Here is a 1,153,433-nt window from a genome sequence, read left to right as displayed (position 1 = left end):
CCAGAATTTTCAGAGTTTCAGGTCTGAAAGTCCTTAATCCGTCTTGAGTTGATTTTTGTATAAGGTGAGAAATGAGGATCCAGTTTCATTCTCCTACATGGGGCTAGCCAATTATCCCAGCACCATTTGTTGAAAAGGGTGTCCTTTCCCCTCTTTATATTTTCGTTTGCTTTGTTGAAGATCAGCTGACTGTAAGTATTTGGGTTTGTTTCTGGCTTTTCTATTCTATTCCATTGGTCTATGTGCCTATTTTTATACCAGTACCATGCTGTTTTGGTGACTATGGCCTTGTAATACAGTGTGAAATCTGGCAGTGTGATACCTCTAGATTTGTTCTTTTTGCTTAGTCTTGATTTGGCTATGCAGGCTTTTTTTTTGGGTTCCATAATAATTTTACAATTATTTCCTTCAAGTTCTGTGAAGAATGATAGTGGTACTTTAATGGGGATTGCATTGAATTTGTAGATTGCTTTTGGCAGTATGGTCATTTTCACAATATTGAATCTACCCATGCATGAGCATGGTATGTGTTTCCATTTGTGTCATCTATGGTTTCTTTCAGCATTGTTTTGTAGTTTTCCTTGTAGAGATTCTTTCACCTCCTTGGTTAGGTATACTCCTAAGTATTTTATTTTATCTTTTGCAACTTTTGTAAAAGAGGTTGAATTCTTGATTTGATTCTCAGCTTGGTCACTGTTGGTGTATAGAAGAGCTACTGATTTGTTTACATTAATCTTGTATCCGAAACTTTGGTAAATTCTTTTATCAGTTCTAGGAGCTTTCTGGAGGAGTTGTTAGGGTTTTTGAGGTAAACAATCATATTGTCAGTAAACAGTGACAATTTCACTTCCGCTTTATCAATTTGGATGCCCTTTATTTCTTTCTCTTGTCTGTTTGCTCTGGCTGGGATTTCCACTACTATGCTGAAGAGGAGTGGTGAGAATGGCCATCCTTGTCTTGTTTCAGTTCTCAGAGGGAATCCTTTCAACTTTTCCCCATTCAGTATTATGTCGGCTGTGGGTTTGTCATAGATGGCTTTTATTGTATTGAGATATGTCTCTTGTATGATGATTTTACTGAGAGTTTTAATCATAAAAGGATACTGGATTTTGTCAAGTGTTTTTTCTGCATCTGTTGAGATGATCATATGATTTTTGTTTTTAATTCTGTTTATGTTGTGTATCACATTTATTGACTCGTGTATGTTAAACCATCCCTGCATCCCTGGTATGAAACCCACTTGATCATGGTGAATTATCTTTCTGATATGTTGTTGGATTCAGTTAGCTAGTATTTTGTTAAGGATTTTAGCATCTATGTTCATCAGGGATATTGGTCTGTAGTTTTCTGGTTATGTCCTTTCCTGGTTTTGGTATTAAAGTGATGCTGGCTTCATGGAATGAATTAGGGATGGTTCTTTTTTCTCTATCTTGTGGAATAGTGTCAATAGGATTGCTACCAATTTTTCTTTGAATGTCTGGTAGAATTCTACTGTGAATCTGTCTGGTCCTGGACTTGTTTTTGTTGGTAATTTTAAAATTCCCATTTCAATCTCACTGCTTGTTATTGGTCTGTTCGGGGTACCTAATTCTTCCTGATTTAAGCTAGGAGGGTTGTATCTTTCCAGGAATTTATCCATCTCTTCTAGGTTTTCTACTTTATGTGCATAAAGGTGTTCATAGTAGCCTTGAATGATCTTTTGTATTTCTGTGGTGTCAGTTGTAATATCTCCCATTTCATTTCTTATTGAGGTTATTTGGATTTTCTCTCTTCTTTTCTTGGTTAATCTTGCTAAGCGTCTATCAATTTTATTTACCTTTTCAAGGAGTCAGCTTTTTGTTTCACTTATCTTTTGTATTTTTTTTTTTTGTTGTTGTTGTTGTTTCAATTTCATTTAGTTCTGCTCTAATCTTTGTTATTTCCTTTCTTCTGCTGGGGTTGGGTTTGGTTTGTTCTTGTTTCTCTAGTTCCTTGAAGTGTGACCTTAGAATGTCAGTTTGTGTTCTTTCAGTCTTTTTGATGTGGATGTTTAAGGATATGAACTTTCCTCTTAGCACCGCCTTTGCTGTATCCCAGAGATTTTGATAGGTTGTATCACTATTGTCATTCTGTTCAAATAATTTTTTAATTTCCATCTTGATTTCGTTTTTGACCCAGTGATCATTCAGGAGCAGGTTATTTAATTTCCATGTCTTTGCATGGTTTTGAAGGTTCCTTTAGAGTCGATTTCCAGTTTTATTCCACTCTGGCCTGACAGAGTGCTTGATATAATTTCAATTTTGTTAAATTTATTGAGGCTGGTTTTGTGACATATCATGTGGTCTATCTTGAAGAAAGTTCCATGCACTGTTGAATAGAATGTGTATTTTGTGGTTGTTGGATGGAATGTTCTGTATATATCCATTAAGTTCATTTGTTCCAAGGTATAGTTTAAATCCATTGCTTCTTTGTTGACTTTCCATCTTGATGACCTGTCTGGTGCTGTCAGTGGAATATCGCAGCCCTCCACTATTATTGTGTTGCTATATATCTCATTTCTTACGTCTATTAGTAATTGTTATATACATTTGGGAGCTCCAGTGTTAGATGCATATATGTTTAAGATTGTGATATTTTCCTGATGGACAAGGTCTTTTACCATTATATAATGTCCCTCTTTGTCTTTTTTAACTGCTGTTGCTTTAAACTTTGTTTTGTCTGATATAAAAATAACTACCCCGGCTCACTTTTGGTGTCCATTTGCATGAATGCCTTTTTCCACCCCTTACTTTAAGTTTATGTGAGTCCTTATGTGTTAGGTGAGTCTCTTGAAGGTAACAGATAGTTGGTTGGTGAATTCCTATCCATTCTGCAGTTCTGTATCTTTTAAGTGGAGCATTTAGGCCATTTACATTCAATGTTAGTATTGAAATGTGAGGTACCATTGCATTGATCATGCTATTTGTTGACTGTGTACCTTGGTTTTTTATTTTTGCTTTTAAAATTGTATTTTTATTTCATAGGTCCTGTGTTATGCTTTAAAGAGTTTCTGTTTTGATGTGTTTCCAGTAATTGTCTCAAGATTTAGAGCTCCTTTTAGTAGTTTTTGTAGTGGTGGCTTGGTAGTGGCAACTTCTCTCATCATTTTTTTGTTTGAGAAAGACTGTATCTTTCCTTCATATATGATGCTTGATTTCACTGGATGCAAAATTCTTGACTGATAATTGTTTTGTTTGAAGAAGCTAAAGATAGGGCCCCAAATCCCTTCTAGTTTGTAAGGTTTCTGCTGAGAGAGATATCTGCTGTTAATCTGATAGGTTTTCCTGTATAGATTACCTGGTGCTTTTGTTTCGCAGCTCCTAAGATTCTTTCCTTTGTCTTAACTTTAGATAACCTGATGACAATGTGTGCCTAGGTGATGATCTTTTTGCGATGAATTTCCCAGTTGTTCTTTGTGCGTCTTGTATTTGAATGTCTAGGTCTGTAGCAAGGCTGGGGAAGTTTTCTTCAATTATTCCCCCAAATATGTTTTCCCAACTTTTAGAATTCTCTTCTTCTTAGGTTTGGTCATTCAACATAATCTCCGACTTCTTGGAGGCTTTGTTAATATTTTCTTATTCTCTTTCCTTTGTCTTTGTTGGATTGGGTTAATTTGAAGACCTTGCCTTTGAGCTCTGAATTTCTTTCTTCTACTTGTTCAATTCTATTGCTGAGACTTTCCAGAGCATTTTACATTTCTATAAGTGTATCCAATGTTTCCTGCAGTTTTGATTGTTTTTTCTTTATGCTATCCATTTCCTTGACTATTTCTCTCTTTACTTCTTCTATTGTTTCTCGGATTTCCTTGCACTGGGGTTTCCCTTTCTCTGGTGCCTCCGATTAGCTTAATAACTAGCCTTCTGAATTCTTTTTTCAGGTAAATCAGGGATTTCTTCTCAGTTTGGATCCATTGCTGGTGAGCTGGTATGATTTTTTTGGAGGTGTTAAAGAGACTTGTTTTGTCGTATTACCAGGTTTGGTTTTCTGGTTCCTTCTCATTTGGATTGGCTCTGCCAGAGGGAAGGTCTATGGCTGAAGGCTGTTGTTCATATTCTTTTGTCCCACGAGGTGTTCCCCTGATGCAGTACTCTTTCCCTTTTCCTATGGACGTGGCTTCCTAAGAGCCGAGCTGTAGTAATTGTTATCTCTCTTCTGGGTCTAGCCACCCAGCAAGTCTATCAGGCTCTGAGCTGGTACTGGGGGTTGTTGGCACAGAGTCCTGTGATATGAACTGTCTGTGTGTCTCTCAGCTGTGGATACTTGCACCTGTTATGGGGGAGGTGTCAGGGGGGTGAAATGGACCCCTGGTTCTTAGCTTTGGTGGTTTAATGCTCTATTTTTGTACTGCTTGGCCTTCTGCAGGGAGGTGGCACTTTCCAGACAGCATCGACTATGGTAGTGTGGAGAGGGACTGGCAGTGGGTGGGGTCCTAGAGCTCCCAAGAATATATGCCCTTTGTCTTCAGCTAGCAGGGCGGGTAGGGAAGGACCATCAGGTGGGGGCAGGGCTAGGCCTGTCTGAGCTCAGACTCTCCTTGGGCAGGTCTTGCTGTGGCTGCTGTGAGGGGATGGGAGTGAGGTTCCCAGGTCAATGGAGTTGTGTACCTAGGAGGATCATGGCTGCCTCTGTGGAGTCACGCAGGTTGTTAGGGAAGTGGGAGAAAGACGACAGTCACCAGCCTCACCCAGGTCCTATGCAATCCAAAGGGCTGGTCTCACTCTCACCGCTAACAACCCTGAGTCTGTTTCCAGGCAGGGGGCAAGCACGGCTGAGAACTTGCCCCAGTCTACCCACCTCCCAGTGGCACAAGAAAAGGGCTTTAGTTCTTCCCCAGCCTGTGGAGTCTGCACGCAGGATTCGCACCCTCCCCCATGTTATGGCCAGGAGGCTTCTTGACCGGTTCAAATTGTTACAAAGTTCAGCTGGAGACTTCCTTCTTCCTGTGGCGTTTCCCCCGTGCCTCTGGCCACCCTCCTGAAGGATCCTTGTGATGCCAGGCAGGAGTGACCTGCTTGGGGACCCAGCGAGCTCCCCGGGCCTTTCCTGCTGCTTCCTCTATCCCTGTATTTTGCTTGTCTCTCTAAATTGACTCAGCTCCAGATAAAGTCAGAACCTTCTCCTGCAAACTAGTACTTCCGTTTCCCCAGGGCGGGTGTGTGTTGGAGGGCAGAGGATTTCCCTTTCCCAAATTCAGCAGTTTGGGCACTCACAGAATTTGGGGTGTCTCCTGAGTCCTGCAGGAGCAGTCCGCTTCCTTCAGAGGGTCTATGGGTCCTCCTGGGATTCCTGATTTATTCCTGCCATTGTTCCGGAGCTGAAATTCACAATGTGAGCCTCTGCACGCTGCTCTGTCTGTCCGAGTTGAAGCTGCAATCTAGTTTTGCCTCTCATTCGTGATGATGATCTATGATCTCTACAAGGATGCATTTGCTAGAAATACTCGTTCTCTCTGACCGGGCGCGGTGGCTCACGCCTGTAATCCCAGCACTTTGGAAGGCCGAGGAGAGTGGATCATGAGGTCAGGAGATCCAGACCATCCTGGCTAACACGGTGAAACCCCGTCTCTACTAAAAATACAAAAAATTAGCCGGGAGTGGTGGCGGGCACCTGTAGTCCCAGTTACTTGGGAGGCTAAGGCAGGAGAATGGCGTGAATCTGGGAGGCGGAGCTTGCAGTGAGCCGAGATGGCGCCACTGCACTCCAGCCTGGGCGACAGAGCGAGACTCCATCTCAAAATAAATAAATAAATAAATAAATAAATAAATAAATAAAAATAAAAGAAATATTTGTTCTCCGTACCTCAAACGGGATATAACTGAAATACAAAAAAACCCCCAAATATGGGGAGGTAATTTCTTTGTTTTTTGAGACAGGGTCTTGTTCTGTTGCCCAGGCTGAGTGCAGTGGGACAATCACAGCTCACTGCGGCCTTGACCTCCTGGGCTCAAATGATCCTACCCCCTTAGATTCCCAGCTGGGACTACAGGTGCGCACCACCACTACAGGTGTGCACCACCACACCAGCTAATGTTTAAAATTGTTTTTAATAGTGAGAGGGTTTCACAATTTTGCCAGGCTGGTCTCGAACTCCTGGGCTCAAGCAATCTGCCCACCTTGGCCTCCCAAAGTGCTGGGATTATAGGCATGAACCACTGCACCAGAACCTTGGAGAGGTAATTTTTTACAAGGCCATATTTCCTCTAACAGAAGAGCACTAAGAAGTCAGATTTCATCCTGGCACATTACTGTCACACCAGCAAATGACTGTGCTGATTAGAAAGCTTGTGTAGCTCAGAAATATAATATAATATGCAGTCTCCATTGAGCAACATTGCAGCTTATGTTCATTAGGTAAAGCCATAGTAATCTGAAAATATTTTATGTATAGCTGCCATTATTTTATGACTAAACAAGGAGATGATTTTAGTATTGATTACTTTCATGCACATATTTTAAAAACTGCTAATTTTTTATGTTGGAAACACTCCAATTCTTTTCTTATCTGGCTATTTTGTATTATACATTTGATTGTATTCCAAAAATATGTGCAACTATTGTGTATCAATAAAACATCCTAACTTTTTTGCAGACATAGTGAAAGGTTTGTTCAGGTTATAGTACGAGTTGCAGTCATCCTGCTTTTTGGCATGGGAGGGAGATGTTTCTAAACTAGACAGTTGTAGGTGTCACCTACCAATGTTCTAAAAAATGTGGTCCAGGCAGAGAGAACTACAGAGGCTGGGTGGAAACTTTGGTTCTGGGCCTGACTCTGCCCCTAAGTTGGCATGATGGCTCAGTTTCTTCTTATTACAGCAGGAAAAATAATACTTGCTTTATGTCATGTGTCTGCTGTGATGATAACAAAGATAATGTATATGAGACAATTAAAAAACTTAAAGCATTTTAAGTTCTTTTGTCTTTATGGGAGAGGGAGGGCCATCATTTCTTTCTCCTTTTTCTTTTTCTTCTTCTCCTCCCCCTTTCCTCCTCTTTTTGTCATTCCTTCTTTTTCTCCTTCTCTTTCTCCTCCTCCCTCTCCTCCTTCTTCTTCCTCCTCCATCCTTCTCCTTCTTCTCCCTTCTTCCCTTCTCCTTCTTCTTCCTTCTTTTCTCCTTCTCCTTCATTCTCCTTCTCCTCCTCCTTCATCCATGCCTTCTTCTTCTTCCTTTTTTTTTTGAGATGGAATCTTGCTCTGTTACCCAGGCTGGAGTGCAGTGGCATGATCTTGGCTCACTGCAGCCTCCACCTCCCAGATTCAAGTGATTCTCATGCCTCAGCCTCCCTCGTAGCTGAGATTACAGGTGTGCACCACCACACCTGGCTAATTTTTGTATATATATATATATGTGTGTGTGTGTGTATATATATATACGTGTGTGTGTGTGTATATATATATATATATATATTTTTTTTGAGATGCTGTTTCACTCTTGTCACCCACGCTGGAGTGCAGTGGTGCAATCTTGGCTCAATGCAACCTCCACCTCCCAGATTCAAGCAATTCCCCCGCCTCAGCCTCCTGAGTAGCTGGGATTACAGGCGTGCACCACCATGCCTGGATAATTTTGTATTTTTAGTAGAGACAGGCTTTCACCATGTTGGCCAGGCTGGTCTTGAACTCCTGACTTCAAGTGATCCACCTGACTCGGCCTCCCAAAATACTGGGATTACAGGTGTGAGCCACCACACCCAGTTCTTTTCTTCCTCTTCTTCTTCCTCCTTCTCCTCCTCTTCTTCTTCTTGTTCATCTTCGTCTTCGTCTTCTTCTTCCTTCTTTTCTCTGTCTCCTTCCCTTCTTTCTTTCCTCCTTATCCTTCTTCTGTCTGATGCATAGCCAAGGGTTTGATAACTGTCTGCTCTGTGCTGACAGTCTCAGGAGCAGTAAAGAAACTCCTATTTTGTACTCCAAATAATCCACAAGATAATTGGAGCACCTTGAAGGAGGAAAGAGAAGCTCAAAGAGATCAGGTAAGTTGTACAAGCTCTGAATCCCAGCACACAGTGAAGATGGGCTTCCGGTCTGGTCTCTCTGATTCCAAAGTCTATAGTGTCACCTGTGATTAGCTTTCCTGATTTGTTTAAAAAAAAAAAAAAGAAAAAAAGCTTCATTTGCTTAGGTAAAATTCTAGGGAATTTTCAGCAGAAATTTTCAGTGTTGATAGAGAATTTTCTTGAGGCAAAACTGATAATCATAAAGCTTGTCTGGCTACCAAAATTGATCTGGTAGTCAAAACTTCTTGGTAAAGTTATCGTTATAGAGACCCAAGAGAAACAAATAAGAAGAATCTGCTACTATATTTTGGCAGAGTTGAGAAATTTTTTAATTTGAGCTTTCACGCTAAGAGATAAGACTCTGTGACCAATTAGTGTGTTTTGTGTTGCTATAAAGGAATGCCTGAGGCTGGGTAGTTTATAAAGAAAAGAGGAGTATTTGGCTCAGAGTTCTGAGGGCTGTACAAGCATGGCACCAGCATCTGCTTGGCTTCTGGGGAGACTTCAGGAAGGCTTTGCTCATGGCAGAGGCGAAGATGGAGCAGGTATGTCACATGAGAGGGAGCAAGAGAGAGGGGAGGAGGTGCCGGGCTCCTTTAAGCAACCAGCTCTTGCATGAACTAATAGAGTAAGAACTGAATCATTACCATGAGGAGGACACCAACCCTTTCATGAGAGATCCGCCCCCATGACCCAAACACCTCCCACCAGGCCCACCTCCAACACTAGGAATGACATGTCAACATGAGATTTGGAGGGGACATGTATTCCAACTATTCACCCATTTTCCCTACTTGAAGGGAGTTCACAGTAGGACAAGTTCACTTAAATCTTTGTTTTGGAATTGGGATGGATAAGACATCATTTATTCAGTTATAGTTTTTAGTTTCTGGCTTTGGTTAACTCAAACAAAAAGGGAATATTTCAGACTGGTGCTTAGTAAATCATAGAATGACAAACAATTGGAAGATCAGGTTAAAATGAACTTGGAGGACATTCAGTGAAATAAGCCAGGCACAGAAAGACAAATACTGCAAATTCTCACTTACACGTGGAATCTAAAAAAGTTGAACTTACAGAAGCAGAGAGTGGAACGGTGGTCACCAGAGGCTGGGGAAGGAGGAGTTGAGGAGATATCTCGTTGGTCAAAGCACACAAAATTTCAGTTAGGCAGGAGGAAGAAGTTCAAGAGATCTATTGTACAACATGGTGACTATAGTTAATAACCTTGTGACTGTATTGAATTCTTGAAAATTGCTGAGAGTAGATTTTAAGTGTTCTCACTTAAAAAAATCAGTATGTGAGATAATGCATATGTTAGTTAGCTCTATTTAGCCATTCCACAACGTATATGTAGTCCAAAATCATCTTGTACCTGATATATAAATACATTTTTATTTGTCAATTAAAAATACCATGGAATTGGGGCAACAAAAGCTATCTGCCCAGGTGGGAACAAATCGCCTCCCAGCATCTTTCCTTCATTGCATCTCTTAGCAAGATAGAAAGTCCCTGGAGAGAGGGTCTGATTGGACCAGCTTGAGTCTGGTCCCTATACCTTGGCTATGAGAGGAGTATCCTTGCTGAAGTCATCTGCGATGGACCCTGTGGATGCATTTGGCTTGGAAATACGAATCCCCTCAAGTCTGTCTGTTCACAGTGGGACAATTTTTATTCTCTTCCTCTCCAGAAGGAATCAAGTGGTGTCATAAAGGAGAAATGTGTGGTAAGCGGAACTCTCTCCCCTCCTCAAAGAAAGTCTGTTACCATGTATACTTTTAAACATTTTATTTTAAAATAAAATTAGACTCACAAGAAGTTACAAAAACGATAGAGAATTGCCCTGTAACTTTTACCCAGCTCCCTGTAATGATACTATCTTATGTAACTCTAGTACATTATTAAAATAAGGACACTGATATTGGTAAAATACTATTAACAGAACCACACACTTTTGGCTTTTTATTTTATTTTATTTTTTTATGTTTTGAGACAGAATCTTGCTCTGTCACCCAAGCTGGAGTGCAGTCCCGCCATTGCAACCTCTACCTCCTGGGTTCAAGCAATTCTCCTGTCTCAGCTTCCCATGTAGCTGGGATTACAGGCGCCCACCACCACGCCCGGCTGATTTCTGTATTTTTGGTAGAGATGGGGCTTCACCATGTTGGCCAGGCTGGTCTCAAACTCCTGACCTCAAGTGATCCACCCACCTCTGCCTCCCAAAGTGCTAGGATTACAGGTGTGAGCCACCATGCCCGGCCTGGTTTTGGCATTTTTAAATACATGCTCTATAATATTGATTTTTGTGTGAACATGTGTTTGTGTATATTTATAATGAGAACTCAAGTCATATTGTAATCCTATTTTGTAAACTAACTTTTTTCCTTTATCAGTATATCAAGATTATTTTCCGACATCATTTGACATTTTTTTCTACAGTGTAATTTAATGGCTACATTTTTTCCTATCCTATGAATATATCAAACTATTTCTTGAAAACGCTACTCAGGAATTTAAAAAAATAAAAATGATGTTTTAATATTATAAAGATTCAGTGAGGTATATTCTTATATATACACATTTTTAAGGTTTGAGTTCTTACAAGATGCTGAACTAGCTGAGACTACGGGTTCTCACCTGTCACATCTGGAAAAATTATAGAAGGAAAACATCAAGATTTGGAAAAATCTGCGAGAATTGTTTTGCATTAGTGTGTAGGTGTGTGTGTTGGGGTGGTGGCTGCAGCTTGGGGCAGAGGCCTCAGGTGTGGCTGTGGAGTGATCGAATAGAGTTTTTGGAGTTTGGCTTTTGTCCCAGGATGTTTGGTGTCTGTCCCCAGAGCTGCAGCCCAGAAGGTTGTCCTCAGAGGCGAAGTCCAGGCAGTGAGGAGCTGTCTGCCAGTAGGCAGTTGAAGAAAAAAAAAAAATGAGCTGGGGGAAAAAAAAAAATCTTCCTCTAATGCTGCCAGGCTGCAGGGAGCTGGAAATGAAGCACCAACAGGAGTGGGTATTTAATGGGGAAGGGAATGATCAACTGCAATTTTTTTGGTACCCAAGACTTTCCACCTTCACACACACACACGAGATGCTTTGAAATAAAGATAGTCAAATGACTTAGTAAAGTTTGTTGACATAAAAATATGGGAAATACCAAAGAATACAGAAAGGAAAACTTCATTAATATTATTCAAACTTAAAATTCTAGATTGTATCAACAGTAAGGGGGTTGATGAAAACATGGGAGAAGGCCAAGGGATGTGAGATCGGGCTCAATTCTTGACTTGCTGGGGGAAGGTATCAACACAGAACTTTTAAGAATTAGAAGGCATTAAAAAGAAATAGAAATCCTGAATCAAATTGAAACAGTAAAATAAAATAGTAGAAAGATGTGTAAATGTATCACTATCACAATAACTATAAATAGGTTAAATTTGCCAGTTGAAAGAAAGGAACTATTAAATGAGATTTTAAAAATTTGGATATATGCTTTTCGTGTGAACATACCTAAAGCATATACACGTAACCAGAAAATTAAAAGATGGAAAAATCTGCAGAGAGTGACAAAGGAAAGCTGGTGCATTTGTATTAGTATCAGATAAAGCTCATGTTTAGATAAAAAACATTATAGTAATAGAGGAAGTCATAAGGTTAAAGTTTCAATTCACCAAGAAATATCCATTCTAAACATGTATACATACCCAATTAAGCTGCCTCAAAATATATATGACAAAAATTTAGAGAATTATAGTCAGATATAAGGATTGAAAAGGAAGAAATGAAACTAATTATTTTCAGATGATATATACATTTACATTAAAAACTCCAAAGAATCTTCAGATAAATTATTAGAAACTGTAGGAGAGCTCAGCAAGAAGGCAGGATATAAAATTAATATACAAAAGTCAATGTCATTTCACTATACCAGAAAAAAGACAATAACATTAGAAAATAAATCTAACATAAGATGTAGAAAAACTTATTAGAGGAAAAATTTTCTTGAGAAATATTAAAGAAGATCTAAATAAGTAGAATTACATCATATTCATGCATAAGAAGGCAACATTTTGAAGATGTCTTGTTATATATAGGCCTAGGAATAATATAGTTTTAAGTTATGTTATTTTGAACTGTAGATGAAGGAAAGCTCTTTTTTTTCCCTTGAGTATTTTAAGATTTTGAATAAAGTCATAGTGCTCTAGGAAGGTTGTAATATTTTATACTTCGCCAGCAGTGTTTGAGAATGCTTACTTCCTACATTATAACCGCCATAAATATTTAAAACCTGATAGCACACAGTTTTAAACATTTGAAATTCTCCAATGAACAGTGACCTTTAAAAATTATGTTTACTGGTCTCCATTATTTTGTCCTTTGTAAATTTTTATTAGTTTTTCTGTTCACATGTTCCATTTTTAAAATAGACTTTTAAGAGCTGTTTGTATTAAGAATATTAAGGCTTTGTCCCTATGATTAGTATTTTTCAGAATATCCTTTCTAGGTACAGTTTTTCAGTTCTAGTGCACAGAATGGAAACTTGTTACCTGCTATACCACATTTTCACTAGGATGTGATGTATTTATCACAAACAACAGTATTGGTCAACATTTTCCCTCGCTGTGACGTGCACATTTGACATCCTTTAGAAAAATTACTGACGGTTTTGAGACGATTGTTTTGTGCTTTCTTTCAGTCAACGTAATTTTCCCGAAAGCAGAGATGACTCTTCCAGACATGCTAACAATGCCTGAACAAACTGTGTAAGCTTAGTCCAAAAAAAATATTTGATTAATAGATTTTATTTTGGTAGATTCTAAGGTTCTAAGCAGTCAGAGAAATAATCGCAGAGCCTCAAATATCTCCAAAATCTGATACCAATCCCTTTGATTGTGAATTATATTCTGTAGCTACCAAAGAAGGTAAGTTTTAATTTTTTCTACTCTATTAACTTTCCCTTGGGCAACTGAATATTAAGATGACTATGTAAGGAGGTTATCAGACCAAGGCCTCACACATCAGGATAAAAGCACATGCCATAGAAAGAACATTTGTGTCTCACAAGGTGATACCAAGGCAAGGCTATGGGATATATATGGACACAATGTTGATATCTTCAAAGACTTGATACATAGTCTGGAGGTTTTCAGAGATTTTAATTTATAATGACAATCTTTCAAATTAGGAGAATTTTTGGACTGTAAAGTCAGCTAAACAAGTCTTCAATGATAAAAAACGTCTATATCTTACACAGGGGGAATACATTTTTGTTTGTTTTAATTTTTTCTCTGTCTATTCCTATAGGGGCATCACATGTCTTTATCATTAAAAACTCTGATTTATATAGACAGTTGTAGAGAAATTTAATGTGTGGGAATTTAAAGTTGTTTTATAAAGATGTAGCAAAATATAAATTTAAGACCCACAGCACCAATGAAAAAGGGAAATTAATTAAACTACACAACTTTTATGGGTACTACCCATTAAAATTAAAATTTTAGTCATTGTAAATTATATTACATTGTAACAGTTTTCAATCTGTTGTCAAGTTAAATACTTTGGGTGACAATTGTATTTCACAGTTGTTCACACTTTGCATAATTTTCTAAGGAAAATGAGTCCCTTGGGGAGAAAATTGTTCTAAAATTTTATTGTTGGATAATGTTGCTGCACTAACATGATTTGCTGAAGTGGATCTACCATGTGTGTTTAGGTTTTTGTTCTTTACGAAATGTGTTGGGTGAAATTTTCCATAGCACTGGTGAACTTTTCATGCTAATTTTCCAGTCCGTCAGTTTAAATATTATGCATTTTTTCCTGCGAATCTATCTTGAATCTGAAAAGGCCCCAGAAGGAATTAGCATGAGTCCAGAGTAGATGGACTGCAAATGTTACTCATATTTCAACATATATCCAGCTTTCAGAAATAGCTTACTGAAATCAAGGTTGAACCACATGAAATTTTGGGGTTTTTTTGGATGTAAAAAAGGTTAAATATTGACATTTTCATATCATCCAATCTAATATCTTCCTCTAGTGAGGTTCTGGCAAAAAAAAAAAAAAAAAGTATGATGACCCGAGTTGTTCACTCTTTTAAGCTTTATATTTCAAAATATTTTTAAAATTTAAAGCCATATAAGTGCATCCCAAAAAACATGGGAAAATTTTGTAGGCTACTTTTGTTTACTGATTTTTCTTCTATAGATTTATTTTTATGCTATGCCTGACTCTCCAATTAGATTTTAGTCATCCAAGAAAGTACAATTGCTTGTACTTCTAAGCAATTCTCCCATCACCTGGACATTAACTGCAGCCCACACTGCAGTGTCTTGACTGCAGTAGGCACTCAGTAAATATTTATTGATGGTCCTGATTATGGGATGATGAAATATGCTAAAGGTAACTTAAACTTTTGTCAATAAAACTGAGTTTCAGGTTAGTTTGACCTTTTCCGTATCTCTAAATATTTTCTTTCATGTCATTTTTGTGAAATAGCTCACAAAAGTACTTATTGATTCTGAAATCCTTTTCCCCTCTGGTATTCCTGAGCTATTCTCACTCACACACAGCACACCAGTGCCATCGTTTGCTGTTTTGGTTAAAATCATTCTCATTAATATTCCTCATTCAGTAAAAATAGTTGATTCTCAGTTATAAATATACACTTCATATTGGCATCCAACTGTTATGTGGGATGGAAAACAAAATGATGATATTGACTCCATAAGATAAACAGCAGTCTTTAGAATAGAGTTTGGTGCATAACTGTTCTAAATGTATCAAAGTTATCTCATTTAATCCTCCCACACACCTGTGGGAAGAGAGTATTTGTCTTGCTTTACAGATAAGGAAGCTGAGGCTTAGAAGAGTCATATGTCTAACTAAGATCACAGAGCTGGTAAATCAGCCAAGTTTGAGTCTAAATCCAGGTTTTAAATATCATATTACATGTAGGCATAGATAAGCAAGAACAGGTTTTCCTGAAGATGGCCAGGCTAAGGCTTAGAAGAGGGAAGCTCAAGGAGACTAAACCAAGATATGCTAAGGCAAGTTTTTTTGTTTGCTTGTTTGTTTTTGAGACCGAGTTTCGATCTTGTTGCCCAGGCTGGAGTGCAGTAGCATGATGTTGGCTCACCACAACCTCCGCCTCCTGGGTTCAAGTGATTCTCCTGCCTCAGCCTCCCGAGTAGCTGGGATTACAGGCATGCACCACCATGCCCAGCTAATTTTGTATTTTTAGTAGAAACGGTGTTTCACTATGTTGGCCAGGCTGGTGTCGAACTCCTGACCTCAGTTGATCCGCCCACCTCAGCCTCCCAAAGTGCTGGGATTACAGGCATGAGCCACTGAGCCTGGCCTGCTAAGGCAAGTATTGACCATTAGAGGAGATGACTAGTCCCAGTGGCAGGTCTTTCCTACTGGGAGTCAGCCAAGAGCTCCCCACTTTTCTGGTTCCGTTGTTCCTCCTGCAAGTTCCATTCATAAAGTGGTTTCCCATTTGATTGTCCAATGATGCAAATCTCCAGTCCTTTATAGCATTGAGTTTCTCATGGCCTTTTACCGTTGAGTTTCTCATGGCTAATGAATGCTAATGAATTGGTGTTCCGATTTATCTATAGGATTCCATGAGTCAGCCTCTAAAAGAAGGTTCCACTCCCTCACTGTGGGTACCGTCTGGGAATTAGACGCTTAATAGGAGTAATTCACCAAGCAATGTCTTCTGTATTAACACTCCAGTCTCACCGAGAGCTTTCTATTCAAAACAACAATCTAAAGGTCTACAGTGTGACTTTCAACTAAACTGAAAAAAGAATAGAAAATGAATGCATGTGATGTACACATTCATTCAACTTCTTATCCCTAAAATTCATAGCAGATTATGACTGATCATTAAAGCCAAATTAAGGAGGCAAAAGGTATAAAAACAAAAGGAACTATCAGGCATAATAGTCTTTAAAGTAAAACATTACTACTGACAGTTGCTTGTGTGAAAGATATCTTTATTTAATATGGTAAAAAGAACACAGGAATTGCTAGCACTTACTGTATGTCCATTTTATGTCCATCTTAAAATAGATATGCTGGTATAGTCATCAGATTAGCACTTTAGAATTCAATAGTTTCAGAGAAATCAGAATGGACATTCTTTACATGTGCTCATCTGGCAGGAGAATTGAACAAATCCTTTCTATAGGAAAACGTAAAATTCCTAATAACTCCACAGGACTGTATGACTTGGGCTGGCAACTTCAGTGAATACAGCAGTTTGGGCAATGGGAAAGGGTACAATTGTGTTCCTAAACTTTTAACTTTGCGAGGCAGTGACTTTATTTCTTCTTCATGATTTTGCAGTGAGTTCAGTACAGCGGTTAGTTTCAGTACAGTTCAGTGGCTAAGCTTTTGAGAGGTATAGTTCTATGTTCTAACTCAACTTCTGCCACTTGTTAGAAAGTGACTCTTGTCAAACTATTGGCCCTTTCAAACCTCAGTTTCCCCATCTGCAAAACTTTATTCATGTTGTGAGGGTTAAATGAAAAATATGTAAAACTCATCAAAATTTTAAGCACAAAATACCAAGTCTCAGCACAATACGTATAGTAGGAGTCCAGCCATTAAAATTCGAAACAGGCAGAAGCAAAAATATTTTGTTTAGATTTTCTAGATCTTTGGTTGGGTAGACAACATATTGGTGTTCTTTTTCTTATTTTTTTTTTTTAAAGCATACGTATATGTTATGTAGACTCTTCAGTATGTATATTTAACTCGCAATAAATATTTATAAATACAAAGAAAGATATCACATATATGTGCACACACAGTGGTAAGCCCCAATACACGGCTTCATTTCTAAATGACTCTAGCATTTGTAGGACAGTGGTTTTAAACCTTTGGCACTCATTAGATACTCTGGGAGCTTTAAAATATATGCTGATGCTTGGGCTCCACTTCCATACATTCTGATTTAATTGATTAGGGGTTCGGCTCAGGCTTCAGTATTTTTAAATAAAAGCTTCCCAGATGATTCTAATGTGAACTTAAAATTGACCAATACTGGGATGACTTTAAAAGAGTGAGTGCAATAGTCACTAAACAAAATAGGAGGCGATGTGTCTCAAAAACGGTAAAATTGTTTTAAAAATTATAATACAATTTAAAAAATGTAATACAATTATTTAGAAAATTCTTACAATTTTGTGTTTTGAAAGCACCATGTGGATATCATGGGGAAAACCAGAACTTTGTTGGATTTGCAGCTTGGTATCATTTCCATTTTGCAGTATTTTATTCAGGAGATGCAGGTGGGAAGTGGACAATTGCCTATAAGGCCATGCTTTGCACTGGGGTGTCCAGATGAGAGGCAAGTGGACGGTAGAGTTTAGCCTGCATTCTATTCCCCAAGGTACATCTCCTGGTGAGGGGTGGCTTCTAATCAGAGGAAGAAGTCCTATGTCCTGTTTCCTAATGCACGCACAGGTTCCACAAGCCCTCACTTTGTTCCCAAGAGCATAGCTTTTATTTTGGTGCTTAAGACTGCTGAATGTCACAAAATAATTATTCCCAGCCCAAAGAAATATTCACAATAGTTATGTGCACAGCCTATTTGAGCAGTGATATGTTTTGGCTCTATGGCCTGTTTGGGCACTGATATGGTTTGGCTCTGTGTCCCTACCCAAATCTTATCTCAGATTGTAACACCACGTGTCCAGGGAGGGACCTGATGGGAAGGGTTTGGATCATGGGCGTGGTTTCCCCCATGCTGTTCTCGTGATAGTGAGTGAGTTCTCACGAGGGCTGATGGTTTAAAAGTCTTTGGCAGTTCCCCTTTCTCTCCCTCTCTCTCTCCTGCTGCTGTGTAAGATGTGCCTTGTTTCCCCTTTGCCTTCTGCCATGATTAAGTTTCCTGAGGCCTTCCCAGCCATGTGGAAGTATGGGTCAATTAAACCTCTTTTCTTTATAAATTACCAAGTATCAGGCGCCAAAACCAATTAGAAGGGATGCTGGCCAGTGGCACACAGCAGGGTCCTGGTGTCTCCCCCACCATTCAGCCACCACTCGGCCAGGTGTGAATGTATTAACTATTGCTGGAGTGAGGTGAAAGGAGGCAGTCCTGCAGAGGGGCCACCGCCACTGGGATGACACAGGAGGGCACTCAAGAGACTCAACTTAGTGACTCTATCAACTGGTGAAAATATTTAGATATTTTCACAATCAATATGGCCTTGCTGGTATAAACCGGGTGATTATAAACTCTCTTGCCACCTATCACAGAAGTCGAAGTTTCATCATTTCTTTTCCTGTATTTGGTTTATGTGCAACAATATAGATTTATTTTCCAGTTCTGGAAAATAATCATGGTTAATAGTGACCAAGAACTGATCATTTCCTTTGCTCTTTATACCAACCCTTGGGGTAGTACCATTATTAAATGGGGAGGAAACAGAGGTTAAATAACATGCCTCCAATCAGTAGTGGGGAATTGAAAGAATCAGGATACAAAGCCAGGTCTGTCTGGGTCTTGGGCCCAGCTCAACATCTGTGCTCTACTGCCTGGGACTCCTGCTGCCAATTCTTTCTACCTCGTCATCCCTCTACCCTGCACCAGCAAATCCACACGGTGAGATGAAGAGAAGAGAGGCCCACAGGCGAGAAAGTGGCAGCAGCAACAGAAGATGTACCATGAGGAAGTTCTGGGAGGTTCTGCCCCTCTTTCTGAGAATGAGGGAGAGACAGAGCTGAGTTACAACTGCACTGCTTCTTAGCTTCTTAGTTTCTCTTCAGAATTAGTGGCAAAGAAGAGTTTTAGAAGTCTTTAGCATGTATTAAACGAAGAATTTTGTTTATAAGAAAAATTGTGGATCATTCCCATGCTCGTCTGGAAAACTCTTGTTAAACTTTTGTGCAGCTAGTAAATTAAGTCACTGTTTATTCTATGTAGTGGAAAGCATGCTTAAACTCTAACTCAGGAGACCTGATTCTAGGAATAGTTAAGCCTGAGTTCATTGTAAGCTACTTATCTGTGTCATTATTCTAGTCTATTACATGGAGGGCTTGGGCTGGTTTCTTGGTAAGGTGGGATTTGGCTAAATGCTCTCGGATACATTGCTCGCCTCTTTGAGCCTCAGCTTTCTTTTTGGTGATTATTTAATTGCATGTGAAAACAAAAATAGGGTATTTCATATAATGCCTGGAATGGCACTGAGATTGTCTCCACTACAGTAAGGAGATGGTTTAGAAATTAGCTAATTTATTAATTAATGGCCTATAGATCTTCATGTAGGTTGGTACTTCAAAGTCCCGTTCATATTGATCATGTTCATATTTATCTATTCACCACTTTTATTTCACAATCTCTTTTTCTGCTGAGATCAACTGAGATTTCTAGAAAGTAGTCCTATTGTCAGCACTTTGCCCAGTGCATTTAATAAGAACTTGACTAGCATTGACTCAAACAGTTCTCTCAGACGGGCCGGCACCTTTTGTTTCAATTTTTTTAAACATTAACTGCCCATAATAATTGAAGCATGAATGCACTTTCTTTAGATTATGAAACAAATCAATCACAGACATGGGAATTAGGTGTGTTCTCTTGCTTTGTTCAATTCCATGCATTTTTTGGTTTGAGCTTTCACTGTGTCCCCAGAACTGTGGTTGGTGCCTAACAGTGGCCCCACAAAGTACAGCTTTATATTCAAGGAGATGACAATCTTGTTGGAGGAAAAACCTTACACACAGAACAAATAGGGAACAATGCAAGGGAAACACACATCGCAAGTTTTGGTTGTCCCTATTTTATGGCTACGCTATGAAACAAAGCACCTGCTGTTCCTGAGAGGGAAGGGATAGGATAATAATTACACAAAGGTGAAATGAGTTAATCCGAAAGGGAACATTGAGCATGTCATTTTTCTATTGAAGTGCTATTATTCGGTGTCGGCTTCCTTTGGTGGTGGTGGTTTTTGATTCCCTCTGCCCCGGACCTTGTTGTTTAAAGATATTCTTTCTATGAGGGATCTTGGACGCATTTTAGCAGCATTTCCACTGCCCTTTGTTATACAGACTTTGATGCCATTCCAGGCACATCACATTCTTGCTAGGTGAGTCAAGGTAAGCATACTTAGAAGTCAAAACGAAAAGACTGAAGTGGTGACTTAGACTTGAGAAATTACAGATCCCATGGAGAAAACTGTATTTAAATCACAAGACATGCTAAAAACTCACATTACCACCTGTTGGAAGTGAACTCTGCTTTTACAGGTTACTAGGAGAAGGTCAGCCTTCTGTAAAAGCAAATAAACAAGGATACCATTACCATAGTTTCAAGTAATATAAATTAAGAACTGAACATTGATACTGACATGATTTCTAGTTTATGATCTGTGACAGAACCCAGTAGCTTATTGAAAAACTATCACGAAAGAAATAACTAAGAAATAACTATTTAAAATAAATCAGGATATAATGAGGATGAAGCTTTAGATAACACAAAAAGGCAATTTCTCTTTAGGCTGAAAAATAGCAGGCACAGATATATCTTTGACAGAGTGACCTGCCAGAGTCCCTACTTTCCAGCCCATCTGATAAAGGTCAATGATTGAACACCCAAACACGTTGATACACACAGCACCTGCCTGATGAAAACAGTTAGCAGTGTGTTTCTCAACCCGGAGTGCACTGTTTTCTTAAAGTTTTAAAAACAATAATCTAAATTTCCCTATTCCATGAGTAAAGTTTTGCTTTTTTCTTTTTCACACTAAACAGCGATCCATGTTTTAGCTGAAAGTCAATTGAGAAAAATGTATTGTGTCTGTGTTTTTCTTGCTTTCTTTTAAACACCTCTAAAAGAACTTTTTCCGCTTCCTGAATTGAGAACGAGGTAGGAATGAAAGACTGAAATGGTAACTCTCATCATCATTTTATTATTATGACAAGTTTGGGTTTATGAAGTAAGTATTTTCCCAATTACTGCCTCCAAATGTTAAATAGGTAGATAACATGCCAACTTTAACTGCAGTCCTTTAACTGTAATCCTTAAAATGTTTTTTGTAGTTTTACTATCAGTATCCTGAACAGGAATAGCAGTGATAAAAATCAAATCAAGGTTTGTGAACACCAAAATTCCATTTGCCTGTGTGTGGAGGGTGGTTTAGGATTAGTAGAATTAATATTCTTTGCAAACGGCTGCACCTAGCATGTTCGCCTTCAAGCCCTGGGACTGCTCTAATTTTCCTGGCTTGAAAGACTTCCATTAAACAAGAAAATGAGGTGGGAAAGGTCAGAGAATTCACAGGGTAACGGGGAATTGGACCCGAACCTGAGCTTCATGCAGTCCGCAGATTTTTTAAGTGGTTTGCTTTTTAGAAGTGTTTGTCAGGACCTCTAAATCATTGTTAATTTCATCGTTAAACTGGCCTTAGAGAGATTTTGTTTTAAAGAGACAATGCAGTTAGAGGACGGTGATCTCTGAACTCAGAAGCCCAGAACTCCGGAGCTGGAAGCCACCAGACCCCAGCAAGAGAAGCTCTTGTCAATCTGGAGCCGCACATTTTGACCGTGTGTGCACAGCCTTACATCTGGGCAAGCCCTTTTCTCTCCACCACTCCACTCCACACCTTCTGTTTCTTTCTCTGTTTCTTTTTTTTTTCGCTGAATTCATCATCCCTGCCTTTCCCATGCCAAGACTTAAAAGGTTTCAAATACTTCAAAAATAAATGATTTCTAAATCACCTCAAGATGACTTACATATAATGTTTTATTACATTTTCCCAAAGCAGAATGGCATATTAAGAAATGATTTTATTTTCATCTATATTTTCTCTTAGGAATATAGAGACATTATCTCAAATTATTACTTCAAAGAGACAGAGACAAGAATTTTGCACGATTCTGGTTCTCAAATCATTTTAGGTATTTTATTTCATTTTGCCTAAATCTCTTAGACAGTTATTTCCTCATATCACTTAAAAATTACATTTTACTTGGGCAGGGCCTAAAGAATGACATTGAAAAACTAAGAAATTATTGGGAAAAAATTCCCTTAGCACAACTATCATGATCAGAAGAAATTGGCTAATTTCAGTGTCTTTTCTTTGGGCTCTTCATAGAAAATTGTTGAAATGTGTCTTCCATAAGTAACTGGCATTCTGAAATTGATTTAAAGCTGTAGAGGGGAATTGAAAAAATTAAATCTTAGGTTTGGAGATATTTTAAAAAACTCAACAAGTTCCATGCCCAGAGGAGTCCAGACACTGACCCTCTTTTTCAGCTATTAGAGGTGAGGGAGAAAAAGTTGTGTGGTTGGTGTGGAGAGAGAGACACACACACTTCCTTTAGCCATCATCCTACTAAGGCCTTTACAGTACATTTTCTTGTTAATAATCCCAACTATTTCTATAGGGAAAAGTGCACGTTCCTGTTCTCTGGTAGAAGGGCCACCCAAGGAAATTAGGTTCCTGGTGAATAAGAATGACAGAAGTACCCACAGCTCCTGGGTCTCCTCCATCCAGCCTCCACTGACCTTGCTGGGTCCACTGCAGTTTTCTTGACTTAACTCTATGAGCTCTCTGTTCCTTCAAAGTACTGGAGCTTCTGGCCTTAGTATATCTGTTTCTGCAGCCAGAGCACCTTCACTGAGAAGCTGACCTCTACTTGGCTGTGTTCTCTTTTTTTTTTTTTTTTTTTTTTTGAGACGGAGTCTCGCTCTGTCGCCCAGGCTGGAGTGCAGTGGCCAGATCTCAGCTCACTGCAAGCTCCGCCTCCCGGGTTTAGGCCATTCTCCTGCCTCAGCCTCCTGAGTAGCTGGGACTACAGGCGCCCGCCACCTCGCCCGGCTAGTTTTTTGTATTTTTTAGTAGAGACGGTGTTTCACCGGGTTAGCCAGGATGGTCTTGATCTCCTGACCTTGTGATCCACCCGTCTCGGCCTCCCAAAGTGCTGGGATTACAGGCTTGAGCCACCACGCCCGGCCTACTTGGCTGTGTTCTTACTCACCCTATTGGTACCTCTTCCCCATCCCCCTCCCCTTCCTTTCCCCCTCCCCCACCCCCGGAACATATAGCTGGCAGCAAGTGTTGCAGAATGAATGAAGGCAAGCATGAATGCGCATGTTGGAGGATGAAGGTTCTGTTTTTATTCTCAGTGCACCAAAACCCAGCAGAGTTAAATAGTGGAAGGGTTCTTAAGTGCTCAGGTGAGTAGATGGAAGTCATAAGGCAAGCTGAGTAGGAAGGGCTAGAAGGAGAAGAAAGGAGAAAGGGAAGGCAGGAGAGGAGAGAGGTGGGGAAAATGGAAGGGTAGTTGGAATGTCATAGAAAATTAGAGTTAGAAGAGGAGAGTTAGTAGAAAACAGAGCTAGAGTCAAAAACAGAGTGAGAGAGACAGAAATTCATAGATTTTCTGTCTGGCCCAGATCTCATTAGATAACTAGAGCCTTCCTTCTTCCTTTGGGTTGAATGGTCTTTACTCATTCTTTATGTAGACCATGTTTTACTTCCACATGCAGTTTGTGTTTTCCCATAGACACCAATACTTTACATATCAGAACACTTGTCATTTTATTAAAAATTGTTTTTTATTAGTTTCTTTTCCTACTAGACAGTCAACATCATGGATGCAGGACTGTAGGGTCTATCTTTTTCATCACAGTAGCCCTCTCACCTAGCACAGTGAAAGTTGCCAATAATACATTGCTAAATATTTGTTGAAAGCCTAAAGCTCTGGGCAAATAATTTCAATTTTCCAGATTTCAGGATCTCCATTTGTGAGGGAGCTGGGCTATTTGATACCTAAGACTCCCCTCCAGCACTGGTCTTCTATAATTTTGTATCTACATGGCTTCCTGTCTGATGCCAGGAACTTAAGATTTAACTCAAGAAGACAGGAATGTTGCCTGTAAAGACCCTGAAGATCTTGTAATCCAAACTGTGACTGCCTGGAGACTGTTTATACAGGATCTTGAACCGGGCTAGGAGAGTGCAATGGACGGCAGTCCCAGTCCTCATTTGCAGGGAGAGGAAAGCAGCAACATCATTTCTATGGAAAGAAGGAGTTGCCCATAAATCTACTGTGGACATCAAAATATGCTGATGAGCCATTGCAAGTTCATTTCAAAGGGATTTCAGATACAAGCCTGCTCCTTCAGAGTGAGGAGGAAGAATCATTCAGGAAAGAGAAAAATTATGTGCATTTCATATATTGCTGCATGTACATCTTAATCAGTCAGCAAATATTAAGTGCATTCTTGGGCAAAATGCCAAAGGGATGAAGAGAAAAATCAGACTTCAAGGATCATATAATCTGATTGTGGAAGAAAGGCATATTCATCATGAAAATGTAGCAAAGATGTTAAGTGAGTGTCTTAGTCTGTTCTGTGCTGCTATTAAAATTACCTGAAACTGGGTAATTTACAAAACAATTTATTTCTCATGGTTCTGGTGACTGGGAAGTCCAAGATCAAGACACCAGCAATTTGGTTGTCGGATGAAAGTTCAGTTTCTGCTTCATGCATGGTGCCTCCAGAGGAGAGGAACACTGTGTCCTCATACGGCAGAAGGTAGAAGGGCAAAAGAGGAAAAACTCTCTCTTTTTTTTTTTGAGACAGAGTCTCGCTCTGTCTCCCAGGCTGGAGTGCAGTGGCACAATCTTGGCTCACTGCAAGCTCCAGTCTCCTGGGTTCATGCCATTCTCCTGCCTCAGTCTCCTAAGTAGCTGGGACTACAGGCACCCGCCACCATGCCCAGCTAATTTTTTTGTATTTTTTAGTACAGACAGGGTTTCACCGTGTTAGCCAGGATGGTCTCGGTCTCCTGACCTGGTGATCCACCCACCTCGGCCTCCCAAAGTGCTGGGATTATAGGCATGAGTCACCACGCCCGGCCGGAAAAACTCTATTTATCAATTCCCTTTATAAGGGCACCTAATTTCATTCATGAAGGAAGGGCCCTCATGCCTAATCACCTCTTGAAGCCCTGCCTCTTAGTACTATCTCACTGGCAACTCCTGAGTTTTGGAGGGTACACATTCAAACCATAGCAGTGGGATAAGCCAGACACTCAGGTTTCCTATGGGTCCTCCCCATTTAGTTTTCCTAGTTAAAGATTTAAAAGAACAGAAATACTACTTTCTGCTGCATCATTAGAGAAAGGGTATTTGAACTTGGCCTTTGAACATGGCAGTATTTGGCCACTTAGAGATTGGGGATGGCATTCCAGGTGGAGAGAAGAGCAAGGAGAATGGAGAACGCTTGACATTTATGAGAATAGTGAGGGTTCATGTCAGGTTACATGAAGCTGACTCATGACAAATTAATTTGGAAAGACAGGTTGTGACCAGGCTAAAGGCACCTGGACTTTGCTCTAGAGGAAATGTGAAACCATTGCAGATTTCTGAGCAGGCTGCTGGCCAGAGCTGGGCTTCAGGGTGATTCACAACAGTGGTAGGGAAACTCTTTGGGAGCTGGGAATCCAGGGGAGAACACAGCGAGTGAGAAAGCAGCTGCATTGAGGCCCAGGCTGGGGTTGCTGGTTTCTGGAAAGGAGATAGTGTTGGGGGAGTGGGGAGAGGGGTTAAATGTGAGCTTTTGAGGAAGTACAGGAGGGGTGAATTCCACCATGGAGAAGGCATTCAATAACAAGTCTATAGAGAAGTTGAGGAAGGTGCGGAAGTAAAGGACAATCATGTACTCAAGAAACTTGCTCAAGAAACCTGAGGAGGCAAAAGCCTGATTCCAAAGTGTGAGGGCAACAGCACGCCCCGGGGAGGTGGGGTATCAAGTCCAAACCAAAGGGGAAGGGCAGGGACTCAGGTGCTGGAGTGTTTCAGTGTGGATCTTGGGGTCGGCACTTGCTTGCTGGGTGACCTTGGACAAGTTACTATGTGGCCTTAGTTTCTGTAAAATGGAGATCATGATGATAACCACTTGGTAGGGCTGTTGGAAGAATGGAAGGAGTTCAGAAACAGAAAGCTGCCAGCACAGAGCCTGGCCTGTAATAAGCAGTCTATGTGTTTGCTATCACGAGGGTACTTTTTAAGAAATTTAGTGCAGATGAGTATAAATGAGATGTGGAGTGAGTAGCAGAATCAATGCAAGGTTGTTCTTGTAATGGATGAGAGATTGTAAAACATATTTGCATTGGGGAGAAGGCCAGATGGGAGAGGGAAGAAATGGAAGACACAGAAGATTTGTTGGAGACAAATTTAGATCCAGGACAAAAGGGGGGGAAACTCAGTACTGGAGGGAGGAAAAATGGCCTCACTTTGCACTTGGAATAGCATCTACTTTCTTTACCTTGTCCTCTAAAGCCCTCCAGGGCCAGCCTATGGCCTGTTTCTTCTGCCGTAACTCCTCCATTCTCCCCCACTGCCGTTTGCACATCTTGCATTTTCTCAGAGCTGTTAAGATGGTCGTGTGGCTGGCCTTCCTCTAACTAGCCCGTCTTCCTGCAGAGCCCTTCCCTCAGCTTCTTACTTGGCTGAATCTGTTGTCTTACCCAGCTCTCACTTTAAATTCCGAAGTCCTTCCCTAACCATCCGGTCCAAAGTAGCCATTCAACATTCATTACAATACCTGTTTTTCCATCATTACATTGCATTGATCGTCACTTGGTGATTTCTTGTTTATTTATTTAATTGTGTGCTGCCTGTCTCTCTTCACCAGCGTATAAGCTTCGTTACAGCAGAGACCTCTTGCCTGGTCATCACAGTATCCTTGGCTCCTGGCACATGGTAGGGGCCCAATTAGATGTTTGTTGAATAAATAAATGAATACATCTTTCTGTAATATGTGAGAAAAGTAGGAGGCAAGTCTAGGTGAAGAAGGCACTTAAAAAAATTTTTTTTTTGAGACAGAGTCTTGCTCTGTCACCCAGACTGGAGTGCAGTGGCGCGATCTCGGCTCACTGCAGTCTCCACCTCCTGGATTCAAGTGATTCTCATGTCTCAGTCGCCTGAGTAGCTGGGATTACAGGCGTGCACCATCACACCCAGCTAAGTTTTTTTTTTGTTTTGTTTTTTTTTTTTTTTAAGATGGAGTTTCACTCTTATTGTCCAGGCTGGAGCGCAGTGGTGCGATCTCTGCTCACCTGCAATATTCGCTGCCCGGGTTCAAGCAATTCTCCTGCCTCAGCCTCCCGAGTAGCTGGGATTACAGGCATGCACCACCATACCTGGCTAATTTTGTATTTTTAGTAGAGATGGGGTCTCACCATGTTGGCCAGGCTGGTCTCGAACTCCTGGCCTCAAGTGATCTGCCTGCCTCAGCCTCCAAAAGTGCTGGGATTATAGGCATGAGCCACTGAATCTGGCCAGAAGACAGATTTTGAAGTGGAGAGGAGTTAGAGGAAACTGAGTCATAATTTTATCCAAAAATCGTGAAGTAAAATAATATGTAGAAAGTCAGGGGGTGAACTTCTGGGTGTATATATTCAATGGAAGTAAAATCAGTGTCAAAGAGATCTCTGCACCCCCATGTTCATTGTAGCATTATGCACAATAGTCAAGATACGGAATCGACCTGAGTGTCCATCAACAGATGAATGGATAAAGCAAATGTGGTATGTCTACACTGTGGAATACTATTTAGCCTTAAACAAGAAGAAAATTCTATCATTTGTGACAACGTAGATGAACCTGGAGGACATCGTGTTAAGTGAAATGAGCCAGGCACAGAAAGACAAATCGTGCATGATCTCACTTATATGTGGAGTCCAAAAAAGTTGAACTCATAGACACAGAGAGGAGAATGGTGGGTTGCTGGGGAGGAAATGGAATGGGGCAGAAAGAGGAGATATTGGTCAAAGGGCACAAGGTTTTAGTTAGATAGGAGGAGTAAGTTCTGGAGACCTATTGTGCAGCGTGGTGACTGCAGTTAATAATGACGTACTGTATACCTAAAAACTGCTGAGAGAGTAGAACTTAAAAGTTCTTTTTAAAATTTTTATTTTAGGCTGGGTGTGGTGGCTCATGCTTATAATCCCAGTACTTTGGGGGCCAAGGTGGGCAGATCACCTGAGATCAGGCGTTCAAGATCAGCCTGGCCAACATAGTGAAACCTTGCCTCTACTAAAAATACAAAAATTAGCCAGGCATGGTGGTGGGTGCCTGTAATCCCAGCTACATGGGAGGCTGAGACAGGAGAATTGCTTGAACCCAGGAGGTGGAGGTTGCAGTGAGCCTAGATCATGGCACTGCACTCCAGCCTGGGTGACAAAGTGAGACTCTCAAAAACAAAAATTATTTTAATTTTTATAAATAAAGACAGGTTCTCCCTATGTTGCCCAGGCTGGTCTCAAACTCCTGGGCTCAAGCGATCCTCCCACCTTGACCTCCCAAAGCGCTGGGATTGCAGGTGTGAGCCACTGCACCTGGACAACTTCAAAGTTCTTACCACAAAAAAATGATAAGTATGTGAGGTGGTAGATATGTTAATTAGCTTGATTTAATCATTTCACATTGTATGTGTGTATCAAAATGCCACATTGTACCCAAAAATAGATGCAGTTTTTATTTGTCAAGTAAAAAAAAGAGAGGGGACTATAGGCATGCACCACCACGCCAGGCTAATTTTTTTGTATTTGTATTTATTTATTTATTTATTTTTTTGAGACAGAGTCTTGCTCTGTTGCCCAGGCTAGAGTGCAGTGGCACCATCTTGGCTCACTGCAGCCTCTGCCTTCCAGGTTCCAGCGATTCTCCTGCCTCAGACTCCTGGGTAGTTGGGATTACAGGCACACGCCACCATGCCCAGCTAATTTTTGTATTGTTAGCAGAGTCTGGGTTTCACCATGTTGGCCAAGCTGGTCTCAAACTCTTGACCTCAGGTGATTTGCCTGCCTCAGCCTCCCAAAGTGCTGGGATAACAGGTGTGAGCCACTATGCCTGGCCATTTTTTTGTATTTTTAATAGAGACAAGGTTTCACCATGCTGGCCAGCCTGGTCTCGAACTCCTGACCTCAGGTGATCCACCCGCCTTGGCCTTCCAAAGTGCTGGGATTAAAGGCGTGAGCTGCCATGCCCAGCCCTAAACCTTTTTAAAAAATATGTTTTAACATTCTTTGTGCTCAAATTCATGATCAAATTTTTTTTTTTTTTGAGACAGAGTCTCACTCTGTTGCCCAGGCTGGAGTCCACTGGCGCGATCTCGGCTCACTGCAAGCTCCGCCTCCCGGGTTCATGCCATTCTCCTGCCTCAGCCTCCTGAGTAGGACTACAGGCGCCTGCCACCACGCCCGGCTAATTTTTTGTGTGTTTTTAGTAGAGATGGGATTTCACCACATTAGCCAGGATGGTCTCGATCTCCTGACCTCGTGATCCGCCTGCCTTAGCCTCCCAAAGTGCTGGGATTACAGACATGAGCCACCGTGCCTGACTTCATGATCAAATTTTGTAAATGGTTGATTGATAGATGAAAAAATTCTCTAACTGAAAGACATAAGGATCAGTATATGATCAGCAAATGTAGATAAATGAATATAATATTGATTCACTTCTAAAAGAAATATGTTGATGTCTCCCACTATAATTAAATTTAAATCAAGTTCTTGGACTTCTAAATAGTTTTTGCTTTATATATTTGGCTGCTTTCATGTTTAGACCCTTCACTTTATTAATTATTGTATTTCCTTTATAAGAGTGTACCATTCGTAGTACATAATATCTCTATCTTGTTTGGTCAGTTTTTTCACAACTAATCAAAATGCCTTGGTATTAATGTGACTCTTTTTCAAAGTAGCGTGGACAATTTTGCTCTCATCATGTAGTCCTGGGTCTTTGGGTTTAATCTTTCTAAGAGTGTAGACCTCAATCCTGAGTTTATCAATATAATCTATAAAAAATTCCAAATGAAGCCAGGCATGGTGGTTCATGCCTGTAATTCCAGCACTTTGGGAGGCCGAGGTGGGAGAACCACTTGAGGCCAGAAGTTTGAGACCAGCTTGGGCGACATAGCGAGACCCTAACTCAACAACAAATTAAAAAACTACTGGTTGTGGTAGTGTGCAAATGTATTGCCAGCTACTCGGGAGGCTGAGGTGGGAGGATCACTTGAGCCCAGGAAATTGAGGTTGCAGTGAGCCATGATTATGGCATTGTACTCCAGGCTGGGTGATAGAGAGAGCTTGTCATTAAATAAAAGGACATTCCATATCACTTTTTGCAATTTTGTATGTGTTTACACATCTATCCACATTGTACTTAATTTGGAATTTACAACCAAGTGATTTTTCTCCATTATAAAAGAAATTGCATCATTTTCTTTCTTTTTTTTTTAAATTTTACTTTAAGTTCTGGGATACATGTGCAGAACGTGCAGGTTTGTTACATAGGTATACATGTGCCATGGTGGTTTGCTGCACCCATCAACCTGTCATCTAGGTTTTAAGCCCCACATGCATTAGGTATTTGTCCTAATGCTCTCCCTCCCCTTATCCCCTACCCCCCAACAGGCCCCAGTGTGTGATGTTCCCCTCCCTGTGTCCATGTGTTCTCATTGTTCAACTCCCATTTATGAGTGAGAACATGCGGTGGTTGGTTTTCTGTTCTTGTGTTAGTTTGCTCAGAATGATGGTTTCCAGCTTCATTCATGTCCCTGCAAATGATATGAACTCATTCTTTTTTATGGTTGCATAGTATTCCGTGGTGTATATGTGCCACATTTTCTTTATCGAGTCTATCATTGATGGGTATTTGGGTTGGTTCCAAGTCTTTGCCATTGTAAATAGTGCTGCAGTAAACATACGTGTGCATGTGTCTTTATAATTTATAATCCTTTAAATTATTTATAGAATAATTTATAATCCTTTGAGTATATACCCAGTATTGGGATTGCTGGGTCAAATGGTGTTTCTGGTTCTAGATCTTTGAGGAATTGTCACAGAGTCTTCCACAATGGTTGAACTAATTTATGCTCCCCACCAACAGTATAAAAGTGTTCCTATTTCTCCACATCCTCTCCAGCATCTGTTGTTTCCTGACTTTTTAGTGATTGCCATTCTAACTGGTGTGAGATGGTATTTCATTGTGGTTTCGATTTGCAAGGAAATTGCATCATTTTCCACTGAGCCTAAGTTGCAGTTCCATTCTGCCTAAGACCACCAAACTCAACTGCCCCATTATTATACCTTCTGGATGTCAGTGCAAGTTCATGGACAAGAGAATATTTGTAAAACCTCATTGGATTTCTGTTGAGAAATGCTTTGTTTTCAAAAGGTGAAAAAATGTAGATATGTATTTTCAGACTTTTTATTTTTTAATCATAGCACTGAAATTCTTTGATGGTTTATGAAAACAGATGCTTTTCTCACTCCTAGGTTACTTTTAAATGTATAATATGGAGTTGAAGTTATTAATAGAAATAACTAAGGAGAACCATCCTGGCTAACACGGTGAAACCCCATTTCTACTAAAAAAAATACAAAAAACTAGCCAGGTGAGGTGGTGGGTGCCTGTAGTCCCAGCTATTCAGGAGGCTGAGGCAGGAGAATGGTGTAAAACCTGGGAGGCGGAGCTTGCAGTGAGCTGAGATCGCGCCACTGCACTCCAGCCTGGGCGACAGAGCGAGACTCTGTCTCAAAAAAAAAAAAAAAAAAAAAAAGAAATAACTAAGGAGAGAACAACACTTGTACTATTGAGTATCTGCATATTAGAAGCAAGTGCTGTTATATTGCCAGACTATATAAAATAACAAGTGTTTATAGTGCACTGAATGAATGTATGGTTTAGAAAACACTACTAATTACATGTGAATTCATTGATCTATTCACTAAGCACTCACTGAGGGTCTGCTGTGTACCTGAGTCTAGCCAGAGGCTTGTGGTGGAGAGCTGAGCAGGAATCAGGTCCAAACTTATGTTCCTACTATTTCTTTGGGTGTGAGTGGTTGGATGGTAGGCTCAGTGGTCTTGGATGCTGAAATTTATTCTAATAAGTTTCTGAGCTGCTTCACAAACCAAGAGGATTAGGGGAACTATAGCTGAGTCATCTCCTTTTCCTCCTCTTCCTCTTCCTCCTTCTTCCCCTCCTCCCCACCGTCTGTTACTACTATTATAGGAAATTTGAACTGAAATGAAAAAAAAAATCAGTGTTACAAAAGTGGTCGCTTTTTGGAATAGCTCTACACTTACATAGTGTGTTCTAGTGATTAGAAAAAAAAAAAAAAGCCATCATTTTAGGCTAGATTTTTCAGAATGGTCACAATGCTACCACTGTTTTGCACTTACCTTAGAAAATAAAGTCCTTCCCCTAAGTTTGATCATTTACTTGTTAGCATAATTTTGTCATTAAACATTAAACATTGTTAATGAAAGTCAAGCTAGGCTATGGTGAAACAAAATTAGCAAAATTCGAATTGATGCCGGAAACTGGTGAAGCCGCGATAGATTTAAGGACCAGTTTGCCAGGTTACCGTCTGCAGGTTCTGCTATGGACCAGGTGGGGGCAGCAGAGAGCTGGCTGTGGTCTCCAGAAGGGAAGGCCAGCACCTGCCTGTAGATTCCAAAGCACAGGTGGAGGTGGTAATGAGTTACGAGGTAGGGTCAAGGTTTGGACTGCATCTGAGAAGGGAGGAAAGCAAGAGAGTTAGAAACACCATAAAGATCAGACTGCAGAGGAAGCCAGAATGGAAGTAGGACACAGAACTGGTGTAAGTCAAAGAGCAAAGGTGCAGGGGACACAGGGAGGCCAGGTTGGACACAGGGAGGGCAGACAGGAAGTGCCCGAAGGGGGCCAGCCTGCTTCACTAACGCCCCTTCCAGTACCTTCCCAACTCGGTGAGCCAGGTCCATACTTGGTCCTGTTTGGTCTTCCAAGGGCAGTGGCTATGAAGGGACAGGGATGTGAGAGACACCAGCCATCTCTCTCTCCTGAGCTGAAATATTAATAATGAAATTTCCTACTCTATGAAAAATACTGAAATGAATGGAGAACACTCAAGAATTTGGTAGCAATCAGGGTGTGGTAGTGAAGGTTGCCTGGGCTTTTCCTTCTGGTTCCTGCAAAGGACTAAGGTCCTCAGCAGCCTCTGTCCATCTTTTGGGAGATTTTTCACAAGGAAATATAGTTCAGTGCTCCTGTTTATTTAATGGCCGGCTACACTTGAAACATCATGCTCTCCCTGTGTGGTCTTGTCAAAATTATTTTCAAATGGTGCTAATTAGCAGACCCAACACATGGGCAGCCCTCCTTCGCCAGACTTGGCACCCTTGCTCGCTGCATTTAGCACCCCTTGTGGGAAGGCATCCTGGAGATCCCTTTTCTGCACCCTCTCTCCATCTACTCCTTCCCACTCGTGGAAGCTGCCTCACCAGAGAAACTGCTGTCTGATAAAGAACATCAACAAGTCCTAGCAGATGGCTGCTTATCTCAAGACACATATATTCACCAAAATACTAGCAGAAGAAAAAGCTGTGTTTGGATGGTCCCTTAGAGTTAATTATAACATGTTCAAACTGTGTAAGGCAATTTGGAGATGGAGACAGAGTATGGAGAAAGAAATCAAAGGGAGAATACCCAAAAGAGTATTTGGAAAAGAAGAAAAATTTGTTCTTTATATATATATATATCTATAAAGGTGGGGGTCTCACTATGTTGCCCAGGCTGATCTCGAACCCTGGAACTGAAGGAATCTTCCTGCTTCAGCCTCTCCAGTAGCTGCAACTACAGGTACCAAGCCAAGCAAGAAGAAAAATTTGAGTTAGGCTTTAGAACGTCAAGCTAAGTCTCGGATTTTCTTGAGAAAGTGGATAGAAAATTTGTGCTTAGAGATGACACCAGGAACAGTTGGTTTCTACTCTTAGCTATGTCTGGGGCAGCTTGACCACCACTTTGTTGATCACATTAATTTACCTCTTCCTGCCTTTATTTCCCTTTCTGTAAAATGGGAATTAACGTGCTTGATGACAATATCTCCAAATGATTTTTAAGGCAAGAAGAGAGAATGTTACTGACAGGCCTGTGGTTCTCTGGGTGAGAGGATCACTGTGAATTAATACGCACACAGAGCCTTTTATTAATGAAGCTCAGGGTGTCTGGTTTTTCTTGGAGGAGTAAACATCCACCCAATAGTATTCACTCAGTTTGCATTGTTCTGTCACATTGTTTGTAAATCTTTTGAGTGATTACACAGCATTTGTTCCCCATTGTTCATAATACTCTTTAAAAAACTGACTATAGGACTCCAGTCCCCACTGGTTTGTTCTTTTCCACTTGGCAAAAGTTGATTTTATTTTTCCTTTGGCCTGTGCTTCTTGGTGGTTTGAAATGAACATGGTTTTTTTTCCTGTTTACCCCTTTGCCCACATTGTCAATACTAGAGTCGCCCTGGGAAGCAGAGTTTGCAAAGGGAGGAGGGTTTGGTATAAATTTGGAAGATTGTATTGTTTCAGATTTATTTTCTCAAATGCTGAAACTACTTCTCAGGGATTATTCTTCTTTACTCATGAAAACTCACACATTCTCTCAGGTGGTACTGTTAAACATGTTAAATCTGTAAAAAAATTACTAAAAAAATGTTAAACAAATGTAATGAAAGAAGCAGGAAGCAAGCGTATACACATGGTGGCCTGAGCAATTGGCTGTCATGGTTTGGTTTGATTATAGGTGTGTGAGGCATATGCATGGTGTTGCATGGAACAGATGGATAGAAATGGTAAAAAAAAAAAAGATGAATCCAACCTAGTGCTTTTCAATTCTCCTTGCACATGAGAATCACCTGGAGAATTAAAAAAAATATATTGATGCTGGCTGGGCATGGTGGCTCATGCCTATAATCCCAGCACTTTGGGAAGCTGAGGTAGGTGGATCACTTGAGAACAGGAGTATGAGACCAGCCTGGCCAACAGGGTGAAACCTTGTCTGTACTAAAAATACAAATATTAGCCAGATGTGGTGGCACACACCTGTAATCCCAGCTACTTGGGAGGCTGAGGCAGGATAATCTCTTGAACCTGGGAGACAGAGGTTGCACTGAACTGAGATCACACCACTGCACTGCAGCCTGAGCAACAAAGCGAGACTCCGTATTAAAAAAAAAAAAAAAAAAAAAAAAAAAGTTGATGCCTGAGTCTCTCCCCAGAAATCAGAACATCTGTGGGTATGGGTTCGGCATGGACATTTGTAAAATCTCCTTAGCTGTAAAGCCAGAGTTAGGAACCACTGATAACCAACAGAAAAATGCTTCTGGAAGTACCTCCAGGGAAGAAGTCCTAGCGTAGGATCAGACACCTGTCTGGGTTCAATACACACCACTGGGTTTTTTTGCTTTTTGAGATGGAATCTCACTCCGTCACCAAGGCTGGAGTGCAGTGGCGCGATCTCGGCTCCCTGCAATCTCCACCTCCCGGGTTCAAGTGATTCCCCTGCCTCAGCCTCCAGAGCAGCTGGGACCACAGGCGCATGTACCACACCGGGCTAATTTTTGCATTTTTAGTAGAGACAGGGTTTCACCCTGTTGGCCAGGATGGTCTTGATCTCCTTACCTCGTGATCCACCTGCCTCGGCCTCCTAAAGTGCTGGGATTATAGGCGTGAGCCACCGCACCCAGCCACCACTGGGTTTTATAAACTCTCAGTAGGCCTCCCCTTCTGGCCTGGTCCCATGCTATCTGACCCTTCTTGACATTCAAAAAAAAGTATTTTTGTTTAGTTGAACGCCAGGAACGTGTAGGATACTAAGAAAATGTTGAGAAGTGGCATTAAACAGAAGTATGAGTTGCCTTCATTAAAATTGCAGTGATCTTTTTCTTACCAAAGGTCCTGACCCAGTTGTGGAAAAATTGTTTCTTGAATGTGGGTGACACATCTGTTTCATATCTCCAAGGCTATGCCCCAGAGCCAGCTCCTCTGTGTGATTCAAAGGATGCCACGTGTCCCACATGTGGCCTGCTTCCTTCTCTTAACATGGCCTAAAAGTCCCTTATTGAACTCCCGTTAGCTTTGTTTATTTATTTTTGAGATGAACCCTTGCTCTGTCACCCAGGCTGGTGTGGGGTGGCGCAGTCTCGGCTCACCACAACCTCTGTCTCCCAGGTTGGAGCAAATCTCCTGCCTCAGCCCCCCAAGTAGCTGGGACTACAGGTGCCTTCCACCACACCCAGCTAATTTTTGTATTTTTAGTAGAGACAGGGTTTCACCATGTTGGCCAGGCTGGTCTCGAACTCCTGACCTCAGGTGATTTGCCTGCCTCAGCCTCCCAAGAACTCCCGTTAGCTTTGAAAGTAAAAGCCAACCCCCTTTGGCTGGCCCACGAGGCCCCACACACCTTAGCATTCCTGTTACCTCTTCCACCTCCTCTCCTAGCTCTGCCCTTCGCTGGTGCCAATTTGGCTGCACTAGTGTCCTTTTTGTGACTGCAGCTGTGCCTGGGACACTCCAGTATTTGCACTTGCTATTGTTCTGAGCTGTTATTGTCCAGAATGCTCTTCCAGCAGTTAGCTACTTGTCTCCTCTGAGTCTTCAGGTAGCTGCTCAATATCAGCTTCTCAGTCACCCTGTCTGATCACTTGGCTTATAAGTCCAGTCCTTACCCTTGTACTCCCATTTCTAATCGCTGCTTAATCATCACTTTAGCACTGTCACCATTTGACTTTCTTTCTATATATATTTATTGGTTAGCTCGGTTGCTTCAATAAATACCATAAACTGGGTGGCTTAAAGTCAGACATTTATTTCCCACAGTTCTGGAGGGTGGAGATCTAAGATCAGGGTGCCAGCATGGTCTGGTTCTGGTGAGGGCCTCTTCCAGGTGCAGACAACCATGTTGCTTTTTTTCTTTTCTCTTTTTTTTTTTTTTTTGAGACGGAGTCTCGCTCTGTCACCCAGGCTGGAGTGCAGTGGCGCCATCTCGACTCACTGCAACCTCCACCTCCCGGGTTCAAGCGATTCTCCTGCCTCAGCCTCCTGAGTAGCTGGGACTACAGTTGCACACCACCACGCCCAGCTATTTTTATATTTTTAGTACAGACAGGGTTTTGCCACGTTGGCCAGGCTGGTCTTGAACTCCTGACCTCAAGTGATCCACCTGCCTCGACCTCCCAAAGTGCTGGGAGGTCGTGAGCCACCATACCCGGCCAGATGGCCACCTTCTCACTGTGTCCTCAGGTAGCTGAAAGAGATCAAAGAACTCTTGACACCTTTATAAGAGCACTAATCCATCCTGAGGGCCCTGACCTCCATGACCTAATAAGCCTTCCAAAGGCCCCACTTCCTATTGCCATCGTATTGGGGGTTTGGATTTCTGCATAGATCTTGGGGGGACACAAATCTTTCAGTCCATAACAGTCATAGTTGGCCTCTCCCTCGTTCCACTAGAATATAAGCTTCCCGAGGTCAGGGATCTTTGTCTATTTTGTTTACAGCTATGTTCCTAACACCTAGAACAGTGCCTGGCACATTGTAGGTGCTCAGGAGATAATTACTGGATGAAAAAAAATGAACGGGTCTCCTCCTTAACCCCTGAAATCCTGTTCGAGTCGCCGGGTTTGCCTTGCTCCACTGGGATCAAGCCCTGGCTTGGCGTCCTTGTCTCCCAGGGGTAGACTTCCCGTCTCTGGGAGGACGCGAGGCTCTCCTGGCCGGCTGGTTGGCCTCCTTATCTGTTCTGCCCACTCAGAGCCCTGCCAGCTGCCTGGGACGGCTGCCGGGCACGTCCTTGTTCCTGCTCAGTCAGCCAGGTGGGGCCGTGGTTTGGACCCTTCACTCATTCTTCTGTGAACCCACCTCTCACTTTCCCCTTCAAGAAGCACTCCGTGGCCCCCAGCTCGGCTTCTGAAATTTGGATGCATTGGTCTAGCCCAGTCTCGTTTGCACATCCCTTTGCATGATTCTTAATTATATTTCGGGCTGGCTCTGCGCAGTAGACTATAGAAATAATGATTGTTTCTGGGGTTGCGCTGGAGTGTGAGAAGGTGGGGAAAATGCCTCCGGACGATTAGACCAGGACACTCTGAGATGACTGATGAAACCTACGGCAAGAGCTTTCCACGCTCCTGATGGCGGCAGGGGAGGGCGGTGCGCAGGGGTGGGGGAGGCGCAGGGGGAGCTGTTGAGGGTCCCGTGCTAGTCAATTCTCTAGCTTCCCAGGCGCCTTGATCTTGTCATTTAGAAGCCTCTGGAAGCACAGGGACTGTGGAAACTGGAAGCTGTTCTTGGACTATTTCGCAACACTTTTCTCCAGGAAAAAGGAAAAAAAAGGCTCATTCTCTTCGTCCCCAATGTTACATAATCGAACATTTCCCGTGCTGGTTGAAATGAATATCCTCTCTTTGCCTGAATAAATAATGCACAGATTCTTCGGGACAGGCTACTTCCTCCAGGCCGCCGCTTCCAAGGGATCCGGCCGCTTTGTGGGTTTCGTGGTGGCCCACAGCTGGACGCGGGGCCAGGACTTCCTTCTTGGTGGGGGCGTGCTTTCTGCCAAAATGTCTTTTAAACGTCTCAACAAGTAGCAAACACGGCCCCACCTGCGACAGTTGCAGTGATTCCGGAAGACCTGCTCACCACGAGGTGCTGGGGTCGTTTGCAGCTGGCAATCTCCGGTGGCTGCAGTTTAAATAAATCTCCTAAGTGCAGAATCACCACACAAGGCGCGGAGAAACTGAAAAGTTAAAACATCTGGAGTTACAAACACTCACAGGCGTATCAGCTGTCTGCGTCCCCATAGGAAAACTGTTTATCGGATGCTTCAGTATTCAACCCTTTATTTCCTAGCACAGGTTTTTAATTTTCACATGGAGTGTTTGATTACCTTCCCATGCCCAAGTCACTCTTTTCATAGCCTGTTGTTTAATTTGGTTACACCTTTGTCTTTATGTCCTTTGCTTTCCTATATGAGAAAAATAAATGGCACCCTTGAATTGCATGGTAGAGGCTGACGCTATTCCAGGTGCTCAGGTTGGCCTTCCCATCTTTGGTTTCCTTCTGTAGGAAGATTTATTGGTATAAAGGGAAGGACAGAATTGGAGCTCCCTGGAGGGAGGTTCATGTGTTTCTTATTCTGAGCTGCCGGGAGCTGGTTCACAGCACAACTTGATAATTGCTGAGTAGACCTAAAGTTTTGAAAATCAAGATCTCTTTGGAGTTTTACAACTAAAATTTCAAAAATGAGAAATGACTGTCCCAATTTATTTTAGAAGAAAGGTGCAGCTTGTAAACTTTCATGAATTTGGTAAAAGGGGGCTAATTTGAAAAGGAAAACTAATAGGCAATATTTACAAATTGTGAAAAATACCAGAATAGTATACATGGAAGAGTATTAGACATTCCATTTGCAGTGGTAAACCCATTCGTTTGGTTCTGAATCTTGTTTAGACTTCCTTAAGAATCTGATGAAGTTTCCAGAACCTTCCTTCAGAAAAATGCACATGTGTTTATGTACCTAAATGTTTGGATATGATCTCAGGGGATTCCAAATCCCCTGGGCCCCCCCCCCCATGTGGATGTTTGTGATGCAGAATGGGGTAAGAAAAACAGGAAAGGCTACAGAAATTTTTATGAAATAGAAACATGAACATATGGTACCCAGCCAAAGTTTAGTTGTGAGAAAAATGACGTTAAACGCATTTATTTTCTAAATGACGACACAAAATTCGACTCATATTACTATCCAGTTGAAGCATGTTTTATGCTTATGGTGACCTAGCGATCCAAATGCCTGCTCTTTGTTCTTATCCTCTTATCTTCCTTATGCCAATACTGTGCAGCTTAAATAAGTCCTGTCTCCAATGTTATTATCTAGTTTTGTTCTTTGTTTTCTATGTTTTATCTTTTACTTCTTGTTCCTATTTCAAAGACTTTGAAGGTATTGGGACTTGGGGACATGTCCTTTCCAGTAAAGATTTTGGTATTGTAGAGAGAGCTTTACACACCCAGGTAGGTGTACTTGGGGACTGAGGCTACTCAGTAGCCCTGTAAATGGTCAGAGCCTGCTGTTTCTATTACTTGGAGAGCAAGGTGAATGCAGGTCTCCTTGGATATTGGGGATGATAGAGGGATGTGGATTGTAGAGGAACAGGACTTCTTGCCCCTTCAATTTAAATGGAGATTCATTTGATCGAAAAAACAAAACAAAACATGTATATTCACCAGGCCCTGTGTGAATTACCACCTTGGATGTAGGTGGAGTAAGCCGTATTCCCAGGTAGCCTGCAATCAACTGCAATCCATTGGTGGTAGGAGGCATGGGAGATCCAGAAATAACTCAGGACTAGATTGAACTGGCCACTTATCTAAGAGTGTTATCAAGTGTTCTGTAAATGTGTAAATTCTGATCAGTTATCAGGTTGTCATACTTTTTTTTCTTTTTTTTTTTTTTGAGTCTCGCTCTATCGTCCAGGCTGGAGTACAGAGGCATGATCTCAGTTCACTGCAACCTCCACCTCCCAGGTTCAAGCAATTCTCTCACCTCAGCCTCCTAAGTAGCTGGGGTTACAAGCATGCACCACCACGTCCGTCTATTTATTTATTTATTTTTTTGTAATTTTAGTAGAGATGGGGTTTCACCATGTGGCCAGGCTGGTCTTGAACTCCTGACATCAAGTGATCAGCGCACCTCTGCCTCCCAAAGTTCTGGGATTATAGGTGTGAGCCACTACAACCGACTGGGTGTAATACAATTCTTCTGTCTCCCTTCCTAGGCACAAGCTCCTCAGGGTCACGTCTGTTCTTCTTTGCTGGCACAGAGGAGATGCTTCAGCAGTGCTTATTGCTAGAGGAGAAAAGTACAAGTGGCATGTGGTAGAGATTCAGAGGAGGGTGAGAATAGGATGATGTTGGGCCATCAGGAAGGTCTCCATGGAGAAGGTGTTCTTTGAGATGAACACTGAGGAAGTGGTGGGATCACAGCTGACCTAGATAGAGAAGGGGCTGAAACCCAAGCATAGGATGCTGGGAGCAGGGAAAGAGACGCTGACTGAAGTAGAAGGCTGGAGAGGTTGGCTGGGGCCTGGTGATCAGGGACATGGTGAGTGGTTTGTGCTTAATTTAATCTTATAGTGACACAATGAGGATGATTAATCAGGAACATAATCTGGTGAAGGTGTGTTGGATGGATTAGAAATGGTAGAGGCTGTAGGCAATCAGACCAATTAGGACACCATTGCAAAAGTCCAGCTGAGAGCTGAAGAGGATCTGACTTGTGATAGGGAGTAGGAAAAAGAAGGGATGGAGGCTGGAGGAATTTTGGAGATACAGCCTGAAGTTCTTGTAATCCAAACTTCCCCAGAGTGTCTCAGCCCAGGAATAAAAATAGGATGAAAACAACAAGAACACAATAATATTTTATCTCTGCTTTCTATCAACTGTTTGCCACCTGCAATCCTTTCCGGTTCTTCCTTCCTGTGGGGCCAGGTGAATAGGCAGATGCTGAGTATCACTGCTGGGCTCACAGAAGCCTCCAGCGTTGGGGGGTCAAGGCTGCGGCTGCTGGTGCCAATCAAAGGCACCCATAGGCAGGACCCACTTCCACTAAGCTTCATTGCAAATGGGAAGCCTCAAGGCGGGTGCTTTCCTCTGCTAATCGGTACCTGGTACAGGAATCAAGGCTTCCCTTTGTTTGTTCTCAGTGGTTTACAGAGATTTTTCTTCTGTAAAGCAACCGCTCCTTTCACTAAAATTCCGGTGTTTGTGCAAGTTGGGAAGTTAAACTTAGCAACGGAGTCTCTGCTGTATTTAAATATCATTTTTGTCTGACACTGGCCTCTTGTCCTTAGAGGAAATATGTGAATTTCTCCTTTCTGCTCAGAAGTACAACTTAATAGTTGACAAACGTAAACTACCTGAAGGGCCAGACTTCTCTGGATCCTACTTGAGACCTTGCTTCCCACTGAGAAGTGTGTGCATTTGTGTATCTGGGGACCGAGATGGCTGGGAGAGTGGGGAGAAGAAAGACTGAGGGCCAGGTGGGGAGCAACAAGGGTCAGAAAGCTATTTTGGTTCAGCAGTATCAATAATGTTTTTGTTTTAAATCATTGTCTTCTTCAATGTTGCTTCCTTTGTCACTCCTGTAAATATGAAAGCCCCATTTATTCTTCTAATAGAAAATTTTTCGTAATTATTTCCTCACATGAGATGTTTATGGCTTTATATATGTGTGTGTATATAAAGAGGAGGCATGTAATTTATAAAAGCAGATTTTAAAAGCCTTTCTACAGATGAAATGTAAGGTTCAATTGCATTTTTTCTTTTGGAGATGGGTCTTACTCTGTCACCCAGGCTAAAGTGCAGTGGCACGAACATGGCTCACTGCAGCCCCAAACAATTCTCCCACCACAGCCTCCAGAGTAGCTGGGACCACAGACATGTGCCATCACATCCAGCTAATTAAAAACGATTTTTTTTGTAGAGATGGGGTCTTTCTATGTTGCTCAGGCTAGTCTTGAATTCTAGGCTCAAATTTCTTGATTTCTTCCAAAAGCATTTTCTGCTTGACATTGTTATTTGAAGAAAGACAGCTTTAAAAAAATTTAAATAAGGAGACTATTTTTTATCCCTATAAGTTTGGACTAGGGCTTTCATATTGAGTAAAAGACAGTATACAGTGTCATCGAGGATGGGTCATATTATGGCTCTGTTGTCAAATACTCTATATCTGGACACTGAAAACTGGACTACTGATGGATTTTGTGCCTCTGCTGTAAAAACCAGCACCTGGGGCTGGACGCAGTGGCTCACACCTGTAATCCCAGCACTTTGGGAGGCCGAGGTGGGAGGATCGCGAGGTCAGGAGATGGAGACCATCCTGGCTAACATGGTGAAACCCCGTCTCTACTAAAAATACAAAAAAAATTAGCCGGACCTAGTGGCGGACACCTGTAGAATGGTTTGAACCGGGGAGGCGGAGCTTGCAGTGAGCCGAGATTGAGCCACTGCACTCCAGCCTGGGCGACAGAGTGAGACTCCGTCTCAAAACAAACAAATAAACCAGCACCTAGGCCCCGGATGAGTGTTTAGGTAGCTAAACACTCTTGGGTTACGCTGTTCTGATGGGAAAGACCACCAGAGGTGCCCTTGGATACCTGGTAATAAGGGCTATAGAAGAAATTATGGAAATTCTGCGACCCTGTCAGTGACCCATGCAGCTCTAGCCAGAGCCCCATGTGTGTTCATCTCAGCTCATTGGCTTTCTCTGTTCCTGCATAACTTCACTTGCTAGGAGCCTTGCCTTACTTTGGCCTCCATGCCACCCTGAGACACACCCTTTTCTTTTGCACTTATGACCTCAGTGCAGGTTTCCAAATTCATACCCTCAGAGCAGTGCAGGTTTCTGAATTCATACCCTCAGAGCTTGAATGATTGGTCCAGTTGATCTTTTTCACATTTGGTCGTGTTCTAGGTCACTGGCCAGTCTGTAGTTTGGCTGTTGTTTGGTTGGGTGTCTCACCATGGTCCAGTTAGCTGTGATCTGAAGTGGGCGTAGGGTGGGGAGGTTGTGTGAACTTGAGTTGGTTGTTCCAGTAACAAGAGCTGAGAGCATGGCAATTTTCCTTAGAACACTAGCGAGTGAGTAGTCAGGTACTGATTGATATCTCCAGATAAGCGGAGTTTCAATTTTGGTTGTTCTTCATGAGCGAAGTCCGAAGCCCAGAGCTGTTTTGCTAGAGCGATAGAGCTGAGACAGTGTTTTCAGCAGTGCTCAATGGGAACATCTTTGCTGAGAAGAACGAATGAAGAATTTTGGCAACTAACTGTGTAACTGAGTCCCAGACTCTGCTATCATCTGGGGTGGCAGATAAAAACACATAGTCCAAATCAAAAACCTGATTTTTAATTTTAGCCTGAATCACCCAGATGACAGCAGGACGCTGCTTGAACAACCCAGACAGATTGCATCCATTTTCTGCTTTACTTTGCTTGTGGAAACCAGGCTGTTAGCGGTTTCTTCTGGAATGGGAGAATGAATCAAAAACAGGTTGGAACCTGAAAAATTTCTAGAATTTCATTGTTCTGTGCTTCTTAATAAACAATGTGACACTATCAAGGAATGTGTGTTGACCGTCTTTTAAAAAATAAAGATGTAGTGGATAGCATGATTTTGATGAAATGTCAGGCTTTATTTTTCATTTGAAAAATGTGTGTGAGGGAATCAGGTGTCAGGTGTAATGGCATGATACTGCTCTTTGAATTATACTTGTGAGATTAAATTTGTCCTGTGTTTCAATTACACTATTATACAGCTTCATTTAAATTGTTGTTTTCTTATTTTTTTTATTGTTCAACCTGTCTAGTAGTGATTAATGCAATTTAATTAGACCCTTTTTCTCAAAGGATATATATATATTTTCCCTATAAGAAAGCATAGAATAGCTAAAAAAAATCAGTCCAAGCACACATTTTTATTTTTAGTGATTTCATTAGAACGATAAACTTAAAAATGATTCATAACAACCTTTCTGAATCGATTTGATGGAACTGTTTTTACTCATTCACTGATAAACCTGTCAACAGTTTCCTCTCATGACACATACAAAGCACGTGTGTTCCCATAGTGTGTCCTTGTGTGTAATCCCTTGTGCTGGTTCAGATTCTGAAATGGAGCGTTAAAAGCATGGGGGCTTGAGTTGGTCCATGTGAGTTTGAACCCTGGCCCCAGCTGGTATAGGTACTTAATCTCAGTATCCTGTGGTTTCCTCAACTGTAAAATGGGTTTTTAGTAGTACCTACCTCACTGGGTTGCTGCAAACATGCTTAAAATAGTACCTGACATCTAGTACAGCCGGCCCTCCATATCTATGGGTTCCACATCTGAGGATTCAGTCAACCTCTGGTTGGATAAAAAAAATATCCAGGAGAATAGCTGCATACCAGGAAAAAAAAAAAAAGAAAAAATATCCAGGAAAAAAAAGTTGTGCCTGTACTGAACATGTACAGACTTTGCTCTTTACATTCTCTAAACAATATAGTATAACATGTATTTACCTCACATTTACATTGTTTTAGGTATTATAAATAATCTATGGGTTATTTAAAGTATACAGGAGGATGTGCATAGGATATATGTAAATACTACGTGATTTTATATCAGGTACTTGTCCTGGAACCAATACCCCAACTCTAATACCAAGGGATGACTATATATGCTCAGAAGACATTTGCTGTTATTTTTATTCTCTTGCACTCAAGAAAGCACATATTGGAATGCAAGTGAATATCAATAATAGTTTTTTAAAGGATAATTAATCTAATTTATAATTTACATACAATTTACATTGTACATTTATATTTTCTAATGGAAAGGAAATAATCTATAACCTTCATTCCAGAATTCATTAGCTGTCCTATTTTGAGAACTGTTGCTCTATGTAATTTTCATCTCTGTATTGATGTGTAAAACTGGTTTTAACAGGTAGCTAAATGCTGTTTGAAAAGCACACTTCACCCATTCTAGCAAATAAAATAATTGAAGGATTTAATTAATTTTGAAAAAAATATTTCACTTTCAAAACACTTAAACTGTTCAGAGCATGTTATTCAATAATGTACCTTTCACCAGAAATCATAATAAAAACAATAAAAATGCTTACGGAACCCCCACAATGCATTAGTATACATGATTATTCCTTGGGTAAGAGAATCTTGTTGAGATTTTATGTTCAGTCACTTGAAATTAAATACTTTACATATTAACTAAAATGTGTCCTGCTCTATGTATTCTGGAGAAGTTACTCTCAGACAAATTTACATATTCAAATTATTTTATGGGCTTAACTGACAAGTATAGAGAAGATTGAAGACAGTTAAGATCATTTATTTCAAAATGTTTGAAAGCATTTATTATTTATTCTGGTTTTCTTTCTTTCCCATGCTGGTTTTGAGATGCGCCTCTTACTTGGCAGGTGTCCCTCTGTACTGGGTGCTGGGACAGAGAGAAATACAGTAGCAAGAGAGAGATCCCTCCTCCGCCCCGTTCTACCATTCTCACTGCCAGAAAACCAGCCTTTTTCAAGGCTTGTAGAGAAGAAAAAGCAAAAATATTTTTAAAAAGTCAGTTAAAGTACCTACTGCATAAACCACAGCAGACATAATGAGATATTAAACTGTCAATATTATTAAACATTTTTAATATGATTTTACAGCCCCTTTTCTACTTGAAAATGTTTATCTTAGTGTTAGACAAACAATCAATAACCTCATAAACTTAAAAATTGCTGCAGGAAATACCGGACAGTTTATGGAAGGATCATATGACAGAAGGAAGGGCTGAAGAGTGTGAGAAGCTAGACCTCTGCAGGTTACCAAAGTCAAGAACCTCATTAATCAGTAACAAGAAGTGCAGAGCGGGCTTTTGAGTCCATGCCTGAGTAAGAAAGTCCCAAAAAACCACTCGCAGAAGGACATTTCCTTGCCCCTGCTTTTAGTTTAGCTGTAGCTAACTTTGGATTAACAAAATTAATGTGCTGAATGAATGTTTTATTTTTTTTTCCAACTCCACATGCCTGTCTAGACTTCAAGCTTTATTATGAATAAAGAGAAAATCGGCTGGATGGCATAAAAAAATTTTCAGGCAGATTAACACACGATTTACCTCTTCTTGAACATCCATCTTAATGGAAGTGCTAAGAAAGTTAGATTCGGGCCTGGCTTGGCAAAAGCAAGGCCACCCCCTCCTCTATTTTTTCAATGAGATTTTCCAATCCTAGTCAAATGGTGGTGCTAGTTCTTTATTTTTGAGTTACTGCATTTCCTAATTTCATGGTCATAACAGCCTCCTGTCTACCGACTCAGAACGGATTTTACCAAAACTGAAAATGCAGGCTCCATGCTCAGAAGCTCTTTAACAGGCTCGAAAGGTCCATGCTCCTTTCTCCTGCCCATTCTATAGCATAAGAAGACAGTCTCTGAGTGATAATCTTCTCTTCAAGTAGGTACTCCTATTTCTTCTCAATTTATTTTTTCCTTTTTGATATAATGTGCTACTGTTTACAAGCATATTGTAACTTCAGAGCTTACCTCTCATCTTTAAAAAATGTTCATTTTTTTGTCTTTCTGCTCCAAGGATATTTTGCAAAGTTACTGGCAAGTATTCCTGGGATGATATAACGTGAAATCTAAACTTGGTACCGTGGAAATTCACTTCTAGAATAATATTTGGCTGAGGCAGAGGGCAATCCGACTACCCTTTTCTTAGTACAGCACACACAGGCTGCCTGTCTGTTCCAGATAACATATATTTATTGAATCTAGCACTAGCTAGGAGACACTGTATTGTTGAACTGTGTTAGAATTTTAAAAGTTCTTAATTGGACAAATCTCAGACTAGCATGAACACACTACCTGTTTTCTTAATCTTTGGAGCCATAACTTATGTGAGTTTGAACTAAGCGATGTGAATAAGCCATTATTTGTTTCCTAAAGGCAGTCAAGTTTTCTGAAAAGCTACACATTTAGCAGCACCAGAACGAGCCCCTCTGTCTTGAAATTGGCCTCTGATTTTCAGCAAGGTCTTTTGAGTCCTGGTGTCCCATTTTCTCAGTTCCTTTTTGCCTCACGATGGCACATACATAACGATTCCACCACATATAGCAGTGGGCTACTCGGGTAATGATGTGGCAGTCACAAGGCAGGGCAGAATACTTTCATTTTGGTTAGAGGAATGCCACATGTCTTAGGAAATGCTCGTTGAACTGTAAGTTTCATGCTTTGTCAAGAAGATAGGCAGTATTCTCTCAAACAAGTCCGTAGGAGCCAACATGATTAAAAGATTTTAAAGCAGTTTACTCGATAGAAGGGTTGGACTTTATGAGGACTTGTGATCATGACAACGATTCCTGCTTAAAGATGCCAGATTTTTAATGCCTTTATGTGCCAGATCTAATAGGCTTACAGAGCAACTCCATGTATATGAGGTTGCTGGGAAACTCATGTGGTTTTGAATGTGGTATATACATATTTTAATGTTGAGAGTAAACTTAGGAAGACCAGGTAGAAGTATTTGAATTGAATTCTGAAATGTACAGAGAACTTAAATTGGATGAGAATGTTGGAGAACCATGGATGGTTCAGGGTCCATTTGTATACCATAAAATCCCTTCCTATTTCTCAAAAGCAAATGTTTTCTTTGATTTTGTTAATATCCTGTGATGACTGCCCCCTAGGCCTTGGAATGCATGCAGATAATGCTGTAGCAGTTGGATAAAATACTCTAGAATGTCAGATTTTCAAGGAAATTAGAAATAAAAACAATGTGGGTAAAAGATATGACATGTAGGAAAAAAGCAAAATTTTCCTTAAGAATACGAGGGTCATATTTACGAGTAGAAGATTTTTCTTGGAGATACTTGTTTTGTTCTATTGCTTGTGACAATCAAGGAAAGGAATAAAGCTCTTGTGTCTTAAACTTGCAGGAAGAACAAAGCCCAACTATCTTTCGTTTCTGAGAACTCTGTCTTTTTGTTCAATATTGGGTTTAGAGCTAGCTACCATCTACCTTCCCTTCAAACACGCACTCTACACCTCCACACAGTATAAGTGTTTACATCAGGCGTCTGCTAAATATTTTCACATGGTTATCTGCGGTCTTCTCTGCGTCTATCTGCATTCATTTATCCTAGCTGGTCAGAACAATCACTTGGGCTGAGGGCCTGGTGGTTGAGTTTACTTTGCTTTGAATAGGGAACAGCTGTGCTCCGTGATGGCAGATTGGCTATTTGGAAAAAAGAGCAATGAAGAGAGTGACTCTGGGTAGACCATCCACACTGTTTGTAAAAAAAACTCATAGCATAGTCTTCACCTATGGCAGTGGAGATATTGATGGTCCTGTCCACCCGCCTCTATCAGGAGAGGGTTTCCATTGTTAATCTCTGAGAAAGAGGCGCCATCTGTGAAACCTACTGCATATTGTCTAATGAAGTGCTATTTTCAAAGGCATACACTGTACAGGTAAGAGTGGTGTGCCTGCCTTCTGGGCAACATCTCGTTAGACTTCCTCTGAATCATTCCCACTGGACACAACAGCAAAAACGTACACATCATTGAGTTTTATGGTTCTATCTAAGGTGTATAACATTTTTCTCTCTGAGAGTCTGTGATTCCTTCAGAGAATAAAGGAGCTTACCCTATCCATCTGCCCCTAAAAATATTCTGCTAGAAAGCTGATACGTCTGCTCAGGTTTTCCACAGCACATCACTCTTCAGTAAGAATTCTGATATTAAGTAGTGTAATTCAAATCCATGGAAAATGACTGAGTATCAGCCATAGCTCCCACCACTCTCTAGCTGTGCAATTAGAGGCAGATTATTTCACCTCCTGCCTTGAATTTCTCATCTGCAAAGTGGGAGTACTAAAAGTAGCTACCAGCTATGATTATATGGAATAAATGAGATTAAGCCACTCATTAAACTCCTTGCAGTTTCCAAGCATTAGAAACTCAGTATGAGGAAGTTATTTCTATTCTAAGCCTAGCACAGTGCCTGGTACTCAACAGATGTTGGTTGAATCAATGAAATAATTCAAGGTCAGCACCAAAGCTGCTAGGAGTTTATGAACATCTGATCATAACTGGAAACTTGATCTAAAAAACAAAGGGCAGTCAATCCAATCAACTGAGCATGCCATCTGTTGAAATGCTGCTGCTTCTGTAATGAAAATAAAATGTTGGAAGAGAAAGTCCAGAAACCTCCATCATCCTTTCTTCCATCATTCCTCTCCTTTGTGACTATCTTTGTGATGAGAAGGGTAGCAAAAAAATGTTGCTGAGATGAGCGTGTCAAAAATGTGTTACAAATGCTTCACATTCCCTTTCACATCAACAGAAGCATGTTGCTTCATTGTTGGGCAATGTCTTAGTCTATGCACACATAGAGCTGTATGCTGATTTTTTTTTTTGAGGCGGAGTCTCGCTCTTTCGCCCAGGCTGGAGTGCAGTGGCGTGATCTCAGCTCACTGCAACCTCTACCTCCCAGGTTCAAGCAATTCTCCTGCCTCAGCCTCCAGAGTAGCTGGGATTACAGGCATGTGCCACCATGCCCGGCTAATTTTCATATTTTTAGTAGAGACAGGGTTTTACCATGTTGGTGAGGCTGGTCTCAAACTCCTGACCTCAAGTGATCCACTCGCCTTGGCCTCCTAAAATGCTAGGATTACAGATGTGAGCCACCACACCAGGCTGCATGCTGATGTTCTAATTCAGTGTGATACCAAAGACCTGAGATAGTCTCTCCCTCACTGGCCCCATAATATATGCCCATGAGGTGGTAATAATAACAACTATAGTAGCACCTAAGGTTGGAGGGGGGCTCTTACTTTGTGCAATGCTTTTTATAGTATTATCACGTGTGATTCTCACAGCAACCCCAGGTAGTGAACAATGTTATGATTCCTGTTGTACAAATGAGGAAACCAAGGCTTTGCAAAGCTAGGTAACATGCCCAATATTACACAGCTTCAAAGGTGACAGCCCTAGGACTTGAAGATAAACTCATCGAATTCCAAAGCTCATGCTTTTAGCCATTACTTGAGACAGTATTAACTTTTAAAGTTTGTAATCAATAAGAATTTGGCCTTGGGAAAGCAAGTTGAGCATCTGGGGCTGATGGGAGATAATATTCCACCCTCTCTTAGCCTCAGTATCTTCATCTGTAAAATGGGAATAATTACATCTGAGTCACAGAAGTTTTGTGGCTCTTCATGAGGATTACATAAAGTAATGCGTGTAAGAGAGTTTTGTACAAAGCTCACTTTTATAAAATGCAAGTTGTGGCCAGGCTCCGTGGCTCAGGCCTGAAATCCCAGCACTTTGGGGGGCTGAGGTGGGTGGATAACCTGAGGTCAAGAGTTCGTGACCAACCTGGCCAATATGGTGAAACCTGTCTCTACTAAAAATACAAAAATTAGCTGGGTATGTTGGCATGGGCCTGTAATCTCAGCTACTTGGGAGACTGAGGCAGGAGAATCACTTGAACCTGGGAAGTGGAGGTTGCAGTGAGCCAAGATTGCGCCATTGCACTCCCACCTGGGCAACAAGATGAAACTGCATCTAAAAAAAAAAAAAAAAAAGAAAAAAAAGAAAATAAAGCAAGTTGTTATATGCAATGCATAAATTATTACTTAGTTACATGTAAAATCTTCCCACCAAGTGAATGAGGGTTCACCTGGCTGTAGTACTATGAGATAGATATGAGGGGCAGATTAGTTTATGCTTCTCAAAAACAGAAAATGTGCAGGGGTGGAAGTGTGGGTGGGGAGTCTGGGCCTTCCTGGCATGTGGCAAAGCTGGAATGTAAGAGAGTACGGCAGCAGGATGGATGGGGTTTTGGGGGTATGGTGGTAATCCTTTTTCGGGGGCACCCCTCCAGTATTCGGGGATGTTCTCTGATTTCTTTTGAGAAGACAAGTGGTTAGGAGCTTCCCTCGCTCTGGTTTTTATCTGTTGTAAAACCCATCAAGATCCTTGTTGAATGCATACCTGGAGCTTGGTTTCCCTAAGCACAGCCTTTAAGAACTTCATCTGGCTTTAGTCTCCTATTTAAAGCTGCCACCCACTCTCAATTTTTTGGGTTTTCCTGCTAAGAATGAGTATAACATGGGCAGTCTTTCAGTTCTCCTTTCTTGCTGCCTGGAAGACAACACACAGGCCAATCACAAGGAGGAAGAGACAGGCCCCAACAAGTTGACAGTCCTAGAGAGCTTAGTGTGAGTAGACTTGCTGAGGTTCCTGACATTTGCCGGAATAGAAGAGTACCACTGGCTTCTAGACATTTCTTTTCTCAACTGTTTCCTTGTCAAAATGACCAGCAACTCAGCTCCCTAAACACACGTGCTTCCTAGATTGGTTCAGAGGAAGCCATCAAGGTCCTTTTGCAAATGGATGATCTGCAGTTTTGAGATCCTTCTTTCCTCTGCTGTTCATAGAAATGGTCTCATTGGAATAGTCCCTTTCGGAATATTACTAAGGACACCAAAAAATCCACAAGAAAATTTGAGTGTATCTGACAGAAGAAATTTGGCTTTTGTATTCTAATAATTATTTATTAGATGCAATAACTGGTCAGAATTTATTTGCTTAAAACCATGTAAAGAAAGGTGCTTAATAAAGATAATAGCATCACATATAGTATCTGTTTTAGTATCTTTCACCTTAAAACTATGTGACAAATAAAGACATAAATTGCTCTTCCTTTCCAATAAGCAATTTTGGAAATTCCTTATTGTGAAATTCCAAATTTTAGAAAATTTACAAAATTTAAGATTTTGTACCTACCTGCGTCAAGTTTTCCGAAAGAACATTTAAAGATTAATGTTACTTAGAATCCAATATATGAATAGTTTAATTTAACTCATATTGTTAAATTCTTTTTCTAATTTTATTTAAGAAATGAGTAATATTGACAAGGGCCTTGCTGTGGTTTATTATGGCCTGTCCTAGAGTCTCTATTCCCAGCTAGATTAAAAGTGCCTCAGGGCTGGGCGTGGTGGCTCATGCCTGTAATCCCAGCATTTTGGGAGGCTGAGGCCAGTGAATCACTTGAGGCCAGGTGATTGAGACCAGCCTGGCCATCATGGTGAAACCCTGTCTCTACTAAAAATACAAAAAATTAGCCGGACATGGTGGTGCATGCCTGTAATCCCAGCTACTTGGGAGGCTGAGGCAGGAGATTCACTTGAACCTGGGAGGTGGAGGTTGCAGTGAGCTGAGATAACACCACTGCACTGCAGCCTGGGTGACACAGAGAGACTCCATCTCAAATAAATAAATAATAAATAAATAATAAATAAATAAATAAAAATTAAAAGTGCCTCAGGTGCATAGATGGGGTTATTTAGGATTGCACCCTGTGCCTTGGGAAGTGCCTGGTACACACTGGTGTTTGGCACATAATTGTAGTGTGAGATTGAGCCTGACATGTTCCTTGATCCCTAGACAATCTCTATCAGGTATGATCAGTAAGGTGCAAAATATGATATAGGACTATTACATAGTAGTGCACTATAATATGTGCCTAAAGCCATAACGTCAACTAATACAATTCAGCAGAGCAGAATGTGAAGAGTGCTTGCAGAGTGATGAGCACCATGGTGAGAAAGCATAAAGAGAAGAAGGTATTTCTGGGTCGGTGCAGGATGGTTAGGGATAGCTTTGGGTAGGAAATGACTCTTGATCATGACCTTAAAGGATAGGTAATGTTTACACGGGAAGATACAAGGAAAAGGAGGCGCATAATGAAAGGCATAGGGGAGAAGGTTTTGGGAAACCATCAGTCTGACAGAAACATAGTTAAGAAAAGTGCAGGGTGGTGGTAGGAGGTAATTTGGAAGTGGAGAGTCAGATGTCCTATTAAGGAGCTTGGACTTTGTCTTGTAGGCATTAAAGATGTTGGTGTAGGATTGGAATGAAATAATGACTTAATCTTAGAAAAATACTGTGTGGATTGAAGTTTTCAGATGAAGAGTGGGTACATCAATTTTAGGTGATAGAAATAGTTCAAGAGAGGTGTCACACCATTTAAAACATCTTTTAGGACTTGCTTTTTGAAATCATGATTGTTTATGGTTGTAAGGATTTTGTTTCAGAAATGACTGGTGGAGAAAGAAGTGTATTGAGAGTCAAAAGATGGGACTATGCCACTGATGGGCACAGCGAAAAGCTGCAAGCTTGGTGCCCCGTCTTCCCAACTGTAAAATGGGCATAACAACTACCAGACTTCCATCAAAACATTACGCTAGCGATACGATGAAGACTAAGTGATAGAACTTTAAAAGGCAGCATGCCTCATATGTGTAAAATGCTATTTACTTGGAATATTTTTGTAGTAAAATTATTTTCTTTGGACAAGATATAGATTCAGAAGAAAATGATCATATTTCTATGAGATTAGGATTCAGACCATTAGAACTTCTTTTTTTTTTTGAGACGGAGTCTTGCTGTGTCGCCCAGGTTGGAGTGCAGTGGCTGGATCTCAGCTCACTGCAAGCTCCGCCTCCCGAGTTCACGCCATTCTCCTGCCTCAGCCTCCCGAGTAGCTGGGACTACAGGCGCCCGCCACCTCGCCCGGCTAGTTTTCTGTATTTTTTTAGTAGAGACGCGGTTTCACTGTGTTAGCCAGGATGGTCTTGATCTCCTGACCTCGTGATCCGCCCGTCTCAGCCTCCCAAAGTGATGGGATTACAGGCTTTTGCCACCGTGTCCAGCAGAACTTTTTATATTTATTAAATAGCTACTTTATGTTGGGTACTGAATAAGTCTTATTTTTAACACCTCATTTCCCTCACAAAATGGATGGAATCTTTGGACTAGGGGAAATGTATGGTCTCTGCAGCTGTAGTATTTTATGATTCTATAGCTTTTGCCTTCAGCAACCTTCTCTTAGAATAGTGATTTAAGGGCTGGGCGTGGTGGCTCACACCTGTAATCCCAGCACTTTGGGAGGCCGAGGAGGGCAGATCACCTGAGATCAGGCATTTGAGACCAGCCTGGCCAACATGGTGAAACCCCGTCTCTACTAAAAATAAAAAATTAGCCCAGTGTGGTGGCATGCACCTGTAGTCCCAGCTACTAGGGAGGCTGAGGCAAGAGAATCACTTGAACCTGGGAGGTGGAGGTTGCAGTGAGCTGAGATCGTGCCACCGCACTCCAGCCTGGGCGACAGAGCATTTAAGCCCGGTGGCTCACACCTGTAATGCTAGCACTTTGAGAGGCTGAGGTGGGTGAATTGCTTTTGCTCAGGATTTTGAGACCAGTCTGGGCAACCTGGTGAAACTCCATCTCTATAAAAAATACAAAAATTAGCTGGTTGTGGTGGTGCACGTCTGTAGTCCCAGCTACTTGAAAGGCTGAGGTGAGAGAATGACTTGAGCCCAGGAGATCCAGGCTGCAGTGAGCTAACATAGTGCCACTGCACACTGCATTCCAGACTGGGCAACACAGCAAGACTTTGTCTAAAAAAAAAAAAAAAAATAGTGACTTAAGATACTGACAGTATAAGCACAACCAAACCCATGGGCATCTGTGCTGGGAATAAAAGGCAGACGTGTTTTCATTGCACTGATTTAGAACTCTGTTTGGAAAGGAAAACTGAGATCTCTCCCGCAGTTGCCTAAAATGCTTTATAGTTATGGGAATGGAAAAGCTGAACTCTGTGATTTGTGGGTAGAGGGAAGGAGGACGAGTGTCCTTTCTGATTTCCTCTTTTTCCTTCTCTTCCAAGGGGAACTAAAAGGCTAGGGCAACAATTTAAAAAGAAAAGGCAAGGAGCTACTAGGGGCAGAGTTGGGAGGGAAAAAGGCCAAACCCACTAAACAATTTCACTTCAGTTACAGTAAATCTCAAATGATGATGCTACACTCCTGAGAATGTTCCATGGTGGAAATGCCTGGGCTTTGAAGTTTGAGCAGGGAAGTACCAGGAGAGGGTGACATGATAACATTCAGCAGGAAGAACACTGCTCTTGTCTGTTTGACGGTCCTATTCCTCCAGATCACTCAGTCTTCACCAATCAAGCACATAGCTCCTTCACATGTCATTTGTGGAGGGAAAGACTCCTAGGAAAATGTTTTCTAGGAAAGGGAAAAAAGCAGAAAGGAAAGGTCTCCTGCTTGCTACAGCATTCGTGTTGCACAAGCAGTATTAATGTAGTGGTGGTATTAATCACTTAGAAGAGTTCACGTATTATTCCTATCTGGGCTCTGCAGGGTCCTTTCTTCACTTCTTTCTCGCCATTTGGATTCTGTCCATTTTACTCCTCCCTCTGCACTTGGAATGGAAGCGAAATTTGTTGTGCCAATTCTCTACTTGTTAGAAGCCATGGTAATGTTTAGTAGGAGAAAAGATTTGTACTGCTACATAGAAGGAGGTTTTGGGATTATTTAAGGCTTTACTTTGTTGATGGGATTCCTAGAATCTACTACCACTGGGTACACTAGACAAGTTTGTAGATTTACAAAAGTGTGGAAAGCATGGGTTGCACTTGACTTCTTTATCCAGCTCTTTGGTTCTAAATTTATTGCCAATTTTATTTATCAAACCTATTCTCAGTGGAGTAGTATTTTCTGTGGTCACAAGGAAACATCTGTGAGCTTAAACCTTAGAGGCAGATAGCCAGTTAGAACATTTGGCATATGAAGCTTAGATAGCAGAAGAGAAAAATTAATCAAGGCAACCCTCAAAAATACTGAGAAGGCAACTAAGAAAAATTTCTTATCACTGACAGACTGCAGTATTGAGTTCGTGTTAATTAGGAAATGTCAGAATACATAATGAATCAATGAGGAGTGTCATATTATGGCAAGTTTCAATGTTGGTGTCAATCTTGACTACCAAGATTTATGGTAGATTATATAATGGAATCCTGAGTTCTGAGAGATCAAAGAAAAATGCTGGCTCTTTCTTCATCCATTCTCTTAGGTCAGGCCTACCCAGCAAGAAGCCAAGTTGAGAATTGAGCAATTATCTGAAGTGGGCAGTGGAGACGGCCAAACCAGATAATATATAACCAGAAAGTCACCATGGAGGGAAAATGTGGACTGAAAATAGGATAAGGGGTGGAGGTAGAATGTCAAGCCATTTGGTCAGTGTCCACAGTCCAGATTTACTGAATAACAGCCAATTCCTTACTTCATGTGGTTATTTAGAGCAAGACTAAAAGACTAGAGTGAAAAAAAAAAAAAAAAAAAAAGAGTTCATTACTAAGGTTGTTGCATGTTTGTGCAAAATTTCTTCAAATCTCTATTATTATCTGTTACATGTCTAATTCTGAGTACTTCCAGGGATTGCATTTCATTACTTTAGATTAGTGGGTTGAAGTGGTGGAGGAAGCCCATATAATCTGACTTACATGGAGAAAACAGGTCTTTTTTATAGTTTAGTTCAGTGTTATATTTAATTAGCCTTCTTTTCCCTCCATAACGCATGCTTATGAATTTTCCCCTTAAAATTCTGAACCTCTGACCTTTATCATTTCCTCATGGAGCAATTTCTGTATCTCCTTAACTTTAGTAGAACGTAGCAATGAAATATACAAGTCCCCTAGAATAGAATTTGGGTGCATTTTGATTTTCTAAAAACACAACTACCAAAGTCTCAGGACCAGTGTGGTACTTTTTTCTTCTATTTGATATGGAAACCATAAACTACCTACTTTGAGCAGACGTTTCCCACTCCTAAAACATAGCTATCTGTCCACTGTCCCCTGTAAATCTGTCGGAGTGCACCTGCTAATTCTGAAGCCTCCCTAATACAATGTTAAACTTTCCTTTTCTTTTTTTTTTTTTGAGAAAAAAATTGTAAATTAGGTTCACTGTTGCTTGGAATTAGGAAAAAAACAAAAACAAAAACCCAGGCATACTAATATTTCAGATGGAAAAACAAAGCTAAAAATTTAACAAGTTTTTCCCCCTCACTCTATCATGTCTTGTACATTTAAAGCTGTTATACAACATTTTAAAAACAAACCAAAAAAACCCAGGGCCTTTTTCCAATAGCTTAGCTGATGACCCACAGTAAAAACATGCCCCATGGAATATTCTTAAAGCACCCCAAGGGAGTCTACTGAAATAATTTACAATAAAGGAAAAATTCAGAAGAATTTTACATACAAGTAAAAATTAAGAATGTTGTTTTATAAGCAATAGGGAGAAGCTGTATTAAGTTGCATTGCTCAATTTCTCACTTGCTCTGTGTGGTGACTACTTTTTTGACCATGTAACAACGTCTGAATCTTCGTGGTGAAATCATACCTACCACAGCCACAGCAGGTTTTGTTCTGCTGCTGCACATGTGATTTGAGATACTGTGGGTTGGGAGATTTTTTTTTTTTTTTTAATTTCTAATGGTAAAATGGATCTATAGAAATGGAAGTCATCTGTAATCCCAGCACTTTGAGAGGCTGAGGCGGGTGGATCACCTGAAGTCAGGAGTTCGAGACCAACCCTGCCAACATGGTGAAACTCCGTCTCTACTAAAAAGATAAAAAATTAGCTGGCAGGCGTGGTGGTGTGTGCCTGTAGTCCCAGGTACTTGGGAGGCTGAGGCAGAAGAATTGCTTGAACCCAGGAGGCGGAGGTTGCAGTGAGCTGAGACTGCACCATTGCCTTGCACTCCAGTCTGGGTAGCAAGAGCGAAACTACGTCTCAAAAAAAATAGAAGAAATGGAAGTCATCCCATGGGCCTGAGTTGGTGTAGTGGATTATGGCCTGTACATAAATGAAGAAATGCTTGCCAGTGGCGTCAACAGTAACTAGCTTAAGCCCTACTCAGCTTTGTGAAATAATGTAATCAAGGAATTTGATCTGAACAGGTAAGCCAAACATTGATTCTTCAGTGCCTATTGATAAGTGAGACTACTTTTCTTTTTACAGCCTCATTTCACTTAAGTGGGGAATCAAACTAGCTTTAATTAAGGAAATCTGTAGAAGTCATTCACCTCTCCCTTTCCTTCTCTGTTAAAAAAAACAAAAGGGAGAAGAAAACTAGGAAGGAGTAAGCGCAAAGATCTCTTCACGTTCTCCGGAACTGCAGTAGCAAATAGCAGCACGGCGCTTCTTGAAAAAGGATGTAGATTTTAATCTGAACTTTGAACCGTCATTGAGGTATGTGTGAACATACTAGTTTCCTCTTTCTCTCTCCCGACTTTGTCCATGAATTCGTAGGATCTAATTTGGTCATCAGTTTGGAGAACGATTTTTCATTTAATTTCTTTCATGATCAAGTATGTATTGTCAGGCGCTTAGCAGTACACCTACTATCTGATGTGCACTCTACGTGTGTTGCTTAGGTTGAAATTAAGGATACAATCTATGCACTACCACCGTTTAAAAAAATCCCCGACGCCTACTGTGTGGGTGAGGTTTCTTTGCATATTATCAGAGAGGTTAACCAATTTATTCACATACTCCGTAGTCCACTCTAAGTACGGAAAACCCAAGTTTTTTTTTTTTTTTTTCTTAAGAAGGAGTTTTTATTTCATTCTTTTTCCCTCAGAGCTTTACCATAGTTTCCAGCAAGTGAAAACATTTCTTGATTTGAATTTCACAACCTCCTTCTCCTCTTGCCAGTTGAGTGGTGCTAATAGGAAGCATAATGTGAGTGTGCATTTAATTTAACCCTAAAATAGGAGAACATCTTCAGAATATAGACTTTATATATTCAGTGACCTACCTGAAAATAGACATAATTCTAACCTTCTCAATCATTAAGAAACATTTCTATTGAATTTAATTATTCAAAGCAACAGGTAGCAGTTTCACAAGGGAAAAGAAAAGCCTTACCACTTGTGGTCACCAAGTAATGACATTATTTTTTATTTAAAATTAAGATAAAATAACTTACTGTCAAGTCCATTTCTCATTTCCTCCATAGAACATTTTAAAACTAGTTCACAAACCTCTTGAAAAGTCATGCCTCTATTACAATGAAAGTGCAAATTGTCACCATTGCCTAGAAGTCAACTTGAGGGACTGTGTATCTATGTAGCATTTTGCAAATCCAGTAGCAGCCACGTGATAGGAAAGATTAAATGCACCCCTGATTTGTGAATACTACCCTAGCCTTCAAAATGTTCAAAAGCACAGGAAGTCTGGACTTTTAAAAATATAACCTGCCCAAATTGCAAGGGAGGGGTTGGGTGTAGGACCTAGGTCTGTCTGCCAATCAGCTTGAGATGCCAGTGGACTAAACCTGACTTCACTAAAAACCAGACTGGCAACTATTACTCAGCGTGGTAATTTCCTAATTGTAGAACTGGCCTGTTTGGTGAAGTATTTCAGGAAAATTTTTAACTGGACCTTTTCTACCCTACTGCATAGGAAATGAAGGTTTCTAGGCAAAGACTTTACTTAGTGACTAACCAAAAATGGTAAATAAAGTCACCAGTTCCAGGCTTAGCTACTGTCCTCAAAAGTGCTGCAAGACTGGTCAGGCCAGTCTTCTGAGGCTGGAGGTGCATGTGGAACCCCCAGAGCCTTGTCTGCAAGGGCATGGCTTACTGCAGGCTGTTTGGAAGCACCCTGCCCCGCGAAACTCCTCTGGCTTAGGAATTTTAAACAGTTCTAGTTCTAATCTCTCTGCTCAGAGTCTGAGCAGCTGTCAATGAGCTCTCCTGTGAATCACGGAAATGTTCATGGGTGAGCTGCTCTAGCTTCTTACTTCCAAGTAGAAGGTGCCTTGTAACTCTTTGCCAGCTTGATGCAGTGAGTTCGATTCATCTTTTGGGCAGCAGGGAGAGATAGTGAAGAAGGAGGGGAAAAAAAGATTTTAATATATAAATGAGTCTTGCATCTAGCTGAGGTTGAACAAAGTAGGAGAACCAGTGCAAGTCACTGGGGGTATGGATCTCATACCATTTTCAGCATGCACCTCCCTTTCTCTCTTTTTGTTTCTACACATGTCAGTCCCTGAGTAGTCTTGCATTGCTTTTCCCACTTTGAAGTCTTAGATTCAAAACCGATGATTCCAGAAGGGTCTAAGGTGCCGTTGCTGAGACTTTGAAAGAGACCTGAAGCAAACTGTTTGGATTCTAGATGTCATTGTGCATCTGCCTGAGTAACTGTGTCACTTAGGTTGGTCACCAGAATAATTCTCCTTCATTTTTGCTGCCCTTCCAATTCATAAACAACACTGAACATCAGTGGTTCTCCCATAATCAAATATATTTGGCTCTATTAATATTAAAATTTGGTCTTGAGTAGAAAGATTCTAAGGGCTAAAAAGTAAAAGATGTAAAATGTATGTTGATAGGTTAGTGTAGAAGCCACACATGGGGTTTTCTCCACTCCCACTGTTTCATTTTTTTTAAGATCCAACACTCAAATTACAAAAGTCTATTTTTTTTTTTTTTTTTTTGGAGACTGAGTCTCACTGTGTCACCCAGGGTGAAGTGCAGTGGTGCAATCTCAGCTCACTGCAACCTCCGCCTCCCGGGTTCAAGCGATTCTCCTGCCTCAGCCTCCTGAGTAGCTGGGATTACAGGCGCCCGCCACCATGTCCGGCTAATTTTTGTATTTTCAGTAGAGATGGGATTTCACCACGTTGACCAGGCTGCTCCTGAACTCCTGACCTCAGGTGATCCACCTGCCTCGGCCTCCCAAACTGTTGGGATTACAGGCATGAGCCAACGCCCCTGGCCACAAAAGTCAATTCTTAACTTAAAACATAAAAGTTCCATTTCTTTTATGGTCTACTTAGTCATGTCTGGAGTCAGTGAGCTCAGTCAAGTGGTTTGTAGAATGACAGTTGTGATACCTATTCGTTTATCCACCAGATTATTTTCTGCTCTCCATGGTGCTTTATAGAAAACAGTTTATTCAGTCATTACAACAGCTCTAGGAGCAGGTTTCATTAAACCCACTTTCTAGGAAAGCGAACTAAGGCTTAGAAAAATCAAGTAATTTGCTAAAGACTACCCAGCTGGTAATGATATGACGGGAGTTGAACTTAGGACAATAACTCAAGATCTTGGTCCCTGTAAATATGGGTTTCGAGGTTATGTATGCAGGCAGAGGGCTTAGATCCTGAAGGAAATACAGAAGCAGTATAAAAAGGAAGGATCTCTTCCCATAGGAAGCTTGTCATCCATTGAATGAGGAACTCAGATTTCCACTGTGAAATGATATTTGTATCCCCATTGTGTGAGAGATATGGGGACTCTGATCATCATAAAAGCACATTTTTCCTGCCTATAAATGATGCTTAATAGAGCTGACAGATTATACGTATCTAGAACACTTTTACTTAGCAGAAAGACAACAGGCTAGGATTAGCTGACTAGTAATTTTATTTATCAAGCTCAGTTCCCATGCTGACTTCTCTTCCACTAGTGAAAATGTGTCATCAGATTTGGTACCAAACTGGAGAGGTGAAAGGATCCTTTGACCAGTATAATAGCCATGCCATCAGTTTTGCTTTCCTAGTTAAGTTTGATATGGATTAATGATCTACATCATTATTTTGGGGGTTTCTAAACACATATGAACTAAAGACGGAAAAGATGATGGAAACGATGGAAAGAGATGACTCAGATGTACAAAGGCTTGCAGAGAGAAGGATAAGCCAAAAAATTGGTAAATCACACATGAATAATCAAGAACTGACTACAATATAATAATATGTGTTCATTTCCACTAATGAATAAGCTGCCATTATGTCTCCTCATTCTCTATTTGGGACAAATTACTTCTCTGCTGTATTTCCATTCTTACAGGTACCTATCTGCTGTGATTTTTCTCAGTTTTGACTTTATCTTGTTGCTTTAATCTTGTCTCTAAGTAAATTGCAACCCAGTAAATATATTCCAGTATTGTTTATTGTAATTCCTGCCTTTATGTCAGGTGGCAAAAGGAAGGGACTTGTTTTATTAATTTATCAGTCTGGGTGTGTTGCTAAGAGGAGCCTTAGTACACGCTTTGATTATGGTAGATTGGGTCTAAAAGATTCAGCTGGTTTCTTCCATTTATTTTGGTCTGTCTGCATAATAAGGTCACATAGTTGATTATAGCAGTTTTCTGTGTGTCATATTGTTGGCCTGACACATAATATCAAATAAGAGGTACCAGAATTTTCTGTGCAGTCTGAAGCTGTGTGTGTACAACGACAAGTGAAAAATCTTAATTATTTGGACTTTTGGGTTCCATGATGCCAGAGAAAGCCAGACACCAGGAGCTGGAATCAGCTAAGACCTAAGACCCTGCATGCACATACAGATGTTTGCATTTTCTTCCTATTGCAACATTCAGCCATTGCTTTGGCAACTATTTCAATAATATATTACTGCTCATCAAAGTGGAAATAATGTTCTGTTACTAGTTGAGTATTGAAAAGCTCTTCATAGTTTTGTGAGTTTGCCTCAGCTCCAACATGAAAGACCCATTTCTTCAACTTACTTTGGCAACAGGAGAGATTGACTAATGTGCTTCAAAGTGATCCACTGCTGTTTCTGTTTATCTTTCTTCAATCCTACTGGGCCATGGGAAGAAGAGGTAGCAGGCATTCTTATTTGCCTCAACCAGGAAGCACAAGGCCATCCCAGGGCAGGGCAGGAGGGAGGTGGGAGGGAAGAAGCATGCTCCACAGGGCTGTTGTTTACCTTGTTGGCCAGTCAGGTCCTTTCAGGGTGGGTTTTCTGGGATAAGAGCAAAGCTTATTGGTTTTCCTTGCTGTGCCATGAAAGCACACCAGGTCACCCCAGCAGCCTCGCTTGCCTTCCCACAGCCTGCCCTTGCCTAGGGTTTCAGCTGATATCCTTTCCACTCAGGAGGAGAAATCAGAGAAAACATGGAGGAAGTGTTTCCAGTGTTAAGACTTTAGACCAAACTATAGAAATCTGTTCTACCTGGAAACCTGAAGAAATCAATCATGACTGCTATTCAGTAGAGGTAAAATAAAAGAAACAGCTTTACTGGTTAGGAGTCATAGGAAGGCTTTCTGTGTTGCCTCTCTGAGAGCTGCCTACTGGAAGGATTTGTCCTCAAAACGTGAGGATTTGTAGTGTTCCAGGGTTTATATGATACTGGCAGGATAGTTTGCTAATCTAGAGGGCTGTGCTTCGAACTTTATCCAGGGGATGTAAGCTGTGTGTTGAGGTTACTGAGCGTCTAGCACAAAGCTCTAATGTTGAAGGAGCACTGGAGGCAGGCTATGCCTCTGAACATGTAGAATTGACTAGAAATGCCAATGTTCATTTCAAAATGAAATCACTAGCTTTCTTATGCTTCCATTTAAAATGATTATTGCATTTTGCATATTGAATGCATATTAATTTCAGCAAGTTTAGAAAAGAGATAAGCATTAAGACATATGTAAATCACTTATTCTCATCAGCTATAATCACTAACAATATTTTAGTACATTTTCGTTTCATCTTTTTGTTAGCAATATGTATGTGTATAGGTATACATATTTGAGTATATATGAAAATTAAAAAACAGAAAATATTCCCACAATATAATTAATAAAAATCCAAGATACCACACAATTTCCATTTGTAATATCTATTGTATATATGTATATATACACATTATATTTATACATAAAATATATGCATAAAATAGATACACACACAGGTATATATTTTGCAAATTGAAATGTTGTTGTATGTTGTAGATTTTATTTAACATTAGAATTTATTTACACTACTTACGTGTTTTAACAAGGATTGTGGTCCACATCTGTTTATTTCCTTAAGAGTAATTCCAAAAAGTGGAAATAGAATGTCAAGGGGCAAAGTTCTTTATAAAGTCCTTAAGAAGTATTGACAGATTTTTTTTTTTTTACTTCCTTTTAAAACTTGATCATATTGTAGAAGTTCTATTTAAAAATTCCAAGCAAAAATTTTCAAAATCACATCTAGAAATCAAATCATGATTTTATTTGGCTATGCCCCTTGTAGTCCTTGTCTATGAACTTATTCTATTATTAAATATAATAGGTAATTTCCATTAATTTAACAGATAGAATTTTATTTTTTACATTTTCTCTTGTTATTGTGCAATGCATATTTTCTATTATGTTACAGAGATTTTGGGTTTTTTTTTTCCTCCCTTTTTCCTTTCTCTTTTCTTGTTCTGTACCCCTTCAGAGAAACCAATAAATACAGGTTGATGTGTATCCTCTATTCTTTGCTCCATGCTCACTCAACCCAATATTTACACATGCACTGATTTTCAGGGCAATGGTCCCTCTTTATCATAAATTGTGGGATAAGGTTATATACATAATATATACGTGTGTGTGTATTACTCTGTATCTTGGTTTTCTCACTTTGCAATATATCTTAAAGATTCTGATAAATCTTATAGCTCTATCTCATTCTTTTCAGTAGTTGCGTGCAGCATGAATTTACTATAATTTATTCAAGTAATCTGCTTTCAACCGATACTCTGTTGTGAAAAGTTTTCAACATATAAAAAAGTGCTGTCATTACAAATATTCTTAGATACATACTCTTAGTAATTGGGGGTTTTATTTTTATGGTGTTTAAGTCCCAGGAGTAGAATTGCTGGTTTAAAAGGCACGTGTATCTTTACATTTTTATGGTTTTTTCATATTATTTTCTAAAAATAATATAGCAAATCACAGTCCCACTAGTGATGTTTGAGAGCATCATTTTCCTCACTAGTACTCCTATTTCCCTGCTTTCTAATCCTTGCTGATCTAATGAGTAAGCATTGTTAATTTTCTTTTCATTTTCTTGACTTCTAATGAGCTTAAGCATCTTTTCACATTATTGTTGTTCCTTCGGATTTTCTTATCTGTCAATTACCAATGGATATCCTTGACCTATTTCTCCCTTATATAGTTGCTTTTCTCTTATCAAAAATTTGTAAAAGTTCTTTGAATATTATAGATTTTAAAACTTGGCAGATAAAGTTGTATGTATTTATTGTGTATAATATGATATTTTGAGATATACGTATATCTCAATATATCATATCGAGATATATATATACACACATTGTGGAATGGCTAAATATAGCTAATTAACATATGCATTACCTCATGAAGTTATCATTTTTGTGGTGAGAACACTTAAAACCTCTCAGCATTTTTCAAGACTATAATATATTGTTATTAACTATAGTCACCATGTTGTACAATGGATCCTTACACTTACTCTTCCCATTTAACTGAAGTTTTGCATCCTTTGGCCAACGTCTTTCCAACCCTTGCCTCCCACCCATCTGCCCGCCACTGCCCCAGCCCTGGTAACCACCATTCTACTCTCTACATCTATGAGATCAACGTTTTTAGATTCTACATATAATGAGGTCATTTGGTATTTGTCTTTCTGTGCCTGGCTTATTTCGCTTAATATAATGTGCTCATAATGTGCTCTAGGTTCATCCATGTTGTTGCAAATGACAATATTTTTCTCTATTTTTAAGTCTGAATGGTATTCCACTGTGAACATATACCATATTTTCTTTATCCATTCATCTGTTGATGGATACTTAGATTGATTCTGCTTCTTAACTATTATGCATAATGCTATAATAAATATGGGAGTGCAGATATGGCTTTGATATACTGAAGACATTCCCTTTGGGCATATACCCAGTAGTGGGACTGCTGAATCATTCGGTAATTGTGTGATTACTCCATACTGTTTTCCATAGCGGCTGTACTAACATACTTTCCCACCAAGAGTGTGCAAAGGTTCTCTTTACTCCCCATCCTTGCTAACACTTTTAATCTTTTGTCATTTTCATAACAGCCATTCTAACAGATGTGAGATGATATCTCATTGCGGTTTTAATTTCCATTTTCTGATGATTATAGTGATGCTGAGCATTTTTTCTGTAGTTTTTTTTTTTTTTTGGTCAGTGAATTGCTAAATCTTACCCCATCAATAATTTCTCCTTTGATTTTACTTTTGTAATTTTCTGCTACAAAATTAAAAAATAATTGTATGAAATAAAATTTTTCTTCCTATACATATTCTGAATTTCCTATCTATCTTCAAAAAGTCTTCCCACCTCCTATTTTCTAAAATTTTCTTCTAAAAATTTCTATTTTTTATTTTATTATTTTTAACATTTAGTGTTTTTTACATCTGGAATTTTTTTATATAAAAGTGGAAGGCTCAACTGCATCTCTTTTTATATAAAGAACCAATTGTTTGAACATCACATCTTAAATAATCTTTTCTCCAATAAATTAAATTACATTAGCATCAATTTTAAAAATTCTTTTCTCTAATCCACTAATCTATTTATTTGTTGCCAGGCCTGAGACATATTGCTTTGATTATAATAGCTGTATAGTCCATTTTAACATTTGGCAAGTTTGATGCTCCCCACTCATTAATATTATTTATAATACTGACCTAGTTTTCCTTTTTTTTTTCAGTCCAAATAGGATTTAATCAGAAGAAAGATATGTGGATTACATTTTAAAAATACTGATCAAAATAAAGATGCTCTAACCATTTAAATGGCAGGTGAAATAGACTTTAAAGTAAAAAATGTTTATCACACAATATATCAGAAAAATGTGACAAACCTGAACCAACAACCATCAGCAACATAGCTCCAAAATATTAGCTCGAACCATATGAAATTGCCAAGAGTTGACCACTTTTTGACCACAAAAGCAAAAATTTCTATAAAGAAAAGGTCAATAAAATTATGGTAAATTGAATTTTTAAAAAAATTATTACACTTTGAGTTCTGTGATACATGTGCAGAACGTTCAGGTTTGTTACAGTATAGGTATAAACATGCTATGGTGGTTTGCTGCACCCATCAACCCGTCATCTATATTAGGTATTTCTCATAATGCTATCCCTCCCCTAGCTCCCCACCCCCTGACAGGCCCTGGTGTGTGATGTTCCCCTCCCTGTGTCCATATGTTCTCATTGTTCAACTCCCACTTATGAGTGTGGTGTTTGGTTTGATGTTCCTATGTTAGTTTGCTGAGAATGATGGTTTCCAGCTGCATCCATGTTCCTACAAAGGACATGAACTCATCATTTTTTATGGCTGCATAGTATTCCATGGTGTATATGTGCCACATTTTCTTTATCCAGTCTATCATTGATGGACATTTGGGTTGGTTCCAAGTCTTTGCTATTGTGAATAGTGCAGCAATAAACATACATGTGCATGTGTCTTTAGAGTAGAATGATTTATAATCCTTTGGGTATATACCTACTAATGGGATTGCTGGGTCAAATGGTATTTCTAGTTCTAGATCCTTGAGGAATCACCACACTGTCTTCCACAATGGTTGAACTAATTTACACTCCCACCAACAGTGTAAAAGCATTCCTATTTCTCCACATCCTCCCCAGCATCTGTTGTTTCCCGACTTTTTAATGATCACCATTCTAACTGGTATGAGATGGTATCTGTTTGTGGTTTTGATTTGCATTTCTCTAATGACCAGTGATGATGAGCTTTTTTTCATATGTTTGTTGGCCGCACAAATGTCTTCCTTTGAGAAGTGTCTGTTCATATCCTTCACCCACTTTTTGATGGGGTTGTTTTTTTGTTTTCTTGTAAATTTGTTTAAGTTCCTTGTAGATTCTGGATATTAGCCCTTTGTCAGATGGAAAGATTACAAAAATTTTCTCCCATTCTGTAGGTTGCCTGTTAATTCTGATGATAATTTCTTTTACTGTGCAGGAGCTCTTTAGTTTACTTAGATTGCATTTGTCAATTTTGCCTTTTGTTGCCATTGCTTTTGATGTTTTAGTCATTAAGTCTTTGTCCGTGCTTGTGTCCTAAATGGTATTGCCTTGGTTTTCTTCTAGGGTTTTTATGGTTTTGGTTCTTACATTTAAGTTTTTAATCTTGAGTTAATTCTTGTATAAGGTGCAAGGAAGGGATCCAGTTTCAGTTTTCTGCATATGGCTAGCCAGTTTTCCCAACACCATTTATTAAATAGGGAATCCTTTCCCCATTGCTTGTTTTTGTCAGATTTGCCAAAGATCAGATGGTTGTAATGTGTGGCATTATTTCTGAGGCCTCTGTTCTGTTCCATTGGTCTATATATCTGTTTTGGTACCAGTACTATGCTGTTTTTGTTACTGTAGTCTTGTAGTATAGTTTGAAGTTAGGTAGCATCATCCCTCCAGCTTTCTTTTTGCTTAGGATTTTCTTGGCTATATGGGCTCTTTTTTGGTTCTATGTGAAATTTGGTTCTTTTTGGTTCCATATGAAATTTAAAGTAGTTTTTTCTAATTCTGTGAAGAAAGTCAATGGTAGCTTGATGGGGATAGCATTGAATCTATTAATTACTTTGGGTAGTATGGCCATTTTCACGATATTGATTCTTCCTATCCAAGAGCATGGAATGTTTTTCCATTTCTTTGTGTCTTCTCTTATTTCCTTGAACAGTGGTTTATAGTTCTCCTTGAAGAGGTCCTTCACTTCCCTTGTAAGTTGTATTCCTACGTATTTTATTCTCTTTGTAGCAATTGTGAATGGAAGTTCACTCATGATTTAGCTCTCTGTTTGTCTGTTTGTTTTGTTAATCTTTTCAAAAAACCAGCTCCTAGGTTCACTGATTTTTTTGAAGTTTTTTTGTGTCTGTATCTTCTTCAGTTCTGCTCTGATCTTAGTTATTTCTTATCTTCAGCTAGCTTTTGAATTTGTTTCCTCTTGCTTCTCTAGTTCTTCTCATTGTGATGTTAGAGTGTCAATTTGAGATCTTTCCTGCTTTCTCTTGTGGGCATTTAGTGCTATAAATTTCCCTCTAAACACTGCTTTAGCTGTGTCCCAGAGATTCTGGTATATTGTGTCTTTGTTCTTATTGGTTTCAAATAACTTATTTATTTCTGCCTTAATTTTGTTGTTTACCCAGTAGTCATTCAGGAGAAGGTTGTTTAGTTTCCACATAGTTGTGTGGTTTTGGGTGAGTTTCTTAATCCTGAGTTCTAATTTGATTGCAGTGTGGTCTGACAGACGGTTTGTTATGATTTCTGTTTTTTTTTGCATTTGCTGAGGAGTGTTTTACTTCCAATTATGTGGTCAGTTTTAGAATAAGTGTGATGTGGTGCTAAGAAGAATGTATATTCTGTTGATTTGGAGTGGAGAGTTCTGTAAATGTCTATTAGGTCTGCTTGGTCCAGAGGTGAGTACAAGTCCTGAATATCCTTGTTAATTTTCTGTCTCATTGATCTGTCTAATATTGACAGTGGGGTGTTAAAGTCTCCCACTATTATTGTGTGGGAGTCTAAGTCTCTTTGTACGTCTCTAAGAAATTGCTTTATGAATCTGGGTGCTGCTATATTGGGTGCATATATATTTAGGATAGTTAGCTCTTCTTGTTGCATTGATTCCTTTACCATTATGTAATCCCCTTCTTTGTCTTTCTTGATCTTTGTTGGTTTAAAGTCTATTTTATCGGAGACTAGGATTGCAACCCCTGCTTTTTTTTTGTTTTCCATTTGCTTGGTAAATCTTCCTCCATTCCTTTATTTTGAGCCTATGTGTGTCTTTGCATGTGATATGGGTCTCTTGAATACAGCACACCAATGGGTCTTGACTCTATCCAGTTTGCCAGTCTGTGTCTTTTAATTGGGGCATTTAATCCATTTACATTTAAGATTAATATTGTTATGTGTGAATTTGATCCTGCCATTATGATGCTAGCTGGTTATTTTGCCCATTAGTTGGTGCAGTTTCTTCATAGTGTTGATATTCTTTACAATTTGGTATGTTTTTGCAGTGGCTGGTACCGGTTTTACCTTTCCATATTTAGTGCTTCTTTTAGGAGTTCTTGCAAGGTAGGCCTGGTGGTGACAAAATCAGCATTTGCTTGTCTGTAAAGGATCTTATTTCTCTTTCACTTGTGAAGCTTAGTTTGGCTGGATATGAAATTCTGGGTTAAAAATTCTCTTCTTTAAGAATGTTGAATATTGACTCCCACTCTCTTCTGGCTTGCAAGGTTTCTGCAGAGAGATCTGCTGTTAGTCTGATGGATTTCCTTTTGTGGGTAACATGACCTTTCTCTCTGGCTGCACTTAACATTTTTTCCTGCATTTCAACCTTGGTGAATCTGATGATTATGTGTCTTGGGGTTGCTGTTCTCGAGGAGTATCTTTGTGATGTTCTCTGTATTTCCTGAATTTGAATGTTGGCCTGTCTTGGGTTGGGGAAATTCTCCTGGATGATATCCTGAAGAGTGTTTTCCAACTTGGTTCCATTCTCTCTGTCACTTTCAGGTACATCAATCAAATGTAGGTTTGGTCTTTTCACATAGTCCCATATTTCTTGGAGGCTTTGTTCATTCCTTTTCACTCTTTTTTCTCTAACCTTGTCTTCATGCTTTATTTCATTAAGTTGATCTTCAATCTCTGATATCCTTTCTTCTGATTAATTGATTCAGTTATTGATACTTGTGTATGCTTCATAAAGTTCTTGTGCTGTGTTTTTCAGTTCCATCGTTTCAGGTCATTTATGTTCTTCTCTAAACTTGTTATTGTAGTTAGCAATTCCTCTATCCTTTTTTCAAGGTTCTTAGCTTCCTTGCCTTGGGTTAGAACATGCTTCTTCAGCTCAGAGGAGTTTGTTATTACCCACCTTCTGAAGCCTACTTCTGTCAACTCATCAAACTTATTCTCCATCCAGTTTTGTTCCCTTGCTGGCGAGGAGTTGTCATCCTTTGGAGGAGAAAAGGTGTTCTGGTTTTTGGAATTGTTAGCCTTTTTGCACTGGTTTTTCCTCATCTTTGTGGATTTATCTACCTTTGGTCTTTGATGTTGGTGACCTTTGGATGGGGTTTCTGTGTGGATGTCCTTTTTGTTGATGTTAATGCTATTCCTTTCTGTTTGTTAGTTTTTCTTCTAACAGTCAGGCCCCTCTACTGCAGGTCTGCTGGAGTTTGCTGGAGGTCTACTCCAGACCCCGTTTGCCTGGGTATCACTAACGGAGACTGCAAAACAGCAAAGATTGCTGCCTATTCCTTCCCCTGGAAGCTTTGTCCCAGAGGGGCACCTGCCAGATGCCAGCCAGAGCTCTCCAGTATGAGGTGTCTGTCCACCCCTGCTGGAAGGTGTCTCCCAGTCAGGAGGCATGGGAGTCTGGGACCCACTTGAGCAGGTAGTCTGTCCCTTAGCAGAGCTCAAATGTTGTGCTGGGGGATCCATTGCTCTCTTCAGAGCCAGCAGGCAGGAATGTTTAAATCTGGTGAAGTTGTGCTCACAGCTGTCCCTTCCCCCAGGTGCCCTGTCCCAGGGAGATGGGAGTTTTATCTATAAGCCCCTGACTGGGACTGCTGCCTTTCTTTCGAGATGCCCTTCCCAGTGAGCAGGAATCTAGAGAGACAGTCTGGCTACAGTGGTTTTGCTGAGTTCGAACTTCCTGATGGCTTTGTTTACACCGTGAGGGGAAAACTGCCTACTCAAGCCTCAGTAATGGTGGACGCCCCTCCCCCGACAAAGCTTGAGTGTCCCAGGTCAAGTTCAGACTGCTGTGCTGGCAACAAGAATTTCACGCTCATGTATCTTAGCTTGCTGAGCTCTGTGGGGGTGGGATCCACTGAGCTAGACCATTTGGCTCCCTGGCTTCAGTCCCCTTTCCTGGGGAGTGAATGGTTCTCTCTCGCTGGCATTCCAGGAGCCACTGGGGTATGAAAACCAAAAAATCCTGCAGCTAGCTCAGTGTCTGACCAAATGGCTGCCCAGTTTTTGCTTGAAACCCAAGGCCTTGGAGGTGTAGGCACCCAAGGGAATCTCCTGGTCTGCACCCAAGGGAATCTCCTGGTTTGTGGGTTGCAAAGACCATGGGAAAAGAGTAGTATCTGGGCCAGAGTGCACTGTTCCTTAGGGCACAGTCCCTCACGGGCTTCCCTTGGTTAGGGGAGGGAGTTCCCTGACTCCTTGGGCTTCCCGGGTAAGGCAATGCCCCACCCTGCTTCGGCTCGCCCTCCGTGGGCTGCACCCACTGTCTAACCAGTCCCAGTGAGATGAGCTGAGTACCTCAGTTGGAAATGCAGAAATCACCTGTCTTCTGCATTGATCTCACTGGGAGCTGCAGACTGGAGCTGTTCCTATTTGGCCATCTTGCCCCTTGGTCTGGTTTTCAACCTTCAGTCTTCCACATTTATTTTAAATTAATTTTCTTCAGCTTTATTAAAAAAGACTATAAACAAGTAAGAGTAAAGCATAGTTGGTTTATGGTTGTAATGAAGTTATAGGTATGTCCTAATGATTTGACAGTTTTGCGATAGTATCTTGTAATCCAAGTACATGATACATTCCTACATTATTTAGATCTTGTGTTAGGTTTTTCCATAGGATTAATTTTCTTCATATTGGCTTTCTTGCTATGTTTCTTTTTAGTGTAAAGCTAATTCAGCAAAAGGAATAAAACTGGAAGGAAAAAATGTCTTAAACCATTATTATTGGTTGACCCTGGTGGTAGGGTTATGAATGAAACATCTTTGCTTCTTCCACTTTTTTATATTTTCCAAATTTTCCATATTAATCATGTATGATTTTTATAATAAGAAGAAATTAAATTTAAGAATTAGATAATTGAATTGGATAACTGATTGAATTAATAAAATTTAAGAATGAGAATAGGAATAACTGTGTTTTGAAAAATCATATACACAAGAGTTTTAGATGGAATTCAATACTAAATTTATATGTTATACTAAATTAGTAATTCTCAAGGAGCAAAGGTGCTGGGGAGTGTGGAGGAGCTCTTTGTTGGTGTTACACATACAATTTAAGACAATATTTTCCTTATTCCTCACCATTTTAACCGTATCACCTAGCCAGCATCTAGTAGCACTCAATAGACATCTGATGAATGAATGAATAAGTGAACGAAAACATTGTGACAAAATGGTATAACGCTTTGTATTTGAAAAATATATGAAAGTCTATTCAAAATATAAAATGGGAAAATAAAATTCAATTAAAAATCTTGTTTGGTGAGAATATACAAAAGATATACCTTCTTGTCTATGAATTAGTAATAAGAAATTGTCTTGAGGAAGTCAACCACATCTGGAAGGTTCTCTCTGGAGAAGGAACATAAGTGAAAAACACTGCACTAAATTATAACCAAGAGTCACAACTTACCATTTTAATGCTTCAGCACAGGCACAGAGACTAACATTTACTAAGCAAATAAGAAGTCTTGGCAAGTTAATTAAATAATGAATTATTTTTGGTGACCAAGGAGTTGGGCTTCTCATTTTGAAACCACGCATGAGATTTTTCCCTTTCCACTTTTTACTAAAATATTATATTAGTGTGAAAAATTATACAAGGACTGGGATAAAAAGAAATCACATCTGTCCTTGACAATGGGCTGAATATAGAGGTGAAGGAGTGGTTTTACTATCTAAATGACTGAAAAATAGGTTATGGTGCCCCAGAAAATCCTTGTTGTTTGCTGACAATTAGTGATGTCTGTTTAAATCATGCAGTTTTATTAGGCCTTAAAAATATCTTTTAGTTAGTTTCAATTTCAGCAAGGGAAAAGGAGAGCAGGGCAGAGTGGAATGCTGCTCAGAGTCCGGTTGGAAACTTTCAACTTTGTTCTCCCTGTTTTCAGATGAGTGCCCATTTGTGGCTGTACCTTTTCTCTTTCTCCTCTTACCATTACACTCCCCTCTTCTCTCTTATCTTAGCTGTTCTTTTCTTCCTCCACTTCTTAGGGAGTGGGAGAAACACCCTAAATCAGTTGGAGGTGAGGAAAGAAGAAAAGCACCCCAATCTTGGTAGTTCCTCATTCTTCCCTTCATCACGTCCCTTTCATCAAGCTCTGCCTTCATCTGCAATCTAGATACAATCCAATTTATAGTATCCATTCAACCAAAAAAATACTGAGCTTTTACTATGTCAAAGTAGTGTTCTGGATGCTCAGCTCCATCAGTAAACAACCTAGACCAACATCTTGCCATTGTTTACATCTTGCGGTGTAGAGTTTACACCTTGTGGTCTAGAATTTACATCTTGTGGTGGAGGCAGGCAGATGATTAACAATAAACTTAAGTGGGTCTAGGTGTCAAAAGGTGGTAAATGCTACAGGAAAGAGCAAAGGTCGAGCCAGGCAAGGCAGATTGGCTGTGTGGGTGTGGAGGAAGGGTGCAAGAATACTGTCAAGATAAGCCTTCCTGAGAACATTTGAGCCAGGACATGAAGGACATGAGGAAGTGAGACAGTCGCTATCCAAGGAAGGAATTTCCAGGCAGAAGAAAGAGCCAGTGCTAAGCCTTAAGGTGGGAGCATTTCTGAGAGAATGGAGAATCACTGGAGTCCATTGTGCTTGGAGCCCAGTAAGGGAGAAAAGATTGGAGGACTCAGGAGGTGCTGGGGCAGGTAAACTGCTTTTTGACTGGGGAGTTCAAAGGGTAATGCTTTGGATGAATGCAACTGAAAACTTTCTCAGAAGTGTTTTCATACTATCTCTACAATTCACTTTCATGTGAAAACTTAATTGGCGAGCAGATTAATATGGTGATCTTCCCTTAGATCACTAGGAAAATTTTGTTTTATGAACCTTTCTTACCTTTTCATTAACCAGTAGAGAAAAGAGTTGTAAAGGAGCCACAGAAAATTATAGTAGATTTCTCCCTACTACTGAGCTACTGAGATAGGAAGATGCTCACGTTAGCAACTGAGTATATTTATGTATTTTCCTTTAAGGTTTGAAAGGGCAGGAATATTTGACTTAGGATACTAGTCTGTTTAGAAACATGATTCAACTAGCTACATGACTAAACTAGCAGCTTTCAGACAGAATGCAAGGTCAAAACTTAGTGCTTGATAATAATAAAGAAAGGGCAGAGTATTATGAAATTTTATGATCTGGGTAATCTATTGGCTCCTTTTTTTTTTTTTTTTTTTTTTTTTTTGGTCAGTGTAAGGTTACAAGGTGATAAATTAAGTTGCTAATTTTCTATATCTACCATTTACTTTTCCCTTATCATGTGTCTGGCAATATGCTGAGTGTTCTACCTCTAGCATTTTATTCAAACTGTGCAATCTGCCTGCTGAAACAAGTATCATGAACTTCATTTCCTAAGGTAAGAAAATTGAGGCCCAGAGAGGTTAAATAAGTTTAGGATCATCTGCATAGCCAGTAAGTACTATACTTTAATATTCCCTCTTTTGCCTTCATGCTTTGCTGTCACTCTATGTTTAAATGAGCAAAGGACTTATGTTTAAACAGGTATATAGCAAGTAGTATTTTCTAAATGAATTCCACAAGATGCTCCATTGCAAAAGTTCAAATAAGTTTAGAAAAATGCTGCAAATTTTGTGCTTCTTAAGAGATTTACAGTGCAGATTAGCACATTAAAGCCTTTGGGAAGTTTGTATTAGAAAAACCTTTATTAACTTATTTACCCCAATTTTTTCCAAGCTTTTTGATCATGCAACCCTTTAAAAAACAACTAGTATGATTGCTTTTATAGTATTCTTTGGGATACACTTGGAGAAGTGTTACATGAAAAGATATAATTGGATAAATTTAAATATAGGAAGAATTCTTTAATAAGTTTTTGGAATAAAACACCAATTTTGTTTTTAGGCTGTTTAACATACATTTGAGCCAAGACATGAAGGACGTGAGGACATAATTTACTTTTGTCCTTGTAAGGACATAATGAACTTTTAGTGGTTTGCATTCTTTGCTTTCTTTTGAATTTCATGTTACTTTATAAAGGTAATTATTTAATCAATGAAACCATTTATTAAGTGTCAGACACTATGGTAGGTGCTGGTAATATAAAGAGAACATGTAAACATCAATGCAACATATCTCCTAGTATGGGCTTACAGTATAGTGAGAGACACAAACAAATAATTTATAGGATTGAAATAAGTCTTACATTTGCCACATCAATAAAGTACTATGGAAACAAAGGCACAAGAACTTAACTCTGTCCAAGGAAGTCTTTCAGGAGGAGGTGATATTGGAGCCGAATTTTAAAGGATTCATAGATGTTTATTTGAAGGACTAATGCAACATGTTGGAGGTGAGTCTTCAGGAAAGAGGCAACAAGAACCATTTGGGTAACAAGATAGGACTTGGCAAGTTTGGGGCGTTGTAAGTGGTTCGTTATGGCTAGAATCCAGGGCTCTCTGGAGAGACTGGGAGTACGCAGATCACTCAAGGGTTTGGAATGACCTGTCAGGCTACCAAGACAGAAATAACAACAATCAGATGTGGGTTTAGAAAGAGCATTTTGGCTGTGATACAGAACATGATGGATAATTGATGGAGCGAGATTCCTGGGGAGATAGAAGAGGATAGGGCCTTGTAAGTACATCTGCTGGTATTTTAAAATTAGAAAAAGAAATTTTTGGTAGCAAAAGCAGAACAGACCCTCCAACTCTTTGCAAATCATGGGACTAGAATGTTTGGAAAGGAAGATGCTAAAGATTTTCATTCATCTGTTTATCACCTATGTTGAGTGTCCTCTTGAGCCTAGGCAGCGTGCCCAAAGCTGGGAGAATAAGATACGTAAGAGATGCTGGAAAGATCCCCACCTCTCCTTTCCAGACATTCAGTGTATCAGACAAATTGATTTACAGTTGCAACCATGGGCTTTTGGCATAGCCATTCAACAAGATTTCATTCTTTTTCAAAAACAATTCATTCGTCCACCAAATATTTGTTAAACAAATGTACATTGCATTGTAGTGGTTCCTCAGGGAGCTGGATGTACCTGCCAATTTGTTTCATTTTATTTGAAGCAAGTCCACAGACAAGTAAACTAGTCAAGTGATACCAGGCAAAGTGTGATTTGCTTTCCAACAGATGGTGACAGATTAATTTCCTAAGAGATTGATCTGCCCCAGAGGTACTGGGAAAGTCTTGTTACAGAGGCAGATTATAGTCAGGACCTTGGAACATTGTTGGGAATAATTGAGGTCAGGAAGGGTATACCTAGGTGGATGGAGACAGCCCCTGAGCGCGGGATCAGTCCTTTTGGAGTGAGCACGGAGTATTCAGGTGCCTGGGAGGAGAGAAGGCTTGTGCTTCAGCACTGATTGTGTGCACCGATGGGGGAACGTACCTGCCTGCTCAGAAGCTTTGGCTTCTCTCTGTAGGTGAGAGACAGTCATTAGAAGTCCTTGAACAAGGAAGAAACATGGTGAAAGCAAGGATTTCATTGAGAAGTCCCTCATGGAAGAAGAGGATTAGATTGGAAAGAGCCTGGCTTAGGGAGGGAGCAGTGACAATCAGAAAAAGGTAGATAGGTGCAAAGATAGTGGAAGAAGAGGAAAAACTGCCCAAAGCTTTGTTCTTGTGTGGGAAAACTGGTGCTGCTGGCGTGAAAGAGGAAGCAAGAACATGTGCACCGACATGGCTGAGAGTCTCCAAAACCACTGTCTTTCCTTAAAACAGTAATGATCACAAGTGGCTTACAGCTTTGCATATAGCCACTGGGGCAAAATCCTATTTAAAGCTAATTCATTTTCTGAGCCAGTGCATGATAATGTGATGTAAAGGAGTTTTGGGAGGCAGATGATCAGAACTTTTAAGCTAACTAAATGTCATAATATTTATTAGAAGCCTTTCTCTACTTCCAGAAAACACCTATAAATGTGGCTGTAATGTAGGCTACAGGTCATTGTACTGAAGTAGAAACAATGTACAATACCTGAAAGGTTAGAGAGGTTCAGGGTTTATAAAGAACTTCATTATTCATCTGAAAGATATTGTTTTGTATCCTCCAATTTTGGTTTTCAATGTACATAAAAGCAACATATCATATGTTTTGATCTACGTATTTGGAAGGGGATAATGGTGTGGTGGGCATTGAGCATATGGAATTGTTTAATTAGAGAGATGCCCTTTACATTACTATAAAATATAACCAGAAGCTCCTGTTTAGACTTCTAAAATCTACTTCTTTGAAAACACTACTAAAATGACCACAAAGACCTGTCCTCACAAGTGGGAGCTATTAATCAATAGTGTGTACACATGGACATAGACAGTGGAATAATAAACACTGGAGACTCTGAGGGGTGGGAAGGGAAGAGGGAGGTGAGGGATGACAAATTACTTGATGGATACAATGTACATTATTCCTGTGATTAATTTCTCTCTGCTTCCTCTTCGGAAACTGAGAGGAAATTTAGTTTCCTCAGTTACGACTCCTCCAAACTCCTGCGTGGGTGGTACAAGCCTTGCTGTCGTCTTGAGGCAGAAGGGGTCAGGGAATTTCCCCATTGAACCTGATAGCCTTCATTTCATTTCTGTCTTCTCAGGGAGACATTTACCCCTCTCCACTAAACGGTAAAAGATTTGGAAACTAGGACGGTATCTATGGATCTAATGGCTCCTTCACCACTCTACTATATATCCATGTAACAAAACAGCGCTTGTGGCTGGGTTACTGTGGCTCACACCTATAATCCCGGCAATTTGGGAGGCCGAGGTAGACGGATCACCTGAGGTTAGGAGTTTGAGACCAGCCTGGCTAAGATAGTGAAACCCCATCTCTAATAAATATACAAAAATTAGCCGGGCGTGGTGGTGCATTCCTGTAATTCCAGCTACTTGGGAGGCTGAGGCAGGAGAATTGCTTGAATCTGGGAGGCAGAGGTTGTAGTGAGCCGAGATCGTGCCACTGCACTCCAGCCTGGGTGACAGAGCAAGACTCCATCTGGGGAAAACCAACCAAAAAACAAAAAAAAACAGCCCTGGTACCCCCTAAATCTATAAAATTTTCTAAAAAATAAAATGACAGTAAAGGAATGAAAAAGGCATAGGCACAAAGCAGATGGGATAGGAGACAAAAGCAAGCTGGAGTAACACTGGAATTCTAGAAAGTGGAAGGCTTAGCAGAGCAGTTCCGGTGGAAACCATGCCTGTGGAGCAGGGGCATGAGCAGTGAGCCCATCTAACGACGGGTCTCCAGATAGGCTTGGGATCTAGAAGCGACAGATGCCTCTAAAGGCTGGGGATAGGCTGGGGCTGAAAGCAGAATTGGTGTAAAGTCTTTAAAAGGAGCAATTAGATCCACAAATACCTTCCTAGTTTCTAATTCCTCTACTATTTAGGAGAGAGGGGTAAATGGCTCCCTGAAAACAGAGAAATGAAGTGAAGGCTATCAGGTTCAGTTGGGACAACCCCTAGCCACTCCTTCCTCGAGACTGACAGGAAAGTTCATACAACCCATGAAGGAGTTTGGAGGGGTTGGAGGGGTGTTATCTGAGGAAACTAGTAAGTCCAAGAGAAAGGACCTTCAGAAACTGGCATTTAAAGGATTAGGTCCCCACCTGATTACCCTAGAGATACACACACAGAAATGTGATTGTACAGTCAAGGATCACTGTATGATGCTTGTAACCTGAACAATAGACACCCAAACAGTCACACACCCAAACAATCACACACACACACACACACACACACACGCACACACACTCTTACTTCACTTCTGCTTCTGCTGGAGGAATTTACAAGATGAAGAACCTCTTGTATCTCTTTTGGGCCACTGTCTGTGAAACGAATGGTTGCATGTGCTCTTGGCTAAGCCAACTCCATCCTAAGACAGATTTTTGTGAGGTGGGGAAAATCCACCCAGCATTAGTAGTGTTAGTGGTTGTCCTGGGTCCATCCTGGTCTGTATTCCTGCTTTTTTATTTTCAGATTTAAATCCAGAGTTATTACAGATGGTAACATCCAATGCCAATTTATGGATCTTTTTCATAATTCACCTGCTAGGAATCTCAGGTAACCTATAAAATATGCTTTTATTTGGTCATTTTAAGAGTTAAGTTTCTGCATTTCAGGTATTTTATCCTGTATTGTCAGCACATTAAATTAGGGAACACATTCGTTGACATTCTATGTATTTTCCTTTGTATTTCAAAGTCAGAGTCAAGTATTTAAAAAGATAAGATCTTTCATTTTGTGTGTGATCCCGTGGAAGCCTTTCTACTATAGATTTGTTAACATTCTCCCACCTCTGGCCTCTGATTAAGGAATTGCAGAGTATTCTCTATGACAACTCATTAAACCCATTATTCCTCCCACAGTGGTTGATCTACTTTTAGTGATATTTGTTGATTGGAGCTTAGCTTTTGTGTTTGCCAAACATCATTGATGTGTTTTGAGGTCATGTGGTTGTGGGGGGTGGAGGGTGGTTGTAAATGTAATAGTGTCCCTCTAGTATTGTAATACTTCAAGGACATAGGATTTATTTTTAAAAATCTTAAGTCTTTTTGTTTGTTTTTCTAGGAAATCTTAAGTCTATGTTCTTTGATTTGAGCCTATAGAGTTTCTTGGTAAAGTCTCCAATTATTGGTTTTCTGAGTAAATTCTTGAGAATTGGTGAGGCTCCCAGGATCATTGTTTGTCACCCTGTTCTAATTAATAGGAAAAAAGCATATAAATCTTAGATGTCTTAGATCTGGGACTATTGCATCTACTTGGCTTGAGCCAAAGTGTCATCTAATTTTTAATCCAGTAATTGCAGCAACATATTGCTTCCAAAACAAATCACATTTGTAAATGCATATTGAGGATTTCCCACATGAAAGGCATTACCAGAGAGTGAAACAGAAATATAAGGTCTGAATTTTGTCCTCTTGGAGGGAACATTCTACTGGGAGAGATGAATTGAGAAAGGTTAAATAACAAATATTTACAGACGGTCAACATAGGCGCTTGCAAATATTATTAAGATTAATTGCATGTGAAAAATTGTTATTGAGTTCAAGGCAAAAGAAGTGAATTTAAACTGAGTTGCACAGGAAGAACTCATAAAAACGTGAGCTTGTGCTGGATGAGTGGATTTGGGCAGATAAAGAAAGACTGGAGCAAAAATAAAGAGGTGGAAAACCACAGGGGTGTTTGATGAATGGAGGGCAAGGAAATCAGCTGTATGGTGGGGGGTACCTTCAACTTAAAACCTCTGTACCAGTTAGGGTGCTTGAGTGGTAAGGAGCTGAAACCAATTCTGGCTCACTTAGGCAGAGAAAGAACATACAATCCATGACTACGATATATCCCGCCATCTATTTAATCCCCATTTAACTTTTCTTTTTTTTATAGTTTGTGTAGTTTTCTATGCAGAGGACTTGCAAATCTTTGGTTACATTTGTTCTTAAGTATTTGACACTTTTATGTTGTTATTAAATTTTTTTTTTTTTTTTTTTTTTTTTGAGACGGAGTCTCTCTCTGTCGCCCAGGCTGGAGTGCAGTGGCGCCATCTCAGCTCACTGCAAGCTCCGCCTCTCGGGTTCACGCCATTCTCCTGCCTCAGCCTCCCGGGTCGCTGGGACTACAGGTGCCCACCACTACGCCCGGCTAATTTTTTGTGTGTGTTTTTAGTAGGGATGGGGTTTCATCATGTTAGTCAGGATGGTCTCGATCTCCTGACCTCATGATCTGATCGCCTCGGCCTCCCAAAGTGCTGGGATTACAGGCGCCAGCCACCATGCCCAGTAACTGTCGATGCTACATAGAAATACAATAGATTTTTGCATATTGTCCATGTATCTGGCAAACTTGCTAATTTAACTTATTAATTATAATAATTTTATCTATGGATTCTTTTGGATTTTCCAAATATACAGCATGCCATGTATGAGTAGTGACATTTTTATTTCTTCTTCCTAGCTCCATAACTTTATTCCTTTTTCTTGACCTATTGCATTGACTGGGATCCTTTACTACAGTGGGAGGAGAAAGTGATGGTGGGTATTCTTTTCTCGTTTCTGATCGCAGGGCAACAGTCAACTTTTCACCATTATGAATGATGTTTGCTCTACAGATTTCTGTAGAACCGTTTATCAGATTCAGGTAGTTAATCCTAACTTGGCTAACAGCAATTTTTGAAAAATGAAGTAATATAAAAATTAAGAAATTAACATGCTGCTAATGATATATAGTTAAGTTACATAAATTTATCAGTTTTTCTATATCTATTGAGATGATCATATGAATATTGTCCCTTATTTAATATGGTGAATTGCATTCATTAATTTTCTTTGTTTTTTTTTGAGACGGAGTCTTGCTCTGTCACCCAGACTGGAGTGCAGTGGTGCAGTCTCAGTTCACTGCAACGTTCACCTCCTGGGTCCAAGTGATTCTCCTGCCTCAGTCTCCCGAGTAGCTGGGATTACAGGTGCACACCACCATGCCCAGCTAATTTTTATATTTTTAGTAGAGGGGGTTTCCCCATGTTGGCCAGGCTGGTCTCGAACTCCTGACTTCAGGTTATCTGCCTGCCTCAGCCTCCCAAAGTGCTGGGATTATAGGTGTGAGCCACTATGCCTGGCTGGATTCATTAATTTTCAAATGCATTTAAAAATTTCTGAACTAAATCCAACTTGATTATAATATAGTATCTTTTTTTAAGGGAAAAGTAGATGAATCAGACTCAAGAAAAAGAGGAGCCAGAATAGCTACTGATATGGTTTGTCTATATCCCCACCCAAATCTCATCTTGAATTGTAATCTCCATAATCCCCACCTATCTAGGGAGACATCTGGTGGGAGGTGATGGGATCATGGTGGCAGTTTCTCCCTTGCTGTTCTTGTGATAGTGAGTGAATTCTCATGAGATCTGATAGTTTTATAAGGGGCTCGTCCCCCTTCGCTACTCACTCTGTCTCTCACCTGCCACCACGTAAGATGTGCCTTGGCTACTCCTTCGCCATCCACCAGAATTGTCTGAGACCTCCCCAGCCATTTGAAACTGTGAGTCAATTAAACCTCTTTTCTTTATAAATTACCCAGTCTTGGGCAGTTCTTTATAGCAGTGTGAAAACTAACTAATACAGCAACCATGGCGGGGGAAAGCTGAGCACCTTGACTGGGTGTATCCAATGGGAGAGGAGATTTTTTTCCCACAGCCAAATCAGGACACTCTTACAGCTTTGTGTTTAAAATCTTGGGCTCTGGACTCAGGCTGCCTGGTTTGAAGTGCCAGTCCTCCCTCTTATGTGGCATGGGACCTTAGCTCTGAGTGTCCTTCTCTATAAATGAGGATGATGTTCTATTTACACAATAAGATTCTAAGGATTAAATGATCCAATACATTAAAGTGCACAGGTCAGATCACTCTCAGCCCATAGAAGTAATGATAATTCCAGCTATTATTATTGTTATTTGTGAATATGAGAAAGAAGAAAGTTCACTCTGACATCCTATAAATGGAAAGTTCAACTGAACATTGAAAAATGTTTAAATCTGTCTATCAGAAAGTTTTTCATCAAAAGAAAACACTGAGTAGTTTGGTGTTTTAGCTTGATCCAAAACCTTGAATAATTTTCAAAACTCATTTATGATATCTTAAATGTACAATGACTTATAACCTTTGATTTTTTAGCAGCTTTATTGAGGTATAGTTGACATACAAGGAATCGCAGATGTTCAAAATGTACAGTTTTATAAGTTTTGATATATGTATATAATCATTAAACCATTACCACAATAACATAAGGAACATACCTGCCCCCCACCCACACATTTGATATGCCTCCTTTTAAAATTCTCTTTCCTACCCTCCACCCCTTGCTGTCTACCAAAAAGAATGTCTGATGGTGCCCTGGGCCCACTCTGCCTAGAAAACACCATAGAAAAAGACAGCAAAAGTGCTTTCCCACTCTGGAGTTCTGCTTGATTTTAATGGACATAGATTAGTGTGAACCACATAAACCAGTACTAAAATACAGGATTTGATCTAGAAAAGGTGATGCTAAAAGTGCATGTAGATAAAAACTTATTTGTTTTTCAGACACCAAAATGAAAAATTATTAGGATGCCATGACACATGAACACTTTTATATTCCACAACCACTGTGCTCTCCTTTTGGTGTTCGTTTGCAATAAATGGAATGTTTATGTCCCTTCCAAATTTGTATGTTGAAATGCTAACTCTCAAGATGATGGTATTAGGAGGTGGGGCTGTTGAGAGGTGATTAGTCCATGAGAGTGGAACCCTCAAGAAAAAGATTAGTACCCTCAGCAAAGAGGCCTAGGAGAGCTAGTTTGCTCTTCCCAGCATGTAGGGACACAGCAAGAGGGTGCTGTCTGTGAACTAGAAAGCAGGCCCTCACCGGATACCAAATTTGCCAATGCCTTGGCCTTGGACTTCCCTGCCTCCAGAACCATGAGAAGTAAATTTCTGTTGTTTATAAGCCACCTAGTCTATAGTGTGTTTTGTTTTATCAGTCCGAATGGACTAAGGCATTATTTATTGTGAGTTCTATTCACCATGGAGCATATGTGGCCTATGTGTCCCTGGCACTGTGGCAGGAACTGAGCAGAGTACACAGGGGAATTAATAATGCTTGGGCCTATCTTTAAAACACCTAGAGTTTAGTAGTAATCAACTGGAAGTAGTAGGGTAAAGGAAAGTAAGTGACTTTTGTTGAGCCCTGCCACGTGTTAGAGACTGTGCTAAAGTGATTTACCCGCATTATCTTATTTGAACCTCATGGCAAACCTGTGCGGTGGGTCCTATTCACCTATTTACAGATGGGGAAATTGAAGCTCAGTGAGGTTAAGTAACTTGCCCAAGGTTATAGAATTATCAGCAACAAAGCTGAAAGTGGCAAAGGGCTCTTTATAGTCAGGAGGAATTAAGAGAGCGTGGGTGCAGTGGCTCACATCTGTAATCCCAGCATTTTGGGAGGCCGAGGTGGGAGGATCAGTTGAGCCCAGGAGTTTGAGATCAGCCTGGACAACATAGTGAGACCTCGTCTCTGCAGAAAAAAAGAAAAAAAAAAAAAAGAGCTTGGGATTGTTCCTCCTGTGACTCAGCATCACCTTAGTCTTGGTCTGCCTCCACTCTGAATTGTGCCCTAACCCTAGTCATTGCTTCCTTCTTGGTTTCTGCTGCAAGTCTCTGCCTCTCCCACTGGCCCAGTTCTGGGGTTCCTGTTCCTGTTATGCACATCAATCCCTGGATTTCTGAGATCCTAGAGGGTGGGCTTCTGCTTAGTCCCTGTTTGTCTTCCCAGGGCCAGGCATCCTAGTCCTTGCCCTGGCACTGGGGCTTCTCTTCCTGCTGCCTTTGACTCCCTGGGGCTGACCATCTGCTGCTCTATCCCTGCATCCTGCAAGCTTTCACATCCCCTGTCTCAAGCTCTGCTTGCCCTTTACTCTTGAGGGGAACTCCCTGCCTCCACCTGTTGGACTGGTCTTGTCCCTTCATGGGTCCTGCCCTTTCTGACCATCCTCTACTCTGGTCTGGCCTCCCATTTTCCAGAGCTGATCTGTCTCCATGTGTGTCCTGCTTCTCAGAGGGTCTTGAGTTCCAGCTTTTCCAGGTCTGGCTGGTGCCATGGCCAACACCTGTCTTATCTCTCCCATTCGAGTTCCTCACTAGCTCCTTTTTGACAGTTCTTTCTTTTTTGGGGTCTAGCTTTGGCCTTGCTGCATGAATCATTAACACATAAGTATGTGTCTTCACAATTAATTGTTTCCATTTGGTGTTCGCTGTAGTCCAGGAGGATGGAGAGGGAACATCATCTTGTATTGAATGTCTTGACATCACTAGAAATTAGACTGCTTGTGCTTCCTGGGCATGCTGAGGTCGCAAGAATAAAGAGTATCCCTGAAGACATTCTTACCAGTCTTCCCTGGTGAAACATTCATCCTAAGTTTTCCTTTTAGCTCTGAGACCACTGTTGCATAATTTTTAATATGTCATTAAATTAAATAGATATAATTTTCTCTGTCTAGCCAAACTGCTGTTAGAAGAATCTTTGCATAAAACTAATCATAAAAAAGACATTCTTCTTGCCTCTTTTCTCTGGAAAGGAGTCTGTGTCACTCAAGAGTGAGGGGCACACTCATTCTTTTGTGCCTTGTTCATCTGCTCAGGGGATTATTGATTAGCAGATAGAAATGTGGGTGCAGGCTGGGCGCAGTGCCTCATGCCTGTAATCCCAGCAGTTTGGGAGGCTGAGACCGTGGATCACTTGAGGTCAGGAGTTCAAGACCAGCTTGGCCAACATATAGTGAAACCCCTGTCTCTACTAAAAACATAAAATTAGCCAGGCGCGGTGGCGCATGCCTGTAGTCCCAGCTACTTGGGAAGCTGAGGCAGAAGAATCGCTTGAACCCGGGAGGTGGAGGTTGCAGTGAGCCGAGATCGCGCCACTGTACACTAGCCTGGGTGACAGAGTGAGACTTCGTCTCTCAAGAAATAAAAACAAAAAAAAAAAAAAAAAAGAAAGAAAAAAGAAACTTGAGTGCAGATAAGTTTTTTGGGGGGTTTGCTTTTAATTCTTTGGAAGGACTGAGCTTGGCTGGCTGGGCACCTAGAGCAATGTGGACATGGGCAGCTGCTTGTCCCAGGGATGCCAGGGACAGAGTCACAAGAGAGATAGTTAGAAATGGTGCCAGGTTCTCGCTGCCTCGTGCCAGGTCAGTTCCCAACATAAGCCTTTGTACAAGACACATATAAACCCTCAGAGAGTTTATGCTAACCCGGTGTCTTGGCCGTGGCTTACTCACGATGGAATACGGATCATATTTTATCCTGGCCACATGGAATAATAGACATGTAATCACTTTGAGATTTGAGTTGCAGGGTCTTTGGTTTCTAATAACCTTCATAATTTTCTCCCTCATCAGGGAGACAGAATAAGGTGTTTACATTATTACTACCTTCATTTTGCAGGAATAAGATCGAGGTTAAATCTACAGTTATGTCTTGATAGACTGCGGCAGATTTCTGCATCAGTAGAAAGTGCTGTTTTCCCACTAATCAGAGAAAGAAAGTGCTAGCCATAATGATATGGGTCCACTGTGAAGTAGAAGACAAGAAACAGAGCAGGATGTGGAATTGGGAGCAATGAGAGAATGCCCAGAATTGCCCTTGGCACCCTGCACCTTAGATCGCCCTCATTAACTGCCTGCTGTTTACTTTGAAAATCTGTCATTTTTTGAGAGATAAAATCTGAAAATGCAGTTTCTTCAAGTTAGAAATGGTAATTTTTATAATAGAGTTTTAGAAAGCCATGCTTCTTTTCTCTTCTAGGAGAACATTTTTATTTCAATTATAAAATTGCCACTATAAATAGCCAGTCAAGTTCAAAGGGGATGAGTCTCATCAGGCAGTTAATTTACATTATATAAAAAAGTATGAGTTATTTAACTAAACTAAAAAAGCAACCAGTATCTGTGGTCACATACTGTATGTGATCCCTTTTACTTCCATGGTAAAAAGTGATTTCATAACCTTGCCAATATAATTCCAAAGAACTAAGGACTTAGTGATTATTGCTAATTGAAGTTATTCTGTTTATGAGCAAGCAACATTATTTCTTTGATTAAAACCGGAAAGGACTTACATATCGGTAAATAGGGTTCCTTATATATATGTGTGTGTGTGTGTGTGTGTGTGTGATTTTATGAGATCTGTCTTATTCTTCTATGCTAGTGAGTGTTGATTAGTTGGATTGCACTTTTCAAGCTCTGCCTCCCGGGTTCACGCCATTCTCCCGCCTCAGCCTCCCAAGTAGCTGAGACTACAGGCGCCCGCCACCACGCCCGGCTAGTTTTTTTTTTGTATTTTTGGTAGAGACGGGGTTTCACCATGTTAGCCAGGATAGTCTCGATCTCCTGACCTCGTGATCCACCCGCCTCGGCCTCCCAAAGTGCTGGGATTACAGGCTTGAGCCACTGCGCCCGGCCGACCTATTGCTTTTTAAGAGCATTTTTGGATATAGTCCCTTAACCCAGAATTAACTTCTATGATAAAAAGACTTTTTGGGTTGTCAGAGAGGCTAATAGGGGTTATACAGGCAAGGAATCTTTTTACCAGTCATCAGGTCTCATCTTGCAGACTGTGACTACTGTGACCATGCCCCATGAAGGGTAGTACAAATCATGATATTGAAATTGAGAGAGATGGCTGCCTTTTGGACAGGAAGAGAACTAGAGGTTTTTGACTTTGTGAATCTAACCTCTCCAGCTGCATCCCCCAGGGCTGCTGTCCACATACCCTGTGCTCCAGTCCCTCTCATGGTTTCTCTCACCGCCACCACTCTTTGTTTCTCTTGCTCCTTTATCCTGAAGTTATCAACTATGAACCTGTGAAAAGCCCAGATAACAGTAACAGGTGATGTTTATTTATGGAACATTTACTGTAGACAGTGTCATTTTCTAAGTACTTTAACCATATTGATTCCTTTAATCTTTGCAATTATGCAATGAAATAGGTTCTTCTCATACTCCCATTTTACAGTTGAGGAAACTGAGGCACTAAGGAGTGAAATGACTTGTCTGGGACCACCGAGTAAATAGTTGAGCTAGTATTTGGACCCAGACTGTCTAACTCAAGAACCCATGTTATTGGCCACCATACTCTATAGCACCTCAAACCCAGATCAAATATACACAGCACCATCACATAGTAAAATAAATCAGTGTCATGTCCATCCCCTCTGCTTAATTGTATGTTTCTTGTGATGAGGAACATAAGCCATCTCCAATGCCTGGGGCCACATAGCAGGTGCCCTATAACTGTCATCATTGTCATCGTCATTCTTATCTTCCTCTTCCTCCTCATCATAATCTACTACATATAAGGCTAATTTGGGGGTCAGGCACACTTCACATAAATTAGATTTAATTCTCGCAACAATCTTATGAAGTTTGCATTGTCCCCAGTTCATAGGTGAAAAGAACTTGCATTTAGGAAGTGGTAAAATGGGAATTTGCGACCCTGCCATTTGGTTCCAGAATCCTTCCTCCTAACCACTGTACACTATATGCTTAATAAATTAAGAAAAAAAGAAACGAATAGGTGAGAAAAAACAATGATGTGATGAATTTTGCTGCCCCCGGTATTAGGATTTTTTTTTTCTTCTTCTTGCTAGGCTCTAGAGGGCCCAGATCCTGTGGAGCTTCTCTCCGAAGGGAAGGGTCACTGTTCACCCTGATTTTCCTGGAGTCACAGATATACTTCTGCCCTCCACCAGATGCCTCTATCTTACACAATTATTTTCCTTTACAGATTTGGTTGATTACATACTCACTTGGGATAACTGGGTTGTCCCTCCTACTCTGAAACTGTGAGAGAGTTCACTCAATTTCCAACTGCGTATGAAGCTCTTGAGTCAGATTGTTTTGCTCGTGACACCTCAGCTCACACCAGTGCAGAAATGGAGGCTTTAATTGGCTGTAGGATTGAAGGGTTGGTTTGGTGCATGGTGGTATTTTAAGAAAGGCAAAGTTTTATTTAAATGATGAATACTCTCTCCCTGGGTTTTTTAGGTTAGCCAGTGGGCCCTGCCAGAGGCCTGGCTGCTTGTGAGAAAATGAGAAGGGTGATCAAGTACAAGAAGAGGCTGCCAAAGAAGTGGACACAATCTGAGTCAAGTTCCATCTTCTTTGTGGCAGCCACGATTCTGAAGGTCACCAAAGAGCATTTTTCCCTGAGTTGTTTTTGGAGCCTGTGCCACTGGCTTCAAATGCCGGGTCTTGGCCACCTCAGTTACTATAAACTATGGTTACGAGTGCTTCAGAGCCGCTTCCCAGCATCTAGCTGACAAAGCCCCACCTGTGCCTTGCTCAGCCCCACTTCATTGCTCCTGCCCTCCATGGGGAGAGGGACTCACCACCTGGCTGACAAGGTTAGGGCCTCTTGCTGCACTTTTTGGCATCTTGCTGCTCCCTGTATAAGGATAAAACTAACCTTCTTTTTTCTTTTTATTGAGACAGTCTCGCTCTGTCACCCAGGCTGGAATGCTGTGGTGCGATCTAGGCTCACTGCAGCCTCTGCCTCCAGGGTTCAAGTGATTCTCCTGCCTCAGCCTCCTGAGTAGCTGGGATTACAGGCGTAATCCCAGGTTAATTTGTATATTTTAGTAGAGATGGGGTTTCATCATGTTGGCCAGGCTGGTCTTGAACTCCTGACCTCAAGGAATCTGCCTGCCTTGGCCTTCCAAAGTGCTGGGATTACTGGCATGAGACACCACCCCACCTCCAACCTTCAAAAGATAAAAAAACGTGTAAACTGAAATGAAGACTAGATACTAATGAGTCATTGGACTCATTATGACTTCCTTAAGTCATTTTGACTTAACAAAAATCTATTAAAATCAAACATTAATAAAGCAGACTATAAGTAAATAAATTATATTCTTTGGCCATTTCTTCATTAGACAAGAATGCTATCTTTCATGGCTGTGTTATTTTGGGGATGGCTGGTAGCTCACAGAACCAATCTAACATCCCCAGATTTTTTTCATAGTTCTGGACTAGGTTTCTTAGCATAATGCGTTGTTGTGGTCCTCATGGTCTGTGATTCTCTCTTGCCAACCTTGTTTCATCAATCCCCTGTTGTCCTGCAGATTTCTGAAGCATTGGAATCCTAGCAACAGATTTCTCATTTAAGTAGGATGGTCCTGATCACCAGTCTCCCACAGAGAGTGGGTAAAAAGTTTTGTGCTTCTTATCACCCACAGAACATCCCTGGAACATTTTTTGTTGTGCCTGCTCACCCGTAAGTTTAGTAGAAAAATGCACTTTGCTTGTGAATACAAAATCAGGTATCCAAATGAGATGGTCCCCTCCTAGAAGATAATATTTCGGAAGTCTCACCTCAGTGGGAGGTACTTGGTTGTTTGTCTGTTTTTTTCATTTCAATAGCTTTAGGGGTATTTTCATTTCAATAGCTTTAGGGGCTTTTGGTTACATGGATGAATTGTAAAGTGGTGAAGTCTGGGATTTTAGTGTGCCCATCACTCCAGTAGTGTACACTGTACCCAGGGTCCTTGGATTTTATGGGCTTGTTTTTGTTTGCTTTTATGTTAAGATAAGAATAATATGATATGGTTTGGCTCTGTGTCCCCACCCAAATCTTATCTCAAATTGTAATCGCCATAATCCCCACACGTCAAGGGAGGGACCTGGTGGGAGGTGATTGGATCATGGGGGCAGTTTCCCCCATGCTGTTGTCATAATAGTGAATGAGTTCTCATGACATCTGATGTTTTTATAAGTGTTTGACAATTCCACCTTCGCACGCTGTCACTCTCACCTCCCGCCATGTAAGACATGCCTCTTCCCCTTGTGCCAGGATTGTAAGTTTCCTCAGGCCTCCCCAGCCATGTGGAACTGTGAGTCAAGTAAATCTCTTTCCTTTATAAATTACCCAGTCTCAGGTATTTCTTTATAGCAGTGTGAAAACAGACTAGCATATAATAGAAGGCTCTTTACCTTTTTAAATTTGGAAGGCCAAATTAATACTGTCCTTACCATTATAAGAATTTGCAGATTAAATATTTTTTCATTCATTGTCCCCCAGATCATATACGTTTGCTTTTTTACTCTTAGTTACATGTATAAAGTAAACATTGAAGTTGTATTATGGATCATAAACTTGAGTTTTAAAAAGATTTTTCTCCTAGTTTTAAAAGTAATAAAAACAATAAATACTTACTGAATTCCAAGTAGTTTTTGTTTTTGTTTTTGTTTTGTTTTTGTTTTTTTTTTGAGACAGAGTTTCACTCTGTAGCCCAAGCTGTAGTATGGTAGCATGATCTTGGCTCACTGCCACCTCTGCCTCCCAGGATCAAGTGATTCTCCTGACTCAGCCTCATGAGTTGCTGGGACTACAGGCACATGCCACCAAGCCCGACTAATTGTTTTGTATTTTAGTAGAGATGGAGTTTCCCCAAGTTGCCCAGGGTGATCTTGAACTCCTGAGCTCAGGCGATCCACCCACCTCAGCCTCCTAAAGTGCTGGGATTATAGGCGTGAGCCACCGCGCCTGGCCCAGGTAGTGTTCTAAGGGGCATGCTTCCATTAATTCACGGAACTCACAATAACCCTTGTTGTAGTAACTATTATTATCCTCACTTTACAGATAGGAAAGAGGCACAGTGACTGGGGCAGAGAGAGGCTCTGTGACTTTGTGCAAGTAGCATTGTAGGCATTTGAATTTCAGCACCCTGGCTCTTGAGTCCATTCTCCTAAAAATTGTGCTCTATTTAATGCAGAGAATTTCAAAAACATGCGATAAAAAATAAGAGAAGAATAACACTCATTTTCCCTTCATTCAAAGATATCTGTTAAAAGGAAAAATTAAAAACTTAGCTATATATACTTTCTGAATTTGTATGTACGTATAAACTTATAAAAATAAAAATGCTAGTTTTTTTTCATACATACTGTTTGGTAGCCTCCATTTGGTACTTTCCCAGGTCAAAAATTATTATTCTTCACCGTTATTTTTTTGGCTACATAATGTTCTATTTTATGGAAGTACGTAATTTCCATAGTTAAATTTCTTATTGAGACATATTATTTGCAAATCTGCAACAAATGTGCGTGTTATTTTTAGACGTATGTTTGGTTATTTCTTTACGATAGATTCCTAGAATCACTGGCTGAGGCAAAGGAGATGCACATTTGAAGTCTCTTTATTCATCTTGCCAATTGTCCTCAAGAAAGATTGTTTCAAGTTCCATTAATGCAAGCAATGAACAAAAGTTTTTATTTCTCTGGATACTGGATGCCTCTGGCTTATTTTTCTTTCTATTCTGTTTCTTTAATAGAAAAAACAAAATGACAAGTTTCTCATTTCAATATGCATTTTTTGTGATTTGCAAAAAGTTCAAAAATTAACAAAATTTATCTATTCCTTGAGTAAATGTGCGTGGTTCAAGATGTCAAAGATACAAAGTATTGTGCAGTGGAAAAGGAGAGCGCCTTCAGCACCTGCCTCCCAGACATCCGTCAGTAACCCTCTCAGGAGGTGACCACTGTTACGATTTCCTTAACTAGCCTTCCTAAAATAATTACGCATATACAAGCAAAGAAGGGTATAAGGGCACACACAAAAAGAAGCATACTATATATATTGTTTTGGCCCTTGCTTTTTTCACCTAACAATATATTTTGGAAATTATTCCATACCAATAATCAAAGAATGAAATTTTTTTTTTATGCCTACCTACTATTGCATTATAAGGGAATTATAAGGGAAGGGTTGCAAATATTAACATCTGTTAATTAGCTTTGGATATTTCTTCTTTTGCAAATGCTTGCCAGTGTTCTTTGAGCATTCTTAAAATTGTGGTTTTAATGCTTTGTTATTGATGATGAATTGTAAGTCTTTGCTGTGAAATAAGATGACCGACCATTTGTATTAAATTATGTAAATTTTATTTCACATTTCATTGTTGGCTTTTCAATTTTGTTTTATGGTGTTAGGCTTATTTTTTATTTTTTTATTTTTTTGAGACAGAGTCTTGCTCTGTCGCCCAGGCTGGAGTGCAGTGGCGTGATCTTGGCTCACTGCAAGCTCTGCCTCCTGGGTTCACGCCATTCTCCTGCCTCAGCCTCCTGAATAGCTGGGACTACAGGCGCCCGCCACCACACCTGGCTAATTTTTTGTATTTATTAATTTTTTTAGTAGAGATGGGGTTTCACTGTGTTAGCCAGGATAGTCTCGATCTCCTGACCTCGTGATCCACCCACCTTGGCCTCCCAAAGTGCTGGGATTATAGGTGTGAGCCACTGCACCTGGCTGGTAGGCTTATTTTGTTATTGTTGTTTGTTTTGTTTTGGTGTGGATATGGAAAAGTCTTTTTGGGTAATCAAATCTATCAATCTTTTGATTTGATTTGTGAATGATTTTCCTGGATGATCAGAGGCTACTGTTGTCTCTTTGTTTACTTAGATTCTTTTGACGAGGACTTTGGCTATTGTGAATAGTGCTACTATGAACATGGGTGTGCAAATATCTCTTCGAGACCCTGCTTTCAATTATTTTGCGTATATATCCAGAAGTGGAATTGTTGGATCATATGGTAGTTCTATTTTTAATTTTCTTGGAAACTGCCATACTCTTTCTCATAACAGCTGCACCATTTCACAATCCTACCAACAGTGCAGAAGGAATCCAATTGCTCCACACCCTCACCAATGCTCGATATTTTTTGGGTGTTATTTTTGACAGTAGCCCATCCTAATAGGCATGAGGATCAATTGTTCTGAATATAACATCTCTGTCAGGATTTTAAAAAAGTTTCCAAAATGACATCCCTCCAGCTCCACATATTCTATAAGAGCAATATCATAGATTAGAAACTGTCTATGAGAACTTGTAGTTGGAAGACATTTGTTTTCTGTGGGTTAGTTACATTTGACACATACCTCGTTTGTAAAATGATTTCGAATGTGCATGAGCTGAAATTCAATGCCTGTGGTCAAAGTAGGCTTAATTTCGAATTGGAGTTTATTAAAATGAAAGGACTAATTGGCTTTATATTAACTTGGGAGTTTTTGATGGCTAGTCCCCTAAGGAAGGAATTGGGACAATGTTGAGACTTTGTTTACCTCTGTTCCTACTTCTGTTAGCTTACAATATTAGTACTGCATTCAGCATCCAGCAGGAATTTCTAGTATCTGAAGGCAGCAGCATACTTGCAGCCATTTTCAAACCATGGAATAGGGATGATTGGTGAAGACTTCTCTATCTTGTGTCCCTTCTAATATTTCATGCTTTATCTTATTCATAGGAAGGGGCTTCACTAAGTAGGACTGTCCTGTCTTGACCACTAGGGGATCAAGGTTAAGTTTCTTAATCTTGGTAATTTTCAGATTTCTAGTCTTTAAAGTAGGGATAATGTCATGGAGTCCCTATGTCATAGAGTTGCAAGGACCAAATGAGCTAAGGCATGAAAAGCATTTAGCAAGGTCCCTGACAAGTACATGCTAAATAAGCATGGTGTTTCTTTATGTTATGTCTTGTAACCATTGTAATAATCTCAGTCAATCAGATTTATATCAGGTTCTTTTCTGGGGAATTTTTCTAGCACCAGGTATTTTCTGTTTATCTTCCGAGTGGATGGCTTTTCCTCATTTCTTCTCATTGACACCAAGGGATTCCAAGTCCAGTTCTGACTGTGTATTGTCAAAGTGAAAAACAGCTGTGGCCAGCAGAGCTATGACTATAACCATCTTCAAAGTCCTGTGTGTAATAAACCTCAAGGATTGGTTTTTCACTAAGCCATTCTCCTCGACTCTCAAATGACAAGTGAGGGTTTGTAGATCATAACCCCAAACCCCTTTGATCCCATTTCCAAAATATGGCCATGCCATAGATGAAGGCAGATGGTTTTATTTCATCTTGTTGGCCCCATTGTGTATGCTCTAAGTTCATTTTGGACTTCTGTCTTTACCAATAGCAATTTCTATTTCTTTCTGACAGAAGCCCCTTCCTTCATACCTTTTAGTTGCATTTCTTAGCATTCTGGCCACAGTCTTCTACCACATGGTCCTCATTTGCCATCTCTTCCCTTTCTTCCTCTCTCCATCCCTTTTTTTCCATTATTCATCCAGCAATATTTATTGAGAACCTACCATGTGAGAACCTACCAGCACACTGGACATTGTCTTGGCTTGCTCTGTCACTGCAAATTTAATGGATCACTTTAGATTTATGCCTGTATTATCGCCAGGGTTCCCCTATGTATATTGCAACAAATGTTCTCTGCGGATCTTTCCGTTTTCTGCCACTGATTTTTTTCTTTTCTTTTCTTTTTTTTTTTTGAGACGGAGTCTTACTAGCTCTGTCACCCAGCCTGGAGTGCAGTGGTGCGAACTCTACTCACTGCAACCTGTGCTTCCTGGGTTCAAGCGATTCTCCTGCCTCAGCCTCCTGAGTAGCTGGGATTACAGGAGTGCACCACCATGCCTGGCTGCTTTTTTAATCTTTTAATTTTTTATTTTTAGTATATACAGGTTTTCCTCATGTTGACCAGGCTGGTCCCAAACTCCTGACCTCAAGTGATCAACCTGCCTCTGCCTCCTAAAGTTCTGGGATTACAGGCGTGAGCCACCACACCTGGCCATTTTCTGCCTCTTCTGATTGGGCTGTGTATCTGAGGTGTCCTGGGCCACTGTGCCATCCCACAGCTGACAAAATGGCTCTCATCTCCAGGAAACTCTCACCTCAGCATTTTTTCCTCTGTCTTGAGCTTTTCTTTTGTTCTCTAGGAGTAGTCCTCTTACTTTCTTGGAGCTTCTTTAGTTTTTTTTTTTTTTTTTTTTTTTTTTTTGAGACGGAGTCTTGCTCTGTCACCCAGGCTGGAGTGCAGTGGCCGGATCTCAGCTCACTGCAAGCTCCTCCTCTCGGGTTCACGCCATTCTCCTGCCTCAGCCTCCCAAGTAGCTGGGACTACAGGCACCCGCCACTTCGCCCGGCTAGTTTTTTGTATTTTTTAGTAGAGACGGGGTTTCACCATATTAGCCAGGATGGTCTCGATCTCCTGACCTCATGATCCGCCCGTCTCGGCCTCCCAAAGTGCTGGGATTACAGGCTTGAGCCACCGCGCCCGGCCTAGTTATTTTTTGATCAATATTTTTTACATAGTTTTTTGTAACTGAGCAAAATACTTTCAGAACTTGTTTCTAGCATGCGTGTGTCTGTCTCGTCTATCTGCCTATGTCTATGTTAACCATTCTTTGAATCTGATGCTCAATATTCTATTTGATTCTGTTGATTCTGAAAATTTATTTTTAGTCATTGGTTTAGCATTTCTACCTCTTCTGCTTAAACCCTAGGATTTTCTTTCAAAAGTGTTGGGACTGATGTTCTGTTCTTCAGATTGGTGAACATGGTTCAAAGACCACTAGTGTTTAAGCAGCAGTAGCCGTTTCTATATTCTGCTTGCTGTGGGCACCTGTGACATCCCACTGTGGCTGCCATCAGCAGAGACGTGGCTCCTGGTGGTGGGTGTGTCTGCCTCCTGGCCAGCCAGCTTCCTTTATAGGAAAGAAATGCTTCTGCTTCTCACTGGGGTGTGAGAGGCAGGCCTGTCAGTCACTGCTGCTCCCTAGCACCCATAGCCATGGCCATTTTCTATCCTTTGTGCCCTGATGGTAATCTTTCTGGTATCATAATTGTCTTCTCCTCCCCTTCCCTGTCTCCTCTTCCTGCTTCTTTTCTTCTTCCTCCTTCTCCTCCTCACTCCTGTATCAAGGCTTAGCTTAAATGCTTTGCACTATAAAGGCTTCATATTTTAAAAATATTCATTCAACCCTGTGTATGCCTAAGCTTATTTCTTTGTTATAGCACTTTTTATTTCATAGTATAGCTCTCTACCGAGGAGCTCATACAGGATAAGGGCAGAGTATTATTATTTTTTGAGCCTGAAAAATAATAGTCATTTTTATTGGTATAGCTTCAAGCATAGTTTATTTCCATGATTTATATTTTAGGAAATTTCAAGTGCAGAAAAATTGCCCAGTAGTTAGAGATGGTTGGGTTATGAATATGCTCTCTGTTTTTTGGTGTATTTTTTTCCAGCTTTATTGAGGTATAACTTACAAATAACATTGTATATGTTTAAGATGTACAACTTGATTTTTTCAAAATTAATTATTTTTTTGAAGTAAATTTTATTGTGTATACTTAAGGTGTACAACATGCTGTGAAGAGATACATATAGATAATAAAATTATAACTACAGTGAGGCAAACTAATGTATCCATCATCTCACGTTGTCATCCAACGCTAAAATCTATGCAAGGAGCAAAATTGCGGAATACAGTACAATATGATTAACTATAGTCCTCATGTTGTAGATTACATCTCCAGACTTGTTCATCCTATATCTGCTACTTTATAGCCTTTGATCTACATCTCCTCATTTTCTTCCCTTCCCCCAACCCTCCCCATAACCACTGTGTTATGTTCTATCTCTGTATATTTGACTTAATAAAAGATTCCATATATAAATGAGATTATGCCATTTTTTTTCTGTGTCTTTGTTTGTTTCGCTTAGCATAATAACCTCCACCAGGCTCATCCATGTTGTGGCAAATGGCAAGATCTCATTCATTTTTAAGGCTGAATAATACTGCATTTGTGCATTTGTCCACATGTTGTCACTTGGGTTGTTTCTGTATCTTGGCTGCTGTGAATAGTGCTGTAATGAACATGGGGGTGCAGATATCTTTATGAGGTGATTTCATTCCTTTGGATATATATTCAGAAGAGGGTTTGCTGGATCACAGGGTAATTCTATTTTTAATTTTTTGAGAAAATTTCATACTGTTTCCATAATGGCTGCAGCAGTCTACACTGCCACCAACAGTGTACAGGACTCCCTTTTCCCCACGTGCTCACCAGCACTTGTTATTTCTTGTCTTTTTGGTAATAGAAGGGCAGGACATTGTTACATGTGCTGAACAAACACAGCAGAACAGTTACCAGCACTAACTCTGGAACTGGCTCACTCATGTTCATCTCTTGTCCCTACCAGTTCCTAACTGTGGAACCTTGGGCAAGTTGCCTCTCTGTGCCTTCCTTTGTTACTTGGAGATGATAAAAATAATGCTTAGAACAGTTACTGCCATATAAAAAGTGCTATTAAGTGTTTGCTATTATGTGTTGAATTCAGTTTAATAGAATCATCATCAGGATCACCAGCGATTTATTGAGTGACAGTGTGTGTTTTATTCATTGATCGTCATTACACTTAGAATAAGGCTGGGGATATAAGAGGCATTCAATCAATGTTTTTGAGGGAATGAATTAATGAATGGGCTAGATGTTATATATACAAAGAAACATGTCTAATTTCTTTCCTTCAGGTCTCACAGATGGTTGAGAATACAAGATGGAGATAAGATGAAAATTGAATGGTGCTTAATATAAAGCACTTCAAGGCTGCCTCTTTCAGAATCATTTAGGAGGCTTATTAAAATTGCAGATTTTCTAGCCAAACCTTCATCGATCTCAGTTCCATAGATCTGGACGTGGGTCCAAAAATCTACATTGCCAAAAAGCTCCCCAGGGGCTTCCAATGAATTCCCAAGAACAGCCAGGATTGGGATCGCAGGCCAGGCAGTAAATGATACAGGAGATGAGACGAGGGAGAGCTCTGGGGGCGGAAGCTGTTGGAAAGGCCTGGTGGGAGAGGAGATACCTGCAAGGGATGTAGGGCTTGGGCATGGGAACCAGCATGGGGTTGACTTGATTGTGGGGGATTAGACTGCAGTAGAGACATTCTGGTCACATTTGCCCACCCATCAGCTCCTTCTGTCTCCTGATGTGCCCTAGCAAATTCATGTGCAAAGTACACAAGAGCAATTTGTTGGAAAGTACCTAAATTACTCTATTTACTGAGTGCTTTACTTGCACTTATAAATCTGAAACAAATTATCAAGCAAATAAACAAGTGTGTGGATATGGAGCAGAAATACCACTCATAGCATCCTGAACTTGGCCCTCTGACTCAGTAATTAGTATCCTAAAAATGAGCTCAAACATCACATTTTATTTTCAGATTTTATGTACTTCATAGAACTTGGTCTCTGATGTTACAGAGATCTCAGTAACAGTTTACCATATCTCCAGAATTCCTAACTTCTCAATGGTGGCATCTCTCATTAGAACAGGTAGTCACCAAATAGTTCCACACAAAGACTCTCCCAATGTGTCATTTATTAATATAAACAAACAGATTTGATATACAATTAATATACCACAAAATCACCCATCTAAAATATACAGTCTGGTAGTTTTTAATATATTCAGAATTCTGCAGCTTTCACCACGAATTAATTGTAGAATATTTTCATCACCCCAGAGCCACCCATCCCTACCTTTAGTCACTTCCCATTTGCCCGGCCCCTGACAATCACTCATCTACTTTCTGTCTCTATGGAGTGCTATTCTGGAAATTTCATATAAATGGAACAATACAACATGTGGCCTTTTGTGACTGGCTTCTTTTACTTAGCATATGTTATGGAGGTTCATCTGTATTGCAGCATGTGTCAGCACCTCATTTCTTTTTGTGGCTGAATACTATTCTACTGTATAAATATACTTCATTTTCTTTATCCATTCATTAGCTTGTACACAACTGGATTTCCACTTTTTGGCCGTGTACAAAGTTTCTGTATGCATGTATGTTCTCATTTCTCTTGGGTACCTAGTTAGGACTGAAATTCCTGGGACATGTGGTAACTGTATTTATCTAACTTTTTGAGAAACCTTCAAAATAGTTCCCAAAGAGGCTTTACTATTTTATATGCCTACCAGCAATGCATGAGGGTTCAATTTCTCCACATCCTCACCGGCATTTGTTATTGTCTTTGATTATAGTCATCCCAGTGTGTGCGAAGTAGTATCTCGCTATAGTTTTGATTTGCATTTCCCTAATGATGAATGATGTTAAGCATCTTTTCAGCCATATTGGCCATTTGCATATCTTCCTTGAGAAAACGTATGTTCAATTTTTTTCCATTTAAAAATTTGATGATTTTAAATTTTATTGTTGAGTTGTAAGGATTCTTTATATATTCTGGATAGTAGACCCTTATCAAATACATGATTTGCAAATATTTTCTCCCGTTTTGTGAATCTTTTCCCTTTCTTGGTAGTGTCCTTGGATGCACAAAAGTTTTTAGTTGTGTTGAAGAACAATTTGTGTATCTTTTCCTTTGATTACTTGTGCTTTATGTGGATATCTAAGAAACTGTTTCTAATCCTGGGTCAGGAGACTTACACCTATGTTTTCTTCTAAGAGTTTTATAGTTTCAGCTCTTATATTTAGGTCTGATTCATTTAGAATTAATGGTTTGTATATAGTGTGAGGTAGAGGTTCAAATTCATTCTTTTGTGTGTGGCTATCCAGTTGTCTGAGCACTAAATGTTTAGTCCATTTTCATCCTTCCATTTTTTCTTGTCCAGGCTGTTGAAGTAGCCTCCTCACAGCTCTCCCTGCTCTTAGCTCTTCTCTACCAGAGTTCACCTCCCACCATACTACCAGTTATTCGTCTTATACACAGATATGATTATGTCCTTTCCTTAATAAAAAAAACTTTATTCTTTCCTTAGTTCCTATAAAAGAGTTCAGATGTTCAACATAAAATTTCAGATCCTATCTAGCCTGACCTCAATCCACCTTCTAATTTTATTGTATTCCTTCTCCCCTCCCACTTGCTACCCCATCCCAGCCATCCCTGCCTTCCCAGCTGGTCTCTTTCTGGCCTGAGGGAGACATTTGGCCTGGATATATATACATGGTATGGCTTTGGTTGCTTACTGTGGCATTGGTGCTTATGGGATATCCACTGACTTTAATTAATGGGGTGTTACCAGCACATTTATCCTATTGAAATGACTTGAGGAACCGGTTTTCAGGACTAGCAATCTATTTTAGAATAATTTGGAAGAAAACAAACCTTCATTTTATGGGTAGACTAACATAAACAAACTATGACATATATCATATAATCATAATCATTGTTATATTTTAAATAATCAACCATCCATCATCCCAAACTCTAAGACTTTGTTAGTAAGTTTTGTATGTCACAGGTTCATATTTTTCACATTCTGACACCTACATTCAAGGCCTTAAACTTTACGAGAGACTTTCATCATTGAGATTAAACTAGAAGTTATTATTTTAAAAATTATATTAATTTTAGTTGTGGTAAAAACATAGAATATAAGTTTATAGTAAAAACATAGAATATAAGTTTTACCATCTTGATTTTGTTAAGCAGTTTACTAGCATTAAGTATATTCAACAGATGTCCAGAGCTTTTTCATCTTGTAAAACTGAAAGTGTAACCCACTTACCAACAACTCCCTCCCCATTTCCCTCTCCTTCCAAAGCCTGGCAACCACCATTATTCTTTCTGTTTCTGTTAATTTTACTACTTTAGATACCTCATATAAATGGAGTCATATGGTATTTGTCTTTTTGCAACTGGCTAATTTCATTTAGCACAATGTCCTCAAGGTTCATCCATGTTGCAGCACGTGACAGGGTTTTCTTCCTTTTCTTCCTTTTCAGGGCTGAATAATACTCCATTTTATGTCTATATCAATTTTTTTTTGTTTATCCATTCATCTGTTGGTAGACATTTGTGTTGTTTCCACTTCTTGGCTATTGTAAATAATGCTGCTGTGAACGCAGGTGTGCAAATCTCTTTGAGGATTCTGCTTTCAGTTCTTTTGGATATATACACAGAAGTGGGATTAGGATTGCAGGATCAGATGATAATTATTGTTTTAATTTTTCAACTTATCTTCTCTAAAGAGAACACTAAATTATATTTGTGGGGTTTGTGTCATTTTAGATATAGCTCATGAAGAAGATAACTTTACATTGTCCCTGCAACAACGATGATGGGCTTCAGTGATTGTCGTAAATGAGTCATGATTACTTTTGTGTTTTATAACCAACCCTATGCATCTGAACACAAAAGTCAAACCTTTTTAACACCTCAGGTGTATTTTACATCACAAAACAGAGAAAAGGCATCAATCAAAGCTGCTTAACAGCTAATACGATTGTGATTACATGTGATATGGTAGTTGAGACTGAAATGCTATTTGTAATATAAAGATTATCTTAACTGAGTCTGATTGAGGTGAAAAAAGGGCACTAATTAGGGTGACAATATGAATTTGATTTAACTTTAAAGTATTATGAGAGAAAACATTCTATGTCACAACTCTTTTACATAATGAACTGGGGTTTAGGTATGGAGTGGGTAGAATAGTGGTCAAGAGCAGGGATTCTGGAGTCAAGTGTTTGGTGCCAGTGCTGGCTCTGGCCATTGCTAGCTGGATGAGTGCCACTGGGCAAGCTCCTCACAGTCCCAGATTTCTCATCTGTAAAATATGGTTAATAATGGATTGTGGTGGCATTAAATGAATTAATATATGCAACATGCTGGAATGACGCCTGGCAGGGAGGAAAAGCCATATAAGATTTTGTAACTGATTTTCTAGCACAAGCTATCCATTCTTAGGTTGTTCTGTCTTCCTTGTGTTGTCCCACACATCAATATTGTCATCTGCAAAAAGTACGCAAGTATGTCTCTTTTAACTGAATGGTTTTAAAATGAGGACTAATCGACGATCTAAAATCCCCTTTCCTTTTAGTCAATTAGCAGCTCATAAATTGAAAGTGTGATGGGATAGAACACTTTGTACCCAGAAAGCTCTTAGGTTGTACTGCTGAGAAAACACTAGGAGATTCAGTGAGTGCGGCACAGATACATTCTAGGTGACTGGAAGAGTTTCTAATGAATGAATCACTGAATAGGCAGATGGGTTGTGGGAGGCAAACCATGAGTAAATTTTTTCTTTTACTACAGAAATATTTCCAAAAGGTAAATACCCAGGTTTATGATGATAGACTTTCTTTAATGTTAAAGTCATGCTATTTTTTTTTTTCTGGGTTTCGTTGCCTACACAGCCTCATCTGCTCTTTGCAAACATTCCCTCTCAGAATGGGTATGAAGATCAGGTGCAACCATGTATGTGATAATGCTTCTAAAACTATTTTTCTTACAGTTTTATTGAGATATATTTTGCATAAAAATATAAAATCCACCCATTTAAAGTACAAAGCTCAGTGGTTTTCAGTACATTCACAGAGTCGTGCAATCATTGCCACAATTAATTCCTTTCTGTCTCCATGGAATCTAATTTTGGACATTTTATATAAATGGAACAATACAATATGTGGTCTTTTGTGTCTGGCTTATTTCATGTAGTATAGTGTTTTCAAGGGTCAGTCATGTTGCCGCATGTATCAGTACCTCATTCTTTTTATTGCCAAATAAGACTTCATTGTATGGGTGTATACTACATTTTATTTTCTCATTTATGAGTTGATGAACATTTGGGTTTCCACTTTTTGGCTATTACAAATAAAATTGCTATGAACGTTTGTGTGCGAGTTTTATGTGGATACACGTCTTTGATTCTCTTGAGTATATGCCTATTAGAGAAATTTCTGAGTCATGTGGTAACCCTGTATTTAGCACTTCCAGGAACTGCCAAATGGCTGTACGATTTTACATTCCAATGAGCAATGTGTGAGGGCTCCAATTTCTCTACATTGTCATGTACACTTGTTATTATCTCTTTTGTCATAATGGGTATGAAGTGGTAAAACTACTGAAAGAAGTAATATATTCATGGAGTAAAAGTAAAATTGAAATATGCAGAAAGTATTCTCCAGGCCCAGACAGTCTCCCAGAATTACAATTTTTTTCTAGAGTTCCTGAAAATTGTCTGTGCACATATGATGTATCCCTAGATATGCATTTTTAAAAACACATGTAGGAGTATGTTATTTTGTATCATTCTTTCTCAGTTAATAATATACCTAAGAGCAATTGCTATAGAACAGGTTGACCTGCCTCATTCTTTTTACTCTTAGCAGAGTCTTTTTGTGAGGATGTACCATCATTCGCATAAACAGCTTTTCTAATGAAGGGCATTTTGGTTGGTTTTGCTCCTATAAGTAATGCCATGAACATCCACATACAATTGTTCTTGAGTACATTTGCGAAGATATTCACAGGAAAAAATAAGTTATACTGCTATATACTACCACTAACAGGGGATGAGAGTGCCTATTAGCCCACAGTCTTTCCAACTTAACACTGTGTGTTATCAGCCTTTCCCATCTTGGCCAATGTGGTAGGTAAAAAATAGCTCAGTAAAAGTCGACTTGACCTATAAGGGACAAATCGAGTTTATGTTATAAAGCTTGCAGTTCAACGTTGAAGTTGAACTCCAGATGATATGGTTAAAGCTTTCAAATTTCTGAGAAATATGCAGGCATAGAGATTGTGTCTAAATTTGCCTTCATACATAGCATGTCCATTTGCTAACTAAAGAAGGTAATTAGTTCGTTTATTTATTCAGCTGGCATTTATTCAGCATTTATCGTATGCTAGGTGAACTTTAAGTGCTAGAAAGAAGAAGGATGAATAAGACACACACATTGCTCACAAGTAATATATGGTCTAATGGGGGGACACATATATAAATCAATAAGCATAATGGACATGAAATAGAGGCAAGTATTATCCAATAAGCTGTGTGTATATTAGGCCATAGACTAAGATACTGTGGGGAAAAAAAAGGACCCTCAATTACTTGGGAAAAGACAAAAAAAAAAAAAAGCTTGTGGAAGAGGGGTGACAGTGGACATGAGAGTAAGGAGGGTAAGCCATTTTTAATTTTTTTTTTTTTTTTTTTTGAGACGGAGTCTCGCTCTGGCGCCCAGGCTGGAGTGCAGTGGCCGGATCTCAGCTCACTGCAAGCTCCGCCTCCCGGGTTCCCGCCATTCTCCTGCCTCAGCCTCCCGAGTAGCTGGGACTACAGGCGCCCGCCACCTCGCCCGGCTAGTTTTTTGTATTTTTTAGTAGAGACGGGGTTTCACCGTGTTAGCCAGGATGGTCTCGATCTCCTGACCTCGTGATCCGCCCGTCTCGGCCTCCCAAAGTGCTGGGATTACAGGCTTGAGCCACCGCGCCCGGCCTGGGTAAGCCATTTTTAAAATAAAATTTTATTTTAACTTTAATTGACATAGTAAGTGCACATATTCATGGGATAAAATGAGAGGTTTTGACACATGTGCATTGTGTAACGATGAAATCAGAGTAATTAGTAAATCCATCATCTCAAACAATTATCATTTCTTTGTAGTAAAGCATTCAAAATCCTCTCTTCTAGTTAGTTTGAAATATACAGTGCATTATTGTTAGCCACAGTCACCCTGCTGTGCAATGGAACACCGGAACTGATTCCTCCCATCTAACTGCAACTTTGTACCTGTTGATCAACCTTTCCCCATAGCCATTTCCTCTTCAGCAAGAAACATGGAAATTGTACACATTACTTCTCAAAATACATTGGCAAGCCACTTCTAGTTGCAGGGTAGACTTGGAAATTGAAGTCTAGCTGGGTGACTCTGTGCCTCCATATTATTCTGGAGGAAGGGGACCATGGAGCTAGGGTCCCCAGTCTGGGAGGCAGGTAGAGAGGCAGCTTGCTGTGCCACTGTGATATTTTTAGCTCCATGGGGGGAAAAGAACTACTAGATAGAGCTCTGTCAACACAGATCTGACAATCTCATTCAGAAACAAGTTACGGACCGGGTGTGGTGGTGGCTCATGCCTGTAATCCCAGCACTTTGGGAGGCTGAGGTCAGGAGATCGAGACCATCCTGGCTAACACGGTGAAACCCTGTCTCTACTAAAAATACAAAAAAAAATTAGCCGGGCGTGGTGGCGGGCACCTGTAGTCCCAGCTACTCAAGAGGCTGAGGTAGGAGAATGGCGTGAACCCAGGAGGTGGAGCTTGCAGTGAGCCAAGATCACGCCACTGCACTCCAGGCTGGGAGACAGCAAGACTCCATCTCAAAAAAAAAAAAAAAAAAAAAAAAGAAACAAGTTACAGAGACCTCAAGTGATTAGTAAATAAGATTATTCTATAGAATATCTTATGGTGACATAATCAATATGATTTCAACACTCAGCTAATAAATGCTATGAAATATGATTTATGTAAGATGCCAATTGACATGTCAGGTTTTAAATACAAAAGGAACGAGGGAGGGAGACATGAATATAGATGGGTGTTATCAGAGAAAGACACTTAGAAACATTTCATATTGTGTCATGTAAACTAATACCTACTTCTTGGGATATTCATGGTTTAGTTTTTAAGGTAGGTTCAAGACTTTTATATATTCAAACTCTTCATGCAAAAAAAATTCAGCTCTGGTTGTGTACATCCACATTTACAGGAATTGAATTTTTCTTTTTGTACACTTGTGAGTATATTTTTTCCTATGGCAAACGTTTTCCAGAAACCAAAAGTTATCTGTGTTACTGTCCCTGGTAACCGATACTGTGTCATAAATCGCTCTCAGCAATGGCAGTTTGGACAGTGATGGAGAGTTGGTGACTGGGAGTTTGCAGAGTGTGTTTAGTGGGACGGTGGGCGAGGGGGAGAAGTGGTATTTGGTTCCTCAGTCCCAGATTTGGGTCAATGTTCTCACAATCCTGGTGAGCAAGGAGCCTAATTCTTTAGGAATTTTAAAAGGTTTCTTTTAGTGAAGAACATTTCCCAGGTGTCTAATGAAAAATTATAAATGACCAGGTATAATTTTGCCAAGCTTTCCAACCTGGTTTTCCTTTAGGGTGAGAAACAATCCTTTGATTTTCTTGAAGTAGAAGTCTCTTCTCAAATGCTAACAGTAAAACAAGACCTTTTCAGACAGATTTTGTATTTTGCCATCAAATGTGCAATTTTTGAAGATAGGGGACTTGGGAAGTTATTGACAATCAGGTAAACTTCGTTCTGAAAATCAGGCTTAATTTTATGACTGTGATTAGAAAGTTGAAAAAAAATCACGTTCTCACAAATGGAAAACAAAAGTCAGAGTTCAAACTGTTTATCCTGTTTCTGTAAGCTTTTGTTCCAGAAACCCAAGAATTATTTGCGGAGAACATGGAAAATGAACTCAAATAGAGGGAAAAAATGCCTTTTATGTGAAATGCAGCAAAAGCAGACAGCCTTGGAGAACTGAAGCTTAAATAGTGTAAGAGTCTGAGTACTAGTCTTCAGACACTTAAAACAGCATTTGATAGACAATTTAGATACTTAAGGAAACATTAATCAGCTTGGCATCAGCATTAGTGGCTTCAATTTTTGGCTGAGCCTGACTTTGCCATACGATCCTGGACAAATTTGCCTAAAATTGGTGATATTAACCTCTTTAGGGAAAGGCTCTGTACTGGGAGTTTTTTGAGGCCTCTGATTTGTGGGGTCAAGCTATAAAACAGGAAAAAACACATGCTCATTTGTATAATTTTTACATGTATTTGGTCCATAATTGTATAGCTAGGCAATTCATTCATCATCTGTTTGAGAGTAAAAGTTTGATTATTTTAATGTTACTACTTCTGGTTTTTTCTCTTCTCACATGTTCCCAGTGACTCCTTTCTGATAACCCAGATTGTCATCATAGAACGCATGTAATGCCGAGAATCAGACACAGGGTCTTGGAAAACGAATGACAGCAATGGTGCTCCGATGGCAGTTTTGTCAGACTTTGAATGTTTTATGAAATCACTGTTGATAAAAGTGAACACCTTCTACTGCAGGTAGAAATTTAGTGAGGAAAAAAACCCAAATAGAAAGAGTTAATATCCAAACCTGGAGACTTACCTGGTAAGGTTCACTTAACGGGTAAAATGTGATCCAATTTAAACAAAGTATTTTTAGTTTTCTCAGAACAAACATCCTACATAAACACAAAAGATGATATGAGGCATAGATATAACTTGGTTCACAATATTTTCCAAAACTATAGTGTACCAGCCAGTTGGTTCAGCACACAGGAGAGAAGATCATTATTAATGTGCTAATAGCAGCATTTTATTCTGAAACCACTCTACATGGTTACAGGGCTCAAAACGACATATTCTAACAGGAAGATACATTACCAAAATATTTTAATGAGAATATTTAGTATGCATTGAGAGGTCCGCATTTTCTTGCAGAGACCTTGTAGGTAGCTCTTTGAGATTTCTGTCTCTGTGCATTTAAGTGAAGGAGTTGGTTGGGTATTTTAGTTGGCAAATTTTGCAGACGTGTAGCTTTGGTAGTGGAGAGGTAATAGTACCATGCCCTGCGTGCTGGTGAGGCAGCCCCATAGCAATAGTGGCTTTTAGCAGCTACCAGATTTGCTAAAAGCAGCCATGTCCAATTAGCAGTAAGTGCCATGCACCTGCAGTTACTAGGAATTGAACCTCTTTTGAGGCTGAATCTTAATGTAGCCTTTTAAAAAAAATAGCAAAAATCTTACTCATACTCTGAGATAATAAAGAAAAATTAGCAATGGCAAAATGGACGCACTCTGAAATGTATTATTAATATTGATTTAGAATATGGGGGAAATGTAGAGTCAATGACACATTTAATTGGCATAATTTAAAAATACTGTTTTATCAGTTTACTTCCTAATTTTGAATTCAATTTTCATATCTATATTGCAACTGATTTTTTTTTAGACATCTATAATATTGCTGCAGGCTCCCTATGTATGTTTCCATAATTTTCTGCAAAAGGTTTTCACCAGAATAAAAAAAATTATAGTTTAAAATTGCAAAACTGTAGAAAAAATATTCTCTTTGATTTATTTCCAATGTGTCAAATTCACCACAATGGAAAGGACTACACTATAGCATTAAAATGTTATTTTCAACAGATAGTACTTATTTTAACGTGTGCTCAGCATTTAAAAATATTTAATATTCTTTTCTAAAAATGCTTACATTCAGAAACTATTTATGAGGGTTCTGAGCAGTATGATGTTTCTTTCTGTGCTTCACTGCTTTTTCTCTTTTAGAGGATATTATAGGAGAAAAACATTTGTTAAGCAATTTCCGGAGCTACTAGGTTCTAACAAGACCAATAGACTAATACAATAATTCATTTCATTGCAACTGGAGAGTGTACTTTTCCTTTATTCTCAGTCATAATTTTTTAAAAGAGCCAAGAACACCAAATCATCAAATCTAATGTTGAACATGTAGTAACTTTTATTTGCTGATCATACTCTGAGATTCACCATAATGAATAAATCATAAGTATTAAAATTTCAACTTTTTAACATACCCACTACACTGCTAGCATAGTAACACAGTCACCAACTACACAGCTTCTTCAACTGTTGACGTGCTTTAAAGTTAGGATTATGGTATCCTGCCAGAAAGATCCTACAAACTATCACTATTTTGGTTTGTCCTGCCAGCCATTGAGAAGTAGACAATTTCTATATACACAAACCAGTTTGGAAAATTTATGCAAATAGGAAGTTATTCTCAAAATGGGTTGATTGCATTTTTTTTTTTTGAGACAAGGTCTCACTCTCACCCAGCCTGGAGTGCAGTGGCGTGATCTTGGCTCACTGCAACCTTCACTTCGCTAGTTTAAGCGATTCTCCTGCCTCAGTCTCCCAAGTAGCTGGGAGTACAGGTGCATGCCACCACTCCTGGCTAATTTTTGTATTTTTAGTAGAGACAGGGTTTCACCGTGTTGACCAGGGTGGTCTCAAACTCCTGGCCTCAAGTGATCCACCCACCTTGGCCTCCCGAAGTGGTGGGATTACAGGCGTGAGCCACCGTGCCCAGCCTGATTGCATTTTAATGTATTGGCTCCCAACCAGTAGCAACAGTCTGGGTGTACAGATATTGTCAGAGTGTTTCTATTCAACGTGTCAAATTATTTAGGTAAAAGTTTGGCTCAACTTTGTTGACATGGAATTTCTATATCCTCCAGTTTCTGGTTTAACTGGTTTATGTGGAAACGAATGGAAACACATGGTTAAGTCCCCCAGCCTCCAGCTTCTCTCTTCCTCTTACCTATCTTTGTACTTGCCCACTTTTCCTCTTGTGGGCCTGTTCCTAGAATCCATTATGTTCTGTGGGTGACATCAGCCTGCTACTGTGGGAAGAAGTAGAATTTTATGGTGCCCAAGGTAAAATCGACTATGATGATGCAGAATGAGGACCTGGAGAGGAGTCAGAGATTGCAGGGGATCAAAAGAGAGAAATCAGAGATGCTCCCACAAACAGAGAAAAACTTCAGAAGCAGCAGGAAGGAGAGAGTAAATGGAGAACAAAAACTCAAGTCAAAGTAGTCAATGGAAAGAAACACTTTTGAATTCCAGTTATAATTTGGAAAAGAAACAAAAATTTGTTTTAAATTAAGAAAAAAGTCACTTATAATTTCCTGAAGTCTAGAAAAGTGAAAAACAGTTAAACCTCTTATTATTAGCTAAGAAGTGTCTATTATTATAAGTTTGTCACTGGAGAGAACATAAAAATCTCTATCTATTGTTATTTATTTATTTTTTTTGCATAAGGGATAGATAAAAGAGTGTTTATTTTATTTAGCCTTTGGCCTATAAAGTAAGATTTATGAAACAAAGGACAACCAGAAATGATAAGGTTTTTTCCTAATTTCTAATTATTTAGCAAAACCTTGATTGATTTCTCTCAGGCTAGTGTCCATATTACAGTAGCAGTCAGCCTTCATTTATCTTACCTGGGACCATTGCTAAATCCGATGTCACTTTTCAGTTTTTATATTAGGTGATCATTTAGCCGCATTTCACCTGGTTGATCATTCCTTCCATCTTGAAACCTCCCTCGACCCGGCTTCCGACATACTTTGCCCTCCTGGTTTTTCTCCTTTTCTATTGGCTCACCTTCTCAGTCTCCTGCTGGTTGCTCCATTTTCCTACAATCTCTCAAAACTGGAGCTCCTCAGATTCAGTCCTTGGACTTCTCTCCTTTCTCAGATTGACATCTGGAGTCATGGCTTTAAACACCACCTATCACTCCCGTTCTCCTTGAACTCTAGACGGGTCCATCCAGCTGCTACTTGACATCTCCACTGGGATTTCTAAGAACTTTCCCAAACTTAACATGTCTAAAACCAAATTCTGGGCTGGGGGTGGTGGCTCATGCCTGTAATCTCAGCACTTTAGGAGGCTGAGGCGGGCAGATTACTTGAGCCCAGGAGTTCGAGACCAGTCTGGGCAATAGAGAAACCCTGCCTCTACAAAAAATACAAAACTTCGCCGGACACGATGGTGCACGCTTGTAGTCCCAGTTACTGGCGAGGCTGAGGCGGGAGGATTGCTTGAGCCTGAGAAGTTGAGGCTGCAGTTAGCTATGATTACACCACTATACTCCAGCCTGGGTGACAGAGTGAGACCCTGTCTCAAAAATAAATAAATAAATAAATAAAAGTAAAACCCAAAAAACAGATTCCAAATCTCCCCTTTAAACCTCCTCTTCTTACAATGAGTCCTGTCTTGATTTATGGCAGATCCTTCCTTCCAGTTCTCAAGCCAAACACCATGGGGTCATTCTTGACTCCTCTCTTCCATAGGCTCATCTAAACATCAGAGTATCCTGTTGGCTATCTGGAATGTAACCACTTGCTACCACTGCCATCTCCACCCACCTGCTCTTAGTTATCGCCAGAGTTCCCTGGAGTGTTGGAGCAGTCACAGAGCTGGTTTCCCTGCTCCTAAGCTCGTGTATATGCTACCTATTTATTTGTCTATCTCTCTACACTAGAATATAAGCTCTATGAGGGTAGACTTCTTTGTTTTGTCCAATGCTGTATTTCCAATATTTACAACAGTACTGGCCAGTAGGTACTGTCAATTAATGGTTTTTGAATAAATTGAGAGTAGCAAATTCTAACTGGTGAAAATAAATTAAATGGGCCGGGCATGGTGGCTGGCGCCTGTAATCCCAGCACTTTGGGAGGCCGAGGCGGGTGGATCACTTGAGGTCAAGAGTTCGAGACCAGCCTGGCCAACATGGCAAAACCCCTGCCTCTACTAAAAATACAAAAATTAGTTGGGTGTGGTGGTGCATGCCTGTAATCCCAGCTACTCGGGAGGCTGAGGCACGAGAATCGCTTGAACCCTGGAGGCGAAGGTTGCAGTGAGCCGGCATCGTGCCACTGCACTCCAGCCTGGGTGACAGAGCAAGACTCTGTCTCAAAATAAATAAATAAAATAACAATAAAAAAGAAAATAAATGATCTCACAGGATATCATTTTTTGATTGGAGGAGGAGAGAAAAATGTGTATGTGTGAGGGTACAGAGAGACATCCTTTGCATTAGTGAGGGTTCACATCAGAACTGTCTAGCCTCCCTACTTGCTGGGTCCTGTTACCTCTCTCCTGAATCCAATAATACTCTTGTGCACACCTTTTACTGGTACTGAGGCTATTTTAACGTTCCATTAAAAAAAAAAAAAGAAAACATTTAAAATACAAAAACAAGGCTGTACTACTTTAACTCTGACCTTAGAAGACTCTCAGTTTTATAACTGTTTAGAGAAAATGTGGAAATGTTTGCTGGCCCCAATCTTTTTATTACTCATCTCTATAAAGAGGCTTTTAAGGACATATTAAAAAGTTTCCATCGCTCTTGTCTCTTGCCTTTCTTCTCATCTTCCTTTCTTGTACCCCAAATGGCTGAAAGCAAGACCCTGAGAGTCTGGAAGAAATATATTCTGGTCAGAGCAGACTGAGCTGGAGCTGGCCTAGAACCTTGGATCCTGACCTCAGAATTGCTGCTCAAATTACTGCTCTCTGAAAGAGTGAGCTCATGCATGTTTATTATTACTGTGAACAAATTTAGCTGTTGTTTCACCCAAAAGTTGAAATTCTCGCTTGGACCCCTTTGCTTGTTTGTGCTTTTGTACATGTGTTTTCTCATGTGCTACTAGAACCAAGACAAAAGCTTCAGTTCTCAGAACAGGTGCCACGACTGCGGAGACAAAACAAGAGCTATAGAGGGGTGTGGTGTGTGAAACTGAGAAAGCAGGTAGTTTTTCAGAAAAACTGAGAGCCAGGAATGACTTCATCCATTTCCTGTAATAAGGCGACGGTCTGACCTTGAGGAACCTATTAGAGTGTGCTTCTAAACAGAGGCCATTTCGAGGCTGAGTGTAGGGGAGTGTTTACCTTTGACTGTTTTCTGAAGCAAGGTATTTTATAAACTGTAAAGTGGCTTATACAACTTTAGGAATGTAAAGTTTGGCAAAGTCTCCAAAATCCCTGGGAGTTGTAAATGTGCAGGCCATATGAAGTCTTTGTAGTTTCATGTCTTGCTGTTCAGCATTCTTTAGAGTCACCAGCATGGTAGAAATTCAGTAGGAATTTGGGTACTTATGGGCTGGTTTGTTTGTTTTCCCAAACATAGGTAGCAAAATGGATGCTAAGAAGCAAATGACTTTTACTATTTTAGATGCCTCAGAGGACACACTGTCATAATGCAACTTAAAATATACTTGTCTCCTCAGTTCCTTTTTATGTATTTATTTAATAGTCTTCAACCAATTTGTTCTTCATTAGCTGTTCTATAATACTTCAAGAGAAGCCATGATAATGATGCATTTAGGATCAGAAAAATATAGCATGTGTGAGTTCCTTTAGACTTTAGAGAATATCTAACCCAGCCTTTCATTTTATAGAAGAGGAAGGCCAGGCATGGTGGCTCATGCCTGTAATCCCAGCACTTTGGGAGGCTGAAGTGGGCGGCTCACCTGAGGGTCAGGAGTTCGAGACCAGCCTGGCCAACATGGTGAAACCCCATCTCTACTAAAACTACAAACATTTGCTAGGCCTGGTGGTGGGCGCCTGTAATCCCAGCTACTCAGGAAGCTGAGGCAGGAGAATTGCTTGAACCTGGCAGAGCTTGCAGTGAGCCAAGATCGTGCCACTGCACTCCAGCCTAGGCAGCAGAGTGAGACTCTGTCTCAGGAAAAAAAAAAAAAAAAAAAAGAGGAAGCTGGCGGTGAAGACAGGCAGTGACTCACCCAGGGTCTCACACTGATTTGCTGGCAGAGTTAAGCATTAAAAGGTGCCTTTCCTAATCTCTTTCCAGTGTTCTTGTCATCACAATGCGTTAAAATAAAAATTACTAGCAACTTGGGAGTAATAATGATAAACTTCTCAAAATCTACTACATGGTCTAGAAAACCAAACATAAGGCCGGGTGCAGTGGCTCACGCCTGTAATCCTAGCACTTTGGGAGGCCGAGGAGGGCGGATCAGGAGGTCAAGAGATCGAGACCATCCTGGACAACATGGTGAAACTCCGTCTCTACTAAAAATACAAAAATTAGCTGGGTGTGGTGGTGTGCGCCTGTAGTCCCAGCTACTCGAGAGGCTGAGGCAGGAGAATTGCTTGAACACAGGAGGCAGAGGTTGCAGTGAGCCGAGATTATGCCACTGCACTCCAGCCTGGCAACAGAGCAAGACTCCATTTCAAAAAAAAATAAAACCAAACATAAAACCAGAACATTCTTGTGAGTTCCATTACATAGGACAATATGGTCCTGCTGATCTATTAAAATTATGTTTATAAATTAGAGGCTCTTTACTGTATTTAAGGTGCTCAAACAAATGAAGGTAGGTTAATATCTCCTTGGCCTTCCCCACCATGCCCGGCAGCTTTAACGCTGCAGAACACCGGTTGGTGGCTGATATTTAGATAATGGAAATCTTGGACACATTTTCATTTTTGATAAAATGACATGGCACTATGGTTACATTTTACAAATATTTTTGCTGATGTATATCAGGTGGCACACCCAAGAAGGAACAGAACTTCCTCAGGGGTCATTCTTAGGAAAGTGGAGCTTTGCTTCTCTGATCATCAGAATTGGATCCTTCAGGTATTAGGTTGGTGCAAAAGTAAACACGGTTTTTGCCATTACTTTGAATTACTTTGAATGGCAAAAACCGCAGTTACTTTTGCATCAACCTAATACCTTTCTTTATCAGCACCTGGAAGGGTTGGTAAAATTCAGAATATTGTAAAATCAGTAAAAGCTTAATCAAATTTGTCTATATCCTACAGATTAGTCTATGCATAGTATTAAACAGCTTAACTGAAACACACATGCATATGTGTGAGTAAGCTGACATCAGGGATCACCTTACCATGGAAAATCTAGGGAAGGTTAGCTCAAGTTTCAATTTGTGAAGACCAATTCCCCTACCGCGTCCATATATACATATTCGCAGGAGACTTGTTTCTTCAGGGCTCTCTTTGACTCTCAGCTCTTCCTTTCTGAATTAGTAACTGGTGGGTCCCTTGGGTCACAATCGTGTTCCACACTGGGTGGGTCCAGAGATAGAACTCATTGCCTTTCTTTGAATCCCACACAAGACCACCCAACAAGGCATTGTAGTTGGTGGAAAACTCCACTGAAGAAAGGGTCTATATTGCAACAAACAAGCATCTAGAAATAGAATATTAAATATCCCTCCTCTTAAAAATCCATTGTCCAATTCAGACTTCAGCATAATGTATTCTCCTGTCTTCTTTTCTCTGTATTTCCATCTTGAGAGCAGTCCTATTCTCTGTGTCCTGTCTTTGTTGTCTTATGAAGAATATTTTGGCTTATCCTTTGTTTTGTTCTCTCCTTCCTGGACCTATTATGGTAAATGTGGAATTTGCAAATAGGCTTTTGCATTCCCCAGCCTGCTCCCTTAATGCTCTCTGGTGAGACACTTCTTTGAGTTCTCTGAGGCGAGTTGCTGCCCCCCAGCACTTGCTCTTCCCCATAACAGTAAACACACTGCACATACTTATTCCACAGACTGCTGTGAGAACTAGATGGAGGCTATGTGCAAAGCTACAAGCTCTTGGTAAAGTGCTAGAGAAACTGGTAGACACTGTTATTATGATAAGATGTTCAGAAAATAATGGATCGATTAAAGTTTCACTTATCTATTAAAAGATATAAAACTCTATGACTGAGACCTTTATGGAATACTGGAAAATATTTATGTATGCTTATTAGCATACTGATATGTTTCAGTACACATTTCATGGATTTGTGGTTAAGGATGTTACTTTCAAGAAGATAACTATACATCACTCTATACTAGCATGCTGTTCTGTTCTTGAGAAATAGTGGCTGGACAAAGGGTATGCGAACGTTTCTTAATATCTCATCTAATACCATTTTCCCACTGCTAATTATTTAACACATGGAAATGTAGGTCAAAGCATTAAAAAAAAAACTAGAACAGCAATACGTTGGTGGTTGTCAGATGTTCATTTAAAATATTTATGTTTTAGCCTTATTTTTTAATACTTCCTTTTCATATTAATTTTCATATAATTTTTTATTATAAAAAAATTAAAAAAAATTTTTATCATATAATTTTCATATAATTTCTTTTCATATAATTAATTTCATATTAATTAATTTCATATTAATTAAATATTTAACTAAAGAAAATAATAATCATTTTCATGGAATACTTTAAAATAGTAGAAACAATCATGAATAGAATTGAAGATTAGGCCTATATTACCCTAGACTCTGTCATTCTTATTCCTAACCATTTACATAGGAAATTTAGATTCACCCACTTCTCTTTCTTAGAATAAGATTCACAGGTTTTTGGGCATATTCCCATTGCATTCCTGACTGAGGAGGTGTTCAAATCCCTGCTTTTCTACTCCTCAGCCCTGTGACCCTGAGCAATTTCTGTGGCTCACTGTCCTCATCTGTAAAATAGGATAATAATAGAACACATGCCTCTAACGTTGCAGTGATCACACGAATTAGTAGATGCAAAACAGTAAGCCCTCCATAAATGCTAGCTATCATTGTCATTTCATAGCCAGCCCCACCATGGATGGGTCATGTGACCTGAAGCAGATTTAAATTCTCTGGATTTCAGTTATCTCTAATGAAGGAGTTAGGCTCCATCAGTGGTTCTCAAACTCAAGTGAGTATCACAATCACCTGGAAGCTGTGTTATGACGCTGAAGGCTGGGCCCCACCCTCAGAATTTCTTACTCAGTAGATCCAGGAGGGAGCGCAATATTTTGCATTTCTAAAAAGCTCCCAGGTGAAGTTGATGGCTGACCTGGAGACACACCTTGAAATTCCTCTGCTTACTCTAAACAAAACAGTGCTTCTTTATCTTGAGCGCACGTCAGAACCCTCTGGGGAGGTTAAAAGTCCCAATGAAATCACAACCTCTGCAGATGGTAACCAGATCTCAGTGGCTTTTAAAGTTCTCCAGGTGCTTCCATTGAGCAGCTGAGGTTGACAACACTTCCGAGACCGCTTTCAGGTGAAAAAGAACTATCATTCTAACTTAAATGAAGGAGAAAATGAATTCGTGATTCTGACACCATTATCTACTCGTTCATGCATGGGCTTATCCCATGAGAAATAAACATTTACTAAGGTGTATGCATGTTTGTAGAGTATCCATTGGGAAGCATGTTGTACAGCTTGTAGTAAAACAGCATGGTGCATGCTGAAACTGTTAGAGACTTTGCAGGTTATTTTTTATAAATTAGTTTTGATGGTGTGCTGTTTGATTATTGGAGAGTGGTGTGAACATGTTTCTATGCATCCCAGGGGGTTGCTATCACCTTTAACGGGCCTCTTTAAATCCCAGCTCTTTCATTTACAAATTCTATGACCTTGGATGAGTTTCTTCACTTTTCTGTGCCACAAGTTCTCAGTAAAATGGAGATAATTATAGAACCTACTTCATAGAACTTTGAGAATCATACAGGTAAAGTTATTTTACGTAATTAGCACTCAAAAGTGACCATTAATAATCTAACGTTTTAAAATATATGAATAGGCTAGATGCAGTGGCTCACACCTGTAATTCTAGCACTTTGGGAGACTGAAGTGGGTGGATCACTTGAGGTCAGGAGTTCAAAACCAGCCTGGCCAACATGGCTAAACCCCGTCTCTACTAAAACTAGCCGGGCGTGGTGGTGTGTGTCTGTAGTCCCAGCTATTCAGGAGGCTGAGGCAGGAAAATCGCTTGAACCCAGGAGGCGGAGGTTGCAGTGCGCCGAGATCACGCCACTGCACTCTAGCCACGGTGACAGAGTGAGACTCCATCTCAGAAACAAACAAACAAACAAACAAAAATTAATAGTTTAAACACTTTGAACGTATTTCAATATATAAAGATACGTAATTTTTATTTTAAATATATTAAAATGGATAAGTTTGAAATACATAAAGTAAATACATAAAATTAATGTTAAAATGTTCACTGAATGTTTACATTTTTCTCTGTATTACTAAGAGCAATTTATTGCCTTCTGTGTGATGTAATATCTAGAAAGCATGCCTATGTAATTCCCAAATTATAACCACCGTGGCTCCTGGACAAGCAGGACTATATCTGATTTTTTTTTTGCATCTTCGTCACTACCTGTCACTCTGAGATCACTTGTTGTCTTTCTATATGTAATCACCTCTAGGTACACTTCTTTCATTATTTCTGCGCATTCTCTCCACTTGGCTGCATTCTTCTGTGCATTCTTTTCTCCCACGTTGGAAAGAAATATGCATATTGAGCCATTCCAACCCCTAAAGGCAAAAATCACTAGCCAGTGTAGAAAGTGAAAGCAAGGAAGTTTTTGGTTATTGTTGCTGTAACTTTTTGACGTGCGTACATATGTGCGTTTTTTTTTCCCCCCCCTCTAGGGGTGAAATGGGGGTGGCGTTAGTCAGGGGTTACTGACAGAACAGTGTTCCCTACTGTGGTGGAGAGACTAAGACTGGGAAAGATTCTCCAACGCTGGGAAATGCAGACGTCCAGTCTTGAAAAACAGTTTGTGGTTGGTCCTTATGTCAGAAGAGGAGTGTATTCCCGGAAGAAGTCCCACAAAATATACCCAGAGCCCAGGTGCCTTTCTAAGACGAACCAACATTCACTCACAAGTTCAGCTAATATGTGACAGAAACACAAGAATGAACAAAACTCCTGACTTGACCTTACAGCTGATGGGAAGCTTGGGGACTGGACAGAGAATTAAAATACAACGTGGTTAGGTACAACTTACCTGTGCCAGAGGAGTGACGGAAGGCCTTTGATGGGAGTGATGCCTGGAGGATGGCAGGGCCACAGGTAAGTTAGGGGGCCGGGAAGGGAAAGGGCGGCCATGTGGGTAAAGGGAAGGAGGCTAAACTCAGCAGGGAAACAGGCAGTTCCCTGTTGCTGGAGCAAAGCATGGGGGTGTGGCTCTCCTGTCTCTGGCTTTGCTGTCAACAGGCGAGATTGGCAAGTAGGGCGACCAACCGGCCTGGTTTGCTCAGGATTGGGGTTTCCTGGAAGGTGGGACTTTCAATACTAAAACTGGGACAGTCCTGGGCAAACAAATCAGGACGGTTGGCCACCCTATCTTTGTGTGGGCATCTGCCAACTGAGTCATGGGCCTGTCTGGTTTATTTATTTATTTATTTTTCTGCCTGAGTAACAGAAGAATATGTTAAACATATGGCATATGGAAAAATAGAAAGAGAGGAGATAGGATTTTTATGTTATAGATTGGAAGAAGACACCCTTGATGAAGGAGGTGTTTTTACTTTGGAGAAAGACTGCTTCAGCCGCGAAAGCCAAGGGGTGGCACCACAGGGAGAAGTCCGCACTGCGCTTGTGAGGACGGCCAGTGGGGGACTGCTGAGCCCAGGGAGTCAGTCCTCACAATGAAGATATAGTCTGGGGGAGATAATGCCAGAAATCGATGGAAGAAGTGGAACAGGACACAAATTTAGTGGAGTTTCTTTACAATGTGTGCTTCCTGTCACCAGTTCATTAACCACGATAAAAACGATTATGTTGTTATAGTCATCAAGATCCAAATTATCTACCATTTTAAGATGTCTGGCAGTCACAATGATGATCACTGAAGACCGAAGAGATCATTTCCTCTAAAAATTATGTTACGTTAACCCATACTGGCATCAGTGTCTGTTACATGTTTGCTTTAATTTTGAGGTCAAATACGACACTTGTAAAACTAGCACTTCATGTGATTCTATAAGCATTAAACAACTAAACATATTTACTTCATTTTTTTTGTGCCTTTGAATCAATTAAAACAGTGCTGTACAATAGAAATCTGTCAGTCACACGTGTCATTTAAAATTTTCTAGTAATCATATTAAAATAGTAAAAAGAAGCCAATAAAAGTAATTTTAATAATATATTTTGTTTGACATAATATATCCAAATATCGATTTCAACATGGTCTAAATATAATAGTTATTAATGAAAAATATTACATTCTTTTGGCTTTGTACTAAACATTTGAAATGTGGTGTACGTTTTTCACTTATAGCATATGCAATTCAGATGTTACATTTTTATTAGGAATATTTAATCTGTAGATAGATATCTTAAAATTTACATTTGAAAAATAGATTCGGACATGTAAGTTGTTACAAGCATACTTAAAAGTTTTCAGTGACTGACTTGAGTGTCAGTTTTAAAATTTAAATCAATGAAATTAATTAGAATGAAATGAAAATTTAGAAACTCTATTCCTCAGTCACACTAGCTACATTTCAGGTGCTTCATAGCCACATGTGGCTGGTGGCAGCTGTATTGGACAGCAAAGAAGTAGAATATATTTGGAGTAAAAATTTAAAAGTGGACACATTGTGTTACTCTCATTAGCCATGCTATTGCTATTTTTTTTCCTATAGCTAATTACAACCTTAGGATCCAGTAGGTTCTCCCTTTTTTTAAAGCATTAGTTCCGTGTCCTCCCTGTAGATGGCAGCACTTTCTTCCTAAAACTACAAGGAGGAGGAGTTGCCTGGGCTTGTCACTCAGATTCTGGCACTTTTCATAGAAAGAGTCTGAATTATCTGGAAAATTCTTTGGTAGCATAGGTCAGAATCTTTTCAGCTCTATTGTTATTCTGCACAGATGGCTGTTGATTATGAAAACAATCTCTCAGCCTCTAGTCCAGGATATTACTCATTCCTCAGTTCAAGAAACTCTAGAATGACAGGAGAAAGGGGTTCAATTACAGAACTGTTATCAAAATGCATTGGTTTATGCATATCCATGTTTTGGAAATGGTGACTCCAAGAGACACTTAGTAAAACTTTTCAAAGTAGATGAGAGACAGTTTTTCCCTCGCATGCTGTGGCAATATTAATCTATGTTTTCATTTTCCACTGGACTTTGTAATTGAATTTTAAGGAATGCATATATGGCTTCATATTTATATATAAGATATCCATATCCAGTGTTGAAGAAATTAACAATAAAAATATTTACCTGTATAAAATTCGTGATTTTTGAAGCACCCCTCTCTTCCCCTTCGCACTGCGTTTGTGGTAGGAAAACATGAGATAAGGAACGAGGTACTAAGGACAAAGAAGGAGCGATTCAGAGGTGGATTTCCTGAGGACCAACGTACATTTTGGCGTAGCTCATGAGGACTCTTTGATACTCAACTCTAATAAATGGTGGTTTGATGTCTTGATTGCTTTTGATTGACATTTAAAAATTATAGGTGGGAGGCCGGGCGCGGTGGCTCAGGCCTGTAATCCCAACACTTTGGGAGGCCGAGGCGGGCAGATCACAAGGTCAGGAAATCGAGACCATCCTGGCTAACACGGTGAAACCCCGTCTCTCCTAAATATACGAAAAATTAGCCAGGCGTGGTGGCAGGTGCCTTTAGTCCCAGCTACTTGGGAGGCTGAGGCAGGAGAATGACGTGAACCTGGGAGGCGGAGCTTGGAGTGAGCCAAGATTGCACCACTGCACTCCAGCCTGGGCAACAGAGCCAGACTCTGTCTCAAAAAAAAAAAAAAAAAATTACAGGTGGGCCAGGCACTATGGCTGGTGCCTATAATCCCAATACTTTGGGAGGCCCAGGCCTCACAGATCGCCTGAACTTAGGAGTTTGAGACCAGCCTGGCCAACACGGTGAAACCTGTCTCTACTAAAAATACGAAAGTTAGCCAGGCATGGTGATAGACACTCGAAATCTCAGCTACCCAGGAGACTGAGGTGGGAGGATTGCTTGAGCCTGGGAGGCGGAGGTTGCAGTGAGCCAAGATAGCACCACTGCACTCCAACCTTGGTGACACAGTGAGACCCCGTCTCAAAACAAAACAAAACAAAACAAAATTTAAAAAAAAAAAAAATCACCCACCTCTTTTTTTACTCAATCTGTTTTCCAAATAAAAAATCAAGATTCTATTTGAATTTTAATAATGATTTTGGTTAGTTTTATAGCTTGAATACTATAGCAAGTATAATGTCTAAAATGCTGTGATTTTGACTTAAGAAAAAAATTTACAGTTTTCTTAATATACTCTTTAGTTCTTTTAAACTCTAATACATGAAATGCATTGCTAATAAGGGTAGGAAGGGGAAAGACTGGGGAGAAAGAGAGCTAACTTATCTAGCGATAGGTACATGTCAGAAGCTGTAGTAGGTTCTTTTGCATGTGTTTACTTACATTACCTTCTCTAATCTGCATTGCAATTTTTTCATAGACAAGGAAACCTAGACTTAGAGAAGTATAATACCTGTCATCTTGTAAATGACAGATATAGTTGAGAAAATCTACTGAAATGGTTTCGCTTCTTATCTTGCCAGACAACATATAAGGACTTATTCTATATGAAGACATCTGATAAATGAAAATATGGTTTCAGGTTCATAGAATCTTTTACACCATGTATTTCTGGTTCTCTTTCTTCTATTCAGACCATTCTTTCATCTGTTTCTTTTGTCTTCTTTTCCAAAATGTAGCAATTGCCCCAGATTCAGTACTTGTCTCCCTTCTTAACAATCACATCCAATCCCATGGCCTCAACCATCTTCCCATGCATATAATTTCCACATTTACAGCTTTATTCTCTTCATTAGTCAGGATAGGATAATTGCTGAACAAATAACAGCATATATCTCAGCTTAAGAGAGTAAAAGTTTATTTCTCTCTCATGCAAATTCTATTGCGGATATTCCCTACCTCCTTCCCCAGGTGGCCCTCACAATGCAGTGACTCAGGGAACTAATCCTTCCATCTTAACCTATTTTAGGTCTTAGACCCCTTTAAGTCTGGTGAAGCCAATAAATCTCCTCTCAGGACAGTTTCTAAATGTGATAAAAGAAAAAACAGATATAGTGATAGATCTAATAATTAAAATTCAAAGTTAATTTCAAATTAGCGATAGGTAAATATATTTCAAGATGTCTGCACTGAATACAACGTGATATGTAATGTATGTGATTTATCTTGGTGACAAAGACATTGATATTGCTAACACTATTATAGCTGCCGTCTGTATCCACAAAGGGAGATGTCAAATTCCAGTTAAAAGAAAGATTTCTTCATCCAAGTTCATGGGACTTCCTGAATGGTACAGACGCTAAGGTCTAGTGGCTCCACAACTACCAAAGCCTTCTTAGCGTTCTCTGCTGGAGCTTGTGCATCCAATTGACTGACCAGCAAAGAACTTGCAGAATAATAGGATACATTTGTTGGGTGGGGGGAGCAAACCTAGAAGGGGCATATACCCCTTACAATTATAGCTCTATGCGCTAGAATAAGTTATATCATCCCTCCTAGATATGAGGGGACTAGGAACTGTACTTCAGCTGTGTGTCCAGGAAGAAGGTAAGGTATGGGGAATGCGGAGCAATAGTTGTTTGAAGCAAGAATCATCAGTGGATGCTAAAATTACGGAGGGAAAACAGGACCAGAAACAGGGTATTTTGAAAGTCTCAAAGTTCCTCCACATAGGATACTTATTAATTGCAAAGGGCAAATAGTAACTTTACAGGGAGGAAGAAATCTGGCAGACACTACCATATCCAAGTGATCAAAGGTGACATCAGTAGTGGGACACATTAACATCATGTGCTTCTGATATGATGCACAAAGGAGAAACAACCTCATTCTTGTGATGTTCCTGCCAAAAATCCATAACCTGAAAGAGACATCACAAAATCCCCAATTGAGGGGCATTCCACGAAATAGCTGGCTAGAATTCTTCAAAATTGTCAAGGTCATGAACTGTTCCAGACCAAAGGAGGCTAAAGAGACATGATGCTTCAATGCAAGTACAATCCTGAATTGGGTCTTGGGTCAGATAGTCGGCCTTAGTAAGACAATTGGCAAAATTTGAATAAGGTCAATACATTTGAAAATAATACTACCTGTGTGAATTTCCTGATTTTGATCAAAGCACTGGGATTAAGGTAAAATATAAGACCTTGTTTTTGGAAATACATGCTGATATATGCAACTTACTCTCAAACATCTCAGAAGAAAAATAGATAGGTTCATAGATAGAGAGCTGGATGACAGGATAATAAGCAAGTGTGATAAAATGTAGCATTTGGGGAATGTGGGTAAAAGTATACGGGAATGTCTTGTACCATTTTCTCAACCTTTCCTTTAAGTTGTAAATTATTTAAAAGAAAAATAATAACCCTGGCTCTTATAAAACTAAGGAAAATGGTCCATCCCTTCCTATGCCTTGTGTTTTCCTGTTGGTCAAAGAGCCTTTGGTAGTGACAACCTGAGTTGGTCACTGATGTTCTAGTAAATTCAGAATATAACTTCCTGGGCTATGTGGAAAAATATAACTCTTCATATATTAATTCATTTTCCTGACAGCACGTTTCTGTGATTTTATGTATGCATGCTGCCTAGTAATGTGCACACCAGTCCTGCAGATTCTGGAACATTTTATTATCTTGATATTGACTTACGTCTTTAGGTAGATCTGAATAGCAGAATTGTCAGTGGTTTCACCAAGACCTCATTGGGAAATCTGGACTTGGAAGTCTACTTCTGCCAGGCATCTCTCCACGCTGGCTTCTGGGCCCACAGAAGAAAAGATCTAATCAAACTCATTTATTGACAAAGACTTATAATATTGAATAGCAGCTTCCAGGAATCTAAGAAAATGTTCACTTTTATTTCTGACCAAGGAGCAACTATTATAGTCTTCTTATACCAGTTCGAAGTGATGACTTGGTGTTAAACTTATTCTGATTCTCAGTAGCCTCTAATCACATGCACACACACCCTCTCCCAACCCCGTAAGTGTGATTATGGCAAGGGGAAAGTTGAAGTGGGGTGAATGGTGAGTAGTGGAATGGCAGAGAGCATTTAGGGTCTGTAACTGACAGGGTTGGTGATTGACTGAATGAACACTGAATTTCTAGGCTAAAGTAATTAAATGTGGATGATGTAGTGAGATAGATAACACTAGCAGGAGGATAGACTGGGCTATGCAGGGGCTAGATCATGTGTTCGGTCTGGAATATACTAAGTTTGAGGTTTCTATAAAATGTCCATGTGAAGATGTCCAATTTTGAGTTGGATATTTATTTATGTTTCCATTCCCATCAATCAATAACTTTTAGAGGAAATAAGATTGTAAGATTTTTTTTGAACAACAGGAAAGGAAGACTGTAGTAAGATATGATGGCATAATGGTATATGGAAGAGTTTTAAATAAAAGTTAGTTGGGCATGGTGGCATGCGCCTGTAGTCCCAGCTACTCAGGAAACTGAGGCAGGAGAATCGCTTGAACCCGGGAGGTGGAGGCTGCAGTGAGCCAAGATCGCACCACTGCATTACAGCCTGGGCGACAGAGTGAGACTCCATCTCATAAAAAAAAAAAAAAAAAAAAGGGATGAAGAGGGATGAGGAAAACTCAAGTTATATTAGCCTGAATGGAATAGAGGAGTGGAGAGAGAGGCGTGATAGGTGAGTTAAGAAGGAAATTCTTTGCCTCAGCAACCAACTCAGATGCTTTGTGAATCTAAATTATGTGTTGACATTCTAGGAGATCTGGGATAATTCACTTCAACATTATGTACTCTTAATTTTTCATTTATAAATAAGAAAATATTATGCAATACTTGCCATACTTTTCTAAAAGCTGAACTCAGAATGTTAATGAAATTAAAATGGAAAAGCTATTTTGCTTAGAAGATATTTTGTTATAAACATTTCTTAAATGAAAAGGCTCTAGAAATATTTATTATATAGAATTTAAAATCCTGTCATCACTAATAAAGGCAGGCATAATTCCAACTATTTCATAACACATCAGTTATTAAATATAATTGATTTATAACTGTAACTAATATGTAATTTAATATAACCCTAATTCAATGCTTAACCATCTGAAGCTGGTTAAATGATGAAGAAGAATCTTAAAATCGGCCACTTCTTTCCAAGAGGTAAAGGGGATATGTGATTTGGTCTATACATACAAAGCAAAGGAGAACTAAGCCAAGATTTAGAATTTTAGGCAAAAAGTGTTTATGGTATCGTTAAGTGGTTACATATGTAATTTTACCGTTATAAATATGGCTGAGTCTATTTTTTTCAAAGATTTTGTCACAATGGGAGGCAAAAGAAGTTTAGACAGATGAAGACTCTTTCTAGAAATCTATCTAATCTATCAAATTAGTTTGACAATTTCAGTTGTCTCTGAGCAAAAAAATAAGACACTAAAAGTGTTCAGATGAGAGAGAAAAAAGTTTGAAGAGGAGAGAAAGAAGAACAAAAAGAAAAAGGAAACAGCAGAAATATAAAGAAAGTACCTAAACCAGTGAGACGCCACAGCTATGCACCAGCCGCGTGGTGGATTACAGTAGAGTTTTCTACAGAAGTATTGTAAATCACTGGAAAATAGTGTCCAACTTATTTGCTTAAAATTTTCAGTTAATGTGCTCCAGCAGCATTCTGTAGACAACGACTCTCACTCTCCCCTTATTATGGAGGCAGAGCTGTTTCTCTTTGTCCCGTTCTCCAGCCTGTGATATACTTTTTATTGCTCAAGAGCTATAGAATTGTCTCCATGCCTATTGTTGTCTGCCTGATGGGAATTCATGTAATTGAAAGCGTTTATCCTCTCTTAGTAGAAAAATTGGGCACTTGGAGGTAATGAAAATCCCCCACCTTTGTCCACAGCACAGGAAATACTCTTCAGTCTGCTTTGTTCTAAAGTTTCTACTTTTCCCATTGTAACCTGTTGAAAATTTAGTCCTGCACGAGAAATACGGCTGGAATTTCTTGTGGCAGGCTGGCCGCCGGTGTTCATGTAGTTACACCTTTTGTTGTTATTTCACCACTGATCAAAAAATAAAATTGTATTTTTTCAAAAGAAACATGGAATGACATGAAGAAAGTCCTTAATATATCATGGAGTGAAAAAAAGCAAGTTACCAAGCAAACGTCAAATGGATCAGATTTTTAAAAATAAGCAACTGCATATCTATCATTTAAATATATATGTTTAGATATTTGCTTAATTATGAGCAGCAGTTACCTCTGGGGAGTGAGGTTAGGAAAAGTAAAGTGAGATTTTCACTTTTTACATTATACTTTTTACTTTACCCACTTCTGTATTGTTTGAATCTTTAAAATGAGCAAGTGTTATTTTGTAATTAAAAAAAAACAAAACAACTGACAAATAACTATGGGGAGTAAGAAATTACTTGGAATGGAATATGTTTAAATAATTAATTTGTTGATACACTGCTTGACTATTATTTCTTTTGCTAAATCAAAACTCCCCTGCTTTTCTCAGGAGGTTGTTTTGAAAAGAAGGGTAAATGTTTCTAATGAAATGAACAGCTCAACCTTCCCACCTCCTGCCTAAATGCCTCATTTTGGTTTTGTTACTAACAAATGCTACACGCAAGGCTTTATGGTAAAGCAAGCCATGTGGGTTTCTAACAGGGCAGTACACACCCGTACTTGCTGGGAAACTGTGCTTTAGTAATGGTGGACTTATCGAATTGGAGCAGGAACGGAGATTTGAAACAACAGGAAGTGAGGTACCTGTAGGGGTCTCAATTGTCCTGGGCACTGTGACATGGCACCCAAATGTCATGCAAGAGTGGCCCTTCCAACATATGCACCAATCTGAATCTCTCCAAACTTTCTTGATTCCACCATAAAACAATGAAGAGAACAGCATTGCCAATAACTTTAGTAATAACTTTTGCATCATATTACAAAGGTTGGTGGGTGGCACTTTGTGTGGTCATGGGCATGTCCAAAAGAAGGGGGTGGTGGCTAGACTCAGTTCTCCTTTAGATTTTAAGGCAAAATTTAGCAAAAGCTATGGCAGATTCTTGTACTATTTGTCAAACAGACATTGTCTACTTTTCTGGAGATTTATGATTGAGGCCCTTTTTGAGTGGAGCTTTGAGTGCAGTGAGGCCAGAGAGGCAGAAGGGCCAAGAAGGATGGGAGCAGCTGTGTGCTAGTGAGCAATTCAAAGCTGGATTCTGCTGACTGGAAAATCCAGGTTAGCAAATCAACTATCACAGACTTTATGTTCTTATCAGATGTGCAGCCTTTATAACATATTCGTAAATGCTAAAGGGCTGCTCCACAGGGAGGCTGCAAAGAGAAAAGCTCTGGGTGGTTGTAAAGTGGACAAATTGTAAAGCCTTACTAGTAGGCTTACCCTTCCTCTCGGCTCATAAAAAAGTCCTCTTCTTCATTTGACTATGCCTCAAATCTACTGCTTCTTAGATTACTAAACACTCTTTTCCTCCAGGATCTTAAAATTTCTCTGTTATAAGTTGAATTGTGTCCCCCTCAAAAATGATATGTTGAGGTCTTAAACCCCAGTATCTTAGAATGTGGCCTTATTTGGAGGTGGGGTCTTTACAGGGGTAATGGAGTTAAAATGAGGCCATTAGTGTTGGCCAGTCCTTTTTATAAGGACTCCAGTATGACTGATGTCCTTATAAAAAGGGAAAATTTGGACAGAGTCACACACATAGGGAGAAAGACATGTGATGATGGAGGCAGAGTGGAGATGATGCTTCTATAAGCCAACGAACCCCAAAGATTGCAGCAAAGCCCCAGAAGCTACAGAGAAGCATGCAACAGGTTTTCTATCACAGCCCTCAAACAGAACCAACCCAGGCAATGCTTTGATTTTGGACTTTTACCCTCCGGAACTGTGAGACAATTCATTTTTGATGTTTAAGCCACCCACTTTGCGGTGCTTTGTTCCGGTAACCTTGGGAAATGATTCCACTTTCTCATCTGTGATCACAGTCAGGCCTTGCCACAATCTTCACTCATTCCTTCTATAGAAAGCTGAAAGCCTATGGACAAGGATAATTGCCTTGGCTAATGCATATGTTTGAAGGCAGCTGCTGGGAGGCAACTGGAGACTTTACCCTGGTCCTAGTGGAGAGGAAGTCTATAGGTGGAGGCAGGGAGCCTTCTTGGCTGGTAACCCAGTGACTCAGGTTGTTTGCTTACTCCGAGGATCTCTGTGCAAGTAGGAACCCTGGCATCTTCTCTTTTTCACTTGATTATGAGACCCTGTTTGTTGTAGAGTAAATGGCAGAACTTAAGAATGGAATCTGATTACCTTAAAAGAATAATCTGTCATCTCCTCTGGTGGCGAAGGATTGGGATGTGGCGGTTATAGTTGGAAAATTGATCCCTAGGGTGAATTTCTCTTTGAATTGTTATCAATAATGTTATGGTGTTCGGTGGCTTTTAAAGAAATAAACACACCTAACATCCTTCGTCAAGAGAAAGCTTTCTAAAATAAGAGTGAGGGACAGACTGGGACATGATGCTTTGCATGAAGTAGGTGTGCAATAAATACTTGTAGAGTTGGAAGAAGTTAGATTAAACAGGGCTATTGTACGTAACATTATCATTAGGGAGTTAGAGAGGGCTTCTGGAAGGCTTTGGTCAGTTTTGACTTACCTTGCAATACATTTGGACTATAATAACCATTTCACTAGTTTGTAAAAGGTACTAGCAACCAAAGATGGGGAATGCCACTCAATCTCACTTGTTCTACTTTCAAAAACTTGCTTTGGTCACATTGAAAGTTTCCATTTGCTGAAGTATGGCATATCATATCACAGAAAACAATGGAGTTTGTAAGTGGGGGAACAAATAGTGGTTTTGTGATAATGAATAACTTTGACATTTTGTTTGAAGTTAAGTTATGTTGTTTGAACTTTTCTGTCCCTGAACAAGGCATCATATGCCAAGAACAGGTAACCGTTTCTGGATCACTGGGGACTCATTAGTTATGGATGGTTAGTGGCACTACATTGTGGTCTTCCTTCAATACTGAAAGCTGTAAGCAGCTTGTGACAAATTCTTACCTTGGTCCTTGCACAGTATTGGTAGGGCTGGGTTATTGTTGCTTTTGTCCACCAACTTCCAACTGTAGAAGTCTAGGATGATCACAGTAGTTAGAGATGATCAATTTAGATAGCTCATATTTAGGAAAAGTATCCTTCATCTATGGTGTTGAACATTTGTAGGATTAAAATGAAAGAAGCCAAAACCTTTATAGATCTTTATTGGTACATTAACAGAATTAGCTGATTAGGTATGTAGAAAAAGCTTGGGACTCAAAGTCACCATTAAAAATATAACTATATATAACCATACTTTAAATCAATAACTATAACACTGTTATATAAATAACTAATTGTAAATAAAGAACTATACATTCAAACTGCTTTTCACTGCATTTGTCGGATTTCATTTTTAATATAATTTTAGTTGACTTATCCCTCATCTTACCTTAAGAAGATAATGAGTTGAGGTGGATCTTGAGCCAATGTCTAGTCCAATATAGCCCTTTGATTTGGGGAAAGATCAAACTTCAAAATTTATCTGCATGACTCCTCTCTGGGCAAGGACTGAAGTGGCAGGAGAGGTGAAAGAAGGAATCAGGACAAAAAAAAGTAGATGCTAAAAGGAAAACAGTCTGTCCCATGGAGAGGAAGTACCCAAAGGAACAGAAGAGCTCCACAACGGAGCGCAATACAAGTTGAGTATCCCTTATCCAAAATGCTTGTGACCAGATTATTTTGGCTTTGGGATGATTTCAGATTTTGGAATATTTTCATTATACCCGCTCAGCATTCCTAATCTGAAAATCCAAAATCCGAAATGCTTCAATGAGTATTTCCTTTCAGTGTCATGTTGGCCCTCAAAAAGTTTTGGATTTTGGAGCATTTTGAATTCTGGATTTTTGGATTAGTGATACTCAACCTGTACTAGCATGTTAAAACAGCCCTAGAGGCTACAGCCTAGAGCAGTGGGCAAAGAGGTGCAAAATCTACAGAAGATGTTGTCCAAGGCCTGCTGTGCTAGGTCTCAGAGAGCACCAGAACTGGGCAGGGCAAGAAAAGTCAGGCCCAGGGGTCTGGTTTAACCAGAAGAGGTGCTGAATTTTAGGATCTGAAAGCAAGGGTTGTGGTCAGGAAGTCAGTTTCATATAAGAATGAACGTGAGTGGATCTTAAATCCCTGAAAGGAGGCAGAGAGAAGAATATAGAAAATGGGTGGACAGTTTTTGTTGCGAGTAAAAATGTTCAGGACTTCGGAGGCAGGAAGAGCAGGTAAAGCAAATTCGAGCAAAGAGGCTGGATCAGAGGGGATCTGAAAGCAGGAGTCGGAAACATCCACTGGAGGCCTGGAGAACATAAATGGGCAGTGAATAGACTGGAGAAATAGTGCCTGGGTGGAAAGAAGCTGGCTCGAGTCCGAAACCACAGGCTGAAATATTAGGAAAAGGAGACCCAGGAATTCAGTATAGGAGGGATTTGTGAGGCAAGACCAGTGGTTCTTCCAGACATTTTCTCAGAGATATGAAAGCAGAGGCTGTCTGTTCTCTGCCCTCGGTGTGAGAAGAAAAGGGCTGACAGGAGTGCTTGGCAGCTCAAGGCAGTTAAGGAGCTGTGGGTGCTAGCGGCTATTAACTACCGGGGAATTAGCACTGCTGAATGAGTCCTCAGGCAGCGGCAGAGATAGAATGTTGCATTCAGAAGACTGGCCATGGAGGCCTGGTGGGGTGGCTCATGCCTGTAATCCCAGCACTTTGGGAGACCAAGGCAGGAGGATCATCTGAGGTCCAGGAGTTGAGATCCAGCCTGAGTCAACATGGTGAAACCTACGCCTCTATAAAATAAAAATTAGCCAGGCTTAGTGGCAGGGTACCATAATCCCAGCTACTCGGGAGGGAGTGAGACAGGAGGAATTGCTTGAACCCAGGAGGCAGAGGTTACCAGAGCTGAGATCCACACCACTGTACTCCAGCCTGGGCAACAAAAGTGAAACTCTATCTCAGAAGAAAGAAAAGAAAAGAAAGACCCAGCCTGAATTATGGATTTGGATTGGAGAAGGCATTTTTACAGGAGATTGCATAAGTGGAGTTTATGGGATGGGCTAGCAGAAGCTGGACATTCAGGTTTATAGGATAAAACAAAAAAGGTACAAAATGGTATTTTGGGGGATGTGCATGGCATCTGAGAAAGGTTGATCCAGGCTTATTATGGGGGAAGCTGAGCTCTGAGCACATAAAATCTCAGAGGGTAATATCTAAGTCTTTTCCTTCGCCTCTTTCCTCTTTCTTTTCTTTCTTTCTTTCTTTCTTTCTTTCTTTTCTTTCTTTCTTTCTTTCTTTCTTTCTCTTTCTTTCCTTTCTTTTTTCTTTCTCTCTCTTTCTTTCCTTTCTTTTCTCTTTCTCTCTCTTTCTTTCCTTTCTTTTCTCTTTCTTTCTTTCATCTTTCTTTCTCCTTCCTTCATCCTTCCTTCCTTCCTTCATGTCCTTCCTTCCTTCGCTTCCTTAATATTCTTTCTCTCCTCTCTTTCTTTCTTTCTTTCTTTCTTTCTTTCTTTTCTTTTCTTTCTTTCTTTCTTTCTTTCTTTCTTTCTTTCTTTCTTTCTTTCTTTTCTTCCTTCTTTTTTTTTGGGACGGAGTCTTGCTCTTGCCATGCTAGAGTGCAGTAGTGTGATCTCGGCTCACTGCAACCTCCGCCTCCCTGGTTCAAGCGATTCTCCTGCCCACCCTCCTGATTAGCTGGGATTACAAGTGCCCGCCATCACACCCAGCTAATTTTTTGTATTTTTAGTAAAGATGGGGTTTCACCATGTTGCCCAGGCTGGTCTTGAACTCCTGACCTCAAGTGATCTGCCCACCTCAGCCTCCCAAAGTGCTGAGATTACAGGTGTGAGCCACCGCACCTGGCCTATTTTCTATTTTTTAACCAGTACCAAGTAAGGGTGTTGGTTAGGGTTGAGGCAATGGAAATGTGAAAGAAACGGTGAGTTAGGTATTTCACTGGACACATATGGAGAATGCTGGTGATTTAATGCAGAGGGAGTTGTGGTTAAAAAGGTTAATGTAAGAAGGGTCATGTGGGGACTGGAAATCACAATAGGGAAACAGAGGCCAGAATGCTGAACTCATAGGAAGTGGGTGACCATGAGTGAATAAAATGTACAATAGGGCTGAGCATGGTGGCTCATGCCTGTAATCCTAGCACTTTGGGGGACTGAGGCAGTTGGATCACCTGAGGTCAGGAGTTTTAGACCAGCCTAGCCAACATGGGGAAACCCTGTCTCTACTAAAAATACAAAATTAGCTGGGCACGGTGGTACATGCCTCTAATCCCAGCTACTTGGGAGGCTGAGGCAGGAGAATCACTTGAACCCGGGAGGCAGAGGTTGCAGTGAGCCGAGATTGTACCACTGAACTCCAGCCTGGGGAACAAGAGCGAAACTCCATCTCAAAAATAAATGAATAAATAAATAAATAAATAAACAAATAAATAAAATGTAAAATAGACTGTGCAAAACCAGGAAATGTACATCTTGACACTTAACTACCCAAAACGCAATTGGTTCCTCGTCTGATTTTTAAAAGAAGTTTCCACTTTCCTCAGAAAATCACGACAGTCCTTGTTCTCAATTTCTTTGTTTTTAAGAAGAGAAATGTTGTATGATTTCACTTATATAAACTACCAAGAATAGGTAAATTCACAGGGATAGAAAAGTGGAATGGAGGTGACCAAAGGTGGAAAGGAAGGAGGATTGTTCAACAGGTACAACATTTCTGTTTGGGATGAGGAAGTTCTGGAAATGGACAGTGGTGATGGCTGAACAGCACTGGGAATGTGCTTAATGCCAGTAAATCATATACTTAAAAATGGCTAAAAATCATGCATTTTATGTTATGTATATTTACAACATTTTTTTCTTTTTTTGAGACAGCGTCTTGCTCTGTCACCCAGGCTGGAGTGCGGCGGTATGATCTTGGCTCATTGCAACCTCCACCTCCCAGGTTCTAGCAATTCTCCTGCCTCAGCTTCCCAGGTAGCTGGGATTACAGGTGTGAGCCACCATGCCCGGCTAATTTTTGTGTTTTGGGTAGAGACGGGGTTTCTCCATGTTGGCCAGGCTGGTCTTGAACTCCTAACCTCAAGTGATCTGCCCACCTCAGACTCCCAAAGTGCTGGGATTACAGGTATGAGCCACTGTGCCCTGCCATATTTACAACTTTTAAATCATAAGAAAGAAACCACTAATGCTTTGACAACTGTGAGATTATGATTTGTGGAAATTTCTTTATGTGATTAAAGAAGATAACTGTTTTGCAAAAAAACCTGTTTTTATTGTCATGCAAGTTCTCCTGGGTAAGCACCTTCAGTCTTGTTTTGCACACAGTGTACAGAGCAGCAATCGTATATTGCTAAAGAAAGTCTATTTCTTTCTTGTAAATTTCTTTAAGTTCCTTATGGATTCTGGATATTGACCCTTTGTCAGATCAATGGATTACAAAATTTTTCTCCCATTCTATAGGTTGCCTGTTCACTTTGATGCTAGTTTCTTTTGCTGTGCAGAAACTCTTTAGTTTAATTAGATCCCTTTGCCAAGTTTGGTTTTGTTTCCCTTGCTTTTGGTGTTTTAGTCATGAAGTCTTTGCCCATGCCTATGTCCTGAATGGTATTGCCTAGGTTTTCTTCTAGGGTTTTTATGGTTTTGGGTCTTAATATTTAAATCCTTAATCCATCTTGAGTTAATTTCTGTATAAGGTGTAAGGAAGGGGTCCAGTTTCAGTTTTCTGCATATGGCTAGCCAGTTTTCCCAACACCATTTTAAAAATAGGGAATCCTTTCCCCATAAGGATATAAACAGACACGTTTCAAAAGAAGACATTTATGCAGCCAACAAACATGAATAAAAGCTCATCATCACTGGTCATTAGAGAAATGCAAATCAAAACCACAATGAGATACCATCACACACTAGTCAGAATGGTTGTTATTAAAAAAGTAAAATATAACAGGTACTGGTGAAGTTGCAGAGAAATAGAAATACATACACTGTTGGTGGGAGTGTAAATTAGTTCAACTATTGTGGAAGACAGTGTGGCGATTCCTCAAGGATCTAGTACTAGAAATACTGTTTGACCCAGCAATCCCATTACTGGGTATATACCCAAAGGATTATAAATCATTCAACTATAAAGACTCATGCACACTATGTTTATTGCAGCACTATTCACATTAGCAAATACTTGGAACCACCCCAAATGTCCATCAATGTTAGACTGAATAAAGAAAATGTGGCACATACACAGCATGGAATACTATGCAGCCATAAAAAAGAATGAGTTTATATCCTTTGCAGGGACATGGATGAAGCTGGAAACCATCATTCTCAGCAAACTAACACAGGAACAGAAAACTGAACACTGCATGTTCTCACTCACAAGTGGGAGTTCTATAATGAGAACATATATGCACAGGGAGGGGAACATCACACACCGGGGCCTGTCTAGGGGTTAGGGGTCAAGGGGAAGGATAGCATTAAGAGAAATACCTAATGTAGATGACAAGTTGATGGGTGCAGCAAACCACCATGACACATGTATACCTATGTAAAAAACCTGCACATTCTGCATATGTATCCTGGAACTTAATGTATTAAAAAAAAAAAAAAAAAAAAAAAAGCCTGCCTTTTGCTTTGGCAGTCCTCATTCCTTCCATCTTCTCATGTTTTCTTATTTAACTCAGTTGACAGCACGAGAATTACTTAGGATAGTTCAAAAAACACCTATGGCTGACTCCCCCAAGATTCTGATTTCCTTGGTATGGAGTAGGGCCTGGGCATGAATATGATTTTAAAACTCCTCTCATGATTCTAGGTAGCCAGGGTTGAAAAATGCTGGATGTTCAAGTTTTTTTCTTTCTTTTCTTCCAAAAAGGTGAAGCCCTGACTTGGGAAGAATTCAAATGAGAGTTAGGCTTATGTTTGATGTCACTGATTCCTAAAGTTCAGTCCATTGATTCTCCTCATTCTCAGGAGAGCATTTGGTGTCAAAATCACACACCAAAACCGCTACCCTAGTTCAGCATCTAACTCTCTTCAGTCCTGAAACTGTTTTGGTCACCCTGTCCATATAATCATAGTGTTGTAGAAATTTCCAGCTAAACATTGTCTCAAATTTTTTATACCTAATTTTAAATCAAAATATAGTACAAAATTATTAAATATAATGGGCTTTAAGACATTGAGATTTTGGTCATCTTTTATGTAGGATGCAAGTACTAATGAAACTAAATTTTTTGTTTGCTTTCAAACTATACATTTCTTCTTAAACTTCTTTCAAGGTAGAATTTTATAAGTAGAAGAATCCTTGAAGATTATTTTAATAGAATTCCTTAATTTTACAGATGAGGAAACTGAGACTCTTATATTAATTAATTTATCTAAATGTCTTAGTCCATTTTGTGCTGCTATGAGAGCATACTTGAGACAGGGTAATTTATATTGAACAGAAATTTATTGGCTCACGATTCTGGAGGTTGGAAAGTCTGATATCAAGGTGCTGTCATCTGGCAAGGGCCTTCTGGATGTGTCTACATGGTGGAAGGCAGAAGGGCCAAGAGGTAAAATGTGGCTGAATTTGTGCTTCTATTATGGCATGAATCCCATCCATGAAGGTGGAGGCCTCATGGCCTAATCATTTCTTCTTCTTTTTTTTTTTTTTTTGAGATGGAGTCTCCCTCTGTCACCCGGGCTGGAGTGCAGTGGCATGATCTCAGCTCACTGTAAGCTCCACCTCCCGGGGTTCATGCTATTCTCCTGCCTCAGCCTCCGGAGTAGCTGGGACTACAGGCGCCCACCACCATGTGCGGCTAATTTTTTTTGTATTTTTAGTAGAGGCGGGGTTTCACCATGTTAGCCAGGATGGTCTCGATCTCCTGACCTTGTGATCCACCCACCTCGGCCTCCCAAAGTACTGGGATTACAGGCGTAAGCCGCTGCACCTAGCCAGGCCTAATCATTTCTTACAGGCCCCACCTCTTAATACTGTTACAATGGCAATTACATTTCAACAAGACCTTTGGAGGAGACAAAAATTCAAACCATAGCACTGAAGTTACACAACTAGTTAAGAAGAGAGAACCTGAGACTGAAACCCTGATGTTTTGACTCCCAATCCAGAATGTTTGATCCCCTAAATCCCACCGCTTTGCTGTTTCCATTCCTTTCTCCTGTTTTCATCTATTTTCACCAAGAGGGCAAGATATTTGCTAACTGCTACACACCCAAATTGTATACCAGGCAGGTCAGAATGACTCTAACACTTTATTTAATGGAGCAGAATAAAGTATGTTTCTACTAAACAGTGACAAGTGTTTGTTTTAAAAAAAAGTATTGTGCAAAAAAAAAAAAAAAAAAAACTGCTTTCAGCATAGGCTATATTTTACAAAATAAATTTACAGTGGGAACCACAGAGCTATTTAGAGTGTCTGGTATAACTGATTTTATTGTTACTCTGCTTTTTTGAAAAAGAAGTGTATGAAGCAGAGGTGAGTAGTACTGAGGAAATAATAACTAAAATACTAAGGACGAGATGCACATTGGCAAAGTTCTTCATTAACTGTAATGTGGTGGAGAAATGTATGTTCTAGACAGGTCAATCATAGAATTAGAAAAAGTTGGGATCTTGGATTGTTGAGTTCAAACCCTTAGTTTTAAAATTGAAGACTTCAAATTTTAATTGACTACAGATCAATCAACAACCTGTTGGAGTTGGAAACTTGAATCTGATTCTCCATCCTTGTTTGGAATTTGAAAAAAAGGAAGAAATTTATGAGGTTTTTTTTTTTTTTTTTACTTGTGAAACTAATGTATCGTCATGTAAAAATATGAAATAGAAAGTGTTAAAAATTATAAAAAAATAAGAATTGTATGTGTTTTCATAACCTCATTTTCTTACTTTACATAAGATGGTAAGTCTATTTTGGAATTAATTATTTTTAAGAATAGCATTATAATTCAATGTTAGATAAAGATGTATTTAACCCTGTCCCCTTTAATAAGTGTTTGGATTTTTTAAGTTTGTTTCCAAGTTTTCGGTAAATGATGCTTCAACAGATATCTCTGTTTGTTATCTTAGTATGTATCTTAGATTAATTCCTCAAGATAAATATTTAAAGGTATGGTATATGTAATATTCTTGATACATACTTCCATATTTCCCTCCAGAAATGTGTGCACCTATTTAAATATGTGTGGAGGTGCACATTTTAGCACTCCTCATTATTCTGGCTGCCTTCTATAAATCAAGTTACCTTGGTATTATGGCTCTCCTCCAGAAATCTAATCATTTAAACACAGGAAGTGAATGTGTGAATGAACAATTAAGTGCTGGCCAAATGTGGAAAAATGTTAAGTGTAAATCAAAGGCAACTGAAACGTTAAATACACCTTCCATTCCTCCGCTACATCCATGCTCTTTCCCATACTCCACATCTGCTCACTAATATTGGAAATAAACTGTAATGAACCACAAATGTCTGACTTACTAGTGTGTTTAGGTGAGTTTTATTGAAACACTGACTGACCCCACCACTCTAACACCATCACCTTCATGTATGTATCTTAGATTAATTCCTCAAGATAAATATTTAAAGGTATGGTATATGTAATATTCTTGATACATACTTCCATACTTTCAGCAGCCACATGTCATTCTGTGTCCCCCAAGGACACTACAGTGACTTTCACAGTGACTTGTGCTGGGTTGAGGGGCAAGTGGTGGCTGAAATCCAGCCCCAGTCAGCTCCCCAAACCAAACCACCTTTACACGGTGTCTATGTGTAAAGGTGGTTTACTTTGGGGAGATTGATCCCCATGAGGGATTAGCACCAGCCCTATGTCTATCTCTTCTTCTCCTGGGGAGATGTTGGCTATTTTGCCAGCTGGAGAAGGGCATGCAGTTTGTTGTCAGGAGACGGGTTCTTAAGTGCCATTGGTAAGTGTGGGGCAAGATAGGCAGAGGGAATCTCTCATGACTACAGGCACTTCATAAGCCCTGGTGTAGACGATAATTGAAATGGGTTGATTTCATAGTAGTCTAATACAGAGTTGTGCTAGAATCTCTCTATGTGCCTATTTAGAAAATAACTTCATATTTAATTCTTCACTTTACATAAAAGATATGTGTTTTAAATACACCTTTTATTTTAGAACAGTTTTAGATTTTAGATTTAAATTGGGAAGACAGTAGAGATTTCCTGTCTAACCCACACCCAGCTCCCATATTAGTAACATCTTGCATTAGTATGGTATATTACAATTAATGAACCAATACTGATATTTTATTATTAACTAAATTCATGCTTTATTCCAATTCCCTTAGTTTCTACCCAGTGCCCATTTTCTATTCCAGTATCCCATCCAGGATGCCACATTACATTTTGTTGTCTTGAGTTTCTCAGATTTTCCACGTTTTTGATGACCCTGACAGTTTTGAGGAATACTGGTCAAGCGTTTTGTGGAATGTACCTCAATTGAGGTTTGCCTCATGTTTTTCTCATGATTAGCTTGGTATTACACGTGTTTCAAGAGGAAGACCACAGAGATGAAATGCCATTCTTACTACATCATATCAGACGTATATTCTAACAGTATGATTGATGACAACTAACGTTGACTTTGGCCAACTGGCTGGGGTAGTATTTGTCTAGTTTCTCCTTTGTGAAGTCCTTCTTTACCCCCTTTCCACACGGTGCTCTTTGAAGGAAGTCACTCTGCACAGCTCACAATGAAGGAGTGGGGAGCTATGCTTCTCCTCTTCGAGGGTTGTGCATGTACACAAATTATTTGGAATTCTTTTGCATGGGAGATTTGTCTCTTCTCCCCCATTTATTTATTTATTTATTTATTTATTTTTGAGACGGAGTCTCGCTCTGTCGCCCAGGCTGGAGTGCAGTGGCCGGATCTCAGCTCACTGCAAGCTCCGCCTCCCGGGTTCACGCCATTCTCCTGCCTCAGCCTCCCAAGTAGCTGGGACCACAGGCGCCCGCCACTTCGCCCGGCTAGTTTTTTGTATTTTTTAGTAGAGACGGGGTTTCACCGTGTTAGCCAGGATGGTCTCGATCTCCTGACCTCGTGATCCGCCCGTCTCGGCCTCCCAAAGTGCTGGGATTACAGGCTTGAGCCACCGCGCCCGGCCTTATTTATTTATTGAATTATTTATATCAGTATAGCTTCATGGATATTTATTTTAGACTTTAGGTTAAAAAACAATACTACTTTATTTTATTGTTCAAATTGTTCCAGCTTCTAGAAGTTATATTTTTATCGAGAAGATTTGTTTTTAAATATAAAAACACTTAAAAAAAACTAAGTCAACAGGATAAAATATTTTTAAATTTTCCTTAATGGGTATTCTTTGTACCATGTTTCCATCGAATAACATTCTGATTGTCTGAAATCTAAAAATTAGTGTTTGTATTTTAAGCGCTAAGATCAGAAAGAAAGTCACAAGTTTCCCAGACTGAGTTAGACAACATGTAACTCAGAGTTATGAGGAACACCCTTCCCATTCCTGCATTGTAACCAGTGTTACAGTTACACAAGAGACCGGTGTAACTTCCCCTCCTGTGTTCCCGTTGCCAGGACTTATTTTAGTTCTTTTAACATATCCTTCCCACCAAAGAGAAGTTTTTTGAACAATTTCCCCATGAGTGCTCCCCCCACCCCAACTTGTGCCTTTTATTCATGTCTTTATAATATTTATTGGTTGGCTAGTGCAATTGCAGAGGTTGGCAAGTCTCAAATTTGTAGGGCAGGCCAGCGGGCTGGAAACTCAGGCAGGAGTTAATGCTACATTCTGGGGGTAATTTTTTCTTCTCTGGAAACTTCAGTTTTTACTGACAAGCTTTTCAACTGATTGGGCAAGACCCACCCATCTTATGAAGGGGAACTGTACAATCAGTTGACATTTAACCCAATCAGTCAACTGATTGTTGGTGTCAACCATATCTTCAGAATAGCTTCACAACAACATCTAGACTCATGTTTGATTAAATAACTGGGTGCCATAACCTTGCCAAGTTGACACCTGAAATTCACCATCACAGTGACCAAGACAGAAAGTGTAATGAGCAGGAAAGCACCCCAGTGACAGAACAGTGAAAGACGAGCCTGAAGATGGGGAGTGGGAAGAGTGATTTAGATGGAATGGTCAAGAGAGGTGGCATTTGAGCCGAGATGTGAAAAGATATAAAAGAAGGGAAGCAACCAGTTCTGCCAAGAATTTGCACTTCTACAATTTCCCAGATGATATTAATGCTGTTGCCCTGAAGCCTATACTCTGAAAACCACAGAGTAAGCGTACACCTCTGTTATTATCCAATGAATCCTGAGAAAGCCCATTAATATTGCAGTGTGACCATTTTTTCTCAAAATTCCTACCTCACATGCTCTGAGGGGCTGGCAGCTTTTTTGGGAAGGTAAAATCTCAAGAGGGAGGCTTCGAATGATTCCAGGACAAAGTGAAGATAACATACTACCACAGGTAAAGTCTAGGTTTACTTGGAGGTGGCTCAAAACACGAATCCCATCCATTTTATGAGCCATGAGGCCATGACTCTGGGTCCTCACTCTGGGCAAGCCACTGAACTCATTAGAACCTCCGTTTTCCCATCTGTTCAAAACGAGGTGATAACGGATAAGCAATCCTGGACTGCATTGTGGTAGTGCCATCAAGCAATGATATTTGTCAGGAAGGAGGTGTAATTCAAGTACAGGCACTTCGTTATCTGAGGCCTGTGTGTTGAGTGTGAAGGAGGGGTTTATCATTCCTCTATTCATGTCCTCTCTATTCTCAAAGTTTCTTACATGGGAGGAAAATCTTGGTAAGGTAAAGATCACAGCCACCCTGGGGTCAGACAGAGGAGTGTGCCAAGCTTGGTAAGCGTCACCGTTCAGGTGAGTGGGGAAGAGACTGAACCCCATTAAACCAGATGACCTCCAAGGCCCTCCCTGCCCCAACATCTGAGGGCTGCCTGGTTTGTCTGCACAGGGTGCTCACAGTATTCCTGACTTTGACATAATTTTAACATTAAAGTCACAAGGATACCCTGGATCACAACTGCTAGAGAAGAGATGGTAGTGGAGTTTGTTTCCCAAGAGACTTTTTCTGATTCTAGTGGGGCCAGGATCAACCTCCAAAATAAGAGGTCTTTGCAACTGCTGCGAGCCTCCTGGCACCTCTACCCTCTAGCGAGAGGCTGCTCTCCTGCCCCACCGCAGTTCCAAGCGTGCTGCAGGGCAGAAACTCACTGTGCTGGCAAAGGTGAGCTGGAGACCTGGCATAGCCTAAAGCTTTTTAATTTCATCCTCCCTGTACTTAATCTAGAGAGTCATTGATGAAACAAACATGCCATTTTCTTCCAATTTTGCACTTTTAAATGTCAACAACAAACAAACATTTGTATACACAAATGTTGCTGAAGGAAACTTTTGGCTTTAGACAAGGATAAAAACTGAACCTCTTAGTGTGACTTTGGTTGATTTATTTAAAAATCTGTAATTTGACATACGAAGAATTATTAAGACTACTTACTTTTTTTTGGTAGGCATTGAATGTGTCCTTGAAAAGTAAAAAGATATGTTCAGTTTCATTCTTCTGTCTATGGGTAGCCAGTTATCCCAGCCCTAGTTATTGAATAGGGAATCCTTTCCCCATTGCTTATTTTATTTTACTTTTTGAGACGGGGTCTTGCTCTGTCGCCCAGGCTGGAGTGCAGTGGCATGATTTTGGCTCACTGCAACCTCTGCCTCCCAGCTTCAAGTGATTCCCCTGCCTCAGTCTCCCAAGTAGCTCGGATTACGCATGTGCACCACCACACCTAGCTAATTTTTGTATTTTGATAGAGACAGGGTTTCACCATGTTGGCCAGGCTGGTCGTGAACTCCTGACCTCAGTTGATCCACCCCACTTGGCCTCCCAAAGTACTGGGATTACAGGCATGAGCCACCATGCCTGGCTTCATTGCTTATTTTTGTCAGCTTTGCAAAGATCAGATAGTTGTAGGTGTGTGGTCTTATTTCTGGGCTCTCTATTCTGTTCCATTGGTCTATGTGTTGGTGTGTTTATCAGTGCCATGTTGTTTTGGTTATTGTAGCCCTGTAGTATGGTTTGAAGTTGGGTAACAGGATGCTTCCAGCTTTGTTCTTTTTGGTTAGTATTGTCTTGGCTATTTGGGATCTTTTTTTTGGTTCCATATGAATTTTAAAATAGTTTTTTTCTACTTCTATGAAGTATGTCATTGGTAGTTTCTTAGGAATAGCATTGAATCTATAAGTTGCTTTGAGTGTTATGGCCCTTTTAATGATATTGATTCTTCCTATTCATGAGCATGGAATGTTTTTTCCATTTGTTTGTGTCATCTCTGATTTCTTTGAGCAGTGTTTTGTAGTTCTCCTTGTAGAGAACTTTCACCTCCCTGATTAGCTGTATTCACAGGTATTTTATTCCTTTTGTGGCAATTGTGAATGGGATTGTGTTCCTGATTTGGCTCTTTGCTTGACTATTTTTTGTGTGTAGGAAGGCTAAGTGATTTTTGAACATTGATTTTGTGTCCTGAGACTTTGCTGAAGTTGTTTATCAGCTGAAGGAGCTTTTGGGCCAAGACTATGGGGTTTTCCAAGTATAGGAACATGTCATCTGCAAACAGGGATAGTTTGACTACCTCTCTTTCTATTTGGATGCCCTTTATTTCTTTCTCTTGCCTGATTGCTCTGGCCAGGACTTCTAATTCTATGTTGAATAGGAGTGGCAAGAGAGGGCATCTTTGTTTTGTAACTGGACCCCCTCCTTACTTCATATATAAAAATTAACTCAAGATGGATTAAAGACGTAAACGAAAAGTGTAAAACTCCAAGAACCCTGGAAGACTGCCTGGGCAATACCATCTTAGACATAGGAATGGGCAAAAATTTCATGATGAAGATGCTAAAAGCAGTTGCAACAAAAGCAAAAATTGAGAAATGGATCTAATTATACTAAAGAGCTTCTGCATAGCAAATAAAACTATCAACAGAGTAAACAGACAACCTACAGAATGGGAGAAAATTTTTCCAAATTATGCATCTAACCAAGGTCTACTATCCAGCATCTATAAGGAACTTAAATTTACAAGAAAAAACAACCTCATTAAAAAGCAGCCAAAGGGCATAAACAGACACTTTTCAACAGAAGACGTACATGTGACCAACAAGCATATGAAAGAAGCCTAACATCGCTGATCACTAGAGAAATGCAAATCAAAACCACAATGAGATACCATCTCACACTAATCAGAATGGTTGTTATTAAAAAGTCAAAATATAATAGGTGCTGGTGAAGTTGCAGAAAAATAGGAACACTTATATACTGTTGGTGGGTGTGTAAACTAGTTCAATCATTGTGAGAAACAGTGTGATGATTCCTCAAAGACCTAAAAACAGAACTACCATTCAACCCAGCAATTCCATGACTGGGTATATACCCAAATGGATATAAATTGTTCTGTCATAAGGACACATACCTGCGTATGTTCATTGCAGCACTATTCACAATAGCAAAGACATGGAATCAATCTAAATGCCCATTGATGGTAGACTGGATAAAGAAAATGTGGTACATATACATGATAGAATAGTATGCAGCCACCAAAAACAATGAGATAATGTCCTTTTCAGGAACATGGATGGTGCTGGAAGCCATTATCCTTAGCAAACTAATGCAGGAACAGAAAACCTAATACTGCATGTTCTTACTTGTAAGTGAAAGCTAAATGATTAGAATTCATGGACACATAGAGAGGAATAACAGACACTGGGGCCTATCAGAGGGTGGAGGGTAGGAGGAGGGAGAGGATCAGGAAAAATAACTAATGGGTGCTAGGCTTAATACCTGGGTGATGAAATAATCTGTACAACAAACCGCCACGACACAAGTTTACCTGTGTAACAAACCTGCACATGTACCCCTGAACTTAAAATAAAAGTTAAAAAAAAAACCCAAAAGGTGAAGTGTTGGTGAGGATGTGGGAATGTAAATTAGTACAGCCATTTTGGAAAATAGCCAAGGAAAATGTTTTATTGAGTCAGATGATGCTACCTTACAGCAATAGCTTCCAAAGTGGGGTGTCCTGAATAGCAGAAGTTCTCTTTACATTTTCAAACCTCATCTTTTTACTTTCTGATTTTGAGTTTCATAATGAACATGTATCAATACAATAGCACACTATGAATTTTATAAGTAAACAATATGGGAAAAATAAGATATGTTCACTTTCCTGGCTGACCCCAGTTAGTCTAAACTATCAGTTATGGGATCCATTTGTTCTAAATATTGAAGGCACTGTTGCAGGGGGTGAGGAGGGTGAATGATAGACTTGAATTCCTTGAAGGAATAGAAATGTGACTACTATGCTAAAAAGCAGGCCCCATGGAATATAAATAGAGTATTCACTGTGCCTTTACATTTGTTTCCCTGGAGGAAATGTAAAACAAGTCTCAAGACTTTCTGGTCATTTCCAAGTCATAAAGGGCGACTAATTTATATAACCAGCCCAATGTCAATACCAAATGTGTGAGTTTCATTTCATCTCACAACTCCTCCCCTTTCCCAGTTCTGGCCCCATACAAGCCCGCTGCCTGCAGTAGGATGGAGGAAGATGGTTTCTTTTCCTTCCCTCTCATTTATTTGTCTTTGTACATCTTAAAGCCAGCCTGAATTTCTGCTCCCTACAAGGTTGAAGCGGGTGGGTCAGGAGGTGGGGAGAGAACTAAGGAATATTGGCGTGAGTTGTTATTTTGTTTATCCTAACTATATAATGTTGGATAGCATGAGTTTTCCCAAAAGTACCAGTATAAGCAGTAAATGCTATAACTGATCATGAATTGTTTACAGTGATTGAGTAGAATCATTGCATCTGGTCATGAATAGAAAAAGCACCTCCCAGACAGCTGGTCTGCTGCCAGGAGTGCAGCTTTAGGGGTCCCCAGACCCATTCTATTCACATCTCTTGACTTTATCAGCTGTGTGGTGTATCTGTGGTTACAGGCTGATGTGGTTTGGCTGTGACCTCACTCAAATCTCATCTTGAATTGTAGCTCCCATAATTCCCACGTGTCATGGGAGACACCCAGTGGGGGGTAATTGAATCATGGGGGTGGGTCTCTCCTGTGCTGTTCTTGTGGTGATGAATAAGTCTCACGAGATCCGATGGTTTTATAAATGGGAATTCTCCTTCACAAGCTCTCTTGCCTGCTGCCATGTAAGAGGACCCTTTGCTCTTCCTTTGTCTTCTGCCATGATTGTGAGGCCTTCCCAGCCATGTGGAACTGTGAGTCCATTAAACCTCTTTGCTTTATAAATTACCCAGTCTTGGATATGCCCTTATTAGCAGCGTGAGAATGGGTTAATACGTGAACCACATTGTTATAGAGTTTCTGAAGGTCATTAAGAGGAGAAGTCCATGCCGTGGGCTGAGCTGGGACTCAAGAATCTCAAAGGCAACTCAGTGCAATCATCACGAAGGGCCCATCTTGAGCTCCTAAGGCAGGGCAGGGCTGGGTCTTATGGAGACATGTGACTTTCAGGTAATCCAGTGAGCACTTGTGTTTTCCTCCTATAATTCTTGAGGAATGGATATTGTTCTATTTTCAGATAGTATAATAATAAGCACCTGGAAAATACTATATGACCCCAAACAACAGGTAAAATGTCAAAAAACCCTTTTATCTACACGAAGTTAGACAACAAGTTCAAATAATCTTATCCATTTATTAATTCTCTTCCAATACAATCATGTATCATTTAATGATGGGGATGAGTTCGGAGGAAGGAGTTGTTAGGAGATTTTGTCATGGTGCAAACATCCTCAAGTATACTTATGCCAACCTCAGTGGTATAGCCTACTACACATCTAGGCTTGTATATACAGCCTATTGTTCCTAGACTATAAACCTGCACAGCATGTTACTATCCTGAATACTGCAGGCGACTATAATATAATGGTAAGTATTTGTGTATCTAAACATACTTCAACATAGAAAAGGCACAGTGAAAATATGGTATAAGAGATAAGAAATGGTCCACCTGTACAAGGCACTTGCCAGAATGGAGCTTGCAGGACTGGAAGTTGCTCTGGGTGAGTCAGCGAATGGGTGATGAGTGCATGTGAAGGCCTAGGGCATTATTGTATGCTGCTGTAAACTTTATAAACACTGTGCACTTAGGATACACTAAATTTATTAAAAATTCTTCTTTCTTCAATCGATAATAAATTAACATTAGCTTACTGTATTTTTTTTAACTTTATAAACTTTAATTTTTTTTTTAGAGATAGGGTCTTGCTCTGTTGGTCAGGCTGGAGTGCAGTGACACAATCATAGTTCACTACAACATTGAACTCCTAGGCTTAAGCAATCCTCACACCTCAGCCTCCTGAGTAGCTAGTACTGCAGATGCACACTACTGCACCCCGCTAGTTTTAAAATTTTTTGTAGTGACTGGGTTCTGCTATATTGACCGGGCTGGTCTTGAACTCCTGACTCAAGCAATCCTCCTGCCTCGGCCTCCCAGAGTGCTGGGATTATAGGTGTGAGCTACTGCACTTGGCCTAAACTTTAATTTTTAAAATCTTCTTGACTGTTTTATAATAACACTTAGTTTAAAATGCAAACACATTGTACAGCTGTAAAAAAATGTTTTCTTTCTTTACATCCTTATTCTACACGCTTTTTTTCTGTTTAGGTTTTTAAAAACATTTTAGGCCGAGCGCGGTGGCTCATGCCTATAATCCCAGCACTTTGGGGGGCCGAGGCAGGCGGATCACGAGGTCAGGAGATCAAGACCATCTTGGCTAACACGGTGAAACCCCGTCTCTACTAAAAATATTAAAAAATTAGCCGGATGTGGTGGTGGGCACCTGTAGTCCCAGCTACTCGGGAGACTGAGGCAAGAGAATGGCGTGAACCCAGGAGGCGGAGCTTGCAGTGAGCCAAGATCACACCACTGCACTCCAGCCTGGGCAACAGAGCGAGACTCTGTCTCAAAAAAAAAAAAAAAGTTTTAAACTTTTTTTGAAAATCAAAGTCACAAACACATGCATTAGCCTAGGCCTACCCAGGGTCAGGATCATCAGTGTCACTGTCTTCCGCTTCCACATCTTGTCCTACGGGAAGGTCCTCAGAGGCAGTAACACCCATGGAGCTGTCATCTCCTCTGATAACAATATGGGCTTCTGGAAGACTCTAGAAGGACCTGCCTCCTGCCTAATGCTGTTTTACAGCTAATATTTTTTTATAGTAGAAGGAGTACACTAAAATAATGATAAAAACGGTAGTAAAGTAAATATATAAACCAGTCATATAGTCATTTATTATCATAATCAATTATTATGTACTGTACATAATTGTATGTGCTAGACTTTTCTACAACTGGTGGCACGATAGGTTTGCTTACGCCAGCATCACCACACACGTGAGGAATGTGTTGTGCTGTGACATTAGGGCAGCTACAATGTCAGTAGGTGATAGGAATTTTCCAGCTCCATTATAACCTTACAGGACCACCGTCATATGTGCAGTATAAAACATCATTAAGTGGTGCATGACCATATTTACTGAGCACCAAATATGTGCCCAGGCAGTGTGCTAGGGACTGGAAGGGACCTCAAAGTCTAGTAAAAAAACCACAACACTAAAACAATATGTGTGATTCAAAGTGACGTGTCCTGTAATAGCTGGTTGCCTACCTACTCCCCAGAGAGAAATTAAACCTGCTTGCTTAACTTATTAATTTTATATTCATGTACTTGCAGTATAAAAACATACTTTAAAACATATTAGGAGTATAGGATGTTATCTGTAGTGATAGGCTATTTAATGTTCTCTTCATTGAGTTCTAAAAAATTGGGATAGAGTGTAACAAAATGGGGAAGGGAGGGTTAGCGTAAACTCTTCTTTGATGTCTATGCTGTGGATCAGAAAACTCATAAATATGTCAACAATTGGATTTTCTCCTAATATGAAAACAACTATTTGGCTTCTTTTGCAAATGTGAAAAGTTAATCAAAAATATAAAACTTCTTCTTTCCACTAAAACTAGGGCACAATCATTCTTTTCCTCTTATTGGAGTCCAAATGGGTTTCCATAATCTTCAGATCTAGTAGTTGTATTTATTGATGACATAAATGGAAAGACTAAAAGATAAAGTTAAGAAAAATTCAGTGGTTTATGGTTTCAACTCTACTGATAATTTTGTATATAAAGGGATTCTAAATTAGACTGTATACACATTTGCCATTTGAGTTCCAATCATTTTAGCAATAGATCAAAAGATCTTAATGCCTGATAGTTGACAGATTACTTCCAAATATTTCTTTTTATTTTTGTGAAAGCCAAAGTCCTTTTCTCAACATGACAGTCACAATTTTGTCAACAATCTACCACTTATTTACAAAGGTTTAAAATCTGATAATAGATATTTACCTGGACTATACAATGTCTCAGTGGGAGCAATAGTGGTTTACAATGGGTCTGAAAATGTTGCGAAATAGTCAAAACTGGCATTGCAGCAATTCATTTCCAAAAACACACTAGACTCGTGAGTTTTGGTTTTTAAGTTTATATAGCTTGCTTCTGGTGTTAGTGTTCTCCACACCTAAGGTGCCAACATGCATGGCTACTCTTCGTCCCCAGAGAAACATTGCTGATTTGTACCAAATTTCAATGATGCGTCAAGCAAACTGTCATTTTGGAATGACAGTAAGCACTCCTTCAACAACAGCGCTTTATTTCGTCCAAAACCTTTGGGCCGCACGATTCTGATCTTTATCACACTTTCAGTACCTGTCATTCATTATCAGCTTGTGCTCCTGGAGCCCCAGGAACTGTCGACTACTGACAAAATAATGGAGCAAAATAGCAAGAAGAACCTGCAGTTCCTACATCATTGCATTTAATCTTTGCACCAACTCTTTGATGTGGAAATTGTCCCAATTTTATAGATTCAGCTTAAAGACCTTGATTTGTCCAAGATCACACAACCACTAGGAGGTATAATGTTCAAACAAAAATGTCTGAAAAAGACTGGGTGTGGTGGCTCACGCCTGTAATCCCATCACATTGGGAGGCCGAGATGGGCAGATCACCTGAGGTCAGGAGTTTGAAACCAGCTTGGGCAACATGGTAAAACCCTGTCTCTACTAAAAATATAAAAATTAGTTGGGTGTGGTGGTGCATGCCTGTAATCTCAGCTACTCAGGAGACTGAGGCATGAGAATCACTTGAACCCTGTGAGGCAGAGGTTGCAGTGAGCTGAGATCACATCGCTGCACTCCAGCGTGGGTGGCAGAGTGAGACTCCATCTCAAAAAAAAAAAAATCTGAAAAGATAGATTACTTGGCCTCACTCATAGTAAAAAAGTGTCAGTTAAAAATGCATGGAGAGATACTATTTTGAAAAGCATCAAAAAGTTCAAAGATCCATCATATTTGTAAGGATATGGGAGTTTAAATTGTACAGGCATTATGAAGGCATTTGGCTACATCTACCAAAATTAACATTGCACATATTTACTCACATGTAAATTGACTTATGTACAAATTCACTAATTGTAGCATTGTTGATAATCGTAAAAGATTAGGAACACACCTAATTGCCATTAATGAGGAACTGGTAAAATAAAGTAGAAGTCCTCTGTGTCATGGAATACTATGCAGTCATCAAAAATGAGGAAGATATTTATGTAGTGAAATAGAAAGATATCCAAGATATATTGCTAATGAAAACAAAAAACGTGGCACAAATAAGGTGCATGTTACTATCTGGGTCTTTTAAAAAGGGGGTGTGGAAGAATGTGTGTGTGTGTATTTTCTTCAATATGCGTAGAATATCTCTAGAAGGAAATTTAAAAACTGGTGACCTCAGTTGTCTCCAGAGAGGGAAAATTGGTGGGTTGCAGGCAGAGGTGAAAGATTTTCCCACTATGGCTTTGAAAAGATCTTTTCAAGTTTAAAGCACCAACTGCATTATATATCAAAAGTAAACAAAATAAAATTTTAAAATGAAATGACATCTGTAAAACACTTGATAGATGTTCAGTTAACAGCCATCAGGATTTATTAGTAATTGTGGTTTTTGCCATTAAAAGTAATTTTAAAAGTAATGGTTTTGCCATTAGTTTTAATGACAAAAACCACAATTACTTGTGCACCAACCAAATACCTTATGCTTCTGGTGAGGGCATCTCTCAGAAGAGAGATCACGAGTAAAGAACACTAGAAAGGATGTTTAATATTATTTCCCTTTTTAAAACTGGTGGTTGTCAAACCAGTCTAAATGAAAAGTCTCCAGAACTGATTATGTTCATATAGCAGTAGTTTGGAGTGAACAGAAATCATCTTCACCATCAACCTAGCTCCGAAAGAGGCCAAGCCAATCTGGTTCCCTTCGCCAACCACCTTCCTCCCAATCTATACGTTGGGGTGATCCACTACAAAGCTCTCAAGAATATACACAATGGTACTATAGTCATTGTGAGTGAGATCTGAAGGGAGCATAGGCTAGGACTCATGAGGTTATAGTTCAGAGTTTCTACTGAAATTCCTTTCAACAAAGTGAAGAGCACACCACTGGGGTTACAAGTGTTACTGACTACTTAGCTAGTGCTAGATTACCCAAAAAAGTAACCAAGTCTCATGGGCAGAGGTGGGAAAATCTGTTAAGCACATAGTGAAGGATGAATCTGGGCTGATTGGAAAACATTTGTTTGAATGAATGTAGCATTTATTTCCAAGAATAAGCTTGTCCAGACTGATTGAGCAAGAGTTATATTTAGTTCAGTCGTTCTTATGTCCATTTTGAGAAAGCTAAACCAGCATGCCAGAAGGGGTCAAAGATCACGTTTTGCATGAAAGAAAGGCCAATGGAACTGGGACTGTTAGACTTAAACTTTCGGGTATTTTACACTAGGACTTAGAAATGACTTTGTTCCTTTTTGTATTTTCTGTCTCTAGCATTGCAAGTAGCAAGAAGGTGAATTTTTGGTATTTGGAATACTCTCTCCTCATTTTTCCTTTGGGAAAATCATTAGCCTATCTGATTTGACTGCTATTGAATATATTCCATGACATCCATAAGTCTACCTTCAGGCATTGCATGTGCTTGTGTATTACATATGATTAATTGCTTACATAAGAACAATGATGAACCCTGCAGAGGGGAGGAGGGATGTGAAGAACAGCTTACTTAGGCATTCCAGGCGCTAACAAGGGATGGTTTGATACAGCTCATTCTTGTTTTGAATTTTCATGCCTCTGAGAAAGAAAGGAGCAGAAAATGCTTTGCATGGTGCTATGTCTTCCCAGGTCCTATGTTTTCTTTTTTGTATTTTGTCAGTTCTCTAAGTAGGGATTTTCTTAGTTTAATATAATTTCCATTTTTAAAATTCAAATACCTACATATGAGGTGGGAGTGGAAATTAATCAGAAGCATTCCTATAACCTGCAGACTCAAATTAAGTCCTTGAGCAAGCTGGCATTTTGATGAGATGAGGATTCAGCGGGTGGGACAGTTGTACATTTGAACTCTGAGTACACTGCCGAAAGCGAGGCCTGAGAAGGTTGTGTTGAGGAAGGAGTGTCAGTGACTGAGCCTGTTGGAAACGGAGGCTGAGAGAGTTGAGGACACATATGTAAGGGAGAACACATTGATTGGTCAGGTGTTTTTTTTCTGCTGTGAGTTTCGATTAGAATTTTGGGTCTCATTAAGTGACCCATGTTGAATAGAGGTTGGGTAGAGCTGGCTTGGAAAGCCCTCAGTGAAGAGATGAGCTCGACAGTATGATAAGCAAGTAGATGTGAATTCAGGACAGGAAATGGAGAAGGACAGGGTGAGAAAAGGGAACAAATTTACAATTTGTGCCATTAGCCATTTATTAGAATTTGGTATAAGAATTTGTGGACTTACTGTTTCCGTCTGGATTTAAGGTACAAAAACCTACTGGCTAGTGTCACTAAAAGTGGTATCTTTATTCAGTTGTCAACCAAAAGTTTTACACTAAATTCTTTTGAATCTTTGAATGTTTATATTATTCCCAATAATCTTTCCAATTCTTTTAAAAGGCTGATTTTTAGGAAGGCTAGCACTTTTTGATCACAAAATAGTTTCCCCGATGAGTATGATAGCTTCAATATCTTTCAAATTAGATTCTTTTGGAAATTGAACTATATCAAATAAAATAAAACAAGTAGGGTTTTTTGTTGTTGTTGTTAAAGGCATTATTATATTTGCAGGTTTGTACAATTTAGCAGATACAGGAAGGGTTTAAATTGTTTCTTTAGCTAGAATGTTCAGTTCAAATCATACAGATATAAGCCTGAGACCTAAATGAACTCTCTTCTGAGGACTAATGAATGGAAGGTAGATTACTCATTTCTTCATGTTCAGAAGACAAATTATGTCTCTGAACACAGTTGTTTCAATGTTTTTAACTTACGGTCTCAAACTCTTCCCATTTCTTTATCAGTGAATTGGGAAATGTGGAGGCAGTCTTGTTGTAGTTTCCAAAGATTTAGGCATTTTTGAGACTCTAAGAATAGTTCCTTGAGCCACCAATTTGTCCCTTAATTTTATTTAAGCTGAGCAAGGCCCATCTGACTTCTTTCAAGTCAGAAGAATGCAGCATCTACCCAGAGAGGCTGAGGGTGGGATGGAAAGAAGGAGGCACTCCAAGTTTGGAGACACAGATTCTAGTCCAGTTCCTTAAGCTGCATGACCTTCAGCAAGTCTCCCATGTTGTTCGGGGCCACAGTTTCTTTATAAGTGCAATGAAGAGTTTGGACTCAACAACTTATAAAGAAACATTCATTCTAATGGTCTATTATGTGAAAAGAATGTGAGTTGTTCTAGAAAATATGAATCTGCTCCCCGATTGTACTCCAAGCTCTGGTTCTAAATTTCAGTTATTGTAGTTACTTCTTTTGAGGTCAATCATTGAGGAAGTCAGTTAATGCAGAGATGATGTCTGGAAGGAGTTTACAAGTTTGTTGTTCAAATAGTATTTGTTGGGGGCCAACTAAAACTACACATCAGGGATTGTGCTCACATTGGACTAGTGTCTTTGGAAAACACAGTCCTTGTGTGTCCTTTTTGAATTTACAGGCCAACTTCGGGAAGCAGAGAGACAAATAGGAAATCCAACAGCATGATAAGTAGTACAATGGGAATGTTTAGGGAGACATGAGCACTCAACAGGATATCGAGGAAGGTTTCCTGGTGGCTGTGATGTCTCAAGGGAGACTTGAAGCATGAGTAGGAATGTGTCAGATGAAAAGGAAGGGGAGGAAGATTTCAGGTAGAGTAACTTGCATACATGAACATTTAGACCCAGAGACAGTCCAGAGGGACTGAGGAACTTAAAAGAAATCCAGTATGAGAGGAGTATAGTACCTGTTGGGGAGGGTGGGTACTCTTGATAAAGCAGGATAATAATTCGAGTTCTTTGGCTCTTGAGTTACTTTTGGACAAGTTGAGCTTCAGGTAGCTAGTACATAGTAGGAGCTTAATAAATGTTTATTGAATGAATGAACATGTAAGTAAAATGTCTAATAGGTACCTGGAAATGTGGACTTCCTAGTCAGGAAAGAGAGGTTGGATGGAGATTTCTATTTTGAAGTTTTCAATGTATATATGAAAGTAAAAACACAAGGAGTGGTTGTGATCATCCAGGAGAAGGTATGCAGAGGAGGAAAGAGGGTCTAGGGGCTGAATCCTGGGGCACCCACACCTGAGAGGAGGAAGAGGAAGAGGGGCTCTCAGAAAAGCCTGAGCAGGAAGGACCATTGTAATAGGACTAAACACTAAAGCCCTAGAAGTCAGCTCTCTGGGGGCAGAGGTTTTTGTTTTGTTTATTTTGGGATGCCTGCTGTTGACCAGATTATGCCCCCAGACCCACCCACATTCACATATTGAAGCCCTAACCCTCAATGTAACTGTATCTGGAGACAGGGTCTTTGGGAGGTAATTACGGTTAAACGAGGTTATAAGGGTGGGACCCTACACTAATAGGACTGTGGCCTTATAAGAAGCGCTCTCTCTCTTTCTGTCCTCCTCCTTCTACCCCCTCCAGGGTCCACCCCCACCCCACACTGAGAAAATAAATCACTGTTGTTTAAGTCACCCAGTCTATGGTGTTTTGCTATAGTAGCCTGAGCTGACCAAAACAGTTCTCGACACTTAGGAATGGTCCTGGTAAATACAGCTAATCAATATTTTTTTTGAGTGAATTGAATGAATGAGTCATTCATTGGCATGCTTATGAATGCATTCCTCCCTCCGCAGTGTGATTGTCATTGAGCAGGTTGGGAGAAGGGAGGAGCTCTTGCAAGCATGGAAGTCTGGGTGCTTAGGGAGAATGGGAGGGTGCTGTGGACACAAAATTGGAAGAAAGAGCTGAAAAGGCTGAAAAGGTTGAAAATGCTAAACTGCTCAAATCTCCTCTCTCTCTCTCTCTCTCTCTCTTTTTTTTTTTTAAATCATTTGGCTAGGCTGGCTCTGAAATTGGGGATGGTTCTTGGTTGATTATGTAGTGTGTGTATGTGTGTGTGTGTGTAAAGGCCCTTCTTAACATTAGATAGGACTATCGGAATCTAAGTGAATTTAGGCACAATCTAGATATTGCTCTTCATAGAGAAATAATACTCTAAGCTGGCAATGAAATTCCTCAAGTAAACAACAGATAAAGGGAAGGAGAGGGACACAGTGTAATAATAATTGAAATAATTGGAATTCTTGTATCACTCATGACACTTACAGTGAAAGTACTTTCTAAATTGTCTTCCATGACATGCAACATAGGTACATTATATAAAAAGATCCTAAAATATTGTTAAAAAGAAATTTTCCCAGAAAATGTAAGATAAAAGTTAACTAAATTCTATTAAGCTTGCAAGTTAACTCCAAATCATTCATTGACTCATAATCAAGAACAGTCTTGCTGCCTGACAACCAAAAAATTCAAACTGTCTTCATCAAGTCCTGGGTGGGAAGCCAGGAAATGGGATCTGAGATCACAGGCTTTGTGAGAGTCAGGGTCTTTGGCTTGACTCTTGGTCACAAATCATGCCTTTTTTTCCTTGGAGAGATAGTGGGAAAGAAAAGGCTGTTTCAAAACATGTTAAAGAATACTGATTCCACTTGGCTTCTTGTTAACGTGTACCCTTGCAGACTTGGGTAAAACCTGATCCTGTTAAAAGTCATTGTACTTAAAAAGATTCATGACTAGAGTGTTAGGACAATTCTGTGGCCTTGAGGGTCCCATTGCAGCAAGAGGAGTCTGACTGAGAAGAGGATAGCTCTGTCCTTTGATGCCCAGTAACCTGCATGCCCAGCACCTTGCTGGCTGTGCCATTGGTAGGAAATGCAGTATATGCACTTCGATTTGTAAGAGATCATGGTCCAAAGAGATCATAGATTTATTTTGCCACCTGGCCCAGAGGGTGATAGAACTTCGGACAATGGTTGCCTATAGGGGTTGGGAGTTTATTGGAATGGGACACAAAGGGAAATTTCTGCGGTGATGGAAATACTCTATACTTTCATTGGGATAGTTGTTACATGGACATATCCATCTGTCACATTCATCAAATGGTATGCTTTAGATACATGTATTTCATTGTATATAAATTTTGCCTCAAAAAACAAAAACTCAAGGTCAGGTGAAAAAAGTCTAGGAACTAATCAAAAACCCTTAAAATAAGTGACCAAACTATTTGTGAAAATGAGCAGAAACTTTAAGGGAAATTCTTCGTTATTTTTCCACATTAGAGGAAAATTGATGGTATCAGATAAATGCTCAAAAATAAGCTTCCAAACAGAGCATTTATAATCAGTACAATAATAAGTTTGAACACAGCCAAACCTTCATGTCTCAGAGTAAAGGAACCATTTCTTTTATGGTATAAGCTATTATGGAGATAGTTCCACATTTATTTTCTTTCATGTTTCTTTTGGAGGAATAAGGTTTTGTAAATGTAAAAAGCTTTTAAAGGAGCTAGAGAAGAAGCTATGTTTGGTCATAGTATTATCTGCTTACGAACTAAAAATTCAGAGCTCTCTTGTGAATCATGCTGCCAAGAATTGCAGACTTAAGCCTCGAGATTGTACGAATTTAAATTTTGACTTTATGACCTCAGTCAGCATAAAGATACAAAGATAATCTTCCATCAAAAACAGTTTTGAAAATGTTGGAATGGGCCGGGCGCGATGGCTCATGCCTATAATCCCAGCACTTTGGGAGGCTGAGGCAGGTGGATCACCTGAGGTCAGGAGTTCAAGACCAGCCTGGTCAACATGGTAAAATTCCGTCTCAACTAAACATACAAAAAAATTAGCTGAGCATGGTGGCAGACACCTGTAATCCCAGCTACTTCAGGAGGCAGAGGCAGGAGAATTGCTTGAACCTGGGAGGCAGACGTTGCAGTGAGCCGAGATTGCACCAGTACACTCCAGCCTGGGTGACAAAAGTGAAACTCTCTCTCAAAAAAAAAAAAAAAAAAAAAAGGTAGAATGTCACATGGAAAGTTAACTTTTAGAGATAGTAATCCAGACACCTATAATATTACGTTGTCCTTTTAAGTATCTATATCAATAAATTAACCAACATTTGATGACCTAACATGGCCAGGGACAGGGCTGGGTGCTCATAATTCCCGAATAATTCTAGCCAGACCTGTCCTCAAGGAGCTTATGAGCAGGGTGAAGGGATAAAAACCAGATAAATAACTCTAATTCAGGAAGAATGTGATAAATGCATGATAACTACCACTAGAATTCCGAGGAGAGGAAATTTTCTTTGAATAGAGACTAAAGGAAGGAATAATGAATGTGGTAGCATTTGGGCTGGACCTATTGCAAGAGTCATGCTCTCCCCTGACAAGCCAAGAAAGTGGGGATTCAAGGTAGAAGGAAAGAAAAGCTCTAAGTTCTTTGAGTATTAAAATTTTGCTTGGCTGAAGCATAGGTTACAGTCGGAGGAGATGGACTAGGAAGGATCATTACGGGCGGAGAGGAAGCCCTGAACTCATGGGGGAAGCTATGATTTGGGTTCAAGGCAGAGCTGGGTCATGTCAAGATGGATCCTGAAGCAGTAAAAAAGTCCAAGAAAGTAAACCGGTCGCAGGGTTTAGGATGAAGTCTGGGAGGAAAGGGCAGAGAGATCCTTAGGAGGCTCTTAGGACAGGTAAGGTAATAGGTCTCAAAGGGAGTGGCAGAAATGAAATGGAAAAAGAGAGATTGTAAAGCTAGAAGGCCCAGGAACTGCCTCTTGATTAGGTGTGGAAGGCAAGGGAAAATCAGCCCTCGAAGAAGACAGTGAGATTTTAATCTGGATGACTGGAGAGACAGTAATGCTGGGCACAGACAGAGGGAAGTTGAGAGGAACACCATGTTTGAGAATGGTGACTCATATTTGAACAATCCAGCAATGCCCAGCAGACTGCTGGAAAAGTGGGGCTGAAGATATATTCAATGGCGGAGCCAGAGCAATCTTTATCCTTCTTCACCTGGGAGAACCAGTAAGTCATGGCTGGAGTGTGTGTATCCAGCAAGAGAGGTTGGGGAGGGAAGCAAAGAGAGCTGGGAACCTAAGAGTGAAGTTTTTGCCAAAGGCATGAGAGAAAAGTCGGCGTAGCACTGTATACTTTCCCACCCAAGCTCACCTGCTCAGGGACAAGGCTCACCAAGATGAGTCTGGAAGAGAATGCTGGAAAGAAAACTGACTTTATTGAACTTCTTGGACTAACTTTGATTGTAAATCTCTGAACAATCAAAGCCTATGAGGAGACAGCCAACCTTCTTATTCTTCCTATGTCAATAGTGAACAATTGCAGATCTCCTTTCCTTTTTTTCTCCTTTCCCCTCTTCCTCTCTCCTCCCTCCCTGAATGCTCTTGGTTTTTTTTTTTTTTTTTTGGACTGGTCTAGAACATGGGTGGCCATTGTTGACCTACAGGAGGGACCACTGTCACCAACAAAGGGTAACAATCTTTCTTATCAATATTTATTTATATCCAATATTTATTTTCAATACTGACTATGGAGAGAGCTCTCCTGTGCTCCAACACTGCAATATTGGGGGTCTTTCAAAGCACCAAGATATATATTTGCATCTGGCATCATTAACATTTTTATGACTTTCTACTTCTTTCTTTGTACTGGTCTCAAGAGCCACTCATAAATCTCTCAGTAACTGCATAGTGTCCCAGGGCCAGAGACCGGCCACTCCTGGCATTGTGATTAGAGTCATTTAATATCCAAGGTGGTGACTAATGTCTGGCAACAGAGGCTCCATTGGGTGTCATGTGTCCTGGGGCCCTGAGCGTGGGCACTCTAGGAGCACCTCATTATTGCATGTCAGTACTATGGCCAAGAGAAACGTTGAGAAAGTGGTCAAGAGGTGGATCCATGTGAACGCCACTGGAAAACGAGAGACCTCTTTCCCGATCACTGTCAGTGCAACTCGAAAGCCTAAAATCAGTTGAAAACAAAGGTATCTACCTTTATCTTATGTTCATATCCTAGGCTTTTAATAATATGTATTTTTCACATGTTTACAGAAAGCAGTCAACTGAGCTATTCGTGGAAAGGTTTGTGGGTTTGGTTAACGAAGTGGAGGAGTATTACATTTCAGCTGGAAACACATCCCTAGAATGCCAAAACATTTATTCCAAAGTCTGGTTTCCTGGTGCAATCGGAGGCATGGCAATGCCTCTGTTCAGAGACTGGGGTCTAGGGCCAGTAAGGCATTTGATCCACATGTATCCCAGAAGGCTTTTATTGTTAAATTATATTCTTTCGGAAAAACCACCCATGTCCTATTTTGTAAACTTGATATCCATACACTTTTGACTGGCATTCTATTTTAGCCGTAAGAGTATGATTCACAGCAAGCCTGTTTTTCCTCTTGCTTGGGGTGGCAGCGGAAAGCATAGGGTACTTTCCAGCCTCCAAGGGTAAGGGGCAAAGGGGCTGGGGTTTCTCCTCCTCAGTACAGCTTTCTCTGGCTGTGCCACGCTGCTCCCTGTGAGCAGACAGCAAGTCTCCCCTCACTCCCCACTGCCATTCATCCAGCGCCGTGCAGTAGCCCAGCTGCGTGTCTGCCGGGAGGGGCTGCCAAGTGCCCTGCCTACTGGCTGCTTCCCGAATCCCTGCCATTCCACGCACAAACACATCCACACACGCTCTCTGCCTAGTTCACACACTGAGCCACTCGCACATGCGAGCACATTCCTTCCTTCCTTCTCACTGTCTCGGCCCTTGACTTCTACAAGCCCATGGAACATTTCTGGAAAGACGTTCTTGATCCAGCAGGGTAGGCTTGTTTTGATTTCTCTCTCTGTAGCTTTAGCATTTTGAGAAAGCAACTTACCTTTCTGGCTAGTGTCTGTATCCTAGCAGGGAGATGAGGATTGCTGTTCTCCATGGGGGTACGTGTGTGTCTCCTTTTTCTTTCATGACTTGTAGGATTCTTTGTGCCATTTGCATATAATTTGGCAGGTTCAGATTTTTTAAGAGCCCTATGAAGTGCTTTTTGCGTGTGTTTTAAAAAGGCATTTGAAAATTGAAAGTGTGATTTATGGAAACTAAATCATCTGTGAAAAATTGCTTTGGAAAGTAATGATTGCTGGCCATAAAGGGAAATATCTGTGATGTACCTAATGTGTTTTTAACCCTTTATTTGCTGACAATCTATAGTCATTAATGCTAAACCGGATTTTGGCTTCGTATTAAATCAGCTAATCTGTATATTGTCCGACAATGGTCTGTTTTTGTAGGAATTAGATAAAATGTATACTTGATATAAAATATTCAAAAATGTAACTATTAGGAACAGTAAGCTTGGCATTTAGATATACCATGAACACTTTGTCAGGTACTCTGTTGGGTGTTTGGGATAGCAATTAAAATAAAGTATTGATAGTTGTACCAGAGTCTATTAGGCTGCAGCAAAGGAAGTTTATTAAAAAGTATAAACTCTCCAAGATTATAGATGCATGACATGCTTTCCGTGTTTTTTGTGTCCTTAATATGTATATGTATGTGTGTGTGTGCGTATGTGTGTGTGCATGCTTAACTTTTAATTCAGTTAAAAACTTTTTTCTATTTGTTTTTCATCTGGATATTTGATTCTGCATATCCTAGCCCAAGTGAACCGAGAAGATCGAGTTGTAGGACTAAAGAATAGACATGCAGAAATGCATTTTGAAAATCTGTTAGCTGAACCAGACCGACAATGTCACATAATTGCCAAAGCTTTGGTTCATGACCTGAGGTTATGTTGGGTATGAAAAGGTCACATTTTATATTCAGTTTTCTGAAGTTTTGGTTGCATAACTAACCTGTGGAAGGCATGAACACCCATGTGCGCCCTAACCAAAGGTTTTTCTGAATCATCCTTCACATGAGAATTCCTAATGGGACCAAGTACAGTACTGTGGTCCAACATAAACACACAAGCCCAGCTGAGAGAATCTCAGAAGGTTGTGGAAGGGGTCCACTTTGGGAGCATTTTGCAGAGGAAGAGACTGAGGTCCTGGCAGGTTGCATTCTCCTGATGGCAAAATGCAGCTCTTCCTATATGTATACCCTGAATCTCCGCCCCCCTTCCCCTCAGATGCCCCCTGTCAGTTCCCCCAGCTGCTAAATATAGCTGTCTGTGGCTGGCTGCCTATGCAACCACACACCCCATTCTATCTGCCCTATCTCGGTTACAGTGTAGTCCTCCCCAGGGTCATCCTATGTACACACTACGTATTTCTAGCCAACGAGGAGGGGGAATCAAACAGAAAGAGAGATAAACAGAGATATATTGGAGTCTGGCACGGGGCACATAAGGCAGCACATTAGAGAAAGCCGGCCCCTGGATTCGTCTTTCGCGTTTATTTTAAGCCCAGTCTTCCCTGGGCCACCTTTAGCAGATCCTCGTGCGCCCCCGCCCCCTGGCCGTGAAACTCAGCCTCTATCCAGCAGCGACGACAAGTAAAGTAAAGTTCAGGGAAGCTGCTCTTTGGGATCGCTCCAAATCGAGTTGTGCCTGGAGTGATGTTTAAGCCAATGTCAGGGCAAGGCAACAGTCCCTGGCCTTCCTCCAGCACCTTTGTAATGCATATGAGCTCGGGAGACCAGTACTTAAAGTTGGAGGCCCGGGAGCCCGGGAGCTGGCGGAGGGCGTTCGTCCCGGGACTGCACTTGCTCCCGTCGGGTCGCCAGGCTTCACCGGACCCGCAGGCTCCCGGGTCAGGGCCGGGGCCAGAGCTCGCGTCTCGGCGGGACATGCGCTGCGTCGCCTCTAACCTCGGGCTGTGCTCTTTTTCCAGGTGGCCCGCCGGCTTCTGAGCCTTCTGCCCTGCGGGGACACGGTCTGCGCCCTGCCCACGGCCACGGACCATGACCATGACCCTCCACACCAAAGCATCCGGGATGGCCCTACTGCATCAGATCCAAGGGAACGAGCTGGAGCCCCTGAACCGTCCGCAGCTCAAGATCCCCCTGGAGCGGCCCCTGGGCGAGGTGTACGTGGACAGCAGCAAGCCCGCCGTGTACAGCTACCCCGAGGGCGCCGCCTACGAGTTCAACGCCGCGGCCGCCGCCAACGCGCAGGTCTACGGCCAGACGGGCCTCCCGTACGGCCCCGGGTCTGAGGCTGCGGCGTTCGGCTCCAACGGCCTGGGGGGTTTCCCCCCACTCAACAGCGTGTCTCCGAGCCCGCTGATGCTGCTGCACCCGCCGCCGCAGCTGTCGCCTTTCCTGCAGCCCCACGGCCAGCAGGTGCCCTACTACCTGGAGAACGAGCCCAGCGGCTACACGGTGCGCGAGGCCGGCCCTCCAGCATTCTACAGGTACCCGCGCCCGCGCCGCCCGTCGGGGTGGCCGCCGCGCCCGGCGAGAGGGAGGAAGGGAGGAAGGGAGGGAGGGAGAAGGGGGAGCCGAGGGAGCCGCGGGAGCCGCGGGACGCGCGACCCGAGGGTGCGCGCAGGGAGCCCGGTGCGCGCGGCCCAGCCCGGGGGTTCTGCGTGCAGCCCGCGTTGCGTTCAGAGTCAAGTTCTCTCGCCGGGCAGCTGAGAAAAACGTGCTCTCCACCCACTTAGGGTCCGTGCGACAGGCAGACCCGAAAGCCCGGGGCTTCCTAACTAAACACACGTTGGAAAACCAGACAAAGCAGCAGTTATTTGCGGGGCAAAACACCTCCAGGCAAATAAACACGAAGCGCTTTGAGTCACTCGAGAAGGACCCGCTCTTGGCATTTAAAGTTGGGGGTGTTTGGAGTTAGCGGAGCTCGGCAGAATTTTATTTATCCTTTCAATGTTTTTGTTTAATGTGCTCCCCAAATTTCCTTTCATCTAGACTATTTGATTGGAAATATGTCGGCTATGATGATGACTTTCTGGGAAGCGATTCCTGTCACCCTCTTTCCCCTCCTCCCCACCCCACGTCCTGGGGCTTTAGAGAGCGATTGGGAGTTGAATGGGTCTGATTTCGGAGTTAGCTGGCAGTCCGCGCTGGAGCGGATTGCTGGCATGTGACTTCTGACAGCCGGAAATTTGTAGGTGTCCCGCGAGTTTAAAACAAGCCATATGGAAGCACGAGTGCTTAAAAATAATCTCCCGCCAGCCCAGTGACGAGCCTGTCCCACCCGGGGAGAATGCCCCGGAGTGGCGTGCGGGTCCGCCGGGGTCAGCGCCTCGCAGCCACTGTGGAACGAGCGCGGCCGGTCCAAGACACAGGAGACCACTTCGTGACTTCAATGGCGAAGGTTGTGTGTCCTCATTTTTATTTTTTTTCCGACAAGATTTATTCTTTCTCCCTCTCCCTTTCCTCCCATTTTCCCTTGCCCAGTTTCTCCCCCCCCTTTTTTTTTTTTTTTCCTGATGGGCCTGCAGAGGGATTAGGTGGGCGCTTCTGGTGAACACCTGCCTAGGTGGCCACAGGACAGGTGTACTCTGGACTGGGTTTGGGAGCTTCAGGGCGCCACATGGCTGGGTGCTGAATTAGGCATTTCCTAACTGTACACTGGTATCTGGACTGGTGTCTCCATTATCTTTCTGCCTTGTAAGCCGTGGACCAGTTTCTGTTAAGTATTCTGTTTCCAGGGACATTTATAGCAGAAGGAAGGGAATAAGGTGCAGTTTGGCCCCAGAGGATACGGAAGGGCAGATTCTGGGGGTATCCAGCGTGCATCTTCAGCTGCCTTAGAGAAATTTACAGCATCCCACAGCCACGCAGGTCCAAGCTGTCTTTACTTAAAAGACAAACAATGAACAAAACTTTTAAAAGTTGGCATATTTCAAATTAATTTTACTTGTTTTAATTTAGGGTTAAAACAGAGAAAAAGGATTTCTTCTGCCCACTTTTTTTTTTTTTAATGGAAGAACAAAATACAGCGATTAAGTCTAATTCCACACAACATTAAAAACTCCTTGATGTGAAGGAAGGCATTGGTATGATGTGAATTCCATAACCTTATGATGGACTCCAGAAACCATTTTCCTTCCTATTTAATTTTCAGTTCTTTTATTGCAAATTAATGCCACTGAATTTCAATGGGCACTAATGAGACTGCTCCTTGGTAGATTATTTACTGCCTTGCTAATAATTACAAAGTGAACCTGGTCAAATACAGAGGGGATCGCATCTTATTCAAAATTGTTCATCATCCCAGCGATAAGTAGTATCAGTGTCATGTGCCCTATCTTACACTTTTTGCATTAAATGATATTCAAATACTTAGAATAATAAAAAAAGATACAGAGAACTTAAAAATTAAAAAAAAAACTTGCACAAATGGGACTCTGTTTGGAAATTCAGTTTTAGAATGATTTTTCCTGTGTTTTATTTCCTGGATTATCTTTCCTCTTTTGTTAGAATTCTGCCTCTTATTATCCAGCAAGGAAGAGAAGCATCTATGCAAGTTCTTCATATGGACAGATGTTATTTAGTATTTTTGCCCTCTCAGTTTTTCTGCTTAAATAACTCTGGGTGTAAGGGAAAGGATTGATTGGACTCTTTTAGGAAACTTCAAGTTTCTTAAGTAGTTCTCAAAAGGTTTTAGGGCTGAAAGCAGTGTTTTCAAACTGCTTGTTGTGACCCAGAAGGTCGTGAAATCAGTTTAATGAGTCTAGAATATTTTTTAAAAGGAATAAAACAGAAAGGAATATAATAGAAAATATCAGCGTGCATGGCATTTAGTAAGGATAAGTTTTGTTTCCTGAAAATCTGTTTTATTATACATGCTTCTGTGTGCTGATTGTGATGTAAAATGTATTTCTTACTGTGGATTGAACTCAAAGAAAACATTAGAAAGCTAATGGCCTAAAATATTATATGTTCAGTAGAAAACAAAAAATTCAGACAAGTGGCTGGTTGTTTTTACCTATACAAATCAAAATGCTATTTTGATTGTCTTCATTTTTCCCTTATAAATTAGGTTGGTGTCTTTAGTCAGTTAGGCTAAGTTTTACTGTCTGATTCTTAACTTTTCTATTATAGAATGGTGCTGTCATGTGGACTGTCCTCATGAGTGTCCCACTGGATGTTCAGAGAATTTATGTGAAGGTCATATCATTTAGCATTGAGACACTGTGGTTACTTTCTTCCATTTCTTCCATAATATGCAGCCACATCTATGTGTGAAGAAATGTATTAGATAAAATTTCTCTGGGCACATAATAATGTGAGAAAGATTGTCACATGTCCCAGCAAATTGTTATTAATATAAATTTGTTACTTGGCAAGCTGAGATTTTGCAAGATGTTACTCAAAATTTCATGATGAAGGAAACGGGGAGTCATCTTATCCTGGGTTCCTTTTTAGGTTTCAAACAATTTAGGAACTCTGAATAAAACTAAAGATGAAGCTTAATTATATCAACTATCCTTTTTAAAGTTCAAATTAGGAATTTAATGCTGCATGCTTATTTCAGTTTTATTACTCAGTATTCTTAAAAGTTAGACATCACTCACTTCTCCAAAAAACTTGGCAAATGTATAAACCTTTTGCATCAAAATCAATGCCCTGCTAATTTATGTACTGGCCATCTGCATATTTTGGGCAACTCATTTGTCCACTGGTGATCATTTAAAACTCTTTCTCAAGTTTGAATAGAGACTGATCTCCAAAGTGAGATTTAAGTGACTAACTTTCAAGTTTCCGATACATTTTTCCTTTTACTTAGATAACATTTCAGCCCCCTTCCTTTCTGATCTTACTTTTTTATTAATTTAAATTGTTACTGATTACCTGACACTTTGTGCTGGTCTAAGAATAGTCCAAAGAGTTACATATTCCCTCGTGAATGAGCGTATTTTTGGATGAAAACGGAATCACATCTTCAATCTCCATTTCATTTTCACCTCCTCCATGTGGCTTGTACCTGTTTGGAAGAAAGCTCCTGAAGGATAATTGCCACTTATTCTAATCTTCTTTCTCACACTCATTTAATTTGGATCCCTGGCTATAGTTGTTATTTACTTTGTGAATATATTTAGGCTATGACATTCATAATTTGGGAAAATTCTCAGGTTTGAGAATTTTGGTTTCTTGTAGTTTTAAGGATATGCAAGACAGGTGTAAGAAACTGCCAAGGGGAGGAACCATAGATATCAGGAAAAACTAGAAAAGACGCCAGACTTACCATTAATGGTGAGACAATAGTAACTTTGTTAAGTGAGATTGTATATGTTAAAGTGGTACAGAAACTAAACAAATATTAGGTGTTTTTATTATTTTACTCACATGTTAATATTTGTTTTGGTGCTTTCACAGGCTAAAAAGCAAGGAAAAAACAGATTTAAGTGGTCAGTAATTTTGTTATAAATATAGAATGATGATTATATGAAATCTTTTCCTGTGAAAGTCAAATTTAAGTAAAATCTTTATCACCATCTGCAACATTTTTCTGCAGCCTGGCTTACTGGGTTATCATAAAGAACATTGATTTTACAGATATATTTAAAAAATGTCAAAACCCTGATTATGTGTAAACAATTTTACATAAGGAAATATATGAATTTTAATTATATTTTTCTAAAATCCATACTCAGCATGAAATTAATACATCTTACCCCCTCCCTGTGACTTCATTATTATTTTTAATGTAACTTTAGAAGAACCCAGTAGAGAGAGCAGCGTGCTAAGTGCGTTTCTTTCTTTTCCAGACAACTTTGAATGGAGAGGAGCAAATTAGTCTTTTGGTTTAATTCTGTCTCAGTTTGCTTATCTAAAAAAAAGGAAAACAGAGTGGCTACAATTGTTTCGAACCAAATGTGTACTCCAGAGAAAGATGCTATATTAATCCAAAAAATACAGCCACTTGAATGCAAACCAGCCAAAGCGAAAGTGTAAGGGATTTGATGGAAAGGAGGCAGTTCATCAAAGTTATTGAGGGGTTTTATATTTTAAACTCTGCCAATGACTTGACGTGTAATGTCACTTAAAAAAAAAAAAAGTATGTCTGAGCTGTTTCCTACTTCGTCTCTAAAATATCCTCATAGTGATCTCTGAAATCCCAGGACTTAAGTGGGCTGGAGGTTACGGGAAGCACCTTTATAATATCCTTAATCTTATGAGGGAAGAAACCATAACTGCTCAGTTCTCTGCCTTGGATAATATCATGAGGGACTCTAAAGAAAGTTTTGCATTAATCAACAATGTTTTAAATTATGTGTATATTTTTAGACCCTATTAAAAATGGGAAGCATAGAAAGACAACTATTCTGGTCTCAACTGACGAAATTTTATGTAGTTTAATAAAATAATAATTTCAAGAAACGTGGGCAAATAAGAAAGAGTATGACTTTCTTACAACCCACTTGTAAGTGATATGGTAGTGGTAATGATCCACAATTTTGATGATGACGATGATGATGGAAATGAAGTTTTCGTATCAGTTTGGGTAGGTAGTATTTCTGGATGCCTCCTGTGGACCCTGGAGATGTTCATCCTATACAGAAATCCAATCCTTTAAATCTACTTGGCTCATTGTTGTATAATTCTAATTTGATAGTCTGAAAATTTTAATAATGATATTATCAATAATATTACAATAATATTATAAACTTATTAAGTACCTATAATTGCTACAAAAAAATTTAAAAGAACCCAAAATTCCAAGCAAGACTGAAAATTTTTTGTCTCTCCTCTGAACTATTTAGAGGGACAAATTAGTTTGTTCTTATAACATCCACTTTAAATAAACGTGTCATCTTTAATAAGATAGTAGACTTCTTTGTTTGGTAAAGTTCTATTTTTTGGAGATCCTATGAGTTACACTTGCGAACATTTTAAAAGTTCACTTAAAGTTAATAAAATCCGTTAAGTAATGTTCAGAAGTAGACGTTTCCTAATGAGCCCTTGAAAAGCTCAGGTGGGTTATTTTTGAGAGCTCCCCAAATGTTGTCAACCCCAGGAGGAATGAAGACCTCTGCAGTTTTATCATTCAGATTCTCATCTCCAGCTCCGAAGCCGTAGAACTGGCCAGGCCCTAAGGTCCACCCTCCTTGGTTCCAGTTCCATCTTCCATCCTTCCGTCCCGGGCTTATTCTGCCTGTTCCTAAACAGTGGCAAGTGAGGGGCCCCAGCAGCCAACTTGTGCATACCTGGCACTACTTCCTGGGCAGTTTTCTTGGCTCCTTGACTTGTTGGGCGGCTTGGGATTTCTTTTATGGCCCTGAAAGCAAAAGACAATGTTCTCTTTTAGTTTCCTGCAATTAAATGATGTTAGAAATAGTCATCTTTGCATTGGCATACTTCTTCTTTCTCCTGCAGGTCTTTTAGAATTTTGAGTCCATTCTCATATTTTCTTGTTTCATTTGCTTTATTTTCTAATACATAGAAGTTTAAACTGCATTTAAAGAGTTTTTGGCCTATTTTACCCTATTAAGCTTTCTTTTTTCTTTTCTGTTTTAGTTGTTCCATCTGTGTATTCTCAGATATTTTTCTTTCACCTTTTCTGGTTTATTTCTTTATTGACCTGTCTTATCTGTTATTTTAATGAAATTTGGAACAGGGCTAAACAGAGTTCCTACCTCAGCCATATAAGAATATGCCTTAATAACTCAGAATGGTATTAACTAGATTAAAAGTTTCAGAAAGTGATGTTTTTCTTGTCTCTGAGGATAGAAACTTCAACAACATAAAGAAGAAATTTTCAATTAGTAGAATTTCTTTGAAAGTTTGTTCATTCATTCATTTGGCTACCTTATTCCAAATTGAGTCATTCACTGAGGGCTTAGACTATATAAAATGTGATTTTGTATTCCCAGCAGTTCATGCAACAGCATTGCACCTAGCAGCTGGGAAGTCTTATAGCATGAATGGGTGAGATTGATTCTAATATGAGAATCTCCTGCATGTGTAAACTAACAGTGTAGTCTTGACTGTTGTCTCCCAGTATACTTGGTGTCAGGAGTTTTAGATCCATGTGAACGTGTACAAGGCATTTTTGCTAGCTGTAATTTCCCACTTAATCAACAAAAACACTCATTTCTGAACATTCAGTGCATTCATGATTAATCTTACTTACATCACAAAGGTAGTTTTCAAAGGTGATTTTGCTGGGGGAGGGTAACAGTTTCGAAAGTAACATTGTCAGAAACATAGTTGATTTTAAAGGTTCTTTCTGGTGACTTTGACTTCTGCTTTTTTGGAAGACCTTACACATAGTTGTATTTATTTCTCCTGGAATATTTCAAGCAATTCAGAGTGAAAGGGCGTACATTCCAATTTGCGTATGAGATACAATTTAGTTACATTGAGAAGCCATTTTCTTTAGTTACAGGGAAAAAAATTGTAGGGCTTTCGGAAGCCTCTTTGATTTCTAATAGGAGGAATCCCTGAGTGCTGGCCCAAACAGATACCATGTCTTCTACATTGCTGTATTTCCCTCAAGCTCTTAGCAAAGTGCATGCCACGTGAAAGTCGGGAGAAGCTGTTGGTTGAATGAATGGATGGTGGTGGGCAGGAAGCATCGGGGACATGGTTTGCTTCAGTCTATTGGCTGGGAGAAAGGCCATTTAGGAAGGGATCCTTAGATGCCACTGGAAGAATGTGGGAAGTCTGGGAATCTCTCTTTCTCAGGAACAAAAGTAGAAAAAGGACTCCACACAGCATTCCAAATACAGTCGGCCCTCATTATTCATGGATTCTGTATTTGCAAATTCGCTGACTTACTGACATTTTATTTGTAACCTTCGAGTCAATACTCATGGTGCTTTCTCAGTCCTTTGCAGACATGTGCGGAATGGCAAAAAAATTTGAGTTATCTGACGTATATGTTCCCAGCTGAGGCTGAGCAAGGCTGACTTCTTGCAGCTCCCAGACTATAAACAAGTGTCCCTTTTGCGATCTACTTAGCGTCATGATTTTTGCATTTTCATAATTCCGGTTGATGATTTTGCTGTTTAAAATGGCCCCTAAGCATAGTCCTGAAGTACTGTCTAGGGACTCTAAGTGCAACAAGGCTCTGACGTGTCTTATGAGAAAATACGTGTTTGATAAGCTTTGCTTAGGCATGAGTTACAACGCTGTTGGCCATGAGTTCAATGATAGAGAATCAACAGTATATATTTAATAAAGTGTTTTTGAACAGAAAAACATATAAAACAAGGTTATGTATTAATGAGTTGGCAAAAAAGCTGTGACCATGGGCTGCCAGGAACCTACCCTGTTTTCCCCTCAATGCAGTGGTTCGGTATTTGCTCATTCAGTGTTTGAGGCGACTTTATAGAACATGAGTACCATGAATAATGAGAATCGATTCTATATAATAGAGTGATGAAAGCACAGGTCTGGGAGCCAGCAGCTACATTTCTATTCTGGCATGACTCCTGTGTAGTTGTCATTGCTGGCAAATTGCTTAACTGTGTGCCTCAGTTTTCTCATCAGTAAATGCTACATTGTTTGGATGATGTGAGGATTAAACACATTCATAGATGTCTAGGGCTTATAACATTCCTGGCACATAGCAAGCCATTATTTTTTATTACTGCTTCAGAAGGGAATTGAGAACTATACCCTGAAGAAGGTGAGTATGGGAATTTTCTATGAGTCTGGAATGTCCCTATATTTGTTTATTTTGCCTTCAAGTGACTAACTTTAATACCCTATTGTGATTAGAAGTTAAACTTCTGCAACCAAAAGGAAGCAGGAAGCTAGTATTTCTTGAAGTGCTTATTACATGCCAGGTACTGTACTAGAAAAACAAAACAAAACAACTGTAAAAAAAAACTTCAAATTTGGCTGTGTGCAGCTGCTCATGCCTGTAATCCCAGCACTTTGAGGAGCTGAAGGGAGGATTGCTTGAGCCCAGGAGTTCCAGACCAGCCTGGGCAACACAATGAGACCCTATCTCTACAAAAAAACCAAAGACTCCAAATCAGTAAAAATTAATCAATCAATAAAAAGAGTGAGGGGCATTAAGTATTGTGGACTGAAGCAATCCCAGAGAGGGAAGTAGTTGAAGCTGAGGTAAGCAGCTTACGGAGAAGCTGTGATGTACAGAGGGCAAGGAGAGAATTTTTCTGTGATTTGGAAAAACGGGAACTGGGAGAAAGAAAGAGTTGGAAGCTTGTGCTTAGAGAGCATCTACAAGGATGTCTTTTTCACCTTGGTTGGAACATCCAAATCAAAGATGATTTTAGAATCACCCAGATGATTAAAAAACTACCAAGACCCAGGCCATATTTCAGCAGTTCTGACGATTGCTCTGGGTTGAAGCTTGAGTCAGTAGTTAAGAAAAACAACAAACAAAAGAACTTTTGGGACTTCTCTCACTGATTTGCATTTTCTCAGCATATCTCTAGGTGGTAGCTCATTTATTCTTCCTACGACTTTAGACGGAGGATGTTTCCATCTAAGTCTTCAGGATGGAGACATGGAGGGAAGTGAGACTAGCGATGTGCCTCATGGTTTTGCTGTGTTCTAACCATGAGAAGCACTATTCAAACCCAGGTCTGCTCGATTTCCAAGTCTTCATTTCCTTGGGCCTCTTGGATTTCAGAAGCAGAGGGTAAAAGGAGTGCTGAGGAGAACCAACACAGTAGCTTTCAATCTACTCCTCAGCTTTCCAAAAGAAGTTCCAAGACTCGCTGTTGCATTTGATATGGAATAAATACAAAGAAGGTAGATTGAAGAGTATGAAGATGCAGATTTTTGATACCAGGTATGAAGATAAAATTAGGAAGCAAACTAAAATGTGGACACAAACGCACTCCTGTACCAGTTAGCCTGCATAATTCGATTTTTGTTAAGTGTTTAGATAACTGAAGGTAATTTAAGCCCTCATATCTTCCCTCCATAGGGTTCTTTTTCCTTGTGGTTCATCAGAGAGTTGCCACCAATTCAGGCTATTAGTGGTACACATAACCTCTAGCATTGTTGATACAACTATAAAATCCCAAATATCAGTACAGTTATTGATTGCATAAAATTTCCAGTTGCATGGTTGGAAAGTTCTATAAGTTTGAATCCTTGAACCAGTCTTAAATGTGGAAGAGGACTCAACTAAAGCTCTCCTCGTGTCCTCCCTCTGATGTATTTGCAAAATCCTTTCCACAAATAGACTGCGGTTTTTAATGCTTCCCCAGTCCAATTTCTGCATTGTAGAAGATGAATTTATGGATGAGGGAAGTGGCATTCAGGCACTCCAGCTTGGTATAGAAGCCCATGGTTGTCTGGTCCTCAGTCCTCAAGCCTGCTCATTTCCTCATGTGAACTCAGAATAAGCAGCTGAAAGCAAGTCTTTGAAATCTCAGAAATATGGATAAATGCAAGTGCTTGGGTGAGAAGTGAACGTGGGTCTCCTCTAGTGCCCACGCTACTTGACTATCAGGTTCTGGGCTCCACACAATGAGGGATTATCAACCCCTGGCCCAGGGCTCTCTGGGTCTTGGTTCTTTGTTTTTGATGCTCAGCAATTATGATCAATGAAACCAATGTTGCTTTTCTATCAAGAGTCCAACCCTTTTCTGAGAAGTCTGTGTTTGATATAAGGGAATAGCTAGCAAAGTTATCAAGTAACTTGTAGAAACATTCTGTTGCTAGAGTTCTTATATTGAATGACTGTAGTTGACAACAGTGCAGTACCGGTCATTTTCTAGGACATCTTAAAAACACTGATGAGAAGTTTCCTCTCATATGTCTGTCATGTCATTCTCGCCTTTCCCTACACAGGGTCAGTTTTCTATTATCGCTGTTAGGAGTTCCTCACTGGTTTTTCAGCTTTTGAACTTTCAAACTGTAATTAATCGTAAGCTACTAGCGTGTACTACCTGAAGTGTGTGTATATGCACACACACACAGACAGATATCTATCTATCTATCTATCTATCTATCTATCTATCTATCTATCTATCTGTATATATTTATCTGGTTCTTCCTCTGTGTAGAAGACCTCAGGCTAGTCAGAGAAAACATGCATATTCCATGGTGTGGCAATCAAGCCCTTGTACTTTGATTCCAATCAATCTCCTGCTATTACTCCAAGAAGCTCTTGTTGAAAGAGCCATGTTTAAATGGCATGTTCCTACTTCTGTTCTTGATAGTGATCTTCATCTGTACCATGTGCCCTTCTTTCTTCTTGTTCCATCTCTGTTAGACTGATTCTACCCAGAAGTCAGGGTTCAGCTCAAATGCTATCCCTATCAGGTGAATTTTCCACCTGGTGTTTGTTCAGTGTGCATTGTGTGCATATAGCACCTTTCCCGGTACTTTTGTTGTAATCACCAGAGAATTCCTTTCATTTTAGTTGTAAATAGAGTTGTCTCCCCCGGCTATGGAATAGATTTTATTAATGTATAGAGCAGCGGTCCCCAGTCTCTGGACCGTGGACTGGTACTGGTTTGGGGCCTGTTAGGAACTGGGCCGCATAGCAGGAGGTGAGCAGTGGGCATGCAAGTGAAGTTTCTTCTGTATTTACAGCTGCTCCCCATTGCTTTCATTACTGCCTGAGCTCCGCCTCCTGTCAGATCAGCGGTAGCGTTAGATTTTCATAGGAATGCGAACCCTATTGTGAACTGCACATGTGAGGGATCCGGGTTCTCCTTATGAGAATCTAATTCTTGATGATCTGCCATTGTGTCCCATCACCCCCAGATGGGACTGTCTAGTGGCAGGAAAACAAGCTCAGGGTTCCCACTGATTCTACATTATGGTGAGTTGCATAATTATTTCATTACATATTACAATGTAATACTAATAGAAATAAAGTACACAATAAATGTGATGCACTTGAATCATCCCAAAACCATCCCTGGTTCTGTCTGTGGAGAAATTGCCTTCCATGAAACCGGTCATGGAACTGGTGCCAAAAAGGTTGGGGACCACTCTTATAAAGCCTATTAGAGTAATTTCATAGATTTACTAATTCATTTATCATATTCATTCACTCAGCAAGCATTACGGGATGTTGATTGTGTACTGGCTTTGGTGGTAGGTACAGAGATTGGGAACATTGTCATCAAGGATTTTATGGTTGAGTGAGAGAGATGACAAGTGGATAGACAATGAAAAAACAGTAGGTGATAGAAAAGAGACAGCCAGGAGCATTGAGGAGAGGCACTTAACCAGATGGAGGATCTCGGTCCATTGATATGGAGGTCAAAACGGTTTAATAGAGCAAGTGACCCTTTCAACTGAGTTTTTTAAGAATGAGGATTTAGCCAGACAAAGAAGGGCAGGCGAGGTTGTGAAGAGGAACTGAGTGGTACTCTTCAGAGCTCCAGCCCAGTTCCTTGGACAGAATAAATGCTTGCTAACTTATAGAGCCAAATATTGAATTAATAAAATAAGGGTAAATTGTTAAGAATCAGACAAATAACTTGAAGAACACAGATAGCTAGTAGTTTTTGAACACAATGTACCAGGCGCCTTGCCGAAAACCTTAATGATCATCTTGTTTAAACCTTACGTTGCTCATAAGAGGCTGGTATTATTGTTATTCTCATTTTATGGGATGTAGAAACTAAGACTTGGAGAGGGGAAGTGACTTGTCCAAGGTCATACAACCAGTACTGGAGAATTAGGGATTTTAGATCTAGAATTTGGACTCTGGAGCTTAAACTTTTAATCCACTCCATTATGCAGAGAAATTGACAGGATTTTTCTGTTGCTGATCAATTTACTTGGCAGTTGGTTTGTTAATTCCTTGTCTTTATTTTAGTTGTCACAATGCTTTCATCTTAGACTGTGTCCCGAGGCTGCTGCTTTTATTTTTATGGGAAATGACTATTTTTATGATCCTTGCTAAAAGCATGTTTAAACAATTTTCCATTAAGCAGGGGCATGTTTTTCCTTCTAATATCAGGAGCCAATAAATGAAATTCTACAAAGACTTGCTGATAGCAACCTTAGGAATTTCTTTGCATGTGAAACCCATCTGAGAACTTAAAATCTGGATAAAATTATAGTGTAATTTGGTGCAATCCTCTCTTTGTATAAATAAAATCATAAAATCACAGTATTATCATCTAGGAGGGGCCTTAGACATGATGGAATCCTACCTTTTATATTTTCCAGGTGAAGAAATCAAAGTCTAGAAAGGTGAAGGAACTTCCCCCAAGGTTTCCCAGCTGGTAGAGAAAGAACCAGGTAGTCCTAGATCCTCTATTCTGACTCCTGACCACTACCTTACACCTAATAGATGGAGGCATGGCCAGTTCCTGTTCACCAAGGGCATCAGACCATGCCATACTCATTGTTACTGTTCTAGCATTTATAGTAGAAGCTCAAGCAAAGCAGGATCACAGAATACCTAATTCTGGTCACTACAACATTATAATGATGGCTAAAGTGAATGCCCCAACCATGCCTGTCTAGACAGGCCATCTGTTTAATTGGTATATGGTTCATGTGAGAATTGTTAACCTCTGTTTGTCATGTCAGTGTTAGTTCTCTAGTGATGACTTATTTCCTATACTTCTATTTCGATTATTTACTCTCAATTTAATAACTATACCTTGTTTACTTTGGGACTGGAGATTTCCTTGTTTTTCTTTTTTTTTTTTTCTGTTTCCAGGGCTTAAAGGTTAGGCGTGACCTTGCCAGATTTCCCTGGAGACTTACGCTGTCTCCTTTCAGATTTCTGAAGCAGTTGGGTGCTATTTTTAGTTCACTATCACCAATGTGAAAATGGAACTTGCATTATTTCATTATAGATATTTCACTTTAGTATTGACAGAATTTAAAACATAATTTGATCTGTGCTTGATCTAGCAGCCAGGTTACAATAGACATTTTTAGTTACCTGGTCCACATGGTGAAAAACATGTGTCTTCTCTAAGACTAATGACTAAGCCTGATGTTGGTTATATACTGTTTACTATTAAATTTTCCCCTTGTAGTTTAATACTGTTCCAGGAAATGAAATGAAAGTTTAATAAGAATGGCAATTGATGGACCCATATGTCGGAAGTATAACTAATATCCCTGTTACATGTGTTAAAGAAAGGCATGGCTGGTGGGTTGTAACTGTGCGACACCAAGATGATTTGCCACAACTTGTTCTTTAGAGATATATATTTATCAGGATAGAATTTATAACTAAACAAAACTATAGCAGTTTTTTCACGTTGATTTTTTTTAAATGAGTCAAAGAACTGCTAGAATTGCCAGTTAAAAAATTTTAAAAGGAGATATGAAAAAATCTTACAATTCACAATGCTGTAAAGAGAGAATGTAGGAATTAATATGTTCTTGATATCAATAGTTTATGACTTTTATACATGTAGAAGCAAAACAATTTGAGGTAGGAGAAGTTAGTGTGGATGTCTTGAGATTGTCCTTCATATTTCTTTTCCTTTCTGTGAAAAACTGAAGGCCAAAATGTATTTTCTTCTGGTTTTGAAAGTACTATTAAGATCCTTGCAGCAAAATGAGTTCCACTAAGGAGCTGAAAACAAAGCTCATTCCCCTCATGATACTCTGAGAGGCTTTGCTCAGCATCCTGCATTCTGGCGATTCCTTGGAGACAGATGATGCTAAACACAGGGAGATTAGGTCAATGGGAACTTTTTCTAAGTCAGTATTTCTTCTCCTTGGAAGATGATCATTTTAAATCTTCCCGAAGTCCAGCCTAACCCTTTCTACTTGAATCTACATGAAGGAGAGCTCCAGCAGGTGGAGAGGAAGTGAGAAAGAGAAATGAAAGCTGCAAGCCTCATGATGCTGTGCCAGGGAGTTCTTAAAGGTGAGGGAGTTTCTCTTTGGTGACCTGACCTAAGCTACGTGAATCAGAGGGTCATTAGTTTTTTTCTTTTTCTTTTTTGTAAACTCCTACATAATTTTAATAAACAGGAACAGTAACCTAACGTGATACCCACTGGCGCAAGATTTAGTGCATCTTCAAAGTCGCCTAATTATGTCCGAAACAGACTTTTGTCTCTTGATGAGAAAAGCATGGTTAAACGTGTGATGATTTTCTGTCATCCTGAACTCAGATCTGTCACTGTGGCCGGATTTGTGCATCTCTGATGCCTTTTCTTAGAAGAACCATATGTAGAGTTGTCAGATAAAACATAGGATGCCCAGGTAAACTGGAATTTCAGTTAAATAGCAAATAACATTTTAGCATGTCCTATGCAATATTATACTAAAATATTATTTGTTGTTTATCTGAAATTCAAATTTAATTGAATGTCCTGTATTTTTGTGGGTTAAATCTGGCAGCCCTAGCCATGTTGCCTCTCTGCTTAATGGGCTGAATGTTTTGAAGCCTGGAGGTTTTCTGTTATGGTGCTCATTTCTACCTGCTTTCCTACCAGGAGAGGAGGCATGTAGAATTTGCATGCCTATTTTTGTCATTATTATTGATTATAATAGAAGACATAGGTTTAGACTAAACATACAATGACATTGCTGTCATTCAGATAATTATAATTATTGCTAATTGTAAAGAAGGATAATTAAAATATAAGGGAAAATGGTACAATGTATGAAGGGAACATCAAGAAATAGCATCTGGTAAAAAGAGTTCTTGCTTTTCAGAGGCCAAGGTGGGTGAATCACAAGGTCAGGAGATTGAGACCATCCTGGCTAACATGATGAAACCTCATCTCTACTAAAAATACAAAAAATTAGCCAGGCATGGTGGCACATGCCTGCAGTCCCAGCTGCTTGGGAGGCTGAGGCAGGAGAACCTCTTGAACCCAGGAGGCGTAGGTTGCAGTGAGCTGAGATCGTACCACTGCACTCCAGCCTGGGCAACAGAGCAAGACTCCGTCTCAAAAAAAAAAAAAAAAAAAAAAAAAAAAAAAGAAAAAAAGAGTTCTTGCTTTCAGAACTATGGATTAGGTAACTTTTGTGAATGAGTAAGATCATAAGTATTATAAAAATAACACCTTTCTTTGTTGTCTTGGGGAAATTATCTTATTTTCTAATTGGATTTCAGAGAAGAATATCTCAGAGAAATAAATCTCTGAAATGCTTTTTGAAGTGTGAAACATTTAGAAGACAAAAGCAAACCTCCTATCTAGATAAACATTAAAGAGATCTGTACTCCCCCTCCTCTACCTATTCAGGTTGCAACACTTTGGGGGTGGCTGCCTTGGTAGGGCTTGACCTTGACTCTGGTGGCTTGGGAGATGGCGTGCTGCACGAGGGATTCCTGGCTACAGCTGGGCTTGTGGGACTGGGGTTCTCCAATATGTGGTTGGGTTTGTAAAGAAATCAGGGCTGTGGTGTGAACAAGGATATGCGTAGGAGACAGTGCGACAAGGAAATGCTCCAGAAATTATTGGAATATAGGTCAGATAACTAACTGTACTTGTGTCATTTTCTGGGGGAAAATTCTCCGAAGTCTTTTTGGGAAAGGAATGGAAGTGAGAATTCTCAGGTCCTCAAAATATTTCCTTTTACTCAGTCCTAACCTGAGGCCATTAAAAATTCCCAGAGTCATGATGGAAGGCATGTTTGGGAGTAAGCGCCAGAGTGAGGGTTAGAAATGTGTTATTGGCCAGGTACGGTGGCTCATGCCTGTAATCCCAGGCACTTTGGGAGGCCAAGGTGGGTGGATCACCTGAGGTCAGGGTTTGAGATCAGCCCGGCCAAAATGGAGGAACCTCGTCTCTACCAAAAATACAAATATTAGCCGAGTATGGTGGCACACACCTGTTATCCCAGCTCTTCAGGAGGCTGAGACAGGAGAATCACTTGGACCCAGGAGGTGGAGGTGGAGGTTGCAGTGAGGCGAGATCATGCCACTGCACTGCAGCCTGGGTGACAGAGCAAGACTCCATCTAAAAAAAAAAAAAGAAAAAGAAAAGAAAGAAAGAAAGAAATGTGTTCTCCAGGGTTCTGGGGTACTTAGGAAATTGTTTGCTTTTGCAGGTGGGAGTCGAGGTGACTAGGTAACAGCTGAGTGATTTTGCCCCAGTTGAACATGAGCCAGGTTGAGCAGAGAGCCCTGGGATGGGGGAGGGAAGGAATTGAAAGCTGGTCGTGGGGTTTGTCTTTGGCTTCATGGCATGCTCACACCTTGCTTCACATAGCATGCTTAGACTACAGCAGGAGCATCAGGAAGTGGATTTCTGAGCTCAATACAAAAAGTTATAAATACCACCTATAAGGGTAATAAAGATGTATAGTTGATTTTCTTCTGTGCAAGGCCAAATCTTGTAGGAAGATAAGAGTGAATGAGGTACAGGCTGGGAATTTGAGCCTTATATTCAGAGATTTTAGGTTGCTTCTGATTCCACTGTCTAGACAAAACCATAAGAGGATAGTGTCTAGAAATGAGAGGACGCTCTTCCAGTGCAGAGGCTAGAACGTGTCAGCCTGTGCTGCGAGACTTGGGATAGACGTTTCTGAAGAGTAAAAAGGGCAGCTTTCCTACGGATACTTGATCCTCAGGCTCTAGAAAACTCTGCTGTATTAACTTTGTTGACTTCCTAGGCACCACATGGGGTCCTTGTCCTTCCTCGTTGTAAGCAGTAATTGAAATCAGTTTGGCAGCCTGGTTTACAGTGATCACGGTGGCTTGTCTCCCGTGCTCTTACCTCTCTCTGTTGATGTTGTAAAACCTCCAGCTAGCTTCATGGGGTGGCTGACCCAGTTTGCTCATTTATTCATTCAATACAGATTCATTGACCATCTATTCTATGCCAGGTACTGTTATCAGAACTGGGAATAGATCAGTGAACAATTGATCAATTTGTCTGATGGGACAAATTGGGAAAGTTTCCATTACACAGGTGACATTTAAGCAGTCTTGAATAGGGGAGGGAATAGTACCATGAGGATATCCTGGTGAAAAGCATTTTAGGCTGAGGGCATAGCAGGGAAAAGGCCCTGATGTGGGAACATCCCTGGTGTCTTTGAGGTACAGAGGCCAGCATGGCTGGAACGGAGTAAGAAGTTGGAGGTGCCGAGCGTGGTGACTCACACCTGTAATTCCAACACTTTGGGAGGCTGAGGCAGATGGATAACCTGAGCCCAGGAGCTTGAGACCAGCCTGGGCAACATGGTGAGACCCCATCTCTCCAAAAAAATACAAAGAAAATCAGTCGGATGTGGTAGTGTGCATCTGTAGTCCCAATTACTTGGGAGGCTGAGATGGGAGGATCACTTGAGTCCAGGAGTTGGAGGTTGCAGTGAGCTTAGATCATATCAGGGTGACAGAGTGAGACCCTGTCTCAAAAAAAGAAAGAAAGAAAAAAAAATGAAAAAAAAAGAAGTTGGAGATGGGTAAGAAGACGAACGTGGGGGACAGCATCCTCAGGACTCTGGCTTTTACTCTGAGTGAGTCGAAAATCGAGTTAAAGGTTTGAAAGAGGAATGACCTGATCTGACATTCTATTGTGAACATTTTCAAACTTTTACAGAAGTGGAAGAGCATGATGATCCTTCATGTACACATCGCGCAGCTTCAACTATGATGTTTCATTTGTAAATATTTCCGTATACACTTCCAAAGGATAAGGACTATTTTTAAAAGCCCAACTATAATACCATTATATTTTAAAAGTTAACACCATGTCTTTAAATATCAAGAGTTTGTATTGATTCGCACTCTGAAGGTCGAGCTGATGAGATTTCCTGACGGGTTGGATGTGACATGAGAGAGGAGTCAAGTATTGCATGGTAATTAAGAGCCTTTGCAGCATAGTGCATTTACTGAAAGACTACTATGGATGCACTTCAAAGCCGGTGTTAAAGATTAACATCAAGCGTCTGGCTTCATGAGTTTTAACTTCTTTTCGTAAATGTTATACAATGTCATCATCTCTCCAGATAGAGAAAATGCTGTTATTTTTATTTTCAAATGAGGAAAATGACACATAATTATTTGCATATTATGTAACTTGGTCTCAAGTCCCTTAGATATTGGTTTAGAAAATCCTAGTAAACTGGAAGGGACTTATCCAAAATTGAAATTTATTTTGCTCTATTGTCTTTTGTTGCCTATGGGAACTTTGTGCAGGTAACTGGGCACATATCAGGACTGATTTACTGACCTCTCAAGGTATTTTTAATTATTTTCGGGGATATCACGGAATGAGTTCCACATAATTCATTTGAATCAAATTCAACTTAAGTACATTCAAATGATGTATTGGCTGCCTCCTATTTATTAGATGCTGCTCACAGGTATAACAGCATAGTCTAACAAGTATAAAACCTGTGTAACTTAGGTTTTATTGCAGTGTGATGAGGGCTGAGAAGGTAGAGGTACAAAGAAGAGAGGTAGCAGAGTGAAAGTTAAGTCAACGTGATGAAGATTTCTCTAGACTTGAAAGGGCTAGAACAGGTTATTCTTGGCGGGGAAAGAAACATGAGCCAAGGCTTAAGGATAAGCACAGGCATGGCAGATTTGGGAATGTCATGTAATTCGTTGCTGGACTGCAAAGTACATGGAAGGAGGGTGAAGGAGCAGAAGGAGATGAATCTGGAGGAAGAGGTTAAAGTGTTCCAGAGAACAATTTGTAGGTATTACTCTAAGTCAAAGAGGTCGTAATAGCATGTCCAAACTCCAAAACTCTAAACAAACCATAGAATCACTGCCTTGGTAAGGCATATCACACATATCAACCCAATCTTCTCTCACCATGACATCCGTGTAACTGCCACTCTGTACATTTCCCAGCATGTGTTCCTGGAGTCTCCAGATGACTTTGTCTGCAAACTGCACTGCAGAAGGCTCTGCTATGTCTTCTTAATCGAGACCATCCTGGCTAACACGGTGAAACCCCGTCTCTACTAAAAAACACACACACACAAAAAAAAAAAGTAAGCAAGGCCAGGCGCGGTGGCTCATGCCTGTAATCCCAGCACTTTGGGAGGCCGAGGTGGGTGGATCACAAGGTCAGGAGATCGAGACCACAGTGAAACCCCGTCTCTACTAAAAATACAAAAAATTAGACGGGCGCAGTGGCGGGCGCCTGTAGTCCCAGCTACTCAGGAGGCTGAGGCAGGAGAATGGCATGAACCCGGGAAGAGGAGCTTGCAGTGAGCTGAGATCGCACCACTGCACTCCAGTCAGGGGGACAGAGCGAGACTCTGTCTCAAAAAAAAAAAAAAAAAAGTAAGCAAGACTGTTTTCCTTTGTTACTTGAGCAGCAAAAGGATAGGGTGCTCTTTGACCTCACTGTAGGGTGGATCGGAAAGTCAAGGAAGAGTAACCCAGAAGATTTAGTTTGAACTTTCACATCAAAGAGGTCCCTTAGCACCTAATCAGAGGTGTCACAATTTCTGGTGGGTGATTATGTTGAAGAATTCGGCCTTGCCACTGTTGGAGTTATTCTGTGGAAAAAAGAACCTCTCTTAATTTTACATCATATCCAATGTCTCTTTTATTCCAGAATCACTCATTTGCTATGGGACTCTTTCCAACCATGTGTGCTAACCTGGGCGATGTCACAATAGATGAATTATGTTTACTTTGTCTTTGATATCTCAGCTCTTTTTTCTTCTAGTCAAGTTCCCACCTCCATCATTATTGATAGAGTTCATTGAACTAAGAAGTATGTTAGGTATACAGAAGTGTTTCCCCCCTTTTCTTTGTCTCTCTGTTCCTTCCTTTCCTTTAGTTTCCTTTCTCTGTCTGTTTTCTCATGCCTCGTTTTAGAAAAGTGATTTTTATCACTGACAGCTTCCTCTGATGAAATGGCCATTTGTCATCATTACTTGGTCATGAGAATGCTAAGAAGACTTAAATGCAGGGCTACCACCCCTTCCCAACTCGTCTTTTATCCATTTTATTTCTCTAAGGAAAGAGTTTGAAAAATGGGCTGTGCCCTCTTGGATGCAGTGAAGAAATTCTAGCTGGCTACAGATGTTATTGTTGGTTGGAGGCAAGGGCTAGAATCATGGTCACACAGTTGTAGAGCCAGATGGGGAATGTAGCAAACATAGTTGTAATTTCTCATTTTACGGATGAAGAAACTGAGGTCCAGAGAGGTTTAGTGACTTGTTTAAAGCATGCAATTGTTATTGGTGGCTTTCTGTTCAGAACTTAAGAGTATGACTCAGTCTAGATCTTTCATCACAATACTCTGCTCCTCTTACTTTTTCCTGAAATTTATCACATTGACAGCAATGTGATCCCTAATGACACACAGATTCCCAAATAATTTTTGTAGTAAAAATTTCCATTTGCAATTCTGGACATGTGTGTGTGGAATTTTATGTGATGACATATTGGTCCTATCTTTTGGATAGATCATAAATGAAATGATTTATAGATCACATTCAAAAGCAGGCCAGGGACCAGTGTGCAAGCAGGTGTGTTTTTATATTTGGAGTTCTGTGCCTTTGTGTTAGTCAGTGGTTTACGACTCTTGTAGTGCATTTCCCAAGGGCCAAACTCTTCTGCCTTGAGCTGTCAGCTTTCCAAGGCGGAGGTTGGATGGCTTCTCTTCCTTCTGGGCTCCTTTCTTTTAGGCTTCCCCCTTTTCTTCTCCTCCATTTGTATCTGTCCCTTTTCCCAGTACTTTCCCTGGGTGGTCTCAGTTAGATGCTCACTCAATGCTGTTGAATAAATGAATGAATTTCTTAGTAATTCTGCAGGTAAATCAAGTTATTATCTCCTAATACAGTGGCATGCTTTCTGTGGAAATCAGACTGGAAGCCAGGCTTTTAAAAAAAGATGTGGTGTCAAACTGCAGCTCTCTCGCTCTCTCTCTCGACTTACCTTTTTTCTATCATCCATATACCTTCTCTCTTGTATCTTTGGGCTCCCAGACCTCACCATTCATTAGCACTTGGAACAGATTGGTAAGAATAAAGAAAGGAGAGGTGATGAAACTCAGCTTAGGTCATTTGGTTACACATTAGTAACTGACAAAAGATAAAAAGATACAGACTAAATGGGTTTTTAGGGAACTTTTGCCAGGCTATTCTTGTTTCCCATTAGCATGAAAAATCAACACTTGCTTGTATTTTGGGGTGAAGACATTTTTCTTAAGTGAGTGGGAAAGCCTCTTGACATTTTACAGAGAGCCTTAAATTTTGAATGGTGAATGCTAATGTTCTTTGTGCATAAAGAATTTCAGAACTTGTATATAAGAGCATTAATGATGCATCATTTTCTATTTGTGAGTTAAACTAGGTATTATCTGTAATCATATTTTTAGGAAACATTCAAACTTTCATCAAGCCATTCTCTTGTATGACTGTCAGCTCCATTAACTCTGTTTTCATGGAACTCAGCAGAGTTCTCAACCTTTGCATTACAAGTTAAATTAGCATTTTCCCTCAAAAAAGTATTGCTGTCCTTACAATAAATAATTGCAGACAATCTCTCTCTCTCTCTCTTTTTTTTTTTTTTTGAGACAGGTTATCTCTCTGTCACCCAGGCTGGAGTGCAGTGGCACAGTCACCGCTCACTGCAGCCTCGACCTCCTGGGCTCAAGCAGTCCTCCCACCTCAACCTCCTGAGTAGCTAGAATTACAGGTGCACACCAGATCTGGCTAATTTTTAATTTTTTTGTGGAGTTGGGGTCTCACTATGTTGCCCAGGCTGGTCTCTAACTCTTGGGCTGAAGCATTCCTCCCACCTCAGCCTTCCAAAGCAGTGAGCTTACAGGTGTGAGCTACCATGCCCGGATAATTGCAGGTGATTTCTAATGGGATTTAGTATTTCTGGGTTTAAGGATGAGATCTGAGGTAATGACTTTGTTTCCAGATGTGAAATACTTTGCCCTTGGTTTGTGAGCCCTTTGGGTGGGCTCCCAAGGATGCTGCTCTCTTCTGGGAGCCTGGGCTCTGGGGTCAGACTGCCTGGATCCTTGACTCCCTGTTTTCTGATTTTACAACTTTGGTGAGTGGCCTAATTCCTCTGTGCCTTGGTTACCTTGGTTACTATTTCTGAAACAACGGGTGTTGTAATAGTACTGCGTGGAATACTTTCAAGGGTTAAATGAATTAATCCATGTAAAACGCTTAAAATAGTGCCTGCCACAACCATCAATTCAGTATGAAAACCTGCTCACCTGCTTGGCCAGCCCCTTTTACTTTATTAGACCAAAGGTCATGCTGGGTTTTCCAGAAGTCGAAGTTGTGGTCTAATCTTTGTGCAGAAGCTGAAATAGCAGCCATAACTTCTCCCTAGATGATTTCGTGGAGCTTCTTTGAACTGCATATATCGCCAATCATTTTTTGGAAGAAATTTTCTTCTGTACTTTTGAGGGACAAGCATTACCTGCCTTGGCTTATTAACTAAAAGACACAATGATTACAAAGAAAATTAAATAAATATTGTATTACTAAGTAGATAATATGAGATAAGAGATAGATATGTTAAGTTTTCAGATAAACAATATAAAAGAGCTAGAGTAATTCACAAAAAGTTGGGAGGATCTGTTTTTTCGTGCAGGAAACAATTTTTGACCTGCCTATCCCAGAACGTAGCTACCTCGTGGTTAGGGTTTGCCCAGACCTGGCCCAGGCTCATTTACCTTGAACTTTTGTAAAAAGGAGGATCAAGATTTTCCTCTCCAGACTCTATCATTTTAAATAGAGTCCTTCTTGTCAATTCTTTCTAAGAACATACATTTACTTTTGTGGAGAATAGATAGATACAAAAGAAATAAATACAAAATTGCATAGCAATTAGAAATATCCAGGAGGCATGTTCTGGTCACAGACACAAATTGCCTCCAACTTCTGTCCGTCCATAGTGATATTTAAAGCAGAGAGAGGTACACAGGAAACAACATGTAGATTGACTCAGATGTTGGCACACACACAAGCATTGATAACTGGCTTCTCATTACCTGAATACATTATTTTGTCAGAGCAACAGACTCAGCTATGCTTCTTGCAAAATGGTTCTTAATTCTCTATTGATTAATTTATTCGGTAAGTATTTATTGGGTATTTTCTGTCTGCAAAGTGCGATTCCAGGTGCTTTATGCGTCTCTGTGTGTGGGTGTTATATAAATACTTATAATACAGTATCCTTACTCTTGAAAAGCTTCGTTGGGAAGGCAAGGCATACAGAACACAGAATTTTAGTCATTCCACAACCATCTGTTGAATGACTGCTATTGTTAGTATCGTGGTGGAAACTGAGAAGCAAAGATGGCTACAATAGGATCTCTTTTCTGGAGATGCACAGTGGACACATAGTTATATGATGATGATAAGGACTCCAGAATAGTTCTATGCATGATGCTCTGGGGCCACATGTAGATTCTGATGAGAAACAATTAACTTTCTTTTTGGCTGCTACCTGAGAAGGGGTAATTGTCACTTAGGAGGTTTTTGCCTTTTGACCAATATAGAAAGGAGCATGAGTGAAGGCTAGAGATGTACTAACTTGGTCAGGGCAGGGTGACACATAAGATTACCCATCACAGGGAAGGGCAGGGCTGGAGAGGCAGACCGTGGCCAGGTCACAATGGGCTGATGCTAAGGAGACTGCATTTATCCTGTAGGCCAGTGAGTCTTACTCTGAAGTCTTTTGGGTGGGACATTCATGGACTTCAAGAGACCTGTGAATGCCCTAAGATTATAAGCAAAATCTGTAGTCTATAACCAAAGCTAAAGCTACTTTTCTGGGGCCCAACATCTAAAGAAGATTCTGAAGCCTTAGGGTAGCTGTGGAGGAGACACGAAGGTCCATTTTTCATGGTAGAACCCTGCTTGGCTCTTGCTGCAGTGTGGGAGGTTTGCAATGTGGAGGTGTGGCAGGGATGGAGTTGGGAGGATTGGCAGAGGACTCACCATGTCCACACACTCACTTAGATGGCAAATATTTATTAATCATCGAACTGTGTATCAGACACTAAGAATAAGCTGGGAGGCCATGGCAAGTGAGGTCACCACAGTCCCTGCCACAGTGGAGGTCATGGTATATAGGTAAGGCAGAGAAGAGCACTGCAAAGGATTTGCCCATTGCATCAATCATTTACTTATGCATATGTTGATTCAACAATTATTTCTATGCCAAGCTGTCTTCAAGGTGCTGGAGGAAATGAAGCCTACATTTCACTGGGGAAGACAGACAATAATAAACACATTAAAATCTGGCTTGGCTTGATGTTGGGGAGTGGTGAGTGCTGTAAAGAAAACAAACCATTTATGCAGCCAACAAACATATGAAAAAAAGCTCATCATCACTGGTCATTAGAGAAATGCAAATCAAAACCACAGTGACATACCATCTCACGCCAGTTAGAATGGTGATCATTAAAAAGTCAGGAAACAACTGATGCTGGAGAGGATGTGGAGAAATGGGAATGCTTTTACACTGTTGGTGGGAGTGTAAATTAGTTCAACCATTGTGGAAGACAGTGTGACGATTCCTCAAGGATCTAGAACCAGACATACCATTTGATCCAGCAATCCCATTACTGGGTATATACCCAAAGGATTATAAATCGTTCTACTAAAAAGACACATGCACATGGTATGTTTATTGCAGCATTGTTCACAATAGCAAAGACTTGGAACCAACCCAAATACCCATCAATGGTAGACTGGATAACGAAAATGTGGCACATAAATACCATGGAATACTATGTAGCCATAAAAAGGATGAGTTCATGTCCTTTGCAGGGACATGCATGAAGCTGGAAACCATCATTCTCAGCAAACTAACACAGGAACAGAAAACTACACACCACATGTTCTCACTCATAAGTGGAAGTTGAATAATGAGAACGCATGGACACAGGGAGGGGAACATCACACACCTGGGACCGTCGGGGGGTTGAGGGCTAGGGGAGTGATAGCATTAGGAAAAATACCTAATGTAGATGACGGGTTGATGGGTGCAGCAAACCACCATGGTACATGTATACACCTATGTAACAAACCTGCACGTTCTGCACAGGTATCCAAGAACTTAAAGTATAATTTAAAAAAAAAAAAAAAGAAAACAAACCAGTGTAAGAGTAGGGAAAGTAATAGACTCGTTTAGAATGGTGGGAGAAAGCCAGACAGGGCGTGAGAAAGCCAGACAGCTGTAGTAGCACCTGGAACTTGGGGAGCAAGGGAAGGAGGGTGGGCAGGTGAGGGTGAAGGTGCAGGCAGTCGTGCTGGGCTTTCCAGGTCACGGAAGGACTTGAGCTTTACTCTTGTTGTGGTGAGAAGCTGCTGAGGGCTTTGAGTTAGGAGAGTGAAAAGATCTCTACCATAATAGGGAGAGTTTGGGATCTGTGACTTAACCCCAGGAGCCAGTAAAGCTCCCTGGAGGAAATGCAGTTTAAGCTGAGAATGGGAGGATAAACAGGAATTTTTCAGGGGAGAGGAAGGGTGTTCTAGGCACAGGGAACAGCATGCTGGAATGCCTCTGCTGGATCATAGGGGCAAAATGGGAGTGCAGGAGTAGGAGTGGGCTTTCTGGGAAAGATATTTACTTTAGTTTTGCATGCATTGAGTTTGAGGGTTCTCTGGTTTCTTCATGTGGAGGTGCAGAGTGGGTATTTAGCACATAGGTCTGAAGTCCAGGGGAGGGGTGTGAGATAGGAGTTGGGTGTGGCAGAGGTTCCACAAAGGGCAAATGTCATCTGAGAATGGCAGAGGGCTGAAGACAGAGCCCTGAGGAACACAGGCTTTTAGGATCCTGCTGGGGAAAGATAATACTGCAAAGGGAACGGAAATTGAGTGGTTGCCAGACATAGAAGCTAGTGTCTAACTAGATGTCATGAGATGTGGGGAAGGTGTTACGTGATCTAAGAATGCGAAGTCGAACCCCTGTGAACTGTAATACTTAAGATAAGTCGTATAATTGTGTGGAACTAGAGCTTGGTTTTCCAGGAGAGATGAAATGTGTGAAGGTGACAGGATGCAATGAATATGTGGGCAAGTGTAGTGTGAGCAGTTTCTCAGAGGTGAATTCGGTAACATGTTGCTTAGGGAGCTACAAAGAGACCAGTGCTAGTTGGTGCAAGGAATTCAAGAATTTGGGCTTAGGTCTGTATAATGTTGATTTTTTTAAAAAACTTGAGTCTCCGGGTTTATCTCTCCCAGAATATAGGCAGAAGTTTGAGAGTTTTATGTGTGTTTTCTGGAAAAGATAGTTTCAGTGTTTTTGTTACATTCTCAAACAGGTTTATGATCCAAAGAAAAGACAGTGGTCACACATACATGAAATGACAAGGTATTCAAGGAGAACGTTGTACTTTATGACAATTCTTTGGGCAGTGGCTTGCAGGATGAGTTTGAGGAATGACTGGAGACAAGAGAGTAATTCTAGTAATTCAGATGTGGAGTATTATTGGTCTCTCAGACACAAATGAAAAAACAAGGAATTCAAAGAAGGGTAGGCAGAGTGCTTTGAAGAAATACTTGATGAAATTTGGTAATGAGTTAGATGTAGGAAGTGTATTTAGCAAATATTTATTAAGGACTGTATTAATCTGTTTTCCTGCTGCTAATAAAGACATACCCAAGACTGGGTAAATTATAAAGAAAAAGAGATTTAATGGACTCACAATTCCACGTGGCTGGGGAGCTCTCACAATCATGGCATAAAGCAAAGGAGGAGCAAAGTCATGTCTTACATGGTGGCAGGCAGGAGAGTGTGTGCAAGGGAACTGCCCTTATAAAACCATTTGATCTCATGAGAGTTATTCACTATCGTGAGAATAGTACAGAAAAAACCTGCCACCATGATTTAGTTACCTCCCACTAGGTCCCCCCAGGACATGTGGGAATTATGGAAGCTGCAATTCAAGATAAGATTTAGGTGGGGACACAGCCAAACCATATCAAGAACCTACTGTGTATGGTTAAAATTGGGAGCAAATGAGACATGATTCTCGCCTTCTTGGAGTTTACTGTTTACTGGGGGAACATACATTTGTTAATAATCACCCAAATACAGGACTGGAAATTGTAGTATGTGCCATGAAAAACAAGTATAGGGAATTTTGAGTGTACATAGCTTTGGGGACTTGATTTGGTGAGGGAGCCTTATGAAGTTATTGCACTAGAACTGAATTAAACCACGTTTCTAGGGAGTGGACATCTATCTGTTGGTTCTTTAAATTTAGCTTTACAAAAATATTTCCTTTAAAAACCAAGGCTTCTTGAATTTTTAAAACTGCTTGGCTAATCAGGGGAATAATGCTTTTGGATAGCTGGTATCATTATTTGTGGTTGGAAAAACAACAGTATTTGATTACATTGAGCTTTAAACTTTTCCTTTGATTAATGAAAATTTTATTGGCCAATAGTTTTTATTATGCTCTGTTTCTACTTGGTCCAAGAGTCTATTCTCTGGACCCAATATGAATACCTTCAGACATCCCTTTTTTTTTTTTTTTTCCACCCAGGCTGGAGTGCAGTGGCACGATCGAGGCTCACTGCAACCTCCGCCTCCTGAGTCCAAGCAATTCTCTGCCTCAGCCTCTCGAGTAGCTGGGATTACAGGCGCCTGCCACCACGCCTGGCTTATTTTTGTATTTTTACCAGACACAGGGCTTCACCATCTCAGCCAGGCTGGTCTTGAACTCCTGACCTCGTGATTCACCCGCTTCGGCCTCCCAAAGTGCTGGGATTACAGGCATGAGCCACTAGGCCCAGCCCAGATATCCCTCTTAATTATGTTGAATATGTAATATCAATGGTGCTTTCATTTAAAAATATTTAGTAGTCAATTGAGGTAATGAAAACAGAACTAGATCAAGGCAGTTAAGCTTCCTATTTCCATAGATGCAGTGGTATTGTGTCTTTTTTATATGATCTCTTATGCTTCTGGGCATCCTTTTTTCTGCTATTCTTCGTTCCTTAGCTACACGTGGTGCTTCATGGTTATAATGCATTGTCATAGATGCATTCATTTCTCATTCGAGCTTCAGCCCCACTTCTTTCCAGAGAATCTTTACAGGCATCTGTTAGGCTGAAGGACATCTAATGTCTTAATGTGTAGCTTGGTAAACCAGTCAGCTTCCTATCTGAGTCTTAAGAGAAAGTGCCCAAGATGAGAAACGGTACAGGTTTGGTGACAAGTCAATGAGAAAAAGATAAGAATTTTACAAGGAAGGAGGTAGCTTAGTGATTTTGCTAAAGAAGTAGATAAACCTTCACTTATAATAAAGGGGTAAGGCTCAGTTAAGATTTGTGAAGTCTCCCCTTAGGAAGGCAGACCCTGAAACATTTTGAGTCTTTTAAAAAAGGAAAATAAGAGTCTTTTAAAGAAATTTTTAAAATTTATTTTATGTATTTTTTAGAGACAGACTCTCACGCTGTCTCCCAGGCTGGAATGCAGTGGTGCATTCATAGCTCACTGCAGCCTTGAATGCCTGGGCTCAAGCGGTCCTTCTGTCCCAGCCTCCTGAGTAGCTGGGACTGCAGGCATGAGCCAATGTGTCCAGTGAGAGACATTCATTTTGGTTCTATGATAATACAGAAAAACAAAGGGCCTTTGAGGCTGAGGGAACAGAAGAAGGATGGACTTAGTCATGGTATAGGCACTTTCTACTAAAGAGCTGTGAGGCTAAAAATGCCAGGTCTATGACAGGTGCAGTGGGCCAAGGCCAGGTAGAGAGCAGCAGGAAGAGATGAGGTGGGGACCTGTACCTAGGCCTATCTGCTGGGACTGATCTAGCCATAGGTACTCAGAGAAGCCCAGGTTGGTGGCTGACCCACTCTTATGGCCAGGTTTGAGCCCAGACATGGACACCTCCCAGTCTGTTCCTTCCTGCTGTCCATGGTTGGGCTGTGTTAGTCTGTATTCTGAGGACACAGCTCTCTGTCTAGAGGAAGTTATGTTATCTTGGTCTGATGGATACTCAATGTGAATATTATCTAAGCATGCCACAGGGTCTTGGAGCCCAGAGGAAGATCGCACTTGCCTTTTAGCTTGATCTAGTTTATATTCTTTTTTTTTTTTTTTAAATAACATTTTGAGAGTCTTTATGGAGTAAGTCTGGGCCAAAATGATAATTGACAACGTTATTTACATGGATTTCTAAGTTGGCTAAAAAAGTTGCTTTATGGGTAGTCAATGCAGCCCGTGTGGTTTCCCCATCTTCTTTAGATGCCTTCTATTTCCATGCCCAAAGTCTGCAGTTGATTTTCAGTAAGCTGGGGGTCATCTTAGAGATAAAATGTAGGGCCGGGCGCGGTGGCTCAAGCCTGTAATCCCAGCACTTTGGGAGGCCGAGACGGGTGGATCACGAGGTCAGGAGATCGAGACCATCCTGGCTAACACGGTGAAACCCCGTCTCTACTAAAAAATACAAAAAAAAAAAAAAAAACTAGCCGGGCGAAGTGGCGGGCGCCTGTGGTCCCACCTACAATAGGGAGGGTGAGGCAGGAGAAGGGCGAAACCCCGGGGGGGGGGGCTGCCAGGAGCTGGAAACCCGCCCCCCCCCCCCCGCCGGGGGGACAAAACCAAACCCAATCTCCAAAAAAAAAAAAAAAAAAAAAAAGAGATAAAATGTAGATGAATGGCATTTTGCTGACAGCATACATCTTTGCTATTTCTGAGGAAAATGGGCTCTCGCTATTAAATCTTTTGCCAATATTTATGAAAATATTTACATATTCTACCTACATTGTGAAAACTATAAATTTATTGATTCAGTCAGTGATTAATTTATTTGATATCAATATTTTTGAGTCCCTATTCCAAGTGAGGCACTATGCTCTAAGCATATGGCATTTTAAAGATGAATAAGACACAAGGAACTTTGCAGGTAGTAATGGAAATGAGAATTAATCAATTGAAGATTAATATAGTAAGTAGCAGAAGAGAAGTAAAAAAATTCTTCTAGAGAGTTCAGAACAGGGATGTTAGTTCAAGTTTATGTGGATTAGGAGTGGCTGGTAAGAGACGCATTCAGACAAAAGGTGGCTTAAAAATGCAGTATTCCCCTCACACTCATAAGGATGGCTACTAAATTAGAAAAAGAAGAGAGTAAGTATTGGAGAGGATATAGAGCAAATAGAAACCTTATGCCTTGTTGATGAGAATGTAAAATGGTGCAGCCACTGTGGGAACACTGGTGGTTCCCCAAAAAATCAAAATAGAATTATCATATGATCCAGTAAGTCTACTTCTGGATATATATCTAAAAGAATTAAAAATCTAGGTCTTGAAGAAATATTTTTATACCCATAGTTATAGCAACATTATTCACAATAGTGAAAAAGTAGAAACAATCCAGATGTCTATAGATGGATGAATGGATAAACAGTCTGTGTAGTGTATACAGACAGTGGCATATTAGTCACATCATGGACCTTCAGGACATTATCCTAAGTGAAATATGCCAGACACAAAAAGCAAAAGTAGGGTTCTACTTAATGAGGTATCTAGAATTGCCAAATTCACAGAGAACAAAAGTAGAAGGAGACAGGGGAAGGAGAAAATGGGGAATTACTGTTTAATGGGTATGGAGTTTCAGTTTTGTGAAATGAAAGTGTTCTGAAGATTGGTTGCACGATGATGTGAGTATATCTAACACGATTGAATTGATGAACACTTAGACGTGGTTATGATGGTAAATTTTGTGTTATATATATCTTACCACAATTTAAAAAATATAGCATTTTATTATGTAGGGCTGAGTGGGAAGATACTTGACACATTGGAACTTCTGGCCATGCGTATACTGTTGACTCATTCATTCCTTCATTCCTTCAACAAACGTATTGAATGCTTGCTATGTGCTGGGCACTGAGCTAGATACAACAATTAATAAGGCTTATAAGACATTGAATCTGTCCATTTCATACTTGCTAAATATCTACTCCCACCCCCAAAGGCACTAAGCTTCTACAGTTAGATATTCATAGCTGCTTCCTACTGACTTGAATCATGCATAAGTTATTAGTAAACAAACAATAAAAAGATTTGAGGCTGATGAGGGTGGGTTCGACAGCATGGTAGTGAAATGGAAAGAGATGGGTAACAGAATACGAACTAGAATTGAAAACTGTGAGCCAGTGCTCTCTAAAGAACATTAAAAAATAAAGAATTCCTATTTGAGGCTGCCAACCTCAGAACTAAGTTATTTAGAACGGAAAAAAATTGGCAAAGTCAGATGTACTCAGCCCAAGGAGCCAATATTTTGTGAATATTATGGCAAATGTAGTTTGAGAACCACTACCACAAAATTGTGAACCATAATAATGAGCGAGAAGGCAGGGAGAGGTTATACTATTTGGGCTAAAAGGAAAGATAGGACTTGTGAAGGGAGGACCAGTGAAAGTCAGTGTGGTCTGGGTATTTGGGTGGGGAATGGTAGCAGGAAGCTTGAGCTTCCTTTGCCAAGAGACCCTGGAAGGGCTATCATCAATTGACTTTAGCTCATCTTAGGATTTTCATGTTTTTGAAAATTTTCACAAGAACCTCCACTCCGTCTATACTTTCAATGTCTGCTTACCTTTCTTTCTTATACAACTTTGAACACTCTCTCCATTCATTTAAATATATTGTGGAGTGCCAACTACATACCAGGCGCTGTGCTAGGCTCTTATCCCACCTTTATTTGATTGCACATGCCTGCCAAGTCCTGGGCCAGGTGAGAGATGCAAACTCATCTTCCTCTAGTTTCCTAACCTCCTTCCTTCCGGTCTTCTTCAAGTTGTCTTCATTGAGGCAGTTTCTTTTACCTGTGTTTTTAATCCCAATTGTTCTAGTTTCCTTCTTGGCTTTATTCTTTTATCTTCTTCTTTGTGCTTTCAACCATTCCCTTTCTCCTGGCCCATGCCCTTCAGTCTACACAAGGCCTTCTCAAGTCTCTTCATTCTAGACAATTCATTTTCTTGGGTCTTATATTCTTCAGCTGCCACCCTATCTGTATCTTTCCTATTCTCCAAGTTCTCAAAGGAATGCCTTCCCTCATCTTCATCTCCTTACATTCCATCTGCTGGAGTTTGGCTTGTGCCTGTACCTGTCCAAGGAAACTCCTTGCTAAGACTCTGCTTTGTCAGCTCTGAATTCACTTAACCAGTCTTTGCTTTGTTGGACTTCTCTGCCCTATTTGCCATCCTTGATCATCCTCTCCATAGAGTTTTCTACTTTCTTAAAGCATTTTACTTCCTTATTTTCTTGGTTTTCCTAGAATTTTCTTACCGTTCATTTTCAGTTTCCTTTCTGTGTTCCTCTGATTGTCTCTCTTTGTACATTTTTTTTTCTGTGTTCCTCTGATTGTCACGCAGGCCGAAGCTGGCATGATCGATCATAGCCTACTGCAGCCTCGACATCCTGGGCTCAAGTGATCCTCCCACCTCAGCCTTCCAAGTACCTAGGATTACAGTCGCACATCACCATTCTCAGCTAATTTTTTTAAAAAGCATTTATATAGAGATGGAGTCTTGCTATATCGTGCAGGCTGGGCTCAAACTCCAGGCCTTAAGCAATTCTCCTGCTTTGGCCTCCCAAAGTGCTGGGATTCCAGGCACGAACCACCATGCTCAGTCTCTACATGTTCCTAAAGACGAGTTTTGAATATTGAAGAACAGTATTTTCAAATTACAGATTCAAGTTATAAAAACTGATATCCAGGGTTATGTGGCAATGACATAAAAATTTGAATTGTTTTTTTTTTTGACACGTGTTCCGTGTTGTTCATCAGTTCACCTGAGTTCCAAATGTCCCAGCCGTTTTATGCTTTGTCTCTATTTCCGAAAGACCCTGAGTGTGGTCTAGAGTTGGAATGAGCACTGGTCCCTAATGGTTCTGAAATAATTGTAAATTCCTGCAAAAACATTAAGTCTATTAGAGACCAGCTAATTTCATTTTGTCATTTTTCTAGGTAACATATTCTGGTGCAGGTAGTATGTTTTTAAAGCAAGTTTGCAATAAGCAATTTCCCCTCAAGGTTGATATAATAGGCAACACCTTTTGTTGCAACAGACGGCAAGAGGTAATGAAAGATTAGCTTACATTATGATTCATTATTTCAAAATGTCAGGATAAAGTGGATCTGCTGCATCTCCCAGAGAGTGCATGTTTTGCTTTTCTAATGTTAATGGATTTACTGTTTTTTTCCCCCCCAGGCCAAATTCAGATAATCGACGCCAGGGTGGCAGAGAGAGATTGGCCAGTACCAATGACAAGGGAAGTATGGCTATGGAATCTGCCAAGGAGACTCGCTACTGTGCAGTGTGCAATGACTATGCTTCAGGCTACCATTATGGAGTCTGGTCCTGTGAGGGCTGCAAGGCCTTCTTCAAGAGAAGTATTCAAGGTAATAGTGTGTTGAAAACGACTTCTATTTTTGATCCTATGAGCAGATCCTAAGAGCCAAAGCGACTGAGGAAGGAAGACATAGAGTCAGCCATTTGTACAAAACACGAATCCCTAGTAGGTCCACTACTATCTTTGGTGGAAACGTGGAGAAGAGACAGGATCTCAGGAGAAGGAGTTGACACATGCCAGGGCAGCTGAGGCTGTGTAATTCTGCTTCCTTCTTTTGGCAAAACTCAAACAGTCTTGAGCAACTCTACAGAGGAATTCCACTAGCTGGATCTCTGAGGAAAAAAGAAATGTCTGTGCCCTGATTGGGGAATGCCAGATGGACATTCATGTTTGGTAGGCAACCTGGCCTGTATGATCTGGTATATGCTTTTAGTTGTCCATGCATAATTATCTCTCTACTCTGGCCTTGTCCAGGCAAATATTCTGTTTTGTTCTAGTTTGGCTTGTTCTCCCCTTCCTCTCTTCCATCTCTTTCTTGTCTCAATGGATGGCAGGACGTTTTGCTATGAGCTGACTCAGTGCCTGGTGTCTTGTAATGGGGGAGATATCATCTTTACCAAACAGTTATTAAGTATCTACCTGTAGCATTTCATTTTCCTGCCTGCCTCCATCCTTTTCTTGTCTATAGTTTACCAATTGTAGCTAATATACTGTCAGCTATATATTATTTCTACTCCAGAAGTGTCTCTATTATTGCATTATAATAGGATACCCTGGGGAAACACTACTCATTTTTACTGCCTAAAATACCTATGCTAAATATCTTTTATCTGGCAGGAACAGAGATCTGACAGCAGCTTAGGCTAACCGAATTCATTTTTTATCTTAAGTGTGGGCCATTTTTCTCTCTTCTTATTCTTTACCTTTTCAGCTTAAGTGAAGGTTAGTATATAAACACTAAGAATATTTCTGTTGGGGTTTTCATGTGATTCCTTCTATAAAAACCCAGATTTAAGTAACTTGTTGAAAACCAGAGTCCGCTAAGTTAATAAGCATTGATCAAAGAAATTATTCTCATGGACTTTCTGTGATAGCTCTTTCCTGCCCTGATATGGGATGAAAGCTGGGGGATGGTACATAATATTTATTTTTCCTTCCATTGCCCGTGGGACTCTTTTTTTTTTTTTTTTTTTAAAGCTGTTCATATCTTAATCGAGTAGCATGTGAGGTCAACATGGTCTGTTTTAAAAGCATTTTCTTCAACACATTGCTTTTAACATCTTTTAGAACTCTGCTCTAAGACACATGAACTTTTTTATTGGTATTTTTATAAAATTAATGATATTCTCAATAGTAATCTTTGTCTGTGTGTGTATATATATATAAATTCTAAATGTAAGTTAATATATTTATTACTATTTTTCTAAACATAAATAAATAAATATATATATGCACACAGTCTATTTACTTCTATTAGATGATGCTATTTTAATTCAGAAAAAATGACATTTATATTTTGATTTAGGTTAGTATAAGCCCTTAGAGGTCTTTTGACAACTCTCTTAATTTGTGGTTTTACTGTTTATTTGATTTTATATAATCTAAACTATCATTGTTTTTACCAAGCATTTAATTTGGCAGTGAAAGAGCATCTGACAGAGGTATGGTTAGTAGATAGGTCTAACTGCACAATTGGATGGATTGATCTGAGACTGTTTCCTCATCAGTAAAAATGATCTGGAGCAGTGGTGGGCAAAGTTTTTCTGTAAAGAGCCAGATAATAACTATTTTAGGCTTTACAAGGGCCATACAGTCTCTGTTGCAGCTACTTAACTGGATTATAGCCTGTAAGGGAACCTGTAAACACATGGAAGTGATTATGTGCTAATAAAACTTTATTTATCAAAATAGGTAACAGACCAGCCCTGGCCCATGGCTGGTCCCTGATTTTAATGTTTATTTTTCTGATCTAAATACCTTTATTTATGGAAGAGAATAGGGGATTTTTAAATCTAAAGTTTTGATATTCACGTTTTACTGAGAACTTACTCTATACCTGATTAGATGTTCTGAGAGAAATAATAAAAAAAAGTGTAAGACATAATCCATAATCCCACAAAATTTAGAATTTATTTAGGAAATTTATTTGGGGAAGTAAATGTACTTGTTCTCATGATACAATCAGAAAGTACGTCAGTATTGATAAAGTCCTACCTGTATGACAAAGATAAGGAAAACAATAGAGGGATGTAAGAAATGAAAATATCAGTTATAAATTAAAATTATTAAGATTGAAAGTGGAAATGATCTTCCTCCGAGAAACAATGGCAATACTCTCACAATTTTTTTGCATCGTTTTTATTCAGCATTTAAGTTAAAATTATATAAATTCCCATAAATTTAGTATTTTCTCTAAACATTAAGAACAGAAAAAGCAGAAGGAAAATATATTTATAAAAATCAATGAATATAATGTGAGATATTTCATTGGTATGGCATTATCTCAAGTTCAAATATTTTGAAAAATTTCTGCTTACTCTTTCATAGTTAAAAACAAATATCTCGGCTGGCTTGGTGGCTCAGGCTTGTAATCCCAGCACTTTGTGAGGCTGCGGTGAGCAGATCACAAGGTCAGGAGATCAAGACCATTCTGGCCAACATGGTGAAATCCCATCTCTACTAAAAATACAAAAATTAGCTGAGCGTGGTGGTGCACACCTGTAGTCCCAGCTACTTGGGAGGCTGAGGCAGGATAATTGCTTGAACCTGGGAGGTGGAGGTTGCAGTGAGCCAAGATCACACCACTGCACTCCAGTCTGGTGACAGAGTGAGACTCCGTCTCAAAAAACAAACAAAACAACAACAACAATAACAAATTCTTATCTCCGTCTTGTATACACAGACCAGCTAGTAGAATTTTACTGAAACTTTAGCATATAAAAATGCAATTCCCACTTGGTTTCAGAAACTTCTTATGTCATAGTGTGAAGTCACTTATCTTAGGTTTTTAAAATGGAATGAATGTTGAGTCCAAAGTTCTGGAAGAAGTCTAAAAAGAAGGCAGACTTATTAACTTTTAGATATAGGGAGGAAATTTAAAACCATTCAGTTCTTCATTCATTCATTTATTCATTGACTAGCATTACTAGCAAAGCCCTGTGCAAGACACTGGAAATGCAATGATAGAAAAACCTGGTGCCTACCCTCATAAAACTGGTGAGGTAAAGGGGGATACAGACTAATGAACCAGCAATTAGATGATGGTGCCAAGATAGAGGTGAAGGCAGCATCTTATAGGATCCAAACTCCACTCAGTCCTGGTGGTTGTTGAGTCTGGCTCTCAGAGGTTTCCTGATTAAATCTGGAGGGTGAGTCAAGGGAGCATGGTGAAGAAGGAGGGAATGCATGTTCAGCCATGTGAATGAGTCCATGAGTGAAGACCAGGAGGAAAGGCAGAGCCTGGGGAATTCTTTGCATAAAAATTAACATAATTAATGTACTGTTAAACAAAGACATTTCTGGGCCATGGATTTAATCCTAGACTGTGTAAAAACCAAGTAATTGATTTCCTTTATACTTTAAAAGCATTTCCATGTATTTGATTTGTTTGTGTGTATAAAAGGGAAATACCAGAGCCAGTTTAAGGGTTTCTAGTTCTGCTTTCTCATCATAGTCTTGATAACTTGGATCTAAAAAGTTTTTGCTGAAATTGTCTGTGACTCTTTATAAATCACACTGCCCCTCAAACACATTTAAGGATAGTGAAGGGTCTGACACGTAGGTGGGAAGTTCTGAAGATGCTGCAGCTCTCCCTGTTTTCCTTGTTACTTAAGAAGAGAGCTAGAAATGAGTGTACATCAGATTATTCTCGTGTTCTAAGTGTTTTGGTTGAAGAGGTAAAGTGTTTGGCTTGAAAGCATACAAATTTTCATCCACTACTTAGTGTACAAACTTGATTACTTAAGAGATTGAGTAATGGCCTCCAGTGAAACGCATTCTTTTTAAAAAGCAAAGTGAAGGATGCTATTTAAGTCAGAAGCGGTGAAATTGGATATTTTATGAATTTATTAATCATTGCAGGCAGAGAAGTAGTGTTCCTTAAGATGTGCTTTAGACAGAGTCTCTGGGATGAGTTATATAAGCAAATCTGGTTGTAGCTTCAGCAGCCAGATACTACCTTTGAGTATTATTTCAAGAAAAAAGGACTCCACTGAGCTCACTGCTTCTCTTTCATTATTATTTCAGAAGGTTGTGTGGCACAGAGGGGGCTCAGGCCTACCTATATACCACTAGCTATGTTGCCATTTTATATTATTTTTATAAGGTGCCAACAGAAGCTGCTCATCGGATCAGACAGACGTGGCCCAGGCGGGTGTTGACTTACAGGTGATCTTTGGCCAGTAAGACATGGTATCAGGGTAGAGTCTGGTTATGGGTCAGTGCAGCGGGGACCTTAAGTCCTACAAGTATAACTCAGAGCCTGATCCACCAGGCCTTAGAAAGCTTCAGGGTGAGACAGTCCAGCACCCTGGATAGCTCCTTTAACAGCTGCGGCCGGTAAGCAGGCACTTATTTGCTAAAGAACTCGCCCATTTGGCTGGCTTCATCTGCTTTGTAGAGCTCTGTTAAAAGAGATCTTAGTTCTTTTGGGCTTGGGGACTCACTCTTGTTCACTCAAAGTAGATTAGTTCTTACATTTATTTTCACATTTGTGTCTGGTCACCTTCTGGCTTGATGTGTGCCCCTATGTCTGGAAAAGGTTAGAGAACGGGGTAGAAGTGGAGGCTGCCCTTCCATCACGTAGCTGTTTTATCTTTTCAGAGATACAGTTGGGATCCTAACCCTTTGGCCTCTGTATTTCCACACTTGCTCTTCTACAATTCAGTTTCCATACAACATCAGGGGAGATATTTTAGATATATTAATCCGATCCTATAGTCTGGAGTTTACAGCTCTTAGTGTAAATCTTACTCTCAAGAGAAAAATTTTCCTTCTGCAGCTGGAAACATTTGACACATTCTCACTCTTGTTCCTTCTCCCCTATTCACTGTATTCCAGGCACACTGGCTTTTTTTTTCTTTGCTTGGAATACCCAGATCTTTACTTGGCTGGTTTCTTGTCATTCAGACTCTGCCCAAAGTCACTTTCTCAGAGAGGCCTTCTCCAATTACCCTTCCATGAGTAATACTACTCTTACTTCTCTTTACGGCTCTCAAAATCTTTTGAAGTTTTTCTATTTATTCATTTGTTTGATTATTGTCTGTCTGCATTAGGTACCACGCAAACTTGGATGTAAACGCAGTGACAACTGATTTCTGGTCAGAATTCTTTGTTGCTATAGTTCCAGTGCTTTTAGTCATGTTGGGCACATCCCTGCTAAATAGTAGAATATGGCAAAGGGTCAAAATCATGATAGATGGCCAGGCGTGGTGGCTCATGCCTGTAATCCCAACACTTTGGGAGGCCGAGCTGGGTGGATTACGAGGTCAGGAATTCAAGAGCAGCCTGACCAACATGGTGAAACCCTGTCTCTACTAAAACTACAAAAACTAGACAGGTGTGATGGCGTGCGCCTGTAATCCCAGCCACTCAGGAGGCTGACGCAGGAGAATTGCTTGAACCCGGGAGGCAGAGGTTACAGTGAGCCGAGATTCCGCTACTGCACTCCAGCCTGGGCAACAGAGTGAGACTTGACTTAATCTCAAAAGTAGTAGTAGTAGTAGTAGTAGTAGTAATAATAATAATAATAATACTACTAATAGATAAAAACTGCTACAGACTCTCAGAGAAGGAAGAAATGTCAGTGGGTTAGGCTGGTAAGAGAAGTGTTAATGCAAGTGGTACATCTGATATAAGCATGCAAATAAATAGTAGTTTGGAAGAGAATTCCAGAAATGTGAAATAGTATTGAGAAATTGAGTAAGCCAACCTTGAGAGAACACATGGCTTGTTGTCCTCTCCTTCTGTTTCGCTCTTCAGCCCTCTAAAGTGGGCATTTTCCAGGTTCCTGTCTTCAATCAAGCTGAGATCCTTCTTTTTCCACCTTCATCCTTCTTTTTCCACCTTGTTTCCTAGGGAATCATATATATACACACACACACACACACACATATATATATATGTGTCTGATACAGGCTGAATTGTGTCTCCCAGAAAGATATGTGGAAGTCCTAACCCTCAGTGCCTCAGAATGTGACCCTATTTGGAAATAACGTCATTGCAGGTGTAATTAATTAAGATGAAGTTATACTGTGGTGTGACCTAGAGTATATTTCCAGTATATACTTCAGTATATGGGCCCTTAATCTAATGTGACTGATATCCTTAGAATAATAAGAAAATTTGGACACAGACACGGAGAAGAGAATGTCATATGATGACAGAGAGAGAGAGATAGGAGAGAGAGGAGAGAGAGAGAGAGAAGAGAGAGAGAGCGGGAGGGAGAGAGAGAGAGGAGAGAGAAGAGAAACACTAAAGATTGCTTGTGCCTAGGAAACTAATATAATAACATAATATTTGGGGCCTAAAGTGTTACAGCTGCACCAATATCTCCCAAACCTTGCTCCTGACTCCTGCCCCAGCCTGATTTCTCAGTGACTCCCCTGTGTTTCCCTCTGCCACCAGCCCCTCCTTCTGCCTGCTGTATGTGTCAGTTCCCTCGCCACTCCCTCCGGCATCCATACTTCAAACCAGGGAGTTAGTTATTTCCATCGTTTCTTATTGCAGCCTCTGCCTCTGACATTTCCAGAGCTCTTGCATAGCTCTGTTGAGTCTATCTCTTAAATGCATTTTCATCCACTTACCATTGCTGAGTTAGCTGCGTTACCTTTCACCAGGATGCTTGCAATAATTTATTGTTTCCATTTGCCTTCTCCTTCGTCTAAGCCGTTTGTTTATTTCTTTTTTCTTCTTGCGAGACATTCTGCACATTGCCACTCTATTAGTGGTCATAAAGCAAATCACTGATCATGTCAATACTCGGTACAAGATCGTTTAATGACCTCCATAGCCCGTGGAATGATCCTTAAACAAGCGTTCAAGGACTGCCACAATCTTGTTCTAGCCTATTTTTCTAGTCATTTTAAAGTCACTGTTTCTACTTCTGAAATAGGCACTCCAGACACACTGAATTACTTGTTCTTCTACAAATATGATGATTCCATTTCTTTGCTGGGAATTTCTTTCCAGATTTACCTGTGAAAATTCTTCTAATCCTAATCAAAAGCGACTGCTGTTAAACCTCTGAAGATAATGCAGAAGTTCTCTCTCTCCTGGGACCTCAGTATTACTTTATTCCATCATATTGCATATATTTGATTGTCCATGTTCGGTCCCATACTGACTCTAAACTCCTTAAAGGTAAGGGCCCAATATTCTCAGAGTCACTCAATAAATAAATAAAAGACTAAATGGAAATTAGGATCAGTTTGTGTGCTTTAGCAACATGAAAACATTATACTTTTTCAACATGGGAGAGGAATGATGAAAGAGTCTTTAATGCAGATTAATCTGGCAGAGACATATAGAAGGGACCAGAGAAGGGAGGGAATCAAAGCATGAAGACCAATTTGGCTGATATTCAACTAGTTTAGATGTACTAAAAATCTGGACTTTTTGGTATTTGTGAAATGGAAAAGGGAATAGAATAAAGGATATTATAATGAAAGGGTATACATTGCTTGAAGATGATTAAATATGGATTATCCAGGAGAGAAAGGAGTTAAAGAGGTTCAGACATAGACTGAATGAACTGAGAAATGAATGACTTGGACACAAAGAGGAAGATCAGTCATCGGGGAGTAGGATAAGTTCAATTCTAGACATGCTGCGTTTGAGACGATAGCTGGATGTCCAGATGGAATTATCCAGCAGCCACAGAAACAGAATCAGCTCTCTGCAGATATTCCAGGGTTGGGGATTTGAATTAATTTCCTCAATTAATTTTAAAGAAACTTGATGAAAAGAATGGTCTGAATACTTCTTGAAGGTTGCACATTATTAATAATGGAGAAGTAACTAAAACCTTCCTCTTGATTTTCATAATAATATAAGCATTCCCTGAATCTTACCAAACCTTGTAGGAAACACTCTTATTATAAAAAGTGTATGTGCAAGGCCCTTTCTAAACAGGAAAATCATAAGTTAGTCCTACAGTGCCAAATGCTGCTCTCTGGGAGCCTACAATTTAGAAAGAACATGCTGCTACCAGCACATTAAGCTGTACAAATAGTAAACTGCAGAAACAAATATAAGCATTTTTATGATGTCCAAACAAGAACCAAGTGGGTGTTTTTTTGTTTTTTTTTTTTGTTGTTTTTGGTTTTTTTTTGTTTTGTTTTGTTTTTTGCAGATTATTTATACTGTGGGAGTTCATAGCCTCCTTTTCTGACCCAGAGCTTGCTTAATCCTTCCCTTATTTCTACTTAACATTTTTTACTCTCCATCATGTGTTAACATACATATTGTGCAACAGAAATGACTATGGAGGCTGAGGGCAGCATAGGTTTAGTGTGTACACATATGAACTCTCATGTAATTTTCAAGTGAAAGCCTTTGCAATGAAACTTTTTAAAAGAAAGGCATGGCCGGGCGCGGTGGCTCATGCCTGTAATCCTGGCACTTTGGGAGGCCGAGGCAGGCAGATCACGAGGTCAAGAGACTGAGACCATCCTGGCCAACATGATGAAACCCTGTCTCTACTAAAAATACAAAAATTAGCTAGGCGTGGTGGTGCACACCTGTAGTCCCAGCTACTCAGGAGGCGGAGGCGGGAGAATCGCTTGAACCTGGGAGGTGGAGGTTGTAGTGAGCCGAGATTGCACCAGTGCACTCCAGCCTGGCAACAGAGCGAGACTTGTCTCAAAAAAAAAAAAAAAAAAAAAAAAAAAAAAAAAAAAGAGAGAGAGAGCGAGAAGGAAGGAAGGAAAGAAAGAAAGGCATTAACTCCAGGTATTGGTAAATTTGCTTGGTGTTTGGCTCCTATTTCTCATCAGAGAAATAGAAAGACACACCATGAAAGTCAAGGCCTGAAAACCTCATTCCATGTAAGAATGACATCCCCATTACCAGTGTTAAGTGCTTGTTAGTGGTTAATGTGATGCTGCGAAACTTAGATGTGTTTGTGCACACGTGCACGCATGCATTTGAAGAAGAGCTCAGAAGAGTTAAATCATGGCCTTTCAACCTGTGAAATGACGGTAGTTCGTCTTTTTTCCTTTCCCTTTGGCCAAAGTAATCTTTATCTTGGAGATAATTAAGACAAAAATGCCTCTGACAAATAAAATCAGTATAGAACCCCTATTTCTTGGCAGCTTTTGTGGACACAGCTGAAGCTTTCAGAGGTCTTGAAAAACCATGGCAACAAATGCCTTTGAAGGGTAAGCAAAGGTTCCAAATGTTTTTAATCGCTGGTGTTTTTTATGCTACCACTTCAAGCATTCTTCTTCATTTTTTGTTCATCTGATTGAAATTAAATTTCCAATTTCCCTACTAAGTGGTTCTGTCCTGGTCATGCCATTGACTATTTCCATTAAAGTAGTAGAGTTTGTGCCCACATATGGTTGTTAAGCTCATCAACAGTTCCATTAGAAAGCTTCATTTATCAGTGGCAATAATTTCCCATAAAAATTATAGATAGGTTTTAATGGGCACATTTTCAAAAGGCATCAACTAGTCCTCAAAATTATGTGCTGACACTGTTCTTACAATGGTGGTTCGTGGCGTAATTCCACTAAACTTCTCTCTTCTCCGTAGAGAACTGCTGTCAGTAGCTTTATATCCTTTTAAAGAGAATGACCTGTATCTCTGATACTCATTGAGAGAAATGAGTATTTTAGATGTAGGTTGCTAATGATAAGCTATATACTATACTATTTCAGAACTATATAGGTTATCTTGTAACCTGCTTGCCTGGCTCTTTGGCTGAAAGATAACAACATGTAAGGAAAATCTATTTCATAAATCTGTCATTTGCTTTGTAAAACTTGTTCTGGGTACTCTGTTAATTTTCCACTCATGTGTGGGTTAGAGAGCAGATTTGATTTTTTTTTTTTTTTTTTTAAGTGAAAGATATGCCTTACTTGAGAAAAGAATATAGTGGGGAAAGCACTCCTATTATTTTCCTCATGTTTCCATTTTCCTTTAGCAGAAATAAAAAGACATTTCAGTTTTTCAGTTGCTAAGAAATGAAGGAACAAAAGAAAAAACAGCTTAATTATTAAATTACAATTTATTTCTGTAATAAGCACTTGTTCTCTCTGTTTTCCTTGAGAAAGAGTATGTGGATTTTCAATTTTATCCAAATAAGCATCATCTATCTCTGATTAGTGTGGCAGTTTCAAAATCATGTATTAGGAAGTACAGAGTGAATGAGTAGAGAATTTCTAAGTTATCAGCCAATGGTGGGTGGCTAGATTATGTTTATAAATAAGAAGTTTTGTATTAAGTGCAATGATTGAAAAGAATGGCTGCATCACTTTAGGGCATTTCATTAAGTGCTGTGCACAATATTTTTCCTTATACATCACAAAAGATAAATTATAGTTCATAAAATAGTATAAATTTCTAATTATTTTATGCGTTTGACACCTCAGAGTTACTAATAAGGGATTTCATTTTAAAATGATATTTATTTATTTATTTAGAGACGCAGTCTTGCTCTATTGCCCAGGTTGGAGTGCAGTGGTGTGATCTTGGCTCATTGCAATCCCTGCCTCCCAGGTTCAAGCGCTTCTCCTGCCTCAGCCTCCAGAGTAGCTGGGACCACAGACATGGGCCACCACACCTGACCAATTTTTGTATTTTTAGTGGGGATGAGGTTTCACTGTGTTGGCCACACTAGTCTTGCACTCCTGACTTCAAATGGTCCTCCCGCCTCGACCTCCCAAAGTGCTGGGATTACAGGCATGAGCCACTGTGCCTGGCTTGTTTTAAAATAATTTAAAAGTATATTTTGCCACCACCATTAACCAGTTAAGCCATGATGGTATATTATAATCACCATGGAGATGGTTTTTCTCTTTATTTTATTTTGTTTGTTTTCTGATTGCTAGCATGCTGATTACTCTTCCTATTCTACAAGTGCCTGCAGGCCAGCTCCATTTTTGCCCTCTTCACTTCATTTTTCATTTCTCCCCGTTTCACTCTTCAGAGCATATTTGTACTCTGTACATATCTAGAGACCTCCCTTTGAAGTTTGTCACATTCTCTTCCCTAGAGAGGGTTAACTTGTTGAGCTCAGAGACTTACATTTAAAATAAAATGTAGCAGATATGTGTTGAATGACTATTTTATTTTAGCTCTAGGAGAAATGCCAAGATATATCATCCATAGACCCTGAAATCCAACTAAGGGTTCTGCTCATACACAAGGTGAAAGGTTGTGATAATGCACATTAAACCATAGAAGAGTTAAATTCGGCACTACAAGTGATGCCTCAAAGCAGCATAATGGGACAAAGGGGTATTTTGGAAAAAAATGGAGTGAGTTCAGAGGCAAGAGAAGACAGAATGCTCTAGATTAAGCGCAAAGACTTTCGGGAGGAGGTGGTTTAAACAGATACCTTTCCACAGAACCATGAAAAGGGTTCTACTTAACTGTAAGTGGCCTGTGATTTGTCGTTAGTCATTGCGTGCCCAGTTCTGCATGTGTAATAACTGTGTATTTTTATGGCAAATCACAATTACTTTTGCACCAACCTAATAGAATAGTGTGGGTTTAAAAAAACTATTTGTAATATATTCAAACATATTTCTTATATGTATCTGTTTCATCATCATTAGCAGTAAATCTGTTTTGTATCCAGAGATTGAATAATATTTTGTTTCTAGGATGTAGGTAACGTACTATTTTAGCTTACTTTTGAAGTTTGACATGGGAGTGATATTAATAAAATCTAAAGATACTCCTAAAGAGCAGCAATAGATAATGTAGCTATTATAGAGGTAAGTGTATTTGATTTTTTTATTATGATATGAAGGAAGACAACTAGTCCCAAGCTATGATTTATTTAGGTAGGCTTAGCTTATATGCCATAATTTTTATGTTTCCAACTTTCTTGATTTTCTTCCTCTGGCTTTACTTCTATGAGATATTTATGAAAGGATGTTTTTAAAAATGCTTAGAGATTTTGCTTCTAAGAGTTGACATAAACTTTTCCACAACATGAACAGTTAGTAGATAATAAACTTAGATACACTCTTGAATTTTTAAAATTGTGGCAGTAAAACTGATCTCAGAGAAGGAAGAAAATTCTTTGGCCAGCTTTTATCAATTATATACAGCATGTTTGAAAGATTTCAGTTCCTCTCTTCTTTCTCCCTATATAATATTCTTAAGGTTGGTACTATTGATGCACTTGGTGTAAACACATGAGATAATAACACAATATGAATCTAGGTCCCAGCAATGGGCTTCTTTCACTCTGCCACCTGTTCTGACTACATTTCTCCTGACTTTCTGTAAATCCCAGGGAGGAGCTGGAAGAGCAAGATGTGTGCTAGCATAACTTTGGGGATGAAGTACCCTTCTATTTTTCTGATTTTGTTCCCATATCTCCTTACTGAACATGTAAGGGCATCAGTGTCAGACTTCCTGATTGAAGATATATTTGGCCCTACTCTGAAGGGCTCTGAGTAACATTTATCACTTATAAAGTGCTTTTTTGGTGGCTACTTTGTTTCTGAATATAAGGCAGGATAAAAGTTGTATTCAAGAGTTTCTTGTAAACACTTTGTGTGTGTGTGCGTGTCTGTGTGTGTGTTCATATATAGCTGTGCACGTACATAAGTCTGTACATAAGTACCGTCCACCCCCTCATGTTTGTGGGTTCGACACCCATGGATTCAACCAACTGCGAATCAAAAATTTTGAAAAAAAATGGATGGTAGTGTCTGTACTGAACATATACAGAGTTTTTCCTTGTCATTATTCCCTAAGCAATAGAACAACTATTTACATAGAATTGACATCGTATTAGGTATTATTAGCAACCTAGACATGTTTTAAACTATATGGGAGGATGTGCATAGGTTATATGCGAATATTATGCCATTTTATATAAGTGGCATCTATGGATTTTGGTATCTGGGGAGTCTCGGAACAAATCCCCCACAGATCCTGAGTGGCCATTGTATATATATTCATACACACACACACACACACACCCCCCAATGTGTATGTACTTTTTTTCTTTTTTTTAATTTGAGACCAAGTCTCGCTCTGTCGCCCAGGCTGGAGTGCAGTGGCGCAACCTTGGCTCACCACCATGTCCGCCTCTGGGTTCAAGTGATTCTCCTGCTTCAGCCTCCCAAGTAGCTGGGATTCCAGGCTCCTGCCACCATGCCTGGCTAATTTTTGTAGTTTTAGTAGAGGCAGGGTTTCACCGTGTTGGCCAGGCTAGTCTTGAACTCCTGATCTCAAGTGATCTGCCCACCTGGGTCTCCCAAACTGCTGGGATTACAGATGTAAGCCACCACACCCAGTTACAATGTGTATAGACTTTTGAAATATGTATTACAAAATATTAGCAGTGACTATCTCTGAATGATAGGATTATGGATAAATTTTGTTCTTTTTGCATATCTGTATTTTTATTTTTCCATAGTAAACATCTTTTACTTATGTAATAAAAACTTTATTTAAAAAATCCATGCTGAAATTGATTAATTGTATACTAACATTTGTTTTACTCTTCCCTCAGTACAGAAAGATTATTCTGTATTTACCAAATCTTTACACTTTATTTGCAAATTATTTTTACTGTCTGTTTATAAGAGATCAAATTTGCACTGAAGTTCAGCTTTCATTCATTACCCATGAGCCCAAGTGAAATTGTGTCAGGTGGACATTAGGTAGCTGAGGTGAGTACAATATTATTCCTCTAGGTTGTTGAGAAATCATAGCAGAGGAAAGCCTGTGTTGATAACAGAGCACCACCAGGAACCTAGGTCTTTACAGCTGCTGGCCTCACCGGCAAGGGTAAAATATTTCAATCATGCAGCCAGTGATTATTAACCCTAGCTATATATTCCAGAGAGGAGGAGCTAGCCTTCTTGGGTTGTGATCGATCATTGATTGCAGTTGCACATATATTGGCCATGAGGTCTACACACATATGAAGACCATGCTACACACATAGACTAGATCCACTGACTCATCAGCCTGGAAACAGTGCCTGCCCCTCATTTTCATTGTTTCAGTGTGTCCTGACCCACTAGTTTGCCTCTGGATCCTTTCCTGGTTTTTTTTGTGAATTAAAATAGTACTTTCCATTGCTTCATTTTTTTTTTTTCCCTAAGGAGTTTAGCTTTGTTTAATTAGAAACAAGACCACAGTCGTTACTGGTCTGGTGCAATCTTGTTTAGGACTCCTCTTTTGCTTAAAACTATAACAGGATTAGGGATCACTGTGTTTAGAGTGCGCAGTATGAAGTTATTTAAATACTTAATAATATAGTTGAAATGAAAAGTGTAGAAATTAAAGACTGAATCATATGCTAAGAAATAACAGAGGAGACCGATTTACTTCTGTAAGGTTTAGTAGAGGCTGTTCCCTTCTTTATAAGTGGCGTTGTTTCAGTTACCAGTTAAGTGGGGTGAACTGTTATAAAAAGGCTATGGGTAAGGTTACAGTAGTATTCTTCTAAGAAAAACTACAGGAGTAGTCACTGTGCAGCTATCTGCTTTGTACCTGCCACTATGGCAGTAGATATGGAAGGGTCAGAAAAACAGGCCTTCGTGTTCTTTAACTTTTCCTTTTTCCTTTCTTTCACCTATTTGTTTCAACTTTCATGTCTTATATGCAAGACAGCATGCCTATTCTTTACCTTCAATGTATTTTTGAATTTTTAATCCAGAATGTATTTTGTCACCATTTGTAAAATGTAGCTGATAAAAATGGTTATTACATGAGAGCTTGCTTTACAAATTACAGATCACATATTTATACAAATTATTATATCACAATACAAAAATAGTTATGATTTGTCTGTTTAGTCTTAGAAAAATTATTTTATGTATTAGTTAGGGCTTTTAGTTTTGAGTGAGCAACATCCAATTCAAACTAGCTTTGGGTAGAGGTGGGGGTAAAAGAAAAGGAGTGGATTTCAGTGAAAGGTTTACTTGGGTGTGTTGGCTAACTGCAAACATGGTGGGGTGCAACCAGACCTCAGTGATCACAGACCCAGGGACTCAGACCCTGTGAGGACCTTAGCCTTACCGCCATTCTTCTCCATGTGTCAGCTTCGCGTTCTCTGTCTGCAGATATGCGTTTTCCCTAAGGTGGGAAGCAGAGTTGACAACAGCTGCCAGGATTTACTTCCTGTGACATTCTTCCAGTTAGCAAATATTAGGGAAGGACTCTGCTTGGCCCAGCTTTGGGACACACCTCTGGACCAGTGAGTTGTTCTCAGGAGGCAGTAACATGTGCAGAGGTGATCCCTGGGGCTCGCCCTGTGAAATCATTGTGAGCCAATCACTACCTCCCTCCCCAACATTGATGTCTACTATGTTTCATGTCTCTGAACTTCCGTTTCCTCAGTTGTGAATGGCACCCTGGTTCCTACCTTGCTGGATTGATGTAGTGATTAGAGTTCATGCCTAACCTACAGTAGGTGCTCTATAAAGAGTCATTGGCATCATTACCTCCTGTTGGCTCTATCCCATTCCCTGTAGATATCTTTCTGCTCTGAGACTAAGCAGAGAGAATAATTTCACATTTAATTATTGTGCTTCTAAATCCACTCTTACCTCTTCTTTTTTACTTTTTATTCTTTTAATTATTTAAAAAATAAAATTGTATATACTTAAGGCGTACAAGATGTTTTGATATACATATACGTAGTGAAATGATTACTGCAATAAAGCTAGTTAACCTATCAATCTCCTCACATACTTATCATTTTGGGGGGCATGGAGTGAGAGCACCTGAAATCTCTCTTAGCAAATTTCCAGTGTGGAATACAGTATTGTTAAACATAGTCATCATGTTGTACATTGGATTTCTAGACTTGTTCACGCTACATAACTGCAAGTCTGTACCCTTTGACCAATATCTCTCCATTTTCTCCACTATGCCATGCCTGAAATTGTGTGATAGAGATATATAGTGTGTGTGATATATATATAGTGTGATATATACACATATAAATTGTGTGATATATATGTATGTATATCTACACACACATACACACATGTACATATGTATATACATGCACACATACACAAGGGGGTATTATTCAGCTTTGAAAAAGGAGATCTTGCCGTTTGCAACAACATGGATGAACCTGGATGACATTATATTAAGTGAAACAAGCTGGACACAAAATAAACATGTCCCTTACTTCTTAGACACAAATTTCTTTCTCATTGCCAGCACCTGATAATAGGGCCACGTGTTTTGCATGATTTGCAATTGACTGTATAAATGTAGCAGAGCCGGTTATATGCTGTGTTACCATTTCTGCTATAAAATCGAAAGAAGAGATCAGAACATTTAAAAACTTCCCTGTGGATTTCTACCTCTTACCTAAGCTTTGTTCTTTTTTTGTTTTTAAACCTTATGAACACCAAGCTTTAGATAGCAGAGGTCCTGTATCCTTGGGCTCAAATATACAGTTTCTGAGCTGTAGGGAGATTTAGAAAATTCCTTGAATGAATTTTCTATATTATCTTTGATTACCACATTGCCCGTTTTTGTGTTTTTCACTGGCCTTCCCTGACTTAAAATATACTTTAAAAAATAACAAAGGTGGTGTTTAATTTGCACAGTATGGAATTAAAGGTAAACAACTTTAAGTTAAATTTGGTTGGATGTATCAATTATTAAAATATCGTTTCTCTTATGGCTGCGTAAGTCTGCATCGTCCGTTCAGCCTGCCATGTCTCTTTCCATGAGAACAGTCCCAAGGACTGGAACCCTGCTTCCAAACAAGCCGAGCATTTTGTAGTAAATTTTAAAAAGCTAAATTTCATAATAACCTTTATAATTGCTACTTCAAAATGGAGTTTGGAATGGCACCAAATTATTAATCAGTAGAAGGAGAATAGATTGCAAAAAGGTAATTATATCAAATTGAACACTTCTTGAAATATATTCTGTTAAATAAAATAGAGTTCCTCTTCCCTGTTCTCATTTGTAAGCAATGAGGACAATTCAGGTAACATGAATCGTGAATCAGAGTACTTTTCTGTTCTGCAGATTGGCTTAATCGTTTTGGGCTCACTTCAAACTGTAGATGAGCATTGTCCTTTAACTTCCTGGGCAGCAGAGGCAACCACGTTCACGGTAAAGCCCAGAAGTGAGTTGTTCATCTGGGTTAGAGTCTCAGGAAGAGGCCTATTATGACTTTCCCACATTCCTGGACAGTTTAGACTGTAATTCCTGGTTGTTTAAAAAGGTGTTTGAATGTATTTTGTTCAGAGGCTTGAGTAAATGACTGTTATTCTTACTTTTTTTTTTTGGCCTGCTTTTTCCAGCATTAGAATAGTTTTTAGCCCTGACAATTAGCCTTATGCTGACTGGAGTGGATTTTTTGCATAAGACCAACTGTTTTGCATGATTTACAATGGACTGCATAAATGTAGCCTAACAAGTTATACGATGTGAAGAAAATTACTTAAGGGTAAAAATGGATTGTTTACTGAGAAAATGATGTTATTATAAACTGGTTTGAGAGTATTGTGGTTTAGATGCTGTCCTTACGAATTTGAGCTCTGTTGGTTTGGAGATTTAGTATCTAATAATAATGGTTAACGTCTAATGAATACTTGCCCTGCTCCGGACTCTATGGTACGTGTCCTGGATGCATCATCTTATTTAATCCTCCATAAAATTTGAGGAAGTCAGCATTGTAATTAATCTCACTTTTCAGATGAGGAAACCAAGTTGTGTAAGAAACAAAACCAGTGTTGAATCTGACTAGTCGGACTGCAAAGCCTGACTCTTAACCATTGTGTTCTGTTGCCTTCCCCAAGGGAAAGGAGTGCTTCCAGAAAGGCCATTAGAAGTGAGGAGTGTCACCTCATCATAGCTGGCTCCTCGTCCCACCAAGTTAACAGGCATCAGATGGGAGCCACAGAGTTGGCCGCGGTTAGTTCTGATTGCCAAGGGGAAACGGGGCTGTTACCATGCAATGGATAGATGCTAGGATGCTCCTGTATGTCTCCTTATATCCCACCAGGTGTAGGATGAAGGTTAAGGATGACTCCATCCTCTATTTGGAGAGGAGACCAAGGCCCTGTAGGAATAAAGTTTGGGTAAGCTAAAAGCCAAGGGCAATTGGCCCAGCTTGGGGAGGAGAGTCATAAATACATTTGTGACTGATCGGACCAGAAACAGAGACTGCAGTGTTCATCTGCAGTTTGGGTACCTGCTGCTTGTTCTTTGCTGGGGTATATGAAGACTGAAAACATAGCTCACACTTAGCCTTTTTCCTATTCTGTGTGAAAGAACTGTGGTAACTTTCTCTTGCTTAACAAGGTTCTAGTGGTGAAGTTCGTTGCTTAGTTTGTGAATTGTAGGGGAATAACCACAGGATGGGATGGTAGCAGAACGAGGAAATAAAAGAAGGTTGTAGATGCCGGGCTGGTGTTGGCTTGAAATTTTTTAAGTATGCAGTTCTTCTTTATGGATTATTAACAAAAACAGCAAATGAATACACAAGGTTAAATGTTAAGCAGTACAACATTGTACATAATGAAACGTTAAAGTCTTTCTCTGGTCCCATTCAAAAGTCTACAGTCCCTTTCTCAACAGGTAAACACTATTAACTATTTCTTCTGAAAATTACATATGTACACACACACACACACACCCCCCACACACATAGATATTTTGTTAACATCCATTGCCTTATGCTGTACACATTATTCTGTGCCTAGCTTTTCTCATCGAATGATGTGTATTGGAGATCTTTACATATAAGTACATATTGGTCTCATTCGTTTTCAATGGCTGTATATTAGTCCATAGTATGGAGTAATAATACCTTTTATTGGCGCAAAGTTTTGCAGTTGACAGAGGGTTTGCATATGTTGTTTCATTGGGTTGTATAGCAGTCATCAATGGGCATATCAGGAATCCCGTGGAGCTTGGGAATCCAACAACTAACATTCCCTAAACAGGCCCATATTCCTGCAACTTGGTGCAGCCGCCACAACATTTAGGTAAACTCTTTGAAAGCAGTAAAAAGATCACCAATCTGGAACATCAAGAAGCCAGACAACAAGGAGACATAGACCTCAGGAGAGTGAGAAAAGAGAATAATTGAAGTTTAGAACTGAATGGTCACTAATGAACAACAGATATATCTCTTCCCTTTCACCAGTGAGGACCTGGGTGTGCCCTGCAGGCCTTAAGTAGCATGTTTAGGACGCACAGCTGGATCGTTTTCTTTCCTGAGGCTAGCTCTGGAGAGGGGAGAAAACGGAGATGCTAGATTTACTGGGCTCTCTTTTCTCATCAGCTAGAGTGGGATGTGGATGGAATGCAGCTTGAGAAGCCAAACACCCTTGAGAAATGAGAACTCTGCTTTCTGATGTGGGATGCGTCCCATCTGAGATAACTCTCCTGCCAGTGCAGTATGACCACTGCGACTCGAGCTGTCTGGGTGCCCAGGTGGTATAGACCTTAAAACTACTCTTGTTTTTGTTTACTGAACATCTAATATTTACTTAGTTCTTTGTCTGAGTGCAAGGCCAAAACAGCAAATAACGAAGAAGCTGTGCCCAACCAGAAGAACTATAAAGTGCGCCAGATTTTCCATGCTAGTTTGGGTTAAATTTACCATGCAAGTATATATAGAGCATTTCTTCTTATGCATAGATTGTATTTGTTCATCAAACAAACCTGTAAAGGTTTTATTCATTCATTTATTTTGGTTTGTTAGGAGAAATTGTTACTTAAGCTAAGAAAGTAGACTAGTAGTTATTTCTTTTTTTTTTTTATACTTTAAGTTCTGGGATACATGTGCAGAACGTGCAGGTTTGTTACATAGGTATACACGTGCCATGGTGGTTTGCTGCACCCATCAACCTGTCATCTAAATTAGGTATTTCTGCTAACGCTATCCCTCCCCAGTCCCCCACCCCCTGACAGGCCCCAGTGTGTGATGTTCCCCTCCCTGTGTCCATGTGTTCTCATTGTTCAGCTCCTACTTATGTGTGAGAACATGCAGTGTTTGGTTTTCTGTTCCTGTGTTAGTTTGCTGAGAATGATGGTTTCCAGCTTCATCCATGTCCCTATAAAGAACATGATTACATCCTTTTTTATGGTTGCATAGTATTCCATCGTGTATATGAGCCATATTTTCTTTATCCAGTCTATCTTTGATGGGCATTTGGGTTGGTTCCAAGTCCTTGCTATTGTGAGTAGTGCTGCAATAAACATACATATGCATGTGTCTTTAGAGTAGAATGATTTATAATCCTTTGGGTATATACCCAGTAATGGGATTGCTGGGTCAAATACTACAAGGCTACAGTAACCAAAAAGCATGGTACTGGTACTAAAACAGATATATAGACCATTGGAACAGAACAGAGGCCTCAGAAATAACGCCAAACATCTACAACACTCTGATCTTTGACAAACATGACAAAACAAGCAATGGGAAAGGATTCCCTATTTAATAAAGGGTGTTGGGAAAACCGACTAGCCATATGCAGAAAACTGAAACTGGACCCCTTCCTTGCACCTTGTAACAAAATTAACTCAAGATGGATTAAAGACTTAAACGTAAGACCTAAAACCATAAAAACCCTAGAAGAAAACCTAGGCAATACAATTCAAAACATAGGCATGGGCAAAGACTTCATGACTAAAACACCAAAAGCAATGACAACAAAAGCTATAATTGACAAATGGGATCGAATTAAACTAAAGAACTTCTGCACAGCAAAAGAAACTGTCATCAGAGTGAACAGGCAACCTATAGAATGGGAGAAAATTTTTGCAATCTATCCATCTAACAAAGGGCTAATATCCAGAATGTAGAAGGAACTTAAACAAATTTACATGAAAAAAAAGAAAAAAAAAACAAAGAACCCCATCAAAAAGTGGGTGAAGGATATGAACAGACAGTTCTCAAAAGAAGACATTTATGCTGCCAACAACCTAAATATGCTGCCAACAAACATATGTAAAAAAGCTCATCATCACTGGTCAAGAGAAATGCAAATCAAAATCACAATGACATACTATCTCACACCAGTTAGAATGGCGATCATTAAAAAGTCAGGAAACAACAGATGCTGGAGAGGATGTGGAGAAATAGGAGCGCTTTTACACTGTTGGTGGGAGTGTAAATTAGTTCAACCACTGTGGAAGACAGTGTGGCGATTCCTCAAGGACCTATGACTAGTAGTTATTTCTAGGTCTGACAGGCTATCTTTTAGTTTGTTTTCTTATTTCTGAAGTGGACTTAAACCAATTTTAAAAACAGGGATGATTGAACTTGTGTGTTAATCGTGTGCTAGAGGAACCCTTTGACATTGATTCAGAAGCACCCAAATGTTCATTCATTACTCCTTTTTTATTTTTGCATTTTTTAAAATTTATTTTTCAACTTTTATTTTAAAAATCAGTGGTACATATGCAGGTATGTTACAAAGGTATATTGAGTGATGCTGAGGTTTGGAATGTGGATGAATCTGTTACCCAGGTAATGAGCATAGTACCTAATAGATAGTTTTTTTGTTTTTTGTTTTTTTTTTTGAGTTGGAGTCTCGCTGTGTCACCCAGGCTGGAGTGCAGTGGTGTGATCTCGGCTCAATGCAACCTCCGCCTCCCGGATTCCAGCGATTCTCCTACCTCAGCCTCCCAAGTAGCTGGGACTACAGGCGCATACCACCATTCCTCTCTAATTTTTATAGTTTTAGTAGAGACGGAGTTTCACCATATTGGCCAAGCTGGTCTCGAACTCCTGACCTCAGATGATCTGCTCACCTCCGCCTCCCAAATTGGTGGGATTACAGGTGTGAGCCACCGTGCCTGGCCCCCAATAATAGTTTTGCAGTCCTTGCCCCTTCCTCCTTCCTGCCTCTAATCCTCACCAGTGTCTATTGTTTCTGTCTTTATGTCCATGTGTACTAAATGTTTAGCTCCCACTTATAAGTGAGAACACGTGGTATTTGGTTTTCTGTTTCTATGCTAGTTTGCTTAGATAGATCTCCAACTGCATCCTCGTTGCTGCAAATGACATGATTGCATTCTTTTTTTTTTATGGCTGTGTAGTATTCCATGGTGTAGATGTACCATATATTCTTTTTTTTTTTTTTTTGAGATGGATTCTCGCTCTGTCGCCCAGGCTGGAGTGCGGTGGCGCGATCTCGGCTCACTACAGGCTCTGCCTCCCACGTTCCCGCCATTCTCCTGCCTCAGCCTCCCAAGTAGCTGGGACTACAGGCACCCGCCACCATGCCTGGCTAATTTTTTGTACTTTTAGTAGAGACGGGGTTTCACCGTGTTAGCCAGGATGGTCTCGAGCTCCTGACCTCGTGATCCACCCACCTCGGCCTCCCAAAGTGCTGGGATTACAGGCGTGAGCCGCCATGCCCGGCCCATATATTCTTTATCTGGGATAACTGATGGGCAATCGGGTTGATTCCATGACTTTGTTATTTTGAGTAGTGCTCTGATGACCATATGGGTGCAGGTGTCTTTTCAATAGAACAATTTATTTTCATTACTCTTACCAGGATACTTGGGAGGAACTTCTCCTAGGAAGTTAATTTGGGGGGGCTCCTGAAGATGAGTGAAACCCCTTATTAAGCACTTAGAGGGTCAAAAGTGTACAAGGGAACGTTCAGGTGTGACAGCTTGAGAGACATGTATATTCCACCCCCCACCAGAGCTTAGTGAACTATCTTTTCTATTTTCTCCCAAAGCACCAAAATGGCCCAGAATTGGAAGATGGAGAATGGACTTTTTTACGAGTCTGGGAAGCCAGGGCAGTAAGCACAATCCTGTTCAGCGTTTCTGAGTTTTACCCTCTTGCTCTGATTGCGAGACCATTTTCCTCTTCCTTGCTTCTTCAGCTTAGGACAAGAACAGTTTTGAAATTGTTTCTACTACTTCGGACACCAGAGTTTAGATTTCAAATAAGTGCAAGTGGGAGGAAAGCTTGGATAATTCTCTGGAAATAATTGAACAGAATGAATGAGAGGGGTCTACAGGTGAGCCGAATGCTGCATGGCATTGAAGTAATCACACCAATCGTCACAATTCTCTCCTCTTTGATGGTTATCTATTGTCCCAGAGGGAACAATTTCAGAAAGTCCTTTCCTGGGCTGTAGAATAGCACTTGCTGATTTGTTGAGCCCTGAGAAGCATTACTGAAGGCGGTTCACTGTCCCTGAGGTATTACAATGAGATGGTGGTCACTGATTTCATTATGTTTTCCTTTATTGCAGCTGTTGGTTTGATCCTTTGCCAGGTGCTTAAAACAATTGTGGTTTTGCAGATGGTAAGTTAGAGGCTGGACAGAAAAAGGGATCATGTCACTGCCCTGGCCAAAATTTCAACAGACTGGGGTCTAGTGAGGGCAAATAGATAGAGGCTTTCCTCTTCACTTTGTATTACTTAGAAAAAGAAACTTTCCAGGACAATTTTCTTTCTAGAATTTTCTTTTTAAAAATATTTTTTTCTTTGAAAATTTACTTAGATGCAAATAATATATTTTTGTTCCTCTTAAATAATAAAAGTAAGATGTCTCTGGAAGGTGGTGGTTGTCACTGACAAGATTAACTAGAATTAACTAGCTGTAAAAATATAATTTGGGATGCATTATTAAGGCATGCCGTTTTTATTTGCATGCCATTGTGTACAGATGTGGTTGTGAAATAGTTCAAATCATGGCACATTGAATGTCCTCACTGGATTTTTAGGAATGTGTTCACTGAGACAGCCAAATCCTATTTCATTTTCTTTGGCTCATTGCTTCGGCTGTAAATTGGAGATATTCGCTTTAATATGTGAGTCAAAATTTATTTCCAAACATAATACTGCAGTTGTTCTGTCACAGAATATAAATTTCTTATTTATTTCCTTAATACTTTGCTTTCTACTTTTTCTTTTTTTTCTTTATTTTATTCTGGAGTATTGGAAAGGTTTTCCAGAAAGATTTGCATATGTCATAATTTACGGATGAATACTTTTTATGTGGTTACTCTTCCATATTTTGGGAGATATAGCTGTGGAAGTGTTAGGAATCATGGGTTCTGGAAATAGTTTTATTACTGCTTCTGAAATGCTCTCCCAATGATACCATATAGTAATTCCATCAGGGAATAATAGTTTTATTATAGTTTAAAATATAACAATATTTAGGTGTTCTTGTTCAGTCATCATCAAGTTCTTTTTATCTCACCAACCCTACCATGGTACTCCTGAAAGATGTCAATGAGGCAGACCTGGATTTAATCATGGCTTTGCCACCTGCTAGCCAAGAGAACTTGAACAAGTGAGTCAACCTCTTGGAGTCTCAGTTTCTGCTTCTGTGACATGGGAACTAGGGTAATCTAACACATTGCTTGTGATGATTAGATGAGGCAAAATGCTGAGTTCACCTAGCCCAGCGCCCAGTTCATGGGAAGCACATGGTGTCTGCTACTACCCAGTCCTTGGCCCAGTGCGTGTTGCACAGAAGGGAATCTGAACAGGCCAACTTTCTTCCTGTTCTTGACCCACCCCATGTAGACGCTTCCTACACCTCCCCCTCCCCCTCCCCCTCCCTCCTCCTCCTCCTTCTCCTCCTCCTCCTCCTCCTTCTTCTTCTTCTTCTTCCTCCTCCTCCTCCTCCTCCTCCTCGACAGGGTCTCACTCTGTCCCCCAGGCTGAAGTGCAGTGGCACAACCACAGCTCAGGGCAACCTCAACTTCCGAGGCTCAAGTGATCCTCCCACCTCAGCCTCCCGAGTAACTGGGATGACAGGCTCACACTACCACGCCTGGCTAATTAAAAAACTTTTGTAGAGCTGGGGTCTTACTATGTTGCCCTGTCTGCTCTCAAACTGCTGTACTCAAGTGATCCCCTCGCTTCAACCTCCCAAAGTGCTGGGATAATAGGCCTCCGCACCCAGCCTTCAACTCCATTTTAAAAAATTGTGGTAAACTATAAAATTCATCCATGTAACCAGAAACCACTTGTACCCCAAAAGCTATTGAAATTTAAAAATATATATATTGAAAATAAAAATAAAATTGTGATAAGATATACGTAATATGAAATTTACTATTTTAATCATTTTTAAGTGTATGGTTCAGTGGCATTAAGTACATTCACATTTTTGTGCAACCAGAACTTTTCATCCTTCCAAACTGAAGCTCTGTACTTATTTTTTATTTTATTTTATTTTTTGAGACGGAGTTTCACTCTTGTCTCCCAGCCTGGAGTGCAGTGGTGCAATCTCGGCTCACTGCAACCTCATCTTCCTGTGTTCAAGAGATTCTCCTGCCTCAGCCTCCCAAGTAGCTGAGATTACAGGTGCCCGCCACCACACCCAGCCAAGTTTTTGTATTTTTAGTAGAGATGGGGTTTTGCTGTGTTCGGCAGGCTGATCTCTAACTCCTGACCTCAGGTGATCCACCTGCCTACACCTCCCAAAGTGCTGAGATTACAGGCGTGAGCCACTGTGCCCAGCCAGCTCTGTGCTCATTAAACAATGACTCCAAGTTCCCCTTCCCCACACCTCCTGGTAACCCTTCTTCTACTTTCTGTCTCTGTGAGTTTAACTATTCTAGGTATGTCATATAAGTGCGCCTAGGTGATATTTGTCCTTTTGTGTCTGGCTTATTTCACTTAGCATAATGTCTTCATGATTCATTCATGTTGTAGCGTGTGTCAGAGTTTCCTTCCTTTTGAAGGCTGAATAATCATCCACTGTATGGATAGACCACACTTTGTTTATCCATTTGTCTGTCGATGGACATTTGGATGATTTCCACCTTGTGGGTATACTGGGTAATGTTGCTGTGAACATGGGTGTAAAAATATCTATTTGAATTTCTGTTTTCAATTATTTTGGATCTACACCCCAAAGTGGAATTGTTGGAGGTGGTATCGCTTCCACTTGTTGCAAGTGGAACATGGTCTCCCACTTCATTTTGACACAACTTCCAAGCTTCAGAACTGTATTTGCAGTAGCCTGCTGGGTGGTTGCTTTGAGTTTATGATGGAAATCTCGTATCAATAGGTTTTAAATTGTTCCATACGACTTATTGCCACCTCTGTCCCAATTCAGATCTTTTTTTTGATTAATGGTATGAACAATTTTCAAAACATCCTGGCACAAACTATTAGGATATTTGACTTTCTCCTCCTCCTCCCTTTAGCCGTAACTATTTGGCAAAGCTGTTGAAAACTTCTTCACATCTTCTCTCTGCCTCTTCTATTTTACTACTCAAAGATGATTAGTAGGTGTTTTGGTATGATTTTTTTTTCCTTGGCATAACTGTGAATAGTTTTACTCCTTCATGTTTTATGACAATCAGACATTCCCACTTTCATGTAAAAACATTTTGAATTCTTTCTATAACAAATTCCTTGCCAGTCTTCCTTTCCTTTTTGCTAGTGAGTTCCAACGATATCATCGTTTGAACCTGTTTTCTAATTCTATGCTGCGATTCCCATAACCCCTCTTTGCTTTGGTTGCAGTAGATAATGTGGGTGGCCCTACCAAGGCAAAGTATCACTCAAGAGTCAAGGGTTGGGGTAGATACAGATACTAGGTACTGCAGGAAGTCAATATCTTTCTCAGAGTGTAAGCAGGACAAGACTTCCGTTTCTCTGTATCATCGTGGCTGGGGAGTTGGACTGTGCATTTCATCCTTGTCATATTAAATCAAAGCGTATTGCCCAAATGATTTAATATTAGCGTGGTCTTAGTAAGTATTTGTCTCGTAGATATGTTAAACAGAAGACAGTAACATTGGGTTGGCTGTGTCAATTCCTCACTTTTTCTTTCTTAGACATGAGCTTCCTAGGAAGCAGAACGCTTGGTGGTCAGACAGTTGCAGAGATTCCTTGCATGATTGCAATCTGGAAAGCAGATACTATTCTTGAGTGAAGAGCTTGCCCTTTGGAGAAGCTGGGTTTTCCATATATGAAGGTTGTTAGAATGCGTAAGAGTTCAGCTTCTGGAATGAAAGGCGACCTTGGTTCAAAACCCACTTGCCACCTGCTTGCTGTCTGGCTTGGATCAGGCTTTTAAACTTTGATTATAATTTTGCATCTATATAATAGGATTAATATAATTCCTCCCTCATAAAGTTGCTAGGGGGTTAAATGAAACAATCAATGCATAACACACTTCCTGGCATGTGATGTTCAGTACCTAGAAGACTCGGTTTCCTTGGTAGAGAGAATGTTTGGCCAGACAAGCCTATGGAATTACCCCCGGATAGGAAGTGAGCACAAGTGTGAAACGAACAAGCCAGAGCAGGAACAGCTCTTACAAGTGCCTACTCAGGCCTGGGCAGTTGCTGGTTTATATAACAGTGCTTTGAAAATTCATGTGCAGATTCTTACTATTTTCCCAAATGTTACAGCTCAAAACTATGTTCTCTGTACCTCAACACTGAAAGGATAATATAGGCTTTCACTGATAAAACTAAAATAGCATAGGTTTTCCTTTGGCCAAATATGTATAGAAACTTGTGATTTCACATCAGATTTAAAGCTGTATTTAACACTCTGTGAAAACATATTGATGCTTAGAAGTAGAAGGGAATTCAGATTTTGACATCTTATTTGTCAGCTTAAACTATTTATACTTCCTGGATGCTTCAAAATGTGATAAATCATCGTTAATTTTATGTAAATATTTGATGAGTGCCTTTAATAAGGAGACTGTAAAGGTAGCCAAGCTTTACATATGTTAGTTAAATTTATGGGGCAATCGGGTATAAAAAAATAGGACTTTGAAAATAAAATATTATTTTGTTAGACTCCTCCAATGAGGCTTGTTGACAGGATTAGCTAAAATTGGCTCTTATTTGATGTGTGAGTGCTTAAACATTGGAGAGTTCATTTTTCTTTTAGAATTCATTTTCATTTCTGAGCCTTAAAATATGAACAGTTAGCTAAATGCTATTATATGTTGATAAGAAATGCTAAGTGTTTATTCCTTAATGAGACAACACGTTTTCCCAGTTTACATAACTTGACTTTTAATCTAACCTTATGAAAGTCTCCTTGACTTTAATTTTTTTTTTCAGAGTACTGTGTATCTCTTTAGGGAATGCACTTATTTAAAAAATTATAAAGCAAGAATAGATGTGTTGTGTTTTGAAGTTTTCTAGTCACAAATTAAATCCCTAGATGTGTTGTAAGTTTGTGGAGCGCTTTGAAATGCATCAATTCAAGATGGAAATAGTGGGAAAGGACCATTCAAGTATGATTTCTGGCTCCATAAAGTTAGGAAGTTATGATAAAGGAAAAATAACTACACCACATACTTATGGCATAGAATTGCCTTATTGGGACAATGGATCTTCAAATTTGTAGGCTATGATGGAAGCAAATATTTTTAGTATCTTATTGAATTGTGAAGCCAGGAGAGGAGTACTCTGAACTTCAGCTTCTCATAAAATGAGTCAGTTACAGGACAGTTTATGTAGTTTATATGTAAGAAACCCTTTGATCAAGATATGCTTTTTCTTCAGTCTTGTTAACAATTCATTTATAAGGATTTTTATTTCTAGGAAAATAATACCGTAGACCTACTTTATTTAAAGCTAAAGCGTTTGCTGGTGATGATGGTGAATGGGGAGATGATTCAAGGGAACTGCTAATCTTGTAGAGTTTAGTAAAATCTTGGAATAGAAATTTTAAAAAGTTAAAACACACTATGAAAACAAATCATTATTAGTAAAATGAACCATATTAAAATATCTACATAACCAACATATTATAGTGGGGGAAATAGCATTTTAATTCAGAAAAACATTTCTATATAGAACAAGCTTTGGAATAGTTAGAATATATTGATTTTTCTTTGGGGCAATCATGAAATACACTCATATTAGGAAAGCGGCAAGGCCTCAAAATGGAAAGAGTAGGATAATTCATGGGCAATGCATGGCTTCATGGATCCCTTCCTGGCCCTCTTCATCTATGAATATCTGTTTTATGTTCATGTCTGCCGCCCCCCCTCCGCCCCCCAGTGCTGAAGAGCAGACTGCCCCTGCTTAGAACCAAGCCTTGTTCTTGTGGATTTGAGTTTTGGGGTCCTGAGGTAGAATGGCCATCATATTGTTCAGGGTCCTCACTTTCCCACTCATTACTTCCTTTACAGAACCCCAATCATTCCTCTCAGGAGGCCCGTGCTCCACAGATGAAGTTGGGGGTAAGGGGAGCTTTAGCATCTCAGTTTTGTTCAGATATTGGATACTTGTTGAGCTCCGCTATGTGTGTGAGAATGCACTGGGCTCAGGATCAATAGCAATAAACGAGACAGATATGGTCCGTCCCTTGCCATGCCTAGACTGACCTGGGCATTGAGACAAGCAGTTAAAACCCAACATAGTAAGTCCTATGATAAGACTCAAACTAAGCATGGCTGGAAGGGCAGATAAGATTGCACAGAGGAATTGATATCTTGACCGGCACATTTAGAAGATGAGTAGGAGTCAGCTGGCCTAAGAGGAGAAAAAGTGTGTTTCCACGAGGAAGAAGAGCATGTGCAAAGTCCTGGGGGTGAGAAGCATGGCATGTGTCAACAGAAAGACATGGCTGGAACTTGGATGGGAGTTAGAGTGGGGGAGAGAAGGCAAGGAAAAACATTAAGAGCTTTGCAAACTGTGTGAAGGCATTGCATTTAGATTTCATTTTTAGAGCTTGGAGGAGCCTCAGGACATTGAGGCAGGATAGTGGCCAGATGGCATATGATTTTAGGAAAATCGCTGTGGCCACACTGTGGGGAAGGATTGGTGGGGGAAGGCTGGAGGCAGAGGGTCCCACAGTGGGCTGTGGTAACCATCTGGGCTGGAGAAGGTAGGGACTATGGTGGTGCCCGAGGCAAAATTGGTTTTGCTTTGAAAAATCACCAGAAAATATTTGTTTTGATCTGTGTGCCTGTGGTGGGAGGTGGGGAGGGAGGGTCAAGTGAGGAAGAAGGTCGAATCTAGAATAATGCCCATGTTTCAGGCTTCACGTGCAGACATTTCTTGGTTCAGCTGGGAAGTGAGTAGGAACACACTGGCGAGGAAAGAAGAGAGTCATCCGTTCTGTCTGGGGCACATCCATCTTGACGAGTGTGAGAGAGTCAAGTCTTGATGGACGGGGGCAGGTGGACATTCAGAAGCTCAGGAAAGAGATTTGGTCTGAAGTGACCGCCAGAAAATACTGAGGGAACAGTGGTGAAAAAAGAGAGACCTGCAATATTATATTGGCTTTCTCTCAGGCAACTGCTTGGCCTGTCTTCATATTCCTTTTGAATCTCTGCATATGTATGGGCCATTATTTATTTTCATAACTAACAAATATAGACTTTCTGTGTAATGACAACAAAGCTAAACCAGCTGCTACCAAAGGAGGGAAAATAAGAAGAGAAGGAAAAAGAAAAAGAAAAAGGGAAGCTTGGGGAAAAGCTGAATGTGGGTCCTTCTGTTGCTGCAGAGGGCTGGGGTGGGCCTGGTGATTCCTACTGAGAGGCATTTTCTCTCCTTGTTCCTGTCTTTCTGGTTCCATCTCATTCACCACCTGTCACCTCCACTTCCTACCAGTCAATCCTTAGATTCCTCCAGAGGCCTTTTATTTTTATCTTTTGGCGGGCAAGAAAATAGTGCTGATTATTTTTCCAAACCTTCACCTGAACATCATGGCTTTGGGCCTTTGGGCTTGGTTCATCTGGGCCTGCACAGAAGGACTTTGGGGCCAATCTGGTCACGTACATCAAGTCCTGTGTTTTCAGTTAAAAAAAAAAACACACTGCTATGTTTCACTAAGACAATTGGTGTGAGTTGTTTTTGAGAAAATCAACTCTACTTCAGTAAGATTTTCTCATGCATTATCTTGAGAAGACCAGATAATAAAATTTAAAAAGAATTTCTTCTTAATGCAACTTAAATCAATTGCTTTAATAACACATATTGACCATGTTACACTTGTTAAAGACAAGAAAAAAAACTACTTTGTTGTTTTTCTTCTTCTGACATGAGCTGAAGACTTAGAAATAGTTGTTAATGGTGTTTGTTTAAGAAGAATTTGTTTTAATTGCATATATCAAATATGTATTTATTAAAATTTTCTTTTTGCCAGTTTATCAATTCTAGCTTTGTCACAAAAGGTTTGCAGTATGAACATGATTCTGTTGTATGTCTATTTCCATTTTTGTTAAGAGATGAATTCAATTGTAAAAATCTAGTATATTTTATGCATTAAACATGTTAGTTCAGGAATTTCACTTGGTTCTACAAAGAAACCTATCTACAGTGAATGGCCAATCCAAACATGAGACTCAGCCAACTGGCCTCTGACCCAATTCAGTTCTCCTATCTTCTTCTGGCTTACAAAGGAACTGACTCTGGGGAGACAGTGAGTCAAAGTAATATTTGGTTTGAATGGTTATTGACTATTTTCCTCTGAAACTTAATGTATACTAATTTATTTTTTATTTTATTCTTTTTTTTTTTTTTTGAGAGATAGGGTCTCGCTCTGTTGTCTGTGCTGGAGTGTAGTGGTGCAATCACAGCTCACTGCAGCCTTGACCTCCTGGGCTCAAGCGATCTCCTGTCTCAGCCTCCCGAGTAGCTAGGACTACAGGCATGTGCCATCATGCCAGGCTAACATTTAATTTAATTTTTTTTTTTTTGTAGAGACAAGATATTGTTATGTTGCCCAAGCTGGTCTAAAACTCATGGTCTCAAGCTGTCCTCCCACCTCAGCTTCCTGAAGTACTGGAATTATAGGCGTGAGCTGCCACACCTGGCCATATACTCATTTTTTAAAAAAACTGAAATATATCAGCATATACTGCATAAATACCACAGGAGACTAACCACTGAAAGTTTCTTTAGGGTATCAGAAGAATACTCTTTTTGCTTGCAGTTAGCATCTGCACAGATAAGTTTTGTTTCTGGTTCTATTACTTCTTCAGTTTGACCCTATTAATAAGGACAATTCTAAAAATAATAACGATGTCTGGATATCTGAGTCAGTGTGTGGTCTTTTACTGAAGTTACGGTTTATAACTCTCTGACTAGTTTGCTGGTTTCTGTTATGCAATAGAAGAGTGCAAATGTTAATTTGATCTGAAGCCCGTTTATACAGTGACTTTTATAATGTATATTTAAAGATGGAAAGCCAAGTTTTATGAGAGCAGCATTTCTGGTCAAGTCCTCACTCCACCCTCTTCTAATTGGGCCTGACCCTTTAGTTGAATAAAGAACAAAGAGCTCTGTAGTTAAAACATTTCACTGCATGTTGCATCTTGCCCTTAGTAAATGGAAAAAATAGAGACTTAAGCAGAGAATCTGAATTAGAGTGTGAAATATATATTCAAATTTGGGGTGGGAGAATGAGAAACATGTTTTGCCATAGTAGACATAACTTCCTTAGTCTAAATTCAGGACATTTCCCCAAGATATGTAAGAATTTACACTTATGCAAACGGACTTTATAAAAACATGCCAATATTTATTAGTTTGTGAATTTTAATATTCTGCTCCCTATAAATCAGATTTCTTTTGAGGGATAAAGGGATGGAGGTGACTTCTAAATCTTAGAGCAGAAACTTCCTGTGGGCAGCTGGATATATATACCAGGAGCTCAGAGAAGAGGGTTGGGTTGGAAGCGTACATTCTGAGTGATCTGCATTTGGTGATGATGGAAGCCATGGACATGCACTAGATTCTCTTGTGGGAGAATATGCAGTAGTAAGAGAAGAAGAAGACCTAAGACTGAGCCCTGAGCAGCTCTGGCTTAATGGTGGATGGAGGAAATTGAATCTGTAGACAAGACCTGGAGGCTGCAGCCTGAGAGGCAGAAGCAACTGGGGTGTTTGGGATTATGGAAGCCTAGGGAAAAAGCCTCTTTCAAGGGGGAAGGGGAGGTATTAACATTGTAGGCTGCTTCAGATAGGTTATGTAGGATGTGGACTGAAAAATATCTGTAAAATTTGGCAACAGGATTCATTGATAATCTTAGGGAAGTTGCTTTTTTGGGGCAACTAAGGTGGAAAACAGATTGGCGTGGGTTGAGCCCTGCAAGAGAGGTGAAGAAAAGGAGATTTCACGTGCAGACATTTCTGAGTTCAGCTAGGAACGAGGGACAAAATAGAAGATGGAAGTTAGAGAGCATGTGGAGCAAGGGTGACTGTTTTACAGGACAGTCTTGCATGTGATCAAAGCCAATGAGTAAGGAGCATTTGAGGGAGAGAGAGTCAATCAACAAGAGAGAAAACAAAGAAGGTTAATCATAAAATAACAGTAACAACAACGAACATCTTTTGAGTGTTTTCCATATCCAGAGAATGATGGTAAACTCCTGACCTGCATTCTCACGTTCAATTCTTAGAATCTTTGGATGTGGTGGATTCCATGATTGTCTCTAGGTTAGTGAGGAGGAAAGAGAGACTTAGAAACGTAAGGTAGCTTGCTCAGAGTTCTCCAGGCAGTCAGTGATGGACTCACTTACGAACCGAAGGACTGAACTTTGTCACCACGCAGCCCACCAAGCCGGCTTGAATTTAGGTATTCTGTGCTGCATGTGACTACCGACTTAATTAAATTATATTTTAAGAAGGGCTACTTTGAAACTCGCTCTCTGAAAATTCTATTTCTAATATCTCTACCCTGACAACGATTTTGGTAAGCAGCCTTGATCAAACCAAACCAAACCAAACCAAACCAAATCCAAAAAACCTTATCTGCTGAGAAAATATAACCATATAAAATATGGTGCTACAAAACACAGACTGTGTGAACTAAAGGTGACTTGCCCAAAGCACTCCTGAAGTAATTGGCTGCTGTAGAAATTAAGTCCACGAGAGGATTTTTTTTTTTTTTTTTTGAGACAGGAGTCTCACTCTGTTGCCTAGGCTGGAGTGTAGTGGCGCAATCTTGGCTCACTGCAACCTCCGCCTCCTGAGTTCAAGCGATTCTCCTGCCCCAGCTTCCTGAGTAGCTGGGATTATAGGCGCGCACCACCACACCCGGATAATTTTCGTATTTTTAGTAGAGACGGGAGTTTCACCATGTTGGTCAGGCTGGTCTCGAACTCCTAACCTCGTGATCCACCCACCTCGGCCTCCCAAAGTGCTGGGATTACAGGCTTGAGCCAGCGTGCCTGGCCCATGAGAGGTTTTGTTTGCACTTCAAGAAGGACAGAAAAAGGCAGGCAGGCTGAGGAGCCCCATAGTAAGGCTGAGGAATTGATAGGGAAACAGCCTCCCAAAGGTTTCCCTGTGGATTCTGACTGGCTAAGTTTCCTGAAATAATATTAATTCTGTCCTCTTGCTTTTAACAGGACATAACGACTATATGTGTCCAGCCACCAACCAGTGCACCATTGATAAGAACAGGAGGAAGAGCTGCCAGGCCTGCCGGCTCCGCAAATGCTACGAAGTGGGAATGATGAAAGGTGGTAGGTACATCTCTCCCAGGGGCCCTTGGGGACGGCCCTGGCCACTGCCCAGTGCTGGCTCTTCCCATTCGAATACAACCATGAGAATTTTGTGTTTTTTTTTCTTTTAATTTTTTTTTTTCTGTTCTTATTTTTCTTTGCAACAAAAGTATTTTCATAACCCATTTGATTTTAAAAAGGTGGAAGTGTCTGGAACTGGAAATTCTAACATGGCATTTTGTGGTTTGGATTTTCAATGTAAATAATTATATTTTAAATCAAAGGTGTGTGGGAAGCGGTGATGGAAGGAAATGAAGAGTGCTTAGTGAATTATTCCAGAAATATTTTTCAGTTACTGTTTATATTGCAAATGCTAGAAAATGATATCTGAGGATAAACTTTCCCCAAATTGAGACTTGTAAATGTGAAAGCTAACTAGCTAATTTATAGCCTTCTAGTCTCTTATCATCCCTTAAGGAATGTGAATTTCAATCAAAAGGCAGTTTTCTCCTTCAGAACCTGAGTCAACCAGCCATTTTCTTAACCTCAGTGTCTAGCATGGTGCTGGCATAGTTGATTACTGAGCTCTACACTAACGAGTACCAAAGCACGCAGGGTTTGTGACTATGGGCTTGTGTCTTTGTGGCTGTGTGTGTGTGTGTGTGTGTGTGTGTGTGTGTGGTTTTCTGTCTTCTCATGTATCCCGTCCTCCAGTTTTCTCATACAGGAATCTGGAAACTGAATCCCAGTTCTGGGAATATTAGGAGCCCCATAAATGTGGTTGCCTGATCGACCTCATTGTATTCTTGGGAGTCTCATCTTGAGGAATATTGCTTCTAGTCTTCGATAGCCTTCAGTGTAGTGGAAGAGAACACGTAGAAAATGTGTAATTAAAATAAAGTCACAAGGCTGAGTTGGGCAAATCACCTGAGGTCAGGAGTTAGAGACCAGCCTGGCCAACATGGCGAAACCCCATTTCTACTGAAAATACAAAAATTAGCTGGGTATGGTGACGAGCGCCAGTAGGCTCAGCTACTCAGGAGGCAGAGGCAGGAGAATCGCTTGAACCTGGGAGATGGAGGTTGCAGTGAACCAAGATGGTGCCACTGCACTCCAGCCTGGATGATAGAGTGAGACTCTGTCTCAGTAAATAAATAAATAAATAAATAAATAAATAAATAAATAAATAAAGCAAGCCATGGATTCATTTAGTGTTTCAGAAGGATACTGAGGGGAGGGAAGGGCTGATGATGGTGCTACCTGCTGATTATAATAGGGAAAAGCCCATTTCTTTTCTGAAGGAGGTGAAGCTTGGGGTGATTTAAGGAGAACAAAATTTCAATGAAAAGGAATAGTGATTTTGCAAGTAGTGGGCAGCTAACCTTTAAATCATTCTTACTTGGACGCAGGAGGAAGGAGAGGAAAGACCAAGAATGGGGATTATGATGAAGGCAAACTTGATGGTTAACAAGCTTACAGTGACAGGTTTCTTAGTCCCGGGCTCATAAACAAGCCGGACAGGCTGAGGTTTGGAATGCAGCATTTGGAATAAATTCTCCTGGTGAAGAGATGCGATGTTGAATTTGCAGATTCTGTGAGCTGTGACTGACTATACATCTTGAACATCTGAAAAAGCAGCTTTAATTCAAAGGCTAATTAATTCCAAGAATTTAACAGGTACATTCAGAAAATGACACTTGAGTCATAAATGGATTAAATATTTAAGGAATTCATCTTTCTTTGTACTGTTGGAGAATTAGTCAGGCTTAATTAAACTCACAAAATGCTTCTTAAGGTAACTTGATAAGTGACAGGAATATAACAGCTGCATAAGAAAAGCTTAATTTGAAACAGTGTAGTCAAAGTTTAATATTCTTCTTTGGCGATTATAGGTAGGTTAAGCACAGGCTCTTACATACATTCTCCTGGAAAGCTGAAATAATCAAGTTGTGAATATGTCCAAAACAATTTTTAAAATGTGAGGGTACCCACGCATTGACCCCACTTCATAAAACCAATTCTGTTTTTATTGTAATTAATATCCAGGTATGGTTTGGCTGCATGAATATAAATTATGCCTTCTCATTTTTAATCTAACAAAAATTCGAATATGCAAAGACTTAATAAAAGTCTCCCCACTGTTTTCACCTAGAAATCTAGATAATTTGACTGTACACGACAGACTGTGGATAGATCCATACACACTCGCACATGTATATTGATGACTGTAAATATATATATCCGTATTAGTTTTCTAGGGCTGCCATAATGAAATACCACAGGCTGGGTGGCTTAAACAATGGAAATTAATTTTCTCCCCATTCTGGAAGCTGGACATACAAAATCAAAGTGCTGGAATATTTGGTTTCTAGTGAGCCCCTTCTTTTTTTTTTTTTTTTTTTTTTTTTTGAGAGATGGAGTCTTGCTCTGTTGGCCAGGATGGAGTGCAGTGGTGCAATCTCGGCTCACTGAAACCTCCGCCTCCCAGGTTCAGGCAATTCTCCTGCCTCAGCTTCCCAAGTAGCTGGGACTACAGGTGCATGCCACCATACCCAACTAATTTTTGTATTTTTTTGTAGAGATGGAGTTTCACTATATGTTGGCCAGGCTGGTCTTGAACTCCTGACCTCTGGTGATCTGCCCGCCTTGGCCTCCCAAAGTGCTGGGATTACAGGCGTGAGCCACCAGGCCTGGCTTGTGAGGCCTCTCTTCTAGGCTTGTGGCTAGCTGTCTTCTCCCTGTGTCCTCACATGGCCTTTCCTCTGTGTCCAAGCACTCTTGGCATCTCTTCCTCTTCTCATACGCCCTGTTGGATTAGGGGTCCACCCTTATGACCTCATTTAACCTTAGTTACCTCCAAAAAGGCCCTATTTCCAAATATAGTCATACCAGGGGCTAGGGCTTCAACATACAAGTTTTGTGGGGACACAGTTCATAACAGGCTGCCCTCCCAAAATACCATAGACTGGGTGGCTTAAGTAGCAGAAGTCAATTGCCTCACAGCTTTGGAGGCTGAAGTCTGAGACCAAGGTGCTGGCAGGTTTGGGTTTTTCCTGAGGCCTCTCTCCTTGGCTTGCAGATGGCTGCCTTCTCTCTGTGTCCCCACACGGCCTTTTCTCCGTGCATCCACAGCTTCTTCCTCTTCTTAGAAAGACACCAGTCATATCGGATTAGGACCCCACACACAAGACCTCATTGAATCTTAATTACCTCACTTAAGGTACAATATCCAAATACAGTCACATTCTGAGGCCCGGGGGGTAAGGTTTCAACATATGTGGCAATATCCCATAGGGATTACTCAGCGATTGTTCAGTATTTCTCTACCTGTAATGAAAACATGTATCTTTCTGGCAGTTTTTATATGTACATTAGTTTTAAGTGAAGCTTTAAATTCATAAAATTATAGCCCGTGAGAACATCTTATTTTAATGATATGTATAAAGTGCTTGCCATAAAGCAATATAATTTATTGTATTTTCTACTACATGGAATACCACACATGGCCACAGGATACCTTCTATAACAACAACTTGAAAAATCCCATTGAATAAAGACTTAATTTACAACTGGAAGTACAATGATAACTAACTATAAAATGTGCAGTCACATGGCAAAGACCAGCTGTGACGGAATAAATCTTTACAACATGTTTTCAACCATTAGGGTTCACAACAATCCACTTTAACTGGGCTGGTTACCAATTAGGATACTGAAACTCTAACTATGAAACAAAAAGTTTAGTTTCAGTTAAAAGAGAACCACAGACCTACTCCCTACTTTTATAGCAAGGCTGAAAAAATTTACTGAAAATCTATCGTAAAGATTCAAAAGAGTGCATGATTTATCTCCATGAAGTAACAATTTTAATCTGTTACAATACTTATTGCCTCTGAAAATCCCAGCATCATTATTAGATTTGGTTCGAATCTTGGTAGTTCTATAAGATGCAGGATTTGAATTGCACTTTCGGGAATGTGCTTTTCTATCCTAGTACGTGTGCTGGTTTCTCTGCATTGCTTTTTCCTCTTCATTTTTCTCCTTCCCCTTGAACTTTAGATTGTAGATTACATGTCTCTTCTTCAGGAAGGCCTACACAGTTCCCTGACAGTTCCCGAGGCTCGAAGTTCAAAATGAAGGTGCTGGAAAATTCATGTTCTAGCTTTAATGGCAAACAGCTCTTCTCTTAGCTCTCATCACCATTATTATTAGTCGTTCAGTGTCTGTCTTTATATACGGTCCATAAACTCCATGATGGCAGGGGGGTCTCTGTGTCTCGTTTACTGATCTCACATGAAACCAGTCATAAGGTAGATGTTCAAGAAGTATCTTTTTTTTGCACTAATTAATAAATTGATTAAATTCATTTAAATAGTTATTTGTGTAGGGCTTCTTATATGCAAACCCTTGGGAATAAAGCAAATATGAATAAGATTCTAGTCCCTTCCCTCAATGTCCTCACAGGATAAAGAGAACATTTGCGTGGGAAGTGGCAAATAAAAATCTCAACAGCAAGTGGAGACAGGGTTGCAAGATGGCTCAAATATTGAATGATCAGAATAGGAGTCTAGAGCTTTACCCAGCCACTCCCAGGTTTAGTCCAACTCAGAATATTACTCAGACATCTGACATCCAAGACATATACTATTACTCAAGAATTTGGCCTTCTTGCTGAGTTTGGTAGAAAGAGGAACTCTTCCCAAGATAAATCTGTTCAAATGCTGGCTCCTTCTCAAACTTGCTGAGCAACCTTGTTAAAGTTACTTTTATGAGCTTCACTGATTTCGAATATGAAATGGAGAGAAATAAATTCTACTGTCCAAGCATGGTGGCTCACGCCTGTAATCCCAGCACTTTGGGAGGCCAAGGTGGGTGGATCACCTGAGGTCAGGAGTTCAAGACCAGCCTGGCCAACAAAGTGAAATCTCGTCTCTACAAAATTAGCCAGATGTGATGGCAGGCACCTATAATCCCAGCTACTCAGGAGGATGAGGTTCAAGAATCCCACTTGAACCCGGGAGGCAGAGGTTGCAGTGAGCCAAGATTGCACCACTGCACTCCAGCCTGGGCAACAAAGCGAATAATAAAAAATAAATAAATAAATAAATAAATAAATAAATTTTACTTAATGAGTTTGTCGTGAAGATGACAAATCGTAACATGGGAAAATATAAATCTAAAGAGCCACACAAGGGTTAGTTATCACATATCTCTTTTTTGTCTTAAAATAATTACTATCTTAGTTAAAAATTTCATCATATACGAGCTCTGCTGGGTTTTTTTTTCAGCTGAAAGAAAGAGAATGGCAATCTCATCACTTCCACAAGATAAAAGTTTCTAATTTCTTTGTGGAGAATAAAAACTTGGCTTAAACACCTAAGCTTTTTTTTTGTTTTCTGATCTCATATGCTGAATATAGCTGAATGGAGAATGCGATGTGTTATTTATCTTTTTATGATGCCAGAGATTTACACAAGTTTGTGAAAGGTTTTTTCTTACCATAGACTCAGAGCTGTGTTTGAGGCAAGGTTTTCATTGTGCAGTGAGGAAATTGGGACATGGAAATTAATTGATGTGCAGGACTCTTGCACTGACCATTCTGGTTATGTTTCCTTATAACACGTTAAGAAGAAATTTGAGATAAAGTAGTAATTGTCAACTAGTCTTTATTTATTTTAATAACAAATGTTTCAGTGTAATTTTTAGAAATATTCCAAAATAACAAATAAATCCAAAAATTAATGGGATAATTTTAAAGTGAGAAAATAACATACTACTAATATAGATAGGGAAATATACATGTGTCCAGAATGATTCAGAAGCCCAATGAAACACCGGAAAATAAAATATTTTCTTGTTGCTTGGATTTAATATTTATCACCATGAGTTATTGTCATTTGCTTTATTGATGGATAAACTTCCAGCCTGGTGACTGTGATTGGAATCCTCTTTAGTCCTACATTGGCTATCCTTCATCAAAAGTAAACAACTGGCTGGCTGCGGTGGCTCACACCTGTAATCCCAGCATTTTGGGAGGCCGAGGCGAGTGGATCACCTGAGGTCAGGAGTTTGAGACCAGCCTGAACAACATGGCAGAACCTTGTCTCTACTAAGAATAAAAAATTAGTTGGGTGTAGCGGCGCCCACCTGTAATCCCAGCTATTTGGGAGCCTAAGGCAGGAGAACTGCTTGAACCCAGGAGATAGAGGTTGCCACTGCATTCCAGCTTGGGTGACAGAGCGAGACTCCATCTCAAAAAAAATAAAAATAAAAGAGTATACAACCAATTATTAATGTATATGATGATAGAATCAAATTAATAAGTTAAAAATGTAGATGTGAATTACTGTCTTCGGATTGCCCAATAATTGTGGAAGATTTGTAGCTGCATGTGAATCCAGGTTTCCTCAAAAGGTAGGTTGGGGTGCTCGTATTTAGGATTGAATTTAAGAAAAATGTTAAAGAAAAGCTAACTGCTCTTTACCAAAGAGAGACTGGTTGTTTTAAGCAGCAATCTATATATTTATGATATTGAAAATATTATTTTATTAATTCATATCATAGATATTTATTCAAAAGTCCCCATATTGTAATTTTTATTTGCAAACAAAGAAATATACTGAATCAAGTAAGTGAATCACATGTGGACCTTAAAGACTAATGAATCCAGTGTTTCACAATATTTTAAAGCAATCAAGCTCTTATTTCCACAAGCAGAAGCAGATAGTCATCTATGAAACAGATAAAAGTTGATTTGGCATACCCTCTCTTTATTCAGTATGATGTTCATGAGAAAACTTCTTAGAACCCTAGGGCTCCAAGGAACACAGTTGGCAAGCCACTGATCTAATCTAACTCCTTCATCCTCTAGGTAAGAAAATCAAGGTCCTCTGTTACCTATTAGGGATGAAGGCAGGTCAGCCTCTGTGACTGTCAGTTTAGCTGGAGGAAGCATGAGTGTAGGCAGCACAATGATCCCTGTAATGACCATGTTCTTCTTATGTTTTTTTTTTTTTTTTTTTTTTCTAGTAGTTTTTACAGTTTCAGGTCTAACATTTAAGTCTTTCATCCAGGTTGAGTTGATTTTTGTATATGGAATGAGGTAAGTGTCTAATTTCATTCTTCGGTGTGCAGATATCCAGTTTCTCTAGAAACATGTATCAAAGAGAGTATCCTTTTTCCATTGTGTGCTTTTAGCAACTTTGTCAAAAATTGATTGACTCTAAATGAAAGAATTTATTTCTGGGTTCTCTATTCTGTTCCATTGGTCAATATGTCTGTTTCTATGTCAGTGCCATGCTGTTTTAATTACTATAGCTTTGTAGTATATTTTGAGTCCGGTAGTATTATGCCTTTACCTTTCTTCTTCTTGCTCCAGATTGCTTTGGTTATTCAGGGTTTTTTTGTGGTTCCATACAATTTTTTTGATTGTTTTTCCACTTCTGTAAAAAATGTCATTGCAATTTTGATAGGCATTGCATTGAATCTGTAGATTGATTTGGGTCATATGGACATTTTCAACAATAATAATTCTTCCAGTCTATGCATGGTATATCTTTCCATTTATTTGTGTCTTCTTCAGTTTCTTTTATTGATGTCTATAGCTTTCAGCATACAATTCTTTTACTTCCTTGGTTAAATTTATTCCCAAATATTTTGTTTTATTTTTATAGCTATTACAAATGGGATTTCTTTTTTTGGATAATTTGTGGTTAGTGTATAGAAACACTACTGATTTCTGTATGTTGATTTTCTCTTCTGAAACTTTACTGAATTTATTAGTTCTAACAGTTTTTTGTGTGAAGTCTTTGGGGCTTTCTATATGTAAGATCATGTCATCAGCAAACAGGGGTAATTTAACTTCTTCTTTTTCAATTGGCATGCCTTTATTTTTTTTCTTGCATAATTGCTCTGGCAGGAGCTCTCAGTACTACGTTGAATAGAAGTGGTGAGAGTGGGCATCCTTGTCTTGTTATTGATCTTAGGGGAAGACTTTTCAAATTTTCACCATTGAGTATGATGTTAGCTGTAGGCTTGTCATATATGATCTTTATTGTGTTGAGGTACATTCCTTCTATATTTAATTTGTTGAGAGTTTTTGGTATGAAAGGATTTTGAATTGTGTCAAATGCGTTTTTTTCCCCTCTATTGAGATGACTATATGGTTTTCGTTCTTCATTCTGTTAATGTGTGTACCACATTTATAAATTTTCATATGTTGAACCATCGTTGCATCCCTGGGTAAATCCCACTTGATCATGGTGAATGATTCTTTTATGTGTTGTGACAATCAATTTTGCTAGTATTTTGTTGTGGATTTTTGCATCTATATTCATCAGGGATATTGGCATGAGATTTAATTTTCTTGTAATACTCTTGTCTGGCTTTAGTATCATAGTAATGCTGGCCTTGTAAAATAGGTTTGGAAGTATTTCCTCCTCTCCAATTTTTGGGAAGAGTTTGAGGATTGGTATTAGTTCCTTAAATGTTTGGCAGAGTTCAGCAATAAAGTCCTTTAGGTCCTGGGCTTTTCTTCCATGGGGACTTTTTATTACTGATTCAGTCTTCTTTCTACTTATCGGTCTGGTCAGACTTTCTATTTCTTCATGATTCAGACTTGCTAGGTTTATGTGTCTGAGACTTTATCCATTTATTCTAGGTTATCCAAGTTGTTGGTATGTAATTCATCCTAGTACTCTTATAATTTTTTTGCATTTCTGTGCTATCAGTTGTAATGTCTCCTCTTTGATTTCAGATTCAGTTTATTTGTGTCTTCTCACTTTTTTTCTTAGTCTAGTTAAAGGTTAATCAATTTTGTTTATCTTTTTAAAAAACCAATTCATCCCAGGGATGAAGCCCACTTGATCATGGTGGATAAGCTTTTTGATGTGTTGCTGAATCCGCTTTGCCAGTATTTTATTGAGGATTTTTGCATCGATGAGAAACAAGAAATGGGGAAAGGATTCCCTATTTAATAAATGGTGCTGGGAAAATTGGCTAGCCATAAGTAGAAAGCTGAAACTGGATCCTTTCCTTACTCCTTATACGAAAATTAATTCAAGATGGATTAGAGACTTAAATGTTAGACCTAATACCATAAAAATCCTAGAGGAAAACCTAGGTAGTACCATTCAGGACATAGGCATGGGCAAAGACTTCATGTCTAAAACACCAAAAGCAACGGCAGCAAAAGCCAAAATTGACAAATGGGATCTCATTAAACTAAAGAGCTTCTGCACAGCAAAAGAAACTACCATCAGAGTGAACAGGCAACCTACAGAATGGGAGAGGAGTTTTGCAATCTACTCATCTGACAAAGGGCTAATATCCAGAACCTACAAAGAACTCAAACAAATTTACAAGAAAAAAACAAACAACCCCATCAACAAGTGGGCAAAGGATATGAACAGACATTTCTCAAAAGAAGACATTCATACAGCCAATAGACACATGAAAAAATGCTCATCATCACTGGCCATCAGAGAAATGCAAATCAAAACCACAATGAGATACCACCCCACACCAGTTAGAATGGCGATCATTAAAAAGTCAGGAAACAACAGGTGCTAGAGAGGATGTGGAGAAATAGGAACACTTTTACACTGTTGGTGGGATTGTAAACTAGTTCAACCATTATGGAAAACAGTATGGCGATTCCTCAAGGATCTAGAACTAGATGTACCATATGACCCAGACATCCCATTACTAGGTATATACCCAAAGGATTATAAATCATGCTGCTATAAAGACACATGCACACGTATGTTTATTGTGGCACTATTCACAATAGCAAAGACTTGGAATCAACCCAAATGTCCATCAGTGACAGACTGGATTAAGAAAATGTGGCACATATACACCATGGAATACTATGCAGCCATAAAAAAGGATGAGTTTGTGTCCTTTGTAGGGACATGGATGCAGCTGGAAACCATCATTCTTAGCAAACTATCACAAGAACACAAAACCAAACACCACATGTTCTCACTCATAGGTGGGAACTGAACAATGAGATCACTTGGACTCGGGAAGGGGAACATCACATACTGGGGACTATCATGGAGAGGGGGGAGGGGGGAGGGATTGCATTGGGAGTTATACCTGATGTAAATGACGAGTTGATGGGTGCTGACAAGTTGATGGTTGCAGCACACCAACATAGCACAAGTATACATATGTAACAAACCTGCACGTTATGCACATGTACCCTAGAACTTGAAGTATAGTAATAAAATAAAATAAAATTAAAAAAAAAGAAATATCTAAAAAAAAAAAAACAATTCATAGTTTCATTGATTTTTGTTTTGTTTTGTTTTTCTAGTCTCCATTTCATTTATTTTTCCTCTGATCTTTATTATTTTCTTCCTTCTACTAACTTGGGGCTTTGTTTTTATTTTTCTAGTTATTTAAGGTATAACATTAGGTTATTTGAGATCTTCTTCTTTGATGCAGACATTTATTGCTATAAACTTCCCTCTTGAAAGTACTCTTGCTGCATCCCACAAATTTTGGTATGTTGTGTGTCCATTTTCATTTGTTTCAAGATATTTTTCAACTTTCCTTTTTATTTCTGCTTTGACCCACTTGTTGGTTCTGAGTATGTTGTTTTATTTTCACATATTTGTGAATTTTCCAAAATTATTCTTATTGATTTATAGTTTCATATTATTTATGGTTGGAAAAAATACTTGACATGATTTCAATGTTCTTAAATTTGTTAAGACTTATTTTGTGTCCTAACATATGAGCTATACTAAGTTTTTTTTTGTTTTTTTTTGTTTTTTCGTTTTTTTGGGACAGAGTCTCGCTGTGTTGCCCAGGCTGGAGTGCCGTGGCTCAATCTTGGTTCATTGCAACTTCCACCTCCTGGGTTCAAGCTATTCTCATGCCTCAGCCTCCTGAGTAGCTGGGAATACAGGAGCACATCACCATGCCTGGCTAACTTTTTGTATTTTTTAGTGGAGACGGGGTTTCACCATGTTGGTCAGGCTGGTCTCGAACTCCTGACCTCAAATGATTCACCCACCTTCACCTCCCAAAAGTGCTGGGATTACAGATGTGAACCATTGCACCCGGCCATGATCTATACTGTTTTACCTAACACTCAATGGATAATGTTCCATGTATATTTGAGAAGAATGTGTGTTCTATTGTTGTTGGATGAAATATTCTGTATACATCTGTTAAGCCCATCTGTGCTAAAGTATAGTTTAAGTTTGAACTTTCATTTTTATTGATTTTCTGTCTGAATAATCTGTCCATTGCTGAAAGTGTGGTATTGAGTTTCCCCAATATTATTGTATTACAGTCTATCTTCCCTTTCATATCAGTTAATATTTGCTTCATTCATTTAGGTGCTCCGATGTTGAGTGCATATATATGTTCAACTGTTATATCCTCTTAATGAATTGACCCTCTTTTCATTATTTAGTGGCCTTCTTTGTCTTATTTTATAGTTTGTGACTTAAAGCCTATTTTATCCGATATAAATATAGCTGCCTCTGCTTTCCTTTGGCTTCTATTTGCATAGAATGTCTTTTTTGGTCCGTTCACCTTCATTCTCTGTGTTTTCTTAACCATGCATTGAATCTGTTCTAGACATCATATAACAGGGTGTTGTATTTTTAAATCCATTTACTCACTGTATCTCTTTCTTCCTATCTTGCTGTCTTCCTTTGTGATTAGGTGATTTCCTATAGTGGTATGCTTTGAATTCTTTCTTTTTGCCTTTTGTATATTTGCTACAGGATTTTGCTTCGTGATTGCCATAAGGCTTACATAAAAGATCTTATAGTTATACCAGGCTATGTTCAACGGTTTACAAATAACTTTGATTAATTTTTTAATACTCAATTTATTTGATTACTTATTAAGAGATCATTTTGATTTCTATTGGAAGAAAAAATGAGGAATCTTTGTGTACCTTTTCAGGAATGACCAAAGGTACAACTTTGTGTACCTTTTCAGGAATGACTCAGCTCACCTTGAATGTTAGAAGAAATGCTGGGCCGGGCGCGGTGGCTCAAGCCTGTAATCCCAGCACTTTGGGAGGCCGAGACGGGCGGATCGCGAGGTCAGGAGATAGAGACTATCCTGGCTAACACGGTGAAACCCCATCTCTACTAAAAAAAATGCAAAAAACTCGCCGGGCGAGGTGGCGGGCGCCTGTAGTCCCAGTTACTCGGGAGGCTAAGGCAGGAGAATGGCATAAACCCGGGAGGCGGAGCTTGTAGTGAGCCGAGATCCGGCCACTGCACTCCAGCCTGGGCCACAGAGCAAGACTCCGTCTCAAAAAAAAAAAAAAAAAAAAAAAAAGAAATGCTGGCGGTGATTCAAGGCCAGGAAAAAAATTTCAGAAAGGGTTTATCTTGTTCCTATAATTTTCTTTTGCAAAAATAAATGATTCTTCATATGATGTAAGGACTTTTTCCATAGATAGAACCTATATAATGCAGAACTTTGGGGGCAGTAATTCCATGAAAGAATGGCTACTTTAAAATTCTGTAAGTCCCCAGGACTTTCCATATGCTTTTTTGTTTGTTTGTTTCCATGGCTGCGATCAGGCTAATGAGTAGTTTTTAGAGCTGAAACGAACTTTTAGAGATCATCTAGTGGACCTTTTCGTTTTTCAGTTGAGTTGTTCTTGTCCAAATCACTAAACTAAGTTAACTGCTCAGACAGGAAATCAAGTCTCCTTCAGTGCTCCTTTCATTGTTACGCGTCTGCCTGGCTGACCTGTTGGTAACACAGAGTGTCATCAGAGATAGACACATGCATAAGATATTAATATCCCATAAACCAGAACTGTGACTTAGGAAATATTATGGTGGGCACGGGCTTTTACTCCTCTTCAACAAAAACATCTATCAATGAATTCGGCTTAGTTGCACAACAGAAGTACCAAAATAAATTTTTATGGATGATGTCACAGATACTTTAAAAAGAGCTACTTAAGATTTAATTACCTAATATTATTTAATATTTAATATAATCTAAAAGGGGCATTTTTATCTTTCAGCCAAGGTTTTCATTGTTTTTAGATAATTCTATTTTTTAATGTCTGATTTTGTTTTAAAATGACTATTCTGGTATATAAAAACATCATTTTGTGAAATAGGAGTCCCAGCTAAGGGTCAAGTATGCAATTAAGCTTGACTCTACCTACTACCTAGGGACCTTGGGCAAATCACATGATTTTTCTTCCCTCAGTTTTTACTTCTGAAAAATGCCAGCTAAAGTATTTTTCAAATCTTAAATTTTATGTTTTATGATCTAAGTTCAGATTAATAATGGAAAGGTTAGAATCCAAAGCTAAAGGTAGTATATACAAGTGTATATTGGTGGTTGGAAGCAACTGCTGCAGCTATCATATTTACATTTCAAGCTCAATTTAGAACAACTGCTAGCAACTGTAAAAACCGGTAGGAATGGACAAAGTTATTCTCTTCACTAGGCATTGTGGAAAGTGAATCTCTTCTGAATGGAGAGAGTCACAAAAATGAGTTTGATGCTTTCATGATAGTGAAATGAGAAGATGGTCATATATTGCTACGAATCTCCAGCAACATAAAAGAAAAAATTCAAGAATCAAGTTTGTTGAGGCAGGACTCTGAAAAGATAACTAAGATTTTTTTTTTTTTTTTTTTTTTCCTGTTAGAGATGTAATAATCATGACTCATACTTGAATCCCGAGAGCTGGTTAGACTTTCTAGTTTCTGCCTTGTGGAACGAGAAAGGAAGAGGCCAAAAAAGATAGTGAATGTTGGAAAGTTCCTGATTAAATATCGCATAGGCTAGTCTGGTTATGTTTGCTTGAAAACTTATCCAGTAGGTATAAACCAACACACTTGAGGCCAGTCTTTTTGGAAATTACATGAATATATGCCAGCCTTAAGAGGTATCCTAAGATGAAGAGCAGAGGGAGTCATTTATAAAGAAATGTTCTCGTTGGCTGGGCGTGATGGCTCACGCCTGTAATCCCAGCACTTTGAGAGGCTGAGCTGGGTGGATCATTTGAGGTCAGAAGTTCCAGAGCAGCCTGGCTAACACGGTGAACCCCATCTCTACTAAAAATATTAAAAAATTAGCTGGGCGTGGTGACGGGCACCTGTAGTCCCAGCTACTCAGGATGCTGAGGCAGGAGAATGGCATGAACCTGAGAGGTGGAGCTTGCAGTGAGCCAAGATCACGCCACTGCACTCCAGTCTGGGCGACAGAGCAAGACTCCGTCTCAAAAAAAAAAAAAAAAAAAAAATTAGCCAGGCATGGCAGCGGGCGCCTGTAATCCCAGCTACTCGGGAGGGTGAGGCAAGGGAATCACTTGAACCCAGGAGGTGGAGATTATAGTGAGTTAAGATGGCACCATTGCACTCCAGCCTGGGTAACAGAGCGAAACTCCATCTCAAAAAAAGTAAAGAAATGTTCTGGTTATGCCTGGAGATAATACTTGGTTTAGTTTGTGCTTGATTCAGCAAACAAAAATTGGTGAGGAACATACAGAATTATATTTAGGTGATTATATATTTTATATTTTATATATAGAATTTATTTTTTTTATATTTTAGGTGATTGTATTTTTAAAGGCTTGCTTTACAAGACTAATCATTATTACTTTTTTTTAGTTTTGTGATATATTTCGTTTAACCAATATACCCCAAATAGTATTTCAATATGGAGTCAACATTTAAAAATTATTGATATATTATGCATGGTTTTTTTTTCACTAAGACTTCCACATCCTCCAGGTGTTTCACACTTACATCTCAATTTGGACCAGCCATATTTCAATGCTCATTTGGCCATGTGAGCTGTGGTTAAGGAGGCAGCTGGAGCTGAGGCTGGGCTGCAGTACCAACATAGAAGTCTTTATCTGTCAAACCAGGAGTTTGAGATCCCTGAGGGATATGGGAGCCATAAAGGATCTTAAGCAGAGAAGTGACTTTCTTAATTTTGAACCTATCCTGGTGTTCTCACAGATTAGAGGAGAGAGACTTAGGAGTGAGGGATCAAGCAAGAAGTTGGCTCCACATTGTTTTCCATAGTAGTTGTACTAGTTTACATTCCCACCAGCAGAATAGAAATGTTCGCTTTTCACTACATCCACACCAACGTCTATTATTTTTTGATTTTTTGAAAATGGCCACTTTGTGGGAGTAAGGTGGTATCGCATTGTGGGTTTGATTTGCATTTCCCTGATCATTAGTGATGTTGAGCATTTTTTCATATGTTTGTTGGTCATTTGTATATCTTCTTTTGAGAATTGTCTGTTCATGTCCTTGGCCCACTTTTTGATGGAATTGTTTGTTTTTTTCTTGCTAATTTGTTTGAGTTCCTTGTAGATTCTGGATATTAATCCTTTGTTAGATGTATAGATTATGAAAATTTTTTCCATCTCTGTGGGTTGTCTGTTTACTCTGTTGCTGTTCCTTTTGTGCAAAAGCTCTTTAGTTTAACCAAGTCCCGCTTATTTTTGTTTTTGTTGCATTTGCTTTTGGGTTTTTGGTAATAAAATCTTTGCCTAAGCCTGTGTCTAGAAGGGTTTTTCTGACATTAACTTCTAAAATTTTATAGTTTCAGGTCTTAGATTTAAGTCCTTGATCCATCTTGAGTTGATTTTTGTGTAAAGTAAGATATGAAGATCCAGTTGTATTCTCCTACATGTGGTTTGGCAATTATCCCAGTACCATTTGTTGAATAGGGTGTCCTTTCCCTGCTTTATGTTTTTGTTGGCTTTGGCAAAGAGCAGTTGGCTGTAAGTGGGTTTATTTCTGGGTTCTCTACTCTGTTCCTTTGGTCTACGTGCCTATTTTTATATCAGTAGCATGCTGTTTTGGTGACTATGGCCTTATAGTATAGTTTGAAATCAGGTAATGTGATGCCTCCAGATTTGTTCTGTTTGCTTAGTCTTGCTTTGGCTATGCGGGCTCTTTTTTGGTTCCATATGAATTTTAGGATTGTTTTTTTCTAGTTCTGTGAAGAATGATGGTAGTATTTTGATGGGAATTGCACTGAATTTGTAGATTGCTTTTGGCAGTATAGTCATTTTCATAATATTGATTCTACTCATCCATGAACATGAGATGTGTTTCCATTTGTTTGTGTCATCTATGGTTTCTGTCTTTGAGAGGTGTTTTGTAGTTTTCTTTGTAGAGGTCCTTCACCTTCTTGGTTAGGTTTTTTTTTTTTTTGCAGCTATTGTAAAAGGGGGTGAGTTCTTGATTTGATTCGTACCTTGGTTGCTGTTGGTGTGTAGCAGAGCTACTGATTTGTGTACATTAATTTTGTATCCTGAAACGCTGCTGAATTCATTAATCAGTTCTAGGAGCTTTTTGGGGGAGTCTTTCGGGTTTTCTAGTTTTTTTTTTTTTCCTTTGTTTGAGAAAATTTTTATTTATTTATTTATTTATTTATTTATTTATTTATTATTATTATTATACTTTAAGTTCTAGGGTACATGTACATAACGTGCAGGTTTGTTACATATGTATACTTGTGCCATGTTGGTGTGCTGCAACCATCAACTCGTCAGCACCCATCAACTGGTCATTTACATCAGGTATAACTCCCAATGCCATCCCTCCCCCCTCCCCCCTTCCCATGATAGGCCCCGGTATGTGATGTTCCCCTTCCCGAGTCCAAGTGATCTCATTGTTCAGTTCCCACCTATGAGTGAGAACATGCGGTGTTTGGTTTTGTGTTCTTGTGATAGTTTGCTAAGAATGATGGTTTCCAGCTGCATCCATGTCCCTACAAAGGACACAAACTCATCCTTTTTTATGGCTGCATAGTATTCCATGGTGTATATGTGCCACATTTTCTTAATCCAGTCTGTCACTGATGGACATTTGGGTTGATTCCAAGTCTTTGCTATTGTGAATAGTGCCACAATAAACATACGTGTGCATGTGTCTTTATAGCAGCATGATTTATAATCCTTTGGGTATACACCTAGTAATGGGATGTCTGGGTCATATGGTACATCTAGTTCTAGATCCTTGAGGAATCGCCATACTGTTTTCCATAATGGTTGAACTAGTTTACAATCCCACCAACAGTGTAAAAGTGTTCCTATTTCTCCACATCCTCTCTAGCACCTGTTGTTTCCTGACTTTTTAATGATCGCCATTCTAACTGGTGTGAGATGGTATCTCATTGTGGTTTTGATTTGCATTTCTCTGATGGCCAGTGATAATGAGCATTTTTTCATGTGTCTGTTGACTGTATGAAAGTCTTCTTTTGAGAAATGTCTGTTCATATCCTTTGCCCACTTTTTGGTGGGGTTGTTTGTTTTTTTCTTGTAAATTTGTTTGAGTTCTTTATAGATTCTGGATATTAGCCCTTTGTCAGATGAGTAGATTGCAAAACTTTTCTCCCATTCTGTAGGTTGCCTGTTCACTCTGATGGTAGTTTCTTTTGCTGTGCAGAAGCTCTTTAGTTTAATGAGATCCCATTTGTCAATTTTGGCTTTTGCTGCCATTGCTTTTGGTGTTTTAGACATGAAGTCTTTGCCCATGCCTATGTCCTGAATGGTACTACCTAGGTTTTCCTCTAGGGTTTTTATGGTATTAGGTCTAACATTTAAGTCTCTAATCCATCTTGAATTAATTTTTGTATAAGGAGTAAGGAAAGGATCCAGTTTCAGCTTTCTACTTATGGCTAGCCAATTTTCCCAGCACCATTTATTAAATAGGGAATTCTTTCCCCATTTCTTGTTTCTCTCAGGTTTATCAAAGATCAGATGGCTGTAGATGTGTGGTATTATTTCTGAGGACTCTGTTCTGTTCCATTGGTCTATATCTCTGTTTTGGTACCAGTACCATGCTGTTTTGGTTACTGTAGCCTTGTAGTATAATTTGAAGTCAGGTAGCGTGATGCCTCCAGCTTTGTTCTTTTGACTTAGGATTGTCTTGGAGATGCGGGCCCTTTTTTGGTTCCATATGAACTTTAAAGCAGTTTTTTCCAATTCTGTGAAGAAACTCATTGGTAGCTTGATGGGGATGGCATTGAATCTATAAATAACCTTGGGCAGTATGGCCATTTTCACGATATTGATTCTTCCTATCCATGAGCATGGTATGTTCTTCCATTTGTTTGTGTCCTCTTTGATTTCAGTGAGCAGTGGTTTGTAGTTCTCCTTGAAGAGATCCTTTACATCCCTTGTAAGTTGGATTCCTAGGTATTTTATTGTCTTTGAAGCAATTGTGAATGGAAGTTCATTCATGATTTGGCTCTCTGTTTGTCTGTTACTGGTGTATAAGAATGCTTGTGATTTTTGCACATTAATTTTGTATCCTGAGACTTTGCTGAAGTTGCTTATCAGCTTAAGGAGATTTTGGGCTGAGACAATGGGGTTTTCTAAATATACAATCATGTCATCTGCAAAGAGGGACAATTTGACTTCTTCTTTTCCTAACTGAATACCCTTGATTTCTTTCTCTTGCCTGATTGTGCTAGCCAGAACTTCCAACACTATGTTGAATAGGAGTGGTAAGAGAGGGCATCCCTGTCTTGTGCCAGTTTTCAAAAGGAATTTTTCCAGTTTTTGCCCATTCAGTATGATATTGGCTGTGGGTTTGTCATAAATAGCTCTTATTATTTTGAGGTACGTTCCATCAGTACCGAATTTATTGAGCATTTTTAGCATGAAGGGCTGTTGAATTTTGTCAAAAGCCTTTTCTGCATCTATTGAGATAATCATGTGGTTCTTGTCTTTGGTTCTGTTTATATGCTGGATTATGTTTATTGATTCACGAATGTTGAACCAGCCTTGCATCCCAGGGATGAAGCCCACTTGATCATGGTGGATAAGCTTTTTGATGTGCTGCTGAATCCGTTTTCTAGTTTTAAAATCATATAATCAGGAAACAGCAACAGTTTGACTTCCTCTTTACCGATTCGGATGCCCTTTATTTCTTTCTCTTGTCTGCTCCAGCTAGGACTTCTGGTACTATGTTAAATAGAAGTGGTGAGAGTGGGCATCTTTGTTTTGTTCCAATTCTCAGAGGAAATGCTTTCAACTTTTCCCCATTCAATATTATGTTGGCTGTGGGTTTATCATAGATGCCTTTTATTACAATGAGGTATGTCCCTTGTATACTGATTTTGCTGAGGGTTTTAATAATAAAGGGATGCTGGATTTTGTCAAATGCTTTTTCTGTATCTATTGCAATTATTGCAATGGTCATGGAATTTTTGTTTTTAATTTTGTTTAGGTGGTGTATCACATTTACTGACTTGCATATGTTAAACCATCCCTGCATCCCTGATATGAAACCCACTTGATCATTGTGGATTTTCTTTTTGATATGCTGTTGGATTTGGTTAGCTAGTGTTTTGTTAAGGATTTTTTTTTTTTTTTTTGAGATGGAGTTTTGCTCTTGTTGCCCAAGCTGGAGTACAGTGGCACTACAACCTCCACTTTCTGGTTTCAAGCAATTCTCCTGCCTCAGCTCCCTGAGTAGCTAGGATTACAGGCACCCGCCACCACACCCAGCTAATTTTTGTATTTTTAGTAGAGACAGGGTTTCACCATGTTGGCCAGGCTGGTCTCAAACTCCTGACCTCGTGATCTACCCGCCTTGGCCTCCGAAAGTGTTGGGGTTACAGGTGTGAGCCACAGCACCCGGCCAGAGTTTTACATCTATGTTCATTAGGAATATTGGCCTGTAGTTTTCTTTCTTTGTTATGTTCTTTCTTGGTTTTGTTATAAGGGTGATACTGGCTTCACAGAATGATTTAGGGAGGATTCCCTCTTTCTCCATCTTGTCAAATAGTGTCAATAGGATTGATACCAATTCTTCTTTGAGTGTCTGGTGGAATTCAGCTGTGAATTCATCTGGTCCTGGACTTTTTTTGCGTTGGTAATTTTAAAATTACCATTTCAATCTTGCTGCTTGTTATTAGCCTGTTCAGGATTTCTAATTCTTCCTGATTTAAGCTAGGAGGGTTGTATCTTTCCAGGAATTTACGTATCTCTTCTAGGTTTTCTAGTTTGTGGGGTGTACAGGTTTTCATAGTAGCCTTGAATGATCTTTTGTATTTCTGTGGTGTTGGTTGTAATATCTCCTGTTTATTTCTAATTGAGCTTATTTGGATCTTTTCTCTTCTTTTCTTGGTTAATCTTGCTAATGGTCTATCAATTTCATTTATCTTTTCAAATAACTAGCTTTTTGTTTCATTTATCTTTTGTATTTTTTTTTTTCAATTTCATTTATCTCTGCTCTGATCTTGGTTATTTTCTTTCTTCTGCTGGGTTTGGGTTTCATTTGTTCTTATTTCTCTAGTTCCTTGAAGTGTGTCCTTAGATTGTCTATTTGTGCTCTGTCAGAGTTTTTGAGTAGGCATTTAAGGCTATGAACTTTCCTCTTGATTGCCTTTGCTCTATCCCAGAGGTTTGGATGGTTGTGTCACTATTATTGTTCAATTTGAAGAATTTTAAAATTTTCGTCTTCATTTCCTTGTTGACCCAGTGATCATTCAGGAGCAGGTTATTTAACTTCCATGTATTTGCGTGTTTTTGAAGTTTCCTTTTGGAGTTGATTTCCAGTTTTATTCCACTGTGGACTGAGAGAGTAGTTGACATAATTTTAATTTTCTTAATTTTTTTGACACTTGTTTGTGGCATATCATAGGGTCTATCCTGGAGAAATTTGCATATGCTGATGAATAGAATGTATATTCTGTGATTGTTGGGTAGAATGTTATGTAAGGATCTGTTAAGTCCATTTGTTCCAGGGTATAATTTAAATCCATTGTTTCTTTGTTGATTTTCTGTCTTGATGACCTGTCTAGTATTGTCAGTGGAGTATGTAAGTCCCCCACTATTATTGTATTGCTGTCTGTCTCATTACTTAGGTGTAGTAGTAATTGTTCTATACATTTGGGAGTTCCAGTGTTAGGTGCATATATATTTAGGATTATGATATTTTCCTTTTGGACAAGGCCTTTCATCATTATATAATGTTCTTATTTGTCTTTTTAAATTGCTGTTGTTTTAAAGTTTGTTTCGTCTGATATAAGAATAGCTACTCCTACTTGCTTTTGATGTCCAATTGCATGGAATGTCTTTTTCCACACCTTTACCTTAACTTTATGTGAGTCCTTATGTGTTAGGTGAGTCTATTGAAAGCAGCAGATACTTGGTTGGTGATTTCTTATCCATTCTGCAATTCTGTATCTTTTAAGTAGAGCATTTAGGCTATTTACATTCAACATTAGTATTGAGATGTGAGGTACTATTCTATTCATCATGCTGTTTGTTGCCTGTATACCTTAGCTTTTTTTTTTTTTATTGTATTTTTGCTTTATACCTCCTATGAGATTTACACATTAAGGAGGTTCTGTTTTGATGTGTTTCCAGCATTTGTTTCAAGATTTGGAGCTCCTTTTAGCAGTTTGTGTAGTCATGTAGTGCTGGCTTGGTAGTGGTGAATTCTCTCAGCATTTTTTTTTAAAATCTGAAACAGATTTTATCTCTTTCATTTAAGAAGCTTAGTTTTGCTGGATACAAAATTCTTGGCTGCTAATTGTTTTCTTTAAGGAGGCTGAAGATAGGGCCCCAATCCCTTCTAGTTTATAGGGTTTCTGCTGAGAAATCTGTTAACCCGATAGGTTTTCCTTTATAGGTTACCTGCTGCTCTTGCCTCACAGCTCTTAAGATTCTTTCTCTTATCTTAACTTTAGATAACCTTATGGCAATGTGCCTAGGCAATGATCTCTTTGTGATGAATTTTGCAGGTGTTATTTGAGCTTCTTGTCTTTGGATGTCTAGGTCTCTAACAAGGCTAAGGAAGTTTTCCTCAATTATGCCCCCAAATATCTTTTCCAAACTTTTAGATTTCTCTTCTTTCTCAGGAACAACAATTATTCTTAGGTTTGGTTGTTTAATTCAATCCCAAACTTCTTGGAGGTTTTGTTCATTTTTTAAATTCTTTTTTCTTTGTCTTTGTTGGATTGAGTTAATTTGAAAACCTTGTCTTCAAGCTCTGAAGTTCTTTCTTATGCTTGTTTTATTCTATTGTGGAGACTTTCAAGAACATTTTGCATTTCTCTAAGTGTGTCCTTCATTTCCTGAAGTTGTGACTGTTTTTTATTTATACTATTTCACTGAAGATTTCTCCCCTCATTTCTTGTATCACTTTTTTGTCTTCCTTAAATTGGACTTCACCTTTCTCTGATGCCTCCTTGATTAGCTTAACAATCCACCTTCTGAATTCTTTTTTAGGTAAATCGGGGATTTCTTCTTGGTTTGGATCCATTGCTGGTGAGCTAGTGTGATTTTTGGGGGGGTATTAAAGAACCTTGTTTTGTCATATTACCAGGATTGTTTTTCTGGTTCCTTCTCATTTGGGTAGGCTATCTCAGAGGGAAGTACTAGGCTCAAGGCTGCTGTTCAGATTCTTTTGTTCCACGGGTTGTTTTCTTGATGTTGTACTCTCCCCTTTTTCTTAGACATGTGGCTTCCTGGGAGCCGAGCTGTATTGATTGTTATTTCTGTTCTGGATCTAGCCATTCAGCAGGGCTACCAGGTTCCAAGCTGATATTGGGGGTTGTCTGCTCAGAGTCCTGTGCTGTGGACTGTCTTCAGGTCTCACAGCCTTGGATTCCAGCGCCTGCTCGGATAGAGGTGGCAGGGGAGTGAAATGGACTCTGCAGGGTCCTTAGCTTTTGTTGTTTAATGCACTATTTTTGTGCTGGTTGGCATCCAGCCAGTAGGTGGCACTTTCAAGAGAGCGTCACTGTGGCAGTATAGGGAGGATCAGGCAGTGGGCAGAGCCTTAGAACTCCCAAGAGTATATGACCTTTGCCTTCAGCTACCAGGGTGGATAGGGAAGAACCATCAAGTGGGGGCAAGGCTAGGCCTGTCTGAGCTCAGACTCTCCTTGGGTGAGTCTTGCTGAGGCTTCTGTGGGGCAGAGGGGTGAGGTTCCCATGTTAATGGAGTTATGTTCCCAGAGGATTATGGCTGCCTCTGCTGCGTCATACAGGCTGTCAGGAATGTAGGGGAAAGCCGGCAGTTACAGGCGTCACCCAGCTCCCTTGCAACCCCCAAAACCAGTCTCACTCCTACTGTGCCCCATCAACAGCATCAAGGTTGTTTCCAGGCAGAGGACAAGCAAGACTGAGAACTTGCCCCAGGCTACCAGCCTCCCAGCAAAGAAAGCAAGTAGGGTTTTCATGCCTCCCTGCCTGTTGAATCTGTACACCAGATTCACTCCCTCCCCCAAGTTCTGGCCAGGCGACTTCATGTTTGGAATTGTTACAAAGTTCATCTGGAGGTTTCCTTCTCCCTGTGGTCTCTTCCCGGTTCCTCTGGCAGCCCTCCCCAAGGATCCCTGTGAGACAGAGCAGAAATGGCTTATTAGGGGACCCAGAGAGCCCACAGGGCTTTTCCCCTTGCTTTATCTACCCTTTATTTCACTCAGCTCTCTAATTAAATCAGCTCCAGGTAAGGTCATATCCTTCTCCCGTGATCTAGAGCTTCAGATTCTCCAGTGAGGGTGTGTGTTCAGGAGTGAGCAATCCCCCTTTCCTACTTTCACAGCTTGGACACTCACAGTATTTGGGGTGTCTCCTGGGTCTTGCAGGAGCAAACCGCTTTCTTCACGGGGTCTGTGGATTCTCTTGGCTTTCCTGGTATATTCCTGCAGTAGTTCTGGAGCAGAAGTTTACGGTATGAGTTTCCACACACTGCTCCGTCCATCCGAGTCAGAGCTACAATCTAGTCCTGCCTCCTATCTACCATTTTTTAGGCCTTGACCTATTACATTTATTTTATGTTTGAAGTTTCGATGGTTTTATTTTGAAAATTTGATGTAACAAATGCCGAGCCAAATCCAAACTTCTTGGCCTAAATCGTTTACAGGTAACCTGTACTGAGCATTTACTACATGAAGGTGTTGTTGACACAGGGAATTTAAGATGTGATCACTGACCACCACATCCAGGCAACCTAAAAGTGAAAAGAGGCCATTCACAAAAAAATAGGACCAAACTTCTTCCATTCCTCAAGGGACCTAGGATTGGAGTTGGCCTAAAAGTTCCTGCTGTTTCACCTCACCCCCCAGTTTTGATCTTGCTCCCAGGGATCAAGGAAGCTCAAGGTTGCTGGCCCTTGGTATTTGTGGTTTCAACTTCTGGCTCGTGTTCTTGGAGGTATATTCTATTGTCAAGTTAAAGTCGTACCCATCCTAGATCTATTTCTCTCTCTTTGTGGGTTACAGTCTCATAGAAAACATAACTGTGTGAAAACACCAACTACCCCATAAAGCTATTCTGAGACTTAAAGACATGAACTATATTTTGATAATTACAAATTGATATACAGATGTCAGATATCATTGATATGTTGTGTAGCATTGTGGTTTAAGTTTTAGCTGTTGGAATCAGACCACTTGGATTCAAATTTTAGCTCTCTTGATAGGTGTGTAACCTTGAACAAGATACTTAACCTCTTCAGACCTTAGTCTCTTTATTTGTCAAATAACGATAATAATAATAGTAACTTAATAAGTATGTATAAGGAGGCATGTAAAGTTTCTATTGTATTTGGCTTAAAGTGAGTTCTTCATATAAATTGGTTACAATGGGTAATGAAAAGTACGTTCAATTTTTCCCACAAGGATTTAATCTAATCTCCAAATAAAATGCAGTTTCACTATACTGTCATCATTATAATGAAACAATAATTCTTAAGTAATTAATTACTTTGGTTCCATTTGGATAATTAGTGATATATAAAATGTAGTACCTTGCCCCGAGGAACCTACAAGTTAGCCTCCCTCTAGTCCTGGCATTCAAAGTTCTCTACCTTCTGAATTACACCTGTTTTTTCAGGCACTGTCTCCCACTTTCCTAGCAAGACTTTGGCTCCAGGAAACAGTTGTCTTCATTGACTACAGAATGTATTTTGTCCCGTATGCCTCCCTTCCATCTGAAGCTCATGTTAAATATTTTTTTTATTAGTAGTGGCTTTTCGCATTTACTAATGCCTTTCCCTTTAGCTCATTTAGAATTCCCTGAAAGTTGTCACGTTTTCCTTCTGAATTGCTATAATATTCTGTCTCTGTGTCTAATCAGAAAGTTAGGTGAGCTGCCGTCACAGCTCCTGTGTTAATCCAGGTACCGAGCTCTTTGTACCCTGCCAGCTTGAGGACAACTTGGATGCGTTGGTGTGTAGTGATTTGCAACTGTGAGAGAGCAGTTTCCATCAACAAGTGACAGCTTTTGGTTCTAAACACCTGCTTGACCTCTTTCTGGTTTTAACATATATTTTAGCCTCTGCCCTCCACCTCACCTCTAGTTCTAATCTTGGCCATGCCAGAGATCCCCATCTACTCTAGGCTTTGATTTTGAACTTAAGTCATTTACTTGACTGCTTATTTTCTTTCAATGCTAGACTTAATCATCCATGCATATGACAGCCACTCAGCTCTGACCCCAATACTTCATTGAGGCTCATGCCAACCTGGCCTCTCTCTGGGTAGAGCACCCCTGCTAGTGAGCCCCTGGCCCTTGGATTATGCTGTCTCACCAGCACCCAGCTGACTGCTTGGCACTGCGTGTGAAGTATGTTTGTTTATTGATCACTTAATTGAATGGGATATAGGATTATATTCCATGTTCCAGATCAAGTTGAGCCAAGTTGACAACTCAGTATGAAAAAAATATATTTATCTCCTATTTGTCCAATTAAATTTTTAATATCTAGAGGTAGAGACAGTCACAGTGTTATTTAATTCCAGCACAGCAATATTTTTGTCAATATTTATTATTGGTGGTGAGTTTAAATTATAAAGGGAAAAGGAGAAGTGGTGATTTATGTCAGTGCTTGGCTAAACTATTACCTTGACATAAGTCTATTATTCAGGTCACATAAGCTTGGCTGAAGTAATATCACAACCATAATATCATAATTATCTCTCTTGCTGTCTCTGTCACTTTCTTGCTTTTGTTTGTGCATAGTGCATAGACCTGTGGAAAATTTATTATGTAATCTGAAGCATAAAATGTAATAATACCAAATATTGCAACTGTCATAACAAATAAATAAAACTGTACACTCCTTTAGGGAGTAGTAAAGCCATTTCCAAAATTAAGTCAAAGTAAGATTCCCTTATTATTGAGATATTTTAATGACATGCACTATCACAAGTAAGATGAATTATTTTGTTAGCAGATGACACTGCTATATAGATATCATCCTGCGAAGTTCTTGGTATAACATCTTTACTGTGTTTCTTTCTTTAGATTATACTTTTATGTTTATTATTTTGTTTTGTGGGGGATTCAAAAATATGCATTTTATGCCATACTTGGGGATTCCCTATAAATTATTAGTTGTAATATGACAATTCCATCATGAATTTTCCAGGTATTCTTTTGTGCAAGCAGATAATAGCTGATTTCGGTTTTTAACACATTCATGCACATTCTTTCTCTCTCAATAAATATGGTTTTAATTTATTAAATGAAAGATTTAAAATGCGCTAAGCATTTTAATAATAATGGATTTGGGAATAAGTTATTATGTTTACTCTAGGGCTGTAATTCACCATTTATTCAGTTAAGTCCTTCCCCAAATTTAATATTGTACATGTGGAATTGATTCATTTCATGTGGATGTATTATTTACTCCCAAGGTGTTGGGTTTTGGCAGTTAGTACTGGTAATGGGCCAGGAAAGTGCTCATCTATATTTATTGTTATTCACTGATTGCATTTTGCACTTGCATCCCCTGGGACAATGGGAAAGTAGCAACAATATGGGGTGATTTCTTTGAGCTAAACCCAATTAAAAGAATTAGAGAGTTGTCTGATACAAGGCCAAAGAACTAAGAACAGAAACAAAAGCAGAACAGCAAACAGCAGCACAAACTCCAGTGAGATTAATTTTTAAAACATTGAGAATATTTAAAAAATAAAAACACTCCAATGAACCACCCAGTTTTATTAAAGAGAACTCACTTTGGGAGGCCGAGATGGGCGGATCACGAGGTCAGGAGATCGAGACCATCCTGGCGAACACAGTGAAACCCCGTCTCTACTAAGAAATAAAAAAAAATAGCCGGGCGAGATGGCGGGCGCCTGTGGTCCCAGCTACTCGGGAGGCTGAGGCCGGAGAATGGCGTGAACCCGGGAGGCGGAGCTTGCAGTGAGCTGAGATCCGGCCACTGCACTCCAGCCTGGGCTACAGGGCGAGACTCCGTCTCAAAAAAAAAAAAAAAAAAAAAAAAAAAAAAGAGAACTCAGACAGAGCAGAAGGCAGAGCTGGTGAAGGAAACCCAACAACTGCCCAGATGTGAAACAACCTAGCAAGGAGGTGCGAGTGACCTGAAACTGCTTTTAAAAACAGAAAGGACAAAAAGAGGTATGAGGTATGGGCTGACAAAAGGAAAGTGGTAGATTACTGATGTAGTGCGTTATGCTTAGAATGTCCTCAGAATGCGAGAGGCAGTAAACACACTGGAAGAGGATACAATATCAGGACCGTGTGCAAATGCAAGTAAATGTTTGGCTTAAAACTTGGTTGATTGTAAATTACATGAAGAGCTGATGATAATTGAGGCAGGACTGGTAGACCTAACAATAGAAAAAAATCAATTTAAACTCAGAGAAGAGGTCATCTAAGAAAGAATAACGAAGCTGCTTAATAAAAGGACATATTCCTCTAACAAAAGTCTGAGATTTGGGGCATAATCCTGAAAGACAGGCTAATAGAATGTATTTTTTGATTAAAAAAAGGAACCTTTCGTTAAAAGTAAGATGTTTAACTACTCTTCGAGTTTATTTCTCCATATTTGGGGCATATTAGAATTTAAGGAAAAATATAGAACTATAAGAAAGATTTCATGAGAATCACAAGCATAGTTTATGGGCAAGACAACCTTTTCTGTTTGAAAGCAGAAAAATACTATCTTAACATGTAAAAACCTAAATCAGTTTTCACTGGCATGTCCCACAACCATGCCCGAAATAATGATTGAAGACAGATGTAAGACAGTTCAAGGGCAATAGATTAATACGTTAAACCTACTTATGCCTAGCGTTCCATTATTGGAACGCTAAGCATGTGGGAGTTATTTATATCCTGCTGCTCAAGGTCATCTCTAAGGTCTGAGTTTTCACTCATGCAAAAATTCATAAAATTGCAACCTCGGCATAAATGGGTTAACAAAAAGTTAATGCTGGAAAGTAAAATAAACTACTAAATTAGACACACCATATTTTTTAAATTGTAAGAGGTTAAGAACTATGAGATATTTAAAAAGCCACCCATAGAAGTAGTAGGACAGGTAGAGAAGGACAAATTCTAACAATCAACTGTATCTCCTCCCCACCCTATAAATGACATTAGTTTACTTAGTCAATTCGGGAAACTAAAAGTATACCTTTTTTGTTAAAACAGAAGACTTTTTTTTTTAAAGTGTATTAGTTAAGGTTAATTTTGACCTAGTTAGGAAAGAAATAGTTTAAAATCTTGAAATGGAAATGAAAAATACATAATTACCATTCAAAATAAGTTGATAGTGAATTTTACCTAAGATTCTTAAAACATTTTTAATATTTAATGAAAATGAACTAAACAATTATCAAAAAATAGTTGCCTGGGCTTAGAAAAATGATCCCTCAATGAGACGTATATAACAGCCTGAATTTTTATTTCCAAATACTATAGCAACAAAATACTGGCAAGAAAAATGCACAGAAACATTGGGTAGTCTCTTCTTAGTAATTTTTTAGAGATATTTATATATTCTGAATTCTAACTTTTAATTTATTTTATGTATTATAAATGTAGTAATCTAGTATGCAGCTTGACTTTGTTTTATGGTATCATCTGTTTCACAGAAAATTTTAAGTTGTGGAATTTATGGTATTTTTTCTTTACAGTTCGTGTTTTAAGGCCTGTCTAATAAATCTTTCCTTGCCTGGATACTATAAAGTTATTTGTCTGTATTCTGTTAAAAGGAATAAAGCTTTGCTTTTTTTTCACATTGTGTTACTAATTTCACCCGAAAGAGAATTTTGTGTATTATGAGAGGTAGGAAGATAGCTTTATTTTTTTCCATTTGAACAACCAAATATTCCCAGAGCAATTAAGCACTATATTCTTTCCCTGTTGATCTGTGAAGCTACCTCAGTTAGGCATGAAGTTCTCCTGTAGAAAGGGAATCTGATTCTGAGCTCTCGTTTCTATTTCTTTATTTGTCCATGTCTACACTAAAACCAGTTTTAATTTCTGTGTCTCTATAATTACTTTGACTTTATAATCCTTCTTGAAAGGGACTTTGTTCCTCTTCAAAATTGTTTGGGCTATTTATGGCTACTTTTGCTTTCAAATGAGTTTTTAAATCAAAGTTTAATGAGATTGTATTAAACTTATAAATTAATTTGGGGAGGATTGACATCTTCATGATATTTAGTCTTCCTACCCATTAACATTATATAACTCTCCATTTATTTTAGGTTTTTTTAAATGACTTTTAATAAAGTTTTTCAATTTTCTCCGAAATATCTTACATATTAATATTTACTCATAGCTATTTCATCTTACTGGTATTTTAAAGACATATCTTTTTAAAAATTATATTATTAAATTGTTTCAGGTATGTCATATTTTTTTGAAGTTTTACAAATTTGGGATTACATTGCCTCTTCATTCAACATTTTCCCATGCTGTCGGAGATCCTTCAAGCCAAAATTATTAGAGGAGCTGCATTAATATTCATGGACATACTATAATTTATTTAATTATTTCCCAAATTGTATATTTTTGTTTCTGACTACACAGTTTTAAACATGACTGGGAACAGCTTTCTTGCTAAATCCTTGCACACCGCAGTAATTATTTCACTGGGTCAAAAGGTATGTACTTTTTCATGACTTTTTATTGGAACCAATGGTGATTTGTTCAGAAATCGTGGTACATCATATAAAAAGATTGCTCTACAAGCATCACAAACTATGACATACAGAAATGTGTTTATTGACATGAAATATATCATGAAGAAAGCGATTACAAATGGTATTTCAGCAGTTTAAGTTACATAGGCTTACACTGAGCAATAACAAAGAGGGTGAATAAATGAATGAATAGGTGATTCTGAAAGGGTATGTAACAAAAGGTTGACAGTGGTTAGCCCTGGGGGAGGGAATTATGTGTGACTTTTATTTTCTTCTTTTTTTCTTCCCTGCCTCTTATATTTTTTAACAATGTACATGAATCGTTTACGAATAAAATAAAAAACTTTGGTATTCTTGTATAGGTTTAGTAGGATAACATTTCTCCTTCATTTCTTTCATTTTTAGAAATCTTTCTTCTTGTGGGAAGGGAATTATGTGTGACTTTTATTTTCTTCTTTTTTTCTTCCCTGACTCTTATATTCTTAACAATGTACATGAATCGTTTACGAATAAAAATCTTTGATATTCTTATATAGGTTTAGTAGGATAACATTTCTCTTTCATTTGTTTCATTTTTAGAAATCTTTCTTCTTGGAAGTTCTTTTTTTTTTTTTTTTTTTAATGTTTATTTCTCTCCTTGAGGAGTGAGATTGACTGGCTACTTTTAACACCTGCGTGCATTATCATTATTGTATCTTGCTGATAAATTCACAACTGTTAATTTTTGTATTCCCCATTTCATACTTAACTCTATTTTAGGCAAGTTCACAAATATTATTGAATGAGTTCATTCTATGTCATCATCATGATATTGAAATGTCAATAGCAGATGACTTGTTTCTTGGGTGTTAATATGCTTGTTGGTTACATTTGTGTTTTTTGGTGATGCAAGGAAGCCACTGAGGCAAACAGCAAGAATACAGCTAAGCCTCTAACTGCATATTCTTCTCACTCCTTGCTTAAAATTGAAGCACGAATAATTGGTGTGCATTCCCTAAAAAGTTAATTCATGATGCGGTAGAGAAATAAGTTAACTTTTCTATCCCTATATCAAAGTTTCTTTTGAAGGTAACTGGGAAAACACTATTTAAGGAACAGAGTTTCTATGAATCGTGAAATCTTTCTAAACAATTGAGAAAAAAACTTGTTCTGAAACAAAAACTTGTGCCCTATCCTTTTATTTGAATGTGTTTTCTTAAGGCCACAACTGGCAGAGATTTGATGATTTATGTTTAAAGCAATTTTTTTTTCCCATAGCAAAGCGTCTCACTGCCATCAGGGTTTGTTTTCAGACAGATTCTGTAACTGACACGGGGTAACTCACTCTGACGGCTTGCTCCACGTTCACTACGAGTTCATACTGTTCCGAAAAATCTCAAAGTTGAACTATTTTTATTTGGGCAACTTTGCAATCAAGGTAATTCACCCTATCTTTGGAGAGTAAAATGGAAAAGGGCAACTCAATCTCTGTGACCTTAAACTTCCACTGACACTTAGAGACGGTTAGCTTAGCCGGTGAGAGCTTGCTGCTAATAACACCAAGGTCATGGTTTCTATCCCATTACAGGGCAGTCAAGCTCAAGGGAAAAACCCTGTTCTTTGGCTCAGCTTCCCTGGCCTGCTAGCCATTTACAGCGAGGCGAAAGAGTAGAGATGTTTTAGTGAACTATGCCATGACTTAGGGAGTCTCCACCTGGAATCTGGTTGCGGGACCAAGGAAGAGAATCCGCTGAGGCTGGGTAGAGAGACCCTAGAGCACCTTAGGCCACAGCACAGCAGAGGATGAGAATAACAGAACTGGCTTCAGAAAGTAGGTGTCAGCCTAAGGCACTGTATTCAATACATATAGCAAAGAATGAGCTTCTGACGCCAGGAAAGTTTTCAGATGGCAGTGGCTGCATAAACCAGTGTCAGGATGTCTGACTATAAAGGATGGGACACCCTCCATCAGGTGAGGGCGCTGGAGGTGGGGTCTGCTCCTGGAAGAAGCGTGGGTAGATGTCATCAAAGGTTCTCCCAGCCACCACTGCGTTCAGGGCTGAGGTGCACCTGGGAAAGCTTGGGCAGAAGCATGACCCCTGGAACTTGACCAACTGAGCCATCAGGGAGTGGTGTGGGTGAGGAGTAGTAGATGTGTAGTGAACCACCCAGCTGTCTGCCCAGGCCCTGGTTGTGGAAGTAGAGTCTGCTGTGTCTGTGGGCAGACTGAATTATAAGCTTCACCAGATCGCCAAGCTAGGAATGTTGACATACCTGGCTTGGGGTCAGGGAGGGACTGAACTGTAGGTCGGGGCCCCCAACGAATCTAATCATAAGAATCTATGAGCGTGGAGACAGAAGGACCAAAGAAGGGATGCTGTAACCAATTATCATTATTGAAAAACTGTGTAGAGATTACATTCAATTGGCAGTACCACCCTTTTTATCTCTGACATAGTTCCAGAAGGATATACTATGTATCTAGTGTGACACTGTCTGATAGAACTGTCTGAAATGACAGAAGTGTTCTGTGGCTACCCATTTTGATAGCCACTAGCCACAAGTGGCTACTGGGCACTTGATTTGTTGTTGGTGTGACTGAGGAACTAAATTTTTAATTCAATTTAAATTAACTTTAATTTAAATTTAAGTAGCAACATGTGGCTAGTGGTTACTGGATTGAACAGAACAGATCTAGATACTAGAGTAGGTGGTAGCAGCAAATCCAATGTAAATTAACAATTATAAACGTACTATCAGGACAAAGCCCAAATGGGCCTGCACTCTTAGTGTTGGCTATATATTCAACCATAAATAGCACTCATTTTGAAATTTATAAAATGCAAACTCATTTGCTTGTGATCAGGTTATTGTTGAGTTTCAACACAGAGATAGCCAGGAACTCATTTTTGAGACTTGGATTGTGCCAGAGTTTGTCCATCTATAAAATGGTGACGAAAATTTTATCAGTATCTGTCTCAAGCTGTAGTTAATGGGCCAGTTTCTAAATATTCCTGTCAAATTGTATAGCCGTTGTTTTCAAAGTGGTTTTGGAAGTAGGCCATTGGCAACACAATCTATTAAAGTGCAGGAAGAAAATAATAGAATCTCTTACTTTTTAAAGTCTCATTATGAAAATTGTATTTCAGTCTGTGTGTCTTAGATGCATATAATATATTAATACATGAATATATTAATGCAGCGGTCCCCGAACTTTTTGTCACCAGGGACTGGTTTCCTGGAAGACAGTATTTCCATGGATTGCAGGAGAGAGGGTTTCAGGATGAAACTGACCCACCTCAGATCATCAGGCATTATTAGATTCTCATAAGGAGCACACACCCTCGATCCCTTGCAAATGCAGTTCACAATAGGGTCCGCGCACTTGTGAGAATTTAATGCTGCCGCTGATCTGACAGGAGATGGGACTCAGGCAGTAATGCTTGCTCACTGCTCACCTCCTGCTGTGTGGCCTGGTTCCTAACAGGCCATGAACTGGTGATACCAGTCTGTGGCCTGGGGGTTGGGGACCCCTGCATTAATAAAATTAAAATATGTACATTTCTTGAGAGTGTTTGTTCAAATATTTTTTCCTAATAGAGACATATAATTTAGGAAGTATGGAACTCTCTAGTCAGTAGCATATTTTATCGAAAAGGCTATCCTTTGTGCTAACCAATGTGATTAAATGTTCATTTTAGTCTCAGATATTTTGATAACATAATAACCGGGAAGTTATGGTTATTGGATGACTTTTCTTTACTGTGTTTTCAATAACTATATTAATGGGTTCAGTTGTTACTAGTTTTATAATTCTGTTTTATGCTCAATGAGTCTTCCCATTTCTTTCCTATGGTTAGTTTCCTTCCTGTTTCTTCCCATTTCTTTACTATGGTTCATTTCCCTGAATCTTTACAGCTCCCTGGAACGTTCTCTCAAATCAATCAGAGACTTCAAAACTGGGCAGCCTCACTTTATAACCTGCTCTGACTCGTCTCTGGGAGGCCTCCCTCCCCACTCACAGCTGCCTTCCTGCATGACGTAAAATGAATACAGTGCCAGAAAGACTGGTCCTTGGAACCTCTTCCTTACTTAGTTTCTTTATTGTTCTGATTTTAGAAATGGCCATTCTACTTCCAGTGCCCACCCCACCAAAAAAAACCAATTAGCTGAGACTCTGTGCAGGAAGTTCCCAGTGATCAGAATTGTTCCCATAGCTCCAGGTGATTCTGACGCACACCGGGCGTTGAGCACCACAGACATGGCTGCTGTTTGTTATCCTCGAGCTCTGCAAAGCAGCGTCGGATATTGTTTGATTGTTGCACATTAGTCTACTGCACGGTCCAGTAGGTAGCCACTAGCCACATGCGGCCATTTAGATGTAAATGAATTTAAATTAAATAGTATTATAAGTTCAACTCCTCAGTTGCACTCTCTGTATTCAAGTGCTCAGTAGCCACAGGTTGGTGCCTACCATTTTGGACAGTGCTACTACACAATATTGTATCACCACAGAGAGTGCTGATGAATAATAGTACTAACAACTGGAAACACTGAAATGGAGAGGTGAAGGAGAGAAGGCAGAATATAAGAGAAACTCCAAAGCATTCAGCATGGCTGACAGGTGCTGAATGCTTACATTATGTTTGGAGCATTATGTTACATTATATTTGGAGCATAGTTTTTGAATTTCTGAATTTTCAAATTCAGTTGAAACAGATTTTGGTCCATTGAAGTGAAGGAGTATGCCTGCTTTAATTTGCATAGCTTACCTTTGTTTAATGTGTCTCCCTTGTTACAGTGTTCGTAGCAGCATCTAACTCAATCCCTAACTTCTTTTTGGTGCATGGACCATTTAAAAACAATTTGATCATAGAGGTTATCTCCTTTGCAATCCATATTGTTTTGTGGAACAGGTGAACAGCTGGTGACAATAGCCTCAAGGTTTCTAATCCCACCAAAGGAAAATATGGTGTCAGTAATTGCCTTGTACTATGATATTTGTGAAATCCAAGAGAGGACTGGATCTCAGGCTCTAATGATACATCCGTATAAACATCTCAGTAGGGCACCACAGAAGAGTCTTAGGATATCAGGAACAATAAGAGTGGGAGAATATCGACCTTAATACTCTTTTCACTTATTAAAAAGTGAAAAGGCAGCCATAACACAGAATGAGTTCATGTCCTTTGCAGGGACATGGATGAAGCCAGAAGCCATCATTCTCAGCAAACTAACAGGAACAGAAAACCAAACACCACATGTTCGCACTCATAAGTGGGAGTTGAACAATGAGAACGCATGGACACAGGGAGGGGAACATCACACACCGGGGCCTGTCAGGGGTCGTGGGGGCAAGGGGAGGGAGAGCATTAGGACAAATACCTAATGCATGCGGGGCTTAAAACCTAGATGACAGGCTGATAGGTGCAGCAGACCACCATGGCACATGTATACCTATGTAACAAACCTACGCGTTCTGCACATACATCCCAGAACTTAAAGTAAAATAAAATAAAAAAGAAATAAAAAATAATAAAATAAAGAACAAAAGTAGCCATTTTACCAGTTGAGTATTTATTGACTTTTGGTGAAAATCACTTTCTCAGATTACTAGAAACTTCATGGCCCTCGGCCTTTACTCTTGCCACGTGCCGATTTTCCCCTCCACCTACTTTGTCACTTCACATGCCCTTCTGCTCTTTAGGACACTTGTATTATGTTCCTCCCCCACACGTAAACAGAACACACAGGTCTGTGAATGGACCTCATTATGCTCATCTGTCTTTGCCAAGAACTATTGAAAATGATCACAAATGACTCTGTAATTATAATTAAGATTTTGTACATGCATACACTTTATTTTTAACAAGTTCATCCTGTTAAGTGTCACCCCATTTTGAATAGTGGCATTCACTGGTGCAAGGAAGAATTATTAAAATGACAATTTAACTGATATCCTTGACAGGTAAGCCAGTTATTGTAGTCCATAATTGTGATTATTAGAATACCTATGAGATTAAGTAGGCCAACTTATTCTATAGGACTTGGTTACCAAAATGATCTTTTTTCCCATTTTAGTCCATACATCTTCAGTTTTAATTTCCTTCTTCCAAAGAACTCTGAGTCTTGTCCAGTGTGATACTTCAGATTTTGCAAAAATATGATGAAGAAGAATAACATGCATCAGATTTTTTTTTAAGTACTGGGCTACCAATTATAAGCACCATCAAATTACTAGAAAATTCTTTTAACACTCTGCTTCTTAGTTAAAAATGATTCCTGTTAAAGAGTTGTGATAATCTTATAATTTTCAAAGTATCATTTTAGAAATTTTAAAACATTATTCTTGTTTTCATTCAGTCCATTTAATCAGAACTTAGATTTTTCTTCCCTCTACAGTACGTGGTCTTGATGTGCTTTCTCCTTGCAAAATAAAATCTTTAGTTTCAGGATCTCTGTGTTCTATTCCTTCAGTTTAAAATCATAGGAAAAATAACTATCATTTCCTTATCTCTGTCTCCAATTCCCCCATCATTTTCTGCAAGCCAATTTTCTTCCTTTTCTTCTGTCTACTGTAAGGAACTTTTTACTCTGCTCTATTCTCTGCAATTCAGGGCTCACAATTTCTTTGAACTTCTCAGATTATCCTTTGTACTTGTGTCTGCTTTTTCATTAAAAAAAAAAGACTTTGGTCTTATTTTGACTTTATCATCTTTATATTGCCATATTTAAAACCCATCTGCTTATTGATTGAACCAAACTTTTCACCTTACTTCATCATACTGAATGTATAACTTCTGAATGACTTAAAAATCATCACATAATGTGAGAGAATTTTCTATCATATTCAGGTGACTGCATTGTAAGCAATGAAGTTGAAGAAAAATCGCTTATAATGGACATAATACCAAGAAATAATAATAATGAGAATGTGCATATATCATATACTGGATTAACAAGTTCAAAAGGCAAATCACCATTTTATTAGAGATTTAACAAATCATACTAGTACTGGAGGAAGTGTAGCAGAAAAAAGGGGCATGGACATTGGGATTAGCTGCCTTGCTGATCTTTTGTCAGTCCCTAATGACATGCTTTTGGGTTGAGTCATTGTTACCTCCCTGAGCTGCTTGTTTATAAAATGGGGGTAAATATCTCAGATGTTTCGGTGTTGTAACATATAAAACATCCTCCATAGTACATAATACCGTAAGCACTCCATAAGGTAATTCTTGTCCTTTTAAAAAGTGTACACTTTTGAGTTCAGGACAGGTAAACTGTAACCTAGTTGTAACCATGTATTAAGAGAAGGTTTTAATCATTTTTGATAAGTGTATCACATGAGTAGTTAACTTGCCTTTCACTTCCTATACCAACTGCAAGGTTGGTAACAAATCTAAAGAAAGCATTAGATTGAATATCCCATCTGATTAAATCTCAACTAGCTATTGTTTCTGGCTTTTAAAATATTTCTAATTCGGTTATTAAACAGGTCTATTACCTGACTTGAAATGGTCTCTTCTACCTCCTTTTATTGAATTGAAGCATTCAGGCTGTTTTCGTTAGCTTCATGCAATTACATGGGCTTTTCTGGAAGGCTCGAGGCCTCAGACACTGAGGTATCCCATGAATACACCTGAAAGTCCATGGGTTCAACTGTAATAGCATCTTTCTTATTGAATCAAAGTTCTGCCAATTTAAACAGCAGATTTTCAGATTGCTTATGGGAGACCTAGAGTCACAATAAAAGAATACTTAATATACCATAACTACTTCTGAAAATATAGTAATCTTGCAAAAGGTATACACTTACCAATTGTCAAGTACCAAAAAATTTGATGAAGCTGCCTGTGTGACACTAGCCCTCATGAAAAAAGGGAGCAATTGCAGGCACAGAAAGACAAATGCTGCATGATCTTACTTACATGTATAATCTAAAGCAGTTGAACTCATGGAAGTAGAGACGCAGAATGGTGGTTACAGAGGCTGAAGGAGGGGAGTGTGTAGGGAAAAGGAAGATGTTGATCAAAGAGTACACAATTTTAGTTAGATAGGAGGAATAAGCTTTAGTGTTGTATTGCACAGAATGGTGACTACAACACATAATAATGCATTGTGTATTTCCAAATTGCTAAGTGAGTAGATTTTAAATGTTTTTACCACAAAAAATGAGAAGTATGTGAGGTGATGGATTTATTAATTAGCTTGATTTAATCATTCCACAATGTTAAATCCTGTTGTACCCCATAAATATATAATATATATAATTACTGTTTGTTAATTAAAAGTGAGATGAGGCCAGGAGCAGTGGCTGACGCCTGTAATCCCAGCACTTTGGGAGGCTGAGGCGGGTGGATCACAAGTTCAGGAGTTCAAGACCATCCTGGTTAACATGGTGAAACCCTGTCTCTACTAAAAATACAAAAATTAGCTGGGCATGGTGGCGTGTGCCTGTAATCCCAGCTACTCAAGAAGCTGAGGCAGGAAAATTGCTTGAACCAGGGAGTCAGAGGTTGCAGTGAGCCAAGATCATGCCATTGCACTCCAACCTGGGAACAGAGTGAGATTCCGTCCCAAACAAAACAAAACAAAAAAAAGTGAAATGAAAAACAAAAAACAAAACAAAACAAAAAAGGGTGAAATTCCTCTACATTCTCCCTTTATGCTGTTGGGAAAGCCCTTTCATTACCAAGAATGCATGGAATCTGCTTATTAATTTCTCCATCTATGTCTCTCTGTGAAATATACTAATTATTTACAATTTTGTAAGCTATGAATAAGGTCTAAGTTTTCTCTGAAATTATAGCAATAGGAGCATCTCCCCATTATTTGGGCCACAATCTTTTCATTCTGATTCTTACCGTAACTTCTGACTTCTGACTTTATCGTAACTTCTGACTTCTACTAACCATGAACAGAATGAATGGCTTCTAGAAATGGAAACAGATGCAATACATATTGGGCCAGGGAACCGCTTAATTATCTTTACAAAGTACTAGGACTTCCGAAAAATCAAATGATGAAATGGAGCTAGCTTTAGTATGTTCTACTTATCACTGGACTATTAACCATGTCTGATAAGTTACCTAAGACTACAACTGTTTTTATAGATTTAAAGAAAATATTATATATCTATCTTATCTGGGTTTAAGACTGGATGACTAATTTTGGATTTTTTCTGCTATCCTGTTATAGATATCACTGACATCAGCCTTTGCATTTTGACTGGAGGCTCCTCTCTCTCTCTCTTTATAGGAAACCAGTAGTTATGTCAGATTGCTTAGTGTCTTCCCACTGAAGGACAAGTATTCTGGAGCAGCATATATTTAGCATTTGACATTTGATAAACAAGCTCGTTTGAGATATTTTCAATACAGTTTCAGCTTTGGCAATTGTAAGCAAAGGATCCAGTTGGTAATTGGTGAAATGAACAGATGTGGACATGCTGCCTGCATCAAGATGCGTTAATTTTTCTGAAAAGTGGAAAAGATCTTGTGAGAATGAATAATGGAATTCAAATCAGATGGGGTGAGATATTTGATATTCAGGAACAAATCACAGTATAATAGATCTGCTACTTTGTTTGGTTTTAATGGGGAGTTGCTAATGCTGAAATATAGTCAGAGAAAAGGAACGTGGAAATTCTACAGAGGAGAGGCTGGCCCTGGGGTAATACTACTGTCCTTGGTGGAATGTTGTCTTTTCTGAAGACACTGGTTCAATTAAATACATGAAACATTCATTGATTATTATTTAGAAAAGCTAATCTATTGGCAAGACTCAGAGTTACGTAGTGAAAATACAGAGAACTAGACACAGTGCTTATTATTAAAAAATTTTAAAATTTAGGTGGCATATTTCAGAGATAAATTCTCTACTTGGGGCAACAGGGACCTCCTTTGGAATAAGCATGGTGAGAAAGAATTGCTTCTGGCAGATGAGTGGCAGATGAGTGAGAAGAGTGAGATATTTATTTTGATGACCTCTCTATTAAAATTTGAGTGGTAAAACGTTTTGATGATTCAGGCTCTTCATAATTCTTAATTTTATCATCATTTAATACCAGGACTTGCCCAGATCAATATTTTAGGAAAGAGTCATGCTTGCTAAACCCAGGGATTTCTGTTAACCACTAGATAAGACATAATTTTGTCATGTAACAAGTATTTATTGAGTCCATAATTTGCCCAGCACTGGACTTTGGTACTCTTGGCCTTGATAATCTAGGGTGTGTCAAAGATGTCTAATATATTTGAGGTGACAGAGTTCACAAATGAGACTTTATGAAAATGAATATCCGTTTTTAAGTCTCAAGAAGTATGATGTGCACCCGCTTGAGGCTTTATTAAATCGCCAGCGAGCATGAACTTGTTTGTGACCCAATTGTAGAATTGTTGTATGATGACTATCCCACTGGCAGGCACTTCTTGTCCAAGAGAATGTAATTGGATGTTGGTGACTCAAGCAATCCTGGGAAGACTCCTCCATGACCAAATTAAAGACAACAGGGACTTGGTTTGTGCTCAGCTCTGCACCAATCAGCATGAGACACAGAAGAGATCCATGGCAAAGTGGGGAGACTACTGTTTCTTTTACAAGCTAGAGAAGGAAAAGTGCAGTTCCTGAGCTGCAAAACTGCTAAGAAATGGCAGAATAGAGAACTTCACAGGCTGAACCTTGGTGTCTTAGTTATTCCTCTTGGCTACAGAATGCCAGCCAGCAGGAGATTCATCACTGAGATATTACAGGGAAATGAAGCCAGGCAAGAAAAATATGTATTCCCTTTCTTCTCAGCCCATAAATTTTGTTATTAATAAATCAGATTCTTATAGAACAGCCTGCCACAGCTGTCTCTAGAAATGTTTTTATTAAAATAAAATACACAGTAGTTTTAAGAGTGAACATTATAGTTTTAGGTCAGAAGAGGTATCATGTAGAACACATGTGGATGTTACTTGCCAGTTACTTGATCTGGGCCTTGACTCTTGCTTGTTTGTTGTTGAATAAGGTCACATGATTTAACATGCGGTTAAAGGTGTGGTAACCTGTGATTGATTTCCCATTCTTGATGCTCCCTGCCTGGACTTCTCGGAAAATTCCAAAACAATTCATTCCTTTATGAGGGCTACCTCCTTAGTTGCTTCTGTTAAACAGTGCTGAGCAACAAGTTGGGAAAAGAACGTTGTGGTAACTTTTTAAAATTAAGTTGGAAACAAGTGTCATCAAAGTAAATGATAATTTGCCAATATCATTGAGCAAAAAGATGAAGATTAACACTCCCCATGTATTTGCTTTGCAGGAGAATTAATTTTAAAAATAATAACATATATTTTTAAATGAATTGTAAATACAAACACATGCTAATTGCAGAGGGGAATCCATGTGATTATTCTGCAATTTGTGTTTGTCAAGTGCTTTTCGGTCAGTCCATTCCAGCTCAGCAGGGCAGAGGCTTGGGCTGTTGTAAACTTGTAGGCAGATGCCCAGTGATGGGGCAGACATAAGCGGGCAAGGCTGACAGCATGCGAATTGAGTTTTCTTCAGTCATGCTGTTGCAGCTGCTCCCTTCCCTCACTGCTGAGTCTGCCACAGCAAGTAGGAACCTAACTCTGGGGCCTGGGATGAAGGAGAACCCAGACTGGGCTTGGGGAACTTGATCTGCCACCCTGGTAGGCTCTGGTTTCATCTCATGCAAGTGTAGCAATGAGAGAGGGTGTGGGGGAGTTCTAATTAAGGAGGAAAGGGGATAATTTGCACCCCCAGGAGAAATCAGTGTTCATCTGTGCCTAAGGAGACTTATCAAAGGCAGTTGGTTCACAATGGTGTATCACCCCAAAGGACTATAGTGTTATGAGAACTTGCCAGTGTATTTGAATTTGGGTGCTGACAGATGACATCATGGGGTGTTATGGTTACACATAAATATGCTAGTTTATTGACAAGGTGGTAGACATGCTAGTGGATGAGAGGGAAGGACAAAGGCAGTTAGTAAACAGCATCTGCAACAGTTCGGTTAACTGGTGGTTGTGACACTAGCATGGTGGAAAGATTGGCAATTAATAACTTTTAAGAAAACTGAACTAATGAACCAATCTTGCTTGCACTATGTATATAGCCTCCTTCTCACTATTAACAGATTTGTTCCAAACTTATATGAGACAGTGAAAATAAAGCTTGGCAATATGGAGAAGGGATGGAGGGATAAAGCCATAAATTACATCACAGGCAAATTAAGATATACCACTGGATCAAAGGATTTAATGCAGAAAGACTGATCCTAACTTCTTTCTTTTATTTAGCAATAAGATTTGTTACTTACATTGATTATTTAAAATGAGTTGCCTTATTAGAAAGGACTATTTTGAAGACAACTATAATAAAATTTTGATAACTGATAGTAGGCAAGATATTTTAAATATATCAAAGTTGTGTCATTAACATTAATGTGTCCCTTAATATGAAGTCCTGCTCAGGCTTATTTATGTATTCAACAGACGCATACCTGTTGAAGTGTAACAGATATTCTGGACACAAGCAATGGTAAACAAGACAGATGCAGTCCCTGCATTCATGCAATTTGCAAATGAATGGTCTTTGACATTTTATTGTGATTGTTTTAGTTACTTAATTGGAGAATCTTTTAATTTAAATTTGTGTTATGTTCAGTGTAAAGGAACAAAAATGTAATGTACATTTCTGAGACTCAGTAACACTTCTGGGTTTTCCTTTTTCATTTAAGGAAAAATTTAGTGCCCAAGATAGGCTAGAATTTTTGAAATCAAGTAATTGACGACCTGGGAGCCAATTTTATTACAATAGGTTTTTAGTGGTCTTAGAACTTTTCAGAGGTGGTAGCTCTGAAAATGATAACACTGTAATATATTCACACATACATCTATCATCCAATAAATGTTCATTGAGGCCCATTACAGCATTGTGTTAGATTTTGAGGTTACAAATTGTTGACCCCATGTTGAACATGTTGACCCCATCAGTATAATCTGTTTGACATTACACAGTCATTTAAACATTAAAGTGTCAGTGGATATTTTAGTTGTAATTTTGATAAGTACTCTGAAGGAGAAAACAGTGGGTGTTGGGAAAGCAGTATTTGGTTGATTGATTATTAGAGAGGATCTGAGAACACTTATTTGAGGAAGGAACATTTGACTGGACTCAAAGAGATGAGTAGGAGTTAAGTAGGCAAGGAAGAAAAGAGGACACATGAAGGAGGAAGAATGTTCTAGAAACACACACACAGGTATATGTATATGCATATGTCTTCCTTAGAAAAAAAAAGACAGCTGCAACATGATTGAACTTATATACCCAATTACCAAAGCTTATTTTGCACCATAAAGATGGAGATAAAGGCTTTTTAAGCAGCAAGGATAGAATCTTTGTAGTTTTTATGTATAGGCTGGTTCTTCTGACAACTTTGATTTTTCCTCTTTACCAACGTCATGGTCTTCTACACATACAATGCAATCATTATTATAAAATTATATTTTGACTCAAACTCTCAGGTAGGATGATTCAGCTGTGCGCCATCAACATAGCAGCATGAATGGCAGAGACTAGTCATTCCCAACAGTGAAGGGGCAACATAAAACTAATTTTAATATTATATAAAAGTACTTCTTGCCCTTGACTGCCTTTTTTTTTTTAAAGAAAATAAACTTTAAAAATTAGTTTTAGATTTACAGAATTATTGCAAGGATAGTAAGAGAGTTCTCATATATGCCTCACCCAGTTTCCTCTATTATTGATGTCTTACATTGTATGGTACATCTATCATAACTAATGAACCAATATTGTTTCATTATTAGTAACTAAATCTATACTTTATTCAGATTTTCTAAGTTTTCATCTCATGTTCTTTTTCTGTCCCAGGACCCCGTCAGGGTATGGTATGCGTAGTTGTCCTGTCTTCCCAGGCTGTCTATGGTTGTGACAGTTTCTGAGACTTCCACTGTTTTTGATGACCCAGGTAGTTTAGGCATTTTGTAGAATGCCTCTCAGTCTGAATTTGTCTGATGTTTTCCTCATGGTTTGACTGGGTTTAATGTGTTTTGGGGAGGAAGACCACAGAGGTTAAGTGTGATTGTCATCACATCGTATCGAGGGTACATGCCGTCCCTGTGACTTATCACTGTGGATGTTAACCTTGATCATCTGGCTTGAGATACTATTTGTTAGGTTTCTTTATTACACAGTTACTCTTTTCTTCTCCTTGTCCATACAGTACTTTTTGGAAGAAGCCATTTTGTGCAGCTCATTTTTTTTTTATTTTAAGTTGTGGGGTTCATGTGCAGCACGTGTAGGTTTGTTACCTAGTTAAACGTGTGCCATGATGGTTTGCTGCACCTATCAACCCATCACCTAGGTATTAAACCCAACATGCATTAGTTATTTTTCCTAATGCTCTCCCTCCCCCCACCCCAACCTGACGGGTCCCAGTGTGTGTTGTTTCCCTCCCTGTGTCCATGTGTTCTCATTGTTCAGCTCCCACTTATAAGTGAGAACATGTGGTGTTTGGTTCTCTGTTCCTGCATTAGATTGCTGACGATAATGGCTTCCGGCTCCATCCATGTCCCTGCAAAGGACATGATCTCCTTCCCTTTTATAACTGCATAGTATTCCATGGTATATATGTACCACATTTTCTTTATCCGGTCTATCACTGATAGGCATTTGATTTGATTCTATGCCTTTGCTATTGTGAATAGTGCTGCAGTGAACATACGCATACGTGTATCTTTGTAATAGAGTGATTTATATTTCACTGGGTATATACCCAGTAATGGGATTGCCAGATTGAATGGTATTTCTAGTGCTAGATCTTTGAGGAATCGCTACACCATCTTCCTCAAAGGTTGAACTAATTAATTTACATTCCGACCAACAGTGTAAAAGTGTTCCTATTTCTTTGCAATCTTGTCAGCATCTGTTGTTTCTTGGCTTTTTAATAATCATCATTCTGACTGGTGTGAGATGGTATCTCATTGTGGTTTTGATTTGCGTTTCTCTAATGATCAGTGATGTTGAGCTTTTTTCATATGTTTGTTGGCCTCATGAATGTCTTTTTTTGAGAAGTGTCTGTTCATGTCCTCTGCCCACTTTTTAATAGGGTTGTTTGTTTTTTCTTGAAAATTTGTCTAATTTCCCTGTAGATTCTGGATATTGGACCTTTGTCAGATGGATAGATTGCAAAAAATTTCCCTCACTCATTTGGTTGCGTGTTTTCTCTGATGGTAGTTTCTTCTGCTGTGCAGAAGATCTTTAGTTTAATTAGATCTCATTTGTCAATTTTGGCTTGTTTTGCAATTGCTTTTGGCAGTTTTGTCATGAAATCTTTGCCTGTGCCTATATCCTGAATGGTATTTATTGCCTAGATTTTCTTCTAGGGGGCTCAAACTATAGTACAAGGCTTCAATAACCAAAACAGCATGGTACTGGTACAAATACAGACACATAGACCAAAGGAACAGAATAGAGAACTCAGAAATAAGACCGCACATCTACAATCATTTGATCTTCGAGGAACCTGACCAAAACAAGCAATGGGGAAAGGATTGCCTATTTAATAAATGGTGCTGGGAGAACTGGCTAGTCATATACAGAAAATTGAAACTGGACCCCTTCCTTACACCTTATACAAAAATTAGCTCAAGATGGATTAAAGACTTAAATGGATCTCATATTTAAGGAGTGAGAAGATATGCTCTACCTCTTTAAGGGTGGAGTAGCTCTATAAATCATTTGGAAGTGTCTATTCTCCTCCATTAACTTGTTTAGTCAACAAGTAGTGTCAGTCATCTAGAACTCATGAATATTTATGCTTTGGGTACAGTCCAATACTATTTTATTTTATAACTCATCTTGTTCCAGCTTTGGCCATTTGGAGCTTTTTCAGTTGGCTCCTATATCTCTTTGGCTTCTTACATATCATTGTAGGTTTTTTTTAAAGCCTTTTCTTACTTTCTGTTGCTACAAGATAGTTCAGACTTATCTTCTGTATTTCTTGCCCCAGTTCTACGATCAGCCACTTCTCCAAGGAGCAATAATTTCCTTCAATGAAAACCAAGATATGGGCAGTTGGTGTACTTGTTGTTATTGGGTGTTGTTACTTCTAGATCCACTAAGCTGGTAGTGCAAAAAGATGTATGTGTGTGTACCAACCTATATATCTACACACATATAAAAATACTTCAACTTGTAACCATCTGTATCTATCTTAGGCTAAACCTAAGTACTTACTGATGTCTCCAACTCTAACCTGCAACATCATGGAACATTCTAGCCTTCTCCTCTTACTCATCTGTCACTTCCTACACCAACAGTGAGAAACCAGGCTCCTACCACCTGCTATTTGTTTACTTAATTATTTATTTCCAGTATACTTGTATGGAAGTTTCAGAATTGTTAATCTGTACTCAGGTAAGAAACAACTTTATCAACTGGAGTATCGTGTTTATATACAGTTCCTTTGCCTTTATTCTGACAGAGTCCACTTACTCATTTTCCAAGTTACTTAGGTTAGCGCCTTATTTTTCTAAGTCTTTTAGTGAGTTTGTTTCATATATTTGTCATACATTTAAATTCTTTTGTAATATTTTGCATTCCATCCCAGTTTCCCCTGACCTCCTAAATTTACTTTTAAAGTTTGGATACATTGTGGTCTATTCTTTGTTCTGTAAAGCTTTATGGATTTTGACAAGTATTTAATGTGTCATATCACCATTATAGTAATACAGTTCCTGTGGAATAGAATAGTTTCTATTGCTGTAGCATAGAATAGTTTCTCTACTCTATAAAATATCCTGTGTTTCACTAATTCAACCCCTCCTTCCCACCTTGAACTCCTGACAACCCCTGGTCTGTTTAATACCTTTCTTTTGTCTCTTCTAGAATTTCACCTAATTGAAATCATACAATACGTAGCTTTTTCAGACTGGCCACTTTCACTTAGCAATATTCATGTAAGTTTCATCCTTATATTTTCATGGACTGATAGCTCATTTCTTTTTCATCACTGAATAATACTTTTATTTATCCACTCTGATGAAGGACCTCTTGATTGCTTCTAAATTTATGGCAATTATGAATGAAACTGCTCTAAACATTTTTGTGCAGGTTTTCGTGTGCACGTGTATTTTCGAATTAGTTGGGTAAATATCTAGCAATTCAATTTCTACATCATTGTGATAATAACATGTTTAGCTTCCTAAGAAACTGCCAACCTATCTTCCAAAATAGGTGTACCATTTTGCATTCCCACCAGCAATGAATGAGATTTCTTGATGCTCCACATCCTTGTCAGCATTTGATTTTTGTCAGTGTTTTGGATTTTAACTATTGTAATAGATGTGTAGCAGTATTTGATTGTTTTAATTTGCAGTTCTTTTTTTTTTTTTTTTTTGAGATGGAGTCTCACTCTATTGCCCAGGCTGGAGTACAGTGCCGCGATCTTGGCTCACCGCAACCTCCGCCTCCCAGGTTCAAGCAATTCTCTGCCTCAGCCTCCTGAGTAGGTGGGATTACAGGTGGCTGCCACCACGCCCAGCTAATTTTTGTATTTTTAGTAGAGACGGGGTTTCACCATACTGGCCAGGCTGGTCTTGAACACCTGACCTCGTGATCTACCCATCCCGGCCTCCCAAAGTGCTGGGATTATCGGCATGAGCCACCGAGTCTGGCCTGCAATTTCTTAATGACAAAAAATATTGAGGATATTTTCACAAGGTTTTTTTTGCCAACTATATATTTTTAAAATTAATTTTTCTTTTTATTTTATTTTGTAACTTTTATTTTAGGTTTGGGGTACATATGTACATTTGTTAATACAGGCAAATTTGTGTCACAGGCGTTTGGTGTACAGATCATCTTCTCACCCAGGTACTAAGCACAGTTCTTGATAGTTCTTTTTCCTGATCCTCTCGCTCCTTCCACTCTCTTCCCTCACATAGGCCCCAATGTCTCTTGTTCCCCTCTTTATGCCCATTGGTTCTCATTATTTATCTCTCACTTAAAAGTGAGAACATGCAGTATTTGGTTTTCCATTTCTGCATTAGTTTGCTAAGGATAATGTCCTCTAGCTCCATCCTTGTTCCTGTACAGGACATGCTCTCGTGTTTTTCTTTTTGTTTTTGTTGTTTGTTTGTTTTTTAATGGCTGCATAGTATTCCATGGTGTCTATGTACTTCATTTTTTTTTTTTAATCCTGCCTACCATTGATGGGCATTTAGGTTGGTTCCATGTTTTTGCTATTGTGAATGGTGTTGCAATGAACATACATGTGTATGTGTCTTTATGGTAGAACAATTTATATTCCACTGGGCATATACCCAGTAATGGGATTACTGGGTTTAATGGTACTTCTCCTTTTAGGTCTTTGAGGAATTTCCACACTGCTTTCCACAATGGGTGAACTAATTCACACTCCCACCAGCAGTGTATGAGTGTTCCCTTTTCTCCATAACTTCCCCAGCATCTGTGTTCTTTTTTTTTTTTTTTTGAGTTTTTAATAGTAGCCATTCTGACTGGTGTGAGATGGTATCTCATCATGGCTTTAATTTACATTTCTCTGATGATTAGTGATACTTAGCATTTTTTCATTTGTTGCCAACTGTATATATTCTTCAATGAGGTGTATGTCAGATTTTTTGCCCATTTTAAAAGTGGGGTTTTGGGCTGGGCACAGTGGCTCACGCCTGTAATCCCAGCACTTTGAGAAGCCAAGGCAGGCAGATCACCTGAGGTCAGGAGTTCGAGACCATTCTGGCCAACATGGTGAAACCCCGTCTCTACTAAAAACACAAAAATTAGTCAGGCATGGTGTCGGACACTTGTAATCCCAGTTACTTGGGAGGCAGAGGCAGGAGAATCGCTGGAACCCGGGAGGCAGAGGTTGCCGTGAGCCGAGACTGAACCATTGCACTTCAGCCTGGGCAACAAGAACGAAACTCCGTCTCAAAATACATACATACATAAAATCGGCTTTTTGTTTTCTTTTTGTTGAGTTTGAGGAGTTTTTTCTTTGTATATTTCGATGACAAGTCTTTTATCAGCCATGTATTTCACAAATAATTTCTCCCAGTTTGTGGCTTATCTTTTTATTCTCTTAATTGTTTTTTTCAGAGTAGAAATTTAAATTTTAATGAAGTCCAACTTATGAATTTTTTTCTTCTGTAGATTGTGCTATTGGTGTTGTATATGCAAACTTATCACCAAATTCAATATCATATAGAATTTTTTCTGTTTTCTTCAAGAAGTAGTTTTGTAATTTTGCATTATATATTTAGATCAATGATTCGCTTTAAGTTTTGTTTAAGGTGTAAGGTTTGTGAATAAGTTTTTCTTTTTCCACATTGATGTCCAATTGCTTCAGCAACATTTTCTTTTTATGTATATCTTAAGGATAATCAATGTAATATTTTCTGAAAACATGACCTTTTTCCCATTTAATTGGCTCTTCTTCTTTGTCAAAGATCAGTTGACCTTATTTGTGTGGATCTATTTCTGGACTTGTTATTCTGTTTCACTGGTCCATCTGTCTATACTTTAACCTGTACCATACTACCTTTATTACTATAGCCTTTATGGTAAGTCTTGAAATGAAATAGTGCAAGTGCTCCACCTTCTTCAGAATTTTAGTTCTTCTTCAGTATTAAAGGCTATTCTAGGTCTTTTGCCTTTCTTTAAACATGTTAGAATCAATTGTCAATTTCTACAAAATAGATGATTGGGATTTGGATTTAGATTACTCTGAATCTGTTAATTAAGTTGGGAAGAACTGACATTTTATCAATATTGAATAATATGAACATGTAACAATATTGAGCTTTCAATTTCTGACTATTAATTATCTCTTCATCTTTTTAAGATCTTCTTTGATTTTTCATTGTTTTATAGTTTTTTACATATAGGCCTTGTACATACTTTGTTAATTTATATCTTTGTATTGAATGTACTATGGTAAATGGTATTGTTTTCTAAACTTTGAATTCCTATTATTCATGATGAGATGTAGGAAAGAAATTGACTGTTGTATATTGACATTAGATCCTTTAACCTTGGCATCATTACTTATTAGTTCCAGTGGAGTTTTTTGTTGTTGTTAATTCATTGGAATTATCTGCATAGATAATCATGCCATCTGTGAATAAAGATGTTTTATTTCTTCCTTCCCAATCTATATATCTTTTATTTTTTATTTTTTATTTTTTTGCCTTATTGCACTTGCTAGTATTTCTAGTATAATGTATTATAGGAGGAATGAGATAAGATATCTTAGACTTATCCTCATCTTCAGGGGAAAGTGTTTAGTTTTTCACCATTAAGGATAATGTTAGCTATTGGTTTTTAAAATTTCCTTTGTGAAATTGAGGAAATTTTTGTCTATTCTGAATTTGCTGAGTTTTTATCATAAATAGCAGTTGAATTTTGTCAAATACTTTTCCTGTGTCAATTAATATGATCATATGACTTTTCCCATTTTCACTCTTAATGTGACAGATTATACTGATTTATTTTCAAATGTTGAATTTGCCTTCAGACATGGAATAAATCCCATTTGTTCATGATGTATAATTTATTTGATGCATTGTTTGTTCTGTCTTGCTAATATTTTGTTGAGATTTTGTGCCAGTGCTCAGGAGAGATATTGGTCTCTAGTTTTACTTTCTTGTAATATCTTTATCTGATTTTGGTGTTAGGATAATTCTAGACTCAGAATGAGTTAGGATGTGTTTCCTCTGCCTCTGTTTACTAAAAGAGATTGTAGAGAATTGGCACAATTTCTTTCTTGAAAATTTGTTAGAAATAATCTTGCCACCATCTGAGCCAGATGATTTCTTTATTGGAAGGTAATTAGTAATTGAATCAATATATTTAATATATATGGAGACATTTAGGTTATTTATTTCTCCATGTGTGAGTTTTGGTAGTTTGTGTATTTCAAGGAATTGGTCCATTTCCTCCAAATTATCAAATTTGTGAGCGTAGAGTTGTTCATAATATTCCTTTATTATCCTTTTAATCTCCAAGAGACCAATGTCATGGTGACTTCTTTTCATTTAAGATATTGGTAATTGCCGGGCGCGGTGGCTCAAGCCTGTAATCCTAGCACTTTGGGAGGCCGAGACGGGCGGATCACAAGGTCAGGAGATCGAGACCATCCTGGCTAACATGGTGAAACCCCGTCTCTACTAAAAAGTACAAAAAACTAGCCGGGCGAGGTGGCGAGCGCCTGTAGTCCCAGCTACTCGGGAGGCTGAGCCGGGAGAATGGCGTAAACCCGGGAGGCGGAGCTTGCAGTAAGCAGAGATCCGGCCACTGCACTCCAGCCTGGGTGACAGAGCGAGACTCCGTCTCAAAAAAAAAAAAAAAAAAAAAAAAAAAAAAAAAAAAAAAAAAAAGATATTGGTAATTTATGTTTTCTGTCTCTCTTTTTTTTTGCCAGTGTCTTACTCTGCCACCCAGGCTGGAGTGCGATGGTGTGATCTCTGCTCACTGCAACCTCTGCCTCTTGGGTTCAAGTGATTCTCATGTCTCAGCCTCCCGAGTAGCTGGTATTACAGGCATGCTCCAATACACTTGGCTAATTTTTTTTGTATTTTTAGTAGAGATGAGGTTTTGCCATTTTGGCCAGGTTGGTTTTGAACTCCCGGCCTCAAGTGCTTTGCCTGCCTCGGCCTCCCGAAGTGCTGGGATTACAGGCGTGAGCCACCGTGCCCGGCTTCTTTTTCTTAATTAGCCTGAATAGAAGTTTATCAATTTTACTGATCTTTTAAAAGAACCAATTTTTGTTTCACTGAGTTTCTTTATTATGTTTCTGTTTTCAATTTTATTGCCTTCTGCTGTAATTTCAGATGCTCCTTGACTTATGATAGGCTTGTGTCCCAATAAATCCACTGTAATTTGAAAATATCATAAATCAAAAATGCATGTAAAGCACCTGACCTACCGAACATTATTGGTTAGCCTAGCCTCCCTTAAATGTGCTCAGAACACATACATTAACCTATAGTTGAGCAAAATGATCTGGCAACAAAACACACTATGGAGTATTGATGGTTTACCCTGAGGATCACATAGCTGACTGAGAGCTGTGGCTTGCTGCTGCTGCCCAGCATTAATTGAGAGTATTGTCCCACATATTGCTAGCACAGGGGAAGATCTAAATTGCAAATTGAAAATACAGTTTCTACTGAATGCATGCATGTTGCTTTTGCACCATGTGGAGTCAAAATAATCATAAATGAAACCATCTTAAGTTGGGAACTGTCTGTATTATTCTTTCTCTTCTGCTTGCTTTAAGCTTATCTAGTTTTTTCTTCTCTAGTTTTCCAAGGCGGTGGCTTAGGTTGGTTTTTGATATTATATAATTTTCTTATCTAATATATTTACTTAATGCTATGAATTTTTCTCTAAGCACTGCTTTTCCTGCGTCCCACAAATTTTGATGTTCTATTTTTATTTTCTTTTAGTTCAAAATAGTTTACAATTCCTTTTGAGGCTTTTTCTTTGACTCATACGTTCTTTAAAAGTGTGTTGTTTAATCTCTAAATATTTTGAAATTTTCCAGCTATCTTTCTGTTGATTTCTAATTTATTTCCACTTTGGTGTGAGGCCTACTTTGTACAATTTCTATTCTTTTAAATGTGTTAAGGATGTTTTGTGACCCAGAATGTGGTCTATCTTGGTGTGTATTCCATCAGAGCTTGAGAAGAATGTGTATTCAGTTGTGGTTTGATGGAGTATTCTATAAATATTAATTAGATCATGTTGATTAATCATACCGTTTAGGTCAACTATATCTGTATTAATTTTCTGCCTGCTCACACTAGCAATTACTGACAGGGGAATGGTGAAGTTTCTAAGTATAATAATGGTTTGGACTTGTCTATTTCCCCTTTTAGTTTCAACCATTTTGCTTCATGTGTTTTGATTCACTTTTGTTAGGTATACACATATATACACATATTTACCATTGTTATATCATCTTGAACAGTTGACCCCTTTATCGTAATCTTTATCCTTGATACTTTTCCTTCTTCGGTAGTCTGCTTTGCATGAAATTAATATAACCACTTCAGCTTTATTTTTATGAATGTTAGCATGGTATATCTTTCTCCATTCCTTTACTTTTAACATATCAGAGTTATTATATTTAAAGTGGGCATTGTTATTAGAACAAATACCAAATAAAGTATTTTGCATGCTGGGCTTAAAACCTAGATGACAGGTTAATAGGTGCAGCAAACCACCATGGCACTTGTATACCTATGTAACAAAACTGCACATTCTGCACAGGTATCCTGGAACTTAAAGTAAAATAAAAAATAAATAAATAAAAATAAATAAAAAATTAAAAATAAATTAGCTGGGTGTGGAGGCAGCCACCTGTAGTCCCAGCTACTCAGGAGGCTGAGGCAGGAGAATTAAAATAAATAAATAAATAAATAAATAAATAAATAAATAAATGGGGCTTGTTGTAGACAACGTATAGTTTGGTCTTCCTTAAAATTCAATCTGACAACTTCCATCTTTTAATTGGTATATTTAAATAATTTATATTTAAAGCAAGTGTTGATATATTTGAATAAAAATAAACCTATGTTTGTTAACTGTTTCATATTTGTTGTCAAAGGCTCCTTTTTGGTCTTTCATAGTTTTATTTGAGCAATGTATGTAATACCATTTTATCTTTTCTCTTAGAGTATTAACTATACTCCTTTTTTTTTTTTTTTTTTTTTTGAGACAGAGTTTTGCTCTTGTTGCTCAGGTGGGAGTGCAATGGTGTGATCTTGGCTCACCGCAAACTCTGTCTCCTGGGTTCAAGCGATTCTCCTGCCTCAGCCTCCCAAGTAGCTGGAATCACAGGCATGTACCACCATGCCCGGCTAATTTTGTATTTTTAGTAGAGACGGAGTTTCTCCATGTTGGTAAGGCTGGTCTCAAACTCCTGACCCCAGGTGATCCACCGGCCTTGGCCTCCCAAAGTGCTGGGATTATAGGAGTGAGCCACCACGCCCAGCCTAACTATACTTCTTTAAAGAATTTTTGTACTGGTGCCCCTAAAGTTCACAGTATACATTTTTAACTATTCTAAATACACCTTCAAATAACACTATTTCTCTTTGCATGAAATATAAGAATATTATAACATAGTATTCTCAGTTCCTCCCTACTGTCCCTTGTGATGTAGCTGTCATTCATTTTGCTTACCTATATATTATAATCACCTATACATTGTTACTATTATGATTTTAAACAGGCAGTTATTGTTTTTTTAAAGATTATATTTTATTTAGTCAAGTATATCTAAAATATCATTTCCACATGTAATCAATATGAAAAATTTTAATTAAGTATGATATGTTTTCTTATACTATGTGTTTGATATTCAATGAATTTTTTTATTATTATACTTTAAGTTCTAGGGTACATGTGCACAATGTGCAGATTTGTTACATATGTATACATGTGCCATGTTGGTGTGCTGCACCCATTAACTCGTCATTTACGTTAGGTATATCTCCTAATGCTATCCCTCCCCCTTCCCCCCTCCCCACAATAGGACCCGGTGTGTGATGTTCCCCTTCTTGTGTCCAAGTGATCTCATTGTTCAATTTCCACCTATGAGTGAGAACATGCGGTATTTGGTTTTCTGTTCTTGCGATAGTTTGATGAGAGTGATGGTTTCCAGCTGCATCCATGTCCCTACAAAGGACACAAACTCATCCTTTTTTATGGCTGCATAGTATTCCATGGTGTATATGTGCCACATTTTCTTAATCCAGTTTGTCACTGATGGACATTTGTGTTGATTCCAAATCTTTGCTATTGTGAATAGTGCTGCAATAAACATACATGTGCATATGTCTTTATAGCAGCATGACTTATAATCCTATTGTTTACATCAATTAAGAATTTGGAAAGAATTTAGAATCCTTTCTAAAATAAATTTCCTTTTATTTTACCTTAATTTACACATTCTGTGATTATCTTCCATGATTTATGTAGATCCAAGTTTCTGACTTATATCACCTTCCTCTTGCTTGAAGAACATTTTTTAACATACTCTGCAGGGCAAGTCTGCTGGTGATGAATTCTCTGAATTTTTGCGTGATTTTTTTTTTTAATCTTCACTTTTGAAGGATGATTTCCCTGCATCTAGAATTCTAGATTGGTCACTTTTTTCAACATTTTATATATTTTACTTCACTTTCTTTATTAATGTGTGGTTTCTGAAGAGAAATCTGCTGTATTTCATCCTGTTCTCTATAGTTAGGTGTTTCCCTGCCCCGACTCTGGCTTTTTCAAGATTTTCTCCTTGTCTTTGGTTTTTTTTGCAGTTTGAATACAATATGCCTAGGTGTTGTTTCTTTTGTTTTTTGTAAGGAGTGGCGTGTATTTATCTTCTTGATATTCTCTGAGCTTCCTGGATCTGTGGTTTGGTGTCTGTCATTAATTTTGAAAAGTTATCAGTCAACATTACCTCAAATATTTCCTCTTCTCCTTTCTTTTTTTTTCTTTATGGTATTCCAATTATGCATACGTTTGTTATACTTTTTGCTTTTTCATTCTTTTGATTCTTTACATTTCAGTTTGGGACGTTTCTGTTGACTTATCTTTCAGCTCACTGATTATACCATTTTTACATTTCTAGCATTTGCTTTTGATTCTTTCTTAAAATTTCTATCTTTCTGCTCATATTACCCATCTTTTATTGTGTGTTGTCTTCTTTTTCCATGAGAGCCCTTGAACTCTTAATCACAATTGTTTATCTCTCTCCTGACATTCCACATCCAATCCATCAGCATGTCTTACTGGCTTTACTTTTAAAATAAATTAAACTCAGGCACTTCTCACCATTTTTGAAATAACCCTAATACAAACCCCTGTTACCTCGTCAACTGCAATGGCTTCCTAACTTATTTTGTAACTTTTGATCTTTGAGTTCTTCCAACAGCCAAGAGTTCTTCCAAAACTATAAACTCTATCATTGGCACTCCTCTGCTCTGTGGAAAGCAGTGGCTTCTCATCTCTTTTAGAGTACAATGCAAGCTCTCACCTTAGCTGGCATGGCCCTGTGGGATTGGCCTCCCTTGTCTTACTTTTCCCTTGTTCAGGCTGCTGTGACTTTCCCTGGTCTTTGGCTCTTGCTAGAAAGCTTCGAGCCCATTTCCTTCCCAGTGTCAGCATTTGTGTGTTGCTCGTTTACCTTCCTCACTTCATTCTGGTTTCTACAGCACAGAGAGGTAGTCCCTGATCTAAACATCCTCTTCCCCTGCTTTCCACTTTGTTTTTTCCCCTAGCACTTACCATTATCAGACATCATATGTTTATTTGTTTATTGTCTATCTTCCTCATAAAAATATGACATTGTGAGGGTAGGGATTTGTCTTTTTGCCCCAGAGCAGTGCCTGACTCTCAATAACTTTGTTGTATTAAGTGAATGAATAAAATTAAAGCTGATTCAAAGTGAATGAGCATGTGTACATTTTACATAAGTGATACATGACATTCTTCCATTCCTTGGGGGCTCTTTTAACCATTCTCAGCCAGTTGTAGTACCTTTAAAAAATCATCATGAAGATGATTTTGAGAACTAATTTTGGCAGGAGATAGCAGTTTTAGTCTATCTGCTCCATGTGCAGAATAATAACCTATTTTACTACATCTGATATTCAAGCACTAGAGTCTATTAATAGGTAAATAATTTCCAAAAATAAAAGCATCAGGGGGAAAACAGGGAAATTATTTTTGAAATTATTTTTCAAAAATGTGTGCATTTTTGAAATCTCTAATAAGAAATGTTATAGCTGATAATTCCAGCAATTACAGAATCATGATTGTATCCATACTGGATCAATAGAGGCTCTGGCTTATATAATAATTTGCCCTCTAAGGATTCTAGAACCCCACATGTAAACACAGAACAGATTTATATTGATTGACAGTGCATGTAGGTTTCTACAGATCGTGCCAGTCAGTGTTTCCTAAGGCAGTTGTGCCATGGTAATTAAAATTATGGGCTCTGAAATCAGCCTGCCTGGGTTCAAACCCCATCTTCATGTGTCAGTTTCCTTGGCTATAGAAAGGAATACTAATAGCACCTACCTTACATTGTGGCTTTGAAAATTACATGGTGTAACTTAGTCAAGAGCTTAGATGAGCAATTGGGATCTGGCAAGTGCTAAATAAATGTTAGTTTATCATCATAATAATAATTATTATTACTGATTGCAAGCAAGACAAACTGGTTCTCACTTCAGCAGAAAAAGAAATTATTGAAGTAATTTTGGTTTGATCACAGATTTAATGTGAAGGATGAATAACCAGGCTCGGAAAACAGGTAGAAACCAAGAGGCAGTCAGCATGGCATAGCAGCCAGCACTTCATCAGTGTGATGCCTTGGGGGCAGCCTGGCAGGAGCCACTGCCTTCACTCCTGGACTGCAGATCCACCACAGGACAGCAGGCTGAATTGTCCTGTGTCCAGACTTCACAGTCGCAGGGGAACAGGCTGCATGCAGGTGGGGCCCAGGTCACCTACCTTCACCCTAGAGTCCGGAGCCACAGACAACAGTAATTGTCCTTATAGCTTTTGTGATGGAAAGCAAGTCCTGGCAACCACCAACTCATGTACTGGGGAATTCGCCAAATGTAGGAAGGCAACTAAGATGCTGGGAAACCAAGAATTCACAAGTGAGTGTTACACCAATTAGTTAATTCATTACAGATTTCAATATTTTCCAAAAAACATCCTACAAAGAACAACTCACTTTAATATACTCCAACAAATGATGAAATCTCTCCTTGGTCATCAGCTTTTCTAAATTTCTGTAACTTTAGGTGATTCTGAATTTCTTAGTGATTCTGAACTTCTAGAAGATTCTGAAACTGAAGAGTCTTACTTTGGGATGTATTCAAATCCTGGAGATCAGTCACATCAGTCCGTGCCCTTTTTCATTATGTAACATGAAACAGAAAGACCTTTCCAACTTACCTTGGGAACCTGCTCCTACAACAGGGTGTGTCATCCCATTTAATAAAGGAAGAGTTATATTTGCACTGTGACCCCTCATCTGAGGTCATCGGGACCGTGCTGTACTCCCTAGCTGCACTGTAAAGGGATAGACAACAACCTTGTCTCCCTCTCCCAGTCATTGTAATCTGTATCAGAGTGCATCATTAGATGAATGAAGACGGAAATGTTCCCATGGTCAGCAGGTGGGGAAGGCAGGACTTGCTCCTCCGAATCAATGAAACCTAGTTCATTCTAAGACTTGGGGAGAGCAGCTTTGAGGAAATGGGGCCCCTAAACTTGCCATGTGGGAGAATTTGGGGGATGGTAAATAGGGCATCCTTTGTCTGCTAAACGTAATCTTTACTTTCCCACCCTCCAGTTTTTCTCAGCTGGGCTTGAAATTGTTTTTGCTTGTTACACTTTATGGGAAAAGAAAGGGAAATCCTAATAAGGTCCATGCCAGCAAAACTCTAGAAGAAGAAACTAAGAATTTCAAATTGGCAGTTTGTTCATGAGAAAAGACGAGGTTAAAGGATTTTGTTAAACAGATGACCAAAATAATTACTGGAAACTTCTGCTTCTGGACAAGGTGGAGTAACAAGGGCTACATCTACCTTCCCACCAGAAAATACAATAAACAAACAAAAACTGGACAAAACACTGGACATGACACTGTTGTCTTTAAACCTTGGACATCAATCAGTGCAGGATGGTATTTCATAAGAAAGGGAAAAAAATTGGGGTGAGCCTTCTGATTGCTTCCAGCCTGGAGAGAAGTTTCAGGCCACAGCAAGTTGGGAGGAACCTAGGTGTAAGTATATATATAGGGTAGAACATCATAGTTGCCAAATGAATGGCACAGGAAAGAAAAACTACAAGAACAGGGGAAGTAGAGCCATAAAACTAGAGTGGGGTCTAAGATTCACTATGGATGAAACGGGGTGTTAATTGGGTTTTCAAGGCCAATGCAAGAGGAGGCATAGAAAAAGAACAAGGTGGTGTTGGGAAGTATTATAAAAAGAGGCACAGGCTCATCCTTGTTTTATAAAAAACAAAGGCTTTTGGAGGGGATTTGTAAAGATAGGTTTGAAAAGTACTTTGAGACTATTTGTGGAAATTCATGAATCTTAGAGTTTGATTTTATTCAGGAGATCAGTAGCTTTTAAAATGTAAAATAAAACCAGTAAACTCTATCTAAAATAAGTTCTTCCCCTAATCCCAGCATAAAAAATACATATTAAAGCATAGCTGCTTTAGACAAAATGGGGGGTACGAGATGACCAGAAACCTCAACAGCACCACCTCTAGTAGCACCGTAGAACTGCCAAGAGTTTTCAGAGTATAGTTAATTCCTGCTGATGGCTAAGGCAGTCATTGTTGCAGAGAAGATTGAAGATAGGTGAGATCAGTTAATTGGGTTGGAGGGAAGACTGAAGATAGGCAAGAAGACAAATTAGGAACTGCTGCAATGATCTAGGCAAGAAAGAACCTATGAACTAGGAGGGAGGCTTAAAGACAGCAAGGAGGGGACTATAGGCAGGGACATGTAAGGAAATGCTCAGTGGGTTAAGGTGAGTTTGTAGGTATGAAAGGAGAGAAGGAAAGAACATTAAGTAGCTTTAAGTGAACCAGATAATTTATAGTTCCTTGACCTGAAACATTTAGAGGCTGTGATAACACTAATAATAATAATAATCTGTAATTGCATGAATTACATAGTGTAATGATACATCATGATATAATGGTCTTACCAACGCTTTACAATCAATGACATTGTGGTACTGAGGCTTTGGAGGCAGACAGACCTTGATTCAAACCTCTGTGCTGCCCGTGGTATGACCTTGAGCATGGTAGTTAATCTGAACTTCTTTCTTTTCTGTTAAATGGGGGACAATGACAGTACTTACCTTATAGTATTTGAAGGGAGAGTGTTAGAATTGATACTGGGGAGTCTCTCCAGAGAAAGTTTTATTAGTTATTGTCTTTATTTAATTCTTAATTAATCAGCACTCCTGTTTTCTTTAACATGTTGAATTTAAAAGCTCAGTGTATTTCTTTGTCTTGCCTCTTAATACCTCATGAATTATTGAGAAACAAAAGAAAGTGATTATGCAAATGTTCAAAATATCTAATAATACATGAAAGTAGTCATGGGAAACTGGAGAGAAATAACTTTACTGATGTTATACTAGTTTTTTTCTGGAAGCATAGCATATTAAGAAAAAAGCTCATTCCAACGAAAGAAAATGTAAAAATTAGAGTGCATTAGAAGCATCATCCAATGAATTCTATTCCTAATGAATACTCAGGCAGTATGTTAACTTTTTCTGAGATACGATAGCCAAGCCAAAAAATTTGAATGAAAAAAACAGATGATTAAACAAACTGAAGTAATTAGAGGTAGTCTTTGAAAATGCCTCATTAGGCATTTGACTCATTAGGACAGATCTTTTGATTTTAGGGCCAGGACATAATTGTTTAAGCAGCTGATGTGTCTTCAGCTCCTTTCACCTTGTCACAAGTTGTCCCCTGTACCGCCTTTCTACCTAGCTTCCAAGTCCAGGCAGACTTTGAAGAGATTCCTTAGGGCTCACCTCCCCTAGAGAGTGCCCTCCGTACCATCTCTTTCCTTTTCCTCCTCATTCCTGTTGCCTGTGTTTATTGCTTTAATCAATTCCCCTAAGTGAATACCTCCTAGGTGGATTAGAATCATTCAAATCCACCTTGATTACTGCTAAGTGGAAATTTTATACTCAGCCTTTCTAAATCCTTACAACAATGTGATGAGGATATTACAGTTGCTTTAACCCAAGGAGATGAAATTCAAACTGGTGGCATTTCACACTTACAGTGGGCTTGCAGGATGAAAGAGAGCTTGGTATCTCGATCCCTTATATAAAACAGGTGGGTCTTGTTAGAGAAATCCTTCAATCATTTTTAAGGTTAAAATTTTGAAAAGAGGTACAAAGAAATTTGCTTTGATGCAAATATTGTCTAGTCAGTTATGTAACTTGAGAGATAATGACAGTGTACACTAGCTATCCAGGGCACAATATCTCTGTTGTGCAGTTGAACATACTGCTCAACCATTCTGGAAAACGGCATGCTCATGTGTGAATGACAATGTATCTTGTGTGTATGGCATTCCAAGCCAACATGTTGGTCACTGCAAGTAAACTTCTTGACTGTCAAGAGGCTGCCTGTTTAATATTTGCATGATCTAAACTAATTGTTTCTTTTGTTTTTTCCTCTGCTTTATGAACTGGTAGTTTGACCTTTTGGTTTCTCCCCTGAGAGTTAACAAAAGTTAGACAGTCGGGGGGTGAACTTAAGTAAAATCCATATCACTCTGTGTTGTTGGTCTACTAACAATTCAAGACAATGTCTTGGTAGGAAGCAAGGAATGAGTTTTAAATTTGATCTTTGAATTTCAATTATCCATGCCACTCCTGTGGTCCACCATTCTATATAATTAAGAATAAGCTGTATGTTCCATAGTGACACAACCTGTTGTTTCTGATTTGCCGTTTTCACTTAACCTGGGGTAAAACTGAAATAGAAGTCAGGTCACTTTCTTTTCTACCTTCTTCCACTCAATTCTAGTTAGATATTTTTGAACTTCTATAAAATGTCTATGCAATATTATCACCAATAATGTGTAAAATCACTACTGCTATGTAGAAGAGGATTCATTCTTCATTGAACCATACCCTTGGGATCCTATCACATGCAGTTGATCATATACTATGTATAATTTTCTAATTTTTTTTTTGTTTGTACACTTTGTAGGGACTTTGGAATTTGGAAAACATAGTACATTTTGGGTATATGTATTAGTCCATTTTCATACTGCTATAAAGAAATACCTGAGACTGGGTAATTTATAAAGAAAAACAGGCATAATGAACTCACAGTTCCACATGGCTGGGGAGGCCTCACAATCATGGCAGAAGGTGAAGGGGAAGCAAAGGCACGTCTTATATGGCAGCAGGCAAGAGAGCATGTGCAAGGGAACTGCCCTTTATGAAACCATCAGATCTCGTGAGACTTATTCACTGTCATGAGAACAGCACAGGAAAAACGTGCCCCCATGATTCAATTACCTCCCACTGAGCCCCTCCCACAACATGTGGGGACTATGGGAACTACAATTCCAGATGAGATTTGGATGGGGACACAGCCAAACCATATCAGTATATTAAAGAAAATATTTGTTAGTGTAAGTGAATCTACTTTCACCTACTTGATTATTTGATGATTTTATAAATAGTCATCTCTCTTTCCTCATCTTTCCAATTGCATTTTGTTGTTCCAAAGCCCAAACCTGTGTGTCTTGTGTTCAACAACCTGAATCATACAGTTGTGAGATGTAAATGGGTGTGGTGGTTCCACTTACTTCTTCACATAGTACTATAACTAAGCCATCTAAGTAGTTTGCTCCTAAATTCCTCCAAGAAGGGAAATATCATGATTTGATTTAAATGTGACATCCTTTCTTAGAAACGTTTTCTTTGTCTCCTTCTTCCCCAGTCACTTCCTCCCATCCACTGTGCTTTTGGCAGTTCATTTGTTCATTAATTCATTCAACGAATATTGAATAACTTTTGATCAATGTCTTCCTCCCTCCAAGCTGAAAACTTGATGGAGGGTAACATGATCTGTCTTTGTTTACTACTGCATCTTCCGTGAATATACATTGTAAGTATTGAACGGATTTTTACTAAATGAAGAAATACTTTGATGAAATATTTTTGATAACTGCCAATATCAGTTTCTGAATTGATTCTAAAATTCTTCTGCTGGAAAGTGGATTAGCTTTAGTATGACTGCTGAAGCCTTTTAAAGTGGGTGATAACACTACATTTTGTTTGCTTTATTAACCTAAGTGCTTTTCTTTGGAATCTTTTTAAAGGAAGATAAATTACATTTATGAAAGAAGCATATTATTTTTAAAGTACTTTATTTTTAAAAGGTAAAATGCTTGTGTAGTTATAATTTGGTAACTCTTGATTTCACCTTAGGAAAAACAATATCACCTTCTAACCATTTCTTTTTTAGTCAAATCACTTGCTTTTATTTCTTTCTGTAGATCTGCTATTAAAAGATTGTAATCACTGCTGCATCTTTCCTGTAAGACTTGATCACATTATTAATTTCTTTGTAAACTTGTAGAATAGGGGTATAAATAGTACTTGGGTAATACACTGACTAATACTGAAGAACCAGGCATTTTCTTACCCCAGCCCTCACACAAAGTAGGGAAATACAAGTTAGAACTCATCTCAAAACTCTGACCTCAGAATTTCCTGAGAAATCTGAACCGAGAAAGATTCTTTGCTTTTGACATTTTTTCCCTGGTTTCCACCGCAAGTCTCTTGCTCTTACATTTTTTTTTTTTTTTTCCTAGTGTTTCAAACAGAGGATGGTAGAGTCGTATAGAACAATCTCAGCATTGGAGAGGCTCCTGGAGGTCAACTAGTGCAAATGCTTTCTGGATAATGGAATCCTTTGGGAACATCCCTTGAAAGTCTTCATCTAGCCTATTCTTGGAAACCCCCAGTGATCCCCCTCATCATTTCCTATGATGGGAGCTTCTATCTTTGTCATCAGCTCTGACTATTTCAAACTGCTTCCTTACATTGAGCTGTAACTAACTAAAAAGTTTCCACACCCTGCTTCTGTTTTAGCCTTTGGGCTCATAAAGAACAAGTTGAACCCGTCTTCTGCAGAACAACTCATGTACAGGAGATGCTCAGGTTTCCTCCATGTTTTCCTTTCTCTAGGCTAACCCTTCTTTGTTCCTCATTTGCTCACTATATGACCTGATTTCATGTCTCCTTACCCTTCTAGTTACCCTAACTTGAGTAGGCTTATTTTTCTTATAGTTTCAGGATCCAGCAATGAGTGTGATACATCAGGTATGCTCTGATGAGTTGAGAGTAGAGTGGACATATCATCTCCCTTAGTTCAGATATTGTGATCTCATTGGCAAATCTGGCAATAAAAGTTGAAATGCCTGACCAAGGACAATGGCTGGTCAGGTGCCATTGTTCTCATCTTTTACTTTTAGGTGTCCCTCAGTTTGTTAAGTTAGTACCTACATAGTGTCCTGAAACTTGTTCAATTTGTACCTACATAATAGATTAAATTCAAAATCTCTGCTTAACTGAAAACAAAAGCAAACTTCTTTTCAGAGCCAGAATCTGGAATCATACTTAATAGAGAATGATCTTGTACAAGTTGGATCATCTCTTTAAGTAACGGTTTCTCAAACTTACAAGATTATTGTGAGAACTAAATTAGTTCTAAAGTGTTTCCATGTAAAGTGTATGTAAATGCTTAAAATATGTAGTAAGTTCTGAATGCATATTACTAATAATAATCTTTATTATAATGTTTACTATTTCATGAGAAATGCTTATTTTAATACTGAGCAAATAGGAAGAGTTCATGGCTTCTCTATGTTTTTGAAGTGTCATTTAATATATTATATATATATATATTTATATGTATAAAACATATATATATATTTCAGTTACACATTTGTCCAAATACGTTTACAGATTAAAACAAAACAAGACAAAGTTCTCACACTAGTTATTTGTTATAAAGTGATAGAACAAGTGATATGTTATAAAGAGCATTTATTTCTCATGTCTTTGGTATTAAAAATAGTTGTATTAACTTTGTATCAAAATGATTGCTTCCTTCATTTAAATCTAAGAATTATTGCTGTCTGATAAATATTGGAGAGATTAACTTTTTTGAAAATATAGAAGCTCTTTGTCTTTTTAAAATAGTTGTTTTTGGCAGATGTTAATACATTTCGGCAGCACAGTATGGCCTTTTTCAGGTTAAGGTGCTGAGCCCACACCTCAAAGAATCACTGCAAAAAGATTGGATCCCCCCTCTTCACCCCATTTCATAATTTAGTTAGTGAGAACCACAGCTGGGTAAACCTTTGGGGGGAAATTATCAAATAAAACAAACTCTTTTCAGACGTTTACAACTTTTATGTTAGGAAAAAACAAACACATTTGTGAAAAGCTTAAAATCCAGTAAACGACTTGAGGGACTTGTGGTAATCCTAGGGTGATGAGGAGCAGGTTAGTAGCAGTGAAGGACTTAGCACCCCAGGGGGCCAGAGGCTGTAATATACCTTACGAGCAAGTCATTCTTATTTAGTCTTTCCCATTAAGAAGTCTACTTGGACTAAATGCTTTTAAAAATGCCCTTTTAATTTACTATTAAAAGAATATTCCTAGCAGAAGTAGTCTTTGATGCTAAATCATATTTTAAGAATAACTAAAATTAGAATTTTGTTCTTTTTATAACACTCGTTACCTACACACATCCCTACCTGGTGTGTCAGAGTCAGTTTGTACGGGCTCACCAAAGCCTACTGTTCAATTTTCAGGAGTTTTGTAAGCCATTTGATGTCAGACAAGTGGCCTGAAGTTTGTTATGGTGGCAGTATTTACACCATGAAAATTGGCAACTGCTACAAATAGAAGTCTTTTTCTTCTTCTCTTGGAGAGCCACTTGTTAAACACTTACCAGCTCACCTGTGCTTGAAAGTATTTCTTCAAATAAAATGAAAGACGGTTAGCTTTGAAAATTTTTTGTATAAAAGTTTACATGGGAAAAAAATATACTAATTGTTTTTTCTTCCCCCTGTGTTTTCAGGGATACGAAAAGACCGAAGAGGAGGGAGAATGTTGAAACACAAGCGCCAGAGAGATGACGGGGAGGGCAGGGGTGAAGTGGGGTCCGCTGGAGACATGAGAGCTGCCAACCTTTGGCCAAGCCCGCTTATGATCAAGCACTCTAAGAAGAACAGCCCGGCCTTGTCCCTGACGGCCGACCAGATGGTCAGTGCCTTGCTGGATGCTGAGCCCCCTATACTCTATTCTGAGTATGATCCTACCAGACCCTTCAGTGAAGCTTCGATGATGGGCTTACTGACCAACCTGGCAGACAGGGAGCTGGTTCACATGATCAACTGGGCAAAGAGGGTGCCAGGTAAGAATGCGAAGCTCAACTTTTAAGAGTCAATAGCTTTTCAAGAACTGATTGTGATGTCATGGGAGAAATAGTGGGGAAAAAAGAAGCAATAACATGTTATGTAATAGGTTTCAAGGTTATAGGAGATGTGTTCATTTTCAGTATCAATACACTGTAATTTTCCTGGAGATTAGGAAATAATATTTTAAAATAAAAATCCAGAAGACTAAAATTTTTAAATTGGCATAATTTATTTTTAATCCATCTTATTTACCCAAAAGATTTAGGGTGGACACTACATGATAAAACTATTTAATAGTATATGTTCACATTAGCAGAAACTCGTAACACTAAATGATCTACAAAAGTTCTTAATATTAATGACCTTTGTTCAAAACATCTCAATTATTAATAAAACAATGTTATCTTAAAAAGATTTTTAAGATTGGGTGTGGTGGCTCATGCCTGTAATCCTAGCACTTTTTGGGGCTGAGGTGGGAGGATTGCTTGAGCCCAGGAACTTGAGGCCAGCCAGGGCAATGTGGCTAAACCCTGTCTCTACAAAAAATTTTAAAAAATTACCTGGGTGCAGTGGCACACACCTGTGGTCCCAGCTACTGGGGAGGCTGAGGTGAGAGGATGGCTTGAGTCCAGGAGGTTGGAGCTACAGTGAACCGTGTTTGTGTGGAGTGCCACTGCACTCCAGCCTGGGTGACAGAGCAAGACTGTCTCAAAATATAAACAACAAAAAAAAAGTTAAGAAAGATCTTTATGGATTAAAGAGATAATAATAAGTTTACTTACTGAATGCCAATTATTTATCCAACCTGGTGTGTGCTTAGTATTTTAGGAGAAAGAGAAAGGCAATGGAAAAATAAATTAAGGTATCATCCCTGAAAGAAACTTTTAGAAAGACACAGTGGCTGAAGTGATACCTTGTTCCTTCAGCTGATTCTCTCAGAACTGGTGTTATAGTAAAATTGAACTGTTACTCCTGTTGTTCAGGGAGAAGAACTCAAGTCTGTATGGAAACAAGACTAGAAAATGGCTTTCTCCCTGCCCCAGTGTATCCATTCAGGAGCTAATGTAGATGAACCAAGGCAAGAGGAAGTTAAATTTTTTTCTGGGCTTATAGACTCAATGAGTGATAGATTTAGTTGGAGTTTTTCTCATTTGGTTTCTTTTAATAGATGAAATTAATTGTTTCCTACGAAGCATGAAATGTTTAATATGAAACTAAAAAATGTGGATTTGTACTTGCATTTCAAGGGTCACTGCTGTGTTACAGGCCAAGTGAACTTATGTCTGGCCTTAGAGAATCTTACATGTATTTGCATCTATCAGCATATAAACATGTGGGCCGTAGAATAAGAAGCCAGCAGTACCAGAACCCAGCCTTGTTAGAGGCCACCATTTTGGTGGTTTGAGTGGTTATTAGGTTACATGGAAGCATGGAGAATAATAGGCAAATGTAGGTTTTCAATGTCAGTCGAACTGGCAAACAAAAATTCCTGATCATCTTCAGAATGAAAAGTTTTCTTGAGTACCTACATATTTTGGCATTTTTATATGAAGCAGATACATTATAAGTTAATTGTTGGAATATAAATGTAATGTGGCTGTAAGTTTTTTCTTTATATTTGTTATTGCCTTGTTCTTATATTTTAGGGAAAGAGAAACAAACAAAGAAACTAATGGTCATATATTTGAGAGCCAACTCTTGGTTGCTATTCAGTTTTATTTTCCTGTAAACATATATTTTTCCTCATGAAATCTTGGTAATGTTAGCTCTGGAGTACTGCTGAACTGAAGTATAGACATTTTCTTACACATCAGTAGATTCTCGTCATGGCATTTTTATAATAATAAACTATCGAAGAGCATTAGTAACAACTGGAATTAAGCTCAAATACATTACCAGCGGTTGAAGAATTCACATCAATAATCTTCTGAATTTAGGAATAAAATGGAGAAGTCAAGGAAAGGAAAATATTATACACAGGCTAGCAATTGTTCAAATATAATTATTAAAGCCAGAGTTAGACAAACTTATGGCAATAAGATATGTAATAAAACCACTCTATAACTTCATCATGTTAGTTTAAAAGACCTGCATGATTCCAAAATCCTTAGACCAATAAACTATGTCTTCTCACTGGATAATTAAAAAAAATTATAAAGGCAAAATGAATTATATATGTGTGTGTTCCATGGGAATACAGCTGTTGTAAATCAAAGGCCTACTTGTCTGACCAAGCAGAATAAAAATAGTCATTGATTTTAAAGAGACGAAAAATGAGGGAAGAAAAAAGTCTTCTGCAAAAGTTCTACAGATGGTTGTCAAGCTTTTCAGAAAAATACACAAAGCAACATTTTGAAAAGGATTTATATCTTTTATACATTCAAATACCATCTGTTATTTAAAAAATATAGCCCACACTGAAAATCTAATATAGACAATATAACGTTTATGAGATAATAGCTTGAGAATGACTATAATAATAGTAATTTTTAAAAAGAGAAAATAGGCTGCGCACAGTGGCTCACACCTGTAGTCCCAGCAGGTGTGGGTGGGTGAATTACCTAAGGTTAGGAGTTCAAGACCAGCCTGGCTTTTAAAATGGCAAAACCCTGTCTCTACAAAAAAATATAAAAATTAGGTGGGCTTGGTGGCACACACCTATAGTCCCAGGTACTTGGGATGTTGAGGTGGGAGAATTGCTTGAACCTGGGAGGCAGAGACTGCAGTGAGCCAAGATCCCACAACTGCACTCCAGCCTGGGCAACAACGAGACTCTGTCTCTAAATAAATAAATAAAGAAGGAAATAGTAAACATCATTAGTAAGAAGAATAGCAAACAGTTCAGTTCTGGAAATACCCAGAATTAGCTATATGATACAAAAACCCTCATGGATCATTTGGATAATCCTCAGAATATCTGTCAATATAACAAAAACTATGAATTGACTTCATTTTGAATGATGAATTTTTAACAAAAATAGTCCATACTTTGGGCTATCTTAATAGTTCTAGAAGTGCTTTCTTCTTCTTCTTTTTAATTAACAGAATATTATCAAAATTTTCAAATGTTGATGATTATAAATTGAATTTTCCTTTTCATTAATACCTGGGGCTTATTTTTTGACTTGATACATTTCTCTACTCAGAATTAAGATGTGCAGAGCTTTAGGATAAAATGCATCATAAAAGTGTGAGAGTCAAGTTCCAATCTGTAAAGTACTTCTAGTAGACCTGGATAAAGATGACCTTAAGAAATGATTTTTTTTTCTCTTTGCAGTTTAAAAACAACAGTAGCAATAAGAATGATAAAACCTACAAAGCCAGCTCTGATAAAAGATGCTTTTTTATAACACAATCTACTTTTTAATATTTATCTATAGAGAAGATTTTCTCCTTATTGTTTGCTGAAATTTGTTTATCTTTAATAGGAATTTTATAGCCTTATCCCTGGGTAGAAATTCAGTTTTTTAAAAAGTAGATTACTAAATCTTAATTTGCTATTATTCTACACATGGTAAAACTAGTCAATAACTGTAATATCATTGAGCTGAAGGTTAAAAAGGAAAAAATATGACTGACTGAAAGAGTGGTTGTATTTTTGATTTCAGCATCACACTCAATTGCATCATTCAGTGGTTCATTCTTAGTTTTGGTGTTAATGAAATACATCTGAGATTTTTTCCCCAGAAGCTTGAATTGTGTCACCACAGTGTCCTTTTGATTTATTAAAAGTTAAGCCTTTTCCAAAATTCACCATAATTTTACATGTCTCAAAAGCAATGTTATACTTCAAGTTTGTGTTATAATTCTATATATTTTATGAAGATTTTGATAGATGTCTAGCCCTGAGTTTTTTATTGCCTGTTAAATACTTATAACCAAAAGTGTGACAGCCTCATGAGCTGCTGCTGGGCACAGATCTGAGAGAGTACACTGAGAGTGTTGGCCCAGGAAGAGGAAGAGAGGACAAGGGGCAGTTCAGTGGCAGCTTGGCTTTGTGTGAAACATGCCACCTTAACCACTTCCTCATTCTTTTAGTGGCAAACTAGGTGACCTTCTCCTTCCTCTTTCCTGCCGAGTCTCCCTCTACTCAACACTCTAGAAGGCCCCTCTTCCTCCTCAGTCCTGACTCCCTGTCATTGACTTCAGGTGGCCTCCTTGCTCCATTTTGGCCCCAGGGGTAGACAATCTACTCTTGCTGGACATGCCTCCCAGCAGCCCCAAGTTCAGGTTTCTTGGCAGTTTCTATGTTATCTGGAGGATGCATGGTTGTGTGAGTTATTCCAGGGCTCAAGGCCCGTTCTGTGTCTGTGTTCCCCAGGAATCCAGGAATTTGCTTCTCTGCCTCTCATCGTCATCCTCATCACTAAAATTAGCAGATTTGAGCTCAGGAAATGCTTGAATCAATGAATAAATGAACAAATGACAGGTGATTTTTGAAAGTCTTGAGTTTCAGAAGTCTCTGAGCCCTGTTACAGCTCAATTTTCCCATAAACTAGAGCTGCTCTCTAAGGCTGTGGCATTTCTCCTTTTTCTTCTCCTCAAAATCTACCTGTTGTTCTGATATCTCCCGGACAGTCACCTTAGTGAGACTCCATTTCCATTTCCAACCTCTCTTTTGTAAGGGACAGAGAAATAGCTAGAGGAATATGGAGCCATGCACTCTGAGGACTTTAGCAGGCTTCAACTGTCTATTTACAAGTGAGTTTCACTTAGTGAATGAAATTGGAAACTTAAAGTGGGTAGGGATGAGGGTTCTGGGAGAGGATGTAACACCTCAATCTGGGAATTGGGAGCATCTTCAAAGGCACACACTCAATTCTGGGAGGTCCCTGTAGATTCCAGAGATTTAGGAGGGCTTCCCAGGACTCTGCTTCCCAACCTGTCATTGGACCAGTAGACCCTGCTGTCAGGCTGTTGTGGTGTCCAGCAGCATGCTTTGGCAAGGTAATGAAAGATAACATGACATGGACGTATGGTAGACATCCTGGAGAGATGACAGAAGCCTCTGTTTAAGGACAAGATTTGCCATTTAGATTTTGCACCCACTATATAATAAGAGCCTTAGGATTGGGCTGGAATCGCCCTAGCAGGCATGATAGCAACCCCTCTGGACTGGCAATATGCAGCTTTTTTGCAAGTGTTCCATGTCCAAGTCACCCCACCCAGCTTTCTACTGCTCCTGTGGAAGCTCTGGTGAAACTCAAGGAAAGCAGCTGTTGTTGACTGGATTTTTCTTTCACATGAAACTTTGAAGCCTCATAGATGCTTATTGGCCTGGATGCTATTAAACCTTAAAAAATCCTTTTTTCATCTTGACAGTATTTGAGAAACATGTCAGGGGCATTTTGCCCACCCTCCTCCAGGTTCTGTGTCATTGGGTGATATGGTTTTCCTGTGTCCCCACCCAAATTTCATCTTGAATTCCCATCTGTTGTGGGAGGGATCTGTGGTAGGTAATTGAATCATGGGGGCAGGTCTTTCCTGTGTTCCTGTGATAGTGAGTAAGTCTCAAGAGATCTGATGGTTTTAAAAAGCGGAGTTTTTCTGCACAAGCTCTTCTTCTCTTGTCTGCCTCCATGTGAGATGTGCCTTCCACCTTCGGCCATGATTGTGAGGCCTCCCCAGCCACATGGAACTGTATGTCCATTAAACCTCTTTCTTTTGTAAATTGCCTGGCCTGGGATATGTCTTTATGAGCAATGTGAAAACAGGCTAATATAGTGAGTCTCGGTCAGGTTGTGTTTATGTTGAACATGGTGGACTCGTGGTGCTTGGTGTCCCCAGGGCACCCTGTGGGGAAGGTTGGCCTGTGGCTTTGCTACTTCCAGGGGGTTTGACATGGAGAATGTGTGTTTTAAGTAATAGATATATTATGATTGAAGTGTGTTACAGGCTGAATTGCATCTCCTCAAAAAGGCATGTTAAAGCCCTAACCCCCAGTATCTCAGAATCCGACCTTCTTTGGAAATAGTGCCTTTATATAGGTAATCAAGTTCAAGTGAGGTCATTAGCACCAGCCCTAATCCAATAAGGACCGGCATTCTAATGAAAGTGGAAATTTAGACACAGAAATAGACATGCACAGAGGAAGATGACATGAAGAGACACAGAGAGAGGACAGTCATGTGACTGGAGTGCTGGGTCTGCAAGCTGAGGAATGCCAAGGTTTACTGGCCAACATTGGAAACTAGAAGGGGCCAGAGTGGATCTCCCCTGAAACCTTGAGAGAGAGCATGGCCTTGATTTCAGATGTCTAGCCTCCAGAACTGTGAGGCATACATTTCTGTTGTTTTTGAAGCCACCTAGTTTTTGATACTTTGTATGGGAGCCCTTGGAAATTAATACAAAGTGTATTAAAAATAGAATTTTCTTCTATTGTATTTTTGAAGCAAAAGAAATAAGGAGCTATTGATTTAAGGAAGAAGGTTTAGCTCATCTAGTAGAGACTTGGCTAATCATTTACTCTCATGTATTTCTTTTCTGGCCACCCAAGGGGTTCACTGAACTGGCTTAGAAGTTGATTTATAATTGTAAGAGTTTCACGCATCAGAAGTTGATTTATAATTGTAACAGTTTCATGCATCTACCTCATAAATACCTTGTAAAAGATTTTAACCTTCAGAATAATGCTTTCCTCTGGTACTTTAGTAGTTTATCCTTTTTTTTTGCATCTTTGATGCATTTGAATTCATTCTGGTATGCTATGTGAGGTGGGGCTCCAACATGGTTTTCATACAGATGACTCCACCATTGTTTCAATTTCATTTGTTGAACAGCCTCCTACAGAAGTATTTTTCAGACTTCTTTTATACTTGACTTCCAAGTTTACTATTGGTTAAGAGCTTTCAAGTAGGGGGAAAGATATGACCCATTGGCCTACTTGTTTGATTATTTTTTCCAATTCTGAAATCAAAAATTAAAAAAAAACCTTATTTATTCAAAATTATAGTTTCACTTAATTTATATTAACTGCATAGATAGTGTGATTCATGTGTCCTGCTTGGACGTATTTAGTAACTTTTAATTAATCTTAGAAATAAAAGATAGAAATCCATGAGACTTGAGACATTTAAATAAGACCAGTACTGATAGGTAATCCGGTGAAGTACCATTTGTTTGTAATAGGACATCAAAATTGTTCTCCAAGAGTAAAGGATGTTCCATTCTCACTTTTCCCATCTGTCCTCCCAAATTCTTTCATTCTTCCTACCGCTTTGAACCAACTTGAAAAGTTAGTCCACTCAGAGCCTCAGCTGTTAACTTTTAGCCTCTGCAAACAAACTAGCTGTTTCCCTCTTTGTCCCTTTACCATCAAACTCAGTTGCTTCTCCTACTCCTCTCCCTTCTGCCAGGGTCTCCACCCTTGTTCCTTATTCGACAGTGGAATCATCTTTGTGCCTGACTCCTCTTTACTGTGTACCACTGGCCCCTCCTCTTCACCATCTCTAAATTTATGCTTCTTTCCTGTTCCACTGTCACCAGCTTGGTCTACATCCTACTTTATCATTTGGATTTAGGTCCCACCCTAATCTAGTATGACTTCATCTTAACTTGATTACATCTGCAAAGACCTGATCTCCAAATACAATCACAAGTAAAGGTTCAGGTGGACGTGAATATTAGAAGAGACAACACTTCAATTAACAGTTTGGCATTAGGACTTTATTATCTAGCTTAGTAATTGCTTTAACAGGTAAATAATAGTATCCCCTAAAGTTTAAAATGCAGAATCAGATTATGCCTCAGGGTACCTAACCCCTAGGTTAACTTTTCTTCAACAGAGTCTTGGGAAAGACCTTTGTAAAAAGGCTGGTGACCATTTTATTTGATTTCTACTTTCCAATATTATCTGCTTAAGTCAGACAATCTCCTTGGCCCACCCTTTTTCCTGCCATTCTCCCCTTCACATAATGTCTTAATTTTATTTTTCCCTTGTTTTATTCCCTGAACTCCCTTCTCTCTATTCGGATTCTCTACTCATTTTTTCCCCTAATGAGACATCTGACTTCCTACCTCCTTTCTGAAACTTCAAACTGCTTAGCAAATACAATTTTGAATTGAGTTTGCTGTTACAGAACAACTAGTCCTTGGTCCAGAGTATCTTGCAGGACTGAATCCACTGGGGTCTAAGACACAATAATAACTCTTAATTATTTTCTTCTTTCTTTCATGATGTATTTGTTGCTGGATGATGAGTTTATATTATGGTTGAATTTCCTTTTTGAAATGAAAAGGTGAATAGTCTTTATTGGCTGGGTATCTATTTTTATCCAGAAGACTTTGCAAATGAGAAGTATTTCTACAATCTGAGTTTAATTTGCTTAAGCTGTGAACTTGTTCTTTAAAAGTTGTGTATGTGCAAAATAAATTTAAATTAAATAAATCATATTTTAATGTAGTCAGGGTAACATTCATTTAAATAAAACCTATGACAAATAACCACGTGAAGTTACCACTCCTTTAACAAAACAAGTGTTCTCCTTTTTTATTGAAATATTATTTTTCACAAATTGAGATTCCTTAATGTGATGGCCACTTGGGCTGACTATAGTATAGCTGCGTTCTTAGAATGACCCTGAAACCATGTGGCTTCTCCAAGATACATGTGACTGACTTTCTGAGGTGACTGCATTGAATCCTTCTGGCTTAATTTATTCTGCATCCAGATCCCTGGAAGCCATTTATCCCCCACAGTGGTGTATATTTAGACCCATTGTGTGCTAACCTCTCTCTGCCCCTAAGTATCAACATAGCTAAGCCAAAGTTCCAACTTTACTGCCTACAAGGGAGGTTACATCTTAGTGATGAAAGAGGTTAATTTTCTTTAGGAGTTGAAGACCAGAGAACTGCAAAAAGGGGAGAAAATAGGTGTGGCCTCTAATGAGAACTAAGTGAGTGAGAGAATAGAAAACAGTGAGGACTGGCCGGGCGCGGTGGCTCACGCCTGTAATCCCAGCACTTTGGGAGGCAGAAGCGGGCGGATCACAAGGTCAAGAGATCAAGATCATCCTGGCCAACACGGTGAAACTCCGTCTCTACTAAAAATACAAAAAACTAGCCGGGCGAGGTGGCGGGCGCCTGTAGTCCCAGCTACTCGGGAGGCTGAGGCAGGAGAATGACGTGAACCCGGGAGGCGGAGCTTGCAGTGAGCTGAGATTGCGCCACCGCACTCCAGCCTGGGCGACAGAGTGAGACTCCGTCCTAAAAAAAAAAGAAAAAAAAAAAAAAAACAGAAGAATACAGTGAGGACCTTGGAGGGAATCTTACAGTGGAGCAGAATTAAAAGAGAAGAATTCACCTGTTTCCTATATAACTCCCTAGAGAAAGCTCACTGAATATATTTGAAATTTGTTTCATACCACTTTTATGTTATTGCCTTCTTTCACAGGAACCAGAGAGCTCTAACCTGTAGATTTGCATGGTTGTCTTTACTTTAGACTACAGTCTAAACTGACTGTTTATTTTTGGCACAATTATTACTTCTCTCCTCTTACCCCGCCCTTTCTTAATTACCCCCATTAGGCATTTTTCTTGCTAGCATGAACTAAATCCCCTGTCTCAAGAACATGGTTGTCTCAAGAACATGGTTGCACATTGAAATAGAATGTTAATTCATGACGAAATTAACTATTCCTGATTGGGAACCCCTAGTTCCAGGGAATCTTAGGGTTTCAATTCTGTTGCCTTGGTTACTAAACTGGTCCATGCAGTTTGCTCAACTTCGAATGGGTACTTCTAAGGAGCATTCTCCCTTGTAAGTAAATTGCTTGACGTGTTAAAATCTAAGTTTGGTTTAAAATTCTTGAGACAAATTCACCATGGTTTAGTTTTAAAAACAAGTGGCCTTGTCCTTTTAGTCTAGGATTCATCACTTAGCTGCATCTAGCAGAGCCCCTAATACAATAGTAGGAAAAAGCAGAAGTGTGATTGCTAAATGAAGGGGAAATGTAATAAAACGATGGAAGTATCCTTTTCTTAGGGGGAATTAAAGTTTCTTTTTGTAGTGTTACATGTATTCATTATGTGACTTTCATAAATACAGATCCCAATAAAACAGTGGGCAGTTCCCTCTCTGGAGGTGTTAAAAGTGTCTCTTCATAGAATAACATGGCACATCATAACATTTGGTTCTTTTTACCTGGTCAAGATGTTTGCTTATGGCATTTGAAATGCATATTTTAAAACTAGGTAGATGAATGGTTTAAATATAAAAATTCATTCAAGGCCCTGAGCTATAGAAGAATTTCTTCCAAAACATGCATTCAAGTTCTATCTGTCAGCGTTTTTCTTTTTGCATCAATAAGGCAGCAATGGAATACAGTCAGGTTTGGTTTTTTCTTTATTGCTGTCTACAATTCAGAGATATAGCCTGAAAAATATGTTGTCTCTTCCCAAGTAGATCTTGTAACTCCCTGAACTGCGATCCAGACCAATGCTGCCTTTTCACTGGGTCTGTGGAAGTGGGAGGGTCCACTGAACCTGGTTAGGAGAGGTTTCAAATTAAAAAGATTCACCAATATGTAGATGTCTAATCAAATAAAATCAAATAGTCGATTAGTATCTAACATATACACGTCAAAACACGTAGCCCCAATCTCGTAAAATCAGAGAGATCTACCTAAATAGATTTGTTTGCCTAACAAATAGCAAGACCACTTTGATGGAATCTTTAGCATGACAGTGATTGTCAAAATGGGTAAATGGTTATTATTGCCCAGTTAAGTAATTTTTGATTTGCTTTGCCTTGATTACTTTTAATAAACTAAACTTCACATATCACAGAAGCGGTATTTTTTAAAAACAGGGTATATTCTAGAGCTAGATAGTGGTGTTGGTTGTGCAACAGTGTGAATGTACTTACTACCATTAAACTGTATACATAAAAAGGGTTGAAATGGTAAATCTTATGTTATATACATTTTACCAAAATGAAGTTATATTACTTTTCGTAGCATATATAAAAAAGAAACAGACATTTCATAGCAAAAATAGAATAAAAATAATATTAAATTCATAGGGGATTTCTCTTATCTAAAACTTTAGATTTGATTCTTGGATAAGAATATAAACACATTGCAAGAAGATAAATCAATAAGCCAATGAAGTAAGGTAGAATAAATAAATAGAAATAGGTGATACTTGCAGCTCTGACAGCATCTGATAATAATAGTGCAAACAGTTTCATTTCATTTAACAGTTCTTTGATGAACTCCTGTGTGCTAGGAACTGTTATTTTTAAAAAATATTTAATTTTTATTTTAGATTCATGGGTACATGTGCAAGTTTTTTATATAGGCAAACTCGTGACTTGGGGCTTGGCGTACAGATTATTTGTCACCCAGGTACTAAGCGTAGTACCCAACAGTATTTTTTTTCTGAACCTCTCCTCCTCTCACCCTCCCTGATATAGGCCCCAGGGTCTGTTGCTCCCCTCTTTTTGCCCATGTGTTCTCATTATTTAGCTCCCACTTATAAGGGAGAATATGCATGATCAGGTTTTCTGCTTCTGTGTTAGTTTGCTAAGGATAATGGTCTCCAATTCCATCCATGTTTCTGCAAAGGACATGATCTCTTTCTTTCTTTTTATGGCTGCAGAGTATTCCATGGTGTCTATGTACCACGTTTTCTTCCTCCAGTCTACCATTGGTGGACATTTACGTTGCTTCCATGTCATTACTATTGTGAATAGTGCTGTAATGAACATACACGTGCATGTGTCTTTATGGTAGAATGATATATAATCCTTTGAGTATGTACCCAGTAGTGGGATTCCTTGGTTGAATGGTAGTTCTGTTTTTAGTTCTTTGAGGTCTGTGTGTGAAAATACACCAGAGAGCAAAATTGACCAAATCTCTGCCTTCACGGAACTTTCATTCTACTGCACCAGTTATTTCATGAGGAATATGAATACTGTTATTAATATCTGCCCGTTTCACACATGAAGGAGCAGAAAGGGAGCAGAGTTTACTAATTTATCTGTTGCAGATAGCAGCTAATTGTGTGCCAGGTGCTGTTTCAAGCATTTTACCCCTATTAACTCAGCCGAGTGCTTTTATTTTCTCCATTTTATTGCCAACTTATGGATGACACCACTGAGGTAGAGAAGGGTTAATAACAGAATGGTTTAGTATTAGGGAAACAATTTGAATTCTAGGACATTTTTATTGAAACTCTTAGCATAGGCTAAAGAAATGACTGTGCATGTTTAAAGAGTTGTATCATTTTATCATTATTTGGCTCTTTTCCAAAAAAAAAAAAAAAACCTTTCTCCTTTCTCTGTCTTCCATGTGACAAATACATGTCTGTATATTACAGCCATTGAAGGACACAGCTTTTGCCATAGGGCAACCCAGTCCCCTAGTAAGTATTCAAAAATATTCGCTATTATCATTGTTGGTGGTTTTGAGGATTTCAATATAATTAATTTGAGCCTAAGTTTTTAAGACTGTTACGTAGCTGAACAGAAAATCATGAGAGAACCTGGAATTTTGCAAAACTGGGATAGAAACCAGTTTCTAAAAAGCATTTTAAACATTCAGCTTGTGTATTTCTTTTTACATGTGTTTTGTGATCTGCCTTCATGCTTTCATGCCTTTATTTTCTAACAATCTTATTACAACTAACCAAAAGTGATTAAAATTTGATTGTTTTGTTTTTACATGTTGTTACAATTAAGAAAAAAAAATTCTAGCTATTGACCCCTGCCAGTTTTGGGAGTTAATATTAACTAGATTTGGGGCTACATTTAAATGCTTTAAGTTATCCTACAAGCTTAAAGTATTTATACATGCACATACTTAAATGAATTAGGTACAAGAATACAGAGGTAAGAAATAGAATCTATTATAGAATAAATCCTATTTCAAATGTGACTGTTTTAGGATTTGAATCAACCACATATTACAGAAAACCTCAAGATAAAGCCTTGGCATAACCAAGACACAGTTTATTTTTTCTCTTACATAAAATTAATCTAGACATATTTTACCAGTGGTATGGCAACTCCACAGTCAAAGGGACCCAAGCCCATCTGACCGTCGGTTCCCTTATCCTGGCACAGGCTTCCATTCTCAAGGTGGACTCCTGGCCTAATGGGGCTACTGGAGCTTCAGCCATCACACTCTGTGCTTCCTGTTATATCCACTGGTCAGAACTTTAGATACATCTGTCTAAAAGGAATGCTGGAAATACAGTCTTTAAGCTGTGCACATTGTACCTGGAATAAATGAGTTCTTTTAATAAAAAGAGTTGAATGGATATTTGGTGGGCAAAGAGCAGTCTCTGCTACAATAATAAACTTCATAATTTTAGAATGAGGTATCCTGTTTAATGAATATTTTGACTTGGTGAGTGTCAACTTATACCATAGATAGATTATAACTTTGAAAAGGAATTAGAACACAGTAATATAAAATTCACACTAAGGCTCTTTGGGGGAAAAAAAAATCTCTACCATTTATTGAGTGTTTATTATCTTCACAACATCCCTATGAGTTAGGGACTATTTTTGTGGGCATTTTGCAGATAAAGAAACAGAGGCATCGAGATGATAAGTAGCTTGACTAAAGAGAGGTGGAGCTCTGGGCAGTGTGGTTCCTGTGCGCCCATAAGGCCATTGCACAATGCTGCTTCATCTTGTAATTCAGAAGGTGTTCCAGGATGTGGCAGTTGGTCATTGTGAATTTCATTGTTATCTTGTGGCTTTGTGAAAAGTTCTGGCCATTCAAACAATTTGACTGTTGAGATTCTGTGCACATAACATTGTACTGTGTGCATGTTTCTAAAAATGTATGTTATAGGTCAAAATGCACACACTCATTTACCTCTAAGAACAGTTCTTATATTGAAGGGAAATTATCTGTACGTGAGAGAACAATGTGGTTTTGAGTACAAGTGGTGAACAGACACTGAATAGCTGTTTTCAGAAAGCATCACTCCCCTGTACCTCAGAACCCAGCCTCAGTGCCGGTTGCGAGCCAACAGCTTTGATGACCTGAAGTTTTTGCATCACTTCTCTTTTGCCCGTCTTTGGGATTCAAAGATGATAAATTTGAAGTCGAGTTCTACCGCTTCCATTGGAAGAGAAAAACTTCCCGTGTGTGTGTGTGTGTGTGTGTGTGTGTGTGTGTGTGTGTGTGTGTATGTGGTTACGGAGAGATGTTCTATGCATCTGCAGGGGGTGCTGCCATCAACAAGGAGGGCAGAGTGGGATGAAGGGCTTGAGAGGCCAGGATGGGCATCTCTGATGAGCTCCAGAACTCTCCACCTAAGTGTGCAAGTGTAAACACTCCCTGATGTGTGAACTGGCCATGTCAAGACTAAGTATTTAGCAGGAAATGCCCCCTATTCAACCCTTGCCTTCTCAGGTGTAGAGGTTGGGTTGTCTCTTCCATCTTTGTTTGAATTATGTCATTAATCAACCTTAGTGAAAGATCACTTAGTCATTTGTGACAGCATAAGTTCTTAATTGTTAGGAATCACTGGTGCGGCACACATCTTTTTCTATCCATGAACAAACTCAAATGCTTATTTTCTCATGAGCTTTTATTTTTTCTTTTTTAAAAAAGTTTCTTAGGATAAATAATCACAGCCTTTTTCTTTGTCTCTCCCTTGCCCCCAGTCTCATCTTTTTCTTAATCTTTATATTCCTATATTTCAGTGAAGAGTCCCCCTGCCAACGCTGTGCTGTGGGAGGCTCCTACCTCCATCAGCTTTTGAGGGGGTTGTAGTCCTGAAACCTTAGAGGTTCCACAGCCAAGCTGGGGGTCTTTCTGGAGCATGGATGGTGCTAAGATCTATGAACCCAGGAAGCCTGACACATTATTGTGGTGTCTCAATTCTTTTTTTTTTTAAATTAGAAAATTTGTATCAAATTGCATTTGGTGAGAGCAAAAATAAACTGAGGTTGGTTGAGCTTTGGGAGACTACAAGCCACTGTAATATTTAAGATTTCTTGACCTCCAGAACTAACATTTGTCCTATCAAAGACAATAATTGCTCCTGTTGAGAATGCATGCATTAAAGATGTTCACTACTCTATATGATCACCAAACATTAAATAATATGTTTTACACATGTATGTACTATGTGTTCAAATGTTTATAAATCCATGGAGCCAATAAAATGTAAGTTCTATGAGGGCAGAAATTTTAATCCATTTTGTTCCTAGAACAGTACCTGAAACATACTGGTGTTAGGGGTAGGTCTTCAGATTTTATTAATCAAATGGAATCTCCACACTTAAAAAAGCTTAGAGAAAAACTGCTTTAATGTGTCCATAGTCTGGTTGGAAATGGCAGCTCCAGGTTCATTGATTACTTTGTTCATTCGGCACTTTTCACCAGACAGACTATGAGCCCAGCAGTGTTCTGGTTTTTGGGATACACCAAGCCCTGCCTCGCTGGTGCTTAACGTTCTAGTGGGGGAGACAGAAAGAAAGCAAACATGGTGGACAAGTTAATTATCTATTTTTGAAAGTTGACAAGAACTGTGGACAAAAGAAAACAAGAGCTGGAGATAGCAGTTTAGGAGTGCCAGAGCAGGGTGAGGGTCAGGTTAGAGTAAGCCTCATTGAGAGATCCTTTGAGCAACACCTGAAGGAGGAGGTGAGAAAGTTAGCCATGTGGAGGGAACAGCATTCCAGGCAAATGGCCCAGCAAGTGCAGAGTCCTGACAGCAAGAGCAGTTCTGGAATATTCTAGAAACAGGAAGAAGACCAATGTGGCTAGAGCAGAGTGAAGCAGGAGTGGGAGAAAATGTGATCAGGAAAGTAAGGGGGTCCCTGTGGCAACTAAGATTTTGGCTTTTATTCTGAAGGAAATGAGAGCTCATTGCAGGACTTTGAGAGCATGATCTGACTTGTCACAAGTGTTCTCTTTGTCTGCTGGGTTGAGAAGACATCCAAAGGGAGCCAAAGATTGAGCCAGGGAGAGCAGGTAGGACAGGTTCCAGCAATCTAGGTGAGAAATGAAGACCGATGGTGACTCTGACAAGGGTGGAAATGAAGACATGGTGAGGAGTGATCACGTTTCAAATATATCTTGAGGTAGAGCTGACAGGATTTTCCCAATGGGCTGGGTGTAGTAAGTGAGAGAAGGAATTCAGTTATGGATGATTATTTTGTCCTGATCAATGATAAAGTTGAGTCAACAACTGATATGGGGAAGTCTACAGGTGGAATAAGTTTTTGAGGAGGGAAATCAGTTCAGTGTTGGCTATGTTGAATTTGAGATGTTTTTAGACCATCTGAGTGGAGATGTCTGGAGTTTGGGAGAGAGTCTGGACTTGATATAATGTTATGGGTCCTCAGCATGGAGATGATGAATGAGATTAGCACAGTAGTGACTATAAAAAGGAAAGGGAAGGAGACCAAAGATTGAGCCTTGGAACACTCAGAAAGAAGAGAGGGAACCAGCAAAGGAGATTGAAATGGAGTCTATCTCACTGTGGCATCGTGAAAGACAAATGAAGATGGTGTAAAATGAAAAAGTGATCAGCTGTATCAAATGCTGCTATTGGGTCAAGTAGGGTGAGAATTGATAATTTTCCATCTTGTCAACAGCAGCCGTGATAGAGGGAGGGGGTGGAGGTATACTTGGAATGAGTTCATGAGAAAATGGGACGGAAGGTATTGGAAACATCCTTCCGTATAAGCAGCTCTTTCAAAGGAGGGAGATGGGGAATGGCTACTGGGATGCCATCACATAGATAGGAAGGTGCAACCCTGTGCACTGGAGGAGGGAATGTCTTCACAGAGGAGGACAGGCAGGAAGGGAGAGTGGGCTGCTCTGGGCACATGTGGTTCTGTGGATGTTCTCTTTTGACAGCCTCGATTCTTCAGGGAATTCGGAGCAAGTTCATCAGCTGAGAGTGAATGTGGGGCAGACAGTGTGAGAGGTCAAAGTGGCAAGAGTAGTTGTGCAGCAGTCTTTTAGGAGAGAGGGAAAGTAAATAGAATAGGGAGGGAAAGTAAATAGCATGGCTGCTGAGCTGTGTTACTAGCCTACCTGGTGTTGGGTTGTGAGGTGTAGTTGTGGATTCTTCTTCAGTCGGATCATCTGCATGGGCGGCTGGCAGACAGTTGAATCTGACAGGGCAGCAGTTCTGAAAAATGAGTATGATGAGTCAAGAAAGGGACCAGGAAGTGGAAACTGTGTGTGAGGCAGTGATGCTAATGAATGACCGTGGAAAGCAATGGAGGTGAGGAGGGAGCAGATGTTGAGTGGGTAGGGGACAGTGAAAAGGGAGTAGGATCCACTAGTATACTGCTTGTCTCTTATTTAGGCTCAAGAGCTTCTGGAATCTTCTAGGCATTCTGCTGCTTCAAGGGAGTCTCTGAGGTTGGGTTCTGCATAGATGTATTGAAACATGCACCTAGGTGTGTTTGGAGTACTGCCAGAGACCTGCTTTCCCTTTATTCTTATCCTGAGGCCCTTTAGGAGGCTCAGATGGAAGAATTTTTGTGGTTTCTTCAAACCCAAGTGAGTTACCTAAGCCATCCCAGTTCTGCCCCCTGTTCCCTGAGAGGACCATGGCAGCACCCTGAAATGGGGTTTCCACTCTGCCATCCCTCACTTGCCTGTTTGGGTGTTGACCTCAGCCATCTACATGTATCCCGGATGTAGTGTTGGGCCCCTGGTTGATGTCATTCCTTTTCAAATGGGATCTTTTACTACAGCAATCCGGCAACAAATTAAATAGTGATAGAGTTTTCTTTCCCTTACAAACCACAACCACGACCAAGGGAAAAACCAAACCAAACCAACCAAACAAACAAAAGTATGTGGCTTCTTACCACAGCCCCCTACCTCACCCAAGCCTTGTGGCTCTTTGATTTTGGTGTTCTGAAATTGCATAATCATGTGCTCTTTTTCATTTATTATGCTGGGCACATACTTAATGGACCCTTTCAAGTTGGTTTTCTTTTATGGGATAGGGGTAGGCAGGACTATTTTTAAAGATTTCTTCAACTTTGTCTTCCAGTTGTTCTAATGAATTTTTAAAAATTGTGCCCGTCCTGTTTTTAATTTTCAAGAGATATTCTTTGTCCTCTAAATGTTTCTTATAAATATATATAAAATGAATAATGTAAATATATATTTTTGCATAGATTTGGGTTCGTTGTTACAGTGCTCCCTTATTTCTCTGAGGATATTCATTATAGGCTTTTTAAAAAACACTTTTTCTGGTCCCCGAATTATCTCTTCTCTCTAGACTTCCTCCATTCCTGCCTTCCTTCCTCCCTCCCTGCCTTCCTTTGCTCTTGCTCTTGATTTTGAAGGCTTGTCATAAATATTTGACCATCCATTCGTTTTCTACATAAGGAACTAAAAATGTTAATTGGAGCCCTGTGTGCTCCTTGAACAGAGTGTTTGGATTAATGAGCTTCATTGCAATGTTTTCTCTGTAATGGATTGATTTCTCCAGATCTATAATTTTTCAGTCTCTTTCCAGGGGGTAAAAGCCTGGTTGTCTGTTTCATGAAAGTTACAATGTGGGTAAGAGTGATCCCACCATTCAGAATGCAGACTTAGTAGCTTAGTAGTCGCTTGTTTTCAGTCCTGGGACTTCACCCACCCTCACCACAGCTGGTATTCCAAAGTGTGAAACTCCTTAGATTATCTTTCTCAAGAAAATCAAACTCCAGATATTCATGTCCTTTGGCCATTTTTGATTAGCTTATTTGTTTTCTTCCTTTTGAATTGTTTGAATTCCTTATATATTTTGAATATTAACCCCTTATTAGATTTATGGTTTGCAAATTTCCCCCACTCTGTGGGTTGTCTTTTCACTTTGTCAATTGTTTACTTTGCTGTGCAGAAAGCTTTTTGGTTTCATGCTATCAAACTATTTTTGCTTTTGTTGCCTGTGCATTCAAGATTGTATCCAAAAAACTCATTTCCCAAACCAATGTCATCGAGCATTTCTCCTATATTTTCTTCTAGTAGTTATATAGTTTCAGCTATTTTTTAAAAATTTTAATCCATTTTGAGTGGATTTTTAATATGGCATAAGTGTCACTTCCATTTTTTTATACGTGGATATCCAGTTTTCCCAACACCATTTATTAAAGAGGCTGTCCTTTCCCTATTGTGTATTCTTGGCACTTTTGTTATAAATAAATTGATCTTACATATGTGGGTTTATTTTTGGGCCTTCTATTCTGTTCATTAATTTATGTGTCTGTTTTTATGCCTGTATCATACTGCTTTGATTACAGTAGCTTTATAATATATCTTGAAATCAGAGAGTTTGATGCCTCTAGCTTTGTTCTTTTTGCTCAAGATTGTTTTGGTTAATTGGGGTCTTTTTGGTTCCATACAGATTTAAAGATTATTTTTTCTATTTCTGTGAAAAATGGCATTGGAATTTTGATAGGCAGTGCCTTGAATCTGTAGATCACTTTGGATAGCATAGATTTTTTAACAATATTAATTTTTCCACTCCATGAAGAGGTATACTTTTTTCATTTATTTGTGTTTTCCTCCATTTCTTTTATCTGTGTTCTGTAGTTTTTGGTAGTCAGGTGTTTCACCTCCTTGGTTATATTTACCCCATGTATTTTGCTGTTTTGGTATTGTAAATGGAATTGTTTTCTCAATTTCCTTTTTGGATAATTCTTTATTATTATATAGAAAAGCTACTGATTTTTGCATGTTGATTTTGTATCCTGCAAATTTATCACATTTGTTTATCAGTTTTTAGATGAAATTTTTGGTGCTTTCTGTATATATGATTATGTCATCAGCAAACAGAGAAAATTTCACTTCCCTATTTTCTTTCCTTTTTTTTTTTTGTTTTTTGTTTTTTGAGATGGAGTCTGGCTCTGTGGCCCAGGCTGGAGTGCAGTGACCCGATCTTGGTTCACTGCAAGTTCCGCCTCCCGGGTTCACGCCATTCTCCTGCCTCAGCCTCCCGAGTAGCTGGGACTGACTACAGGTGCCTCCCCACCACGCCCGGCTAATTTTTTTGTATTTTTAGTAGAGACAGGGTTTCACCATGTTAGCCAGGATGATCTCGATCTCCTGACCTCCTGATCCTCCCACCTCAGCCTTGCAAAGTGCTGGGATTACAGGCGTGAGCCACCGCGCCCGGCCCCTATTTTCTTAATCACGTGATATATACGGGCTTATTGAAAAACATGGAAATGATAAAGAAGTTTATATATTAAGAGGCAAAAGCTATGATGCTCAACTCCTCTAAACCCACTTCTTAGTAGGTGAACATTGTTAAACAGTTTTGTGAATCTGCTTCCAGATATTTTTTAGGCATGTTCATACACATATACACATAATTTGTTTTTACCCAGTTGCGATCATGTATCATCTGATCCAAAACTTGCTATTTTTCAGTTCATATGCAGTGACTGTCTTTCCAAACCATGGTATATATCTCTAAGGATGTTTCAAATCTGCTATAGTTTTTAAACATATTTATTGTTATATACATATGTGTATAAGTTACTTATTTGCTTATTTCTTTGAATATATTTGTCTAGCTTTGGAATTACATAAATGAGTACAAATGATAAAAAAATTTCATGTGGAAGGATATATAGAAAAAGTACAAGTCTCTCTTCTCATCCACTCGGTCTCATTACCTAAAGGGTTATCCTTAGAACATTATACAATACATCCCTGAAGTTTAGATCATTTTATTGCCTTCCAAATATTGTGATTAAGGAATTTAGTACATACAGCTTCCCTTTCACTTTCCTACCCTCTACCTACTTAATGATTTTGATTATAGTTTTTCAGTTCACCCACTGTTAAATAATATGCCTATATTTATAATATACCTATATTTATAATATATCTATAATAAACCTATATTTTTGACTTACCAACTTTAGACATATCTATTGGTGACTTGTGATGAGAGATGAAATAATTTGCACATTTACCTTTCTTTCCCGTTCTTTTCCCCTACCCATTCTCCCCTTTTTGGTTAAATGATTGCTTTTAGGTTGGTAAGGTTTATAATAGCTACTGTTCTGTGGTTATAAAATTTGTTTCATATTTATGTAAAATTTGATTATACAACTAGCATTCACAACATTATCATGTAAATATTAGTTACTGTTATCACACAGTGAAGCTCAAGGAGGAATTTACTAAGCATACAGATCATTCCTTCTGGATCAAACTCAGCAGTCCTTTTCTATGCCTTACCTCGTCTTTCTTGGATTCCTTTTCTTTTGATTGCAGTATATCCTTGAGTAGTTTTTCAGAATGAATATGTACTGTCTGAACTCTCTTGTACACAAAAAATTTGCTTTCACATTTGCTAATAGTATGACAGAGTGTCAAATTCTACTTTCAAATTCTTTCCCCCTCATGGCTTTGAAGATACTGCCCCACTATATATTCTAAAATCTATTGCTGCTAATGAGAAATTCTGGTGTTAGTCTGACTCTTATTTCTTTCATATCGCTTGGCATTTTCTTCTGGGAAAATATTACTTATCTTCCGAATGATGAACCTTCTCTATCATGTCTCTAGGTGTTAGGGCTTCTTTCATTTAATCCTGTAGGTCCTCAATAGGCTTTTTAATTAAAGTCTCATTTTATTCGGGCTGTGTGAAATTTTTTGTTATGTTTTGGCTTCTTTTTCTCCTTTGTTGTCTCTATTTTCTCCTTGAATGTCTTTCTGATAGATATAGAATTCCCATTATCTATCATGTCTTTCAGATTATCCTACATTTTTCTCTTTGTTTTCTTTTTCTGCCATGTTTAGAATTCTCTTACACATAAGACACCACTTACTAGATCTTCAGTCATATCCTTTTTATTATTCAGTCTGTGAGTTTTTAATTTTCAATTTTGCAACCATATTTTTAATTTCTAAGAATCTATTTTGCTAATAGTACTTTTGTCCTGAAACCTTTTTATATTCTGCAATATTTAGAAAGAGCACACCCTTATCCACAGCTGATTAGGAGTACACTCTGAATGCAGGGCACGATGGGCAAACATTTCGTTACTGTCCTCCTCAAGCCTCCATGCCCAGAAGTTATTGCCTCTGTCAGAAACCCTTCTTCTCTTTTGTTCTATGCCTCACTTCTAAATGAAGTTCCAGCTTCATCTTTGCTGTCACTGTAGTGAGACAAGCAAATCCCTATTTCATGTGATCATTGCTCAAACCTCTATTGACAATCCTGCTATACATTCCCTTATTTAGAGTGGGATGGAAAATAAAGGCTATGAAAGGGGAAGAATCTGTTCCCACCATCCTCCTTTTTCATTGTGGTTTTCTCCTGTTTTATGGATGCAATAAGCTGTTGCAATCGCTCAGGATGGAAAAGGACATTTTAAAACTACTCTACTGCCAGAATGATCTCTTTTTTTAAAATTATACTTTAACTTCTGGGATACATGTGCAGAACATGCAGGTTTGTTACATAGGTATATATGTGCCATAGTGGTTTGCTGCACCCACAAACCCATCATTTACATTAGGTATGTCTCCTAATGCTATCCCTCGCCTAGCCCCTCACCCCTTGACAGGCCCGGTGTGTGATGTTTCCCTCCCTGTGTCCATGTGTTCTCATTATTCAACTCCCACTTATGAGTGAGAACATGTGGTGTTTGGTTTTCTGTTCCTGAGTTAGTTTGCTGAGAATGATGGTTTCCAGCTTCATCCATGTCCCTGGAAAGGACATGAACTCATCATTTTTTATGGCTGCATAGTATTCCATTGTGTATATGTGCCACATTTTCTTTATCCAGCCTATCACTGATGGGCATTTGGGTTGGTTCCAAGTCTTTACTATTGTGAATAGTGCCACAATAAACATGCGTGTGCATGTGTCTTTATAGTAGAATGATTTATAATTATTTGGGTATATACCCAGTAATTGAATTGCTGGGTCAAATTGTATCTCTGGTTCTAGATCCTTGAGGAATCGCCACACTGTCTTCCACAATGGTTGAACTAATTTACACTCCCGTCAACAGTGTAAAGGCATTCCTATTTCTCCACATCCTCTCAGCATCTGTTGTTTGCTGACTTTTTAGTGATTGCCATTCTAACTGGCGTAAGATGGTTTGTCATTGTGGTTTTGATTTGCATGTCTCTAATGACCAGGGATGATCAGCTTTTTTTCACATGTTTTTGGCCACAAAAATGTCTTCTTTTGAGAAGTATCTGTTCATATACTTCACCCACTTTTTGATGGGGTTGTTTGTTTGTTTTTTCTTGTAAATTTGTTTAAGTACCAAAACAGATACATAGACTGATGGAACAGAACAGAGGCCTCAGAAATAATGCCACACATCTACAACCATCTGATCTTTGACAAACTTGACAAAAACAAACAATGGGGAAAGGATTCCCTATTTAATAAATGGTTTTTAGAAAACTGACTGGCCATATGCAGAAAACTGAAACTGGACCCCTTCTTTACACGTTATACAAAAATTAACTCAAGATGGATTAAAGACTTAAATGTAAGACCTAAAACCTTAAAAACCCTAGAAGAAAACCTAGGCAGTACAATTCAGGACATAGGCATGGGCAGACACTTCATGACTAAAACACCAAAAAGTAATGGCAACAAAAGTCAAAATTGACAAATGGGATCTAATTAAACTAAAGAGCTTCTGCATAGCAAAAGAAACTATCATCGGGGTGAACAGGCAACCTACAGAATGGGAGAAAAGTTTTGCAATCTATCCATCTGACAAATGGCTAATATCCAGAATGATCTCTATTTTATTTTTTATGACATATTAATCATGTTTGTTCTCTTGTGTCCTCTCTTTCTTTCTCTCAATTTTCCAGTGATCCATGGTGGTCTATTTGTAGGGTTCATATTTACAAATGGGAGTCAAGGTGACTCCACTACAGTTATGTGAATAAGTTTCCTTGCCATGCCTCTCCCTACACTGGGTGAGCTGATCTGGTTTCAGGTCAGTGGATGGAGCATTTCCTCTTGCAGGCACTCCTTCAGGCTGGTGGGAGCAATGTGGGCCATGGACTGAAACCATGTCAATGGAGAAGACTTCCTCTGTGCCAGGTCCTGGTCAGAGCTGCCATCTTGATTTATTTGTATCCCTCTTTCTGTCTGTGGTGAAGATCTGGAGGTTCTTAAGCTCTCTCTGGCCTCAAAACCCACAGCAGGAAACTTCCTCACTCAGATCACCCACACTTTTAGCAAGCAGAGCTTCGGTTTTGAGTGGAGGGCAGGAGTATTGGGCGGTAGGGAAGGACACAGTTCTCCACGCTGTTCTGAATGTAGTGCATTAATAAACTGTCTTCACAGTTGCTCCAGGGTTCTTTGCATTCGTGAACTTTTGGCTTCTAGGAAGAACCTGGTTATCTCTGATGTGTTGGGTTGTGGTTCCCTCTGCTCTAAATTCTGTGCCAATCCATCTCATCCATTTCCCACCATTGGCTTATTTTTTAAAAAGATTGTATATTTATATAGATTCATGAACTTGATTATTATACCATATTAGTGTTTGGGTCCAGAGTCAAACTTTTATAACCCTATAATCAAAAATTGGGCTTTATTTTCATGTAGAAGGAAGTAGCAGACCAAAATGGAGTTCTGTGTTTTGAAATGCTGTAAAATGTTTTTCTAAATAAGTCATTGAGATGTAGAGCAAGCAAGTGCCCCTTTGTGGGAATGTGTGTGTGGGCGCACACATGCAAGGGCATTTCCCCATGTCTCCCATCCTTCAATTATTCCAGTAGACAGTGGGCCAGCGGCAGGTGGTGGCATAACTTCTCCATTTGCAGTGCTGTGGCTGTGGTGAGGATCTGAACAGGAGGCAACCTTGGCAACAGTAGGAAGAGAATATGGAGTCAGCAGGAAGCACTTTTCCCTCCCACTTACCTGTCTTCTTGTAGCAGACAGCAGTGGGGGCAGCTTCAGCTGGCTTGCTTAGCCTGTTTCCATTGTGAGCCATAAACACCTTAGACATTTTTTCATTTCAGGATGCTGGAACTTGATGAAATTCAACTATACTCATTGTCTCCCCCAAATCTCCAATCCTATTCGATGCTTTTGTTGTTGTTTGTGGTGTGTTTCTCTCTCCACTTGGCTTTCCTTTTAAAACACAACAAATTGTTTTCTTTAATTTTAAATGAACTTATTCACTGCCTCCCTTGTGTGTCCCCTCCTTTCTAGTGATATTGCTGTTGTTCATTCCCAGCTGTCCTGGACTCTTGCACAAGACTCTTTGCTGGCATTCTGCCTTCTAGATGCTTCACTTTCCCATTATTTCTTCCTTCTGCCCCGGAAAGGCCCTTCTCGTGGCTCTGATGATGATGGCAGCTGACTCTTTTCCAAGATAGAATCCCCGTATGATTCCTTGATCTCATAATTGCTTAGCACAGTGCTCAGCGTTCAGTAAATAAGGTTAAGGAAGGCCAGTGATGTACAGCTAGTAGAAAACAGCAGTTAATGAAGGCGTGCTTTCTGTCACAGGTTCCTCTCCTCTAGGACCTCAGCATCTCTGCCTTTCTGTCGTAGCATACAAGTCAGCATCTCTGTCTTTCTGTTGCAACTTCCAGGTGAGAAACCCTCCCACAAGCATATACAAATTTTATGGGAACAGACAAAAATTGGTAGGGAAGCAAATCCCTTCAAGGTTGAGTCTTTCTGGGCTTCCAGAAGGTAACCTTGGTGATGGGGTAGTCACGGCCCTAGTGCTTATGGAACTTCGCCATTTGAGGACAGATCTCAGTTAACTAAAGAAATGCTATGGCACAGAGTACCTTGAATCTCCTCTAATTTATGCTGTGCAGGGAATTGTTCACACTTCATTGTTAATAACAGATTACATGGGGGAACACCAGACAGCTGACCAGGACTCCTGTGCTTGAAACAAAGCCTCTGCTTTTCAGCAGAGCAGTCAGCCTCTTCTCGGTTTAGCACAGTGCTTTTGTTCTCCTCACTCTCTCCAAACTCCTGTTCAAGACAACTTCCAATTCTGTTGAATTCACTCATTTACCTCTTCTGTGCCTTTCCCCACCTCATTCTCTCCCCTTCAGAGTGCCCAATTCTGTGTTTCAAATCCCGCAAGGCCAAGCTTAAATGCTATTTTGTCTATGACATTCTCCACCTCTATCCCAATAAAAACCTTTGATTTCATCTTGCTGTTTGTATCTTTACTCTGTTATATTTCACCCATACCAGAGTTGTTTGTGGACATGCCTGATTGCCTTCAGGCTGTAGGCATATTTGATTCATTTTTGTACTCCATGAGTGCCTAGCATAGCACCTCATACACCACAGATAATAAATAGATGCTTGTTGGCTGCATTTGTATTAAACTTTTACCATTTACTTGTCCTGGCTAGTAGAGACTTGGGGGGACATAATGATAATGGATTTTTACTTATTTATTTATTTTTTATTCCCATACGTGTTTGAGGAACAGGTGGTGTTTGGTTACATGAATAAGTTCTTTAGTGGTGATTCTGAGATTTTGGTGCATCCATCACATGAGCAGTGTACACTGTATCCAGTTTGTAGTTTTTTAGCCCTCACTCCTTTCCCTCCCTTTCTCCCGAGTCCCCAAAGTCCATTGTATCATTCTTATGCCTTTACATACTTATAGCTTAGCTCCCACTTATGAGTGAGAACATATGGTATGGTTTTTCATTCCCGAGTTACTTCACTTAGAATAGTGGTCTCCCATTCCATCCCAAACCCTCAAAACCATGCGCTATGGAAACAAAGCAGCCTGCTCCTGAATGATCATTAAGTCAACAATGATATCAGGATGGAAATTCAAAAATTCTTTGAACTGAATGATAATAGCGATACAACTTACCTAAACTTCTGGGATACAGCAAAAGCAGTTCTAAGAGGAAAGTTCATAGCATTAAATACCTACATCAAAAAGTCTGAAAGAGCAGAAATAGACAATCTAAGGTCACACCTCAAAGAACTAGGGAAACAAGAACAAATCAAACCCAAACCCAGCAGAAGGAAAGACATAACCAAGATCAGAGCAGAACTAAATGAAATTGAAACAAACAAAAATATACAAAGATGAATGAAACAAAAAGCTGGTTTTTGAAAAGATAAATAAAATCGATAGAACACTAGTGAAATTAACTAGGAAGAGAGAAGATCCAAATAAGCTCAATGAGAAACGAAACAGGAGCTATTATAACCAATACCACAGAAATAACAAAGATCATTGGAAGCTACTATGAACATCTTTACATGCATAAACTATAAAGCTTAGAGGAGATGGGTAAATTCCTGGAAATATACAACCCTCCTAGGTTAAACCAGGAAGAATTAGAAACTCTGAACAGACCAATAGCAAGTAGCAAGATTGAAATGGTAATAAAAAAATTGGCAACAAAAAAAGTCCAGGACCACACAGATTCACAGCTAAATTCTATCAGACATTCAAAGAAAAATTGATACCAATCCTATTGAAACTATTCCACAAGATAGAGAAAGAGGTAATCCTCCCTAAATCATTTTATGAAGCCAGTATCACCCTAATACCAAAACCAGGAAAGGACATAACCAAAAAAGGAAACTACAGCCCAATATCCCTGATAAATATAGATGCAAAAATCCTTAACAAAATACTAGCTAACTGAATCCAATGGCATATCAAAAAGATAATCAGCCATTATTCGGGGGGTTTTGTACCAGGGATGCAGGGATGGTTTAACCTTCGCAAGTCAATAAATGTGATACACCACATAAATAGAATTTTAAAAAATCACATAAGCATCTCAATAGATGCAGAAAAGCCATTTGGCAAAATCCAGCATCCCATTATGACAATTTTTAAATATGTGGAATGGTCTTCATGGAAAAGTAGATGTTAATGGCACCTGTATTAGTTAGGGTTCTCTAGAGGGACAGAACTAATAGGATATATATATATCTCTCTCTCTCTAATAGGATTTTATATATATATATATATAAAGGGGAGTTTATTAAGAAGTATTGACTCACACGAATCACAAGGTGAGGTCCCACAATAGGCCATCTGCAAGCTGAAGAGCAAGGAAACCAATCTGAGTCCCGAAACCTCGAAAGTAGGGAAGCAGCCGACAGTGCAGCCTTCAGTCTGTGGTATAAGAGTCCACGAAGCTGAAGAACTTCAAGTCCAAAGTTCGAGGGCAGGAAGCATCCAGCACAGGAGAAAGATGTAGGCCAGAAGACTAAAGCGGTCTAATCCTTCCGTGTTCCTCTGCCTACTTTTATCCTGGCCATGCTGGCAGCTGATTAGATGGTGCCCACCCAGATTGCGGGTGGGTCTGCCTCTCCCAGCTCACTGACTCAAATGTTAATCTCCTTGGGCAACACCCTCACAGATACACCCAGGAACAATACTTTGCATCCTTCAATCCAATCAAGTTGACATTCCATATTAATCATCACAGCAACCATAAGGTTATCTCATTGAATCCTTACAACAGCTCTGTGTAGTGGGTATATATTTTCATTTTGGTGAAGAAGAAGTGGGCTTAGACAGGTTAAATAGTTTGCCCAGAGTACCTAGATAGTAGAAGATGGTAGAGCCATTATGTTCTGTCTGCATTCCAAAGCGTGTGCTGCTTTATTTGTTCCTGAATTGCACACAAGCTAAAGAATACAACTGGATGTTCAGTCTACTCCTATTTTGATACCTTGGCTAACTGTGCTGCAGAGTCTGCAGAGGTGACCAATTTTACTCTGGGAGATACCAGGGAATCTTCCATGTAATTCCTCAGGCTGAGTGTTTTGGAAACACAAAGCTGTCATTGCTATAAAGTGATGTTATTTCCTGAGAGCCTGCTATGCTCCCAGCACCAGCCTCTGCAGGACCTCTGTGTACCCATTTTCTGTCCTCTTGTGTTCCAGCAGGCACTGAGAAAGTCATTGTAGAAGTTACCGCGACTTTCCAAATGCTTCCAGAAGCAGAACACAATTTCACAGAAGGGCCGATGAGTATGAATGCCACCTTGATAGAAAGTGAAGACTTGTGTCCTGTGGACATTCAGTAAATGCTTCCTGAATAGATGCAGGATTGGCAAAATATAGCTTCCCAGCTTTCATAATTCAGACTCAGAGGCCCTTCCTGCCCCTGTTATTGCTATTACTTCATGTCAGGTACCTAAAAGGGTTGTTTTTCAGTTTTCATCATTGATTTAGAGCAGAGGTTGATAAACTTTTTCTGTAAAGGCCAAGTAGTTAGTATTTTAGCCTTTGTGAGTATTTGGTCTCACAAAAGCAGCCATAGATGATATGTAAATGAATGTGCATGGCTGTGTTCTGATAAAACTTTATTTAAAAATGAGGTGTCAGCTGGGGCTGTACTTTTTCAACCCCTGATTTAAAGCAAAAACAAAATGTGCTATGCCTGTTAGATGCTACTACATTTGATTCTGTGTTTTCTATATATTTCTAAAATGTACTGAACAGGAAATGACCACACTGATGACACAACGATCTAATTTAATCATTGAGATAAGAGTGGTGCTAACTCTTCTCGAGTATTGTGTGTCAGGCACTGGGCTAAGCACTTTACATGTTTTCTATGATTTATCAAGTGAATATTGTTACTATCTTCGTTTATTGCTGAGGAAGGAACAAAGTCACAGCCAGCTTACAGAGGCTGCCAGAGGTCACATGTCACCAATATATTGAAACACGTGGTCTGATTACAGGATCCATGATCTCCTATACAGATCATAGTGATATTGACCTGAGAGGAAAGAGCCTAGGACTTACAATCAGAAATCTGCGTTCACATTCCAACTCCATTCCATGCCAAATTACGTTAAAACTGGGCCTCAGCTTTCCAACCTGTGAAAGAGGAATAATACTAGGACTTGCCCTCCCAACCTTAGAGATTGCTGTGAGGATAAAAGCCTATATGAATGTGCTTTATAAACTATAAACACCATACAAATGTTTATTATAAGTCTGCCATCTGGATACATCTTAGTCTTTTTTCTTATGTGAAATAAAACATTTTAAGGCAAGCAGTGAAATTCTTGAAACTATAACAGGTTTTTGATGGTGTTGATCCCCAAAGCCATCTTCACTATTTTGCTCCCTCTCTGACTTGGCTCTGTCTCTGCCTAGCAGCGCTAGTCTTTTCAACGTGTTTGAGCGGTTGTTCCTGCGTTCTGGCCCATCCCCACTACACAGCAGAAGTCAGCTATTTTTTCTCTTTCCTTTGCTTTGCTAAGCAACATGAAACTCTTTTCACCTGAAATATTCCTAGATCACTCAGACTGGGTGGAAATGGGGTAGCCATGAGGCTGGGATGTTACTGTACAATTCAAATTTATGATCTGAACTTAACTAGATCTTGCTAAAGATTGACCTGGCTGGCACAGTTTTGAGGCACCTCTCTCTCAGTCCCTTCTGTCCCCTTGGCCTGGCCACTGGCCACACATGAGTAGCTTACGTCTAAGGATGGAATGCCGTACATCTCCTACAAGGTTGTCTCCGTGCTTCACACAAAGTAAAAGAATGGAGGCAACTTTAAATACTGCTCATTTTCACTCAGGCAATCCCTTTACAATATTGTGCTTAGTAAACTCCCCTCACTATTTTTTTCCCTTAGCTTATTTTTTTTCTAATAAAAGTCTATATCAATTTGATGTAGTAGCTAGGGTTCTCCGGAGAAACAGAACCAGTAGGATCAATTGATTGATCTATCAATCAATCTATTGAGACAAAAAGAGATTTATTTGGAAGGAATTGACCCATGCTATTGTGGTCATTGGCTAGTCTGAAATCTGTAGGGCAGGCTGACTGTCCGGAAGCTCAGGCAGGATTTCTGTGCTACAGTCTCAAGGCAGAATTCCTTCTTCTTAGGGAAACCTCAGTCTTTATTCTTAAAGCTTTCGATTGATTGGATGAGGACTACACACATTATGGAGAATAATCTGTTTTGCTTGAAGTCTACTGATTGTAAACATTAATTATATTTAAAAAGTACTTTCACAGCAACATTTAGACTAGTGTTTGACCAACAACTAGGCACCATGGTCTAGCCAGGTTGGCATATAGAATTAGCCAGCAAACTTGGTATTCATAGTCTGTCATTATACTCTATCTATAAACCTAAGGTTTAGAGAAATGCTGGTCATTCTGAACAATTCCCTGTGAATGCAGAGATCAAGGAGCCTCTCCTTAACTCAGTAGGCAGTGTGAAATATCTGCAGTGTGCTTGACCTTACTGTTCACCCACTGGCCGCTGTTCCTACAGCTTGGCTTCATATATATAATATTACATTGACTAATTTCAAAGAGCATTGTTTTCCAAGGATAGAGATGGTGATGGTGTAATGGTGTATATTATTTTTACCAGCCCCAGAACTGTAAGAGGTTCTCATCTCTTTCAAGATTTTTTTTTTTTTTTTTGAGAAGTAGTCTTGCTCTGTCACCCAGGCTGGAGTGCAGTGGCGTGATCTTGGTTCACTGCAAGCTCGACCTCCCGGGTTCACACCATTCTCCTGCCTCAGCCTCCCGAGTAGCTGGGGTTACAGGCACCCACCACCACACCCAGCTAATTTTTTTGTATTTTTAGTAGAGACGGGGTTTCACCGTGTTAGCCAGGATGGTTTTGATCTCCTGACCTCGTGATCCACCTGCCTCGGCCTCCCAAAGTGCTGGGATTACAGGCATGAGCCACCGTGCTCGACCGTCTTTTTTTTTAATGCTCAATAAAATAAGCTTTATTCTTTCATTAAAAAACAAATCTCGGAAGAACAGGGAAGAAGAGGATAGCCTACAAAAGTGTGATTGTTATTTGATACCATCGTGACTTAGCTTGTTTTCACCCAAGACTCTGAGATTCTATTCTGTTTATGTGAGATTTGGGCTGAGTTCAGCTACTATCCATATTAACTGAATAATAAAATAATGAATCCATCTTCTGGTTACCTTTTGGTGGGGAGGGAGCATTTAACACAACACTAAGCCAGATATTTCACTATTTTTTTTTTTTGGCAGCAAATTGACTTAACTGCTTGCTTTCACACCATGCCTATAAAACTTTTTTGGTTTTAGAGGTTCTAAGTGTCTGGAAAGTACACTGAAGTATCTCATCAGAATAGTATTAGTATTTCATATGTTCTGATATGGGTTAATGGAGAAATATCATAAGAGTTGTAATTCTCTTGCTGTTTGTTATTATTTGTCTTATTTAGACAAACAGAACATAGAATTAATAAGAATTCAAAAAACTTTAACCACTGATAGAGATTAAATTATGTTTATATAGTCATCATCACCTAATGTCTTAAATATTTAACCTTTTATGCAATGTTTTCCTCTCTACTTGGGTATGCCCTTAGCAGTAAAGAGTTTTGATAATGCTCTCCCTTTTAGCACTCACAGATTTGCTATACATCTATATGTCTGAAATATATGTAAATATAAAAATATATAGTTAAAAAAATAAATCTACCACTAAATATAGTAAGGGAGTTTTAAACTGAGGTTTTTGAAGACTTCAAGAATTTATTTAGAGACTTCTTTTGTTGGACATATGGTGGCTAGATGCCCTGGAAAACCCACTGAAAACAACTGTAAGTACCAGGTTATATGTTGAAACATATCTTTGGAAATGTGTTACTGAGCTGGCAAGAAAGTATGCCATTGTGGAGTTAAAATAAGTGAAGGCAGAATCCTGGGAGGTAAGCGAGCCTGAAGATATTTATGACACTGGATGGCCTTAAGTTTCCATTTTGACTGGCACGTAGTCCAGTCAAAGATTCCCACAGAAATCTGAGGTTCCGAATGGTAAACCCGTGGCGACATTGGGGTGACTGAGAAATGAACTTTGTGCAGAAAGGAACGGTAACAACACTTGTCTCGTACAACTTTGGCTCTGGGTAGAGGAAAGGAAAACAGTTTCCTAGAGAAATGTTAACCACAAGCTAGCCCTCATGAGAGGTTTCAGCTAGGATGGGTGCTATCTGTGTAGTGGAAAAAAAAAAAAATTCCACAGCCAGATTTTGTGCTTTAATGTGGACCCAGGTTAATAGTGACTGCAAAGCCAGAAGCAGTGGCTCATCCCTGTAATCCCAGTACTTTGGGAGGCCGAGGCAGGTGGATCACCTGAGGTCAGGAGTTTGAGACCAGCCTGGCTGACATGGTGAAACCCTATACCTACTAAAACTATAAAAATTAGCCAAGAGTGGTGGTGGGTGCCTGTAATCCCAGCTACTTGGAAGGCTGAGGCACAAGAATTGCTTGAACCCAGAAGGCGGAGGTTGCAGTGAGCCAAAATTGCGCGACTGCATTCTAGCCTGGGCAACAGAGTGAGACTCCATCTCAGGGAGAAAAAAAAAAAAAAAAAAAAAAAGTGACTGCGGAGGACTGGGAAGAGGAAACACAAATCTTTACTGGGGAATAGAATTTCAAGTATATGCACCAACCCTTAGAAATCACAAAACATCTGACCCTTCTGAAAATAACCACCATGAGTGAGACAGCAGGAAAAAAAAAAAAAAAAAGAGGAAAAAAAAAAACAACAACAAGGAAACAGAGGGAGAATAGAATCAGACTCATACCTACCAAACTTAAAAATTAAATAAAATGGATCAGACTCAGAGGCTTCACAGTTTGATTTAAATACATTATACAAAAGTTGTATGTGAAATATGTTTAAGATGTAGAAGGGTGCTTGAAATGCACAAAGTCAACAGCTGAAAAAATGACCAAGCAGATTTGAAAATAAAACCCAATAGAGGGCTTCTGGAAATAAAAAAGTATAATAATTATAGTGAAAAAATTATTAGGTGGGTTAATTACTAGAATGGATATAGCAGAAGAAAGATTTAGTCAAATGAAAAATATATCCAAAGAATAGGTCCAGAATTAAGCTTAGGGAGAGAAAGAGATGGTCAATATGAACATGAAGAGACATGGAGAACAGTGTATGAAGGTGTAATAAATTCTAACTGGAGTTAAAGAGGAGATAGTTAAGAGAAAGAAAAAACACAAAATTCAAAAAATGTAGTGGCTGAGAATCTTCCAGAAGTATTGAAAGACACCAATCCTCAGATTCAGAAACCTACAATTTGCAAGAAAAAGTAAAAAGAAATTCACAACAAGATCCATCTTTGTGCACTGGCAGAGCGTAAGAGATGAAGAGCTTCTCTTGAAAATGCAGCCAGAGAGAAAAAGTCTGTCACAGTCAAAGAGGCAAGCAGATGACTGAGTTCTCAATGCCAGCTGAAAATGAGAAGCCAGTGGTGCACCTTCAGTATGTTGGGAGAATATAATTTTCAACTTAAAATAGTGTACATTGTAAAATCACATTTCAAAAAAGAGGGTGGTATATGACATCCAATGAAAACCATCTCTTCTAACAAATATCACTAAAGAAACTTTTGGAGGATGTAGTTTAGGTTTCTAGAAAGAATGTCTGATATGCAAGAAAGAATGGTAAGTCAAATATTGAGAAATATGTGAGGAAATAAAAACAAGAATAACCAATGAAGCAATGATACTATCTAATTTGAAGGTTAAATGATTAGGCAGAACTAAAATACGAAGCAATAATAGTATGTAAGTTGGGAGGAGGAGGATGAAGTGCTGTATGCATCTTGCATCTCTGGTGTCTTTTTTGTGTCCAAATGTTTTCTTCTTTCAAGGACATCAGTTAGATTAGAATTAGAGTCCACCTAATGACCTCATTTTAACTTAACTTGTATACTTCTTAAAGGTTCTATCTCCAAATACGGTCCCATTTTGAGCCACTAGGGGCTAGAGTTTCAACAGATAAATTTGGGGGGGAACACATTCCAGCTGATAGCAATTATAAATACAACTTTTGTAGCAAAAGCCCGTCTTCCAGAACAGGTAGAGAACAAGGTTACTTTTTTTTTTTTAAGAACGAAATTGGTTTAAAGGATTCAAAGTGGCTATTTATCCTAAGATGATTTTAGGAGAAAATGAACATTAAATATACATTTCCTCCTTTATTACTTTATTGATGACTTGATATGTTTTTTTTAAAACTCAGTAAAATAAATGACTAGTCTCATAACCATAAGAGTTATGCCCTTATTTTAATGCTGTAAAACTGTGACCTCTGAAGAAATACAATCACATAAAATCATATTTTAATTTACTTTTGAGAATGTACAGTAACTCAAATTAGGAAGGCAGAGTGTGGAACCTGCTTTAATGAATAGATAAGAATGATTGGCAATTAAAAATTAATTATCTATAATTCTTCTAAAGTTCTTGAAAATAATCTCTTCTAACCTGGGTAAATATTCCTCCTTTTCAGAAATGTTTGCAATGTTGCTTTTTTTAAAAAAATTAATCTCTTTTTCTTAGATAGTGGAACATAAATCTTAGACACGTTTGCTTTGTAAATACCAAATTGCACATAGATTAAAATTTAATGAGCTTTTACTGCTGTAATCTCAACAAGCAGAGTCTTTGTTTGCTGATGGTTTTTCAATAAGAAATACTTTGTTTTGTTATAGAGTGGTCATTAAGAACCTTAAAAATAATCAGGACAGATTTTCCAAATTGCATGATGCTATTGCCTAGCTATCTGCATGTATTTTTTTTTAACGACAAGACATTTCATTACATATTTGCTTGCCTGACGTTGAAAGATTTAGACAAACAGTGTACTTCTAGCTGTCACTTTTTCAAAAAGGTTCTTAGGGAAAAATTAGCCGTTTCGTTGGCTGGTAAGTGATGGGTTTTCTTGGAACATGTTACTTACTAATTTTACCAGAAAAGAAAATAAATTCAAATGGTCAGCTACATTCCAATTCGTATTCTTCTTTAAAGTCCTCCCTGTTTGCATTCTTGGATTTTGACACTCCTACACACCAGTTAAAGCGCTTGTTAGAGTGTCCAAAAAATTGTTGCAATTAATTTCCTAGTCTCTTCTCTCTTTGATGTGTCACTATAATGCTTTGAGTAATTTTCAGTGTCTGGCGTCTGTTCAAGGACAATTTCTGGATTTTAGGAGGGGGAGAAGCAATAAAGGAAACAACATAAGTTTTTTCCTAAATAGGAGGCATTTCTTGTTTGTTTGTTTAAACAAAAATCTGAAACTTTCTTTTCTGCATAGGTGACTAAAAGATACACGACTCATTGGTTGTTAACTACCACTGCATTCTTTTCGCTTGGAGTAGTCCTTAAGGACTGGATTAGATCAGTCATCTGCATCATGTAGCATGTCTAGGTTACCTTTCCCAAAAGAAGTTCAGATAGATGAAGTTTGCAAACCAGAGCCATCTGAAGTTTGTTTTTTCTTTTTGAGACAGAGTCTCACTCTGTCACCCAGGCTGGAGTGTAGTGGCAAGATCTCGGCTCATTGCAACCTCTGCCTCCTGGGTTCAAGCGATTCTCTTGCCTCAGCCTCCCAAGCAGCTGGGACTACAGGCGCGTGCCACCACACCCAGATAATTTTTGTATTTTTAGTAGCGAGAGGGTTTCAGCATATTGGCTAGTTTGGTCTCAAACTCCTGACCTTGTGATCCACCCGTCTTGGCCTCCCAAAGTGCTGGGATTACAGGCGTGAGCCACTGCGCCTGGCCCATCTGAAGTTTTAAAATGGCTGCAGGTATCTTAGTAGGAGACTAATTTTATTTTCCAGTGATTAGAGAAAATGACCAGACCGAGAACTCTAGGGTTATGTTTCATCTCGTATCCTGTGCAGGATGTTCTGAGAAGTTTCTATTTGTATCTGTGCTGTGGTCCTAGTCTTGTTCATCTTGCATTTTAAGGTTTGGAGGTATTCTATCTTGCCTTGCTTCTTTACCACCTTGCTTTATTTTCCCCCTATATTGCCATTTCTAAAGTAATGACTCATTTTCAAGGGTGGATCAGAAAGGAAAGAAATGATAAAACCAGAGATCTGGAGGAGTTTCTCATTCATGGTCTTATTCACTTTTTAATAAGAGCCTCTAGAACAGCGAGTGGTGCCCCAGCAGATATTTGAAAATTTTTGTGGAATTGAATTGAGTTTGTCCTTAGAGTAAATGACAATAGAGAGAATAGTATTATGGAAACTTTCAACCCAAGGGAAGTATCAAGGCTAAAGTTGCTATATTCTTTTTCTTCTGATGGATGCTGAGTTTTTCTCCTTAAAAAACAAATCCACGTTTAAACATAAGGCATTGTTTGACGGCCTATCACATTCAGTAGAATGGATTTGAGAAATATGTGTAGGATGCCTGTTAAAAACTCTGTTTTGAAATTAAACCTAAGACTGTAAGTTTGTCTGTTTACATAAATTATTGCTGCTGTAATGTGAGCAAATTGGAACTATATTGAACTTTAGAAATTCAAATGTGTGCAATCTTTTAGTATAACTTACTCCATTGGTAGACATAGATCTTTTTCCCACCTGGCTTCCAGCAGTTTGTCTGTCTGTCATTAGGGTAAACTCTTCACGTTCATAAACATGTTTTCCTCAAAAGGGGACATATTTCTTGGGTCAGATGTAAACATCAAGCTAAGGAGTTCTGCTGTGCATCTAGACAAATAAGGTTCATTTTCATCCTCTACGTAGTGTTAAACTTGAATTTAAGATCACACAGATTCCTTTACACGTTACCAATGTAATTATATAGACAATCTCACTTTATTCATTCACTCTGTTTAATTCATTCAATAAAAACATATATATTGGCTGCCTGCTGTGTGCAAGTTGGTGAAGATATAAAGATGATTAAGGCAAGCGTCTGTGCTGAAGGAGCTCACAGCCTAAAGGGCAGGCTGACACACCTAAACACCAGGGAAAAAGAGGGATGAGACCTGGGCCTCTGAAGCCCTGGCGACCTGGCTCGAAGCTCACTTTAATATGCTTCTGGGTATATTCCATGACTTTTTAAAGGCACCTACGTTTCCTTACTGATAAAGTATGTTTAACATGCAAAATGCTTATTTCAGTGAGTAGCTTTTAGAAAGTGTTCATAGAATGTCTAGAACAGTGCTTGTCTAGTAGAAGTATAATACAGGTCATGTAGGTAATTTTAAATTTTCTAGTAGCCACATTAAAATGTAAAAAGCAACAGGCGAAGTTAATTTTTTTTTCTTTTCTTTTTGAGACGGAGTCTCGCTCTGTCGCCCAGGCTGGAGTGCAGTGGCATGATCTCGGCTCACTGCAAGCTCCGCCTCCCGGGTTCAAGCCTGTCTCCTGCCTCAGCCTCCCGAGTAGCTGGGACTCCCACCACCACGCCTGGCTAATTTTTTGTATTTTTAGTAGAGACGGGGTTTCACCATGTTAGCCAGGGTGGTCGTTAATTTAATAATATATTCATTTAGTCCTATATAAAACAAATTAGCATTTCGACATGTCATCAATAGAATATATTATTAGTCACCTATTTCACATTCTTTGTTTTGTATCATCTTTAAATTTCAACTTGTATTTTATACTGACAGTGCATCTCAATTTTGATGTTAAATTGTCATTGGAGATATTTGATCTCTATTTAGCTTTCATATATTTTTGGGTTGAAAAAGTAAATTCACATATCCAAGTTCTTCCAGATATCCTTGAAAGTGTTTCTGATAACTGAATTATCAATTTAAAAATGTAAGTTAATGACCATCAATGAAGGAAAAATTCTGCTGCTGAGCTGCACTGACCCACATTTTCAGTGTGCAATAGTCGCCGGTGGCCAGTGGCTGTCATATTGGATAGTACAGCTTTAGAATGACAGTTCACTGCAACAAGCGCTATAATAGATGCATGAACTGGGAGCTCTGGGAAGTTAAGAATGGGATCAGTGGAGTGGGTCTTGAAAAGCCAATAGAAATTCACCAGGTAGAGAGGAGGAGAGCGACTGCTCCAATTCTAACTTTTGAAAGCACGTGAAGGAGCAACAGTAGACTTGTTTGATTATTTAATAGTAATTTATTGAACATGAATTTTGGGTGCTGGTTAGACATAGTTCCTGAGCTCCAGTAGCTGCTGTCTAAATATTCACGGGCCCATTTTTCAGAAAGGATGGATATGTGTGTGATTGTGGGTGTGCCAAATGCTGTGGCTTCCTGAAGCTTAGATTGCCAGCTTGTCACCTTCAAGGTTACCTTGTGAATAGGACTTTTTTGAGCTGTAAATAAATTTACTTTGCCTATTTATTTCCAATGAAAGAAAGGTTTTTTTTTTTTTTAAAAAATAGATCTCATCTTATTGCCTATGATTGGCCAAGAAGACATGGCCCATACAGAAGGTTTTTGATGGCTTCTGAGGTCTATTATCATTTGCTTGTTGGCATTTCAGCTGTCAACCAGGGTTCTGTCAAATGCCATTCCTGTCTTTAGCTCTTTTACTTGAATACCTGGGGCAATGGCAGAAGTGGTTGCTATTTGTCACCTTTCCAGGATGTTAGTCGTGTCCTTGAGACAAATAGAAAATTTAAAGTCAGAGCACTTGATTCCTCTGCCAGTTAAGACCTGTAGAGAGTCCTCAGCAGGTCGCTTATTTTTAAATTTCAAGTCCCTGGTAAGGATCAAGTAAACTCCCCAATTTGCAGATTTCTATCCAGTTGACTATGGATTTTGCCTGTTGCTTTGTTTCCACCAACTCTCCCTGAAGATGAGGCGCACACACAAATGAACAACTCACAGGCAAGAACAGCCTGGCCCATCTCAAAAGATTCTCAAGAAAATTCGCTACAAGATGATTGTCTACTTTTTAAAATATTCAGTAAAGGAAATTTGTGCTGTTATCCTTGGTTGTGTTTTCAGTATCTCATCATCCTTCTAGTTGTCGGAGGCTTTTCCTGTCATCTAACCCATACGTCTGTTGTCTCATCAGGTGTTAATGTTAAGGCTGCTTCCCCATCAACTTTAATTCTTTTTAACCTTCTGAGATGTATAGGTTAAGCTGAAATCAGAGACTTTCATAAAAGGGTAAGATGGCCATTTAAACCCAACTATGAGGAAATAATGTAAGCAGGATTTCCCTGGAGAACCAAACACTAGCAACAACTAACTCGGTAATCAATGTTGGGACTCGAAGTTAGGCTAAAATCAAGAGTAAAGGCACTTGTATGTACAAACGCAGAACTTTTTACACACAGTGATTTTTCCCTCTATTATTATACACTAGCTGTGTCTGAGTAGATAGTCCAGCTCCACTACCTGCAGTCCACCCTGGGCTGTGTAATCTGAGCACTGATGGGCTGTTATTTGTACATATTACTTCTATGATTCTTTTTGTCTCAGTGTTAGAAATGCCTTTCTTTCTTAAATAAGCTGCTTCAATTTCTTATAGACAGATTCTGCTTTTATGACCCTTGTTTTTACAAAGTAATCTCTACTCATGCTGAAATCTTAAACAACTTTAACAAATATTTAGAGTACTTAATTTTCCTTTGAATTCTAAATATTATCCTACTTTAGTTCACCACGGTTGGATATTTTGAGACAACTGTGGAGGAAACAGCACTGATCCTGGGGCCATGAAACCTGATTTCAAGATCTAGTCCCTTCTCTAATGTTGCACAAGTAATTTAATCACATTCATCCTTAATTTCATCATCACTAAAATAGGAGAGAACAATTCCTGTTTCATGGAGTTGATATGCAATGAAATAGCATATCAATGTATGCATGAATGTCCCCCCGCACAGAGTACTAAACAAATGAAACGTGTCACACAGCATAACGTATGTGCTGCTTCCTGCAACTGGATTGCACTCCAGCGGGATTTCATGCTGGTGAGATGGCTGTGCTACTGGACTTCATGGGACACCAGTCTTTGAAAATAAGCCTGATCTGGCCAGGCATGGTGGCTTATGCCTGTAATCCCAGCACTTTCGGAGGCTGAGATGGGCGGATCACCTGAGGTCAGGAGTTTGAGACCAGCTTGGCCAACATGGTGAAACCCCGTCTCTACTAAAAATAAAAAAAGTTAGCTGGGCATGGTGGCATGTGCCTGTAATCCCAGCTACTTGGGAGGCTGAGGCAGGTGAATCACTTGAACCCAGGAGGTGAAGATTGTAGTGAGGTGAGATTGTGCCACTGCACTCTAGCCTGGGCAACAGAGTGAGACTCTGTCTCAAAAAAAAAAGAGAAAAAGAAAATAAGCCTGATTTATAGACAAGGCCAGTGGATCTTGTGAAGAGTTGTAAGGTCAGGTATCAGCCTTATACTATGTCGGACAGGGCAATTGTCATAACTTTTTAAAAAAATTATTTATTTTGAGACAGTGTCTCACACTGTCCCCCAGGCTGGAGTGCAGTGGTGCGTTTTCGGCTCACTGCAACCACTGCCTCCCGGGTTCAAGCGATTCTCATGCCTCAGCCTCCCAAGTAATTGGGATTACAGGTGTGTACCACCATCACTGGCTAATTTTTTGTATTTTTAGTACAGACAGAGTTTCACCATGTTGGTCCAGGCTGGTCTCAAACTCCTGACCTCAGGTGATCCATCTGCCTTAGCCTCCCAAAGGGCGGGGATTACAGGCGTGAGCCACCGTGTCTGGCCCAATTGTTGTAGCTGTTTAAGTGGGGTATATGACGGTCTCGGGCATTAGACATAATCAGTTAATCTGTTGATAAGGTTCTTCCTTTCCTAATTTTCAGTTGTGTTTTGATGTGTGTGGTCTCGGTGAGCAGCTCAGTGCTGCTGCTGTGGAGAAGGCGTGGTACGGAAGGGATGTGACTGGTCCTTCCTCATCCTCATAATGGGTCCAGGACTGGGGTGAGGTCTGTGAGGTGAATGAGGCACTGGTTTTGATACAAAATTTAAGAAAAATCAAATTCAAGAGGCAATATTTTAATATGACATTTTAAAAAGATCAAAATTAAGTGCAAAAATTTGTGATGAGCAAAATGTCAAAATGTTAGATAAAGGCATTGTTGCTTTTCTTTTTCGGTGTATGGTAACACACCATCACTTAGTGGAGAAACAAGCTCTCACTTTCCTTCTCCCCAAATATAACCATTTATGTTGAATTAAACTTCTGGTTCTCCTGCACCTGTGAGCATCCCCTGAGTACCTTGGTATGGAGAAAGCAGTTTATTTGTCTTAGTAAGATTATAAAAGTGAGCAATGAAATGTACATGTTTGTACATGTAATGAGCATAACGCACATTTTGTGGACTAACTCATTTTAGATCTATTTTTGAAAACTCATTAGATATGTGCATGAGGCAAAATAATTCAAGTGCAGTTGGCTATTAAATGAAAAAATGTCAGGTCCCCTTTCTCCCATATTCTCTTCCGTGTCTTCATTAACGGAAACCATTTTTGACCAGTTCTTACAATTCTGATGATTTGCCGATGCCTCCAATTCTTGCTTTATCAACTTCACGCAGAATGTCTTGACATCTTGGTATGAAAGTTAAAGAATATGAATCATTTGCTCTCTCCCTTCTCCTTTCCTCTTTCTCTGCCTCTCAGTTTTTGTTGTATGCCCACGGAGTATGTATATGAGCGTGTGTGTGTGCGCGCGCATGTGTGAGCGTGTGTGAGCGTGTGTGTGCGCATGTGTGTGCACGTGTGTGAGCGTGTGTGTGCGCGTGCGTGTGTGCGTGTGTGCGCGCGTGTGTGCGTGTGTGCGCCCATGGGTCCATTTTTGCGTTCCAGTCTTTATTTTAGAAAAATTGGTTACGACAGCTGCCCCACCTATCTCCTCTGCAGGGAAGGATTCCCTCTCTGAGACCTGGGTCTTTTCCAGGCGGATCACTTACATTTCCTCACAGGTTATTTCTCATCTGCAGCCTGGGTCCAAATGGGCTTTGCTGTGAACAGTGGCTCTCAGGCTTGTGGTCTCTGCTTGCTGTGACTGAGTTTCGTTGAGATGCTCCATCTCCTCCTACTGCAGCCACCCAGCAATCATTTCTCTTCCAGGAATTCACCAAAGTCTTTTTTTTTTTTTTTTTTTTTTTGAGACAGAATCTCGCTCTGTCGCCCAGGCTGGAGTGCAGTGGCACAGTCTCGACTCACTGCAACGTCCACCTCCCGGGTTCAAGGGATCCTCCTGCCTCAGCCTCCTGAGTAGTGGGGACTACAGGCACGTGTCACCACACCCAGATAATGTTTGTATTTTTAGTAGAGACAGAGTTTCACCATGTTGGTCAGGCTGATCTCGAACTCCTGACCTCAGGTGATCTGCTGGGGTCCATTTTGCATGGGAGACTTTATTTTAGAAAGATTGGTTACAACAGCTGCCCCACCCCTCTCCCCTGCAGGGAAGGATTCCTCCTCTGAGACCTGGGTCTTTTCCGGGCAGATCACTTACCTTTCCTCACAGATTATTTCTCATCCTGCAGCCTGGGTCCAAAGTGCTGGGATTACAAACGTAAGCCACTGCACCCGGCTCACCGAAGTCTTTGGGTGGTTGATGTCATATCCCTCTGGTTGATGGCACTTGTAAGAATTTTTCCTTTTTGTATGCTGTTATTATTTTTAGAAGGCTTTTGGATTATTAGTGTTAAAGAGTATGCCATGTCTATCTTTTAACTTTTAAGCATCTACTGCTTTGTTACTTGGACTTTATATATATGTATATCCTTCCCCCAGTAAGACAAAGAGTGTAAATAATGACCTCCCTTGCCTGTTGTTTGGGTTTAATTCAGGAGTCAGTGGAATTAAAAGTCTAAACTTAAGATAGTTTTAAAGCAGCAGTCCCCAACCCTTTTGGCACCAGGGACTGGTTTTGTGGAAGACAATTTTTCCATGGACCAGTGTGGGGGCTGGGGGGTAGTTCCAGGATGATTCAAGTACATTACATTAATTGTGCACTTTATTATTATTACATTGCAATACATAATGAAATAATTATACAACTTACCATAATGTAGAATCAGTGGAGCCCTGAGCTTCTTTTCCTGCAACTAGATGGTCCCATCTGGGGGTGATGGGAAACAGTGACAGATTATCAGGCATTAGATTCTCATAAGGAGCGTGCAACCTAGATCCCTTGTGTGCACAGTTCACAATAGGATTCGTGCTCCTATGAGAATCTAATGCTGCCACTGATCTGACAGGAGGCGGAGCTCAGGCAGTAATGCGAGCAATGGGGAGCGGCTGTAAATACAGATGAAATTTCACTTGCCCCTGCTCACCTCCTGTTGGGCAGCCCAGTTCCTAACCAGGGTTGGGGACCCCTGCTTTAAAGAATATGTTTGTGGACTGATAGAGGGAAACAATAGGCACTGAGGCCTTTCGGAAGGTGGAGGGTGGGAGGAGGGAGATGATCAGAAAAAATATTAATAACTAATGTGTACTAGGCTTAATATCTGGGTGTTGAAGTAATCTATACAACAAACCCCCATGACACAAGTTTACCCATGTGAGAAACCTGCACATGTACTCCAGAACTTAAAATAAATGTTAAAAAATTCCCCCCAAGAATGATATATTTGCATTGGAGTTATATTTGTATATGAGTATATATTTGTATATATAAATATATTTGTATATGAGTTTCCAATGAATATATCTTTTTTTTCATTTTATTTTCCAAACGTTAAAGTCAGGCACATTGGTTAGGAATTACACCAATACTTTTTACAAAACTGAGGACTTGGATGATAAAGGCACTTTTTAAAAGATTACACAGTGGCATGGGGAATAATACCTTTATAAAAATGATCTATGTGTTCCTGAATATTCTGATGCATCTCCTAGCTGGATCTTCAGCTCCAGAAAAATTCATAAGATGAGATTCTTGAATTAAAATGCATGCCTTCATGTATTAAGTCAATGTGGAGAGAGTTATTTAGTCCATGTAAATTAAGTGGGAATATTTTTATTTGATTACTGTTTTATCTGGATCTTGCCCACTTAAGGCCTTCAAAAATGAAATTTAAGGCCTGTTAAGCAGACCCAATATCAACAACATATTCTCTCTCTTGTAAGTATTGTCTGGTTGATAAAAAATGTCAAAAACATGTCTTAATCAAAAACAAGATGATCCAGCACAAGTTTAAGAAATGTTTTGTGAATATCGCACATTCACGTCTCATTACTACAGTTTTCTTATGCTGTCTGGCTCAATAATTCCCCCCAAAATTGTAGTGTTTATGTTATGGCATTTATAGTTACCTCTGAACCTAAAAAATTAACTTCAAAAGTATTATAAAATCATTATATTTAAAACCATTTCATGTTTAAATGGTTCGTACGGGGCAATGAAAGGAAATGTCGTAATAAACACAGAATCAGATTTGGTCACTAACATTTTTCTGCAATTGGAATATGTGTAGACTGGCTGAGGGTCTAACTAGCATTGAATCCTGTTACCTTCCATCTACAATAAATTAATATATTATGACATTGTTGTCCTCAGATCATTGATATCTCAATGGCAAGTAAGTAAAGGGATTATTCTGTGCATTTTCCCAGTATCTATATGAGTTTTAATATACCTTTATGTTAATGTATGACACTGACACTTAGTAATTGGATCAACTTTCTATCAGAATTGGTTTTTCACCCATACTTTGTATACATGTCTTAACGGGGGGGTAGATGTACATTTTTTTCTGTGTTAGCATATCTGTTTCTGTGACACGACATGCTTTCTGTCCTCCAATTTGTGTTTCTTTCCATGTACAAAAATGCATCATCTACAAAACATGTAGGCTTCCAATGTTTTGATATAAATACACTTCATGAGTCCTCAGTAGAGTGTTAGATGAGTGGTTGATTAGTAATGTTAATAAATAATAACATGATGTTAATAAATATGTTTACTGAACTTCAATAATGTAAACATCTTCTGAAATGTAGTAGAAATTATGATTAGCCATAACTAGTACAGTATTTTTTGCTTGTTTAATTTTTTTCAGTGATATTCCCTTTGTGGAATGAATGTGTGTGTGTGTGTGTGTGTGTGTGTAGTACAAAGAGAAAGGAGAGAAACATATCTGCATATTATGTTAGAAAGAGTAATGTTAGCTACCCTACCAAATTCTTCAAATTTGACTGGCTGAACACAGTACATAAAAAAATGTTTTTAGTCCATTGCTGGTGTTCCCTGTTGATGGGTGACTGTATTCCACATGGTGATGCAGGGAACCAGTCTTCTTCCTTCTGTGGCTGTGTAATCCTTGCAACCTTGAAGTCCTCTGCATCTAGCTTTAGGATGAGGAAAGTGAAGGTGGAGGATATAGCCCTCTTGACTGCCTTGACCTGGACCTGACACATCTCTTTTGCTCCCCTTCCATGGGGAAGAACTAGTGACATGGTGGTCCATAGTTGCAGAAGGGAGACTGAGAAATGTAGCCTCTGGATAAGAAGCCCCCTCCCAGTGGTTACTGTACATTGTGGAAGGGAAGCTTGAATTTTGGTGGACAGTGAGAGCCATCCTCCACACGATAATGAAATGACGTCTTCTCAGCTTTGGCAATGTAGCATCCTGCGACTTAAGTATTTGAATAACTATCAGTAAAGGTCAGTGAAAAATTAGGTCACCTTTCCCTTCCACTTTTAATTCTGTAGTTTAATTTGCTTATATATATATATATATATATATATATATATATATATATATATATATATATGAATAGGTAAGATTGTCTATAAACATATGTATAAATTTGTTTCCTATACTAAAAAGAAAAATGACAAAAAAGAATGTAGTTGCCCAAATCCACACAATACCACCAAGAGAAAGTCTAGGAACCATACCTTCTAAATCCAGGTCTACACTTCTTTAGTGCACTAAATTTTTGCCTAATATATCCTTTAGGAGACTGGTGTTTAACAGGAGAATGTTAAGTCAGAAGCCCATTTCACTTGGCTCTATAATGATAGTAAGTTAATTTCCAGGATGTATAACTCCTGATTTTCTGTGATGACAGAGAAAATACTGACCTGACTTGGGTAACTCTGAGATTTGGAGATCTTGAATAGCCTCATGTTCCTGAACTTCTTTACCATACATGAATTCCTTCTTAGGAAGAAACATTTCTTCTGTAGAATTTGGTTTTGCATTTCATTTTTATTTTCTTAGACACTGGTAGTTGGAAATTCAGGAAGAATTCGACTCCAAAAAAACATTTATTAAAAAGAGTTTCTAATCTCACCTGCTAAGTGCCGCAAGGAAAAAAAACAATACATTTTGAGCCCTCAAGGGGCTCCACATACAGGTGAGGGAAAATGAGACCCAGAAATAGTATATGATTAGGAGCAAAACAGTGGCAGAGAAATGAGAGTTTGGAGAAAGGAGAGATAATCATGAGTTACCTGGGAAGAGAAAGTTTCACAGAGAAAATGGCCCCCACACTGATTTGGGGGAGATGATTCAGATTGGTCTCAATGGCATGAGGAGCAGGGGCCAGATGGGAAAGGACATCGTGGTGGAAGTGATTCCATGAGCAAAAGCTTAGAAGTAGTTCTGCTTCACGTCTGGGACTCTGCCTCTCCCCTTGTTTCTGCAGCGCTAAGTTGAGTGTAGTTCCCCACACAAACCCTGAGCTTTCTTCCCCTCCAAGCTGCTCCATCAGTCAGACAGGAGTGCCTTCTCAGGGGATCCTCTTCCTCATCTTATCCGGCCACTCATCTCGTCCCAGACATCCCCATACTCCTGGTTGACTTGCCCTTCCATCTTTTTAACTGACATGAGCAGGCATCACCTCTTCCAGGAAACTTCCCCGACACCAGGCTGAGTCTCCCTGGTGTCAGGGAAGGTTTCTGTATTACTGCATCTGCCATTTTGATTTAAGGGTTTCTGCTCATTCCAACTCAACAGTGAGCTCTTTGAGGGCAGATATTGTGTCTTATTCATTTTTCTTGTTATGCCCTAAAAATGTATTGTGGTAATATAGAAGTAACATACAAGTTACCATTTTAACCTCTTGAAGTGTATAGCTCAGTGGTGTTAAGTACATTCACATTGTTGTGCAATTATCACCATTCATCTCCAGAACTTTCTCATCATCCCAGGCAAACTCTGTACCCATGACACAATAGGTCTCCATTTCCTCCTGCCCTCAGCCTCAGGAAACCTCTCATCTACTTTCTCTTTCTATGCGTTTGACTACTCATGTAGATGGAATCATCCAACATTTTTCCTTTTGTGCCTGGCTTATTTCACTTGGCATAATGTTTTCAAGGTTCTTTTATGTTTTCTTATGCGTTTTTATATCTCTCTGTCTTTGATAGTACCCAATATATAGAAGACAATGAATGTTTTTGTGAGTGAAAACATAGGACCAGAAAGAAATAGGATGTCATATTCTAGGGACACTCAAGACACTTTCTTGAGGACAGAGACACTATCGCTTGGAATTTGGAAGACGAGGTTGGCAAAGTGGGTGGGGAAAGGATGGTAAAGTGACACGTTTCTTGAAGTGTGTGGATTTGCTTCCATAAGCAGTGGTGGACCACTGGGCACCCTTATCTATTAATAGAATGATTTTTTGTGTGTGTGACTCATGTGTCTTAGTTACCTGTCTTAGTTACCTACCCCAGTGGTAGATAAGAGAAGCAGATTAAAAAGGGGTCTGAACCTGAGGAAACAGAGACTGCCAAGTTTTTTGTAAATATGTCTATTATAACATATATTATCTAGTACTTACAATGCCTGTGCAGAAGCATGCTTTTTGGTTTAGTTAAGCCTACCTAGCTCGCTAATTTCAATAATTTTGGCTTGAATTGCAAAATGTTGATGAGGGAGATGAGGAGTCTCTGACAACCTTCCCCCACTCACAGGTTTGAAAAATAAAATTATGAAGAGGAAAAGGATCTTTTTCTCTGGTAAACTGTACTTCATGACAATAAACGAGTTGTGGTTTTAGTGGTTAATTTATAAATTAGGCCATCTGGTTCTTCTGTAATCTAAAGGTTTTTATATATACGTAAAATACAAAGTTGTCCTGGGCAACTGGCAGTCTATAAAAGAGAAACCATCTTGAACTCTGTGGAGATAATAAAACCACATTCAGCTGCCAAAGTGCTGCTGACCTACTGTCCAATGGGACACCCAACACCTTTGCATTACAGCCAGCAAGGTGTGGAGCTAGATGTATTGATCTACTTAATATTAACTTCTCTTCTCTGGGTCAGACTTGGACCAGAGCAAGTGAACAGGACCTATCTATCCCCTTCTCAAAAGTCACAGCTTTGGCCGGGCGCGGTGGCTCAAGCCTGCAATCCCAGCACTTTGGGAGGCCGAGGCAGGCGGATCACGAGGTCAGGAGATCGAGACCATCCTGGCTAATACAGTGAAACCCCGTCTCTACTAAAAATACAAAAAACTAGCCGGGCGAGGTGGTGGACGCCTGTAGTCCCAGCTACTCGGGAGGCTGAGGCAGGAGAATGGTGTAAACCCGGGAGGCGGAGCTTGCAGTGAGCTGAGATCCAGCCACTGCACTCCAGCCTGGCCGACAGAGCGAGACTCCGTCTCAAAAAAAAAAAAAAAAAAAAAAGTCACAGCTTTCTTACCAAATTGTACAACTCAAACCACAAAGGAGACAAGCTAAGGAAAGGACCAGAGAAGCACGAGGGCCCATGCCATATTCCCAGACCCTGGGACCAGCTCCAGCTCTGGCTCCTTGCAGATCCCACTCTTTTCAAGTTCTCTGGCTTTGATCCTAGTTTTCTGCCCTACTATTCCTGACATGTACAGCACTTGGCAATTTATAACTTGCTTTATTATCCAATATCTCAACAGAACTTTTAAACAACCTGGCAGGAAGCAGAGTGGGTGTTAGTTAGTGTCCTCATTGCACAGATAATGAAATTGAGGTTCAGAAAGGTTGAGTGTCTTGCCCAAGGCCACACGGCTACTTAGTGGAGAAGCCAGGATCTGCACTGATGTCTTCCTTTAGTCACACGGCCACTTAATAAGGTACTTAGTTTTTCTTTCTAGATGAAGCAGTACGAGGAATTCTACCATGGATCTCTCTCTCTCTCTCTTTTTTTAAACTGCAAAATCATGATAATGATAACAATGAATACTTCTAGAATACAGTCTCTACGCCAGGCATTATTTGCTTTATCTATAGTAACTTGCCTAATTCTCCTAACAACCCTAGAAGATAGTTACTAATATTATCACCATTTTTAAGTGGGGAAACTGAGTTATAGAGATGGTAAATAAGTTGCCCAAGGTCACAGAGCAGCCAGGTTGGTGAAAAAAGTTTGAGAGTTCTCAGTTTGAATTTTAGACGTTCTATGGATATGGTTTATGCCAAATCTCTTCTCCTTTCTAGACCTCAGTTTCCTCATGTATAAAACGAGTGGACAGCACTATACAACTCTGAGGTCCCTGCTAGCCTGAAGATGGGAGTCTTTTATGCCCACATGATATGGAAGACATTCATGCTGGCTCTTTAAGACTTGACGCTTGGCATTTAAAAAACTAACCTCTACTAAATTTGCTGTAAACTGTCCAAATACAACCTCTGGTCTCTCATTTGTATCTCTCGCAGAGCATGAGCGATGCTAGGCACATATATACTCATTAAGAACTTGCTGAAGTAAATTGTAAAACATTCCTCCAGATACACTGTAAGGGTGAGCTGATGCCCTCAAATGCTCCTCAGCTGCTGACTTAGGACCTGTGGGTGACAAACCCTGTCCTACTTGTTGCTCCGTCTGTGACAGTGGGCAGTCTCCCAAATGAGTGTCTTCATCAAAAGTGAGTCCAGGAAACTGGATCAAAGTAAGTAAGGAGTCTTCCTTGCTGCTTTTTCTCTAAAATGCAATACAGCGCATTCCAGCTAGCTAGCAGTGTGCCTATAAATCTCATTTTAAAAATATCAGGAAACAGATGCTCATTGATAAAGAGGGAAAGAATGAGCAAGGGAGAGAGTCAAGCCTGTACATGTGTGCTTAGGGTATTTTCATTTGAGAAATTATCATTGGAAAGATCAATTTCCAAGGCAGGTATTTTATCTTGACTTAATAAATCAATCTTTATAAATAATAATTAAATCATGTCATTTTCCCAGATGCAAAGGGGAAACCATAATGCCTTTCATATGCCTTCTCATGTCTTCAGTGTTTCTCAAACCCAGCTGTGGAGTCTGTTTTAGGGAAGATACAAGGAAGGTGAGACCATGTGGAATACACACTCAGCAGCCACTGTGAAGTCATGAGTCCCCTTGCTACCTGTGGAAGCTGACAATCTGCATGAAAAGCAGCCCCTGGGAACATGGGTAGTGGGCCTGGATCCAAAACTCCTGAATCCATAAAAGGGCTTTTGACTTCTTGTTCCAGGACAACAAGTGACATCTGGCATGCTTGCCTGCCTGTTTGCCTTTCTTCCTTCTCCTATCCATCTTTCCATCCATCTGTCCATCAGTCTATCTGTCCATCCACTCATCCATCCATCCATCCTTCTATCCATTTGTCTATTCATCCATCCATCCTTCCATCCATCCATCCATCCAAGATTTACTGAGCACTTACATGACAGAAAGTATGAGACACAAAAGAAAATTCTACACAGTTCTTGTAGGGACATGAACTAATGGTTAGCAAAAATACCATATGGGAAGTCCTGCTTCAAGTAAAATTATGACTTAAGATATACATCAGATGTTTGAAAAAGGTATTTTTAAGTTCAACACTGAAATTCTAACTACAACGTGTCCTTAATTTCTGTTAGACTTTTTGGAAGTTACAAATCTTCAACATTTGAGTTATCATTATTTTTGTTACTTGATTTTATTTATTCCACATGAATGGTAAGAATTTTAGAGGAAGGTGGGGCCCTAAAAATGCATTTATACCAACTGACTGGATCACCGTGAATCACAATGAGTACAACAACTGCTCCAGAGAGGCCGCTAACACTTAATGAGTAATGACCAGGCACCAGACACTGTTCTAGCACTTTATACTTACTGGTTTCTTTCCTCTTCTTGGTAACCCTATGAGGAAAGTGCTCTCTTTTTTTGTTAAGCTCCATTTTCAGATGAAGAAGCTAAGGCCTGGAGAAGTTACATATCTTTCTCAAAGTGTCTCCACTATGAAGTAGCTGAGCTGGGATCTCACCCAAGGTCCTGGGTTCAGGCCACACTCTTAAGTACTCACAGCTACATCACACTGAATATCATCTCCCTGCACTGCTATTTCATTTGAGGAGGGCTTTGCCTGTCAAGAACATTCATATCTTTTGATAAACAGTGCATTTTTTCCCTGATAGTCTGTATGGAACAGCCTCCTTGTTTGCCTCTGAAGGACAGGGACTTCAAGACCTCCTGCTGTGGTCACCAAGGAATCACATTCAAACTTCTCAGCAAGGTGTTACAGTCCTCCTCAGTTTGCCTATGATCCATCGAGAGCAAGGTTTCCTTCTCTCAATATACCCTGTGCTTTAGCCAGGGGGACTTCCCACTGTCCTCTAGATGTGTTCTATTTGTTCCTGACTGCAAGCCCCTGCTTGTGTGGTTTCCGTGATCCTTCTTCTGCCTGGAATGTGGCCCCTCTTGAGCCCTGAGAGCTTCATTTCTGTCTGTCTGTTGGGCTGTGCCAAAGTCCCTCTGCCTTAGTGGGCTCCCCACTGATTCACTAGCAATTCTCCTCTCCTCTGGGCTCTTCTTAGCTTGCAAATGGTGCCTCTGGATTGGGTACCAAGACTTGCACTGACTTATTTTGATACCAGTAATACGAGACCATGTTATATGCCTCTTGAGATATCATTCCTTTTCTAGCAATAAACAGTGATAAGCATGCATGTACAGGGTAAACATAGAACTCTGAGGTTCGTCCATCTTAATATACAAAATAAAAGTAGAAGTATGCTAATTTCAATCCTTAATACAGTGAATTGAATGTAATAGGTCTTCAGTAACTATTTGAGGAATGAAATTGTTATTGATATATTGATTTGACTGAGCAAATCCATAAGTGCCATGCTTGGATTAAAGTACAGGGAATCCCATTTTTTGGGTAATTTCAAAGAAGTAGGAGACCATCCACTATCTATTAAGAACAAAAGAGATTTGAGTGATAAATGTGCTCCAGACCATCCAATGGTGTTATTCTACTACTTCATCCCAGCTAGTAAAATGGGGCAATAAGCACCAATAAGCAGGTACTGTCTCTCCCTGTGTAAGTAGACTTCCTAGTCGTGGCCAAAACAAAAACAAAAACAAAAACGCAAAGCAACACAAAACAAAAACAATGTGAAGAGCATCTTACCGTTCATTGCTTTGGATGATGTGTGCAAACCTAGTTAATGGGAGTGGATCTGATCAGTCTTTGTAGGAAGTCGGTACTGGCATATGTCTGACTTCTGAATTTTCCAAAAATACAATTATTTATTTTTAAATCCATTCAATCAACACCAAATTTACTAATCAACTACTAAATAAGTGAAAGACCCTATGGTAGATCCTTCAAGAAATGGAAATTGAGACATTAGGTCACTATAAACCCCAACCCTTGTAATCTTTTTTTTTTTTTTTTTTTTTTTTTGAGATGGAGTCTCGCTCTGTCACCCAGGCTGGAGTGCAGTGGCAGCATCTCAGCTCACTGCAAGCTCCGCCTCCCGGGTTCACACCATTCTCCTGCCTCAGCCTCCCGAGTAGCTGGGACTACACCACGCCCGGCTAGTTTTTTATGTTTTTAGTAGAGACGGGGTTTTACCGTGTTAGCCAGGATGGTCTCGATCTCCTGACCTTGTGATCCGCCCGCCTCAGCCTCCCAAAGTGCTAGGATTACCCAGCCAACCCTTGTAATCTTTTTGTGGCAACCTTAGGAAACTTGGAATGCTTTCTACACTCTGATAAACATTTAATTGTGATCATAGCCCCAGTGTTGCAAAATGAGACAGAAGATACAAAGTATCTCATAGGATAATATTGTAGCTGTAGGTACTTCAAATGGACAAGTATAACACATCATGAGTGTTAATATGGATGCATTGGGAGAAAAATAAGCCCTGAGAAGCGATGTGCAGAAAAGCTATGATTGACGAAGGCAGATAGATCCATGAACCTAAGTTATTTTTCAGCAAATCGTGGTTCCACTTTCACCTCTTTCTTGACATTGACTGTGTTTGTAGCAGGACAAAAGTTATCTGAAATTTCTGATAGAGTTCAAACTTTAAATCATGTTCACTTTGCTAAAACTCCACTGGATGGAGTGGCAGAAGAGAAAAAACAGAAATAAAAGAAAAGCAGTAATGGAGAATGGAAAATCTTTAAAGATGCTACCATCCTGAAAAGATTCGAAAGCAAGCCCAGGAAAGCCACGGGGAGGGAAAGAGCACTTAGAGGTGTCACCAAAGCTTTCAGAAGTGATGAGGGAAACCCCAGCTCTTCTTGTTACTTCTTGGCATTTTGTTCCTCTGTACGTTAGCTTTTGGTTAATCTTTCATGTTGCTTGTTATCTCTGTTTTAAAATTTCACATCAGCTCATTGGTTTCATATCCCACTTAACAAATTAAATATTTTTCTTGGGCTTATCAAGAAAATTATTTGCTCTCATATGTTATGGCTTTAGATTTTCAGTGCAGTTAGGACTATTCTTAATTTTTTATCTTTACCCTTGTTATTTCTCTGAAGCATCCCAATCGGGGTGGGAGTGTGGGGGTATTCAATGGTTAGGTAAAATTTACATGTAATTATGCAATTTACACATATCCTCAAATACAATGAGGCCCAGTCTAGCTGACCATACCAAGAGGATATTATAGTTGCCAATAAAATCAGCATTCTTTCTTTTTTTTTTTTTTCTGTTCTTTTTTTAGCTTCTTGCAAACATTCACTCAGAATACTTTTTGAATATTAATTTTGTGAAAAGCAACGTGCTGGGTTCTTTGGGAAAAGTAAAGACGAGTGCACAAATGCATCCTCCTTTCTAGTGAGTCCAGCACACAGATGACTCAGGAAGTCATGCACTGGAGGAGGAGTATCTTCTAGAACTGGGGAAAGGTTCAGGAAGAGGATCAGAAACTTCTTTCACTCAACCAATTACATTTTTCTGAAAGCATTTAATTAATCATGCATGATCTTGCAGACCCCAGATAGGGACTATATCACTATATCAGTTGTTTTCTTAAACAACTGGAGTTAATTCTCATATGTTTGGTGGCCTTTCAAGTATTTATGTTTAGGATCTGTTTTCTTCCTCTTAACTTACATTCCAAAGTTTAGGTATCCTTCCCCTCCATTGGCTGTCCAAAACAGCATCCTTTCATGTAGCTACATGCCATTGGAATGATTTGTTTTTTGCCATGGATTCCTAGCCCTAAATTTGGACTTTTATTGGTATTTAAGATGTCATGGACAGAACCCACAGAAGTTGTGCAAAATGAATGGGCTGAGTGGACAGTCCAACAGAGTTACATCATCTGTTCCAAACACCCTCGTAATGGTGGTATCAGCGTCAATGTCTGAGTGGCTGTCCTGGTTCTTCTGACCAGTCCTCAGCTGGCCATGTCTGTTCAGGTGCCAGAGAAAGCTTCATAGCTCAGGCAAATCTTTACAAGAGATTTGAAAGATAAGAAACATGTATTTTGGAGGTTTTACCTGTTTATTTCGTGTATAGCTTCATGTTAACAGATTTTGCTATCACTTAAAAGTAAATGAAATGTTTTTGATATCTCAAAATCATTTTATAATTCATCAAAGAATTAATCAATTTTAAGGCTTGCCATTTACATTTAATCTTCAAATCTTGATGCATTTTCACAGACTTTCTTTAGTTAGTTAAGGATATTAATGACTTCCTTTAATAGCTTATGAAGTGAGTCATCATTGAAAGTGAGTCATTAAGGCCAACTCTTGTACCTACTCTTAAATAGCAGTTGTTTTACTAGATCTGTACTAAAACCTTTTTTAAAAAATCTGTTTGTCTTATATATAACAAGCATTTCCAATAGTTAATAATACTTTCTTAGCTCTTCAATCATTTTCTGAGAGCATTGCAAGAAAAGCAGGAGTTCGGGAAAGGGGTTTCTTGTTTGCACTGTAGGATGCATGAAATTCTTATTTAGTCTGTTGTGTTTGGGGTTCGAGAGAAACTATGTAATGAATCAGAATGTTTCCTACAGTCTTCTGAAAAGATGTAATGAGACAGTCTTCCAGCAGCCTTTGATCATCTGGGAAGTCATTGACTTTGATCCTTATCCTATCAGGGGCTCTTACCCTGGGGTCCATAAATACCCAGGCATTCTTAAGAACTGGATTTCAGTATAACTTGTTTCATTTTGTGATTTTTTAAAATAGTTTATTTTATGCACTTAAAACCTTAATCTGAGAAGTCATCTGTAGACTATATCAGATTTCCAAGTGGAATAAAAATATTTAAGAACTCTCTTATGTGTGTGTTTCAACCTATAAATTTTATATGTGAAGCTCATGGTTAGGTGGTAAGTAGAGAACTTATCTGCATAATATTTGGTACTTTTTATAATGAAAAAGGAAATAATACAATGATAGGTACCATTTATTTGTTGACCACCCATATTTTCCAGGGAATTATATATTCTTTCTAGTTTTCACCATAACGTGCTGCAGGGATAGTGTTACCACTCTCATTTTGCAGATGAAGAAATTGAAACCCAGAACAATTCATTCTTTCATTCAAAAAATATCCATAGAGCATACACTAAGAGAAGGCACTCTGCTAGGCACCAGAAATTAAATAATTCACCCCAAATCACTTAACTCATAAATGGCAAAGCTGAACCTAACAAAGCCCATTATCCTTTCTATCACACATTGCATCCTCATAATATCATATTCTATATAGAAAAACTTAACAGTCCTGTTGAAACACTTGGAACTCTAAGAAGGTAGTCAACAGATACTTTTCTCTTTATATAAATATGATATATAATTAGGTTTTCCTGGAAAGGAGTGATTCTGCCTGTTTTAAATTCTAGCATCCCCTTAGCAAATTAGAGCCCAGGTAATGATTTCCTGAGATAAGTCAATTCTCTTCTAGGACAATCTCTAGTCTTGTCATCATGAGATGGAATAACAACAGTCTGTCATTTCAGTGATGGCACCTGCATGTCCTTGTGTCTAAGAAAAGATACCTCCTTCTCTGCCTTGCTAAATATTTGTAAACTTTGCTTTAATTTGGTGTATGTGCCATTGTTTTGTATGTGGGAGGGGTTTATTTTTGTTTGTTTGTTTGTTTTTTGGTCTTTTTTAGTAACCCCAATCCAAACTATTTTCATTTGTGACCTAAAATACTTAGAACAAGAGGCTTTGCAATCTTGAAGACCGAATACATTTTTACTACTAAATATAAGGCAGGTTTGAGCCACCCAATTTGTAGTGCTTGATTATGGCAACCCTAGGAAACTAGTACGGTTACTCTTTATCTTTATTAGGAGATAGTGCTGTAGTTCCTGTTGTAATCCTTAGGGAGCCAACATTGTTGATGAGACCCAGTACCAAGCTAGAGGCCACGTTGAGCTAGCAAGAAATAGGATAGTTTTTACTGTCAAACTAATTAGCATTTAGAGAGTTTCTCTTATAGAGTGGCCTGGTGTCTTAGTCTATTTTTGGTTGCTATAATAGAACACCTGAGACCGGGTAATGTATAACTTATAAGGATTTGTTTGACTCACAATCCTGGAGGCTGGGAAGTTCAAGATCAGACAGCCACATCTGGCCATCTTTTAATGAGGGCCCCATGCTGTGTCAGAACACAGCAGAGAATTGGAAGGAGAAATGGGCACACACAAAGAGAAAGAGAGGGGACAAAAGGGGTTGATGCACTTTGTAACGATGAGACTAATCCATTCCCTGGAGAACTAATTTATTCTCATGAGAAAGACATGAATACATCTTAACATCGGAATCACTTCTTAAAGGCCTCACCTCTGTACACTGTTACATTGTAACAGGCAATTAAATTTCAACATGAATTTTGGTGGGGACAAACCACATCCCAACTGTAGCACCTAGCTACCCACTCTATTTTTAGAGTGGTTATTTAATGACCTGGCAAGATCACTGTGCTTGTAAAAGAATCCACCACGAGTTAAAGAAAAATAGTTTCTGGCTTCCAATCTCCTTTTGGCCTCTCTCTGGAATGGCATATACAAGTTCAGTGATCACCGACTTCAAAGGTGGGGTGGAAGAGGCTGAAATAAATTTTTCTCCTTTCTTTGGTTGGTTGCTCTCTCTGTTTGCTGCTGAAATTTGTGTAGAATAATGGAATGAACGTGGGAGATAGGGAACTATAGAAAGACTGGAAGGAAGGGAGAGGTCTCTTCTAAATTAAACCCCATGTGCTTGTGAGACCCTTGGACCCCAAAGGGCTCCTGACTGGCTGGGTCCACTCCTTCTGTACATGGAGCCGTGGGGCTTTTCTCTGGCTTCCCAGTTGAAGCATTGTCATGTGATTTGATGCTCAGCATTTCTGAGACCTCATGGCAATTTTACCTTATAAAACTCCCATTTCGGCATTCTGAACTTAAGTAGAAAATGGAAATATAAGCCTCTTTTTTTGCTCTTAATCTATTCCAGAACTATAAGTCCCTGGGTTCTTGGCAACAACAGGTGTTCCTCTAGATTTTAAATTGAGTGTGTGTGTGTGTGTGTGTGTGTGAGGAATATCTCACTAAAACGACAGTGTTGTCATCAATTTTGGCTTCATGGAGGGTCTTGAGCTGGGTGGAGATGGGAGGAAGCTATCCTTGTCCATGTGGTTTGGAGACTTGCTCTAAAAAAGAAACTGTCTACTTTCCTTTTAGTCTTTGTTTTGATGACATTTGTAGTGTTTACCAGGAGCATACAGTTATCTGGAAAATGCAGACTGATGACAATAGTATTTGAAATGCTCGCAGGTCTGCTTCTAGGTTGATGGAAAGAATGTATGTTCCAAGGTACAAGTGCTTGTTGACTTTTTGGATGCAGCCAGTCTGTGCTCTTTGTCAGGTAACTCGGAATCACTCCACAGAGGCTGTCCTTCCTGTCCATTTGACAAGCACTTAAAAGGGCAGTCTTAAGTACTTTACTTCATAGTTTATTAATTTTTTTCCTTCTTTAGTTTGCAATCTACTCAGAAACTGGAAAATAATCTTTTACCTTTTTCCTCTTTCTCATTTAGGCTGAAATTGATTTCTTTCTGAGCGTGTAAGAAAAAAAAAAAAAAAAGAAGCAGCTGTGGTTAATACAATTGCCTTTGCTGAACAAAAATAAAAGACTAGTTTACCTTCAAGCTGTGCAGTATCAGAGTAAGGATTTGCTCTGTCACTCCCAGGAGATTTTGATAAGAGAGAGTGCAAAATTTGCTGATATCTACATAGAATAATTGTAGCAAATATGAGAAGTAATAGAATTGTTTATTTGGGGATGAGGGTGGGGATGGGTTTTTTTTGTGTGTGTTTGGAAAATTGGGAAGCTGGAAGATACTCTTAAATCCATCAGCTTCTCCAGAACTCTTCTCAAATGCTTATTGTCATGACAACCATCTCTTCGTAAACCAAGGCTCTGAGTGTAATACAGATGGGGCTGGTAACAAGGTAGGATTGCCATCTGCTTTGTTTTCTCTAAGGGACTTTTTTTTTGTGATCCCCAAGTCTCATCCTCAAGTCTGACAGTCTTGACTTATTTTTGTTTCTGGAGTCAGATAGAGCTGTGAGACTAATTCTTTTCTTCTTCTGACAAACTACTTCCTCACCTGTAATCAAATAACTTACTTGTTGTTAAATGGAGGGGAAAAAGGGTAATTATGTATGTGCGTGTGAAAACAAATATACATATTTTAATGATTTATTTATCTGTCTACTTTGCAAAGTCTCCTGTGAGGTACCTAGTAATTCAATAATACAGTCAAGCATGAGATCCAGAAACAAGTAGGAGTGAGGCGATCATTTTCCCATGAAACAGGTACAATTCTTATTGCTTTTGAACATTTTATTAACACCTGTGCTTCCTGATGGTGGGGCTGCATGAAGCTTGTAAGTAGTTTCATCATTCTTATTAGGTAACAAATAGGAGCGTAAATTATTTAGGAGAGGAAGACCTTTTCTTGTTACCAAATTTGGAGAGAAATTTGCCAAAGAAATGAATGTTTACAGGAGGGATACCGCTTAATATCTTCTTACTCCCCTTTGCCAAAGATACAAGTGACATTTTCTCATATCAACTTCCAAAAAAGTGAGGCCATAAATTTTTAAAGGAATATACCTGGTATTTTAAAAGTTTGTATGTATCATGATCAGAATTAAGATATATCCAGCTTTTGAAAAACTATATATATTTAGCCATTAGAAGGTATGTGGTAAACTAAACTGATGAATAAAGGTTATGGGAAACATTTCATAAAATTTATATTTAAAGTAAAGAATAATTTCTCTCTTTGTATTATAGTTATTCTATATAAGCTACAATATAAAATTCTAAAACCTTAATTTCTTGAGGGGCTTATGCTTCATTTTTATTTCTAAATAGAGAAGAAGTTCATACACTGCTTTTATTTCCTATATGTTGATGTGTAAAATTTTACAATATAAAATTCTAAAACCTTAATTTCTTGAGAAGCTTATGCTTCATTTTTCTTCCTAAATAGAGAAGAAGTTCATACACTGCTTTTATGTCCTATATGTTGATGTGTAAAAATAATCAAATACTAGTGGATGAGTAGAATGTAACTACAATATATTACACACACACACACAGGATGACTAAACTGTACACATGGGCTGATGTCCAGAGCAGGGAAAAGCTGCTAAGGAATTTTTGAAGTAAAGTTAGAATGCAGTTTTGTGGTTAAGACCAATAATTTTTCAAAGGAGCATTATAAGGAGTGTGGTTACTTGGGTTGGAGTTGAAGACCGAGCAACGGTTGAGCAGACTTCAAACCAGTTTTGTCTTTAGATTTCTTTTCTTAACGACTGGTCTCCAATGAGTTAGCCACTCATTGTACTTAAGGTCTTGGCAAAGGAGAGACTTTCTTCACCGTGTAGTTTATACCTCATGTATGCATTACAATAGAAAGGTCCAGGAAATACTGCAGGCCCTCTATTGGTTTTTATCCTCCATTTAGATAAAAATGAGGAAGAAGTAGAATTATCACAAACAATCCCATTGGCTTTTAGTTGGGATATACTACAGAAACATCACCTTTGAATCTGTATACGTAAAAAAAAAAAAAAAAAAAAACTTCTCAGAGTAAGAGGTAAGTTCTGTTGCACTGTTCTGAAGGAATGGGTAATGTCAGAAATGTCTTCATTACATTATATAAAGTAATACACGGTGCTGTTATCAGATTGCATAGTCAAAGTTGGCAAGTTTGCAGATTTACATAGATATCATGACTTTCATCATCCATACTTCTTTCAAGAAATGGTCATCTTAATATGGGCTATTTATTTGAGGCATACACCATTTATTTTAAGAAGCAGTACCTTTGTTTATCGTAAAACTTCTGGACTAAATTCTTCAATTTTTTTTCTCTAATGAATTCAGTTTTTTGGGTTTTTTTTCCCCCACTGATTTTTACTGCATAGCGTTTGCCCGAAGAACACCACTTTGTTTCCTAAGGCAAGTAGTCACTACAAGGCAAGTTTTGTTCTGTCTATCCCAAGGCAAATAGACAGCAGCAAACATAGTGTGGAGGGCTGCTGTGCTCAGTAGAAAACCATCAACTATTTCTAATTGGGGGTATATGAAGACAGCTGCATTCTGGACATGCTAAACCTCTTGAAATGCTTGGAGTGTAATAAAACCCAAAACGTGCTTTCCTTTCTCATTTCTTTGCACATGTATTTTAGGCAAAATACAATCCACATGCTCTTGTTCCCTCTCCTTTTAAATCATGAAAAGTGTTGTTTTTTAGGGCTATTCGAGGTCCAGGAAGCCTTTTTATCCTTTTTATTAGGTTATTTTTATGTATAAATGAAAAGAAAAACATAAACAGAAAACACAATATGACATCATGAATGAGGGCAAGCACAAACTGCCCAATTTAAGTTTGAAGTTATAAACCTAAAATATTTTAAAACAAAACATTTCTCTTGGTGTTTTGCAAAAGCATTGCTTTCTTCTATTGGGCAGAAATTGCAGCCTGTTGGGATGAAGTAGAGAATAGAACTAATATTTATTGAGTAACTACCGTGGCATTCTGGGACATCTGCTAACCCCTTAATTTTTACAGTAACCCTAAGTGGTAGGTCAGTCCATCTGCATTTTACAGACAGGAAATGCTTTCAGAGATATTAATTAGTTGGCTGTAGACCACAGAAGAATTGAAAGTCAGGTCTTCTTGACTTTTCAGCTCATGACTTCATTACTTCTGCCCTCCTCATTCTGTTGGGAGATGGGTGGGAGTGTGCCCTTCAGATGATCAAAAAGTCCCATGTTGGGATGTGATTTGGAAATAGCTAGTCATCAGGCCAGAGGACGAAGGCTATTGTAGCTTCAAGAAAGAAAGAGTCATCTTGGTATTGGCAAGGTGGTTATTTAGTATGGCAGCTGCATAAGAGCATTGGACAGGTGGTATGATATGGGATGGGGGTCAGGGTGGGAGCTGCTCACATCCCCTTATTATAGCAGAGCAAAACCAGAATAGTCACAGTGATGGTGATGTAGGGCAGGTTCGAGAGAAAGCTCATGTTCTTCTAGCATTGAGACTCACAATATTTCAAAACAAGTGATTATTTATTCCATTACAATTTATTTTGGTGATGGATGTTGCATTTATTTTATTTTCTAACAGTAGTACATATTTAGTAAGAGTTGTTTGTGACTTTCTTTAAATGGATTAAACTCATTTTCTTAAGTTTTTTTAATGTTTGTCCTGTTATTGAAGACAGCTTAAAGTGTTACAGAATGGGAATCCTAACTTTAATGAGTCTGCATATAAAAGAGTCCAAACATTTTATTCTGGAGAAAAGGAAGGTTATTTCAACTGTACTACAGGTACGATAGGGTCCATGATCCATGGTATGGCAATAAGTTACTATTCTTTAGAGAATAAATTGCAAAATATAGGACATGAAGACTGCTTGGTATTTACACAGGAGTCTAGTTCTTCTGATACTATATGTTCTATAAGCTTTCTCCCAGAAATCCAAAGTTTTATTTAGCTTATAGCCATCATTGTGCCACAGTCTCCCTTCCATGATTTATTTTTTCCCATATTGTGCTCTTGTACTAAGTCTTTGGCATTGAAGGGGAAAGAGATGAATTATTCAACTCTTCTTCTATTGAGTAAAAAGCCAATACAGAAAAAAATGCAACAGGCAATTTCATGACTGACATTTTGGAGAACATTGGGGTCATCATATGACTGAAAAAATGATTATCTCTTTTGAAGGTCAGGAAACCAGTATTTTCTCCAGTGAATCTACGGAGGGAACCAACCACCTAGCTTTCTGTAAATAGCACTCCTCAGGGAAATGTTGCTTTTTTCTTTTGTAGTGTTTCTGCTTTAAATCTTCATAGACTGTATCCCATGGAAGCAGGAATATAATGACTATAGCACTTACTTCTTTTCATGTCTCTACTGAAGAGCCACCCTGATTTATCTTTTCCTCCAAGGTAGTGTGGAACTTTACCAGGATTTAGATTATGTTAGTCATTTTGCTTGGAGATCTCTGTACACTTTTCAACATCGTTTCTAGGAGCCTTGCCACACCCAGTAAAGGAGGGTGAGGCCTCAAGAATCTCTTGGCGTACCAAGGCAAATTAGGCAATTTGTAAGAAGTCCCTAGCAAAGCAGAGTGGAGAAGAGGGCTCAGGATCTCGTGAGGACTGGGGCAGGGAGGTGGACATCCCATGAGCTCCTTTCACAGTCAACACAAAGTTAACATATCTTGGAGGAAAAACTATTACTGTATAATGGAAGGCAGAAGGCAGGAATGTCTGTGCTTGGTGATGAAGCTGGAAGTAGTGAGCTGGTTTATGATGGAGGGATAAATTTTGCCATAAAAGAGATATGCCTCAATTTTATTAGCTAGATTACTTCCCATACAGGGGGTGAGGAGTGAGGATTCTAAGGCATTTCTCTCTGTTTTCAATATATCCTTTCTGGATTCACTATTACTGGGACTTGTGAATATAGACTAGGGATTAAAACCTGAGTTTGCTTTTAAAAAATTTTTATTTTATTAAATGAGATTTCTGAGCAACTGATTTCACCTAGTCTTATCAAACTATTGTTACTACTTTTTCGATATGCATTCTGTCCCTCCTGTGTGAAGGCCACAGGGCACCTGCCCCCATGTCATTAAGATGGAGGTCCTCAAGTGATGAGGGGATGAGTCACCTCTCACTTACCACCTGCGAGAATATCTACCACTGTTACCTCTCCTTATGTCCCGTAGCAGCTGCTACACTCCCACCTTATTATTAGCGACAATTTCTAGTGTTCAAGAGAGAATGGGATTTACTTTTTGAATGCCTCTAAGTTATTATAGCAGGTTCATTTGGAATTGCATATCAGAACATTCTTCCTATTTATCAGGAAAATAAACCAAGGTCTTGAATGTCTGTCCATAGTTGGCCCAATATAATTTTGCTTGGGATTTATTACATTATTTTTCTCCATTGGCTATGAACTGAAGGCATCTCATGGTATATTTATTCAATGCTGAAAAGGTAGTTAGAGGCTGTGTGGTAAAGTCAAGACCAGTATATTGGAAGAAAAGAGACACTCCATCTAATAATCTTTCATAGTCTTCACATTCATTGAGAAGGTTAGTTGATAACCTTTCCTGCACACTGTCTCCCAACCCTGACCCAGGAACTTGCAGAGCACACTGTGCAACAGATGTAATAACCCTTGTCCGCAAGCAATATGCACAGCTGGGAAAGATAATTAAATAGACTCTTTTTGAGAGGTCTACAACATTTCAACAGACGGATCGAGCAATCCTGCTGGCCTCCAACTGAAAACTATTACCAACAGACATACTTCAGACAGATTCCATGATCACCATACTTATGTGGCACAAGTGCTTATGAGGAGCTTCTTTGGCTTCCAGAAGGCCACTAAAACTGTCAGATCTAAATAATACTGGAATTGTAAAGTGGGAATTAAAAATTATAATTCCATTTAACATGTAAAGTTGCCATCAGAAAGCGGGCCTTTGGTTTTCCATATGGATTGGTTACATGGTCAACTGCAGTTCTAACTCATGAGACACCCCCAGATCTCATCCCGTGTGATTCTTTTTGAGGTTTATTTAGGGTGTTAGATAATCTGGGGCAGGTTTCATCATGGGTGGCAATACTACATATAGCAAATGTCATGAGAAGAGAGAAAAAGCCTCCCTTTTGAATGTTAACATTTCTGCAAGTAAGTTTAATTCACAGTATAAGTTTACATTACTATTATGAGACTTAAAAGATTGGGGTGAAATCTTAAAGAATTATGAAATTAAGAAATGAAACCCAGAGGGCTTTCATTTTAAGTACTGATGACTTAAACCAAAACCGGTTTGGCTTATCTGATTAGATCATGGGTTTTGAGAAAGAGGAGCATTTACTGCTGCATCAGGAGATGTTTCCTCGAGAGCAAGGCCAGCTCCTTTTGACCCAGAACATCCCATAGGTAAATCACTGCACACCGTGGAGATACCTATTCCCTCCCTGCCCCAGCCTCCTGGGGATCTGAAACCAAATCATTGCTTTTTCATCTTTTACTTTTTTCTTATGAGCGAAGCCATCCACTTTCTCATGTTTCCTGATGCCAAGTCCTTCTTTACATGAGTGGAATCCACTCTTTTCAATGGAAAGACACCTGCTCTGAGACAGGCTACACCGTCATGAGCGTTGGCATGGCTGAGTGATGTAGTGGAAGGTGCAATAAATTTAAACTTTAAAAAAGCAATATTTGATGGAATCATGCATCTTGTGCCTACAATGAGTATATGCTGTAGCAGGATTTACAGATACATGCATGATTAATTTGAATACAGTGTAGCAAAATGATCTGTTAGAAAACACATGAGAAGAGGTGCAACATTATTAGTCATTAGGAAAATGCACATAAAACCACCATGCCTGAGTGATGCCTCTGTACATCTATTAGAATGTATAAAATCTAAAAAGACTGACCATACCAAGCATTGGTGAGGATGTAGACCAACTCGTGCTTTCATGTATTGCTGGTGAGAATGTAAATGGTACAACTACTTTGAAAACAGTTTGACAGTTTCTTAAAAAGTTAAAACATCCACCTGGCATACTATATCCAGATATCCTACTCTTACGTATTTAATCAAGAGAATAAAAGCATATATACATACAAAAACTTGTATATAAATTGCTTGTAGTAGCTTTATTTGTAATAGCCAAAAGCTAGAAACAACCCAAATGTCCAATGAAAGCATACATTGTATTTATCTATGGGATATATCCATGCAATGGAATACCACTTGGCAATAAAAAGAATCAACCCCTCATCATACGTGCAACCACATGGATAAGTCTTAAACTAATTATGCTGAGTTAAGAAGTCAGACAAAAAGGTAAGAGACTGTTAGGAGCTGAATTAGTGTGTTAAAAGTGGCAATGAAAAAGGAGAAAATTATAGCTACCTCAAGATAGAATTGATGAGCTTTGATTATGAAATGATGGTAAGAGAGGGGGCCATAGACTCTGAGGTCTGTCTCTAGCTTTGGTTTCCCTATGTGGATCATTATCTCTTTGTATATAACAATTATCTGAAAGATAGTACTTAAGCATGTAAGAAACGATAAGCTACCTGTTTAATGCTGAGCTTTTGTTACCTCCAAGAACCCCAAGAAGAAACATCCTGTAAGCAGACCATTCATACTTGATTGTTAAAGGAAAACAAAATTCAATTTTGTCTTTTTTATCAACACAAGTATAGCTAGCTAATAAAAGTGTAATATTCGTGAGAGAAAAAGAAAAGAACACACACACACATACACTCAATGGGATTCCTAGAGCCATTCCCATGGATAAGAGGGAAGGAAGGGTTGAGGGCAAAGAGAGAAGGGAGGGAAATAGACTACGATGGGATATCTTAGGGCAAAAGAATAGGGGACTGATTTGGAAGGCAGCAAACTTTATGGATACTTGATTTATTTAATGTCCCTGTCACTCTGGCATATCTTAGTGTGCATGGTATGTGATTTATTTAGTCACTTGATCCAAATTCTCTAATTAAGTGTAGCTCAGAAGAGATAGTGTCCATTGTGGTCAAGGACACAGTTTTGGCTTCAACAGACAAATAAGCTCTCTGAGCATCTGTCTTCTCATCTGTACAATGGGAATATCAGTTCCTACCTCTTCAGGTTGTTGCATTCATAAATAATTGTGTATAAGAAACATTAGGATTGCTTCTAAGGGCTCAACAAACTTCCTTCTTCTTCTTCCTCTTCTCCTCCTCCTCCTCCTCCTTCTTCTTCTTCCTCCTCCTCTTCCTCTTCTTCCTTTTCCTTTACTCCTTCCTTCTTCCTTCCTCCTTCTCATTAACATTATTAGGTAACCTCAATACTATCAGTAATGATTGGAAAAAGCTTTAATCTCCTAGTTCACCATTAGAAAACAAGAACACATTTTGGTGGTTATTACCTGCGTAATCATACTATCACCTTTTTTTTTTTCATCTGACTCATTATCCCAAGTGATTTATTTAAATGTGGAGTTTTCTGAGTCTTTCTTTTACATATTACAAAAAATGAGTGTGACTTAGGGACGAAGAAAAGAAATAGAAATTTGGTGACTTTCATTCTGCCTGTGCTCCAATTCCTATTTGGTCTAAGACAAGTAATTTAAATTTCTTGCACCTTAGCATCTTCTACTCAAACAGAAATGAGGAACAGTCACAGAGTGCTATGATAACTGTCTAAGTAGAATCCACACAAGTTTTCACACTGAGTATAACTTTATAGAAAGCTAAGTGTGTTACTCAAGTTGGTACATTTATGTAGATGTGACACTATGGCACTAAGAACTTAATGCCACATTGAAACTCACTGAGATAGCTAGATTTTAAAAATAATTACTTGACTTCACTATAAAGTATGTTCGTATTGCATTTACTCTGTCTAGTAGAAAATAGACCTTGTCAGTTCAAATCCCTGTTGCATTAATTTCACCAGTAATGAGTCTTTTTCATTTGAGTCAGCAGGGTTTTTCTTGCTTGTTTTCAGGCTTTGTGGATTTGACCCTCCATGATCAGGTCCACCTTCTAGAATGTGCCTGGCTAGAGATCCTGATGATTGGTCTCGTCTGGCGCTCCATGGAGCACCCAGGGAAGCTCCTGTTTGCTCCTAACTTGCTCTTGGACAGGTAAGTGACCTGGCTGTAGCTTAGGAGAAGCATGTTCTTTACGATCATAGTTCATTCATGAAACTATTTTATTCATCTCTCTGTGAAGCTTCAGAGAACTTTATTATGGGTGCACTGGGGGTGAAGAAGGCTAGTCAAATTCACAGAAAGCTAAGGATAACTTTCTTCTAGACATCACCTCAGAAGAACTCTAATATTTCTAACACATACACACACACACACACACACACACACACACACACACTCATTATGAATGGTAATTTTCTAACTCCATCTTCAACTTGTGTCATATAAAAATTATAATAACCTCTCTTTAATTAAAATCTATTTTTGCTTCTTGTACATCCAAACCACAATAGTCTGTTCATTTTCTTCTCCAATTTTCCCATCAGTAAAATGAAAAAATTTGACCAGAGTTCTGAAGGTCACGTCCAGGTTGACAAATTCATTTTCGTTTTCAAATATGTTACCTTCCTTAACATACCATTGTGGGGTTGCCTTGGAATGTGGGTCCCATTGTTTTTTTTTTTTTTTTCAGTCATTGCTTAGAGTAATAGAATTTAGATATTACTCAATAGCATCTGCCACTGACAGAGTCTCCACCCTGCACCAGCTGCTATGCTAAACACTTTACATACATCATCTCATTTAATCATCACTGGACTCCTAGGAGACAGGAATGTCATCATCCATGTTTTACCAGAAAGGAAACTAACTCTCAGAGACATCCTGCTACTTGCAAAAAGGAGAAAGCTCGCCAATGGTGGAGACAGAGTTGAAATTCAAGATCTTTCTGGCTCTGGTATGCTCTATTACCTCCTGTCCTGGGCACATGGTCTTCCCACTCTTTCCTGTTCAGTGATGCCTCCTTTGGTCTGCTGCCACAGCATTCTGTTTTCCAGGTAAATCTTGTCTTTGTGGACTACATAACATTTTGGATGAGAAAGAACCATTTTGTTGTTTCTTGCAATCCTATTTTGCCTCTGTGCCGAGCAGTCTAAGACTGCCAGGCTGCCCACAGTGCATCTCTGCATGGTCCTTTACTTCAGAGCATTTCACTATATTTCTACACCTGCCAAGCGCCTGGAGCAGAGTTGCAGCAAAATTTATTTAAGTACTGGAGAATTGTACAAGGTGTTGGTTATTGTTTTGTCATTTTGTGTTAACATAGCTTTTGAAAAACAGTGGTGATACAGTTCAAGAAGCAGATTTTGCTGTCTGTGGAATATATTTTGATATCACAGTTTCACAAAATTATCAAGAATGGCCACTAGTCTTATTCCTTAGAACTGTACTCACAATGTATTCTGTCAGCCTTCTAGAAGATGTCTTTACCGTGTTCTATCTTTCTATTTCTTGTTTTCCTTTCCATTTTTTCCTATCTCGTTTCTCCTCTCTTTTCCTTTGCTTTCCTCTTTCCTTCTTTCTCCTATCTTCTTAGTTTTTTTGTCCTATAGCAGTGTGGTTTTGTAACCAAGTGATATCAAGTTTGCAGATGAAAATCTTAGACCACACATAATATTTCCCTGCCTACTGCCCGGAGTGTGTCTACCATGTTTAGGTTTCTGGACATTCATAACTCATTTGCTCCTTGATTTCCATCCTCATCTGTATCTATCTTCTTTTTTAAAATTTAATTCAATTTTTATAACATTGACACAATTGTGCAGATTCATAGGGTATATAGTGATGTTTTGATGCATATAATATGTGGTGGTCATATCTATCTTCTTGAGTACACACTTGCTTGAGGACAGTCATCAAATAATTGCATTTTGAATATGTAAAGGTTTTTGACATTACTGCACCCAACACACTCATATTCCCAATGAGGTGATATGGCCTAGGATTTTATCAGCTACAGCCTTCTCTTTCCTTTCTCTACACTCTAGTGGTAGCTAATTTTCTTTCCTATCTCTCACAGAAGTATGATTGACTAAAAGTTCTCATCTCTATTCATTCATACTTTCTAAAACTTCAGATTGGAAGTTCTAATTCCCTCTAGACCAGGATCTGTCAATCTCTTTACTATTGACATTTTGGGTCAGATCATTCTTTCATTCCTTCTTGGTTGAGGCATTGATATTGTTTGGCTGTGTTCTCATCCAAATCTCAAATTGTAGCTCCCATAATTTCATGTGTCATGGGAGGGACCTGGTGGGAGGTAACTGAAACATGAGGGAAGGTCTTTCCCTTGCTGTTCTCATGATAGTGAATTTCTCATGATATCTGATGGTTTTATAAAGGGGAGTTCCCCTGCACATACTCTCTCTCTTGCCTGTTGCCATGTAAGATGTGACTTTGCTCCTGCTTCCACCATGATTGTGAGGCTTCCCCAGCCACAAGGAACTGTGAGTCCATTAAACCTTTTTCTTTGTAAATTACCCAGTCTCAGGTATGTCTTTATTAGCAGCTTGAGAACAGACTAATACAAGAGGCTGTATTGTGCATTTTGGGATGTTTAGCAGCATCCCTGGACTTCACCAGCTAGCTGCCAATAGCAACATCCACTTCCTCCAGTTATAATAACCAACGATGTCTAACTATCTTCTAACTATCATTTCTAACTATCTTCTGTTATGTCAGGGGTGGGAGAGGTAAAATTGTCCCTGGTTGAGAATTACCACTCTATGCTTTCCCAACTCAATGTTCTATAGGCTCCTCAGACACACTATAGTCTAAACTGAACACTTTATCTTCTGCAACAAGTCTGTTTGTTTTGTCTTTTCTTTTCTTTTCTTTTCTGTCTTGGTGACATCAACACTCACCTAGACACTAAAGCTAGAAGCTTTAAGTTACCCATGGATTCTACCTTCTCCCTCACCAAATTATCCAGTTAACTATCTATGAACTGCTTCCAAATCCAGACCTCCCCTCTATCCCCATTCCTCTGCATGGCACAGGTCCTGGTTGTCCCTGCTGCAGATTCCTTGCTTCTGTACCACGGACTCACTTTCTTGGTCCTGCTACTCCTTCTTTCAGTCCATTTCCCATAGTGCTGCTGGAGAAGGCTTTCTAAGGCACAGCTGTGATCATGATACCTCCTGACTCACCTTTCAGTGGCTCCATTCTTAACACAGAGAAACCCCGTCTCTACTAAAAATACAAAATTAGCCGGTCATGGTGGTGCATGCCTGTAATTCCAGCTGCTTGAGAGGCTGAGGCAGGAGAATCACTTGAACCTGGGAGGCAGAGGTTGTGGTGAGCTGAAATTGTGCCATTGCCCTCCAGCCTGGATGAAACTCCATCTCAAAAAAAAAAAAAAAAAAAAAAAAAAAAAAAAAGAAAGAAAAAAAGAAAATACTGTCTGTGTAGACTTCTTATCCTAATAATCATGAATCTCTATAACAAGTGTCTCAAACACAAATTTCTGAAGAGTCATAGGTGACCCAGTGAGCTCTTGTCCAGGCTAAAAACACCTGGTGGCTGAATTCAGAACTTCACACATTTGAATTTCTCTTCCATTGCTTCCTAGAGACCCTCCACCATTGTGGTTCCCTATCAGAATCATATCTACCTATAAGGCTCATTTCATGTGCTGTCTTTTTATAAAATCTTCCTTCAAACTTTCTCCTCTTCAGCCTTTATATATAAAAGGCTTTTCTTTCTTTTCCAAGTTCCTATTGTAGTTGGTTTTCTTTTCTCTTTATTATTTTCATTCCACCATATTAGTTATGATTGGATGTCTTGTCTTCCCTACTAGCTCATAAACTTCTTGTGGTCAAAAACCAGATCTTGCTCATCTTATGTGATCTCCAGTTTATGAAGTCTTGCATGATACCCAACGAATGTTTGTTAATTGCACAAGTCGAGGTCACCCAGGTGGCTTGTGGTCAAATCAAAATAATCTACATCTTCTGATAGTCATGGCAGCTGTTACTTCCATCCAACTCACTTCTTGTGCATTGCTACTCATCAATTTCTGGCTTATTCCTTTAAAAACATTGCAGAAATACATATCTATGTGTTTTGGAAAGATTTTCTTAATCTATAAGTGCATTTGGCATGTGCTTATATGTCTGCTTATATGCCACCGACTTGTTATGCAACTTTGAAATGGGGAAAAGCAAAGACTCTTATCTTTACCATAACCAAACCCTTTATGAAGCAAAATCCTTAAGGTCTCACTACAGGTTAGAATAATTAGATGATATGATTTGGTTGTGTTCCTACCCAAATCTCACCTTGAATTGTAATAATCCCCAGGTGTCAAGGGTGGGGCCAGGTGGAGATAATTGAATCATGTTTTCCCCATACTGTTAGTGTGGTAGTGAGTAAGTTTCATGAGATCTGATGGTTTTATAAATGGGAGTCCCCCTGCACAAGCTCTTTTGCCTGCCGCCATGTAAGATGTGACTTTGCTCCTCCTTGCCTTCTGCCATGATTATGAGGCCTCCCCAGCCATGTGAAACTCTGAGTCAATTAAACCTCTTTCTTTTATATATTACCCAGTCTCAAGTATGGCTTTATTAGCAGCATGAGAACAAACTAATACATTAGGTATATGTTAATGATAAGGAATGTGTATAAATACATATACATTTATGTTTAAATATAATTAATATTTACAAATAGCATAAGATATTAAAATATGATCTATAATTTAAAAAATTATCTACTTTTCTAATCATTAACATGCACTAAATATTATTAAATTTCAATATTATTTAATTACCATCTTGGTGTTTGAGGATAGCCACTTTTGATGGCATTGATAGATGCATTAACAGTAAAACATTGTGACCAACAGCCCATCTGAGATTTTATACATGTAGAAGATAGCTTCTGAGTGACAGCTGAAAACACTATTTATGTCTTTGCCCTACAGGTTCCTAACCCCTTTAATAAAATAGAGCTCTCTGATGCACATGACACATGGGTCTTCCTTTTGCTCTTGTCCCATCACATTGTACATAGTAAACATTTTAGTAACAAATGGTAGATACTTGTAACTTTCAAAGCTAAGTGATTGACAGCTGAGAGGCAGATGATGGTAATTTCATCATTTTTCTCATATCTCAGGCATTGTGATGCTACCTCTGGAAGGTCTGCAAGATCAACTGCCTCCATAGGCTATTTTCATTTGCATAGAAATAGGGGAGAAAGATAGCTTGAAGTCAGTAGGAGCCCTGCAACCAATGGATTACCAATGTTGCTAACTGGAGCCTGGATTTCATCTTCAGTTGGTTGTAATGATGTCTTGTTCTCTCAAATCTTTGCAAATCTAGGCATTTATAAGACTATCTTGCAAGTCCCTTACAATACCATGAGGATGCTAGAATTTATCCTAGTCTTTCCTTGTAATTGCTTAAATGTTAGTATTGGCAAATGGGGTTTGGTGATTATAGGAGTAAAAAAAACCTGCTGCCATCCCACATTTGTGAGCAGAGGATATATTTCCTGTCTTGTGTCCATTTAAAAAGGATGATTGCTTGATTGGCTTCCTGATGACAACCCATGATACATTGATTCTGCTAGTTTGTAACTTTCCTAGTAGTCATATACTTATAGGCCAATTTTATCCTTGCCATGCTTAGCCTACTCACAGTTTCCAGTTCTTCTCTGTATCCTGCAGCACTGAGTTCCAAACACTTAATGTAGTCATCTCTTCCTGTCAAAACCAAGAAATAAAGGTTATTATAAGGTATAAATAAAGAACCCAGTGATTTCTCTTGGGGTGTGTGTGTCCATGTGTGTGTATATTTTACAAGAGGAAAGTTAAAGATACTAAGAATGCCTGTGAAAGTAATCAGGAAATGGAGAAAACTTGTTTTCCATTCTAGCACCTAATCCTTTGGTGTGTTTTGGCACTAGAAAACACAAAATATGTCCTCTGTGTCTACTAGGAATGCCTCTCTTCATTTAGCCCTGCTTGAATGCTTATGATGGAAAAATATAGACTGAAAACAGGAGCAAAAGTGTTCATCCTACTCATTCCTTGTGGGGTCTCTGCTTTCAAAGAGATGTTAGAGATGTTAGTAAATGGTGTTAGAAGAAACAATGCAAATTGTCAGTTTGGTGAGACGATTCAGTTTCTAAGGAGCTGTTTTACTGGCGCCATCCATGCTAACAAATTCTGAGAAATATTTGCGGATTTCTCAGTGAAGCCAAAGCACTCTCTTTTGACTCCTATTTACTCTCAGAGAAAAAAACTATTCATCCATTTGAAAAGCAGGGACCGATTCAACAAGCAGAATATTCCCTCTACTAAGCCTTTGGCCAGAGAGTTGTTGCTCTAGTTCTTTCCATCACTCCTGCATGAGGAGGCTCTGCCTGCAGGAAATAGTATTGGACAACAGAAAGTTCTTTTACTTGTAGGCATAAAATAGGAATAAATTCTCCTCCTTAAGAGAAAAACAGGTTGCTGCATCAGAAAGAACATTTGCCTCTTCTACTAAATAGCAGACTGTTTTCTGATGATAAACTCATTTTAAATAGAAAAAAAGTCATTCTCTACAAACAAGAACGTTTTCATTTTAGGTTGTTTATTGTAAATATTTCAGAAAAAAAATGCAAATAAAAATATGCCCCCCAAAATATAATAAATGCTTCCAGTAACATATTTGTCAGCTATCTTTTTCTCCATGTAAAACTTAAGGTAAATTCTTGGCAGATTTTTTTTTTTTTTTTTTGAGACGGAGTCTCGCTCTGTCGCCCAGGCTGGAGTGCAGTGGCCAGATCTCAGCTCACTGCAAGCTCCGCCTCCCGGGTTTACGCCATTCTCCTGCCTCAGCCTCCCGAGTAGCTGGGACTACAGGCGCCCTCTTGGCAGATTTTTTACTTGGAAAAATAAAACAAAAAAGTTCTGAAATGAGTTGAATTCATCCACATATGTTTTTGGGGCATGAAGAGAAGGACCTCCCTTTATGTTCCCTCTTCAAATTCTCCCCTCTGAAAAATGTGTGCTACACTCAAAGGAGGACCGCACACATTGTAGTAGCTGGGGGAGTGCGTTATGGGGGTAGGAGGAGCAGGTTTTGGAGGTGGGAGGAGCGGTGAGTGATCCTTTCAGTAAAGTCAGTCCTGGGCAGGAGACGGTTTTAGGAATACTGTCAGCCTTACTGGATTCCACCATCGCTTTCCAGGACTGCTTAAGCCCTGGGCCCTTGAAGGATTTGCATGCATCTTGGTTCCATTCATACCTCAAGAACTTTGTGCACAGTATTTTTGTTTTTCACTCTATCATATGGAATTGAGTGAAAAAAGAAAAAAAAAAAAAAGGAAGCCAACACTTACTTAACTGCTTTAATGTATAGGACCCTGTTCAGTGTTGTCTTCTAAACTGTATTTCATTCAATGTGTGAGAATGCAGATAAGAAAGAGTTTTGCTAGTTTATATTTTGACCGTGGATCCGTTGATTCTTTCTGGTTCTGAGCCTTTAATTGCTCAGCTGCAGATGCCACTTGACTGACTATTAAAAGTCTTTGGTTTATTGCCCAATTCTGGGAATATGAAACTGTAAAGCTGTAAAGGAGAAAAACTGAGACCAAAAGATAGGAGAAGTGAGCCAAACTGCCATTATGATTGCTACTTCATATTGAAGATGAGTCAAAATATCCATTCGACTAGATATCAATTGAATTACGCACTTTAAATGGGCCAATTTAATGATACCTGAACTATATCTCAAAAAAGGTGTTAAACACAGGCACACACATACACACACATATTGAAATTCCAGGAAAAGTCACTTTGATCAACAAGATTATCAGTCTTCAAAGTGCCTGGAAGGGTTCTGTTGGAATAAAGGTAAAAAAAAATCAAAGTAAAGTTTCTCCTTAAAAACAAAAGCAATTAAGCAGCACTATATTATAAAATGTGCTAAGCCACAAGTCAAAATTCTTAAGAGACTTAAGCCTGTAAGCAGTAAGGATCCACTTAATGTAAAGTTACTCCAGAGGGAAAGGCATGAGCCCAACCAAAGTATTAGTCCTGTGTAGGAGGTTAATTTGACTCTTCTTAACATTTTTTATACACCACATTGTGTTTTATTCACCATTTATTATTAACTGAATTTATTAAAGTATACTCAAAATAATATTTTTGACAGTTTTAAAAATTCTTATAATATTTAAGTTACATATACTATGCAGGGACAGTCAAGTAATTCCACTCTGGCATCTGTATTTATTACTGCCACCTCTCCATGATGGTATTAGAAAGATCCTCATTTGTTTTAATGGGTGCCCCTAAAATCCAGCTTTAAAGGGGAGGGTTGGCCACTTTCAGGTTTGTGTTAGTTAGGATTCAGTTTAACCCAGCTCAATAGGTATTTACTAAGTACCAGCATATCCATAGGGCACTGTATGATACTGGAGGACACACAGAAAAGATGTGTAAGAGCCACGCCTGCCCTCAAGGAGTTTACTATTGACTGGTAGTGTAATATGAAAAAACAAATGAATGTTCTCAAAAGCAGGGCATTCTAAGCAGGCCCTCACCAGCCTTTCTCATCATTCACATCTAGTGTATCCTTCTCCACCACCTTCTAAAGGCTATGGATTCTGAGTGAAAACCAATTCCTGGTTTATACATGTATGCATATATGAATTCATTCTTGACATTGCCATGTGGAGTATTTAGTATAACTAGACTCATTATACATTTATCCTGCCTAGAAGCATACTGTAATATACACAACTCTAAAAGCAAGATCATTCCATATGTTGGTCCTTTTGAACTGGCAGGGGGAAATCAGAGTATGTTGGCAGGGGTCTATCAAGGTAGATGAGCCCAGTTTGTACATCTTTGAAATATTACCAATGCCAATGTGTTAGTACTGCTTGGATCTCTTCCTATGACAACAGTTCTTATTTTTTCCTTTTTTCCTTTTTTTTTTCTTTTGTTTTTTGAGACAGGATCTTGCTCTGTCACCTAGACAGGAGTGCAGTGGTATAATCCCGGCTCACTGCAATTTCTGCCTTCTGGGTTCAAGCAATTCTTGTGCCTCAGCCTACAGAGTAGCTGGGATTACAGGCATGCGCCATCACACCTGGCTAATTTTTGCATTTTTAGTAGAGACGGGGTTTTGCCATGTTGGCCAGGCTGGTCTGGAACTCCTGGCCACAAGTGATCTGCCTGCCTTGGCCTCCCAAAGTGCTGGGATTACAGGTGTGAGCCACCGCACCCGGCCCATCGGTTCTTAATTTGATGAGTGGATAGAGGTTTGGCTTCAAATAAATGGAGTTAGTCTGTGAATATCTGTTTCTTTTAAAATTTGCAATTTTTATTTTTAGTGTCATGGTATGTGCCTTTAATGATGTAGAATTAAGTTCTAATCTCTACGCTGGTATAACTGATTTCTCCCTGTGGGCTCCTAATGTAAAAAGAGAGATGAAGTTTTTCTTTTAATGCTTTTAGAGACCTTCATTAAGTCATTTAATATTCTTATTTGCTATTTCCCAGTGTGATGGTTAAGACTGAGTGTCAACTTGATTGGACTGAAGCATACAAAGTAGTAATCCTGGGTGTGTCTGTGAGGGTGTTGCCAAAGGAGATTAACATTTGAGTCAGTGGGCTGTGGAAGGCACACCCACCGTTAATCTGGTGGGCTCGATCTAATTATCTGCCAGCGAATATAAGGCAGGCAGAAAAACGTGAAAGGGGAGACTGGCCTAGCCTCCCAGCCTGCATCTTTCTCCCGTGCTGGATGCTTCCTGCCCTTGAACATTGGACTCCAAGATCTTCAGTTTTGGGACTCGGACTGGCTCTCCTTGCTGCTCAGCTTGCAGACAGTCTGTTGTGGGACCTTCTGATCATGTAAGTTAATGCTTAATAAGCTCCCTTTTGTATATATCCTATTAGTTCTGTCCCTCTAGAGAACCCTGACTAATATACCCAGTGTGTTCTTTTATCAAATAGAAAGGAGATAGAAAACACACTGTCCATGTCTTTGTTACACCACAGCAGAGATTCAATTTCTTTTTTTTTTTTTTTTAATTAATTTATTATTATTATACTTTAAGTTGTAGGGTACATGTGCATAACATGCAGGTTTGTTACATATGTATACTTGTGCCATGTTAGTCTGCTGCACCCATCAACTCGTCATTTACATCAGGTATAACTCCCAATGCAATCCCTCCCCCCTCCCCCCTCCCCATGATAGGCCCCGGTGTGTGATGTTCCCCTTCCTGAGTCCAAGTGATCTCGTTGTTCAGTTCCCACCTATGAGTGAGAACATGCGGTGTTTGGTTTTCTGTTCTTGTGATAGTTTGCTAAGAATGATGGTTTCCAGCTGCATCCATGTCCCTACAAAGGACGCAAACTCATCCTTTTTTATGGCTGCATAGTATTCCATGGTGTATATGTGCCACATTTTCTTAATCCAATCTGTCACTGATGGACATTTGGGTTGATTCCAAGTCTTTGCTATTGTGAATAGTGCTGCAATAAACATACATGTGCATGTGTCTTTAGAGCAGCATAATTTATAATCCTTTGGGTATATCCCCAGTAATGGGATGGCTGGGTCATATGGTACATCTAGTTCTAGATCCTTGAGGAATCGCCATACTGTTTTCCATAATGGTTGAACTAGTTTACAATCCCACCAACAGTGTAAAAGTGATCCTATTTCTCCACATCCTCTCCAGCACCTGTTGTTTCCTGACTTTTTAATGATCGCCATTCTAACTGGTGTGAGATGGTATCTCATTGTGGTTTTGATTTGCATTTCTCTGATGGCCAGTGATGATGAGCATTTTTTCATATGTCTGTTGGCTGTATGAATGTCCTCTTTTGAGAAATGTCTGTTCATATCCTTTGCCCACTTTTTGATGGGGTTGTTTGTTTTTTTCTTGTAAATTTGTTGGAGTTCTTTGTAGGTTCTGGATATTAGCTCTTTGTCAGATGAGTAGATTGCAAAAATTTTCTCCCATTCTGTAGGTTGCCTGTTCACTCTGATGGTAGTTTCTTTTGCTGTGCAGAAGCTCTTTAGTTTAATTAGATCCCATTTGTCAATTTTAGCTTTTGCTGCCGTTGCTTTTGGTGTTTTAGACATGAAGTCTTTGCCCATGCCTATGTCCTGAATGGTACTACCTAGGTTTTCCTCTAGGATTTTTATGGTATTAGGTCTAACATTTAAGTCTCTAATCCATCTTGAATTAATTTTCGTATAAGGAGTAAGGAAAGGATCCAGTTTCAGCTTTCTACTTATGGCTAGCCAATTTTCCCAGCACCATTTATTAAATAGGGAATCCTTTCCCCATTTCTTGTTTCTCTCAGGTTTGTCAAAGATCAGATGGCTGTAGATGTGTGGTATTATTTCTGAGGACTCTGTTCTGTTCCATTGGTCTATATCTCTGTTTTGGTACCAGTACCATGCTGTTTTGGTTACTGTAGCCTTGTAGTATAGTTTGAAGTCAGGTAGCGTGATGCCTCCAGCTTTGTTCTTTTGACTTAGGATTGTCTTGGAGATGCGGGCTCTTTTTTGGTTCCATATGAACTTTAAAGCAGTTTTTTCCAATTCTGTGAAGAAACTCATTGGTAGCTTGATGGGGATGGCATTGAATCTATAAATTACCTTGGGCAGTATGGCCATTTTCACGATATTGATTCTTCCTATCCATGAGCATGGTATGTTCTTCCATTTGTTTGTGTCCTCTTTGATTTCACTGAGCAGTGGTTTGTAGTTCTCCTTGAAGAGGTCCTTTACATCCCTTGTAAGTTGGATTCCTAGGTATTTGATTCTCTTTGAAGCAATTGTGAATGGAAGTTCATTCATGATTTGGCTCTGTGTTTGTCTGTTATTGGTGTATAAGAATGCTTGTGATTTTTGCACATTAATTTTGTATCCTGAGACTTTGCTGAAGTTGCTTATCAGCTTAAGGAGATTTTGGGCTGAGACAATGGGGTTTTCTAAATATACAATCATGTCATCTGCAAACAGGGACAATTTGACTTCTTCTTTTCCTAACTGAATACCCCTGATTTCTTTCTCTTGCCTAATTGCCCTAGCCAGAACTTCCAACACTATGTTGAATAGGAGTGGTGAGAGAGGGCATCCCTGTCTTGTGCCAGTTTTCAAAGGGAATTTGTCCAGTTTTTGCCCATTCAGTATGATATTGGCTGTGGGTTTGTCATAAATAGCTCTTATTATTTTGAGGTACGTTCCATCAATACCGAATTTATTGAGCGTTTTTAGCATGAAGGGCTGTTGAATTTTGTCAAAAGCCTTTTCTGCATCTATTGAGATAATCATGTGGTTCTTGTCTTTGGTTCTGTTTATATGCTGGATTATGTTTATTGATTTGCGAATGTTGAACCAGCCTTGCATCCCAGGGATGAAGCCCACTTGATCATGGTGGATAAGCTTTTTGATGTGTTGTTGAATCCGGTTTGCCAGTATTTTATTGAGGATTTTTGCATCGATGTTCATTAGGGATATTGGTCTAAAATTCTCTTTTTTTGTTGTGTCTCTGCCAGGCTTTGGTATCAGGATGATGTTGGCCTCATAAAATGAGTTAGGGAGGATTCCCTCTTTTTCTATTGATTGGAATAGTTTCAGAAGGAATGGTACCAACTCCTCCTTATACCTCTGGTAGAATTCAGCTGTGAATCCATCTGGTCCTGGACTTTTTTTGGTTGGTAGGCTATTAATTATTGCCTCAATTTCAGAGCTTACTATTGGTCTATTCAGGGATTCAACTTCTTCCTGGTTTAGTCTTGGAAGAGTGTAAGTGTCCAGGAAATTATCCATTTCTTCTAGGTTTTCCAGTTTATTTGCGTAGAGGTGTTTATAGTATTCTCTGATGGTAGTTTGTATTTCTGTGGGGTCGGTGGTGATATCCCCTTTATCATTTTTAATTGCGTCGATTTGATTCTTCTCTCTTTTCTTCTTTATTAGTGTTGCTAGTGGTCTGTCAATTTTGTTGATCTTTTCAAAAAACCAACTCCTGGATTCATTGATTTTTTGGAGGGTTTTTTGTGTCTCTATCTCCTTCAGTTCTGCTCTGATCTTAGTTATTTCTTGCCTTCTGCTAGCTTTGGAATGTGTTTGCTCTTGCTTCTCTAGTTCTTTTAATTGCGATGTTAGAGTGTCAATTTTTGATCTTTCCTGCTTTCTCTTGTGGGCATTTAGTGCTATAAATTTCCCTCTGCACACTGCTTTAAATGTGTCCCAGAGATTCTGGTATGTTGTATCTTTGTTCTCATTGGTTTCAAAGAACATCTTTATTTCTGCCTTCATTTCGTTATGTACCCAGTAGTCACTCAGGAGCAGGTTGTTCAGTTTCCATGTAGTTGAGCGGTTTTGATTGAGTTTCTTAGTCCTGAGTTCTAGTTTGATTGCACTGTGGTCTGAGAGACAGTTTGTTATAATTTCTGTTCTTGTACATTTGCTGAGGAGTGCTTTACTTCCAATTATATGGTCAATTTTGGAGTAAGTACGATGTGGTGCTGAGAAGAATGTATATTCTGTTGATTTGGGGTGGAGAGTTCTATAGATGTCTATTAGGTCTGCTTGCTGCAGAGATGAGTTCAATTCCTGGACATCCTTGTTAACTTTCTGTCTCGTTGATCTGTCTAATGTTGACAGTGGAGTGTTGAAGTCTCCCATTATTATTGTATGGGAGTCTAAGTCTCTTTGTAAGTCTCTAAGGACTTGCTTTATGAATCTGGGTGCTCCTGTATTGGGTGCATATATATTTAGGATAGTTAGCTCTTCCTGTTGAATTGATCCCTTGACCATTATGTAATGGCCTTCTTTGTCTCTTTTGATCTTTGATGGTTTAAAGTCTGTTTTATCAGAGACTAGGATTGCAACCCCTGCTTTTTTTTGTTCTCCATTTGCTTGGTAAATCTTCCTCCATCCCTTTATTTTGAGCCTATGTATGTCTCTGCGTGTGAGATGGGTCTCCTGAATACAGCAGACTGATGGGTCTTGACTCTTTATCCAGTTTGCCAGTCTGTGTCTTTTCATTGGAGCATTTAGTCCATTTACATTTAAGGTTAAGATTGTTATGTGTGAACTTGATCCTGCCATTATGATATTAACTGGTTATTTTGCTCGTTAGTTGATGCAGTTTCTTCCTAGCCTCGATGGTCTTTACATTTTGGCATGTTTTTGCAATGGCTGGTACCGGTTGTTCCTTTCCATGTTGAGTGCTTCCTTCAGGGTCTCTTGTAAGGCAGGCCTAGTGGTGACAAAATCTCTAAGCATTTGCTTATCTGTAAAGGATTTTATTTCTCCTTCACTTATGAAACTTAGTTTGGCTGGATATGAAATTCTGGGTTTAAAATTCTTTTCTTTAAGAATGTTGAATATTGGCCCCCACTCTCTTCTGGCTTGGAGAGTTTCTGCCGAGAGATCTGCTGTGAGTCTGATGGGCTTCCCTTTGTGGGTAACCCGACCTTTCTCTCTGGCTGCCCTTAAGATTTTTTCCTTCATTTCAACTTTGGTGAATCTGGCAATTATGTGTCTTGGAGTTGCTCTTCTCGAGGAGTATCTTTGTGGCGTTCTCTGTATTTCCTGGATTTGAATGTTGGCCTGCCCTACTAGGTTGGGGAAGTTCTCCTGGATGATATCCTGAAGAGTGTTTTCCAACTTGGTTCCATTTTCCCCCTCACTTTCAGGCACCCCAATCAGACGGAGATTTGGTCTTTTTACATAATCCCATACTTCTTGCAGGCTTTGTTCATTTCTTTTTCTTCTTTTTTCTTTTGGTTTCTCTTCTCGCTTCATTTCATTCATTTGATCCTCAATCGCTGATACTCTTTCTTCCAGTTGATCGAGTCGGTTACTGAAGCTTGTGCATTTGTCACGTATTTCTCGTGTCATGGTTTTCATCTCTTTCATTTCGTTTATGACCTTCTCTGCATTAATTAGTCTAGCCGTCAATTCTTCCACTTTTTTTTCAAGATTTTTAGTTTCTTTGCGCTGGGTACGTAATTCCTCCTTTAGCTCTAAGAAATTTGATGGACTGAAGCCTTCTTCTCTCATCTCGTCAAAGTCATTTTCCGTCCAGCTTTGATCCGTTGCTGGCGATGAGCTGCGCTCCTTTGCCGGGGGAGATGTGCTCTTATTTTTTGAATTTCCAGCTTTTCTGCCCTGCTTTTTCCCCATCTTTGTGGTTTTATCTGCCTCTGGTCTTTGATGATGGTGATGTACTGATGGGGTTTTGGTGTAGGTGTCCTTCCTGTTTGATAGTTTTCCTTCTAACAGTCAGGACCCTCAGCTGTAGGTCTGTTGGAGATTGCTTGAGGTCCACTCCAGACCCTGTTTGCCTGGGTATCAGCAGCAGAGGCTGCAGAAGATAGAATATTTCTGAACAGCGAGTGTACCTGTCTGATTCTTGCTTTGGAAGCTTCCTCTCAGGGGTATACTCCACCCTGTGAGGTGTGGGGTGTCAGACTGCCCCTAGTGGGGGATGTCTCCCAGTTAGGCTACTCAGGGGTCAGGGACCCACTTGAGCAGGCAGTCTGTCCGTTCTCAGATCTCAGCCTCCGTGTTGGGAGATCCACTGCTCTCTTCAAAGCTGTCAGACAGAGTCGTTTGCGTCTGCAGAGTTTTCTGCTGCTTTGTTGTTGTTGTTGTTGTTGTTGTGTAGCTGTGCCCTGTCCCCAGAGGTGGAGTCTACAGAGACAGGCAGGTTTCCTTGAGCTGCTGTGAGCTCCACCCAGTTGGAGCTTCCCAGCAGCTTTGTTTACCTACTTAAGCCTCAGCAATGGCGGGCGCCCCTCCCCCAGCCTCGCTGCTGCCTTGCCGGTAGATCACAGACTGCTGTGCTAGCAATGAGGGAGGCTCCGTGGGCGTGGGACCCTCCCGGCCAGGTGTGGGATATGATCTCCTGGTGTGCCTGTTTGCTTAAAGCGCAATATTGGGGTGGGAGTTACCCGATTTTCCAGGTGTTGTGTGTCTCAATTCCCCTGGCTGGGAAAAGGGATTCCCTTCCCCCTTGCGCTTCCCAGGTGAGGCGATGCCTCGCCCTGCTTCAGCTCTCGCTGGTCGGGCTGCAGCAGCTGACCAGCACCGATCGTCCGGCACTCCCCAGTGAGATGAACCCAGTACCTCAGTTGAAAATGCAGAAATCACCGGTCTTCTGTGTCGCTGGCGCTGGGAGTTGGAGACTGGAGCTGTTCCTATTCGGCCATCTTGCTCCGCCCCGCCCAGAGATTCAATTTCTTAACCTGCTTCCTTATTTACCATTCTCCAATGGTGCCAATTCTAAGATCCATCATGACTTTCTCATTGGAAAAGGGGATGCAACAAACATGATTAGATGTTACCGGAAGGCTACTTACCGCATGATATGGTTTGGCTGTGTCCCCACCCAAATCTCATCCTGAATTGTAGCCCCCATACTTCCCACATGTTGTGGGAGGGACCCGGTGGGAGGTGATTCAATCATGGGGGTGATTTCTCCCATCCTGTTCTCCTGGTAGCGCATAAGTCTCACAAGACCTGATGGTTTTATAAGGGGTTTTCCCATTCACTTGGCTCTCATTCTCTCTTGCCTGCTGCCACGCAAGACATCCCTTTGCTCCTCCTTCATCTTCTGCCATGATTGTGAGGCCTCCCCAGCCATGTGGAACTGTAAGTCCATTAAACCTCTTTTCTTTGTAAATTACCCAGTCTCATGTATGTCTTTATCAGCAGCATGAAAACGGACTAATACACTGCATGCTCAGGATACTCAGGCACTTTGGAAACTAGATTTCTACTTTGGACCCCCGAGAGAAAAGGGTTATGTATCTCCAAGTGTGGTCATGACAAGCATCACTGCTGTGTGCAGTTGAGCCTGTGGATTGAGCCACCTTAGCCTCTGAGGAAAGCAGAACCTGAGAGCGTGCTTAATTCAGAGTGTGTGTGACTTGGAGTGTGGAAAGGAAGATTTCCAGATTTGCAGTATTGGCGACTGAAAGGATGGCAATGCTATTGATGGAGATTAGGAAGACAGGAGAGAGGTAGATGTTGAGCTACTCCGAGGAGATTTTCCTTATACATGTTGGGTTTAAAGTGCAGGGAAGATATCCTGAATGTTATTCCAGGCAGAAAGTTGGAGCTCAGAAGAGACATCAGAGCTGAAGATAAAAAATTTGAGAGCCAGCTCCATTGTTAAAAGTGTGGAACAAATGTGATGACTAGACAAGATAATAAGAGAAAGGTGTCCAAAGGGCTGAGGAAAGACCTCTTAAAAGACTGGCTTTTCAGGGTTTTAGGTAGAAAAAGAGTCCCAGCCTGGGGTTAAGGCAGTTTTTTGAGAAGTAGAGGTACAAAGTTCCTTGTTCCAAAGGAAACGTGTCTTTCAAAAGAAAAAGGATGGGCCGGGTGCGGTGGCTCAGGCATGTAAACCCAGCACTTTGGGAGGCCGAGGCTGATGAATCACTTGAGGTCAGGGATTCGAGACCAGCCTGACCAACATGGAGAAACGCTGTCTCTACTAAAAATTCAAAAATACAAAATTAGCCAGGCTTGGTGGTGCATGCCAGTAATCCCAGCTACTCAGGAGACTGAGGCAGGAGAATCACTTGAACCTGGGAGACAGAGGTTGCAGTGAGCCGAGCTGTCACCATTGCACCTGAAACTTTGTCTCAAAAAAAAAAAAAAAAAGAAAAGAAAGAAAGAAAAAGAAAAAGGATGGTGAATCAGGCCAAATACCAGAGAGGTGGACAGGAGTAAGAAGAAAAGGACTAAAGATTTGTTCATAAGGAGCCCATTGTTTCTAAAAGGAACATTTTTAGTAAAGATGGAGGAGGAATAGAATGCATATAATATGTTAAATGTAAGTATAATTTGTAAAAGAGAAAATGGGGGTGGAATATTAGAAAAAAGGAATTGTAAACCAGCTCTTTGAGATATTTGTCAGTGAGGAAAAGAGTGGGCTCTAGTTTTTGATAGCAACAGCATCAAACGGAACTTTTTAAACCAAAATATGAATTTTTCAAACTGAAATAATAAGAGAATAATACAAAGAAATCTCATCTCCCCATAATCCAAATTCAGTAGTTATTAAAATTTTGCCCCATTGCTTAATTCATTAATCTCATTTTGTCCTTTTTCTTTATTTTTGGCTAAAACATTTTAAAGTAAAATCCTAAATATCATACATCAGTATGCATTTACAAAAAAAAGTCTTGATAATCACAATGCCATTCTCATACCAAATAAACTTATAATAATTCCTTGATATCATCTGAAAACCAGTTCTTTTCTACATCAAAAATGTCTGTTTATAATTGATTTATTCAATTCAGAGTCCAAACAAGTTCCATATATTAGACATTAGGTTATTAATGTCTGTCTATTTGAATTTATAAAAATTTCCCCTTAATTTATTTTCTCCAGCTTCTGTGGAGATTAGGTCAGTTGTTTTGTAGCTGTCTAGATGTATCTGACTGCTTCCTTGTGGTGTCATTTAACTTGTTCCTCTATCCTCAGTGTTTCTGCAAGTGGAAGTTAGCCTCATAGCAGGGGTTGGCATACTTTAGCCTGCTTACCAAATATGGCTCCCTTACATTTTTGTAAATAAAATCTTACTGGAATACTGTTACGTATATTGGGGTCATAGAAAGAGTTTCCCTGTCCCCAAGTTATAATTACATTCACTTGTCTTCTTCTAGTAAGTTTTACTCTTACATATTAGGGGTCCATTTGGAATTTCTCTTCATATGCAGTATGCAATAAAGAATGGCTTTTATATTTTTTCAAATGGATATTTGAAAATTTTTCAAATATTTTTCAAATATTTTTTCAAATGGATATTCAGTTGTCTCAACACCATTTATTAAAAAGTCAGTATTTCTCAAGTGATTTGAGATGTATCCTTAATTACACACTAAATTTCTCTATAGTCTTGTCTTTTTCTAATATGTTAATTCTCTACTAAGATTTGTTTATCTGTTAATGGATCAATATCACGTAGCTTTGTTTATAGAAGGTGCACATTGTTTTAATTCTGGCCACACTATCCCATCAAGTATTGCCCTTTGATTTTTCAGAGTTTTACCACGGATTCTTCCTTGTTTCTTTTTCTATGTGATCTTTAGAATTAACTTTTTTAATTCCATAAGGAAATTTATTGATAATTTTATTGAAATTACATAAAATATAAATTGGCTTAGGAAGTACTGACATCTTTATGATGCTGTCTTCATATCTAAGACCAAAGTGTGCCTTTTCATTTGTTAAATATTCTTTGTGTCTTTCAAAAGTGTTTTCAAGTATCCTTATGTATATTTTGCACAAATGTTTATAATTGTGCCTATTGGATGCCACGTGCAGTGTTAAAAAATGATTATACCTTTTTGTATAGATATATATTATATAAGTATATAAAATATATATGATATAAGTAGTTATACATATATTTTAATATATTATATAATATATACATGTATTATTTGTATTTATATATGTATTTATATGTGTATCTATAAATATACATCTATGTATACATATATACATATATACACATTATATGTATGTTTATACACATATAAATGCATATATAAATATACTAGGAAGTCCATGGGGTTTCCTAGTGTACAATCATATTGTCTGCAAATAGAGATTGTTGTACCTTTTCTTTTCTATCCCTAAGTGTCTAAAAGATTTTTTCTTAGCTAGTGGCATTGGATGACACCTATAATATCTTCTAAAAATAGTAGCAGTCATAGGCACCATTTCCTTATTCTTGTATATTCATTCATGTTACAAAGTTTACAGGAATTTCTGAATTACTAAGTACTTTTAATGGGAATGAAGGCTATTGTCATTATTGCATCAAAATTCATAAGAAAGTTTGGTGTCAAATTTGTGCTTTGTGTAGTCTTCATCACGTTTTTTTTGTTTATTTTTGTTTGTTTGTTTTTATTTTTAAACCAGTGTTAAACATTCATTACAAAAATGGTTTGAAAGTTTTTCTTTCTTTTTTTTTTTTTCTATGTCCTGGAAGGTGTAAGTAGCATTGGGATTATTTGATCTTTAAGATGTAAAATATTGGTGGAATTCCCCCTTTGGAAGCACCTGCACATGGTGACTTCTTATAGGTGAGCTCTCTGGAAACTTTATTTCTTCTGTAGTAATTGGTCTCCTTAGACTTTCTATTTCTTCTGGAGTCAGATATTGTATAGCAGATCTTCTGTTAAGGTTATCCATTTCTTCTGGGTATTCTAATTTGTCTTATTGAGTTGGAAAAATGATTTCTGATGATGTTTAAAAATTTTCTCTGGTTTGATGGTTACTTTGACCTTATAATTTATTTTGTGTATTTATGCTTCGTTTAGAAACTTAGGTCAGCTAGTGGTTCCTCTATTTTGATTCTTTTCCTCAAAGAACTAGCTTGAGTTTATTTTATTAGTTCTACTAGTTTTCTGCTTTCTAACTCATTAAGTTATGCCTTTAGCTTTATTAAATCCTTCATTCTGCTGTCGGTTAATATTTTAGTTCATTTTCTAGCTTTTTGAGTTGATACTGAATTTATTTTTGTTTCATGATATAGGTAACTGATGCTCAGAATTTTCTCAAAGCACTGTTTTAGCTGGGCTCCACAGATTCTAATACATCTTACTTTCATTATCATTATTCCCTAAAAATCCAGCAATTTCACGTTTTATTTTGTCTGTCATTCAAGAGTTGTTTAATAGACAGTTTAATTTCCAGGTTGGATGGGCATTTTTTGTTTGTTTGTTTTTTGTTCTACTGTTTATAAATACTTTTGGCCTTGGGATCAGAGAATACTGCTTGTATTACAATTATTATTGAATATTTTTGTAGTCTAATATAATTTCAGCTTTTAAAAATGTTCCATGTGTACTTGAAATGAAAGTTTATTTACCCTTATAAAGATAGAAGGTAAAATATTAGCTATGCCCCTGTTTATTTATCTTCTTATAATTTTTGCTTAATGAAAACTAATTTCTGCTACCTACATATTTATGTTTGCTTTGTCTTTATTATGCCTTATGGCTTTTGTGTTAAAAAGCTATTGGTTTATTTAATATTTTGGGAGGACTGAATTTTACCCTATCTAATATCAGGATCATGACTCTTGATTCCTTTTTATTTTCACTTACTTAACATATCTTTCTTCTATCTTTATTTTAAACACAAGAAGAGTTTTGCTTTAGGTCTCTATTTTACATAGTCTACAATAGGATTTTACTTATTAATCAATCTAAGAATACTTTTAAAAGATGAGTTATACAAATACATATTTATTGATACCAACACTGTTTAATTCAAGATCTGTTCTACTATTTTATGTTTATAATATATTAAATTGTCTTCTTTATTTGCTATTGGTTTATTGAATTTCTTTTGCTTTCAGGTATTTTGTATTTTTGTTCTGGTTGTTAGGTTTATGCATACTTAGCCAACTCTTCCTTTATAAAGCATTCATTTTCTACTATGAGCAGTAGTAAAATTAGCTAGTAACTTACCAATTCCTGAGCACTCTTCAATCCTAGTCACTAGTAATAATGCAGTGTTAAACTTTGTAATATTAATTATACTTAAGCCTCTATTCCTTGGTTTGTCAGAATCAAATGATATCAATTTACTTCCAGCACATACCTATGAGGCAATTGTGAGCTAATAATAACTTCCATGACTATTCTTCTCTCTCTCTCTCTTTTTTTTTTTTTTTTGAGATGGAGTTTCGCTCTTGTTGCCAGGCTAGAGTGCAGTGGCATGATCTTGGCTCACTGCAACCTCTGCCTCCCGGGTTCAAGCAATTCTCCTGCCTCAGCCTCCCAAGTAGCTGGGATTACAGGCACCAGCCACCACATCCGGCTAATTTTGTATTTTTAGTAGAGACAGAGTTTCACCATGTTGGCCAAGCTGGTCTTGAACTCCTGACCTAAGTGATCCACCCCCATCAGCTTCCCAAAGTGCTGGAATTAACAAGTGTAAACCACAGCGCCCAGCCTCTTATTTTTATTATTTATATTTTTCTACATTGTTAGAACTTATAATACTTATGTGCTCATTTCTTTAGTCCCTAACCCCATTTTTTGACATTAGCTCTGTTATTAAATATATTTAATGTCCACCTTCGAATTATATGCTGATGATTCTCTCATCGTTTTTGGTTGTCTGGAACTTTTTTTCTGTCTAGTTTCAGGAAAAGCTCATGAGAACTCTTCTTTCTTTGGTTTAAAAATGTTTATAATTATTTTTCTCTGACCTTTATGCTGAGAAATTTGGCTGCATACAAAATCTCTGGCTTATATTTTTTCTCAAGTATTTTTAAGTGATTGCTTCATTGTTTTGTAGTATAAAATATTGCTGTCAAGAAGCTGGATTCCAGTCTGATTTCCTTTCCCTCATGAGTGATTTGGACTTTTTGTCTGAATGTCCAACTTTGAAATATAAACTTAAATTGCAATGCTTTTATTAAGGTATGTCACAGCATTAAACATTTTAGGTTTGTTTTCCTAAGTCCATAGAATGTCTTTTGAATATGTAGACTCCAATCAGACTTCTTGATTCTCTTGATTTATAGTTTTAAATATTTGTTTGGCTGCATTGCTTTGATTTTCTTCTTTAGGGGCCTGTTCATCCATACAAAGGATACCCTTTACCTGTCTTCTATATGACTTTCTCTTAAATCCTTTCATTCTTTTGTTTTACTTTTTATCTTCACATCCTTTATTTCTGTCACTGTGCTGTCCATGGAGTCTGTCTGCTGTGTGTCCTGTATAATTAAGTCTATGTTTTGAATGGTTTTCCTTTTTTGGAAATTCAGTTCTAAAATGTTTCTTTTCTTGTATTATTTTTTTTCTGTTGCCTGACCATATGATTTCTGAGTTTACTGTTTCTGAAATATGCAACTAACTATTTCAAAGCATTGACCAGATTCTTCAGTCTTTTTAATTCATTCTGAAATAACTGGGCTAGTTTCATCTGCTTTGTGGACAGAAGTGCCACAAAGAGCCGAACTGTCAAAGCAGACCCCCATGAATCGTAGATCTTAACCAAGTTTTTACTAACGACTAGCAAAGCCTACAAGCTAAAAATGGGTACAAACAAACACAGCATCATCCATCACTGGAAAGACTCTGAACTATCACATGGAACTTCAGAAGGATTCTCCCTCTTTTCTGCAATGTATTTTGATTTTTGGAGTGATAGATGTTTGCAAAGTATGCACGTGACAAAAATTTGCTTAGAGGAAGCCATGTTAGGTTTGATGCTACACAACTTTGTATTTTGTTAGTCATGAGATTTGAGATTACTTCCCCTTCTTTTAGCAGCTGCATCCCATAAAATTAAAAATTCCAGTTTTTATTAAACCATGAGCAATTTAGTCAGATTTAATATACCCTATTTAAAACATTCTTAGATAAGAACTTCCTTTGTTAATTTGCTAATATGCAATCCCACCAAATGTCTACAAGAAGGGCTAGTTAATCAATATACCAAAGATCAAATCTATTTATATACAAAACATAATTATACATATATAATTTTATGTAATTTAATTTATAATTATATACATTTTATAGTAGCAATCAAAACTATCATGCATTTTGGGATGAATTTAATAAAGAAATAGCAGGACCTCTATAGAAACAAGTATGAACCTCTATTGGAAGACAGTAAGATCATAAAACATTAAAAAGAAACCTATACCATGTTTATGGTTAGAGAGATTCACTATTGAAAATACATCAATTCTTGACAAATTGGCCTATAAATTCAGTGCATATCCAATCAAAATATTTAGCTCATTTAAAATGTATATGTAAAAGGCTAAGTACCAAAGATAATCAAATGCTCTTTGAAGATGAAAATTAAAGTTGAGAGATGGGGTAAAAAAAAAAAAAAGCTATAATTCAGTTCTAAAGTCAGAAAGCTATAATAATTAATACAGTATGGCACTGGCATAGAAATAAGCACATTGACTAAATAAATGGAAAATACAGTTAAGAAACCAACCTCTACATTTATGAAAAACTGACCAATATCAGAACGAGCATTAAGACTACAAGAGAACAAAGGAACTAGTAAGTTAATGGTGCTGACACAATTGATATCTGCATAGAAAAAAAACCTTAATCCTTCTTTATTCTATGTAAAAACAATTAATTCCAGATGAATGTAGGACTTAATTGAGAGCCAAAACTAAAACTTTTATGGGAAAATATAGAAAAATACCTATCTCAGGGTCGGGAATTAGGTCTTCAATATGGCACCAAAAGTACTAACCACAAAAGAAATATTAATAAAGTCAACCTTTTTAAAATCAACAACTTTAATTAAAAAAACAGGGCCAGGCCGGGCGCGGTGGCTCAAGCCTGTAATCCCAGCACTTTGGGGCCCGAGAGGCAGGCGGATCAGAGGTCAGGAGATCGAGACCATCCTGGCTGCTGCAGTGAAACCCCGTCTCTACTAAAAATACAAAAACTGGCAGGCTGAGGTGGCTGAGCCTGTAGTCCCAGCTACTCAGGAGGCTGAGGCAGGAGGGAATGGCGTGAACCTCAGGCCCGGGCTTACCACGGTGAGCTGGGATCTGGCCCTGCTACACTCCCAGCCTGTGATAAACAGACTCTGTCTCAAAAATATAAATAAATAAAATAAAAATAAAAAAACAGAATGGTGGTGGCTCATGCCTGTAATCCCAGCACTTTGGGAGGCCCGAGGCAGAAGGATCGAGGTCGGGAGATTGAGATCATCCTGGCTGCTGCATTGAAACCCCATCTCTACCTAAAATACAAACTAGCAGCAGGCGAGGTGGCTGAGCCTGTAGTCCCAGCTGGGAGAGCTGAAAGTAGTAGAATGACGTGAACCTGGGGCCCAGACTTGCAGTGAGCTGAGAGGGCACCACTGCACTCCAGCCTGGGCGACAGAGCGAGACTCATCTCAAAAAAACAAACAAACAAACCAAAAAACAGGTTGCTGGAAAAATACTTATTTTTATTATGCTTTAAAAAATATGCAGTTTATATTATCAAACTTCTTTTGTAAGACTCAAATATTACACTGAGAATATGGCAAGAAAAAAGAAAACAACCTCTACCACTCATAATGGCATTCCCTTTACTCACCATCAACTAAGTCAGGAACCTGCCTCACTTTCAAGTTTTCTGAAATGTGGACTGAAAATACTTGTGGAGGGCCCTCACAGATGCATTTAGAAATGGTATGTTCTGGAAAATGGAATTGAAATGTTTTAGTGAGAGTCATGGGCCCAATCCTTGAAATAGAGATTGGTGGAGTTTTCTATAGTATGTAATTACAACACAATAAGACTCAAAAACATTTCAATAAAGTGTGGGTGGAAGGCAAGATACTGCTTCAAGGGCTTCATTAGCTTTCTGCAGACTGGAGCTCTCCAAGCCGTGGGGAGGAAACCTGTTTACCTTGGTTGTGAATCAATTTTAACCATCATTGAGGGCTAGGTCAGAGTGCAGCATTAAGTCCTTGGGAATACACGGGGTGGGAAAAGAAAAGAGAGCAATGTTTTTCTAAAAGCCCACATATGGGCTCACGGTGTTTACCAGTTGTTTCCAGGATAATGTATTGCAGCGCGCCAATTGTGGATGAGATGGTAGGATTATACTTCAGTCCCTACTTTACGTTTATTTCTTAAAGAAGCTTCTGGTACATTAGAGCAATAGCATCGACTTAGTTTCGTGTTGTTCTGTTGGACTAAGGATATCAGTTCTACCTGTATGGACGGGCCTAAAGCCTGGGAAATATTTAATGAAGGAAGGGAGCGGGAGAGAGTGAGCATGCAAAAGAGAGAGATACAAACAAATAACCAAACAAAAACCAAGACATTGCCCTTTATAGTAAGAATGATGAGGAGAACATATTTAGCCATACAAGATACCAAGATCATGTCTTATTTATTTCTTGAAAATGCAAGTACAAATGCCTGCAAAGATAAAGTATCCTCTGGATGGAGTAGAAAGGGTTCACCAGGCCTCTGAAATCACACGGATGATGTTGCACTTTGCTGTGAATGAAGCTCGGTGCATTTTTCATTTCAGTTTCTACTAAGCATTTATGAGCTATTACCCTTCCCTTCCCTATATTGCATTGTTTTTTAAAAAGCCTTAGAGGCATTCCTTCTAGAAAATAAAGGTAAGTGTTAAGTGGTGATAATTTGGTAGTATGTGTCATGCTTGTGGTTCATAATGTGTTACCCTACACATTTTCTCAATTATCCTAGAACAGCTTTTTAAGGACATGAAGATAGACCTTACAAAGCACATCTTTCTGCTGGAAAAATGACGTTTATAGTGGTTAGGTTTAGCTGGTTGCGATCACAAGGCTAGAGAGTGGCAGAATCAAGACTCTTCACTCTAATTTCAGTGCTTTTTCACTCCACTATTAATAATTATTGTTGATAATTAATATCAACACTTTCCTAGGTGTATTGGTCAAGGTCATCTAGAGGGACAGGACTAATAGGATAGATGTATATATGAAAGGGAGTTTATTAAGGAGAATTGACTCACACCATCACAAGGTGAAGTCCCACAATAGGCCCTCTGCAAGCTGAGGAGCCAGGAAGCCAGTCTGAGTCCCAAAACCTCAAAAGTAGGGAAGCTGACAGTACAGCCTTCAGTCTGTGGCCAAAGGCCCAAGAACTCCTGGCAAACCACTAGTTAGTTCCAAGAGTCCAAAAGCTGAAGGGCTTGGAGTCCAATGTTCGAGGGCAGGAAGCATCCAGCATGGGAGAAAGATGAAGGCCAGAAGACTTAGCCAGTCCAGTCCTTCCATGTTCCTCTGCCTGCTTTTATCCTAGCCATGCTGGCATGGTGCCTGCCCAGATTGAGGATGGGTCTCCCACCTTCCAGTCCACTGACACAAATGTTAATCTTTGGCAGCAGCCTCACAGATACACCCAAGAACAGTACTTTGCATCCTTCAATACAATCAAGTTGACACTCAATAATAACCATCACAAGTCCACACCTTGTCAACTTGAACCCATACGCATCTCCTTAAATCATACATAATCTCCAAATAAAGACAATCATGTCATAATTACACTGAACATAATACAACTATCGTCCATACAACCGGAAATGCACCAATTCCCAAACCAAATGTTATTACATAAAGTTAACAACACTTAAATGCTGATATGAAGTCAATAAATTTTTTTTTTTTTTAAGATGGATTCTCGCTTTGTCACCCAGGCTGGAGTGGAGTGGTGCGATCTTGGCTTATTGCAACCTCGGCCTCCCGAGTTCAAGCAATTCTCTGCCTCAGCCTTCCGAGTAGCTGGGATTACAGGCACCCACCACCACACCCGGCTAATTTTTGTATTTTTAGTAGAGACGGGGTTTCACCATCTTGGCCAGGCTGGTCTTGAACTCCTGACCTTGTGATCCACCCACCTCGGCCTCCCAAAGTGGTGGATCCCAAAGTGATCCACCCACCTCAGCCTCTGAGGTGTGAGCCACTAAATCTTATGTCACATGATAAAGGAGAAAGAAAGGAAGTAAAATGAAGGTATTTTCTTAGTACAAGTGTATACATGCAGAAACATGTTCTTAACAAAATAAGGAGGAAATACTCATGACAATTACAGTAACCTCGTTTCTGCAACTCATCACATGGTCGTAGCTGGTACTGATGACTACTTTCTTCTATAACCCATTCTGTTTTCCCTTTGCCTCTAGCAAGTACCTCAGCAGGTCATGGTTTTTTACCTGGTGGAGTGACCCAAACCTTCATTCCTGAAGGGTCTGGGCCATTTGTAGACCTGCCTGGATTGGGTTGTTGTCGTTTCTTATTGACCTTAATCACAGGGCATGGTAATACTAAGAGACACCCTAAGGAATTTCCTGTGTTCCATACATATTCTTCCTTACCTTCATTATGGAGTAGTAGACTGATTTCATCTTGATAGGCTGAGTAAGTCCCCCAGCCAACACTGTAACTCCTTTCTTAGCCTGTTGACTTAGAGGTAGGAGGAGCCCCAGATGGCAATCTTAATTTCCAGTTTAATGAAATCATTGTTGTGTCTCCTGGTGGCAGCATTCGTCCCCTGGAACTGAGACTTCTAGGCCAGCAGAACATAATGCCGTGGAACAAGAAGCAAAAACTTTACTAGCGGGTCACTAGGGGTGATGGTGAGTGGTGCCACTTCCATTTGCACCCCTTGATTCCTGGACCCATGAATCCTGGCTACAGGAGAAACAGCACCGTATACTGGGCACTGATTTGGAGCATACACGGCCTTGCTGGAGAACTTTGCCCCAGCCCTGCAAAGTATTGTCACCTAGGTGGCATTGTAATTGTGACTTCGAAAGGCCATTCCACCGTTCTGTCAATCCAGCTGCTTCAGGATGATGGGGAACATGGTAAAACCAGTGAATTCCAAGAGCATGAGCCCACTGCCGCACTTCTTTAGCCGTAAAGTGAGTGCCTTGGTCAGAGGCAATGCTGTGTGGAATACCATGACAGTGGATAAAGCATTCCATAAGTCCATGGGTGATAGTCTTGGCAGAAGCATTGCCTACAGGATAGGCAAACCCATATCTAGAGTGAGTGTCCGTTCCAGTGAGGACAAACCGCTGTTCTTTCCATGATGGAAGAGGTTCGATATAATCAACCTGTCACCAAATAGCTGGCTGATCACCCCAAGGAATGGTGCCATATTGCGGCCTCAGTGTTTGTCTCTGCTGCTGGCAAATTGGGCACTCAGTGGTGGCTGTAGCCAGGTCAGCCTTGGTACGTGGAAGTCCATGTTGCTGAGCCCATGCATAACCTTCATCCCTGCCACCACAGCCACTTTGTTCATGGGCCTATTGGGCGATAATAGTGGTGGCTGGGGAAAGAGGCTGAGTGGTATCCACAGAACGAGTCATCCTATCCACTTGATTATTAAAATCCTCCTCTACTGAGGTCATCCTTTGGTGAGCACTAACATGAGATACAAATATCTTCACAGTTTTTGACCACTCAGAGAGGTCCATGCAACCACATACCTCTTCCCCAAATTTCATTGTCATCAATTTTCCAATCATGCTTCTTTCAAGTCCCTGACCATCCAGCCAAACCATTGGCTACCTCCCATGAATCAGTATATAGTCACACATCTGGACATTTCTCCTTCCAAGCAAAGTGCACAGCCAGGTGCACTGCTCAAAGTTCTGTGTATTGGGAAGATTTCCCTTCAACACTGTCCTTCAGGGATGTCCTAGAAAGGGGCTGTAGTGCTGCAGCTGTCCACTTTTGGGTGGTGCCTGCATCATGCAGAGCCATCTGTAAACCAGGCTCGTCTTCTCTTCGTCAGTCAGTTGATCATAGGGAACTCCTCATGAGGCCATCAGTGCAGGCTGGGGGAGAGAAGGCAGGAGTGGGGACCATGGGCATTTGAGCTACTTCCTCATGTAACGTACTTGTTCCCTTGGGACCTGCTTGAGCCCGATCACGTATATACCACTTCCATTTGATGATGGAATGCTATTGTGCACAACCCACTTTATGGCTAGATGGGTCAGAAAGCACCTAGTTCATGATAGGCAGTTCAGGTTGCTTGGCGATTTGATGACCCATAGTCAAACATTCAGTTTCTACCAAAGCACACTAACAGGCCCAGGCCAAGAGTTGTCTCTCAAAAGGAGCGTAGTTACCTGCAGGAGATGCAGGGCCTTGCTCCAAATTCTTAGAGGCCTCCCCTGTGATTGACCTATGGGGGCCTACCAAAGGCTCCAAACAGATCCCTATCTGCCAGTGACACCTCAAGCACCATTGGATCTCCTGGGTCATATGGCCCAAGTGGCAAAGCAGCTTGCACAGCAGCCTGGACCTGTTGCAGAGCCTTCTCCTGTTCTGGATCCCACTCAAAACTGGCAGCCTTTCAGGTCACTTGATAAATGGGCTGGAGTAACACACCCAGATGAGGAATGTGTTGCCTCCAGAATCCAAATAGGCCCACTAGGCATTGTGCCTCTTTCTTAGTTGTCAGAGGGGCCAAAGGCAGCAACTTATCCTTCATCTTAGAAGGAATATCTTGACAGGCCCCAAACAACTGGACCCATAGAAGTTTTACTAAGGTAGAAGTTCCCTAAATTTTAGTCGATTTTATTTCCCATCCTCTGGCACACAAATGTCTCACCAATAAATCCAGTATGTTTGCTACTTCTTGCTCATTGGATCCAATCAGCATAATGTCATCAATGTAATGGACCAGTGTGATATCTTGTGGAAGGGAAAAACGATCAAGATCTCTCCAACAAGATTATGACACAAAGCCGGAGAATTGATATAGCCCTGAGGTAGGACAGCAAAGGTATATTGCTGGCCTTGCCAGCTGAAGGCAAATTGCTTCTAGTGGGCCTTATGGACAGGAATGGAGAAAAAGGCATTTGCCAAGTCGATGACTGCACACCAGGCACCAGGAGATGTGTTAATTTACTCAAGCAATGAAACCACATCTGGTACAGCAGCTGCAATTGGAATCACCACTCGGTTAAGCTTACAATAATCCACTGTCATTTTACAAGATCCATCTGTCTTCTGCGCAGGCCAAACAGGAGAGTTGAGTGGGGATGTGGTGGGAATCACCACTCCCGCTTCTTTCAAGCCCTTGATGGTGGCACTAACCTCTGCAATCCCTCCAGGGATGCAATATTGTGTTTGATTTACTATTTTTCTAGGTAGAGGCAGCTGTAATGGCTTCCATTTGACCTTTCCCACCATAATAGCCCTCACCCTACCAGTCAGGGAGCCAATATGGGGGTTCTGCCAGCTGCTAAGTATGTCTATGCCAATTATGTATTCTGGCACTAGGGAAATGACCACAGGATGAGTCTGGGGACTCACTGGACCCACTGTAAGTTGGACCTGAGCTAAAATTCTATTAATTACCTGACCTCCAAAAGCCCCTACTTTAACTGGAGGACCACATGATGTTTTGGGACCCCTGGACTCAATGTCAGCTTAGAGCCAGTGTCCAGTTGTCTCTGAAATACCTGATCATTTCCCTTTCCCCAATGCACTGTTACTCTGGTAAAAGACCAGAGGTCTCCTTGGGGAAGGATGAGAGAAAGATTCACTGCATAAATTGTCAGTAATGTAGTGGGGTCCTTCCTCAAGGGGACCCAGCCTCCCTTTCATTCAAGGGGACCCAGCCTCCCCTTTATTCAAGAGGTTCTGGGTCTATAAACTGGTTCAAGTCTGGAAATTGATTGAGGGGCCATGATTCTCTGTTTTTATAATTTTTAGTTTAAATTGGTCTTCTGTCTACTTGACCTGGACGTTTTCTGCTTATATAAATTAAGCAAGAATGCAGTAGGCTTCTTGTCAATTTCACTTTTTAGGAACACTGGGATTACTTAGCCAATGACAGAGCTGTACACAAGTCAGACTATTCTGATGGTTGCCTTGCCTCTGCTGTCCATTATGGTAATTGCACCCACCTTGCCTTTGATAGTTGAGTGCCACCACTTGGCCCATGCCACCTCAGGATCCAGTTATTCCCATTGTATTTAAATTTTGTAGTTGAATGACTGTGGTTCCCACTATAGGATCTAGCATACAGAGAAGAGCAATCACAGAGCTCTTCAAGGATGCAGGTGCTGCCCTCACAAATCTATTTCACAAAGTATTGGCGAAAGGTATATCTTCTGGACTCTCCCAGCTGGGATGAGTAGGTCTAAAGTGACTAATCCACTCCACCATTCCAATCTCCCTAAGCCTTTGGATCCCTTCCTCTACATTAAACCAAGGGAGATCAGGCATTTCCAGCTTGCTCACAGTGGACCACCTTTTGATCCATATTTCAGCTAACCAATCAAATAAACTATTATAACCCTTTTTAACTCTCCCAGCTGCAATATTAAATGCAGAATTCCTGCTTAGTGGGCCCAAATCAATAAATTCAGCCTGATCCAACTTTATGTTCCTTCCACCATTATTCCACACCCTTAATACCCATTCCCATGCCTGTTCTCCAGATTTCTGCTTATATAAATTAGAAAACTCAAGCAGTTCTTTTGGAGTGTAGCACACCTCCTTGTGGGTCACACTCTGAACCTCATCTCTAGGGGCCTGCTGGGACTTTAGTCTAGTTATAGAACTAGAAGCAGGGGTGTTGAGGGTGGGTCCTTAGGAGAATCAACATTGTCTTGCCTGGCAACTGCCTCAAGGGAGGTCATCACTGATGCCTTAGGCAGTGCAGGGTTAAACTCTTCAGACAAAGGTGAAAAGCCTGATGGCAGCACAGGTGGAGGAGGGGATGTTGCCTTCCCTCTGTTGCCTGTTTCCTCTGGCAAAAAGGTCATCAGAATTTAGAAGCTCAATACCCCCAGCCTCATCAGGTCCTCCCACACATCCCCATTCCAAGTTGCAGGATCCCATTCTTTTTCAATCAATGCCCTCACTTTAACAGTAAACACCTGGTGAGGCTGTGCATGCACCTTTTGTTGCAGGTCAGCCACTCACATGATAAGAGCTTGTGTCTGATTTTCCACAATTTCAGCTCTTTCTATACAGGAGATAAGACTCGAACTCAGGGCAATCTTAGAAAATTTGAGGCTCAGAATGTGCTTCTGGAGCTGGGAGATAGAATCCCTGAGTTCATCATTTTTCTTCATCACTTTGATTAGTGAACTTAGGAGCAACCAACTAGCTTCATTATATTCCTTGGTTCTCCACATATAGTCAAAGGTATTAGGCATAAAGTCACTAAACTCCTTGCCTCTCATGAGCAGTGAATCAGAAGTATCAGATACATTCACTTTGCATAACTCTGTACGCAGTTCACGGCAAGGACTATCAATGTTCTCCACACTCTTAGAAGTAGAGTCCCTAGCATTTTGGGGTCTAATCATATTAAGCAGGCAACTCCAGAAACCCCAAAACTATCTAAAGAAATACATCCTTAAAATTCTGTTCCACTCCTGGTACTAAAATCTGTATTAGTCAGGATTCTCTAGAGGGACAGGACTAATAAGTGAGATGTATATATAAAAGGCAGTTTATTAAGAATTGACTCACACTATCACAAGGTGAAGTCCCACAATAGGCCATCTGCAAGGTGAGGAGCAAGGAAGCCAGTCCAAGTGCCAAAACCTCAAAAGTAGGGAAGCTGACAGTGCAACCTTCAGTCTGTGGCTGATGGCCTGAGAGCCCCTGGAAAACCACTGGTGTAGGTCTATGAGTCTAAAAACTGAAGAACTTGGAGTCTAATGTTCGAGGGCAGGAAGCATCCAGCACAGGAGAAAGATGGAGGCCAGAAGACTTAGCCAGTCTAGTCCTTCCATGTTCCTCTGCCTGCTTTTGTCCTAACCATGCTGGCAGCTGATTAGATGGTGCCCATCCAGATTGAGGATGGATCTCCATCTTCCAGTCCATTGACTCAAATGTTAATCTCCTTTGACAACACCCTCACAGACACACCCAGGAATAATACTTTGCATCCTTCAATTCAATCAAGTTGACATTCAATATTAACCATCGCCCTAGGCTTTAGGGATATAGGGTAAAACATGACTCAGTGCTGTTATCTGAGAGTATGTAATCTATTGGAAGAAAGGAAAACAGTTACATAAACATGTAAGGCTTATATCAGTATAAATTAGATAACTGCCAAGTGAGAGAGGTAGAGGTAATAAGTGCTGTCTGTGGGTGCATGTTAACCCCGTCTTAATCTCGGAAGAAGTGGCAGTGTGGAATGGTACATGGAGAAACAGAAGGGATAGTTAACTGTGAGCAGATGAATGGCTCACTACAGGGGCATAGGAAGAAGATGCAAGAGCAGTGGAGTCTTTAATTGATGAACCTGGTACCAAGCTGCCAAGTCTTCATCCCAGGATTGGTACCATGCACTTGGCCATTGAAAAGACTTTGCAACCTGTGGAATAAAGAGTTGTAGCAACTTTCAAAGGCTCAGTGTAGGAACAACGTGAGAATCAACCAGGGCATGGTACTCCACACTGTCTTCATATCCACTGGAGTTAGGGGAGTCCCAGAGAGGCCTCTTAGAGGGTTAGGCAACATGGAATCAGGCATAGCAGAGACTGGAGACACGAGACTCTGCAGCCAGACTGTCAGTGTTCTCCACACTATTAGAAGTGTGGAGGTCTGCCACCAATTACAGCGTGATTTTGCATAGTCACGTAATCTCTCTGGGCCTCAATTTTTTTTTTTCTATTACAACAGTACCTTTCTCATGGAGTTGTAGTGATTAGATATCTAGTACCAAGACTATGCTTGTTAGCACCGAGTAAGAACTCAATAAAGGTTAGCTTTCATTGGTACTATATTACTGTTCTTAGTGTTGGTGGTGGAGTTGAATCGCCTAACCTATGAGGTTAGTGCTGAGATGAAGAAAAAAATAACAGTATTTTAAGAAGTCTGGTCACCAGAAGCAGATCTTAGTAATTAAAGTAAAAGAGTGAACACTTTTACCTTCTTGTTGAAGTTAGTAAGTCTACAAAATGTTAATTCTGCATTTCATTTGGGAGGCTCTTATTGTCCTATTTGCACTTAAAAAGTCACTGAATCATTATTTTAGAACTGGAATCACATCTGAAACTTAGGCCAGTAGTTTTCAAGTTGTGCCCTGTGGGACTTTTCGTGGAAGCGGCTGAGGAGTTGCCTTGAAAGAAGGCAAAGGGAGTGGGTCTTTGGACACCCTTCCAATTCTTCTAGAGCAGAGGACATTGATTCTGTTTTATAATTGCAGCATCACATATAATTTCATTTATTAAGAGGATCCCACTTCTAAAAATAGGTTGAAAACCAGTGATTTGATCCAACCTCTCTGTTTGCATATGAGGAAATGGAATTACGGAAAGGTTAGGTGATTTTTCCAAGGTTGCAGACCATATATTAACAGAGTGGTGTCAGGAACAAAAGCCTGCTTCTTGCTGGTCCAGCGCCTGTTACTAGTTACACAATGAATGCTACCTATTGCTGTACAGTGCCAAATCATTGCACTTTTCAGATTTTAGTATAATCAAAAGAAAAAAATTAAAGTGCACTTCTAAATCAGTACTTATATGCAAGAGTTTCAAGAAACAAACTGGTATTTAACTTCGTGGTTACATATTCACCGTATTTTATTGAGTGAGGTTAGAAGAGATTGAGAAGCATGAAATGATGTTAGAAAGTAGAAATTATATGGTGAACTCAAGGCAAAGACTGTCCAAGTAAAAGAAGACAAAATAAGAAAGAAAGAAACAAGAACTGCCAATGAGTTGTAACCTTAAAAGAAGGGTGTATTTAATAAAACAGGATTGATTGTTTTGAATGTGGGCTGAGAAGTCCTGCCATCTTCCATTGACTCTGCTCACAGACCTCGTTTGTGAACTGGCTTCCACGGGTAGCATTACTCTCCTGACAGCTGCAACTCCAAATTCAGCATGAAAAGGCTGGTGATTCTAAGAGGAAGGGAGTGTTTAGGCCACTTTTAATTCTACTTTTTCATTGCAAGTTTCTTGCATTGTTTGGCACAATGCTTTGCATCTGTTCGTCTCCCTTACTGGATTTCAAAACTAGGACACTTTTTCCTAACCTTGGAACCAACCATGAAAATAACCACCTCTTACCCTCATGAAGAACACTTTAAAATTTTCTCTTTTAAAAATGAAGTCTGGAATATCTCCAAGCATCTTGTCACTCAGGCCTTCATTTCAATGCTACGCCCTCAACCACAAGGAAACTAAAATTGCCCCCTACTTGCTACTCTCTGTTTTATTTTCTAGTAGAACATACTACAATTGGAGATTACCTTGTCCATGTCTCTTGTCTCATATTTGCCTCTGCTTGACTGAAAGCTCATGGAAAGTAAGGGACCTTCACTAAGTAGCAAAGTGTTTAGGACCTAGTAAGAACTTGATCAGTTCTAACAAGTGAATGATTGGAATTCCTGTGAGAAGTCAACATGAAAATTCCTAGGTCATTAGTTTAGTTATTGGAATTCCAACACTCTGTATTGGAAAAGTGTCACTGAAAGGATAGTAAGTGGATTAAGGTTATTTATAAGAGGAAGAGGGAAAGAAAGGCATTGTCTTTACTTCAGGCATTTCAATGGCCATGATAGACCCTAAACATTGTATGGTGCATTTTGTTTTGGTTTTGTGTGCACAAGGCTTTGCCAGGTTAAGAAATGTGAATTTTCTTTTCATCCTGCTATAGAGACTTAAGGAAATTTCCCCTGTGAGTTCCTTGAGGGCAGAGAAAAATACAAATCCATGAATACATGAAAGCCCTGATTTGATCCCTAAGCAATCTATGCATGTAACAACACTGCATTTGTATCCTATACATTTATAAACATTTTAAGAAAAGAATAAGAGAAACACAAATCTTGGTCACTCCTCTCTGAAAACTGCTCTGATGTCACTTGACTGGAGGAATTAAGACCTCTTGCTGTGGCCTGTGGCCACTGTGTGCTCCCAGCTCTCCAGCCTCATCCAGGGCCACTGTGCCTGGGGCCACAGGGTCCCAGGATGTCAGCCTTCTTTCAGCTTCTCCGACTCCTCAAGCATTATTATTATTATTATTATTATTATTATTATTATTATTTTTGGCTTCCAAGGCCCACATGCATGTCTCTCTTCTTGGCACACTCTCCTCAACTTTTTTCCTGGCTAATTCCTAGTTATTTAGTTTGAGATTAAATGTCAGTCCCTCAGCTGGGCTCAGTAGTTCACACCTATAATCCCAGCACTTTGGGAGGCTGAGGTGGGCGGATCACGTGGTCAAGAGATCAAGACCATCCTGGCCAACATGGTGAAACCCTGTCTCTACTAAAAGTACAAAAAATATTAGCCGGGCATGATGGCACATGCCTGAGGTCCCAATTACTCGGGAGGCTGAGGCAGGGGAATCGCTTGAACCGGGGAGGCGGATATTGCAGTGAGCTGAGATCATGCCACTGCACTCCAGTCTAGAGACAGAGCGAGATTCCATCTCAAAAAAAAAAAAAAAAAAAATCACTCCGTCCCAGAGAGCTTCTCAGATACCCTCCTGCCCCCTCATTTAAGCTGCACCCCTTCTTGTACTCTCTCATAAGCCCCATTCTTTTTCTTTTCAACATTTATCAAATTAACAGCTTTATTTTATTTTATCATTGTGAGTGTATGTGTGTGTTTAATATCTGCTTCCTGACTAAACTGTACCCTGCAGGAAGGCAAAACTGTGTCTGTGTGGCTCTCTGGTAAACCTTCAGCACTTAACTCAGTGCCTGGAATATAGGAGATTCCAACTCAATATTTACTGCGTGAAGGAATCAGTGAATCTTTATGTCGTTCGTGCCTAACATAAAGTCTGCCATATACAATGGACTAAAAAATAGTATTCAACTAGAACTGAGTTAATGAGCAGATGAAGTATTAATTGTATTTTTTTACAGAGAAACAATGGTCGGTGTATCAAAAATAGAGACTCTGCTCTCAGATATGTAACATAGAACTCTCTTCATTCATTTGCCTTCATTTCAGTTAACAGAATCTGTTCATCTAAGAAGAGCGGAGACAAACTTTGTAATTACTGTGTCTGTGTAATTCCAAAACATTTAAACAAAAAGTGAATAACTGTGGTGTTCTTCCCAATGGTATATACTTGATGTGCGCACTTTAAAAGATTGATTGAATCTCCTTTCAGCTGGATATTTGAGTAGGCACAACCATTAGAGAATTTTTCTCTAGGGACTTACTTTAGCTCTTAAACTGTATAGACTGAACAAGCAAACTTAAGTGGATCATTATCTATAGAAGTGTAGAATTCCATCTCCCTTTGGCAAACCATTCAAACCCAGAAGTGTGTTTTACACATTCTGACAGAAGCATCTGTAATAACCAACTCTAACCTCCTTTCTTACCACTTTAGCACCCAAAGTATATGAAAAGAGGACATGTTAAGGCTTGTTCTATTTATTAGAAAATATATAAAAGAAAATATATAAAGAGTTCTTGGCTTAAGAACTCTTTTGGCTATCAGCTCCCTGATGTGAAAAAAGTAAATAGCAAGGGGTAGCATGGAGTCTTACTCCTGTATGACAGACAGCTTAAGAAAGACAATTGGACATAATATGACTACATGATTCAAGCTCAAGTCCAGACACATCTTTTCCATAGGTCAATCTAACATTTCCTCTGTAATTTCCACAATAACCATTTGCACCAGCATAAATGGAGAGGGTGTGAATTCTTCTGGGTGAGTAAAGGGTGTATCAATTAACTGTCCTCTGTCACCAGGATTTGGAGGCAGGCTCATAGTGACTCTTGTAAAGCTGAGGTTCACCTGTGGAGGCTGCAAAAAAAGAGGGAGGAAGAGAGAGTGAGGTTCCTCTTGGCTTTGTGCCAGGGATGTGATTAGAGGACCCTGGGAGGGCCTTCACCCTACGAGGGGTTGGAAGTGGAAATAGATGTGTGTGGATGACCTGCTGATGTGTAACAGCCACTTCCACCCCGTAGTAGTAAGGGATTTAATGCCTCCACAAGGCAGGTCTCTGAAGGAGAATGACTTTTCTGTCTCAGTCTTAAAAAACCCTGATGATACTGCCTGAGAGAAATACTCTCTCCTTTCTTTGTTTTCAACAAGTATAGACTTCTTTACACAAAAAGGATCCTTTTTGCTTTTGTCCCCCCATTTCACTGGAAATCTATCCACTGGGCACTACTGTTGGTCGGCTTCCTTTCATAGATTCCTTTATGTTCCAAATTTTAAAAAGACAGTAAGAGCAACAAAGTGAAATATGGATTTAAGCTAGGAAAAGTGGGGAACTGAAACTTTTTTCCTGCAATCATACTTCCCAGCTTCTTCAGCAAGGTCTGCTTGACTGGGAACATGCCTTCTGAGAACTTTACATTTCTAAACTGCTGCTAAATTGCTCCGTGCATTTATTCCTCAAACTCTCAGGGAAGATAGACTGGCTTTCAGTCTCATACCAACCGTTCTCAAGTTAATGGACCAAAAGTCATTTCCACTTGAAATACAATCCCTCTAAATGAATCATCCAACATGGCTTTTATCTCCATTTTTTCAGAATAACTCTGAGATGATGATCCTCTGGCCATATCTTAAAAATTTCTCCTATTTGTTTTAATTTTCTTCCATTTTTTCTTTCATTTTCTATCTAAACACTGCCTTCTCTAAGAGGAATGACATTTTTGCGGGTTATCATGATATATTTTTAGCCCATTTGCCTTCACCCATAGCTCGCAACAGTTAAAGAACACTAACATATAATTGTAGAGTTTTGCCCAAGGCCATTAGCTTTGCATGTTGACAGGTGGGCAGAAGGAAGGTTGGGCATGAGAGAGACATGCTGTCCTTCTGGTGAGATCATCAATCCCATTCTTGTAACCTTCAGATCATTGCATTTGTTCAGAATCATCGGCAGAGGAAAACACCTCAAAGTTGGGAGGTCGTTGAAGAGTCAGAAACAAATGAGTCCTGGGTAATTTTTCAAAATAGGCCTTTTGTCAATTGTCAGTCAACTGTTTGTTTAATATTGTGCTTTGTTGTAAGGATAGGCACTGTGGTCTCAGCATTCTTAAGCTTTTACATTTCCATTATTTAGTTTTACCCCTACATTAGTAGAATAGATGTAGAGTAGAGTAGATGCCACCTCCAGGAACTCTACTACCAGCAGTATCTTAGATTAGAAGCTCCCTCTCTAGGACTATAATTTCTGTAACCTCCACTTCTCCCACCCCTTGTTCTTTCTGAGCCTACTTGGTCTTTGATACTTACTATAATACTTTCTATTCTTTTATCATAAACAGTTTTCTGATTTCATTTTCCTCTGGTTTCATCCTAAGCCCCATAATAAGTCACTGCAAGACTACCTTCTAGAATTTCTGTGCCCTCAAGTTTTCTCCATACCTAGAGAGTCAGTCATCCACCTTGAGCCACATCCGCTGTCTACTTTCTTCACTTTGATCCCCAGGCTGCCCAACCCTGCTGAAAACAAAACAAAAACAAAGAAACAAACAAAAACAAAAACAAAAAACTGGATAGAATCTCAGTCTGGTCTTCAAATCCATGCCTCTCTTCCTTGACTTCTTTAGACATCAACACAATTGATGCCTCCTCTTGACCTGGGACACCCCTCCTCCTCAGTGCTTTCTTCTACCTCCCCCTGCTCTGTGTGTCTTTTGCAGGCTCATCTTTCTCTTAGGCTGTCTTCCCCCAAGATGCCATCTCTCTTCTCCCTCTGTGCACTCAGGCAGTCTCCCTTGTCAACCCCCAAAGCTGCTTCTCCAGACCCCAGCGTTTCTCTGAGCTCCAGTTCCACAATTCACTAAGGTCTATGTGCATGTCCCTCACCATTTCAAACTTCCCTTCCACAGAGAGTCCCTGGTTTTCACTACCATAGCATATTAAAATACCATGCATTTCCCTTCATACCCTAATTACAACTTTGTTTCTTTTTTTTATTTTGTGTTTTAAAAATTATCTTCTGCCCACATATGTTGTAAGCTCCTTTTGAGAAAGACACATTGCTGTCCTGGTCATTACTATGTTCTTATCAACTAGCAGGGGCTGTGGTCGGGGCTTGTGTTAGTCCATTTGTGCTGCTATAAAGGAATACCTGACACCAGGTAATTTATAAAGAAAAGAGATTTTATTTGGCTCAGGGTTTTGCAAGCTGTGCAAGAAGCATGGCGCCAGCATCTACTTCTGGTGAGGCCTGAGGAAGCTTTTACTCATGGTGGAAGGCAAAGAGACAGCAGGCGTTTCACATGGCAAAGGAGAGAGCAAGAGAGACGCCAGGCTCCTTAAACAACCTGCTCTCCCATGAACTGAAAGAGGAAGAACTCACTCATTATGGAAAGATGGCACCAAACCAGTTGTGAGGGATCCACCCCGAACACCTCCCACCAGGCCCCACCTCCAGCACTGCCATCAAATTTCAATGTGAGATTTGGAGGGGACACACATCTATACTTTATCAGTGCTCAATAAACTCACTGAATGTAGAACAGTGATAGAAGGCGGGGTAGGGGGGCAAGTGTAGGCGACAGGACAAATTTGACCTGTTACTGCTTTTGTAAATAAAGTTTTATTTATTTACAAAATAAATAAATAAATACAGTCGTAATCATTGGTTACATTTTGTTCACAGCTGCTTTTGCATGAAAACATCAGAGCGAGACTCCATCTCAAAAAAAAAAAAAAAAAACACAACAAAACACACACATCAGAGTTGAGTAGATGTCACAGAGACTGTAATGGCCCCACAAAGCCTAAAATAGTTGCCCTGTGGTCTTTTACAGAAAAAGTCTGATATAAAGGACAGTCTCACAGCACAGAGAAAAAGCATATAACCCAAAGGAGGGAAGAGTAGAGCACAGTGGAACTGCAAAGAAGTTTCCCTGGACCCAGTCTGTGCCTTGAAGGATGAGAAGGACACATCCAAGGGCAGGATGTGGGTGAGGTGGGGTGGGCAGTGGTGATCCAAGCAGACAGCACGAGCAGGTGTTCTGGAAAACTTGTCTTTGTTCACAAGTATCCTGCAGTATAAACTGCAAGGTGGGCAGTAAGAAATGGACTTGAAGAGATTGGACAAGGGCCAGAAACCCAAGGGCATTGCTAAGGAGTTTGTGCCTTAGCCCATCCAGGGCCCTAGCAGCTTTCACCGAGGCTTCTGAGTTCCTGGAGGCTCCAGCCTCAGGCTACCTTCCCATATTCTCTGCAAATAATATCACATTTGTTTACTAAAGAATTAACCTCTCAGAATTTCTGCATTCACATTTATTTCTTCTCATATCCTTGAGTTAGAAAAAGGTATTTCTGTCCTGTGATGATATTGATTCTGCATCCATCTGTTTTCATTACTCTCTCCTTCCCTCCCTCCCTCAGTCCCTCCCTTAGTCTGTCTCATTCTACCATCTATTCCTTTAGACCTTCTGAGATTTAACATCTTGGTTGCTCCTGTCCAGCCACACCTCTGACCGTTCAACCATTTGTCCTCTTGATTGGACCATTTCACCTCGTCCTCTCATGCTGGAGATGCTGTCGCTCCCAAATTGCCTCCCTCTGCCAGTTTCTCACCCCTTCCTCCTTTGCTCTCTCCCTCTCTCTTTCAATCTTTCTCTCCCTCAATCTCTCTTTCTCTTTCCCTCTCTTTCAATCTTTCTCTTCCTCAGTCTCTCTCCCATTCTCTTTCTCTTAATCTCTCTTCCTCTCTCTCTTACTCTCTCTTTCTCTCAGTCTCTCTCTCCCTCTTTCTCTCTCTCAATCTGTTTCTCTCTTCATCTCTCTTTCTCTCTCCTTCTTTCTCTCTGTCTCTGTCTCTCTCTTTCTTCCCTAGTGAAATCACTCGCTTTTCCAGTTTCAATGATTTCTATTCAGATATCTCCAAAATCTGTATTTCCAGATATTTTATGCTTTCATGGGGGCAGTGTAAATTGGTATAACCTTTTTGGAAGGCATTTTGGCAATACTTAGTAAATGGTTAAATGTTTATACCCCTTGATTCTGCTATTGTATGTGTAAGGATTTTTTTTCTGCATACTTTTGTAAGTGTAGAAAATATATGTATAGGAATAATTGCACATTGTTTGTTGTAGCTGAAAATTAGAAATAATATGAATGCCTATAATAAGAGCCCTTAAATACATATGAACACAGTGAAATACCAGGCACCCATTTAAAGGATGAGGTATATTTTAACAAGTTTATTTGAAAAGATGCCCACTCTTAGTAAGTGGGAAAAAAAAAAACCTCATCAAATTGATATATTTAGCGCTGTCCCTCTCTCAAGTTTCAGACCCACATTATCAATTTTCTGTTGTCGTCTTGACTTAGTCTCATGAAATTTTAGCTCAATCATTTTTAAGGGAAGTTGTTTTCTTCTACTAGCAAATGACAAATCTCTGAATTTCCCTCTTTCTGCTAATTTCTCGCTTTCTTTTTTCATCTTTTCATCCATCCTAACATACAGTTCCAGAGGAGTCTTTAAATCCTTCATCATTGCCAACACTGAGGATCATTCACCAAAATCTGTTGATTTTTCCTTCAGATCAACAAAGGATTTTCAGAACAGCCCTGATTTCTCTTTATCACCACGGTGCTGTCTCATGTCTTCTCTCCCCTTCCTCCTACCTGCCGTCTCTTCCAGACTCTTCTCTCTCCCCCACTCTCCTTTGTGCACTGATGCCAAATTAGTCACAACAAAGGTGTTTACATGATCGTGTCACCCACTGGTAAGCTCTTAATGGTCTTCCCTTACACATTATCTCCCGTTTCATCTCAGGAGCCTTTTATTAACCACTCTTCACAGTCTGACTCAGCCCTCTTTGCCAGTTTCTGTCTTTACAAATAGCAAACTCTACCAACTAGATCACTCAAGATTCCCTGAACAGGCCTTCTCTTCTCCCACCTCTTGGCCTTTCTGATACCATTTAATCTTTCTGGAAATTCCTCAAATTTATTTCCTTCTCACTCAGTCAACGTTTTGAGACCCACATTAAATGCTACATACTATTTGTTCCTTTACTAATCATGCCAGCTGGAAATGATTCAAATCTGTAAAGCAGGGTGCTATAGAATTACATTTCTTATAGCCTTTTGGTCATTTGGGAGCAATGTCTAACATAATGTCCTCCAAGTTCATCCATGTTGTTGCAAATGACAGGATTTCCTTCTTGTTAAAGGGTGAATAGCATTCCGTTGTACATATATTCCCCATTTTCTTTTTTCTACTCATCTGTTAATGGTCACCCAGGTTGATTCCATATCTTGGCTATTGTGAATAATGCTACAATGAACTTGGGAGTGCACATATCTCTTTAACATGTTGATTTCATCTTCTTTGGATATATACACAGTAGTGGGATTATTGGATCAAATGATAATTATATTTCTAATTTTGGGCGGGGTCCTCTGTAGTACTTCCATAATGGTTTTAGTAATTTACATATTCAACAACAATGTGCCAGGGTTCGCTTTTCCTCATGTCCTCGCCAACGAGCCTGATATTCTTGTTCGCCTCTTAGTGCTTTGGCCTTTCCCTCGTGACTTAATGGTGACTCGCTTGAGACTACTTGAAATAATCAGTTTGGATGGTGAGGACATACCCTTCTGCTCTCACCCTTTGCCACAAGATGGAGTCATTTTGTAAACAAAGAAGTTTTACTTGGTCTTCCATGCTCAAGACCCTTTTACATTTCATCTCTTAATATTTCATGGCCAAAAACTGTTGGTTCTTCCAATCTTATAAGGCCATTTATCTTTGATCTTGCTCCATTCCCTTCCATTTTTGCTTGAGAACCATTCAGTTCTTGCCCAATCTCACGTCTTTCTCGCAACACCTTACCAATGGCTGCCAGAGTGTGTCCACTACACACTATTGGTCTCATTCTGACCACCTCCCCAGGCATGTAGTCTACCTGCCAAGTTCTTTCAGAGCAGATAGTTTGCAATGTTGTAACAGGGCTCCCTAGCTTGCTATGTTTTCTTCCTACCTGGCATTAGGAAGTAAACATTTTTCATGGCAGTATTCACTTCCAGTACCAATTTCTTGTTTAATTTACATGGGCTAACTGCTGTATCAAACAACCATCAAATCCCATTGGCTTAATTGCAACTGACAGTACAATGTGGTGTTTCTGTCTATATACTCATTCAGACACACAGAGTTTAAGTAATTGGTTCAAGGTCACAAAGTTAGTAAATAGTGGCATCAAGGTTTGAACCCAGGCAGCTGGACTCAAGAGTCTAAACAACTTTCATTTTAAATTTTGCATCTTTCAAGATATATCACTTACAATTTCCATCTTCATCACTTTCTTCCGTACTTCAGAGCTGCATATGTAAACCTCTTGATCATATAAATATTTATGGAGTCTCAGCATTTTGAGCACATGCTGAGAGATTTTGTAGTGTTGAAGATAAAGAAGCTCTTTAAATACATCCAATCTTGCCACTATTGATTTTGAATAGCATCTTAATTTGTTACCTTTTAAAAACCATATTGTACTTTTTTTCAGGACAGCTAAATTAAATGTCTTATATTGATCCCCTGGGTTTTCTTAGTTTCCATTTATCAGTTTCCTTTTATACGAAGAGATGCTAATGGGTAACCTTACATTTTGTAAGGCATATTTTTGAAGATATACAAGTGAGGGTTTGGTCTGCACACCCTCATTAGAGCTCTTTATTTTCCATGTGGAGGAAGAGATGCCTTAGGGCTTCTGAAAAAACAGGCTTTTATTTTTATAGAGGAGAAACTTCCAGAACATGCCACGAGCAAATGCTCTGTCAAGTCTAGTTCTTTCCCCCATTACTTAAGTGCAAATGGACCACATTTGAAGAGGATAAGTAGCAGAACAAGGCTCCCCACAAGGGGATTTTGAGGTGCTCTGAAAACCAGACTGACATAATCCGTAGAGAAGTTCATCACTGCAGTCTGTCACGTCTCACAGCGGGAGTCATAGGCTGGTCTGCTTGATAAACTACTCCTGATCTATAACTGGAGCTGTGTGCTTCCTTTAAAAATAAATCTTGTTTTTCCATACCCCACGTGCTTCTCAGCCTCAGGAGCACCTCATGGATTTAGACTAATTTTGTCTTTTACAGTCATGTTACCTCCAGATTTGTAGTAATCACCCCATTTCTGATGCCAGCGATCCATCCATACCCACTGAAACTGAGCCAAATGCTCTAGTCTGACTTGCTCCTTGAAGTTAGTATAGAGTATTTTGGCTAGACTTTGAAAATGAAGCCCTGACCACAATGCATAATGACCTCAGTAGACACTGAAGAGTTTCTTTGCATCAGGCAGGTGACAAGTATCTATCTCATTTTCAAAGTCCACATAGATTTGTGCCAGATTGTAGGTTGACAAATCACTTTTTCACTAGCTCACGTGGCAAGCCTTTTCACCTTGTAAAAGTGCTAGTGAGAGACCCATAGTTACCACATAATTGGCCAGTCATTGAGACTCAGGCAACATTTGGATAATTTAACAAAACTATCATCAGAGTCATCAAAGTACATAATTTTTACTTATTATACAAATAGTGGATTCGCTAAAGTGCTTAGACCAACTAAGTTGCTCCCATTGAAAAACAGAGTGATTTTATTCGTAAGAGTATATCAAGATAAACTTCTTGTAGCCTCTAAACAGCACTGCTTAGAAAAGTGCAGCTTCATTGCTTTGAATATCCCCCCAGAAGTCCTCGCAGTTCAGATGCACACCACCAAAACATGAAGCACATGTGTTTGCATGGAAGGTAGGCTCTGGGGTCTTCCTATCATAATATGTCTATGATTAATAGTCAACATATGCCCTCTCCACATCCCCTAAAGGAACATACACACACACACACACACACACACACACACACACACACACGTGTGAGAACTGAATTGAGAGTTTGGGGTATACACCATCCCTGAGGGTACAGTCTACAGCTCCTAATGTGTGCCGTAGAGCAAGCGTTATATTGTTGACAAGTAATAATTGCTGGTTAGGAATAACAGGATATCCAACGAGAAGAGGCTCAGAAAAATACACTCTTGCTGGAAGAGTCAAGAACGAGCTCTTCATGGGAAACTATGGGAGACGATTGAAAAAGGACAAGAAGAAAGGAGAATTGTTAAGTCTCCACTTTCTCAGTTTCTGAACTGAACTTTTGCTCACAGCAGGTGAACACAGGCTCCCTCCCACACTGAGACTTCCTCCCCTGCCGGTGTGCAGTCTGTTAAGTAAACAGAGACTTTATACTGAGAAAGGAACATTTCTCTATTTTGGCTATGAGTTGTTATTTTTAAAGCTTCATCCTCCAAACATTTTCCCCTATCCTTGTTTATTTTTTCACTAGAAAGAAGATGAACTACTTTAAAAAAAAATTCAACTCCATGACAAGAAGAACCCACTTCTAGTATGTTCTCCCCACTCAATGCCAGTGGAGCCTTTGGTGTGAGCACTCTGTCGGCCCCACGTTGGGCAGCATACCTCTCGAAGTTCCTGCTCTGCTTCTATGGAGCTTCCATGCATCCAGATTTTCATAGTCAAAGCAAAATGCACATGGCAGTTTTTTTCTGACTCCTTCAAGTTAAAAGGCCAACCTCTCCCTTGACATATCCATGTATTTATCAGTATATCTATAGGTAATACTTAAAGGTGGTCCTTACTGTGTGCCGCACTCCATTCCATGAACTTTACATAAAAAACCTCATTTCACTTTATTTGGGAACAGGATGACAATTGCTTCAATATTGAGATGGGTTGAATCTGGGGAGACTGACGTTAGATGCAAAAAGTTCTCTTTCTAGACCTTTTCCTGTGTCTTGCACCTGGCTTTCTCCTTGTCTGTCTTGTTCCCATTCTAGATCTCTTTATTGACAGTGCCCATGGCTTTCTTCTCGGTACTCTAATGTTGAGCATAAGGACTAGTATGTAATAGGCTCTCAGTAAATCTTGTTGAATGAATTAAAGTAGAGCAAGAATTAAAGACAGAGAAGATCTTCGTGTTGGAATTCTTTCTTTGGGTTGGTAAGCAATGTGATTTGACGTAACAATCTCGAGTCCTAATCCCCTCATTTGGAAAATGGAAATAATAATGCTAATCTTAGAGGTCACTCGTAAGAAGTATATGAATATATCAGAAGTAATCAATATTTTTTAACTCAAAGAAAAGAACATCTGTGAAAAAGATGGAAAACTAATGAGCTACTTGAAAAAATATTAATTGGATCCTTTTCTCATACCTTACACCAAAATAAATCCCCCAAAATGGTTGCACAACATTGTGAATATACTGAAATCCATTGATTCACACTCTTTAAATGGGCAAATGATATGTTATGTGGTTATCTTTCAATAAAATTGTTATACAAATGAATAAACCCCAGAAGATCAAAAATTTAAACATGAAAACATGGAAGTATACTAGAAGGAAATATAAGATAATTTTTATATATTATTATGTTATATATATTTATATGTAAATTTTTTATTTGTCTTTGCTTTTAAAAGCAAGACGTAATGTTCTAGAGCCATAAATGAAACATTTGGTAAATTTAATTCTCTATTAAATGTTTTGCAGAAGAAAATACCAGAAAAAAAAACAGAAGAAAAAACAAAAAAAAACCCTAAGAAAAACAATTAAAAATACATATGACAAATGGCCTATTACTATAGTATTTAAAGAACTCTTAAAAATCTATGTGACAATGACATATAACAGAAAAATATGTGCAAAGGACAAGAGCAGGCAGTTTAGAGAAAGCCTATGCGAATATATTCTCTTATCAACAGTCTATTGTATAAGCTATTTGAAAGCAATGTTTGAACTATCAAAATTTAAAATTCATAAGCCCTTTTATCTAGCAATTCTACTTCTAAGAATTTATTCTATAGCTATCTGTACGCGTATCCAAAGACATAAACATAAGGATAGTCATTGAATGAAATGTTTTTAACGACAAAATACTTGAAAAGAAAGAAATGTCACCCAAGAAAGAAGTGATTAAGGAAAGTTTAGCATTCTGTTCAGTGAAAACATACTGAGCTGTCAAAAAAAGTTGATGGAGAACTCCAAGATCTATTAACTAGAAACAAAACAAGGTGCTAAACAATGTGTTTAGTTTTATTTATTTTAATTGTTTATATATTTCACAAATCTATATCTGTGCATGCATAAAATGTTTTAACTTCTTTCTAACCCCCTCAAACACATCATGCCAAAATTCAACCTGTGATTAAAAAAAAAAAAAAAAAAGAATGAATTCCTTTCGTGTGTAGTATCTCATTCAAATTCTTCAACAACCCTATGGAAAAGATACAGACACATGTTTTTAAGTACTGCACGTTATGAACCTTTGGTTTGCTTATTTAATAGTTGCAACTACTAATGTTAAATTCTTGATGCCAAGGTTAAAATCCTGGACTTCTAAAAATGTCATGATCTGACATTTTTCTGTTTTCCCAGATTAATCTGCCACCTCCTGACTTCCAACACACTGCTCTATGTTCTTTCATGCTCCTCCTCACATGTTTAGGACCCTCTTCCAAGGAGGCATTCGCACCTCTGCTTGATGAAACCCTACATTATCTTAAAGCATCCACTCGAATGCCACCTACTAGGCGAATCCTTACATACCATCCCCTGCAACACCAAGGGACTCAGCCCAACCATAGCCCATAGTTATTGTAGTTGTTCTTGTACTTCAAAAGTACCACAAAACACATCTATCAGGACTTGTTATATTAGTTGAAGGCCATGAGCATCTTGAGCCGAGGCCGTGTTTTTATTCCCAGAACTACCACATTGTCTAGAATATAGTAGCAGATCAATAGACGTGTATTAGATAAATCATTTATCCAAATCTTCATCATTTTCCATTACCCATAGGTTGAAGAATTCCATATTTAACATGGCAGACTTGAGGACTGAACTATCTACCTCTTCTAAGACATTGAAATGAGAATGTTTTATTGATGGGAAATTATATTTTTGTTTTGCCTTCTGGAATTCAAATGAATGTTCATACTCCATGAAGACAATGGCTGATAGTTTTTTGTTAAAGATTTAGAACCAGTGGATTTTTATGAATGTGAACCCTTTCATGTCTTGTGGAAGATTTTCTGTTTTTTAATCTTTTTATTTGTTTTTGCTATGTTTTCACAGGAACCAGGGAAAATGTGTAGAGGGCATGGTGGAGATCTTCGACATGTTGCTGGCCACATCATCTCGGTTCCGCATGATGAATCTGCAGGGAGAGGAGTTTGTGTGCCTCAAATCTATTATTTTGCTTAATTCTGGTGAGTTGATAACATGAGAGAACTCAATGCTGGATTAAATATTTATTTGTATTTTTCAACCAGATACAATCTACCCACTCCAAAGGCATAATGTCATAAATAGAAAGAAACTACTGACACACATTTAAAATAACTTACCAACATTGCAGATTCCTTACAGAGGTAGAACCATGCTAGCCGAATAGACGCATGAAAAATTGTCATTTGGCATTGAATCAAATGGCCTTTGAGCTGAAATTTTTGTATGCTTTCACAGATATGAGGATGTTTTTGTTCAAATGGTACATGTATATAGACATATGTTAGTTGATAGTTATATTATGTCTGAAAATAAGTAGACCAAGTAACTCAGCTAAGAAATTGTGACCAATTCCAGGCTCCAGATAGTAAAGAAAGAGGGTTATTTGAGACAGACCATGTTTCTGGTCGAAACTGATTAGCTAAAAATATAGTTGGCTTAGAGATAGAAAAACCTGTTTCTAAAACAGAAGAATGTGGAATGCAATAAATCGTCCAGCTGACAGAGCATTTTCCATTTGCTCTATGTAAAGTCTAATTCTACTGCCCCTTCGTATTTATTTGCTTGAGAAAGCTTAGCTAAGAGCAACATCTGGTTTTTTTTGTTTGTTTGTTTTGTTTTTTAATGTAGTGAGGTTGGCTGTTGTATAAAGAAAGAGTCACTCTATGTCACCCAGATGGAAACTATGGTTCAGCCTGATTTAGTGCACTGACTCCTCCCAGCCTCTTGGTATTTGGATCTAAGCTCTAGCTCTACAGCCTCTGGGACCTAAAGCTCACATTGGGTATCAGCTGTACAGCAGCTCCCCTTAAGCTCCACCTTTCCCCCTGGCTCTAACTCCACTTTGTGCCTCATTCCTCATTCTCACATAGAAATCACAGCTATTTTGAAGCCCTGGGCCTGACTTAGTTTCTTATGCCATTAGACATAGTCTCAAATTCTTCAATAGCTCAACTGCAGCTTGTATTGATCACATACATAGAGAATCAGCACTTCCTTGTCTTTGCACGTGTTTTTGTCTCTTTCTGATGAGTGCCAATCCCTTCCCACTTGCCCTAACAATTTTTCACTTTTCTTCCCCACCACTGCTAGGAATGGTGCTGCTTAATGGAATCAGCCCTTCTTTCTCTTTTCTGATGTTTTTGTCTCTTTCTGATGAGTGCTGATCCCTTCCCACCTCCCATGACAATTTTCCACTTCTCTTCCCCACCACCACTAGTAACCTGTGTTGCTTAATGGTTATCACAGTAATCATTCTCACTTATCAACTGATAAATGGAAATCTATACTCTTACACTAGGCAAGGACTGAATTACAGAATGAAGTCCCATGATAAATGATGTGATCCGCACTAAGGAAGTGATTACCACACCATTCAAGTTTCTGGTTCCACTCAAGTGCATTGTGCTTTTCATTTCGGTCATTTGTCCTGTACATTGTAGGGTCCAGATCCCACAATGGCTCTTTATTGGATGAGAGTTCTGGGAGCAGTGCCACTCGGCTACATGGTGCCAGGTCCTGAACCTGTGCCTTCTTCGGTGGAGGGCTGGCGCGTGCTGACAGCTTTCATGTGGGCAATCTGGGAACTTCAGGGAAGGCAGGCCTATTAAGTGTTAAGACTCCCCACCCCACACTTTTACTAAGAAAAAGTACCCCAGACAGGAAGTAAAATTAGCCAGAGTTGTATGATCCAGATAGTGGATGCTCTGATCTCGGTAATAACAAATATTTCCTCCAGATCCATATAGACTTTTCCTGCATCATTGTTTTGTTTCTGCTCCTATGACAGAGTGAATTTTTTTAACTATTATACAAAAAAAAATCAGGATTTTGGCCATCAAAACATTGGATTCATAGACCCAGGGTTTTTACAACCCAGGGGGAAAAACTTTCAGCCCTCACAAGAAAGTATTTTATTAAAGACTGGCACCCAAACCTCAAGACTGTATTTCCCACTGCAGGATTTGGCCCCTGTCTGCCTCCTTCTCAGACTAGTTAAAGTTTCATACTCCGTCCTTGTTCCTTCACTTATTTCTTAGGATCTTCTGTGCACTTCTTTGCTCTTGAAGGGCAGAAACGCTATTGTAGAAATACAAGGCACCGTATGCTGACATAGTTTACAGTTGTCTTTTTCATGAGATAACACAGCGGCTGGCAGCTCCTCTTTTCTATCAAGGACGGTACTGCTGGCTCAGGAGAGCCGTAAGCAAACAGAAGCTGTTTCTCAACCCTGTACAAAGCGAAACCACTCTCTTCCCTATAAAAGTGAGCTGTGCCGCAGAAGAGCGGATCTGCTGCTGAGCAGGGCTCCTTGTGTCTCCTATTGTTCCTGAAAAACAGCATCAAAGAGGGCAAGACTCTGACACACAATGCTGTAGCATTAGGAGCCTTTTTCGAATAAAAAAAGCAACGGGTCATATGAAGCATGTGGTCATACCACAATCAACAATTTTTCCCCACAACTGGAGATACGTATTTTTCTAAAAGTCCAACCAATTCGTGGCTCTGATATGGGGCAGCTTTACCTATCATGAGACCAATTACCAAGTGGCTGTGACTCCAGGAATCTCTGATAGAAGCCAAGCTGGAAACAGTTCAGGAAACCTGAGCTAGAAGATGCCTTTCTGACGCCTGGGAAACAAAACCTCAGTGTATGGAGGAACCCAAGGTTTTGTGTTGAGCCCCAGTCGCCAAGGTCTGAGTAGGCTGGGTTTATATTGGCCCCAATTTTGTGGCCAAGGCACAAGGGGAATTGAAAGGTTGTTGTGAGGACCTGCTCGGAATGTCTTTCTGGAAGTTTGGAGAGGGTCTCTCCACTGCCAAAATTTCCATGGGAAGCCATCTTCACAGCTGCTTGGGAGTGGGAGATATTCGTCATCATTTCTGCCCCATTTAGAATAATTTATTACTTTGCTTGCAAAAACCCAGAATCATCCATAGGACACACATTGTTTATTTTTCCACTCCACACCAAAGGACAGAGGCATTCCTGGTTAATCCAAAGATGCCAACTTCAAGACATTCTGAGAACTAGCTGGGCAGAGCTCAAGTGTAGGGCAAATCGGAACAGAAGCGATGGGCTCAAGGCAAAAGCCCACGAAGCAGCAGCTGTAGAGAAAGGATGGGAGCTGGAGCTGCAAAGCGGGCCATGGTAGAGGGTCTGGGCCTGCCCACGGTATCTCTTGTACCCAGTGGGAATTCAGTTTTCCTGTATATCATTCAAATGTTTCTCATTTTTCTAGGCCCAGCTCACTACTCCAGTCCATAATGAATTTCCTCTCTAGACTATTTCAATTCTTAGAGTCACTACCACACAATCTAGCCTTTGGTTAGTTGGTTGATTTCATTCATTTATTAAATAATTTAATGTTTATTGAGTTCCTACTATGGACTTTGTGCCACATACACAAAAAAGAATGTTACGGTTGTGTGGAATGTTTTTCTTTGCATTTTTTATGTTAACCTGGATTTTTCTCTCACTCTTTACGCACATATTTCCTAATCTCCCTATAAACTATTTGTATTTTTTTTGATTCCTCACAGTCTATTTAGCCTGTGGACTGTCAACAGATGTTACATCATTCAGTCATTTAATAGATGCTTATTTGCTAGACATGGCCAGGAGGACCTGGAAAGTCCTCATTTTTCCCATCTGTTCTTACCATTCTGAAATGTATCATGCTCTTGAGTGCTCCACAGATCTAGATGATATCAAATTATTAAATGGAAAAAGCAAGACCCATCTCCTTGGGTTATTGTGGATAAGGGGGAAATTGTGTATGAAGCGTGTGTTGCAGTTCATGGACCACAGTAGGCCCTTAGTCAACGACAGCTATCATCATCACCGATGAGAATCTCTGGCTTAAATGGAGTAGGTTCATGCCTTTTTTTCAGTGTAATGAAGTGTTTTAGCTTAAAGGCCTTTAGCAAGGCTTACAATACAAAAATGTGGGGACTCCAGTGTAACACCAACAATAGAGACCACCATAGCTGTTATCCTGAGACTGTTAATTATGCCACGTAATTAGATTTAGAGAAAATTGAGAGCAACATTTATCTTGTGGAAAAGAATTGATTGTGATTGGAAGTTACTGTTGAGAGACCTTGATGAAAACTCTCTGGTGAACTGCTGTGGCGTCTCATAGGTAGGCACATCATTCATCAGTGGGCTGTGGTTTTGCTTAACCTCATAACCCCTCAGAACCCACTTCTATCAGAAAACCACCCTTTCAGTGAATGTTCCTCAAGGCTCAGAAAAATTCATATGTCAAAGCTTTCTATGTAAAAATCTATACTCTCTAATAAATATTTGGTTTGGCCTCCACATTCAATTTAATAATGATTTCTACCTCTTTTCCGAACCCCTTTGACCACAGTTCTATATATTTAATTCTGAAGAGCCTCATGCACATCTCTCCCTGGTAACTTTATCTATTTCTCTCCCTGGAGAACCAGCCAGACCGTGATTCCAGCCCTCTGTCCTCTCTTCAACCGCAGTTCCTCTTTTTCTCTCCCGACTCCACAAACCTTCTCCAGTTACCCAGGTGCCTTCTGTGTGCTGCTAGCTTCTGCATCACTGTTAGCAGGGCCACTGGTTCCCCTGGGTATGTCTTATGCTCTTGAAGTGCTGTAGCCTTGCTCACCTGTTCATCCAAAACTGATCCTCAGACAACGTTTCTCTTTCAATTGATGGAATAATAAAGGAGAATATGGGTCAAAATTCATAGACATTTAAATACCCCACATGAAAAGTTAAGGGAAAACAAGATAGGAGAAAGAATTATGGCAACATCTCTAAAATGTGTACTTTAGTGTTTAGCAAAAATGGGACTATGGAATGTCAAACAGGAACCTATATGTTAAACATAAACACGAAGCAGTGCCAGCTGCTGTCTGCCATCTAGTCATGCTTTGTTAATGTGACATGTCTTGCCATGATGGTGCCCTCGTGAAACGAAGGATGCTGAAGCCGATGCCATTCTGTTTGCTTTGATCAGAAGCCACTCTCTGGTCAAGGAAGTATTTGTTTCATAGTTAATTATAACAAGTTCTCATCACAAAGATTATTTTCTCTCTCCAGATCTGGATTATTTGCACTCACTTTATATTATTAGACAATTACTCGGAGCGTTTATGTTTTTAAGTTTAGAAATAACACAATGATTCAGAGAGTCCCTGTATTTAGACGAAAGAACATTTTTTAAACACATTGACTGTAAACATTGAAAATCATTAATTCTCAACAGTCGAAGGTTTCTGACAGGAACAGCCCTTGGAAATTGTAAATGGACACATTGTCAGGTATGCCCATTGTTGTCACATTGGAGATTGGATTCTATTCTCTCTGGAGTCCTTTGTAATGCCAAGCTTCCTCTCCAGGGAGCTTGCTTATTGTCATTATTTTGAGAGAAATGGCACTTCATAGTATTAAGTGGTTCATTGTCTCTTCTCTGGCTGACTGTATTCTGTAGGCAGCCACTCAACTTTGGAGCCTTTCTCTGCTACCAACTTTTGGTGTTGCCTTAAGCAAGCCTCATGTCCCCTGTTAGTTTCCTGACAACATGGTATGGCATGGACTTTGTCATGAGAGAGGACTGAATTCAAGAGAGGCAACTCTGCCACTTCCTTGGCAGAAGGGGGATGACCGATGTCCTTTGATGAGCTGCTTCCCTGAGCCTAATTAAAAAATAGAAATAATGACACTTAACTCACAGAATTGTTGTGACAATGGAAAGAATGACCAGTTAGTAAAGCATCTTGCACCGTGCCTAGCACACAGTAGATGCACATGAGTGTAACTGAGCTTTTTATGTTATGCCCTCCAAATACAAAGCCTTAGTTTTTGTCACTATGAAAGAAATTACTCTGCTCTTCTTAGCAGGTAATACATCAAGTCGTGAGTGGAAATTCGGTGGGAGAATTTCACTCCTGCCCTTATGGGTTAAAAGATTGCATTCTTATGATGAAGATGTTCTTGTGAATAGAATCATCTCAGGTCCCAAATGGTGTGGATTTGGTCCTGCATCTTGCTGCAGAGCTCTCTTGGAGCTTCTGAAACCCGGGAAAACCAGCCAAATGCCTGCAGCCTGGGGCAAATGTAGGGAGTTTTAGTGTGAATTCATGGGAGGTGAAAAAAGACAGCAGGTGTTGAAAGACGGGAAATCCTTGCACTGTTCTGGATGTTAGCAGCCATTTTCCATTCACATTCAGAACCTCAGGAGGAGAAGCTGCCTATCATTTTGTGTCCTCAAGAGAACCAACAAAGGGAAATGCCATCTCCCAGATACTCGATTTGATGACCATTTTGTCCTACCTTCTCTAGGGTCCAGACATTATGTAAATTGGCATTAAGTTTGAATAATGTATGGACCCAGTTAAAAGGAAAAAAATGCTTTGGGAGGCTGAGGCAGGTGCATCGCCTGAGGTCAGGAGTTCCAGACCAGCCTGGCCAACATAGTGAAACCCCATCTCTACTGAAAATACAAAAAGTTAGCTGGGCATGGTGGTAGGCACCTGTAATACCAGCTACTCGGGAGGCTAAGGCAGGAAAATCACCTGAACCTGGGCGGCAGAGGTTGCAGTGAGCCAAGATCGTTGCGCTCCAGCCTGGGTGACAAGAGCAAAACTCCATCTCAAAAAAATTTTAAGACAAAAGGAAAAAATGCTCACCTGATTCCCGCAGTGCTGACTTAAAATGTTCTTAGTATGCCAATGTTGCTTAAATATGAATGACTGTATCTTCTACTTAAATTGACAACCGCACCAAATATAAACTGCAAATGTTTATAGCTCTTATGTAAGTATAAAAGCAAAACAAATTCATAAATTAAATATAAACTAAAAGGAAAACTGATACTAACAATGTTTTGTGTGATTAAGTTGCTGTTTGCAACATGCCTGGGGCAGACTCCTGGCCTCTTTGCATCTGACATTGGAGGCTGCACAGCATGTGGCCCCAACTGGGCTCTCGCAGCACTTGCTTGCACTCAGAACGGTGCCAAAACTTTTGCTCGCCCAGTGTGCTGCAACGTCCGTCATTTGGATTTGGCAGCAACACATCATTTATGCATTTTGTTTGCTTCTGTTCTGTATTTATTTGAGATACTTAAAATATAACTGCTAGATTCTAAGGCATTCATAAGCACCTGTGAAAAATGTGTTACTTAGGAAACAGTTCAGGGTTCCATGGATTATCTAGATTGGTGTGTCTTAAGACTGACCACACAATTCAAATGGGGGCATGGGGGAGGGGAACTCTGTGAAAAATCTCTGTATGAGCACCCACACCCAGAGATTCCTATGTAATTATCCCAGAGTGGTGCCTTAATATCAACATTTGTTTAAAACCATCCCCCAAGACTAAAATTTGTGACCAGGATTTAGAACCATTGTCTTAACTGATGCAGAACACTCTGATATTAATGTCTTCGTGTCTTTTGGAATATCATTAAGACAAAAGCATACAATTTTAAAATTCTTAAAGACAATTTAAAGACCTATGAGAATCCATCTTTAATTCTCAGGAGCGTGTGGAACCTAGTTTGAAAACTACTGGCATAGATAATTGAATTTCCACTAAAATAAAATAAGTCTCTAGTATATTACAAAAGTACCCATTCTGCAAACTGCAGGGGAGCCACTGATCATCCTTGGAACTGTGCCAGGCACTGCCCGTGTAAAAATGAGTAAGGTCCACTTCCTCCCTGGACCGGATTGGGTAGGAGGCAAAGATAGTTAAACAATTATTTTAATATTATGAGTTCAGGGTTGTAATGAAAGTAAGCATTGAGTGCTGCAGAGACCCAACAAAGGAGTCCTTAGCTGAGGACTGATCCTTTGCTGAGTGATGAGGACATTATCGGACCACCAGGCTTGATGGCATGTTGTACGGTAACAGACCAATACAGCAAACAGCAGGAGTTGCAGCAGAGAAAGAGTTTAATAATTGTGTGGCCGCCAAATAAGGAGTCAAGGAAACCTCAAATCCACCTCTCGAAAAAGCCTGGGACTTGGCTTTTTAAGGCAGTTCTGGCAAGAAGGAGGCTGAGGAGCTGGGGGTAACTGATTGGTTAGGACATAGGGGAGGAGATAATAAGGATATAGAAACTCTGTTCTTGCACTGGGTCAGTTCCTTGGAGGGGGTCCTCACTCTGGCTGGCAGCAGTGAACGCATTGGAATGCAGGATCTGAAAAATATCTCAAAATGGCAAACTTGATAATTTTTTTTTTTTTTTTTTAACATCAAAGATGTTATCTATAGAGGTTAGGACTTTGTGACAGGGGCTACGTGACTTCAAAGTGGTGAGTGGCTATAAGAAAGTGAGCTATAGCAGCAGTCCTCAACCTTTTTGGTACCAGGGACCAGTTTCATGGAAGAAAATTTTTCCACAGATGGGGTGGGGTGGGGTGGGGAATAGCTTCAGGATGAAACTGATCCACCTCAGATCATCAGGCATCTGGATTCTCATGAGGGGCACACAGCCTAGATCCCTCACATGGGCAGTTCACACTCCTATGAGAATCTAATGCCACCGCTGATCTGACAGATGGCGCAGCTCTGGTAGTGATGCTGACTTGCCCACCACTTACCTCTTGCTGTGCGGCTCAGTTCCTGACGGATCACGGACTGATACCAGTCTATAACCCAGGGAGTTGAGGACCTCTGGGCTATAGGGCAGGCTGGTTAATGCTTAGCTGTGTTTCTATTCAAAGCTTATGTTTTTGTTTAAAACCTAGTAATTTGGTTTTATTGATTTTATGAAGATGATTTCAAGGATGAGTAGGATTAGCTGGAGTCAGAAGGACACAAGGGAATTTCTGGCAACAACGTTAAACTACCAGTGAATGTCTCATCAAGCCACTGGACCTCTAACTACTTCTAAGCAGTACTGTCAACCTTATAGTTATGATGTATGAGATAGTGTTGTGATATAAGACAGTGCAAAAACCTAAGTTAATATCACCATTTCTGTTGTACTCTCTATTTCAAAGGAAAAAATCTTCAGCAATCTAATATCCTACCAAAATTTTGAAGTCAAGGCCTCCCTGCTCTAATCAAAGAACTAGAGCTGCAATCAGGCCGTATATTTGGAAAGGCCATAGATGCCCTCCCTCTGTCCTTGTTCCCAGCATACTGAACTATAGTCTAAAAGACTTAAAACTTGAACTAAAGAAAACCTTAAGGAAACAACAAAATTCCACTTATTTCCTGAGCCCAAAAGTAAAATAATTGTTTTTTAATGAATTTTTCTTTCCCCGCAAGATACTATGAATTGTTCAATGGGTATTCAAAGCATACATAATAGAATATGTATGCTTTCATACATAATAGAATATGTATGCTTTCCTGAAAAATTGAAATGGAACATCAAACTGTTCTGTAAAGTTTTGAGTCTAGACCAAAATCACAGCAGTTAGCGAGAATATGTACGTCTGCATCTGCCACTGATGGCCCCATTGCTCCCTCCAGCTGCTTCTCTTGGGCTGAAGGATGGAAAAGCAAACTCCCTGCATTGAGTTCCATCTTGCCCTGCATGGCCTGCCCCATGGGGTCATTGAGCTCTCCACCAGCTTCCACCTCTTCCAGCACTTTCTCCCAGAGGGCCCACGGCTGCTTTTGCAGATTGAAATTGATTGAGGTGGATTCAGCTCCCTTTCCTCTGAGTTTTTACTTTAGATGTGCTTTTTAGGTTGTGTTTTTCTTCTGGCATATAAGAAAGACAGCAATATTCCATGGAACTGAGTGATGTCTGTGGCTTTGTCGACTGTTGTTTGTTAGCCTGATCACCATTTATTGAGTGTTTACTACTTTCCAGGCATTGTGCTAAGTGGTAGAAATACAAAGTTACCTTTACTTGCTTCATCTGTAAAACAGAGAGAGTAGTAGTTCCTACGGTGTGGTTTATGTGAGGCATAGGGACTGCTCCCTGGAACCTAGGGACAACTCCATAATAGGGACCCTGTGCTCATATCAATAGTGGTAACAATTAGGAAGGCAGCTCCTACCTCAAAGACCTCATCATCTGATGATAAAGGCAGATATAACAAGAAAATTGTTCTTTTTAAATATAAAATTGTGATATAAAAATAGTTTTCACTAAATTGGATTTTTACCAAATTTATAGAAACAAAATAATAAATTAAGGAAATACAAAACGACCTGACGTTAGCCAACCATGTTGATGTTCTGATTATCTTACTGCGAAAGAGTGTAGGGTTAAGAACAAGGGACTTTGATTCCAAGATCAAATCCCTTTCTGCTATTTCTTAGCTGTCTGACTTTGGACAAGTTGCTTAAACCCATTGTGCCTCTGTTTGCTTGCCCATGAGATGGAGATTATAATAGCGCCTACCTCATAGGGCTATTTTTAATACAAGTTAGCTCTTAGAACAATGCCTACTTAAACTAACGATTTGTATTAGGTACTCTTTTATTTTCCATCCATACTGTGTATGCATATATTCATATTTATATTTATGTATTCTAATTAGGATTATATACCCCTACTTTCTTTAAAAATAAGGTTTTAAATAACTATATAATCAGTCATGAGGATACAACATGATTTATTCAACAAATCTGATGCTGTGAAACACATAAGTGATTTCTCTTTCAGGATTATAAATAACATTTGTTTTGCATTCTTTTCATAATCTTTTGCTCACTTTTCATTGTTACTTTGTATATGTTGCTAGAAATTGATTTGCTGGTGAAAAGGGTATAAACATTTTTACCGCTCTTGATACATACTGCCTGCTCTTGATAGATATTGCTTACTGGCCCAGGAAACTTTATCAATTTCACTTTTACCAAGAGTGTATGAAAGCATTCACATGAGTGTAACCTTATCATGCAGTGTGGGCCATGAGACAGAGGAGAGTTACAGAGGGCAGACAGCTTCCCCGCTGCTCAGCCACTGCCCTCTGCTCTAAAAGAGCCACAGTAGGAATTTCTACATAGATCCTATTATAAACATCTCCTTGTGAAACAATTTATCTTCTCTCAGAGAATTTTCTTCATTTTAGTATCTATATAGCTGCTTGCTATGTTCATTTAAAATTTTGTGACTTGCACAGACACAGTGCTGATGAACTGCTTATTTCAGGCAGTCTAAGCTCCCCAAGCATTTGCATTTTATGTCTTATCCTCTGTTTTGGACTCTTTGCCACTGATTTTTTTTAAAGTGATATTTTAAGAAAGAGGAGGGTTGATTTGTTGTGAGTGTATCTCTCTTTAAAAACTTTTCTAGGGAAGGACAACCTCTTCCAAAGACTTCTTTTGCTTTCTATGATTGACAGTCCCTGGTCAGTAATGAGCTTGAAGGAAGCTGCTGGACCCGGCACTGAACATGGGGCTGTGCTATCACCTAGCCGTGCCTTTCTCTGGTGATCAAGGAGCTGCTGGTTCAGACGGTGCCCTGTCTAATCCCACTAAGGCCCGAAGGACCAAGTGCAGTCTACTCTCCAGATTCTCCGCAACAGAAAGCAGACACTTGGGCTTCATGGTCCAGGTTGGAACAGGTAGTTAGCTCTGAGGACAGCTATGCATGAATGTCAGGAGGGGACTGCCAGGGGAACATTTATTTATTCTTTAAAATTGGAAGCAACAGTGATGGATGAAACCCAGAATGCGAAATTCACTTTCATCTTGATAAGCAACGCTTCTGTCCTTTCTCCTGGAATAGCAAGTATTAATCATTGAGTTCGATAATACAGCCTTCACATTCAGTGAAAGCCAAACACTCAGCACCTTCTAGAAAAATCTTAGTGCCATGCTTTCTTAGCATCTTGCAAGTCCTCTGAGGATGATGTGTTGTTCATCTTTGAAGCTGATCTTTTGTACTTGCATGTGTAGCTCAGGCTAGTGATGACACGCCAGAGGTATTTCCAACTAAGAACATTATTCACAGACGCTTTGGTTACAAATTTGTTAGCTCCACTTCCTGCTAAAACGACTAGCCTTGAAGAGTTTCAGAAATGGGAGCAGCCTTAAGGATGATAGAAATATTATGAAAATAGTAATAAGTCATACCCGTACAGCAAACTCCTTTTTCTTTGGAGTATCTGTTCATCAGCCATATTTTCCCTCTCAACAGTCCGGGTGTTGACGAAGATCGTGAAATAATAGGAATGAAAGGGACTTTGATTTTGTATTTTTAATAGCATTTTCCTCCACCAAATTACGAAAGTAATGCATGACCAAGGCAGAGAACTTGGAAAATACAGAAAAGCCACCAAGCAAAATAATCTCCCAAGAAATCATAATTTCACCACACAAAAGTAACCATTGTCAACATTTTGGTGAAAATCCTTAATTAAAGAGACTCTTAGAAGATGCCAGTTCACTGCCACTTCTTCCTTTCTCCACACCATCCTGCACCCTGTTTTGAAATGCAGAATTGTTTCTAAATCATTCCAGGAAAATTATTAGTTTTCTGAAATATCTCTGGAGGCGAGTCTATTGGCAGTCATTTCTAGTTTCTCACAAACCTTGAAGTTAGGAAATTATTTGTGTAGCTTTTGAGCACTGGGCCAGAAGTGAGGGATATTTGGGTTCTAGTTCCAGCTCTACCACTTATTTACCAACTGGCCGACCTCAGGCAAGTCCAGGCTAGCGGCCCTGCCTCAAGCCCCTCCAGATGTAACCTCTGCAACCCCACTTCCTTCACTTCCTTTTGCCTCAGTTTCCCAATAATTTCCTAGTAATTGTACTGAATCAGTGTTTTTCATTTTTTACATTAAAATTTATTTATTTTTAAATTTTATTTTGTTTTTAAAGACTTTATTTTTTATAACAGATTTAGATTTGCAATGAAACTGAATGGCAAGTACAGAAAGTTCCCATATAGTCCCTGCCCCCACACATACACAGTCTTCCTCACTGTCAGCATCCCCAACCGGAGAGGTACATTGGTTACAGCCGATGAACCTACACTGACACATCATTATCACCCAAAGTGCATAGTTTGCACTGGTGTTGGGCATTTTAGGGTTTTTGACACATGTATGCACCATTGTAATATCATACAGAATAATTTAATTGCCCTAAAAATCCTCCGTGCTCCTCCTACTCATTCCTCCCTCCACTCCACTCCTGGCAATACTGATATTTTTACTGTCTCCGTAGTTTTGCCTTCTTCAGACTGTCATATGCTTGGAATCATAAGGTTTGTAGTCTTTTCAGATTGGCTTCTTTCACTTAGTGATATGCATTTAAGGTTCCTCCATGTCTTTTTATGGCTTGATAACTCATTTCTTTTTATCACTGAATACTACTCCATTGTCTGGATTATACACACTTTATTATACACACATTCACCTACTGAAGGATGTGTTGGTTGCATTCAAGTTTTGGCAATTATGAATGAAGTTGCTATAAACACTCATGTGCAGGTAATTGTGTAGATATACATTTTTAATGCTTTTGAATAAACACTCAGGAGCACAATTGCTGGATTGTATAGTATGTTTAGTTTTGTAGGAAACTGCCAAACCATCTTCCCAAGTGGCTGTACCATTTTCCATTTCCACCAACAATGAGTGAGAGTCCCTGTTGCTCCACATCCTCATCAGTGTTTGGTGTTGTCAGTATTCTGGATTTCGGCCATTCTGACAGGTGTATTGTGGTATCTCATTTTGTTTTAATTTGCATTTCTCAGATAATATCACACGGCGCATCTTTCAGTAAGCTTATTTGCCATCTGCATATTTTCTGTGGTGAGGTGTCTGTTAAAGTCTTTGGTCCATTTTTTAATCAGGTTGTTTGTGTTCTTATTGTTGAGTTTTAAAAGCTCTTTGTATATTTTGGATAACAGTCATTTAGCAGGTATGTCTTTTGCAAATATTTTCTCCCAGTCTGTGGCTTGTCTTCTCATTCTCTGGAGATCAGTGGTTTTTACACTTTCTTCTGCTGAAGCCAAATATTATGGAAGAAGCCATGGGGTCACCAGAGGATAGGTGCACAGGGTAGTGAGGGAAAGTTGGAGTGAATGGGCTCTGGTGCCCCCACCCCGCAACATTTCTCTTGCTTTAATCAGAGAAGTTTGACTTCATCCAGATTGCATTTGAGGACTTTACATGAGGTTCACCTTTTTGTTTGTTTTAAATGTGGTTTTTACTCTCAAAATGTTTTAAATACCACTGAACTTGATGATCATCTTAAGGCCCTTTTAAGATTTATGATTCTGGAATTCTGTGGCTGTATTTTTGCAATGTAATATAACCTTCCTCTCCTTAAGAAAAAAATGAGATAAACCTGTTATAAACAATCATGTGACATTTTTTCAATACAGTTTTCATCCACGTAGTGCTCACTTAGATAGAAACAATACACCTAAAGAATATGCACCATTCACATGCCCACTCATCTCTCAAAAATAGGAACTTTCAACACTAGGTATCTTTTTCACAATAATCAGAGAGAACTCTCAGCCATTTCAATTCTAGTCTAGGAAAAAGAGGGAAAATATATTTGAAGGTTTCTGGTTCATGTGATAAATTTGCAGACCGGAACCAAGATGATATGACCGTCATTTATTAGTGACTAGTGCAAAGCATTGCAGGCTATTAAGCAGGCTGTTCAGTTCAGGGTGATATGGACATGCACACATTGGCCAATCATATATGCTCAGATTGTATGTCATTTTTTTCTGCATTTTAGTCTAAGTGTCAGATAGGTGTTTCGTGATGTTTTATAAACACTTCTGTTCATATGAACATTGTTCATTGATTTGGCAAGGAATGAAGGGGTGTCATTTTCATGATTTTATTTGTATGTTAACTATTCCACAGCAGATTTGAAATGCCTTACCAAATTTTATGCAGTGTAAAGGGGTAAACCAATATTTGACACAATCATTATAAATTGAGGATAATCTGAAGAAAATAATAAATCCAGGAGTCAGATTAGCACACTGATATGGTTTGGCTCTGTGTCCCCACCCAAATTTCATATTGAATTGTACTCCCATAATTTCCATGTGTTGTGGGAGGGACCCAGTGGAAGATAATTTGAATCATGGGAGTGGTTTCCTCCAGACTGTTCTCACTGTAGTGAATAAGTCTCATGAGATCTGATGGTTTTATCAGGGGTTTCCGCTTTTATATCTTCCTCATTTTTTCTCTTGCCACCACCATGTAAGAAGTGCCTTTTACCTCCCACCATGATTCGGAGCCCTCCCCAGCCATGGGGAACTGTAAATCCAAGTAAACCTCTTTTTCTTCCCAGTCTCGGATCTGTCTTTATCAGCAGCATGAAAATGGACTAATACAGTAAATTGGTTCCAGGAGTGGAGTGTTGCTGAAAAAAATACCCCAAAATGTGGAAGCAATCTTGGAACTGGATATCAAGGAGAGGTTGGAGCAGTTTGGAGTGCTCAAAAGAAGACAGGAAAATGTGGGAAAGTTTGGAACCTCCTAGAGACTTGTTGAATGACCTTGAGAAGAATGCTGATAATGATATGAACAATAAGGTCCAGGCTGAGGTGGTCTCAGATGGAGATGAAGAAATTGTTGGGAAGTGGAGCAAAGGTGACTCTTGTTATGTCTTAGCAAAGAGACTAATGGCATTTTGCTCCTCCCCTGGAGATTTGTGGAACTTTGAACTTGAGAGAAATGATTTGGGGTATCTGGCAAAAGAAATTTCTAAGCAGCAAAACATTCAAAAGGTGACTTGGGTGTTGTTAAAAGCATTCTGTTTTAAAAGGGAAGCAGCATAAAAGTTCAAAAAATTTGCAGACTGATGATGCAGTAGAAAAGAAAAACCCATTTTTTTGAGAAGAAATTCAAGCTGGCTGCAGAAATTTGCATAAGTAACAAGGAGCCAATGTTAATCCCCAAGACAATGGGGAAAATGTCTCCAGAGCATGTCATAGGTCTTCATGGATGCCCCTCCCATCACAGACCCAGAAGCCTACGAGGAAAAGAAACAATTTTGTTGGCTGGTCCCAGGGTCCCCATGCTGTGTACAGCCTAGGAACATGGTGTCCTGCATCTTAGCCACTCCAGCTGTTGCTAAAAGAGGCTAAGGTACAGCTCAGCCTATGGTTTCAGAGGGTGCAAGCCCCAAACCTTGGCAGTTTTCATGTGGTGTTGAGCCTGTGGGTACACAGAAGTCAAGAATTTAGGTTTGGGAACCTCCACTTAGATTTCAGAAGATGTATGGAAATGCCTGGATACCCAGGCAAACATTTGCTGCAGGGATGGGGCCCTCATGGAGAACCTTTGCTAGGGCAATGAGGAAGGGAAATGTGGGGTTGGAACCCCCACACAGAGTCCCCACTAGGGCACTGCCTAGTGGAGTTGTGAGAGGAGGACCACTGTCCTCCAGACCCCAGAATGGTAGATCCACTGACAGCTTGCACCATGTGACTGGAAAAGCCACAGACACTCAATACCAGCCTGTGAAAGCCGTCATGGTTGGAGGTGGTGTTGGTTATACCCTATAAAGCCACAGGTTTGGAGCTGCCCAAGACTATGGGAACCTACCTCTTGCATCAGCATGACCTGGATGTGAGACATTCAGTCAAAGGAGATATTTTGAAGCTTTAGAATTTGACTGCCCTGGTGGATTTTAGACTTGCATGGGCCCTGTAGCCCCTTTGTTTTGGCCAATTTCTCCCGTTTGGAACCGCTGTATTTACCCAATGCCTAAACCCCCATTGTATCTAAGAAGTAACTAGCTTGCTTTTGATTTTACAGGCTCATAGGCAGAAGGGACTTGCCTTGTCTCAGACAAGACTTTGGACTGTGGACTTTGATTAATTCTGAAATGCATGAAGACTTTGGGGGACTGTTGGGAAGGCATGATTGCTTTTGAAATGTGAGGACATGAGATTTGGAGGGGCCAGGGGTGGAATGTTATGGTTTGGCTCTGTGTCCCCACCCAAATCTCATCTTGAATTATACTCTCATAATTCCTAAGTGTTGTGAGAGGGACCTGGTGGGAAACAATTTGAATCATGAGGCCAGTTTTCCCTATCTTGTGGTAGTAAGTCTCATGAGATCTGATGGTTTTATCAGTTTCTACTTTTGCATCTTCCTCATTTTCTCTTGCTGCTGCCATGTAAGAAGTGCCTTTCACAAGCATAGGGAAGAAGTATCCTTGCTGGACCTGCAGGCTGTACTTCTTCTGACAATATGGACTGCAAGTGCCTATGTTTACTTTGACCAAGACGGCCTTTCTTTTCACAGAAAGCCGTGGTACACCCCTTGAATTTCATAAGACCTCTCTTTGCAGTGGGTTAGATGCGCTTTTATACTCTGTCAGGAAAACATATTTTTTTCCATTTAAAAACCAATCTTTTGGTCACTTCCAAGATGGCCATATAGGAATAGCTCCAGTCTGCAGCTCCCAGTGAGATTGAAGCAGAGGGCAGGTGATTTCTGCATTTCCAACTGAGGCACCTGGTTCATCTCACTGGGACTGGTTGGAAAGTGGGTGCAGCTCACAGAGAGTGAGCCAAAGCAGGGCAGGGTGTCGCCTCACCCACAAAGTGCAAGAGGTCAGGGGATTTTCCTTTCTTAGCCACGGGAAACCATGACAGACTGTACCTGGAGAAACAGTACACTCCTGACCAAATACTGCACTTTTCCCCACAGTCTTGGCAACTGGAAGACCAGGAGATACCCTCCTTTGCTTGGCTCAGTGGGTCCCACGCCCATGGAGCCTTGCTCACTGCTAGCGCAGCAGTCTGAGATCAACCTGCAATGCTACTGCTTGATGGGGGAAGGGGCGTCTGTCATTGCTGAGGCTTGAGTAGCTCATCGTGTAAACAAAGCAGTGGGGAAGCTCGAACTGGGCAGAGCCCACCGCAGCTCAGCAAGGCCTACTGCCTCTCTAGATTCCACCTCTGGGGGCAGCACATAGCAGAACAAAAGGCAGCAGACAGCTTCTGCAGACTTAAACATCCCTGTCTGACAGCTCTGAAAAGAGCAGTAGTTCTCTCAGCACAGTGTTCGAGCTTTGAGAACTGAGAGACTGCCTCCTCAAGCAGGTCCCTGACCCCCATGTAGCCTGACTGGGAGACACCTCAAACAGGCAGGTGCCCCTCTGGGACGAAGCTTCCAGAGGAAGGATCAGGCAGCAATATTTGTTGTTCTGCAGCCTCCACAGGTGATACCCAGGCAAACAGGGTCTGGAGTGGACCTCCAGCAAACTCCAACAGACCTGCAGCTGAGGGGCCTGACTGTTAGAAGGAAAACTAATAAACAGAAAGGAAGAGCATCAACATCAACAATAAGAACATCCACACCAAAACCCCATCTGTAGGTCACCAACATCAAAGATCAAAGGTGGATAAAACCACAAAGATGGGGAGAAACCAGAGCAGAAAAGCAGAAAATTCCAAAAACCAGAGTGCCTCTTCTCCTCCAAAGGATCGCAGCTCCTCACCAGCAAGGGAACAAAACTGGATGGAGAATGACTTTGGTGAGTTGACAGAAGTAGGCTTCAGAAGGTCGGTAATAACGAACTTCTCCAAGCTAAAGGAGCATGTTCTAACACATCATAAGGAGGCTAAAAACCTTGAAAAAAAGGATATATGAAAGTCTAACTAGAATAAACAGTGTAGAGAAGACCTTAAATGACTTGATGGAGCTGAAAACCACAGCATGAGAACTTTGTGACATATGCACAAACTTCAATAGCTGATTTGATCAAGTGGAAGAAAGGATATCAGTGGTTGAAAATCAAATTAATGAAATAAAGTGAGAAGACAAGATGAGAGAAAAAAAAGAATGAAAAGAAATGAACAAAGCCTCCAAGAAATATGGGACTATGTGAAGAAACCAAATACATGTTTGATTGGTGTACTGGAAAGTGATGGGGAGAATGGAACCAAGTTAGAAAACACTCTTCAGGATATTATCCAGGATAACTTCCCTAACCTAGCAAGGCAGGCCAACATTCAAATTCAGGAAATACAGAGAACACCACAAAGATACTCCTCAAGAAGAGCAACCCCAAGACACATAATTTTCAGATTAAACAAGTTTGAAATGAAGCAAAAAGACGTTAAGGGCAGCCAGAGAGAAGGGTCAGGTTACCCACAAAGGGAAGCCCATCAGACTAACAGGGGATCTCTCAGCAGAAACCCTACAAACCAGAAGAGAGTGGGGGCCAATATTCAACATTCTTAAAAAATCTTATAAAAAAGAATTTTCAACCCAGAATCTTATATCCAGCCAAGCTAAGCGTCATAAGTGAAGGAGAAATAGAACCCTTTACAGACAAGCAAATGCTGAGAGATTGTGTCACCACCAGGCCTGCCTTACAGGAGCTCCTGAAGGAAGCACTAAACATGGAAAGGAACAACTGGTACCCAGCCACTGCAAGAATATGCCAAATTGTAAAGACCATCGATGCTATGAAGAAACTGCATCAATTAATGGGCAAAATAGCCAGCTGACATAAAAATGACAGGATCAGATTCAAACACAACAATATTAACCTTAAATGTAAATGGGCTAAATGCTCCAATTAAAAGACACAGACTGGCAAATTGGATAAAGAGTCAAGACCCTTTGGTGCGCTGTATTCGGGAGACCCATCTCACATGCACATAGGATCAAAATAAAGGGATGAAGGAAGATCTACCAAGCAAATGGAAAGCAAAAAGAAAAAAAAAAAAAAAAGCAGGGGTTGCAATCCTAGTCTCTGATAAAACAGCATTTAAACCAACAAAGATCAAAAGAGACAAAGACAGCCACTACATAATGGTAAAGAAATCAATTCAACAAGAAGAGCTAACTACCCTAAATATATATGCACCCAGTACAGGAGCACCCAGATTCATACAGCAAGTCCTTAGAGATCTACAAAGAGACAGACTCCCACATAATAATAATGGGAGACTTCAAAACCCCACTGTCAATATTAAACAGATCAACAAGACAGAAGGTTAACAAGGATATCCAGGACTTGAACTCAGCTCTGGACCAAGTAGACCTAATAGACATCTACAGAACTCTACACCCTAATCAACAGAATATACATTCTTCTCAGGACCACATCACACTTATTTTAAAACTGACCACATAATTGAAAGTAAAACAGTCGTCAGCAAATGCAAAAGAACAGAAGTCACAACAAACTGTCTCTCAGACCACAGGGCAATCAAATTAGAACTCAGAATTAAGAAATTCACTCAAATCCATACAACTACACGGCAACTGAACAACCTGCTCCTGAATGACTACTGGGTACACAATGAAATGAAGGCAGAAATAAAGATGTTCTTTGAAACCAATGAGAACAAAGACACAATGTACCAGAATTTCTGGGACACATTTAAAGCAGTGTGTAGAGGGAAACGTATAGCACTAAATGCCCACAAGAGAAAGCAGGAAAGATCTAAAATTGACACCCTAACATCACAATTAAAAGAACTAGAGAAGCAAGAGCAAACAAATTCAAAAGCAAGCAGAAGGCAAGAAATAACTAAGATCAGAGCAGAACTGAAGGAAATAGAGACACAAAAAACCCTTCAAAAAATCAATGAATCTAGGAGCTGGTTTTTTGAAAAGATCAACAAAATTGATAGACCGCTAGCAAGACTAATAAAGAAGAAAAGACAGAAGAATCAAATAGACGCAATAAAAAATGATAAAGGGGATATCACCACCGATCCCACAGAAATACAAACTACCATCAGAGAATACTATAAACTCCTCTATGCAAATAAACTGGAAAATCTAGAAGAAATGGATAAATTCCTGGACACATACACCCTCCCAAGACCCAACCAGGAAGAAGTTGAATCTCTGAATAGACCAATAACAGGTTCTGAAATTGAGGCAATAATTAATAGCCTACCAACCAAAAATGTCCAGGACCAGAGAGATTCATAGCCGAATTCTACCAGAGGTACAAAGAGGAGCTGGTACCATTCCTTCTGAAACTATTCCAATCAATAGAAAAAGAGGGAATCCTCCCCAACTCATTTTATGAGGCCAGCATCATCCGGATACCAAAACCTGGCAGAGACACAACAAAAAAGAGAATTTTAGGCTAATATCCCTGAGGAACATCCATGTGAAAATCCTCAATAAAATACTGGCAAACCAAACCCAACAGCACATCAAAAAGCTTATCCACCAAAACCAAGTCAGCTTCATCCCTGGGATGCAAGGCTGGTTCAATATATGCAAATAAATAAACGTAATCCATCACATAAACAGAACCAAAACACATGATTATGTCAATAGATGCAGAAAAGGCCTTTGACAAAATCCAAGAGCCTTCATGCTTAAAACTCTCAATAAACTAGGTATTGATGGAACGTAACTCAAAACAGTAAGAGCTATTTATGACAAACCCACAGCCAATATCATACTGAATGGGCAAAAATTGGAAACATTCCCTTTGAAAACCAGCACAGGATAAGAACGCCCTCTCTCACCACTCCTATTCAACATAGTGTTGGAAGTTCTGGCTAGGGCAATCAGGCAAGAGAAAGAAATAAAGGATATTCAATTAGGAAAAGAGGAAGTCAAATTGTCTCTGTTTGCAGATGACACGATTGTATATTTAGAAAACCCCATCGTCTCAGCCCAAAATCTCCTTAAGTTGATAAGCAACTTCAGCAAAGTCTAAGGATACAAAATCAATGTGCAAAAATCACAGGCATTCCTGTACACCAATAATAGACAAACAGAGAGCCAAATCATGAGTGAACTCCCATTCACAATTACTACAAAGAGAATAAAATACCTAGGAATCCAACTTACAAGGGATGTGAAGGACCTCTTCAAGGAGAACTACAAACCACTGCTCAACAAAATAAAAGAGGACACAAACAAATGGAAAAACATTCCATGCTCATGGATAGGAAGAATCAATATTGTGAAAATGGTCATACTGCCCAAAGTAATTTATAGATTCAATGCTATCCCCATCAAGCTACCACTGACTTTCTTCACAGACTTGAAAAAAACTAAAGTTCACATGAAACCAAAAAACAGCCTGCAAAGCCAAGACAATCCTAAGCAAAAAGAACAAAGCTGGAGGCATCACGTTACCTGACTTCAAACTATACTACAAGGCTACAGTAACGAAAACAGCATGCTACTGGTACCAAAACAGATATATAGACCAATGGAACAGAACAGAGGCCTCAGAAATAACACCACACATCTGATCTTTGGCAAACCTGACAAAAACAAGCAATGGGAAAAGGATTCCCTATTTAATAAATGGTGCTGGGAAAACTGGCTAGCCATATGTAGAAAGCTGAAACTGGATTCCTTCCTTACACTGTATACAAAAATTCACTCAAGAAGGACTAGAGGCTTAAATGTAAGACCTAACACATAGAAGAAAACCTATACAATACCATTCAGGATATAGGCATGGGCAAAGACTTCATGACTAAAACACCAAAAGCAACGGCAACAAAAGCCAAAATAGACAAATTGGATCTAATTAAACTAAAGAGCTTCTGCACAGCAAAGGAAACTATCATCAGAGTGAACAGGCAACCTACAGAATGGGAGAAAATTTTTGCAATCCACCCATCTGACAAAGGGGTAATATCTTTGTAGAATCTACAAAAAACTTAAACAAATTTACAGGAAAAAACCAAATTCATCAAAAAAGTGGGCAAAGGATATGAACAGACACTTCTCAAGACATTTATGCAGCCAACAGACATATGAAAAAATACTCATCATCACTGGTCATCAGAGAAATGCAAATCAAAACCACAATGAGATACCATCTCATGCCAGTTAGAATGGCAATCATTAAAAAGTCAGCAAACAACAGATGCTGGAGAGGATGTGGAGAAATAGGAATGCCTCTACACTGTTGGTGGGAGTGTAAATTAGTTCAACCATTGTGGAAGACAGTGTGGCAATTCCTCAAGGATCTAGAACTAGAAATACCATTTGACCCAGCGATCTCATTAGTGGGTATATACCCAAAGGATTATAAATCATGCTACTATAAAGACACATGCACATGTATGCTTATTGCAGCACTATTTACAATAGCAAAGACTTGGAACCAACCCAAATGTCCATCAATGACAGACTGGATTAAGAAAACGTGGCACATATACACCATGGAATACTATGCAGCCAATAAAAAAGGATGAGTTCATGTCCTTTGCAGGGACGTGGATGAAGCTGGAAACCATCGTTCTAAGCAAACTATCACAAGGACATAAAACCAAACACCACATGTTCTCACTCATAGGTGGGAGTTGAACAGTGAGAACACATGGACACAGGGCGAGGAATATCACATACTGGGGCTTGTCAGGGGGTTGGGGGAGTGGAGGAGGGATAGCATTAGGAGAAATACCTAATGTAAATGACAAGTTGATGGGTGCAGCAAACCAGCATGGCACGTGTATACCTATGTAACAAACCTGCACATTGTGCACATGTACCCTAGAACTTAAAGTATAATAAAAAGAAAAAAAAGTGCCTTTCACCTCCCACCATGATTCTAAGGCCTTCCCAGCCTTAGAACTGTAAGTCCAATGACACCTCTTTTTCTTCCCAGTCTCAGGTATGTCTTTATCAGCAGCGTGAAAATGATACACACACACAGAAGTATATCTTTACAGTTCCCAGGATGGACTGCAAGTTTGGCTGTAAATTTCCTTTGCCTGGCCAAAGCAAAAAGAACACATTTTATTATAAGGTTCACAGGCTTTTAATTAAAAAAAAATAGACCAGTTATTCAACATAAAAATTCCTTTTCAGACAAAGTTCTACAAAGTCTATTTCTTACAAGTAGGACTTTGGCAAGGACTGTGCAACTGACAACTCGAAGTCATTTATTCCGTGGTAAGAAACCGGAGTACAGATCTTTTGGGTTACCAGTTAGGGGATGATCCATGTGTTTTGATAATCACCTTGGTGGTGATTAGGCTAAAGGTCTCCTATGAAAACCACTAACTTCACACTTCATAGGATGCACCGAAGCCCTTATCACTGCATGGATGAGGGCTAGGTCAGGGCATTGGTAGGCAGAGTTTATAACATGGGGCAGGAAGCATTGAAATTCTATTCCACCTCTTAGTGTATCAGGTCAGGAGTGAAATCTCCTATCTTCCTCTTCTGGATCACTTTCCTCCTGAAGCATCTGGCATAGATGTCTAGGTATAGCTGGGCATTGTGGTTTGTGCCTATAGACCCAGTTACTTGAGAGGCTGAGGCGGGAGGATTGGTTGAGCGCAGGAGTTTGAGGCTGCAGTGAGCCATGATTGCACCACTGCACTCCAGCCTGGGTGAGAGAGCAAGACCCTGTCTCTCTTTCTAAAAAAAATAAAAAAGAAAAAGAAAAAAAGATGTCCAGGCGTGTTCTGGTTACTGCTGCTGACTGCTAAATTTAACAGCTAGAAAAAAAATGTTTGGACTCTATAGATCATAAATTTGGATAAGACACAGAGGGAATGGCTTGTCTCATGTTCACAATGTCTGAAGTCTTAGATGGGGAGAGTTGTCAACCAGGGGTAATTTGAGAGTTACGGGCTGGAGCCACCTTGAGGTATCTTTATTCATAGGCTAGCAATTGATATTGGCTGTTGGCTGGGACATCAACTGGACCTGTCAAATGGGAGACCTGTCTGATATCACAGCATGGGACACTAGACCTCTCACAAAGTGGCAAGGGCTCCAGAAGCAACTGTCCCAGCTGACAAAACAAAAGTTTCATAGCCTTCTATGACATGCACTTAGAAGTGGTAATGTGTCACTTCCAGCCCATTCTATTGATTAGAAGTGAGTCATGAGTCCACTCAGTTTCAAGGGAGAGGGCCCAGATCCCATATCTCCATGGGAAGGGTGCCAAGAACACCTTGTAGAAAAACTTGTGGATAGGAGATACTGGTGTGGTCATCCTTGGAAAACACGATCTTCCCCAGTGTGTAAGAGCAGCTTCCTGCTCTGCGTTGTGGCTTAGTTATTACTGAAATACCAGGCAAGAAAGGGTGGGATCCAGGGAAACAAATATATCCAGGATGTTTTGGTCTGCCTTTTCTGGGAAAAAAGGAAACCCTCAAAGCCTCTGAGACCAGGTCATCCCAGTGGGACCAGAAGTTCCACATGGAACGTTCTGCAAACTCCTCTGCAATAGATGGACTGTGCATTTTCCAAGTGTGTCTTTAGGGCATCTTTTCTGACCTTGGAAAGATAGTAAGTGACTGTGGAGTACAAAATCCAGAACCCTGGCTGTTTAAAAATACATTACAGATACAACTAATGAAAAGAAGGCTCCTAAGGAAAATATAGATACGTAATGGCTTTGTCCTAAAAGGTATAAGGCTATAATATTTTATTACAAAGGCTATAATATTTATTACAAAATTTATTTAAATAAATATTTAATATTTATTTAAATAATTAATATTTATTTTATTATTAATAATTAATACTTAAATATTTAAATAAATATAATGTTTCTTATAAAAATTAAAAACTAGGACTTTATATTTAAAAATGAGATATTAAATTCTTTTTCAAAAGTGCACATTTAAGATTTTTTTTCTCAAGTCAACTGAATCAGTTCATCAGTTTCACTGTGAATGTGTTGATACACCAAGTATTTACTTTCTAGAACATCTAGTAGATTTCAATAAAAAATTATACAAGTTGAAAAATGTCACTGAATCAGAGGCATATGGTTGGTTATGTAGTATCTGTGCCAAGTGGGTATATAGCAATACCAAATGAACAGGACTGCCATGTTCCCTTGCTGGGTTCCGGCAAAAACACTCATCTTCACTGTCATCTCCCTTTGAGACCTCTTAGAGAGGACTTCGATAAGTGTATGGTCTTATACACACTAGTCTAACAATACACATTTGCTCAAGGATTGGGTTATGAGCATGCTCTTCACCTTTCAGGTAAACATTACACATCAGTAGAAGGATGGAAGTTTCCTATCTATGAACAAATATTTCCCAAAGCAGTAATCTCTTTATTCAATTCACATAATGAGAAGTTAGTTCCTCTACGCCATAGAGCAATCTCTTTGAAGTCTTTAGTAATGTTGAGGGCTTTAAATCATAACAAACTAGACATTCAAGTGTCTTAGGCTTGCCCCTTAGTTCTTTGAACAAATTGGTTGCTATGAAGTATGTTAGTATTCATAATGAATGGATGGCATGATGGGGGATGTCTAGCTGGTTCTAGAATTTAGACTGTGGTTTCCATAACGAAGTGTGGCAGTATTGGTATTAGGGAATAGAATGATTTCTAAGTAAACTTTGCAACCTAAAGCCTTAAGAATGTAGGAAATGGCAACAAAAAGAGGCATACAAAACATTCCTCTGGCTTTATTCCTCTTTTCACAAATGTATTCACTTTCCCATCAGTAAGTCATAAAATACTTCTCATCTTGCATCAGAGTAGGACACCTACTGTAACAAATAGGCTACAAAATGTATAATGGCTCAAACACCTAGAAGTTTATTTCTTGTTTACTTAACAATGCTGGGTCCATGAACAGGTTAGTATCATAACCCTCTCTGATGTGGTCACTCAGGGAGTCAGGCTGTTGAGGGCTCTGCCATCATGAATGGGTGGCTTCCAAGGTCATCCTAAGAGTTATCTCCATTATAACCAGTCCAGGCAGAAAGGAAGAACAGGCATGGAGGAGCAAGGATATCCATGGAGAAGTCATCCTCTTAAAGTCATCGTAGCATCGTGATAGGGCTCTTTTCACAAAACAAAGATACAGTCCATGTTTTCAAGATTTTACATTTTAGTAGCCACAATACAAAGAAGCTAAGATAGTCTTGTGATTCATCATCCTGGCTGTTAATGGAGAGTTTTTTTAAAAGCACAGATATCAGGGCTCCACCCTCAGCTTCCAATCATGAGGTTTTGATGGAACCTGACAGCTGCATCTTGTAAAACTCCACAGGAGATTCGGAGAGACAGCCAAGTTTGAGATTCACAAACCTTAAGAGAAAAATCTCCTTCAATTGCCAGTAACAAACTACCAGTCTAAGAAAATATACATATTCCTTTGACTACTTTTAAATGAAACAACTAGGTAATAATTTATCTGTACATATAATTAAAAATTTAATGTATTTTATAACCATCATATAAAGGAGAAATAATATTAAACTATACCAAAATAAAATGATATATATTTCAATGCAGATGCCCAAGCTTGACTAAAGTAGGAAACATAATACAGTAATAAAATGCTTATATATACTTATAATGAATGTTTGGATATGAGAAGACGATCAGAGGCTTTTTATACGAGAAGTACAGGCATATGAAAAAGCAGAAAAAGAGATGGACACCAGATTGAGAAAACTAAAAACTAACCAATCTATTTGTGTATGATAAAAGGAGAAAAAATAAATAAATCGATTAGTAAAAATATGCTACTGTGTGGTCTAAATACTTGTCCCTTCCAAAACTCATGTTGAAATTTAATCCCCAATGTGGCAGTATTGAGAAGTAGGACCTTTACGAGATGATTGGTTCGTGAAGGTTCTGCACTCATGAGTGGTTGAAACCATTCACCGAATAACGCGCTGGTGGATCAAGGAATATCCCAGAAGTGGGACTGGTAGCTTTCTAAGAGAAGGAAGAGAGACCTGCACTGGCACACTCAGCCCCCTTGCCATAGGAGCCACCTCGGGATCCTGCAGAGTCCCCACCAGAAAGAAGGCCCTCACCGAAGGTGTCCCCTTGGCCTAGGACTTCCCAACCTCCACAACTGTAAGAAATGAATTCCTTTTCTTTGTAAGTTACCCAGTTTCAGGTATTCTGTTATAAACAACAGAAAATGGGCTAAAACACATGCCAAGAAAATTCAAAGACTGTGGAAGTGAAAGAAGAATAAAATATGAAGAAATAATTTTGCAAATGAGTCTGGCTTTATTATAAGTGTATTGTCAAAGTGATTCCCTTTGTTATAAGATGAAAAAGAGCCAAAGTGGATAGAAACATTTATCCTATCTTAATATCCCACTACATTCAAGGCAAATATTCAGTCAGTCTCTATAACTCAACAAGGCCTTGGAGATTATATCCTTTGGATAAGCAGTGGAGAAGACAAGATGGATTGGAAAAAGAAACAATAAAACATATAAGAGGCTATCAGGAAGCATGTACAAAAACCCTGGAGATGATGTCAATGTAAAACGAAAAGATACAAACCTCAAAATGATTTTAATATGTACCCACAAAAATGGATTTCTTATCATGTTACAAATTTATTTTAAAACATATAGGAGGCAATAACAATATTTCATTGATGTGTACTATTTTATAATTGTTGGCTCTAATTTTATTTAGTAGAGTCTTACAGCTCCTGTCTACATATTTACATCCATTTGTATTGTTTTTGTAGTACCTGTTCAACTGCGCTGAAATCATTTCAATTAAATGCATGGTTGAAAAGCTGACACAATATATTCAATAGCCAAACTAAATAAAGTGAATAAATTATTTAATAATTTGGAGAAAATATATTCCATTTAAACTTCCTTCTCTATAACCAATTAATATACTGGAACTTTTGGGCACAGCCATGTGAAAGCTTTTCAAAACTTTTCACTACTTTTTTTTTTTTTTTTTTTGAGATAGAGTCTCACTCTGTCACCCAGGCTGGAGTGCAGTGGTGCGATCTCGGCTCACTGCAACCTCTACCTCCTGGGTCCAAGCGATTCTCCTGCCTCAGCCTCCCGAGTATTTGGGATTACAGGCACCTGACACCATGCGTGACTAACTTTTGTATTTTTAGTAGAGACAGGATTTCACCATGTTGGCCGGGCTGGTCTTGAACCCCTCACCTCAAGTGATCCGCCTGCCTCGGCCTCCCAAAGTGCTGGGGTTACAGGCATGAGCCACTGCATCCAGCCACTCTAGATTTTTATTTGTAGTAGATTTAGTTCAGTAGGGCATTTGAGAGGCATAGGAACTGGAACAAATCCTTCATTGTTAGGGACTGTCTTGCACATTGTAGGACATCCGGTACAGTCCCTTCCAAGAAGTGGCAACAGCAGCCTCAGGCTGTCCAAACACCCTGTTAGGGACAGTGCCACTCCCAGAACCACAAAAGAACCACAAAAGAACCACAATCATAGGAGAAGCATACAACAAACGTGTTTATCGGACGGTCAGCTTTGGTGGCACCAGCAAGCACGCTATTTGGTTGTAGAATGAGTCCCCAGTGGGGCACCCACCCAAAAGGCTGATGTGTGACTCATCCCTAGGACCTCTCTGTGAGTGCTAAAAGCTCCTCCTTCTCCAAGCTGAGTGGCAGCTTTCTGGTCCAGACTATTTAAACTGTGACTTGAGGAATTTTCTTCACTTTTTCCTTTGAGTCATTCTGTTTTTGATCAAGCTGCAATAGAATGAAGGACTCTCTCAGGGTCTGCTGTCACATCCTTCCTTCGGGAACATAAAGAAAATCTGGCCTGGCTTGAAGAGTTTGTCCTCAAGCATCTGGTAAGCCATAGGCATCAGCGTCTCTTACTTCCCCAGGGACATTTAGATGTGCCCCCCATCTCCATGGAGACCATGGCAAGGGGACCCCTGGTTGTACTAGAGCTTCCTTCTGGGCACAGCCACACCGCATGGGTACTGCAGTGTACGACACACCTCCTCCAGCTTTCGGAAGACTCCGTTATCTAGAAAAGTGCTGAGAAATGGAGAACGGGGTTCCTCTGGGGTGGAGATGGAAAGAGGAAAAGGAAGAGAGAATGTCCTAGCAAAATGAGAGAAGGTGAGGGACAGCAGAATTGAGAGTGAGGGAGAGAGCAAGAGACTAAATTGCGATGTCTTGTACATAGGGGTATCCTCGTGGCTTCGCTCCCCTTTCGTTTCTACCACTCAGTTTCCCCAGACTCTTCCTAGATATCTCCTTATTGGCTATAAGATTCGGGATGCCTAGAAGCTCAGATTTGCTGGCAGCATCTCAAGACTGGATAATGACATATAGATTTTGTTTGTTTGTTTCCATCATTGGGATTTGGAGCAATCTCCAGAGTTGCAAAAGCCTACCTTTTTGCAAGAATATTTCTGCGGGTCCACACTGTCTGTTCACTTGCTTTGTGCTGCTGGGCACAGTGGTGTGGCCATCCAGGGTGGGAGAGACCACCTGGGATATGGAAACTACCAGCAGCCCTGTTTTGCTCTTGCTTATTGGCGGTGGTTGCCAAAGCACATGAAGCATTCTGGGAATCTGAATTTCTGTTGTTTCTCCCAAATGGCCCCTGAAGGGCAACAGGCAGCAAACATGGATGACATTCTGCCAGAAAAGTCCAGAAAGAAGATGGCTTCTGTTGTCAACTATTGGCATTTCAACAGGACCCTATTTTTATTTCTCAATATATTTGCACAGCTAGGAAGCATCTGCTGACAAGGATGAGATGATAAGCTGTATTGATGCCAAAACAGGACTAGAAAAACAGGCTTGTTCTGCAAATGGCCTGCATCCTGAGAGTCCGTGTTAAGAACATTCTCTCTCTGCAGGCAATATCTGCTCTTAAAACATTAACACTTGAAAGGAAGTAAGGCTTGGAATCCTTAGCATAGTCATGCACATACTAGGTTCTCAATAAGTGCGTGCTGGATGAAGGAAGCCACACGCACCTTAAGGAGGATGGAACACTGGCAGCCCAAGAAAAAAGTCACTCCCCAGAGGCTGAGTGCCGTGTCTTTGACCTCCATTGACAAGGTCATGGTGAAATGCTGGCTCTCGGGGTTGCTGAGGTCCCAGCACAGTGTGCTTTCTCGCCGTGGAAACAATAACAAGAGAAGTGATGCACACGTGTCACCTTTCCAGGCAGGGACATCCAAGCTGTTTGAGTCTCCATTCTGTGGTTTCCTTCAACAAGAAAGGGATTATTGGAGAATGAGACCGGCATCCTGGGTGGGAACAAAAACGGAAATTGGTAGAAAGTACATCATCCAAGTTGGTCTAACTCAGTTCTGTGGCTTGGGTGGGTTCCTAGGATATCCAGCTGGAGGCAGGGGCTCTAGGGGATGTGAGGCTGCACTGTGTATGATGTCACAGAGGACTGTGAGAGGCGGAGACAAGGGGAGGTAAACTGAGGCCCTCCTAGCCCTAATCCCCCAGCTCACACCCTCTGTTATCTGCCGCCTCCAGGCCAACACCACGGCCATGGGACATTTGCCTATTTTTCTGATAGACACATTCTTTCTCTACCAGCAGCCCACGTGGAACATAAGTGAAGTAATTCAGCAATTTCCTTCTTAACCTGCTGTCTCTCTGCTGCTTACTTCTTCTGTGCTGTTTGCTTTAGATCAGAGTGCCCCAGGGTACCAAAAGCTACATTATCCTATTCAACTGCGTGGAAACCAAGATCCCGACCATTCTGGTTTTGTTGTTATTGTTATGCTAGTTTTAAACCTTAGCCATTTTCCATTCTGGGCAATTACAACTCTGTTTACTATGAGTTCCTCTGTGTAGATGTTTCTCCCATTTCCAACCTACAAACTGCTACGTGAGCAGTAACTTGTCACCATGTTTTCCGCATAAAGTCAGGGATGGATAAACTTGGGAGCCTTTAGCTCTTGAAGGTGCTGATGAGGAAGGGGAGACGAGAGGAGAAGGAATATGTTTGTGAGATGGTCAGTGGGCTGAATAGTGGGATGACCGATAAGTGTTGCTATAAATACACATAATCTGGGGAAAAAAAAAAAAAAAAAACACTGTCATCTGCTCCCTGCAAAGTGGTGTGATTAGGCAGGATGGAGCTTATTTCTGCAGTGTTAGAAAATGCATCCTTGTAGTCCCCAAAAAGCCTGTTCCATCCTGCCCATCTCTTGTTCTCAATACTTCTCAGTCCACTGTCACTCATTTTCTTCCTGTCCTTGGGTTGAGGTCTCAACTTCTTGTAATAGAATTTTTTCAGTTACAAGCGACAAAAATCCAACTCTGACTATCTTAAGCTAAAAGGGGATTCACTGATACACTGTTAGGAAGGATATATGAAAGCTCAAAGGTCAAGTGAAAAAAATGTAAGAACTAAGAACTTGGCCAGGTGCAGTGGCTCACGCCTGCAATCCCAGCACTTTGGGAGGCCAAGGTGGGTGGATCACGAGGTCAGGAGTTCAAGACCAGCCTGCCAAAGATGGTGAAGCCCTGTCTCTACTAAAAATACAAAAATTAGCTGGGTGTGGTGGCGGGCACCTGTAATTCCAGCTACTTGGGAGGCTGAGGTAGAGAACTGTTTAAACCCTGGAGGCAGAGGTTGCAGTGAGTCGAGATCGTGCCACTGCACTCCAGCCTGGGTGACAAAGTGAGACTCTGTCTCAAAAAAAAAAGAAAAGAAAAAGAAAAAACTAAGACCTTGTGACTACTACCTGGATCTCTCTCTCTCTCTCTCTCTTTCTCTCTCTCTTTCACCCCCACACTATCACCTCTGCTTGTTGTCAGTAGTTTCCTTTCTGCAGACAGGAGTTCCATGTGCTGGGAAGAGGGCCATTCAGAGCCCTGTATTCTCATCCTCCCAGTTTAGCAATGCTAGAGGAAAGAACTTTTGTCCCACCACCTCACATACAATCTCAGAAATAGGCTCTTATTTTCTGGCTCGAGGCTAATGCTGTCCAGAAACACCAGGTGCCGTGATGGTCTCACTTTCTGTCCTGGATCTGTCTGTGGGGCCCAGAGAGCAGGATCTATTTCAGAAAATAGGTAAGAGAGGAAAAACTTACGTGGCCATAAAAAACCAGTGGTTTTCAAGGTGGCCTATACCCATCCACATCCTAAACTTTTGTGCTGAGGCTTAGTGCTTAGACTTCAAACTTGATCTAAAGTGCAAACTTGATTAAAAGTGCTTAGGCTTCAGACTTGATCTAAAACAGAAATCCTACTTGGAAACATCACCTTCCAATCACTTAGCCAGTCGCTCATCACTCTCTGTCTCTGAATCTCACCACGAGTTTCACACATCTCCCGAGAGAGCATCTCCTTTATCATTACCACCTGTGGAGTCAGCAGATTGGGTTTCATCTAAGCTCTGCCCGCCTATATCCGAGTTCCCTAGCAGGTTAGTGACTTTAGTGACTTTCTCTGCCCTTTAGTTTCTTGATGTGAAAAGGAACAACAGTGGCTGCTCACAGGGTTGTCAATTACACGGTCAATTACATTACATGGACAATTCATGTTGGTGTCAGACCTGTCTGAGAAAAGATGGCCCATGCTACCATGACAGGCCCCAAGGCCAACAGCCCCTTTCTTGGTCATGGCTCACATAAAGGGGCCCCCCCTTGGTTTGCTGGTGCTCTGAAACTTGCATATGCCTTAGGAATTTTACATTGTAACTCGGTTTCAAATGGGTCTGGAGCATCCCCAATGCTAGACTACTGTGCTGGGGAAGGCCACTGGCTCGTTATTACATCCCAAGAACACTCTGGGTCTCTTAGACCTCATCCTCTTTGAGCTTCTCTCTCTCACTCTCTCTCTGCACATTCAGGAGTGTACACATTTCTGTCCAGCACCCTGAAGTCTCTGGAAGAGAAGGACCATATCCACCGAGTCCTGGACAAGATCACAGACACTTTGATCCACCTGATGGCCAAGGCAGGCCTGACCCTGCAGCAGCAGCACCGGCGGCTGGCCCAGCTCCTCCTCATCCTCTCCCACATCAGGCACATGAGGTGAGGCATCTGTGGGCTTCCTACAGGAGAGACATAAAGAAAACACGCCCCCAAACCTATGTGACAGCTGGCCAGGAAGGACTGGTGCCTGCATATGGAGAGCACACTTGTGAGAGTTCCTGGCACAGAATAAGCATAAATGCTATGGGAGGACAGGAGAGATATGTTTTAAATCTGCATGGGTCACAGGGCAAGTGTCAGAGAAGGCATAGAGGAAGCGATACTTATGCTTGGTTTAAAGCATGTGCTTTGGGGCAGGGGTTTAGAGATTGGGTGCAGTGTGCAAATAGGAGGAGGGGGCCAATCAAGAGAAGCCTGTGAGCGTACACATCCCCTGAAGACACTGGGCACATCTGTTATGGTCCCTGTGCACACCTGGATATCCTAAATGAGAGACCCTGGGGCCAGATGCCTCACAGAGAGTCAATGTTGATTCCTTCATACCTGTTGAACCCCTTCTTGTCACCCCCACTGCCATTACCCTAGTCTAAGCCACCATCATTTTCTGTTGGACTTCTGGGCCAGTCACTGAACATGTATGCCTGCCTGTAATCTAGATCCTTTCTAGATCATTCTCCATGATGTGTCCAGAGTGATCATTCTAGAAGCAAATCTGATGTCATCCTCCCGCTTAAAACCCTTCAGTGGCTTCTCATTGCTTTTAGATAAAAGTATAAACCCTTTCACTTTGTTTTTATTACTCCTTATGATTCAGCCCTTACTTAGCTTACGAGGACTTCCTCATGTCTGAGCTCTAGCCATAATAGCTGACTGTCAGATGAGTCATCTGGGGGAGGTTCTTCTTCAGGCTGCAGATTGGCGGGCAGCCCTCCTGACCTCAGCTGGGCTCACTCACACATCTGGGAGGCAGCTGCCTGAGGCCAGGGTGACTCTGCTCTGTGTCTCATGTCTCCTATCCTCCTTGTACCCACATGTTAGCTGGGACATGTTCTCATAGCAACTGCAGAGGCATGAGAAAGCGATCCTGTTTGGGCAAGTGCATTTTACTATTTTCTTTCACTCATGTCCACTGACATTTCATTGGCCAAGCAAGCATGTGAGGAGTCCAGAGTCAAAGATGGACATGTTGCCAGGGGCATGAATATTTCTGAGCAATAATCTAACCTGTCATAGCTCAGATCTCACTCCTTGAAGGAAGCATCTCCTAACCCTTAAGACCTAGTTGGAACTTATACTCTGTTCTTCCCTATGGTTACTGCCCATTTTACTATTTTTCTGCCCATTTAGATTGACAACTCTGTGAGCCATGGCTTGCTTACCCAATATCACCTAGCACGGTGCAGAGCACATAGTAAGTACTCAACAAATGTTTTCTGTAAGAGCTAAGGAAGGATATCAGCAGAGAAAATAGAGTCTTTCTATGCCAAAAGGTGAAAGTGGCCTCATTTCCATTCCATCGTCCTGCAATTTGGCCAAAAGCTTAGTGGATACCATTCTCATGAGCAGACCTTATCTGCAGGGAAGAGATGGGGAGACTGCCGGGTTATGTATTGCAGACTCCAGCAGGACCACAGCGATGATTCAAAGTGATGACACTAGGACAGGTACTCATGGGTGATGAAGCCTACATGACCTTGAGCTTACACCAGGCCCCTAGGAATGAAAGAGATTCCTTCTCTTAGTGGCTATGAGGGAAGGCCTATGATGTCTTAAGAAGGTTGGATTCTATCATTTTTAAGGGACCTTCAAATCCTGAGACCATGATTCAAATGGCAAGAAGTTTGCTTCATTAAAGTCCCAGGCACCACCCTTTCCAGAGACAACCTTAAAAAATTATTAGCTCCTGGGAAAATAGATGTATCTGATTTTCTTTGCATCCCTCACAGTGCCGTATATGAAGACTTACATATGGTAAAGGCCCACAACGTTATTACTGAGTGAGTGAACGAAGAAATGAGGGAATGAATGAATGAACAAATGACTCATGGCAGGCTTTTCCCTGCCCTGTGAATTCGGCTTCTACTTGGTAATTGCAGTAGGTAAGGTGATTGCAGTCTCTGTTCTCAGGGTTCCCCAAGGATCCCTGTGTAACAGACGGAGGAATCACATCTGTCAGGTAGAGAAGGTGACTGCATTCAGAGTATACATTGCCAGTCTTCCCTGTCTTTTTCTTTTGATGAGTATTAGAGAGAGGGAAGCCGTGAGTGGATCAGATGCCAAAATCCCTGGCTGAGAGAATAACCTTACCCTGGAGGAAAACATCTTAGCTTTGACTCTGAGCTGGGAATGTCAGTGATGTTGTAGATTCAATGCATTGCAGTTGGGTGTTTCTATTTGTTGAAAGGAATTGCTGAATTTTCAAATCCATTAACTGCTTGTCAGCATTAGCAAGCCTAATTAGTTAATACTAAGTAAATTTGCACTAAATATACAACCCTGGCTGATTTTACTGGCCACGCCTGGCAGAGGGCAGCAGCAAGGTGAAAGTGCTGTAGTTTCTGTTAGAATCGTGTGAAAAGCTGGAGAGAGGTTGCTTCTCTTTCTCTCTCTCTCTCCTGTCTCTCTCTCTCTCTCTCTCTCTCTCTCACACACACACACGATTGTAATAATAATAATATTTTGGTTCCTCACTACAGCCAACCTAAATCACAGAAGTCTATGTTGTTAAGTAAGCTTGGCCCCAGCCATATGTTGCTACTCAGAGAATTCAATATCAGATTTCATCTGACTGTAAATGTGAATCATCAGGTTGCACGAGGAACACAGTGGCAGATCCAGGGGGCATTTAACTTTTATAGCATTTTAAATGGGGGGGGGGGAAGTAACACTTAAACAAGTAATTTAGACCATGTTGTAGGCCCTGAATAGCTTTGATGTTGTGTTTTCATGGCAGGTGTCCAACTTGAGCTGAATTTTCCCCTACTGAAAATGCAAATTTTTCTAAGACATTCTCTTGGCCCTGCTACTCATGATACATATTTCTTTTAAAAGAAATTTCAAACTAGATAATAGTTGTTCTCCTCCCCACCCCCGCCACCAGTAGTGTGGTGGGGCAGCAGAGTTGTGGCTGGTGGAGGAGAGCAGAGGAGGAGAGTAGGGAAAGGAGAATGCCATGTGCCTACATTTCCCTCTGCCCATTTCCCCCCTTGTTTTCCTGAACATGAACTGAGCTCTGGGCACTGTTTTAGGCCTAGCAGGGGACAGGATAAAGCCTGCTTCTCTAGGAATTCGCCCTGAGTGTGTGAGTGTGTGCATATGTGTGTTTGGAGGCGGAGAGAATAAACACAAATAAATAAAAAGGAGAATTTCAGGTAGTGATAAGTATGCTAAGAGAAACAGACCAGTGTGAAAGAGGAAGGCTGAGACTGCAGAGGCTTGAGGCCGCTGCCACTGGGTAGCGGTAGACCTTTCCGAGCAGGCGGCATTTGAAGACTGGAGGAAGGTGCATCCCAGGAAGTAGGAACAGCAAGTGTGGGTCCCCTAAGTCTTGTGTGGAGCTTAGTTCCTTTAAGGGCAGCACAAAAATCAGTGTGGCTACGGAGAGTGGGTTAGGGGAGACAGGCAGGAAGAGCTTGGAGATGTGGATGGAAGCTGGACCAGTTGGGCCTTGTAGAGCATGGAAAGACATTTAGATTGTATTCTGAGTTAAATGGGAAGTGACGTGAGCGATTTAACAGTGGAGCGTCTTGAACTGCTTTACGCATTTAAAATACCGGCTCCTTCATGGCTGAATATCTCCTGTTCTCTTTTTAGATGCACTGGCGATCCTATTTGAATGCATTTAGATCCTATTGGAAGGGAATAGGATCTCATTTGAGGCCGCGGAGGGCCGTGGAAGTCACCTGCATAGCAAATACCCTGAAAGTGGCTGCAGGGAGAGTGTGAGGGTGGGACCACCCACGTAGGAGGTGGAAAATGAAAACCTCACAGCCATGAGTTCCAGATTAGGGCCTCTGAAAGCCCTCAGCTTTCCCAGCTCCCATCTTAAAGTGGGTCTTTAAACAGCAAGAAAGATTGGCTGCCGTGTGTCTTTGGAGTTCCTCTTCCTTCCCCTTCTAGGGATTTCAGCACTCCTGGGGCTTGGGCTGGCTCTAAAGTGGTCCTCTCTGTGTCTTCCCACCCACAGTAACAAAGGCATGGAGCATCTGTACAGCATGAAGTGCAAGAATGTGGTACCCCTCTACGACCTGCTGCTGGAGATGCTGGACGCCCACCGCCTACATGCGCCCACTAGCCGTGGAGGGGCGCCCATGGAGGAGACGGACCAAAGCCACTTGGCCACCGCGGGCTCTACTTCATCGCATTCCTTGCAAAAGTATTACATCACGGGGGACGCAGAGGGTTTCCCCGCCACAGTCTGAGAGCTCCCCGGCTCCCCCACGGTTCAGATAATCCCTGCTGCATTTTACCCTCATCATGCACCACTTTAGCCAAATTCTGTCTCCTGCATACACTCCGGCATGCATCCACCACCAATGGCTTTCTAGATGAGTGGCCATTCATTTGCTTGCTCAGTTCTTAGTGGCACATCTTCTGTCTTCTGTTGGGAACAGCCAAAGGGATTCCAGGGCGAAATCTTTGTAACAGCTCTCGTTCCTCCTGTGCTATGTTACTAAGCGTGAGGATTCCTGTAGCTCTTCACAGCTGAACTCAGTCTACGGGTTGGGGCTCAGACGACTCTGTGCATCTAAGCTACTTGTAGAGACCCAGGCCTGGAGAGTAGACATTTCACCTCTGAAAAGCACTTTTTAAATGGCTTTAAGAATAAACCACAGCAAAGAATTTAAAGTGGCTCCTTTAATTGGGGACTTGGAGAAAGCTAGGTCAAGGGTTTATTATAGCACCCTCTTGTATTCCTATGGCAATGCATCCTTTTATGAAAGTGGTATACCTTAAAGCTTTTATATGACTGTAGCAGAATATCTGGTGACTGTCAATTCATTTCCCCTATAGGAATACAAGGGGCACACAAGGAAGGCGGATCCTCTAGTTGGCAAGACTATTTTAACTTGATACACTGCAGCTTCAGATGTGCTGAGAGCTCTGCCTCTGGCTTTCCGGTCATGGGTTCCAGTTCATTCGTGCCTCCCATGGACCTATGGAAAGCAGCAAGTTGATCTTAGTTAAGTCTCCCTATATGAGGGATAAGTTCTTGATTTTTGTTTTTATTTTTGTGTTACAAAAGAAAGCCCTCTCTCCCTGAACTTGCAGTTAGGTCAGCTTCAGGACCTGTTTCGGTGGGTGCTGTACTTGGATCTTCCCGGCGTGTGTGTGCCTTACACAGGGGTGAACTGTTCACTGTGGTGATGCATGATGAGGGTAAAGGGTCGTGGAAAGGAGCAGGGGCCCTAGTGATGCATTTAGCCCTGGGGCATGGAGCTGAACAGCGCTTGTGCAGGATTGTTGTGGCTACTAGAGAACAAGAAGGAAAGTAGGGCAGAAACTGGATACAGTTCTGAGGCACAGCCAGACTTGCTCAGGGTGGCCCTGCCACAGGCTGCAGCTACCTAGGAACATTCCTTGCAGACCCCGCATTGCCCTTTGGGGGTGCCCTGGGATCCCTGGGGTAGTCCAGCTCTTCTTCATTTCCCAGCGTGGCCCTGGCTGGAAGAAGCAGCTGTCACAGCTGCCGTAGACAGCTGTGTTCCTACAACTGGCCCAGCACCCTGGGGCACGGGAGGAGGGTGGGGACCGTTGCTGTCACTACTCAGGCTGACTGGGGCCTGGTCAGATTACATATGCCCTTGGTTGTTTAGAGCTAATCCAAAATCAGGGTTTGGTTTGGGGAAGAAAATCCTCCCCCTTCCTCCCCCACTCCCACCGCCTCCACTCCTGCCAGCTCATTTCCTTCAATTTCCTTTGACTTATAGGCTAAAAAAGAAAGGCTCATTCCAGCCACAGGGCAGCCTTCCCTGGGCCTTTGCTTCTCTAGCACAAGTATGGGTTACTTCCTTTTTCTTAACAAAAAAGAATGTTTGATTTCCTCTGGGTGACCTTATTGTCTATAATTGAAACCCTACTGAGAGGTGATGTCTGTGTTAGCCAATGACCCAGGTGAGCTGCTCAGGCTTCCCTTGGTATGTCTTGTTTGGAAAAGTGGATTTCATTAATTTCTGATTGTCCAGTTAAGTGATCACCAAAGGACTGAGAATCTGGGAGGGAATTAAAAAAAAAAAAAAAAAGTTTTTATGTGCACTTAAATTTGGGGACAATTTTATGTATCTGTGTTAAGGATATGTTGAAGAACATAATTCTTTTGTTGCTGTTTGTTTAAGAAGCACCTTAGTTTGTTTAAGAAGCACCTTATATAGTATAATATATATTTTTTTGAAATTACATTGCTTGTTTATCAGACAATTGAATGTAGTACTTCTGTTCTGGATTTAATTTGACTGGGTTAACATGCAAAAACCAAGGAAAAACATTTAGTTTTTTTTTTTTTTTTGTATACTTTTCAAGCTACCTTGTCATGTATACAGTCATTTATGCCTAAAGCCTGGTGATTATTCATTTAAATGAAGATCACATTTCATATCAACTTTTGTATCCACAGTAGACAAAATAGCACTAATCCAGATGCCTATTGTTGGATATTGAATGACAGACAATCTTATGTAGCAAAGATTATGCCTGAAAAGGAAAATTATTCAGGGCAGCTAATTTTGCTTTTACCAAAATATCAGTAGTAATATTTTTGGACAGTAGTTAATGGGTCAGTGGGTTCTTTTTAATGTTTATACTTAGATTTTCTTTTAAAAAAATTAAAATAAAACAAAAAAAAATTTCTAGGACTAGATGATGTAATACCAGCTAAAGCCAAACAATTATACAGCGGAAGGTTTTACATTATTCATCTAATGTGTTTGTATTCATGTTAAGATACTACTACATTTGAAATGGGCAGAGAACATCAGTGATTGAAATGTTTGCCCAGGGGTCTCCAGCAACTTTGGAAATCTCTTTGTATTCTTACTTGAAGTGCCACTAATGGACAGCAGATATTTTCTGGCTGATGTTGGTATTGGGTGTAGGGACATGACAAAAAAAAACTCTTACGTCTGCTTTCTCCCACTCTGAGGCAAGTTAAAATTTGAAAGATGTGATTTACCTGGGGGCTCAGGTATGGTGGGGAAGTAGATTCAGGAATTTGGGGAATGAAGAAAAGTATTGAAAGTATTTGGAGGAAAATTGTTAATTCTGGCACCTGGAGTGTGCACCAGGGTTCCGTAGTCCACTTCTGCCCTGGAGACCACACATCAACTGGCTCCATTTACAGTCATTTCTAAAATGGCAGCTTCAGTTCTAGAGAAGAAAGAACAACATCAGCAGTAAAGTCCATGGACTAGCTAGTGGTCTGTGTTTCTTTTCCCCATTGCCTAGCTTGCCGTAATGATTCTGTAATGCCATCATGCAGCAATTATGAGAGACTAGGTCATCCAAAGAGAAGACCCTATCAACGTAGGTTGTAAAATCTAACCCCTAAGGAAGTGCAGTCTTTGATTTGATTTCCCTAGTAACCTTGCAGATATGTTTAACCACGCCATATCCCATGCTTTTTGGGGGCTGAACAAATAAGGGACTTACTGATAATTTACTTTTGATCACATTAAGGTGTTCTCACCTTGAAACCTGATACATTGAAATGGCCATTGATTTGGGCCATTGGCTTAGAGTACTCCTTCCCCTGCATGACACTGATTACAAATCCTTTCCTATTCATACTTTCCAATTATGAGATGGACCGTGGGTACTGGGAATGATCACTAACACCATAGTAATGTCTAATATTCACAGGCAGATCTGCTTCGGGAAGCTAGTTATGCGAAAGGCAAATAGAGTCATACAGTAGCTCAAAAGGCAACCATAATTCTGTTTGGTGCAGGTCTTGGGAGCGTGATCTAGATGACTCTGCACCATTCCCAGGTTAATCCCCTGAAAAGTTACTCTCAACTGGAGCAAATGAACTGTGGTCCCAAATATCCATCTTTTCAGTAGCGTTATTATGCTCTGTTTCCAACTGCATTTCCTTTCCAATTGAATTAAAGTGTGGCCTCGTTTTCAGTCATTTCAAATTGTTTTCTAAGTAATTGCTGCCTCTATTATGGCACTTCAATTTTGCACTGTCTTTTGAGATTCAAGAAAAATTTCTATTCTTTTTTTGCATCCAATTGTGCCTGAACTTTTAAAATATGTAAATGCTGCCATGTTCCAAACCCATCGTCAGTGTGTGTGTTTAGAGCTGTGCACCCTAGAAACAACATATTGTCCCATGAGCAGGTGCCTGAGACACAGACCCCTTTGCATTCACAGAGAGGTCATTGGTTATAGAGACTTGAATTAATAAGTGACATTATGCCAGTTTCTGTTCTCTCACAGGTGATAAACAATGCTTTTTGTGCACTTCATACTCTTCAGTGTAGAGCTCTTGTTTTATGGGAAAAGGCTCAAATGCCAAATTGTGTTTGATGGATTAATATGCCCTTTTGCTGATGCATACTATTACTGACGTGACTCGGTTTTGTCGCAGCTTTGCTTTGTTTAATGAAACACACTTGTAAACCTCTTTTGCACTTTGAAAAAGAATCCAGCGGGATGCTCGAGCACCTGTAAACAATTTTCTCAACCTATTTGATGTTCAAATAAAGAATTAAACTAAAGACAACAAGTTTGTTTTTTGTAAGCTCCTCTTCTTGCTAGCAGTTTGCCACTGATCATCTAAAATCAAGGTGGTTAAACAATCTGTAACACACAGCGAGTCTGAATGCTAAGGCCTCTCCTCACCTCACTCCCTCTGCCCTCAGGTGTATCAGGAAGTGTGTGGACACTGTGGTCAAGCAGACCTGGCCTCAATTCTTGGCTTCACCTTTACAAATTTTATGATCATTGGCAATTGATTTTTCAGAGTTTCGACTTCCTTATCAACAATATGATGATAAATAATGACGCCTGGCCAGGCGCGGTGGCTCAAGCCTGTAATCTCAGCACTTTGGGAGGCCGAGATGGGCGGATCACGAGTCAGGATCAGAGACCATCTGGCTAACATGGTGAAACCCGTCTCTACTAAAAAATACAAACTGTGTGTGAATAGTGCCACAATAAATGCTTATCGTGTGCATGTATCTTTATAGCCAGCATGATTTATAATCCTTTGGGTATATGCAATGGGATGGCTGGGTCATATGGTACGTAGTTCTGAATCCTTGAGGGTAGCCATACTGTTTTTTCTATAATGGTTGAACTAGTTCAATCCACCAGCAGTGTAAAGTGTTCCTATTTCTCACAGCCCTCTCCAGCACCTGTTGTTTTCCTGACTTTTTAATGATTGCCATTCTAACTGGGTGTGAGATGGTATCTCATTGTAGTTTTGATTTGCATTTCTCCGATGGCCAGTGATGAGCATTTTTTTTCATGTGTCTGTTGGCTGTATGAATGTCTTCTTTTGAGAAATTATTAAGCACTATTCACAATATAGGAACTTGGAATTAACCCAAATGTCCATCAGTGACGAGACTGGATTAAAGAAAATGTGGCACATATACACCATGGAATACTATGCAGCCATAAAAAAGAAGGATGAGTTTGTGTCCTTTGTAGGGACATGGATACTGGCTAAAACCGTAAGTTCTCAGCATGAAACTATCCACAGAACACAAAACCAAACACCACATGTTCTCACTCCTTAGGTGGGAACTGAACAATGAGATCACTTGGGCTTGGGAAGGGGAACATGCACAGGAGACTATCATGGGGAGCAGGGAGGGGGAGGGATTGCATTGGGGTTATACCTGATGTAAATGATGAGTTGATGGAGTGCTGGCAGGTTGATGGGTGCAACACAGCAACATGGCAATAAAACATACATAATATTAACAAAACCTGCCGTTATGCACATGTACTAGAACTTAAAAGTATAATAATAAAAAAAAAATACAAAAAATACAAAAAACTAGCCGGTGAGGAGTGGGGAGCCTGTAGTCCCAGCTACTCGGGAGGCTGAGGCAGGAGAATGGTAAACCCAGGAGGCGGAGCTTGCAGTGAGCTGAGATCTGGTCACTGCACTCCAGCCTGGGCGACAGAGGGAGACTCCGTCTCAAAATAATAATAATAATAATAATAATAATAATAATAATAATAATAACACCTAATTCATAGGATGGTGGTGAGGACTAACTGAGATGCTCATTAAACATAGTTGCTATTTTCTAATGCCTGGCCCCACTCCTTCCCTGTGAGGGAGAAGAAGGACGCCTGAGAGTGGTTATTTATGAATGAATGAGTGAATGGAAGAATGAGTGATCTGAAACTATATAGTTAGCTTAAAAACCTCTCCCTCATCCTGAAGGTAAAGCAGGAACAATTGGTCCACCCCCACCCCAGGTTTCCATTTCAGGACTCCCTTCCCTTTTAGAGCTACCTGCATGCTTCCTTTATCTATTTTCTCTGATTTAACTGATGAATTGGGAGGGGCTGGGTATAGGACTTACTGAGAGGCAACATAATATTCACACAGGCACTGCAGCTAGATTACTGTTTGAATCCTCATTTTTTTTGTTTTTTGGCATCACCTTGGGCAAGTTAATTTCCCTGGGCCTCAGTTTCTTCACTTGTAAAGAGAGATGACATGCATCTGCCTGGAAGGGTTCTTATGACGACCACATGGTTCGCTCACGGAGAGTATGGAAGGACCGTGGCTGACACTGCTTCGCCCTTTCCAGAGTTTTCCAAAACTGCACGTAGGACTCATTTCTTTATTAGGGTGGGCTGAGGGTCTTCACATTGTTTGAGTCACGTGGATTCCGGGAAGCTAATTCATTTTCTTGTCCAAGCATTCCCTTGGCAAGTTCTTCAATCCTTGTGTTCTTTGGTTTCCTCATTTCTAAAATAGAAACAAGAATAGCACATACCCCACAGCGGTACTGTGAAGATTACAAGAGTGGACATGTGAAGTGCCCAGGATAGTACCGCACATAGTCAGCACTCAGTCCATGTTAGCTATTTTTATCGCAATTACTGTTGCCCTGTCTGAGCATCTACATTTAATAGAATGATGGATATGGTTAGATTTACATTTCCCCCCTTATTATCATTTTGTACATGCCTCCTGTCTTTGTTCCTCTGTTCTTCTTACTGCCTTTCATTGTTTTAGTGATATTATGGTACAATAAGAAATATATATTTGGTCTCTGGCCCCAGTTTCTGAGACAATTTCTAAAACTCTTATAGACAGGGGTGCTAGGAGTCTCTTTTGTTCTAATATTTGGTCTTTGACCCTGGTGTCTAACACAGAGCTCCCAAATCCCTTGGAATTTCCTGGGCAATAGAAGCTTCTTTTGTTCTAATGAGGCAGCTCCTGGTGGGCTCCTGGATAACGTCAGGATGGGGAATCAGCCATGGGATTAAAGGGATGGGACTTTCAGCTCTACCCTTTGACCTCTGGAGAGGCTCTTGAGAGGCTCTGGAGAGGGGCTGATGGTTGAATAGATCATCAGTGGCCACTGATGTAATTAGTCATGTCTATGTAATGAAGCCGCCATAAAAAACCCAAGAGGACAGTGTTGAGAGAGCTTCTAGATTGGTGAACACTTGCAGGTGGCTGGAAGACGGCACACCTGGATAGGACACGGAGGCTCTTCGCACCTTCCCCTATACCTGGCTCTCTTCATCTTTTCATTTGTCTATCTTTATCTTTTTCATTATCCTTGATAATAAACAGATAAATATAAGTGTTTCCCTAAGTTCTATGAGCCACCCTAGCAAATGAATCAAGCCCAAGGAGGGGTTTGTGGAAACTCCAATTTATAACTGGCTGGTCAGAGATAAAGGTGACAACTTACTACTTTGCAATTGGTGTCTGAGATGGGGGGCAGTCTTGTGGGACTGAGCCCTTAACTTGTGGGATCTAAGAGAAAACCTTTAACCTTTTCCCCCCAAATTGTTAAATAAATATTTTTAGGGTGTAATTTTAATTTCTCTTTTTTTTTTTTTTTTGACATGGAGTTTTGTTTTGTCACCCAGACTGGAGTGCAGTGGCACCATCTTGGCTCACTGCAACCTCTGCCTCCTGGGTTCAAGCGATTCTCCTGCCTCAGCCTCCTGAGTAGCTGAGATTACAGGCGAGTGTCACCACACCTGGCTAATTTTTATATTTTTAGTAGAGACAGTGTTTCACCATGTTGGAAAGGCTGGTCTTGAACTCCTGACCTCAAGTGATCCACCCACCTCGGCCTCCCAAAGTGCTCGGATTACAGGTGTGAGCCACTGTGCCCAGACAATTTAATTATTTTTTGAATTCTTTTCTTAGTGATTGCTCAGTATGCATCTTAATCTATCACAGTATATTTCAAATTAATAGTAATTTAAATCTGATGACATAAAAATCTTTGCTCCAACATAGCTCCATTCTCTTACCATATATATTATATCTATATATGCTATAAACTATATTTATTGCCTTAAACTACTTTCTATCTTTTAAAAAAAAATTGACAAGAAATCAGAAAAAATTTATTTTTTAGAAATACGAATCTGCATATTTGCCATTTCCAGTGTGCCTCATTTCTTCCTGTGGATTTGAGTTACTGTCTGGGGTCATTTTCTTTTAGCCTGAAGGGATTCATTTAGCATTTTTGTAAGGCAGGTCTACTAGTAATGAATTATCTTGATCTTTGTTTATCTGGTAATACATTAATTCTACCTTCATTTTTGAAGAGCAGTTTGTAGTTTTCCTGAATGTGGAATTCCTGGTTGATGGTCATTGATGTTTTTGTTTCTTTCAGCACTTTTGTTTTGTTTTTTTGAGACAGGATGTCATTCTGTCACCCAGGCTGGAGTGCAGTGGCGCAGTCTCAGTTCACTGCAGCCTCCATGTTCCAGGCTCAAGTGATCCTTCCACCTCAGCCTCCCGAGTAGCTGGAACTACAGGCATGTCCCACCAAACCCAGCTAATTTTGTTTGTTTCTTTAATTTATTGCAGAGATGAGGTCTCATTATGTTGCCCAAGCTGATCTTGAACTCCTGGGCTCAAGCAACGCTCCCGCCTTGGCCTCCCAAGGTGCTGAGATTACAAGTGTGAGCCACCATGACCTGCCCAGCCTTTGTATATGTCATCCCATTGCCTTCAAGCCTCCATTGCTTCCAATACAGAATCAGAGCCACCCGTGTTTCGATGCTTACCTGTATCTGACAAGTTACATTTTCTTTATTGCTTTTAAGATTTTATCTTTGAACAGTGTGACTATAATGTGTTTAGGTGTAGATCTTTTTGTATATATTCTACTTGGGAGTCACTGAACCTCTTGAATGTGTAAAGTGATGTTTTTCATCAAACTTGGGAAGTTTTCAGCCATTGTTTGTTCAAATACTTTTTCTTCCCCTCTCTCTCTCCCCTCCCTTGCTGAGACTCTCTTTACATATATGTTGGTAGGTCTGATGTCATCCCACAAATTTCTGAGCATTTATTTATTTTCTTTTGCCTTTTTTCCCTCTCTATTCTTCAAATTACATAATTTCTATTCATTCATCTTCAAGGGGACTGCTTTTTTTCTTCTGCCTTCTTGAATCTGAGGTTGAGCTCTTCTAGTGAATTTTCATTTCCATTATTGTACATTTCCACTACAGAATAAAAATTGAGTTTTTAAAACTTATTTCTGTCTCTTGAGAATTCCCACTTGTTGATGCATTGTTGTCATACTTGAATTCTTTAAACATGGTTTCCATTAGATATTTAAGCATATTTATAATAGCTACATGAAGTCTTTGCTAAATCCAGCATCTGGGAAACACATAGTTTCTTTTGACCACTGCTATTCCTGAGTAGAAGTCACATTTCCCTGTTTCTTTACATATGATCTAATTTTTATTGAAAACTGAACATTTTAGATACTCTACGGTAGCAACTCTGGATTCTTATTCTTCCCTGCTTGTTGCTGCTGCTGGATTTTGTTGTTTTTATTCATTTTTTAAATAACTCACCTGAGTTAAATATATGAGACTTGCCTCTACTTGTGTTTGGCCTCTGATGTTTCTGCTAGGTTCTTAAATTATTATTCCTGTTTTTATTTTTAACCCTGACTTTCTCAGAGTTGCCCCTATGTCCACAGCTGAGCGTGCATCCAATGACTAGGCTCAAACACCCCCTCTGTCCTCCACCAATGGATCTGTACGTGGCTGGAGAATGTATTCCATTTTCAGGCTGTTTTCAAGTCTGACTCAATTTTTTGCTGGGCCCCTTTGCATCTCCTCTGCACATGCATGCAGCCCTCACAGTCGGACAGGACGCGGGGGCTAGCTAGCCTGGGCACGCTCTGATCTCCCCTAGGCATGTTTGCAGCCAAAGCCAGGAATATGCTTGCCACAACCACAACCTCAAGCTAGTGAAGACATTGGCCCTGAACACTCATCCACCAAATCAAGTGAGCTCTGCTGTGATTGCAGCAACAAAGCTGTCAGTCCTTCTACCTGCCTTGTTCTGGTGCTGACCAAACAGGGGAAAGGTAAGGGTGGGAGCACCCCCAGGCAACAATACCACAAATCTGCACTGTACTTACGCAAATTTCAGCAATTTTTCAATATAAACATTTCTCAGATTGTTATACATCTTTGGTCAACTTGCAGAGTGTTGAAATACCTGTTTTTGTCAATTTTGTTCAACCTTATAGTTTCTTTTTGGAGTGAGGATTTACCAATACTCTCAGTCATAGCTAGGGGTCTCACCTCTCCACATACCCTGTCCATCCTTTATTTCTCTTGTCAGAACACCAAGGAGCAGACTTGTCTACATATGCCATGTGTTATTTCGGGGGATCAGCAAGGTTTTGAGAGAATACTGAGCAATCTATGGAGCTTTTGAATGTGCCCATTGGAGTGTGTCAATGTAGGAATGTCTGACTGGGGCTTGATTACATACTAGGTAAAGAGCACATTCTTCAATGTTAGATATTCTTAAGCCATTGGGGACATTTAAATGCAGACTTACCATGTTTAGATTTGCTTCTCCAAAAATACAGAATGTATGTCCTATTTGCCCATTCTCACACTGCTACAAAGAAATACCTGAGACCGGGTAATTTATAAAGAAAAGAGGTTTAATTGGCTCACAGTTCTGCAGGCCGTACAGGAAGCATGGCAACATCTGCTCGGCTTCTGGGGAGGCCTCAGGAAACTTTCAATCATGGCAGAAGGTGAAGGGGAAGCAGGCACTTCCTACTTTGCCGGAAGGAGAAGGCAGAGAGAGGTGGGGAGGTGCTACACACTTTTCAACAACCAGATCTCACAATAACTCACTTACCATCACAAGGACAGCACCAGAAGGTATGGTGCTAACCCATTCAGGAGAACTCCATCCCCATGATCCAATTACCTCCCACCAGGCCCCACCTCCAACACTAGGGATTCTAGGGATTACAATTTGACAGGAGACTTGATGAGGACACAGATCCAAACCACATCATATGCCTTAAAGAAGTAAATTTTCATAGTTTGCATTATTTGGACTATGTGCATTAAGAAGCTAGTTTTAAGTTCACATTCTTGGTGGCTTACAATTGCAGTATTTGGGGCTGGGTGCAGTGGCTCATGCCTGTAATCCCAGCACTTTGGGAGGCCGAGGCAGGTGGATCACCTGAGGTCGGGAGTTCGAGACCAGTCTGGGCAACATGGAGAAACCCCGTCTCTACTAAAAAAAAATATATGTACATACAAAATTAGCTGGGCATGGTGGCACATGCCTGTAATCCCAGCTTCTCGGGAGGCTGAGTCAGGAGAATCACTTGAACCCATGAGGCAGAGGTTGCGGTGAGCCGAGATCGCACCATTGCACTCCAGCCTGGGCAACAAGAGCAAAACTCTGTCCAAAAAAAAAAAAAAAAAATTGCAATATTTGTGAATACCACCAAAAGAGCAGAGCTGAGACCAGAGAAAAGGTCTTCATTCAAGACAGAGATACACTTTCTAACAGAACTGCCTATAGATAACCTGGGACGCCAGCTGAAGGAAAGGGTGGGGAGAATTTCCTGCAACGGGAGACATCTCTGAATGGATCCATAACCATGAAGCCACAGTGTTGTTGAAAAGCTTCCCTCAGCACATGGAATGATCTTTGATTTTTCTTTCTACTCTGAGACAGCATACACACCCACATTCACACACACAAAAGCTACGTACCAGTTTTACACCACTTTTTCAGGTAATCCTCACAGCTACCACATAAGGATAAATTATTATATTTTACAGATGAAGAAACTGAGGCCTAAGACAGTTAAGCAACTTTCAAAGGTCAGAAATCTTGTGAATGGCAGATGTGAAATTAGTCTTCCTGACTTTAAACATCAGTAAGAGTGGTACTTCTTAGACCAGGGTTGAGCTTCCTAGGAATTACTGAGAGTTGCTGAGTACATACGAAATTTTACTCAAGGACTAGAGTGAATGTTAGTTTTGCATGTAATGCCTGTCAACGGTAGACTGGATAAAGAAAATGTGGTATATATATATCATGGAATACTATGCCACCATAAAAAAGAATGAGACCACGTTCTCCGCAGGAACGTGGATGGAGCTGGAGGCCATTATTGTTAGCAAAGTAACGCAGGAACAGAAAACCAAATACTGCATGTTCTCACTTGTAAGTGGGAGCTAAATGATGAGAACATAGGGACACATAGAGGGGGACAACACGCACTGGGGCCTATTGGGGGGCGCAGGGTGGAAGGAGGGAGACAAACAGGAAAAATAACGAATGGTTACTAGGCTTAATACCTGTGTGACAAAATAATCTGTACACCAAACCCCCATGACACACGTTTACCTATATAACAAACCTGCACATGTACTCTTGAAGCCAAAATAAAAATTTTTTTTTGAAAAAAAAAAATCGCATTTAAACAAGCTTTCACATTTTCTGAGGAGAAATAAAAACTCATATGAACTTTTAACGCAAAAGGAGTATTTCATCAAAGAAATATGACACGTTCGACAGGATGCTGAAAGCTATGCCACTCAAGTCCTGGAGAAATGTGTCCCGTCTATCTATTTGGTGGGCAGCCGTCGGGTAGGGAAGCTTGAGGAGCACTTCCACCATCTTCCTGGCACCTAGTCGTGCCAGTGCTCTTGGTTTCTGAGGTCATATCAGGCTCCCTTCCTGCCTCTGCTTCCTGCTGAGGAGTGATTTTCCTCTGTACCTTGGCACCAGGAGGAGCTCTATTTCTAGCCGATGACCTGAGACCTTGAAGCCTATAGCGGTGGCACCCTCACTAGCAGCAGGGCCTGTTTCAGCTTCTGACAGTCTCTGGGGCAGGCTCACCTGCCCCCCACCATTGCCACAAGACCATCTCATGGTCCAGGAAGGGACCACAGCCCACCGTAAAGGCACTTGGCATCTATGTAGAGCTGACAAACTAGGAACTGTCATCCTCACTAAATGAACGTGAAAAAAGATAAAACTGGAGCAAGGAAGCCTTTGGGCAAATATTTAAAACAGTGATTTCGAAAGTGGGTGGGCTGACCTCAGTGGCCAGGCCAGGCTGGGTGCCCGGGACGTACTCCAAAGTGGCAGACGCTAGGCCCTTTGCCAAGAGCCAGTCGCCCCAAGCGTTGCAGGACAGACAGCCCTCGGAGCGACTTCCCAGACTGAGTGCGCCGCTAGGCCTTTCTGCAGACCTGCAACCTGCCATCAGCTGCCTTTTCATTGAGAAATCAGCCATTGTGGGAAAGGCCAGTGAAAGGTTTGTGAGCCGGTTAAGATTTTTATAAGCCGATTAACTTCTCAAGTTCACCTCAGACTCAGTGGAGTTTAAGTTGTAAAGATTCCTGAATATTTCCACATTTCCAACCAGACAGAACATGTTTCAATACCAGGGCCCCAGACCACAGGCTGGAAGGGAGGGGAGAAGGGCAGAGAGAAGGGCAGAGAGAAGGGCAGAGAGAGAGAGAGCAGCAGGCACCATGTCGCTGTCTCTGGTAGCTGCTTTACATGTGGTCTCAGTGCCTCGAGGACGCCAGACGCAGACCAGTTTTGGGGCTCAACCCCAGCAAGGGAAGCATTTCCTTCCAATTGGAAGGAAGGGTTGACGGTGCCAAAATTGGAGCTGCCAGATGGTTCCCTAAGAACGGATTACAAACTAGAGTAAACACTCCATCAATTCATCTTTGAATTTATTACTAAATATTTTTAAACACCCTTTAACAATCCCTGCAATCTAATCCATTCCGAATGCTAAAGAAACGTGTATAAAGAAAAACATTAAGTGGGTTTATAAAAAGGCTGGAGGTTTGGATGGAAAAGCTTATTTTAATTACTTGGCAACGTTGGTACCCACCGGTTTTAGCCCAGCATCACAAGAACCTGGGTCCAGGCAGCAGAAAGACCTGAACCCAAAAAGGACCGAACTCAAAGTGGCTCCAGGCTTCTGTCTATGGAAAAAGCAGCTAAACTGTGATCTAGGTTTAAAAAACAATGGAAAGGCAGCGTCAGAGAGCTTGAAACAATATGGAGATTTTTTTTCGTCTATTTTCTGTGATTGCTTAGAAGCAGAAAGATAAAATAGATGCCCTTTCAAATTTCCTGTGTCTCATTTCCAGTCAAGAGTCCCCGACTAGTGAGTTCCTCCTTTCCCCAGCAACTCTGTGACACTGGAGATTCAAGACCTCAGCAGCTACCACGGCTCTTTAGGCCTCTGGAGTACTACAAGGGCCACCAAAGGAAGAAAGGGCTTAACAATGCCCCCAGGATCCCATCAGGCCAATCAAAAGGATTGAAAACCCTGAATGAGCAAGGTTTATCACCAGCCAAACCATGTCACCATCCTGGTACCACACTTCCCGTTCCCACGGAGCTCTGGGAACCACATGTGCACTCTCCTTGCTGGAGGGACATACCCAGCCCCAGAAAGCAACATTGCAGAGGGGCCGGCTACTGGCAATCCTGATGTCAGCACCAGCAGCTGAGGGCACAGCCAGGCCTGCTGACTTGGCAGGCGCCCCAACCAGGAAACGAACAAGGGAACCTGGAAGCGGCCAAGGGATTTGCAGAACCTTCTGAGCCCACTGCAAAAGACCATGCCATTCCCATTCTGAAGACAAAAACATGAAGGCCCTGTTCCCAAGATCCCCAACAGAATCCAAGAAAAAACAAAAAGGAAAAATCCAAACGAAAGAGAGAATTCCGCATGGATGGATGTCACGAACGTGTTTTCAGGGAAGAACCCCAAACGGCAGTCAGATGGAGGTGGGGTGAGTGCTGAGCTCCCCCAGAGGGGATGCCCATTCTGAGAATTGTTTCAGGAGAAAGAAGCGCAAACGGCTGGGGCCGCTGCCTGTGCAGCCCTGCGTCAGTGCTGTGCGTCTTGGGCGGCTCTACCACAGGTCAGCAACCTTTTTCTGTACAGGGCCGAAGAGTAAGCATTTTAGGCGTTTCTGTTTGTTTGTTTGTCTCTCATTGCTTTACAATTCTTTGAAAATATAAAACCCATTCTTAGCTCAGGGGCCTATAAAACACGCAGGGACTGTAGTGTACCTTTGTCAGGCACCGCTGAGCCACAGGTACCCTCCTGATGAAAGGAGTAAGAGTCCCCGACAGGTAGGTGATCCTCTGCGCGGCGAAGGGGGGCGGTGGGGCACCTGGAAAGGAAAAAGGGAGGGCCTGGGAAATGCACTCACCTGGGAGGGAGCATTTCCATTCCCACTGGCTGAGTTCTCAGTTACTGCAGGGCTGTCGAGAGTCCGAGACAGAGGTTGCCCTACAACATTGTGCTGAGAAGTAACGAACTGAGCTGTACACTGACACATGTGTGAAGAGGGAAGATCTCATGTTTTTTTTGTGTGTGTATTTAACCATAATCTTAAAAAAGAAAAAAAAAAAATTTAAAAGACGTTCTCCTCCTAAAAAAGTTAAAAACAAGTGTGTAAACAATTTCCAGTAACGAGTTCCAAAACCAAACTAGAGGAAAGAGTAAAATAGCGTTAACTGTCCCTCAGTCCTTGCCTTGCACTGTGTCAACACATTCCATACATTAATGCGTTAACATCATAACAACCCACACAGGAGGCACCATTATTATCCCACTTTACAGAGGAAGAAACTGAGGAATAGAAAGTTTAAGTGGCTCAGGTTACACAGCTAGGAAGTGGCTGAGCTGGGGACTGAGCCAAGGTATTTTTGGCTCCAGAGTCTGTTATGGAAGGAGCCTCTCTAAAATTTGGACACAAGGGATTTTATAAATGTCCAGATCATTAGCTACCCTATCAGTTTTCCCACCGTGATCAGAAAACACCATAGGGAAGGTGGGGGAGGGAGGAACTGAGCCCTGTGCCCAAGCCAGGCTTGGGTGGGCAGAATCCTGTGCGAAGCTGTTGAACAGGAACAGATTTCAAGGCAGAAGGAAAGCAGGTTGACTCTCTGGCACCCACATCAGGAAAGAAAGGTACAAGTAGAGAAGCCGCCTCTGACTTTCGAGTCACTGTCCCTCCCCGCCCCATCATTTCTGAGGACCAGTCTGCATCTCAAGAACAGATGTCACCTGTGGGCAGGGTGACTTCCGGAGGCAGGTGGTAGTTTAGGAAGTTGGGGGATTTTTGTGAACAAATAGGTCTCATTTGGACATCTCTCCTAGGAAAGCTCATCTCCCAGGATTCATAAATCCCCCAGTCAGGGAGCCTCCTTACCTCAAATCGGGCCTTCGCTCTTATGCCACGAAACCAACCATGCATTTAAGATGAACACCTAGAGCAAAGTCATCCATCAGAATTTGGTCACTTTTAATAAATGACTGGTTAACATTTATTTTGGGCATACCAAGAAAACTTTTTTCATTAAAAAGCAAGTCAGATGTTGTTTCCTCATATAAGAACTGAAGTACTTTTCTTTTGTCTTTTAAAATTATCATTCTTCTTATAGCAACTTGGATCTAAAAAACAAGTCATGCTCCCTGATGTAATTTAAATAAAAATGTTTAAAGTGCTTTCCCCCCGTCTGACTGCAGTCAAAATGTCAAGCCTTATATTTCACGTCTCTCCAAACTTTTACCTTGCCTTATGCCATTACTATATACACATGAGTTTTTCCCTACAAAATGGAATCGTATTATTCTATATCTTGTTTTTTAAAAATGTAAGTATAGTGGGTATTTTCCCTAATCAATACACAGAGATTGATTTCATTTTATAAAAATAGTTGCATCATACTGAATACTAGGTATGCACTACAATTAATGCAACAATCCTCCTACTGATGAACATCTAGGTTGCTAGAAAATTATAACAACAGGGGGCCTCTCTGTCTTATCCCTGATTGGTTTTGGGACAATTATCTATTCATTTGGAGAATGACAAACTAGTTCCTTACTTCATACTAATAACCAAAATAATTCCAGATAGATTATAGACCTACTAGAAGAAAATGCAAGCAAACTTTTGCATAATCTTAAAATAAAAAAGGCCTTAATGTAGACTAAGTAGAATCTACCAAGGATAAAGAACCTGCCAGGTTTGGTGACATAAAAATGAAAACTTTCTGTGTGACTGAAGGAACTATATGAAGTCAGGACACATCATATCCAGATTTAATTTTTCTAATATGCAAAGAGGTCATTGAAAACAATATTAAAATGTAAAAGAAAAATAGAGGATAAAAGAGACTTCACAGAACAGACCATACAAATGGAACAATTATTATACAAACTAGCCATGGACATGCAAATTTGAAAAACAATGAGCTACTGTTGCTCTCAATTGGGCAATAGTTTTAGAAAACTGATAGCATCTAGGCCAGCCCTTCTCAATGCTCTGCACCTGGGAATCGCCTGGGGAGCTTCAAGTAACTATTGATCCCCAGCTACCAATTTACTTGGTTTGGGGTATGGCCTGGGGTTCTACATTTTTAAAAGCTCCCTGAGAGAGTCTAATGTACAGAATTCGAACATTAATAGTTTGGGAATAAGTCCCGTAATTTGGAAACCACCAGTGTACATTAAAGAAGGGTATGAGGCAAAGGAGGTTTTCATCTCTGGGTGGGTGGGAGTGTAAATCATCACAACTCTTTTAGAAAGCAAACTGGCAGAATTTAATACAATTTACTAAAAGTTAGAATGTACATACCTTTTGGTTCAGTAATTCCACTTTGAACAATACATCTTGCAGAAATAAAAGCAGCACTATCAAAAGATACACATGCATATACATGCAAGAGTGTCTACTACAGCCGTGATTCCTAACAAACCCCTGGAAGAAAACAGTGGTTGAAAAAGAGATACTGAGATCTTCAACGCAGTGAGGATGATGGCATAGGTACCAATATGTCTGTGGGACATCGTTAAGTGAAAAATGCAAGTTTCAGAATAGTAGGAATAGATCCAATTTAAAAAAATGTATATGTTGTTTGAATAAGAAAATCAAAAGGTGTAGAAAGGTAACAAAAGTGGGAGATACGTAGAGAGAGTAGATAGGAAACTTAAGTTTTCTCTGAAACACAAGAGAATCTTTTGTAATTAAAATAATTTTTTAACAATTAGCCTTTAAAATTGACACATACACAACGAGAAAGAAATGAGGCTTTTCCTAAGATGTATTAAAACTTCTAACGAAGTAACAAATTATGTACTATACTACTATATTATTAGTTATAGTACATACTTATATATTTGTATTATTTATATCTATTTTATTTTGTTTTTATATTATACAAATATATACATCATTATAATAAATTATACTACATACTGCTATAATTAAAACAGCAATGGCCAGGTAGATCTAACCATTGACTAGAGTTCAGAATAAAATCCAGATTCATCTGGAAACCAATTGTTCGGTGAAGACGATATATTATGAGCCAGTGGAGGAGGATGGGGAACCTTGCTGTTCCTGCTTGCCATCATGGCCAACTGGAGAGATTTAAAAGGCCCAAAGATGGAGAAACCCAGTGCAGGTGGTAACCTGGAGGCCCAGCCCTAGGGCTGAATGTGGTGCATTCTTAACAGGTTTGCAGGTAATATAGATTCTTTGAGCCACAGGTGAGCCAAACCCACTCTGAAAGCCATAGCTACTTACATCCCTACAGTGTCCAGTCAACCTGTAAATCCCACAAGGAGGTGTGAGGCAAGGGGTGGTCATGGCCTGCGCTGGATTCCTGCCAATAAATGGGGTTTGGGGTTGGCTGCTTGGAATTGCTGCCGAAGTTGGCAGCTGCTTGGCAGCTTTGCTTTCTGAGCCCAACAACCTCTTCAAGAATGTGTTCTGCAGGATTTAGGCCTGAGCTGGGAACGCACATCTGTGAGGCCCTGACGTGAATATTCAGCAGGGAGATGTGGATTTCTTCTCGATGGCCTGTGGCATCAAATGCAGTCATCTGTGACGCGGCTTACCCAGGACTTTCTTCTCCTGACATAATTGTGGTTTTCAGATTCAGTTATGTTCCCACTCTCATATTAGGTAACAGGTTAAACAAATTCATGAGCCTGATTTATTTTTCTGTGACCTTCATATTTTAGAAAGATTATATCCAAGTCCCAAACGGCTTCCTCAGCTCCCCAGATTAAATGTTCTTATTGTTCAGCTTGTGTTACAGCACATCACGCTGCTTCTCGTTAATCATTCCTAACTGTCCAGCCCCCTTAGCTTCCTTCAGCTGCAGAAGGCTGCTTAGCAGAGGGTACGGGAAGTTCTCCTGATTCACCTTGTTCATGCACTTATTTATCTGAGTGAAGGTCCTCTCCCAAATTTGGGCCTGTCTGTGGTAGCCTCCAGTGGATTCTTGGTGCATATTTTAAAACTTCAAGGGAGAGGTTAGTGAGAAGCTGGGAATTGAAGAATAAAAGTCCTTCGTTTTCAGTTTCATTATCTTTGGGTTACTTTAGGTATGGCAATCAGCCACAGTCACCCCAGGGTACTACTAAATCTAAAACTGAGATGACCACACTCAGCAAAACACCTCTCATTTCCCGAATTAACTTCTCAGTGTTCTATCTAAGTGAAAAATTGCCTCCATGCTTATAAACCACTCCACCTGCCTCCATTTCCACAGATGGACATTCACACTCTTCAAAAACACATTTCACTGTAATATAAACTGGGTGACCAAGAAGCTAAAAGCAGAGGATATTTGCTCATAGAAAACAGAGATCTAACAGCTTTAATCTCCTTTCCTCCCCTAAATTAGATATTGCTTCTATTAAATTCCCTTCTAGTTTCCTCATTTGCCTTCATCCCATTTCAGGACATAGCTTGTGCTGGGAAATATGGATTCTTCTCTATGTCAAAGGCCCAGTGGTGACTGCTTTAATGAGTCATTAAACAAGGACCATCCCAAATGCCCATCAATAGACTGGATAAAGAAAATGTGGCATGTATACACCATGGAATACTATGCAGCCATAAAAAAGAATGAGTTCTTGTCTTTTGCAGGGACATGGATGAAGCTGGAAACCAAATGAGTGACAACTACACATTTTCACTCATAAGTAGCAGTTGAACAATGAGAACACATAGACACAGGGAAGGGAGCACCACACACTGGGGCCTGTCAGAGGGGTGGGGGGTAAGGGATAGGGAGAGCATTACGGCAAATACCTAATGCATGAGGGGCTTAAAACCTACATGATGGGTTGACAGGTGCAGCAAACCACCATGGCACATGTATACCTCTGTAACAAACCTGCACGTTCTGCATGTGTATCCCAGAACTTAAAGTAAAATAGAAAATAAAAATAAAACAAACAAACAAACAAAATACAAGAACTTCTGAGATCCTCCCCGAGAGGACTCCCTGAGGGAGCTTGGAGCAGTTCCTGCCACATAGTGGGCATTCAATGAGCTACTTGAGAGATTAGTGGCTGTTGCTCTCCCCAGGCACTTCTGGACCTACTTGGTACGCACTCACGATATTTCGGTTTCTCCACAATCCCCTATGAATGTTTGGCGATGGTGCTGGTGAATGGGTTGCACCCAACAAGGAACCTGTCCATCGGGCTGCCAGACCAGCCCCTCGAGGCCCAGCTCTTCCGGCCACGATCAGCTTTCATAAATCCTCTCTCTCCACTATTCTTTGCTTTACGATCTTTTATGTGGCTTGTCAGTTAAGTTTTGTAGCTATAATGTCTTAATATTTGGCCCCAGGGTGTAGGCTATCAGTCTACCCCAACCTGCATTTTTATAGTAAATCTCAGGACTCGGCATGCTGAACTTCCCATCTGGGCTTTCAGAAGTCTTCTCTTCTCACTTCTTACAAAAACAAGGGAAGCTCCTGTGGGTCCATTTTCCAGGAGGGACATTCCTGCTCCTCAGCCATCATTTCCCAAAAACCCTTTCATTTCTCCTGGGATTTCCTATTAAGTTACTACTTTTAGATTCTAATGCCTTATTTTTCCATGTTAGCTTTATTGGATTCTTTGTCCACTTTTCTAGCATTTCCCATTTGCTTGTGCAAATCTCCTTACCACCATGTTATTAAACCTTCCCTTCCCATCCTTCCTGGTCAGTGGATGGTCTCTTTATGCCCTTCTTCACCCAGCACTCATTTGGGACACCATTCCCTCTCTCTAGGCCACAGCAGGGCTCCTGACCGTCCTCACTGCAGAAATGGGAGCTACTTCAACCATCATCCATCAGTGTCCTTTTATCTCCTTACTATTCTTTAGACCATCCCACATCCCTTCCATGAAGCTTTCTCTCTCTGTTGCTAGAGCAAACGCTGAGTGCGGGTGAGGATGCTCATGGCCCCATACCCCCCGTCTCCCCATCATTGGTGTCTGGCGTGGCCCTTGCTAAACTGGCCAATCGATCATCTGGGGAAGAGTCACGACCTCATGGGTTCAATGTCTGCACTCACCAGGGCTCCCTACTTCTTTCCTGTTCGAAGGCTCTGTTGTTTAAATCTTCAAAAAAATGTAATGGAAATGGACATTCCACACCCCTTTGGGGGTTTCACAGGGTTTTGTGAAAGGCACAAATGGAATGTATGCTAAGATCTTTCTTAATTGAAATCAAATGTTTTTTCTCAGCAACATTTGCCGTTTGATTCTTCAGTGATGGGAGATGCCTAGGAAGTCAGCTGACGGTGATGTGGAGAAGAAATGCCTCTGAAGTCTCTTTGCTCTTGCCTTTTCCATGACGACACTCTCATTGTGTGGGATTTCCATAGCCCTTGAAGAGCAAAACTGCTCCGGAGGGAGGACTTCCCCTTCCAGGTATTGGGAGGACTGACAGGGGAGTGAAGGAAGAGCGAGGCCTGAAGAGGGTCCCATCTCGGATGAGGGTGCAGGGCACCCTTCAGTGCTAATGGCCACCGCTGCTCACAGCCTCTCCGGAAGCAGGAAGATGGGACACTTTAACCACAAGGTGGTCTTCTCTATAAAATAGCAATGGGGTGGGGGGGATCCATCGTGTTTCCTGTGGAACACGATGGGTCCATGCCATGGGCCGTAAGATACAGATAACCTGATGACAAGAAGCGGAGTAGTAGAGAGAAGTCTTAAATACAGTGTGAAAGTGATCAGGAAATTTTTCAAGAAGGAGGTGGCTTGTGAGCTGAGTCTGGTGAGGCAGGCAAGGAGGAATGAAGTTAGGGAAGTATGGGGCAGTGCTTTCCAGCAGTTAGGAGGAATAAAATCACCTCAGGCATCTCTTTAAAATGCCAGCTCCCAGGCCCTATCCCAGAGATTGAACTAGAAGGTCTGAAGCAAGCCCAGGACTGGGAAAGTTTAGCAAGCCCCAGGAACCTTAGTTGAGATGGACTCAGACTACCTGCATTATGGAAACCACAGAAGGCAGTTTCAGGCAAGGTGAAGGGCCTCAGTTTGGTTTAAATACTCAATTTAGAGCAAGATTTGTAAACTTAAATACCTCTGGGGGCTAGGGTGATACAGACCTTGAGAGAAGTTGAAGGTTTACAAGTACAAACAGGAGATTCTCTCTCTCCCAATTCTGAAAGGAACAGCAGCTAACAAGCTCCAGCAATTACTGCCATGCAGGAATACGTGCTCCAGACTAGGGCACCAGAGCTGTCTACAAGAAGAGAAGCCAGAGACCTGAGTTTTACATCCCCCAGAAATTATTAAATGATACATTAAAATGCCATGAGCATCACATAATTCCATGAGGGCCACTATAGTAGGCAAGTTCAGAGGAGCAAAACAAAATCTCATTGCATATGGACTTAAATGATAGAAGAAAATTGTATTTTATCTGGTAGACAATGAACAATAGAAGGCTTTGCAGCAAAGAAGGAATCTGAACAGAAGTGTGCTTTAAGAAGATTTCTGTGGCTGTTGTCTGCTTACAATGGAATGGAGAAGGGACTTCAGACAGCAGCTCCTAGGAAGCCCCTCCCAGTGTGGAAAAGGAATGGAGAAGAGACAATGAGAGGTTTCCAGAAGCAAGAATTCAGGAGATTTGATTGCCTATGGAAGGAGGAAAAAAACGAATCACCTAGGGTCTTCTATGTCTAAATCCACACTGCCTCTTGTCATCCTTTTCCTTTAATATATACTTATGCTCCAGCTTCATTCATTGCACACAAAAAAATGATCATTTAGGTTGCATTCTGATCAGTGCCTGCTTAATAATGAAACTTAGAGTTACTTGTTTAGGGAAAAAAAACACAGACAAAATATTTTATAATATCTATAATAAATGCAAAGAAATCAATACAAACAAAACTTGGCTTTAGCAAACTGTACATACATAAATATCTTTTTTTTTAACTATAACATTCAACTTTTTTCACATAAAGCCTTCCATGATCTTATTTATTACATCTAGTTTTTCTTTATACCTCTAAAAAAAGTGCCTTTTAGATTTACAGCTTGTGCTTCTAAAGCAAAGGTTAAAACATCATGCCCCAAAGGAAAACAAGGTAAAAAGGAAGCTGCCATATAAGCTCTTAAAAATTGTATGTTACAAGGTTCTAAAATCTCTTCAGCACTGGTTGGTTGGTAGATTGTACGACACTGACATGGTGCTTGGGAGGGTCGTTTATCTGATGGTTGGAGCAGCACCATGGGAAAGCTGCCCAGATGGTCTACTGAAGTCCTTGGCTATGCATAGAATGGGCCAAGGGCCCAGAATTCACGAGTCCAGGGAACTTTGGGGGTCCTTACTCAATCTCTTTAGTGCTAAGGTTCAGAGTCTCAAACCAGGTATCTTCCAAACCTTCTTGTCGTCTGTTTGTTCTCCTGTCACTGTTTATCCTCCACCTCCAAAGCCATGATTTGCACACAGGTGATCTGGAGGAGGGCTAAAGCTGCCACACTGAGGGCTTTTGCCAAGACCAAGGTCCTCTTGTTGATAGCTTGGGACTGCTTATGACCCGATCCTCCGCATGCTACCAGCACTTCTGCAGATGGCATCTGCTTAGTTCAGAGTGGAGGAGGGCCATTCGTGTATCTGAGCATGGGGTGGAATGACCGGGCAAAGTTGTTGGAGAGGGCACAGCTGTAGTCTTCCTCTGACATTGGTACAAGGCAGGCGAGCCCGATGAGGAGCAGCAGGAGAAGCTGAAGGGGAAGAGCTGCTCGGAGGACTCTGAACAGGAAGGCGCGGCTGGACCGATCTGGCCCAGGCTCAGAAAGGGAGGAATCGGAGCCACCTTTTGTGGACCTGAGAGAAGAATGGACATAAACAACTCAGATAACTCCAGTGTTGGATGGATGCTGCTTTTTGCCTCTGCACCTTCCTGGAAGCTAAAGGGCCATGCCAAGCACACCCCAGCCTGGCGATCAGCTGCCAGCCTTCCACCGTGTGCCCAGGTCACCCCCACCACCAAATGAAGTTGTTGGAAACTGCACTGATGAGAAATAAACATTTAGTCAATCAACTAAACGTAACTAATTGGGTTCAAATTCTATTCCTTTTATCCCTTACTTTGGTGAAGCATTTTCTAGCAACAAAAATAACTGCTCTATACACATTCTACCAGCATAAATTAAGTAGATCCAGAATAATTAAAATGTAGATATTTGATGCAGTACATTTTTGTTTTAAGAATATCAGGAACATTGTTAAGCAAAATTAGTTGCTGTCAGAATCATACCAAGTATCCCATCTAGCCATCCTGGATTTGCCAAAATCCATGCAGCGAAAATAAAAACAGTCTTAGTCATTTTGCACAGACCCACAAAAGCTTCATTAATCACAGAGTATACCCTGGTTTCATCTTGCACTGAATCAGCATCAGGCCCTGACATTAGCAGGTTCCAAAGCTGTACGAACAAGGAATAGCAGTGGGGTTTGTCTACAGAACACTAGTGTTGTATGATGTAGATGCTAGGCTGATCCTATCACTGATGTCGTTACTTTGGAAAACAGACACCATTTTTTGAGGAGGATGGACTGTCATCCTGTAGCCCCTTCTACACTCAAAGTGACAAGTTCTTCTGGAGGATGGACTGTCATCATGTAGCCCCTTCTACACTCAAAGTGACAAGTTTTTCTATTTCACTTTTATCTTCCTTTTAAACAGTGCATTAGAGATTGAGTACAGGTTTCAGAGCTCTTAAGAAGGACTGCCTGGAAAATACAGGATCTGGAAGTAGATTCTGAGTTGGGTGCTGTTTTCTTTTTGTGAACAGCCATTAACTTTTTTTAGTTACTAGTAGAAAAGATGAAGAAAGAAATGTTGTTTACAACAGGCATCTGGTGTACACACAGACCCATACAACATTGAATGAGCAAAAATAAGAGACACAGCTAAAAGAAACATTCCCTTACAACTAGTATAAATTCCCTAAGGGTTTTAATATCACCAAGGATAAGGACACTGAATGTGAGGCTACTGGAATAATATGAGCGTGTGAAAGCTGTATTGGTAACTGTAGGTTTGGCCCCGAAGAAAGCACTATGTTTGTAGCTCACCTATTAGCTGTTAATTTCTGAAGACAGATTATCCTAATATCAGTGGGGGATGAGGAGTGACACCTGAGAAAATGAATATTAAAATAAAAAACAGAAAGAATACCCTAGAAGGGAACAGAGGGAGTATTTAAAACTCTTTTATTAAACCATCAAAGAAAAATGGGAGAGGACCCGGCACAGTGGCTCCCGCCTGCAATCCCAGCACTTTGGGAGGCTGAAGTTGGCGGATCACTTGAGGCCAGGAGTTCAAGCCAGCCTGGCCAACATGGTAAAAATACAAAAATTAGTCAGGCATGGTGGCATATGCCTGTAGTCCCATTTACTTGGGAGGCTGAGGCAGCAGAATCGCTTGAACCTAGAAGCCGGGGGCTGCAGGGAGCCGTGATCGGAGCACCACTGCACGCCAGCCTGGTCAACACAGCGAGACTCTATCTCAAAAAAAAAAAAAAAAAAAAAAAAAGAGAGACAAACAGATTTGTTTGGCAAAACCCCCAAGAAGCAGCCCTGCACCACACAGTGTTTCTAGTATACTTCTTGTGGCGTAAGGAAAAATCAAATCACTGGCTTAAATTGGAAGCATGTTCTTTTCTGAAGTCCACACAACTAATGGCAGTGCAATGTAACCTTGAACAACTCACTTCATCTCTAGGTGCCAACCTCTTCACTAACCTCTTCAAATTAGAATAGATGGTCTTCCACCTTTTAAGTTCCCTGTTTGATGTTTTGTCTTCTACTGATTTGTCAGTATAAATAATCTCCCAAGAAGTCACAAGAGCTCAATCACCATCTAGTGGTCAAACTGATTAACCGCCCTTGTGCTAAGACCAATGAGTTATTCCTAATAGGCTGAAAATGAAAAAAAAAAAGTATATTTTGAGAACATAAAAGAAATATGTCATATACCTTATTAGTGGAAAAGGAAAATAGAAACTTCTTGAGTTACCTGAGCATAAAATATTCACGTTGAGACAGGGCCTTAGAGAGCATCCAATTCATCTGCTAATTTTGTAGGTGAGTAGCTAAGGACAGTTCATGTTTACTCTTCTAATTGCTAGGCAGCACTCTGAGCATTTCTATTGGGTTCTGTCATTTAATCCCCACAGCAGTCCTCTGCGGTGTGTACTTATTAACCTCATTTTATAGATGATGTGAAAGAAAGCTCAGGGAAGTGAAATAACTAGCTCAAGCTCACACCGCCGGTGGCAGAAGATTTCAACTCTGTGATTTTAACTACCAGAACCTGGAGACTCTAGACAGGGTGAACAACCTGCTCCAGATCCCACAATTAAAGGAAGAGGCCTAGCAGGAACTCAGGGTTCTGAAATCCCTGCCCACTGCACTCTCTGCTGTGAAATGTTTTGCCAGTTGGTGATACGAATAATGGTAATTCAGGTCGTATTCATGTCACAGGTATCTCACATGTAGAAGCAAAGAAGAGAATCCCGAACTTGCATCCTAAAATACTTGGAAACAAGTGGTTTCCTCGTGTCTAAAATAAATGCCTCTGGTCATAAGGCCTCACAGTATCCGGCAGATCATCAAATCTGTGTGGACGTGGGGACATTTTGTTTTGAGGCAGTTATAACCACGGGCAAGTAAATTAGTCCCTCTGGCCTTCAGTTTTCTCATTTGCAATGATGAGGGGTGCATTGATATCCTAAAATTGTTCTGGCTCTCACGGTTTATGATTCAATGGTTTGCCTTAAAGTGTCTTAAGAAGGACAGGATAGCTACCCACAAACTCTGGATCAAATTTTCTTCAAAATGTCCTTTCCCTGACTTTAAAATACGCCCTGGCAACCAACACTCAACACCTGTAGCTAGATGAGTTATAACAGAATGACAGAAGAGAGCTCCACATTTCCTAGTTATTAAATATCTGACTAATTTTCATTAGGAGGCATTTAAGGACTCTATTGATGGGAATATTTACATATATAATTGATAATACAATCTGACAGAGCTGAATAGCTCCTCTTTGTCAATGTTAAATTCTTTGTGCAATTAGGTCAAAGATCAAGATCAAAACAAGGGCTGCCCATTGACCAGTTCACTCCTGAGAAAAATGGCAAACCATTGAATCATAAACCATGAGAGCCAAAACAATTTTAGGATATTAGTGCACCCCTCATCATTGCAAATGAGAAAACTGAAGGCCAGAGGGACTAATTTACTTGCCCATTTTTGATAAAAATGTCACCATTTACAGAATATGGGCTCCTATGTTGGAGTCTGTTGAAGGACATGGCACATTTAACAGCACCAGAGCATTTTTAATTAAACTTAAATTTGTGCATGACTTCTAATGTTGAAGAACGCCAAGCTAGGAAGAAGTCATGGGCTGAGATGGGGACAGAGAGAACACACAATACTCAGTGACTATCCATGCAGTTGGCTGCCCTTGAAAATATCCAAACTATCCACTGGGAAAATGCCTGTCCCCTTGGGGTAATTACCAGAGTTTCAACATGCCCAAAGCTGCTGCTTCTTCAGGGGGAACTTGTTCTAGTGATTTTAGTATCAAGAAGTTAATGGTCCCAGGGAAAGGGTTATTTTTAATATTTATCTACTGTCCTAAAAGTCACTTAAGTTTTTAGAGTCTTGGGAAATTTGATAAGGGAAAGAACAAAGGCGACTTGTTGACTACTCACTGGTCATTCTCCTCTGGCCTTATTACATACATGGATGCCAGTTTAGATCGTGTTTATATAGGAAAACTTAAATGTGTGAGCCTCCTTAAGGAACATCATCAATACAGATATATCAGATAGTTCTGTCCAGAAAAAAAGCGCTTATTCTCTACAAGTAAATTTTTATTTATTTTTCTCACTTCCCTCACTCCTTCAAATCTCCAGGTAAATAGTTGCCCAGGATTTGTTTCACCTCTGTCCCAAAATACCTAGACAATTGCAGGATAAGGAGAATGGCAGGGAGGGAGTAGTGACTAAAACCATACTCTTCAAAAGAAAGGGTATAGGACACACACTTGTGAGAAGTCTGAATGCCATGCACATGGGGTATGACTCACTTTGAAAATTGTTCATAATCAAGGAAATGAAAATGAGTTAATTTTGTGCATACATCATTTAAAGCCAAATGAGAAAAAACTTCTAATTTATTTTGTTACTTGTCAGCTAACACTGGCAGTATGTAACAGGAATTTATTGTGCAGAAATATCTAGATTGTCCATGATCTTGATCCTGCCCTTACGTGTCTTGTCTTTGAAACCCAGTGTTTCCTGGATATGTGGTTCAGGAGACAAGTTTCCAGAATCAAGTTAGAACCCAGGTCTTTTTTTCCAAACCAAACATTCTGGCTAATCCTAAACTACCCGAGGCAGCCTATGGTGGCCTCAGCTCTAAAACCATTGTTTAAAGGCTCCTACCCATCAGCGGCCCTTCAGCTGAGTGGTACGGTTAACAGGGTACGGTCTGGAGTCAGGGGAGACCTGGGTTCAAATCCTACATCTTTACACCTCTGATCCCCGGTGTCCTTGTCTACAAATTGGGAATATAGCCATGTCATGGGATTCTCATGAGGGTTAAAAGGGGTAACATACATAAAATGCTTAGCATGTATACAATTAAGCACTAAATAATTGAAACACATTAAGTACTAAATAAATGTCAGCAACTTATCACTATTATCTGTATAATTATACCAATGGTGTGCTGACTCATACCCTTAGGGGTTGGCTGGATTCAGCCTTTTCTCTCAGGAAAACATACCTGATTTATTAATAGTGCTTTCAAGGATGTGATAAATTTCTCAAACTGCCTGTCCTGTTCCCTGGAAACACCAGGAAGGCCTACCTCAAATAGCAACAGAGAAAACTACTGGAGCCTTACCCTACAGCTGTCCTTGGGGCACAGGTAACCAACCTGCCTTAGAGGGGAGAGGCTCTGTGCTGAGGCTCTTTGAATGCTTTGAATAAATAGATCCCCAGATAATTCTGACAGAAAAGACTTGAAAACAAATTCTACAAGAAACTGAGTAGTGTTTATAGTGAGGCTCTAGTGTACATGCAAAAAACCCCCACTGCCCTTTCTTAAATATATCTGATTAACTTGAATACATTTCTCAATGAGGCCTTTTTTCCCTCTTTCAGTGTTTCGGCCAGTCATTTGCCACTTCTCATTCCATCTTAGTTCTCTGTAAAGAAGGTGCAAGAGACTTAAGGTGCCCAAGGCAATTTTGCATTTTACAATTCTAAGCTTTAGAATGAAGTCATCAATTTGCTCCATCCAGACTACAGAACAATTATTCCTTTGCCTTGCTGGAAATTGGAGTGAAATCTTTCTAGTTGTCAATTTCAACTCAGCTGCAGTAGCATTTTGAAGAATTAATGGTGATAAGGTTAGAAAATTTTAAATCAAATGTAGGGAAAAAGTACCAGCTAGCGCATCATAAGCACTTGCTTTGAAAGCATGCTTCTAAAGGTGTTTAGCCTCAAATAAAAATCACAAATATGGTTATTATGAATGCACGCACAGATTTTTATGTTTCTAATTTTAAGAAGCTCTGGGGAGCTCCCTATAATGATTTAGGGAATCTCTAGATTCTGATATACTGCAAGTCTTTTAATGGTAGGAATAACACTGAATTAATTTTGTAGGCCCAGGGCCTAAATTTAGTAGGTGTTCAGTAACTATTGGCATCAATTCATATGTAGGTTTAAAATACTGTATGAAGGCATAGAATCACCACCATCAAATCAAATTGAAATATGTAACAGGCTAGTATAATGTTAACATCTGACTTTAAACAACAACAAAGAAACCAAATGAGTAACTCCTCCCTTCAAACTAGTAGTTTCTTCCAACTCAGTCTCTTTCTCCTCTCAGGAAGAATGCACATCTAAAAATTTCCCATTGCACACCGCTGGAAACAACATTCTAAACTATTTATGCTTCTGCAATAACCTTTCCAATTTGCTGGACCAGTGCAAGATTCAACACAAGATATCTCAAGTCTCAATGTAAAGGAACACCACGACAGCCTTGACTGTGGGTGAAGTTCATTCTTCCCCAGCAGACTCTGCATTTCATTGGCGGGGTTGGGTGTGCCCCAAACAGAGCTGCTGAGGGTAATGAAGCCCAAGAATGTTCAACCACAACCTGTCTGCGAAGGTGTTTGATGACGTTTGCCGTTCAGGTGAAGATTATTTATGTTCCAGTTCCACCTGAGTAGCAAAGTGAACACTATGCTGAATACTCAGAAAGATGTTAATCAACCGTGCTGGACAGAGCAGAGCTGAAAGGCGCCTTGTGAGTGCCATAGTGAGAATGTGGCTGTCCCAGCTGCAAAGCCCTGTTAGGAGGCATGAGGAAGCACTTGCTGCCCTAAGAAATGATGCCGTTGACATTTTCAAAAGGTCTATGCGGCTGTCTGAAACAATGGGGAGAGCAGATAGACGCAATATTTGGGAACCACAGAGTGACTGCTGTTTGCATCGTTAACGTAAGCGCTTTCCCCTTTCTCATCACCATCATTTGTATCAACCAAAGAACTGATCTCCGGTATCCTCAAAGGAATGCTCGGGGATATTCTTCACCTCTGTTCACGGCACATCAGCAATTTGTGGGGAAAAGATGGACTGTGTAACACAATGATCTGTCTGAATTGTCTCTACTTATAGGGGACTGAGCAAACCTTAGAGCATCTGCGGATGCTCGTCATTATCTTCAAAAGTCCCCATGAGTTTTTCTCCATATTTTATGATTGCTATTTTGTTTAGGATAGAAAAAAAACCTCATAAAATTGTCTTCAAGCCAAACCAAAGGAAATGAAAAGAAAAAAAAGAAAAAGAAAAAGAAAACAGTAAAGGGAGGTTTAAAACCAGAGAACATATGAAAATATGTTCTGCCTGACTTCAGCCGAGTGGGAAGGACCAAACGAAAGAGCCAGTCCCTTATGCACAGCTGGAAAACTAAAATTATTACTCAAGGGTTGTTTACAGTTCTACATTTCCTCATCCCCACCCTCCTTCCAGGAATTCAGATTCCTGCTCAGTGGTGATAAGTTTCCAGAGGGGCAAGCTACTTTAACCGTGAATTGCTAGGGACTGGAATGAAAACAGGCTCCGAGGACTGTTTTCATTTTTTAGAAAGCTGTCTGGGGAAAGTTGAACTGATCAGTGGAGGAGCAGAGGAGCACAGACACCACACCGACAACAAAGAAGGCAAAGCACTGCTAACTGCGGGAGTGAGGGGCTGCTGGAGGCCAGGCGGGAAGCGCGGAGTGGCAGCTGTGAGTCGGCTCTTGGGAGGTGACTGGGTAGGGGCACTGGCTGCTGCGGGTTCCAGAGTGAGCTTGCCAAGTGCCCGGAAAGTGAGTGGCTGGGTGTGCTGGCTGAAGGGAAGTTTTAGGATAAGCAGAAGAGAGAAGGTACTTATAAATTTTCAATGAACACCAAATTAGGACTTGCCATTTTGAGACTCCAAAACCCACAATCTGGATAAAACATGAAAATAAAATAAAAAGTTGGGGATGTTAGTATATTTTATTCAGATATGCGGGTTTTGTGAATGGTAAAAGAATTCACTGATCGATTACCTGTCTTATTGTAAACTCTAGAAATAAAGAGGATGATAAAAGTCTGCCATGAATCAAATGGCAGTGGTGCCGCCAGTTGTAATTAAATCCTTATTGACAATTTGATGAAAAGTACCAGATGGGCTATGTTGAGACAAACAGAATTTTCACGGAGTCCAAATATTTTATGCTCCGAAATTTACTTGAACATTTCATTTAGAAACATCTCTTCCAATTTATGAGGAAAGGGTGTGGACTGAAATGAGTAATTTCCCAACTACCCTGAGGCAGACCAGATACAGGCCTACCTAAGTCATGGACAATTTTCATCATCCTCTTGGGGTTCTAGAACAGTGTGGAAACCAGGAGAAGGAGGTACCTGCTATGTGGACTGCTGACAGAGGGTCCAGGCTGTGAGAGACTACATTTGCCTCGTGGCTGTTTGCAATGAACAGGGGGTAAAGAAAGAAGAATGTTCAGTCCAGGCAAATAAAGACAAGCTACTAATGAAAATTAAACTAAAAGTGCAGCAAAGGAAAAACAAATCAAATGAAATGATCAGTACCCATGAACTAAGGAAACTGGCTTTTCTTTTGTTGAAGAAGTGAAATAAATTTACATCTATGTGATTAGCCACTGATAAACATAAATTGGGATTCTGGAGTCCATACTAGGGTGGGCATATTTCTCTTGACTTTTCGTGGTAGAAACACATGTGTATATTTACATACAATAAAGGTAAGATGCACTATGCCATACCATGTATTTCAAAGACACTTTACATATTTTTTTTTCATCTTTTAGAATACTAAAACAGTGTTAAAATTCTTGGCCCATAAGAAATAACAATGGCAATATGAGATTGGTCTTTGTAGTGATGAAGCCCACCTTAAATATTCAAGTTAAAGAAAGGCTAAAATTCGACTTGAAAAGCCAGTATTCCTTCACATTCTTAAACTAGGATCTATAGGAAACTAGTGAATGTAGTAAAAAAAAAAAAAAAAAAAAAATCCTAAAAAAGATAATACATTTATCAGCATAGAACACAAATGTTTATAACAAAAAAAGTCAAATGAAATCAAAACTTCTAAAAACTAAGGAAAAATGGAATGAATATAATCATAAAGCTGGACAAAAAATATATAACAAAACAAAAAACAATCTTCTAATTACACAGAGAAATCAAGGCATAGAGGGTAGCAGGGGCCGAATTTGTCCTTTCATCCTCTTTGTGTTCAGTGAGGCAGCCCCTGCCAAGGCCTGTGGGTGAGTTGTTGCCATCTTAGGGGCGGGACAATTGCCGCAAACCTTCAGGACCACCACCCAGAAGCGGCTTAGCTTGAGAGTCAACAGAACCTCCACTTGCCTTAACGAGTCAATGGCTCACAGGCGTTCAGGGTTCTGTGCACCTCCAGCCCAGGCGCCACTGCAAGTGGTGGCCGACCTTTTAAGATAGTTGTGGCAGCCGTGGCTTGAAGAAAGGAGCCACCAAAGGGACAAATGGGCACCATTCTCGAAATTTTCTTATTTGAGGAAGAAAAATAAATGCTCTCCCTGCATACCAGCCACACGTTGAGTCCTGATTTTTTGGAAAACCAGAATCGCTCTTTTCCATTCCTGAGCGCATGCTGGGAGGGGATGTGGCAGGGCGGAGGAAGCGCGCTACCCTGTGTGACAGCCCTCCTCAGGAGGGGACGCCTGCCTGTGAACCCTGTGGTGGGTGCAAATGCCGTCACTTCCCAGTGTTCCCTCCCACGGGCCAACTGAAAATGACCAGTGGAAAGTTACCGTTTTCTGTCTGTTTGGGGTGCTCCTTCCTGATGTGGGACTCACAGACCCTGAGGTGTCCAGTTCATCAGCAGAAGACCAGGAAGACAAATCCTACGTGGGAGAAAGATTCTTTTAACAACTCCACCTCCCAGACCCACAGGGGCCCCATGTTGCACCACGCTATCTCCCACTCCATCTCCATCCACCCCCATGTCTCCACCATAAAAACCAAACCATTCCTTGGGAAAAATGGAACCAGACAGGAACAAGAAGAATAGGGCCAAATTCTTCTAGTGGGTTGGGATTTCCTAGTTGTCTGTTTGGCCATTCTGGAAAATATAGCTATGATTTTGTTATTGCTGAGTTTCACTTATAGCTTTATTATTTCTTGGAGACATGGATGTGAATGAATTGATTCTGGTTTGGGAGGGGAAGAAACCTGCCGTAGAGCCTGCTGGTCACTCAGCCCGAACAGAAATCAATATATTCCAGTTAGAAACAAAAGACAGTCATCCAGGAGTCTGCCTTTTCGCATTAGAGAGACTTTATTATTTTGGGCACTGCTGCTATTCAGAGTAGATTGTTCTTTTGCAACTTACAGCAGGGCAAAATGTGTGTTCATGGCAGAGTTTCCCAACAGAATGGTTGAAATCTTACCAGGCATCATCACACCAGCAAATGCATTTCTCAAAACCAATAATACCACAATGGAGGCGATTGTAGAAAAAATATAAAAAATTAAATAAGCAGAGGACCACTTTTTAATGGTTTTTTTTTTCCTGTATACATAACGGAGAATTCATGCCTGAGAGGGGTTAAATACAAAACTCAGATACAACAGTTGGTTTGCTCTACCATGGCTGTGTAACTAACGTGTGTAAATTCTTAAACAGGGTGAAATAAAATGCCACAGCAGTTGTGGTAACAGCATTAGTAATGATGACAAGAGAGCTTTTGGATTTAATAGAATCAAAAGCAGTGTCCTGTTGTACAAGTTTATGTGGCTGCTTTTTTATTTTGAGATAGGCCTTGTAAGAGCAGTGGCTGAAAGAAGACACTCCATTCTGACAAGTACTATATTTAAAGTCTTTCTAAAATGCATGAAGATGATGCTTCTTGGGTCTCCAGTAAGAAATGCGACACGATGATGTCTGTTTAGAGCTTACCTGCTGACTACTTGACACGTCTAATAACTTCTCCAGTTCCTTGATATGACGACTGACCTCCTTCAAGAGAAGTTTGAGCCGATTTCCAATAACATGGACTTTTTCTTTGGCTTCTAAACAGTCTGTTCCTTCAGCATTCACCAGTAGTTGGCAAGACATGTCTTGCAAAGAGGCTACTCTGAGTTGGGATTCCAACAGCTCATGCTTTATTTGCTATGCATACAAAAATAAAAAATTTTTCTAAGCATTTTTGATAAATGGCAAAAGCTCCAAAAGTGCAGAATGAGATCAACTTAACTTGGTGGGAAATTATACCTGAGTATCAAACGTGGAGCTCACACACTAAAGGATGCAGCAGCTCATGGCCTGAGCTCTACTCCTGCCTCTGCCAAAAATATTCTATAAGACCCCTGACCCTCTCTGATCTCAGTGTGATTTGACGCCTGGTCCACAGTATTATTGGAAGGTTCGAATTGCTTAATGTATATATGACAGTACTTAAAATGTAGATTAGTATGCAAGTGAGACATAAGATAGTCTTTTAAACAGAAAAGTACAACATCAAATACAGCAAAACAGAAGTATGTCTAGGTATCCTCCGATATCTAGTCAAGATTTTTTTTAAAAAGGGGTGATTCATCATTCACAGCCTAATGCCAGAGGTCAAAGTGAAGTAACAATGCAGTTCCACAGCTATTTCCTCTAGGTTTCTAAGACTATTATGGTACTGAATTAAAAGGTACCAATTCTGTAGTTTAGGTGAGTGTTAAATGTTAAGACATAACATTTTTAAAATACAGAGAGCTACAAAGTGCATAGTATTTTCTTCTAATGGAACTCAAATATGCTTCCTTATCTTCTATAAAGTCACTTAAATACACTGTACTTTATATTGTCCAAAGATCCTTGTATAAGGGGCTACCAGGTAATTTCCTTTTGAATTTAGTGCTAGAAAAAGTTTCTCCTTCCTTGAGAACTATTATGTTTTGTTTTTGTCAGATAATGAAAGTAAGTTTACTCCTTGTTTCCCATTTTGTCTTAGCTTTCAGAAAACTTGATGCTAAGATTCATGTTTAATCTGCTATATTTAATTCCTCTTTAAAAGAGTTGGCTGGGTGTGGTGGCTCATGCCTGTAATCCCAGCACTTTGGGAGGCTGAGGTGGGTGGATCACCTGAGGCCAGGAGTTCGAGACCAGCCTGGTCAACACGGTGAAACCCTGTCTCTACTAAAAATATAAACATTAGCGAGGCGTGGTGGTACACACCTGTAGTCCCACCTACTCAGTAGGATGAGGCAGGAGAATTGGCAGGAGAATTGCTCCAATCCCGGAGGTGGAGATTGCAGTGAGCTGAGATCGTACCACTGCACTCTACCCTGGGCAACAGAGTGAGACTGTCTCAAAAAACAACAACAAAAACAAACAAACAAAGACTTAATTGTCTCGTTCTATTCTAATATTTTAATGAACTTTTATTATAAGCCACCAAATATACTTTTGGGCCACAGATGTAACATAAAGTTTAAATTAAGCTGCCTTAATAAACAACACAAGCTAATTAAGATTGATTGAGAACACTAAGATTTTTACAATTGAGCAGATATCATCTGGCAGATTCTAAAGCTTCTAAATCAGATTCTAAATCAGATTCTAAAGCTGGCAGATATCATCTTCTATGCACATGCTTGCTTTACCAAGATTGGAAACCACAGGGAGTTAAAAAAGTGTAAAATAGAGAGTATAACGCAAAAAGTTTAAAAAAAAAAATAACACTTACCACTTATATCCATTTTCTGCAAATGAAATACAACCCTGCTAAAAATAACTGGAGGCTGCCAGAGTTCACACATCTTACCATAAGCTGTTTGTGATGGTCCTGAAGTATCTCTGCATCAAGGTTAGAATCAATAGGGACAATTTCATTTTTCCTTCTGTCAATGTTCTCCAGCATAAGAAGCAAACCATGGCTCATTTCATGGAAACCCTACAGAAAACAGTTTAAAGTAACTGTAGATAAAATATTTTTATTTCTCTCACAACTTAAATGTCTTTCAACTGCCACCATTAGCAAACACACATTGGTTTTAAGAACGTACATGCAACTCCTTTCTGAGGAAGGCACTGGTGCTTTTGCAATGACCTGATCATGAGTTCACGTTCTTACCAAAAGCATCTAATTTATTACTTGGAGGAAAATTTAGACAAAAAGAAAATTGGCATCAAAATACCTTATTTCTGAAAAAAGGGTAGTGCCATTATACAGTTTAGAAGGAAGCAACTCTGCTGCCCTCTCTTCTCTGTGTATTCAAATCTTTCCATCTTTTAAGGCCTACCTAGGCTGAATCTCATATCCCCTTCATTCATTTATTCATCCATTTATTTATTCAACATACAGTTACTAAAGATCTCCTAAAGATAAGGCACTGTACTAGGAGTGGGTGCAGAGGTGAAACAGCAGTTTAGGTACCTGCTTTCAAGGAACTATTACTCTTGGGGCACATATAAACTTGGAGAGCAGGCTTCAAATCCTTCCACGGCTTTCCATTGTGCTCAGAATATGATCCAATCTCCTGGCTTGGACCTACAAAGCCATCTGGTTCCTGACCACCTCCTCAGTCTTTCTTATCACTCCCTGGCTCGGCTCACCGACTACACTCTGGTCACAATGACCTCTTTTCTGTTCCTAAAGACACTAAGTCATTTCCTGCTTCTGGGACTTTCCATTTATTCTATCACCTTCATAGCAACATCCTTCCAATGTTAGCTCAAAGAGCCAAATAAATTCCCTGACTACCCTCTCAAAGTGGCTTTTCTCAGTTACTTTTATCGTCCATGTCTGTAAGTATCTTGTTTAACTATTTACTTGCATTTTATTGATCTTGTCATCCCCATCAAAAGCAGAGGCCATGCTTTCTTCAATGTTTTAGCACCACATCTGCCATACAGTGGATGCCCAGCAAATAATTACAGTATGAATGGATAAATAATATTTGTAATGCTCACTTTGATGTTCAAGAAAGGCTTGCCCAGTAAATATCTGTTGAATAAATAAAGGAAATAAATGAATGAGTCATAGAAGGAGCGTTTGGACTGAGACAAACATGAGGAATAGTCTCTTCTTATCTGGACAGATGATAGGATCTAGAGATTTTGAACATGGTCTTGAACATGTAGAAATGCTCCAGTAAAATGACAACTTTGGGCACAAGGTTATCTCACTGAAATACTGACTTTGGGGAGCAACTGCATCCCTCTAGAAACCATGACACATCAAGTCACACACTCAGCTAAACCGCTAATGTCTGGCTCTGAGTCATCTCCTGCCCAAAGCTCTACAGACCTGGCACTGCATCAGGGCATCTTGCAGTAGACCCCGCCACTCCTCCAGCAGAGAACACACTCGGTCCCAGCGCCCATTCATCTGTGACAAGCGATCCTGCAGGTCCCGACTCTCCTTGCTGTCAGCCTGGGTGAACTCAGGGCTGCAGAGATTGATGGAGAGGATGATGGCTTTGCGGTGGTCCATGGCTTTCTGGAGCTCCTGAAAAGAACAAAAAAGACAATCAAACAAGGACAATAATGACAAAGATATTTTCCCTTGAAAACGTTTCACCTGAATGAAAAGATCCATTAATTTAAACTGGCCTTAACAGGATGGCTAGGTAAAAGACAGAAGGTGCACACCACTGATAACTGTATGGCAGTTGGAAGAAATGAATTAAATGAGTACTTAATAACATGGATGAATCTTAAAAAAACAGGGTGTAGAGTGAAAAAGTCAGAAACAGAATGTTACATGGAACACAACAGCCTCAATACATTCACACACACAAATCCACATTTTTAAAGAATATATCTGAACAAAGAATGTCTGCTAAATATTTTAGAATAGCTACCATTTTGAAAATCAAATGGGAACTTAGAGTTCAGCCAGGGTAGGGGTTGTAGTGGGGAGGAATAAAGAGAAGAGGAGTCTTGTAGGAAGCAACAATAACGCTGGGCAATGGCCTCATTAAGGAGCATGCTTGAGTCCACACTCTGTACAGAGGTTCAACCACAACGAAACTCAAATGTGTGGGCCTAAAAATGAGGCAAAGAAAACAGATGTCAGGGCCCTGGACTCCAGATGTACTGAATCTGCAGGTTCAGTGGCCCACAGGCTGAGAATACTGCCTGTGTCACAAGCCACACTGATGTGAAGGTAGAATGAATTGCATATTTCATAAGCTAACCAGTTAGGTTTGATTTCACAAAAACCAGGTGACTGATTTTTGGCTTTGTGCATTTCTAAAACATCCAATGCTCAATTCCAAGAACTTGAGCACAGGAGTCTGTATTAGTAATTGAGTATCTGGGTACTGTTTTAAAACCCCCAAACCAGTTAGGGTGAGACATCCTGGAAGTCACATTGACCTATGCTGCATTTTGAAATCATTTCTCGCTAGTCCTGCTATGTTCCCAATCTGTCTTGATTTGTCACTTTTCAATAGGTTCTTAACATACTGTAGAATAGATTCAATCACACAGACAACACGGGTTTAAGAGACACTGTGAAAATACTCGATTATTCCACAGATTTATTCAGAGAAAATACAGACGGGAAGGATCTGGAGAAAGTACAAAGGAGGGTGTCTTTTTTCTTGTCATGCAGGATGACTTTCAAGGTCTTATTTCCCTATGCTAATCTCTCTAAGGTCTCAGACCCTGGCCAGCATTTGCTTCATCAACGTTTTAAGGAATCTGGTTATAATGCAACATTGCCTTACTAGAGTAATTTAGGGACTCCAGATAAAAATGCATTTCATAATGCAGATATTGTAAATCTCCCACGTGGTACTTTGTCCTGAAATTCATGGGGTAGTGTAGAGGCCTTTCTATAAGGATGCACCTTTTGGATCACCTGGAGGGGAGATTCATTTCTCTTGTTTGAAGTTTTCTATGTTTGAAAATTTAAAACAGGCCAAGCGCGGTGGCTCACGCTTGTAATCCCAGCAATTTGGGAGGATGAGGCCGGTGGATCACTTGAGATCAGGCGTTCGAGACAAGCCTGGCCAACATGGCGAAACCCTGTCTCTACTAAAAATACAATAAATAGCCGGGCATGGTGGTGCATGCCTGTAGTCCCAGCTACTCAGGAGGCCGAGGCAGGAGAATCACTTGAACCCAGGAGACGGAGGCTACAGTGAGCCAAGTGCATGCTAGCCTGGGTGATAGAGTTGACTCTGTCTCAAAAATAAACAAACAAACAAATAAATAAATAAATAAATAAATAAAACAAAATCATACAATCACTAAAAGAAAGCCAAAAAACATCAACCCCAAATTAAAAGCATATACTAAAACCACAGAAACACAAAAGAAGCACACACTTCATTCCTTATCCCGACCTCCGAGAGCCTGGGTAGCTACATTTTGAGGAACAGCACATCTTAAGGCTGCCCAAACAGGAAAAAAAAAAAGCACTGATGGGTTTTAAAAAGAAACTGAGCTCTCAGTTCATGAGATGCTCACAACAGTCTCCATATATTAAAGCATTTTAGTATCTGGGTTAAGGAGGATTTCAAAATCTAGAGCTGGAGTTAAGTAAGGGAAGTTAACTTGTGTACTATATCCTGTGGGCCAAACCAAAATCAAATGCAAATGCCAGGTGTTTCACCACAATTACTCTATAGTTTTATTTATTACAGCAAAAATTGCTTCTACCACTACTGTAATCAATTTCAGAGGTTTCCCTTACTTAAGGTCGAATAATTTCATTACGTCCCCCATAAATTCATGCAGATACAATTTGGGAGAGGATTTCTCTCCAGCTCTAGATATAGACCTGTAGGACCTTGGTCATTCTGTATTTCCCTTACAAAGAGTTCTCATAGGTCCCAGAAGTACCTGGATGCTTCATGAAATTTTAATTGGGCATTTCTTAAAATATCAATTCATTAAATCATGCATGATTATTTACATGGTGGATAGTTCTACAACATGGTCCCCTTTTCTGCCCTTGAAAACCATCTTTTGGCTGGGCATGGTGGCTCACGCCTGTAATCCCAACATTTTGAGAGGCCGAGGTGGGTGGATTACCTGGGGTTAGGAGTTTGAGACCATCCTGGCCAACATGGCAAAACCTCGTTTCTACTAAAAATACAAAAATTAGCCGGGCTTGGTGGCGTGCACCTGTAATCCCAGCTACTAGTGGGACTGAGGCAGGAGGATCGCTTAAATCTGGGAGGCAGAGGTTGCACTGAGCTGAGATCATGCCACTGCACTCCAGCCTGGGCAAGAGAGCGACTCCGTCAAAAGAAAGAAAGAAGGAAAGAAGGAAAGAAGGAAGGAAGGAAGGGAGGGAGGGAGGGAGGGAGGGAAGGAAAGAAGGAAGGAAGGAAGGGAGGGAAGGAGGAAAAGAAGGGAAGGAAGGAAGGAAGGAAGGAAGGGAGGGAGGGAGTGGGGAGGAGGAAGGAAAGGAGGGAAGGAAGGAAGAAAGGAAGGAAGGAAGGCAGGCAGGCAGGCAGGCAGGCAAGAAGGAGAGAAAGAAAGAAAACCATCTTTGTGGAATACAGGAATTGGATAGCTAGAGGTGAAGAGAGCATTCTCACTCATTTTTGTTAGATCCTTTTTTTGCTGCTGTATAAGAGCAGCTTGAACTAGAGGTGCCATCTGCACAGTCGTTCATGCGGTGGCTCTCTGTCTGCCGTGGGAAAGGCAAGGGGCAGCTACCTTGAGCTTTTTGATCTGGAGCTCGATGGTCTGGATGTCAGTGCTGAGTTCCAGACGCTGGAGCTGTTCCAGCTCCTCCTCCGTGTCCCCCAGCCAGGCCCAGATGCTGTTCAAGTCCGAGTTAAACTGCTGCCACTTCTGGAGGTTCTGCTTCATCCTCAGCTCCTTGCTCAACGCCTGGGCCTGGAGAAGCTCCCATCGGTCAATCACACCTGGCAAGACATGCATAGAACAGCGAGGTTATTTTCCTCCACACGTGAGGATTATGAAATGCTTTAAACACAGGTTGGCAGCTAACTTTAAATAGCAACAGAAATAAAAGTAATTCCACTGGGCATTTTCGTTGTTGTCATCTGGAAATAACAGTTACATGGCTACAATGGCTGTGTTTTTTCTATTTGTATTTCTAATAATAATGAAGCAAAAAAGTTAGCTACATGGGCGTTAACACTGTAAAGAGCTTTACGAAGTAATAAGCAGTCATGCGCACGAAGTATCGTTCAATTCTTGGATCCTGTCTACAACAGGGCTCTGAGCACACACATATAAAATGCCTGATTAGATATGTGAGAAACGGTACATTAAAATAATTGGAACATGAGAGGTGGGGTGACAGTGCACGCCTGTAATCCCAGCTACTCGAGGGGAGGTGGGAGGATTACTTGAGCCCACGAGTTGGAGTCTAGCCTGGGCAACATAGCGAGACTTCATCTCAATATTAAAAATAATAATAATAAATGAAACATGGGCAAACACTACCACAATGGCATGCATCACCCCCCTCACTGTCAAAGGAGACTGTTACAACTAGGAAGGAAGTTCTCGGGATAGAACGGTGTAGAAGAAGGCCAAGCAGCCTGAGGGGAACTTGGCTTTTAACAAAGTGCTTCAGGATCTTCTATTTCATTCACTCTTGAACTAGACACTACGCACTCACCAGCCGTTTGGGTTTCGGTACTATGCAGGTTAACAAAGCCAGGAAGGCTCTCCTCTTCCTCCTTCAGTTTGTGCTCCAGTCTCTTCACGGAGTCTATACTGCCACTGCATTCGCCCAGCAGTTTCATCTGTTCAGACATAAACAACCGGCCCTGTCGTTCAAATCTTCAATGAGTAAAACTCATTAGGAAAGGCCCTTTGTACTTTCTCAGCAAGAGAAGTGTTGGTGTTTGGCTCCTCTGTGCCACTCTGCTGTAACAAGCCAAGATGGCCGAAACCGGCCCGTGATTCCAAGCACTTTGTGGTGCCGAAAATGGATTGTTTGACCCAGGAGTCAGGCTGGGCAACATGGCGAAACCCCTGTTCCCCACAAAATATGCTGCCAAAAACTTGGCTGAGCATGGCTGCATCTGAACTTCAGCTACCCAGAGACCGGCGGATCACCTGGATCAGGGGTTTGCGGCCAAGCATTTCGATTGTGCTACTGCCCCTAAGCCTGTTACTGTATAATCCAGTTCCCCAAAAAAAAAAAAAAAAAAAAAAGAAAAAGAAAGAAAAAAAAGAAGCAGAGGTGGCTGGCACATGTGGCTCCTGCCCTCTACCCCAGCACTTTGGGGCCTTGCGGTGGAAGGACCGCCGACCTGAGCTTTGACAGGAAAATGGATTGTTTGAATTCAGGAGTTTGAGACCAGCCTGGGCAACATAGCAAGGCCCTGTCTCTATAAAATATATAAAAATTAGCCAGGCATGGTGGTGGGCACCTGTAGTCCCAGCTATTCAGGGTGTTAAGGTGAGAAGGTTGCTTGTGCCCAGGAATTAAGCAGCATGCAGTGGGCTAAGATCATGACACCGCACTCAAGCCTGGGTGACAGAGTGTGAGATCCTGTCTCTTAAAAAAAAAAATTAAGCAAAGTTCAAAAACACACCTTTTAAACAGGTGATGCATTCACATATACAAAAAGCAATGCCTTAAAGATGTACTGTGCATACATGATTTTGCATGAGAAGTCCTTGAAATTTCTTTAAGATTCATGAATCAAAACAGATTAAACCAAACTGCAATTTAAAACTCAGAGCCCTCAGCTGGCAATGTAGCATGTAATTTTTGGCAAGTTGCTCCCTCTTTCTCTTTCTTAAATTGAAACATGGGAATGTTAATGTTACCACAAATCTCATGGGAACTTTCTTGCATTAAATAATTAAAATACTTAAAATTATACAGCAATGTTAAAGCCAGCTGTTTTAGCAAAAAATGTAAGCCATGTTTAATAGGTATCAAGGGACTAAATTCTAAAGTCAAAGAAAAGCTTCCAAATTCATTTTTAATATCAGATACCGTATTCAAAGATTAAAAGAACAAATCATTTCAAGATACTCCTGCTGTGCTTACTATAAAGCTTTTAACAAATCACAATGCCATTAAGTTACTTTGATTACTTTTGATTGAGGTTAAGTGTAATCCCAGTGATGTCAGTATGATTATCATAAAACTATATCATAGGTATTTTTAAAAAGTGGCTTCACTATAATAGAAATTGGTATAATAGGCCAAACTGAACAGGAAACAAACTCATGATTGACGGCTCTTCTGTAATTGCGAGGATAATAAAATCAACATACATAACTAGAACAGTTTTCTTCCCTAATTTCAAAAAGTAGAACATATGAGTTGTGACCGGACTTGGGGAAATTCATGTTTCTTTCCTTGTACTAAGCAGTCTTTCGGATATGAAAGAAGACGTGAGGCAGAGAAAAGACTGGCTTTAAAATTCTCTTCCTTAAGTATGTGCAGGAAAACAGGTAGTTCTCCAGGGAAAAATTAACTGGTCAGTAACTCAAGTAGGGCAAATAACGCTCTGCTAGACTTTATCATACACAGCCAATAGCTGCCTAGATAGAACTGGTAGTATATCCAATGCCTTGCTATCTTGTCTCCAAATCCCTCTTGTTAGAACTGTTTTCCTCAGAATGCGCACACTAAAAACAGAAGAGAAAAACATTCCCAAGGTCATTCGGTGAACCCAGGAAAAGAACTACAAAAAACAAAACAAAAAAACCCCCAAAAAACTGCATGAACTGCATGTTAGTAATCTATTAGCTAAAATCTGCTGCTCCAAGGTTAACCTTGGTCCAAATTATTAGTTGAATTTGGAAAAATGCCTAATGACTTTTGGGAGCCAAAGTATTTTGTGGCTCTCAATGAAAATGATCTCCCTAAGTGCTCAGTGTAAAGGAACAGGTTTGTCATTACAACAGTTTTGTGGGCCTAAAAACAGACAAGTTCTACTCATATGGTAACTTAATAACAGGGCTTGGCTTTGCACATCTAGGTTCATGAGTTCAAGGGCAGCATGGTATTCAGAGACCACATAAAGCCCTTATGCTGCAGACAAACTGTTCTTTGACATAGAACTGTGGTTTTGTACAGGTCAGAATGAGGATGGCCAGGATACTTACGTAGCCTTTGTAGCTGGTGTCTAGCTCTGGCCCCGTGGGAGTTTTGCTGCGAATGATATTTTCGGTTTGCTGTATCTGAAAGCGGCTATCATCCAGGGCTTTGCCCAGTTGTCGGATCTGTGACTCTAGGGCGCTGTGGTCCCCTGCGGTGGCAACCATAAGAATCTTTACCGGACAAACTATTTGACTTATTTAAAGCTTGATATTCAAGGAGAAGTTTCAGAGATGATTTCAGTTACAGCAGCACAGAAATGGCAGGTGTGGGTAATTACAAAGCAAATTTAGTACCATCGTGCCGGTGGGTTAGACATTAAAATGGCGAAACCAATGAAGGTGCTTGACTGAGAGCCCTAGCAGACTGGACGTCGCAAAACGGCTCTTCCGTCAGTTTTGAACAGCTTCGTGCACTTGTCTCTCTTCAAGCTGAACCCCTGATCATCTGAATGTTGTCTGGAAGGCCTTTCTAAAAATCTGCAATGGTGTCTACTGCGTCTCAGTAAGGAGAAAGCTGTTCTTTTCTCATGTTCTTTCTGCTGTCGCTTACTGAGCAGGGGAAGGTCCTCCCTCTGATTTTTCTTTGTGCACCTCAGGGGAAGATAGTGTCACGGAAGGCTCAGGTAGATCCATCATTTACTGAAGGCATAAATTCATTAATCAAGAAAAGAGTGCCTCAGAATAGATCTATACAGAGATATCAAACTAGCAATGACTTGCTTTTATCTAAGATCTGAAACAAAACCAGGAGGAAAGCTAAGATTTTAGCATTTCCACCTAGGCAGGTTCTTACTCATAGCCTAGAATTCTGGCTCATTCTCCTCTCAAAGTTGTAACATTTCTTTGTAAAATTATTGTGTGTGTGTGTGTGTGTGTATCAAAATCTTTGAACTACACAAGAACATTTGACCATCAGAGTGAAGTTAGCATGGGGTGAAAGCAGAACAAATATTAGTAAGCCTTATTAAATGTATTCGTTTCTAAAAAAGGCCTTCTAGATACACCTAGGAGAGGTCTCTCCCTGGGAATCACCCTCTCAGTAATGTTACTTTGCTTTGTGTCCCTTCAGTTTTCTTCAAAAACTGAAGTGTAAACAAGTAACTCCATGATTCAATATCATATCACTGTGTTCAAACTCTATCCCCCCCACACCCCCCATCACTGATCCTGAACTGCTGAACTACAGTTCGTTTTTCTTTCTTTAATTCTTCTTGTTTCAGGAACAGTTCTGTCCTTATCTATGGCTCAACATACCATGGAATACATTTTTCATTTCAAATTATAAGAGTTCTTAAATTAAAATTACATATATTGTTTAGAGATGAAATCTGATCTCGCCCCCCGTCTCCTATGGGATTCCTGAGATGGGGAGGATAAAGTGGTAGATGTGCCCAAGGTCACTCATGCAGGCTGGCGGACTTGGGACCACAGCCTGCGCCCTGACTCTCCAGCCCCAGGTAGGTCTGTGCACAGTGAAGCTGAAGTTACCACACCACGTAGAACACCAGGGCACAGAGACTGATGACTGGGTTTTCCGTCTCATATTTTCTGCTGTTAATGGGCTTGACAGGTCTATACTTAATGAGACCAATTACCATTTAACGAGTTGAGAAGTTATTTTGTTTCACTGGATTAGTGAAATCTTATTCTTGGTGTGGATTTAACCAGCTGTTTCTTCTAGTACAGCAGTAAGAGAGGAAGGCTGTGCCTTAACATGCTAGAGCCACAAAGCTGGGAGAGATACAGCAGATGTGCTAAGAGAGGAGGCTTATTATACAGGGGAGGGAGGGAGGCTGGCTCCGGCTTGTCGTGCCTACCAGAGGTATTTTTGATTGCATTTTCTGTGAGTTTTACATAGGCCTCAGGGCTTTCAGGGATCATTACATCTGCAAAAAAAGCACAGTCTAAGTTGACAGCTAAGTTCTGGAAACCTTGAATCCCTTGTGCAGGAAAATAACTTTCCTAGGGGAAAAAAAGGAAGTCATTTACTGTAGACACAAAGTTCCTGAGTGCACAGAGGAGCGTGCAGGCTCACCAAAGGTTTCCTGAAATGAATCATAAGAACTCACAGTGGGCCAGGCACGGTGGCTCACGCCTGTAATCCCAGCACTTTGGGAGGCTGAGGCGGGTGGATCACCTGAGGTCAGGAGTTTGAGACCAGCCTGGCCAACATGGTGAAACCCCGTCTCTACTAAAAATACAAAAGTTAGCCAGGCATGGTGGCAGGTGCCTGTAATCCCTGCTACATGGGAGGCTGAGGCAGGAGAATCGCTTGAACCTGGGAGGCGGAGGTTGCAGTGAGCCGAGATCATGCCACTGCCTCCAACCTGGGCCACAGAGCTAGACTTCGCCTCAAAAAAAAAAAAAAAAAAAAAAAGAGCTCACAGAGATCAAGAGTGTTTTTATGAGCCAGGCTCTGGTCTGAGCACAAATTTACCACACAGAAACCCTACAGGGTACCTGGGAATGTTATTCCCATTTTACACTGATGAGAAAACTGAGGCACAGAGGAATTAAGTTCCTTATCCAAGTTTAAACAGAAACTTGGCAGAACTGAGATTTCAGCCCAGTCAGATTCCAGAGAAGCACTGTCCCATATATTTCTACGTGAACTATATATGTAATTTTAAAGGCTTCATAGCCACATTAGAAATGTAAAAAGAAACAGAAAATTAATTTTAACACTATATTAGATAGAGATTATAACATGTAAACAACATAATTATTATTATTTTATTTTCTTTCTTTATACTAAGTCTTTGAAATTCATGTAAGCGTGTTTTCCATGCACAGCCCATCTCAATTTGCACAGTCCCATCTCAGAGCTCAACAGTCCCAATTGGCCAGTGGCTAGTTTTGGACAGCTCTGCTTCAGATGCCATATGCCTGACTAATAGGCCTTACTGTAAAGACAAAATAGAAATGAGAGAAATAATTTTCTTTTTAGAACAGTGTTATCCTTTGGGAATCTGATGTGAACCATCAGAACCAAACAGAAATCCCCAGATGTCCTTTTAGAGAATGTATGAGATGCATTTCCAAGTGCCACAAATCAGCGTCCAACTCTTTATTCTATTTTTATCCACCTTCCTTACAGAGTTCCTGTTTCTCTGTCCATCCCTTCACTGCATGTGTGGCTTGGGTAGTGGTCCTTCTTGTTTTCCTTCACACACTCTTCCTGTGTGAGCTCCTCCCTTCACTCCAGGACCACTGCCATTTACTTGTGAATAACTACCCAATCAGCATTTCCAGCTTCTGCACTTCACACCTGTGCATCTATGACTGGACTTTTGCATTTGGATATTGCGCAGGGATCTCAAGATCAGGATGCACACAAGCAAACTCATCCCCTCCCTGCTTTCACAGCCCCACCTCCCTTGCCCCACTGCACCCACAGTGCTCCTTCCCTCTTGTGGTCTTCAGGGCCTAGGACCACCTGCATCTTTCACCAAGATGCCCATCCCAGAAAATCGCCTCCATCCCAGTTCAATGGACTGAGAGTTAAGGAGAAGTCTTCTCTGTTCTGTGTGGTTTCTCAAATCTCTCCTATTCTCTCCATTCCCAATGCTGCTTCCCCTAGTTCAAGCCACCACCCTACTTCTGAGGTTGTAAACGGTTTCACCTGGGCTCTCTCCCCCGAATATGCCCTTCTCCCTGTGGTATCCAGAAAGATACAATATGAAAATCTGCACATCCCTGAGGAGGGGGATCCCAGCACCTCCCTCCACAGATCCTGCTGTGGAGGATCTTCACAACCTTCAGGATAGGAGCCAAAACTCTTTCCCATGGTGAACAGGCTGCCTCACAGCCAGGCTCTTCACTTTGTCCATTCCATGCCTGTCATTCCAGACAAACTGCCGATGATCAAAAGCAACAGGCCAATCACAAAGCAAGAAGGCTTCTCCTCCTTTCTTCCTCTAAGCACTACTGAGCCCACTTGACCAACTACGATTCAGCCTCCACAGTTTCTTTCCCGAAGCCTCTCCCAGGACTCCAGCTTTGTTGCCCCTGCTTGTGTGACCTGCCACCACACTGCCATCTTAGCCCCAAACACTTCACACAGTGGTGTCTCACTGTGTCCCACACTAGAGGGGAAGCTCTGGGAGAAGGAGAGGACTGTGTATCCCTAGGACCTGGCAAAGTGCTTGTCACCTGCTACCACAGATCTACGTGGAATAAATCAATGGCCACACCAAAATTTGCATTTTATAATCACATTCATATCTAAGTGTTCACTTAGGTACAATTTCCCTGCATGGGAGAGGGAAGCAAATGATTCTGGATAGCTGTCATGTTTCCAGGGCAATATTAATTCCCTCTGACTTTCCTTTAAGCTGACACACTGGCTGTCTCCTACCTGATAAGCCAACAGCTCCCCGGAGGTAGAAATCTTTGTCGTCCTGACTCTCTTCATCCTCAGAGGGCAGAGCTCTGGACACTGCAGACTCCAGGTCCCGACTGAGGTCATAGTCGTGATCCCACTCCAGGGGGATGGAGTCCACACTAGCCGGGGTGTCTCGTCCCGACCGCTCGCTCCGGAGGGGCTGAGCGAGCGACAGGGAGGGGTTGGAGGAAGGCTGTGGAGAAAGGAGGCTGTCTGCAGAGCGGTCATGCCAGTGCAGGTCCGACAGAGCCGCAGAGTCTTCCAGCTCCAGCTCTCTGTCCGAGAGGTCGTGCTCATCATCTGGGAGCTGGAAGGGAAGTCAAGTCAACCCCGTCACTGTAGTGGTCAGACTAGCTTCTTATCTGGGCCACCTGCCTACCATGTGGGGACAATTTTTAACTTCTTATGAGCAAATAAATGAGAATCTTCTGATCACAGAAATATAGGGGACAGTGCTGCTCTAGAGTTTGACTGTCTGGGTTGAAATCTCAGTTATGCTGTGTACTTCCTATTTAAGCTTGGATAAGGAACTTAATTCCTGTGGGCCTCAGTTTTCTCATCTATAAAGTGGGAATAACACTCCCAGGCACCCCAAAGGGTTTCTGTGTGGTAAAAAATTAAACAGTCTTATAAATTATCCTATCTAAGCCTCAGTTTCATTGTTGGTAAAATGGGGATAACATTAAAACCTACTTCAAATAATTAATATAAGATTAAATAAATATCATAAAGACAGGCAATCTACTACCATGCCTAACACACAACACCTACACACTGGCACGGATCGGAAATAAGAGCCAATTACTAAGACCTTAGCTTGCCCTTATAGCCCAGATATAAAATAGATGTGATCGTAGAAGATTCCAAATATTCTGGTAACATCTCTATAGGTAAGATGTGATTATGGTAGCAATTAGGAAAATGGAAGAATGAAAATTCACCTAAACCTAACCTCATCAATTGAGAAGCTGTTCACATTGCTTCTTTTTATCGTATTTCTTCTGGAGGCTTCCCTTATTTCTTCTAGAGGCTTCTCTAGAGTAGCGCCATCCCATGTGTTTCTGTGATCAGAAGACTCTTATTTATCTTCCATAGAAGACAAGAGTCAAATATGTTCTTCTAAACTCTTTGTATACATTAACTCATCTAATGCTCAAAACAATCCTTTGTACAGGGTAGTTACTGCTACTAAACCAGTTTCACATTTGAGGAAGCTGAGGCAGGAAGGGTGAAGTGAGTAGCTTGCTGAAGGCGACAGCGACAATGCAGGACAAAGCCAGGACTTGAACTCAGGTGCTCCGGCTCCAGAGTCTGGGCTCTCACCCACTGTACAACTCAATCCCACATGATTTATTCTCTTTAGATTTAGTGACAACTAAGAAAATCAATGTTACATACAGGCAGGCGGATCAGTTTCTTATGGTATCTTTCCACACGCCCGAAGACCTCCTGGCAGTACCGTCGGAGCTCGTCTAGTTCCTCCTCGATGATCGCCGCATCCAAGGGCTCACTCTTTTCTATCAGCTGTTCTCCTTGGGCAATTATCTGCTCAATCTTATTGTGGTTCAGGGAAATTTCCTGCTGAAAGGCCTAGGGAGTACAAATCTCATGTGATTTTGCTGTTGTTGCTTATATTGATATAAAAGAATCATAATATATGTATTTCTCATTACATTAAAACAGACGTGTAGGGGCTATTTAATTGACCATATACAATCACGAGACAAGCCCTTCTAAAGTAAAACATACACAGTTTCAGCCAGAACAGGAGTCATAAATAGAAACATTCGAATTCCATGATCAGAAAAGCGCTTTTAGCTAATAAAATTTACCGTTACAGGTAGTGTGGGTAGAGAATAACAGGGAAAAATATTCAAACCCACTGTAAGTTGACAGCACTGGTTATCCCTGATAAAAGCAATGGCAGTCAATACACTGCCACTGAAATAAATGTGGCATTTTAAAGAAATCCCGAACATTTTCATTTCAGATGTCCTCATCCTAATGTCACACATGACTAAGAGAAGCCATCCAATGCCGCACCCTTTTCTCAGGTGATTCTTTCATTATTTCAGAATATAGGCATGTAAAGTTATAATGATTTGAAAAACAAGGAATTCCAGGAGGATTATTTAGACTATGTGTTGCAAAAGGTTTAAATCACCGGGGTATGTTTCAGTGTTCACTTTTAATTCAATACAATAATAAATTGTGGAAGAGCTGGATTTTCCAATGGTGAAAAAGACTCCCAAGAGAGAAGGGAGGGTAGTAACAAGTTCCATCATCCTGCCAGGGTCCCGAGGGACAAGATTCAATTACCACTTGGCAGAAACTTTCCGTGGAAGAATGTAAATGTTGATGTGCCTGTGAGACGACAGGAGAGAGGAATCAGGGGAGAGGGTGAGGCAGAATAGCAGGGTTTATTGTTTCTTCCATCGTAAGAATTGATGACTAAGGGAAAGTTCCTTGTTTTATTATAACAACCCAAAGGTTATGGGCATCATGACCATTCTTTAAAAAAATCCGTCTATCTTGGGAAGAAAATTTCATAAGCTGCCTTGGAAAATATTCAATTTGTTAAATACTCCCCCTTTTAGGAAATCCTTACATCTAATGTATATCCCTCCTATTCAAATTTCTTGCTAGCCACTGTGTTAGAATTATATAGTGAAAAATACAAAATGTATTTAAAATTAACTTGGTATCTAAGAATGTGGACCGTGAGGGATGAAATCCTGACACAGAAAGTTGCATTGCTTTGCAACATGGAAGTTAAAGGAACCGTGTGAAGGTGCTACAAACAAATTAGAAAAAATAAACGAAAACAACAACAACAAGGCCAGGAAGGGTGGCTCATGCCTGTGATCCCAGCACTTTGGGAGGCCAAGGCAGGCAGATCACTTGAGGTCAGGAGTTCGAGACCAGCCTGGCCAACATAGTGAAACTCCATCTTTACTAAAAAACTACAAAAATACAAAAGCTCGCCAGACGTGGTGGTGGGTGCCTGTAATCCCAGCTACTTGGCAGGCTGAGGCAGGAGAATTGCTTGAACCCGGGAGGTGGAGGTTGCAGTGAGCTGAGATTGTGCCACTGCACTTTAGCCTGGGCGACAGAGAGAGAGTCTCTCTAAGAAAAACAAAACAAAACAACAACAACAGAACATCCCTAATACCCTGGCAATCATGCTGACTGAAAATCAATCAAGCTGTTGAAAAATATCAACAATATCAATATCAAAGAAGATAAGAGCACTACCCAGAGATAAGCAATGGTGGTTATCTCTGGGCAGTGCTGTTTATCTTATTTTTTTATATCTTTTATATTTTCTGAATTTTTTTTTGCAGTCCAGAACTAATTTTTCAAAGGAAAAGTTATTTGCTATGTTCTTCACAAAAACAGCCACAAACCCTTTCCTTTTCAGGCTTTCCTCACATTGATAATTTGAAAAATAATCTATTACCTTGAGTTGCTTTATTTTAGCTTGAACATCACACTCAGAAAAATGTTCAATATTAGTGAGCTGCAGATCCATCTCTGTGAGCCAGACCAGAATGCTGTCCCGCGCAGTCTCAAACTCCTCACGCTGGCCAATAAAATGCTGGAAGGCAGAGGAAAGTAGTAACAATTATTTTTATGAAAAGTCCTTATAAACATATGGAGATGGCACAACGAATTCCAGTGTTCTGTAAAGTCACTTTCTCAGCAGGCAGTGAGAAGCCTGCAATCCTTTGCTATAGCACTCCCCCGTTTACTCCTCCTGCCATCCCATTCTTACAAAATCACTGAGATTGTGTCTCAAGACTGCATTTGAATGGCCCAATCCCATCCTCTGGCCTCTAAATTACAGATGAAGCATAGCAAAAACCTTGAGTCTGCGCAAGATGGAGGTGACGCGCTTTTGCAGGTTGTCCCATCTCTGGTTGCCTTCGTGAACCATCTGTTTGAGGCTACAGGCTGAATCAGTGCGGTTCTCTCTGGCCAGGCGGCGGTACTGCTTGTTGATCAGTTCCAGCTGCGTCAGGCACTCGTGGACCTGTCGCTGGAAAGCCTAAGGCCACAAGGAAGCATATCAGTGTGGGAAATCAGCGATGGACTCTCAGTAGTGGCTCCTGGTTTTCTTATTGTAGCCTCTGGGAGAATGGGAAGTTACACTACCACAGAGGGAAAGAATGATGTCTAATAATGGTATACTTCCCCTTGTTAAAGCAAAGTCATTTAGTTAGCGCAGCTTAAAGGAAAGGGAGTGAATAAATTGAAAAATATGAAAACGGGGAGTAGTAATAAATAAACACACATGCATACAACACACATATATAGACACACACATATACACACACATACATATACACATAGCTTTAAAAATAATTAATGTCCTGGAAACAAATATTCCCACAAAGCAAACCACTATAAAACATATACACGTGTGTGGAAATGTGAGTTTGAAACGTTCAAGATTTCTGCTGTCAATATGGACAAAAGATATCTATAATGGAACTGTTTATTTGTAAAATATGTACTTTTCTAAAAAACTAGAAATTGCCTCAATTCTGCTGTCCATTAGGAAAAAACTTAAAACTACCTTTTGCAAAAGGTCTTCCAAACATCAAGTTATTATATGCTTTTAAGAAAAGTAATTTAGTAAAATACAAGTAACTTTATATTTTAAAAAATTTGGAACATGCTCGGTTTCTTTTTTGTTGTCCCTGTGATTTAATTAGGTTTTATAAAACATGTTAGAGCTAGTGTACCGCCCTACACAGTAGCATCTATCTATTTTTGAGGCTATCCCAGGGACAGTTTAGAGATTCTGAAGGTAAAATATTCTTTTCTGCCTTTTCCTTGCAATACAGAAGAGCCCTATAGCATAAAAGTGATTTGGCCAAAATAAAATGAAGCTTTAAAAAAAAAATCATTTGTATGATTTATGACTGATTTTTATCTTGGCATTAGACCAAAATGAAAATTATAATTAGTAAACTGAACTGTACTCATCAAATCCCCAAATTCTGTTTTCCTTGGATCATCACACTGTTTACATGTGACCACATTTCTGCTTCTTAAATCGTTTTCCTTCTGAGAGTTGCTTTCAGAGCCTTCATCCTAGGAAATCCTAGCTTCCAGTCTAAAAACCTTAAGTTATTTCTCCAGCAAAGGGAGTGGTAAGGAAAGTTCAGCTCTGGCCATGACTGGAAGCCACAGTACGTGTTTGCCCACTGGCGTAAGGTTGGAGTACCCCCAGGGAGATACCCCAGCACACCCACATCCAGCCTAAACATTCATGCGATTGGACTAGCTGAAGACTGTCCACAAGCACAACTTTGTTTCTGCAATTCATTTCTGTCTCTTAAGAAAATTAATGACAAAATTCATGATAAATAATAAAATCAATCATTATAAAAGCTAAATATAAGGCTAACTTTTGCTTTAAAATCTGAGAGTCTAAAATAGCATCAAAAAGAATCTTATATAATCTGCTTTGCAGTATAAGCTAATTATAAAAGGTTTTAACCTTTATGAAGCTGAGTGTGGTAACATGCAGTTGAGCAGCTCTTCCACTAACATTCATTCACGTCGAGATGACCTGGAATCTACTTCAGAGTTTACTGTGCTTTTTACTAGTAGTTTTCTAAGGGAATATCTTTTATATAGGAATAAAAGCATTGTTTATTTTAATTTAGTGGTATAGTGCATATAAATTCATTCACCACTCAGACATCAGAGTAATTCATTCATTTCACAAAGTATTTGAACATTTTTCTAGATTCATATAGCTGTCCATGTACAACCCTGAGATTTTAAACTCCATAAGAATAAAAAGGGAACTTCCTATTTCCCATCACAGGCCTCAGTAAATGCCTGGTTACCTGATGTCACAAGGTAAAAATGAATGCAGCTACATTTCATTGCATTTTTAGTCTTATTTCTAAACATCTCGAGGAACTTGGGGCAGAATTAGCAACCGAGAACGGTCAGAATGCTTCTGAACTCTTTGCTGTCAACATGTCTGAGCACACAACTGCCTAGCAGTGGGAACTGAAAGGAAAAACACCTTCACATTTAAAAATGGTCAGTGTGGGGCTAGGTCAGGTCTTCCATGAAAAGGAAAGGCAGTGGAGAAGTCAGAGCTTCATCGTACAACAGTGACAGAGTGGACTCGAGATCGTGCAAGCAGGCAAGGTACTGGAATCAATTCTTGGATGACTTCTTTATGAATATGATTACACTACAGCTATTTTCGTCTATTTTGTAACTTTCAAAGTAAAAGTTAGCCTTATAGTTAGCAGTGTAATTGAAAAGTTTTGGTGACTCAAGACCAGTACTACTCTTCACTGGGTAATTAGAAATGAATTATAATGACAATGTTTTATTCCGCTCTAGAGCTAACTCTTTTATCAAATACACACACACACCACACACACACACACACACACACACTCCGATTAGGTAAAGAAAATACAAAAATGTATTTGGAAGGTAGATTTTTATAGTATAAAAACATCATATTTTAATCGTAGAAAGGATGGTTGATTGTGGAACAATTCTGAAATAAAAATCATGCCAAGATCTTTTGGGAAAATCTCTTTTTCCTCCTTCTTTGCTTACTTATGAGGTCATAATAAAGATGGCTGCAAAGTCCTCGCCCAGCAATTTGAACAGATAACATGTGGTGAACAACTAGTTTAGGTCTTGGAACTCCAACTACCAGCTGGCTACTTTAATAGCAAAATAAGGATTAAAAATTTGGAATTATAAATCACCTCAAATTTCTTTAGTTCTTCCTTGGCAACTGTATAGATCACCCCAGAAGAGCTGGGAAATGCAGCTGTCCTTTCTGAAGTCTTCAGCCAATCTTCAAAACGTGAATAGTCATCCAGAAATTTCTGCCACAATCGCCACGTCTCTTCGATTCTGGGGCAGAAAAGGAAAGAACAGAATCTGATTATTGGAGGCTGTTTTTGCTCCAGAACCCGGTCTGATGCCTGCCACTGGATTAAGGGTGCCCGCAGAGGCAACTGTTGTGCCAAACAATAACCACGGCTCGAGCCAAATTTGACCAGAGCACAAGAGAGACAACTGTTTGAGCTAAAATAAAACAGCTGTTTTATTTTTTTAAAAACATGTCCTGCAGCTCTGGATTTTGAATTAGTCAAATTGAAAATTATAAACACATCACATGAGCTGCCTTGGATGTGTGCAACAAGTTTAGAAAAGCAACAGCAGGTTTACAGTGTGCACTCATGCCAGTGTTTTACGGAAATAAAAACGAGGTCTGAAAATCCATTGAAGTCCAACATTCAGCTCACACTGACAAAAGTCAATCTATGACAGCAGGACAAATATTAAGCTTTCAACAGTTTACCAGAGAGCACAGCCATGATGTCACTTTGTAACACAGCACGATTTTCTGCCACCTTAAATTTCAAAGGGCTTAAAGATAAATGTGTTTTTATTTAATTTTTAATAGAAGAACATCACTGTTTTCACAGCCACACATTCTGAAATGTTATGCTTCTTTGATAAGGGTGTACTTTTACGTTTCCGTGTTATTTTTAAACTGTTAAGTCAGACATAACTTGGCTTGTTATATTTATATATTACTTTTATACCTACTTATTTTCCCAACTAAATGTAGATAATAGCAAGTTTGGGAAGCCACAGCTATTTTTGGACATTGTAACCAACAGGAAAGAGTGAACAGTGGAATCACTCTGGGTGATTTTTATTTTCATTTTGGTCTTTCCTCTTCCCTGTTTCAGCATCCCAGCTCACTTGAGTCTCCTTTCCATGGACATAGCACAAATGTTTCTCCACCGCCGGTCCAGGTTTCTTGTAGCCTGCTGGATAGAGTCACACTCGGCATCAGTGGCACAGGCATCACAGTCGTGCAGCAGGACTTCACACAGGTTGAGGACAGATGCAACACCTGTACTGTGCTTCTCTATGTCTCTCTGAAGCTCCTGCAGGGGAACGCAACAGGCTTTATTCAACAATTACATGCATACAGATGAGAGAAACTGAAGCAACGTCTGTTGATAAATGGTTAGGCTACACCTTGACAAATATTTAATTTCCCTGAATGTATGACATTTATTGAACCTCACTTATGAAATCCAGCAAGCTCAAAAGTACTAGAAAACGGATGTAGAAATATTTTAGCTATGTGTGTAATGCCAACATATAAACTGAACAAATGAAATAGTCTACACTAGGAGTAAAACTAACTTATTTAATCAGTAAAAAATGAATCTTGGCCAGGTGCCGTGGCTCAAGCCTGTAATCCCAGCACTTTGGGAGGCCGAGATGGGCGGATCACGAGGTCAGGAGATCGAGACCATCCTGGCTAACCCGGTGAAACCCCGTCTCTACTAAAAAATACAAAAAACGAGCCGGGTGAGGTGGCAGGTGCCTGTAGTCCCAGCTACTCGGGAGGCTAAGGCAGGAGAATGGCGTGAACCCGGAGGCGGAGCTTGATCCGGCCACTGCACTCCAGCCTGGGCGACAGAGCGAGACTCCGTCTCAAAAAAAAAAAAAAAAAAAAAAAGAATCTTGCCCCAGACTCTGCTTCACGAATACATCACTTTCATCCCAATCAATCAATCAATGCAATACAGTCATCTCTTAGCATCTGTCAGGGGATTGGTTCCAGAACTTTCCTCCAATTCCAAAATCCATGGATGCTTAAGTCCCTGATATTGAATGTTGTAGTATTTGCATACCTCCTATGCATGTCCTTCCATACACATTAAATCATCTTGAGATTACTTATAATACCTAATACAATGTAAATGCTATAGAAATAGTTCTTATACTGCATTGTTTAGGGAATCATGACAAGAATAAAAAGTCTGTACATATTCAATGCAGATCCAATTTTTTCCCCAAATACTTTTGATCTACGGTTGGTGGAATCCACCAACGTAGAAACATAGATATCGAGGGCCTGTATATCTGCACGTGCTAGAGCTGGCACTCAAGAACTGGGTTTTAAGATCCAAAGATTTACATTCTTTTTCTTAGTTTTTATTTTTTTTCAGATGGAGTCTCATTCTGTCACCCGGACTGGAGAGCAATGGCACAATCTCAGTTCATGGCAACTTCTGCTTCCCAGGTTCAAGCGATTTTCCTGCCTCAGTCTCCCAGGTGGCTGGGATTACAGGTACCTGCCATCATGCCTGGCTAATTTTTGTAGTTTTGTAGAGACAGGGTTTTACCATGTTGGCCAGGTTGGTCTTGAACTCCTGACCTCAGGTGATCCGCCCACCTAGGCCTTCCAAAGTGCTGGGATTACAGTGTGAGTCGCCACACCCAGCCGATTTGCATTCTTTTTTAAACAGTTAATTCCACCATCATTAAAAGGTAACATGGTTATTAATGGACAAACAAAAAGTGACACATATATATACACATATATGTGTGTATATATATATACACACACACAATGGAATATTATTCGGTCATAAAAAAATGAAATTACGTTGTTTGCAGCAACATGGATGGAACTGGAGGTCATTATGTTACGTGAAATAAGCCAGGTACAAAACCACAAATATGACACATTCTCACTTGCATGTGGGAGCTAAAAAAGTTGATCTCATGCAGGGTGAGAGTAGAACGCCAGATAGCAGAGGCTGGGAAGAGTGTTTTGGGGTCATGAAGCGAGGTTGGTCAATAGATACAAACATACAGTTAGGGGGAATAAGTTTTAATGTTTGATAGAGTAGAATAACTATAGTTAACAACAATGTACTGCATATTTCAAAACAGCTAGAAGAGAGAAACTGAAATGTTCCCAATACATAGAAATAATAAATACCAGAGGTGACAGATACTCCAAATGCCCTGACTTGATCATTACACAGTCTATGCATGTAACAAAATATCATATGGACCCCATAAATAAGTACAAATACTATTTAAGGGACTATATCATGCATGACATCAGCAGCTTCCTCAGAGAACAACTTTTTTTTTTTTTTTTTGAGATGGAGTCTCACTGTGTCACCAGGCTGGAGTGCAGTGACATGATCTTGGCTCACTACAACCTCCTGTCTGATTCTCCTCTTGATTCTCCTGCCTCAGCCTCCCAAGTAGCTGGGACTACAGGCACCCACCACCATGTCTGGCTAATTTTTGTATTTTTAGTAGAGATGGGGTTTCACCATGTTGGCCAGGCTGGTCTGGAACTCCTGACCTTGTGATCCGCCTGCCTCGGCCTCCCAAAGTGCTGGGATTACAGGTGTGAGCCACTGCGCCTGGCGTAGAGCAATTTTTAATGTAGGATAGAAGTAAAATGTTTTCTGATAAAAACAAACACTGGATTTCCCTGGAGTCCCGCAGCGTGAAATCTTCATTTTAACTGTATAAAATGTAAATCCAAATTGTACGTTGTTTTCTCTACTGAACTTTTAACTCCATTTACTCCAAGTAAGTTCCATTATTAAAAGTGAGCTCTACCAGCATAATTTTTTGTTTGTGATATTCATCAATGTCTTTAGTGTATTTTCCTTTTCTTTCATCAGGAAGTTCTTGAATTTGCTTAGCTTTTCTCTTGCTCTAAAAATTCCTCAATTGACGGAGATACCTGGGATTTAAATTCTTGTGTTGCTCTTCCTCTTATTTTTTTCCCTTGACAACATGTACGAACACACTAGCTATTGTCAAATGTCTAACAGTGCCTTTAATTCATTTTGGAGATTTTATAAACTAGACACTAGATGATAAATTCTACTAAAATATTTATATTTTTATAAACAGTCCTTTCAAATCTCTAACATAACCTCCTTCACTTATGTGAAAGAGTATGTCACATGAATTGCTGTTCTAAAAATATAAAATAAAGTAATATAAAAATTAAACTTAGTGTTTGCCTAAAGATAAACACAAAGACAAATAATTCTGTAAATGAGATTACCAAATACATTTGAGGTCTTAAAGTACATTTTGTGCAAGGATATACATTTGGAAGGATAATAAACCATGCATTTAAGAAAGTTAGCATTTTTATTTCATTTTCCCTAAATACTCAAAAGTTTTTGTTAAAATCAATATGTGAAATGGCAACCCTAAGATTTGAGGGGATTTATAATCATACATAAGTACCCTAAGACAAATAAGTTTCAGGCTCAGCTTTAACTTTGTTTTTTGAGACGGAGTCTCCCTCTGTCAGCAGACTGGAGTGCAGTGGCGCAATCTCGACTCACTGCAACCTCCCCCTCCCAGGTTCAAGCAATTCTCCTGCCTCAGCCTCCTGAGTAGCTGGGACTACAGGCGCACACCACCATGCCCAGCTAATTTTTATGTTTTTAGTAGAGACAGAATGATTCTTAAAAATTTTCCACAAAGGAAACTGTAGTAACTATGACATGATTAAAATAAAATGTATCAAGCCCTGACTTTGTGTTAGGTAAGCACTGTGCTCAGTGCTTCTTTTTAGTAATTTGTATAATCACACTGTGTGGTGTGTACTCTGATGATTGGCATTCTATAAATCAGGGCTCTATAAATCAGATCATATGAGAATGCAGTGAGGCCGAGATCTGAACCCAGAAAGTTTACTTTTAACCACTGGTGTAAAATTAAAGTTTTAATTTAAAATTTAATTAAAAAGCTATATGTGCATATTTAATGTAGTAAAAAGTAAAAAACTACTAGCAGGTTCTGAATAAAGCAGTGCTTTCCACCCCGGAGTCCACCTGTTCAGCAGCAACCATTTCCATCTCTTGTGGCTCTTTCTTCTGGTATTACTTCTACACTTTTTCATTTTTCGAGACAGGGTCTTACTCTGTCACCCAGGCTGGAGTGCGGGGGTGTGATTATGGCTCACTGCAGCCTCGAATTTCTGGCTTCAAGTGATCCTTCTGCCTTGGCCTCCCACAGTATTAGAATTATAGGGGTGAGTCACCACATTCGACCTATTTCTGTATTTCTCAGTAATATATAACTTCTCTATTTCTAAGTAACATAGCTACTGCTTGATTTGTCCATTTTAGTAATTACTTTATGAATTCTTCTTTAGTAGGGAAGAAATAAACTTCTACATGGCTGACTGAACTCTAATGACTGTTACAGTACAACTTAGAGCTAGGGTAATAATCACTGTTCTCATGATGATGGTTATTTAATATTGTTCACATTTGAGGAACAAAATATGCTACGGCTATGTTTCTTTTCTTTTTTCTTTTCTTTTTTTTTAGACAGAGTCTCAGTCTGTCACCAGGCTGGAATGCAGTGGCATGATCTCAGCTCACTGCAACCTCCGACTCCCTGGTTCAAGTTATTCTCCTGCCTCAGCCTCCTGAGTAGCTGGGATTACAGGCACGCACCACCATGCCCAGCTAATTTTTGTATTTTTAGCAGAGACAGGGTTTCACCATGTTGGCCAGGATGGTCTCGATCTCCTGATAAGTCATTTTTCCTGGATTTTACAATCCTCTCTTTCTCTCAAATTTATAATGCTTGCTTCTATTATCTCTCTTATAGAACTAATAAAACTCCTTCCAGAGTGGTTAAGCCCATCAGATACTCTAGCCCCTCCTGGCTCCTCCTGGCAACATCCCTCCTAGAGCACCCAGAGCCCCTGCTCCCATCTGGACAGGTGCTGGCTTGGCTGCAGTACAGCTGTCACCAGGGACTTTCCTGCTCCTTCAATCTGGGAATTCCCTTTTTCTTTCTCCTGAGTTGAATAGCATTTCCCCTCTTGCTTTAGTGCAGGTAGCATATGTAGCGTATGCAACACAGTAGCATGCAGCATGTGTAGCAAGTACGAAGTGTAGTTTCCTCTCACTTTTGTGTAGCATACCTTTCATTAGCTTCCTGCAAATGGGTACATAGGAGGTAAAATTTTTAGATATTAAGTGGTAGGATATAAAATTCTAAATTATAAAGAATTTTTCTCAGCTTTCTGTGGGCAGGGCCATTGTCTTCTAGCTTCCAGTATTGTTTCGGAGAAGCCAGATTTTATTTCATCCTGGAAACCTTTAGGATCTCCTTATTCCTTGTGGTCTGCAGTTTTACAGTGTGGCTTTGCTTTGTTTTACATTTTCCTGGGTACTCATATGGCCCTTATAATCTGCAAATGCATGTTTTTCATTTTAGATATATATATGAATATATATACATACACACATATGTGTAATGTGTGTACACATATATGTGTAATCTTCCACAAAGTAGACAAAAAGATAAATATATGAAAAATAGCAAAGAAATATAGACATAAACATAATAAAATTAACAATAATGCAAGCGTTTCAAAATCCAATTCAGTTATTTTATAAAAGTCTCCCCAAAAAAGAATAAAGAAAATGGAGAGGAGAAAATTAACATAGTAGTAATGTAATGAAAGATATAAATACATACTTAATAATATATAAAATATATTTTATTACATTACATTATTTATTTAATAATAAACATATATTATTTAATAAAATTTTATATATTACATTACTACTATGGTAATTTTCTCCTCTCCATTTTCTTTATTTTTTTTAGGGGGGACTTTTACAAAATGATTGAATTGGACTTTGAAACTCTTGCATTATTGTTAATTTTATTATGTTTATGTCTATATTTCTCTCCTATTTTTCATATATTAATCTTTCTGTTTTACTTTGTGGAAGACAGTCTCCATTCTGAAAGCTCTTTTTTAAAGAAAAATGGCAGCCTTTCATTTTATGAATGCAAAACGTCTCATTCCTGTGAGTTTGTTTGTTTTGTTTTGTTTACATTTTCTTCCTCTCTCTACAACGTGTTTCCTCTGATTGCGCCTTTCTTTATTTCCCTCGGTTTATTTTGGTCTTTTCTTAATGGTAGAAGCTTTCTTAAGCAGTGAGGATTCTTGCCTACCCACACATGTTCAAGAATGAGTCAGCTGTAGAAGCTGCGTATGCACCTAAAGTATGTCAATCGGGAGGCTTCCCCGTGGAGAGTCAGGCAGGGGTCTGGCCTTTTGCTGGGTTACCTTAAGTATCACTAATTGAAGGTACTTTTCTCTTGTCTGGTCAGTTCTCCAGAAAGGATGCTCCAATCTCCTGGCTAGGGTGGGAGCCTGGGTACTGACATAGTGGGAGCCAAGCTGGGGAAGCGGGATGGGAGCCCGACCATTTGGTACTGAGCCATTCACATCATCTCCCCATTTTTAACATAGTGACTCTAGCCTCCATGGTGTCCTCATCCCCAAACCCAGAGTCCTTCTGGTTTGCCTTCTCCAGAGAGTAATCATCTGGTCTTCTGCCTGAGTAAAGGAAGCAGAGTTCCCTGGCTGGCTGGGCTTAGGAGGAATCTGCCAGTCTCAGCACACCTTATTCAGATTTTCAAGTACTCTTCCATTTTACAGCTCAACAGGCAACTCTACTTTCAGCTTCACCTGATCTCCACTTTCCGAGCCTTCCTGGAACTCTGTGGCATGAATCCACTTTCTCCATCCTCCATTCTGTTAACACCATCACTGATCTATCCACTTTCTATCTTACAAAATTATGTTGGATGTCTGTCATCGCTACCATTTTCTCTCCTGTTCTCTCTGCCATTGTGGTTTTAACCTTTTTCCCTCTCTACTATCATTTTATTGGGGTTTTAGTAGTAGGTGGGGCTATAAATCCATATGATCAATTTGCCATATTTAACTAGATATTTTGTTGATTTTCATACACTTGCGAAATTACAATACCGGCCATTTACATTTTAACTCATCACTGTACACATCATTACCATGTTCTCTGGAAGAATCTGGGAAGCTGGACGCCAATCAGGATCCCTACAATTCAATCATCAGAATCTCAAACATCACCACCCATCAGAAAACTTTAATTTCATAAAAATTGAAAAATATCTTGCTAACAAGTTTTTTAAAAGCAATGGAATATAGTGTACATTTCAAGATACCTAGAAGAGAAGATTTTGAGTATTGTTACTACAAAGAAACGATAAATGTTTAAAGTGATGGATATGGTCATCAAATTACCTCAGTTTGTTTGATTGTTACACTATGCAAATATGCATTGAAGCATCACATTGTACCCCACAGATGTACAATTATTATGTATTCATTAGAAAGAAAAAAATTTTAATGATAATTTTAATATTAAAAAAACTCTCAACACCCAAAACTGTATTTTAACACCTATTTCATTGGCTAAAATAGTCTGTAAAATGAAGTAAGTACATAAACTATAAGATTTTAAAAACAGGAGGTATTTACATTTTATAGCACTTTAAAATTAAGCAACTTTGCTGCAACGGCCTAAATATAATGGAGAGAACCAGAGTGTGGATAGAATAGTCAAAGCAATCTAAAGGCACGGAGTAACGATATCTCTAGTGGGGAATTTACAGTGTTTGCTACTGGCAACTGGAGTCTGATACACTTCGTAAGAATAAACGAGGGGGCCCGGCACAGTGGCTCATGCCTGTAATCCCAGCACTTTGGGAGGCCGAGGGTGGGCAGATCACTCGAGGTCAGGAGTTTGAGACTAGCTTGGTCATCATGGCAAAACCCCATCTCTACTAAAAATACAAAAATTAGCCAGGCATGGTGGTGCATGCCTGTAATCCCAGCTACTTGGGAAGCTGAGGCATGAGAATCACTTGAACCTGGGAGGTGGAGGTTGCAGTGAGCTGAGATCACACTACTACACTCCAGCCTGGGCAACAGAGTGAGACTCTGTCCCCACCGCTGCCCCCCAAAAAAAAAGAAAAGAAAAAGAAAAAAATAAATGAAGGAGGGAATGGGAGGTGAAAATTTCTTCTGTATACATTTTCCCGGATCATCCCTTTTTGCTTTGTTGGGTTGTACACTGCCAGTGAGATGTTCTGTCTTTGCTACACACATGAAGGTGGAATTACAATGTGCGATCTGCAGGTCATGTAATCCTTTTTGCAAAACAAAATTTTTTCAACTTGAAAAATTCTAAGTATGCCTTGTAATCTTTCCCCAAACACTATACACAGGACAAAAAATGAGTGGTGCTCCTTTCACTCTTTTCTAAGTGTATGGTAGTGGGCTAGGTCTAGTGACTCTCAAATAAGTAAGTCAATCTGTTAGTACTATTTTAGATACATAATTGCAGCTCAACCTTACTTACCATCTTAGAAGGCTTCTTGGTGGATGGATGACACTAACTGTACAATGGCACAAGCATCTTTGTAAGGCTGAACTCTGCAGTCACATGAAACCTTTTGGCCTCAATCGCCTGCCTAGGCAAAGCCCCCTTCCTCACCAGTCCTGCCTAGCTCCCTCTTGACCTTCCATCCCCAGGCACCATCTCATGCCCACCCCATCATCCTGGCCAGGAGGACAGCTATTCCATGGCTTATTAATTCCATTTCAATTTTAAGTCTTACCTGCTGCTCATTAAGCTTTCTCTGTATTTCTTCCGAGTTACAGGAATCGTAGACTATTGGCTTGGCCAGCTCTGACTCAATGTGAGCGAGCCAGGTCCTCAGGCTGCTCATGTTCTTATCGAGCTGCTGCACGGCCACCAGGGTCTCCTTCAGCTTCTTCACCCTGTGGGCAGAGAAGGGGGAACATCCCGCTTCAGCGAGAGGCCCACTCATGTTTCCCTCGTGTGCAGAGGAGAACACTGGGCTTTAACAATCTTTTTAGGCAGAGAGTTAGAAACTCATGTGGAAGAAGCCAAAGACAGAAGAAAAAGGAGGATAGAAATTAGAGGTGAATACAGACAATGGAGCAAGGATGCAGAGGAGGCAGGGGTCCAGGGCACAGGCGCACAGATAAATTAGTTTTGAACACAGTTTTCCCAGTGTGAGCAGGGTGTGATCACAAGTTTGGGAGGAACACAGGTAGTATTTCTCAACTCCATTACTACCTACTTAGAGCAAAAATCAATTATTGAGTCCCTGTTAAGAGCCTGACATGGCTGAGTGTACACAGATTGCTCTAAAGAGAAAGGTCATGGTGATAATAAGCATACGATCAATGATCTATTAGTGCCCTTATTTAAAAATTGCTGCTGCCTTTAGACTATAAGTCTCGCCTCTTGGTTCAGGAAACGTGGCCACCTAATTGGCACTGCTCATAACAGAGGTAAACAGCAGATGAGCAAAATACTTCAAGCTGTTAGGGTGTCATCTTGGCTCAACTGAAGAGGTATCTATCTTCTTGAAAATATGTCAAGAGCAACATGACTTGTAAAACTCTAGGTTTGTGATACATTTAAAGGCAGGGATCTGCAATAGAATGTTCTCAAAGATTGACAACTTACACTTACAGTCATGAGATATTCGCTCCCCCTCCCCCACCCCCGCATTACTTCCAGGCTTTTAAAGAAGTGATTCTCAAGCTGGGATTGTCACACAATCAGCGGAGGGTGCTTTCAAACCACAGGCGCCAACTACCAGCCACCATCTCCAGATGGTTCTGATATGTTTCTCTGATCAAGACACACTGTTCTGAAGAAAATGTCTCATAATCAAAGTATTTTGAACATTTTGAAGTATTTTTAGTTGTTTAAAAATGATATCATCACTTCTGTTTCAGTTTCAATAAATCAATGTTTCTCTCTCAAGTGCAAATGTAGTCATTTGACAACATGATCGCTTTTCCTCTTTGTCATTTTTCCTCAAAGCACTGTCACATAAATGCTCTTAAAGGATTTTCACTATGGTCAGCTGTTAGTAATATCTATATTTCAATAATTGTAATTAATAACACTTCTATTTGAATAACATTTTCAGTTTGCAAAAACCCTCTTAGGAGCATTACCTTTTATTCTTTTAAAAAATGTGTATTTAAAAAATTATGTTCATATTTCACAATATATTCTATTGGTAGAAAATGAAAATATGTTGCATTGTTTATTATGACTTAAAATTCCACTTGAGATAAGATTTCCCCAATTAGCTTTGTAAATACAAATTGTACACTGTCCCCCAGACACTTCAAGGCATTGGCCTTGAACACTATTTCCAAGAACTTTTACATACAACTCACTCACATTTCTCTCATGGCTAAGACAAAATTCATCTGGGCATCAGTCAGTGAATGACAGTTTTATTATGGCTACTGGGTACAAAGCTTGTGAAGTACGTTTGACCAACCACAGCATGGACATGGAATTTTACACGGCTCTGGCCACAGTGCCCCAGACTGAAAGAAGACTTTACCATCAATAAACCCACTGGAACAGGCCTGAAGAATGGCACACAGAACAGAGAGGTCTGTCCTGCTTTTACTTCTGTAGGAACGTCTTTTCAGCAGCCTCTTCTACATGACCAGCTTCTTGTCTTCAGATTTCGTAGGATCTGAACACTTACTAGGCTTGGGGATGGTAATGTCGTTAGAGTAATTTTACTAGAGGTCGGAGTGCTTGTTTCCTCCCTTCCTTATTTTAGTTCCCTGGTATTATTTATGCATTAATTGGTCTCCTCCATGGTAAGTTCCTTGGAAAGCTGGAAATGTGAATTTCCATATTTGGCTATTTCCCTACCCTGGCCATGCTAAACTCAGTGCTTTGCACTAAATCGGGTACTGTTTAAATGGTTGCTAAACATTAATAATGAATATTCTAAGCGAATTGTGTTTATTTAATTAACATGTTTTCATTTAAAAATTTTTATCTGATATTAAGTGTGTATTAAATTTTACTTCTAGGTTCAACATTTGCCAATGCTCTATTTGTCAAGTACTAAAATTTATTCATTTTCTTGGTTCAAAACTCACTTACAAATATGATCAAAAGATCCAAAGCACAAAAGGATGCAAGCAAACACTGTTCCATAGGACCATCTACATTAGAAAAATAAATTACGGGATAACTTTTGTAATACTGAATGAGTTCCAAGTCAGAGCGGTTAGTATGCAATATGTCAAGGGCATCATGACATGGAAATGTGTGTTCATATAGTCCATTAGGGACAAGTTCCTCTTTCAAACAAATGTGTAAATTTGCTAAAGTCAATGGGGGTGAACATTTAAGCCGTTCTTTTTCATTTTTTAAAACAGTGTATTTTACTACAAATAGCAAAATGCAGTGTGCATCTGTGCTGGGGGAGCAGATGTGAGCCTGGAGGGCATGGATAGTAGGATTCATAAGCCTTGGCTTATTAAACTTGATATTTATTTGCAGGACAGGGATCACCCTTTTTTTTTTTTAGGAGAAATGTCCCATGTTTCTTTTCATTATTTCTTTAAAGATAATTTTTGGGTAAAGTGTCACAGTATTTTTATTTATCTATCATCGTGAGGAGTCTGAGCAACATTCCTTTTGGTAAACATCCAGGATTATCATTCAAATTAGACACTTGCAGACGTCACATGTCTGGGTAAGTTTAGCAGCTTGATAAATCTGTAAGTCCCCGCAGCTTATGGTTCTTTCACAGTCCAGGCACTTGACCTTTCTTGAGAAGGATTCTACTATAAAATGCAAATATCCAGCTTCTTAACACGGAAACATGTATATACAAACACACATATATATACGTATATATATATATACGTATATATGTACCTACACACATATACTTATAAATCTATATATATTGTATCTATATTTCACAACTTTCCTTCACAGTAATTTAGTATATCCGTAACCCAAAACAAAACAAAAAGTTCAAATTCTAAATATAATAGAACAAAAATTACCATTGGGTAAATCCTATTTATTTGTAGAAATGTATCTGAGGGATGATATAGAAAAAGGAAAATATTTTTAAAAAGTTAAAAATAAAAATTCCTGTCACATTTTTATTCTAACTAAAAAAAATATGAACTAAACATTTGCATAATGTGCTAAATTACTATTTTAGACATTAATCTGTATACTTTGCACATATATTTTATAAGCTTTATATTAGCGACTAAAACTTACTGACAAGCACAAACAAAAGCAACTTTCTCAAACACACAACATTTTCTAGAGCCCTGAAATATTTTTATTTAATGAAAGGAAAGCTTTCAACTACAAAGCTGTGAACTAGCTAAGGCTAAATTTCAGTTTCATCAGAAGCCCATCCTTTAAATAGCAGATGATGGACTAACTGAGTCTTTTTCTGGATTGCTTTCCTGTGTCTCAGCTTCTCTACTCTAGCCATACTCCTTGTATGACGCATACGCTCCAGAGACAACTGGAATACCGAGTCATAATAAAGTCCATTAACCTTTTCATCCAGCTCTGCATGCCCAGTAGAGGTACTAGAAAACAAACCAACAAATAACTCTTGGGAGTCCACACGGCCAGCTATCTCCCAACACCAATCCTCTTCATGTAACATTGGCAAAAACAGCTCTGGATTAAAGCTTCCAGCATCTATCCTACAAACCCCACGTAACATGAAAGCTATGTACAATGGAAGAAACTCAAGAAGATGCCTGCCTTGTGACATCGCAGTTACAATCTGGGAGATCTGCGTCCACACAGCCGTCCTCTGCCATCCTCAGAGCACGCAGGTCCTCTGCCACCACCATGAAGCTTCCACTTGCAAAAGTTAGACTCTGCAGAGCAAAAGGCTATATCCTGCGTGGGGATGAAAGTTTCCCCTTGTCTGTGTATAGAAGTATGAAAATGTTCACTCTAGACAAATGTTGGTAGTCTCTGCCCGATAATATGACACTGGGCAGTGACAAGTGGTCATGTTTCTAAATAAAACCTACATTCATTAACATGTGCCAGGCTTGATCTCCTGGAATGTAGGCCACGAGTGTAAGAAGGGGAAAAAGCTCAGTGTAATCTGTAAGGAGGAGGAAGCTACAGGTCTAAAGAAAGGACAGCAAAAACAACGTTGGCTGCAGGCACTCTGCTGTTCTGTAAGGACAGTCAACTTTTCTTGCGGGCAGTTTGCTATGCGGGGAAGGCTATTTAAGGAAAACAAATCATCGCATTGCAAACAAACAAAATGTCCACAAGCACAGCAAATGGCAGTAGCAAAAGGAATAACTTCCTTCTTTTTTGGGTTCACTATGCCAGCTCGGTAGTGTATGCAAGAGTTTTAGGAGTTGTTTGGGAAGGTGGGAAAGTACATGCTCTTTATCTTTGGGTAGACTATTTGGGCAGGAAAAATGAAGAAATATTATTCTCCCTTACATATGCAAAACTTTTGTGTTTTAAAAATGATGTAAGATGAGAAAAATAACATCTTCATTTTAAGAAAACTAAAAAAATAACAATTCCTTTGCTTGGGGGGACTTCAGGTAACTCTTTTTCTTTTATGAATTTTGAGTTTCCAAACTTTCTGCACTAAGCATATGATAATTTAATAATTTATACTTTTAAAGAAAATAAGTCCCCAAATCATTAATTCCTATAATTTAATAAAATATGACTAATGCTGGATGCTTTAAATCCTTTTGGGGATTAAAAACGACACACAAATAAATAATAAATATTAAATAAATAATGAAAATTTGCTAAGTTCTTTCCAAAAGGACTACATGATGATTTGTAACTAAAATAAAACAAAGCATTTGGTTCTGGTCATGTGAGTTGATTGTTTTTCTAACAGAACACTAGAGGAAACACATTTTCTTTATAAAAGAAATACACTGATGGCTCATGCCTGTAATCCCAGCACTTTGGGAGGCCGAAGTGGGCGGATCACGAGGTCTGGAGATAGAGACCATCCTGGTTAACACGGTGAAACCCCGTCTCTACTAAAAATACAAAAAAATTAGCCGGGCACGGTGGCGGGTGCCTGTAGTCCCAGCTACTGGGGAGGCTGAGGCAGGAGAATGGCGGGAACCCGGGAGGCGGAGCTTGCAGTGAGCTGAGATTGTGCCACTGCACTCCAGCCTGGGAGACACAGCGAGACTCCATCTCAAAAAAAAAAAAAAAAAAAAAAAAAAAAAAAAAAAACAAGGAAATATACCTGCCAGCCTGGGCGACAAAGTGACACCTTATCTCAAAAAAAAAAAAAAAAAAAAAAAAAATCAAAAGATTATCCAGGCACAGTGGCATGCATCTGTAGACCCAGGTACTGAGGTGGGGGGAAGACTGCTTGAACCCAGGAGGTTGAGGCTGCAGTGAGCCATTACTGCACCAGTGCACTATAGCCTAGGTGACACAGCAAACCCATCTCAAAAAAAAAAAAAAAAAAAAATTTAAAGAAAATCGTATTTTATATAAGAAATAAGTTCTAGAAAACATAGTACTTAAAGATATTACACTGTGAATTCTTTTATAAAACGATCATTCTTCTTATATTAATATATTATTTTTAGTAATCAGAAATGAAAATATTTGAGCTGTGATTAAAGAAATATATTGGTTATGAATCCATCATTATAGGCAACTTTGTTTTTTTCTTGATTATGACTAACATTTTAAAAAACCTGAAATCTTCAAAACTTTTTATTGTCATAATTTCTTTAGTTTAATTTCTTTTACCTTATTTAGTTTTCCTCATGGAGTTAAAAATTTTGAAGTTTTTTTCATGCTTATTATTGTTAGCATAACATATTTATACCAATGAACTAAATATGAGACAAGGCAAAGCTTTAAAGATATAATTATTGAAATAGCAAAAATCGCAATGTTCATTGATACAGAAAATCCTAGGTAAGTTGTGGTATATTTACACTATGGAATACTCCGCAGGATTTTAAAAGAATGAGACTGGCATAGATAGTGTTTTATAGTATACACGATCCTTTCCCTTACATTTTCTCATTGGAGATGTGGCAGCTAGTTTCATTAACACTTTGAAAACGAGTAACTTGAGGCTCAGAGAAGTTATTTAGTGAGACCTGGGCCACACAGCAGGAACTAGGTGGACTAAACTCAGGCCTCTTGATTAGTTCTGTGCCATTTCTGTGCTCATCGCATCAATGCATTCCTGATCCTTCCCAGGCACCTTCCAACTCGAACACCCTTAGGTAATACCAGCCATGAATTCCAAGAATTTAATTTCTTTTGACCTCCAATGTGGGTAGAACATCCTTTAAACTGAAAGTCCTCCTGAAGGCAGCTGCTAGGAACTTCACAAAACCTTGCTTGTACTGCATATGCGTTTTACCTCCACAGCCTTCGGACTCCCTCTGGGATGACAGCTGACCTTTATTGAACATATTCTATGCTTAGCAGTTGATATGGTTTAACTGTGTCACCACCCAAATCTCATCTTGAATTGTAGCTCCCATAATTCCCATGCATTGTGGAAGGGACCCGATAGGAGATAATTGAATCATGGAGGTGGTCTCCCCCAGACTGTTCTTGTGGTAGTGAGTAAATCTCATGAAATGTGATGATTTTATAAGGGGTTTCCCATTTTGCCTGGCTTTCATTCTCTCGTCTGCCACCATGTAAGATGTGCCTTTCGCCTTCCACCATGATTGTGAGGCCTCCCCAGTCATGTGGAACTGTGAGTCCATTGAACCTCTTTTTCTTTATAAATTACCCAGTCTCGAGTATGTCTTTATCAGCAGCATGAAAATGGACTAATACAATGGTTTACAGGTCCCATTTCATGTAGTTCTTCTAATCATTCTTCTGAGCTAGCTACTATTATGATGCTCATTTTATACATGTGGTAACCAAGGTGCTGAGAAGATAAGCAAGTTGGTGAAGCAGAATCACACTATGACTCAGGCAGCTGAAGACCGAAGCCAATGCTTTGCTTTGTGTATGCTCTCATTTGTGTGCATACACTTTCCACCCTGTGGCTTAGATTTGAGAAACTCAGCAAATACTGGAGTGATTGCTATGTGCAAAGAACAAGGTCAGGAGCTGGGATTACTATGGTGATCAAAGTTAGATACACTTACATTTTAGTAGAGAAAACTGGCTTAAAATGACTGATCACACAAGATTTCAAATAGTTCAGGGAAATGCTATGAAGGAGAAGCCTACTGAGCCGATAAGAAGAATCTGATCTAACCTGGAGAGAAGGAAAAACACGAAGAACAATCAGGAGCTGGCCAGGCCAGGGGCAGGCAAGAGAATGCCCAGGAAGAGAGAATAGAAAGGAAGAGGCCCTGCAGTGAGGAACCCTTGTGTACTTGCATTATGACACTTATTTGATTAGGGACCATTTTCTTTCTCATCTTTATATCCCTAGAGCAGGTCACCTGTTTTGGTAAATAAAATTTTGTTGCAGCACTGCCATGGTTTTCTATTTACAGATTTTCTATGGCTGCTTTCACTCTATAACAACACGCTAATAGCAACAGAGACTATTTGGCCCACAAAACTAAAAATATTTACTATCTGGTCCTCTACATAAAACATTTGCCAACCTCTGCCCTATAGCAAGAAGCATAGTACTTCATATACAGTAGGCATTCAATAATTTTAAAAAATTGTTTGTTTCTACTCCTACAAAATGTTGAGGCAATTATAATAAATATAGAGATTAAAAACAACAAGTCACAAAAGGCCACATATTATATGATCTATGTATATGAACTATTCAGAACAGGTACACATGTAGAAACAGAAAGTAGATTAGTAGTTTCCTAGGGCTGGGAGAAGTGGGGAAGGAAGAGGAGGGAAAAATGAGTGACAGCTAATGGGTAACTGTTTTTATTTGGGACTGATGAAAGTGTTTTAAAATTGATTAGAGTAATATATGCAAAGCTTTATAAATATGCTAAATTCACTGAATTACATGCTTTAGATAGGTAAGTTGTATGGCATGTGGATTATATCCCCAAAAAAGCTGCTACTGAAAAAAAAAACAAAAAGATAAGAGCCAAATAACTAAAGTATGCTTTTGCTTTGGTGATGGGGATTTAGGTTTGGCAGAGAGAAAAAGAATTTTCACTATTACAAGGTCCAGTTACCCACTTCCCTGCCCCCAAATCATCACAACAGAGTAAACAAGTTGAATTTGACCTTCCTAGATGCTAAGATGAGAAATGTTACACAATTCATTGTCTGTGATAAGAAGCACTGAAGAATTAATACTAAAAGACAGATTTCCTTTTAGTCCTGAGTGCTACAGAAATTGCTATGTGGATATTCCGCACAGGATTCATTGACAAAATGAGAGCCAGTATTCTTAAAGGCAGTTTTACAGAAATTAGAGTCATATGTCACCAATGACAGTTTCTTATGCTGACTGTTAATAAAAGCCAACGGCTCAGAGATACTTTTAATTATCTCGGCCACTGCTGAACAACAGAACTTTCTGAGAGGATAAAAATGTTCTGTATTGTACGGGGTCCAATAAGGTAGCCACTAGCCTCATGTGATTATTGACCACTTAAAATGTGGCTTGTGCAACTGACCATAATTAAAATTAAGGAATCATTTAATTTTATTCCATTTCAGTTAATTTAAATATTCTGTAATGTAAATAGCCATCTGTAGCTAGTGACTGTTGTATTACAGAGAAGATCTAAATAGTATGCAAAGGATACTAGAATATTATCCACTGAGCCCTAAAAGTAACTGAACAACTTTTGTTGTCCTAAAAAACTGACAATGCTTGACAACACAATTTAAAAACTCAGTACAAAGCACATCTGTTTTGTTCTCAGAGCAATCTAAGCTAAACTGATGGCGATGTCAAGTTGACTCTAAATTATGCATTCTCTTTTTATGTATGTAATAGGTTTGTTATCAGTAAATCTTTTTTTCTTTTTTTTGCTTCTGCGATTGAATATTAAAGACCTAGCTCATGTTTCTTTTTTTTTAATTAATTAATTTATTTTTTATTTTTATTTATTTATTTTTTTTAATTTTCATTTATTAATTAATTAATTTATTTATTGAGATGGAGTCTTGCTCCGTCATCCAGGCTAGAGTGCAGTGGTGGGAACTCGGCTCACTGCAAGCTTTCCCTCCCTGGTTCAAGCAATTCTCTGCCTGCCTCAGCCTCCCGAGTAACTGGGATTACAGGGGCCTGCCACCACGCCCAGCTAATTTTGTACTTTTAGTAGAGACTGGATTTCACCATCTTGGCCAGGCGAGTCTCGAACTCCTGACCTCAAGTGATCCACCGGCCTCAGCTTCCCAAAGTGCTAAGATTACAAACATGAGCCACCGCGCCCATAGCTCATGTTTCTATTAGCTGAGATGTTCACCTAAAAATATTATCATCTTCAAAAGTAACCTCTCCATTCTCACAAGAGCACCAACACAGCACAGAAATGTCGAAAGGCATACACTGGGTTATATTTTGCTTTAGTGCATCAGCGCTGGAAGAGGGAAGAGTGGTGAATGGACTGAATCACAGAAACCTAATACTTCAGCTGGCAGTTCACAGTTGAGGATGGGTGTGGAAGACATGCATCCAGTCTGTGCACTAACGAAGCACCAATACACAAGGGAATAGAATGCAGACGTGACGGCCGGGTGTCTTTCAGGAGAAGCTGCAAAGGAGACTGTGACTCTAACGTGGTGCTAAACTCCAGGATGGCTCAATGATCAGTGCCTCATCTAGTCTAATTTGGAAGGAGGCAATTAGAAACAGGCAACATATATACAAAAATCTCCTGTGGAATTTTATCTGGAAATTCTGAGACTTTATGTAAGAGGAAACAAAAATTAGTATTATATAAGTGACTACGGTGAGAAGCATGGGTACCTTATAAACATGTAATTGATTGAAATTTATTAATATGTCTTTTGGCAAAGTGAACAATTAACATCTAGAAAATTCTCCACTGAACAGCCAGACAAAATATGTTATAAATAAATGTGAATTCAAGGAGAAAGCAGCAAACTCATTTGCTGTAATGTCGGCTCATAGCTGGGCATACACCAAGTTAGCTGCTTATGACTAGATTACATTAAATCTGATTTAAAATATCTTTGACATAGTGCATCCTTACTCTCCACATCATTGAGCCACTACAAGTAAGAAAAGAATATTAACTAGTTTAACTGGATTACGTGGAAATGTCAATCAATCTATGAGTCAAATTTGACTAAAAAACTCCCCAGGGGATATTTACCAAACAGGTAGTTTCCCTAACAAGGATATTTATAGCTTGAAGGACTTCAATTCCTTCTTCTGAAACAAGATTTTGTTATCATTTTAGTGAGTGAGAAGTGGGACTGAACACAGCATTGGGATTTTAAAATACACATTTGTCAAAACTCCAAGACCAATTTGAGCTAAACTGTTATTTCCACCTCTTTATATTGCCTTTTCCAGAGCTCCTACTTATCTCATTGTTTTACTCCAGTCCCATCCTGAACTTCTGAAAGGAGAAGTTCTCCTTCAGTTCTGTCATTTTATCTTGACTCTCATAGTCACTGTCACATTGTAAGTACTTTACAAAGAACTGTGAAATTAGATTGTCGAGATCAAAAACAGAACTTATCTTCCATGTAACTGTCTTCTCTCTAACAGGGAAAAGGAAGTCACCAATTTGAGACGCAGGAGGGCATAGCACTCTAGGACACGGGCTTTGGAGTCTGAGCACAGGCTGTGCCATGCAACATGTGCGTGATGATGGACAAGCCTCAACCTCAGCCCGTGCATCTGTAAAATGGGCATAATGATAAGGGCACCTCAAAGGCCATTGTGAACACATGAAAAGATGCATATGAAACCTGCAGTGTGGTCATTGGAACCAGCAAAGCGTTCAATAAATGTTAGCTGTATCAGTGCTATGGTTAAACATTTAAAAAGCTGAGGCCGGGCGCGGTGGCTCACACCTGTAATCCCACCACTTCACGAGGCCGAGGCGGGTGGCTCACCTGAGGTCAGGAGTTTGAGACTAGCCTAGCCAACATGGTGAAACCCCATCTCTACTAAAAATACAAAAATTAGCCAGGTGTGGACTAGTGTACGCCTGGAATCCCAGCGATTGGGAAGCTGAGGCAGGAGAATTGCTTGAACCTGGGAGGCAGAGGTTGCAGAGCTGAGATTGTGCCACTGCATTCCAGCCTGGGCCACAGAGCAAGACTCCACTTCAAAAATAAATAAATAAATATAAATAAATAAAAAGTTGATATACATTTATTCCATTTTGTTTCACTGCCACAGAAATAAATGATAATCTCACTTTCTTGAGTTGGATACTTTTTGGTAACTCTCTTATAGAAAAGAAATATATGAAATGTGTTCAAAACCAGCATACAGAATTGTGACGCCCACAGGCGATTTTGGTGAGCACATGGTATGCAAAGGACATTGTTTCACGTTCACTTTTATGCAGCATGGCCAAGAAAAGAAACCCAGATTTTAAAAGTGTATTGTGGGATAGACTTCAAATGGCACCATTTGTAACCTTCCAGCTCTCCTAATTGCCATGAAGAACATTTACTCAAATATTCAAGTATTCATTTATGCACTGAAGTATTCATTGAATCCATATTTAGGCACGGTTCCCAGTGCTTGTAATATATAGTGAATACAATGGAGGAAGTTTCCTGACCTCGGGGTGCCTAAGTTCCAACATGAAGCCAAATTCACTCCTTTTTATATTAATACCATAGAGCATTTTTATAACATAGTACATCATTCATATTAGACTTTTATATTGCTAGTAAATACCCTCATATATTTTTCTTTATGATTTTCATCTCTCTTGCCCAACCCTACCCTTCTACAACAGAAAGTGAGCACAATATTCCTCTTAGGTATGAGGCAAAGGCTTATAGTTACCACTAAGCTCAACACAAAATTACTGTAACGCAGCAGCTGATTTTTACAACCGAGCGGAGTGGCAATAATCAGATTTATTTCCATACCTTGCTAACTAGTAATTTTTTTTTTTTTTTTTTTTTTAGCTACTGCAGACAAAACCACTCTCCACAAATACTGGTCAGCAGTTTCTTCCTGATAGGAGTTTGAATACCCATGAAGCCCTAAAATAAAGAATTTTCTCTTGGGAATGAGTTTTGTTTAGATATGTCTCTCTCTCTCTTTCTTGCAGCTACATACAAACAACACGAGATTTATAAAATAAAAGGAGAATTTTCAAGGTAACGAAAGTGCCAATTATGAGAGGAGCACGAACAGTTTTGAAAATGCTGAGATAACCCAGAAAGAGAGACTGATTTATTGGATTATCTTTGGCTGATGAAAGGCAGACTGAAAGGCTTTAAAATGCTGCCTACACGTGTCCTATTGACTCAGGTCCTCTTTACCTGGCTGCAATGAGGTCCAGGAGATGCTGCCACCGGTCATTAACCTTTCCCAGTTTGTATTCAATCTCAGATGCTTTGCTTTCGTGGCTGGCTTTAGCAAGTCGTTCTCCCATTTGTTGGAGCTGTATTTTGTTCTCTTGAGCAACAGCAATTTCCTCTTGATAATCCTGTGTAATAAATAGCAATCACAGAGGTCAGAAAGCATATTCTTAATGCATCTAGCCCGGCTCTACTAGAAACATGATAATTACTGTTTTCTACTGCTTGGAAACAGTTTGAACATAGGAATACCATGTGGACATCAGCCCATGTGCACAAGTATTAGTAGTGCCTATTATTTTCGGTATGTATGCAGAGTTGGGATTAAATTTTTATATAGATGTTCTCGTAATAAATAGGATGCTGCTTCCTATTTACCTGAAATACATATTAAAAACAATACAAGATAGATATAAAAGATAAAGCTGAAAGGATTTTAGTATTGGGAAATTATACCTTATTTCTCTCAACACTAACCTGATGTTATACTTAGAATAAATTCTCATACAAATAGTTGCCAAGAGACTTATGAAATGCACACACACACATACCTATGCAATTGATATATATGTATATATGTAAATGTGACTTGTGTGTCTATTATGTTATTTGTGTGGAGTATTTTAAAAGAGTTCCTTCATTTAAAAGAGCTATCCTCTATACAATGTCAGTATTTTGCAGTAAATAAATCAATGATAAATTAACTTTCAGTAATAATAACTATTAATTATAGAGAATCGATGGGCTTCAAACCTTCTTGATTTACTCACTTTCTCTGCTAGCTTCTCTTAAGTTGTTTGAGTTAAAGAGGACAGACTCCATATGGTCTACTTGCAAGAGATAAGCACGAAATGGTGTGATTTAAGTGACATGAAAGGACAGTCCCCTCCCCCCCCACCACTGCTATCCCCAATGACCCTCTTACTCTCTTGCCACAGTGACAGGATCCAGTCTTTAGGATCAACTTTTTTATTTTTGGCTTAAGCTCCTGTTACGTAATAAAAAGTTTCTCAGCAAAATACTATATGAAGATGGGTATTATATGAGTGTGAACATTTTAACCTGCTCTTGCTCTAAAGTTAGTGTAGTAACAGAACTATCCTCCCAAGTCATTTACCTAAGCCAAAGGGCCCCAAAGGAATGGTAGGGACAGACAAAATTTTATTCCATTCCAGGGCTGACTGCTGTCCTCACGCCTGCAGCCCCGCCCACCCTCCTTTTTATGTTATTTCAACACAATGGGATTCAAAGACCAATACGTTGAATGCATTTATTAATATTATAATATTTCAGCAAACATTTGAGATGATTTTATTGAGAAGTGTTTCTTTCAAGGAATTACTTTAAGACTTAAAAAGTATTTATAGTAAAATAATCCTCTTGGATTGTCTTTAAAATCAAACTATTTTTGAGTGTTAATACCAACAGACACTAATATCTTGGCTTCAGTTTTTTTAATGAATTGTCTTTTTCTTTTTTTTTCTTTTTCCTTCACCTTATTAGCACTTTCCAGTTGACAACTGCCTTTTTCTATGTTGCCAAAATTACCAAACCTTGATGTTATTTTCCTTTACAAAAGAGACGCCACAAAGAGGAAAACTCATAAGCCCTTTAAAAAAAACCCATGAGTTATTAATATACAAGGTAGATAGTTAACATTTTAAATAATATTCCTAACATTGTGCCAAATAATGTAATACAATCTATATGAAAAGCTGAAATTTTTCTAAATTTTAAGTTATGGTTATAGATTGTTAAAGAGATGGTTTTTTTCCCCACACTCTCACACTTCCCATACTTTAGGATGTATATCTATACATCCTAAATTTAGTAAAAAAAAGCAATGAGAATAGAGACAAATTTAATCAAAATTTATTCTATAGCAAATTTTACTCTACTACCTATAGTGCATTAATCATTCACTGATAGCATTCTTTGACACCCAGCAACTTAGCAAAGGGCAACCGTGAGCAGATGCTAAAATGAAATCTGTATCATCTCAGCCAAGAATTTTAATGTTTACAATACCAAGTAAACAAATGCTTATTCATTTGGATTGATCCAATGGATAAATCCTCTTGGACTGTGTGCATATGGATAGAAATAATTTTTCTTAACAATCATTTGTATTTCTTTTCAGAATAAAGGAAGCTATAATTTGTTGATGCAGTAAATACTGAGTGCTTATGAGAAGTTAGGTACTGCTTCAGGTGCAGGGGATATAGCAATGAACAAAATAGACAAAGCCCATGCTCCTGTAAAGCTGACAGATCAGTGGGGTCTCCACTTGGACAATGAATAAGTAAATACAAAAAATACATTGTACATTAGATGGTGATATGTACTAACGACAAGCACAAACTAAAATAACATTAAAATCACTGATTGCTCACAAACACTGTGGAAACAACACTGGAATCACCAAATTCTTTTTTTTGGTTTTTCTTCTGGAGACTGTCTCGCTCTGTCACCCAGGCTGGAGTCCAGTGGCACAATCTCGGCTCACTGCAACGTCCGCCTCCTGGGTTCAAGTGATTCTCTTGCCTCAGCTCCCTGAGTAGCCAGGACTACAGACATGTGCCACCATGCCCGGCTAATATTTTGTAGTTTTAGTAGAGATGGGGTTCACTGTGTTGGTCAGGCTGGTCTTGAACTCCTGACCTCTGGTAATCCGCCTGTCCTGCCTCCCAAAGTGCTGGGATTACAGGCGTGAGCCACTGCACCCAGCCGAAATCATCAAAAATTTTAAAATGCTAGTAAATTTGATCAGCTTTATACAGACATCAGAAATGTTCTGGATCCAAATGAATATGTAAAATAATTTGATAATATATACATACCTTTAAAATAATATGAAGCCAAAATTATCAGGAAACTCTTAATTCCTATCTATGGTCTACAAACCATATTTTAGAGAGAAAATATCAATTCAATTTATCTTAAGAATCTTTTCTTTCAGTTTCTCTCTAGTGACTTTACCTTTTTAAAAACAAACAAAAATACACAAGAAACTAAAAAAAAAAAAGGAAAGAAAAATAATACATATAAAAGATTCCTACAGAACAGGTAGCTAAGAGCCCCAAATACTGAACTGAATAGCAGATGCTCTATTTCATCACAAATTGCAAGTATCCTATATATTTTATGTGTAAAGCAGGTCTTTTCGTGCAAGTTTATTTTATGTTGGATACTTTTTTTTTTTTTTGAGACAGAGTCTCACTCTGTCACCAGGCTGGAGTGCAGTGGCGCGATCTCTGCTCACTGCAATCTCTGCCTCCCAGGTTCAAGTGATTCCCCTGCATCAGCCTCTAGAGTAGCTGGGACTACAGGCGAGCACCACCACGCCCGGCTAATGTTTTGTTTTTTAGTAGAGACAGGGTTTCACCATGTTGGCCAGGATGGTCTCGATCTCCTGACTTCATGATCCACCCGCCTCAGCCTCCCAAAGTGCTGGGATTACAGGTGCGAGCCACCGCACCTGGCTGCAAGTTTATTTTATATTAAAAAGATAAAATGTTTAAAATATACTGCTCCTTTGACAGGAAGGTAATTGTGAGTAAAGTCACCCTCTGTACCTGTGAGAAGTATACATAAGCCTTATGAAGAATGAAAACCTAAGTAGCCATGCATTCCATACCTTCTTGAGCTTCTCTATCATTTCTTCAATGAGAATGTCTCCATTCTGAGAAACCTTGCTTTCCATTTGAGTCAACCACTCACAGAGTTCCTTGTTCTTTTCACTGAAGACTGCCCATTCGTTCAATCTTTCACCTATTTGCTGCCGCCTTAAGGAGAGCTGAAAAGTTTAAAACAGGAGAATAGGCAAAATGATTATCAGAGAGAAGCCCACACCCCAAGGAAAATAGTAAATAAACTAGGACTAAAATGAATGATAGTCGTACATCTTTTTAGCCCACTGTTTCCTGAAGTCCAGGACTTGCTATTATACAAGTGGGAGACATTGAATCCTCTAGTTGTTTCCTGAAGGTTCACATACACATTAGCTTATTAAAGGTTCTGGATAATGCAACTTCACACAGTTGGTTCAGGATAGATAGGATACATGACCGGTGAATGTAAGAAAGAAAAAAGAAATGGAAAAGAGTTGGGAAAGAAGAAAGGAAAGAAGGGAAGTAAAAGGAAAGAGAGATGGTAAATAGAAGGGAGGAAAACAAAGGAAAGAAAGAAAAAAAGAATAGAAAGATGAAAGAAAAGAGTAAAAATAGGGAAGGAAGAAGGAAAGGAAGAAAAGAAGGGATGGAAGACGAGCCTCGGGTATCTGGAGAGTGAGAGAGACGGCAGCATCGAAGCGAAGCGGCCTGAAGCGGGGGCAGGTGTCCTGAGGCTCAGCTCCATACTGACACGTGAACTCCAGGCAAGTTCCTCTACTTCTCTGCAGTTTTCATTATTTATTTATTTATTTTTGTTTCTTTTCGTTCTTTTTTTTTCTTTGCATAATAGCTTTATTAAGATATATTTCACATACCATACAAAATCACCTGTTTAAAAACGTACAATTTAGTGCTTTTTAGTATATTCACAGCATTTGTGCAATCATCATCATAATCAATTTTAGGATATTTTCATCATTCCAAAAAAAAAAAAAAAAGCCAGGTGTGGTGGCTCATGCCTGTAATCGTAACACTTCGGGACACCAAGGACGGCGGATCACTAGAGGTCAGGAGTTCGAAACTTGCATGGCCAACATGGTAAAACCCTGTCTCTATTAAAAATACAAAAATTAGCCAGGCATGGTGGTGCACACCTGTAATCACAGCTACTTGGGTAGCTGAGGCAGGAGAGTTGCTTGAGCCCAGGACGCAGAGGTTGCAGTAAGCCGAGATTGTGCCTCTATGTTACAGCCTGGGTGATAGAGCAAGACTCCGCCTCAAACAACCAACACCACCACAACAACGAAAACCTTGTAGCCATCAACAGTTATTCCACTGCTCCTCCTCACTTACCTCACAGTTCTAACCTCCCTTCTGTCCCTATGGATTTGCCTGTTCTGGACATTTCATATACATGGAATCATACAATATGCAGTCTTCTATGACTGACTTCCTTCACTTAGCATATTTTAAAGATCTATCTGTATTGTAGCATGTATCAATACTTCATTCCTTTTATTGCTGACTATATTCCATTGTATGAATATACCACATTGTATTTATCAACTCATCTTATTTGGGTTGTTTCCATTTTTTGCCTATTCTGAATAATGCTGTTATAAACATTTTGTGCACAAGTGTTTGTATGAATACATGTTTTCATTCTCTTAGGTATTTATCTAGGAGTAGAATCTCTCGGTCATATGGTAACACTATAGATTGTTTTCCAAAGTGGCTGCCCATTTCATATTCCCACCAGCAGTAGGATTCCAATTTCTCTACATCTTCACCAACACTTTTGACTACAGTCATCCTAATGGATGTGAAGTGGTATCTGATGACGGTTTTGGTTTGTATTTCCCTGAAGGCTAACAATACTGAGACTCTTCGCGTTTCTTAGCCATTTGCAAATCTCCTTTGGAGAATTATCTACTCAAATCCTTTTTCTGCTTTTTTAATTAGATTGCCTTTTTATTACTGAGGTCTGAGAGTTTCTTATACATTACATATACAATGGACTTGTTTTCCTATCTCTAGGTCTACAATTATCCTTTCCAGAATTCTAAAATTTTCTGATTTCAAAATATAATACTCTTGTGTTCACAGTGCCGGTTGAAATACTAAGGAATGTTTCTAGTTGAGCTAAACTACATGTTGGCAAAACATAATATGATTTGGTAAGAAGGTTTGAAGATGTTCTTCCACAGTTTTGTCATAATGCTAGCTATTCCGCTATTCATTCCACTGCACTAAACATGTCCCCATCGATTTTATTTTACCCCCAACATTTTATTACAAAACATTTCCGACACAGAAAAGCTGAAAGAATTGTTTGGTAAGCACTCATTATATACTACCTGGGCTCAAATTGTTAACATTTTGCTATGCTTTGTTTTAAGACATTTTCCCTCCTTAATACATTTACTTTTTATGTATTTCAAACAAATTTCCTTTTTAAAATGAAAATGAAAATATTTCTAAGGTATTACACACTTTCTAGTTATTAATTCTGCCTTGGATTGGCTCTGTTAGTGATTAGACAGATAACACAAACCTAAATATCTGGGATTCTACATCCTTGTAAACTAGTCCAGGAGCCCAGGATACGTATCCCAAGGCCAGCCTTAGGCATAGTGAGTTGCCTACAGAGTGAGCCCCAAAACCTACCATAAATTTTGAAAGGCCACCATGAGAAATTTATTCTTTTGATTCAATTCTGATCTTTTAAAATAAAAGTTTTTCTGGGTTGGGTGACACTGGTGAACCTACTATTTCCCCATTAGTATAATTTAGTGTCTCATTGAGGTTTTTGGAGGCAGAACAATACAGAACAGTCAAAGGGCAGTGAACTCACTTGGGATAGGTCCTACTAGAAATGGAAAAAGCTAAGGAAACACAGATTTAACAGTTTTGGAGACAAATTTTGTCACTTTACACCGTACCCCAAACAGCACCGAAGAACACAATCCTTCCAGCACCCGTTACCCCTCTAGCTCTGAGGGCTGCGTGCACTCTGATCTTCTGCTGGGTCTCTCAGATTGAGAACTCTTTGGTGAATACAGCCTTTTCCCTTTTATTCACATAGAGCAGCAAGAGTCAGGAGTCTGGCTGGTAGTTAAAGTCCTGGTTCAACTGATGGCCAAACTAAACTATACTTTTATTATTTGGACTGCCCAAAGTAATCATTGTCTAAGAATCGAGGCTGGGTGTGGTGGCACATGCCTATAATCCCAGCACTTTGGGAGGCTGAGGTGGGCAGATCACTGGAACCAGGAGTTCAAGACTAGCCTGGCCAACATAGTGAAACCCCATCTCTACTAAAAACCAAAAATTAGCCAGGCGTGGTGGCAGGCATCTGTAATCTCATCTACTCGGGAGGCTGAGGCAGGAGAATCGCTTGAGCCCGGAAGGCAGAGGTTGCAGTGAGCCAAGATCACGCCACTGCACTACAGCTTGGGCGACAGAGTGAGAAGAAAAAAAAAAAAAAAGAATCGAAACCCCTGCCCTTCAGACTGAAGATGAACAAGTAACTCCTCACACTTCCCCCAACTCTTGGCCATAAGCCAAGAATGAACTCTAGGCCTTTACTCACCAATATCTGCAGGGAGGATGGCCACATAATAGAAAAATATTACATATTACTTTCATAGGTAGGTAATATTATCCCCATTTCAGAGACAAGGAATGTGAAAGCCGGACAAATTTGGGGCACTTGTTTAGAATCAGTACAAGATAAGACCAGCAAAGTTTGAGTCTTTGATATGGGGTGCAAATATGATTAAATATCCAGAGGCAGCTGAGATTCAAAAATGGTTCATCCATCACTGACTAACTGCACGACCAGGATAAGGTCCCTCATTTTCTCTACGACTTACTTCTTTCATTTGGAAATTATTCTTATGTTTGCTCCAAAAATTCATTAGTCTGTAGTAAACAAGTGTCTCTATGTGCCCAGTACTGTCCTATCCATATGGTAATATTATACAAACAAGAGAGTAATTTAAGAAATTGACTGATAAGGCCAGGCGCCCTGGCTCACGCCTGTTATCACAACACTTTGGGAGACTGAAATGGGCGGATCACTTGAGGTCAGGAGTTTGAGACTAGCCTGGCCAACATGGTGAAACCGCATCACCACTAAAAAATACAAAATTAGCCAGGCATGGTGGCAGGTGCTTGTAATCCCAGCTACTCAGGAGGCTGAGGCAGGAGAACTGCTTGAACCCAGGAGGTGCAGGCTGCAGTGAGCCAAGATCGCACCATTGCACTCCAGCCTGGGCATCAAGAGTGAAACTCTGTCTCAAAAGAAAAAAAAAATTGACTGATATATACTAAAGACCTGACAACAGCTGGCCATTACTATGCTGTAGCTACTAGTACTATTATACACGACTACAGGGCATCACTTAAGTTTAAAATTGTTTTTCTTCCCTTGACACTCATGTATTCAATATCTCCACTAAGCAGCTGGATTATACATAGATAGATAGATAGACAGATAGATAGATAGATAGACAGATATAGATAGATATATAAAATATATATTATATCCCTAGTGTTTATCACACACCATGAAAATGTTGCTTTCATTTTCTTACCACGGAGCTGTACCTTAAAAAAGACACAGTGAGGTTACAAGCACTGGGTGCAAACCAAGGGCAAATGCTTTTCAAGAGATGTGCATTCATAAGGGCAATGGCATCGTCCTTCTGGTTTGTACATCTAATATTTACTCTATATACTAAATATTAAACTAAATATATAGTAAACATTACTATATTATACTAAATATAAAGTAAACATTGCCATCTCTTTCTTTGGATTCAGATGAAACCCTCAAATTATTTATCAGCTTAGCACATATTTATGTTTTTGCAAGGGCACAAATACATTGCATTGCCAACAGCTGAGAAGCACCAGCTAAAACCTTCAGAGTGTGCAGCAGCTCAACAGGAAATACATCCTTTTCTGGTTGAAATATTTTTACCATGATGTTTTGACAAAACAACGAGCAATTACGATGATGACATATACTTATATTTCAGCTAGAATTACACACAAATCTACAAACCAAAACAGGAATAAAAACAAGTAGAAGCTCTGGCTGTACACAGGCACAACAAAACATTTGGAGTATCTACTTGAAAACAGATACTTTAATATATTAACTCTGCCCTGCAATGTTTACTCACGGCCTCTCTCCCTCATTCTCATCGCCAGTCCCAGGTACTCCAGACTCCTCGTCAATTGCTTCGGTCAGAATAGGAACAGACTACTTGCTCCTTAGTAGGGATGTTACGTTGAACTCAAGTTTTGACTTTTACAACGAGACATAGGCGCAAGCTCATTTCCTTTTGTGGTTTCATACTTGACAGAAATTCACCAGAAACAACTACCTCAAGAACTAGAAACCAATCTATGTCCGCCTTAGAGTTACATACATCCTGGCACCCTGATCAAACCCATGACTAAACTCTCATTGGTTTAAATATTATTTTTCAGAGTGAAGTATTAATAATATGAGATAAGTATGCTTTAGCTTCAAGCATTAAGACACTTCAACATGGAAAGTTTCTAAAAACACTACGTATTCCATTTGCTGTTTCTTTTTAAATTCTTAGTCTACTCACAGGTGCAAGGTATTAATCTATTTACAGCATATCGCATGATCAACATCAGCTTTCGAAATATATTTGCAGATGGCTGTCTAGATATATCTAAGTCTGGAGAACAATTTTACGACACATGAATGACTAACTTAGCAATTAATAATAACAATAATTCCACGGCATTTTTACGAAATGGTTTTCCTAAATCAAAAAATATTGCATAACCACAATCTTCTCGACCTCCAAAATATTCGAAATCTTGTCATTATTTTACACTAAGAGAAACATAAGTACAAAGAAATAGAATAAATGCCCTAACGTCTTAATTATAAACAATACATCATGAACACTTAGCTACCATAGACACTGGAGATACAAAGAAATGGTCTTTGCATATCAAAGTCCTCATATTCTTGTAATGAGGTCACGAACATTAAAAAAAATAATACAATGCCACATTATGGCACAACCAAAAGAGAAATGAGAGTTCAGAGGACCAAGAACATACTGAGGGCCAAGAATTTCATAAATGACATTGGAGGGGTTGCAGGATGCAAAAGAAAACAGGTTAGAAAATTAGAAGGGAAGTCCGGGTGTGGTGGCTCATGTCTGTCATCCCAGCACTTTGGGAGGCTGAGGTGGGTGGCTCACCTGAGGTCAGGAATTCGAGACCAGCCTGACCAACATGGAGAAACCCTGTCTCTACTAAAAATGCAAAATTAGCAGGATATGGTGGTGCATGCCTGTAATCCCAGCTACTCGGGAGGCTGAGGCAGGAAAATGGCTTGAACCTGGGAGGCAGAGTTTGTGGTGAGCCAAGATCATGCCATTGCACTCCAGCCTGGGTAGTAAGAGTGAAGCTCTGTCTCAAAAAAATAAAAAATAGAAGAAGAAGAAGAAAATTAGAAGGGAAGAAAGTGTCGGCAGGAAGAGTGGCATAATCCAGGTCTTTGGGGAGGGAAGTTTGTGGCAGGTTTGAAGCAAATAGGATCCAATCTCTAAAATATCTCTCTGAAGGCTTCATAGGCATCATTTAGCTAAAGCAATGTATCTGGTCTAATCCAATTCATCCAACATGCTAAAAAATATTAAGAGAGCAGGTAGTGCTAGACTTTTCTTAAAATTAAGAAAAACAGATGAATGGGCTCACAAAGGTAACTGAAGGTTGCTGTGATAATTTTCCACAATTTTTCACACCAAATATCTTTCATTTTGATACATCATGATAAAGTCTTTACATTGCAAAATTGTAGGATGATTTACTGTATGGTAAGGTACTGCTTTCAGTTTGAAGAACGCGGAAATGAATCAAGCATTATGATGAACATTACCACCCTCTATGAGTAACTCCATGTAAATTTCTCATTGCGTTCACTGAGAAAATGAAGCTTTGTGAAAGTAGCTAAATTCATTTTGAACTCAAACCATTCACATGTTGGTGAAAGCCATCTCTTATATGTGTCCCCTTTTTTAAAAAGTATATATGAATAGGAAACTGCTCACACATCTACCATGGGTGCTCCAGAGCTTTCTGTTAGTCCATGGACTGAGAAAAACCTGGGTTTTCACCTAAATATACAGGGAGAAATTTTCCTGAAAACACACTTCTTGTTGATATCACATAAATCAAGAGGCTCTGAGCCTCTTAAACTCTGTTTAATGGTTCCTGAAGGATGAGGATAAGCATCCCTAAGTTAGAGAAAATGTGGAGGATGGGAGACAAAAGAGATCCCAGGGCAGTACAATTGGCCAGGACATAAGAGTAGGGACATAAGAGTACCCTCTCAACAGCCCCTTCCTCAGTCTTCCCACAGCAGCTTCTTCCAGCCAGGCCCTCTGCTCCAGCTGCCACCTTGTCAGCGTGTTCATTTGCTTCCTCCCCTCAATCTATCTCCTCTGCTCCCCATCTCAAAACTCAATTCAAAATTTATCCATCTCAAGAAACATTTCCTTTATTCCTTGCCATCCAAAGTAACCTTAGCTTGCTTACATCTTTATACAGTTTTTTTTCTCTATGTGTGTGTGTGTGTGTGATGGAGTTTTGCTCTTGTCGCCCAAGCTGGAGTGCAATGGCGTGATCTCAGCTCACTGCAACCTCCAGCTCCCGGGTTCAAGCGATTCTCCTGCCTCAGCCTCTCAAGTAGCTCGGATTACAGGCGCCCATCACCATGACCAGCTAATTTTTGTATTTTTAGTAGAGATGGGGTTTCACCTTGTTGGCCAGGCTGGTCTTGGACTCCTGACCTCAGGTGATCCACCCACCTTGGCCTCCCAAAGTGCTGGGAGGACAGACATGAGCCACCGCACCTGGGTCCTTTATACAGTTTTATACATTGTTTTGACCTGTTTATGCCTGGTTTTCTTTTTAACCCTACATATTCTCCTAGACTGATTTTAGTCTCAGATCAAGTTTAAACTTGATGGTAGGGACATTTATTACAGTTTGTTAACATCACAATAATTAAGATGACTGATCCATTTAACAGAGATATATCACAGCCTATTCTGTGCCAGGCAGGGGCACCTGGGGTACAGAAGTAACAACACAGACAAGGCCCCACTTCCTGAAGAGCATAACCTCAAGGCATTTGGGTCTGTTCCTCACTATGAGTCTTTGAATCTGTTATTCCTCTTTGCCTAGGATGTCTTCTCGCTGCCTTTCCACCAATCTTTCCCTTTCATTTCCAACCCAAAGTCAATCTGGGATCTTTTTAAAGATGTTGTGCACATAGAAGGTATTTAATAAATGAATAAAGTATGACTAAAAATAAATGAATATTAACTACCAGGAAACAACTACAGTAAATTAAGAGTGATAATAAATATTCCCTGTACAAAGCCAGCTTCACAGTATTAGCTAATATTGCAAATGCAACAACAGTTTTTCATGTTTCAAGTATATCCACCCTGCAAAGTCACAAATGTGAACCATAACATGGCCCTTTCTCTTAAGAATATTATGCCAGTCAGCGAAAGTGAAAGGAAAATAATCTAGTCTAGGTTGTTCTAAAATGTGGCAAAATATAAACACATTCATCTGAAACGTTCTGGTAGTAACCACAGTGTTCTTCCTTTGTCCATACTAAGAATGATGGGATGGGTCCACATGTGGGTTAAGCCATCTGACATTCAAATTCATCTCCCAGTTTTCCATCATCAAGATAATTCCATTTGTAGAACTTGTCTTACCTGGTGGCATAGCTCTTCCCACTGCCTTTGCAGAAGCTCTATGCGTTCATTAAGAATGGAGATATCATCAGCACTGATGTAGGCAGAGAGGGTGTCCTTCAGCAGCGTCAACTGGGTCAAGTCATCTGTCCAGCTCCCAACTGCATTTTCTAATTCCTAAATTAAAAAAAAAAAAAAAAAAAAACTTGAATACCCATGGACATCTCCCGCCAATGATTTCTGAAGTGTTTTTGAACCCCCTCTCGATACAATCTCCTTTGTATAGCCCTCAATTTAAATACATAACCTTGGGATCTGGAGGCATATCATGGCGATATTACAGATTTGGTTCCAGACCGCTGAAATAAAGTATATATCACAATAAAGTGAATCACAAATTTTTTGGTTTCCCAGTACATATAAAAGTTATATTTACACTATACTATTGTGGATAAAATGTGCAATAGCATATGTCTAAAAAAAAAAAACCAATCTGCATACCTTAATTTAAAAATACTTTATTTCTAAAAAATGCTAATGATCATCTTAGGCCTCAGCAAGTCATAATCTTCTTGCTGATAGAAGGTCTTGACTCAATATGAAAGGCCGTTGACTGATCCAGTGGTGATTGATGAAGTCTGGGGTGGCTGTGGCAATTTCTTAAAATAAGACAAGGAAGTTTAAGCGCATCAATGACTCTTTCTTTTACAAAAGGTTTCTTTGTAGCATGTGATGCCGTTTGAGAGTATTGTACTCACAGAACTTTTTTCAAAATTTGAGTCATCCTCTCAAACCCTACTGCTACTTTATCAACTAAGTTTATGTAATACTTGAAATCCTTTGTTGTCATTTCAACAATATCCACAGAATTTTTACCAGGAGTAGATTCCATTTCAAGAAGCCACTTTCCTGTTGACGGCCATACCACCCTAACTGTGCCCAATCTCATCTGATCTTGGAAGAAACCACTTTTTTTATTGATCCATAAGAAGCAACTCCTTATCCATTCAAGTTTTATCATGAGATTGCAGAAACTCAATCACGTCTTCAGGTTCCATTTCCAATTCTAGTTCTCTTGCTGTTTCCACCCCATCTGGAGTTACTCCCTCCCCAATTGAAGTCTTAAACCCCCTCAAAGTCATCCACGACAGCTGGAATCAACTTCTTCCAAAGTCCTGTTAATGTTGACATTTTGACCTCCTCCCATGAATCATGAATGTCGCTTTTGTAAAAAAAAAAAAAAATTGTTTTTAATTTTTGTGGGTATATAGTAGGTGTATATATTTATGGGGTATACAAGATATTTTAATAGACGATGTGTAAAAATCACAGCAAGGTAAATACGGTATTCATCACCTCAAGTATTTATCCTTTGTGTTACAAACAATCCAATTATACTCTTTCATTTATTTAAAAATGTATGATTAAACTATTACTGGATATATTCACCATGTTGTTCTATCAAATACTAGATCTTATCCTTTCTATTTTTTGTAACCATTAACCATCCTCGTCACCCCTGCAGCCCCCAGGGACCCTCCCAAGCTCTGGTAACCATCTTTCTACTCTCTATCTCCGTGAGTTCAGCTGTTTTAATTTTTAACTCCCACACATTAAGTGGAAAACATGTTGAATGACAGTGGCAAAAGTGGACATCCTTGTTGTGTTCCAGATCTTAGAGTATTCAGTATTCAATCTTGGCAGGTTGTATATGTCTAGGAAATCATCCACTTCTTCTTGGTTTTCCAATTTATTGGCATATAGTTGCTCATAATAGCCTCTAATGATCCTTTAAATTTCTGTGGTATTGGTTGCAATGTCTCTTTTTTCATCTTATTCAGTATGATGCTAGCTGTGGGTCTGCCATATATGGCTTTTACTATGTTGAGTTATGCTTCTTCTATGCTCAGTTTTTTTTAGGGCTTTTATCAGGAAAGGTTAAATTTTATCAAGTGCCTTTCAGCATCAATAGAAATGATCATATAACTTTTGTCTTTCATTCTGTTGATCTGATGTACACATTGATTGGTTTGAAAATGTTCAACCATCATTGCATCCCTGGGATAAATTCCACTTGGTCACGATAAATGATCTCTTTAAAGCACAGTTAAATTCAGTTTGCCAGTATTTTAATGAACATTTTTACATCAATGTTCATCAGAGATATTGTTCTATAATTTTTTTCTTCTTCTTCTTCTTTTTTTTTTTTTTTTGATGTATCTTTGTCTGGTTTTGTTATCAGGGTAATAGCCTCGTAGAATGAATTTGGAAGTATTCCCTCCTCCTCTATTTTTCAGAATAGATTTAGTAGGATTGGTATTAGTTCTTCTTTAAATGTTTGGTAAAATTCAGCAGTGAAGCCAACAGGTCCTGGGCTTCTTTGCTGGGACACTTTTTATTACGGCTTCAATCTTGTTACTTGCTATTGGTCTGCTTTTGGATTTCTTCGTGGTTCAATCTTGGCAGGTTGTATGTGTCTAGGAAATCATCCATTTCTTCTTGGTTTTCCAATTTATTGGCATATAGTCGCTCATAATAGCGCTAATGAGCCTTTAAATTTCTGTGGTATTGGTTGCAATGTCTCCTTTTTCATTTAGATCTTCTCTTTTTTTCTTAGTCTGGCTAATGGTTTGTCAATTTTGTTTATCTTTTCAAAAAATAAACTTATTTTGTTGATCTTTTGTATTTTCTTCATTTCCATTTCATTTATTTCTGCTTTAAGCTCTGTTATTTCTTCTACTAACTTTGAGTTTGGTTTGCTCTTGCTTTTCTAATTCTTTAAGATGCATTGGTAGGTTGTTTATTTGAAGTTTTTCTTTTTTGATATAGGTGCTTGAATCTATAAAATTCCATCTCAGTACTGCTTTCACTCTATCCCGTAGGTTTTGGTATATTCTGTTTCCATTATCATTTGTTTCAAGAATTTTTCTATTTCCTTTTTAATCTCTTCATTGACTCACTAGTCATTCAGAAACACATTGTTTAACTTCTATGTGTTTGTATAGTTTCCAAAATTCCTTTTGCTATTGATTTCTAGCTTTATTATGATCAGAGAAGATACTTGATATAGTTTCACTTTTGTTGGAATGTTTTAAGACTTGTTTTGTGACCTAACATACAGTCTATCCTTGAGAATGATCCACATGCTGGGGAGAAGAATGTGTATTTTGTAGCTGTTGGATGAATGTTCTGTAACTATCTATTAGGTACATTTGGTCTTTAGTGCAGATTAACTCTAGTGTTTTTTTTGTTGATTTTCTGTCTGGATAATCTGTCCAATGTTAAAAGTGGGGTGTTGAAGACTGCAGCTATTATTGTATTTGGGTCTATGTCTCTCTTTAGCTCCAATAATATTTGCTTTAGATATCTGGATACATGAGTGTATATAGTGACAGAAACCCAAGGAAAAAAGTAAATGTATATTATTATTATTATTTGAGACACAGTCTCACTCTGTCACCCAGGCTGGAGTGCAGTGGTGTGATCTTGGCTCGTTGTAACGTCCACCTCCCTGATTCAAGTGATTCTCCCACTTCAGCCTCCCAAGTAGCTGGAACTACAGGAGTGCACCACCACGCCTGACTAATTTTTTTGTATTTTTAGTAGAGACGGGGTTTCACCATGTTGACCAGGCTGGTCTCGAACATATAAATGTATATTATATATTTATCTGGGTGGTCCAGTGTTGGGTGTATATATATTTACAAATGTTACAACCTCTGTTATATCCTCTGGTTGAATTAACCCCTTTTTCATGACATAATGACCTTCTTTGTGTCTTTTTATAGTTTTTGTCTTGAAACCTATTTTGTCTGATTTAAGTATAGCCATTCCTGCTCTTTTTGCTTTCCATTTGCATAGAATATCTTTTTCCATCCCTTTATTTTCAGTCTATGTGTGTCTTTATAGATGAAGTGCATTTCCTTTAGGCAACAGGTCATCAGGTCTTATGTTTTTTAATCCATTCAGTCACTCAATGTCTTCTGAGTTTAGTTCATTTATATTAAATGTTGTTATTGATAAGTAAGGACTTACTACTGCCATTTTATTATTTGTTTTTTCTGGTTGTTTATATGGTCTTCTCCCCCTTCTTTCCTTCCTGTCTTCCTTTCAATGAAAGTGATTTCACTGTTGGTATGTTTTAATGTGGTGCTTTTTATTTTTTTGAATCCACTGAATGTTTTCAGATTTGAGGTTACCATGATGCTTTCAAATAATATCTTAATACACATTATGTTAGTTTATACAGGCCGGGCGTGGTGGCTCACGCCTGTAATCCCAACACTCTGGGAGGCCGAGGGGGGTGGATCATGAGGTCAGGAGATGGAGACCATCCTGGCTAACACGGTGAAACCCCGTCTCTACTAAAAAAATACAAAAAATTAGCCAGGCGTGGTGGCAGGCACCTGTAGTCCCAGCTACTCGGGAGGCTGAGGCAGGAGAATGGCGTGAACCTGGGAGGTAGAGCTTGCAGTGAGCCAAGATCGCGCCACTGCACTCCAGTCTGGGTGGCAGAGTGAGACTCTGTTTCAAAAAAAAAAAAAAAAAAAAGAAACAAAAAAAGATATAGTTTATACAACATAATTGCAATGTTATAATATTCTGTGTTCTTCTGTGTGTTTACTATTACCAGTGAGTTCTGCACCTTCACATGCTTCCCTATTGCTCATTAACATTCTTTTCTCTCAGATTGAAAAACTCCCTTTAGTATTTCTTGTAAGTCAGGTCTGATGTTAATGAAATCCCTTAGCTTTTGTTTGTTTGAAAAAGTCTATTTTTCCTTCATGATTGAAAGATGTTTTCACTGGGTATACTATTCTAGGGTAAAACGTTTTTTTCTTCAGCACCTTAAAAATGTCACTTCACTTTCTCCTGTTCGGGTAAGGTTTCCACTGAAGAGGCTGCTGCTAGATGTACTGAAACTCCATTTTATGTTATTTGTTTCTTTTCTTTTGCTGCTTTTAGGATCCTTCTTTATTTTTGACCTTTGAGAGTTTAATTATTAAATGCCTTGAGGTAATCTTCTTCAGGTTAAATCTACTTGGTGTTCTATAACCTTCTTGTACTTGGATATTGGTATCTTTCCCTAGGTTTGGCAAGTTCTCTGTTATCCCTTTGAATGAACTTTTTATCCCCATCTCTCTTTCTACCTCCTTTTGAAGGCCAATAAGTCTTAGATTTGCCCTTTTGAGGCTATTTTCTAGATCCTGTAGGCATGTTTCATTGTTTTTTATTCTTCTTCATTTGTCTCCTCTGACTGTGTAGCTTCCTTCAAGCTCATGAATTCTTTCCTCTGCTTGATCAATTCTGCTATTAAGAGACTCTGATGCATTCTTCAGCATGTCAATTACATTTTTCAACTTCAGAATGTCTGCTTGATTCCTTTTAATTATTTCAATTTCTTTGTTAAATTTATCTGATATGATTCTGAATTCATTCTGTGTTATCTTACACAGCTCTGTCACCCAGGCTGGAGTGCAGTGGTGCAATCTTAGCTCACTGCAACCTCCACGTCCTGGGTTCAAGCGATTCTCATGCCTCAGTCTCCTAAGCAGCTTGGATTACACACATGTGCCACCATGCCTGGCTAATTTTTGTATTTTTAGTAGAGATGGGGTTTCTACATGTTGGCTGGGCTGGTCTCAAACTCCTGACCTCAGGTGATCCACCCGCCTCGGCCTCCCAAAGTTCTGGGATTACAGGTGTGAGCCACTGCACCCAGCCCAAAAGAGCTATTTCGAATTATCTCTCTGAAAGGTCGCATATATCTGTCTCTCCAGGATTGGTCCCTGGTATCTTATTTATTGGTGTTTGTTGGGTTAGGTCATGTTTTCCTGGATGGTCTTGATGCTTGCAGATGTTTGCTGGTGTCTTGGTATTGAAGAATTAGGTATTTATTGTAGTTGTAGTCATGACTTGTTTGTATTTACCCTTCTCGGGAAGGTTTTCCAGGTATTCCAAGGGACTTGTGTGTTGTGATCTAAGTTCTTAGTCACTGCAATCAAATCGGCATTAGGGGCCACTCCAAGCCCACTAACACTGTGGTTCTTGCAGACTGATAGAGGAACCACCTTGGTGGTCTTGGATAAGACCTGGAAGAATTATCTGGATTACCAGGCAGAGATTCTTGTTCTCTTTCCTTACTTTCTCCCAAACAGGCAGAGTCTCTTTCTCTGTGCTGAATTGCCTGGTGCTGGGGGGAGGAGAGTTACAAGTATCCCTGTGGATCCTCCACCACTACTGGGACTGCAGTGGGTTAGGCCTGAAGCCAGCACAGCGCTGGATCTCTCCCAAGGCCCCCTGTAACCACTACTTGGCTACTGCCTATGTTTGTTCAATGTCCTAGAACTCTACGATCAGCAGGTGACGAAGCCATACAGGCTTGTGTTCTTTTCAGGGCAGTGAGCTCCCCCTGGCCCCAGGTGGTCCAGCGATGCCAGGGCTTGGAGTTGGAAACCTTAGAAATCGACGTGGTACTCTGTTCTACTGTGGAAAAGCTGGTACCGAAACCATAGGAAAAAGTCCTTTCCACTCTTCCCTTCCCTGTCCCAGGCTGAGAAGTCCCTCCCCATGTCCACCGCCACAACAGAACCATGGGAATGCTGCCAGGCCATTGCTGATGTTTACATTAGGCCCAAGGGCTCTTCAACTCAGCTTGTGGTAAATGCTGCCAGGCCTGGAACTTACCCTTCAGGGCAGTGGGCTCCCCTCTGGCCCAAGGTAGATCCAGAAATGCCATCTGAGAGCCAAGGCCTGGAACTGAGTACCCCTGGGGCCTCTTTGGTGCTCTTCCCTATTGTTGCTATGCTGGTTCCTAAGTTACAAGACAAAGTCCCTTTTGTTCTTGCCTCCTTTTTCATAAGCAGAAGAGGACTCTCCTCATAGCCACCACAGCTGTGAATGTGCTAGGTCACACCTGAAGCCAGCATGTCTCCGAATCTGACCCAAGGCCCACAGTGTGTACTACCTGGCCACACTGCTGATTATTCAGGGCCCATAGGCTCTTTAGTCAGCTGGTGATGGGTCCTGCCAGGACTAGCTCCTTTCCTTCAATGCAGCAGGTTCTCTTCTGGCCAAGGGTGTGTCTAGTAATGTCTGGAAACCAGAGCATGGAATGAAGCCTTCATGACTCTGCCCAGTGCCCTTTCTTACTGTAATTGAGTTGGTATCCAAGTTGCAAAACAAAGTCCTCTTTACTCTTTCCTCGTTTCTCAAGCAGAAGGAAGGGGTGTCTTTTGGAGCTGCAAGCTGTGTTGCCTGGGGTTGGGGGAGGATTGGCACAACTCTTTTAGCTGTCTTGCTGGTGTGTCACTGGGTCATGTGCCCCCAAGTCCACTGGCTCCAAGTCCAGTTCAGCATTGGGCCCCACCTAGGAGTGTAGTACTTGTGGCCTAGACAGCCTTTCAAATTTATGTAGGAGCCCAGAGCATTTTAGTCCATGGTGGCAAGTGCTTGTCAAAACTCAGATTCTTTCGGCTGGGATGGGAGCTTCCCGTTTGGCTAGGTCTTGTCTAAATGCTCCCTCCGTGGGCATTAGCTGAGTTCTGCCTGGTGTTGGCAGCACTGAGCTCCAATGCAATGCAGAGCAATTGCTGGGCTCTCCCTCCTTGACATGCACAGATTCTCTCTCTGTGCCATGTGGCTGTCGCTGGGGCATAGAAAAGAAGAAGTGGTGTGGGCAACTCCAAGCTGTCTTTCCTACCCTCTTCATTGCCTCTTTCTGCAGTATGAAGTTAAAATCAGGTAATGTGATTGCTCACCTGATTTTTTATTCTTATGAAGGTGCTTTCTTATATAGGTAGTTGTGACATTTGGTGGTCCTGCAGGGAGAACAATCAGTAGAGAATTCTATTCGGCCATTTTGCTCTGCTTCCTCAGGTCAAATCATGGATGTTCTTATTGCCATCTGAAATGATGAGTCCTTTCTACGGGGTTCTCCATTTACTTTGCCCAGATCCATCACAGGAATCACTATCTATGGCAGCTATAGCCTCACAAAGTGTATTCCTTAAATAATAAGACTTGGAAGTTGAAATTATTCCTTGATCCATGGGCTACAGGATAGATACCGCGCTGGCAGGCATGAAAACAACATTAGTCTTGTACATCTCCATCTCCATCAGGTATCTAGGGAGACTATATGCATTATCAAGAAGCGGTAATACTTTGAAAGAAAGCCTTTCTTTTCTGAGCAGTAGGTCTCAAAAGTGGGCTTAAAATTTCGGTAAAAACTGTACTGTAAACAGATATGATGCCCTTGGGGTTTTGTTGTTCTATTTATAGAGCACAGGCAGATTTAGCGTAATTCTTAAAGGCCTTAGGATTTTCAGAATGGTAAATGAACACTGACTTTAACTTTAAGTCACCCAGCTCCATTTGCCCCTAAGAAGAGAGTCAGCCTTTTCTCTGAAGCTTTCGGGCCAGGTATTGACTTCTTTTAAGCTATAAAAGTTCTCAATGGCATCTTCTTCCAGCATAGGGCTGTTTGATCTACCTCCAGCCTGGGCAACAAGAGCAAAACTCTGTCAGGAAGGGGAGAGGAGGGGAGGGGAAGGGAGGGGAGAAGGAAGGAAGGATAAAAGGAAAGACGTAAAGAAAGAGGGAAGGAAGGAAAGAGGAAGAAACGAAGGGAGAGAGGGAGGGAGAGTAGCCACCTCCCTCAATGATCTTAGCTAGATCTTCTGCATAACTTACTGCAGCTTCTACATCAGCACTTGCTGCTTTACCTTGCACTTTTATGTTGCAGAGATGGTTTCTTTCCTTAAAACTCATGAACCAACCACTGCTCACTTCCAACTTTTCTTCTGCAGTTACTTCTCCTCTCTCAACCTTCACATAATTAAAGGGAGCTACGACCTTGCTCCAGGTTAGGCTTTGGCTTAAGGGAATGTTGTGGCTGGTTGGATCTTCTGTTCAGACCACTCAAAGTTTCTCTGTATCAGCAATAAGGACGTTTTGCTTTCTTCTCATCCATGCATTTACTGGAGTACCACTTTTCATTTCCTTTCAGAACTTTTCCTTTGCATTCACAACCTGGCTGTTCAGCACAAGAGGCCTAGCTTTTGGGTTATTTCAGCTTTTGACATGTCTTCCTCACTAAGCTTAGTCATTTCTAGCTTTTGATTTAAAGTGAGAGACATGAGATTTTTTTCAACTGAACACTTAGAGGCCACTGTGTTAATTGGCCTGATTTCAATATTGTTGTGTCTCAGCAAATAAGGAGGCCAGAGGAGAAGGAGAGAGATTGGGAACATTGTTGGTGGAGCAATCAGAACACATGCTACATTTATGAATTAAGTTTGCTGACTTCTACGGGCATAGTGTGTGATGCCACTAATTACAATATTATCATCAAAGATCGCACTGATTGTAGATCACTATAACAAATATAACAGTAAAGAAAAAGTTTGGAATATTATGAGAATTACGAAAATTATACAGACATAGGAAGAAAGCACATGCTGTTGGAAAAAATGGTGTTGGTAGACTTGTTCTATGCAGCACTGCCACAACCTTCAATTTGTAAAAAAAACAAAAAAACAAAAAAACCCCGAGAAACAAAAAGCAAAACATAGTATCTGTGAAACACACTAAAACAAAGTTCAATAAAATGAGGTTTACCCGTATTTCATTTGCTTCCACATAATCTGAGAAATTGCTAAGTCCTTCTGATAAAGTACGATTGCTTGAAGAATCTTTCTGCCATCTACTTATCGTTTTATTGATTAAAAACATTTTTTTTCCTAAATTGAAGTTTAATCACTGCATTGATCTTCTTTACTTTCGACTGACTTCATAAACCTCTAACTTATCCTTTCTTTTTGTCCTGAATTGCTGATCACACTGATGAAATATTTTAAAAAACAGACACCTAAATTTAACTTTCATTTTCAAACACCATAGAGTTGCTACATTCTACGATCTATACTTATAATGCAATAGCTGAGAAGATCTGTTGCTGTTACTACTCAATTTAAAACAATGCACTGAATGCATTTTCTGCAGGATCAGACATTTCTTTAAGTCACTAAAAAAAGATTATGTACCATGTCTTTTAGGGGAATGATTTAAGAAAAAAAAAACCAAAAACTCATATAGCAATATTTGAATGAGTTGACAATAGTTTTTACAATATTTTGACCAATTACCAGTTTTGCAATTTGTATAACCAGCTGTTGTTTTTAGATTCCAGCTAGTTTTGTGTATAAATAGAGTATTTCATGTGTCTTTCCCCTCCCTCTATGTGTCTTTACACGGTAGAAAGGTTTCCAAAGGCAATGGCAATTAGTGGTGCTGTCTGAGGCTAACTTCCCAGGCAATTTAGGCAAACAAGATTTTAGCCTGAATTTTCCAGGTAATTGCCTTGTTTTGCTGCTAAGGGCAGTTTGGGGAAGAGTAGCAGGATTAGACTAAAATACATTTTTTAAATCCACACACTCAATAGCAGCATGTGTTTGTAACTGTCATGTATTTTGGGAGACAAAAAAATGATGCCCCACGGCAACAGTATTTGGCTGAAAGACCAAACCATCTAGGTTAATTAAATATGCAACATTTCTGCTAATACTCCTAAACATGTTCAATTATTATACCACTGGAAAGATTTTCCATTTTTCACACCAATTTCTACCCTCCCAACTCGAGCATCAGATTTGTATATGGATTAAAAAAAAAAAAAGCATAATAACACCACCACCAAAAACCAACTGTTTCAGACGCACAGTATACCAACCCATTAAACAAGTCAGTGTGGCAAAAATATAGCCTGTAGATACAGGCAACCCAGATATTTATTGACTTTGAAAAGTTATTAAAATTCCAGAAGCCTCAGTCTTCCCATCTGAAAAGGGGCAATAATAAATATTTTCACAAGCTGGTGTTAATGCCCATTCCTGCTTCACAGAAGTTTTCTTTAATTATTTTATTTTATTTTATTTTTTCAGAGACAGGGTCTCACTCTGTCAGTCATGCTGGATGCAGTGGTGTGATCACAGCTCACTGCAGCCTCAAACTCCTAAGTGATCCTCCTGCCTCAGCCTCCCCAGTAGCTAGGACTACAGGCAAGCAGCACCACTCTGGTTAATTTTTAAATTTCTTTAGATGTGGGGTCTTGCTATATTGCCCAGGCTGATCTTGAACTTCTGGTCTCAAATGATCTGTTTGCCTTGGCCTCCCAAAGTGCTGGGATTACAGGCATGATCCACCACACCTGGCTTCTTTAAATATTTTTAATAAATTTATAATCACAGGTTTAAAATGCACTTTTTAATCATTATAACCATTGCATACCTCTGAATGTAACAGCTCATGATAGTACTTCTTTCACTTTCCATCCATGATGTAAAATATACTACCTTTTAATTTTCCTAAATTTGCCTTTTTCAAGTTTCAAATAATATCCTTAGATTTTATAACTGAAGAAAAAATTCTTAGAGCCGCACTTTTCATGATTTCTAGACCTCTTTAACAATTATCATCTCTTAAATACTTGGGATTTCTTGGCCAAAGTGAGGCAGAGAATTTCTAATTGAAACCCAAGTCATTTAAGTATATGGGAATTTTTAACAGAATTACCCTAGAGCAATAATTTGCAAATGACTGGGGAACATAAGGGCACTTTTAATTTGAAAGAAAAACCTTTTTAAAGGTACTTTTGATATGATCAGCCTATCGCTCAGCAAAGAACTGCTGTTAGGGCATTTCACTTGGCTACAAAGATGTGAAAGGCATGAATCTTACAGCCACTGAATTGTGTTGGTCTCTGAGAGCTCATAATCCAGGGAGTGGTCTGTATTATTAGCTACTGACTTGCTTTCAAGTACCATTTGAGGTGTTGATCAAAATCTTTAAGTACTTAGAACCCTGAGCAATTTAAGGATTGTGTGTCTCTATGCAGTCACTGAGATAAGCTATTTTTCCCCCTTTCCTTGCATAATGGTCTGGAGGGCAGGGTGTGTCCCTTGGAGGTCCGCTGTCTGCAGATTTTCCAGGCTATTGATCCTTTTTTCCCCCCTTCTTGTAGAGTAGATTCTTCTGGTAGAATGACTCCCCAGCGTGGATGCTTTTAAAAGATGACTTTATTGCTCTTGACTCAGCTTTTAAATATCTTTTAATGTGTTTTAAATTTTCATTTGCTTCCTTGGAGTAATCCATAAACTAGTCTATAATTTCAAGAACTGCCATAAATCAGCAATACAAGGTTCACCTGAGTTGCCTGTCCTTATGTCATATACTAGGATCTTGTATCTGCATGTAGACAAACAACCTAGGAGTTTGACTGGAATATAGCCCCAAAGACATTATTTCAGCAGAGGCACACAGATAGATGACAGTGAAAATCTCAGTTCAGTAATTTACCTTGCAACGCATTTGTTCTGCATGGAGCTCTTCGTGGTGATCCGGTAGACACTGGGAAAGCTTCTTCTTGAAAGTTCGTAGTTTCTCCAGGGAATCTGCTATTCCTTTCTCACATTTTTCCCAGTCCTATCATGTGAATAAAAACAAATAGCATAGATGTTTTTGATGTAGGAATCTGGGGGAAAAAGAAAAGATACACTCTTCTTCATTCCCAGAGAAAGAATGAAAGTTACACAGATGGCTGGGTGTAGTGGCTCCTACCTGTAATCCCAGCACTTTGGGAGGCCAAGGCGGGTGGATCACTTGAGGTCAGGAGTTTGTAACCAGCCTGGCCAACATGGTGAAACCCCATCTCTACTAAAAACACAAAAATTAGCTGGGCATGGTGGCAGGCTCCTATAATCCCAGCTACTCAGAAGGCTGAGGTAGGAGAATTGCTTGAACCCGGGAGGCAGAGGTTGCAGTGAGCCAATATCAAGCCACTGAACTCCAGCCTGGGTGACAGAGCGAGATTCCTTCTCAAAAAAAAAAAAAAAAAAAAAAAAGGAAGTTGCCTGATGAACAATATGAAGGTAGGCCCACACTCATTGCCAGGGGAGGCAACATGCTCTTGTCATCTGAAGAGCTGAGTTGAAAACTGACTCTGTTACTGATTATCTGGGTGGCTTTAAGCAGATAATGCTCTATGTTTTCCCTATGAAAATGGAAAAAATACAAACTCTCCATATTTATTGGAGCCCAAAGGAAGCAACGAGTGTCAAGGCATCAAGCACAATGATCAGAATATTATGGGTACCCACAAATGTTATCTGAATCCAAATCCATCTCTGCAGAGGTAGGACTATAATCTCAGCACCTTGTCCCTTTCTTAACTCCATCCATAACTGCACCCAATATCTACACTTTCCCAAACGTACTATAAGGGATTAAAAAAAAAAGAGGATATGGAATGTCTTACAGAAAGAGAAACACACACTACAAAAGCAAGGCATTTTTGACTGGCTTTATCTTGTTCATGCTGAAACATACATAGCAAAGGATTAAATGTGTAATACATAAAAACCCATATAAATTAAGACGTAGAAGAAGAGAGATAATGCACAATTTAAGAAATCTATATCTAATATACAAAGTAGCGGTAAGTGCTTTGGAGACGAATAGGCCAGGACAGATGGTAGAGATTGGCAGTATAGAATGAGGTAGATCTCTATGTACTGACAAAATAAAACATCTATTGTGTGGTTATGTTTTGAAAGGTTACACAGCAAACTGGTAACAATGGTTACCTCTCGAGAAGATAGGATAATTTGGATGGTACGATAAGGGAAATTTCATTTTTTACTCTGCATACTTCAATTATTACCTAACTTTTAAAAATCAGACACATGTAATTTTTTTGTAATAAAAATGTGAAAATTTTTTAAATGACAGGAACCAAAGTGGAGCTTGATTTTTTTTATAGCACCTTATCTACATATTAATTCATATCTGGTTTCTTAGTGCCAGTGAAAATTAAACTTAACTAAACAAGTCTCCTTCATGTTGTCCAACACTGCCCGTTTGTCAAATTCTCCAATCCAGGCCTTTCCGCTCCCTACTCATCTCCCCAGTGGCCACTCCCTACACTATGAATTACAGAATTCCAAAGCAAGACAACTAGAATCATGGCTAGAATCATTTTTAGTTGTCAATATGGTGTCAAATCATGTTCCATCTTCCTTCACAATATCTCTTTCATTATCAGCAGTCTTTTCTTATCTGGATTCTTTCTACTTCTCTCTTGACACCTTAGTCTGAGCATAACAACCGGGAGGTGTTATTACCACAACTATCTTCTGGAAGCAGTGTTGACTAAAGTGTCTCCTAACTCAAAATATCTTTATTCAAAAAACTGAACTGAGAATTTGGCACAAGTCTCATTTCTCTTTAAAATTCCTTCATGGAACTTCTTAGAGTACATAACCACATTCCCTCTTCCCAATTACCAGAAAAAAAAAGTCCTTAAAAAACAAACAAAAAAAATTGTCTACCAGGGACAGAGTTGTTGAAATTCTCCTTTGTTTTAAAATATCTTGGCCGGGCGTGGTGGCTCACGCCTGTAATCCCAGTACTTTGGGAGGCTGAGGTGGGTAGATCACGAGGTCAGGAGATCGAGACTATCCTGGCTAACATGCAGAAACCCCGTCTCTACTAAAAATACAAAAAATTAGCCGGACTTGGTGGTGGGCGCCTGTAGTCCCAGCTACTCGGGAGGCTAAGGCAGGAGAATGGCGTGAACCCGTGAGGCAGAGCTTTCAGTGAGCTGAGATTGCGCCACTTCACTCTAGCATGGGCGACAGAGTGAGACTCTGTCTCAAAAAAAAAAAAAAAAAAAAAAAATCTATCTATCTATCTATCTTTGTGTTCCCAGGCTACAATTAGCTCATCATGCTAACCATAGTGAGGGTAGACAAAAAGATTCTCTTTCTGCTTAAATTAAATAACATTCTCAATAAAACTATCAAACACCCTGAATTCAATCAACATGCAGTTGACAAAGGTTTATTGATCTAAAAGAGATAAGACCATCACAGGTGCCACGACCCACACCTATAATCCTAGCACTCTGGGAGGCCAAGGAGGGCAGATTACTTGAGGCCAGGAGTTTGAGACCAGCCTGGTCAACATGGTGAAAACCCATCTCTACTAAAAATACAAAAATTATCCAGGCGTGGTGGTGTGCACCTGTAATCCCACCTCCTTGAGAGGCTGATGCGTAAGAATCACTTGAACCCAGGCGGTGGAGATAGCAGTTAGCCAAGATTGCACCACAACACTCCAGCCTGGGTGACAGAGTGAGACTCTGTGTCAAAAACAAAAAACAAAAAACAAAAACAAAAACAAAAATTAAAAAAACAAGAAAGAAAGAAAGATCAGCTTCTTACTTTTCAGAACAAAATTAAGAGATGATAGTGAAGAAGGTGAACATACAGAACGTGGAATTATAATGCCTATTTTTGGCATACTTACTAACAGTATTAAAAGTTAAATATTATAGCTGTGGTAAAAAAATACACTAAAATGAGGGTATATAAACAATAAAATGTAGATTCATAAATTCCTTCTTAGGCAAACAAGATGTAGTGTTAAGAGTCAAAATAAAATAAACTTTAACAAGAAGAGAAGAGGGATTCCACTTTTCAAGGATGACTTAGATTCTAAATCTATAACTAAGTCCTTTTATGACATGAATTATAAGGAAATAACGTAATGTCATGAGCCTGCAAATATCTCTTAAAGTGGATGTTTTCTACACCAACAAACAGACAGACAAGAAAAGCAAATGTAGTGACTCAGTCATCATGCCTTATTACGTCTTGGAAACATCTCCAAAAATCGCATCACAAATTAAAAAAAAAATGATTAACATGTTCTCTACAGGATGAGTTACAATGTTTTAAATCCTTTCCTAAAAGCAAAAGGAAGAAAATGAACTTGGCATATTACATTACTGATGAAATTGTGCTGTGTGCAAATAATAGCTCTTTATAGATGTTCAGTGGCATTTTTGATGGATTGCTTCCTACACAGAAGGCAATATTTTATTAAATAAAATTCAATATAAATCCAGTGGGTGTGCACACTTTAAGTATTAAAAAAAAAACAGAAACCAAAATCTTAGTCATTACCTTCGATACAAACATGTGACAGGCCCAATTTAATAGATACCCTCATTCAAGTGTTGGTAATTATCAACATATACAGGACCATAACATTTAGGTGTCTTTACTTTTGAAGATCATAATAACATCAACTATGATATCACTATCATTCATTTAGTGCTCAGTATGAGCCAGGTAAGATACCACATGATTCACTATCATTATTTCATGAAGTCCTCACAATGGCCACATGGAGATGGTGAAATTATATATCCACTCTACAGATGAGGAAACTGAGGCTTAGATAAGATAAGTTAACCAGGTCACTTGGTTTACCATGATTTTAATTTGAGATTATCTTATTTTAGAGGCCCTGTCGTTTTGAAACTGCTCATTTAATTATGCATTATACATGCAATTGGAGAGTGAGAGAGAAAAGTATATTGTGGGAGGTCCGGATAAATCTACATTTTCCAAAACTTACTGTGTGATCAGTATGTGATCTGCATCCAACTAAGGGCTTAATATACCTCCTGGAGATTTTATCTCATGGCAACTTGCTTGGATCAGCTAAGATAAATCAAGAGTATCTTTCTGGATTGGTTTTTCCCTTCCATAAAAGAAGAGATACCAATCTTGAAAACCACTTTAGAGTCTCAGATTAGGGAGTGGAACCTACCCTTTGAATTTCTATATGGATTTATAAAGTCATCACATGGCTAAGGTTTCACACTGGCCATTAATCAGAATTCATGGCTTAGACAGTCTTATTAGACTTTACTTTGTTGGGAGGTTGTCCTGAAAAATCAAATGCTGAAAATTGGGAAACTTTTCCAGTTTGTTCAAGATAAGACAGAGTCTTAAATAAAACACTGAGGATCAAAATGCTGCAGGATATTATTTCATGATTTCATTATTTGATTTGCAGAATAACAACGGGAGGAAGTAGTACAACGACTAAAAGAGTTTTTTGGTTCGATTTTTTCTCACCGAACTTACTTTCAACAAGAAGGCTAGTTTTTTCTTCTGTTCTTCCAGCCGCACGCTGGCTGATTTCCATTTCTCTTGGATTTCAGTGAGTTCGGCCTGCAAGGCGGCCTCAGCGCCACTATCCGCAGACAGAAGGAGTTGCTTGCCAGCCTCCACAGTCAGGATGTAGCTGCCTTGTTGCCGCAGGAACACCTTTTCTTTGAACTGAAAGGAACCATAGCTTTTTATTTTCTCATTCTTTCTTTCATTGTTTCCTTCCTACAAGGCTTTTTAAACGGCCCTAACTGAGCATAGCATGCCCTCTTTCATCCAGCAAGCATTTATTGTGGTGGTGCTTTGCACACGCATGCACCAGTGAATAAATGAGTGAGAATACAATAGAGACAGGCTTAGTTTCTATCTCCAAGGTAAGTACAATTGATGCAATAAGAATCACTCTCTAAGACTGATGCCTGGGAATACAGAAGGATATCTGACCCAGCAGGGGGCGCATCAAGAGGCAGAGAGGCTTCCTCAAAGCAGTAAAGGCTGAATGAGTCTTGCGAGACATGAACTTCACCAGATTAAGAAGGACCTGGTGCGGTGAGATGAGTGTGATCAGGAGTGGAGGAGAGGACACCTTCTGACAGAGAAATGAGGATGCGCACATTCACTATATAAGAAAAATATGATAGATTCAGGAAACTAAATATGGTTTTCAGTGGCTGGAGTGTGGACGGCATGTGAGAGAGTGGTAGATGAGGCCAGACCACATCTTGCAGAAATTTGGTTTTTATACTAAAAGTGACTGGGGTTCACAGAAGAATACTGATGTTTGGATTAAAGTTTTAATAAAAGCATTCAGGAATCAAGTAAAAGTAGAATGGAAGAAGGGTATGTGCTGGATATACTAAGATTAGGAAGTTACTGTCTATCTGGGCAAGAAATCATGAGTACCTAACCAAGGCAGTGGCAGCAGGGATATAGAGTTGGGGAGATTAGATAAGGGAGTGATAGACAAGGAGAAGTATAGCTCTCAAATTATTCTAGGATTCCTAGACTGATGACACTTCCTGGAAGTGTGATGGGAAAGGGAGAATAGTCGGTCCAGAGATCACAGGTTCTGCTGGGACCCACAGGGTACAAGGCATCTGTGATGCACATAGACATAAACCCAAAAGGTGGTTGGAAACACGAGTCGAAAGTACAGCAGGTAAATATGACCAGAAGATACCGATATGCCCCTTCTCTGCTGGTAGGGGGCAGTTGAAGTCATGTCTGCGAATGAGGGCTCCCAGAGAAATCTGGAGGAGAAAGGAACCAAAGAACAGTGACTTTAAAGGAAGAGTCACTGGGTACACTGACTGGGTACACTGGATACACTGGGAAGAACTCACTAGAATGATAGGAGGTATCTGTCTAAGAAGCCAGAAGCCCGAAGGTAAGGGGCAACCTGGAAATGAACAAATAACTCAAACAGGACAGGGCTTCCTGTCTTCTTTGGAGTACTTAAGTTACGTGTTTAAATTGCTCAAGAATAAAACGTATGCAAGCAACATGAAGTTTTTCTTTCCTTGCCATTACCTTTTCATCTCTGCTGGGATTTAGTGAGCTGTGGCAGGCCATAATGTGTGAAGTGTGAGAAGCTTTTGTGAGAGGCCGGGGCTTACTATCATTTCACCATTAGATATGGGCTTTGTATTGCAATCATTTTGTGTATTTCTGTTGACATTTGAGAACAATGTTTGTCCCAGTTGCAATGTCACTCTAGAGTCCTTTTGAAAAACCGAGGCGAAGGTAAAGTGTACGGTGGAAATGCCTAAGAGGTGTGAGAACACTGTGTTTTGCATCTTACCTGCACTTCATCAAAGAGGGTCCTTGCTTGTTGCAGTGGTATAGGAACACTTCCGAGACCACTCATGGGGAGGTAGGACACTTCAACCAACCATTTACGAAGCTTTTCTGCCATCTCCCTATAGCGTTGCCACTGGCGAATCTGGCTGTCAATGATCCCCCGCCTCTGCTGGGCCCTGCGAATCACTCCCTGCCACTGATTACTGAGGAGTGTCAATTTCAGGTTGAATTCATCCCTAGTGAAGAAATAATTACATGGTAAAAAACACTGTTATCTTGGATGCAGTTATGCAATCAGCCAATGTATGCATTGTCAACAACCCTAAGCCCTGAGAAGTGATCTAGGGTGGTGGTTTTCAAATATCATGCCATGATCTATTATTGGGTTATTGGGTCTATTGTAATTATTTTTTTAAATTAAACTACCGGTGTTTGCAAATGGTGAATGTTTTCATGTCTCAGCATAGGTTGAAGGCAAATATACAATAAGGTCATTGTCCTTCACGCTCTCTCCCTGAAAGCATGAAAGGGGAGGAGTGGACAGCTGCAGATGCAATGGGAATAGCTGCAAATCCTACGCAGCTCCATAGCAACACGTGCAGCCCGTGATGGTGATGTCGTTTTGTGGGCCACACTGCAGGAAAACATGTGGACAAGGCTTATATAGAATCTCTGTCTTCAGTTCGAATCATAAGCCACTGGAATCAAACTATGTGATTTAAAAAGATTTTTTAAAAACTGTACTCCATAAACTCTCTCAGTATTCCCTCATAATAAATAGCCCCAACTTTTAGCAAATCATTTCACACATTCATCTGAATTATCTCTTCTACATTGTAGGCTGACTTCACTTTATTCTTAGAAAGATGAAAACCTGTTATCATAGTCTATATAAATGTCATTAATATATTTAGAAATAATAAATTTTCCTTAAGATTTCTCAAGTTCAGGCTAAAGAATACCAGATCTTCTAACGTGTTCTTACCTGTTTTCTAGCTTTAAAAAAATATAGGTAGTTCTTCATTAAGTTTTATTTAATATTTAACTTATGGCTCTAGAACTGGCTAGTAAGAGTTTGTCCTATATCAAACAGAATGAGTTTCTATGTAGATTACAGTGTTATTCACACATAAAGTGCAAGTAATATTGTACTTTAATACTAAATACTGAATATTTGCACTTCTCTACTATAATAGTTTTGCGTTATCCTCTTCTCTTGAGGGTAGAAGCAACTTTGAATTGGACTTACTATTCTGAACTTGTATCTTCTCGAAACTTCCTATTATCCAGAACCACTATAAACTTTGATTTTTGTAACCAAATATGCTGTTAGTCCTAGAAACTTATTTAATGACTCAACTTAAACAAAAGATGAATAATATACAGTCAACATCAACAAAACAAGCATTAAAAATAAAATGTCCTAAATAAAGCCCCTGCAAAAAATTTCGCATGCCCTCTCATTTTAAAAATAGATCCATAAAGGGCCGGGCCCGGTGGCTCATGCCTTTAATCCTAGCACCTTGGGAGGCCAAGGTGGGTGGATCACTTGAGGTCAGGAGCTTGAGACCAGCCTGGCCAACATGGTGAAATCCCGTCTCTATTAAAAATACAAAAATTAGCCAGGTGTGGTGGTACGTGTCTGTAATCCCAGCTATTTGGGAGGCTGAGGTAGGAGAATCACTTGAACCCAGAAGGTGGAGGTTGCAGTGAGCTGAGATAGTGCCACTTCACTCTAACCTGAGCGAAAGAGTAAGACACTGTCTCAAAAATAAATAAATAAATAAATAAATAAATAATAAAATAAAATAAAAAAATTCATGTGATAGCTACTAAGATTTTGATGATGACTTCTGTTTTTGAAAGGAAATTCTGCTGTATATAATCAATGCAGTAGCATTCAATTGTGATGAATTAGGTTCATGATACTTCCCTAAAAGTTACAAGCATCTGTCATTGCAGAAAATGTACAACTCCAGGACCTGAGAATACCATATAATCCTGCTTTCCCTATCAGGTAACCATCCAAGGCCTCCTAGGATTCCCCACCCTCTCTTGATACAACCAAGCTGTCCCAAACTACCTGCCAGCATGAGGAATTACTTAAAACATGACATTGTTCCCAGTGCTGAACTTGAAGCTCTAAAAAACATAACTCACAAATTAACTTTCAGAACACAATACACTTGCAATCTGGGGCCTTCTTATTGTCAGTAGGTTCTAATCTGATTTTTTTTCCTTCAGCTTTCAAAATTCTTTATCCTCAAGTCTAACCTCCCATTTTCATCTCTTTGGTGTATTTTCCCTAAATGTTAGTATTTAAAATTTAATAGATGCTGGCTTGCATGTGAGTATTTAATTTTTATTTTACTTAATGACTCAAACATTTATAATATTGTTAGAGAGTTGGCTAAGAAATGATAAAGCAAAAGATAAAAGTTAATTGTATTTGTATTTGTTTTATTTTCAAGGCCTTAAATTCTCAGGAAAGCTCATATTTAAGTTTGGCTTACTTAAAATAGAATAAATATGATATCACATTTTGTTGTTCCAAGCTTAACCATGAAGATCTTTTATGCAATTCCAAAGAAATATCCACTTAAAACTGAAATTGCTTCTACAACATTAAAGACGAAACTCTCAATAAACGTAATTTATTTTTTATTTTTTGAAAAAATATCAAGTTAATTATAGTCACAACTACTGGTTCCTAAATATGAGAAAGGTATACATATGTAATAGAATACATGACGCTAATATTCAAATATCACCATGGAAAACAGATTAGATAAAGTAAATATTGTTTCCAGGAAATATAAATATAGTATGAAATTGTCATTTCACTTGCCATAAATCCGGGGAGAAGATAAATTTTTACCTCTCCAATTTTAATAAAGAGATAATTTGCTATTGTAAATGAAGAGGAAGAAAGATTTCAGGCGGCATGTAATCTGACTTAAGGTAGCAAACCATTTTCAAACACAGAAGAATTCTCATGGCATGAGAAAGCTGGCTGGTATGATCCAGTACTGACTGAAAACCAGACATGAGCTCCAGGCCTGATTCTGTTGCTACTTAGTTCTGCGACCTTGGTCAAATCTGTTCACATTTATGGATTTCAGGTTTTTCATCTATAAGTAAGAAAGATGGGCTAGTGATTTCTATGCTCCTTTTACAAAAAAAAAAAAAATTCTGTAATTATGTGAGAATATTAGAAGCATCTGTTTACAAACCACTGACAGGTCATTGATATGGCTCATGCTGATCTATTCATTAATTCCATTTCCTACAGATGACTAGTGAAGGTTGGCTAGGTGATTTCCAATTACTCTATGCCCTTCATATAATATAATAGCAGTTCTCTAAAAAGATTCAATACTCAGTTATTTCAGAGATTGAGACAAGTTTCTCCTCCAATTACTGAGGCTCCACCACAGTTCAATTGCCTCAGGAAGATTGGATATATGCCCTCTAATCTGCTCATTAAAAAGAAAATGATTAATTTACTGGAACCTTTCTTTATAATAATTTATCAAAGATCTTACCTGTCATCAACTTGACCTTGTTCTAGAAGACGTTGCCCATCAATAATGATTGAGTGCAAAATCTGCTGACGACTGAACATCTCGGCTTGAAACAACTATAATTTTAAAAAAAGAAGAACATACTTTAGAGTTCCTAATTTTAGTGACTGGTTCTCTGATAACTTTCCAAATATTCTAGTGTTAGCAAGACTATGAAAGCTATCACCAGCTGAATCAGAAAATGTGTGAAATCCTACAGTTTAGGAATCATTTATTTTTAAATTATCAATTAAGATACACTCAAAGATAAAGTTTAGTGTCTGGTTTACTAAAACTAGGTGACAAAAGTAGAATTATATTTCTCTCCTTTCTTTCAAAAACACCTAATAAATTAACACACAATTTGTTTTCTGGTTTATTTTGTGTATAAAATATGGTCCATATTCAAAACATAGAGAACAGCTCAGGGCCTTTAAAGAAGTCAAAGAAAAAAAAAGAGCCTAGTCTTTTTCTGTCTTTTAAAACTCACTGTTTTTAAGTTTCAGTCAGGTTAATAAATTTATTTCACTATTTAAAAAAACTCAACAGCAGATCCTTCTAATTATTTCTACTGTTTTTTAAACAGCTTTATCGAGCAACAATTACATACCATACAGTTCACTCATTTAAAATGTTCAATTTAGTGGTGTTTGTTATATTTACAGACTTTACAATCATGACCACAATCAATTTTAGAATTTTTATTGCCCCAAAAAGAAAGTCCATCCTCATTAGCAATCATTCCCCATTTCCTCCCAACCCTCCAGCCTTCAGCAACCACTGATCTATTTTATGTGTCTATGGATTACTTATTCTGGACATTTCATACAAATGGTATCTTGCAATATGTAGTCTTTTGTGACTGGTTTCTTTCCCTTGGCATAAAGTTTCCAAGGTTCATACATGTTGCAACATATATCAGTACTTTATTCCTTTTCATTGTGAATAGTATTCTATTACATAGACATATCACATTTTATTTATCCATTTATCAGTTGATGGACATTTGGGTTGTTTTCACCTTTTGGCTATTATGACTAATGCTCCTATAAACAATGTACTTACATAAGTTTTTGTGTGGACACATATTTTCATTTATCTTGAGTATATACCTAGGATATACTGGGAATTGCTGGGTTATACGATTATGCTATAACTCTATGTAACTCTATATGGTAACTCTATGTTAACTGTTTTCCAAAGCAGCTTCACCATATTACATTCCCATCAGCAATGTATTAGGGTTCCAGTTTCTTTACACCCTCACCAACATTTGCTATTTTTTCATTACAGTCATCCTTGGGGGAGTGAGATGCAATCTCATTGCTGTTTTTTTCTATTATTTCATCATCTGTCAACTCAATAAAACTGGATTTAAAAATACCTTAGATATCTTTAAATTCTCTATTTAAAAAATTCTGAATTGTTTTTCTTTTCTCTTAGGTAAGACTTATCTCTCCATATGCATATAATTCATAAACACACAGACCAACTTAGTTACACCAGTAAACAGCAACATAAGGACTAACAGTGGGCAAATTTATTAATTTACTTTTTATATAGTTCTTCTCCCTCTTTGTTTCTTCAGAAATAATTATAATGCAATATAATCAAGAGGTACACCTGGAGAGACATTTGATAGATTGATTTCCTGGTATAAAATTCATATATGCTCTTTGAAGCTCACAACATTTTTAAAGACTTTTGATCAAAGCATAGTCTCTTAAGCAATTGACCTTGGCAATATTAAAGTAGTCTCTAACCCAATTGAAAATTTTCTAACGATCTATACACTTTCCACCAACTTTGCCTGTCTTGAGTAAGTAACCTTTAACCACAACTCTGGCATGATACTTTACAAGGAACTGAAGGCTGACATGTGCTTATACCCAATCAGAGCAGCGAATAGGACTACATTTTTATAATTAAGTTATCAAAACCTCAAGCTTAAGAAAGAAGGCAAAATGATGCAAGCATTTGGACACTCAGGGCAAAGGGCATGATTTTAATTCTCCCACACAGCATTTTATAGCATCTTCCAAGGGCCTACAAATTTCTTCTTACCCTCAAATCTACTGATACAACTTACCTCATGTGCTCTCTGCTGTTCCAAAAGATGCTGATAATTTCCTGAAATCTCTACTGCTAACTTTTGTTCTGTCTGAACTAGGAACTCCATCCATGTTTCACATTTTTCCAAGAAAGTCTGATGTTGTAGCAAAAATGACTGCAACTTGCTGAAAGAACAAAGGGCAAAGAACAATGGTTATTTTGCTGCTTATTCTTATATCTCTAGCATATAAAACTAGATTAAATAATCTCTGTGCTCAATTCTCATTGGACTACCACAAAGCTTTCATGTTAGGTGGTAAAATGTTTTTTTAAAAATGAAGAAAGAGGCCGGTTATGGTGGCTCATGCCTGTAATCCCAGCACTTTGGGAGGCCAAGGAGCGCAGATCACCTGAGGTCAGGAGTTCAAGACCAGCCTGGTCAACATGGTGAAACCCCATCTCTACTAAAAATACAAAAATTAGCCGGGTGCAGTGGCGCATGCCTGTAATCCCAGCTACTTGGTATGCTGAGACAGGAGAATTGCTTAAACCCGGGAGGTGGATGTTGTAGTGAGCCGAGGTTGCGCCTTTGCACTCCAGCCTGGGTGACAAGAATGAAACTCCAACACACACACACACACAAAAAAAAAAAAAGAAGAAGAAAGACAGTTGAAAAAATATAAAGTTTAAAATGTACCTTTTTAAAAATGATAAAAGTTATGTATATACTTTTAATATATTCTTACTTAAAAGAGTTTTCTGATTAAAGTGCTATTTAGTACATTAAACATGAGAAACGACTTTACAATTTGAATTTCCCACTTTTAGTTCAAATTTTGTCAGTGTTATGGGAAAGATCAGAATTTAGAAACATACACAAGTCATGGGCTTATAGTCTATTGACACATTGGTGCTATGGTGTGAACGTGTCCCTTCCATAATTCAGGTGATGAAACTTAATGGTGAATGTTCGTAATATTCTGAGGCAGAGCCTTTACACGGTGATTAGGCCATGAGGACTCCTCTGTGAATGGGATTAAGGGTCTTATAAAAGAGGATTCACACAGCGTTCAGCACCATTACCCTTCTGCCTTTCACTGTGTGAGGACACAGTAACCCTCCCCTCCTAAGGATGCAGCAAAAAGGTGCCCTCTTGAAAGCAGAGAGAAGCCCACACCAGACAACTGAATCTGCTAGCACATTGACAGCGGACTTCCCAGTCTCCAGAACTGTGAGATTGTTCAACATTTCTGTTCTGTATAAATTACGCATTCTGTGGTATTTTGACATAGCAGCACAAACCAGACTAAGACGACTGGAGCAACCAAGACATCTCTTGTTTACTCTACCTGAATCTTTCTGTAGTCTGAGAGGAGATCAGAGACCAATGGCGGTTCAGATTCTGCATCCTTTTGATTTCCTTATCATTCAAGGGTAATCTATATCCAAGCTCATTTAGACGGTCTAAATCTGGAGCCATGCTGCTGAATTTTAACATCTGTCCCTAGAAGGAAGATTTAAAAGTAGGTTTAGCACCATGGTCAAAAAACGCAAAGCTTTTTCAAAGTGCACAGTGAATTTCTGATTTCAGGAAGTAGCTGGTCTTCGGTCTAGTGGTCTCTGCATTTCTAGGCCACTTACTTACAATCTCTAGCGGTACAAATAGCAAAAAGAAGAATCTCCTATTCAGTCTAAACTGCTGCTGCTATTGCTACTCAAACTCCTCGTTATCCTTTATTGACTACTTACGTGTACTATATTATTTACTTGATATATTATTTACTTGTATGGATTATACATGCAAGTATATTATTTACTTTATTTACATGTATTCTATTATTTACTTGATTTTTATTACATATATTATATTACATATACTATTTACTTGATTTATTTACTCATATGTAATTATATTACATGTATCATATTATTTTCTTGATTTATTTACTCATGTAATTCTTGACAGAACTGCTTAAGGATGAAAATTATGCTGATAAGTAAAAGGCCTTACTTTTTACCATTTATGTTTCATTTGTTCATGCTAATTTCCTCCTTTATTATTCACAACTAATAAAAGTTGTGACAGTGTTAGCTAACTTTTATTGAGCATTTACTATGAATCAAGCATTGCTAAGAGCTTTATAAGTAGTAACTCATTTTATCCTTAAAACGATCACTTGAGATAAGTCATGCTGCTTATTCCCTCTTTGCAAGGGAGGAAAGGGAGGCACAGAAACTAAGTAAATTGCTCCAGGCCACCCAGCTAGTAAATGAAAGAGGGTAAACGAACCTCCTTGGGTTCTTGCTAGAGAAAATAAAATTTCACTTGAGCTATGAAGTGACCACACATTGCCGTAAGAGCTCCAGTTTTAGATCTCTGACCCCCAACCCCACAGCTGGTGAGACTCAACCAAAAGAGCAATCTATTCTTTTAGCTCTCTTCCCTCCCTTCAAACACAGGACAACCTTGTCGGTTCTGGTTTTCCCATGGGTGTTCTTATCTCCATCTAGGAAATTGGTTACAGGAAGGAAAAAATGTCAGGCCACCTTTGGCTATGTGTGTGTCTTCTCTTGGCATGTTCTGCAAAAGACTCATGCTTTCTGAAGAAAGAATAAATCTCAAGTATTGAAACCAAAATATAACTATTAAATGGCATAATTTCCATGGGTAGACATTAGCAATGAACAAAATAGCCATGACACAGTCCTTCCCCTCATGGCACTTACAGGGAGTAAGATACTATTCTAGTAGTCGAAAGTGCAACAGTAGTCCCCGACTCACAGGAGTGTAATTAAATGAGATGATACAGCATGGAAGAAAAACAACAGTGTGCCATGAAAACGTGTCACTGGGGGCCTGGCCCTGGACAGACAGTGGAGATTTTCCTAAGAGAGTGACATTGAACCAAATGACCAGGATTTTACTCTTTTTAGTGAGGAGTAAGCTGATGAGGACAAGAAAACAAATCCAGAGAGAGGAAATATCACATGCACAGATGCTGGGAAGCACAGTGGTGCTGGAGTGGCTGGAGGGGGAGATGGGCTATGGCACAGCAGAGTAAGATCCTCAGGAAAGGTGGAACCAGGATGCCACCTTGAGAAGCCACATGGTCTTTTCCCTAAGAGCAGTGAGAACCCTTGAGGGCTTTAACCAAGGGAATAATACAATAAAATTTTCATGTCTGTTGTATTATTTTGCTTACTTGATTGAATGTTTAAAATCATTCACAATTGGCAGGACACCGTGGCTCATGCCTGTAATCTCAGCACTTTGGGAGGCCAAGGCTGGCAAATCACAAGGTCAGAAGTTTGAGACCAGACTGGCCAACACAGTGAACCCCCCATCTCTACTAAAAATACAAAAATTAGCTGGGCATGGTGGCACGTGCCTGTAGTCCCAGCTACTTGGGAGGCTGAGGCAGGAGAATTGCTTGAAACTGGGAGGCGGAGGTTGCAGTGAGCTGAGATCACGCCACTGCACTCTAGCCTGGGCAACAGAGCAAGACTCCATCTCAAAAAAAAAAAAATCACAATTAAGTAAAATCTTTTCTTTTTTCTTTTTAAAAATTATTAAATTAGGCCAGGTGTGGTGGCTCATGCCTGTAATCCCAACACTTTGGGAGGCCGAGGTGGGCAGATCACGAGGTCAGGAGATCGAGATCATCCTGGCTAACATGATGAAACCTCATCTCTACTAAAAATACAAAAAAATTAGCCGGGCGTGGTGGCGGGCACCTGTAGTCCCAGCTACTGGGGAGGTTGAGGCAGGAGAATGGTGTGGACCTGAGAGGCAGAGTTTGCAGTGAGAAGAGATCGTGCCACTGCACTCTGGCCTGGGTGACAGAGCAAGGTTCTGTGTCAAAAAAAAAAAAAAAAAAAAAGTATTAAATTATTTTTAATGGACAAATTATCATATATATTTATGGAGTATGATATGATGTTTTCACACAATGTAGAATGATTAAATCAAGCTAATTAAGTAAAATCCTTAAAAAGAAAAAAAAAAGGTCATTCTGACAGCCAGGAGGAGGGGAGGTTGGGTGGGTGGATGCAGATCTGTGGGAGGCGGCTGTAGGGTCTCAGAGAGATAGGAGTAGCTTGAGCTAGGAGTAGATGATGTTAGAAACAGAGAGGAGAGGTTCAAAAGTTAATAGAGAGGTGAGGGACTGGGCACAGGAACATGGAGAGGGCCCAGCAGTGGGAGGGAGGAGCGAGGTGGTTTCCAGGAGTGAGCTGGGAAATCAGCCTGTGCCCACTGCCAGCACACAGTCCACTGTTTGCCATAGCGAGTCTCACTGGGAGCTCACTTGAAAGAAAGAGTGGGTCTGCATCAGTTTTGAGTTTCCCCTAAGATTTTGAAAACAGGGCTGGGCATGGTTGCTCATGCCTGTAATTCCAGCATTTTGGGAGGCCTGACCTCAGGTGACCAGTTCAAGACCAGCGAAACCTCATCTCTACCAAAAACACAAAAATTAGTCAGGCGTGGTGGCGTGCCCCTGTAATCCCAGCTACTCGGGAGGCTGAGGCAGGAGAATCACTTGCACCCGGAAAGTGGAGGTTGCAGTGAGCCGAGATCATGCCACTGCACTCCAGCCTGGGCGACAGAGTGAGATGCCATCTCAAAAATAAAAAAATAAAAAATAAAAAATTTTGAAGACAGATGGTAAAAGATCTGGGACTCAGATTAACACACTTACCTTAAGTTCTTCCATCCTTTCCTGGATTGTGGAGAGGTCAGATGAATGGCTAGGGTCCTGCCCTTGTAGTATTTCTTCAGCTTCCACTATCCAGGCCTCCAGAGCTTCTAAACTCTTGGCAAAGGTTTCATAATCAAGAACTCCAGCCTTTTATTCCACAAAAGAAATTGGTATTTTAGTAAAAAAAAAAAAAAAAAAAAAAAAAGGTATTTTAATAAAGTCTAGTAAAAGGGCAAGTGGATATTAAAATTATTTTTCATATTCTTGTATCAAATTGCCATTCTCAAGACATCATTCCTATTAAAAAAACAAAGCTATAACAATTTAAATCTTCTTTAGTAATTTTTCTAAAAACTAGAATTATTTCTATGCACCATAAGTGAATAACAATCAAAATTATTCTTTAAATACTTGATCAAACAACAGGTCTGAAAAATCTTCTGATTCTTGTAAAAGTCTAAGTTAAATAAACATGAATATTCATATTAAAGCCGCTTAGTGTTTATTAATTGAACAGACCATGGTGGCAGGCATTGGTTTAGGGACTTGCATCTTAAACCAATTTTGAAATTATTTTGCAGAGAACAGCGCAAAACTTCCACCTTCATCGTCCCCACCAGAACTTCCAAGTTTGTTTACTCGTTTTTTTCTTTAGTCTTCAAGGAGGTCTTGTTGCAATGATGAGGAATTCTTTTTCTGTATTTGTGCCCAGATATTAGAGAACACTCAATTTATAGAAGATACTAAACAGGAGCTCTGTACCTGTAACGAAGTCTGCTGTTTGCAGAGAGCCTGCTCTAGGGCACACAAGTGTTGACTCAAAGAGAGTTGATCCGATTGAATAGCTGATGCTGCCGAAGCATCCACTTGTTGCTTCAGTTGCTCTCCCAGCTCATGGAGAACAAAGAGGGAGTCTTTAACTGTACCCAGTCCTTTGAGGAGGTCCTATAAAAGGTGAAAATATGCCCACTCTGAAGCATGTTTATACTCCTTATCATAAACAGCAATTGGCAAAGGGCTATACATCTAGAAACACACAATTCCTACTGATCAAATTATTATGCTAAATAACCTTCACCTGTGGAAAAATGATCAAGCACTGCAATTTTTAAAAATGCTATGTATACATATTAATATTTTAAACATACATTATATATATATATATAACCTATGGATATATATATGTAATTACTCTTTTGTTAGTAAAAGCTATGTAGGTTCATCATAGGACCTTGGGGAAATGCAGAAAAACATACATAAACAAGACAAAAAAAAAACATGATCCAAGAGTAGAGCCAATAACTGGAAATATTTTGGCAGTTTTTTTCCCGCCTCTACGTAATTCATATCAAATTGAAAACAAAATGTTATATTTTTCCTTTTTCTATTATTATTATACACACCAGGAATTTGTCAGTGGTATCTTCTATATATGTGGCCATGTTATGGCAAGTATAACAACCTCCTATCTCAGTAGGGTGCAGAACACAGTGATGATTTTGGTGAGCAGGGGGTAAGAGTAGCCAGTATTCCCATTCTTTTCCATGGCATCTCTTTGCCTCCACTTTCTGTGGGACCCTCTTACAGGTTAAAAAATATGAGCCAATGGAAATTCCCTGTTTCTGCTTTCTATCCTACATTGAGAGATGATAAGTGACTGCTTCTTCTACCTGTTGCTGGTATCCCACCCAGTCATGCTATGCCTAGGCAGTGACTTCTGTGAGAGAAAGAAAAACAAAGGGCTCTTTAAGCTTGACACAGACAACAGACAAGGTGTATTTCAATTCAGGAGTATTGAAAATGACAGTTCTTGTATATATAAATTATGTGGATGAAAAAAGTACTGTATTATCTTTATTTTAAAATATCCATCTTTAGCTTTAAAGTGATTATTCAGGTTGAAGATATTAGACTAGGTTAAACTTTTATTTATGTAGTCTTTATAGCTTGCCTAATTCTAATAAACTGATTTGGAAAAGTTTATTAAAAGATCCTTGTAACAAGCTCTTAAAAATAAAGACAAATAAGGACAAATAGTAAGAGCCATGTAATGCTTGAAACAAGAGAAAGGCTGTTCCTTAAACCCTTAAGTAGGTTATTGGCAGCTATAATGAAAAAGATAATTATTAAAAAGCTATTAAAAGAAGTATAACAGTAAATCAGGAGAGAAAGACTTCTTTCTACCATTAATATCTTAGATGAAACTATTGTGTAGATGCTTACCTAGGAGATAATGAATGTAAATGGACAAGATCTGGAACAGAAGATTTTTTAAAGATAGAACATTATTCCCCATATGGTCATGTCTTATATTGACCATCCCAGAAAACACAGAGAGCCTCAATTTTTCACATTGACTAAATTCCACTAGGAAAAATGGAAAACGACTCATTTTAAAAAATAAAACAATGGGAGGAGACCTCTTAGTCTGATGCATATGCACCGGTGTTCTGAAAATCAGGCAGGCTCTTTGATCCTAAGACAATTATTTTTGGATAACTGTCTCATATAGAGAAACATACCAAAGCTTACAGAGACCAAAAGCTAAACTTGGGCAGTCTAAGAAGGGCATGTTGGGAAAACAAGATAGTTTCTGAACATACGTTGCAATCTTGAATCCATGTAGCAACCTCATCATCGGCGATGTCCTTGTTTGTGGCTGCCTTCAACAGCTCATTGGTTCGATCCTCCTGCTGCTGAACCGACGAAGCACACTGTTTCGAGTAGTCCTTGTATCTTTGCCAAAGCTGAAGTAGGGCCTTGCTGGAGTGTAGCTGCTCAGCAATCTCTTCCAGCAAGTTATTCCATCTGGAAATAATAATCAACACTTATGAGCAGATTACCACCTCTCATCAAATGTTGATATTTGCTATTTTATTTTTCATGATCCTGGTTCATGTGAATACAGACATACTCATTTCTAGTTAACATAATAAAAATTAATGTTTCATATTCATAGTTTCAGGGTAGGTAATGAGGATGATGGCAATCTTTGGGTGTACAGTACTTCTAATTCTTTCTAAATCTCTTCACTACATTTATGTATCCTTAAATTCATATTGTGAAAGAGAATTTTAAAGGATAGAATCTATGTAGCTCAAATTCAAAATGTCATTAAGTTTTAATTATATCATTATTTATAATAAGGCTGTGATAGAAATAGTGTGTAAAATTAACATACTCCATACCTCATGTTGACTTCTTTCAGTGTATTGGTAAGAGTTTCTGTCACAGGCGGGTGGCACTCTTTTAATAATTGGTTGGTGATAGAGCCAAATTTCTGTAAGCTCCTTTCCTGTTTTTCTAGATCATCTTGGAGATTCTGCCCAAAGAAAAAGACCCACAGATGACATAACAGGATCTAAATTCTAATAAGCAAGTTTAAAAGGAATTTGTGTATGTTTTCATAAATATGCATATATACATGTATAAAGCAGGCATGACTTAGCATCAATGCTTTATCAGCTTTCTTTAGATAATCATTTATTCCCTTCTTTAGGATTTTGTTATTTTGACTATGAGAAGAGGTTCATTAGCAATGAAGCCTTCTTCTATTGGCATTTGGATTCTGCTGGAAAAGCTCATAGGGTGCCCTTGTCCATTGTCTGGTAGGAAGCTGCCAGAGATGGTAAATTCTTCTTCAAAGGGTTTAATTGTGCAATGTTTTGTCCTTGGTTCAGAGGCCCACCTCCTTGTAATTTCTTGTTTCTGGCCTGCGAGCAGCCCTCCCACTCTTGTTGTGTCCTGACTTGGCCAGACATGTCCAAACATGCCTTGTGCTGTAACACAGGGACCACTCCTACTCGCTCCGTCCCTTGTGAATCACACATTTACCCTAATTGGAAAAGTTTAAGTCTTAGCCAACCAGGGTTATTTTAGATTGTGTGGTTCAACCCTAGCCAACAGGGGAAGGACGCAGGGATAGGGACTGCATTAGGGATAAAAACCCCTTCTCTCCTTTGTTCAGTGTGCTCTTGCAGCGGCCAGAAGTGTGAGCGGCACAATTCTACAGAAGTAAATTTGCCTTGCTGAGAAATCTTTTGTTTAGGTGCTCGTTTTCCTTGCTACGCCAAGCTCTTGTTTCTAATAAAGCCATGGCAATGGTGTATGTAACGTGCTATCTGCCAAACTGTGGATCTCTTTGGCACTCAAAGCCAAAGTCATGTCTCTATTTTATTGCATACCTAGAGTGCTTCTACCACAAACTCCCAAAGATGAAGACTAACAAGGCACAGCTTTGGCAAGTTTTATCTCTAGGTGTTCTTCCTTGCCAAGAATTATTTTTAATGTAAAAAAATGATTTTCAATTGACAAATAATAATTGTATTTGTAGGGTACTACATGATGTTTTGATATATGTTTCTACTGTGGAATGAATAAATTAAGCTAATTAACATATCATTACCTCAAATACGTTCCATTTTTGTCTAGCAAAGTTGAACTCATAGAAGTAGAGTAGAATGGTAGTTACCAGGGCATGGGATAAGGGATTAGATGGGGAAAAGAAAGATGTTGATCAAGAGGAACATAGTTTCAGCTAGACAGGAGGGATAAGCTTTAGTGATCCACTATACAGAATGGAGACTATAATTAATAATAATGCACTGTATATGTCAAGATTGTTTAAAACAAAGAATATTTATCAGACAGATTTGGCGTCTTCTACCAAGCCTATCTAAATAGTCTTCTACCAAGGACCAGTAAGGGAACTGAAAGAAAGTTGTTTCCCTGGAAATAGTGCTGAGGTGACAGACTCAGTTCTTCAAAAAACTCCACAGGTTAAGTAGGCTACAAAAATTGAGTATTATTTAACACAATATCTGATTACCCTCAAATGAAAACAGTCAAGGAAAAGACCCTTAATCCTTTCATGTCTTAAGACAGCTCTTGCAAGTATTAAACATATGTTAAATTAAAAAGCATTTCTAACCTCCTCAATGTTATAAGATGTGCTTTTAAATTTACTATCCTCAAAAGAAGTTTTAGTGACCTTTAGTAACAACAATTGAAGGGTTAAGAAATTATATAGACAAATTTGTCCTCCCTCCCTCCCACCCTACCCTAAAAAATATATTTCCTTAAGAAAGTCATATCTATCTCACATGTTTGCACACACTCCTGAGACAGGAGAGAGTGCTCTGTTGCAGACAAACACCAGGGATATCATTATAGACGGACACAATGACAAAGGACCCACAGGAAACCAAGCAGTAAGTGCTAGAAAGGAAGATTCTGTGGACACGCTGGATAGGCCACTGATATTTTACTGAATGGAAGCAACTGGATGGTTTAAACATTTACCACCTTTGTCATTTTTCTCTGTTTTCTTTTGAACATTCCTTGGAATATGTTTGGAGACGCAGGATAAGAAGAGAAAAGGAAAACAAAAGGCAGCGACAATGAATCAAGGAGGTTGAGTTGGCCATAAAATCATTGTATAAAAGACAATGTGAATATTTTTTACAACAGGATCTTTGAAATCATTTAGTTATATACCAGCTAATCCAGAATTTGGCACACACAGACAAGTTTGCTTAAGTAACAATAACACAGGTAAAATTAATTTTAAAGATCTTAAAAAATAATTAAGTATAAACAACATATGGCAATTTTTCAGGATGATGTCTCCATTTGCTAATTTTTCAGTTTTCTGAAATTAAAAAGAATGTTAAGGATGTATTAAATTAATTCCTTACCTGAAGATTGTCCACCTGAACTTGCACAGCTTCTAAGGAGCCAGTCAGCAGACGGAATCGGGAAAGAGAGTATCTGGCCTCCATGAGGTAACTGTTTATCTTGTCAAAGGCCACTTTGTGATTACTCCATTGGTCAAGCACTGATTTCAACAGTATCTTTAATTGTCCAACCTTTTGAAAAAGACAAACATTGCTTATTGCTTATATTTCATAATATCTGAAATGATGGAATATATATTCAATTGATGGGAAAATATTAACATCTAAGAACTTCATCAGGGTTTCAGGTATCATAAACAAACAAAACTAAAAAGAAAAATATTTAAAAGGTAAAATGTATCAACTTTGAAATTTATGCCTTTCACACTTTTAAACACTCAGTTCTAAGTGGAAATGCTTAAAAGGGTAACATATATATATACACACACACACATATATGTGTATATATATATTTTTTAAGTCATAAGAGGTTGATACTTTTAATAAAACAGTTTAAGAATTGTATTAAATAAGTATTTCAAATGCATTAACTCATTTAATCCTCACAACATCTTATGAGATAGGTATAATCATTATCCCCATTTTATAGATGAGGACACTGAGACACTAAGAGGTAATGAAAATTACCCAAGATTACACTGTTAGAATGTGAGAGATTTCAATTTCAATCCAGGTAGTCAGGTCCCAGAAAGTGAAATGTATCTATAGCTACATCAATACCTATATCTATCTCACGTGTGTGCGCGCACACACACACTCAGATAAATATCTTAAGACAAAACATCTAAGATATTCCTTCCTTATACTTATTTATCTCTATCAGAAAAGTGTTTAGTTTGGTCTGTATCACTTAGATACAGATATCCATTTTGTATATCCTTTCCTAGGTTGGAGACAGATGTTTGAGAATGATCTATCACCATAGGAATGGAGGAGATCATTAAGAGAGTAATGTTTAAAATAAAGGCTTATTCTAGAAAACACCAGAAACTAGACTTTAAAAAAAAAAAAAAAAGAGGATAACGAAGCGGACTTAAAAGTACAAAGAGATAATGTATAGATTCGATTATTTCCTCCGTTACTTTAGGAAAAACAAAACCCCGGGTTTGGACAGAGCTGGCAAACACTGTCCTGGAGCTGGCTTTCGGCAAGCGATATTACCATGTGATCTAAATTCGCCCAGGTTTGGCCGAGCTCTTGCAGTGTGCTCACGACAATGCCAGAGACGTCTTCTTTCTTGTTCTGAATCAAAGCAAGTCCATTCTGCTCAATTTTCTCTACTTCTTTTTCTTTTGCTTTAATCAAATCTTCCAGATCCTGGAAGATTTAAAAAATAGTCACTTTAAATTGTTCTATTATGGAACTCTGGGGTGCACTGAAATTGAGCCATTACAGTTTCATGTCCTAAAAACCTTTTACTAATCCAAAAAGCTTATCTCTTTCAGAAGAGGCACTCCACAGAAGTACTTCTTCCTACACTCAAATGCAAGAAAAGTCATCTTTTTACACATGGCAAATCAGCATAACTTTAAAAAAGTAAAATTTGATCATCTACCAGATAAGGAAATGGTACTATGTAATTTTCTCAAGAGCCTGTGAGGAAAGAAATACATGTCAGAAACTGTAATGTTATTTGTATTATTAAGTTCATATATGTTGGTATTCAAAAAGTTACGCTGACTACCCCATAGGAAGAAATGTGATCGAATGTGGTATTCTGGGTCCTAGTATCTGCGATTTAGTCACATTTCTGCTACTATAAAGCTGTGTCACTTTGGGTAGGTGAGAAATTTCTAGTGGGTCGCAGTTTCTTCAGATGGGAAATCAGAAGACTGATTTCAGATGGGAAAAGATAATCTGTATGATCCTCTCTCTCTAAAATACCCTGAATTCTACATGATTCTGAAAGATTTCAGGCTTCTTTGATGAATCAAATCCTCATTTTCTTTGGGATATGCATTCATAATTGTCAGTATAAAATGTTCAAGAACGAAAAGCAAAATGAAGAAAAGATCTGGAGCTCATACTGAACCTGTATCATAACCCTAATTTCTATTTTAATGCCATCCGAAAATTTGAGAAGCTCAGTGAAGCAGGCTGAGACTGTTATCAACATTTTATAAATAAATACATTGAAGATCGAGTCATCTGACCTGTCTTGGGTAAAAGAGCTGGTGAGGGCTGGAGTGGGGATTAGAACTCAGTCTTTGGAGCCTATGGACTCCCAGCCTGACATCAGAAGGGAGTCGGCTGAACCTCGAACTGTGGAGGGAATATAAATCCCATGTTGGTGTGGCATGAAAAGTCAGGCATTAAGGCATGGTTACAGTCCCATATTCAGAAGTATACCCTCAGAACTAAAAATAGATTTGTAGTTCTTGGAGATTAGAATGGAGAAAATCCCCAAATACTGTAACTTTGGATAACACCTCAATTGTATAAAAAATATTTTTTATACCCCCTCATGATCCATACATGGGTAATAAGATTGAAATTGGGTAGTGCTGCTGCTAAGGTGTTAATGAGGAGTCCAGTCTCTGTTATATTAGTTTCAAATGTCATGTCTCTTTAAAAATAATTTTTGCTTCTTTTATTTCTGTTTCTATTGTGGTTCAACTTGTTAATCTCTCTCTACCTCATTTTAAAAATAGAAATAATAAGACATTTTCTGCTTACTCCAAAGGGATAAAATTAGATAAATATATACAAAATATATTTTAAGCTGTCAAAAAGTAGCTAAATGTAAGATATTATTATGTTTAGCCATTTGGCAATGTGCCATGCTTCAGTGCGAATTTATCTATTTTTCTCTATTGAGTTATCATGAAGCTATTTTTGTTTTGGTTAATTAGTTAGAAACTCATGCATTTGGCAGCTTAAAGTGATCATTTTTGTTTTTCATATTGTTCTCTTATTTCCACTCTATAATTTTGTCACTATTTTGACAGCTTTGATAATTACCAGAGAATAAATATAGTGATTACTGGGGTTACAGGTCCTTCGTGTAGTATAGAAAATATAATTAATTTACTATTTAGAACTTTTCTATCTCTGTAAAGAGATTAAAAGACCAGAAACAATCCTTCCAATATGTCTTTAATATGATTCTAAAATTCAACCATTAGAAATTGAGTTTCTATGGAAACCATAGAAATTGAGTTTCTAATTCAATTCTATGATGTTAACTTTTTCTCAGTGAGGAATATTAAATGAATGTTCCATTGCTTAGAAACTATTTCTAAAATGCCCTGCACATGTATGTTGGTATAAGAGCAAAGCCCACAAGGGAAACAGGGCTGAAATATATATTACGTAAAAAATAACGGTGTGTTTCCCTTGCTTTCATTAATAATTAAAAGATGACTCTGTTTTTGATCAAAAAGGGGAAAGGCCAAACCTACCATTTTTAAAAGCAATAAAACATTCTTAAGTTGGGTTAATTCACAAATATCAGTTTTATGTTGGTTTAAATTAATAAATCACCTATTAAAGACTGGGAAAATATTCAAGATTTTTAAAACAAAATAAAGCTGGAATCCAGTCACCAATTTAAGTATACTGGCTTGAATTTCACACTTTGGTCCAAAAAACAATTTCTCCAAAATGACAATTCTAACAAGACTTGTAGTATAGCCAAGTAGAACCTTCCAGTTAGGCCACTGTGATTTATTTATATGTGATGTCCCAAAATAATTATATGGGCTACTTTCATTCTGTCTAAATGACTTTTCATTTGAAATCATGAATTAGTATCAGTACAAAGTTCTTTAAACCACACTTTAAGCTTTTCCTCCTGACACTGTCTGACCTGACTCTCTGAAAGACTAAAACTTAGGTCCTACACTTGGTAAAACATGGTCGAGCTGCTGCTATATTTTCCTGATGGTTAAGGTGTCTCCCTGTTAAATAGAAGACATGAACAGGAAAAGAAACAAAATGGAAAATGGCAGAAAAAGCAATGTTAAAGAGAAGAAAAAAATACTTAGAAAGAGAAAAAGAAAAGTATGGAAGAAAAGAATTGGGAAAAAAAAGAAAATGCAAATGATATTAATGTGGTATTTCAGTCTTTCAACAGTAAAGTTTATCACAACCATGCAACCAGAAGGCACTCACTTTGCTAATTCTAATACGCAGAATTACCTTTTAAAATCAACGGATATATTTTAACTTAAGAACTCAACGAAAGTTATGACATTTTGTCCTCACAAGTAAAAAGCTGAAATTCTGGATTACTTATAGATTTTAGATTTTATGGCCTAAATCAGAAATACCACTGGCCTCTGGAAAATCGGAAATGCAATGAGACTAGTTGATGCATGTTCTTCATCTTCAATCTTTAAGCACCCATGTTCTGACATGAGGCTTTTTATAATTAAATAAAAAACTATTATTACTTCAAGGTATTTCTTTACATGATGTTTTTATTTATCAATTTTATGCATTCTCAAAATTGTAATCCATTAGCTGGGGAGCCAGCACTTCTCTTCCTTTTCAGAATTGAAAAGCTTTGATGAAGTGCTTAAATATACCTCTCTGTATATGTGTCCCAAATAGAAAACATGATGATTGGAAGAGAGATCATTACCAAAGTTCTTTCTTTTTGAAACCCAGAATATAAAAACAAGACTTGCAGAGAGAAGCTTTTCTGTAGAATTACTTCACTGTTGAGTTTTCAATTGTTTTTAGGAAACACTATAAGAGAACAGTCATAATCTGTAACATTATATGAACTCATGAATTATTTTCAAAAATCTTATTACAGCATTAACTGCAATAGCTCACTTTTCTTTTGGGTACACAAGAAGACCTGTGTGTCCCTGAGTCACTGGAAAACATTTGGAATGTTACTGCTTCACCTGAGCTTTCAATCCTCATTCCTCAGAGTAGAACAAGCATACTCTGTGTACTTCCCCATGTGACAAAAGAGGAAGTAACATGGATACTTTCTATTAATTAATAATAGGATATTAATAATAATAATAATTAATAGTTAGTAGGAAGTCTGCTGTGAAGTGCTTGCTCAGAGGAGGTGAACAGGAATCCAACCAAGCCTCTAGTGCTAACTTCCATTTATAGGACATACAGAGGAGAGAAGAAAAAATTAAACAACCTCTTAAGGACATTCATAGGCCAATCCTGAACACGGCACCCATTGACAGTTTCTGTGACAGGTTATGGTCTTAAAAAAATATTCAAAAGATTTAAGAGATCTAACAAGCAAATGTAGCTATGGATATTGTCTGCATCCTTATTTTGAATAAGTTAATGTGAAAAAGACATTTTAAAGACAACTGAGGAAATATGACTATGAGTTGAACATAAAATAATATTAGGAATTATTAAACTTTTGATGGTGATAATAATATGGATGCATTAAGAAAAAGTATTTTTCAAAGATATATATTGCAGTATGTAAGAATAAAGTGATACGACGTCTGGTATTTACTAGGAAATCTATTTTAGAAAAAGAAATAATTTATGCAATTTTTTTTTTTTTTTTGGAAACAGGGTCTTGCTTTGTTACCCAGGCTGAAGTGTAATGGTGTAAACACGGCTTACTGCAGCCTTGATCTCCTGAATTCAAGCAATCCTCCCACCTCAGCCTGCTGAGTAGCTGGGACTGAGAGGTGTAGCACCACCATGTCTGGCTGATTTTTATAGCTTTTTGTAGAGAGAGGGTTTCACCATGTCGTCCAGGTTGCAAATCTTGATAATTATTAAATGTGATGCTCGGTATATAGGGGTCACAGCATTTCTCTCTACTTATGAGTGTGTTTGAAAATTTTCATAATTTCAAATTTTTAAAAACAAGTGAAAAACTCTAATGTATTTTTTTTATTTAAAAAAACCTATAAACTCACATAATCAGCAAAATTTGTTACTAAATGCAACTTTTAAAAAATATTTAACTTGCAACTCTCAAGGCCTACAAACACATTAGCATATGCCATGAAATTGTGAGATGGTTCATGTTAGCCATCTGGACAAGTTACCTGACAGTCTTTCAGCGCATTTTGAACAGAAGCCTGATCTCCAATTCGATGCTGTTGTTTTAGTCTCTTTTCCTGAGTTTCAAACCATGTTTTCAGACATTGTACATTATTTTCATATTCTGACCAAGATTCCAATAACCCTTCCAACAGCTGGATCTGAACAAACACAATAAAATGAAATTTGCAACTTTATTTTAATAAAATCAAATCATTGGCAGGCTAATTATTCTAGCCAGCATTTTCTCCACATTAAGAATTCTTAAAATACAGTTCATTGTGTACATGATTTAAAACAGGGGTGTCTAATCTTTTGGCTTCCCTGGGCGATACTGGAAGAAGAATTGTCTTGCGCCACACATAAAATAAACGAACACTAACAATAGCCAATGATCCAAAAAAAAAAAAAAATTGCAAAAGAAATCTCATAAAGTTTTAAGAAAGTTTACGAATTTGTGTTGGGCTGCATTCAAAACCGTCGTGGGCCGCGTGCAGCCCGTGGGCTGGACAAGTTTGATTTAATAAATGAATTTCATAAAGTATGAATCAATGACTATTATTGGGAAACAATAAAGGACTAAAGTCAACTTGAACCAAAGGCAAAATAAATCAAGAGGCATCTTTAGAAAACGGAAACATCATGAAATATACAAAGAGCACAGAGTGTATAAGAGAAAATCATCAACAGGTTAAAGAAAGTTTAGGGTGATTAACCTTCAGCAGTATTATTGGAAGCGTTCTTTGCCCAGTAGAGCCACACTACTCGTGAACACAGTCTTCCTTACAGAGTGTGCCTGTTCTTGGGGTTTTCATGTAAATCTGGACGGTGGCAAGCCAATGGCTTACCTTCTCAGTTACTAGACCTTGCAGAATTTGCCAACTTTTATTCATTGCTCCAAGTTGCTCAGCAAAATCAGTCTTATCACTACGTTTACTTTCCACATCCTGACTGCTGATTTGTAGCACGGACTGGTTCACAAAATCCACCGTCAGCTGTTTACAGTTAATGTCTATCTTAAAACCCTAAAAAAAAAAGAGGAGAAAATAAGATTATACAATAAATGTCTCATTATTTTTCCATGAGTTGGAAAGCCTTAAGTAACCTCAGTATTAATATTATCACTTCTATAACTCAGCTAAAATGGCTCAATTTGTCTGTATTCACACAACTCATTATTTTTGGAAGCCAAATATATATATTTGTATATGTTTATATGAACATAAACACAGATATACGTGTGTGTGTGTGTATATATATATTTTTTCTTAGGTAGAAGATTTAGAACTAGATAAATTATATAACCTCACTATAAAATATTTATAAATTTATTTTTATAATTTCTGCAATTCTTTAAGAATAACATAAAATTATTCAAAATCATTCCTAGTACCAGATATTTCTTCTTATTTCTGTAACTGATAATGCATTTTTCTTGCTCTTGAATTCCTATCTGGTCAATGTGTAGGAAACGTACATTCCAAGACTTGGTTACTATAATTTGAATTTTTTAGTTCTTTCAAATAAAATGGTCTCAACATATGAAAAGTTAAAAACAAAAAATTTTAATTACCTTATATTTCTGAAGGTATTCATTAATTGCCTTGTAACCTACGGAATTTTTAATATTATCTTCATCCTTCTGAATAACATTTTCCATTAGAGAAATCCAACTCATGACTTCAGAAATGGCATGGCGGGAAGGCAGTTTATCCATCTGGAGCTGTCCAAGTCAGGGAGAGAACAAGTCCCAAGTGTTAAAATGGAAACCCCAACTTCTGCTAACTTAAAAACCCTCCAATAATTCTTAAAAATGTACCAAGAGAGATAACACTCCTTAATGACATTTGGAGATCTTACCCCTATTGAAAGCTTGAAGTCAAACATCAGGCAAATGCTGAACAATAATAGTCATTTTATGTTCACCTGACATCCAATACTATAAACATTGTATAAACATTAACTAATTAATCAAAACACCAGAAAGAAGAGAATATTATTCTTATTTTATAACTAGTTTTATGAGCTTAAAAAAACTTAACCATAAAACATTCAACAGATGTATTTTATTAATTATCTTATAAAATCTCTGCATATTGACTCAAGAATGTTAAAAGAAGAAAGAAAAATACCACACTACAAGCTATCATTTTCTAGATTTTTTGGCACTCTTAAATTTATTCCTAAGAGCATAGCCAATTTCCTCAGTCCTTAGCTGATATACAGTACTTACAATTCGAAATCTTACTTAACATAGCACGCATTTATGCATATGTGTATTATGATGATTTGGAGGAACAAAAGCAATCATTTAAAATCTTTGTATATCAACTTCTGTGTGGTGCTGAAAGATATAGCAATGAACGTGGGTTGGTTCCTGCCCTCTGGGGGCGCACAGCTGCTGCTTAGGAGAGATTAGGCATGTACATGAAACACAGCTATCCTGCCTGAAACACAGTGATGAGTATCAAAGACAGATAAAGATAAAATGTTCTGGGATTTCAGGGGAGGTAGGTGTATTTTCAGATAAGAGGAGTATTTACATCTACTGAAAGCCAGTTGCTCTCCTATACATACGATTTTTTTTACATGTATTATGTTCTAAATCTTCATAAACACTCACTTTATGAGAAAAGTGTATGTCATTGTCCACATTTTATCCAGGAGAAAACAGAGTTTAAACAAAGTCAGACAAACATTCCAATACACATACCCACACCCACATACATACAAGAAAGAAACCCTCAGAGGAAATGCCTTCGGGGCAGGGCTTTGTAGCGTAGTTCACTTTTTTAATTTTATTTATTTATTTATTTATTTATTTTGGAGATGAGTCTCGCTGTCACCCAGGCTGGAGTGCAGTGGCGCGATCTCGGCTCACTCCAACATCTGCCTCCCCAGTTCAAACAATTCTGCCTCAGCGTCCCGAGTAGCTGGGACTACAGGCGCACACCGCCACGCCAGGCTAATTTTTTGTATTTTAGTAGAGACGGGGTTTCACTGTGTTGCCTAGGCTGGTCTTGAACTCCTGAGCTCAGGCAATCCGCCCTCCTCAGCCTCCCAAAGCGCTAGGATTACAGGCATCAGCCACTGCACCCGGCCTGAGTTCACTCTTAATATTAACACAATGGGAAAGAGGAGGCCGGGTGTCTGGGACAAAGCTGATTCAAATTTGTGAGCAAAAGCAAAAAACGAATATATTTTTCCATGTCAAATAGCTTAAGTCAGTTATTTCCCACGAAAGCAATCCTTCTTTCTGTACCTGGTGGAGCTTCTCCTGGACGGCTGGGATATTGGTTAGCAGGTCAGTCCACTGGCTATCAATGTGCGACAGCTCAGAGCGCAGCGTGGCTGTGTCCACCTTTTTCAGTCGAAGGAGCTGATTTCCAGTACTCAGAACAGATGATTTCAGGGAAGATTTGGCATCCACTTCTTTAGAAAACTCCTGAAACAAGTAGCGATGTTCAAATTAGGGTTAAGTAGCCAGACCATTCATTAAAAGGAAAGCGATCAATTTAGTGCATGAAACAACTTCCTTTACATCCTGGAGGGGATTATACCGAACACTCAAAGAAAATGACACCAGTACACCCTTGCCCTCGAATGAAAGCAAACTACGAAGCCTCTACTTGAAAACTACTCTGAAGAGGCAATGTTGAGTCATGGAACCCTATTATTTTGCACAATTATGGAACACACATAGTTAACATTAATATATTCTCTATAGCTTAGTTTTTTAAGTATATTCACTGATGGTTGACTCCCTTCCTTCCTTTTTTTTTTTTTCTTTTTAGATGGAGTCGCTCGCTCTGTTGCCCAGGCTGGAGTGCAGTGGCACAATCTCAGCTCGCTGCAACCTCCGCCTCCTGGGTTCAAGCGATTCTCCTGCCTCAGCCTCCTGAGTAGCTGGGATTACAGGCACACACCCACGCCCAGCGAATATTTGTATTTTTCATAGAGACGGGGTTTCACCATGTTGGTCAGGCTGGTCTCAAAGTCCTGACCTTGTGATCTGCCCGCCTTGGCCTCCCAAAGTGCTGGGATTACAGGCGTGAGCCACCATGCCTGGCCTGACTACTTTTCTACTGGTGTATGGGTCAGGCCTAACTTACAGGCCTGAATCAAATGCCTTAGATTCTTAGACTTACCAGGAAAGCATTTAGATGATCCCGGACCATTTCCAGCTCTTGTGGGACTGTCACAGATTGCTGAGTCCAAAATTCTAGCCTGTCTTTTGCAGACTGTAACCAGTGAATTAGATCTGCAGATTCACTTTGGTATCTGTAAGTACATTACGGAGTCTATTAAGTAAACATTTCATCACTATCTTCTGCTCACCTACATTACTCACCAATGCCAACAGTTTTAAAACAAGAGGTCTGAAGATTTAGAAGAAAAATGCATGAGGTTGGCACTCTGAAATTTTCTTAATATTGATACCTTTATCAAGCCCGTCTCTCTGGGTTTCCGCTTGCCTGTCTTTCAGCTGGGTGTAAAAGTATCTTTCCCCTACTCCTTCACATTGATGCTACTTAGAAAATATCAGATGATGGTTACAAAAGGTCCTTTGAAATAAAGGCAGCGTAGACACAGACTATGTCATTGTGTAAAAATCAATCCTCCACCCTGCTGAATGTTTCCCATTGCCCTTGAGAAGCTTCCACTTTTCTCTTTCTCTCCTTCCACTCTTCTCTTTCTCCACTTCCATTTTCTGTTTCTCTCCCTCTCAGGCTTTACTGTGATTTCTCAGACACATCATTAGGCAAGGGAGGGTGAAACTCAAAGGCAAGGTGCGTTATGCACCTGCCTCCCTGCTCACTTTTAATTATATGTTTGTATGAGTATACAAGAATCCAAGTGGGAGGCCGGGCGTGGTGGCTCACGTCTGTAATCCCAGCACTTTGGGAGGCCGAGGTGGGTTGATCACGAGGTCAGGAGATCAAGACCATCCTGGCTAACAAGGTGAAACCCCTTCTCTACTAAAAATACAAAAAATTGGGCCGGGCGCGGTGGCTCAGGCCTGTAATCCCAGCACTTTGGGAGGCTGAGGCGGGCGGATCACAAGGTCAGGAGATCGAGATCATCCTGGCTAACACGGTGAAACCCCGTCTCTACTAAAAAAAAAAAAAAAAAAAATACAAAAAATTAGCCGGGCGTGGTGGCAGGCGCCTGCAGTCCCAGCTACTCGGGAGGCTGAGGCAGGATAATGGCCTGAACCCGGGAGGTGGAGCTTGCAGTGAGCCGAGATCGCGCCACTGCACTCCAGTCTGGGAGACATAGCAAGACTCTGTCTCAAAAAAAAAAAAAAAAAAAAAAAAAAAAAAGGAATCCAAGTGGGGACTTTCTACTTACCTTTTTTTTTTTTTTTTCTGAAATGGAGTTTCACTCTTGTTGCCCAGGCTGGAGTGCAATGGCGCGATCTTGGCTCACTGCAACCTCCCCTTCCCAGGTTCAAGCGATTCTCCTGTCTCAGCCTCCCAAGTAACTGGGATTATAGGCATGCGCCACCATGCCTGGCTAATTTTATATTTTTAGTAGAGATGGGGTTTCTCCATGTTGGTCAGGCTGATCTCGAATTCCCGACCTCAGGGGATCTGCCCACCTCAGTCTCCCAACATGCTGGGATTACAGGTGTGAGCCACTGCGCCCTGCCTCTGCTTATCTTTATTTTCCAAACTATACAATAAGTTCCTAGAGGAGCCATGTCACTTTCAAGTGAATATCTACTTGCCTAATTTATTTATTTTTGAGACAGACTCTCGTTCTATTGCCCAGGCTGGAGTACAGTAGCCTGATCATGACTCACTGAAGCCTCGACCTCCCAGGCTGAAGCAATCCTCCCACTTCAGCCTCTCCAATAGCAGGGACCATAGGCATGTGCTACCATACCTAGTCCTTTTTTATTTTTTGCAGAGATTGGGGTCTTACTATGTTGCTTAGGCTGGTCTTGAACAGCTGGCCTCAAGCAATCCTCCTGCATTAGCCTCCACAAGTAGTGAGATTATAGGTTTCAGCCATCATCCCCCACCCCCACTAGCCTTATTAATACAATGTAGCACTCATCTGAAAATATACAAAACAGTCATGTATTACCTGGTCCAGTGTTTCAATATTGTTTCCAGTCTGTGAAGTTCCTTAGACACTTTGTTGGTGTTACTTAGCCAGCGCTCTCCAAGTTGATTTAGTTGACTTTCTAGATCTGAGCAGCTGATGGATATCAGAAGTCGTTTGCCATCATCTAATACTTGATATAATTTGGGCTGGTATTCATTAAGGCTAGATTTTAAATGCTAAAATCATTGAAATTATTAGGTTACAAGTTTGGATATGCAATTTTTGTCTTTAAGAATTACAATTTCTCCAGTACCTACAATGTTCCCATTACCTGTTATTGGAACTTAAAGTATACTCACTCAAGTAACACTGAAAACTTCAAGATGTTTCATCTATATTTAAGTATAGATGGTCTCCTTTTGTTTATTATTATTATTATTTTGGTAGTGACTTTAGGTGGATTTAAAACTTTCAAATTATTGTTATTATTTCAAGAATTGTGTGGCATCAGCATAAATTAATGCTTGGTGGAGGCTGAATTTTCAAAAAGAGCTCTCATTAAAAAGAAAAAAGAAAGACTTTTAATAATGTCCAACTATAAATAACAGAAACATTATCTCCTTTCAATGCCAATAACTTGAAAGAAAAGTAAAAGTACTAATAAAGTAATTGATCACAAATTTGTTTACATTCTGTTAAAACTATTGGTAAGGTTCTAAAGGCAATGTGGCGGCTTGTAACACCAACCTGGTAGAGTGTTATGCGGTCAATAAGCCTGTCCTCGTTCTCCTCCACCAGACCCACGCTTGGGATGCTGTTTTCCACCACCTCCAGCTGTCTGCTAAGCTCCTGCTGGTCCTCATCCAGATGCGACCATGTCTAGAAACACAACATTTGTCTGTGAGCTAAAAAAAAGGCTCATTAGGGAAATATATTCTTCCTTGTGTGCAAAATACGTGCTTGACAGATTCTCCTTAAAGTTACATCAGAGATGTTTGCATTGGGGCTTGCTTTGGGAAGCAAAAGATGGCTTTAAGGCAAGTAATCAAATGGTGACACTTGAAAGCATTGTGAATGGGCTCTGGAATCTGCCACTAAGCCCCTTTATGGTCGTGAGTAAGATACTAAACTCTGTATCTCTTTTCCATATATTACAACGGGGATAATAATAGCTGTCTTCTCCATCATGAGGATTAAATGGAATAATGTGTGCAGTGTACCTTCTATCGGGTATGCACATTTTTTTTTTTTTTTTTTTTTGAGACAGAGTCTAACTCTGTCACCCAGGCTGGAGTGCACTGGCACGATCTCGGCTCACTGCAAGATCTGCCTCCCAGGTTCACGCTGTTCTCCTGCCTCAGCCTCCCGAGTAGCTGGGACTACCGGTACCTGCCACCACACCCAGCTAGTTTTTTGTATTTTTTAGTAGAGACGGGGTTTCACCGTGTTAGCCAGGATGGTCTCGATCTCCTGACCTCGTGATCCGCCTGCCTTGGCCTCCCAAAGTGCTGAGGTTACAGGCATGAGCCACCACGCCCGGCCTTTTTTTTTTTTTTTTTTTCAGATAGGCTCTCACTCTGTTACCCAGACTGGAGTACAGTGGCACAATCATGGATCACTGCAGACTCGAACTCCTGGGCTCAAGGGATCCTCCTGCTTCATCCTCCCAAGTAGCTGGGACCACAGGTGCATTCCACCACATCAGGCTAATTAAAAAAAATTTTCTGTAGAGACGGGGGTCTCACTACATTGTCCAGGCTGGTGTCAAACTCCTGGCATCAAGAGATCCTCCTGTTTCAGCCTCCCAAAGTGCTGGGATTACAGGCATGAGCCACCACATCTAGCCCAGGTATGCATGGCTTTATTCTTTACCACAGTAAGGATTTAAGTCAAAAAGATGGGCATGTTTGCCTTTCATGTAACGAGTAAGCAAAACAATTACATTTGCATGTGAAACAGATATCTCTAAATATGAATATATAGTCTATATATTCTATTAAGGAAAAATAGCAAATCACTTATTCCTAAGTTCAGACTTTTCTTTTATTTAAAACTGGAAAACACTTTTAAAAAGATGTGTTGAAGTCTTTTCCAATAATTTACACCGTGGGTCAGCAGTTTCTCAGTGTGAGTATGCTCACTTTACTCTGCAGTAAATGCCTTTCAATGCCTAGGAATCTAGGAGTAAATACAACAGACACAAACCCAGGCCTTCTAGTGAGGAGAGACAGGTAATCAATAATAAAGAGTAAACCAAAAACAAACAATAAGTTGTATGGTATAATAGAGTTCTTGTGCTGTGGGAGAACAAAACAGAACTGGGTAGGGATGGGAGGGAGTGCCCACGTGTGTGCCTGGTGGGGCTACAATTTAAATGGTGTCATCAGGTAAGTTTCACGGAGAAACACACATTTCAGGTTGTCAAGTCAGACAGATGAAGGTGTGATCACTGACTCTGCCACCAATTAACACGTGTCTTGGCAAGCCATTGCTCCCAGACTCGTTGCTGAAACAGGGATTCAAAATACCACCTCAAAGGGTTATGATAAGGATGAGATGGATTCATGTAAGTGTAAGAAGTCTTGCCAGGGGCCAGACATGTCAATAAAGCATAACTATTATTACAGAAATTTTGAACGTTAAAGGTAGATGTCTCTCCAAAATACAGGGAATTCCACATTAGGGAATTCTACATCTGGGATTTGGGGGTTAGCTAGCTATGAAAATGTTGGCCCAGGGAAAAACTCATTTGGAAAAAAATGCAAATATGACCTGCAGACAACCCAGGTAAGAGCAGCAATATTCAGTAATATTGTGGGAGTGGGTGGGGGAGCCAAAAAAGCGGAGAGAGATTATAATCTCTAAAACTTCCAAGGGAAACAGGAAGAATGAGAAAGCAGGAACAGTTCAGGGCAACTGATACAGTTACTGAAAAAAGAAAGGAGGGCACTGTCCCATCAATAACGTCCTACATTTCCACAGGGTTCTACAGCTTGCCAGTAGCCACCACTGAGCACCTATTCTGTTCCAAGAGCAACCGCATTTGGGACAGAAAAAAATATTTCTACATTTTTCTTTTTCTTTTTTCTTTTTTTTTTTTTTTGAGACAGAGTTTCACTCCTGTTGCCCAGGCTGGAGTGCAGTGGCATGATCTCGGCTCACTGCAACCTCCACCTCCCAGTTCAAGCGATTCTCCTGCCTCAGCCTCCGAAGTAGCTGGGATTACAGGTACCCGCCATAACGTCCGGCTAATTTTGTTTGTATTTTTAGTAGAGATGGGGTTTCAACACATTGGTTTGTTTCACCATGTTGGCCAGGCTGGTTTCGAACTTCTGACCTCAAGTGATCCACCCACCTCAGCCTCCCAGAGTGCTGTGATTACAGGTGTGAGCCACTGCACCTGGCCTATTTCTATATTTTTCATATGCTTAAGTAAGCTATCAGTCTGAATATCAAAACCCCAAATATCTTCATGCATAGTCTGAAGTCAGTGTGTATATATCTTACTTCCAACATGGCACAGCAGATAGCCAAATGTAAACAGAAAACACAGGGGGAACGAGCAACACAGAACCATAGGAAAAGTACAGTCCTGAGCCGGAGAGCACAGCTAGCTCTGAGGTTACATGAGGCAAACTGCATGGATCAATGCGTCTTGCATCAAAGGTCCATTTTGCAGCAGGAAGTCTGCAGCACGGAAGACATGACATCAATGGTCTCACCTCTAGAATGTACTCCAGCTCCACACCCCTCTTGTGAGCCCGTTTCAGTACAGCAGAAGCCTGAGCCATCAGCTCTGTATGGAACTGGGTTTCCTTCTGGACTGCAAAGCTGATTATCTTTCTGAAGAGTGTTTCAGTCAAGATCATATGAGATTCCAGGCCCTGAAAGTATTCCTGCAATTTTTCAGGGAGAAAGAAGTCAGCAACTCATTCATGTATTACATTAGAATCAAAATTGGTTTAGGGTTGGGTGCAGTGGCTCACGCCTGTAATCCCAACAGTTGGGGAGGCTGAAGTTGGTGGATTACCTGAGGTCAAGAGCTCGAGACTAGCCTGGCCAACATGGTGGAATCCATCTCTACTAAAAATACAAAAATTAGCCAGGCATGGTGGCATGTGCCTGTAATCCCAGCTACTCAGGAGGCTGAGGCACAAGAATCGCTTGAACCTGGGAGGCCGAGGTTGCAGTGAGTCAAGATCGTGCCACTGCACTCAAGCCTGGGTGGAGAGGAGTTGACACCAACCTAGCCCTGGAGCTGAGTAGACAGCTCTGCATTTCTAGAGGAGAGTGAAGAGTGAGCGAGGAGTCCTTGAGCAGGACAAGGGAGGGCAGAGAGAGCAACTAGGACCAGGTGGACAAATGGACAAAAAGGAAACACAGGGAAAGGTAGAGTTAAGAACGAAGGTGGGCTCTTTTGAAGAGAGGCTCTGAGTTTTCCTTTGCCAAGCTCAGGTTGGAGCTCTGGTTGGAGGCTCTGTCTCAAAACAAACAAGCAAACAAACAAACAAAAAACATTGCTTTAAATGTGAAAGTTGATGGAACTCAGTTAATATATGAGCAATATCCTCTCACTCCCACTGGTCTCCCCCTTGGCCCAGGCACTTGTCGCCGTCTACAGAGAAGGGAGCTCTAGACTCCTAATCGGCCTCTCCACCCTCTCCACTCAAGTGCATCCTATACCTGGCTGTGCTGCACACATAGTGTCCCCAGAACAAGGATCTTCACGTGTGCCAGCTGCAGAGAAAACTCCTCTACCCTCGTAATACCTCGTCCATGCGCAATCTGCCTTCCTTACTTTCCTGGCATGGCCTCTCACCGCCATGTACCTCCATGTGTTTCGGACACATTAGCTCCCGTTCCCCACCTTTGGCCTCTGCTTCTACTCTGTTCTTAAGATGTTCTCACTTGACACTTTTCGATGACTTTCCTTCCTCCATGGCTGGGCTTGGGCTCTACTTTCTGAACTTCTAGGATGTTTGGGTGCTCATTCCATGTTGTCAAGCCCAGCTTTACACACACTGATTGATATTAAAGATTTGCTTTCCTTGTATTATACCTACACATAACAGAACTGTAGGCCTTGCGCCATCCTACAAACGTTTTTGAAATGTTACTCTTTGTGTATAATAGACCCTGGAGGATGGAGGTCGACCTTATCCCATTTCCTGTACCCAGTACCATGACAGAATGGAAGAACTGGAAACTGATAATGACAGTTAACATTAATTGTGCGCTTACTGTTTGCTAGGCACTCCATAAATACTTTATCTGACTAATCTCATCCTCCTAACAACTCTATAACTCTATGAGATAGGCAGTTTTGTTTCCAGTTTTACAGATGAGAACACTGAGCCTCACCCCCACCCCCAGTCTACGTAGCTTGCCCAAGGTCACATAGCTAGTCACGGCAGAGCTTGGTGTTCAAACCCAAGGGCAGTGTGGCTTTATCTGTGCTTCTCACCAGGACTGCAGAACTTTCCCTCAGAAAATGGGCTGGTCAGTAGAAGCTAGAATCATTATTTTTAACCAACAATTACCAAATCACAGAGTCCTAAAGTTGGAGGAGACTTTGAAGTTCATCTAGCCCAATGTGCAATGAAAGCTGAGATTCCTTTTATAAGTCCATCTGCCCTGAAAGCCTTGGCTGGACTTCTCATGGCCAGAAGGGCTGTCTGCTCAATGGCAGTTTACTCCTTTTATAGTTCTTTTTCTATTGAGGTTTATTTCCCTGTTATTTATACTCATTGATCCTAGTTTCCCCTCTGGAATAACTCAGAATGATCTTTTATTGCTATGGTCAACAATTTGAGAAACACCAGCTGTGAACTTTAAAGCAACGGTTTCAAAGCCAGATGATAAGGCTTTAATAAATCATGAAGCTTTGGACAAAAACGTCTGGGAAAAAATAGGAAGAACAATTTGAAAAAGACAAAAAAAAAAAAAAAAAAAAAATCCACCTTTACAAGCCACCAGAGAGCTACACAATGGTAGAAGATTTAAACTTCTATAACCCAATGGGATTTTTTTAGTTTCCCTACTGGAAATTCCCATAGTCTAGAAGGCTGGGTTTCTGGACTAGCAAAATTGCTCTTTCCGTAATCATTGCCAATAATGCAAGAGGTGTGTGGGTGTGGGTGTGTGTGGGTGTGTGTGTGTGTGTGAGAGAGATAGGCATTCTTTTACCATGGAGTAGTGTCCAACCTGAGCTTTGTTGTGGCATACAACGATGGAGTGATTTCAGGCCCCCCAAGTTTGATTACATAGTAAACGGCCTTGCTGTTCCCAGGGAGAAAGTCTGAGGTCTACAGCAACTAGAGGAGCATATGTGTAAAGGTCAGAGGATCTAAACGATGCGTGTAAAAGACACCGACTCAACCCTGGAACTGAGTAGTCAGCTCTACATTTCTAGAGGAGAGCAAGGAGTGAGTGAGGAGTCCCTGACCAGGACAAGGGAGGGCAGAGAGAGCAACTAGGACCAGGTGGACAAATGGGCGAAAAGGAAACACAGAGAAAGGTGGAGTTAAGAACAAAGCTGGGCTCCTATGAAGGGAGGCTCTGAGTTTTCCTTTGATTTTTGCTCATCTAGGGAGAAAGCCTGGCTAATACTAGTGAGGAACTGACCAGTAAAATTACAGGTAAGTTGATCTTCTTTTTAAATTCCCAACATTATAGAAACATATCCCCTGTAATTTCTCTGTGCTACTGAAAGCCAGTTGGTTTGAATATACATTTTGGATCATTTTAAAGAATAACTATAGAAGTAAGAAGTCATAAAATACTGAGAATATTAGGTTTTACTAAATATATATCAGGGTTTGAGAGTATGCTTTCCAATTACAATCTCTCTCTCTCTCTCTCTGTTTCTCTCTCTCTCTCTTACTCTTTTTTGTTATGTACCTTATGTTTGTCAAGTAGTTGCTGGATTTCCTCTTTGGAAGACACGATGATTTTCTGGTCTCCTGCCATCTTCTCCTGACCAGTTTCTAGCAGGTCAGCCAGATCTTGTAGGGCCCTCTCATACTGACTCTTGAGTGTAAGGTTCTGGTTCAGGCCACTCCTCCGAGAGCCAATGGTCATCATCAGCTCATCATACATGTCCTAAGAGGCAGAGACCACAAGACTCACTCTCAATTCATATTCTGGCAACTCTCTGAAAGCATATGAACTATGAACGTGCTAAGCCCAAGACCCAACCAAGAAAACGCCTTCAGGGATGTGCCCTGTGGAAATGCTCTGCTTGTAGGCCATCTGCTTGTCTTTCCTATGAGCCTTACTTTGAAAACACGTTTCACAAAAAAATAACCTTTGGACCCTTATTCTCATGCCTGTGATATATTTGCTGTGACTTTACAGTGTCGTGATAGCTGGTAGTTCAAGTTCTTTCATTAATCTTATTTGGTATTCTTATCTTTCTGTTTTAAATTTTATTTTATTTTTAACTGACAATAAAGCACAATGGAGAAACTGAAAAAAAACTGAATTGATAAAAATGTAAGTATGAAGTGACTGAGTGAAAAGATAAAATAAATATTCAATAAATAATGTGGAAATAACTCAACTCTTTGAAGAAAAATAATGTCTTATTTCATGGCACATATAAAAATGCAATTTAGATTGACTACAAAATAAAAATTTAGTAAGTTAAAATATGAAAGGAAATAAAGATGTGTCTACAAAAAGTAAGCTTAATATTTTAAGATTTTAAAGGACATGAAAAAGTATCTCCTAGAAATGATATATGAGGGAGATTTGACAACTGTTTTCTCAAGATATTAATTGTTTATGATGAAATGTGGGGTAAAACTGTTGAAAAAGTGTCCACGGGGCTGAGGGACATGTCATAGAAAATGCAATTCCCATTTAATTTCAGAGCAACTGAATATAGTATACTTAACATTTTCCTGCTAAATAACAATCATATTTGGGACTATCCATCAAACAAAGAGCTAGAGAAATAGGCAAGTTTAACGTGAGCAGAAAGAGTCACAAACTTAAGAAGGCAATATTTTTGCCAAATGTGGTGGGGTAAATAACTATTTAAACTGGAAAGACATTTTAGGAGATGATGACACACCAAACACAAAATTTATTTGAGGCATATGGACCTGATTAACATATCACATTAAGGTTTAGCCTGCCAAAATGGCTCGATCTGGAAAAGTTCAATTTTAATGCCTATTTACGGCAATGACATTTGACTCTTACACCTGATGCTTAAGTGCTGTGGGAAAACTGTCTAAAAAAGTACAAAGTGGGGGTGGTGGGCTTATGACATTATGAAATGTTAGATAAAGGAGAGATACAGTTAAAATAAAAATGTTCTTTTGTTTATAAGGCCTATTTTGTTTTCTCAAAGAAAGAACTTATAAGCCTATACTGGACTGAGGTTACAAATTCTCAATAGTTCTGCATACAGAGAAAATCTAACATGTGTGTCTGTGTGACCATACATAATTGTACACAATTTCTTCTTGATTGAACATAACTGCATTGCCTAGCTGATACTAAATTTTGCTGGTTTAATATCCGAAGATCTTCTTCCTACCCCAATATCAGATTCTTGCCTAAATGTCAGATTTAGGAAAGGAAATTAACCCAAAGCATTATTCTCTATTCCTGAAAGGATGATAGGAAGTCTGTTTAGATTTCAACTACCTTCCAGTTTAATTTTTGTTGTTGTTGTTGTTCTAGAATGGAAACAATGTCTCCATTCCATTCAAACATATATGAAGGATAAACTATAGTTCTTACCTTAGAAAAAAACACTTTCTGAAAAGTATTACTTTGATTATTTGCTTTTTAAAATAGTATTTGAAGAGATAGTGCAATACAAAGATAGATATCACTTTTTTAAATTTTTCTAGCTAGGATTAAAAATCATTCTATTTTCTACAGTAGAAAATAATATGCCACAACTAAACTATACTGCAATGTTTAACCAAGAGAATAATAATAAAGTAATTGTCAGAAAAACATATAAATCTTAGAAGCATGAAAACAACTCACTTCCTTGTACTAAACATGTTAAGCTTCAGAAAATTTTCTAAGAGTTACTTGGCAGAAAGGTTAGGACCTAAGTGGCATGAATTTTATAAAGAAAGCCTAGAAAAATAAAGAAAGTGATTTTTTCTCGACTTCAAGTTCGATGTACCCCTGCAGCTGAATACTACTGGCTGAAGGCTGCACCTGGAGTTTGGAGAGTTCTTGCATGGACGGCTGCTCAATCTGTAACTTGTCACCACGTCTCTTTAATTCAATGATTCCTGCATCCAATTCTTTGAGTCCATCTTCAGCCTGTTGTATTGCCTAGGTAAGATCCATGACATTTTATTAAAACTCCCACGAACAATTTCCTCACGGAAGATGTGATTATTGTGCTTCTTTCTGTGTTCCTCCTCTCCACATAAAACATTCTCAATATATACAAAAGGAATTATTTCAATGATACAAACAAACCAAAAGCCATGTTTACAGACTATATAGAAAAGAGAAGAAGTCCCATTATTAGTACAGAGCAGTTATCTTACAGATAATGAGGCAGGAGAAAGTCAGGGTAGAGGGCTGGGAGAAGGATGTCTTGCTTAAATAAAAAAGGGAGTTTTTGAAAAGCAACACTTAAAGAAAAAGGAGCATGATTTAGGACATAGTTAATAAAAGGTATTTGCCTGAGGTTTTCTAAGGGACCATGTTCTGCTGCCCTTGAAACGTAGTTGTGAGCATCTTTGGAGAAAGATTCAGCGAGGCAACAAAAAGTATATTACAGCATGGTCAAGGAATCTGTGCTTCTTCTTGTGAAGTGGAAAATCAATCAACAAGTGTTCAAGTGGCAGTTACTGCTAAGCCTTGTCTTCCCAGTGTGAGGTCTGTAGAAGCAGAACAAGATCTCATCCTGTCCTTCAAGGAGCTGATGGTCCGGTTAGGAAGCCAGAGTAAACAGAGAAAAATAAAGCAAGGCTGACTATCAGTAAGTACTAAACTCGATAATGCAACTCATCCCCATTAGTGGAGATTAGAGAAGGGAGACACCAGCCCACAACCCCTGGAGCAGGCATTTGGAAAGAGGGTAACAGAGGCTGCCCCTGAAGGAGGACAAAAACAACACTCCAGATGGCAGATGAAACACATGTGTCCAGTGTCCTCTTTCCTGAAAACCCCCTACAGCCAGAGTGAGTATTTTGTTTGCTTGTTTTTGGCATATTTTTTTCCCCATAAATCTAAAAGGACAAGGGAACAGAAAAGAAAACAATGCTAACAATATGTTGAGAGCTAGAAGTCAGAAGAATACATGATAATTGGCTTAGGAAATCTGGGGAAGCTGAATTCTAAACCAGTGGAGGATCTCCACCACCCAATTCAGAGCAACAGAAATCTCCAAAACTCTGGGTGAAGTGAGCTGGGGTGCTAAGTAAGGAGGGTTACTGAAGAGCTGCTTAAAGGACAGTTAACCCACAGATGCCCCTCCTTATTCCATACTGTCCCTTTTTCTTCCCGTGTAAAAGACTGAAAGTTTGTTTTCTGGAGAAGGTCAAACAGACTGAGGGACACTGGACACAGCTGTGAGCTTGAATGCTGGACTGAAAGCAAGGTATGAAATAACTGGATGCTCCCTGAATGCTGAATGTGGGGCCCCTGAGTCTTCTCTTCCTGGAGCAAGAAGGGCTGCAGCCAGGGCTCTAGTCTCCAGACAGGAGAGGGAAAAGTATCTGAAAACACCAATAAGACATGCCTGACAATTTGACAGAAGGATTCTCTAACAAATAAATGGTCCACAGAGACCATCCTGCAGGAACTCTTGAAATTGTCATGTTCCATCCCCACACAGAGTTCCCTTTCAGCTGTTTAGTCCTCCATCCTAAACCTGAATAGATAACAAAAGATTTCAATATGCCTTTCGATGACATGAAAGATGGGGACTAACAGAAGCAAACAAATAAAAGCAAGCTGGAGGAAAACAGATTATACAGGAAAAGTAGAACTTCAAACATTAAAACCATTAACACACCCAGAAAGATATAAATGATAATGTATTCATTTAAAAAAAATAAAAAATACTACAAAAAGGATCATTCAGAGAACCAAAACGAATTCTGGGAAAATTAAATACAAGAGAACAGAAATGCCAAACTCAGTATAAGGGTCTGGAGTTGAAATTGAGGAAGTTTCTCAAAAAGCAGAGCAAAAACACAGAGAAAGGGCTCTTGGTAAGACAATTCAAGGATTGAACCAGAGTATCTGACAAAAAGGAGTTCTCCAGAAAAGAAGGCAGGTAAAATGGAGGAAAGAAACATATTAAATAAATCACTAGAACATTTTCCAGAACAGAGAGATGAGAGCTGCCAAATCCGAAGAGCCCCTCGAGCTTCCAGCCCAGCGGATAAAAACAGATCCTCCCTAAGGCGTGTGATTGTGAAATTTCAGGACACTGGAAACCTTTGGGAATTAGAATGTCTTTAGATTCCTTAAGACAACACTGGGAGCTAGAAAACAATGGACAAAAAGCCTTGAAACTCCAAAAGAATTCATATTCAACAAATGACCCCGAAGGATGACATAAAAATAGCAAAGTGATCAATAAAGTGTGAACATGGTATAAGAACATTTTCAGACATACATCTGGAAAAATACACTTACCATACACTCTTTCTAAGAAAGGACATGCACTAACCAAACAAGGAAGCAATGCAGTAAAGAGAAAGAGTTGGGATTCAGAAGAGAGAAGATCCAACATAGGAAGAAATGAAGGGATTCTCAGGATGGTGGTGAAGGGAGATCCAAGAAGACAACTGTGCACCAGGCTTATGAGGCAAGAGAACTGCTCTGGATTGGAACAGCACGACTCAAGAGATAACTATATTGAGTGAGGTGTGTCTTCCCCATGCCTTCTGCTGTTATTGCCTTTTTAATCTAAGTTGGGTAGGCACGGAATTAGCATGTTCATTAGTTGCGTTCCATTTATTCAAAGAAAAAAAACTAATTGGTTATTTCTTCATCTGTGACATTCAGTTACATTGGTTAAAAATTAGTGAAAATGATTGCTTGTGATCATACATATCTTATAATTCATATTAGAAATCCAAAGCAAGTCAGCACTACATTTGCTCCAGTCTTTTTTGGAATCACACATTATAAGCCAAGAAAAAAAAAAAAGGTCCCTTCATGTGGAAGATATGACAGAAAATAAAGAGATTTTTAATGGGGGGAAATGAGAAATCTTTTTAAAAAGCAGATGAAATTATGGTAAAGAAAAATGCACAGCCGGATGCAGTGGCTCACACCCATAATCCCAACACTTTGGGAGGCTGAGGTGGAAGAACTGCATGAGCCCAGGAGTACAAGACCAGTCTGGGCAACAAAGTGAGACCCTGTCTCTATATTTTTATATATATATATACACACACACACACATACACACACGTATATACATATATATACACACACATATTTTTTAAAATAATTAAATAAAAAGAAAAATGCACACTCACAATTTTGAAAACTATTTTAGATTCCTTAAGACAACACTGGGAGTAGAACACAATGGAGAAAAAGCCTTGAAACTATTTTGGGAGGTGTTAACACACACACACACCCACACACACACATTATATGTCAGATGATTCTCTATAGTCTATCCATAGATTCCTGGGAAGTTCACTGAAATTAAATCAGAAAATTCTATTCAAACACATACTTTTCATAATTACTTAGCTTATGAAACAGGAGATATTCTAACATCCCTCCCATTTCTTCTATCCTCCCTATTTTCATGCCACCATGCCAGTTTTGGTTCTCATTCTTTCTCTTCAGTACAGCTACATGAAGCCTCATGATGGATCTCCTGTTTCCTGACCCTGGTGCTGTCATGTAAACTATCCAGAAGCAAGATCTAGAACTGCCATTCATTTTTACCTGCAAACATCCCCTACAACTTTCCATGGCCAGGGATCTCCCAGTTAAGTCTAAACACCCAAAAGTGCACAAGATGATCTACCAGGATGAAACACTACATCTTTCATTTATATTCAACCACATTCATTTTCTATTTTGGTTGCAGCATGTACACAAACAAAAATTGAAAATAAATGTGGGTGAATTTAATTATGATTTATAACATAAATTGTTTATAATTTATAAATAAATAAAAATATATACATTTATGCTGCGTATTTATTTCCTTTTTTTTTTTTTTCTTAGTTAATGAGGCATGCAACAAATAAAGTGTACAGGTAACTAGTTTATAGAATAAAGTCCAAAGTCTCACATTCAACAGGCCCTACAAACTGCCTTAAATTTACATATCCAATCTTGTTTGTCCTCAGTCACATTCATTTATCTTAAATTCAGCTAAAATAGGATTACCTGTGTTTCTCCCTAAGTGCTCAGAATTCTCTAACAATTTGTGCCTTTATTCTTGTTGTCCTCTTTACTGCGATAGCTTTCTTTCCTGTCATTGTGTGTCCAAACTCTCAAGTTCAGTTCAAATTTCCCTCTACAAAGCTTCCCTAATCCTACCCCTGCTGGAGGTCAGAAGGGTCTGAGTATCCACAGTGCTTTGTCAGTACCTGTCCCAGGACAGTTTGACTTTCTGCCCTGTGTCATTGAGGTTCACATCTAATCTCATCATTGGGTGGAAAACTCCGTCAGGTCAGCATCTGCCACGGATACCTTTTCCCAGCTCACATTTCCTAGTTCTGTGCAGATGTAAGTGACAGAGTCAATGTCACCTGGTACGTTATTCAAACCCAGTACTCAAAAACAAAAATACTACAAACAAAAGTGCTACTGTGAGCCATTAATCTTTCATAGAATATTTAAAATTTCACAGTAAGTCATATCTCCTCGATGCATTTTCTCTTCTAGGAAAAGGCAGCTATAAATACCTCTATTTGTTCTGCTACGGGTTGTTCAAATACGTTTGCCAGTTTCTGCAGAATGATGTATTTGTTGTCAGCCAGTGATGTAAACAGCACTTTCAGATCATTCTAAGGAGGAAAGCAACAGGAAAACTCAAAATGTGTAACAGGGAATTTGAAATACTTGTAAATATAACACAGATTCTAACAAATAATATCGAGGCATAGAAATTTAATTTCCAGGAGAAACAATACTGTGCTATGGGAAGGTAAAAGGAACTGGTAACAATTTGCTTATGTGCTAAAACTGACTCCTGAAGAATCTGTTACCCAAAGTATTTTCTACTTAATACAAATGAAGCTGAACCATACATGTAAAAAGCAATGCTTGTCACTCTAATCTCATTACATCTGAAATAAATGAGCACATTCAAATATTGCAAAGAAATATTATGTTAATGGCTCTTATCTAGGGAAATAACCTGTAGGCGTTATCCTGATTTGGGAAATAATATGATTCTTTTTTTTTTTTTTTTTTTTTGAGATGGAGTCTCACTCTGTCGCCCAGGCTGGAGTGCAGTGGCGCCATCTCAGCTCACTGCAAGCTCTACCTCCCGGGTTCATGCCATTCTCCTGCCTCAGCCTCCAAGTAGCTGTAGCTGGGACTACAGGCACCCGCCACCACGCCTGGCTAATTTTTTGCATTTTTTTAGTAGAGACGGGGTTTCACCGTGTTAGCCAGGATGGTCTCGATCTCCTGACCTTGTGATCCACCCACCTTGGCCTCCCAAAGTGCTGGGATTATAGGCATGAGCCACCACACCCGGCCTATGATTCCTAAGAATCATGATTTCCACTTTGCTCTCTCCTCTCCTCCCATTACTCTATCAGTTTCTTCTTCTATTTTTGGAGAATTTGCACAAGCTTTTAAAAAGACATTCGGAAGTTTAGAAAATAAATATTATCCGTGATGAACAAAAACATGTGAAGAGACAACACAAAAAGATCTTGTTAGGTATTTTGTTCAAAAATATTACTCATTTAAATGTCCAAATATATTCATATTGAGTTAGATTTGTACAAAAAGGAGACAACTATTAGAATGTTGGTACTTAATTCCAGAGGAAATAATTAGAAGAATATTTAAATTATAAAAAATTAGGCCAGATGCAGTGGTTCATCTCTGTAATACCAGAATTTTGGGTGCCTGAGGCAGATCACTTGAGGCCAGGAGTTCAAGAGCAGCCTGGGCAACAAAGTGCACCTGGTCTCTACAAAAAGTTTTTTTTTAAAAAAATAAGTGGACACAGTGGCATGCCTGTAGTCCTGTTTACTTGGGAGGCTGAAGTGGAAGGATCCCTTGAGTTCAGGAGTTTGAGGTTGCAGTGAGCTACGATCATGCCACTACATGCTAGCCTGGGTGACCTTATCTCAAAAAAAAAAAAAAAAATTTTTTTCTCTAAAATATCAACAAATAAGTTCTATTTCATAATAGTCAGCAAACATATATTCATCAGAGGTTAAAGCTCAACTTAGGACCTCTTCACCAGGGCCTGATCACACACATCACCTACATGCAATCATTCTGACTGTCTAATGAGGAGAAGGATAATCGTACCAAGAAAAATATCTATAAGAACACGTGAAGGCTTTATAATGCAAATTCAGGTCTTAAAAGCCAAATAATGGGTGCATTATGCAGTAAAAAATATAAAATTGAAAATATAGTGCTGAACATGAGAACTAGAATAGTTGCCACTAACCAAACTCAAAGCAACCTGCAAGCCTAGTGGCTAACTAAATAGGAAATTATAATAACAGCCCTGGAAAAATACTAGAAATAATAGTTTTACATATGAGTTACTAGGTCTGTATCATTCAACTGTGTTCAGGGTAAGGTCACGTGGGCCACTAAAACCATCACACATTTATCTGTTTTTAAGCCTAGTAAAAGATGTCCTGCATCCATTTGAACAGAAGCCTACATTATCTACATATGTATGTATAATGACATTAGTCCAGTTAACCTAAATGAGTAGCTAAGCATATATAACATAACATGGGTTAGAAATGAAGAGTGCATATATAGATTTTCCATATGCCATTTTTATGCTTTGTTATGTTTTGTTTTGAGACAGAGTCTCACTCTGTCACTCAGGCTGGAGTGCAGCGGTGCAATCTCGGCTCACTGGAACCTCTGCCTTCTGGGTTCAAGCAATTCTCCTGCCTCAGCCTCCCAAGTAGCTGGGACTACAGGCACCCACCACCACGTCTGGCTAATTTTTGTATTTTTAGTAGATACGCGGTTTCACCATGTTGTCCAGGCTGGTCGCGAACTCCAGAGCTCAGGTGATCCACCTGCCTCGGCCTCCCAAAGTGTTAGGATTACAGGGGTGAGCCACCACGCCCAGCCCATTCGTATGCTTTTAATAGCATATTTTCTCTCTTAACTATGTTCTACTCAGGGTAATAGGAAACACAGAGTTCATATTTCTGGAAGTTAGACTAATTACTGGGAGAGACTAACCAAGAAGATAGTAAAGCAAAGAATATGATTGAGTTTAAAATTACTAAATAAAAATTTTAAGAGGTGCTAGAAATCACATGGATAATGACATTTTCTTAAAAATGAAAATGCAAAGAATTTAACTATTTTTGTATTATTACGCTTGTGATACAACAGGCTAATTAAGGTATCCATATATTACAAACATAAAATACATCACTTTTTTTTTCTTATAGTCACTGGAATTATTGGCAGGGCAAAAAAGAGCAGGATTCTAGCCATTGAGAAACAGATTTGTAGAAAGTTACAGGCTTAAAAACCAGATGTGTCCAGGTACAGTGGTTCACACCTGTAATCCCAGCACTTTGGGCGGTAGAGGCAGGCAGATGACCTGAGGTCAGGAGTTTGAGACCAGCCTGGTCAATATACAGTGAAAGCCCATCTCTACTAAAAAATACAAAAATTAGCTGGGTGGGCATGGCGCGCATGCCTGTAGTTCCAGCTACTTGGGAAGCTAAGGCAGAAGAATCACTTGAACCTGGGAGGCAGAGGTTGCAGTGAGCCAAGATCTCCCCATTGCACTCCAGCCTGGGCAACAAGAGCAAAACTCTGTCTCAAAAATAAATAAATAAATAAATAATAAAATAAATAAAATCAGTTGTGCTGCCTCACTCATTCATTAAAGAATTCTTTACTTCATTTTCCAGTTTTTAAAATAATTTGCAATCCACAATTATATGTTTGAGGAATTCATTTGAGGTTACATCCATCGGTAAAATTTTTAAAAATACAAAATAGTTCATAACTGACTTTATCGTGATTCTATATATGTAATGTACATCTACATAACATCTACGCATCCTCTCAAATAGCCTTTTTGGTATAGAATAATGTTAGCAGTCTGGCAAAAGCTAATCCTCAAAGATTAAATGCAGAATGAAGGCATACCCTTCCAGTAACTGCTGAGGATTGACAGCATACCAGGTGTTTGATGCAAAGTTAAAAAAAAAAAAAAAAGAAAATGGTTTGTGACTTGACCTTTACTTAAGTTAACATTGGAAACTTTCTCTCAACTAAATTGGAACACAAATATTTCGAAATGTCTTTTTGTTCGTGATCTGGCCACCAACAAATAGAAACTTGTTGGCAGAAGAAAAACAGAGAATGTGATTTAAAGAGAATTCCATGATTCTCTTAGATCCTTCAAACAAAACGAGTTCCAGAGCATTCATGCCTAATTCATATTTTACTGTGATTGGTGATAACTACTAATAAAATGTAAAAGCATGAAAGTACTAAAGATACTAAATGCAATTCACAAAAGATATGGGGAATGAGAGCAAAAGGGACTGCTGAGGTATTCAGGGATTCTGACTTGATCATCTTGGGGATAGTAACTAACAGGGAAGACTGCTGGAGAGCAGTGCCACTGACTCAGGGACAACACTGAGTTGCTGGTGGTACCATCAACTGGCAAAGGATATTGGATAAAATTTAAGAGACTCTAATGAAGGCCCACATTCTCCATCTTCCCTGAGATCACCCTAATATGATAAAATACAAAAAAAAAAAAAAAAATTCTTTGAGTAAAATCCTGGCTGTAGTTCTTAATGATTGAGTAACATTGAAGTAATTTAATCTTTCTCTTGGTTTTAGATCCTATATCTCTTATAATACTAACATTAATAACAATAACAACACTTGCTGAGTACTTACTATGTATCAGGCACTGTTCAGAGTATTTGAAACACAACTCATTTCATCCTCACCACAGTCTATGAGGCAATTAATATGAGTATGATTTGACAGTTGAGGATACCAAGGTTCAGGAAAGTCAAGCTGCTAAAGTTATACAGCAGTAAGTTACAACGCCAGAATTTGAACTCAGACTATTAGCTTCGGAGACTACATGTTTAATTTTTACTGTTCTGACTTTGCAAAATTAATATTAGAACAATGTTTGAAGGATGTTGCAAAGATTAAAGCCAAGGAATATGAGAAAATATTTTGTGAATAAAAAAATGAAACTCATATGTTTGTGATAGTTTTACTCTGTGGTTTTAAGAATGTAGACTACCGGAAGGCAGTGGTAATTTGTGCCTCTGAATGAATGTCATAAAAATTCCGTGTTTCTTGGTTAATGCTACATTTATTTGACACTTTGTAGTATTTTGGTTTTTTGCAAATCAAAACTCTACATTAAACTCTTGGCCCTAATGACATGTCTCTATTTTATAAAATCTTTCATGATGGTTAAAAATAACATACAATTAAAACTTAGGTATTCCCAAAGGGTGCTTTTTATTAGAAATGAAAAATCAGCACTAAAAGTTTATCAGCAGCTTTTGCATTTGTTCCAGTATATAGTCATCGGAAAAGTTTCCTAAGCATGCATAAGAATTCTAATATGGGGCTAAAAGGCAGTAAGTCTGAGGAGTTAGGATTGGAAAGCAATGTAATGCATTTTAACATAGGTAGAAGTAATTAGACCACATTCACTTTCAAAGACTCTTAGGTACTACAGTCTATGGCCCTTTCTATATTCCAACATTTTCTGCATACACTTTTTTTTTTTTTTTTTTTTTTTTGAGACAGAGTCTCGCTCTGTTGCCCAGGCTGGAGTGCAGTGGCCGGATCTCAGCTAACTGCAAGCTCCGCCTCCCGGGTTTACGCCATTCTCCTGCCTCAGCCTCCCGAGTAGCTGGGACTACAGGTGCCCGCCACCTCGCTCGGCTAGATTTTTGTATTTTTTAGCAGAGACGGGGTTTCACCATGTTAGCCAGTACGGTCTCGATCTCCTGACCTTGTATCCGCCCGTCTCGGTCTCCCAAAGTGCTGGGATTACAGGCTTGAGCCAACGCACCCGGCCTTTTTTTTTTTTTTTTTTTTTTTTGATGGAGTCTTGCTCTGTTGCCTACACTGGAGTGCAGTGGCATGATCTCGGCTCACTGCTACCTCTGCCTCCTGGGTTCAAGCGATGATCCTGCCTCAGCCTCCAAGTAGCTGGGATTACAGGCCTGCACCACCACACCCTGTTAATTTCTGTATTTTAGTAGAGATGAGTTGCAATGCACTATGTTGGCCAAGCTGGTCTCAAACTCCTGACCCCAAATGATTTGCCTGCCTTGGCCTCCCAAAGTGCTGGGATCATGGGCATGAGCCACCATACCCAGCCATTTTCTGCATATTCTTTCCCAGTGTGTTTAAGCTCCAGTATTAGCAACTAAAAATTATAATCATAAAGACCCATAAATTTGACTTTTATTGATTGAATTTATAATTCTATTCCGTCCTTAGTTTGAAGTGGGTGGTTTTCTCAACCTTCCATTTCTAGGAGCAAAAAATCTTTAGTTTCTAATCCTTTAATTCAACCCCCTTCATTTTCTACAAAGCTCTCGTTCTTCATTACACATTTAAAAAAACAACAACCAGGTACGTAACACAGACTCATGACTGACTATTATTGAATACCTAGAGAATGGTCAAGTATCCTTTGATAATGTCTTACTTACCTGGAAATTTAGTATTTGCTGAAGTCTTTCTTTCATCTGATGACATCGCTGATTCACTACTGAGTCTAGCAAGGATAACCTGCCCAAAAGACAACCCAAAGTATCTTCAATAACATCTCGATTATCACCATTCTCTGGAAAAGCTTGCGAAAACAAGTTTTTGTTCTTATCCATTTCTTCAGACATTTCCTTAATGTCTTTGGCAAGAATCTAGAGGTGATAAAAGGGCATTTTTCAGTGTTTAGACACATGAATTGATATGCAAATCAAGTTATTTTCTCATAGAAAGTCAACTAAATCTCTCTGGTTGCTTAGTAATAATTAGACCTAAGACAACTGGAACCTCTTTCAAATACTTCTATACATTTCAGGCAAGTTGCTCTCAGGGACTTTACCTCATTCACTAGTAATAATGAGCACTGTAAAGTGCTATTTAGGAATTTGGTACTTTTTTAAAGCATGTGTTTCATATTTGGAAGATATGTGATACATAATAGTGTTTCTACAGAGTTTCCCATTTTTCCCTCTTACATACACAAGACAAAGAATGAAAATGCAAACTAGAAATATTCTGCATTCAAGCAATGATGTTCTGCATTATTAGAATTGTTTTATGTTTGACTTTCTTTACGTATAAAATTAATTATCCCATCAAAACGTCAAGTGCTTTGTAACGTTATAAACACACAGGCAGAAACTACTAAACTTACCTCTTGGTTGAAGAGACAAGTTTCTGTTTCTTCTGGTAAAAGTGCTGTGGCAACAAATAAACGTTCTTCAACATCATCCAACCAAGTAGAGGTGGCTGAGACCCCATCATACAACTTCTGCTCCAAGTGTATACTCTGCCTCTTTGTCCCTCCACTCTGGGAAACACACAACAGGGTGAAATAATCAATTTCAGTTTTTGAAAATCCGGGAAAAATATCAGGATGGGGCCAGGCACGGTGCTCACACCTGTAACCTGAGCACTTTGGTAGCCCAAGGGAGACAGATCACTTGAGGTCAGGAGTTCAAGACTGGCCTGGCCAATATGGTGAAACCCCATATGTACTAAAAAATACAAAAATTAGCCAGGCATGGTGGCATGTGCCTGTAATCCCAGCTTCTTAGGAGGTTAAAACATGAGAATCGCTTGAACCCAGGAGGTGGAGGTTATAGTGAGCCAAGATTGTGCCACTGCACTCCAGCCTGCGTGACTGTACAAGACTGTCTGAAAAAATAAAATAAAATAAAATATAAAAGAAGAAACAGGATGGGCCTCCAGGGTCCAGTGACTCTTTGTTTCAGCACTCATCCCCAGGGTTGGGTCTCAATTCATGCTCAGGGATGGATGGAACAGCCTCACAGAGGCCACGCAAATCAATACAAGCAAAACACGGCTCTTATAAACCAAGCCAAACACACGGATAACACGGCCTTACCTGGGATGAAGCCTCCTCGAAGGCCTGGTTCAGTCCATCCAGCAAAGACGTAACTGCAGATTTATCTTGGATCGGCACGTCCCCTTTGTACAGTGGCACACCAGACAAGAGTCGATTTGGCCTGCTATAAAGCTGTAGGCAAACAAAGGCAGCTTGTTGAAGAGCATATGCATTATGTCCCAGTTTTCTCATTTGGAAATGCACACTGAAATAGATGCTGGAAAAACTGTCCATAAGAAAATTTCTTCTAATAACTTCTACAACATACCATTTCCACTGAACACGGTGGCTAGATGCATCAATGGCAATGTTTCCATGGATGGATTCTTTTTTTTTTTTTTAAGCAGTGGAAAAAAAATGCCTGAGAGATAGGAAGAATAAGTTCTGGTGTTCTATTACACAGGAGGTCAAACATAGTGAACAATAACATATTGTATATCTCAATAGCTAGAAGAGAGGATTTTGAATCTCCCTACCACAAAGTGATAGATGTTTGAGATGATGAGTCTGCTAATTACCATGACTTGATCATTACACACTATATACATGTATCTAAACATCACACTGTACACCAGAAATATGTACAAATATTATGTACAAATAAAATAAAGCAGGCCACCCACGATGGCTCATGCCTGTAATCACAGCACTCTGGGAGGCTGAGGTGGGCAGATCATTTGAGGCCAGGAGTTCAAGACCAGCCTGGCCAACATGGCGAAACCCTGTCTCTACTAAAAATACAAAAATTAGCCAGTTGTGGTGGCGCACACCTACAATCCCAGCAATTCAGGTGACTGAGGCACGAGAATCGCTTGAACCCAGAGGCAGAAATTGCAGCGAGCTGAGATCACGCCACTGCACTCCAGCCTGGGCAACAGAGCAAGACCCTGTTTCAAAACAAACAAAAGGTGACATTATAAAAAAGAAAATTAAATTAAAAGGTGGCTTGCAAATTTTATGAAACACACAACGTTAAGGCACAAATAAATTAGAAACAGAAAGGATGAGAACAGACATTGCTGAAAATGGAATCACTGGCATAGAGAAAAAACTTGCAATAATCAGATGAAAAGCGAATCCGAATTTTAAAAAACAGAGATCAGTACAACTAAAAAGAAGTCAAGAGGTATAGAAAAAAGATGATCTAACACAAGGATAATTGATGTCCCTGAAGCAGAGATATAATAAATACAGCATAAAATACATCTCATACCAAAAAATTCCCTACAATTAATAAAAAAGCAAACCTTGATTCTTAAATATAAAAAAGTACATTGTGTCACAGGAAAAATATGATTGGAGAACACTCAACATCAGACATAGCCTAGATAAGCTGTTGAAACTTAAAAAAAACCTAAATAATTCTCCTGGCATCCATACAGAGAACAACAACAAAAAAATAAATAAGGGAAAAAATCGTAGACTGATGTTAGATTTTTCTAAAGCTTCATTCAATGCCAGAAGACAAAAACAAATATAGATACAAATTCTGAAGGGATAAAAGTATGACAGAAAAATGCCCATCAAATATAGAGACAACTGGCTGATACTCCCAAATATGATAGAACCTGAGTTTTCTTGAAAAAAATTACTTGACAATGGAATTAATTCCTGAGAGCTGGATCAGAATTAAAAATTTAGGAATTAAAAAGATATGCTAAAAGGATTGGTTATGAGCACTAAGGAATTTAAAGATTAAATTGATTTACAGTATATGGGAATTGTTAATTGCTCTTTTTCATTTTCATCTTTGCACTTGGATGCATTATGTGAATTATTACAATGAATATATGTAATTTTTCAAAATAATAATTTTTCTTAAAATTGACTAAATAAGAAAGTTATTAGCAATCATAAAAAAATCTTAGCACAGCTTTCCTCTCAACTTTTCTTCTTGGTTTTAGCAACACCTATAGTGAAATAATCCATCCTAAATACAAGACCTAGGCTGATCTCTTTGCTTTCATTATTAGCCCTATTTCCCCTAAACTCTTTTATGTATACATATGGCTTCCCAATAAAGGCAATGATAGGGTGTAGCATTCAAACTTTTGATCATGTTTTCAATCAAACTCAGTCCCCTTTTTTTTTGAGATAGAGTCTTGCTCTGTCACCCAGGCTAGAGTGCAGTGGTACGATCTCAGCACACTGCAACTTCTGCCTCCTGGGTTCAAGTGATTTTCCTGTCTCAGCCTCCCAAATAGCTGGGATTACAGGTGTGCACCACCATGTGCTGCTAATTTTTGTATTTTTAGTAGAGACAGGGTTTCCCCATGTTGGCCAGGCTGGTCTTGAGCTCCTGACCTCATGCGATCTGCCCGCCTCAGCCTCCCAAAGTGTTGGGAATACATGTGTGAACCACTGTACCTGGCCATCAGTCTCTTTTGACTTTTCAAAATACCTCTTCACCTTTCAGGCTGACTACTCATGATCCTGTAAATATGCCAAGCCCATTCCCCATTGCAGCTGGGATATCCACCACCCAGCATCCCCTTAAAATCTGCTACTTTAATTTCCATACCTATCATAGCAACTTTTGACTATTTTTTCTTAACTTTTGTTTCCTTTAAATTCCTGCTTATGGATCCTGTCATAGTTGCCTAATTTTTCTTAGAAATGTATGTGCTATTTCCCTATTTGGGTTATAGGTTCCCAGAAGCAGGAGCTGTATTTCACCCTGAAGCCAAGAAGGTTGTTGTGCATGGAAGCACTAAATACATTGGAAGTAAACAGATTAAGAAAAATTACTCTAAGAGATTAGTGCCCTTTGACCTAGAGAACTTTAGGCCAAAATGTACCTGTTTTTACATAGGAAAGTAGTAAGTATTTCTAGGGTACAAAATTGCCATTAAGGTAGTATGAAAGAGGAGGGACTTAGGTAACAGAGAGATTGGCCTCCTGATTCCAGATTCACTTCTTCTTAATCCCAAGACCCTCAGAAATTATCCAACCTCTCTAAGCCTCAGTTTCCAGGTCTACAACGTAGAGATAATATTGGCCTCACCACAACGTTGTTAGCTATGTTAACACCTAGAACTTAAAACGTGTTCATTATATGATCACTCCCTTTCTGCCTGGAAACTGACAGCTAAATTGCTTCTTCCCTTCCTTTTCCTTCACCTTTTCACACCACAGAGAGGAAAACAACCTGTGAGGCACTTTGTGCAAATGACCAGTGATTGCTGAAACAAAGCACTCAAATGCAAAAATGTCATTAAAAAAGAGCATTCAATGCTTTTATTTCTAATCCAAAGGCAAGGGAGATACAACGTGAATCTAAACTTGAACAGACCAGGTATTGTGGAATGTCAGTGGCAGCAGGGCAAGGTTTGTTCAGTAAGCCCAGCATGGAGGACGCTGGAGTGTTAGCTCCGACTGAGAGCAAAAGCAGCTCTTGAAGATCAAAGAGGGTAATGGATGAGACCTCCAGGAGGTCTGTAGATGCCCAGTGAATCACACAGGTGCTTTATGAATGGAGAATAGTAAGCAAGCACAGAATCTAGACAATATCATAGATTTCTCTAACTTAAGATAGTCAGAAAAGACTGCAGTCCCTGATTCAGAACTATACATACCTCTCCTATTCAAAGGATACTCGAACATGAAGGGAGAGCTAGCAGTCAAGTCCAGGAGATCCATATCAGGAAAAAGGAATTTGAGCTACGAGTCTGGGGAACATTTTATCAGGGATTTGAGGAAGGATGAATTAAAACACAGGGAGGAGGTCCACACAAAAAGTATAGGGCACCATTTGCCAGGGTGGATATGATTCTGGGACAACTGCTTCCGGGAATACAGCGCTTTAAGTTTCCCAGGGCAGAGCTGGTGACTATTTCCGCAGACAGAGGTAAAGAAGCCTCCTGGCCAGAGAGGGAAAGTGAGGGGGCAGAGAGTTCACAAAAGCATCTGCTTTTATAAAAACAGAAGAGAAAGCATGGCTCTGGAGAGACGTATGCACGGCTACCCACAGATGACAGGACACCTCATGACCTTCAGACCACCAATCCCCAACCTTTTTGGCACCAGGGATTGGTTTCTTGGGGGCGGGAGTGATGGTTTCAGGATGAAACTGTTCCACCTCAGATCATCAGGCATTAAATTCGCATTAGAAGCGTGAAACCTAGATCCCTCGCATGCGCAGTTCACAATAGGGTTCACATTCCTACGAGAATCTAGTGCTGCCACTGATCTAACCAGGAGGCAGAGCTCAGGCAGTAACGCTGACCTGCCCACCGCTCACCTCTTGCTGAGAGGTCCAGTTCCTCACAGGCCACGGACCCGTACCTGTCTGCAGCCTGGGAGTTGCGCAGTCCTGCTTTAGACCGTCTCCTTCCACTTAACTCTGGCAGATTGCGCCTGCTTTCTAATGCCTACTTTGTCAGCTTCAGCCTTTCTCTCCTCCAGTTCACTGCAGTTATTGACACCCTTTGCTTCCAGTTCAGCCTCTCCCAGCCCCTAAGCTAGTTCTGGCCAGAGCCGAGAGAACAGCAGCTTCCTCAGACCAACAGGAAAGGTTTTAGAATTCACTCCGATAATACTGCTGACTTGGAATGAGCCTAGATGGACGCTGCTGGCCCAGGACAAGGGACTAGTCTTGTATCTGAAGAATTCCTCTGGGCCACAGCTGTGGTAGGCATCCCAGGCTGCCTTGTGTTCCTGACTCCCTCATTTGCCCTCTAACTTTCTAATTCCTCTGACTTCTAGTTGTTCCCTGGCTTCTGCTTAGAGTGAAGTAATAGCCATTACCTGGAACCATCTGTTGCTGTCTTCAGTTCCCTTGGATTTGGCATGCCTGGTGGAACCAAGCCCGACATCACACAGTATCCCTCCCAGGAACCAGCCTCGCAGATGGGTCCGTAACTATTCCAGCTGACCACTGGCTTCACTTCCCTACCCTAGACCCACTAACGTCCCAATATGTTTCTCATTAAGATCTCCTGAAATTATTAAATACTGGAAGTGGCAATGGAAAATAAGATGGCCTCACAATTGCATTCCAGATTTGTGGAAATCCTTCTGTCCTAGAGGTGCATATCCTTGATTTCCACCCTTACTTTTTCAAGTTTGCAAAACACACACAAAAAGAGGGCACTTAAAATGTAAGGGTTTAGGCTAATACGGAATCAGATATTAATCATCTTTGAGGAAAAATATTGTCTAGAAATCAAATTTTCACATATAAATATATAATTATGAAGGGAAATGTGAAATAGACTTGTTAAGAAAAATGTAGAGTGAAAAACTGGCTTCATGTCTTAGTTTGAAATTGATCATGAAAATTAAGATGATTGCACAGTTATAATCCCTCAGCATAAACTCTACATCTTTTATATTAGTTAATATATAATGTAAAATATTTGATACCACTTCCTCTTGTTCCTGTTCCAGAACATTCTGTAGTAGTTTCTGCTTGGTACTAAATTCTTGATGTAAGCTTTCCCATTTCATTCTCATCTGGTCTTCAGCGGATGATTTCTCCCCTTCCATCCCCAACTCCTGGGATAACACATCAGGTTTTTCGCTATTAGAAGAATAAATAATCTAAGTTTACAATGTGCACAAAAAAGTGATAAGATAGGTAACTTATTGTGTTCCAGACCTGCTTTCTCAAATGAAATAAGATTACCTTGGTTATTAGCTTATGCTTTAAAAATAACGAAAATGTTTAGGCCAATCACAGAGCAACTATATTCCTACTCATTGATAAACTGAACCATGTGCAGAAGTGATACTTAAAAATGCATTGAATAAAAATAATTGTAACATTTGTAATAAAAAATTGTAGCATGATTACAGACTAGTATCCTTTGGCAAATAGCAGAAAAGTTAGTTCAAAACCTTAAAAATGTGTTTGTCTAGGGAGGGTTGCTATTATGAGTTCAGAGAAAATATAGGACACAGGAGGGCGGTGCAGGACACAGGAGGGTAGAACAGGACACGGAGAGATAGTACAGGGCCTGGGAAGGTAGTACAGGACATTGGAAGGATTGTACGGGAGCCTGGGAAGGTAGTACAGGACACAGAGAGACAGTACAGGACCTGGGAAGGTAGTACAGGACACAGAGGGATATGGGAGGGAGACCCTCCAGTGTCATCCTTAAAGATAGGCAGCAATTGACATCTGAAACTGGTATGGCTTTTATTTATTTATTTATTTTTGAGACAGGGCTTCACTCTGTCACCCAACCTGGTATGGACTCGTGTGATCACACCTCACTGTAAACTCAAACTCCTGGGCTCATGCAATCCTCCCACCTCAGTCTCCCAAATTTGTGGATTTCAGGCATGAGCCACCATGGCTAGCCAAGTTTGACTTTTAGAGTGAGATGGACCTGGATTATGACCCTCACTCAAGCACATTATTTGTGACATTGGGTAAGTTGTTTCACTTCTCTGTGCCTCAATCTTCTCATCTTTAAAATGAAGATAGTATCTACCTTGCATAATTATGAGAATGAAAGAGAATACATGCATAAGGCCTATAACCCTATCTGGGAAATAGTGGTCGCTCAGTAAATGAGGGTTAATAATGATGAAAATGGGCCGGGCACGGTGGCTCATGCCTGTAATCCCAGCACTTTGGGAGGCCGAGGCAGGTGGATCACCTGAGGTCAGGAGTTTGAGACCAGCCTGGCCAACATGGAGAAACCTCATCTCTACTAAAAATACAAAAATTAGCTGGGCATGGTGATGCACACCTGTAGTCCCAGCTGCTCGGGAGGCTGAGGCAGGAGCATCACTTGAACCCAGAAAGCAGATGTGGTGGTGAGCTGAGATTGCACCACTGTACTCTTCTTGGTGACAGAGCAAGACTCCATCTCAAAAAAAGAAAAAAGAAAAAAGACGAAAACAGGAATAGGGTGGCCAAATTTCCATGGATCTTCATTTTTCAGGACCATTGAAGTCCTAACTAAAACCATGTCATCTAAAAGGAATAGTAGATATTAATTAATATTTTGATACAGGGCCTTTTGCTCAAGTGACAAAAAAGAATAACAAGTGTGTTGGCAGGATGATACTCTATGGTACCCCAAAGCCAATTATTCTTAGAATAAATGTAAGCAAAACAGTGCCTTTAGATAAGTCTCTAGAAATAAGACTTAAAATTTCTGTAAACTGGCCAGGCACACTGGCTCACACCTGTAATCCCAGCACTTTGGGAGGCTGAGGCAAGAGGATCACTTGAGCCCAGGAGTTTGAGCCCAGCCTGGGCAACATAGCCAGACCCTGTCTCTAAAAAAAAAAAAAAAAAATGTAAAAATTAGCCAGTCATGGTGGTACATGCCGGTAGTCCCAGCTACTTTGGAGGCTAAGGCAAGAAATTCATTTGAGCCCAGGAGTTCAAGGCTGCAGTAAGCTATAATCACACCACTGCACTCCAGCCTGGGTGACAGAGTCAGACCCTGTCTCAAGAAAAGTAAAACTCTTTAAATCTGTGATGCAGGGATTCCACTCCTAGGATATAATGCAGAGAATCTTTCCCATCTGAGAGACATGTAGGAAGTTAATTTAAACAATGCTAAAAGCAGCAATCTTAGGGCCGGGCACAGTAGCTCACACATGTAATCACAGCACTTTGGGACACCAAGGTGGGTAGATCGCTTAGGTCAGGCGTTCAAGACCAGCCTGGCCAACATGGTGAAACTCCATCTCTACTAAAAATACAATTAGCCAAGCATAGTAGTGGGTGCCTGTAATCCCAGCTACTCGAGAGGCTAAGGCAAGAGAATCACTTGTACCCAGGAGGCGGAGGTTGCAGTGAGCCGAGATCGCATCACTGCACTCCAGCCTGGGCAACGGAGCAAGACTCTGTCTCAGGAAAAAAAAAAAAAAACCAATAGTAATAATAATAATAATGGCAATGGCAATATCCAGCAATAAGAAAATGGGTGAATAAATTATGTTCACAAAATAAAATACTATTAAACAGTTAAAATGAAGAACTAGATCTATACATCAACATGAATATACCTGAAAAAATAATGGCAAGTGAAAAAAATGCCAAAACATAATTGATACCTTTAGTTGAGTGTCTATAATATTAGTATCTGAATTTTTCTACTTTTGAAAAATTATTTTTAAAAAGCTTTGAAGTTCCTATGAGGTTAAATTTCTTTATTGCTTTTTTTCTTTTGTGGTAATAGCCTATAGTACAGCACTTTGAATTCATTTGTATTTACATAAAAATCTGTAATAAAACCAGAAAAATATTTAATGTTTATATTCTTACATTTAATCATTGACACATGTACAACACCAGCAGCAAACATTTTAAAACATAGCCTTTTGTTCTCCATGAAAATTATTCTTCTTTCTTTTTATATTTACTTCAACAAATTTCCAGTTGTTTTTCCTTAGTAATCTTGGAAGGCACCCTCCTTAACCCTCTACAAGTAACATAGTACTTACTCCTTATATGGCAAATGTGTGACTATATGAAGTAGGTCACGTCCTTCCCACAGGGGTTTCCTTACACGAACCAAGCCACATTTATAGTCTTAGAAAAGCAGCCAGCAAGTTATGGGCTGAATATCAGGCTTTTTCCTAGCAAGGTTTATATACATATACATACATATTTACTTTGGAATGTAGATATCATTAATTCACGGTTAATTGTTTGCTTGATACCCAAAGGCTTGAAAAAGGCTGAACTGTTATCAACTGTATGTAAAGGTGAAGTTTCCTAAACATTTGTATAAAAGTTAAAGAATGTATAAGTAGTCATCTAGATAAAGTGAATCTTATCTAGAAAGCCAGCACTGCACTGCAAATTTATTTTTAAAGTATTTTTTTATATTTGAAAGAGCAACTTAACAGTTGTTTGTATTTCATTTAGGTCCTTTCCAAAGCTAAAGGCCAAGGAAAGAAAAAAATATATATGGCAAGAAAGTTGCAGAAGATCCCTTCTGCTCCTTTTGTGATGATACATACGGAGAGGAGGCAATGCTGGATGGGTCCTTTGTCAAAATATTTGTTTGGCAAAAATATTCAGAAAACTACGCAAGATAAGTAAACATTTCAGAGGAGCTGGAAACAGGTAGGAATGCAACGTGAAGGCAAGTCTCGCCTCAATCAATATGAAAGAAACAGTCTCATTTTGGGTTTACTACAGACACATATTCATGGTCTTATCAGCATCTTTAAGCATGATACACAACAGAGAGTTTTTAAACTCCTTTATATTTTTAAGGCAATTTTTACAGTTTTAGGGTTAAAGTCAAACCCTGCCTATAGATGCCATAATACTATTCATTCCTATTCTTTTACATTGATATTTATTAGCCATGTCAAAACTTTCACAGATTTTTGTTTTTTCATTTTCTTGAATGCCTTCCTATTTCCTACGTATTTTGTCACAATATATCTGCTGCCATTGCATTTTAGTTTGTTTATTCTCCTATCATTTGCCCTCAGAATTCATATATATATATGTGTGTGTGTGTGTGTGTGTATGTAACAGACTGTATGTAGTCAACATTGATGTCATATGTCAGCACTGATTAAACTGCAAAATTTTTTTTAATTCCTATGTCGTCCGTCTCCAAATTTTTTTCTTATTATTGATGGTCTATTCTAGTTCTTATCTACACACATACTCTACTTTCAACTTGATATCACAGTTTTACTTAGCATCATACATACATTTTCTGATATGGTTACATGGTTTTGGGTTAAGATTATATATGTATAAAATTTTCTTCAACTCTTTTATACTAGTGAGTATTTATGCCTTTTTAATTATTTGGTATCACAAATAATATTTCCAAAATCATCTTCATAATACATATTTCCTCCTTTATGTTATTTCCCCTAAAAATAAATATTCAGAAATGGGAAATGGAGTCAAAGTTATTTGCCAAAGGATACTGCCGAATTCCAACTTTTAGTAATACATAAACACAGAGGTTGCATGAAAACTTTTTTTTATGTTTTAGATTTCAAAGAAAGTTTTCCTGTATATCTTCTCAGTTGACATTTATAATTTTCACAAAACTTCTGTGATGACATTAGTGGATTATTATTCTAAATTCTACAGAGGAGTATCACAGTTGAGTGACTTTTCCAAAGTGACCTTTGTGGAACTAGAATAAAACTCAGACCTGCTTCAAAATATAGCAGTGCTTCCACACTGCTGCAATTCCTCTGTGACCTTTTAAATAAAAGTCTTCAACTTGAAAATTCTCCAACTTCCTTAATTTTTCTTTTAACATTTGACTTTTCTGTGTAGAAGACTTTCAAAGTCTTCACTCCAGACCAAGATTTCAAAATATTTAATGGGCCCATACATTTATTTTTTAGAATATTGTTAGGGCAAGATAAGTTACAGAGATTAGAATGCTCTCCAGGTAGATGTAATCATTCAATTAGAAAATCATGCATCTCATTTTATAATGCATTTCTCATTAGATTAAAAAATGAACTCATGAGCATCTTTGGACAGACAGGCTGCGCACACTGGAAGGAGGGCAAACAAGTTAGCTTCCTACAGGCGCTGTGTTCAGGCGATGCAACAAAACGTTCAAAACGCAGGTACATTTACTACCCTAAAGTAAAAACGAGATGACTAAATTTTGCTGAAGATGTTTAAAATAAAATTTTGAGTGAATGTTTACTTTTCTTCAAATGCTAGGAAAACACAATGAAGAGAAAATTGAAGCATTTTGAAACATACCCAGCGTCACCAGAGGTCTCTGCTGCCGAATGTTGAATTAGAATCTCCTCTCCACGACTGGCTACTGAGCGAAGGAGACTCTTCTGCTCAGCTAATTCCTGTTCTAACTCCTGCTCAAGGGAAAGGATAAATGCAAACACATGTGTTACTTTATGATTATTGCCTACAATCATAGTTCAAGGTATAAAATTCTCAGAGAACTTTGGTAGTGAGCTTTTAAGTTTGCACGTTGCATAAAGCGTATGGTTTATGTAAATATTCAAATGTGTCTCCAAAGTACGCTGTCGTATTCTTTTGCTTTGATATAGGATACCTCTGAAAAATCTGGGGGGAAAGAAAAACCCATGGGAAAAGAAAATTTTGCCGGGCAATAGTGCCCTCAAGTGGTACAAAATGCTCTCTCATTTTTGAAAATCAATATTGTCATGCTAACAGGATAGATCCTTGGGAAAAGTGACTTAAGTTCTCCACTTACTTGATAAATTATGTTATCAATAGATTTGGCTTTAATTCTTCATTATTTATAATAAATGCTCTTGTTATTTGAGAAAATAAAATATTTGAATATGCTTTTTACATATAGTTAAGGTACCAATGAGAAATCATTCTTATTCATCAAAGTTCATTTGTTTCACTAGGCAACAATTAGCAATCCTATTTTGTGATATCATCTACTTGAAAGTAAAAATACAAACTGCATTCATTAAAAAAATAACAAACAAACACGCAACTTAGACTTTCACCAAACCTCAAAGGCTTTCCTGAGATTTATATTAAAATTAAATAGATTCAGAAGGCAAATCTGAAAACAGAGTAGTTATCTCTGGTAAAGCAGATGATAGCCGTGTTACACCATTTGTAAACCTAAACACAAGCTTTTCTTAAAGACTGGATTTTCAAATGACCAATCATCCCAGCGGTCATGAGTCAATACATTGAAACAGCCACATCCTGCTTCATTCAAAGAGAAGATAAAGAGCCACTCTGTCTTTAGTACAGAAGCAACTTGTCCTTCTGAAACATGCCTCTCAGGTTCTTCCCTGGGCAGATCTGCAGGCTACAGAGAGGTAGGAAACACTTTACTTTTTGTTGCTGGAGACTGCTCTGCCGCTGGTGGGTCCATGTGGTGCGAGCTTGGGCCAGCCATTCCTGGACGCCGGGGCTCTGCGTGGCTGTTAGGTCAACATCGCTCTCCTCCTTCTCCTGTGCTGTTCCCTGCTTTTAACGAGGCAGAAATCAAGTCATGCTACACACCGGAAAACCTTAGCCAAAAGGGAGAGAAGGCTACTTTGGTGCGTTCTGTGTAATGATACCAAAGTGGTTCCATTGAGATGTGAAACCACATTTAAAAAAAAATAACAGTAACACAAAACCCATCTAAGTTATGGCATTTGCAGGAGCAAGAACAACAAACAGATGATCACACATAGAACTGTTTGAGGAGAAAACCCATGTATTTAGAGGTCAGTCTTTTAGCTGACCAATGTGGTCATCAGATATTCCAGAATTTTTTTCCACAAAAATGTAACTCGAGATTGTTTTTTAAGTCACACAAAGGTAAATTGTTTCTCAAATGATCATTACCCATAATAACGGTGCCTCTCCCGTGAAAGCATTGCCCTGCCCTATGCCACTTTCTCTAATCCAGCTCCAATGAAAGAGTTTTAGAATAATCTTCCTAAAAACTTTTCTAAAAGATTATTAATCAAAGATATTTTAATATCTTTGAGGTTCTAAAAGATTATTAATCAAAGACATTTTAATATCTTTGAGAAGCAAAAAGTTCAGTTCCGTAAGGCATCATACTCTCTGGAATTCAGTAAGAACTTAAACTTGATTCTCAGTTCATATGGGAGAAAATGTACTGCAGCACAGAGGCAAGGAGTCTAAACAAGAGTTTCCCAGGCCGGCTGGACATCCTCTGTTCCACCTTTCACAGCCCAGGGTCTTGACCTCTGTGTCACAGAGCCGCAGCTTCACCGCAGGTAACTCAAGTCCCAAGACACTGAACTAGGAAGGAAGCCTCATCCCTGATACTGGTCTGTGTAACCTTCAGTGTCTACCCTACTAAGGCGATAGATTTAAATTATTCCTAGAATTCTCTATCTTTGAGAGTCTGCTATTATATGATAATATTTATAGACTGACCTACATAATCAATAGACTGTACTCAAAGATGAAAACTCTTGAAGAGTCTTTCTTTCAGAACCATCAATTAGCACATTAAAAAAAGTCATTTACTGTAGGCACATGTGGTTACCATTTTACAAATTCAAAAGCTGAATTGAGCCTTGAGAGGTCAGTGGTATGATAATTAAAGGTGAGATCTCTAAAAAAGTACCCTTCACCCCATCTATCACCATCACCAGAAACTGGCCCATTGCTAAGCTGGCTTACCAAAGTAATGACTCAGCACCTAGGCAAGAGTTGATCCTTCCTGCCTGATTATTCTAATGGCATTTGAAAGGCCCTAAAATGTTGCACATCAAACGGGATTAGTTCTGAATGAGAGCTTTTCTACTCACATAGATTCATCTGTCACTGGATAAATTATAATTTCAATATAACTCATTCACTACTTATTAAGCACTCACTAGACACTGTTCTAGGAGCTGGGAGTGCTCTGCAAAGAAGCCAGATGAGGGCCCTGGTGGAGAGTTAGACTATAAACAAATAAGATAACCGAGCTGGTGATAAGGCCTACAGAGAACGTTAAGACAGAAAATGGGATAGAAAGTTTTAGGGAGGTCTAAGGAAGCATCTTTAGAAGAGACAATTGCACTCTGCATGATGAGAGACCACCAACCTGGCAAAGACCTAGAGTGAGGGCATTCAGACCCAGGGAAGAGGTGGCACAAAGACCCCAAGGTGAAAGAAATTTGCCATTTCAGAGAGAACAGAGCAGTGAAGAGGACAGTGGGGCTGGCGTAGCATGGGGAAGAGGAAGGATATTTCACAGGTTGTTTCTCCAGAGGAGCCGCCTGCCATCTATTTCTGGAGCTGCTGCTCCCCTGCCCACTGGTTCTTCTTTGCAATGTCTGAGCACAACATGGGACCCAGCCATTCTAGCTCATCCAACCTAACTGCCCACAGACCCTTCTCTCTCTCTCTTGTTTTCGGAGTTTTACACTCACAATTTTGGGGAAATAGATGGGATCTGTTTACCCTTCTGTTTCTTCTTTTTTTCATTAGAATCTCATGATTAAATTGTCTGAGATAATAGATCTTATCTTTATCTTTGCAACATGGTGTCGGTGCTTCAAGCTAAATGAACAGTAAAACCTGTAGGTAATAGTATACATAACCTTCTCCCAGATCCTGAGCCCACCCGAGCTCAGACTTCCTTTCCTTTCAGATGATCCAGCCAGAGATTACAGTTTAGGTAGAACAACGGGGGTGCAATGGTCTAACAGATGCTAGTTGCATTTTGAAAGACCTTCAGAATTGGTGACTAGTGACACTAAATTCTCCACCTTCTGCAGAATTTCTCAAAGATAAGCAGTGATTTTCCTAAAGATGGGAAGTTTGGATGGATGGGCATTCTCCCAGAACTGGAGCCCATGATTTTCTGCATGAAAACAGATTCTCTCTCATCTAAGAATCCACCATCTTCTAAGAATAAGCTCTAAAAGAACCTGGTTCTTCCAAGCAAAGTTGAAACAGCAGTTCAAAAGGAACCTGTAGAGAATGACCTCAAGAAATCAGTGGATGAGACTGAAAGCTGTCCCCATCAGAGCTGCTCCAGCTGCCAACGTAGTGGCCCTGGCCATGACCTGCTGACTTGCTTTTGTGGGATCCAGGCCACTTCCTCTCTGCTTTTCTCTTCAGCAAAAATTTGTTTTTCAGAGCCCGACCTGAAGACTCCCTTGGAAACTTCTCCCAGCCCTGAGCCCAACACACTCTTCTATGCCAGTTACTATGGTCTGATTGAGAGAGGTTGGCTCAAGTTCCTTACACCAAATTTGGTTTGGAACAGTGACAACTGAAATGTTAGGTCTTAACAACTTCCTCACTTTTATATGCACAGCTATATATTCAGATTCTATGTGGTTAGATTCAGTTTTTCAGTGAGTGAATTTTTCTCTGAATGATTTAGTCATTTTGAAACATAAGACTTGGACCACAGGAAGCAAACCATGATTAAGAATCCAGTTCAAATTTCATTCTCTTTCCCCTGGGGATAAGAAGGCGCAACCAGAAGGAAAGTAATTATGGTAATTACTTTCTCTGAGGTGTGATAACAGTTTTCTGCCATACCTAGGGAATGGGGAGGTTAGGCGACTTCTGTCATCAGTCCCCACTGGGTGGGGCTATATAAACTGTTTATTTTGGAAAAACTAGAACAGTAACCACTTTTGCCAGGAACATTCCTTGGAAGATGAATGAGGACTGGGCAATGCTAAACATTAAATAAAACATTTCTTTATAAAGCTTTTTATTATTTTATGGGGCAATCTCTCTGTTCCTTTAATGAATGATAATGTGTGAAAAAGACCTAGCTTCATGAAGATACCACGAAATTCAGGAGATCCTATTACATACCCTTAAGATCTGTGGTTCTTCATATAGAGAAGCAGTCTATTTGATAGGAAACAAAAAAAGCGTAGTCATTCACTGATACCCATGTAAGTCAAATTAGTGAAGAAGAATGGAGGTAAGAAGTATTACCATTTCCCAGCTTCAGTAGCACTAAGTAATGGTGTGCTTACAGACTTACGAAGGTATTCCAACCCTCCTGAATCATCCAAGCCCCAATTAAAGGGTATTAACATTGCTGACGGCTGCATTTAATGGAAGATTTGTTTTCTGCAATTAACTTAATTAATTTCAGATTAACTCCAAATTATTTTTAGTTTTCTGCATAAAGGGACATGATCCTTTTCATAGCAATAATAATGTAAACAGGGCTCCTTTTCTTCCCACAGATGGAAAAGCAATCTTCCAGGAAGCTCTAATTATTTTAAAAGATCTATTAATATTTTATATGCTGGGAACTTCATTAGATGAAAGACGATGGAATTTAGAGATAGTTTAAAAATAAACAGTAACCAATTTCCATGTAGTAAAACACTACCACATTTTTCTGTATTTACACGTCACCCAATGTGGACAGAGTCAGGACTTGACTCAATTTAAACAACTCCCACGGACCTGGGCAGCATCTGCCGGGTGTGGACGCCACAGCGGTGTGCGCATGCTCAGTCCAGCCCGCTAAGTTTCAAGCCCAGCCTTTCGGCATAGCAGAAGCTTCTCCGTCTCAAATAATGTGATTTGGAAACAGTTGGTTATTGTTATTAATTATTTTAACTGCTGCAATTTGAGCATTTATTGTATTACTTGCATTTAAATCCTCACTATTTTTTTTCCTTTTTATTTTTTCCACATGTTCTAAAGAATTTTTTAAAGTTAAATATTATTATCCATATTTTACAGATGAGAAAACTGATCCGTAAGAAAGTTGTGGGAAATTTAAGGATCTTGCCCCAGGTCACCTCGTTAATAATGAATGAGAAAAAGATAAACAGATTTCAATCCTGGCTTGTGGATATGCTTTTTTTGGCACAGAAATTATTTTAAAATTTTAGATTTAAATGTCAACGTTTAAAAACTGGGAGGCTTAAGAAATAAATCTAAATTCCCTATCTCTTGAAAAAGTAGAAGATCTAGCAATGCCACTTGTAAATTCTTGTGTGATAATAGCTAGAGCTGAGTAACAGCTGCTCCTTAGACAGGAGCCTTGCCAAGGGCCAGGCTGGGCCTGCTTCCCTCGTTGGTTTGCCCTTCCCAGGCCACGAGGCCTTGGAATTTGTGGTTCCTGCCTTGTTTAATCTCTCCTGTGCTTGGGAGTATCAGGCCACTGGTTCCCTTACTACCTGCCTCTAGGGGTAGGTAGGTGGGGTAAGGAAGTAATAAGAGCTTTATAAATGATTGCTATCCCTATCCCCATCCCATTGCTAGGCAACTTTCAAGGCTTTCCCTTTATTTAAGCTTCTTTAGAAATTAAGTTCATTCACAGAATCACCACTGAAAATAGAAGAAAGCATTACGTATTCGACCTATAACAGTTGTTTACAAAACTAGGTGAATTGCTGTCTACTTTTACAGCTAGAAAATCATTCTACTTTTGTTCAGTTTTAGTATCTGTAACCTTTTCTTTTGACTTTAATTACAAAGTCACATTGCATGTGCATTTTCAAGAGTGTAAATCCAAGTGAAATGTTGTATTTTTTATTTGCATCTATTTATCCAACACAGAGTTCAAATGTCTTTTCATATGTTCATTGTCCATTTGTATTTCTTTTCCTGTGAATTATCTCTTCATATCTTTTGTCCATATTCTACTATTTGATCTTTCCTTATTGTTTTACAAAAGATTTGTGAATTATATAGTTTCTTCCCTGTTTGTCTATGTCTTTTGTTTTATTTTGTTTTACTCATCCCTCCTTGTCTACGTCTTTCAACTTGGTTACTTTTTTGGGGGCGGGGGAGGGGGATCATACAGAACTTTTCCATTTTTGTGTAGTAGTTTTATTTTTATTTATTTATTTACTTATTTATTTTTGAGATGGAGTTTCACTCCTGTTGCCCGGGCTGGAATGCAACAGCGTGATCTCTGCTCACTGCAACCTCCGCCTCCTGGGTTCAAGTGATTCTCTTACCTCAGCCTCCCGAGTAACTGGGATTACAGGTTCCCACCACCACACCTGGCTAATTTTGTATTTTCAGTAGAGAAGGAGTTTCACTATGTTGGCCAGGCTGGTCTCGAACTCCTGACCTCAGGTGATCCACCCGCCTCAGCCTCCCAAAGTGCTGGGATTACAGGTGGGAGCCATGGCCCATTTGTTTATTTGTTTAGTTGATGTCTCACTCTGTCACGCAGGCTGCAGTGCAGTGGCACAATCATAGCTCGCTGCAACCTCAACCGCCTGGGCTTAAGGGATTCTCCCACCTCAGCTTCCTTAGTAGCTGGACCACAGGTGTGTGCCACTATGCCTGGCTAATTTTTTTATTATTTGTAAAGATGGGGTTTTGCTGTGATACCCAGGCTGGTCTTGAATTTCTGGGATCAAGCAATTCTCCCTTCTTAACCTCCCAAACTGCTGAAATTACAGGCATAAGCCACCACGCCCTGCCCATGTACTACTTTAAAAGAAGCTATAAAATTCTGGATTTGGGGTATACTGACAAAAGTTCTCCCTATCCTAAGATTGAAAAAAAAAAATCATACATTGAGTACCTTGCGGACTTAATTTTTATATTTAAATCTTTGATCCATCTGTGATACATTTTTCTGTAAAATATGGGGTAGAAAATACAGTTTACCATGTTTCAGGTGAGTATTTACAGAGTGAGTCATATTTTGTCCACTGATTTATAATGCCACCTAAAATATTTATCAAATTCCTTTATATACCAAATCTCTTTCTGGAATAGTTATCGTTTAATTTTCTGTTCACATATTTATTGTGTCAACATCAAACTATTTTAATTATTGTAATATTGTATTTTAATATATGATTAGATTGGCCGGGCATGGTAGCTCATGCCTATAATTTCAGCACTTTGGGAGGCTGAGGTGGGTGAATTACTTGTGCTTAGGAGTTCAAGACCAGCCTGGGCAACATTAGGAGACCTCTATTTCTAAAAAAAAACACAAAAATTAGCTGGATATGGACACGGTGATGCACACCTGTAGTCCCAGCTATTCGGGAAGCTGAGGTAGAAACATTACTTGAGACTGGAAGGCAGAGGTTGCAATGAGCTGAGATTGCGTCCCTGCACTCCAGCCTGGGTGACAGAGCGAGACCCTGTCTCAAAAAAAACCAAAACCTACACACATATATAAGACTAATAACCCCTCAAAACTCTTTACAAAATTTTATATGGAATATTACATTATTCCTCTAACTTGCTTTTTGTCTATATAAAAACTATAAATTCTCGACTTTTTTTTTTTTTTTTTTTTATGAGACAGAATTTCACTCTGTTGCCCAAGCTAGAGCACAGTGGCATAATCTCAGCTCACTGCAACCTCTGCCTCCCAGGTACAAGCAATTCTCACATCTCAGCCTCTCAAGCAGCTGGGATTACAGACATGCCCCACCACACCCAGCTAATTTTTGTATTTTTAGTAGAGATGGGGTTTCATCATGTTGGCCAGGCTGGTCTCAAACTCCCAACCTCAGGTGATCCTGAGGCCTTGGCCTCCCAAAGTGCTGGGGATACAGGCATGAGCCACTGTGCTCGGCCAATTTCATTTTTTAATTTTTATTTTTTGTTGGATTATTTTATGGTTTTCAATGACTTAACTTCATATTTTGTAATAAGCCAGTCATCTTCCTAAATTTCTCCACTGCTTCTAATTTTTAGTTGATTAAGTTTGGTTTTCCACATCATATCATCATATGATCAGCAAAAAGCTGAAGAAAAATACATAGGTTAGTCCTAACAATCATCCTCACACTGAGAAAACAGTAGCAATCACAGTGACCTTCCATGAAGTTTCCATGACAATATTTATGTCCTACTTCCTACCAGTATTTGTATTCCAATATAGACGCTTTCCCTCGCTCCTCATTTTACTTGGAGAACAGATTGGCCTGGTCTCAACCATTATTGCAGGAGAAAGGTGTAAATGGTAAAGGAAGGCACAGTTTGGATTAGGCCATAAGAAGCAGCAGATGATACCATCAGATGCTTGTAGGTTTGAGGCAGCTAATGGGCTTCTCAACTATTTGGTCCCTGGCTTACTTAGCAAGAAGGGTAGGGAAGACCAAACTCTGCACTTTTTTTTTTTTTTTTTTTTTTTTTTTTTGAGACGGAGTCTCCCTCTGTCTCCCATACTGGAGTGCAGTGGCACAATCTCAGCTCACTGCAACCTCCACCTCCCGGGTTCAGGTTCAGGAGATTCTTCTGCCTCAGCTTCCCGAGTAGCTGGGACTACAGGTGCCTGCCATCATGCCCGGCTAAGTTTTTGTATTTTTAGTAGGGACGGGGTTTCACCGTGTTAGCCAGGATGGTCTCCATCTCCTGATCTCATGATCCACCCGCCTCGGCTTCCCAAAGTGCTGGGATTACAGGTGTGAGCCACCACGCCCAGCCAGTGCACTTTTTATCCTATCCGTTCGCTCCCCAACAAGATTTTTCTTGCAATCACACTCCTTTTTCTTGTTTTTTTTTTTTTGTTGTTGTTGTTGTTTTTTTATGAGAGAGAGTCTTGTTCTGTCGTCCAGACTGGAGTGCAGTGGCATAATCTCGACTCACTGCAACCTTCACCTCCAGGGTTCAAGCAATGATCCTGTCTCAGCCTCCTGAGTAGCTGAGATTACAGCTGTCCACCACCAGGCCCAGCAAATTTTTTTTTTTTTTTTTTTGGCTAACCATGTTAGCCAGTCTGGTCTCAAACTCCTGACCTCAAGTGATCCGCCCATCTCGGACTCCCAAAGTGCTGGGATTATAGGCGTGAGCCACAGCGCCCTGCTCATATTCTTTTTTCATCAATTTTTCCTCTATTGAGTTATTTCTATTAACGTGTAAACTTACTATTTTTCTGATCTTAAAATGAAACACTCACATTATGATGAATGTATAAGTAAAAAAAAGAGATACAATTTTCTTTGACCCACTTCTCCTTAGAGCTTATCTCATTCCTCTGTATACCACTTTACAGCAACACTCCTGGAGCAGCCTTTACTTTCCCTCTCCAGTTCCTCTCCTCTCACTGTCACTTTCATGTCAGAGTGCTTTCTGCCTCCACCACTCGGCTGAACTGCCGTTGTTAGTAGTCCTAACAAAATCTATTTGCAAAGTCCAAGAGTGTAAACTTAAAACCGCACACTAAAATGTCACTGTAAAGCAGGTACATACACGAGTATGCGTCACCGCCAACCTGTTCCTTTTACCTGGCACACCTTAGAAGGAGCACGTGAACAGTGCGCCAACTTTTGGCTGTGGGCCAGCGGCTGGAACCCTCACCTGCATGTTGAGCTGCTTATCGTGCAGGGCTCTCTGCAGCTCCAGCAGGCTCCCCTTGAGCCTTCTCAGCTTTCCAGCCAGCTGCTCGGCCTCGTCCTTGGTGTGAGCTTTGCCCTCCAGCAGCAGGTTCTCATTGTGGACTGACAGCTCTGATAAAGCCACCACCTTCTGCTCTATTTCCACCAGCATGTTCTGCAGCAACAGAAATAAGGATGAACTCACACATCTCCCCAGCCTCTGCAAAGACTGTTTCCCACAGTGCAACACAGACCTCTGGAGTCTTTTACCAAACAGACAGGCTTTCACGATTTTTTGTAGTTTTCCCATGGCCTTGATGAGTGAGTAGTCTGTAGACTTTTTTTTTCTTTCTTTTCTTTTTTGAGGGAGGGTCTTGCTCTGTCACCCAGGCTGGAGCGCATAGTCATAAATATGGCTTACTGCAGCCTCCACCTACTGGGCTCAAGGGATCCCCCTGCCTCAGCCTCCCATGTAGCGAGGACCACAGACATGTGCCACCACACCTGGCTAAATTTTTTATTTTTTCAACAGAAACCAGGTTTCACTTTGTTGCCCAGGCTGGTCTCTAACAATGTGCTCCCACCTCAGCCTCCCAAAGTGTTGAGATTACAGGTGTCAGTCACAGTGTCTGGTGACTTTTATTTTTAATTGTTATGGTATCAGAGGGGTCTATAAAAAATTACCTGAGCCTCTCAATTTTTCTTTTCTTTCTTTTTTTTTTTTTTTTTATTTGAGATAGGGTCTCACTCTGTCGCCCAGGCTAGAATGCAGTGGTGGGATCATGGCTCACTGCAGCCTTGACTTCCCGGGTTCAGGTGATCCTCCCACCTCAGCCTCCCAAGTAGCTAGGACTACAGGTACATGCTATCACACCTGGCTAATTTTTTGTATTTTTGTAGAGACAGGGTTTTGTCATGTTTCCCAGGCTGTTCCTGAACTCCTGAACTCAAGCAATCTGCCTGCCTCGACCTCCCAATGTGCTGAGATTACAGGCATGAGTCATGGTGCCCTGCCAATTTTTCTCTATTTTTAAGATTAGCTATTATGAAATGACAAAAACACATTTTTAAAAAAAAAATGAAAATCTTTTTTTTTTTTTTTTTTGAGATAGTGTTTTGCCTTTGTCACCCAGGTTGGAGTGCAGTGGCGCAATGTTGGCTCACTGCAACCTCCGTTTCCCAAGTTCAAGCTCTCCTGCCTCAGCCTCCAGAGTAGCTGGGACTACAGGCACGCGCTACCATGCCTGCCTAATTTTTGTATTTTTAGTAGAGATGGGGTATCACCATGTTGGTCAAGATGTTCTCCATCTCCTGACCTTGTGATCTGCCCGCCTCAGCCTCCCAAAGTGCTGGGATTACAGGCATGCGCCACTGCGCCCAGCTGAAAAACATTTTTATATAGTCAACAGATAAGGAGAAAAGGCCATTGCCTTCGTGTTATCCATTACTATGATGTTATTTTTGTGTTAGATGATGATAATTATGGCTAATAAAAATAAGACATCACATAATCAACTCTTTCCTTGTTAATTTAAAGAGAATCCTCTTTTTTGAAACATTACTGCTTTGGATTGATTTCTTTTTCAGGTGGCTGCTCTCACATATTTTTTTAAATTTGGTATACTTTTAATCTTACATTTCCACAAGTTTTCCCTACATTTTTACTTTCATGTTCTGGAATAAGTCTTTGGTGCTACAGGGTTTTCCTCTAAAATGGAGACTATATTAGAGAAGGAGAAAAATAGTCTTCCTTCTTCCTAGGTAAGACTTAAAACAAAAAACAAAAAAGACTTAAAAAAAAAAAACAAAAACCCAAACATGTTTTACTTTCTACAGAAATCATTGTTTTTATATTCTTTAATTCTGCATCCTTTGGTACCTGGCAGTCCACAAGCTGGGCCTCCATGTCCATGGGCTCCTTGGGTGTACCCAGCGCAGTATCCAGAGTGGCCTTGGTACTCAAGAGCCAGCTGTCCAGCTCATCGGCTTCACAGCGATACCTCTGCAGGGCCTGTTCCTGCCTTTGTTCCTCCAACTGATCATTCAACTTCTCCTAATGAATTCAGTAAAATGTAACATAGATCACGCTAAGGTAAAATCTTGAGAATTTAACATAGTAAAGCAACGGTTCCAGGCCCTGGCTGCACATAAGAATCACCGGTAAAACTTTAAAAAATTATCTTTGCTTAGACCACATCCCAGAACAACAATCAGAATTTCTAGGGGTAACTCTCAAAATTGGTATTTAAAAAAAGACGCCCTAGTGATTCTAATGTGCACCTAGAGTTGAACAAGGTATTCTCAAATAATATACCTATACGACCAGGCAGCAATATAAATGGTGGAAATCAGCCAAGGATTAGAACAAAACAATGGCATAAAGCAGTTGGTGAATGGCAGCAGACACTGGACCTCTATGGCTGGGAATAGTAGCAAGTGATGGAGACTGTGGCAAACTGAAAAACATGTGGCCTGCCTAAAACAGCAGCCACATACAGTTCCAGGCAATTGATCCCTGTGGGAAGGGGTGGTCCACTATTAACTTTCATCTCAAGTGAAGGCAGAAATCTAAATTTCTAGGTTAGCTCTCTGAGTTTTTCAATGATTGCAAATAATTCATGTTAAAAAAAAATCAGGCCAATCACTTCATTTTGAAACCCCCACAAGTTTTTCATAGAGTTACTGGGGACAATATAAATGAATTAAAAGTTAACTTTTAAAATAAATATTTTAAGAATTATTTTATGAATAATTCATTATTTTAAAATTTTATTAAACAATTTAAAATGGAAATTAATAAGTAGGGCAGACACATTGGCTTTAAATTTCTCTAATACAAGAAGTATTAGGTTGGTGCAAAAGTAACTGTGGTTTTTGCCATTATTTTTGCACCAACCTAATATATGAATAGATTATTTGACTAATCATATAATAGGTAAAACTAGAGACAGACTACATACCCCACAACGGGGTCATGGTTAATTGCCTTATGTTATAATTAGCAGCTAAATAAAATAATATTTGGTTCATATAATAAGAAATGTATTGAGAACCCATTATGTGTCAGAGAAGCTGCCAAAAGATACAAGATGATAGATACTATAAAGGTCTTTAGGGAGCCTCCAGTCTAACCAAATTATAGAAGCAACAATAAAAGTAGCCTAGAAGCTTAGGGCCAAGAATTTACGAGAGAACAAATAAAAAAAGGAAGATAGCTGATTTTTAACACAGATATTACTGCTGCCCAAATTTGTCTCTATATTAAATAATATTTAAATTAAGTAATGTGGGAACCAGAATTGCAAGAGTATTTTCATGAATTACTATATTTGAATTGGCTAACAGTGACTGAGTAGGATTTATTCTTTATAGTATTAGTAATATCATCCGTCAAATGCTGTCATGTAAACACAGCAAACCATTATGCAAACCTTCTACAATTAATCTTCATAAGGCTCATGTCTACCAAGAATTTGCTTTCCACCTTCTCAATATTTCACACCTGAAATGAGTCAGAAGGGGGTCAAAGGACATATTCATGGCTACACATCGACTGTGCTCTCTTCAGGAGACCTTTTTTTTGAGACAGAGTCTTGCTCTGTTGCCCAGGCTGGAGTGCAGTGACGTAATCTCAGCTCACCACAACCTCTGCCTCCCAGGCTCAAGCGATTCTTCTGCCTTAGTCTCCCAAGCAGCTGGGACTACAGGCACACTCCACCATGTCTGGCTCATTTTTGTATTTTTAGTAGAGACAGGGTTTCACTATGTTGGCCAGGCTGGTCTCGAACTTCTGACCTCGTGATCCACCCGCCTCAGCCTCCCAAAGTGCCGAGGTTACAGGCACGAGCCACTTCGCCCAGCCATGAAGACCATTCTTGAAACACAATCCCAGTTGGGGAGAGGGAAGCAATGAAAATGTAGATAGGTAAGTAACCCACATACTTGGTAACATAATGTTAAAAGTTAACTCAGAAGTGAGGAGGCCACTTTAGAGTTATTGGTTACCTCCAAAAGCTGCCGTTTCCCTGAGGCTTTCATCCTGATGGTGGACATTCGCTCGGCTAAGACAGTGAGCGTGGACTGCAAGGCCAGCTGCTCCGCGGGGTCGGCCTCACAAGACTCGGATACCAGCTCCTCTGCGAGAGAGGACTGGAGCTCATTGATTTCATCCTGGAGCATGAGAATCTCATCCATCAATGCCTGGAGGAAAGACTGTGGAATCACACTCATGTATTGATTTTCTTCACTGAGGGATCATTAGCACAAGCTGAGTCTCACATCCATTGGGATTCGCGAAAGATATTTCACCTGGGAATCATTATCAACCAGCAAATAGGGGGCCACTCACCTAAGTTTCTAAATGAAAGGCCAGGACTTTTCTGATTTTACGTATGTATCACTAACCAAAGTGAGTTTGAGCAACTTAATTAATCTTTCTAGTTTTCAATAGGATCGTCTGTAATACAAGGATCATCTGTAATACCAACTTTTTATTTTATTTTTTAGAGACAGAGTCTCACTCTGTCACTCAGGCTGGAGTGCAGTGATATGATCACAGCTCACTGTAATCTTGAACTCTTGGGCTCAAGTGACCCTCCTGCTTGAAGCTAGGACTACAGGTGTGTGCTATCAAACCTGGCTAAATTTTTTATTTTTTATTTTTTTACTTTTTGTAAAGACAGGATCTTGCTATGATGCCCAGGCTGGTCTCAAACTCCTGGCCTCAGGGAATACTCCAACCTGGATTACAGGCACGAGCCAACACATTTCTCAATCATTTCTAAGAGTCTCCAATATGATGTTGAAAATAAAATGTATTACTTTCTTACTTAACATGATTTTCCCACATTCACCTATTGCTTTCCCCAAATCTGAAACAGCATTGAACTCTAGTCCAAAACTCACATCGTTTCTCACAGGATGGGAGAAACCTGTAACCTATTTCTATGTGGTCACACTGCTCATTGTTTTTCATTTATCAAACTCTAAAAAAATAAGGGTCTCTCCCAAGTGATGTCTTCCATTCCCGAGACTTCAAATGCTTTCTAATCCTGAGCACTTCCAAAGGTACATCCCTAACCCAAACACCTGCCCTAAGTTTCAGGCTGTGTGTCCAACTTACCTAGTTCACGGGTGTCTGCATAGTGTTAAGTCTAAACCTGCTTCCCCTGCTGTCTTCCAACACCTCTCATTATGGCTCAAGCTGGAGACTTGGGAGTCACTCTTCACACCTTCCTCTCCTTCACTCACCAGATCCAATTCATCACCCAGTCCAATGGCTTTTATCTCAAAACTATATTGTGTATATCTGAATATCCCCCCTGCCCCCACCTGAAGCCAAAGTCAACTTCCTCTCTTGACTGAGTTGCTATATAATGTTCTACTGATGAGTCTATCTGCTTACACTCTCGTTGCTCCAGTCTAGTCTGTATGAAGCAATTACAGCAACCTTTTGAAAATATCAGTTAGGTCCTCTCATTCCCCTTCTTTAAAATATGTACTGGATTCTTGCTGTGAAATAAAACAAACTTGTGTGATCTCACTCCTCCTGCCTCGTGTGCCACATTCCCTTCTTGCTCACCATATTCCTGCCTTCTTCAGCCACTCCAAGGCCCCACTTCAGTCACTTCCTGGCCTCAGGGCCTTTGAACATGCTGTTCCCTCAACGTGGAAAACTCTTCCCACTCTGTGTGTGATGGCTCTATTCATCCTTTGCTCTTAGGTTAACTGTCGTATCTTCAGAGAGGCCTTTCATGACCACCCAATCCTAAGAAAATCTCCATCATTCTCTCTCAGTAGCGCCCTGTTTTCCTGTCTATCATAATTATACTTGATTTTATTTCTCTCTTTTGGGGGTATTTTACGACTTGCTCTTTAGATGGAATCCTCACAGGAGAAATTTTTATTTAGGATTTCAATGAAGTTGGAAAAACAGGCTCTATCATTACAGAGGCAACTATGATTTCAAGTAAAGTAACATAGGCTTTATATTTGCCAGCATTTCATAGTTTCCAATGTGCCCTTATTTGCATAATTCCTATTTTTCCCACAGGACTGGAGGCTTTGCTGTAAGCACAGTGCCTCCTCAGAGTGGACTCTCGCCATGTTAAACAGCAAAAACCCCTTATCTTTTCCTAATATCAAATATCATCATGATAATTTTTAAATAAACTATTAATATTATATACATCTAGAAAAGTGAACAGATTATAAGTACACCAACTATAGATATATATCCATGCTGCTGCTACCCAGATCAAGAAATGGAACATTTCCAGGATTCTACAAGCTCTTTTGACCTCCTCCTTTTTGCTACCGCTGTCCTCAAAAATCACCACTGTGTTAACTCGTAAATATCAGAGGACTTTGGCCCTTATTTGAGCTTTATAGAAATGGAATCATACACGGTGCACTGCTCTGCGTCTGGCTTCTTTCGTGATTGTGAGAGTCGTTCATTTTGTTGCATGTAGAAAGAGTTAATCCATTTTTATCATTGTATCATATTCCACTGTCACCTGGCTGTGAATTGTTTTCACTTTAAGTTTTTCTAGTGAGTTTACTAGTGCAATCTCATTGTAATTTTAATTTCCATTTCCCCGATGACTAATGAGATTGAGTGTCTTTTGTGACTGACTGCTAAACATCTTTTGCCCATTTTCTACTAGAGTTGTTCCTTTTCTTATTGATGAATGGAGTTGTTTGTATATTCTGGATAGGAGTGCCTGTGTTTCTTTTGGTTCTGCATATTGCAAATAATCTGCTCCCACGTTGAGGCATGGTTTTCCCTTAATGGGGAAATATTTCCTTAATAATATCTTTTGATGGAAAGAAGTTCTTAATTTTATCATGGTCTAATAGAATCAATATTTTCCTTTACCGTTAGGCCTTTTGGTGTCCTATACAGGAAATCTTTTGCCTAACCCAAGGTCATAAATAGAATACAATCTCATAGGTTATCTTCTAGAACAGTGCTACTCAAAGCATGGCCCACGGAATAATAATAGTCTGCAAAATGTTTGTTACTGGCTTATGACGAGATAAACATATTGAGAACAAGTGCTAAGAAACTTTTATAGTAATTTGACAGTTATGACATCCAAGCAGCATTTGATTGAATTTTACTAAAGTATCAGTCTGTGATGGATTAGAATGTTTTTTAAAAAGATCATTCACCACAGATATTTTAAAATATTATTTTCAAACTTTTCTTTGGTAATAACTTCACATTTAGATCTACAAACCACATAAACTTAATTTTCATGTCCAGTGTAGAAAGGGGTGAAAATTCTTTTTTTTTTTCTTTTCGCCCACGGTTTTGCAATGTAATCTTTGCCACAAACCAAGTGTCTGTATAAATGTGATTCTGCTCTGGCCTCGAATTCTGTTCCATCAACTCATTTGGCTGTTTGTGCAAATACCACGCAATCTTAATTATTGTAGCTTTATAAATCTCCCTATCTGGTGGGATATGTCTTTCAACTTTATCAATCTTTTTCAAGACTGTCCTGGTTACTCTTTACTTCTGGCATTTTTAATACATATTTTCCCACACATTTGCAGTATACTTTATTATTATTATTACTATTTTTGAGACAGAGTCTCGCTCTGTTGCTCATGCTGGAGTCAGTGGCAAGATCTTGGCTCACTGCAACTTCTGCCTCCTGGGTTCAAGTGATTCTCCTTGCCTCAGCCTCCAGAGTAGCTGGGATTATAGGCATGCACCACCACACCAGGCTAATTTTTGTATTTTTAGTAGAGACGTGGTTTCACCATGTTGGCCAGGCTAGTCTTGAATTCCTAAGCTCAAGTGATTTGCCCACTTCAGCCTCCCAAAGTGCTGGGATTACAGGCATGAGCCACCGCACCCAGCCTGCAGTGTACTTTAGAATTAGCTTGTCAGTCTCCACCAAAAAACTTGCTGCAATTTTTAAAATGTGATTGCAATGAATTTACAGACTGATATTGTTTATTACATATTCAAAGTATTTTTTATACATTCAAAGTCTTATACATTAAAAAAACTTCCATTCAGTATTTTCTATTATTTCATAATAATGTTTTGTGCCTGAATGCTGAAAGTATCAAATCTATATTTGGTCTGATTTTAAATGCTCCTCCATAATTAGATGGATCTTATTATGTCTTTGTTGTTGTTGTTGTTGTTGTTTTTACACTGATCCTTCTGTACAAGCAAGAAGAGCCTCCTAACAATTTCACACTGTGTTCATTCTCATTCTCTCTTCTGTGCTTTTCCACACACATTTACATTTATAGTGCCTCCTACCCACTCCTGTTGCCATTCCAAATTTTCAAACTCTGTCTCCTCAAAGTCCTGGTTAGATCTCGTTTAACCTACTTTCCACCAAATGTAGCCCACAATCAGATTTCTGTTTTCTGTCTAATGTGTTGGTAACTCTCACCAGCACTACCTCATTAAATCTCAGTGGATTTGACCGACCAGGTGCACACTGAAGTTATCAGCTTCCATTTAAAACTCACAATGTTCTAAAATAGCTCTCTGAATGTTCTGCAGTCAGTAACGAAGGAATTAGGAAAATCTGGAACTGTTCACTTAAATCTTTTTTTTATTTTTTGGGGGGACAGTCTCGCTCTGTTGCCCAGGCTGGAATGCAGTGGCAGGATCTCAGCTCACTGCAAGCTCCGCCCCCTGAGTTCAAGCAATTCTTCTGCCTTAGCCTCTCAAGTAGCTGGGACTACAGGCACGCGCCACCATGCCCAGCTAATTTTTGTATTTTCAGTAGAGACAAGGTTTCACCATGTTGGCCAGGCTGGTCTTGAACTCCTGACCTCAAGTGATCCACCCGCCTTGGCCTCCCAAAGTGCTGGGATTACAGGTGTAAGCCACTGTGCCCAGCCTCACTTAAATCTTGTTAGAGGCAGTCCTCTCCGCTCATGCTTGAGTTTACTCTTAAAGGTGAGTGGACATTTTTGGAAGGTAGCTAGAGTTTTTAACTTAAAGATCTAGCAGCCATGCTCAGGAGGCATGAAATTTTCCTTTGGGGCCATAAAAATGTTTTGGAACCAGAGACAGGCAGTGGTTGTACAACACTGTCAATGTACTAATACCACTAAATTGGACAATTTAAAATGGTTAATTTTATGTTATGTGAATTTCACCTCAATTAAAAAAAACTTCAGCCATCAAATATGTCTTCAGTCCCATAACTCTGAGTATAAGAGCTGGTGGCCATCAGCTACCTGACAATATATGATTCAAGATAAGGAGAAAGAGATGAAATGCATGCTTCTGGGTTTCTGATTTGTAATTACAAACTTGGCATGTGTATGACACTTACATAGCTTAGAGAAGTTCTATGAGCTTCTCTAACATAAAAACTCTTTAATAGCAAGGGTGAAAAGAAACACAGACCTTATGTTATGTGACTTTCAGAACTATCTACATGAACATAATATTTTTTTTGTTGTTTTTTTTGTAGGGGATGGAATCTTTCTCTGTCACCCAGGTGCCATCTCGGCTCACTGCAACCTCCACCTTCCAGGTTCAAGCAATTCTCCTATCTCAGCCTCCTGAGTAGCTGGGACTACAGGTGTGTGCCACCACTCCCAGCTAATTTTTGTAGTTTTAGTAGAGATGGGGTTTCAGCGTGTTGACCAGGCTGGAATGTTTCCTTTTCTTTATTTTTTTCTTTTTTTTGAGATGGAGTCTCGCACTGTCACCCAGGCTGGAATACAGTGGTGTGATCTCGGCTCACTGCAAGTTCCGCCTCCCGTGTTCACGCCATTCTCCTGCCTCAGCCTCCCAAGTAGCTGGGACTACAGGCACCCACCACCACGCCCGGCTAATTTTTTCTATTTTCAGTAGAGACGGGGTTTCACCGTGTTAGTCAGGATGGTCTCGACCTCCTGACCTTGTGATCCGCCCGCCTCAGCCTCCCAAAGTGCTGGGATTACAGGCACGAGCCACCGCGCCTGGCTTTTCTTTTTTTTTTTTTTTTTTTTTAAGCCTACAGCACCTGGTATTCCTGGGCAGTCTCCCATCCAAGTACTAACCAGGCCCAACCCTGCTTCACTTCCAAGATCAGATGAGAGACCACATTTCTTCCCATATTCTATTTTAGTTGTTACATATATGAAAAAACAAAACAAAATAACCACAGAGCTCTGTGTCCTATTTATCACTGAGCTTAGTGTGGCAACACATGTCCCCAAAGCACCAGATGCCCACGATAATAAGTTCGCAATGACAGAGGGCTTAACAGTCAGAACAACAGCCACAAGTCAGCTCATGAACTGCATTCAAGCCTTAAAATGAAATCTGTAAGACAGCCAGGCGTGGTGGCTCAGCATGTAATCCCAGCACTTTGGGAGGCCAAGGTGAGTGGATCACCTGAGGTAAGGAGTTCGAGACCAGCCTGGCCAACATGGTACAACCTCATCTCTACTAAAAATACAAAAATTAGCCTGGCATGGTGGCAAGCACCTGTAATTCCAGCTACTGGGGAGGCCGAGGCAGGAGAATCGCTTGAGCCTGAGAGGTGGAGTTGCAGTGAGCCAAGATCGCGCCATTGCACTCCAGCCTGGGCAACAGAGTGAGATTCTGTCTCAGAAAAAAAAAATGAAATCTATAAGACAATTTAGAGAGGATAATCAGAAAGGCACAGCATTCCACACAAATTCAGTAGTTTAGACAAGTGTTTAAAGGGAAAGTGCAGGAATTAGGTTACTTCCTTAAAAAAACGTGAATACTTCCAAAAGAGTGTTGGGAAAGAAGTAAAAACTAAAGTATGTCTATTAATTTTTAGGAAATATAAAAAACCATACTGGACTTCCTCACGCCCATTCAGTTGAAATTTAGAAATAGTAATTCTATAACAGTGCTTGAAATTTTTAAAGTACCATTCCAGAAGCTAAGAACAAATTTAGATACTGAGATACCACCAGCTTTTCATGTAGGCAGCTGTGTTCCAGAACTTGTAGAACTTAGGCACAGATAGCACAAGGTAGCAAAAATAGCTCATATGAAAAAATAGTAGATATGTAATGATACATGAAATTATACTAAATTCTACATTATTGCTATTTTCTTTCCCTCCTATTAGAACATTAATATGTTCTAATTATATTAATATAAAATATTAATAGAATTAGTTAATATAACATGAATATATTTTCTCTCTTAATAAAACATTAAGCCCCAGTGACTGGTCATCTTCATTAAATTAGCTGTACCACCTTACTGCTGCGATGGCTAGCACGGCTACTGCCAACTTAGAAAGGGACAAAAAGTCACGTGGTTGACCTTAATGACAAGAAAAGTCACAGATTCACTTCTAATTTATAATTCTCAGAATTAATGTGCAATTTTGAGTTGTCTCCATTAAATCTCTTGAACAGAATCATCATTTTGCTCCACATTCGGTTTCTGTGTGTTTCCATCCTAATGCCTGAGCAACAGGGTGGTGGTGCTGATTGGAAGCTAACTTGCATTCTCCATGAGGAACTCTGGAAGGGCAGAGCAGGCCACCAGGATCCTGTTTTCATGCAGCTCCTAAATATTGTGGGAGCCAGTGATGGGTCTTTGGCAATTATGGGCAGCCGCCCGGGCTACAAGAATAGGGAGCTTGAACAAAGGTGGAGATGTCCTGAAGCTGGAGAGAGGCTCAAACTACTTAAACTTTCTGCAACATCGGCATCTGATAATCTGAGTGAGTGACCCTCAAATGCATTCTAATCCAGTCCTTGCGTAATTTACACTATATTCCTTTTGAATGCTTAAAGAACGGGGCCTCCTGCAGAACAGCCATCGAGGTTGCCCTGAGGAGCACGTACTCAACCTGAAGGAAGCCCTCTGGCTCCTTCCAGTACAGTGAAGCAGAGGTGCAGGGAACAGCTGGACAGACAGAACCGCAGGAGCAAGGAAGACCCAAGAGCCCCAGGGAGCACACTGGAGCAATAGGGACACCCCTTCAGAGGAGAAAGAGGTGGCCACTGGCAACAGAAAACTGGGGTACCAGCTAAAGAGAAATGGGAGACACTGAGGCCCCTTTAGAAAGGAGAGGGGTTTGGGAGACTAGCACTCTAGTGATAAAACGGGGGAAGCTCAGAAGTAAATGGCATTTTAATAGTCCCCCAAGCCCCTGACTGTCCCCCTGATTGATCTGGTCTTGGATAACAAGGGTTAATTCTCACTTTGTGCTTTCATAGCACCCTCTACAAATGTGGCTGAGGGTGGGTGACTATAGGATAGCAGAAAGACCTACAGAAGGTAGTTTTGTTTTGTTTTGTTTTTTTACCAAAATAAGGCCTAAAAATGGACACTATTCACTTTGATCTCTATCTTCAGAAGCTACAAGAGTGTAAAAAACCTGAAACCACTATTTCTCAATATGCTGTCTCTAGATGAAATGTTCTCATTTTTGTGTTATACTGAAAGATATATATTGCAAAAGAATGCAACTTTATCTGACTATACATATGAACAAGCAGTGTATTCCAAGGTTATCCTGCTTCCAAAACTAGGAAGATGTAAAGTAAAAGAAAGACAAAGTACAATGTTTCACTCTTAAAGCTGTTAAGTTACCCTGTCTTTGATAAACATGCTTGAAAGCCATGCTTTCATAGCTCTTAATTAACATCTAAAAATATCTTTCTTCCCTCCTGCCTTCTGAAGGACTGTCAACGCTCCTGGGTTCTTGTCCCAGACAGGCAGCATTTTCCTACATCAGGGTGATGAATATGTAGGAGAATGTGTGCCTCAGTATCCTAAGACCCTACTTATACCAAATAAATATAATTTTAACAGCATACCTCATCAGACTGCCAAAGTATTAACCAGATTTTAATTTCTAAACATTTCTTAGCATGCATTTTAAATGGACACATTTTTAACATTATCTTTCTGCATTAGATTAATGTAATGATCTCTAATTTTTTGCCTAGTCTAACCTTCTAAAAAATGATTTAAGTCAGGGACAATCACAAGATGAGACTCAGAACTTATGAAGCCTGAGACATATTTTCTGAAGTAATAATGGAGGGACACCCCCTGGCTAAGTTTCTTAAAACTACAATATCTAGAAAAGGTAGATTTGGAGTATATTTTATTCTTACAACAATGGCTCACAACAAAACCAAAATAACCTGGCAACTCTAAGGAAACACATTTTGTGTAATCAAAGTTAAAAAGCAACATCAATGCATGTAGCTTTCTTTAATTAGATTCAAAGTCTGAATCTCTCTCTCTCTTTCTCAGATCCCTGCCTGAATCAGCAGTAGAAACGACCATCATTAGGACTCTTGTTTACTCTGGAAGAACTGATAAGATTAAAAAAAAAAAAAAAAAAGTCAACTGGCTATCTCAAACACATGCCTGACAGGCCAAACAGTCACAAGAGTGCACTTATTTAATCAAGCAGGAAACTGAAGTCATGGCTATTTGTACCTGATGTTCAGCCATCTGGCTTTCTGGACTCCTGCCGGGCTCTGGGCTCTCACTGAGTTTCAGCTCAATGGCCTCCATCTTCGTAGAGATGGACTGGAGGGAGTCCTGGTACTTCTGCTGGCGTTCCAAAGCTTCATAGAGTGTGCGCTGCTTCTCACTGATCTACACCAGAAAAGGGATGTTACCAAATACTTCCCAGGCCCTTATCTTTCAGATTACAACATTTCTTTCTTCAGTGCTTTACCTCTGTGGCCCAGCATAGGGTACTCAGCTGTGGACTGGATGTGTAAACTCTCTGCATGTGTTTCATAAGACAATCGCTAAGTTTACTGGTGTCTGGTGGGCATAACCAAGTCCACCTTGAAGACTTACCACATTCTTTAAGGTTTCCCAAGAACGCTGCAAATCACCCAGTTTGGCAGTAGCGGATGGCTCCAGTCCTGGTTCATACAACTCCTGGGACGCTGATGTGCTGGGGTGAATCTTTGCGGCATCTGTCTGCAACCTCTCAGCAGACAAGGCTTGGTAATATGCAATGTCCTGTGAGTGCAAAGCACAGTGCTGAATTAAACAAGAAGAAAAGTCTAGATTAATATGCTCTGGGTACTGTTGGTCATGTCAAGGAGAGATTTCAGATCTACACCTTTTATGGAGCACTACAAACTAGTAAATTAGTAAACTCTTGTGACTAGAAAAGTTTAAAGACTGTATCGAAGCACACTATAATTGTTTCAGAATTTTTGTTTATATACATCAAAAAACAACTTTACCAATATTTCAAGCTGCCAAAACTCATTCTTATTCTATGTTTGTTAAATGGAAATACAAAGGATTTAAGCAGTACACATGTATTTAAAGATTGATTACAATAGCAAAAAAAGGGAATCCTAATGATCTAGTTCCTAAAATGTTGCCAAATGTATTCATTAAAGTTTTAAATAATTTTAAAAACTACTTGACTTAAATAAAATTAAATCTACAGATGCAGCCAGATCTTCACTATTTGTGGGTTCATTATTTGCAGAATTAATTTAAATATTTTGATATTAAATAAGAAAAATATAATGGGGAAGTTACAACTACTCTAAGAAACAAATAATATAAAGGTTTTCTTCTATTCATTTCCTCAAAGTATACACACACACAAAATCAAAGTGAATGATGAAATATCATGCTTTCAAATTTTTTAAATCTATTGTGTTATAAGTAACATTACATATTTTATTTGTATTGATAAAATGTACTATATCAAGAGATATAGTAAAGATATATCAAGAGACATAGTAAAGATGGTTTTCAATTGTTTCTATGGTTATTTATCTGTATTTCAGTAGAAATTTAATTGGGGGAGTAATTGCTATTATAAAGTTCATTGTTTTTGCAGTTGGACTGTTGAAGGGAATTATGTCAGCTTAAAATACCTGAGTCTTATTGATAATCATGTATTAGTAAAAAGTATTGAAGAAGGCTCCAGCCATCTGAGAAACAAATGTAGCAGTGTCATGCAGTAGAATGAATTCAGACTGGGACAGCTGAGATTCTAGTGAAATTCTCCTCTAGTGTAGCTATATAATTGGAGCAAATAACTTACATCTTGCACACTGGTTCACTCACTGGTCCAACCTTGGGTGGGACTGAGGATTACATGAAATAATATTTGAGTGACTATGACAGCTTCTATCCATTTTGTTGTTGTTCCTGAGGTCTCCAGATGAGTCCCCAACATTTATTGATGACATTGGAACATGAAGACTGCTTCCTCTTCATTCCTAACCCTATCACTGTCTTGAGTGGATTACTCCTCATGTCCTTAATAGGTTTAGATCCATTGATCCTCACTCACTCCCACCCCACTTCAGTCCTCCACACCCTTGTATGCTGTCATCACTCAATTGGACTTGCAGTTATGTCTAAAGTTACTTAAACCCCTTTCTTGCCAAGACTCTTGTTTCTCTTGCTCTTTTAACCTTTACTTCATCCACTTGGAAAACCGCAAACATGACTCAATCCAGCTTTTCTTTCCAGGGTGCATATATGCATGTGTCTTATTGACACACACACACACAAATACACACACAAACACACACACACACATACACATGCAATCCAAGCTGTCACGGAGATACTACAACTTCTCAAATTTTCAAAAGTCTATGTATATTCACACTCACCCTTATCTTATGCTTGCCAGTTTCATTGCTTAAACCTGACTCTCCCACAGACTCTGAGAATCCCACAAACTGCCTTTTCAAGGACCTTGTCTATTAACATCCTCTCCTGCTTTGTTGACTTTCACTTTTCCATCTAAAAACACCTACACACACTGTTTCTTTTCTTTGTTTTCTTGAAGGAGATCACATTTTCTAAAAAGTCCGCAGTTCACAATGTGATGGGCCGTCACACGTGAATGCACCTGCACGCACAGGCTGCATCCTCATTTCTTTGTTTTCTCTCTTTCATTTCATAATCCAACTTCTAAAAGGGTGATTTTCACATGGGACTTTCTCACCCTCAATCCACTTCTAAATTCCAGTTTGGGCTTTGATCCTGATGACTGCAGAGCTTGCTCTCACCAGCTTCTATGACAAAACATGATAAATTTTCATCCCTTCCCTTGCCAGACCTCTAGCATTCAATAGCACTGAAAAACCCTTTCTGGAAACACTTTCTAAAAAATCTCTCTGTTCTCCTCCCAGCTTTCTAGTCATTCAACTCTTGCTCTTTTGTAGTTTGTTTTTCACTCACTCACCAATACTGGTGAATTGATAAGCTCCAGACTCACATATCCATGCATATCCTATAGGCTCTTCAAAGTCAGCATTTCCAAAATGAACCAATTGAGGATGAAACAATGAAGTATTATCCATCTTGCAATAAATGGAATGTCTTCTCACCTAAGCTATAAACTTGGGATTTATTCCTGATTTCTCCTCCCCCTTACCATCCACTGCTTATGGGAGGATGAAGTGCTAACGACGCATATCCTGGCCACAGCCTTGGTTCAAGTTCTCATTACAGTAACAACTTCCTAACTCAGAGGTTGCAAACTGGCAGCCTGTGGGCTGCCTCTGACCTGCACACATTTAGTGTGGCTTATACAACATTTTAAATTGTTTAAAATCTCTCTTCATGAAGATAGATTTCATTAAAATTCACATTCACAGCTTGTTTTGCAAACCACAAGGTATGGTAACACTGGGCCCTGTGTCTTTGTTGAAGTAATGCTAACAGAGGAGACATTGCCTCATTTATGTGGGGCAGGAGCTGTCCAGGCCTCTGTAGTCCCTCCTGACCTGTTTCTCTCATTTTTATCACCAGGGTGGACCAAGCATGAGACTGTGCAACTTCTGTTTCTAACTGCTCCCCTGGCTCTGAATTTGCACACCTCTATTCTCCTGTCCACATTGATCCAGAAGTATCAGTTCTAAAACGCAGTTCTATACACAGCTTCTCGTTAAATTCCCTCAATGGTTAAATATTAGCTTCTGGAGGAAGCTGAAATTCCTTCCTGTGGCATTCAGGGCCTCCATGATGTGGTTCCCATATCCCTCTCAGTCTCACTTCCCTCTCTCCTCCTCCAATGTTTCTCCAATTATACTGAAACTATTTGCAGTTGCCTTGATGGGCCATTTTGCTTCCCGCCTCCACAGCTTCCCACAAGTGGTTTTCTTCTGCCTGAAAATCTTCATCTCACACGACCCAACTGCACTCCAACTGCCTAACTGTGCTCCCCCCTTAAAACCAAAGAGGGCCATCCTTGACCCCTGCCTGACCCCAGCTAGTTTAGGTGCTTTCTCTAGACCCTCCCACAACACTGTGCTGCCCTCTGCCACACCACCTGCCACCCTCTATTGTAAGCATTTGCCTGTCCTCGCACACATTGTAAGCTCCCTAAGGGCTGTCTGGGTCAGTGTTTTTCGTCTTCACCCTGAGCATGTTATGGAGTGTTTGGCAAATAAGAAGCTGGCCTATATGTTCATAATAAACCATGCTTGTAAATGCATTTTATATTATAAATTATATTATTTTATATACATGTAAATAATACTATTACTGTCCACAAAGAAAAGCAGGAATGGCTTTAAATGGTGTAAACATTTTACATTAGATACTCTATTATAAATACAGAAGGCCCCCAAAAGAGTTACAATAAAATAAATTTATTACAAATAATTTTTTTCTGGCAGTCTCTCTCTCTCTCTCGCTCTGTGTGTGTGTGTGTGTGTGTGTATGTGTATGTGTGTATGACTCATGCCTACAGACAGGAATGACAACTCCTGGTTTCTTAAAAGGGTTTGAAAATACATCACCTTTTATAGATGAACACTTTATATTTATTTGAGGTACATACATAAATTCAATTAAAATAAATCACTCAGTACTATAAATAACTACTAAAGTCAATATTTGATGTAGTGAGGAGTCACTGTTAAAAATACATTTCTTATTGCTTATGTGCCTAAGTTATAAGAGTTATTATGAGTAGATTCCTAAGGAAATAAATCTGGACAATTGTAGCTACTATTTGATCAGCATTTTCTAGTTTGAAAAGCACTTTCATGATTAATGTCACATTTCATTTTCACAACGTTGTGAATTGAGTAGTATCGCTTCTCACTTACAAACGAGGGTATGAAGGGACTTCCCAGGTGCACTCAGCTTAGAGGAAGAAGAGCTGCAACTCAGTGTGAGCTTTTCACTTGGAGGCCAGTGATTTTCCCGTTACACTCTTGCTCGCTCTTTTCACATCTATTCCTCTCTCAACTCTTCTGCAGAGTCTAAGACTTGGCTTGCTTCTAAGGGGAATCAAGAAGCCTGCAGCAAAATCTGGGAATGCCTCAGTATTTCTACCTTCAAGTAAGCTAAATTGTTATTACGTTTTAGCTAATAGCTACTGTCAGAGACAGAATACACTGACTGTGAGTGGGACCAGGTAGTTATATAACGGAGATCTACTTGCAGGAACAGCAGGCACGAAACCTTTTTTTTTTTTTTTTTTAACAACTGTGATTTTATAAAGCAGTTCTATTTGGCTGCTCCCTGAAACAGTTGTACACATTCTGTGCACAAAACTCAGGGTTTTTAATCTGAAAACTGAAACTTACGGGGATCCTACATGTCCTCCTCAGTTTCAAGAGACAATGTTATAAATCCAGTGCATCGCTGGCCATGGTGTCATATTTTTTCATTGTCTTCTAACTTATATTACTATACAAAAATAACATGTGGCCGTAATGATGGGGTTGATTTGTTTGAGGAACACCAAGCGTACTACATTTCCTTTTTAACAGCTCCCTCAGAGTAAACCTGTCTGTCTTAAACTAAGTGAAGGCACTTCCCCCTATTTTGCAGCATCACATGTAAGTATTTTAGATTAACAATGCAATTTTATTGATGTTTTCCTGTGTCTAGGGGAGAGGGAAGAATTAAAACAAAGCCTAATCTTACTGAGGGTTAGGATCTGATGAAGCTTTGTGGTTAATGTCAAGAAATAATGATAGAAATGTTTGCATACTTCATCATTTTTAGGGCACTTTCATGTATACTTTGACACTTTACAAGAAGTAGCATGGAGATTTACAATTTTGGAAAAGGTATATACTTTCCACAAAGTCTCAAATAAGTATTTACTATTCAGTTTGAAAATTTTGAGAACCTAGACCATATTATATAGAACAACTTTTTTCTATATAATAATCAGCTGACTATAGCTCAATTTCTCTAATAACATCTGTAACCACAGGGAAGGACAAATCATCGAAGAATGAGTAATACATATTTTTAAATCAGAATTTGAAGAACACTTTCCCAAATCCCCCATGGCTCCCTGAACTTCTCCTTTTTTGTTGCTGTTTTTAGTTTCCTCTGATCACGTTGTTATTATCTGTCCCATGTCTGCCTTTCTCTCTAGATTGTCAGGGCCTTGCAGGTAGGACCATGCTGACTCCTTCTCAGCTGCATCCTCAGGAACCAACACAAGGTTTCATGCTGAGCAGGTGTCAGAATGTGTTTGATGAATGGATGAGTTGATAATTTCCCTAGAGCTATCCTGATTTTTACCGAGAACTGTGTAATTGTATTAACTAAAGGTTTCATCATTTTGACGTTCCTTTTCTTTTTAATGAGAGAGGATTCTCTTCATCACAGAAATCCTATGATAGTCTGAATGCTTCTGCTTTAAAATAAAAGTAATATAACTGAATTATATTGAATTATAATACAGGTTATAAAACATTTGCTCTGTTTAATGCTTCTCCCTTAATAATACATATCAACTTCTTTGAAAAAACATAATTTCATAGGATAGTTTACATTTTTTAGTTGTCTTCACTAAAAAGTAAAGTATTACTTAACATGCATTAAATGTTTTTGGTTACTATAAAGGCATCTTTTTGATTTCTATCTAATATTTGACATAAAACCTTTTTGACATTTAATTTTAGTATTATCTACATTTAATACATGGTAAAAGTTTCTTATAACAAAATGGTTATTTTATTTTCCCCATTTTATAGAAAATAAAATTTAAGATTATTGAAAGATAAGTTAAACACTGAAATCTACTAGGCATTCTAGTATAAACATGGCAGACATTCCTTAAATTGGTACACAAGTTGTAAATAAAGAAATCTGACATAACGAACAGAAGTTTCCCATCTTCAAAATCTGAGCTGGTAAATGCCAACACTATATTCAATGCATGTTATAAAGCCGTCGAATCATGTTATTTTACAATGGTGACACAGATCTTTCATTTTCTGTTGGATGCAGAACCCCATTCCAGATGATTGCTAGAAACTAAGGCCATAATGTCTTAAAATAGGGCCTTCTGGGCTATCATTCCCATGACCTAATTTTTGCTCATGCCATTTTCTGTAGCCCAGGAGAGGAGATGACCTACTGAGACACATGACAATCATAGTTTGTGCAACTATAACACCTATTGGTGTGTCCCTGGAACCAAATGCAACAAAGTCTGAGATTCATACCCACGGTCTAATGGAATCAGAGAATGGAGTCCTGCATCTGCCCAGAGAATATTGCTAGAGGAATGCCAAGTGGGAGGTACCTGGTTAACAGAAGCATCTGTATTAGCCACAGGTGAAGGGGAGCGACAGGCAGGCGGAGAGGAAATCTCACTGTTGGTTCCCTCCTCCCCAGACTCCTCAGTGACCGGTGACAGCAAAGTGTGACAGCGACCTGCAGTCATCTGCCACGTAAAATGTAGCCCAAAGGACATGAAAATCAATTAGCTATGTTAACATAAGTCCTGTTCAGGCACAGGCCAAAACAGAGTTAATTATAAAACAAAGGTTAGAATTACCAGGACCCAAATTCACATATTAATCCTGTGTTAGTATTTAAAAGTTGTGTTTTCAAGAGAATATGATGCTAGTAATCATTTGTAAAACAATCAGGGATGGGGGTGCATATGACATTGAAGTTTGGTTGTTGATTAAATATTATTTTCCTTTCTTTGGAGAGTCTGTGGCTTTATAAATAACTGGAAAAATCATGAATCATACAAATGAGGAAAGGTCTACGAAATAAAGCTTGGTCTTTCGCGAACATCTCAAGTTTCTAATATCGTAGGGAGATAAATGCACCCAAAGTAGTATATTGCCAAATGGGCCCAGGTTTGGTTACTCATTACCTGAGGCACAGCACATATCAGGGAAAATACACAGCACTGGAAAACATTATAGTCACCAAAATACTCAATGCAGTTTAGATATCAAGTGTATAGGAAAATAGTGGCACAGAATAGAAAATAACAGTTGATTTATTTTAATCCAAAGCCAAGCTTTAGATTGTCTGTTTTCATATTTTTTCTAACAATAGCTGTTCTTCCAAATTGTATTAAACATTTATACAGTACAGTACCTGCACATAGGTAGTTAGCTAGTTAGCCTGCAAAACACAACTAAATATATGTGCCATGAATTTCCCATCCCCCAGACAACTAAAACATTGTGCAAATAAATTACTGTTTAAAGCTCAGAGCCTCTCAGTATTATTGCGAAATTATAAACAAATACAGGGCAGACCGCTGACAAGTTAAGTAATTCAGCTGTCTTGAGCACATAGTTTCATTTTAACTGTCATTGTTTACAGTGTCAAAGATTGGCCCGGACCAAAGGTAGTCAAAGAGAGTTGAGGAAACTGTTTCTCCCTCTTAGTCTGCAAGATCGAAGGCTGGTCTCTGAAATCAGCCACAGAGAGGGAACATGGAGCCACTCGCCAGGCTCCAGTCAAAGAGCAAAGCCGCGGGGACCTACTGGATCCTTACCATGACCACAGAGGGGTGGGCCGAAGGCGCGGGGAGGAGCTCCCCGTCCAGGTCCTCTGTCCCTTCCGCCAGCCCCTCGACCTCGGTCACCGTCAGCAGCATGGTGGCGTGCTTGGCTTTCATCGTCAGCATCTTGCACTTGGAATTCAAAGAAGCGATCTGCTCCTGGTAGCCCTTAATTTTCTGCGCCAGCTCCTGAGGAAACATTTCCCCCACCGGGGTGTCAGAGCAGCATCAAAAGGAAACAGAAGTAGTAGCGTTCATCTTCCTGCAGGGCGGGCCAATGAGCACGCAGAGCCGCGCGGGCCCGGGAGGCAGGATGTGGAGGCGGCGAGTCCTCCTGCATCTCGCTACCGAGCCAGACCGCAGGCTGCGCGGCGCAGCGCAGGCACAGCCAAAGTGCCCGAGCCCGCGTCCCCGCGTCCGCACAAAAGGAGAAATGAGGGGATGAGGCCGAATGAATGGTTTCTAATCGCGAGAGGCCCCATATGGAACCATGAACTTCCGCAACATTAGGAACTGACAACTTTCTTAAAAAGCGGAAAGCATCTGAAATTTACCAGATGGTTCATGCCATGGAAATTAGGTCATGTGATGGCTAAAACCACACCAAAAAAATGCAAGGCTCAGCTCTTACCCTACTGAGTACATTCAACAGAGTTGACAATCATTTATTTTACGTAGGGTCACATAGTCAATAGCCTATCTGTTCCTATGTCCCTAGGAATTTTTTTTAGGTAAGCTAGATATTGCATATGGAAAGCCTAATTTTTAATGCAGATTGACCCCCAAATAAAATTTAGCATATTCATCAAATTTTCTCTTGCGCATTTCATCATGATGCTGAGGCTTTAACTAGAACTTTAGGCTTGAAGTGCAATTCGGATTTAATGGCTTTTAATTTCATTTGCTTTTGAAAAAATAATTGTTTTTTTGTTTTTGAGCAGACAAGAATGAAAAAAATTTATTATGAGAGATAGAAGTTTTAAATATTTTATTAAGAGCTTATTGGAAATATATTCTGGATAGCACATAGCCCTTAAAAAGGTAACTATAGATTCATTTTAGGAGTATGGTAATTCTAAAATATTAAAGTTTTACTTTCTTGCTTAAATATTTTAAGTATCAAATATTAAAATTATACTTTACTGCATCTTTAAAAAATGAAAATACATATTTCAAAACATGATTCCTAAAAGTACAAAACTATTATTCTTTTTAATTTTTTTTTTTATTTGGCTTCTTTGTTTGAGAGACTGTCATTTATTGTACGCACAGAACACATTTTGTGGGCCAGGTGCCGTGGCTCATGCCACTTTGTGAGGCTGAGGCGAGGGGATCACTTGAGGCCAGGAGTTCAAGACCAGCCTGGCCAACATGGTGAAACCCTGTCTCTACTAAAAATACAAAAATTAGCCGGAAATCGCTTGAATCCGGGAGATGGAGGTTGCAGTGAGCCAAGATTGTGTCACTGTACTCCAGCCTGGGCAACAGAGTGAGACTCTGTCTCAAAAAAAAAAGACAACATTTTGTGACAAAAATATTAAATCATGTCTTTAAAATAATTGTGTACATAGATACACATACATTCATATATATACACACACATATACACATGTACACACACATATGTACACAGAGTCATCCCTCAGTAACTGAGGGGCATTGGTTCTAGGAACCCTATTAGATACCAAAATTCACAGATATTCAAGTTTCTGACGTAAAATGGTATAGTATTTGCATATGCACATCTTCCCAAATACTTTAAATCATCTCTAGATTACTAATAACACCTAACACAATGTAGATGCTATGTATTATAAATAGTTGTTATACTGTGCCATTTAGGGAATAATGACAAGAAAAGAAGATCAACATGTACAGATGCAACCATCCTTTTCTCTCCTCAAACATTTTCCATCCATGCTTGGTTGAATTCATGGATGCGAACCTATGGATATGGAGGGCTGACTGCATGCAAAACACATGCGTGCACATGCGCGCACACACACACACACACACGCATTTTGTTATTATTGTTGTTTTGTTTGTTTCTTCCCACCCAACCGAAGCTGAGAGGAGGGAAAAACAGTCCAGCAGAAATCAGCCAGCAAGCAGTCTTCTTGACTCATAATAGTATAGGAATTTTTTTTTTTTTTGACAGAGTCTCGCTCTTTTGCCCAGCCTGGAGTGCAGTGGTGCTATCTCGGCTCACTGCAAGCTCTGCCTCCGGGGTTCACACCATTCTCCTGCCTCAGCCTCCCGAGTAGCTGGGACTACAGGTGCCCACCACCACACCCAGCTAATTTTTTTCTTTGTATTTTTTAGTAGGGACGGGGTTTCACTGTGTCAGCCAGGTTGGTCTTGATCTCCGGACCTCGTGATCTGCCCACCTCAGCCTCCCAAAGTGCTGGGATTACAGGCATGAGCCACCACGCCCAGCCAGGAATTTTTTAAACAAGGACTTAAAAAGTAGAAATCATTGCTTCTTTACCTCTGGGGATGTAGTTAATTAAACCTAATAGGATTTTTAAAAGCAGTGATTGAATAGCTACTTACTATATCTCGTCTAGTGGCTAGCACGTGGGTACTCAATAAATGCCATTTACTGTAACTAGTTAATAATAGAAGACAGATCTAGCAGATTATTGGACTCCTTGAATTTCAAGTCACCAAGCTTTCATACAATGGTTTGCCATTGTACAAAAATTTGAGGAATCTTTTTTATTATTTTATTGTATTTTATTTTTGAGATGGAGTCTTGCTCTGTCACCCAGGCTGGAGTGCAGTGGCGTAATCTCGGCTTACTGCAACCTCCAGTTCCTGGGTTCAAGTCATTCTCTTGCCTCAGCCTCCCGAGTAGCTGGAATTATAGGCCTGCGCCACCATGCCTAGCTAATTTTTGTATTTTTATTAGAGATGGGGTTTTACCATGTTGGCCAAGCTGGTCTTGAACTCCTGATCTCAAGTGATTTGCCTGCCTTGGCCTCCCAAAGTGCTGGGATTACAGGCATGAGCCACTGCACCTGGCAACTTAAGGAATCTTTATGAAATAGACAGAGTTAGTTTTAGGCCTTCCACCCTTTGTAATCACATGGCTGGGCACAGCTCCCTACTGCAGTATCCTGCAAAGATGTGCCCACACTGACAGCAAGCGACCATTTCTTAAGCTGCAATTCTCAATCTTATTGTATACAAAACTCATTTGGATTGTTTCTTTAAAAAATGCACCTCTGGTCACCACTTCCAGAGGTTTTGATTGACTAGGTGTATGAGAGTCTGCATTTCATAATTAGCCCATGTGACTCCAATGCACATGACTTGCACTGAGAAATAGTACTCTACGACTTACTTCTGTAAGTATAAACCTCTCGTAATCTCATTACCTTCGAGGGTTGGTTATTCAAGCTGTGGTCAAATCCACTAAAATAAAATGGAACACTTGGTTTCATGTTACCCATTCTCTTTATAAAATTTCTGAAAATGTTTATAAAGGTAGGCATTTCAGGTAGAGTGGCCACTAAAAGACAAGCAGCCTTTTGTGGCCAGTCTCTGATTTTCAGGAGTAGACTTTCCGCATCAGGTGGAAAGAAAAGAGGTCTGAGTATCCTCTCCTATGATTTAAAAGTGGCAGGATGATTTTTTTCAAATTAAATGCAACCTTTGCAAAAGTATTATTATTATTATTATTATTTTGAGACAGAGTCTTGCTCTGTTGCCCAGGCTGCAGGGCAGTGGCACAGTCTCGGCTCACTGCAACCTCCACCTCCCGGGTTCAAGCGATTCTCCTGCCTCAGTCTCCTGAGTAGGTGGGACTACAGACACCCGTCACCACATCAGGCTAATTTTTGTATTTTTAGTAGAGACAGGGTTTCACCATATTGGCCAGGCTGGGCTCGAACTCCTGACCTTGTGATCCACCTGCCTTGGCCTCCAAAAAGTACTGGGATTACAGGTGTGAACCACCATACCCGGCCGAAAAATTATTTTTAAAAGTATGAATTCTTTAGCCATAAATAAATGATCAGTTATTTTTAAAGTTATTTGTAAGAAAACTAGATTCACCATAAGATTGAAATTCAATTAAAACAAGATAGAAAATACAGGAAGAAACCCTCTTCCCAATTTGTATGTTATCATCGGTTAAGCTTTCTCCACTCGGCACTTTCCTTCCTGTGTTTGTTTTATACATACAATGAAGCTCACACAGGACTGCATCATTTTTTACATGAAAATGTGTTCTAAGCCACAGTTGGTTTAAAACTAACAAACGTAACATGGATGTTCAGAACTGTGGAAGAAAATGCGACAAAATAAACAGCTCACTGGACCAAGAGCTGGGAAGACCTAGTCCACTGCTGGCTGAGCTGAGTTCACTCTGTGACCTTGGGGGACTCATTTATTTTCCAGGGACTTCATTATTCTCTTTTGTTTCATTAAGTAGCCCAGATAGTTTCTATTACAGTGGAAGAAAAATCACAGAATTTGGAGACAAAGATACTGAGATCGAGTCTAATTTCAATCAGTTACTAGATTTGGGAGCTCAGGAAGTCACTTTTTTCTAAGTTCAGTTTTTTTGTCAGTAAAATAAAGATGATTTTTAAAAAAATCCTTATGTCGGCCGGGCGTGGTGGCGCACGCCTGTAATCCCAACACTTTGGGAGACCAAGGTGGGTGGATCACTTGAGATCAGGAGTTCGATACCAACCTGGCCAGCATGGTCAAACCCTGTCTCTATTAAAAATACAAAAATTATCAGGGCATCGTGGTGTGCACCTGTAATCCCGACTACGCGGGAGGCCGAGGCAGGAGAATCACTTGAACCCAGGAGGTGAAGGTTGCAGTGAGCCAAGATTGTGCCACTGTACTTCAGCTTGGGCAACAGAGAACAAGACTCCATCTAAAAAAAAATAAATATAAATAAAAATATAAATAAATAAAAAATAAAAATAAAATAATATATATATGTGTGTGTGTATATATATAAATTCTTACCTCATAGGGTTGATATAAAAAAGTGATGTAAAATTTTGTAAGTTACTTTAAAAAACATAAAGCTGGCCGGGCATGGTGGCTCACATCTTTTATCCCAGCACGTGAGGAGGCTGAGGCAGGCATATCACTTGAGGCCAGGAGTTTGAGATCAGCCTGGGTAACATGGTGAAACCCTGTCTCTACCCTACAAAAAAATGCAAAAACTAGCCTGAGGTAGTGGTATGTGCTCGTAGTCCCAAATACTTGGAGGCTGAGGTGGGAGGACTGCCGGAGCCCAGGAGGTAGAGGCTGCAATGAGCTATGATCCCACTGTGAGCCATGGTCTTGCCACTGCGCTCTAGCTTGGGTGATACAGCAAGACTCTGTCTCAAAAAAAAAAAAAAAAAAAGCACAAGTTTCTTGGGGAGGAAAAACCATACAACAAAAATGTTTAGTAGTAATAATAATTATTACTCCAGAAACTATTTTAAAAATATCTGTACCATGATAGAAGAGTTGTTACAACAAAATTTTGGATCTTCCTAGATGGGATTAAAAATAGTTTCAAAATAAATACATAATATATAGTCTAATGTACAGACCAACATAAACAGTGGTTTCAAAAATCTACATTACATTTTCATTTAGCCATTGCATAAGAAAAATCACTCACATAGATGATGTCTATAGTTGTAGGAGTAAATGTAGATGGCATACTTAAATGATTTTGTAAATCATATATAAATGAAAATTATTAATGTTTATATATGTCAAGAAATTAAAGAATTAATTGCATTTGGAGAAGGGGGTGAGATTTTTCATCTTAATAAAGCAATGCTTTGAATCTTTTGAGAATCTCAACGTAAGTGGTTTGGAAAAATTGTTCCTTGTTCTCATGACAAAGTTAAAATAGAGCATACGGAAGGATATACTCCATATACTCTATCCTCGGTACAGAAAAAATAAGACACCCTCCTCCCAGTTATTTACCAAAATTCACAGTGCTATGAACCAGCCCCCAAGGGAAGGAGTGAACTTGACCTATATGGAATTGACAGTTCAGGAAAGGAAATTCCCTGCTAAGCTCAGTCACTCAAGGACCATGATCTCTGGGACAGGACAGCACAAGGAGTGGCCAAGTCCTAAGGTAATAATGATGCCAAAGGAACAAAGAAAGAAGAACATTTGAAAAAGAGGCACATGTTAGCTGGCCCAATCTGAAAACTAGCAAAGTAAACAACCTGGATCATCCTCTGATTTTGGGAAGAGGAACTGAAATGAGTAATATTTCAAAGAAGAAAATGTTTAAAATGTTAAGTTTTTGTTTGTTTGTTTGTTTGTTTGTTTGAGACGGAGTCTCGCTCTGTCGCCAGGTTAGAGTGCAGTGGCGCGATCTCGGCTTCTGGGTTCAAGTGATTCTCCTGCCTCAACCTCCCAAGTAGCTGGGATTACAGGCGCGTGCCACCACACCCAGCTAATTTTTGTATTTTTAGTAAAGACGAGGTTTCACCATGGTGTCCAGGATGGTCTCCATCTCCTGACCTCGTGATCTGCCCATCTTGACCTCCCAAAGTGCTGGGATTACAGGCGTGAGCCACCAAGAGAGCGATCAATGCAGCAAAGCTTTGAGCATTGCTGTTTTTGCAGGCATTAAAAACAGGGTATGGGACTGTGTTTTAGTGTATTAACTGTGAGAATTCTGGGTGAAGGAGATGACAATCCGTGAGTCCCATACAATGTGAACAACGTGTAGAGAGGTGGAATCAAGGGGAAGGCACGTGTTACTGAATCAGCAAAAACGGCACTCACAACGCTTAGATAGTCAAAGAGGCCTCCCAAGAGCTGAACGCATTAAGTGCAGGACAGGGGAAACTGTTCCCTTCCATTCACTAGAAACCAAACGTAAACGCTAATCTATCCAGTTTCCTGCCCTCGGTATTTTGCCTACATTTCTCTCTCACCTCATGCCGAGAAATCTGAGCCTGCAGCTCCTGTATGTTACTGGTGGCAACAGGTTTATCCTCAATCTCTCTGTGGGCTCCTTCTATCAGTTGCTGGAGATGTTTCATTTCTTGCTCATATTGTTCATACTGCACCACAGCCTCCTTTGAAAAAACAACATAGAAAGATAGACAGTTTTTTTTTTTCTCCATCAATAACTAGGTAAGTGATTCTGTAGTTTAACTCCTTTTTTTACCTGTATGGGTAGGGAATAAAGAAATGATGGGTAAGATTCCTAATGGTTTGAATTCTTCACTTTACTTAGATATTTCAGAGCTTTCTCTCTAAAATATTGTAGCAAAATTATTGACGGAATCAAAATAGTTAAGTGGTTAGGATTCTTTCTCTCTCTTTTCCCTATCGATATCATCCTGAAGATGGAATATGATAGTCAGAAAGGGTGAAGCAGTGTGGGAAACATTATTTCATTTTTCCATCTAACAAATACTGAACATATAAGTAAGACACTTAACTAAGTGCTACGGTAGGGAATAAAAATACGAATTATGGGCTGGGCGCAGCGGCTCAAGCCTGTAATCTCAGCGCTTTCGGAGGCCAAGGTGGGTGGATCATGTGAGCCCAGGAGTTCAATACAGCCTGGGCAACATGATGACACCCCCATCGCTACCAAACAAAAGTATACATACATATGAATTATGCATGATTTTTACCCTCAGGAATTTTCTGTCCAACAAATTACAAGATAACAGGGGAAAAGGATAGTTGACCAAATGAGCCACTAGTTATTTTAATGAGATGCTATTGATACAATTTTTGGATAAAGCGAGAATTATTAGTTGAAGGGAAACATAAGGTAAATAGTGTCATTTCTTCCTGGTAAATGATTTTTCTCTTACTAGGTGAAGAGACTAAGAATTATACTTGAGGGCATTTTCTTTAGGCACTCAAAAGAAAATGGATTTAATGCCTCGATAAGCTGAAATATGAAAAAACTCTGTAACACAAGATAACAGTAAACCTGTATTATCAGTTTGTAGATGATTCTCAGGTGAATAATAAGAGATGAAAACATTTCATTGCATAGAAATAAATCTTTACAAGTTCTTTATTTAAAAATATCACTAAAAGATAATTTTCACCAAGGATATTTTTTATATAGCATTCCCCAGGCTTTTGTGGGTGATCCAAATGACAGCATTTTAATCTCCTTATTTTATAAAACCACAACAGCCTGTCAGATTCAACACCCTGGATGTGTTTTGATGGCTGAGCCCACACAATGCTAAGAAAAGAAGCCCATGATTCATCAGCAATTGCTCTGCTGGCGTGGGCACCGTTCACCTGCCTGCATGATGTTGCACTGCTGGATGGCGGTGTGCTGCAGCCGGCTGGCCTCTTCCTGTAGCCGCAGAGCAGCATGACAGAGAGGTAAGCTGGCGACCACATCCTCGGGGATCCGGAGGGCACTCTGGCAGAGCTGCACTGCTTGCACCTTCGGCTTCAGTGACTCCATCTCAGACAACAGATGCTGAAAATGCGATTTCATAGTTCAAAAATTTAATATTTAAATCATTTATTTCATAAGCAAGAGGCACTTACTAAATTATAGTTATGTTGTAAGTTATAAACATTTTGCAAAAACATTTTTAAAACAGTGTTGAGTTTAGGGGCTGGGCACAGTGGTTCACGTCTGTAACCCCAGCACTTTGAGAGGCTGAGGTGGGTGGATCACATGAGCTCAGGAATTCGAGACCAGCCTCGCCAACCTAGGGCAACCCTGTCTCTATTTAAAAATAAATTAAAAAAAAAAAAAACAGTGTTGAGTTTAGGAGGCATTTTTCCTTGCTATCCTCTTTTAAAAGTATAGGTCCCTGTCCCTATTTCCTCCAAGTTAGTTCAGCTTACCTGCCGATGAGAGAGCTGCTCCTTGAGACTGAGACGTCCAACTTCTGGAGAAGTCAGGGTTGCCTGGGCTTGCTCCAAGGCAGTTTGTAACTTTTTCAACTCTGCTTCAAATTTTTTCATATCCTAGGGAGTAAATATCAATAGATTGTACTTGAAGTCCAAAGTCATAGGTGAAGAATAACATCACAGCCAAGAAACCACATCACAGGTGAGCACTGTTTCCACAGTGGCATTTCTTTTAATGACAGACTTTTTTTTCTGTTTATTTTTTTTCTTTTTCTTTTTTTTTTTTTTTTTTTACCTTAGCTGCATCTTGGAGGTTCTGCAAACGAATTTTGATCATCTGTTGCAACTCCTCAGTCTCCCGTCCCAGTTCTGCCACTTGCTGGGACATTTTTTCTGTACAGTACACGCTAGTGAGGTACTGTAATTTCTCAGTCATTACTTCCAGGTCACTGTGGATTTCTTTGGATTCTTCCAGCAGGGTCTAGGGCGAATTGTCAACATTAATGACACTGACACGTAGGGAGAGGGGTACAGATATTCACTATGACACGGCATAAAGTGCCCTGTGTAAGTTCTGTGTGTCCGTTATTGTGTTTAACCTTCGACCCCCCTGTGACCACTTTCTAGTTGGTAGCCATCTACTATTGTAACTATTTCACAGAAAAAGAAATCACAGTTCAGGAACTGTAAACAATGTGCAGAGGTCACATGTCATACTACGCGTGGGACCATGGGGCTCCTGCTCTGTCAAACCCAAGCTGCACCCTCGTGAGGGCCAGAACACAGGAATTCCAGCAGTGAAAAGCTCCAACATACTCGGTGTCTTATTCATGTCTCTGGGTCTACCTTTTCTCATGTTTAAACTAAAGAATTACTTTTCAGCTCTCACATTCTATAGCTAAGACTGAAGTTCATATTTATCTAAGAAATGAAAGTAAGAACAAGAGCATTACAAGCAAAAACCTTGGCTCACTTGCTTTAAGTGAGACAAAGGGGTAGAAGATACATGCAATAAATATCAAGAGAAGAAAAAACAGCCCTGATCATTCAGAATGGTATCATCTACTGGGTCTAGCAGAAATACAATGGATAAGTAACCATACAATGTACATTTCCTGAAAAGTAGAATGAAACAGAAGCCAGTGTGAAGACATGACTGCGACTTGGGGAAGATTGGGAGAAGGTCTCCGGTAAGAGTCACATCTGAGCCCAGTCAGAAGGATGTTTGCAATCTGACAGATGAGGGGGAAGAGGAAAGACATTTCACACAGAGAGAAAAGCATCTGCCTAGGTACAGAGGTGGGTGAACCTAGAATGTGCAGTTAGTGGGGTGTGTAATGTGTAAAGAGGAGAAATGAAGAATAGGAAGAATAGGATATTATTCTTAGGCAATAGATTGTATTTTTTTAATGAAGTACTTTCTTTTCTCACAATAAATGTTTATAAATATATATATTTAACAGATCAATATATATCTAAGATATATAATAAGATATATATTTAACAGATAAATATTTATCTGTATAGGATATATAAATAAGATATATATTTATACATGATATATTTATTTATTTTTTTTTGGAGACGGAGTTTCGCACTTGTTGCCCAGGCTGGAGTGCAATGGCACGATCTTGGCTCACTGCAACCTCCACCTCCTGGGTTCGAGCGATTCTCCTGCCTCAGCTTCCTGAGTAGCTGGGATTACAGGCATGCGCCACCACGCCCAGCTAATTTTGTATTTTTAGTACAGGTGGGGTTTCTCCACGTTAGTCAGGCTCGTCTCGAACTCCTGACCTTGTGATCTGCCAGCCTCGGCCTCCCAAAGTGCTGGGATTACCGGTGTGAGCCACCACCCCCAGCCCCTATATAAGATATATTTATTTTTACAGATAAATATATATAGTAAGGAGAGAGATATATATAATCTCTTAAATATATATTTAATATAAATGTATAATTTAAGTATATTTATTAATAAATGATTTAAATATATATTTAATATATAAATATATTAAATAGAAAATATATGACTTGGAAAATATTGAAAATATAAAGAAGAAGAAAAAATATCTCATCATCTTATAACCCAGAAATAACTTTAAGAGTTAACTGCTGATACATTTGGGCATATTTTTAGGTATTAATAATTGAGGTCCTAACATAACTATAGTTTTCCATCTTTCTTTTTCACCTGACATTAGCGTTACCGGAAAAACGTCCCAATCCAGACCCCAAAAGAGAGTTATTGAATCTTGTGCAAGAAAGAATTTGGGGCAAATCCAGAGTGAAATGAAAGCGAGTTTATTAAGAAAGTAAAGGGATGAAAGAACGGCTACTCCACTGACAAAGCAGGGTGTTCCCAAAAGCAGAAAAAGGAATGCATCCACCTTAGGTGTGATGTCTGCTTACACATAAGACAACAAAGCGAAAAATCGGCAGAGATGTGCTCTACAACGGCCTGCGACAAAAGATTTCCCAGATCTATTAAGTCCTGGTTCTCTTTGGTAAACATTATCAACCTGTCTCTTAAACCATAATTATTCTGTGACTAAGAATGCCTGACCTGGGAATGCTACCCATTCTCATTGACCTCATCCTCATTTACCCAGCCTCTATTCAGGCCCCTGTAAAGTCACTCTGGTTCTCACATCTCTGACATTAGGAAAAACACAATAGATTTTCTTTTCTTTCTTTTTTTTTGAAATGGAGTCTTGCTCTGTCGCCCAGACTGGAGTGCAATGTCGCGATCTAGGCTCACTGCAACCTCTGCCTCCTAGATTCAAGCGATTCTCCTGCCTCAGCCTCCCGAGCAGCTGGAATTACAGGCGCTCCCCAGCACGCCCAGCTAATTTTTGTATTTTTAGTAGAGAATGGGGTTTCACTATGTTGGCCAGGCTGGTCTCAAACTGTTGACCTCAAGTGATCCACCCCCCTCGGCCTCCCAAAAAACACAATGGCTTTTCTCACAGTGCATTCTTTTTAAATAAACACAGGCTGCTTTACTTCCTAAAGGGTGCACGCAAGAACTCACCAAAATAGAGTCTACAGTCTGCGTTCTCTCTTCAGCTTCTGAACCAGATCATCTCAGGACCTGGTGTCTCTTTCACTGTGCCCCATGATGCAGTCAACCCACCCTACTGCTCAAGTCATAGAAACCTGGGAATCATCCTTGACTCCTCCCTCTCTTTCACCCAATTCAAGTCTCCAAATTGGAGAATTCTAGCTGCTTAGTATCTCTTGACTTTGTCTTCTCCTCCTAATCTCCAAAGAGAGGCCTTGTCATCTACTGAAATACTGAAACCATCTTTTATATTGTCTTACCTTCCTCAATGTGTTTTCCAAAGGCTGCTAAATTTGCTTTCTGAAAATACAAGTCTGAACTTGTCCTTTGCAGGCAGAATATCGTTTCAGAGGCTTCAGAGTGACTTTAGGATAAGGTTCAAATTCCCAACAGACTTTTAGGATCTTTTTCTTATCTCTCTATTCTTATCTCTTATCCCTTGTACCAGCACCAAAAAACACTCCTCACGTTTACTGCTAGGATTTCAGCATGCATTTTTATCTAAACACATTCCACAAGTAGGCTGTCATGTTTTTCAGGACTCAGCCCAGCATCACCTTTTCCTGAGAAGCCTTTCTGCGCTTTCCTCTTAGACTCCTGGTGGGTGGTTGGGTTGAGGACCCTCCTGTGGGCTCCTTCAGCACCTGGGCCCTCTGTCTCCGCACTAATCACACTATATTGTACTGTTTTCTTCTATCTGTCCCCTCCCCTAAATAATCAACTCCCTGGGGTCGGGACAGGAAATATTCTTTGTACACTAAATGCCTACCCAAGGCCTAGTTTGGGAAAGGACTCTATGTTTGTTGAATAAATAAACAAACGCCTGTATTTCCAGAATTTGGGGATGCCAAGGCGTTGGGGCTCACTTCAGGCCAGGAGTTTGAGACCAGTCTGGCCAGCAAGGTGAAACCCCATCTCTACTAAAAATGCAACAATTAGCCAGGCGTGGTGGTGCATGCCTGTGGTTCCAGCTACTCAGGAGGCTGAGGGACAAGATTCGCTTGAACCCAGGAGGTGGAGGTTGCAGTGAGCCGAGATCACGCCACTGAGCTACAGCCTGGGCAACAGAACGAAACACTGTCTCAAAAAAAAAAAAAAAAAAAAAAAGTCATGATTACCTTAAATACTTCATTATATTTTATTATACGCAAATATTTACTCAGAAAAAGGTTATTTCAGATTTAAGTTTTCTTTAAAATTTCAATACAGTTATTAATACTGTGGAAAGTATTTTCTATACTTGGATTATAGCCATAAAAAGGAGTTCAAAAGGAGCCAACAGGTCAGAGTAGCAACACTTTCTTTTTTTTTTTTTTTTTTGAGATGGAGTCTCACTCTGTTACCCAGGCTGGAGTGCAGTGGCGTGATCTCGGCTCACTGCAACCTCCACCTCTTGGGTTCACACCATTCTCCTGCCTCAGGTTCCTGAGTAGCTGGGACTACAGGCGCCCGCCACCACGCCCAGCTAATTTTTGTATTTTTAGTGGAGATGGGGTTTCACCATATTGACCAGGCTGGTCTTGAACTCCTGACCTTGTGATCCACCCATCTCAGCCTCCCAAAGTGCTGGGATTACAGGTGTGAGCCACCATGCCTGACCCAGAGTAGTAACATTTTTGACAATCATCATATATTTTGCCAATTATTTTTCAGAGAGATTTTACCAGGATACCAGCAATGTTTGAGAGCTCACTTCCATAAATATGAACTTGAAAGAAACAGTTATGAACTTGACAGTTAACTTTGTCTTTCTTCCTCTCTTTTTTTGCTGAAATTTGCATTTCTAGACTTCTAAGGATGTTGGCTTTTTTCATTGTTTTCAAATCAGTGGTAACTTAAGTCCTGTCTGTTCATATCTAAACATATCTTAAAGCAAAAGATTGGAGTTAAAGATACTGTGGGAAGAATACTCAAGATTGATCAGAGAAGAAAGACTGTGAATATAGGGAAAAATTAGGAGCTGTTAAAGGATTCCAAAAAGGGAAAAATGAGCTTTTATCTAGAACCCTGTAAGCAAGAACGGATACGGGGATTCATTTAAAGGCCACAAGGATACATAAATAATATAAGAGAGAAAAATCTAGAATACTCAAGGATACCCATGTAACTCCAATAGAAGTCACCCTATATTTTATTATAAGATAACTAGCCTATTAGCTATCTGGGTCTAATTTAAGCTTAAGTTACAAAAGGATGAAATAATTTCCTGGATGACGTGACTGAGAGAAAAGGAACATTTTTCTCATGTAACTTCAGAGGAAATGAAGTAACATAGCCAGCATGTGGATGTGGACTCATGGCTTGCTCTGGGCTGCCCGACCTCCTGTGGAAGGCCAGATGACAGGCCTGGGTGAGGGCTAAGGAAAGAGGCAGATGTATGTGCCAGGTAGATGTTTGCACGTATGTACCTTAAACCATTTGATCTCATGATAAGTCTGAAATACGAATATTATTTACATCTTCATACAAATGATGAGAAGACAGAATTCAGAGAGGCAAAGCATTCTGCTCCAAATCACACAACCCTGCAGGGCGGAGTTTGATTCTCCCGCCAGTCTGAGTGTGGATCTAGAATCTTTCCACACTTCATTGCATCTCTTCACGGAAAAGAATTTCCCACCAGATCCCTGCAAATAATTATTTCAAAGAAGCTACAGAAAATGAGTTCTACAAGGCTGATTGGTTTGCGTCTTGGTGTAAGGTAGGTTTAGGGAAGATCAAGGATATTTATTTATTCAATTTCATGAAATTTCATGAGAAGCTCCTTTCTGTCCAACTACTGAACAACTCAGGGGTACCTTAGCATTCTTTTTATCTGATAGCTCCAGTAATTTTACATCACGGCCCTCTAAGTGTTGTATCAGTCTGCCCGGTTAAATCAAATTGCCCTTGGTTACTTTTTAAAAATTATTTTTCCTAAGATTACCTGATGCAAAATATATTGTTCCCGAAGCTGGCTTGCAGAATTCCATGCAATAGTTCCATGAGCCAAGACTTTAGCTTTCTCAATCCACTTCAAAATTAATTCAAGCATTTCATTGTATTCTTCTAAATGTGATGCTGCCTGAAAAACCAATAACATTAAGATAACAAATGTAAACTCAGTTTCTTGAGCTATAAATCAGTCTTCTGTCTTTTTGGACACAACAATCTCAGGGGTTGATAGTTATAATATCTATGATATTCAGTGGTATCAAAAAATCGTTTCCCTGTTGAAAATCTGTCAAAGGCTTCTCAGTGACCTTGGGATAAAGCTCAAATTCTTAATATGATTGAATTATTCCTCTTTTTCTTTCTTTCTTTTTTTCACCAGGGTCTTACTCTCACCCAGACTGGAGTGCAGTAGCAGGATCATGGCTAATTGCAGCCTCAATCTTACAGGCTCAGCCTCCCAAGTAGCTGGACCACAAGCACATGTCCACATGCCCAGTTAATGTTTTGCATCTTTTGTAGGTTTCACCATGTTGCCCAGGCTGGTCTCAAACTCCTAGGCTCAAGTGATCCTTCCGCCTCAGCCTCCCAAAGTACTGGGATTGCAGGTATGAGCCACCATGCCAGGCCTTCCTCTATCCCTTCCTTCACCCTCCCCTGGGTAAGGAGGTGGCAAGTGGGGATTACAGCAGCCAAAGTTTCAATACTATAATCAATGGGTTGCCAACTCCTAGTTTTAACTTGTCACTGATTATATTAATCGGTTTCAAAAGTCTAGTCTATATGCAACAATTATTACAGATGTGCAATCTGAACCTATTAAGTCAATGTAAGCTAATATATATGTAGTTTACTTAAAGGTACTTGAATTAACCCCAAACTGATTTCATAAAACATGTTAACGGGTGAATATTCATTTCACAACATACTTCTCCATTTTACAAAATATTCACTCCAAAGTCCGTTTATAGGACCACCTTTGTCAGTGACTTTATCATACGACTGGATATAAAATAAGTGCTGGTTTACACCTAAGTCTTAGGAACACAAGTGTAGCATGAAATAAGCTATACCTAAACTACTCTCTCATTGTCCATTTTATCTTTTTATTTATGTTTATTTATTTTCAAAAGAGAAAAGCAGAACATGGAAGTTTCTGCCTTAGAGGATTTGGATTTCTGGTCCGGAACACATACCTGATTGAGTTTGGAGAGCCGATTCTCAGCTTGTCTAATGGTCTGCTGGTGAAGTTCAGTCAGTTTTCCTATCTTCTTGGCCAGTGGCTTACCCAGTTGGCCATTCTGTTCTGAGAATTTCTGTACTGCTGCATCTAATTCCATTAACTTTGAATTACAACCATCTAATTCCTCTCCCAGCACCTTGATGGTCATCAAAATGAAAGAACATTAGAGAATAGAAAATAAATTTCTTCAGGTTTTCCAAGATCAGACTGATTCTTGTCAAAGCCAAATATTATAATGAATAACTTTACTATAATTCTACTATGATCAGGTCATTTTTGTTTCTTCGGTTGGAAAGGCAGAGCAGGATGTGTTGTAATCCTGGTGTTTGTTTCCTATGAGGCTGAGTGAGAAGGCTAACATTTTCCTTCTGCCCCACCCAAAAAGGATTACAGTCCCTGAACTCATCAACAGAGGAAGAACACAGATTTAGCTACCAAGGACACAATTCACTTTGGAATTTATATACTTGCATTCCTAAATCATCACTTAGTCCTTTGACAGTCTTCTTTCTTACACACTCGTGCATGTATATTTATTAACACTGTTCAATTATAATGATAAGTTATGGAAGAGGATCTGTGTAGATTCAGTTATAACATTTCTTTACCGCCTGCTGTTACTATTTGGCTTTAATAAAGGTTCCTAAAAGGTTTTTATCCTGTATCCCCAAGTAAAACTGACTCCAAAAACTATTTAATTCATTCAATAGCACCCTTTAAAATTCTACTTCTTACCTTTTGGTCAGTTTTAGCTTGAACTAAATTATCTGTCTTAGCTTTCAGCTTAGTTAGAATAGTTGTGAGGTCTTTAGCTATCTTCTGAATTTGCCGGCTGAGTTCCTGGCTCATGGCTTTGCTCTGCTCAACTTCTTTTATTTTGTCTTGGATCTAAAAAATCAGTGTGAACAGCAAAACAAGCCATGGTTAAAATTGTATAATAGATACTAAAAATCTCAAATGATGTTGACAAGACACATTTTAACTGCTTTGGCATTGATACCTTTGGTCACACCAGAGATGTGCAGTTAGTTACAAGCTCTCCCGGCTTTCCCTGACTTCACTATCTTTATGTATTTACTGCACTCCTTGTGTTCCAGCAAAGATACAAGCAATATGTGTAGAGGAATTCACTTATTAAATATTTACAGAATACTCATTATAGATGGTTGTGTAGACAGCTGAGTTTGAATCCTATCTTCTCCATTAACCAACGTAATGACCCTGAGCACACAAACTCCTCTAAGCCTTTTTCTTCATAGGATGGAAAATCCTCCTAAACAGTTGGAGGAACACTGATTTGTTTCCAAGCACCTTTTAATCAATGACTGTTAATGATCTGTTAACTCTTTTTGTAACTTTCCAACTACAACTCTATAGTATGCCAACAAAGTATTAAGCACGTCTAATGCAAAGGAAGGTGAGAAAAAGACAGTTAGCATTTACAAATTTCCAATGACTTCGGTTTGATTTGATAACAAACATTCACACTGTTGCTTAGAATAAAATGCTGAAGAAAAGATGTTAAAGAGAGGAAACATTTCTTTTTTTTTTTTTTTTTTTTTTTTGAGACGGAGTCTCGCTCTATCACCCAGGCTGGAGTGCAGTGGCCGGATCTCTGCTCACTGCAAGCTCCGCCTCCCGGGTTTACGCCATTCTCCTGGCTCAGCCTCCCGAGTAGCTGGGACTACAGGCGCTCGCCACCTCGCCCGGCTAGTTTTTTGTACTTTTTAGTAGAGACGGGGTTTCACCGTGTTAGCCAGGATGGTCTCGATCTCCTGACCTTGTGATCCGCCCGTCTCGGCCTCCCAAAGTGCTAGGATTACAGGCTTGAGCCACCGCGCCCGGCCGGAAACATTTCTTTATATAGTTAAAGATCTTTAAAAAAACCTCTTTAGTAGGGAGAAAACACACCATTAAAAGAGTGTTAATGATGTGTTTGGCCTTCATTATATTGAGTGTCAAAGTAAATTAAATACATATGAATAAGTCTATGATAGGAAAATTAATCCAGAGAAAAGCTTACATTTGAACCAAAAAAAGAAAAAAAAAAAACCATGGCTGTGCACAGAGGTGCACATCTGTAATCCCAGCACTTTGGGAGGCTGAGGCAGGCAGATCACTTGAGGCCAGGAGTTTGAGACCAGGCTGGCCAACATGGCAAACCTTGTCTCTTTTTACTAAAAATGCAAAAGATTAGCTGGGTGTGGTGGTGCATGCCTGGAATCCCAGCTACTTGGGAGGCTGAGGCATGAGAATTGCTTGAACCCAGGAGGTGGAGATTGCAGTAAGCTGAGATTGTTTCACTGCACTCCAGCCTGGAGGACAGAGCAAGACTCTGTCTCAAAAATATAAAAAGACCATGAACTTGCCAAGTCATCCTTCCCAATAGATCTTCCAATGTCTAAGAAGAAAACCAAACATATCAATTAAATACTTAAAACAGTAAATAGCACATATTAGTAGTTTAGGTCAAAGTCATGATAAAGTAGGATCGGATTTTGATGAGATTTTTAAAACACTTTGCATCATACATTGAAGATTTCCAAAGTAGAGCACAACTGTATGAATCTGACAGTTTGTACAAATGGGATATTACTTCCTATTTCATGTAGCACTTTAGAATTGTAGTATGTCTTCTCTTTGTCTCATATAGAATGGTTTTAATTAAACTTTAATAGCTTTAGCATTAAGCCACTAAGAAAGTCCTAAAAATCTATTATATTTCCATACAGATGTTATTTGAGCCTATTTTCACTACATGAAATTGTACTCTTCATGAGACCAGAGACAGAAATCTCGCTCTGGTCTCAACACCAAAAAGGACTATGCATTTCTTCTTAAAGAAACAAAAATATTTGACACAAGAGGATTGACCCTATAAACAAAATAGAAAGACACTCATGATCATAGGTTTACCTGGTCACGGATCTTTAGGTCCAATGCTACTTCAGCCAACTGAAGGGAGAGTTCAGAAGGTAATATGGTATAAAGACCCAAGTACTTATCCTTCTGTTCTTCTGCCATTTTTTCAATGTTCTGTCGGTGATTTGTGGCTTCTGTTAGGAGAATCTGAAGAAAAGATCAAAATAAGAAATTTCTGGGAACCTTCTAAGGAGACTGTTATAGACAAGGCTATACATTGCTCATCATCATATAATTAAGTGTGGAATTAGAGAAATATCTTAAAATAATACAACACTCTTCTTTTGTCTCTGAATATAAAGCATGTTCACTTTAGAAAACAAAGGAAAATCCCATGAAGTAATACTAAATATCTTCTATAGAACACATTTCTGAAATTTTAAAATTCAATATTCAATAAATATAAACAAGTATGTTCAATTAAAATCAGGGCAATTGTTTTTGAAACAAGGGGTAAAGAGAATGAGGAGATTTTTTTGTACCTGAAGTTCTTCAAGTTGAGCATCTATTTCTATTGTTGGATTCCCTAAATATTCTTTCGTTTCCTGAACCCAACATTTCACAGAATTGATCTGAGTCTCCACCATTTCTCGGTCCTTCAGCTCTTGCTTCACCAACTTTCCATTAGTCTTCACTTTCTCCTGCATGCTTCAGAAACATTACAGGGATAAAACAGAAGTGATGTGAAGTGAAAGGAACCCCCTAATACTTGACAACATTTTATCCAATACATATACAGAAACGGGAAATCTAATATCTTTTTTGCAAGTAAAGACACTTCCTCAACACTGTCAAATAACACTTCAGTTCATGTATAAATGTCATATAAAGTGAATAATTTGTCCTTGAAAATTTGAGAGTTGACTGTCTCACATGCCACTGAATTGCAATTAATTTCCTATGTAACGTAGCCTGTCGATTATTTCATTATTTACTTCCTCTTTGGAAATCTACTAAAATGGCACATTTAAAAGTAATGTATAACTGGAATATATATGGCCATCTATTAGAAAGTAGTTTTTAAAGAAAAAAATCAAGCTTTGGAAATTTCATAATTAATCATGTTAATAATGTCCAAATTTCAAGTCTTTATTTGAATTAATGTAAATTTAATAAGTGTTAGGTTACCCCCACATCACCTATAAGGGAAAGAGGTGAATGCAAGGACATGAATGAGGTAATATTTGTAAATATAGAAATCAAATTATCTATAAATGTTTTTTTGCTGGCCCAATAAGTGAATCAGGGCTGGTTGTATATCAACATTAACTTGCTCTTTCTACTAAATTCACTGCCAGTCAATGACTACTATTTACCTGGACTGTGGTGTCATCTTTGCTCCTATATCCCTGTCACCCCAGATAGCCAATGAGTTCTCAAGCTTTATCAAATCTAAGTTCTGAATAGCTCTCAATTGTTTCCCTCTCAGGCTTCATTTCTCTTGAATCACCCTTCCTCTCCCTGCATCACCCAAGGAGCTCCTTGAAAGTGACATGTTTCTTCCTTTCTTACATGTCCTTCCCCTGTTTGCAAAACTCAATGCCTAGCTCCAGGCTGCTCAGGCTTCTGCTTAAATTCTCCTTCTGAAGGGATGCCTTCTTTGACTCCTCCCCTCGGCTGCTTGTCTCTGCTTCGGATTCCCTCAGCTCCCTTTTCACACTTGACTGAAAGGCTGCCTTAGTTGCCTATCTCTGCTGCTTGACTGTAAACAGCATGAAGACAGACACTGAGTCTGCATGGTTCTCATCGTATCTCTAAGTACTATGAGATATGTATTTGTCAGACAAATGATTGAAGAGTCAAAGAAACCGAAAAGCAAGGGTGATGGGAACGGATCCCCACATTTTTAAGGTGGTGTGAAGGAGCACCTTCATACTCAAGTGCCCTGCTTATCCCTTTGGGTCAAGGCCAAGTTTAGTAACAGAATGAAAGTAGGTGCTTAATTACTTCAGGCATCGATCTTGCATCGCGGTGATTTCCTGCATGAGCGGTGGCTCTCCCCCGGGGGTCGGGGCGGCTCCATCCTGGAGCATGCTGAGGGCTTGCTGCCGGAGCATGCCCAAGGCCGACTGCTGCTGCTCCAGCTCCAGAACGAACGTGTCGTGGTATTCAAGAAGAGTTAAGAGTTCCGCTTTCGACGCCTTCTCTGCTGAACTTCCAGGTAACTTATCTTGCAGCTGATCAATCATTTCAGTGGCCTTTTTAACCTGATGACAAATGTACATACTATGAAGTTCAATAATAAATAAACTGAAAAAAATAAGGTCATTCCCATAAAAGCCACACACTAGTGTATGAAGCCAATTAAAGATGATGGTATACATTCCATATTTTAGGAAACTGGAACCTGAGGCACCGTCTTAACATGAAAGGAGATATCACCTCTGTACCTCTGGGTTTAAAGCTTTAATCTCAAAATAATATTAGGACGATCAGAGACTATACTTAATACAGAGAAAGCTTTTTTTTTTTTTTTTTTTAAACTAAGAAAACAAAATACTCTTTCCAATATTTAAGGTAACATAAATGAATACCTTTAAATCATAAAGGAAGACACGGCCTAAAACATTAAACCTTTAAAAGATGGAAAAAGTGGCCAGGCAGGCATGTGGTGGCTCATGCCTGTAATCCCAGCACTTTTGGAGGCTGAGACAGGCAGATCACCTGAAGTCAGGAGTTTGAGACCAGCCTGACCAACATGGCAAAACCCCATCTCTACTACAAATACAAAAATTAATCGGGTGTGGTGGTGGGTGCCTGTAATCCCAGCTACTCAGGAGGCTGAGGCAGGAGAATTGCTTGACCCCAGGCAGCGGAGGTTGCAGTGAGCTGAGATCACACCACTGCACTCCAGCCTGGGCGACAGAGCAAGATTCCAAAAAGGAAAACATTGAATATACATTTTCGGTAATGAGTTAAATTTCTGCTCATTTTCAGGTTTCATGGTAAAGAAAAAGTATCTTGTTCTTTTACAAGGCCAGTTAAGAAAGCAAATGGGGGAAAATGGGCTTGTTCTCCTTTCAAAATTTATTTGCTTGGTTTTTCTCACTGATATAATTTGACCGTGACTTGGGACTAAACTGCACATTGCATTTTGTACTTTGTTTCATAACTTAGTTTTTATGTCATTGAAACAGAGATTTGAAAAAGCCTTTATTACTTTCAGAAAGCTGACTTCAAACAGCAGCAAAATACCGTGTTTCAAAATACATTATAATTAGTGAGGAAAGAAAGGTGAGCCCATGGACAGCAGAAACTACCTTGTTGTTAAAGCCTGTCCACTCATCCACTGCATCTTCCAGGATCTTCTCCTGGTCTTGGGCCACAGCTCGAAGGCGTGTCCAGCGCTGCCAGACAGTGGTCATTGACCTGCTCAGGGTGGCTTTGCTAGCATCATTTCCGGTTTTCTCCAGTTGTGAAGCTTTTTCCTCAAGCGCCACGATTTTCTCATGGAAAGAGTTAACCACTGACACTAAAGCCTAGAGTTGGGGGTGGAGGACGGAAGAGAGGAGACAAGGGAGAGATTAATTTTTTTAAAGTTCTATGGATCTTGGTAAAGCCCAAAATTACCTGCAAAAGGGAATGTTTCTACATATACGTTTATTCTCCTCTAGGTACTCCTTTATGTTTATTTTTTAACCAGAGTTAGTCTTAAAGCTTTTTAAAGAGGTGAGGTGAATATTATTTATGTATTAAAAACAAAAGTGTATTTTGCTACTTGAGATGACATTTTTTTCATTTTTAAAAAGCAGCACAAATGTAAGTGAACCAAACGTAATATTTTAGTATGTTACATTTTTTCCTTATATTGCTCTGATAAAGGGAGACTCAGTTATTAATTTTTCAGTTTTATTTAATCTGTTATCAACAAAAAGTATTTACTGACATTTATTAAGTGCCACATCTTATTGGAAGCAAACTGCTCTGAATATCTTTTTAAAATCTTTGCTATGCATTTCCAATGGGAATCCTAAAAGGTAACAGCATTTAATAAACTTAAAACTTCTCTAAAATGTGGTTAAATGCATCCTTATCATATTGAAAAATTCCAGGTAGAAGTGAAGATTTATTGATCATGTTGCAAAGACCCATTACAATTATAGAAAAAGGATTTTTTTTTAAAAAAAAAAAACAGCCCAAAACTCTGACCTTGTGCTCTGACAATTTTTCTTCTGCTTCATGACTAGAAGAAGTCTTCAACAAAGAAAACTCAGACAGTTTCTTTTCTGTATCATTCATCAATTCAATAACCTCTTCCCTTGCTTTCTGGTAATCGTGCCATTGAGCTGTGCATCTTGAAAGAGTCCAACAGAAATTGATAAGTAACATGAAATCATGTATTTCTACGCGAAGCTCTGGTGTCAGTATGTCTAATGATACTTAAGAGAGATTCTAGAATGCATGTATGTGCTAATGTCTGTCATTTGTGTATCACTACTTCCAGCGTGGAAATTCATTTCACTAAATATAAAACACAAAACATCCTGAAATACCTCTGCAAGAGATCCGCTTGGGCACAAGAGTCCTGGCTCATCCTCTGGCTCCTGAGTTCCAGAGAAGCCATTTTCTGTTCTAGGTCTTCTTTGCCGGTTGGCTTGATGAGTGGGTCCAGGGTGGCTACCAGGCCGCGGAGCTCCTCCAGGTTACTGTGGAACTGATCCTCTGTACTGAAAAATTCCATGTGGTTTTTGAGATTTTCCTCTGCGCTCTCCACATCTAGGCCGTTGCCTGCCAGCTGCAACATTTCTTGGGCATCCTCAAGCCAGTCATTGGCCGCTTGAAATACCTGATAATACCTTTGACACTGGCTATACATTTCAGTCAAAGTAGCCTGAAAAACAGCAGTTGCAAACATAATCAACTCTCCTTTGCAATGTATTTGCAGGAAAGAGTTTCATTCATTCATTTGTTTTCCAGTCCTCAGTCTCATGGGTGTATGTATGTAAGTGCATTGATAAGCTAGGGGAATATTTTTGTGGTGCCATCCATCATCAGCCTTGATTTTTCCTTCTGCTATTCTTGTTATAATTGTATTATTGCCATTAAATTAAATAATAAGGACAGAGATGGGATTGAAATTTATGTCAGTATCTTGACTAGTTCTGAAAGTTCCCTCTCTAAGAAATAATATAATGCTTAGAAATATGTGGCAGACTGAATGTTTACCAAAGTGCAGTAATGTCTCCGTTGGTCAGAAGTATAACAATACGGCCAAGCATGGTGGCTCATGACTGTAATCTCAGTACTTTGGGAGGCTGAGGGAGGCAGATCACTTGAGGCCAGGAGTTCGAGATCAGCCTGGCTAACATGGTGAAACCCTGTCTCTACTAAAAATAGGAAAATTAGCTGAGTGTGGTGGCGCATGCCTGTAATCCCAGCTATTTGGGAGAGTGAGGCACAAGAATTGCTTGAACCTGAGAGGCAGAGGTTGCAGTGAGCCGAGATAGTTTCACTGCACTCCAGACTCTGTCTCTCAAAAAACAAATTAACAAACAAACAAACATGGAAAGGAAAAGAAAAGAAAAGAAAAAAGGAAAAATAAAGAAATATAGCAACATGAAACTTCCAAACTGGCATTTACCAGACCACAGAGCCACAGAGTAATTTCTGGAAGCGAAATAGTAACCTGTGAGTCTTGCATAGAGACTAAAATAGAAAAGTTGAAAAGTTTAAGTCCGGAAGGCTGGTCCATTCAACTCCAGAAGGAAAAGAAACACTCTAACCAGCCATCAATGACTGGACAAGATAAGCTGTGACTGTGCAAGTGAAGATGCATAGAAAAGGTAGAGAAAGTACCCGTAAGATGAGCACCAGTTAAGGAAAGAACAGGGACAGCAAAGCATAGAATCAGCAGAGGAAATAAGAAATGCCCCAGGAACCATGACCTTTAGTTATTTGGACGAAGATAATCAATAAGACAAGATGGCACAAATAGAGACATCTTAATAGATTTAAGATTTTGGTTCAAAACTCACCAAAAGAAGCAAGCTTACCTGACAAATGTCCTTCAAGAATGAAAATTTCTGGTAACTTCTGTTCTACTCTACATTCTAGATTCTATATCTCTGTTTATACTAATAGGTCTAGAAAAATAGTTAAAAAAATTTTTTTAAACAATAGCCTTGAATCAGCATGAAAAGGTTAAAGTGTACTAAATAGTTTTTAGTTTAAAAAGTCAGAATTTTACATGAAGAAGTTTATTATGATTTTATCCAATATTAACATTTTTACTATTGAAAGTGTTAACCTTAATCTTTGAGGAAAATAAAGTTAAATGAGAGCTAAGATTCATCTGAAGTTACTTCGTGTCAGACCCGATGCTAAGAAGATAAACCCAATAAAAGAATCATTAATATCTCTCTTCTACAAAGAGGGACAGAGACTTATAGGATGTCATTTGCCTGGGATCAAATAGCTGCTATTAAAACTCAGATGTGCCCTCCTCCCAGGCTTTCGCCACTGTATTATCCTGATGAAAGCTACCTTTTACCTAAAGGGTTGGTTGACATCTCCTAGAATCAGAGGGACTGAAGACAGACATGGAGAAAAGGAGCCAAGAAATTAAAGGAAGTAATCCTCTAGCCACTATTTTTCTCTTCTTGTTTTATTTCATTTTATTTTATTTCGTTTTTAGACAGAATTTTGCTCTTGTTGCCTAGGCTGGAGTGCAATGGCGTGATCTCGGCTCACTGCAACCTCTGCCTCCTGGCGATTCTCCTGCCTCAGCCTCCCAAGTAGGATTACAGTCATGCACCACCACACCCAGCTAATTTTTTTTTTTTTTTTTTTGTATTTACTAGAAACAGGGTTTCACCATGTTAGTCAGACTGGTCTTGAACTCCTGACCTCAGGTGATCCACCTGCCTCAGCCTCCCAAAGGGCTGGGATTACAAGTGTGCACTACCACGCCTGGCCCTCTTCTTATTTTTGAATGCACAGAACTTGCAAGCCCCAGAGCAAGCCGCAATTAGGCCAATCTGGGAAGTTTTGTACATGCTCCCATTTCTTTTTGTTATCCCTGAGTCAAGTAATTACGAGTATTCTAGTCTTTCTTTTGCTGTGCTATAGGGAAGCAAAAGATGGACAGCACTCATCCCCACAGAAGGGGTGAAGAGACAGGGCAATTAATGGGATACCCCACAAAAAAGTGGCTTATTAGCAAGGTCAGGGCTGTATTGTCCATCTGCCTCTCTCCATTTCGACTCTTCATCTAGCACTGATTTTAGAAATACCAGCCTTCACATTGTCTACAAAGGGCATCAGTAATTATTCATTGTTAATCAGGTGTACTATCAATGTACTAATATACAATAGCAATTATGTTACCAATACCATTTATCATCTCTTTAAAGGTGAGAGATCACTGAGGCATCACTATTATAAGCAAAGTGAAGTCAAGATGGAAACCGCACAAAATGAATAGCATGCACATAAACAATTAAAATCACCTGGCCCAGCACGGTGGCTCCCACCTATAGTCCCAGCACTTTGGGAGGCCAAGGCAGGCAGATCACTTGACGTCAGGAGTTCAGGACCAGCCTGGCCAACATTATGAAACCCCATCTCTATTACAAATACAAAAATTAGCTGGGCGTGGTGGCAGGCGCCTGTAATCCCAGCTACTCGGGAGGCTGAAGCACAAGAATCACTTGAACCCAGGAGGCGGAGGTTGCAGTGAGCTGAGATTACACCACTGCACTCCAGCCTGGGCGACAGAGCAAGACTTCATCTCAATTAAAAAAAAAAATTAAAATAACCATTTAAGTCACTGCTGAAGATGCTTCTGTGTAGTATTTAGAAAGAAATATTTAAAGAAGCAATTATAACCAAGCAAATGAATTTCTTGTACCTGTTTACAAATAAGCAGAATGGAAAAAAGAGAAGTGAAGGCCTATTATACCCACCTGTCTGGTGCGTAAGGCTTCCTGAATGTCTCCATCCAGCTCTGAGAGCTCAGCGAGGCTGTGTTCTAAATCCGCAGAGATCAGCTCCTTGGCCTTTGTGAACTTCTCCTTTTCCTTGTGACTCAGTGCATTCATGATTCTCAAGCTGGACTGGACCTCTTCCTGATGAATTTGGATCTTTCTGATTTCCTCTTGGATGTCCTGCAGGTTGAGGTCTAGGTACACCGGCCCACTGAGTTCTGCCTTCACTCTCCTCAGCCAGTCCAGGGAGCGACTCATCTCAGTCTGGAAGTCTATACTCTGCACCATTCGGCTCTCACATTCTGTCACCGTCTCACCAATGGCAGAAGTCAACAGTTTTAACTCCTCTTGCCAGGACTGGATCTGATGCCTGGCTTTCTCATAAGCCAAGGGGTCAAGGTGTGGGGCAAGATCTTCAAGATGTATGGTTACTCGTTTCAGTAGAATCGCCGAGTCCTGAAGGCTTCCTCCCAGGGAGTGATACATTTTGAGCTTCTCCTCTGCAGGCAGCGTTTCCTCATTCACTTTGGACTGCTCTTCTTTTACAGACTTCAGTTGTCTCTCTAGCTGTTGGCACATCTTCTCGTGTTCTTGGTAAGCACTGGTGGTGTCTTCTAATAAGCTAACCCTCTGCTCTGTTTGTCTCTTCAGCCTGTGATATAAGGTGACAAGGTGCAGCATCTTGTCTGGCTGCCAAGGCTGACCTGTGCTGCGAAAACCTTCTTTTTTCTGGTTCAGCTCATCCACCGCCTCCCCAAGGCCCACCACCTCGTCCAGAATGGCTCTGCAACCATCTTGCAGAGCCACAGCCTCCTCCACAGCCAGGTCGGTGGGAACTTTGCTCATCCTCGAGAATTGGGCTTCAAGTTCACTCAGAGACTGGGTTGTCAACTCAATCAAGGAAGCATATTCCTTCCGAGCAAGAATTGCTTCCTGGACTTTATAGAACTTGTCTTTAGCCAAGGCAACAATTACGTTAAATTGTTGGGGCAAAGTGTTTAGCTTTTCACTGAGGTAGGAATGATCAACTTCATTCAGCGATGGTAATATGGTCTGCCCAGTTCTCTGCAGCATAAGTAGAAGATTTTCATATTCTGGAGATTGTTCAAGAATGTGTTGGTATTTGGCCAGCTGTGTATGAAGCTCAGTACTCTCATTCATTAGGTTGATTTCAGGAAATGTAACAATATCTGCTTGTTTTAGCCAGTGGCAAGCTTTATCAAAATCTTCCTTAAAATGCTTCCTAGAAACCAAATTCTTCTCTAGTTCTTGTAACCGGTGACTGCACTTTTGTAAAACACTGTCATAGACACTCTGCAATTCCTGAAGCTTCCCCAGCACTTCACTCTTTTCCTGCTCTGTGACTCCTTTCATTAGTTCGCGACCCTGGGCCCAAAGTCCAGTGACCTCATTTTGGTAAGTCTTGAGGCTGGCTTGTGCACTCTTACATGTTTTGACTTGTTTGCTCACATCATCTGGTAACAGACAGATGTGTTCACGGAACATTATCTTTCGCTCGTGTTGCTGAATTTGGCTGGTGGCCTGGAACACTGCCATGAGAAATTGGCTTTTCTCAGACAAGGCTTTGTTTAAGTACTTTCTTCGCTGGCCCACTAAGTCACTGAGACAATTCACGTGGCTTTGTGCATCAGAGAGAGCCTTCTGAATGACCTGTCGCTCATTGAGACCAAGATCCGCCATGACCCTGTCTGCGTCCTTTATGAGCGATTTCAGGAGCATCTGCTTGGCCTCCAGTTCACTGCAGATGGCCAGGTGATCCATGAGAAGGTTCTGAGCCATATCTGGAGGAGGGCTCTGCTTAAGGGCCTCGGCGATGTTGGGTTGTTGCTCTTCTGCCCAATCCATTAGCTCCTGAAATCTGGACTGCACCACATTTAACTCCTCCAAGTTGGTGACTGACACTTGGATTTTCCTTTTAATGAGGTCCTCAAGCTGAAACCAACGTTGCTCTAAATGACTCGTCTGTTCTTTGACTAGCTCCTTGTCATCTAAACTCAGATGCTCTATCATTTTCTGCTTTTGATCTTTCAGATCTTCAATAGCATACTTTCTCTCCTGCAATGCCAATGCTAACTTTTTCAAAGCTTCCAGGTGGACAGCTGTACTCTCCGCATCAGATCTGAAAATACATGGAAAGGTATAAGAGCAAATTAGCTGTAGTCAATATCAATGTTTGTTCACACTATGCTAAATTACACTTCACCGTTTTCTTTTTGGAGACCGAGTTTTGCTCTTGTTTCCCAGACTGGAGTGCAATGCTGTGATCTCAGCTCACTGCAACCTCCACCTCCCAGGTTCAAGCTATTCTCCTGCCTCAGCCTCCCAAGTACCTGAGATTACAGGCATGCGCCACCACGGTTGGCTAATTTTATATTTTTAGTAGAGACAGGGTTTCACCATGTTGGTCAGGCTGTCTCTAACTCCTGACCTCCACTTGCCTTGGCCTCCCAAAGTGCTGGGATTACAGGCATGAGCCACTACTTCTGGCTGACACTTCACCATTTTCTTTAAGTGGATCTTCTGAGCTTAGAATAAACGGGAGTAGTTCAATTCATGGTTTATTGACAGAAGTGCTATAATTATACAAGTCTCATCAGAAGTCAATATTAGAAGTTGAATCAAATCAAGTTGCCTACTTCTTTCTGGCTGATAATGCCTTCCAATCAAATCAGAATACGCTTTTATCTTCCTCTGGCTCTTATCAACTGAGCAGAATCTATATGGTAACAAGATCCTTGGATGGTTCGTGTAATGTTAAACAGTGAGAAGCACTGATCTAGTGTACTCTAGAAAATGATACTGAAAGAAATTAATAAGTGATGCATGATTTGTGTGCTTTCTTTTGTGAAAAGGGTTCAACAAACAATAGAGTGCTAGGTAGTATGATCTGTAAGGTATAACCAACAGCTCTAATGGCTACTTGTGTACTTGGATATTTTTTGCTTATCATTAGAAATCTTCAGGAATAAGTGTGAAATGTAAAGAATTGTCATCCCTTTGCTATGAAGCACACATAAAAAATGGAATCTTACAGTCTTTTATACTAAATGATCAGTTCTGAGGTATGAAAAGCAGAGTTGGGAGGCAGTATGAGAAGTTCTGTCTGGGACACAGTAAGTCTCAGGTGTGTGTGGGGCCTGCTGTAAGTCAGAAATATGAGTTGTTAATATTGACTGGACTAATCCCAAAGACCAGTAAATTGTGAAGTATCAAAGAAAAGCAAACAGACCAGAAAATGGTATACCAACAAAAACCCCAAAACCCCACCATGAGTTCATGATATCTAGAACAATGTTTGCAGTTTTCATCACTGTAAACTAGTAAATCGGTGTAGAAGAAGTGTAGATTTTAGCAATTATAGTGATCAAATGTATGGAATGGTTTACATAATGATCCAGTATGTGTGTGTGTATTCTTATTTTTCAAAGAAGAAAGCTAAGAGGGGTTCAATCACTACAAAATCACAAAAGACACACATTAACTGAATTTGGATTGTTCACTAATTTCTAGACTCTTATAAGAAAAAAACCGGACTGAATGACACAGAATGCATTCATTACCTTATAGACTTGATAAGAAACCTAGGGAGCATATAGGTTCAAGAAAGATTCATTTCATGAATTCATAGATGATATCCCATAACTTGTAATTAAACAAAATTAGAAATATTTTTAGAATATTCTTTGAGGTCACAGAGAAAATGGTACCATTTTCAAACATTTTTACCCACTGGTTAAATTAATATAGAGCTAGGAAAACCATGACTCTATATCCAGGTGAAAACATTAGGTTCATAATGATGTTTTACTTACCAATATTAATAATAATAAGCAATAGATGATATACCTAAGACATTTTATTTTATTTTTTTGAGATAGGGTCTTGCTCTGTCACCCAGGCTAGAGTACAGTGGTGCAATCTTGGCTCACTGCAGCCTCCTCCTCCCAGGTTCAAGTGATTCTCCTGCCTCAGCCTCCCAAGTAGCTGGGATTACAGGCATGCACCACCACACCCAGCTGATTTTTGTATTTTTAGTAGAGATGAGGTTTCACCATGTTGTCCAGGCTGATCTCGAACTCCTGACCTCAACTAATCCACCCGCCTTGGCCTCCTAAAGTGGTGGGATTACAGGCATAAGCCACTGCACCTGGGCACATTTGAAATTTTTATAGATATTAGGAAATGTCTGGCTTAGCATTTTGGTGACCCATCGGATAATTTATGTTACCTGGCCAAGTTATCCCATTCTGTAGTAAATTTTTCTAGGAACACTTCAACGACATTCATACAGTCATGGTAATCTCTTGTTCTCTGAAGATCCTCTTCCCTTTGCAGGCACAGGTTATTAGACTGACGGCACAAATCGAGCCACTGATCATTTAAATGATTTATTTCCTTGTGTTCAGGAGACTCCTCCTTCTTTGTTAACTTATTCACCTTTTCTATTATGGTGTTCACGGATGCCTGTTTGCTCTGTAGTTTCTTAACAAAATCCTAAAGGATAACAGCAACAAAAAATATGTAATGTGTTAAGAAATCCCCAAATAGATATAGAGAGCAACACAGACATAAGACCTTTGAACACTCTAAGTTCCTTAATATGAAAAAACTGAAGAATGTTCAAGTCATGGGAAACAAAGAGAAAATCTAAAAATCACCGTACCTCTTTATGAAAGTTAATTCCCATGTGTGCGAGATTCAGGGTAGCTGTGGTATATTCTTTTATGGTACTATTTCCAGAGGCATAAAGAAAAACTAATACATGTGAAACATTATGGTCATTATTGAAAAAAGTCATTATCTTACCTTGAAGTGCGACCTTCGTTTTCTAAGAATTTTTAAAGCGTTCATGTTTTTCAAAATTTATTCTTAAACTAAGAGTGCTTTTATTCTCAAGATATCGGGACATTAGGACATTTCCTAGGTCTGCTAAATCCTGGGTCTGTCAAGTTCTGGATCTGTTCAGTAAACATTATGAACCTGTTCCCTTAACTAAATATCCTGTGACTAAGAATGCCTAACTTTCTGGGAATGCAGCCTAGCAGGTCTCAGCCTCATTTTACTCAGCCCCTCTTCAAGATGGAGTCGCTCTGGTTTGAACGCCTCTGACAGAAACCTTCCAAATGTAAGAAACAAGGCAAAGTAGCTTGGGTCACCAGGTGGGCAGTGGTGCTATGTACAAAGTTGGGGAAGGCTGGAGTACATTCGCCAACTGGAAAGGCAATGGTTTAGATTCATCTACTCCCTGCATACACAGCAAAAAGAAATCTCTAACATACCATCTCTGCCAGCCCAACACGTGGCCAGAGGATCATTTCTTTGGATAGTGATTCCTCCAAGGGGTTGGTTCATGGACTTCCATACTCTCCCCACTGCTCACTCCCATTTCCATTTACTTCCACTACCCAAAAAAATGTCTTAAATCCCCTGACTGATATATGAAATTTTGTCCTTAAAGCTAGGTTCAATCACAATTAAAATGTTAATAAAACAACAGTGTCACCTTGAATGTTTTAAGTATGTGTATATCTAAAACAAATACAGCAAAATATTAGCATTGTTTATTATCTCTGAATGGTAGTAGCATAAGTGATTTAAATTTGCTTAAGACATTTCTGTATTTACTAAGCCTTTTATAATAAAACTTTTCTTATAAAATACATTTTAAAAAATTAAATTTCTAGGATGGTTCACAAATTTTTTTTTAAAAGTTCATGCTTTTGAGAAAAAAAATAAATCTTATTATCCCTATTCTCTTTTTTTTCTGTACTTGCAAACAGCACTTCAGTAAACAATATATTATTATTGACTCCTGAAATCATGGAGAAGAAAAAAAAAATCTTAAAGTTTGTTAAAAACCTGACCCAACTTCCAATCAAGTTAATACACTTTTAATTTTCTTTTTTCTTTCTCCCTCTCTCTCTCTTTTTTTTTTTTTTTTGAGACAGAGTCTTACTCTGTGGCCCAGGCTGGCTCACTGCAACCTCCACCTCCCAAGTTCAAATGATTCTCGTGCCTCAGCCTCCCAAGTAGCTGGGATTATAGGCATGTGCCATGCAAGGCTAATTTTTGTATTTTTAGTAGATATGGGATCTCACCATGCTGGCCAGCCTGGTCTCAAACTCCTGGCCTCAAGTGATCTGCCCACCTCAGCTTCCAAAAGTGCTGGGATTACAGGCATGAGCCACCACACCTGGCCACAATTTTCTATGTATTGTAAATTATTTAAATTATATATAAATATGTAATACAAACTGCATTTATATTATACTTTAAATGAATTACATATAGCTCAAATATATAATTAATGAATTGATAAGCTTACAGTCCTACAGCTTTAGCATAATATGGTGATGAAAATCTAAAAAGTAGTAATGTTCCTTGTTTGCTTAGTCACAGAGTCTCCTGACTAAGCAGTCTACTCTGTAGACTAAATCACACCTGCTTTTTATAGGAACAATGTACAGAATGAATGTCTTCTGGTGCAAGTGGCCATCTGAAGCTTCAGTAATATATTGGAATGTTTACTTTATAATCTGTTTTCCCTAGCGCCAAGTGAAATTTGTTCAGATTTGCTATTCCTTAAAGCAGTGGTCCCCAAACTTTTTGGCACCTGGCATGGGTTTTGTGGAAGACATTTTTTCCATGAACGGGGCTGGAGGGGGATGGTTTCAGGATGAAGCTGTTCCACCTCCAATCATCAGACGTTAGTTAGATTATCACACAAAGCATGCAACCTAGATCGCTTGCATGCGCAATTCACAGTAGGGTTTGCACTATGAGACTCTGATGCAGCCTCTGATCTGACAGGAGGTGGAGCTCAGGCAGTAATGCTTGCTCACCTCCCACTGTGCGGCCAGGTTCCTAACAGGACATGGACTGGTACTGGTCCATAATCTGGGGGTTGGGGACCCCTGCCTTAAAGAGTTGTATTAATGTCTAAGGATTGACAAACACTCAGGCATATTGAAGTGAATACACTGAACACATTTCAAGTTTTCTATTCTGTTGGCCTCTTTTATCTCCCCTGGGGACAAATGAATACCCACCTTAACCTGTGAAACCATGTTCTGTGCAATACTCAGCTCCAGCTCAGAGTGCCTCCTCTTCATGTTCTGCAGTTGCTGATCAGCATCTTGCAGGTAAATCCAGAGCTCCGCCTTCAGGTGCTTGATCTCTTCCCACCCCTGAGTTAAGTTCTGGGCCTGGACGAGCCTTTGTTCAATCTTGAGAAGACACAGGGATAAAAGTTAGCAACCACACATGGAAACATTTATGGTTAATGAATCAGAGATGGACCTCTCCAGCTGGCTTGTGCACTCATTTGACACACACATACACACACACACAGGCAAATACATAAATTTAAAAAGTACTTCTTTATTTGCTTTGGGAAAAGCAGATTTCTTTTTTTATTGAGGGTTTCTAAAGACTTTAAATGTCTACGAGTTATGCTATTCGGTTTTAATCAGTGTTGTGAAATTCTTGTAAGTTTTTTTTGTTTTTTTGTTTTTTTTTTTTTTTGAGATGGAGTTTCGCTCTTGTTGCCCAGGCAGGAGTGCAATGGCACATTCTCAGCTCACTGCTACTTCTTCCTCCCGGGTTCAAGTGATTCTCCTGCTTCAGGCTCCCGAGTAGCTGGGATTACAGGCATGCGCTATCACACCCAGCTAATTTTGTATTTTTAGTAGAGACAGGGTTTCTCTACGTTGGTCAGGCTGGTCTTGAACTCCTGACCTCAGGTAATATGCCCGCCTTGGACTCCCGATGTGCTGGGATTACAGGCATGAGTCACCATGCCTGGCGAAACTCTAATAAGTTTTATCAATTTATTAAGTCTAAGGCTGCTCTAATGGTTTTTCTCATTGGACATTTCAGTAGATTCATCTGACTGACTCATGAATTTGGTGTTAAGGTTAACCAGAAAATACTTCCGTTGTTCTCTATTGTACATTTGTTCATCTTTCTTACAACATGCTGAATTATTAATGTTTTGGATATGTCTTTAGATCTGCTTCACTGATTTTTGAAGCTGTGTAATTTGTTTCAATAAATCATTTCTGTAAAAAATAAATGGGTTTTATTGGCTGGGCACGGTGGTTCATGTCTGTAATCCTAGCACTTTGGGAGGCCAAGGCAGGTGGATTGCCTGAGCTCAGGAATTCGAGATTCACCTGGGCAACATAGTGAAGCCCTTTCTCTAATGAAATACCAAAAGTAGCCAGGCATGGTGGTGAGTGCCTGTAGTCCCAGTTACTCGGGAGGCTGAGGCTTGAGAATTGCTTGAACCAGGAGGCGGCGGTTGCAGTGAGCCAAAATTGCACCACTGCACTCCAACCTGGGAAACAGAGTGAGATTCTTTCTCCAAAATAAAATAAAATAAAATAAAATAAAATAGTTACATCATCTTTTGTAAGGATTTAAAAACAGATGTGTTTTGATAATATTAGAGAGAAAAACCTTATTATTTTGACTTTTTTTTCCTGTGAATCATTTTACTATTCTGTGAATATTTAATAAATTAAATACCAAAACTAAGTCTTATTTTTCTTTTAAACTCAAATGTGGACCAGGCGTGGTGGCTCACGCCTGTAATCCCAGCACTTTGGTAGGCCAAGGAAGGAGGATTGCTTGAGCCCAGGAGTTTCAGACCAGCCTGGGCAACATAGCGAAGCTGTGTCTCTACAAAAAGTATAAAAATTAGCTGGGTGTGGTGGTTCATCCCTATAATCCCAGCTACTTGGGAGGTGGAGGTGGGAGGATCACCTGAGCTCAGGAGGTTGAGGCTCCAGTCAGTGATGATAGCGCCACTGCATTCCAGACTGGTTGGCAGAGTGTCTCAAAACAAACAAACCCATATGTGTTTCATGGAAGAGTTTAAGGCTGCAGTGGCAACAGCGGGGAATACACGGCTCCAGTGCTGCCATCTATCTGTGGGGACCAGTACTGCTACTCATCACAGCCCAGACAGTTTCAAAACCCTTCTGAACACCACACTTTACCAATGAACTAGAAGGATTGTGACAGATGGCATATTCTTTGGCATCCTTGATAAAATAAAGAAAGAGTCAAGAGCCCCTTTCATATTAAGTATTGCCTAAAGAAAAAGATGGAAAAGAAGAAAACAACAAAAAAAAGTGTGGCAAAATAGGAAAAGAGAGAGAATGGCCATTAAGGAGGAGAGAAAAAGAAAGGTTCTAACGGTCCACGAATGAATGGGACTAAGTGATTCAGTCTCAATCTGTTGTCAGCAATGTCAGGATGTGCTTAATTTTCTATGACTTAGCTAAAATTCAAATATCTATTTATTATAATGACTGTAGAACCATTATATACAGCAAGAACAACTCAAGAGCTATTTTCTTTCAATATCACATGAAATATTCAAGCAAGAGAATCTAATAAAACAAATTCAATGTGATTTTTCATTTTCTTACCATTTGCTCTGTTAGTTGAATGTCTTTTGCCGTGGTTTTCACTGAAGCATTTGACAGGTCACACATGGAGCAAAGGAGATCTAGGTAGGTCCTTGCCTGCTCTTGCAAAGCTCTGAAGTGTTTGACCTGGAAAAGGCAAGCGTCAGAGTGAAAGAGATGCATCAGCTATTTAGATAGCAAATACTTGTATCATTTGTAAAATTCTGTTAACACTTCAAAAATAGTCTTGCTATGCTCAGCGTTTTCACCACTGTGTTCAAGTGACATATATTAGTGACTCCCAGGAAAAAATTCAAATCACCGATGAGGATTTATTTGTCCACTATTTGCTTCTCTTTGTATGTAAAGTATTCTGCATGGTCTGGGAAAGGGGAAAACGCAAGAAACTTCTATAATCTTTCCAGATTACTTGCTCACATGCCAGCTTATTTTCCATTTCAGAGAAAGAATTTGTAGCCTTCTCTGGTCTCCTTCTTAACATGTTTTTGTATATCTTAGAGACAGAAGGCAAAGGTCCGCGAGTTGGTGGGTTTCATTGGAGTGAGCTTTGCAGGAAATTCACCTTGTGATATTCTCTTTCCACAAGCCCAGGAGAGGCTTCTCTAGGTGGATCTTTAATCTATTTACAGAAACAAAGAAATGTGTTTCTTTGCAGATGCTCAGATTCTACTCAGGCTCCATTTTAGATACTGGGCACAGAGCAGCCCATAAAGCAAAACCCTTGCTCCTATGGAGTTTACATTCTTAGGAAGGAGATAAATAATATATAAATAAACAAACATGCACTGGAATGTTTAGTACTGTTAAATATCATGTGGAAAAATCAAGGTGCTAAGCAGATAGGGTATGAGGAAGAAGCACTGCCATTCAGGGACAGTGTATCTCAAAGGCCCCTCTGAGGAAAAGACCTGAATGCATGGCATGGCATAAGGTAAGAACATTCCAGCAGGTGGACATGGTGGGCAGAGAGAGAGCAAATGCAAAGCCGTGAGGCTGGAGTAGAGTGAACCAGGTGGGAGCAGAGGTTGGAGGGTGGGGCGGGGGCAAGTCATGGAGCCCCTTATAAGAAGAGCTGACCATACATCCCTGTTTGTTGGGTTTTGTCTTTAGTCTAGAGTTTCTCGACTCAGAACTATTGACAGTTGACTCCAAATAATTCTTTGTTGTGTGGGCTGACTCATACCTTGCAGGCTGTCAGCAGCATGCTTCGCGTCTACCCACTTAAAGCCAGCAGCGATCCCACCATCCCAGTTGTGACAACCAACAACGTGTTCAGACAGTGACAAATGTCCCCTGTGGGAGCAAAGTCGCCATCTCCTCCACTCCAGACTGCTGCTCTGGTCCCATCGGATTATGTAAAGCAGACCCTGTCTTATCAAGAAGGTTCCATTTGGGAAAACAAATTAACCAGCCTATTCATAAGCCATGGTAAGAAAGTTGGAATTTAAGTGTGATGGGAAAATATTCGGGGCATCATGATCTGAGACAGGCTTTCAAAGACTCCCTCCTAACATTGCGTGGAGAACTGGCCGCCACAGGGGCGGTAGGCAGCAATGGTGCCCAGGTGTTAGGCTACTGCAGGGATCAGATGAACCGTGAAGATGGCCTGACTGGGGGCGGTGGCTGAGGTAGTGAGAAGTGGTTCTTGATTACTACATAAATGGGGATAAATAAGGAAGGCGGTATTGACCGCAAGTTGTAGGGATAAAGTCGACCTCCAGGATTTTCCCAAATCATAGCGTCAATCATGTCACCTGATTTTGTGACTCTGATCTCAGTATCTTTCCTCTGCACTGTGTGGATTACCTAGACATGCTATGCTCCTGTGGATATGATAAATACAGATTAATTTCCCATTAAGTCAGAAGTAGCACCTTTTCAATTGAATGTACAAGCTAACTATGGTATTGAGAGTCATCAGCCACTGTCCACAAGTACCATATCATGCACCTATGACCCAGAGAAAGTTATTTGTCTCAAGCAACTTTTGGATATGAGAAGAGAACAAGTTGTCAGAATGTCTATTTTATGAACATATTTAATAGAAAGGAATGATGCTATATTTTGAAATTTATATAGTTGGTCTGATTCCGAAAGCATTGGAAGTAGCACATAGAGTGTCAGTGACCACACAGCTGCAAAAATATTTGCTAAAATCAACTTTACAGAAAAATCTTATAGTACTTTTTCCCACTCCCTAAAGTTTTATGCCTTATAAAAACACATAGCACTCTGAATGGAATCAAATCCATGTGTCATTTTCTTGTGGTAGTAGGGAGTGTATTATCTTCACATATGTATTGAGGGTTTACTAGATGGGTGGTGCTGGGGACACACACTGCATCTTGGTACCATGCCCATTGTAAGTGGATTCTCCAGTCACACATCCAAGCTTGCGAGCCACTAAGGGCCTGGTCAGTTTTACATGAACACAGCAAGTTCTCATTTAATGTTGTCGGCAGATTCTTGGAAACTGTGACTTCTTTAAGCAAGAAGTTGTATAATGAAACAACTTTTGTTCTCATCAACACTGTAATAAACCTGCATATGGAAGGAAATGACATTATTTGAGGACCTGCTGTACATGGTTTTGCTTAAAGTTTCAGTTTCTAAGACCTATCGATGGCATTAAGTGCGGACTTACTGCACTTGCCAAGGGAAAAACTAAAACAACACAAAAAAACAAAAGAAACAACAACAACAAAAATAAAATAAAAAAGGAAGCAAAATAAAAAAACCTTTCCTCCTCAGAGTGACGGTGGTCCAAGTGTCTCCACCACCTCGAACTCCCTTCTCTGGCTACTTTCAAAGACCATTTAGAGAGATGTGAAACAGGCAGAAACAGGGGACCATACAGTCACATAATCTGGAAGAAGGATCAGTATCCTCCTGTGACCACGGCTCATTCTGGTATGTGTAGTAAATCTCTTCCTGCTCTAGCAAAAGATCACTGGCATTAATACTTTCTTCTCCCTTCATCTCTTTTGTTTCTTTTTTGGTTACAAAAGAGAAAAATTAAGTGTTGATCTGAATTTATTCAATTTATTCAAAGTGCATTGGAAACAGCCACAAGACAAGGTGGCTTGTGATTCAAGAAAACTCTCAGTCTAATAAAAAAAGCAGAATATAGGCAGTCTTTAACTCATTTTTTTTGGTTCAAGGAGAACCATGTTTCATTTTTCCTGATCCTATTCTTATAAAGTATTATATGAACATTTTTCTGAACCATTTAATGACAATGCAAATCATTTTAGCCTTCAGAAAGTATATTTTAGGGAATGAATTAACTAGACACATTCTTTATGTGGACTCAATGATCAAATACATTATGTTATTCTCAATTTGTGGTAAAAAATTAAATTATTAAATGTTGTTAATTCATATCTGGCAGCAATAACCTTTATAACTAAATTCCTCTAAAATATTTTCCCACAGGGTTAACACTGCATACCAAAGCTGCTTAGTACAAAAGTTTAAAAAAAAATTCCCACATATTCTGGTTAAGTCTCAGCAACAACATTTTAAGCATGTGGATGTCAAATTAATACGGAATAGAATTCCTTTCACATGATAAAAACTAACATTTCATTCATCATCCATTCAATAATTATTTATGAAGTACCTTATTTATGCCCCAAAACTATGCAAGAAGCTAGTACTACTTTTCTGTTTATAAGTAATGTTTACTTGTAGTGTGATATTTGCATTTCATTATAACTTTTAGAAGCAAGTATACTTATAAATGTCACTTTTAATAGCAGGAAACTATCTCGGAGGCTCTGAGAAATTAAGTGACTTACCCACGGTCCCCCAACAGAATAAATATCAGAATTGATCTTTGGTTACAGTGCCCATTTTCTTTCTTTCTCTCTTTCTCTCTTTCTCTCTTTCTCTCTTTCTCTCTTTTCTTTCTTTTCTTTCTTTTCTTTCTTTTCTTTCTTTTCTTTCTTTTCTTTCTTTCTTTCTTTCTTTCTTTCTTTCTTTCTTTCTTTCTTTCTTTCTTTCTTTCTTTCTTTCTTTCTCTCTCTCTCTCTCTTCCTTCCTTCCTTCCTACCTTCCTTTCTTTCTCTTTCTTTCTTTCTTTCTTTCTTTCTTTCTTTCTTTCTTTCTTTCTTTCTTTCTTTCTTTCTTTCTTTTTCTTTCTTTTTTTCTCTTTCTTTCTTTTTTCCTTTCTTTCTTTCTTTCTTTCTCTTTCTTTCTTTCTTTCTTTCTTTCTTTCTTTCTTTCTTTCTTTCTTTCTTTCTTTCTTTCTTCTTTCCTTCTTTCTTTCTTTCTTTTCTTTCTTTCTCTCTCTTTCTCTCTCTCTCTTTCTCTCCTTCTCTCCTTCCTTCCTTCCTTCTTTCTTTCTTTTCTTCCTTCCTTCCTTCCTTTTCTTTCTTTCTTTCTTTTCTTTTGACAGATTCTCACTCTGTTGCCCAAGCTGGAGTGCAGAGGCATGATCTTGGCTCACTGCAACCTCCACCTCCACCTCCCAGGTTCAAGCAATTCTCATACTTCAGCTTCCTGAATAGCTAGGATTACAGGTGCCTGCCACCACACCCAGCTAATTTTTGTATTTTTAGTAAAGATGAGGTTTCACCATGTTGGCCAGGATGGTCTTGCACTCTTGAACCTGTGTGGTCTGCCCACTTTGGCCTCTCAAAGTGTTGGAAATACAGGAGTGAGTCACTGTGCCCGGCCCCATTCTCTTTCTTTTCTTTTTTTTTCTTTTTAATAGTTAATTTTTTATTATTATTTTATTTTTTATTTTTATTTTTTAATTTTTTGAGACAGTGCCTCACTCTGTCACCAGGCTGGAGTGCAATGGCATGATCTTGGCTCACTGCAACCTCTGCCTCCCAGGTTCAAGCGATTTTCCTGCCTTAGCCTCCGCATCCTCAGGAGGGTAGGTACTCTCCTGCCCCAATCCCAGGGTAGCTGTGATTACAGGCACATACCACCATGCCCAGTTAATTTTTATATTTTTAGTAGAGATGGGGTTTCACCATGTTGGCCAGGCTGGTCTCAAACTCCTGGCCTCAAGTGATTCGCCTGTCTCAGCCTCCATGAGCCAATGCACCCGGCCCCATTCTCTTTCTAGTCTACCAAGTTGACCCCTCACTATCATGTCCATCTTACGGCTGGCACATGAACTCCACTAATGCAAACCACAGACCTTCTTCCTACTTTTAGATTCCCAGGAGTCAATACAGTTTGGCACATCGTAGGTACTTCACACATTTTCATTTAACTGTCTAAATGATTCACAAAAATAACACAAACTTTCAGGAGTTTAGTACCTGCTTGACGGCTTCTGCCCTACTAAGAGGTGGTTGAGGGCTTGGCTCTAAATCTGGCTGGACTGTAGAAAGCCAGGCCTGGCACTGCTGCAGGGTGTCTTGTCGGCTGACGTGCTTCTGAAGTTCATGTTCCAAACTCTGGTACACCTGAGACAATACAACCATGCTGAGATTATGAGAACTGCTTTCTACCTCTATAAAGATAATTGAAATTCAATGAAACATGACCAGTACATCTAAATGGATATTCCCCCCAAGACTCCACAATTTCATACACATATCTAAGGTAGTTGTATGCCTCCCCAAGTGTTGCAAAATGCAATGGCTATCCCCCAGTTGATAACTTCTCGGTCCACACATCACAATGTAATATCTGGATTAGGGGAAGAGAACATGCGCAGGGTAAATATAACTGTAGAGGCATGTTAGAATACATAAAATCATTGAAGTTTAATTGTCATAAGGTTTTTGCAGCTTCTCTTCCTATGGTATAAATATTGCACTTTTTGTTTAAGCTAGTAACTAAAAGTAAAAATAAAACATTACCTCAAAAAAAGATAACCATTGTTTCTCTAACTGTGATGCTTCTGCAATAGAGGTAGGGTAAAATTTGAACTAAATTATAAAATGAGGAGCAGAGAGGTGGATGCCCTCACTTCATCTTAGAAGTTATGTTCTAGGGCAAAAATAATCCAGAATAATTCATACATTTTCTGATATGTCTATGTAATAAATCCTTAACAAGCCAACCAATTTTCATTTTATCCATAAAGACATATTAAGAAAAATTACGTATCTACTTAGGATCAAGAGGAAATATATCTATGATGTTTCCATTTAAGAAAAAGGAAAAAAGAAGGAAATTAGTTTAACCTGGCATTTCTTTCATTATTGAGAAAATAGAAGCAATCATTGAATTCTGCTTTTCTCTGTCATCTTTTAAATTCATCACTTTCATCTGACATTAGGTTTATCCCTTATTTATTCTTATTCCAAGCAGAATTTTTAAAAGAATGGTGTTTTGTTCTCTTTATCACTTTTGCAAACTTTAATTATAAAGTTCTGATTATGTTCTTAGAATTTCATCTGCTTTCTAAATTTTAAAAATTATGTTGGTCTTTCCAAAATCCACCAGTTAAAAAAAATTAAACTGTACCCCTAATGCAAAGAAAATGTTTACTGTGAAGGAAGTCAGTGTGCAAGAAATCTCTGTTGAATGAGTGAATGAATGAACTCACTGGAGAGTTCTATGTGTAGCCTCATTTTCTCTCTTAACTCTCCCTTTTCTCCTCTTGTCATCATTTTCAATTATTTATTAGATTATTTTATTCCTCTTTTGTTAACCTTTAAAGGTGATTTTTTTTTAAGTCTGGGAAGTTACTAATGTCACTCAGAATTTTTTTTATTATTATGGTCAACATGGACCATTCTAACTACGTCACTGGTATATCCCAGTTCTTACTGGCTAGTCCAGTAAACAAAAATACACAGAATACTAAGTTTAAAGGCTTATAAAAACTCTTTGCAGTGTCATTTAAAAATTCTAGAATAATGTAAAGCAATTTACTTATTTTAGTAAATTTTTGTTAAAACAGCAATTCTTACCCCTCTTAGACTTATTTTTAAAACATTAAGAATTCTGTTTTAGTGGAAGTATACCCACTTAAGTGTAAGTCATATTTGTCACTTACTCCTTTCTCAAATTCTATATGAATGTAAGCAAGTATTGATTTAGATTAGAACCCAGGCTGCATACAGTTAAAAAGAAAATAATTATGGTGAAAATTATGAAATAAATTTATGTTTTTGTTACAAAATAAATGGCAAATTAGAAAGTATTGATGATGTGCAAAGAAAAACAAACACAAGGCGCGCCCAAGATGGCCGAATAGGAACAGCTCCCACCTCCAGCTCCCAGTGTGAGTGACACAGAAGATGGGTGATTTCTGCATTTTCAGCTGAGCTTTGAAGAGAGCAGTGGATCTCCCAGCACGGAGGCTGAGGTATGAGAATGGACAGACTGCCTGCTCAAGTGAGTCCCTGACCCCTGAGTAGCCTAACTGGGAGACATCCCACACTAGGTGCAGACCGGCACCTCACACCTCACACGGCTGGGTACACCCCTGAGACAAAGCTTCCAGAGCAAGAATCAGACAGCAACACTCGCTGTTCAGCAATATTCTATCTTCTGCAGCCTCCACTGCTGATACCCAGGCAAACAGGGTCTGGAGTGGACCTCAAGCAAACTCCAACAGACCTGCAGCTGAGGGTCCTGACTGTTAGAAGGAAAACTAACAAACAGAAAGGACACCCACACCAAAACCCCATCAGTGCGTCACCATCATCAAAGACCAAAGGCAGATAAAACCACAAAGATGGGAAAAAAGCAGTGCAGAAAAGCTGGAAATTCAAAAAATCACAGCGCATCTCCCTCTCCAAAGGAACACAACTCATCACCAGCAATGGAACAAGGTTGGATGGAGAATGACTTTGACGAGTTGAGAGAAGAAGGCTTCAGTCGATCAAATTTCTCAGAGCTAAAGGAGGAACTACGTAACCAGCGCAAAGAAACTAAAAACCTTGAAAAAAGATTTGATGAATGGTTAACTAGAATAATCAATGTAGAGAGGTCCTTAAAAGAACTGATAGAGAAAACCATAACACTAGAACTACATGACAAATGCACAAGCTTCAGTAACCAACTTGATCAACTGGAAGAAAGAGTATCAGTAATTGAAGATCAAATGAATGAAATGAAGCGAGAAGAGAAGTGTAGAGAAAAAAGAGTAAAGAAAAATGAACAAAGCCTCCAAGAAATATGGGATTATGTGAAAAGACCAAATCTACGTCTGATTGGTGTGCCTGAAAGTGACGGGGAAAATGGAATCAAGTTGGAAAACATTCTGCAGGATACCATCCAGGAGAACTTCCCCAACCTAGCAAGGCAGCCCAACATTCAAATTCAGGAAATACAGAGAACACCACAAAGATACTCCTCGAGAAGAGCAACTCCAAGACACATAATCGTCAGATTCACCAAAGTTGAAATGAAGGAAAAAATGTTAAGGGCAGCCAGAGAGAAAGGTCGGGTTACACAAAAAGGGAAGCAGATCTCTTGGCAGAAACTCTCCAAGCCAGAAGAGAGTGGGGGCCAATATTCAACACTCTTAAAGAAAAGAATTTTCAACCCAGAATTTCATATCCAGCCAAACTAAGCTTCATAAGTGAAGGAGAAATAAAATCCTTTACAGACAAGTAAATGCTTAGAGATTTTGTCACCACCAGCCCTGCCCTACAAGAGCTCCTGAAGGAAGCACTAAACATGGAAAGGAACAACAGGTACCAGCCATTGCAAAAACATGCCAAAATGTAAAGTCCATTGATGCTAGGAAGAAACTGCATCAACTAACGAGCAAAATAGCCAGCTAATATCATAATGACAGGATCAAGTTCACACGTAGCAATATCAACCTTAAATGTAAATGGACTAAATGATCCAATTAAAAGACACAGACTGGCAAACTGGATAAAGACTCAAGACCCATCAGTTTGCTGTATTCAGGAGACCCATCTCACATGCAGAGACACACGTAGGCTCAAAATAAAGGGATGAAGGAAGATTTACCAAGCAAATGGAAAACAAAAAAAAAGCAGGGATTGCAATCCTAGTCTCTGATAAAACAGACTTTAAACCATCAAAGATCAAAAGAGACAAAGAAGGCCATTACATAATGGTAAAGGGATCAATTCATCAGGAAGAGCTAACTATCCTAAATATATATGCACCCAATACAGGAGCACCCAGATTCATAAAGCATGTCCTTAGAGACTTACAAAGAGACTTAGACTCCATAAAATAATAATGGGAGACGTTAACACCCCACTGTCAACATTAGACAGATCAATGAGACAGAAAGTTAACAAGGATATCCAGGAATTTGAACTCAACTCTGCACCAAGCAGACCTAATAGACATCTATAGAACTCTCCACCCCAAATCGACAGAATATACATTCTTCTCAGCACCACATCACACTTATTCCACAATTGACCACATAGTTGGAAGTAAAGCACTCCTCAGCAAATGTAAAAGAACAGAAATTATAACAAACTGTCTTTCAGACCACAGTGCAATCAAACTAGAACTCAGAACGAAGAAACTCAATCAAAACTGCTCAACTACATGGAAACTGAACAGCCTGCTCCTGAATGACTACTGGGTACATAACAAAATGAAGGCAGAAATAAAGATGTTCTTTGAAACCAATGGGAACAAAGATACAACATACCAGAATCTCTGGGACACATTTAAAGCAGTGTGTAGAGGGAAATTTATAGCACTAAATGCCCACAAGAGAAAGCAGGAAAGATCTAAAATTGACACCCTAACATCACAATTAAAAGAACTAGAGAAGCAAGAGCAAACACATTCAAAAGCTAGCAAAAAGCAAGAAATAACTAAGATCAGAGCAGAACTGAAGGAGATAGAGACACGAAAAACCCTTCAAAACATCAATGAATCCAGGAGTTGGTTTTTTGAAAAGATCAACAAAATTGATAGACCGCTAGCAAGACTAATAAAGAATAAAAGAGAGAAGAATCAAATAGAAGCAATAAAAAATCATAAAGGGGATATCATCACCAACCCCAAAGAAATACAAACTACTATCAAATAATACTATAAACACCCCTACACAAATAAACTGGAAAACCTAGAAGAAATGGATAATTTCCTGGACACTTACACTCTCCCAAGACTAAACCAGGAAGAAGTTGAATCCCTGAATAGACCAATAGCAGGCTCTGAAATTGAGGCAATAATTAATAACCTACCAGCCAAAAAAAGTCCAGGACCAGATGGATTCACAGCCGAATTCTACCAGAGATACAAGGAGGAGTTGGTATCATTCCTTCTGAAACTATTCCAATCAATAAAAAAAGAGGGAATCTTCCCTAACTCATTTTATGAGGCCAACATCATCCTGATACCAAAGCCTGACAGAGACACAACAAAAAAAGAGAATTTTAGACCAATATCCCTGATGAACATCGATGCAAAAATCCTCAATAAAATACTGGCATACCTTATCCAGCAGCACATCAAAAAGCTTATTCACCATGATCAAGTGGGCTTCATCCCTGGGATGCAAGGCTGGTTCAACATATGCAAATCAATAAATGTAATCCAACATATAAACAGAACCAAAGACAAAAACCACATGATTATCTCAATAGATGCGGAAAAGGCCTTTGACAAAATTCAACAGCCCTTCATGCTAAAAACTCTCAATAAATTCGGTATTGATGGAACATATCTCAAAATAATAAGAGCTATTTATGACAAATCCACAGCCAATATCATACTGAATGGGCAAAAACTGGAAGCATTCCCTCTGAAAACTGGCACAAGGCAGGGATGCCCTCTCTCACCACTCCTATTCAACATTATGTTGGAAGTTCTGGCTAGGCCAATCAGGAAAGAGAAAGAAATAAAGGGTATTCAGTTAGGAAAAGAAGAAGTCAAATTGTCCCTCTTTGCAGATGACATGATTGTATATTTAGAAAACCCCATTGTCTCAGCCCAAAATCTCCTTAAGCTGATAAGCAACGTCAGCAAAGTCTCAGGATACAAAAATCAATGTGCAAAAATCACAAGCATTCTTATACACCAGTAACAGCCAAATCATGAATGAACTCCCATTCACAATAGCTTCAAAGAGAATAAAATACCTAGGAATCCAACTTACAAGGAATGTAAAGGACCTCTTCAAGGAGAACTACAAACCACTGCTCAGTGAAATAAAAGAGGACACAAACAAATGGACGAACATACCATGCTCATGGATCGAAAGAATCAATATCGTGAAAATGGCCATACTGTCCAAGGTAATTTATAGATTCAATGCCATCCCCATTAAGCTACCAATGACTTTCTTCACACAATTAGAAAAAACTGCTTTAAAGTTCATATGGAACCAAAAAAAAGCCTGCATTGCCAAGACAATCCTAAGCCAAAAGAACAAAGCAGGAGGCATCACGCTACCTGACTTCAAACTATACTACAAGGCTACAGTAACCAAAACAGCATGGTACTGGTAGCAAAACAGAGATATAGACCAATGGAACAGAACAGAGCCCTCAGAAATAATACCATACATCTACAGCCATCTGATCTTTGACAAACCTGACAAAAACAAAAAATGGGGAAAGGATTCCCTATTTAATAAATGGTGCTGGGAAAATTGGCTAGCCATAAGTAGAAAGCTGAAACTGGATCCTTTCCTTACTCCTTATATGCAAATTAATTCAAGATGGATTAGAGACTTAAATGTTAGACCTAAAACCATAAAAACCCTAGAAGAAAACCTAGGTAATACCATTCAGGACATAGGCATGGGCAAGGACTTCATGTCTAAAACACCAGAAGCAATGGCAACAAAAGCCAAAATTGACAAATGGGATCTAATTAAACTAAAGAGCTTCTGCACAGCAAAAGAAACTACCATCAGAGTGAACAGACAACCTACAGAATGGGAGAAAATTTTTGCAATCTACTCATCTGACAAAGGGCTAATATCCAGAACCTACAAAGAACTCAAACTTACAAGAAAAAAACAGCCCCATCAAAAAGTGGGCAAAGGATATGAACAGATACTTCTCAAAAGAAGACATTCATACAGCCAACAGACACATGAAAAAATGCTCATCATCACTGGCCATCAGAGAAATGCAAATCAAAACCACAATGAGATACCATCTCACATCAGTTAGAATGGCAATCATTAAAAAATCTGGAAACAACTGGTGCTGGAGAGGATGTGGAGAAATAGGAACACTTTTACACTGTTGGTGGGACTGTAAACTAGTTCAACCATTGTGGAAAACAGTATGGCGATTCCTCAAGGATCTAGAACTAGAAACACCATATGACCCAGCCATCCCATTACTGGATATATACCAAAAGGATTATAAGTCATGCTGCTATAAAGACACATGCACACATATGTTTATTGCGGCACTATTCACAATAGCAAAGACTTGGAATCAACCCAAATGTCCATCAGTGACAGACTGGATTAAGAAAATGTGGCACATATACACCATGGAATACTATGCAGCCATAAAAAAGGATGAGTTCGTGTCCCTTGTAGGGACATGGATACAGCTCGAAACCATCATTCTCAGCAAACTATCACAAGAACAGAAAACCAAATACCGCATGTTCTCACTCATAGGTGGGAATTGAACAATGAGATCACCTGGACACAGGAAGGGGAACATCACACACTGGGTCCGATTGTGGGGAGGGGGTAGGGGGGAGGGATAGCATTAGGAGATATACCTAATGTAAATGACGAGTTAATGGGTGCAGCACACCAACATGGTACATGTATACATATGTAACAAACCTGCACATTGTGCACATGTACCCTAGAACTTAAAGTATAATAAAAAAAAAAAAAAAGAAAAACAAACACATCATCTATTCAAACACGTCAACTATTTTTTTCTTTTAAAATTTCCTCAAATTCCTTTTACCAACCAAAAGAACACTTTTTTTTTTTTTTTTTAGATGGAGTCTCTCTCTGTCTCCCAGGCTGGAGTGCAGTGGCGTAATCTCAGCTCACTGCAATCTCCGCCTCCTGGGTTTTCCTGGGTTCAAGAGATTCTCCTGCCTTAGCTTCCCAAGTATCTGGGATTACAGGTGCTTGCCACCATACCCGGGTAATTTTTGTATTTTTAGTGGAGACGGAGTTTCACCATGTTGGCCAGGCTGGTCTCGAACTCCTGACCTCAAGTGATCCACCTGCTTCGGCCTCCCAAGGTGCTAGGATTACAGGCTTGAGCCACCATGCCCAGCCCAAATCAACTTTTAACAAACTTTTTCATAATCAATTCATGGAATAAACATTGGATAAAACAATATCTGAAATTCACTGCTTAGTCACATCAATCAAATACGAAATGTGTTAGTTTTGTGTTCACACAGCCACTGTGAAATTTATCCTCATATTTCCTGTCTGGCAACACACCAAAACTAACTAATCCAAAGAGTTGAGCATTGATTCTATTTGTAAAAAGTATCTAGACTGCACAGCCTGTCTCCATAATTCCTTGTCATCATGGAACGTTCTGGGGACACTCACCCTCTGAGCTGTGCTGCAGATCGCTGAGTAGCTGTCCTTTGTGCCCTGCAGATGAGCATGGACGTTTTGTTTAAGTTTCGCTTGCAGGTGGTCTGCACATTGGCCAATCAAAGTATCACCTTTCATTTGAAGATTGTTCAAACGGTCTTCAAAACCAGCAATTTCTTCCATCATTGCCTGCAAAAATGAAACCAATACAGAGTTCTCAGAATTCTACTTTTACTTTTAAATAACTTATCCATCAAACAAAGTTTAAGATAGATAATTTCACTGTTTAATACTGTTTTTGAAAGAATCTTGCAATTTATCTTAGTTATACATTAAATGAAAACAAAAGCACATGTTTTCAGGGATACTCCAAAGGGAAGAGTCAATGAGCTTGAGAGATTAGTTACAGAAGGACTGAAGAAGTAACCTTTAAGACTAGACTGTGTTCATGGCTGGTCTCAGAGAGATATCTGCTCCATGGTATTACTACCAGACAAAAAGATGTTCCTATATTTTTCAGGTCGATAAGTTACAATTCTGGCGTAATTTTTGTCTAAAACAGTCTGATTACTATTTCATCAAATTTATATAACATCTCATTTCTATAAGGTTGGTGCAAATGTAGTTGTGGTTTTTGTCATTACTTTTCTTTCTTTCTTTTTTTTTTTTTTTTTTTTTTTGAGACAGAGTGTCACTCTGCTGCCCAGGCTGGAGTGCAGTGGCATAATTTTGGCTTACTGCCACCTCTGCCTCCCGGGTTCAAGTGATTCTTCTGCCTCAGCCTCCCAAGTAGGTGGGATTATAGGTGTCCACCACCACACCTGGCTAATTTTTTTTGTTTTTTTGTATTTTTAATAGAGATCGGGTTTTACTATGTTGACCAGGCTGGTCTTGAACTCCTGACCTCAAGTGATCTGCTGGCCTTGGCCTCCCAAAGTGCTTGGATTACAGGTATGAGCCACTGCGCCCAGGCTGTTATTACTTTTAATGACAAAACAATTACTTCTGCACAAATGTAATAATCTAATTCTAGTTTCTGTAATAATCAAATATCTATTTTTTAATTCATGTGATATCTAACTTACATCTACTACTGTTTATAATAATGAAAACAGCATTTAAACTTATCATTTATTAAGCACCTGCTATAGTCCAGGAATTACATATAAGCCCGACAAATGTGTACTGTCATTATTTTATAGATGAGGAAACTGAAGCACAGTGAGGTTGTACAACACAGTCAAGGTATGGCACAGACCCCAGGCTTTGGACATAGCTCAGCCTGATTTCACCTCACACCACCATACCCACTGGCATTCTTTAGTGAGCATTCTTATAGATGACTCAGGGAAGAAAAACTTATTTTTTTTTTTTTTTTTGAGACGGAGTCTTGCTCTGTCGCCCAGGCTGGAGTGCAGTGGCGCAATCTCGGCTCACTGCAAGCTCCGCCTCCCGGGTTCACGCCATTCTCCTGCCTCAGCCTCCTGAGTAGCTGGGACTACAGGCGCCCGCCACTGTGCCCGGCTAATTTTTTCTATTTTTAGTAGAGATGGGGTTTCACCATGGTCTCGATCTCCTGACCTTGTGATCCGCCCGCCTTGGCCTCCCAAAGTGCTGGGATTACAGGCGAAAAACTTATTTTTTTTTAATCACATTCTGGCCAGGTGTGGTGGCTCACACCTGTAATCCCAGTACTTTGGGAGGCCTAGGCTGGTGGATCACCTGAGGTCAGGAGTTAGAGACCAGCCTGGCCAACATGGTGTAACCCTGTCTCTACTAAAAATACAAAAATTAGTTGGGCATGGTGGAGGGCACCTGTAATCTCAGCTACTCGGGAGACTGAGGCAGGAGAATCACTTGAACCTAGGAAGCAGAGGTTGCAGTGAGCTGAGATTGCACCACCACACTCCAGCCTGAGCAACAAGAGCAAAACTCCATCTCAAAAAAATAAATAAATAAAATCAAGTTCTAGTGTTTTTTCTTTTTCTTTTCTTTTTTTTTTTTAACTGTTATATGATGCTAAGGACAAGTGACACAATCCAATATACGGTTGCCTGGGTAACCCATCATTATATCTATAGGAAACCTGGGTGGCCCCTTCAGCAGTCCAGGGTCTACTACTCTTTCAAACAGTGCTGGGCTAGCAGTTATTATATATGCTCAGTTGAAAGGAACCACTTTGTCTCTGAGTTGGAACAGAACCACTCCACCACGAGGTCATTCATGGGGTAGACTACCTTCTGGATTGTCATCTCCTCAGTGCCTACCAGAAGGTATAGTGTAGCTGCTTTTTAATTCATATTTGTTAAATAAAATCCTTTCTTATAGATGGAAATGTTGGCGCCCAGAGAGGCTAACTGGCTTTCCTAAGACACACTATCAGACACCGACCACATCATGAATAAACTTGCTTTCCATTACGATCACAAATAAGTTGCTCCATAAAATTGTGACCACAACATCTATCATCTGGTAAACATAATTACTAAAAATACGTATTATTAAGTTCTTACTTTGACAGATTTAAATAGTGCTTTTAGCCTATCAACTGTATCAAAGATAAGAACTCCTCACATTAGTTTCGTACTTTGTGATTTACAAAATGTCTTCACAAATATTATCTCCTGTGATTAGCACAACAATTATGAGATGGGCTGGTATTGTTATCATCCTAAAGGAGAAAAAGACAGACTCAGATAGGCGAAGTTGTCTCTCCAGGAAGGGGAAGAGTCCAGACTAGAATCCAGATTTTCTGATGCCTTTGGCTGCATTTTCCAAAATAGATCCCATAAAGACTAAATTCTGAGATAAAAATTATCAGCTGGGGAAAATGCAACAATATGTTCAGAAGTTCAATGAAAGGATTCAACTCTTCTTGATTCACTTGAATATCAAGTTCAACTGTTGTCAATTGTCAGAAGTGCTTGAGACTTAGACCTTGATATCATTTGGCTGTCTCCCCACCCAAATCTCATCTTGAATTCCCACGTGTTGTGGAAGGGACCTGGTAGGAAATAACTGAATCATGGGGACAGCTCTTTCTCATGCTGTTCTCATGACAGCAAATAAGTCTCATGAGATCTGATGGTTTTAAAGATGGGAGTTTCCCCGCAAACACTCTCTTGTCTGCCGCCATGTGAGATGTGCCTTTACCTTCCACCATGATTGTGAGGCCTCCCCAGACACATGGAACTGTAAGTCCAATAAACCTCTTTCTTTCGTAAATTGCCCAGTCTCAGGTATGTCTTTGTCAGACATGTGAAAACGGACTAATACAGACCTGATTCTCTCAGTACAATCACTGTAAACCAGAGATGCACCTGTGTGTGCATCCCCACACATGCACACACTTGCACAGACACACGCATACACACACTGGTGAAGCTGTCCCAAAGGCAGCCCTTTAAAGGTCAGGGGTACCTTGTGGTGGGCCAGTTGCTGGGTGATTGTCTCCAGGCTGCTCGTCTCCAGGAGGTCAGGGGCCACCAGTCTGCCGGACATCTGCAGCAGCCACTTTTCAACCTCTTGGAGCTCACTGTTGTAGTCTTCATGGTCTTTGACTTTCGCCTCCAGACTGAAGACATGCTCCTGCAAAACCAGGTGCCCATCAGAGGTGACTTTCAAGTGAAAAATCTACTCAAAACTGTTTTGTATTACAAAAAACCCAAGAGAAAACTACCAGGAATGGAAAAAATATATAGTCATTATGCCAATTAAATATCTATCTGAATTTAAAAAAAAATACTAACCCATACCAGACCTTAAAATTATGACAGAGAGAAAGGAGTCAGGACCCACATTTTGGAAAATAAACCCTTTTATGGAGTCTTTCATCTCTCCTTACCTTTCCTATGCTGCAAAGGTCCTGGTAATCACTTTGAAGTTGATCTATTTTGTCCTTTAAAGTGACATCCTGCACTAGTTCCAGAAGAGCTTCACCCTTCTCTCTCACTGACTTTACTGATGGTTCATGGGACAGCACCGTTTGTTGAAGTGACTTGAATTACAAAGAAAAAAAAAATGAGCTTGCTCATCTCTGTGGACAAGATGAATACATACATACGCCTGTGGCACGCCAAGAGATGATCCACCTCAAAGAAAGATTGGTACATATTTATGAATCAATAAGTGCAAAACATTAAAGAGAGAGTGATTTATTATGGCTAACACAGTTTCTAAATACAAAAGAAAAGTCACACATCAAATGGACCGTCCTATGTGGAGAAAAAAGGATGGGAAATAGTTCTACTTGGCTAAATTTAATATAGCTCATTCTGGCTTCTACCTTATTCCTTTCATCAGAGAAAAAAATTCTCAACATAAAAAGGCCACTATCTTTTGATTTTGAGGTCATGAAGTTAGTTCCAATTTGAGCTACTCAGGGAGTTAGCAAGAACAATTCTAATTGTGACCTTGCTGAAATAGGCTAAAAGCACTACTTAAATCTATCAAGAAATCAGTGGCCGGAAGGAAGAGGCTGTGATTCTTATGTGGCCTCTTCAAAGACAAGTTGTCAGACTTGGCAGAGAAGCCAAGGATAGAAATAGACATCGGCTGGAAGAGGCCATCACAAAAGCTTCCAACAGGGAAAGCTTTGGGGTAAGCCAGCACACTGTAATTCTTAAAAGGTATCACTCAATCATCCAGATCAAATTTATAACACAAATTATTCCACATGTAAGCTTGCATAATTGCTTCAAATATTGGAATGGGTGAAGTACCTTTGTCTATGTCATGTATAGGTATATCCACATCACTATTTATTCTTTCAAAAATCAATTTCTAAGGTACTCAGCTAGAGTTTGTTAATTAGAACTTATTTTCTTATAAATACGATATGTCATTTTCAATTTACCATAGGTCAGCTTCTAGCCTTGGGTACCAGAAGATGAAGGGAAGCCTCAATATGGAAAAGATATGGGATCCTCGTGCCAGCAATATTTTACCTGGGGGATCCAAATACCTGGCTCACACATCAGAAAAGATCTTCATTGATTGACAGATACATACAATCAATAAATGTATTGACACAATCTTTGAGTATCAGATCTCTGAATGGAAAAATAACTCTGAAGTAGCGGATTTAACCCAGTAAATCTCCACAGGTCATGGCATCGCTGGACAGCTGCAGAACGGACACGTGCGGGATGCATTCCAGCAGCTGTTACGGGTAACACACAGCAAGAATTACCTCCCTCCCATTTAGTCTCTGCGTGAACTCCGCATGCATCTGTCAGTGAGTAAACACATTACCTTGTATTTAGATAACTGAGCTTTTTTCTCATACAATTCCATTTTGGGTTCTTCAGGAACACGTAGGATTTCCTGGTATTCTGCTATCCACTGTGTCAGGGCTTTGCATTTATCTGAGAATTCCTTTGCTAAATGAAGACCTTTTTCCAGTGTCATGTGTTCTTTCCGGACAGTGCTGGTCAGTTCCTTCAACTGCTCCACGTGATCATGAATCTCCTTTCTTAACCTCTCTGCCTCGCCTTCCTCCAAGTATTTAACAGCCCTCTCTCCTTTCTCCCGGGCTGATTTCAGCAAACTGTGACCTTTCTCCATGTCTTTGAGCAAAACCTGAAAAAGAGAGTGAGTAGGAAGCAAATGTAACCTTATTTCTTTTCTTTTTCTTTTTTTTTTTTTTTTGAGATGGAGTTTCACTTTGTCACCGAGGCTGAGTGCAGTGGCACGATCTTGGCTCATTGCAACCTCCGCCTCCTGGGTTCCAGAGATTCTCCTGCCTCAGCCTCCAAAGTAGCTGGGACTACAGGTCTGTGCCACCATGCCCGGCTAATTTTTGTATTTGTTAGTAGAGACAGGGTTTCACCATGTTGGTCAGGCTGGTCTTAAACTCCTGACCTCAAGCAATCCACCCACCGCAGCCTCCCAAAGTGCTGGAATTACAGGTGTGAGCCACTGAGCCTGGCCATTTCTTTTCCTTTTAAAGAAAGGTTTCTCAAGGCCTGTTCTTCAGTCTACCTATTTCCCTTTAAACTAAGTTGTTGATGTTCATAACCAGATTTGACCTGCCAGGAATCAGGAACCCTGGCTTCTTTACTTCGATATAGGTTCTAAAAGTCTTGATTGATATATCATTTCCAATTCAGAGAATCAAAAAAGAACTTGATGTTTCTCTCATCCCTAGCAATCTTTTCCAAAAGACCTGAGTTTAAACTCTGGACAGGCACTGGGCCATTAATTTGAGAGGTCGTTTTCTCTTAATATTGAAGTGTCACACTGGAATTCAGTTAAGACTTTCATGGGTGTCCATGTGTAAGTCATTCTGATAACAACACATCATAAATAAGTGAAAGCCGGCTTCTGGCCTTAAAGAGCCAACTTAATATTTCAAGTAAAACGATGAGCTCAGGATCACCAGTCATAATGGTTGGGATGATCACTTGTGCTTCCAGTATCTATACAGGAGAATGGGCAGCTCGGTGAACGGAAAGGTTGGACACAAATCTGAAGTATGTGTGCCTACCTCCAACGTCTTCAATTTCTTCCCCATCATTGTTGTATCTACTTTGTCAATCTTGGTAGCCACATTCTTGAAGTTTTTATGCGTAGAGCCATACCAATCCGAATAGGAACTGAGGGATGATTCTGATTCCTCCAAACTCTGAATCTCTTCTTCCAGGAATTTTATTTGTTCCTATGAAAGAACAGAGAAAACTGAACGGTGAAGTAAAGGCCTGTGCCAGGGCCTTTGCTGATGAATATGTATCTTCACTGGATGTTCGTGAAAGGAAGGCTATTTTGGCCGGTGAAGTTTGCTGGCCTATGCTGAGCACCTGGTGACCCACTCACCAGCACTTGGAGAAGCAGGGCTTGGTATCTGGAAGTCAGCTGGGTGGCCTGGCAACCCATTCTGCTGTTCACGTGGCTTTCGTCCAGTATCTCCTGAGCTCTAGCTCCCACTTCCTCAACTTCATCTCTGTACGCAGTCACTTCTTCGTGCCACTTCTGAAATGACAAAGTATCAAAGGGAAACATTCAATCTTAGCCATTTGAATAAGACCGATATATATCTTCTTAATGGGAAATGGTTTCAGTGTATGTTTAGAAGACGTTTATTTTGAGACATAATTGTGAAAATGCCAAATGTTATCTTCATAAATATATTAAAACAATGTGATACAAACTGTACCCTTGAGTTGGATAGTTTTCTGTATCTATTACACTTCCATTCAAAAATTAAAAATGAAAACAGGCCAGGTGCAGTGGCTCATGCCTGTAGTCCCAGCTACTTGGGAGGCTGAGGCAGGAGAATTGCTTGAACCCAGAAGATGGAGGTTACAGTGAGCTGAGATCACTTCACTGCACTCCAGCCTGGGTGACAGAATGAGACTCTGTCTCCAAAAAAAAAATAATAATAAATAAATAAATAAACCTGAAAACAAAGTGGCATAATTTTTTAGACGTCCTATTGTACTTAGATCAATTTTAAAATGGGTGGATAATGAAAATAAATTCCTAAGGCCCAAGCACTATTTTAGATTTGTGCACTAAAATTGCATAAAAATTAGAATAAAACTAATTCTCCAGTATTATTTCAATGAACTATATTGGAGTTATTTCATATCAGAACCATAAACTTAAATTAGTGTAACACAAACATTCATGTATCTTCACAAAACAAGGTAATAGGGTATGGAAGGAAAATATAAAATAATCACATTAAACTACATTGTATCAAAGGCTAATTTATGAAATAATTGCTGTAAGAGGAATGCTCCATTGTGATTTATTTTAACTTTCTAGGTAATCGAAAAGCTTTTGCAAAGCCTAAGCTTTGGACAAAAGATACTATATATTTTTATGGAACAAACTATGCAAGGTAACTGTAGCTTTGAGAAAGATCAGGAATCTACATGAGTTATACCTTCATCTGATGTAACTGTATCTCTTTGGTTGCTCGGTTTGACTGACGTATGGTCCTGGGACTAATTTTCTCCTCTGCTGTTTTGAGCCATTCATCTACTTGCTGAAACTTCTGCTCCATTAGCCTCAGTTTGTTCACTACGTTATTGAACTGAGTCCGGGTCTCGGACAGCTTGTGCTGGTAAACCTGCCAGTCTTGCCGGAGAGACTCTAAAGCCCGGTCCTCTGCCTGTGGGATACCTGATGGGATCACATCCTCTCTGGTGTGCAGCACTGAGTTCAACAGGGCCTGCCCCTCTGCACAGTGTACCTGTAGCTCCTGCAGAGAAAAAGGTATGGCTGTTACTCTGAATCATATTTCACACTTGCATGGGTTAGCATGTCTCGCCCAAGCCAACTGTGATTGCTTGAACTTCTCATTAGAAAAAAATGATTTTATTATGCCCTATACAAAAATACGTCCCTAACAATATTTTCTTCCAAGTCAGAAAGATTCCTAAAATTTTTCCAATTAAAATAATCAACACACACACACACACACACACACCCCAATATTTTTCTCAATCAAGTTTTTGAAATTTGACTTTTTAGCTTACAGGCAAAAACACTTGTGAGTAAAGAGTTATTGTTTAAAAGAATGACCTAGGCTTATTATGGCTCATAATCTGCTTAAAGTGCCTTAAGCTTCTTGCTTTGACATTGAATAGTTCAGTGCTACATTTGTGACTGAGAAAGAAACAATGAACCCTCTTTTTGCTAAGGAGGAATCTTTTGCCAAAGCTGTACTCTAGGCACTGTGGTGGCCAAGAAAAGTTGAACCTGGAGAGTGCAGGGCACACAAACCTGGGAAATTAGTTCATCACACCTGCCCACCAGGTGCTCCCAGGTGCAAACACATTTCCTCCACCAAAGCCTAAGCCCCAAAGATGTACCCTACAAATTTAGTATAAATCAAGTTTTGAAGAGCATATGCTATTTTTTATAGGATAAAAAGAAACTTATATCCTTAAAGATGTTGGTAAAACAACATGGAACACTTATACTTCTGGTGATAAACATAAATCTATATGGTCACTTGATCTGATCACCTAAAGTAAAATAAATAATGTCAAATCCCATCAACAATGCTAAAAATATCAATATATGTAGTTAAAACATAGTATTTCCTCAATACCATACTTTAAAAACCACTTAAGATTGCTAAAATATTTTTCTTACAAAAATAACAATCTCATATGGTTTCAACTAATAGAACGTTTTTCTTCAAATACGATGTCACTTCAAGCATGGTGTAATGTAAACACATATGCACATGGAAAGAGAAGAACTATAGATATACATGGTAAAATATTAATCAAATTGGCAACAAATACATAAACTTTATTCTAAAATTCTTAGACTTTTTTTCAAGATAATTTTTTACAATCATTTTCCTAATTCAAAGTTGGCAAACTTTTTCTTTGAAGGGCCTGATAGTAAATAACTTGGACCTTGTGGGCCATAGGTCTCTGTTGCAATAACTTAACTCTGCCATTGTAGTATGAAAAAAAACCACAGACGATACATAAATAAATGGGTGTGGCTGCATCCAATAATATTTTATTTAAAAATGCAGACACTGTGGCCCTGGACAGTAGTTGACTGATTTATTAATCTTCTCAGCATCTTTTCCATACTTCATAAATAACCACTTTATCTATTATCCAAGTTAATATTCTATTAGATAAATTCTCATATATCCCAAATTTCAACTCTGTATTCTGAAGGAAAAACATAGCTCAATATTTAAATAAATATATATTTATATATAATATTACTAAAACTATAAAATATATATAACATAAATATGTGTATATAATATATTAAACATATTAAAATATATTAATATATTTAAAATATTATATAAAAATATATATAAATTATATATGTTCTATGACCCAAACTAGGCCTTCAGGTTATACAGAATAATTTCTGAATATGGTCCACACGACTGGCCAATCCCCACACCATGTACATGCTACAGAACATCAGGATTCTGAAGAAATTCTGCTTTGTGGTTGCGGCATCACAATTCTCCACCACTGCTTCCTGTCACTAGCATCTTCCTTCCTTTTTAACCTTTGTGGTGGCTCACAATAGAAAATGTAAGAATTAATGCACGGTGAAATCAGGGGGAAGTTAGGTTTGCACCACTTAAATACTGGCTTAAGTGAAATATTTTCTTTTGACCAGAGCAACAGCAACATCTGCTGGTGATGGGTAACTATTGGCTTACTTCCTACACAAAAGCACAGGGCGCTCAGCATTTGCTTGCCAATGATGTTGGTAGTGTAGAACTAAGAAGGGTTATTTAAAGAAAATAGTCGATTTGAGTCAAATAAATTACAACAGCTAAACCTGTGGACTAGGACATCCTACTCTTTGGAGGCAGGATGGATGAGACCCGTAAGTAAGCTGAGGAAATTGGGATCCTTCTAACTTTTATTATTTACTTACTTCATGAGTAGACCATATATTTAAACAAGATTTTCTTCCATTTAATCCTTACAACTCTGTGGATGAAATTGGGTCAGAGAAGTTCTCACTTGCCTGAAGTCACCTAGTGTTGGGTTCCCCAAGGATTAGAGTCCCAACTTCCTAATCCCAACCCCATTCTCTTGACATTATACAATTTCCCAGACCTAACAGAAAAAGCCAGAAATTTTATATGTGACTAATAATCATGATGGTCCCTGGTTTTTCCACCTTATCCAAGCTGTAGGTAAAACTTACTCAATCCTGAACCAATTCTGATCCGGGCTGATAGCGCATCTGTAAGTTCCAACACATTGCTGGTGGGACATAAAGTGATCTCATTGGCCTTTCTCCATCTTCTGCTGTTTGTTTTGTACATGGCGGCCCCTTCTTGGTGAACTTCCTTGATTCCTACCTACTCCTTAAGGTAAGATTATGGGCCCTTCTTTGAGGCTACCATAAGATTCCTGGTAGTCTGTTAATGTCCTCACCACATTCTTTATAATCATCTTGCTATGGGTTTGTGTTCCTCATCAGATTTCGAGTTCCTTGAAGGCAGAAATCATATCTTAATCACCTTTACCTGAAGTAGCTAGCAAAGTATGTGTACTGTTTTAAGTGCCCAGTAAATACTGAATGAGTAAATAAGTATATAGGTTATGACCACTTTTTCCACCATGTCTGACTTCTCACCATGAATTATGGCCTGCTGGCCTGGGCACAAACACTTTTTTTTTTTTTTTTGGCTTCTCTAATTCCTTCTTCTAGAATTCTGAGCCCAAACCTGTACCATCAGCAATGTGGCAAGTTTTGCTTAAAACCACATGGCTCAATACATTGCCACTAGTTTGACTTCATGTCACCTTCTAATGCTTTCTGCTGCTGTCCCCCACATCTGGTTTGATCCCTTAGGGAGAAACAGGCAGGTAGGCCAGACAACCCCATCAATTGGATCTCCAGCCATTCTTGTCAGGGCCACCCTAGCAGCTCTATGAGTTCCCCAAGTGCTAGTCCTGCCCTATCTAAACTGCTACAAAATGAAGTCAACTAGCACATACTACTGAGGTCTCAGAATGTTCTTGATCAGACCTTATGGGGATTGCACTTAATGTGTATCAGCTAGCCACTGGGCTCAAGGTTTCTATTAACTTCCTATTGCTTAAAATAATAATTCCATATTCAGAATGAAGATTCCTTTGTTTTAGGATAAAGGAGGCTTTACCTGAAGATCACGCAATGTTGTCTCATGAGTGTGAGCATCACCTTCAAGAACTGAATACTGGTCGAGCTTTTCTTGTTCTTGCCCCAACCAAACTTCAAATGCCTTTAGGTCTCTCTGATACTCTTGGTGCAGGCGGACAAGTTTTTCAGACTTGGTTACGGCTTCCTATAATTAGCATTTACAATAATGAAGATAGGAACACATTACTTTATAAAGCATCAATGTGCTGTAATTCGCTTTTGTAATTTTAGAAAAATACAGTTATTGAGACATTGGAATATGAGTTATTTCCTAGAATCATGAATCTTTAAGATTTATGTAAAAATATAAAAACCTAATATTTCAGGAATAAATGTGTTATTAACTATTTTGTTGAATTAACTACATGATCTCTGAACACCTTATAAAATGTAACAGACAGATTAAAAAATGAATTCACTTTACTAATTTCATAAAAATTCACTTTTGCTAATGAAGAAAATTGAAATTTTTATATTGTGCCTTAAATGAGGATTTGGACTTACTGTGGATTTAATTTTCCACAGTAGAATGTGCTCTGAAAAAGCATATTTATTTTCTTTGTGAGGACTAAACGAAGAATGATAAATACTATCAGTGATTATTTTCCATCTTAGAAAACTCTCACGATCAGACATACTAAGGCATTTATGAGTCTTCATTATGAAGCTGTCCAGAATTTTTTTAAAATTGGTACATTTCTAGGAATTTTTAGTTGAAAATTATCTTGCTTTCACAGCTTTCATAATACTAACAATATTTGAAGGTTTTTGTTTGGTTTTGCCAGTAACACCTTTAAAATAATAAAAATTCATTTTGCTTTTGTTCTGTTTTCCCAAGCCCGTCATTCTTGAAAATAAATGAGTCTTTAAAGGAGCACAGCTCCAAACACTCCCCTTGCGGTGAATCTACAAGGAAAGTGCTTTGCCGTACCTTGGCCCTCTCTTGGATGGCTCTGTATCGTTCCTGTAGATCCTGGAGTTCTAGCTGGGTGACATAGTGTTCTGTCATGCCAGCCCCTTTGACTTCGATGGTCTCCAGCAAGCTGCTGTAACTCAGCACTTCTTCATTTAATAACTAGAGAGCATGTAAGAAAAATAAAGTGGTTACCCATGCACCATCACATCAGTGACATGCTAAAACCAAGATATTTTAACTGTACAGTTGACAAGTGACTTCCGGTTACCCATTCGTCCATTCCCCCATCTATTTATCTATTTGACACAGATATGTGTGTGAATGCATGGAGTGTGTGTGTGTGTATGTGTGTATTTTATGTCTGGTCCAGAACTTTCTCTAAGATATGAATTCCCAATTAATGACTTTATGTTTCTACTTTAACATTTCAAACTGATTATGACCAGAAATGGACCCCTGATGTTCACCCCATCCCTATTCTACCCCAGCCTCCCATGAAACCCTCTTCTCTTTCCATCTCTTTTCAAACAGCAAATGCCATGACCTCCCACCCAGCCGGTCAACCCAGAACATGGGAATTGTTTCAGCATCTTCTCTAGCTCTCTGTCCTCTTAAACCATTAGGAAATCCAGTTAGCTCTACCTCCTTTTATACTGTGACATCTGTCCCCACATCTCCTGCAAACTCCCCAGCGCAGGCTGCCCTCCTCTTTCACTTGGACTTTACAGTAGTCTCCCAGGCGGATTCCTGGCCACCAATTCTCTCCCTGTCCCTTATTTCATGCTCCACACAGCAGTCTAAGTGATATAATGTCTTGCAATTAAAAGTTGAATCATGTCACTTCTCAGCTTAAAACCTGGATTATCTTCCCAATGCTGCCGGGATCAAGAGGAAAATCCTCAGAGCAGCTGACATGGGGATGGAGGATCAGGCCCTGTCTCTCCATCAAACTCCCCTCGCAGCCCCTCCCTGCCTGCTCTCGCCCCAACAACACCTGCCTTTCTCCTCGCAGCTCCTCAGTGCAACAGGATCTTTCCCTCCACCAGGCCTGAGGACCCGCTGTTTATTCTATCTAGAATGCTGGTTCCTCAACTCCTCCCCAGGCTCATTTCTCTGCCTTAAATTCTTTAGTGCATCGAGTAAATGTCTGCTGTTTCAGAGAGGCCTTTCCTGACCCTCTCCCCTGGCCTCAAACAACTGTATGAACCTTTTCAAAATTACTTTCTCTCACACCACACCACTTTTTTTCTTCATAGTACTCAGCAGTTATAATTATTTATTTGTGCATTTATCACTAAGTGAATGCATCCCCACTAATGTACGCTTGACTGTTTTTACTGCTAGAATCAGGCACAATGCCTGCATGTAGCAATTTCTCAATGAATGTTGATTGACTAGAAGAAGAATCCAATTAATTAAGCAATTAATTATTATAACAGATAATACATGCAGGTATTTATGAAGCAGATAATTATAATTATATTAATTTACGGATGCGCAAATGAGCCCCAGAAACATTAAGTACCTTAGCATAGGTCACATAAGATCATTTAGTCATTTAAATAACTTTTACTCAGCGTGTGATCTGTGTCAGAGAGCCAAGTGTTGAGGATATGAAGAAAATTAAGCATCTCTATCCACTGAAGGAGAGGGACATGCAAATATGTATCCTATGAAATTGATAAAGAGCTTTGAACCAAGGGCTATGAGAGAACAGAACAATGAATCAAGCCTGAGCGGTGGTGGTGTAGCATAGCTAAAATGACTTCAAAATTCATTCAGAAAGATAAGTAGGAGGTTGCCAGGGGCAGAGACAGAGCAAGGACCTTCTGTAAAAAGGGAAGAGATTATGCAAAGGCATAGAACTGTGAAGACTGCGGCATGTTCAGGAGACAGTGTGAGCTTCAGCAAGGCTGGAGAGCACAAGGGAGGAGGCTGGGAGCACGAAGGAAAGGAACATGGCAGAGGAGCTCATTTCCATTCTTACAAACCAGGCAAGGGAGATTGAGCTTATACTGTAGACAATGGGAAGCCAACACAGGACCTCAGGCTGGAAGTGAGACATTCATCTTTATAGGAGATAACAATAGATACAGGCAAGAAACAAGGTGAAAAATCAGGAGTCTGTTCCAGTTCAGGTGAAGAGGATGGATCAGCAGAACCTAGTGCCCAATGCAATGAGAAAGAAGGCACTGGCAGTAATGAGGTTTCCAATGTAATATATTCAGGGTGAGGTGACACAAATGAGCAGAAATAGAGAATGTGAGAGGTTAAAGGATTTCTGTGTAGAAGATCATAAGTGCTGTTCAGGACAATGGTAAGGGGGTGAAGGAACAGGCTGTCCAATGATCATGCCCTGGAGTGAGGCTGCAGCTGTAAACCAAAGGACTGTAAAACTTCATGTTTGAATACTACTGTCAGTAAGTTTTAAGAACATGCCATTATTTATTTATTTTAAAAATCTTTCCATGTAGTACTGTACTAATATAAGCATTATGACAAATGCACAAAAAATAACACAAAAGGATGTGATTAAAAAAAGAAAGACTTCCTAACGATGAGCAGGCTGAAGACATTAATAGATATTTCATGGTGCTACATTTTCAATGGTTTGTATTACAAAACATGGGTCTACATGGTTTTCCTGGAAGGGAAAATTTTTACTCACTAATAAAATAACCACAAATGAAATTCCAGTTTAAGAAGGCTTTAGAAATTATACTATAAGCCCCAAACATAATTTGGTTATGTGCACAGTCCCAGCATACACGTAATCCCATTTTTGTCTGACTGTGGCACTCTAAAGAAGCCTGTAAGAAAACAAATGGAATCTGGAATCCAGCTCTCACCTTGGCTTTTCCGAGCATACTTATTTTATCCCGCAGCTCTGCATGCTGCCTTTCTGATTCATTTAGGTTGGCTTCCATACTGTCCATCCAACCGGAGAACTGTCGAACATCATCCTGGTAACTTGTCCATTTTGAGAGAGCTCCTTCGAGTTGACTGCGAGGGATTTGAAAGGACAATAAATCCACATTGACAATCCTTAGGACTCTAAAATCTGTCATTGTGTTTGCTCCATCCACTCCAGTCAGCAAGGGGTCAAGAGAAGCTGACTTGGGAATGAGCAGGCTACCCAGGGCTTAACGACACTGAGTCCAGGTGTGAAGGGCAGCCTCAGGAAGCAAGGGACATTTAACCCCAGGCCAATATGCAGAAACATGGAACTGGCTATCAACTCAAGAGTCAACAGCTAGGGGGACAGCAGACACTGAGAGAGGTTCAAAGGCAAAACTGGGAGAGATCCCCCTGAGTGGGTCTTTTCTGGAGCCAAAGCCCTGGGCAGGGAGAGAAGCAATACTTAACTCTATCAAACTGAGCAGGACATTCAGAGCAGGAGAGAAGAACAAGTACAGTAACCACCTTGCGTGAGATTAAAAATCAGAAAATCACAATGAAATAAAAGGACAATATTTCCTGACTTGGTCTAAATATTAAAACTTAATTATTTCTCTTATAGATAAGTTAAGCATTTCTCTTGTCTAAACACACACATGCTTTTTTTTTTTTTTTTTTTTTTCTGAGACAGAGTCTCGCTCTGTCACTCAGGCTGGAGTGCAATGGCATTATCTCGGCTCACTGCAAGCTCCGCCTACTGGCTTCATGCCATTCTCCTGCCTCAGCCTCCCGAGTAGCTGGGACTACAGGTGCCCATCACCACGCCTGGCTCATTTTTTTGTACTTTTAGTAGAGATGGGGTTTCACTGTGTTAGCCAGGATGGTCTCGACCTCCTGACCTTGTGATTCACCCACCTCAGACTCTCAAAGTGCTGGGATTACAGGCGTGAGCCACCGTGCCCAGCCTACACATGCTATATTTTAAATTCCATTAATCATTTCTGCCTAGTTGTACTACCAGGTTTTGGGTCCTTTTGCAGCAGAAACTATAAGTGCTCCATCCATCCACACTCCCAGATCACACCACTGCAGCACAGGGCCAACTGGACTTCTAATCGCTCCTAGATCTCTTAGCTTGAAGACATTCTCTAGGCTCTGATGTACTCTCAGTTTGAGGGCAATGTAGGCAAGAAGGGCAGGGGAGCCTCACCCTTAGGGGCAGCCCTCAACTGCTCTTCTAATTCATAGGAGTTTGTTTCCAAATACCCCAGATCCCCTGCCCTTGGATGGGATAACCGAGGCTCACACTGTATATCAGCTCTCAGTATTGCCTGACTAGATTAAGTTGCAGTTGCTCACAATGGTGGGCAAATTGCTTGATAACATACCTGATATGGTTAGGCTCTGTGTCTCCACCCAAATATCATCTTGAATTATAGTTCCCATAATCCCCACATGTCACGGGAGGGACCCAGCGGGAAGTAACTGAATCATGGGGGCGGTTCCCCCCATGCTGTTCTTGTGATAGTGAGTGAATTCTCATCAGATCGGATGATTTTATAAGGGGCTTTTCCCCCTTTGCTCAGCACTCGTCTCTCTTGCTGCCACATGAAGAAGGACGTGTTTGCTTCCCCTTCCGCCATGACTGTAAGTTTCCTGAGGCCTCCCCAGCCATGCGGAACTGTGAGTCAATTAAACCTCTTTCCTTTATAAATTACCCAATCTCAGGAATGTCTTCATAGCAGCGAGAGAACAGGCTAATACAACACCCTTTATTTACTGCCCTCCCCCTGCCTGCTATTTCTTTCCTACTCCTCTATTTGTATTTCTTGGGTTTACCTCCCATGTCCACTACTTGGTTTTAATCCCTATATTTTTACATTATGAATCTTTTTTTTGTATTTTTATGTTAGCAACAACAACAAAGAGAAACATGCATTTTTAGTTATATTAACATGTAAGCACAATATTCAGGTCAATCTAAATGTGAGATTACATCTGCCAGTTTCTTTTGTTCTAATAAGAGAAAAGAAATAAAAAGAAAGAGGAATTGAAGGAAAAGGGAGGAAGGAAGGAAGGAAAGAAGGATGGAAGAAAGGAAAGAAGGTAAGGAGGAAGGGAGGGAGGAAGGAGAGAGGGAAGGGAAGGGAAGGGAAGGGAGGGGAGGGGAGGGGAGGGAGGGAAGGGGAGGGGAGGGGAGGGAAGGGAGCCACAGAAATGGTCTGTTCAGTCGTATTATATTGATTTTTTAGTAGTAGCTTCCCCAGTGCTTGGCCGTAGTTTCCCTCACCTTTTACAACGAATCCCTGCAGACAAAAGGGATGCCCACATATCCTTCACACTCTGCAGCTGCTGTTGAATCGTGGGAATGCCTTCTGGAGAGGTATTCTGAAGGACAGATTCTCCCCTGGTTACTATCATTTTCATCTGAATCTCTTTTTCCTGTTTGACTGATAATAGAGCCTGTGAAAACAAATACAGAAGTCCTTTGTCATTTGTATGTTTAACATTTCTGGTTTTAAATATTGCAGAGCTCCTAAAGATCACAGAATAATATGCAATTGTATCCAGCCCTGGAGCTCCCAGTCGGCTGAGATGGAGGGTGGGGAAGTGGCTTGCTGGTGAGTGCCAGTCACCAGTTACCCGCGGGTTTTTGCTAAGTGGCCTTGGTGTTGAAGGTCTCCAGTCTTCTCTGAATAATCCCTTCCTTCCAGTGAAGTTTTACTTTACTGGTTTTAACAAGGGAAAAATATAGTACAGTAGAATTCATGATTTCTCAAAGGTTATAGGATGAAGAGTTTATAAATGTTATGGTCTCTACAACAAAAAAGCCTATAGAAATTGATTATACATTTCATGTTCTTCATAAGCACTATTCTTTTTTTTTTTTTTTTTTTTGAGATGGAGTCCCGCTCTGTCGCCCAGGCTGGAGCGCAGTGGCCAGATCTCAGCTCACTGCAAGCTCCGCCTCCCGGGTTCACGCCATTCTCCTGCCTCAGCCTCCCGAGTACCTGGGACTACAGGCGCCCGCCACCTTGCCCGGCTAGTTTTTTGTATTTTTTAGTAGAGACGGGGTTTCACCGTGTTAGCCAGGATGGTCTCGATCTCCTGACCTCGTGATCCGCCTGTCTCGGCCTGCCAAAGTGCTGGGATTACAGGTTTGAGCCACCGCAAGCACTATTCTTTTTCTATGTGAGAAGGAAGTTTTTTCTTTTGTTTTTTTAGAGACAGAGTCTATCTTTCTCTCCCAGGCCTCAGTGCAGTGGTGTAATCATAGTTTACCGCAGCCTCGAACCCCTGGGATCAAGTGATCCTTCCAGCTCAGCCTCCCTGGTAGCTGGGACTACAGGCACATGCCACCATGCCCAGCTAATTTAAATTTTTTTTTTTTTTTTGTAAAGATGAGGTCTCAGTATGATGCCCAGCCTGCTGTTGAACTTCTGGGCTCAAGCAATTCTCCCACTTCAGCCTCCCAAAGTGCTGGGATTATAAGTGTGAGCCACTGGGCCCAGCCAGAAAGAAGTTTTAATTCCAAGTTATAAAACTGATAATGTCACCTAAAAGACAAAGCTTCATCTCTCTTTATAACATGGTTCTTGACAACTTCCAAAACCTCAGCTTCAGCCACCCATTGCCACCAGTTTCTGCTGTGGCAATAAGCAACTGGTAGCAATTTCTCATACACTAAGCTGTTCTTTCCTCTGGCTTTTCCTCACACTTTTCCACTCTCTGCCACCATTCCCAAGTCTCCACCGGGTTATCTTTGCCAAAACAATTCCCCTATCATTCTTAAAAACTCAGTTTTGGCTGGCTCACATCTGTAATCCCAGCACTCTGGGAGGCCGAGGCAGACGGATCATCTGAGGTCAGGAGTTCGAGACCAGACTACCAACATGGAGAAACCCTGTCTCTACTAAAAATGCAAAATTAGCCGGGCGTGGTGGTGCATGCCTGTAATCCCAGCTACTCGGGAGGCTGAGGCAGGAGAATCGCTTGAACCCAGGAGGCAGAGGTTTTGGTCAGCTGAGACCACACCATTGCACTCCGGCCTGGGCAACAAGAGCAAAACTCCATCTAAAACAAAACAAAACAAAACAAAAACCAAAAACAAAACAAAAACTTGGTTTATGGCAGGGTGCAGTGGCTCACACCTGTAATCCCAGTACTTTGGGAGGCCAAGGCAGGAGGATTGCTTAAGTTCAGGAGTTCAAGACCAGCCTAGGAGAGAAGGCAAGACTCTGTCTTAATTTTATTTAAAAAAAAAATCCCCACATAACTCGGTTTACCTATCACACTTCCTTTTTTTTTTTTTTGACATGGAGTCTCACTCTGTTGCCCAGGCCGGAGTGCAGTGGTGCGATCTAGGATCTAGGCTCACTGCAAGCTCCACCTCCTGGGTTCACGCCATTCTCCTGCCTCAGCCTCCCGAGTATCTGGAACTACAGGAGCCTGCCACGACGCCTGGCTAATTTTTTGTATTTTTAGTAGAGACAGGGTTTCACCGTGTCAGCCAGGATGGTCTCGATCTCCTGACCTCGTGATCTACCCTCCTCGGCCTCCCAAAGTGCTGGGATTACAGGCGTGAGCCACCGCGCCCAGCAACCTATCACACTTCCTAAGAAACCTATCCCAACTTTCAACCCCATCCCTCCTGCAAGGTTCCACTCCTGTGTGTGTCTATAACACCATAAGCACATCTGCATCTGTGGTTATTGTCTTCTGTATTTCGACCTCCAACCTCTGACAGTAAAATCCTTGAGGAAAAAGACTACGTTATTCACCTTTGATTCCCTGGAGTCAAGACGGAGTGCCAGTCTCCTAGAAGGCACCCAGTATACAAATGAATGCAGATTCATTGTTTTCATCGCAAATGCAAAATTGAACTTATATCTTGGGACGGGAGGAGAATTGGCTAAATACAGGAAGACAAAAGTTGAAAAAGATGGAAAATGTTTTGTCCTATAAAATGTTTCCTCAAAATATTTTCCCATAATAATGTCTGTGATCTAATTTAAAACTAGCCTCTTAACAAGTGATCACACAAGTAATCACATTTGGGCTTTATCATTTTTTGGAAAACATCTGGGGTCAGATGATTCAGGAATTCTCTGGCATGTCCACCCAAGGCAGACAGGGTTACACTCACAAAGCACCTGAGATTTCTCAAGGAGAGAATGCGACATCATCACTCCAGGTGGATGGAGACGGGAAATTTTGAGAAAAACAAACAAATTCTGTAGGTTGGAGATATTTCTATCTCAAGATGCACACCTCAAGCTTGAGCGTCCTGCTGTCCAGCACACTTTTGTCGGACGTCGGGTGGCAGTACGAATCCAGCATGTGAATCGCATCTGTCATCCAGTCTTGTAATTCTTTAATCCCGAGAGAGAACTGATTGTGTTCTGCAACGATTCTATCCAGCCTTGACACTTTCTCCTGGAAATGACAGAAACGTTTTTCGAGCTGTCCATCCCGCAGAGACAAATTGTAAAGCTAACGGTTTGTTTGAAACAACGGCAATCAGTCATGGCTTCATACGCTGCCAGATACGAGGCAAGTCTGGCCTAATCCTATGAGATATGTCAAAGATCTTTCTAAATCATAAAACTGTTAGAAAAACTGGCTCAAAAGCAAGAAAAAGTTACAATTGTATGCCTCTCCAATTCTTTATGACTATCATGATTATTTTAAATCAGTAAAATTTCTCCCTAATGCCTTGTCTGGGAGACTGGTCAAAGTAGATTCTAACTTTCACATATGACATTGGGCTTATCTGACACTACAACCCACATGACCTACATTGTAGCCAGGGTTCTAAAAAAAATAATCTGAGATTTTTGTAATATCTCTAAATTTTAAAACTTGGGACCGTCCGTGTGGTTTTGCATATTAATTATAGGTCAATCGAACACAGTGAAGACTTTACAAGAATAATCTACAGCTCTCAAAACATTCATATATCGATTACTTTTGGTATCTAAGTAAATACAAAGGAATCGAAAGATGTTCTTCATTCATTCTAAGATGATTCATTCCTTATCTTAACCTAGATATGTGCCAGATTTTATAAAGACAACAAAAGTAACATTCATAGAATAAACATGGGTGTAAACATAGACTATTTACTTCCAGACCTAAGCTAGTGTGACTGCCTCAGTGATGTGTATTGAAGACCCAAATCAACAGACCCTGTAAGTCCACACTTACAGAACAGATAAGGCCAAATTAAAGATCAAATTATACCGGGGTCCCTATATTCTAACACCTGAAATTTCAAAATCTAGGAAACAAAAGTTGTAAGCCACATAAAGCTCAAGATAGGCCTGCACCACACAGTTCAAAATGGGTCTATGTTACACTGGCTGAATGTTGTAAATGAAGTTGTAGTAGGATTCCATTTGTTTTCTTCTAAGCTATTTGAAAAGAGATTTAATCAGTTGTCTGAACCATTGCCAATTTTGAGCTCTGCTCTAGAATCTGAACTGAAACTCTCAATCAACACATCCTTGACTACTATATAATTAATGCACAGATTCAGATGATTTTTTAAAAAATACCACTATACATACTTTAATAAAATTTAAACTGTTTAGAATTCATGTTTTTCTAAAGCAATTTAATCTGGGATTCTTCAGAACAAAGGCTCTGAGCTTTGCTTTATGTTTATGATTTGAATCTTCCAAATCGAAGCTCTGGGGAACGAATCATTTCAGTATTAAAAGGAATATCTTAAGCAATAATGAAGACTGGAAGTCCTTTCAATTTTTGAAACCTGTTTCGGCCTTTTCAGAGAGCCACATCAAGCTGATGCAACAACAGTGATGAACTCAGATTGCAAGGCGAGGGAAACAGCACACACGCCCCTTACTGCTGACCTGGAGACCCACACTGTCGGCAGGTCAGGACGCAATGCACACCCCGCAGAACCTGCTGCAACTCCAGTTTTGCGACATCAGTATCACACTCACACACAGCACGTGCCAGGCGTTACCTTTGTTAAATTGCTTAGCGCTAGATACTGAGAAGATAGCTGCGACACTCTGTGCCTAAAGCTCTTGCTGGCAGCTTGTCCTTCCCACAGCTGCTGAGCTTTCTCTTTCAGCCTGTTGAGCTGAGGCTCGTAGCAGTGTATTTCCTCAAGGACAGACTGAAAAGCACAAGCGAGTTACTATTCAGAGGCTGGGGAAAAGCACATCGCGGACGAAGCTTTGGCCCGGAGACCATGGTAATCAACACTGGCAGGCCGTCCATGTACTCTGGAGGCTTTATTAGCTCCAATCTACACACCGTGGAGCACAAATCATGGAAGGAGACAAATCATACTTCCAAGGAAAGTCAGAAAACATAAAATCCGCCAGCAATGGGGAAAGAACACACTACATCTCACGGCGGCACAGTCTAACTCAAGGGTGCTGAGCATGCATCTGTAGAGTACACAGAGGACGGGACAAAGACACGGTCAGATGGGGATCTGGGGAGGCGGGTTCATCACCTGGAGCTTCTGCTGCTCCCTCCTCTTTGCCGGCAGATCATAAAGGCGATTGCTGCTTTCATGGACCATCTTCTCAGTTTTACTCAGCCAGTCCTGGATAGGCTCAGCGCTTACTTCAAAGTCTTTCATTTGGATCTTTAGATTCTGCAAGGTTTTAGACAGTGTCCAGGACAAGAAAATATTTTAATAGCAAGTCCAAGGTCCTTCACTTGGCATTCAAAGTCCACCCAGGCTGGGTGCAGTGGCTCACGCCTGTAATCCCAGCACTTTGGGTGGCCGAGGTGGGCAGATAGCTTGAGCTCAGGAGTTCAAGACCAGCCTGGGCAACATGATGTGACCCCGTCTCTACTAAAATACAGAAAATTAGCCAGCTGTGCTGGCAGGTGCCTGTAATCTCAGCTACTCAGGAGGCTGAGGCAGGAGAATTGCTTGAACCCAGGACGTGGAGCTTGTAGTGAGCTGAGATTGTGCCACTCTACTCCAGCCTGGGCGACAGAGGGTGACTCTGTCTCAAAAACATCCACAAAAAAACAAAGTCTGCCCCAAAGTCTGAAACATTCCATCTTTTACCTTGGCACAAATATATTTTTTGAACATCCTTTAAGAACTTTTTAGGGTTCTCCTTTGGAAAATAGAATTTTTACCCCCTAACATTCCAGCCCACTTCTGAGATCACACCCATTTCTCAACTTTCAGAGCATCTGTTGTCTATACCATGCCTATATACTTCATCATAGACAAGGTTGGATTGTGAATTTTCATCTGATGCAGATATGCCTTGTCTCCAAAACTAGACTGCAAGCTCCATGAGGGGAGGGCCCGGGTCTGATACTTCCTAAGACACACCATAGTACCTTACAGGAATGTAAAGAAACGTTAGTCAACATTTGGTTGATTTTCATTAATGGGGGTACAAGAAGTAGCATATCCATGTAGTTTACATGCTTATGTTGTTAATAAATAATTTATTCTGATTTATAAAGTGATAAGAAATACTAAATAATGTTATGTGCTTATCACATAAGAATATCATAAATACTTTCACAGTTACTATGTAGTACCCTAGGTGTAAAATGTGTTTGATAAAGTTTTATATGGTGCTATTTAACTTTAGCAAAGGTGTCTGCATCTACTGTGTCTTACTTATAAAGTGGTAGGTGGATGTGAATGTGAATTTGTTATTTATGTTACACTGTGAGTCAACTAAAGGCTATAAAAACAACCAGTACTTTAGGTAGTTTTGTCCGAGAGGGAATACATAAAGGTTAGCTGAAAAATCTAAGTGGCAAGAGCTAATGACGCTTATGAGAGAATAGCTGAAGGTTCCACCTGTATCTGGTCTGGGATGTCTATAGTATGGGGAAAATCACATCCGCCTTACTCACCTCTGAGGGAGATGGGTTAGCTGTAAGAATCCTTTGAAAAGTTAGTATCTCACAAATGTAAAATACCAAAATAACTTCTGGAGTATTCTACTAAAATTTAGGTTGCATGAAGGCAGGGACTTGGTTCTGTTTTATTCTCTGCTATAGCCCCAGAGCCTAGACTAGTCCTTCACAAACAGAAGATGCTCAACAAATATTTGTGGAATAATTAAATTCATAAATTCAAGGTGTTTCCATCTTCCTACTACTGGAGTCTCATGGGGCCACTTGATACGGTTTGGCTGTGTCCCCACTCAAATCTCATCTTGAATTGCAGTTCCCATAATCCCCATGTGTCTTGGGAGGGAACCAATGGGAGGTAATTGAATCATGGGGTGGTGACGCCCATGCTGCTGTTCTCATGATAGTGAGTTCTCACGAGATCTGACGGTTTTATAATGGGCTTTTCCTGCTTTTGCTCATACTTCTACTTCCTGCCACCATTTGCTTCCCCTTCTGCCATGATTGTAAGTTTCCTGAGGCCTCCCCAACCCTGCAGAATTGTGAGTCGATTAAACCTCTCTCCTTTATAAATTACCCAGTCCTGGGTATGTCCTCAGAGCATTGTTAGAATGAACTAATATGCCACAAAACAGGGCAAATGGGGGACCATGATCAGAAATTTAGGTTTTAAAAGAAAGGAGATGAGAGGGGAGGCGAAGGGGATGGGAGGAGAGAGGAGGGGGAGAGGGAGGAATAAGGAGACAGGAAGGGGAGATGAGGTGAAGCGGAGGAGTGGGGAGGGGAAGGCAGGGAAGGAAAAGGAAAGGACAGGACAGGAAAGGCAAGGCAAGGCAAGGAAAGGCAAGGAAAGGAAAGGAAGAGAAAGGAAAGGAAAGGAAAAGAAAGGAAAGGAAAGGAAGAGAAAGGAAGGGAAAAAGGAAAGGAAAGAATCAAAACAGATAGACAGATACCTACTCTGAGGGGAAGAGCAGATTAAGAAAACAGGCAATTCATGACCCACTCACCCACTCTTGGGCATCTCTTGAACTAGATAACCTTGTAATCAATGCTAAATATGCTACACTCAACAGCTGATGCCCCCCAGGTCAGACCACATAGCATTAATAATTCCTGGAGGATTAAGGAAACATTTCTAGGCACAATGGTTATCACTCTGTTAAATGGAGGGTGCTGGCCATGAAAAAACAGTCACCATTACAAAAGAGAGATCAATGGTCTTGGATCAGGAAAGAATTGAGGAAATACACATTTTCTCCTACTGAATATTATTTCTCTATCATTATCTTTTTCCAACCTTCATCAATAATGATCATAAGCAAATGAAGGATCTATTCTGCCAAAAAGTGTTTTAAAAGGAAAAGATACCCTTTTCCTCTGAAAGAAGAGTCGATACATAAAATAGATAATCTCAGAAGAAAAAAAATAATTATATTGCGGCAGTAACTATTTAATGGTTATAATAGATTCATCTTCTATTGTGTCTGGAAAAAATAAAATTATATAAACATTGTTTCTGCATACTTAATGCCTAAAAACCTACTACCTGGTATTTGCATTAGTTATAATATACACACTCATCTGTAACATTTTGTGGCTTATATAGATATTCCTGTTTATTCTCCTAGACCACCTTCCAGAATTGAGGCAGTTCACATGAAAGGCTAAGTGTTCTGCTGAAATGTCAAACTGACTGTCCCTGCTGGGAGATTGCAAGGGCAGGTCAGTGACAAGAGACCCTAACATGCAAGAAGCTACTTAATTCTTCAGGGAGGCTCCCACTTCTAGCATTGGGCTATATCTTATTGTTAGCCCTTTGTCCTCTTACGTTCAGAGACGGAGTGACCAAAATCATTGACAAGGGGACTTTGATATACAGAAACTGTGGTTTCACTAACAACAGCAATAACAAATAACACACAATATTTCCATGTGGATGGCTATATATACCTCCAAAGCAGATTCTTTTTGGTGGAGATTTGAACGAAAATTTTTCCAATCTTCTTTTGCACCTGAAACTTTGGCCTGGATCCCTTTCGCTTTCTCTTTGGTCAGCAGGGTACTCAGAAGTTCCCCTTTGGACAGCATCACGTTTAGCTTGTGCTGACCATTTTCACTTTCTGACAAAAACTCCTACAAAAGAAAATATAGAATTAGGCATAATAAAAATGTTCTGTGTTGTTTCTATTATTTCTTTTCTTTTCTTTCTTTCTTTTTCTTTTCTTCTTCTTTTTTTTTTTTTTTTTTTTTTTGAGATAGAGTTTCGCTCTGTCACCCAGGCTGGAGTGCAGTGGTGTGATCTCGGCTCACTGCAGCCTCTGCCTTCTGGGTTCAAGCAATTCTCCTGCCTCAGCCTCCTGAGTAGCTGGGACTACAGGTGCATGCTACCGCACCCAGATAATTTTTTTGTATTTTTAGTAGAGATGGGGTTTCACCATGTTGGCCAGGATGGTCTTGATCTCCTGACCTCCTGATCCACCTGCCTCAGTGTCCCGAAGTGCTGGGATTACAGGCATGAGCCACCATGCCCGCCCTCTATTATTTCTTAATAAAGTCAAAGAAAAGGAAATAAACTCTTTTTATTGTATATGTTAAATGACCCAGGTCATCCTTTAATAGTCAAATTGCAAACTACTTTATCTACTAAATTCTGACTTGTCTCAAAAAAGTGGTGAGCTATCTCATAAAATATTAAAAATTTGATAAAAATAAACAGGAGAAGAAATGAAGACCAAGGGAAAATAAGAGTTGTAAAATAGAATAAACTCTGGCTAAGACTCGTTTACAAAACAAATGCTTTGTAGTTCCATATAGTTGGTGGAGCTGGATTATGATTTTGGCTCTGAGGATCCTAGCTGCCAAAGTAAAAGAGTAAACACAACCAGGGACAAGACTCACAGAGCCCACAGGATAAAAACACACCATCTACTCAGCAGAAGCACAATTCTCTCTAGGAAAAGACAGGAGATGAATTTCCGTGGGGAATCTTATTAAAATAAATGCTATTAAATGGAGCAGATTACATTATTAGTAGTGGCTTACAAAAAAACAACAAGAGAGAGTTTCATAGGGTTGTCCTTATGAGGACAAAGTGTAGTTTAATAAAGTGTAGCTACGATATGTACTTTTCCCTTCATGTGGCTAGATCTCAAAGAATAGTCTTCTTCTAGAAAAAATGGGTAGATTCTGTATTCTACAGTTAATTCTCAATAATATTTTCAAGTGCTAAAGAAGAAATTGAAAGCACAAGCTCAAAGTTATTTATTCTGACAAGAAACAGAAGCACAGATATTCTGTTGTAGATTTTGATTAAAGAAACTCTGCCAGGACGTGTGTCTTAATGGATGGCCACCCCTGTCCATGGAGGCATGCTGTGGTGGGAGAGTCAAAGAAAACGCCAAAGGCTGTCCTCTAAAATAGTACTAGCCATGTGCGGTGGCTCACTCTTGTAATCCCAGCGCTTTGGGAGGCCGAGGCGGGCAGATCAGCTGAGCCCAGGAGTTCGAGACCAGCCTGAGCAACACGCTGAAACCCTGTCTCTACCAAAAATACAAAAGTTAGCTGGGCGTGTTGACGCATGTCTGTAATCCCAGCTCCTCAGGAGGCTGAGGCAGGAGGATTGCTTGAACACGGGAGGCAGAGGTTGCAGTGAACCAAGATAGGGCCACTGGACTCCGGCCTGGGTGACAGAGTGAAAACTTTTCTCAAAAAAAAAAAAAGAAAAGAAAAGAAAAATAATATTGTGTTTCTCCAACACAGAAAAATAGGTGATTGAGGTTCCGCAGTTCTACCCCCAAGCCTGAAACAAAACAGGAAGAATTTTACTATTTATTTTATTTATTTATTTATTTGTTTATCTATTTTTTAAGATAGTCTCGCTCTATAGCTCAGTCTGGAGTGTGGTGGCGCGATCTTGGCTCATTGGAATCTCCGTCTCCTGGGTTTAGGCAATTCTCCTGTCTCAGTCTCCCATGTAGATAGGATTATGGGCGCCCACCACCATACTTGGCTATTTTTCATATTTTATTAGTAGAGACAGGGTTTCTCCATGTTGGCCAGGCTGGTCTCAAACTCCTGATCTCAAGTGATCCGCCCACCCCAGCTTCCCAAAGTCCTGGGATTACAGGTGTGAGCCGCTGCACCTGACTGGGAAGAATTTTAAATGGAGCAAATTTTCAAAGGCAGAGTTGTCCTGTTATATTAAGTTATTAACTAAGAATTTTAAAAGGTGAACTAGATATGAACAATACTGTTTCAGAGCCTGCTCCTACTAGAGACACTTCAAGAACAAGTGCTTACACAATGTTCTACATACCTGCGCCATCTGAAAGAAACTCAAACTTCATAACCAATCACTCAGAACTGCTGCTACGTGAAATGAGCGGACATACAAGTACAAAAGGCAATTTCAACAACTGTGCCTCAAAAATGCTATTGAATGAATTAAGGTGGTATGTGAATTGGCACCATGAAGTTACAGTTAGGTAAAGAAAAGACTAGCAAAATAAACCCGAATGAACAAACATAAAATAGACCCACAGCTCTGGCTATCTTAACACACCAGCTTTGTGACCTCACTGACGCTTTTACCCTATTGTACACTGGCAATAATAAATTTACATACCTGAAATGGTTGTTGTGAAAAGTAAATGAGAAAATCCACTTAGAGTGCTCAGGAACAATGCTTATCACATAGAAAAAACGTTTTATTATTTCCTAGATCACTATTAATATGTAAAAATAGTGTGCATTTATATAAATGAATTGGTTCCTCTTCATATACAGAATCAATTGTTTTAAGTGGGGATTTATTTGAAATTTGAATTTCTTAGGCAAAACTTTTATATGCGATGCTCTTCTGAAAAGATCTAGAGAAGCGGTCCCCCACCTTTTTGGCACCAGGGAGTGGCTTCATGGAAGACAATTTTTCCACAGACGGGGTGGGTCGGGGGGATGGTTTCGGGATGAAACTGTTCTACCTCAGATCATCAGGCATTGGTTAGATTCTTACAAGGAGCATATAGCCTAGTTCCTTTGTGTGCACAGTTCACAATGGGGTTCACGCTCCTATGAGAACCTAATGCTGCCACTGATCTGACAGGAGGCGGAGCTCAGGCAGTGATGTTCATTGGCCTGCTGCTCACCTCCTGCTGTGCGGTCTGGTTCCTAACAGGCCAGGGACCCATACCAGTCTGCGGCCCAGGAGTTGGGGACCCTTGATTTGGAAGTAACTTTAATTCACATCAACCCCGCTTCTAGAATTAATTGATAACACCCTTACCTGTATTTTCTGAAGACTAGTTGAAACTTCACTAATATTTTGAGGTATATCAAAGCACTTGGCGGTAGTGATTTTTGCATTAACCAACCACTGCTGAAAATCCCTGAAGGCTTTTCGAAATCTTTGCTGTAAAATCTGTTCTTTATTCTGGCAGCCCTTGGATGCTTGCAAACAAAGACTGAAAGGGTGATGCAAAAATTTAACAGCAGGGAAAAGTGATAAAGTTGATGAAAATCATGTTTGATAGAATCAGCAGTTCTTAGAATGTGCACTTACCTCATTTAGTAATATATTTAATGCTGAATTAATATTATTTTGAAATTACACCTTAAAATAAACCTCTAGCTTCTAATTTGTATAAAAATATCTTGAACTCCAATAAGGTTCATGCTCACCAATTATACTCTTTAATCAAGCCAGAAACTTTTCCACTGTAGGTACTCAGGTCTCTGGAAAATCGACAAAGTTCATTCAGCTGAGACTTGAGATCCTCTGTTCTAGGCTCCGCTTTTTGCAAAGCATCCAGTATCTCCTGTTCAGAAATAATGAGACAGAGAAGCAAGCACTTACATTGGGTGATCTCCGTATCTTCATACTATACATGCATCAATTATATTATAAGTGACAGAGGAACCAACATAGCAGATTCAATGAAGAAACGAGGCCTCTTTTCAGGATTTCTCTGACAAATAATAGCACCCGGCTCATTTGTCCCTTTTTTCTTGCCATGGATAGACACTCTAGTATCAAATATTGCAAAGTAGTTAAGTGATTAAGTGGTCAAATGACTTAAAAATAAGACAAGAAAAAGAAAAGAGAAAATAGCCTACATTGTTTACAAATAGTCTGACTAGGCCATCAGGAGATATGTATATTTTTTAAAGGTGAAAAGAAATCATTTTAAAGAAAAGCAACACTCATTTTGGATTAAATATGTATATTGAGGGCCAGGTGTGGTGGCTCATGCCTGTAATTCCAGCACTTTGGGAGGCCAAGGTGGTTGGATCACCTGAGGTCAGGAGTTCAAGACCAGCCTGACCAACATGGTAAATCCCATCTCTACTGAAAGTACAAAAATTAGCCAGACGTGGTGGTGGGCACCTGTAATCCCAGCTACTTGGGAGGCTGAGGCAGGAGAACCACTAGAACCCGGGAGATGGAGGTTGCAGTGAGCCGAGATTGTGCCATTGCACTCCAGCCTGGGAATGAAACTCTGTCTCAAAGAAAAAAAAAATATATATATATATATATGTGTGTGTGTGTGTATATATATATATATATATACAAAATTGAATCCTGTTTCAATGGATTTTATGTAGTATATACAGCTTTTACATTAAAAATTTCTCATAATCCATGAGTCTGGTTTAAATAGTAATTCATTTATTTCATAGTTTCGTTCATAAAGTCATCAAGTATTTGCTAAATGTCTACTATGTGCCAAGCATTTTGCTGGATTCTGGGACCCCTCGTCTCCCCACGAATAAAGGTAATATTCTTGTTCTTGAAGAACTCACTATTTAATAGATGAGGGAGACAGGTGAATAGCTGCAGTACTGTGTACACCCAATCCAAAATAAAGCCTTAGGACTTGAAAAGTACACCTCTGAAATCGAGGCCATGGTCAGCTGAGTTACACAAGGTGCTCTGCAATCAGAGTGTTCCTCTCATAGGGTTGTCACAAGGAGCAAATGAAATCATGAATGTCAAATACTTAGCACAGTTTCTAGCACACTAAGTGTCTAATTCATAAAATCAGCAGGAGAATGACTCCCAAATATGTAAACACTGTGTGGATAACGGTAGCACTGAAGCGAAAACCAAAATAAATTGAGGGGGAGGGGCAAAAAGATGAGTAACTACTCAAACAGCTGTTGCTGTGACCATTATTGTATGAGATATTTGTCAAGAGATGGCCCAGATTTGTAGAGAAACCACATCCCTCAACAAACCAGCCCTGTGCTTCATTCCTCGTCCTGGTAAATGGCACCACTGTCCCCCGCTGATGTCAATCAGAAGATCAAGCATCATCCTGGCCTCTCCCTTTGTTTTCCTTCTCGCTCCATGCAAGAGATACCCCCAGGCTAGCTTATTCTGTGTCTCAGCTTCTTTCATCACTCCCCTCTTTGCCTCTGCACATTGACTTTCACAGACCCACTTACATATTCATTATTTCTTTCTGGGGTGGCACTACATCCTCCTAATCTGATTCCTCCTCTCTAGGTTCCTCTCCTGTGTTTTCTGACTCCTCAATGATCCTGCATCTTGATGTTGTTCCTTTACCTCACCTGTCAGGTCACATTTTAATTATACCTCAAGACTCAGCTCAAAGAACAACTCCTTTGAGTATCCCCTACCCTCCTTCCCACCTCTTCGGGCTTCTCAGCTGAGGATACACAGGAAACTTGAGGACATTCATCACAAGGAGTATCCCCATCGCATACTTGTGTATCTCCCCACCTAGACTATGATTATGAGAGCAGGAATGACGTTCTCTTGGTTTGTCAATTCTCTTCTTTTTTTTTTTTTGAGACGGAGTCTTGCTCTGCTGCCCAGGCTGGAGTGCAGTGCCACAATCTCGGCTCACTGCAAGCTCCGCCTCCTGGGTTCACGCCATTCTCTTGCCTCAGCCTCCCGAGTAGCTGGGACTACAGGCGCCCGCCACCACATTCGGCCAATTTTCTTTTTTTTTTTTTTTTTTTGCATTTTTGGTAGAGATGGGGTTTCACTGTGTTAGTCAGGATGGTCTCGATCTCCTGACCTCGTGATCTGCCAACCTCGGCCTCCCAAAGTGCTGGGATTACAGGCATGAGCCACCGCACCCAGCTGGTTTGTCGATTCTTTATTTAACTCGGTGTGTAGGCTGGAGGAGTCTAAGACATCTTTATTTACAAAAATTCATAAACAACTAAACAATTTCTCTCTGAAATTCTAAACACTAAACTAGGGCCAACTATTTTACACCGTATTGAACCTTTTACTTAAGACAGAACATTGTAAGAACTAAAGAAACTTAGCATTCAACAAAAACATAAAAATACTAGAGATTCAAGTCAGTTACTTAAAAATGGGATGACATTAAAAGTGAAAAGTTTTTGACCAAAACATTACATTTAAAACATTTCTATAACTTCACCCTAAATTAAAGTATGTCAGTAGAGTCTTTCATTATATAAATATCAGCTATATATATTTCTGATTCTGTTAAGTCTTAGAATGCATTTTTTCACCTTATACGGCTTAAGAAAATTATTTCCAACACTAATGTCCCAATGGATATTAAGATAAACGAGTTTTGCAAACACAGTAAATAGAATTATTTTTGCAATATTATATTCTATAGTTTATATGTCATCTGTTTTTATGTTTTAAAGAATTTCTTGAGTATTGTCATCTAATTGCATAAAATAAACACTTGTAATTCTTACTGTGATCAACAAAGACAAGTCCTCCCTAAAAGCAAAACGATGCTCTAAGAGCCCTAGCATATCTACTATTTTGTAAACATTTTCTTACATATTCATTGTGATAGAAATATCTCCACTTTTAGATAAAATGCCATTATTAGAAATAAAAGAAAATATGAATACTGAGAAGCAATGTAGTATTTTCATCGAAAGCACTGACCCTGGGGTCAAATCTGGAAGCAGACATACACAGGGGCTGTCATTTTTGAATTGTTTAATACAACTGAAAACCCATATTTGCTACTGCATTCTCATGTGTATTTTTATAGGCCTCAACTATTACTTTCACTAATAATATCAACGTAAAAAATAATGATAACAGAATAGTAATGTAATCTAGGCACAACCAAATCTTCCCTTTTTAAAAAAATTTCACTCATATTACTGGGATGCAAAGAAAGGGAAAGAAAAAGGAATCAAAACAGTGTAACTGATTTTTTCGTATTATACCACGTAGAGCAATGATCAACTTTGTCCCTGTGTGACAGAACTGATTTCTATGGTTTATTCTGGCACATAAATCCAAAAGACGGGAAATGCAACAGAATAACAAAAGCAAACCCCCAAACCTAGAAACATTATAAATAAAGTAGAATAAAGAGGTAGAAGGCTTTATTTTACGGCATGCTGCATTTGTTTCAAATACTTGATTTAAAACCAGACACTGCTGGAAATACTACATGACTTTCTTACTGGCAGGAGCTATTTTGAAATGATTGTAATATAAATAGGAGCAGAGAAGTTTACTAAACTTCCTTTTAAGGACATCCATGAATCAGGGCATTATAAAACTGGAAGTATTGAAAAGGCTTTCAAAGATACCGTTTAACAGTGAAAGAAAGGATGAGGAGGTTAAGCTTTTGCTCATTCTTCAGTCTCCCTCGTAGGCTTCCCTTTCTCACACTCTAAAGAAGCTGCCATTAGCTCTAAAAAAAAAAAAAAAAAAAAGTCCCGGGAAGGTGACCAGGGAGTGTGACGTAGAGTTCTGTTAACGGGCTAATTCAAGAACAGATGTCAAAATCACACAGAGGAGAGCTAATCGGAGCAAAAACTATTCATTATGTTTTAGGAGATTACCAAATGAGTCCTTTAAGGCTATAAATTCAATCATTTAGTTGTATGAAATAGTTAACTGGCAAGAAAACAGCTATGACTCTCTGTCTATTTATGCCCCTGCCCACAGGCCATTTTTCAGACTGAATGGCTGAATACAGTATTACTAACTGTTACACCATAGGAATGAAGTAAAATGTCTCCACTAACAACGAATGTTTCCTACCGCACATAATAACCCAAATCTTTATTTTTACAAAAGTTTGATATGTGAGAAAAGGAAACAAATCAGACTTTGCTTATTTAACAAGATAAATGCTTCTTCCAAGTGTGCATGTTGCATGTTTTTCGTTAGCAAGATTTTTTTTTTTAGGAATGATGAAAGTCAAAACATTTTTTTAAGCATAACCACCAATAGAAAACAGGAAGCCAACTTACTTGTCCTTTGTGCCAGCATTCCACTATCTCCTCATCCGTGTTCTTGCCTTCCAGGAGGGTTAACTGCTGAGCCCAGGTTTTCAGAAGGGCACTGAACTCTTGTAGGGCCTGCTCCAGTTGAGCCGCTTGGCCTGAGAATTCCTGCTCCGAAAGGGCCATCTGGCTGACCAGGTTCTCCAAACAGCTCTGCGTTTGGAATACACTGTCTTCCCACTGCTTCCAGTCGGCACGCAGGGCCTGCATCTCCGTGTGCATGAGCTCACACCCACTGGCAGTTGTGTTCTGTTTCACTTCAGGAGCCAGCGACTCCACTCTGCTGAGGCGGCTTGCCCCAATCTCTCTGGAATCTATCAGCTCCTGTAATGGAATATCACCATGGTAACCAAAGAGCCTGTGAGTCACTTGGACTGCAAGTTTTCAACTGTGTACACAGGGGGACCCTGTCCTGCTAGGAAGTTTTAAGAAGTGTGCCACAAGCACCCAGAATCAATTCATCTGCCCGCTCTTAAATTACAATAGCGGGAGTTGTCATCATGAACACCTAAGGCTTACGGCAAAAAAAAAAAAAAAAAAAAAAAAAAAATCCCGAGAATCCTCAATATCCTGAAACAGACTAAAGAGACACCCTGAAATCAGGCATTATTTGCATACGTGAAAACGTTTAGATAGTGACTCAAGTGTTTGCCTGTGGTGGATTGCTCTTGTAAATGATCCAACCCATATTTCCCTCAAAGTGGATGCTGAATTAATAAAGATTGTGGCAGAACTGTGTTCTGCTCATGGTCTCTATCCTCAATTCATCTTCTTTCACAGGGTGGTGGCTTAAATCACACTTCCATTCTACTAGGAATCAAGCAGACCCATTGCAGCAAAAGAAGGAGCCCGACTCAATTCCAAATACTTCAATACTAAGTAAATATTTTTGTAGGATATAAAATGAATAATTCATTCATAGATTGACTTACTCAAAAGTTTAAAGTAACCTCTAGAATGAGTTCATTTATTAGTATTTTTTTAACCTTAAAAAAGTCATTAGAAATTTAACGGTTTAGCTACAGCCAAGTTAACAATTTAGCTTGGTCTTAAAGCACACAAATACTCTAAAGGACAAGATAAAATTAAATCGCATTGTAAATTGATATAATCATGGCATTTCTCTCTGAGAATAGATTCTCTTACTACCACTTTTCTTGGTGAAATAATCATCCGATGTTTATATATTGACATATCTATTGCTAAAGGCAGGATTTTGTTAATATTGTTACAAAATTATGACTTTACTACCTGATTAAATAGAAATAAAAGATAATTAGGCACAAAAATGTTCAAGAAGAAAATCAGTGACCAATTAGCAAGTAAAAAAACATTGGAATGTTAAGTAGGAAGCATGCTTAATAAATTATGTCAAGCATAAAGTATGCCTTAACTAGTCTATATAATATAGTTTGAGTCTCATTAAATTAACCTGAAATAAATATATCTGTTCACAATTATATACAATAGAGCCATATTTTAATATAGATCATTTGAAAGTATTCAGTATTCAGTTGTGCAGTAGTCTAAATTACAATGACATGAAAATCCTTACACACAGCATGATATGCATATTCAACCTTTTCTTAGCAGCAAGTTTATTAGAGTGTATAGTAGTTATTTATTAGTTTATTAGAACCATCCCTGTTTATTAGAGTGTATAGTAGTTACCTGATGAAGAAAAAAATATATAACTTTTTAACCAGTGCTATGTCTAACTAATAGACTTTAATACTTGTAACTATTTTGCCTTTGTGACCAATTTCCAATTTGAAGTTTCCCAAAATATTCTCTTATGCGTTATCCCAATTTTCCTTAGCATGAAAACGGAACACTTCAATATTTGCGATGAGAAATCTAGTCATTCAGAATTTGAATCAGGACATCATCATTGTCAAGAGTTTTGAAATGGCTTTTGCATATATTTTCTTATCTTATATTTACATTTTAAAATGTATGATATGCACATACACACATATGTGCATTCACGCCCTCATACCCACACACCGTTTCCTTTAGAGTTGCCTTTTCTCAGTGATTATTCCTGTGGATGTGATAGGTATGGTGCTGAAGGACAGAGGAGGTGCTTTATGTATTTCCTCCAAGGTTTTTAAAATCACCCACACACTAACCTACATTCAGGCTGGACCTGAACTTCTGAGAGGCAGTTTCTGATAGTCTTCACTTTCTCCATCCCAATTTCTTTCCGTCAATTCCTTCTCCTATATTCCCTGTCTGTATGGAAGCACTTTATAAAGGCTTTTCCAAATAAGAATATTTGTCAACCCAGGAAGCAGCCTTTGTAAAAGAATTATCTTACTTTCTCTTATTAACTTTTCGAAACCTTAGTCCATTTCTGTTATCTCCTCTTCCTCAGCTGCCATTTACTCCTAAATCCATGTAACCTGGTTTCTCACCTTCCCTTGCTGTGCAAATGTTTCTCAGACTGGTTGCCCAATAGCCTCACTGTCAAACCTAGTTGAGATTCTTCAGTCTTCCTCCTAATGGCAGCCTCCTGCTGTGCCTGTGATGGTGTCCACCTTCTCTACTCAGAGCCTCAGTGGCATCTCACCCTCCTACTCTTCCTCTTCTGATTTCGCCCCTCCTTTTTCTCTCTACCTTTCAAATCATTTTCTCCTAAGGCTCCTTAAGTATTGGTAGTACCTAGCTTTTGGTCCTGTGCCCAATGTTCTATTTGCTGTATACATAGGTCTTGGTTTTATCCATTTTAGTGACTTTAACAACAAATTAGATGCGATTCACTTTCACCTCTGTGCCTTCAATCCATCTTCCTAACCTGAAATTCAGGCTTGAATATGCAACTGCCCCCAAGACATTACTACTACCTCGAAGTTCAAATTGGATCTGATCATCAATAAGCAACTCCTCACGTCTTCGCCTCTATCACTGGCCTCCTCTGCATGCAATTATTTTCCTCAGGTGGTAATAGTCCTGCGGATTCTAGGTAAAGACTTGACCATCACGCTTGACTCTTCCCACCTTGTCATGCTACAGCCAATTAATCACTCATTTACCAAATCCACTGGATTTTCTTCCTGGGTGTGTTCTATGTGCCAGGCATGATGCTACAGGTTTTATGTGTGTGATCTAATTTGGTTGCCAAAACAACTTTATCAGACAGGTACTATTTTTATGCATGTATTTTTTAACCAATTGAGAGGCGGAGGCTTGAGGATAACAGGTAACTTGCTGAAAGACACAGCTAGAAGGCCAATAGAAGAAGGATGCCGCATTGGGTTTCTCTGATTCCAGAGCCTGAACTCTAATAGTACAGTAAGTTCTCATTACATTTTTTGTATTACTTTATAAAGACGAGTTTGTGGATCACTGTTCCTCACTAGACTGCAAGTTCCTTAGGGAATGCACGGTCCTGGCTGAATAAATGGATAGATGGTTACATGGATAGATGGAAGGATGGATGAATAAATTAGAATATTACTAAGAAACGCATCAAAGAAGAATTTTAAAGAATCAAAGAGAAAAAAAGGACTTAAAAAGTGGTTTTATGTTATTAGTTCAGTTAAAACATACATAGTTATAAGATTTAAATAAGATAATACTTTTAAAGCACTTAGAAGTAGATCTTCAGGCACCGGGCACTGTGGTTCATGCCTGTAATTCCAGCACTTTGGGAGGCCAAGGCAAGCGGATCACCTGAGGTCAGGAGTTTGAGACCAGCCTGACCAACATGGCGAAAACCCGTCTCTACTAAAAAAAATACAAAATTTAGCAGTACATGGTGGTGGGCACCTGTAATTGTAGCTATTCAGGAGGCTGAAGCAGGGAGAATCGCTTGAACCCAGGAAGCGGAGGTTGCAGTGAGCCGAGATTGCGCCACTGCACTCCAGCCTAGGCCACAGAGCAAGACTCCATTTCAAAAAAAAAAAAAAAAAAAGTAGATCTGCAAAGTGTAGTTACAACTGTAACCATCAGCTATAAATTTTATGACTTTTGGCCGGGCGCGGTGGCTCACGCCTGTAATCCCAGCACTTTGGGAGGCCGAGGCGGGTGGATCACGAGGTCAGGAGATCGAGACCATCCTGGCGAACACGGTGAAACCCCATCTCTATTGAAAATACAAAAGAATTAGCCGGGCGTGGTGGCGGGAGCCTGTAGTCCCAGCTTCTAGGGAGTCTGAAGCAGGAGAATGGCGTGACCCCGGGAGGCGTAGCTTACAGTGAGCGGAGATCACGCCACTGCACGCCAGCCTGGGCGACAGAGCGAGGCTCCGTCTCAAAAAAAAAAAAAAAAAATTATGACTTTCATATTCTGATCTTGGAATCAAAACACAATCTGAGTTTTAAATTCCTGACCACGATTACACTATTTATTCCCAACATTTCCTTCTCTAAAAGTAAACCACTGAGGATTTCATTCCTGCTTCATTTTAATGTAAAAATCCATTTTCCATGGGGGAAAATGATTACAATTTAATATTTAAGCTACTAGAAATTTACTAAAATGTACCAGAGTCTGCAACTCCCCAAGAAAGGTAAATTTCTGTTTTAGAAATTGTCCTTCTGTGGAGTAAACGAGATGATAATTTTAAGGTCCTTTGAAGTACTCCCTTCTATTATGTTGTTGGATGTCTTCTAGGAAAGCAGAATAAAACATCCAGAATGACATTCTGAGGTTATTGTTAGAATACATTTAACTAAGTTACTATATAAACTTTTCTTCCATGGTGCTAAACAATAGTATCTGGTTTTGTCAGCCCACCAAATTAGCCATTTCCTAGCCAGTCCTATTACAGCAATAAGCACATTTGCATACAGAAATGTAAAGACAATGTTACATTGTGTTCACAAGTGTAAAGTCTTTTGAATTCTTCTCATGACTTGTTTATGTTTAGAATCAGTGAGGCATCAAATAGAAAACAGGAAGGAAACATTTTAAATAACAGAATCTCATCCACAAAATCTTTATCAAAAGGGTGTTGTACTCAAGAAGTAATGAAGCAATGTAGATATAGCATCTGTTCATTTTCTGACCTTAATTTTTGACAACTTTTTCTGCGTGGCTGATGAATCTCCAGACATATCTGACCACCGGTGAAGTTCTTCCTTTGCTGAATGGAGCCAGTCTGTGAACTCGTGGACCGCATCTAAATACATTAGATGATCTTTCACAATCTCTTCCACTTTCCTCATTTTTTCCTAGTAAACAAAGAAAAGACTACCTTAACAGTGGTCCTTTTGAGAACGTGAAATCAGATAAGGCAACAGGCCTGATAGAGGTCTCTTAATAAATCTCAGAAAATTTCATTCTTGTTCTTGAATTTGCTCTGAGTTTAATATCTTAAAAAGAAACTATCAAATTTAACTAAATGTCCAGGCTTTGGAAAAGCAACTATTTTCCTGTAAGTTTACTATTTTCTACCTTAGTATGGAAATATATGCTTACTGTATGTTGGCTAACATCCCTCACTAACAATCCTCTTAATAATTATTGTCATAACCATTCTTATTAAAGCAATTTTTTGTCAGCTTGGTGTCCAGCATTCTGTTCAGCACTTTAAATGCATTTGCTCATTTAATCTTCATAACAGTCCTGGGAGGAAGATACTATTATTATCATCATTTTATAGGAAAAGATGCTCAAGCTTAGAGAGGTTAGGTAACATGTAATAGTGGCCAAAGTCACACATTCAAAAGTGTCAAAGCCAGAATTCAAACTTCCGTCTTTTTGACTTGAGTCATAGCTCTTAATCATTACCAAGATGAAAATGAAGATAAACATGCACATCTGTTAATAATTGTAGTGTCAAGAAGACAAGAGTTAGTTCCCAACAAGGCAAACCAAAGAAAAGAAAAAGCAGCAAACAACAATTCTCTCCCCTAATTTCTATAATATTTACAAATATGCCAAAGAATAATCACGAAGGAAATGAAAGATTCATATAGAGAATTGGAAATATATTTTTGATATTATATAAAGGAGTTTATACTTTGGAAAATAGAAACCATTTTTACTAAGAGGAGAGATGAACACAGTATTTCATACGTGATTGAATCTTGAAGGTAAATAGACTTGCATTTAATATAACAAACATAAGTGTAGCAAAACAAAAACAACTTTAACAGTGACATTTGATGTGCAAAGTAGATAGATTAACTAAAATAGTGGAGAAAGAAAAAAATAAGGAATAAAGAATAATCCCAAGATTGTAGAAAGAGTAAAATGAATAGGCATTCATAGTAAGAAATGATCTTTATGTCATACCCATTTACTGAATGTATAAATAGTGTTAGAGCAGCCAATTCTCCAACAATTTAATCCACAGTTTCTTCTTTACCTGAACTTGGCAACAGTCATTATATTATTAATATAAATCAATATATTATGTTAATGTATTATAAAGCATCTACTTTCAATATAAAGCACTAACCTTGGCAACAGTCATTATATCATTAAACTGTGTTTTCAGCTCCTCTTGAGCTGTGTCCTTGAAAGACTCATCCTCTGTCTTCTCGTAGAGCTCCCTGGACTTCGCAATTAGACGGTGAAGGGCTCTCGTGTGATCCTCTGCCTCAGACAGGATGGACTGGAGGCGGTCAAGCAGGGCAAACTTCTCTTTCAGACCTGGCTGCGGTTGTAAGGGATGTTCTACTTTTTGATCCACTGATTCCATCCACTGCTCCAGCTGGTTTTTCCTCTCTAGATAGTCATTCCATTGGCTAATCACAGACTCTAAAGTGCTAGAATTAATGTCACATATTAACAAAAATGAATTATTTTGACATCTCTACTGAAAACCAATCGCAAAGTCATGACATCCATGCCAATTGTTCTACTGAATGCTTCTGGAAGTGATGAACATATTGCTTTTGAGTCAGGGAAAAACACTACTTCTCTGATCCATAAGATCCTTACCTCAGGTCCTTTGAACAAAGTCAATCTATATTAAAACATGAAATAAGCAGCTGTGGTCATACATGCATCTGGAATTTGTCTTCCAAATGCTAACTGTCCTAAATGAACAAGACACATTTATATGTTATGTTGTTAAAAATCAGCATGGGAACATCAATGAAATTTTATTTCATATAGATCGGTTCTTAATTTTCTTGGAATTATTAATAGTTTATCTTATTAAAATCAGATGGTGATTACTTGTTGACTGGAATTCAAAATTCAAGGTATCCTTCCTGTGTAAATGATATATCGTTAGGTTGATTTTCATTTAGGGACACATACACATACACACACACACACACACACACACACACAATATACAGTGCTTCTGTGGTGAATGTGTGAATGAATGCTCAAGTATTTATAAGAAATATAGTCACACAAAGGCTCTCCAGACTGGCATTTAGGAAAAATCCCTCCATTATTAAACATTACAAACTATTCTAAACTCATCTGCAGTGATTTCCCCAGCCCCCCTTGCATACAAGCCTATGAACCTGAAATTAACATTCTGTGGTAAATGAATTTCCAGCATTTGCTCAAACTGTTGCTTTTGCATCTTTGCATCCATTGATCCACTGGAACCTCATCATTCAGGCTTTAAAGTCCTACCTGTTCCTCAAATAATTTTCTAAAAAGCACCCCCTCCCGGTTCTTTTTTTTTTTTTTTTTTTTTTGACAGGGTCTTACTCTGTCACCAAGGCTGGAGTGCTGAGGTGCAATCATATAGCTCATTGCAACCTCTGTCTCCCCAGATCAGGTGATCCTCCCACCTCAGCCTCCCGAGTGGCTGGGACTACAAGTGCGTGCCACCACGCCTGGCTAATTTTTGTATTCTTTTTTTCTTTTTTTGAATTTTGACTGTGACTTCGTATAATTTTTGCATATTTTGCAGAGACATATTTTCGCCCTGTTGCCCAACCTAGTTTCAAACTCCTAGGCTTAAGCAATCTGCCTACCTCAGCCTCCCAAAGTGCTGGGATTACAGGTGTGAGCCACTAAGACTCTGCATTCTTCTACAGCCCCGCAGTGCATTTTGAAAATGGTTAGTAACATAGTCTGAGTCAGAGTATTCCAAAATACATCCTATGCTAGTGTCTGAGCTTTTAGAGGGCAAAAACCTTTCTGTTTTATTTTATTATTTTAACAGAATAATTTGAACATTGCTATTGCTCAATATGTCACTGTCAAATTTAATTTCTTGCTGAAACAGTGGAGTCAAGGACCAGAGTCTGCTTCCTGCATGTAACATCTTATTCTAACATCTGGAAACTATCTACCCATATTCTTATGAACTTTTAGGACACTGGCCTAAGCCAAGCCTCTGGAAGCTTAGTTCACGCTCCAGCAGTCTATGATATAGACTAAGACAACCATAGCATCTGATTTTTTTTTCTTTGCTGACCATTGTGAGTTATTACTAAGATGCAAAGTCCTGCTGACCTTGAGAGTCACTGCCTATGCTCCATATTAAAGGAAAAAGTGAAAACAACAACGACGACAAAACAAAACCTCCAAGTTGCTAGTTGTAACCAGGAATTTTTGTTTATATTGCCGTGGATAACTGTAGTGTTATTTTTGTTTTGCTTTGTAATAAACTTGAATCTTCTTTAAAGATTTTTTAAATGTTATGGTAGGTTCAAGGGTACCTGTGCAGAGTTGCTATACAGGTAAACTCGTGTCATGGGGGTTTGCTGCACAGATTATTTCATTGCCCATGTACTAAGCCTGGTACATGACAGTTATTTTTTGCTGCTCCTCTCCATCCTCCAACCTTCCACCCTCAAGGAGTCACCAGTGTCTGTTATTCCCTTCTCTGTATGATCTTTAATCTTCTATTCATCTATTTTGTTATGATCACATTGGGCACCCAGTTTGTCAATGATCTAACAGGATATATAACCATCAGAATATGGATCTTTTTTACTGTAATTCTGATGGTCATTTGTCCAACAAATGAGCCAGATTATTTATGGATATTTTGAGAAGAGGGAGGTAGGTAGAAACCTCTCTCTTATAATTACAACAACAGCAAAAACACCACCTGGTATAACAATCAAGGGCTTCCCTACTTCCTCGTCAGTGTCTGGTACAGGTGATTTTCGACAGAGGCTCTACAGTTGGGCTGTATTCCAGATGGATTGACTGTTGGTTGTGTGAGAATGTTCCACACTTAGTAGGATATGAGCTCTCTGTGCCTCGGTCACTAAATGCCGGGGATATTCCCTCATCTCTGTGACAATCAAAACCATGCTACCCATTTCCTGTAATGTAAATGGGGGTGGTATGACTTTTAGTTGAAGAATAGATTTACAATTAAGCTCAACAGCTGCCAATAGCTTAATTTTCCATATGTTCCTTAAGCTAAAATGTATCAAGTTATGAAAGAACCATATATTCTTGCTTTGATGGCTTGAGAGGAGATGTTTTGCTGAGCCCATGTCATGTAAGATTCCATGAGAGATAATAGGGGAGATTTAAATATTTTATAAATGCAGCAGGAACACAGAAACAAAGCAAGCTAACAAGCAAAAACCAGTCATCGCCCTATGGAAAACACAACTTAGACAAAGACAGTCATGCCTACAGCAAGCTACAGTAACATGGTTCGGAATTCCACCCCAGGAGACCTCAGCACTGCTCCATCATTTTACTAAGTCACTGCATTGGACTTAGACAAATAAACACTAAAAGTAGGTTCTGTACCTTTGAGCATGGATGGAGGAGCTCATGATGTCAGCCCACACTTCTTTAAGGGTCTCTAGCTGAGTCTGAATCACCCTCTGACCTTCCTTGTTGCTACTTCTCAAGGCCTGTTCCCCTTTGCCGATGGCCATATTCAACTTAACTTCCCCTTCCCCTTTCATCAGGAGAATATCCTGGGAAGGAAGAAAGAATACACATCAGGAGGCATGTAAAAAACTTCTTCTATTTTAAAAAAGGTAGTTTTCCATAAGAATTGAGGTAGGAATACTTATCTCAAAATGAAAACAACAAACTCTGGGCCTTATTGCAATATAATATTTACTTAAAATTGGTATCCAGGAGTCTAGGAGTCAAAGATTAATTCCAATATAAATTCTTAGAAAACTTTGGGCCACTAACCTAGAAAGTATAATTTTATTGACTTCAGTTTCAAAGAGTCACAATAAATTCTTTTGAAAATGAAGACACACCTGTCTAAAACTCAGCAGTCCCCTACATTAATTGCCTGGCTAATTTATCTCTTTCAGGGTCACCTTCATTGGCTATAGTCTGGGTTGGTGATCTCCTCTGTGCTTTCAATATACCCTTGATGGCTTCAATCATGGCCCCTACACACGCACTGTATTGAAAGTAACAATTTACGAATTGATGTCTTCCCCTAGACTGTGAACTCCTAGAAAACGGGGCCTAACTTTTATCTCTATATTCCCAGCAACTTGCAGAGTGCTTGGAGGAGAGTAGATATCCAGTAACGCTTGCTGAATATTTACTAAATCAAATTTAAAATTATTTAAAGCTATTAAAACAACAATGTTTCCTTACAGAGGGGGAAAAATGATACCTCCATATCCTTTTTGCCCAATTTCTCCATTTTGCCCACACAATCCTCATTTAGAGGCTTACAGAACAAGTAGGACACAACACAAGCACTTGTGAATCTAATCAAATTAACATTCAGCAGTTGTCAGTGTCTGGCTGGTGTCGCATGTACCTGTATTTGCGACAGCCGTTTCTCCAGGGTGTCTTTGCTCCCCAGAGTGCTCTCTGCACAGGCCAGTCTGTCCTGAATGGCCTTCACCCAGGACCACATGCTCTGCAGTGCTTCCTCCAGGGCTTCGTGCTCCTGAAGGGCAACCTGGCAGCTCCGCAGTTTCTCTTTGGTCATTCTAAGTAGGTTCTGGTGGCTTGTGAGGAGCTGGGAACACAGGCGGCCCTCCTGCCCAGCACCGTGGCCTTCTTCACTCAGAAGCTGCCCTCTCTGGGAAAGCTTATCAAGAGACTCTCTGAAAAAAAGACAAAAAAGAAAAAAGAAAAGAAAATTAATTCCGACATTCTGGAGTGCAGGGGAGCGACAAACGATTGTTGATATTGGAGCAGTAACCAGACACAGGCTCATAGCTGACATGCCTTTTAAATAAAGACGCTGGGAACTGACCTGGCTATTTCATTCTCTTATGTTCTCTCTTAATGTTGACAGTACCCACTCGGGGATACCATTCAGTCTGTGCTGTGCCTGCATCCAAATAGCAGTGGTGGAGCCTACCGTATTACTTACCGTATTTCCAGAAATTCAGTTCAGAAAATGGGCTCAGCTGCCTCTCCAGGCTTCTCTGTAGCATCTCTCCATTCCTATTTAATGGTCAGATGATGAAAAAGCTCCCTGAAATTCTCAAAACCGCTGCTGTCTTGTATCTACATGGAGATTCCTCCTTTATGAAAACCCTTCTGCTCAACACTGTTGCATTCCTAGTTGCCTGTTCAAAGCTTGGTGCAGGCATCACATCCCCAGGAGCATCCCAACTCAGGGTGGGTGGAGAATGTGGGACCTCCTTGTGCCCTCTGCTCCTTGTCTTGCTCTATCGCCATGTATACTGACTATCTCAATCCAAAAGGCTTTCACTTTCTAAACGCCAGGGCCATTATATTCATCTTATGTTCCCAAGACCTAACACAATATTGTGCAGAGACTAAGTGGGAAAAAAAATGTTCTTTCAAAAAGTCGTTGTAGGAGTGCTTAAAAGTTTTCTTGTTATATCTTGGGTATTGAGCGCATCTTAATTTGGAGCCATGCTAATTAGATCAAGGGAAAAACATAATCACTTTGTGGCACAGTTGGTTTTATTCCCATTTTACAGAGTTCTGAAATTCTTATCTGCACATTTCCCAGGAAGAAGCCCAGGATACCAGAGAGTAGCATGAGATGTCTTAACATAAACTGTTGTGACTACTAGAAAAACAACACAAAGCAAATCTCTTGTGAAAATGGAATGTTTCAAAGTTTTTTGGAATGGCTACTATCCAAGTATGTCCTATGGGCCACCCTGAGTTCTGCAAAGAGTTATACAACAAGACACTTACTCTTTAACAAATTTGCACATCCTGCACATGTACCCTGGAACTTATAAAATAAAATAAAATAACACCTACTCTAAAAGGCATTTATTATACCTGTTATCTGTTTGGTGAGACAAGAAGGTAGCTTAAGCAAAGATGTGAGTTAAATAATAATTCAGGAAAAGAGAGTTCCTTTCTTATTATTAGATAAATTGCTAATGCATCATAAAAATTCAACGAGTCTTAAACTGAAGTACTTTTATACAGGGTATTTCCTTAAAATATTTCAAGTAGTGAAATATTATGGTGAAAAGAAATCTAGAAGACTGGGAGGAGCAAGCAGCAAGCCAGTGAAAGAAGTCAGGTGGCCCAGTGGAGAACCCGAGTGACCAGAAAGTGTGTTAGGATTGTCTGCAGAAGTGGCCAGGCTGGAGGGAAAGAACCCAGAAACAAGCACACCTAAGGTCTCTTAGCATCTGGTCCTGGAATATCAGAGAGTGAAACTGCAAGAAGGATTGCATGCTTATCAATGCCAAAAAAAGTTGCAATTATTAGAAAAACAAAGAGGAACATAAAAGACCTTGAATTTGGTGATGAAGTATATTTGGGCCACTTTCTCTAATGCAGTTTTGGTGTAATGATGGCAGGAGAAGCAGATACAGAGGAAGGTAATGAGCAGTCTGTAGAGAAGAAATAAAAGCTGAGAAGATGGAAAGCCATTTAAAACATCTGGAAGAAAGGAAGTAGGGCTGGGTGTGTTCTATTGTATCTAGACACGAGTCAACACTTAAAAAGCAAAATTTAAGTGCAACGTAGTTTTCAGAAAGTTATATGGCTGCAATGATGCTATTATTCTGTTAATTCAGTGAACATTTTGTATTTTTCTGTCACCATACTAGATAATGAATAGAAATGATATAGATCTTAAGTCCCTGATTTTGAGAAACTCATAGCTGGAAATTGGGGTGCATAGAGTAAATGAAGAGCTTACACTATAGTAAGGGCTCTTCGAGATGTTCCAATGTCTTTCAGGGACAATTTATAGTAGTCATCAAACTAGCACACCAACAAGTTGTCATCAGCATGGGTTCTTTTGTGCATTTGTTTGTATGTTTGTTTTTCAAGACAAGGACTACCGGGCATGTTTGACTAAAAAGAGGACTCAGTGGAAACAGAGAATGACTATGATTTGAATTCTGGAATTTCTTTTTATTATTATTATTATTATTATGCTTTAAGTTCTGGGATACATGTGCAGAATGTGCAGGTTTGTTACATAGGTATACAAGTGCCATGATGGTTTGCTGCAGCCTTCAACCTGTCATCTACATTAGGGTATTTCTCCTAATGCTATCCTTCTCCTAGCCCCCCACCCCCTGACAGGTCCCGGTGTGTGATGTTCCCCTCCCTGTGTCCATGTGTTCTCATTGTTTAACTCCTACTTATGAGTGAGAACACACAGTGTTTGGTTTTCTGTTCCTCTGTTAGTTTGCTGAGAATGACGGTTTCCAGCTTCATCCATGTCCCTGCAAAGGACATGAACTCATCCTTTTTTAAGGCTGCATAGTATTGTATGGTGTATATGTGCCACATTTTCTTTATCCAGTCTATCAATGATGGGCATTTGGGGTGGTTCCAAGTCTTTGCTATTGTGAACAGTGCTGCAATAAACATACACTTGCATGTGTCTTTATAGTAGAATGATTTATAATATTCTTGTTTCTGACTTATTTGATAAAGTAGAGTGGGTGCTATCCTCTTCTGCTTCTCACATAAATGCACTGGCTCTTTAAGAGGACAGTTAAGGAGCCCAACGAGCTGAAGCCAAGCTGCACTTCCCTGTGGAAAGTGCCCTATCTTCCAAAGGACAGCAAGCAACTGAAAATGCCAGAGGTGGAGCACAAATGTGGGAGCAAAGCCCTCAGTGTGGTAGGGTCAAAAGCACAGATCGGGGAACTTTGCCTGGGAAAGGAGCCAGAAATATTTTCTCAGTGGGAAGCAATGAAGAGATAAATACTGTAGTTGGGAACAGGGACCACAAAGAAAGTCAGACTTGACCAAACCTTTCAGTTTATTAAGATTAACGGATGGGTGGGTGGGAAATGAAACTGGAAGCTGAAATGTGTGAATAACATATGAAAATTGACATATACAGTACTCGTTTTTTTCTTTTCTTTTCTTTTCTTTTCTTTGTTTTGTTTTGTTTTGTTTTGTTTTGAGATAGAGTCTCACTCTGTCACTACTGCTGGAGTGCAGTGGCACGACCTTGGCTCACTGCAATCTTTGCCTCCCAGATTCAAGCAATTCTCCTGCCTCAGCCTCCTGAGTAGCTGGAATTACAGGTGCCCGCAACCACGCCTGGCTAATTTTTGTATTTTTAGTAGAGACAGCGTTTCACCATGTGGCCAGCCTGGTCTCGAACTTCTGACCTCAGGTGATCTTTCCACCTTGGCCTCCCAAAGTGCTGGGATTACAGGCATGAGCCACCGCGCCCTGCCAGCACTCATTTTTTTATCTTTACAGTCAGTGTGAATTTGTGGTTTTCTTTCCTTCATATCAGCTTCACATTATGTTAACTGATCCTCAAAATAACCCCAGAGAGGAAAGCACAGTATTATTAACGCAATGTTTAAAGGCTAAAATTAAGAGTGACAGGAGATAAGTGACCTGCCCAATTCATTGAACAAACAGGAGTTGGATCTGGAATGCAGATGAGCTTCTTACTTCCATCCTGTACTCTAACCAGAATATTGCACTGCTGCAAAGAGTGCAGCATGGCCTTTGTATTCCAGACATTCAAGGACAGGCACAAACCACCATCAACAAACCAACTAACCAACCAATCAAAACCAAACCAAACAACCAACCAACTAGTCTAAAACATGGTAAGAGTTAAAGGACCTGCTCCATTTCTGGACCATACCTCGCAGCCAGCAGTTCTCCCAAAAACATTTCAACTTTATGAACTTCATTTTTCTTCTCAGGAATGTGCTGTTTACTCTCTCCCAAGTTTTCTGTATTGAACCTTTCTTCCATTTCATGGATCCATAAGTTCAGTTTTCTGTGCTGATCTTCAAAGCTAAGGAAAAGAAAATGCCTTAGAGAAATTCTTACATGTTTGTTATGATAAATTAGTTTTAATAGCTGGGGTCACAATGTCTTTTAAATGGCAATTAATATTTCAGGAATGTTCAAGTTACTAAAACAGAACAAAACTTAACAACTAACCCACCCAAATTATCACTTATTTTAATAACAAAGTGACAGTCATGACAATTTCTTTCGAGATCCAAGCAGGAAAAGAATCATCTCACCTAGCAGAATTGATTTCATAGCTGGTAATTGCCAACAAGATTACATTCCCATGTCAATGAGCACTTAATTTTATGTCTTACTACGAAGACCCCTGAAATGGGGCCAATGGATATGAATTGGTTTCACAGCTGGTAATTTTCAACAAGATTACAGTCCCATGTCAATGTGCACTTAATTTCGTGACTTACTACAAAGACCCTTGAGTTGGGGCCAGTGAATAAGTAGGGCAATGGAAGCCCTGGGAAGACAAGGGAAAGTGGCCTTTGTGTCTTTGTTTCTTAAGGGATTTTCAAATATAGCTCAAGAGCTCTAAGTTTTGGAAACAATGTATGCTCTCCAAGAAAGCTGGACAAGAGTCAGGCAAATTATTCTGCATCAGAGAGGCAATTACATTCTACTGACATCTTTTCTCACCCTAGTCATAAGTGGCTTTTTCTCCCTTTCTAATTGTGTATTCACCATAATGACATATATTCCTTATTGGTCTCTAGATTCACAGAATTCAATCGTTGTTTTCTGCTATGACTCTGTCCCAAATGAAGTGCATACAAGGAAAAGCCTTGTATAATCTAAAAATTGAGGTGTCAGAGCTTTATACATCGGTGAACCAAATAAACAAAAATTATATGCATTTATATAATTTTCAATTACTAGTAAATATAGTTTGTTTTCTCTATATTAAAAAAAGCCAAGTCACAACTTCAGAGTCTGAAAAATTGATTATTGCCCTAGTATCAACCTGTGTTTATGATCAAAGCTTATTATAATTTAAACTCACAGTGTCAAACGTTATTTGTTTATTCACAGGACTCTTTTCTCTAAGCCTTTAAAAACACACTTGGTGTATGATGAAATCTATGTTTGTTAACGTAACCTACCTTCCAAGTTCTGAAGCACAGTCTTGAAGAGCCTGCTTATCTTTAAGGCACTGTTTCAGAAATGCTTGAAACTCTTCATTGGCCTTTGTAATTTGTTCCTGAATGCTACTGACAATTTGTTTAGACAAATGTGCGTACAAAGTTTGTCCTTCTTGAGTCACCGCATCAAGTTTGCTCTGCCCATCACTGACTGAGTCCAAAATGTTCTGTTTTGGGAAATAAAGGTAATAGGTGCATGGGACTATGCATTACAATTGTGAGCTGAAATAGTAGAGCAGGAGAAGAAAAACAGAGTCCAAAGGGAAAAAGCTTAACAAGGCTGGAGTAAAAATGATGCATACAATTGGATACAACCAAGGCTCCTCATTGAGGATGGTGTCAGCCAGCCACTGGAACCACTGAGGACATAGTGTAAACAAGGCTGAGCTGGAACCGAGGACGTTCTCACCAAGGTCTTGTTCTCAGTCTCTCCCCATTCTCACTGTACCAACATGGTCCAGGTTCCACTGTCTCCCAGGGTTCATGTGAGATCCTCTACCTGGTTAGCTGCCTCCAGCCCCTCCCCTGATCCACCCTGCATACAAAATCCTCAGGTCCTTTCTTTTCTTGGTCTGCATCTCTTTCTTGGAAAATCTATGCTTGGGCAGGGCTTCAACAAAGCAAAAGAATTCCAGAGTCCAGGGCTGGCCCTGCCTCTCCCCAGAGCTCTAGAGTGGCATCTCAACTGTTACTCAGATATTTCTTTGTGGAGTTTGCTACATCTCAAGCTTAAAAGAAGACAATTCTACATTTGGATTCTCCACACCTCCTGCAAAACCAGCTTCCTTTACTATAACAATCTTTCTATCGTAACTTCTAATCTAATGAATTATCAACATTATTTTAATTCCCCATTAGTCACAAAATTCTCATGGTTCTCATTAGTTTTTAAAATGATTTCTTTTGGCCGAGTACAGTGGCTCATGCCTGTAACCAGCACTTTGGGAGACTGAGGCGGGTGGATCACCTGAGGTCAGGAGTTTGAGACCAGCCTGGCTTACACGGTGAAACATCATCCCTACTAAAAATACAAAAATTAGCTGGGCATGCTGGCATACAACTGTAATCCCGGTTATTTGGGAGACTGAGGCAGGAGAATCACTTGAACTCAGAAAGAGGAGGTTGCAGTGAACTGAAATCGTGTTATTGCACTCCAGCCTGGGTGACAGAGCAAGAATCCATCTCGGAAAAAAAAAAAGATTTCTTTTCATAATACTTAACATAGTGCTTTACTCAGATTAGCCGCTTGACAAGCTTGGCCAAAACCTAACTTGAGCCTATTCTTCTGCAAATCATTTCTTAATTCTACTTCACCACAGCCTTCTCCTTCCTGAGCTCATACATTTTCAGTCAGTAAAACTTATAAAACCTGTAATATCTATTATTTTAGTTTGAATATATCCTATCTCTAAATACAGACAATAAGGTACTAAAAAACACAAACCATTTCTTCTTCTTTTTAAAACTCCTCCACAATAGTCATATAACATAGATATAATTATTATACTCTTATTGTTATAAAAATTAAAACTAGGTTTACTTTAGAATGAACTCCAAAGAATTGTCAATAGGCTAAAAAGAGAGAGAAAGGGATCTGGAAATTCTGTAGCCCCAACTTCTTTCTCAACATACTTATCATGTTATCTATTTCCTTCTGACTCAATCAGCCGAATTCTGTTAGGGACGAGGAGAAGATTGGCTCAGATAAGATTTGAGAAATAAGATAACTTAGGTCTGCCTACAGGCACTTGAGTACATTTTGGGGAAGAAGAAAAAGGATGTCAACTTTTATACCTGAAGGTCATGGAGCTTTGCTTCTAGAACTTTGCTGTCACCAGTGCGATCTGATGATTCTTTTGCCGATGCCTTTGCTCCCAAAAACCATTCCTGGAATTCCTGCATAGACTCTTTTGGAAAAAAAAAAAAAAAAATCAGGAGTCAATCTAAAACATTGAATGGGCTCCCAGCATTACCACAATGGATTATTTCTGACCTTTAGCTCATTTCCTGTTGCCTTACAAAATATTCCAGAAAGAAAATAATAAAGTAATACAGTATGATCTACAGCCGTGAATGTTCATGGTAGAATTGAGAAGTTATCTCAGAGGAAAGAATAAAAAGAAATGTATATTCCTAGAATGTCTAATAACCTGTTGTGTTTTTTCTCTTGGTCAAGAAAAATAATTAATTGCCTGAATATGTAAAAGTGCAAGGAGAGAAATGCTCCAGGGACATTAAAGCCATTTTGATGGCAAAGGGAGGAACCACCTCCTCTTTTGGGGAGTCATGATGGATCCATGTCAGGCACCGCTGTGTGGAAAGCAGAGGCAGGGCCACAGGACAGGCAATTTCCTGGCCCCTATTGCTGCCCCTGTTTCATGGCTTCTTCCAACATCCAAGTTTATTGTGTCACTTCATCATGGCATAAAAAATTTCAATAGTTGTTTGGACAGTGGCTGCTGGCCACTTGAGCAGTGGAAGTAATTTTCCACACACATGACCTATATAGAGAAAATGCAGATGAAATTCAGAACCATCAAGTTAGTGGACTCTTGCTTTCTTGGGAAAAAGAGGAAAAAGAAAGAAAAAATTCTGCATAGTGTGAGAGCCTCCAGCACAGCACTTCTATTGCCTGAATCGCAAAGCACAAATGAATTTGAAATGATACCCTTCTGGAAAGTTTCCTCAAACTTTTGCTGGCAGTTTCTAGGCAGCATTTGGTTTGGATTCTTTCTCGGAAACAAACTTCTCACGCTAAGGCCCCTCAGAACTCACCACTGAAGTGTTTTTCCAGAGATTCCTGCAGGCTGGCCTGGGTTTTGGAGCACAACTGGCTCATGGCTTCATGTTTCTTTATCAGACCTGTCATTGCACAGCCTAGGTTCTCTAACTCAGCTGAGTGGTACTTGCGGCACAAGCTATTGAGATTTTCTTGGGTGGAGCTGATATTGCTTTGTTGACTTTGAAGTTCTTTTTGTATATCCTACAGAATAAAAGTAAATTATGAAGGATATTCATAACTTGAGAGAAATACTCCATTTACTTCACTATGGTACTTTTTTACAATCTGAAATTGACATTGTTGAATCCACTCTGTGGTGTATACATTTTGGTGCAAGTTTTTGAGTACTTGTACTAGATCTGTATTGATTCTTTCAGAATTTTGCCAAGTTCTCCTTGGGAACAAACAGCTGTTGGGAAGTAGTTAGGAGATGAGGTGTAATCTAGCATTTCAAGCAAACTGAATAGGTCCTTATAGATTCCAGTCCATGATCTTGGGTTTAATCAATTGATTAGAGACCATCACAGTTCACATTCTTCAGTGAGACACTTAAACTTTGTTTCAGAGTCACAGGCTTACCAAAAGCACCAGTAGTTAATTTAAAGAAAAAAAACAAAAACAAAAACAAAAAACCTCAGTTTCTAGTACAGTAAGGAAATATGCTAAAAGAGAACAAATGCATTTGTTGAAAAGTCAACTCAATGCATGTCCTTTACAGATAGCTGATTAGGAATGTTATCTATTAATATGGATAGAAAACATGAAAATGGGCCAGGAGGTGGCTCACACCCATAATCCCAAAACTTTGGGAGGCTGAGGCCGGTGGATCACTTGAGGTCAGGAGTTCAAGACCAGCCTGGCCAACATGATGAAACCCCATCTCTACTAAAAATACAAAACTTAGCTGGGCATGGTGGTGGGTGCCTGTAATCCCAGCTACTGGAGAGGCTGTGGTAGGAGAATCACTTAAACCTGGGAGGGGAGGTTGCAGTGAGCCCAGATTGTGCCACTGCACTCCAGCCTGGGTGACAGAGCGAGACTCCATCTCAAAAAATAAAAATAAAAAAATAGAAAACATGGAAATGTAATGTTTTCTCAACTTCTTCTTTTTCAAAAAATATACATTCTCTGGATGAAAGCAGGCATAGTGGCCAATAAATATAATTAAGTGATGAAAAACTATCAAATACTCAAGTCTGAAAATTTGTGGAAGTCAAATAGTTCTTCCACAGGCTCCATCCTTTTATAAAAAAGAAAAAAAAAACTTTAAACAAGTGTAGACTATGAGCAGGTGCTACAGCAACACATGCTTTCTATTTTCAAGGTATTCATTTTTGATTTCTGAACACCTGCATTCAGTTCTTCATTGCTTACTTTGCTGTGGTCAATGTCATAAATAAGTTGGTCTGGTGTTCGTATGGGTAACTCAGAGCAGAGGTTATATTTTTTATTATAGTTACCACAAAACAGGAGAACTACTATTACCATTCGAATGGAAGCACTTAATGATAGTTTATTACCTACCTTGACTTTTTTCAATCCTTCACAAGTGTCCGTTTGGGCACAGTTCATCAACGATTCTTCCACTTTTGCGAGCCATGTTGTTATGTCATTAATAAACTTCTCCACTTGTGTACTTTGAGCAGTGAAATCCTTCAGGGTTCCTTTTGCTACTTCAGTTATTTCTCTGGCATGCTCCAGTTTCTGTCTTAAGTCTGCTTCTATAAACTAAATAACCAAGCAAGATTTCATCAAGATCTCCACTCATTAAGTAGAAATTCTGTTCATGTAATTGTTCAAAGGCACACAAGTCTCATCATGGAAGCCAGCTCCAATGCTAATAGGCCTTTACAAGAAGGAAAATCAGTGGACACAGTTGCCAAACATATGAAGTGACAGGCAAATAGAAAGAGGAAGGATTGTGTTAACCCTGGATGGGAGAGTGGCAGCTCTAACTGAGGTTCCAGGGAAGAGGTGAGAGGGCATTCTGAAAGCAGAGCTAGACCTACTGAAAATTCCCAGGTGGTGACCAAAAATCTGCTCTTGATTCTCCCTGGAAACACCCGTTGTCTGCTCAGATGTAACACTGTCTGGGGCAAACATCACTGTAGGATTTTATCATAAAACAATTTTATTTTTGTCTCCACTGTTGCTTTAAAATATTCAGTGGGGCTAGTTCTTCTCTTTTCTCTGGATGATATAGCTCAGGAGGGTCGACTTCTATGGCCCCCTAGTTAGTCAAAGGACATATAGTCACTATACATTGAAAAACAGTCTCAATTCCACAATTCAAACATCCTGGCCTATTTGGTAATGAAAACTTTGAACTTAACTTAAATTGAAGGCTTCTATTCTTACCCCCACTTCAGATCTGCTGGGAGCAGGAGGCCCATAGTGTGGAAGGGAGTAAATGTCTTTCTTTCTCTTCCTTCGTTTTATTTCTATTCTGCCACCCTGTGTAACGCGCCTTTCTCCTGTAGGCTTGGACTGGCAGGAGGCAGGTGAGGGGTTCTGACTCACTGGATGGGCATCTGTGCCCTCTAGGCCAGACAAGGTTTAGCATTCATTCCTCCTCCCATAGGCCTTGGTCTGTGGGTTTTTCTGACTTTTTTCATGCTTGCACTTCCCACTAAAGTTCCCTAAACACGACAGTGCACTGTTCTTCGGCTACTTTCTCATTCCTCAGCCTGTAGGCCTTTTTTTAACTTCTCATTGCTAAGGTCTGTTTATCCCCCAGATAGCCTTCTTAGACCACCTATAATATCTTCACATAGTGGTCTCTTCCTTTCTTTTCCTTTCCTGGTTCATATTTGGGCCAGAGGTCACACTCTAGCATTCACCTCCAACTAACCTTCAGGTGCAGGTCTCCCCAAGCCGTCATTTATCCTTTGGCAAATATAGCAGCAGATAGCCAGCCTGTCTGTCACTTTTAGGATTCTTGGGGGGATAGAAATCAGACTCCCATGCCTGCCAAATACAGGGGACAAATATCCTATTCTCCAGGTGGCACTGCTGGAATCCTTCTGCCTTGAGGTAAGGTAAGCCACCCCTCACACTTCCTTGAGTATACATAGGGGTGCGTGTATGTGCACACGCACGTGTGTGTGTGTGAGAGAGATAGAGAGAGAGAGAGAGAAAAGGAGAGAGAGATAAAGGAAGAAAGAGAAGACTAGAGTACACCAATAACTCTCTCTGAAGATCCTGCCTCAACTCTGCAAAAGTCCAACTGTTAACCATTGATATCCCCAACACAGCTGGCATGCATAAGGACTCTTTATCTTTTTTTACATATGAATAGCACCTCCTTTGTGTCTTCTTACTTCCTGTGAAACTTCTAGCATTCCTGTGCATGTATATCATCCCCAATGGTACGGAAGAACAAGGAGTCTCAGGTCAGAGCAAAAGCATAACTGATCAACTAGATTGATTGCTTGACCCAAAGCAGCAAATCAAAGACAAAGGCACAAGAAGAAGAAAGGAAATGTAGAGAAAATCGACAAAAGCAGTAACACATCCAGAAGCTAAAGGGATGCAGCAGAATCCTGAGCCTGGAGCCAGTGGAGCTGGCAGGCCAAAGAGACCCACCATGCTGGATGCTTCCAGGGCTTGGGCCCTGAAATAGCCCAGGTGTCCTGATCAGTGCCAATCTACCCCGGCCTGCCTCATGGTTCCTGTGGATTTGTGCCATCTGAAGGGCCATGAAGGGAGGTTTACAGTGGTGATCCCTCTAAACTCAGTTATTGAGTAACAGCATTAGGGAAATATCAATAAGAATATCAACATTCATAAGAGGGGTTTCTAGGCTGGGCGCGGTGGCTCACACCTGTAATCCCAGCACTTTGGGAGGCCAAGGCAGGCAGATTGCATGAGTTCAGGAGTACAAGACCAGCCTCGGCAACATGGTGAAATCTCCTGTCTATAAAAAATTTAAAATATTAGCCTTCCATGATGGCGCATTTCTGTCGTCTCAGCTACTAGGGAGGCTGAGGTGGGAGGATTGCTTCAACTTGGGAGGCAGAGGTTGCAGTGAGCTGAGACTGCACCACTGCACTCCAGCCTGGGTGACAGAGTGAGACCCTGTCTCAAAAAACAAACAAACAAACAACCAACATCAAAAACACCAAAAACAGAGGGGGTTCTGTCCCTGTCTAGACATGAAATGGTCCATGAGGCAACTTGGCTGATGCTGCTTCCGAAATTCAGTAGGAAAAAAAAGAACTACCCTTATTATAATATTCAAGTTGGAAATATGCTATTAATACTGGCCCAAGGAATGTGAAAATATATTAATATTTTGACCCCCATGTCTGATATGATCTACGTTTCCTTAGAATTAGGATGATGATGATAACATTGAGGACATACAAAGGAGATACATATATATATATATATATCATATATATAAGATATATATCTACACACACACAGATAGAGAGAGACAGAAAGTCTAGTATATGGTAGTTATTACAAAACGGATGAAAGTCTAGCAGTTATTAGAAAATGCTTACCTGAAGGTCTGGCGGTGTTTCTAGATTTTTAGTTAATTCTTTCAGATCATTAACTTTGGAATGCAGTTCTTCCAATCTCAATGCTTTGTTTTTAACTTCAGACTGCCAAAAGGGAAGAAGCATAACTAATGAAAAACACTGACATGCTATATTTGGCATTTAATAATTTCAAGAAGAGCTAACTTTGTCAAAATACCCCAACTTTAAGCCAGCGTAAAAAATAAAATCTGTTTCATTTTTCTGAGGGCTGTCGTGACGTAGAAACGTGGAAAATGTTACAATTAGCTTCCGCTGGGAATGCGAAGGAGTGTGCAGAACTTTTGTTTCTCTCCACTCCTTTTTATTAGGAAAAAAAAAGCTGGAAAAAAATTAAACACTGATCCAAAGTCTTGAGTCAGAGGGGATTTTCAACAGGCTAACTGTCGTTTATTCATTAACTTTAATATTACTGGTTACTATGGCAGCATGAAACTCTTGCAGAAGCATTTCAAAGCGAGTGTTGAAGTGCCTAACAAGGAGTGCCTAGTTACTGTAGGCTATCTGCAATATGAACGAACGTTTCAAATAAAAATTTAAAGGATATTAAAGGAGAAACAGATTCATTAAGAAATCGATATATACTATTTTGCCTTTTTTTGTACCAATAGTAACATAAAGAAGAGGAAAGAACGATCAAAGAATTATGATACAAATGAGAGGCTTGTAAACTTCATTAGTTATTTGAGGCCACGAAGGAGCATTTAATAAACTATTCCTCTCAAAAATGGCATTTTGGTGCTTTGTGGACACTAGCAAACTTACTGATGCCTTCAATTCAGAAAGGAATTTCCTTACTGGAAGACATGATGAGCTGTCAGTCCCTCTGGCTTTCTCCAGAAGCTGGCCAGGCAACTGAGAAATCTCCCTCCTTATCTACACTCACTACACTGCAGCGGGAACAGCTCTGTGGGCACTGGGCTGAATCCAATTCACTGATTTTATTAGCTAGTGTGTCACATGGACAGTGGGTAACATAAATAACCCATCTTTGTGACTAACTGAACCTGCTCATATCTAATGTGGCTCAGAAGCATATTGAATCATTGGATTTCTGAGGTCAATAGCAATTGATTACTTTAACAACTCCCTCTCAACCTCCCACAAAAAGCTCTCATTTGTAGCATTTACCACCATGGTAAGCTATGACATGACGTCACAGCACACGGAGTGGAAGACATACACAGTAGTACATTGTTCTAAAATATTTCAACCATGATACCATAGATGTCAATAACTCAAAGACCTAGGTAACAGTAGTGATGTGTAGAAGAATAATGGAAAGTGTTATATATATATTTTTTGTCATTACCTTTGTATTCAATGGAACTTATTTAATTGTAAATTTATTTACAGTCTAATTTTTAATAATGGTTGTTTTTAACACTGGCTCACAAAATTCCTGAACATTTAACAATTGACTTTTGCAAGCTGGTATAAGCTGGATCCAGTGCAGGCCACTCTGGAGCTGTAATGTTAGTTTAGCATCAGAGACAACAGCCGAGGACACTGCGGTATCCATCACCCCTGCCTGTGCTTTTAGTCTGAATAATTTCTTCTCCTGATCGCCCTCAGAGATTGGAATTAGATAACAAAACATTGAGAATGTTCTTTGGATCAAAGACAAATAAGTTAGGTAATACAATTCATTCATCTATATTTCTCTGGACCAAAGTCACTATCTCCTCACTCTATTTGTCTTTACCCTACTCCACTTTTATCATAGCCCAATTACTACTTGATATTTTATATATAATATATACTGTAATATAAATAATGTAAATTCTATGAGGGTAGGACTTTCTGTTTTTCTATTATATTTTCAATGTCTAAAACAGTGCCTGACATATCTTAGGTGCTCATTAAGAGTTTGAAGAATGATTAACAAATCATTGCAAGAAATAGGAATAAAGTTTAAAGTGAATTGGTGACTAGAACTTTAAAAGCCAGGGACTCTTGTGGAAGCCTGTGACCCTCCAATCTCTGATTTTCTTCCATTTTTGAAAAGGAAGTGGAAGAACCCACTACCTGGCATAATAAGAGGACATGCTAAGGACTCAGTGAGCAGTTTGGGATTTTTTTGAATACGGAAAAATAGGTACTAAATATTACTAGATTACAAACACTTCCAATTTGGTTTTTAAGTAGAAAGATGCCATATTCTCCGATGAATGGGAACAATTATAGATTTTATAGACTTTTGCTTTTCTACTAATGCTTTAAAGAGCCCTAAATAAGCATAGATAAAAATACAAAGAAAAATCCTTTTATTCATAACCTATTCAAATTAAATAGCAAAAGATAGGTAAGAGTTCTCTAATGCTCTTCCATGCCTCTAAAAAGAAGAAGAAGGTCTGGAGCAGTGGCTCACACCTGTAATCCCAGCAGTTTGGGAGGCTGAAGTGGGTAGATCACCTGAGGTCAGGAGTTCAAGACCAGCCTGGTCAACATGGTGAAATCCTATCTCTACTAAAAATACAAAAATTAGCCAAGTGTGGTGGCGCATGCCTGTAATTCCAGCTACTCGGGAGGCTGAGGCAGGAGAATCGCTTGAACCCAGGAGGTGGACATTGCAGAGCCGAGATCTGGAGCACCACTGCACTCCAGTCTGGGCAACAGAACCAAACTTTGCCTCAAATAATAAAAATAATAATAATAAATAAATAAATAAATAAAAGTTAAAAGAAGAATACACTTTTAAGACTTTTTTTTCTTTTTTTTCATATTCTGGTCGACAATATGCCACCAGTTCCCATATGTCAACACAGTCAGTTTACCTCAAATTCTTTAAGCAGTTCTTCAGCTCTGAGGCGGTTGTCCAGGTTGCTGATGTTTTTTGCCATCTGTGGAACAGAGTTGTTTGACCATCCCTCAATCTCATCTCTACTTGAGAGTACATCATCCCAAATGGACAGGCTTACTCTCAGCCTATCCATGTTTTCTTCAAGTTTCTCTGCTACCTAGGAGAGAAACAGAAGCCATGGCATTCATAGTCAGAGGCGTAACATGATCATCCCCCCAAGCAAAGTACCAATGCTTCTTTTATCAGAAAAGTATATTCTGACTGACAAACAGTTTTACAAAAATTATTGTAATCTAATAAGTGCACCTGACTCATGTAAATGCTAACCAATACATAAATTGCTTCTGTCATTGGGAGAGGTGTATGAATTCCTGAGACATTGCATTTTCATTTGTAAATTGGGATACTAACAACAACAGGTCCACTAGAATCTACTGTAACTCATTATAAGGTTGAATTCTACAGGACAAAGGTCCATCAAGAACAGTGTTGTATTTATTTTTGAAAGTAATAACAATAAGCATTTTTATTTGTAACGTTTAGGTACAATTAGCATTAATTAGATTCAAACATATTTATTACATAATGCATATGAAAGCAACCAATTTTGCACATTAAAATAAAATAGTATTGCTTATCACTCTTCCTATAATGATAGGCACTAACATCCCAAAGGCTATAAATTAAAAAAAAAATAGCATGCTAAAAAAAGAAAAGAAAAGAATGTTCTTTTTTTTTTTTTTTGAGATGGAGTCTCACTCTGTTTCCCAGGCTGGAGTACTGTGGCGCGATCTCAGCTCACTGCAACCTCTGCCTCCTGGGTTCCAGCGATTCTCCCACCTCAGCCTCCAGAGTAACTAGGATTACAGGCGCTTGCCACCACACCCGGCTAATTTTTTGTATTTTTAGTAGAGATGGGGTTTCACTATGTTAGCCTGACTGGTCTCGAACTCCTGACCTGAAGTGATCCGCCCGCCTCGGCCTCCCAAAGTGCTGGGATTAAAGGCATGAGCCACCGCACCCAGCCAAAGAATGTTCTTTTAAAAGTGGAAGCATATATATAGGGTTTTCTGCTGCCCCCAAATTATTTTATTATATTACACAAATATCAAAGTCTAACTGGTAAATTTAGCTTAAGTAGGGGAACCACAGTACTTCTGAAACTAGATTTTGATAGGAGGTCAACAGAGCACTGAATTTTTCAGCTGAAAGGTAATGTAAAATATTTATGGATTGATATATAGAGTTCCAGGAAAATCAAGTGACTTGTTCTGTGGTCACATAGCTGGTAAGTGACACAGCAAGAACTAAAACCCAAAGATGTAAATTTCAAGTGCAATGTTTTCCAATGCAAAATTATAGCCTTATTACTTTAAATTATTATATATTATGGTTTAATATCCTATAGAATATTTATAAATTCTTCTTTTTTATCTATAATTTCATAGTTTGGGACAGAAAAACATTCAGAGTTATAATTTGTTATGACCGAGGCTATCAAGTGAAATTCCCAAGAGTCTGATGATAAGTTTTTACAAAACAGATACATTTTTTACTATTTCTAAACTTTATGTGAGCACTGTTTTTCTTCAGACTATCATTTCGCATTTAGTACTAAATGTTAAAAGTGAAATTCAGTCGGGCGCAATGGCTCATGCCTATAATCCCAGCACTTTGGGAGGCCAAGGCAGGCAGATCACCTGAGGTCAGGAGTCGGAGACCAGCCTGGTCAACATGGAGAAACCCTGTCTCTACTAAAAATACAAAATTAGCTGGGCGTGGTGGTGTGCACCTGTAATCCCAGTTACTCGGGGGGTTGACGCAGGAGAATTGCTTGAACCCGGGGAGGCAGAGGTTGCGGTAAGCTGAGATCACACCGTTGCACTCCAGCCTGGGCAACAAGAGTGAAACTCCATCTCAAAAAAAAAAAAAAAAAAAGTGAAATTCACATCCTTGAATAACCCTTTGCCCAAAAATTTGATTGGGAAATGTGATTATTGAAATGATTTGCAGACTCCCAGGTGATTATCTTACATCCAGCCATTTGTCCACGGTGCTCTCCATGTCTGTTTTCACCAAGCTGAAATCACTACTGTGAATTTTTTTCAGTTCAGATAACAAGTATTTTCCTTTGCTGGTAAAGTTATCCAAGTCTTTCTGTTTGTAATTCATTTTGTTCTTGGCAGTTTCATGCTGTGGATAAATGATTTCTTAATTAATAAAATAGTCAGTGATAAGTCATGAGTTTAAAACCATTTGCCTCTAGGAAATTTAATTCATAATTGACCTTACGCAGAAATTATTGATATTAATTAACTATACAAATATATATAACACCATTTGCTTGAGTTGCTAGAATCCTAGAATGTCAGTATTCCTAGGGGAAAAAAAGTTGAGCTTGTTAGCATGAATTATCCACATCTAAGTATACAGACAAGAATTGGGCAGATAATTGCTTTATGACTAAAAACCAGATCTACTAAAGCAGAACACCAACATAAACACATTTTGAATTTTACCTTGGAAAAAGCCCATTTAAGATCTTCTTGATCTTTAATGGTAGTTCTGGTTACAATCACACTGCTGGCATTTTCTAAGACTTTAGATACAGCTGACTTCAGGTTCTGATATTCTCTCATTAAGTCAATAAGTCCACAGCATTGACCCTGACTGTAATGATTAAAGAAAATATATTATTTGGTGTCATGTATCAGGAAAGGGGAGAGTTCCCTACAATTGGACTTGATGTTTCACTACATAAAGGTATTAATACTCATAGATGGATTCTGGAATCAAGAGAAAAGCGTATTTCTACATACTGATCTCAAACTAGTGCTGCTGGTTAATCCTACTTACTCCAATGTCCAAAATGTTCTCTGTGAATGAGGGATGCACACAACCATTGAAATAAAATCTATGAACTCAAAGACAAAGAAGTAATATATGTTCTTGCCAACTCAAACTTACATAGATGAGTCACCCAAATGTTTTGGTTTTTTTTAATTGTCTTTTTCCATGTGGTTTTAATTATTTCATAATGGCATATGTTGCAGGAAATAAAACAACAATAAAACAAAACATAGCCCGAAACTAACAAATAAAAAGATTACTCAGTAATTAACGTATATGTCAGATTTTCTCTTCCATCTCAATGGAATAAATTCTCATTGGATATGACTACCCTGAAAACTGTCAAAATGAGAAGATAGCTGCTGTTTATAAAAATAAGGTGGTCTACAACCATATCACCTCAAATGCACCTGATCTCATTTGATCTTGTGAAGGTAAGCAGGGTCCAGCCTGGTTAGTACTTGGATGGGAGACCCTCTGGGAATATTGGAAGCTGTAGGCTTTTTTTTTTTTTTTAAACAAACACACACACACACACACACAAAACGGCTGGGTGTCACGGATCATGCCTATAATCCTAGCACTGTGCGAGGCCAAGGCAGGCTGATCACTCGAGGCCAGTCGTTCGAGACCAGCCTGGCCAACAAGGCAAAACATCGTCTCTACTCAAAATGCAAAAATCAGCCTGGCTTGGTGGCACACGCCTGTAATCTCAGCTACTTAGGAGGCTGAGGCATGAGAAAGGCTTGAACTCGGGTAGTAGAGGTTGCAGTGAGCCAAGATCACACCACTGTGCTCCAGCCTGGGCAATAGAGGGAGACTGTTTCATAAAAGAAACAATAACAAAAGAATAAAATGCTGTTGAGCAAGCAAGTTTACATCTAGAGATTTTTCCAAAGAAATAAAATTATGTGCACTAAGATTTAGGTAAAGTGATATTCTTCACACCATTATTTGTAATAGGAGAAAATATAGAAATAACCAAAATGTTAAAAACAGGTCAATAATTAAATAAATCCTGATACATTCTTATGATAGGACACTGTGCAACCTCTACGAAATCACAATGTAGGATAATGTTTAATAATACAGAATAAAGTTTGCACAACATGATTCAATTTAAAATGCCTGCATTAATAGTCTACATTATATAATGTGCTCTGAATTTTGTTTAAAAGACCTTTGTACATGATGTAAAGTATATGTTGAGGGTCATTTTTTTAAATGCATATGAATGTCCAATTGTTCTAGTACCATTTATTGAAAAGATAATTCTTTCTCCACCAAATTTTCTTTATATCTTTGTCAAAACAATTGACTGTATATGTCTGGGTCTATTTCTGACTGTGTTCCACTAGTTTATATGTTTACCCTTCAGCCTGTACCACACTGAAACCAGCTAGTATAAGTCCTCCAATTCTTTTTCATTTGTTATTTATTTATTTACTTACTTAATTATTTTAGGTACCAGAGCTGCCAGCAAAGTCCTCCAATTCTTTTTGAAAACTGTACTGGCTATTCTAGTAGGTCTTGTGTTTTTATGTATACATTTTTAAGTCATCTTGTAAATTTCTACAAAAATTCTGTGGGCATTTTGATTGGGATTGTATTGATATAAAAAAGACCTCAATAACAAAAAAATCACCCAAATCGGCCAACTTGAATATTTAAAAAGATAAACAGATTGCAAATAACATATCAAAATACGCTCAACATCAGTCATCAGGGATATACAAATTAAAAACAAAATGTGCCAATTCTTGGCACAATGCTTATGAGTTAGTCCTGCTCCACAGTGAGGAGTTAAAGACACACACACACACACACACACACACACACACACACACACACACAGAGATGGCTCTACACATCTAGTAGAATGTCAAACAAGCAAATAAACAAAAACATCACAATACCAAGTGTTGGAAATTACGTGGAGCAACTGGAAATCTTACACATGACTGGTGTGAGTGCAAAATGGTGCAACTACTTTGAAAAATAATTTGGCAGGTTCTTATAAAGTTAAACATATATGTTGCTATACAATCCAGTCTCACTTTTAGATTATTTACCCAAATGAAATAAAAACTTACATACATGCAAAAATTTGAATGTGAATGTTTATAAACACTATTTATAATCATCCAAACTGGAAAGAACCCAATTGTCCATCACCCAGTAATTGAATAAACTGTAGTAAACCCATTCAGTGGAATATTCAGCTATAAAAAAATGAATGAACTTTTGACACACACAATGACATATGTTGTGCTAAATAAAAGAAGCCAGAATAAAAGAAGCCAGGTCACATTCTATGTGATTTTGTTTATAAATGATTCTAAGAAAAGACAAAACTATAGATGTGGAAAACTCATCCCTGGTTGCCAGGGGGGCTAAGGGCAAAGGGAAGAGATAAGGCCATTTTTTAGGTGGTAGAACTTTCATTGTGAAATTTAACAGTTACACAACTGTATAAGTTTGTCAAAACTGATAGCATTGCATATGAAAAAAAGTAAATTTAAATGTGTTTAAATTATACCTCAATTACAAACAACTACAACAAAACAAAAAAAATATGAAATTAAAAGTTAAGGCTGTCATGGTAGCACTTCGTAACTGTTGACAAATCCTGCTTTAAGCATTGAATTCCAAATGTAATTTTTTTTTTTTTTTTTTTTTTTTTTTTGAGAAGGAGTCTCACTCTGTCTTCCAGCCTGGAATGCTGTGATGTGATCTCGGCTCACTGCAACCTACACCTCCAGGGTTCAAGTGATTCTCCTGCCTCGGCCTCCCGAGTAGCTGGTATTACAGGCACCCTCCACCATGCCCGGCTAATTTTTGTATTTTTAGTAGAGACGAGATTTCACTATGTTGGCCAGGATGGTCTTAAACTCCTGACCTCAGGTGATTCGCCTGCCTTGGCCTCCCAAAGTGTTGGGATTACAGGCGTGAGCGACCGTGCCTGGCCTATAATTGTTATCTCAAAGCAACATTCTCAATAAAGTTCTGTAGAAATAAGTAAATTTTCAATGTTATGAAAGTGACACAGAATACCTAAAATGGTAAAATATATTTAACTACTGATCACATCAATGCAAAACAGGCAATGTCCCAATGTCACAAAATAAGTGGGAAGCTAAAAACAAGAACTGGGTGGGTTTTGACTTACTTTTCATGAATTAGTCTTTTGGTATCATCCCAGGTGACTGCTAAGCGGTTTATCTCCCTGTCAACTTCAGGTGCAAAAGCTACATCTTTCTGGGCAATTTGCTTGGCTTTGTCTTTCAACCAACATAGTTCATGCTCGTGAGAATTCAATTCATCTTCTAGCTGATTAAACACTCTTAACCTGTGAATTAAAATGTTATTTTCCTATGAATTTACTAAAAGTAGTAAACAAATTTCTTCTCCATAAGTATATGATGAGACCATAAAGCAGAAACCATAAAGTTTCTACTTATTTAGACAGTAGAAACTTTTAACACAGAAATTAAATTGATGTTTATCAATGGATGAAGGTACTTTTAAAGTTAATTTTGCAAAATAACTCAGACTGTACCTCAGAAAACATTGAAAGTCATTCTTAATACTCACCATCAACCTTCTGTTAAGTTTGTATTTTCTTTGTACTTTGCTTTGATGGTATAAGATTTTCAAAACTAAGGCTGATCTCATAGGCTAACTAGGTAAATACTTACTGTAAAATCATTGGTAAGAAATGTTTCTGGGTCATGAGGTTCAATCCATGTAAATAATAATGTTTAAGGATTATAGTTGTTTCATTCAATATCATATTAGCTTTATTGAGCTCTGCTATATATATATACACACACACACACATATTATATATATATAATATATAATATATATATATAATTTAAATTACCTACCTTGTTGAAAAGATTACCATAAGGAAATGATCATTTTTGTCTCTAATCTATTAATATCAGAGCATTTCTAAAAAAGTGGCCATATCACCAGCCACAGTGGCTCACGTTCATAATCTCAGCATTTTGGGATGCCAAGGTGGGAGAATTGCTTGAGACCAGGAATTCAAGACCAACCTGGGCAACACAGCAAGACCTTATTTCTACAAAAAAAAAAAATTAGTTTTTAAATTTAGCTGGGTGTGGTGGTACATGTGTATAGTCTCAGCTATGTGGGAGGCTGAGGCTGGAGGATCACTTGAGTCCAAAAGTTTGAGGCCACAGTGAACTGTGACTGCACCACTGCACTCTAGCCTGGGTGACAGAGCACGACCCTGTTTCAAAGAAAAAAAAAGTGGCCATATAGAGGCAGCTGTTGACTCTTCATTCTTACAGTTTGATATAGGTCTGCAGAGTTCACAAAATGAGTCCGCATGTTTTACCCCATTTAATTCCCAAAAGATGGTGGCTGGGGCACGTGTTCTCATTATCCCCACCTTACAAGAAGAGAAGAGGTTTTCCCAAGGTGGCACAGTGAAGCATTAGTATGACTGGAATTTAAATAAGTCCATTAATTCAATATAACATTTTCTGTACCCGATGTGTGACTTTGGTGAGTGCAGTGTTGTGGGTACTGATGTGGCTCTTTAGCTCAACCTGGGCTTTCTACTCTGGCAATTTTAGGATCTCCTGTCTGCTTGGCCTAAGAAGGCCATGCCACCCTGCAGCACCAATGATACTGCTGGCTTCCAGGGTGAGTGACACTAGGCACCTTATTCTGGAGGCTATTTTTTCTTCCCAAGTATCATTCCCTTTTGTAAATTTGCTAAACTAATGAGATAATCTATTGCCTATAAAGGGTATAATCTCAGGAGCCCAGTCCTAATATTGACTCCACTATCATCTGACTAAATCCTCAACTTAATGTTTGATTCTGGTTAAAAGCAAACAACCAGCAATGGTCTTGTCAGGAACAACATAATCTTTATCAATCATGAATACCTTGGCATGAATACATTTCAGTTGTTTCTTTGCCCACTGAAAAAAAAATGGAAGAGAAAGTGGCCCTGAAAACGGGAGTCAGAAGGTTCTATTAAGAAGAAAAAAAGATTGAAAAGAAGGCTACAGTTTTAAGAAAACAGTTACTTCTCAAATTTACTAAGGGGACTTATCTTTGACCTGTTTGCTTCTCAAATGGACTCACCTGACAAAAGCTCAGCTTTGGTTACTTAAACCCACTCCTCTGCCTCTCCATACCACTAAGCAAACAGTTAAATGTAGTTGTAGAGAATGACTCTGCCAAGCTGATTGGTTTCACTTTAAATGAACACAGAGCTCAAATGACAGCTCATCACCTTCCTAAGCTACCCTCTACAAGAAAACTGTTTCACACCATTTTCTCTCCTCCAACATCTGCCCTCTCCTCTGAACTGATGAGCTTGCACCAGTCTCTACCAAGAGGCTCTCAGCCACCAGGGAGGAATTCCCTCATACTTTTTACCACCAAAACTACTAGGATCACTCCCTTTCTCTTCTGCCTTCATTCTTGTTACAGAAGATGAGTCCTTTCTCCCATCAGTAAAAAATTATTTAAAAATAGATAATAAGATCTATACATTCTTTGCTCATAAAAAGACTTTAGGGAAATCCTTAAGAAATCCAAAGAAATTTTAGTACTTCTCAAGTGTCAAATTAGTCATTAATCTTATCTTCAAACTGGTAAAAAAAAAAAAAAAAAAAAAAAAAAAAAAAAAAAAAGTTGCTAAATATGGTACTGTAAACCAAAAAGTATCTGAGACAGGGTTAAGGACATGCCTGGAAGAAATAAATATGAAATCACAGAAACAGTCTGTGGTTTATACCTTTCTCCAAAGATGATTTTGAGGGCTTCAACACTTAAAGGGGAAAAATGGGCTGGAGGGGAAAGAGAGAGGAGAAGGTTAATCCATGTATTGCAAGAGAAAAGAAGCAGGCAGGGAATAGTCAATTATGAATTCATCTCGTGCTCAGTAAATCAGCACTTTACTTAAGATAAGGTGAACATAGAGCAGCTACCTATGGAGATACTGAACCTTTTCTCTGTATCTATCTGTTTAGGAACAAAACGAAAGGCCGCTTCTTGCATGACTCAGCTCTCAGCTTAATTTCTTTCTTTTGGCAGAGTGAATTGGGGTCCTGAGTTTTTATTTTCCTTTCACGGTCCTAATAAAGTTTTGCATAAAAGTTAATTCCAGAACAAATACAAAAGAAAAGAGACAAGTGGCTGTGACAGTTTCCTTTACCTCTGCTGAAGAGCTTGGCGGGTAGGTTCTTTCAGTCGCTCTTTGTCAGTCCTTTCTTCAATGTCCTCAATGCTTTTCAGAAGCTCCTCTTTCTGGTCTTGGAATGCTTTTTTCAACACTGCCAGGGCATCTGCCTCACTCTGCTTGGTTCCCAGAAGGTTCTGGATCCTTTCTACCTCTCCACAGAGCTGATCAGCCGTGGCTCTGCAGGAAGTCCTTTGCTCAGAGCTCCCACTTTTCAGATGGTATTGGGCTTTGGAAAGAATGCCATCGAGACTGACAGCAGCAGATTCTAATGCTTTAGCATCTTGAAGAGCATCATTGAGGTCCTTTTCTATCAAATCAGACTCGTTCTTATTCATACTGTTGGTTGCTTCCACCGTTTGCCTCAGCTGGTGGAGAATGCCGGACAGAGAGGCATGGCTCTGGAGGAATTCTGCCAAATGGGACAGGGCAAGCTGCCGCCTCTCCACAACCTGGCTGGCCTCCTCAAACAGCTGGAAGCAGTCCTCAGCCTTGCCCTGCAGGAGGTGGAGGTCCTCAGCACGGCCCAGAGAACCCAACCTTGCTAAGTGACCCTGCAGACTCTGCAATTCAACCTTTTTGCTCTCTACTTCTGCTGCGTGGTCCTGGAAGGGAAGAGAGAGTTATTGATTCCTCAGATACACTACAGTCCATGACAGAGGTATTCTACAGGGTTCGTGATGTGAAGACCTGTTTTAAGTGCCATGGATAGTATAGTACTTAAAGATCATCTACAGTGAATCTTTGAAAATTCACAAAATTTTCTGTTTTGCTGATCCACATATTTCACATAAAACACAACTCTGTTTTGGCACTATGTAATTAATTCTGTGAAAAAAATTTCTTTGTGGATAGAAATTGTTAGTTAAAAGAAATGAAAACATTGGAAGATTCTTAAAGATGCCTATATATATTTTACATTTTAATTTTAACATTTTAAAGATGCATATAGGTATATATTTATACACAAATATTTGTATTTAGATATCTCATTTTTAATATTTCAACTTTAAAAATTTTTAATTTTAAAAGATGCATGTATGTAAAAAATTTTAAATCTAAAAATTTAAAAATCTAAATGTTTAATTTTTTTAACTAAAAATTTCTGTTGACAAAAATCCATGAAGACATCTTTTTCCATTAAATTAGTTTCAAATCAGAGTTTTATTTTATGCAAGACTTCTGTATAGGAAGTTTGACTAGCTCACAATAAATCATGTTTAAAATCTAGCAGAAAATTGGCAATATTCTCAGCGGTTTCCATTAAATAGAAATTATCACCTATCTTAATCTTGACAACAATGACTTTAAGATCCCCCTGATTGACCACTAAACTTCAGATAGCTTACTCTTGACTACAGATTCCGACCTTTTTTTTTCTTAGAGCATTTACTTTAGAAAATTTGTAATTGTGAATTCATTCTCTGCCCCTTTGAGATGTAACTCTTCTTGAAGCTCTGGCCAGTTTTTCCACCTCTGGAATATTTTTCTGAAGGATGTGGGAGCCGTCCCTTTGAAATGTAAACATCGGTGAAAATAGCTGCTCTCTCTCAGTTTCTTTGGAGGGTAGAGCCTAAATTCACTGAGCACCTTCCTCCAAGATGTAAAAATTACCTCCTGTCCTGAAGGTAGAAGAAAGTTGCTTTTCCCTGACACAAAACCAAATAGTGAACCCAGCAAGGAATGAACACTCAATAAATATGAAATACTCTGTTGTTAAATGTTGCTATATGCTTACTATGTAGCTTATCTCCATTGTTTCAATGCTTTACAATCAATATCTGGATTTTCGAATGTTTTCTGGTGCTAGGATAGATATAATGTGTTGGGGACTCAGAAAATTACACCCTAAAATATATCACTTTGGACTTTAAACTGAGAAAACCTGAGGAGCAGCAAATTCAAATAAGAGCTTTTCCTGATGCTCCTTTATCTGACTAAGGCAAGTTCCTCCAGAAGAAATATAATCATCAACCAGGGAAGAATAACTCACAGGAAAGTCCCTTAAGGTCTGACATCTCACTCAGAGAGACTTTCAGCACAGGATGCCATCTGTAATTCTGAGGTATGCTACCTGAGAAACTTTTTCTGCATAGTAAGACAGCCTTTGTTCATAGTGCATTTCCTCCCCTCACCCTCCCATAGCTTGTCCCTACTACCCTCCTGAAGCCCCAGCTCCTATTGCTTTCTGTATAACATAAAAACTTTAGTCATCCAGTTATTCTTAGAGCCTCATATTTTGTGGGACTCCCATACAATATGCACATAATAAATGTGTTTGCCATTTCTCCTGTTAATTGGTCTATTGTCAGTTTGTTTCATAGATTCAAATTAATTGAACCTTCAGAGGGCAGAAGAAAGATCTTTTCACCCCTCCATATGCATAATTTATAAAGAAGGGAAATAAGCTTTAAATCACTTTAAAGCTGAATAGTAATTCAGAAAAACTATATCCTTAAACTATTTGAATTCAGTGTTAGTTTTCAGTATTGAAATGAAACAAACTGGGAAGCTTAAAAATGGACATTCTTGTCACTTTATCCTAGAAATCATTTGCTCCACTATGAAGAGAGAGTTTCTTAAGATGGTTGCCAATTTTATCTGAAGTGGCTTTATCTGCTTAATTTGTCTGCATAATTCATTGCCTTAACTCATATGCTCAATTATTAAAACATTTTCATATAAATAAAAAGTTAAATTCCCACCATTTAAACTTTTTTTAAATGTTGTATCTCTTTTTAATTTGAGAACTCTCTTTTAGGAAAAAATTCTTCTTCAATCTTAAAAAAAAAAAAAACAAAAAACACTTTACCTTGTGCCGAGTAAGAGCTACTTGATGGTCCATTATGCTAATCTCAGAAGTAGTTTGTAATTCACTGAGAAACAGCTTAATCCAGACAGAAAAGGAAAGCAGCAGCTCATCAAATTGCTGGTGTTCAGCAACCACAGACTGAAGAAAATTAATCCTACATAGACAAAGTATTAAAGTTAAAATGTCCCATAAGTAAACAGAAAGGATTAATGATATATTTTGGGAATTAAGCTAACCCAAGGGCAAAAGCAATGTTGTCATACATGAACACTCTATACCTCTTGATATTTTTTACTTCCAAAACCCTGCTTTACTCACAATCTTCCCTGTCTCAGTGAACATTGCCACCATCCACCCTGATGGTCCTATGAGGCACTCTTCATCTTTTCCTTTCTTTACAAGCACATCTAATCTATGGATACCCTCTCAGTATAACATGTGTTCCAAAATTGAATGAAATTCCTATAATTCTGATGCCTTAGTATATGTTATCAGTAATAATTATCATTATGTTAAATTGCTGTGTGCCACGGAAGTAACCAAATTTTTTAATCAATTGTGTCTTTAACCATGGCTGGCCTAAGACTTTTGTCATCCATAGACAATTATTGTTTTACTTTTATTCTTCTCAAAAAGTGGTTTATAGTCAGCTGCAGTTCAAAATTTGCTTTTTCTTTAAGGAAATTCATGGAAAGGACTCTTACAAGTATTCCAAAATACAGATTTCTGATAACTTTAAAGACTATGCTATTGGACTAAGAAAAAACTTCCATGGCTGGGTGCAGGGGCTCATGCCTGTAATCCCAACAATTTGGGAGGCCAAGGCAGGTGGATCACTTGAAGTCAGGAGTTTGAGACCAGCCTGGCCAACACAGCAAAACTCCATTTCTACTAAAAATACAAAAATTAGCCAGGTGTGCTGGTGCACACCCATAATCCCAGCTACTTAGGAGGCAGAGGCATGAGAATCGCTTGAACCCAGGAGGCAGAGGGTGCAGTGAGCTGAGATCACACCACTGTACTCCAGCCTGGGTAAGAGAGTGAGACTCTTTCTCAAAAGAAAAAACTTCCAGGACTCTAATTAAAAAGCAGATACATTCAAGAGATTTGCTAACTCAACATTAAGCAGAACAAGAGTTAATTACATGGGACTGAACTAATAGAGGCCTGAAATACTTTTTTTTAGTGGTGTTTTGTTTGAAACATTGCTGACTCTTTTTATGTTTTCTTTTCCAAAGTCAAGATAACTTTTTTTTTCTTTGAATTGTCTATAGCTTACTTCAAATCGGGCAAACTACACTTCCGTGAGCAAAATTCGTAGCATATTTTTTTGCTCTACTTGATTTCTACAGAAATCGGAAACTATTTGTGAGTATTCTTAATGTATGGTAATATAGTTATTTGTATAAGGTCAATAAGAATATGTTTTGTAATAGGACACAATTGGAAACATTGGTTATTTTACCCAGGCTTTGACTGGAACGGCATATTTTCAGAGCTGATCAGACTGCTTTGAGGAATTGAGATTACTTTATAGAACCAATGAAAAGCCCTTTGGGAAGATTGGCTTTATACTTCTCTATGTGATGCCTTTATAAAGTTCCTGACCTGTGGTAGGTAAAGAACTTTACTTTCTCACAGGCCCAGGAATCTCAAGTTATATTGGGACCTTGAGAAGAAAGGAATTCACCCAATTCATACGGATTATCTGCAGGCACAGATAAACCTTTGGTTTGGTTAACCTTGAGAGACTTTTGAAAGTCTAATCTGAGATTTCTCATGAAAAATGTACCAGCAAAGTCAATTTTTAAAAAGCCTGTATGGCCAATCTTGCTGCACTTTATATGGATAATTAGGCCAAGTATAATAAGACTAAAATTTATCTTGCAAATAAGTTGGTCGTACTATGATTTGCCTTTGGTAGAAATTGGGGGCTGGAGAGAGAAAAAATATGTTTTTAAAAAACTATAGTATGCATGTTATTAGATTCTAGTTTTGTTTATTGTTTTTGAGTTTTTATTATTTTCCCACAATTTGGACTGAATCCTGAATCTTTCCTGGCTACAAGTTTCCAACTAAGGTTTTCCAAATCTTCCTTCTGTTTTCCTTATTTTATTTATTTATTTATTTCATGGAGATGGAGTTTCGCTCTTATTGCCCAGGTTGGACTGCAATGGTGTGATCTTGGCTCACTGCAATCTCTGCCTTCCAGATTCAAGTGATTCTCCTGCCTCAGCCTCCTGCGTAGCTGGGATTACAGGCACCTGCCACCACACCTGGCTAATTTTTGTATTATTAGTAGAGACAGGGTTTCACCACATTGGCCAGGCTGGTATCAAACTCCTGACCTCAGATAATCCACCCGCCTCGGACTCCCAAAGTGCTGGGATTACAGGTGTGAGCCACCATGCTCAAAAACTGCTTTTCTTAAATCCCCACAAACTGAAGCTAGGCAGCTAAATTTTGTGAGAAATAACAGAAACTTGTAAGTAAACAACCTATGTGCCTGCTGGTATATTGACTTCTCAGAAATTTCACTTGACCGTTCATCTGAACTGAACTACAATCCAGAAAAATCTATTCAGATTACTACTGCAATCTGAAGATACTTCACAAACTCTAGAAAAACAAGTCTGTAGACTACTCTAGATATTAAACTTTGTTTTTCTTCTGTTTCCTTAGAAATGCCTCTTATTAAAGATCTGTTTGCCTGCATCATAGATAGAGGCCCAGCCCATTTGCAATGCCACCTTCTGGAATGGGACATAGCTATTTAACTGAACTGATCTATTCTCAGGATTAAGAGACTGACTAAAGAAGACATGGAACAATATATTTCAGTTTGCTTTTTTTTTCTGTTTATCTTAATTTGCTTTTCTACTCCTTTGTCTATCTCTATCAAATGACCTTTTTTTCTTTTTTTTTAAATTGAGACCAAGTATCACTCTGTTACCCAGGCTTCAGTGCAGTGCTGTAATCACAGCTCCCTGTAACTTCAAACTCCTGGGCTCAAGCAATCCTCCTGTCTCAGCTTTCTGAGCAGCTGAGACTACAGGTACATGCCACCACACTTGGATACTTTAAAAAAAATTTCTTGTAGAGATGGGGTCTTGCAATATTGCCCAGGCTGGTCTTGAACTCCCAGCCTTGAGCACTCCCCTCACCTTGCCCTCCCAAAACTCTGGGATTATGGGCATAAGCCATCACACTCAACCTCTATCAAACAAACTTTAAGACAAATCTCTTCAAAACTTTCCATTTAGCTTTGAATATGTGAAACGTTTTTTAAGTTTCAAAATGGGATCTGAAGGAAATAAAAATACTTTACTCCAAAATGTATTTCTTTGACAAATTCCGAAATGGCCCTGCAAAACTGTCTTTTGTGGGGGGTGGGGGGGGCTAAATTTGCTTCTGTAGATCTGTAGAGAATCTGTACTAATGTTGCTAGCCCTGCCTTTGTCCAGATCTAGGAAATATGAACTGAGAGTCAAACACCATGAAGACCTGAAAGAGACCTTTACCATCTATTCTCTTTGAGGGCTGTACCTGTGAGGTTTCATCTACATTGCAAGTCCAGTTTTGCTAGCCAAGCCTCTTCCTTTCTCCCTCCAATAACCTGTATTACCATGATAACCTGTTTTGAGCCATTTTCTGAGCTCACAATCTTTCTGTAACCTCAATATGGTATATATTTTGTATGTCAATGGAGGTTGGGTGTCCATTCTGAAGACTCCTGTGTATACACATTAAATAAATTTATATTACTTTCCTATTAATCTGCCTCATGTCAGTGATTTTCTAACCTCTAGGGGGCCAAGGGCCTTGGCCCTACAATCCCCCCACTCCCTCCTCCCCGCCAACACACACTATACATTGATTCTGTGCTCTTCTCTCCATTTCCACTGCTCTCATCCTGGTCTAAACCTCTTCACTTCTTGCCTGACCTTCAACAGCCTCCTAACTGGCTTCCTCCCTCCCACCTTTGCCTCCTTACAATATACTCTCTAGATAATAAGTAGACATGATTTCATGTGAACAAGGCATGCCCTATCCTGCTTAAACACTAGGTGGTTTCCCATTGCACTTAAGAAGGCAAAACCCCAAACTCCTTACTGTGGTCTACAAGAAAACTCACATTTTCTACTTATCTGGTCTCATCTGACAGTTCTGCCCCACATTCCCACTGACCTCTCTGTCTCCCAATAAAACCAACTCATTACTGCCTTAGAGCTTTTGCCATTTTTGCTCCCTTTGCCTGTGTGGGTCTGCTTCCTGCACAGCCCACAGATCTTAATCAGATGTCATCTCCCCAGAGAGGCCTTGTTTGACCCCAATTCTAAAGACACACCATCCTGCAGTCCCTGTCATGCTACCCTGTTTTGTTGTCTTCATAATCCTGAACATTACCTTAAATCGTCTTGTTTGTTCACTTGTTTAGTTATGTATTTATTTTCCACCCAGCTCCTTCCTCCCCTCTCTCCACACATGGACTGTACCTGCCTTGCTTACTGCTATATCCTCAGCACCTAAAAAGGTGCCTGGGATATCATCAGGGACCAATCAGTGTGTGTGTAATAAATGAATTAGTTAATAAATAGTAGGCGATTGGAGATCAGAAACCAAATGTATTAAAAATAATACCTTAATCAAAACTAGTATTTATTAAAATGGTTTGTATCCAAATTCAACTTTTAAATCAGTTTTCACATTTTAATATTTACAAAATCTTCTACACATTATCCTTATATGCATGCATTATATTTTCAATGCCTTCACACATTGGTATCACTTTAAAAGTCCTTTACTTTCCCTCTAAGGGACAGGCAGAGGGCAGATACTGCTTTGTTTTACAGATAATTGCTCACCTTTCAAGAGGTGACATCAAATCTTTCTGTAAATTTCTAAGCCCATTCAAATGTCCCTTTTTTTGATCCTATAATATTTCGTGTTCACCCCCCATTATTCCCACACTAATCGGTAAATTATTTGGGGTTAGGTTTTATTTATTTTTATGGCTTTTGGTGTCTGATATGGTACCTTGTACGCAGCAGGCACCTGATATATATTTGTTGATTGATCGAATACAGGAATAAATAAATAATAGAATAAATATAAGCTCCATGAAAGCAAAGGATGAAACTCTTTATTGTTGCGATTCTCAGCACATAGAAGAGTATGCTACTCATTGTGGAAACTCAGGAAATATTTGCTGAATGAATGAATTTTTTAAAAGGGCGGAAAGGTTAAATGCCTAAGATCACACAGGTGATCAACATCAACTTAAAGAGAAAATTTGTTTTCTAGTATATTGGAAAGGGATAGATGCCAGTTGTTAATCACCTAGTTAATTAAGATTTAATCCAGTTTTTTCTTCCATTTATCAATAATTTCCCTTGCTGTCTCCAAAATATCTATAGTAAAATGAAATGGACTAGCATATGTGTATAAAATGCCTCTGGTTGAGAAATGTCATGTGAGATAAAATTTTAGGTACCATTTTTTTTCCTATACAAAACAGCTTAAGCAATAAATAATACAGCATTAGCAATCCTACTCTCTTTAATCTATTTCAACTGATTTAATCACTTGCCCTTATTTTAGACTAAATTGTGAATTGGGATTCATCAGAAATGCTCAGTTTCGTGGATCTTGATTTTCAAAATAAAAGTTTTCTTCCCTTCTGTAGTTATCAGGTGAGTAGCCAAGTTAAATAAAAGTAAACAAAACTATACTTTCTTAATTTACATGCTCATCATTTAAAAAAATTAACAATATTAGAAGATTTATCTTTTAGAACCAACCTTTTGTCAATTATCTGTGGTAAATCTCTCCATCTCTCATCCAACTGCTCCAAATGTAGTTTCACCATTTTCACATCATCTTTGGAGGCTATTGAGAACAATGATTCCTTTAATTGCAAAAGTTTGCTATAGAATGAGGCCTGGGATACAACTTCATTTTGCAGTGCCTGAAAAATACAAGACATTACAGATCTCATCCCAACAGGACTGAAAAGTAAGGACCATGTGACACAGGGGGCTGTTGTCCAAAGGATTTGCATTCTTGCGAAATGTAAGTCATCGGGGCCAGGCTGAAGAGAGTTTTTATTACTTGATTTAGAAATGGATCCACTTAACCTTTAATGGAATTTGGTTCATCCACTTAACCTTTAATGGAATTTGGTTCCATTCCATTAAAGGTGAAGTGGATCAATTTCTAAATCAAGTAATACAATGCGACTAGAACCTGAATAAGTTTTCTGGAGTCTGAGTTATAAGTTAGGCAAATCTAGAAGCTGTAGAATTTCTTTCACGACTAAGAGACTGAGTAGGCAAAGAGAATCAAAGAAAAATTATTGCTGGAGAGACTCACACGGCTAACAATAAGAGAGATGCAATTCTAGCCTGGGACATGTTCTCCCTCTCTATTTAGAGACCAGATTAGGCCAAACTGGAGAACTTAGGGGCTCTTCATTTTGCTTTTAAGCAACAGAACTCCTTCATTTTAAAACGTAATCAGGTAATGAATCTCTTAGGTGCTGTGAGGTGCATAAAAGTTGTGGCTCCTACCTAACAAGAGATAAAATATAAACACTCCAATAGATAGGTAATAATAATAAAAAAAAGATGTTAAGCGAAATGATAGGTATGGCACAGCAGATAGTAAGTAGATGCTTGTCAAAATGCTCTCCTTCCCTTCCTTGCTTGTATGTGATACAAGCAAGATTGCTAAAGGGATTAGAGGAAGGAGTGCACAGCCTGTGGATGACAGATAAGATCATAAAGCAGAACTGCAACTTACGCTGGGTACAAAGCAAAGAAACAGCGCAGGATGCAGAGCCAGGAGGTGGGAATGCACAAGTCAGGTCCAGCCCACGAGGTGAGGCCACCTTACTTGATGCAATGTCAGGATGCAGGAGTAACAGAGTCTGCAGTCCTCTCAGTCATATGGCACTCAGTTTCCACGTGGAGATGTGCAACAACAGTTTGACATGCCCACTTAGATTTATGTCAATTTCCTCATTTATAAGGAAAAGACCTGTGATGTCCCCTCTGGGAACACCCTGTGTGTATTTGAAAGAAGACAGGAACCAGATTGTAGATCAGGATTGCCCTTTATGCTCAGGGCAAGTAACAGTCATTACAGGTTTCTGAGAAGGGACTTTGTGGAAGATGAGTGCAGAAATCAGTGTTTAATAAACCAGAAAGGCAGAAGAACCAGAAGAATGGAGTACCCCCCAAGTCAAGGAAGGAGAACATTTAAAGGTGGGGCAACAGATTCCGATGCTACAGACACTGGTGACAGAGTTTTCAGAGACGCAATTACAAAAGGCAAAAGAATGTAGCTTCCTCCTAAACGTCTTATAATAGTTGATGGGAGGAATTTGGAGTATAAATCTGTAATAAAATAAATCTCTTTTGAGACGCAATTTTGACTGTTGAATTTTCCAGCATAGATAGCATCATTTGAGGCAAGTTATTAATCTCTAGAAATCAGTAACATTGCCTTTAGCTTCAATTATACTCAAAGATTTTCTTTCTTTGAGTTTAAATAATTGACTTCCTCAAGTATGAAATAAACTTTGTCATTGTACTTATTACCTACATTTGTGCTCATTCATTTTTTTGTCTTCCATGAGAATAATCATTACCGCAACTTCTTTCTACATTCTATTACTTATTTCTTTAAAAGAACACCATTTATTGCACAAAATTCATATAATTACAAGAGTAGAGAGATTATATCTATTTCCAGCCTCAGAAATTATGAACTGATAGCCAACCTCTTTCATCTATATTCCTACCCAACCTTTCCTCAACTCCTTTGCCAAAGCATGTTATTCAGATGCCAGACATTACATTACAGGATTTTCTAACACATCACGGAAATTGATCATCACAAAGTTCTCATTGTCAGTTTCTCTCCCTTTCAGGTCATGGTTGCTTTCTTCTTTTTGGAACACCCTAATGTCAAATGATGCTTCGGGAATCACAAAACGAAAGCAAGAAGGGAGATACACGTTTATTTATTTCATTATTTTATTTTTTTAAATAATGTAACTGTAACAAAAAGCATTTTATTTTTCCTTCCTCACACTTCCTTGAACTTGCCTGTATTAACTGAAGTTCACCTTCCACTTTGACTCTGTCTGCAGAAATGTCCATTTCTGGGGAACTGGCTATAGCTTCACCCCGCTCTAACCAGGTCAAAAAGGATGATAGTTCTTTCTCTAGCCTAAAGGAAGTAGAGAACAGAAACAAATTCATTGAAAATTGTCATACTAGGAGATTAAACCTTTCTGAAGTTGGAGGGTCCAACACAAACCATAGCAAATACAATCTCAGTTATCTCAGTCTTAGATGTGTCAACACAAAAATCACTCCGTTCATTTTCATGTGCATCCCTGCATTCACGTTTATATTGGATAATATGTAAAGATCCATATACATCCTCTCCACTCACGGGAATCTTTGCCTTATAACAAAGATCAAGAGTTTCCTACAGTAGACCCACAAGTTCATGTGTTTTGCATGTGGGATAATCATTCCCCATCACATAAAGAACTGCTAATCTAGAATTTCCTATTTAATAGTGGCAGCAACTCAAGGAAAAATGCTGCTCACCTCTGCCAGTGGGCCAGCAGATTCTCCAGCGCAGTCTGTCTCTCCTTCGCCTTCCGTAGGGTGTCCTCATATTGGTGCTGTAGAGCCGCAGCCTCCTGAATACAGGAGTCTCTGTTCACAACCTTCCTGGCACTGGCTGAGAAGGTGGTGATCAGGCTGCTCAGTGACTCCAGGGCCTGGCAGAGATCCTAAGAAGAGTGTGAGAAGAATACAATGAAAGCAAAAGAGCCAACGAGGCCTGCATCTTTCTTTGACACCTATCATTGCAAAATGTTTTCTCTCAGTCATAATAAACAAGAATGGTACTAAGAATGGGTACAAATATACAGTTGATAGAAGAAATAAGACTTAGTGGTCAATACATTAGTAGGGGACTATAGCTAGAAAATAGTTTGAATGTTTCTTGCATAAATAAAACACAAATATTTTAGGTGATGAAGGTCCCAATTCCACTGATTTTACTTTTACAAATTATATCAATGTATTAAATTATCACATGTGCACCCCCCAAAACACATAAAAGTTAAATATATTTTTAAAAGGTCTGTGCCCATGATTTGCAGCAAGACATAGTGAAAATGAGAAGAAAGTGACTTCATAAATACAGAAATCAAAATTGAAAATGGAGACACTTCTCCAAACAAGAATGTGCTGCTATTTATCTGAAAACTTTCAACTTTCCCTTAACAATTTAGATAACTTGTGATTATTAGTGACTTTATACTAGATATGTATTTAAACAATTTAGATAACTTGTAAAGATTATTAGTGACTTTATGCTAGATATGTATTTAAAAACTATTCTTAACTCATAAAACCCACATGTAACATGCTATAAACACTACAAAAAATACATATAAAAAGAGTTATGGCTGAAGAAGCTGCTATCTCAATAGTAGTAATAATAATAATAGCTACACAGTGCCTCAGAATGTGGCAGGCCCTGCATTACCTGCTTCCCATGCATTGACTCATTCCATCTTCCTGAGAACCCTAAGAGGTATGTTTTTTCATTACCTTCATTTTACAGATTAGAAAATCAAGACACAGAAAAACAACTTGCTTTAGGAAATCTAAATATTGGAAAAATAGAATATTAGTCTCTTTGGTCCTCCATTATTAACTTAGTTGTGTATAAAAATAATTTCATCACACTGAATTCTCCTACTTTTCCTCATTTTTTGTATAAAGAAATTACAAGTAAGTAACACAGAAGTGTATTCTCATTATAAATATTTAAACAATAGAAATCTCACTTCCCCTTCCAGAAGTGCCTTTGTCAATGGTTTGTTTTCTATTACGTACACCTTTACAAATGTTTGCACACATGAACGTGCAATAGGAATCATATTCGTATTTTTGTTTATTAATTAACATATGGTAGTATTTGTGCATAATTCTCCCCTTTTGTTCCTCCCCCTAAATTCTGCCAGAGCCATCTGTTTGTTGCCTTGCAGAAGATTCACAATGATGACAAAAGCCATTTGTTGGAAACTGGTCAGTGAGGATATATTCCTTAAACATCTGAGTACAGTGGGTTAAAATCTGAAGACAGCTATACATATATATTTTTTCCTTGCACACATACTTTTTTATAATGCTGGCAAGAGGTAACAGGGTTTATTAAAGCTAAACTCTAAAAATGTTACTCATTCTAATTAAAAGAGAGAAATACATTTGAAATGAATACTCCTTTAATATGCATCTTTAATGAAAATTTATTCACATCCTTACCTGTCTTGTATTATATAAAGTGAATACATTAAATCTATATACTTACTCAACTCATATAAACATTTTTCCAATTTCAATTCTCTTAAAAAGTTTACTGTATTTTCTTTTCAAGTGGGAATTGTCAAATTTTAAGTTGGTAAATAGTAGAAATGTTGAAGCATACTCTTACCATATGTTCTTGAAGAACTTTGTATGTTTCTGTAGCTGAAGAACATATTTTAATTGGAACAGCAAGTTTATCTTCAAATTCAGACACAGATTGCTGGATCTAAAACATGGGTGCAATATAAAAATAACAGTGGGAAAAACACATAGCCAGGCAAAAAAATGTTACTGAGAAAATGGCATATCTACCTTTTATGGATAACTTTTAATGTAATTATAAAATGCATGCATTCTTTAAACATCTAAAATCAATGTGTCTCATTATTCGAAAGGAAAATAACTGTCTTAATGACTAACTGAACACAATGTGTAACATTCTCACATGCCACTAAAAAAGGGGCCATATAAATAATTATAAATTTACTCATCATTGACCTTGGTAGATGATTGACAAAGTATGTCTTTTTCTTATTCCACTATTTGTAAAGTATTTATTGCATTTACCACAAATACAATGTGAAATATGTAAACTTAAGTATAGGTGAACCAATTCTTACCTTTCTAAGGTTCTCTTCAAACTTTTGCTGCTGAGATAAATGTCCCAAGATTGTTCCTTCCAGACACTGTGCATGCTCTCGCAGCTCTTCCCAGTATCTTCTTATTTGTGTCAACTTGGCTTTAATTCGAGCAGATTCTCCAGTGGTAACAAATTGAGCAAAAGACTGCGCTTCTTCTTCTAATCCTACAATGCTGCTAAGCTTACTTTCTATTTCCTGAATTGTGACCTAATAGTTAAAACAAGAAAAATGACAATGTAGGCTGAGCAAGCTTGCCTTCCTGAAATGATACAATTATCTCCAAAGAGGGAATATTTCCTTAACTGATATTTGAAGACTTGGATGGTTAGAGCGCAGCTATGAGCAAACACCATGTGCTTGGGGAGATGAGACATGCCGAAAATGTCTGCAAAATACAGTGATGGGGGTTGGGGGTGTGCTTGCTGGATAGAGAATAAGGAGAAATAGCTACTCTTGCTTGCAGTGAAGTAAGCAAGGAGATGTCTCTGGGACACTTACAGTATCTCTGAAGCTACGGAGAATTATCTGTTTATGTTATAAATTAGGCGTTTTAATTAACTGAGCTGGGAAAGCACTGTGTTTCAGTAACCCATTAGAATGCTAAATATTGACATCCATTTATTTTTCTAAAATGTAGTTGAGTATTTTATATGTTACTAAAAGGTTTAATAACTGCACACCTACCTAAAAGCAATTTTCCTTTTTCAAACTTGTCATCTATTCTTGATGCCAGTGGTTTCCAAAGCTAGAATGCATTAGGACCATCTGGTCCCTATTCTCCAGGATTCAGACTTACTAAGTCTAAGGTGGAGCTCAAGAATTTTCATTTCTAACAAATCCCCAGGTGATGCTGAGGCTGCTGATTGAGGGACTTCATTGCTATGTACTTGACAGGGAAAAGCCCACATACTGTCATTTCAATTTATTTCAACTGGGGGAAGAAAGGACATTTTACATCTTAGCCAACACCTGAAAAATACTGATAACTATTAAGGAAATGTGTGCATGTGCACATGTGTTTATGTGTGTCTGTGGAGTGTCTCTCACAAACATAGAAGCTTGTTTGTATATAAGAAGATGAAAATTATTTCTCTGAGAAAAAGTGCCAAATTATTCAATCAAAATACATAAAAAATTTAGCCAAGTCTCAGTTTCAGATAATTTAAATAGAAAATACTATTATCCTAGAGAAAAATAAAGTTTTGACTTCTGTCTAGATGAGACACCATAGTCGGAAATAATTTCTCTCTAGCTGAGACAATCAGAAATAATTTACATACGATTAAATGTTGGATACACATCACGTATTTTTATTTTTCATATGAATGAATGAAGTGGTGTATCTCATCAATATTTGTTATTTGAGCATGTGTATCTCATCAATATTTGTTATTTGAGCATTAATACAGGCTTTCTTTGTTTTGCTGTTTTTTAAGATTATATTTTTTAGAAAAATTAATCATAAATTTAAAAAATATAGGTTGTCTATAAAGCACTAATAATTGTTCTAGTTGCTTATAACACATCGGTGAAACAAACTTAGTTAAGAACAGGGCTCTTAGTTATTAGAGTAATACTTGCCATCAACAAATTCATATATACAAATCACTCAATCATATTGTTGGATTGTGGTAAAAATAAATCCATTCAAGAGAAGAAGATGGAAGATGAACCCAGCATATGTTCTTATCATTTATCAATTATAAGTTAGGAATAAGACATCAGTCATTTGAAATGGCATGTAATAATGAACAAAAATGGGCTTAGTGTATTTGTCTTCCAACAAGGCAAATGCTTCATTACTTTTAATCCTAAGATGGTTTTAAAGGGAAAACACTATTACAAGTGTTACTATATTTTAAACATTTCCTGTAACGTAGTCTTCTGTTTGGAAATAAAACATGAACCTAATAGACCAATTTCCACAGGACAGTGTATTCCACTGTAACTTTGCTTATTTCTAGCAAATATCTTTTCCCTGGTGTTCATATTCACTTACATATTTTAGATAGTTTAAAAAGTGCCTTATTGGGTGTATTGAAATGTATTTCTAGTCTGATAAAATAAAAATAGACGAGTGAATACATATTTTAAGAAAATATGTAATCTTTTTTTCTGGAGAATAACAAAGACATGACATTAGATAGTTGATATATTCCAGAAGTTCTGGAGCAATGGTGGAAATAATAGTAAATGAGTTATAGAAAGAGTAAATATGTTGAAAAATGTGTGTTAATTTTCAAAAGGGGACATTTTTGAGACAAAACTATTTAAATGTGTTATTTTTTCTTAGAATTTAATGAAAATGATTAAATAACAACTTTTAAAAACGATTTGAACAATTAAAAATATTTAATGAATATTCTTCCATGGCCTCACATCTATTTTTCCTGGTATACCAAAGAAGACATAGCAGACTGTGTATATGACACTCCACGTATGCTTGATTGCTAAAGATGTGTGAGAAGCAAGGATGATCTGCACAGTGGGTAATCTTATCTGAGCAACATTGCACCCTCCCACCCTCCACATGGTAATGACTTGTTCTGAGTCACAGTGTGAAATGTTCCCTCACCTTGGTATTTATTTCACTATATTTAATTGAATGAAATAGCGGAGGGTTTTCCCATTCCAAAAAAAAAAAAAAAAAAAAAAAAGCTGAGGTAGAAAAAGTGGCTGAATTTTGAAAATGTGTGGTATAAAATTGTACCAAAGAAAGAAAAATAAACACTCCAAGCTCATTTCTTTAAGCCCGTTTTTCTTCTTGAATTGTCTGAATGAAGTGGTCAATGATAATCTATCCATCTGGTCATTTTAGAGCTGGGAGAGCTAAGGAATCAGAGGACCTCTGTCCATGCCCCAAGGTCATACATGAAAACACAACCATGGAGTAGAATTGCTTCACTTAAGAAAGATGCTTTTCAAACTCCTCCTTGTGATTGGTGCGGGTAAGTACCACTAATACTTGAGCTAGACATTGGAAATGGGATTTTAGAGTTGTACAGGATGAATACATTTCATGTTGTATAACGAATCGGCAGAGCATTCTATTGAGCTTAATTCAAAATCAAGGAAAAGAATTAATGTAACCATAAAAATATTTTAATGATATTTCACACAATATTAACTTTGAATGCACAAGTCAGACAATGTTAATACATAATTCCAACTATAAAGTGTTGCCCAGTATCAATTCAGACCTCTTAGTTTGGTAATCTGTGTGAATTGAATTTTGATAGTTCACATTGCAATGAAAGTCTTTTCCTGGGACCGAACAGCATTTGATGAAATGTAAGAAAGTAGTTCTTAAAAGCTAGACATGGATTATAAATATAACGTGTGAGCAGGTCACCTTAATTTGGCTGATTTGCATGTCCATGGCAGATGACGAAGTTTCCAAGGCATTGAGCTCTTTTTCTTTCTCAGTTATCCAGACGGACAGAGTCTCAAAATTACTGCCAAAATGATCCCACTTGGTTTTCACCATTTCCATGGTTTTAATACTAAAATTAACCAAATTAAGTAAATAAAACTCAGTATTTTAATAGAGAACAACAACACATTTTCCTTGAAATCACTAGGTGAAAAGATAATGAAGACATTTGTGACCATTTCAAAGTTGAAACTATTCGAGCTAAAAAAAATTTGCACATTTGTTCTGAGTAGTTGATCAGGTTTTCCTATCTTCTCTGAGAATGAACATTTAATGAGGCAGTATCTATACTTTGAGTGAAACTGCACTTTGAACAAAATATTGCTGGGTTCAAAGGGGTTTGAATCCAGGTATAATCTAATTAAACTCTGCATGTGACCAGTAGTTGCCAGGACTTATTTTTATAAACTACACCAGAGGAGATTTCAGTGTACACAGCTTTTCAATAGTCCTATTTCCAAAGACATGTTCTTCTTACACTTAAAGGAGAGACACTGCAGTGATGCTTTCTATGGAAAGACCTTTATAAACTGCATCTTATCAACTGAGACGGAGTTCGTGATCTCAATCCCATGCTGCTGGGCAAGAACTGTTTCTATTATCAGAGCTAATCCTGGGATGTATAATCTTTGTGATGTCAGCCATTTTCATAAATGTCTTATGGTCTTGATTCCAAAAGACGTTTATAAATTCTTGTATATGAGCACCCTAACTACTTTTACACAACTTAGGTTTTATTTGTATCAAAGCTAGTGAACAAAATTTCAACTATAGATTTCTAATTTGTATTAGCTATGCATGTATAACTAGGTGACTGGCTTTCAGTTTAGAAAAAGACTAAGAAACTAACAGTATATAATTGAACTGGTAAGTCCTTGGGTTAAAAACAAAAAGTGAAAGAATATCCCTGTTTACCAAAAGGCACTTGAAGACATCAAGAAAAATACAATGGCATTATTGATTGTCAAGTTAAATAATATTGCAGTCTCAAATTTATACCCTGGATGTGCCTAACGCTGTCAGCAGTACAGGTAATGCAAGCTGTGCTATATTGCAACTTTTTAAATTAAATAAAGGTTAAAATGGCTATTCTTAATAGAAGTAGCTTCCTTTCAAATCAACTCTAAGTTTTACTATTTCCATAACCTGACAGAGAATATTTAATGTAATATAAAGTCCTCAAAATATCAAGTCATAATTTGTTTTAAATAAAATATGTATCAAATTTTAAAGTTTAGGCAAATGTAAAATGTTAATTTTAAGCTGTTAATAGTATTAAAAACACATTTTACATTTTAAAATCCACCTTAGAAATGATGGCCTGTCTCTTAATAATAATATGCTATTGTGTATCATTGATTTGCCACTAAATTACATTTAAAATAGAAATGTTTAGCCATATTGTTTTGAATGATACTGGCTGTATCCTCATATATTTTTCCCCTCCAAACTTTTTTGTATATATTGTGTATATAACAGGATATCAATAGGCCAAGCAGTTATTTCTTTTCAGATAAACAAACAGTAAAAGTTTAAAAATAAAATTGATTTTTAAAGTTAATTTGTGGGAAGATCATATAAGTCAGGATAACTTGAATACCGAGGCACTGTAAACAAGCTCCAGGAGCTTCTTCAGATTGGAGACATACGGTCTATGTGATGCGTATTTAGACCTGGAATCTACACTAACAAAATATCTCCTTTTCACTCTAACTGGTGACAGCAGAATAATATAGTAAAAAAATTATTTTAAATATTAGTTCTTTTTCAAGATTCCCTCTACAATGTACAAAGGCCACAGAATAGAATAGATATGGCTTTCTCAAGAACATGATCAGTTTAAGATGCAAAACCCACATCCTTTATGTTTTGGGGGCTCTGTTAGAGATATTGGTTTCTGCATTAGTGATACTTTCTTTTGAACTGTGAGTTGTTTCCTCAAAACATGCTGAAATACACAGACACTTTGAGATTTGAAAAGAATGTTTTGAATACAAGGTACAGGAAAGATTGTATGAAACTTTATCTCAGAGAAGAAAGTTTAGGACTTGTCAATCACATACTCTTCTTCAAGCGTGTCTTCTAATTTTTTGACTTGTTCTTTGATTGACTTGGCCTGCTGTTGAAGCAGCTGCTTATTTTGGGGCCCAAGTGGTATCTCTGAAGCTTCCTTTACAAGGTTCTCAGCCTGGACTGCAATATTTTCTGTCCGTTTAGAGAACTCCTAGAAAAGATATTATGATCATTAGGTAGGCACTTTATATTATTTATCTCTGCCCTCAAATAAAGTGCACATGTTGTATACAGAACAGATGGGTGGATGAAGAGATAGATTCATACATGTATGGATCTTTTGTTGTTCTCAACAATATAGCTGACTTATTTCCATATGGCAAAAAGAGACACTTTGCTAACACTTTTTTATTTTATTTTATTTCATTTTTTTGAAATAGAGTCTTGCTCTTTTGCCCACGCTGGAATGCAGTCGTGCAATCATGGCTCACTGCAGCTTTCAATTCCTGGGCTCATACGATTTTCTTACCTCAGCCTCCCGAAAAGCTGGGACCACAGGCAGGCACTACTGCACCTGACTAATTTTCTGATTTTTGTAGAGATGAAGTCTCACTATGTTGCCCAGGCTGATCTTGAACTCCTGGGCTCAAGTGATCCTCCAGTCTTGACCTCCCAAAATGCTGGGATCACAGGTGGGCGTCACCATGCCTGGCTAACTTTTTAATTTTATATACACAACCAGCTGTTTACCTTCATAGTTATCCAATAATACTCACAAAAATTGTTTCTCCTTTGTTTTCTGGTTTTGTCTCATTGTTTAGAATTCTTAGATCCATTATAATAACTAATTTATTCACAAATATGTTTACTTATTACAGGCCAGTTCACAAAATCAATAGTGATTGATCATAGAGATAACAGATTTCTAGGCGAATGAAGAGAAATATTTATTTATTAAATATAATATCTTAGTCAAAACAGACTATCAATGGTCTTTGGCCAGGCATGATGGCTCATGCCTTTAACTCCAGTATTTTGGGAAGCTGAGGCAGGAGGATCACTTGAGGCCACGAGTTTGAGACTAGCCTTGGCAAAATGGCAAGACCTCCATCTCTAGGGGAAAAAAAAAAGTGACCAGACATGATGGTGCACACCTGTAGTCCTGGCTACTCATGAGGCTGAGGTGAGAGGAGATAGAGGCTACAGTGAGCAGGCACAATGGCACCACTACATTCCAGCCCAAGCAACAGAGCAAGACCTTGTCTCAAAAAAAAAAAAAAAAAAAAAGAGAGAGAGAGAGGCAGAGAGAAAGAGAGAGAGAAAGTAGCCAAGCCATTTTGTTAACTAGTTCTCTGAAAAGAGCTATAATCTAATCTTAGTGCTGTTAAATCTTATTACATACATTGTATCACATGATGGAAAGAAAATTTAAGTTTTGAATCAGTCAAGCCTGGGCTAGAATCCAGGATCACTAGTTGTTTGACTTTGGTGAATTATTTTCAGGCTCTTTCATGTACAATGCAGATGATAATGCTTTTCTTAGAAGGTTACTATTAGCATTCAACTTGCAATCTCACTTTTAAAGTGCCTAGCACTCTGGGAGATACTGATCATTGGTTTTGGCAGATACTGATTATTGTTTTTTATGTCTCTCATACAAACTTGAGGACAAAATGATTTATTAAGCCCATATACTTATTTTCAATAATACTGAACTATTTTAATTGGAAAGTTGATTTAGTATGTATGTGGCTGGTAAATATTAGATGTTACTTGAATTTTGTCAAGTAAATATATTGAATACTGAATTAGAAAAGGTAAACACAGTAATAACCTAAGTGAAGAAAATGTACTTGGTATCTCACTTCTTCTCATGTAAGAGAATCTCACAGGAGGTTTAAATTCTGATCAACTCCCTTCTCCTAAATGAATAATGTAGAAATATAAGTATTTTTCCGAAGTCAGCTTTTCAGTAAGAGTATCTCCTAGAATTATTACATAATACCATATAATATAGAGTTACTAAATAATACTATTATATCTTCATGTTTAAAAGACAATGTTCTCATAGAAATATCATGAGCTCAGCCAACAAACATCAGTGTTGGCCGAGATTGTGCTACTGTACTCCAGCCTAGGTGAAAGAGTGAGACTCTGTCTCAAAAAAGAAAAAGAAAAAATCAATGTTACTTCACAGAACTACGTTGCAATTTAAAAGAATAAAAATGAATGAGTACAGCTTCCTTATGGCAAAGAGATTTATAGTACAATAAAATATGGTAGTTGCTAATGTCACAACATTGAATTCTTTGGTTAAAAGCACTCACTGTTACTATACGTGACAGTCATTGTAGATTCAATTGTGAAGATTACAAATCATCACATGATCTCTTAGAATCCCATGAATATAATCAGAAGTGAAAAATAAAGTGTTTTTTTTTTTCTGCTAGTGTTTCTCAGAACCCAGGAAAAACATGGAAAAAGTAATGTTTGAAAATGCTTATATACATTCAATTTTAGAGCTTTTTGTGTGAGCTATGTATGGAAAAAGCATAATGCAGAGAAATCAAAAGAGCAGAACGATGTTGACAAAAAAGAAAATTAAACAAAACCAGAATAACATTGTAAGGCCTTATCTCTAACTTCTTAGAAAACATATGAGTGGCAGCAGGATGCATCAGGTACAAATTGATTCACATTAGATTGATCTGGGATGAAACTTAGGCTCTGACCTTCACTAGCTGAGTGACCTTTGGCCACATCTCTCTGAATTTTCCTTTCTTCATCAGTAAAGCCATACCTTATTTTCAAGATTAAACATGATATTGCTATGAGCCCTCTATCATACACATCAGCACACAGAGGACACTCAAGTCCCTTAGCATAACCATTCCTTAGCACAACTACTCAAGGGCTATCAACTTGAATAAAGGCTTGCAATAACAAAGTAAAGTGAGCAAAGAACTAGAGGAGAACAATGATTCTAGATTGGCAGTCAGCATAGGCAATTAGTAAAATGGCTCTGTTTTTTGAATGAAAAAATAACGTAGTAACTAAAGGTGTGGGCTCTGGATGAAGACCTTTTGGATTGAAATCCCAACCTCACCATTTAGTGATCCACAGATCTTGAGTGAGTTCATCACCAACTACATGCCTTATGTGTCCTTCTTCATATAACATGATTGATAATGATACCTATTTCTTAGGATTGTTTTGAGGATTAAAGGCGATGATAAACATCAAATGATTAAATTGGCATATTGTATGTGTTTGATAAATGTTACCTTATATTATTACATAAATCCCAAAGTATGGAAGGTCATGGACAAAGGAGAATTTGAATAACAAGACTCAAAAGATGACATTTGTTTCAATCTACAGGTACTTGAACTGATCCAAAGCGATTAGAGCAAATGGAATCATAGGGGGTCAGAAACTCTGGATGGAACGTGGGCAGAAACATTTAGGAAATTAACCCAATAAATATATATATATTTATAAAAGGCACCTGATATGTTTTCAATATATGAAATAATTTATTTATTTTAAAAATAGAGATGGGGTATTGCTGTATTGACCAGGCTGGTCTCAACTCCCGGCCTCAAGCAATCCTCCCATCTCAGCCTCCCAAAGTGCCAGGATTACAGCCATCGTACCCGGCCAAACAATTTAAATTAAAAATTAAAATACTGTTCTACTTAAATGGCTGATGAATATTGTATAGACTTGAAAGAGTCTGTGGTCTTAGAAAACTTCAAACTCCTCAGTAAGTTTTTAGGAGAAACAAAAAATTAGCAGTATGGGAGACAGTGAAGCCTTTTGCAGGTAAGAAAACAGAAACACAAAGGTTTTCTTGCTATAAAGCCTAGGGAAGGGTGAGCACAAGGCTCTTCTTTCTAAGACACTGGTGAACTCGTTTCTCTACTAATTCAGTCTTTCTATAAACGCCAAAGAGGCACCATAGCAACTTCAAGGGGCTGTGCCTGTACAACTCTAAATGCCTGGTACAAAGTGATTGGTCTGCTTAGAGCGTTCAAGGTGTTTGAGCTTGCCAGGCTGGGTTCACCAAGTACACCTACTAAATACTACTGTTTGATGCCCCATTGGAGTCTTAAAATCGCTATCTCCAAAATGAAGTTGGTCATCTTTTCCCATGAACAGCTGCTCCTTCACATTTCCCATCTCACTTCCATTATCTCCGTCAGACTCAAAACCTGAGGTATCAACATTTTCGTCACTCACTCTGTCTGGTTAGTTTCCCTATCTTCCTGTGAACTCCACATCTTTTGTATCTGTTTCTGTGTATCACCTGCCACCTCACCACCCTTATTTATGCCCATATTAACTCCCATATGCCTATACGCAAAAACTTTCTAAATGGATCCCATGACCCCAGTCTTTCACACTTTCCGTCACTTTTCTACACATGCCTAAAAATTTATCCAAAACCCAGCTCTGATCGTGTGGCTTTTTAAGCCTTCAACAAGTCTGGCTCCATGCTGCCTAGAGAGTAATGTTTTAGGTCTTCAAGACTCTGAAATATGGGCCAAATTTCCTTTACAAATTCATTTCCCATTGTTCTATTTTACAACACAGAATTCCTATTCACAACACTTGTATGCCGTATGCCATTCCAACTTCCAAAGAATGTCTGTATTTTGCTTCAAATTCTACTAAGTTTTACCTGCTCTTTAAGGTTCAGTTAAAAAATATTGCCTCCAGATTTTTTTTTTTTTTTTTTTTTTTTTTTGAGATGGACTTTCACTCTGTTGCCAGGCTGGAGTGCAGTGGCACCATCTCGGCTCACTGCAACCTCCGCCTCCCGGGTTCAAGTGATTCTCCTGCTTCAGCCTCCCGAGTAGCTGGGACTATAGGTGTGTGTCACCATGCCTAGCTAATTTTTGTATTTTTAGTAGAGATGGGGTTTCACCATGTTGGCCAGGGTGGTCTCAATCTGTTGACCTCATGATCCACCCTCCTCAGCCTCTCAAAGTGCTGGGATTACAGGAGAGAGCCACCACGCCTGGCCTGCCTCCAGATTTTAAAAACTCTATACACATCTGTTAGGGAACTAACCATTTTCCAATTTGATAAAATGTTTTTCTTCTTGATGTTTAATCCTACTTATGTTTTCATTCTCCAATATGTTGAAAAAATGGGTCATCAATAAATAGTAAGTATTGATTAAATTAACAGTAACGATTATAGTAATAACGGAGGAGAAATAATTTTGTTTTGTGTTGCTTTGTTTTTTCTGAATATTGAGTACCAAGGAGCCATAATATACCTTTGTTTGTTCCAATTCTGAAGATAAACTTTCCAAACTGCTAAAACTTAAGAAGCGTTCATGACTGGAACCTGTTTGAAAAAGGTATCTTACTACTGTTTCTTTGTTTGTTTCATATCGCTCCCATTTTCTTAATGTGACCTAAATTTGAAAAAATAAACAACAATAGGGTTACAAATGTAACGAAATACTATCACATGTTCATTCGTTTGCAAAACTGTCAACTTTCAGTGAATTCTCATTTCAATTTTCACACAGTCACAATGAATAGAGATGATTCTAGCATCTTCTGTAAGAATTTCTTTTCTCTCTGTCAATGTTTTCATCTACAAAAAGAGAAGACACATGGACTCAGATGATTTCTGAGTTTTTTATAATTTGTAAAGTCTTAGAAATGTAAAGATATTACTTAAAATGTAGATAAGTAACCAAAAAAAAAAGGCCTCTCAATCTGTCTCAAACAAGAAAGGAAGCACAGGAAAAGGTAGGGAGAGGGACGAGGAAATGAAGAGGGAGAATTGAGCAGTTGGCAAAAACTCAAAAACATTTTTAAAGGTAATGTGTCAGCATCCCAATAAAGCATAAAGGTGGCATAAACGTGTGGCTGCATGGCTTCCTGGACAAGTGGAACAGTATGATCAAATTTCTGGATTCAGACAAGTGTGGATGAAATCCTAGCTTTATTATTGATCAGTGCTGTGTGATACAGCAGCAAGTCCTCAAACTCTTTCTTCTTAAGCATCCACACTTGCAAAATGTGCTAATTCCAATATCCATCTCTAAGGCTGATGTGATGATTAAAAGATGATTCATGTACAGAATTTAACACAGGGCTGAAACATCAGAGGCAGTAACAAAGGTTCGCCTTGCTGTTATGAGGCACAACAGGAAGTGAACACTGCCCAGTCTCTGTTTAAATGGCCCCTGACTTCCGGCTCCTACCTGGATGCGGCGCTCCTGCCTCTCCCGGCTTCGCTCCAGGCCGTCCAGGGTGCTCTCCAGCTTCCGCAGCTCCTCACGGCCTCGGTCAGGCAACCCTCCTTCTCCCTGCTGCACCTGCGCGATCTGCTGCTGCACATCTCTCTTCTTTGCTGAGATCCGCTTTGTCTTTTGCTAGAAGCATTTATTCAACAGATGGATAAAATTGTGCTCTCTAAACAGCTAAGTAGGGACATCAACACCCACACTTAACAGAAGTACAGAAAGGTGGGCCCGAAATGTATTTCACAGCTAAGATTAACAGTTGAAATGGTAGTCGGATGCTATATTAGTCAAAGATGAACATTGTTTATAAATATTGTATGTTTTTAATGGTAAACAGCATAAATAATTTGGCTTTAGTGTTTTGTGTGCAGATTTGGAGAACATTTAGCATTTTGTTCAATACTGCAGGAAGAGTCCGGCAAAACAATTCATTTGACATGATTCTTCTTAAATAATTATTTTCTGCTTAAAAACATGAAGTCCCAACTCCAATTTTAAAAAATCATTTATTTTATTAAAAAGCAAATATTAAGAGATTTATGGCCAGGGGCAGTGCAGTGGCTCACACCTGTAATCCTAGCACTTTGGGAGGTCAAATCTGGAGGATTATTTGGGACCAAAAGGTTGGAACAGTCTGGGCAACATAGCGAGACCCTGTTTCTACAAAAAAATTAAAAAATTAGCCAAGTGTGGTGGTGCATGCCTGTGATACCAGTAACTTGGGAGGCTCAGGTGGGAGGGTCACTTGAACCCCGGAGTTCAAGGCTGCAGTGAACTATTATTGTGCCACAACACTCCAGTCTGTGTGGCAGAGTGAGATGCTGTCTCCAAAAATAAATGAATAAATATGTATTTCCTCAGTATATTCGGAAGGGTTAATTTGCTGAGATTTTGTGGGGGGGGGAAATTGTCTTAAAGTGAACTTTTTATTGAAGTATAATCTTCAAATAGAATAGTACACAAATCTCAGATATGCAGCTTACAAATTTTCACAAAGTAAATGCACCCATATAAAAAGTACGTGGCCCAAGAAATATGAGAAGAGTTTTAAAATATTAACATAAATATCTATAATCTTAAATTTATTGAACCTAAAGAAAATGGAAACCCAAAAAACCATTTCACAATGATTGAGAACAATGTAACACCAAATATTAATGTTTTATACTCAGCCTTTTTATAATTATTAAGTAAATCTAGAAATCCTGAAGGCTGGGATTTTACACATATTTTTAATGCAACTTCCATTTTTATATATTACAGAATACATGCATATATAATAATACACACAAACATATTATATAATTAGCTACCATTTTGCTACTGTGTATCAGGTTAGCTAGAATTTTTTCATTAAAATATTTTATTTGAATCAAATTTCCATTTATATTGCGTTTAACAAGGTATATATTCCTTTTATGCAAACATTTTTTGATGTACGCTACCAGACTATCAGAAATTAAGTTGATCAGAATAATTTCTTATTAATACATGTACCAGAATTTCTTTATTTCTAGCTCTAATCCTTTATAAGGATGTACACTCCAGGAAGGTCTAGTACTTCAAGTAAGTCATCATTTCTCAAACTAAAATACTTTCAACGTTGTAAGTTGAAGAGAAAGATTCTAACATAATGGCAAAAGAACAGTGATCTCAAATATGAAGCAACTGGTCCATCTATGCCTTTCCTCTCTGTTTTGAAAAGGAGAGTCTAGTAAGTTTTGTGTAGTTTTTCATAGCTAAATCAATTTTCTCTCCACAGTATTCCTTGAACTTTTTGATGTCATCAAGTCACTCAGTCTGGAAAATTTATGTTGCAGAATATCCTGAAATGTTTAATATTTAACAGAGAAGAAAAACCTAGAAGTGCCAAATTCTTTTAACCATTCAACTGGTTCCTTCCCATGCCCTCCTTACCCACTCCCTCAAGCCAGTGGTTATATTCTTTATCTCTCTGGTTCTTTCAGTAGCAAATCAACTTTACATAATCTCGTTGGAAGAAAGAGGCATTTTTACCTGGTGATGAAGAAGTAACTGCTGTGCTTCAAACAGATTTTCAGTATCCAAGATCTTCTCAGCTTGTTCCTGGACTTCTTTAGAGCCAGAAATTAATTCTTCAAGAGAATTTTTGACTATTTCTTTGTACTGTACACAGTCCCCAAAATTGCTTACCATCTTTTCAACCTGCATTTTCATGAAAAAAAAAAAACACATAAATCATATGCTACTTGTTGAAGTTTGTATAATTTTTTTGGTAAGGTATGATTGACAAATAAACATTGTATATATTAAAGGTATACTACATGACTGAAATGATTCTCCAAATCAGGCTAATTAGCCTATCATCTCACATATTTCTCTCTCTCTCTTTTTTTTTTTTTTGTGTGTGTGTGAGAACACTTAAGGTCCACTCTCTTAGCAAGTTTCAAGTATGCAATAGGTAATATTAACTACAGTCACCACCAGTATATTAGACCCCAGAAATTTTTCATCTTAGAACTTGATGTTTGTACCCTTTGATCAAAACCCCCCCTGTTGAAGATCATGTAATCTTACATATTTTAGGAGTGTGCATAAAGTCTACCTCAATGACTTGAAATATAAACACAGATCTTTAATTTTTATTCTTTCTCATATTACTTAGGTTTATCCCATTATTATTAAATTTCATAATCATTTATGGGGATTGCAGGCTTTATTTGATATGGTGCTCTGTGGCATATTAAAAACCCATTCAACCTGGTAATCAAGGAAGGATAACAAAACAGCATGTATTATATCTATATTGACTTCTAGGTCTGTTTAATTATAATTGCATGACTAAAACCTAATTATAAAAGTGACTTACAAGAAAGTGAGTCCATATTATTTAAAGCAAATAGGAAAAGATTTGTAGAGTTGAAAAAGAGAATAAAAGAGTATTTGTTATAAATGTACTTCCAATATTCCTACATAAAAATAAATATAATTTACAATTTTGTAGTCATCTAATGGATTCTCTTCCTTATCATTTTCCTAAATTTTGAACTTTCTTTTCTGTCTAATTTCTGCTTCCTCTATTTCCGTTTTACCAACATCCTTTGTTTTCAAAGCCTATCCTTTATCTTCACTAAGATCATCATTTTTACGTGTTATCACTTGTTTACCACAGAAATCTTCCAGGTTCTTCTTTTCTTATCCTATCTTTTTTCTTTGACTCTCTTCTGATCTAAGTTTTTCCAAGGAGAGCAATCTGTTCTCCAAAGAAGCAGCAATAAGAAAGTATGAAAACCACAAACTCCCAATTTCAGTATAAATCGAGCAAATCTGTTGAAATAATGACTCTTCACTGTATCTTGTGCATCCACCCACAGTCTTTTTTTTTCTTACACTGGACAATTGCAAACACATTGTGTTCAACATTAATTTAAATACTAAATGAATTCTTATCAAAGAAAGGGGCTGAATGTGCCAAATCCATCCCTTCATACAAATCCATCTGTAAACAAAATGTGTTTTTCTGCATTCTTCTCTTTCTGCTTTCACTACGTTAAGTGACCAAGTAGTGGAAAGGGGTATTAATATAAATTATACAGAAGTTTAAGGTAGATGAGTGTGTAAAAAATTAATGTCTGTGTGAACATTCATTAGAGATAGATTCTTGCTACAAGTCCTGGGGCAAAATCATGAGAGTACTTGGAAGATAAAGCAAATGGCCTTGGTAAATGTTAGGGAAAACTACTAACTTCTAACTTTAAAGGCAGCCAATTTTTATTTTTTTTTAGTGGGACAAAATATACTACCAGCTTGTCTGTGAATAACTAAAACTATTTGTTTGATCTTGGCTCAAAGATCACCCTCATATACACTAACTTTTTAGAATGTTGTTTTTACTTTTCCTGTCACCAAAGGAGGGAAGGAAAGAGCAAAAGAGGCAACTGCCAAATTTTCACTAAAGTTATGGTTGTGGCAACTGACTAAATTTGACCGTTGCTTTGAAAGAAGGATAATCAAAGGATTGAAATAGATTATGTTCCAAAATTTGATTAATCATAGAACTATTTTCAATTTGTCAAAAACTCATGGGGAAACTCTAATTTATATATAAAAACTCTCACATAAAACTAAACTCATAAGCAGTTCAGAGTATTTTTGCCTTATGTAAATTCAGCACTAGAGTCTCAAGCATATTGAAATGGATTAAAAACATGAAGGTTAACGGATGAACTGTTAGATGAGAAATCTCCATGGAGAATTTCAGATTTTCAGAAACAGACCTTTATGGTCATTTTGTTGTCATCCATTAGGCCATTTTTCCATGCAAGTTTATACTTAAATGATTTCAAGAAATACTGGTAAATATCTATTCTACTTTACATTCTTTTTTTTTTTAATTTTATTTTATTTTTTTATTTTTTTATTTTTTTTAATTTTTTTTTTTGAGACGGAGTCTCGCTCTGTTGCCCAGGCGGGAGTGCAGTGGCCAGATCTCAGCTCACTGCAAGCTCCGCCTCCCGGGTTTACGCCATTCTCCTGCCTCAGCCTCCCGAGTAGCTGGGACTACAGGCGCCCGCCACCTCGCCCGGCTAGTTTTTTGTATTTTTTAGTAGAGACGGGGTTTCACCGTGCTAGCCAGGATGGTCTCGATCTCCTGACCTCGTGATCCGCCCGTCTCGGCCTCCCAAAGTGCTGGGATTACAGGCTTGAGCCACCGCGCCCGGCCTTTACATTCTTATATTATCTTCCAAAGCACAAACTTAGATTTATCCAAAAATCTGGTCAGTAAAAATATTTTTGCTGATGGTGGAAGTGGCCCTACTGGAAATGAAGTAGATGGGTTTGTATATTTTAATCTATAAAGGAATATAGAAAAACATTAAAACGCATATCAAAACACTAGAAAGAGAATTTTACTGACCTGTTGATTAAATGCTGAATATTTTATTATTACTAGGGACCAGTTATTGAGCATTTACTCTATTTCAGGAACTACACTATGTGCTTTACATACATTACTGCATTAATTCATGACGCTGCTTTTTAGAGTGAGTATTTTTAACCCTGTTTTATAAATAAGGAAATCAAGACCTAGATGTTAAGTAAATTGAAGGTTACTTAGGAGGTAGGGTATCACATTTAAACTCTAACCCTGGATTTCTTTGAGCCTAAGCCTTATTCTTAGTCTCCATGACATACCTTAAGCTGACCATAAAATAACAATGCTTTTCATAGGAGTAAAAAGTGTGGATTTGATAAGTTTTATATTTCAGATCTAGGTCATGAAACTGAACTAACATTTCCAATAATGGCACAGACCAGACATCAAACATCCTCTTCATCTTTCCCAACAAGCTTCATATAAAAAAGCAAAACAACTATTCTGTTTCAACTATGGTTTCTTTATAAAATTACTTGCTAAACTACCAGAAGAAAAGAACCTTCCAGATGCCTCACCCAGAACTGTCTGTTTAGAGTGTGGGTAAACGCTATACCTCTGACAGCAGCGTCACCAGAGCCTTGAAAGAGCTGGATAATTTTGCCAGTTCATCTCCCTGCTTTTGGGCTTGGTTCTCAGAAGAAACTTCTGTCAAAACTTTCAGCCTGGATTTCAGCCAGCTGAGGGTCTCGCCCCTTTTGGTAACACCATTTCTGATCTCCTGAAATGAGAGAACACTTTTGATGAACACAGTGCAATTGTGAAATCATAACTTTCCAGCAATAGAGGACTCAGCCTAAGAAGGTTTGCAGGTGGAGCAGAATAGAGTCAGACATCATTCAGCAATACAGCGCCTGCTTATTTTACTTTGTGTACATATTTTTAACAAATGTCCACAAGTGCTTGAAAGAATACTGTTGTCTATACAAAAAAATCAGCTTCATAATTAGATTGGTTAGACACTTAGAGATATGTCCTTGATGATAAAAAAGATGATTCTAAAAATACTGTAGAAAAACATGAGATGCCACAATTGGCAACTATAACATACATACACTTTGTTATCTCACTTCCTGTGAGCTGGAAAGAAGATGGTATTTTGTGAAAAAAATAATGAAAGTTCTTTTTTTCAATCAGCTGATTTCTTTTATTGCACACTCTACTTGTTGAATATTGTTATGGATGCTCTAAAGATTTATTTTAACTTCATTAACTTATATTTTCTCCTTAATTTTTATTAGCTTTTAGAAGCCAATATCCCATATAGCAAGAAGTATAAATGGGAGCACAGTTCTAATTCAGGAAGGGAGGCTTTATTGACAAGAAAATGCTAGAAGGACTCCAGGGTTTCAGACCTCGCAGGGCTGCTGAATAAGGGAGAGGTGACTGGAGCAGCCTGTCCTCCCTACAGCAGCTCTGGGGTGGCTTGGGAGCAGGGGTCTCCAACCAGGACCACTCCAGGGCTTTGCCAGGGCAAATGCACACTGGATAGGAAATTGCTGGTTCCAGACCCCAGTGATGTCTTCACTCTAGGATGTGATTTTTTTGTGTGTACCATGAAAGTAACCAGTAGCAAATGTCGATATCCTTCCACATGCATACCATGACATTGAGCACCACTAGCATTGTATAATTTAATTGAAAAAGAAATGGGCTAGGGGCAATGGCTCACACCTGTAATCCCAGCACTTTGGGAGGCCTAGTGGGGCCAGTCGCTTGAGCCCAGGAGTTTGAGACTAGCCTGAGGAACATGGCAAAACCCTACCTCTATAAAAACTACAAACATTAGTCAGGCATGGTGGCATGTGACTATAGTCCCAGCAACTCAAGAGGCTGAGGTGGGAGGATTGCTTAAGCTCAGGAGGTCAAGGCTGAAGTGAGCTATGAAGGTGCCACTGCACTCCAAACCTTCTCAAAAAAAAAAAAAAAGAAAGAAAAAAAAACTCAAAGGACACGAACAGAAAGGAAATGTATTGTCCTCAACAGCAACTATGTGGCAACTATGTGACTTGCAAGCGTTAAAAATGTTGAAAGATGAAGACACTATTATGTGTCTAAGAGTGAGAGAGTGCCATTTACAGAATGCAAACTGTGTTTGAACCTGGGGCTCTGTGGCCCTGGTGGGGTTCCTCAGGCTGCACCCACACTCATAGAGGCTGAAATGAACCAATCCAGCTTAATGTCACATAGAAAGGATGCCTAGAGACCTTGTCCACTTCCCTGATTTTTCTGTGACCTGCCTTTTGCATAGCTGAAAATGTATTGTATAAAAGCATACAGTGTTCTTGTTTTCCATGATGATTCTTAAATCTCCACTGGGTTATACGCCCATGCATGCAATTTTCCACTCAGGACTCCCCATTAGCTGAAGATGCATTTGTGGCACCACGGAGCATGACTAACTCTCAAAGCTACCAAAGATTCAATAGGAAAAAACTCTACAATGCTCCACAGTAATATGAGGAGATTTATTTTAAAGACAATTTTTAAGAATTTTTTTTTTCCAGAAAGAACAAAGGAGACAACCGTTAAATTCTCGAACATTATTTTTCCACTATGGGAAATTTTCCTCTAGCAAATAATGACCTTGAACTTACTTCAACGGCACGTCTAACCTCTCCGTGGTTGGCAGTATCGATGGCCTCACCCTTGATCCCCTTTAATTGTGTCTCATTTGTAGATATCCAAGATGAGAACTCAGAGAATCTGAAATAACATTAGTACTTTCTTATTAAAGGGAGAACATACCAGAATGATTAGAATATGTTTTCTATTTTGAATTTATTCATGGAAATTTAACAATTAAACATTAGTACTTTCTTATTAAAGGGAGAACATACCAGAATGATTAGAATATGTTTTCTATTTTGAATTTATTCATGGAAATTTAACAATTAAACATTAGTACTTTCTTATTAAAGGGAGAACATACCAGAATGATTAGAATATGTTTTCTATTTTGAATTTATTCATGGAAATTTAACAATTAAGTGATTACCAAATTGATTAACACATTTTCTGGAATCTGTTCTTTTAACATGAAGCTCATGTTGAAGGGCAGGGGTGACCACCTCTGTGCTCAGTTACTAGGGGCGGGGTAGTGGGGGAGTTCAGCTGAGGAAAAAGATGTGTTCTAGGGAATGAGTTCCTGGAAAAAAGGAAGGGACCACTTGAGGTCTGGCCTCGTGTGTCCCCACCAGGGTGAGACACAAACCTATAGAGTAAGAAGGCACCCTTTAGGGATATGAGGTTATATGGTTTGGCTGTGTTGCCACCCAAATCTCACCTTGAACTGTAGTTCCCATAATCCCCACATGTCATGAGAGGGACCTGGGGGGAGGTAATTGAATCATGGGGACAGTTACCCCCCTGCTGCTGTTCTCGATAGTGAGTGAGTGCTCACAAGATCTGATGGTTTCACAGGGGGCTTTTCTCCCTTTTGCTCTGCACTTCCCCTTCCTGCCATCATGTGAAGAAGGACATGTTTGCTTCCCCTTCTGGCATGATTGTAAGTTTCATGAGACCTCCCCAGCCATGCTGATCTGTGAGTCAATTAAACCTCTTTTCTTTATAAATTACCCAGTCTCAGGCATGTCTTCATTAGTAGTGTGAGAAAGGACTAATACATAAGGATATTGGGGAGAAAAGGATTGACCAACTTTGCCTCAAAGAGATAACATCTGGGTCACTTGGAAACGAAGTGCCTCACCCTGATTCTGACTAAAATCCATTCTTTATTAAATGAAGGATTTTTGTACAAGAATATGAGCAATAAATATGAAATATGTTATTTCTTGTTTTATCATGATCTCTGAACTAACAGAATGAAGTTTGACTACACCGCTCTCTGGAGACCATTCCGAGGCTACCTGTTAGTGTAGTCCTTCCACTTGTCTGGGTCTTCCATGAGCTTCCTGTAAGTGCTGTCAATGGCAGCTCGGAGCTCTTTGAGAGTCGCGTGACAGGTTCCAGGTGTGTCCCTTACTGGATCCCGGACTGGGAGTTTCACACAGAGTTCCTCGATGAGCTGTAACCTTTTCTCACAGAGATGATGAGGACCTTTGTCACTGAAGAAAACCTAATGTGTAATAAATGTTTTTATAATTCCTGTGAGAAGCCACACAGTACTTTTATTTTTTTCACAGAAAAACCAAAGGAAGATTCCCACGCAGACTACCAAGGTAGGGTAATTAAGCTATTTTTTTCAGATCCAAATCAAAATATTAGTAACATCCTTTATGGAACAATGTGACTTGACATTGCTATCCACATTGTGGTGTGGGAGACGTACCCTGTGCTCTTTAATTATCTTTTCACTGCCTTCCTGGGGCATCAGCTTGGTCTCTCGATCCAGCTCAGTTCTGCATTCTTCTACAGAGGCTAAGAACCTATTCTTCTCCACGTCAATCTTCAGATGAAGCAAATGATAAGGGGCTTCTCCTTGAAGATCCTACATTCCATAGGAAGATTCAGAAAATTAGGATGATGTTCCTGATTATGTATATTCCCAATTGAAGTGGCAAAAAAAAAAAAAAAAAAAAAAAAAATCCGTAACATATTCCTTTTAGGGCCAGTGTGAATGAGTCACTACTTTCCACACCTGGTCCCTCTACTTTGTATTTTTCCAAGTACCAGGACCACAGCAAATCCTTTCAGCCTGCTGTGGGTTAGGTGTTTTCTTGGTGATTACTTGATTTAATTCTCACAGTAGCTCTGCACGGTACCTTTTTTTTGGGGGGGGGGGGGGGGGGGTGAGATGGAGTCTCGCTCTGTCGACCAGGCTGGAGTACAGTGGTGAGATCTTGGCTCACTGCAACCTCTGCATCCTGGGTTCAAGCAATTCTCCTGTCTCAGCCTCCTGAGTAGCTGGGACTACAGACAGCACCACCACACCCAGCCACTTTTTGTATATTTAGTTGAGATGGGGTTTCACCATTTTGGTCAGGCTGGTCTTGAACTCCTGACCGAGGTGATCCACCCACCTCAGCCTCCCAAAGTGCTGGGATTACAGTCGTGAGCCACCAAGTCTGGCCAGTCCTGCAGAGTATTAATGTTCTTATTTTACAGATTACATCATTAAGTCTCAGGGGTAAGTACAAAAGCTAGGATTTTACCATAGATTTAAATCATACCCTCTCCCCTGTATGTGTCCCTTTTGATTTTGTCAATGACCTTGTGAGGTAGGAGGGGCAGATATTATACCTACTTCAAAAAGGAAAAACATGAGTAAAGCTTATTAGTGAAAAAAAGTTTTAAAAAGAAAAGAAAACTATAGCTCAGGCTGCTGACCACCTGGCATATCCTCTTTTCCTTAGATCATACCCTGAGAAACAAGCAAGCAAGCAAGCACTCAAACAATCCGTAACATTTCATGTTCTTTTTAATAATAAACATAAGCTTCATCATTAACTTTAGTCCCATCATTAATTTTAACTAACTTCTATCCTATGGCATTTTAAAGGATTACCTTTGAAAGAGAATACTAAGATGACTGATGAGAAAAATGAGGTGGGCCTATGGAAAGTCCCACCTAGATTAAATCCTAGAGGGGTGTGTGTGTGTGTGTGTGTGTGTGTGTAATAAAATGCAATCTTCAGTTATAGTCTTTATTCTGTAACACATTTACAATATGATATGCTTCAAATATACCTAACAAAGTTTGGATTTCTTTAATAATCCTTTTTTTTTAATGAAAAACTTGAATTTTCAAATTTAGCAATTTAGCAAGTAAAAAGGATATTTCTTTAACTGTGTTTTTCTTGTGCACAGGGATAATTATTTAGCTTATACTACTGAGATTTTTAAAATACACAAAGTGAGGCAACCTGATGCAGAGAGTTTCAGCTGCCTATCTTCTGAACTCCAAAACTCCTCCATATAACGCATGTGAAATATCACCTCAAGGTAGAACACACTCACCTACAGCTAGAGCTGTCTTCCTGTCTACCTCAAGGTAGACAGCCTTGCATGGGTCTCCACTGTGCTGCAGCTACTTCCAGAATCTGACATGCAGTCTGAAGTTGGCCTCCACAGGACAGACCCAGCTCATCTCCCATGGTTCTTCCACAGCCCATGACACACAAGTCAGATGGACGCCCATGGGCCCCCATGTCCTCCTGCACACTCTCCTGCTTTCTCTCTTCTGGGCTGCTGTGTCAGCCCCTGCCTACTCCCATTTCTGCTTCTTCTTTAAAGTTCTGGCTCAAAACTAGTTACTTGATTCACTGTTTTCCAACTTCCAAGTGGATCTACCTCCCTCTTTCAAAGCTTTCATAAATATAGGCACTTTTGGATTTGTCATATATTATACTTGTATTATTTGCAACTAATTATCTCCTTTACTGAACTTTTAAGCTCTTGGGAGAAAGAGGAGCATGCTTTGTTCATCATTGAATTCTTGACCACAAAATGTTTTCATTTATATTTTTTGATCACAGCTATCTCAACTAGATGGTATAAACCTTTGGGAGGAGAAACTATAAATACATGTTTTATGATTTCAGTAGGTATACGTAACAAGATTTATTCAGCAGAGAGAAGCTTACAAAATGTTGCTTGAATAAGTTAAACGTTCTTGTCACCCAGGATTTAAAAAAAAAAACCAGGAAACCAAAAAGAATGCTGGAGTAATAGGATAAAATTGATGCTGATAACAAATAGGAATAACACAATTCTATCATATATTATCAGGTTTTATTTAAGTCCAGTTTTTTGATTTTTTAAATGAGGGAAATAGTTACAGTGACTTTCCAGGAATTTCTAAATTTCTCTTACATTTGGACCTGAACACACTCAAGCTTCTCCCTTCATTGAGGATGCACGGCGTCTCCGTCCTGTCCTGACTCACCTTCCATTGTTTGTGGAGCTTTCGAACAGCTTCCTGAAGCCCCTGCTGCTCCTGCTCTGGAAGGATGTCCGTGAGTTCATCACAAGCTTTCAGGAACGCATTGAGCACCCTCTGATCCAGCTGACTGAAAAACTCCTGACATGGAGGGGGAAAGTGGGTAAGAGTGTTGGACAGACAAAAAGGCAGCATCAGGCATGATCAGCCTCTAAACAGCCTCTAAGACAGCTGCTGCCCTCTTTGAGACTTCCAGGCACCCACTATTGCTTTTTAAGAATGAACTACGTGCACCTATAGTTATGAATCAGAAGCCATCATATCCAAAATTCTACTATTTTTTTTTATTTTTTAGAAAAATTCTTTGTGGTTTTCAAATTTGGTAGAATATTCCAAAAGGAATATCTCGTCTTCCAAGGGGAGATGCCAAAACGTTGATTCTGCAGCGATAGAGCGTTGGTTCCCCTTTGGTGAAGTCAGAAGAACTGGACAGAAGCCAGGACTAAGCCTCATAATTCCACATTCCCCAACTGCAGTGCTTCAGGGCCTGATGCTTCATCATAAGCCACTGTCACATTCACACAAGTGCACAGAGAAGCACACATGTGCACACATAGGCACACATGCTACACATCAAATTGTGTTCCTCTTCAGACTCATATGTTGAAGCCCTACCCCCTAAATGTGATGATATTTGGAGATGGGGACTTTGGAAGGTAATTAGGTTCAGATGAGGTCATGGGGGTGGGGTCCTCATGATGGGATTAGTGCCCTTATGACGAGGAGCACCAGAAAGCTTGCTAGCTCACTCTCTCTGCCATGTGAGGGTGCAGGGAAAAGGCAGCCATCTGCAAGCCAGGAAGATAGCCCTCCCCAGAACCCTACCATACTGGCACCTGATCGCAGACTTCCCTTCTCCAGAACTGTGAGAATATAAGTTTCTGTTGTTTTAGCCACCCATCTATGATATTTCACTATGACTGCCAAGAAGATAAAGACAATATTACGTATGACTAAGTCTCACACAGTCTTAGGAGAAGACATGCAGAATTATTTTGTAAAAATAGTGATTCAAAACAAAAAGTACCATACTGTAGAGGTGAATAAACTGAATGAGATGTTTTATGTTTTGTGGTCACAGACATTAACCCTAAATCTAGTCTGCTGAATCACAAATACATTGCATATATCATTTGAGAGTGTGGTTTATACAAATAGCCACTGAAATGTCAGAAAAGATAACTCAAATACACATTCTCAGAGTGCTGGTTATTTCCATATACCATTCACAAACATTAAGACTAATGTTCTCAATATTGATACTGAGATGATAAACATGAAGATGGCTTTACAATACCGGGACAAGTTGTGTATCAGCCACCAGACTTCAAGTGACACAGTATCTATACTATGATATGGTGGATGTATAAAAATGAGCACAAAGGACTTAGCCAGTCACCTCGAGTTAAAAGAATCTTTAAAAGAATTGATTTAAAAGAATCTTTAGTTATAGACGAATTTGTCAGCTAAATAATGAATTAGTAATTTGGAGAACTTGAATTATTCTATGGCTACTATTCTGGGGGCTTAGGAATGGCCAATGACAAGTCAGCTCACTAACTGCTCCTGAATTTCTTTTTGCTCACCATATCTGTGGGTCTCATACCTAAAAAGTCTGTGCTTTCCTGACTCATCTGCCTGCTCGCCTTCTGTATCAGATCAGCGTGCCTTTTTTAAGGTTTTCATTCAAGGTCGTTTGTCCATGTATTCAGGTCAAGTGCCCCCCAAAGGGTGGACTCACAGTGTGTCTCCGCAGGAGCTCCTCCGGATCCCCCTTTTCCTCCAAGCCCTCCTGAGCAATCCGCAGCACCTTCTCCAACTCTGCTCGAGACTCCTCAAACTTCTTCATCAAGCGACTGTTGGTTTCCACATGCTTCTTCCAATCTCCAGTTTTCTTTACCATACTCTTGATGTGAAAAACAATCACAATGTGATGCTGCTTTCTCATTACTGAAAGGATCATTTTGTTAGAGGGTATTATTGATTTAAAAAGCACTTGGAAAAAAGACAGTTCATCATCATGGGAATAATGAACTCTTTTCAATATTAATTAATATTAGGTGAAAAAGTAGGACAATGACTGGCTTCCAAACACCAGCACATGAGGCGTTTTAGCAAGACTGAAAGCGCAAGTGATGGTTTCTTGTTTTCACTCTGCATTTTCCCTGGCTCACAACTCTAAAGCAGAGAGAGCAAATTACCTGAAAAGCAACATGAACATCTGCAATCTGTCTTTGTAGCCTCGTCTGATCAAAATGCTTTAACACGTTGCTCAAGGTCACAAACTTTTGAACACTTTGACTGCCTTTCTCAATAAGTGTCAAGGTTTTCTTACAGTTTTCTTGACAAGCTAACAGTTCCTATAAGGAAAGGAAACCCCACAACAATGTTATTTACAAGATAGAGTGAGAGAGAAAGAAACAGAGTGACCATTACAGATAATAAGAACAATATTATATAGCTTTTAGGCTTCTAATCAGCAATAAGTAAAACCAAAAGTACGGTGGAACATTTCAAAAGATCTCAATTTTAAATAATCACTGAAGTCAGCGCTTTCTTATATAGAGCATTTAAATGTTACAGAAAGTTTTTTTGAGATTTTTAAATACCTCATGTACATTTTATTGTAGTTAAGAAAATGACAGAGCATCAAAGTTATTTGTCTAAGTCTGCATTCCTCTAGAAAGGTGATAGGCCTATAGTTTATTGAAAGAACAATCATGAAATCAGTGAATACATACCAGGTTTTAATGTGACTAAACAAATTAAGCATCAATGCACATTCACTTTGCTGAAAGAGATGCACGACATATGTATTTTGTATATCCTAAATTTATAGTATTTAAAGGTATACAACCTATCAGTCTTATTAACGAAATGGTAGGGTTCAGATCCTAATAAAAAAAGGCAGCAGACCCATGCACTTGGGGAAGACTTCCAACTGTCCCACGTTTGCAGGACAAGATGCAATGGTGACAGACACTTCCACCTCTGAGTTGTGGCCTGCAATTGTGATTTTGGCAGTAGACAGCATGGAAGTCATCGAGCCCAGTACAAGGCAGAGAGTCATTTTTTGACTTGAATTATACCATTTGCATTTCAGTATCCTCAACTGCATTAAAAAAGTATATTTCAAACTGCTCATTTGGATGCCATTTTTGGATATCCAGATGCAAATATCAAGAGCACGGATTTTTTGTTTGTTTGTTTTGGGAAAAACAGAATAAAGACATACTTTTTCCTTTTGAAAACTTAGGAGATAAAAGGGTAATATAAGTTCAAAATGTACTATTAGATTTTATTATTAATAACGCTATGAATATTATTTGAATTATGGAAAGATTGTTTACTGACAACTTGCACAAATTTAGAAATGCAGGAGATGTCACCATGTCTAAAAATGAAAGATAATCTCTATCCAATACAATGAGAATGCAGTTTGGTGGTATAATCATTGTGGCTTCACTACAGACAATAATAATAATAATAGTGCTATCAGTCATATAGTGCCACTTATTATATGCTAGTGACATTATGGTATATCTAATGTAATATCTGCAATAAGCTTTAAACTCAGGTATTGTAGCCTTCATCTTAAAGTGAGGAAATTAAAGTTAATCAAAGCTTCCTAATTTGCAATATTAGATCTAAGATCTGAATATCTGTCAGACTCATTTCAGACACTCTTGGCTCTTTCTACTAATGATGCCACCTTCCTCCCATGAATCTATTTCAATTAATGCAGTGGCAAACCTTTTGTACATTAGTTTCTCTCTCCTCTGATGGATAGGTTCATTTATAATAAACCAAATAACTCAATTAACTACAACACTCAGTAGGAGACTGCTATACATACAATATGTTTACTAAAAATAAGACGAAGAAAAATGATTATCACATCAAACACATTTCCAGAGTTTCAAGGTTGTTTATACTGTCGTATTCCAAGAGGCAAAGAAAAGATCTCATAAGACAGAGGTTATAGATACTGGGTGAAAATGGAAAGCAATTGTTTTTATTATATATATGTAAATATACATCTAAATTATCTATCTATCTGTTTTCAAAGTATCAAGAAATGAAGGCACATATACCTTTTTAAGTGAAATTAACCATTTTGTCAATCAGCAAGGCAGCACGTAATGCCTAAAGCTATATGTGGGAAGTAACAGTAAAGGATTCTCCAAAAGAAAGTCAACATCAGAATGAAAATATTATATCTGTAGATATGACACAAATATTTATATATTTTATATAAATATCTCTATATGTGTTATATATAATTTATATGTATTTATCTTCTAGTTATCTAATGTAGAGACAGGATATTTATTTAATTTTCTTATAGTGTCCTTCTACTAGCGAAGCTAGGGATCATCTTTCATGAACAAAGCCCATAAAAAGTTTAATATAAATAAATTCTCATTTGTATTTTTAAAAGGCTAGACTATATGTAGTCTATTGCTAGTAGACAGGCACTATATGAAAATTAAATAGACACAAGGCAGAGAAATAATAGAAAGTCCTTTGACTGTGGGTACCCTTAATGTTTGACGTTAGAGAGCGGATTTGGCTCCATCTCTGGAACACATCCCTTATTTCCCAGAGACATTGTGAACTTTGCACTTTCCGTACTTGGGGCTCAGGATGCATGGCTTACGTGTGCACACAGCAGAGGTTTATAAATGTCTGCTGAGTATTGCCAGCCCACAATGTTGCTCCATTGATAGAAAGGGGAGCTGGATGCTCATAACAAACCATGTTTCCTAATTTTGCTCAACTCAGTGAACTTACTGATTCAGATGAAGAGCCTGGTTTGCTCCTGAGTCCAGCTAGACCGTTCGCTGGAAACAGCTCACATAGTCCCTCCACTGACAGTGAATGGATTTTCATCTTTGGACAAGACATGTATTTTTGTTTTGAGTTAGTAATACTATTCTAGAAAAATGTTTCTTGTCCCAACTGAATTTCTATTCCTGTAAGCAACACCCTGGTCTTGTTACACGTTTTAGAATAATTGTCTCCTGAAAGGGATTGTTCTCACCTGATGTTTTTGTTTAAAAAGAGCACTCGATTGTGCCTCACGCTCAAGAACTGTGATAATTTCATTGATTTTCCCAAGTGAGTCATAAAAAGACGTCATCTGCTTTTCTAATTCCTCCAAAGGAATCAACAGCTGCTGAGACTCATAAAGGAGTGGGGAGTAACATTCTTTGACCTTTAAAAACATAAAGACAAAAATTCCATGAAAGACCATTAAGTGCCACTAGCTCAGGGAACGTTCATAGCTCTGAGGAACATTTTCTTTAGTGACATGATCATTTGGTGCTTACAAATATTCAAAGACATTTCTTTAATGATATTTCCTCTATATTGTCAAATTTTGCTGTGAAAAATAATAGTGCTGTACCACTGAGACAAATAAATGGCTACTGAGTTTTCTCATGAAAATTCATCTAAATCGTCCATCTGGATAGCACTTTCTCATCTAAATGATTGTTTTTAGTGAGCCAGATGGCATCGAATTATACTTCATAAACCATGCAACTCATTTTCACTTTGGCCTTGAAATCTGACCTAAGAGAGTCACGAATTATTATTACATTATCTAGACCAACCTGTGTCTTCCAGCTTTGTTTTCAAGAGGTCGCCTACTTGAACATTTGACTGCTGATAAACTTAGAAACCTTTTGGCTCACTCTTCCAAGACAGGCCTGTGCTTTCCTGCCTCCCACCAGCTCCATGCTTTGCTGCTCCCTGCTTATCAACAGCCTACTCATCTGAAGCACTAAAGTCATACCAATTTACTCACGAAGCTTCTCATGCTAGGGGAGGGCTCTGTAGTCTGAATTGAGGCAGCCGTTACCTGTCACTTGCACTTGTCTTGTAAAATATGTTTTAGTCTATAGACCTGCATTGTCTTAATGATGAGGCCATTAGCTTCTAGAAATCAAGAGCTCCAGGAGGTGTCTACTCTGTCATCCTCTAAGAACTTCCCACCTCTTGTCTTACTTTCAGATAACCAGGGAAAGGAAATTAATCAGTATTTGTTAGTAAGCCATTCTTTGTTTTTCATATAGTATAAAGACAATAATGTTCTAACCAGATGAGACATATTCCAAAAATAATCCTTGAAGGAAGGGGAGAGGGCAACGTTTTGCTCTACTGTTAAACACAGAATTACGTATGAAGAAATGTTTTTATGTTCTAGGATGTATTACCTGAAGTACACACTCATCAAAAGAAAGTGGCCATCCTGCTACTGCAACAAGACCCTGATATAACTACCTTGAACAAAACCAAGAGAGTCTACTAATATGTATACAAATCAGTGTGTTTTATTGATCTCTCCTGGGTACAAGAGAAAACCTATCAAGATGCTGCATCTGAAACAGTAAAAAGGCAAATGATAATTTGCTTTCTCAGGGATTGCCCTGAACACCCAAGCACGGCTCAGCCTAAGACATGTAAGCTCAGCTAAGGCCCTGAAAGCTGCTGGGGAGTTATCAAATTGGAAATGTTGACTTCAAATTGTACTCATTGTTTAGCAGCTTTTACTAGTAGCCAATATTATCATTATTGTCCACGACCTTTAAATTATAAATAATTCTAACTTGAATGTTAAAATAAAATGAATAGAATATAAACATTCTCATGCATACCAGATTGACAGATAAAATTTTCTCTTTTTTATGGTCATGATTTTTCCTATTTTAGCTTTTTGAATGCATTCTTTTTCATTAATTTCCTACTACTGATGTCACAAAGGTCATTCTCTTCCTTTTTACCTTTCTTTCCTATTTAACAGGGTCTTCTACTTTGTTTCTACTTTGTTTTTCCATTCTTCATTTTAAAATGTTTCCATTCATTTATTATAATCACTTCTCTCTTTTACCAGAAATTAATTACCCAATCTAGGTGGACTTTGCAAACAATACCATCTTCCTAAAATTCAAATTTGGATAGATAACAAATCCCAATGGAACTTCCAAAGTTCCTAAGGAAAATCACTGAATAGAACAGAAAATGCTTATGACTAGTTCTTACATCCATCTAGTTCCCCGTACAGAAAAGATATAAATGTATATTTTCTTTTCTTTTCTTTTTTTTTTTTTGAGACAGAGTCTCTCTCTGTCACCTAGGCTGGAGTGAAATGGCGTGATCTGGGCTAACTGCAACCTTTGCCTCCCAGGTTCAAGTGATTCTCCTGCCTCAGCCTCCTGAGTAGCTGGGATTATAGGTGCATGCCACCACGCTCGGCTAATTTTTGTATTTTCAGTAGAGACATGGTTTCATCATGTTGGTCAGGCTGGTCTCAAACTTCTGACCTCGTGATCCGCTCGCCTCAGCCTCCCAAAATGCTGGGATTACAGGTGTGAGCCACTGCACCTGGCTGAAATGTATATATTCTAAGCCTAAGTGAGTTCCATGAGATGAGGAGGGCAGAATTTCCATGGCTTTGTTGCTATGCTTACAGAAAATTGCATAAATGAGTTTGGAGTGGAGATATATCAAACAAATCTTAATAAATTCTCATTCAAATTTATGATCCCCTCTTCCTCCTCCTCATCTCCTTTTTCTCTTTATCTCTCTTTCCCTCTCTTGGTTTTATCACATGTAACTGTTCCCCCAAAGTATCTAACTTTCTATTAAAATACAGCTATAATACTTCTAAATTAACAGAGGTAATACTTGGTATCAGCATCATAGTTTTATTTTTTTTTAATTCATGACAAAGTTACTAAATCAAGAGTCCCAATTAGAAACAAAAGCATTGTTAACAAGTAAACACTTTGCCCATGGGGAGAAGGAGGTAGCAAGCAAGCTGAAGGCACTGTTGGTGCACACAGCCTATTGTGCATTAAATTATTTTCGCACCTTGGTTAGCTGCTCTTTGAGCTTTGACATTGTTGCAAACATTTCTTTTCCTTCTTCTTGGGGGCTTTCTTTGGTAATGAGGTGTGCTGTCTTTGTAATTATCTTGTATTGGGCATCCATCACAGGCACCCTCTGCTCAATATCCTGCATGAATCATTGAAACAGCCAGATTCACACATGACACATTTCCTCTTAGTTTCAGGATTCCACAGAAGGCAGAACAAAGATCAATATGCACTGTATAAAATCCAATACTTACACTAAACTTTCGATGATTCCAGTTTTTGCTTCCCTTCATTACTAATAAATATTGGTAATATTATATAGTCAATAAAATTTTCCTTTAAAAGTGACCAAAACATCAGGATGAGCTGAAATAATCTTTGTACTTTCCAAAACAAACCCCATGTTAATGTAGTATGGAAATATAAAATATAAAGTAAATGTATATTTAAAATGTGGGGCAATTCTGATTTTAAAAATTAGACTGGTTTTCTTTAAAAAAAAAAAAAAAAGTAACTAATTGCCATTATAAAAACGTATACATTAGAAATCTTAGGATAATGACAATTTAAATTACTTACAGTCTTCTCCCACAGGAAAAAACCAAAGCCAACATCTTATCTATACATCATTAAGTTTTTTTTCCTGTGTTTATACCCATTTTTAAATTTTTACAAAGACAAAAGAATGATACTGTTGTTCGCTTTTCTCATGTAACAATATGTTGCAAAATCTTACCATGTCATTAAAAATTCTTCCACTACTTCATTTTTGAGAGCTGCAGGCTATTCAAAATATGCAAATACCACAGTTCATGCAAAAAATCCTTTATTATGGAAAGTATTTAGGTGGAGGTGCTATCTATAGATGTCTCCTGTTTTTTCCTAGTACTTTATAATTTGGTTGTAGAAAAAAAATCTCCAAACTGAAAAACAATTTGAAGTTACTTTAAATGATCAAGACATGTCTTTTTTACGTTCAATACATTTTTTCTGACAGGTACAAATTGGGACATACAGACATGTCAAAATGATGCTCAGGAGACACAGAAACAGCTTTTGCAAATGATCTGAATAAACTTGTTGATCTTTCTTCTCACCATAGAGTAGGTTTTTTCATTTTGATTCAGAAACCCCTCACCTCCAAGTCTTGAATTAATAACTTGACATTCATAAAAGAGACTTCTAAGGGTTCACAAAGTTTCTTATGGGCTTCCGTTGCAAAAGCAGACAGGGTAACAACACAGTCTGTGTATTCCTTCTTCATTCTGTCCATCTCATCAGCTTGAGCATACTGTTAAGGAAAGGGAGGCGGGAACATCGTGAAAGCCATTCAGCTGCGACCACTGGAACCACAACTTTCACTTTCACATATTTTCTGGAATTGTTATCTGGTAAGAAAGACTCTAATCCTTGATTCTCATTTTAGATAAATTTGAAGTAAGTCCAATTAGTTTTAAAGAAAAAAAGAAACTAGCACAAAAATGAAGAAATATGATTTGAAACAAGAATCATTCCATATAAGTAGGTGCCACATGTCAACATAATCCTTAATCAAACTAATGCATTTCTGTAATGTTCCTCCATTATACATGGAAAAGAATGAATAATCAACCATAAAACACACTGGTTTTAAACATATCTATGCTTTGCCTTAACAAACCCGTGCTCTAAAAATAGAATTCTCTCTAAACAGACTACTTATCACATTTGTAACACATACACGTTTGAGGTGTATATAGATTTGAAAGACATACTTGCTTGACTTCCATAAACAACTCCCTCCACCGCCCATTTAGCAACAGTAATTGCTGCTTCAGGTCACGGGAAACCATCTCATCACAGGTTTCAATTAGAAAATTGCCAGCATCATTCATGGCAGTATGCTGCTGAATCCAATGAGGTAAATTTCGAAAAAAATCCTAAACAATAAAGAATGCACAATATCGTAAACCATAAACCAAATATCAATGACTGATATGAAAGTGACTAAAGTAGGAAAAATATTTTTGTTTTAATGTTCATGTGAATTTTAAGAAAAATCATAAATCTCTTTAAAAATACATATTTTTGATAAAAAAAAAGTTTCAAAATGTGAGCTAGAGATACTGTCTTTTTTAAAAGAACATTTGTGCCATATCATTTGCTGAAGACAAAACAAAACATGATGACCACTTTCTGTTATTTCTATTTTACAGATTAAAAAGCTGAATTTCTGTAAGTGTAAGACACCTGTGTATAACCTTCAGGATAGTAAATACCAGTGCTAGAGTCATATAAAAGCATAATACATTCGGGAAATATATAGCTTCCTTTTTTATTTGTATAAATGTATGGGGTATGAGTGCAATTTTGTTACACGCATAGATCGTGTGGTGGTAAAGTTGGGGCTTTTATTCTTTTTTAAAGAAAGAATAGCTTTCTTTAATAATTTCTTTTTGACCTGTTACTTTTGATTTTTAAATTTCAATGCAGTACATTAAGATAATTAGCAATCATGGAGATAAACCATCAAAGAAAAAAATTTTGAATTAGATATCTGAGTCAAGAGCACTTAGTACAATAACACACTTTCTTGTTTATTTAAGGGTTCCCTCTTGGCAATGAAACAGTTTCCAACTCATTTTAAATAAAGCGTATGTGTGCACGTGCACACACGCAACACATATCACAGTGAAAAACAAGGATACCAAAGATAATTCAAAATCCATTTCATAAGCCATGTGTGGGAGGACTTCCTACATATATAAATAGATGAGAACACTTCTGTTTCTGGTGGTTATATTTCTTTGGATCAAATTAACACAGATGACATCTACTAGGGCACTGCTAGTCTAATCAGAAAAGCCAAAATCGATATGAGTACATGGTTATTGCCTCCCTCAGCTACACAAGAATAGTTGATCTACATGAAATATAGAACGGTAAAACATTTAAAAGTGATACATCTACTTGCCCAAACAATAATAGATGAACCAATCTTGGATGGCATGTGGCAATTCTAATGCATGCATTTTTAGTATCACTTACATATAAATTTTAGTATCACTTACATATAAAAGAATAGTTGATCTACATGAAATATAGAACGGTAAAACATTTAAAAGTGATACATCTACTTGCCCAAACAATAATAGATGAACCAATCTTGGATGGCATGTGGCAATTCTAATGCATGCATTTTTAGTATCACTTACATATAAATTGATTTTCCATGTAAAAATGCCAGGCTTCCATTAGGAAGTATATAAGCAGAAATCAGTCCATTTCATGTGATATTTACATATAAGTGACATTAACATAAAACAGTACCTCTCACAGGCACACACACATACACACTTATAACTGGCCAAAAAAGAAATCACTCCTACCCAGAATAAGACCCTTGCTTAAGGGTTGATAAAATCCAAAACAGAATATCTAACGAGATACAAATGTCATGGTCCAGCTGTTCAACTGGTGTATGCTCCCATATAGATTCAGTAGTATGTGCTTCAGCACTATGTGAAAACAAACCAAAGTTGTTTTCATCCTCTCTTAAATCAGGAAATCCACGAAGGCTGGGGCCCTGGTCACTCCCCTTTATAGGCAGAGTTCAGTGTAATAATATACTGCCCTTCCCTTTGTTGCCTGTTGGATTTACTCAACCCTCCATCGGCTTCTATTAAGCAGTGTATTTATTGGTCTCTTGGTAACCTGAAAGTGCAACTTTTCAGGCAAAGTCAAGATTCTTGAGTGACACTTGTAAATATATGAGACCCCCTAGTGAGCTATGCTGTAAAAGTCTCTCATTTTGACATACAGCAAATGTCTTTTCTTTTCACATGAAACAATTTTACCTTTTTGGCAATTTCTGATTGATTGAGCATTTTTTCAGCATCCTCTAGCCAGGCTTGTAGACTAGCCACTGTATTGCCATAGCGATCCCAGTTAGAGATCACTTCTTCCAGCATGCTCCTCACACTCCTAACTTCTACTGAGAGATTCCTCCACTGAGCAGTGGTTTCATTCATGAATTTCATCACATTCTCAGCTTCTTCCACTGAAACAGATAAAACCAATTATAACCCTTATCTTATATTTTAAATCCTCCACACCTTTTTTTCTATGGTCTTATACATTGGTGTGCAATAGTATCCATCACAAATGCCAGAGGTCATTTCCAACAAATTCGACAGACATAATTACAAATTGAAAACAAATATATTTTACAAATTGTATCTTTACACTCATTTACTTGATTGTTAATATTCAACTTATTCTATGTTTTTGCCTTTAATCCTTAGATGCAATTTAGAAAATGAAAGCTTATTTGTTCTCTCTTAGAGAACACACACACACACGCACACACACACACACACACACACAGAGAGAGAAAGAGAGAGAGAGAGAGAGAGAGAGAGGGAGGGAGAGAGTATGGTTATGCAGGTTAAGCATTGTACAAAGCCAAAGGAACTGAATTCAGTATGTGTTCTCCTGGCCAATGGCGAGGTCACACAAAAATTCCACGGACAGAAAGAATGACCTGATCAGATAGAAACCTGCAGGCTCTAAATTCTATTGCAGTCTACGTTGCAACAAATTATGTAGTATGTTTTACCTGAACCATCTGCTTTGACATACATCTCAGCTGTCTGTTTCAAGATCTGGTATGTCACTTCATATTGTTCAAAGAACTTGCTATTTTCTATAAAAGACTAGAAAAGGAGGAATGGTTAGAAGATAACAAACATTAGGCTCATCTGGAATGCCAAAGTCAATTTTCTTCAGTATAACTATAAGCATAGTTTACCCAAATTTGTTAATCTCACTCTTTCTGAAAATATAAAATTAATTCCACTGCTACAAATTACCTAAGATCATTCTGAACACATAAATCGATTCCACGTTTTTTATTCTAACCCAGTTCAGGACTGAGAAAACATTCTATTTCTTCACCAACCAAGGGTTTGCTTTTTGAAGAAAAGAAATGTCTCCAGAGAACTTGGGTCTAACATTTAGAAAGCACTAAATTTAGAAGAACATTTTAAAGTGTCCCACTGTGTTTCAGCTGTGGAATTCTCTTGCTCTTTGAACATTAATCCTGGTGAATGACTGCTCTGAGGAACTCCAGATTATAAATAAATCACACAGTGCACAAATACTTTCTGTAAAATAAAAAGTAAGTAGAAACATTGGAAATAATTACATATTCTATCCATGCTATCAATGGTCTCACATTTCAATGACCTATTATAGAAAAATTACAGTAAGACATTTACATATCATCTGTAATTTATATATATATATATATATAAAATAGAATCACTACTGGCAAGTGAACACTATAAAATTGAGAATATACAAAAAACTCCTTAGGTAAATTTTTATTATTGTTCACTTTTAGAAATATAAAATAATGCCTGTTTCAAAGATTATTCTTAATTCTCAAAAGTAGAAAATTAATGCAATTATAGTTAACAGCATATCACCAAAGGCTCTTTAATTTCTTGCAATAGTGTAATGAGTTCCTATGATTTGAATCTATTAAAATACTTGATAAATGTCACTGTCATAAATACAAAATTAGCCTTCAAAAACCATCTGAATTCTTGTATAGCATGCTGATGAATGCTTCATATAGAGATGCAAGACACTTGTGTGCAGAGGAAACATTATTCATATAGCAATTTCATACAAATCTCTGGATTTTTATTGATAAATGTTTATCATGTTCTGAGATAACATTTTACAAATTGTATCTATAACATATTTCATATCATTTTATGTTTATAAAGCATTTACTTATGAATTAACTATTCTTCAGGGATAAAGTGAATAGAGAAAGCTGTGAGCTGGAATGAGAAGTTCCAGGACGAATACTACATTCAATAACTTTAATTGGCTTTGTTTTATTTGTTTGAGAATGAAGTCAGACAACAATATTCTGATTAATTCACTATTTAGCCTTATATCTTCTTATTACAATCCAGTTGGGAAAAGAATAATTTACTAGAATTTAAATTTTGAATAATTTAACTAAACAAGCAAGTCATTATTTGATCAAAAATGGAAAATTATACCTAATGTTCGAGATACTGTGTAAGAAATCGAAGAAATAATTATATTTGGCAAAGTTTAAAAAAAAGTCTGCATTTAATATTGGTGCAAATTTCAAGAAGCTAAGAGCAAAACAATTGTTCTAAGTGTCAGAGAAATGGGAAATAGTGCCTATGGTGCACAGGAAGACTTAAATATGCTTTTGCCAGAGAAGTTTACAAAATAATTAAAAATGAGCAAGTTTGAGAAAAGCTTATTTCCAATTTAATTTTTAGTCCACAAGGCAGGAAAGAGCGGAGAATGTTTTCAGAAAGAATGTTTTATAAATGCCGTAGACACTCATTAATATATTTTTGAACTTGACTATTAGGAAGACTGGATGATTAATTTTTAAAGAAAGATACTTTTTTTAAATTTTAAATTTGTATTGGTCCATTTAATTTGGTCCTTCTTTTTCTGAATGTGGAGTAAATGCATTCAGCAATATGGATTATTTTTTCTATCGAACCACTGTAGCAGAATCGCTAAATCTTCATTTTACTGTAAGCTATTTAGACACACCTGTCAGAAAAATGCAAAAGTAAATACAAAGGCATATTTAAAATAATAATAACAAGATCCATTTATTTCTTTCAAAATAAGGTTGAAACTTGGATCCCAAGTTCAACAAATAAGCTATTTTAGTCAGGGGACTTTTGAAGTTGATGATGCTTCAAGAAAAGTAAGTGGCATGCTTATTTTTGGTATTCAACTTTAGTGTTAGTGACTGCATTTCTGCTTTCACAAGATGAGTGTAAATATAATAAATATGAAGCTCATCAATTTCCCTTGAATGAAACTATGCCAGATAATTCAAGATATTTAATATTAACATTGAGGAGAGGTTTATCAAGACTATTTACATTAAAATATAATTATGAATAATAAAATGAATATTCATATTTTGCTGCATTCACACAGTCCACAATTCAAGAGCTCTTTTACTTTTCTTTCATGTGAAAGATTGAAATATTAGCCTCTTTTTTCCATAGTGAAATGGAAGCACATATTTTGGTCATTGTCAACAATTCTGACAGCAAGGACTAAACCAATTACCTTTTGATTTGCATAACAGCATGCAATCACTTACCGATGGCACTTGGCCTAGATTACTGATGGCAAGTATTTGTGAAGTATTTTCCAAGAATTCTTTAAGCACTCAGGATGTACATTCTCTTTCTCTAACACTTAAAAAAAAAAGTATTCTTTCTTTTTTGCAGGATGGATAAGTCTGAAGTAAGAATTATGACTAAGGAAAATATAATTATGGAAACGTTACAGCCTGAATATTACTTTGGTTATTAGATGATGTAGCAGCATGTGGCTTACTATAATACTTTTTTTTTTTTTTTTTTTGAAATAGGGTCTCACTCAGTAGCTCAGGCTGAAGTGCAGTAGCAAGATCATAGCTCACTGCAGCCATGAACTCCAGGGCTCAAGCCATCCTCCTGCCTCAGCCTCCTGAGTGGTTGAAACTGCAGGCGCACACCATGATACCAGGCTAAATTTTTAAAATGTGGTGTAGAGACAGAGTCTCACTATGTTTCCCGGGCTGGTCTCAAACTCCTGGCCTCAAGTGACTCTTCAACCTAAGCCTCCCAAAGTGCTAGGACTACAGGTGTGTGTGAGCTATAACACTCTAAAAGGATAAGACAGGTTTTATGAGGTATTAACGTAGAATAAAAACAGTATATGTCAGTCTTTGTTCCCTAGAAAAATTCCTACCATTTTATTATTATTATTATTATCATCATCATCATTCTTAAACATTTGGGAAAGACTAAGTTTTCTAGAAATTAAGTTATTCCCAGACACATGGGTACTCAGTAGCTAAACCATGATCAAACACATTTCTAGTGGCTGGTATCTGCACTTCATCATTTCCCCATCACTACAATCATGCTGCCTCATACATAAATAACAGCAACTATCAGACTTTGACGGTACACTTACAGGTACGTAAGTGTAAAATATTGTCAGGTATGGACCAATATTAAATCAAACTGATATTCATGTGAATTGCATTCTTTAGATCACTAAGGTGTAAGATATCATATCAATGATTTGGTCTTTTAAGTTAAAAATATTTTTTTTTACTATTTTTTTAGATTGTGATAGCACTTAAGCTCAAGGGTTTTTGATTTGGAAAGATATGGATTCAATTTCTGATTCCACAATTTACCACCTGGAGCATGTGCCGCCAGGAGCAAGTGACTCGAGCCTATGAAGCCTCAGTGCTTCTGCACTGGCTCCTTGGTATCTAAAACAGTGTGGAACTCCCAGCCTGTAGGGCTGTCACTGAGATGAAGGATGATACATGTAAAACACTTGGCACGTGGGAAATGCTCCATACTCCACGGTTATCAAAACTATTAAACAAAATTACCTTAAAACCCTTCATGGAAAAGAAACAGAGTCATAAGTAGGTATTTTTCAGTAGCAGATGAGACTACTAGGAAATGTTCATTAAAACATGCTACATATGTAGGATAATCAGCAATTTTATGAATAGTTGTGAAAGTTACAAAGCAGTTTGGAATTAGCAGTTGAGTGAACTTGTCTTTAACTTTATGAAGTAGGCAGGGAGTACTAACGTTTTTATCATTAATAATAATTCCTTATTCACATACCATTTGAGAAAATCAAAGAGAATTATTAACATCATTGTGTTGGAACATTAACCTGGTGGAACAGTCTTATTAGCTGTTTAAATCTGATGGGTTGTTCTGAAATATCCAGAACAAAGACTGTATCTGGTATAAATAACTACTAGGCAGAGAGGGTATAATTTGGTAGGACTAAATCTGAAAATATACATGCATTTGTATTTCATATTTGAAGAACTAATGTAATTGCTTGAAGTTAAAAATCAAGTTTTTTCATAACTTTCCAGAATAACTTAAAATGAATTAAGGAACATAACAGACTTTGCATTTTGGAACAAATGTTTCCTAGACAATTTTAGTAAATCTAGGGAAAGATTTTACTGTAAAGCAGTTAAATCATTTTTTTTCTCAACTATATGTTGTTCACTCATCATAGAAAATGAAATTAAATTGTAGCAAAATAGATTACGGTTCTAAGATGCTTCAGTGAAAATATGGTTTCAATAAGTATTTCAAGCAGAACATGTTAGAGAGTCACTGTGACTAATCAAGTTATAAATGGGTTTATATTTTAAAAGTTCATTGATTTATCATAGAATTTGTGTTTAAACATAAATGAAATAGTACAAGACTAAGATACTCTATTAACATTAATTTTATGAGCAAACTTGCATTGAAAATTAATTTGTAGGAGGGGCATGTGTAATTAACTAAGAAATAACCTGTCTTTAGTAAGTATAATACACCAATTACATGTAAGTGAAAACTGCTAGTTACAGAGCAAACGAATTCTTTCATCAATGCAGGTCTATGATTCTAGTAAACATAGAATTGTCTATATTGATAGCCCAAAATATGAGACAATCTTTAAAAATTAAGTTGGTACAGAGATTCATAGATAAAATGTTACTCTTCCTGGGTGCACACAAGGGGCAATGAAGCTCAGGGAATGACGATAAAAAAAGACACAGTGGACACAATCTAAAAAAAATAGATAGTTCCCATTTGGACACTTGAGAATGGGTCTAAACTAGTCATAGTTGAATTTTAAAAGACAGGTAGTCAATCTTTAAGTATTTTAATGTAGTTGAAATGGTGACCTCCAATAAAAAATGTGGGTATGCAATACAAAAACTTTTTTAAAAAATCAATAAAGCCAGTCAGGATGGTCTCATATGATTAATGCAGCAAAGCATTAAACTTAACTGAACTAGGGGATTTTAAATAATAAAATTCCAAAGAAATAGGTTTAGATTTCAGATAATTCCGAAAAGCTCATAAACTTATATCTAGCCCATTTAACACACAGCTATCATTATGTTTAAATTCAAGATTAAAGCAACAGCATCAAAGAAACTGAACTGTGTTGCTAAATCCATGGCTCATCGGAATTCTCTGTCAAAGCACCGGGGACTCACCACGTAGTTTTGTAGAAGCTGCTCCACTGACTCTCTCCTCCCGTACTTAATGATCCAAGACTTCAGCTTTGACTCTGCAAGAACCAGCAGTGAAAGCAGACGGTACTTTAATTCTAAAAATTCCATTTTCATTAGGTGTAGCTCCGATGTGGAGGAAACAAAATGAAACCTAGAAATAAAACAGAGAGAATTTAGAGAATGTAACTAATAGTAACAGAACCGATGCTTACTTAACCTGTTACATGTCAGCCTTAAATAGAATGCAGCCACAAGCTCTTCTAACTCTGGCTGATCATTTTCTGGAGCTCTGATTCCTTTTCTAGCTCTGGATTTAAAAGCAAAACATGAATGATTGAAATATTCGATTTAGTTCTTTCCCCTGCCAACACATCTCTCGTCTGTTTCTTTTATAAGCTGTTTTTGCAATATTACATAATGTTCCTTACAGTACTGAACAAAAATACAGCCTCTGAAGAAACCATTTCTGTGATTTCCATGCTGTGGATAAATTCAGGTTCACTCTTTTCAGTTAATAATACATTAGAATGGTGGCATTCTTAGCAAGTCTTATGGGAGCCCACTTTCTATTTACCAAAGGCAGGCGCCTCTGTTAAAAAAAAAAAAATCATGAAAAAAGGAAAAAGACATGTAAAAAACATCCACCTAGCGTTTTAAAAAGAGATTTCATTTAAATGCAGATATTCTCTTACCTCTCGGCCATGTCCTCTAATTGATCAGGTGGCACTGGAATCCCGTTAACAGACCTGGTCCGGTAGATTTCATGGAATGCTCTTTTGTGGGCATCTGTGTTTTGAAGCAGATCCTAAGATACAGTTTAAAAAAAAATAAAAAATGAAAAACATGTTTCACAGAGGGCTAAGAAGCATAATTTCCAGCCTGCACCGATGAGTCAATGTATTCAACAATTTGATCCTGTTGCCACATTCAGAGGCAGCTTGGTGCCTGTCAAAGGCTCTTACCTTCAACAGGAGCTGGGTGCTTGTACTTAAAACACTATGCTGGAACTGCATCTAATAATTATGCATCTTTTAAACACACATGACACTTGCACAGCAATGCATTCAGACTTTTTAAAGGTACATGATCCCATGGAAAATGTAATTACTGCTATGAAATGATTTTAGTGTTTTTTGCCTTTCTTGATTTTGGATATGTTGGTTTTTAAAAGCTTAAAACTAAGCATGACAAATTGAAACCTTTAATGGCAAAAGAGATTAGGCTTTCTACTGTTATTTTATTTTGAATGCATGCACACTATTATAAAGTGATATTTGCTTGCCATCTAAAGTAAGTCAATCATATTACAATATATTTTGAAATACCCTTTTGATTAGAAAATTTCAAACAAGTGCAGGGAATACCCCATAGGTAACACAGTGGGAAGATTAAATGTGATGTTAATAAATATTCATTATAGACTGCATAGAACTCCACAGGTTTGATTTATTTATTTAGGTTAATTTGAATCTGCTTTGATTTGTTTGCTGTGTTTTTCATCACTTATAAACTAATTTCTAAAAAGGTGTATATGTATTTTACACTCTCTCACTCATTTCTCACATAGAAGCAGCAAAAAGGAGTTAGGTGAAGGGAGATTCATGCCTTAATTTCTAGAGCTTAGTTTATGTCCTGATGGCAGAATATATACAGTACTTAACAATGCGTCACTCATTGAAAAAGTAAGACATTAGGCCACCAAAATAATACATTAAAATGAATATTTTTATCTCATACCAAAATTTAGTGGATTAATTGGAGAAATTAGCAGCAAAATCAGCCTAAAATCAAAAGAGACACACTTGACTATGGGGCAAGTGAAGAGTTTTCTATTATAAATCAAAATGTTAAGGTTTGTATATGATTGTCCACATATGACATTTTAACATGGTAGAAAAACCTTAGGGCCAAACGATTTCAATCCTGATATATTTTGCTATGATCACATTTTGACCTGCTTCGATTCTGTAGGTAAGCGCAGAGATACTCACAAGTCACGCATTTTAAGGATCACTGTGGTGAGTCTTCTGAAAACACCCTATCCTCCATACGTTTGCTTCCCATGGCCTCAAGGGAGAGTACTATGTGAAGCCAAGAACTCATCACTGGAGGGCAGGGAACAAGCGGGTGTTCTTAGAGCAACTATTGATGATGAGTGTTCTAGCCGCGCTCTAATTCCTTTATCACATGCAGACACATTGCTGTAGCTTGTGGTTGCGCTGAAACTTTCCCAAGTGACTGCAGGGCACACTTGGAGTTATCACCCCAGCTAGCTCTGATCTGTGACAGTTTTAAAATATCTACTATGTTGAAAAAGTCTTTACAAGCTACCCAAACAAAAGCATGTTCACACATATGATAAAAGAACTTCTTAGGCTGGGCACAGCAGCTCATGCCTGTAATCCCAGCACTTTGGGAGGCCGAGGCTGGTGGATCATGAGATCAGGAGTTCGAAATCAGCCTGGGCCGACATGGTGAAACCCTGTCTCTACAAAAGATACAAAAATTAGCCAGGCATGGTGGCGTGCACCTGTAGTCCCAGCTACTTGGGAGGCTGAGGCAGGAGAATTCCTTGAACCTGGGAGGTGGAGGTTGCAGTGAGCCGAGATCACACCATTGCACTCCAGCCTGGGCAACAGGACAAGGCTCCGCCTCAAAAAATAAAAATAAAAAAGAACTTCGTCAGTTGGCATGATGTCACTGATTCCTCTGAAAGGCCTTTTCACAATAAAGCAGCTAGATGCTGGGCAAAAGATATGATTTTAATTCACCTTGCTGGGTACATAGGAAGTAAGTGAAATATTTTAGTTCCCTATTCTCAGTAAAACATGACCCAAAAATTAGATCACAGATCTGTAGGCAAAAAACAAATAGAAAAATCTAGATTGTCCTGGACAAATATCTACACCATTGCTGAGAGAGACTGAGTCTTAGAATGTGAACAGGGTGAGGACACTGAAACAAGTTCCCCTCCATTTAGTCAGAACCCTCAATGAGGGCTAACATGACCAGGTTATTAGCAAATGCAAATACAATAGGAGGAAAGCAGAGATTACCAACCACAGGAAACAAGCCACCATGAGTGAGAACCAGCAGAAACAACAAACTTATCATGCTAGAAAAATGTCAATAATTTAATACTTGACAACAATGTGTAAGATAAAAAGGAGAGTGGTTTGGCTAAAGTATTCATAATTCCTTATATTGATTAAGAGGAGGTTTAGATATTGATTAACTTTCAATTTTGTTAAGTATCTATGGTCAAATTTCGAGGGCAATCATACTGTACAACCAGAGTTTATAACTTTCATGCTAGTAGAAATAAAACCATGGAATAAGAAAAATGAGTAAGGAGACAAAAAACCTCCTTAATCAACTTATAAATAGCAAGAAAGTAGAAAAGAAGAAACAGTAGAACAATTAGAAAGCAAAGACTCAGATGCCAGAAACAAATTCAAGTATATCAATAATAATAAATAAATGTGAATAAAGTAGAAATTTACTAGTTAAAAGACAGAGATTATCAGATTGGACAAACAAACAAAATAGAACTATCTTCTTTTTACAAAAGATACACCTAATCATTAAGAACATGGATAGGTTAAAATTAATAAAATGGAACACATGTCAGGCAAATACTAAGAGAAATCTGATATAAATGTATTAATATCAGACAAAATGGATTTCAGAACAGAAGCATTGTAAGTACAGACACTCCTTGACTCACCATGGGGTTGTGCCCCAATAAAACTCATTGTAAGTTGAAAATATTGTTAAGTCAAAAATGTATTTAATACACCTAAACCAACCAAACATTATAGCTCAGCTTCACCGACATTAAATGTGCTCAGAACACTCACATTAGCCTACAATTTGGCAAAATTATCTAGCATAAAGCCGAATTTTATAATAAAACGTTTAATACCTCACTTAAGAATATCATATCACATGTCACTGCTGAATGTATATTGCTTTTGCACCACTGTAAAGTCAAAATTGTAAGTTGAATCACTATAAGTTGGAAACCATCTATAATTAATTGCATAAAGATTAAACTTTCAACTTACTAGAAGGCGTATTATTCCTGAACTTAAACATGCCCATTAAACTTCAAAATATATACAGCAAAAACTAATGGAACTGTAAGGAGAACCTGAACCATCAACATCACTGTGGGGTTTATCAACATGCCTCTCTAAATGAGATAGAGCAAAGGAGGCAAGTGTTATAGCAGGTTGTTGGGTAAAGAAGGGAAAAGGCTGCAGGAATGGTCTTTATAAGAACTTGTGGTGTTTTGATAATGGAAGCCAGCTGGGAATTTTGAGCAGGTTGGTGGAATTATCTCAGCTGCATTTTAAGGATCACTGGCGATTCTTCTGAAAATACCCTATCCTCCATACATTTGCTTCCCATGGCTTCTAAGAAAACACTGTAGCTGGATTTCCTCCAACTCCACTGGTTGCTCCTTCTCAGACTTTTACTGGCTTTTCTACTCTTCAATCTCTTAATACTGGATTCCCTCCAAGATCAGACCTTGGTCCCTTTCTCTTCTCTGTATATACTTCTTTATTTAATTTCTCCAGTCTCAGAGCTTTAAACATCTCTCTAGATGCGAATGACTGATTTTTTATCTCCAGGCTGTACTTCTTTCCTGAGCTCTCTTACCTATTGCCTACTCCACATGTCCTCTTGGATGAGAAAAAGACTCAACATGCCCCAAACTGAATTCCTTAGCTTTCCTCCCAAAGTCACTTCATTGTCTCCTATTCTTAATCGATAGAAACTCTGTTTTTTCACTTGCATAGCCCCCAAATCATAGTGTCATTTATGACTCTTGTTCTTTCACAGTATGCATCTCATGCTGAAAATTGTTCTGCCCTCAAAATGTATTCAGAATCTGTCCATTTCTCACTATCTCTACAGCTACTTCCTTCGTTCAATGCACTCAAACTGGATGATTGAAACGGTACCCTGGCTTCTGGTCTCCATTCCTAACCCAGTATATTCTCACACAGCAGCCATATCATGAAAATACTGTCATTCCTTTGGGGGAAAAAAAATGGGGCTGGGTGCTATGGCTCAAGCGTGTAATTCCAGCACTTTAGGAGGGTGGGCAGATCGCTTGAGCCCAGGAGTTTGAGACCAGCCTGGGCAACACGGTGAAACCCTATCTCTCAAAAAAAATACAAAAATTAGTCAGCTGTGGTGGCCCATGCCTGAAGTCCTACCTACTCAGGAGGCTAAGGTGGAAGGATCACTGGATCCTGGGAGGCAGAGGCTGCAGTGAGCCATGACCACACCACTACACTCCCACCTGGGCAACAGAGCCAGACCCTATCTCCAAAAAAAAAAAAAAAAAAAAAAAAAAAAACCAAGAAAGAAAGAGAGAGAGAGAGAGAGAAGAAAGCAAGCAGAAAAGAAAATGGATGAAAAAAGAAGGTTAGAACATTGTAGAGCAAATGCCAAAGTGTGATTAAGGAAAGTGAGGCGGTTCAAAGAAACAATATTGGGGAAAATATACAGGCACAGAAAATACCACAAAATATATAAAACAGTATTTTGAACTATTTTATGCCAATAATTCTGAAGACTTAGTCAAATGCACACATTTTTAGAAAGTATGCATTATCAATATTGACCCAATCGCAATTTTGAGAGCCTGAATATGGGGAGACAACAGTGAAAAAAAGCAACAATTCCCACTTTCATAGAGTTGACATTATAGTGCAGAAAATCAAGCAAAAGATAAGGTAAATGATTAAAACAGGTAACAGTCGAGGTGATGATAAATGCTAATGAGAAACATCAAATGGGAAAGGAGAAGGGGAGTTTGGGAGAAGTTGTAATTTCAAAAGAAGTGTCCAGAAAAGGGTTGACGAAGAGGGGATCTTTTAGTAAAGGCCTTAAAGAGATGAAGAATGTAACAGGAATATCAGTAAGAGGATGTTTCAGACTGAGGGATGAGAACATTCCAGAAGGATGGCAAAGGTAAAGACCTCAAGGTAGGGAATGTGCTTGCCTATTTGATGTCATCTTTCCAATGAGGCTTCACTGACAACCCTATTTAAAATTGCGACGACACCTAATTTCCCCTGTCCTTTTACTTTCTAACCTAAATTTACTTATATTTTATGTTTATTAATTTTATCTGCCTCCTCTCCCTAGAAGGTAAGTTATCTAAGGGAAGGGATTTTTGTCTGTTTTGCTTACAGATGTATCACAAATGCCTAAAACACTGCTTTGCACACTGAGAAAGCTCAACAGATATTTGTTGAAAGAATAGGGAAGACCAGAAAGGTACAGCCAGGGGAGTAGGAAGGAAATTACAAGTGGCACAATCATAACTCACCCACTGCAGCCTTTAACTCCTGGGCTCAAGCGATCCTCCTGCCTCAGCCTCCTGAGTAGCTGGGACTACAGGCATACACCACTATGCCTGACTAATTTTTTATTTTTTTATTTTTTGTAAAGACAGGGTCTCGCTTGGTTGACCAGGTTGGTCTCAAACTTCTGGCTTCATGTGCTTCTCCTGCCTTGGCTTCTCAACATGCTGGAATTACAAGTATGAGCTGCCATGCCCTAAAGAAAGTCTTTCAAGGATAAAGGGATAACTAAGGGAAATGTTTGTGACAGGTGAGGTAAGAAGACTGAGAACTGGCCGTTGGGTGAGGAATGAGGCAAAGTCTGGTAAACGTGGCATGGTAGATGGCAAGAAAAAAGCTTGCCATCTTTTAAAAACCATTGATTGGAATGGTTTTTAGAAAGAATGAGAGAATGAGAGAAGGGAATTTAGAAAGAAGAAAGAGAACAGAGCCAACTCTCTCTAAGAGCTTTGCTGTAAAAGGAAGGAAGAAAATTGGACAGTAGCTGGAAGGGGAAGTGGGGCTAAGAAAAAGACTTTTTAAGATGAGTTAATGGCAGTATATTTGTATGTGGATGAGAAAACTCCAACAAAGAAAGAAAGAGAAAAAAATATAGAAGGGAGGAAGGACAGGAATTACCTTTTGGAGAGAGGGTGGGATCTAATGTACACATAGAGAGGTTGGCTTCGGCCCAGAGCACAGATGGTTCACCCATAGTAACAGAAGTGAAGAGCGCGTATTCGGGCACAGATGTAAGTAGGTGGGTTGATGTGGCCGTGGGAGCTGGTGGAAATTCTTTTCTGATTGCTTCTATTTTCTCAAAGAAAAAGGAAGTAATGTCATCAGCTAAGAGTGAGGATGGGGAGGAGGTGTGGAAGGTTTGAAGAGACAAGATATGAAATAGTTGTCCCAGAAATGAAAAGGGAATGGAGTCGGGAAATGCCTTCTGATTGCCAGGCACCATTAAGGGCCCACTTGGGTTAGTCATCGAGCCTGGGGGTGTGTTTTTCTCCAGCCACAGTCAGCTACATCTGACTGGAGTGTGTGGGCATCAACTAGGCAGAGAGCTGGCTTTCACCGGCATCGTGTTTTTACCAGGACAGTAAAACAAAGTGAAATGTGGACAAGGCAAGCGAGGATGTGGACAAGTGGGGCTTTTATATTGCATTTAAGCAGAGCACAAAGGGAGGTGGTAAAGAGAACAGGATGCAGTGAAAAGATGGTAGGGTAACAGATTATAGGGCACAGAGGAGATGAAGCCTTGTCTGACTGGAGAGGAAGGTACTTGACAAAGAGCTTGTGGAGGGGTCTCATTTGCTGGTGATGAGCACTCTAGGCTATGACTGTGGAGTGAGTGGCTAGGGTTGGGTGTCAGACAGGGTCCTGGGGGAAGAGGAGGTCAAGAACCTGAGAGGTCACGATATTGGGAGGATCGTCTCTGGGTTATTGAAGTTATTAAGAATTATGGCATGCATTGTCATCCAGGAAATAAAATCTTCAAGAAGGGATGGAAAGTGACCTAGGTAGGGTTGGTAACTGCAGTAAGGATGTGTAGCAGGTGGCACAGCCTGATGGCTACTTTCACGATTCCTTATGACTGAAAGTCTTACTTTGCCAAATCAATACTAAGAATAATAAATTAGTCAGTATAATCACTTTACAAGTATGATAAGCAATAGCTTTGTGGTCACGTTTTAAGCCTAGTGCTGAAGACAACCTGGATCATCAGTTATGTGACCTTGGGCAAGTCACTTAACCTCTCTCTGCCTACAGTTTCCTCATCAGCAAAAGAGGACAATAATACCTATCTCACATCCGTCATGTTAAGTGTTTGGTAAAAATCAAACACTTAACATGGTTAAGGACTGAAACATGGTTAAGTCCTCCATAATAGTTAGCTGTGGTTATTGTTATTTTTATAGATAACTGAACATTAGGGTAACCGGAAAATAGAAGAGATAATACAGGTACACTATGTTTTGCAGAATAAATATGTTCTAATATATACATACATATATATGTTAATTTTTCAGAAATAGTAAAACAAAACCATTGGCAGAACCATTCACAAAGTGAACTCTTGGAAACACACATTTAAAAATTGATCTGAATCCAACTTGCAAGCATTGCCTATGCATTAAGTGTTGAAAATTGTGTTGTTTTTTAAAAAGTTGTGAAGAATGAAAAAGGAATGAAAAAAAACAAGCATTGCAACTTTGATAGCCTGTTCAAGTTTTCTTGACAAAAATCAGAATTACTTTTTAGACCAAGATGGGAAGACAATATTCCCAAACATTTTGGTCATGCATCAGTGAGTCCTAAATTGTGATTTCCCCAATTTATTGCATCTTCAAGTCAGCCCAATATACCAGCATAGAGGTGTTACATCAAATCGAGGGACTGAGTTAGTGCCATTGAGGAAACTTATAATTTTTAGTTGTTTTAATAAGTCAAACTTGGCCAAGCGTGGTGGCTCACACTTGTAATCCCAGCACTTTGGGAGGCTGAGGCAGGTGGATCACTTGAGGTCAGGAGCTCGAGGCCAGCCTGGTCAACATGGTGAAACCCCATCTCTACTAAAAATACAAATATTAGCCAGGCGTGGTATCAGGTGCCTGAAATCCCAGCTACATGGGAGACGGAGGCAGGAGAATCACTTGAACCTGGGAAGCAGAGGTTGCAGTGAGCTGAGATCGCACCATTGCACTTCAGCCTGGGAGCGAAAAAGCGAGTCTCCATTTCAACAATAATAATAATAATAATTCAAACTTTTCACCCTCAAAGCTTAGCTTATTATAGTCTTCTAAAATATATTTTTCAATAAATGAGAATTGATCTTAAAATTGACAATTTAATTGTTTTATGAGCTACTTTAAGTACCCATGCCCAGGCCTGGCAAAAGTTCCTACCTCAATAAAAAGATCATTCTAATATTCACCTTGAACCTGGCCTGAGCCCCTACCTACCTCTGCTTTTTACTTTTATCTCTTTATTACATTCCTTGGTTTTCTCTTAAGTCTAGCCCTTTCTGGGTTTTTGTTTGTTTGTTTGCCTCAGATAACCATTTTCTCCAACTCCTGCCCTTCTATCTCTCCCTGATCCACTCACTTCATTTCTGGTTTGTACGCCTTCTTCACTAGCCTTTGGCAGAGAGATTGTTCTAGCTGTATTCTTGGGGGCTGGCACAGGGTCTGTCTCTCACTCTGTCTCTCAAGGGAGCTAGAAGGGCTCATGAAGGGCCTGAAATCATATAGCCATGGAAACATGCAGACAGCATGTGCATTGGCCAACTTAGGACTCACTCCCCCATAGGAGATGTTACTGTCTATAATGTGCCTTCAATTAACATTTTTACAAATCGTTATAATTAACTAGTAAATAGCAGTTACATTGTCAGACATTTTCTCTATGGTGGGACATTGAAGTCAAAGTTAAGGGTATTATATAAAGAACAACTGTGTAGATGTTTCTCAGACCTCTAGATTGGAGGCACCACAAATGCCTGGACCTTGTCTGTGCCCCTCACCTGTTGCCCTGGAGCTGAAGACCTGCACGTAGTAGGAATATTTGCTACCATGCCTATTTGCTGAATTAATGTATTTAACTCCCAATTACTATACATTGTACATTTCATTTAAAATTCTAAAGTGACTTCTTTTGTATCAAATATTTACGTCAATTAAAATAGTTTCATATGTAGGTAACAGGTACACTAGAATCCTAATCGCCACCATTATGCAACATACTCATGTAACAAACATGCACACGTACCCCCTGAATCTAAAATTTAAAAATTAATAAATAAATGCCAGTTAAGGTAAAAAAAAAGTTTAAATTAAAAAGTTTTACATGAAAAAAATTATTGTATGTTATATAGGCTTAATTGCTAATTTGTTAAAGATGTTATTGTTTGTGTAATATTGTTTTCACACTTTCCTCCATTTTTAATATACTGGGGTGGTCTCAGAATTGACATGGCCCAGGTGTTTCTATGCTTTTGAGAAACCTTAACCTGATTCAACCCCAGGAAAATTCTTGTGACTTGATCTCATATGAGGCCTGAACTCTGGGTCCCTTATGGCATAGCTGCCCCCACATTAGGGCACTAAGGCACAGACAAGCAGGCCCAGCTTTTACATGTGAGTATCTGCACAGATGAAGAAGATCCCAAAGTCATGGCATCTGAGAAGTCAGATGACAGAGAGTTTAGTGTGTGTGTTTGTCTGTGTTGCTGGTTGGGGGAGGAGAGGAGCTAAGAGATGATCAGCAACTTTAAAAGTGTCCAAAGGCACTGAGTATTGGAAAAGGCCAAGAAGAAATGGAGGCAGGACCCTGAGTGACGGCCTCTGCAGACCATCAAATCTTGCTGTGGCCATCGGGTTCAATAAGTTTGTCTGAAGTTGAGTCTGTTGAGTTGAAACTGCCAAGATTGGCAATGGCATCGTATCTCTGTGTCTCTGTATCTCTAGCTCCAAAAGTAAAGCCTCAGAGAGGCATAAAATAAAATCTGTCACAGATTTGCTTTATGATCTTGTCTAGATATAGAACAGTATATTTCCTTGGGGTAATTTTTTTTAAAATATCAATAATTTGGCAGAAAATATATAGGGGCTATATATTGCCCATGTGTAGTCAGGAGCAGAAATCTCTGTTTTTCACATATGCAGTAATACCCCACCACACTACAGAAAATGAAGTATACGAATTCAAATGCATAAAATGCAAGATTGCGTTAATGTGATGTTAATGAAAAACAGCATTTTTAGTTAGGCCTGTAGTATCACAAAACACAAGAGAAAGTATATTGGAAACTATACCATACACAACTGATCATATATTAAGTTTAAAATGTCCCAAATGACTAAGAGACCATCAAACCCTAACTCCACCACTTCCTACAGCCTCCACTCCTTCTACCCCCACCCCACAGCACCAGGACATAAGAACTTTTGCCTGCCTTCCTTTGAGAATGGAGGCAGAAATGAGGTCTGGAGCCAAGGCCAGCCACATTATTATGTAGATGCATACCATCTCTGCGCTTATCTTTTGAAAAATAACATATAACAACAGAAATAACCAAGATAGCTGCAGATGAAAAAAACACCACACAGGTATGGAAAATATCTCAGGAAATCAACCTACTGGAACTGTCATTAACCAGTGTAAGAAAGAAACATTCAAATTAGAGAACTCTAAGAAGGTGTGACATCTCTGATCATGTAGAATGAATACTTGCGGCGTTCCCAACAGGTCAGGTTGTAACTAGGCTACCTCTCCAGACCACACTAGGGCTGTTATGCTGCAAGGTTTTCTGACCAGAATTTTTACCTTATGTTGCTCAAGTTTCCGTTGTATCGTGTTTGCTGTTTCCTCGTGGACCTGCTGAATGGTTATTTCCTCTCTCAGGGCCACCTCCGCTCTGTACAGCCAGGCACCTATGGTGCCCAGAGGTGCAGGAAGAGATTTATCAAGCTGTATATGCCAGTCAAAGAGCTAAAATTTAAAAAGCAGAAAAGTAAAATATCTTTAATACAGATGACAATTTATAAAATTACCCCCAAATAATAGTAAACCATACATAAAGCTTTAAGTTAATGATTTCAGGCTAAGTTAATAAATATCAAATAAGCAAATGTCTGTGTTCTGAGTTTGATACTTTAGGGATGGGGAGAAAATTACAGTTACAAGCAAATTTTGAGGAAACTCAAAATACATCTTAAACATGGAAGATTATTAGAAGTGTAAACAATTTTCCTCTTACAGGAGTAGCATAAAGCACCCACTGACTTTCAGTGTGGCTTTTGCTGAAAGGGAAGGGATCAAGTTTGCTGACATGCTTGGAGGATGCAGCAGTTATATACTTGGCTGATGTGTATCTTGGTCTTCGGAATGAGAATCCCATTAAATCCCACATGATCAGAACAAGTCCAGAAAAATGAGGATTATCTAAGCAGCTCTGGACAAAGATGGATTTAAAAGATTCTTTCTATAATCCTATGATTGTCTACCCTTCTCTCCATCTCTTTCATTTTACCCAATTCTCAGACACATTTCCTAGCTTACTGGAATGCCAGGTGGGATGAGTGCAGGTGCTTAGGAACTAGTCTATTCTTTAATGGAGTCACTAGAAAAAAATGAGACTATCAAAAAAAAATTTGGCTGGGTGCAGTGGCTCACTCTCGTAATCCCAGAAATTTGGGAAGCCAAGATGGGTGAGATGCTTGAACCCAGGAGGTTAAGACCAGCCTGGGCAATATAGTGAGATCTCATCTCTACAAAAAAAAAAAAAATTTAGCCAAGCATGGTGGTAGGTACATGCCTGTGGTCCCAGATACTCGGGTGGTTGAGGTAGGAGGATTGCCTGAGCCGAGGAGGTTGAAGCTGCAGTGAGCTGTGATTGTGCCACTGCACTTTAGCCTGGGTGACAGAGCAAGGCACTATCTCAAAAATAACATTAAAAAAATAAAGAACATATGGTAAGTTCAAGACAAATATTCTTATTAGTGATAGAAGAGTTCCGGGGGCTTGAAATCTTGGTATTTAAGCATGAAGAATATGAATATGAAAGATACTGAGCAGTTTTCCTTCAGATGAGTGATCAATCAGATAAAAAGAGATGTTGAATGAAAGAATATAAAACTGTATGTCAATACAGGAAGGTCATTAACTTTGATGAAACATGGTTTTGGAATACGAGGAGTTGCCGTGGTTCCGTTCTGGAGAATCTGCTACAAGACCAGAGAGTCACCTCTTCTAAACCACCCAGAAGGAAGTTGTGTAAAGTGTGAAGTGATTCAGATGGTCTCAAGATTTCAATCTATCATCGAGTCAATGGCTGATATCACATACACGGAAGCCAAAGCAAGAAAATAGCTGTTAAACCAAAGACTTCCATTAACTTATAGGAAAACCAGACAAGGAGGCAAAGATTCTCCCCTAGTTAAGTCTTTCTAGCCTCAGACAGAGGCAGTAGAACCTGTTGTCATATCACTGTGTAGAAACAGATGATGAAAAATATTCTTTTCTGAATTTATTAAACCCCAATAAAACTAATTGTGGAAGAACTTACCCTGGAAGTCACTCTATCCCAAGATTGTTTTACCAATGCTTGGTCAAGTGACAATTTACCATCTCTATGTAATGGTTGTACTAAATGTTCAATCTGTTTCCTCTTCATTTCGTATTGAACTCTGAAGTGCTTAAATGACTAAAAGAGGAAAAACAGCAACAGTATGGCAATGAGTCAAAAACAGCAAAAGCAAAGGAAAGCACATTTCCTAAATAACAACCTTTTCTATTTGGATAACACTCGATATATGTTACTGATAATAATAATGATAGTTATGTTACTAATAGCAGCTGTCATTCATCAAGCCCTGACATAGCTTGACCCTGTGCTAAGTGCTTTCTGCATATTATCCTCTCTGGTTCTCCCCATCACCCTACAACATAGACACGCATTATTATCCTGAAGCCCAGAAATGACTTACCAAGGACAAGTAGTAGAGGTAGGACTAAAGCCTAGGATTTCTCATTTCCAGTAAAGTAATTTATGTACCAGTATACGTTTGTCAGGAGATCATAGTAAACAGGAGTATAAATCTTAGCTAATAATCAAGATAGTTGCTTTATTTCAAGTACCAAACAATTTACAAATAGAAATTGCATATATGGAAATAATGCAGAATGAAAGCTGTCTAGATTTGTGCTTAAGTAAGCCTGCATAAAGAGGTTTACTTTAGGGGACCATGCTTATATGATAATCCTTTGCTTTAATTTCATGGTATTAAAATATTAAGCATGTCACAGTACAGTTGACATCAATTTATTATATGTAGACTTAACTATAAGCTTAATGCTAACATTAAAACAATTTTTGAAGTTTTATATTTTACATTAATTAAATTAACGCATCCTAAAGTGTGACTCCAAATCTAAACATAAAATTAAAATATCATTAAAATGTGCAGTTATGTTACAGAACAGGAGAATGGCCCCACAAAAGTTAGCAGATAACACAACTAAAAGAATTTCAAAATTATAAACAAACATGTAAATTCACATGAAGAACACTGGGGGGAGATAGTGAACTACAATTTTACCTACAAGTTTTTCTTCCATTTTCTCTAACTGAATGGAATTTTTAAAATACCGAAACATAGGCTGGGCACGGTGGCTCACGCCTGTAACCCCAGCAATTTCGGAGATCAAGGTGAGCGGATCACGAGGTCAAGAGATTGAGACCATCCTGGCCAACATGGTGAAACCCCGTCTCTATTAAAAACACAAAAATTAGCTGAGAGTAGTGGCGCACGCCCTGTAGTTCCAGCTACTCAGGAGGCTGAAGCAGGAGAATCGCTTGAACCTGGGACGCAGAGGTTGCAGTGAGCTGAGATCACGATCATGCCACTGCACTCCAGTTTGGTGACAGAGTGAGACTCTGTCTAAGAAAATATATAAAATAAAAAAATAATAAAATAAATAAAAAATAAAAATAAACCAAAACATAAAATCAACTTTTAAATTTTATTCCACAGGATTCTGAGTGAAAAAACTGGAAAATACAGCATTTACTATCGATTGAAAGAGATTTAAAATGCTGATTACATAATGTAAAGATGAAATGAAATTTTCCCTAAATTCAGATTTCAGGTAGTCTCTAAATCCGTTTTTAAGAGACTAGTGATCACCTTTGGACTGAAAGGAGTGTTTCTGTTTTTGGCTTTTCTAAGCCTTTATTTCCCTCACCAACTAGCATCTATGTAACAGGTAGCTTTATAACTTGGGATTTATTTTTTGATAATTGATGCCAAACCTAAACCTCATCAGTCGACTAAATAAGTATATTCACTCTGTTCTTGCAATTCTTTTCTCCATTTACTGGCTTAATCATTTTTTAATGGATCTCAGCCCAGAAAATTTTATTTTGGGGAAACAAGCTCACATTGAATTTCAAAGCAAAAGAGTACATGCATATTAACCACATATTTATTGCTTTGCTAAGTTGGACAAATATAATATTGATGCTATCATCCATCTAAATTCAGGCATATCTTAAAGATACGATTATGCAAAATCACTAATGCCATAGATAAATCTTTTGTCTACCATGTTGAAGTTCTCACATTATTTGACCTTTTTCTGTAGCAGAAATGACTGAAATATGATGGTGAGTAGAATATATTGCAGAATATAATTCAGAATATACTACACTTAATTTTGCCACTAAAATGGAGTGATGTTTTACATTGGAAAAAGTGATAATGCTGCATCAAATAAATCAAAATTTTTATTAATTTTTATTTTTTCTTCAACTTTTGTTTTAAGTTCTAGGGTACATGTCCAGGAAGATTTGTTACATAGGTAATCATGTGCCATAGTGGTTTGCTGCACGGATCAACCCATCACCTAGGTACTAAGCCCAGCATCCATTAGCTATTCCTCCTGATGCTCTCCTTCTCCCACACAGGCCCCAATGTGGGTTGTTTCTCCATGTGTCCATGTGTTCTCATCGTTCAGCTCCCATTTATAAGTGAGAACACGCAGGGTTTGGTTTTCTGTTCCTGCATTAGTTTGCTGAGGATAATGACTTCCAGTTCCATCCATGTCCCTGCAAAGGGCATGATCTTGTTCCTTTATATGGCAGCCTAGTCTTCCATGGTGTATATGTACCACATTTTATTTCTCCAGTCTACATTGATGGGCATTTGGGTTGATTCTGTGTCTTTGCTATTGAAATCACACTTTTTAAATGGGAACAAACTGTGTTTTGTGTCTTGGAAATGAAAATCGGAAGCAGAAGTCCAATTAATGACACTGCAGTCAGACTGGGGAAAAACTGAGCTCAACTTGAATGCAGTGGTGTTGGACTAGGCAGGTCGCAGCCGAAACTGATCCCTTTAATGGACCTCCAATACTCATGTTGCAATCCTTTATTAAATTCAGCTTATTTTATAGTAATTTTCAATTTGACTCAACTCTTTGTTCTTGGTAGATTTTTGTGTTAGATGACATCTACAAGATCATGAGTTCTATAAACACAAAGACTCCACATTTGTTTTCCAAGTCATCTATAAGACCAAGTTATGGGAAAGTGATGAAGCCTCGGTGCTCCATATATAGTGTGGATACAATGCAACTTAAGACTATCTACATACGTCAGAAATACAATTATTAAATTATATGCAAACTTAGGGTAATGAATATTATGTCTTTAAAGACTTTTTCCCGTTAATGTAATTCAAAGCATTAAACAGAGATCAAATGACATATATAAATCTTAGTCAAAAGTAGCTTTTGAAAAATTCAAAAAGCTTTTCCATACATTACCTGATATTTATCCTGTAAATTTGATTCCACCATCTGTGCTCTTGTCAAATCTCTCTCAAATTGTTCTATCCAAACTTTCATTTCCTTCAAAATTAGCCTGTCTTCTCTCTGGAAACAGGGAGACATTATAATTTTATTAGTATCTGTGCATTTATTTAATTGCTGATTAATACCTGACTGATTCTAGAAGATACTTAATGTTTAGTAAGTCCCAACTGTCTCTGAAAAATTTTCTTTCTCCTCACCCCCACACCTTTAGGATAGTAAGAAGCAAAAGTTAACTCTAGAAAAATATCTTAGTTATCTTATTGAATAATGAAATTAACCAACTCCATTTTTTTTTGGCCAAGTAACACTAATTTAATAAAGAAAATGTGCCCAGGAGGGAATTTCCTAAGTACACAAAAAATAAGAGTCATAGCTGGAGTAGAAACACAGTCCTGTGAGTTGCTTCCTAACCCAAGGCCATTGGTAACCCAGAGGACAGTTCTAGATGGGGTTCATTTTGACTGAATTTGAGGAGTTACACCCAAAATACCATTGGGTGACTTGTCTATATTACTATTTAAACTGATATTAGGTATTACAATCTCCACGTGGACAGAAAACACATTTATCTGGTTCAATATGGTATTCCCAGACCCTGGGAACATGATACCTTTTAGAGATGTACCAAGTTATTTGGTGAATAAATGTATCCAGGTCACTACTCATCTCAAAAATGAAAAATAAAATTGGGATTTTCATACTTATTTTCACAAACAATGACAAGCGCCATTATATAATAGCATTGATTTAGTGAAAATATCCTGACTTTCCATCAAGATGTAGTGTCTCATAAGAACGTCAAGTATTCATAACCATACTGAACATGGTTTTTCGGCATTTACAAAACAGCTTTCAACTCCACCATCTCACTCGCTGCTGACAGTGCTGTGACACAGGTAAAATGACTGTCCCCCTTGGCAGGTGATGTTTCAGAGTGGAAAGAATGCCACTTATGGAGACAGGCCAAACTGGTTTCAAATTCTGGCCCTACCACGCATTAGCTCTGTGAGCTTGGTGTGTCCTTTTTTTTTTTTTTTTTTCTTAATCTCTCTACTGTTGTACTACAGGATGTACTACACGGTGTGTTGAATCATCACGCACCTTTTCAATGATTTTGATGAGAATTAGAGGTAATCTGTGTAGCATGTCTAGTACCGAGGTTGTCACATTCTCATGATCCATGCCTTCTCTCACTTTCTTGTCTTGCAAAAGCAGTCATCTTCTGCCTAAACACTTACCACATTTTCCCCTGAATAATGCCTTTTTCAGAACTCGGCTCAGGCACAACCTACTCTAGGAAGCTTTTTCTAACCCAGAAGTCTGAGTGAGGGCATCTGTCTCCTATACCAGTGGTTCTCACACTTAGTACACACTAGAATCATCTGAGGGGCTTAGAAAAACACAAATTGCTGGGCAGCACCCACAGAGTTTCTGGCTGAGTAGATGTAGAGTAGAGCCAAAAATCCGTATGTCTAAGTTCCCAGGTGAATCTGATGCTGCTGGTGAAGGAACCATATATTGAGAACACTTCTCTATGATCCTGTGACAACCTCAGCACTAATATTCACCCAAATGCATTTGGGTGATAAAGTCAGCCCTCTGTGTCCTTAGATTCAATCAATAGCAGATTGAAAATATTCAGAAAATAATAAAAATAACAATACAGCAATAAAGATAATACAAACAAAATACAACACAGTATAACAACTATTTATTTATTTATTTATTTATTTATTTATTGAGACGGATTCTCGCTCTGTTGCCCAGGCTGGAGTGCAGTGGCCAGATCTCAGCTCACTGCAAGCTCCGCCTCCCGGGTTTATGCCATTCTCCTGCCTCAGCCTCCCGAGTAGCTGGGACTACAGGTGCCCACCACCTCGCCCGGCTAGTTTTTTGTATTTTTTTAGTAGAGACAGGGTTTCATTGTGTTAGCTAGGATGGTCTCTATCTCCTGACCTCGTGATCCACCCGTCTCGGCCTCCCAGAGTGCTGGGATTACAGGCTTGAGCCACTGCGCCCGGCCAACAACTATTTAAATAGCATTTACATTGTGTTAGGTATTATACATAATCTAGAGATTAAAGTATATGGGAGGATATGTGTAAGTTAAATGCAAAGACTATGCTATTTTATATCAGGAATCTGAGCATCATGAATTTTGCTATCTTGGGGGGTCCTGGAACCAATCACTTGTGAATATCTAGGGACAGCTGTACAAAATCCTTGTCAGGCCTCTGAGCCCAGATGGCTGAGGCAACTGAAGAACCACAAAAGAAGTGAAAATGGCTGGTTCCCGCCTTAACTGATGACATTTGATGATTGTGATTTGTTCCTGCCCCACCCTAACTGACCAATTGACCTTGTGAAATTCCTACTTCTGGACAATGAATCTCAGAAGCTCCCCACTGAGCACCTTGTAACCCCCACCCCTGTCCATAAGAGAAAAACCCCCTCTGACTGCAATTTTCCACTACCCACCCAAATCCTATAAAACTGTCCCACCCTTATCTCCCTTTGCTGACTCCTTTTTCAGACTCAGTCTGCCTGCACCCAGGTGATTAAAAAGCTTTATTGCTCACACAAAGTCTGTTTGGTGGTCTCTTCACATGGATGCACGTGACATTTGGTGCTGAAGACCCAGGACAGGGGGACTCCTTCAGGAGACCAGTCCCCTGTCCTCACCCTCACTCTGTAAGGAGATCCACCTATGACCTCGGGTTCTCAGGCCAGCCCAAGGAACATCTCACCAATTTCAAATCAGGTAAGTCTTTTCACTACCTTCTCCAGTCTCTCTCGCTACCTTTCAATCTCCCTTTCCTTCCAATTCCAGCTGTTTTTCCTCTCTAGTAGAGACAAAGGAGACACATTTTATCTGTGGACACAAAACTCCGGTGTGGGTCACGGACTCGGGAAGACAGGCTGCCCTTGGTGTTTAATCACTGTGGGGACGCCTGCCTGATTATTCACCCACATTCCACTGGTGTCTGATCACCACAGGGATGCCTGCTTTGGTCATTCACCCACATTCCCTTGGTGGCAAGTCAATTGCAGGGATGACTGCTTTGGCTGCTCACCCACATTACAGCCCAGGGCTGCTCACCACCCACTTCTCTGTGTCTCTACCTTTCACTTTACACTTACCTCCTTCACTATGGGCAAGCTTCCACCCTCCATTCCCCCTTCTTCTCCCTCAGCCTGTGTTCTCAAGAACTTAAAACCTCTTCATCTCACACCTGACCTAAAACCTAAATGCCTTCTTTTCTTCTGCAACACCGCTTGGCCCCAATACTAACTCAACAATGGTTCTAAATGGCCAGAAAACAGCACTTTTGATTTCTCCATCTTACAAGACCTGGATGATTTTTGTCGAAAAATGGGCAAATGGTCTGAGGTGCCTGATGTCCAGGCATTCTTTTACTCATCAGTCCCTCCCTAGTCTCTGCTCCCAGTGCAACTCATCCCAAATCTTTCTTCTTTCTCTCCTGTCTGTTCCTTCAGCCTCTACCCCAAGCTCTGAGTCCTTTGAATCCTCCTTTTCTACGGACCCATCTGACCTCTCCCGTCCTCCTCAGGCTGCTCCTCACCAGGCTGAGTCAGGTCCCAATTCTTCCTCAGCCTCCGCTCCCCCACCCTATAATCCTTCTATCACCTCCCCTCCTCACACCCAGTCTGGCTTACAGTTTTGTTCCACGACTAGCCCTCCCCCACCTGCCCAACAATTTCCTCTTACAGAGGTGGCTGGGGCTCAAGGCATAGTCAAGGTTAACCCTCCTTTTTTTTAATCTGACCTCCCCCAAATCAGTTAGTGTTTAGGCTCTTTTTCACCAAATATAAAACCCCAGCCCAGTTCATGGCCTGTTTTGCAGCAACCCTTAGACACTTTACTGCCCTAGACCCAGAGGGGCCAGAAGGCCGTCCTATTCTCAATATGCATTTTATTACCCAACCCACTCCCAACATTAGAAAAAGCTCCAAAAATTAGATTCCGGCCCTCAAACTCCACAACAGGACTTAACCTCGCCATCAAGGTGTACAATAATAGAGAGAGCCAAGCAGCAGTCTGTTTCTGAGTTGCAATTACTTGCCTCCACTGTAAGAGAAACCCCAGCCACATTTCCAGTACACAAGAACTTCAAAACACCTAAACCACAGTGGCCAGGCGTTCCTCCAGGACCTTCTCCCCCAGGATCTTGCTTCAAGTGCCAGAAATATGGCCACTGGACCAAGGAATGCCCACAGTCCAGGATTCCTCCTAAGCTGTGTCCCATCTGTGCAGGAACCCACTGGAAATTGGACTGTCCAACTTGCCTGGCAGCCACTCCCAGAGCCCCTGGAACTCTGGCCCAAGACTCTCTGACTGACTCCTTCTCAGATCTTCTCAGCTTAGCAGCTGAAGATTGACACAGCCCGATCACCTCGGAAGCCTCCTGAACCATCACAGACGCTTTAGGTAACTCTTACAGTGGAAGGTAAGTCCGTACTCTTCTTAATCAATACGGAGGCTAACCACTCCACATTACCTTCTTTTCAAGGGCCAGTTTACCTTGCCCCCATAACTGTTGTGGGTATTGATGGCCAGGCTGCTAGACCTCTTAAAACTCCCCCAGTCTGGTGTCAACTTGGAAAACATTATTTAATGCATTCTTTTTTAGTTATCCCCACCTGCCCAGTTCCCTTATTAGGTCGGGACATTTTAACTAAATTATCTGCTTCTCTGACTATTCCTGGGCTACAGCCACATCTCATTGCCACCCTTTCCCCTGTTCAAAACCTCCTTCACGACTTCCTCTTGTATCCCCCTACCTTAACACACAAGTATGGGACACCTCTACTCCCTCCCTGGCAACCGATCACATGCCCATTGCTATCCCATTAAAGCCTAATCACCCTTACCCTGCTCAACACCCGTATGCCATCCCACAACAGGCTTTGAGAGGACTAAAGCCTGCCCAGGATCTTCACCTTATCAACAAAATTGTTTTGCCTATCCACCACATGGTGCCAAACCCACATACTCTCCTATCCTCAATACCTCCCTCCACAACCCATTATTCTGTTCTGGATTTCAAAGATGCTTTCTTTACTATTCCTTTACACCCTTCATCCCAGCCTCTCTTCGCTTTCATTTGGACTGAACGTGACACCCATCAGTCTCAGCAACTTACCTGGGCTGTACTGCTGAAGGCTTCAGGGACAGCCTCCATTACTTCAGTCAAGCCCTTTTTCATACTTTACTTTCTGTCCATCTGCTTCTCACTTTATTCAATATTTTGACGACCTTCTACTTTATGGCCCCTCTTACAAATCTTCCTAACAGGAACCCTCCTGTTCCTCCAACATCTATTCTCAAAAGGATATTGCAACTCCCCCGCCAAAGCCCAGATTTCTTCCTCATCCATTACCTATCTCAGCATAATTCTTCATAGAAACATACATGCTCTCCCTGCTGATTGTGTCTGGCTAATCTCCCAAACCCCAGCCCCTTCTACAAAGCAACAACTCCTTTCCTTCCTAGGCATAGTTAGGTACTTTTGTTTTTGGATATCTGGTTTTGCCATCCTGACTAAACCATTATATAAACTCACAAAAGGAAACCCAGCTGACCCCATAGATCCTAAATCCTTTCCCCACTCCTCTTTCTCTTCCTTAAAAACAGCCCTAAAAGCTGCTCCCACGCTAGTTCTCCCTAACTCATCCCAACCCTTTTCATTACACTCAGCCAAAGTACAGGGCTGTGTGGCTGGAATTCTTACACAAGAGCCGGGACTGTGCCCTGTAACCTTTCTGTCCAAACAACTTGACCTCACAGTTCTGAGCTGGCCCTCATATCTGTATGCAGTGGCAGCTGCCACTTAAATACTTTTAGAGGCCCTCAAAATCACAAGCTATGCTCCACTTACAATCTACAGTTCCCATAACTTTCAAAATCTATTTTCCTCCTCACACCTGATGCGTATACATTCTGCCCCCTAGTTCCTTCAACTGTACTCACTATTTGTTGAATCTCCTACAGTTACCATTGTTTCTGGCCTGGACTTCAATCTGGCCTCCCACATTATTCCTGATACCACACCTGACCCCCATGACTGTATCTCTCTGATCCACTTGGTATTCACTCCATTTCCCCATATTTCCTTCTTTCCTGTTCCTCACCCTTATCACACTTGATTTATTGATGGCAGTTCCACCAGGCCTAATCACCACTCACCAGCAAAGGCAGGCTATTCTATAGTATCTTCCACACCTACCATTTAGGCTACTGCTCTGCCCCCCTCCACTACCTCTCAGCAAGCTGAACTCATTGCCTTAACTCAGGCCCTCACTCTTGCAAAGGGACTACACATCAATATTTATACTGACTCTAAATATGCCTTCCATATCCTGCACCACCATGCTGTTATATGGGCAGAAAGAGGTTTCCTCACTACACAAGGATCTTCCATCATTAATGCCTCTTTAATAAAAACTCTTCTCAAGGCTGCTTTACTTCCAAAAGAAGCTGGAGTCCTTCACTGCAAAGGCCATCAAAAGGCCTCAGACCCCATTGTTCAAGGCAACAATTATGCTGATAAGACAGCTAAAGAAGCAGCCGGTATTCCTACTTATGTCCCTCACGGCCAGTTTTTCTCCTTCTCATCAGTCACTCCTACTTACTCTCTCACTGAAGTTGCCACCTATCAATCCCTCCCCACTCAAGGCAAATGGTTCCTGGACCAAGAAAAATTCCTCCTTCCAGCCTTACAGGCTCATTCCATTCTATCGTCCTTTCATAACCTCTTCCATGTAGGTTACAAGCCACTAGCCCACCTCTTAGAACCTCTCATTTCCTTTCCATCGTGGAAATCTATCCTCAAGGAAATTACTTCTCAGTGTTCCATTTGCTATTCTACCACTCCTGAGGAATTTCTCAGGCCCCCTCCCTTCCCTACACATCAAACTCAGGGGTTTGCCCCTGCCCAGGACTGGCAAATTGACTTTACCCACATGCCCCAAGTCAGGAAACTAAAATACCTCTTGGTCGGGGTAGACACTTTCACTGGATGGGTAGAGGCCTTTCCCTCAGGGTCTAAGAAGGCCACCGTGGTCATCTCCTCCTTTCTGTAGACATAATTTCTCGATTTAGCCTCTCCCTCTATCTAGTTGTTCCATCAATGCCCATTACAACCTCTAATGGCTGCTGCCCTAGCTGGATCCCTAGTGTTAGACATCAGTTCTAAATTTCTTTTCAAAAAATCACTATGTCAGTAGGTTCAATTCTTTGCCTTCTACTTTTAAACTTAACTTCCTCATAAAGCAACCTTTTTCGATTACCTGCTCCACCCTGACTCATTTCAATGACCTGCTCCACCCTCACTCATTCTGATTACCTGCTCCACCCTGACTCATTCTGATTATTTGCTCTGTCCTGACTCATTCTGATTACCTGCTCTGTAACCATTTTTCCCACCAAACTACTCACCCCGTCACTCTCTTTAAATTAGTCAGTCGAAATTAGTTTAGCCTGTAAAGTCTAACCCCAGCCAATAGGGGAACGACACAGCAGCAGGGGCCACAGTGCATCAGGGATAAGAACCCCTTCCCCTCCTTTGTCCGAATGTGCGCTCACCATTGCTCCATCTGTAAGGGCACACTCTTCTATAGAAGTACCTTGCCTTGCTGAGAATTAAAAAGAAAATTTTATATTTGAGTGCTATTTCTTTTGCGGCACAGAAACTTTATCTATAAGTCTGGGTACAAGACACCTCTTTTAGTACTCCTCATCTTTTCACTTTGCATTTCCAGTTTTGCCTTGTACAAGGTCTCTTCTTCCTCTGTGGCTCCTCTACCTACATGTGTCTACCTGCTAATTGGACAGGCACATGCACACTAGCTTTCCTTACTGCCAAAATTCAATTTGCAAATAGGACCGAACAGCTTCCTCTTCCCCTCATGATGCCAACATTTCACCACTATTTTGTTTTATTTTTCTTACTAATATAAGAAGACAGGAATAGGCCTCGACTTACTGCTGAAAAAGGAGAATTCTGTATATTTTTAGATGAAAAGTGTTGTTTTTACCTAAATCAATCTGGCCTGGTATATGACAACATAAAAACACTCAAGGATAGAGTCCAAAAACTCGCCAACCAAGCAAATAATTATGCTGAACCCCCTTGGACCCTCTCTAACTGGATGTCCTGGGTCCTCCCAATTCTTAGTCCTTTAATACCTCTTTTTCTCCTTCTCTTATTCAGACCTTGTGTCTTCTGTTTAGTTTCTCAACTCATACAAAACCACATCCAGGCCATCACCAATCATTCTATATGACAAATCCTCCTTCTAACAACCCCACAATATCACCCCTTCCCCCAAAATATTTCTTCAATTTAATCTCTCCCATTCTAAGTTGCCACGCCGCCCCTAATCCCACTCAAAGCAGCCCGGAAAAACAACCACCAAAAATTTTCACCACTCCAATACTTCACCACTATTTTGTTTTGTTTTTCTTATTTATATAAGAAGACAGGAATGTCAGGCCTCTGAGCCCAAGCCTGCACCTATACATCCAGATGGCCTGAGGCAACTGAAGAACCACAAAAGAAGTAAAAATGGCTGGTTCCTGCCTTAACTGATGACATTCCACCACTGTGGTTTGTTCCTGCCCCGCCCTAACTGATCAGTTGACCTTGTGAAATTCTTTATCCTGGACAATGAATCTCGGAAGCTCCCCACTGAGCACCTTGTAACCCCCACTCCTGTCCATAAGAGAAAAACCCCCTTTGACCGCAATTTTCCACTACCCACCCAAATCCTATAAAACTGCTCCACCCCTATCTCCCTTTGCTAACTCCTTTTTTGTACTCAGTCTGCCTGCACCCAGGTGATTAAAAAGCTTTATTGCTCACATAAAGCCTGTTTGATGGACTCTTCACATGGACGCGTTTGACACTCCTTAGGTATCTTTTTAATCTCCCTCATCTAACACAGTGTCTGGCACTCAGAATCACTCAATATATGATTGCAGAATAAGAGATGAGTTAGAAACATAGTTAAAAGCAGAAAGAAATGGAACTGGAGCCCAAGACTATAAAGCTTCAGTTCTTCCCAGGATGTCTTTTCTGAATGAACAGGTGAATATAATGAAGGTACATTTTTATTATCAGTTGATTCTCATGCCCAGAAAAGCACTGATACCACATTCTTATGAGCGCAGGGAGAAAACTTGTTCTTGGTGTGTCTCCAAGGTACCAGAGGTCAGTGTGGCCACCAGAAGTGACCCATCTAACAGTGAGCACAGGGCTTCATTGTGAGCCTCTGAGGACAGGCTGCTCATCAACTTCTGCGTTTAAAAAGCACTTGACTGCCCTGAAGAGGAGCTATTTGTTACACAAAGTCATCTGAAAGAAAAGGGTTATGTTCTTTAAATAACTTTATTAGAGCCTATTTAGTAAATGACTTTCTAATGGTTAGAAAGTGTCTAGCAGATTGCAGTAAGGTGAGAAGGATGTCGCTATTTATATACTCAAGATTCTTCTTTCTAAGAGAAAAATGAAGTACAAAACAATATTTATAGCCCATTAGTTAGGGTTTTTCTTCAACTGATAACTTTCACACATATTCAGAAGACATGGCAACCTATTGCTTATATCTAAATTCCAAGTAGCTATACTGTCAGCATTCTGTCTACTTTTTCTTTCACTTTATTGTTTTTCTTTCTCTCTCATTCACTCATACACACACACACACACACACACATAAACCACATTTACATTTGTGTACCACGTTCACATATACATAAACTCAACTTTATGGAGCATGACATTTAAAAAAATTAGTATTTGATATGAAATTAGTTACTTCTGATTTATGTTGATATAAATACAATATATCAATACAATATATAACCTGCAGCCCAGACGGAACATAAAGAAAAATGGAAAAGCTAAAATATGGGACATGCATTCAATAACTTGGATATGGACAGCAATTCATAACCATTCATTCTGCTAATATCTTTTGAGCACCTACTACATGTCATGAACTTTACTAAACCACGAGACCCAATACTGAGCAGAAGAGAGTGAGGAAACTCAGACCGACAAGGTAACCAAATACTTACTTTGTTCGTTGATTCTCTGCTAACATTTTAAGATACAAAACTAAACCTTTATTTTGTTTTTATTTTCTGTGTCACATTAAAGACACCAAATATAGTTACTGTAAGTCCTTCTTTGTATTAGTGTTATTATTATAAAGAAAAAATTAATTGATAGATACCATTTTATAATGAAAGATTAATGGGCAAGTGCATGGGAGTAGCTTAGACTATCACTAACATTTGATAACACATATGTATGTTATTTGCTCTGTTAGAAAGGAAACGCAAATGATGCGATTAAAGTATTAAAAGAAATGTATACATAAAGACAAAAACATGCAAGGGAATGACTAAAACGATACAGAATGCAGGATGTTTGAAAGAGGTCATCAATGCAAGATTACTTAAATCTTACCTTAAAATTTTGTATAGAATTTGCAAAAGATGGGAAACCTGGAAGTATTTCCTAACAATACGAAAAGATAATATATAGAAATATAATATAAATCAGGGTCAAAAATTATTTAGAAAACAAGAAGAAAAATAAATGGAGAGGCATCTGCCTTTAGAGAAATAGGTGATCATTTCAAGGGTATAATTACTTTAAGACATTTTCATAGCTTTTGAAAATACAAAAATATTCAACTCCAATAAGACAACATCGTTTTCTAGAAAATGACATTTTTATTTTAACTTGAAATAATCATATGTAGCTATATATTTTGTAAACATGTCTCAAAACAACAGTAAATATTTTAGAAGGTGAACTATGTAAAGAAGAGGTATATGAACTCATATTACTTTCCCTGTAAATATACACAGCACACATGTTTCTTTGTCCTCATAAGAATTAAGCCTGTGTTGTGCTTCTTAGGGCAGTCAGGAATGTGTGTGGCAATGGAAGAACGGATGGGTGAAAAAATGAAAGTTTAGAAGGTGAATGAGATAAGTCAATAGGCCTATATTGTTTATTTACGACTGAGTGCTAATTATTCAAGAAATATCTTAAGGGGGAAGTTTATCAGTTTTATTGGATGAGATTTAAAAAAACATGGTGATGTCGATTTTCGGTAAGAAAATCATATTTAAAATGGTAGCCATAAAATATTTAATTCAAATAAAATCACAAAGGGGATATATAAATCAAATACACACAAAAATGAAAGCCTGATAGATATGTTCATGCCAAGAAATTTTTTTTTATTTAATGAATTAAGAGAGTAAGAACTGAGTGACAAATACTGAGTACTTTGAGGTGGGGGCTCAAAACTAATATGCATAGTTTACAAAATATTAAAGGTTCACTAGACAGAATTAGGTGACCATTAACTGTGTTAAACAAATATAAACCCTACATCATAACAAAAAATACATTATTCAAAATATTCAATTTTAGATGCTTATGCACTACATGACAAATGCCACTAAAAAAGGGCAAAGCTTCCAATAACTTTTCCTCAAAAATAATTTTTGAGATAAGCCTGAATAAATCATATGCATCCTCTTTTTAGGAAAGGGATAGAGGGAATTTTTTTAATGACCAGAATTTATTTTTTAGATGATTAAAGTAACCTCTGAAAATAATAAAACCTCTTTAGTAAAGTATATTAAAAAGCTTATATGAATAGATTGTGTGTTTCAAATCTCTGAGAATTTTTGCATTAAACTCCTGCTCATGAGCATTAAGTAAAGCATCTCCTTTTGTGTTTTTAGATGTTTCCAGCCACAAAGTTTACTAATCTGGAGAGATGATTAATGTCAGAGACTCTAAAACGGTAAAACCACAGACACCAAATTAGATATAAATCCATCTGGGTAATATAAGGACTTCACATATAAAAACCAGATGGAAGTTTGGATGGATTTTCTCTGTGCTATATGAGGTAAGTCTAATGTGTTTTCTTACAGAGTTTCTTATTCACACAACAATATTGTCAAAATCCAGCAAGCCCCAGATGACTCCAAAATATTTGCATCAATCCATGCCAGCATTTGCACATGGAGTCTTTGCTTTAGCCGTTTGTGGTGCTTTTTAGAAACAATTACTTTACTAGTAATAACTATAGATAAGTCACTCTGGTGGCCAATGTTTGTGCTCCAATCCTGACAAGGAACAAAAGAGGTTTCCTGAACTTACTGTTTTTAAGAAGCTAACATAGTTCTATCAAATGCCAGATTAATTTCATCTAAGAGACCTAGGAAACAGGAGTTACCTCTGTTTTGCTTATTCTTTTATGAAGTCACTGATTTCTAACTATTGGCATAATGTCTACTTGTAAGCTTTTGGTTATGCTCCTTGGCCTTATTCTTCTTTATGTATGCTTATAAGTCTATTTCGAAAACATATTTTACATTTTTTGGTTTTCTTATTACTCTTCATTTTCATTTCAAACTGCTCTGAAAACTCCAGTTGAGACCTGAACAATGAAGACAGACAGGTTTTCACTCATCTTGAAAATTCCATTTATTTTTTTCCTGATGTCATTTACCTTATAATTATTTGTTTTAGGAGGAAAGGAGAAAGGAAGAAGAGGAGCACCTTCTAGTTAAATTAAAGTTCAGCAGTGAATCCACCTGTCTATATAATTAAAAATAGAATACAACACTACTTCAAAAATATTAAAAGAATGGTCATATCCATTGCTAATAAACAGGAAAGCAGGCAGTCTGGTGTCTTGGCTGGAGTGTAAAATAGAACTAACTTTCTACAAGGCAATTCAAAAAACATTTTTAAAAGCATTAAAATTTTGTATGCCCTTTAGTCTGGGAATTCCACTTCTAAAGAAGAATCTTAGCCAGGCGTGGTGACTCGTGCCTGTGATCCCAGCACTTTGGGAGGCAGAGGCAGGAAGATCACTTGAGGTCAGGAGTTTGAGACTAGCCTGGCCAACACGTGAAACCCAGTCTCTACTAGAAATAGAAAAAATTAGCTAGGCGTGGTGGTGTGCATCTGAAATCCCAGCTACTCAGCAGGCTGAGACAGGAGAATTGTTTGAACCTGGCAGGCAGAGGTTGCAGAGAGCCAAGATTGCGCTACTGCACTCCAGCCTGGGCGAAAGAGCAAGACTCCATCTCAAAAAAAAAAAAAAAAAAGAGAGCGAGAGAATCTTAGAACAATGTTTTATTACAAGATTGTTCATAAAAGCATTGCTTATAACAACAAAAATTACAAATTAAAGCTATTAAGATTGGGTAATAAATTACTGTACATACATATGATGACCTGCAGAATTCTTTATAATGTCCATGGAAGAAGAAAATTATAAAATTGTATGGATACTATAATTCTATTTTTATTAAAATATTATATGTATCTTCCATATACATATGCAAATGTTGGAAATTAACATCAACATATTAATTTTTTCTAGTATAGGTTCTCTCTAGAAGGTCAAATACAACTTTTTCCTTTTCCTTTTTTTCCTGATTTAAAAAATTTATGACAATTAACATGTAATTTGAGCAGCATGAAAAATGTTAATGTTATTTAAATTATTTAAAGCCTGAAAAATCTAACCACAGTGAATAATTAGAACTTACAAATTGTGCCTTATTTCCCATATGTTCGCTGTCAATAGATATATTAAAATCCAAAAGTCAAAATTAGATTTTATCAGATCAACCAGAGCGAGGGGATTCAAGATCTATATGTTCAAATGTATGACAGAAATACGACTACTTCAATTCTCAGATCACTAAAATGGAGTTCCCAACACTGCTATCTTTTCTCAATTTGAGTGTATCAGCATCACATAGTCTTACATTTATTATCAGCAATGCTTTCTCTAACATATTCAACATGCAAACCAGAAAAACCTTTTCCTTTAATCATCGCCCCATTTGGTGGTATCTTTTTTAAATCAGTTGCTCTCATATTAAAATGCATTCAAATTTAATTTTTTGAGAACAGCATACTCAAAAATCTGAGTCACCATCATTGCATATACTAGCAATACTTGAAGAAAGCAAATACCTACATCATCCTCTTGCCCATCAGTGCCTGCATTGTGGATGTCAGGATAATGTTTCAGAAACTGGGCTACATAGGTCATGATAGACTTCTCATCTGGTTTATCCACATCAACATCTGAAAAAACAAAAAATGAAATGTGAATAAATTAATTAGCATTCATTGGATTTTAATAATACAAGCTTTAATATCTAGCTATCATACCAAAAACACTAAGCGCAGAAGGAAAACAGAAGCACTATTTAGAATTTTGGAGGGGGAGGAGGGTAAATCAAATTTAGTCTGGACATTACATGATGGAAATTATATTATTCAGAAAGATGATACATTTTAACAAACGGCATTTAAGAAAGTAGCATATATGTCATTTAAATAAGACATACAGTATCTCATGAGACAGTATTTCACAAATATGAGATACTGTATGGTTACTCAAACATTCTGTCTAGTTAACTGAACATAAATAATATGTAAATTTTAGAACTGGCATAAATAGGTAGTACAAAAATGCTTACAAGTGTGACACTGAATGACAGTTCATATACTATATATGGCCAAATATAGACAAGTCTCTTCTCTGCCCCCACAAATTTTACTTTAGAAGAAAGGGAGATGCCTTATATTCCATTTCCTGGGCAGCCTCTTTGTGGAGCATTCTCTCCAAATTACAGTGCTTTGAGCAATCAAGCACTCTTCGAGGGAAACTGCCTGAGAAGGCCACAATCACCGTGATTTTGAAGCTTATAGATATTTATCCAATACAAACGGTAAAAATCAGGCAAATAGATTTATACAGAGTTAGTAATTATACATGGAAGTAAGAATGCATAAGTAAAAAATGCTGTAAACAAGTCTTTTAAATATCAATTTTAAAGGCAGACAATGATTATGTCTTCAGAGCAATTTATAGAGCAAAAAGCAAACCAAATTGCTACAATAAAGTATAAAACTAATCTAATCTTTTGTACAAGTTCTTTTTGGTCAGAGGTATAATTTCTAAGACTTCCAATGTAGGGTTTAAAGAGTGCTACAATTCACACCATTTAAAAGGAAGCAAAGATAACAAATTCTGAAATTGGTTAAATGACTCAAAGGTGATGAGTCAAACCGTTGACTAAAACTTTTTTTTCAGGAAATATGAAAGTCGAAAGAAAAGCAATATTTAATACATGATTTAACATAGTATATGCTGTTAACTATATATGTAAATCATAAAATCATTATTATAATAGACTTGGAGTACTTAATCTGTATCCCTAAAAGCTTATACATCCAAGTTGGTTAAATAACTTTCTGAAGGGGAAGTTCTCATTAAGAAATTAGAAGAAAGTCTTATATCTAGGATAGCCTTGTATTTAGGCAACCTCAGTTTTTGACCATCAAAGAAAATATTAAGATCTTGCGGTCTGGTGGATATGAAAGAATCAGGTATATTCTTTTTTCATCCCACTCTAGGAATAATGTCAGCTCTGTTACATCCTCTGAAATTGATGGCTGGAATACGTGTTTTTCCCTTGATTTATTTTTGTGCAGAGAGAAGGCAGAAAGCCCTTTGATATCCTAGTGAAAGTGGGGGTGGGGGCAGAGTGGGACTCAAAACAGAATCCTAAAATGTCAAGGAATCTCTATGGGGCCCTTCATCTTCAAAGAAACCTAACTGGGTCTCTGTAACTTACTCTTAGAAACACAAGTCTATCCTCTTTGTTTCAGAGCTAGGGAAGTTCAGTCTGAAATTCCATCGTTAAAAATAATTTTCAGTGGATCCCATGAAGATAGAGAGTAGAATGGTGGTTACCAGAGGCCAGGAAGGGTAGAGAGGAGAGGGGAAAAATAATTTGCTTTCACTGTGTATTTACATTTCTGCATTCACTGATATAAATATCCATACTTGACAACCCACATAAATTATCTGTGACATTTGGAACTTCACTTTGATACTTTTGTTTCAACATAGCTAACAACTTACTAGTTTATAAAAGTTTATCAAAGGCATCTAAATTGTCTTTTGAAGGCTTGAAAGAGTTCATTCCATTTCCAAAAAGTCTTAACACTCACAGCCTTACCAAAAAAATGTACCAAACAATTAAAATGACAACTATTAGTCAAATATTTATGTAGTTTGCTGATTGACACCAAAACACTGCATGGTTAAAAACATTTCTAAGTATGAATAATCTACATCTTCCAGACCTCTGAGATTATATATTATCCTGTCACCCTCCCCTCATACACCCTCCCCTCATTCTAAAACTTTCATTCCACCCTTAAGTATATTAAGTCCCGTTCACCTGACTGATATACCAATGCCAAAGTGTTGTTTGGAGCAATGAAATCATATTTTACCCCAACCAAGGTGGTAGATATTTATCCAGAAGAAAATTGATGCAGGAAAATACCATTACTTCCCACTTTTCTCCAGCTTTCCAGCTTGGAAGAATCTTGGAAGTCATGTGTATTTCTGAGTTTAAGAAAGTTAAGACATTTAAACCCTCAGCCGGGCACGGTGGCTCACGCCTGTAATCCCAGCACTTTGGGAGGCCGAGGCGGGCAGATCACGAGGTCAGAAGATCAAGACCATCCTGGCTAACATGGTGAAACCCCATCTCTACTAAAAAGTACAAAAAAATTAGCCGGGCGTGGTGGCGGACACCTGTATTCCCAGCTACTCGGGAGGCTGAGACAGAAGAATGGCGTGAACCCGGGAGGCGGAGCTTGCAGTGAGCCAAGATCGCGCCACTGCACTCCAGCCTGGGTGACAGAGTGAGACTCCGTCTCAAAAAAAAAAAAAAAGAAAAGAAAAGAAAAGAAAAAAGAAAAAGACATTTAAACCCTCTGTGTTAACATATACAGCAGTCAATGATTATTCAGCCTACCTTCAGGATCTAGCAGTCTTGGGATCCCCAGTTCCGTTTCGGCGATAGTGAAAGCATCCTCCAGATTTTCTCGGTTGGATCTGCCTTTCACTTTCTCCAAGTCCACCAGTTCGGGTCGAATGGCATGAATAACTGAATGAAAGGCAACCCCGCTTCTCCAACTCTTCCCAAAATCTTTTACTTCTATTCCAGTCTGCCTTTGTGTTATAAAAACATAAAATGATGTCACATTCTGAATAGATACAAGGACTTTCTTCAAGGCCTCATGCAAAATCCAGTGCTTTTCACCAACAATATGCAGAGAACTGTATCAGTTCATTGTGTTTGAGAAAAATTAAAGAAAACAAAATTTTTAGGGGGTAACAAGATAAGATGTCGAAATTCCAGTTCTATATTTAGAGATTTCTATGTTGGATTTTTCGGTAATTAAGATAGTTAATTTAAAGCATATTTTTACATTCATTTTATAAAGAAAAATCAATTTAGAGAAAAATGCTGAAAAATTTTAAGAAAACAAATTATAAAGATGCCAAACGTGATAGTAATTAACCACTGTATATTTTTTGTAGAGAGATCTAACACGTTTCTAATGGGAAGCAGCACTGTGTTGTACACAGGTTATTACAGACTAAGATAATGTGGCTAAATGCTTTCCAATGCAATAGAACAGACAAATGCAAATATTGCAATTATATCTCTCAAGTGTTCACAAGGGACCCTGTATTCCACCTAAATGCAAACAATAATTCCAATTACTCCACCAATAAAACTGTTTGTAAACTCCTTTTTTGTAATTGTCTTGAGGGCAAAGCCCTGGTGGTAAATCTTTTTTCTTTGGTGGTGGATTTGATTAACTCAAAGCCAGTTATTAAGAAACTGATTTCAAGTTAGTAGTCATATTTTGCCTTTGGAAAGCAGAAATGAGGCAAGTTCATAATGAATGATTTTTTTTTCTACATGTAATTTATCAATTATAAAGGCAGTTCCAAAAACAGAGTTGTAAAGATGATTTTGAGCATTAGCTGTACCCCTTGATTAAGTGGAGGGCCTGCAAATATGATCACTTAACTAGGGAACATTCAATGGATAAAGTCATCTGGTCATCTGGTAGTTTCTTTTTAAAAAGTTAGTCTCATTAACCTTATAGTTGTTGCTAAATAAAGCAAAAATATCACTCAAGTAATTTTTACTAAAATTTCAAAATTTTCATGAAAAATACAACCTGAATGGTATGCTGATTAATATAACAAGTTTATAAATGTCCATTATTATTACTATTATTATTATTATTATTGAGACAGAGTCTCACTCATTCTGTTGCCCAGGCTGGAGTGCAGTGGCACAATCTTGGCTCACTGCAATCTCCACCTCCCAGGCTCAAGGGATTCTTGTGCCTCAGCCTCCCAAATAGCTGGGATTTCAGGCATGTGCCACAACACCTGGCTAATTTTTGTATTTTTAGTAGAGACAGGGTTTCATCATGTTGGCCAGGCTGGTCTCAAATTCCTGGCCTCAAGTGATCCACCCGCCTCGGCCTCAAAAGTGCTAGAATTGCAGGTGTGAGCCACCACGCCCAGCCTATCCTTAAATTTTATTGCAGACAACTTCTCAATCACTTTAAAACATGTTTTACCAATGTACACCGTTTGCATAAAATATATTATGCATCATTGAGCCTGATCATTGGCTTCATCTACAAATATCCTAAAAACAATTTTATGAGATTCCAGTAATTGTAAAGTAATCTTGAATCTTCTCTTAGTTATTTTCAAGCTTATTTCTCTGGTAGTATGGATATAATTTTTTTCAGCAGACAGCTGACATCCATGCAGGTTGAACAGTATGTCCTTTTTATCTATTCATTTGTAATCCATCTCTGACTTAATTTTATTTTTCTTTGCCCACATTTCCTCATTTAAAAATTTTTTTTACCCTGTTAAGCCACTTCAAATTAGTTTTTAACAAAATTCAGTGGGGTGTAAATACATAATTAGTTAATAAATATTCACCATGTAATTAGCTATTTCTAATTTTCTTGAACTTGTTTATTGTTTTAGACATTTTCAAAGAGAAAGACATAATATGCTTTTCTAAACATTTACTATACTGAAATAATTAAAAACGTTTCAGCATGTTTTATTTCTTCTATATTTGTTGAAAAAATATATGTAGGTATACACACACACACACACACACACACACGCTGTTTCCTATTACATCAGTTAAAGTCAGTTAAAGTAGTAGGTAATATTCCTTAAAAGTTTTAGTTTAAACCTCTTATTTGAGTATTTTAGATACAAACCCAAAGAAAACTTAGACACACCATTTAAAGAAGTGATGAAGGGTGACCAATTTATAAGCATTTCTGACCTCTAATATGTATTTACTTCAAGTTACTTTGAATAACTATGGCTACACATATATTTATTTTGTTACCTTACTAATTTTTGTCCAAAAATATAATTGTTCTGCTTATATATGTGATAATAGGTATGTAAATGTAAGATATGCTATAACTTAATGCTTTTATTTCTGATAATATGTGCTGATAGTGGATGAAATTAGTTTTAAAAATTAGAGGACTTAACTATCATATGTTACTGAAACCATTTTTAATTTATTTCTCAAATATTTTTAAACTTTATATGAAAACAGTGGATACATCCTGATAACTAGTTTAGTGTTTACTGGATGTTTTATCATTTCCCACCATCTTCAATCTTATGAGTGTGATGAACTTCCAAACTAGAGTCCCACGAAATATTATTATTTTAGGAATAACATCACTCATACCTCAAAATGGATACAGATTCTAAAGTCTTTCACACATGTTAGATAATAAGTTGCCTGAAAAGTACATACCGGGATAGTATAAAAGGCAGTTTTTAGAAAAAATTATCAACGGTTTGGTAGCATCATGGAATCATGTGTTCATTACAGAATTTTTATGGCAGAGAAAAGTCATCACCCCAAACCTCTATAATTTATGCAGCTACAAAAGAAATGGATCTTATAGATTGCTCACGGGTGGAGAATCCTCAGGCCCAGGATTCTGGACATTGGCCTAGATAAGGAAAGTAAAACTTCCACTGATGTTACCAATATATAAGTTGTAGCAATGACTTTGAGCTGTCACCAGACTCTTGCACATCTTCGAAACCCAACATAGCATGCATGAAACTAAATTAAATGCTGGATAATTCCAACAGCATTAAATTTGAGTTTACTTCAAGCTACTGTTTTATTAAAAGAAAATCAATTTGTTTTTGGTTAATTTAATGCCGTGTGAAGCAATGGACCACAGAATACCACCTTGACATTATTGCAAAGTTTAATTGCAATAGCATCGTGACACATCAGCACGCAGTCACCAGTCTTCTCCCTACCCAGTTAAGTTGTAAGAGACATTCGTAAAGCCACCGTGGATGCAATTAAACAGTGTTCCAGCAATGTGGGAAGGGTTTTTTTAATTTCATTTCTACTCCAGATTCTAAAGTGCCACAAAGCTTTGTTTTCAGAAATATATTTGACTACAACTCGAATCATGAAAACATATCCCGAATTAGAAAACCAGCAACACACTTTAAAAGTTAAACAAAACAACATAAATTAGTAACACTAATTACATCCTTTCTGTTTCTCTTTATTTTCTTATTTTTGCTCTTCAAACACCTTAAAAATAGAACTCCCTATGTTTAGCACCTCAATATTTTATAATAAGTACTTGTTTACAACTGTTTTCCAGAAGTAGAGAATCAAATTCAGATTAGATTTAAGCATGCAAAACAAGATAAAAAATGAGTAATTTTACACGATGTTTAGGAAAATCAAACAAAAGCATACACTACATGAAAGTACTTACCCCTGACCACATCAGACGGCAAAATACTTATATGGTCAACTGAAAATTCCATTGAAATTGCTATGAGAAAATACTTTTTGAGAGCACTATTTTTTTTTCTTTTCTTTTCTTTCTTTCTTCCTTTTTTTTTTTTTTTTTTTTTTTTGAGATGGAGTCTAGCTCTGTAAACAGGCTGGAGTGCAAAGCAATCTCCGGTCTCAGCTCACCCATAGCCTCCACCTCCCAGGTTCAAGCGTTCTGAACACTCCAGCCTCCTGAGTAGCTGGGTTTACTGGCATACAGCCACCATGCCCAGCTAATTTCTGTACTTTTATTAGAGATGAGGGTTTCACCATATTGCCAAGGCTGGTCTCGATCTCCTGAACTCAAGTGATCTGCCTGCCTCAGCCTCCCAAATTATAGGGATTATAGGCATGAGTCACTGTACCTGTCTGAGAGCAGTCATTTTCTATCCACTATTATCATATAAATGTATACACATGTAAATTTATTATGCCTAGAGGAAAACCGAAAACTAGATGCAAATTCTCAGCTCACAAAGCTAGAGTTGACAAAAAAATCTACACTCTGGATAAAAAATGAGACCAAAGGGAAAAAATTTAAAAACTAAAATTGCTAGAAAGTTTCAGAACATAAAAAAAAAAAATGTTTTTGGAATGTGTACCTTAGTTCACATTTTTCTTAAATAGAACATACTAGTCTCACGAAGAGATAACCAAGTTTAAACTTCGAATTTATTTATGTAAAGATTATTTAATAGGAGCAGAAACTCTAAACAATGACCTAAATAGAATTAGCCCTCACGCTACTCAAAATTTAGGATTAATCAGTTTAATTAATTAGGCCCAAAAACATGAATAAAGAAAAAATTAATTTTATAAGAGCATTTTCCTAGAGTCTTAGTGGTGATTTGTGTTTATATCTCAATTCAAGGAAAGAGTGAAACAAGCACTAAAGCAAAGTCATTCATTCAAATGTCTCTTCACAGTTTGCAATCATTAGAAGGTGCAATTAGTAATACATTCATAACTCAAATTATTTATGGATTGCAAATTTAGACAAACTCTTGATACTTACTTGCCAGCCGTGTACTGAACCCACTTTAATAAAGCCTTCTTAGCATTTCCTTGGATCTTGGTGGTCACCTTCCGTTTACTTGGTGGGCTGGGAGTCTCAGAGCTAACTATGCTGTCCACGGAGGATGCGCTGCTGGACAAAGACTGGAGCTGGGGCAGGTTGCTGGTCAACTCTTCGATCTGTTTGAGAGTTAACAGCCAGCAAAAATAGAAGCATTATCTTTGTTATTATTTCCTCGGATGTTTTACTTTTCCACCTACAAATGAGTTATGTTAACACCCTTGACATTCCTGACAAAATGCAAGCTCCTAAAAGGCATGATTAATATTTTACTCCTCTTAGCACTTCCCATTCCACCCCAGCTGTATCTTACACACATTTATAGAATACATGAATGAATTAATCAACTAAAACCTACTGGTTAGAACAATTATTCTGGATAAAATGGCAAGTTCATTTCTCTCCTTCATGTCTAAAAGGAGTTTAGAACTGCTCCCTTCCAAAGAAAACAGAAAAGTTTCCTAAGCTCCTTCTGCAACATATTTCATCTTCATTGTAAGGTGCTAACTTTTCAGATTGGGCACCTCTGCCGGAGTACTTTGGGATTTGAGATTCCATGTGCAACAGCTTTGCAAGGGAGAAGAGGAAATTCTGCTACCAAAGAAACAACGTATGTGTGAAAGGTACATTTCTGCTAAGTTAAGGATCAACCCCAAAGATATGACAAATGAGAGCATTATTAAAATGGCCACCACCATCTCCCTCCATGACATTGCATCAACTAAAAAAGGAACTGTAGCACAATACCTGGAAATATAGAATAATGGTCCACATCAATCCAAGAACTATTGAGGGTCGGCCGTCAGCTATATCGGTGGAGTTAATGTTGACTAATTTAATCTGTTTAAAAAAGAGAAACTGTACTAGTAATGTACTAGAATATTATAACTCATTTAATTATGTAGCAATTAGGCCTTTAGTAGACATCAATATGCTCTGATCATGCCTATGTAATGGTACACGGGAGTAAGTAGAGTGAGGTATCGAAACAAGCACATGGTTTCAGTGAAAATTTCAGGGGGATTTGTTAGGTGTACAAAGTAAAAACTATAAAATGGATTTCAGAAACTTCTTTTGTTTAAGGTTGAAAAAATATAACATGCAGGGAATTACCAGCAAAAATGCCAAACAGAAAAAAAAAATGTTATTCTTTATATTTAGAGGTTGACTGGAGCTTAAGAGAAACCGCAATGAGAAGTTTAAGAAGATGCACTTACTTTGAAGTTCGTTACCAAATAGCATGAAACTTATGCTCCCTTTTACCTATAAAAATCAGGAGTTAAGAATTCTAAAATTTGTACTAACCGGTGATCCTCTGTGCATGGACTGACATGAAAAACAAAGGGAGAAGATAATAGATATACATAAATCATCTTTCAAAATCAGCGTTATTTGTTCAAAGGGAATAAAGAGGTAGGTAGTCAGTTTAGAACCTGACTGTGGTAATACGTTTTAAAGAAAAACAAAGGAAAGGCAAGAAATAGCAAAATAGAGACTATTAGCATTCAGTTCCCTACTTTTGGACAATGACATATAAAGCATTCAGGAGAGACGTCAATCCATGTAAAATTGTCCCCAATTATTCATGCTAATGTTTTCCCAGCTACTACAAAGTTATTTGCTAAGTCCCCCAAAAATGGATTTATATGGTTAAATCTATCTCATTCAATTTCTATAACCTACCATCAAAAACATCCTTTTAGTAATTCTTAAACACAAATCAGAAACAATAATAATAAAGTACTCCTCAGACCTCTAGCTCAATAATTCTCAGCCAAGATTTCATGAAGTGTGTTATTAATAAAAAGCTCAGCTGTTTGTACATTTTTTATTTAAAAAACTTTTGTCAGATGCAAAATCATTTCACAAATACTTTACTCCTGAAAGTTTAAATTTACTTGTTTTACATCACAGGGGTGGAGTAAAAGCTGGCACAAAAATTGTAAATGATTCGAGGTATGCCTATGGGATTTTTGTCTCACTGGTGAAGTTCATTCATCAGGTTCAATGACAGATAATAAAAATTGAGAACCGGCATAGATTATAAACTTGTATATCTACTTCTTTTGGATCAAGCAGTGTAAGACATTTAATATATGTTTGTGGAAAATAAAGAACACCAGGTTTTTTTTAACTTTTTGTGAAAGAATATACTATGATCTCTAGGATCGTTGTGAGAGTTTCATTTTACAACTTCTCCAGAATTTTCCCACATCCATTTTAGCATGTATACACCAAACATTTATAATATATGCTAATATCCATAAGATTAATGCATTTCATAGGGGAAAATTGCTTCCTTTTCTTTGTGTATCATTTTTTTTAAATGCTATTGAATATAATTTGAAATATCCTACCTCAACCCAGTTCCAACTGTACTTAGAATTGTACATTGTTAACATATTCAATCTATTACAGAACCTAAGGGTCTTTTGCCTAACTTGTGAAAAAAAATGTTTTTCATGATTATCTGCCCTAAAATGTGTTTCACAATGAGTTTAGGGAGCACAGGTTGGTTTGTCTGTTTATTTAACCTCCCATCTCTTGCAAAATCCTATTGAATTTACAATACATTCTTAATAGCCTAGGAGGGTAGGATGGGCAATAGAGACACATCCAAAGAGACTGAAGAATTTCCAGAAGCCAGAAAGAAGATGGGACCATATTGACAGATAAAACCAGAGCAGAAGGATGTTGAGCCAGAGGTTCTCAAAGTGTGATTCCCAGAGCCACAGCAAGCACATGCCCTGGAAACTTGTTAGGGATGTATAGTCTGAGACTTCATCTTGGACCCATTAAACCAGAAACTAAGGAAGTGAGGCTCTGGAAAGTGTGTTAAAACCTTCAGGTGATTCTGATGCACATTAGTGCTTCAGAATGCTAGACTAGGCCATTGTACCTGGCCCATGTAATCTGGAGAAGTCTGAGTTATAAGACAGAGGCTTGAATTGAATGAATTATTATTTGTGTCCCTCCAAAATCCATATTTTGAAATGTAACTCCCAATGTGACTGTATTTGGAGAATGGGTCTTTAAAGAGATAACTGAAATTAAATAAGTTCATAAGCATGGGGCTCTAATCCAATAAGATTTTTTTTTTTAATTTTTTGAGACGAGTCTCACTCTTACCTAGGAGGGAGTGCAGTGGCATGAACTTGGCTTGCTGCAACCTCCACCTCCCAGGTTCAAGCTATTCTCCTGTCTCAGATGGGATTACAGGCATGCGCCACCATGCCCGGTTAATTTTTGTATCTTTAGTAGAGATGGGGTTTTGGCCAGGCTGGTCTCAGACTCCTGACATCAAGCAATCTAGCCACCTTGGCCTCCCAAAGTGCTGGTATTAGAGGAGATAGCCACCATGCCAGGCCCAATGAGATTAGTGTTCTTAAAAAAGATGAAGAGAAACTATCATCAGAGTGAACATGCAACCTACAGAATGAAAGAAAATTTTTGCAATCTATCCATATGACAGAGGGCTAATACCCAGAATCTACAAGGAACTTAAACAAATTTACAAGAAAAAAAACAAACAACCCCATCAAAAAGTGGGCAAAGATATGAACAGACACTTCTCAAAAGAAGACATCTATGTGGCCAACAAACAAATGAAAAAAAGCTCATCATCACTAGTCTTTAGAGAAATGTAAATCAAAACCACAATGAATGGCAATCATTAAAAAGTCAGGAAACAACAGATGCTGGAGAGGATGTAGAGAATTAGGAACACTTTTACACTCTTAGTGGGAGTGTAAATTAGTTCAACCATTGTGGTAGACAGTGTGGCGATCCCTCAAGGATCTAGAACCAGAAATACCATTTGACCCAGCAATCCTATTACTGGGTATATACCCAAAGGATTATAAATCATTCTACTATAAGGGCATGTGCACACATATGTTTATTGCAGCACTATTCACAATAGCAAAGACTTAGAAACAACCCAAATGCCCATTAATGACATACTGGATAAAGAAAATGTGGCACATATACACCATGGAATACTATGCAGCCATAAAAAAGGATGAGTTCATGTTCTTTGCAGGGACATGGATGAAGCTGGAAACCATCATTCTCAGCAAACTAACACAAAGAACACTGCAATTCTCACTCATAAGTGAGAAAACCAAACACTGCATGTTCTCACTCATAAGTGGGAGTTGAACAATGAGAATACATGGACACAGGGAGGGAAACATCATACACCAGTGCCTGTCAGGGGGTGGGAGACTAGGGGAGCTAGCATTAGGAGATACCTAATGTAGATGATGGGTTGATGGGTGCAGCAAACCACCATGGCATGTGTATACCTATGTAACAAACCTGCATGTTCTGCACAAGTATCCCAGAACTTAAAGAATAATAAAAAAAATTTTTTTTAATTATTTCTTATTATTATACTTTAAGTTCTAGGGTACATGTGCATAATGTGCAGGTTTGTTACATATGTATACTTGTGCCATGTTGCTGTGCTGCACCCATCAACTCGTCAGCACCCATCAACTCGTCATTTACATCAGGTATAACTCCCAATGCAATCCCTCCCCCCTCCCCCCTCCCCATGATAGGCTCCGGTGTGTGATGTTCCCCTTCCCGAGTCCAAGTGATCTCATTGTTCAGTTCCCACCTATGAGTGAGAACATGTGGTGTTTGGTTTTCTGTTCTTGTGATAGTTTGCTAAGAATGATGGTTTCCAGCTGCATCCATGTCCCTACAAAGGACACAAACTCATCCTTTTTTATGGCTACATAGTATTCCATGGTGTATATGTGCCACATTTTCTTAATCCAGTCTGTCACTGATGGACATTTGGGTTGATTCCAAGTCTTTGCTATTGTAATTTTTTTGAAAAAACAATGAATACAAAAAAAGATGAAGAGACGCCAAAGATTGATCTTTCTCTCCACACTCACACAGAGAAAATGTCACACAAGGATGCAAAGAGAAAGGAACTGTCACAAGCCAGTAAGAGACGCTTCCCCAGAAAATAGTCCTGGGGCACCTTGATCCTGGACTTCTTACCCCGAAAACTCTGAAAAAATTAATTTCTGTAGTTTAAGCCACCACCCAGTCTGTGATATTCTGTTATGGCAGCCAAAGTCGGCTGATACACAGCTCACAGATGTTTAAAAAAATATTTGAGATCAGGCACGGTGACTCACGCCTGTAATCCCAGCATTTTGGGAAGCCAAGGTAGGCTGATAGCTTGAGGTCAGGAGTTCAAGACCAGCCTGGCCAACATGACAAAACCCCATCACTACTAAAAATACAAAAATTAGCTAGGCTTGGTGGTGCATGCCTGTAGTCCCAGCTACTCAGGAGGCTGAGGCAGGAGAATCGCTTGAACCTGGGAGATGGAGGTTGCAGTAAGCCAAGTTCGTGCCTCTGCACTTCAGCCTGGGCAACAAAGCAAGACTCTGTCCCCAAAAAACAACGACAACAAAAATAAGGAAGAAAAAAATTTGAATTATTTGGAAATTAATTTCAAAAACTCTCAGGAAAAATCCATATTACTAGCTTTTCTTGACAAATTTGAAAACTTAATGAATAAATCCATTACCGCTTTCCACTAGTTGCTTTCTACAATGAGGTATCAGGTTCCTCATTCTCAACAATAATGCAAGTAGTCAACTGCCTGTCTTATTTAATACATAACTTAAAGGAATTTTAATCATTAATTACATTTTAATAAAAGTCTAGATGACTGGCTTTTCTTAGTAAATTAGAAAACCTGGGATCGCAGTTCTTGCAGTTCACTGAGGTTACTTTAGTTGGAACTATTTGCTCCCCTCTTCAAGACAGGACACAGGACCACTCAGTTCTCCTGTTACCACACTTAGCCTGGTACTCACCTCATTCCTCTACATCACCTTTCTGGACCTCACAGGAACCTGAATTTATGGCCCCTATCTGCACTCTGATGGGCAGTGGTTGGCTCCCTGTATTACTGTTCTGAATGATCTACCTGACACCTCGCTGGAGAAGGAAACTTGTGGAAAGTGGTGATGGATCTATTCACCAGAGTCACATTTACACATTTCTTATCAGATTCTTACATATGTTTTTTCAATAGCCCTGCAAATAAGAGAAAAGCTAAGGACACTGTTAGGGTTTCCCCAGTAAAATGAGGAATACCTTCATTATTCCCTAAGTCAAGCTAAATAAGAATAAAAGGACTAAATAAATGTCCTGTTACAAAAAGAAAGAAATTCCAAATGGAAGACAAAGTCAGTACAAAGATCAAAAGACAAATTTCTAAAAATACAATTGAGACATAAGTCTTAACTTGTAAAGATGTATGCTAAGATAATAAGTGGGAGTGCACTAAAGAACCTTCCAAAAAAACTCATTACTTCCCACAGCCAAACATTCTGTGAGGCCGTGGGATATAGAAGTGCAAGAGAGTGTGGCCAAAAAGAATGTTTCAGGGAGATATGGGGAGGGGGTGATTTTTAAAAGATTAAGAGACTTGTGGGGAAAAAACAGAAATTCTTTCATTTTGTTCCGATTCTCAAGACATTACTTTTGGTGCTTAGCAAATATATTTAAACTTTATTCTTTATTACTTTGGGTTGTTCTATGAAAATGGACATTGTGAAAACAAGTCTTCTTTACAAACAATGCCTTTCGTAGGTTAAGTTGTTAAAGTTTTCTCCAAGGCTTCCAAGTTAATAAGAGGAATTTTGTTTTTGTATTCCTGCCGATCAATATAACTCAGAATGAAATCGGACACTACTGTCATACAGCTGAAATGGGAGAATGAATGATCTGAAAAACTCTAACTTTGTTTTTCATTTTTATTTTTTTAAGAGAAAGAGTCTCACTCTGTCGCTCAGGCTGAAGTGCAATCACAGCTCACTGTAGCCTCGACCTCCCAGGCTCAAGAGATCCTCCCACCTCAGCCTCTCAAGTAGCTGGGACCATAGGCACATGCCACCACCTCTGGCTAATTTGTTTGTTTGTTTGTTTGTTTAGAGACAAGGTCTCACCATGTTGCCCAGGCTGGTCTCAAACTCCAGGGCTCAAGCCATTCGCATGCCCTTCCGTCCCCAAGTGCTGGGATTAGAGGTGTGAGCCATTGCACCTGGTCCTGAAAAACTCTAAATATCCTGTTTAACAAGGCTTCATTCAGCTTTCGATGAAAATTAATGAAAGGTGAGCAGAAAGAAGAGAAAACCTTCAATAAGAATGAGATTAGTGTGATATGGAAACACTCTCTGATATTGCATAAGAAGCTAAAGTTGTTTTTCACACTATCCTAATGCCTGGAATCTCTCTTGGGCATGAAGTTTGCACAACTGACTGAAATGTATACTGATTCATTGCATTACCAACTTATCAATAATGTAAATTATTTAAGGGCTAGAATCTAAGTTTTCTGTAAATTTGTATTTTCTAGAGTTCCTGTCTTATAGAAAGTCATCAATTAGACATTTGTAAAGTAATTGAATTAATTCGGTGCACATAAACTGAGAAGGAAATAACTGAATGGGTCTATTTTCCAGAAGTAATCTGGATCTCCATTTATAAAACTAGCTTTGGTATTAGCAAGCACAGACTTCCTAAATTCCCACAAATTAGAAAAGGCTAAATGTAAGAGGATTGGTGCAACCCTGTTGGAGGGAAATATGGTAATATCTACCAAAATTACATGTGCATTTACCTTTTGACTTAGCAAGCACGCATCTAGAAGATACACCTCCAGTTATATGGAAGCACTTATGCACATAGTTATTAACTGCATCATTGTTTGTGTTTGAAAAATGCTAGAAACAACCCAATTCCCATTCATAAGAGAGTGGTTGAATAAACAATGGCATATCTAGGCAACGGGACACTGTGTAACTGTAAAAATAGCGGAGAAATCACTATGAACTGATGTGGGGTGGTTTCCAGGATATACTGATAAGTGAAAAAAGCAAAATGCATCTATGGTATGCTATCCTTCATGTAAGAAAGAAGGGAATATATGAAAACACATCTTATTTGTGGGGGAAAAAACGCAAAATATATGTCAGAAACTAGAGGGACTGGTTACCTAAAGGTGGGAAATGCAGCTAGAGGCAGGGAATGAGAATGGAGTAGTAGGGATGAGGAAGGGGTTTGACTTCTTTAAATATAGCGTTTATTATTTTAGAACCATAATAATGTCCCACTCTTCAAAACAAATAAAATTGACCAGGATGGCGGTGGGGCACAAAATAGAACACAAACAACAACAAATAAACCTATCTCTGTAACAAATGATGACATACTCCCACTGAAAGGGATGGGGAATAATAGAACTAATGTAACAACATTTCAAAAATAGTTTTTTGACTGGATACTGTAATGCTAAAGACACACACACACAAAAAAACCTATATACAAATCCTGTTCTCTAGTTTGTAAATCTGTTTCTCACAGGGGCATGGGTTAGTGACATACTCATCACTAAAAGGAACAAAGCCTCTTTAAAGAAGTGGTTGATTCCAGGACTGGGGCAGGGAAAATATAAGAAAAACCTGGAATATTTGTAGTTCTAGCAAATAAAAAAATGCTTGAAAAATTATAAGCCCATATCAAAAAGGTACAGGTGCCAGCCTGAAGGAGCTCTTAGTGGTCAAAGCTAGAAAAATTTGAGTGACAAAATAATAACAATGATTATAATGATGGATTTTAACTACCTAACAAAATAAATATACATGTGTCCCTACTGGAATAAATAACTGAATAAATAAGTAAATTGTGGGGGAGGACATCTTTTTCATACAGAACAATTCCAATTAATAAATACAGAAGGAATGAGGAAAATAGAAAATCACCATTAGGCAAACAGCACAGAAATAATTACTGAAGGCAATGGATACTAAAATCAGTGAGCAAAAGTTTGAGGAAAAGCAGAAACTTGGCATAGTCTCAATTACCTCCCCTAAGTTATTTCCCAACTATAAAGGGAAAAACAGCGACTCTACCATAGGAAATCATGGCAGACACCACATTGCCAAGTATTCAAAGTTAATGTAACCAGTCATAAGACATATCAGCACCCTATATTTACTGACATGGTGCACTGGGAAGAACATGACATAACTTTCTTGGGATTTTTTCCAGAAATGTATAAACTCAACCTAATCATGAGAAAATATCATGCAAACTGAAATTGAGAGACATTATGCAAAATAACTGACCAGCAGTTATCAAAAGTGTCAAGGTCATGAAAGACAAGGAAAGAAAGAAGACCTGTCATAAAATAGAAGACATAACTAAACACAAGATGTAATTCTAGAGTGGATCCTGGAACAGACACAGACAATAGGGGGAACACTGATGAACTTGGACTAATGTTTATGTTTTAGTTAATAGTATCATCCCAATTTTAATGTCCTTACTTTGATAATTATACTATGGTTATGTAAGCTCTTAACACTAGATGCTGAAATGAACTGTAGAAATAAAATTTCTTTTTTTGCAACTTCTCCATAAATCTAAGAGTATTTTACAATACAGTGACATTATTTGTCTATGCTGTATAGACGACACGCAGTGTTTTGATCTACAGTCAATACTGAAAACATAAGTATGCCCATACCTTCTTCCTTCGTGTTTTGTTTTTGTTTCTCTCTTACCTTTCTTCCTTCGAGGAACTTGAGTGCCGTGCCAATGTTAGCCACAGCATGGATTCGCTTCATCCGGCGTCCTTGTTCACAAGGCTGTAAAGAGAGCGGGGGGGAAAGGAATAAGACAAAATCTGCATATTAAAATGTTAGTTATAAGATCTATTTAAATGGATTAAAAATATACTTGAAGAATATTCAAAAGCAACCAAGATTGTTCACTTTCTATAAAGATTAGCAAATACATAAAGGGGTGTTCCCCATGGCACTCTGAAGATATACTAATTCACTCAATAAGAGCATTCATTCTCAGATTATCTGTTAATGCATTTGCCTTTTAGTTTTCTGTATGTCTAAGAGCAGAAATGCACAGAACTCCTACATTATCTACTATCACAAAACTCCTATGTTATCTACTGAGACTATCACTCCTATAAGTTAGCAAAGCATGTATATGAAAAATATTCTTAGTCACTCACCATTTTTTCAGTCATCCAAACATGCAAAGAGACTAACATTAATAGTGACATTTCTTGATTTGAATGACCAAAATACATGGGGGCACAAAAACCAAAGTTAAGAAATAGGATTCTGAGAATGAAATAGTGTGTTCTGGTACATGGATACTCAAAATTATGTTTAAGTTACCAAAATTTATTGTGTACTTTCTCTGCACCACACTGTTAATTTGAAAACTAAAAATTTCAATGAAGTAGATATTGTAAGCCTCGTTTACATTTACAGGAAGTATGCTGTAAGGTTGCATAGCTGGTAAATTGCTCTCTTCCCCAAATGAGAAAACCCTAGAGCTCTAAATGGTCTCCTATTAAAATTGGAAACCAAGTATCTTTTCAATCCAAGTAATAGTGTGCCAGGTAATAATTTTTATGATATGATTTTAAAACAAATATATAAATACAAGATATATTTCTAAAGCAAATATATAAATAGAAGATATTTTTAAATTTTTACTTATTCTTTACTGAGACCTCTGTTAGACATGACACAGTCTCATCATTGTTCTGTGCACAACCCACTTCTTTAGTTTATTAGTTATTTTTAAAAATGTAAACACACCCAGAATGTGCAACCTAAAACAACTAAGGACCCACAACGAAGTATGAAAGCCATATCCCGAAATATGACCACCATTAATCCCATCCTCCTACGTGACCACACCGAGGGCACCCGTCACACTAACTCCAGTCCAGTGTTTGCCTTTTTATAGAGATCATTTCTTTCACATGCTTTCTTAAAAAGAATGCTTACTTTTTAATTTTATATGAAGAGCATAACTGTATTAATCTTTTCAGACCTACTTTTCCACATAACATTATATTGCTAAGATTCATCATATCATTGCCTTTCACTGTATTTCATCCATTTCAAAAGCTATATAATGTGCTATTTCTATACCCTCCTTCTGATATGAATGTGCTATTTCCAGGTTATTGATATTTTGGTATGTTGATAGATTATTCTTGTACTTCTCACCTTTTGTACAAGCACAGTTTCTCTTGGACACGTACCTAAGAGTAGAATTGCTGAGTCAAAGGGAATATGACTTGAATTTATATCCAAACTATCCTAAAATGGTTGCACTACTTTTTACTCTTATCAGCACTGCAAAAATAATCCTGTTAATCTGTATCCTCCCCACCGTTTGATTTTGACAGATACCTTAAACATATTTTTTTCAGTTGAATGTATGTAAAATGTATATGTACTCTTTTCCATTGCAGTTTGCATTTACATTTCCCTGATCAACAGCAATATGGACTTCTCTTCCTCTGTTCATTGGTAATGTGTATTTCTTCTGTAAAATGCCTTTTCACATCTGTTGTCCAGGTTTTCCTTTGGGCTGTTTGCACCCATACTGTTTTGAAGATGTATTTTATATATTCTTCATTTAATCCTTTTACAACATGAATTGTGAATATCTTCAACAAGTTTGTAACTCCTGCCACTTTTTAAAAAGGTTTTTAATTTTTAAGATATTCTTAATTTTAATATATTAAATATAGCAATCTTTTGTCAATATTTTTTGTGTCTTATTGAATAATTGTTTTCCTATCCCTGTGTCTAAAAGATATTCACCTATGTTTTCTACTAAGAGTTGAAAGTGTTACTGTCAGTAGGTCCTTAATTCATGTAGATTTAATTTTTGTATAGGCCATCAAATAAGAATTCAATTTTACATTTTTCTGCTAGAATGAACTTCATTTCCTGTTCCATTTTTTTTATTTCAATAACTTTTAGGGTACAATTGGTTTTTGGTTACATGAAGGAATAATATAGTGGTGAAGTCTGAGATTTTAGTGCACCTGTCACCCAATATTTAGTTTTTGATCCTTCACCTGTCTCTTACCCTCATCCTTCTGAGTCTCCAAAGTCCATCATACCATTCTATATGCCTTCATTGTACACACAGCTTAGCTCCCACTTATAAGTGAGAACATACAGTATTTAGTTTTCATTCCTGAATTACTTCGCTTAGAATAATGGCCTCCAGCTCCATCCAAATTGCTGCAAAAGACATTATTTCATTCTTTTTTTACGACTGAGTAGTATTCCATGGTTGTATGTATATTACATTTTCTTTATCCACTAATTGGTCAGTGGCCACTTAGGTAGGGTCCATATCTTTGCAATTGTGAATTGTGCTGCTATAAACATCCGTGTGCAGATGTCTTTGAAATAATGACTTCTTTTCCTTTGGGTAGACACTCAGTAGTGGGACTGCTGTATCAAATGGTAGATCTACTTTTAGTTCTTTAAGAAACCATATCTTTTTTTTTTTTTTTTTTTCTGAGACAGAGTCTCGCTCTGTCGCCCAGGCTGGAGTGCAGTGGCGCGATCTCGGCTCACTGCAAGCTCCGCCTCCCAGGTTCACGCCATTCTCCTGCCTCAGCCTCCCCAGTAGCTGGGACTACAGGCGCCCACCACCACGCCCGGCTAATTTTTTGTATTTTTAGTAAAGATGGGGTTTCACCATGTTAGCCAAGATGGTCTCGATCTCCTGACCTTGTGATCCGCCCGTCTCGGCCTCCCAAAGTGCTGGGATTACAGGCATGAGCCATCGCGCCCGGCAAGAAACCATACCACTTTTCCATAGAGGTTGTTTTAATTTACATTCTCACCAGCAGTTTATAAGCGTTCCCTTTACACCACTTCCATGCCAGTATCTATTGTTTTTTGACTTTTTAATAATGGCGATTCTTGGAGGGGTAAGGTGATATCTCATTGTGGTTTTAATTTGCATTTCCTTGATGATTAGTAATGTTGTGCATTTTTTCATGTGTATTACTCATTTGTATATTGTTTTGAGAAATATCTATTCATGTGATTTGCCCAATTTTTGATGGTATTGTCTTTTTTCTTGCTGATTTGTTTTAGTTCCTTGTAGATTCTAAACACTAGTCCTTTGTCAGATGCATAGTTCGCAAATATTTTCTCCCATTCTGTGGGTTGTCTGTTTACTCTGATGATAATTTCTTTTGCTGTGCAGAAACTTTTTAGTTTAATTAGGCCCATTTATCTATTTTTATTTTTGTACATTTGCTCTTAGGGTCTTAGTAAAAAATTATTTTCCTAGGCCAATGTCCAGAGACTTTTTTCTAGTTTTTTTTTCTAGAATTTGTATGGGGTTTCAGGTCTTAGATTTAAGTATCTGAGCCATCCTGAGTTGATTTTTGTATAAGGTGAGTGATAGAGGTCCATCTTCATTCTTCTACATGTGACTATCCAGTTTTCCCAGCACCATTTATTAAACAGGATGTCTTTTCTCCAGTTGATGTTTTTGTATGCTTTGTCAAAGATCATTTGATCCTAAGTATTTGACTTTATTTCTTAGTTCTCTATTCTGTTCCATTGGTCTATGTATCAACTTTTATAACAGCATATCATGCTATGTTGGTAACTATAGCCTTGTAGTATAATTTGAAGTCAGATAATGTGATGCCTCAGATTGTTCTTTGTGCTTAGGATTGTTTTAGCTCTTTGGGGTCTTTTTTGGTTCCAGGTGAATTTTAGAATTGTTTTTTTTCTAGTTCTGTGAAAAATGATGTTGGTATTTTGACAGTAATTGCATTGAATCTGTAGATTTCTTGGGGCAGTATTGTCATTTTCACAATATTGATTCTTCCAATCCCTGAGTATGTGTTTCCATTTGTTTGTGTCATCTGTGATTTGTTTCAGCAGTGTTTTGTAGTTCTCTTTGTAGAGATCGTTCATCTCCTTGATTAAATATAGTCCTAGATATTTTTTTTTGCAGTTATTGTAAAAGGAATCGAATTACCGATTTTATTCTCGGCTTGGTTGCTGTTGGTGTATAGCAGTGCTACTCACTTGTGTACACGGATTTTTGTAACCTGAGACTTTATTGACTTTGTTTTCCAAATCTAAGAATTTTAGAGGAGTCTTTAGGGTTTTCTGGGTATCCAATCATTTCATCAGCAAAAAATGATAGTTTGACTTACTCTTTTCCAATTTGGATACCCCTTATTTCATTTTCTTGCCTGATTGTTCTGGCTAGGACTTCCAGTAATATATTTAAAAGAAGTGTAAAAGTGAGCGTTCTTGTCTTGTTCCAGTTCTCAAGGGGAATGTTTTCAACCTTTCCCCATTCACTATGATGTTAGCTGTGGATCTGTCATATATGGCTTTTATTATTTTGAGGTATGTCCCTTTTATGACTAGTGTGTTGGACTTTTTATCATTAAGAGATGCTAGATTTTATCAAATGCTTTTTCTGCATTTATTGAGATGCCCATACAGCTTTTGTTTTTAATTCTGTTTGTGTGATGTATCACATTTATTGACTTGCATATGCTAAACCATCCCTGCATCCCTGCAATGAAACCCACTTGATTATGGTGTATTATCTTTTGATAAGCTGTTAGATTCAGTTTGCTGGTATTTTGTTGAGGGTCTTTGCATTTATGTTCATCAGGGATACTGACCTGTAGTTTATTTTTTTTTGTTATGTCATTTCCTAGTTTTTGTATCAGGTTGCCACTGGCTTCTTAGAATGAGTTAGGGTGGATTCCCTCCCTCTTTCTTAATCTTTTGGAATAGTTTGAGATGAGAGGTTGTGTTCCAGTCATCATGTTGATTGTAACCTACTTTATTAGTTATGTTATTGTTTTATAGACCTTGTGAGTTTTATGCTTTCAAGAGGATCATATCTACCTTCTGTTTCAAGGTTTAGAATTCCTTTTAGCATTTCTTGTATGACTGGTCTGGTAGTAACAAATTCTCTCGGAATTTCTTTGTCTGAAAAGACTATTTCTCCTTCATTTATGAAATTTAGTTTTGCTGGATACAAAATTCGGGGTTGACAATTATTCTGTTTCAGGAGGCTAAAGATAGGACCCCAATCCCTTCTGGCTTGTAAGGTTTCTTTTGAGCTGTTCCAATTATTGAACAGTTCCCCACTCTGCACACCCATATCTGATATCCACCTTTGACATATACTAAAGTTCCATCATGCCTTGGCTTGTTTCTGGACTCTATGGTATTTGTCAGTATGCTCATCTCTGTAAAAAGACCACACTGTCTAAAGTGATATAGCTTCATTGTAAGATCTGATATCTAGTAGGACAAATACTTTCTTCCTGTTTTTCTTCTTCAGATGTATCCTGCTAAGTGAGAAAGACACAAACATTTATTGTATTGTTCCACCACATATGTGCATCTATTTTCACACAACTTAACCTATAATTATTATTATTATTATCCCTATTAGGCTATAATCTCTTTGAGAGCACTGACTATATCTCATTCATCTGTGTTTTTCTTAGAGGGCACAAGATAGTGCCTTATCCATAATAGGGACTCTAGGAATGTTAGTTGAATGATTATTAGACAATGACAAATACCATTGGAGAATTGAGTTCTACTCTAAATATATGATCAATGACTAACAGAGTCACCTGGTGGACATGCAGGGAAATCTGACACTCAAGATTTTCTGAGCATCCATCATTCATTTCTAAATGGATTATTACCCTTCTCTTGAAAGGAAAAGTGTTCAGGAGTCTTTTGCAAAAATACTATTTGGAAGGTTAACAATATAGATAAAAAAGAAGTTTCTCTGCAGCCCTTAATCTCTATTCATATTGCTTCTATTGTTTCTAATGTTTCAATAGTAATTCCTCATGTTCTTAAAAACAACTCTTAAGTGCAGTGTTAAATTTAGTTTTCCTATGTTTATGTGCAATTGCAGCTAAGTAATTACTTATCCATTCAAAGAACAAATGTTTCACAAATAATATTCAAGGGATATAGAAAAATCCAAGGATAAGAATTGTAATTTTTTATAACTCCCTAATACCTTAAATAAAATCATAGACAAGGGAGTCACAATAGGCTACTAAAGGGTATTAGGATATTGAAATTCCACTCTTACCCTAAGATGCTGGCACAATATAAAGGATGTGAAGCCATTTGGTCACATTTCTCAGATGATCATAATCAGATCCAGAATCCTGACCTATGTGAACTGTGACATTAAGTATAGGGTTCTCAGTAAGGTTCTATTGCACAATTACATTCCTGAACAATATTAACACTCCTAAGGGAAACACTCTTGCCCATATTGTCCCTTTGAAAAGCTCTAAAAGAATGCCTAGGATGCTCAGACCTTTAAATGATGCTCTTCATCTTAGTGTGGTCCTGAACAATAATATATACATGTAAAAAAATTAAATAACATTTGCCACAGCATATTTATAATTTCAGAATGATTTTATTTTATGTAATTCAGACTCTTGAAGAATTCAATATAAATAAATAATAAAGGTTAAATCAGAAACTGCCGTTCTATGCACCAGTTTCCCTACCTGTTAGAATGCTAAGATTTTTTTCTGAAATTCCTGCTAGCTTTAAGATCCCATAATTCTAACTATATCTGAATGAGTAGGGTACTTAAAACAGTAGTAGGATTGTCATGTCAAAAATATATGCTTTTTTTCTAGAATAATTTAGCCTGGCAGTTAAATGCCCATCAAGATTTCTGTATACTGTATTCTACTGTCAAGTATAACGGCAGATTGTAATGACACTTAGAATGACACATAAACTTCTTGAATATCCACATGAATATTCATATAAAGATTCCTTTACCCATCAAGAAAATAGCTTAATTCAGGAGGATATATCTAAATGGCCAGTTATATCAGGTAATCAAGAGAGTATGTATTTCAGTCTAACAACTCCCACATCCTAATGCTTATCTAGTATCTTTAGCTCATGCATATGCCTATACACATTCCAAATTGCCTGTTCATCTATGTCTAGCTTGATTTCTTCCAAAGCAGAGCTTGAGACAAGCTCTTGGGTGCATGTAGCTTACTAGGGAGGTGATCCCAGGTAGCAAGAATAAGGATGTGTGGAGAGAGAGATGGGGAAGGAGCAAAAGCTAACAAAGGATGTGCTACTGAGGGTTACTGTTATTGGCAACTGGAACTCAATCCCACTGGTGACCCTACAGGAACTCTATAAGACATGTGTAAAACATGCCTCAGAATCACCTGTCTCAGAATTACCCTAAGAATTTTAGGGTGGAGCATTTATTCATAGACTCCCATATCCATTGGTTGAGGGTCCCTTGGTACCACTAACTCCCCAAAACTTCAAAGCTGCTCTGTGCAACTTCTGCCTTTAATAAAAGCCCTGAGGCAGAAAGCCAGACAGATAACTACCAGTGCTTGAAGAAAGAAGCTGTCAGAGTATATGGGAATGTCTACCACTGATGTAGCTGAGATGAGACATGGGGTGCCAGAAGCATCTGCTACCTGGGAATCCAATTACATAAATGACTGATGCAAAATTATTACCAGTTTGTTTCTCAACAAACAATTCTTACAAAAGCTATTTGAGGGATCCCTGTACAAAATGAATGGAAATTAATTTTAAAGAGGTAAAAATCCTCTTTTAAAAACTTAGTTATCCAAGTAATAATGACTGTGCCGTTATTGCCAAGATACAAGTGATAAAGAAAAAAAGGGATTTTCAATTTTGGACTCTGTGTCTAGTGTGTTATCTAACGTCTTGAAGATTTTTTCCTGAATTCCTTTTTCCAAATTATGGTAAACATTATTTATAAATAATTTATGTTTATGAACTACTTACTGCTTTACTACTCTGAAATGAAAAAGAGATAAGCAAGAAAAAATATTTTATTATTTGACAATGTAGAAAATACACTTTCTAGCACACTGTTAATGTTGTTTTTCACTCTGCTGGTTCCACAGCACATAAAAACAACTCTGAACAGGTTGTTCTTGCTACAAATGATGGATGATGGATGATGTCAACAAGAATATGAAAAATGCCGCACTGGTTTCCAGCTTAATTTTCAACAAACAACTATATAAATACACAGATATGGACCAACATTTCTTTCTAAATGGAAGACAAACACTTAAAGTGAGGGATTTGGTAATTTGCAACTAGCTTCTTGTATACCATATAGATACAATGGTTAATCATGTTAAGTTACTGATGAAGTTCTTTACTCTTAATTGTCCGGTTGTTATTATAAACATAACGTTTTAAATGCACTAGGGATTTGCAAGAACAAGAAGGGAAATATATTCCTTGCACCTAGAATTAGAAGTGCAAGCAGACCAGTGTTTCCAGTATACTACCCACCACAACAAATAACTTTCTTTTAGATGGGCAGCACATCTTAGCACTCTCAACTCCACAGTCCCCAAATTCCAAATGGAAACAATTTGACAAGTATGATAACATAAAAAAATTCTTACCAGCTTCTGCCCAGACAGGACCTCCAGAAGGGCAAGCAGTTTAACACCATCTTTCATGTCTTCAAAAAGATCATCCACCACCATTGGAGGTTTCCGCTGTAAAAGCAAAGAGGAATAAGTGCAGAAAATATCTCTTCCCTCTCTGTTTCTCTCTTTCTCTCTCTCTGTCTCACCTTTGTTACTTATGGTGGTGCAATCTGTAGGAGAGGCTTCTATATACTTTAATTGTTTATTTTGGATTGAGTTGCCAATTGCCTTTTGATGACTGTGAGAATAAAACAATCCAGTGGAGATAAAACTCAATATTCAAAAACCTCAGAAGATTTAATGCTTGAGCCTTAATGTATGTACCAGCTTCTTTCTAGAAAGTGATTTTTGAAGGGCAGGATGTTGTGGGATAAGGCAAGGAAAAAAGGGTACTATCAACCTAAAAGATAGGAGAGAGATTATAGTGGGACATAAAAGCAGAGCAACAGCTGCATGGACCAACCTCAGCCTCACTCTGTGCAAGCCACACTACTGGGGCTTAACAAGGTGCAGCCCTTCTATAGGACATTCTCACCATAGCAACCTCATTAGCTCAGTGATCTGCTGGAGGAGCACTGTTGGCATAGCTAAGGTTGCAGGTTCAATCTTCCCGTGGGTTAGTTAGTTGTTACGTTGTGTTTTACAGCCTGATGAATCTAGCAAAACTTCTTTCAGTGTGTCATTGAACCCAAAATATCATAAGCACAAGAGTACAGACAGATCAGTGCAAATCCATCACTGCTGCTGGAAAAATAAGCCAAAGCCCACATCTAATTCACGGAGCATCTTTTTTTTTTTATGAAGGTTATTAAAATACTTAATATACTGGAATTCATCAAACATTGAATTAGGGTCTATCTTGGCTCAGGAGAAAGTAAAGAAGCCATTGTGGCAATGTTGATGGTCTATAGAGGGGAGGTGTTCACTGATTTAGCACAGAATCAGAATTTGTTTTCCATTTAGCGTCTGATTTCAAACTTTATAGTTTTCTGATTCTTACTGAATCTTATTAAAGGCCTAATGCTCAATTCCTGACTTTCAATTGTCTTTCTTTCTTTAAAAAGGATGTGTTCTATCTAAGAGGTTTAACACCAAATGTTTGGTTGAAATGTGACTTTTTTTCTCTACCAACTGATGTAGAGCATTATATTTCTCTTACGACTGCATGAATTATAATGCCTGAGCAGTACAATTCTAATTTAAAATGTATTTTTCTCTCGTTATAAAATGAACAGTTGAACACATTTTGTTCTCATGCTGTGAAATGCTTGTTCAAAAATAACAGTTTTCATTTTTGATCATTCTCTTTCAAATTCCATCATTCACGCTGCTTCTTACTTATATAGCAAAAATGTAATAGTGACTTTCTATTCTAAGCACATAAATAAAATTAATCAGAATAAAAGAAGCCATTACAAAGAAAACTTATTTGGTGCAATAAGAATAAAAATTATTGTCTTAGCCATATACAGTCATTAAAAATGCAGTCTATCATTCAAAGTATCCACTTGTACCCAAATTCTTTAAATCAGGCAAAACAATGAGGAACAAGTTCATAAATGTTTGATATATTCAGTGAGCAACTGCAAATAAAATTTTTCGTGCATTGTTATAAATATGCAAAAAGTAAGGAAAGCAGGGAATTCTCATGAAATAATAAAGATTTCAAGAAATTTTACACCCAAAAATGATAAAATGCATGCCTTCATCTGTTTTAATTTAAAAAATACACAGGTGTCTGCCACTTTGAGGAACATGTCCTCTCACCTCACTTCTGCCTCTCTTCTTTCCCTCCTCTATTGCTACTCATGCTGCACATGCTTTCCTTTTTCCTCCAGCTGTTCCCTCCACAGGGCTCCAGAATTGGCCTTCCGATCAGCAGCAACAGCTGAACAGCTCAGCAGCCTACTGGCCCCTCTGCATGGGACATTGCCGATACCATTCTCTCCCTGATCTGTTCCTACCCAAAACTCTGTGACCAGACTGCCTAGTTCACAGGCCTTTCTCTTTCTTTCTCCTCTCTTCTTCCTAACTGTGGTCATTGACCACTCAATCCTGAGTCCTTTGTTCTTTACAATTTTTTTTCTGCTTATATATGACTCTTAAATCCAGGTAAGCGACCTCTCCTAAACTTTGTCAAACATGTGGCAGGCACTTCATATCTATTGCTGGCTTGCTGGCTGATTGATTGAATGAATGAATGAATGTAAATATTGTGTGAAACCAATAAACAGCTTTATTACACCAGAATAAAAAAAATTAGTAATTATTGGACAAGTTTTGCCATCCCAGTTTGTATAAGGTATTGTTTATATACACCAAACAATCAATTAAGGGGAACTTTACTATGATGACTACCTCACATTTAATTTTTGGAACAATATTTTAATAGAAAATCTTTCAGCTAAAATATTTCTCCTGTCACATGTACAAATATCTATACCACCAATATGGTGACTTTGGTAAGACTTGGGTCACAGTGTTGAAGGTCAAAAAGGAGACTTAGAGATGCAGATAATTTATTGGATCTTGACTTAATGGAAAATACAGATAGACATCTATCAAGCACTTTTCAAGACCACAATGATCTTTATTTATTAATGGGAAATTGTGGTAAGCTCTCTTTTTTTGTACAATATTTGAGGAAATTATATTCTCTGTTGGCCTTCCCAATCCTATTTAGCACGTTCTTCCATGGAAGCAAGACATGTTCATGCTGAATCCAAGGTGGTTCAAACAATGGGCCTTCTGACTTGGTGATGGGAGAGGGAGATGGGAGTGAACAAGAAGAGAAAGTAATACTTTCTTCTGTGCCACCCCTTCTAGAAGCTTTCCTCAAACTAGATTTAAACTCGAAGTTCTGGCTCTAGAAGGGTTGCCTGGTCTCAAAATGTCTATCAACTCAGGGAAAACGCACAGGCCTCTGTTGCTGGAGAGTTGGCCTTCCCTGGCTACAGCCTTGGTTAACTCACGAGTGGAGCAGACCTCACAGCGTGCTTTCCTCTGTTTCTCCTCCTCCCCCTTTATTTTTGCCACAGGAGCCCCCTTGATAATATGTAATGCGATTCATTCCCTTTCTCTTAGGACTTAATGGAGAGCAAATATTTCTTCCTGAACCTTATGAAATGTAGGGAGGCACAGTCATCTTTGATGTAACTTTTACTGACCATTTCCTATATTTTGGGAAAATAATTCATTCTCTAACATTGTGTATGTGTGTGTCTCTTTACCAGTCTATAGGTATCAGGATGTATTTAACATCAGGATGTATAAACACTTATCCGCCATCTGTTTCATATTTTTATTCATGAGAGGATAGCTATGTTTGCTGTGCTGCATGTCAATTTTATGTCCTGAGAAACAATTACATTCTGAAGGTGAAAAAGATTAAGAGAATAATTTGATGAAAAAATTGTACTCAAAATAACTATTTGGTATGTGATACAGTTTAGCTCTGTGTCCCCATCACCCAAATCTCATCTCGAATTATAATTCCCATGATCCCCACATGCCAAGGGAGGAACGTGGTGGGAGGTGAATTGGATTATGAGGGTGGCTTCCCCTATGCGTTCTCGTGATAGTGAGTGAATTCTCACAAGATCTGATGGTTTTTAAAGGGGCATGTTTTTCCTGTGCTCTCACTTCACTTCCCTCCTGCCGCCTTGTGAAGAAGATGTCTGTTTCCTCTTTGCTTTCTGCCACAATTGTAAGTTTCCTGAGGCCTCTCCAGCCATGTGGAACTGTGAGTCAATTAAACCTCTTTCCTTATATATTACTCAGTCTTGGGTATATCTTTATAGCAGTGTGAAAATGGACTAATACAGTATGAAACAAAAATTTCAGAAGTTCTCACGTTTAAATATTATATATGAAATAAAAATGTTGGTGCATAAAGGAATTATGACAAAACAGTCCTAGTATAGACTACATATAACATATGAATTCCAATATTCAGTAGATATTTCTATGGCTTAGATATTATTCAAATTTAGTAGGTGTTTAAGTAAGGATAAAAGGGGGAAGATAATAAAATAGGAAGAGAAGAAAAAAATGAATAAAATATTGTTAAACATCTAAATGTGCTGAGCACTATTATGTGGACTCCTACCTGCTATCTTATTTAATATTCACAGCCACTACCTACGGGAACACCACCCTCTCTTGAAAAGCAAAGAATCTGAATCTCAGAGACATTAAGTGACTGGGATTAGAGCCCAGGATTTTATACTTTGAGTCACCTTGTTAGACAGGAAGCTTAGTATAAAAATGATGGTATTAACATTAATTTTTCCTGAATAATACACAAACTCATAAATGTAATCTGTATTTATTATCAATAGAAAAAGTATTGGCTGATCAGCTGAAGTGCCTGCTACTCTACTAGAAACACTAACTTTATTAACTTCTAAATGTGGATTTAAGAAAGACTAAAAAAGTAATAAGAGAAGCATCATATGTACCAACATATGTAACATATACTGGCATGGACACAAGCCAGCTCAAGTCACATCTGTGTCTCGATGTCCCCCAGTGGTCACAATTGTGCGACACTCTATCTTGTTATGTGAGTGACCTGAGCTGGGCCCATGATACTCTTGGGTCCAGAAGATGTCTGGGGTCACATTGTCCCATGGCAGTGACCTAGGGACTGGTGTCATCAGGTCATGCTGCTGAGGTCCCAAGAGCCATTCTGACTCTGTCTTTCTCACAACTGGGTTAGTCAGTGTGTTGGGGGTTCCCAAGAACACTTTCAGGCTTGATGATTCACTAGAAGGACTCAGAACTCAGAAGTGCTACTGAACTCATGGTTACAGATTATGACAGCAAAAAGATACAGATTATAATCAGCAAAGCAGAAAGATTCATGCAGTGAAGTCCAGAAGAAACGATGCACAGGCTTTCAGAGGTGAGTGATCTTTCCCTTCCCAGGGGAGTCACATGAGGATGTACTTATTTTTCCCAGCAATGACATGTGACAACCCATGTGAAGTGTTCCCAACCAGGGAAGTTCCCCCAAGTCTTAGTGTCCAGGGTTTTTATTGGGGGGGGGGGGGTCTATGACATAGGCAAGCAATATCCATGTGACTGACCTCAGCTACTCAGCTACAGCTCTCTCCCACACCCTCAACCCCAGAAAAAAAAGGTATTAACCCAAATCACACTGTTAACATAAAAAGATCTGATCAAGGTGGTACAGCACAGCCAAGGCCCCAGGACACACAAAAACTGATGTTCACTCTAAATATAGTGTGGATCAAGGTCTCAGGCATAGAAAACCATGCTATTGGGGCAGAATATTCCGAGGGCTCAGAGGTTGTCTCCCAGAAGCCAGCCAAGGTCCATTCTTAAAGACAGGCCCTTCTGAGGAGCACAGAGTCTGAGCACCGCAGGCCTGCTGAGTTAAGTCTGTCTTACCCAGTTGGCTTTTCCTTCTTTTACTTTGAGACACCTAGTAGCCTTTCAATAGCTCTTTTTTCTTGGTTAAATCATCTAAAATTAATTTTATTTACTTGCAACAAAATGAGGCACAACTGACATGTGTCTAATTTCTTAGTGTGTAAACACTATTCTGAGTGTAACAACTTAAATGTTAGTGTCTCCCCACTTCCACTCACATAAGTGACCAAAAGTAAATTTGTTCTGTAAACCAGAAGTGCATATTTTCAGAAGAACCTAACCTAATTGTATTTTTTTTTTAACTAAAATAGTCCTCCTTTATGTGCAGTTTCAATTACCTAGGGTCAACTGTAGTCTAAAAATATTAAACAAAATTCCAGAAAGAAACAATTCATAAGTTTTAAATTGCACACTGTTCTGCATAGTGTGATGAAATCTTTTGTTGTTGTTGTTGTTGTTGTTGTTGTTTGAGATGGAGTCTCGCTCTGTTGCCCAGGCTGGAGTGCAGTGGTGCAATCTTGGCTCACTGCAACCTCCGCCTCCCAGGTTCACGCCATTCTCCTACCTCAGCCTCCCAAGTAGCTGGGACTACAGGTGCCCACCACCACGCCTGGCTAATTTTTTTGTATTTTTAGTAGAGACGGGGTTTCACTGTGTTAGCCAGGATGGTCTCGATCTCCTGACCTCATGATCCACCCGCCTTGGCCTCCCGAAGTGCTGGCATTATGGGTGTGAGCCACTGTGCCCGGCCATGTGATGAAATCTTACACTGTCCCTGTCTGGGACACGAATCATCCCTTTGCCCGGAGTTTTCATGCTGTCTACTCAACCTGACCCACCTGCTTGTCACTTCATAGTTGTCTAGGTTATCACATCTACTGCTGCGGTATCACAGTGCCTGTGTTCAAGTCATCTTTATTTTACTTAACAATGACCACAAAGTGCAAGTGTAGTGATGCTGGCAATTTGGATATGCCGACAAGATGCTTTAAAGTGCTTCCTTTAAGTGAAAAGATGAAAGTTCTCAATAAGAAAATGAAAAAAAAAAATCTGAGATTGCTAAAATCCATGGTAAGAATAAATCTTTTATTTGTGAAACTGTAAAAAAGGAAAATTGGCTGTCACACCTTAACAAAAGTTATGGCCAGAGTAAATGATAAGTGCTTAGTTAAGATGGAAAAGGCATTACATCTGTGGGTAGAGGACATGAACAGAAATGTGTTCTAGTGGACAGTGATCAAGTTCAGTACCATCTGTGGCTTCAGGCATCTATTGGGGATTGAGACATCCCTCTTTTGAATGTAGTTTAACTTTTTAATTTTTAAATGTGCTAAAATACACATAATATAAAATTTACCACGTTAGCCATTTTAAGCATACAGTTCAGTAGTGTTAAATATTTCCACATTGTTGTAAAACTGATCTCCACCATTTTAACTTTGCAAAATTGAAAATCTATACCCGTTAAACAACAACTAGCCATTCCCTCTGCCCTTCAGCCCCTGGCAACTACCATTCTATTTTCTTTTCAATGATTTTGACTACTCCAGATACCTCTTATAAGTAGAATTACACAGTATCTGTCATTTCATGACTGGCTTATTTCACTTAGTATTATGTCTTCAAGGTTCATCTGTGTTGTAGCAGGTGTCAGAATTCCATCCTTTTAAACGGCTGAATTATATTCCATCATATGGATATACCACATATTTTATATCCATTCATCCATCAATGGACACCTGGGTTGTTTCCATTTTCTGGCTATTGTGATTAATGCTACTATGAGCATGAGTATTAATGTCTCCTCAAGACCCTGCTTTCAATTCTTTTGGATATACACCCCGAAGTGGAATTGCTGAACTACATGTTAATTCTATTTTTATTTTATTTTTTTAAGAATTGACATACCATTTTCCATAGTGACTGCTTTGCGGAAGAATAAAAACCTACTTTGAAATATTACTAGCCTGTCATCACTTTATGAGGTACAAATTTCTACAAACCTTCTGCAATCTTAGAATCCCTATTGACCAATATCATGCAGCTATAAAGTAGATTTTCAGTATTAATAATTTAGTATTTAACAAAGAAAATGATAAAATCACCTGTCTCATGCCAGGACCATCTAGGTCCTCATTTGCCATCATCCATAATCACTTTTAGTCTTCTAGTAAATGCTTTTTCCTCTTGGGAAAAGAGCTCTCAAAACATGTTATCATCAAAAAAAGCTACAACATTATACTTTAAAATACTAAACACATATCCTATGGCTTAATATTTAGGATTGCTGGGTACCTTGTGATACCAATAAAACTGAACCAGAAAATGCTTAGAACAGCGCATGCCACAGTTAATTATTCACTTCAGTCGAGGCACACACAGTATTGAGCACAGTCAGCGTTGCTCAGCAGGATGAAGAGTCATGACCTGAGATAGTGACAAAATTTTCTTCTGCAGAGCATGTAGGGAGGTCCCAACGCAAGGGTTGACTCTCCATGTGCATTCTGTGCACCCTTGAAACCTCTGTGCACAGAACGACCCATAGCTTCTAGAAACAGATAAACCACTACTTCTGGTTTATATAAGTTTCAGGTAGGAATTATTTCACAGGCTAAGAGATTGTATATGGAGAAAGATTCTCATCCCAGGACCAGTCTGGAGTTTTTGCATGCTCTGATGATCATCTTCTGGGTAGAAACAGCAAGTTAAACAACAGCAATATAGAGGAGTGGGAAGGAAGAGAGGCTAACTAGCAGATATGGAGCAAGTGACCTTCCCAAAGGTTGGCAAATAACCTTTCACAGTAAAATGTAACAGAATGCCAACATGTCCTTGGGCCAGATCAAGTAAATCATGATTAAAACCACTGACAGTAGTCAAACAAAATTAAAGTCCAACAGTTTTTGTCATTTTATTCAGAAAATCTAATTGAATGTTTCCAATATCTTCAAAACAAGATGTAGTAATTTAAAAATTGTATGTGTAGTCTGCTTCTCTTTCTCTCCCTTTATAACAGCACTATTGTGATCATTTTCCACTTCTGCTTAGCAAAGGTGGGAAGGTCGTTCCCATTCTTTTTTGTTTCCTGTGACAGATAGCATAATCCTTTCCACTTCCTCGATTATTTAATTCAATTCTGAAAAAATATACCAAAGGCAATAACTGCCCTCCAGCTCAGCTCTAAATCTGCTTGGAAAACTCAGCTCTTAACAATTTTCAGATGAAATAAAGTTTGTTTTACTATATAGTATAAAAGAAGCATATTCTCCAAGTTATTTATTTGGTACAAGTTGGGGTTACCCTTGACTCCTCTCTTTTGCTCACACTCAATATCTGATCCATCAACAAATCTTGTTGGCTTCATTTTCAAAATTCTTCCAGTATCCAACCACCTCTCATCACCTCCACTGCTACTATCTTACTCAAAGTCACCAGTACCTTGGCTGGATGGCTTCGATAACCTCTAACTTATCTGCCTCCTTCTGCTCTTGCTTCTTTTCAGTCTATGTTCAGCAGAAGAGCTTCTTGATCTTTACTGTCTCTCTTCCCCATTATAATAGATATAAACTTCATAATGAAATGGTTATTTTTTTTTTTTTCTGTTTTGGTCACTGCTACATTTTCAGCACCTATAATATTCCCTAGCTTATTAAACAGCATTTTAAAATATTTATTGAATAAATGTATGATAAACAAAATATATTTCTGATTGGGCATGGTGGCTTACACCTGTAATCCCAGCATTTTGGGAGGCTGAGATGGGTCAATTATTTGAGGTCAGGAGTTCAGGACCAGCCTGGCCAACATGGTAAAACCTCGTCTTTACTAAAAATACAAAAACTAGCTGGGCATGGTTGTGGGCACCTGTAATCCCAGCTACTCAGGAGGCTGAGGCAGGAGAATCACTTGAACTCGGGAGGAGGAGGTTGCAGTGATCCCAGGCCATGCCACTGCACTCCAGCCTGGGCAACAGAGCAAGACTCCATGTCAAAAAAATAAATAAATGAATAAAATAATATATTTCTAAAGAAGGAACTTGGACAAATATTAATATTAGCAAAATGCTTATTAATCTGCATAAACTTTGTGAGATCTAGATCTTTGTTATCCATAAACTAATATATTCTATAAATGAATTAACAAATGCTATTCATTTTGAAATGGGGATTTTCCTTTGCAATGTTTCAATTACATATTTGGAAATAACTAATTCATTAGAATGTTTAGGATTAACAAATTAAAGTGGGTTTATTTTTTTCCCTAGCTTTATTAAGATATAGTTGACAAATAAAAATTGCATTTATTTGTTATACAAGATGATCTTTTGGTATGTGCATACAATGTGAAATGATTAAATCAAGCTAATTAACATATCCATCATCTCACCTACTTATCGTAGCTTGAGAAAAACAACTAAAAAATTATTTGAGGGGTGAATTACTGCATTTACCTTTTCCTCTTTGCCTCTTTATCTTCCTGTCTGAGCTGATTAATAGTCTCACCAAAGTGTGTACAAGGAAACAGATGGGAGTAAAATTCTATTCAGAACATGTTTCCATGTTATCTTTCAGCACTGCTGGTGGAAAGACAACTAAAGAAGATGAAAGCCACCACTAAAGTGAGATTTTATGACTATAAAGATGTCATTTAAATTCACGATTAGCATGGATTTTTGTTTTTTAGAAAAAACACGGAAAATCCAAAATGTTCCTTTTAAAAGACAGCATGCATCTAACTTGGTATTAAAACAAAATGTGCTCTTAATGGAATCTGTTATAGGTTGAATTGTGCCTACTCACCAGAGATATGTTGAAATCTTAACCCCCCAAAATGCTGCAGAATGTGGCCTTATTTGGAAATAGAGTCTTTAGAGAGGTAATCAAGTTAAAAATGAGGTCATTAGCGGCCGGGCGCGGTGGCTCAAGCCTGTAATCCCAGCACTTTGGGAGGCCGAGACGGGCGGATCACAAGGTCAGGAGATCGAGACCATCCTGGTTAACACGGTGAAACCCCATCTCTACTAAAAAATACAAAAAACTAGCCGGGCGAGGTGGCAGGCGCCTGTAGTCCCAGCTACTCGGGAGGCTGAGCCAGGAGAATGGCGTAAACCCGGGAGGCGGAGCTTGCAGTGAGCTGAGATCTGGCCACTGCACTCCAGCCTGGGCGACAGAGCTAGACCCCTCCCAAAAAAAAAAAAAAAAAAAAAAATGAGGTCATTAGCATGGGTCCTAATCCAGTATGACTAGTGTCCTCATACAGTGGGGAAATTTGGACACAGACATGCACAGAGGCAGAGATTGAAACGATGCAGCTACCCAGAGACTTAGAAGGAGCCTGACCTTGGAGCCTCCAGAACTCTGAGATAACAAATTTCTCCTTTTAAGCCACCCAGTATGTGGTACTTTGTTATGGCAATCCCAGCAATTAATGGGGAACCTAAATAATGTTTTATAAATGTTTTTTTTTTCCTGCAGTTTTTCTAAAAAGTGAGAAGATGCTCGTATCATGCCTGAGTTCATCCCAAAGATAGTATTTAAAATGTTCAGTGCCTTTTGTTGATGGCTCCATAAACTTAAGGCTGGCAGAAGGATAAAGGACTGCTCATTGCATATTGGAAAGAAGCTCCATTTGTAGAAACACTAAAACATGGCTATTTGAGATCTATTTTTCCTCAAAGGGCTTAGTGACAAGCTATTTATCTCACAGTCAAATACCATAAAGATTGAATCAAGGGTGTTTAAATAAAAATATAACATTCCATTCTATTTGATAAAATGAGAGAATATATGAAACTGCAAGCATTTGATAATAGAAAAAATCAATATAAATATCAAGATTGCTTATATATGTCTAATTTAAAAATCTAACTTTTTACAAAGGGTTTTTTAAGATTGTACCATTTGGGTGGCTGAAGTACTAAATAACTACAACAGTCTATGAATCTTATATAAAACGTAGGAATTTTTTAAAGATAAATTTTAAAATGTGAAAGAAGCATTTTTAACCGTCAAATTTTAAATATATTCATCATAACATAACTTCTTTGCCTATGCAAGGACTATGCTGTTAGGCCTAAGACATCTGTGGTCATTAGGTGAGAATTCCTTCAAATTCAAGTCCATGCCAACTCTGTCTTCGTCTCTCTGCCTATCCCAAAGTTAGGCACAGCCACACCCACTTTCCTATTCCCAATGCTAGTCTCAGAGAAGGGGAGATATCTCTGCTCTGGAACAAACCTACACCCTCCACCTCTGCTCTTGATTTCTTCTCTCATTCTACCTCCTCGGGAGCCTTGTTCCTTCAGAATTCCATGCCTTGCCTTCTTTTTCAGCCTCTCCTTCTCTACAAGCTTTTGATCATTCCCTTCTGTACAGATGTAGGCTCAAGATCACCCTTTTTTAAAACTTTTACCAAATCCAATGTTCTGCACCAGCTAATACTCTATCTCATGAACATGTAATATATATTAAGTGTACTAACATCCTTAACTCTCATTTACTCATCTGCTCACTAGAATCTAGTTTCTACTATAACATGGCCACTCCCAGTGGTAGCCAATGACTTCCAAACTGCCAAATCGAATAGTTCACCTTTACCGACTAATTTCTCCTTCTAAACTGAATTTCCTAGCTTTTCCCCCAAGCCTCTTGTATTCCCTATATCTGTGAATAATCTTAATCATTTGCTCAAGTCAGAAATCTACAAGTCATTCTTGATTCCTTCCCCTCCAAGATTCCAATTAATTACTCAGTTCTATCAAGTCCACTCCTAAACATCTTTTCATTCTATACACTTTTCTCCATTTCTCCACCACTACTTTAGTCCAAGCTGCCCTCACCTCTCATCTGACTTACTGCAAGTTCACTCCGTCTTCAGTCTTTCTTGTTCCTGCTCTAATTCAGGAGAGAGAGATATATATATTCAGGGTCAGAATGATCACTTTATTCTCCTGCCTAACATTCTTTCATGTCTTCCACTGCCCATAACACAATATCCAAACTATTGTAATGACTGGCCTTTGACCAGTTCTCAGTTTTCTCTGTTGCCACCCTGTTCTTGGTGATATGTTTTGGCTGTGTCCCCACCTAAATCTCATCTTGAATTGTAGTTCCCATAATCCTCACGTGTCACGGGAGGGTCCCGATGAGAGGTAACTGAATCATGAGGGAGATTACCCTCATGCTGTTCTTGCGATAGTGAGTGAGTGAGTTCTCATGAGATCTGATGGTTTTATAAGGGGCTTTTCCCCTTTTGCTTGGCACGTCTCCTTCCTGCTACCACGTGAAGAAGGACACATTTGCTTCCGCTTCTGCCATGATCGTAGGTTTCCTGAGGCCTCCCCGGACATGTGGAATTGTCAGTCAATTCAACCTTTTTCCTTTATAAATCACCCAGTCTCAGGTATGTCCTTATAGCAGCATGAGGACAGACTGTTACACCTGGAATCTACACTTTCAGATATTCTGAACTGCTTTCCTTCCTTTTCCTGTACCATGCTTTCTACCTCTCCACTTTTGAAAGCATTCGTTCCTTTACCTACCCAACCCCAGGACCTTTCTCAGGCCCAGCTTAAATGTTTTCTCCTCTGAAAGTCTCTTGATGCCCTTCTTCGGATTACCTGTGTGGCTGGCCGTGCTTGTCACGTGTTCACTTGTCACCCTGCATGTCCCCTGTCATAAACTCACCACACACACTTCTTTGTGATTGTTTTTCTCCTCTGCTAGATAATCAGTACCATGATGGCACAGTCTGTATCTGCCTTTGTTCATCACTGTATCCACAGTCCCTAGCACATAACAGGTGTTTAGTAAGTATTTACTGAATAACTAAATAAACAAATGAAGCATGGGAGGATGACACAATGATCGGTCCCTGTTAAGGACTGAATGTTTGTGTCCCCCCAAAATTTACATGTTGAAACTTTAACTCTCAGTGCAATGATCTTTGTAGGTGGGGTCTTTGGGAGGTAATTAGGTTTAGATGAGGTCATGAGGTTGGGCTCCCCACAATAGGATTTATCAGTGTCCTTATAGGAAGAAGAAGAAGACACAGAAAGAAGGCAGCCATCCATCTGCAACCCAGGAAGACAGCCCTCACCAAGAACTGAATCTGCTGGCACCTTGATCCTGGACTTTCAGCCTCCAGAAGTGTGAGAAACAAATGTTTGCTGTTTAAGCCATTCAGTCTATGGTATTTCATTAAAGCAGCCCGGGCTGACCGACAGTGTCCATGCTTAGGAGTCATAGGATTGAAATCTGTCTTTGTCCTTTACTTGCTATGTGACTATGAGCTTATTAATTAATTCTAAGCTTCTGGTTCATAATCTATAAAATAATAAAAATAATGCATTTTCTTGTGTGAGGATTAAATACATAAGAGATAAAGTTGCTAAGGCACTGTAATTGGCACATGGTAAGAATTTAGGAACATGTTTTATCAGTAAGTGCTGATAAGCTAAATGTGAGTCAGAAACTTAACTTTGAAAAACCATCACTAAAAATCAATATTGGGCTAATTTAATAAAATACCCCACCTTCTTTCATTAGCAGAGCTAACAGAATAGAAAGATACTGGTTTCTTCTTGAAAAGTGAGAAAATTACAGGTTTCATATCTAACAATGGAGCCCCATTCCTGAAAGAAATTATCAGGTGTATGAAATAACGACAACCCACCAATTCTTAATGTTATATCAACAATTTGTGATTTGCAATGTTTTACATAATTGCAGAAGCATTAAGACTTCAATTTGATAATAAACATCAAAAAAGAACGATAATTACACCCACAAGCTTTAATGATCTAACATTTGTGTAGTAAAAATAGAATAAAAACACAAACACAGAAAATCCTTAGGATTTTTCTTACTTATAACAAGATTTTTGTTTTAAGAAAAGCATATTTTTACTTATAATAATAAATGTAAAAAAGAAAAAATAATAAAAGCGTATTTTAAAAAAACAGATTGCAATCTTATTTGCACACTATTTCTTCATACTGCTGTCATAATATTTACGAAGAGTTGTTACACTAGAAAAAAATGTCATCAGTAAAATACTTTATTTTATTTAATTATAAGTCAAAAGTTTATTAATTTGCAACTGAGCAAGCAATCAAGCACAAAAATAAAGTTTCCTATTAAAAAGCTCCCCTAAATTTATCTTCATAAGCATCCTCTGAACAGCTCCCAATGCTCCCAAGATTGAAGAACTTTAGGAGAGAGGGATCAACTTCCTTTCTTCTCTACTAAACACCCCAGTTCTTAAACTTGCCACTACCTATTATTAAAGCTATATTTGGAAATGGTAAATTTAACTCATAAATGGTTTGGTTGTCAGTTTATCTGAAAACATTTCAAAGCACACAGCTTTGTATACCAGGATTACCATGCAAGGAAACATCAAATATGAAAGGGGAAACAAGCTCATCATTGCTATAATTCCAGGGTTGGGTTCCAACCCCTAACTGTTAAAAACTTTGAAGGATGTTTTAATAGTGCAAGGAAATGGGGATTCTTAGAACATCTTAGAATATATTAAAATCGGCCGGGCGCGGTGGCTCAAGCCTGTAATCCCAGCACTTTGGGAGGCCAAGACAGGCAGATCAGGAGGTTAGGAGATTGAGACCATCCTGGCTAACACGGTGAAACCCCGTCTCTACTAAAAAATACAAAATCTAGCCAGGCGACGTGGCGGGCGCCTGTAGTCCCAGCTACTCGGGAGGCTGAGGCAGGAGAATGGCGTAAACCCGGGAGGCGAAGCTTGCAGTGAGCTGAGATCCAGCCACTGTACTCCAGCCTGGGCAACAGAGCCAGACTCCATCTCAAAAAAAAAAAAAAGAAAAAGAAAGAATATATTAAAATCATAATTGTGCATAGCTGTTGACTACCCACTTCTAGAAGTTTATCCTAAGAAGAAAATATCATATAAGTTTTCAAACAATGTATGCTCAGGAATTTCACTGTAGTATTTTATATAATATGAAACAACTGAAAACCACCTAAATAACCCTCAACAGGCAACTAGCTAACTCATCACAGATAAACATGACCAAGTTTATTTAGCCATTACAATAATTACATATTTCTATCTATTGTCATGGATTGACATGTTGGGTGAAATAGATGCTCCAAAACAATATCCTATAAAACCACTTTATATGAAACTGTGTGTAGAATACAGTTGACCAATATCTTAATGATGACTGTATCTGGATTATGTGATTTAAGATTACTTTTACTTTCTTTACACTTTCTAAAAGTTACGTTATTAACATTATTTTCAATTAGGTAACCTCTTTACACTATGAAAAAACAATAACTTTTCATTTTGGAAAAATTAAAAAAACAACTTTTCCCCAATTGATGACAATTCTGTAGTACAAATAGCGGCCAGGTGTGACCAACTGAGACTTTAAAAAATAAGCCCCAAAGTCATCAGTCCTATGTATCCACTGCCTTTTTACAGAGCAGATTGTGGGGCAACTACTGGGCCAAATTCCCTTCTCATCAAGTGGCTTTGGGAAAGAAAGCATAGGAGAGATGACCCTGGTTTATCCTGTATCTAGACAGGTCACTCTAGGCTGCTTTCATGGCTGGATTGTGAACTTCTCGAGGCCTGGGAAAGTGTTTTACTAATTTTTTCCTGTCTTCAAAGGCTAGCATAGACACAAAGTAAGCAGTGAATCTGTAGAATGGGACTAAAATAAACTGTCATGCTTTGTTTGCTTCTGCACTATCAAAATGGCTTTGGGGAAGCCCCTGATCAAAACCTGCCTATAGGGTTTTGCTTTACATACTACAGGCACCACTCTCAGCAAAAGTGAGAATAAAGAATTGGAAGATAAAATTGCTTTATCATCTAATTCATTTAACCAATTATTGTCTTGAAGGGAGAGTCCACATAACTTCAACTACATAATCATATAGACTACTCCTTTAAAAATTATCAGCAAATCCTCTAACTGAATTCAGACACAACTGTCCCATCATCTGAATGTATTTTTACAAATATGATGTCTCTTGGTTTGCTTATTTTTTCATCAGCAGTACAAGAGATCAATTTTATTATACTGTATCAAGATTAAGATTTATTTTATATTAGTATTTATGTTCAAAGACATTATAATATATAGACATATAGTCACCTAGTATCATTGAATGACAGTGGGGATAATACTAGAATGATTTTAGCCTTTTCATATCCTATTACCATGGTTACTTTTTTAAATCAAAGCCCCAGAGATGAGAGATACTATCATAATCTCTTTAGAAAAAACCTTTTGCTTAGCACAGATCACTTATAGCTTCTTTGTGTTCCAAATAGGAACAAACACACACAAATGAAAATCCAGCACAAATTCTCCTTTTGATATGACACACACATTAGTATTAGAAAAAATAATTGAATGAAATAGTTTCTCAAGATTCACAGAACTGACATGAAGTAACTGCTCTTCACTCTAGCTATAAGTTCATTTCTTCCCAGAAGCAATGTTAGCAAATTCCACTCTTAGGTAACAGCTAGACCAACCAGTAAGATTGCCAGTATCATTATTTGCAACAGTGACAACGGGGACACAAGCATTTTGTTATACTGGACATTGAATGATTTACTGGCTCAACCTAAGTAAACTCGTAATGCTGGGTAGTTTCCTTTACCTTGGCCAGATGAGAGTTGATCCATTTTGTGAAAGTTCGTTTTTGTACTATCTCTTGCTCGTCTAGAAGGAAAAAGAAATCTGGTTAAATAATGTAATATTTCATGAAGTTGTATAATGAGAAAAAGTCCTAGTTATACAAATCTGGAAGGAATTGTGAAATAGTTTTCTCATTCATTTTACCAATTATTGTCTTGAAGGGGAAAGTCAACAAAAGTCGACCTGTATAATCATATAGACTATTCCTTTTAAAATTATCTGCAAATGCTTTAAAATTTGCCATATGTTAGCCCTATGTTTACCTTCGTCCACTTATTTAAAATTCATATACTTCAACAAACCTGTTAAAAATAAAAATTCACCAAGACCACTAAGTGCTGAGTTTTATGCTAAGTGCAAAGGAATACAGAGGGCTGAATAGGGCAAGGTCTCTGATATAAAATATCTAGAGGTGGAAATGGACAAGCAAGGGCTATTAATAGCAGAGGGTTACAGAGTAATGCAATAAGAGCCGTATACATGTAGCACTAAAGGAACTTCATCCAGATGGGAGTGTGGTGACTACACCCTGGAGTGACCTCCAAAAATTCCCACCACATGGAGTCCCCATTTTTATGCTGGCAGAATGTGGGCAGAACCTGTGACTTGTGTCTAGCCAATAGGATATGACAACGGTGATGAGATGCCACACTTGTGATCATGTTACTTTATAATACTCCAGCTTAGCTGACTGGAATGAGAGATTCTCCTGCTGGCCTAGAAGAAGCAACCAGCCAGGTTGTGAAGTTCCTTTGGAAAGGCTCGATGGCAAGGAACTTGAGGTTCTCTTCAGGAGCGAAGTGCAATCTCACTGAACAGCAAGCAAGGCACCAGGCCCTTGTCAAACAGTCACAGGGAATGAATTCTGCTAACATGGTGACAGAGCCCAAAAGTGGGTTCTTCCATAGTTGAGCCTCCAGATAAGAATGAAATCCAGCTGATGCCTTAGTTATAGCCTTGCAAGACCCTGAACAGATAATGCAGCTAAGCTTTGCATGGACTCCTGACATGCAAACATTTGCAGATAATAAATGATTGTTGCTTTAAACTTCAAGGTTTGTGGTACTTTGTTAGGTAACAAGAGGAAACTAATATAGAAAGGGAAAGAGGTAGGGTTTGTGAAGGCTTTAATTAGAGGTTTGAAGAGATAAAAATGATGTTGGTAGTTTGACAGGAACAGCACTGAATATGTAGATTGCTTTGGGCAATATGGCTATTTTCACAATATTGATTCTTCTCATCCATAAGCATGGGTTGCTTTTCCATTTGTTTGTATCATCTATGATTTCTTCCAGCAGTGTTTTATGGTTCTTCTGGCAGAGATCTTTCATCTCTTTAGTGTATTCCAAGGTATTTTATTGTGTGTGACTATTGTACATGGGGTTGCATCCTTGATTTTGCTCTCAAGTTATAAGTTGTTGGTGTATAGAAATGCCACCAAATGTTGTACATTGATTTTGTATCCTGGGAGGGGGGTGTGGGTTGAAAAACTATCTATTGGGTAATATGCTCACTAACCAGGTGACAAGATCATTCATACACAAAACTCAGCGACACACAATTTAGTCATGTAACAAACCTGCACATGTAATCACTGCACATAAAATAAAAGTTAAAAAAAAAGAGATAAAAGCCACAGAGAAGTAGTTTAATACCTTCAAAAGAAGAAGTGAATTTTATCCACCCTACCAGCATGTCAGCTGTTAACAAACTAGTAAACACTATGTTGTGGGGGGCATAAACAAGAAATAATTTCAATCCCTCGCCTTTGAGGGATGATACTCAAATCTCTGTCTTTGTCTCTGACCTTGTCTGTGCTTCAGCCCAGACCATTTGCTTGTCTACTAGAATGTAAAGCCCAGGAGGACAGCAACTTGGTTCCCAATGCCTACAAGTACAACCAATAAGAATGAATGACTGAAGAAAATAAATACAAAACCTTATAATTTGGAGAAATTTTGAATCTATCTATAAAACTGACAGAATCCATTACCTCTAATATATTTTAACATGCTCTTTAATTTTCAAGTGTATATAAAAAACAAATCAGTATAAAAATAAGTAGCATTTCCTGTATACCAGGCACTGACATTTAGATAAATCAATCACTTTATATTTTAATTATCATTTATCATATATTACATATAATATGATATATGTACTAATCCATTAATTCTTGTCACAGATCTATGAGCGGGAACTATTATAATGCCCATTTTACATACAAAGCTGTCAAGACACTGAACTACCAAGGTCATCCAGTGGCAGAGCCATGCTGTAGACTTCAGAAATCTAGTAGTACACTCTGCCATTATACTGTCACTCAAGGGTAGCATAAAAATTACCACATTCATCTATCAAATATTAATCTCATGAAAATTATAAATTTGTAGTTCAAATTTTTTATCCTGAGAAACTTTAGGTTGTATAAATAAAGTTAGGTAGCAGCAAAATGATCTTAACTAATCAAGGTAGGTTTGATGGAATTTGGAACTTTATAATGCATAAAATCCAATTCAAAATCTAAAATAAACACAGATTATATGTAAATTGTTTATACTCAACTTGAGATTATATATTCTTTTATAAACATCACAAAATACCACTGCTTAAAAATGTCAATATAAATTGGTATAATATGTTAATGTATACTGTCATAAAATTAAATATATAATCTGATGATATATTACTTCTTAATATAAATTGTTATATTTTCACTATTATAACCTTTAATGAAATAACAATACTATTGTAACAATTTCCTCTGATGGTAAATCTTTGAGTTTATAGTTAGACTTCAGCTAACTGGCCTTTTTTCAGAATCCTCAAATTATCTTTTTTTGTAGCACAGCGTATATTTAAATGTCAAATTCTTTACGTGTTTCCTTTTTTACTATGGTTGCAAAAACAGATTTTACAAGGTCCTACAATTCACTTTTTGTATTATCAGACTTAGCTGAATTCTAAGTAAATATTTTTCTGATTTTACTTACTATTTTCCTAAAAGAAAAAATTTTTCTAATTATTCAGCAAACCCTCATTTTTTATGTAAAACTTGAAAAACTTACTCCCAAGATTTGGTAGTTAAACCTGATACCAAGAACATAAAATGTTTAATTTGTGGAAGTAACAGAAACACGCAACGAATGTCTATCAACTTGTGTTAAAAGTTTAACGAGCAATAACATTTCCTTTTAGTGCTGTTGACAAGGAACAAAATGAACCTTCATGACAAGGTCTATGAAGTTCTTAAGTACCGTCATGCACTGCATAATGATTTTTCGGCCAATGACAAACCTCATACATGACAGTAATGCCATAAGATTATAAACACAACTGAAAAATTCCAGTTGTCTAGTGACCTCCTGCCACTATTGCCTTTTCTATACTTAGGTAACCCATTGCCTTTTCTATATTTAGACATGTTCAGATACACAAAATACTTACCATGTGCTACAATTGCTTACAATATTCAGTACAGTCACATGCTATACAAGTTTGTAGCCTAGGAGTAACAGGCTATATCATGTAGCCTAGATGTGTAATAGTCTATACTCTCTAGGTTTGTGCAAGTACACTCTACAGTGTTCCCACAACAATGAATTCACCTAGAAGACAAATTTCTCAGAATATAACTCCATCATTAAGCTACACATGACTTTATATGTCATTATATTTAAGAAAACAGTTTAAATATATTTAACAAGTAACAACTTTATTAACAATGTTTCTGTCTACAACTTTTCTGCTTGAGAAGAGTTATGAGAATTTAGACCAATAGCAAAGGCATCATAAAATGGATGAGATGACAGCAGCATCAGGGTAGAGGAGAGGTGGGGCTGGGGAAGCCACACTATAGTGTGGGTGCTATACAGCTGTAATAGGCTCTGATTTAAGACCAGTTTTTGGTGTGGGTGATTATTACTGGGTAGAATTGGTTCAAATTCTCCTTCTCTCCTATAACCTAAATCGTAATAGGTTCCTAAAGGCCAGATTGTGTAACATTAAAAGCAACAACCACAAACGAGTTCCAAAAACTCTCTGGGTCCTTCATCCTTGAGGCTCGCATTGCTTTCCCTATTTCAAAAGCAGCTGGTCCTACAGACCTCAGGAACTGGAGTCTGCTGAGGCTATATAAACACCTAGCTCTGGGTAATATCATAAGGTAATATCCCTCTGTAGAAATGAGTAAAAAAATAAAGGGTTCTGGCTGAGATATTCAATTTCTGTATTTCTTTGCCCATTTTTAGATATTTTCTCAGTGTTTTGCCATTTCAGGGCAAGATCATGACACACAACAAATACACAAATGAGGCCCAATTTAGCAACTGTGATTCCATATGACTATTAAGAAATGATCACAGCTGATGATAGTTCATGATTTTCTTCCTGATGAGTCATACTAATAGTCACCTGTGGGTACTACGCAATTGTGGTTTTCTCCAGGTGACTTAAACATGTACCTGGAAGCCCAGCGATCATAATAAAAGGTGGCTTGGGTTATTGTGCAGCCGTTGCAATCAATCACAAATAATATACTGTCTAGAAACATATTAAATATACTTTTAATTTTACCATACACAACAAATTTACCAAATTTGTGATGTAAAACTGTGTCACAGGGTCTTATGACCACTAACTTTTAAATAGATTTACTAAATTACAAAAGTATTAAAATAAATGACAATATCCACTTAATGGATGGTATGTTTAAAATTCAGATAGTAAATGAAATTAGTATATTTTAATATATTGAATACATTCTTCCATAATAATTTATTTCTGAGAGATATAGCATTTCACGTATTAGTAGGTACATAATAATGCATAAGGTATTTGCACCAGAATCATAAACTATCATAAAGAGCAAAATAGTAAATTTCTAGAAGTATCCATCTGTAATTAATATCACATTTAATATATATATACTAGGAAGAGTCCGGGTGCTGCAGCTCATGCCTGTAATCCCAGCACTTTGGGAGGCCCAGGCAGGAAGATCACTTGAGATCAAGAGTTTGAGACTAGCCTGGCCAACATGGTGAAACTCTGTCTCTATGAATAATACAAAAATTAGCCAGACATGGTGGTGGGCACCTGTAATCCCAGCTACACGAGAGGCTAAGGTAGGAGAATCACTTGAACCTGGGAGGCAGAGGTTGCAGTGAGCCGAGATCATGCCACTGCACTCCAGCCTGGGAGACAGAGTGAAACTGTGTCTCAAAAGTTAATTAATTAACTAATACTAAGAAGAAAGAAATGCTGTTTATGTAAATATATATAGGTAAGCATGAACTTGCAATCTCTGACAAAAATAAATAAATAAATAAATAAATAAATGGTACCAGGCATTGATACATTTACAGGAAATTGCAGTAGGTTATGATAAACTTTTTGGGGTTTTCTTTTTGCAGATTATTATGCCTGATAGGTTGCTTTAATGATAATGATAGCTTAAATAAATGTCTTAAGGATTTAAATTATCTAAAAATATAAATGTAAATGTTAATTTAAAACAAATCACACATTTAAAATCATATCGTTCCTGGTAGTATCTAATAAAGATTTTTCATCATTTTTGATGCAGGCAAATACACCTCAATAAAATATTGGAATGAAATTGAAAAAACAGACAAATGCAGATTGAATTTCTTCCCACAACCAAATGATGTGACTACAAAGGGGGAACACAACAGCAAAGGCATGGAGTGACAAGGTAATGATTATTAATTACCAGCCACAGTCAAATGACTTGATTTGGGATCACAATTATACGGATTGCATATCTACAGTTGCTAAAATCAACACTAACTTTATTATATATGGGTAGGGACTAAAGTATATTGAATAGTCCAACACAGTAAAATGAACAATTTACAGGTGCATATAACTACTCAATGTTAAAATTTTAAAATTGAGTATATGAATGAAAAACATTTACAGGACCAGGCGGATTTCCAAATACGACCAGAAATCCTTCCCATTTTGATTAGCACATCCTTTGCAATGTGATCTTATTGCCCCTTCTCTTAGGATGTGGTCTCACTTCCCCAGACCTTGAGTCTGGGCTGGCATTGAGATCTGCATTGATCAATAATATGAAAGCAGTGATTTTAAGTGACATCTGAGGTTAGGCCTTAAGAGGACTTGAGATTCCACTTTGGCTATACTGGAATTCAACTCTGCTCTGAGACCTCTACACAAGGAAGCTGGTCTAAGATCCTTGTGAATAAGAAGTCACTTGGAGGATAGATTCTAAACCTCAAGAATAAGTAATAAAAGTACAAACTGGTGTGATGAAGGTATATTCCTATTTTGGGGGATTGGGAGGCTTTACTTATTTTTTTAAAACTCTACTGAGGTAAAGGGTTAAGCTGTAACATACTTCTTTGATGTCCTCACCCTTTTTGGCTCTGTTTTACTATAGCCCCTGATTTGTTGGTTATGTTAATATTTGTAGAAAGAGGTCTTGTATTTGCTGCATCATAATGACATTTGTACTACTTTGGCTGGTTTAAGTACAAATGAATGAAACAACCATTTCTCCTTTAGTTGACTTTACCCTGATTTCACCTAGCGTTTCAACGAGTAAAAATACAGCTTAAAAAAAGAAAAAAAAAAGAAGTCACTTGGAGGAGAACTAAGGTACCTCAGATGGCAGCCAGCAACAGCTGCCTGACTCATGAGTGAGCTGCCCTGGACCTGCCAGTCCAACTGATTCCCCGGAGCTGCATGCAGCCATGTGAATGGGCCCAGGCACAGCTGGCAGAAGGAACATTCAGCCCACTCACATAAACATGAGAAATCCTAAACTGTTGTTGCTCCATGCCACTAAGATTTGGTGGTGGTTTGTTGCACGGGAAAGGCTAACCAAAACAGAAATTGCTACCGGGAGTGTGCTGTTGCTCTAACAAAAATTTAAGTAAGACATACGGCGTTGGCCTTGGGACCAAATAGGGGAAGGAGAGTGGAAGGACACGAAGAGCCTATTAGTGGAAGCTGATTGAGCAGTGAGGGAACCGCCATTGGAAATTGGAGAAAGAGCCGTACGTATTTTGTATATTATATATTCTGTCACCTGCAGTAACTTGAACTCATGATTCTGGCTAGGGAGATTTCCTTGCAGAATGGTGACAGTGTCCATTGGCTTCTTTTAGCTACACATTATAAGGTGCTGGAAGAGACAGAAATGAGCTGTTTCATCTGCAGGCACAAGGCAGAGGAAACACAGAGGCCTAGGATATGATGAATTGAAAAATAAGATGTTTTGTTATTCCTAGTCTTTCCAAAAAAAAAAAAGATTTGCAAAGTAAGAAAAAGCTTCAGGGTAAGAGCAAATCAAAGGTATGACTATTGTTAAAAACTCAAGAAGAGTTTGACTTGTTTAGCATATAAATGATATCACATAGTACCTTTCATTCTGTATCTCACTTATTTAATTTAGCACAATGTCCTTCAGGTTCATCCACATCATTGCAAATGGTAGGATTTCCTTATTTTTTATGGAGGAATAATATTCAATTGTACGTGTGTGTCACATTTTCTTTATTTATCTGTCATAGATGTGTTAATTAACTTGATTTTGGTAATCATTTCACAATTTATATGTACATCAAACCATCACACTATACAACTTAAATATATATAAGTTGTATTCGTCGCTTATACCTCAATAAGGCTCGGGAAAAAGAGAGCATTTGGAAAGATTTAAGGTAGCGCCCAGTTTGACCTTCCCAACTAGACAAACCAGCTTCTAAGCATCTTAAGGAGCACTGCCCACAGCAACCTCATCTGTGTCCAATATTTGTTTCAAAGTTGAGATTTTCAAGTTGAGATATGTGGAGTTTAAATAAGTCAAACACTTTCTGAGTTTTCAACAATAGTCATACCTTTGAGTTGCTGTTACCCTGAAGCTTTTCCTTACTTTGCAAATCTTTTTTTGCAAAGTTGAGTGCACAGAACGCACTACAGACAAGTTTTTAGGAAGCCACAGCTTTCACTGAAGGGACAATACCATTCCGAATGAACAGGAGACTGGAACCACAACTTTGTGTGGCTAGGAAGAAGGCTAAGGAAACTATCAGTCACAATCCTGAGCTATTTCTTACCAAGATAACAAGGAACATGCCTTGCCCCTGGATGAAAGGAACTGGCCACATGCGGCTCACTGGATTTCAGAATGGCTGGACCACAATTGCTCCCTCTGTTCAATTCTCTCGCCCCTTGGACAGAAGCATCTATTGCAGTGACCGCACTCCTGCCTCATCACTCCATGTTGAAGAAGTGGGGAGTGGGTAACTTCTCTTTTTAGTTTACGGGTCTATGGATTGAGAGAAATTTCACCTGAGGAACCTCATCTCTATCTGGACAAGATGCAAACAATGCAACACAGGACTTAGAGCTTGATGCCAAACCGAAGGCTGCAGGAGATTTTGATACCTTGAGAGTGGATGAATGTATTTTCCATGCAGGAAGAAAAAAACAGTAGCAACGAGAGGACAGATTTTAAATTATGGCCACAAAATCCTCTGGTCCAACTATGTATCCTTTTTATGATGACTTTGTCCTTCCTCCCATCCAGGGGTAGAATCAATTTCCCTTCCCCTTGAATCTGAACTCGTACGGTACTTGTTTAATTAATAATGCAGCAGAAATGACTTTATGTCATCTGATCTAGGCCTTAAGAAGTCGTAAAGTTTCTGTTTTAGCTGTCCTGGATCTGCATCCTAAAACCCCTGTACAAAGAAAGCAGTTTATATTAGAAAATGTTTCCATCTGTGCAAGAATTCAGATGTCCCATTTGTTAGCTAGAACTAACCACCAGGCACGTGAATGAGGTCACCTTGGATCTTCAAGCTCAGTCAGCCCTGCAGGTGAACTCAGCCACAGGTGAACCCAAGGGAAGTCAACAAACTGAGGCCTGAGACTTCAAGGCTGATGCTTCTGATACCTCCTCTCTCCCACATCCATACATACTTGATACAAATTCCTTGTGGAAAGAAAGCATTTTTCTCAATATCGCATTCCTAAAGATCAGCCCCCTGCCTGGTATATTGTCTTATAGATGTGTCCTTATGAAACCATCCAAATTTAACTGTGAACTAACCAGCAAATCCACATACTGTGAGGAAGGATGAATTGTGATTGGCTTAAGTACAGAATTTTGGAGCAGTTTGTTACACAGCAAAGGCTAACTGAAATAAAGGCATTTACATGTGTGTGTGGGTGGTGGGGGTGGAGGGGTCCTTCTCCTCCTGCCTCACTCTGTTTTCCATAATGAAAAGATTCTAGGCTTAATTGTTTGGGCCTGTCTCCTAGGCTTTTCCTCTTCTAATCAGACAAGTAATGGATTAAAAATTGCAAAGAACAAAGGCAACCAAAGTTACTCTACATGAGTTCTGACATGGATTGATGGGAAGGGACAGAGGAGAAGAGGAGAGAAAATTAATAGCTATCTACAGCTGTGGGCTTGAGGGAAAAGATAAGAGAATTTTTAGGGAGTCTTGCCTGTGTAGAGTCCTCTAATGACTGCTTCAAATTTTTTTTTCAAGTGAATGTCAGTAAAGACTTACATTGCTCTTAAGACTTTCAGAATTGGAGTTGCTTTTCTTTTGTATTTAAAACCAGTGGCTAGATTGAAAGAGTCTAATTTTGTTAAAGTTACATTTGCAAAATGTACCATTTCACTTTAAATCTAAGGCAGATAGAATGAAAGGAATATAATTATCTCAGCTTCTAAGTTAGAGTTTCTCAACCTCAGCAATAATGACATTTGGGGAAGATGATTCTTTGTCATGGGAGGCAGTCTTAAGCATTAGAGGATATCTAGCAACGTCATTGGCCTTTACACATTAGATGCTGGTAGTACCCTACACCCTAGTCTGACCATCAAAGATATCGCTAGACATTGCCAAATTTCTGCTGGGGGTAAAAATCATCCCAGTTGACAACCTCTACCTAAACTTTTCATTTATGTATGACAATGGGCATAAACCAGTGTAAACTTTTGAAAACATATATAACATTACTATGACTATCAATGTTTAAACTGAGTTATTATTGTCCAATACATGACTCTACAGTTATTACCATATTGGGCTATTAACACAATTTATGTTTGTTTAAGCAGAAATCCTTTACCATGAGATATATCTATTTGAGAAGTGACAAAATATAGTAAATCTGAGACTTCTGCTGAAAGGCTATATAGAAATTACACAATTTTTCGATTATGAATTAAAATATCTTATGATGTCTGAAATTATGTCATTCAAATCTGGAAAGTTTGGCCTTATGTGGTGGGCAGGTATGAGTGGGAGAGGGTGTATAGATCCTGATAGTGTGTTCGATTTATCTTACAATTCTAAACCTCTAATAATATTTTAGAACTTTATAAAGCAAAATCTATTTTTTAAAAAACAAATATTTTAAAAATCTTAAAATTTACAAAATTTTAATATATCTGTCACAGTGGTGCAGTTATACAAGGACACACATATTAGAAAATGTACTAGGCACTGGGTTGGCTTCTAGGGCAACAACAATGTGGAAATGCTGTCATCTCACGAAGAATTTGTCTCATATGTGTCGGGGTGTGGAAAAGAGGAGGGGACAGATGCATCAGCCTTGAAGCCTTGGACGGGCCTCAAGTTTGTAACTTTGTAGCAAATAATTTGGTAGCAAAAAATTGACCTGTAGTAAATAATTTGGTAGCAAAAAAAATGACCTGAATTGAGAAAACGCTATTTATAGTCTTTCATTATCCCACTTAATGTGAAAATTCATACTTTTCTCTGCAGAAGTACCAACGTCTTTGATTGCAAGGTGCTGCCACAGACCCTGATTGAGAGTGAACCATAATAAATAGTATGTGTATCAAATTACGTTTCTAAAATCCAAAAGATTCTGAGTTTGAAAACAAAGACTTACAGAAAAAGGGTTGTGTGAATCACACAGAAGTGCAGGGATGGAGATGTGCACTCAGAGGGTAATAATCACAACAGAGGGAATGAAGCAATCAATACAACGGGAGGAAAAACAGCACAGCTTATTGTGGCACTTCAAACCTTTTAGTTCTAAATCAAGACCACATTGGAATAGTTTCAAGCAGAACTTTTGTGGATTTTTTCCTGATACCTTTTTCTTCCTCTATTTTTGTGTATAATGTTGCAGAAGACAGTGATCGGATAGTAAAGTAATGAAAATACCTTTTACCTCTTATCTGTATAGCACTTGAACTTATTCATGTTTTGTATACATTTCTCATTTGGGTTCTCACAAATAACATGCCACATACACAGAGAAGATCACTAACGTGGATGTGAACAAGGAAGCTAAAGAGTAGTGGGGGTGAGGAAATATGCCAAAAATCTAGAAACTAGAATGAGGGCTGAAGAGTTACAGAATAATGACCAGTGTTTAAATAATCAGACTCTTACCCTAATCTAATTTTGACCAGATCGATTTGCTGATTATTTAATTCACTTATTTAATAAATTCCACTGTGCCCCTCACATGTCCCAGCCATTCTGCTGACCAGCTGTGGATGCAATCTGAGAGGATGGGTTTGGTTCCTGATTGTCCAGCGGGGAAAATAGTAATCAAAAAGAATTACACCACAGTCCAGGTTTTGTATATGCAAAGAAAAGTTAAGAACAGTGACAAGAAATATATTAGTAGATTTAAAAACTATCACTGCTACATGATTAAAGATTATTCTGGTAGAAAACATGAAAGCCTACCCTCCCACTGTTTGCTATGATGGAAGCCAAGGAGAAAATGCTGCCTGTACATCTAAGAGTTTTCCTACTGAATTACATATAAAGGTATATATTAATGAAAACACGAAGACAACTGATCTCTTGGAAGACAACTGATCTCAGAGAGCACAGAAGCCTTGAGAAGGACTTCAAGCTGAGGCTGGACAAACTTGCCACATGTAGCCAGCTCCCTCCTGTAAAATGTTGTGTCTCCCGCTTTTGCAAGAAAGCCACCAAAACTAAGAAATATTTTCCTGTCATGAGCTCTTAGCAATACCAGGGCAAGAGAAAGAAAGGGAGTCTTGAAAAATGCCCTGAAATACTACCTTCATACAACCACTTTATTTTAACCTGAAACTGTATTTCAATCCTAAGAGTTTCAACCATTCAAAATACATTCTTTTGTGTGGAATAGGGGAGAAGCAGGGAGAAAAGCTGGTCACAGTGTTCATATATTTTATGTCCAACATTTAGTCTACACTTTTAAAAAACCCACCGTTCTCTCAAATAAACATGACTGTTCTCAGAGAGTGCTTTCAAAGTTTGGTCGTTGCTTTTCATCAAATTACTGTCTTAAGTAGGTTCAGGATTTTACAATCTTACCTTTTCACATTTTGGGATTTTGCATTTCAAATTACTGCTAATATTATTTCTTATTTCTTATTTTTTATTTTATTATTTCTTATATATAAGAAATTTTTTTCTTAAATAAATAATATTATTTCTTATTTCTTATTTCTCTCACCCTGTGATCTAAATGTTCCTTCTCTCTCTCTCACATAATATATATTTATATTTATATATTTACATATTTATATTACAGATTTATATATTATTTTCTCAATATCCAAGCACAGATACAATAATTTGACACAATTTCACTTATATTTTATACTGCCTGTCTCCTTGAGAAGATGTAAAGAGAGCTACAATTTTAACAACAAAAGTCATAAATCTTAGATGGAGATGAAATGAAAAACAGCAAGCACCTGAAAGAGTGAACCTGAGAAATAAGGTCAAATCATAGAGTTTGAACAGCCAATGTTAGAAATTCCAATCTCAAATTCAACCCCCAGCAAGTAATTCAATGAGCCACTTGGAAGACCTGCACTCAGTGGTTAATCCCGAACAGAGCACCAGGTGGTGCTGTTGCTTTCGGCTGCTTCAGATCTAGCATGGTATTAGCCACGTTCCTCATAATAGAAGATCCACTGGACTCCAAAACCTGTGGCCACAGCGGCAGCTGCAGGGGCTTCCACAAGAGACAGCAGCTGGTGGTTGTCACAAATAAATTTCCTGAGTGTCAATCCACCTCACATGCTAAAATTTATTTGTATAGTAATGAATAATTTTAAAGGTCACTTTTTATAATAATAGATATCTATGTTCTACTTAGAATGTATGTGGCAGCCATATGTTGCATATATTCACTATACATATTATCTAATTAAAACTTTGCAATAACCATGTGAGGAAATATCCTCTACCCTCACCAATTTTACATGTAAAGAGACTGGAGCAAACGAGGTTCATCAACTTTCTTGAGGTGACACAGACACTAAACGCGGAACATGGATATCTGTCTGCCTCAAAAGCCCATACCTTCAATTACTTCATTCTACTCTCATGTCCAAATTGCCCATTAGGGTTTCCAGAATAACTTTACATATCACATCCTATCTGGAGATAGGTAATGTAGACACAATTCCCAACTCACAGATGAGGAAGCCGTGTCAGAAATGGGTATCTCAGCAAGCAAGTGCCAAAGTCAGATGAAACCCTCCTTACTCCCTTTCCCCCTGTACCATATTAAAAATGACATGGCCAGAATCCAGCTGGTCGATAGAGCACCTCCAAGCTAGGCCATGATGCTCAGTTATCTTCCTGAGCTACAAACTATAAAGAGTTCTATCCAGGGACAACTTGACCGCCTATCCCCAGTTCTTCAACCTTGTCTATCCTCATTCTCAGCCCATCTTACTACTGCTTAAGCCTCCTCAATAGAGCAGGAAATGTTTATGGGAATTGGCTCACCTATGAATCCACAGAATAATTTCCCTTTCACATGTCTGTATTTGCATCTGACTTTGGTATTATTATTATATCATGTGTCATAGGTCAGGATAACAGGGAAACAAATTCTAGAAGCAATTTTATCAGCAGGAGGTTTTTTAGCATGTGGTCTCAAGAACTGAAAACTTTTAAGTGTGGAGAAGACGAATAGGACACTGGGAGATGCTGGACTCATGCAATTATGTAGCTGAAGCTAGGAGAGTCTTTCAGAGATGTCCTAAATGAAGGCAAGGGGCTGGGACTTTGCATCCAGGTATTGGCCAGTTGCTGGATATGGGGTGGCCCTGGGAGGAGGTATAACTTGAGAAAGGCAGATCCCCGGGGCTGAGGACCAGTCCTGGGGAGAGGCTCAGCTGTGAGTCTTTAGCAGGCAACACTTGGAGAGCTGGGAATGAGGGCCTCAGAGCTGAGGGGCATGGTCTGCACTGTGCCCCAGGCATCTGCTGCACTAGCTACAGTGTTAACTACTAAGCTCTGAAAATTTAAACAGTCCCAGCAACAATGAAAATAGCAGCACAGTCCCAACAATAATGAGGTTTGTAGTTCTCATTAGTTGTATGCTATGTTCGATATACTGCATTCAAAGCGGGTGAAGATTTGCTCCTATTTCTATTTGGGACTACAGCCAAACACCTGACCACCAAGAGATGCTGCCTCCTCCATTTATTTCAAAATGAACAAAGTGTTCAAGGCCCACTTTTGTACTTTTCTGAGGACTGGATCAAAAGTCTGAGGGCTTCTGGATCAAAAGATCGACAGTGCAAGGACAGGGAAGGGACCATAGCTTTCTTGAGGCAGCCAATTCATGGAGTTCTCCAAACCATCTTAGACACCTTAGTTTTTCGATCAATTTCTTACTAATTCATATGCTTCCTCAGTTTAACCAACCAAACTTGGTTGTATATTTCTACCCTCTGAGCCTGCCTGTCTGAGGTACCATTTTACTTCTCTAACCACACAACTTTGGCAGCCATTATCTAGTTCTGCCCTCTGACCTCCATATCATCATCCACCCTTTGCATAATTATTTCTCCTGAATATGATGCTGTTTTTCCAGCTCTTAAACATCATCACCCAAGAGCCTATACAAATAAAAAACATGGATTGCCAAGTAGTGGCATGTAGGCAGAATCTGGGCCCCAAATGTATTTTCCTTCATCAGCAACCTTCCAAGAAAACATTTTAATTTAAAAGTTTGTAGGTACAACTTAAGTTCTAATTTTTCCACAGGCCCATCACTTTCTTTTGTCTTTAACCAGTTACTTCTCAAATCACCAGAAGGTAACGGGATTTAAGACATCTTAAAAGAGGAAGACTTATATTTCAAATACTCACAAATGGGAAGTGAGATGTTGAAAAAGCAACATGATGAGAAATCTTAGGAAGGGCAAAGAAGTAAAATAGAGACTCTTGATTTTAAATAAACTCATATTTTTTGTTATGATTATTATATCTTTGTTATAGATATGTTATGTCTTTGGGGAAATTGGAAAAGATATTCTGTTTACATTCTCAATCCCTTCCCCCAGTATAAGCATATATCACATAACTTTTCAGCCAATGATGAACCACATGAAATTACAATACTGTATTTTTACTGTACTTTTTATGTTCAGATATGTTTAGACACACACATATTTAACATTGTAGTACAATTGCCTACAGTGTTCAGTACAGTAACATGCTATTCAGGTTGATAGCCTAGGAGCAAACAGCTATTAACACATAGCCAAGGTGTGTAGTAGGCTATGTCATCTAGGCTTGTGTAAGTACCCTCTGTGATGTACGCACAATGACAAAACTGCCTAATAATCCATTTCTCAGAATGTATCTTCATTGTGAAGCAATACCTGATTGTATTTTAAATTAGTATACGTTTAAGCAAGTACATTATTTCGCTGAAACCCAGAACAATCGGAACCCAAGAAAAGTTACTTGCAATGATGTAAAGATATGAATGAATTCATGTAATCTGATAAATAACAATATAACATGTTGGTTTTATATATAAACAAACATCATAACTAAATTTCAATGAGTTATAAGAATGCATAGTATATATTATATAAGATTTTAGAAAATATGAGAATCTATATCCAGAGCAAGCTTGTTATCAGTAAATTCCATGTAGCTAAACCGGAATAAAACTTACTGTTGTATCTACATTTGTTTCCTAGTAGGGAAAATGGTTCAGTTACCTATGTCCTCAAGGTTATCACTGAAGAAAAACTGCTGTGATACCAGAGGAAAACTTGAGAGCATCTGGTTATCATCCTATATGTAAACATGGTGAAAAAGAGGTGAAATTCTGAGGCATCCTCACATTTTAAAAGAGATCTGAAAACAAAGTGATATCAGCAAGATGGCAGAATAGCAGTTTCCAGGGCTCATTTCCTGAGAGACATCAATCTGAACAACCCATTCATATGCAACAAAAATATCTTCACAAGAGCTAAGGAATATAGTGCCTGAGTAGAGCACAGAAATAAACACATACACTGAAGAGGGTATGAAGGACAATTTCATATTACCCACCCATATCACCCCCTTCCCAAGCCTGTACAGCATACCATGGAGAGATAACTTTCATATGAGGGAGAATAGTGAAGTGAGCACCTGACTTCACAGTAGACTCCAGCACTTGCCCCAGTGAACTCTAGTGTCAAGTTGGCCCCTTCAGACCGAGGATTTGGGCCTGCCCATGCAGATCTATGTTTCAGGACTGCCCTCGTAGACCCAGGTGCCAGACCAACTCCAGTACAGGAATGCCCCCATGTACTCAGGCCACAAGTCCACCCCAGTGCCTGACTGTTGTCTGTGGACTTAGGTTTTAGGCCATCCTCCACAGACCCAGTCACCAGGCCCACCCCAATGGACCATAGTTCCAAGGTTGACTCCCATGGTCCAAAATATCAAGTCAGCCCATCTGTCCCCTGACCAAGACATCAGGCCAGCCCTCCCAAGGATTTCAGTAGCATGTCTATCCATGGACCTTTCCAGCTGACCTTTTCAGAATCCTTGGTCAGGCTGACTGGTGAAGGGCTTTCCCTTTAAGGCCAGTTGAAGACTGGCAAATGTGCCTATGTCTTCAAATGCATAGGCACCAGCTCAAGGCCACAACAAACCAAATGTCAGGGAAATATGACACTACCAAAGGAGCAAATAAAGTACCAGTAACTGACTTAAAGCAATGAAGATCCATGAATTGCTGGAGAAATAATTTAAAATAATCTTCTAATAAAGAAGCTAAGTGAGCTAAAGGAGAATACAGAAAGGCAACTAACCCAAATCTAGAAACAACACCTGAAAAAAATTAGAAGTTCAACAGAGAGACAGAAGCCATACAAAAGAACCAAACAAGAATTCTGGAGCTGAAGAACATAATAACTGAACTGAAAAAATTGCATAGACAGCTTCAAAAGTAGGCTCAATCAAATAGAAGAAAGAATTAGCAAGCTTGAAGACAGGCTTGACATTATTCAGTCAGAAGATCAAGAAGGGGAAAAAAGGATGAAAAGGGAAGAAGAAAGCCTACGGAGCATATGAAACACCATAAAGCTAATCACTATACATATTATAGGAGTTTCAGAGGAAACAGAGAGAAAGAAGAAGAAAGCTTGTTTAAAAAAAATAATGTCAGAAAACTTCCCAGATCTAGAGAGGGAAATAAACATTAATATCTCTGACTACCAAGAACCCTAAAAAGATTAAACATAAAGAGATCTTCACCAATATATATTATAATCAAAGTTTCAAAAGTCAAAGACAAAGAATTTTGAAAGCAACTAGAGAAAAGTGATTTGTTACATATAAGAGAAACTCCATGAGATTACAAGCAGTTTTCTCCGTAGAGACCTTGCAGGCCAGGAGAAAGTGGGATAATATAGTCAAAGTGCTGGTGGGGGAAAAATACTGTCAACCAATAATACTATATCCAGAAAAGCTGTCTTTAAGAAATGAAGAAGTGCTAAAGATCTTCCTAGATAAACAAAAACTGTGGATGTTAGTCCCTACTAGAACTACCTTACAAAAAGTGTTAGAGTTCTTTGAGTTAAAAGAAAGCTAACTAACAAAATGAAATTATATGAAAGTAAAATCTCATTGTAAAGGTGACAGTATAGTCAAATTCACAATATCATAATACTGTAATGGTGTCATAAAAGTCACTTTAATATAAAAGTTAAAAGACAAAAGTATTAAAGACAACTATAGCTACAATAATTTGTTAATGGATACACAACATAAAGAGATGTAAATTGTGACATTAATAACGTAAAACATAGGGAGAGGAGAAGTTATAGTGTAGAATTTTTGTTTGCAGTCAAAGTTAAATTGTTACCAGCTTAAAGCAGACTATTATAACTATAAGAGGTTTCATGTAAGCCTCATGTTACCAAAAAGAAAAAATCTGTAAGTAGATGCACAAAGATAAAGGAATTAAAACATACCACCACAAAAGAAAAATCATCGAATCACAAGAGGATGGCAAGAGAGGAAGAATGGAATAAAATAACTGCAAAATAGAAAACAATTAACAGTATGTCAGTACTGGGTCCTTACCTACCAATAATGATCTTAAAAGTAAATGTACTAAATTCTTTAATCAAAAGACAAAGAGTGGCCAAATGGATTAAAAAGTATAAGATCTAACTATATGCTGCCTACAAGAGATTCACTTTAGCTTTAAGGAAGCACACAGTCTGAAAGTAAAGGTATGGATTAAGAAATTCCATGTAAATGGTAAGCAAAGAAGAATAAGGATGGCTATCCTTACATCACACAATGTAGATTTTAAGTCAAACACTGTCAAAAGAGACAAGAAGATCATTATATAATGACAAAAGGATCAATTCACCAAGAGTATATAACAATGTAAGTATATATTTACCCAACATCAGAGCACCTTAATATATAAAATGAATGCTAACAGAACCAAAAGAAATAAACAGCAATATGAGAATAGTAGCAGATTTTAGTACTTCACATTTGACAATGGATAGATCATCCTAACAGAAACTCAATAAGGAAACAATAGATTTGAAGAACACTATAAACCTAAACAATCTAACAGACATATATAGAACATTCCATCCAGCAACAGCAGAATACACATTCTTTTCAAGTGCACACAGACCATTCTCCAGGATAGATAATATATTTATATATTAGACCACAAATCAAGTCTTAACATATTTAATTTTTACTTATGTATTTATTCTTAGAGAGAGGGTCACATCTGTTGCCTAGTCTAGAGTGCAGTGGCACTCACTGTAGCCTAGAATTCCTGGGCTCAAGCAATCCTCCCACCTCAGCCTCCTGAGCAGCTGCTGGGATTACAGCTGAGTGCCACCATGCCCAGCTAATGTTTTAAAAAAATTTTTGTAGAGACAGGGTCTCGCTATGTTGCCCAGGCTGGTCTAGAACTCCTTACCTCAAGCAATCCTCCCACCTTGGCCTCCTAAAATGCTGTGATTACAGGCATGAGGTATTGCTGTCTGGCCTCCTATCATATTTAAGAAAGTTGAAATAATATCTTCTCTTTTCTAACCACAAAAAAAAAAAAAAAAAAAAAAAAACAAGAGATCAGTAACACGAAGAAAATTGGAAAATTCTCAAGTATGTGGAAATTAAACAATTCATTGGGCCAAAAAATAAAAGGGAAATAAAAAATATCTTGAGATGAATGAAAATGGAAATACTCCCTACAAAAACTTAAGAGATGCAACCAAATAAGTTCTAAGAGGATGGTTCATAGTAATAAATGCCTATTTTTTAAAAAAGAAAGATTTTAAGCAACCTAATTTTATACCTCAAGGAGCTAGCAAAAGGAGAAAAACTAACCCCAAACTTAGGAGAAGGAAGGAAATAACTAAGATCAGAGCAGAAATAAATGGAATCGAGACTAGAAAACAACAGAAAAAAATCAATGAAACTAAGAGTTGGTTTTTGAAAAGATAAACACAATTACAAACTTTTAGCTAGACTAAAGAAAAGAAAGGAGGTTCAAATAAATAAAATAAGAGATATTATAACTGATACTACAGAAATATAAGGGATCATAAGAGAATATATGAACAGTTATACATCAACAAATTGGATAATCTAGAAGAAATGGATAAATCCCAGACACATACAACCTACCAAAACTGAATCAAGAAGAAATAGAAGGCTGGGCGTGGTGGCTCACACCCCAAATCCCAGCACTTTGGGATGCCGAGGTGGGCAGATTACTTGCGATCAGGAATTCAAGACCAGCCTGACCAATATGGTGAAACCCCATCTCTATCAAAAATACAAAATAAATAAATAAATAAATAAATAAATAAGCTGGGTGTGTGGTGGCATGCACCTACAGTCCCAGCTACTTGGGAGGCTGAGGTGGGAGAATGACTTAAACCTGGGAGGCAGAGGTTGCAGTGAGCTGAGATGGCACCATTGCACTCCCACCTGGGTGACAGAGTGAGATTCCATCTCAAAAGAAAAATAAAAGTAGAAGAAATAGAAAATCTGAGCAGAACAATAATGACGAAGGAGATTGAAGTAGTAAGAAAAAATCTTTCAACAAAGAAAATCCCAGGACCTGATGGTTTTATGGGTGAATTCCACCAAACATTTAAAGAAAAACTAATACCAATCTTTCTCACACTGTTTAAAAAATTAATGAGAATGAACCACTTCCACACTCATTTTATAAGGCCAGTGTTACTCTGATACTAAAGCCAGATCAGAATACAAGAAAAGAAAATTACAAGCCAATATCTCTGATAAACATAGACATGAAAATTCTCAATGACACACTAGCAAACCAAATTCAACACGACCATGGTCAATGAGATTTATACCCAAGATTCAAGAACGGTTCACTATATGTAAATTAATCAATGTGATACACCATAATAACAGAATGAAAGATAAAAGTCATATGATCATCTCAATAGATACATGAAAAGCATCTGACAAAACTTAGCATACTTTTATGATTAAAAACTCTCAAAAAATTAGGTACAGGAGAAATGTATCTGAACACAATAAAGACCACATAAGAAAAGCTTACAACTAATAGTATAGTGAATAGTAAAACGTTGAAAATGTTTCATCCAGGATCAAGGAAAAGACAAGGCTGCCCAATCTCACATAGTGCTATGTTCTATTCAACATAGTACTGAAATTCCTACCCAAATCAATTAAGCAAGCAAAAGCAATAAAAGGCACCAAAATCAGAAAGGAATAAGTAAACTTTTGTTTGCAGATGACATTATCTCATATAGAGTAAACCCTAGACTCGGCCAAATAAACTGTTATACCTGATAAATTAAGTTATAGGGTACAAAATTAACATACAAAATTCAGTTGCATGTCTATACATAAGCAATGAACTATCCAAAAAGACATTTTTTATTTTTTTCAAAAAATAATTTTTAAAAATATTCTATTCACAATCACATAAAAAAGAATAAAATACTTAAGAGTTAATTTAACCAAGGAGATAAAAGCTCTGTATAATGAAACAATAAAGCATTGATGCAAAAAACTGACAAGGCAAATACATGAAAAGATATTTCCTTTTATGGATCAGAAGAATCAATATTGTCAAAATGTTCATATTACCTTAAATGATCTACAGATTCAATGTAATTCCTATCAAAATTCCAATGGCATTTTTAATAGAAATAGAAAAAAAAAGTCCCAAAAATTGTATGGAACCATCAAAGACCATGAAGCAATTTTAAGGAAAAAGAATAAAGCTAGAGGCATACTTCCTGATTTTAAATTATATTATATAGCTATCGTGATCAAAACTGCATGGTACTGGTGTAAAAAAACAATACATGGAACAGAAAGCACAGAAATAAACCCATATATAATATTCAGTCAATTAATCTTTGAAAAAGGCATCAAGAATACACAATGGAGAAAGACTGTCCCTTCAGGAAATGGTGTTAGGAAAACTGGCTATTCACATGCAAGAAAGTGAAACTGGATCCTTATTTTACAACATACACAAAAATCAACTCAAAAATGGATTAAAGATTTAAATGTAAGTCCTGAAATCATAAATATACTAGAAGAAAACACGGGCAAAACAGCTTCTTGATACTGGACTACACAATGATTTTCCGGATATAACCTTACAAGCACAGCCAACAAAGCAAAAATAGGCAAACAGAAGTGCACCAAACTAAAAAGCTTCTGCACAGCAAAGGGAACATCAACAGAGTGAAGAGACCACCTAGGGAGTCGAGAAAATATTTGCAAACCACACAATTGATAAGGGATTAATATGCAAAACATGTTAGAAACTCAAAAACTTAATAGCAGGAAAACAAAAAAATGGGCAAAGGACCTGACTGACTAGACGTTTCTCAAAAGAATACATACAAATGGCCAATTACAAGAAAAAATGCTCAACATCACAAAACATCAGGGAAAGCAAGTTAAAACCACCGTGAGACATCACCTCATGCATTACGATGCGTATTATCAAAACAACAAAAGGTAACAAGTGTTGGTGAGGATGTGGAGAAAAGGAAACCCTTGGACATTGTTGGTGGGAATGTCAATTATTAAAGACATTATGGAAAATGGTATGAAGGTTTCTCAAAAGAATTAAAAATATGACCCAGGATTCCCACTACTGAGTATGTATCCAAAGGAAATGAAATCAGTATATCACAGAGACATCTGCACCACCATATGCCCTGCACACTATTCACAACAGCTAAGATGTGGAATCAGTCTGTCTATTGACAGACAAATGGATAAGAGGGATAGCATTAGGAGAAACACCTAATGAAGATGATGAGTTGATGGGTGCAGCAAACCACTATGGCACATGTATACCCATGTAACCTGCACATTCTGCGCATGTATCCCAGAACTTAAGGTATATATATATATTTTTAAAACCCTAAATATCAATCATCTAAATTTTCACTATTCAGGCTTTCACTATAAATACTGGTTTTAGGTTTTCCAAAATGATGAGTGTAAATCAGTATTATTCATTTCACTTCCACTAGTTTTAGATTCAGATACAATAGGAAGAAAAGATTTTAAACTTTTAGAGTTCTTTTAATGTCTACTCCACACATTCATTTTTTGGTACCAAGTATTTCAACTCAAATTACAATAAAGGAAAAAGAGTACACACACACACACAAACACACACACACACACACACACACACAAAGAGAGAGAGACAAAAAGAGAGAGGGAGAAACACACATGCAGACAACAATAACAAAATAGTACCTTTTATCATACCCGGAGTCTTGCAGTTTGTTTTTATCATATCTCACCTATTTTACTGACTTTGGCAAATTATCCTAATTCAGTCGTATCTAAACCAAACACAGCTTTCAGCTTTCACCCAGGGAACTTCCAACTCCCTAGCGGCATTCTCCTGATATTATCACTATAGCAACATCTCTATAAAAGCATACTATTCTTCCCTCATTCTTCATCCTTACCCCCTGCTTACTAGCCAAATGCACCGCTCCCCAGTGCCAGCGTGTCTACAAAGACAGTGTTCATATCGATTTACAAAAAGTGCTTCAGATGCACTTTTGGTGAAAAAAAAAGAGAGACATTTTTCATCTGATATTTAGAAAATTAGGCATTTTATCTTGTTAAAATCCTAGTGTTGATTGTGGTAATCATTTCACAATAAGAAATATATCAAATAATCACATCGCACACCTTGAAAAGATATATTGTGTGTGCATATATATATATATATACAATTTTTATTTAATCTCAATAAAGCTGGAAAACAATTAAAAATTGTTATAACTTTTAAGGGACTTTTGTTGGAAAAAAAATTATCCAACTTATAAAAACTTCCAGAATTGTTACTTTAGAAATTTAATTTTGGAATTTGGGAGAAGAAACTAAATGGACATTTTTTAGATCACTGTTACCTGGGCATTTAATTTCTAGTATTTATATTTACACAAGATATAATCTTGTTTATTTCTGATTTGTTCTTTGAGCTTTCTGGAATTTTTCCCATATATCTAATATTGCAAAACACTCATTACAAATTATAATTGCCATACTAGAAATACACATAGCAAGTTGCCAAGAGAATCACACCATTTTTTTTCTGAAACTTGCAAACAATATTGGAGAGGTTTGACATTACTTAAGCACGTAAAATATCAGTTAAAGAAAGAGCGATACAAAGGACAAACAAATATAGGTGTAAGAATGTACAAAGAGTATTTTTTAAATTCCATTTTATGCTGCCTAAGACAATTGAAGACAAGATTTTTAAGCAAGAAATGTTTACAGATGTGTGAGACTCTCCAGGTCTAGAATCAAATAATTCCTTGGCCTGGGATTTCAAGGCAAAACACGAATCAGTTGTATCCTACTCATGCCTGTTAAAACAACATCACAAACAAAATCATTGGTAAAAATGTTTCTGACTCATGTAGGGTAAGGAATGCTTGTTTTTTGTTTGTTTTGGTTTTGGTTTGAGACAGGGTCTCACTCTGTCACCCAGGCAGGAGTACAGTGGAACAATCTGGGCTCACTATAGCCTCAACCTTCCAGGCTTGAGTGATCCTCCCACCTCAGCCTCCCAAGTAGCTGAGACTACAGGGGCATGCCACCGCACCCGGCTAATTATGTATTTTTTGTAGAGACGGGTTTTGCCATGTTGTCCAGCTGATCTCGAACTCCTGAACTCAAGTGATCTGCCCACCTTGGTCCCCCAAAGTGCTGGGATTACAGGCATGAGCCACCGTGCCTGGAGAGGAATGTTTATTGTAACATCAAATTTGTTAACCCCCAAAAGTTTGCTTATAAAAAATGTTAACTATTCTCATGATTTATAGGGGAAAAAATCAAACTGACTCACAGATTTTGGGATCTAGGAGTGCAGCAGATCCAACTCGGGATCCCAGCATCATCATTTACTGCAAGAATTTCAAAAGGTGACTTCGCCACTTTATAGCTTCATTTAGCCGTATGTAAAATAGAGACACAAATAATAATGAATGCCTCCTAGAATCACTGTAAATTCTTATTTGGTATTCACTTAAGACCCAGAAAAGGGTCAAAGGTTGCTAAACTTTGCTTTAAAACCTTCCCTTTTTCAGACAAGTTCCCTGCTGAAATTAAAAAAAAAAAAAAAAAGGAGGCTCTAAGGAAGGACATATTTCTTAAAAACTGAAAAAATAAGAGGAGATGGTTTTCAACTGCTTTACAAATAGGATTCCTTGTTCTTTCCAATTTTTCACTTAAGCCTTATTTCCATTTGGAAATCCAGTTACTCAGTGCCAACTAAGGGCGAGGAACTGTGGGGATAAAAAGTTAGAATAAACATGGTTTGTAGCCTTAAATGAGGACCAGGCTTCTTAAATGACTCAAGAGACATTTACTGCACACAAATTATGTGCAAAGCACTGACTACATACATGGGTGATGGGAGCAGAGGACACAGGGGCAAGGAGAAAAAGAAGATACAAAACCTAAACCTAATGTCCTTGTAAACTTAGTTTCTTTACATCCTTGAAAATTATTTTTTTCCTCCACAGCACTACAGCTGTGTACAGGGGAAAACAGGTGAAGAAGCACCAAGCAAACATAGCAGCTTCTAGCTCCTTACCCCTCCAGTGTTGAACGTGCGGTGTGTGTGAAAACCAAGGTTTCTTGAAAACAAAGGTTAAGCATCCCAGTCCACTGAGATAAGACTGAAGGAACAAGGGATGACATGGGGGTAATACAGGGTTTGCGGGCGGGTTTGAGAAAAACATGTTCTGTCTTCTCAAGCTGAAGCGAGCAACTAGCATGACCTTTCTTTGTATTTTCGTTTTGCACTGTCAAGGCCAATGTTGTTTCTTTTCAGGAAGAAACAATACCAGCTTTGAGAAAAAATATCCACGTAAAAAAACATAGCAGCAATTAAGAAGTGTGAGAGGAAGGGAGGTGCAGAGGGGACACAGGAAGACCCAAGGGCAGCAAAATATAGATTCAGAGGCGATTTGAGTCCATCCACTACCTTTCAAATTAAATTAAAAGCATGGTTGAAAGAGCATTTTGGCACTAAATCTTAAATTCACAGTGCTGTAGGATAAGGCTTAGTGGAATTACCAACAGAGTGTGGATGCCAAATGGACATCAGGCAGGAAGAGAAACCACAGATGCATTTTCAGCAAGGTGTCTTTACGGGATTACTCCACCTAGAGCTTGGCCGGACTCAAATATTAATTTCACAAACAACTGCAGTTGTAAGAGTGACTTCCATTATTTAAGCGTCTAATCTCAGGTAGAATAACAATCCACAAACCCTTTGTTTTGTGGCACTGCCAAGCATCTTTTGTTTTTCTACATTATTCTATATTATTTTAAACATTAACATGTTATTGAATATGTTTAAGGTGTATTACATGATGTTTTTAAATACATAGTGAAATAATTACTATGGTCAAGAACACTAACATATCCATCTCTTCACATACTCTGTGTGTGTGTGTGTGTGTGTGTGTGTGTGTGTGGCGCAACCATGTACACTTTGACCCACATCTCCCTAACCTGCCCCCTCCCCCTGCACCTGTTAACTGCTGTTCTACTCTCTGTTTCTATGCATTTGACTTTTTTTACATTTATTGTGTAAGTGTCATGCAGTATTTTTCACTTAGTACAAGTCTTCTAGGTTCATCTATGTTGTCAAAAGTCACAGGACCTCCTTCTTTTTAAAAGCGGAATAATATTCCATTATATATATGCCACAATTTCTTCATCCATTCATTTGTAGATGGATGAATGCTAAGCATAACCATTTTAATCATTCTACTAATAACTCAGTCAATGAAAAATATTTTCTTTTCCCATTATAATATAAAACTGTACATTATTTTGTTTTCCTAACCTACACAGTGCTGACATTTCTCTTTAATAGTTAAGATCTTAATTCGCCTTTGGTGAAGTATATATAACAGATAATTTGGATGCTTCTATTGATTTTTTGGCTCCATTATTAGCACTGAGTCCTTCTACCATCTGCTGAAGCAAAGGCAACAGAGAAGGATAAAAGAATAAAAGAACAGAGTATTTTTTCATCTGCCATGATGCCCCGAGCCTGAAACTCTCCTGCTATTGCAATGCTAACTAGTTATTATAGCAGTAACTTTGCACTTAGAGATTTTTGTGCAAAATCCAAGAAAAAAAAAGTGATCTTTACTGTCAAAAAATAGCTTCCTGGGTGCTTTCTGGAGAAAAGGAGGGCGGTCTGACTTCCTCATGTAGAAAATCTCAGATATGAAAAAGAAAAACAACAAGGGAAGGGAACACATCACTTGTCCTATCAAATATTAAAAATAAGATTTAAAATGTACATTAATTAAAGCAATGTGGTAAGAGAGAAAGAACACACCATAGGATGCAATGAAATACACAGTCCAGAAAGAGACTTGTGTCTATCCAGACAAAACGAGAAAGATCATTCAATGCATAGTTTATGGAAAACCCGAAGGCAAATAAAAGTAGACAAAAAATCATTGAGAACCTCACTTTACACCAAAATAAATTCCAAATGGCTTAGGGAATTAAAATAAACTATAACAACTACCTGAAAATGCAGTAAATATGCTTAATAATGAAGAAAGACATTTTAGGCCTAAAAATAACTAAAGAGGAATAGGTTTAATTACATAAGAATTAAAAAATGCATACTCAATGTATTATAAACATAAAGGCAAAGAGTATAGTGAGAAAATACATGCTAAAAATATGAGTTAAATTTTTATTTAATTTAATTTATTTATTTATTTATTTATTTATTTATTTTGAGATACAGTCTCTCGCTCCTTTTATTTAATTAATTTATTTATTTATTTATTTATTTATTTATTTTGAGATACAGTCTCTCGCTCCTTTGCTCAGGCTGGCTGGAGTGCAGTGGCACGATCTCAGCTCACTGCAACCTGTACCTCTGGGTCCAAGTAATTCTTGTGCCTCAGCCTCCCGAGTAGCTGGGACTACAAATGTGTACCATCACACCCGGCTAATTTTTGTATTTTTAATAGAGATGGAGTTTCACCATCTTGGCTAGAGTGGTCTTGAACTCCTGACCTCAGTTGATCTACCTGCCTTGGCCTCCCAAAGTGCTGAGATTGCAGGCATGAGCCACTATGCCTGGCCTATTTATTTATATTTAGAGACAGGGTCTCTCTGTGTACCCAGGATAGACTGCAGTGGCTATTCACGGGTGCAGTCAGCACACTGCAGCCTCCAACTCCTGGTCTCAGGGATCCCCCTGTCTCAGACTCCTGAGTAGCTAGAACTACAGGCTCTTGCCACTGCACCTGGCTTAGAATTTTAAATAAAATCAATGAGAAAAACTTTCAGTCCCATTACATTTGTAAGCAAAGATGTGGACCAGCAATTCACAAAATGGTCTTTAAAACATGTGAAATAAAGTTTTACATTATTCAATTTAAAAAACAATGAGATAAGCATAATATCCAGGGGTAACTTTTAAACAAAAAAAAAAAAAGAGATTTTGAGCTGTAATAAGTTGCCATTTTTGAAAGCCAGTATTTTTAACTCATATAATGAAGATTAAGTAACATTAATGAATTAGTTCTTTATTGCTCCTGGTCTCAGTATTATCACACATCAGTGGTCCTTAAAGTGCTCAGAGCAGCAGCAGCAGCACCACCTGGGAACTTGTTAGAAATGTAAATTCCTGGCTCCAATCCTGACCTACAGAAGCAGATCAGCAATAGGCTTTAACAAGACTCCCAGGTGATTCTTATGCACAATCAACTCTGGGGATCACTGTATGGATCATAAGCTGTAGAAAATGTTGTGGTGCAGTGGTTCACAGCATGCATCCAATTTCCTGGGTTTAGTTTCATCATCACCTTGTGGGCAAGTTATCTAGATTCTCCTTTCAGTTTCCTCATCTGTGAAATGGAGATAATGATGACACTTGCCTCATAAGGTTGTTGGTAGGATAACAGGAGTTTATGTTTGAAAAGCACATATATCCGTGCTTATATAGCTTAGTCTATTGTTACATTTAAATTTTTTAAGTAAGTTGAATAAAGAAGGGAAAAGACCATATTTTAAAATTTTAAAAATAAAGATAATCAATAATCACACTGTGGGAAATGACAACTAGATTTGCATATCTGTAGTAGAACAGAAAAAGTAGGTCATAAGCAGCTTTAGGAATGATGAGAAGAAATGGAGGAAGAAAAAAGAATATACACAAGCTGCATCCAAAATACTCTCAAATACTCTGCCAGTGGAGAGCCACACATATAATTAATTCAGAGATCTTCTTGGAGATGGCCCTAAAAGTGTGAATTCTTGCACTCTGCCTAAAACAATTTGGGAATATAAACCACCTCTCTTTGATGGTAAAGATATGTTAGTTTGATTTTCGATGCTAATAAAATAGCTGTAGAAACAAGTCTTGAGGCCATACTTTCATAAAATAAATACACCTTTATTAAATTACAGGTGATCTGAATATGGTCTTAGCCCATCATGAAGATGTGTTCTTAGTTACTTCAGTCTACTGTATAGACTGACCTACCATTTAGTTTACAATTTAGTTTCTGAAATAATTTCAAAACAAAAAGTGTAAGTCTAGCAATTATTTCGTGCTGTCTAGACCCTGTGTGACAACTCTGCTGAATTCTTCAATTATTTCCATGTTAATAATAGCTAAATAGATCATTATGAAGTCACAGCAAAATAAAATACACAATCTTCCATTTTCCATGTACTTTTGCTCCTATGTTCTTGTTCAGCACCAAGCAATACAGAAGTTAAAATAGTAATATTTCCTCTGTATTATGTAGGTATTTGTCCCAAACACATCAAAATATTTCCATGCTTTCAGAAAAATCTTTTGAGTCTCTGCCTATAAATCATTACTATATCATATATAAAACTCATACTCTTCCTTCTCTGTGTATGATATTTAGCTTCTCTCCTGTGAACAGGATAGCCAGGGAGTTAACATACCTTTTGGGTTAGGTAGATGGGGGAGCCAGTGAGATCTCTGAAAAACAAAAAGGTTGCTAGTTAAAGGCCAAAGTGGTCAACTTGACCCTTTCTGGGAGGTGCAGCCTTGCTGGCACTACAGGCCGGACTTGCTGAGGCCTCTAGTGTCTCAGCACTGGGCTTTTTCCAGTCCTTCATCCCAACCAACTTTGGGATGGGTGGTGTGCTTCACCTATTCCCACCAGGAAGCCGGTCTTGCAGATTACTAACAGCTGTTCCGTTAATCAGAGGCAATTGAAACAATGGTATCCCCTTCCTTCTACAAATTCATAAAGGGAGCTACCTAGGAAGGTTCAGTCCCTACTATCATAAGAAGTCTTTCTTTTGTAGTATACCTCACCAAAGAGAAAGAAAAACAAGCAAACCAAAAAACTGCTATTCACAGCAATAAGTAAGGTAAGCATCTATCTAGGAGCTCTCCCCTAAAGGCACCCAGATGTGGAGGAATTCACATGAGACCGCCCTGCCCAGTCTCAGAAAGGGATACACAAAGGGAGATCCATCCCACTGGTCTGAAAGCAAGGAGGGGACTCTGCTCAGAAATCAAGTTGCTTATTTAATTTGATATTTACTCTGGTCTTTTTTGACCTACACAGTAATACAGAGATATTTTTCAATTGACATCTTTCCATCTCAATTACTTAGTTTCAACAAATTTAACCAGTAAACATTACCTTACAATGTGTTCCATTCCGAGGTTTCTTTTAACCCAAAGGAATGAAAATGACCCCTACTGGGTTTGTCTTCTGAGACTGCTTAAGACCAGGAAACAAAGAACTGATTACTAGGCTTGCTTTTTCAATAACAGCCTTGGCAATGACCTCTAGCTGAGAACTGACACTTGTGTTGAATCTGGCTCTTCAGAAAAGGAAAATCAAGGGAAGAAAGAAAAATTCAATGTGCAGAAACAAACAAACAAAAATACTAGCAATTTCTGAAGGAATGGAGAATATGTGTATGTGAATATGTGTATGTGAATCCTGGAGCACCATGAAATTTAGAGCTACACACCTACAGTCCTTCAGAGGCATTTCATGACAGCTGCATGATGAAGGGGGAGGATTTATATTTAATTTCTATATGTGCATACTTTTTACCCGAAAAAAAGGAAGGAAGAAAGCATGCAAATTACCTTCCTGTCACTAATAAAACGGTGTGATTTAACCCAAAATCCATGACTGTAAAGTACCCACAAAGAGAGAAAGAGAACAGGTCTCAGGAAACAAAATTGTTTTATTATGGCTGTATTTGTATTGGGTCAATTACCGTGACAGAAGAGGCATTCTCCCTGGCAGAGAAAAGATTCACATTTTAGTGTATTTTCTTAAATAATTTAAAAAGGAAAGAGTAACATGTAACTAAATTTAGTTTGTAATCATTTTCTATTTACTTGCTATATGCAACTAACTTGTTATTTTCAATGCATTTTTAGACTTTTTCAATGCTAGTTTGTGCATCATCACAATTTTTAAACATTTCCTTCCCAGGAAATTATCATATTTGCAATTACAATGACAAAACTCTAGTCACTTCCTGAATTAAGGAAGGGGTAGGTGTTGAGGCAGCGTTATCATCGCAATCTTGGACTGGCCTTTTGCCTGAAGCATTTGAAAAGGTAAGTAGAAATCAATATATTTTTGTATAATGCCTACATCTTTAATGACACTTTTGAGGTGTCTGAGTGATATTTCTATTGTCATTGCGTAACATAATACTTAGCATTTTCCTGTAATGAAGTGTAACAATGGAGGTAATGTTACTACCATCTTACCAAAATTCAAACTTCTACAAACCAAAGTATGTTCTATTTTTGTCCATTTTGCCAATTCAGTTCTTCTCACTATTGGTCTTAAAGGCGGGGTCCATTAATTATGTGTATCCAAAATGCACAGCAATCTAATTAGCTGTTAGAACAACTCATTTCAGTCCTAAATGTCTTGCTTTTTATAAAAGTGCTCATTTCCTGTGCCTTATGGGAGAAATTGTTTGGATTGGAAGAGCTTCAATGCCAATAAACAGAATAAGGGAACTCCCAGAATAATAGATTTCTAGAATAAGAGCACTTTTTATGGATTAGGAAACAGCTCCAGAGTCTATGACCCACCCAATGTCACAAAACCAGAATGTCAGTAATAATACGCATCATTGCCGGATACTCAAAAGCTCCTTCCTCTGCAGTTGGAAAGATTCATTACAGAAAAAGTCTTTCCTGAAGGGCAACTCACTTTTGCTAGGGATGAAGAGTAACTTAAGAAGGAGAGAGAGCAGAGGTAAGGGGAATGAATTGGTGTAATGCCAAAAGCTATGGAATAAAAGTTATTTCCTGGTATTTGTTCATGGGTGTTGTGTGTGAATGATGTATATTGGTTTGTTTTCCAGGTCATTTGGTTTATGAGGGAAGGCAGGAAAAGCCCACAGAGCATACAAAAGCAAATCAGCCACAAATTCTGAAAGAGGGAGTTGCGTTTGGTCTAATAAACATTTTAGGAATGTAAACACCTTCTGGGAAGGACATGTCTATTTGACATTCACACCTCATTGTCAACTGCTCGAATTAGATAACACCTAGTTGAATATCCTCAGGCAATGAAAAATTAAGGGTGAAGAAAGAGAAAGGATTACTTTTCTAAGGGTAAGGTACTTAGAGGTGGAGACTCCCCTCTGGGCAGTACCTACTTGAGGTCTCTATAGAGGAGGCTGATGTTTTCAACTGAGAGGAACTGAAGAGAAGTGATGAAAAAGCAGGTTGAAATTCCATTGCTCACAACTCTTCTTCCCTCAGATGACCCCAACTTACCATTCTCTAATTTTGAAAACAGGAAAAAATGTTCAAGAAGATTTAGAACCTATCTTCAAGAAATGTCAAGAATGTAATATTGGGACTGTCATAAATTAAAACTTTTCTGCAGATTTCCCTATAAAAGTCTGTTACCTTGACACTCTAACTCATGTGTTCAAGAATTAGGTTAATTATTTTTTAAAACTTTGAAGAAAATGAAGAAAATGATAAAACTAACTAACAATAGCATCTACCTATCCTAAAAGAGTATGTATCATATACACTAAACTTCTATGACTAAGAAACAAAACAGGTTCATTTTTAGATATAGCATAATAGCATCAAAGCTCTGCTTCACCTGTTGGAACCACAGAACATATTTTAACTTTACAGGTTGTGGGAGTGGGGGGAAGCAAAAACATTAGAGATGTTTGACCAAGCTCTGAGTCATCTCTTTATGAGTTATAGATTCTCAAAAACAAATTACATGAAGTCCCAGACTGTAACTATGGTTTGAGCCTCATAATGGGGTAAGAATGGAGAAAATGGGCCAAATCTATAGTCATGGAATATATAATGGGATATATATAGATATATATGACAGATATAACAAGGCAGGCCTTAGAATTTGGTGGCAAAAGGAGTAGGTTTAGAGAGGAAATATATATATATATAATATTATATATAAAATGTTATATATTATATATAACATTATATATAATATATATAAACTATGTTATATATAATATATAACATTATATATGTTATATAATATATACTATATATAATATGTAATATGTTATATATAATATATAAAATATATTATATAATATGTTTTTTATATATAGGTTGTTTTCATAGATGAGATCTGGAGAGTTGCCTCAGAAATGTGTCTGCACCTCCGCAAAGGCATCTCCAAGCTCAACCCTGTGTAGTTACCTCCTCTTTGCTCTTGTACTTGCCTTTCCTTTCTGAACCTGACAGTTAATTGCTGTAATTGAACAGCAAGGACTGGGGGCCCTTCCTCCTCTTGCTCTTACTTCTTTTATGATGCTTTTCAGTCTTTGTTGGTTGATTAAGTTTAAGCAGTCTGGTAATCAATCCAAATCTTATCTCATTAATTGTACTAAATGAAGCTTTGAGGGAAGGAAAGGATATGAGTATAATAGGTGCTAAGTAAATACCATAGTTGTTTCTCAACCATGGAAAACCCCACTTGAAGGATATACACTTTATATGTTTGCGTGAAAGCATTAAGGTATTTGAAGTATCTAAGGTAATCAAAGTAATTTGCCCCCATGTATAATCTAACTTCTGTTTTTTTCAGGCACACTAACACTTTCAGATTCTTGGGACAGGCACCATTCAGTCAAATCCTTATACAACAGGACTCTTGAAACTTCAGTTCACTCTTAGCTGTTTTCTGTTTGTTTGTTTGTTTTGGTTTGTCTGATTGTTTTTAATTTTATTTTGCTTTTTATTTCTGTGGCTTTAGATTCTTTAAGCCACCATGGAAGTACTTACTTTAAGAGAATAACCTTTGGAATTATGCTTTCTTAAGAAAAATAATGTGAATGAATATATCAAAACATGAAATGTAAGAACTCTTCTATCTTAGCTATAATCCCATCCCTGAATGACACATGATGGTGGCGTGCACAGCTGACGAGGTTTTCTCTAACTCCCATGGTATAGGATGGTGGTCTTCAACCTGGGAATAAATGTCCTAAAGGACTATTTCAAGGAGCAACACCTGATAAAGTTTTTCGTAATATCATACTGCATTGAGCAGACCAATTCTGAAAGAAGCTTTTATTTAGTGGTCTGGCCTGAACTACATGCCTCTAGATTTGTATCTGTCAAAATGTGTTTCATGGACCAATGACATCAGAATGCAATGCTCATTAGAGATGGAGCTTCCTGGGTTCTGCATCAGATGCTCTGAGATTCTCTGAGACAAGGCTTAGAGGTCTGCATTGGAACACACTCCTCATGTCATTCTTATCCGAACTGGAGTTCAAAAACCATAGCTTTAGAATCTTAAAATATTTGTTCAATAATTTAATTATGCAAACTGCTTATAACATTAAAAAGAGAAGTTATATTGCATTTCACTACAGTTCAGTAATCCAATAGGATGTTGTTCCATTTTAAGATTGTGGTGTCAACATAAACATGATCTTTAGAGTCAGAACAGCCTAGGTTTGCCACAGCTCACTAGCTGTGCAACCTTGAACAAGTTTCTCAGCCTATCAGAACATCAGTTTCATCATCTCTGTAATGAGGAAATTATTAACAGCTACCTCACAGGGTTGCTTGAAAGCTAAATGAACAATGTATATGCAAAACACATAGCACAGTGCCTGGAATGTAATAGGCGTTTAATGCATGCTACATGTTATTATTATTATTACTTTCTATCTTAGCAACTTGATGTGACTGTAATCTCTTTTAAAATATTCAGTGTAAACAAACTTTCCCTTATAATTCTTGCAGCATTATTAGTAATGTTCTGGGAAACGGCTATTGCATAATCTGCCAAATAAGAACAAAGTGGACCTTGGCTAATCAGCAAACATGCCTGTGCATGTCTTTCTGGTAGCAATTCAGTCAGCTATTAAATTGTTCCTGCTGTGGTTTTAAAATATATATATATATACCAACTCATCTTTCTTTGCTAATGTTAAATCTAATCCGCATTAGCTGCTTGCTTTGTGCAGTTATTGGTATGCATTCACATTCTGTATCTATAGGATAGAAACAAAATCAATAAAACTTGCTTTGCGTGAGCCAGTGTTCAAGGTCCAACTACAGATTGGGAATAACGAATTAGTAGGCATTTACAGCAGAAATACTAGCACATAGCAGAGTCTTGATTTTTGAGTCCTGCTATGCACAGTTTGCAACACTCCCATGTATTTAGACAGTGCTAGGTTTTTCTTCCAGTCACTCAGTTTCCAAGAGTACATCGTACTCAAGTTTCTTTATGACAAATCGTATGCAATTTGGTGTGTTTTCCTCTCTAAACCTCCTTTTACCACCAAATTAACTTCTAAGGCCTACCTTATTATATCTCTCAGAGGTAAATAACTAAAGAATTAACTACTATGGGATGCAGGCTACCCCAAAAAGACACAGGTATTTTCCAAGTGACATAGGCACACACAGAGCAAAGGCTTTCAAAACCTTGTCATGTTTTGAATCACAGCAGGTATAAGGACAGATAGCCAGATTCTTCACCTTCCTATTAAAATTAGCTACAGGAAGTGGGAAAATTATTTTACACTCCTCTAAACCTGGCTGTCAAGAATTAGTGGAAAAATCCAACTTTGAATTTGTGCTTCCCTGAATGTAATCACATTTAGTCCGATTAGATTAAAGAAGAGTAGATCTCCCTCAAAGCAAACAGGAAATGGAGACACAATTTGACTTCATGATTAAGCACTAACAAAAGATACATGGCAAACAGATTGGGGTCTAAAGCAAATAGCATTTTTAGTAATTTAAAAATAACTTGAGGGACACATACACATATAAAATGCCAGCTTTTATTGTCAATCAAAATTGTTCATATGTTAAGAAGGTATTTTTTGTTATTTCTTTAAATTAATTCGAGCTTCAGATAGGAAGGCTATAATCACTGGAGCTAATAAAGTGTTTTTGTTCTTGACAAAGAATAAAACTTGCTATTGCAAGTGGCTCAACAATAGAAAGAATTTTATTAGAAGCATAATTAATGCAGGGCTTTAAAGAAGTCACACTGCTAACCTAGGGCCCATGGTTTTAGGCAGAAATATGAATACAATTGCCACTTTGCAAGAACTCACCAACACCCATGAAAACAACTGAGTCTAAAAAATGACATCATTACTTCATTTTAAATCATAAAAATATTCTCGGCCAGGCGCGGTGTATCACGCCTGTAATCCCAGCACTTTAGGAGGCCAAGGCAGGCGGATCACGAGGTCAGGAAATCCAGATCATCCTGGCTAACACGGTGAAACCCCGTCTCTACTAAAAACAAAAAAACTAGCCGGGCATGGTGGCGGGCGCCTGTAGTCCCAGCTACTGGGGAGGCTGAGGCAGGAGAAGGACGTGAACCCGGGAGGCGGAGCTTGCAGTGAGCCGAGATCGCGCCACTGCACTCCAGCCTGGGCGACACAGCGAGACTCCGTCTCAACAACAACAAAAAATTCTCTAACTATGAAAATGCTTCTAAACTCTGGTGATTTTCCAGACGGGAGTTGAAGTGAAGGCCTACATTCACTTAGACTGTATCACAACTCCCCATTATTACCAGCTTGAGTTTTCTGGTTTGTTTGTTTGTTTTAATTTAGATTTGTGAACAATATGTCAACAAAATAATTTACTTGTTATACTATACCTTGCCTACTTGCAAAATGCTTATAGTATCCGACAGGCCTTACTTAGAAAGTAACAACCAGAAACAAATGTTTCTTGGAATAACAAACTCCACATCTTCTCTACATCCTGTATTTTTCCGTGTATATTCTGTGATTTGATGCAGTGTTTTTGTGATTGTCAGAGTATATGCGTAAAGTGTCATTCTTTCTACTAAATATATAAATCTAGATAGCAAAAATAGTTTTTTTTGCTACAATAGGCAGTGAAACAATTGTAAACTTTTTTTTTGTTAAATTCATGAAATCTGAAACTATATTTTTTTCACTTTTTAAAAAGTTTTTAAATTATGAAATATTTACAGATTCACAGGAAGTTACATGGAAATACAAAGGAAGATCCCATGTACACCTTCACCCAGTCTCCCCCAATGTTAACAGCTTTCATTACCACAATATCATATCAAAATTTCATATTCTTGGCCTGGTGTGGTAGCTCATGCCTGTAATCTCAGCACTTTGGGAAGCTGAGGTGGGCGGATCACTTGAGGTCAGGTATTCAAGACCAGCCTGGCCAACATGGTGACACCCCGTTTCCACAAAAAAATACAAAAATTAGCCGGGCGTGGTGGCATGTGCCTGTAAATCCCAGCTACTTGGAGGCTGAAGCAGGAGAATCACTTGAACATGGGAGGCGGAGGTTGCAGTGAGCAAAGACTGTGCCACTGCACTACGGCCTGGGCAGCAGAGTGAGACTCCATCTCAAAAAACAAAATAAAAAAACAAAAACAAAAACCCTTCATATTCTTTAATTTCCAGTATCTAACTTTGATTTCAAGATTTCCTTTTGAAATTTTTTAAGGCTTCTTAACCCTATAAAGTCTATAACCCTGTTTTCCTGTTAACTTTCATAATTAAGAATTTGACCTCTGATTACTATGCATACATCTCTTTTATGAATTTATCTAATAACATTTTATATTACTGTCACTTCTCCGTTTATTTCATTAACTTTTTTTTTTAACAGTAAGAGCCATCTTTTGTTTCCAGGTTATTTATTTCAAAATCCATCAAGTCTTTGGAAACAGATATTAATTTAATATTCTCATTTATTTCAGAAGAGATTTGACTTCATATGCCTATAACCAAGAAATGCAAATCTATAGTAAAGATAACGATATTTTACTTACTACTTCTGGCAAAACAGTCTCCATTGGTTTAAATTTAGTAACTGAGAGTATTTCTTTTCTTAAGTCATATTGCAGAAGATTGCATTTTCCAAAGATGACAACAATAATATTTCTGGTCTTACATGCTCTTCCAGAACCTTGTTACTACCCCATTAAGAGGTAGAAACTTTTTTCCTTCCCCTTGAAGTTGGGAGAGCTATTGGGGCTACCGTGACAAGTAGGATATGTAAGAAGTGAGACTGTGTGACTTCTGAGACTAGGTCTTAAAGGCAGAAAGTTCTGTCTGGCTCTTTCTCTTGAGTCACCTGCCTTTGGATCTCAGCTACTATGTTGTGAGAATACCCAGGCCACAGGCAGAGGCCACGTGGCAGATGTTCCAGCTAAAGTCTCAGCCACAGGCCAGAATCAACTGCCAGATATAAGAAGAGAGCTTTCGTAAGATTCCAGCCACCAGCATTTTCTTTTCCTTTCTTACTGCGTCACTTTTGTTTTTCCTTTCCAACTTTTATTTTAGGTTCAGGGGGTACATGCACAGGTTTGTTACACGGGTAAACTGCATGTATTGGGGGTTTAGTATACAGATTATTTTGTCACCCAGGTAATAAGCATAGTACTCAATAGGTAGTTTTTCAATCCTTACCCTCCTCCCATCCTCTACCCTCAAGTAGACCCCGGTGTCTGTTATTCCCTTCTTTGTGTCCATATGCACTCAATGTTTAGCTCCCACTTACAGGTAAGAACATGTGGTATTTGTTTCTCTGTTCCCTTGTTAATTCGCTTAGGGTAATGGCCTCCAGCTCCATCCATGTTGCTGTAAAGGACATGATTTCATTCCTGTTATGGCTGTGTATTATTCCATGGTGTGTACATACCACATTTTCTTTGCCCAGTCCATCACTGATGATCTGATTCCATGCCTTTGCTATTATGAATAGTGCTGCAATGAACATCTGCATGAATGTGTCTTTATGGTAGAACAATTTATATTCCTTTGGGTATATACCCAGTAATGGGATTGCTGTGTCAAATGGTAATTCTGTTTTAAGTTCTTGGAGAAATCTCCAAACTGCTTTCCACAGTGGCTGAACTAATTTACATTCCCATCAGAAATGTATAGGTGTTCCCTTTCTCTCCACAACCTCACCAGCATCTCTCATTTCTTGACTTTTTAGTAATAGCCATTCTAACTGGTGTGAGATGGCAGCTCATTATGGTTTTGATTTGCATTTTTCTGATGATGAGTGATGTCGAGCATTTTTTCATATACTTGTCTGCATGTGTGTCTTCTTATAGAAATGTCTGTTCATGTCCTGTGCCCATTTTTCAATGGGGCTGTTTATTTATTTTGCTAGTTGATTTGTTTAAGTTCCTTATGGATTTTGGATATTAGATCTTTGTCAGATGCATAGTTTGCAAATATTTTCTCCCATTCTGTAGGTTGTCTGTTTACTCAGTTGATAGTTTCTTTTGCTATGCAGAAGCTCTTTAGTTTAATTAGGCCTTGCTTGTCAGTTTTTTTTGTTGCAATTTTGTTGCAATTGCTTTTGGAATCTTCATCATGAAATTTTGGCAGGGCCTATGTCTACAGTGGTATTTCTTAGGTTTTCTTCTAGAGTTTTATAGTTTCAGATTTTACCTTTAAGTCTTTGGTCCATCTTGAGTTGATTTTTATATATGGTGAAAGGAAGGGGTCCAGTTTCAGTCTTCTGCATATTAGCCAGCAGTATTTAAGCCTTCTAGCCGAGGACCCAAGCATTGTGGAGCAGAGATAAGCCATTCCTACTGAGTCCTATCCAAAATTCCTGATGCTCAAAATGTGTGAGAATAATATAAGTGATTGTTTTTTTGCTGCTGAGTTTTGCAATTTGTTACAGAGCCACAAATGACCACAACACATGTACACTTAGATGCAAACATTTGCAGGAAGAGTATTTGGCACTCATTGGGCTACATCTGTTAATACCTGTAATGTTGCTCTTCTCTTGGCTTCTTATACAATGTGTTCCATTCTTCACTGATCAGTTAGTCTCTACTTTGTAAACTTTAGCAAAACCTACCTAAGCAGAGCTAGTTAAAATGAACAATACGTCTTCCAAGGAGGCCGCAGGAACCACTGATGTGTGCAAAGACCTGCTTCCCTGAGAATGCCCTCCACATAGCACTGACAGCTCTCTGAATTCCTGGCCAAGTGCAGCAGGCTAAGCCATGTATGTGCCTGAATCGACTAGGACTTATATGTGCACAGGTATGAGGGGATGCCCTGGTGGGCCAGGGACTGGAATATTGAGAGGGCTTTTCCATCAGCCACAACCTGCGGCCTGTACCTCAAATCAAATGACCTGCCAGTTTCCTGGAGAGAGACCGGAAGTCTCACCAGTAAGTACACAGGAGTCTCTGATGGTGCAAAGAATAATGTCATTCTACAAATATTTACTGAGTAGCCACTGCATCCTAAAAGGATGTAGAGAATTCAGAGTAGGAAAATAACCATGTAAACACACAGTTACTGGGCTGTGAGTACTATAGCAGACATAAGCACACCAACTTCCCACTCCTTATGGCCTCCTCCCTGCACCAATATCTCATCCATCACCTTTGCTTTCATTCCTTGTCCTGTCCTCAGACCTCCCTTTCCAGTTTTAGTGCAAACACCTCATCACTTTCCCTTGATGTTTCTTAAAGGGTACCTAGTGGTCCACCAGCCTAAGAATACTTTGGGGTTTTTGTTAATATTGCAGACACCTGGGTCACTCCAGACTCAATGAGTCAAAATTACCAGTGCTGGGATCCAGGGTTTGAATTTTTATAAATGCCCCCTGCTGATTCTGATGCATCTCTTCTTGTCTTCCCCACTCCAGTCTCTGCTATCCGATTCACTCTTCTTGAGTACCCTAGATTAATTTTTCAGAGCTTGACTCTGATAATATCACTCCCTTGTCACCTTAAAATGGGTTACCAGTGCCTAGCAGCCCTTTTGCTCTATATCCTAGTACTCAAAACTTTTTACAATTTGGCCTCAACCTACTTCCTAGTCATGTCACCAATAACCCACATAGAGCTACTTGTATGACATATAGCTTGCTTCTGCCAAATCATATCCCCTTCCACCCCCCACTTCCCAAACACAGCCTGGACTTCCCTCCAGCTGCCTGCCCGGAGGGAAGTTTTGCAAGTTAGCCTGCCCCTCTGAATACCTTCAGCTCTTCTGTGGCAGCTGGTAAAAATTCTCTTTAGCACCTAGTTCAAAGAAAGTTAAGATCTTCCACAATATCATCATATCCGGAAGTTCTCTTTCCCTTCTCTCAAAATCTGTAGCACCTTGTCTTAAATATTCTCACAGTGTCTCTCACATCCCTCCTTATAGTGACAATATCAGTATTTACCTAATAGCTAGTCCCACTCACCCCCAAAAGTATTCAAATATGTGTATGTATACATGTGTGTGCATAAGTCTGTACACGCACTAAGTTAAATTTTAAAAGCCAAATTTGTATATGTATATACACACACACACATTACACACATACACATACACACACACACACATATATATATCTAACTTTATTTTATTTTAGATTCATGGAGTACATTTGCATGTTTGTCACAGGAGAATATCGGGTACTGGTGGAGACTGGGCTTCTAGCGTTCCCATTACCCAAACAGTGAAAACTATCTGATAGGTTATTTTTCAATCATCAGCCACCTTCCATCCTTCCCTTTTTTGGAGTTTTCAGTCTCTATTACTTCCATCTTTTTTTTTTAAATACTTCATCTTCGTTAAAGAGTATACTGGCCACTTATATATATTGTGACCTTTTCAAAATTTGCTAAAATTTATAATTCTACAATATAAATTTATTTCATAATTTCTAAATACTTTGTAGAAAGTTGCAATCATATTTCAAATTTTTCATCAGATTATTATATTTAGTAATTGTTTTGCTATGAATACAAACAAAATCATGATGTGCTATTAGAATCAAGTTGGTACTTTGTTAGAGTGGAGAGATTCCAAACTATTATAAATCTTACACATTTTATAATTATTTTGTTGATAAAGACCAATACATAAGCTGCTACTTAGTAATATAAAAGTTACTTTGCACCAAAGGGAATACATTAAACATACATTTTGAGTTACCGTTACTCGGATCCTAAATCAGTGACCCTCATTAAGGAACCACCGTGTGTTGGGACTTCTAGTGTGCCCTGGCTTCATGCGTCACATCCTAAAATGAAGGTCACTCAGGGTGGAGGAGCGTTTAGGACCATCGCAACTTTCCCTTTCTCACATCCCCAACCCATCCCTGTCTCCCTGGGAGGACAGGCTTTGCAGTGACATCTCTGTCATTACTAGTTGGGCATCATTACCTCACTGTCCTGAGGCCCATTCCCTTATTTATGAGAATAAAAACAGTGTCACCAGCTTTCTATTTCTTTTCTCATTTAACAAATGTTTATTAATCACAAAACACCAAAAATAAATATTTAGTAACAGTGTTGTTTCTAAGCATGTTGTCCATTCATTCACTCCTTCAACAAATGCTTGTTAGGCAGATAAAAATGCATATTCTATTTATGGAGTCCGTGTTCATAGATACAGAAAATGTTAGAGCTGAGAGGGAATATAAGGATCATCATGTTCGACACTCTTAGTTTGCATAGGGAGAAATCCAGGTCCACAGAGCATAACCGACTGTCTTACCTGGAAGTTTGCTACATCAGGGCAGAAAGTCAGGTTTTATGACAGGTCACTATTTTTTCCAGTAGGTCATCTGACTCTTCCCAATACATGGTAGGTGTTCCAATCCTGTTCTAAAGATGTGCTGTATGTTTAGATTAAGCGTATAGGAGTTATTAAATTTGAGTTGGAAATATGAAAATGACTGCACAATTTTGTATCTTTAAAAAAATGCGTATTTTTAGTGCTATCCCCTGAAAAGACTAAAGCAATGATGACCCAGTAGCAATGAGCATCCTTAGCAGTCAATTAAATAGCCTGTAATAGCATTTCCAACAAAGAGGAACAACAAAGAGATCCTTAAGGAATAAATAACTCTTAGTTTGTGGCATTATTTTGAGTGTCACCAGCTTTCTAAGGTTACTTTGAGGATTGGGCAGAATAATAGGAAATCCATAAATGTTGCCTGTTTCATTACAACAATTTCAATGCGTGGGACCTTTATCAGGAAACTTAGAGAAACAGAAGACGCCTTACTTCCAGAGACTGGTAAACAGGCTGTGTCTGCTTTTACAGGTTCCAGAGATTCTCCTACCTCAAATCCCCCTGTCAGCTTCCAATCCCCTGAAAGCTGGCAGTGACTCAGATGAACCTGTCAGTCTTGGATCAGTGGTTCCCTGCTGTTGTAAAAGGGACATTGGAAGAGAGCACTATGCCTCATTGGTAATATGATCCTCTACTTGATTGAATTTATCAGCTCTTTTCCTGAGAACAGACGTGGGTGGATTAGACCATGTGTGGGCCTTGGGCAGACAGTAAAGAAGCAAAGATGGACTGGAAGTGGGGAGTCCTAACAAACATGTTTATCCTACTCAACATTGCCTAAAAACTAGTCATAGCCATACAAGGAAAGAGAAAAACATCTTTCTGTGTGCATCTTTGTGATGGATTTAGAGGTAATGTATACGAAAGCATTATTGCCTGAGGGTTGTGAACAGAAACTCTGGAACCAGACTGCCTGCTTTCAAATCCTGGCTCTGGCACTCACTAGCTCTGTGATCTTTGGCAAATTACTACACTTGTGCCTCAATATCCTCATCTGCTAAATTGAGGAGCACAATAATTAAAGTTTTCCTTAGGGTTCTGCTGAGATTTACAGAAGATGACACATGTAATATACACTTGCAGTAGTGCCTGGCCACAAAGTTTCAACAAATATGGAGAGGGAAACGGAGAGAGATAGAGAGAGAGAGAGAGAGAAAGAGGTCACAAAATCGGATCATACTATACTTTGACTTTTTCTACTTAATTTATTGTGATTTACAATTTATAATCTAAGTAGAGATAACCCAAAATACATATTTAATGTATTCCCCTTGGTGCAAAATAACATCTGCTTCTTTGTATCCCTACTTATTTTATTTATTTATTTTGTTTTTTGAGGCAGCGTCTTGCTCTGTCACCCAGGCTGGAGTGCAATGGCGCTGTCAAGCCTCACTGGGACTACGGTTGCTGGGACCACAGGTGTGCACCACCATGCCCAACTATTTTTTTTTTAATTATTTTTAGTAGAGACCAGGTCTTGCTAAGTTTCCCAGGCTGCTGTACATTTCCTGGGCTCAAGCGATCCTCCCTCTTCACCCTCTCAACGTGCTGGGGTTACAGGGATGAACCACTGCACCAGCCTTATGTTTTTCATGTAATATTAAATATAGCAAATTAATACAATATTTATATGTACCCCTACGCTCTTACATATGCAGAAAATATTTCTGGAATAAAAATGTACACATGCTTCTGCATCTTCACATTACATTACATTTAAATCTTCATCATATTTTAATAGTTGCATAATGTTGCATGGTATGAATGCATTTTACTATTTTTAGAGAGTTCCTTACAGGGAAACTTACGATGTTTCTAGCTGATATGGCTTGGCTATGTCTCCATTCAAATCTTATCTTGAATTGTAGTTCCCATAATCCCCATGTGTCATGAGAGGGACCCAGTGGAAGGCAATTTAATCATCGGGGAGGCTACCCTCATGCTGTTCTGCTGAGAGTGAGTTCTCACGAGATCTGAGGGTTTTATAAGGGGCTTCCCTCTATTGCTCAGCACTTCTTTCCTTGCTGCCGCCATGTGAAGAAGGACATGTTTGCTTCCCCTTCCACCACGACTGTAAGTTTCCTGAGGCCTCCCCAACCATGCTGAACTGTGAGTCAATTAAACCTCTTTCCTTTATAAATTACCCAGTCTCAGGTATGTCTTTATGAGCAGCATGAGAACAGACTAATACACTAGCATTATCAAAAATGTTGCAATTAACAACTTTGTGGCCTAGTTTTGCATGCAAATGCAAAGAGATCCATGGGATAAAATCATAGAAGCAAAATTACTGACTCAATATTTATGCACATCTCTAATTAAAGGAATATTGTCTAAGTACAGATGTTTCCTTTTGTCCTCTGCCCATTTTCTAATGACTAGTTTTCTTTTGTGTAATGATTTATAAAGACCTTTGTCTATTACAAAATTATATAACTTCTGTCATATTTGTGACACATTTTTCTCCAACTTTCTCATTTGCTTTTTATTTATACATTTCATTGTGCAGATATTTTTAAGCACTGAAATGTACAAATCCGTTTATTTTTGGTTCTGTGTTTCTGACAAGCTAAGAAAGGATTTCCCCATTACTAGATTATGAAAGAAAAAGAAAAACACCGCCATGATTTTTAAAATAGTTCTATGGTTTCATCTTTTAAAATTTAGGTTAAGCCATACGAAATCAATAAAAATCAAGTGATTTTAGCCTACAAAATGTCAGTTGCAGACAAATGTGTTTAAACCTTTGGTCTACTTGAAATTGCATGTGCTTGTGTGTATGTGTGTGCGTTTGGGGTGTATGTGTGTGCTATGTGAAATATAAAGGCATGAGATAATAAGTCAACTTCTTTCCTCTGCTTCCCTATCCAAGTGTCTCCAAATGATTTCATGAATATTTTCATCTCTTACATATTTGGGCCTATTTTGAACTACATATTCCACCCTGAGGATATATATGTATAAATTACTATGGTTGGCAAGTATATTCCAATATCTAATAGAACTAGGTTTCCCTCATAACTCTTGTTTTGTAGACTTTTTTTCTATATACCATATAATGTTTATTTTTCTGAATTAATATAATTATTTCTAACAATTCAGATTTTTAGAAAGTCTTGCTCAAGAGTGCAATTTTAGCTTTATTTGTTATCTGACATATTTATAGTGAGTTTTCTTGTCCAGGAACAAGTTTTGTCTTCAATAGTCCAAGTTCTCTTCTATATATTCCTCAAAAGACTGTGTCAGATTTTTCTTCATAGAATTCCTCCACCTTTGACATCTTCCACCTTCCTAAATTCTCTTACTGTTTTTTCACAGCTTTTTAGTTAATTCTTTTATGTCTTCCAGTCATATGTTGATGTTATATGTAACTAATGGTAAGTTTGCCATACCACTTCCAATTATTTTTGTTATTTATTTGTACCCAATTATATTGGCTGGTATGTGACTACTGACTTTGGTGGGAATGTTCTTAAAACTTAGCACTGATGCAGGCTATACACAAACATACACACACACACACACACACACATGCACTCACACCACACTATGAAGATTTTATAAAACTCAGAATTAAGTGCAAATTTCATAAAACTTATTTTGCACTTGGATGGGTATAGAGTTTTTTCTTTGGGTTATTACTAAGGTAAATTATATTAATATAATTCATAATATTGAATCATCCCTACATTCCTAGAAGACTCCCCCGTTTAGTAGCACATTACTGTTTTAACAAACTGCTAAGTCTATTTATTCTAGGTCACAGATAATAATTGCAGCTCTATGTTTTCTTCTTCAGCCCTGATTCTCTGATGTTCTTCAGAAAGGAAATGGATCTATATTACAACGTTCTCCACATCTACAATGGCTTCCCATGGGCCAAGTCATAGAATCTTCGTAAAAGGTTATTTCAGGACCATTTCACTCATCTTTAGAGAAGCCCACTCCCTAACTGAGCTTCAGAGTGGTGTGTATCAGTCTTTAATGCTGTTCACTTGATCTGATCCAATTATCACTATTATTTGGCAGATAGTCTTAAGGGTAGGAGTATGATTATTTTCAAGTTTACCAACGTTGAATTTTTTCCAAAACTTTTGCATTCATTTTGGTACTTTTGATAAGTCTCAGGGAAAAATAAAAATATCCTTCCTTACAATCTTTTACCAGAACTCCTACTCCAAGGGCTAGCTGCTGCTCCTTTGAATGGACGTACTTAAATTATCTAAACAATATCCTGTTTTTAGATATTTAGGTTATTCCAATTTTTTTTTTTTTTTTTCTTGACGGAGTTTTGCCCTGTCGCCCAGGCTGGAGTACAGTAGTGTGATCTCCACTCACTGCAACCTCTGCCTCCTGGGTTCAAATGATTCTCCTGCCCTAGCCGCCTGAGTAGCTGGAATTATAGGCATGCACCTCCACGCCTGGCTAATTTTTGCATTTTCAGTAGAGACGGGGTTTCACCATGTTGGTCAGGCTGGTCTCAAACTTCTGACCTCGTGATCTACCTGCTTTGGCCTCCCAAAGTTCTGGGATTACAGGCGTGAGCCACAGCACTCAGCCAAGTTATTCCAAATTTTCACTGTGATAAATATCACTGAAAAGAAGGAACATTTTAAAAAATCAAGATTGGAGAAAATCAAATTCACCCAAAATAGTGACAGGTAGGAAAGTAAAGGATGCCTGTAGAATAATGAAAAAACTAATGAAAAGGAGCTGCTTTCATGGGGTGAGTTCTCAGGCAGAAGGGAATAAAGGGAACTAAATCTCTTTAGCAAGTTCCTCTTATTTAATCTCTGCTCTTTCCCCTTCCCACATCCTCTCTTGTGGAGGGTCTGCTGTGGCAATATTGCTGTATGAGATTAGGACACCTCTCTCTGATATGTAAGGTGCAAGCTAGGGCGTGGTGGCAGGCGACCTTATTTGTTTCCATTCTCTTGAGTTCTCACTTATTGGAAAAACCAAGATAGCCATTAGTAATCACAGAAGTGGTTCTAATATCATGGTCCAGAAGAATTTCCTTTCCTGCCACGCGGAACTCAACTGCTATAAATTATGACTGGGAATTGTACATCAACTTAAGTAAGAGGGACGGTCACCTTGAATCAAAGAACCAAGCTCTTACACTGGGCTTGTAAATGTTTTTCTGTTAAAGAATAATAGCAGGATTTAGTTGGACACTTATCTTAGACACAGATGCTGTAAAATTTCAAAACTGCTTCACCTTTATCTCTTGTCTGTCTGAAGAACCTACAGATTTACACAGTTTAGCTGACATTCAAGTTCTTTAACTTCTTTAACCCCCAGCTGCTTCATCAGATACAGATGTCTCAAATCAGACTTAGTACTAAGGTGGGCAGCAGTGAATAGAACATAAATGTCAACAACAAAACCCACAAGAAACTTTAAAATAACTGTCCTGTTGAGGGTCTGTACTGGGCATTAAGGATAAAGAAGTATCTTACATGATCTGTGCCTTGAAGAAGCTTAAGCTGTACTGGGCTAAATAGAGATGACAATTTTCAAGATTGAAATGATCAGTGATACAATGTCACACAGAAAGGGAAGAAAGTTCTTTGGTCTGGATTTTTGTGTGTGTGCTTTTACTCCCCAAGTAAACAGACAGCCAATGAGAGGCCTGATCAGTAGCTAACTAGTTTCTAGGACAAGCAAGGTCAAGATTAGACTTGGAGAAGAAAAAATCCTCTCAGCAGGTCAAGTTGCCCCTACATTATGAATAGAAAGGGTTGGGAAAGAGGGAGGTGTGGGATGTCAGACTTGCTGGAGGAGCTCTTTTGAAACTCACATGTCCAGGCTTCGTGGCTTTGCAGTTCTGATGAACATTAGAGGGGAGGAGAGAAGAGGACAGTGCACAAATCCAGGTGCATTTTGAAGTCTTCTAGGTAATTAACTGTCTTTTCTCTTCACCCTGCATCCAAAAAAGGCTGATAGGGACACCTTCCCTGCAAAGGTCCATCCAGGTGGGCTCCTGGGAGGGCACCTAGCACTAAGGGCATCTTTTGGAAAATAAGCCAGGCTTAACCCTCTACAGCCACGTAGCAAGCAAGAAATCAGTCAGGAAAGCCAGGAGTTTTAAGTGCTTGTATTATTTTTCTTTCTTTCTTTCTTTCTTTTTTATTTTTTAGACAAAGACTTGTTCTGTTGTATAGGTTGGAGTGCAGAGGCATGATCTCAGCTCACTGCAATCTCTGCCTTCCTGGTTCAAGCAACGCCACCATTCCCGGATCATTTTTGTATTTTTAGTAAAGACGGGGTTTCATCACATTGGCCAGGCTGGTCTCGAACTCCGGACCTCAGGTGATCTGCTCATCTTGGTCTCCCAAAGTGCTGGGATTACAGGCATAAACCACCATGCCTGGCCAAATGCCGTATTATTCTAATCCTTCCTTTTAGTAGAGATCATGGGTATTTGTTAGTCATTTCACGGGATTATGGAAGAAATATGTAATCATGAAATATATTATTACTAGTTTTGATTATCTGGGAAAGGCTACTAGTAATCTCAGAAAACCATTTTCTACCATGAAATTTAATGTAAATATTGCTTATTTTAAAGTCTTATTTTTTATGGTGGCTTTAAGTAAAAACCAGTTAATGTGAAAATTCTTCATCTTCCTATCAGAAAATCAGTCATAAAAATGAGTTTTGGTAATAAATGGATCTTAACAGGTAGAAGTGCAGGTCAGAAGTTACAATGTTAAAGGTACAAAAATAGAACCATACGGGAACTTTTTTCTAAAAACTCTGCAGTCAACATGTCACCCATCAATTCATATCACCATTAATATTTGGAAGCTTTGAGGCAAGCAAGAATCACATGTGCATGTGACCAGCCCTAAGGGACACCCCTTAGAAGGGCAGCAAAGGCCCAGCATGACCATCTAGCATGGCTCTCTTAATTCACATGAATTACAGTTACCCACTTGAAACATTAATGCAAAATGAAACTACCACTTTAGCAAACCTTAGCTGGATCCATTTTTTCAATATACATTCTTTCATGTTCCACCAGTTTGCTGTTTGAACCTACTGTCTCAATATATAAAAACATACTTCACTCAATGGAGGAATCAGAACCAATTTGCCCCTAAACATTTTCTTTTTAAAGACGAGGTCTCATTCTATCACCCATCCTAGGGCACAGTAGTGCCACCATAGCTCACTATAACCTTGAACCCCAGGCTCAAGCAACCCTCTTGCCTCAGTCTCAGGAGTAGCTGGGACTACGGGTACATGCCACCACACCTGGCTAAATCAATTTTTTTTTTTTTTTTTTTTTTGGAGAGATGGGATCTCACTCTGTTGCCAGGCTTGTCCTCCCGGCCTCAAGCAATCCTCCCACCTTGGCCTCCCAAAGTGCTGGGATTACAGGTGTGAGCCACTGTGCCCAGCTAAAAAAATTATGTCTTATACCATAAGTTTGTAAACTGTGTTCATGTGAATGAAATAATCACCTAAGGCATAACAAAATATAATCTTAGATTATAACAACACATTTAAATTAAGATGTGTATGAGAGAAAATCCATTTGTTTTTTCTGGAACTTTCCACATAGGTCATAGCATACTACCTAATTTTATATGTTAAATGTTTTTTTACAGTGCCAAAAAGACAAAAACAATTATTATTATATTATTCTTATAATAATTATAAATGTAATTTATATTTACCAAAAAAATGATAAGCTTTCCATAGTTTCTAAAAATATTACTTTTTTTCTAAAAAAAGTCCCATATGGTTTCTTGTTGCCAAGTGCAAAATAATAGTCTTACCTTTGTTGGTGTGGTTCTGGCTTTCCTAACCTTCCTGTCACTGATCGCTAATAAACATCCTTTGTCCCAGCTAACATAAATTATAGGACGTTTCCTAATTTACCTTAAGGTTTCCCACCTCCACTCCATTGCTTATGCTAGTTCTCTGCCTGCCAATGGACAATCTAATTCACTTATCCTTTGAAACTCATCTCACATACTAATTCATTAAAAATGTCAGGTTCTGGCTTTGTTTTGTGGGTGTGCGACAGCAGCCTGTATGCGGCAGTTCCCACCTGAGCTGCTGGGATGGGCTCTGGCCACCCGCAACCCTGAACTGGAATATGTAGGTATTTATCTTTCTTAAATGTATGTACAACTCATTTACTTCAATGTTTAATATGAGAAGTGTTCTGGTGTTTATTTAGAAGTCTGGTGAAATTTTTGCAACCAGAAATATGCCACAGAAACTTGACTCCTGTTTATTTATATCAGTTAACCTGTGGTCAAATGGGTTTCCTTAAAAGTCATCTCACTTGAAGTCACAGTTTGCAGTTTCCAAGAACCTACTGATAGCATTAAATGAGGATTTATTGTACCATAAAGAAAATTATACTCTAATGAAATGTGTTATGAAATGACACAGCTTGAAGACACAGAGGGCGGAAAACATTCAAGGCACTCTAGGGTTATAATCCCAGTGCATTGAGAAATGCCAGGTTGAGTCTAAGACTTTGAGGTCAGACAGACTATGATTTTTAATGTTGATGGTGCCATTTGTAAACCATGTGGCCTTGAGCAATTTATTATATTTAGAGTTTTGGGCCTTTATTTTCTCATTTATTAAACAGAGACAGAAATGCCTACTTACAGGGTTGTGAAAATCGTATGAAATCATTAAGTAGAGCACTTAGATGTGTTCACAGCACGTGAGTAACATGGGGCTCCACAAACAAGAGCTCTTTAATCGCTAAGGTCTGGAAAAAACCATAGTGAGCAGAACCCACCCACCTTCTCATTAACTTCTTTTTACCAATGTTTCAGATGAGGACAAAATTCTCCCCCCGCCCCCGGGCCCCCACCCCATTCTGCTCAATTTCATTTAGTTTGATTCCGGAGAGGCTTCAGTAGCTGGAGGGAGGAGCCACTGTCAGGTGCACAAAGTCAAGGGAAGAGGTAAAGTCCCATAAACTCTACTGGTCTTGCCATTCTGTGTGGGACAGGGATCACTGTAAGGAATAGTCGTAAGACTGATTTTTGAGTTTGAAACCAAATCATACAAAGAGTGGACGGGGGACATAAGAGTGTTGACCTGTAAGAGAGGAACGCTGGGGAGACCATCGTCACCTCATGTGCAGGAATAGCCAGACAAGGTCCCCTGAGGCCCAATAGGATAAAACTAGGACACATGAATGAAGTTACAAAGAGACACATTTCTGTTCGGTATACATAAAGAACTGGGTTTTGGATGTTTGCTCTATCCAAAGATGGACAGGGAAGTGGTTCTAAGAGGTCAGATTATACTACCTTTAGGAGTTATTCTAAACTTAATATCCAATAAATCTATGAAATCTTCAGGAAACTTTGTTTTGATGCTACACAAGACCCAGCTTTTAAGAAACAGGGTCAATTATTTTAAATTACAGAATTGTGTCACATATTTATTGTAAACTTATCTACATACAATTCATTAAAATAAATACTTCCCTTGATGTCACATCTCCCTCCAGCTACCATCAATTTCCCTACTCTCTTGTACTAAAAAACTCTTCCAAGGAATTTCTACTGAGTCAGTCTCCACCTCCTCAACTCCCAGTTTCTCCTGAGCCTAGGCCAATCAGACTTTCATCTTCACTATTTTAATGAAAACATTCTTATCAATGCCACACCTTCACCGTACCACATTCCAAGCTTAATTTTCAGTTCTCATATGACATGACCTTTCAGCACATTACCATTGCTAGTTTACACCCTCATTCTTAAAACTCCAATCCCCTGGATGCCCAGCCATCGTCTTCTGTTTTTGGTTTGCGATTTACCATACTGCTGCTCCTTTTCAGGTTCCTTTGCGGTCTCCTGTCTTTTGTTCTGAATTAAAAATGCTGGAGAGGACCAAGTGAACAACGATCACTTCTACATTCTTCCTTCAGTAAATCTCATCCGGATAAATGTCATCTTTATGCTCCCGAATCACAAACACATATTCTCAGCCTTGAACTCTCTTCTGAGCTCCAGCCTGTTCAAAAAAACTGATTTCTCAACATCTCTACTGGATGTGAACTTTTTAAAGCACAACTGCTTGATTTCATGCATCATCATCTAAGCTCCAGATACATTGGTTAAATTTACTGCAAGAACCTTTATGTTTGTTATTTACTCAGCCTGGAATACCTTCCCCTCTTCGAAGGCTCTGTCCTTCTCATGCAGGTCTCAGATGCAACATCAACTCTTTAGCATGCTTTTGCTGACACCCCTTATCTCAAGTAGGACTGTAGAAGTTTATTAAATAGTAGGCAAATGAATAAATGAGCAATCTGTTTTTTTAATCGTAATACTTAAAAATGTTGCCACTAGCTATTCCAAACTGCCTTGCCAGAAACTATATATTCTTTCTCAAATTTGGAAACACTGAAACAGAAATCTGTTAACAGAGCTGTTGTGGGAAAATGCAATTGGCTCTACATCTGCCCCTAGTGGGAACTCTGGAAACTTTACAGCAGCAGCCAACCTAGAGTTTAGGCTCTGACAAAGCAGTAAACTCCAAGGTCACAGCTGTCTCACCTGTACAGTGTGGCTGTTGGGTCTATGTTCTCCAAGGTCTAGCCCCACTCTGAAATTCTATGCTATTATGTTTCAAATATTCTCTATCCTGAATAGCTAAATGGGGACCTTGTCCTTGCATCTGCTTGTACATAGAATGAGAGGAGAGATGGAACTAGCTGCCCTGATCAGGCCATCACAGTAGAGAACTGAGGGCTCCAACCGAGGGGTTGATTCTACAGATTTCTTTCCTATTCCTTGCACTTCTCTTCCAAAAGAGTGTGCCTGGCAAAAAGGGCAATGTAAAAACAAACAAACAAACAAACAAACAAAAAACTCTGTGATCTGTGTCCCTGGGTGGAACTTAGATAGAATAATTGTCAGTATTTACTTTAAGGCCAGTTTTGCATTATGAGGTATTTTTTGACTATTTTCTTATTTTACAAAGTTATGATTATAGTCTTTTGGTTTTTTGTTTTTGTTTTTGTTTTTTGAGATGGCGTCTCACTGTGTTGCCCAAGTGATTTCAGCTCACTGCAACCTTCACTTCCCAGGGTGTTCAAGAGGTGCTCATGCCTCAGCATCCTGAGTAGCTGGGATTACAGGGTGTGCCACAATGCCCAGCTAATTTTTTGTAGTTTTAGTAGAGACAGGGTTTCACCATGTTGGCCATGCTGGTCTTGAACTCTTGACCTCAAGTGATCCGCCCACCTTGGCCTCCCAAAGTGCTGGGATTACAGGAGTGAGCCAGCGTGCCCAACCAAGTTATGGTTATAGTTTTAACTTTTTTATTATTATTCTTATTTCTTGGAGCTTTCCACTATGCGTGGTGACTAGGAGTGTTCACTGCTTAGTTACATTCAAGGTAAATATTGTACGTAAGAAGAATGAAAGGAAAAAGTATGGGAAGCATGATATATAAAGGATTTATATCTTGTTAACTATGGTATTCACAAAACAACATGTTTAAAAATTAGTTGAAAAGAGATCTTTCTTCCTATCATCTTCCCTTCCTGTTGAATTTGACAATCAAGTACATTTGGCATTACAGACTTTCCAACTTACCAGAGCAGTTGGTTTATTTCACAAAGGACTGGTTCTCTCTAAAGGCACAGACAAAGGCACAAGCAAAAACTGCTCATCCTCTGTGCCAAGAACATGAGGGCCTCCATATGTCTGGGGAAAATGTGGGCACCAAATTGGTAGACAAAATAAAATTCAATAAGATCGCTCTTACCCTCTTCTCCAATCATAGGTATTTCTCTAACAGCATAAAAGATTTTTGTTAAATTGATATGAAGTGGTAGATTTCATTTACATTCACTTGCTCTGGGAGGCTCTAGATATTTTAGTAAACCAACAGACATTTGATTTTTGAGCAACATGTTTTCCCATTGAACATATGGAGGTTAATTTATTTTTAAACATTAAATAGACATGCATCTTACAGTAACTAAAACTACCTAAAGCACTTTCCTGTTTGTCTCAAACTTTCTTCTTTCTTAGAGACAGTGTCTCGCTCTGATTTTCCAGGCTGGAGGGCAGTGACATGATCAGGGCTCACTGCAGCCTCGACCTTGTGGGCTCAAGTGATCCTTCTACCACCTTAGCCTCCTGAGTAGCTGGGACTACAGATGTGCACCACCAGGTCTAATTAATTTTTTTATTTTTATTTTTTGTAGAAATGGCATCTCGCTATGTTCCTCAGGCTGGTCTTGAACTCTTGGCCTCAAGTGATCCTCCTGCCTTGGCCTCCTATAGTTTAGCAAGTGCAAGATAAATGTCTGTTGAATTGGATTTAATTCAGCAGCCAGATATCTGCTGTGTTCAGAATGAGTAAGCACAAACTCCAGAGACCACGTTGACTATTATACAATTATAGACTGCATGTCACTGAAGAAATAGCTACACGTAATGAATTCCTTCTTTTGTTGTAGCTATTATGACTATATTTATAAGGAAAAATCCCCAAAATACCTGCTTAAATATGTAGTATATATTATAGTCAAATGAAGTTTTTCTTCTCTAGAAAATCTCCCTTTTTCTTTTGCTATAGCATTTATGGTAGTGAGTATTATTTACTTTTTATATGATGATGATTTTTATAAATACATACATATTTTCATTTTTCTAAGACTAGGAATTGATCCACGAGCTCCATCTAATTTAGTAGTAGTATCACTGCATTGATGAAGTGGTAATAAAAGCACCACCCCTTTATTACATTTAAACAGAGTAAGAAAAAGGAAATATTTCCTGGGCCTTAGGGAGAAAAAAGCTTAGGCTCAGATATTCAGATGCAGAAACTGATACGGTTTGGCTGTGTCCCCACCCAAATCTCATCTTGAATTATAGCTCCCATGATTCCCATGTGTTGTAGGAGGGACAGGGTGGGAGGTAATGGAATCATGGGGGCGGGCCTTTCCTACGCTATTCTCATGATAGTGAATAAGTCTCACGAGATCTGACGGTTTTATAAAGGGGATTTTCCCTGCACAAGCTCTCTTATCTTGCCTGCTGCCATGTGAGATGTGTCTTCCACCTTCTGCCATTATTGTGAGGCCTCCCCAGCCACGTGGAACTGTGAGTCCATTAAACCTCTTTCTTTTGTAAATTGCCCCGTCTCAGGTATGTCTCCATCAGAAGTGTGAAAACTGACTAATACAAAAACTGAATATACACATCAAATTTTTTTTTTTTTTTTTTTTTTTTGAGACGGAGTCTCGCTCTGTCGCCCAGGTTGGAGTGCAGTGGCCTGATCTCGGCTCACTGCAAGGTCCGCCTCCCGGGTTCACGCCATTCTCCTGCCTCAGTCTCCCATGTAGCTGGGACCACAGGTGCCCGCCACCACGCCCGGCTAATTTTTTTTTTTGTATTTTTAGTAGAGATGGGGTTTCACCGTGTTAGCCAGGATGGTTTCGATCTCCTGATCTCATGATCCACCCGTCTCAGCCTCCCAAAGTGCTGGGATTACAGGCGTGAGCCACCGTGCCCGGCCTAAAATATTAAAATAATTACTCTTTAAGTAATTTAATTAAGTCATATTTGCCAGTTTTTCATAAACTCAGTGGTCTCTTAGCAATACTTCCCATAATGAATTAGCTTCAAGAGTTTCAAAATAGCATCATGGGAATGTAGTATCCTCTTCATTTGCGAAGTTAAAAGAAAGTCTACCATTTGTAGAGTGCAAGAAGAAGGGCAATGTGGCAATTAGTCATCACAGTGGATGAATCTGAAGAATTCAAAATTCTTGAATCTGGGTAAGTCTGGTCTTCGTATGCGGGTACAGAAGCAGGTAACATATAAATATATATTCAATATGTGATCTATCTGACACATAATACAATAGCCAACAAGAGTATTTTATGGTATAATTAACAGTGTTATTTTTCATCTAGCTGTGCTTCCATGTTAATCCAGATGTTTTGCTGCTGGAGAGAAACCTAATAACAAATTTAAGCGATGTTATTATCTTTCTTAATAGATCAGAGGCCTCTTCTGAGTCTTACACCATAATCAAACAGAGAACAAACATCTGGATTTAATTTTCACCCTTCTTGTGAGATAACAAACAGCACACTCCAAGGAAACGTACTGCTTCTTTAATAATTTCGATACTACAAATTCACAGGAGAGAAAAATTATCATTCTGAGTGTATTAAAAAAGTAAATCCAGCCCCTTGAGTCCTCAAATTATCACCAATTTTAAAATGGACAAGTCACTGGCTAATAATGACTACACAAGCCTGCCAAGGAAAACATCACTGTAGGCTGCTCTAGTAAGTGCTTGGAATACAGAGGAAGAATGCTCTTTGTGCAGTACTATTTGGATCTACTTATCTGATGGCATTAGGTTATCACACACCCACAGGGCTTTCCAGAACTCCTCCCACTTCCCGCCCTTGACATGCTGAGCAATCCTACATTGGTGACACTATCAGATCAAAGAACTAAAAATGTCTTTGACTCCCAAAGGAATAATGACAAAAGAACAACAAATGCTTGGAATTAGTGGTCTGGACACTCTGTCTACCAGAGCCAGATACATCAGGGTTTTTTGCCTAATTTTTAGATAAAGATGAATAAATTGTGAAAAGTTGAAAGAGGCTTGGTCAGTTCCTTTGGTAAGAATCCCAAACTACTAATTATAAAACTTATCATTATGTAACTAAAATTCTACTGCCTTTCTATAGTAAGAATTAAAATCCATTGGCCAGATTCATTTGAGTCAAGTGTATTGAAGGATATTATTTTATTTACATTGTTATGTCTTCTATTGTTTACTTATCCTACAAAAGCAATGGCATTATGAAATCATATACATATCCTATAGCATATAAAGTCAGACACAAACACTCTAACAAGGTGCTACAAATCAATAGATGAAGATGAAATATATGAAATGATATCTGGTAGGTGAAACGTAGAAGATGAGGTAACTGGAGACACAAGAACTACCTGGAAAATAAAAGGTACAGCTTGGGTTGAACCAAAAAATAATGTGAGACCCGAAGAGATTCTGTACATTCTACAAAATGTCTCCCCTTTAGTGCCAACAACAGCCAGCAAAGTCCAGTAATACTCATCAGGACTGACCACTCCATTAAATGCAGTAGCAGTTGACAAGCCCTATGACTTCACATATAGTAAGTAACAAAGGCAAACAGTTTAACAAGAGGATAGCTCTGATGTGGCACAAACCTTAGATAAAGGTGATGAAACAAAACAACAGATGGCGAGAGGCTAAGGAACAGTTGCCATGACCCAAGTGAGAAGGAACTGAGAGTCCAAACAGATCTCACCTATGCATGGCTTTCTTTTAGACACCAGAACATAAAATGTATAATCCAAGCAATACTTTTTATTCAAATGGCTGGTAAAGGGTGATAATTTTGTTCAAAAAACCTCACAATTTAAAAATTTTTCCTATTTTTTTAAAAAGCAAGCAGAAACCTTTCTTTTTGGCATCTTCTCCTTTGTCTTACATAGAAACTGAAGTGCAGAATCTTAAGACTGCTTATGGCTGAGTAGAAGCTACGGTAACTTTTTTTCCTTGGGGTAGAAGTATCTGTTTGCTGGCAAATAATGCAAAACAAGAAACCAAAGGATCTGCTGAAAATCTACTTCTGTATTTCTCTTTTAACTAATGACAGTCATTTAGCTCCAGTCTTCATGTTCATGTTCCCCTTTCTTCTTGGCTTTGCTTCAGGTCTAAATTTTCCTTGATGTTCAGGGAAACGAAGAGATGGGAAGGAACTGGGGTCACTGGAGGAAAGTTTTCCTCTAGATGGCTCTTTATTTTATAAAGAAAAAAAACGAGATACAGTCAGAAAAGTTTTCAGCAATTTAGAATATGAATGTATGCATTGTGAAATTAAAAATTCTTACTTAAATGAAGCTATGGTAAAAATAATATTTTAATAAAGAACTAAATGTCCAGTGAAGGTCTGAACACAGTTTCATCTTTTCTAAATGGGAAACATGCTGTGATTTTTCCCATGTATTTACAATGTCTTAAAGTTGCAAGCTTAAAATCAGACAATTTGGGAAGATAACCTTCCAAATCTAAGAAAACAGCCAAAGAAACTTCTCACTCTGAGAAGTGAGGAAGCTTTGCTTATTCGAATGGATATGGGATATATGCTGAATGGTTTACACCGAGCTAGGGAGCAGCCATTCAAATCAAAAGCAGAAACATTGGCAGAGGTCAACAGTGAGTCAAGTCAGATGCCTAAAAATAGGAAGCAAAGCATTTGATAATTATTGGGAGACAGGATTTAAGGATGATGTGATCATTGTCAAGGCCATGATCAATAGTAGACCTGGCTAGGCACAGGGTTAATTTAATTGAAGAAATTGAGATTCACCTAAGTGGGTACTCATCCTTATCCATGGGTTAATAAATATATTTTAGGCAAACCAAAGAATAAGGAGCAATAGGTTGAGGTTGACATTTAACTGTCAACACCATTGAGATATCTGGTAGGGCAAAAAAGGCAAATACAAGACAGCCCACTGTAGCCTACACAAGATGAGGAAACTTCACAGCAGGATTAGAATGTAGATGCCTAACTTTCCCAATATGTAAAGAATCCAGGCAGACTGCTATCCTGCTGAACAGGTATGGGTAAAAATGAAGTTCAGGCCACAGGCAGGAGGAGCCCTTAAACACTCACAGAAAACACGACAAACCATCATCGAAATGCTTGTGGAGTCACTAGACTTAGCAATAGTTCTGAGAATCTAACCGGAGTTGCAGTTTGAATGGAAATTAAATGTCATTGAGATGACTGGTTCCTATGATGAGATCCCAGCAGTAGATAAAATGAGAATATCTAAACAGGAGGGAGGGGAATGTCCACTCATTACTGATTCCTTACTGACCCCCTTATACTCAGAAGTAGACTGTGTGTAAAAAGTAACACCTGCCTTTGAAATTCATCCCCAGGGTTCACCTGGCCATTCTGAACTTGCCTACCCACATGCTCCTTGTCCTGGATGGTCTTGCCCCTTGGTCTCCACTCATTTTGATCCAGTGCCTGTGCTCCTTTGATGCTAAAGTCAGGAGCTTGGAGGTAAGTTGCCTAATACACCTTCTGTACTCTCCTCTCTGCCTCCGTCCCAACTTCGTCAACCCTCAGCTTGAGAAAGACTTGGATATTGATATGGGTTAAGTTGTGCCACCTCCACCCGCTGACACCACCAAATTCATCTGTTGAAGTTCTAACCTCCAGGACTTCAGAATGTGACCTTATTTGGAGACAAAAGTCTTTCAAGTTAAAGTAAGATCATTAGGGTGGGCCCTAATCTGCAATAACTGGTGTCCTTAGAAAGAGGGGAAATTTGGACACGGAAATACCCATAGGAAGACAATGTGAAGAAGACACAGGGAGAAGACAGCCATCTACAAACCAAGGAGAGAGGCTTGGAACACATCCTTCCCTCCCAGCCCTCAGAAGGAGCCACCCTACTGAAATCTTGATTTTGGACTTCTAGCTTCCAGAACCAAGAGACAATGCATTGCTATTGTTCAAGTCACCCAGTTATGATACTTTAAAATGACCATCCCCGCAAGGTAATACAGGCACATCTGCACAAAGTGAAGAATGAAGGTGATGTTAATTAGTACTTTCCACAGGCCCATGTTACTCAATTCCTCATTTAAACAAAATGCCTCTGGTTATATGTGTTTTTGTTATTTTCAATCCTTTCTGGAACACGTAAGTTATGAATACAGATTTCTTGTGATCTGAAACTAGACCCACAGTTGTTTCCTCTTTTTATTCATACCTGTTGAGTTTTAAGTAGCTACTATTCATAGAAAGAAGAAAAAAAGAAAGAAAAAGGGAGAGAGAGAGGAAAAGGAGGGAGAGACATAACAAAAACTGATGAAGGTGTGTGTGTACCTTTCTGAGGCAGCAAGAAAGAGAAGTTCTCCTGTAAGAGCTGGCTTAAATGGAGAGGTGCCCCCTTTTGTTGCATTTCAAGGAAAGACAAACAGGTCATACCCATAAAATGAAGAAAAGAACAGGAGAAGCAAATATGAGCCAAGTAAGGGTGGAGAAGCAGCACCAGGGGTCAACCAGGGCAGAGGATCTTTGTATTTCAGACTCAGATCACTAGCCTGCAGGTAAAACAATCATTGCCAGGAACATGAGACAGGACTTTAGCTTCTTGGCGCCCAATTCTTTGAAAATTTCTCCCAACTTCTCACTCTCACTCACAGCACAAGTTGATGAGGCTGAGAACTGAGGCAGTTGCCTGGGTGACTCAAGGAATAGGAAAATTAACTCCAGTATCTATGCCTATATATTACATCAGAGTTGAGGGAGACTTTTTTGGTCTTCCTCCCCGATTTCCATGCTATATTCCGCAACATAATGACTAAATTTGGCTTTAACATATCACAGGTGGTTGTCATTTGCAAAAATGAGTTTACGCCATTTTAAATGAAAATGCTACGGACTGTTCTGTCCTTAGCCACAGGATAGTAAGTCTGATCAAAGGAAATGAAGCAGCATCTCCTGACATAAGTTCCGTTTCAGAACTTCCCATGCAAGTTGGGGGATGTGGATATGACAGCAGTTATTGTTTCTGGGTAGGTAGTTTGGCTGTATTTGAAGAAAACAGTTGGAGACTTTATCTGAAAATATTCCATAGTAATGGAAAATTTATGCAAATTCATCTATCTATTCTATATCTAGAATATATATGTATATGTGTTCTAAAATATATAGATATGTGTATCTATACATACATATATGTGGATGGTTTGAGCCTAGGAATTCAAGGGTTATACAAACTCATCTATTTATTTCATATACATATAGAAACATATACATATTTTATATACATATACATATATACATATATAGATGTACTATCTATATATAAATGTATCTATATATGTATATATGTATATATCTGTATATATAACTATGTACATCTGTACCTAGAACATATATATGCATATATGTTCTAGATATAAAATAGATGAGTTTGCATAAATTTTCCGTTACTAATATTTTCAGATAAAGTCTCTAACCTTTTATATATATATATAGATAGATATGTGCGTGTGTGTGTGTGTGTGTGTGTGTGTGTGTGTAGTGGTATCAGGAAGGGATTATCACTTTATTCTTTATACTGTTCTATGTTGGTTGAATTTTAAGAAACTTGCACCACTATATAATCTCAGGAAATTAAGCTGATTTATTTATTTATTTTTGAGACAGGGTCTCACTCTGTCACCCAAGCTGGAGTGCAGTAGTGTAACCACAGCTCACCACAGCCTCAACCTCTGGGCTCAGATGATCCTCCCACCTCAGCCTTCCAAATAGCTGGGATTACAGGGTGTGCACCACCTCACCTGGCTAATTTTTCTATTTTTCATAGAGATAAGGTTTTGCCATGTTGCCCAGGATGGTCTTGAATTTCTAGACTTAAACGATCCACTCACCCCGGCCACCCAAAGTGCTAGAATTACAGGCATCAGCCACTGTGCCCATCCCAGCTTTTTTAATTTTGGAAAAAAATTTTAGAAACCTATCTAATAATTTTTGGGGGCTGGGCACAGTGGCTCACACCTATAGTCCTAGTACTTTGGGAAGTCAAAGTAGGTGGATCACTTGAGCACAGAAGTTTGAGACCAGTCTGGGAAACATAGTGAGGCCCCCTTCCCACTGTCTCTACAAAAAAATAAAAAAATAAAAAAAATCTGGGTGGTGATGTGTGCCTATAGTCCCAGCTACTCAGGAGGCTGAGGTAGGAGGATAACTTGAGCCCAGGAGGTCAAGTCTGCACTGAAACAGAATAAGACCCTATCTGAAAGAAAGAGAGGGAGGAGAGAGAGAGAGAGAGAGAGAGAAAAGAAAGAAAAGATTTTTTTGGTTAATGTTAATAGAATTCTAAAAATTAACAACTATATTTTATAAAGAATATCTTTGCTTAAAATACAGAAATCTTACTAGTTTTCCATTTGAACTAATTTCTCATCTAAAGAAGCAACGATGAAATCTCGTATTTTCTAGGCATCACATTTTCTATGTTAAACTATTAAATAGCTAACTAGGAATGAAGAAATAAAAAATGGAATCATGTTTCCTCTCTTAAATCAGAAACAAAAGTTACTTGGTACTTCAAAGTACGGATTGTCCTTGAGATGTAAAGGAATGTGTAATGTTCCACATCAATAATCTGACCCACATCAGAAGCTATTTTGGATAACAGGAAATAGTTATCTTTATCAAACATATAAAAGTTCATGTTAATATGTGGCTGATTGTAAAACGATCCTGCCAAGAAGAAATGCATTAGAGCATTTCAGTCTGGTGGCCTGTACTTAAGGCTGAGTCAACACTTCCATGATACAGCTTCATCTTTGAGGCTCCAATAACTGAGCCAATTAAAACCAATTCCAGGTTAAAACTCCACACATAGCTTTCTGGGCAGAAAGGCTCTCTTTATAGAGACAATTTTACTTTTCTAAATGTACATCTTTAAAGATATTTTTATAGTTGTGATTAAGGCTTGGGGTTTTTGCTAATTTAAAAAGGTACTTTTTTTCTTTTTCTTGGATGTGTATGTGTTCATTAGAGTATTGCTTGGTTTTAAATAAAATAGGCAGAGTATGCTATTCAAGTGGTTCCTACCTTCCCAAAGCAAAGTTAAAATATTAAGTTCAGGAAAGTAATAATTAACAACTATTCTTCCTAAATGTCTTGGACATGAAATCGGAGCCAGTTTCTTCTAGGATAATAAAGAGTGCATTAACATTACAAATCTGTGGTTTAAATACCCTCCATGTTCGCAGTCTGTGGCTTGGCAGTGCTTGGAGAGAAAGAGCCACAGTTTGTTGTCTGTGACCCAGTGGCCATCTGTAGTGTGGCAAGAAGGGGATCTCATTGGCATTTCTGTCATAATGTGGCCTAGTTCCTAAAACCTGGCATGAGGATTAAAGTGATGAAGGGCCAGGGTCCAAGCTGAAGACGAAGTGTAGAAGAACACAGGGAGACTCTAGGGACTACCCAGCATTAGCCCAGGAAGGACCTAAACCAGCAATTCCCTGCAAAATATTGCAAAAGCAAAATTGCGATTACAATCTGGTCACAACTTTACAGTTCCTGAAGGGCCAACACATAGCTGTCAGTTGCAGAGTTAGAATCTTACCTTTAACAGTATCTGGATCACAGGAGATGCTCCATTTATATGTGTCTTAGGAATAAAGTATCTACTAAATTGCCACTCTGACTGCATTTTACCAATAAAAGAGCACACAAATGCAAAGAAATGAATCAATCATATGGCAAAGTTTTCAAAAGAGAGTGTCCTTATTTTTTTAACCTATAGCCTGATAGTTAAAATTTACTAGTTCATGTGACTACAGTGTGTAAGGAAGTCCTATAGAAAACTGTTTGCAACAGCCCTTCTGAAGCAACAGAAAAAAAATGATGTCGAGATTTTTTTTTCATATATTTGTTGGCCAACATCACGGATCAATAGAGAAATGCAAATCAAAACCACAATGAGATACTATCTCATGCCAGTCAGAATGGTGATTATTAAAAAGTCAAGAAACAATAGATGCTGGCGAAGCTGTGGAGAAATAGGAACACTTTTACACTGTTGGTGGGAGTGTAAATTAGTTCAACCATTGTGGAAGACAGTGTGCTGATTCCTCAAGGATGTAGAACCAGAAATACCATTTGACCCAACAATCCCATTACTGGGTATATACCCAAAGGAATCTAAATCATTCTATTATCAAGATACATGCACACGTTTATTGCAGCATTATTTACAATAGCAAAGACATAGAACCAACCCAAATGCCCACCAATGATAGACTGGATAAAGAAAATGTGGTACATATACACCATGGAATGCCATACAGCCATGAAAAGGAATGAGATCATGTCCTTTGCAGGGATATGAATGAAGCTGGAAGCCATCATCCTCAGCAAACTAACACAGGAACAGAAAACCAAACACTGCCTGTTGTCACTCATAAGTGGGAGCTGAACAATGAGAACACATGGACACAGGGAGAGGAACAACATACACCAGGGCCTGTTGAGGGGTGAGGGGCAAGGGGAAGGAACCTAGATGATGGGTTAATAGGTGCAGCAGACCACCATGGCACATGTTAACCTATGTAACAAACCTGCACATTCTGCACGTGCATCCTGGAACTTAAAATAAATAAAAAATAAAAATAAATAATAAAAAACACTAAAATGACGAACTAAAGCATGTGCACTCTCTTGCTCTCTCTCTCTCTCTCTCTCTTTCTCTCTCTCTTTTCAAAGGCACACCGTGGACAAGGTGAATTCACTAATATCCATTCAGTAAATATTTAGTGACTATTTATCTCATTTTGCAAAGTTGAAAAAGATACTGGCTATGGCCTCAATAGCTCTAACTTTTTATAATAAGTGCTCTAATTACAGGTAAATGCAGTGTTCATAATTTTATATAAATTAAGCACACACTAAATATTAGTCATGCTTTTTAACTCAGAAGAGAGCTAAAAAGGCCATGTTTCTTAATGAAGTATATAATTTTATCACAAGGGAAAATGCTTGCAATTTCATAACTCTGGAGAGGGTCAGACACTCTAGAATCCAGTCCTATTTTGCCTTAACTAAATGCATGACTTTGTACCAGTCCATCTTTAGGAACCTCAATTTCTTGTCTTTAAAAATCAGAGTCAGGGCAGGGTGCAGTGGCTCATGCTTATAATCCCAGCAATTTGCAAGGCCAAGGCAAGCAGATCACAAGGTCAGGAGATGATCATCCTGGCCAACACGGTGAAACCTCATCTCTGCTAAAAATATAAAAATTAGCTGGGTGTGGTGGCACACACCTGTAGTCCCAGTTTCTCAGGAAGCTGAGGCAGAAGAATTACATGAATCCGGGAGGCAGAGGTTGCAGTGAGCCAAGATCATGCCACTGCACTCCAGTGTGGTGACAGAGTGAGACTCTGTCACAAAAAAAAAAAAAAGAACGAAAAATCAGAGTTAAACAAGCTGATTTTGAAAGATTTTTCCAGACCCATTCCAAGATGGCCAAATAGGAAACGCTCCAATCTGCAGCTCCCAGCATGATTGACACAGAACACGGATGATTTCTGCATTTCTAGCTGAGGTACCTGGTTCATCTCAATGGAACTGGTTGGACAGTGGGTGCAGCCTATGGGGGGCAAGCTGATGAAGCAGGGCGGGCGTCACCTCACCCAGGAAGCACAAGGGGTCAGGGGATTTCCCTTTCCTAGCCAAGGGAAGCCGTGACAGACTGTACCTGGAAAAACAGGACACTTATGCCCAAATACTGTGCTTTTCCCAAGGTCTTAGCAACCAGCAGACAAGGAGATTCTCTCCTGTGCCTGGCTTAGCAAGTCCCACACCCATGGAGCCTTGCTCACTGCTAGCACAGCAGCATGAGATTGAACTGGTAGGTGGCAACTGGTTGGGGGAGGGGTGTCCTCCATTGCTGAGGCTTAAGTAGGTAAACAAAATGGCAGGGAAGCTCAAAATGGGCAGAGCCCATGCAGGTCAGCAAGACTTACTGCCTCTATACACTCCACCTCTGTGGGCAGGGCATAGCTGAAAAAAGGCAACAGACAGCTTCTGCAGACTTAAATGTCCCTGTCTGACAGCTCTGAAGAGAGCAGTGGTTCTTCCAGCATGGCATTTGAGCTCTGAGAAAGGACAAACTGTCTCCTCAAGTGGGTCCCTGAACCCCGTGTAGCCTAACTGGGAGACACCCCCCCCACTGGGGCCGACAGACACCTCATATAGGTAGGTGCCCCACTGGCATGAAGCTTCCAGAGGAAGGATCAGGCAGCAATATTTACTGTTCTGCAATATTTGCTGTTCTGCAGCCTCCACTGGTGATGCCCAAGCAAACCGGGTCTGGAGTGGACCTCCAGCAAACTCCGACAGATTTGCAGCTGAGGGACCTGACTGTTAGAAGGAAAACTAACAAACAGAAAGGAATAGCATCAACATCAACAAAAAGGACATCTACACCAAAACCCCATCTGTAGGTCACCAATATCAAAAACCAAAGGTAGATAAAACCACTAAGATGGGGAGAAACCAGAGCAGAAAAGCTGAAAATTCTAAAAACCAGAACACCTCTTCTCCTCCAAAGGATCACAGCTCCTCACCAGCAATGGAACAACACTGGAAGGAGAATGACTTTGACAAGTTGACAGAAGCAGGCTTCAGAAGGTGGGTAATAACGAACTTCTCCGAGCTAAAGGAGCATGTTCAAACCCATCACGAGGAAGCTAAAAATCTTGAAAAAAGGTTAGACGAATGGCTAACTAGAATAAACACTATATAGAAGACCTTAAATGAACTGATGGAGCTGAAAACCATGGCATGAAAACTTCATGATGCATGCACAAGCTTCAATAGCCGATTCGATCAAGTGGAAGAAAGGGTATCAGCAATTGAAGATCAAATTAATGAAATTAAGTGAGAAGACAAGGTTAGAGAGAAAAGAGTAAAAGGAAATGAGCAAAGCCTACAAAAATAGGGGACTATGTGATAAGACCAAATCTACGTTTGATTGGTATACCTGAAAGTGATGGGGAGAATGGAACCAAGTTGGAAAACACTCTTCAGGATATTATCCAGGAGAACTTCCCCAACCTAGCAAGGCAGGCCAACATTCCAATACAGGAAATAGAGAGAACACCAAAAAGATACTCCTAGAGAAGAGCAGCCCCAAGACACATAATTGTCAGATTTGCCAAGGTTGAAATGAAGGAAAAATGTTAAGTGCAGCCAGAGAGAAAGGTCGAGTTACCCATAAAGAGAAGCCCATCAGACTAACAGCCCATCAGACTAACAGGATCTCTCAGCAGAAACCCAATGAGCCAGAAGAGAGTGGGGGCCAATATTCAACAATGTTAAAGAAAAGAATTTTCAACCCAGAATTTCATATCCAGCCAAACTAAGTTTCATAAATGAAAGAGAAATAAAATCCTTTACAGACAAGCAAATGCTGAGAGATTTTTGTCACCACTAGTACTGCCTTACAAGAACTCATGAAGGAAGCACTAAACATGGAAAGAAACAATCGCTACCAGCCACTGTAAAAACATGCCAAATTGTAAAGACCATTGACGCTATGAAGAAACTGCATCAATTAATGGGCAAAATAACCACCTAACATCATAATGACAGGATCAAATTCACACATAACAACATTAACCTTAAATGTAAATGGTCTAAATGCCTCAATTAAAAGACACACACTGGCAAATTGGATAAAGAGTCAAGACCCATCAGTGTGCTGCATTCGGAAGACCCATCTCATGTGCAGAGACACACATAGGCTCAAAATAAAGGGACGAAGGAAGATCTATCAAGCAAATGGAAAGCAAAAAAAAAAAAAAAAAGCAGGAGTTGCAATTCTAGTCCCTGATAAAACAGACTTTAAACCAACAAAGCTCATAAGAGACAAAGAAGGCTATTACATAATAGTAAAGGGATCAATTCAAAAAGAAGATCTAACTATCCTAAATATATATGCACCCAATAGAGGAGCACACAGATTCATAAAGCAAGTCCTTGGAGACCTACAAAGAGACTTAGACTCTCACACAATAATAATGGGAGACTTTAACACCCCACTGTCAACATTAGACAGATCAATGAGACAGAAGGTTAACAAGGAAATTCAGGACTTGAACTCAGCTCTGCACCAAGCAGACCTAACAGACATCTACAGAACTCTCCACCCCAAATCAACAGAGCATACATTCTTCTCAGCACTACATCGCACTATTCTAAAATTGACCACATAATTGGAAGTAAACCACTCCTCGGCAAATGTAAAAGAACAGAAATCACAACAAACTGTCTCTCAGACCACAGTGCAATTAAATTAGAACTCAGGATTAAGAAACTCACTCAAAATCACACAACTACATGGAAACTGAATAACCTGCTCCTGAATGACTGCTGGGTAAATAACAAAATGAAGGCAATAACAAAGATGTTCTTTGAAACCAATGAGAACAAAGACGCAACATACCAGAATCTCTGGGACACATTTAAAGCAGTGTGTAGAAGGAAATTTTTAGCACTAAATGCCCACAAGAGAAAGCAGGAAAGATCTAAAATGGACACCCTAATACCACAGTTAAAAAAACCAGAAAAGCAAGAGCAAACAAATTCAAAAGCAAGCAGAAGGCAAGAAATAACTAAGATCAGAGCAGAACCGAAAGAGATAGGAAAACAAAAAGCCCTTCAAAAAAATCAATGAATCCAGAAGCTGTTTTTTTGAAAAGATCAACAAAATTGATAGACCACTAGCAAGACTAATAAAGAAGAAAAGAGAGAAGAAAGATGCAATAAAAAAATTATAAAGGGGATATCACCACCGATCCCACAGAAATACAAAGTACCATCAGAGAATACTATAAACACCTCTATGCAAATAAACTAGAAAATCTAGAAGAAATGGATAAATTCCTGGACACATACACCCTCCCAAGACTAAACCAGGAAGAAGCTGAATCTCTGAATAGACCAATAAAAGGCTCTGAAATTGAGGCAATAAATAATGGCCTACCAACCAAAAAAAGTCCAGGACCAGATGGATTCACAGCCAAATTCTACCAGAGGTACAAAGAGGAGCTGGTACTATTCCTTTTGAAACTATTCCAATCAATAGAAAAAGAGGGATTCCTCCCTAACTCATTTTATGAGGCCGGAATTATCCTGATACCAAAGGCTGGCAGAGACACAACAAAAAAAAGAGAATTTTAGACCCATATCCCTGATGAACATCAATGCAAAAATCCTCAATAAAATACTGGCAAACCGAATCCAGCAGCATATCAAAAAGCTTATCCACCACGATCAAGTTGGCTTCATCCCTGGGATGCAAGGCTGGTTCAACATATGCAAATAAATAAACGTAATCCATCACATAAACAGAACCAAGGACAAAAACCACATTATTATCTCAATAGGTGCAGAAAAGGCCTTTGAAAAAGTTCAACAGCCCTTCATGCTAAAAACTCTCAATAAACTAGGTATTGAGGGAACATATCTCAAAATAGTAAGAGCTATTTATGACAAACCCACAGCCAATATCATATTGAATGGGCAAAATCTGGAAGCATTCCCTTTGAAAACTGGCACAAGACAAGGATGCCCTCTCTCACCACTCCTAGTCAACATAGTGTTGGAAGTTCTGGCCAGGGCAATCATGTAAGAGAAAGAAATAAAGGGTATTCAATTAGGAAAAGAGGAAGTCAAATTGTCCCTGTTTGCAGATGACATGATTGTATATTTAGAAAACCCCATTGTCTCAGCCCAAAATCTCCTTAAGCTGATAAGCAACTTCACCAAAAAGTCTCGGGATACAAAATCAATGTGCAAAAGTCACAAGCATTCCTGTACACCAACAACAGACAGAGAGCCAAATCATAAGTGAACTCCCATTCACAACTGCTAAAATGGGGATAAAATACTGAGGAATCCAACTTACAAGGGATGTGAAGGACCTCTTTGAGGAGAACTAAACCACTCCTCAACGAAATAAAAGAGGACACAAACAAATGGAAGAACATTCCATGCTCAGGGATAGGAATAATCAATATCGTGAAAATGGCCATATTGCCCAAGGTAATTTATAGATTCAATGCCATCCTCATCAAGCTACCAATGACTTTCTTCACAAAACTGAAAAAGACTACTTTAAAGTTTATATGGAACCAAAATAGAGCCCACATTGCCAAGAAAATCGTAAGCAAAAAGAACAAAGCTGGAGGCATCATGCTACCTGACTTCAAACTATACTACAAGACTACAGTAACCAAAACAGCATGGTACTGGTACCAAAACAGATATATAGACCAATGGGACAGAACAGAGGCCTCAGAAATAACACCACACATCTACAATCATCTGATCTTTGACAAACCAGACAAAAACAAGAAATGGGGAAAGGATTCCCCATTTAATAAATGGTGCTGGGAAAACTGGCTAGCTATATGTAGAAAGCTGAAACTGGATCCCTTCCTTACACCTTCTACAAAAATTAATTCAAGATGGATTAAAGACTTAAATGTTAGACCTAAAACCATAGAAACCCTAGAAGAAAACCTAGGCAATACCATTCAGGACATAGGCTTGGGCAAGAACTTCATGACTAAAACACCAAAAGCAATGGCAACAAAAGCCAAAATAGAGAAATGGGATCTAATTAAACTAAAGGGCTTCTGCACAGCAAAAGAAACTACCATCAGAGTGAACAGGCAACCTACAGAATGGGAGAAAATTTTGCAATCTACCTATCTGACAAAGGGCTAATATCCAAAATCTACAAAGAACTCAAATTTACAAGAAAAAAACAAACAACCCCAAAAAGTCAGCGAAGAATAGGAACAGACACTTTTCAAAAGAAGACATTTATGCAGCCAACAGACACATGAAAAAATGCTCATCATCCCTGATCATTAGAGAAACGCAAATCAAAACCACAATGAGATACCATCTCACGCCAGTTATAATGGTGATCACTAAAAAGTCAGGAAACAACAGATGCTGGAGAGGATGTGGAGAAATAGGAATGCTTTTACACTGTTGGTGGGAGTGTAAATTAGTTCAACCATTGTGGAAGACAATGTGGCAATTCCTCAAAGATCTAGAACTAGAAATACCATTTGACCCAGCAGTCTCATTACTGGGTATATACCCAAAGGATTATAAATCATGCTACTATAAGGACACATGCACATGTATGTTTATGGCAGTGCTATTCACAATAGCAAAGACTTGGAACAAACCCAAAAGTCCATCAATGATAGACTGGATAAAGAAAATGTGGCTCATATATACCATGGAATAATACTATGCTGCCATAAAAAAGAGGAGTTCATGTCCCTTGCAGGGGCATGGAAGAAGCTGGAAAACATCATTCTCAGCAAACTATCACAAAGACAGAAAACTAAACACCACATATTCTCACTCACAGGTGGGAACTGAACAATGAGAACACTTGGAGATGGGGGGTGGTGGGGGGTCCATCACATACCAGGGCCTGTCTAGGGTGCTGGGGAAGGATAGCATTAGGATAAATACCTAATGTAAATGAGGAGTTGATGGGTGCAGCAGACCAACATGGCACATGTATACCTATGTATCAAATCTGCACGCTGTGCACATGTATCCTAAAACTTAAAGTATAATAAAAAAGAAAGTTTTTTCCATCAAAAATTATGAAATTTTATAACTCTTTCAAGATCACAACATTTCAACCATTAAGTGTCACCTAGGAAACTATTTTAAAATGCAGATCTATTCCTGCTAGTGACGTTTACTTTTAAAAAAACGCAGATCATTGTATAGATAATGTTAAATTGCCAAAGTGGGATGTTTAATATTACTAGCCATCTTCCATATATTTATAAATGTTTAATGGAGTTTTATACAACTATTGTTATCATCATATTAAATGCATAAAGATGATTTCAAGACTCAGTGTTGTCGTGAAACTATTTTTTTTACAGCACAAAGTAACATAAGAAAATATACAAAACTTTCAAATATATCAGAAATAACATTCCTTATTTGATTATTATTATGGTGGCAAGAGTTATTATTTTGAGAAGGAGCCATTTTATCACACAGTTGAGCCATATTTCATAAGAAACAAAAACATAAAATCAAATAAAAGTTGTTAGCGTATTATTTGTACACATGCATTTCCAGTCTGATTAAAACATCCTTTATATTAATTAGTTATTAAATTCATTAATTATGCATAGGTGTTTACCTAGAATAATTATATACTCAAAGAAGTGTCATACCATTAGAACACAAAATGGTCTCAGAATATCTGACTCTTACTCAAGAGTTTGGCAATTCTTTCTCAACAAAGTGTTTTCACACCTTTTGACTTTTACAGACACAAGAGCAAAGCACTGTTTAGGAATTGTTTACATCTTCACTGAATAAGACAAAGTCCAGAGACAGAAATTTTCACCAGTGTATTTGTATGCCATGCATCACATTTCCTACTAATTGTTGGAACAGAGAAATTAAAGACATATAATTAGCATGAATATATCCAGAAATAAGCAAAGTCATTACTAGTTTCTCATCATGATTATTCAGTATGACCTAAATGATTTTGGTGGGAAACTTGATATTGAAATAATTAATATTCAAAATGATCTTTCCTTGTAAAGAAATGTATAGGCAAGCTTCACTTCATTAAATAACCATGAAATCATCTTTATAATAAGTATTTTGAACCCAGAAAGATAAAGTTGTAAGTGATGGGTGGGCTCCCAGCATAAGTAAGCCATAGAGAGGTTGCCTGACAGTGCTCAGGAGCTAGTGCTGGGCCGGGCACGGTCACTTATGCCTGTAATCCCAATACTTTGGGAGGTCCAGGTGGGAGGATTGCTTGATGCCAGAAGTTCACAACTACCCTGCACAACATAGTGAGCCCTCGTCTCTATAAAAATTTTTTTTAAAATTAGCCAGGCATGGTGGCACATGCCTGTCATCCCAGCTACTTGGGAGGCTGAGGTGGGAGGATTGCTTGAGCCCAGGAGGTTGAGGCTGTGTTGAGCTGTGATCTCACCACCGCACTCCAGCCTGAATGACAGAGTGAGACCCTGTCTCAAAACAGCAACAACAACAACAAAAGGAGCTAGTGTTGATTCTGGTCAAGGGAGCATTGAGATGAGGATGAGAGAGTCTCCCTTTTACAAGACTGATTCCAGATACAATTTGAAACAGCTAATGGCTCCCTTTGATGTTTTGCTTCCATTCTTCTTCATACTTTTCTACCTCTTAATTTCTCTTCTGTAATGACCCTAAAGTCTTCAGGGTCCCAAGTCCTCCAAATTCTGACCTCCTCCCAGGACTAGCTTCATGGTGTGTGAGCTGAGTGGTTGCACAGGGTCCTGCACTCTGGTGGGTCCTGCACACAGTTTTATGCCCTGCTGTGTATTAATTGCTCTTAATAACTGTTTATTTTGTGCTGAGTACTGAAAATAAGGTAGCCAATCTTGCCTCCTATCCATAATGATCCTGTGGTCATTAACAGCTATGCAAAAGAACAACCTTGAAAGAATATGCTTGAATATATGAATACTGAGTTACCCCTCAATTCTGTCGGAGACTGAAATCCCTCAAATATATACTTAGGAACTTGGTTTGCCACTTAACCACTCTAGAACTCTGTTATTTCATCTGCAAAATAAGAACAGCAAATTATGAACTCTAAGTTCCTTCCCATCTAAACAACCACACCAGCCTATAAGGACTTGCGCTTTTTAAAGGGAAGAGGTTTTTGCAGAGTAAAAGATGACATGAAAATAATTTAGACCATCCAGTAGTCTGCTACCCTGGTTAATTTCCTTAATTATATGTGTCTGTTTTTGTGGAAGTTTTATTTATTCAACTATTCATTAAATAAATACCCATAGTATCTACCACTCAGTTTTTAAATTTCCCCAATTACTATGTCACTCTCGTAGACCACAGCTCCATGAGGAAACAAAGTCTTTAAGTTACTCTTACATTTGTTTTCAAAAGACTTGAGCACAGTAGATGCCCAACAAATATTTGTTAAATGCATGAATGTATGATTGAATAAACTAAGTACCTGCTAAATGTCAGCTGAAAAAACATGAGTACCTACTTGTGCTTAGTACTGGATATCCAAAGTTGAATAAGACAAGATGCCTACTTTCAAGGTTCTAATATACTAATGGGGCACAGAGATGCTTACATAAACCCTTACAGTCTAATGCAGTCAACACCTTAACAGAAACATGTTCAAAGTAGAGTACAAACGAAGAATCCTCTCACTCTGGCTGCTGGTATTAGGAAAGGCTTCACAGAGGAGGCAGGATTTGAGCTGAGTCTTGAAGCTCGAGAAAGGCAAAAGGTAAAAAGAACATGTAAGGCAGGGAAATGAGATTGAGATTGGCTTGAAGGGATCTAGAAATTGTTCGGGGGATTGCAACCCCATGGTTTATGGAGGCTGAATAGAAATGAAGAACGGAAGGTTAATCGAAGTCAGGCAATGAACACCCTTCCAGCCATAATGAGTTTATCTGGAAGGTTATAGTGAGTCCCTGCAAGCTTCTAAAGAGGGAAAAAGGCAATGGATGTAACTGGAATTGCGTTTTTAAAGATCTGTCTTATTACAACACTGGGATGTGGTCCAGTTGAATTCCTAGGTTTCTGGATGTACTGTAAAAATTCCACTTTTTTCTGTTGAATAGTAAAGCAAGGAATGCTCATATCAGCCAAAATTGGATAAAATGAAAATAATCCGTGAGAAGCCCCAGAAAAGCGAAGAAGCTGAAAAGGCAGGCCGTGAATATGGAATCAGTGTAATTCTTGGCAAGGTGAACACAGTGGCTCTTAACTTATAACAACAACAACATATAACAGATACAACATCAACGAATAACAACAATGACAACGACAAAGAACATCAAGATAGGTCCTGAGAATCTCAAAATTCTTCCCAAGTCAGTAAACAAGTCAACAGCAGAATAAAGAATAGGCAGATGAAAGGGACTCAAAGTGTCTCCTGACACATGTGAGGAGAAAGGAAGCAAATGAATGGAAGGCAATTGCATAATTCTAGGTAAATAACTTTTTTAATATGGGTGGAGATCACTGTTTACTAAATATGAAAGATTAATATCAGCAGAGGAAGGAATTGTTTGTTTTTAATCTAAGAGTCATTGTGAACAATGAAAAACAAAAAGGAACATAAGTTACCACAGAAACCACTTGTTAAATACTTAACAAACTTCACGACATCAAAATAAGTCAAAATTGCACATGGATAATTTGATACTGAATCTGTCTGGGGCAGTCACCAACTTCTTTGAGATGTTTCCATGTATTTATTTGAGAAGAAACAAATAGAAAATTATCATTGTCTATCCTCAGCATTATAGAAAGGCTGCATATATTCTTATACAGTAAATTCTCAACTATTTAAAATAAATTACTACTTATGATTAACTGAATACCTATGATTAACACTGAATACTTATGATTAACAATTGCCGAATTAAACTACAGACTGTCATACAAAGATCAGAAACTAGGTATTTAGGTGTAAGAAGCGCACACACACACACACACACACAAAAGTGTCAATATCCTCATTAGCCCCAATCTGAAAGAATATAAAAGAGAATAATAACAACCTGGGATGTGAATTGTTTTTCTAAGTTTCTTAAGATATATGAGGGATCTGCCACAAGAAACTGAAAGTCTGGTTCCCCGCTTTATAAGTACATATTACCTTAAATTATACATTCATGGAACTCTAAATTTCATGGGCACTGGTGTGGTCTTCTCTCGTATTACTGAGGCCAACCCAAGGCCTCAGGTCTGATTCAACATAGACAGGGTCACATATTAGCCAGCAAGCACAGTGGCTAATAGAGTTTTTCCAAACGCAGATGCAATTTCCCCAATTCAATTGCCTTATTTTTGGGGAGGGTTCCATCCAGGTTTTGATGGAGAGGAAATCCCAGAGTTACAATGTTTCAGACAATCCAGTCACCTGTAGCATCATACTTTCTCTTTTCTTTTCAAGAATTTGAGCCCTGGGCCGGGCGCGGTGGCTCACGCCTGTAGTCTCAGCACTTTGCGAGGCTGAGGCGGGCGGATCACGGGGTCAGGAGATCGAGACCATCCTGGCTAACACGGTGAAACCCCGTCTCTACTAAAAATACAAAAAAAATTAGCCGGGCGCAGTGGCGGGCGCCTGTAGTCCCAGCTACTCGGGAGGCTGAGGCAGGAGAATGGCGTGAACCCGGGAGGCGGAGCTTGCAGTGAGCCGAGATCGCGCCACTGCACAAGCGCGAGATTCCGTCTCAAAAAAAAAAAAAAAAAAAAAAAAAAAAGAATCAGAGCCCTGGCAGAGGTAATAAAACAATGACCAAAGCAAGGAAAATAGACATTTCTGACTCCATAAAGATCTTCCCCAAAACACAAGCAGGAATAATACTAGTTTTGTTACATAGCAAAAATCTAGAGAAATAATGACAAGGGGTGCAAGTGGAGACGTCTAAGGGGAGGGGTGCCCAAGGAAAGAAGGCATTGAGAGGCGGGGCAGCCACACACGAGCGTTCAAGATGGTACCGAGAGGAGAATTTCACAAAGGTCATCGTCAGCTCATAGCACGGTCCCCAACTCCACAAGAGCGGGAGGCCGATTGAGGGAGGGCCTGAAAGAAGAGACGTCTTACCCTTAGGACTTATTTCTAAATGGGTTCTACATAAGGTGTAGAATCATATTTAACGAGTTCTTAAAGAATTACTCTTAACCAGTGAATTTCTGAGCATCCTGAACTTCCTTATGGGCAATGCACAAAGCCATTCTTTATTTTTCCAGAAATGATTTTAAATGATAGGCAGGCACACGTACACCTGCTCAGACCTGATATTTATATATAAAATACACATAATCTTTTTATACATTATGAACATGTAGAAACATGTACATGTAAAGAAAATTAACAACATTAACACAGTTGATCGCTCCCTCCTTGAACTCATTATTTCTTTGGCTTTGAGACCTTCCTTTTATCTTTTTTCTTCCTACCACACAGGATGCAGCTTCTTAGTCTCATATATGGGACTCTACTCATTCCCCACTTCCCTCAGTGTTGAGTGCCCCATTTCACAAACCTCTTTTCTTCTTATCTGTCCTGGCTCCCTGGGTGGTGCCAACCAATCTCACAGCTTTAAACGCTACCTCTGTGCTGACAACGTCCAAATATTTTCTCCTGCTGTGTCTCCTCCACTGATCTCTACAGTTACATACATATACTCAACTCCTTTCCTGGAAGTCTACCAGGCATCTAAAATGTAACATGTCCAAAATAAGCTCTCGGTTTTCCTCCTCAATGCTGTTCCCCATAATGGTTTTTCTTTATTTCAAAACTAAAAATGAGAGGACCAAACTTTAATTTTTTCTCTTATACACCAAACCTAATCCATCAACACACTGTTTTAATCTTACCTTCAAAATATATCCAGAATGTTACCACCCCTCTCCCCATCCACCGTTCAAGCCATCATCTGTCTCTTGACTTGTCAAAAATAACCTCTATTCTGGACTCCCAGCTTCCCCCATTGAAAATCAATATAATATTAACTATTTATATTATATGCACTTAACAAATACTTATGAAGTGTCCATATTATGAAATGCACTATGCTAGACAATGTGTAGGTCACCGATGAGTCTGATCCAATTCCTGTCCTCAAGGTTTTTATATTCTGGGTGAATAGTTTAGATACATATGTGCAACCCAATACAAGCAACACGAGATAATTGTCATATTGTGCTATAAAGAGCTAGAGGGGTTTAGAGGAAGGAGAGGAAATTTCTGATTGCTTTGGCAATAAAGCCTTTGCGGAGGAGGTTGCATTGAAGTTAGGCCTTGAAGATAAGTCAGGTTTTAGGAACAGTGACTTGAGCTCATTCCAGAAGGTGCCCCAGAAGGAGATGAAAGAGTCAGGACATCTTCTGAGCATGGAAAGCAGTGACACTTGGCTGACATAGGTGGATATCTAGGGGAGCTAGAGGAAAAAGAGCTATTACAGTTAAAATGGACTTAGAATATGGAATCTGAGCCAAAGAAGTTGGGAATTCAACAGGGAGGTCAAAGAAGTAATTTTGGTACATGTGTTTAATGTTACATCATAAGAGTAACAAAATTAAGGTAATATGTTTACAAAAACTCATGTGGAGGCAATATGATATAGAGGGATACTTTATGTTTTATTTGTAGGCCTTAGACACTCTTACTTTTAGAGGCCTGCCACACACTATATCAAAGGTGCAATAAAGTGTACTTAGGTGCCATATAAAATATATTGACACATATATAATTTTTGAATTGATTTACATTTGACTGCTTGCCATAATTTAGCATTTATAAACCTTTGCTCTTTTTTTTTTTTTTAACAGTTTTCTTTTTCTATTTGAGAGACAATATTTTATAGGTCACTGAAGATCCTGAAGGCCTGAAGCACTTTCTCCATAAAGCTCAATGGACGAAATAGGTTTACAAACAGAGAGGCTTAGAGGACCAAGCGCTACACAAATGTAAAGACTTCAAAGCCGGGCGCGGTGGCTCAAGCCTGTAATCCCAGCACTTTGGGAGGCCGAGACGGGCGGATCACGAGGTCAGGAGATCGAGACCATCCTGGCTAACATGGTGAAACCCCGTCTCTACTAAGAAATACAAAAAACTAGCCGGGCGAAGTGGCAGGCGCCTGTAGTCCCAGCTACTCGGGAGGCTGAGGCCGGAGAATGGCGTGAACCCGGGAGGCGGAGCTTGCAGTGAGCTGAGATCCGGCCACTGCACTCCAGCCTGGGCGACAGAGCGTGACTCCGTCTCAAAAAAAAAAAAAAGGACTTCATAAATTTATTAATAAGAGTAATGTGAACAAGTAATATACCATTTAAAAGGAAAATGTGCTTAAAACGTTGTGTTTACAAAAACAACAAACATCACTCATTCAGGCAAGATGTGTATCTTTAAACTGATTTTATAGTAAAAAACCACTCTTGACTAAAACCAAAATTCAGATATACATTCTTCAAAAAGAGGGCAGGTAAAGCAGGACCCAATTTAATTGGTTTAATTGGTTCATTGCCTTAACCAATTTTATCTTCGGTTCATTAAGTTAGGCATAATGATTTATTCATTTATTTATCAAAAATGTATTTAACTATGATGCTCCAAAACATAAAGAAATGATCACTGTATTGTATCATACTTAAATTTGAGATAATTTTTTTTAATTTATTTATTATTATTATACTGTAAGTTGTAGGGTACATGTGCATAACGTGCAGGTTTGTTACATATGTATACTTGTGCCTTGTTGGTGTGCTGCACCCATCAACTCGTCATTTACATCAGGTATAACTCCCAATGCAATCCCTCCCCCCTCCCCCGTCCCCATGATAGGCCCCGGTGTGTGATGTTCCCCTTCCTGAGTCCAAGCGATCTCATTGTTCAGTTCCCACCTATGAGTGAGAACATGCGGTGTTTGGTTTTCTGTTCTTGTGATAGTTTGCTAAGAATGATGGATTCCAGCTGCATCCATGTCCCTACAAAGGACACAAACTCATCCTTTTTTATGGCTGCATAGTATTCCATGGTGTATATGTGCCACATTTTCTTAATCCAATCTGTCACTGATGGACATTTGGGATGATTCCAAGTCTTTGCTATTGTGAATAGTGCTGCAATAAACATACGTGTGCATGTGTCTTTATAGCAGCATAATTTATAATCCTTTGGGTATATACCCAGTAATGGGATGGCTGGGTCATATGGTACATCTAGTTCTAGATCCTTGAGGAATCGCCATACTGTTTTCCATAATGGTTGAACTAGTTTACAATCCCACCAACAGTGTAAAAGTGTTCCTATTTCTCCACTAAAACACCAAAAGCAACGGCAGCAAAAGCCAAAATTGACAAATGGGATCTAATTAAACTAAAGAGCTTCTGCACAGCAAAAGAAACTACCATCAGAGTGAACAGGCAACCTACAGAATGGGAGAAAATTTTTGCAATCTACTTATCTGACAAAGGGCTAATATCCAGAACCTACAAAGAACTCAAACAAATTTACAAGAAAAAAACAAACAACCCCATCAAAAAGTGGGCAAAGGATATGAACAGACATTTCTCAAAAAAAATTTGAGATAATTTTACACAACATTTATGTGGGAAAAGAGAGATTAAACCCAAAGGGATTTCAGCCTAAATATAATAAATGAGTTTTTGACACTGTTTTGTGTTTTAATAAGAGTCAGTAAGTTAGAGTAATAAAGTATGAAGTTTTTTGGACTTTTAAGTTTAGGGGTACATGTGCAGGTATGTTACACGGGTAAATTTGTGTCATGGAGGTTTGTTGTACAGATTATTTTATCATCCAGATATCAAACATAGTACTTATTAGTTATTTTTCCTGATCCTCTCCCTCCTCCTAGCCTCCATCTTCCAATGGGCCACAGTGTCTGTTGTTACCCTCTATGTGTCCATGTGTTCTCATCATGTAGCTCCCACTTATAAGTGAGGACATATAGTATTTGGTTTTCTGTTCCTGTATCAGTTTGCTAAGGATAATGACCTCTAGCTCCATCCATGTCCCTGCAAAAAACATGATATTGTTCTTTTTATGGCCGCATAGTATTCCAAGGCATATATGTACCACATTTTTTTATGCATTCTACCATTGATGGGCATTTAGATTGATGCAATGTATTTACTATTCTGAGTAGTGCTGCAATGAACATCCGAGTGCATGTTTCTTTATAATAGAATGATTTATATTCCTTTGGGTATATACCCAGTAATGGGATTGCTGGGTTGAATGATATTTTTGTCTTTAAGTCTTTGGGGAATCACCACACTGTCCTCCACAAAGGTTGAACTAATTTACACTCCCACCAACAGCATATAAGCATTCCTTTTTCTCCACAAGCTTGCCAATATCAGTTATTTTTCTTTTTTGTTTTTTTTTGGGTTTTTTTTGACTTTCTAATGAGAGCCATTCTGACTGTTGTGAGATAGTTTTGGCTTTGATTGGCATGTCTGTAATCATCAGTGATGTTGAGCTTTTTTTCATATAAAAGCCAAGGCAATCTTAAGCAAAAAGAACAAAGCTGGAGGCATCATGCTACCCAACTTCAAACTATACTACAGGGCTACGGTAACCAAAACAGCATAGTACTGGTAGAAAAACAGATACATAGATCAATGCAACAGAACAGAGAACCCAGAAATAAGACCACATAGCAACAACCATCTGATCTTTGACAAACCTGACAAAAACAAGCAGTGAGGAAAGTCTTCACTATTCAATAAATGGTGCTGGAATAACTGGCTAGCCATATGCAGAAGACTGAAACTGGACCTCTTCCTTACAGCATATACAAAAATTAACTTAAGATGTATTAAAGACTGAAATGTTAAACACAAAACTATAAAAAACCCCAGAAGACAAGCTGGGCAACACCACTCAGGACACAGGAACAAAGATTTCATGATGAAGACACCAAAAGCAACTGCAACAAAAGCAAAAATTGACAAATGGGATATAATTAAACTAAAGAGCTTCTACACAGAAAAGAAACTCATCACAGTGAACAGACAACCTACAGAATGGGAGAAAATTTTTGCAAACTATGCAACTGACAAAGGTCTAATATCCAGCATCTATAAGGAACTTAAATTTACAAGAAAAAATCACAACGCCCTTAAAAAGTGGGCAAAGAACATGAACAGGCACTTTTCAAAAGAAGAAGATATACAAGCAGCCAACAATCATAAGTATAAAAATTAATCAAGGCATTATAAAAATGTTTCAATCCTCACAAAATGCCAAGCTTTTTATTTCCCAAGCTGTGATCATAGCCAATTATGCTAAATTAAAAGAAAGTTACATTTTCATCAATTATTCATTATTATTTCATTCTACTTTTCAGTATACTTTCTGTTAGTCTGAAGTTTTCTTTTGTGTAATGAACTTATAGGAAATATTATACTTAAAACAAAAAAGGTTTAAGGTTTTTATTACTCAAAAAATTTTCAAGAGGAGATTGTGATTACCTTATACTGAACAATTAGCAAATTTCATAGCTGTATCTCCAAGGGTAAATTCTTATCCTTTTTTGTTTGTTTGTTTCTCTTTGAATCTATTCACAAGGTTTAAAAATCAAAATTTGTCCTTGCAGTAAATAATCCTACTCTCCTATTAATTTTTTTGTATATACAACACCTAAGCATACACATTTTAATGTTTTCTGGCATTTATCACTTGTTCTATAAGATTGCATTGATGTCACCCCATCCTACAATAACCAACACTGATATGTTCATTTTAAAAACATAAAGTTTAATATAGTATGTTCACATTTAAAATGTAGTTAATAAAAGTCAGCCAACAAGTTCTTTTTAAGTAACTATGAAAGATTACAAAAAGCCTTAAAATGTTGTCACTATCTAAAAGAAGTTTATAATCTGAAGAGTTCAGCCATTTATTTTCTTAGTTGTGACTATAAACTAAGTAACTCCATAAGCCACCTGTTAAATGGATCCCCTTTAGTTAGTCTTGAAAAGCAGAATATGTATGTACTAATTATGTGCATTTAAAGTTTTAATACTCCTTTATTATACTATTGTCCTGTATTTGCTTTTAAGGTTATATTTAAATTGATTAAAGTTCCAGAAACATTCATTATTCTTAAAAGCAAATGAAACTCCGCATTGCAGTCTGACTGCTCATCCATAATTCAGTATCCCAGCCTAAAACATTATGCTCAAACAAGCACAAATATTGGCAAAGGTGAAATATTGAACGGTTACTCTTGCAGCTAAATTATGTAGCAATCTCTGTGTGTGCTTTAATTTCCTAGTCCCAGAAATAAAAACTAAAAGCAGGAAAAATAGTCAGCAATTATGGGTGTAAGCTAAATAAGCAAGGGAGTAATGCCAAGTTGCCATTATTCAAAGCTCCATGCTCTTTATTAGTTATGCACAGGTCTGAAATGACAATGAAACCCAAAAATGGGAGGAAAAAAACCCCAAACACATTAGTTACTCATTATATATATCTAGACAAAGAAAAAGGATTCTAGGAGAATGTTCTTATGAATTTAAACTTTGAAAATTAGCAACTCTGGTTCTGTTTACACTAATGGAAATTTACTTTTCTTCAAATTTGTCTTCATTATCTGGGCAATAACACCAGCCCTCCATTTATTAGGATCTTGGGCACTTGTTTGGAGGTTCCAGCGGGTAAGCAGCGTTAGTAAATACCCTTGACAGGGGACAGATCTCCTCTTTCTGTGGAGATTGGCCCCTCTTTGGACTTAAAGCAGTAGTAAATATGCACAGTGACAACTGAGAGCAAGAGACCTGCACCCCACCAACTGAATCAGCAGAATTAATCCAGCTGATCAATTTGTTAAGACACACTCACCAGATCACTTTCACTTCCTGCCATTTCACTGAGTTTCCTTTGATGCAGGCTAGATGTGTTATATTTTGTAGCAGTACAGACTTTACATTTTGTAGCCAACATAACCTATAGACATGAAGTAATTGATACCAAAGGCTGGTGATAAGTATCTCCTGCTCAGGAGTTTTGTCTTCTGAATTTTAAGGCTTACTCTTCTAACTTTGTCAGGTACCCTTATGCCACCTTATAACTCTCTCTTTTATAGAAAGGAAAGCTAATTAATGCAATAAGTATAGTTACTTCGTTATGTAATAAAATGACTAGTTTTATACAGCACAGAGTATATAAAACGATTAACATTCCTCCAAAAATCTGGATAGTTAGAAAAATTTGCAGGAAAAAATTGCAACAAATTATCAAGCTGTGCCTTCTCATCTAGTTTTCTTCCGTGACTATTTGAATGACTCACCATATCACAGAATTTATCATTTTTAAAGTTCCTTTAGTAAATTATCTCATCGAGCTTCACAACAATTCTGAGAGGGGCTAAGCAGATGGGAGCAATCCACATTTTGCAAATGGGGCACCTAGACACGTAGATGTTAAATAAGGCATCCACTGTCACAGGCCTAGTGTGTGACAGGGTGGCAGGCTCCAGCTCTTTCATCCACGCCACAGATTTCTCAAGCAAAACTAAATCTACTATAAAAACATAATAAAACACAACATTAAATTATCCATACTCTTCACTTTCCTCTCACCCCAACCCAATTATCTTAATAAAAGGACTTCCACTCAAACTAATATCAGAATGAAGAGTAGAGAGTTTGTAGGAACACAGTCTGATTCTGATTGAGTTTATTCAAATCTGCTGTTTGCAGCTTTCACTTATGGTCAACATGTATGTCATGCAGAGAATGTTCACATCTAATACACTCAAAGGAAAATCTGCTTTATTACCTTATTATCTTCCCCACACTTTTGTAAGGGATTCACAGGCTTCCTTTCCATCATTTCATAGATGATGTCATTGAGGCACAAAATGGTTCAGTAATTTACCCTCAGACAAACAGCCAAGACAAACATAGACAGTGGAATGGAACTCAAATTCAGCATTGCATCTACCTAGGTGACAATGTACAACTGAAATCTGAGATCCTTGGGTACTGGGCAGACCCAAGCAGAGAAATTTTCAGCCCATGGAAAAGATCTAGACCCAATTCAGCAAGGATCTTTTATCTAACAAGGCTCTTTCTGGCATGACATGAGGGATTGGTCAGCAAGAAATAGGAAACACATACCACTTACACTGAAGCATCACAAACCAGTCCAGGCAGACAAACATTAGTAGGGAGGTCACTTGAAGACAGAAGCTGTCAATCAAGTTGGTGGTCTCTGGACAGACATGGAGAAACTCCTAGTTCCACCAATATCCTGATTTTCTATAGCTGTGAGCATGTTCTGGGTCATGAATATCCAGATTTAAGAGCCTACTATGTATCTGAAGGTCAAGAATGCTTAACTGGAAATCACTGCTCTGCACAGCAAATACATTGTAAGCAAAGAAAGTGGGTCTGTGACAAATTAATATCACTGATACTGTGCGAAACCACAATGATCATTTGTTGGAGATACTAGAAAACCTAAAAGTCAAGCTACAACATTATTTTTAAGTTCTCTTAGCAAAGACTAGCACAAAACTCTTCTAAATCGGGGTATTTTTATACCTTAAAACCATTCATTTGAAGGCTGGGCTTATGACATTGAATATATCATTAGAATTCTGACAATGAAGCAATGAATATATCATTGGGATTATGATAAAGAAAAAATATTTTTAGATAACTACAGGCGGTAATTATATGTGTTTCAAGGAATATTGAAACACAAATGTAAAAAAAATTGACAATTAGAATCTATTCACCTATGAGTTTCTATAGCATTTCCCTGTGAGTTCTCTTCTAGAAAGCAGAGAACAGCAGCTGGGCACGGTGGCTTATGCCTGTAATCCCGCACTGTGGGAGGCCGAGGCAGGCAGATCACCTGAGGTCAGGAGTTTGAGGCCAGCCTGGACAACATAGTGAAACCCTGTCTCTACTAAAAAAACAAAAATTAGCCGGGCATGATGGCGCATGCCTGTAATCCCAGCTACTCAAGAGGCTGAGGCAGGAGAATCGCTTGAACAGGGAGGCGGAGGTTGGAGTGAGCCGAGATAGCGCCACTGCACTCCAGCCTGGAAGACAGAGCAAAATTCCATCTTAAAAAGAAAATCCAAAGCAGAGAAGAGCACCACTGAGGGATACAGGACTAGTCTGTACCCTGCCACGAACCATTCATCTCATCACATCGGTTCATCTCTCTGGGACTCTTTTGCCTCATTTTTCTTAAAAAGTTTCTAAATATCGGCCCGGCGCCTATAATCCCAGCACTTTGGGAGGCCGAGGCGGGTGGATCACGAGGTCAGGAGATCCACACCATCCTGGCTAACACGATGAAACCCCGTCTCTACTAAAAATACAAAAAACTAGCCGGGTGAGGTGGCGGGCGCCTGTAGTCCCAGCTACTCGGAGGCTGAGGCAGGAGAATGGCGTGAACCCGGGAGGCGGAGCTTGCAGTGAGCCGAGATCGCGCCACTGCACTCCAGCCAGGGGGACAGAGCGAGACTCTGTCTCAAAAAAATAAAAATAAAAATAAATATATATATATTTCTAAATATCCAAGGGTCTTCTAGTTGGGAAATGCCACTGGTTCACTTATTTGACAATAGCATATAGTTATCTGTCCACAACTTGTCTGTAATCTATCAAGACAATTGGGGAACGTATTGTCACTGGTATTATTGAATGACAGCAGCAGTACATTTGGCAATAACTCTTAATTCCCAACTGGACAATGAATAACATGTAAGACATGCTAATGCAGACACAAAATTACAAAAACAAAAAACAAAAAAAAGCTGCATTTTTATCCTTTCCTTCTATGTAATGAAGATAGCATCTGAAGACAGCATGCCCCTATTTGAAAACACTGGAATAAAAGACATCCATCCCATTCTGGGCTATAGTTCCATGAAATTGAGTAAAACCCCAAACAAAATTTAACTGATTGTGGGTTAAGACAGTATTTGAATTATTTTTAACCCTGAAATTTCTTCCCCTTACCTTGCAGCCTCTGCATCACATTGGCGATATCCCGAGGACACCGGGAGGCCCCTCTGGAGGTTGCCATGGTCCCTCCAGAAGCACGAAGCCAACACCAAGAGACTCTTCACTGGAGGCAGCACAGGGCTACACCACTCTGGAAAACATGCTTGGACTTTTCTAGATCTAATCCTTCATTAATGAATTCCAGGCATTTGCAGCAGTCAACAAGGAGGCAGCTCTCCCAAAGACTGAACTGCTTTTTCTTCTTTCGTTTTAACACTGTCCTTTTAAATCAACTGAAGAACCTGAAAAACATAAAAGAAAAGGTACAACATAAAAAAACAATCTACAAAGGTCACCACAGTGCTAAAAGGAGAAATATTTCTATTTAATTTGAATGCCTGGTCTATTATCAAGTAAAACAACTTAGTGAAAAGCACTTATAAACTATAAAGTACTGTGCAAATGTTAGGAATTCCCATGATATTTGATAAAATAAATACATAAATGAGATATATAAAATAAAATTGGGTTGCTAAAAGAAGAAACGTTCACTTTCATTCTATGTTTTCTTTTTAAACTCTAAAGTTTTTCCATTGATCTATGAAGTGGCTTGCCTTATACTGAAAACACTCCATTGTAGTTTTCAATATGCACGGATTCTCTTATCTGCTAATTTAGCCTGCTTTGCACATGTTTTGCTCTGTTGTGTTGTACACTTTCCAGGAATAGGACCAAATCCTAGTTTCCCATACCAATTTGATGAATTAAAACAGCATAAATGTAAAAACCATTTCATTCTAAAAATTTGAGTTTCAAGTACTCCAATTTTAGAAGCCAAATGGGTCTGATTTAGTTTTTCTCCTCCCTAGGTGTAAAGACTCAAAAGTTGTAAGGCTAGGGGTGGGGTGAGCTAAGCAGAGTGGACATTTTCCTTCTAAATTATCTGTGTTGGTTAAGACTTTTTTGTTTTTGGTTTTGTTTTTGTTTTTGTTTTGGGACAGTCTCACTCTATCATCCAGACTGGGGCGCAGTGATGTGATCTCAGCTCACTGCAACCTCCACTTCCCAGGTTCAAGCGATTCTCCTGCCTCAGCCTCCTGAGTAGCTGGGACTACAGGTGCCTGCCACCACACCCGCTAATTTTTTGTATTTTCAGTTGAGACGGGGTTTCACCGTGTTAGCCAGGATGGTCTCGATCTCCTGACCTCGTGATCTGCCCGCCTTGGCCTCCCAAAGTACTGGGATTACAAGCGTGAGCCACCATACCGGGCCACAGTCCCCATTGCATTTCTAGGTTATGATGATGAAAGTTAAAAAAAGGAATAGGGGAAGAGGGGAAGAAGGGGAGAATGGCAAAAGCAAAGCTCCTAAAGAAAGCTCATACATGTGAGATGGTCCACTTTCCTGAAGGAAAAAAGAAAATGAGAGGAGTCTGTGAGTGCTATAAAAATTATATTATAACTTGGATTATAGTCCATAAAAGAGCTCTGCTCATGAAGGATTTCTTAAGTAATAGAGTGAAATTATGAATTACAATTTATTTTAAAATGGCATTGCTAATACTATTATATATTGGTATCTGGTCAGAATGTATGAATGCAAAGCTAGTAATATGCTCTTTAGCCTATTATCTTAAAAAAAAAAAAGGGATGTAAACCTTTGCACACTGCTGCTGCTCCAAGTGCAATGCATCAGAAGGATGTACTGGAGCAAGAAAGCAATTACTAAGCAAGACACGGGACAGTGATGCAGTGAACAGCAGTCATTGGTAGGAAGACAGAGGCAAACTTCTCTTGGCTACTTGAAAGGAGTATTTACTAGAAGTAGGACCCAATACTTGGTGTCTTATAGGCTAGAGAGGTACTTCTCAGTGGGTGACTCTCCAAGTGAGTCTTCGTGGAGAAATAATTACTTGTGGCTGGGCTGTCACATACATACCTACAGCCCTGCTGGAATTGTGTGCCCATTAGCAGCCTGTATCTCCTGGGGAAAAATATTCCACCTGCCCACATACAAAAGCTGTCTTAATTTGGGAGAATAATAGATGGTGAATAGTGCCTGAAGGACCTTAAAAATGGCTCCCCTAAGCTGTTAGGAAGTTAGGTTTTCAAATGCAAAAATAAAACTTTCTGAAATCAATCAATCAATCAAACACTCTATTATCTATATCATGTATCTGCATGTATATCAAAGACATTCATTTCATTTCGGATACCCCACTCCAAGCTGGGCTCAGCACTGGAGCTCACAGATGATTAACACACAGTCCCCATCTTCAATCAAGAATTATGGAATTAAAAGGGATTTCAGTAAATCATTGCAACAGAAATCACTCTGCCTCTATCCTCTTCTAATTCACATTCACATAGCTTGGTAGATTAATCCTGAAATATTGTGCACGCCCTCTCTCTCTCTCTCTCTCTCTCTCATTACATTAAACTCAGAATTTCCCTGCATGTGCCCACTATTCATCCAGTTTTACTTTCACAGCATAACTAACACATTCAGAGTGCCAGAGCTCAATGCTGGGATTACTAAGGTGGATGTGACACAGAGACTATTTTTGAGGAGCTTAGGACACAGTGGGAGATAAAACATAGAAAAGATAATATAAAAATACCAGGGCTAAGTGCAAATACCAAGATGCGAGGATACAGAGGATGGCGGCATGCCAGTGTGGGTGTTCTGGAAAGGTGTCCTTGGCAAGGAGCAGACACCCGAGCTGAGTCTCGGTAAATGGGTTAGTCACTCAGGTGAAACATATGAAAGACACATCCTGGGCAGGGTGAAGAGCTTGAGCAAAGGCCTGGGCATGAGTAACAGCATGAGTGGGACATGGAACTACCACCAGTCAGACACTGAGAAACTCTACAAGGTGACATTCTGGAAAAAGAGGGTGGAGAGTGAGGTGGTGTCCGGATGGCAGAGGGCCCTGAGTGCTATGCTCAGAAGTTTGGTTCTGGCTCCCTAGCAGGCAACTGGAAGCCACTGAGAGATTTTAAGCTGGAAGTGAGAAGGTATAACTGGGATTATTCTAGCTATGGTTTTTTAAAAGGTGTATTCGAGAAGGACAAAACTGGAAGATCCAGAAAGATCAGTTGGGAAGGTATCTCAGGAATCCAGGTGGAAGATGACAGAAGACGGAAACCAGACAGAGGGGAGCAGAGTGAGTGCAGAATCAAATATAACACAGTTTTAGGGAGCAGAATTTGTAAGACTTGGTGACTGGTCACCCGGGGTGGGGGTGGGTATAGGTGGGATTTCCAGGGTGTATATCTGAGGAGTCTCAGATGACTCTCAGGATTGGGGATGCCATTAACTGAGCACAGCAGAAGAGGGGCTGTATAAGTTTTACAGCCAAACACTCTCCCCTTCATGCTTCATATCTTGGAACAACTCAGGAGCAATTTCTTCATTGCCCCTTCACATCACCCCTCTGAAGAACACTTTCAGCTGAACAAATCTAAATACCTAACCCAGGATCCGCATACCACTTGAAGATTTTCGTAAACACACCAACCAACATTCACCATTATTTTCCACTGAGGCCTCTAACACTAGTAATCCACACTATCATAGGTACAATTTGGCTTCTACCTTTCACTACTGCTAGTCTTACCTCACTCTAAACAAACTGTGAACATTTCACTGGTATAGAGGCTATAACATTGCAAAATCTCATTCATTGACACCAAGTATATCCCTGACCACATCCTAGGCCTCTGATATATATTTTTTGTTTCATTGAATCAAGTTCATAATACTTTACATCTATGAGAAAATCCCTACAAAACCTCTTCCTCTTCAATGCAAAAAAAAGTGGATGCAATATCCTTCCTTTTTCAGACATTAAACATTTTGCTTTCATCATTCACATGTACACATATTTCCTATATTGTGAAATCATGATTTTCTTGCTTTTTACTAACACTTTGTCTTATTACATGATTTGATAAGAAACTTAAAATGATGTTAATAAAAAGAAGCTAGTAAAAGGAGACTGGGAATTAGGAAATATCAGTTCTAGGCTAAACTTTATCCCAGCTAGTTGGGTGATTTTGAGCTGGTTCTGTGTATGAAGGTCCTCAACAACTACCTATTGGAGGAGAGTTTGGCACCAGGAAATGCGCAGACTTTGGACTAAGAAAGACCTGGAGCTGAATCTTAATTCTCTCTCTTGCTGTGCATGCAGGTTTAAGAAAAGTGAGCTTCTCTGAGTCCTTCTTTCTTCATCTGTAAAATGAGGTATACTTACGCCAAATTAGGTTTAATTTTATCCTGCTTAAATTTATTTTTTAAAAAATAAGTATGTCATGTTTCCAGCAGATTGATTGGCATGTAGCAGAGTTTCTGCAAATACTAGTTTCCATTTTCCTTCCCCTGGTCCCAGTTTCTCCACCTGCAATATGAGAGATGACCCTAAAATGCAGAGGTACTCCCAAGTGTGCTCTTCAGTTCCAAAACCAATGGCAGCACAAGGCACAGCTAAAACAACGGCTGGTACAAGGTCATGAGATCCTCCAGCTGACTGTTTATGTAGCAGTGTTCTGGCCATGGACACGACAGAACCAGAACACCAGAGGCAGATCCAGAACATCAATGAACTCACTATTCCCAAGATCAATAAAACAGTTTTAATAGGTGCAGGATACTGCGGGGGCACGAAGGAGAGGGAATGAAGAGTGCAGCTAGGCATTGGGATGGAATGGGAGAATTTGGTGGACACTGATGGGCTGTATACCAATAAATAGTCCCTGCACCATCTCCAAATTTTTCCAGGGGAAGGAACTAAGATTATGATGCAGCTAAATACATCCACCTCATAATTAGCAGAAAGGTAAGACTCCTGTATTTATTATTTCACGATAAATATGTATTGAGTAGCTATTTGTAAGGGACCACGGTACTGAGTAAACAGCAGTCAACAGGAGAAACAAGCCCCTCTTACAACTTATGTGCCGGTAGAGGAAGATGATATAAACAGCGTTACAACAAAGGAGGGCAAGTATTGTAATGGAAAAGTCCAGGCTACTATGGAAGCAAACAAACAAAAAAAAAACACCCACCCAATCAATAACCATCTGCTGCATTTTTTTAAATTCAGGACACAGAGGGAATTTAGACTATCTGCTATTTGGGATGCTCCCAGCTGAAAGACATACTCTTCTCAACATTACTCTGTGAAAAAGCACAGTTGTGAAATACCACAACTCAATTTTTTCTGTCTCTTGGCAGAATGGACATTGGCTCTTGAATCAGTTTCTTGTTTGTGTTACTAAAAAGGAATACACTAAGAAAAGCACTGAAGAAATACTACTAAGCCACAAGAATATATATAAGCAATGCGACTGAATTTCTAGGTATTAGGAAACTACTGCAGAAAATTTCAAACCCTGCGACAACCAGAGACAACGTGGCTCATTTCTAACCAAAAAGAAAATGAACTGAGAACATAAATACATAAACAGATTCACAACAGAAGGAAGCACAGACATTACTTAATTAAATGTCTAAACATGTATAAGAATAGCACTAATATTGAAGCCCACTATTGAATAAAATTTTTAAAGTCATGAATAAATTTCAGTTTCCCTTCCCATGAATAAAATTCAAGTCTTTTGCTGAAGAGAGTTCACGTGCTGTTTAATTTTAAATGTAATTTTTTTTTCAATTCACCCATTAATAATGGTACTAATTAATGAACACTAAGATGGCTGAAAGGTAGAGAAGAACAGGGACATCTTTGAGTTAATATAAGTATACTACTAATATATGTGTGCAGGTTATCAGGGAGCAATGCTGTTTCTTATTCACTAGTATGAATTACACAGAGTAACAATAAGAAATGATCTTTTCCCTAGAAGAACATGAACAAGTAAGCAAAAGACAAAGTGTATAGCAGATCAGCATGAAAGATATTCAGTGTCATAATTAAATTTTGTTTATTGTAAGCCTAAAGTGTAAATTACACCCAAAGACATCTGCAACCTTCTTTCCATCCCTTGCTAGAAGATACATTGCATGCCTTGCCAAACATTAGTTCTCCTTAGATCAGACCACAAGGAAGTACACATTTAAGAGCAGACACACAGAGAACCCTGCAGAGGTGTTTGGGCCCTGCATGCCTGTCACATTCAGACCACAGGGTGTGGCTGCAGTAGCTAGAGCTGGAGTTGTGAAAATGCCACCAACCTTGCCCAGTTATGGGCTTCCAACATCCTGTGACAGTCACGCCTCCTTTCATTTCCAAGATGCTGTGTGCGCAGCATAGTTATCAGAAAGTAGGCCCAGTGCAGCACCAAACAATTCTTGAACATTTTAAAATGGCAAACTAGCTTTTTCCAATCCCCACTCCCCGGCAGGAAGGAATCAAGTAAAAAAAGAGTTCTTAAATGAGGTCAACGAGGACAGAAGAAAACCAGTTTGTAAAAAACATTAGTTCACAAAGATGAAAATGAGTCTATAAAATAAGAGCTAGGCAAATACTTTCAAAGCCTAGCAAATATTATTATCTGGGTCAGTCTGAAGCTGTTTCTTAATCTTCAGCATGAAACATACTAAGTTAGTATAGATCTCTCACATTTTGTTCTAAATCTGCCACAAAGTGATGAACAGACAAGAAAAAATAGATATGTATTTTGTCACACTGTTTTGGTGATGTCAGGTACTTTTTATCCATATTACAAATCTTTTTCACCATGGGGAATAAAAAGCCTCTCAAAGAACAATCGTCATGACTTGTGATTAAATCTGCATTTTATGAAGATGTAGGTCATATTAATGACCTTTGCCTCATTGAAAATTATTATACTTTCTCTTGCATAGGTCTGGCTTCTGTATATGAATGTGTCTTTGGGAGGAAAGTCATTCTCAGATCAAGACGAAAAATGGATGGGCATTAAAGAAGAGAAAAATAATTAATTTTTAACTTTCTTAACATTCACAGGAACATTTCAGATACAAGTTTTCCACCCCAAAAAGAAAAGCTCAGAAGTGAACATTCTGGGATGCTAAGGCTTCATTGCTGATATTTTCCTCTGGGCTGGACCTGACTCTATTTACGGAAGGGGGCAGAACTTCCAGCATCCAAAGCCTGGGATCCCAGTCAGCACACCCAGCCTCCCTTCCCAAGGGGCTTTCCTTCCTGTGCGGCTGATGGCTGCTTCGTTTTGCACGGATGCCTGCCCGTTGCGATGCACCTGGCTGCCTGTGCACCACCATTTCCCAGAACTCCTCCGCCAGCAATGCAAGATCTCTATGTGAAACGTATCTTTCAAAGAGGAGATGAAAGTTATCTTGCCCTCCAATGCAGGCTCTGCCGGGAAACAACTGCACCATGACAGCGCCGCTGGAGTCTGACGCGCCCGGGCCTCCGCGCAGCCTTCAAGCCATTTCCCTCCCCCCAGCCCTTCCAAAAATAGTCAGGGGGTGGAGGAAGGGAGGCTCCTAGAATCTGTTCAACGCCCTACCTCTCCCATCTGATAGTAGCAACAGTACCGACCATCACAATAAGAGGGTGGCTGCCTTTTGCTTCTGCACCATTGGAGCCCAGGGGACGTGCCACAAGCGGAAATGACAACTCAGAGAGGGGGATATTAATAGGGACATCTACGTACGAGATGCAAAGAGGCTCCCCAACCTCCTAGTCTCCTTATCTATGAGTATCGCACACGTACACACATCACTGCTACCACCCCCTCCCATCAAGCACGCAGAGCCCCAGCGTGCAGGCACAAACTTGCTGACAATTTGTCTGCAATGTGTTCGTCTTGCACCTCTCTCTCCTCTCCCTGTCTCTGTCTCTCCCTGTCTCCCAGTCTCTGTCTTTCCTTTTACCTTGTCTCTCGGCCTCGTTCAGTTTCCCAGCAGCGAGGCGATGCAAGCGAACGCCTCCTCCCGGCTCGCTGCGCCCAGGCTCGGCGGGACCCCGGGGATGCGCTGCTGTCCGCCCGCCCTGTCGCCGGGATCGGGCGCGGTGTGCAGGATTGCGGGAGCCCAGCCGCCCTGGTGACAGAGGACAACAATCTCAGCCCGCTGCGGCCGGCGGCCGCGGCCCGGCGCCCGCTCTCACCCTGGCTGGCTCGCCCACACTCACTCCCGCGCCGGGCTGCTCAGCCCGGCTCCCCGCCCTCCGCGACCGGTTCCTCCTCCCGGCTGCACGCTGTGGGGTGAGGCCTCCCCCCCGCCTTCCCCACCTCGCAGCTACCGCTCCTGTCGGGAAGGAAGGTCGGCCAGGCCGGTTGGGCCTCTGGGCAGGGTCCCTGCACCGCCCTGGTCCGCCACACCCCCTCCCCGGCTCCGTGCCCCGAGCCCAGCGCCTGTCTCCGGGATGCGCCGGTGCGTGGAAAGCTGGGGGCGGGGACCCGGAGGCTCGCAGGCTTCCCTACCTCCTGGAGATACACGGCCTTGGGCGTTTCTCCGCAGCTGCAAAGCTGTGCTGTGACCCACCCTCTCAGCGAGCCTTTATACCGGGACCACCTCCCGGGGGTCGAGGTGGGAAGGAGATGTCCCTGAGAGCCGGGACGCGCTGCCTCCGCTGCCTGGAGGAGCTGCGCTGTCCTGCCAGCTAACTTTTGCCCGGGGTTTCCATTGCCCGGGTGACCTTTCTGAGCGGAACCTATCCTGAAAGCCTGGGAGGTTCCCTAATGGTCCCAGGAAGGGCGTGATGCAGAGCAAAGAGCAAAATCCGCCGACTCCTTTTTCATCAACTTCCAAAAGATCCTAAACCGTTTTGGCTGCCAAGTCAGTAGGAAATAACTTAATTTGAGGAAGACTGGTCAGGCTTTATAAATTTTTTAAAATGTTATTTATAAAGTTTAAACTTCTTGAGAAAGCGCTTGACATCTTTAATTCTTGACTGTTTATTAAGATTATTCTAAAAATCACTTTTAGGTTCTTCAGATGCACTGTATGCACCCTGTACATTGCAGAGCCATTTGCGTCTTTGGCCACCAGTCCTTCTCGTGGTGTAAGAGATCTTGGTGTTGCCTGGTAGCATGCAGGAGAATTTATTTTGTTGTGATTTTATGGTATCCAAGCAAAATCAAACACAGTCTCTCTTCAACAACAGTAAAGTCCAAGCCCAACAGGGCGATTGCAGCTACAACAATCGAAGCTATGTTGCAATAATCTTAAAAGTAATAATTCCCCCCTTGAATCTCCAATCTGAACAAAACAGTCTTTTATCCTCTAAATTTGCTGAATGGAAGGAGCAGTTTATAAAGTAGATGAAGTTTCTCTTTGCTGTCTACCTTTCCCTTACCTGCTGCCAACATTCCCACTGCCTAGCTTTCCATTTTCTTCAAATTCTCCTTCTGGATCGCGTCAAAATAATAACATCTGAAACAAACCTGATGGAACAAATCTGATACATCAATCTGATGTGTTCCTCTTCTTTGTGTTGACTTAATATTATTATTTTTTTTTTTAGAGGGAAAGAGAGACCAAATAATGGATCTCTAATTGCAGAACTTGCTGCATCCAGAAGTTGGGCCTGGAGGAGGGGTGTTTGGGATCAGTCTCAATGCATGCCCTGCCTCTGCCTGAGGGCAACAATCCTGAGGCGTGCCCAGAGCCCCTTGTGGAGACGACCACCAGAGCATAATTATTCCAGGTCAGCACTCTGTGTGCAGTGGCCACAAAATGGGGTCCAGAATTCCAGGCTTCCCACTCAGAAGAAACAGATCAGAATGGCTCAGCTCGTCCTCTCAATCCCCACCTTCATAGGACCAATCCACCCTGCTGCCTTTTGAAGAGAGGTAGAAAGTTACTGTACCAACTTTGCTATTCTTTTTTTTTTTTTTTTTTTTTTTTGAGATGGAGTTTCGCTCTTGTTCCCCAGGCTGGGGTGCAATGGTGCGATCTTGGCTCACTGCAACCTCTGCCTCCCAGGTTCAAGCAATTATCCTGCCTCAGCCTCCCGAGTAGCTGAGATTACAGGGATGCGTCACCACACTTGGCTAATTTTGTATTTTTAGTAGAGATGGGGTTCCTTCATGTTGGTCAGGCTGGTCTCGAACTTCCAACCTCAGGTAACCCATCCAGCTCGGCCTCCCAAAGTGCTGGGATTACAGGTGTGAGCCACTGCGCCAGGCCACCAACTTGCTATTCTACATGTTAAGCAACTACTTTCTTTGGGTTTACTTACTTGAGAAGTGAGCCACTTAAAACACAAGCCTGAAACATTGCTTCCACCCACTAAAACTCCTCTACGAGGCCTAATCTCTGTTTTCACAGGCTGAGACAGACAGAAGCATAGAGCTGTCGTGCTGGCATTGGTTCCCTATGCAGCTGAACGCCCGTTCTCAGCTAAACTTTATCCTCTGTAAAAGGACTAAGCACATTTTAGACTTTTGCAAAGGGCTTGTTAGTTTCCCACACCCCAGGGAAGGGTATTGTAGCTCCATTTATTGAACAACTATTGCTTGAACGCTTACCACATAACAAATATTGTCCTAAGTGCTGGGGCTACTGTGGTAAGCAAACTCTGACCTGGTTCTTGCCTTCACGGAGCTTACAGTATGATGGGGGAAAGCCAGACATTCATCAGAGAACCACACAAATACTTGTAAAACCCCATTCTCCAAACAAAGGCAAATGTTGCTGTGAAAGCTTTCAAGGATGGGAATTGGTCAGGCACAGTGGCTCACACCTGTAATCCCAGCACTTTGGGAGGCCAAGGAAGACAGATCACTTGAGAATAGCAGTTTGAGACCAGCCTGGCCAACATGGTGAAACCCCATCTCTACTAAAAATACAAAAACTACCAGGCATGGTGGCTCATACATGTAATCCTAGCACTTTGGGAGGCCAAGGCAGGCGGATCACAAGGTCAAGAGACCATCCTGGCCAGCATGGTGAAACCCTGTCTCTACTAAAAATACAAAAAATTAGTTGGGCATGGTGGCGCATGCCTGTAGTCCCAGCTACTCAGGAGGCTGAGGCAGGAGAAACACTTGGAGCTGGGAGGCGGAGGTTGCAGTGAGCCAAGATTGCTCCACTGCACTCTAGCCTGGCGACAGAGTGAGACTCTGTCAAAAAAAAAAAAAAAAAATTGGCCAGCATGGTTGCAGGCACCTATAATCCCAGCTACTCGGGAGGCTGAGGCAGGAGAATTGCTTGAACCTGGGAAGTGAAGGTTGCAGTGAGCCGAGATTGTGCCACTGCACTTCACCCTGGACGACAGAGCAAGACTCGGTCAAAAAAAGTAAAATAAAAATAAAAAATAAAAGGAGGGGAATTAATTTATTTCTGGAATTAGAAAGGCTTTGCTAAGGGAGTGACATCTAAACAGTGAGGTGCAGGAACTAGGTGAATGTGGGCAGGTGGGGAATTGGGAGAGCGCTCCAGACAGAGGGAACAGCATATGCAGAGGCTCTATGGAAGAAAAGCACATGGTGCATTGCAAGAACTGAGGAAGCTTAATGAGGCTGCAGAAGAAAAAGCAAGGGAGGGGCCAGGAGGTTTAGGGAATGGTGGGCCCAGTGCAGCTGGAAACAGAGCCAAGGGCAGACTACGCCAGTCTTAAAAACTGCCCCAGAGGGATGGTCCTTTACATGAAGTCATTAAACTGTTTTCGGTGCAACATGATTAGATTTATGTTTTAAAATTTTCTCTTTGGCTAAAATGTGAAAAACAGATTAGAAGTGGAGCCAGAATCAATAACCATGGACTAGTTAGGAAGGTGGTGCAGTAATCCTTTAGAAAAGACCATGGTATTTATTATTAGAGTGATGGTGGTGGGAAAATGTAGACAGATTTAAGAGATACTTAATAGATAAAACTTACAGGGCATAAGGCCATGTTGTGCTACAGACTGAATATGTATGTACCCCCCATCCCCAAATTCATGTGTTGAAACCTATCCCCAATGCAATGGTATTAGGAAGTGTGGCCTTTGGGAGGCGATTAGGTCATAGGGGTAGAACCCTCATGCATAGAATTAGTGTCCTAATAAAAGGAACCTGGAGAGGTCCTTGCCCCTTCCACCATGTGAGAATACATCAAGAAGACAGCCATCTATCAACCAGGAAGTGGGCTCTCACCAGACACTGAATTTGAAGGTGACTAATCCTGGACTTAAAGCCTCCAGAACTGTGAGTAATAAGTGTCTGTTGTTGATAAGCCATCTGTACTATAGTATTACGTTATAGCAGCCCGAACAGACTAAGACGTGTCAAAAGGGATTTAGAAGAGTGTAACGGTTAAAGTCTTGGGTTTTAAAGCAAGAAAGGCCTGGATTTGAGTCCCAGCTTTACCATTGACTGCCTATGTGATTTTTAGGTAGGAATTTAACCTCTCATGAATTCAGGTTTATAAACCTGCAATTCAGGATTCTAATAGTATCTCATTCGTAGAGCTGTTGTGGGGACTAAGTGAGCTAATGCCTGAAAAGCACTTAGTGCTTCAGTGCCTGGTATGTGGTCAATAAATGAAAGATATAATTAGCATCATTATTATGGTTCTAGTTATTATTACTATTAGTCTAGATGTTTCTGAAGTTGGCAAATAAAGGAAAACAATCACTCTCCATTTCACTTCACAATTGCCTAATAAAGCTAGGACACCAGATCCTGAGAGCAACAAAATATAATACGAGGGCCATCATAGGCTGAGAGACAACTGCCAGGACAGCAACCTGACTTCCTCCTCCACCAGGCCCAGGGCCTGTCCTCCTCATCCGTCTTTTCATTCTATTTCACTTTACAAAAATCTTCTTCTTATATATTACAGAAGATGGGTCCCCAAGGTCCCCTCTCTGCATTAGCAAGAGGTACCAAAGATAGCAACAATTGCAGATTGCCTTCAGCCCAGCTTTATCCCAATGCCTGCATCATGGTGTTCTATACATTTGTAAAATACAAGACATTGTGCCCATATGAAATCAGAGAATAATCATTTCTTTCTTTCCTTTTTTTTTTTTTTTGAAATGGAGTTTCACTCTTGTTGCCCAAACTGGAGTGCAACGGTGCAATCTCAGCTCACTGCAACCTCTGCCTCCCGGGTTCAAGCGATTCTCCTGCCTCAGCCTCCTGAGTAGCTGGGATTACAGGCATGTGCCACCACACCTCGCTAATTTTTTGTATCTTTTAGTAGAAACGGGGTTTCACCATGTTAGCCAGGCTGGTCTCGAACTCTTGACCTCAGGTGATCTGCCCTCCTTGGCCTCCCAAAGTGCTGGGATTACAGGCTGAGCCACTGTGCCTGACCTGAATAATCATTTCTATTTCTGTCATTCCTACTTTATGTAACTGTGTTGATACTATTAAAAAATGGCCATAATTAAAATATGTTGTGGATTTGTCAAAAGCAGTGGCCCCAGGGTCTACCAGAAGTGTATCTTTATTCAAATGAACACATGTGCAACTCAGCAAATGGCTCTCTTCTTCCACCTCCCTCCCTTAGTCTTAAATCTCTTCAAAACCAACTCATACACACAGTGCAGTGAAACTTCAATCAAAGTAGCTCTCTTACTTTTTAAAGGTTAAGGGACATTTTATCAGTCAGGGTCTTGATGTAGTCAGTAGGGGTCTGGCTTGGTTTTCAGAAATCTAGGAGTCACTTGTTAGGTAATGGCCTCAAGTGGAATCAATAGTCTGTTGACAAGGGAGAAAGGACAAACGAGGACGGAGGGACTTATTTTCCTGACAAGTAAGCCTCAGGAGGATTTGCATTCAAAGTCCTCAGATTCACCCAAATCTTCCAAATGCCCCTGTTCCAGTTCTCATAGCCCACTCTTCACAATAAGAACTTTAACTGTCACGTAAGATACTTGGCAAGTCTTTGAATTTATCTTAGGCTGTAATTTTGCAATATGCAGAAGCAGACTTTAGGTCTGATTTTTGGCTATATCAACAATGTGGCTACAAGGGTCCTAGAAGTCCTCTAGTTCTTGACCAGGCCTTGAACCAAAAGTGTAAAGTTTCCCAGCTTGCTATTTTCTTTCTATGGTCTCTGGTGCAGTCGTAAGTAGATGACATACCCCATGGTCCTCCTCATTCTCTTTCCTACTTTCAGACTCTAGAGCAGTGGTCAACTTAGTCTCCTCAATTCTTGATTTCAATAGATCCTTCACTTCTGACAACCGTAGGTGTTAATTTAAGGAGCTGTTTGCCACCACATGCCATGTCTCCTCATAATTCTATTTTGCACTAGAATTAGGCAATTAGGTCATCACTGTAAGCAAATGCAACCAGGTCAAACAACAAGATTCTCATCTTTGAAGCTCTGGAACCAATCTTGGCATGAAATATTGTGTCAGTCCAGATTCACTAAAGAAAAATCAAAGCAACTTAAGGAGTGTTGGAAAGGCTAGAGAAGTGATCATCATCAGGCTGCCTTCAGCTTTCAGGTAGCACCATTGCAAGGGCAATCCAGAGTTCGGCAAGTTGCTGCTGCCACCCAGAGGTCAAGATACTGCAGCAAACCGCCAACAGCATCACAGCCACCCCTGCTCAGAGGCTAGATCTGGTGAGGGAGATGGGTGTTCAGCCAGCCTCTGTAAAACTGCTGCCGTTGCCGCTAGAGGGAGAATTTCTCAGTGTCCACTTTGCCTTCCAAATCTCATGTGAGAGCACTGGCAGAATGCAAATTTCACCCAAACCCTTCAGGAAAGGGAGCCTGAGAAATGTAGTGCCTGGACTTCTAGCTCCAGAGATACAGGAGAGAGCACAGAAAGAGGTGTGAATGAAGGTTGTTTGCCAAACAGTATCCAGTACAAACACAGACTTGGGTGGAACTGGTGAATGCAAACGTTTACTAAATTAACATTTACAGAAATTCTAGGCCAGCCGCGGTGGCTCATGTCTGTCATCCCAGCACTTTGGTAGGCTGAGGTGGGTGGATCATTTGAGTTTAGGAGTTCGAGACCAGGTGGGCCAATATGGTAAAACCCTGTCTCTACTGAAACCACACACACAAAAAAACCAAAATTAGCTGGGTATGGTAGCACACGGCCGTAATCTCAGCTACTCAGGAGGCTGAGGCAGGGGAATTGCTTAAATTCATGAAATGGAGGTTGCAGTGAGTCGAGATTGTGCTCTGTACTCTAGCCTGGGTGACATAGCAAGACTCTGTCGAAAGGAAGGAAGGAAGGAAGGAAGGAAGGAAGGAAGGAAGGAAGGAAGGGAGGGAGGGGAAAAATGTATAGAAATTCTACTGTAATAAGTTCAATCTTTTAAATCTCTTATAACTCTAATATTAATATTGTTTTAGAATTTTAAAAGTTAAGATTTTAGTACTTTTTAAAAGATGAAACATTTTAGCATTGCTGAATAAATTTTAAAATATTAATTCCCCAGTGAAATGTTCTTGTCCCTTCCTCCCCATGCTTCCTTCAGGAGTTGGTCTTCTTAGACCATTTGTCTCTCCTCTACTTAGCCACCCACTCCCATGATCATAGTCTTGACCTTGTCATGATTAACAGTAACAATTATTTGTGATGATAATCTCAACTGGAAACACTCTACTCTCTGATCACTGACTCTTTTGTTCCCAGTACTCTCTCTGTTGCATTCCAATTCCAATAACCCCTCAACTTAATAGGGCCTCACATCCATTGTCAGGGTCACTGATGGCCTGATGACCCTTAGGATGCCTTTGTTTGAATTCTTCAAGTTTTTTTGTTTTTGTTTTTTGTTTTTTGTTTTGTGTGTGTGTGTGTGAGGCAGAGTCTCACTCTGTTACCCAGGCTGGACTGCAGTGGTGCAATCTCAGCTTACTGCAGCCTCAACCGCCTGTGCTCAAGCAATCCTCCCACCTCAGCCTCTGAGTAGCTGGGACTTCAGGTGCTTGCCACCATGCCTGGCTGATTTTGTTTTTGTTTTTTGCAGAGGCGAAGTTTCATCGTTGCCCAGGCTGGTCTTGAACTCCTGGGCTCAAGCAGTCTTCCCACCTTGGCCTCCCACAGTGTTAGGATTACGGGCATGAGGCACCGTGCCCAGCAGATATTTGAACTCCGTCTTTTGGAAACTATTGTAAAAGATCACTTTTTGGTAAACAAGATATTTGAGTGCCATGTTTCAGAAAATTATAAAGCATACATGAATCATAAATTCCAGTTATGGATGGTACCCACCTGATAGAGGTCCCCTTAGGTGTATGTACTGCATAACCCACATTAACCATATGTGGCCGCTCAGTGACAGTTGATTTTGCCATTTTTTTCATTGTCTATCTCCCACTTTATGTTCATCCCTTTTAAAATGGTTTAAATTCCACATGTAACCATCCTACTCACCTCTTGAATTTATCCTCAAGCTCTGTCCCTCTTGCCTTGTCATACTCACTTGGCTAACACACATCCCTTGTTAAATTCAGCTCTGCCTACTCCGTGCCTGCACCCACACTGCTGAAGATGGCTGGGGGAACACTACATTATGCTAGCTGGTCTTTGCCTTTATGATCACTAAATCAAATGCCCCTAAATGCTCTATTTCTCTGATCAATATACTCTTCCACTTTCCTAAACAAATCTCACACTTTTTCCTGTCTTTCCAGACTTCCCCTAAATCTTCCCCCATATCTAAAGTTTCAGCTATTAACCTTGTTTCCTATTTATTATTTTAAGCAATCAAAGAGAATTTCCAGAAGCTGCCACTAGCATATGCATACATGTTGTCAGTGCCTGCATATGTTCCGATTTGTCTTCTGTTGCTAGGAATGAACTCTTTAAGCTCCTAGCTAAGGCCACCTCCTCCACTTATATATTCAATCTATCCCTTCCTGTCAACAACGTTTTTCTCTATTCCCAGCATCATGACTTTCTTTTCTCCGTGCTAGCTGATTCCCATCAGCACATAAACATGCTATTCCTCCCATATTAACAACAACAAACTTTCTTGTTCACTACCTAAACTCCATGTATTACTTCATTTCTATCCTTAGTTTTAAGAAAAATTTCTTGAAAGAGTTGTCTACACTCACTGTTGGCAATTTCTCTCCTTCCATATGCTTCCGAACTCACCACAGGCCAGCTTTCACCCCTGGCATGCCACCTTAGCTAGGTTACCAATGACTTCTTTGCTAAACCTAGTGTTCCTATTCTCTGTCCCTATCCTAACCTATTAGAAGCATTTAGTTATTTCCTCTTTCCTTCTCAAGACAGTTTTCTCACGTGGCTTCTGAACCTACCTCTTTCCTCACTTTATCTCTTCTGGCTGATTCTTGGTCTCCTTTGCGGCATCCCTCTTATATCCTCAACTTCTAGATTTTGGGGGACCAAGAGCTACATCTTTGGTGCTTTTCTATTTCCCAGCTACACTAATTCCTAGGGGATTTTATTCAATTCCATGGTGTTAAATATCATGTATATGTAACGAACTCCCAAATTTCAGTATCTTGCCCAGGTATTTCTTCTGAACTCCAGACTTGTATATCCAATTGCCTTCCCGGGAAGTTGAAGAAGCATCCCAAATAAAGCTGGTTCAAAACAAAATCTGTGACCTTTTCGTCCAAACTTGCCCCTTTGTCTGGCTTCCTCACATCATTTAATGGTAACTTCCATCCTTTTCAGTTGCTCAAGCCTAAAGTCTTGGCGTCATACTTGACAATTCTTTTTTCTCATTGCTCACCTTCAGTCCATTGGCAAACATGTTGATTTTATTTTTTAAACATATTCAGAGAATGTCCTTGTTCTTAGAAAAGACTCTAAAATATTTAGCAATTGTAGGGCATGGTGTCCCTAACATACTTTCCAGTAGTTCAGAAAACATAATATAATGAAACATAGAGAAGGATGGATGAAGAAAGTAAATGGAGCAAAATGCCAATGAACTGTTGAATCTGGTTGAAAGGCATCCAGGGAGTTCTGTGTAATACTCTTGAAACTTTTCTGTAGGTTACAAAGTCTAATAATGAATCTAAAATCTGTTACTTATCAGCTCCACTGTTACTACCCTAGACACCATCTCTAGCCTTCAGGCTACTCTTTTCTTTTCTTTTTCTTTTGTTTTTTTAGACAGAGTCTCACTCTGTTGCCCAGGCTGGAATGCAGTGGCATGATTTCGGCTCACTGCAACCCCCACTTCCTAGGTTCAAGCAATTCTCTGCCTCAGCGTCCCGAGTAGCTGGGATTACAGGCACCCACCACCACGCCTGGCTAATTTTTTGTATTTTTAATAGAGACACGGTTTCACCATCTTGGCCAGGTTGGTCTTGAACTCCTGACCTCGTGATCCACCCACCTCAGCCTCGCAAAGTGCCAGCTAAATTACAGATGTGAGCGTCCGTGCCTGGCTGCCTTCAGGCTACTCTTAATGTAACAGTCACATAAATGTTATTATAGCATAAACCAGATGATGTTACTCCTTTGCTCAAAACCCTCTAATAGCATTCCATATTACTTACAGTGAAGTCCTCTTATGATCTAGAAAGCCCTACATGATTTGCCCCATCTCCTCATTAACTACCTAGCCCCAACTGCAACCCTCCCCTTCACTCACTTACCTGCAGCTGCCTGCATTCCTTGATGTTCCTAAAGGTTACCAAGCAAGCTCCCACTGCAGGACCTTTTTCTATGATATTCTCTCTGCAGGCAAATTCAATCCTGAAAGTTACTCATATTCACATGTCTGGCCTTCTAACTTTTTTCACGTCTTCAATCGAAGCATTACCCTCTCAGTGAACAATTTCCTCAATATCCTGTATAAAATTTTTAAATATCCTCCACTCTTCTTTGAACATTCTACCTTTATTCCATACTTTCTTTTTTCCTGCAGCAGTTAGCACTAACTTTGTGTATACATATATATATATATATATATACACACACACACACACATATTCTATTTTCTAATTTATTTTGTGTCTGTCCCTAAAATTTAAGCTCCATGAGGGTAGCTATTTTAGTCTATTTGTTAACTCTTATGTTCTTAGCATTTAAAACAATTTATGTTTGTTGAATAAATAAATGAATGAACATACCAATCTCACTATGCCTTCTGGAATTCTACATACCATTAATTATAAAGTTACGTTATTACCAAACCCATTAGAAACTGATTGCTCAAATCTCTGAGACATCCTCATCTTCAATGGGTCATCAATTAGTATAATCCCATGTTTCATGGTATAAAGCAATAGAAAAATATATTTTTTTCTCTTCAGCTCTTAATATTATCCTTTCTTTTTGGTTCATATTTTTTTAACTACTCTAAAACACTTATGTCACTGTGCTTTTGGCTCTGTTTGGATATACAGTTCTATGTCTGAAATGGTTTCTCGTAAGTAGACAGCTCTGAAATCTCCTGATAATCCACTTCTGAGATGTTGTAGAGCTTTTCATATTCCCCTTGAGTTTGTGTAATTATTTGGGAATTTTGGCAACTTTTCTTTGCTCTTCATCCTGTATTAATATCATCTACCTTTTGTCTGTCCTTATTTTTATTTTTTTCCCAAAGATTCTTAACTTTTTCTGGATCTTAAGCTTTTTTTAGGCCACTATCAGTCTATCTGACTTGTGCATAATGACTTTGCCAAATACTATTTAGAACTGAGCTTTTGTTTACAAGATAACTGTGCCAGTAATGACATCAGGTTGTAGCTGGGTTTGCAGTGGGAGAGGATCATGTGGATTAAATAATTTCTTAACTGGATTCCTACCAAGAGTGTTCCAGAGTGACTGAGTGAACTCACTAGTACACACAGTTTTATCCACCACTTGGAAATACTTCAAGGAGCCTCTGAAAAGAAAAGACCATCTTTACTTGTGAGTTTCTCCTTCCTGGTTTATTTTATTACCCATATCTATTTCCAGCTGGAAAATTTGTGAGATATCACCATAATCATATTTCTGGATGAACATGTATCAGTTCAGATGCATTGTGATGCCAGGAAAAGAAAAGCCAGTGGACACAGGCAAAAATAAAAATAAAGATGATTTATTAGCTTGGAAAAATCCAAAAGGATAAGTTTCAGGATTCATCCAAGTTTACATCAATGATCTGTTTTCTTTCTATCCTTCTCTTCTGCTGTCCACATGTTGAGTTCATTCTAAGGTTGATCCTTATGTTTGTGGGATGTGTACCTGCAATAATTAGACTGGTACATACTTTTGATTCACCCACTGAGAGAGAAAGTATTTATGTCTAAAAGTTCCAGGCAAATGTGTTGAATATTGCTCTAATTAGGCTAGCTTAGGTTCTGTGCCTAGTGGCCTCCTCCCAATCACTGTGGCCAAGAAAAATAAAATGTTCTGATTACCTTTCACCCAGTCAGACCCATCGATGGCATAAGATCTTCCTGAAGCAAATGGCCTACATAGCAAAATGTACATACCTGTATTTGGCCCCAAAAGGAACCAGAAGTCAGAAGTCACACATGAGGGTAATATGAAGTGAAGCACATTTTATTTTGGTTTGTTTTATTCAAAGGGCCAATTACAAAGTGTGAATGGGGCATAGTGGAACCATAAGTCATAGCCAGTGAACTTGGAGTGAGCAACAGCAGAGCCGCTACTGATCCCAGGCCCAGAGGAAATCAGGGAGGGAGAGCTTACTGGAACGCAGAGGTAGAGTCCTATAGAGAATAACATGTTGATAGGAGCAATGACCCTGGGAGAACACAGGTAATCTCAGAGAAGCTTAGGGAGGGAACTAGCAAAATTAGCACTCTGATATTCTTGCTTTCTCCTGTTTCTATTGGGATTCCCCATTGTTTAAAACAAACCAGAAGCCTGAGGATGCAGGAGCAGTGTGATGTTGTTCACGCTGGTCATTCTTCCAGGACAGAGCAGGGTGGAAAAGGACAGGAACAAATGGGAAGTATTCTGGGCAGTGTCTGAATTAAATCATGGGTACTGTAAAGAAGACAGGAGAGGACAATAAATGCTAGAGAGACAGCCAGTCAATGCTGCCTACAGACCAGAAGTGTTTGACTCACTAATCTTACCAAGACGCCTTCAGATACTTAGGACAACACCTTGTATTCCAAAAAATAATACAAAACAAAAAGCCTTTTAAATATAATGCCACTTTATCTATCTATCTATCTATCTATCTATCTATCTATCTATCTATCTATCTATCTATCTATCTATTCTCCTACCTCAATGACGAGAAGCATAGACCAACTATTTATCTTAATTAACCCTATTGATTGTCATCAGCTATATCACCAGTTACAGAAAGGATATTAACTAATGATGGCTCATATTGCTTAACTTCTAGGACAGCTTCATGGCTGAAAATGTTCTGTATGTGAAAGATGATCATGTGGATGATAGAGAAGTCATATTCTCTCTTTCTTGAAGATCAAATAATAGAAAAATGAGTTCACAAAGCAGGAAATATTTTGATTAAATAGAGGTAGATATTTTTGGTAATCAGATATGTTAAACTCTAAAAGGTTCCCCCCCCCCCCCCCCCGATTATCTTTGAGCACCATTTTGCAATTCCTCTGCCTATGTTCTAAAATCCATCTGGCAACCAGTGGGGCCTAAAATGGATATAATTAATTTCGGCTCCCCAAGCACAGAATTACTGTGTGTCCCGGGGGGCTCCCACTGTGACAACTGCTGTGGTTGTAGGGGCAGTGGACTTCATTCCATCTCCATCCAGAGCTAGCCTTGGGCAATTCAGATGACCAAGCCATCACACTGCAGAGCAGATTCCTCAACTGCCTCCTTCATTCACTTCATATGTCATGATAAGGAAAAAGCATAAAATGATAGGCTAGACCAGCAAAGGTAGGTCTCAAAATCCAGGCAGATATGCCAAGTTAGGGCATACAAGATTCATTCAGTCACTCAGTATTTATTAAGTACCTACTACATATGTGCCAGGCAATGTTTTTCATGCTTTCTAGAGCAGTGCACAGGAAAAAAAAGAAAGAAAGAAAATCTTGTATTTATAAAGTTTATCTTCTAGTGGAGAATGTAGACAGCAAACAATGTCCATACAAATATATACCTTATTGGATAATAATGGCTGCTAGGGAGAAAAAATATAGCAGAGAAGAGATAAAAGATGTGTCAAGTCAATGGCTGAAATTTTAGTTTTTCTGAATTTCTGAAAATAGTCCTGAGAAAAGTAAATGAGGATATCATAAGGAGGAGAGCTGGGGAAAACATTCTGGGGAGAGCAAAGAGCAAGGGCAAAGGCCCTGAGGTTGAAAACTTCCTGTTCTATTTAAGGAAGGAGAAGGAATCTAGAGTAGCCAGAATGGAGTGGGTGAGGGGGAGATAAAGTCATAGAAATGATGGTGGTGGTGAAGATGAACTGTATAAGTCTGGTAGGTCATTATAGGGAATTTGCTATTATTCCAGGAGAGGTAGGAATCCCCTGGATAGCCCTGAACACAAGAATGGTGTGAAGTGACTTGTGTTTACAGGAGATAACTGACTACTGTGTTGAGAATAGATGGACAGATTGAAGTCAGAAGGAGAGAGACCAATTAGGAGTCCATTGCTACAACACAGTGAAAGGGGATGGTGGCTTGGAAGAGGGTGGTGGTGATGAAGGTGGTGAGAAGTGATCACATTCTTGATACATTTGGAAACGTGTAAGATTTATCACAGACTGGATGTGAATAAAGATGGAAAAATCATCAGGATGTTAAGATCAGTGGAATGTTTCCAAAGATTTCTCATGAGAAAATTGGAGTTCTAACAGGTCTGAAATTAAAAGGGCATCCTTCTCATAGGATAAGTTCCAAGTGAAATTCTGGACCAATCAGAATGGGCAGAATAACAAAGATTCTAAGCCCAGGATAACATCCAGAGTGAATCAAGGTGATGTAAGAATGGCTGAGAAAGTGATTGGCAGTTCTGTATCAGATGATTGGCACATCTCCAGGCAGGAAGGCATCAGGCATGTCTAAGAACATGCATCATGGTAATTTTGACTGTGGCAAATTTGGAGTATTAGGCAGTAGTTTGGTCATTGTGGAAAAAGACAGCCACTCATTGGCTCAGAGAAGGGTCTAGTTAAAGAGAATCAAGGCTAGAGCTGGGCTGGCAGCATAACCAATATGCTGCTTAGCTGCTGAGCTGCAGTCCTGCAGTCCTCTTTATATTGTTTTAGCTAATCCAGGTCTGATATTAGAGGCCAGGACTGGGCTGAAACCTAATGGGAAGTGTAGCAGGTTAAATGACAGGAAGCCAGGCAAGCTAAGAGCCAGAAGCAATGCACCTGGAAGTCTTATCTCTCTTGAAGACTCAAATACTAACAGAACAGGAAGGTCAGTAATAATGACAGAGACATTTTTATCTTTCTGGGGCTCCTACAGCCTGTACTGCTTCAGCTGCTGCCCCAAGGACTTTCTGACAATGCATCAGTCTGCATTTACTAGAGGTGGCTCCCGGGACTTCTTTAGACTGGGTTCCTGCTACTCCTGACTGTTATTGGGTTAAAGAAAAGAAGTAAATTTCCAGATAGAGATATATAAATTGAAAAAAGCATGGAAGTAAGAAATTATTTGACGTGTAGAAATGATGAAGAGTCACATTTTGTTGAAATGGGGGACTGGCAAAAGCTGAATCCAGGAAGAATGGCTTTTAAGACCAAGGTGATTCATCTCTATGTGGAGTCATTAACAATTCGTGAGGAAGGAAGTAACAGCATGGGTGCTGCATTTAAAAAAGCTTTATGCAACCTCAGGGAAAGGACAGATTTGCCTGCTAGGGCTACCAGAGCAAAATACCTGACACTGAGTGGCTGAAACAACAGAAATTTATTGTCTCACAGTTCTGGAGTCTGGAAGTCTGAAACCAAGGAACTACCAGTGTTGGTTTCTATTAAGGCCTCTCTCCTTGGCTTGCAGGTGGCTGGTAGCCCTCTCGCTGTGTCCTCACATGGCCTTTTCTCTGTGCCTGAGCATCCCCGGTGTCTCTATGTCTCCTCATAAGGACACCAGTCATTTTGGATTAATGTCCCCATTCTTCTAACGTCATTTAACCTTCATTACTTTTGTGGAGGCCCTATCTCCAAATATAGTCACATTGAAGGTTAGGACTTCAATATATGAATTTGGCGGGGACACAATCCATCCAAAACAGAGGGTCATGAAAACCAAGACAAGAATAGTGTTATCAGTTTACTGCGGGGAGGAAATTGGGATCTGAACTAAGCTGATCATAGTGGAAAGGAAAAGAAGGTGGCTCTGAAAGACATTTCATAGGTAAAAGCTATAATAACTGAGCAGTTGACTCAATATGGAAGCCAAGAGAGAGAAATCAATGACAAATCATAAGTATTCAACGTGGGTAGCAAGGAGAAAGATTCTGACCTTAAACAAACATGGGTTCTTTTTCTATGTGTATTTGCATCTTTCACTTTGTCCTTCATTTAGTTTCTCTAGATACCACACTTCCACCCTCATTTCTTTCTCTATTTCTATCTCCTCCAAATTGCTACTGCAGCAGAAATTCTGACATTCTCCACTTGGTTAATCTTCCTTAAGACAATTCCAGGAAACAAATCCTCCATATAAACAAATCCAACATATCACTTCTACTGTGCCCTGTTCTGTCCCTCTTCCTAAATTGTCAGGCAGTGCAGTTGTTTCTTTTTGATTGCTTTATCTGTTTGCTAGTTCCTCTGTTGCTCTTGGTTAATCTTCCTCCCTCCTATTTCTGTTGTCATTTTTTATTCAGTCTCAGCTATTGCCAAAACCATCATGTCCAAGTTATTACTTGATGATTTACATGTAAAGAGATGATTTTAAAGGTAGTTTATTATGAAGGAGGGAAACGCAGTACAAATAAAAAGAACCATTTTATAAATGATCTCATGTACTTTTGGAACTCAATCTCCCGAAGTAGTACTGACTAAAATGTGGAAGGTTACACAAACTCAGAAATGAGGGACCCCACATAGGAGATTATGAAAGAGACAGATTAGACAAATTTATGGACCATCGTTAGAAAACAGGTTATGATGTAGACCAAAGGCAGCGGACAGGGCCCTCAGAAATAACACCACACGTCTACAACCATCTGATCATCGACAAACCTGGCAAACATAAGCAATGGAGAAAGGATTCCCTGTTTAATAAATGGTGCTGGGAAAACTGGCTAGCCATATGCAGAAAACTGAAACTGGACCCTTTCCTTACACCTTATACAAAAATTAACTCATGGTGGATTGAAGACTTAAATGTAAAACCCAAAACCATAAAAACCCTAGAAGAAAACCTAGGCAATACCATTCAGGACATAGGCATGGGCAAAGACTTCATGACTAAAACACCAAAAGCAATGGCAACAAAAGCCAAAATTGACAAACAGGATCTAATCAAACTAAAGAGCTTCTGCACAGCAAAAGAAACTAGCATCAGAGTGAACAGGCAACCTACAGAATGGGAGAAAATTTTTGCAATATACCCATCTGACAAAGGGCTAATATCCAGCATCTACAAAGAACTCAAATAAATTTACAAGAAAAAAACAACCTCATCAAAAAGTGGGCAAAGGTTATGAACAGACAGTTCTCAAAAGAAGACATTTATGAGGCCAAAAAACATATGAAAAAAAGCTCATCATCCCTGATCATTAGAGAAATGCAAATCAAAACCACAGTGAGATACCATCTCATGCCAGTTAGAATGGCGATCATTAAAAAGTCAGGGAACAACAGATGCTAGTGAGGCTGTGGAAAAATAGGAATGCTTTTACACTGTCGATGGGAGTGTAAATTAGTTTAACCATTGTGGAAGACAATGTGGCAATTCCTCAAGGATCTAGAACCAGAAGTACCATTTGACCCAGCAATCCCATTACTGGGTATATACACAAAGGATTCTAAATCATTCTACTATAAAGACACATGCACACGTATGTTTATTGCAGCACTATTTGCAATAGAAAAGACTTGGAATCAACCCAAATGCCCATCAATGATAGACTGGATAAAGAAAATGTGGAACATATACACCATGGAATATTATGCAGCCATAAAAAAGGATGAGTTCATGTCCTTTACAGGGACATGGATGAAGCTGGAAACCATCATTCTTAGCAAACTAACACAGGAACAGAAAAGCAAACACCACATGTTGTCATTCATAAGTGGGAGTTGAACAATAAGAATATATGGACACAGGGAAGGGAACATCACACACCAGAGTCTGTCGGGGGTGTGGGGGCAAAGGGAGGGAGAGCATTAGGACACATACCTAATGCATGCAGGCTTAAAACCTACATGGACTGGGCATGGTGGCTCACACCTGTAATCTCAACACTTTGGGAGGCCAAGGCAGGTGGATCATGAGGTTAGGAGTTCGAGACCAGCCTGACCAACATGGCAAAACACCGTCTTTACTGAAAATACAAAAATTAGCCCGGCGTGGTGGCGCACGCCTGTAATCTCAGTTACTCAGGAGGCTGAGGCAGGACAATTGCTTGAACCCAGGAGGCAGAGGTTGCAGTGAGCCGAGATAGTGCCACTGCACTCCAGCCTGGGTGACAGAGCGAGACTCAGTCTCAAAAAAAAAAAAAAGAAGAAAAGAAAACCTCGATGATGGGTTGATAGGTGTAGCAAACCACCATGGCACATGTATAACTTTATAACAAACCTGCATGTTCTGCACATGTATCCCAGAACTTAAAGTAAAATTTAAAAAATAAAATAGATTATAATGGAAATTGTATTATTTGAAGATATTTTCTTCCACATTTTCTGACTTATGTGTTAGCAATGCTTTCCAAATGTTTTATCTAAATTATCCAAGGAAAACAAAAGATAAAATTAAGAAACAGGCAAGAGACCTGAACAGACATTTTTCAAAAGAAGACATACAAATATATTTAGCCAACAGATATATGAAAAAATGCTCCACACCACTAATCACTACAGAGATGCAAATTACAACCACAATGAAATATTATCTCACACCTGTTGAATAGCTGTATCAAAAGGACAAAAGATAACAAGTGTTGTCAAAGATGTGGAGAAGAGGGAACCCATGTACACTGTTGGTGGAGATGTAAATTAGTACAACCATTACGGAAAAAGTATGGAGGCTTTTCAAAAAACTAAAAGTAGAATTACCGTATTATCCAATAATCCCACTTCTGGGTATTTACCCAAAAGACTTGAAATCTGTATGTTTAAGAGATGTCTGCACTCCCATGTTTATTGTAACACTATTCACCGTAGTCAAGTTATGGAATCAATCTAAGCATCTATCAATGGATAAACCAATCAACAAAATGTGGTGTATATACACAATAGAATACTAGTTATCCTTCAAAAAGGAAGAAATCCTGTCTGTGTGACAACATGGATGGAAGCAGAGAACATTACACTGATTGAAATAAGCCAAACACAGAAGACAAATACTGCATGTTCTCACTTATTTGTGAGATCTAAAACAATGGAACTCATAGAAGTACAGAGTAGAAGGGTGGTTACCAGAAGCTCGGAGATAATAGTTAAAGGGTAAAAATCTTCAGTTAGATAGCAGGAATAGTCTGATTTTTTGGAGGAATGTTGCACAGCATGGTGAATATAGACATTTTGACATCACTAAGAGAAATTTCAAATGTTCTCATCGCAAAAAATGTTAAATATTTGTGGAGATGGATGTGTTAATTAGCTTCATTTAATCATCTCATATTATATGAAAAATTATAAACTTACTTTTTACCCCATAAACGTATATAACTAGAATTTGTCAATATAAAAAATAAGAGTATATTTTATTGAAGCACATGTAAGTACGGTGGAGTGCATGGCCATGAACTATCACATTTTCTTTGCTATAAATTGTATCCCATGATCAGAGGTGATATATGATATACTATCAGGTCTTAGTCTGTTTGGGCTGTTACAACAAACTGTTATAAACCAGGAGTCTTACAAACAGCAAACACTTATTTCTCATAGTTCCGGAGGGGAGGAGATCTAAACACCCATAGATTCAGTGTCTAGTGAGGGCCCCTTTTCTGGCTCATAGATGGCACCTCCTAGCCGTGTCCTCACATGATGGTAGGGGCAAGGCAGCTCTTGGGGCTCCTTTTATAAGTCACTAATCCCACCCTTTAGGGCACTGCTCTCATAATTTAATCCCCTCTCAAAGACCTCACCTCCTAATATGATCACATGGGTGATTAGGTTTCAATATATGAATTTCAAGGGGACAAGAACATTCAGACCATAGCAGATGGTATAGACAATCTTACCAGTGATGAGTGGAGGAGATACTAATGAAGTTTATGAGTGAGGAGGCAAATGACTACATAAATTTTGCTTCCATTCCTATATGTATGGACAAAGCACTGTCCTCTGCATGATGGAAGAATCCAGTAGGTGGCTGGCTGTATTGAGTCACAGTTAGTCGCTGCTGTTTGCAGACTCGGTACCTAGCAGTTGTAGCAGACAGGTCAGCCTTAGCGATGGGAAGTCCATGTTTTTGAGTTCATGCCTAGGCTCCATCTGTGTCACATGGTCACTTTGCACATAGGCCCCATCAGCAGCACAGGAAGTGGAAAAGAGACTGACTCACATCCATTGAGAAATAATCTTGTCCACCTTATTACTGAGAATTTTCTCCACCTCGGTGTGCCCTTGGTAAGCATTAAGTGGAAAACAAATACTTTCATACTCTCTTCCTTTTACAAGGCCTCCAACTATATATATGTATATATAACTATATATATGTATATATGTGTATATATAACTATATGTCATAGTATATATGTATATATGTGTATATATATATATGTATATGTATATATAGTTATATAGCTATATGTGCATATGTACATATATGTTATATATACATATAGTTATATGTATATGTAACTATATACATATATAGTTATATATATACACAAACATATACACACACACATATATAGTCCCCTCCAAACCACTATATAGTTCTCCTCCAAATTTTCTTATAATCAATTTTCTAATTTTCTTCTCTTCAGGTGACAAAACTGCTAGTTTGTCCAAGAGTCATGGTGGATCAATAGCTCAGGTCCTCTCTTCTTCTACACAAAGTGAACTATCATTTGCAACACTTGAAAGCCTGCCAGCCAGGAGGACTTGCCATCACTACTATTTTTCCAGAGGCATTTCTATGTGAGCTTTAGTACATCAGTTGTTTACTTTTAACTGGGCTGGCACAGCAGGAATTCGTCTTTGTATAAGACCCAAGATTTTCTTGTAACTTTTTGTAGGAAATTCTGCAGGAGGTCCTCAGTTTGGGATGAGAGTGAGGCAGCAAAGTAGTAAACTAAAAGTCTGAGCTTCATGCAATGCATTTGCCTTCCAGACACACTGGGGCCAGCCCTCATGGATACCACTTCCACTTTACAATGTAATTTTGCTGTGTGTACTCAAGTTTATGGTTTCACATGAAACACAGGTTGCATGGTAACTCATTGCATTAGTTTCCTAGGGCTGCCAGAACAAAGTACCATAAACTAGGTGGCTTAAAAAAACAGAATTTTTTTCTCCTACAATCTGGAACCTAGAGATTCCAAATCAAGATATTGGCAGGGCCATACTCTCCCTGAAGGCTCTAGAGGAGAATTTTGTCCATGGCTTTCTCTTGGCTTCCAGTGTCACTGCCAATCCTTGGTGTTCCTTAACTTGTGGACCCATCACTCCAATCTCTGCCACTGTTGTCACATGGCATTCTGCATTTTCCTTGTGTGTCTGGCTTTGTGTCTTCTTCTTTTCTTGTAAGCACACCCATCACATTGGGTTAAGGGCCCACCATATTCCAGTATCATCTTAACTAAGTACATCTGCAATGATCCTACTTTCAAATAAGATTGTGTTCTGAGGTTGCAGGAGGGATATGAATTTTAAAGGGACACCATTCAACCCAGTATACCTATGGTCCCATGGTCAGGTGTTCAAACTCCACCAAAACCATAAAATCCTTCTTTTCTAATCAAGAATGGTGGTTTGGCTGAGCACGGTGGCTCATGTCTGTAAATCCTAGCTCTCTGGGAGGCTGAGGCAGGTGGATCACTTAAGGCCAGGAGTTCAAGACCAGCCTGGCCAAGATGGTGAAACCCCCTCTCTACTAAACATACAAAAAATTGGCCAGGTGTGGTGGCACCCACCTGTAATCTCAGGTACTCTGGAGGCTGAGGCACCAGAATCACTTGATCCCGCGAGGTGAAGGTTGAAGCGAAACGAGATTGCACCACTGCATTCCGGTTGGATGACAGAGCGAGAAGGGAGCCAAGATTGCACCACTGCACTCCAGCTGGGTGACAGAGTGAGACTCTGCCAAAAAAAAAAACCACAAAAGGATGGTGGTTTATAGAAGAGAGCATGAAGATCTTACTCCCCAAATCCTAAGGGTCTGTACTATTATTCCTTTAATGGGGCTATTCAGAGGCTTCATACAACATCTCTGTTGGCCTCAGAGACTTCTGTTACCTGCTGCATCATAAGGCCCAAGGATTGGGATGGCTGCCAGAGCCCGGACCTGCTGCAGAGCCTTTTCTTTCTCTAGGTCCTATTCAAAACTAGTAGCTTTATCAATTACAGTAAATGGACTAGAGCAACTTGATTAAAGGTGGTATTGTTACCTCCAAAATCCCAGGAAGCTCAGCACATATCACACTTCTGGTTCCACAGTGAGCTGTGCAAGGCACAGCAACAAGCCTGTTACTCTAGAAGGGATATTACCATGTTTCGTATCACTAGACCCCTAGCAATGTACCAAGAGAGTTAGGCTGCTGAACTTACAGAACATTTATTTCCTATCTTATGTTTTCACTCATGGATGTAATAACTTAAATCACTCTTACAATATTAATCTGGCCTCCTCTATTGGTTTCCTCTAAGAACAATTTTGTTTGTTTATTAACGTATGTGTGTCTTTCCCCTTTAAATGGCCAATTCTTCTCATACAGCTGCCAATCCTTGAGTATCTGTTTACATTTAAGAAGGAGGACAGGAGAAGGGTGTGGGTTTTCTTTCTATAATATATAAATGTCTTTATTCTTTCTCTCTTTTTTCTAATTAAGAATTTCTAATGAAGTCCTGTGTGGGGAAGGGGTGGACTGTGTGTCATCTAATAGGCATCACTTTTGTTGAGTGATTATCTAGTTGCGGATTAGCAGATGGAAGAGAACTTTCCTCCTGGGCATCAACATTGTCAATAGAAGCCTTAGTCTTCTCCAGAAAGCTCATTAAAATTCTTTGGGAGGAGTCGTAGGATTTGCTTCTCCCCATCCCACCTTCCTTAAATCTTAGGCAAGCGGACACAGTTAATCATCTTAGTTAGGGCACCTATATTGGCACAGTCAGGTGGGGAAAAGGTATAGGAGTACCACCTGGAGTATTTGTTGTGTGTACAGGTCTTCAATTAACTTCTTTTCAGTATTACTTCTCATTCCCACTCTGTTTACCTTCCTGACTTTGAGGTACAGTTCCTAGTTTGCTCTATAGAAACCGTGTTAGGTATTCCTGATTGTGGCTTTCTTAGCTGGTTTCATCCTTACATGCGCGCATACACACACACACAATTCCTAAAGTCTTCTGGAAATCTGTTGGAGTCTCTCCCCTTCTCAAGGTATTCACTCCTAATATCTGTCTCATTTTGTGGTTATTCCTTTTTTGTGCTTCTATTCTTTGATTTCATGGTGATGTCAGAAAGGATGGGGGCTCATGAATATGCTCTCTTAAAGCAGGTATTTATTTTCCTCTTTATTAACAAGATTCTATTTGTGGCTTTCTACATTTTTATAATAAAACATTTTCAAACAAATATAGAAGTAGAGAGAACTCCCATATGCCCATTATTTAATTTTTAACAATGTTCAAGATTTTGCTATATTTCTTTCACCCATACTTAAGAGTTTTTTCCTTTGATAAATCATTTTTAGGCAAATTGTAGACATCAGGTTATTTCATCCTTACACAGATCAGTGTGTATCTCTAAAAATGACATTTTCTTACACAACTGCAGTACTACTATCAGTAACAAAATTAGCAATAGCATTTTGATGCATCTAATATTCAATCTATAATTAAATGTTCATGATTGTTCGAAAATGCTTTTTACAGTGATTTTAACATGGGATCAAACATGGTTGAATTATGCATTTGGTTGTTAAATCTCTTTAGTATAGAGCAGTTGTCCTTTTCCCTCTTAGTTTTCCTGCCATTGATTTCTTACTGAAACTGGGTCAATTGTCTTGCATAATGTCTGAAGGCATCAGTCAGGGCTCTCCAGAGAAACTGAACCAATAATCAATCAGCAGGATCTTACCTTTACCCACTCTGTGAATGTCAACCTTTTAACTGGAAGGTTTAGAGCTTTACTGTCCAATACAGTAGCTATTAGCTACTTGAAATGTGCTTAGTCCAAATTGCTATATACTTGTAAAATACATACTGGATTTCAAAGATGTTCCAAAAGAAAGAATGCAATATTTTTCATTAATAATTTTTAGATTGATTGCATGTTTAAACAATATCTGGATAGATGGGCTTCTTTTTATTTGTTTAATGTGGCTGCTAAAAATTTTTTAATGGTAAAATGACTTACTATTTTCCTATTAGCAGTACTATCTTATAACATTAACTCGTAATGCAATTACTTATATAGTTTAACTGAAGTCTACTATTTTGTTATTTGTTTTCTATTTGTTCCCTTCTGTTTTTAAATTCTTAGTATTTTTCATAGTCCTCAGGTAGGCTTTTCTTTGGTGGATTGGGGAGTGGATTTTCCAAGAGTTTTTAGTTGTAACTAGCAGAAAGGATGCACTGCAGTGGACTTCCATGCCCATAAAAGAACTGAAACTAGTCTAATTACATTTGAAAGTAAGAATACTGCTAGTTCTACTTTTACTTATTTTAATTTACTGAGATTTTTATTGTGGTTTAATGTAAGGTCAATGGCCTTTAATATTCCATAGGAGCTTAAAAAGTAAGGTAATTCTCTATTTTTAAGGTCTAGATTTTGATGTATATAGGAATTAGATTTATAATATTGACTTTTTTTAACATATGGCTGGTGGCAGAAACTGCACTTCAAACTTATTCCTCTTATTTTTGAGCACTCAACAAGAAGCCTCATTCGCAATAAAATGAGGGCTATGTGATTGAGTTTGAACCAATGGAATATGGGCAAAAAATGATGTACCCCACTTCCTGGCCTGGACCCTAGAACCTCCTATACAACTATCCATGATCTCTTTCCCCTTTGCCAGTTGAATGAAGATGACAAGCTTCCAGATGATGGTGGGACAACATGATGATAGAGCATGTATCCCTGAGTGACTGCATAGAGCAGTCTTCCTCTCCCCACTAATGTGCATTGGACAGCAATTAGAGTGATCAATAAGCTGAGCTTTGGAGGTAGTCAGTAAAATAGTTGGAGTTTCTTACCCTAGCTAACATAGAACTCTACTATCCTATTGATATGGTTGGTTATGTGTCCCTACTGAAATCTCATGTGAAATTTTAATCCCCATGTGTCAAGGGAGTGACCTGGTAAGAGGTGATTGGATTATAGGGGAAGTTTTTCTCATGCTGTTCTTACGAATTGTCAGTTTCCCCTGCACTCTCTCTCTCTCTCCTGCCACCAGGTAAGACATGCCTTGCTTCCCCTTCGCATTCTGGCATGATTGTAAGTTTCCTGAGGGCTCACTAGTCATGCAGAACTGTGAGTCAATTAAACCTCTTTTCTTCATAAACTACCTAGTCTCAGGGATTATCTTTATAGCACTTTGAAAATGGATTAATTCACCTATATAGTGGGTTGAATGGTGACCCTCCCTTCTCCATCCACTACAAAAACATGTCCACCTGGAATCTGTGAATGTAACCTGATTTGGGAGAGAAAAAAAAGATTTTATTCAGATGTAATTAAATTTAGGATCTTGAAATGAGAGCATCCTGGATTATTGGGGTGGGCTCTAAATCCAACCACAAGTGTCCCTCTGAGAAGGGGAGAAAACATGGAACCACAGAGAAAAAGGTGATTGAGGAAGGAGGCAGAGGTTGAAGTAATACAACTACAAGGAATGCCAAGGCTCTTTATTTACTTCAAACCTACTATTCCATACTCAGATTTGTGATCTGCAGCCTCTTAGGTCACATAGGATCATTGTATCCCTGAGAGTACTATATTTTTTTTTGTTGCTTATACATGAGGTAATTACATGTGAGGAAAGTATAGTAATTACTTTTTGAATTCAGCATATTGAAAGCACAAAGGGGAAAAATAAGATCTTTAAAATATTTTTGAGGCTGGATTATAGTGATCTAGTTGACTTTCTAGTGGTGTTTTTAAGAAGGCATTTTATTGTTTTTTAAAAGGTTCTTTAACATTATTTGAAATAGTTAATATAAATATTAACTCTTTAACCCACTTTTCTCTAAACCCTAAATAGTTTATTTAGTTAGTTGACTAAAATTTAGATTCATTTGTGGCTTACACTGAATGAGGTTGAGATGCCTGAATGCCCCTGACGTAAGGGGTCCTATCACTAAGGCATTGAGAAATACCTGGTGAGGTGAGTAGCAGCATCCTTGAAAAGCTCTGTATTGGCTGTCCTTTGACGCCTTGGATATGATGGTGAGAGGTGGGCTCATTGATTTTGCTCAGGATAATGGTGTGGATAGTGGTGTGGCAGAGGTTATGGCAGCTCCTCATCACCAAAGACAAGGTGAATATACTTACCTTAGTGGATAACACGTTGAAAATATCAGCATATTTTGTCCTTAAGGAATCTTTGGTGGGGGCTATTTATTTGATCACAATATCCCTAGGGTTGAAATAGATTGATAGCCTACTTAAATGTTCTTGATCCAAATAACAGAAAAATATTTCTAAGTTTGAATTCCAAATAGAAGAATTACTTTACTTACAGCCTCTTATGAAGGGAAGATCAAATTCTTTTGAGGAAGGACATGCAGAAGTAACACAACATTATACTGTAGATCTTCTTTCCAAGACATTTTCTAGAGTCGTTGTGTACAGAGGAAAAGGGAAATACTTGGACTTTATACAGATTGTTGGACACTAGCTCCAAGTTGATGTAAATGCCTAAGGATTCAAAATGCTGTTTTGTTTCACCAATCAACATGAGGTCTATAGTGGACAGATTTTGAATGGAATTTTTTTCCAAAATTTGAAGTACATTCGTTCATTAGTCCATCTGTGTCTAGTTCTCCGTTTCTGGAAGGCATAACTGGAAAAGACATATGCAGTAACTTGTAGAATCCCGCTTTGACTCTCTGACCTACGGAAGAAGGACCTCTATGGTAGGAAGGACCAAGCAGAAGCCACTGAAACTTTCTCTTCTTCAAAATAGTAAGCCCAGGAACTGCTTTGGATCATGCCTTCAGATTTGAGAAATCCAAGCATGCTGAAACTTACCACATTCCCATTTATTTTTTCAGAGATCTTGGTACTATGCCCATGCGGACCCTCCACCAAGCCTGGAGATACCAGCACCAGCCAAGCAGGGCTCCTTACTCAGGGTTTCAGTTTTAGCTCTATGGAGATGTTCTTTGAAACCTGTAAGTTTTATAACTCCAATATCTTTCCTTTGTTTCGTTAGCTTTAGGAGTGGTAGCTGCTTCCTGAAGTTACACTCTCCTTGATTCCTTTGTGTTGGTGTTCTTTTTGGCCTTTCAGTTCTTTAATACTGTAACAAAGGGCCTGACTCGATATATTTTGATGTTTGTCACCTTTCTTTCTTTCCTTTCTGCTCACCTATGGACAAGCTAATGAGAAAACCTGGGTGTTCCCTCCTTTGGTTCTAGAGGGAAAATCAAACTATACAAACTCCGCCCACACCAGAATTGGCACCTTGGCCCCACCCCACCCTCTAAATATCACAAAAATACCTATTTGTCTTCTTTCTCTGTTTTCTAAAGACTTTTTAGACCTTTCTGGGAAGTTTGCCCTGCTGTTCCTAGACCACCTCATGAGGCGATGATAAACTTTTCTACACTCTCTTGGTGTGTGTGAGGCATCATCAGTCTTGACATCTCAACAGAATTTTGGTTGGGGGTCCCTCCTGTTTCTGAGAAATAACCACAACAAATACCTAGTTAAGAATTCTTTATATTAAATTATCTCTGTTAAAATAACTGTGGGTTCCTCCCTCTTGACTGGATGCAAACTGATATAGTAGGTAAATTAAAGACTTCCATTCTTAATGTGTTTCTAATTTCTTTTTATTTCCTGTAGTTTACATTTTGCTTAATGAGTTTTGATGTGATATTAGTTGATAAACATCCCATAGCTATTATAAGTTCATTGTGCATTTCTCACTCTATAGTTGTAAGATACTCTTCTGTCTTGTTTAATGCTTTTATTTTTTTTACTTTAATTTACCCTGTCTGATACCAAGAGTGTGAATTTGTTATTTTTGCTGTTAATATTTTCTTGGTATTTTTTTACTTATTTAAAAATACTTCAAACTTTCAGAGTTATTCTATTTTAAATGTATCTCTTGTACACAACAGACTCAAATTTTGTTTTGAGAGTCAATCTGAAATTTCTTTGTATTAATAGATAAGTTTAGACTATTTGCATTTATTCATATAAAATATGTAGTTCCTCTTTATTCTATCATGATAATTTGTTAATCTTGCTTGTTTGTGTGTGTATCTTTATTATTTCCTTCCTTCTGCTAAATTTTGGCTTAGTTCTTCTTTTTCTAATTCCTTGAGGTGTAAGGTTAGGTTGTTTAGTTGAAATTTTTCTTCTTTTTTATTATAGGTGTTTATGGCTATATATTTCCCTCTTAGTGTTACTTTTGCTGCATCCCTTAAGTTTTGATGTGTTATGTTTCCATTTTCATTTCTCTCAAGGTATTTTTAAAACTCCCTTTTGATTTTGTCTTTGACTCAATTTCCACATATTTGTGTTGTTTATTTTGTACATGTTTGTGAATATGCTGATTTTCTTACTGTTACTGATTTCCAGTTTTATTCCATTGTGGTTGGAAAAGTTATGTAGAATGATGTCAATCTTCTTAAATTTTTTCAGACTTGTTTTGTAATTTAACATTATATATCCTGGAGAATGTTCCATGTGCACCTTTTCATCGTTTTCATGTATTGTTTTCTTGATTTTGTTGAGTTGTCTATCTGTATTCTCTTGTAACTCACTAAGCCTCTTTAAAACAATATTTCGAGGGCTAGGCATGGTGGCTCACTCCTGCAATCCCAACAATTTAGGAGGCCAAGTTGGGTGGATCGCTTGAGCTCAGGAGTTCAAGACCAGCCTGGGCAACATGGTGAAACCCCACCTCTACCAAAACATACCAAAATTAGCTGGGCATGGTGGTGCATGCCTGTAGTTCCAGCTACTCAGGAGGCTGAGGTGGGAGGATCACTTGAGCCTGAGAGGCAGAGGTTGCAGTGAGCTGAAATCGTGCCACTGCACTCCAGCCTGAGTGACAGAGTGAGAGCCCACCTCAGGAAAAAAAAAAAAAAAAAGCTATTTTGAATTCTTCATTTTGCAATTCATAGATCTCCATTTCTTTGGTGTTGGTTACTGGAAATTTTCTGTTTTGGGGATATTTCCTGATTTTTCTTGTTATTTAAACCTTGAATTAACATCTGTGTATTTGATGGAAGACTCACCTTTTCCAGACTTTATGAACTGACTTCTATGGGGAAAGATCTTCACCTGCTGGTGAGTAACAGGGTGCTAGGTGGGTGGGGTACACAAATTTTGGGAACATTTGCGGGCACCGGTTTCAGGGATCCATAGGGACACTGGTTCTGGGGGCACACAGTAGTGATGGATCTGATTTGGGGTGCATTTGCATTGGATTCAAAGGATATGGGCAACATCAGATCCAGGGTGGATGGCATCAGATTTGGGCAATGGTTGTGCATGTGATGGTGCCACAGCAGGAGGGCAGGGCACAATGGCATGGACTCCATGTAGTTCAATTAGATGAGATCTGCATTGGCAAAGACTGTGGGCATTTTCTGTGGTGAAGGCTGTGGGTATCTGTGGCAGTGGTAAGGACCATGGTATCTTTCTGTCCTCCTTTTTCACCAGGGGATGAAGTGGCAACCAAGAAGATTTCTTTTGGTGCTGAGCTATGCAGGCCTGAGATATGAGGTGACACAAGTAAAATGCTTCCTACTCTTTTCTGTGAGGCTATCCTCAGTTGTTGTGCTCCACAGGCTTGGTACAGCTTCTTTATTAGACTCTGGAGCTCTCCAGAGTCTAATAACTCCAGAGTTATTTTTGGCCTATGGATAGTGGTTAAGTTATTGTTTTTGTAGAAGACAAGGGCTGAGATTGCCTACTCACCTATCTTGCTGATGTTACGTCTACCTAACTCTATTTAGTATTTCCATAGTCTCTGTATGTTTAGACAGTATCTATTGACTCTTAGATATGAGCAATGCAGATTTAGTATATTTCTTCTTTTTTTCCTCCTATTATCTAGCCTACTTACAGCAATATCGTATTATTTTTCTTACTGCTTATCCTTATATATTTAATATGTTTAAACTTAAGTTACTTGGTATATTAACTCTTATTTAATATTTGACAGAGGCTGCTCATCAAATTTGGTAACATTTATGGATTCATATTATAACTGATAACATTTCAAAGGATTCCTGGAAATATCAACGGAGAAGAAAACTATGGAAGAGTCAGGAATTTTTCTTATTAGAGATGATATACCTTCAAGATACAGAATATTACTCTTAATGAACCAAGGGTAGATATAGCATCAATAAAAATCAGGACATCTGGATTACAAATTGATTTGCCTGTAAAAATATATACCTTTGATCTACTTAGTTGAAACTTTTTTCAAACCTGTAAAAAAATTTTTTGTTATTACTATTACTCCCATTAATAATGCATGTCTGGTTTTCTGGATTCACCACAAAAATAGAACTTCCCTCTACAAAGAAGGGGAAAACCATTCTCTCTGTTTTTAGCATGTCAGAACAATGATAAGTCACTGATTTCATTTCTTATCCAGTTCTACCATTTTATAGTGAGTAAAATTTCTCCTAAATTGTGGATGTTGTTTGAGTTTCATTCCCACAATTTTGACTGGTTTTGGTGCTCTAATGTATTTTAGTGTTAAGTTTGGAAAAGATGCAACAAATACTGCTTAAGTATTTGGCCATTTTCTACATAGTACACCAGAACTTTAGTGCATTTATTTTTGACACTGCCTATTCAACCTCTCTATTGGGAACTACAATGTATTTTTTACTTCCATAAAGAGAAGATCAAACTTTTACGGTTTTTATTATGTCTCCCTTTTTTTAGAATTTTAACTGTAGTCAATCACAACATCAACTGAAATTAAACACACATCCTTATTATTCAACCACTTTTAGAAGTCTAGGGTAATAATCCTTTTCTGCTTGAATAGATAACAGGTTTCTTCCACATTTTAATGAATATAACTGACTCACTCATAATTTTAGATTATTATTGCTATATTCTTATTAAGGATAACTCAGTTGACTTCAATAGTTGAATATTTAGCTAGTTCCATTAAAAAAAAAAAAAAAAAAACTGGCCAAATCACTGAAATATTTTTATTTTGAGTTTAAAACAGAAAATAAGACCTACTTAGCATAACTAATTAAAGTTAAAATTTTGAATTGCCTTTCAAGAAAAATAAAAGCACTTGAATATTTTTATGATACAATAAATACATATTGAGGCTAAAGTTTCAAATGTAAAAACAAGTAATTTTTATAGGACCATTGTATTAATACTTTATATTCATAAATTTTGCCACTGTTGAATCTTCTACATTATTCAAAATAAGAAAAGGATAAAGAGAGCAATGTATTTTAGTGTTAAGTTTGGAAAAGATGCAACAAAGAGATGTCTTGCTATGGGCCTTCAGATTTGAGATTTTTATAACATTGCACTTTTTAGCTACCTACTTATCAATACAATCCTGTAAATCTAATAATACTTATACTGCCTGGTGATCATAATATACATAGCATCCCTGATGCAAACAACTAAAATAAAAAGTGTTATTTGCAATTGTAATAGAGGTGTCATAGGAGTCTTTAGCTTTAGCTTTTGGCCTTAGCAATTGTAACAGCAGAGATAGGAAACTATGTATTGCCATCTTCTGGTGAGTTTCATTAACTCCTTGCAGTACTTAATGAGATGGCAGATGAGGTTTTACAATAGGCTCTTTACATGACTGATTTTTCCAAACAAATGCCTTTATCAATAAGAATATATGTGTTTGTTAAGCTAACAATATTAACAGTGACTGAAATAAAATTACCTGTTTTTAGACACAGATGGTTGCTAAGTTTCAAAAGGCTGGGATTGTGATAGTTTTGGTCATCATTGCATTCTCAGCACCTAATACTTTTATGCCAAATATGAGGATTCAATACACATGTGTTGGGTTCTATTAATTGGTCTCATTTTTATCTTTATTTGATCTTGACTTTACTTCCCCAGATCAAATGGAAATTTATTCCTGAGTCTGAGGACTCTGTGCTGTCTCAAAATTTTCTGCCCAAATTTTTCACTCTGCTTCTTGTTTCACCCAAATTCTGGATGTTAAAAAGCCCCGATCTTATATAAAAGGGATGATTTGCTTTCCTTTCCAAATACCTTATCTCTTCTAGTGTCCAGGTTAAATTCAAGCAGCTGGTTTTCCCCACGGAATATACAGGCAATGCCTGAGATCCCTCCCTAGCTCTGCACTTTTATCACATTGACTCCTTAATTCTCCATTATGGAAGCTTTGGCCACAAGTGGCATGTGACTCTTCTGTTCTCCATTACTGTGTTATCCTTCATATATGCCCCTCCTGGCAATTGAGCCACATGACTTTACAGGAGTGCCTTTTTGTGATGAAACATCTCAGAGAGCGTGCATTTTGGTCGTCAAAGCCAAACTTCTTACCATGAGCAATACGTACTAAATCTGGAGGGATTAAATGTCTAATTCATCCTACTCATTTTATGTATTAAAAACAGTGGCACATCAGTTTAGAAGAACATGCTTAAGGTTAGAAAGCACACCAGGAGTAGATATTCTGCAGCAGTTTTGCCTTCTTTTTTTCTCTTTAATCTTTTAGATGTATATGCCTCTCTAGCACAGGAAAAATAATTTTACAGAAAAGATGTTTCCTCACAGTCTTGTAGTGAGAAATCATTTTCTCTTCCCTATTTGATTGTGTCGTTATGTTTTCACATATCTTTCTGGTATAATTCCAGGAGGAACTGTATCTAGGATTATTTCTTCCTTTCTGTTCTTGCATATTTGTGTCCTTCTTTATTATCTCTGTCTTTTCCGCTTCATACCATTTAAAATTCTCATTATCCTCTTCCTGACTCACTGATTCCTTTGTGGTTATATATTTTCCTATCCTTGCTTGGTCATTTCCTCACTATTCTGTGATTACTATGATCACAAATATTTTTGGTGTGATACTATGAAAATGAACTGATCTTAGAAGATATTTTTTTCTAGAAAATAAAGATTCATCTTTTATGCAAAAGTATGATTTGTGTGACCACCTACAGCTTACTGTCTTCTCCTTTGCTAATTAATAAAAACAATAACAACCATAAGTAAATACCAACTATGTGTCAGGCACCGTAGGAAGCACCTTTACGTACCTTCTTTCTAATATTTATAAACTTCTTATGAGGCAAGCATTTTCCTACCTCATTTTGCAAATAAAGGAACAAAGACTTAGAAACCAAAAGTAGGATGTGCAAGGTCAGTCAACAGAGTTAAGATTAGAATCTAGAATTATGTGAGTCTGAATTTTGTGTTCTTCTCATGAGGTTAAGTAGCCTTTCAGTACTATAGAAGAATATTTCTACTATGCCATCTCTATTTTACAAAATATGGATAACCCCAAATACATAATACATAATTTCACGGGTAACTTAAAAAAATCTGGTGATTATAAAATGGCACAGTCCAATAGAGCTTTCTGTGCTGAAGGAAATCTGTATCTATGATGTCCATATGGCAGCTGCTAGCTACAAGTGAAGGAAAGCTTGCTAGCTACAAGCATATGAAGCATGACTAGCATTACTGAAAAACTGAATTTTAATTTAATTTAGTCTTAATTAACTTAAATTTATGGTGGACAAATGTGTCCCCCATATTGGATAATATGGATATAGAATACACAAGCTTTCTTGTGATTGTTTTATAATTATTCCAGTATTATAGCATCACCTGCCCACTTTTAGGTCTTCTGTTCTGTTCAACCACTTTGAAACTACTGTGAGAAGAAAAAAAAAAAAACAACCGAATTCTTGACTGTAACCATAGTAATGAGTGTTAATGGCAATCACTTTGAAATGTCAATTTCTAAGAGCAATATTATGGCATCACAATGTATCTTTGTTGGTGCCTAGCTTCTTTTCACTTAATGTGAAAAAGGTAACACTTTTGTCTTTAATTGAGACAATTAGCATCAATGTGTAATGTAAAGGGTTTCCTTTAACACCACTACTTCACAGCTTATTTTCTTCGTTGCATAGCATCATTTCTTTCTCTCTGTATGTTTTGTAGTTATAAGGTGAAAAAAGGCTGAGGTTATACCTTCTACACCCTGGGTTATTATCTCCATGTCAAAAATTACATGTTACATGTACAGATGCTCTTGGACTTACTCCAATAAACCTATCATAAGTTGAAAATATTGTAAGTCAAGAATGCATTTAATACACCTCTCCTAGGCCGGGCGCGGTGGCTCACGCCTGTAATCCCAGCACTTTGGGAGGCAGAGGCGGGCGGATCACAAGGTCAGGAGATCGAGACCACAGTGAAACCCCGTCTCTACTAAAAATACAAAAAATGAGCCGGGCGCGGTGGCGGGCCCCTGTAGTCCCAGCTACTCGGGAGGCTGAGGCAGGAGAATGGCGTGAACCCAGGAGGCGGAGCTTGCAGTGAGCCCAGATTGCGCCACTGCACTCCAGCTTGGGCGAGAGAGAGAGACTCCATCTCAAAAAAAAAAAAAAAAATACACCTCACCTACAGAACATCATAGCTTAGCCTAACGTACATTAAACATACTCAGAACACTTATATTAGCCTACGGTTGGACAAAATCATCTAATACAAGGCCTATTTTAGAATAAAATGTTGAATGTCTTCTGTAATTTACTGAATATCATACTGAAAGTGAAAGCGAGCTGAGATCGCACCACTGCACTCCAGCCTGGGAGACAGAGCGAGACTCCATCTCAAAAAAAAAAAAAGAAAGTGAAAGCAGAATGCAATTTTTATTATTTCAAGACAAAGTCATTGTCAGTTTTTTTCGAAAAGCAAAACAAATGGCAGCCCGCACCATTGTAAAGTAAAAAAATTATAAGTCAAGTCAAACCATCATAAGCTGGGAACCATCTATAATTTACGCACCAAAACTTTTTTTTGTTTTAAAGACCTAATGAATTGGGGTAAAACTATGATTCATAATTGTTTTTTAAAAAGATGTTCTTCACAAAATACATTTTTAACAAGCTAAAACATACAATAAAATCTGTTTGAAATAAAATTTAAAGTCACGTAAAAATATAGATCCACACAATACATCTCTACTTTTTTTAAAGTGTCACTTATTGTTTGATCCTTTTCTATTATAAAATTAGTCATTATTTTACAAAAACAATCTTCTAAAGGCTCCTTTAAATCATGAACTCCCAAGTTTTATTAAAAGATTACTATTATTTTGAAGGAAGCATATCTATTGCCTGTATGATACACCTAAAATCAGTTTGATGAGGGTTAATTCGGGTTATAATAATAAAGAAACTGGCGTTGTTTCAAGCAAAAGTTTGCACTTCAGAGTGTTTAACACAGTCTCAGTTATGAGATGAAAAGTATTTGGGCATTGAGAAATTTGGATTTATGGGAGTTCGTTATCCACTAATGTAAACTGTGTGTGATTAAAAAAAAACAAAAAAACATAATCACTCCCAGTGGAATCCAGTTCCACTGATTATACACACACGTTCAAGGACATTTCTCTACTGTGTCCTTCCCTGTAATTCCTCTCATAAGGGTGTGAACCAAGTAAGAGGAAATGAGTCTTTAATATACTTAAAAACAACTACTTCAGCACTGGCTTGCATTTTGCTTTCAAAATTTCAATGACCAGTAAGAGATAGAGAAGAGACTGATGGAAGCAAAAGTCAGAGGAAAAAAAATTGATTATTATATTTACTATAATACCTTTCCAAAGCTCAGACAGTATTTTTATTGATGACAAAAAAGTACATTCCGCAGACAACACTATTGGGAACATTTTGTATCTGGATGATTTATCTAAGCCAGTTAGCCATAAGCTTCTACATGTCATGAATTCCCTTGAAACAAATTGGTATAATAAAGATATATTTTTTCTTCCTATGGGAAAACACAAACTATCTTCTTTATTATTTACCTACATTTTTTCAAGGTAAAATTATTTTAAATTATTCAAAAGCATTAATTATGCTACCATTCAAATGTGAAAATTAATAATTTATGCTCAAAATGTAATATTTACTGAAAAAATTTTCTACCATTGTTTTACTGTTTCCCTTTTCTCTGTTTCTACTAGTCATTTAATTTTCAGTTCTATTGCATAAATATAATTTCTACAAAAATACTGATTGAGACATTTAATAAACCTATTTTGTCTCTGTTAAAGTCTACTACCATTGTCTCATTTTAAATAACTATCTTCTCATGTTAGTAGCCTTACACTTAAAAAATACACAAGAACTCACTATAATTAGATAATAATTATCATGAAATTAGATTAAAATAATAGCTAGAATAGCTTAGAGATTTTCTAATACAAATGCTTTCATATGACATTAATAATAGGGCTTTATGTATATCAGACACTAATTATAGCTACTATGTATTGACCTAATGATCTAAATGCTTTACAAGGGTCATTTCATTAGATCACTTCTCAGTTCTGTGTGATGAGTGTTATTGTCACCCCTATTAACAAATGAAGAAATTTAAATTCAGAGAAGCAAACATGGAGGAAAGAGTGGAAGGAATGAAAGAAAGAAATCAGTAGGCAAAGAACCAAGGATGTAAAATACCAGTGATGTAGTCAAGACACGTGCCAGCTCCTAAAACAGGAAAGATCAGAATATAAACAGAAAAATCATAAATAGTGGTAGGCTATTGGAAAACTTACTAAAAACAGAATGAAAATTTTAGCTAAAATCTAATTTTTGTTTATTATACTTTAAGTTCTGGGATACATGTGCAGAATGTGCAGGTTTGTTACAGAGGTATACACATGCCATGGTGGTTTGCTGCACCCATCAACCCGTCATCTATATTAGGTATTTCTCCTAATGCTATCCCTACCCTAGCCCCCCACTCCCCGAAAGGCCCCAGTGTGTGATGTTCCCCTCCCTGTGTCCATGTATTCTCATTGTTCAACTCCCATTTATGAGTGAGAACATGTGGTATTTGGTTTTCCGTTCCTGTGTTAGTTTGCTGAGAATGGTGGGTTCACTTCCAGCTTCATCCATGTCCCTGCAAAGGACACAAACTCATCCTTTTTTATGGCTGCATAGTATTCCATGATGTATATGTGCCACATTTTCTTTATCCAGTCTATCACTGATGGGCATTTGGGTTGGTTCCAAGTCTTTGCTATTGTGCACAGTGCTGCAATAAACATACGTGTTCATGTGTCTTTATAGTAGAATGATCTATAATCCTTTGGGTATATACCCAGTAACGGGATTCCTGGGTCAAATGGTATTTCTGGTTCTAGATCTTTGAGGAATCACCACACTGTCTTCCACAACATATTCGAACTTCTGGCCAGGGTAATCATGCGAGAGAAAGAAATAATGGGTATTCAAATGGGAAGAGAGGAAGTCAAATTGTCTCTTCTTGTAGATGACATGATTGTATATTTAGAAAACCCCATCGTCTCAGCCCCAAATCTCCTTAAGCTGATAAGCAACTTCAGCAAAGTCTCAGGATACAAAATCAATGTGCAAAAATCACAAGCATTCCTATACACCAATAGTAGACAAACAGAGAGCGAAATCATGAGTGAACTCCCATTCACAATTGCTACAAAAAGAATAAAATACCTAGGAAACCAACTTACAAGGGATGTGAAGGACCTCTTCAAGAACTACAAACCACTGCTCAAGGAAATAAGAGAGGATACAAACAAATGGAAAACATTCCATGCTCATGGATAGGAAGAATCAATATCGTGAAAATGGCCATACTGCCAAAAGTAATCTATAGATTCAATCCTATCCCCATGAAGATACCATTGACTTTCTTCACAGAATTAAAAAAACTACCTTAAATTTCATATGGAACTGAAAAACGCCAGCATAGCCACGGCAATCCTAAGCAAAAAGAATAAAGCTGGAGGCATCATGCTAACTGACTTCAAACTATACAACAAGGCTACAGTAGCAAAACAGCATGGTACTAGTACGAAAACAGATATATAGACTAATGGAACAGAACAGAGTCCTCAGAAATAACACCACACATCTACAACCATCTGATCTTTGACAAACTTGAGAAAAACAAGCAATGGGGAAAGGATTCCCTATTTAATAAATGGTGTTGCGGAAACTGGCTAGCCATATGCAGAAAACTGAAATGACCCCTTCCTTACACCTTATACAAAAATTAACTTGAGATGGATTAAAGACTTAAAAGTAAGACCTAAAACCATAAAAACTCTAGAAGAAAACCTAGGCAATACCATTCAGGACATAGGCATGGGCAAAGACTTCATGACTAAAACACCAAAAGCAATGGCAACAAAAGCCAAAATTGACAAATGGTATCTAATTAAACTGAAGTGCTTCTGCACAGCAAAGGAAACTATCATCAGAATGAACAGGCAACCTAAAGAATGGGAGAAAATTTTTGCTATTTATCCATCTGACCAAGGGCTAATATCCAGAATCTCCAAAAAATAAAAATAAAAATAACCCCATCGAAAAATGGGCAAAGGATATAAACAGACACTTCTTTTTTTTTTTTTTTTTTTTTTTTTTTGAGACTGAGTCTTGCTCTGTCCCTCAGGCTGGAGTGCAGTGGCCGGATCTCAGCTCACTGCAAGCTCCGCCTCCCGGGTTCACACCATTCTCCCGCCTCAGCCTCCCGAGGAGCTGGGACTACAGGCACCTGCCACCGCCCAGCGAGTTTTTTGTATTCTTTAGTAGAGACGGGTTTTCACCGTGTTAGCCAGGATGATCTCGATCTCCTGACCTCGTGATCCGCCCGTCTCGGCCTCCCAAAGTGCTGGGATTACAGGCTTGAGCCACCGCGCCCGGCCTAAACAGACACTTCTAAAAAGAAGATATTTATGTGGCTGAAAAAAAGCTCATCATCACTGGTCATTAGAGAAAAGCAAATCAAAACCACAATCAGATACCATCTCACACCAGTTAGAATGGTGATTATTAAAAAGTCAGGAAACAACCGATTCTGGAGAGGATGTGGGGAAATAGGACACTTTTACACTGTTGGTGGGAGTCTAAATTGTTATATTTAAGAAGAAATACAAATTAGAACTGACTTTAAAGATAAAAATGAAGCTCTCGTGGTTTCCCGTAGAAGTGTTCTATTGTAAGCCCTTTGGCACTGGGTAACTAATTATTATGTAAAATGAGATTTTAAGGCAAACAAAATTTAGTGATACTGGTTTTAGATTAAATTGTTGGATCCCATTTTACTGGTTAGGAAAAAGGCTCACAGGAGTTCAATGACCACCAGCGACTCCTCTATACCTGAATGTCGACAAGAAAGTCTAGCCCAGGGTCTGGTGTCTCACAGAAGAAGATTATGGAAGGGAAAAAACAAAGAGATGCTTACCTCCTTCACTCCTTAGAGCCATTTCCAACATTCCAATTATTTGAGAGGAGGAAAGAGTTCCCAATTCCAACTCTACCATCTGCCTTGATGTCATGGCAGACAGGCACAGAAAGAATCTGGGCAGGTGATCTGACTGTGAGTCCTCATGAAAAACAAAACCATGGAGCACCCTCTGGCCAAGTGAAAACTTGAACGAGGGCAGAAGGGGCATAGCAGAAGTGGCTGCGTTGAGAAGAGAGGACCACAGGCTGTGGTAGCCACTGCGCTTAGCATCTTAGCCATCTCTAGTCACTCCCCACTCCCACCTGCAGTCTTCAGCCATACTCTCCATTTTGCTCTTTCCCCCTTAGATTTAACACTGTCGTTGTTCTTGTTGTATTTTAACCAAACCTTGCATAGCCTGCTATGTGTTGTGAATCTGGGTTTATATCTACTCTCTTATTTAATTCTTGCCATACTCATACACACCAAATATTACTAGAATCCTCATTTTACAGAGAAGACCTTTGCTTCGCTATGAGTGGATGAGGAGATGGCTGTTGCTCTATGAAACCCCATAAATGCTAGGGTTCATGGGCTTTACTCTGGAGCATGGACCCACTAGACTAGGTATCTTACTTTTCCCTAAAAACTTCACAGAACCTTTTTGGAAAGGACATCACTTGTTACCTGGGGTGGGGAAGGGGTGTGTGAGGAGGGGCAGGAGGGAGAGGAGTGGAGACTGGCAGTAGAGGAGTGGGCTTTGGGGAGATGGTATGGGAGAATGCCTGGATACCTGGCTGTCAGATGCCCTTCTCAGGCTGGGGACTTGTGGGGGAAATGGGCAGTAGTCTTCACAATGAACATATTTATAGTTAATCTCTTTATTTACATTCCCATATCTCACACATACTTTTACTCAAGCCAGGCATATTCATGTCCCAAGATTCTTTGAGGTTTGGGAAGGTAGATGGATTTGACTCCTAATGAGCTTCTCTCTGTCTTCTTTTGTTCACCATGGCATCATTCATGTCAGTCTTCAGAAAGCATTGAAATTCCTTACTAAATCCAATTGTGTATTTCTTGTAGTGCATTTCTATACTCCCATTCTTTTTTTTAAATTAAGCTTTTTATTTTGAGATAATTATAAATGTGCATGCAGTTCTAAGAAATAATATGAAGGGATCCCTTGAATCATTTACCCAGTTTCTCCCAATAGAACCATCTTGCAAAACTATAGTTTTGTAATGTACAACATTACAACCAGGATATTGACATGGATACAATCTACTGATCTTAGATTTTTCCAGTTTTACATACATCTGTGTGCATGTGTGTGTGCATGCATTTGCTTATTTTTCTGCAATTTTATCACATGTGTAAGTTCGTATATCCAAGATACAAAACAGTTCCATCACCACAAAGATTTTCTCCTATTGCTCTTGTATAAGCACACTTACTTCCATCCCACCACCACTCTCCATTCCTAATACCTGACAACCACTAATCAGTTTTCTCTCTCTAAAATTTTGTCGTTTTAAGAATGTCTTATAAACAGAATCACACATTATATAACCTTTTGGAATTGGCTTTTTAAAATCAATATAATTCCCCCAAAATCCATCCAAGTTGTTGCATGGAGCTACAATTTGTCCCTTTTTATTGCTGAGTAATGTTCCATGGTATGGACATATCACAATTTGTTCGACCATTTACCCATTGATTGAAGGACATGCAAATTGTTTCCAGTTTGAGGCTATTATGAGTAAAGCTGCTATCAACACTCTTGTACTGGTCCTTTGTCAGATATATGGTTTGCAAATATTTCCACCAAACCTGTAGCTTTCCTTTTTTATCCTCTTAGGTTTTTTCCAGACAGCAAAATTTTAAATTTTGATGAGGTCTAATTTATACGTTTTTCCTTTTATGGATTATACTTTTGGTGTCTAGTCTAAGAATTCCTCACTTAGTCCTAGATTCCAATTGTTTACTCCTATATTTTAAAAAAATCCACATTTTTTTGGTTATATATTTTACATTCTTATAGTTTTACATTAAAGCCTGTGATTTATTTTTAGTCATTTTTGCACAAGTTGTGAGACTTGAGCTTAAATTTTGCTGTTGTTTGTCTGCGGATGTCCAGTTGCTCCAGCACTACTTGTTGGATGATGACCCTGCACTGAATTGGTTTTGCACATTCATAAAAAATCACTTGTGCATATTTGTGTGCTTCTGCTTCTGGGTCTGTATCCTGTTCTGTTGATCTGTGTGTCTACTGCTCACCAATACCACATTGTCTTAATTACTGAAGCTATGTAGTTAACCTTTATATTGAGTAGAGTGACTCCTTCAACTTTATTGTTTTTCAGATTGTTTCAGCTAGTCTATAGCCTCTGCCTTTCCACGTAAATTTTAGAGTAAACTTGTCTATGTTTACTACAAATTTTGCTGAGATTTTGACAATAATTTTATGAAATCTATAGATTAACTTGGGAAAAGTTGATACTTACTATATTGAGTTTCACTTTCTTTTTAAAATATATTTTCTCCTTAGCATCCATACCAGTACACCCATCTGGGTTGATCTCTTTTGCTGCTACCTTTATCTTATCCTTCTGCTTCATCTTCCTCTACCTAGATTTTAAGTATCAGCTTCTCGAAGTTCAATCCTAGAATCACTTTTTCCTCTCTATGTGCTCTCAGACTGAACACATCAACACCCATCTCTTCAATGACCATCAAAGCAAAAATAATGACACACACAAAGACTCACTCAAGTTTATATCCACAAGCTGCTTCTCTTCAGAGCCCTGGACGTTATATGAAATTGCCTAACTGAAATCTCTGCTTGAATATCCCAGAGACACCTTAAAGTCAGCTTGCCCCAATTTAAACCATTGAGCTTCCCAAGAATCTACCCTCATCCAGGTCTCCTTAACCATCATTTACATATGCCAGCAATTCTGTTCTATCAATCCCATCCAATTCTCAACAACATCTGTTCATTTATATCTCCTAAATATTTATTGACTATGAGAGTTTTCTACAGCTCTATTGCCACTAGGTTAGAACACATTACCATAAATACTTTTCCCGAATGAGTGCAATAGTAGTCATCTATATTTATTTACTTGTTTTCCTCAGCTACACCTCTCTCAATCTAGTTTCCATTCTGCAGACAAAAACAAACAAACAAACAAATCTTTCTGAAATGAAATTATTCCATCTCCCCTCCCCTCATACACATTCTCCTCACTCCTGTGTTCCTCCAAATCAATGAACATTTCTCTTAGGATAAAAATAAAATCAATACTTTTAAATGAATTTCTGAGCTCTCTGGAAAGTAAGAGACATGTCCAAAGGCAAAAACAAAAACAACTAATGACAACAGACATAACAAACAATATGGAACTGAAACTGGAGAAGGAAGCAAGCTCTAAAGTTAGAGTTGCTTAGGAACAACCATTGAGAGAAGGAATTCACAGTTTTGAAAATTTTGATTTAACAGGATATAAGAAAGATAGGCCTTGGGCTGGGTGTTGTGCCTCATGTCTGTAATCCCAGCATTTTGGGTGGTCAAGGTGGGCAGATCACTGGAGGTCAGGGGTTTGAGACCCACCTGGCCAACATGGTGAAACCCCGTCTCTACTAAAAAGACAAAAATTAGTCAGGCATGGTGGCACCTGCCTGTAGTCCCAGCTACTCTGGAGGCTGAGGCACAAGAATTGCTTGAATCCGGGAGGCAAAGGTGGCAGTGAGCTGAGATCACACTACTGCACTGCAGACTGGGTGAGAGAGCAAGACTCGAAGAAAGAAAGAAGGATGAAAGAAAGAGAAAGAGAGATGATAGAGAAAGAAAGAAAGAAAGAAAGAAAGGAGGGAAGGAAGGAAGGAAGGAAAAGAAAGAAAGGAGAGAGGGAAGAAGGAAAGAAGGGGAAGGAAGGGAAAGAGGGAAGAAGGGAAAGGAAAGAAGGAAGGGAGGGAGAGAGGAAGAAGGAAGGAAGGAAAGAAGAAAAGAAAGAAGGAAAGAAAGAGAAAGAAAGAAAGAAAGAAAGAAAGAAAGAGAGAAAGAAAGAAAGAAAGAGAGAAAGAAAGAAAGAGAGAAAGAAAGAGAAAGAGAGAGAGAAGGGAAGGGAAGGGAAGGGAGGGGAAGGGAGAGGAGGGGAGGGGAGAGGAGGGGAGGGGAGGGGAGGGGAAGGGAGGAACCTGAAACCCTTGCATTAAGCTGCAATTCTTAACAAAATCCCACCTAAGTGAAAGAGTACTTAAAAAACAAATCTGCCTGTAGGCAAAGAGAGATAATGAGAAAAATGTCTGCTCTGCTCAGCTATAGCTCCAAGGCTTCCAGAGAGGTGTTTTCCCTGAGAATTTGTAATCATTGATCTGCCCTCATGTTGTACGGGCTTAAAATTTACAACACCTGTGGAAAATTTACCTTACACCATGATAACAATTAAAGTGGCCCCAGGTTGGAAGGGCACTCACTGTCCGCAGAGAGAAAAATGCAAATCTATTCTAGAGGAAAGCAGCCTCAGTCCTGCTGTAGCAGGACGAGCCGTGGACAAAACTCCTCAGACACCGAATGAAAGAAGGAAGAGGTTTATTCCACCGGGGGCATTAGCAAGACTTCAGTCTCAAGAGCGGAGCCCTCCCAGTGAGCAATTCCTGTCCCTTTTAAGGGCTCACAACTCTAAGGGGGTGCGTGTGAGAGGGTCGTGATTGATTGAGCAAGCAGGGGGTACATGACTGGGGGCTGCATGCACCGGTAATTAGATCGGAACAAAACAAGATAGAGATTTTCATGCTGCTTTTCTATACAATGTCTGTAATCTATAAGATAACGGAACCAATTAGGTCAGGGGTCGATCTTTAGTTACCAGGCCCAGGGTGCGGTGCCGGGCTGTCTGCCTGTGGATTTCATTTCTGCCTTTTAGTTTTTACCTCTTCTTTCTTTGGAGGCAGAAATTGGGCATAAGATGATATGAGGGGTGGTCTTCTCCCTTACTGACACTCAAGAGTCTCATCATCTTCAGCCAAACATGAACTTACAAAGAAGGACCAAATACATGAGGAAGTAAATAAGTATGAATGAAACTCGATTAAAAGGACAAAAAACTACATTTACCTCCTAAGAACTTGGAATCAGAATCAAAATTGACTCCAATGATTATGCATAAAATGTTTAAAGAAACAAGACAATAAAAATGAGCAAGGAACAAATGACTCTAAACATGACCCAAGGTGTGTCTATGAAAGAGACCTTTAAAATGTGTTCCTCATTAATAAGTAAAAAACGGAGGCACTCACCACAGAAAGCTGTAATGAATAACTGCCATACAACAGACCAGATGGTCACACAGCAAAATGGATGGGACTGAAAAACACAGTGCTATGTGGAAAAAGGTAAGAGACAAAATGAAGCTTAAAGTACAATGATGCCTATTAAAAATGTATGCACCCACTCAAACCCTCTATATGTTTCAGAGGATCCATCCAAGTAAATGATACATAGGTCACACATTAGAATAATGGTTGGAGTAAGGGAAATAGAAGTGCTGACTGAGGATGAAAGGAGTAAATAAATAATAATAAATGATGGGTGAAAATAAACACAAAAGAATGTTAGAAAGCATGAACCGGCGGGGCGCGGTGGCTCATGCCTGTAATCCCAGCACTTTGGGAGGCCGAGGCGGGCGGATCACGAGGTCAGGAGATAGAGACCATCCTGGCTAACACGGTGAAACCCCGTCTCTACTAAAAATACAAAAAATTAGCCAGGCATGGTGGCGGGCGCCTGTAGTCCCAGCTACTCTGGAGGCTGAGGCAGGAGAATGGCGTGAACCCGGAGGGGGGAACTTGCAGTGAGCCGAGATCGCGCCACTGCACTCCAGCCTGGGGGACAGAGCGAGACTCCGTCTCAAAAAAAAAAAAAAAGAAAGAAAAAAAGAAAGAAAAGAAATCATGAACTGATGATGAAGCATCTTATGAAGGGATGAGTATGGTCAACCCAATCCTCTAAGCTTAAGGACCTCTGCATGAAAAAAGCAGCAAAATTAAAGGACATCCCCAGATCAACACAACCCACTCCTTTACTGGCTCTCACTCTATGAAACATGTGCAATTACCTAGAGAAACAGGTCACAGAAACAATCTGTCAGGCCTCTGAGCCCAAGGTAAGCCATCATATCCCCTGTGACCTGCATGTATACATGCAGATGGCCTGAAGTAACCGAAGAATCACAAAAGAAGTGAAATTTAAATGGCCTATTCCTGCCTTAACTGATGACATTCCACCACAAAAGAAGTGAAAATGGCCGGTCCCTGCCTTAACTGATGACATTACCTTGTGAAATTCCTTCTCCTGGCTCATCCTGGCTCAAAAGCTCCCCCTCTGAGCACCTTGAGACCCCCACCCCTGCCCGCCAGAAAGCAACCCGGCTTTGACTGTAATTTTCTGTTACCTACCCAAACTTTATAAAACGGCCCCACCCCTATCTCCCTTGGCTGACTCTCTTTTCAGACTCAGCCCGCCTCTACCCAGTGAAATAAACAGCCTTGTTGCTCAGGCAAAGCCTGTTTGGTGGTCTCTTCACATGGACGCAAGTGAAACAATCCCGTGCTGATGAATTCCATTTAGAGAAGTATGGGGTAAGTATAGTAGATTGTGAAATAAACTGATTTTGAATGAACATTTTAATTCTCAGATGAAGATACTTTCTAAGTTTGCTCTAATATTTCATTCAAAAGCCTTCAAACCATCAATGAGGATATACTCCATCCTCCCAAGAATCAACAAACTTTATCATGCATCTTTAAATATACATTGTATTTTTATAAATGTATAATAGAAAATTACTATTATTTTCATTTCAATACTTAATTTTATTAAGTTAATTAATATTCAACAATCAAAATAGTTAATAAGTCATACATCATATCAATTATTGAATAAATAAGGTAAATATGATAGTTATTAAGTAACTATTTTACGCCAGAGAGACAGTGTAAGATTTTTAAAATATGAAGGAAACACACAGCATGTATCATGATCGAAGGAGAAAAACTCAACATATGGAAGGCATTTAGAAAATAATCAGTTAGACAATTTCATAATTAAAATTTCAACAGGAATTCAGAAAAAGATCAGAAAAGGTTTTTTGAAAAATGGAGCTGAAGCTAACTCAGGAAAAAGGCAATATATGGCCAGGCATGGTGGCTCATCCCTGTCATCCCAGCACTTTGAGAAGTTGAGGCAGGTGGATCACTGGAGTCCAGGTGTTTGAGATCAGCCTGGGTAACAAAATAAGACCCCGTCTCTACCAAAATATAAACAAACCAAAAGCTAGATGTGATGGCCTGCACCTGTACCTGTAGTCTCAGTTACTTGGGAAGCTGAGGTGGGAGGATTGCTTGGGCGGAGGAGGTCAAAGTAGCAGTGAGCTGTGATCGTGCCACTGTACTCCAGCCTGTGTGACAGAGAAAGGCCTTCTCTCTTTTTTTTTTTTTGAGACAGAGTCTCACTGTGTCCCCCAGCCTGGAGTGCAGTGGCGCAATTCTTGGCTCACTGCAAGCTCCGCCTCCCGGGTTCAAATACAGGCACCCACCGCCATGCCCGGCTAATTTTTTGTATTTTCAGTAGAGACGGGGTTTCACTGTGTTAGCCAGGATGATCTCGATCTCCTGACCTTGTGATCCACCCGCCTCGGCCTCCCAAAGTGCTAGGATTACAGGCTTGAGCCACCATGCTCAGCCTTTTTTTTTTTTTTTTTAAAGCAATATGTGACAAAGTAAGGAAAAATAGGAAAATATGTACAAAAATGTGCTATACATTTACAGTAATGTAAAAAACACAAAATGAGATTTGCAAATCTAATAACATAATTTTTAAAAATTTGTGATCAGAGCCAGGTCAAAGGAAATAAAAGCCAATGGTGTAGTGAAGAAACCGAAATCTTCACCTCTTCTGCTTTTTTCTACTTAAGGATAAAGATCTTTACACTGAAAGGGGAAACTAAAGATGGAAAACAAAGAACTGAAGTCCTTGGTGTTTCAAGAGACTATATATTAATATTTAGCTGCTTCAAATAAGTAGTATTTTCTGGGTCTGAGCAATTGGGATTCTAGCCTAATGAGAATTTGAATATCAATCTATCAAATGTAGGTTTCAAAAATCAGAGTGACAAGGAAATTTTTTATCAAAAAAATGAAATTGATTTCTAAAATTTAATATAAATATTTTCCATCAATCCTAATGGGTTTTAGAATGAGTTTTTAAATAAATGACTTAGGGGATATTCAAGAATGAACACTATTTTTCAAATTTATTTTGGGAACGTGTATTTCAATACAGCAAATCATGTCATGCTAAAGTAATTTTCTTATTAAAATACGCCTAGGCTGTAGGACTCCTACTATAAACTGTGATCATATGAGCAAAGTCAAATATTCTTATGTGTGAGGGTAAGGGAGGAGACCACCCCTCATACTGTCTTATGCCTAATTTCTGCCTCCAAGGAAAGAAGTAAAAACTAAAAGGCAGAAATGAAATCCACAGGCAGACAGCTCGGCGCCACACCCTGGGCCTGGTAGTTACAGATGGACTCCTGACCTAATTGGTTCCGTTATCTTATAGATTTCAGACTTTGTATAGAAGTGCACTGTGAAAATCCCTATCTTGTTTTGTTCCGATCTAATTACCGGTGCAAACAGCGCCCAGTCACGTACCCCCTGCTTGCTCAATCACGACCCTCTCACACGCACCCCCTTAGAGTTGTGAGCCCTTAAAAGGGACAGGAATTACTCACTCGGGGGCTTGGCTCCTAAGACTGAAGTCTTGCCGATGCCCCCGGCCGAATAAACCCCTTCCTTCTGTTACTCTGTGTCTGAGGAGTTTTGTCTGCCGCTCGTCCTGCTACAAGGGAAAATCAGTGAAGCATCACTGCTTCTCAGCCCTACTGAATCCTTCAGGCCCTACCAGGTGGCTTCCTGCTGTGGCTTGAATGTTTGCCCGCGCCAAAACTCATGTTGAAATTTAATTGTCATTGTAACAGTATTAAGAAATGGAAGCTTTAAGCATTAATGAGGTCTTGAGGGTTCTGCCCTCATAAATGGGATTAATAATGTTATAAGGGGCAAGTTCACTCCACTCTTTCACTCTTGCCCTTCTACCTCCCGCCATGTTGAGATGGGATTATTCCCTTGACTTTGACCCCCTTCGTGGGCAGGAACTACAGTGGCTCTTTTCACTCAGCTGGCCGCTGACACCTCCTCTCTAGAGGGAGCTTGAAAGCAAGCAAGTACAGAACCGGGGGGAACGCTGGAACCTGCGGCTCGCTCTGAGCAGGCCCGGCAGAAGCATCCAAGCCCCTGCTCTCTAGACTCCCGGGTTCCTGTCTAGCATCCAGGAAGAATCAGGTTACATAAATGGATTGAAGGGCGGTGTATGTGGAGGATTTTATTGGGTGATGGAAGTGGCTCTCGGCGGGACAGGAGTTGGAAAGGGGATGGTACCCGAAGAAGGTGATCTTTCCCTGAAGCTGCACCATCTAAGTCTGCCACTTGTATCCCCACCGCTCAGCCGCTTGTGCTGCTTTGCCAGCTGCAGTCTTTTATGGGCACAGGCTAGGGTGTGGCAGGCCAAAAGGGCAACATTTGGGCAGAAAACTGGGGTCAGCTGTTTTCACTTAGTTCCAGGCTTAAGTGTGGGGGGGTTTAGCTGGGAGCACAGCAGTTCTGTATCAATGTGATGATACAGGAAGAAAGCTTTTGCTACATGGTGATGCTTTGATCTTGGATTCAGCCTCTAGAACTCTGAGCCAATAAAATTCGGTTATTATAAATTACCCAGGCTCAGGTGTTCTGTAGCACAAAACATACTACAACAGTCTCAATGCCTGTCCCCAGGAGATGACGGCCAGATCATCTCCTCTCCCCGAATTTGGTTATACCTTGAGGACATGCAGAGGAAATATTGATCAATGTATTTGAGGCAGTGATTGATCATCTCCTCTCTCCGAATTTGGTTATACCTTGAGGATATGCAGAGGAAATATTGAACAGTCTATTTGATGCAGTTATTGGGCAAACCAAAGCAATGAATGAACTCTTGAACTCAACCATGAAAGAGCTCCTAAACTCATGCAGCCATATTGAGTAACCTTTGATGCAAACTTTAATATTTTCGTCAAAATGTTGATATGTAGTTGGATATTGATTAATTTACCTTTGCATTTCATTTAAGTTATAGATAAATTGTGTTTCACTTTTTCTATAAATATTTGATAAAAAAAACTGTAACTCACATGTGTGGCAGATCAGTGTATGGTGGACATGGACCTAAGTATTTTTATATTTGATAACTCATTTAAACCCTTAAAGCAATCTTATAATCAGTAAAGATACTTGCTTAAAGGTGAGGGAACAGACGTACAGGGAGACAAAATTAACTTGTTCAAGGTCATACAAAAAGAAGCGGCAGGGTTGTGATTCAAATCCACACAGGGACCACACTCTTAACTACCATACTGGAGTAAATCTGTAATATAGTATCCATAGGTTGGAAAAACATGTTACTTAAAAAAAAAAAAGACATAGTAGATAAAAATTTTAATTTCCAAAATCTGTTTATCTTCAATTTTTTTTATAAAGACATTTTAATTGATTTTTTAGATATTACCCTCCCGAATTTTCAAATTTAAACAGTTTTGAATGTTTCTTCATTTCTTTCAGGTGATAATCAATGAAGCAACACTTTTATTTTTAAGTCAAATAAGAGTATCTAGAGTTTCATTTCCAAGCACTTTATAATAAATTCTTGGCCGGGCGCATTGGCTCACGCCAATAATCCCAGCACTTTGGGAGGCTGAGGCAGGCAGATCACGAGGTCCAGAGATAGAGACCATCCTGGCTAACATGGTGAAACCCCATCTCTATTAAAAGTACAAAAAATTAGCCGGGCGCAGTGGCGGCACCTGTAGTCCCAGCTACTCGGGAGGCTGAGGCAGGAGAATGGCGTGAACCCGGGAGGCGGAGCTTGCAGTGAGCCGAGATTGCGCCACTGCACTCCAACCTGGGCAACAGAGCAAGACTCCATCTCAAAAATAAGTAAATAAATGAATAAATTAATTCTTTTTTACTTACTTAGCATGTGACCCACACACTTTAAATTTGAGGTAACTGTAAATAGCAAATCAATGACAGCAAACAACTCAGTGCACATGTATGTTTGAATAGCCTTTGAATATTCCCCAATTTGATAATTTTTTGTTCAGTATGGCTTTGACTCTTGTTTTGAATATACAATCCATGAGAGTTTTACATATATGGTGATATCATCATGTTTGTCATATAAACTAAGATAAGTTACTGTTATAAATTCTGTGTTATCCAGTCCGTTGTTAAGCACCGGTAAATATTATGGTAGGGCAGATATAATTTTGCTTGCTGTGACACAGAACCAAAATAATACTAGTTCCCTTCCCTCCCTTTCTTTCTCTTTCTTTCTTTCTCTTTCTCCTTCCTTTCTCCCTCCCTCCCTTCTTTCTTCCTTCCTCTCTCTCTCTCTCTCTCTCTCTCTCTCTCTCTCTTTCTTTCAATGGACTCTCACTCTGCCAGGCTGGAGTGCACTGGCACGATCTCAACTCACTGCAACCTACGTCTCCCAGGTTCAATTGATTCTCCTGCCTCAGCTTCTCGAGTAGCTCAGACTACAGGTGCACACCACTATGCACAACTAATTTTTGTATTTTTAGTAGAAACGGAGTTTCAGCATGTTTAGCGAGAATGGTCTCCATCTCTTGACCTCGTGATCCACCCGCCTCAGCCTCCCAAAGTGCTGAGATTAGAGGCGTGAGCCACTGCGCCCAGCCAAGAAGACAACAGTATTTCTTACTCATGTAATGACATTGGTAGGAGATCCAGACTGGATAGCAACTCCAATTATCAGGAACCCAAGCCCCCTTCTTTTGGTTCTACCATTCTCAACTTGTCGCTATCATTTCACGGTCCTAGATGGCTGCCCAGCAACTTCCACATCATATGCAATCCAGCCAGGAGAAATGAAAAATGCAGGGTGAGGGATTATTTATCCTAACGTTAAGTCAGGACCAGGAAGTGGCATTGGCGCTTCCGTTTATGTCTGATTGGCCAGCACTTAATTGCCTGCCGCGCCTGGTTCTATGGGAGACTGGAACATTAGGCTTTAGCTGGGAGGCTGTGTAAGAGTTAAAAATCCATTTTCTGAGATAAGAAGAGAATGCTTTTCGGAGGTACAATGAGAAATTGAAACTCAAGGACTAATAATGCATCACATTTTCTTTTTAAAGATAATAACTCAAGGTACACATTAAAATTTATTTGTAAAATGTGTTAAGTATAGAACAAAGTAGAAATCCTCCTTAACATTCCACTCCATATCCATTTTCCTCCACAGACTTAACCACTGTTAACATTTTGATGCTTTCTTCTTTGTATTTTCATGTAATAACATATCATATTTACTATACACCTATTCAACTGCCTTTATAAACCAAATAAAAATGTTACTATTTTTGTTACGTAGTCTGGTTTTTCATTTAACTATATGTCTTAGAGATGGTCCTATTTTGTTTTGTATGGTTTTATCTAAATCTATTAAGTTGATGCCTAGAATTTGACAGTGTAGTCATGCCATACATGATTTAACTGGTCCCCATTAATGGATATTTAGGCTGTTTCTAATTTTTTTGCAATTTAAAAATTTATTTCACAAAGATACTGAATTTTATGACCACGACCTGTGTTGTAGTAAGCTGTGGGTATAGTTCTATGGAATAGATCTATCGAGAGCAGTTTATGCATCGAAGTATATATTCATTTAAACCTTCTTGCATATTTACTTTTTCGTGAGAACTTTAGAAACAGCAAATCCAATAAAATACATTTTCTTAACAAAATCTTTGTAAATTAATCTTTGGTATTTTTGAAGGCTGATGTGATACCTCAGTTCTTGTCTTTTTAGTTTAAAAGAATTCAAACAAGAGACACACAGCAAAAGAAGTGTAGCATAATTTATTGCAAAAGAAAAAGAAGATTTTGAAAGTTGGGTGCGGAATAGGTAGTGCACCCTGAGAGAGAGAGAATTCATGGCAGGCTGCTTGTAAGGATGAGACAGCAAAGACTGGCACTCGGGAGACTCCATTTATAGGAATCTGACATGATTATTCATAGGGAGGTGGAAAAAGGTGCGACTAGAAAGCATGCTCTTGGTGGTCCTTGGGGTGCACATGTGCAGTAGCTGTACATGTTTGTTCATATGTAGCAGGTCTCATTAGCATCTTAAATCTCCACCCAAGGGTGCCTTTTTTACTATTAAAATGAGCAAAAGGTCAGTTTGAGGACAGGTAAAATCAGAATGTGCATGCTTTCTACAGGGGAAAGTTCCTACTGAAGATAACTTTTCTTGAATAAACTCAATTACGATGTGAATGCTGAGGCTTATTGTGTTGACTGTACGGTCACCACAGTGACCTGAGAATATGGTCACTTCCTTGACGGACCTATACTGCCTCAGTATTACTTTGAATATAATGGAAGACACATATCTTTATGTGATCTTCCCATTCCAAGAGCATAGTGTCTTTTTTTATAAATTTAAGTTTTCTTTCATGAACAATTTCAATTTTGTCATTTTCTTGATATAGGTATCATACAATAAAAATTAAGTGTATCCTTAAGCATTTGATAGTTTTTCTCATCAAGATGACTATATTTTATTACACTTTCAGAAGCTGATTTTTCTGCTCCAGGTCTCATAAGACTAAAATCAAGAGGTCAGCAGAGCTGTACCCACTACTCAAGGTTCTGGAGAAGAATCTGTTTCCAAGATCATTCAGGTTGTTGTCTAAGTTCAGGTCCTTGTGATTGCAAGACTGAGATACCCATTTCCTTGCTGGCTGTCAGCTGAGGGCTGCCCTTGGCTCCTAGAAGCATTTTTCTGGTCTTCGCACATTTTGGAACCAGCCAGGGCATGCTGGGAATCATCTCTCTGCCTTCCATGTGGTGCTGTCTCATGCTCACTGTATCTCTCTCTCCTCTTCCACCACATCTCTCTGACTCCAAGCAGAGGAAGTTCTTTGCTTCTAAGAATTTATGTGATTAACTGGAGACCCTCTTGCCCCAGATAATCCAGGATAATCTCCCTTAATTACATCTGAAAAGTCCCTTTTCCATGTAATGTGACATTCACAGGTTCCAGAAATTAGGGAATAAACATCTTTGGGAAGTCATTCTGCCTAGTACATGTGGATACTGACTGTTTTCCAATTTTAAGTTCATGTTTCTTAGAATTTATCTTTGAGAATTCTTTGATATCTTGATTTAAAGTGTGCTTCTTTTTTTTTTTTTTAAACAGAGTCTTATTCTGTCGCCCAGGCTGAGTGCAGTGGCACCATTTCGGCTCACTGCAACCTCCACCTCCCGGTTCAAGTGATTCTCCTGCCTCAGCCTCCTGAGTAGCTGGGATTACAGGCACGCACCACCACCCTGGCTAATTTTTGTATTTTTAGTAGAGACAGGGTTTCACCATGTTGGTCAGACTGGTCTCGAATCCTGACCTGGTGATCCTTCCGCCTCAGCATCCCCAAAGTGCTTGGATTACAGGCATGAGCCACTGCGCCCGGCCTAAAGTGTGTTTCTTTAGAAAGTTTATTTCTCAAGGTATGTTGGTCACTGCTAATGCCACTGACTACTCTAAACTATAGTTGCACCTTGAAGTCTCACAGCCATCCTCAGGGTAAACATCAACTCAAACAATTTTTTTCGACTTTATTAAGATATAATTGACAAATAAAAATTTTATGTATTTAAGGTGTACAACGTGTTTTGATATATTCATGCACTGTAAAATGATCACTGCACTCAAACTAATTAACAGATCCATCATTTCATGCTACCATGTTTTTCTTTCATGAGAACACTTAAGATCTACCCTGTTAACAAATATCAAGTGTACAGTACAGTATTGTTTACTATAGCCAAGGCTGTGCATTAGACCTCCAGAACTTACTCATCTTGTATAACCAAAACTTTGTGCTCTTTGACCAGTATCTTCCATTTGCCCTTCCTTCAGCCTCTGGCAACCCCCATTCTGTCTGCTTCTATGAATCTGACTATTTTATTTTATTTTATTTACTTATTTTTTGTTTGTTTTTTTTGAGATGGAGTCTCGCTCTGTCACCCAAACTGGAGTGCAGTGGTGCAATCTCAGCTCATTGCAACCTCCACCTACTGGGTTCAAGCAATTCTCCTGCCTCAGCCTCACTAGTAGCTGAGATTACAGGTGTGCACCACCATGCCAGGCTAATTTTTGTGTATTCAGTAGAGACAAGCTTTCGCCATGTTGGCCAGGCGGGTCTTGAACTCCTGACCTCAGGTGATCCTCTAGCCTCAGCCTCCCAAAGTGCTGGGATTACAGGCGTGAGCCATTGTGCCCGGCCAAGTTGACTATTTTAGATTCCACCTATAAATGAGATTATACAGTATTTGTCTTTCTTTAGCTTATTTCACTTAGCATAACATCTTCCAGGTTCATCTATGTCATCACAAATGCTAATATTTCCTTCTTTTTAAAGGTTGAATAATTTTCTTTTGTATAAATATGCCACATTTTCATTATTCATTCATGTGTCAATGGACACTTAGGTTGTTTTCATATCTTGGCTATTTTGCATAATTCTGCAATGAACATGGCAGTGCAGAAATCTTTTTGAGACACCAGTTACATTTCCTGTGGCTGCATACTCAGTAGTGGAGTTGCTGGGTAATATGGTAGTTCTATTTTTTATTTTCTAAGGAATTTTAGTACAGCTTTCCATAATGGCTTTACAATGTACATTTTCACCAACAGTGTACAAGGATCCCAGTTTCTCCAAATCCTCACTGATACTTGTTTTCTTGTCTTTTCGATAATAGCCATTCCAACAGGTGTGAGGTGATAACTCCTTGTGGTTTTGATTTGCACTTCCCTAATGATTAATCATGTTGAGCACCTTTTCATACACTTGCTGACTGTTTGTATGCCTTCTTTTGAGAGATGTCTATTCAGATTATTTGCCCATTTTTTAATCATGTTATTGCATTTTTATTATTGCTGTTGTTTCAGTTTCTTACATGTTTTGGATATTAACCACTTCTCAGATACATGGTTTGTAAATATTTTCTCCCAATCTGTAGGTTGTCTTTTCAGTCTGTTGATGGTTTTCTTTGCTGTGCTTTTCAGTTTGATGCAATTCCATTTGTATAGTTTTGCTTTCGTTGCCTGCACTCTTGATGTCATAGCAAAAAAGTTTGTTGCCCAGACCAATGTCAAGAAGCATTTCCCCGGTGTTTTCTTTTTAGTCTTTTGATGATTTTAGGTTTTATATTTAAGTCTTTAATCCATTTTGAGTTGACTTTTGTATATGGTGTGAGATAAAGGTCCAATTTCTTTCCTCTGCATGTAGATAACTAGTTTTGCCAATACCATTTGTTGAAGAGACTATACTTTTTCATTATGTCTTCTTGGCATTCTTTTCATAGACCACTTAATTGTAGGTGCATAGATTTATTGCTGGGCTCTCTATTATCTTCTTTTGGTCTGTTTTTCTGTTTTTCTGTTAATTCCATACTGATTTGATTACTATTTCTTTGTAGTATATTTTGAAATCAGGTACTGGAATGCCTTCAGCTTTGTCCTTCTTGCTTAAGATTGTTTTGGCTATACAGGGTCTTCTGTGATTCCATATAAATCTTAGGATTTTTTTTTTCTATTTCTGTAATAAATACCATTAAGATATTGATACGGATTGCATTGAGTCTTTAGATCACTTTGGGCAAGTAAGCATTGTAACAATGTTAATTATTCTAGTTGATGACATTGGAATGTCTTTTCATTTACCTGAGTCTTCTTTAATTTTCTTCATCAGAATGTTATAATTTCCAGTGTAAAAATGTTTCACTTCTTTAGTTAAGTTTATTCCTATTTTATTCTTTTTAATGCTATTGTAAATGGAATTGTTTTCTTAATTTCCTTTCCAGATTTTTCATTGTGTATAGAATACCATTGATATTTGTATGTTGATTTTGTAGCCTGCAAATGTACTGATTTCGAACATTCAAAGAACAACAATTGTCTTAAATTCTCGCAAAAAAACAGAAGAGAGGGAATGCTTCTAAACTCATTTTATGAGGCCATCACCCTAATACCAAGGCCAGACAAACCTACCACGAAAAAAGAAAAATATAGGCCAATATCCCTGATGAAAATACATGCAAAAATCCTAAGTAAATGCTAGCAAACCAAATTCAAGAGCATATTAAAGGGATTATACGCCATGATCAAGTGGGATTTATCTCTGGGATGAAAGGAAATTCAACGTATGAAAGTTAATCAATGTGACCCATTACATTAGCAAAATGAAGCTTAAAAACCATACACAATTTTCTCAATAGATGAAGAAAAAGTATTTGAGAAAATTCAGCATCAATTCATGATAAAGCCCCTCAGGGAAACAGATATAGCAATAATTTACTTCAATACAATAAAAGCCATATATGAAAAGCCCACAGCTAACATAATAATCAATGGGAAAAAAACTTAAAACTTTTCCTTTAAGATCAGGAAAAAGGCAAGAATGCCCACTTTTGCCACATCTATTCAACATAGTACTGGACGTCTAGTCAGAGACTAGAGAAGAAAAATGTAATCAAAGCATACACATCAGAAAAGAAGAAGTAAAAATATTTTTATTTGCAGGTGGTTTAGCCGTATGTGTAGAAAACCCTGAAGACTCAGCCAAAAAACTATCAGAACTGATTTCAGCACTTTCTCCCTGTGGCTCTAGCTCTGACTCTCATTGTTCAGATTTAAGTCAATTTCCCTCTCAAATCTGATCATCACTTTCCATAGCCACAATCAGACATTCATGAAGTCTTATTTAATGAGAAAAAAAATTGGTGACACTGACCTTGGGAAATTATCTTTATTTCCACTGTAGTTTGTAAAATCCTAAAATTTAACAGCTAGATTTTCACATTTATTACCTGACCTCTATTTTAATGTTGTCATCATCACCTCTCTTCTTAATTTTGTCATTCTCCCTACCAAAGCGAATGACTTTAAGGAGAAAGAAAATGAAGACCAACATTTATACCGTGTAAACATAAAAGAAAAAAGGCATAACTCTGTTAAAATGACATGTTCATATTTTTATTCATCCTCCTAGTTACTTTCTAAAAACTTGAATTAAAAAATAGATTTAAAAATTTAATTTTTTGTGGGGAGTTCTTATAGGTTCTGAGAGTACTCCCAGTTTAGTGAAACTGAGTCAATTTAATATTGGGAAGATAAAACCTATTATATTTTTAAAAGATAAAGCTAAAAAAGGAAATTCAATGTCAAATGTGTACCTTCTCTTAAATGTGATGATGTTCTTTTGCATCATTTGATATCAAGTTATAAGTTACAATTTAAAAATATTAAAATGCAGGTGAATAGAGATTTTTAACTAGTTTTTTAGTGTTAAGTGACACTTTTATTAACTTGGAGTGTCCAAAACACTTTCATCTTGAGATCCCTTCAAATTATTTCATTTCCCCATTTAATAAATATTTATGAAGAGCCTATTGCGAGCCAGGCACTATTTTAGCCACTGGAGTTCAGTTGGTGAACAAAATCAATAAAACTCCTACCCTCATGAAACTTATTTCTGGTGGAAGAGACAAAACACAACCAAAAAAGCAAAGCATTTTTACATACCCTGAATGCTTATGTTCCCCCAAAATTAGTATGTTGAAATCCTCCACGCCAAGGTGATGGTAGGAGGAGGTAGGACCTTTGGGAGTGATTAGTTATCCAGCCCTCATGAATAGGATTAGTGTCCTTATAAAAGAGGCTGAAAGTGACCCTTCACTCCTTGTACAGTGTGGGGTTACAGCGAGAAGATGACTGTCAACGAGACAGTGAGCCCTCACAGACACCAACCTGCCAACCCCTTGATCTTAAACTTCCCAGCCTCTAGAATTGTGAGAAATAAATTTTTGTTGTTTTAAAGCCACCCAGTTTAGGATATTTTGTTACAGCAGCTGGAACAGACTAAGACACATATATAGCATCATGTCAGAGAGTGATAAATAACATAGGGTCAGGAGACAGAGCATGGTTCAAGTGGGAACGCTTTAGACAGGTGGTTAGAGAGTGCCTGTTGAAGAGGTGACTTCTGACCAGAGACCTGAATGAGGAGAGTGAGGAAGTCCTGTGAATATCTGAGGCAAGAACAAACTTCTCAATGTATTTTATGACCACTGGAGAACCCAGACCTAAAGAACCAGGTTGTGAAATAATGAGCAGTAGAAAAGCAAACCTAACAGTTTTGTGAAGATAAAAATCAATTTCCTGTTATGGCATGACAAGTCATGGGACTCAAAAATCACATAGACACCAACATTCACTTAGATGGATCTGTGCCAGGGAAAGGTACGAATTTTTACCAAGCAAACTACGTACATGGAAAAGAGCCAGTGCTACCCACAGGCAAGTTATTCCTAGGTCATAAACTGATTTAAGAAACACATTTTCTTTAGAGTTTTGACTGGGTTCTGGCCATCTGCAAAAATGAAAACCTATTGGGAGAAAATCTACATAGTTAAACATAGAACAATGAAAGGAAGTGTCAGCCTGTATCCCAGCCCTGAAATGGAATGAGCTCTGTTTCTGCACAGAAGGCAGTTGAGACAATGTCAGTTACCCCATTCCACTCATTTTGGTTTATTTTAAGGAAAATGCAATCTATGCAGTGTTTGGGAAATTATATACACCTTTGAAATTAGGATTTATTGCAATCAGGTAGCCTTTGATAATGCAAAATGTGTATTTAAAAATACATTTAGTAATTAAGAATCATACTCGATGCTTTTAGAACAGTAAAGTGGTTAGTAGTTCAATATACTTTCATCCAGATTACATTTCTTTCAGAAAAAACATGTTCTTTTAATTTTCTATTTTTATGAACTTTGTTAACAATATTGAAAGGTAAAGACAACTGTTGAAATGTAAGCCCTTTTTGTCTGTTAAGTAATAGTAGGAGTTTTTATTTACTGGATTATTTGAAAATAAACTTTAGCAAGAATATTACAGAGGTGAATATATTTGCTCAGTGAATTCTCTAAATTTTCTATGACGTTTTATAATTATCTTAGATGATTTATATTTTAATTTCTAATACATTTATACTTAAATTCACAAAAAAATGAGACTGATCAGAAACAACCTCATTTTGGAAGAAGCAGGACTGCAAAAATTATTATAACTGTCTTTTTTGTTGTTGTTTTCTTAGAACTACTTGGGAATATATTACAGACTTCACAAAGAGGAATACTACTTTGCACTAAGTCATATTCTAACGACTATTAAGTTAGAATATGATTAGTGCAAGATATATACAAGAGTTCAGGCTAGAGATACTCAAAGATTGATGAAGCCAGATCGTGGAATGCAGTTTAGCGCAGTTATTAGGTGCAATTTGACACTATTATTCACAATTTCCAGTGGCTCACAGTCCTCAGAGGATCCAGTCTAAACAAGCAAAGCTTGCGGAAAGACTCTTGAAATTTAAACTAACCTGTGTCTCTCAAAATGTTTCATGTAACTCTTTCCTATATCAGCTCTCAAACTTCTCTATGAAAAACAAATTCCTGAGATCATTGTACCCTTTGCCATAGCAGTTCACATTCTACACCCCTTGCTATAGCACTTAACAAACTTTGTAATGAAAAATTTCGCATTTATGGTTTCCCTCCTTGATTTTAAATATATTTCTTCAATGTAGAAACTGTTTTTTCATACTAAATACTAAGTAAAGAGTAACACAAATTGTATATAAATTACACTTAGATATTTAGGAAATGAATTAAAGAAATAAGTTTCAAAATTTGTATACCAAATAGAGAAACAGACACGTCAAGAATTTGGTGGCCTGGCGCAGTGGTGCACGCCTGTAATCCCAGCACTTTGGGAGCCCAAGGCAGGTGGATCACTTGAGGTCATGCCTAGTTCGTGACCAGCCTGGCCAACATGGTGAAACTCCATCTCTAGTAAAAATAAAAAAAAATTAGCGGGTTGTGGTGGTGGACGCCTGTAATCCCAGCCGCTCCGGAGGCTGAGGCAGGAGAATCACTTGAACCCGGGAGGCGGAGGTTACAGTGAGCCGAGATCATGCCACTGTACTCCATCCAGCCTGGGCGACAGTGGCGAGACTAAGTCTCAAAAACAACAACAACAACAACAAAGAATTCAGTAAGTATCTGAGTTTTGAGTAGTTCTTCCCCCAAATTTACTATATAAATCTAGCTTTCACGCATTGGAACGTGGTCTATTTCTCAATTCTGTATACATTTAATTCAAGGTGCTGTAGCTGAGAGTTTGGAGTCTTCCTTTCTATGTCAGTATGGGATGAGAAAACACACACACACACACACACACACACACACACACACACACACACATATACACACCCCTGTTATCCTAAAAGCAGTTTTGGAGGTGGCTGAGAGGAGAGAACTTAGGAACTTAGCTGAGGAAATGATGAAAAGGACATTGTTTTGTGTCTCAGGAACCATGTGGAATTCCAAGATAAGAAAAACAGTTGCTAATTTGAGTATAAAAGCAGGAAACATGATACACTTATTTCCTTTTATGCCAACACAAGTATATGAGAGGTTGTGTAAAAATTATTTTTCTCTTGCTGTACTACAAAGACATAGAATCGAACTGCTTTTTTTCGACATACTGATTTTTTCTTTCTCTTTTTCTTCTCTTTCTTCTATTTCTTGTGGATATTATGGCTAATAACACAACAAGTTTAGGGAGTCCATGGCCAGGAAACTTTTGGGGTAAGGTATTTCTTTTACTGTTTAAAATTTAAAATTAGGATGTGAGAAATGCACCGCGTGATTTATTAAAACGTTGAACATCTCTGAGACATTTTGTTTACTATAAAGTGATTATTTAAAGTTTTCATATGTTTATTAACAGAAATTTATTTCATACGTTTATTAGCAGAAATATATTTGTATATAGAAATATATAAAAATATATTTATATATAGAAATGTATTTCTCTATAGAAATATATAGAAATGTATTTCTCTATAGAAATATATAGAAATGTATGTCTCTATAGAAATATATAGAAATATATATATTTTCTATAGAGAAATATATAGAAATGTATTTATATGTCTTTATAGTGTTCTATGAAGATATTCAAGAAGAATCTGGGTGTTAAGTACAGATTTTGGCTGGTGTTACAAAATAAAATTAGGAAATAATGAGGATAAAAATAAAAAACATAAGGTGGAGGTAATTCCTGCTTAGAATATGGCATATAGATTGTGTGGGAAAAATTAACTTTCATTTGTTTGAAGGTTGTAGATTATATATTTTATTTTATGAAATCAAGATTTTCCGTAGAGACTATTTTCACCTATGTTGTGAATGTTATATGCTTTAATTTCCAAAGTGAATCCTAATTACATCTGTACTTAAATGGTGAATTTAAAGTGCGATAACACAGGTAAAATAAATGAATGACTTTAGAGTATAACAAATAAAATATGGAAAAATATGAAATTTGAGAAAACTTTAGTAGAAAAGATTAAGTGGAAATAACATCACGTGTAACATTCAATGGAAGCCTATTACGGGGGTGGGGGAAAAGAACAATACAGAAGTATTTTTTGGAGTATTTTTGTCTGAGTCCAGCCACAGCTAACAGTCCAGTGTTCCCTGATGTTGACAGTGGGACTGTACTGAGGTCAAAACTCAGTTGCTCCAGGCTTAGAGGTACAAAGAAGAAGGGCTCACATGGGAAGTTGACTGTACTCTTGGGTTCAGGGACATTTTTATATTAAAGGAGGCAATTTAAATTAAATTCAGAAAAACACCTTAATGAAGAAAATAGTATATATGAACAGATCTGTTTATATGCCCAGAACAAGTTTTTAATCCTCTCAGTGAACGATTCAGACTTTCTGCTGTGATTCAAGGCGGGGTTTTGGGAACTTTCACACAGACAGTGGGCAGTAGTGGCGACTTTTCCCAGCAATCTGTATGTCTACCATCACAGAAATCTGCATGAAAAGAATTCACTCCAGTCCTTTAACCTATGTACTTTCTTAGATGAAAAATGTGGGGACAAATATTTATTGGTTTTAAAAGATACTAAAAATTCAGCATAAGAAAAAAAAAGAACTAACTCATTCTTTTTTTCTCACCTACATTTATGTTTGCTGGAAGCCTGAAAACGAAGGATGTTGGTGAGCTCCTAATAAATTTATGTAACAAAATTAAGAAGAAAATAGATTATTCTAGTACGTTGTAAAGAAAGGCTTTGGTAATAGGTTATTTTAGGTAGCTAGCACTAGACAGAAGTCTTTGAATTGTGGATGTCTGATTATATGCTTGTTAAAATATTATTTGCTGTCCTCACTTCTAGAGAAGATAAGTGCTAAATACACACTGAAAAAGACCTATAGTCTGTCTAAATCAAATTCATCATTATAAAAATGTTATCTGTATAAATTATTCAAAAGTAAAGTAGCTTTTTTTTGGCAAAAATTAATATGTAGAAGTCAATCTATTTTTTTCAAGCCATTCAAAATTAAATTTCAGGTTTATTTAAAACAACAAATCATTATTCACTGACTAGAACATGGTTAATAATCTTTAAAATAAACTGGATATTAATAAGAGAATGTTTAGTTGGAGTCCACCTATTGATTCTAAAAATTTAGATATTTTTAATATAGAAATCTGTGTTTAAGAGGGAATTAAAACCTATTATTTCAAAGACAAATACTAGTTTTTCCTTTCTCTTGTTATGTGACTGTAATGAAAATAATGAAAACCAGAAAGGGGAGTGTTACATTGATAAACATTAGCAAAGCGAATGGAAATATGGAGAGCAGATATAATGTTTGATGATTTTAGGAAAATATATAAAAGATTGTACTATTGTTTCTGGGGTAAAAATATGAAGTATAAAATGTGAACAAAAGTATAAACACATAAAATATGTACATTTCCTGAAATAGAAATGTCAATCTTTTAAATTTCCATTGCTTTTTTGTATCCAAATTGATGTCTATTTTGACCACTGACTCCTCAAAAATATTATTTTGAGAATCTTGTACAATGCAGTGAAATGCATTGCTATTGCTTCCCAAATCAGTCATCTGCTTGGGACATTGAATTTGGAAAATAAAGAAAAATAGCTTAGAAAAGGAAAACTTGTACATTGAACCATATAAATCGCTCAGACGTAGCACTTTAAGCTACATAAAAAGTTGTTTTCTCGATATGACTTTTCTGGTTTACTTTAATGAGCGCTAAATGATGGGATAGTAATATCGGTTTATTACCAAAAACAATAGCTTGCATTGTCATAGCTATCACCCACTAAAACTTCCTAAAGGTGTGCAAACATTTAAGTGCAAGGGTTGGCAACAAAGTTGGCCTGAAAGTGACAACACAGATGCAGACTATCACCTTCCACTCTCTATTTTTGCTTTCTTTAATGCACTTCCTTTCTCTATAAACATTCCCATAAAAGCTGCAGGAAACATGGCCCGTTAAAATTTGCCGTGTCCTCCTCTAAGGCAATAGGAGACAAATACTGAACTCAGTTATTCTCTTAGTACTTGAGAGTCCTGTAGAAGATGTAGTTTTGGTTGTTTCACTGTCTTACTTTGCATTTTTTTCCTTATGGCTAGCATTATGAAACGTTGGGGGAAGATACGGTTGCAGGAGTTTGCATTTATTCACTTAATTCAGTTCTCACCAAAAGTACAACGTTTGCCTCAAAAGGATTACGCTGTTGGAGGTGATTATGCATCTATACATATGCACATACAAACCTATATAGTTGTGGAATAACACAAGATGACACATGATAAAATAGCAATGGTTGATAATATGAGTTAGCACAATATGTGGCAGAAATCAGCCCTAACTCTCTCTCAGAAAAAAAAAAAAAAATGAGGTGCTATCTGTTCCTAGAAAGATAAATTTCAGACAGGGAGATAATTCTAAGAAGGACATTCTAGTCATTCATTTCTTTCCCTCGTCATCTCATTCTCATTCAGTTCATTAGTTCACTCAGAAGCATTCGCTGACCGTATTAGGCAATGTGTTAGGAGTCAGTGACGTCAATAAGGCATTTCAAGAGGTTTGGGGAGCTCAGGAAAAATGTCATCAGCAAATATGGAGAAGTAAAACCACCCAGGCAAGTTTGTGGAGGAAAGAACAGCTTGACTAGAGAGTCTGTGTGTGGTTGTTTCAGGGACATAGTTGGTAAGGCAGGTTGGAGGCAGATTTCTGCAAGATTTTGAATGTCAGCGTAAAAGTTTGATTTAATTTAACCTGATCGCTTGCAATCCAGTGATTTATAATCTCTCCATATTCCTCCCTCTGGGAATTTTCTTTAAGGTTGGAGAGGGGGTGTGGATGGGTGGAGGGGTTATATTCTGTGTATTGGAGAGAGGGGACCTTTGCTGCTTGATCAAGTTCTGGCCTCTGCTGACATCTACTGACATGTATTTCTCATCAGCTTTTGAGACATTACCCTTTCTCTGATTTTCACTGCTGAAATCTCCTACTATAAAATCTGGCTCACATGATCTGTGTAATGTTAGCTAACAGCATGGCTTTTCCTTTCTGTATATCCCTCTGGTCTACGGGCCCTTATTCAGGTACTTCTCCATCTGTCTCAGTGGCACAGAACAATTTTCAATTTTGTCCCATAACTCTAGAACTGCAGGAGCCTTCCTTAGGAGGTTGGGCTACATCAGGTGCCCTTGGCCTGGATGCAGTAACACCATGTCCCCCACTCCCTACCTCACTTCCTTATCTGCCCTTTAGACACCCAGGGGTTCTCAGAGCGGCTTGCCGTCTTCCCCAGGAAGCTGAAAATGAGTACCAGTTTCTCTGGGATTCCCTAATCAATCTGTAGCTCATCACAGGGAGGGATGGAGAGTGATGCTTCACTTCTCCAAAACCCTTACAGGTCATATTCTATACAGCTCTTCTCTTTGCTTCTCCAAAGCTCCTCCTCTTTAGATGCATGGAAATGGACTCATAGGCCATGGTTTATTCTTTCCTATACTGTTTATGATCAAAAGTTATGTTCTTAAGTCCTTTAGGCTCTTAGCATTTAGAAACTGAACCAAACAAAACAACTCAAAGCGCTCTTTTCTATTTCAAAATATCCAACTATTGCAGTAAAAATGTTGACTTTCAAGCTATTATTTATTCTATATGTTTTAAAAATTATTTAGTAATTTAAATGTGAAGCATTGACTTTTCTTTCTTCTGTGCATCCTTGCTAACAGACTTAATACTCTCTAAAGTAATTGATGAGATGCAGGGTTGTGAACTGATTTGTTAGGGATCAAGAGCTGTCAAGAGCAGGGATCCCTGGCTACTAGTGGAAAATACTGTTCTTTGGCCTGTAGAAAAATACGGCTCTTAGGGGCACCCCAGCAGATGGGCATAGGATGTTCCCAAAGAAGTTGAGAGGGGAACAGGTTTATGGGCTGGGCATATGTCCCAAGAATTTCCACTATATCTCCCCCAAATTTGGAAACAAATACTATTTCACAAATTCATTTTTTCAATTTGTATTTTAAAAAGAAACGTCTATGTTGCATATTAATAGTCTATTCATTAGTTCCCTTATCTCAGTTACCTAGAAAGTTTGAAAAACATTTACAAATGCTTGTCTTTAAACTGTATCAGAATTACTTAGAATTATGAAAACTCATCTCTCACTGGACTCCATGCTCAGAGATTATGATTCAATAGATGTGAGATGGAGCCCATGAGACTGGACTTTTTAATACATCCCTGACCTCAAACTTCTGCATCTGAATTCATGAGAGAAAGTGGCCTGTAATTGTCCTTTCTCTGACAGCTTTGTCAGGTATCAGTGTTATGCAAGCCTTGTAAAACAGATTGGGACATGTTCCCTACTTTTCTATTACTTGGAAAAGTTTGTATAAGATGGCATTGTTTATTGTTTAAGTGCTTGGGAAAATTCACTATTGTAACTATATGTAGTATTTTCAGTTGGAGGGTTTCAAATGGCACATTCCATTTATTTAACAATGGTGAACTACTCAGATTTTCTTTTTTTTTAAATTTTAATTTTTATTTATTTATTTATTATACTTTAAGTTCTAGGGTACATGTGCACAAAGTGCAGGTTTGTTACATATGTATACATGAGCCATGTTGGTGTGCTGCACCCATTAACTCGTCATTTACATTAGGCATATCTCCTAATGCTGTCCCTCCCCCCTCCCCCCTCCCCCCAACAGGACCCAGTGTGTGATGTTCCCCTTCCTGTGTCTAAGTGATCTCATTGGGATTACTGGGATTACTTAGATTTTCTATCAATTCTGTTAGTTAAAGGAGTTTGTATTTTCCAGGAATTTGACCATTTGAATTAAATTTCAAAATATATTGCTTAAATGTTGTTTATGCCATTCTCATTAGTTTTTCAACCTTTTATTATGAAAATGTTCAAACATACATGAACATTAGAAGAATTCTACAGTGAACACCCATATACCTTACCATCTGAATTCTATCTGTAACATTTTTATAAAACTCATTTTCTCTTTCATTTTATTAGTCAATATATTTCAAAGTAAACTGAAGACATCAATACAGTTCCCCCAATTACTTTAGTATGCATATCATTAACAGGAATTCAATTATATTTTATAACTCTTTTCCTTTTAAAGTCAAATTTACATACAATGAAACATATAAGGTGAATAAAAATGAAGTGTACAAATCATAACAGAACATTTGTTGAATTTTGACACACACGCTTGAGTAACCCAAAGCCCAATCAAGATACGTAATCACTAGCCCAAAAAGTTTCCAAACGCCCCCTCCCAGTCTAAAGGCTTTAAGACTTTAAAATTTTAGCTTTCATATTTAGGATCCATAATTGTCCACTTCAAATTAAATATTTGCATATAGTGTAGAAATTGAGGGATTGTTTTCATATTGATATCCAGCTTTTTCTGCACAATTTCTTGAAAATATTTTTTCTGTATTTTATTTTATTTTATTATTTTATCTTATTTTATTTTTGAGACAGGGTCTCACTCTGTCTGCAGGTTCAACTTCCTGGGCTCAAGTGATCCTCCCATCTCAGCCTCCAACATAGCTGGGACTACAGGTGTATGCCACCTCAACAGGCTAATTTTTGTCTTTTTGTATTTGCAGAGACAAGGCTTTGCCATGTTGCCCAGACTGGTCTCAAACTCCTGGGCTCAAGTGATCTGCCCACCTTGGCCTCCCAAAGTGCTGGGGTTACAGGCCTGAGCCACTGTGTCCAGCCAAGACTTTCTCTATTCAAGTCCTTTGGCACCTTTGTTGAAAATCAAATGGTCATATAAGTGTAAGCCTATTGCTGAGATCTCCATTCTGTTTCATTTTCATTTGTTGACTTTTATAGTAAGTCTTGAAGTTACATAAATCTTCCAACTTTGTTCTCTTTTTATTTTTTTAAACAATTTTTATCACATAATAGTTGTACATACTTATGGGGTACAGAGTGAAACATCAAAACAAGTATAGGATAATCAGTTCTTCCTTCACTGCAAACATTTATTATTTCCTTGTGCTAGAACATTCAAAATATCTTCTAGCTATTTAAAACTATACAATACAAGGGCCGGGCGCGGTGGCTCAAGCCTGTAATCCCAGCACTTTGGGAGGCCGAGACGGGCGGATCACGAGGTCAGGAGATCCAGACCATCCTGGCTAACACGGTGAAACCCCGTCTCTACTAAAAATACAAAAAACTAGCCGGGCGAGGTGGCGGGCGCCTGTAGTCCCAGCTACTCGGGAGGCTGAGGCAGGAGAATGGCGTAAACCCGGGAGGCGGAGCTTGCAGTGAGCTGAGATCCGGCCACTGCACTCCAGCCTGGGCGACCGAGCGAGACTCCATCTCAAAAAATAAATAAATAAATAAATAAAACTATACAATACATTATTAACTGTTTTTCTCTTTCAAGATTACTTTGGCTTTTCTGGACCTTTTGTATTTTCTCACTCCCAGGCTTTATTGAGGTATAATTGGCAAATAAAAACAATATATTTAAGGTGTACAACATGATATTTTGATATACATATATATTGTAAAATGATTACCACAATCAAGCTAATTAATACAACCATCACCTCAGGTAGTTAGCTTTATTGTGGTGGTAAGAACATCTAAGATTTACTTTTTTGGCCAATTTCAAGTATAAGAAATAATTTCATAACTACAGACACTATGTTTTATGTTAGGGCTCCAAACTCCTGCACAACTGAAACTTTGCATTTTTTTGCTCAGCATCTCCCTTTTTTCCTCACCCCCAAATCACTGGCAATCATAGTTCTCTTCTCTGCTTTTATAACTTCATCTTTTCTGCATTCCACAAATAAGTGCAATCATGCAGTACAGATGCCCGTCCACTTATGATGGGGTTATATCCAGACAAACTCATTGTCAGTTGAGAATATCAGGTTAAAACTGTATTTACTAGAGTTAAACTACTGAACATCACAGCTTAGCATAGCCTAACTTAAATGTGCTCAAAATACTTACATTAGCCTACAGTTGAGCAAAATCATCTAACACCAAACCTATTTTATTAAAAAGTATTGAATAACTCATGTAGTTCGTTGAACACTACTGAAAATGAAAAACAAAATGGTCATATGGGTACTGGAAGTACAGTTTCTACTGAACGCATATGGCTTTTGCACCATCGTAGTCAAAAAATCCCAAATCCAACCATGGTAAGCTGGAGGCTGGCTGTATTTGTCCTTCTGTGCCTGGTTTATTTCACTTAGCATAATGTCCTCCAGGTTCATCTAGGTTGCTGAAAATGACAGGTTTTTTTAAATGCTGAATAATAACATTCCCTTATTATATACAGACGGTCCCTGACTTATGATAGTTCAACTTACAATTTTTTTTTTTTTTTGAGACGGAGTCTTGTACTGTCGCCCAGGCTGGAGTGCAGTGGCCGGATCTCAGCTCACTGCAAGCTCGGCCTCCCGGGTTTACGCCATTCTCCTGCCTCAGCCTCCCGAGTAGCTGGGACTACAGACGCCCACCACCTCGCCCGGCTAGTTTTTTGTATTTTTTTGTAGAGATGGGGTTTCACCGTGTTAGCCAGGATGGTCTGGATCTCCTGACCTCGTGATCCGCCCGTCTCGGCCTCCCAAAGTGCTGGGATTACAGGCTTGAGCCACCGCGCCTGACCCAACTTACAATTTTTTGACTTTATGATGATATGAAAGTGACACCCATTCAGTAGAAATTGTAATTTGAATTTTGAATTTTGATCTTTAATGTTTATTATTTTTATTTTTTATCATTATTATAAAAATTTCCCCTGCTTTGGGGCATTCCAGCCTTGGACTCATTGACTCCAGCTAATTAAGATAAAAAAATTGGTATACAAATTATTGAAAGAACACTCAAAATTCCAGCAATGACCATTGCTAAGAATGCAAGTGTTGAAAGATCTTTGATAGTTGCGAAAATTATGCAAAGTTCCTCAGAAGTTAGTTACGATGCTATAGTCAGAGATTTTGTGAATATGGTGGAAAAAGCAAGTATTGACCCAACAAAGGTTGTGAGAGCTGCTTTATCGGATGCTGCTGGTGTGCTCTCTCTGTTAACTACAGTAGAAGTTGTAGTCACAGAAATTCCTAAAGAAGAGAAGGACCCTGGAATGGGTGCAATGGATGCAGTGGGAGGTGGTATGAGAGGTAGCATGTTCTAACTCCTAGGATAGTGCTTTACCTTTATTAATGAACTATGACAGGAAGCCCAAGGCAGTGTTCCTCACCAGTAACTTCAGAGAAGTCAGTTGGAGAAAATGAAGGAACGGCTGACTGATGTTTAAGAAATCACTCTAGCCATCAGTTACTGGTTTAGTTGACAAAATATATAATGGTTTACTGCCGTCATTGTTCATGATTACAGATAATTTATTTTGTATTTTTGAATAAAAAGACATTTGTATATTCCTGATGCTGGGTATAAGACCCATGTACCAATGTACTGCTTTCAACTTAAATCACTGAGGTATTTTTACTACTATTCTGTTAAAATAAGAATTTTGGTGCTTGCCACCACCAGATGAGAAGTTAAGCAGCCTTTCTGTGGAGAGTGAGAACAATCGTGTACAAAGTAGAGAAATATCCAATTACGTGACAACTTTTATGTAATAAAAATTTGTTTAAAGTTAAAAATTTTACCTTTTATTATTATAAAGCTGGATTTTGTTTGATGATTTTGCCTAATTTTAGGCTATTTCAAGTATTCTGTGCATATTTAAGGTAGGTTAAGCCAAGCTATGAAATTTGGTAAGTTAGGGGTATTAAACGCATTTTCAACTTACGGTATTTTCAATGTATGATGGATTTATCTAAATACAACCTCATCCTAAGTCTAAGAGCATCTGAAATATAACATTCCATTATAGAAACCATATATGTGTGTGTGTGTGTGCGCGCGCATATGCATATCTATGTCACTATATTTTCTTTATCCATTCATCTGATCATGGACACTTAGATCGATTATGTATTTTGGTTATTGTGACAATGCTGCAATGAACATGGAAGTGTAGATATCTCTTAGAGATTCTGATCTCATTTCCTTTTAATGTACACCTGGAGGGATTACTGAATTCTATGGTAGTTCTATTTTTAATTTTTGAGGAACCTTCATACTATTTTCCACAATGACTGCATCAATTTACATTTTCATCAACAGTGTACAGTTTGCTTTTCTCCATATCCTCACCAACACTCATTATTTTTTGTCTTTTTGATAATAGGCATTTTGGCACATGTGAGGTGATATTCCATTGTGGCTTTGATTTGCATTTCCCTGATGAGTAGTTATGTTGAGCATTTTTTCATCTAACTGTTGGTCATTTGTGGGGCTTCTTTTGAGAGATGTCTATTCAGGTCCTTTGCTCATTTTTTAAACAGATTATTTGTTTTCTTGCTTTTGTGTTGTGTGAGCTTCTTATATACTTTAGATATTAGCTTCTTATCAGATATATGGTTTGCAAATATTTTCTCTCATTCTGTAGGCGTCTCTTCTCTCTGTTGTTTCCTTTACTGTGCAGAATCTTTGTAGTTTGACACAATTCTACTTGTCTGTTTTTGCTTTTTTCCTGTGCTGTCATATGCAAAAATATAATTGCCCAGATCCATATAAAGCTTTTTCCCTATGTTGTCCTCTAGTAGTTTTTTGGGTTTCTGGTCTTAGGTTTGTATCTTTAACCCATTTTGAGTTGATTTTTCTATATGTATGAGATAAGGGTTCAATTTTATTCTTCTGCATGTGGATATACAGTTTTCCCATTACCTTTTATTGAAGAGGCAATAATTTCCCTTTTGAGCATTTTTGGTATTGTTGTCAAATATCAATTGTCACAAATGCATGGATTTACTACTGGGCTTCCTCCCTATTATGTTTCATTAATCTAAATGTCTATGTAAATGCCAGTACCATGCTGTTTTGACTATTATAGCTTTGTAGTATATTTTAAAATCAAGTGGTGTGATGCTTCCAGCTTTGTTTTTATTGTTCCTTTGTATTGTCATCATATATAACTTAGTGTCATTTGTAAAATAATACAAAAAGCCTGTTTATCAGAATTTTAGTTGATTTATTTATATAAATTTATTTATATATAAGGGCAGTTGGCATCTTAATAATATTGAGGCTTGTAATTCACAAATATAGTATATCTCTCCAATTTTTAGACCTTTAATTTCTTTCAGTAGTATTTCAATATTTGTGGTGCAGATATATTACATACATTTTGTGAAAAAAGATTCCTAGGTATGTTATGCTAATGATGCTATTGTAATGGTGTAATTACACTTTCCAGTAGTTTGCTGCTAGTATATAAACATATTTTTATATATAAATCTTAAATTCTGCAATCTTGCTTAATATAATTTGTAGTTGTATTTTAGAATACATAAGATTTTCAATATAAAAAACAATCTAATAGCTGGGTGCATTGGTGTGTGCCTGTAGTCTCAGTTACTTGGAGACTAAGTTGGGAGGGTCATTTGAGCAAAAAACTTTGATACCAGCCTGGGTGACATAGTAAGTCCCTGCCTCAAAAATCTCTTAAAAACTAAATCAATCAATCAAGCTAATAGATTTATTTATATCCTGTCCCAATTCTTTATAATTATTACATATTAAATCTATATAAACTATATATTTCATATGAAAATATTTTAATTTTTGCTCTAACTAGAAAAATGAATTTTAAAGAAATTGAGGGAAAGAATCTTCTATATTTACTCTGATACTATTTCTGATGGTCTCAATTTCTTCTTAAAGATCCCAGTTTTCAGTTTCCCCAGACTAAGGATTTTCTTCAGCACATGTTTTAGTGTAGGTGTGCTGGTGATTAGTTTGAATTCTGTTTCACCTGAAAGAGTATTTATTTCACTATTATACTTAAGGGATACTTTTGCTGGATATAAAGTTCTGAGTTGACAGCTTTTTATTAAAATCACTTTAAAATATCATTGTGTTTTATTAAAAGCAAGTAGTTATTCAAATAATTGTCTTTTATGAATGTAGTGTTATTATTATTATTTGTAATTTGGCTGTGTTCAAGTTTGTTTTGTTAACCTTTGATCTTCAGCTGTTTGACTATGATGTGCATAGTTCTTTATATATATTCTGCTTGATGTTACTGAGACTCTTGATTTGTAGATTAATTTGTTTCACTAATTTTGAAAAATTTCAGCCTCATTTATTCAAAATTTTTTTAGCTCCACTCACCCTTTCCTCTATTTTGGGGATTATAACTGCACATCTGTTAAATATTTTTATATGGTTCTACAAGTCCTAGAGGCTTGCTTTTTCCCCCCAGTATTTTTCTCCATTTTTCAAATTGGATAAGTTCTATTAATACACCTTTAAGTTGGCTGATTCTTTTCTCTCTCACTTTAATTTCACTGTTAAGCTCATCATATAAATTTTTTTCAGTTCTCAATTTTTTTTAGTTTTAGAATATCCATTTTGTTATTTCTTATAGTTTCCATCTCTTTGCTGAAATTTCCTATCATTTTATTCATTGTGAGTGTTTTACTTGAAATCATTGAACATGGACATATGAGTTGCTTAAAAATTTTTGTCTGCTAATTATATCTGGGTCATCTTAAAGTTCGTTTTTGTTGACTTTTTTTTCTCTTAAGAATGGGTCACATTTTCCTGTTTCTTCATGTGCCAAGTAATTTCATATTGTATCTTGAACATTTTGAATGGATTCTGCTGTATTACTCTGAAGAGTGTTGTGATGTATGCTTTTCCCCCTAGTTTATTTTCACAGGCAAATAACTCTGTGGAACTACAACTACAGAAACCTGTAAAGCCTGTCCCTTGGGCAGCAGCTTAAATATTACTTTATTTTATTTTATTTTTCTCTAGTGCTGTTTGGAATATGTCCCGTATATGTGTGATTCAGGAGTCAACCAAAGATATGTGAAATGTTTATAAGTAAAATTTGGGGATTCTCCTCTCTGGCTTTCTCTTCTCCAGGATTTCCTTCTCACATTCTTAGCAGCTCTTATTTCCATAATCTCTGTCCTTTGTTTCTTAAGATCAGAAACAGTGCAGGTTTTCAATGATCACTACCTGTCCCAGATTGGAAGTTGCCCTCAGGTTAAAAGGTTTGAAAACTGGAGCTTGACTAATACTTGGTGTTCTTTTCTTCCAGGTGTCAATTCCTCTCTAGTAGCTGCAAGCATTTGGTCATTCTTAAGGCCCTTAGGTAGAATTTTTTTTTTTTGTATTGTTTTCAATGTTTATAGTCATTATTACTTGGAAGGGTCAGTTCATAAAAGCTGATTTGGAATCCTAGCTTGATGTTTTTATTGCCTGTATAATCTGTCCTAATGTTTCTTACTCTTGATATTGGTGATTTTCTCTTCTTCTCTCGGTCTCTTTCTCTTGCTCCTGCCTGCTCTTTTCCCCTGTTTCTCTTTCTCTCCTCTTTCCATCCTTGTCATTCCAATTAGTATTTTATTAATTTTCGTTAGATTTTTTCATATCTGTCTTTGATAATCTCCTCTATTTTTTCTTTTCTTTTTTTTTTTTTTTTGCCTGTTTCATTAAGTTCTGCTTTCTCTTATTTACTGTATGCTACTTTACTTATGTGTCAGCTAGTGATCCTTTGTTAGCTTCTTAATGTGGAAACCAAAATAACTGATTTTTTTAGGCTTTCTTATTTTAAAATATATACCTATAAAGCTATAAATTTTTTTATGAATGTGGCTTTAGGCACATCTCACATGTTTTGATATTTCACAATTTTATCAGAATTCAGTTAAAATATTTTATAATTTTCATTAGATATTTTATTATCTATAAGATCCTCAATCTCTGCTGAAAATTTTTAACTTGTTAATTTTTTAAACACATTAATCAACAGTTATTTTAATATTTTGTCTGATAATTCAAATATCTTCATAACTTACAGATATTTTTCAATTTTGTATTTGTTCTCTTAGTTTTTGTTTACTTTGTCTTGCCTCTTAGGATGACTTGTAATTTATTACTAGGTATATATAAATTTATTTAAATATATAACTTTCTATTTTATTTATATGTAAAACTTGCCTTCTGACAGTTAGTTAGGGAAAGATCACCTCAGTCCAACTTGGGATTGATCTATATTTTTATCTTTGTGAGGTCTGGTCTTTTACCTGTTTACCATTAATCTTAGGGAGTAGATCCTAGGGCACCTGATTCCAGAGTCTGGGATGTTTCCTAGGGTCCAATTTCCTTGGCAGCCCCTGAACACCAACTTATGTTTTCTAAGCTTACTGATAGTGCACAGCATTCTACTCAGATATTTTTGTTTCTCTTTACAGATTATTGTGGAGAGAGATTTACTTTTCTCCTGGAATTTGCTCCTTCGATTTAATGGTTTGGATAAGTCTCCGATGGCTTCAAACAAATTTAAGAAAATATTTTATTCTCCATTGTATGCTTGCTCTCAGTGGCTTGATACATGTTAATCTATCATATACAGAAAGTGGTGTGCCACCTTGATCCTTTTGAATTTGCCCTCTCCTCTAGCAATACTGTTAACTAATTATATTCAGAATATGGCTTGTGCTTTATGCTTTTGATCAAAACTACTTTCAAGTCTCCAAGGCTTTTGTTTATTTGACCACTACCATTCACAAAAAGGCATCTACAATTTATTTTTTCCATGAAGCTTTTTAAGGCATTCCAGATATATGTTATCCTCCTATCTTTCAAATATAACGACATTTCCAGCTCATAATGCTTATGCATCTCATTCACATTTTCTTGAAGAGTATAAATTAATGAATTTAGTTTCCATTAACCAGAAAGGAAAAAAGAAAAACAAGAGTTCCATTTAGGCTTCAGAGGTGGGACAGGGTGTCATTTTAGGTAGAGCAGCCAGGGTAGGCCTCAATGAGAAAGTTACATACGAGCAACAGACCTGAAATTAACCATACAGATAGATGAGGAAATAATTTTAGGAGTAGATTACAACCAGTGATGGGCCCTAAGTCAGGAGCCAGCCCATCTGATTTACTTAGGGAATAGTGAGGAGGGAAGTGCAGACAGAGCGAGTGACCCAGAGGAAAAGTAGAGGAGATGGGCTCAGATAATTGGGAGCCTGTCAAGTAGGGACTTTTAGGACATTCTTAGGCATTTGTTTTTCCTCTGGGAAAAGTGGAGGATTTAGAACAGAAGAGTGATATGATTTGACTTACATTTTAAAATGTTCTCTGACTACTGTATTGAGCATATTTTTGGGGTGTGAGGATATGGCAAGGACAGAAGCAGGAAGACTATAGTCCATGTCACAGATGTGGGAATGTGGCCACTTGGATCAGTGAAGTCACAGACTGGGTAGTGAGAAGTTGAATTCTGGATTTTTTGTTTGTTTGTTTGTGAAAACAGACCCAATAAGATGTTCTGGCAGATGAGATACAATGGAAAATACTCCTTGGCTGTTTACATTATTATAATCAATCAAATTTCTAGGCTCTAAATATTACTGTCTCTAAAAATCCTTTTTGTCAAAAGTCATTCTATTTCCTGAACCATTCTCCTGTACACTCTACAATAAGAAGGACTTCATGGCCTGCTTTGGTGAACGTTGAACTTACCATTCTTACAACTGCAAAGGGTTTCTGAATGTTTTAAACAATGTTTCATTCTGCTGTCACTGATCAAATCACTTTCAGAATTGGAATGATTCAACTCAAGCCACTAGATGGTGACCTCTACTAAATTTTAATACCAGTGGAAGGCATTTGAAGTATTGATTATATTTACTAAAAATCATACTCAATATTACAATATTAAAACTGAAAGACACGAACGTGGCTGTTATTATTAGGCCAAGAAGGGTCAAATGACTTGAGTAAATTACACAACTATTAGCAGTAAGAGCTGGTGTTCATTGAGGGCTTATTATGTGCCATCTACTTGCTAGTTTTGTAGGTACATATTACAAATTAGGATGACATATATTTAATTTATATGGCATACCTTACCAATGTTAGAGTTTTTTCCTTCTGCTTTCAAAAGGAAAGTTACATTTTTAAAAGTAACCATTTGGTCTTATAAGTTGCATTATATTGCAATTATAAGAAGAAAGATTATGGCTCATTTTTCTTCTCCTAAGATTGTTGAGAAGTAAGAAGGCAAATCATTTTTTAAAAAGCAATATCTGTGCCAATGTCTTTTTTTTTTCAGTTATATTTTCTTCTACACCAGGTTTTAAAAAAGGCTCCCAAAATACATTGTTAAAAGTCTGCCAGAATGGAATTACATATATGAAAATTTAAAGCTGTATCACCAGTAGATGCTGCTTTCATCACACAGTTTCTAAATTCTAGTGTGGACAGGTCAGAAAAATCATTAACTATAATTAAATGAAAAAAAAAGTGTATGAAAGACCACTGCTGTTGTTTGACTCAGCATCTCTTTCTCATTGCCTTTCTTCATTTCTACATTTGCCTTTGCTGTTTGGACTTAAGGGAGCTTAAGAAGTTAGATAAGCATTTTACCACATATCTCAGGAAGTCTTAGAAATTCTTCTGTCAGCAGTATTATTTGTATGTGTTTTAATATTCTGCAAGGTGTAAGAATTAATGCAATGATTTCTGATACGGTTTGGCTCTGTCCCCACCCAAATCTCATTTTGAATTCCCACATGTTGTGGGAGGGACCCGGTGGGAGGTAATTGAATCATTGGGGCAGGAATTTCTTGTGCTGTTCTCGTGATAGTAAGTCAGTCTCACAAGATCTGATGGTTATTATAAGGGGGAGTTTTCTTGCACAAGCTCTCTCTGTCTGCTGCCATCCCCGCAAGGTGTGGCTTGCTCCTGCTTGCCTTCCACCGTGATTGTGAGGCCTCCCCAGCCATGTGGAAATGTAAGTCCAATTGAACCACTTTCTTTTGTAAATTGCCCAGTCTCAGGTATGTCTTTATCAGCAGCATGAAAACAGACTAATACAATTTCTAATGTGTGTATTTTACTGACTTTGTGGATTAAAAAGTTATTTTCATGATACGTGAACTCTACTGAGCAAAAATTAAACAAATCCATATCAAAAGAAATTTTTTTGTAATTTTTATGATTTCTGTTGCACCTCCATCTTATCCTACTTTATATTCATTCAAAATTTAAATAGCCTATTATTGTGTGTATATGTTATTCTTATGATTCTCATGTACATTTTAAATTCATTTTTTAATCCTTTTTGGATATCTATATAACCCAGTATTTGATGATATTTTAAGTCATTTCCCCAAATTTTGGGCATAGACAATAGGTTTACAGTATCAAATCAAAGTATTACCAAGCCACAGAGAATGATCATTTTAAATAGGTTTGTTGTCAAATTCCTTTTATGGAAATATTGTTACAGTTTTAGTGCCACAAAAATAATCTTTTTACTCTCCAAACTGAAACTTGTCATTTAAGAATATTGTGATGGTTCAATATATTCTATAATAACTTGTCCATTAGAGTTTGGATATTATCTTAGTTTTCTTACATCAGAACAATAATATATTTTGGTAATAAAACAGTCATCTGAAATTTAAATGTATTTCTTACTCCATCTATTTTTGTTGTTTTTGCTAATCGCTGTATTTTTGCTAATTGCTGTTTTGCTCAATCGCTGTATTTTATTTAATTAATTTATTTTTACTTCTTGTAGAGACAGATCCCATTATGTCGCCCAGGCTGGTCTGGGCTCAAGCGATCCTCTCACCTCAGCCTCCCAAAGTGCTGGGATTACAGGCATAAGCCACTGCGCCTGGCCTCAATCACAATAATAGACAAGAAATTATTTTTCATTGATTTCATTGATTTAAATAGTTTCTATTTTTTTCTTGAATCTAAAGTTTGCTATTATTCCACTATAAATAACATTTATATTTGGAATATCTGATTTGTTAGAAGATGAGAATCTCAAAGGGCATACACAGAGACCATGTATAAGGACTCTTGTAAACTTTAAATGCTTTTGTTGACTAACTGAATATATTTTCTCCTTTCAGATTCTGGTTTTAACTTCATTTTGCTGAAATCAAGGAAATATCTCTTTCTAAATTTTATCTATTATGCCTGCTTATATACTGAGATAGTCAGACTCTAGTAGTGGTTACGTACATTTACACACAATAGCAAGGACATATACTTTGTACATTTGAGTATTTGTCTTCTCATTTATATCACACATGAGTGTAACTAATAGTTCCCTAACCAGTGATACTTGTCAATCAGTTATTACAGTAAATCAAGTGTTAGTTCTACCACATAAACCTTAGCTTCCGTTTCAATATCTATAAAATGAGGAATTTATGTCCAACACATTTTTGATTTTGTTTTAGCTGAAACTCCATTTTTGTGCGTCCACAGCTAAACTTGTTGATATTTAAAAGTCTCCACTAAAGGCTATTGATTCATGGAAATATATCTGTAGAACACACAATATTATTTAACCACCATTCTCTCAAGTATTTCTGTTCATAACAGGTTACAAGATACTCTGGTATTGAATCGACAAATTTTTATGAACTTTGTATTGCTTATTTTCATTTTAGATTAATATTTTCTTACCTTACACTTAGAAAATAAATAAACAATTTAGCTATTAATTAAGACGCTTTGGTCTCACATCCTCACTTGACCTTCACCAGATGTGGGACTATGGGCTTGCTACTTACCTCTCAGTAGCCACAACTATTAAATGGGAATAACACTAGCATTTCCTTTATTGGGATGTTTGAGGATTAAGTGATATAACACACTAAAAAATGTGCCTGGGCCCTTTGCCTAAAGCCGTTGTTTTAGAGAATGTCGATATAACTATTTGTACAGATAACTGTGAAAGTAGGACACAATAAATATAGCTTTTCCACAGGAGATAAATGTGACAATATACATTGTAAGGACACTGAACTATATCCTAAAATTAGACAGCAGTGATTATTCCTTTGTAGTTATTAACGTTAGTTTGTTTTGTTATTTCTGCATTCTAGGTAGTCTATATATTATCACAGATTACAACAATATGCTAAAAAGAACCTTGGCAATCATAAAATCTAACTCCTTCATATATATGTGTATATGTATATATGTGAGTATATATATATACACACACACACATATATAATGAAATCAGTGGGTCTAAACAAATTCCCTAAAAATCACAAAACATATTACGAACAGAGCTGAGTTTGGAACCCTGTATCAGAGAACTTTTGCCATGTAACTATCCACCCCCAAACATAGTAGCTTAAAATAATAATAATTTGCTTAGCTCACAATCCTGTGGATTGGTAATTTGAGATGAAGTCAGCTTGGTGGATTTTCTGCTGGTCTTTGTCACAATCATTTGGTGATTTGACTAGCATTTGAATTATATAGGATGATGCCATTCATATGTCCAGGTTAGCAGGCTCTTGGCTAGGGCTGTAGGGGTTTCTGGGCCATGTGTCTCTCATCATCTGGCAGGCTAGTCTGGCCTTATTTATATGCTGACAATGGCAGGGGTCCCAAGAGCAGGAAGGGTGGAAGCTGAGCTTCTTGTAGCTTAGGCTTGAACTTGTATAGCTTCAATTCCATTGCATCCTACTCATCAAAGCCAGTCATGAAGCCCGCCAGATTCAAGGGGTAGAGAAATAGACTATCTCTTGATGGAAAGAACAGCAAAACTTCTGTGGCTATTTTCTCCCCCTCTTCCCCAGTCTCACAACACCCATCAGCTAATTTTCAGGTCAGGCTATGGCTCTCTCAATACAGAATACCTAGATAAGCAATTAGATATGATAGCTTACCTTTCCACTTAGCAGCAATTCATTTTTGTCTAGGAAATGTCAGAGTCTTTATTGAAGATGTGATACTTGAAGTAGAGCTTGAAGAATGGGTTTTCCAGACAGAAGATTAAAAAATTGAATTCAGGTATAAGGAAAAATATGTGGAAAATCACAGAGTTTTAGAGAGAATGACAGGCTTTGGTACAGTGAGAAACCAACATGACTTGTGGATTACATCATGGTGGGGAAATGTGGGGGACCAGGCTGGAGGAGTCTTCTAATATCCAGAGTTTTTCTATACAAAGTGGTGTGGCAAGAGGAGACTCAGTTACCCATTTTCATTTGAGAATGTGTATTTAGTTTACAAGAGACAATAAGGTAGCATTTCCATTAGGAAAAGGCATTTTTCTCCCTAGAAAGGGAAATCTGAACAAATTACAAGTTCTACGAATTAGAGAATACTGGTGTGTAGCAGAGACTCTATGGAGGTTCGGGCTACAGGAATTTCATCATCCCAAGGGCATAATAGAAGCATGAGCTGGAACCTGGGAAACAAGAAAGAGCCCAGTAGTCTGCACAGGTCAAGTCATCAAAGAGTCAGAGATATAGGTGACTGTCTGGGAGTTCAGGAAATATGACATAAATCAGTCAGCTGGCCAGATGGTTCTATTCCAGCACTTCCTATCTCAGACAGAGCAAAGGAAGTGAGGCATCATGAAGACTGCAGGTGGCAGAAATCAATGTGATTGATGAAAGCAGACAGAGGAAAAGGCAACGTTAAAGTGTTGACAAAATTCTTTATCAATCCAGCACATTAGTTACTACCATAACTCAAAAGGAAATCAACTTTGGGCTACATTTGCAACTCTATAAAAAATGTATGAGCTAAATGCCATAAATTAATGACATCAAGTAAGACTACTTGTATCTTTTATTTCTTAAAGATGATAAAACAGCTTAAGTGACCTGGAATGCCACAGCTGAAAGTGTTATTTTGTATCTTTCTGCTTGAATAAATGGAAGCATTATCAGCTTTCATTTGTTCATATCCACCTAACACCGTCTTCTATTTTCCTGATTCAAAGTATGTTTAAATTAATCAGTATTCTATGAATTACAGCATATATGCTGACCCTTGTTTTTGGTTGAAAACCTATTTAAAAATGGGTTTAGTAATTTACTTTCTTTGTTTCAGAGGACCTTATCATGTCCTTCACCGTATCCATGGCAATCGGGCTGGTACTTGGAGGATTTATTTGGGCTGTGTTCATTTGTCTGTCTCGAAGAAGAAGAGCCAGTGCTCCCATCTCACAGTGGAGTTCAAGCAGGAGATCTAGGTCTTCTTACTCCCATGGCCTCAACAGAACTGGATTTTACCGCCACAGTGGTTGTGAACGTCGCAGCAACCTCAGCCTGGCCAGTCTCACTTTCCAGCGACAAGCTTCCCTGGAACAAGCAAATTCCTTTCCAAGAAAATCAAGTTTCAGAGCTTCTACTTTCCATCCCTTTCTGCAATGTCCACCACTTCCTGTGGAAACTGAGAGTCAGCTGGTGACTCTCCCTTCTTCCAGTATCTCTCCCACCATCAGCACTTCCCACAGTCTGAGCCGTCCTGATTACTGGTCCAGTAACAGTCTTCGAGTGGGCCTTTCAACACCGCCCCCACCTGCCTATGAGTCCATCATCAAGGCGTTCCCAGATTCCTGAGTAGGGTGCTTTTGGTTTTTGTTTCTTTCTTGTCTTGTCTTTTATTGAAAGGAAATCGTAAATAGGCTAAACAGAATTTTGAGGGCATGGCCCAAATAACTAACGAGTTCCAAGTTGAAGCATGGTTATGCAAGTTGGACATTACAATGTAAAACGTATTTTCTTGGAGCACATGTTTTCCCTTTTGTTTCAAAAAATGTAATATTTTCTCCCAAGGGTTTTATATTTATGTATTTTGTATTCAATGTGAGGCTTATTAAAAATAGTGATTCTAATGTAAGAATCCACTGAGATGCATTATATATATTTTAATTAAAATTAAAACTTTAGATATTTGTGGATTACAATCCTCATTTACTTCCAATGTGACTAGAAAGAGAAAAAAAAATCAGTGTCACTTTAAAGAGAAATCTTCTAAGGAATTCGGATATTACTTTCTTTAGAATGAGAAGTGAATTATATTGACATTTTACAATCTTGGATTTCTTTTTTTTTTTTTTCTTTTGAGACGGGGTCTTGGTCTGTCGCTCAGGCTGGATTTGCTGTGGCATGATCAGGACTCACTGCAGCCTCTATCTCCCCGGCTCAAGTAATCCTCCCATCTTAGTGCCCAAGTAGCTGGGACTACAGGGGTGCACTACCATGCCCAGCTAAATTTGCTTGAATTTTAGTAAAGATGAAGTCTCACTATGTTGCCCAGGCTGGTCTCAAACTCCTAAACTCAAATGATCCTCCTGCCTCGGCCTCCCACATTGCTGGAATTATAGGCATGAGCCACCATGTCTGGCCAATCTTGGATTTTTAATGGAATATGTGGGCATGAAATGACAGAACATAGGACATTCTAAAGTTCCTTGATTTTACTCATTATGAAAAGTGTGGGACTCAAGCACAGGAAACTGAACTTTTTTGGTGTCATTGGATGTTTCATTTTTGACACTAATTTTTTCTGGACAAACTCTTTCTGTGTTTTTCCCAAGAATAGTTATCTAATTTCTTGAGGCAAAATCCTTGGATTTACTAACATGATGATTTACCTTTTCTTCACCGTTGTCATTACCTTGTTAGAAAAGCAACAGGAAAAAACCCAATTCATTTGGCCTAAAAACAAGCCTCAAGTTTAAAACCAAGCTCACATTTTTCTTAAGGGAAAAATTTTATTTCTTAAACTTACATCTAGCAACTTGGAAAGCACTTTCTCTGGGGATCTTCTTTTGTAACTTCACAGACAAATAAGTATGAGTCACTGCGGAGAGAGTTTGTTATTGAAATAGATGTTACCCATGAAGAATTCTCCTTCCTGGATTGACTCTTAATCATCAGGCATCATCCCTTGTTTGCTTCTCTACGAATCTCAATTCCAACTTCTCTGCAGAGTCTTTGTACAGTGATTAAGCCATGCCAGATGGTCTTTGGTGCACACAGTTATTTAAGAACCCACTTCCACAGGTGGCTGCCCTTGTAAGGAAGGATGCATCCCTAAATGTGGGCACCAGAGAGCTCCAGTGGGCAGATGTCTGTGGCTGCCCTTCTCATTTAAGGACATGAGTTAACTGGAGTATTACTCAAAAAGCCTGTGGTTCATTTCCAGTATTGTGAATATTTAGTTTATGTGGCCGTTTCTTTGTTTCTTTGAACACTGGGATTTTCAGTGAAAAAGTGCTCTCTTTTTCATTTCCTATTGCAGTGGTCACAGCTAATAGTGTCTGAACATGGTTCAAGAATAAGAGATTCCATGTAGCATTTTCTTTATTATTTTCATTTCGCTTATATTACCCATCATTCCTCAAGGACAATTATTCTCAATAATGCTTATAGAAAATGTTCTCTAATTAAACATGCCAGAAAGAAAGTGAGGGAAAGAGGGAACAGGAAGAAAACGGAAGAAAGAAAAGAAAAAGGGAAAAAGACTAACAGGATAACCAATTTGTTATAAGTTGGTTTTCAACAAAGAAATTTAGCAGCCGAGTAAGATTTCAAGAGAATATTAACTTGGTATCAAGGCTACTTTTTTTTTTTTTTTTTTTTACTTACATGTCACCCTTAATGTCTAACATGAAAAGTCAACAGAATATGATTTTTATCAAGAATTTATGTCGGGAGTAAAAACTGCTTTATATCTTCCAAATTAGGAAGAGAAGACCAGAAATCCTCTGGGGCATTTAACCATCTGGCAGAATTGTTGCTGCACCCTTATCCCAGTTATAAGACAGTCAAAATGACTATTTCCTAAATATTGTGAGTGTATGAAATGTGAAATTAAAGCAAAAACTGGAGACTTTTAATGTTGTATTTCTTTAATTTGAAATGTTTTGTGGATTATGAAATAAAAATAAATTGATGTCAAGTTTTATTCAAAATTCATTTATGAAATAAAGCCAACACTGTTCTAAAAAGCAAGGAGTCAAGAAATTATAAAATTCAGATTAAATCAGGAAAACACATTAGATGAAAAATTATACTGCAGAATTTGAGCTTATTAAAAGTTATTGAATAAGAAAAGTCTCCTTTTTACTTTAGTATTTAAACCTCATCTAGACTATTTGTAAATGAATGGACTGAGACACAAATCCTTTTTCATACACAAATGTATAATGGAGAAAGGTTAATGTCACAAATAAATTTTACAAGATTTTTAAAATTAATGCAGATGGAAGAATTAGTAAATTATTTATTTAAAACATGAACTTAGATTCTTATCTCATTAGCTAAATATATAATTACAGAATTATTAATGTTTTTAGAGAATAAGCATTTTAAATAATAGCTATCTTAAAAATAGAGGAAATTTGAAATAAATATTTAGCAAATCTATGAAATAGAAAAGGGGCACTTTTTAAGAGCCAAAGGGATGAAATAAATTACAAAGAAAAATATTAGCAGTTTTGATTATTTAAAAAAATTTAAAATTCTGTTCATTAAAAGATAAATGTATCCAAGTCTAAAAACAAGCAAGAACAGAAAAAAGAAGAAAGAAGTTAAGTTCATATAAATATGGCAAAAATGGCCAATAGCTTGAAGTTATGATTAGCACACATAAATAGATGTGGAAAATACTCAGCTGTAAATAGATAAATTAGTAATGAACCAAAATAAGCAATTCACCAAAGAGAAAAATTAATTGATTAACAAGTTTATACTGCATGTTACTACTAAGAAAGTGCCCATGTACATTTAAACAACACTCTAGTAGTTTCGTCTATCACATTAGCTTATTATTATTATTATTATTATTATTATTATTATTTGAATAGAGACGGTGTTTTGCCAAGTTGGCCAGGCTGGACTTAAACTCCTGGCTTCAAGAGAGCCGCCCACCTCAGCTTCCCAAAGTGCTGAGATTACAGGTGTGAGCCACCGAGCCCGGCCCATATTAACTAATTATTTATGAAATAATGAATCTCCTCACTGCTGGCAAATGTACTAAGAAGGGCATGCTCCCACATATTTCTGGTGGCAAGGTAAACTGGCATTGCCCTTTTGGAAGACAGTTGGATGAAATGTATCAGGAGTCTTGCACTGGACAGACCATGAAGTTTCCTGGCACGTGCCAGGTACAGGGTTTTCTCTGAGAAAAGTGGCGATGAACTTGTATGGAGACCAAGCCTGCTATGCTGGCCCTGTGGGACTGGATCAGAGCATTCCGTATCAGATGTGAGTAACCGACCGAACTAGATCTGCCCTGCTTTGCGTGAGAGGGTGGGGATGAAGGGAGAGAATGGGAGAACTGCCACTGAGAGACCTCGAAGGGAAAGGAGAGACTAAAATAATAAAGACCTGGAGTAAAATGGCTGCAGTATCTTTTGAATAAACTTCCATTACTTAAGATTACTCATATCTTTTTATGACGTTACAACTTGAAATAAATTCATCCCAATACCAATTCAAAGAATGAGTGATGGCCGGGCGCAGTGGCTCACACCTGTAATCCCAGCACTTCAGGAGGCTGAGGCAGGCAGATCACCTGAGGTCGGGAGTTTGAGAGCAGCCTGACCAACATGGAGAAACCCTGTCTCTACTAAAAATACAAAATTAGCCAGGCGTGGTGGCGCATGCCTGTAATCCCAGCTACTCAGGAGCCTGAGGTAGGAGAATCGGTTGAACCTGGAAGGCAGAGTTTACAGGTTACAGTGAGCTGAGATTGTGCAATTTCTGGAAGGCAGAGGTTACAGGTTACAGTGAGCTGAGATTGTGCGATTAAATTCCAGCCTGGGCAAGAAGAGCAAAACTCCGTATAAAAAAATAATAATAATAAAAAAATTTTTTTAAAAATGGCTGATGAGAAATAGACCGTATAGTCTAGACACTGGGATAGTTCTACCCTCACCCAGGCAAGCGGGACCCATGTCTCATGGGGCCCCACACTTCAGAATACCTTCTTTGAAGTTTTCTAAATCACAGTTCAGTGTGTAGAACTGGCCAGGGCTGGCAATGCCATCTGGACAGGGCACATGAACCTAGACCAAGACCTCCGTGGATGCTAGTCCTTTTTTGTTTTTTTCTGTCCCTTTCAGGTGATCTTTGACCCTGTATCTAGCATGTCAGGTCAACCAGATGTCTCAGGAGCTCTGCAGGACTTTTATCTATGGGGTCTCCATGGTTGAACCCCAGTTTCAGGAGGACAGCCTGGCAAACAGGTCACTGCTGCTGATGGGAGCGTATTTCTTTCACAGAATCACATGATAGTGGACAGCCAGAATGGTACTGACATGCTGATCTGGGGTGACTTTAACTCAGAATGAAGAATCTGTAGATAATAACTGTCTAAGTACTTCTTCTCAACTCACTTAAAATATTTATGGAGGCTGGGTACGGTGGCTTACTCCTGTAATCCCAGCACTTTGGGAGGGCAAGGCGGGTGGATCCCGAGGTCAAGAGTTTGAGACCAGCCTGGCCAAGATGGTGAAACCCCGACTCTACTAAAATTAAAATTAGCCAGGTGTGGTGGTGGGAGCCTGTAATTCCAGCTACTCAGGAGGCTGAGGCAGGAGAATCGCTTGAACCTGGGAGACAGAGGTTGCAGTGAGCCAAGATCACACCACTGCACTCCAGCCTGGGCGACAGAGTGAGACTCCATCTCAAAAAAAAAAAAAAAAAAAATTATGGAAAGATCACTATACCTCATTTGTGCCCGTGAATTTTGTAAAACATTTTTAACCAGTTTTTAAAATACAAGATAAGGCCCTGTCCAGGGCCTCACACACTGTAGCTCTGTCCCTGTGCTGAGATGACATGGGGAGACACAAAGCGTGAGCCTAATCTGATTCGTAAAGCAAGTCGTCCATGCTGTGTTGTGGTAAAATGCTGATCATCTCTCATCCTTGTGGTATAGACTTTGTGTCTGTAACCACAGAAGAGCTTAGAATATTGTAGCTATAGCTTGAGAGTGGTTCCGAGAGCTGAGCCATGCTGGAAGAATAGATTTAATGAGATCTTCATTGTGGTGTAAGTAAAATAGAGAACGGTCATGAAAGTGCTCTAGCATATGTGGTGGCTTTGTAAGGTATGTTGGGGAAAGGAGAGATGTTAGTTCCAAAATGCCTGACCAGGAGCTACAGCTGCAGGGCCAGCAGGTGTCACTGCTGCCAGTGACAAATCCCTGCTGTCAATAGCCGTCACTCTGACACTACTGAAAAGCTGCAGCAAAAATGGACACCTTTATGATCTGTGGGGTCCTCAGAGTGCCAGGGACTCAGAGACTTCAAGACTGAGAAGAGTCTTTATTGAAAAACCAGGTTTCAGGCCGGGCATGGTGGCTCATGCCTGTAATCCCAGCACTTTGGTAGACCAAGGTGGGTAGATCACTTGAGGTCAGGAGTTCAAGACCAGCCTGGCCAACATGGCGAAACACTGCCTCTACTCAAAATACAAAAATTATCCAGGTGTGGTGGTGTGGGCCTGTAATCCCAGCTACTCGGGAGGCTGAGGCAGGAGAATCCCTTGAATCTAGAAGGCAGAGGTTGCAGTGAGCCGAGATCATGCCATTGCACTTCAGCCTGGACAACAGAGTGAGACTCTGTCTGGAAAAAAAAAAAAAAAAGGAAAAAGCAGGCTTCATAGTTAAGCCTCTGCTTAGCTAAAATAGAGAACAAGAGGGCTGAAAGTTAAATTAGATTATTGACTACAGTTGGGCAGGAGGAATGGCAATGGGTGCCATTAAGTAACAGAAATCAGTCAAATGGTCAATGTGAATCTGAGAGTAGAGGACTGTAGGGTATGATGGGAGTAGCCTAAGGTACTTGTTCAAAGCTGAGGAGCAAATTGAGGGAAAAAAATTGACAAAATGCATGACAAGGAGTTAATGCTTTTACATAAAGAGCTCACAGGATCAATTAGAAAAATCATTATAAGAAAGAAATTAAGAAATTCACTGGTGAAAATAAACATAAAGAATCCTAAGTAGAAAAAAAAAAAAACCCTCAACAACACTGAAAGTGGAAACACTAAAAACTCCTATTAAGAATTCACAAAGAGGCAGGGCATGGTGGCTCATGCCTGTAATCCCAGTACTTTGGGAGGGTGAGGCAGGAGGATCATTTGAGCTCAGGAGTTTGAGACCAGCCTGGGCAACATAGCAAGACCTCATCTCTACTAAAAATAAAAAAACTAGCCAGGCTTGTAATCCTAGCTACTCAGGAGACTGTATTCCCAACTACTTGGGAGGCTGAGGTGGGGGCATAGCTTGAGCCCAGGGGGTTGAGGCTTCAGTGAGCTGTGATCATGCCACTCTACTCTAGCCTGGGTGACAGAGTGAGATCCTGTCTCAAATAAATAGATAATTAATTAACTAAAAATAATTCACAAAGAATAGCACAAAATATAGTCGAATTTTGATGATTGACAAGCATATCAAGAATCAAGAACAACATGTGCTTTCCAGCTTAGGGACACAGTATGATTTGTGGAGAATGAGTTAATTGGAGAAAACCGTTGTATCTCTGAATATCTGGTTTGGAGAGACACTCATGTTTTGAAGCAGTTAGGAATATAACTTTTCAAATTAAGAAAAAGAACTCTAACAATATCTGAAAACCGCTATAAAAATGCTTTGCAGAGCTATAAGGATTGACTCACACTGATGCTAGGTGCAAATATTCTTTGGAAATTTAACTACGCTAATATTATTACTAGGATCGTTAGTTTTGGTTAGTGCTCCAGTGACAGATTTCCACATTTTTTTTTAAGTGGTTTGTCTTTAACCTTATTTTACTATAAGCCCTGCTATTTTTAGCTCTTGGTTTCGTACAACCTGAGGAATACATATATAGTGTTACAGCAAAAACATAAACACCTAAGTCTGTATATGTACGTAAGAAAAATTTCAAAAGTTAAATGATTGCTCTTAAATATGAATGTCTTATCACCAAAGTAGCTTGCTGAATGTCTTATCACCAAATCATCTAAGTATAATGCAGAGAACCCAGCTGAAATCCAAGGTACAGCTGCCACACAATTCAGGAACATTTCCTAGTAGGATGGAATTGGCCACAGTTAGAAAAACACAAATTAAGGAAGAAACTGCAGTCAAAACTCAGACTGCAGACTCCCCCTGCTTTACCCACTTGGTGTGCTGAATATTCAAGCCTACATATTCAAACCTTGTGATCTGCTGAGCACCTACACCACAGGTGCTCAGCAGACCAAAAGGGTCTGAGGGAAACAAGGGATTCCACCACATTCTAATTGGGCAAATCGCAGACTTGGGTAGATCCAGTGGCCTTTGCAAAGTGTTTTGGGGTAGGGATCCAGACAGAGTCAGGCAAATATCTTCCAGATGGCTCAAACTATAAAAAGTAAAATTTAAAGGCCCCTTTCTTCAAAATGGAAAGAAGGGAATTAAACTAACCCTCAGAGAGAGGCAGTAAAAAGTAGATGTGCCAATCACATTGAAATTCTTAGTGTAACCAGGCAGCTTAACTTCAAAATGCATTTTAAAACTTGCATTCATCTTTTTTTTGGATTTCAAGATATAACCTTGCAGCAAACTGCAGAGGCATTTTCCTTAGCCTTAAAATAGATTCCATGTTCCACCCTTTCTCACCATATATACTCCCTTCACATTTATCTAACTGTATGCTAGCATCTAATTATGTGCCATCTTAGAAGTTCCAGGGGCCAATCTTGAGACAGAAAGTCCAAATGTGGACTCAGGTGCAAAATTCCAGAGATTACTTGAAAGTGGCTACTCAACAACTTGGCCATTGTCGAAACGACACTAGCCCACGCTCCCCAGTGGACTGAAACCCAAGATAGCCACTGGAACAAGACACACAGACATTATACTCTGCACAAGTCTTACATGCCATCCATATCAAGTTTTCCCTTTTTAAGTCCTTGCCTTGCCCCTCACAATTGAAGTGGTTGCTTTGGATGGGAATCTGGCCATGTCTCCATTGCTACTTTTGTTTAATAAAATCACTTTCTACCAGACCTTACTCTTGCTAATTGGACTTTGCGAGTGGGAGCATTCCAACTTGCATTTGGTTACATTGGTCCCTGCAGTCTCTGAAGTCTAGCTATATCTCTCTTTCCTTCATAGGTAATGAAACCTTTATTGGAATCTACTAGATACCACAATCGCATTTTATCAAATTTTCATTTTTATATAAGCAACATTAGATTAGGTTACAATAACTTGCCAGAAAGATTTCTAACTAATACAGGGATTCAATACATACTGCTTTATTTCTGAAGCTGATAAATTGAGAAATATGTGTCTAAGCATATTATCTGAAACTATGTTAGCAACTGCTGGCAAAATTAAATATAGAAGATCTCTTCTGGGAAAATAGGCATGTAGACAAAAAAAGCATAGGTTATTCAACAAATGGTAGAAACAGAAAATAATAATGAAAACAAAAATTTAAACCATAAGATATCAGAATTAAAATAGATTATAATCTTTATAAAAATAAATACAATGAGACACACATATACACAAGATAGAAGACTTCTTTTCAATCCAAAATTCTAACTGCAAGTCAATAAATCTTGCCTAAAGTGAAGTGGCTCAGAAAATGTGAAAGTAAAAGGATAGGCAAAAGTATGTTAGTGTGTACCTAGCATGAAAAAAAGTTGGTCAAGACGAAATATGTGAAATAGGACAAAGGATATTACTTTAAGTTAATAAAGAGCACACTCCCAATGAGGAATGAGGTGTAAAGCATCATGAGTAAGCACCAGAAAATGCCTTTTTTTTTTTTTTTTTTTTTTTTTTTTGAGACTGGGTATCTCCATGTTGTCCAGGCTGGAGCGCAGTGGCACGATATCAGCTCACTGCTACCTCTGCCTCCCAGGCTCAAGACACCCTCCCACCTCAGCCTCCCAAATGGCTGGGACTATAGGCACATGCCACCACACCTGGCTAATTTTTATATTTTTTGAGGAGATGAGGTTTCACCATGTGGCCTAGCTTGCAGAAATGACTTTAAAAAACAAACTACAGAGTGAAGGATGCAAAAGAATATACGAGTAAGTTTGGAAGCCTTGTCTTATTTGTGGATAAGAAGTGTAACATTTTAAGATAGTTTATACCCAAATTAATTTATAATTCAATGTGATGAAAGCCAGAATCCTGACATACAGACTTTCTTTTTTATATTTGCTTTTGTCTTTTAACTTAGATGAAGATAAAATGTCATGTGGAAACAAGAAACAATGTCATCAAAATTCTGACAAAGAAAAGTAACAGAATATCCTTGGCCTAGCAGATATCAAACTGGTCTTAAAGCTAAAATAAAAATTAAAAGTCATGCAAATCAACAGAAGAAAATAAATAATACTAAAATAGAACTAGGCATATATGGGAAATTAGTTATGATGAGAGTGGTATTTTCAACAAATGGAAACAATTGATTAATTAATGTTTGGGAGAAAATTAGCCATAGAGAAAAGTCTCTTTGATTCAAAATAAATTTAAAATGAATAAAGAATGTAAACAAAAAATGAAATAGTGGCATGCAATAAAAATAAATATTTAAATATTTACATGGGAAAAACTTTTCTAAGCTAATCTTTGAACAATGTGATTTCAAAATTTTTAAAATTTTGAAATTAGTTTTTAAAAAACTAAAGTTTTCAAATATAGATTCAAAACAATTCAGATTTATTATAAGTGTGTAGTATTTATTTACTATAGCAAGTGGCCTTATAAGAAAGGCAGAGGAAGATTTGGCACAGACACAAAGAAGAGAAGGTCATGTGAGAACAGAACAGAAAGAGATTTCTGGAAATTCTGATCTTGAATTTTGGAGTGAAGCAGCCACAAGCCAAGGAATGCCAGCCCCTGTCAGAACATGGAAGATGCAAGGAATGGATGCTCCTAATGCAGAACCGTAAGGTGAGCTAAAGTTAAGACATTAGTGCTTTCTCAGAGCCTTCCTGGACATATGTATGGCCCTTCACATGTGTGTGGGTTTCTAGATCCCCAGGAATATGTCAGAGCTTTTCCCTACAGACACTTCATTTTTTATTTTTGTGTGTGTGGTTTTGTTTTTATTTTTTTGTTTTGTTTTGTTTTGTTTTTTGTTTTTGTTTGTTTGTGGTTTTTTTTTTGAGACAGAGTCTCACTCTGTCACCCAGGCTGGAGTACAGTGGCATGATGTTGGCTCACTGCACCCTTCACCTCCTGGGCTCAGGTGATCCTGCCACCTCAGCCTCCAGAGAGGCTGGGATGACAGACACCTGCCACCATTCCTGGCTAATTTTTGTATTTTTTTGTAGACATAGGGTTTTACCATGTTGCCAGGTTGGTCTCAAACTCCTGAGCTCAAGCAATCTGCCTGCCTTGGCCTCCCAAAGTGCTGGGATTACAGGCATAAGCCACCATGCCTGGTCTTCCATGGTTTTCTTAAACATTTTTTGCTCAGCCTCTTTTTACTCCAACTGGTGTCTCTTTATAATGCAGCTACAAAATCAGACAGTTGCTGCTGATTGTTTTTAACACGCGCCTTGGAGGAAAAAGGGAGTTTTCCACCTAGTGAGCTCTGAATGAAGTTATATAAAGACCAGCTCTGTGAATGGGGTTTTCAAGAAGTTGCCAGTCAGGTCAAATAGTGACTACTGCTGAGGCATGCAGCTTTTTGAGAAGCTCTAACCCATTTTGACTTCTCTGATAACTATTAGGCTGTTGGTTTCTGTAAGCCTGCTGATTTTCATGGCTACCCTGGAGCTGGCAAGAAGGACTTGGGCAAGGACTTAGGCAAGTTAAAATGTCACTAAGGTCTTTGTTCTTAACAAGATTCAGTTGCTTTTCTTGAATAAATGCTCCTGGAGTTGTCACAAGTCTTTGGTTAATTTCCAGAGCACTTAACAAGTTGCTTTTTCTTTTGCCATTTATTTCCGCTGTTTTTATGGCAGAGAAAACGTTCAGAAGACTTTATCCCATCACTCCAGAAGTGCTTCTGCTTGTTAACATTTTGACATATAGACAGTCTTGCCTCTTAAAGTCTACTTGCACAAAGAGCCAGGTCCTAAAAATTAAAAACAGAGTCTATCAATCCTTCACCAGAATACTGTGGTGATTTCTCCTGTCTCTGCTTTTCTTATGCTATGAAATGAAATGTAGGATTCAAGACTACCCTTTAGAGGTAGATGATTGCTTTTAAGAGCATACTCTTCCTCAATCATAAATACCTTGTGAGACCAGATTGTAGAATTCCTACTGATGGTTAAAAAGTTCCCACATCATATTTCAGTTTTAAAACTGTAACTATATTATTCTAAGGATTTCAATCCTCCAACTCTTCAGAATAAATCTCCGAATTCATTAAACTTATTTCTGGTTAAGTGCAAAACTTATGGTTCAAATTCCTCCCCAAAAGATTCTGAAGTGAGGAGATGCTCATGTGTGTTAAACACTAAAGACAACTGTGTTGCTTGGCAAAACTACAATGTTAGTGTTTAGTCACTTCCATACACCTGCCTGGAAGGGAATATAGTCATGAACAGTGTTCTTTCTGGGTGGAAATAAGAGGTGGGAACTGTGTGCAGTGACACATTTGTCCTTTTTCTTTCCCTATGTGCATGCATGCTTTTCCACAGATTATACCTCATAGAAATTCTCATTGGAAAAGACACTTCAGTAACATTTCCCACATGCTTTGACATTTTTTTTTTCGAAAAATGTTTCATTCTATTAGGTTAATTCCACCCCAAGGTATTTGCATAAGTGGCGTGGGTCTGGCCTTTGACGTTATCTTCCTGAATGATCTCTGATTGCTCACTCAGGCATATTGTAGACTCTCGGTCTCATTGAATCTTGTGCTATCTTTACCAAATCAAATCTGTAAAGTTCACTGGCAATTTAATGTATTGTTTTTGAGTCATCTTGACATTTTGACTTCTTAAGTGTAAACTGAAAAATGCATTTACTGGAAATTTGTTTTTTAAAATAAAACAACATATGCCAGATCCCTGATCTACAGATGATTTATAAAATCAGGCAATGCTTATGAGGTAATGCTGCTGAAAGAAGGTTTCTAAAAAGGAAATTTATCTCCAACGTCTCTAAAGCACATAAAAGAATAAGACTCTTTAATAGGAGAAGAAAACGTACAAAGAAGGGTGTAAATTATAAGGATACCATCCAATTTTTTTGTAAAGCAGGTAGAGAGGAGGCTCAAATGCTAAAAAGGCAAAAATGTTTAGCATTGTTGAAAGAACTGGAGGAGAAGATTGTCTTTATTTCAAAGCTGTAAATATTATAAATAGATAAACTTTTTGGTAAGTGAGCCTTTATTAAGAAATAAATGCGTATTGGTTTGAATTAATAGAACCTTTGGATATTTCATAATAAGTAAGATCTTATTTGGTAGTAATATTGAAAGTTGAAGTTTTCCTAGTAGATACTTTTTATTAATAACTTAAGTAGTCTAGAGTTAATTCTTGCTACTGAATTGGATCACCAAATGATGAATTCTGTGACTACATTTATATTAACCATTTAGTTATATCCATGGATATTGATGTTTAGAGGTAAACAAAATGTCTAAATAGAGGTGAAGAGGAACTCCAAATACGCTTACCTCATGCATTCTAAAGTTTAGAAGTTTTGGCAATTGAGATTTTGCAATCACCAATGGATCACATAAATTGATGAAATAATTTTTATTACTCTTTTCTGTTTTAATATAAAATTTCTAAAGTATTATAACAATTTGAAATAGAAAATTTAAAATATTTAACTATTTACTTAATTTCAGAATTAAGTATTTAATTAATTGCTTACTTTGATGAGATCAGGCACATTCAGGGTGGTATAGCCATGGATGAATTGCTTACTTTGAATGAAATTGAATGTAAAGGAATGTAACAGTTTTTTAAAAAGCCCTTTATTCTTTCATTCCATCTTTTATTTCTTTCCCCTTTGCCTTGTTATACGATTTTTATAAAAGTGTCTCTAAACAAGATAACATAAATATAAAGTAGATGATAGAGTTGGGGCCAAGGGGAAGTAAGGTGGAGCCAGTAATAAGGTTAGTGCTAAAAAAAAGAGTCTTGCATCATAAAAACCAGCAAAGGGCCATGGATTTAGCTCTTAGCTTTTTAGCTGTGCACTTAATGAAAGGAATAGGAACAGATACATATTCACAGTGCTCATAAGATAAAGACAAATTTTTCATTCCAGAGAAGCACAGTGAGTTCTGATTTTAGGTCCTAACAATATTTGAATTTTATCATAAAAAGGATCCCATGTGATGCAATGAACAAATTGCTAAGTAATACCCTTAGGATAAATACAGTAAGGAATTTTATGGGGGTGTGTCTTAATTTAGGGAGTTGTCATCATGACAGAAAAAAAATCAGTGAAAATAATCCTATTGAGGCAAACCCCACCATATCAATGAGGCAGGATTCATTTCCATGGTCCTGTGAGGGTATCTGGAGAGAACTTCCTGACCAGGTTCAAGATCCCAAAGGGAATTGATAAATTTTGAAAGAGAGCTCTAGGAATCCTGTAAATTGTGTACATCGGTGGGTGTATATGGCCATGGATGCATTTTTCTGAAAACAGGGTTTGCAGTTTTTAACAAAGAAACTTTGCCTTAGAAAAGGTTGAGAGAAAAGAATAGGCTGCACGTCCATTTTTTTTTTTAAAAAAAAAGAAATTCATGAACATGCATGATCTTTAGTTTTGAGAGTGTACTCCATGCCTACTTCTCGGAATAAAAAAATTCTGTATGACACGTTAAAGAATAAAAACATAAGCTCTAAGAATCAGTCAACAAGGGTGGTTTTTACTTCCTCTTGAGAAAGTTGAGATGCTGATTTAGTGCTAATTGGTAGAGAACCTGGCTTCATATATGCTTGGAAGTAAGCACGGTATATATTCCTAGGAAAGATATAGATCTTAACAGAAAATGATGTTGTGAACGTTCCAAATGAAATTATGAAACTTTGCATTTTTATCATGCAGTGTGTTAATAAGTTTAACACAAGTATTTTTAAAGCAGGTATAACCAAAAGCTTATCTTGAATAATACAAAAGAAAGAGTTGAATAAGTCACTCATAGACTGTCTGGCTTTGAGCAATGTAATTTCCTGGAACAATATGCTAAGATAAATTGCTTTCAAAATGTACTTCTCTTTAACTGAATGAGGTACCTTGCTGAATGGGGTTGTTAGCTATAAATAAATTAAAAGATTTTTTTTTTTTCTGGCAATACAGAGTTGGGGCAGAAGTTTCTTAAGGTCTTGACTAGATCATGAGGATAAAATTACTATGCCTCTTATGTATGTATGTGTTTATATATGAGTTAAGATTTAGTATTATATATTGTATATTAAGAAAAATATTGGAGATATCTATATCTATTTCTAAAGTCTCCCAGAGAGATTGAATAACTTGCATAAGGTCTTATACTGTATCTATGTGGTGGAGCTGGGATTCAAGCAAGGGCAGTGCAGCTCCAGAGCTCCTGTCTTAGCCATTACACTATGCTCCTTCTACGTATGATAATATGATCATACTACTTGCTTATGAAGAAATGTTCACTCTCCACGCTGTAAAAGGGATCTAGGAGAGGAACAAGGCATCGTCTATTTCATTCAAAATGCTATTAAGTCATAAAAGAGCAAGTTATTGTGAAAGAAAGAATAAACCCCTCTTATTTACTACTAGAAATTAGTAACTGCTCTTTCAAGACCTGGTATAATCCATATCTTGTTTAAGGTTTCACAAGGAAGAGGCGTACAGAGCAGCTAATATAATAGCTGTATCTCTTCTCTTAGCCAGTGGCTGTTGAAGTGTAGGAAGTGTTGTTTCACTTGTACAAAATTAAGAGGGTTTATTTAAGTGATTTATTTTCCTCTCTCAGTTTCTCCAGCCAGCTTTATGACTGTTTGAACCAGTTGACACAGCAATTCTGTTTCTAAGAATTTATCCCAATCAAATAATTTGAAGAAAGCAAAAAGCCATATTCATGAAGACATCTAGAGTATCTTTATTTGTAACAGAAAATAAGAAAACATTAGTGGGGAAAATCATAGGTCTTATATTAAGGGACATAAAGACAGCTATATAAACACAAATATAAATAATTATAAAAATTTTGTAAAAACGTGGAAAATGTCTGCCTAAATGTCAAGGAAAAACAGCATTAACAACTATCATAGACGTATATTTAACAACATATATAGACATATGTTGAACATATATTGTAGATATGTTTAACATCTATTACAATTTCAGCAATTAAAATGTATACTTGTGAAAGGAAATATGGAGAAAATGGAAATAGCTATATTTTAGTAAACTTACAATTATTTTGTTATTCTTTCCTTAATATTGTGATTTTTATCTTCCAGTGGACATTGCTAATTCCTTGACAAGTTCCTAGGTTTTCACTAGAGGTTTTCAGGATTTCACTAACCATGAATGGAATTCCTACCTTTCAAATACTGGCTCCTCCACTCATTAACAGGATGACTGTGTGCCAGTTACTTAACTTCTTTATACCATATTTTTTTTCCTGCTGAATATGGAGCGAATAACGCTTACCTCATAGACTTGTTGAGATCAAATGAGAAAATGTAAATGAATCCTTAAGTTTACAGTGTTTCCCAGCACATAGTGTGGGCTTAAAAGAAACAAAGCAAGTAATCCAAATGGATTAGCACATTAAGCTACCATTTGTTGAGTATTCAGAAGTTTGGACTAATGTGTGAGACATTACCGTTTTAATGGTGAAAGAAAAAAATGTAATTAACATGTCAGAACAAAATTTAGTTTTGTTTTTAAAGCCATGTTGATAAAAAATATATAATGCATCACAGAATTTTAAATGTAAGGCACAATTACAGTTTTTCTAGTCTTTTAGAAACAAAGGTATTTCAATTAAATACAGCTCAAAATAAATAATACAAATTTGAAAAATACAGAAAAGAATGAAAAAGAGAAAATATTATCAATGGCTTAATCCAAAATACAGCTCCTGTTAACATTTTGGAGGTTTATTTTTAGGCCTTTTTTTTTTAATACACAAAGGATACTTTTTAAAAAAATAAAATTATATTGGGAGTTTTATATTTCTCTTTACACTTAACACTAGAAGTGGTTTCTTCACTGCCAAATACTTTCCCTAAAAAAAAAGGCTACATTATTTTATATCGATCGGAGATTATAATTTATTAAAATATTCTACAATAAGTAGTTTTTAGAATATTTTAATAAATTATAATCTGCAATGAATAGTGTATCTTTTCACTATTAAAAATAAAACTATTCTAAATTTTTTAAAATTTTTTTGTTTTAGGATTATTTTTATTACTTCCTTAGCATAGTTTTCTAGAGCTAGAATCATTGGTTTAAATTGCTAATATTTTTAATGACTTTGATATAGATTGATGTACCACACTGCCAGCAAAGAATGAATAAAGATAATTTTAAAATTTTGCAAGATGAGAGTTTCCATAGTTTTAACTTAAGCCTCTTTCATTTTTGATGAAAGGCAATAATTTATGATGGAATATTTAACTATGTTAATTGATCATTTTAAGTTTGTATTGCATGAATTTTCTATTCATATTGTTTGTCCTTTTTTTATGAAAGGCAATAATTTATGATGGAAGGCAATAATTTATGATGGAATATTTAACTATGTTAATTGATCATTTTAAGTTTGTATTGCATGAATTTTCTATTCATATTGTTTGTCCTTTTTTTAGGCATTTAATATTTATTACCAATTCGTAATGAATGCTTTAGGTTTGGAAAATATTAACTTTCTGTTATATTTTCTTCAAGGATTCCCTCTGTGTCTTTTTCCATTTTAAATTTAATATTTTTAAACAGATAGAAGTTTTACATGTACATGTATTCGAGTAAACCCATAATTTCCTTTGCAATTTTTTATTTTACTTGAAATTTTAAATATTTTTAATGTCATAAATTTGATAAATATTCAAGTCTATGTTTTTAAAAATACTAAGTTGTTAGGCAGTTTCATTTATTTGTATGTAACTCTTTAGTCTGGTGAAAATTGAATCCAACTGGCTGTTCATCTATCTGAGGAAGGTGTTTATATTCACTTCCAAGTTTCTTTCTCTTTAGAATTCTTGACTCAGAGTAAGAAGAAAAAATTAAAAATATAAAAATACAGACTCCTTCTTAAATATTTTTAATATATATATATCTGTATATGTATGTGTGTGTGTGTGTGTGTGTGTATGTGTGTATATATATATTTTGAGATGCAGTTTCATTCTTGTTGCCCAGACTGGAGTGCAATGGCACAATCTTGGCTCACCGCAACCTCTGCCTCCCAGGTTCAAGCGATTCTCCTGCCTTAGCCTCCTGAGTAGCTGGGATTACAAGCATGTACCACCACGCCCGGCTAATTTTGTATTTTTAGTAGAGATGGGGTTTCTCCATGTTGGTCAGGCTGGTCTTGAACTCCCAACCTTAGGGGATCTGCCCACCTCGGCCTCCCAAACTGCTGGGATTACAGGCGTGAGCCACCGCACCTGGCCTGAAATATTATAATCATTATCCCTGTCAAAAAAGCATGATAACTTCCATTTCACTTTCTAAAAGTGCTTATAAATTTGCTTCTTTTCTTACTGTTTAATCATATAGAATTTTTGGCAAACTGACAAAAGAGCCTTAAATAACCAAAAGTAGACATTGTACAAAAATAGAAATCTAAACTTGAAAAATAAGAATAAAATAGTTCTAACTTTTATGAAGTGATGGAAATTAATGTATATATCTGACGTAAATGCATAATTAGTTGACATCATTTCAGTAAGTTACTCTCTTCCAAAAGAGGCTCCAGTTTGTTTTAAACAAGTACACCTCTCCCAGATGAAATCCTTTTTAGATAGAGCCCTCTTGCTAGGAAGTGAGAACAAAAGGGCAACTATTTTTTACTTTTGAAAAACTAATTTTTTATACAAAAATTTACAGCCTATTTAGTTACATTTGATTTATAGATCTATTTTACTTTAGCCATAAGCACATTCTTAATAAGAATAATTTTAGAAACATGAAGTTAATTTTGAAAGGTCTTTATAGGTCAAGTTTATAAAGACAGTTAACGAAGCTGAGAGAGGAGTTTTGGGAAAACCCCAGTCACTTTTTTTTCCTGTGATAAATGTATAGGAGCTATAGAAATGATAAAGGGTGGCATAAGTGTACCAAGGTTCTAAGAACAGTGAATTGCTGAATAATTTTTCCCTAGTGTGATGCATTGACTTGAAATTATTTCATAGAACAAAGAAAAAAAATCCCAACTTTGGCAATGTTTCCAGTCTAGGTAAAGTGACTATGAAGTTTTGACATCGAATATGTCCATTCGTGCTAAGGAAAACTCTTAAACAGTCTAAATAGAACCCCTTTGCTTTGGAGTGAAGTGGAGGTTTTAGATCCTGGAATTACTCTAAAGGCTTTAAAGTTAAAAACATTAATTGGAATTCTTTTTCCTTTTTCACTTAAGAACATTTCCAGATTGTTTTCTTTTTGCTTCAGCAAAAAGGAGGAGATTCAACATTAAGATTAAGTAATACTGGCTGCAAAAATAAACAAAAACAAAAACCTTCCCACTTTTCTACCTTTGAATATTTATTCTGATCAGCACTCATTTGGGGGCAACTTATAATGTACCAGGTATTGGGGATATAATGATACAAAAGACGGTTTCAGTTAGAGGCATCATTACATCAATTGATTACGTAAGTGTGCTGTAAAATATATTATCACAAAAAATACAGATAAAATGCAATAAAAACAAGGCTAGAAAGGCATTCTAGAGGGGTAATGAAACATAGAATTTAAAAACTGTATGATTTTTTTTTATAGAAAATACTCCCTTTTCTTTTGTGAAGTTACACTATTTTTCTTTCTAACAAGACCTAGACCAACATTTATGCATTTAAAAATACATCCCAATATATGAATCAAGCATTATTCAGATGACTTAAAGGACTAAGAAAACAACCATCATTGAATGAAACTTAGCTCTAGAGAAAAAATAGACATGGCTGAGGAATCTTTAAAAACAAAGCTGGTAGGATTTGAGTAATACCCATCCTGTACTAAGACTAAGTGTTATTTGAGGATGGGAAAGAAGTATTGAACACTGGACCAAAAGAACTGAAAAGTAAAACAATAAAAGTTTTTTTAAAAGACTTGAAGTCCAAATCAAATAGAGCTGAAATAAGTACAATTTCAATCTCTTTCATTCTCTTATCTGAAGTAGTTACTGAGCACCTATTACCTGACAGCAACAAGCTTTTGCATGCTAAAAGTGTCTGGCAGTGGAGGATATGGCATACACTGTAGTGATCCAACATGCTCAGTGTTAAGCTGGGGGAAATACGGGGTTAAACGAGAGCCCAAAAACACAGCACCTCACCCAAATTTGATGGGAGAATGGGTTACAGTCTTCCTGGAAAAAAATGTTCTGCCGTAAGCTGAGACCCGAAGGATAAAAAGAGATTGGAGTGGGTGTTTCTGAGGGAGGAAATGGTATGTGTGAAAAGCCAGAAACATGGGAGAATACGGTACTTTTGAGAACCTGAAAGTTGTTCTACGTGGCTGAGAATAGATTGGATGGGGAGGGGACAATGAGGGGCCATTGATGAGAATAGCGCGATCCAGGCTTGCAAGCCCGTTTCCTTCAAGAGCAATGGGGAACCATAGAAAGATTTTACACAAGAGAATGATATGATTAGAGACATTCTGGGGGAAGATCACTTTAGCTGCATTATGGAAAAGAGCTTGGAAGAAAAAAGGTTGGAGCTAGTGGAACCCTATTTGAGTCTGTAGAAGTTGCACAGGAGAGGGAGAATGGAGGGCGGGCCTTCTTTAGTGGATTCTCAGTTTTGTCATCCAAAGAACTTGAAGTCCCACATTGATTTCCCCCATCACACTAACGTATGATTGTATACGTGTAAGTATGATGGTCAGAGGCAGAGGTCGTTGATACCTGTTTATACACATAAGTATGATGGTCAGAGGAAGAGGTCATGGATATCTGTTTCTAGAAACTCTGATGACTGCAAAAAGTGTTTCTCATTTCCTTATTAAGAAAAATGCCAAGAATAGTCCCTGTGAATGCAGCGAAGAAAGAAGCACCCCGTGCCTTCTCTGTCTAGTACTTAGACTCAGCCCTATTTTGACAGAAAAAGTGGCTTTCTCTCTTTCCCTCCATGGTATTTTGATTGTTTCTGTTTGTTTGTTTTTTGACAGAATCTTGCTCTGTCACCCAGGCTGGAGTGGAGTGACATGATCTCAGCTCACTGCAACCTCTGCCTGTTAGATTCAAGCGATTCTTGCTTGATTCTCTTGCCTCAGCCTCCCATGTAGCTGGGAACACAGGCATGCACCGCCACGCCTGGCTGATTTTTGTATTTTTAGTAGAGACAGGGTTGTGCCATGTTGGTCAGGCTGGTTTTGAACTCCTGGCCTCAAGTAATCCACCTGCCTCAGCCTCTCAAAGGGCTAGGATTATAGGTATGAGCCACTGCGCCCTGCTCTTGCGTGGGATTTCTTTGAGACACCCTAGAGGCACTGCAGCCACAGAAAGGAGTGTGGACCTAGGAAGCGACTCCCCGTTAGGGTGCATCTCAGCAACATTTCTTTTGGTTGTCATTTGGGGATAAGAATTATTTCCAAGCAAATGTAAATCACTTGATTGAACTGCCTGTTAACATCATCACTACACGTTGCTCAAGCATCCCGGTAAATCCAGAGGGTCACAGCAGCAAGGCAACCACGCCGCCATCCCCACTCTCCATGCTCTATTCTGTGGGTTTTGAATTTGCTGTCCTCACAACCCACTTGAAGAGAAAGGTGAAAGGTCCAGATCTCAGCTCCGTTACTCGTTGGAAGTCACTTGCCTCTTTTCAGTTATGAAGTTGCTAAAATGTCTCAAAACAAAGTGACAGGACTAAATTACCTTAAATTCTTTCTAGCTGAAAATGATGGTTTTATGAGTCAGAAATGAAAACATTAGTGTTCCAGACTTGGAAGTACAGGGAAGTGACTACAGATACAGGATATTAGAATGATGATTAAGAAGAATGGTGATTTTAAAAGCTTATCAAATAGCTGCAGCTCCTGCTTCCTTGACAGAGGGAGTTTCTTTCCTGAGGGTCAGGCGCCAGCAGCCCTGGAGACGCAGGGCCCAGTTTGCCTCAAGTCTCCTTCCCAAGGCTACTCTACACCTCCTCACAAAGACCCCATGATGGTTTGGTGTCTGGCTTCTGGCAGCACATTGACCTTTTCTCTGGAATTGTGTCAGCAAAGGATCCAGCTTCTTTTCCTGGAGGGACTGGAGGAGCGTCAAGGGTCTGAATGCACTTCTAATGTATTTGTGTTTCAGCTAGTCTTCAAAAATCAATTGTTCACCAATTGGACAGACCTGCCTGGGGCTAGGAGGCCCTTCCTCCAAGCTCCCACATTGATTATTTTAAGAATTCTTCCAACTCAAATGAAAACTACCAAAAATTTTAAAACGTGCAGGCCTTCTGAAGCTATCCAATCCTAAAATTAAATATTGGGTGTGGGAGTGGGAATACAACAGGAAGGGTCCAGGAAGGACTCCGAAGGCTCTTTCCAAAGAAGAATTGAGGACAGTTTAATAAGGAGGTAGAATTGAGGAGAGTTTAATAAAGAGGTAGAAGTAGTGAGGTAGCAAGTAATCCATGAATGAGCCTCAGCAGGAAGCCGTTGGCCCCTCTAGGGCTGCAGGAGAGAGGCCACCCTACAGAAACTGGATCTTGTGGGAGGAATGTAGCCTCTTCCAAGCCATGGCCTAGGGGAATAAATACCCAGAGCTCTCTTTCTCTCCTCTTTGGTCCTTTCATTTCCAACCAGCACATCTCTTTTTGCTGAGCCCAGCCAGCAGCCAGAAGACCAGGGTGTGGAAGATGTAGTCCATAAAGGTCACCTTCAAGGAAGCAAAAACAGTGGAGAAAAGCAGAGAGGGTGCCCAGCAGAGGCAGGAGCTGGGGGGAGAGCCTGTGGCGTCAGATCTCGCCCAAGAGTAAGCCGAAACTCAGGGCTCTTGGGAGGTCCTCTAGGGCTGAGGCAAACTGAAAGAAACAGGCTTAGCATTAGGTCCACAGAATGGGTTGGAGAAGCCTAAGGTGAGGAACCAGATGGCAAAACTGGAGACCAGCTAGAACAACTGAAGAACAAAGAGAGGGAGTGAGACTTGTGGCCTCCAGGGTCAGGGCAGGCCTCCATCTTGCCCCCGTGCTCCATTCTAGGACAGAGCTCAAAGTTACCAAGCTTTCGTCCCAGGGCCTCTTTCAAACTGGTTTTAACACTAAGTAGGGTATAGGGTCCCTAGCAGGCTCTTCCCAGGCAAACCATGACCATACACTATTCAAGGCCATTTATAAAGTAACAGTGAGTATATATTTTCACAGGCCACAGAATATAATGAACATAAAAATTTATTTTTAAAAATGTTTACCTCTGCCAGGTGCAGTGGCTCACACCTGTAATTTTGGCGACATGGGAGGCTGAGATAGGAGGATCACTTGAGCTCAGGATTTGGAGGCTGCTGTGAGCTACAGTTGTGCCATTGCACTCCCAGCCTGGGTTACAGAGAGAGACTCCAAGTCTAGGGGGAAAAAAAGTTTAACTTAATCATTTCTAGGTAAAGGCAATACTTTTCAGATTTAAAATTCTGTCATTTCAGATTTTCTGTCATTTCAAATTTTGTCTTTCCACATTTGGAAAGGGGATTTGTCTCCTCTTTTCCCTCAGAGCAGCATCTAAGGTTCTGAGGGAGGACAGAGCAATATGAAACCTGGGAGGCTTCCTCTGGTCACTTCGGAGATGATCTAGGGCTGGCTGTCATTGATTGAAATATTCAGTGACATCTGGTCCCTGGGTGTGGACACCCACACTGGCTCTTGGTAGGTTGTTTAAAACCTGTCCCTTGCTAGGCCCTTTCCACTCTTTGTTCCCTGGATGGCATTTCAGATTTTCCCAAGCAGGGTGTGCAACTGTCATCCAGGTTTGTCTCCTGTGCCATTATCCAGAGTGTTTCTCCATGATTTGCTTTGTCTTATGTCAACCAGATGTGAAATGAAGCTAAGTTAACCTCTATTGTTCAGTCCCTACACTTGATAACACAGGGTTCTGTCATCCACCCCTTCCACTCTACCGTAAACTCACACCAGCTTCCCCATCTCAGAGGTGCTTCCCTGGCCTATGGAGAAAAGATGTAGTGGTAGAGGGGCCATGAGAACTCACTCAGAAAATATTCTTGCCAAATCTTCATTCTAACATCTAGACCGCAGCTTTCTTAAGGTTAAAAGCTGGAAATTAGACATAGTTGTTTTTCACTGGATCCATACAGTAAACAGAGGATGTGATTGAGTTAAGGTCTGGTTACATGGAATGTGTACAATCATCTCCCAACACTCCGACAGATGCCTGAAACCACTGATAGCACCTAACCCTATATAAACCATATATTTTCCATCTGTCAACAAACTGGCTAAGTGACTACCTGGGAGGTAGCATAGACAACATAGGACAAAAGGATGATTCACATCCCGGACTGGAATGGGCAGGATGGCAGAAGATTTCATCATGCTATTTGGAATGGCACACAATTTAAAACGAATACATGGTTTATTTCTGGAATTTTCCATTAATATTTTCAGACTGCTGTTGACCACGGGTAACTGAAATCACGGAAAGAGAAACTATAGATAAGGGAGAAATACTCTACGTGGTGGGGGAACACATATGTAAGAGATGACATCGTGAAGTAGATAAAATTGGTTTTAAAATCTTTAATACTCTATTTTTCAACTTCCACATCCTAGTATTTTGTGTTCTTGTGATTTCTCTACAGCCTTCTTTTTGAAATCTATTTTCAGGAAATCATCTGATAAATACAACCCTAATAAAGTTCAAATGACTTGCAGCACTTGCACATTATTCTTTCTACATCTAATTCGATTTGAAGCAAGAAAATTCTGAGACAAAGGAATAATTTTCTCTAAACTTCTCAGCATCAGTAAGTGGGACAGATAACAAGGTTCTGGAGTTAAGGGAGAAGTTGTCCTCAATCATATCATTTAGATCATTACTTGTTTTCCTTTATATTTGCTGATATAATTTTAGATTCCAGAATGAATTCTAATAGGTAACTTTAAAGGGAAAATTGACCTTTTTTGTAACATTATTTTCATCAAATCACTAATATGACAAGAATACAAAATCCTGAAATAAATTCAAATTTTCTAAGTTAAAAGAATTGAAAGTGTTTATATATACTCTAATATATATGCTTTAAATATATAAACTTTTAATATGCTATACAAATATACATATGTATATACATCTTATGCAAATGTATACTTTTAGTAAAAGTATACATGTATATTAAATGTATGTATACATTCTGTATGTTATACATACATACATGTATAATATATTGTATAGGATATATTTATTTATGTATATATACATATATACAGCACATAATACATTATACATTAGGTATATAAAATATATATATACACAAATGTGTATTTCCTAATACAAGTTATTGAAAGATACTGGATTTAAGAATATTAAAGCAAACATGTCATCTTAAATATCTGCAAAGAGGAGGATCTAGAGGATTGAAAAACTTTTTTTGTGAAAGACCAAATAGTACTTATTTTAACCTTTGAGAGCTGTGCAGTTTGTTGCAACTATCCAACCTTGCCGTTGTAGCACAAAAGCAACTATAGAGAATACATATATGAAGAAATGTTTTTCTGTTCCAATAAAACTTTATTTGTGGACACTGATGTTTAAATTATATATAAGTTTTGGCCAGGTAAGGTGGCTCACACCTGTAATCCCAGCACTTTGGGAGTCTGAGGCAGGCAGATCACTTGAGCTCAGGAGTTCCAGACCACAACTTGGCCAACATGGTGGGCACCAGTGATCCCAGCTACTCTGGGGGCTGAGGCACAAGAATCACTTGAATCCAGGAGGCAGAGGTTGCAGTGCACCAAGATTGCACTGCTGTGCTCCAGCCTGGATGGCAGAGTACATGAGACTCCATCTCAAAATAAAATAAAATAATAAAATATAATTGTCATGTGTCACAAAAAGTTCATTTAATTTTTTTAACCATTTAAAAATATAAACACCCTTCTTAGCTTGAAAGACATAAACAAACAAAAACAAATTAATGAAGAAACAAACAAACAAAACCCAGAGGGGTCAGTCTATTTAGCTCACAGCCTGTAGTTTCCAGACCTCTGATCTAGACTCACCCACCCAGGATTACCATGGTAGACACTGGCTAGGTCTCAGGACTGGAGGTGAAACAGGGGAAATTAGGCAGGTAAAACCATCATACAAAGAGGCAGAAGAGCATAAGCTTAGGCATTTAATCCATAAGAAGAATATGGACCCTCTATTAGCATATTGCACTAAAGAAAAAAAGGCAAATTTGGATGTCTGCTAATATCCTGAGCTTAAAAATCCCTTCCATCTAATTCCCTTGCATCCACTACGTTTGAATTTAGAATGCCAGTTTTATTTCCCTGCTCTTGGTTCTGTTGGTGAAAAAGGGGAGAGGAGATACCAATATTTTTATGAGCTGTCAGTGTCCATATCTGACCTGCTAGCATCAAAATGGTGATAGTAACAATTACAGAATATTACCAATTCTAAACTGAAGGAGTGCTGACTCAAAATCAGACAGTCTATCTTCCAGTCTCGTATTTATTATTAACCACCTGAGTGGCAAAAATTACTGAAACTTTCTGGAGATCAGTTTACTTATCTGTAAAAGAAGGATCTTGAAGATTTTTCTACCCATATAAATGAATTATAGTTCCCCTTATTACAAACACCACTTTACTAAGAAGGCGTAAGGCAAAAATAAACGTTGCCAGAAATGTAGGCAAATTATGGAAGAATATGTCAAAGTACGGAAAAGACAGATTTAAAGAGTAAATTCACATTTGTATTTTTGTATTTATTTACTAAGTTTTATGGTAACCGAGAATTCAGGATAAATTCAACTGCAGTACTTTTTTTTATGTTTATTTTTTCTGTAAGCATCCATAAGTTAAGCCGGTTAAAGGACCTCTGGTTTACAATTCATTTCCTTGAAAGAAAAGAAAAAAATAAACACAATTTTATAAAATCTGTGAATTAAAACTTTGAACCTGCAGATGGTGCTATGGTTCCATTTTCAAATTGTTTTGCTTTCTAGTTTAAATTCGTAAGAGAAAATGCAGTTCTTTCATTAAGTTTACTTTTATTCAGAGGTAATAAAATTGAATTATTTCTTTTTATTTTAGTTTATTATTATTATTATAGAAGCAACTGTCTTTTCTATTGAAAAAAGCCACTATAGTTACTCTTTGTAAATGCTAAGTGCTTGCCTAGGCCAAATAATAATCAGCTTTACATCTTTTATGTTTAAAATTTTTCTTCTTATCATTCAGCAGTAATTTGTCTGTGACCCTCAATTAAGTTGCTTTGCCGTTGCTGCTCTTAAATAAAATTGATTCACTAAGAATTGGGTGATGAAGAGCTAAGGATAAAAAAATTCCATATGAGAGCCATTTCAACCTCTAGTTTGTAATAATCAGGTAAAAAAAGATTTCCTGGAATTAAGCCACAGGAACTCTGGCTTAAGTCAGAGCTGTCAACTGGGAAACAAATTTCCAGACATTTTGAAATTTAATTCATTTAATTTTTCTGGTAACTGGATTAGAAAATATGATTAAGCATAGCAGGATAGTCTTTTACTGGATCAGTCTGACTTTGAATGAAGCAAATAGATACTAAAATCTTAAAGTAGAAGAAAGAGGACTATAAAGTCATTCTTTCTTATGAAACTTACAAACAAAATGTAAAAATAATACACATGGCAGAAATTCTTTAACACAAAAGGAAAAATGACATTTTACTCTGTTGTTTAGCAAATTTTTCATGTGGCTGCATTTTTTACCTTAAACTCTGATTGAATGCGTACTAAGCTACCTTTAGTTACAAATCCACAAATAGAAGTGAAGTATTTATCAAAGTACTACATAAATGTTTTTCAACTAATTATTTGAAGCCACCTGTCAAGTGATTGAATCAGAGATGTTCCAAACTGGTTTGAGTATGTGTGTGTGCATTGGGGGTGAGGGTAGAAAACTAATTCTACATTATGCAAAGACTTATAAAAGTGATGAGGAAAACCTTTAAAAAGAAAAGATAATTAAATTCCTTGAGGTATACAGTCTGACAACAATTTATTTTTTGGAACATTTGACACAGTGTATGTAAAAGTGCATTGGGAATTGTGCCTTTTTATACAAATACGAAATAGCACTACTTCTACTGCTTTGTACAACAGCGTGTATATCTTACTATCTTAGAGACTTTCTGAAACATTTATCTTGGGATTAGTTTCAACAAAAAGGAAATGTAATAATAGAAAGGTGAAAGTTATCTCTAGAGCTTTTAAAGTTAGGATAGATTTCAAGAAAGATTAAATCTGGATCTATATGAATAGCATACAAATTAAAAATATTAACAGAATTGGTATTTGGTAATAAAGTATAGTTACATATTTATAAGCATAATGAACGTAAGTGTTTGTTGCTTTCTGCATTTGTTTCTACACATGAAGTCTTTATTTTCTGAAGGAATCCCAGTGGCCATGGCTATAGCACTACAATCATTTTCTTATTTCACTACAATTAAGTAAAGGTTAAAACATTTCACATTGAGCTTGCTACTTTGTTTGTTTAAACAAAAGTAAATTTCCTCTTATCTTACATCTTGAAGTTACTCACTATAAACTTATATAAATTAGACATAATGACAATTAAGTAAGAACTTCAAGCACTATTCATCCCATGGCCGTCACACTGTGACGTCTTTCAGAGCGCTTTGTGATTGCTCAGTCCCAAGTATAAGCCCTATAAAATGATGGGCTTTGAAATGCTGGTCAGGGTAGAGTGAGAAGCACCAGCACGCAGTAACAGCCAACCCTTAGCCATTGCTAAGGGCAGAGAACTGGTGGAGCCTTCCTCTTACTCCCAGGACTTCAGCACCTAAGACAGCTCCAAAACAAACCAGAACAGGCAGCTCCGGGGGAGCACGAGTGGGCAAGGTAAGTGAAAACTTTACCTTTCCTCTTCTTTTTCCCTCCTGCCTCTGAAACTTTTCTTACAACATACTGAATTTTTCTCTCTATTGAAAAGAATTTGATAGTGCTCTGCTTTTGCAATAGCAAAAAGACAAGTTTCTCAAGTCACCTGGTAAGGATAGAAATACTTCAATTTCTCTCATATAGATAGATTTTCTGAATTCTTTTGTTTGTAAGATGCTTTACCCTGCTTGCTCTTTTACTGAATACTGATTTTCAAAAATAATTCCTTCAAACCAAGTTTACTTGTATGTAGATTTTTGACTGAAAATTTCAGTGGGCACATTTGCTTTTGAAATTTTCAACTTATTTTTACAGTGCCTTTTTTTTCCTATTTCATATGTTGCTTAAGTGAATCTAAGATGCATTTATTTTTTGCCTTAAGTTTAAATTTTGTAATTTTTATAGGCAGCAAGAGAAACAGACCTTGAACTCCTAAATTTTTAATCTAGAAACTAGAAATGAAATGTGTAAGTTGATTAAATGCAAGAAATGTAAGTTTTGCTTTTAATATATATTTTCCTTTGATGGAAAAATTAATTTCAGTGACAATATATGATTCAGTGATATTTTGAGTATTAATATTCACTACTGAGTTAAGATGTTCAAATTCAGGTGTAAAGAAATAAGTTTCCAGTAATATCTACAATTGAAAGAGGAAAAAGTAATGTAGATCCAAAATCTTTTAAAAAATTATATGTATACATACACATTATATTTATACATTTGTACAAACACGAGCAGAAGAATTATTAAATAGATGATACCCCAGTCTTATATTAATCAGATACTGAAATCTTAAAGTGAAGAAAATCAATGTCTTGAAGCTGTTTCCTTCGTCAAAAAATACACTCAGCCTGGGTGGTACAGCCCTGTTATGAAAAGATTGTCCCCAGGGTTATTTCCAACACTATAGAAGTATGGCATTCAATAGATACTGGGGCCAACCATGTGCCCAGACAGCAGGTGAAAAGGATTCTACTTTTTATTCAAGTACCTGTCACTGAGAGAAATATTGATTTTTGAATGTATCATCTTGCAATTTATCTCTTTCTACAAGAGGAAAATTACTCTCTACAAACTCTTCAAGAGCCATTGAAAATTACTGCTAGGCACTCAGAATTACCTTGCTGGTGACATCTGTGGTTGGAAGAACTAAGGTGATTCTCTCTCTTTAGAGGCACAGAAATGGACACCAGAAATAAGGCCCAGCTCCTTGTGCTTCTGACCCTTCTCAGTGTGCTGTTCTCACAGACGTCGGCATGGCCTCTTTACAGGGCACCTTCTGCTCTCGGGTAAGCTCCCTTTCAATTCAGACATCTGAGCATTCCTTCTTCATCTAAATGGGAATTTCCTATATGTTTTGTTGGACAACTGAATAGTATAAATTATGTATTATTAATTTACATTTTTGCTTGATGTGTTGAGTGAGAGGTCAACGTCAGGTCATTCTGAATCCTGGAATTCACTTTCAGGGCATGAGAGACACTGTCAGTGATTAGTTTTATGGGCTGAGTGGATCACATTCCCAAACATGGTGAAAGGAGGCTCTGACTTTCTTTTTATTCAACACCAATTTTAGATGAATAATAAGCTTTTATCCATTGTTAAGTCAATTCAATTTCTGGTGGAGAAAAAGCAGTTTAGTTGCCAACCACATTTTAGTTTATTTTTCAAGATTAATCAGTAAATAATCATAAGATTAGCAGTTGATTAGTGAAACATGTATAAAATCATGTTGCACAGAAATCTATCTAGGCAGAGTCAATTTGCCAATATTAAATATGGGGTAATTGATCTATTGAGATACACTCCCCCAATGGGTAAATTTTGATATTCTTTGAACCATAAATCCTTAGTTTTATTGTTTTATATGTTATATTATGTATTTCAAATCTAGAAAGTATAATACAACTCATATTTAAAACTTTATTAATGTATGCTAAATAAGTAAACAGTAAATGAAAACTACATTAGCTTGAATTTTTCTTTTCGGTTTACGGGCACCACTATATCTCCAAAGGAAAAATAATAATTCAGTTGGTTTCTTTTTTTTTTTTTTTTTTTTTGCTTATTTGCTCATTCTTGATTTTTTGATTAAGGTAGACATATGCTCAATAGAGAGAATAACCTCTTAGCTATTAGTGTTCTCTGTGAAATTTGTTTGAATACAGCTCCTGTGTTGCTTTGATAATGAAATAAAATGGTTCCATCTGAAGTTCTATCACAGCAGATGAACAATCATAAGAATGCTGACATTTCTGTTGATTGCTAAGCTTCAGACCCACAGAGGACTACTTGCTAGTGACTCCCAACTCCCAAATCACTGAAAGATACGCAGTGTCCAGGAGCTGACACCCTCCTTGGAGGTTTGCCCTAACAGTGAAAATCTGTACACACAAAAGTATAAGAGTTGCCAGTAATTGAAATATGCAGGCATCTACAAATATAGTCGTATTCCATGTATGCATATGACTATTCTTAGTCCTTCAGTGTAACATTGTACATCCCTTATTAAAGTTGTGTTAATACATAAGATTAGAAACCGGAAGGTCCCATAAAATTTATTGAATTCAAATTCATCTTCATAGATGAGCTATTCATCTATGGAGACATTCTTTGAATTTTGTCAATACAGAGAAATATATCATGCCAAGGTAAATGTTTGAAGCAAAGCTTGAGGGTCTAGAGAGAGAGAGAAGCAATTAATACTCCATTCTTCAGAGATGTTTGGAACAGGTGATACTGGACATCACCAAATACATAAATTGTTACCAGTTCTCATTCAGTATTAGTTTTTTCCAAGTTTCTATTTTGCATAAAATCTTTCTACATGTGAAATTTGACTTTGCAAAGTGAAGATATTCTTGGCATAGTAAAGTACACCAAAGAAGTATAGTTTGCTTAATGCTTCGATAAGATTGAATTAAGTAGCTCTTACATTTTGTATATTCAGCTTATAAAAGTCATATGACATCTACTTTGTAGGACAATAGGAATTTCCTATTTATGCTCTCATTAACTATGTGAGCCATTAAGTCAAATTATGTTATTCTCATATTGTGACTGGGTAATACTTCCCAAGAGTTTAAGTATCTTATTTTAAATGGTTGCGGAACCGCTCGCACTGTCTTCTGAAAAAGGAATGTATTATACTTCTCGTGTAACTTTCCCTATCAGGTTGGGTGACAGACTACCCTTTGAGGGAGCAAATGAACCTGATCAAGTTTCATTAAAAGAAGACATGGACATCTTGCAAAATGCATTAGCTGAAAATGACACACCCTATTATGATGTATCCAGGTGAGTTTATTTTTTATAAAACTATCCAGTGAGTTTTATTTTAGCAAATGTATTTAAGAATTACAAATGTGCCAATTTTATCTCACCATGAAGCTATTCCGATAGCAAAACACTAGAGGTTTCCATGTGTCATGGCTTCATTCATCCTGATTTATTGCAGCTCTTACAGCTGTACATAATTTTCATACTGAAAGGTTGTAACAAGCCAGGATGAACACATCATTCACTTCCATTCTGTTGCACATAATTCCAACATTACAGATTGTACCAGTTCTGATAAAACTACAGCATTTAGCATTCCAATGATGAAGAGTTGTCGAGGAGTTAATGTCTCTATATAAAGAAAAGGTATCTGATAGAGCTGTTCATTCATAGAACTGCTTGTCTGAGCATCATTTCAAGTACAGACCAAGTAGTTCTACAGGACTTGGTATAGACAAAGTATAAAAGGTTCTTCATTTGAAAGAGAAAAGGTAGAATGATAGGCTTTAATGCCTTCTCTATCTTAAGAGGTATTGTTTCCAAGTATTTTGGAAAAAGAAAAAAAAAAGCTATACTGGGGTTTATGAACTTTCCAAAATCAGAATATTTTCCCATTGTGTATGTCTTTATTCAGTGGGGCAGACACAAAGCACCATGTACAAATAGCAGCTTATTTAAATAGATCATATTTTTGCACCAATATTTCTTAGAAAAAGTAGTTATAAAGATTCAACCATGAAGGAATATTGAAATGTGCTTCTAGAAATGCCTGTTTCTTTAATTTTTCAGTGTCTTGGGCTAGAAATACAGGGTATATCTTGATATAAGTGACTAGATCTCTTTTGTTAGGGAGTTAAGAAATCTCCTTTTGAACTTTAGTTTCAATGAGAAGCTTTCATAATAAACCCATAATTTTTTGTTATTTAATGAGCCACAATAATATTCTAGAAAGCCATTTACAAAATAATAGCTATTTTTTTCTTCCTTGTTTTAGAAATGCCAGGCATGCTGATGGAGTTTTCACCAGTGACTTCAGTAAACTCTTGGGTCAACTTTCTGCCAAAAAGTACCTTGAGTCTCTTATGGGAAAACGTGTTAGGTAAAGAAACTTATTATTTTTATAAAATGTGTTCTTATTCAACCTGAATATTGTATTTTCACTCTTAACAAGCTATTTACCTTGTTTGAAATTGAAAACTCATTGATAATGTTTAATTTAGTTAAATGAAATAACTTGTATTGTTCAATAATATCTATCAAGCCCATGGATTAAGACTTTTTCATAATATCATACTCATTGACTCCAGACACACGTTTTTCTCAAGTAGCAATCGTTTACCAATCTGCAATCAAATTGAACAAGACTCAGTAAAACAATCACGAAGACATAGGATAGACTGAGGTAAATGTTAAGGTCAACCATAGAATATTTCTTTTACTTCCTGCTCAAACTAAATGGAGAATGCCAAATAGCTAACAGCCAAATATTTAGATGACATTGCTCAGGGTAGCATAGCTTCTAAAGAAGTAATTATGTTTTTTTAAAAAAGTTTTCTCCCAGTGGCAGAGCACAACTTCAGCTATCCCCAAATTTTTATTTTTGGATGAATTTTTTGCTCAGCTGTACAGAATGTGTCATAAAACAGTCCCAGGTCGTGCCAAAATATGACAGATGATTCCTTGCTTCGCCTTCATCCTTAGGTTCAGTTGTATTTTTCTTTCAGTCTTTTTATGATAGAAAATTAGTTGGCCGTGGGAATTCCTTTTTATGTGGCTCCAAAAAACTTGGAACATGTGTGTATTTATCATTTCTTGTGAAAACTCTTTGATTTCCTTTTCCTCATGTTCCTTAGCAGTAACATCTCAGAAGACCCTGTACCAGTCAAACGTCACTCAGATGCAGTCTTCACAGACAACTATACCCGCCTTAGAAAACAAATGGCTGTAAAGAAATATTTGAACTCAATTCTGAATGGAAAGAGGAGGTAAAGAAAAAGAACTTGCTAAAATGAGAAATCATGACTGACTTTCAAAATAGAAGCTGCACATGAAGACCTCTCTATCTCACTATCTATACTACATGAAGCAGTGATTCTCAACCTTGGCTGACATTAGACTACCCTGCAGAACTTTAAAAATACCAATGTCTGGGCCTTTCCCCAAACCAATTGCCAGGAAATCAGTGTCCTCCGTGGTGTGGCCCTAGGCATTCGTTTCTTTTAAGAGTTCCCCAGTTGACGTTACTGTGCTGCCAGTGTTAAAAATGATGACTATAGAGACATCTAGTCTGAATCTAGGAGCAAGTTTCATCAAAAGTGATGATTTTTAAAACATGTAAAGCATAGTCAATTGCAATTTGGTAACATGTGAAACTCACTTCATGTGCATATTCAATACTCTTATTTAATCAAATTAAACCATTAGGTATTTTGTATATTTAGATTCTGTAAAATCGGTATCTCTCTGTGGTGTGTAAACATCGGACACAATACATAAACAGTGTAGTGTTCTGTCTTTTTATTCCAATTGTTTTTGTTTAAATGATGAGTATTAAGGATAATTCTGTTTGGGTATGATCAGACAAGATGACCTTCTTTGCCTATTACAGATGATAATTCTGTAAGAATAATTTCAGAAACTCTTAAGATTGATAAATAATTCACAGGTACTAACAAACTTCAAAGGTAATTGTTTAGCCCCCAATACACTTTCAGAGCACAGAGAACAGCAGAGCCATTATGTCATAATAGTTTCTTTAGAACCTTTCTCATCTGAGCGCCTTAATATGCACAATGTTTTTCTGCTCTGCAGCAGTGAGGGAGAATCTCCTGACTTTCCAGAAGAGCTAGAAAAATGATGAAAAAGCCCTTTGGAGCAAAGCTGATGACAACTTCCCAGTGGTGGGTATATTTGTGCATTCTTTCTGTATTCTTACGGCAGTCTCTGATTATATAAGTAGCTAAGAGTCACCTAGTAAGAAACGTCTTAGGGTTAAAGAGTTTCTCATCATGAGACCTCATCCAAGACAGACACTCCTACAACAGTGGACCCCAACCCAGTAAACAGCTTAGAATGATTCATGCAATTTTTTGATCTCATAAAAGAGCACACTCACAATAAGCAAACGTTTTGAGATCTGAATAGTGTTCCTGGTTCACTTGGGGTTATTTCTACATTTGTATCAAGATAAAAAAAAAAACAGAGGAGACTGACTCAAACTGACAAGAAAAAAATGGGCTTTCCTTTTGAGGATCAACCCATGCTGCTTTTATTAATTGAAAGTTTAGTCCCACAATTGACTGTTAGCACCTCACTTAATTAAGTACAGGGAAATACCACCAAATTAGAGCATGGCTCATTATCATGAAAATATCAGGGCATTCTGGGTCTAACTATATTCCTTGAAACATGGCAAACTTCTTACAGCAAAAGTAAAATTCAGCTTGTTTTACCTGTAAGTTTGTTTTACCTACATGACTCCAATAGCATTCTCTGTAAACATTTTTTTTTTAGCAGAAAAAACATGGATAGACTTTTTTCTTTGTGAAGTAATAAGCTTGCTATCAAAATTGATTTTATATAAATGTGGGTTCAAGACATATTTGTTTCCTGAGTTATGTCACATTATTATCTACATTAGCTCATAAAAAATCTATAATACTGGGCAAGTGCTTAAAGAAATTTCATGCTGTCACCATATGAAAGATTAGCGGATTTCAAAGGGCTATGGAGTAAAATATGTTTGGCTTTGTGGGCCATCTAGTTTCTGTTATAATGACTTAACTCTGCTATCGTAGCACAAAAGCAGCCACAGTTAGATGTAAAATGAATAAGAGTGACTGTGTTCCAATAAAACTTTATTCATAAAGCCTGAAGGCGAGCCAGATTCCAATCCCTGACTAGGTTAAGGAGATTAAAATCACCCATGCTCGAACTAAAGGCAATTCATGGCCTTACCTCAGTTCCTGATGGAGTTATCTAAGGTTTTCAAGTGTCATCAAGAGAGGACATGGTGTCTGGGAAGACTAACTGACTGCTTTTGTCCACTAATTACCCTTCGACCTCTAAGAGAAAGGCAGAGGCAGGAATGTGACTCACATAAACTCCTTATCTTTTATAGACATTTCAGAGAAACAAGTCCCTTTGCTCAAAGAAGAACGTTAATTACATACAGCTTTTTGAAAGAGTGTTTATGAGAAGCCTTCTCCATCAAATTAAGAAAGAGAGTAGGCACTAAAATATAAAGGAGAATTGATTAATCACACTGTGCTTTGTAAATGATAAGATCACTTATGAGATTCCATCTTCCATCCTTTTCTTTTTTAAATGGGTGACTTTGGACAAATTCTTTGAAGAGGAAATCACGTGGGTCGTCCATTTGTGAAAATTGCAAGTGAATCATTAATAATGGTTAGTTAGACGTCTTTTCACATTCCAGTTCCTCTCTGATAATCAGTCCTCTAGAAGCTGCTCTCTTGATACGTCCCAGGAAATGATCCCCTGCTACGGGCTGCTAACAAGGGACAAAGAGAAATCAGTGTTTATCAGATAAGTAAATCAGTGAATGAAACTAAGATGCTAGAAATAAAATATATTTTATGCCTAAAGCAACAATTTTTTCTTTTTCAGAATTCTTGAAGGAAAACGATACGCAACATAATTAAATTTTGAGTTCTACATCAGTAATTCAAGAAAAAAACTTCAATATCCAAACCAAATAAAATGTATTGTGTTGTGAATGTTGTGACGTATTCTAGCTAATGTAATAACTGTGATGTTTACATTGTAAATATTATTTGAGAGTTCTACATTTTGTCTTTAACTCATAAAAAGCCTGCAATTTCATATGCTGTATATCCTTTCTAACAAAAAAAAATATATTTAATGATAAGTAAATGCTAGGTTAATTCCAATTATATAAGACTTTTTTGGAAGAGTAGTAATAGAGCAAAATTGATGTGTTTATTTATAGAGTGTACTTAACTATTCAGGAGAGTAGAACAGATAATCAGTGTGGCTAAATTTGAATGTTAAGCAGATGGAATGCTGTGTTAAATAAACCTCAAAATGTCTAAGATAGTAACAATGAAGATAAAAAGACATTCTTCCAAAAAGATTTTCAGAAAATATTATGTGTCCCCATATTTTGTAGGCAACCTTTATTTTTAATGGTATTTTTAAAAATCTCAAATTTGGATTGCTAATCACCAAAGGCTCTCTCCTGATAGTCTTTCAGTTAAGGAGAACGACCCCTGCTTCTGACATTGAACCTTCCCTTTCTGCTTGTGTTAAGTATGTGTAAAATGTGAAGTGAATGAAACAGTTGTTCAATAATAAATATTTTTGCCATAATGACTCAGAATATTGCTTTGGTCATATGAGCTTCCTTCTGTGAAAGTACATCTAAAGACATAACTATTTTTCCAAAATAATTTTAAGAAATCAAATAGAGAAAATAAAGACTTTTGATTATCACTGCAGATAATTTTTTTGTTTGATTATTTTATATGGTTCAGTAGTAACTCATTTTAGCTCTAAAGTTCTTGGCAGTAGATAGCTTTTGTGGTATTTGATTGTGTGCAAGTTCTAAAATAATGGTGGCTTAAATAAAAGAGAAATTTCTTTCACACATAAGTCAAGAAGAAGGTGTCAGGGTTATTATGATGGTTCTGCTCAGCAAAACCCTCAATAACATACACCCCTTTCAGCTCATCCCTCATCTCCAACGGTGTGGCACTTTTCCTCATGATCCAAAATTACAGCTAGTGTTCCAGCCATCATGTATGCATTCAAGGCAACAGGCTATAGGAAGAGGCACAGAAAAAAGGGAGCAAATAGTATATGCCAGTTCTCTTTGAACTGATATCTTATACTAACATCCCCTTTACTGGAACATAGTCTTATGGCCAGTCATTTTCAAGAGAGTCTGGGAAATGTAGTATGTTTTCTTTGTTTTGTTTTGTTTTTCTGGGTAATCATGTACCCAACTTAAAACTAAGACTCTACTAATATAAAACAAGGAAAGAATAAATTTATACAGTGATTAAAAAAAACTCCAGGCTTGGATCTTAAATTCTCATCCAAAAAGCTTAAACAAATAATAAAGAGAGTGAGAGTCAGAGCCTTACCATTAATGAAGAAGCATTATTCCCAGAAGGCAAAGTTTTGCTTGGTTTTGTTTGCTGCAATTAGGACAAATGGCTACATTGGGAGGAACTAGTCTAGAACTACCAGTAATTGCAAAGCAGTTTTCACAAATTGAAGTAAATTGAGCTCCTTGTATCTCTTGTTCTTATCTGATTCTTCAAATTATTACATATTTATTAAGTGACATTTTTATGAGAAGCACTGCAGTGAAAACAGACAATTTCTGAGTATTAAGTGTACGTAAGAAGCTTGTAAAGATGAAATGGAACCATAATTTGAGTGTGAAACTAAAGAGTTTTAATTTTATTTTATTAATATAAATCTTTTCAATGTATTCCCTATTGCTTCAAGAAATTCATTGAAGAAATATTCACTGAATGATTATGATGTGCTATGTAGCTATTTGAGAGATTGTTCTGGGCTGAGGGAACAGCAAGTGCAAATGAAGGAACAGTCCTGGCATATCTGGACAGCAAGGAAGCCCATGTGGCTGGAGCAGGGTGAGCTGGACAGGGACTGAGTAGGAGAGGAGGTCAAAGAGGTTACTAGGACTGGACCTTGTAGGGCCTCACAGGCCACTGTAATTGTTTGTGAAATGAGATGAGATACTTCAGAGTTTTGGACAGAGGTATGATATTTTCTGAACTGCATTTTAACAGGATCTTTCTGGATACTCTAATGGGAATAGAGTAAAGGAGTGCTAAGGGTGGAAGCAGGAGGACAAACTAGGAGGCAAGTGCTATAAATCAAGTGGCAGATGATGGTGCCACCAAGGCAGAAGCACTGGAGGTATTGAGAAAGGGTATCTGAATATATCTTGAAAAGAGAGTCAAGTTTTCTGCAAATAGACTGAAGACAACAAGGAGGAGAGGCCAAGCATGGTGGGTCATGCCTGCAATCCCAGCACTTTAGAAGGCCGAGGCAGGAGGATTGCTTGAGGCCAGGAGTTCAAGAAGGAGGAAAGTCAAGAATGATATCAAAGGTAAATCACCTGAGGCAACTTGAAGTGAGACAGAGAAGACTGGGAGGAGCAAGGTTTCAGGGAAAGGTGAGCTTAGTTTGGATGCACTAAGGCGGATGTTGGGTAGGGAGTTGGAGATGTCATGAAGAGGAGATGCTGAGCTGCAGATGGGCAAGTGGGAGACCTCGCATATAGATGGGATTCAGAAACACAAGACTGGATGAGATCAGCAAGAGATGAAGTGTTACTAAAAAACAAAACACAGCAAAAATAGAAACCTCAACACATAATCCTTGAGTGTTTTTATTTCTGAGTGCCGTCATAAGAAGGCACCACAGACCAGGTGTCTCAAACAAAGAAATCTATTGTCTCACAGTTCTGGAGACAAAAAGTGCTAGAGCAAGGTGTCAACAGGGTAGGCTCCTTCTGAGAGCTGTGAGGAAGAATCTGATCCATGCCTCTCCCCTGGTTTCAGGTCGCTTGCAAGCAACCTTTGGCTGGTAGAAGTATCACTTCTATCTCTATCATGACCTTCAGCTAGCATTCTCCCTGGTGTGTGCATGTCTCCAAATATTCACTTTATATAAGGACATCCATCATTTTGGATTAGGGCCAATGCTAATAATCTCATTTTAAGTTGATTTCCTCTGTAGAAACCCTATCTGAAAATAAGGTTACTTACATTCTGAAGGACTAGGATTAAGGACTTTCACATATGAATTTTTGGGGACACAGTTCAGCCCATAATTCTGGGGCGTGCCAACATGAAGAGTTTGGAGTTCTGAGGAACAAATGGGATAAAAATGGACTGGAAGAAGAAGCTATTGAAATAGGAGAAAAATTGGAAACCATGTCATCTGGAAAACAAGTGAAGAAGATCTTTCAAGGAAGAAGGTATAATTAACAGAATCAAATCCTGCTACAGTGTAGATTAAGATTCATTTATTTAATTCTTCTGCAAATATTTATAAGGAACTTACTATCTACCCAGCACCATGTTAAGTTCTGATAATAAAGCAGTGAATAATACAGACTAAAATTCCTGCCCTCATAGAGCTTGCATTCTTTGATTTGAAACAGATAATAAAATAGTCAAGTAAAATATAGTTAAGTAAAATATATATTGTTTTAGAAAATGATAAATGCAAAGGAGATAAATTATGGACTTACAGTTCCATATGGCCAGGGAGGCCTCACAATCATGGCAGAAGGCAAGAAGGAGTAAGTCATGTCTTACAAGGATGGCAGCAGGCAAAAACAGAGCTTGCACAGGGAAACTCCCCCTTGTAAAACCATCAGATCTCATGAGATTTATTCACTATTACAAGAACAGCATGGGAAAGACCCACCCCGTGATTCAATTACCTCCCACCAGGCCCCTCCCACAACATGTGGGCATTGTGGGAGCTACAATTCAAGATAAGATTTGGGTGGAGACATAGCCAAACCATCAAGTACTTTGGCTTTCTGTGGGAGAAATATCAAAAGCATGTTTGCATGCTAAGGGGAAAGATGCAAGAAAGGGAAAATTGGTGATGCAGAAGGTAAAGCGGGGTTTTACTTGAGTGATGTCCTTGAGAAGAGAGGGAAGTGGGTGATTCAAAAATAGAGGGATTGACCTTTGCTTGGCACAAGCTCTCTTCAACCACAGTAACAGGCAGAGTGGTTGGCTCCAAGGTGGATGAATGGAAGGATGAAGTGGTGGAAGTTTATGGAATGCCTCTTCTGATTACACCTATTTTCTCAGGGAAAGAGTTGAGAGTAAGGATAAGTGAGGAGATGTGAGGAAAGCAAAAGAAAAATACAAAAGAGTTTGGTGGATGAGTGGGAGAGTGAATAACTAGGAAAATATGTTTCTTATACTTAGAGTCCAGTGATGACTGAGGTAACTTAGAAGAATGGGTCAAATTAAGTAGTACAAGATGATTTTTTATTATTTTGAAAATTTAATGAAAACTAGGGACCTTTTTCCAGAAATACATATGTGTATACATGCACACGCACACACACACACACACACACACAAAATACAGTACTTTCAGAGCATTCACCAAATCTTACATGCCCATGCATGAAATTTCACAGTGCTCTGCAGCTGCTGTTTAAGATCCCTACTCCAGAATCATGTAGTGGTTGAAGTCATGTGGAGAACATCCTACAGCTTGGGGAAATGGTATGTAGACCACTAAATTTATCAAGGGTGAGATAATACAGATCTGGATTTAGACTGGTGGAAGTGAGAAAGAATAGAACTTGAGTCTAGTGCCCATTGCTTTAGGGAAGGCTGCATCAGCAAACCACTGAAATAAAATGCTTGTTGGGACACTGAGTTTAATTCCAGGAAGAGAGGAAGTGTCAAAACCTAGATTTGCTAGGGTAATCCTGAATTGACTAAGATAATTATAAAATTGACTGAAATTATTTTTTCAGTACTTTTTAATACAAGGGCTGTTTGGGATACAAATTAATTTCACTTATAAAATTTCAGCCTTATTGCTACATACATGAGTTTGAAGTGAGACTAAGATTATGTTAGAAATCATTCTCTACGGATCTGAAAATAATATTCTATCTTCTCCTTTCCTTTCAGTGGATACACACAAAATCTACCAAAGAAAAAAAAAAAAAGGAGAGATGTAATATTCCTGGAGTTTCTCAGGTTTAATGTGGTATATTAAGCTCATGAACATGTCTCCCTTTCCTTGCCAAAGAAATATTATCCCGTGCAATCAAAATAAGAGAAAGGAGCCATAAATGGTCAAGAGATTGCAATACATTTCTGGGGAAAGACGGGCAGTGGATTGAAGAGCGGATCCAGGAAATTGATAGGGCAACTTCAATGTTGAACTAATGTGGACAGTTTGTAGCAGATAAACTGTCCTATGGGAAAGCTCAGATTTGACAAATACAAGTGGATATTTCTTCCTGATATTTCTGGGAGAATGTATAACCTTTTACAAGTTCTGAATCCAAAGAGAAATTAGTTGCAAAATCAGGAATGCAAGAATTAAAGCTTAACGATCAACGTAAAAGCGCTGCTCACTTGGAGGCATCTTCTTGTGTTGATTGCCTAAGGTTGCCATAAAAAGAATCATTGAATGGGGAGCTTAAACAACAGAAATTTGTTTTCTCACAAGGAGGCTAGAAGCCTGAGATCAAGGTGTCAGCAGGATTGGTTTCTTCTGAGGCCTCTCTTTCGGGCCTGTGTCTTCACTTGGTCCCCCCTCCATGTAATCCAGGAAATCTGTTCCCAAATTTCCTCTTCTTATAAGGACATTAGTCATACTGAATTAGTGTGCTCACCCTAAAGACCTTATTTTAATTTAATTACTTCTTTAAAGACCTTATCTCCAAATACATCCACATTCTGTGGTCACATTCTGTAGGGTTAGGACTTTAACATATAAAATTTAGGGGGACCCAATTCAGCCCATGGCACTATTGATGTCAAGTCAAAAGCAAGAGCAGGAAACGCTGATCGGTGGAGTTGCCTTTTTGTGACATTTTGTGTTATCAAATGTCTTTATCAGGAAGAAATTATTTTCACATGTTATTGAAAGATATTTCATCACAATATATGGGTATATAATAACAAGCCATGTATTTATTATTATGCTGTTTTTGTTACAGAAAATCTCTGAAACATTCAGTGTGATCCCATCACAGAAAAATTTTCATGGTTGCAGTTTGATTTTTTTTTATTATTTTAAAATATATAAATAATGTGTTATGAAAAATGCAAAACTACTTACAAGTTTGGAAATTCCTGAGAATTCCTGCCAATTCTGATTGATCTTTCCTGAATACCAAAAATTAATATTTGTCAGGAATTTGGAAACACTATAACTGAGGGCAAGCTTGTGGAAGGGCCTGAATACAGGGGTATACATTGAAGACTTACATACAAGATTATTGATCTCCCGTTTCTGCTACAGAATGCTGAAATTCCTGGATGCCCGGAAGAAAAATAATTACAGAGTTATTCTCTAAAGAAATGGGGTTGGAGCCGGCGGAGTAGTTGCCTTGGGAGAACTAGGATGACAATTGTGAGAGTCGAACCCAGAGTTAGTGAAGCCTTTCTCCATGTGGGGTCACCTTGGTTACATCTGGCTTCCTACACCTGCTCAGCCTAAAAAGAAACCTGCCTTCAAATAATGCTTTCTCCATGTGGATGGAGAAATCCCACATGTCGTAGTCAGACTTTCTAGCTCCCTCTCCCCTTCCCTCCCCTCCTCTAACCTCCCCTCTCCTCCCCTGCCTTCCCCTCTCCTCTCCTTCCCCTTCCCCTTCCCTTCCTTTCCCTTTCCATTTTATCCAACAGATTTTAAATTAATGGTGGAAGGGGCTATCATAAACGGTGTCTACAAGCGAACAACCAAGGATCTCCTGGCATTTGAGGAAAACTTGAAGAAAGTCCAAAGTTTGTTGTTTTTTTTTTTTTTTTTTTTTTTTGAGACGGAGTCTCGCTCTGTAGCCCAGGCTGGAGTGCAGTGGCCGGATCTCAGCTCACTGCAAGCTCCGCCTCCTGGGTTCACTTATCTCGCCTCAGCCTCCCGAGTAGCTAGACTACAGGCTCACCACCTCACCAAGTATTTTGTATTTCTAGTAGAGACGGGTTTCACTGTGTTGGTCAGGATGGTCTCGACTCCTGACCTCGTGATCCGGCTTCCATCTCGGCCTCCCAGTGCTGGGATTACAGGCTTGGAGCCACTGCTACCGGGCCGAAAGTCCAAAGTTTTTGTGCTAAATATATAGTGAAAATAGATGCTAGATAATAAAAGATAAAGTCTAACCGAAAATGAATAATATTGCACATATAAAGCAAGAACCTAATGCAGGCTGGGTGTGGTGGCTCACGCCTGTAATCCTAGCACTTTGGGAGGCCGAGGCCAGCGTGGATCACAAGGTCAGGAGATCGAGACCATCCTGGCTACCATGATGAAATCCCGCCCCTCACCGAAAATACAAAATTCAGCCGGGCACAGGTGGCTACCGTGAGTCCCAGCTAGGGTGGGAGGCTGAGGCAGGAGAATGTGTGAACCTCGGGGAGGCAGAGCTTGGCAGTGAGCCAGGCATCACACCACTGCACTCCAGCCTGAGCTGCATGACTCCATCTCAAAAAATCAATCAATCAATCAATCAATCAATCAATAAATAAATAAATAAAATAAAGAACCTAATATAGTGTATTAATCAAGGTTCTCTAGAAGGAGAGGGCTAACAGGATAGATATATACATATGAAAGGGAGTTTATTAAGGAGTATTGACTCACATGATTAGCAAGTGAAATCACACGTAGGCCATCTGCAAGCTGAGGAGCAAGGAAGCCAGTCCAAGTCCCAAAACCTCATAAGTAGGGAAGCCGACAGTACAACATTTAGTCTGTGACCAAAGGCCCAAGAGGCCCCTCACAAGCCACTGGTGTAAGTCCCAAAAATCCAAATGCTGAAGAACTTGAAGTCTGATGTTCAAGGGCGGGAAGCATCCAGCACCGGAGAAAGATGAAGGCCAGAAGACTCAGTCTAGTCCTTCCACATTGCTCTGTCTGCTTTTATGCTAGCCATGCTGAGGCAGCTGATTAGATGGTGCCCATCCAGATTGAGGGTGGGTCTGCCTCTCCCAGTCCACTGACTCAAATGTTAATCTCCTTTGGCAACACCCTCACAGACATATGCAGGAACAATGCTTTACATCCTTCAATCCAGTCGAGTTGACGTTCAATATTAACCATGACATTCAGGAACAGAGAAGAAAAGCTCATGGACTTCAAAACTGCCTAAATTAAAATAAAATTTAGTTTAAAAGTATGTCAAAATGAAACAAATTCCTAAAGTATTAGAGATAAATTAGAGATTAAGGATGAGTCGTAGAAAATCAATAGAGGTCTTGGGTTTGATAAATAGAAGTTTCAGAAAAAGATAATGGAGAAGAGAGGGGAGAAAACAATCAAAGAAATATCAGAAATGTAATGTTACCTTCCCTAGATTGTACTTCATGTGAGATCTGGATACATGCTTATTTTATTCATGAATGAATGCATATTGCATACTATATTAACTGTTTCAGGTGTTGAATTTGTAAGTTGGAAACTACATTCTTTGGTGAAGGACACCAAATTTTTTTAATAATCACTTAAGATAACTCAAAATGTTTCTAGACATCTTAACTGTGATTATATTTTCAATATCTGGGAAGGTAAATTGTAAATACTTAGTTTTCTAACACTTCTGAAAGGATTAAGGTGAATCTATCCATTCTAGTAATCAAAGTTACACCTTTTCTTCTATACGTTTTTATATAGAAGATATAATATATATGACTATGAATACTATTGTATTCTATATTAATATTCATACTAAACATACACACATACACACACGTACACATGCACACTCTGGTTTTGGGCTTCAGAAGCAGAAACTATCCTACAGGATATCTCAAAGACAGAGACTAAGAGTTCCATAGTCCTATCTATGAGTTCCTAAGACCCTTAGACCTGCACATTTGAGTAGATCTAGATTTTAGAAAAATAAACTCTAATTACTGATTTCCCTATTCTTGTTTGGTGTTCCACATTCAAATGGTCTCCTGTCTGGTTAACTGACAACAGCTGCAGTTTTTGGAAAGGAGAAAGAGGGAAAGGATACATGAAAAGCATCTGCCTTTTCACAACCCTCTGTTAACAGCTTTTTCTCCCTGACTATTAGAGAGAAAACATTTCCTTGGTCCTTCTCTTTTGCCTTATGTAATTGCAAATCTCTGGCAAGATGCATCTCCTTTCAGACTTTAACTTGTCTCATTTTTCCCCCACACAATTGTGCTCTTTCTTTTCTTGTTCCTTGGAAACTCGCCCTCGTTTCATAATTTTGCTTCTTCCCCCTTTGCTGTTCTGTTCTCTATAGAGTTATGGGTTCATTCTCTCAGGTATCTCATTCTGTCTCATGTCCTACCTACATATTAACCTCATCTGTTCCAGAGACAGAAAATGCATCTAGATCTCTCCAGATTTCCTTTTGTCTTTTAAATTTTCTTTGCATAGGATCTTAGACACACGCATCACACTTGTTAAGGTACTTTTCTCAATTTACATTTCATTTATCTTTCTGCTTTAAAAACATAGAATCTTTGAGCTAGAAGTTGCCATTATCTGTAAGTTTGTAGTTGACTTCTAAGGAAATTACTATGCCATTATTCTTAATTTTTCTTCAAAGGCATTTCCCCTTACCTTGATTCTTATAAAGAAATGTTAGCTATACCCTTATAAATTTGGGTAGATATTAATGAAATAAGGATTTGGAGCAACAGGCATATACCAAAAAAGAGAGCTTATCACAGAAGGGTAAATCTGAAATTGTGTATAGGTAGTGAAGATAAAACTAATGGAAGAGAACTGAGAAAATTCCCATTTTAAGATATTAGGTCTCATGAGGACTCACAGGCATGAGAATGATATAATGGACTTTGGGGACTCAGAGGAAAGGGTGGGAGGGCATGAGAGATAAAAGGCTACACACTAGGTACAGTGTACACAGCTCAGGTGAGGGGTGCACCACAATCTCAGAAATCACCACTGAGGAACTTATCCATGTAACCAAAACCCTCCAAAATTAAATTAAATTTCCCCCTAACTATTTAAATTTAAAAAATAAATAAATATAAAAGCAAACAAAAATAAAAAAGAAAAAGAAGTGAATCTTGGTTTAAAAAAAAAGATCTTAGCTCTTGTTGAGCAGCTGCTTATAGGAGAGGCTGGGCTGAGAACATACCTGAAAAGTAAAGGAAAGTTGTAAATAAACAAAAGATGATAGTAGAAGTTGGGTTATATGTAGAGGTTATAATTATAATATTTTAAAATATTATGATGAAACTATATACTGACTTTTACAAATAAAATAAAAATATTTTACTTCCCAAATGGAATACTATTTACTAAATTGTGGGACATAACTACCAACTTGTTTCTAATTGAAAAATGTTTGGAAACTAAATGATAACGGGAATAATTTGTAATGAAGTGATATTGTATGGAATATACTAATTTAGTGATGTTGCAGGTGGAAAGGTAATTCAAGCTACCAAGGTTCACACTTCCTTTTGGGAAGTAATAAGTAATTATTGATGATACAAGATGTATTGGAACAAACGACAAAGTATAAATATCACTTTTCTTTGTCCCATGACTCTCAGTGGGGCACAAACAGCAGGGGCTAAACAGGAGAGGCTGTTTCTCAATGGACACTGTCCACGTAGGTAGCCAACAACTTCCGTCCACCATTAGCTTGAATGAACTAGAATATTAATGTCGTTAGTCATCATGTATTTGTAATAAGAAAAATTGCTAATTAGTGACTCTTCTTAACAGTCTGTATCATCAGAAAGAAAACATGACTCTAAAAGGGTGGGTGATGAATAAAGAATACATGAAAATATTCTCTGGTTTTCCTAGAACTGGGAGAGGCCACCCATGTGACTGAATGGCTTTGGAGCATGAAGATGAAGGTTTAGATTCCTCCCTTTTTCATAACTTCTAATGTCACTATGCAGTCTCATGGGAACCCAGGAACTCATTCTCAGGTTTGCAAATGAAGCCTCTGTATGTGACTATAAAAATATAGCATTAGAATAGAACTGAGAGCCCAAGTCTGTTACAGAATCTGATGAGGTTCACACCAGAGCAATCGAAGTGCCCACACATACGTTGACATGCAAGTCATAGGCTGATGCAATTTTCATGCCTACATTATTGTTGCCTGATATGGTTGGTGAGTTACTACAAGACAGAATAGAGGCTCACCTTCCCCCCAGAATCAAGGAGTCACAAGGACATCAGCCTCACTGCCTGGAAGGTACAAAAATGATTCAGCTTCAGGACATTGAATTGAGTGTTTAAAAACTGCATGGTACATCTACAGTCCCAGACCGGCTGAGAAGCAAGATTCACTTTTCCAGGAATCAAACATTCAGGGTATTAAAGCAGTAGCTGGTTTGCATCAGGACTCTGTCCCGAGGGCCCTCTGTAGCCCAGGAGCTGCCCAAGTCAGGGTTTGCCTTTAGTCTCTCTTGGTTCAGTGACCTTTCTTTCCTTCGGTCCATTCACCAGTACAGGGCCAGCATCTCTCCTTTAAAGGGGGTTGAATGGCCTCAAGAGCCTGCCTCAGCCTTAGTCAACAGTTCATTTCTGCTCAAGCGCCAAACTGCAAAGATCAGTTGCTTACCAATCTGACCCACAGATCAACTCAGAGACAGAAATAGCTCTTCCTGGTTCCAGGAAGGGTCAATATTCACTAAAGCATAGTGCACATGGACCCTCGGTGCTTATTTTTTCCTAAAACATAGCTACAGGAGTTCACACAATGGGTCTCCGTTCCGTGCTTACGGTTGCCATATTTGTTTACCTATTTTTCACTTATAATGCCAAAAATGCTTGCAAGGAAATCACAGATTAAGATTTGAGGAAAAATAACCAGTAAGTCCATGAGTTAAATTCATAATTCAGCTCAGATGAAAAGGAATCTGATCACAAATTGTAATCATGATTCAGAGCACAGAAAATTGTTTTGGAATTTGGATTACTCAATGTGAATTCATCCTGCTCCATCTCATTTTAATAAACTCATTTCAATTCTTAAATTATTACTAGGACAAAACTTAAAATAAAGAAACGTTGTGGAAAATATGTGGAAAATAAGATGTTAAAACTATTTTTAAAATACACTTTACTGAAGGCAAAACCCACTGTTCCCTTCATCAGCATAGTGTACTAAAGCCTCATCAAATTCCAAACTTCCTATTCCAATAAAATAATGTAAGAGTTACTTAACTTCGTTATCTGGTCCAGATACCCACCAGAATTTAGAACCGCACTTCTGTGGATACTGCTACTGTTGAAACTCTTTCTTTGTTTATCTTTTCAGACGATTATGATAGCCTTCCTTCAGAAAGTAGTTCATTAAGAGAGGAGATTATAAAATTTAAAGGAGTTGGGAAAATTGTGGCAATAATTTGATCCCCACAGCTACTGTAAGCCCCTTGCCTGTCTCGATTACTCTCTGAGGCTACTCAAGAATGTAGAATTACATACAATATTTCCCATATTTCTTGACTAGAGGGGAATGTAGTTTACAAGCTACAATTGAATTGCTGGGTCTCTGTAGCCTAGGAGAGGTGGAAGTGGTGAAGGGCTGGCTTTGAAATGGGGTGTTGTGGAGATCACAGCTCACCTAGCCAGCTCTCTCACTGTTCCCTGAGCTAGGTAAGTCAGTCCTACTGCCTCCTAAGTGCCCTCAGCAACTTGAATGGAATCGCTACCTTCCCATATACAAGAGGACTGACCAGCTCTCTCAGATTCTCATGCCCTGAGGAAAGTATATGAACCTCCAGAGTCCTCCCTCAGCTGGAAGGCCCTTTTAACCTCAGCCTATGCAGAGAGAGATTCATTCTTTCCAGCTTACCTCTTGCTAGCCCACTAGTGTCTGAGGGAAACCACTAGTCAGACCTCCAACAATGAGGGTCAAACCCAAAGGATTTCAAGAGTCAGGTCATTAAAACACATGCAAGAGAATCTGCACACTGTTCTATCATAAGACTGGTAGAAGCTTTGATCTGTTGGAGACGGAGTCTCCTATATAAAGCCATATCATTTTTTAAAAGTATATTTTGTCCAAACAATCCAAGTATTTGGGCCAAATTTAAGTCTAGGTGTTAGTTTATGATTCCTGAATTCCATTAAAAACTGTCATTACTAAGAATAAGCATACAGCAAATTAGGGTTATACTTTCAAGAGTAATGAGCAGCTTGAAAGAGGAAGATCTGGTTGAAAAATCAGAGTAAATGAAAGAAGCAGGAGAGACTATGATGAGGGAACTGAGACATATAAATATAGAAATGTATAACATAGGATTTTATTTTAATAAAATTTAAGGCAGCTCCCAATGGAAAGGCCACAGTATGAATTTAAGATATAAGTGTTAGGAGTTAGAAAACATTAATATTGTCCTTTGATGAAGAGATACTTCCATTTTGACAACTTTGATTTATTAGTTTTCTATTCTATGGTTAGTTTTTGTTGTGTTTTTTTTCCCAAGAAATCTTCACCTGTCCCAAGGTTGTGGAGTATGTTTGCATCTAGAAGTTTTATGGTTCTACATTTATAGTTAAATGTATGATCTCAAATTAGTGTTTATAAATGCAGTTAAGTAGTAGTAGTTGAGGCTTTTTCCCATTGAACATCCTGTTGCCTTAATATTTGTTAAAAATATTTTCCTTGGCTGGGCATGGTAGCTAACACCTTTAATCCCAGCACTTTGGGAGGCCGAGGCGAGAGGACCACTTGAGGTCAGGAGTTCGAGACCAGCCGGGCCAACATGGTGAAACCCCATCTACACTAAAAATACAAAAATTGGCTGGGCATGGTGGCACACACCTGTAATCCCAGCTACTCAGGAGACTGAGGCAGGATAATTGCTTGAACCTGGGAAGCGGAGGTTGCATTGAGCCGAAGTCGTACCATTGCACTCTGTACCCCACACTCCGGCCTGGGCAACAGAGTGAGACTCTGTCTAAAAAAAAAAAAAAATTCTGTTGTTCATTTAACTGACTTGGCTTCTTGATTTAAAAAATATCAATGGATAGTATATGTGTGGGTCTCTTTATGGCTGTGTGTTCTCTTCTCTTGGCTTAGCTATTTATACTAATCCCAGTGCCACAATGCTTTGGCTACTGTAGCTTTATCATAAGTCTTAAAATAATGTAGCAGAGGTCTTCTACCATTGCCTTCTTTTTCAATCCTGTTTTGGTCAGTCTAGGACTTTGGCATTCCATATTCATTTTAGAATGAGTTTGTCAGTTTCTTCAAAAAACAAAGCACCATTCACTTTATCCTATCATCAATATAGTCTTATAATTGCAGGCGTAGGTGCTGGAGCTGGGACTTTGCTTTTAGGAGAGCATGTCAGGAGTTTTCATGGAGAAAGGAAATGTCTAAATGGAAGGGTGAGACAAAACGGGAGGCATCGCAAGATGTGATATGAGAGGAGACGTGAACAGAGTCCTGACTATGTGCCTTACCACTCACCAAGCCCTCACTGGAGTTTCAGTGACTTTATAAAAGAGCCACTGGTATCCAGACACCCAAGGAACAAAACACAAACAGAAGAACAAAGAAATATGGTGATAATAGTACTTCTTCACTTCTCCAGGATAAGATAACATAAAATGTCAGTTGAAACACAACTTGCAGGGGAAATACACATTGTAAAAATCAGACACTAAAAGGGTGAGTGCGGAGATGCCTGTGGTCACTCCTTGACTGCTGTGGAGAAATATACAGCTTCAAAGGAAAGAGCCGCTTGGCCAGTGATACTTGACTTATGTATCATTCTATTGCCAGAGGTGAGCATCTAGCTGATGAATAACCTCTTTTGCTTTCGAAGAAATCCTTACGTATCCTGAAGCTATCTTTAACTTGTAGATTTTACAGCATTTGGCACTGAACTCAATATAGTCTCAGAGGTGGAGGCAATTGGGAAACAACTTTTGCACAGCTGTAGTATATAGTCCCACACACCTCCACCCGGGATGGTAGTTACTATTTTAATTGACAGAGTCCATAGGTTTCTAGGGCTCTTTGAAGGTGGTAAGAGGATCTTCTGATAATTTAAACTAGATCACCTTGAAAGAAGTGTAGGTAACTGGTTTTGAAAATGTGTCAGGTGCAGTGTTGTATATTAGACCTATTGAGAAACTATTACAAAAATAAAAATATAAGGCCAGGTGCAGTGGCTCACGCCTGTAATCACAGCACTTTGGGAGGCCAAGGTGGGCTGATCACGAGGTCAGAAGATCAAGACCACCCTGGCTAACATGGTGAAATCCCATCTCTACTAAAATACAAAAAAAATTAGCAGGGAGTGGTGGCAGGCACCTGTAGTCCCAGCCACTCAGGAGGCTGAGGCAGGAGAATGGAGTGAACCCAGGAGGCGGAGCTTGCAGTGAGCTGAGATCGCACCACTGCACTCCAGCCTGGGCAACAGAGTGAGACTCAGTCTCAAAAATAAATAAATAAATAAAAATAAAAAATATATATATAAGAAAAGATGAAAACTCGAGTGAAGGCAGTGACAGTGGAAATAAATAAAAGACAGATATTTAGAGATATTAAAGTGGTGGCCAGGCACAGTGGCTCACGCCTGTAATCTCAGCACTTTAGGAGGCCGAAGCAGGCAGGTCACCTGAGGTCAGGAGTTCAAGACCAGCCTGGCCAACAAGATGAAATGCCGCCTCTACTAAAAATACAAAAATTAGCTTGACAGTACCACTCCATGAACTTTCACAAAGTGAATATGCTCAAATAACAGCATCTAGATCAAGAAAGAAGCCATTATCAGTACCCTACTTGCCCCATTTCAAGTAAGACACACTGTCAGGCCTCTGAGCCCAAGCCAAGCCATCGCATCCCCTGTGACTTGCACGTATACGCCCAGATGGCCTGAAGTAACTGAAAAATCACAAAAGAAATGCAAATGCCCTGCCCCGCCTTAACTGATGACATTCCACCACAAAAGAAGTGAAAATGGCTGGTGCTTGCCTTAAGTGATGACATTACCTTGTGAAAGTCCTTTTCTTGGCTCATCCTGGCTCAAAAACTCCCCCACTGAGCACCTTGTGACCCCCACTCCTGCCCGCCAGAGAACAACCTCCCTTTGACTGGAATTTTCCTTTACCTACCCAAATCCTATAAAACGGCCCCACCCTTATCTCCCTTCGATGACTCTCTTTTCGGACTCAGCCCGCCTGCACCCAGGTGATTAAAAAGCTTTATTGCTCACACAAAGCCTGTTTGGTGGTCTCTTCACACGGACGCGCATGACACACAACCCCCAAGGGTAACCACTGCACTAATTTCTAACAATGTAGATCAGTTTGCCTGAGTTTGAACTGGACATAACTGGAATTCCACAGTAAATGCTCTTTTGTGTCTGGCTTCTTTGACTCAGCATTGTTTTTTTTCATCCATGTTAATTCCCATTGCAATCAAGAATTCTACTCTGTGGCAGACACACCCTAAAGGCCCACAATGAGCCATGGCCCCTTCCTTCAAGTGAGGAAAGACCTGTGACTTGTCTCTAACCAATAGAATATGTCAAAGAAGATGAAGTGCCATTTCCATCCTGCTGGCCTTGAAGAAGCCACCAGGTCTGCTATAAATTCCCCACGGAGAAGGCCATGTGTTAGGGAACTGCAGGCTGCCGGTAAGAAGCCAGAGTCCTCAGTCACACAGCCACAGGAAGGGAATTTTGCCAACAGCCTGAATGCACTTAGACGCAGATTCTTCCCCAATACAGCCCTCAGATGAGAGCACAGCCTGGCCCGCACCTTGATTAAAATCTTGTGAGACCCTGAGCAGAGGACCCGGTTAAGTTGTGCTAAGACTCCAGACCCATGGAAACTATGGATAATGTGTGCTGTTTTACAATTCACAATAGCAAAGACGTGGAATCAACCCAAATACCCATCAATGAGAGACTGGATAAAGAAAATGTGGTACATTTACACTATGGAATACTATGCAGCCATAAAAAGAAATGAGATCATGTCCTTTGTAGGGACGTGGATGGAGCTTGAAGCCATTGCCCTTAGCAAACTAACACAGGAACAGAAAACTAAATACCGCATGTTCTCACTTGTAAGTGGGAGCTGAACCATGAGAACACACGGACACAGAGAGGGGAACAACACACACTGGGGCCTATCAGGGGTGTGGTGGGAGGAGGGAAACCATTAGGAAAAATAGCTAATGCATGCAGGGCTTAATGCAGGGGCCTTTGAAAACAGTATGCTGAGAATAGATAGGGCTCAAGGACAGTATCTCCAATTGAACTTTTAACAAGAAGGCGGGCAGATAAGGAAGAGCATAGAAACAAGGAACTGAGTAGAAGGTTACATCTGGGAAAAGAAAGTTTGTTTTGCATTGCATTCTTTCTGCTGACGTGGGGTTTATGGGGTATAAATAAAGTGAGGCAGAGGTTCTGAGTGCGGCCGCCATGTTCTCTGTGTGTCTTTGTCTTTTGTGTGTTCTTTCATTCTCCACCACCCCCGGCACGGACCCCAACAGCTTAATACCTAGGTGATGGGTTGATAGGTGCAGCAAACCACCATGGCACACGTTTACCTATGTAACAAGCCTGCACATCCTGTGCATGTCCCCAGAACTTAAAATTAAAATAAAAAATAAGAAATAAATAACTGTGTGCTATTTTAAGTGACTTTGTTTGAGGTAATTTGTTATACAGCAACAGAAATCAAGTATATACTGTATAAATACACTGTAATTAATTTACCATTCTATTATTAATAAATGTCATGCGAGTCCGTGTGAAGAGACCACCAAACAGGTTTTGTGTGAGCAACAAAGCTTTTTAATCACCTGGGTGCAGGCAGGCTGAGTCCGAAAAGAGAGTCAGTGAAGGGAGATAAGGGTGGGGCCGTTTTATAGGATTTGGGTAGGTAAAGGAAAATTCCAGTCAAAGGGGGGTTGTTCTCTGGCGGGCAGGAGTGGGGGTCACAAGGTGCTCAGTGGGGGAGCTTTTTGAGCCAGGATGAGCCAGGAAAAGGAATTTCACAAGATAATATCATCGCTTAAGGCAAGCACCGGCCGTTTTCACTTCTTTTGTGGTGAAATGTCATCAGTTAAGGCGGGGCAGGGCATTTTCACTTCTTTTGTGATTCTTCAGTTACTTCAGGCTATCTGGGCATATACGTGCAAGTCACAGGGGATGGGATGGCTTGGCTTCGGCTCAGAGGCCTGACCATAAGTATTTTAGTAGCTTTCCATTTTTGTCTATTAAATGGTGATGCTATAAATATTCTTGTATATATATATATTTTGTGGGGGGTTTTGTATCGGTCAGGGTTCACTCAGAAAACAGAAACAACCAAGTAATTTGAACAGGGAGGTTTCATGCAAAAAAAAAAATTATTGTCTCTTTGCAGGGGATTAGCTACTAAAAAGGGGACAAAAGAGAGTTCTACAAAGTACCTAATGCTAAGGGAGACAACAACTTGGAAGAGGACCCCTCTCTAAGGATGGGATTCAGATCTCAATGGAGAGGATGAAATTAAAATCCAGTGGGGGCTGAAGTTAGCGGAGTTGCCCCAGGCTTAAGCTGCTCCATTATGGCAGGTGGAGGCCAAGGACTGGGACTGGGAAGCTGGAAAGCTCCCTCTGGGGTGCTGGTGGGCAGAAAATCCCCTGCTGCAGTGCCTATGACATTTATGAGGAATTTGGAGGGAGATGAAATTCTCTGGGAAGTGGGTTTGGGTCCCTGTAGGACTCACTGGGAAATCACCCATAGGAGATGCTGGGAAGTATCCATAGGGACGTCATTGAAACCAGCTGGCAGTGAGTTCCACTGGGTGTACCACAGCCTAGCCTTGCACTGTAGGAACAACAGGAACAAAAAGCAGGCACCTTACAGGAAGAATCTTCTTCCTGCAGCATCCCTTCCAGATCCTGTAACAGCAAAGGAAGACTATTTAGTAGCTCCAGCTCCAGTATCCTCAGCAGGGCAATGAACAGTGGTTTTGTGGCAGAGAGGCAATAAACTGACAACTGGTACAGGTGGACACCCATAAGAGACTCGTCATCTTTTTATTCTCCTTTAAATTAGTGTGAAAGTAAGAAATAAAATGATTAAAAATTTTTACAGCTGGGCGTGGTGGCTCACGCCTGTAATTCCAGCACTTTGGAAGGTGAAGGTGGGAGGATCACGATGTCAAGAGATCAAGACCATCCTGGCCAACATGGTGAAACTCTGTCTCTACTAAAAATACAAAAATTAGCTGGGCGTGGTGGCACATGCCTGTAGTCCCAGCTACTCAGGAGGCTGAGGCAGAAGAATCGCTTGAACCTGGGAGGCAAAGGTTGCAGCGAGCCGAGACCGCGCCACTGCACTCCAGGCTGGCAACAGAGCAAGACTCTGTCCAAAAAAAAAAAAAATCATAATTTCTTTTCTTTAGAACAAACTATATTAGACAAACTAAAGGCAATAGCAGAAATCAATAAAGTAGAAAATAAGGAAATTATAGAAAAGATCTACAAACCTCTTTTGGCTATCTGAAATATATTAATGAAGTTGAAAAAAGAACTTTGGCAAAATTAATCCAGAAAAGTAGAAAGAAGGTGCAAAGGTATATACCAAAATATTAAGCATGAGAATGAAGAACTAATTGCACATTGAGAAGAGATTATAATAATAAACTAAGGAGATCATCTTTTTTTTTTTTATAACACTTTTTTGAGATGGAGTCTCGCGCTGTGTCACCCAGGCTGGAGTGCAGTGGCGCGATCTCGGCTCACTGCAAGCTCCGCCTCCCAGGTTCACGCCATTCTCCTGCCTCAGCCTCCGAGTAGCTGGGACTACAGGCGCCCGCCACCACGCCAGGCTAGTTTTTTGTATTTTTAGTAGAGACGGGGTTTCACCGTGTTAGCCAGGATGGTCTCGATCTCCTGACCTCGTGATCCACCTGCCTTGGCCTCCCAAAGTGCTGGGATTACAGGCTTGAGCCACCGCGCCCGGCCGGAGATCATCTTTTATGCTAAAAAATTTAAAATTATAGGCACAATGAAAAATATATTCAAGTAGGAATAGAAAGAATAAATTATCTTACAATTATTAAGGAAACTTTAAAAGTTGTTTAACATTGCGGTGGACTGAATGTGTCCTCTTACATGTCATATGTTGAAGCCCTAATCCCCATTGTGACAGTATTTGGAAATGGGGCTTCTGGGAAGTAGTCAGGGTTAGATCAAGTCATGAGGGTGGGGTCCTCAGGATGGGCTGGGCCCCCATAAGAAATGACACCAGAAACCTTGCACTGTCTCTCTTCCTGCCACGTGAAGACACATTGAAAAGACTGCCTTCTACAAGACAGGGAGGAGCCCCAACCAGAAGCCAACCATATTGGCTTCAGGACCTGGGACTTCTAGACTCCAGAATAGCAAGAAAATAAATTTCTATTGTTTAAGTCACTCTGTCTATGCTGTTCTGTTCTGGCAGCCTGAGCTGACTAAGACAAATATAATTTCACAAAGGAGGCCCCAGATGCAATGTCTTGTTTGTTTATTTATTTATTTATCTATTTTTTTGAGGTGCAGTTTCTCCCTTGTTGCCCAGGCTGGAGTGCAATGGCGCCATCTTGGCTCACTACAACCTCTGCCTCCCGGCTTCAAGCGATTCTCCTGCCTCAGCCTCCCGAGTAGCCAGGATTACAGGTAGCCAGGATTACACCACACCCAGCTAATTTTCTTGGCATTTTTAGTAAAGACGGGATTTCACCATGTTGGCCAGGCTGGTCTCATCTCAAACTCCTGACCTCAGGTGATCCGCCCACCTCGGCCTCCTAAAGTGCTGAGATTACAGGCATCAGCCACTGTGCCCAGCCCCTTGTATATTTATAGCTAAGCAAACACTTAAGGGACAGATTAGTTCAATCTCAGGTCCATTTCCAGGGAATTGAAGAAGGATTCCTATCTAACTCATTCTATGAAGTCAGCATAACGTTTGATGCTAAAACTAGATTAAAAAACGCATGAGAAAGGAGTGCTACAGGCCAATCTTACTCATAAACATAGATGCAAAATCCCAAACAAAATATTTTTAAAATTATTTTTAATTTTGTTTTTTACAAATTGTAATTGTATAGAATTATGGGATACACAGTGATGTCACGACATATGTATGTTGTGCAATGATTGTATCAAATGAATGAATATACCCATCATCTTAAATACTTATTTATTCCTCCTGTTTAACTGTGACTTTCTATCCTTTGACTGACATTGCCCCATTCTACCACCCTTATCCTCTGGTAACCACGCTTCTACTCTCTGCTTCTATGAATTCAGTTGTTACAGATTCCACATATAAGTGAGAACATGTGGTTTTTGTCTTTCTCAGACTCACTTTTTACCTAGCATAATGTTCTCTAGGTCCATCCATGCTGTTGCAGATGAAAGAATTTTCTTCCTTTTTGTGGCTGAATAGTAGTCTATTGCATATATAATATGATTTGGCCATGTTCCCACCCAAATCTCATCTTGAACTGTAGCTCCCACAATTCCCATGTTTCATGGGAGGGACCCAGTGGGAGGTAATTGAATCAGGGGGTGGGTCTTCCTCCATACTGTTCTCTTGGTAGTGAATAAGTCTCATGAGATTTGATACTTTTATAAGGGGTTTCCCTTTCTGCTTAGCTTTCACTCTCTCTTTGCCTGCTGCCATGTAAGGCGTAACTTTGCTTCTCCTTTGCCTTCCACCATGACTATGGAACTCCCCAGCCGTATGGAACTGTGAGTCAATTAAAACTCTTTCCTTTATAAATCACCCAGTCTCAGGCATGTCTTTATCAGCAGCGTGAAAATGGACTAATACAGTATATATACCACATTTTCTTTATCCATTCATCTGCTGATGGACACTTCAGTTGATTCCATAACTTGGCTATTGTGAATAGTGCTGCAATGAATGTGGGCATGCAGATATCTCTTCAATGTAGTTTCTGGATTATATGGTAATCCTATTGTTAGTTTTTTGAAAAACTTCCATGCTGTTTTCTATAATGGCTATGTTTACATTCTCACCAACAGCATGTGTAATCTTCGTCTTTTTAATAAGACATTTAATCACCATTTCGATGGGTATGAGATGATATTTCACTGTGGTTTTAATTTGCATTTCCCTAATGATTAGTGATGTTGAACATTTTTTCTTGCTTGGTAGAAATGTGTGGTTGAGTTTTTCCTCTTCATCTGGGCAGAGCTTTAGGGTAGGATTTGAGGCTGCACTGAGTCATTGTTTGAAAGCCTGGATATACAAGTCTAGTGCCTGAGCTTTGCTAAAAGGGGCCTTGAGGCTGGGGATGGAGGCTAGCCATCTAGGAACTCAAGCCAGGCCAGGCTCTGTGGCTCACATCTATAATCCCTGCACTTTAAGAGGCCCAGGTGGCAGAGTTGTTTGAAGCCAGCAGTTTGACACCAGCCTGGGCAACACGGTGAGACCCCATCTCTACAAAAAATAAATAACCAAACATGATGGCATGTCCCTGTGATCTCAGCTACCTGGGACGCTGAGGCAGGAGGATCTCTTGAGGCTGGGAGTTCCAGGCTACAATGAGCTATCATTGTGCCACTGCACTCCAGCTTGGGTGACAGAGGGAGACACTGTCTCTAATAAATAAACAAACAAAGACTCAAGCCTAATTAATATGCTCTGGGAGCAACCAGTCTGGCTCTACTGGTGGGCTGTGCTGCTGGTACCTCGGATCGGCACCTCTGCTGGCAGTAATATGGAGCTACCACCAAGATCTGGGTGCAGGTCACTATGGGCAGTGCCTCCTTGCTTTGTTTCTATCTGTCCCAAGGCGGTCTAGTCATGCCTTTCTTCCCTGTGTTCCCCATGAGACAAAGTGGGCTTCGGCCTCGCAGGATGCTAGGGGACCTGGATGTGAGTTTTTTGTTCTCTTTTCCTGCTGTTGATCCAGGGGATCCTCTGTGTGTGGTGCTGCGTCGACTTGGAGGATGTGGAGAGGCAACACCTGTCTAACGCTGTTCTTATTCGCTTTCATGGTCCATTCAGGTGTCTCAAGCTTATTCCCAAGTTTTGAGATTTTCACCAAGGTGTTCTTATCAGTGGATAGTTGTAGTTGAGCTTTCTATGCCAGGGAAAGCAGCCTGGGACCTCCTGTTCTACCAGCTTCCCCTGAATACCCCAAACGAAGTACTTGCAAACCAAATTCACCTGTGTTTATAAGACAACACGAATTGATTAAGTTGGGTTTCCCAGGAATTCAAAAGTATTTTAATGTTAGCAGACCTAAAAGTGCTATTCATATGTGCAGATTAAAGCACGTAAAACTCTATGACAATAGGTGTACATAAACATTTGATGTATTTCAGTACCCCTTCATGGTAAAAAAAAAAAAAAATTAACAAAGTAGAAATATATAACTTGGTAAAGGTTTATACCAAAAAATTACAGCAAATATAATTCTGAATGGGAAAACATTAGAAGCATCTCTTTAAAAATGAAGAGTATGTCAGAGATACAGTTGTTTTTTCTATTCAATTTTGTACTATGGGTCCTAGTCAGAGAAGGCAGTAAAAGTAAACTCTTGTATGTAATCACCAGCAGATATGTACAAGAATATTCCTAGCAATACTATTTGTAATATCTTCAAACTGGAAACAGCAAATAATGAGAAATATGAGATTTAGATATTCTTTACTGCCCTAGGACCCTTGTATAGTTTAATCTGTATGTAACTTTTCTGATTATGTATAGACCATGTTATCTTTTTCTTGTCTGAGAGGGAGAGATTTTTTCTTTTATGCATACACCACAACGCTTATAACTTAAATCAATACATTAAGTATTTAAAAATAATTAGCAAATCAATAGCAGTAATAATTACTTATAGAAGAGTTAATATTTTCATACTTTATGTAAAATTATATATATATTTACAGTGTATGTGAAATTATCATGTAACATTTGAAGCCAATCTCATTTTTGAAGAATTATATTTATTTTCTGTTCCAGTAATCAGTTTCACATTATTCTCATTTATCCTTCTGTGAATTTTTGAGTGTAATATAGATATTTTAAATGAAATTAAATATAAGCATATGTGAATATCTTTGGACCTTTATAGATGTATGGGTTATAAGATTACTCACATAGAAAAACATAATGATGCCCAAAGGGAACATAAATATTGCAGATCATAAGTAATTACACGCTCAAAGGCTCATGGAATTGTTAATCCTATTCATGATAGGAATTCACTCACTAAAATTTCCAATTCATCGTTTACACTAGTGAACTATTACACTGCCAACCTGACAACTTAACATTGTCAAAAACTTAGCTGATTTTAGTTGACTTGTATGTAGGAAGGCTTAATGCAATTTATGTGCAATTCAGATATGGTACAAAGCCTAAGAAGATATGAAAAATAGCCTACTCTTGGAATGGTTCACTTTATTTTCCGTGAACAGCTTACATCAAACTGAGACCACAAGTTAAATTGGGAAATAATTTGTTGTTAGTTTCTACACCCAGAGCCAACAGCCTGCCTAGAATCACCCTATCCATCAGTTACATTTCTTGGTCGACAAGCAGACTGTAGTAGAGCTCATTTTGAATTTAATTTCGAACCCCATGGTCTTAACCATTTTCCCATTCCTTTCTGTGGCCTCTTAGTTCATCCCTGAGAGTTAGAGACTTATGTTTTCATGAGTGGTGATGAATGCTTAACAAAAAAATCTGGGGACATTTAGTAGAACCCTTGAGGCCCAGCACTGACTGGATTGACAGAAGCCTTTTTTTGTTTTGTTTTGTTTTGTTTTGTTTGAGACGGAGTCTTGCTCTGTCGCCCAGGCTGGAGTGCAGTGGCACCATCTCAGCTCACCGCAAGCTCCGCCTCCCGGGTTCACGCCATTCTCCTGCCTCAGCCTCCCGAGTAGCTGGGACTGCAGGCGTCCGCCACCGCGCCCGGCTAATTTTTTGTATTTTTAGTAGAGACGGGGTTTCACCATGTTAGCCAGGATGGTCTCGATCTCCTGACCTCGTGATCCACTCGCCTCGGCCTCCCAAAGTGCTGGGATTACAGGCATGAGCCACCGCGCCTGGCCACCTTTTGTTTTTTAATTGCTCTGGGACTGGGGTTTTGAATTGTTGGCCACAGCAAAAACTTTGGTTCTACCTCTAAAAGCTGATTCCAGAAAACAGGAGAGAGAAGAAAGAAGAAATGAGAAATGTTACACCAAAATGTAAACTCTATGAGAGCAGAGCATTTTTTTTTCTTTTCTTTTCTTTTCTTTCTTTTTTTTTTTATTTTTTATTTTTTGAGACAGAGTCTTGCTCTGTCACCCAGACTGGAATGGCGTGGTGCAATCTCGGCTCATTACAACCTCCACCTCCCAGGTTCAAGCATTTCTCCTGCTTTAGCCTCCCCAGTAGCTGGAATTACAGATGCCCACCACCACACCAGGCTAATTTTTGTACTTTTAGCAGAGCGGGATTTCACCACGTTGGCCAGGTTGATCTCGAACTTCTGACTTTGTGATCCACCCACCTCGGCCCACGGTATTTCAAGCCTGTAATCCCAACATTTTGAGAGCAGAATTTTAAAAAATCTCCTTTGTTCACTAATATATCCTGAGGGCCTAAAATAGTGTTAACACAAAGTTGTTCTGTAAATATTGGCAGAAGGAATGACAGAAGAAAGAAAAGGAAGAAAGAGGAGAGATATACCTGGGTGGGCAGGCGTTCCTGTGGCAGGCCACCATCTGCTTGGCTCTCCTGTGACTCCATCTGGTTGCTCACCTCCAGTGCTGCTATTCTCTGTACAAACTTCCTGACTTTTAAAGCTGCAACTTTCTAAGGCCACTTGTCTCGCCCTTGGAGGATGTGGCTTCCTGCTTTTAAAGGCACTTTTTAAGCACCCAGTTACCTACTGAGGGTGAGACAATCATTGGGTTTGCCCCACTTAACAAGCTATTTTGAATATATGGAATATATTCAGTCTTAAAAAAAGGAGATTTAAAATTGTGGCACGTGCTACAACATAGTTAGCTGGTTATAGGTTATAGGTTAAGTGAAATATACCATAGTCACACTAATTGAAACAGAAAGTAAAATGATGTTTGCTAGGGGCTTGGAGGAGAAAAAAGTGGAGAGTTATTGTTTAATGAGTAATAGAGGTTCAGTTTTGTGAGATGACTAGTTCTAGAGACTGGTTGCACAACAATGTGAAGGTATTTAGTATATTACTGAACGGTACAACAAAAAACATATCAAACTTCTAATTGGGTCTGTCGGAAAAAGTCACATTAAAAACAGCAAGCTGAAGTCAAGCCAGAAATGCTCATAGGTTTTCAGAAAGCTTGTCACAAGCAAAACTTTGCTATAAAAGAGGAAATCAGATAATCTCATCTCAAAGATTTTAATTACAAAGGACTACATTATTGAGCTCTCTCTTTTTTCCTTTTTTGAACTAGGAAATGTTCTAAGAAATAAAACCCTAAAAACATAGCAATGATCCTGGCTGAGTTGTGGCAATTTCACCAGGATTTCTGTGAAGGACTTGAATTAACTTATTATTTCCCATTGCACGTCAAAGTTCAGGTTTACTTTACATGCTTTTATGAGGTTAGTCTAGCTACTATTCTAGAAAACTTTAGAGGAGAACAGCAAACAAAATGGCTAGATATCGATTGTACATAACTTTTACAAGATGAAAGGATTTTGGTATATTTTGGGTAATTTCCAAAAGCTTTGGAGAAATTACCAAATAATTTTGTAGGAGACATTGAAGTCGACTCCTCACTCACACAAGTTGTTTGAGGCCGACAACTGTGCAACTGTGTTCTTTGAGTATGCAGAATTGAAAGCAATTAGATCCCTCTGATTTCTATAAGACACCTTCGAAATTTAAGTATGAGTCATAACTTGCCTTGTAGTTAACCTAATGACCCGACTTTACTTAATGGACCTCTGCTCTAACAGAAGCACACTACCATGGTGTATTTTGTCTATTTCTATTGGCCAAATTAGCATTATTTTGTTAGCTGTCCTCCCTTTTATCTATCCACCCATCCATTCATTTGCTAGTCTATTTATTTATTTATTCACCAAAAATTCAGCAAAACTTTATAGAACATCTATCTGCTGTATACTTAGGAGAGACTAAGCTTTGAAATCAAATATGAGTAAAACACCTATGAAGACATTCTACCCTCAAGGATGGATGTCACATTGTATTTAGGAACTTGAAAGACTGGTCTCTAGTTCTATTCTTTTTCTCTTCATTTCCGATCTACTTTGAGCTGCCTTCCTTTTCTTTTCATGCCGCTGGTCTCGGTTGCCTTACTTTGTTTAATGTAGGTCATTTTGGTCTTGCACAACTGAGTATCTTTTCATTGAAATTATCTTCATTGGTGTTCCACACCAACTTATTTAAGTATACTAACAATTAACTAAACTTCAGTGGTTCTGTACACCTTTTCCTCCTAAAATGTGCCTAATTTTGGAACAAGATCCTGATTTCTCTTTGGGAGGATTATCTTTGTTCCATAGAATACAGTCTATTTAGTGTCCAATTAAGTACAGTCTGCCAATCAAGGCACTTAGCTCTTCTGTAGCCAAAGAATGAGCACACGACTGAAGCTAGACTAAAGAGTTGATCTTTCTGGAATGTAAGCCATGCACAGAGTGAAAACAGAACAAAAATTCACACAGGAAGCAGATCTAAGGGGATATCTATTGGCATCCAGAGCTATGCTGATTCCTGCCTTATTCTGCTTTCTTCTTGAATCTGTGAGCTACCCTCCATCACTCTAATGATTTTCTTTCCCGTTGGATCACATGTGTTGCTGTCTGAAGTTTTCATCCAGAAAACCCTAATTGATTGATATTTCCCTGATTGTGAAATCTCTGGATCTCTAGGGATTATTTGCAGATTTGTGTCTCCAACATTTTCATGGAGACCATAAGAAATATTTCATGAGGACTCACCAGTCAGTCCTCTCAGTTATAAGTGGTGCCTCTGGGCACAATGGTCCCACCAAAGTGTAGCCACCACCTGCTGAAGCTGACCTCTGCTGATCAGCCAAGCCCTCTGTGTCAAAGCTGGTTCTGACTTCCTGACCTTCACATTCTGAAGCCAGGCCATGTTCTTTGCCAACATGTCGTGAATCTCTTTACCAATCGCACTAGTCCATTTTCATGCTGCTGATAAAGACATACCTGACACTGGGTAATTTATAAAGGAAAGAGGTTTAATGGACTCACAGTTCCACATGACTGGGAAGGCCTCACAGTCTTGGCAGAAAATGAAAGAAGAGCAAAGGGACGTCTTACGTGGCCGCTGGCAAAGAGAGAATTTGCGAAGGGAAACTCCCCTTTATGAAACCATCAGATCTTGTGAGACTTAGTCACTATCATGAGAACAGCACAGGAAAGACTTGCCCGCATGATTCAATTACTTCCCACCAGGTCCCTCGCATGACATGTGGGAATTGTGGGAGTTACAATTCAAGATGAGATTTGAGTGAGGACACAGCCAAACCATATCACCAGTAGGGCTGTTGTACTACATGAGTTAAAGACTTGTGCTCCCTTGATTCCCAGTGTCTTAGAGATAGTTAAATAGAATCACACTTTCTATTTTTACTTAAATTTCTTGTCTAGAGAACTGAGAAAGAAATTCATGGGAGCTGGGCCTTGAAAAAGACAAGAATTAAGCAAAATTTTGTTTCCGTGATTGAACCCTGGTAGTGGAGATTAAAACTGCTCTTTGTGAACTAAGCATATTTCCTTTGATTCTACTGAGAGGTTTTGAAATGACTGCAGAAGCCAGCACCTGCTCGCCTAAATAATGCATTTGTGTCTCATTGAAGATTTGTCTCAATGTCTAAAATATTTAGCTCTTTAAAAGGTCAGGTGGGAACCATGTATGAATAGTATGACTATATTTAGAATTTTTCCATCTGTAATATTGAGCAATGCCCATTCCTTCTATTATTTTTTTTAATTTTTAATTTTTTTATTTCAATAGGTTTTGGGAGGAACAGGTGGTGTTTGGTTACATGAATAAATTCTTTAGAGGTGATTTCTGAAATTTTGGTGCACCCACCACCCAAGCAGTGTTCACTGTACTCAATGTGTAGTCTTTTATCCCTTGCCACCCCCACCCCACCGTTTCCTTCATGTCCTCAAAGTCCAGTGTCTCAATCTTATGCCTTTGTGTCTCATAGCTTAGCTCTCACATGTGAGTGAGAACATGTGATGTTTGATTTTCTATTCCCAAGTTACTTCACTTAGAATAATAATCTCCAATTCCATCCAGATTGCTGCAAATGCCATTATTTCATTCCTTTTTATGGCTGAGTAGTATTTCATTTTATATATATATATGTGTGTGTGTGTGTGTGTGTGTATGTAACATTTCTTTATCCACTCATTAATTGGATAAAGAAATTGACTTTCTTCCATAAATATAAATGTTTATTTATTTGTTATTATTTTTTAGACAGAGTTTTACTCTTGTCGCCCGGGCTGGAGTGCAACAGCACAATCTTGGCTCACTGCAACCTCTGCCATCTGGGTTCAAGCAATTCTCCTGCCTCAGCCTCCCAAAGTAGCTGGCATTACAGGTACCCACCACCACGCCCAGGTAATTTTTTTGTAGTTTTAGTTGAGATGGGTTTTCACCATGTTGGCCAGGCTGGTCTTGAACTCCTGACTTCAGGTGATCCACCTGCCTCGGCCTCCCAAAGTGCTGGAATTACAGGTGTGAGCCACTGCACCTGGCCTATAAATGTTTATTTATGGCAAAAGATGATTGGCTTTATTCAATACATATAAATTCAATAATATAAATGTTATATATGTATAATATTTTCTTTGTCCACTCATTGTTTGATGGGCATTTGGGCTGATATCATAATTTTGCAATTGCAAATTGTGCTGCTGTAAACAAGTGTGTGCAAGATTCATTTTCATATAATGACTTTTTTCCTCTGGGTAGATAGCCAGTATTGGGATTGCTGGATCAAAGGATAGATCTACTTTCAGTTCTTTAAGATTCTTTAATCTTCATACTGTTTTGCATAGTGGTACTATGTTTACATTCCCACCATCAGTGTTAAAGTGTTTCTTTTTCACTGTATCCATGCCAATATCTATTTTTGTTGTTGTTCTTTTGATTATGGCCATTCTTGCAGGAGTGAGGTAGTATTGCATTGTGGTTTGGATTTGCATATCCCTGATAATGAGTGATGTTGAGCATTTTTCCACACGCTTGGTCTATTCACATCCTTAGCCCACTTTTTGATGGGATTGTTTGTTTTTTTCTTGCTGATTTGTTTGAGTTATTTGTAGATTCTGAATATTAGTCCTTTGTTGAATGTACAGATTGCGAAGATTTTATTTCTCACTCTGTGGGTTGTCTTTTAACTCTGTGATGATTATTATTATTTGCTGTGCAGAAGCTTTTTAGTTTAATTAAGTCTCATCTATTTATTTTTGTTTTTATTGCATTTGCTTTTGGGTTCTTGATCATAAAATCTTGGCCTAAGCCAATATCTAGAAGGGTTTTTCCAATGTTATCTGTTAGAATCTTTATGGTTTCAGGTCTTAGATTTAAGTCTTTGATCCATCTTGAGTTGATTTTTTAATAAGGTAAGAGGTGAGGATCTGGTTTCATTCTTCTACATGTGGCTTGCCAATTATCTCAGCACCATTTGTTGAATAGGGTGTCCTTTCCCCACTTTACGTTTTTGTTTGCTATGTCAATGATCAGCTGGCTATAAGTATTTGGGTTTATTTCTAGGTTCTTTATTCTGTTCCATTGGTCTATGTGCCTATTTTTATACCACTACCATGCTGTTTTGGTGATTATGACCTTGTAGTATAGTTTGAAGTCAGGTATTGTGATGCCTCCAGATTTGTTCTTTTTGTTTAGTCTTGCTTTGGCTATGCAGGTTCTTTTTTGCTTCCATATGAATTTTAGGATTTTTTTTCTAGTTCTGTGAAAAATGGTGGTGGTATTTTGATGGGAATTGCATTGAATTTGTAGATTGCTTTTGGCAGTATGGTTATTTTCATAATATTGATTTTGCCATCCGTGAGCATGGGATGTCCTTCTATTGTACAGGTGTGGCAATTTCTGAGTCCTCTGGAACGTCACCTCTCTCTACTCAAATGGCCTCATGTATCTGTGTTATCATCCACTTCTACTTACTTTCTTTAAAAATATAGCTACCACTTCTGATTACTTTGCTATCTTTTATTCACCACAAGAAAAAAAATCCACTCTATGGCTGCTGTGTTAAGCAAATACAAGCTACAATGTCTTTAGATTTTTTTTTTTTTTTTGAGACGGAGTCTCGCTCTGTCGCCCAGGCTGGAGTGCAATGGCCGGATCTCAGCTCACTGCAAGCTCTGCCTCCCAGGTTTACGCCATTCTCCTGCCTCAGCCTCCTGAGTAGCTGGGACTACAGGCGCCCGCCACCTCGCCCGGCTAGTTTTTTGTATTTTTTTTAGTAGAGACGGGGTTTCACCGTGTTAGCCAGGATGGTCTCGATCTCCTGACCTCGTGATCCGCCAGTCTCGGCCTCCCAAAGTGCTGGGATTACAGGCTTGAGCCACCGTACCCGTCCTTAGATTTTTTTTAATGTAACATCTTATATTTTTTATGTCTCACAGTTTGCCTAATGGAGAGTATTTGATAGTTTGCTGTGTCATTTGTTCAAACGTTTTGGCTGCTGCATGTAATGTTTGATCCTCACTAATACAGAATTCTCATTATTCATAAATATTTTCCCATTGATTTTTTTAACTTCTTTTAGTTTTACTCAATTTCTGCTGTTCTCTAATCAGTAAAGTATTTCTTGTAAGCTTAGAAGAAGTATGGTATTAATAGTTATATATCATAGACACTTTGTCTATTCTACTAATCACTGAGTGTTTATGTCTCAACTAAAAGTTCAACATTGTGACTTAAACAGTATAAAAACCAAATGTATTACCCAATTCTTATCTTTCGATGCCAAGAAATAGAGCTGGACAGGTAAAATGATAATCTATAAAATTACTGATATGCATAGCAAAATGCAGCAGATTAAACACAGTGGGCATGGGCTGCTACTGTAGAGGAGCTATGAGCTGGGGAATCAATGAAGGTTAGAGTAGCTCAAGGTTGGCATTGGGGAATCTGTAGAGATGCTATTGGGGCCCACCCAGATCACCTTCACCACTCCAGCTATATAGCCCCCAGGTGCTGTGAGTTACTCTGCTTCCCTCACAGTGGCATGCTTCACCTAAGAATCGCCCTCAGCTGAATAGTCACTGCCTCTTCTTCTCTTTTTTTTTTTTTTTTTCTTTTTGAGATGGAATCTCACTCTGTCTCCCAGGCTGGAGTGCATTGGTGTGATCTCAGCTCACTGCAACCTCTGCCTCCTGGGTTCAAGCAATTCTCCTGCCTCAGCCTCCTGAGTAGCTGGGATTACAGACATAAACCACTATGCCTGGTTAATTTTTGTTGGCCAGGCTGGTCTTGAATTCCTGACCTCAGGTGATCCGCCCACCTCAATCTCCCAAAGTGTTGGGATTACAGGAGTGAGCCACTGTGCTCAGCAGGTGCTGCCTCTTCTAACAGGACCTTACTTCTTACTTTAAGAGGAAGAGGACAGCTACAGGTTAATAACTGACTGATCCAGGAGGAGAAAAGACCAGCTTCTTTGTCTCAAGATGGTACAACTTCTAGGGTATATACTTGCCACTTCTGAGCTCCTCAGAGGCTCGGATAGACGAGACTCATTTCCAGCCAAGACCACTTTCTTGCTTGCTTGCCTTCCTTCCTGTCCTGCATTCCTTATGCCCTTTCTTCTGCAAAGCCTCCTCGAAATGGCAGGCCCAGGCAGACTAATCCACAATTTACAGCAAAGTGGGAGTGTCCAAGAGCCTCCTTAGCTGCATTGACAGATATTCATCTCCTGCAGCCAAGGAGCAAACAGGGCTGAAGATCAGGCACAAACTTCATTAGAAAAGTGACAAGTTTTCTAAGAATTAATTCTGAATCTAGGCAATTCCTCCAAGTCAAAGTCAAGGCCCTGATAGGGAAGAAGGGCTATTTGAAACTTAGGATGGTTTTGCTCTGGAGACCCTGGGCCCCCTGGACTTCCCTGAGTCCTCCTGGCTTTCAGAAGTGGCTCCAATGCCCTTGATGTAAGGGAGATGACCCCTGTCTTGAATGCTATGCAGAGACCTCAAATGAGGCATTTCACAAGGCAGTCAGTGATTGTCCTCCTCAGGCTCTGCTCTTACTTCTCCTCATGGCCACTATAACTGACGCTAAGGTTAAATATCAGCATGACCAACACTATTGGGAAGTGGTAGGCCTGTGAGAGCTGCTATCAAGGTATGTTATCATGTACTTACTGTCTCATGAATTTTTCTGTGAGAAATATACAAAATGTACTTGTGATTGAAAAAAGTCTAGGTGGACTTCATGGGGATGGGACATTTCCCAGTATGGTTTCCTCAGAATAATGGTCCTGTGAAATAGCCCATCAAAGAAGGCTCAGAAAAATTTGTAGGGAATAAACCTTGGTTTATCCCAGTGTTTCTTTTTTTTTTTTTTTTGAGACGGAGTCTGGCTCTGTGGCCCAGGCTGGAGTGCAGTGGCCGGATCTCAGCTCACTGCAAGCTCCGCGTCCTGGGTTTACGCCATTCTCCTGCCTCAGCCTCCCGAGTAGCTGGGACTACAGGCGCCCGCCATCTCGCCCGGCTAGTTTTTTGTATTTTTTTAGTAGAGACGAGGTTTCACCGGGTTGGTCTCGATCTCCTGACCTCGTGATCCGCCCGTCTCGGCCTCCCAAAGTGCTGGGATTACAGGCTTGAGCCACCGCGCCCGGCCTTCCCAGTGTTTCTTAAACCTAGTTTAATCATGGGAAAACTCTTACTTTTCATCTTTTTTTTTGTTTTCAACCTCTTAATGTTCTGAAGAACCAATATTTAAAGGATTCCACATCAGAAAATTCTGATAAAGAAAAAACACAAGTCTTCTAAGTAATGAGAATAAAATTTTAGGGCAATTTCTGCCTTTCACTATCATAGAATATGGGTTTCACTTTTCTGGCTCCAAATTTCTTTCTGTACTTTTATCTATTTATCTTTGTCTGTCTGCCTGCCTGTCTATCTGTCTATCATCATCTGTCTTGATATCTATCTAACTTTTTATTTTGAAATAATGTTAGATTTACAGAAGAGTTGGAAGGATAGTAGAGTGTTGCTGTACAGCCTACATTCACCTTCTACCAGTGTTCATACTGCATATAACTGTGGTACATTTATCAAAACTAAGAAGCTAGCATTGATGTAATACTACTAAGTACAGACTTTAAGATTTCATCAGTTTTCCCACTATTGACCTTTTTCTTTTTTTAAATTTTATTTATTTATTTTTATTATTATACTTTAAGTTTTAGGGTACATGTGCATAATGTGCAGGTTTGTTACATATGTATGCTTGTGCCATGTTGGTGTGCTGCACCCATCAACTCGTCAGCACCCATCAACTCGTCATTTACATCAGGTACAACTCCCAATGCAATCCCTCCCCACTCCCCTTTCCCCATAATAGGCCCCAGTGTGTGATGTTCCCCTCCCCAAGTCCAAGTGATCTCATTGTTCA

At 38.9% G+C, this 1,153,433-nt stretch overlaps 4 protein-coding genes and 1 long non-coding RNA gene across 44 annotated transcripts; 3 read left to right on the top strand and 2 right to left on the bottom strand.

Moving 5' to 3' along the window:
- Positions 1–10,594: 10,594 nt before the first annotated feature.
- On the top strand, positions 10,595–457,662 carry ESR1 (estrogen receptor 1). Of its 13 annotated transcripts, none has more exons than XM_017957417.3 (10): positions 10,595–12,925; positions 58,372–58,502; positions 162,999–163,520; positions 197,068–197,258; positions 231,671–231,787; positions 297,376–297,711; positions 365,640–365,778; positions 415,286–415,419; positions 448,861–449,044; positions 453,132–453,925. In XM_017957417.3, exons 3-10 carry the CDS (start codon positions 163,069–163,071, stop codon positions 453,364–453,366), a joined length of 1,788 nt encoding a protein of 595 aa, XP_017812906.1. In that variant the 5' UTR covers positions 10,595–12,925; positions 58,372–58,502; positions 162,999–163,068; the 3' UTR covers positions 453,367–453,925.
- On the bottom strand, positions 444,498–453,954 carry LOC116275461. Its single transcript, XR_004184581.1, has 2 exons — positions 453,897–453,954; positions 444,498–446,287 (listed from the first exon to the last, which is right to left on the bottom strand). It is a non-coding gene; the product is annotated as an uncharacterized LOC116275461 (long non-coding RNA).
- Positions 457,663–476,598: 18,936 nt separating the features above from the next.
- Positions 476,599–999,869, bottom strand: SYNE1 (spectrin repeat containing nuclear envelope protein 1). 25 transcript variants are annotated; one of them, XM_021936839.2, is made up of 148 exons: positions 999,658–999,869; positions 999,107–999,274; positions 991,286–991,572; positions 904,077–904,138; positions 886,996–887,091; positions 878,237–878,320; positions 869,937–869,957; positions 869,379–869,471; positions 868,572–868,750; positions 863,633–863,829; positions 860,767–860,876; positions 857,205–857,255; positions 846,664–846,771; positions 843,404–843,541; positions 841,663–841,827; positions 830,665–830,777; positions 829,955–830,123; positions 824,453–824,549; positions 823,692–823,894; positions 821,610–821,774; positions 820,994–821,146; positions 819,851–819,994; positions 817,017–817,190; positions 814,174–814,332; positions 813,714–813,878; positions 811,919–812,053; positions 809,363–809,521; positions 808,941–809,149; positions 807,669–807,777; positions 805,628–805,792; positions 802,173–802,340; positions 800,115–800,285; positions 799,173–799,313; positions 793,936–794,096; positions 791,792–791,942; positions 788,419–788,646; positions 787,926–788,024; positions 786,023–786,210; positions 785,510–785,633; positions 783,200–783,366; positions 777,399–777,552; positions 774,563–775,191; positions 771,524–771,703; positions 768,024–768,174; positions 767,539–767,697; positions 765,479–765,661; positions 762,666–762,767; positions 759,682–759,885; positions 758,151–758,358; positions 757,170–757,282; positions 755,337–755,542; positions 754,067–754,222; positions 749,801–750,092; positions 748,810–748,982; positions 745,577–745,886; positions 744,180–744,344; positions 739,135–739,491; positions 734,572–734,708; positions 734,177–734,354; positions 730,846–731,028; positions 727,511–727,654; positions 727,010–727,165; positions 725,290–725,454; positions 722,309–722,481; positions 719,970–720,123; positions 717,136–717,279; positions 716,185–716,349; positions 712,450–712,767; positions 711,375–711,530; positions 711,049–711,219; positions 709,815–710,141; positions 708,406–708,558; positions 707,982–708,149; positions 704,574–704,750; positions 696,427–696,573; positions 691,148–691,273; positions 688,760–688,936; positions 685,939–686,204; positions 681,669–683,829; positions 678,258–678,595; positions 677,914–678,058; positions 677,025–677,243; positions 675,712–675,971; positions 674,247–674,412; positions 673,759–673,911; positions 671,578–671,730; positions 670,796–670,978; positions 669,595–669,732; positions 663,903–664,088; positions 663,602–663,724; positions 663,042–663,224; positions 661,696–661,839; positions 654,761–654,955; positions 653,540–653,680; positions 646,843–647,010; positions 646,471–646,632; positions 637,053–637,259; positions 634,927–635,100; positions 633,031–633,222; positions 624,139–624,273; positions 623,056–623,165; positions 617,748–617,904; positions 612,384–612,515; positions 611,670–611,825; positions 610,960–611,169; positions 604,969–605,070; positions 600,278–600,397; positions 597,989–598,189; positions 594,811–594,984; positions 591,836–591,967; positions 591,128–591,324; positions 589,183–589,315; positions 588,297–588,479; positions 586,608–586,757; positions 585,883–586,059; positions 585,040–585,195; positions 580,208–580,363; positions 579,047–579,217; positions 576,539–576,672; positions 575,954–576,158; positions 574,113–574,295; positions 573,351–573,497; positions 570,003–570,157; positions 568,691–568,838; positions 566,584–566,678; positions 563,040–563,274; positions 561,215–561,409; positions 556,575–556,700; positions 544,239–544,394; positions 535,467–535,625; positions 531,791–531,957; positions 519,138–519,300; positions 510,564–510,751; positions 509,552–509,702; positions 506,659–506,841; positions 506,254–506,391; positions 504,192–504,383; positions 502,767–503,100; positions 500,227–500,295; positions 498,416–498,558; positions 495,960–496,086; positions 495,023–495,234; positions 491,652–491,852; positions 490,167–490,295; positions 488,312–488,524; positions 487,164–487,256; positions 485,755–485,813; positions 476,599–477,586 (listed from the first exon to the last, which is right to left on the bottom strand). In XM_021936839.2, exons 3-148 carry the CDS (start codon positions 991,350–991,352, stop codon positions 477,346–477,348), a joined length of 26,499 nt encoding a protein of 8,832 aa, XP_021792531.2. In that variant the 5' UTR covers positions 991,353–991,572; positions 999,107–999,274; positions 999,658–999,869; the 3' UTR covers positions 476,599–477,345. The 25 variants fall into 25 exon arrangements, with proteins under 25 accessions (XP_021792531.2, XP_021792532.2, XP_021792530.2 ...); XM_021936840.2 differs by lacking the exon at positions 999,658–999,869 and adding an exon at positions 999,466–999,586; XM_021936838.2 differs by lacking the exon at positions 999,658–999,869 and having other exon boundaries at positions 999,107–999,386.
- A 60,815-nt stretch (positions 999,870–1,060,684) lies between these two features.
- On the top strand, positions 1,060,685–1,084,504 carry MYCT1 (MYC target 1). Its single transcript, XM_003898027.5, has 2 exons — positions 1,060,685–1,060,897; positions 1,081,646–1,084,504. The coding sequence occupies exons 1-2, from the start codon at positions 1,060,846–1,060,848 to the stop codon at positions 1,082,155–1,082,157; spliced, it is 564 nt and encodes a 187-aa protein (XP_003898076.5). The 5' UTR covers positions 1,060,685–1,060,845; the 3' UTR covers positions 1,082,158–1,084,504.
- A 25,798-nt stretch (positions 1,084,505–1,110,302) lies between these two features.
- Positions 1,110,303–1,119,419, top strand: VIP (vasoactive intestinal peptide). Of its 4 annotated transcripts, none has more exons than XM_009205847.4 (7): positions 1,110,303–1,110,746; positions 1,111,961–1,112,077; positions 1,113,963–1,114,085; positions 1,115,062–1,115,166; positions 1,115,924–1,116,052; positions 1,116,882–1,116,967; positions 1,118,697–1,118,943. In XM_009205847.4, exons 2-6 carry the CDS (start codon positions 1,111,971–1,111,973, stop codon positions 1,116,922–1,116,924), a joined length of 507 nt encoding a protein of 168 aa, XP_009204111.1. In that variant the 5' UTR covers positions 1,110,303–1,110,746; positions 1,111,961–1,111,970; the 3' UTR covers positions 1,116,925–1,116,967; positions 1,118,697–1,118,943. The 4 variants fall into 4 exon arrangements, with proteins under 4 accessions (XP_009204111.1, XP_017813704.1, XP_009204110.1 ...); XM_017958215.2 differs by having other exon boundaries at positions 1,110,312–1,110,746; positions 1,115,921–1,116,052; XM_009205846.4 differs by having other exon boundaries at positions 1,110,313–1,110,746; positions 1,116,879–1,116,967; positions 1,118,697–1,119,419.
- The last annotated feature ends 34,014 nt before the right edge of the window (positions 1,119,420–1,153,433 follow it).

The sequence above is a fragment of the Papio anubis genome, chromosome 6 (genome assembly GCF_008728515.1).
Source record: "Papio anubis isolate 15944 chromosome 6, Panubis1.0, whole genome shotgun sequence".
In the NCBI taxonomy this organism is placed as follows: Eukaryota; Metazoa; Chordata; class Mammalia; order Primates; family Cercopithecidae; genus Papio; species Papio anubis.
Note: the sequence above shows the minus strand (reverse complement) of the source record. Positions and strands in the feature narration are given on the sequence as shown.

What these genes read in the sequence shown, in the direction of transcription:
- ESR1 (XM_009205860.4), top strand. Translation starts at nt 163,069, where the DNA reads ATGACCATGACCCTCCACACCAAAGCATCCGGGATGGCCCTACTGCAT. An exon ending in CTGGGCAAAGAGGGTGCCAG is followed by an intron (nt 297,712 to 365,639) that starts GTAAGAATGCGA and finishes GCTTGTTTTCAG; the next exon opens with GCTTTGTGGATTTGACCCTC. An exon ending in TCCCACATCAGGCACATGAG is followed by an intron (nt 449,045 to 453,131) that starts GTGAGGCATCTG and finishes TCCCACCCACAG; the next exon opens with TAACAAAGGCATGGAGCATC.
- SYNE1 (XM_021936839.2), bottom strand. Translation starts at nt 991,352, where the DNA reads ATGGCAACCTCCAGAGGGGCCTCCCGGTGTCCTCGGGATATCGCCAAT. An exon ending in TGGTGACGCTGCTGTCAGAG is followed by an intron (nt 802,341 to 805,627) that starts GTATAGCGTTTA and finishes ATGAAAATGCAG; the next exon opens with GTTGAAAAGATGGTAAGCAA. An exon ending in CTCAACTTGAAGAACTTCAG is followed by an intron (nt 673,912 to 674,246) that starts GTACAAAAAAAT and finishes TCTTTTCTTCAG; the next exon opens with ATTCTCCTAACAGAAGCCAC.
- MYCT1 (XM_003898027.5), top strand. Translation starts at nt 1,060,846, where the DNA reads ATGGCTAATAACACAACAAGTTTAGGGAGTCCATGGCCAGGAAACTTT. An exon ending in ATGGCCAGGAAACTTTTGGG is followed by an intron (nt 1,060,898 to 1,081,645) that starts GTAAGGTATTTC and finishes TCTTTGTTTCAG; the next exon opens with AGGACCTTATCATGTCCTTC.
- VIP (XM_003898026.5), top strand. Translation starts at nt 1,111,971, where the DNA reads ATGGACACCAGAAATAAGGCCCAGCTCCTTGTGCTTCTGACCCTTCTC. An exon ending in AGGGCACCTTCTGCTCTCGG is followed by an intron (nt 1,112,078 to 1,113,962) that starts GTAAGCTCCCTT and finishes TTTCCCTATCAG; the next exon opens with GTTGGGTGACAGACTACCCT. An exon ending in ATTCTGAATGGAAAGAGGAG is followed by an intron (nt 1,116,053 to 1,116,878) that starts GTAAAGAAAAAG and finishes TCTGCTCTGCAG; the next exon opens with CAGTGAGGGAGAATCTCCTG.